Source organism: Neovison vison, chromosome 4 (genome assembly GCF_020171115.1).
Source record: "Neovison vison isolate M4711 chromosome 4, ASM_NN_V1, whole genome shotgun sequence".
NCBI lineage: Eukaryota > Metazoa > Chordata > Mammalia > Carnivora > Mustelidae > Neogale > Neogale vison.
In genome coordinates, this window is record NC_058094.1 from 170736902 (window position 1) to 171870000 (window position 1133099).

A 1133099-nucleotide genomic window follows, 5' to 3' on the forward strand; every position below is an offset into this window, starting at 1 on the left:
CAGAGGCTAAGCCCAGGGTGGATCCCTTGCAGGGACAGTGCGGTTTCAGGACTCACGAGGTCACAGAAAGACTGGGGGTGCCTGAGTGTGTCAGAGCCCCCAGGTATCAGAGTGGGGGAAGCTGGCTGCAAATATGGAGCCAAGTAGGGGGCTTTCAGCTCAGGGTTACTTTAAACCATGATCCAAGGCATAGTCAGGTCATGGCTTTTTGAGCAAGGAGCCCATAAGTGGCAGATCCGGAGACAATCCTTCCTTCTTCCTTGGGGAGGGGCAGGGCAAGAGCAGGCTGCAGGAATCTGCGGGGCTTGGAAATTCCAAACAGGGCTATTCACCAGATAAAGAAATGACCAGTCATGGGCTGGGTGAGCTCAGAGTGCAGCCCGAGACCAGGGAGACTCCGAGGGTGCACTAGGAGGTGCACTCCTGACTCCTTCAGGCTGGAGATTGGGAGGCTACCATCTTCATTCTCCTCCTCCAAAGCTGTACAGAAAGCGTTCAGGGGAAAAAAGTTCCCAAGAGTGAACTCAGGGGAAAAAAGTTCCCAAGAGTGAACCCAAGCAGATTACTTAGCCTGGCCCTGGGCAAGGGCAGTGTAATTCCACCTCAGGCAAAAACATTTAAGAATCACTGAAACAAGCTCCTCCCTCAGAAGATCAACAAGAAGATCCAGCCAAGACCAAGTTTACCAATCAATGAGAACTGCAGAACTACAGAGATAGGGGAAAGCAACACCTAGAATTCATGGGGTTTTTCCTATGATCCTTTAGTTGTTCAAAGGTAAATTTTTAAAAATTTTTTTCTTATTCTATTTTTTTCTTCTTTCCTATTTCCAGCCTGATCAAAAAATTTTTTTTTAAATTCTTTTTTCAACCAACTTATCAATTCCTTTTTAAGAATCTTTTTAAATTTTATCATTACAGTCATATTCCATTCCTTCATCATGTTTTCCATATATATATATTTTTTTTTCCTTTCTTTAAAATTTTGGGAGGTAGTTTCTTCTAACAGACCAAAATACACCCAAAATCAAGTGGGTGGCTCTGTTCTATTCACCAGTCTAATATATATATATTTTTTTTTCTTTTTTTACCCCTTTCTTCTATACACCCCACACCCCCCCCCCCGTTTTGGGTCTCTTCTGATTTGGTTAGTGTATATTTTTCTGGACTTGTTGCTACCCTATTAGTATTTTGTTCTCTCATTCATCTATTATTATCTGGATAAAATGACATTGCAGAAAAACTCACCTCAAAAGAAAGAACAAAATGCAGTACCAATGGTTAGGGACCTAATCAATACAGACATCAGTAAAATGTCAGATCTAGAGTTCAGAAAGATGATTATCAAGGTGCTAGCTAGGCTCAAAAAAGGCATGGATGATACTAGAGAATCCCTTTCTGGAGAAATAAATCCCTTTCTGGAGAAATTAAAGAAATAAAATCTAACCAAGTTGAAATAAAAAAAGCTATTAACAAGGTACAATTAAAAATGGAGGCTCTTGGATACCTGGGTGGCTCAGTTGGTTAAGCAACTGCCTTCAACCCAGGTCATGATCCTGGAGTCCCAGGATCGAGTCCCACATCAGGCTCCCTGCTCAGCAGGGAGTCTGCTTCTCTAGCTGACCTCTCTCCTCTCGTGCTCTTTCTCTCATTCTCTCTCTCTCAAATAAATAAATAAAATATATTTTTTTAAATGTAGGCTTTTACTGCTAAGATAAATGAGGCAGAAGAGAGAACTAGTGATATAGAAGACCAAATGATGAAGAATAAAGAAGGTGAGAAAAAGACAGATGAACAACTGCTGGACCACGAGGGGAGAATCAGAGAGATAAGTGATACCATAACACAAAACAATATTAGAATAATCGGGATCCCAGAAGAAGAAGGTGGGGGGCAGAAGCTATATTGGAGCTAATTAAGCAAAGAATTTCCCTAATTTGGTGAAGGGTACAAGCATCAAAATCCAGGAGGCACAGACAACCTCCCTCAAAATCAGTAAAAATAGGTCCACATCCCATCATCTAATAGTAAAACTTACAAGTCTCAATGAGAAAATCCTGGAAGCAGCTCAGGACAAGAAGTCTGTAGCATACAATGGTAGGAATATTAGATTGTCAACAGACCTATCCACAGAGACCTGGCAGGCCAAAAAGGACTGGCATAATATATTCAGAGCACTAAACAAGAAAAATATGCAGCCAAGAATACTATATCCAGCTAGGCTGTCATTGAAAAAAGAAGGAGAGATGAAAAGATTCCAGGACAAGCAAAAACTAAAAGAAGCTGCAAACACCAAACCAGCCCTATAGCAAATATTGAAAGGGGTCCTCTAAGCAAAGAGAGAGCCTAAAAGTAGCAGACCAGAAAGGAACACAGACAATATATAGTAATAGTAACCTTACAATGACACTAAATTCATATCTTTTAATAGTTTCCCTGAATGTAAGTGGGCTAAATGCCCATATCTAAAGACACAGGGTATCAGAATGGATAAAAAACAAGACCCATCAATATGCTCCTACAAGAAACTCATTTTAGACCCAAAGACACCACCAGATTTAAAGTGTGAAGGTAGAAAACAATTTACCATGCTAATGTTTTTCAAAAGAAAGCTGGGGTGGCAATCCTTACATCAAATAAATTAGATTAAGCCAAAGACTATAATAAGAGATGAGGAAGGACACTATATCATACTTAAATGGTCTGTCCAACAATAAAAGCTAACAAGTTTAAATATCTATGCTCCTAACATGAAAGCAGCCAATTATATAAACCAATTAATAACAAAATCAAAGAAACACATCAACAATAATACAATAATAGTAAGAACTTTAACACCCCTCTCACTGAAATGAACAGATCATCTAAGCAAAAGATCAACAAGGAAATAAAGGCCTTAGATGACACACTGGACCAGATGGACATTACAGATATACTCAGAACATTCCATCCCAAAGCAACAGAATATACATTCTTCTCTAGTGAACATGGAACATTCTCCAGAATAGATCACATCCTGGGTCACAGATCAGGTCTCAACCGGTACCAAAAGATTGGGATCATTCCCTGAATATTTTCAGACCACAATGCTTTGAAACTGGAAATCAACCACAGAGGAAAGTTGGAAAGAACTCAAATACATGGAAGCTAAAGAGCATCCTACTAAAGAATGAATGGGTACGTCAGGAAATTAAAAAAGAATTTTTAAAAATGTATGGAAACAAATGAAAATGACAGCACAACTGTTCAAAATCTTTGGGATGCAGTAATGGCAGTCCTGAAAGGAAAGTATATAGCATTACAAGCCTTTCTCAAGAAATAAGAAAGATCTTAAGTACACAATCTAACCCTACACCTAAAGGATCTGGAGAAATAACAGCAAATAAAGCCTAAACCCAGCAGGAGAAGGGAAATAAAAAAGATTAGAGCAAAAATCAATGAAAAAGAAACCAAAAAACCCAGTAGAACAAATAAATGAACCTAGGAGTTTGTTCTTTGAAAGAATTAATAAGATTGATAAACTCCTGACCAGACTTATCAAAAAGAAAAGAGAAAAATCCAAATTAACAAAATCATGAATGAAAGAGGAGAGATCACAACCAACACCAAAGAAATACAAACTATTTTTTTTCCTTTTTAAGATTTTATTTATTTATTTGACAGACAGCAATCACAAGTAGGCAGAGAGGCAGACAGAGAGAGAGGAGGAAGCAGGCTCCCTACTGAGTAGAGAGCCTGATGTGGGGCTCAATCCCAGGACCCTGGGATCATGACCTGAGCTGAAGGCAGAGGCTTTAACCTATTGAGCCACCCAGGCTCCCAAAATATAAACAATTCTAACATATTATGGGCAACTATAAACCAGCAAATTTGACAATCTGGAAGAAATGGATGCATTCCTAGAGACCTATAAATTACCAAACCTGAACCAGGAAGAAATATAAAACCTGAACAGACCCATAACCAGTAAGGACATTGAAGCAGTCATCAAAAACCTCCCAACAAACAAGAGCTCAGGATCCGACAGCTTCCCAGGGGAATTCTACCAAACATTTAAAGAAGAATTAATACCTATTCTCCTGAAACTGTTCCAAAAAATAGAAATGGAAGGAAAAGGAGAACTTCAAAACTCATTTTATGAGGCAAGTATGACTTTGATCCCCAAACCAGAAAAGGACCCCATCAAAAAGGAGAATTACAGACCAATATCCTTGATGAACATACATGCAGAAATTCTTTTTTTTTTAAGATTTTTATTTATTTATTTGACAGAGAAATCACAAGTAGAGCAGCAGGCAGAGGGAGAGAGGGAAGCAGGCTCCCTGATGAGCAAAGAGCCAGATGTGAGGCTCAATCCCAGGACCCTGAGATCATGACCTGAGCAGAAGGCAGAAGTTTAACTCACGGAGCCACTCTTGCGCCCTAGATGCAGAAATTCTCACCAAATTACTAGCCAATAGGATCCAACAGTACATTAAAAGGATTATTTACCACAACCAAGTGGGATTTATTCCTGGGCTGCAAGGTTTGGGCTGCAAGGTTGGTTCAACATCTGCATATCAATCAATGTGATACTATACATTAATCAAAGAAAGAACAAGAGCCATAAGATACTCTCAATAGATGCTGAAAAAGCATTTGACTAAGTACAGCATATTTTCTTGAACAAAACTCTTCACAGTGTAGGGATAGAGGGTATAGAGCTCAATATCATCAAAGCCATCTATGAAAAATTTACAGTGAATATCACTATCAATGGGAAAATACTGAGTGCTTTTTCCCTAAGGTCAGGAACATGGCAGGGCTGTCCACTATCACCACTGCTATTCAACATAGTACTGGAAGTCCTAGCCTCAGCAATCAGACAACAAAAGGAAATAAAATGCATCTAAATTGGCAAAGAAGAAGTCAATCTCTCACTCTTTGCAGATGATATGATATTTTATGTGGAAAACCCAAAAGACTCCACTCCCAAACTGCTAGAACTCATACAGGAATTTAGTAAAGTGTCAGGATATTAAACAACGCACAGAAATCAGTTGTATTTCTATACACCAACAGCAAGACAGAAGAAAGGGAAATTAAGGAGTTGATCCCATTTATAATTGCACCCAAAACCACAAGATACCTTGGAATAAACCTAACCAATGAGGCAAACAAGCTGTCAGAAAACTATAAAGTACTCATGAAAGAAATTGAGGAAGATACAAGGAAATGGAAAACATTCCATGCTTATGAACTGGAAGAACAAATATTGTGAAAATGTCTATGCCACCTATAGCAATCTACACATTTAATGCAATCCCCGCCAAAATACCATCTTTTTTTTTTTTTTCAAAGAAATGAAGCAAATAATCCCAAAATTTATATGGAACCAGAAAAGACTCTGAATAGTCAGAGGAATGTTGGAAAAGAAAACCAAAGTTGGTGGCATCACAATACCAGACTTCAAACTCTATTATAAAGCTGTCATCATCAAGACAGTATGATGCTGGCACAAAAACAGACACATAGATCAATGGAACAGAATAGAGAGCCCAAAAATAGACCCTCAACTCTATGGTCAACTAATCTTTGACAAAGAAGGAAAGAATGTCCAACGGAAAAAAAGACAGTATCTTCAACAAATGGTGTTGGGAAAATTGGACAGCCACATGCAGAGAAATGAAACTGGACCATTTCCTTATACCACACACAAAAATAGATTCAAAATGGAAGAAAGACCTCAATGGGAGACAGGAATCCATCAAAATCCTTGAGGAGAACACAGACAGCAACCTCTTCGACCTCAGCCACAGCAACTTCATGTCAGAATGGCTAAAATCAACAAGTCAGGAAATGACAGATGTTGGAGAGGATGTGGAGAAAGGGGAACCCTCCTACACTGTTGGTGGGAATGCAAGCTGGTGCAGCCACTCTGGAAAACAGCATGGAGGTTCCTCAAAAAGTTGAAAATAAAGCTACCCTACAACCCAGCAATGGCACTACTGGGTATTTACCCTAAAGATACAGATGTAGTGATCCGAAGGGGAATGTGCACCCAAATGTTTAGCAGCAATGTCTACAATAGCCAAACTATAGAAGAACCTAGATGTCCATGAAGAGACAAATGGATAAAGAAGATATTATATGTATATACAATGGAATACCATGCAGCTACCAAAAAAACAAACAATGAAAAAGAAAACCTTGCCATTTGCAAAAATGGGAATGGAACTAGAAGGCATTAGGCTAAGCGAAATAAGTCAATCAGAGAAAAACAATTATCATATCATCTCTCTGATATGAGGAATTTGAGAGGCAGGGCAGGGGGGTCCAAGGGGACAAGGAAGGAAAAAAATTAAACAAAACGGGACCAGAGAGGGAGACAAACCGTAAGAGACTCTTAATTTGAGGAAACAGAGGGCTGCTGATCAGGGGGGAGGGATAAGGTGGCTGGGTGATTTACATTGGAGAGGGTATGTGCTACGGTGAGTGCTGTGAATTATGTAAGACTGGTGATTCACAGCCCTGTACCCCTGGGGCAAGTAATACATTATATGTTAATAAAAAAACAAAACCTAAATTAAATGAATAATTTTGGAATGCCTGCACAATCAGTTGGTTAAGCATCTGACTGTTGATTTCTCTTCAGAATGTGGTCTTGGGGTCCTGGGATAGAGATTGTGTTGGACTCCACGCTCAGAGGGAGTCTGCTTGAGGATTCTCTCCCTCTATCCCACTGCCCTTCCCCAAGCTTGTGTTTTCTCTCTCTCTTAAATAAATAAATATTTTTTCAAAGACTTTGAGAGATTGAGAGAGAGAGAGAGACAGAGATAGCAAGAGAGACCACAAGCAGGGAGGAGTGGGAAAAGCAGGATCCCCGCTGAGCAGTGAGTCCAATGCAGGACTCAATCCCGAGACCCCGAGATCATGATCTGAGCCAAAGGTAGACACTTAACCACCTGAGCCACCCAGGTGCCCCCTTAACAAATCTTTTTTTTTTTTTTAAATAAATAAAAATACTTGTTTTGATTTAAAACAAAACAAAACAAAGCAAAACCAAAAACGGTGACACAAGGCATTCTAGACTAAATTGTTCAAACTATCTGTGAAGCTCTGGAATGGTGAGGAACTCTGCTGTGCTGGGCGGTCACAAATGTATCCAGGACCGTCTCAGCACGGTAACAGAAACAGCAGTAGTCTCTTCAGGACACCAACAGAGAAGGAACAGCACAATAGGTTATTTAGATCTGAAAAGTAGGAACAGTGCTACTGATAATGCTTCACACATTTCATTTTTCCTGGCAACGATGCTAGTGGAGATTTAGTATTAGGCCCATTTGATACATGAGAAAAACTTGAGGTTGAACACTGGCCATGTGTAGTCCAAGACCTCCAAATCAGTACACAGAAAAGGAACTATTTTAATCCAAGCAATAGGATTTCCAGAGCTGAGTTTTCTAAGATGCATTTTTAAAACCTTTTTTTTTTTCTGTAATAGTTGAGGTAGTAAATATTTTCTGTTTTGAGAGTTTTATGGTCCCTGTTGCAACATTTTAACTCTGTCATCGTAATGTAAAAGCAGCCATGGACAGTATGTATACAAACGGACATGGCTGTGTTCCAATAAAAGCTTTTTCCAAAAACTGGAATCAGCCAGATTTGACCCACAGGCTATAGTTGGCCAATCCCTGCCTTCTTTTAACTGCTGCAGCAAATGATTGCTCAGCCATGAAAACGTATCATATAAAAACAGCATTTAAGCCCAAACTACGTCTTTCTCTTCTTTGATTCTTAACCATTATGAAACTGATAGATGTTCGTAATCAGCACTGATTTGTTTCACTTAGTGAGACTAGTCCCTTTGGTGACAGAGCTCAAAACAGACACTGGATGTGAGTTTTCCATCATAAATCATTAATTTTTGCACCTCTTTGCCTGCACCTGTTCATTGCCTGTACGCGGCTAGCTTACATTTGCCCTGATCTTTTCTGACACCTGCTCTGGCCCAGCTCCTCTTTCCATTTTACTTCTAAGCCACCTTTTTATTTTTTTTTTTCTTTAAATCTGTGACTTTTTTTTTTTTTTTTCCCATTTGCGGCCCCTATTTCCCATACACAGCTGTGATGGCAACACATTTATTTATACCTATAGCATCTGTGTTTCTGCGGACGCCACATAAATTCTACGAACACTTCAAATGATGAGAGGATTAGCACTGGGTGGGCAGACTCTTAAGAGTTCAATGTGATTCAAAAGCTGATTTGTGTTAATGCAGTATAAAGGCAGGGAGAAAGACATACAGATGAAACAAACAATCTAAAGTGAAAGTAAACTCACCACACTCCTCAAAGAGACTTGGGTGAGAGCCAAAAGGAATGTAACCACCACTTTCTCTCAAAGAAAGGAGAGAAAGAAAGGAAAATAAGAGAGAGAGAGAGAGAGAAGGAGGAGGAGGAGGAGAAGGAGGAGGAGGAGGGGGGAGAAAAAGTGACTGGTTATAGAATTTTTTGCAGAGCTGACCCTTACATTGAAGTCTGCTGATTCACCCTCTAGGATTTTTTTTCTACCTACCAGAGAGGCCTGAACAGATGGAAAGAAAGAGCATTTCTGAAATGTTTCTTCCTTGATCTGACACATTGTAACATTATTACTAGTTCTAATCACTCAGGCTAAATGACTGGAGCCTCTTCCCACATCTGCAAATATAAGGGTTAGAGTTGGTCCCATCTTTAAAGAAAGCCCAATTTTCGGGACACCTGGGTGGCTCAGTTGGTTAAGCAGCTGCCTTCGGCTCAGGTCATGATCCCGGCGTCCTGGGATTGAGTCCCACATCGGGCTCCTTGCTCGGCAGGGAGCCTGCTTCTCCCTCTGCCTCTGCCTGTCTCTCTGTCTGCCTGTGCTCGCTCTCTCTCCCTCTCTCTCTGACAAATAAATAAATAAAATCTTTAAAAAAAAAAAAGAAAGAAAGAAAGCCCAATTTTCAATACTCTTCTCAAATCAGGCACCTTCTTTCTCACCTGCAAAAACTTTCAGGGCGAGCTAAACCTGCCCTTTGTCTTTCTACCTATATGACAAGTTTTCCTGAAGCCACCCTATTCACTCAAAAAACATCTAGAGGACCCTCACTGCTTCCTCACACAAATATTTCCTAACCCTCAAATTTTGCATTCCTTTTTCCTTCACTTACAACCAAAACAAACACACAAAGCATCTCTTTATCTTTTCGTATTATTTTGTCAGAGCCCTCGTATTAGTTTCCCAGAGCTGCCCCAATGAAGTACCACAGTCTGGGGGGGGGGGTGGTTTTCCTGGAAGCTACAAGTCCAAAACCGAGTTTAGCGCATTTCCAGAAGGGTACATGAAAGGGCTGTTATTTTCCTGCGGGTGGTCAGGGAGAATCTGTTGGAGCCTCTCTCCTAGCGGGCGATCTTTCACAATCCTCAGCTGTGGCAGCACAAATCCAATCTCTACACGGCCCTCTCCCTGTGCTGTGTCCAAGTTTCCCTCTTTCTATAAAGACACCAAAAAAAAAAAAAAAAAAAAAGACACCAATCATATTGGATGAGGGCACACCCCAAAGACCTCATCTGAACTTGGCTACATCTGCAAGAACCCTATTTTCAAAGAAGGCCACACTCTGAGGCACTGGGAATTAGTTACTTAAACATATACATTTGGGGGGAGGGGTGGGAGACACGCAATTAAACCCACTAACAACCCCATTTTTGTTTCCAGGCCTTATGCAGAAGCAGTATCTTCCAGGAAACATTTCTCCACCTTGGCTGAGAGAGTGTTTTCCCCTGCTAAGCCCCTTTGCGCTAACTTCCTCCTCCCACTTTATGACAAATTTCTTGAAATAGAGATTGTGTTTTTCTCCATTTCTACTCAATCCCCAAAGTCAATCATGCTGTTTGACACACAGCAGACCTTCCAAAAATGTCTGCCGAGTTGACGAAGAGGCTTCTGTCCCCTAGAGGCGAAAAGGATTTTTATGTGGCCAGGGTCCCGCAAGGGCTCTGCATCTTCTGGAACCCACGTGACACGGTAATGCTGAGAGACAGAGATGGCAGAATACCATGGTTAAGAGGATTGACTATGTTCAAATACTGATTTTTGTCACTTATGTACGTGTATCCCTGGGCGATGTTACTTAACCTCTCGTAAGTCTTTCTCAGATTTCCTCATCTATGAGGCATGACCTGTAACCGGTGCTGCCTTGAAGAATTTGACTGAAAGATTAGTACATACTATCACCTCGGCGGCAACAGCTAATACTATGGCTGTAAAGGGCAGCTACAAGCCTAAAGTGCCGACATATTTTTAAAAACTTGCTAGGAGATGGGAAGAGCTTAGCATGACTAGAGATCACAGAAAGGCCTCCATACACTCATAAAGAAAGCTTGTCAGCCAGATTCACAAAGAAGAAAAAAAATAAATAAGGGACACTTTGTATAACATTAAGGAAACAGTGGTCACCACTGGTCAAGGAGAACAGACGGCAATTGTGCCAGATTTAAGCTACTGATCCTACCTTTGACTTTTTAGTCATGCCACACAATTAGCCAGAAGAGCCGTCTTCAAATATCAAGGGCAATACAAATATAGTTATTATCATCACTCACTCTTCAAAGCAGTGACCTTTACTTTGGGCTAGTTCCTTTGGCAAGGAAGTTTGGCACGAAACTATAAAAGTAACATGAAACAGCAAAAATCTGTTCTTGTAACCACGCTGTCTTAATGGCAATTTAACAAAACACCTAACTTCAGGCTCAGAGGTAAAATTGCTTAAGATAACCCACCTGAGACTCCCAGGAAGCATATTTATCAAAACGAGTTAAAGTCACCTTCTGAGTAATTGCTGTGGAGGTGTTTTAGCGTAGCAGACAGGCACATTTTCCGTGGGTTGAGCGATTGATCACTAAGTTCTAGTAACAGGTGCATCTTGTTTCTGGGGCCTGGAAACATGACAGCCTGTAGAAAGACTACTAAAATCGCTTTGCTAACAAAGAAAAATCAATTGTTCTCCACAAGGAGGTGCCCTCCGGCACAATCAATATACAATAGTACAGTGCTCGGCTGTAAAGCCTGTGAACAGATTTAAGCTTTTGATTAGGCAAAATGTGGCTGTTTCTCATCTCTGATGAACTGAGTGAGATAAAAGTGTATTTTGCAGCAAGTTGCATTGGGTTTTCCTCCATCAGATAAACTTGTTAAGAGGACAGGTTATTTTTTTTTCTTTCGAGTATAATGCTTTATAGAGTATCATTTTACCTGTTTTCCGTTAAAGTATGTGGGAGGGAGTCAGAGATGGTAAGGGACATATTTATGAGACCAGTCTCAGACTCAGAATGGAGAGAAGCATGGGCGTGGTAACACTATCAATTCCATTGTTAAGAGTTCCAGTTGAAAAGTATGTACTATTTGAGATTTCTTTGCTAAATGTAAGACATGTATGAGTTGAGATATCAGTTAGTTCTTGTTACTTTTTGTGCATTTTTCCAATGAGTCAATAATCATCTGTAATTTACAGACATCTATTTCCACAGTAGAAAAATAACATCTTCGTGGCATTTACAACCTCCATGTTTTTTCATGAAGCTTTATCTGTGTGCCAACAATCTTTGAAGCAGGTACAAAACTCAAAATAAAATTCAATTCAGGCTGTTCAGATGCAGAAAAAGCACATTCTCAGTAACAAAGAACTTATGCTGAGAACATGAAGTGCTTTTTTACTCAAAGGATTGTTGTGGTTGAATAGTGCAGCTAAAACACATTGAACTATTGTCAGTAGTTTTTTATCGTTATCTACAATGTGTATACATTAATAGATTTGAAGTTCAATATCAAAAACACTTTAAAGAGCCTTGATTTTATAATTCAGCAACATAGTTTAGTATTTTTGTGGAAAACTAATAGTATATGTTGTTCAGCATAAAACAGAAATAAAAATGTTTTTTACTTTACATGGTTTTGAGATGTACATATTATTAAGGGGGTAAATTTTTTTCAACATAGATCAACTAATAAAAATCATTTCCTAAAACTTCCAGACTCATGAGTTTGAGTTTAACCAGATTAATCTGCGGTTAATCTTGTCCCTATGAGGCCATTTTGGTCACGGAGATCAAGTAGATTGCCAGAAAGAAAGCAATGTGTGTCTCATTCTATGAACCCAAAATAAGGATCTAGAAATTTAATAGGCAGTGAGTGTTAGGAACTGAGATCAAAATTCTAAGACAGGAGAATACCATAGAGTCGAAAGTGAGGCGAGGTCTAAGAGCACACTTACCCTGACAGTCACATGGACGCTGCAGATTCTCAACTGGAAGGAATTAGAGAAAGACATAAGCATTTGTCTGATTTATATTAGACATATAAGTTATCCCTCATCTGCATCCATGAAAGAGTGCTATATTCCTCTCTGATCAGATACCCTCATCACCCATATGTTTTACTCAATGTCTTCTAAAGGGAGTTCTTCAGGTGGATGAAATTGATAAAAGAGGGAAACACAGAGATGTAGGAAAATTATTTGGAAAAGCAAATATATGTGGAATAGCAATAGGCAAACCTCAATGGATACTGATGATATAAAAAAAAAATAAAGTATTTTTAGTTTAAAAAACCTAGTGATTAAAGGACACTGGAGTGTCTCAAAAATGGTAAAACATTAATTTATATTTGACTTTAATCAGCCAAAAAGGAGTGTGATAAAGGAGTGTGTCTAGTGTAGATGTTAACATGTCAAGGAATATTGTAATAGTAAAAAATAGTCTAAGAATGTGTAACTAACAAGCTAATGAGTGTCAAGTTTAGTAAACACACACACAAAAAAATCAAACTTAAGTAAACACAAAGAGAAGAAAAATAGACAAAGACTTGGGAAAACAAGGTGCATTGAACATGTAGAAGAAATAGGAAACAATGAAAGTAGGTAGACTTAAACACCAATATATAAATAAATACATCAAGCAAATGAATTAAAAGTATAATTTAAAATGAAGATTAAAATACTTTAAAGAAACTAAACTCAAATAAATGTTACTTATAATTGACATACTTTTAATATTAAAATTCATAAAGTTAAAAAGAATAATAAAAGAATTACTGGACAATACTAAAAGAAAGATTTTAAAACTATGCTAATATCAGACAAAGCAGACTCTAATGCAAGACACATTATTAAAGATCAAAGAGAGGAGAGGAGTCAAGATGGCGGAGAAGTAGCAGGCTGAGACTACTTCAGCTAGCAGGAGATCAGGTAGATAGCTTATCTAAAGATTGCAAACACCTACAAATCCAACGGGAGATCAAAGAGAAGAATAGCAATTCTAGAAACAGAAAATCAACCACTTTCTGAAAAGTGGGACTGGCAGAGAAGTGAATCCAAAGCTACAGGAAGATAGCCCAGGGGGGGAGGGGCCGGCTCCCGGCAAGCAGCGGAGCAACGGAGCACAAAATCAGGACTTTTAAAAGTCTGTTCCACTGAGGGACATCGCTCAGAGGCTAAACAGGGTGAAGCCCATGCGGGGTCAGCGTGGCCTCAGGTCCTGCAGAACCACAGAAGGATCAGGGGTGTCTGAGTGTCACAGAGCTTGCAGGTATTAGAACGGGGAAGCCGGCTACAGAGACAGAGCCAAGGAGTGAGCTCTCAGCTCAGGGTTACCTTGAACCGGTCGCGGGCTTGGTGAGCTCAGAGCGCGCCCTGAGGCCAGGGAGACGGAAGTAATTGGGTGCTATTCTCTGAGGGTGCACTGACGAGTGGGGCCCCGGGCTCTCGGCTACTCCAGGCTGGAGATCGGGAGGCCGCCATTTTCATTCCTGTCCTCCGGAACTCTACAGAAAGCATTCAGGGAACTAAAGCTCCCAAAAGCGAACCAGAGCAGATTACTCAGCCCAGCCCCTGGCAAGGGTGGTGCAATTCCGCTGGGGGCAAAGACACTTGAGATTCACTACAACAGGCCCCTCCCCCAGAAGATCAACAAGAAATCCAGCCAAGACCAAGTTCACCTACAAAGGAGTGCGTTTTCAATACCAAGGAGAGCAGCGGAATTCCAGAGAAGAAGAAAGCAAAGCACGGAACTCACGGCTTTCTCCCCATGATTCTTTAGTCTTCCAGTTAATTTAATTTTTTTTCTTTGTCAATTTTTTTTCCCTCTCTTCTTCTGCTAAATTTTTTTTAACTCTTACCCTTTTCTTTTTTTAACGTTTTTTAACTAGTTTATCTAATATATATATATTTTCTTTTTTATATTTTTTCTTTATTCGTTATCTTTTTTAATTGTTTCTTTTCTTTTTCTTTTTTTTCTTTCTGAACCTCTTTTTGCCCCCTTTCTCCCCCCTCACAATTTGGGATCTCTTCTGATTTGGTTAAAGCATATTTTCCTGGAGTTATTGCCACCCTTTTAGTATTTTATGTGCTCTTTCATATACTCTTATCTGGACAAAATGACAAGGCGGAAAAATTCACCACAAAAAAAAAAAAAGAACAAGAGGCAGTACTGAAGGCTAGGGACCTAATCAATACAGACATTGGTAATATGTCAGATCTAGAGTTCAGAATGACAATTCTCAAGGTTCTAGCCGGGCTCAAAAAAGGCATGGAAGATATTAGGGAAACCTTCTCAGGAGATATAAAAGCCCTTTCTGGAGAAATAAAAGAACTCAAATCTAACCAAGTTGAAATCAAAAAAGCTATTAATGAGGTGCAATCAAAAATGGAGGCTCTCACTGCTAGGATAAATGAGGCAGAAGAAAGAATTAGTGATATAGAAGACCAAATGACAGAGAATAAAGAAGTTGAGCAAAAGAGGGACAAACAGCAACTGGGCCACGAGGGGAGAATTCGAGAGATAAGTGACACCATAAGACAAAACAACATTAGAATAATTGGGATTCCAGAAGAAGAAGAAAGAGAGAGGGGAGCAGAAGGTATATTGGAGAGAATTATTGGAAAGAATTTCCCCAATATGGCAAAGGGAACAAACATCAAAATCCAGGAGGTGCAGAGAACCCCCCTTAAAATCAATAAGAATAGGTCCACACCCTGTCACCTAATAGTAAAATTTACAAGTCTTAGTGACAAAGAGAAAATCCTGAAAGCAGCCCGGGAAAAGAAGTCTGTAACATATAATGGTAAAATATTAGATTGGCAGCAGACTTATCCACAGAGACCTGGCAGGCCAGAAAGAGCTGGCATGATATATTCAGAGCACTAAATTAGAAAAACATGCAGCCAAGAATACTATATCCAGCTAGGCTATCATTGAAAATAGAAGGAGAGATAAAAAGCTTCCAGGACAAACAAAAACTGAAGGAATTCGTAAACACCAAACCAGATCTATAGGAAATATTGAAAGGGGCCCTCTAAGAAAAGAGAGAGACTAAAAGTAGTAGATCAGAAAGGAACAGAGACAATATACAGTAACAGTCAACTTACAGGCAATACAATGGCATTAAATTCATATCTCTCAATAGTTACCCTGAATGTTAATGGGCTAAATGCCCCAATCAAAAGACACAGGGTATCAGAATGGATAAAAAAAACAAAATCCATCTATATGTTGCCTCCAAGAAACTCATTTTAAACCCGAAGACACCTCCAGATTTAAAGTGAGGGGGTGGAAAAGAATTTACCATGCTAATGGACATCAGAAGAAAGCAGGAGTGGCAATCCTTGTATCAGATCAATTAGATTTGAAGCCAAAGACTATAATAAGAGATGAGGAAGGACACTATATCATACTCAAAGGATCTGTCCAACAAGAAGATCTAACAATTTTAAATATCTATGCCCCCAACGTGGGAGCAGCCAACTATATAAACCAATTAATAACAAAATCAAAGAAACACACCAACAATAATACAATAATAGTAGGGGATTTTAACACTCCCCTCACTGAAATGGACAGATCATCCAAGCAAAAGATCAACAAGGAAATAAAGGCCTTAAATGACACACTGGACCAGATGGACATCACAGATATATTCAGAACATTGCATCCCAAAGCAACAGAATACACATTCTTCTCTAGTGCACATGGAACATTCTCCAGAATAGATCATATCCTCGGTCCTAAATCAGGACTCAACCGGTATCAAAAGATTGGGATCATTCCCTGCATATTTTCAGACCACAATGCTCTGAAGCTAGAACTCAATCACAAGAGAAAATTTGGAAAGAACCCAAATACATGGAGACTAAACAGCATCCTTCTAAAGAATGGATGGGTCAACCAGGAAATTAAAGAAGAATTGAAAAAATTCATGGAAACAAACGATAAAGAAAACACAACGGTTCAAAATCTGTGGGACACAACAAAGGCAGTCCTGAGAGGAAAATACATAGCGGTTCAAGCCTTTCTCATGAAACAAGAAAGGTCTCAGGTACTCAACCTAACCCTACACCTAAAGGAGCTGGAGAAAGAACAAGAAAGAAACCCTAAGCCCAGCAGGAGAAGAGAAATCATAAAGATCAGAGCAGAAATCAATGAAATAGAAACCAAAAAAAAATAGAGCAAATCAACAAAACTAGGAGCTGGTTCTTTGAAAGAATTAGTAAGATTGATAAACTCCTGGCCAGACTTATCAAAAAGAAAAAAGAAAGGACCCAAACTAATAAAATCATGAATGAAAGAGGAGATATCAAAACTAACACCAAAGAAATACAGACAATTATAAGAACATACTATGAGCAACTCTACGCCAACAAATTTGACAATCTGGAAGAAATGGATGCATTCCTAGAGACATATAAACTACCACAACTGAACCAGGAAGAAATAGAAAGCCTGAACAGACCCATAACCAGTAAGGAGATTGAAACAGTCATCAAAAATCTCCAAACAAACAAAAGCCCAGGGCCAGATGGCTTCCCGGGGGAATTCTACCAAACATTTAAAGAAGAAATAATTCCTATTCTCCTGAAACTGTTCCCAAAAATAGAAATGGAAGGAAAACGTCCAAACTCATTTTATGAGCCCAGCATCACCTTGATCCCCAAACCAGACAAGGATCCCATCAAAAAAGAGAACTACAGACAACACAGATGAACACAGAAGCGAAAATTCTCACCAAAATACTAGCCAATAGGATTCAACAGCACATTAAAAGGATTATTCACCACGACCAAGTTGGATTTATCCCAGGGCTGCAAGGTTTGTTCAACATCCGCAAATCAATCAATGTGATACAACACATTAATAAAAGAAAGAACAAGAACCATATGATACTCTCAACAGATGCTGAAAAAGCATTTGACAAAGTACAGCATCCCTTCCAGATCAAAACTCTTTAAAGTACAGGGGTAGTGGGCACATACCTCAATATCATCAAAGCCATCTATGAATATCAAATATCATTCTCAATGGAGAAAAACTGAAAGTTTTTCCGCTAAGGTCAGGAACACGGCAGGGATGTCCATTATCACCACTGCTATTCAACATAGTACTAGAAGTCCTAGCCTCAGCAATCAGACAACAAAAGGAAATTAAAGGCATCCAAATCAGCAAAGAAGAAGTCAAACTATCACTCTTTGCAGATGATATGATATTATATGTGGAAAACCCAAAAGACTCCACTGCAAAACTGCTAGAACTTGTACAGGAATTCAGTAAAGTGTCAGGATATAAAATCAATGTACAGAAATCAGCTGCATTTCTCTACACCAACAACAAGACAGAAGAAAGAGAAATTAAGGAGTCAATTCCATTTATAATTGCACCCAAAACTATAAGATACCTAGGAATAAACCTAACCGAAGAGGCTAAGAATCTATACTCAGAAAACTATAAAGTACTCATGAAAGAAATTGAGGAAGACATAAAGAAATGGAAAAATGTTCCATGCTCCTGGATTGGAAGAATAAATATTGTGAAACTGTCTATGCTACCTAAAGCACCTACACATTTAATGCAATTCCTATCAAAGTACCATCCATCTTTTTCAAAGAAATGGAACAAATAATCCTAAAATTTATATGGAACTAGAAAAGACCTCGAATAGCCAAAGGAATATTGAAAAAGAAAGCCAAAGTTGGTGGCATCACAGTTCCGGACTTCAAGCTCTATTACAAAGCTGTCATCATCAAGATAGCATGGTACTGGCACAAAAACAGACACATAGATCAATGGAACAGAATAGAGAGCCCAAAAATAGACCCTCAACTCTATGGTCAACTAATCTTTGACAAAGCAGGAAAGAATGTCCAATGGAAAAAGGACAGCCTCTTCAATAAATGGTGTTGGGAAAATTGGACGGCCACATGCAGAAAAATGAAATTGGACCATTTCCTTACACCACACACGAAAATAGACTCATAATGGATGAAGGACCTCAATGTGAGAAAGGAATCCATCAAAATCCTTGAGGAGAACACAAGCAGCAACCTCTTCGACCTCAGCCACAGCAACATCTTCCTAGGAACATCGCCAAAGGCAAGGGAAGCAAGGGCAAAAATGAACTATTGGGATTTTATCAAGATCAAAAGCTTCTGAACAGCAAAGGAAACAGTTAACAAAACCAAAAGACAACTGACAGAATGGGAGAAGATATTTACAAACGACATATCAGATAAAGGGCCTGTGTCCAAAATCTATAAAGAACTTAGCAAACTCAACACTCAAAAAACAAATAATCTAATCAAGAAATGGGCAGAAGACATGAACAGACATTTCTGCAAAGAAGACATCCAGATGGCCAATAGACACATGAAAAAGTGCTCCACATCACTCGGCATCAGGGAAATACAAATCAAAACCACGATGAGGTATCACCTCACACCAGTCAGAATGGCTAAAATTAACAAGTCAGGAAATGACAGATGCTGGCGAGGATGCGGAGAAAGGGGAACCCTCCTACACTATTGGTGGGAATGCAAGCTGGTGCAACCACTCTGGAAAACAGCATGGAGGTTCCTCAAAATGTTGAAAATAGAACTACCCAATGACCCAGCAATTGCACTACTGGATATTTACCCTAAGGGTACAAAGGTAGTGATCCGAAGGGGCACGTGCACCTGAATGTTTATAGCAGCAATGTCTACAATAGCCAAACTATGGAAAGAACCTAGATGTCCATCAACAGATGAATGGATAAAGAAGAAGTGGTATATATACACAATGGAATACTATGCAGCCATCAAAAGAAATTAAATCTTGCCATTTGCGACGACGTGGATGGAACTAGAGGGTATCATCCTTAGCGAAATAAGTCAATTGGAGAAAGACAACTATCATATGATCTACCTGATATGAAGAAGTGGAGATGCAACATGGGGGGTTATGGGGGTAGGGGAAGAATAAATGAAACAAGATGGGATTGGGAGGGAGACAAATCATAAGTGACTCTTAATCTCACAAAACAAACTGAAGGTTGCTGGGGGGAGGGGGGTGGGAGAAGTGGGGGTTATGGACATTGGGGAGGGTATGTGCTGTGGTGAGTGCTGTGAAGTGTGTAAACATGGCAATTCGCAGACCTGTACCCCGGGGATAAAAATATATTATATGTTTATAAAAAATTAAAAATTAAAAAATAAAATAAAATAAAATAAATGAAAAGGTAATAACTGACCTGATCTGGGATTTGATGCTACTCTTAACAGTACGATGCCACATACTATACAGCAGTAGATGCATCATTTAAAGGGGTTTAAATTGCTTTTTTTTTTTTTTTTGTCAAAAGCGCATAGAGTAAAAATGTTTTTTTAAAAACAAAAAACAAAACAAAACAAAAGATCAAAGAGACATTTCATATTGATAGAAGGGTAAATCTACTAGGAAACTATAATAGTTTTTTTTTTTAAGATTTTATTTATTTATTTGACAGACAGAGATTGCAAGTAGTCAGAGAGGCAGGCAGAGAGAGGAAGGGAAGCAGGCTCCCTGCTGAGCAGAGAGCCAGAATTGGGGCTTGATCCCAGGACCCTAGGATCATGACCTGAGCCAAAGGCAGAGGCTTTAACCCACTGAGCCACCCAGGCACCCTGGAAACTATAATAGTTTTGAGTTTGCAGACACCTTATAACATAGCCTCAAAATAAATAATGAAAATTTTAACAGAACCATAGGAAAAATAGTTTCATAATTATATTGAAAGATTTATTTGAGAGAGCGCACACACTTGCATGTGAGTGGGGGAGGGCCAGAGAAGTAGGGGGAGAATTTCAAGCAGACTCCCTGTTCAGTGCAGAGCCAGGCACTAGTTTCGATCTCATAACCCTGAGATCATGGTCTGAGCTGAAACCAAGAGTCATCGCTCAATGGACTGAGCCAGCAAGGCACCCTTACATTGAAAGACTTTGAAACAACTCTCTTGGCAATTGATAGGACAAGCAGATAAATCAGTTAGAGTGTGGAAGAGTTGAACAACATAATTAACCAACTTGACATAAATGGTTAATATGGAATATCCAACCCAACGACTCCAGAATATAAACTAATTTAAGCTAAAGTAGAGGGAATTTATTGGCTTAATGTAATTTATTATAACAGGTAAGTATGTGCTTGAATCTTTAGGTTTCAGACATTGGGTCCAGGAAGTTAAGAATACCTTCAAGATTTGGGATGCCTGGGTGGCTCAGTGGGTTAAAGCCTCTGCCTTCGGCTCAGGTCATGATCCCAGGGTCCTGGCATCGAGCCCCGCATCAGGCTCTCTGTTCTGCAGGGAGCCTGCTTCCTCCTCTCTCTCTCTGCCCCTCTCTGCCTACTTGTGATCTCTGTCTGTCAAATAAATAAATAAAATCTTTAAAAAAAATTTAAAAAAAAGAATACCTTCAAGATTTTTAATTTTTCCCCTCATTTCTGCTTTATTTTATATGTTGATCTCCTTATCTCCTGCTGTAAATAACCCGACTTTCTGAGACCTAGGATTATGGACCCAAGCAATTCTAAATTTACATTATTGCAGCACTGAAATTCCAAAGGCAAGAGGTGCTCATCCATAGTATCACTTGCTAAGAAGATTGGGAGAATACTCTGACCTGGCTTAGGTCTCATGCTAACCCTTGGGTTAAACACTGAGGACAGGAAGATGAGTCAAGGATCTAATCCTGCAGCAGCCTTACTAAAATCCCATGGAGCCGGACAGGAGTTTGGCAAATAAAAATGTTTTATGACTTCAAAAGAAGCTCCAAACTTCTGTCTTCCAGAACTGTGACCCTCAAAGAGAGTCTTTGATACTGCATCATAATAGGAAAGTTGTGAGAAGAATTATAACTGGTCCATTTGGGGTCATAAATTCAACCTTGAATAATTTTCATCAAGGGAATGTAATATTCTTTTTCTTTTTCTTTCAACTTTTTATTTGGAAATAACTTCAAATCTCATAAAGGTTGAAGCAATATTATAAAGAACCCCCTATTTCCTTACCCAGATTCACTAACTGTTAACACTGGGTCACATTTTTTAAATTAGCATTGTGTTTGTGTGTGTGTGTGTGTACTTATGTTTCTAAACCATCTCAAAGTATGTTGCAAAAATCGTGCCTTTCCCCTTCTCAGCATTCATTTCCTTAAGTACAAAGGCATTTTTCTGCGTATTGCGGCACAATTATAAAAATCAGAAAATTTTATATCCACAGTGTACTACTGTATAATGTATAGTCCATATTCAACATGGATGGTCTCATTGTATTTAACAAATTTTCCAATGTTGGATAGTTAGGTTCCTCTTTTTATTACACACTAATTTTGATCCTATACCTTCTATATCTCTATATTCTGTAGTAGACTATTTATTTTCTGTATCTCCCTTGTCTTATCGCCTTCTTCTATTTCTTTTTCTCATTTCTTCTCTGTGTTGCCTCCTTGAGGTTCAAACATACAGTTGGTGTCCCCTCCATCTCCTGTTGTATATAGCTATACCACTGTGTTTATCTCCTTCTGATGCCAACAGCTAAACCTGTGTGGTCTGCATGGACTTTGGGATTCTATGATTCTATGGACATAAGGTATTATTCACTCTAAGAAAAAAGAAATTCAGGGGCATCTGGGTGGCTCAATCTGTTTAGCATCTGCCTTCAGCTCAGGTCATGGTCCTGGGATCAAGTCCTGCATCACGCTCCTTACTCAGCAGGGAACCTGCTTCTCCTTCTTCCCCAGACTTGTACTCTCTGTCACTATCTCTGTCTCTCTCTCGATTAAAAAAATAAAATCTTTTTAAAAAATTCCTTCAGAAGTACAAAAGAAACAATGTTCCAAGGTCTTCACCCAAGTTCCTCCTAAGCCAGAGTATACTTACATCTTCCTGCAGGTAGAAATAAGTCAATTACCTGAATATTCAATAAACCACCCTGAACTTTCAGTCACTTACCTTAACTGAAAAAATTTCATTGATTTGTTTTTGCATGGTTACCTTTTATTCAGGAATATGGCTTTGTTATTTTCTCTAAAATGACCTTGACATGATTTTTGTTGTTAACTTCAACGAAAGTTAAAATAATGGCACAATCGCATTTCCTGTGACCTAGCCCTTTCACTCCTAGGAACTTAACACACTCTCAAAAAATGACAAAATAAAAATACAAAGAGAATCTGTCTGAAATGTATAGTAATGCAAGAAAATAAAATAGAAGCAAATAAATGTCAAAATTGGAAAAATAGTTAAATAAACCATATAACATCTGTACAATTAAGTATTATGTAACTTTTAAAAATCAAATGTACAATAGTACTTAGGAATACAGACAATTGTCCAGGTAAACAAATCAAGTTATAAACTGGTTATTCTCTATGTTACTCTAATTACTCTGTATTAGGTAACAAAAATTGGGATTAGATAGATTTCTTACTCTTAAAGAAAAAATTAGAAATGTTCTTCAGGGAAACTATAAACAAAATATATGGAGCCCAAAAGACTGTTTTCTGGTCCAAAATCAGTCTTGATGCAATGTCTTCTACATTAATAATCTTTAATAATATTATGCATTGATAAGAATATCTCCCTCATGACTGCTTCCCTGTCAAATACAGAACTATCTTATGTCTAGCCTCTGTGCCTTTCACGCCAAGGATTCAACCCAGTACCTTACTAAACATGGTGAGAGAGCCAGATTCTCTCAGAAGTGTGTATAATTTATATGTTTTTTCTATAACCCATCACTACTGGTCAACTCAAAGACCCTTTGTCCTAAGCATAGTGGTGAAACAAGGAATATAACAAAACTCTCCCTTAGCCTTCCTCCAGCCCATAGGCAAAGCTGGGGTATCTCTTACACCAGAAACAAAATGACTAAGTTCTCTCAAAGCAGGAAACATTGGGCACAGCATGGGCTCTGCAGCTGATTATACTGGGCAAGGTAAAGAAGAGCAACTCAGGTCTAAAACATTCAGTCAGCACAGTCCAGGACGATTCTGTACGTGGCTTTTATCCTCTGCTTCAAGATGATAGGTGCAGAGGATAGTAACAGATTGGTTTAAGGCCTTCCTTGGGCCACATGCAGAGGTAGTGAATGGCTCTAGACTGCTTAGCTCATTTATATCCCTGGTCTTCTTTAGATTCTTTCTTATGTTTATACACATAAGATATTTGGAATTCCATTGCCCCATTGTCCTCTTGCCGTGTTTATCAAACTGGAAATAGAACATGATTATTCAATGTTTGCTTGATGTTTTATATTTTATAGAAGGTCAAATTTAAACAAATTATTTCAATTAGTTGTGACATTCTAATACAGAGTATAGATAAAATGATCAGGGAAATACATCTGAAGGTAAGTTTTAGATTTTTCGGAGTAAATGTGTGTACAAAGGGAACAAAGGTTGTGTTGGATCATAATTGTTGAGCTAGATTGTAATTATTGAGTTTTGTTTGGAACACATTAAATTTGAAAGACTTGGGGTGCCTGGGTGGCTCAGTGGGTTAAAGCCTCTGCCTTCAGCTCAGGTCCTGATCCCAGGGTCCTGGAATCGAGCCCCACATCGGGCTCTCTGCTCAGCAGGGAGCCTGATTGCCCTGCCCCTCCTGCCCCCTCTGCCTGCCTCTCTGCCTACTTGTAATCTCTGCCTGTCAGATAAATAAATAAAATCTTTAAAAAAAGAAAGAAAAAAAGACTTGTAGAATATCCAGTTTGAGATATCCAGCAATAAGTCTGCAATGAGGATTTGGAGCTGGGGTTAAGAATTAGAGGTTTAGAATGAATCAGAGTGAGTAGTGATTGGAACCATAGGCTGCAAAGAGATACTCCAGAGAGAATACCTAATGTGAGACTAGAAAAAGGTCAAGGATGGGCACCAGATCAGAATCAGAGAACTGAGAGGTGTAATCAAAAAAACAGGACAGAGGGGAACTGACAGATGTAACCAAAAAGGCAGGACAGAGTGATAACTCTTAAAGACAGAGAATGTAGCCAACGGTTACAACAAAGTTTGTCTCTAAGTCCCACTCATGCCATCCTAGATCTAAATATCTATAAATACTAGCAAAATATTTATCATAACATTCTGGCTCCATGCAGAGGAAAAATTGCCCATTCTGTTCTGAAGTATCTGGGGTGTGACAAGAAGGTTCCTTCCAGTTTTCCCGTGTGCAGCCTACATGTGTACATGCATTGACTCCGGCTGTATCAAACTTTAGGTCCCGTTATGATCCTTCCTGTTCCACTGGCAACTCCCCCACTCTGATGATGGGCCCTGGACAGTTACTCACTTTGTTTTGGCTGTTCTGTTCCTCGTCCAGCCCCCATCCACTCCTATTCATGCTGCAGTACCATCAGACCCCCTATCTGGTTCCCACTGGCATCAAAAGTTTTTAGTTATCCTCTTTTTTCTCAATGCTAGTTATTCTAATACCCTAATTATTATGCTATGCTATTATCGGGGCACGTATTGCATGAAGCACTGGGTGTGGTGCATAAACAATGAATCTTGGAACACTGAAAAAATAAAATTAAATTTTAAAAAATTTTGCTCTTTTAATATCCTGTTTCCAATCTTTTTATGACCTATACTTGGGTCATGGGTGACAGGGGCCAGATTGATTCACTAACTAGCTAGCACTAGATATCTTCAAACTTTACTCAAATAAGGTATGAAGGGTCAGCTCCAAATATACTCAAAGAGAGTCTATTCAATAACGCATAAAAAGCCATTTTTCTCAAGCTGGAAGCCCTACACCTCAACTCTGGAATCTTCTATTAGAACAGTTTGATAGATCATGACGGATACAGAATGAAGGCAAACCTCCACCCCACCCATTCTTCAAGCCCGTGCAGTATTCTATGATAAGTTGCAACACTGAGTAACTTCAAAATAGACCTGACCATCTAGTTTCTTCTGTAATTTATAAATGAGCCAGGATGCTACTATTGAGCTGATCTGGGGGCAGAATTTCAAAGACCATCTGTTAGCTTGTTTCGGGATATACAGAACTCTGGATCTACAGATATCCCTGTTTAAAAGCAGTCTCTCCACACTAGGGTACAGCTGTTTTAATTCTAGACCAAACTTGTACACAGAACCTTCCCATCCACCTTTTCTCGGCTTATTTCTTTTTGTCTTTAGGAATGTCATATTTTAATATCCTTGAGAGCAGAAATGAAGATGAGAACTTTGTATTCTCCGCAATTTCCCTGTACATTTAACATAGAAAAACAGACAATAACATTGAATGGGGGCAAGGAGGAACACAAACCTAGGGCCCTTCTCTTAGCTTTTCCCAGAGGAACTCACAGTTCCTAGAAAATGAGGCTCCAGGGTCTAATTACAGTCCTTTTCCATCTCTTGTGTCAACTAATTGCATCCTAATTGATCAGCCTGCCTCCACTCCTAATACGCCCCAATATAGCCTACACGTATCTACAAAAGAACATTTTTAAAACAAAAATATCACTCTTCACCCTTCTGCTTAATAGTCTTTGATGACTCAAAGCTGACTTTCTAAAATGTGCTTTATATTAAGAATCACTGGATTCTTATTTTATTTTATGATTTCAATTAGCATACAGCAAAGTTGACTTTTTTCTTTTGGCTTATAGTCTATGAATTTTAACACATGTCATTGTAGGCAGAAGAGTGGCCCCAATTTATAGGCAACCCGCACCCTTCATCCTGCCAGAGAAGAATTTCACACTCTGGTTTTAGCCTCTCTCAATAACCTCAACCCCAGGCATACTTCCTCCTATTTTCCATCCTATGTAAGGTCAACAGATCACCTATAGCAGAATCATATGACATTAGGATTTCAGGACCCAATCCAGATCTACTAAATCTGAAACTCAGACATCTTTATTTAAAAAACAAACAAACAAAACACACAGCAACACAAGTGATCCTACCCTACTGTTAAAGAACCTATTTTCAGTAGGTGAAAACATGGAATGGTTGTGGTGTTCATCCACGGTGAGGGTACAATCACCTTGGAAGCTTTATGTGAAAGAGCATGCCTCAGCTCTTTTGGTGTGTCGCTGGGAGCTGGGAGACTGAAGTGCATGTCTTAAGAATGTTTCCCAGAAGATTCAGACAGTCCCACATTTTCTTTCTTTCTGTCTCTTTTTCTATCACCAGCCATTCCCTATTATATCTACCTGAAATTGTCCACCAAATTTATGTGCTTGGGTCATACATCATTTCATCTATAAAGATGTCTCCATATTCACATTCAGGAAAGATTAACTGCTCTCATAACTGTACTCAAATACTTATTAGATATTTATAATACAAAATTTCACATACTGAATTATAGTCAGTGATCTGCTTCTTTCTTACCTCCTAGACTGTGAGTTCCTCAAGAGAAAGAGCTGTGTCTACTTCATTTTTTTTGTCATCTCCAGAGCTGGTTCAATAAGTGTGTTGAATTACAAATTGCATGTTTTATAAACACAGCAAAACAAATACCTCAGTGACAATAACAGGAAAGCCAGTGAGATAGTTTCTAGTATAGTGATTTTAATCTACTGTCTCTGGAAAACAAAGCAGCTCTGTTCCATGATTTCCCATATTTCTTACTATGAATATCAGTGTAGTAACTTTCATCTCCTTTAAAGGTGTCACTTCCACTGTGGGAAACTTTATGATAAATTTCATTATTTTCCTTGAAATTCAAGAAGAATAGTAAGGAGCGATGAGAGTTTGTTTACTCGTATTAAACATCCCTCCATGCAGACAGGTTATATATTCCCACTTTCTGGAACTCAAGAATGGCTAAGTGACATTTTTTGGCCAGTGACTATTAACAGAAGTTCTAGTGTAAGTTCAGAGCAAAAGCTCCAAGAACCAGCTGATGGTTACCACGTTCTTTGTCTCTATGCTGTTAACAACTGTCAAAGTTCTAGCTTGCGAGTCCACCATTCGTAGCAATTCTGAAATAGGACTGCAGCTGACCCACAGTGGGCATGTAGAGAGAAAGAAACTGCGTAAGCCACTTAACACAATCTGGAATAAACTGGCTGGCACAAGGCTCTTCAGATATTGGATCCTTGAACAATGACAAGCACCTGTGAGCTCCCAAGCAAGTATAGCAATAAACCCGAATGTGGAAACCTTAACCATTGAGCTAGTTATGGTGAGTGTGCTTAAATTTTTTTGAGCTTTTGGGGGGTGGGGGTTACATTAGAGGCGCTTGGAAATGTGTGTTGTGTGTGTGTGTGTGTGTATGTGTGTGTGTGTAGGGGGTGTGTGTGTGTGTTGGTGTTTGGCTTTCATGGTTACTGGAGGTCTCACTGTCATGTGGTGCCTTGGGGGTTCCAGATGCTACACATCCTACAGTTCATGAGAGTCTTGCTCAGGAACTGTATGGCCCAAATCTCCAACACTGCTCTGGTGAAGAGCACTGGACCACACAAAATACCTAAAAACATGCAGGTTAATTATATTGAAAAGGAAAGAAAGAAAGAACGGAAGGAAGGAAGGAAGAAAGAAGAAAGAGTGAGTGGGAGGGAGGGAGGAAGAAAATGAAAGAAAGGGAGAGAGAGAAGGAGGGAGGGAGAAAGAGAGGTGGAAGGAGGGAGGGAGAAGGGGAGGGAGGGAGGGAGGAAGGAATGAACAAACAAAAAGAGAGAAAGAAGAAGAGAAAGGAAAGAATGACAGACAAGGGAGGGAGGGTGAGAGAGAGAAACATGCAGATTCAATAGTTAAGTTTTTAATGGATAAATGAAAAGTGGGTGGGTATATTAGAATATGAATTTTTATTCAAATAGATTATTTAATCTGTTTGTCACAAGTATTCTGATATTCCTGACAAAACCTTGTTGAAAAAGCCATTGCATTTCTAATTTTACAGCATATTCTTAAATCAGTTCTTTTATCAAAGGGTGAAATTTGAAGACTATTTCTCAGACATAGAGTGTTTCCCCCTCTCAGGATCTTCATTTTTACTATTGGGGCCATAAATTTATTTATTATCTTTTTTTTTCCAGTTAGGTGTTTTCCTGCCCTTTATAAAAGTATTTATTCGCTTCTGCTACTTCCCTTAACAGATGTTACATGTCTGCGGACAAATGTGATCATCCCTTCCCCTTTGAACAATATTGTATACATCCTGATCCTTCACCATGAGCCTATCCTGGCCACTTGATAGCCATTTTTTTGGTGGCTAGACTATGATTTCCCTCTGTACCTTCTTATTATCCTAGAAAACCATGTTTCCAAAGGGGATACATTCAGTCTTCCAGAAGGGACTTTAGCACTGTATTCAGAAACTGATGAATTTTTTCAAACCTACATATTAGATCTAACAACACGTTACAGCTCTTGGGGGAGGGCTGACGTGATAAACTCACGTGTGTGTTGCTGTTCCCTGTCGCTTTGCTGCAACTTCCAGTCTTACTGCTGACTTTTCCCCTTGCCTACTCACCTGTGTGCTTTGCATTTGCCATAAGCATTTCTCAGCTGGGGCAGGGCCCCACGGTCATCTTACTGGCCTCCCTTCTTTTAGCAATACTTCCTAACTCAGTGTCAGCTGTGAATTTCACTGCAATGCTTCTAGTCCTTTCTATTGATTTAATTAGGTGTCGTAGTTAACTTGCACCTTGAGGGCAGTTTCTATCTTGAGGTCCACACACCATGGGAGAATTCAAGACTCCTGAACGCTGAAGAGTCAGATGACCAAGAGAGTCTGTGCTAGTTTCTTGGTGGTTCTTTTGTTTAAAGCCAGGCAGATTAGGTGACGAAGCACGGGCTCGGCCTGAGACACAGAAAAAAGATCAAATGACAGGATCATGACAGAATCTTAGAACACTAAGTGAATTAAATGATCCAGGGACATAAATAACTGATTTCAAAAGCAACAAAAGTATTTGAGGTCAAATCTATTTTCTCCTTCCTCTAAATCTGCATCGATTGTATACATTGTCTGAAATCATAGGGTGCGTGCTGTATCATTTATTCCGTTTCTTTTTATCGAGCCTGAGAAAGCTGTGTGAATGTTAATATGTACTGAATAAATCCTGTGATCACTGTAGCACCTTATAATGATGTGTTCCCAAGCTGCCATATCACGGTTGATTATTACTTCTTTTTCTTTGCAATCCTTCATTTAATTTCCACTCCTTACATCGGTGTTAATATTCCTGACTATTTGAATTCATTTTTGAGTTCATGAGATGCTGTATCAAATGTTTTGCTAAAATCCAAATGTATTACATTTGCCACATTGCATTCATCCACTAATCTTGTAATTCAATAAAAAAAAGCAATCAGATTTGTTTGGCATGATTTGTTCTGTGTAAACCCATGCTGCTTATTGCTCAATGGTGCTTAAATGATAAGTAGTGCTCAATGCAAATTTCCTCATCTAACTTCTCATTTCAGCTCAGAAAAGTCTATAGTGTTTTTTGTTTATAGATTTTTCTCCTGGCACATAGTTAGTTTCTAAGTCCTAAACAGCAGAGAACAGCAAGAACATACCAGTTCTTTTACAGCACCATTTTTCTTTTTTTGCTTTTCCATTGCTTGTTTTTCCCATTTATTATCCCTACATTTTCAGATTAGATTTTCATTCAATTTATTATGTGAGCAATCCCTTTAGTCCCATTTTCCTATAGCATCTTTCGAGGAAGGTGGTAACTGGGGGAGGTACAAGAACACTATGATGAGAATATAATTTATTTCAAACATCTTTGAGAATAAAGGGCAATGCCTTGGTTATATTTATGCAATTGTCTTTACCCATATCATTCATGTAAAATAAGAAAGAGTTGTCATTTAACTCTTAAGTCTGAATCTCATACTCAACGGATGAGAATTATTTCATTCTAATGGATTATTTCCATTTCACTTGACCATAACTTGAATATTTGCTATGTACTAAATTGAATCCTCCTCCACAAAAAAAAGAGGTGAGTGGTGTGCTAACGGCAGTTCTTTGGAATGCGATCTTATTTGGAGATATGGTTTTCACAGATGTGAATTAAGTTGAGGTCATGAAGGTGAGCCCTAATTGAATATGACTGACACCTTTCTGAAAAGAAGAAATTGGACCAAGGGGCAGAAGCAGAGGGAAGACAATGTGAAGAGATACAGGGGGAAAAGGCAAACCATAAGCCAAGGAGAGAGTCCTGGAATAGGTCTGCCCTTTGGAAAGTACCAACCCTGCTATCACCTTGATTTTAAACTCCCAGTCTCCAGAACTTGACACAAAACTTCTGCTGCTTCAAGTACCCTGTCTGTGCTATTCTGTTATGGTAGCCTAGCCAAACCATAGACTACCTGCCCTGTATCTATATTATTTTGTTCTCATCATTATTCCTCTTAAATTATACTTTTCAAGAACTTGGTAAACATCCCCATTTCTTTCTCATCACTGCTTTTATGCCTATGTATACCACATGAGCAGCCTTTAAGGTCCTGTAGGAATCAAAGAGCTCTTGAAGGAAAGGGAAGAACAAAAAGGACATTCTATATTCAGCAGTTTTCCCACGCAGAAGGTGAACGATAGTATTATTTTTAGGGACTGTGAAACCCTGGACACCCAGCAGGCAATTCTGTTTCTTTTTATGGTAGATAATACCATAGATAGATGATAAGTAGTTGATACTTCTTATCAATTGCACAAGGGTTTGATGGGGCCAGAAGAAAGACTCCACATCCTTTTACAGGCAAGGAGTAAAGACAGAAACCAAGGGCCAACTCTTGAGTTTTCTCTCCTGGGCTCTGAATCTTAAATAAAGTGGTGTTCACATGGGAAGATAGTTTTTGTAATAATTGATCTCAGTAATGGTGACCTGAAAAGATTTATCGTTATTTCTTGCTACTAGGGTTTGTTGTTTTTTTTTTTTTAAAAAAACCTAAGTGCTTTATCATATCTATTGGTTTTGAAATTTAACTATCCTTCTACTAAGCTCCTTTCCACTTAAAACAGATAGAGCCGCAGCACATTCATTTTTATGAGGACATATCTAAAGTTCATAAACCTTAAAATCTGTCCAGCTCAGCCCCACAGATACTTATATAGATGCCTATGTCCTGAATGCTTGTAAACTTCTACATTCCTGGACTGATAAAATAGAAGATACTGGAATATAAAAAAATTAATGTTTTGATAAATATTATGAGTCACCACAGATATAGAGGGGAAGGGGGTTAATTTTATGGGGTCCAGGAAAGATTACCTCAAGTATATGTGTCTGGGAGGGACGGTGTGATGATTCAATCACAAAAAGTCATCATGCGAGGCAACCCAAAAGGAGCGTTCTAATCAGGCCTTCTTATCTATAGGAAAAGAGCAAAGTTATTTTCCAGAGTTTGAGAGTGAAAAGTGGGCACTGTTAAATAATATGCAGATTCAGTAAGTAAATTGTTTCAGGCAAATGGGGACTAACCCAGTATCTCAGGGATTCTTAGTCAGGTATCCACCTATGAGTTCTCTGCTATAAAGCAGTTACTCCCACAGCAACTTGAGGGAATGCATCAAAGACCGGAAATAACTTTGTGTTAGAAGACTCTTTATTCATCTCTATTGGCCTTTTAAAGCATCAGTGGTAGGTTGGGGATAGGAGACACTTGTCAGGGTGGGTAACAAGGAAACCTACAGCATGCGCAAAATGGGGCCTCTTGGGTTTGTAAAGCACCTCATCAGTTGGTTATCATTGCTTGGAACCATCAAACCATCAACCATAACTAATACTATGACCCTTTTAGACACAGTGACAGATCCCAGTGTGTACACATACACAGCGAGTGGGCATTTAATAAACATTTTTAATCAAGATGTTCAGGATAAAAGAAGTTGAGAAGTTACAGTAGGCAGTTTGCCCTGCCTTGATTTGTAAATTTTGACCATCTTCCTGCTTTATGGGCCACATTACGCTTAGTGACTAATTAAATGCATCATTTTATGGTAATAGGCAGGATTGAATTTACACACTAATTATATTTAAAAAGAAAAGCATCCCTCCTTCCACTGTCACTAACATTCTTAAGGTTACTTCTTTACCATATTTCTTTCACATAGAGTCTGTCCATTAAACAATAGCTTATTTCAGCTTAACTGATACACTACATCATATCATACTGTGTGCGTGTGTGTTAGATTTACATGGGTTAGTCTTCTTTAGTTTGAGTGCAGAGATCACTTTTTATAAATCTGTTGTATGTTCCATATGGTCTACCTATGGAATAGGGCATTTAATTTGTAGAAAGTACACAATCAACTGATTTTATAGCAGTGTTTAATACCAATTTGTGGAAGATTCATATCAGGGGATTTTGAGAGATTAAATCAATGGATTTCCCAACATAGAGCAAATTGGAACGAATAATCTCAAGTCTGTTATAATATGAATGAATTAATATTCACTCAATGAATAAATCAGTGTGCAGTGTACTTTTCCTTTGGGATCTAAATTATCCAAACATTTATTTTCATTTTTCTCCTTGCTTTGGTTTTAGAAATACTGCCTCAGGGTTTCTACATAATCACAACTTTTTTGTGGAAATAACAGCAAATTGTGCGGAAGAAGTCATTTTTCAGTTGATTCCATTTCATAATTTCCTTGAAACTGAATTTCAGGAGTAAGCATGCAAAATAATTAGAATGGCAATTTTGTGTGTTATTTGTAACATTTACTATTTACAAGCTATTCATGAAACAAGTAAAAATCAACAAACAAAATTGGAATGTATCACACTTATGTCTGGTATATATCTAAGAAAAAATTAAATATAATAATAGATTATCTCCTCACATGCTACCCTTTCAATAATGAAGCAAAAATTTACTCCTTAAGTGAATGATTCTAAACAAGCCACCTTAATATATGTTTTTGAGCACCATAATGCAAGGAATAGATTTTGAGAGGAATCTATATGAGATCTGCCAAGTCAGAGAAAAATATTCAATTTCTTTTCATTTAGAAAGTTCTTAGTATTTATACTTAAGAATATGGTGAGAGAGTGGTAGAGAGATGCCCGTTTTATCTTGACAGCCTCGTTTAATTAATTAAATATTATTTAATCCAGTATGTTTATGAATTTAAATATATATACATATATGTGTATATATGTATATATATATATGAAATTACCACTCCTCAAATGTTTAAGCAAACCTTTAGTATGCTTGCGTTTTTATGATGTTAATCAAATCTGTCACTTCAAATTTAAAAAAGACGAATGCAAAACAGCGGTTCACTGCTTGACATGGATTGTGTAAAGGGACGTTTTTTATTTGTTAACATACACCTACATAACGGAGTTATTTTCAAAACAGCCAATAAGCTGGTTATCTAAATGAACTTCTCTCCCTGCAACAATAATCGGGACTTTGTAGACATAGTGTTTATGCATAATGTTTCTTTCTTTCTTTAATAAAGCCATTAAACTATAGGGTAAAACCAAGAACAACCTATTAATGAAGAAACTACAAGTAATGTGAATTATTAGAGAGCAAAAAAAGCTGCATTTTTTACCTTTTTAATTCTTATATATAACAAAGTATGGCCTGTGATATTATTAATAATATTTTAATAAAAGGATCTAGATGTTTTAGAAATAGTGGTGATGGTCGCAAAACATTCTGCATGTAATTAACGTTACTGAATCACATGCTTAAAAATGATTAAAATGTCAAGTTTTATGTTATATATATTATACCACATTTTTTAAAACAAAAAATTAATATTTATGATTAAGTATAAAGCAAAATACTTCTGCAGTTGTAAAATTAGGCTAACATTTTAAATTGTAATTTAAAAAGCAGTGCCACCCGCATTTTTTTCCCCCACATTTTTCTTTCTCCAGTTAAACTCATGTTACACTATAGGCCAAGTATTTTCACTAGCTATTTAGAAAATTAAAATGTATATAAGATGTCACAGTCCCCTTTGCAGTAATAACATTTAAAAAAAAAATCAAGATTTCCTCATCAAATAGTTTTTATGCTTTTAGTCCCACTTTCTAATTTAAAAATCTGTTGCTTCTTCTGAATCATGTAAATCCAAATTTACTGTGCCTTAAAAGTTTTCTGGAAAATGTATTACTTTCAGAAGTCCTGTCTAATAGCATAAATCATGGGGGCAGTGTTTATAACTTTCTGACGAATTTTATCAGTACATCTGTCTCTTTTGGTAGCATTAAGCTATATCCTTCTCCAGTAGGGGAAAAACAAAAACAAAAACATCACCACCAACAAAGTGGTACTTCAATCATTTTGATTTCTAAATGCTTAAAGACTTGGAAAAAAAAAATCATAGTTTGATGTTGGCTGTGTTTAAATAGCACTTGATTTCTTTGTCAGATTTTTCTATAAAGACTATTCAAAAATGGTTAAAGAAATGTTTTAAGTAAGACTGTGTTTCAGCAAAATGTGAATCATTGTTACATACATTTTTAAGTCAGTAGAAATTTAGATCAAGAAAGTAGTTAGGTCCATGTTACAGAAAAAAAAAAAGTAGAGTTTATGAATTTGCCTGTGACCACATGACATCTTGACACAAGGACATTTTTGTTTTGCCACGAGCCTCAGCTTCTCCACAAAGCCAATGAGTGACAGAAGCATGCGTGCTATCTGGTACGTGGCAGTCACCGAAATAATATAGATAGCTGCCTTCTCTAGATTTCTTCCCGATTGCTGAAAGGATTAAGTGATACAGTGTATTAAAAGAGATTAGAACATAAAACTAGACAAACATTTATCAGGTGTCCTGGGACCTACCTTAAGGCAGAGAATGGTACATTGGAAGTGGGGGAAGGGCAGCAGGTTACTCAAGTCAAAAAGTTAGGCAACCTTTATCAGTTTGAGATATTGCCACCATCCAGAGTGATCAATGATAATACTTTCAGTTTCTGGACTTTCATTTTAGATTTAAATTTTGAGCATATTTAATTTGCTATAATCACAAATTTCATAGCCTGTTTTCTCAAACTATAATTTCAATACACCCATGTGAATTAAAAATGTATTCCCCATAGAAATATAAATATCACTTTCGAATGGAAGTAAATAAGAATACTGGAGTCTATATGCGGAATAAAAACAAAAACAAAAACAAAAACAAAAATCCTACCCTACATATGGATTCCTAAACCATAGCTATTTTATATACCATTTAACATTCTAAAATCATTACTTCTATAAAGGTGTCCACTCTATTCTTAAACTGTATTTTTCTATACTTTTTTAAAAGATTTTATTTATTTGACAGAGAGATCACAAGTAGGCAGAGAGGCAGGCAGAGAGAAAGAGGAAGGGAAGCAGGCTCTAACACTAACCTGAGTGGGGCTCGATCCCCTGAGCTGAAGGCAGAGGTTTTAACCCACTGAGCCACCCAGGCACCTCTATAATTTTTTTTTTAATAAATAAATCTTTCTAAATGAGCCATATGTTAAAAAGAAAAAAAAAAAAACCACTAAAGTCAAAACGTGAAAATACTAGTTCAGTTCTGAATATTAGGCCAAATTCCTCAGTATCATGTCCAACACTGATTATCTTCTGGAATCTTGGCTATTATGAAATTTTTATCACAACTGCTTAATATGTTCAATAGGCTTTTTAAAATTTCCTTTTATTATTTTGACCCAATTTCCTTCTTTCTGTATTTTTTTTAACAAGTCTATTTCCCCTTCTTCATGTCAAACTACAACTGGAAAGTAGCTCACATGCTTATTTTAAATTTTACTTTTTCTCTTTTAAGATACCCAGTACAAAACATTCAAATGACCTTCTCTCTGTTTTGTCATTATAAGCTCTGGAAAGTGTTGGCTGATAGACCAAGAAACTCATTTTAGAAACTCCCATGACCTAGTTAAATGCTATAATAGTGGGTAAAAGATTTCTGTCCTTGTCATATAAAGATAAGTTGACTCATATTTTAGAATTGTTTTGAGTAACAGACATACTCTATAATTGTTACCTAAAAAATAATGATCCTTGGCAGATGTCAAGATCGTACAGTAACAAGACATACTAGCACAAAAAGAAATTTATTTAAAAAATATAACTCTGGCTTGGACAACAGAATTAACTGTGCTAGTACTCTGTAATTATCACACCTTACTTTTTTTCTCTCATTACATAATATTTACATGAGGGGTTATTAAATCATGTAAAAGCTTGATGCGATTACCGGATGCTTTAGTGGAACAGGTGAACTTTAAAAGAATGCTTTCAGTACCATTTCTGGGAAGTAAAACCATTACAATGGCAAACAAAAGTGTTCTTCAGTAACTTCTAATCCTATCTCCATCAATAGAACTTTCTTTGCCCAAGCGGAAACCAATCAGTGTTTTCACTCCTGTCTTTAACTACATGACAGACTGAATAACAGCACCCTCCTCACGTGCCCCCCCCCCCCCGCCGCCAACCGCCCCCCCCCCAGCCATGTCCTGATCCTGGCAATCTGTGAATGAGACTGATTTTGAACATATGATCAAGTTAAAGATCTTGAGAGGGAGAGATTATACCGGGGGGACCTTAAAGGCAATCACAATGTCCTTAGAAGAGGTAGGAAGAGGAAGATTAGACTTTAGCAGACAAAAGGATGTGACCACAGAAACAGAGGTTGGAGTAATGAAGCCGGGAGTGGGGAGTGGGGAGCCAGAAATGTCAGCAGCCTCTATAAGTGGAAGAAGTTAGAATGGGATTCTCCCTTGGAGCCTTGGAAAGGAATAAGCCCTACACACACTGATTTTAGCACCTTCAGACTCATTTTGGATTTCTGATCTTCAGGACTATAAAAGGATACATTTGTGTAGCTTCAGACTATTAACTTTGTTATAGCAGCTACAAGAAGTTAAAACAATCTGTACAAAGGAGGTTCAAATAAATGACTTCAAAGATCCTTCTAGGATTTGAGAGAACTGTTCTACACTGTTAGCTTTGTGGATTTTTATTTAGCATTCTTCATAGGCATAACTTATGAAGTCATTTTTCATTAATTATTCGGGATATAATCTTTGATTCTTTGTTGGTATCAGTCTCTTGAGTAAAGCATGTCATCATCAAGAGGCAGCAAACATTAGGGGAGAGGTTTCTTTTAGTTTATTTTACCAAACTGAAGGAATATGTTATATTTTTAATTAGCTTTCTATGTTTGAGTAGCCAATTCAATTAGAAATTCAAAACACGAGAATCTTGCAGAAATCAGCTGCCAGATTTATTAATCTATCTGAAAATAAAACCACAAGCGAACAAAAAGTAGAATAAAAACAGAACTTTAAAAAAAAAAGAAAAAGAAAAGAAAAACCTTAGAATACATTTCCAAAGAGTTTATAATGCAATGTTTTGAACCCTTCTGTACTGGAAATATCCTTAATGTTGGCCAATTACTCATTTTGTTTTGTGAGTCACTACCTTAAGCAGAAAAAGTTTGTCCTTAAATATATAATTAATACCAGTTCTTCCTCTGATCCCTTAAGACAACTCATGGCAGAATTCTTCCCCAATGGGAAATTAGGACAAGAATTTTAAAAAGAAAAAAGAAAAAGGAAAAAAAGAAAAAGAGGGGGGAAAAAGAATCCTCAATACAACTTTATTTAGATGGTATTTTAAAGACCCACTTTTAATTTCTCCTTCAATTCCTCCCAATATGTTAATACTCTTTCCAATAAATCTTTAGTTGAATATTTTAAAATTTGTTTTTACTCTAAGTGCTGTAAATGGCCACATGAGCATAGTGGTGGGGAAAAGTTCTCATTTTTAAGGCATACTTCTTAGCCCATAATGGGCCAAATGATATATAATGTAGATGCAGAAACAATCATTGAAATCACAGGTTACATACATATGCTGAAATTAAAAATAGGCCTTTTTGTAGGATTAAATGTGAATAGTGTTGATTATGCATGTGGGTTTCCCAATAACTGTTCAATTTAGATACACGAGCTGTGATCTGTGCCATGCCGGAAAACGGGTAGCCAGGAAATCATCTTTTGACAATCTTTCCTGTGCTCGTCAAGAAATGCTTTAGTAGGTTCATTCTGGCTTTGTGTTTAGGATTTTTTTTCTTCTTTAACATTTCACTCTAGGTGCTTAAAACATGTTGTTCCTCTGGGATATTGATGGATTGAGCAAAATTCAGGCTTCTTTTTTGAATGGTTTAGCAAGCTATTCAAAGATATCCTAACACCATTCACTTTTTTTTTTTTTTTTTTTGGTTTTAGGTGAATGAAACAACTTATCTTGCTTTCAGTATTTTCTCCAAATGCCAAACACAAACAAAACAAAAATCTTTGAAACTTTACATCTTTAAGTCTTCTTTCAAACAATCCAAACACATTTACACAAATGTCCAAAACAAGATGAATATCAGTGCCAGCACTATGTCATACAGCAACTTCCTTGGAGTCTTTGACAATTTGTAAATAATTTTCTATTTCACCAAAAGTTACAAAAGTTTCCACAGTTTCCCTTAGCAAGCTGAAGCTTACTCTTCATTTGTCAATGTGCATTAAAGCTGCTTAGAGCATAGCATGGCATAAGCTATTTTTTAAGTAATAAATGGTTTGAGTCATCTATTTTGTCCTGAAATGCTATCTGTAGTTAACTGCATTGCTTATAAATGGTCATAGTAAATTCAGCATGAAAGAGAATTATTACAGAAAAGACAGCAGCAGAAGCACTAGCATTATCTAATATTTATATATGTTATCAACATAACACAGCAGTAAAAGGTTTAAATGCATATCAACGGGTACCATGTCTAAAAATTACTATAGTACCTATTTAGTGTATTGGATATTTTTCTTAAGGAGTGCTTGCTGTATCTAGAACAGCGTAATATGTGATTTAGTACAGTTAATTCTTATCGGTTAAATAATGTTTCTTTATGTACTGAAGGAAGTGAGATTTTTTTTTTTTTTTTTGCTTCATTGTGATCCCAGATTTAACATTTAAATGAAGATCTCAAAGGACCATGACATATCATTATTTAACTGAAATGGGCTTCAAAATACTTAAACGACAGTATGATTTGTATCTGAACAGCAAGGTGGCACCAGGTACACGGAATGCTACTGGCCTGTGACTCAGTTTGGAGCCAGAGTCCAAAATTTGTGCCCCTCATTTACAGTCATGGTGATCACTCAACTGCAGAGAGAAAGACCCATTTTATGGTTATCCTCTGTGAGTCAGATAGAAAGCAAAACAAAACAAAAAACAGCAAATGCGATCTCTAAATACCTTTTTACAACAGGTGCAAAACCAGTCATTTCTAACAATTAAATTGCCATTTACAGTAGGTTTTTTTGTTGTTTTTTTTGTTTTTTCTTGTTTTTTAGTTTTTTTGTTTTTGTTTGTTTTTTGTACACCTTGCAGAGACTCAGAAGTGATAAGGGGAAATGCCCAAGGCAAATAGTCTCCAAGTGGATATTTACACAATGTGAATTAACTGTACCATAGATACCCAGAGAAAATGAACATTTTCTTAACGTTGTTATGAAATCAAATAAACAGGATATAGCTTCATCATACGTAAAACCTGTAAGACCCCATCCCAAGCCTAAGTAAAAAGTAATCCCCATGTTCCCCGACCCATTCACCATCATCTTCCTGTTACACAGAATAAATGTTTAGATTACTCCCTCCCACCCTCAAATAAAGTGCGCAGTCCATGACAGACCATAGAATAATGCAACAGGAAAGCCCCTTTTTGTGTATTATTATTTAAAAATAAAATACAAACAACAAAAATCAAACAAAGATTGAAGAGAACTCAAGAGATTCTCCGCAACCTGCAGAAAGAGGAGAAGCGAGAAGAGGCCCTGCGTGACTGTCCCTTGCGTTAATACACATAGCCTTCGTTGTAGGGGTGGGGGTTGCAGCAGCCCCCTTCGGGCATGTAGGCCATGCTTTCATCAAAGTGAGACAGAGGCACGGTGTCCTCTTCATTGATGTGACGTTCCATGTCCGTCTTCAGCAGTGGGCGCTGATTATCTGGGAAGGCCATGGAGAACAGAGCTTCCGGATCGCACACAAATTTGTAGACATATCTCTCTCCGGCCACCTGATGAAAACAGGGAAGAGAAAAACCCATCCTTATGTATGGTGAGGAATGTTAACTAAGCGCACCCGGGTGATCATGTCATGATATATACAAACAGTGAATTGCTATGTGCTACACTGACACAGACATAAGTTTTTATGCCAATTAACTTCAGAAGACCCACAATTTTCATCATCCCCATATGGGAAAGAGCGGGGAAAGAAAAGAACAAAAACATGGTTTAATAGGTCAGAAAGCAGCCAAGTGTCAGCAGATATCCATAAAAGGAAAAAAAAATGCCCTTACTTTGTGGAATAAACTTCAGTTCAATAGAAGGAAATGTGACCTTGAGTAATGATTGACCTTGAGTAATAATTATATTAATTCCAGGCACAGCTAGAAAGCTTAGTAGTTTTCTCGTTTTACTATAAAGGTAAATTTACACTGGTATTTATGTGTGTGTGTGGGGGGGATCGATGATTTCATGCAGGCATCTCACATTGAATTTTTTTCCTTTTTGCTTTAAATTGTAATATATTTATAAAAAAAAAACTGGACCTTTAAGGTGAGTGTCTCCCTCTTAATTTTACATTTCTGAAACTGTAGAAAACCTAAACTTCCAAATCTTAAAAGAAAAATGTTCTGGGTTCCTAATAAGGCTAGACTATGACTCACTGGTTCATAGGGTGAACTGGTTCGTTTCTTTTTTCCCTTTTTTTTTTTTTTTTTTGGCATTGTGTATTCTCATCTAAGAAAAACAAAAGATGCATAGCCTTATTTAAATGAAAGATGGATCAAGAGGACAGCATTATCCTGGATACATCACTTTTAAAAATGAAGGCAAGATGCATTAGACAGAAGTTAAGGATGTGTGTAAAGTGTCAAATTGAAGTAAGAGGTGTAAAAAAGTGAAGGGAATTTAAAATATACAATACATAGGGAGGAAATGAGAAAAAGAAATGTGACAGCTGCCTGAAATAAAGGAGAAGTAGCATAATTTGTAGGGAATGACATGTCCCAACCTTAAATTTTGAAGACTAATGTTTCTCTAGGAAATTATAAACAATTGAGTGAAACAAATATGCAAACCCCCCTCCATTAATAGATAAAACTGAGGCTCTCAAAAAAGCAGGGGTGGGTTGGGGGTGGAAAGTGGCAGAGGGTGTGTGTATGAACACAATTCTTTGTACTGACATTGAGGTAAATCTTCACGTATATGCAGAGATTAGTAATTTTAGAAAGGTGAAAATTATTCAATGCTCTCAGTTCCTATGTATCAAAAAAAAAAAAAAAAGGACTGCTAGTTGCTTTGTGTAAAAGAAGAATGTTAAGTTCTTGGTTTATAAACTATCTGTACATGTTTGGAAAATAAGAATCAACCACCAAAGAGTGCTACTCTTCTGGACTCAAGATTTAGAGCACTGTTTTGTCCTGGATGTTTCACCTTGTAAGAGGAACCAATTTAGAGATCCCAAATAATCTGAATATTCCTAGGTTTGAAAACAGTGAACACTTAGACATGTTTCTTAAATCAGTCCTCAGTTCCCCTTTTTTAGGAAACAGAAGTGGGAACGGCTCCTTTGGAAAGCCTCCTGTAAAACTGAGATGGAAGTCTCCAGTACATTGCAAAGGCAAACAGAGAAGCTGGTGTAAATTTATTTACTTTAGGCCCTTATAAAAAGGAAATTAAGTTCATGAAGGAGAATCTGCCACAAAAGTAAAAACATGCAATATCAGAAACAAAGTTAAGACATAAAATCCTAGTTTCCCTTTTTTTCTTTTTTCAAAGCATTTTGAGAAAAAAAAAATAAATGGCTTGCATACTTTAGAACATTTAATAATCTGCTTTGTTTTGTTTGGAGCTGCAGAAAAAGAGGTATTTGCTTTAGGCTACTGGTAGCTTTCTTATCCAACCTGTTGCTATTGGTTATAATTAGAAATGATTTCATAAATCACGGTTAATTAAATTAAAATGTACAGCATCCAGTCAAGATTATAAAATCTCTTAAGGAGTCTGTCTTAACTCACAGCTTCCTACTATTTTTCTTACAAAAAAAATTTTTGGAACTACTACTCTATTTATTGAACTATGTTAAATGTCATGGAGTTTAGAACAAGGGCTGATAATTACCAAGGGAGATAATGTCTTTCATTATTAGTAATACAATTACAATCTAGAAAATGCTGTATATTAAATACACCCAAAGCACAATGCTGAGATAGATAAAACGTGAATTTTACAGGAGAGATGAATTAGAATTTAACAAGCATCTTTTGAACTGTGCTTTGAAAGATTAGATATTTAAATTATGTTAACTTTTTAAATCTCAGAAGTAACATAAAAAACTGGCAGAAAGTTAAAAATTATACATTAAATCAAAATAAATAATGATTTATCATTATATCATCCACAAATAACTACTGTTAAAATATGTGCATAGATTTCTCTAGGCATTTCTAAGTTTTGAAAGCGAAGGTCACACATCCACAGTCTAAAAGCCAAACTCCATCATTTATCTCTTTCAGAACTACTGAAATAAGCAGGGTTTTTCTACATGTTTAGATCCATTTGATCATTTTTATTTCAATTTCTAATTGTCCATTAAGTTTAAATTAAATTTCCATTTAATTTTCCCGAATATATACCACATACATACATAATTTAAGTTTATAAACAAGTGTGGATATATAAACATTTCCCCTACACACTGAAATATAAAATTGTACATCATAGGTTGCTTTTATTTTTTAACTTTTTTATTTTTTTTAAGGACAGCATACTTTCCCTCTGAGGGACTCTTAGAATTTGCTTTACCATTAGAATGGTACCAATGTCAGGTAAAATCACAAGGCAAGACACCATACAGAGGGAACGCTATCCATCAGTGAGGCTATGAGGGAGTCACAGGTGTGTCAAAGAGCAGCAAGTAAAATGGCTCGACACGTATGAAGACAGGGAGTAAATATGTCTATAAAGATTGTAAAAAGCCTGCCTTTTTTTTTGTGCTAGTTAGAAGTAGATTTCAATTTCGTTTGTTTCACCATGAAACAACCTATGCTTTCTTTATGATGCAGTGACACCCCAAAAGTTCTATCACATACATTTTTCTAGTCTATATTAGCTGATACAGAAATAGTTGCAAATAGTTTGTTTTACCTTATTTTATTTTATTTTATAACAACAGCAGCTTTATGAAGTAAGAACACCACCATTTAGCAAGAGAGGAAGCTGTTCCAAACGGTGATCCACCACTGAGAAGGTGGCATGCAAACTTCAATCCTGCCTGCATTTTCTTTGACAGCTACCCCCCAAACCCCTCCCCCACCCCACTGCTGTGGGGAACTGAGCACCTACGGCACCAGCCCACTCCAAGGGTCCCAAATCAGCTAGATGGTGACGGAAATGGAAGGAATGGAACACGTTGGAAAGGATTTGGCTGCAAATGGGAAAGGTGGGTGAGGAGGAAGGGAGACATTAAAAAATGACCCTGGGGATGAGGTGGAGAAGACAATGGGGCAGGTAGGTAAGGGTTATGTCTTGAAGGTGAGATTCCGGGAAATAGGAAATGAGTAATGAACTCAGCCTTCTCAAGAATCTTGGGCATTCTAACTCCTGAGCCGGAAAGCTCCAGAGCACGGATTCTGTTTGGTCTAAAAACTCAAAGATGCTGTTTCCTCCATTCTAGTACGTTTCACATAGCTACTGGTCTAGTTTTTCTTGGCATAACTCTAGTGGTATAAAAATAGGCCACCATCTGCAATATATACCTATGTTTGTGTCCGCCCGATGAACAAAGGAAGCAAACTAAAACAGTAATGTTCATAAGTGATAAATCATAAACTTAGTTCACAGTCTAGACAGCTGGAATGAACACACAGGCAACACTGAAGGAGTAACAATAATAAATATCCGGTGTTTTTTCTTTATTCATTACCTTCTTCAAGAATTTTATATTTTGTTCTACGTGTATTCCATTTGTTTTATCTTAACTTTTTTAAAAGCCACCTTCAAATATTAAGAGAAGCCCTTGTGAAATAAAATACATGTAACGTAACTTCGTTCATCAATAAAATAGTATCAAATTGTGATTTTTCGCAAATGGTTTTTAGGTAGCTAAGCTGTCAACCAGCAAAACCAGGCAAGACTTCAGACAAGAAGAAAAGATTTTGCAGGAGAACAAGGAATGTTCTGAATGTTTTAAGAATCAGAACAAGGAGGGTGAAAGTAAGAATTCAGTTAGTATTGGAATCCATAAACAAAAGCATTTTAAAATTATGTAATTGTGGAGAATGCAGCAGACTATTGAGAACTTTGGGAAAATGTGGAACTATTAGTACTGAAACACTTTTTTACCAAATACGGTAAAGTTGAGACTTCCAGAAAGTCTACTGGTTTCTGTAAGGTATTATTACATGGGTCTATAATACCCACGAATTTATAACTAGAAAGGCTTCTCATACCAAAACCAAGAGCTAAGCATATGTTAAAATGAGTGAAAACCTTGCTTCAGCAATGCAATGATACGTGGCTTTTAAAGTATGACATGCAGATTAATGTGCAACATTTCAATGAATTTTAATGCTGTTGTAGCTGCTCACCTTTTGCATGATTCCTTTCTCATAATAATAGCGAAGCGAACGGCTAAGTTTATCATAGTTCATAGCTGGCCTGTTTTTCTGAATGCCCCAACGCCGGGCCACCTGCCACCAATACAGAACGACATTGTAGTGTTAAGTATTACCTTATCAAGATATTTCATAAAACATTAGTGAATTAATCCATTACTTCCAAATCTTCCAAACACATCCAAATTAAAGACAGAAGCAAAAGCTATCATGGTCTGAATTTTCCTGCGTCCTGGTTTGCTTTTAAACTGGGCGTGCAGTGATCATTCTGAAACTTCACAATAGATTTCTTTGTCACTATTGTTTTGGATACAAAATTAAATGGAAATAAGGGGATGTGTTTACAATGGGAATGAACAGGCTGCAATTCACCAAAATGAGGCAAGTTTCCCATTCTGAGATATACTGCCTCTTTTCTCCTTCTTAGTTTTTCTGATAAAACCTATAGACCAAGAACAGCTTAGCAATCTCCTTGTAAAGATGTTTTCTGAGATTATGATAAACTAGAGAAAAAAATACCCTGTTTGAGACCAAAGAATGAACAAGTGGCACTGTATTTGTCCCAGAGGAAACAGTATACAAAGTCATAATCTGAACTGCAAATAATTTTTATTGCCCGAAGCAGCATCAGAATAAAACTGTAACCAATACTGAAGTGGGGAATTAAGCATTCATTTAGAGAACAGTAATTGGATACTAAAAATAAGAAGGAAGTGGAAAAGGTCACCAAGAACACGAGTCCACAAACAAAAATCTCTAAAGCAGAATGTCCACTTTGTGGTTCGGTGAAAAATCTCAGAGCTTCTGGGGAGGTGGGTTTGGAGGAGCAACTTAGCTGGCACAGTGGCATTTTTCAAGGAAACCTCCCTCCTCGATTATACGTACCCCCTTCCCCCAAGCCGGGGCTGGCTGAAGCCTCACACTGAACCGCCTAGCCTGCTTTAGCCACTCCAGCTAAATTCAGGTTCTCAGGAATTTCCATATTTTATTCATCTGAGCAGAAACTGCAGCTGTCATGCATACCTAGGCAACCCCAAGAAAAACATTATCTAATAGGGTTAGTGTTCTCCTTCATCTCTCTGAAATTCCAGGTTGTTGCTGTCTCACATAGCCTAAAATAGATTGCTTTTCAGAGAGAGCGTTCTGTCGCTCTCCACTTTATTAACAATTACCTTTCCCTGGGGTTTGTTTTTTTTTTCTGTCAAAAATACTGATCCTTGCTCTTTTCGTCCTCCCTAATTTGTATTTCCTGAATGAGGATACAGTGTAATTTAGCCCCCATGCATCAGTACAGCAGAGATGTGACGTAACAGGAACATGACTACGCATCCTGTCACCGCGGCAGGCAGCTCTGAATTTTCCAGAAATAAAATTCATTTTAATGTAAGTGTTTGAAGCAGTAGTGCAATGGGAGGGTGGCAATAAGAAATGAAAGCCATACTATCGAAACAAAATGTCTTTTGAAGAACCTAACAATGGGCATCAGCAAATCTTTAGCAGATTAGGCAACTGAACAGCATGCTAACCTGGAAGGGCCATGAAAATAAACTCCTAATATTACCTTAAATTAAACACCAGTTTCTGATACCTTTTTTTTTTTTTTAAAGATTTTATTTATTTATTTGACAGAGATCACAAGGAGGCAGAGAGGCAGGCAGAGAGAGAGAGAGGGGGAAGCAGGCTCCCCGCTGAGTGGAGAGCCCGACAAGGGGCTTGATCCCAGGACCCCGAGATCATGACCAGAGCCAAAGGCAGAGGCTTTAACCCACTGAGCCACCCAGGCGCTCCTGAATACCTTTTCATTTATAAATGATTCTCCTCTAGAAATTTACTAGGGTGCACCTAGAAAGTAAAATACTTGCAACCAACTTTAAGACAACCCTGTGGAGGGTGCCTGGGTTGCTCAGTTGTTAAGCATCTGCCTTCCACTGAGGTCATGACCCCAGGGTGTTGGGATCAAGCCCTGCATGGGGCTCCCTGCTCAGCGGAGAGTCTGCTTCTCCCTCTGCCTCTCCCCCCGCTTGTGCATGCTCTCTCTCTCGTAAAAATAAATAAACAAATAATTAAAAAAAAAAAAAAAGACAACCCAGTGGTGAAGTCTCTAAGGAGAAAACAATGATTTTTTTGAGAACATAAGCAGTCTGACTTTTAGGATGCCAGTTAATTCTAAGCACAAGTGGGTATTATTAGATATTTTTAAAGAACAGAATATATTCTTAGAGCTGTTTGGGTTCATTCGATGTCACCTGCATCATAAAGGGAAGTGGGACACACCAAAATGCCTGTGAGATGCAGACAAGTTATGCAAGGTAAGTTCTAGAGATGTACTCTACCATAGCATGCCCACAGTTAGCAATACTGTCTTGGACACCTAAAAATTTGAGAAGAGGCCAGATCCCATGTTAAATGTTATTACCACAATAATAAAAAAGATTGAAACTTAAAGTCAACAGATGATACAACTAATTTCCAGTTGGTAGACGACACCTACCAACTGAGAAAGCCCATTCAGCCCTCATGTGTGAGCCACCCATCACTGCTCCCTCCTGCACTGCTAAAAGCCAAGGCAACATGCTCAGCATGGAATGGGTGTGGTGGTGGAACACTTCCAGTGACTTCCTAGATACCCCTTCAAGTAAAAACTTAAAACTATTAGTGAGGAAACTGAAAAGGTGCCTGCACTATAAAAATCTCTCTTGGGGCACTTGGGTGGCACAGTTGATTAAGCAGTTAAGAGTCAAACTTTTGGTTGCAACTCAGGTCATGATCTCAAGGTCATGGGATCGAATCCCATGTTGTGCTCTGGCTCAGCATGGCATCTGCTTGTCCTTCTCCCTCTGCTCCTCGCCCCCCCCCCAAATACATGAATAAATTAAATCTTTTTAAAAAAATCACTCTCACTGTCAAATGAATTAGGTTGGAAAATGTAACAGTTCAAGCATTAACTGATTTTTAAAAATCATGTTTGAATACCCAACATAAACCGGGAGACCACAATCAGGTCCTGGTTATCAGACTTCCTGGTAATTCTTCTAGCTCATCAAGTCTGAATATCTTTGAAAGACTTTTTCTCTGAGCCGTAGAGATGCTTTGCTATGTTAATTGTTCCCTGAGACAATTCCCTAGGATCCATGATTAATTTGAAAATAACATTTCATTATCTCAAATATCTCAAAAAGAGAGATGTTAAAGAGCACGTGCTGGCTAATGTTACCCAAACACACTGAGCAGATAATCAGCACGGGACGACAGTCTCACACAATATCATTTTAAACTGCAAAATGAAATAAAAAGAAATGAGGTTGGCTTATGAGCCCCTTCCAGGAGCCGTGCTGCCAGAGACCCTCAAAGAGCTCCTATGTGGTACAACAAGGAGGGTGACGGTGGGCCATAGAGGGTGAAGAAACTTCACAAAGATTTTCCAAAGAATAAATTTAAATGGCACAGCCATTGCCTAATGGAAGCCATTCCAACGGTGAGCAGAGCGGCATTAGAAATGTGATGTTTCATTTTGAACAAAAGCCTTAGAAGGCTTAGTACTCACTGAACAATCACTGAATTGGTCACTCTTTGGAAATGGTCTACTAACTCTGAATCACCTGGCCCTTTTTTACTTTATAGGTCTTCCACAGAAAAGGAATCTAAATGTTTGTCATTCTGAATGACATACGGCATGTCATTTCAAGATATAACAGCATGTCTTTCCAGCATTTAAAAATCATAGAAATTCAGAATCTGATGAAGTTAATGGAGATCCGTTCAAGTCTTATCTTCTACTTATTCAACCTGATCATCATGAAAGTCAACAATTGCTAAATAAAGAAGTTAATTATGTTCATAAGGATTTTATTCTTCCGAGATCAATAATGACCAACATAATTCCATACTATTTCCATCTTAACAAATATACGGCAAAAACGAAAAGTCCTATTTCTGCTCACTTCATTTTAGCCATAGGTAAAGGGGAATGACTGACATAAATTCCCACTGAAGGTCCTCAGTTCTAGGCTGAACAACTCTTGCAGTGATTATGAACATGGCGGAGAGCACACACTGCCATCATCTTAAAAGGCTTTCAAGTTACTTTACAGTAAGTGTTTCCAGTCTCCCTTTGTTAGTGCTTCACATTTTTATGGGTCTTTCACTTACATCATTTAAGTACATCTACATAAAAATGAATTTCCTTTGACAAATTAAGCCTTAGACAATTCTAGATACAGATATTTTCAAATTCTGATATTGAGCCCTCTGTGCCTGGGTGTTTGGTTAGGGCAATGGATATGCAAAGCTAACCCTCTAGACTACTAGTGTACTGATAGAATCTGAAGTAGGCAAAACTATGCTAACTAGCTCTTATTATGTCCAACTTCTTTTAATACAAATCTGAATCAGATCATCCCTTTAATAAGAAAGAGGACTTATTTTCTGGATATCAAATAAGGACATGTTATCTGATTATGAATGAATGTTCAGAGGGCAGGAACTTTAAGATGTATGGGCCCATTAGCCTAGACTGTAGATGTCCAGTCTATACTAATCTAAACTAATCACTTTGGGTTCAAAAATAGCTGGATATCTTCCTAGATTTTACATGTTTTTGAGGCATTTAGACCCTACAGCCAATATAAGCGGGCATAGGCATGTTAATTGAAAGTCATCCAGGAGTGCCTGGATGACTTGGCTTGGCTCAGTGGGTCAAGCATCTGCCTTTGGCTCAGGTCATGGTCCCAGGGTCCTAGGATTGAGTCCCGCATCAGGCTCCTTGCTCGGGGCGGGGCGGGGGGGGGTTGCTTCTTCCACTGCCTGCCACTCCCCCACTTATGTGCACTCTTTCTCTGACAAATTAATAAATAAAATCTTAAAAAAAGAAAAAGTCATCCATTGCTTTCTTGACTAATGTAAACTAAAGTCAATTTTAATAGTAGCCGAGAAAGCAACTTTAGTAAGATTCAAACATTTTATATAAAAGTCACCTTTCTATAGAGATCCAAAATGCTATTGGTGGGTTATGCTGTGATAATAACAGTAGTTTTCATCCTCAAGCTAGACCTGGAGAGAATGAAAATTGAACTGAGAAGTTCTTCAGGAAAATACTCCATTTGCATGTACATAGGGGTCATGTTCTTTTCTTCTTTTAAATGAAGACTCTTTTTTTTTTCTTTGCAACCTTCTAATTCAGAAGGTTTCTCTAATGTTTTAAAATTTAAAAAAAAATACATTTTCAGCATATTCATCAATATCTGTTTCGTTATCTTGTAATACATCCAATTTTCCCAATAAAAATCTACTCAACCCACCTCTTCAGGCTCAATCAGTTTAAATTCCATGCCTCGCCCAGTCCAGGCAATGAAATGAGAATTTGAAGGATCATCCAGAAGAGCCACCAAAAACTGCCAGAGCTGAAGGGATCCCCGCCGCTGGTATGTGGGTCCTTCCCGATACATTCCTGGCTCCTGTTTGATGTCTCCTACATGAAAAAATGTCGAAGTTTCTATTATTAGCAATATTATGACATCTCCCTAAAATTTACATTAAACCAATCATGAAAATAGTTAAACCACAACCACCTTATGGGTTTCTGTGAAATATCACATCACCACTTTAAATAGGGCTTTAAAACATTTAAAGGATTTTATGTAAACCAAGAACCTGTACAAACTTACAAACAACTATATGTAACATGTAAGGGTCAAAATAAATGTAAACAGGTGTAGAGTAAATCCACGAATGTCATTTTCTTATTAAAATTTTGTACAACTATCTCTTTGTTTTCACAATCATTTATCTAAAAACCGTATCATCCAATCCCACTTCCTCTTGTTTTTATTGTTAATGACTTTATTCCCTACTCTAAGAAAGACAGAAGAGGAAGTAATCAATTCGAAGCTCTGGGCATTTTATTTGTACAAATTCTGCACTATAATTTGCAATGTCACATGAAATAAATTGCAAATTTTATTGCAAATATTTCAAAGCAAATTTACTCTTTTATTTATTCATTTACTTATTTTCACCAATTTATTTATTTATATGAGAGAGAGAAAGAGCAGGGGGAGAGGCAGAGGGAAAGGGAGAGAATCCCACCCAGACTCATGCTGAGCCCGATGTGGGACTTGATCCCATGACCCTGAGATCGCAACCTGAGCCAGAATCAAGAGTTGGACTCAGCTGACAGAGCCACCCAGGTGTATCTCATAATAATTCAGGGCGTAGTGGATTATTATACCATCTTTTCCCCACACCTTCAAACTGGCACTACCACTTCCTTAACTGGCAGGAATAAAAATTCATTTTTCTTTATCTCTTATTTGCATTTCAGTCACATGAATTTAGCTTGCAAGTCTTTTTCTCAAGTGCAATCTAAAAACACATATATAGGAGTTTTCTGTAAATCTATATTTTTAATCAAGAAAGGCTGGTTTGTGTTACATTTATTTGTTATTTATACATAGTATAAAAACCTATTAAGCAGATTATAGCAATAAGGGTGTTACTGTTGTAATTCTTCTGGTATAAATCTGGTTATCTTCTTTCTACCAAACAAACAAAACCTCAGTCATAACTCCTGATTATTTAAATCTACTTCCAGCCAACCATCACCCAAAATATGTGGAATTGGTCATACTGGGGATAAAATGTCTAGGGCCCTACACACATATCATTGTTATGGCACGAATTTTTCTTCTCCACTCTAGGAACAATTCAGAGAGAATATAATCAAGCCAATCTATTCACAGTAAGTGTGAATTATAAAACAAACCAAATCAGAGGCTTTCTTAAACCTTTCCTTTGGTTAACATACATATACCTCTTAAAATAATTATAGAAAGAATACTTTAAAAACCACAACCAAAATAAAATTATTCAGTCACTAGCTGCTAGAAATCATCACGTCATTTTGATCTAAGCTAGATAACACAGAAGTGTCTCTTCATATTGATGTCGATGACAGTTTTATTTATCTTAGTTTTTCCTTCTGAGACTTAACAAATTTCTACATGGGGGTAACTGAGCAATTATGCAGAGTGAGTGAAACTCTGTCAAATTTTATAATCTCTAGATTGCTTCTGCCTGTAAATATAATGGACTATACCAGCCTTGTCAATGAAAAAATTACCCTTTGCTTCTCTATTCCCTTGGTCTCTATTCCTCATAAAATAAAAAACTAATATTATCTTCCAAAAAACAAGTCTCTTAGTACGAAACTGAAGAATATTTCAAAGTCAAAGGGAATAAGTAATCAAGACAGATTGCTTCCCTAAACATCAGTGTGACTTAGGTCTGTTAGATTATATCATAACCCTATTGGTAGTTACGAGCTGATTTTACTTCTTTATATGTTCACCCTGGTAATCAAGATGGCTTAAAATGTTAAGCTCACTGAAAATGAAAAACAAAACAAAACAAAAAACTGATGGAGGTCACTCCACAGAGGGAAGGCTTTATGCTTTGTCTTAAGAGAAAAGGCTGTATTTTAAGACTTGTGACGCTTGGGTGATCACGTCACAAACCACACTGGCGCTCTAAGCTTAAAACTAACATCTATTTGGAATAAGGCCAAAAAAGTGACTCCTCCTGGAGCTCAACCCTGTGACCTTGAATGAATTTAGCCATTTAAAGGAAGACTCAGGTAACAGATATTCCCCAAATTATCATTCTTTCAGAGAAGGACCAGAGTAGCAAAAGCCTCAGGAACAGAAGAGTCTTCAAGAAACTAACGAAAGGTGGAGAAGCAATGTGAGCATGTACTTTGCTGTTTAAATAATGACAATTAGGGGCACCTGGGTGGCTCAGTGGGTTAAAGCCTCTGCCTTTGGCTCAAGTCAAGATCTCAGGGTCCTGGGATGGAGGCCCGCATCAGGCTCTCGGCTCAGCAGGGAGCTGCTTCCCGCCCCCCCTCTGCCTACTTGTGATCTCTGTCTGTCAAATAAATAAATAAATAAATATCTTTTTTTAAAAAAAATAATGACAATTAAAAACTTCTGACGGCTACGAAGTCATTACAGCCATGATCCCCAAAGTTCGTGCAATCAGCTAATCAGAGGGTCCCTGCTCATTTCCTGTTAGACAATCAAAGCAGGAAATAGGGAGACCACTCTGAAGAACCACTAAATCAATTAACTGTTCACTTTCCCCGAAGCTTCCTCATAGATGCTGACTTCTGCCACTTTAGTCCAGAGGGGGAAAAAAAGTCTATCTAACTTGACACTCATTTTTAAAACCTGGGATCTCTTCACTGCAAAAGTAAGGAATATTAAAAAGCTAATGCTTTCCTAACTCCATCTTAAGCAATTACAAAGTAACTGCACATTAGTAATGAACATCTTCCCAGGGGGAAAAAAAAAGGAAAAACTCCAAAAGAAGGACTAACGATCACTAACTAAATGGGCAGCTATGTTGTTCCTGTGTTCCATAATGCATCTTTTCTCAAATAATAAAAGAGAGGCTGCATTAGTCATCCGTGTATCCACACTTGCATGTTTCTGTTCTGCTTTGTTAATTATGGGATCAGCTTTCAATAAATCTCGAATAAGCTGCGTGTGCTCAGCAGGGCAATGGAAAGACACCTCATACTCTACACAAAGCTCAGCAAAAACGATACTCTCTGGTTCTGTCTTTAAAAATGAGATCTTGGGGCCCCTGGGTGGCTCAGTCGTTAAGCATCTGCCTTTGGCTCAGGTCATGCATGATCCCAGAGTCCTGGGATCGAGCCCCACATCAGGCTCCCTGCTCAGTGGGAAGCCTGCTTCTCCCTCTCCCACTCCTTCTGCTTGTGTTCCCTCTCTCACTGTGTCTCTCTGTCAAATGAATAAATAAAATCTTAAAAAAAAAAAAAATGAGATCTCAAGGGGGCCTGGGTGGCTCAGCCGTTAAGCGTCTGCCTTCGGCTCAGGTCATAATGCCAGGGTCCTGGGATCGAGCCCCACAGGGGGCTCCCTGCTCAGTGGGGAGCCTGCTTTTCCCTCTCCCCCTGCTTGTGTTCCTTCTCTCACTCTCTCTCTGCCAATAAATAAATAAAATCTTAAAAAAACAAAATAAATAAAAATGAGATCTCTCACAGGACACACACAAAAAGCTTCTGAATAGGGGAAGGAAGGGAGAATTTATAACAGGTAAAGTTCAGCAAGAGTTGAATGCATTATAAGTGATGTGCATAGAAATCTTCAAGTTGGGGGGTGCCTGGGTGGCTGAGTTATTAAGCATCTGGTTTCGGCTCAGGTCATGATCCAGGGGTCCTGGGATCGAGCTCCGGATCAGGCTCCCTGCTCAGTGGGAAGCCTGCTTCTCCCTCTTCCACTCCCTCTGCTTGTGTTCCCTCTCTTGCTGTGTCTCTCTCTATCCAATAAATAAAAATCTTAAAAAAGAGAAAGAAAGGAAGAAAGAAAGAAAGAAAGAAACCTTCAAGCGGGAATGTTAACTGTTTTCAGAAGAGTCGAGGGTGATCTCTCCACTCCCTCCTAAAAAAAAATATCGAACCTGCAGCACAATGAGAAACCTACCATCAAATTTCTCTGGGACAACACAGGTGTCATCATAAAACTGCCTGGGGCCCTTCTCAAACATACAGCCTGTGGGAGAAAATAGGATTCATTTATTCGTGATACAAATGAAGCTCACAAGCAATTTAAAATATAGCCATTAACACGAAAATTGGGGTAGAAAAGGACTCTGCCATTTTTCAGCTGTGTGACCTTAGGCACAATATGTAGCCTCTGTGTCTCTGTTTCCTCACCTGTAAAATGGGAATGATAATAAATCACCTATCTTAAAGGGGTTGTTGAGAGGATTAACTGATTTAATATACCCAAGTTTAGAACAGCATCTGGCACATAGTGATAGATGACATTAGATATGGGTATTATTACTACCCCAAGCACAGAGCAGGTAAATGCTGGCAAATATAGAAATTACAATATATCATCTCCTTTTTCATTTTCTTCCAAGTTTTGTTATTCATGAGACAGGAGGAAAATCAAGATGAGTTACTTATATTTACCTTGCACAGTACCCTGATAAACTGAAACATTCAGTTTACCTCTTACTTCCCTGGAGAAATATTTAGCTAGGCTAGCCTCATGTTTTCATCTTCAACAGCCAAAACAGATTTACATTTTCTTTTTAACTTTCCTTTTTATCCTGTAACAAAACTAAGTCCACAGGAAAAGTGCAAAATAAATCAACAATTTTTACACTCTTTTTCTCCCACCTATATCCTGGACTATGACCTTCACTGAACTGCTTTAATCACCAGTAAGAAAGTTCATATTCTTTAGTCACAGTTTTCTTTCCTAGATGTACTGGTCTCTACGGTGAGCACATAATATTCCCAATAGCAGTGACAATAATTACAGTGGATTTCTGCTAGATTTTTGGTCCCAAATATTCTGGATTTACCAGCTTTTATACTCTTCTTTAAATATCAGCATTTACTTTTCTATCAGTATCACTCATAGGAAACAGCCAGTATTAGACCTAACCTAAAAAGATGCACCTATGTCATCCTACTGAAGACACAGAACACTTACGTAAGGAACCATGCACATATTTCCAGAAACACCTTAATAGGTAATGTATCTAGAGAAGATTCTTTTTATCCATTACTTTGCAGGTATCAAAGTCCATTAGACCAAAGCTTTCCCACCATGGTTACCGTGAACACATCCACAATAAAAACTCCTATAGGCCTCTTATGTGAAATCCCATTCTTAACAATTATTTGTCTAAAAATGAAAAATCCAGGATATATAAAGGCAAATATATTTAAATCTACTCTATTTTAAAACACAGACTTAGTTCTTAAAGCAAAACTAAAATTCCTCGAAGATTCATTTCAATAGAGAGTAGTAAGGTAGGCTAATCTATAAAGCACGTGTTCTATTTTAAAAGGATGTGGTTGTTGGCAGAAAAAAAGCAACAACAACAAAAAAAAAAACAACAACACAGAAATCCACTTTTCAGTTGTTTATACACACATGACTCATGTTAACAACTAAATTCAAGATAATATGACCGGAAACATCTTCCTTTTACTTTAAAAAGATAAAGTTTTAAAACAGTAGTTTAGGGAACAACAGTGATTTTTCCCATAAAACATAATGATTAATCAAATTACTGGATCTTTGGTATGTATGATAATGTTGACCATATTTACAAGGAATATCAATAACAGAAAACTTAACTTCTGTTCTGCTGGGATGAGCCAGGAAGCCTTCTTGCCTCATATAAATGGAGTGGCAGCTAGGCACTTCTGAAAGAAGAAACAACATCAGTCAGAGAAGTTTGGAGCTGAAAAATGTGCTGTTACCAATAGACAAGAGTGCAGAAAGGAAAATAAGAAAAACTGACATGAGTCTCCATGAGGGGAGCTTCCAACTACAGTTAACATTTCAGGCAGGACCCACACAGGAAATGGAAAAACAAGGGGCACCTGGCTGGCTCAGTCAGTTAAGTGTCCAACTTTGATTTCAGCTGAGGTCATGATCTCAGGGTTGTAAGATCGAGCCCTGCGTTGGGTTCCAAGCTCAGCACGGAGTCTGCTTGACATTCTCCCCCTCTGTCCCTCTCCCAGCTATAGCACACTCTCTCATTTTCTAAAATAAATAAACAAATAAATCTTTAAAAAAAAAAAAGAAAGAAAAGAAAGGGAAAAATGAGAAGCGTATCAGGGCAGACACAGATTCTCTCCAACGGGCTTTTAAATTCAAAGTTTTACCCATACTTACTGAAAGATGGCTCTCCTATGACCCCATATGAATGTGAGAGTGACCTTGAAACAAATGGTGTCATGAGTAAAGCTACATTTGGGGGCAATTATGGGAGAAGTTTGTATATCCTTGGTGTTCAAAGCAAAGATCAACAAAGATTCAGTCATGGTTTATTTCATGAACACTGGTAGGAATTATTAGGAAAAGACAAAACTGCCACATCTCTTAAAATTACTCCAGACTTTTAAGGTTATTGCTATTTTTCACCCCCAGAAAAAAGTATGATCGCCTTTTTATTTTGTGAAACACACAGGTCATAATCAAAACAAATGGGACTATAAAACAGAAATCCAACAATTTCATAGCAAACACCATGATGACATTAGGAGTAAGTCCTTGCCTACCTGACCAAGTTAACTCATCACTGAGAAAATAAACCTGGTTAATGGTTAAACATGAGTCACAGTGATGGCTGTGTATTTAACGTGTATAGTACCTTAGATAAAGGGAAAAGGGCAGACACACAGATGAGGAGACAAAAGATTAAAATTTGAGTCCTTAACCTATTACTAATAAACCTAAATGACTTTAGGTGAGCCATTCTGTATCTAAGCTTATATAAAATTAAGTGTCGGATCAGATGTCATCTAAAGTCTATTATAGGCTCAAGTTCTTTGATTCTGAATAGAATGCCATTCACATGACCAGAGCCTGATTTCTGCTAAAGCCACTGAAACCGCAGGAAGGACCTTCCACTTGAGGTAATCCCTCCTGATGCCCTGCGCATTTCGTAGGAGCTGTTTCTTTTTCTTTTTCTTTCAGAATGTTCCCCAAATATTATCTTTTAGGTCCCATGACCTTGGGCCCAACCCTGTACAGAATATACACAGACTCTATAGGAAGGTAAAATTATATGTGACTGAATTAATTCTATCTTCTGCCTGTATACTCAAGTTTTTGAAACTTTAAACATATACAAAAATAAACTTATAAAAGAAAGGCAGGGCAGGGGTTCGTGGCAAGAAGGGAGGGCAAAATGAAACAAGGTGGGGTGGGGAGGGAGACACACCATAAGAGACTCTTAATCTCAGGAAACAACCTGAGGGCTGCTGGAGGGGAGCAGGGGGAAGGGTTAGGGTGGCTGGGGGATGGGCACTGGGGAGGGTGTGTGCTATGGTGAGTGCTGTGAACTGGGTAAGACTGATGATTCACAGACCTGTACCCCTAAAATAAATAATATATTATAGGTTAACTTAAAAAATACAGATGGCAAATGTCCTATTTAATATAAGAGTATGTCCTCCATTCTACCACTTGTAGCAAATACATGATTTCTGAACAAGAACACTTAAATGAATTGGGAGCTAAAGACCCTCATGTCTTCTTAACTAACCATGCACAGACTTTCACGTTGTAACTGATAATTAGCACTATTTATTTGGCCTAAAGGCCATTCTTCCTTGGTCTGGAATGTTCCATGTTTAAAGTGTATCTGATTTTTAAAAAATTTGCCCGATATTAATGTCAACCAAAATATGAGATAATTTTTCGAAGAAAAAAAGTTTACGTGGTTTTAAGTCAAAAATAGCTTAATGGCGCTTCATAATAGCTCTAACACTTAAAAGTATGTAAAAATCAATAGCTTATGAGTTGAAAACAATATAAAACTCATTATGAAACATTTTAGATCACCATGCCTTCTTTATATTACATATGATCTGGTATATAATTCTGACCCTACAAAAGACAGAGTTTATCTTGTTTCCTGGTATCAGGAAACTTACAATGGGGTTGCAGGGCAGTTGAACTTCTGGGTTACCAAAGACCTAGCAATCCATTTTATCCATACTTTTTAACCAGTGGTACTTCAAATTCATTTTTAATGTTATGTTGATTTATTGCCAGGCATAGGACCCTGCAAGCAGCTGGGCCTAGTAGGGACAGTGTTAATGACTCTGCCATCAGCTTAGCAGCTGTTTAGAGGTAAGAATTTCGTTGTACCAATGTTGACACCCTGCCACAAAATACGTTTACTGACTGCTGCCCAGCTGGAGTATGGCTCTAAAAACAGCTGGCTGGCTCTGGAGGCAGCTAGAGGAAAACGTAGAGATTAAACTCTATTATATATAAGTGTGACTAAATGTAGTCTTTCCTCCCCAGAGGAGGAGAAAAAGAGGAGAAGAGGAAATTCAAGCACTTATAAGAAACCCACCAGGCAAAGTCGAAGGAACATCCTACAGCAGTACTCCGACATAATAGAAAATAAGCATGATCCTGGACATTTGACATCAAAGATCGAATGTGATGACCATTTCACTCATTCCCATGTATCTACTGACCCTGATGATTTGTTATTGCTTGTGCTAATTCTGTAATATTTTTCATAAATTCTATTTTTCAGTATGGCATTTAAAGTATAGGGATTTAAAATTCATAATAAAATAATGATTTATAATGGGCTAAAGCCAGAACCTCCATTCCAGTTGCAAAAACCAAACCTGTGATCTAACTTCTAAGCAAAGCCATGAATGGCAATTTAGGGAAAAAAATACATATAATCGTGTTTTTACCATTCTTAATACTATTTATGATACTCTGGAGTAAATAAAATTAACATCTAGCTCTTGAAATTGAGACACTTAGCTAGCATTGTTTAAATCCAGTCTAACCTTAAAATCGGTATCCTTTATACAGTCCAGAGGAGCCTGAAAAAATATAGCTAAGGGGAGTTTATTCCCCTAAAGTAACTAAAGTCATGTTATCCTAAAGTGGTATCAGTTAATTTATGACTATCAGAGTGGGTCAGACTCTAATCAAATTGTAGAAACATTTCCAAAGTGATTATTCAATCAAATGACTAACATGGTTAATTAGGAGCCATAAACATTGCTCTGAAGTTCATCAAAGTAATGACTTGCCCAGAAAAATTACTGCTAATTAAATTGCCTGCTGCTTTCATTTCTACCTTATCTAATAAAAAATCCAACCAATGAAGTTTGGCAGTACATTTTAACTTTTGCTAAATGCTCAACTAAGAACCAAACTAGCTAAGCGGTGACTTCAAAGGCATATGTTCTGGGCAGGGAAGGGAGACTTTGCACACACATGCATTCACGTTATTTCATGGAATAAAGCTCACAAAATTCACCAACAATAACAAACTGCACTTTAACCTTTGCACAAATGTTACTCTGACAGCATGTTTATATTGTTCTATTATGTGTCCGTAGCTCACAATGTGAGGGTCATGAGCACAGCATTACAATTACAAATGGGCTCCTCGCCTTCTAACAGACCTGGTTTTGAACCTCGGTTCTGGTATTTCATGGGAGTATGAAATTTTTGCTAGTTATATAACATCTTCAACTCTCAACTTCCACATCTGCAAAATGGGAATAATATGTGATATCCTTCAAAGGGTTAGGGAGACGGACCGTAAGGACAACATTTCACTTAATGCCAACAGTGAGGATTCAATATATGGTACTTATCATTAATAACAGAAACTTTTTTTTTAAAGATTTTTATTTATTTATTCGACAGACAGAGCTCAAGTAGGCAGAGAGAGGCAGGCAGAGAGAGAGGAGGAAGCAGGCTCCCCACTGAGCAGAGAGCCCGGTGCTGGGCTCGATTCCAGGACCCTGAGATCATGACCTGAGCCGAAGGCAGAGGCTTTAACCCACTGAACCACCCAGGTGCCCCAATAACAGAAACCATTTTTAAGTGTCCCTCATGAGTGTTTAAAATAAGTAAACCACAGGTACTTAAAACTAAACATAATTATGTCTTTATTTTTATATCTTTTAAGATTTTATTTATTTATTTGACAGAAGGAGAAATCACAAGTAGGCAGAGGAGCAGGCAGAGAGAGAGAGAGTGAAGCAGGTTCCCTGCTAAGCAGAGAGCCCGATACCAGGCTCGATCCCAGAATCCTGAGATCCTGACCTGAGCCGGAGGCAGAGGCTTAACCCACTGAGCCACCCAGGCGCCCCTATTTTTATATCTTAATCTGATGTTCTTAAACCACTTACAGAAAAGGCTGAACCTGTGGTATTTAAAACATATCGATTTAAAATTCATTATAAATTTACAATTTATCAGGTTTAAGCGAGACTCTCCATTACATTTTCAAAATATTTGGAGGTACTTCTCATGAGCTTCTATTTACAATGTTATGCCCCGATATTTGCTGCTAAATGGCTTTGGTTTAAAAAGTTTTAAATTCAGGGACGCCTCGGTGGCTCACTAGGTTAAGTGTCTGACTTTGGCTCAGGTCATGATCCCGAGTCCTGGAATGGAACTCGGTGTGTAACCCCATGTGGAGACCCACCTCAAGCCCCCACTGAGTCCTGTGCTCAGCGGGGAGCCTGCCTGTTCCCGTCTCTCTGCCACTCATGTTCCTTCTGGCTCTCTCAAATAAAAAAAATAAAACCTTTTAAATCCAATCCATAATTTGAATTATGTAAATTTAAGACAAAGGATTTTGTATTATTTTGAAACTTATGGATCAAAAAGCACTACAGTGTGACCCTTAGCATGGGCCCAGTCAGCTTGCAGAAACTAAACTGCCCATAATTTGTCACACATGAACTAGGGGGATAATTAGCTGATCTAACAGGCTACAAAAATTCAAAGCAGCAAAGCACTGTTGTCATTTTAATGCGCTAGTTAACGTAGGGGCAGTTAAGAAGAACAGTAAACTAACACCCCGAATTATCTGATTTGATTAGTCTTCACTTTAGTAACACTGTGAAAACTGCCTTTAACTTAAGATATTCAGGTATGAAACTAAAAAGTTAATTCTTCTGTCTCTTGCATCCTAAAGCCATATGGGGAAATACAGCACTGATTTGGGGAGCTTTACGAAAGCTTTGACCACAAAGGGGGGTTTTGATCTTGCACACTTGATCGAGCTACACCCTGTTCTGATGGGCAGGTTTGCATACTGCTGCCCAGTGGCACAGAAAGAACGGTCCCCTTCAGGGCACGGTTTGCCAAAAGCTCCTACGAGCTGGACTAGGTCAGATCAGAGACAAAATATTTGCCACGACCCTATGTCACATCCATACACTTTGCTGAAATTGTTCATTATCAAATAGTGTGCGAGCCTGGAAATACTTGATTTTGCAAACTTTGAGCAAGGAGATAGATATCACATAGCTAATCGAGAAAATTATATTTTATAAAGTTTCCTGAAAAGGATGCTAAGGGGAAGGGATTTTTTTTACGCCCATGTTATCTCTCTATGATAGAACAAATCTAAAAGTAATTAACTCTAAAAATAAGGCCCAGGATGAGTATGTCTAATTCACTTGAGAAAGAAGGCAAGTGGGATGGCACAAAAATGAAGTTTTTTAAGACCTGTTTGTCATCAGTTACAAAAGCTCTACATGGATGTAATAACATCTTAGTCACTGAGCCTCCTATAAAAAAAGAAAAAAGTTGCAGTTGGCTGAAATCTTGAGATGGATGAATTTAGTATGACCTCATTCACTCTTCGATGGGATCTTTTTCATTAGGATTTTTGGTAAACTGAGAATATAAATAATGTAAAATCTACAGAGATATTCTCTTCCACTATAGCTCAGAGATACAGCATCTATTGTTGATAGACTCTGAGGACAGAAAGAGAACCATGTCTGTCTTTATAGTGTAGTGTTTGCAAAATATCAAAAAAAAAAAAAAGTAGCACTTTTATCTACATTCAGGTTACTTTTAAAAACATAAAGGCTATGTAACATGAAGTAACAGCATAGAATAGTATTGCTCTAAGACCACAAACTTCTCTTGTAAGCATGCGGGTTTCGGGGGAAAGAGTATCCTACACAAATAATGACCAGATTCAGGTTTAACTTATATGATCTAGCAGGCTGACAATTTTATAAGTTTTACAAGCCTGTGAGGTTATACTAAGTTAGAGTCAAAAATAAAATTGAGGTGAGACAAACTATAAGGACAATTGTAACCTTGACCGTTTACTAGATATTACTGTAACAGTTTACCAAAGCTTAAAAGAAAATATAGGAAAAGATGCCATTAGCTGCTAACATGGGGTCACAAGGGAATTCTGAAGAGGGGGATGTTTTGATGCTGAGTTTCAATACTGAATCGTTCCCCTTCTGGAATCTACATGATGTGAACCAAACACATCATGAATTGCTGTGTCCTCTCCCTTTCATCTCCTCTTATATCACAGCAATATTCAGATATTTATTTTACTTGCTTTGAACATAATACTAGTATGGAGTTCTGTGTGATGGCTTCACTCCATCTTCAGCCTAACAGTACAATATCTTGTTGGCCTTACGCAATAGGGCACTCGTCACTGAAGAATCTCTCTCACTTTGTCTTATCCTCTAGCCTCCCATACACGGTCCTTGTAAACATTAGAAATCATAATGGCACCTTATTCAAGGACTAGCAGTCTTTCAGGAAATCTCCAGTAGGAGTCAAGATAAAAAGCAAACAGACAGCAATCCCTTAGTCTTGCCTGGACCCCTACGACTACAGACATGAGTAATTTTACAAACATAATCATATCTAAGCCTTACAAAAACAGAAAGGTAAAGGAATTACATGCCCTTTTTTATAAATGAGGAGATGAAGGATAAAAGGTACAACAAAACATGCTTGACCGGACAAAGAGAGTCAAGAGTCACCGGGCCCAGAATTCAGTGTGATGTTCCCAGTGTCATACAAAGTGGGTGGTTTTGTTTTTTACTGCTAAGAATAACAAAAACAGACGCGTGAAGCAGTGCACAGTGAAGGCCCACACACTGAAACAAAGCATCCCCAGGATGGAATATTCCAAGATTCTTCTTGAAATTTAAGAAAATGGTCAATAAATGACAATGACACATGCTTGTCATTCTCTCGGTTTTGTTTTGGTTGCTTTTCACATTTATCTCCAAATATCACTCCTTGTAAATGTTTCCAGACAGTATTCAAAGCAATTAACTAAAAAAATTCTCTTACATACACATGGAAAAAACTATAATCTTCTATTTAATGTGATAAAAATTCCTTGAAAGGGTTTCAATTAAGTTATTCATGTGATAGGTAAAAATATTTTATGGAAATAAAAAATCTTCCTTTTCCTCTAAACTATTAGTTAACTCACTGAAATATACAAATCCTGTAAGTAAAAAGAAATTCTGTAACCACATTCTATACTTAAAAATCTACATTCAAATACTTTCTAAAAAATAAATAATATTTACCTTACCTCTCTCTTTCACATTCATGAAACACATAGACGTGCACACGTGCGCGCGCGCGCACACACACACACACACACACAGATCCAAATATGCATCCTTAAAACATTTAATTTCCAATCATAGTTGCCCATATAAGACAGTTGTATGTTCATTTTGTCCACTTGTAATAAGCTGTTCTGGGCCAAAGCATCCTGATGATTTTCTGTAAAAAGAAACTAAAAATCCCACACTATAAATGTCCTCTCCCCTCCCCTTTTTAATTCCCTTTTTTGATGCTGGTACAAGTCACCAGAAGATTATCCCTCCCTTCCCCCTTTCCTGCCTGTAAAATCCAAGTTAGACAAACACTGTGTGGCTGAAATGACATATTTGAATGGAATTCAGACCCACCAGTTCCTGTTTATGTTTCTGATTTGAGAATGTTGTCTTCTCATTCACTATACATTAGGAACACTGCAAAGCCATAAATAGTGTTGGGTTACATGCAGGCAGAACCAATGAGCATTAATCATTACTTCCAGCCAACTGGCAAAAGCAGCAGCTGATGGAACACGACACCCTTCAGCTCTGTATAAATGGACATTCCAGAGAGGGAGAGTGTGTGTATGTGTGTGTGCGCCTGTGTGTTTCCTTTCAGTCTCCATTTTATGAATGAAACTCCAGGCTCTATAGAGTCCATTCATGGAAGACAAATGCTTCCAGGGCTCTGCCCCCAGGGATCAATCAGTCATGGGTAAAACTGATATGATTGGTTTAAGACAGCCTTCAGCCTTCCATTACGGACTTAAAATGCAGTCCCTGTCCATTTGACCTGTGTTAATGCATAAAGAGTAAATCCAGACCATAGTCTCAATTCTCAAATCAAATCACTAGCCAGTGCCACTTACTGTAACTGCAGATTGAGAGCATATTTAAGTATTTCTTAGAAAAAGTGGTAGAGTACACCAGAGTACTGTTTTGGAAGATTTGCTATTTTAACTCAGAAAAATGAGGAGAACCCCCTAGGAGGCACGTGGGGCAATAAAAAGCAAAGTCAAGTTGAGAAGCCAATCCTGGATCTCTACTGGAATAACAAAATCAATTAGAAGACATCACCGTCACTTTTCACAAGTGAAGCACCTAAAAATCAGAAATTAAGTGATCCACTAGTCCACAAAGCACTGGCTGAGGAAAAGAAAATCATCTTTGGATGTTAGAGAAACAGCCAGAATGTTGACATTTTCCGAAGGATCAATAGCTCATTCCTTTAAATTCCCAAGTGATTCTCCAGTTGAATTTCTTGAAGCAATAGTTTTAAAGTTAGGATGGAAAAAAAAAAAAAAAAATATATATATATATATATATATATATATGAGCCGCCATGTTTCAGGAGAAAATGTAGCCATAAGCAAATGATGCTTACTAATGGAATAAGGCCAAGGCTTGGCCTTTGGGAGTGTTAAATATCAAGTACAAAAAGCCAAAGTTCATGAAACCATAATCATCGCTGCACTGGAAATTACTAAAGATGGTGATGCTTAAAAATACCTAGAGTTTTTCAAAAGAAAAAAGCTATTTATGAACAATTATGGGGATAATTTGTGAAGAGTCTGTCGTATACCAAACAGTGTTAAACACATAATAGGTTTTATCAGCCATCTGCAACTCGGTCCTTGACTCCAGAGGGAAGAAACCACTTCTCTCTTCCAGGGACATAAAGCCACACAGGGAAAAGAGTTACAGTCACAATCTCTGTATACATCTCCAAACAGTTTCTCACAAAATCTTTACCATGCCTGTTGAAGAAGGGACGAGGAGAAATGTAAAAGATGCCAAGTCTTTGGCTTTAAACCTGTGAAGGACTGTCTACTGTGGCATCATGACAATTTAATATGTATCTTCTAATTTCTAATAACTGATTAATAAATGAGCAGAGAATACATAAAGTTACCGACATATTTTAGAATTCAAAATTGAAATGCCCGACATAGCCAATAATAAAGAATTCTATAATCTTCCAGCCAGACAAAATATGGAACAGAGGCAAGACTAACATGCATTGAATTATTAATTCCTAAATAACGGTCTTTATTCAAGGATTTAACATTTTCTTCTTCTCTTTGAGGTGGTTCAATAGATATGTAAATAAAAGATGAAATTAAGCTGAATATTTTCAAATGTAATATTTCATATTTGAAATTTTAAAATTATAATTATTGGCCATAAGACTTTCCACTTTAGAGACGAAGAAGCCTGCTAGTTTATGGAAAGCCTGGGTGTTTTGTTTTGTTTTTAAAGATTTTATTTATTTATTTGACAGAGAGATCACAAGTAGGCAAAGAGGCAGGCAGAGAGAGGCGGGGAAACAGGCTCCCTGCCAAGCAGAGAGCCCGATGTGGGGCCTGATCCCAGGACCCCGAGATCATGACCCGAGGTGAAAGCAGAGGCTTAACCCACTGAGCCACCCAGGTGCCCCAAACCTGGGTGTTTAAAATAAGTATCAGGAGGAGTGCCTGGGTGGCTCAGTCATTAGGCATGTGCCTTCGGCTCAGGTCATGATCCCAGGGTCCTGAGATCAAGTCCCCCATTAGGCTCTCTGCCACTCCCCTGCTTGTGTTCCCTCTCTCACTGCCTCTCTGTTAAATAAATAAATAAAATCTTTTAAAAAATAAATAAGTATCAGGAGCTCTTATTTCCTCTGTTCCATCTGACTTCCATTAGCATTTTTCAACAGTTTCCTTTTGTAATCACTGCATTCCTTGTTTCTTGAACAATATGTTTGGTTGTTTACTTATGTGTAACTCAATTGTTCAGAAAAGATGTGAGAAAATTTACTAGAAAATATACATGAGGTCAATTTCTCTAAAATACGTATCTCTTCTTATAAATGAATAATAAAAATCATTTTAAAAATAGTAAACGCTGATGACAAAATTTCTGACATACTACTCTGGTGGTAGTAGTAACACTCACTGTTGTAATAGTTTCTAGATAAACTACTAGGTAATTGTGGTCTTCTGAATTTTGTTCCCTTGTGTTCACTTTTTTGAAATTCTGTGTAAGTGCAATCAATCGATCGAGGTCCTGAAGAATCTTTTCCAAACTCACAAAGCACTATTTATTTATATTTCTATGTAGCTGCAGAAAATAATTATGTTCATCTTGCTCTGTTCTCCACTGATTCCAACCTGTAACTTCCGCTTTAAAACCTTACTATAAATTTTGCAAGGCGAATCCTGAGCAAGGTTTACTAGAAACAGCATTAAAAATTACTCAACTACTTTTCCTATGAGTTGACTAAGATGAGTAGCCACCAACACAGCAAAAACACAGAACAACAATGACAATGGAAAAATTTTCCTTCCTTGCCATTTTAGAAACCCAAGAGTATTTATATTTAACTCTCTTGTTTAAAGGGCCAGCTTGGGCCTCTATGAGTACCAAATAAATTTATCAGCTCTGACAGCTGAAACTAGAACACAGTCTTAGTTTTCACGTACTTAACATGAAGTAAGTAAGTATTCAGTGTTTATTTCATTACTTCTCTGCCTATGTATGATTTTTCTACATGCTAAAAAACAGAAAATCTTTCTTTCAAGGTATAAAGGTTTGTCTCTTGGCTTTTATCGAAGTCCTAAGGTGACAAGAAGGACATGAGGAAACTTGGGAAGGTTGCTTGGGTGAAGAATGGATTTAAAAATGGAGGATGGAAAAGTCCTACCATCTTTTCCCAAATGTAAGCTTCCTTATATCTGTTTTATATAATGCAGTTCCTCATAAGCTTTCTGGTGAAAAATGGATTCAGCTGATAAAAGATTGAAAATGACTGCTCTACTCATTTTCTAATTTTTTTTTAGAAAATTCTTCTAATTTTTTTTTTCATTTCAGAAAAATTTTTAATCCTTTTATTATTCTTTTTAACAAACGGCCCCAGGGATAGGGGACCAGGGGAGGGGGGTGGAGGGGAAGTGAGGGCCGTAGCCCACAACCCCTCCCCACCCACCCCTTTCCCCCTTATATATTTATAATCTATATACAAGCCCCGGGGGGTAGGGGGCAAGGGGAACTCCCTCAGCGGGGTGGGGGCAACCCAGGCTCCTTGTCTCCTCGGGACCCAGGCTCCTCTGCCCATCGGGAAGGCCCCTCTCGAGAAGGCGGCCCCACCTGCTCCCGTAGAGCATTTGGTGGGGAGGCCTGCTGGTAGAGGTGGATGCGCTGGGTGCGGAAGACTCCGCTGTAGGTAGAAGGTGGGGCCTTGATACCGGAATTCAGGCCAGAGAAATACCTTCCAGCTGGGGGAGTACGAGAGGACTCCCTTACTAGACTTAATCTAGTAAGTCTTAGTCTTACAAACTAAGACTATGTTCTAGTTTCAGCTGCTCTAGTTAAATTCTAAGCCTTTGAGAGCTATCAAAAATTTTTTTTTAAGATTTTATTTTTAAGTATTCTCTATACCAGACATGGGGCTGGACCCTGTAACCCCGAGATCAAGAAGAGCTACATGCTCTACTGACTGAGCCAGGCAGGGATCCTGAGCTACCAAACATTTTAACACAGAATAGGTGAGACCCAATAAGAAGGCTCAGATAAACTCAAATTTCATATACAATCCAAGCATTTTAGAGCTTGATGAGAGCTGTTAATTAGCTACCTTTCCCTTCTAATTATTACTAAGCCTTTTCCAGAAGACCAATTAGGGTAAGTCACTTTCTTGACCAATCTCAACTATTGACCATGTTTATGTTTTTGTTTTTTTTAAAGGAAACAATGCATTTCAATCCTCAATGTCACTGGAGGTCCCATATTTTCCTGTCTTAACAGTGACCACCTCATAACTGGAATAAAATTTGGGAATCATCTAACGTAAAGGAAAAGCACACCTCAGGTCTCAGGGCAGAACTTTTATTGCTCTCAGGGAGAATCTGGACAAAGCACAGGAAAACTTAGTCCAAAATAGAGTATAGGATCAATAATATAGTAAGAAATGGTGGATTAAAGTACTTTGGACAACTATGTAGAAAGACAGTGGTGAGCAGTATACTAAACCAAGAAAATCTGGGTTCCAGTTTTGACTATTTCACTAAATATCTGTATACCTGGAGATAAGTAGGAATGAGCCTCAGGCATTTTTTTAAATTTTTATTTATTTTTTAAATTTCTTTTCAGTGTTCCAGAATTCATTGTTTATTAAGAGGAAACAGGTTCCCCACTGAGCAGAGTGCCTGATGCAGGGCTCGATCCCAGGACCTGATCTGAATCATGACCTGAGCTGAAGGCAGAGGCTTTAACCCACTGAGCCACCCAGGCGCCCCAAGCCTCAGGCATTTTATCTGTACAATGGCGGTGTGGGGAAGGAATGTGAACTAGATTCATTCAGTTTAAAAATTTCTAATCCTGTGAAACAACGCTTTGTGTCAATTTCCCAATTTAAAATCAGCGTTCACAACCTTGGCCACCACATACATGTCACACACCACCAAACTGAAGGAAGGCCTTATCAGTACCAGCAGAGTAGCCCTACAAAACACCAAGAATAAACACAGAAGCCTTTCTTCAGGAGATCCATGATGTCAGCTTTCTCCACTACCCTCTCCCTCTTCTTCCTCCTCTCCTGAAGCTCAAGGCTTGTCTGCCATTTTCTGATTTAAGCAACTTTCTTCCTGTCCTTGAAAAGCTCTGCTTTCCCTCCTTCTCTCTCCCCAGTTCTTAAACTGCTCCATCCCCTGGCTGGGAGGCATCTTTTAAACTAAGTCAAGTGACAGAATAGACCCCGAGGACTAAAAATATCTTATTCAAGTACTACTCACCCCCAGCCACTCTTAGGTTGAGATTTTCAGTGTATCCCCAAATGCAGAGGAACAAAGCACTAACTGTGGATTGCAAACACCATGCAGGGAGGAACAGGAGATCCAGGAAGTACCCTATTAATTCTGCTCCCCCCTCTAAAGCATTCTTGGGTACAAACTAATAGCAAGTCAGTTAGGTTTGCAACATGTGGGACCATAATATCATCATTTTCTTAGCACTCTTTTCACTTAAAGGACTGATGTGCTTAATCTGGACACTTCTAAGACACCAAATAGGTTGATATTTTGAAATATAATACTTATTCTGTCTTATTAGAAAAGTAGTACCTAAGCATTATTAAAATGCAAAGCCCTTTACAGACAAAATAGAAACAGCCTAGGATTTCATCACCCTATAGAGCCACAGGATTGCTGCATTGGGTCTTATTTTACACGAGTCATATATTACAGTATGTATGTACGTACATTACAGTACAGTATGTATTTACAGTCATACATACAGTTAAAAACTTTTTTACTCAGGTTTCATTTCATTAAATTTTTTAAAAGGTTTATTTTTAAGTAATCTCTATATCCAACATGGGGCTCAAACTCACAACCCTGAGATCAACAGTCACAAGTTCTACTGACTAAGACAGTCAGGTGCCCCTCATTAATTTTTTTTTTAAACCTGACCTCAAATGCCGACATAATATTTCTCTAATGGATAGCTATAACTTATTCTTCCTTTCAGTTATTATATATTGGTAACATTTCTCTCTCCCTCAAATATTCAGTGTGCCTTCCATCCCTTAACAGAATTTCCAGGGTGAAATGACCTGGTCACAGGGTCATTTGTCACAGGGACAACATATGCTGATATTTTTTTTTTTATTTTTTTGTGCTGATATTTTCTTAAGCCAAACTTGAGTTTCATGTTTTTCATGTTCCCACCACAACCCTAAAAATACTACCATGTAAACCATCCCCCTCAAAAAAAAAAAAAGAGGAAGAAGAAGAAAGAAAGACACAAAAGACCAACCAATCAACGAACACAAAGATATGTTGTTCTGAATATATAAAATATTCACCTCCTTGGGCACTGCAAATCTGCAAAACCTCATGTACATACATGAAAATGGGAAAGTAATTATAATTCTATGCAAGCAGGGCTCTGCATAAGGAAATTCCATACAAGCCATCAATGCATGTTCAATTAATATAGTCACTTGGCCATTTGATCAAGAAAGAGAAAATCCCATTGGATTCAGGAGCTGGCACCCAACTAAAAGAAACCTGTGTGCTGCTTTGTGCAGTACTCTTAGACTAGAGAAGATGAGAAAGAAAACAATAAAAAGATGTGATTATCTAGAACCTAATATCCTAATATAATCATCACCACACTGTACTGGGTCACCAACTTGGCCCTAAATACCATTTTTTTAATCTTCTCAGTGTCCTCTGATCCAGGTTTTCTTCTCTTTTCCTGAATAAAAATTTCTACTCTATTAACATAATATTTTGCATTTTTTTAGCTTAAATACTCGGCAGTTGAAATTGCATTCCTGTAATTATAATTATAACTAATAGACCTTCCATTTCCCATGTCATAATTAATGTCAGGCTTTATTAGAGCATAATCATGCTGCCTTTTCACTTACAAAGCTTCTTTTATTTTCACAACATTTATGTTATATTGAATTAAGCAATAAAGAGTTCTAGAGGCCTTCTGGAAGGAAAACCTTTGGATCACAGATGCTAGGTAAACTATGAAAAGTTTTCGCATTGTTTTTAAATCACAAAAACTAGTTTCTAATGTCCCATTTGCTCAACATCAGTAAGTGAACCAAGAAATCAATGATCCAGCGATAAATACATTAGGTTCCCTAAAAAGATTATTTAATGTGCTCTTGGCAAGGATGAAAGAACTAATGACCACAAAACAAAATATCTGGAGCTCATACTTGTTGACAGCGATCTATGAATGTATGACATATGCAGACTCATCAACTCAAGGGCAGCAACTCTGTGGCCAGGGAAATACATTTTGATACATGCATATTAATTTTTCACAGGCCCTGGTAACACACTGTTACTGAAGGTTTTTTAGACCACAACCAAAAGACACACATTTACGATTTAACTATTCAAACAAGCCAGAACTATATCCTATTGGCAATACTGAAATTAGAATTCAAAGGTGCCATACAACTTCCTTAACAATCTGCAATAGGATTTAGAGGGAAGAACGGAATATAAATTAACAGTTTCTCAAATGTTAAACAACTATTCTACATGCCGTTTGCAAGGTATTATGGTACACTTAACAGAAGACATGCCCTAGTTCCCTTTAAAATAGGATACTGGACAGAACAATTATGTCCCCAACAATTCACTGTAGATGTCCTAATGCCCAGTGTGATCCTATCTGGAGATGGGGCCTCTGAGAAGTAGTAAGGGTTGGATTAGATCATGAGGGGGGCCCTCATGAGATAATCAGTGCCCTTCTAAGAAGAGGAAGAAGGATCAGAACTCGCTTACTCTCTCTCTGTCACATAAGGACACAGTGAGAAGGTGGCCATCCGCAAACCAGGAAGAAGGTCCTTCCCAGGAATTAAATCTGCCAGCACCCTGACCTTGGGACTTGTCAGCATGCAGAACTGTGAGAAATAAATGTGTGTTGCTGAAGCTTCCCAGTCATTGGTTGAAGCTTCCCAGTCATTAGAGCAGCCTGAGCTAAGCCATGGACTATGTTTTTTGGCTACATCTGTGCTTTGGAGGGTTGGACACTGACAGACTCTGAAGTTCATATCACGTACGGTCCACCAATAATGCATCTTCTCAAGAAGAGTCACACACGTTCCACACCATGTTATACATAATTTTACACGTAACATAAATATGAGGAAAAGAGATTTATATGGAGCTAACCACAGAATCAAGAAAATGATTTCAATGTCCATCTTGCTAGATGATATACATAAAAACATTTCTAGAACACGTAGATACTCTCTAAATGCTGTACTTTATAAGTCCTTTTGAACAAATTATTTGGGCTATTTTATATGTATTTTCTATGTAAAGTTTCTTGAAGTCATGGGGACTTCAAAAAACTGTGCAGCAAATAAAAATATGGTTTGGGGGGAAAAGATTTGAAATTTACAGAGAAAAATGAATCCCATCTATAGTAAAATCCATTATATAACAGGGTTCTTAATGATGCATGGAAACTATGAAAAGATATACAAAATTCTAAACTGAAACCACTATGGTACATTTCAGGTACATTTAGTCTCCAAATTACAGAGCATGAGAGGCAAGCATTCAAATAAAGGCCCTCATATGCCATATGTTTAAATTTTTAAAATTGTAAACCAACCAACAAACAGATAAATAAATATGTTTCCTCCTCCCGTGCCTTGGAAATATACCATTTGCAACAACTGAAAGGCCACATAGACTTTAGAATTTGAGGAAATCTATCAGATTAGCCCTGAAATAGGACGGCAGGGGATCAGCTTCTATTCTAGTCTTTGAGACCCCGGCTCACATTGCTTCCTGTCTCTTTTCCTATCCCATAACCCCACATTGCACCACCTAGTATGGGGAGCTCAGGCAGGCCCATGGGTGCATCCAAACTCCATCCTCATCAGCTACAAACAGCTACTCAGTGGCTGTTTCCTTGGACCTCAGAGCGGACACAGGGGCAGTATGTTCTGCCTTCACAATACTGAGCCTGGGATGTGACTGCTTGGGCTCTGGAAGTGGACTTAGGGCCCCTCAGGCAGGGAATTCATGGGTCCTTGGTAGCTGGTGCTCTTTCCAAAGGTGGAGGCATGACCTCTGAGTAGGCAATTTCTTGGACAATCCTTTGAACTTCTTGCCCAAAGAAGAAGGATGGCCAAAGGGAGACTCTGAGCTCTAGGGTTCCCCTTTTGCTGAACTTCAAGAGAAATTTTTAACAAAGCAGGTGACTTTATGCAAGTTAAGAACACAAATGAGAGACAATTTTCTTTCCTCGGGTAGAACAGATAGAAAAACTCAGCAGTTATTCCTAGAGAAGCAACAGTTCCTCACAAAGAACAACTATAACGTTGCATCTCAACAAGAGGAAATTACATTGTTTTCAAGTATTTCCAAGTCCACATCCATCTTTTCACCAGTTATAATAATGTTAATAATGTTCTGTAAGAACATGGTGTCCTTCATATAAATATTAACTTTTATTTCATACTTTCTTTCAAAATTCCTGAAAGGTCTGAAAAGCAGACATCCTGATTTTGCGATTATAATGGGTGAAAATGAGATGAATTAAATAATTCTTCTCAAGTCTGTCCAAAGTTGGTGATAATATCTGTAACCAATTTACATTTCCTTCCTTTCAGAAGACCCCCTTTCTCCATCTTGATATGATGTGGGGTCTTTCTGGTACAGTGAGACCAAAGCTAAGCTCTATGAATAAACCATTTTGAAACCCAGATATTGTATTTTTGCTCTTCTTCTTCTAATATGTAAGAATCCTTGCTTTTGGACCACCTTTACCGCCATCAGTAAAGGAAAATAACAAACAGTTATAAGCAATGAATGAGCCAATACAAAAGAATATTACTTTCTGGAAGTACTGCTATTATTATTGCTCCAGTAGCGAATTGGAAAAAAAGCCAGAATCAAGAAAAGAGTTACAATGTTACTCTCTTGGACTAAGAGTGTGCCTAATTTTACAAATTACACTTTTCTCTGGACTGGTTCCATTTCTAGGCACTACATCAACCATCAGCTCAAGCCAAAATGGTTTGATAGTCCAACTTCACATAGAAAGACTCAAAGAAGGGATAAAATCAGAGAGATTCCACACCAAATGGTCATGAGCTACCCAATCTGACGCCAACACTAATCAGAGTGACAGACTAGCAAAAAGATGTCTTAAATGTAACGTAAAGTATGGGCCTACCTGAATCGTATGCAAAGTCTCTGGGTTCCTGTTTAATCATCAGAGGAGGAGGGAAGCTTTGGCTGGCCGCACCACCAACCATGGTGTTGTGTTCGTACACCGGGTCGTGGTACTCCTGCTTAAAGCCTTGAGGTGGGAAGGGGATGTTTGGCTCAGACATCTGCCGTTGGTACATAGGACGTCCTTCCCTTGGCATTGTCGGCAAAGGAGGAAAAGAATTACAGGGTTCAGATAACTGGCGGCGAAATCTGGGAAATAAGAGAGCATGTTTTAAATAAAAGGGTAACGAGGAACACTCCTTAAAATATTGCTACAGTTTCAACTGCTTTGTTAATGGGCATGATACCAACTGACCCGAAGTGCAAATATTTTTTAAAAAGATTATTTATTTATTTATTTTTCTTGTGGGTAGGGAAGAACAAAAGAGGGAGAGAGAGAGAGAATGAGCAGGGGAAGAGGCAGAGGGGGAAGCAAACTCCTGCTGAGCAGGGAGCCTGATTCGGGTTCCATCCCAGGACTCCAGGATCATGACCCAAGCCAAAGGCAGATGCTTAACCAACTGAGCCACCCAGGTGCCCCCGAAGGGCAAATTTTTAAAAAGAACTGGATTTCTCCTTCCTAGGTTAGTAACACCGTGTTTTTTTGTTTTAAGATTTTATTTATTTATTTGACAGACAGAGATCACAAGCAGGCAGAGAAGCAGGCAGAGAGAGAGGAGGAAGCAGGCTCCCTGCTGAGCAGAGAACCCAATGCAGGGCTCTATCCCAGGACCCTGAGATCATGACCTGAGCTGAAGGCAGAGGCTTTAACCCACTGAGTCACCCAGGTACACCAACACCGTATTTTTTAATCACAATATGACTTGTGTTCCTTGATAAACTGTCCCTTGCAGCACCATTTTGGAACATCACAGTGAATTAAAAGTGTGCTTTGGGTAGGAATAGGAGAGTATTATTTTGAGGCAACAAACCCACTGACAGCTAAAATGCCCAATTATAAACAAACTGAATCATCTACCAAATTTCTATATTAAGAGGGTCTCAAGTATTTATATACCAAAAAATACATACCAGGAAAACCAGAATCTGATTCCACAGTACATCCTCTATCTCTTAACTGCTAAACTAATCAACAAACATACCAAAAAATCAACCTACTTAACTGGTTTTCCTTCCCTTACCAATCAATTACTGAGGAAGCAAGATAGGAATGACCCTCCTCTCAAATGGGCAGGACTCTTAAATCTTCAACCGTGTTCTCAAGAACACTGAGAAATAAAGCAGGAAAATATCACAGAGGCTAAAATCTGAGCTGGTTTTTAAAGACTACCTCTTTGCTGTCAAACATCAGCACGAATACATAAGCTTCCGATAGCTTCAAACAAAATACCAGAATGGTGAAAATAAGTGTATTTTTTTTAAAGATTTTATTTATTTATTTGAGAGAGAGACAGTGAGAGAGAGCATGAGCGAGGAGAAGGTCAGAGAGAGAAGCAGACTTCCCATGGAGCTGGGAGCCCGATGTGGGTCTCGATCCCGGGACTCCAGGATCATGACCTGAGCCGAAGGCAGTCGTCCAACCAACTGAGCCACCCAGGCGCCCCGAAAATAAGTGTATTGCATGGAGCACTGGGTGTTACACGCAAACAATGAATCATGGAACACTATATTCAAAACTAATGATGTCGGGACACAACATAATAAAATTTTAAAAATTTAAAAATTTAAAAATCAAAAAAAAATAGTGTCAAATATACAGATGGAGAGAAGTATGTGCTGAATAGATTTGGGACAGACTGTGCTGCGGGGTCCTGAGGAAGTTCTGAGCCCTCCATAGAAGGCTGACAGTGAGTCCCTATCTTCCTTCCGTCTTGGTTATGCTGTGAAATGACTGGCTAATCACATAATCGTTCGGTTCTGTGTTTCTCATCTATAATATCATTGACCCACCACAAAGATGTGGATTAATTAAAGATTTAAAAGTACTCTAAAACGCCCCAAGAGTGCTTAAAAATAACCTACCTAACATTTCTATGACCAAATATAAACCTATTAACCAACCCGCCAACACTAAAAGCATTCCTGAGACTTTAATTTGGAAAGTTAACATTTAATTGTAATAATACAAAATGAAAACAAGGTAAAAGCTAAATCGCTTTAGCATTTCCACAAACACTCCTTCCTCTCCATCCCATGATTTAACTCTAAGTTTACTGGCTGCCATAGAAAAGCACTGAAATTCCACCTACACCTGCAGAAAATAAACTTAGAAACTCGGATATTGCAAAACAGGCTGACTGGCACTGCATTCATTTCCCTTCTCTTGCTTATTTCATTAGCCAAAAAAAGAAACAGAAATTATCATTAAGAACTGTCAAGGAGTGAATCAGAAAATTGTAACTTGAAGTTAAAATAAGAAACCAGCTCACTTGTGAAAGTCTTAAAAGGAAGGTAATAATACTTCTACTAAAAGCTTTGTAAGGAATCAAGCCATTTGTTTCTACGAGTCGACCCCATTCTAGTTGGTACCTGCTGAGGACCACATATATATTCAACACGTGGGCTTCCCAGGAAGCTACAAGTGTCTCTTGCTGTTCTTAGGAGGCCCTGGGCGACGATAAAGGTAAAGTGACTCAAGGAGACTTAATGCATAAGGAGAGCACGCTGATGATTCTTGCATACAGAAAAACAGTGCATAAATGGCGGGAAACGCTGAGAGAGAGAGACAGGGCTTCTGCACAGTAGGTTCAGGAACAAGTGCCAAAGGGCTGGCCCAAGGAACAGAATGAGCCTGAGGAAAGGAAGCAGGGTGCAGCCCAGTTGGCCGTAAAGCATTCCCAGAGTGAGGCGGGGTGCCCGGGCTGGAGGGGGCTATTTGGAGAAAGGATCTGTTCCCAGAGCAAATTTGCCATTTATAACCGAGGGACTGTCATTTGTTGGCTGGAACCCTCCAAGAAATCCTCCTCAGAAACATACGGCTCCAGAGATTTTCCCGGGATTGGCCAGCTGGTACTGTCCTCAAAACTCAGTGGGGGGCAGCGGGAAAAGACCCCGAGCTTCCCTCTTATAGTTCCGGGCCGGCTGTTCTCAGTCTCCAATATTGGACTTCAAGTAGAGAAACTAAAATGGATTTGGCGAGAGCCTTTCACGTTAGGTCACCTAAACCCAGGCATTGTGCTTGTTGAGCAGTCACCTTCCCGAAGAAGTCACTGCTCCACACGGTGGGGCCGACGACCACGCCGTGAGGCTGGCACTCGCTGCAAGGGGGCGAGCCTCACGTGCGGGGCACCCGCGGAAGTCCCCGCAAGCCGGCAACATAAAACTCGCCTTTCTTACTTGTACTCTTCCTCCCTTTTAGTCCGGCACAATGTGCGTCTGTTTAAGGGCCCACCCTGCAGTAAGATCTCTTTCATCTGTGTTTACAAAACTGTTTACACAGATGCACACACCATCACACTCTGAAGAGGTCTCCAGCCCTCGGGGTGAGAAGGGAAAGATCACAGGAGGCATTTCATAACCAAAGCACAAAAGGACTCGGTGATGGGAACAAAGGTAGTGAAGATGCGGCTTAGTTTCACATTGTAAAGAACGCTGTAATCTTATCCATCATACCCAAAGAGATTTCACTGAATTTGAGATTGAGTCACGTTAAATAACCCATAAAAAGCAGATCTGAGTCTTCCCGTATTTTCAGAAAGTTGCCAGTGACACATCTTCTGGTTTCCTCTGCTGATCCAGAGGATTCCTTTGGCTGAGTTATTTTTATAATGGAGTGTTCAGAGCCAGTTTGCACTGGCTTATTTGTTAAATTTTCAGAAATACGGTGAAACTTCTAATGTTAAACATGGGATGATTAAGAATGAAATGACATCAATTTATAACTTTCTAAATATTACATTAAAAACAAAGGCCATACGTGCTTAAAACTCATCCCTTGGCGGGGGGACAAAAAAACTCATCCCTTGCAAATTATTTTACTACTTGTTACTACTAATTATGTTCTAGAGCTTACATCCGTTTTATCTATTTGATAGAAATATTAAATAAAGGTGTACTACTACACATCTCTTTCTGACTCCACCTTCAGAGCCCTCCCAACCACCGGCCAGAGTCAGTATTTACATAATGGACGTATCAGATGCCACAGATGACGTCTTCTGGCTTTTCTCCCATTGAGCCCATTATTAAACATTTCCCCGCACACCACTGGCTCCATATACTTGCGAGGCACGAGGGAAAGGAAGGGTGCCATATACCCTCCACCTGTGTTTTAAGCTGTATTATTAAACGTGCCAAAGGAACTCCAATATTTTACTTAAATATTGTAAGCATACTCCCTAGCTCCGCATTCTGGCTCTTGTCTTCCTTCTATGTAATAATAATTCAGCCTCTGTCTCTTAACTTTATATTCTCAGTGTCCAGGGTCATGCATCTACTGACATTAAATATTCATCACTTGGAAAGGATGGAAAAATAGTTTTAATCAAATAACTTCTATTCTGCAAAACTATGTACAGCTAAACCATTCAATCTAAGGTAAAGAACCTAATTCCATAAGCCACCTACTAAAATTAGTCTCCTAACTTTATAGAACAAGTACACACATATGCTCATAAAAATGGGATGATCTGATTTAAAGTTTAAGTGAGGCAATTTAATTCAGGCAAAGCGAAAGGGAAATGTTCAAATGTCGGTATATAGATTAAGTTTCCACTTTAGCAACCAATTTAAATGTTTATAAATGACCTTCTCCACAAATTACTTGTAAATACAGATAGGGCAAGCTCTTTCTAAAAATATTTTACAAAGATGTACAAAATTAAAATGCTCACCTTAAATCTACCTTGGTCTTAGGAATTAGTAATAGACATTTCTTCCAAGATGCTAAAAACATTAAAAAAAACAAAAAAACAAAAAACACAGTATTTGCAGTTTACCTGTGGTCCATGGGGTAGCTGCTATCTTGTATGGGCTGCGAAGGAGGGAGGTGAGCTGGGAAGGCGCGGTCAGGCTTCGGAGTGTGAGTGGAGTTTGGAGATGCATGGTGTAGTGGGGACACTGGGGTGCTGGACGGTGTTGGGGGGTTGGAGGGCCTCATTCCCACTTGTGGCTTCTGATCATAGGCACTACCCGAGGAACAAAAGAGAAGAGAACATCTGTTTCTTTGGAACGATAAAACAATTTTTCTTCCAACCCAAGAAAAGCAAAAAATATTCTAGGCTCAAGTCATAAGGAAGTGAGAATTTTCAATGTATTGGATTTTTATAATCCTAAAACATGTGATCTTCAGAATCACCCACCACTTACAAAGAAAATAGGATAATTAACATATAACTCCATATCAGCATTAATTAAAAATCAGGTGTTTTAATACCTATACAAACAACTTAGCACACAGAAAATCACTGTCTATGAGAGCAGTGGAATTATGGAAATAATTATTGATGTATCCATTTTTGATATGTCTCCTTGAGCAAGTTGGATACATCTTTTCTAAATCATTAAATATTTCTGATATGATCATCGCTCCATATCACATAAGATTTTAGAACAAAACATTAACCTGAAATTCATAAGATAGAGACCATTCCTGGCTTGCCTTTATTTGTGATATAATTTTTAAGGAGGCCATACTTTTGCCTTATTTTCATTTTTTTATATAAAATAAATGATGCCTGGCATTAACTTCCTCACATGAGATAATAAAGAGTAATGGGGCCAATTAAAATGCTTCTGATAGAGTTAAATTTTCTTGGAGTATAAGAATAGGTACAAAATGAGGTTCTTAAAAAGAAAATCCTATTGTCATTGTCTAATTTCTAAACACAATTACCAAGAAATAAAATGAGTAAGTTTGTTTTTATATACCCTATGGATTTAAGTTGATTTCCTTTGCTGCATTTTCTCCTGGGGATAATGATTTAACTAATTTTTACAATCTAAAAAATGTTCTCCTGGGAATAAATTTTACTTAAATTTCCAAATAAGAAAGGTATTTCTAGGTTAAAATAACACATTTTCTTTTAAAATAAAAAGCAATTATCAATACATAGTTTTTCCTTTTTAAAAAAGAAACATTCTTTTTGGATTAACTTATAAAATAATTAATTCAGCTGCTACATCTATACCACAGAATCACATCCAAGCACAAAAATACTTCACAGAACTGTGGGAGTGCGTGCTGGGTTAAGTCAACCATTGGCTTCAAAGTAAAGTCAACAGTACTCATATGATGTTTGGTTCTACCTATTTTCTCTACCATATTTCTGAATGAGAAAACACTTCTTCTACAAAATAATCTGCCTGTCTTATTCCCATGTGAAAAGAAAAAAATGACATTGTCTTCTGTCCTAGGACACTACTTTTTTTTTTTTTCCCTCCATGAAATACTGTATTGAGTTACATTGTTCATATAGAAATGGAAGTATCAGGATTTAATCCATATACCACTGTAAAAATTACTGGTCCCCAAAAAGGACCTTAAACTATTCAGGTGATTCATCTACTATTACTTTATGAATGCCAGATAAGTCATACAAAGCAGGAGCAATTTCACAGTCACACTTCTGATCAATGCTGAGATGCAATGACAAGCCCTTATCTATCTGTTCATTAACTTGAAATTTTTCAGTATGTTAAATAATTAGTCCGTGAACACACAGTACTCTTAGAGAGAAAAATGCAAAAATTAAAAACACTACAAATAAAACTTAGATTGATCAATATAATTTTAACTGAACTCAGTATGCTTTAATGGCTTCTACAAGAGATCTTTTTAAATAAAAGCTTTGTAGTTTCAAGTGAGCTGGCTCATTCTATCAGGCTGTGGTGATCCTCCTAGAAAAGCAGACATAGAAGACAAGTCTGCAACAACAAATAGCAATAGAATATATCCCAACGCTGGTCAGCTGCCATGGGATTGCACAAATCTAAGTCTCTTGAATCTTATACATCTTGGATATAACAGTACATGCTGTAAATATATGAGAAAATAGAACACTCCTTTGGATCATAATGTATTACGAACTTCAATCTATGGAACTTCTAAAACTGCAAATATTTGTAATCATTCTCCTAAGTTTCCAAACGAGCTCCTTTTAAGAACTAAGTTTTTACTGTAATTGAGAATAATGATACCCAATATACAGAGCCAACTTCTCCTCGGGCAATTAGAGGGCCAGTATAAAAAGTAACAGAACGCAATTTACTGTGAAGGGTTTTTAATGAACATATATGTTATCAAATCTTCTAACAAATGAACAAAGTAATTTTATTGCTCCACCCTTTATTATCATCAAAAGGAACAACTGGCTTTTTAATAGATAATAGCCTGTACTAAGCCTTATAAAATTCTAACTTGATTGCAATTCTCCATGAACACAACTTATAGATCATCTGCAAAGCCTGTCAGATAACTAATGTACTGCTCAGACCTGCCAAATGTTTCATTTTTTTCCTCCAGACTCTGTCTAAAGTGCGTAATGCATTCATTCTAACAAGAACTTTCAATAGCTGTTCATGCCAAGTAAGACCCTCTTTTCAAACCCAGGGTGCATCACTATAGTAGAAGAGCAACTAACAATTTGGAAGAAAATTGTTAAAATTTTTGCTTTCAAATGATCCTAAAAGTGTCTGATTGGATGGTGTGCGGTTCTTCAGAGTTTGGGAAACACATTAGCTAATTAGCTTGTTAGGTCCTGAAGATGTAACTCATATGAAATAGAACATGAGAACTGATATTATTCTGGATTTTCTGTATTAGTAAGAAGCACCGCCCTCTCTGTACACCTGATGGTTTTACCTGACATTATACAGGCACTTCTCTCCATAGCTGAATTTAAAGGGCTGCTCCTGACTGCAGGCAGAGCCGAGTTCTGAACATGGACTGTGGGGTTCCTTCTTGATTTTCAGTGGTAGGCCATGAAAAGCCACTAGAAAACAAAATAAAAATATCCACACAAATGAAACGTTGTTAGGAATTAAGTAGCCTGTTCGAATTCTCTTGGTTAAAATGTCACCACCGTTTCATATTGAAAAAGAAAAATCACATTTAATGAATTTCATGGAAGAAAAGATTCTAGAGAATCCCTTTATATATATTCTCTTTCTGCTTTCGCTGCTTAACAAAAACGTGTGCTTGAATGCTCATTACTTAAAGGGAGTCACTTATAATTTGTTTAACTGATATTAACAATACTAGAACCTCAGTTTTCAGAAAGTTTAAAAAACATTTCGAAAAAATTTCCAGTGACAAAGAAGAAAAGGTTCAATTGATTACCCAAGAATTGTGGACTGGAACATAATTTTCAGCATTACTGAAAGGAAAATATCTCAAGCCCATGAATAATAATGGTTTTGTGGAATAACAACTGAACTGTAAGAAAGAAAATCCAAATGCAGGTCCAGTGGTAACTGATGATAATTTGGACAAAAACTCAACATCTTTGAGGCCAATGTTCGTTTATAAAATAAAGGTAAATGTACTTGCCTATCTACTTACCAGAATTATAATATACAATGTGAGAAGTATGTGAAAATTACTTGTCAAATGTAATCCACCATAAAACAATTTTTCTATATCAAATGATGTTTTATCCTTTTTCATGTGACTTAATGGTTATACTTATATTTATTAATGCTTACTGTAATATAAACACCATGTAAAATACGAAGGCTAGAGGAAATATGCATGTTTGGGAAGAAACAGCTTTAGCCAATAAAAAATAACACTATGTATGTTTTTATTCTTTTTCCTATTAGAGATTCTATTAGAAGTTTTAGTATAAATGGAAAATTAGTAAAAAGATAAAGTACACATGAAAATGGATTTTATTTTCATGTACAATATGCACAATAATGATTAATCAAGGAATAAACACTAGGAGAACACACATTCTGGAAATTTATTCTAACTCCTATAAGAACGAATTAAAACACAAAAATTCTTTCTGTTTTCTATAAAGGAAGATATGACAAGAGAAACTTCATGATTTATGATGCCACTCAATCTTGATTGTGACATGACAGCATTATAAACCTTACTAGTTTGAACATGATATATAATTTAACATAATAATTTGATATCAAGAGTTACCAAGCTATGGGCAAATATATGCTATTTGTTTGGATATGTACATAATTTAGACAGAAATGTTCTATGGTACTCAAGAGCCATCTGAAACATTGTAGAATACACATTTACCAAAGAAATAAATGAATTTCACCTAAATTAGTTGTCTAAGAAAAACTTCACAAATAGTAATAAAATAATTCCACTGGGTGGTCTATTTCAAAGAATTTTTTTGTATACTTGAGTTTGACATGCCTATTTAAAGTAGAGAGTAGAGGACAAGAAACAAAGGAGAAATTACATGCGTTTTCATACGTCAAGGGTACTCACTTCATTAACTTTACCAGGTCAGAAAGTTATAATTTATTAACCACTCAGACAGAAGAGATTTAAAAACATGAGGACTTGTTAGGATTCTAGTTTGAAAAAACAACAACTATAAAAAGACAACTTGGTGACAAGACAACTAAATATGGACTAGATACTAGATATTGAAGAAATTACTGTTCATTTTGTTGGATATGATAATGGAATGGCAATTATACACAAAAAAGATTTAAAGTTAAAGATTCATAAAGTATTTACAGGAAATACTAAGATATCTGGGATTTTCTTTAGAATTTTTCTTTAGAAATAGTAATGTATGAGAGAGAAATCAAATTAGAAAAAATTGATAAGTGTTAAATGCTGACTGATGGGTAGGTCAGAGTTCATTCTCTTTCCTTTTGACTAAGTCCCAAATCTGCACAATAAAACTTTTTAAAATGTGAAAAAAATCCACAAATGATTAAAAGTACCATAAGAAAATTCTCTGTGTATGAATGTGTGTGCTACTTCTTAGAATGACAGGCATGTGTGATGAAATCAGTGACCACATATGCGTTGCTTTCTTAACCAATAGTTTTCAACTTCTTACTACTTCTTTGAACATAAACAGTAAAATGTGGATGCCCAAGTTTAGCACTTTGGATTACATAGTGGGTAATACACTTTTCCTGAGAAAAAGCAGTAGCAACACACCGGGAATTCCATTTGTCATTCAGGGTAGCACCAAATCATTATACCTGAGAAATCGGATCTAACACACATGAATAAAAATAAATGAGACCTCAGGAGTGAATAAATATGTAGTATGATAAAAAGTTTATCACCTTTATCAAAATACCAGATTTATCAGAGACTACTATATCCAATAGCAGTATATTTTAAAAGTCTCTGGGACCATGAGGGAGAATAGGGTTAATGAACAGGACTTTAAAAGCACTAACCATAAGAGAGAATAACCTACAAAGTATGCTTCATTAAAATTCAGAACTCCTCTTCATCAAAAACACTATTGAAGGACTACAACATAAGCCTCAGACTCCAAGATGTTTTGTATAGAAAAATCTGACAAAAAGCTCACATTCAGCATAATGAGAATCATTACAAATTAATAAGACAAAAAAAATCCAATTAAAATGGGCAAAAGCCTTGAACAGACAGTTCTTAACAGAAGACGTACAAATGGGAAAACAAACAAATGAACAACAAAAAGCCTATGTAAAAAGGTACTTTACTTCTCAGGAAAATGCAAATAAAATCACATAATTGTCACACACACACACACACACACACACACACACACACACTAGAATGGCTTAGCTGCAAAAGGCTGACATTACCAAGCTTTGAAGAAGACCTAGAGTCAACAGGAACTTTTACATATGCTGCTGAGAATATAAATTGATTATCAACACCTTGGCAAACTTTTTGGCAGGATCCACTAAGGCAGCAACATAAATGGATTCCATGATCCAGTAATTTCACTCTTAGGGATATGTCCAAGAGAAGGGACTGCATATGTTCACCAAAAGACATGTCTAAGAATGTTCATAGCAGCTTTCTTCAAACAGTAAAAACTGGAAAAAGTCAAATGTTCATTAGCAGGAAAATGGGTAAATAACTCATGGCATTTTCACACAATGAAATACTATGCAGGAATAACAAAGAACAAATTGACACACAAGGAAACATACAGAAACATACAGATGTGAAGTTGAGTAAAAGAAGTCAAGCACAAAAGAGTATGTAGCATTTGAATTTCAAGAATAGACCAAACTGAGTGACAGTGAAAGAATTCCCTTCCCCTGGTGGATGAGAGTTTTAATTACTGAGAAAGGGCACCAGCAATCTGCCACAGTACTGGGAATAGTAAAATTCATCAAATTGTGCAGTTACAATTTTACATTATAAAGAATGCATATCTCAACTAAAAGGTTAAAAATATGAAGGGCACCAAGCAATGCTACACAACTTAAAATATTTTAATATAGCTGGCTTCCTGTTCCAGCAGAGACATCTGAGAATGGGTCCTTGGAAGTGTGTTTTAGTTTTGATTTCACAAGATAAATGATTCCAGATGAGTCAGGGGAGGAATGACAAGTCTAGAGTGCCATCAGGAATGGTTGCTAGCCACATGGTAGCCTCCTATCACAATGTCTACTGACACCAACTTAGAAGAAAGGGCACGACCTATCATAGTGGGGACACTGTCTGGAGTGCTCCTGCTCTCAGAGTGGTTCCATGAGTTCCCTAACTTGACTTCAGATGAACGGATATAAGGATTCCCACAATGCTATCGGAGGCCAAGTTGAACTCTAAACTTTAGCAAGCTCAAATCTGACCCATCCTCAAATTTAACCAAGTACTCTGGGGGAAAAAAAAAAAAAAAAAAAAAAACAGGGATTCCCAGACCCCAGACATTAGAGTTTGACTTATGTCCCCTCCAAAATTCATGGTGAAGTCCTAACCCTGGCACATCTTAGTATGCAACCTTCTTGAGAAGATTAGTTAAGATGAGGTCAGTTCGGGTGGAATCTAATCCAGTATGACTCATGTCCTTATAAAAAGAGCATTAGGACAGAGCGACCCTCACACAGACCACCACCACATGAAAGTGAAGGCGGAGATGACGCGATGCTTCTAGGAGCCAAGGAATGCCGAAGACTGCCAGCAAACCACCAGAAGCCCAGAGAGATGCGTGGAGGGGCTTCTCTCTCAGAGCACTCAGAACTACCAATACCCGCATCTACACCTCTGTGTAGATGTGAGATAGCAAATGTCTGTTTTTTAAGCCACTAAGCTTGTTATGGCAGCCCTAAGCAAACTTACACACCACCCCCAAAAATGACAAGTCATTAAGGTTGGGATACAGATCAGGATTCTGACTCTTACAAAAATTTCTAGGTGATTCTCATAACTGGGCTCATTTCAAAATCCACTGAGATGCTTACCCATACCTCGATTCCTTGTGTGCTGAACCTAAATAGACCCAGTAGTTGCAAAGACTTAAAAAATATATATATATTAGAAAGATCTAACAATGCCTTTCTATTCAGTACATGCCCACACTTGAAGATTTTCCTAGGTTCTCCAAATCCAGAAGTTTCGGGCTCCCCGAAACTCCACAACATTAATGTGTCTCTAACATATACAACGTGTGTGGGCCTCTTAATCATCACGGGTGCTTGGAACTGTGATTTTTTTTTTTTCCTAATTGTAAGACAAATAAGTAATCCAGTGAATTTGAGTTGGCTTGAAATTTTTAATTGCTGTGGGGGAAAAAGGAAGCCAACCTGAAGATCTCCAACATTTTGCACAAGAACCACATGCAACTTTATTTCCCCCCTTTTCACTCTCCTGCTTCCTAGAGATTCTCTATCCCAAAACGGACTTCTCTTATTTATTCTGAAATAAGGGTAGTACAGAGACTCCCACCAGAGCGGGCTGAGCCGGGAACGGGCTGGGTATTTCTTCACTGCGCTGGGAGGCTGAGCGTCTGCTAACAGGCAGTTTTCCAGCTCACTGGCACAGGCACAAGTGAAAGCAGCACATTCATTTTGTGCAATTTGCTTTACCTTCCCACATGGAGTTGGTGCATGTAAAAGGCTGTTAAGTACTAAATTATTCCTTATCAAATCACCATCATCTGGAGTCATGATCAACACTAATTAAATTACTTTCACTGAACACGGCTCCAGCCTGCTGCCGAGGCTGCTAGGTACATTTCATTTCGCTTACTGTACGGTTCTTGCTGCGTCTGAAACAGAGAACGACGTGCGTCTACGTTGTTGGTAGTTTTAATTAAAGTGAACCTTTCCTTCTACCAGTTTGTCCAATCCAGTGCGTTAACTCTTTCATTGCATTTACAGAGAAGTGACAGTGCGAATAATATTCCTTTATACCTTTATCACTGACTTCAGACAGTTCAGAAAATGTATCTACGAAATCTATAATCTTCCGCAGGCATTCCTCAGATGTGTTTCCATGCACATTTCTATGACCCCCAGCTCTTCTGGACAACCCGATCTTTAAGAGGAGAAGCAGAAAGAATACGCAAGAGCCAAAAAAAAATACGCAAGAGCCGCATCTTGCATTTTTTCTTTGATGGAGGCTTGACCTTTAAAACCACATCTTAAGGCTGACTAATGATGACTGAGTTCTCCTAATGGTTAAATTTAAGAGCTCCAAAATGCCAGGACTTTTAAAAGTGCACTTCCAAAATAAACTTAACCACTTCTTAATTTAAAAGTTTACTTGGGGTTATGGTATTCATCATAAAGTATCAGTTAAATTAATAATTGTTTTCATTTCAGAATGATGAACTTCGAGGCATCATCTTGCTTTCCTTTTTTTTTTTTTTTTTCCTTTCTCCCTGTCTACATTCTAGAACAGAGGCAAAATCTTGTCCTCATTTTACTAGAGCACAGAAATGCCCTCCACCTTTCCAGAGTGCAACAATACTGATATATAACCATGTCTTTGGTTCAAAGTACATTTGAACACCTTAAAATATGGATGAAGGTAATTAATCTAAAAATTTACTCATATGAGAATAATTTCCTAAACAATCATGACATTGGAACATTTTTATATCATAAACTAAAAACAGATCATGTTTGTTTTAATGGACTGGTTCATGTTAATCCAGAAAATAAACAATTTAATCTATACATTGCATTTCTATTTCTATTTCTAGAGTGACGATGATGTTGCCTTTTGATACACTTAAGAAAGATAAGACGCTTAACTATAGGTGGTGACTTGCTGAACTGTGGTTGAATTTAGAATCACAGTAGAAAATACTAGCCATAACGTTTTTTAAAAAACCCTCAAATTTATAGTTTTCAAGGACTCTTCACCTACTGTATTTGATTCTCATCAGTCAAGACAAAAAGGACCTTTATTATACCTCCCACTTCTGAGAAATTTTTTTTCAAGAGGCATATAAAAGCTAAGCTTAATATCTATCCCAAGACCTAGGACTAACTCAAAACAGGTTAAGAATAAAGAGCCCTAGACTTCTGGTGACAGCTCTTGAACTCTTGAGCACATCATTCAAACTTATTTTGAATAAACACAATTACTGTTTCCTTCACACAGAAGCACCATTATAACCTCCTATCAGATGTTTATCCATTCATTCTTTCACTAATTAATTCATTTACTACAGCCCAGATACTATCTCAGGTGGTGAGAGAGGGACAGAATGTAAAGCTATAGAGTAAGGATGAACAGTAAAGACACAGTTTAACCTTCAAGAACTCAAAGAAGCCGAATCAGAGCTTTATTTCATTTTTAAAGTGTTTTCTCTCATAAAGATATTAGACAGTATTAGCCAGTCTCCTTTAAGTTTGATTCATTCATGTGTCTGGAAGATGCATGTTTCTATATATATGACCTTAATAATATATCCGTGCCACCTGTATCCAAAACAGTTCTCAGAGCATTCATGCCTACTCCTAGGCATTCTGCTTTCTTTCAATTTATTACTGTGACCGAAAGCATTTAAAAGTTCACACCACTCATATTCCACTAAGGAAAAATGCTGCCATCCAGAATCTAAAGCCTCCCCATCGAGTCTGATACCAAAATGTCACAAATGACGGGTCCCCTTCCATACGTGGACAGTGAATATAATTACAGTAATAAGTTGCCTTGACTCTGACCTTTCACTCTGCTTTCCTCGCAATCCTTATCATGAGAGTGAAATTAGAGGACCAATTTCTGCGAGTACAAAACAATTACTCTGGGAGAGAAACCCATCATTTTTAAATACTTCTTTACTAAAAAGAACTGCCTCTTTGAATCAGATCTGTAGCTTTTTAAAAAACATTTTCAAATTTGTAGTTCTTTAACAAAAACAACCTAGGAATAGGACACCTTTATGAGAGTCTCCAGATTTTGGTGTTGAGATTTCTGATCTGCTCAAAAAGTCTGCTTTAGAATAGTCAACTTAATTTTTTTATTTTTTTTTAATTTTGCTTTATTTTTTATTTTTTTCCAATTTATTTATTTTCAGAAAAACAGTATTCATTATTTTTTCACCACACCCAGTGCTCCATGCAAGCTGTGCCCTCTATAATACCCACCACCTGGTACCCCAACCTCCCACCGCCCCGCCACTTCAAACCCCTCAGATTGTTTTTCAGAGTCCATAGTCTCTCATGGTTCATCTCCCCTTCCAATTTACCCAAAAGCACATACCCTCCCCAATGTCCATAACCCTACCCCCCTTCTCCCAACCCCCCTCCCCCCAGCAACCCACAGTTTGTTTCGTGAGATTAAGAGTCACTTAGGGTTTGTCTCCCTCCCTATCCCATCTTGTTTCATGAATTCTTCTCCTACCCACTTAAGCCCCCATGTTGCATCACCACTTCCTCATATCAGGGAGATCATATGATAGTTGTCTTTCCCCGCTTGACTTATTTCGCTAAGCATGATACGCTCTAGTTCCATCCATGTTGTCGCAAATGGCAAGATTTAATTTCTTTTGATGGCTGCATAGTATTCCATTGTGTATATATACTACATCTTCTTTATCCATTCATCTGTTGATGGACATCTAGGTTCTTTCCATAGTTTGGCTATTGTGGACATTGCTGCTATAAACATTCGGGTGCACGTGCAGCTTTACGATGTTCCAGAATAGGGGCTGGCAAATAACAGCATGTGGGTTCAATCTGGCTTCCCACAGGTCATGGTAAATGAGGTTTTATTGGAATACTGTCCCACCCTTTGACTAAGGTGGAGTCTAGGGCTACTTGGACTTATAATGGAGACAGAGACTCCACGACCTATGAAGCCTAAAAGATTTATTGTCTCAGGGCACATGCGTAGCTCAGTCGGTTAGGCATCTGACTCTTGATTTCGGCTCAGGTCAGGATCCCAAGGTCCTGGGATAGAGCTCTGTTTTAGGCTCCTCGCTCAGTGGGGAGTCTGCCTGAGGATTCTCCTTCTTCCTCTGCCCCTCTACCGCTTGCATGGGCGCACACGAACACACATACACACACACTCTCTCTCTCTTTCTCTCTCTAAGAAATAAATGCACCTTCTAAAAACAACTTATTGTATGGCCCTTCACAGAAAAAAAAAAAAAAAAAAGTTTGCTGACACCTGTTCTAGATCATGCGAGATTATGGTCTATAATGAAAAAGGAGAAGGAAAACATAAAAGTGAGTGGGTAGAACAGTGATACTTGCTACTGATAAGGTTTAGGTAAATTAGTTAACAAAAGCCAATGGAGTTTGCTTTACTAACTCTTTGTTTATACTGACTTTCAAAACCAAGTGTGCAGCCTAAGGTAGCCAATTTACAGGGGTCTACATGAACAAGATGATGAAAATGATGTGATTCTGAGCCTCCAACATAACACAAATTGATGTTCTTTGAAGGATTTTAAGGCATTTACATAGACCTGGTTATGTATAACATATAATTTTTTACACTTCTCTACAAAATATAACTAAAGTCCAAATAAATCATTTTGTAGACACGAAAGTGCTTAAAAAAAAAAAAAAAAAACCACTTTTACTTGGCCATAGCAGCAAATAAAAACAAACACAACAACAACACTGTAAAAGTGGAAAAAAATAAACAGTATACATAAATTAGATTATTTAAGGCCAGATACCAGCATGGCATGAAAAATGCATGCAGGAGTTTACACAAATATATGTAGTTGGGAATACACTCACTAGATGAAAAGCAGTCACTTTAAGTTAATATCATTTCAATTTCAGGTGATAAATGGATGGCAATGACCTCAATTAGTACTCAGTTAAATTCCAGAAGCAAAGGGGAAGGCCTGTATACAAATAAAGACAATAGTGTCACATGTTCTGTAAATCCATCTTCCAAGACACACAGAAAAACAGAAGGCACTTCTGCTGCCTCAGAGCCTCTCAAAGAATCTTTTCCAGTACATTTACCTCTTCCAGTGGCTCCCTGCCCCCACTGTGCACACAGACCACTCTCACATACACGCACCAACATCCATTACTAAAGGGCCTAATCTCAGATATCAGCAGAGTGCCTTTATGGGGCCATTAAACCATTTCTCTTGTTTACAGTGCCTGAAGAAAGATGTGAATTATGTCCGTGACAAAACAAGCGATAACATTTCTAAACTGCTATCAAAATGCAAACTGAAACACATTTAAGGATAGAGACCCTGATTCGAGTTTTCATGATTTTCCATTATTTGCAGCTTCTGGAAATACATTAACTATAATATTTCCAAGACAGGAATTTAGACCATCACGCAGCAAGGTGATATTTATTTTTTCTTAAATAATATTCCTTAAGTGGGGTAGTTATTTAAAAAAAAAAAAGGGAGAAAGAAATAAAAAGAAAAAAGAGGGGCACCTGGGTGGCTCAGTGAGTTAAAGCCTCTGCCTTCGGCTCAGGTCATGATCCCAGGGTCCTGGGATCGAGCCCCACATCTGGGTCTCTGCTTGGCGGGGAGCCTGTTTCCTCCTCTCTCTCTCTGCCTGCCTCTCTGCCTACTTGTGATCTCTTTCTGTCAAATAAATAAATAAAATCTTTTAAAAATTTTTCTCAAAAAAAAAAAAAAAAGATGATCTAATGGTTTCATGGTTTCAAAGGAATATTACCAGTTGGCCAAGATCCCAAATCTAGTTTGCCCTTTGACGTTATTCTGGCAATATATAAGATGTGGCTTAGTAGTAATCACAAAATAAGGCAAAATAAGGGAAACTCTTACCCTTGTTACGAATCTAAGAGTTTCTGAATTAGAGACGACATTAGGTATGATCCAGTTTTAGGGACTGAACTAGGGTTTGTACTCAGAAACCATGGTACAAAAGAAATCACAAGTAGAAGTCAGTTGGGCAAAATGATTACAGAGGAGCTACATTTATTAGAAGGCAGACAGTCATGACTATGTCCTACCTTGCTCCTGCAAGTAAATACGTAGCACCTGCAAGGAAACTTCTGAGCAGGTTGAAAACTAGGACTGAGCTTGGAGAAACCATGCATTTCTCAGAAGGTACCAAACTATGTTTCCTTCTATTTTTTAATTTAAAGATTTTATTTACTTATTTGAGATGGGGAGACAGAGAGAGAGCAAGAGCCAGGAAACAGAGGGGAAAGGGAGAAGTAGGCTCCCTACTGAGCAGGGAGCCCCATGTCGGGCTTGATCCCAGGACCCTGGGATCATGACCTGAGTTTCATGACCTGATGCTTAACCAACTGAGCCACCCAGCCTCCCCCAGACTATTTTTTTTTTTCCCAGTACCAAACTCCTATCAGCCTCAGAACTACACACTCTACTGCAGACACTCCTGAACAGATCCGCCGGGGGTACTTCTGAATAGAAGAGATGGACTTCGACAAAGTCCAAGAGATGAAGCTGCACCCCACAGCCCCATCCAGAATCAGGAGTCCACAGCCTTGGAAACTGGTGCTGAAGTCAGATACCAGGAATCCTCATAATCTACAGGGCAAAGTCTTATGATGATCTTACAGCCTCACAAGACAGTCATTTCTTAAAAGTGCACTTAATAATTCAACTTTCTTTATATTACCGAGTGCCATTATGCCATCTGAGTAGGTAGAACAGAATGAACAATTGTTCCCAGTTTGGGCCTGTGCTGCTTCTCTTCAAAAAACAGCACTGATACAGAGATGTAGGGCCAACTCCTACTCATCTGAAAGTCATTTATCTACCAGTCCTGATGATCCAAACCAGTGGTTGCCCAAGTTTCCATTTGGCTCATGGAATGGTTTCAAATAATTTCTTGTTGTGATCTTTTAAAATCACCTTCAAAATCTCTTTCTGATTTAAAAATCCAAACTTCTAGCTTCTCTAGGAAAAAAACCACAATATCCAGCAACACTAAGTCCACTTTCCAGCCTGAAAAGGAGGGCAGGACTTAGCTGAGCCCACGATCAGCTGCCCCTTTAGCCAGGATCTGCCTTTTCCTATTTGCTGTAGGACCCACCATACCCACCACTCTGCACACCATTATCTCTTGCACAAAATTCACTTCACTCTCCCTTATATCCTTGGCATGCCAGGCCCCTACTTTTTAGAGAACACAAAGGTAAGAAACCATTAATTCACGCGCTTACACACACACACACACACACACACATACACATCACCTCTAAACAATAAAAATATTATAAAACTCACATTACTCTGTGTCTTAGATACTCAAATACTCATTCTCCAGCAATAAGGCATAGTGGCAGAGCTAAGAGACACTTAGACCTGCCAGGTTTCAAATTTTCCACAGCTGCTTACCAGCTAGAAGAGGCAAGCCAGTTAACTTCATTTATTTAAAAAAAAAAAAAAAAAAAGATACTAACAATACCGGCCTCATGGAGTTGCTGATATGATTAAATGAGACACTGTAAAGTAAAACAGGAAGTACTCAATACTGTAAGCTATCAGTGCTGTCATCACTCAAACCCGTAACATCGAGAAGAGAGCACACATATCATTCAGAAACAAAAGAACAGAGAGGCTAAGGGTGTGAAGCCTGACTCTTGGCTTTGTTCCGGACATGCTGAACAACTTCTGGTAAACTGAGTAACTGCTTATGTGGTTCAGTCTCCCTATATGCAATATGAGACCTCCCTCTTGGGGTCTGTGTCAGAATTACGCGGAGTAACACATATGAGAACTTAGAACGCGATGTGGAACATGGCAAATAGTAAACATTAGCTACTACCACTACTGGTTCAACCACTTCTTTTCACAGAGAATAAAGCAAGACTCAAGGAAATAGAGTGATGTTGCACGAACACGACTTCTAGCCGTCGTATTATTATTTCCCCACTTCTTCTTTATCATCCTGTTTTTTGTGCCCATCAACTACACACCAAGAGCAAAGTAATTATATACAGAGAGGATCTGTGAGGAAGAGGTTGTCCAAGAGAAGGAAAAAGCAAACAGGGCAGGCGTGGTGGGACGAGCACTGGATTAGGAATCAAACAGTTGACCCTTGAACAACATGGGTTTGAACTGTGCAGCTTCACTTATATGTGGATTTTTTGACCAATACAGAAGTATAAATGTGTTTTCACTTATAATTTTCTTAATAATATTTCCTTCTCTCTAACTTTCAGAAGATTGTATATAGTACCTAAAACACAGAAAGTATATGCTGGAACGCCTGGGTGGCTCAGTCAGTTAAATGTCTGCCTTCGGCTCAGGTCATGATCCTGGGGTCCTGGAATCGATTACTCCATCTACAGCATCCGACTCCTTGCTCAGCAGGGAGCTTGCTTTTCCCTCTGTCCCTCCCTGCCCCCTCTGACAAATAAATAAACCTTTATTAAAAAAAAAAAGAAGAAGAAAATATGTGTTAATCGACAAATAGCATAAGGTTTCCAATCAACAGGAGACTATTAGTTGTTAAGTTGGCGGGGAGGGAATCAAAGTTATACAGGAATTTTCCACTATGAGCAGGCTCAGCACCCCTAACTCCTATGTTGTTCAAGAGTCAACTGTAATATCCACTAGTTCCTACCTCATCTGTAATTAGCTGTGTGCTCACAGATAAACTTCCGAGGCTTCCATTCCTACCTATAATATGAAGGCATTAGATGAAGCAATCTTTCCTTGCAGCTTTAAAATTTAATGTCTGGGTGTAAGTACCTGCTTACTAATGTCAGAGAGAAGAGGAAAATGTAAAGATTTGATAGGAGAATTCAAAGGGCATAACATTCTGAGTCCACACAGAACTCTATACACTTCATTAAAGAACTGAGGGCATTACTGCATTTTAGCAAATCGTGGTCACTGAAATTTATACTCATGAGCCTTAATCACCCTGAAAAGGCAAAATCAGGTGTGATCCACTATATTCAAGAAGGGAGGATACATAATGCACATTAGAAAGTTGTACATACGATATGCCAGCATTCTAAAAATGCTCGATGCTTTAAAAGTTGTTTCGTGGACCACCGACTTTCTAGCAGCCGCAAGTGGTGTTATTATATTAATAAAACAAAAAGCAGAATCAAAAGACAAAGTTCTATTCCTAATTTCAAAAGCATCGCAGGCACCACTAATTGAAAAATAAAGAGAGGACAGAGTATACTGATTCACTTGTCTAAATTTTAAAGCCCTATCCTATTCTAACAATACTGCAGCAGTAGCTGCCTAAATGAGCCTCCTCTTCACAGTCTAATTGCCAGAAGAAAGTGCCCCGGGAGGAAACTGGTCCTTCCATCTGGAAAAGGGTAAGAACAGGGAAAGGGAGGCCTAATGTATGAACAATCCAAATCTAATCAGTCTGCATTTTGCACTGGCTTCAAATCAGATCTTCCTACCCCTACTGGTCCAGTAGATGGAAAGCAGCATGACACTATTTTTTTGGAAACCGATTCTGTACAGTGAGCCCAAACATACAGCACTTCATATCCAACTGGCAGGACTGAACCCTGAACAAGCTGCAGCTATCTGAGAAACAGATCGAATAAAATGAAATCAAGTTCTGAAGCAAGATGCCCCCCCCCAAATCCATGCCTCTCGAAAACTGCTCCACTTAATAAACAACCTAATTATAACCTTGATGAACATGCAACACCTCTTGTGCAGAAAACAGTTTACTTCGTTTTACTATGGATGCTCTTGAAGCCCTACAAAGTTACAAAAATACATATTACTTCCCCGCCTGGTCATTCTGTAATTCCTTTCTAATAATAGAGAATATTATTTGGAAAAGACTGGACAGCACTTACTCTTCCTAGCTGAGGAGAGGCTGGAATAGCCCATCACTACTGGTGTTTCTCGGTCTAGCATGAAGAGGTTCTGAGGTGGTTCTGACAGACGGACCCTGCACAAAACCCAGCCACCAAGAGTGCTTTGTCCTCACTACCATGTGACCGTGAAAATGGGTCCTTCCCACAGGTCGAACATGTAAAATGTGGGCATCCTCTATTCTCCATCCTCTGCCCCTCCCGGACAAACCCCCGAGTGCCACCCTCTGTAGACTATCAATCTACATCTCTAACAAGTAGTTCAAGAAAAAAACAAAAGGGGGGGTAAATATATTATTACTATTTGAAATCTGATACCAAAAAAAAAAAAAAAAAAGGAAGACCGATGATACAAGACAGAGAAGAGAATCCACGTGGATGGAAACATCCGAGATATCTTACTAAGAAGTAAGAAGTGATAAATGGGATCTTTAATTTTCCCTTTTTATTCAATCACAAACACAGAAGCTCCGACCTAAAATTTTACACTCATTACTCCACAGACCAGAGTAACATGAAAAGATAAAATGAAGATAATATTTCATTGCCAAAGAAGACTGCCAACTACTAATACGCCTGTCATCACTTTGGAATAATAATTACTAAAAAGACCAGCAGTTTCTAGGGTTTGTAAGTTTCACTCGCTAAGAACAAGTATTCAAACAAGTCAGGTTTTTATGAAATAAAGTATAACTATTGTACCCAGTATCATTTTAAAAGCAATGAAGTAATTAGTGATGCAAATACTTGCTTGAATGAATTTATTCCTGTGTTCTTCAGAATTAAAGCAAGAGAATTCTAAATTTAGACTTCATCTCACATGCATCGGCATGATCTGAAAGTCTTTAAATAAGCCCAGAGGTAAGAAAAATGGTACACAGCCTCGAGAGCGAATACCACCACCGAGCCCACTGACACTCTAAACCTGCACACATCCCTCACAAATCTGATACAATTCTATTACCATGCCACCTCTCCAAATGTTTGTGCTCTTCTCGTTTGAATATGTACTCCCAAAAAGGATCTTGCCATTTTTTATTTGGTGAACCTACACTGCTCGGAAAACTATTTTCTTTTCAAGTTAGTGAGTACTCACTTTTCATTCATAATTCCAACACACTTCTCTACCAGACCATATGTGAAAAGAGCCTATAATGTGCATGGTCTGAAATGGATCACCTGAGTGCTTCAGAACCAAAATAACACAGTGGATAAGGAGGAAGCCACATTCCGATGCTGAAATCCACCTGCAGCCTTCTGATGTCACGCTACTGAAGACATGATTGAGATCAATTCAGTTATTATTAGCCACTTGGCTCCCTGTTCAAAAAGATCCCACTGGTAGACAATCAAAGTTGAAAATATGTTCTGAACACCAGAGATAGAAAAGTTTGCCCAAAAAAAGAAAGCCAGCTGGCTAGCACAAAAAAAAAAAAAAAGTACCTTTTCAGTAAATGCCAATAAAACTTTACAGGCTGCCAAAACAACAATGATAGAATAATTACAAAGGAAACTTCGCAATTTTCCTGACAATAAACACGTTCTTAAAAAGAAATTATCTGTCACCTGGCCTCAATTGTTAAAGCTGTTAATACTAGTTACAGTAAATCTTACAAAGAGTTTATTTGAGCCAACTATGAATTTGGCACAATTTTTTTTTTTTAATTTTCTTCCCCAAAATAAATTCCTGGATTTTGGATATTTGGATTTGTAATATTAAATTCAATGTATATTAGAGCAATTTCCATGAGTAGTCACCATTCCTACAAAAAAAGCTACCCAGTTTTGCCCATCTTTAAAAATGTTCACTTAAATGTATCAGATTAAGAAGCTCCCATGCCAAAGGAAATGGGAAATATAATATATTTATATATAAGTTATATATAATATATTAATACATTAATATATTTATAATATATGAATAATACATAGATAATAAATAATAACTAATGCTATTGATAATATATAAATAATATAGAAATATATTATTATTTATCATATTTGTATTTTATATATAATATATAATATAATATAATATGTTAATTATATCTCCCATTTCCTTTGGGGTGGGAGCTTCTTAATCTGATATATATATAATATATTATATATAATTTTATATATATATAATAATAATAAAAAGACTATGACTTAAGAGCCACATTACTAACCTCAAAATAGTCTTAAAATAGGTCAACATGCAAGGAAAAAAAAATCCATCAGAATTATTTAGAAAAGTGCACTTCATTCTTCATAGGTAATATTGATGTTGGCCAACTTTCTTATAGAAAGTCCATGAGACTTTCCTACAAAGATTCACTGCTAAGTACCAGTATTGTCTTCCTCAACTGTGACAACACCATGATCACCTCCAGATACCCGTCAAGCCCTTTGTGCCATTTCTTAACAATATTAACTTAAAAACATCTACAGCTCAACAGTGATATCAGGATAATGAACTATAGAAAGTCTCTACTGCCACAAGCCCAGCCTTCACCAATAAATCAAGAAACAAACAACTGAATGGTAATAAAGAAAGCCAACCCAGAGAGTTATGGATGGGCTTACCCACAGCCATGAAATAAACAGTCAAGAGATGACATATAAGCTCCACCATACAATGTGTTTTGCACGAAGCAAATGTGAATGATCACTGTGCACACAGATCACATGTCCATGGCTAAAGGATATAATCCCAAGAAAACAGTCACTGGAACAGAGTTTTAGAAGGATATCAGCATTAGGGAAGTAATGTTTGAGATCACTTAACATTCTCATTTCTTAATAGATTGCTTCCTTTGAATATAAGCTTCTTTTTACAAAGGTGTTATACTTTAGATTAAATGTTATCTTTTTTTCCTAGTGGAACACATCTCTAATTTTTAACTGGCGTAACCATTGGGAGTAACAAGTCACAAATGAATCAAATCAGATAAGAGCATTTCATTAAGAAGCTGAAGAGACTGTTCTTGTCCCCCTTCACAAACTTTAGGACGAACAGTTACGGAGGAGCACTTTAATCATGGATATACAACTTGTTAAGTCTGATTTCTCTATCCTGAAGCCCAATTTATATTAAAACAGATTTATATAAACTTACAATTATATTTGACTTAGTTGGTGTGGATTTAGGAATATATAATTATTAGAGTAGCTCAAAATAAAAATCAAGTTTGATGCTACTCTTTAATTATATAGACTTGTAACTAAGGACACCTTCTTTACTTTCACTCAATTTACACTAATCCAGAAAGGTTTCCTAAATGTGTAGAAAATGATCCTTCAATTTTTATTATACTTTATAGAGCTATTGATGTAACTTCCTAGCTAGTAGTTCAAAAGATGCCTGTTTCTGGTTTTTTGACTCTAGAGCCTCTCTACAGCACTAGCCCACAAGTGCTTTCTTGAGGCTACATAACAGGGGAAAACTCCTCATAATAAGATCATTGTGATCCTTCAGGAACCAAGCTCTGTCTGATGGGAATCAAGATAACTCACCAGTTACCAAATTTGGCTCCGTAACAATAGTGTCATGGCAACATTCCAATGTATATTTTTTTAACTTGGAGTTGCTAACTGCAAATAAGGGGAAATTAGATTACCACAGTAAACATAAAATAAAGAGCATAACGAGGTAACAGTGTCATACAGGTGTTATCGGAAATAGAAAAATTGCAGCACGTAGGCAATGATATTTGAAGATTAAAAACGTTTTTACTCCTGTATCTGGGAGAGCATTTTGTGGTAACATCAAAATACATTTCAAATCCTACACAGTCTTGCACGATGCATGTCTTTACGTTATTCATAATATACAGACACTCTAACTAGGATGGAAAATCTACATTTAATTTGATTTTTACATAAATTTCACTTCCGTAAATATTATAGTCACTAATCCTGGCGGGTTTTTAAACTTTAGATGTAAGGTATATATAAATGGATCTCTATTCTTCAGTAACGTGGCATATCCAAACTCTCAACTTTGTCTCCTGTTGAACTGCTTTCTTCTAAACGGTCAAAACTGTATTTACTGCTCTGTCAACGTAAAGCACTATTTAAATGTAACCTTTTGAGACTCTCAGATGTTACCAGCATGCCAATGCGAATGAACAGATATTACAAGGCCTGCTACAGGTCACCGGTTACACAAGAATCATTTTTCTAGAATTTAGTGATCAAAGAGGATGATAAACAATGACAGCATTCTTCCAAGCCATCATGGCTTACCAACACGACACAATGTAGGAAACTCACGCACAGAATGGGGGTTTTTTTACATTTCCTTTTACTTTCATATTCCAAAATACACTCTAACTCTTTAGAACACAGAGCTCTGCCCATGAGTCTGCAGCTAACTCCGTGTATAAGGTAACCAGTAGGTGTGTCAAATACCGTAGCCAGATGATCTATGCAACAGCTTATATTAGCACTTAAACACACAAAGATGATTTATGCAGTCCTCCTTTGTAATTGATAGTTCCAAGAAACGAGAAAAATATGAAGATGAAAGAGTCTTTCTGCTCTCCTTCCATGTGTGCAAATAGAAATGAACTTTGGAGAAACACATGGATGCCACCTGCAAAACGACTGTGTGATCACAAACATAATAGGCCTGGTTTGCATTCTCTTCCTTGCCCTTTGAAGTTAATAGAAGCTTTGTAAATTGAGGGTGTGCACAGGGGTAAAAATTAAATCAGATAAAGCATGATTTAAAAGGAGTCTTCGCTTACAATGCATGCATAAATTCTTGGCCAGTGAACATTTGTCTGAATTACCACATTAGATTACACTAACATAATTACAAAATTTCTGATATATGTGCATTATATGTTATTTGTTTTAAATACAATTAACTACAGTGCGCCTAAATGCTGAAACATATCTGCCCCCTAAAAACCTATTATCCCCCTTTGTTGTTTTTTTTTTTTTTCCCCTCTACTTTCTTCTCTTTGATAATGGGACATCAAGTTTCATGCTCAGGAATTTCCAGGCATGCTCATTTGTTCGTGGGATAAACCCCAAATACATCTCATTAGTTTTGCTGACCCATAAAATTTGACTTTCTCTGACCTATCAAACTTCATCTCCACTACTAGCCAACGTACATCTCTATCTCCCAATACTGCCACCATTCTCACAAGGGACAGAGAATGCACTTGCCTATTTTGCAGCAATTAACACCTGGTCTTTATCCGGCCTAAGAGGCCCTCCCTTCATTACTATATAAATCCCACAAATATGGAAGAGTCGATTGAGATATGGCAAGCATGGATATATTGAAAATTAGGTACCAGGGCGGATGAAATTCCACTTCTGTGACTAACTACTCAGGTACTAACTTCTTGTCACCTTGGGCAAACTGTTTAGCCCTGAACACCATATTTGTGGCACTCAGCTTTATCCGCAACAGTGAAGGGTTATGATGAGGAGTGTAAATTCCATTCAGAGCTGCAACTTGGTTGCTGTGTGACAAGACACAATCCATTTAACTACTCTGGGCCTCAATTTTTTTCACCCCCCCAAAAGCATATGCCAGCTTCTACTAAAGAGGGCTGTTGTGAAGGGCTTAGAAAAGTATCCACCAGAAAGTAAGCACTCTACAAACAGGAGCTATTCTAATCCACCAAATACAAAGATACTTGGTGGAAAATATCTAGGTCCATTTCATCTCTAACAGTTCAGGAGTCTGGGTTTCCAGTTCACGAAGCCCTTCTCAACTATTCCAATCTATGTTGACCTCTTCAAAACAAACAAACAAATAAAAAAAAACCTATAGAATTTACTGTCTATAACATTCATTTAATTTGTAGTCAAATGTTTTTTATTGTTAATATTGTAATAACAATGGTGTTAATAACTTTGAATGTCCTGATTTATTTTGTCCTTGTTTCACATGGATGGCACCTTACTACTGTGAGCCTCTCAGTAAGATGAGGAAATGGAAGTATTCAGAGATACAGTGACTCACCTAGGTCATCCACCTAGAAAACAGGAGACAGGGGACAGTGACTTGAGAAGCTACACTGGTAGGTGCTATGTTAACTGCTCACTATCATACATCTTATCTATGCCCAGTATGTTGAACTTCTCAGTATGTTTTCTGAAGTCAGGAATCATTTGTTTGGGGGAGGGGTTTTTTCTTTAAGGCATATAAACTATATTCTAAATTAATAAATATTTAATTATTTGTCTATCTTTACCCTGGCATTTTCACCACGCAAGTAATTTAGACAATTTCTAAAATGGAATGACTCAAAAACATGGCTTAAAATTAGTTTGATCTGTCAAACCACTTTTTTTTTTTTCCTAATTGTGAGTTATGATTAGTCACGTGGGTTTCCCAAAGAAAACCAGGCATAGATAACCTACCGTACAAATTAGGAAAGAATGGGGTCTTTCACAAATTTGCAATGTATATGCTGCCACAACTGTGATGTTTCCTCCTTTTGGGTTGGTAATGGAGCAAAATAGAAAGAAGACTAATGTTTACCTTTTGGAGAACAATTTATTCATTACAGCTATCTGTGTTAGATATCCTATTAGCATTTGGTAGATAGAGGAAATAACATCCCAAATCAAACTTTGTCATGGCTAGATCAATCAAATATAATCATTTTGACTTCTTTTTAACTGTATTGTTGGTGTTACTCTTTTGAAACCTGTAGCTTATGAAATCCTCTGGCCTAAAAACAATGTATATATTAAGTATATGCTGACAATGTCTTATTTCTATAGAACTATTGAGTGATCAAATACTCATCTGTTTGCCAAAATTCTGACATATAATAACTCCTTTAATCATACATCAACCCATTCACTTTCCCTAACTTTTACTTAAGAGGCTCAACAAAGTTAGGTAATTAGTCCAAGATCACAAAAATAGTGACGTGGAACTAGGAAGTGAACCTACACAAGCTGGGCTCCAAATTCAATAGGTCACCTTATGAGGTTACAGCTACTTCCAGATCTTTTCTTCAGTGCTGAACAACCTCAAATGTCAGGAATTCTAAGTACAGCTAGAATCTACTTTTCTTACATTTACTATGCAGAGGTCAACTGTTGAAACTCCCAAATTTGATTTTTTTCCCCCCTGTGGCTTTGGATTGTCCTTGGAAACTGAAAATATAAAAATTTGTTATCCAATTAGAATGAGTACGCTAATCCCTGTGAAATGCTGTGGGTCAAACATATCCAGTCTGTTAGAAGCCCAACCACTGCCTAATACTTGATTCAGTGGATTCGAAGCTATTTTATAAGGATGATCTTAGGTCATTCACAATTTAATCAGCCCATTACTTTTAGATGGGCTTCCAGAAGGCCATCTCTAAAGCCAAATATCATTTCATCACAAGTGGTATTACAGCAAGGGTCCCGTGGATTAATTTTTATTATTTAAATAAGAGATGATCATAAAATTAGCACCCTTCCAATACAGTTCTCATCTTGATTATTGCTATTTAACTAGTGAAATTTTTTTCTTCAGGCTGAGTGAACACTATAATTATTATTGCTTTCCATTGTAAAGGTTGCATCTTAATTGAAAAATCAACACTTTTTTCCCTTTCCATGAATACGTCAACTTCAAAATCAACAAAAACATTGAAGATGCAGGCAATTTTGCTAGACCCACAAATTAGAGTGTCCTCGATCAACCAGAATTCATAACCCATAATCTTAAACATAAGATGTTAACTGATCCTATAACCAGGCCAGGATTCCAAGTACCAAATGTCTTCAACTCAGCTTCCTGCTTTTAAATCCCTATGGTCAAAGCAACGGTAGGTTTGAATAAACACTCTGAGTGTCTTCTGACTGTCACCATGGATAGGTACAGAACTGCACAGTGTGATCAACAGTAAAAGGTCAAGTTGTTCTTGCAATTATTTTACAGTATGTATATAGAAACAGCCTAGAAGTTGGCAGGTACAGATAACATTTCTGAGTATGGCAAAAACAAAGAAAACAAAACACAGAAAAGTAAATCGATCAAAATGAATGCATTTCATCATAAAAATTATAATATGAATCATTTGTGTATTTTGTATATATTTGTGCATATATAGATAGAATAAAAGCTTATACCACTGCCTTTTATGTCTAAACAAATACCTAATATATTTCATATAAACACACAATGCATGTGCGTTTGTGTCTGTGTAATACTCATCTGATATTCAAGTTATCCTAGAGGAAAGTAAAATTATTATCCTTGTCTCAGGCAGGAAGGAACTGAGGCATAATGAGGTAAAATTGCTTCTACTATTAAATAGCAGAGATTTGACCTCCACTGTCCAAGGTCCAAGACTTTGCTCATATGTAGTACCTTGTACTCCATCCTCTGAGAGAATCCCATCACTTCATATTACGTGACATTAGTGTTCATAGTATTAATACCATGTAAGAGCTTGAAGATACGTTTAAGAAGTACTGTCAGACCAAATGCTACATGTGATATTCAATTAAGTTCAGCATAATAGTAGCATAGGTTTCTGACCTAATTATATGATGCCTATAGATAAATAATGTCCCAACCAAAATTTAAAAATTCTCTTTTGAGAGCACTATTATTTTGTTAAGCAAACATTCAGGATTCCTGAAACTGAAGGCTTATGTATACAGAGAACTTAACCACACTTCTACAATTCAAAGCATGAGGATGAAGATTTTCATAGAGTAATAGGGAACTAAGAGCTCTCTACTCCACCCTTGCTTTCCATATACGTGTTATTTTGTACATTATGGTATAAATCAGAAGAAACTTATAAATAAACATTTTGGAGGGGTTTTTTTCCCTTAATTTATATCATACAAACATATACATAGATACATGTGCACATGCCCTTGGCAAAAATATTTATATGAATTTTTTCATGTATAGAGTCATAGCATTTCAATATATGAGTGGTTCCCACATTTTGCTATGTGCTACTCTATGTACAAGAGCAAATTTTACAAGATGAGTCTTGTTTCTGCCATCCACTACTTACAAGACTTTGGTTATCGCATTAAACCTGTATGACCTTTGTCTGCTCTACCTACATCCCAGGGCCATTGTGAAAAGCAAGTAAGATGAGGGATGTGAAAATGATCTATGAATTCTAAACTGTTAAACAAAAAAAGAAAGAGGGAAGGAAGGAGAGGGAGAAAGGAAGAAGGGAAGGAGGGAGAGAGGGGGTAGGAAGGAAGGAAGGGAAGAAGGAGGAAAGAAAGAAAAAGAAAGAAAAGAAGGAGAGAGATGGAGATCATCGCTACCCTTGTCTTTATCTTTCATTCCATAGGATCTAGCACAATACCTGGCATTACGAATGTTTGTTGTCTCAACTTATTTTCATTATGAGGAAAAAAACCTTTCTGGTTCTTAACCAAAAGAACATGCTGCATTTTACCCAAATAAATATGCCAGATCTTTAGATTCTAAAACTGGTATCTGCTTAACTATACGATTAATATAAAAATAAGGGTGTATTTTTTGATTTCATAATCACAGCAACTGTATGCATTTTACTATGCATACGATTATTGCAATTTTGCATGAATGGTTTAGGAAGCACTTTATATCAGTCCTAACCAAAAAAGAAAAAAAAAAAAAAACAGGTTTTGTACATTTAGAAAGAAAGGGTGGGAGTGGGTGGTTGATGATGAATAAAACGACAAAAAATTCAAGAAAAGTAAGAATGCAATGTTTTAAATAAAATACATAAGTTTGTATGTGTGGGTCTCCCTATGTGTGTATCACACACGCCTAAATTCATATGATGACCTCTAAATACACATAAACAGATAGGTCTACACATTCCATAAGCACATTGCCCAAACCTTCAGAAATTGCCATTTAAAAGCCAAGGGCCTAAATTTTCACTTTGATCAATGAGACAGCTTTATCACAAGATGAGATGACTGAAGTTTATTGATTAACTGATAACCTTCTAATGCACCAGCCTTTAATCTGCAATAAAACAGTGAATGTAAGGAAAGCTTTCAGAAAGGAGTACAAGGTTTGATTATCCTAGAGGAAAAAAACAACGTGGAGAGTCTCAGGATGGCAAAACATCCAGAAACACAGAGCAATGACATCCAGTTTCTTGGCTTTCCCAGCAGACCCGTGAGCTGAGACAACTGTGTCACCTGACATTCTAGCCCCAGTGCCAAGAACCAGAGTGAAATCAAATCAACATAATAAGGCTGTTGTGTCCATGAGGATGGAGAAAAACAGCCTCAAACCGGCAGTCAAAGTTCACTTCACAGCATGAATGCCATTTCAAAGGAAAAGCTAACATGTTGAAGTTAACACTTCAAGACTATCCATACATCTTGATAGGAACGAACCATATTTAACCAAGTCCAAGGGCCCGAATAGTATTTGACAGAACTTTGGCTGCTACTTGGTGGCTCACAGAAAATCTCAGATGAAGATCATATGTTTGGGCCTTAAATATCAGGACTAAAAGGTTCAGGGGGGAAAAGTGGGCAAAGGGAAAGGATATATTTCTTTCTGATTAAAATTTTGTCCAGAATTTGGATTGGCGTACAGACCTTGATCACAATGAGAAAGACCTAAACGATCATAAACTGTGAATTAGACACAAATACATTAAAATTGATAAAGTAGACAAACAAAAAACTGGCATCAAGATATACTACATTGAATTCATTTCCTCTTAAAATATATTTGTGTTAACTGAGGTAGCTAAGCTTAAAGTGCCTTCTTTAACAAGAAAATGATTGAGAAAAATATTTCTCACTCCAGTGTTATAGAGTATTTGATGAAAAAAAAAAAAAGGTCATCAATAAATTAAAGAATCTAGGTTTGTATAATTCTTATTTGCTATTTTCCCAACATACAAGTAAGGGCATACAATCGTTCTTGCTCTAACGTCAGAACCAAATAACCTTTCTTGGATTTCAGTTCATTTTTAAAACAAGAGCACGGAGATCATTAATCTATGATGTCTCTTCAAGCTGCAGCTCTGGGATTCTCGTGAATATTTACTACCACTTTGGGAATTCCATGAACCCTACTACTCTGACTAGTACTAATACTTCTGCTGCTGCTACTCCTTCATCATCTGCCTCAAGGTTCTTCTCCCACCGTTAGAAAAACATACAGATATTTTCAAACAAAAACTGCACATATACAATAAGAAAATAGAGGCTATATCATAAATCTCTCTCAAATTCTGGATAAGAGGAAATCTTCCAGGCAGGGCAAAGCAAGCACTAGAGCCTAGATGAGAAATGGAACAGTTCCAAGTACCAGGTCCTCCCAACTTCCTTCAACCACAGCTATTAGCTCAAATGAGTTCACAGAACACCTTTCTCAGAACAAACCCCTGTGGGAAGGTTCTCTGGGTCCCTCTCAATCTATCGTGCCTTACTAAGAATAATTTTCAAATAATAATCATGTCCTATATGAAAAACATTCTGTTAGTGATGAAGTTTTTTTTTTTTTTTTTTTGGCGGGGGAGGGGGTTGTTTTTTTAAGAGCAGTAACAGTTGGTGCTAAAGGAGAGGTCAAATGTTTTCATCTCTCAGGGCGCCAGTGTGGCTGAGAAAGTTAAGCATCTGACTCTTGACCTCAGTTCATATCTTGTTCTCAGGCTCATGAGTTTGAGCCTGGAGTTGGGCTCTATGTTGGCCATGGAGCCTACTTAAGGGGGAAGGGGGGAGAGTATTAACAGTTTTGAAACCTTTGCAAGTGGATTGAGTTCTGGCCCTCGGGGAAGGGAGATGATGTCCCCAGACCATGCAAGTAGGAGCTGGGGATCCAACTTTTATCATTTCAATCATCTGAGGCCTTAGTTAGTTGATTATTTTATTCCCTCTATTCCTCAATAAAAAATGGGGAAAAATACTATTTCAGAGTATTTGTGTTTAATAGAGATTACTGAGAAATGTATTCTGAGATAGGAATATCAAATAATATTAGAGAGCCCTAATCTGGTAACAGAGCCTGATCACTGATAATGTTACATAAATGCAAATGGCTTTCCATTATCCCTCAAAACAAAACACAACATGGGAAAATACAAGCAGAATTGTTGGATTTTATTTCAGACAACTAAGCTACCTGTGTACGAATATGTCTAAAACACTTTTATAAGACTCGAAATATCTGAGAAGCTATTCATTCAATTCACTGAATATCCACAAAGAATTATACACAGTTGTATAGGACATGAGCGATCCTCTACAAGAAAACTTGAATAATATTAACACTGAGATGTACAGAAAGCTTTTATGAGCAGAGAATTCATTAATTCTAAGACAAGCAAAGAAAAAATGACATTCATAAATGAAATGATTCATGAAAGAACAGAATCTTAAAGAATGAATATGATCTCAAAAAGTAGAGTAGGTCAACATTTTGCACATGTAATTGCTGCCAGAGAACATGATTTATCAAGACATAAGATAACCTCCTGAGTCCCTAATCACAGGAATTTAAGCATGGCCTAAAGAGGTGCAAACATAGAAAATGACAGTAATCCACTGGAAAATCCAGTGGCCATTCCTTTGAACAGGGTGCTTCTTGTAGAAATAAACATAAAAAAAAAAAAAAAAACAAAAAAAACCCAAGCACATTTTCTTCAGAATGTAATAGATCAGCATCTGAGTATCCCATGACTACACACACACACACACTGAGCCCTATATGATTCCACATCCCTTGACACAGGATGAATAAGACTTTAGCAGTTGCATGCAGTTCAGAATCTAAGTTCCCTGAGAGCAGATGTATTTTTCTCGTTTGTCCATCACTGTAATTATCAGTGCCCAGACAGAAGATGGCATAGGACAGACCAAAACACATTAGTTAAACACATTAGTTAACTTTTAGAGTCTTGTCAACCTACTTAGCACCCTCAGTAAAAATATACATCTATGGACATTTGTAAAATCTCTAAGTAAAATGAAACCTTTTACACTCTTAAGATTTATGATTCATATTTTAAGTCATAAAAATCAAAATAACAAATGTGGCCCACATCTCTAAGAATACAATCATTCCAATTTTGCAAACAGAAATATAAGACTTCTTTATAGTAAGACACAAATAAAGGAGCAATTACAATTCAAGTCTCTTTTAGGCATCTAAAAATCTCCTCCAACAGGGCTGTAAAGTCAAAAACTAGGAGCAACTATGAAACAAGCCTCTGGATGGTTTAACAATGTGCCATCTACAGCAAACTGAACTTCTTTGCTAAACCTTAGATTTAAATAAGAGTCCAAGAATGCATATACAATCATTACACAATGGCACTTTTTCTATCTTGAAATTTAATCAGACATTGTAGAAACAGGATTTCTAATCTAGCCATTTCTGATATATCATCAGTAATTGGGTTTTTGAGTTAACATTACCCTCAGCTACTGTCAAGTGCCAAGTAATGCTTGTTGGGGTGTAATTCATTAGATTTTTAAAAAGCAACCACAGCTGGTTCGTTCCTGGGTTTTGGCACCAAAAAGAAAAAAAAGAAAGAAAGAAAAATAAGGCAACCACATGAAACCAACCATTTTTACTTACTGCAACATAGAACAAACTCTCGTTAAGAGAAAATTCAGTAACAGAAGCAAATGTGCACTGTGCATCTTAAGTAGATGTTTAACGTTATAAATGGGGAAAAGTGGCAAAATGATAAAAATAAAAACCATAAAAACACTACACACACAGTTAGGACATACAGGTTTACATGTACTTCTTAAGCTCGGATTACTTCTTTATATCTGATTCCATAAAATTTACATGTCCTATGAAATGGTGGTTCAGAAATAGAGTCATTTTCATGATTGCTTTGGCCTTATTTGCAAATACTATCAAATGTTGTGTTTGCTTTTGTAATCACCACTAGACATAAGAATAGGTATATATATTAAAAACACTGGAACAAAGAATATAATATTTGGTTCTGCAAATAACTTCCCAGTATAACCCCTTATCTAAACTTTCCAACAAATGCTGTTGGGCTTTCAACCTAATAATTCCAGTAACTGCATAGCGATACACTTATTTAAGTTTAAGCAAAAGTTAACCAAAGATGGCACAGATCACTTGCCTCAAAATAATTTGTTACTAATTATAGGCAGGGTAAGTGGAAAGGATTTGTTGGCATACTTCCTTTTATCATGTTTCTGAAGTCAATTTCTAGGACAATGTGTTAAACTAAAGGAAAAATTTAAGAGGATAAATAAAACAGGAAAGAAAAAGCTAAAAACTTGTGAAATATACAATTTCAGCTTTTAGCAATAATATAACCACAAACTCCAGTTTTGTGGGGGGGGGGCGGTTAAAGGCATTGCTTTATTTTTTGGTTTTCACTTTGGCATTAAATCTGAACTATCTACCTTAGGAAGAATGAGCTGATAAAACTAGAAATTTTGGAAAGGATCTACCTGAACAGACTTTATTAAAACTGATGCAATTTTCTAGCTATATATTTAGTCACTTACAGTAATTTCTAATTACACATATTTCCCCATTAATTGCAGTTTTTCTAAAATATACCTTTTCATATTCCACAAACATTCACCATATTCAGGTATCATCTTTCTTTTTGTTTTATCCTTGCATAAGGAAGAAGTGCCATAGAATCATAATGTGTTCTGGGTCTGAAAGATTACTCATTTCCTTGTCATTTTACAGATAAGTAAATAAAGGTTAACTGACATGCCCAAGGTGAATGATTTAGTATTTTTTTTTTAAAGATTTTATGTATTTATTTGACAGAGAGAAATCACAAGTAGATGGAGAGGCAGGCAGAGAGAGAGAGGGAAGCAGGCTCCCTGTTGAGCAGAGAGCCTGATGCGGGACTCGATCCCAGGACCCTGAGATCATGACCTGAGCCGAAGGCAGCGGCTTAACCCACTGAGCTACCCAGGCGCCCCGATTTAGTATTTTTTTTTTTTTTCCTTCTGTGGAACTTGATAGCTTTCCCGGATGTTATCCAAAACAAAAATTCTTGTAAAAGGTAGCTTTTTTTCCACTGGGTTTCTGTTTTCATTAGAAAAATATGTTCTTTGTGAAACAATCAAGCACCAACCAGAATGTCTACTTTGCTGAAGAGATGGCCACTGGACTCTAGACTGGGCCCAGCATACATGAGAGAACGCACTAACAGTGAAAGAACAGACCATTGGATGATGAGAATCTCCCAGTGGATGCATCTAGAACACGGTGGGGCCACCAATGCTTGGTTCTCCTTCACTAGCAAGGACAGGGTTCCTTCTAAGCCAGAACTGATTCTAGTATGACAGGGATCTAACGGTGAGCACTTTCTCAAGGTCATGGAAGAGCAAATAAGTAAAAAATAGTTTTTGGAACTAGATAGTACAAATAACTCTAGCAAAGATGACCAAAATTAAACTATTTTAACAATATCACTAGTAAATAGACTTCATTTTTTAATTCTCTAGTATACTTAAATAACAAAATGGCAGTGTATTACTTCCATAAAAATTATCAAAAAACACTATCACTTAATGATATGTGTATCAACAGGAGAGTCCATCCTACAACTACTTGCAAAAGACTGATACCACTGTCAGTGTTCCACAAATCATTAAATGACAAGATAAGCAACATATCTAACTTTGTGTTGCATAGAAAGCCTGCATCAGAATCATCTAACAGCTCATTAGAAATTTGAGGGCCCAATTTTAGACCTGAAAGTCCAACTCTCCTAGGATAGGAACATGAAGGTGCATTTGAACAAGCTTCCCAAACGATGCTTGTTCACATTCAAAAGTGAATTAAGATTATTGGACTCATGTAGAATTACATAGCTGATTACTTTTAGTAAAATAATTAAAACACATCTCAAGTGCTTATTTTCCTAAATGGAGTGCCAGACAAAAATCTAAAACTGATAAATCAAGAAGTTGTAGTGTAAGGGTATTATTTAGCATGTGGGACAAATGAAAGGCATTAAAAAAAAAAAAAAAAGGTTGCTGTAGAGAATAGGGCTGGGTTGAACAATCTTATTTGTGTTTTTCCCCACTCTGAGGAAAATAACGCTTTGATAAAATACTTTTTTAAAAAAAAGCTTAAGACAAACAAATAAACCCAAAACAACTGAAACAACAAAAACCAAACACAAAAGAAACAGAACCTTCAAGAGCTGGTTATAGCTTAGATCTCAAGTGATACCATTTAAGATGAGGAAGGCACGAGGCTATTCATCCTTAAGTGGATAGTTGTGGTCTGTACAGTGGCGTGTTTAAACATGTGTCCTTTTATGTTTTTTTTGTTTTTTATATATATTTTTTAAGATTTTATTCATTTATTTGACAGACAGAGATTGCAAGTAGGCAGAGCGGCAGGCTGAGAGAGAGGAAGGGAAGCAGGCTCCCTGCTGAGCAGAGAACCCGCCCGCTGGAGGGGCTGGATCCCAAGACCCTGGGACCATGACCTGAGCGAAGGCAGAGGCTTTAACCCACTGAGCCACCCAGGTGCTCCCTTTTATTATTATTATTTTTTTTTAAAGAAAACAAAACACAGTAACAAACTTATGTCTCAAATCCCAGAAATGGACTTCTTCTTTGAATGTATGCTCACCTTCTGGTAAAAGCTCTAGGAAGGAAAGACAAAGACTTCCTGGCCAGCCATATTCAAAAATTTAATCAGGAGCAAGAAAGAGTTCAAAATTTATAATAAAAAGCCAACTTTTATCAAGTACTCATTAAGTGTGTAGAAAAGAACACAATGCAAGAAGGTGGCTTAGTAGAAAAGCAGGGGAAGTAAGAAACACAAAGCATCAATGGAACTTCCCAATCCACGACAAGGACAGGTAAATATAAAAGAAATCATTTAGTCAGGGTCTGCTGAGAGACTTCCCTGACTTCAGTGTCTTAAAAAGCAAATCTGTCATCATAATCTGTTAAAGTGCTCCCCATCTCTTCCCAATGTAAGTGTAAAAGGAACCCGAGTATTACTATGTATTTTTTTTTTAATTCCTAAGAAAATAAAACATAGCTATGACTTTTATTTACTTGAACAAAGACTCACCTGTGTAACAGGAGCTTTAACAGTTGAGATCCCACACACCGGTTTGCCCTGATTCTTTTCAGTTGGGTCACTAGTACTGTATTATGAATTTCAATTGAAGTATACAAACTTGCAAACTTTTAATGTTTACTTTCTGCTATATAAACATATCAGAGTCAAGGTTATTGTTACTCTCTTAATGACACTATTCTAACTGACCTGCATTCCACTGTTCTTTCTTGAGAACAAGAGAAAGGAACAGAGTTACAAAGACCTATCCTGCTGGGAATTTTTGCATAACCCTGTTTATACCCCTGGCAATGTTCTGGAAAGAGGTAAAAGGTAAAGTGAACATCATCTATCCTGTGAATCACTGTAGAGAAAACAATGAGAACTAATGTTACCAAACAGAAACAAACGAGTTGGAAAAATGATAACATATTACCGTAATGAAAAAAATGAGAGGTAATAGATTTCAAAAGATGAGGGCTATAACTACATTTAAAGCATATGATTTAAAATACAAGATTATTAATAAACATATAATTTACAAAAATTCAGTTAATATATAAATTTGTGTCTACTTTGTAAAGATAAGGCTAATTTATGTTTTAAATACTCTTTAAATTCTCTTTTCTTTAAAGATCAATTTCTACTTCCTCTGGACAAAAGCTATCTTAAAGTAATTCTGCTTTTTTCGGCAGAGGGTCCTGAGTTCTGAAAAGATTTGTTTCTAAGAAATACACAATTTATTAGAGCCAAGTAAGCTTTTTCTCTTAGCCTCCACTCACTTCCTAGGATGGGCTTGTAGGGAGTTTTTTTTTTTTTGTTTTCATCTGCCTCCAATGCCTATAGGTGCTTCCAAAGTCAGCACCCCTCAAAGGTCAGCAGTAAGCTACAGGTCATTAGATTCCAGATTTCCAGTTGACATATTTTGTAAATAAAAATAAAGAATGTTTGGGAAGATTTTTAGAGAATCCCCAAGTGCTATGGTTTAATCTCATTTCTCACAATTTTAAAGGCTCCGTTCTCTCCTCTTCTGCATAGATTTACCTTAAGACAGTCAAAGGTATGATCCATAATCCAGGATGGAACAGACTTTGACAGTTCATTCTCCTAACTCACATTTACCGAAGGACTAAAGCAATAAAATGAGAGGCATTTTATTTGATTGAGGGATGTCAGGAAATCTGCTTGTTTGTGTTTGAAAAACCAGCCCCATAGAATCTGTAGCGGGACCACACAGGGGGCTGGGCTTCTCTCTATTCCTGGAGATGAGATCCCTCTGCTCCACGAAGCATTCCCAGAGAAGAATCAAACATTTGTAAAAGGCATTTAGTAGACAATCTACACTTTCAGCTCCAATATTTGATAACCTCCTCCATCCAGAAATCCTCAGAATTTAATCCATATACTCTATTTCTCTTTTTGCATCATCTCCCTTTGTGCTGTTCTCAATGAACACTGAAACTAGCTGTTCACCATCTTCGAACAATAGTCCTTTATGTCAGTGGTAACGTGAAATAAACCACACCTCCATTTTCTTTTTACTAGACTATTTCAGATTTGGTTTTACCTTTGTTTGGAGGTTTCCTTTAAGATTAGGTGTTTTATTCACCAATCCCGGAGTCATATTTGTTAAACTGCAAATATTCACTACTGAAGAAAAACCTCAACATCCTGAAAACATTTGGTTAAACGTTCATGGTTTTTCCAGAATGAGACTACATCTAGTGTGTTAAGGCATGATCATATATTTTCCACCTTAAGAAGGGAATTAGGGCTTTGAAAACACTTAGGAGTAAAAGAGCCCTAAGAAGCTGATCACATTTCTGGGATCCCAATTTTACTTACTATGCTTCTATAACATGCTCGGCAGGACGTGCTCCTAATCCCCCAGAGGTTTACAGTCTTACTGAAGAAATGCATGTATGTAAAGTGTTACAGTAAGCACAAGGCCGGAGATACTCTACAGCCTAACTCTGCAGGTTAAGGGTGGCAAGAAAAGGTCAAGAAAGACTTCAATGGGACGCCTGGATGGCTCAGTGGGTTAAAGCCTCTGCCTTTAGCTCAGGTCATGATCTCAGGATCCTTGGATCGAGCCCCGCATCGGGCTCTCTGCTCAGCGGGGAGTCTGCTTCCCCTTCTCTCTCTGCCTGTCTCTCTGCCTACTTATGATCTCTCTCTGTCAAATAAATAAATAAAATCTTTTTTTTTTTTTTTTTTTTAGATTTTATTTATTTGTCATAGAGAGAGAAGCGAGAGCAAGCATAGGCAGACAGAGTGGCAGGCAGAGGCAGAGGGAGAAGCAGGCTCCCCGCCAAGCAAGGAGCCCGATGTGGGACTTGATCCCAGGACGCTGGGATCATGACCTGAGCCGAAGGCAGCCGCTTAACCAACTGAGCCACCCAGGCGTCCCTAAATAAAATCTTTTTTAAAATAAATAAATAAAATTTTAAAAGAAAAAAAGAAAGACTTTAATGTGGTGAAGTCTAAGCTAGGTCTGCAGTAGGAGCTCTACCAAGGCCACAAAGCACAAGGAGAAGTTTACAAAGCAAAATGAACGATGGGTACAAAGGTGGAGAGACCTGAAACAGCTGCATCCGTTTGGAGAACGGAAACATGGGGAAGGCTCCAGCTCAGAGGACAGGGCTCCACTCTTGCTAGGAATGCAAGAGTGAAAACTGAAACACCAAGTCAAGGCCCAGATGGTAGTGTGATGTTCTGTAGGACTTTGTTCTGAAGGAAGTTTAAGGAGAAAATTAGCAAGGGCAGACAGTGCATTAATACCAAGTGCATTAATACCATCCCGGGGAATGACAGGGAGGACGTAAGACTGAAAAGAGGAGCCCCAAGCAAGAGGCTTACTCACAAGATCAGTCAAGGCAGACGTGGCTGTGAACTCAGTCAAACACAGATAAGTAGAGACCACAAAATTAAGTTATTTTTAAAAGGTAGAATTAACAACTTGGTAAGCAAGTGGAGGTCTTTGGTAAAGAACCAGGAAGAAGTACAGATAAAGGATTTTTAGCCTACGTGATGCATCAACTTGGAAAGGCAAGAGAAGTGCAAAAGAGACACTGATCAGGAAAAAAAAAAATAGTAATAAATTCCACATTGGCCTAGCTGCGTGGGAACTGTCCACAGAGCATCACGTGTAAGACTGTTTTATGCTGATGGTTACCTGAGGGCTGAGGGTTGAGTCCTGAGGTATTGGGCTTTTCTGACTTGGCACAAGGACCACGTAGTAGATCAGGGGAAGATGCCCAACAGATAGGGGCAGGCGGACACCCAGGCAGAGATAACAATGTAAGAGACATCACTATACAGAAGTGTGCTGACCACGACAGTAACCAATAGCCCCTCTTTAAATTTAAGATCATAGAAATTGAATAAAACAAAAATTCATCTCTTTGGTCCCATCAACTACAGTTCCTGTGCTCAGTGAGCAATGTGGTTAGTGGCTACTACACCGAATGGTCAGAAACCGATTATTTCCACCATGACAGATAGTTCTGTGGGATTACGCAGGGATGGCTCATGTGAGATAAGAGCAAAGCTTGGGGACACAACCCTAAGAAAAGTGGAGGGAAGGAAGATGAGTGGAGGGAGAAGAAAGAATCAAAGTAGTTAAAAAAGAGAAAGGGAAAAATCATCACTGTGGACCAAGAGGAGAGTTCAAGGAGACAAGAGTCAAGAATATGAAAAACTGAAAAGAGGTCAAAAAAGAAAAGGAACAAAAATTTCTTTCTGGTAGTGATTTTTACCCTGGCATTTGGTATACCATTGGAATCATCACCAATTTCTTCAGATGTAAAATGACTCGATGAGAATAATTCTCCCACTCAGATGACAGGTTTAGCTTTTAGAAAATCCCACAGGAAGAGAAATTCTGGAAATGTGACCATTCCCTCTCCGCATTGAAAAAAAAAAAGGAAGGCCTTGCCTAACCATCATCCTTGGCTGTCATCTTTCTGGAAATTTCTAAGGGTCTCTACGTAAGGTCTATATCATTGCTGAACAGGTGTCTTGAAATCGCATAATAACTATATGCAGACATCAAAGAGCACACAAAATTCTCTTCTTAGATCAAAAATCAAACTGACAGAACAGCAGATACCAGTGGGACAGTGAGGAGTTTTTTTTAGTAAGTACAGAGGTCAAAATGAGATGATGAGAAAGTTCTGGAGGTGGGCAGTGTCGATGTTTACACAACAGTGTGAGCGCCACTGAACCGCACACTTAACAAATGGTTACAATGGTAAATTTTCTGTCATGTATATTTTACCACAATGGAACAAAAAAATTTTAATGAAGCTGAACCAAAACATAGGAGGGAATCTGGATGTAACTTCTTATAACCCTTGATGCCTGGGAAATAAAAAATACCAAACGTAAAAGTGGAAAACACTGCTCAGAGACATCTGCTCCTCGAAGTCACATAGGTATTGGTATTAGATGTGTGAGATTAAGTGTGAGAATATGGGTTTGATAAGCTGTAAGGCAGTAAGCATCTCTAGTTGCTGCTGATACTGCCTCCTGTGAAACTGTCAATGGTCTGGAAAAGGGAATCAAATCAGAGCTCTAAAAGGTACTAAGAGAATGAAAACGTTATTAGGTCACTTTCTTCAAGATGGCATTTATAACCTTTTTTTTCATATTTACACGTCAGGTCAACAGCTGCAGTTAGCTGGTAGACCAGCAGAGCATAAACATGAGGAGGAAAGCCCGAGGCCGCCATGTTTGTACAGGCATAATCCTCACTCAGGGATTACCGGGAGGCCACTGTCCCATGAATCACCACTCACGCATTCTCTGAGAGGCCCTGGAGCAAGGCTCAGGGAAAGAAACACTTAAGGGATCCTAAGAGAAGCCATGGGCTCCTTCCGTTTGTGTTACTGTAACCGGGAGGCAGAAAATGAAGCTAAAAAATCACATCAAAGTAGGTGAAAGTTCATGAATGTAAAATAATACAAGCCAACAAATTTTTATAAGCATTCAATACAGAGCCTCACATGGATCTTAACTACTGACTTCCTCGCATCAGCATTCAGACTTTTTCTCACAAACAGCGAAAAGCTGGAGGTAAACACTTGCACATTCATTAGATCATACCCTATTTCTCCTCCAAAAGTATTAACCAAATACGGAGAATCGGACCACCTTTTAATCAAAGACAGTTTTCCTTGGCTACTATTTGGAGCTCCACTCAGATCATACAGGGATTCTGCTGGTGTCCCAACCTGACAGAATCACCTCATGACTATATGCTAACAAGGTACCAACATAATGCGAGAACAGACACTGGAGGTAGAAACCAACCAAAGAGAAAGAATGAAAAAAGGAAACAAGAACGACAGAAAAAAATCAAGAGATGAGTCATACTATACTTACAACTTTCAGCCTGATAGTCTGGCACAAACTGCTCATCATTGTCAGGTACCTGAGCTGAAGGGAAAAAAAAAAAAAATTAAAAAAAAATTAAGAGAGAAAGTGCTAAGGCATAAGGAATGTCAAGCAAGATCTTTTTCGGCTCAGATCAAACCTATGATTATTTGCCAATGAGCTCCTATTTAAAATGGGATTGAGGGCAATACTTGGGAGGGGAAAGAGAAGCAACCACTGATGTCAGCTAGAAAACACAAGTGTCAGAAATGTAATTGTGGCAGTCGTGGTCCTTCTGAACATCACCTGCCAGATGGAAATAAAAGAAACATACCAAATATTAGAAGCTACTGGGTTTCTGTTAGCTGCGGGGCTTCTTTGCAAGAATGGAGTAAGAAGTATTTCCATTCACCCAGGGCTCGTGCTGCAGCAGCCACTATACTAACTACAGCATTCTTTCAAAGGATGTGCAGTTACACACGTCCCTCTGCTTTGACAGAAATGCCTGCCTCTAGTATGTTCAGTCAATTGAAAATGAGACGACCATAACTAAAAATGTTTGACCTAAATTTGGCTGAGATATGCTACAAAGTTTTTTAGTGAAAGCATATCCACTGATTTTGGTCATACAGAAGAATAAAATATATTTTAGTGATTATGTCATAACAATAAAATTATAAATAATAAATTCCATCGTTTCACGCAAAATATTTTCCTGGCAACTACACAACACTCATGAAAAGAATATCACTATTTCGTCAATCTTTGTGTCAAATAACCTCCCTATTTTTAGTAAAGAAAAAACTACTGGAGAGCAAGGACTTAATGCATTCGGCAGTAATCAAAACACAAGTACACTTTTCCACTTCTAAAATATTTTTGTCACAGTTGATTCAGACATCAAAATAACCTATTCCAAATTGACAAGATATTACGAAAACAAGCTTTCACATGCACACACAAGTATACACACTCACACACACACAAATGACCTAAAATAGGAATTAGTTCCTTTTAATTTGGTAAAAATAGAAGAGTTATCCTATTTAACTTTGGCTATGATCTGATTACTAGTATTACTAGTATTACTAGATACTAGTATTACTTTACTCGTAATATCTAATACTGAAATGTTTCATCCAGTCAAGTCATACTAAAATAGATGTCAATTTTTTAAAAAGAGCCTGCTGTGAATGGGGAATGTTTATGAACATAATCGTTCTCTGTGGAAAAAGTTACAGGTTGGTAGGTGAATGAGTTAAAAAAATTCTCTTTAAAAAGAAATTCTACATTTAAAAATGTATATAAAAAAGAAATACAACATAGATAAGATTATTCTTTAGTATCAGCTTATTTAATCACATTTTGAAAAGCAGAAATTCAAAAAAATAATAATAAAATAAAAGTAGAAATACTTGGCTGAATAAAACTAATGTCATGTTATGAAGAGCAGAACCAATGATAATCTCGCCGATTATTAAAATACATACAGTCTGACATTAAATTATTTCCTAACATTCTCTGTACACCAACACATCAGCTTATTAAAGACAAATTCCATCCTCTGTCACCAAAAAAATTAGGAACTTTCTTCCAAGTTATAAATGATCAGCACATAATGGAAGAAGAGATTTTTTTTTTCCCTCTTCATATTCTACTTCTGTCTGCTAACGTGGATAACGAAAGCCATGGAAACTTCAAGTCATGGTTTTATGACTTCCTATCGGTGTAAAGTGTGTAACTATTTTAACCTAGTTGAACTGTATTTTATCCATCAGTTTAATAGTGGTAATATGGGTTTCCTGTGACAATTAAATTAAATCCTAAATGTTACTTGTTTTTTCCGAACTTCACCTCCCACCCATTTCTTTCAATTCATACACACAAAACTACTTCAGTCATTACAATGCAAGGTTAAAATCTTCATTTCTCCTGAATTATATCAGAAAGGGATAAAAATAACAGGTAAATGTGTACATTAGTATTCTCTTAACTATAAACATTTTTTGACATTACAGCAAGCTCATTTTTCCCACAGATTCATCTAAGTGGAGAAACATCCTTTAAAATAAATCTTCACAGCAAAAAAATAAAAAATGTTTTCAATATCTATTTAATAAATAACAGCAGGTAGACAGAACTAAATCCTACACATTTTTTCCATCATACCCACATGTTTTGGTTTCCCTTCTAAATTAACAGCTAAACAGACATAACTACTGAGATGCAAAATTATCAACCACAGCAATTACTACACTTTTAAAAAGCCAACATTTACAAGAATCTAATAAAAATGTAATATCCCTTTACAGGAATAGTTAAAAATAGCTGCTGAGTAACAAAAATATATTTGTAACTAAATGTGCTGGTATGAGCGTCCTAAAGGCCAGACATTATTTTTTCCTTACTATCATAAGACAAAATTGCAACTCTGTGATATGTTTCACTGCAAGAAAGACATAAAAATCACTGATGGATATGTGGTATGTGTTGGGATAAGCATAGGGGGAGCCAAATTTTAGAAGAAGCTGGAAGTTATACCTCACAAACATAAAGAAAAGAGGTCCATAACAATTTGTAAAAAGAATAAGAATTGCTATTTCTGTTCTAACTCCTTAACATACTGAATAAATACTTCACACTTATGCCTGAACATATTACAGCATTTTAACAAAAAACATATGACTCACATTTTCACAGAAGCTAATCTGAAAAAACGGAATAGACCCAATGAAGCAGCATGCTACTTAAATAGACAAAGGCTTAAGTACACTTCTAATTTCAAGTTCGAGTAAAAGGAAAGCAGTTAACAAAAAACACACGTTGGATCTGGGCAGGGAAAATATGACAAAGTATTGCCACACTCATATCATACGTTTCCTTTTCTCCTCAGTTCACAGGAATTCTGTGAAGTAGCAAACTACAGCCGCCTGAAAATTTGTGGCAAGCCATACCAACTCCAAAGTGGAAAATTAACCATAGAGGCCAACCTTCAAAAAGCACTATTTTAACTGCTATCTATTCTAAACTAGGCTTGGAATAATCACCTTTGGGGAATGAAAATGGTTCCCCAGACTATGTAATTAAAGAGGAAGGGGAAGAGGAAGAAAGGACAAGGGGGGAAAGTACAGACCAAGAGACCAATAAAAGGCTTTCAGGAAGATGAAGCATGTGGATTTTATTGGTAAGAGCTGGACCGGCCCTATCAGTTCACTGCACAGAAATAGACAAGTTGCCATCAAGTCTCGGGACTCGGGCTTTGAAAGGGTAGTATCTGCCCTCTCAGCTCTTTGCTTTACCTAGATTATGATCCAGAGTTGTTGTGTTTTGTTTCGTTTTTTTTTTTTTTTTTTCCTCTCTCTTTTAGTGCATAGCAATACATATGACAAGAAACAAGCTCATGAAAATACGAATCATGATCTGGATGCCACAGAATCACTAACCCTCATTTTCGGTTTCAGCATACTTTCTTAACGAACATTTCCGGGGGTGGGGGCGATTTTTAAATAGAGTTCCTTTATTTTATGCTAAAACTTTCCTATGAAACACTAATTACTTAAGAGAGAGTGAGAGTTTTAAGTGTGTCCAAGGTTGGCTGCAGGCAAGTAAAAAGTTCCCGTTCCTTACAAACTAGGGGACTGTGGAGTTCTCTTTTAAAGCCAGGAAAAAAGTGGAAAAATTACAAATGGAACGAATGTCAAGTATAAAAGGGGTTAATATTTAATTAAAACCAGTTCTATCCACTGTAACAATGACCTGAAGCCAAACAAGGCGGAAGATGTATGAGTCATTCTTTCTGCCTGTGAATGAGACAGCTGATCTCCTCAGCAATTCCTCCAGACAAGCAGGCAGAACTGGAGTTCTGCCTCCATTCACAAAAACACAGTCCAGCATGAGCCATGTGGTCCAACCGCAATCTTTTCATGTCACACCCTTCCAGAGAACTAAAGCAAGTCAACTTGAACTTGCAATAAACACACCAATTTTATTGCTCAGTCTGAAATACAGCTCAGATCCCTTAACATATACATTTAAATAAATGACAAGTTTACAAAATTAAATCTACATATAGTTAGACAGCCCTATCTACCTATCTCTCTATATACAGATATATAACCATAGATATTATAGGGAAACTTTTCACAAAAACATACATTATAAAACCAAAAAGGAAGGAAAAAAGGAAAGGAGGAGGAAAGGGACTAAGAGTGGAGGGAGGTGGGGAGGAAAAAAATCATTAAAGAAATGTCTTATTTTTTTCTTGCCTATTACTCAGATTTTCTTTATCCTGAGATTATAACAGATTATTGCTGAACTTTGTAGCATTTCACTTTGAATCAAAGAATTAGCAACAAGTTTCTATGAATAAACTTGAATTTTATTTTAAATAAAAGTAAAACAACAGGAAAATCAACCTTTGCTTGGTGGTATTCTATTTAATCCTGAAATGAAGCTTCAGGCCATGGAACAAAATAATCATGAAGCCACTAAGCCTGGTTTTATACCACATCCGATTTTAAAATTAAAAATAATTGTACCAGTGTATAAGCATTAATTAATACAGTAGTATAAACGTATTTAAAGATATGAAAAGGGGGGGGCTATTTCCCCATGACAGAAACATCTTTAATCCTTGATGCTCTAAAAGAAAGAACACAGTAAGTTTCAGTTGTCTTCAGTCTCGGATCAGCTTCCATTCCTAACTCTACACTGACCTATAGCGACTTGGAACCAAGTATAGCCTAAGAGCTGTTGTTTCTATTTCCTAATACTATGGAGGTCTGACTTTATTATTATTATTATTTTAATTTCAAGCTTTTGTACACATGTGAAAGGAAATAAAGATATATTATGAGCTTCAGGAAATGACCATTTCTTGTAACTGAACCAGAAAAGCAGTATTCATTAATACTTATTAGGGCCCTCTGGAAAAAGTATATCTAAGCTATATCTCATCCAAGTTCTATTTTTAACAAACTTTTTTTTTAATTTTGCAAGTAGATCCTCGATGAAAAGACATTTATATAATTCCAATAAATGTTTAAAAATATACATTTACTCTACCTGCTATCTTTTAATCAAGTTCAAATAAGAAGTCTTCTTTTCATATTTTAGAGTATTTCCTGGCACAACAGAAAGAGGAGTAGTAGCGCCCCTCCCCCCTACATGCTAAACGATTCTTGCTCAATACTAAGAAAAAGAATGGACTTCTGTAATTTAATGCTTAATTCCCATTTCCTTTTTCATGTAAACCACATAAAATAATGTAGTTTTTAAAGTCTTTAGCTCTTACCGTTATCACATCAAAAAAAAAAATTAATGAGCACATATCCAATTTATGTTCCATTTTAACGAGTAACAGTATAATTGTTTGAAAAATAAAAATGAGCACATTATGACTACTGTGTATTGTGGAGGCCATGGACAGCGAGAACGAACAGCACACATCATTGAAGGGAACTTCACAAGAATAAATTTAGTATCAGCTACTGAAGTAAATAGAGAGGATACAATGACATCTCTACTGGTAAGCCAACCTATTATTTGAAGGTCACACAAAACAATAGAAAAAAGAGCCTTATCTGCATGAAGTAATAACCTTTGGTGTAGAAAGATTGTTCTTGGAGATAAAACTCTGATTCAAGTATGGGGGCAGCAGGAAACTTGACTTACTATATAACATCACTGAAAAACATCCTACCCTGTGACAGTGAATCACTGTTGTCTCTTTCCCTTAATATCACTGATGAAAGGGAACCTCAAGAACACCTAGATCCACACCAAAAACAATGTTCAAAACTTGCTGTGCATTTATATTACATACATATGAAATTTATTATTCCTCTTCAAGCTGTGTTAGCAGGTAAGCTCTCATAAGCAATTTGAGAAGAATGCAATACTTTTAAACTCAGTTTTCTATCCTTCTGTTTCTCTCCCTCACACACAAAAGGGTCCATTTTGGCTATGAATTTCTAGGACACCGTCTACTAAAGCAGCACTTAAAACAGGTTGTTAAGAATAAGACGTTACAGTGATGCTGATAGGATTGATGTATGAACTCATTATTTCATGGGATCAAATAATTGAAATTGCCTTTCCATCAGTAGCAATCTAACTCAAAAGACAAAGAATCAATAAAGAATTGTACATAGTAAAATTATAATATAAAGGAGCTATGGCAAAACTTAAAATAGACACTTGTTTAAGTGCTACTGTGGTCACTGAAAACATTATCTTTTCAATTTTCTTCAGGATGAGGTGTGAATGTATTTAATTGTGATAGATATGTTAAAAACATTTAAATTGCAGTGTTAGTACTTAAAAAGTGATACTAATACAAAGTTATATCCTTTACAAACATACTTTTTATCTCCATTTAGAAATTTAAAATATACTTCCATGCATGCCCCCAAATTACAGGACTTTAGCAAATTGAAAATACTGGTTCCAACCCTCACCCTCAAATAGTCCTGCCTTATCTACCCCAATTTGTCCTTAGATGTAAAACCCATTTCATAATCCATAATAATTTACGTAGGACTAATCCATATGTTGTGCTTTGAATCTAATTTATAAAAATTCTTCCAGGAAAAAACAAACATCTTGGGATATATCATTTCCCAAGTATTCATAGATTTGAACACTTTTTAAAAACATGATTTTCATATGACACAACCTGACTCTCACATCTAATAAGATTTTTAGACCTCTTTAACTTCCCAGTGGGATTCTAACTCATGAGAGAAACTTGGTTAATTGCCAGTGATCTTTTTTAAAAGGGTCAAGACGCCTTAAAATTCCATGGTCACTTTTTTGGCTACCAAGCATTACGAAAAGAAATATATAAACAGTCCCTCATCTGCCAATTTGGCAATGTTTTAATTTCTGCATGTCCAGAAGGACAACTCTAGTTGTCCTTATAACCCACTATAATTTCAAGATCTCTTCTTAGTTCAAGATATGAGATAAGTTAAAATGCTAAAACAAATAATATAATGATACAGAATTGCTAAAAATAAAAAATGCAAACTATTAACAAATAGTACAAAAAAAAAAAACTGTCCATTCTTAGATTTTAAAAGTCCTATTAATAATATTTTGCTTATATCATGATAGGATAAATTAATGTAAACTAATCGGAAAACTGTTTATATTATTGTAAAATGCAGTTTTATCCACAGTTTGTAAACAGTCGCCCACCTGGGTATTCAATAAAACACCCCGAGGATTAATTCCTTAACTTATTTAAGCTTATGAATTATTTTCTAAGTAAAGGTCCATGTTCCTCCAAATACATCAGTCATTTTTTAGGTTTATTTTATATAAAGTTAAATCTTCAAATCTGATTTATAGGTATACTAATAATCATGGGTAAGAATATATTCAGTGCAGTTTTAAAAGATTAACTTGGATAAGTTATTCAAATCACTTACCGAGGGACAAATAAATAAAACAAGTCAAAGACTGTACTAAAACTGATTACAGAATGGCAAGAGTCTGTCACAGAATCCGCATTTTAAAATCCCAGAAACAGAGTTGCTATGCACAGGCAAAATCTGCCAGCAAGTGTACTGACTTGGAATCAATGAGACTTAAACATCTAAGAACCAACAAACCTTTGAGAACAATTAAAATTAGATACTTCAAATTATTTTAGATAAGCCAACACGTTTCCTCATAAATGTAATGTCCTCACAACCTCCAACTTGGCAAAACCACCTGATCAAAGTTAACACAACGACCTCTGTGCAGATTTTTCTTGAAAAAGTTAGGTTTGACTGTATGGTTTATGTTGCAAGAGTAAGTAATCTATTGCAGTAAGTTTCATTTACAGAGACAAGCAAAATGACCTTTAAATATAACTAAAACTGTCATTAATACTTACCTTTTATGAACATGCAAATGAAACCACCCTTTCACAGGGCTACTAGAAGAGCTATTTAACTTAAAAGATCTATACAGACTGCAAAAGCTTTTTGGAGAACTAGAATATCAGCAAAACAAAGAAACTTATTTTACATGCTAACAGCAACTTGATGAACTGCAAGCAAGACCACCGATAAAACGTTGCAGTCTGGCAGCCACACTTGGGTTCCATTTAAAGAGACTCTCTTCTTTTAACAACCTTAAAAATCTGTTCCAAAAATTGCATGTTTGCCAGATAACATACAGACAGAAATACAAATTACACTCAAAGCTTAAATAGATGGAATTTTCTCATTGTGTTTCCCATAAAACACATCATAGGACAAAATTAATATTTCACATTTATGACAAATCCAAAAAGAAAAATTCTCAAAGTATGGACACCAACAAAAGTCCCTCAACATTAGGCATTTCTCAAGTTGTATTAAGCTGTATTGAAGCAGTATCCAATTGTTCCTATAAAATAAAGTTTTACCCAATAAAAGATAACAATAGATTACAACACAAAATTTTACTAAAAAGTAATTAAAAATAAGAGTAATGCCTTTACATGTCACCTTGCTATAGTAAATAAATCCTAATAAAAGTGACACAAAAGCAAAAATCAGTTTCAGCAAATATCACATAACAGTAACAAATAGAAAACATTTCTTTAAATCCTCAAATCCCCCAAAGATTTTTTTAAAGCCATAGATTTCCTAAGTACTGGATACACACCTAACGTTCTGTGTTGTGAACAAGGTGGGAAGAAGACACTTGCACTTAAATCTTGAAGCATCCCGTCCTGATGAACCCAGAGAAACTAATTTCTGCCATCAGAAAAGTCCTCCACCAGAACACCAAATAATGATATGCGCTGCTCTAAAAGAAACAGCAAGCCGGGTTCTGGCTCTAGGAGGTCTCTCGAGGTACAATAATATAAACCTGATCAATTGCAATTAAAATCTGAACAGAGGCTTAGAACTTGAAGTCTTGGTGCATTAGTTCTTGCCAAAAGCAGATGTGATTGTGAGCTGGAAGCAATTTCTCCTGGTAATTTGTGATGACACTGGGTAGTGCAGCCCCAGATTCCCCAAAGACAAACTCATCAGAGACTCTAATGTATGCATGACACATGAGGTGGCTCTTTTTAGAGCTCAATTAATTGGGCTGAACATTAAGACAGCAAGTTCAGGACTTTTTTTTCCCCCTTCTAGAGTTGCTTTTCCCCTCCTTTTAAAGCAATTTTTTTGCCTTACCTTCTGCAAGCCATGTTTCCTGTAATTGACTTAGATCTTGAAAGAGTTCTAAAAAACAAGTCAGAGACATAAACAAAAGATTTGAAAAACCTTTAGGCTCCATTAAATGGAAACGTGTGTCATGAAATTGGTATTAAGTATCAATTTAATTTGGGGAAAGGAGTCAAAATAAAAAGAAAATAGGATTCATGACTTAAATACCTCAATAATCCTGCCATTTTAATGGCTATTAAGCAATACTTCTCTATGAAATTCTTTTAGTGAATTAAATAATGAAGGCAATATCCCTACCCCCTTTAACAAATAACTTAATAAATAAGATTAGGGACATCAGATATACATATACTAGGATTCAAAAAGGCTCAGGTGAAGATGTGCCTATCGTGTAAACCCTTCTTAAATAGAGTCAACTCTTGCAGAGAAAAGAGTAGAAAGACTGACAATCACTTTCTTTTTATCTTCTGAACCTTATATAAAAGATGGGAACAGTACATGGTATAATTCTTAAAGCACTGTATGCTTTGAGTTTCAAAGCCTCCAAACTAAAAGGGACAACTTTTAAATACAAGATCTTAGAGGAAAATTTCTGCATTAATAGATTTACAAAAGTCAAAGTGAGATAATTCCCTGGCACCTGTTTATTATCAAGCCCAAAACTGTGTATTCTGTCATAATGGGAGGGAGAGGGTATCCAATATGTATGAAAATTTGAGTTAGGTTTCAGAATTCAACATGCCTAATCAAAATGCCAAACTGAAATTTGATAATTAAATCTAAGTAATTAAGTTCATTATGAATGCTCCCGTATAGTTGGAATACTTCATAATAAATTGACCTCCTAACCAACAGTGCATAGAAAAAAAAAATCTGTAACCTAATCTCCCAAACAGGTATACTAATTATAAATTAGGCCTTAATTATGATTCAGTGAACACTTGAAGGCCCATAAACAAAATATTATGACCTTACCATGTAGTCATCAAATCATCCCTGAAAAGTTTGCTAACAGTAAACGGTTTTAGTGTAAGGGGAATGGGATATCAAACAATGATATACAGCTTTTAACTTCTAATAAAGTGGAAAGGAGAAATTAAGTAGTATACCTAGCTGCTTACTTTGTCCCACGGTGTTGGATATTTTTAGATTGTTACCTCGGTGTATGGGATTAGTTATGTACCATATGGACAAGAGTACTTAAACACAAAAGAATGATTAAAAGAAGGATGTCACTGTTAAGTTTTTATTTCCTTCATTAGTTTGTGACAGGGCCATAAAATATCCTCCAGTGCAAACTGTCACATTATGTTAATTGCTCCAAGTAAAAGTCTCAGTTAAATGCAGTGATTTGAAAGATTATTATTTTTAAGCTAAGACTGAAGTGCTCCTCTCCTTTATGAGGATGGAGAGGATAGGTAAAGATCAAACCTCACCTTCTGAATCATGAGCCAGATCTCTGTTAATGAATTTTCTTTTCCTGACATTTGTTGGTTTCTCGTTACAATTTCTCCCACGCTGATTCTACAAAGGGAAAGATAAAATCCTTTAAAAAAATGTAAACCTCAGATGTCACACACACAAAAGACACATGCATATATAAGTCTGCGGGATCCTTTCCCTAAATAAAAGAATAAAAGTCCATAGTATCAATTCTAATACTCATTTTCAGCGTTCACTTGACGGTGAAAGCTTAGGCTGAGAATTCAACAACCAGGGAGAGTTGCTTCCCAGCGCCAAGCTAACACACTACTACTTATCAGTCATATATTCATGGCATCTCAGCATCAAAACAACATTAAGCAATCACACTTAAAGTCGTTTTTAGCTGGATCAAAGCTAGACTAAAATACCGTGAATTTTATTCTCTCTCATACCACCCCCCAAAACAAAAAATAAAAATAGAGTGGTGAAATTAAAAAAAAAAAAAAAAGCCTGAGGAAAAAAATGAGACGATAAAAAAAGAAACAAAAACACCCCATGTAAACAAAAAGTGTCAGCATTTGTCTCAACTTCATTCTTTTCAATGTGGCAGACAAACCCAGCCAAAAACTTTGAGTGCAGCAGCTGCTGCTGCCCTCCGTCTCCTCTTCGACTCATCTTGGGCACTTTAATCAGAAAAAAAAAGGGGGGGGAGGTCTTAAAAACAGAACTATGCCTTATCCAAATCACTGAAAGGTAAGCTCATTTTGAAGATTGGGCTTCTAGAAGCAGAGTCGCCCTACAGTGGCAACAAAGCAGATAAAGTATCTGCAATCCCAGCCCCCTTACCCCCTCCCTTCTCATTCTCTCCCTCCTCCCCCCTCCCCCCCTTTGGAGTCAAGTTTATAAACAGCAACTTTCGAACTGATCACTCACATTGGTGACCATGTAAGGCACTTGCTGGTCATAAAATCCATCCATTCTGCTTCTCTTCGCAAATCTCAGCTGAGTGTTTTATATTTTGAGCATTTAGCTGGAGATTTCCTCGGGATCTGGACTTCTATCAACCTAGAGGGGAACAAGATGGCTTTTAGGCTTAAAAAAAAAAGTCATGAATGAAGCTCATGAATTTGCATAGCTAATTACCCTCCGACAGTCCCATTCACAAAAATAACCCTCCCTACACCGCCTCCTTCACCTGGATCCAAAGAGAGCCAAGAGAGTTCACAATTTACATATTTTCGGCAGTAGCAAAAATCCGAACAAGAGGCGATGTATTTATTTACACTCTCGATGTTTCCCTGCGCGGTCGGTGTACCCCGGGCAGCTCTGATTCGCAAACGTGTGCAAAACTAGCAATGGCGATCAACGAGACTTGCTTTGCACCTAACGGGACTAAAGAGACGGAGACACCTCTTTCGTAAGGATAGTTTTTGCAACCCACAACCATGCAATTATCTGGAGAGACATAAAAAGTTGTTGGAAAGACCCACCTGAAGGCCACGCTAGGCGAACGGCTGCAAAAAATTCCCTCCAAATTTAATAAAAACATTAATTATTGCCCAGCACTTCCCCTTTGGAAGCCGAAAGCGCCTCTGACAGAGCTCAATTCGGTGGTTTTTCCTCTACTTCTCCTCCAGGGGCCTCCAATCCAAACTGATGGATCGCTGCCTCCCATTGGCTCCGCGTCTCTTTCACAAGATCAGATTTCGAGCTGTCAATCAGGCGGCTTGCTGCCCCTTCTCGTGGATCTCTCGCGCCCCTCTTCCCAGCGGATGCTCCGTGGGCTGGCGCAGTATCCACAGCCTGCAAACGCCACGGAGGAAATCAACTGCCTTCCTAACGCGCTGCTTATTGTTAAGGCACTGAAGGGACACTGAAGCCATGTGTATCGAGTCGCTAGTATTCCTTACCGGTGCGTTTCGTCCACTATTGGGCTGATTGCCTCAATCACTTTTGTTCGGTTTGGGTATATACTCTGAAGTGCGACCCACCAAGCCCATGCCTCCTTACTCCCCCGAATCCTCTCCCTCAACATCTCCAGCACCGCCCCCCCCCCACTTTTAACCTGATAAGGCGCCCACCTCGGTCCTTAGACTTGTTTCCACTAAGCTTTTGGCCCAAATTCTTTGCCCGTTTTTCAACACCCAGCGCCACTTTTTAATGGCCACCCTCAAGTAAAACAAGACCCTATCATTCATGGGACAGTAAAATAAAGAATCTATGAGTGAAAGCACTGAGGAATTGCTTGTTAGGAGCGGTTGCGTTGGGAGGGAGTTTTAGCAGGACCACAGACCAATCTAGGTGAGGAAAAGTATAAAAAGCAAATGTATCCTACACGTGCACGGGGACAAGATGCATCCAGCCCACTGTGGAGGTGGGGGGGGGCGGGGGGAATGGAGTGGCTCAGATATCCTAGGGACCCGCACGTTTCCTGAGCTTTTGTTATGTACACACGGAGGTAGAGGGTGTCACTTACTGTACTTGACGCTTTCACTTCCTCTCCAGCTTTTTAAACCGCCAGAGCCCGGAGCTGGGGGCGAGCGGTGATGGGGCTCGGGTTTCAAGGACAATGATCGGGATGTTAAAAAGTGTGGGATGCAACTCTGAAACCACTTGCCCTGACGCGCCTATGAGGCTTGGAGCTGTAAAAAAAAAAGTCGCTTTGGAAGCAGCCTCGGCCCGACAGTAGATGGGAGGCCGTGAGGATGGGACCAGGCACTTAGTGGTGTTGAAATTCTCTTGTGATCCTGATGGCGATCAGAGCTGGAGACCAAAGGACGTTTCCGGCAGCTGTTTCGCCCGTAGGGAAACGTGCTGCAGTTCTCAATTTCTATTTGAAAGTTTCCTTCCTTAAATGCAACGTGATGGAGACGCATTTACATGAGAGTGTGAGCCCACAAGACTCCATTCCAGACCCAAGGAGGGAACTAGGAGGGTAAAGATCTATGTAAAAAATATATATATATATTTTAAATAAACAACAACAGAAAAAGTATTAACTGGGAAACACCCAGTAATTGTGGACAGCAAGGACACCCACGGTGCATTCCGAAACTAGTGAGTACGAGCAGCCCGTGCAAACGCGAGCACCTACAGGCATTTTGGGCGGGAACTGCACTTTAACCTTGGCCACGGAAGGGTTCCGGGCACAACCTGGGTCTCCAAGGTTCTGGGGTACATCGAGGGTGCAGTCAGGCGGGGAGCCATTAGCAAGGGTGTCCTGCCGCCCAGCATTCCCAGGATAAACCAGCCTGGGTAACGTGAGAGCAACAGTTTCCAAAGACCTTCTCAGCGGCCAGAGCCTGACGGGTATCCAGGGCAACCGGGAGGGGGCGGAGCTTCAGGGTAGGCCCCCGCGAGGTGCTCGCCTCAGCCAATAATGTATCGTATGTTCCCAGCCCATTGTTGTTTATTGCTGACCCCGCAGCGCTCCGCTAGGAGATTGGCCGCTTCAAGGGAAGGGGCGGAGCTTCTCCCGCCCCTGCAACCACCTTTCGGCTCCATTCACAAAATTCCGGCCTTTCCTGGTCACGTGGTTGGGGGCGTGGAGGGGCAGGGGAAATGACACAACAAAGGCCCAAGTTTCCCAAACCAAAAAACTTTTTTCTACCCCTCTATCTCCGCTATAATTCGTCTCTGAACAAATACTATTTGAGGAAAAGGAGGCTTAGGTCTGAGAACAAGAGGAAAGGAACTCAGAAATTAAAGGCTCACGGGGCGACAATCTCAGGGTGCACTTAACTACGAGAAAAGCTGCGAAAAGGAGCGGGGAGAAAGCCTAAGGACAGACTACTAACTTGGGCGTCAAGCCATTGCTTTTAGAAGTGCAAAGTTCGATTGCAGATTTCAGTTTTCTCAACCAGCTTCCTGTAGTTTTCAATTTTACCTTTCATTCATCCCACAGTTTCCTTGTTAACTTTTTGAACTTTCATTTAGGAATACTGCAGGATTTTTCTGGCTGACAGTTTTAGTTTCCACTTCCCAAGTCCTCACTCTTTCACAGGCTCCGCAAAGCACTCCCCCTTCTCCCCACCAACGCTACTGCGCCCTAATCCTCCGATTTTACTCTGTAGTGAGGGCGGCGGAGGGGCGGGAGTGGGGGGGGGTGTGCTCCATAGTTCCGCCTTTGGATTCTTTAAACGCACTCAGCTCTTAACTATTTGATCTTAACAGTAATTGAAAATGATGTTATGTGAATAAGCAGACAGTCAGTCTCGCTACAGCTCAGTTTTGTTGAGACAGCACAATTTTTCTGAGCTAAATGTGCCCCTCTAGCAAGTGAACTATTGGACCATGCTCCTTTCTCCCACTTTTCTTCTGCCCTTTCTCTTTCCTTTTTGTGCTATGATACCTAATGAAACACTAGCTTTTAGTTTGGCTGCTGTTTATCTTCTGGGTTTGGCACTGGGAAAAAACAAAAACCAATAGACCTAGATGCCTAACATATTTCAATGACTGAAAAATTCGTTTTTCAGAAAAAGTTGCCTGTGGAAAATGTCTATAGAGAGGAAGCTGTTCTATCCACAGAGAGGAACGTCAAAAGTTGCTCAGAATTTCCACTACTTTTGAAAGTGAGTCTTTAAGAAAAATCAGCTTAGTAAATGCCAGTCCTTGAATGGAAAATTTCATTTTGGCAGGATTTCAGGCAAAGAATGGCAGAGAAGAGGCCAAGAGGCTTTGACATTTATTTACTTGTATTTTGAAATCCCATTTGGGTTTTGAAATAGAAGCTCTTGAGAGAAAGCCCCCACCTTAGAAAAAAAAAATTCATATCTAAGTTTGGAAAGATTTTAACTTTCATATAAGCTACTTAAATCTTTACAGTTCCTTTGCTGTTATTTAATAAAATAAAATAACATTCTTTAGTGGCTTTTCTGCAGTTAACTTATTATAGCATTATACTGAAAATGCATGATGTTAAATGATGAGTTTCTAAAAGCAGCAAAAAAAGAAAAATTATATTGCTTGTTTTAAATTATTAATATGATTAAAATTAAATAAAATTTGTTCAAATTGGGTTGATTATTAAGTAAAATAGTAACTTTTATAATTTGTTGCTTTATAGAGGGCACAGCTTGCATGGAGCACTGGGTGTGGTGAAAAAATAATGAATACTGTTTTTCTGAAAATAAATAAATTGGAAAAAAAATTTTAAAAAAAATAAATATAATTTGTTGCTTAAAAATATATAAAGCAAATTGTTTATGGCCTAGTTTGCACAGAGCTACATCAAATAGGTAAGAAAAAAAAAATCAACTACTAAGTAGCCAAATGTGCAAAGGAAATAAACAGATGACTATAATTCCAAAAGAAAACTTAGAGACCTGCCAAAATGGTGAAAGATAATTAATAGCTTAGTGGGTTCCCTGTGAGAAGAAAAAGCAGGGATTTGATGGGAGGGTGGAGCCTAGGAAGAAGGGAAGGTATCAAAGAAACTGAAGGTCTTGGGTCTCACTATCAAACCTGCCATTATCAGCCTGGGGCTATCTGCAAACTTCCCAAGAAGAGGAAAGGCAAACACATGATTTAAAAAATCTTAATTATACAAGAAGTCAGAATATTATGCATTTAAAAAATAAAGAATATTAGCCCCACATCAGGCTCCTTGCTTGGAGAAGAGTCTGCTTCTCCCTCTGCCTGCCATTCCCCCACTTGTCCTCTCTCTCCCTCTCTGTCAAATAAATAAATAAAATCTTTAAAAAAATAAATAAGAAATAATGTTAAAAAAATTTTTTATTACCCAGGGATGTCAGTATTGGGATAAGGGCACTCACATATATTGCTGGTCAGAATGTGACTTTATGCAACATTTTTTAAAGATTTTATATGCAACATTTTTAAAGTAATTTTACAATATCTACTGGATCCTAAAATTGGACCCCATAATCTGATTTGGAATCTACTCTATAAAACTAAAAGCAATGTGCATAAGAATGTTTGCTGAAGGATTATTTTAGATTTTATTTATTTATTTGACAGACAGAGATCACAAGCAGGCAGAGACACAGGTAGAGAGGAGGAAGCAGGCCCCCCTCCGAGCAGAGAGCCTGATGCGGGGCTCGATCCCAGGACCCCGAGACCACGACCGGAGCCGAAGGCAGAGGATCAACCCACTGAGCCACCCAGGTGCCCCACTGAAGTATTATTTAGAGAGGGAAAAATTTAGAAGCCATTTCAATTCCCATCAATAAGGGAATGGTTTCTGTTTTGAAGTTTTTATTTTCACTCCTGAGAGTTTAGTTTCAGGTGTGCAGGACAGTAACTCAACACTTCTATGCCCGCTGCTCTTGACAAGTGCACTCTAATTCCATCCCCTGTTCAACCCAGTCTCCCTCAGCGCTCCCTTCTGGTAACAATCGGCTTATTCTCTATAATTAAGAGTGTTTCTTGACTTGTCTCTCTCTCATTTATTTTTCTATACTTGTTTGTTTCTTAAATTCCACATGAGTGAAATCATATGGTATTTGCCTTTCTCTGACTTATATTACTTAGTGTTATACTCTTTAGCTCTATCTGAGTCATTACAAATAGCAAAATGTCATCCTTTTTTATGGCTAACTAATAGTCCATTGTTTAAAAAGCTTCTCCGCAATCAATGAAACAATGAACAAAACTAAAACACAACCTGTGGAATGGGAGAAGAAATTTGCTAATGACATATACAGTGAAGGGTTACTATCCAAAATATATAAAGAACTTAAAAACTCGACACCCAGTAAACAAATAATCCAATTAAAAATGGTCAGAAACTTGAACAGACATTTCTCCAAAGAAGACTTTCGGATGGCCAATTGACCATGCAAAGATGCTCATCACTGATCATCAGGGAGATGCGAATCAAAACCACAACGAGCTATCACCTCACACCTGTCAGAATAGCTAAAATCGACAACACAAGAAACAGCAAGTACTGGGGAAGATTTGGAGAAAAAGCAGCCCTGGTGTTTGACTGGTGGGAATGCAAACTGGTGTGGCCACTGTGGAAAACAGCATGGGGGTTGCTCAAAAAGTTTAAAAAAATATAAACTACCTTATGATTCAGCAATGGCACTATGGGTATTTACCCAAAGAATACAAGAAAACTAATTCAAAGGGATACATGCACCCTTATATTTACAGCAGCATTATGTAAAATAGTCCAACTATGAAAGCAGCTGAGTGTCCATCATTGATTGATGCGTGTCTAAAGAAGATGTAGTATAGATAAGGGGATGATTTTTAAAAAGTATTATAGTTTCATGTTTTGAAGTTCAATTTTGGTTGTGTCGCTGTTAAAAAGTATGCAATGGGGCCCCTGGGTGGCTCAGTGGGTTAAGCCTTTGCCTTCGGCTCAGATCATGATCCCAGGGTCCTGGGGTCGAGCCCCACAGAGCAGAGAGCCCGCTTCCTCCTCTCTCTCTACCTGCCTCTCTGCCTACTTGTGATCTCTGTCAGATAAATAAAGAAAAAAAAAATCTTTAAAAAAAAAAAAAAAGTATGCAATGTCCTTGGTTCACAAACTTAAGATTGCATAAGAAACTACATGTTAAAAATTTGGATTCCTGGGTAGATCCACGGAGTTTCTAATTCAGTACGCCTGAGCTGGGGCCCAGCAAACAAATCACATACAAATCTGGTGGCAGGGCATTTTGTTATAATTGGTTTCTAAATCTTTCTTAAGAAACCTGGATTGGACTTCTACTAAAATCCAAAGGGAGGCCTGCATGTTTATTAGCAAGGACATGTTTGGCTTGACCCACAAAATGTTGACCCTCATGGGGAAATCACTGTCAACTTCTAAAATTCAGATTTCCAGTACTGCATGACAAATGAGAGCATGTAATAACACTGAGTCCAAATTCCTTCATGGCTACAGTAGCTGGAGCTGAGCACTGTTACTCCTTAAGGGGTAAAGGAGCATGGGCTCTCAATTTTACTATGGTTCACATTCTTCCCCAATCCATTTTTTTCTTGTTAATGTTACCCAGCTGAGCCCTGTGAGCATTTGCATGCGTCAACCCTGATTCCCATGTGGCTTATCATGTCAAGTGAAAAAAGCATGAGACAGAATAAAGAGAGTAATATATCCTCTTTTTGTTCAAAACTGAAAATAATGCACATAAAGGTATACATATATACACATACAAAATACACACACACACACACACACATAGACACCATAGTTTCTCAACATTGTTTCATTACTGCCCCTTAAGGAAACTTTTCAGGCATTTTTTATCCCTAACTGCCCTCTCATTAAATTTTAATATCAGAAATATACTGTGTATCTGCTCATGTCCTGTAATTCTTTGGAGAGTCACAAACTATTATAATTCTTAACGGCTATTCCTCCAAGAATGCATTTTCAACACTTGGGGGCAATATCACCCCCAATGAGTATGTACAATATATATCTATGCTTCTTTTTTCTTTCTATAGATACTATATTTATCTAAAAATGTTGATTTTTTTTAATCATCAAAAAGGATACGACCATTTTTATTTTTAGTCACATGTACCTCAGTAGATCTGATTAATGTGAAGTAAAAGGTAACTGAATGTACATGTACCTCAGTAGATCTGATTAATGTGAAGTTAAGGTAACTGAATTTTTCTCCTAGTACTTATAGGGGTTGGTTACAATATGCATGTATTACAGTCAAGTTTTTTACACCACTGAAAGAATGAATGAATTAGTAGTTTAGATTAGAATTAGTTTTGTAAGAACCGAAGACGTTTCCATTTGTACAAGGTCAATATATGTAAGTGGTCAGGGATCTTTTAAATGATACATAATTTGGAATAATTATGCTTATAAGCAAAGAACAAAATACAAATCCTAAACTTTCCTTTAGAAAGACGACACCTTACATTTTTAAAAACCAAAAGCATGGCATTGGTAACTTTCAAACCAACAGCAAAAATAAATAAAATAAAATAAGTAAATTAAATTAAAAAGAGTAAAACAGCAACAAAGTTCACCAATCTCTACTCTTACAGTTGTTTTCTGGACCACAACAAGAAATGGAGATATGGTTGCTATACTTTCCTCAAATGTAAAAGATGGATTAGTTAACAAAGGCAAAAAGGGTTCTAAAGGTCCATTTCAGAAACTGAATTTTATTCCTCTGGGACACAACTTGAGAACACTCAAAATAACTAACAAGCTAACCTTTTATGTGTATTAGACATTGGAAGGAATAGTATTTCCAGGCTGGCTTCCCAAGGTAACCTCCTCTAGAAAGTCTTCCTGGAAAGAGTTTGTTTTACCCAATTATGATCCCCAAAGGAGAATTAGGAGAATTCCTCCTTCTTGGCTCTCAAAGGTGACATTTTTCCATAGCTCTAAATTATGTGTAAATATTTCTTACTGTCCTTCGTTTGATAAACTCCTTAGGATCTTGATTACAATTGTGTCCTTAGTCATTGACACAGAGAAGGTGTCAAATGCTTGCTGGAGGATGAATGGATATCCAGTAAATGGATAGCATGCTCCTGAACTGCCTTGCTCTACAAATATAAACAAATTTCAAATATTTAAGCAATGTTATGAGCAATGACTTTCTGAAAACAAAAATCTGTTGGGCAATTGGCAAGGGCTGACTACCTGAGTAGAAATGGCTTTTAGATTAAAATTTGCTCTAAAAATGAAACAAGATGAAACCAGAGAGGGTGACAAACCATAAGAAACTCTTAATCTCAGAAAACAAACTGAAGGTTGCTGGAGGGGAGAGGGTGGGACAGATGGGGTGACTGGGTGATGGACATTGGGGAGGGTATGTGCTATGGTGAGTGCTGTGAATTGTGTAAGACTGATTAATCACAGACTGGTACCCCTGAAACAAATAATACATTATATGTCATTAAAAAAAAAAAAAAGAAAAGAAAAGAAAATTAAAAGCTACACTCAACTGAATATATTTCTCACATTTGTAGGTTTATCTCATTTAGAAATAACAATAACAACATTCTTTGTGATTTGTAAAGCAGTGATATTTATGGGGCCAAAAGCAAAGTATCTGAAATATAAAATTCAGAATCATAGCTTGTACAAATATGACCTTTTAAAAAATTTATTAAATGAAGGGTTTGTACTCGATGCCCTAGAACACTTTTGAAAGCAACCCCCTGACTTTCTTACTTTTAATCAATCACAGAACAGGAGAAAAAAAACAGTATAATAGAAAGAGGATTGGTCTCAGAGGGTCATGGATTTGAATTATTGGCTCCAACACAAGGCAAATCACCTTATCTTTCTAGGTCTCAGTTTCCACATCTATATAATGGATATAAAATCTATTTTCCAAAATTGCTGTGGGGGAGAAACGGGCTGATGTATTTAAACTGCAGAGTTGGTACTCCATAAAAGTCACGTTTCTTGTCTGTTGGAACTTTACTCTAATGTCAGACAACAGATCTCAACTCTCAGTTAGTCCTCATTGATGCCATTATTTATATTCCTGTGACCTTCCGGATGACGTTTAGAAATGTCCCTGAGTGTCCCTAGGAACACTCAGCCTGACTTCCTACCCACGTTTAAAACAATTTTCTACCTTCCCATCTATGTGGGGACCAATTCTTGGTCTCTAATAATTATCCTCCTCAGGCCAGGGACTGACACAGCAGAACCCTCCCCTGGTCTCTGGTGGCTGGCTGGCTTGACACCTGACACAAGAGGCCAGTCATCTTGCCTCTAAGATCTCATTATAGGGTTCAAAAAGTCTAGGATGGTAGTTGAAGGAGAGAGAGAATTGACAAGAAAGCACAACAGAGAAAGTAATCTCAAGAAAGTAAAATAGAATAGATGCCCAAAACAGAACAGTTTCTAAAAAGGAGGCAAAAGAATGGCCTCATGTCTGTAACTTCCTTAAAACCTAGAAAGTCTTCCTTGAATGAGGGTCACCAATGATACTTAAGTCAGATTCTTGGTATTTGAAGAACAATGTGTCTTTGAACTTCGTAATAGTGATTTCACTTCTTTGTGATGTTCCTGAATTCCCTTTTATATTTAAAATGTTCCTTTTGTCCTGAATTCCTTCTCAAGTTTAAAAATAGCCGTTTGACTACAGGCATTTCATGTAAGCACATCAAAGAAAGCTACAAATCTTCTTTGTATCTGTATGACACACTCTAAATAAAACTCAGGTTTTTATTCTTGGTTCACTTCTATATTCCAAATTGAAGTTACACCCTGTTTCCATTCTGTCAAATATTATCAATGCTTATTAGTTTATCGAATATATTTCAGGGCAACACAGTCCACCCAGAAAAAAAGTTAATTATGAACGAAAGCCTTACCTTTGTTCGGAAAGATGGGTGTCATTTGAGTCAATGAAGGAAGCCATTATCAGAAAGGCATTCAGGAAACAAAACCCCATTGCCTCAGGTGCGTGTATGGAGGAGACCTAAAAACAATTTAGCATTTAGAGTTGGAACAGATATTTTTTCCTATACATACACACATTTTTCACACACACCCCCGAAATCCACTCAGAATTCTTAAAATAATAAATGTTATCAGTTAAAATAGAGGAAAAAGCCATGACATTCATTATAGTTATTTATATATTGTTGTTATTTGAATCATTTGTGACACAATTGCAGATACCAGTGCTTGATTCTGGATGATGTAATCTTACAGCAGGAAGAAGCATTGGTAGGTAGCTCACCTAGTTTGATATCAGCACCATAACAAGTCTTATTCTCCAACACATCCAGCCATACTTAATAAGAATTTGTTAACTTAAGGCTTCAGTATCTAATAAAATCATCAAGAACACTCCACACCATTGTTTCTCAAACTAACTGCCCTGAAAGACTCATTACTTATCTATACTGTGTAACAAACACCCTCCAAATTTAATAGCGAAAATCGACCGACAATTATTATCTCACAGTATCTCTCAATCAAGAATCTAGAAACAACTCAGTTGGGTGTTTTTGGCTCAGGGTCTCTTTTGAGACTGTAGTCAAGCTGTGGGCTAGAGCTGCAGTCATCTGGAGGGAAATCTGCTTCTAAGCTTGCTCATGTGGTGGTTGGCAGTCCCAGATCCTTGTGACTACAGGCTATACAGCTTAGTTTTTCACCACAAGGGTTTCTCCGTAGGGCTGCTGATGACATGGCTTCCCAAGTGCAAATAACCCAAAAGACAGAAAGCTCGAGATGGAGGCCCCAGTCTTTTATGACCTAGCCTTGCAAGTCACAAACGATCACTTCTGCTCTATGCTATTGGTCACAAAGACCAATCCAATATGAGAGAGGGATGGCACAAAGCAGTGAATATCAGGAGGCTGTCATCATTTGGGGACCATTTAAAGGTCTCTATAAGACTTTTTTTTTTTTTTTAAGATTTTATTTATTTATTTGAGAGAGAGAGAATGGGCAGAGAGGAGGGTGGGGGGAAGGGGCAAGGGAGAAGCAGGCTCCCGCTCAATCCCAGAGCCCTAAAATGATGACCGGAGCCTAATGCAGATGCTTAACCTACTGAGTCACCCAGGTGCCCCATAAGGACATTTTTCTCTTAAAAATATCCAATCTATCAGAGTCAACAGATTTATTTGCCATTCGAATGTATTCAAAATGGCTTCCAAAATTAGACTTAAGGCTCTACGGCAACAAGGACTTTCTCTGATTCATGGCTGTATTCCTACACATAGTTGAGTGATGTCTTGAAAGATTTAGTAAAAACATCCTATTTTTAAAGCTGTTAAACCAATGTTCCAGGCTAAATATTTGCATCCCCCTCAAAACGCATATGTTGAAGCCCTACCTGGAATGTGATAGCATAGGGAGATGAGGCCTCTGGGAAGTAATTTGGGTTAAATTAGATCATGAGAGTGGGGCCTCAAGACAGATTAGGGGCTTTAAAAGAAGAGAAAGGGATTTCTCTCACACACACCCCTCATTTCTCCCCCTTCCCTCCCTCAGTCCCTCTCTTCTTCCCTCCTTCCTTCCTTCCCTCCCCAAAGGTCCCTCCTTTCCACCCTCTCCCCTCCCCATGCTCCCCTTCCCCCTTCACAAGCAAGCCATGTTGGCACATAGGAAAAAGCCAGGCTATGAAGAGAGAGCCCCAGAACACGACCATGCTGGCACCATGATATTGTATTTCCAATATTAAGAACTGTGAGAAAATAAGTGTCAGGCACCTATTCTATAGTATTTTTTTTTTATTCTATAGTATTTTATAACAGCAGCCTGAGCAGACTAAGACACAAAGGAAATCGAGAACTTAGAGGAACAATACCATTTAGGGATTTAATACTCCAGGGTTGGGATATGTCTAATAATAACTAAATCCCTTATGCTGAAGTTTGAATGTATTTCCTACTATTAAATTCTCTATTCAATATTCATTACCACAGTGTACCAGACAGTGTCTTACATGAGAAGTGCACAGATCATACAGCATCCCCAACCAAATGGGAAGCATAAACTAAAAGAGATACAATAGCAACAAAACACCCCTTTGGAAGGACCTTTCATGACATGCCCCCATGGTTCTCCTACTCACTCTCTCTAGCATATTAATTTGTCTTATTTTCATCATAGGATTCAGTTTGTGTAAGATTTTCTAACTCGTGTACATATGTGTCCTAGTTTTTGTTTCCTTCCTGACCCCTCCTCTCTCCTCCTCTGCCTACCACAAGTTGTAAGCTCTAGAAAGTAGGGTAGATCCCAGTGGTCTTAAGGATTGTTTACAAGCCTGCCTAAAACTGGACTTGGCTCAAACTAAGCATGCACCACGTACCCCTTGAATGAATACAGTTAATTAGAAGCATGTTCAAGGCAAAATGGAATCTTTCACTCTCTTCTATAAATCCTGTCTCCGAATGTCCATGCCAGGGACCTCAAATTCCACTTTTTCTTGTTTATGCTTTCACTTAGGGTCTTGCCTCACAGGCTTTGTTCTGCCACCGAGTCCCCTTCTGCTAGATTCTGCAATTGTGTGGAGCCACAGAAGGAGCCCAATATTCTTGCTTCTGTGCAGTGATTCTGCTTTTATCATTTACATTACTTAATTTAGTTTGGAACTAAGTGATGTCAATGGGAGTTTTGCATGAATAAGGACGGCAAATGAATCTGTTCCAATTAAATGGAAATTAAAGAGACATTTTCGAGGACGTTTATTCTAAAAATCTATCTGCTTTGCAATTAGTCTCATGTAAAATTATTTTTTCAGTAGTCATGGAAATCACAGGTAGCCCACTAACCCAAGATGAGTAAAGTAGACAATTTCCTCAGAATTATAAAAACTTGAATGGGAAAATGTTTTGTTTTTAATTAGAATTTGTTGTTGTTGTTGTTCATTTTTAACTGTTCTCATTTGTGAAACATAGGAGGGTGAGGGATGAGTGGGAAGAAACACTGAGCTCTGCTCTGGGCACTGAGCACTTTATATATTGCTTGATTTTCTCATGGGGTCTTGAGAACAGCACTAGCACTAGCAGTATTAGTGGCCCTTTTTAAAGTCAAGGAAACCCTGAACTTGATTATTTCAAGATCGCTTGAGAGCCTTTATGATTTCCTGGAACTGTCCCATCATGGAACCTTTGACAATCTGCTGTTCTTACAAAGAATGCTTTTCCAAATACACACTTGATTTTTAGGTTCAATCACTGAACAAGCTACCCACCTACTTTTATACCTTCCATTTTACTCTGCTGAAAAAAATCTGTTTACTGGGTTAGGAAAATCCACAGAAAGGGATACACTATGAGAGCAAGCCTCCTGCTCATCTACACCTCCTGGGGGTTAGCCTTGGTGAGAAAAAGCTGAAGACAGTGCGGTCCCTAAGTACTTCTAATTTCACACATATGCTAATAATGCAGGTTAACCAAGCCCCCCTGAATAAAATGAATCTGCCTAACAAGTCAAGTCTCAAAACTGCTTAGGTATATGTGGCAAAGTAGACATTAAATCTGAAGCATTATTTCCAATAACAATTATAAAGCTTGATTCACATAAAGATTCACATTCAGAAATGTGGGGCAACTTTATAAAGTCTGATAAAGTTTCTTCAATAAAATGGGCATCTCTGTGAAACAATTTAAATAAATAAATAAATAAAAATAAAGTCAAGGAAACCGATAATCAAAAAAGGGAAAGGATTCACCCACAAGTCAGAACCAGTAAGCAGAGAAACAGAGACATAAACCTCAGGTCATTCATCCCATTCACCTCAAGACAAATGAATGAATGGATGCTGAAGAATTGTGCAAGTCTGGTTTCAAGTACTTTCTAAGTGTAGTCTTGATGACTGTGATTACACAATAAAGTGAACACAGTTCTCAAAGTTTGTCCTGAGGGAAGGATGTTATCTTGGAACACTAATAGGTGTTGGGGGGCAGAGGGGGTGCTGTGCTGTCGTAAGTTTAAGAAATGCTGAGTTGAATGCAATTAAGTTAATTTAAACTAAAATAAAACAAATAACCCGTTGGCACTTACCAGAGCCTTTAATATGAGAAGGTTCCCAGTGAACCAAATTTCGGTGGAGGTGGTTTAGGGCCACCTAGAGTTGGGGATGGTGAGGGGTTGGGGTTGAGACCGAGTAAACTTATCAAAAGTGTTTGAACACCTACTATTTTTCCCTGGGAGAACATTGTATAGGACTAAAGCTCTATGGATTCGAGTGGGTGAAATACTCGTGTTAATTTTCTGAGCAAAAACAAAGCAGCAAAGCAGCAGTAGGAGTCGACCCCAAGGGCTACTAATTCTATTGATTTAATATCACCATGTGGACATAAAAGACATTCTTTCCTAAGAAATGGTTACAATAGGAATAGGAGAAAATTGCTATTGATTAGTATTGATGAAATGATATTTGTATTTCCATTTTTATTCCATTTTTGGGTTTTTTGAGTTTTTTTTTTTTTTTTTTTCTCTAGTGCCCTAAAACTATCAGTCTCTCTGGCACCTAGAGCTTTAATGAGCTCATTCAGGAAAAAAGAGAAATTGTTTGTCATGTGGAATACCAGAGCATCTTTTATAAAGACTTGGGGGTTCTTGAGTAGTTCATCAGTTTGGTCCGATTGGGGATTGGTAAAATTAAAACAAAAACAAAAACAAAACAAAAAAAAACTATGTAAGTGTTAACATAAAGTTAACAGTCTTTATTTTGCCAGATAAGAACCCAAAGAATATCAGAAAAGGCATGTTGCAGGCCGGTAGATATCAGTGGAGAAAGGGGAAATACCTTTAACTCTAAAATTCTTTTATAAAGGAAGAATACATTGTAATAAAACATTTTTAAAATACAAAGAGCATATAGTTGAAAAAGTTCTAAGAATTATTTATTACGATCTCATACTGCCTATGTATTATATATGTATGTATATGTGTGTGTGGGTGCCTTAGTCTCTTCAAGCTGCTAAAACAAACATACCCTGGCTGATTTGTAAACATTAAGACTACAAGTCCAGGATTAGGGCACCAACATGGTCATGTCCCTCTTCTGGATCACAAATTGCCTACTTCTCTTGTATTCTCACATAGCAGAGGGTGGACACAGGCAGCATTCTTGCAACTTTTACAAGGATGTTAATCCTATTCATGAGGGCTTTACCCTCATGACTTCATCTAATTCTATTTATTTCCCAAAGGCCTGACTTCCTAATACCATCATATTGGTGGATAGGGTTTCAACATATGAATTTGGGAAGGACATAAATATGCAGACCATAATAACTTGTGAAAAGATTTTACTGTGTAGGCATTTGACTGTGAGCCAGAAGTGGAAAACCACTATCCTAACGTCAATCCCTGAACCAAAGTATGGGCCCCTCAATCTCTTATTTTAAACCCTCATTATTTTTCAGAGCACAGAAAAGAAATACATACCTCAATGCACTGCATATTATATAACACTTAAAGGCTATGGAATTCTGGAATGTTACATAGCACTACTTCTCCAATAAAACATGAATATTCACAAAAAAATAAAGTAAATGTAGACTGTAACAAGGCTTGATATCAGTACAGGTAAGGATACAATGTTTAAACTACCTTTTAATCTTCAGAGTATTTTCAGATCTATGTCATCAATCCCCAACCCCCACCCCCAAATATGGCTCTCCATTGAATTAATGAGGCTCAGTGAAACAACTATTTGATTTCAGTCTTATGTTTTGTGAAATTGACCTCAGCTACATTTTATTGTCTACAAGCACTTTCTCTTATGATTCTAGGTATGTGGTTTAGCAGTAAACTTAATCCCTTTTGGTTGGGAAGAAATGATGGAATGCCATTCACTGGGAAAAAGGAAGAGTGTTAAATAATAAGTAGGTAACTACAGAAGAAAATTATTTTCACAACTAAACTGAAGAATGTGTATCTGTGAACTTTATTTATTTATTAATAAATAAATTAAATTAAACTTTATTTATTAATGAGAAGCAGCATAGCACAGCAGTTAAGAACATGGCTGTAGTTTGACATTTGAGGGCCCTAAATGCTTTTGCTTTCATGGGCTACTTCATACATTGGAAAAAAAATTTTTATTTATATATATATGTATATACACATATATATATAATTTTATTGTTATTTTTTAAGTCTTTTGGCATAAGGAATCATCATTTATTCAATATTATTACATTCATATTTATTATATAATCAATGTTACTATGTTAACTTTTTACTTCTGATTTTCGAAGAAATTCAAATTGAAACATTTTGTGACCCCCTAAAATATGGTGAGCCCTTGGCACTGTCTGTATGCTTAATGGAGAAGTCAGCCCCTGTAAGGAACAAAGATTCTGGAGCCAGACTGCATGGGTACAAATCATGCCTTCTCTGCTTAACAGATGGGTGACGTGTGGTAAGTTACTTTACTTTCCTGGGCCTTCATTTATTTTGTGAAATGGGGAAAATAAAATATCTACATCACAGTGTTGATAAAAGGATAAAAGAAATTATCTTTTGTCAAACAGATCAATGCTTGTCACATTCACTTTCTCTCCGATTATATACATTTGATTATTTTTAAAAATTTGATATCACAGCTGAAATTTTTCTGAATGGAAACAAGCTGCTTCTTGCCTAGTAAGACAAATAATAATAAAAAAGATAACGCTGGATTCAGCTGAGAGAAAATGCTAGGGGAAGAAGACATTAAGAAAGGATACATTCCTGGGGCTAGGCTGCCTGATTCCAGAGCTTGCTTCTGTCACTTAATAGCTGTGAGTGATCCTAGGCAGGTTGTTTAATCTAAGCACTGTTTTGACACTTTTGAAATGTAGATTAAAAATAGCATTCATGGGGCGCCTGGGTGACTCAGTGGGTTAAGCCTCTGCCTTCGGCCCATGTCATGATCTCAGGGTCCTGGGATCGAGCCCCGCATCGGGCTCTCTGCTCAGAAGGCAGCCTGCTTCGCCCTCTCTCTCTGCCTACTTGTAATCTCTCTCTATCAAATAAATAAATAAAATCTTAAAAAAAAAATAGGGGCACCTGGGTGGCTCAGTGGGTTAAGCCGCTGCCTTCGGCTCAGGTCATGATCTCAGGGTCCTGGAATCAAGTCCCGCATCGGGCTCTCTGCTCAGCAGGGAGCCTGCTTCCCTCTCTCTCTCTCTCTCTCTCTCTGCCTGCCTCTCTGTCTACTGTGATCTCTCTCTGTCAAATAAATAAATAAAATCCTTAAAAAAAAATAGCACGCAGCTTACGAGGTTATTGTTGGCTTAAATGACCGCTTAATGATATACTTAATAATAGTGGGTACATAATAAATAATAAAACCAACACTTATTTTTATTTCTTTATAACTTTTCCACTTCTCCCTTTCTACTGCAACCTTTTTTGGGAATCCGGCTCACAATTCCAATTATACGGAGCGACAGCAGTCAATAGGGAGACTAGAGTGTATGAAGAAATACGAAACTTGAACACTAAGGAAGTCCTACAATATAAATAAAAACTCTATCATTAAAAAATTATCTTTCTTGGGGCGCCTGGGTGGCTCAGTGGGTTAAGCATCTGCCCTCAGCCCAGGTCATGATCCCAGAGTCCTGGGATGAAGCTTCGCCTTGGGCTCCTTGCTCAGTGGGGTGTCTGCTTCTCCCTTTCCCTCTGACTCTCCCTCCAGCTCATGCTCTTGCTCGCTCACTCTTTCAAATGAATAAATTAAAAAAATTTAAAAAATAAATCTTTCTCACCATTCTTTCGCTAATCTCCGCAAACACAAATCCTTTCTTAATTTGTATTATCAATTTAGCTATTACTAAAAAAAGGGGGGGAAAGGCAGGGAAGTAGGGAGAAAAAAATTAGGATTTGGGAAAGAAATGCTAAGTGTAAGTTCCAACTAATTTGCTGTACACTTATTGGTTCTAAAGAAGAATCTCAGATAAATGACCATTATCAAGAAGAACTGAAACATTTATATGTAAGCCAGTCCTTAATATTTACAAGATAAAATAATATTTGGGGAGAAAAATACAAATGAAGGCCCATGTAAGTGTGGGGCTCTGAAAAGTGATGCATCCCCTCTTGTGTTAGGACAGAACTACTTAGATGTTTCATTATTCTCTCCTAGTCTCCCACACTTTTTTTTCCCCAGGCAAAGAACTTTATTAACCTTGTTTCAAAACTTTATTCCCAGGCTTCCTCAGCTTAATTAGCTGAAAAGAATGAATTGTGTGTAAGCAAAAACTGAAAAGAGCTGCAGTGTCCAAGGGGCCTGGGTTTAAAAATATTAGAGATCTAGATTTTATCAGATCCATGAACAAAATTTATAAGGCAGTCATAATATAAGATAGCAGCTTCCCAGTAACTTCTTCAAGTTTTCCCTTCTTCAGAAGTTGACTCAATTCAGTTTGCCTCATTCTTGGAAGCTTCATCAAAATTCTCCACAAAATGTGGAATTTCATCATCATCATTATCCTCTCTGGTACCAAATGGGGCTTTTCCTCCCACAGACTGTGTGGGCAGAGCTTCAGCCAGTCTTCTTCAGCTAGTCAGACTTTTTTCACCAACTTGGTTTAAGATACTGGGAAGTATGTCTGTCAGCGGCTTTTTCTCAGCGTGGTCTATGATGGAGAAAGTGTTCTCTGCCAGCGATGTCTGAACTGTGGGGTTGTCAGAATGGATCACTGTTCCTTGGTTTGTGAACATATTCACTTCTTCAATACCAGAGATATTGTTTATCCCTAACTTCTTTAGGGAGAACTGAATTTTTTTTTTTAATCATCTGCTATAGCTGTTCTATGAGCCATCAACTTTCTTCAAGCAGTCCCTTTCCCACCAGGGCACACTTGTGCTTGCAGTTTGGTAAATTTCACTTGGTTCATGATAGTTTCTTTCATCTTGTTGGAGCAGAAATGGGACTGTGTGGGGGAATAGGGTTGGCGCTTAGGGAGTCTCAGGTGGACCAGCTGAGATTAGGTGCACACAGGCGGAGGAGCAAGATGGCAGCTAGAGCTCTCATGAACTTTTACGAATGAAAGTGGTAGGATGAATATGTGTGTTTCTTATTCATAATCCCATTTTAATGGTTGGCTTGTGTTCAACAAAAGTCTCTAATTCAATGAAGTGGCATATCTTTAATGGGAGAATAACAAAGAATGGGAATTTGCATTTCCTGTTTGATAAAATGAATACAATATATGGAATTAGGAAATGCCTATTAATATTGTCAGGAGGTGATTTATGTACTATTACAAAAGATTTCCTTTCCAATTGAAGTCCTATAGACTGGCATTTTCTAAAAAGAAGAGTTGAAAATTTTAAATTGAAGTTTATTCAATTTCTGTGTGTATGTAAATATAAAATTATTTTTTAAAATATGGGGCAAAGGAAAGTATTTAGAACATATTGTCTATTCGTATGAGATTTTCCTACAATTTGACTGCTTAGCTTATTTTCTGTGGGTTAAGGAAACCAAGGATGACTTCTCTGGTGATATAAAAATTTCATAGACACTTCATAAGACAGGCTGCATCCCGCCATGGTATTATTTATTTGGGGTTATTCATACTTGTAGTTAGCTATTTGTATTATCATTTCTTTGGGGGAATGGGTAAAAACTTATAAGATAGAAATTCTTGTACTTCCACAAGCACAAAGTGTAGCCAGGAAGTTTTACTGAGAGAATTATTTTTGTAAGAGATTTTATCCATTTATTTGAGAGAGAGAGAGAGAGAGAGAGACATCACAAGCAAGTGGGGAGAGTAGAGGGCAAAGCAGACTCCCCTCTGAGCCAGGAGCCTGATGTGGGACTCGATCCCAGAACCCTGGAATCATGACCTGAGCCAAAGGCAGACACTTAAATGACAGCGCCACCCAGGTGCCCAGGATTAATCATTCTGACTTAATTTTCATAGACTGAAAGATAATGGCTTACGATTCTTTATGTTCTAGACTTGACATTGCCTACTCTCTAACTCTGTGAAACTCATTTAATGATCTCTGCTTTAGCTTTTCTAACTATAAGACAGAATTACTAACTTTTTTGCTTTCTTGCCTACCCTCAAATCCTATGGACAAATCTGAGTATTCAGAGTTTAAGTCAATGCCTTTATTTTAGTCTCATTAAAGTGTTGCAAGCAATTCCCACTCATAAAGGCTAATGTGAACAAAATATATATGCCTATTATAATTTACAGTTACTGAACTGATTTCCAGAAAATATCCCAAATCTTAAAATTTGAAAAAAAAGCTGGCACTTTGACACTGTGGGTCTTTGGTGAGCAATAGGGACATGTTTAACAGATGCCTCTACTAAAGGGTATTTCTCCCCCCCCCATTTTGTTTTATTTTATTTCTTTTCAGTGGATGTGGTGCATAAACAATGAATTTTGGAACACTGAAAAGAAATTAAAGGGTATTTCTTAAGGAAAATCATAAATAGGGTTCTAGTCCAAGATGGTGATGTAGAAAGATCCTGTGCTTACCACCTCCACAGAACACACAATATTATACCTATTTAGAGAGCAATTCCTCCTAAGAAGAACTGAAGGCTGACTGAACAACTTCCAAACAACAAAAGACAGAGACAATGACAAAAGAGAACAGCAAGAGAAACAATCCATTCCTTCAAGTTTACACGAAGTAGCTGTTTTTCCTAATTTATATGAACAAACAGAATGTCAAGCAAAATAGGGAGGCAGAGGAATTTGCTCCCCAAGAAAGGAAAAAGAAATTTACAAATAAATATATGTAAAATATGGCAACATACACATAAAATATGGAGTAAAAAACATTTTTAAAGAATGTATTCAAACTTAAATGACCATGTGATACACTACATCAACAAAACAAAAAATAAAAATTATGTGATCATTTCAATAGATGCAGGGAAAGCATTTAGCAAAATTCAACATCTGCTCATGATAAAAACTCTCAACGATAAGGGAATAGGGAGAACATACCTCAACATAATAAAAACCATATAGAAAAATCTGCAGCAAACATTATACCCCAAGGAAAAACTAAGAGCTTTTCCTCTAAGATCAAGAAAAAGACAACAATGGCCATGCTCTCCACTTTTAGTTAACACAATACTGGAAGTCCTAGCCACTGAAATTGGACAAGAAAAAGAAGTAAGAGGCATCCATACCGGTAAGGATGAAGTTAAACTGTCACTATTTGTACTACTATGCATAGAAAGCATAAAGACTTCATCAATAATCTATTAGAAGTAATAAATGAATTTGGATACGAAATTAATACCCAGAAACCAGTAGTGTTTCTATACACTAAGAGCAAAGTAGCAGTAAGAGAAATTAAGGAAACTCTTGCATCTACCACTGTACTAAAAATAATAAAGTACCTAGGAATAAACATAATCAAGGAGGTGAAAGACCTGTACTCTGAAAATTAAAAAACACTGCTGGAAGAAAGTGAAGATGGCACAAAGAAGTGGAAAGACATTCCATGCTAAAAGGGCTAGAAGAATTAATATTGTTAAAATGTTTACTCTACCCAAAGCCATCTACAGACTCAATGCAATTCCTATCACAACAATAAGAGCAGCCACAGAACTAGAACAAAAAATACTAAAATTTGTATGGATGCACAAAAGACTGTGGGTAGGCAAAGCAAGTTTGAGAAAAGAACAAAGCTAGATGTATCGCAATTCCAGATTTCAAGATAAACTACAAAGCTGTAGCAATTAAAGCAGCATGGTACTGGCACCAAAATGGACAAAAAGATCTATAGATCAGCCCAAAAATAAAACCATGCTTCTATGATCATTTAATCTATGACAGAAGAGGCAAGAATATACAATAGGTAAAAGACAGTCTTTCCAATAAACTAGTCAGCAGCATGCAAAAGAATGACTAGACCACTTTCATACACCATACACAAAAATGAACTCAAAATGTTTTAAAGACCTAAATGTGAGATATGACACCATAAAAATCCTAGAAGAGAGCACAGGCAGTAATTTTTCTGACATCATCCACAGCAACATTTTTCCAGATATGTATCCTAAGGAAAGGGGAAAAAAAGCAAAAATAAACTGTTGGGACTACATCAAAATAAAAAGATTTACATAGCAAAGGAAAGCATCAACAAAACAAAAAAGGTAACTTACTAAATGAAAGAAGATATTTGTAAATATATATGTTATTTATTATTACATATAATATATATTATTACATATTATCTATTTATGTATTAATATATATCACTGTACAAATGATATATCATGAGGCTAATATCCAAAATATATACAGAATCTACACTACTCAACACCAAAAAATTTAAACAATCCGATTAAAAAATGGGCAGAAGACCCAAAAAGATATTTTCTTTTTTTTTTTTCTTTTCAAGATTTTATTTATTTGACACAGAGAGAGAGAGAGAACTATCACAAGCAGAGAAGAGGGGTAGAGGGAGAAGCAGACTCCCTGAGCTGGGAGCCCTATGCGGAGCTCAGTTGTGGTACTCTTGGAACTTGACCTAAGCGAAAGGCAGATACTTAACCAACTGAGCCACCCAGGCTCTCCCTGAAAAGATATTTTCCAATAGAACACACAGATGACCAATAGACACATGAAAAGATAATCATCAGGGAAATGCAGGTCAAAACCACAATGAGATATCACCTTATACCTGTCAGAATGGCTAGAAGAAAAAAAGAAAAAAGAAATAACTTGTGTTGGCAAGAATGCAGAGAAAAAAAAAAAGAACCCTCTTGTACTGTTGGTGGCAATGTAAATTGGTACAGTCACTGAGAAAACAGTACAGAGGTTCCTCAATAAATTAAAAATAGAAATACCACATGATTCAGTAATTCCACTACTGGCTATCTACCCCCAAGAAAATGAAAAATACTAGTGTGAAAATATACATGCACCCTTATGTTTCTTGAGGCATTATTTATAATAGCCAAGATAGCGAAGCAGCCTAAGTGTTCATTGATAGATGAATAGATAAGGAAGATGTCATACACACACACGCGCGCGCGCGCGTTGGAATAGGACACAGACAAAAAAAGGATGAGATCATGCCATTTGTGACAACATGTATGAGCGTAGAGGGTGTGATGCTAAGTGAATAAGTCAGACTGAGAAAGACAAATAACCATATGATTTCACTCATATGTAGAATCTAGAAAACAAAACAACAAATAAACAAACAAACAAAAGAATAGAATCGAACCTATAAACACAGAGATCAAAATGATGGTTGCCAGAGGGAAGGGAGGTGGAAGGATGGGCAAAATGGGAAGGGGAATGGGAGATAGAGGTTTCCAGTCATGGGAATAAAAAGTACAGCACAAGGAATGCAGTCATTTATATATATATATATTTTTTTTTTTTTTTAAAGATTTTATTTATTTGTTTGACAGAGAGAAAGATCACAAGTAGGCAGAGAGGCAGGCAGAGAAAGAGGGGGAAGCAGGCTCCCTGCTGAGCAGAGAGCCAGACGTGAGGCTCGATCCCAGGACCCCAAGATCATGACCCCAGCCAAAGGCAGCGGCTTAACCCACTGAGCCACCCAGGTGCCCCAGCAGTCATTTATATTTTAATACCATGTATGATTACAGATGGGAGCTACCCTTGTGGTGAGCATAGCAGAACGTGCAGAGACGCTAAATCACTATGGTACACACCTGAAACTAACGTAACGCATACGTCAACTATATTCAAATAAAAATTTAAAAATACATACATGAATTTGCAGCTTCTCTGGTGTGTTTTATTTGTTTAAGTCATCTCTTCTGAGATCTAGATCGTCTCTAGAAATCCAATTGAAATTGACATTCCCACAAATACTGGGTGGGGTTTTTTTTGTTTTTTTTCCTTACCATATCTTTCTGTATACTTCGGTGTGTTGTTTATTTTTCACACTTGGAGTCTTGAAAGCTATACACATTGTTTTCAGTTTTTCTAATAGTGTTGTTACAAATTTGATTAATATAACCACATTTATTTTTATCATTTACTACTTCTAGAGATTAAGTAAAAATTAAAAATAAAGAAAAATGAAAAAAGAAATAAAAGGAAAGTATTCAATGGGTTGAGTAAACAAGATATGCTTGAATTACTACTTTTCACCTTCTAATAAATTAGTTCAGAAATTCTAGCTCAGTCTCCCTACATGTCTGAACTATAATTTTCTGTTCAGTTAAATGTATACATGCACAGGGGCACCTGGTGGCTCAATCGGTTAAGCACCTGCCTTCGGCTCAGGTCATCCTCCTGGGGTTCTGGGACTGAGTCTGCAACAGGCTCCCTGCTCAGCGGGGAGTCTGTTTCTCCCTCTGACCCTCTCCCCTCTCATGCTCTCTCATTCACTCTCTCTCAAGTAAATACATACATAAAGTCTTTTTAAAAAAATGTACATATGCAGAAAAATGAAGTCTCTTTTGGCAAACATTGATATAATTATGGTATCATTCTTTCTGATTTTGAAGAAGAACAAATAATGTAAATACATATTCTTTTTGGCCTTAGCCGAGTACTTTCTACAATTCATAAAACCTTACTGAAGTTTCAGAAAGAAAAAAGAAAAAATCCTAATTAAGACAAACATACATTCCTTATATTTAGTGAAATAAATACAACATATAAACAGAGGATGATGCTTATTTCAAGACACTGCCATTGCCTAACGTGCTTTTAGATTTCATCCTCTTTAGATGTCATCAATGCTGGCAACATGTTTTTGTTGAAGAATTTTAATATAAGAGAGCCTTCAAGTGTGGGTTTTCTTTCAAACAACTATAATCATTTGGAGGGCATTTTGTGAATTATGATAAAATGTGGGTAATGTTGCTTTTCTTTGAATATTGCTGTGAGTTTAAAGTCATAGTATTGATACTCATTTTGTTGGGGAACTCAAATGGACTCTGAAAACAATCAGAAAAGGGAATTCTGAAATTGTTAGCTGATACAAGAATCAGGAGCTTTTTTCACTGTTGATATTGACTGATGAATGGCAGTGAAGATGGAAGTTCTCAAGATATGTGGCTAAAGCCAGGAAAATAAAGCATTTGAAAAATCATAATAAAAAATTCAAGTTAGCTAATGCTTTGGCATCTCTCATTACAATTGTTGTTATTTGCAGATGATACCACTGAGAATCAGAGAAATTAAATGATTTAATCAAGTCCACAGGGTTAAGGTCAGAAACTGGGAGTCGAGTCAGGACCCTTGACACACAGTGGAGTGTGTTTCCCACCACTACATCACGGTGACAGGTTCACTGGACTCTTTCTTGAAGTAACTAAGCTTTGTAAAGGCAAATCTCCTGAATGTGTAGTGATGTACATTCATAAGGGCTAAAAATAAAAAATAAATAAATTGATTTAAAAATTTTTACCTTCTGGGTAAGTAAAAATCTGGAAAGCTTTACATTTTTCTGCACATTAAAAAATCCTAGAACATTTATACGTGCAGTGATTTATCCTAACAAACTACAACACTGTTTTCTCCCTCCCTCTCTCTATAGTTTGAACTTTGCTTTTTGATGCTTAGAGGGAAGGAAAATAATTCTAATTTAATTATTCAGATTATGTTTATAGTTCATTTTCAAAGAATTTTTTTACTGCAGTATTATGCTGCCATTATAATTTTTAGTTCCTAAATTCGCTAACAATAAATGTCACATTATCTTTCTTGTTATTAAATCAGATAGACTCTGACTCTAAGCTTCTTCTTGCTTGGTTGGTAAGAGATCCAACTTTAGTCATTTTGGCAATATCTACCTGCCTTTTTGGGACTATAGAGGAATTTGGAAGTTTCACAGGATGACTGGAAAATGGGGGAAGGCCTCGCTCTTTAGTCAAACAGAAACCTGAGGACATACTCAATATACAAGCCTACATCTTCTTAAAGGTAGGTAGTTGCAGTCAAAAGTAGCTTTGTCAAGTACTTCAAGACCTACCTCCTTAGAAGACCCATGTTCTCAACCAAACTCCCCCAGGTTCTTCCATGCTCTTGGGGTTTCAGCAAGGACTGACGTATGGACCCATGTTAATCATGGGTCCAAGAACTGTTCATCACCTTCCTATTCGAGACAATCTTTTTCTACTTTGGTTGCTTCTGCTCCTTTGTGTCTTCCTCCATTCCTCTCTCTAGCCTCCAGCATAATTCTTCAATAAACTGAGACTTCAGAAAGAAACCCTGGGAGGGAAGTTTATCTTTAGGTAACAAAGGGAGCACAAACTCTAGCTACTTTCTGGAATGAGGATGGGAGTGAAATAGAGATACCAAAATGAAAATAGCTCTTGTTTTTTCTAATCCTTCCATAGCAATGAAAATGAAACACAAATTAATGTCTACCAATAAATTATCCTGTCCCATGCTCTACACTCAAGACCCTCAGAAATATGATCTGCCAAATGGTCACAAATAATGGCTACACACAATTCTTCTCACTATAATATCCTCTTATCAGAGGTACCCTTGGAGCCAATACAATTCTAATTCTACATTTTATAAAAAATGAAATTAAGAACCAGAGTGAGACATCCTTTTTCTTATCTTCACACACATACTTCAGTAAAAGTAGTATTAATTAGCAGTCCAGTATTCTTTGTGCTGAAAAACTCAAACATTTTTCCTTATGAATATGAATAAATGATGGTAATGAAAGCCAGAGAACTTCTGAAAGCACCAACATTGTCAAAGTTGACTACAGTTTCAGGTAACTTGAGCATGGCTCTTGCCTGATCTATATCTGAACCCTAGTTAAAAACTGAACAATACAACAGTGAGTAATCATATAGAAGTAAATGACTTATTTTTTTGAAGATTTTATTTATTTATTTGACAGAGAGACAGAGATCACAATTAGGCAGAGAGACAGGCAGAGAGAGAGGGAAGCAGGCTCCCCACTGAGCAGAGAGCCCGATGCGGGACTCCATAGGATGATAGTGTGGGGGCTCATTTTCCTGGGGTATTTTTCTTACCTGTTCTCTATTTGAGGCAAGTGGGAACAAAAAACACATCTGATGGGACACACTCTTCAGAACTCCTGGAAAAAAACACAAAGAACCAGCAGTTATTAAACTGTATTTGGCAAAAGAAAAACAAAGGCCAAACAGGAGGCTCATTTCCACATGAAATTCATACTAAAGCTGGGCTAAGGATTCTTGGTAGGCCACCCAAACAGATACAAAATAACTGAGAGAGAAAGAGAATTCAGTATTGGCTCCTTAAATTTATGGCAATAATACTTCTTAAACAGATCTTCATGTTGAATTTTCAGACCCAGCCTCTCAAGTATGACTATTATATAAGTTACTAGTTGCATATTAATTTCTAAGAAGAAAAAAATGGAACAATTCATTAAGCCCCTAAATTTTCATTATTTTGAGCTTTCTAAAACTGTTCTATCTTGTATACAAGGAACTAGAAAGGAATTTAAATGTGTGACTATCCTAGAATTGTTAAGAAAATGTATAGTTAAGTGCATATTTATAGATCTTATTAAGTATCAGAGCAAGGTAGTAAACTTTTTGAAATAAGGTTGCATAATATAGCCTAACAGGTGCACCTAGGTAGCTCAGTTGGTCAAGCTTTTGGCTCAGGTCATGATCTCAGGATCCTGGGATCGAGTCCTTCCCGTACCTCCCTGATCAGCAGGGAGTCTGCTTCTCTCCCTGCCTGCTGGTCCCCTTGCTTGTGCTCTCACTCTCTCTGTCTGTCAGATACAGAAGTACATACATAGATGAAGCCTAACAAACTGTTCTTATATAATATTTTGCTTAGACTATAGATAACCATTGACAAGTACTCAGGGAGGCAAAGATTTGGTAAAATTAATAAATATTGAATATTTTTTTTCAATGACATCATTTCCACATGGAAGTCAATTTAAATGTATAAATTATTCTGCAGTGTATTTATGTAAACATGCTCCATGAAGTTTCCTTTCAGGGTTTATTGAAACTGATTTTAGGCCACATGCATCAAGTAATTGTAAAAAATTTCTATCTTGAGCAATTTTCACATGAATTTTATCACTGCAAATTAAAAATTATACCTTTTCATTCTTCTGTTTCGTCGTGCACATCCCTTATAGACAAAATCCCTTAATATTTTTAAGTATAGTTTTACTCATTTAAATTGCTAACATGAGTAAAATCACTATAATTTCTCATATCAGCAGAATTATGAGTAATATCAAATGATTAATATAGGCCAGTCTTATGAAAATTTTGTCAAATATGAAGACAAAATTAAATACACATATTTTTCCAGTTTCATAATGGAGATAGAAAAACTACATTTCAATAGTGGTAAATTTTCACTTATTTTCTTTTCAAGTTCCACTTGTTATAAGGAGTGCGTCTAACCATGTCTATAGAAATGAAATATTTTAACATGCATTCTTATTTCAGATATGAACAACAAATGTAAACATAATAAAAACTAATTGTAAAGACACATGTGGTAGGTAAATAACTGTTCCTCATTCTTCCTATTTTTTCTGTACGTCCATGCATTTTGCCCTGTCACTATGGTGTTCCCCTCACCAGAAGCATTTGTATTGGGTTTTGCCAGATGACTGTCTTTGGCCAGTGGAATGTGGGCATACATGACAGTGTAGCAGTTCAGTCTATTTCTTGAGGTCCAGTGATATACCAAGAAAGAAATGCTTCAGGTAGCTGCTGCCCCATTAGCTCACCTGCCCCCCAAAGAAGAGGCATGAAGCAAGCCCGAGCCCCACTGCCAGTCTGGGGCTAAGCCCAGCTGAAATGCATCCTAAAGCAGAACTCAACGTAAGCTGGAGCACAGTCAACGGACTGCAGAACACATAGGCCAATGCTTCTCTCTGTCTACCAATAAAAATGTGTGATTGCTGATGATTACAGCATTATTGAAGCAACGGAATAAACTTCCACAAGGTTGTGTGGAATATTCATACAAAAGTGAAAAACAAACATGCTAATTCCTGACAAAACAAAGAATTGTCCAACTTACCACTGGACTCAGTGTCATCCTTAACAGCATGATTTGGGCAAGTTATTGTACCTCTCTGATATCTCAGCCACAGGAGTAGTTAGATGGATGATTTCCTTTCTCTTTCTTCTTTCTTTCTCTCTCTTTTTTTCTTTTCTTTTCCTTTCTTTTTTTTTTCTTTAGATTTATTTGAGAGAAAGAGCATACATAAGCCAGGGGAGGGGCAGAGGGAGAGGGAGAAGCAGACTCCCGCTGAGCATAGGGCCCGACACGGAGCTCACAAACCTGTCATGACCTGAGCCAAAACCGAGTCAGACATTCAACCGACCAAGCCACCCAAGTGCCCCTGGATGAATGATTTCTTAGGTCTATGTACATTCAATCAAGTAAGAAGGGCTTTGCATTCCAAGAGTAATTAAAAGTGCCAAAGATGAAAATTTCATAAGCTGAGTGTCTCTAGAAAACCATTATGGCAAATGACATATTAATGTCATTCATTCATTCAGCGGTTACTTTAGGATAGCCATCTTAAGACCACAGCTATGCCAAGAATCATGAGGGATGAAGAGGAGGAGATGATGTGTTTTTGTCTGTAAGAAATAAAGGAAAAAAACCTAATAGGGGACATAACATACAAAAAAGGAAAAATCTAAGGGTTAGGAGAGTGTTATTAACCAAGTGCTTCAAGAAGGTAATCTCTTCCAGCTGGAGAGATTAGGAAAAGCTCTTGGGAGGAAGTGGTGTTCAGGCTGGATCTTGGTGGACATGATTTCAACGGGAAGAAATTTAAAGTCATTTGTTGACTGAAGGAAGGGCACTGAAGCAGGCAAATTTAGTTACTTGAAATGGTGAGTTTTTCTCTTTCAGTGGAATATATACTGTGTCAGGGACAAGATGGAGATATGGCTAGAAAGAGAAGTAGGGGCCATATTTTCAAGGATTTTAATTTCTACATGCAGAGGCTTAGAATTTACCATTTAGAGAATAATTAACAACTCAAACCTTTTGAAAAGAAGTGTGCCTAAGGAGGGTTTTAGAGAGATCCAAGTGATCCAGTGCTGGGAGAAAAGATAAAGGAGACTCGGGGAAAGCTGGAAGCCCTTTTGAATGGGCCCGAGTTTTGGGGGTGGGGGTGGGGAGGTGAGGAGTGGGCATTTTAAATACAAACCTAGCAATGTGTTCTTCCCTGTAATATAGCAGATAGAGGAGATAAAAAGATGGAATCACTAGAGAGTCATTTTAAACTACTGCTATATGGTGAGAAAACAGTATTAAAAAAAAAAAAAGAAAAGAAAATTCCAGGATTAAGTAATGTTTTTCAAACTTTAATGTGCAAAAGAAACACCTGGGGCTCTTCTGAAAAATACAGACTCCTGGGCCTCAAGCCTAGAGATTAGTAAACAGTTGGTGCTAAGAGTCACCTAGGATTTTTATTTTAATAAGTACCTCAAGTGATAATGATGCAGGTGTTCGGTTTGTAAGTCATTCTTTGAATCTGGTTGAAAACATAGTAGTAACAATAAAAGGAAACATTTATTGCCTACTTCCCATATGGGGACACTTGGCTAAATGCATGCATACAGTTTCTCATTTTACCCTTAGGATGAGCCTAAGATGTAGCTGTTAACACTGTTCTCCAACTCATAGAAACCAAGATTTAGATTCTAAAAAAAATCCCTAAATCCCAAGATTTAGGGCTTCTACAGCTCTCTGAAACTTTCAGAGCCAGTACGTGATAGATTCAAGATATGATTCAAAGACTGCCCAACTTCAGAACTCACACAGGAGAAGTTCATGACATTAAAGACTTGAGCTTTTGTCTTTTTTTCTGATTTTTTTTCTTCTTAAAACTTTCAACTGATTGGGACCAGTGCCACATTTAACAAGATTGCCTGATTAAATTTACTTTAGTAAAAAATCTCATTCCTAAGTAGAGAAAGACCAGCTGGAACATAATCAGTCATCATAGTGGGATGCCCTAGATATGAAGATGCCCGTCCTACCAAGAATAATGCCCATGCACATAGCAGTAATTCTAAAATAAATATAGAAGATTTCTACAGCATGTGTTATTATAACCATTTAAGCAGAAACACAGGAACTTTAAAGTGGGACATTATCATTGCCTTGAACATTTATCCTTCATGATCTTAAAACTGACATCTCAAAATAAATCATGATCTTGAAGCCTGAGCATTAATTGTCTGAAGGACTCAGCCACAGTAAAACATGCTGAAAGTCAGATTTGGACTTTATTCTTCTTAAATACCTCTTGGCTCCAACCCCTGTTTCTTCTCTCTCTCTCTCTCTCTCTCTTTTTTTTTTAAGACTGAAGATCCAGTCATTTATCTGTATTTCCTATAATAATGGAAGTAGTAGTAATTTATGTTGCTGCAAGAAAAGGAAATGAATTAAATATGTTACGTGACACAAAGTCCAATGAACCCAGTACTGACATTAATTCTCCCCCACTTTAAGAAAGAGGCCCAAAGAGGGAGCCAGTAATAGAGTTTTCCTCATAAAACTTAAGAAGAAATGAACACAAACACTTCCTAGAGTGGGAGCAGAAACTCTTATCTGCCATCAGTTGTAATTTTCTAGTTTTGTACCTAAGAACTGTTCCATGTTGTTATTTGTTCTGGAAGATGTGGCTGAGGAAAATGTGGTAGTAGTCTGTTGTCACTGTAAACTGATAATGGAGTTTTTATTTGCCTTTCTTATCACTGATAGTCTTTCATTAATGACATTTCTCTCTTGCTCCCAGAAGTAAAGGTGAGAGTGTTAGAAGTGCCTTTTAATTTAAGACTCAGCAATCCAAGTCAATTTATGAAGTTGTATTATTTGTTCTAGGACTTTCAGAGGTGGCTTTTATTTGAAGTTGATGCAGAGCCAACTCTCTCCCAGACACTATGCTAAACTCTATGCAGGGCACAGGTAGGGACTGATTTCTCTTCTTTCCATTCCATTTGTGTCCAGCTTGCTATGCATCTTATATCCTTAAGAAAGTTATTAAAGAATAAGGGAAAAATAAAAAGCCTACTCTGAACCATGAGCAGAAAATTTCTTATAGGTAAAGAACATACATTTGAAAAATAACATCAAATGGGAGTTACAGAATTTCTTTAATTCCCTTAAAAGAGTCATTCATCACCAATGCTGGACATTTGGACGTGACAAAAGATACACTGGATAATTCTTTAAGGTTGTAGTTCACATATATCCTCTGGTCTACACTTCAGTGTAAACTTTTTGATGCTTGAAAACATGAAGAGAGTCTGGCAGCTTTTTATAGAAATGGAAAACTGAGAAATTATAGACTTAGGTTATGATTATTTATTGGGAAACAAAGAACATGAAATGATATTATTTAAAACCAATGTATAAATATAAAAAATGGATACAAAATAAATATATCTACATGAAAAATGCTCTTACATTTAATCAAAAAACACTTTGAGAATAAAAATAATATTCCATTCCAATGTCCACTCTCACCACTGTTACTGAACATAGTACCGGAAGTCCTAGCCACAACAATCACACAACAAAAAGAAATAAAAGGCATCCAAATTGGCAAGGAAGAAGTAAAACTTTCACTGTTTGCAGATGACACGATGCTCTATATGGAAAAACCTGAAGATTCCATCAAAAAACTGCTAGAACTGATAAATGAATTCAGTGAAGTCACAGGATACAAAATCAGTGTGCAGAAATCTGTTGTGTTTCTATACATCAAAAATAAAGGGGAAGAAAAAGAAATTTAGGAATCAATCCCATTTACCTAGAAATAAGATACCTAGAAATAAATCAACAAGATACCTAGAAATAAGCCCAACCAAAAAAGCAAAAGACCTATACTCTGAAAACTACAGAGCAAGAGAAAGTGGAAGCTATATGACTTAAAGCATCTTAGAAAATTCCGTTACATCTATTGCATAAATTTTGTCCTGGGAGTTGAACAATAACTTTGCACAAGACAAACTTGCAGCATTCAAAAAGATTTTAAAAACTGCAATATGTAATACTCTCTCCAGTCTCTTCCCAATTTAACTTTCTTTCATTATAACTCACAGAACAAAGAGGCAAGTGGAAAACTGACTGATGTTGATCACATCACAGGCACTAGTTTCTCTTTGATGTGCCATGGCCAGTTTCTCCCTGCTCTTCCTGGACATCCCAGGCCATGCCTTTCAAATCTGAGATAGCTTGATCCTAAGGTGGTGATCAGGTACAACAACTCTGCAGCCAGTGTAGCTGGATTGAAATTCTGGCTTTGCCTGTTAACCAGTTGTGCAATCTTGACCACCCGGTGCATCAGTTTTCTCATTTGCAGACTAGGATCTTAGGATCTATCTGATTCTGATTTTTAATGCTAACTCAAATTTCTTTTGTAAGCGTGGTGTTGTTGAAACCCAGCACATGCGCTGCTGGTCCACAGACCACCCCTTACATGTCTTGGGACCTTCAGAATAAACTTCAAGCTCTTTGGTTTGGCATAAGAAACCCATCTTTGATCAGGCCCTGTCGCTCCTCCTTTTGTCATAGGCTGCTTTCAGATCTTCATACACAGCACAAACCTCAGTGGCTGTGCATGTAGTACCCCTCAGTGTAAAGTTCCATGCTAACGGTTTCCTTCCTCAACAACTCTTTACATACAGAACCCAGGACTAGCTTCCCCAGATGTACTTAAAACCCTTACCTTAGTCCAAGCTAGAGTCTCTTCCTAGATCCCCCTAACACACCATGGGTATTACTCAACCATAACACCTAGAAAATTATGTCTTAATTATGTATAAATTTGCCTTTCTATACTACACTGTAAACTCTTTGAAGACAGGCATTGTATCTAATATTCTAAGTTTCTAGCATGGTTCTTTGCCCCCCAAAATGTCAATACTTTTCATGATTGATGTCCCTTCAAACCCAGCAACAATGAACAAATTCCCACTTTGGTGTGACTTTCTCCCAAGTCTTAAGCATCGCTCATTATCGGGTATTTGTATTTATTGTGGGCCCCTCTACCTTTTATCCACATGCAATATTAATGCCAAGTTCTTGTCACATCATTCTTTTCTTCCAAGCCAAGTATCCCCTGCTCTACAAATCTTGTTAACCCGAAGACATGCAAAGCATGAAGAATTCTGAATTTGTGATTATAGGCATTTTGTTTTCATGTTTACCTTTTTCTTCTTTTTTGCTCTCTGGTACACTGACGGTTAGAATGCATAGAACCTATATGAAAAGGATAGCAGAAGACCCACTTATTAGGAATATAGGATATTTATAAAATGGGTAACTTGCTCTGAGTCTAGGAGAATTGGCTATTTATCACTCCTAAATTAAGAGCCAATATTTGGGGAGCTCAGGTGGCTCAGTCTATTAAGCAGCTGACTTTGGCTACAGTCATGATCTCAGGGTCTTGGATCGAGCCCCATTTGGGCTCCCTGCTCAGTGGAGAGTCTATGTCTCCCTCACCTTCTGCCCTTCCCCACTGCTCAAGCTCTCTCTCTCACTCTCTCTCTCTCTCTCTTTCTTTCACTCTTTCTCTCAAGTAAATAAATAAAATCTTTAAAAAAAAAAAAGAGCCAAAATTTGTAGTGTTACAAATTGCTATAAGCTTCTGTTGAAAACTATGTCACCTGATCATTTTCGTATAAAATGAAAATCTATAAATAGCTCTTTAACCTCAGTTAAGACTAATTTTTTCTTTTTTTGGTGTTCACAGGAGATATGGAATGAATTCAAGGAACAAATAATTAAAACATAAAATATCCCAATATCTTAATCTAGGAGAGTCACAGAGCCTTCTCCACTTTCACCGTGGTCCATCCACTTCCTCATCTGGCCCCCAGCATTAGAGCAAGCCTGACCCAACATCATATCTCATCATCATCTCAAAAGCCTGCTAGCATTCTCAATGTAAGGTCTAGAAGGCAAGCAAATTTGGAATCTGAGTCTTCTGTAACCTAATCTTGGAAGTAATAGCACATGATTTTGCTATATTGTCTTCACTAGAAGCAAGTCATTAGGTCCAGCCCATACTTGAGGGTGAATACCAGCAGGTGGTTAACACTGGGAACCAATATAAAAGCTGCCCACTATGAACAAACTGCACCTGTTCCATCACACATCTTTCTTTCTTGCACTTTTTTCACTCTGCTTCAGTTATGTGGGCTCTTCTGCTAGTGCACGTGAGTTATGCCCTCTAGGGCCATCTGGTCTAGAGACATGAAAACATTTTTGATTTTTCAAGGTTGCATCCAAATTCTAAGAAGTTGTCTGAGCAACAAGAATTTTAGTGATCTCATGTAAACTTCACAAGAATCCATTGTCCTGAAATCCATAGCATGTTTAAGGTCTAGCTGCTTAGAGTGGGCTATAGGATGTGTTGCCATGGATTTATAGCATTGTGCATGATGGAAAGCATCTGATGGGTCATACGGAGCTGGCTTTGAGAACTACAGAATTCTCTCCGGCCAGTGAAAATTTCATCAGCAGGTAGGAAGGGAGTCTCAATTCTCACCGAGCTTGCTCATTAGTTAAGAGAAGAATGTCATGGTGGCTGCAGTGCTCAGAAAAATCAGAAAAGAAATACTATGTAAAAAGTCAAAGTACAAATTCAGATGGAAAATAAAAAAACACAAGACTAAACAGAAAAAAAAAATGCAGAAGAACAGTAGAAGAGAAAATGACTATGAAAGCTAACCTGGTGAGCTTCACAAACTTGAAGCTCCAGCTACAGACAACCTGCAGAGTCTTTGTAAATGAAATCGTTAGTACGCTGGGATGCGGGTAACATTTACCATTATTCTAGAAGCAAGACCAGAGATATGTGATTGTGAAACAATATACACCATTTATCTGCTTCGATGGAACAGTGATAGGAAGTGAGAAAGCTAAAAGAACAAAGATATCAAGAAGAATTACATTTTGATAAAATATTTGCCTTTGTTGCACCAGATCTTTCATTAGTAGCTCTTTATAAAGGTTGGTTATGTTCGCATACACCCCTTCAGATAAAGATCAGGCTTTGTGGGTTTCCAGTGAACTTTATAGATACTTCATAAATATTAAATAATTTTGATTCAGCAAACAATGACAGGATCTTCAACAACAGCTCTACATTTTCCTGACCATTATATTGTCCAGAGATAAAGAGATCTGTATAAGAATAACTGAATGGTATATTTATTGAGAGTATTTCTTATTAATGTACTATCTCCCACAAAGTATTTATGACTAATTTAATATGAAATTATATTTCCTACTGAAATAGCAAGATAAAATTTGAGTATTATAATTACTACTCTAAGTGTGAAACACTAAGAAAGAATATTTAAACAGAAGTAATTTTACTGTTTGAGTAAAAGGTACAGAACTTTTATAATTTTTATTCTGTAAAAAGTTAGATTACTAAGGCAAACATTTCCAGTTGCTACATAGTGCATAAACATTAACGTTTTTAATATCATATGTAATAGGAAGAGGTCATGGTTTTGATTAAATGTGTCTAATACTAACTAATCATATTCAGAGTTCCTTTACCTAACACAGTTTACCTGACATTTAAAAATTAAATAGGAAGAAATGCATCTAAATCTATGCTACACATTTGAAATTGATAGTTTATATTTGGTATAAAAGGGATAAAATTTATAGTCCTGAGTGACAATTTTATGTAACAAGGCATGAGAATGTAAAATTCCATTCAAATTCCTTTCTTATCACTATTCATGAAAACAGCATTTCTCAGCTGGGAAAGCTAACAGTGATATTACATGGTGACATTATTTCAGAAGAGTTGTCTACGATGCAGAATATCTAATTTTTTCACACATGAGTAAGGACTCTGTAAAATTTAGCATTTAATTTGCATTCTGTATGCAATATTTTAAAGGGCAAGGTTAAGTATTTTTTGAAATATTATAATAACCTAAAATTAATTTAAAAACAAGAATTTAATATTTATGTACCTTTTCCCTCCTAAGTCTTTCCAAATAGCTTTTCCAAAAAGAATAGTATATCTTGATATACTAAAGATACAAACACTATTATTGCTGTTTTAGTAAAAAGGAAACTGGAGCATGGAATTGCATAAATGATTTTTCTAAGGCAATCCAAATAAAGTATAAAAATAGAGGAATCATAATATAGCCACAGCTCTGTATTCCTCATTTTAGTGCCTGATGCTTTTTCTTTTAAATATTAAAACCAGGGGAACAGCCTAATAACAACATGTGCAAAGGACAAAGCTGTTAGCTGACCTCTTTACACAACCTTACAGAAACACAGTCAATGCAAGACCACGCAATTTAATCCTGTCTTTATGGACAAGGAAACTTAAATCGAGTGGGATTGTGACTTGTCATTCAAGGCTATAGAATATGTTAATAGTACACATGAGACTCAAAATCAAGTGTCTTTTATTCCCTCAGTAGTGCTGTGTCCACCATGATTAAAGTGAAAGAATTTAATCAGTTTCCCAGACACTTGGGTCCTTTATGTAATTAGAAGGATGACAGGACGACTTTTGTTACAAGAGATTTTGACTTTGATATGTTTCAAACATGATCAATAGATCAATAGAACATTGTTTTTGCTTGTCTGTTATATTTAAGGGGAAACATAATTTTAATAATCTTCTTAATTTGGAAGTAAAGATAAAATGTTGCTAATCTTTACATCTGATTCTCCACTTACTCATTTTTTAACAAAATGGGCACAACTCTTGTTCCTACAGCTTAGCCAGCTAATGTAGTTGTTAGCAAACGTTTTCTGTAGAGAGCCAGATAGTAAATGTGTTTGTAACAAGTCAATTCTAGTGTAAGCAGCAGTGTTTGTACCACTGAGGCAGCCACAGGTGATATGTGAGTGAATGAACGTGGTTGTGTGACCATCAATAAAACAGGTGACTGGCAGGGGATATAGTTCATCCACTGTGATCCCTGCAGAATGAAAAACCAAGATGAGGACATTCTGCAGTAGTTTAATTCAGGAATATTTTAGTTCTATAACAAAATGGCCACCAAAGTCTGGGAGTTCTAGTTTTTTTTAAGTGGTATCTAAAACCTGCTGAGTTTGTATACCTTCTTAAAAATAAAATTTATCTTAATTTTTTTTAGATTTCTTTTCAGTTATCTTAGTGTTATCATTACCATTTTTTTAAAAAGAGGAAACAGACAACCTCTAGGGTTTAAAATATCTTAATTGAAACTCAAGTCTGCTTCTCCCTCTGCCTGCCGTTCCCTCCGCTTGGGCATGTGCGTTCTCTCTCACAAGTAAATAAAACATTAAAAAAAAAAAAAGAATTCCAAAGACATGTCAACATAAGAAATTAAAAATGTATGGACCTAAAAAGTTGCAGAGAACTGGAGGAAAGAGATTGATGGGTCAAATCTGGAAAATGGGAAGCACATGGAGTGGTGGTAATTCACTTAGCTTAGTTGGGGAGGCTAAGTGTAAAGCGCTTGCAGAGGGGGACCTGGATGAGAAAGGGACCAATCCAAACTTCAAATTGCAAAATGTCGAGGAGACTCAGGGCTTGAAGGCACCAGTTTATAAGGAAGTTGAGTTGGGAGCCATGGAAGTAAAGATACGAATACTGGTTTAAATTTTGCACATATAATGGGCAATTGCCTCCGTCCTACGGTCAGATCCCCAACTTTCTCACAGCCCTGTGTCCCATTAATGGCTCTCTATCAGTGGGAACTGGAAGTTTACTCTAAAGAAACAGCGCCAGAGTTGCTCAGGGCTCAGGGACACCCAGCCCACTTCGGAGCTGGAGAGGGGAATGGAACAAAAAGCAAGGAGACCAAGATCTAGTCAGGACAGTGAATCCTTTATGTTTCTTTTCCTTACTCCCAGAATGCCAGCCAGAAAGCCTAAGGAGACCTCTCTTAAGAAACTAATAGTTGTGTAGAAAAAGTAGAAAGGAAAAAAAAAATCCACAATTTATTGACATAGGAGGGTCCCCATGACCCAACTTAAGTACTCAAACCTCCTTTGTTCTTCCTGTCTTTCCCTTCCAATCTCAACTCCCACCACCACAGCTCCTATTAGCTTTTTAACATCTCATTATTAGATGTGATTTGTGATTTCCTATGTTGGCTAATGGTCACCAACTATTTGAAGGAAATTTCTGACATGAGAGAAAAAGACACCAAACAAAAATAAAATTAAAAACAAAACAAAACTCAAAACAGGAAACTAGGAAAAATAGACCCAACATAGGAAATAGGAAACTGACATTTAATATCAACAGAGAGATAGATTTATTACATCTCTAAATGGGGAACAGAATGCTATTACAAAGGAACAATGACAGAATAGAGAAATCTCCTAAAATTAAATCTATGGCAGTGAATACAGAAACAGTAATTCAATACGATATATACTCCCCTGTATTTACTGCAGCATTGTTTACAATAACCAAGATGTGGAAGCAACCTAAGTGTCCACTGACACATTGATAGATGATGGGATAAAGACGAAGTGAGATATAAGCAAACAAATAAATAAACGTAATGGGATATTACTTGGCCATAAAAAAGAATGAGATTCTGTCATGTGTGACCACATGGATGGACCTAAATAAGTCAGATTGAGAAAGACAAATATCATAAGTTTTCACTTAGGAAGAATTTAAAAACAAAAACAAAAAACAAAAGAAAAAAACAAAAACAGAATCAATAATACAGAGAATTGGTAGTTAACAGAAGGGAGAGGGTTAGGGGAATGGGTAAAATATGTGAAGGGCACTGAGAAATACAAACTTCCAGTTAAAACAATAAATTAGAGAGATGAAAAGTAGATCACAGAGAACATAGTCACTCATACTGTAATAATGTTGTATGGGGCCAGATGGGCATTGAGCTTACCAAGGTGAGCACGGCATAGCATAGAGACACCAATTATCACACCTGAAACCAGCACAACACTGTATGCCAACTCCACTTCAATAAAAAATATGACAGTGAATCTAAATCAAAAAGAGGAAATCTCATACATTAGAACAAAGAAGCAAAGAAATAAAAAATAAAGAAATAAATAACTTAGAGGATTGAGGCTACGTGATCCACATCCAACTGATGGATTTTCCAGAAAGAGATGAGAAAAGAGAAGGGAGTAATTTATCAAAGAAACAATAAAAAAAATTCTTGAGAAATTATGACTATTTTTTAGGAAATGCACTGTCTTAAATATCCTTTAGTATTTTGTAGCCTATAGTATTTTTGTACAAATAGAATGTTGTCATAGAGAGAAGAACATGGAATACTAGAAAATTTAGAGCAATTTTAATACCTTGGCAATAGAAATGAATTATGAATAATGTAGGAAAGGCTAATTTTGATACATTCAAATTTAGTCAAATTGTAAATGGAAATACTGCATTCTGTATTGGGTTATCACACTTTCAAAGGGACAGATACTCCAAGGATGGAGTAATTAAATGGGTAATGGACAATTTACTATATCAGTTATATATTGCTGGGTAACAAACCACACCAAAACTGTGGTTGCAAACAATAATCGTTTCATTTGCTCATGACTCTGGAGGTCAGCAGTTTGAGCTGGGCTCAGCTGGGCAGCTCTTGTCTCTGTCTTATCTGGGTTATTCATGCAACTACAGTCATCCAGTAGCTATACTGGGCCTGAGTACCTACCTCCTTTGTGGGTCTGAGAATGAGCAGTGGTTGACACCTGAGCCATTCTCAACCTTGGGGAAACAAATCCAGGTTTTTTCAAGGCGTGTGTCAGATTTCAAGAGAGCGAGAGTGTAAGCAACAGGGCCTCGTGAGGGTCTCACTCAAAACTCTCATAATTTCCATCACATTCTATGGGTTAAAGCAGGTTGCAAGACAAACTCAGATTCAAAGAAGCAGAGAAACTCTCACCCTCTGGTGATGAGCTGCAAAAGCCTGTGCATACAGGGATGGGAAGAATCTGCCACCATTATTCTGCAAGTCCCGATATTTACCGCAAACCGACTTCCCATGAAGAATGGTTAAACACTTACACAAGATTAGCCTGAAGTATAGGAAAGGAGTTAGTCATTATTTCCAGACATCTGAAGTGTTGTCATGTGGAAGGGATGTTACACTTCTTTTTTTATGGACCCCACAGGTCAAATAAAATATGTACAAAAAAGCTCCAGATAGCCAAATTCTGCCCAATACAAGGAAGAAATCTCCCTCTCTCTCTTTTTTAAAGAGTTTATTTATTTGAGGGAGAGAGACAGAGAGCACGAGTGGGGGGGGTTCAGGAGAGGGGAAGAGGTGCAGAGGGGGGAGGGACAGAGAGAGAGGGAGAAGCAGACTTCCCATTGAGCAAGGATCCTGAGGTGGGACTCGATCCCAGGACACTGGGGTCATGACTTGAGCCGAAGGCAGACGCTTAACCGACTGAGCCACCCAGGTGCCCCACAAGGAACAAGTCCTAAAAGATTGTGAAATGTCCTATTATGGGCAGGCTTTAGGTGTCTGTTTAACCACCAGTTATTGAGGGTGTAGCAGAAAGGTTTGTGTAAAGAAGACACTGTGTTTCAGTGTCCCTTCAATACCATAGCCTGACTCTCTTTATAATTTGTAGGGAATATAATGGAGTGTTTGGGGCTAGATGTGATGTTTTCAAGTGGCCTGGGACAAATGACTCACCTCAGTAGCCTTAGTTTCTGAACAGGAAGAAGAGCTAGAGAGAGGAGGAGTGAACCCTTGGGGACTCCCAAACTCCAAAGGCAGGAAAGAAGCCACAGTGCCAAACAAAGGAGTAGCAGAGGAAAGGAAAAAATCCAAAAACCACCAAACCAGAATCACTGATTTCACGTAGTATATCACCCCAGCATTTATCTCTGCATGTAAAATTCCGTACTCTCCAGAATCTCTAGTTCACCTTACTCCTCTCTGATCCATAAATCTTTCCCCTCTGAAAATCCTATTTGTGAAGTTATTACTTGGTTTCAGAGTTATTCAGATTCCAATGGCTCCCTCCCCTCCGAGTTGTCCATTTATAATAGTACCCTAACTAGTATATCTTTCCTGGAAGGATAAATTACTACAGCTGTGGGTTTAAAATCTATGGTTACCTTCCAACCTCCTGCATTTTTAAATGAGTTTCTATTTGCACTCTTCAGAGAGAAATATGACTCAACAACCAGGAGAAAGTTGCATTACCTAATCCAACTGTACATTAGTGGCAGGATAAAGACACACTCTAGGCCCGATACGCAAGGTAGACAATTTCCTGGAGACTCTTGTGTCTCCTACTGCTTTTACCTGGGACTGACTCCAGTGTGATAATGGTGAATGTCATCGATAGAGAGATGTCCACATTTTTATGAATCCCTCCCTACTCCTAGAGTACAAGACCTTTGTATTATAAATTTAGTAGCTGGAAGACCACAGACAAGAATAAAAACAAAACTGTCAATAAAAGATTAATTATAAGAAAGCACTTTCAAATGGAATTGTGAAGCCTACAAGTAGATGAGGTCCATCTACATCACGGAATTTAGTGTAAGCAAGGAGACATTACAAACAAACAAGGTCTGAGCGGGGTTCCTTCCATGAGCAGACTTTGCACTGAATATCATTTGATGTGGACACACTTCACTGAGGTAGGGTAAGCAAGGAGAAGGGAATCTCGGGGGCTCGGGAAGTATCAGGCTATCCCATGGGTTTCTTCTTGGCCGCAGAGGAGAACGGTGTACATATAGGCCTGCCTGCCTGGGTTTTCCCCCTGAGAATCCGCTGGCTGGCATAGTTGGCACTTATTTCCTTGAAGAATTTCTACTTTGCAGATATATGTCCTAATACACCCATTACTAACATTTTCCTGCATTCTCCAAACTAGACAATCTGTCTATGGAACTTAACATTCTTCTTTCCAAGTTCTCCTAGATTCTAATTATGGCCATCTTTTGTGACAACATGACCGAGGCAATGCTCTTTTTTACAAACTTTTTAAATGAATCTCTAATTTGAAACTTCATATATATAATGAAATAAATTTTATGTATACATTTTAATTGATATCATGCATTATATATAAATATATATAAACTGATACAGAGATATATAAATATGCCCACATGTAATTCTTAATACACACACACTTTTTAATTTCTGATTTATTTTCCTATATCTTCTAAGGTCTTGAAATATCAAAAAAAGATTTTTAGGATTCTTTAAATGGAGTTTGCTTCCTGGTTACAGTTAGCTTTGGCATTTGTCTTCAGTTAGAATAACAAAATAATTAATTTAATTATAAATAAAATAATTAATACAAAAATAATTAATTTAATTAAAAATAAAATGCTTAAATAAATACAAAAATATTGTATTAAATAAATACAAAAATAATTTAATTATAAATAAATTGCTTAGCATTTTATTTATATTCACAAAACAGAAAAAATATTGGAATGAAGATGGTAACATTTCAGTAACTCCAGGCCCTAATGCACCTATCTTCCTCTAACACTTAAGCAAACCATGCTTCAAATACTTACTTCAGAGCCCTCACAATCCACAAGCACACCCTCACTTATTTGAGAAGTCACTAGTTGTTATTTTTGTTAGCCCAAGTTTATATATATTATTACTAGTGAACAACTTTCCATAATGATAACCAATGTGGGGGATAAGATATCAAGAAGTGAAAATTCTCTAACTTTTCCTCTACCCTAAGCCACAAAGGTCATCATTGTACTGTTTCATGTCTACCAGGATTTCCAACTCCCACCATGCCATTCTTTATTCACCCCATTAACTGGCATCATGCCATATATTTTATAACTTTGTATCACAGACATTGTTCCAGATCAACAAAAGTGATGCTACCTCATTATTTTCAGTAGCTTGCAGAATGTGCCTCTATTTTATTTAATGAATTCTTTATTAATAGACATGTAGGATTTTTTTTCTGTTATAATAGTACAGTGAACACTCACTCACTCACACATACACACACACAGCACATACTTATACTCTTTTTGCCATAGAACATAATTCTGTAAGTGGACTTGTTGAATAAGAGTAAAATGTACAGTATCTATATTCATATCTTAATAATAGATCTGTTCTATTTCTTGTGAGTATTCTCCACCTGCCTATTTTTCTATTTTTTCCATTTATTTTTCTTATGAAAGAGCTCTGTGTGCTCTTTCCTAATCACATTCTCATACCTGCTCCCACTCCAAATAGATCATCATTTTATCTTAAATTTTTTTCATTCTTTTTTTTTATAAAATATGATTTTACCACATATGTATGTATTCCTAGGCAATATGGTGCAGAATTTTGCTTGTTTTTGAACTCTATAAACACAGAATTCTACTGTTTGTATTCTGCTGTATCTCACCTTTTTCAATGATAAATTTCTAAAATTTAGTTTGTGTTGATATTTGTGCCTATAGTTCATTTCTTTTCAGTAATTACTCGCAAATTAAAAAAATGCTGAATTCTTCTTTTAGTTATAATAGATGTCCATGTATTGATTTTATTTTCTATCTAGGCTACATTTTAAGTAATATCTTCTTACCTCCCAACTGCTATCTCATTTCTTTCTTTTTCTTCTTTAATCTAGGTAGGTCCTGTCTTCAATAGTGTTTGACAAACCAGCTCCCTCCTACTCAATCGCCCTTGACCACTCGCATCCTTGATTTTTATAGTATTTGACAATCTCCATAATGCCAGTAGGTCTACTGTGGCTAATTTCAAGCTACCCGCAACATCTCGGAGTCAGGAAGAAGTGTGTGTAATGGGTTCTCTTGGCATCTGTCTGAACAGACTCTATCAGGCCATAGGATTATAACTGCTCTAGTCTAGTTGCTCACTTTTTTTTTTTTTAAGATTTTTAAATTTATTTATTTGACACAGAGAGAAAGAGATCACAAGTAGGCAATATGGCAGGCAGATGGGGAGGGGGAAACAGGCTCCCTGCTGAGCAGAGAGCTGGATGCGGGGCTCCATCCCAGGACCCTGGGATCATGATGTGAGCCAAAGGTGGAGGCTTAACCCACTGAGCCACCAGGTGCCCCGTTCCTCACTTTTTATCATTGAATCAGATGATTGCTGTGTTTTTCAGACATACCCTTGGAGAGTTAGAGTTCTCTCCTATTTCAAGTTCACTAAGGATTTTCATCATGGTTTTTGAAGGTTCCAGCAGCTTTTTCTTTTCCTTTTTTTTTTTTTTTTTTTGCACCTAGTGAGATGATATTATTTTAATTCCTCCTTTATCTCTTAATGTGAAAATAAAATTCAGAACTCTTTCAGTGCTGATACTCTTTTATCGCCAGGGTAACCTAACTTGCCATTTATCTATTATCATCTTTAATAGACTGTTAGATTTATTTTGCTAATATTTATTTGGGATATTGTAACATATATGTGTGGTAGTTATTTTTTTGTTCTGTTTTTCTTTTTCATAACCACCATCTGACAATATAGTCTTAGCAGAATTTAAGGAGCTTTTCTTCTCTATCTGGGTAAACCTACAAATGTTCTGAATTATCTGTTTCAGAAATATTTGGTAGAATTTGCCTAAAAACCCGATTGGGACTGGTGTCTCCTTTGTGAGAAAATTTCAATTAATAATTGATTTTTTGGGGATGCCTGGGTGGTTCAGTAAGTTAAGCACCTGCCTTCAGCTCAGGTCATGGTCTTGGGGTCCTGGGATCCAGTCCCGCATTGTGCTCCCTGCTCAGCGGGGACCTGCTTCTCCCTGCCTGTTGGTCTCCCTGCTTGTGATCTCTTTCTCTTTCTCTCTCTCTCTGACAAATAAATAATTACAATCTTTTGGGGCACCTGGGTGACTCAGTGAGTTAAGCCTTTGACTTCAGCCCAGGTCATCATCCTAGAGTCCTGGGATCTAGCCCCACATCGGGCTCTCTGCTCAGTGGGGAGCCTACTTCCCCCCTCTCTCTGCCTACTTGTGATCTCTGTCAAATAAATAAATAAATAAATCTTAAAAATAAATACAATCTTTTAAAAAATGATTGGTTTTTAAAAAAAGTAATGGATATAGGAGTATTCAGTGTTTTGTTTCATGTTTTTTGAGTCAATTCTGGTAAGGTTTCTTTTTCTAGGGATTTTCTACTTTTTGTATACTTTTAATACTAATGAAGTATTTTCTTACGTTTGTTCACTAATTTTATCCTTTACTATGTCCCTGATAATGTTCTGTTTTCAAACTTTTTTTGTCTTCATAAGTCTTATTCTAAGATTGTACTTTTCATCAGTTTTTTTCAAAGAATAAATTTGTTGATCTTGGTTGAGCCTCTACTGTACTTCTGTTTTACTTCTATTTAGTTCTGCTTATAGTTCAATTATTTTTCTACATTCTTTGGTTTTTTACTGCTTTTTAATAGATGTATTCATGGTGTATTTTGTCACATAGTTTAATTTTATCATTAAATCTGTCAGTTTTTTACTTCATAATTTCTGAGTTTTCTGTCATTCAAAGGAAGTTGTTTCACACATCTAAGGTATAAGAGGAATTTTTTTTCTAGTACTTTTATCATTTATTTGTTGGTGCATCTTACGTATTCAATCTACTTGAATTCACTTTCAGGTGTGTTGTTTTCTTACAACTGGTAACTGATTGTCCCAACAAAGTTTATTGATATGCTTATTTGAAAACATATATTAAATTCCCATCTCTACCTAGATTTATTTCTAAATTTTACCTAGCTAGTTGTCTACTTGCCTAATGGGAATGTGAAGGTTTTTAAAATTTATTTTATTTATTTTCTATTTGGAATATGCTGTTTTAATTATAGTAGCTTTATCAATTTTTGAACATTTAATAATACATGTCCCCTCTTATTATTCTCATTTTCTTAGCTATTTTTATTGATGAACTTCATTTCCTTTAAGATTTGGTAATACATATTTGGTATTTGCTACATGTATTACAAAATTTACAAAAGGAAATACAGATTAATGTAAGTAAGTTTCTTTCTTATGAATCTCACCTTAGCTCCTCAAACTTCTTACTGGAGTCAATTCCTCTTGTCAGAAACAGTCCACTCAATAATGAAACATATTTTCCTTTTATGCTCATAAAATAAATAGCACAGTCATGTCTTTTGCCTTTTTTCACTTACTATCTTAGCAATTTTGTCAATATCAGATATAAGGAACTATGCCTAATGAACCTCAAAAACAATATGGCAACTTTTCAACAAAGTCTGTATCATTGAAAACTCAGACATATGACCAAATGTCATTTTCAAATGCCATTTCTAGTAACCTAAGTCAAAGAAGTAATATTTTATCATGTCATATGAGGTCAACTTTTCAATTCAAATAACAAATTAAGTCAGTTTGTGGATAATATTCTTTAAAAGCTGAAACCTATCAGTTTCCATGTCATCACACTGTACTGAGGAAATGTTAACTTAAAATATATATTTCATAAATTTGGACAAAGTATTTTCTCTATGCTTCAGTTTTCTCAACTTGAAAGATATGAATGAACTAACTAAGATCACTTTCAGCTCTAAGAGTTTACTATTTTATTATATTCTCAAAGCAATTACTTCTTGCTAGCTCAGAGATACCAGTGTATTGGCAAGACGACGTAATCGATTTTGACTTCCTGGAAGAAGTGAACAATTGATACTTAAAAAGCTTTATAATCATGATAGCTTCAAGTGGCCTCTACAGTAGTAGATAGCAATGGGCTGCTTAGCAAAGTACTGTCATTGATATGATTTAAACCTCTACACTTCCCTTTTCCATATCTCTGGGTTCAAAATTGCACATTCTTGGGAGTGTCCAGATTGGCTTGAGTCTCCAGCCACCTCTGGTAAGAGGCCAAAGGTGACAAAAATATATAGAGTAGATCTCTTTCCTGGAGCACTTCACTGTGAATTGAAGGTTTTCTGAAAAGACAACGCTATTGTCACGACCCTGGCAGCTAGACCAAGAGATATTTATTCATGCAGTAAAAAGGGTCTTCTGAATATAATTCTGAATACTAGGCGTATTCTAGTTTTTGTACTACATTAGGTGAGAAAATACTGGACACCATTATTAAGTAAATAGTTCAATTTCACAAAAGCAATTCAATTGTAAACACTGTGTTTGCAATGCTTTTTTCCTACATATATAAAATTCGAGTATTTTCTTTTGAGTTTAGTTCAGTCTTGTTTTGGTGTAGGATCACTGCCAAAGTGTTTGTTTGATTTCTTTAAAAGATATTGGAGTCTTATCAAAAATGGAGTAAGCAGTATTGATCTCACTAAGAAGTCAAAGAATATAATTTCTAAGATAATGCATTCATTTTTGTTATCTTATACCTCTTTATTTAATGGATTTGGCAACAGATTTAAAAATGAAGACATGCTACTTATCTATGAATGGGGGCTAAAAAATTCTGACTCATGGGGGAAGGAACTGTGAGGATTAAGTAATTTATTTAGAGGAATTCAGGAGTAAAAAAGTTGAAAATATGACATTGTAAAAGTTTATTTGTGGGCTAGCTTTCCCTTAACAGTTTTACTAGATGGTTGTTAGGTTGTGAGGTCTCTAAGGACAAGAATCGAATTCTTATCACTTATCCCTAAAAATTGTGGCAAATGATTAATGCCTGTGTATTTGATAGGAGGAAACTGGTCCTGGGGGAAAAGAAAAATGGAATTATAATAAAGAATATTCTTAAAATGAGACTAATAAAACCATAATCGCAAAGGTGAACTGGCGTAGAACCTGCGCAGGAATGTTCACACAGAGCAAACAGAACTGGGGAAAATGGAGGTTAGAGCCAGTCTGGGCCAGGAAACAGGCATATGCATCAAGACTTGACCAGCCTGCAAACTCCACTACCCCAGGCCGTTGTTGATCTTTCTCTCGTCCTTGTGCCAGCCTGTCACTCTTCTCTGATTCTTTGAAACCTGGTAGATTCTACTAAAGTCCAAAGAATATTTTCCTTTTATGGATTTGAATCTCTAAATCATATTTGGTTGATAGCTGACATTCTTGTTGACTGCCTAAATAGATTTTTTTAATAGTATAGCTTAGATAATTCTTTCTTCTGTTGTAGGAGAGCCAAAAATGTTTTTTTATGGCTAACTCTAGCTTAATAAGCAGCCAGAGTTTAAAAAAAAAATGCAACTATTTAATTTTTAATATGAATGTGTTCCTTTTGGTAATTAAAAACAAACATTTTGTAGAACTGCCAACGTGTTAATCAAAATAATATAGGGTTATGGACATCAGACATTTAAATATATTTTAAGCCTTTCTGAAATGAAATCACGAAGCAAACTAGAATAAATGGAAACAAGACCTTTCGTTGCTTATGTGTGTTGCAGGCTAAAGGTCATATATAAAGTTCAACTAGGTCATATTAACTTTCAGTAGATTCTAAGGTTTACTTGGGGTGAACCATAAACGTGTCACTCTTCTAACATGTAACACCAAAAAATAAAATAAGTATGTATCACCTTGGTTATGTAGGCCTCAATTTTTTTGTCACTAGCCCAGTTTGAGCAATGATGATCCAAATCTCTTCCATTTTTCTCTTGTTAGTAGCAATGCTAAATGCTGCTTTCAAGTCAGGATAACAATGTAACTAGGACTTTCTTGGCCACTTGGAGGTAAAAACTCTGTTTTAGCCAGAGACCAAATAACAGAGCCCAAAAGGAGAGTTCTCTTCCTTTTCTTCCTGCTTAAAAGGTTATGTCATTAGTAAGCAATCAAACATAAAGATTATAAAATATAATCATTTCAAGGCCCTTGAAATGTTATGCTTTGTGCAGTTCTATGCAGAGTGCTGGCATTTCGTTCCCTTCTATTAATTCTGTACTTCTGGGAGAGTCCAGAATTTCTTCTGTTGTCTTAGTTATTATATCAGTGAAATAAAAATCAAATACTAATTATCTTATATTGGTTCATAATAAAAATCTATGTTGATATTTTAATCTTAATATTAAATATCAAGTGTCTCACTATTTTACTAGTATCTTACTAACTTCCAACATCTTATTTATTTATTTATTTATATCTATCTTTTTATCTATCTATCTCCTATAATGCCATCCTGGCTGGATCCCCTTTCGGCTTAATCAAAATCTTTGACTGTTACGACATTAAGAATAATCGGGCATTATGTAGAACCACTAAAGATCTCGAATACCAAGGCAATAATGAGAAGAACAAAGTTAGAGGCATCACATTTCCTGATTTCAAAGTATATTCAAAGATACAATGATCAAAATAGGATGGTATCTTCACAAAAACAGACACACAGATCAATGGAACAAAAGAGAGAGTCCAGAAGTAAATGCATCTTTATATGGTTAATTAATTTTCAAAAAATAAGACAAACATATACAATAGGAAAAGGACAGACTCTTCAATAAATGCTACTGGGAAAATTGGACAGCAATGAGCAAAAGAGTAAAACTGGACACCCACTTTACTCCATACACAAAAATCAGTTCAGTGTTTGATTAAAGACTAGAACATAAGACTTAAATCTATGAAATTCCTAGAAGAAAACTAGGTTAGCTCCTTGACATTGGTCTTGACAATGATTTTTTTGTATTTGGCAACAAAAGCAAAGGTGATGGAAAATAAACCTGCATCAAATTGAAAAGCTTCCTCACAGCAAAGAAAACCATCAACCAAATGGAAAGGAAACCTACGGGATGGAAGGAAATGTTTGCAAATGTATCTGATATACAATGAACTCCTAAAACTCAAAAGCAAAAAAAAAAAAAAAAAAAGAAGTGAAACACAGAGCAGAATGGTAGATGCCAGGGGTTAGGGATAGGCGTTGGAGGTAACAGGGAGAGGTTGGGAAAAGGATGCAAATTTTCCATTATAAGATGAATAAGATCTCAGTACCTAACATATAACATGGGACTATAGTTACTAACATTGTCCTGTATGATTGAAATTTGCTAAGAAAGTAGAACTTAAAAGTTCTCTCAAGGGATAAAAAGGGTAGATATGTCAGGTGATGGCTATGTTAATTCGACAGGAATTCTTTCCTAATGCATCATAATATATACCCACGTCGAATCACCACATTATACACTTTAAATATACAACTATTTTATTTGTCAATTTTAAGCTGGGGATAAAAAGAGAATCAGACATATTTTGACTACCTCAATCTCATTCTTACAAAAAGGCTGAGCTGACAATGTGGTTAGTTCTTAGCTCTGAACCTGATTTTCCTCAGTACCTGAAGTTTGTTTGATACTATTAAAGGATGCTCCTCAGTTAAATGACAAACTCTGTGAAATTAGCTTAACAAACTGAATTTATAAGAATATTCCTCCTGCTCAAAATAATGCAGCACCATTAATTTTTAGAGAACAACTTTCAAGCACTAATGGTTCAGCCTACACAATGTTTAGAAGTTCTAAGTACTTTGAAATGATGTAAGAGCCTATGTGGAGATGGACTTGGGACTGAAACTTCAACTATTGTATAGATTTGTCTGCTGTTTCGTGATTGTAGTTTTTCCACATATTTTTGCAGTACTATGAAGGTGAAGATCACTAGGCTCCCTTATTTTTTATTTTTTATTTTTTTTATATTGATGGAGCCACTGAAAGCCCCAAACTACCACAAAGTCAGGAAATGCAAAGTGTGGTCACTTTCCACAACCTATTATGAAATAAAATTGCTTTGTATTTTTGCGTTATGTGAGGTTTCAGCTATTGATCTGGAGCATACATCATCAACAAGCAAATAAGTGAATGTGGCCCTCTTTCTCCCCTTTATTCTCCATAAAGGATCCGCTTGGTGTAATAGCCAGCCACAGACTTCTCTCTGGCCCCTGAAAAATTAGTGTCGGTGCACTCCAAAGCAGCAATCCTTTATGTGTTTTTTATTACTGTATATTATTAATGTGTAGTTTATTTTTGTGATGGGATTCTAAAATTACTCTTTCAAAAAGGTTTCCTGTAGTTCTACTTGGGAAATACAAGTATCAACAATAAGAAATGCTTCAACTGTGATACAAGACACCAAATTTCGGCCTTGGTAGTATAAGGCCACTTTACTGGGGCCACTGAACTAAAAGGATCTCTGGCTCTTCATGGGTCAAAAGACCAGGCTTACTTTTTGCCACTTTTGCCACTCTCCAAAGAACAGTGTATAGACAAAGAGAAGCTAACATTTAAAATAAGTTTTCTCTGCAGCATCAGTTGAACATGTTCTTCAAACTTTTCATGTTTTCTTAAGAATTAATTTGATAATTTTCCCCTAATCTGTCACATCTGCAGCTATGAACCAATACTGTTAAGAGACAACGTGAAGATTTTTTAAGGCCCCCAAAGTCTGTAACGCAAAATACTCTAGAATTTAAATTTGTCCTTTGAGAAATGTGTTCTTTAAAAACATTTGTTCTCTTTTCAGCATCACCACCCATTTTTTACAAGAAATAAAACAAATACACAACTCCAAAGTGAGAATTTCAAAACCAATTCTGTAATTATGAAGTAGTTGTTGAGCATGTAGAATTTGGAGCCAGGCAAACTTGGATTTGAATGTCAGCTTTCTTGGATTACTTCAGTCAAAATTTCAGCTTTCCTAAGCTTTAATTTCATTTGGACAATTTCAGACAATGATTGTATCAACCTTTTAGGATTCTAGGGAAGTTTCTATGACATAGCTTGTAGAACGCCTGCCATACAGGAGACGGTAGTTACCAGGGAAATGCTTGTTGGCTCTTATCAGACTTTATCTAGTGTTAAGTGCTGAATTACGTTTCCTCACAAGTCTTCAGTTAAAATTCTAACCCTCAGTACCTCAGAATAGAAATGTATTTGGAGAGAGGGCCTATAAAGAGGGGACTAAAGTAAAATGAGGTCATATGGGTAGCTCCTAATCTAGTCTGACTGATGTCCCCACAAGAAGAGGAGATTTGGGGGGAGCCTGGGTGGCTCAGTGGGTTAAGCCGCTGCCTTCAGCTCAGGTCATGATCTCAGGGTCCTGGGATCGAGTCCCGCATCGGGCTCTCTGCTCAGCAGGGAGCCTGCTTCTCTCTCTCTCTCTCTCTCTTTCTCTCTCTCTCTGCCTGCCTCTCCGTCTACTTGTGATTTCTGTCAAATAAATAAATAAAATCTTTAAAAAAAAAAAAAAAAGAAGAGGAGATTTGGACTGACAGGTGAGGAAACGGAGAAGAGTCCAAGTTAGCATTTCCCAAGGCAAGCAGGGAGACCTCAGAAGAAACCAACTCTGATGGCACCTTGATCTTGAACTTCTAGATTGTAGGTCCACGAGAAAACAAATGTCTATTGTTTAAGCCCATGGATTTTGTTATGGAAGTCCTAGAAATCTAATTAAGTGTATCCTCGGGAAAAAAAGTCTCTTGTTTTAGAAACAGATCTTACCTCATTGGTCAAAAGGGTTGGGCTCATGATCAGGCTCGGCCATGCTTACAACACCTTATAACAGCCACAGTCATTTGCCCAGACCCCAAAAAGGGTCACTCAGAGTCCTTCTGTAGGTTTTTTTTCTTTTGCCAAAGGAAGTGGGATGGTTCTCTAATTCTTCACTTAAATGATGATTCTGGAGCTTCTGGTAACCATAGCTGGTGAGGCAAGGGTTGCCTGAGGGGACATAACAGGTAGCTAGAGAGAAGCAAAGGTGAGGGGCAGAGTGGGAGAGCCTCAGAGCTGCCCTTTGATTCAGGAACTCTTTTTAATTTTGTGAGCTTCCCTGCAAAAATTTTTCTTTTTAAGTTGGGTTGCAGGTACTTTTAGCTAAAAAAAAAAAAATCCTGACCATTCTTTTGATTTTTGTTAGAAAATTGAACCTACAGTTCCATGAGGAAAAAATAATCCTTAGATCAACAGAGTTGATAAGTTATGAGCTAAATTGTGTGAAACCCTCCACTTAAAAAAAGAAAGAAAGAAAGCTATGTCGAAATCCTAATCCCCAGTGCCTCAGCAGATGACCTTATTGCAAATAGGAATTTTTCAATTATAATTAGTTAAGATCAGGTCATACTGTAGTGGGATAGGTCCCTAATCCAGTATGACTGGTGGTTTGATAAGAAAGTAGCAATAGGACAGCAAAGAGGCAGAGACACACAGGGAGAAAACCACGTGAAGAGGGGAAGTTCAGATTGGGGGGATGCATCAACAAGTGAAGGGATGCCAAGGGCAGCTGACAAACTGTCAGAAGCTCAGAAGAGGCAAGGAAGGATTTCGCTTCGTGTTTTAGAAGAAGCATGGCTATGCTTCTCCTGCCTGTGTGCCCATACCTTTGATTTTAGACTTCTAGCATTCAGAACTATGAGACACCAAATTTCCCTTGTTTTAAGCCATACCATCTGTGATCATATGTTATGGAAACCCTAGGAAATGAATACAGCCTTTGAGAAAGAGATTAAGATCCATTACATCCTGAATCTTTCCCTGAGTTCATAGATTTTGAGCAATAAGGCCCTCCACTCATCTTCCCAGGTCCTTATTTTCAGTCCTCATTTTTTTTTAAAGCATAATGCAATTCATATTGCTATTTTAATATATATCCTGTATTAGGTAGTTGATAAACCTTTTGAGGTCAGGACGTATGTCTTTCATTTCTCCATAACCTGGCACAGTGAACGAATACCCACATCCTGCTATTGTTTCTGTCTTCCTCCTCCTTATCACCATCAATCAACAGTGTTAATACAGCTGTCCTCTATCGATCACCTCCTGCACAACCAGGAGCTAAGCAAGGCACATTGTATACAGTACCCCATTGGATTCTCACAAGACTGGTGCAAAGAGATATTAACCTATTTAAAGAAGATGCAACTGCTACTGAAAGACACGGGTGGACTCCCAGAGTTCCCATGGGTGGGGTGGGGGCAGGGGAATCAATCACATTTTTGTGTGTCTCCAAAGTTAGAGCAGCCCTGATGGTAGCAGGATTGTTCTTTTCTGAAGCTTTTCTAACGTTGCCACTGTTACATGTTCTAGGATTTCAGCTCTGCTCTGAATCACTCAAATGCCCTTCTAACTTCTTTGAGGGGGCTGTGATAGCCTATGATATGACTTTAGTAATTAGATTACTAATATTGATCTCTCAAGTTACCTAATCTCCTGCCTCTCATTGTGATTTAAGATTATGTGAAATGAAATTCCTTTTCAATACCGTATAGATTTAAAATCCCAAAAAGCAAACAAATTTTCATGAATTGAATGATATATACATTAACTTTTTTTTTTTTAAGGCTATTCATCAAGTGCAGTGGTGACAAGGGGGGAAAGTGTAAAATAGGAATTTGATCTGTGACTGACTGTGAATAATCAATTGAGATAACTCACTACCTTGAGACCAGCCAATATTAGCTATTCTTATAATTTCCAGCACAAAATAAGGGCTTCCTTAAAAACCACTGGAGCAACTTTGACTTTCTTTTAGTCTCAACTATGAATTACATAAAGTAAAACCAAATCACTGTTTTCTCAGAAATCTTTTTTTGACTTCCCACACTAGTCAATGTCCACATTATGTCATAGTACCATGCCCTATTCTTCTATAGAAATTAATTTTTTAAAAACTTCTGTCATTTTTTTGAGTCTTTATTAGCATTGGTGTTCTTCACAATTTCATAAAGGCCAGGAGGGTGCTATAACTTCAAATTTTTAGTGACTTAGTTCAGTGACTGCTATGTAAGCAATACTTTAAAAATTGAATGAATGACTAAATGACCCTAAGTGCAATGTCCCTCTCATTTCTTTCCACCTTCATTCTATTTGAGTTGTGTGTGCTTCAAGCACTTGAATGATTCTTTTCAAAAGTATCTCTCCCATGACATGGGTCCCTGGCCTCTTCTTTCTCTGTGTCCCCACTCTCAATCTATCTTCTAGACTTTTGTCTTCTTCCCCACTGATTAATTAGTGTGGGCACACAGCCTATTTTCTCCTTCCAACATTTCCTATTGGACAATCACAGTTGTCATCCTGGGCTTCCTCCTCACTCAATTTTTTCTCTAGTTCTTGGTCTGCAGTCTGTAGCTGGTGCATATTTCCATTATGGCACTGGAATACTCCACAGCATTCACTTGCTCAGTGGTCTGTCTACCTCATGCTCCGTTAATTGATGGGAAGGATTTATGCCTTATTTGTTTTGCCAAGTATGATACCTCGCACAAATATTTGTGAAAAAAATGACCAAAACTACTCCCTGCTCAGAAGCCTCTAATTGTCTCCATCACACTTAGAATAAAACCCAATGTCCTCAGCGTTGTCCTTACCTCATTTCCCAAATTTCTGCTCTCTTTCTTGGCTCAAGCAAATGGCCTTCTGGCTAATCATTGACCCATTAAACACAGCGAATTTTCAAGGCCCTTGACCTGCCGCTCCTTCAGTCTTGAATTCATGGATAGATTTTAAGGCATCTGTGAACTTGTTTTTCCCAGATATTCCCATGGTTTTTCTCATTCAAGTCTCCACTCAAGAACCATTTCCCAGAGACCTTCCTGGCAATATTATCTAAAATAACATTGCACCTTACTTTCTATCCCATATCCTGCTTTACTTATTTTCCTCGTCGTAGTTCTTACCAATAGCTAATGTTATGTTTATTGCCTGTTTATTGTTAGTATGTGTTACTAGAATGTAGGCTCGGGGAGAAGTGATGCTATCTATTTTACCCATTGCTCTGTATTCTCAGCATTAAGAAGAATCACGTAGTAGGTCTGCCACAATTATTGCCGTGTACATGAGTCATAAATATTCTCAAGCTTTTCGAAGGCAACATCATTTCACATTTCTTTTTCATATCACCAATCAGCTGATTGGTCTTTAGTCTAGGTTTCCAAAAACTACTTGTTGAGGCTATTTTTTTTTTAAGGGTAATTATTATTTTATTTTATTTTATTTTATTTATTTTTTTTTTTTCCAATTTATTTATTTTCAGAAAAACAGTATTCATTATTTTTCCGCCACACCCAGTGCTCCATGCAAGCTGTGCCCTCTATAATACCCACCACCTGGTACTCCAACCTCCCACCCCCCCGCCACTTCAAACCCCTCAGATTGTTTTTCAGAGTCCATAGTCTCTCATGGTTCATCTCCCCTTCCAATTTACCCAAAAGCACATACCCTCCCCAATGTCCATAACCCTACCCCCCTTCTCCCAAACCCCCTCCCCCCAGCAACCCACAGTTTGTTTCGTGAGATTAAGAGTCAAATCAAAACCACAATGAGATATCACCTCACACCAGTCAGAATGGCTAAAATCAACAGATCAGGAAATGACAGATGCTGGCGAGGATGCGGAGAAAGGGGAACCCTCCTACACTGTTGGTGGGAATGCAAGCTGGTGCAACCACTCTGGAAAACAGTATGGAGGTTCCTCAAAATGTTGAAAATAGAACTGCCCTATGACCCAGCAATTGCACTACTGGGTATTTACCCTAAAGATACAAATGTAGTGATCCAAAGGGGCACGTGCACCCGAATGTTTATAGCAGCAATGTCCACAATAGCCAAACTATGGAAAGAACCTAGATGTCCATCAATAGATGAATGGATCAAGAAGATGTGGTATATATACACAATGGAATACTATGCAGCCATCAAAAGAAACGAAATCTTGCCATTTGCGACAACATGGATGGAACTAGAGCGTATCATGCTTAGCGAAATAAGTCAAGCGGAGAAAGACAACTATCATATGATCTCCCTGATATGAGGAAGTGGTGATGCAACATGGGGGCTTAAGTGGGTAAGAGAAGAATCCATGAAACACGATGGGATAGGGAGGGAGACAAACCATAAGTGACTCTTAATCTCACGAGGCTATTTTTATGGGAAGGTCTCAATTCCATGAATAAGCAGTATGTGCTGTTTCAAACCTTGGAATCACTACACAATCAGATATTAGGGGAGTCTATATCTTGAACTGTTGATCCTGAATTTAGTCTTTACTTTTTCTACTACTCCATTATTTTATTTCACTTTCCTATCTTATTTTTCATATTATGTTTTCAGTTCCAACATATTGTAATATTAATTGTATGAAACACATCCAAGTGAATGAGCACATTTCAAGTCTGTAGAAAAACAGGTTCTTTTATGGGGGAATTCTCCAGTACAGACAAAATTATAAACAATACCATGCTTCCCTTAGAAGCAGCCAGAGTAGATAAGTTATATATAATTAAGGAATAGAATGGAGTCTCTTATGGAATCATTTTGACTAATCATTATAATTTTGTTCTTTCTAGACAAATGGAAATCATGATATATTAGGCTTTTGATACCATATAGATAACAAGTAGTGATCATTTGTTGGAGAAGGAAGAAAATACACAATTTCACTGAAATGTTTATAATTTGAGGAAATATTTTAGAAAATCTTTTACATAATATAAGCATGAGTCCTTAGATTGAATTTCAGAAAATCAGATTGAGTTTTAACTGCATGATAATTGTGATTTAGAATCAAATGATTTAAATTCTTAGCATCTTAGTTTTCTTCCTTATATACTATCTTCAAAACATCTCATCAAACTAAATAAAACGGGAGCCTTATTTTTCCTATTCCTTTAACAAGGTGTTTATTCATACTTGAATGTAAGGATTGCATCCTTTTTTTTTTTTTTTTTTTTTAAGCAAAAATTCATGGCACAGCTAGTCTGGAGAAATTGCAGAACTTTGTAAAATGAAAAGTTAAGCAGACATGTATCTGGTACACAGTAGGGAATCCAAGCTACAGTCTCCTCCCCGAACTATTATGTGCTGTTCAGGCTATGACAGTGAAGAAAATGAGACATTTTGCTTCCTTTCCAACTGGCCTCTCAACTAGCATTCAGAGTTTTCCAGTTGAGTCAAATAGTTTACTAGCTAAAAAATTGGGAAGAGGAAAAAATACAAAAGGGAAGAAATCAAAGCTGCATCTGCTATAAAAGGAAACCAAAAGACTAAATGATTTAGTGTAAGATACTCTATATTGCAGCTATTACATGGAAAGTCACTTTTTAATAAAATTCTTCATCAATGGTTCATAAGCTCCCATCCACCAGTCCCAGCGTCCATAAATAGATTTCAAGGGCTGTGTAAACTTGCATGGGGAAAATTACATCTTCATTTTCATTAACCTCCTACCAAAATTTAGCATTTCTTCCAATTATGAAAGTAGACAACAGTAGTAGTAACACTACCTATAATTTAATCATTAATAGAAATCAGAGATTGTTTGAACTTTTAGAAAATTATTTATTTATTTATGAGCGATTGTATGCATGTGCACACAAGCAGAAGGAGGGGCAGAGGAAGAAGGAAACTCCCTGCTGAGCAGGGAGCCCCATGGAGTTGATCCCAGGACACTGGGATTAAGACCTGAGCCAAAGGCAGGCCCTCAACCATTGAGCCACCCAGGTGCCTAAAATCAGGGATATTTTAAAACCACATTATAGTTGGTGATATCACAAACTATTGTTTATGCTTATCACTGCTTTGGTAGTTACTTTACATATTGTTAGATCTTGTTATTTAATGTGTGTTAAAGTCATGTAACGTTCAGAAAATATTTAAGTAACATTTCAACATAATTGGTTCTGTTTATAGGCCTAAATCTTTGGTTTCATGAATTTCAAAACATCATTCTGAGAACTTAGTCTTTGGCACAAAAAGAAAGGTTAAGGGGCGACTGGGTGGCTCAGTTGGTTAAGCATCTGCCTTCGTCTCAGGTCATGGTCCCAGGGTCCTGGGATGATAGGTTGTTATTTTGTTTCAATTAGTGTAATCTCCTAAAATTTGTCTTTTACGTGAATTTATATAGTAAAATAAAAATAAAATTGAGAAGAAAATGTTCCCCCAAATCATAAAAATGGTATAGTGAGGTCAATACAAAAAAGCATTACTGAAAAGAATATAAACTAAACTTAAAAAAATTTGTATATTATAAAATGGTGGGAAAGTAACTATCCTCCAATAAGGTATACCAATGTAATCCTGAACACTGACCCTGTTATGACCTCTGACATCATAATTTCTATAGTATGGAGATGTGCCTGTCACACAACAGGTAGCAAGACTTTTCGTTAACACTGCCTTTGAGTTACATGGGTGAAAATTCTCTCACGGATGATTGAATTTTTGATATGATTAACATCAATTCCTTGCACATTTTGCTAAGAAATTTTGAAAGAGCATTTTCTTCATGCTGGAAACAACACAAAATGGGTTTTCTTTTAGAACTCTAAAGAAAGTTTTAAATATAACATTGGATTTGGAGCACCACAAATATGATTGTTATCAAGCTCTACTTGTAAGGGCACCCTGACTTTTGAAAGAGGCGAAACATTTTCATTTTCTTTTTTTAATTTCTGAGAAATTATTGAGTTATTGTTTCTTTCCTTGAGTTTTGTTGTTTTTTTTTGCTTGTTTTTTAAGTGGATAGAGGTACAAGGCATTTTACCATTGCATTTATAAGATTTTCTTTATTTATTTGACAGAGAGAGAAAGATCACAAGTAGGCGGGGGGGGGGTGAGCAGGCTCCCTGCTGAGCAGAGAGCCCGTTGTGGGACTTGATCCCAGGACCATGAGATCATGACCTGAGCTGAAGGCAGACGCTTAACCCACTGAGCCACCCAGGTGCCCCTTAACCATTGATTGAAAAAACTTTATAGACAGTGAGAAATCACCAGACTGATTCTGAACCTGACAGGGAACGCACACTGACAGAGAAAAATAAACCCCAACATCAATAACAAAAGTGATTGCTAGGTCAAGGAATTACTAACCTAATTAAAAAAAAAAAAAAAGACTGGGCTTAAAATAGGGTAAATAAATAGAATTTGCTTTGGAAAAAACATATTCTTTTACCAAATCATTTGCATATTAGTCACAATTTGTACATGAATATGACCCTGAGTTCCTCTTCTTTTTCTCTACATTTCTCTCTCTCCAACTTGTGGGGTGGGGTAAAAAGATGAAGAGGGAAAATAATGAGGTATTTTTAAGGTTCTCTTTAGTCCTGCTTGAAAAGTTTATGGTACAGCGCTTACCACGTCTTCTAGTTACAATCTGTGTATCAAAATCAGGTACTCTGAGAACCTTCAATCTCTTCATAGGAATTTTTTTAAGGTACATTTTATGAGAAGTTAAACTACCGATAAATATTCCACTTTAAAAACAGTGTCTTATGGTTTATAAATCCATTTAGAAACTACAAAACTAAAGTATTTGTGTATTAAATGTATTAAATAACCAATAACATATGAACCATAAACTGACAGTAATATACAGGGTATTCACCAAAATGGGTTGCTATCTATGCACAGCCAGAAGATGCCACTTTGAAGTATTGCTAATTCATCCTTTTTCACCCTATTACTTATTACCAAATTTAAAAGAGTCTTAATAGTGCATGTACTTAATATTCTAAAAAATAACAGACTCATGGGGTACCTGGCTGGCTCAGGCAGTAGAGCATGTAACTCTCGATGTTAGGGTGGTGAGTTCAAGCCCCATGTTGGGCATGGAGCCTCCTTAATTAAAATAAAATAAAATAAAATAAACAAATACATAATTAAGTAAAACTGACTCATAACTTAAAGCAATCTTTTAGAAGTATTGTAGCTTGTCCCTCTGGCCACTTATAAGACAGAGACTAAATTGATCAACCTTTTGGTCCTTGAGTGAAAAAAATGTTAAAAATGTTCATTTTTATCATCAGTCTTTTCTCTGTCTCACCTATGTGGAAATTTAACTTGTTAATTAACTTGCTAATCACTCTCTGATTGAGGGGCCATGGTAAATTCTAACACAAATGAAACAGGAACTGTATCTTTTGCTTTTCTTCCTCTGAGCACCTTAAAATAATAATGCTTGACATTTATATCACTTTGAACAAATTTAACTCTCCCTCATATATTATTTTATTTAATCTTTACTAAAATTTTGGAGTAGACACACAGTGATGCCTGCCTGGAGCCACCTGTTTCAGCTCCAGAGAGCGGACTATCAAGTTTTCAGGGAAAAGTTTACTAAAATGAAATATTAAATTATGTAAGCTTAAAATTACATAAATCATATTTGAAACAAAGGCACAAAGTATTCAAGACTCATTTCCTAATTTCTTTTTTTTTTAAAAGATTTTATTTATTTATTTATTTGACAGAGAGAGAGAGAGAGAGAGTGCGCACAAGTAGGCAGAGAGGCAGGCAGAGAGAGAGGAGGAAGCAGGTTCCCCACTGAGCAGAGAGCCCGATGTGGGGCTCGATCCCAGCATCCTGAGATCATGACCTGAGCTAAAGGCAGAGGCTTAACCCACTGAGCCACCCAGGTGCCCCTCATTTCCTAATTTCTTTACCACAAATTCTATTGATGAGAGTTTGTTTCCATCTACTAAGTAACTATTACTAGCTTAACTTTACTAAGGAGAAAAACTCAAGAGTAGTGGGTGTGACTGACTTAACCAGGTAGGGACTAGAGTAGGGTTTCCAACCCTATCTATTCTCTCTTTTTCTGTCAGTTACAAAGTGAACAAGTATTGAGTACCTGATAAGTGAAAGGCATATGATTGGAAATTGATAGTGAAAGCCTAAAACCTCTCTCCTCACTCAGCGGATGACTTTGCTTTCTATTCCAGAACCAGATAGAAACTCTCAGGGAGGACTTCAAGTTCTCTCAACCATGTTTGACCTACCTGTTTGTATTTGCCCCCCATCTTAGGTGATTTATTAGCATTATTTGATAGTGAGGTTTATTTTTCTTTGAAACCCTTTATTCTCTTTTCAGTTTTTCTTTTTGGCCTTTCTTACTGCAGTGTCTCATTTGCTTTCTTCTCAACTCTCTGACCTCTAAATGTTGGACTACAAATAGGGGAACACATTATATGTGATAGTATTATAATTTGTCCATCTGTCTATCTGCTTGTCTGTCTATGTACCTGATTTATGCATCTCTGTTTCAGAATGTTCTCCCAAACTTTAGATCTCTGTCACTGGCCTATTTGATATTTCCACTTAGAAGTCCAATAAGCATCTCAAACTTAACATGTCTTAAGCAGAACACCGAGCTCCAGATATACCTGCCCTCTACCTACCCCTGCATCAGCTTCTCCATACGGTCTTCCCATTCAAGCCCCAAATCCTGATTACTTTCCTTCATGCACACCCCAAATCCATCTAAAAGCAAATTCTTTCAGTGCTGTTTTCAAAACATATGCGTAATTTGATTGCTTGTCAATACCCCTGCTTCCACCACCTTGGTCTAAAGTGATTCAGTTCCTACCTCGATTATACCACCTTTTTTTTTTTTAAGATTATTTATTTATGTAAAGAAAGAGTCCTTTTTTTTTAAGATTTTATTTATCCATCTGATGAGAGAGAGAGAGAGAGAGAACACAATCAGAAAGAATGACAGAGGGGAAGGGAGAAGCAGGCTCCCCACTGAGCAAGGAGCCCAATGTGGGGCTCAATCCCAGGACCCTGGGATCGTGACCTGAGCCCAAGGCAGACACTTAACCACTAAGCCACCCAAGCACCCCAAGATTATTTATTTGAGACAGTGAGAGAGACCAAGCAAGAGTGTTGGGGGAGGGGGAGATGGAGAGGGAGAAAGGGAGTCCAGTATAGGGTTCCATCCGGGAACCCTATCATCCTGACCTGACCCACCCAGGCATCCTCATGCCAGTCACTTTTTAAAAAATATTAGTTAACATATCAACACCACAACTGCCAGATCTCTGACTCAACTTTTAATGAAGTTTTAAGATTTATACTTTCTTTTAGTTTTTCCATTAGTGTTTTCAAGTGTCTGAATTTATTTTTTTAAAGATTCATTTATTGATTTGAGATATATATATATATATAGAGAGAGAGAGAGAGAGAGCGAGCGCACGCGCATGCGTGCACGCAGGTGGAGTCGCATAGAGGGAGAGGGAAAGAGAATCCCAACATACTCCTCACTGAGCATGTAGCTAGACTCAGGACTTGATCTCACAACTCTGAGATCAAAACCTGAGCAGAAAACAAGAGTCACACACTTAACCAATTGCACTACTTAGGCGCCTCTAACGTGGAAAATTTTAATGGAAGACAAAATAACATTCCATTGACTTTCCTAACAAATCTTGACAATTTGTTAAGATTAATGACAATTAATGGCATGCTAATGACAATTAGCCATTTGGATTTAATATTTTCCCCACAATATTTTACTTTTATAAAATAATAACAGAAATAAAACTATATCACCTTATATAATCCATATAATAGTATTTGGTTAATTCATTTAGCTGAAAATATTTGCCAGTACTTATGCAAAGAAATGAGGTATGCTGAGGAATGAGACAACAGTCGAAGGACTCTTTAGCAAAGACGTTCAGCAAGGCATGGTTACTTAGAAAGAGTCACTGGCCAATTACGGCATTAAAACTATTGTATTCAGTACAATGTAATGACATAAGAAACATCAATGTAATTATCACACCATATGCTTGAGTGGTCAGTCATTTAACACATTTTTATTGAGCAATTTTTTCCAGTTTTACTGAAAAAAAGACATATATCACTGTGTAAGGTTAAGGTGTACAGTCTGGTTTGATTTGCATATATTGTGAAATGACTATCACAACAGGTTCAAAGAACATCTGTCTTCTCATATAAATAGAATAAAAAGAAAGGAAGGAAGAGAAACAAAAAAATTTTCTCCTTGTGCTAAGAACTCTTAAGGTTTATTTTCTTAGCAACTTCCCTGTACATCACACAGCAATGTCAGCTGTAGTCATCATGTCCTACATTACAGCCCTGGTACTCACTTATATTGTAAGTGGAAGTTTTCACCACCTTCCTCCATTTCCCTCTCCCCACTCTCCACCTCTGGTAACCAGAAGTTCTATCTCTTCTCCTGAGTTTCTTTTTTCTTTTCTTTTTTTTTCCCTCTTTCTGTTTTAAGGATTCTGCGGTGAGATTATACATTAACTTTCTCTTACTTATTTTATTATTATTTTATTTTTATTTTATTATTTTTTAATGTTTTAGAAGATCTTATTTATTTATTTACTTGTCAGAAAGAGAGAAAGGGAGAGAGTGAGAGTGAGCACACAAGTGGGTAGAGTAGCAGACAGAGGTGGAGAGAGAAGCAGACTCCCTGCCCAGCAAAGAGCCCGACTCAGGACTCGATCTCAGGACCCTGGGATCATGACCTGAGCCAAAGGCAGTGGCTGAGCCACCCAGGCATCCCTGACTTATTTTGGTTAGTATAATCCCATCAAGGTCCATCCATGTTGTTGCAAATTGTAGGAATTCATTTTTTATGGCTGAATAATATTCCTCTGTGTGTGTGTGTGTCCTATAAATAATGCTGCTATGAACATGGGCCTGCAAAATGTCTCTTTCACATAGTATTTCATATCCTTTGGATATATTCTCAGAAGTGGAATTGCTAGATCATGTGGTATTTCTACTTTTTGTTTTTTGATGATCCTCCATATTATTTTCCATAATCGTTGTACCAATTTACAATTCCACCAACTTTGCAATGGTTCCCTTTTCTCCATATCCATACCAGCATTTGTTATTATGAATAAAGGCTGAATTTAGTCAAATGCTTTTTCTTCATCTACCGAGGTGAGAGGATTCTTTTCTTTCATTCTGTTAAGCTTATGTATCACATTGATTGATTTGCATATGTTCAATCTTCCTTGTATCCCAGGGATAAATCCCATATCATCATGGTGAATGATCCTTTCAGTGTGCTGAATTTGGTTTGCTAGTATTTTATTGATAATTTTTGCATTTATACTGAGGATATTGTCTTGTAGTTCTCTTTTCTAATACTTGTTTTCTGACTTTGATATCGGGATAATGCTTATGTTTTAAATGAGTTTAGGAGTGTTCTCTCCTTTTCAATTTTTTAGAAGAGTGTGAGAAGGATTGGTGTTAATTCCTCTTTAAATGTCTGTTAGGGAACGCCTGGGTGGCTCAGTTGGTTAAGCAGTTGCCTTCGGCTCAGGTCATGATCCCAGCGTCCTGGGATCGAGTCCCACATCGGGCTCCTTGCTCGGCAGGGAGCCTGCTTCTCCCTCTGCCTCTGCCTGCCATTCTGTCTGCCTGTGCTCGCTCTCTGCCCCCCTCTCTCTGATAAATAAATAAAATCTTAAAAAAAAAAAATTTACCAGTGAAGCCATCTGGTGCTGAGCGTTCCTTCTTTGGGAGATTTTTTTATTAGTTACTCGATTTTCCTACCTATCATTGGTCTATTCAAATTTTCTATTTCTTCCTGATTCTGTTTTGGTAAGTTTTATATTTCTAAGAATTTTTCCATTTTTTCTAAGTTGTCTACTTCGTTGGTGTACAGTTGTTCATAGTATCAAGTAATTTTTATTCTCACACATTGTTCTAGGCACTATGCCATGGTAGTGAACAAAGTAGATAAGATCTATGCTTGTACGACACTTAATGCTGGAGGATAAAATGAACAATATACAATTAAAAGAAGACAAATTTCAATTGCAGCACATGGCATGTAAAGAATCAAAATGAGTTTCCAATTGCTATTATAGATTGAGAAATAAAGTCTCTCTCAGTTGAGTATTAAGCTGAGATATAAATGACAAAATGATATGCCACATGAATATCGGGGAGATAACATTGCAGGTTAGTGTAATAAACTGAGTAAATTTGAGGAAAATTAATGATAGTGTGACAGGAGCATAATGATTGAGGTAAACATAATAACTGTAGGATAAATGTCCCAGAGAGGAAGTTTCAGTCTAGGTGGGATAGGAAACTTAGAAAAAGATCTTAAGGGCTTTCACATTCTTAAATGTCACTTTGGTTACATGTGTTGTAGGTAGACAAGAGTGGAAGATGGGCTAAAAATAAGTAGACTACTGCAATCATCTGTTCTCCAGGTGAGAGATGATGGAGGCCTTGCCAAGGAAGATATCAGCGGAGATGGCACAAAGGGTGACACAGTATACTTTTAAAGACTGATTCATAGAACTTGCTTATGAATTGGGTGAGCAAATAAAGAAAATCAATGGTAAACTCTAGAATTTGGCTTGAACAACTGAATCCATTGTACTATTATTCACCAAATCAGCAAGACTGATAGGTAAGAAGTTTGGTTCTGTCTTACTGTTGTATATTTTCTCAAAACTGTCTCCCCTCTTTTAAATTGTCTTACGTACTGCAGTGACTGAAAACATGGAATCCGCATTTCTCCAACTCACTTGTGAACAATTACTGGTTTTGGTTTTGCCAGTAAGCATTCCTATGAGAGATATGGAAGATGAGTAAGAAGGAAAGGGCATTTCTTTTGTGGGGGGCTGCAGATAGCTGTGTGGGAATTGGAGATGACACATAAAGGACTTTTCCCTTGTGCCTTCCAGACGTCCTCCTGAGGGTCACCCATTTCAGTACGGCCGGTAACTGAGATTACTAATTGTAGTTTCTGAGTTTCTTGCCTATCCTGATTAGCCCCTAGTTGCGGCTTCCCCAGACTTCTTCAAATTAAGTTATTTCCTGTATGAAATGCTTAGAGTAGTTAATATTTTTTGAACAAACTTTGAATAATATAAAGAGAATAATTAATAGTTCTGCTTTCTGGCTTCAACAGAGAGAGGTCAGAGCTGGAGATATAGATTTTGGAATCATTGGTGTTTAGATAATAAACATGGGACAGGATGAAGTTTCTTTGCAGATAAAATAAATGGGGCAGGAGAGAATCCTGTGGGTTCAAACCTTTTGAAGTCAAATAAAAAAGAAGTCAGAACAAAAGAATGAAACTAGACCACTTCCTTATACCATATACAAAAATAAACTCAAAATGGATTAAGGACCTAAATGTGAGACCTGAAACCATAAAAATCCTAGAAGAGTGCACAGGCAGTAATTTCTCTGACATTGGTCGTAACGTTCTCTGACATTGGTCGTATCCTTCTAGATATGTCTCCTGAGGCAAGAGAAACAAAAACAAAATAAACTATTGGGATGACATTAAAAAAAATTAAACAAAGCAAAGGAAATAACCATTAAGACTAAAAGACAACCTACTGAATGGGAGAAGATAGTAGCAAATGATATATCTGATAAAGGGTTAGTATCCAAAATATATAAAGAACTTATACAATTCAATGCCCCCCCCAAATAATACAGTTAAAAGTGAGGAAAAGACATGAAGGGATATTTCTTCAAAGAAGACATCCAAATGGCCAACAGATATGAGAAGATATTATCATTCATCATCAGGGAAAGACAAATCAAATCCATAATGATATTATCACCTCACACCTGTCAGAATGCCTAAAATCAAAACCAAAAGAAAACATTGGTGAGGATACAGAGAAAAAGGAACACTTGTGCACTGTTGGTGGAAATGCAAACTGGTATAGCCACTATGGAGGACAGTGTCTAGGTACCCTCCAAAATTAAAAACAGATCTACCCTTTGAGCCAGAAATTGTACTATTGGGTATTTACCCAAAGAAGTGATATATGCACCCCTTTGTTTATTGTAGCATTAATTATAATAGCCAAACTATGGAAGCAGTCCAAGTGTCCATCAATAGATGAATGGATAAAGAAGTGGTGTGCACACATGCATACACACAAATGGAATATTATTCAGCCATAAGATGGAATGAAATCTTGCCATTTACAATAGAATGAATGGATCTAGAAAGTAAGCAAAATAAACCAGTCAAAGGAAGACAAATACCATATGATTTCACTCATATGTGGAATTTAAGAAACAAAACAAGTGAAGAAATGGGGGAAAAAGAGACAAACCAAAAAACAGACTTAACTATAGGTGAAAGAGATTAAGAGTACAGTTACCTTTATGAGAACTGAATAATGTATAGAATTGTTGAATCACTATATTGTACACCTGAATCTAATAGAACACTATATGTTATCTATACTGGATTAAAAAAATAATAATAATCTGAAAAAAAAAGTTGGTAAAGAATACCAAGCATCAAAGGCCAATGAATTAGAAGTAAATTTTTGTGCGTATGGCATTATCAATGACAAGGGAAAAAAGTGTTTCAACAAAGAACATGTTCATTATAGTCTAGAATGGCCAGGGTAAGTTTAATTGTTGATGAGGGTCCCTGAAAGATGACTATACTTCAGATTAAGAAGGAATGACTTTTTCACTAGTTACTGAAGACAGCAAGAAGACTTGGAGCATGGCAACAGAAATGCTAATGTATGGTAGTCTTTGTAGATGGAGTGTGGGTAATGAAAGAGGGAATAAAAAAGAGAGCCATTAGAGATTTCAGAGTTTGTGAAGATCATAAAAAGGGCATGCCAATGAAAAAATTGGGTGAAATAACTAAAATGATTTTTAAAAAGATAATCTCTACCCCCTAGCAAAAATACTTTTTATTGGAAGACATTCAGTAGACTATGATGACATTAAATATTGACATAAACTAGGACATTTTAGGCAGTTTTATGTTGAACTGATTGGGTTAACAAAAAGGGAGGTTAGGAAAGGAAACCAATTCTGTCTTTTCTGTAAAGGTAAAATTTTATCTAAAAGATTTTATTTGTCTGTCTATTTATTTTATTTATTTGGGAGAGGACAAGAAAAGCGAGCAAGTGCAGGCAAGGGGGAGGAACAGAGGGAGAGGGATACGCAGATTCCAAGCTGACCCTGAGATCTCAACTGAGTGGAATCCAAAAGTCTGACGCTCAGCAGACTGAGACTCAGGCACCCCAAGGCAGAATTTTTTTTTTTTTTTAACACAGAATAATAGTCACTTGAAAGAATCAAAGAGTTAGAATCAATAAAAATTTTATTAGGAAAGACGTTTCTTTTCTTGCTTGCTGTTTTTCTATTATGAAAATTCCCAACATATTCTAAATTAGAGAGAATAATATGATAAATCTTTGTGTTCCTAATATCCACTTCAACAATGATTTAACACATGTTTTGCTTCACCATAGTACCACCTAGATTAATCTGGTGCAAATCCCAGTCATTCTATCATTTAATCATTTATATCATTTAACATGTCAATATTTTAATATATATCTCTAGGAGAGAACTCTAAAAAAATAACTGTAATACAATACACACCTAAAAAATTAACAATGAGCCCACTCATTGTTTAGTCATGTTTCCCTGATGTTCTTGTAACATTTTGTTGTTGGTTATTTGAATTAATATCCATATTGTGTGGACAATTGTCTTTTGAAAGACATTATAGAATATTAATACTCACAAAAGAGTATACATATGGCAGATATATAAAATGTAAAGCAAATAATAAAACAAGCACTATGAGTCCCAAATCCCAGCTCTAAAACTAGAATTAACCAATACTGATGAATCTACCTCTTTTCTTTCCACTATTCAAACCCTGTGCCATTAGATCAAAAGTTAGTTCTACTCAGAGTTTTCCATTTGTTATTACCCTGCCTTCTTTAAAGTTTTACCACATACATATGTATGTATGTCTTCGTGATATGTTTAGTTGTACTTGTTTTTAGTCTTTAGAAAAATATCATACACTCTAATTTGATTTTTTTTTCTCCCACTGAACAAGTTTCTAGAGTTGGTTCATGTTGTTTTGGGCAGCTCAAGCTCATTCTTTTTCTCTGCTGTATAGCCTCTCATGGAGTGATTATCATTATTTATTTCCTCTTTTCCTGTTCACAGACATTTTTGTCTGTGCCTGGTCTTCTAGTATGAACAACTTCTACGAACAATATAGCTCCTATTACACATGTCAAAAGATCTGCAGTGTGAAGCAACAGGATTGCTAGATCTTTGTAAAATAATGCCAAATTGTTTTCCAGAGTGATCATATTATGACAAATGTTCCCACTAGCTTTTTATTAGAATTTTCACTGTGGTATATCTTTATGAAATTAGTAATTTTCAGACTTCTTTAATTTTGCTAAATAGCTGGGAAAGCTAGTATCAAGTCCTGGTTTTAATATGTGTTTTCCTGAGTACTAGACAGGTTGAACACTTTTTATATGGTAATTTACCATCAAATTCAATGAAGAGGCTGATGTTCTACTTTTGTACTTCCTTGTATGTTGTTTGACTTTTTATAAGTATTAATGTAAAGGTGTTCCTATTGTGGGTAGTAATCCTTTACTATTAATGGGATTTGAAATATTTCCAGTTGTGGCTTCTATTTTCACTTTCTTTATAGTATCTCTAGATGAACAGATATAATAAAAGAAAAACAATTATTTTAGTGTTAGTGATTTTGGAGTCTTGTTAAGAAATCCTTTGTACCTCAAATTTATAACAACTGTCTTACATTTCCTCACAAAAATTATACAAGTTAGCTTTCACATTTATATTTTTGTTTTATCCAAACTACTCTGGGTAATCCCAGAATAAATTAAATTTTTAAAATTTAAAGTATTTTATATAAAATAAAATTTCTAATAATTATAAATTGAGTGGTTACTGTAGGGTCAGAACCCCTGGGAAGCACTCTTGAGATTCTGAGATTTTTGACAAGAAGTTTATTTTGATAAGAAGTTTATTCTCACCCTGTGAGGGGTGAGACTAGCTCCACTAGGCCAAGACCAAGGCTGAGGTGTGACGAGATTACAACAGAAGACTCAGCTGCTCCAAGAAGCAACTCTGGAAGCCAGGAGGCCATTCAGAATAGCTGTGGTTGAGGCAATGCCAATGCCTTTGTCCCACCCCATCAACCAGTCAATAGCACAGCTGCTAGAAGGGCTCTAACTATAAAAAAGGCAGCCTTTTTAAACCAAAGGCAGGTTTTAGAGAGGGACTGAAGTGTAGGCCTTTAGTAACTAAAATTCCTGGAGTTTGAGGGTGGAATGATCACCCTGGGGGGTATCTGTGGCAGCATTCAAGACTACAACATTTATTTAACGACTATAGTAGTTCACTAAGCAAGATGAGAAAATTATGTTCAGTGCATCTCCAGTACTAACACTGAGTACTAGAGACATCGTAGGCAACCAAAAATTATTTGCTGAGAGAATAAATGTAACATGAAGTAGACACAATGGGAAAAGGTTATTTCCCTCAAGTTGCTTTTAGCCAATGTATTAAGTAACTGACTACATCACATTGAATAGATTTTTGTCGAAGGCCAAGTTTGACCATCTTAATTGGCCATTGTTGTCTTCAGTAGGATTTAGGCCTGATGGAAGTTCAACTGAAAGTAGCATAAGTAACAGAAGGGAATTTACTTTCATTTACAATAAAATAAAAGGCCAGCAAACATTTCAGGTATGGTTAGTTCTAATGGCTCAGATGAGGTCAGAATGATTCTCTTCCTTCATCTTTTGGTTCTTCTTTCCTTAGTATTGGCTTCTTCCTTATTTGTCTCTCCATACAGAAAAAGCCATGGTCCTCAGTAGCTCCCACTCAGATCCTACTATTACGGCAACTACATAAAATCTGAACTCTCCCCCTACTAATATTAAAGGAGGTCTAAGGAAAACTTGAAGTGATATGGCTTGATTCACATACCCAGCTATTAATCATTCACCATGAATGGCTGAACAGAATGCTCTGAATCACTCGGTCTAATTCATGTGTCTCTCCAGGGAGCCCAGAAAGCAGATATCCAGCTCATTGCAATTATTAAATCAGGCATTTAATTTGTATACCTGCTCTAAAATAGTATATTAATTAGTTATGTGTGTATTTTCCTGGGATACTTTATCATTTATTTCTTATTTTAAACTATGACTCAGTAGCTATTTATTTGAATATACTTAAAAGCAAGTATAATAAACATGTCTTCAAATATGAATAAGGCCCTGTCTGGCAGCATTGTCATACCAAGAAATCTGGTTGGGGAAAGCTTTATCAATGTGGAAAGATTGGACCCTCTAGACTAGTCTAGAAATAAGGATCCTTTATGCAATAAATGTCACATTTCTAGTTTCTAAGTCAGTTTTTGACAAACTTCCCAGAGGTTACATGGATATTTGCCCACCTTCCTCCAGCCCCAACCTACTTACTCACTCATGTCTACCCCTTACCAAGTGTCCTTCCCTGAATGGACTTGTTGCTTTATCACTATATTAAACAGTATTAGGATTTAGATTTGGGGTTTTGTTTCTTTTATAATAAAATTATATGATAATGATAATCATTAAGACAATTATTATCAAGATAATGATTTAAGTATTTTACCTTCGGTAGTTCCATCAGGCTTAGTAGATGCCTGGGTCAATTAATGCATATAGCACACGAAACTTGTCTGAGATGTTTCTTCTTTATATGTGAAATTGATACAGCTAGGGGAATTTTTGCCATATCATTTTTCATTTTTTCATATATCAGCCAAGCTTATATCAACTTATAAAATTCTATATTGGGAAGAAAGTTCCTCCATAGTTGCTAATGAAGTTCTGTTTCAGGATTTGTGACAAGTTGGACAAATATAGCTAGATCGAACTTTATTTTTATTCCCCAAAGGAAAAAAAGGGGGCTCGTTAAACAAGTGAGCATTATGTTACAGAAGAAAATACTTCAGAGAATAAGCTGCTGTAAATTTATGATAAATTTTCCAGTAATCTGAATTATACCTTCATTATAAACCATATAACTTTTGTCTTAGATGGGTGTTCAGTTTAGGTTGGTATTTTTGCCATACACACTTCAGATTATTTTCTACCCACTAGAGAAAAACATTGAAGTAACTTGGCTAAGATTCTGTTGTGCTAAAAAAAAAAATGATTAACTGGAGGAGTCAAGATGGCGGAGAAGTAGCAGGCTGAGGCTACATCAGGTAGCAGGAGATCAGCTAGATAGCTTATCAAACCATTGCAAATACCTACAAATCCAACAGGAGACCAAAGAGAATAATAGCAACTCTAGAAACAGAAAATCAACCACTTTCTGAAACATAGGACTGGCAGAGAAGTGAATCCAAAGCGACGGGAAGATAGACCGTGGGTTGAGGGGCCGGCTCCCGGCAAGCGGCAGAGCAATGGAGCAGAAAATCAGGACTTTTAAAAGTCTGTTCCGCTGAGGTACATCGCTCCAGAGGCTAAACCGGGGTGAAGCCCACGTGGGGCCAGCGTGGCCCTAGGTCCTGCAGGGTCACAGAAGGATTGGAGGTGTCTGAGTGTTGCAGAGCTTGCAGGTACTAGAACGGGGAAGCTGGCTACAGAGACAGAGACGAAGAGTGAGCTCTCAGCTCGGGGTTACCTTGAACTGGTCTCAGGCTGGGTGAGCTCGGAGCGCGCCCGGAGGCCAGGGACATGGGAGTGATTGAGCGCTTGTCTCTGAGGGTGCACTGAGGAGTGGGGCCCCGAGCTCTTGGCTCCTCTGGGCCACCATTTTCATTCCCGTCCTCCAGAACTCTATGGAAAGCGTTCAAGGGACAAAAGCTCCCTAAAGCGAACCAAGTGGATTACTCAGCCCGGCCCCTGATAAGGGCGGTGCAATTCCGCTGGGGGCAAAGATACTTGAGAATCACTACACCAGGCCCCTCACCCAGAAGATCAACAAGAAGTCCAACCAAGACAAAGTTCACCTACCAAGGAGAGCAGCAGAATTCCAGTGGAGGAGAAAGCAAAGCATGGAACTCATGGCTTTCTCCCCATGATTCCTTAGTCTTGCAGTTAATTTAATTTTTTTTTGTCTGCTAAAATTTTTTTAACTTTCACCCTTTTCTTTTTTAACGTTTTTTAACTAGTTTATCATATATATATATTTTTTCTTTGTTTTCTTTTTTTAAATTTTTTTTTTCTGAACTTCTTTTTATCCCCTTTCTCCCTCCCAGATTTGGGGTCTCTTCTGATTTGGTTAAAGCATATTTTCCCAGGGTCTTTGCCATCCTTTTAGTATTTTATTTGCTCCTTCATATACTCTTATCTGGACAAAATGACAAGGCAGAAAAACTCACCACAAAAAAAAAAAGAACAAGAGGCAGTACCAAAGGCTAGGGACCTAATCAATGCAGACATTGGTAATATGTCAGATCTAGAGTTCAGAATGACAATTCTCAAGGTTCTAGCCCGGCTTGAAAAAGGCATGGAAGATATTAGAGGAACCCTCTCCAAAGAGTTGAAATCAAAAAAGCTATTAATGAGGTGCAATAAAAAATGGAGGCTCTTACTTCTAGGATAAATGAGGCAGAAGAAAGAATTAGTGATATAGAAGACCAAATGACAGACAATAAAGGAGCTGAACAAAAGAGGGACAAGCAGCTTCTGGACCACGAGGGGAGAATTCGAGAGATAAGTGACACCATAATATGAAACAACATTAGAATAATTGGGATTCCAGAAGAAGAAGAAAGAGAGAGGGGAGCAGAAGGTATATTGGAGAGAATTATTGGAGAGAATTTCCCTAATACAGCAAAGGGAACAAGCATCAAAATCCAAGAGATGCAGAGAACCCCCCTCAAAATCAATAAGAATAGGTCCACACCCCATCACCTAATAGTAAAATTTACAAGTTTAAGCGACAAAGAGAAAATCCTGAAAGTAGCCCAGGAAAAGAAGTCTGTAACATAAAATGGTAAAAATATTAGATTGGCAGCAGACTTATCCACAGAGACCTGGCAGGCCAGAAAGAACTGGCATGATATATTCAGAGCACTAAACGAGAAAAACATGCAGCCAAGAATACTATATCCAGCTAGGCTATCATTGAAAATAGAAGGAGAGATAAAAAGCTTCCAGGACAAACAAAAACTGAAAGAATTTGCAAACACCAAACCAGAGCTACAGGAAATATTGAAAGGGGTCCTCTAAGAAAAGAGAGAGCCTAAAAGTAGTAGATCAGAAAGGAACAGAGACAACATACAGTAACAGTCACCTTACAGGCAATACAATGGCACTAAATTCATATCTCTCAATAGTTACCCTGAATGTTAATGGGCTAAACGCCCAAATCAAAAGACACAGGGTATCAGAATGGATAAAAAAACAAAACCCATCTATATGTTGCCTACAAGAAACTCATTTTAGACCTGAAGACATCTCCAGACTTAAAGTGGAGGGGGGTGTGGAAAAGAATTTACCATGCTAATGGATATCAGAAGAAAGCTGAGGTGGCAATCCTTATATTAGATCAATTAGATTTTAAGCCAAAGACTATAATAAGAGATGAGGAAGGACACTATACCATACTCAAAGGGTCTGTCCAACTAGAAGATCTAACAATTTTAAGTATCTATGCCCCTAACGTGGGAGCAGCCAAATATATAAACCAATTAATAACAAAATCAAAGAAACACATCAACAATAATACAATAATAGTAGGGGACTTTAACACTCCCCTCACTGAAATGGACAGATCATCCAAGCAAAAGATCAACAAGGAAATAAAGGCCTTAAATGACACACTGGACCAGATGGACATCATAGATATATTCAGAATATTTCATCCCAAAGCAACAGAATACACATTCTTCTCTAGTGCACATGGAACATTCTCCAGAATAGATCACATCCTCAGTCCTAAATCAGGCCTCAACCGGTATCATGCTTAGCGAAATAAGTCAATTGGAGAAAGACAACTATCATATGATCTCCCTGACATGAGGAAGTAGAGATGCTATGTGGGAGGTTGGGGGGGCAGGAGAAGAATAAATGAAACAAGATGGGATTGGGAGGGAAACAAACCATAAGAGACTCTTAATGTCACAAAACAAACTAAGGGTTGCTGGGGTTGGTGGTGGGGTTATGGACATTGAGGAGTGTATGTGCTATGGTGAGTGCTGTGAAGTGTGTAAACCTGGCGGTTCACAGACCTGTACCCTGGGGATAAAAATACATTATATGTTTATTAAAAAAAATAAAAAAATAAAGATAAAAAAAAGAAAAGAAAAATAGAAAAAAAATGATTAACTACATCTTGTAAAAACAGTCAAGTATTTAGGTTTTATAGTCGTTCAAAAAGGCCTTCTCCAATTACTTTGAATTCACAGAATATTTTCACACTTCTAATTCTTTTGTATGTGGGGAGAGATGGTAAAAAGAGGTGATATACTGAGGAGAGTAGATGTGTAATTCATCCAGATGTGTGACTTCCTTCCACATGACTATAATGGTCATCTATGAGACTGTTGTTTAATACTCCCTTCTTTTGAAAATTCCTTTTACCCTCATACATAGAGTTGCAGGGCAAGGATCGCATCTCTGCCACTGCTTTTACAGTCCATCAGTCCAAAGCTGAGCATCTGACTTAGGTCTGGCTGTTCAGAATCCTGGCTCAGAATTTTTATGATTGGTACTCACAATACAAGGTTTGTTTCTTTTTAATACAACTGTAAGATATAAACTGTGGGTTTTTTTTTTTTTTTTTTTGGCTGATCTGACTTGAAGGCAAAAACTTAAAGCAGACATGGGGAGGAGAGCAAAACTGAGAGTTGCAGAGGATGTCCATGGGCATTTGCATCCCATTTTTTGGTTCCTCTGACCCAAGCACAATTCCATTCTTGAGTTCTAGGAGACATCGTGTCTTACATTAATAATCTTTGTTGTTGATTATGGGTGATGAAATTGAGTCTGTGTCACATGCAATGAAAAAAGTCCAGACCAATAAAATTACTTTTTCTTCAACAAGTTGTAGACAGCCAATGGGTTTCATTTAGAATGCTGACAGTATTCCCTATTGATACTGGTTACCTGAAACACTGGGTTGACGGGAAGTCTAAGGTATGTTTTGTAGAGAGGGAGGCATGGGGGAGGAGGGAGAGAGAGTAGCTGGCATGATTACATAGAGTAAGTCTTCTCGACCTCAGCACACTTGACATTTTGAGCCATAAATCATCTGTTGTAGGCTGTTATTTTCATTGTAGGATGTTTAATAGAATTTTAGTCTACTACTAGATGCTAGTAGCACTCTCCACCCAGTTGTGAGAACTAAACATGTCTCCATACATTGCCAAATGCCCCTTGAGGGGCAAAATTACCTTGGTTGAAAGCCACTGGTGCAAGGTATATGCAATAGATGGCAAAGTGGCAGTAAGTAAACTAGCAGTTTCCAACCCAATTAAGATTGTATAAAGAGTATATCTAATTTATTGAAAGGTTGTATGCAGTGAGTATTTATTTATTTGTAAATTAACTTCCCTTTCAGTTAAAAAGGTGGTATTTATATAAAACCCAAAGAAATCCACAGAAAAGCAAGTGAGCAAAAAAATTTTTATACTTCTGCTTCTATATGGACTACTAGACATTTGTCCTTCTAAGCTTCTGCTGTTGACCACTATTCCTATGGGCAGTGACCATTGTCTGCAACTACTCTGACACCTGTTAAAAATGACATAAGTTTGTAGTGAAGGCCATCATATAGAAACTACAGAGAATAAAGCTGTCACAGAGAAAGGAGTTGAGAAAAATGGGTACCATTATCTAAGTGTGGGAATTTAGCAGTATTTTTCAGATACATGAGATAATGAATTTCCTTTTTTTATTTAAACTGATTTGAGTTGGGCTTTCTTCTGTAATAAACTATAATGATCTTGAGCAATGCAGAAGAGTTTAACAAAAAGAATCAGAATTCTTCCACTAGAAGTTATGTTTTTAAAATCCATCTTGATTTCCATTTGTTTCTAAGTTCAAAAAGAAAGAATTTATGAAAAAATTGAAGGTGGTCTAGAAAAAATTGAAGGTGGTCTTGGTTTAGACAAATGGAGCTTATAGAACAATGTATAAAATATCTAGAAGGCATAAAATAAAAAACTGCTTAGATACAACTGACTGCTTCCTTGAAAAATTTTGTCATATATATATATATGTCTATCGCCCAAATCTAATACAAATATCAGTCATTGTGTGTCAGAGTCTACAGTCCCACCACTTACAGGGTAAGTGTCTGTTCATGGCTCCTGCTGAAGAGTCTTCCCTGGGACCCATGTTTTATACCATATGACCCTAACCCCAGGTACAAAACCCATCAGACTAGGAGTGGCCTCGAGGACAGTTCATCTAGATATTTAATGAGGTCTGCACACAACAATGAACTGTGCTAAATAGATTCCTTCTTTCAAGGACTTGGCACATTAAGTCCTGAAAGAACTATGAGACGTTGAAGCTGAAATGTCTTACACAGAGTACAGTTACATAGACTGGGATGGCCATATACAAATTAAAATGATAAAGAAGTAATCCAAGATGAGGAGAGAAGGACAGACTTAATGAGAGATAGCTTGAAAAAAGACACAGTCAGGAGAAGGAAAGAAAGGAGGAGGACTGGTCCCCAAGCGCAGATTTTATTCTTTATGATTATCTAGTGTTAGTTACAAGTTCATTTCATTCTCATCTGTGCCAACTGTCATTTTCCTGCTGCTCAGCTCTAAATTCACCATTCAGTACTTGCCCTACAGTAATGGATTGGACTTTGGGCATTTTTGTATTACAGTGAACATGTTGTGACAATAGAGGGGTATAGGAGAGACATGAAGGAAGGAGAAAGACTTCTGATTCTGGGGTGCTGAATTTTATTGTGTATTTTCTTTTTCTGTTTCTGCTGCACATTCTGTCAGTACTGGGTGTATAAGGACATCCACTGGCACTTTGCTCCAGTTGTGTCCCCAAAAAACATTGTCCTTCAACCACCTGGAAGCTATGGTCTACTGGCGACTACTCTGCATGGACCTTCCTACTGAACACCAAGCCTCGGGCTCTATGCACCTGCCCTACTCAGCTCATCTGTGCACCTAGAAGGTCAGTATCCCAACTCCACCTCTGAGTGCATACTGCAGGTTCTATTTTTCCAGATAAATCTTCTCCCCACTTCCTCTGTACATGCCTACTTACCAACCTCAGTCAACTATGGCATTAGATCTTGCTTGCCAGACACATAAACAGGCAAATTTTCAAGGTTTTGCAACCACACCATCTCCAACAAAATCTAAGGAGCACTTTAGAATCCTCTCTTCCAACCCTGTCCTTCAATGCATACTTTCCCACAGGCCCATGGTCACCTACAGAGTTCTCTTTCTATCCTTATAGTTACTCCCCACTCATAACTTTATAATTCTTTATCCTAAAATTTTCCTGTTCAAGATGCTTAACTTCTTTCTCCTTATTGTACTCAGATAGATACACCCCTTGATAATAAATTCCATTTTTCTTGGACTAACGTGAATGAATTTCTGTTTCTTGGGATCACAAGAGCTGGATTCAAATAGGACACACCAAATGATTTTTCTCTTTGAGATTCAGATGCTTCTGCCCTTGTCCTTTGACTCCCACAGAATTTCATGAAACTGACCTCAAGGCCTAGATCTGACTGTACATACCAAGGTGCAGAACACTCAGATCAGTTTTGATGAATACAAGGTTTGACATATTTGTCAATAGTACCAAGAATAGTTTTGCATACTATAGTATTTAGCAGACACTGGAGAAGGGCAAACCAATATAATTAAAGTTAAGGGTATATGGAATAACTGACTCAGAGAAGCTTAATGTGTCCCTATTTCTATTTTAACTCTGCTCAGGCTTATGAATCAATGAGCTAGAACAAAGATATGCAAAAAGAATAAATACCCAAACAGGATTTGCTTGAGTTTCCCCAAATGGATTGTTAGTCATGCAGGTTAATTTATTCTTTGAGAAAGCATGTCATTTTTCTGATATACCCATATGCTCTGGGGTGGCAAGTCAATTCCTTCATCTAAGGAAAAAAGTCACGAAATATCTTCAGTAGTCATTTAACGATGGATTTCATTAAAGTGTGTGCCCAATAAATCTTTGCAAAATTATTTTCATAGCTCTTGGTCCACTTTGGCACAAATTTTTTTTTTTTTAATGGAGAGTAGGAATGAGGCTCCTCAAATCTCTCAACCCATTCTCCATTTAAGTGTGCTTAGTCATTAGTTACATCACTTACAGGCTACAAATTTGCTATATAATTTGTTTTTTGATAAGCATTGGTATAAAAATATCAGGTGGAATTAGGAAAAAAGACTTAATGGATATAATGTAACCCTTTTTGGGATTTTTAATAAAATAAGTATTTTTAAATGATGTAGTCTCTAGTAACAAGAGAGAATTAAAAGCAGCCCGACAATCAATAATTATGCAATAATACTGGAAAGAGCAAAGTACAATGATTTTCAGTATAGCTGACTCTTTAATTACAGATAAAACATCTTACAGAATATGAAAAGATAAAGAGCATTTGTGCTTAGAAAAGCTGATTAAACATTCTAGTGTGCAATCAATATGGTATTTGCAGAACATCAAAAATTAGTACCTAAATATTAACCTCCTCAAAGAAAATTATGGCTAGGTCAGGCCACATTAGAGAGTGACATTGAAAGCAGACACTAAAAAATGTCTTACTGAATAATTTACTTTTTTATAGTTGAAAATTATGAGACTAGATTATAAATAAAAATATAAAATTAAAAAGCACTTTTAAAGTGCTTTAAGATATATTCTTGAGATGCATTCATGGAGATCAACTCTTCTATTAAATCAAGGTGAAGGGAATAAAGGTGTGAGTGTTTTTGGTGAGGAGAAATGGAGAACCAATTTGGACTACCATAGAAATTAGTTCTCCTGAATTAAGTACATAAATATTATTTGACAATGTACTTTCTGCATATATGAAGTAATGAATTACTAAAGTAAGTATTTGTAAAGAACATGTTTTTAAACAATTTTGGGGGTTTTCTCAACCTAAACATATTACTTATAAGTAGAATTATGTATTTATAGCATAAATCAAATATGTTCAGAAGTTTTAAGAGTTCAACAAAATTGAAATAAACAGAAAACATTGTAAGAAAATTCCCCAAGAAGTAGGCATTATAGATTGTGAGTGAAAAGTACCTAAAAGCAAAAAGAAAAAAACTGTCAGAGGAAAATACTAAATATTAACTCAGACTCTAGATAAAAAGGAATTTGTGGAAAGAACACAATGAAAATATATACAGAAAACTGAAGTTCTTATGCCTTGGTTTTTTTTTTTTTTATAAGTGAATTTCTGAAGAATATAGTTCAAGAGCTAATAGATGACATTTGGGAAAAGGAGCTCAATTATTCCCTAAAGATGCTGAATCAGAATTTGAAGTATTCTGTATATTAGTTTAAATGTTTTCCATTCCTGCTCTTTTGAAAACTTTAAAACCCTTTTATTTCCAAAGTACCATGGAAGGGTAGCATAGAGTAGTGGCTAAGAGTTAAGTTCTACTCAGCACACATCCTATTACCTAAATGAACTTGGATAATTTCTTAGCTCTCTGCATCTCAGTTACTGCCTATAATATGGGACAATAATACCTATCTCAAAAGGTTATGCAAGCATTACATAAATATAAAGTACCTAGGATAGTGTTAACTCTTAATGACCATTCAAATATTATTACTAGAATATAATCTGGTTTACTTAGTATCATTTCAACAGCTTAGCTTTTATGCACACACAACCCAGTTATGATAAAAGATGGCAATTTGCAACTTAATCAGTCTACTCACTCCTTCCGGAATAGTCTTAAATTTTTTTTCATCATTTTACTTCATTGTTCAAAAACTAATGATGCTTTCCTGCTGCCTAAGCCATCAGAGGTTGAATTCTACCTGCATCCTAAAATTCTGTGAACCTGCTTCCTTTTACGTTACTTCCCATCTGTCTCACGTGAGATTGGTATACTTTCCTACATGTGCCACGCATTTGTCCATGGGTCCTGGTGGCCTAACCAGCTTTTCTCTCTTGCATTCCTACAAGGACAGTTTCAAAGCATTTCATAGAGGAGGATATGTGCTTGGGATTTCCATTCTCTTCGTTCTTCATTCAGAAATGTTTCTGAGCTTCTTATCTTTACGAGGCTCTACCAGGTTTACAGCAGGGAGTTAGCCAGCAAGGTTGCTGACCTTGTTGACCTCACAGATTTGCACAGGAGATGAACAAAATAAGCAACCAGACCATAACTGGTCTGTCTAGATTGCTCCTTCCCAAGTTCTTCATAAGACCCATTCCTTCTCATGATGCAAGCAGGACTCTGTTCCCATATTACCTTCACTTCTTTATCTAAATCAGCACCTGTTCTACCTATAGTCGGTGTCACATTACCTTTGAATACTCTTTATAGTATTTACCATTACCTGAAAATGTGATTTTCATAGGTGGATTTACTTCTGAATAGGAGTGCTGCATAGTTCCCTCTTTTCCCCAAAGATCCATCAACATTAGTAATGTAGTTGATTGGTAATGGAACATACTTAGCTCCAGTGTGGGTCCTGACTGGCACAAATACATCCGAATCATTTCCCCATGCTCTCCAGAGTAAATGTCCAGGAAAGGACAGTAACTTAGGCCTAAGCCAGCAGTGCAAGACATCTCCCTGATCACAACTATACAACTCAATAATTGAAAATAATTGAAAGGTAAAGAAAGACCCCCTCCTGCACTGGACCGTGTGGTATACAAATATGAAGTTTGGGATTGCTGCAGCCATTTTGCAGCAAATAGGGCGGTTTCTTTTATTTATTTATTTATTTATTTTAATTTCCAAACTGTATGCCTTCCATTTCCTTTTAGACCCTATTGTTAGTAACTAAAACTTCCTATAATGTTGAATTTGAGTGTTGAGAGTAGATATTCTAGTATTCTTCCTGACCCACTCTTTCACCATTGTGACGTTGACTGTAGATGATCTTAAGGAAGCTCTTTAATAAACTGAGGCGATTATCCTCTATTCCTCATTTGCTGAAAATTTTTAACCTGAAATGGTGTTGGATTTTGTAATTTCTTCTTCTGGGCCAATTGATACCATCATATGATTTATTTTTTAACCTACTGATATGACGGATTGCACTGACATGTTAAATATTTACCCAGTCTTTTATACTTGAAATAAATACCAGTTGGTCATGGTAGATAGTTCTTTTAATACACTACTGGATTGGGCTCACTAATACTTTTGTTCAGAATTTTTATGCATAAATTCTTGAGAAATATTGGTCTGTAATTTTTTTGTGCTGTCTGACTTTAGTACCACAGTGATTCTGGCATGATAAAAAGAGCTGGGAAGTGTCCCTTCCTCTTCTATTTCTGAAATAGATAGTGTAAAATTTGTAAAAATTGGTGTTAATTTTTCTTTAAATGTTTGGTACAATTCTCCAGTGAAACCAGCTGGAGAGTTCCATTTGGGAGCTTAAGAAATATGGATTCGATTTATTGAATAGTTACAGGACTTACTCAGAAGATCTATTTACCTTAGTTCAGTTTACATAAAAGTTTTTAGTTTTGGAGGGATTGATCTATTTCTTCTAGGTTGCCAAGTTTAGGACTGTAAAATTTTTTGTCATATTCCCTTATTATTTTTTTTAATGACTACAGGAAATGTGGTGATTTAACTTATTTCATTCCTGATATTGGTGATTTGTGTCTCTTGTTATTATTGTCAATCTTGCTTGAGAGGTTTGTCGATTTTATTGATTTCTTTTGAAAAACCAACTTTTATTTAATTGATCTACTCTATTGTTATATTTTTTATTTCACTGATCTCTGCTCTTTATTTTTTCTTCTTCTTTATACTTTCTTTGGGGTTGTTTTGTTGTTTTGTTGTTTTCCCTCCCAAGTTCTTCATGGGGGAACCTAAATTGATTTGAGACCGTTCCTCATTCCTAATGTAGGGTTCTGTCTATAGATATTTTTCTATAGTTGTTGTGGGTATATAGATGTGGCTGCATCTCACATATTTTCCTGTTTATATTTTTATTTTCATTCAATTATATATATTTTGTTTAAATTCTTCTTTCACTCATGCTTTTTTAAAATAGGAGTTTGTTGTTTGATTTCCGCATGCTTACAGATTTCTCCTGCTATATTTCTGGTATTGCTTTGTAGCTAAATATCATTTAGTCAGAGAACACACTCTGTATAATTTCAATTCTTTTAAACTTCTAAAGGTTTGTTTTATGGCTTAGGATATGGCCTACCTTGATGAACTTGTCATTGGTGCTTGAAAAAAAAAGTGTCTATTAGGCTGTTGTTGGCTGGGATGTTAAACCATATTAACCATATATATATATATATATATATTTCTGACTGCTTCTATAATTCCTTTCTTCACTAACCGTACTGATTTCCTATCTAGTAATTCTATCAGTTGCTGAGAGGAGTCCTCAACGATGATCATGGATTTGGCTACTTCTCCTTTCAGCTTTATTAGTTTTTGTTTCATGTATTTAGAGACATGGTTGCTTGGTGCCTATACATTTAGGATCATTGGTCTTCCTATGTTTTAAATTTATTTTTAAAACTGATATATCTTGTCACTATTTGTCTTAAGTAATTTTCTTTGTTCTGACCTCTGTGTCACTGGCTACTTATATATTCATTTCTCATTGTTTTGGATAAATGTTTGCCCAATATGTTTTCTTCCATGCTTTTACTTTTAACCTGCCTGTGCCTTTACATTTGAAATCAGTTTCTTGTAAACAACATGTATTCAGGCCTTTTAAAAAAATAATTCCCATCAAACTCTGTCTTTTGGTTGACATTTCAGGTAATTATTGAAATTTTTTTATTTTTTATTTTTTTTAAGATTTTATTTATTTATTTGACAGATTACAAGTAGGCAGAGAGGCAGGCAGAGAGAGTGAGAGGGAAGCAGGCTCCCCGCCGATCAGAGAGCCTGACGCTGGACTCGATCCCAGGACCCCGAGATCATGTCCCGAGCTGAAGGCAGCGGCTTAAACCACTGAGTCACCCAGGTGCCCCGGTAATTATTGAAATTTAAGACAATTATTCATATGTTAGATCTTAAGTCTATCATTTTATTCTGATTTTCAGAACCATTTTCTGGTTCTCATTTCTCTGCTTCTCTTTTCCTTACTTTGTGTGGGTTACTTGAACATTTTTTAGTATTTCATCTTGATTTATTTTAGTTACTTCTTTTGCTTTTTAGTGTTTTCTTTGTAGAGCTTTTACGGTTATTCCAGATATTACAATATACAAATGTTATTCTAGGCATTACAACTTACAAATGTTGTTTAACATGTCTACTATGATAAGCATTTACCACTTAGAATGAAGTGTGGAATCTTCACCTCCTTTTAGGTTCCTTTACTTTCTGTACTTCAAATATCACTATGGAGAATATCAGATAACTTTACAATTCTTGTTTCAATAATTCAGTGTAATTTATAGGATTCATAAGAAAAGGATAGTCTATTACATGCATTCATATTTTTGTTCTTTCTACTGTACTTTCTTCAGTCCCAGTGCTTCAAGATTTTCTTTTTTATCATTTCATTTGTTTGAAGGACTTTGTTTAGACAATCTTCAAAGATAGGTCGCTAGTGAAAAATTTCTTTTGTTCTCATTCATCTGAGAATGTTTTCATTTACTTGTAATTCCCAAAGGATCATTTTGCTGGATACAGAATTAACAGTTGACAGTTCTTTTCTCTTAGCATTTGAAAAAATTTGTGCCACTTACTTCTGGCCTATATGATTACAGATGAGAAATCATTTGAATTAATGTTTCCCTGTAGGTAATATGTTGCTTCTTTCTGTTGTTTTAAAAAATTAATTACAATGTGCATTGGTGTAGATTTGTTTTTTATTTTTGTTTTTGTTTTTGTTTTCTTTTGAGATTCACTTGACTTCTTAAATCTGTAGGTTCATATCTTTTGCCAAGTTTGGAAAATTTTCATACCTTGTTTCTTTGAATACTCTTTCAGTTTCACTGTTTCCTTTCCTTCTAGGACTCCAGTGATAATAATGTGGACTGTTTGTTATTGCACATTGCACAGGTCATTGGGGCTCTATTATACACACACACACACACACACACACACACGTATATATACATATACATGTGTGTACATATACATGTGTGTCCATGTATGTACATCTAATACATATGTGTACTTTAAAATTTATTTAATATTATTATATATATTTCTTTCCCTATTTTTTGTCTATTATTCAGATCAGGTGTATTCTGTCCTTAAGTTCATTGGTTCTAATTTCTATCATCTCCAGACTACTATTAAACAAATCCAGCAAGTATTTTTTATTTGTTATTAAATTTTTTCATTCTTTATTTTGCATTTGCTTCCACTGTCTATTTTTTATAACTTCTATTTTCTGAATTTTCTATTTTTTAAGAAAGCTTATAATTGATGTTGAAGTGTTTTTATGGCAACTACTTTAAAATAGGATCTTTAGTAATTCTAACATCTGACTTATCTCCATGTTACCATCAGTTGATTATTATTTTTTCATTCAAGTCTTGATTTTCCTAGTTTTTAGTATGATGGGAGATTTTTTATTGTATCTTGGAAGTTTAATTTGTCATGTTAAGAAATTCTGGTTCCAATGTAAATCTTTTATTTCGTTAGTCAGTGACTCTGTTTAGCTTTAGCACACAGGTCCTAGCCTCATTTTGGCCTAGCCTACTCTTCCAATGATAGCTCCATTTTGTGGTTTTATTTTGGTCTGCTTGGGCTAGTAGGCTACTGCTCCTGGGCCCTCACTGCTCCTTGCTGGTACTGCCTGAGTGGGTGGAAAGAGTTGGGACTTAAGCAGGCAGACCGCCTGGTATCACTCACTGGGGCAAGAAAGTCTCAGGCCCAAAGATCCCTTCTAGAGACTCTCCACTCATATACACACAAACTTCTTAATGGAATGCCTATCTTTAATTCAGTTTATGATGATATTGTAATAAAAAGAGTCCCACTAGCAAAGCATTGCAAATGACTTTGCTATTGGGATTAAGGGCGATATAAAACAAAAAGTCACAGATCTTTTATCCCGGCTTTCTCATGTAGGACCTCAAGATAATAAAAGAGGGCAACTTGTCAGGGTCTGATCACATGGGAGTCTTAAGATGGTTAATTATAAATGTATGTAAAATGAGAAAATTGACAGTATGCATATCAAAAACCTGTTCAAACTTTATAGGAAATTCAGAAACTTATAACTACCTCTCCTCAAACTTTCTAGAATATCAAACAACCTCAAAGCAGATATGCTCAGTTTATCTGAGCTTAAACCAATTACAAAAAACAGTTCTGATGAATCTCTAGTATTGGATGCCAAAAAAACAAAACAAAACCTGCCTTTTAACATTACGTTTGCCATAGGATAAAATTGACATGAAATTCAGGGTCTCTTCTCTCAGTCTCCAGCAAGATATCCCAATATTGGATGAAAAGACTAGGGAGTTGAAAACTAACTTTTTTTAGATCTATTGGATAAAGGAGCACAGCATACAGTAATGTCTAGACCTGCTATTAATCCTCTTAGTTGACTAAATATGGAGATAGTACTGCGGCAGGATAAAAATTAATGTCTAGTTAAGTTCTGGAATGTGTGAAAAAAAATTATCCTGGTGGTAACTACCATTACTTCAACACATAATTAGTATGAATCTAATATTTGAATGGACATTCTTCTTCTCAATCAGGTAGAAATTTGTCAAATGCTAATTAGACAAGCCAAATTGAAGCCTTTAGAGTTACTTGAGACATCTCAAATGGTAAATCTGAAACAATATCAGATACCTGGAAGACAACAAGAAATTATGCCTTAAAGAAGGAAATGTTAGACTCAAATCTATTAGTGCTCACAAACTCATTGTTCAATAGCCCAATGAGGAAGGCTGATGGAATTGACTTTCATATTCCTTATCACTCTTAAGCTAGTGGGTTAATAACCTGCATGGTCAATTAAAACACCTGTTTAAAATGATGGAGGGTAACAAATCACTAAAGGGTAAACCTACAAACTTCCAGCCTTCTATTTTGCATTTGACTATCAAGAGAACTAATGAGGTGGCTCCATTAGGTAAATTGTTATATTTTTATGTTAAGATTGGGAAGTACAGTGTGAAAGATGGTACAAAAGTTTACATACAAGTCTTCTCATGCATAAATCACATTTTTTTTTCTTTTAATATCAGACCCAGTAGTCTCTAGACTGTAGCCACCGTCCCAGACACTGGTAATATTCCAAAATAAGAAAGTATGTCTATTAAAAAAATTAAGATTTTATTTATTTATCTAAGAGAGAGAGAGAGAGAAAGAAAGGAAGAAAGAGAGAGAGAAAAATAATACAAGTACAAGCAGGGTCAGGGGTAGAGGGAGAAGTAAACTTTCCAGGGAGCAGGCAGTCCAACGGAGGGCTCGATCCCAGGACACTGGGATCATGACCTGAGCTGAAGGCAGATGTTTAACGGAGTGAGACACCTAGGTGCCCCCAAGAAGGGATGTCTATTAATCAGAACCTAACTGAAGGTATTCCAAATGAATTAATGGGAGCGATTATTTCTTCCCCATTCCTTGCCAAGTTGGAGTTGATGGTAGCAAATGTTTTACTGCCTAGTAAATGTGATACTCCCATTTCTGTAAATTTTCCAGTCTGGTGCCCTATGACTGGGAATGGAATAAAAGAGGAAGTCCTAGTACGTTTCAACATGCTACCAACAATATGGACTTGACCAATGTCTGACCCTATCTCAGAAGGAAAGATTTAGGTAAAAATTAATGATAAATGGAAGAAAGGTGAGATTGTTACTTAGGCAGAAGGGGTCAAGGAATGTTACATGTTACAACAGAAGGGAAAAACTAATATAATTCGGGTGCCTGAGAAAGGCTTGGAGAAGAACAATAATCACTTCCTTAGCTTTGACTCTGATGCACTTGGAGTGAGACATTCTGCTGAAACCTTCTTATTACAAGAGCCAAGAAGTGAGCAGGATAGGCATCCCAATAAACACACATTCAGGAGCTATCTATGTCCTCAAAATGGATAATATGTTAGGAGCTCTGACTGTGACCATATGAAACAATATTAATACAGTTATGTACTTGATTCTCATTTTCCAAGATATGTCTGTCACCACAGACTCATGAAAGGAAGCAACTTATGGGGAATTTTTACTGACTGGAACCTGGAGAACACAAATTAATAATAAACTGAATGAACATTGTGTTCACTAATTATGATGGTAAAGTTTTTAGAAAAGGTGCTGAGATTTTATCATATAAGATTATCAGCTACAGGTCCCACCTGTTATAATATTACAGATAAAATAACTATTTTCCCTGTTTTGTAGGTAAACATTGATGTTGTAAAAGCAAATAAAAATTATGACAAATTGATATTGATACAACTCAACAACGAAAATAAGTAATCTGATTAAGCAATGGAGCAGAACAGACACTTCTCCAAAACAGATGTACGAATGGTCACCAACCATATGAAAAGGTGCTCAACATCTCTAACCACTACAGAAATGCAAATCAAAACCACAATGAGGTGTCATTTCCACAAATTATGGCCATTAAAAAAAAAAGTGTTGATGAGCATATACAGAAATTGGAACTGTGGTGCACTGTTGGTGGGAATGCAAAATGGTACAGCTGCTATGGAAAACATTATGGAGGGTCCTCAAAAAAAAAAAAAAAAAGAACTACCACATTATCCTGCAATCCCACTTCTGGGTATACATGTATCCAAAATTGACAGCAGGATGTACACTCATGTTTATTGCAGTATTCATGATAGTCAAGAAACAGAAGAAGCCCAAATATCTGCTAACAGATAAATACAGAAAATGTAGTATATACACACAATAGAATATTATTCAGTCTTAAAAAATAAAGAAATCCTGTCAATGCTATACTATTGATGAATCTTGTGGCCACTATGCTGAATTAAATGAACCAACCCTTACAACAGAACAAATACTATATGCTTCCACTTCTATTCCTAGAGTAATCAAAATCATGAAAATATAAAGTAGAATGGTGGTTTCCAGGAGCTGGGTGGGGAGGGGAAATTGAGACTCATTGCTCAAAGAATGCAGTTTTAGTTTTACAAGATGAAAAGTTTCTAGAGATCTGTTACACAACAATTGAATATAGTTAACATTACTGAACCATACACTTGAAAATGGTTAGAAGAGTGAATTTTATATTGTGTTTTTTAATCTCAATTGAAAAATTTTAAATATTGAAATTGAAGTCAGATGTATTAGTAAATTAAGATGTCCTCAGATCATGGGACGCCTGGGTGGCTCAGTTGGTTGGACGACTGCCTTCGGCTCAGGGCGTGATCCTGGAGTCCCGGGATCGAGTCCCACATCAGGCTCCCAGCTCCATGGGGAGTCTGCTTCGCTCTCTGACCTTCTCCTCGCTCATGCTCTCTCTCACTGTCTCTCTCTCTCAAATGAATAAATAAAAATCTTTAAAAAAAAAAAAAAGATGTCCTCAGATCATTTCGCATACAGAAGAGAGCTAGTTTGAAGAAGATACAAATTTGATTAACGATATATTTGTTAAACTTATTGTAATTCTTAATCACTCCATCTATGTATACCTTAAAGTACAGATAGCTGAAGATGAGAGATGTGAAAGAATTGTGCAGTTAGTACAAAAACACAAGAAAATTTGAGCAGATGTTATTGGATAATCTAGCTGTCTCTCTAAATCCATACCAACCTCAAGGGGCTATTACAAAATTACAAAATGTAATCTATAGATCATCTTGTCTATTTGATTATGTGATGTTATAAGACAGATGAATGGTTAATAACTGATAAAATCACTATCATTTCCAGATTATTTCATGTAATAAATGAACATTTGAACCCAAATTGCATATTTTATTTCCTAATACTAATAAGTTTTGTGAAATGAAATATACACAGGAATAACCATCATTTGTGGCCCATTTTACTATACCAGATTGATTTCTAATTTATAGTTCTATTCTTCCTTTTAAGAATAGTGGATACCAATTGATTTGCTAAAAATTTGTCAGGTTTTAAGGAATAAAGGAGGAAAGGTCCATTACTTTATCCATACCCAATGATAAAAACTGACATGATAGTGATTTTAAAAATCTGATAATCCTTTCCATCTCTTACATAATTTTTATAACAAAATTCTACCAAAGGTAGAATTCCAGTAATCGATTATTATTGCCTTTTCTATAGTTCCACTGATCAGTTGCCTTTATGGTTTTGAGATCTTTATTCCAAGTTAGAATAACTAGTATCATATTGGATCATTGATACTGACTATATCACTTTTTTTTTTAATTGGCAAAATGCTGTTGAACACATTAGGGATTCTTACAACTATTCTGAGAAAAAAAAAGGGCCATAAATATGTCTACTGGATATCCTACCATTCTCACTACATATGTAATTATTGAGCCAGATCTAAGGAAAACACACACACACACACCCTTCTAAAACTGAAGCTATAGTTGTCTATACTCATCAACCAATCTTTTCTTCAAAAACTGCGTATTATATTGTACCTGAAAATTCCTTATTAATTTAAGTGATATTATAAATTTTGTGCTTTCCTGTATTTCTTTGCACATTTGTGTGCTCTCTTCAGTTCCCTAGTTGGTCCATTTGAAGGAAAATTTAAAGTTAGGAAAAACTCTTCTAAATCTCTCATGAATTAGATGTGAATTAGCTCCCAAAAAAGAACCATCACCTCTAGGTCTCTTTTCTTTAATCTCTAGAGTGAGTCATTGATAATGTCAATGACTAATTCTTTTTTAAGGTCACAAGAAAGTTTATTCAAATCAAATCTTACAAAGAAGATTAACATGTAAAACAGATGAAAATCAAACTTTTCTGATCATGGTGGTAAGGCCAATAGGAGCCCTACTTACTTACATTTTCCACATTCCCACACTCTTGTTTCCATCAAAAACCCACCCAAAGGGACTCTGAAATTACTGAGAATCCACTTAGCTCAGTTTGAAAATGTATGGATTCAATTACAATCTAATTTCATTTATTGACCTAAAACTCCAAGTGCAAAACACAGTTTATACTTAAATGATTCACCTAAAAGTCAGCCTAAAATGAGCTAATTTCTAATCATTTAAAGGAGTTAAGTGCCATTTATATTTTGTCCCCATAAGATTTCAAAACAAAGTAACATAAAAATAGAGAAATATAAGAAATATAAGACATATAAGAGAGTCAGAATTTGAGATAGAGCCTAAAGCCTGATAAATTAAATTTTTTTTTGTATGACAGCCAAGAGAAAGTATGAGATTCCTAAATCACTGTATTTAACTGAAGTCAAAACAAGACTAGATACACAAAAGAAACGTGATGTTTTATTAAAATTCAGACTCATGTAAAGACCCCTAGCTCTATCAAAGAACTTAAATTTCAAAATATTGTTGAAAGGACACTGGTTTTCTCTGCGTATCAATGGCAGTTCAGCAATACAGAGTGAAAATGCACTCAGCCCAAGAAAGGTGAAACAAACACATAGGTGAAATAAGGTACAGGAGTGCTTGGGGCAACCATGCCATGAGTATTCTGACGCTCAGTTTTCATTTCTGTTTCATTAGACCCAGATGGTGCAGTTTCTCAACATACCCAGTAGAAAGGCAAGAAGATGTTCACAAACTAACAGACTTCCAGTGATGAAAATGTGACTGTTAATTGCAAAGTTTTATTTCCAGATGTTCAGATAGCTGAGTGCTTTTCAAACAGCACAAAAAGCTTGACAGAATAGCTCCAAGAAAGTAAAAGAAGACAAGAGATCAAAAAACTACTGAAGTTTGAGAAATATGATGCCACCAGAAAGGAGTGAATATTCAAAAAATCTTGGTAATGGGAGCATCTGGCAGATATGCAGAGGACTCCCTGGAAAATACAATAGCCACTTTAGGTGCATTTCATGGACAATAAAGCCCATGATAACTTATTTGACTTGAATAGTAAAATATAATGTACTTCCTTTACTAGGCCATTAGTTGTGAACTTCAAGAACGCAACAAGAGGAAAATTAATTTAATATATTGGTACTTCCTTAACTAAGTAAAAGGATTCTCAGCCAAAGGAAGATGATCTTATCTCTTGTTTACTGTTCTATAGGTCATCATTTTTTTTTTTTTACAAACATAACTCCAACGCAGATTATTGCTAAACCTTTATTTAAGGATAGTTGCAAATTTAGGTGGATATAGACATCCTATAAAAGTTGGATTTTACATATAAATATTTCTCAGCAAGGACCAGTGAAAAGATTGATTTCACCTGCAGCAGATTTCTTAACATCATAAGAAATCAAACAAGGGTTGCTTTTGGAGCAGTGTAAGATAATTTTCATAAACTGTGATCTTCAAACACTGATGATCATATACCGGTATCTGTGAAACACTTTCAGGTATGTACACTCAGTGTATGTGTATTAATTGTAGTAATAAAGGAGAAATTTATACTGCTATTCCAGCCATTAAACTAGATTGAAAAAATATATTTTAATAGGATTTTAAAAGGATGACTTCGGTGTTGGATGTAAAACATTGTGATAGGCCAGCAGTCCTGCCATAATAACTAAAAATTTAAAAAAGATAGATAGTATGAATAAAATCATCATTTTCAGAACACCAGAGTACTCTGGATTAGTGAAGAGGAGGTGAAACAAAATTTTGGAAATGAAAGGGCCCTTCTGGAGAGCTCCAGACCTCTAGCTATTTTCTCCCTGGGAGCATTTGCCAGATATGGAGATGAGCTTAGTTTCGATAGAGATTCACTGCTGGGGAAAAGGGAAACCAGCAGAGCTTTTAACAATCGTGCAGTTTAAATTATGAATTGATATTTGAGGAATCCCAAATACATGGCCAACTTTCATTCTAAGATATTTGCTGATGTCTGGGGTGATATGGGATGCCGGAGACTGGGATGGAAACATTTTAAAAGTAGAGCAAAATATTAGATAGTTTTGTTGGGCTTAAGAAACAAAGTTCTGCTAGAGGGATTGCTTTAAACTCACAGGAATCTCTGTCCCCAGATCTGTGCCCTCTTTTGAACCTCCAAGGAACAGAAGATTAAATAAGCTTAAAACCTCAAAATGGTAGAAATTAATCCTCCAGTATTTCAGGGCTAAGGAAGCAGAGATCTTCCAGGTTCTCAGTCAAAATCCAGATGAAGGTCTAACTACAACTCAAACTTAACCAGACCTTTTTATTTTATTTATTTTTTCTTCCAACACTTTTAAGAATTCACTCTTGTTCTATTTTTGCTTGCATTTTTTTCTGAGGAGTTTGATGTAATTCTTACCCTGTATCTCTGTAGGGAAAGCAGTATTCCCCCCACTCTGGGTTCTAGCAAGATTTTCTGTTTGTCTTTGGTTTCTCTAGTTTAAATATGACATGCTTAGATGTAAATCTTTTGGTTTTTATCTTGCTTGGTATTTTTTAGGCTTCCTAGATGTGTGGTTTGCTGTTTGTCATTAAGTTTGGAAAATGTTCAGCCATTATTGTTTTGAATGTTTTTTTCTGCCTTTTTGTCCTGATATTTCCACTATGTCTACATTATACCTTTTGTAATTGTCCCACAGTTTTCACACCTTCTGTTCTATTACTTTGTTCTTTTTGTCCCTTGATTTTTCAGTCTGAAAACTCTCTATTGACGTATCTTCAAGCTCACTGACTCATTCCTCTGCTGTGTTCATCCTACTAATCAGGCCATCAAAGACCTTCTACATTTCTCTTATAGCAATTTTGATTTCTATAGTTCCAGTTTGATTCTTTGCTAGTGTCTACCTCTCTGCTTACATTACCCATCTGTTCTTGTATATTGCCCATTTTTTTCCACTAGAGGCTTTAGCATATGAATCATAACTGTTTTAAATTCTTCATCTGGTAATTCCAAAACCTCTGTCGTATCTGTATCTGGTTCTAATGCTTATTCTGTCTCTCCAAACTGTTTTCTCCAGATTATTATTATGTCTTGTAACTTTTTGTTTAAAGACAGTCAAGATGTATCCAGTAATAGAAACTGAGGTACATAGACCTTTACTATGAGGTTTTGTATTTGTTGGGATAGGAGTTAGGCTGTGCTTAATGTTTGCTATAGATGTCAAAAGATTCTTCTAGTGTTTTCATTTTTATCTTTGGGTTTCCATAGAAACTCCTTTTTAAATACAGTTGTGTCTTTACATCTCAGTTTTTATATTGGGTTCTGTTAATTGTACAGTAGACATTGGGAGGCAAAGCATTCATATGATATTTTCTTTAAAGCTCATGTTTTTAGGGGACCTAATTCCTGGGATATGGCTTTCAGAAGAGATTGTCAGCAATTTTTTTTTTTCTTTTCTCCCTTTATGTGAGACACGAAGGCTACTGTGGCCAGAGTTGTGGCCGGAGCTATTCTCCCAGGCTTAAACAGGTTCTGAGAAAGTAGTTTACTTTGAAGGTGGACCATTGATATGAAGATTTGGAAAGTCTGGGCATATTTTGAGATGGACACCTTTACCTTGGTTGATCTTTAAAATGGTTACTTTTCTTCCTCCCTCTTTATGGAAAACAAGGGGGACTTTCCTCCTCATGGGGCTCTTAGAGGTACAACTCAGGAAAATGTGGACAGTGCCCCTAAGACTGTGCTCTTTTGAAAAGACGTATTTTTTTTTTCATAATCACTGATGAATATATAGTGAAATAATTCCTTTAGAGGGGGGGTGGTTTGCTGGCCAATGCCACCCTCTACTCAGCCTCCTGGGGAGCCCGTTTCAGCACTGGTAGATCTGGCTTGCCATGCCCCTAGGCTTTAACCCTAACTCTAGTTTGGGTATTCAGACTTCCATACCCAGAGGCCTGGCCCCCAAGCCCTCCAGACTGGGGACTCCTAAGCCATACCCCAGGACTCCGCCTGCCACCCAGGAGGAATCCAGCTGTTTGGAGCTGCACAAAACCCTCAGAGCAGGAGGAAACTACATGCCCCTCCTGAAGCTACCCCTACCTTCACTGCCCCCCCCAAAACCTGGAGCCTGACATTCAGCCTGACCATCTTCTTCTACTCAGCCCTCTCACCAACCCCCCCCTGGGAGCTCACCTCATCAGGGGAACTCAGGGGAGTTGCATGGGCCTGGCCCATGGTCCCAGAAGGTCATACCTACTGAGAAAGCGCTCCAAACACTGGGTGCATGTGCAGTCCAAATTGCTGTACAATGTCGGCCAATTCTCACGGGCTTTCTGCCCAAATCAATACTGATTTGGGCAGAAAGCCCGTGAGAATTGGCCAGAAACCCCAGGCAAATTTGCTTCTAGTGGTTGGTGGGGGGTCTTCAGGGGAGCCTCCTGGGTCAGGCCCATGGTCCCGAATGGTTGCAGCCGATCCTCAAAATCATTCCTTATAGAAAAAAAAAGAAATCCCTACATATTTGAAATAAAGCATAAAAATCCTCTTTTGGTCCCCATCAATCCCCATCTTCTTCTCAGAATTAACCACATATCAGAGTCTGATGTGCTTTAGATTTCTAAGTAGGTCATACATTCTGCAAATGACATTAATTTTACCTCCTCTTAATATTATACCACTTACATTAGGCATACTGACAGAGTCCTTTAGATCCAGTTTTGCTCACCCATCTCCAGTTTTGATTAATGCTCCCACCATTCCCCCCATCTTTCAGGTTCCAGTGTTTCCTTCTTCATATGAAACACCATCAATTCCCAAGAATGTGAAAACAGAAAGGTTGGGTGTGTTAACTCCCTCTGGGAATGTGACATATGGATCATTGGTTAAATCCTTACTCCATTTCCCTCCCAGACCAGACTTGTTGAAGATAACTTTAGGAGACTGAACAACCAGTTACGCTTGGCCCTGAGTGGTGGCCAGCTCAGTAATGCAGACGTGTATGGGTCATTTTTCTTCCCTGCCTCACTCCTGTCTTCTTGAAATTGTTCTCCAAAAACCATTAGTGGTATAAGAACTTTTGCCTCAAAGCAAATTTGCCTAAGTTCTTAGGGAACACAGGCTAAGACATCACACTTTTCTTTTTCTTACTTCTTATGGACTAGGATCTCCACAAATGTATAAAAAAAAAAATGGTGAGGATATAGATTTCATGGATGTCTGAAAAACCTTTTTTTGTCTATGTAACCTATTCAAAAAATAAATTTCATGTATAGACTTATAAATAGACTTATATAGACTTATAAATTTCTACTCCAAAACACAAAGACTTTTTTTTTGCAACTTCCACCTGACTTCCTGGTTGTGCCAAAAAGTCAACCAATTTTACTTACTTATTTTTTGAAGGGATCATATGCTATTCATTTTAAAGAGGATTTTAGAACTTCCTTCTTATCCTTATGCTTTTCACCGTGTACCTCAAGAGTAAAGTCTCTGTATACATGTTTTTCCTCTATTCCAATTTTTCCTTTGGTATTTTCTTTCCATTTTAAGACCCAAGTCTTTCTTTGACTTGGGGAAATGATCTTCAGGCTTTCTCTATCCCTCTCTCTTTTTCTCCCATAGTTTCTCCATTTTCATTTTTTTTCCCCTCCGCATTCTCTGAGGATGAGATGCTTGAGTTTCTGAAGATATGTTTTATGTTTTTTTAAGTTGACACCTTCAATTTTTTTCTGTTCTATAGTCTAGAAATTTGATTAACCTTATATAGTGTGATTTATTTTTTATATATTTATTTTACAATTTTATTCTAGTAAATTTCTACCTTGGCACTGTTAACTGTTTCCTATTTGTACATTGATTCTTTCCTATAGTCCAATTTTCTCTTTTTAATTCTTATAGTTGCAATAACTTCTTAAAACATTTGAAAACACTGTAATTCTTAAGTTCTCTTTTATTTCTTATATGATATCCCTTTCTATGGGATTAATTGTTGTATTTATTTGTTGTCCTCTTTCTTGCTGTTGATTTTCCATGAGAAAGAAATCTTAATCTGTTTATTTTTGCTTAAGCAATAAATGGAATATGTTAACTTTCACAAAGGAAATGTCTAGGAATGATCAGGCATGTTGAAATAAGATCTCTCTCTTCCATTTCTAATCTGCATTGTCTTATAGTTTCCTCTTATTTACAGGCAATGATTTTCTAGTTGAGAGAGCCACAACATTCTAGGGTAACATAATACCATCTGCAACCTCAAAACACCAGCTCTGCTTTTGAAAACTTCAGCAAATGCCCCAGAAAATGATCTCTTCAGCTTTATTTAGATCACATGCCATAAGTCCATTTTTTGAAGAATTACCAAGAAAGTATATCTTAATTATAACACATTTCAACCTTAAATCAAAAAACTATTCTTTTTATAGACTTTACACTCTTATTTCAAACTATAAGACAGATTTTTTTTTCAAACTTTTTGGTTATATGAAGTCAATTTTTTTTTCCAATGAGATTTGAAAAGCAAATTCTATTTTCTTTTTTCAAATTGCTGTCACTCTTTTGCATGTAACTCAAGGCTTTAAAATTCTGCCTTTTGATATATAAAGAAATCATAAGGAGCTTTGAATTTTTTCAGAAGAAATATCAAGACATTAGACAGCTGTCTTCGTGGAACATAAATGAAAGGGTGCGATCCCATGAAAATACAAAATGTTAATGTTTATTTATATATTTTAAATTTGGGCGTTCATTTCCAAACATATATGAAATATTGGAGCCAATAAAGAATGTAAACTGTAAGAAGCATTTTTTTTTTTACTACAATTGGTTCATAAGTTCATTTTTGTTATGGGGTTTAGCTTGAGTCCTGTAAATTTAAGAAGATTGTATATAACTTATGAGCTCAAAGAAAGGCTATCTATACAATGTACTCCATGTACTACCAAATCTATAAATTCTCCAAAGTTCAAAAGACCAATATAATCATAGATTAAATTGTATTGATATAGGATAGGAGGACTGATCTATTGGAAAGAGGAATATTTTCAGTACAAAGAGATCACTACCAACCAGTGAGAAGTAGAATAAAGAACCGTGAAGATCAGCATGAACCTGAGACAATTGCATTGAAGACTGTAACCCAGAGATAAAAAAGCCTATTTCAGAAAAGGATCAAAGCCCCAACAACAGAGAGAATAACTGTAAAAGGAAAATTTTTGGAGGTGATCACAGAAATAAGCTCTCTCCTCTTGGAATGAACTTGCTGAAAATTTGTTGCATCATTCAAAAAATACTTTGAATACATCATTAAAGGCTTTCTTCAGAGACTTAATCTAACAACTAAAAGTTCTTTAGTTGAAAAAGGCAGAAGAAAGATTTTTGTTATGTAATGTGCTATGCTTGATTTGGAAACTTTTGCAGGTCCTAAAATGTCTATTCTGTATATATACAGATTAAGAAAGGTATAGAGGGACAGGTTATATCATCAGACTTGATGCCAGCTTCATTTTTACCTGGGAAATGGGGAAAACTGCACTTTCTGAGGTGCAGACTACAGGATGAATATGATAAGGTTATAGGATCTTCTCAACATGAGATTTAACAGACTGATTTAGATTATTTTTGAAAGATATTGTATGTCTTATTATATAGCAATATGTAGTTTTGCTAATTGTGAACATGACTGATGAATAGCACAAGGGTAGTGGGTAGGAATGAGCTTTTGCTAGTGAATAAGATGGCCGCCACACACTCAAATTTCACTGTGGCTTTGTATTCTCATTTCACATTTATAGTATAAAAAAATTCTACTTTTGTGTGACAAAACTTGATTTCTTTATGAAAAAAATGACTTTGGAAAGAAATCCTGTTGCAACTGGTCGCTATTTAAAAGTATTAATGTTTTTATCCAGAAATTAACATTTTAGATAAATTATGGATTGTCAAATTATACAGCAGCTTGGAAATTTGAAGTTGTCAAGCCCACCATAAGTTCTATGTGAAGACAAGAAAAAGTGATTTGTGAATCTGATTCAGCAATGTTCTAAATAGTCCAAATTTTGTTCGTACTCTGAAAGAAAAAAACTTCAGTAAAATATGAAAAAGCAATTAACTCATAGTATGAAATGTATAATGTTGGAAGGAAATATGCTTTGGAGACATTTATTTTCATAGCTGTATAAACAAACTATGGTCCCGTGTTATAGATGCTTAGTACCCTGAAGATATCATTAGTATTTCCCAGTTATACTCTATTGTATTTGAAAGAACAAAATATATGTTTAGTGACATATTCTTGAATTTTAGATGGTCTCGGAAAGTACTTTACCAGCATATGAAGGTTCTACTATATGTCACTTATAATTACCAAGAAGATGCAATGAAAATAAAACTTGACTGAAATTCAAAAAAATCTGGATTCTAGCCTTGATTTTCATACCAGATAGATGTATGATTTTGTTCCCACATTTGATCTTTCCAGGGTTTGGATGCTTTCTAGTTGAGGAGTAGAGTAGTAAATCCAGGTGAGTCACTACTAACTGTGAGGTACCATGCTTCCTCTGATGTTCTTGGTCCACGAAACAAACAAAACAGTGTCCCTATGTGTCTGCAGATGACTGTAAGTCACTTCAGCTACTTCTCACTTTACATGTTGGCAGCGCTACAAGTAAAACATAGCATTTCTGCCATGAGATGAGTATGAGATTGGGATCCATCTACTCCGTAAGCAGACTGGGTTCTTCCTGTCTTCCACATGCCCTTAGAATGCCCTTCCACTGCCAAGCCAAACATGACATAACCAAGGATTTGAATATTAGCCTAAACTATAGAAAAAGTTGCAGTTTACTACAACTGTCTATGACTCCACCTACCCTGAAGTATTCATTAATGAGATTCTATCAATTAAACACATTTTGTTATTTGAGTATTCCTGTAGCTTTCCCCATTCATCCTTTTATCCTTGAGAATAGTACTTGTGGCGTTTTATCTGTGAATAAATGTAAGAAGGGGGGATATAATGAGTTTTATGACACAAATCATTTATGTTCTATATTTCTCTGTGACTTATCTTAAAGAGAACTAAAGAGGAGAGAAGCGTCTCCACCTGGTGTGAATGCCATGCCTTCACCTAATCTGCAAGAGAGACTTCTAGATCAAGATCCATTATAAATTTAATTTTAAAAGGCAGGTGTTTATAATGCTCCTTGATACCTAAGATGTTTAATCACTGAAATAGGGTGGGTTTTTGGTCAGGCTTCCGGGTCTATTCAGGTCTGACGTTCTCTATGAAACTGACCTGCCTTCATGGAGAAGATTCAGTGGGTCTACTCTCTACTTGGTAGCCCATGTAGCATACAGGTATCGTAGCTCCAGTTCCTTCCTAATGCTTCCTATCTGTCTGTCATCTATCTGTCCTCTGATTGCAAATATGATAGAGCAATACACTGAGAAAAGACTTGCTCATTTTCTCTACCTTAGAAAGCAGGAGCCACAGGGCATATAGTAGGCCCCTAATAAATGCTTGTTGAATAGACCTATTAGTCATGTTCCCCAGACTCTGGTTATTTATACTCTAAAATTCATTTTCCTGAAGTTCTTCAACAGATGATGGTACAACTTTGCCCAACAAATTATTTGTTCACATTCAAGAGGAAGTAAGGTTGTCTTTCCAATACAAAGAGAAAATATTTATTTTAGCTAATATTTAGTGTCATGAATATTCAGGTAGAGTTGAATACATGCCAGGCTCCATCCTAAATTCGTTTAAGTTTTTATTTAAGTTCCAGTTAGTTAACATACAGTTAACATACATAACAATTTGGCAATTGATAATTTGGATTTGGAGGGAGAAGAGGAAGATGTTTGCAGAGTATGAAGAGCCTATGCTTGTCTTGTCCCAGGAACACAACTAGATAACTATCAAATCATCCTAAATACCCCACAAATCGAGCTGAAGACTGACAAAACAAACCGGACAACTAAGGGGAGAATAGAGACCACACTGAAGAAGGTACAAAGTGCGGAGACATGGCTTAGGGGAGAAAGAGATCATGGGTGCTGCAGAAAGGATGGAGCCATGATAATGGAGAAAGGCAGGAAATAGAGGCACACACAGGGAAATGCACAAGGGGACTGTTCTAAATTCTTTATATATTTTAAGTAATTTAATCCTTACTCAACCATACATGAAAGATGTCATTATGATTTCCATTTTACAGATGAGGCACAGAAAGGCTAAGTAAGTTCATCTAAGTCACACAGACATTGGCAGAGCCAGGATTCAAAGCTATTCAATTTTGTTTCAGTGTTCAAGTTCTTGACCATTACGCTATGATTCTCTGACCATTTTTAGTCATATAAAAATACATTTTTCACTCATATATGGAACATAAGGAATAGCTCAGAGGCCCATAGGGGAAGGGAGGCCAAATGGAATGGGAAGACATCAAAGAGGGAGACAAAGCATGGGAGACTCTTGACTTTGAGAAACAAACTCAGGGTTGAAGAAGGGAGGGGGCTGTGGAGGGAGTCACTGGGTGATAGGCATTAAGGATGGCACATGATCTGATCTGATGAGCACTAGATATTACGCAGCTAATCAGTCATTGAACACTACATCAAAAACTAATGATGTACTATATGTTGGCCAGTTGAATTTAAATTAAAAAACCTTTATTTTTCAAATTAATAAATTTGGTTAATTATAGCAGTCAAGGGAATCCTTAATCAACTATACTAGTTACAAATATTCCCTTTGGTATTGTTTTTATTGTTTACAAAAAAATGATTAGCTCTATAGGATAAATATAAAGGACTGCCCATTTAGAAAGAGATTGATTTTGTAGAAATCTCTGGCCACTGATTTGAGTTTGTAAGTCTGAGAGAGTGTACTCCTTGGCTCTCTCACATTGTTCTATTGTAGCTAAGTTTCTTGAACCAATGAGCAAACTTGAGAAAGCTTTACAAAATTTTTTATGGTTGTCAGCTCGTGACTTTTTATTTTTCACATTGCCTCATTGACCTTCCAATTCTTTATTGACTGCCTAATGATCTTTGTCAAAAAAAGAACAGTGAAAGTGTGATAATGTAGATTTCTGTGGTTGCAAAATTAAAACTGATCTGGAAAAAGAGTCTTAAAAAGCTAGTATCTGGGACTTCTTGTAATCCACACAATCAGATCACTCTATCACATTTCAGCAGGGAGACAAGTATATTATAATATATAAAATATATTATAAACCTAAAGCCGATTTAAGAGATAAAGAAAAAAAGTGGGGGGAAAATGTTGAAAGTAGACACATACCTGGCATCAAACCCTTTATTGTAAAACAAATTTTGAATCTGCTACATCCAAACATCATTACAGTACGGGGCAAATAATGAATATGCATTTGTGTTGTTATTTTTGTTGGAACACAAAAGTCATGTTAATAAAGCTGTCAGGCTTGAGAGAGGCATTTCCTAAATTGTCAAAGGATTTCCTGTTGTTTCAACTTCAGCTTCTCTTTGGTAAACTCTAATTATTGTAAATTATTTGAGGACATAACAGGATCAACAGTAGTTTTGTTAAATCTTTTTAGTGAATGAGTTATATTTTTATTACTGTGGTACTTTTTTTAGCTTTTGAAATAATACAGTCACTTAAGTTACACTTATTACTTTTGTAATTATTTTCTATTAGTAAATGGAAATTTGTATTACTAGCCCCAAATATTATATACTATATTCCCATGTATACTCTATTTCTTTTTTTTTTTTTTTAAGATTTTATTTATTTATTTGACAGACAGAGATCACAAGTAGGCAGAGAGGCAAGCAGAGAGAAGGGAAAGGAAGGAGGCTCCCTGCTGGGCAGAGAGCCCAATATAGGGCTCAATCCCAGGACCCTGGGATCATGACCTGAGCCGAAGACAGAGGCTTTAACCCACTGAGCCACCCAGGTGCCCTGTAATACTCTATTTCTTACAGAAGCTACATTACAAAATGATCATCTGTGATGGATATTTCACTTTATAAATTATTGCTCCACTATTGGTGAGTATTTAGAGAATACTCTAAAAAGTTGAACTAGTATCTATCCTGAAAATGACATTTTTCAGAGGCTGGTATATTAGTTCTTAACTTACTATATTTTTCAAAATATCTGATAATAGTACTTAAACTGCTATACCTGACAGTAATAATATTTTCAAGATAGATTATGCATATAGTGGTGGAACCAGTATATATTTGAGTATAATAGAATGATTTTCAGATCTTAATCTCACAAAACAAACTGAGGGTTGCTGGCGGGTAGGGGGGTTGGGAGAAGGGGGATGGGGTTATGGACATTGGGGAGGGTATGTGCTATGGTGAGTGCTGTGAAGTATGTAAACCTGGTAATTCACAGACCTGTACCCCTGGGGATAAAAATACATTATATGTTTATAAAAAATTTAAAAATTAAAAAAAAAGAATGATTTTCAGAAAATCTAAAAATGTAGTAGGGTCTCATTCCAGAAAATTCTGGACATCTACAGAAATAGGAAATGTGTGTGCTTCATAATGTTTATTTATATTTGTATTATGATATAAATGATATATATTATTTATCTGTTGACATTTTTCTCACCCTACTGATTTATCTGTACCTCTTGTTTTATGGCTCTTATAATAAAGTCCATTTTACTTTTAGGTCTCTGGATGCTGCTTCTAAGTCTTTTTTGCCTCCTCCTCTACACAACCCTTCTGTATGGATACTCTTTTGTATCTACAGCCCAGACATCTCTCCTGAACTTCTTCGTAGTTAGTTAGCACAATATCTCCATCTTCATTTGAATAACTACATTATCCTTTTCCTCTTTCAAAATAAAAAAGAGACTATGACGTCTATACTCCCCAGGCAATATTCCCTGTATTGGGTGGTAACACTACTAGCTATTTTGATGCTTAAACTGGCCATGAAGAAATCACCCTTGTTTACTTCTTTTCTCTTATCTCTTCTAATTAATCACCAATAACCTTTATTCTTTCTGTCAAATGTTCTCATATCTGTCACATTTCTTTTATTTCCTGTGTTCTTTCCCTCCTTTCTAGGGGCAGGTTCCTTAGAGAAGAATTCAGAGTAATCCTGAGAGTACTGCTTTGCTGCAAGCCTCCAAGTGCATCGTACTTTCTATTTCTTCTCACCTTAGTCACCACCGTGTAAGTGCTCCAGATTGTCCTTCTAGTGTCATCTCCACACCACCCCTGACAGCCACTGACCTTAGCACCCTCCTTCACAAACTCACAACAACTCCTAGATCACCCACTTAGGTCAGAAATCACCTCAGTATCTTTAACCTCCTCTTGAAATACCCTCTTCTCCTGGCTTTAGGTGAAACCCAGATATCAACCGGGGTAATTTCTTCCTTTTCCTAACTTGAAGTTGTTTCCTTTCTCACTTACCACAGGATCTATGTGGGCTACTTAGAATTCCTTACTTTCCATCATTACTTAGAACCCATTACTTAACCTCATTTTTTGAGATTCATCCCTGAGGGTAAAATACATTTTCCACTATTCAAGTTGTCATCTATTTTTTTTCTTACCCAACTTACTCATCAAAGGCTAGAACTTAGAGCTGATCGTTTTCCTCCTTCAACACTTTTCTTTATAATTTTTGTAAGTACAAATCCTATGCCCTGGCCTTTCATTTTTTTGTTCTCTTTTCCAATGAACTTTTATCCATTCTATTGCTGCCATTGCTTTTTATGAAAATATGCATAAGTCCTGTTATTATCAGAAAGTTTTAAAATATATATTTAAAGCAATCTACTCTAAGATAAACAATTTCATTTTTATAGTGTTTCTATCAAATATGTATACTCCTATACATCTTTGACTTCTTTGAAATCTCTAGTGTTTAACTCCATTACTTTTTCAATATCCACCTGCTTTCGAGATCAGCCTCGTTTCTATGGTCCAGAGATAACATTTCTCTTTTATAAATATTCTCAATTGGTTATTTTACTGTCCCTCGAACTTACTCATTTGGGAAAATAGGTCTGGATGAGACATACTACCCTCCTATTCTGTATCTGAACTAATTAATAACCATACAGGAAAGTCACCCAACTGAGACCAGAACTTCTTGCTATGTGTTCTTTAATTAAAATTTCATAAATAATTTAAGATTTTCTTTTTATGGCACTCAGTTGACCCAACAATCATATTACATCTCAGACAGCCTGACTGTCCCACCACCTGAAATTACTTCATACCACTGTTGAGGCAGAAATTGGTTAGCTTCCCCCCAAATCATTTTCTCTTTCTCCTAGAATCATAAGCTGACTATATTCTCCAGCAACCTTGTAGGTGGAGGTAATCATGTTCCTGAATTCTGGCCAACAGAACACAGGCAGAAGGTATATCCATCACTTTCAGACCTGGCCATAAAAAAAAATCTCCTACATACAGTGCTTCTCTTACCTGATCTTCTGGCTGAATGGAAAATCTCTATGAGGATCCAGAAGATGCTGAAGTTACAAGCTGGAAAGAAAAATGAGTCCTAAGTGGCAGTGAAGAAGAGACTTGCCTATCAGGAATACTCACACTGATTTTGTACACATCATAAAAATATATTTATCATGTTCAGCTGCTGAGAATGTTGGATTTGTTTTGTATATACTAACTCACATTATTTAACCAATGCCAAGAGTCTTTCTGTCTACTTTATGCTCAGGTAAGAACCTCGTGACAAAGTTCACATTAACGAAATTTAAAAACTAGAATCAAACTCCTTCCATTTTCTGACTCTAAACATGACCTGCTTTCATTGGGGCCCAGATTTTTCGTTCTTCTCTTTTCTTACGATGAATGACTAGACCTCTTTTGTGTCCAAGGACAATCACTCAGCTAGTCGTCTGGGTTCTACCCTTTACAACCTCTTCAAAGAACTATGGTCCTTCACTTAGTTATCTCTATCACCTGCAGCATCAAATTTTCTGGCTATATAGGATCTTTCATATCAGCATAGAAAAATGTTCTAGCTTCTTCTATTTTATTGTAAACCCCATTGTTAATCTACATTTCCTTCCAATTATAGCCTTTTCTAGGTCCCATTGCTTTAAACATTTTCAAATAGTTTTCTGTATTTACTCTCTCCCTTACAACTTTACTTCTGTGTACATTTTATAATATTTTGATAGGAGGGGGGAATTATAATTCATCTGAAAAAACACGAAAAAGAATAATTCTCATATCTACCATCCTTAATTAATGCCAGTTAACATTAAAAAATTATTGCTATGGGGTTTTATTATTTTTTTTTAAATCACTTTGTTTCTGCAAAGTGATAAGTATGAATTATACCAATTTTCAAATTTTGCAGAGATATTATAAAGGGAAAGTTTTTTTAAAAATCTTCAAATACCAGTCCCTGGAATTGTCTTAACACAAAGAAAATGCATATATCCTATACATGTAAACAACTGCATTGATAGAAATATTTTTATAAAATGGAATATTACATGTTGTAATTTAAATAAAATGAAAAATCTTATTTCAATTTGACTATGATATTTTATACTGTATAAACTTTTGCAAACTTATGACATTTCTATAAAAGGAATAATTTCCACTGTTGCTTCCAGCTGGTTTTGTTCCACCTGTTTAATATTTACCACTAATCATCTTGGGCTTCTTTTGTGTTCCTCAGTTTTATCTTCCTCATACTTTGCTGAATTTCTTTGTCAAACATTATTCCTCCCAAGGAAGATGTGTAGATCGTGTTGTTCCTGATACATTTCATGTTTGAGGATACAGTCCTCAAATTGCCTTTAATTTTTTTAAAGATTTTATTTATTTATTTGACAGAGAGAGAGAAAGCGAGGGAACACAAGCAGGGGGTGTGGGAGAGGGAGAAGCAGGCTTCCCACAGAGCAGGGAGCCCAATGTAGGGCTTGATCCCAGGACCCTGGAATCATGACATGAGATGAAGGCAGATGCTTAATGACTGAGCCGCTCAGCTCCCTGGTGCCTTTATACTTGGACTGATTTGGCTGGCCGTAACATTACTGGGTCATACTTTCCTAAGAACATTGTGGAAGCGGTGTATTCTGGCTTTGAAAGTTGCTGAGGAGAACTTTGATGTGAGCCTGGTATTTTCCTGTTGTAGATGATTTGAATTCTAGATGCCCCCCAAAAAGACTCTTTAAAACAACACTTAACTATCCATCTCAGCATATAGTTTGTTCTTGAGGTTTCTAGATCAAAGTTTCCTGGACTATAGGGTTTTCTTTAGATTTGCAGATTTAATTATTTATTTTGGGTAAGTTCTCTCATACTGAATTTTAAAATAATCTTCTGCTCTAGTGTTAGGTTTTTCTACTCCAAGAACAAAAATTATATTTATATTAGCTTATCTTGCTCTATCATCCATGTCCAATTGTTTCATTCTGTTTCTTTAAGCCCTTCTGTGACTACTGTGATTATTTCAAACACTTCCTCTATGTCAGCAATTTTATTTTTAGTTGTATCATTTTTGTTCTTTGTTTCTAATTAATATATTAATTCTATTATGATAATTTAATCCTCACTTCCTCTTACAGTTGCAATTATTTTCAAACTACTTTTTATCTTACATTTGATCTTGGAGTTCTTATTTTACAGAAATAACATTTCTTAATTTGTTCTACAATGTGAAGCAATTGTGAATAATTGCCTTTTGTTCAAGTTATAATCTCCTATTGGATGAGCTCTTTTTCTTTCTTTGTCATGCTTTAATATCTTAAGTTGTTTTGCCATATTGTGTTTGTTTAATTGCTGTGTTGGTTATTTCTTTTTCTTTCCCATTTTGGTTGTCCCCGTCTAGACACTCCATTTGCTTAGATAATTGTGAGACTAACTAAGCTATGTTTCTACAGTATCAAAGCCAGCTTTGCTTTATTTTCTCCCAGAGATTGGTGTGAAGGCTGGATAAATGGTCTGTATACATTTTTTGTGGGGTAGAAAGTAGCACCTTTTGTGGAGGTGGTGGTGTCATTTGTAGCAGAGTCTCTGCTTTTTCCTTTATGAATTTTTTATGCACACTACCAAGGTTTACTCTTCCTAGTTTTAGGCAAAGGTATATTGAGGTTCAGTGAATTTATACAAGCTGTAGGGCCTTTGTTAAAGAATAAAAAAAATTTATGAATACAACATTAGGTGTAGTGACTTAAAAAGCACACATGTAGAGGCTCCTGGGTGGCTCAGTTGGTTAAGTGTCTGCCTTTGACCCAGGATCCTGGGATCGAACCCCATCGTTAGACTCCTTACTCAACAGGGAATCTGCTTCTCCTTCTCCCCATCAGCCTGCCACTCCACTTATTTGTGTTCCGTCAAATAAATAAACTAAATCTTTAAAAAACGGGAGGGAGTAACAGTGTCAGAGAAGATAACCTGAGGCTTAAGTTTTATTAGCCTCCATTAAGTGTACCTTAATGAGATTATTTTGTAGCCATGTGACTCAAGATATTTTTCTTATGCAATGTATAGTCCTGATGTCTTCCTATCAGAGTTTTCTTTCTTTCTTTCCCCACTTTACATCATTCTTTCTAGATATCATTTCCTTTGCTTCATTGTCGTAAGAAGAAAAAAAGGGGGCACCTGGGTGGCTCAGTGGGTTAAGCCGCTGCCTTCGGCTCAGGTCATGATCTCAGGGTCCTGGGATAGAGTCTCGCATCGGGCTCTCTGCTCAGCTGGGAGCCTGCTTCCCCCTCTCTCCCTGCCTGCCTCTCTGTCAAATAAATAATAAACAAAATCTTTAGGAAAAAAAAGAAAAGAAAAGAAAAAAAGGATGTGCCCCCTTGGGTTGTTTAGTCCACATTTTGTGGTATTGCTCAGCACTGTTTATGCAGATACCAGCATGTGTTGGTCAGGGTTCTACAGAGGAAAAGAACCAGTAAGACTATATTTATGCGCGTGTGTGTGTGTGTGTGTGTATTTATAAGGGAGAGTATAGGAATTGGGTCCTGTCATTATGGAGGATGAGAAGTCCCAAGATCTGCCATCTGGAAGCTGGAGAATGAGGAAAAACAGTGTTATAATTTAGTCTGAATACAAAAGCCTGAGAAGTAATGTTTTATCAGGTACCTGGGCATTCCTTAGCCCAGTCGAACTGACAGGGAGGGATAACATCCATGCCTGTTACCCTTGTATGATGTCCTATACTTTTTCCTTCTCCCAGTTTACTGTTTAAGGTTAGTATTGCTTGTCTGGCTACTATTTATCAATTCTGATGTGGGTTTTACTTTACTTGAGGAGATAAGAGTGAAGTTTTGTGAGCAATTTCTTAGAGTAGAATTCTCTATTTACTCCTCAGTTCTTCCAGCTGCTCCCACCACTTCTCTGCTCCCGTCAGTGCTACAGGGACCTCCTCATACAAGAGAAAACAAACACTGCTTTAAACATAACTTTCTTGGATTCTCAGCGTAATTTACTAAGATTTTGGCTTCTACTTGAAAGATTATCCTTTCTGAGCTTCCTTGAAACAACCTTTTCCTATTTCATTGCAAGCTATTCTGCTATCTTTAGTTAGATCCTTCTCCCATATTTCTGAAGGAAAGTTCTCCACAGAGTACAGTCTGGAGCTATCTTCTTTTTCTCAGTACCATTTCATTCCCTGACTTACATATAAATTACATGCTGAAGATATTCAATATTCTATCTACAGGATGAACTACCACCTTGAGCTCCAGAAATGAATGTATATCCACACTTGGATATTTTAGAGCTATCTGCAACTCAAAAGTGAACAGAATAGAATTTTACTTTCCCCTTGTTAAGTCTCTACCTTTCATTCTATATGAATTTTACAGATCAGTAAATTTAAATAAAATATTTGCAGTCATTTATTTGCAGTTGAAAAATAAAGTGTATGTATTAAAAGACAAAATAATTCAAAATAATATTCAATATTCAATATAATATTCAATATTCAACATAATAATTCAAAATAATTCCATAGCTATTAATAAAGATATATGTACATGCTACTGAGCCTAAGAAATATTAGTAGTTTTGAACTCCTTTGTGTGTCCATCTCTGACTCATTTCTTTCCTCCCTCTTGTATGTAATCACAGTCCTAACTTCTCCTGATTTTCCTTACAGCTATTACAAATATGTATGTATTGGAAAATAACTGTATAATATATATATATGTAAGTAATATATAATTATATAATACATGTGATTTATATAGTCATATATATTAGTAAAAATAATAAAGTACAATAATGAGATCTGAAGTTGACTGACATATGTACAGAAATGCGATACATAACAGAGGTAGTATCAGAGGTCATAGGGACAAGACTATTGAATAAATGTCACTGGGACAATTAATTATGCATATGTAATATTTAGACCCCTATATCATTGCATTAATACTAGTTATTTTTTTAAAGATTTTATTTATTTAGTTGACAGAGAGAAATGACAAGTAGGCAGAGAGACAGGCAGAGAGAGAGAGAGGGAAGCAGGCTCCCTGCTGAGCAGAGAGCCCGATGCGAGACTCTATCCCAGGACCCTGAGATCATGACCTGAGCCGAAGGCAGCGGCTTAACCCACTGAGCCACCCAGGCACCCCAGTACTAGTTATTTAAAAGAATAAATACAACAAAGCACAGGGAATATAGGTGACATACATCAGAATAGGAAGATCAAAGATGTCATCCTCTTCCACACAGTGGTTGCTCTCTGTTCAGCTATTATCAAGATAAGTCATAAAAGTAAATAAAGATAAAACTTTAAGAAGAGGAATATGGGTATTAAAAAAAGGGAAACCTTGAATTAAAACTGAAGAAAAATTTTTAAGTGAGAAAGATATGGCCAAAAATTAAAACCAGAGACTAAAATTAGGAAAATTATAAGAGTATGCATTTAGTAAGTTAGAATAAAGCATAATTTAAAAGACAAATAGAAGATTTAAAAAATAATGAAAGACTGAGATAAACTTGCTATGTGAAAAATAAAGTTTAACATTTTGAGAAAATGGAGTTAAGAGTTAACAGAAGGCAATAAAAACAGTAAAGACAGGTATGTGTCTCATGGAAATATTTTTGAGGGCTATCTAGCTCCCCTGGGGTGTAATGTGATCTCATGTGCATTTCACCATCACCACGTTCTCTTTGATGATCTAAGGGACAGAGAATGAATAATTGTAGTTATTCCTTATTCTAGTGCAGATCACAGAAATCTGTTTTATTTCTGGTATGCTTCCATTCTTTTACTGTTTTTTACACTTCTTCCCTCCTTAGAAGAGAAGCTTCAGTATATCTGTTGACTTCGAATCTTCAAAGTGTTAAGATTGTTTTCATCTACAAATGAAACCCATGCCATACTCAGGAAACTCTTACAGCACACTAAACATAATTTGGGGTAAGTATTTTCTCCTCAACACTCAAAAGCAAGAAGTATCACATCATTATTATTATTTAAAAGCAAATTAAGTTGACTCCGATTCCCAGTTATGAGAGGTTTGGATCTCTCTGTCGCTCTACAGAAGAATGCTTGGGGATGACAAGGTGCTTAGAACACCTTCTCATGCCACGTGAAATCCCATTATTGCTTTTCTCCTTCCAGTGCTCAACCAAAGGCTGCCTTCTTTCCCCATTTCTGTCAAGTGATGATGATGCTTCTGAGAGGCTCAAATATGAATCTCACTCATAGCACACTTAGCCACAAAGAAATTCGCGGCTACTCTCAAGGGTCTATGTTTAGGAGTCCCACTTTACAAGTGTCCTCCTTCCACCCCTCTTCTGGCCTCCTGAGAACTGCCAGGGGCTGAAAAAATGGTGCTAAACCTGCAAAACCTCTTCCCTTCCTCATCTCAGCAAAGATTTAAAGCATTGCCATTCGGGTCTACCCCCTATGCTCAACAGCCTCCCACAATTTGGTCCCCTCCCTCTGCCTGCACTCTCCCCACCAAATGACATCCAGATGATGAAGAGTTGCCATCTCATAGGTAAAAGATCTTCTGTCTGGATTCCCAAAACACAAAATATTAACCCCTTAGAAAAGAGGATTAAAAAGAAAAACAACAAAAATACCATACCTTTCCTTCTTTCACTCTCTTATTGCAGTAAAATCAACATCCTGAGGAAGAATTTCTATATGAACATGATTGACTGATCGTCTATCTGCATCTTTCTTTTATTTTGTCCCTAGTATTGTACTTGGTCAATCCACGTATGTTGCTCTCAGTGCCAATGTTCCATGACATTTTATTTCTGCAATTGCTCAGACACTGTCACCTGTGTTTCTATGGTTCTAGCTGCTCTGGACACTATTGGAATCAGCCACCCCATCTGCTCCTTCACTGTGCAGTCTGCTTGAAGTTCTCCTGTCCTTTGCCTTTGACAACTATAAGATTTTTTCTCTTTGTCTGCCTATGTCTTCACTTTGAATGTTTTCTTTGCTCTCTTCTATATTTTCTCCTTCTTAAGAAAAAAAAAATGGGAGGAATAGTATGATTTGACCTGTCTTTTAGATGAAAGAAAGGAGCTTTCAGGTTGACTTTGACCCCAAGCCTTCTTTGATACTTCTTGAATTGCAGTATCAAACAGCATCTCCATTCTCCACTCCATCTGAAATGCCACAAAACCTGACAGCCTGTTTCCTGCCCACTTCTCCATGGGCTACATTGACAGATTCTAGCATGCCTCCATATACAGCCAAATCATGAAAAGATTTCAATTAGAAACCTAGATTCATCAAGGAAAGCTTGATTTCATTAGCTGATTCTGTTCTCTTCATACACACACACACACACACACACACACACACACACTGATGGCAGTGTTTCTTGTTAGCAATGGACCAAGCTCTGACCGAGTCTGACAAAACTCAGGTTGGGCTTCTATTGTCTGTCTTATGTCACCTATTCTTAGGTTTTTCATTCTTCCATTTTAGAAGAAAAATAGAGGAGAAAAAAGAAAAAAAAGGAATTTATCTCCTAGGGTTTAGGAGTTACCTAAAACCTCAAAATTCTTGTTTTTGTACACTGTAATAATTTTCTGGGTGAATAAATTGTCGTTTAATTCAGATAATATTTTTTTCCATAGACTTTTGCACTACAGTTTGTCTTCTGGCAAGTGTTTAAATTGAAACTCAGTGACACACTCCTATCAATCATCTGCAGAGCCCTCTACTCAAGAAAGCTACTATTATTTTATTCTTTAGAAAGATTTAAACAAAACTTTTCAATTTCTCTAAATTTCTTTAACACCTACAGTCCTACAAGGGAGGGTGAGTCTTGGGGTGAGTCTGAAAATCAATGACCAGTTGGTAATTTCTTTTCTCTAAGTCACAAAACTGTTACCTGAAACTAACTTATACTAGAACGTATTACCCTGAAACACAAGTTGGCACAGCTTTCATGCTCACAGGCCGTTGCTATTTTTGTAATTGCATAGAACAAACAGTGGCCATCATGTTGCTTTCTGGCAGCTGACATGGAAGTTTCTTTTCCTAAGAAACCACTAAAAATTCTTCCAGTGCAAGCTGAAATGAGACTGTCCAATGTATAACTAAACTTTGAGAAATTATTTAGCTCTCTGAATGTAAACACAGACATTCTTGGATAGCACCTTTGTGTTCTTATTCTATTAGCACTATTTCTGAAGTTTCTGACCTTCAATGTCAGAGAAAGTTCTCTTGATGTTAGTCTTTGATCTATGAGCACTGAAATTCCGATGGAGAATATAGCATACATCTAGCTTGAGAGTGGCAAAGATATTTATAATTTTGAAAACTTTTGCTATTCTTGACTAACATTTTACTTTCAAAATGTAATTCACTGGAAATTAAATATAAAATATGTTAGTAGTAAATAGTATTGAAGAAGACTATATTTTATACTTCTTTAATATAGCTCAGCTATGATATTCTATGAAACTCTAAAGTGGTATTATTTTTCTTGCTCTCTTTCATTATATACAGAGAATGACTTTCTTAACCCTTGTCTCTGCCCACTATGTAGCTTTATCCCCTTAACTCAAACAAGACATGACATGACTTCATCTCTTTGCATAAGACAACACTGCATCCTTTTGGTGTAGAGAGGTTCAAAAAGTTAGCCACACTAAATATGATTTTTGTTGTTATTATGTAACAAATGCCACAACCTATATTGACAGCAGAGTCACATCTCTGTTCTGCAGATAGAAAATGAGAGAATTGGAACTTGCTGTGCTAAACTGCTGAGATCATCATCATGCATTATTAATTAAAATAAATAAGAAATAAAAGAAAAAATGACTTTTGCTCCTGCTATCTGAAAGGTCTGCAGTGCATTATCTAGTCCTCAATTCATTTTACCACATCATGCACCCAGACTTATATTATATGGTAACAAAATTCTCTCTGTGACCTTGTCACTTCACGTTTTCATAACCCCTGCTCCACCCTGGTATCTGTCTCATATTCACTAGAAACGCACTTCCCTGAATCTTAGATTCATGATCACAAACCTTGGAATAAAAGTAAAGCTCCTGTCATTAATGGGTTTTTTTTTTTTTCAAAATAACTGAAAATAATGGGAGTGAATCTGTCACTTGGAAAACTTAGACTGAGTTCCATATTTTGTTGGGTGACCTTGGAACAAATACTTCAGCTATGTCTACTAGATTCCAAAGTAGAAAACTGAGGTGATCAGTTGAGTAAAATAGCAAATTTTAAAAGAATAAAGAAAAAGAAATAAAGAGAGAGAGAGAGAAAGAGAAGGAAGAAAAGAAAGAAAGAAAGAAAGAGAGAGGAGAGAATGAGAAAAAGGAAAAGGAAAGGGAGGGTGGAAAAGTGGGAGGATGGGAAAAAAACAGCTTACTAAGGAAGTCAGTTATGTTTAGTGAATTTACTAGGCATCAAACTGAAATAATGAGTCTTAATTAAGAAATAAGCAAACCTTAATTTTCCATTGGGTCTTTGGTGATTTCTCTGAAAATTCACTGGCATTTCTTTCTTTAAAAGGAGGAGCCTAATTTTCCTTCCCTTGAATGCAGGCTGGATTGTGACCCATTTTTAATGAATAGAGTGTGATAAAAATCAAGGTTGGGGCCCTAAAAAGAATAGTTTTGTCTGCCCCTAGCTCTTTTGTCACTCATGGGTAAGCCAATTGCCATATTGGGAGGACACTCAAGCCGTCCTGAGAAAGGGTTATGTGGAGGCAGCTCTCAAAAACAGCAGCATCAACTTTCCAGTCACTTGGGTGAGCTTCTGTGGAATTGGGTACTTCTGCTTCAGCTGAGCATTCAGATGATTTCAAGCTTAAGCAACATCACCTCACAACATCACGAGAAACCTTAAGCAAGAACTGCCTACCTAAGCTGCTCTTGAATTCATGATTCATATGAACTGTGAGAGATAAACAAGGTTCATTGCTTTTTAAAGTCATTAAAATTGGGGGCACCTGGGTGGCTCAGTGGGCTAAAGCCTCTGCCTTTGGCGCAGGTCATGATCCCAGGGTCCTGGGATTGAGCCCTGCATCAGGCTCTCTGCTCGGCAGGGAGCCTGCTTCCCTTCCTTCTCTCTCTCTCTCTCTCTCTGCCTGCCTCTTTGCCTACTTGTGATCTCTGTCTGTCAAATAAATAAAATCTTTAAAAATTAATAAATAAAGTCATTAAAATTTGGGGGAGCCAAACAAGGACATTATAAGAAAAGAAAACTAAGCACCAATATCCCTGACAAACATAGCTACAAAATCTTCAATAAAATATTAGCAAACTGAATCCAACAGTACATCAAAAGGAGCACACACTACAATCAAGTCGGATTTATTTCAGGGATGCAAAGCATGGTCAAGATCTGAAAAATCAGTGTGAGACACCATATTAACAAAATGAAGTATAGAACCCACACGATCTCAAAAGATGGGGAAAAAGTTTAATAAAATTTAATACCTTTTTATGATAAGAACTCACAGCAAAGTTGGTATAGAGGATATATAAGTCAAAATAATTAAGGCCATGATGACCAGCTTATAGCTAACATCACATTTAATGGTGAAAAGCTAAGGAGCTTTTCCTCTAACAGCAGGAACAAGACAAGGATATCCATCTACTCACAGCACATTTATCCAACATAGTATTGGAAGTCATAGTAACAGCAGTGGATAATATTTGGTCATGATATTAATATTTTTATTCTTTAGCATCTACTCTGAGTTATAGATGGACATAAATGTCATTTATTTTTTATATGTTCTACTCTAAACTTGGCTCTTCCTGTATTTCTTCACTTACATTGAAAAAAATGTAATGGAAACAAATATGAGTTAATTTTAAAGAAGGCTTTTGAATGTGATGGACTAGAAAATCTCAAAACAGAGCTTATTTCATACCTGCCACATGATGTGGATGAATAATAAAATGATATAACCACATTTTTTTTCCAGAAACAATTTTTGGGTTTTTTTTTTTACTTCATTTAGCATTATACCATTTTTTCTTTCATTTATATCATCCATTATTTCTTCTATCATTCTTTCCTAGGATTTATTCTGATTAAATATTAGGAAATCTGGTATACTGTTAATTATTAAATATCTTGAAAATGGTTGGAAAAAAGAAATACCTGGAAGAAAGCCATTCTTTGCCTGGGATTGGTGAAAGATAATAAATTTTACCATTTTTTGGTATGGTATAGGCTTTCATGTCTTTGTTTCATTTGCTTTTGAAAGCCAAAACAGTGTTTATTTACTCTTACTTATTGGATTTTTCAATTTTCAACTACATAAACAAATGTAGTTTTTAAGTACCTTAATTCAAAGTATAAAGGAAAGTTAGTATATAACAATATTTATTATTTGTCTTGTCACTAGATATACATACTAGAATTTTAGAGCCAGGACATTAAGACTTCTCTGGTCCTGACCCTCTCAGTTTATATAGAAAATAATCAAAGCCCAACAGGTTTGAGTAAAAAGTGGGGGAGTAACACTAGAACTCAAGTAGCAGAGGGTTCTTTCTACTTTATCTTCTCACTGCTTGCTTTGGATATATTTTTGACAACTTACCAAATATACATTTGATACCAGAACTACTGTCTTGTTCTCAAAAATGTCATACCATTGTTTTTACTGCCCATCAGCCTAGGCTAATGGAACACAAGCTTTACTCTACTGTAAAGACATCTTGGAGCTACAAAAGTAAAAGTGGTTCACAAAGCCCAGAAGCTGTTCTAAACCAGTGCCCTTGAATCCATCACCTACATTACTAGTGCATAGTTGCAGGTGAATCATTAATACAACTGAACTGTTGTCTGGTTCAGTAATATCTGTAAGCATACAGGTTCTTTCTCCTCCACAACAATTTTCTTCTTACGTAATACAGTTACTAAAGCATGGAATATGAACGCATTGGATTGTTCCATTTGCAGTCAGTCACAAGCAAAATTCACGTTCATGTTCTTTACGTCCTTGCTCTATGTTCAATTCTGCCTCTTCCCTAAAGATACAGCTTCCCCGGCTGTCACCTCATGGGGCACAGGTCTGCTGCATAACACACCACGTGTTCCTCTCCAGAAGTGTAGTAGGCCTTCCTGCTCCACATTAGGGACAGCAGCCACTCCTGTTTTCTACTCTCTAAAAAGTATCCAGTGTTGACTCTTCAGACTCCATGTCCTGAGACTATCCTTGCCAGTATCCATGCTTCTTGCAGTTGGCTGCTGGCTCTTACGTTTCTTTCTCTCCTTGAGAAGTCTGCCTCCTGGCTCATGGTCACTCTCCAGCACTACTCCTGCCAGAATTCTAAAGAATTTCAACCTGTACCTACATGATTCTTGTAATACTTTTGCCTATAGTTCTTTGATCTTCTTCTAATGCCTCTGTCCCCTACTTATTCTTAAGGTCACACCTACAAATTATCATTACTGATAACTGTAGTTCCTCTGAGTTTCATTCACAAGCATTTTTACTTCCAACAACTACATCCCAAATTTCCAGTTTACTTGGTCTAAAATCCCAACTCCAATACTCTAACAGGTTCTACAATCCATTGACTCTACCACCTCCTATTACCCCCACACCCATCCTCCTATTTCTGTTACCCTCTGTATTCTGCTTGAACTCCATGTTCAGTCATTATAATCACTCCTGATCCCTACCCCTAAATCCCCCACCTTTCACTCATTTTACTCTACAGTCTTGGCAATGCCTACGTGCATCCTATTTATACCTAGCTTGTCTCCTGTTCCACTCCCATGTAGACGGTGCAGCTGAACGTACTGGAGGAAAACACACATCGCTTTAAATATAATCACAAAGATCAAGCAAGATTTTAACGATGTCTGGAATTCACATTGTTTGCCCAGAATAGTTTCTCTCCCCTTTTCCTTGATGACTATTTCAAATCATCTTTTCTCTCCTCAAATCTTCAACACCGAGGCTTTCATGCTAATTCTCGGTCCGTGACCTACCATACTACATTTGTGCGAAAGCTGAAGCAATAAGATTTCAGAAAATACCAACAAATACACCCACCCACCTCTCTGCACCTATGCCCGTGCAGGGACCAACTCTTCCACTTGTGGGCCAGTTTCTAAACCACTCAGGCTCACTGCTTCCACAAATCTCCCTTGGCTCCATCATTTTTTCCCCCTTCTCTACTGAGATTTTCTCAGAAACAAACAAACAAAAATTCTCAAGTTGGGGAGCCTGGTTGGCTTATTTAGTTGAACGTCTGACTCCTGGTTTTGGCCCAGGTTATGACCTCAGGCTTGCAGGACTGAGTCCTGCATCAGGCTCCATGTTCAGTGGGGAGTCTGCTTGAGATTCTCTGCCTCTCCCTCTGTCCTCCCTTCCCCCTTTCTCTCTCTCTCTTCCTAAAATAAATAAAATACATTTAAATAAAAAATTCTCAAGGATCTCCCACCATGCAGCAGTTCCCCTTGGATCTCTCTCCTTTTTGCAGTTACTATACCAGATTTTGTCTTTACTTTAGAGAAAAACTTCTCAATTGTCCTCACTAACACTCTCCCGATTATTTTCCTTCATTCTACCTTGAACATACCACATTGAGGTTTCCATGCTTCCAACTTCACTGAAATTATTGTTTTCGATGTCACCAATGGTCTCTGCCTTGATTTTCTTAGTCCTCATCTACTGACCTAACAAAAGCATTTGACAACCAGTGGGTATCTCATCCTGAGAACACTGTCTTCACTTGGCTTCCAGGCTGCCACTGTAGCAGTCTTTTTCTTCTGAGTGGTAAGTTGCTCATTGTCAAGCTTTTTTGCTGCTATCTCTCTACCTGCCTATTTCTAAAATTGGAATGTTTAGGGCTCAATTTTGGGTCTTTTACCTTTTATTCCACACTTATTAAAAATAAAGTCTCAACTTTAAAAATCATTTAAATCTTGACAAATTACAAGCCCAGACCTTATCCCTAAACTTCCACCTTGAACAACTATCTACTTGACATTTTCACCTGATTATCTTACAGTCTAATGGGCCCCTTAAAGTTAACATATTACAAAATGAACTCTTTATTTTGAATCTTCCCAAGGCAGATTTTTCCAACCATCTTTCTTATCACTTGAAGGCAATGCCGTTCTTTCAGTTGCTCATGCCACAGTCTCTAAGCATCTTCTTTCTCTTCTACCCTAATTCAATCCTTCAGTAAGCCCTTCCAGCTCTACCTTCAAAATATATCTGGAATCTGACCATTTTATACCACCCATTTTTAAAAATGTCTTTAGCACTCTAGTGCTAGTCTACTTACCCGAATTAATGCTCAAGCCTCCCTCACGAGTCACCCACCATCTGGCATGAACCCCTCCACTCTATTTTTATCAAAAATGTTAGCGTGTAGCTCATACATCAGATGAGATCAACTCACAGCTCATGATCCCTCAGTGACTCCCCATGTCACTCCACGCACAAGCCAAGTTGCTGGAAAAGATCCGGACTCCTGTTAAAAATGCTGGCCTCACCTGTTACAATCCGCCTTTCTTCATTTTATTGCAGTCACACTGACCTCCTTTCTCTTTCCAAACAAACCACACATGTTTCTTCAAGGTGGTCTGTATGCTGGCTATTTCCTTTGATGACAGTGCTCTTCCTTTGAGGACCCCAGGTCACCTTTTACTTCCACATCTTTGCTTGAATATCACTCCTCTATGAAGTCTTTTGGCAACTCTTTTTAAAACTGCACCCTCCAGGTACCCCTTACTATCCTTCCCTTTTATTTTTCAATGGACCCTCTATTATACTATGCAATTATACAGTTCATTTATGACCTGTATTCAGTCACTATGAACTAAAAGCCCTGTAAAAGTAGGGAATTTACTTTACTCACACCTCTATTTCCAGCACCTGGTGCAGAGAATAAATATTAGTGGTATCTATATTATTAATTATATTATATAAAGTAATAAAGTAGTTGAGTTGATGTTGCAAAGAGTTATGTTTCTTTTGTATTTATGATGATAGGAGCAATATATACTAAAAGAGAGTGTTCCTTTTATCCTTTAGGGGTGTTTAACGTGGGTGGTTCATAGCACAGAGCACAGATGAGTAAGAACAGGAAGTACAGAATCTTCTCAGACTGGATAAATATGGCAGGCCAGCACCAAAGTGGTTAGGAGGACAAACAAGAGGACAATCAGTACAGGGAAGAAAAGCGTCCTTTCTGTGGCTTCAGAGTTAAAGCTATGGTTGAATAAATTCAGGTACTCCCATGGTGGGATGCATCAAGGAATGGAAGATTATTTTTTGAGCTACACATATGTCCAATAATTCAGACCAACCAAAAAGGACAGTCATATGGATATTTATAAATAAACAAGCAGGAGTTGTTTCCTTTTACATCAGGTATAAGGATTATCCATTACTGATGGGGCTATTTTCACACATACCATTACACACATTCCCTTATTCGACCCTCACAACACTTGGAAAAAGGCAAAGACTCATTTTAGTTTTAAAGAAATGATGTTTAGTGGTTATGTGTCGGGCCCAATGTCACATGACTTCGAATGAGTAGAGCCAGTCCTCTTTGCTGGTCTCCTACTTCGAAACATTTCCCTTTGCATATCCCAGGCATTGAGCCAGGCACTTTGGTTGGGCTGAATCTATGCTGAAGACGGCCTCTGTCTATGTTGCATGATGTTCCTGTAAAGCCTGTGATTTGGGATTTTCTGTTCCAAGGGACCAAAAGGGTGATTAATGTGGACAGATTCTCTTAGTGAGGCTGGGCTCCACAACTGTTCAAGATGGGTATGGTTGCTGTATTAATCATCTGCTATGTATAACAATGTCTCTCCAAACAGTGACTTAAAATGGTAATCTCACCATTTTAGTGATATTAAGTTTCTGTTTTGCAGGGATCTGGGAGCAGCATAATTGGTTCTGACTTGATGTCTTTCATGAGGTTCTAGTTGAAAATATCTGGAATTATCTAAACACCTGATCGGAGCTGACAGATCTCCTTCAAGTCTATTCTTCCAACTCACCTTAGCTGGCAAGTTTTTGCCGGCTCTTGCCAAGAGGCCTCATTTTCTTGCCACACTACTTTTCCATAGGGCTGCTTGGGTATCTTTCTATAATTACAACTGGCTTCCCCCCAGGAGTGAGCAGTCCCAGAGAACAAGATGGAAGTCTCAATGTCTTTTCTTACTAGCCTTAGATACCACATTCCATTCTAACATTTCTGCAGTATTCTGTTGATTACACAAGTCAGCCCTACTCAACGAGCAGGGCACAACACAGGGGTGTGAACACCATCAGACAAGGATGATCAGGGGCCCCTGGGGAGGCTGGCCAACTGCAGCTGTCCACCAGACATCCCAATCTCACATTTCTAACAAAAACATCTTATGTTTGAGAGGATTCTAGTGAATGCTCAGTCCTAGATAAATGGACTTTTCTAATATCATTTTTAAAAAGTCATTCTAACTTAGCTATTTGTGCCAAAAAAAAAAAAAAAAGTTTCCAATTCAGACTTTCTTCTCTGCATTCAAAATACACCTCAGCATTTAATTCTTCAGGAAGCTTGGCCAGATCAATCAGCATAAGAGTAAAATAGAAGATAGAATCTCTTTACTCACATGATAATAAAACATCGATTACTGGCACTCCAAGAGGAGTAATGGTTGTATAATTCTCATTAATTTAACATTAAATATCTAGCAAACATTACCTCATCATATAGGTCCTGTTGCTATAGCAATGTTACTTCCACTGTTTTCTAATCCATTTAAATGTATTTTTGAGTGGAAATAGTGGCAAAAGCCAAGTAATCTACAGATTTATAATGTAATTTTTTAGGTTGGAAGGCAAAGCATACATGACCCACCTGAACTGAATCGATTACACTGAGAATTTTATCACTCTCAGGGTTATTTGTTAACAGACAAGAATATAATTATCTACATTAGTAAAAAAAAAAAATTTCTCAAAATGGAATAAAAATACACAATAATTTACAAGTACCATATAAAGAGCATAATGACCTACTCCAATGATCCCTCTTCCACATGAGCAACAGTGGTTTTCTAGATCTATCATTCAGCAAACTTGTTCCATCAAGAGCACAACAGTAAATATTTTAGATCTTGGGCCAGTCTTCCACAGCTCTTCAAATGTGCTCTTGCAGTATGCAAACAGCCATATACAATATGCAAATTACTGAGCATGTTTGTGTTCAATACAATTTATTTACAAAACAAAAACAAAAAAACACCCAAAAAACCAAAAACCAAAAACAGGCAGCTAGTTGGATTTGACCAATGAGCCATAGTCTCCCAACCCCAGATTTAGATTATGAATCATAAACTGACAACCCAGGCCTAAATATGAACAAGACCGTAGTTTCTTTCATTGCTATTGAGTCCATGTTTTTTGTTTTTGTTTTTTGTGGTTTGGGGGGTTTTAAGAATAAATGTATGAAGCAAACATGTTCTTAGAAATCCAAAGAACTTAAGACCCTGCTGTCTCAAATGCACTCAGCTTTTAAGCAATTATGTTTACTGTACATGTCTAAATGCATTTCAGTCCAGCTTGTATTTGGCTTGAATGCCTTCTCTGCCCAGGATCTCAGTACTTCTCAAGGTAATTCATTAACAAACTGAACATATTGAAATGAATTAGTCACTATACTTTCTGTACTCCCTTAGTATACTTTACTACTTTACCACCTGTTATTGATTTTTAACCTTGTAAATATCGGTTTCTCCTACTTGATTGAAAACAAACTTTGAGAATTGTTGTCTTTCATGTGCTTTTGTGTCCTCGTATCTAACACATTGTGCAGCATCTAACAAATGCCTCAGATGTTTTTGCTGTTGTTGAGTTAAGTCTCAAAGTTCCTTATCTTCTCCCGTTGTAATGTTCCTGTATGGACCTCTCTTGCTGTCGGATGATTGCTTTTAATTTCACTTCCATATATGTGACTATCTTCTTCTTTTCTTTGAAGCTTAATACATTCAAGATTCAGTAATTCTCACATGGCGTGGTCTTTGGACTTTTCAGTACTTTCTTTGTCCATCAATACATGTGCTCCATTTATAGACTTTCCTCGTAAGATGCCAATGCCTACAGTAGCACATATTGTTCAGTAAATCTTTAACTGGCATTTGCGGCATGGTACTGCACTGGCCAAGGCACTAGTAAGCCCCATGCCTAATCGGGGACAAGTACAGGTGGTGCTTTTTGTTATTCTTTTCCCTTTTGCATGTTCACAGATTATTTTAAGTGTTCTGAAATGTAGGTAGGGATGGACATCCCTTCATTTCCCAACACTCTTTTTACACAATTCTCACCTTTTGGCCTTTCCACTGATCTTCATCTTATTTCAAATACAATGATAGAGGCTCTAGAAAATTTATTTAGAGCCCTTGGATATAATGTTTCTGGACCAGAGATACAATTTTCCTTTTTTTTTTTTTTATTTTGTTTTAGCTTCCTGGAAATATAACGGACATATATAACACTATGTAAACTTCAGGTGTATAATGTGTTGATTTGATACACTGACATATTGCCAAGCAGTTCTACACCATGGTGTTAGCTGACAACTTCCTCACATCAAGTAATTATTCTTTCTTTTTTGCAGTGAGAACAATTAGGATTTAGTCTTTTAGCAACTTTGAAATACATAATAGTGTGCTAGTGGTATAATCACCATTCTGTACTGTAGATCCCCAGAATTCATATTATAACTGGAAGTTTATACTCTTTGACCAACAAGAGATAAGACTTCTTAAAATAGTGCCCTCTTTAAGTGTTTTTTAATCTATTTTTGACTTAAATTCAGCCTGGCAAATGAAGAGTTTGTCAGATGCTACTGGAACTCTTTTGGAATACTAATGAAATAAGACTCCTTCATCTGTAACACACATAACTGACAGATTATTCTTCAGAATATGTTGAAATGATTTCTGCAGGTCCATAGGAAAGAACTAAGCATCAGATTGAGTGTATGGCAATAAGGACAAGATTATACAGTTAACAGGGAAATCTGCATGACCAGCACAACTTCTTAGTAATCAGGGAAGCCCTGTAACAACTATGTGGATATGCATAGTTACTTATGATGACATCTCATGTTTAACTTGTTTCTCACTCCCTAGGTATTGGTGTATAAGAATCTGATGCTAAAATTTGTGTTACTGACGTTCTTCTCAGCTGTTTCTGCACTGGTTAGTCTGTTTTTTGTTTCTCTTTTTTCCTGTGTATTTCTTTTTTGATGAATTTTTATTCCAGTCACCTAATTTTATTTAAATATCTTCTCTAATCCTAAACATGCATTTCTAATTTCTCTATTTCCCTTCTAAACTCCCAATTCCCCCTAACAATAAAGTTTGAAAGCATCAGCTATGCCTACATTACTGTCATTTCTTAACACTGAAAGGTGTTAGATGTGTTTTGACTGTCTTCTGCAAATATTTCAGCATTTATCATTGTAGAAACTCAACAGATATTTGACCAATTCAATTTAAATGTATTATATACATTCTATATTTCCATGAGATCACCAGAGGCACGAGATAGAGGGGTTAAAATATACCACAGAGATAGACAATATTTTTCTATTAGGTTAGAATTGAACTCTTGAACAGCATTCATCATTGATCATTGGGTATTTCACAAGGTTCTCTAATTATGTGAGAATTATTTAACCTCTACCATCACCTAGGAGTCATTCTTTTCACTTGGGTTCTCTGGTTTCCCAAAGGCTAGATCACTGTTTTTCAAATTAATATTAATGGATCATGAAACCAATCCATGACCACCAACGTTTTAATCAAGTAATAGGATGTCAGCAGGTCTCTTTCCCCACTCTCCTCCACCAAAAAACGTGTCAATTCAGGTTTGAGTATATGTGCAAGTGGTTTATTTATAATTTGATCCCAAGTAGTAGTAGTCAGGGACTAAGAGTAGTGAGATGGGAGATGAAGAACAAACCACAAGGGTGTTATTCTGATCATCACCACGGGCATCCAAGGCCAGATCCCTCTAGTGTGGTTCTAGAACGTTAGGAGACATGTGCCTCAGAAGAAAAATAAAAGAGGACAGTATTTTCCCAATGGTTCCTGTTCCCTTATCCTCAAAGATTACTCCAAAAATGTGTTACCTTATAAATTTTTTCTTTCTATGTTTCTCAGAGCAGTTGATGGCATTTCCTTCTAGTTCCAAGGAGAGGTGATTGAGAAGCCCCAACCCAGAATCCAAGAAACACCCAATGCGGCTGAGGCACATACTATCATCTGGATAGACAGCAAAGATTACAGTTAGTATTTGGAGCACAAAAGTTGTCCCAACACACATGAAGAATAGGATGACAGGAGATGACATCCATCAGGATGGGTTAGAAAATCCCAGAATAGATGCCACGTACTCCTGATGTCATTTCATGAAAATTCTATTTCAGTTCTTGCTCTTCACAGGCACAGGTGTACGTGTGCTCCCACTTGTGTGACTAGATGAAGTAAAATATATTTCTTGACTCTGCTCTGTGGTCAAAAGCTTGAAAGCCACGTGTGACATGTCCTCCTCTTGCACATGCTACTCTACTCGGCCCTCCTGTCTAGGACTCCTCTTATTTTTCTCCCCACTTCCTCTTGTCGTTTTGTATTGAACCCTAATGGCCTCCAATAAAGATAATCATACAGGACATTTCCTCAGCATTGTTCAGCCTTCTTCTATTATTTATAATGGAGTATTTGTAGTTTGATTATCTTGAATCAGGTACAAGTATTATTTGGACTGGAGTGTGGTTTACCCAGGAAGTTGGGCAAAAGCTATATATTACACTTTGTTTATAGCTGAGGAACAACGACTGCCCTTTGAAATACACTTAGGAAGAAAAAAATCTAATGGTGTGGCAATGAATTAAATTGTTAAAAAATTAAACGTCTGGACTTTGAAATCCATTTCTGTGAAATGAATCCCATTTTATGTACATGTTTGATGCCCAAGGAGAAAACACAAGCAAAATGAAGTATAGAGACCTACATATGTGGCACAATCCTTAAAAAAAAAAGGTGAGTTCTGATTATCACATGATCTTCTCTGATATTCCCCTTCAAGCTACGGTTTTTGGCTACTGCTGGGATAGTTTCCAGAGGTAAAGTGTTTGAGCCTAAAGGAAAACCAACAAGGCTGATCTTTTAAGTATTATGGCATTCATGTTGAAAGAGAGCATTAGGGTGTATGAATTGGTATCTTTGCATTAATTATTCAGAAGTCCCACTATTTTTTTGGTTGATGAGGAATAAAGCCTTTTTCAGCAAGGTGTTCTTCATGGCCTTCTTCAGGGAAATGCCATAGATGTTAGGGAAGTGTACAGCACAAGATGGAAGTTTGTATTTCAAGCTTAACATTTGAACAGACGTTTCTGCAAAGAAGACATCCAGATGGCCAACAGACACATGAAAAAGTGCTCCATATCACTCGGCATTAGGGAAATACAAATCAAAACCACAATGAGATATCACCTCACACCAGTCAGAATGGCTAAAATCAACAAGTCAGGAAAGGACAGATGTTGGCAAGGATGCGGAGAAAGGGGAACCCTCCTACACTGTTGGTGGGAATGCAAGCTGGTGCAACCGCTCTGGAAAACAGCATGGAGGTTCCTCAAAATGTTGAAAATAGAACTGCCCTATGACCCAGCAATTGCACTACTGGGAATTTACCCTAAAGATACAAACGTAGTGATCCAAAGGGGCACGTGCACCCGAATGTTTATAGCAGCAATGTCCACAATAGCCAAACTATGGAAAGAACCTAGATGTCCATCAACAGATGAATGGATCAAGAAGATGTGGTATATATACACAATGGAATACTATGCAGCCATCAAAAGAAACGAAATCTTGCCATTTGCGACAACATGGATGGAACTAGAGCGTATCATGCTTAGCGAAATAAGTCAAGCGGAGAAAGACAACTATCATATGATCTCCCTGATATGAGGGAGTGGTGATGCAACATGGGGGCTTAAGTGGGTAGGAGAAGAATCCATGAAACAAGATGGGATAGGGAGGGAGACAAACCATAAGTGACTCTTAATCTCACGAAACAAACTGTGGGTTGCTGGGGGGAGGGGGGTTGGGAGAAGGGGGGTAGGGTTATGGACATTGGGGAGGGTATGTGCTTTTGGGTAAATTGGAAGGGGAGATGAACCATGAGAGACTATGGACTCTGAAAAACAATCTGAGCGGTTTGAAGTGGCGGGGGGGGTGGGAGGTTGGGGTACCAGGTGGTGGGTATTATAGAGGGCACAGCTTGCATGGAGCACTGGGTGTGGTGAAAAAATAATGAATACTGTTTTTCTGAAAATAAATAAATTGGAAAAAAAAAACATTTGATATTATTGGTAATGCAGTCGCTATCAAGACGACTAAGAAGGTCACTTGTGAATTTTAAATTTTCAGTCTTACAAAATAAAGATAAATATACATATATTTTAAGTATCACTTCATCTTTGGTTTAGGGCACTGAATATGCTTTGAGAATCTTTTCTCTCTCTCTTTTAAGATTTTATTAAGAGCGAGAGAGAGCATGAGTGAGTGGAGGAAGGGAGAGGCAGAGGGAGCATCCTAGATTTGCTTTGAAAATCTGTAACTAGACGGGGCACCTGGGTGGCTCAGCGGGTTGAGCCGCTGCCTTTGGCTCAGGTCATGATCCCGGGGTCCTGGGATCGAGTCCTGCATCGGGCTCTCTGCTCAGCGGGGAGCCTGCTCCCCTTCCTCTCTCTCTGCCTGCCTCTCTGCCTACTTGTGATCCCTGTCTGTCAAATAAATAAATAAAATGTTTTTTAAAAAATGAAATCTGTAACTAGGTATATAAACATTTAACCTATTATCTAAAGCACTCTGAGTCAAATGTTCAATTGATGGAATTTTCTACCTTGGATTTTAACACTTATGTGTCACCAATGGACATCTTACTACTTGAGCATAACTAGTTTTTAAATGAAGTAATATTTTCTTACTTTTCATTTTCTATTAGTTTTAACCAAGAGTAGCAGCCATGTCTTTGGAAGATGTGTTTGCCTTCTCCAATAATTGGCAGCATTACTCAGACACAGCTAACCATGAACATTCTAGCTTTGGGTGTGTGGCTTCTTTGGCCTATTATGAAGTCTAACTCACCAGAAAAAAAAAGGGCACAAAGAAGTTTTGATAATGATAAGATTCTCTCTGTTGGGGAAGAAATAATGTTTGAATATAGATGTATACACAGACAGATGATGGTAGGAAGAAAGGGAGGAGGGTAAGGGAAGAGGTTAGGAATAGGGGCGGGAGGGAGTGGGGAGAAAGGAAAGAAAAATAATGGGAATTGAAGTGTTGTGTGTTACTCAATAACAGGACACCCCAATGTCCCATTTCACTGGCTTCCTATTGTGGTAGACTTACAGAAGTATGAAATTTAAAAATGGTATGAATAGCTCCAAACTGCTATTTGTTCTTCCACCTTCGTGAAATAGGTTGGAACATGTGTGAGTCAAGAAAACCCCTTTGCTTCTTCAAGTTAAGTCTCAGACAAAGTTAGGACAAAAAAATCCACCTTATTCATTTTCCTGATCATGGATTAGGTACTTCACCATTCCAGGATGTTGAGAAAACATGGAATATTTAACTCAAAGAAGAAGAATATGTATCTCCTTCAAAAACTTGGGTGGACAGCCTGCCCCCCTCACCCACTTTGTGGCTCCAAACCCCACCTGGTCCTGCTTAGTCTTTTTAAAAGGAGAGAAGAACATCTATGTGTCTCTTAAGCTATTCTCCATTTGGGAGGGAACCTAGAGAAGACAGGAAATGCTGTACAAATTCGCAAAGTTAATAGCCAACATAGTCTATATCTGATGCAGGTACTGTCCTACGCTACTTACAGTTAGTATTTTGTTCCTTATAATGTAGCAACTATTTTGATCCTCCCTTACAGATTAAAGAACTAAGGGTATTAGGAATTGAGTAGAATTACAGTGTCAAATAGCTAACAGCTGGCGGAGCTGGAGTTCAAAAGGCAAGTGTGAGGGGGTAACCAAAGGATGACATACTTGATTCACCTCTCTCTTCCCACCTATTGCCTTGCACTCCAGCCACATTTCCCATCATGCAGACTTCTTAGAAAGCCCCCCTCATCAGGGAATGGTAGGTACAGTCCCAGAGTTTGGCCTACAGGAGGCAAGTCTTTAAATGTTTTAACTTACCTTAAACATTTGGTCTCTGTATTATATTACAGTCCATATATATGTATATATATATGTATATGTATATATATATATATTACAGTCCTTCTAATTACAGAGTCTATTTCCAAGGAGGAAAACTCAGATTCCTTGAGAATGAAATCTGTTGCATTATGTATACTTACTGAATGGTTCTATAAACATTTAGCTTCTGTTTGATGCCATTGTCAAAACATCCATGTATGCTCCAGAATCACACACAAGTAATCATCGGAAATCTCTCTTCAGAGCCTATGCCGCGGAGAGTTAGTGTCCTATGGGATTGCCTTACTTAGGATGCAATCTTGAAGGTGAGAAATATTTTTACCAAGTTTGTTGTTACATTTATTTCGCTCTCCTGATGAACTTGCTTTTCCCAATATTCTCTAAGGACAGGAGAAATTAATAGTAATGAGCTCATTTGGAAAGAAATGGGCTCGTGATCATTTTGGCTTTGTTCACTGTGCGGTAATGGCTCCTGCTCATTTTACTTTAAGGAATTTTGCTTAGGCAAGATGCTTAGTGCAGCAAGGTGGTTTTCACTAAAATAAACCTATTGAATTTTGGTGAGCCTCTGGGACAAAAAAGGAAAGACAATTGCCTATAAAATGTGGAATTGTTATCTTTTGGCGAAGGAGAATAGTAGGTGTGTGCAGCTTCTTAAGTGATAAACATGCACGTTTCTAACTTCATTTGTATACCTGCCAAATCTCCCCAGCAGCTGTCTTCATTACAACCATCTGAGCACTAATAGAATGAGCCCAAAATTTCCTAAACAACATGCCTCATAACTAAACTTCAAAAAGGCTTTTAGATCATCATTTGGAAAGTTTCTGACAGTACATATAGGAAATTTTAAGGTGTAAAGTTTATGTAAAACAAAAGGAATAAAAATCTCCACGAACAACATGGTTTCAAAAGACAGCACATTAATAAATGGGAACAAAAATGCCAACGGCTTCTTTCACAAAACAAAGTAGCTGTTATGGCTCACAGAGACCTTGACTACTGAGACGGTCTTGACCTAACAGTTTTAATGAAGTAATCAGGGCCTATCACAGATGCCTATGTTCAGTGCACCTGACTCCCGGTTTCCTTGTTGCGAAGGTTTGGAGAACATGGAAGGGAGCAAATACTCCTTGAGCTTCTTGTGGAGACTGATCAAGGTGATGATGCTAGGCTCGCCTCTGACCACGGCAAGCTTTGTAAGGTAGAATGTCCAGGTGTCCCTACTAGTTTAGTTGTAATCCTGGACCTTCCACTAACTCTCTTGCATTACCTTTGAGTCGACTCATTTGAAAATAGAGATAAGGAATAGCATTTGTTGCATCAGTTATTCTAACTATTGGATCACATAATGTATACAAAGCGCTTCGCGTATTACCTGGCAAGGATTGCTAAAGGAAAGCGATTCATCAGCTCCTGTCAAAGTTGAAAAAATTTCTTCATGAAAGGATTTCAACATTTGGCTGTTGGGATTTATCTGAGCAGGGCTTATGTAAAGTCTGAGAAGTCTCCTGAAGGCTGCCATGCATTCTTTAGTCATCCTTAAAACGGCCCCGGGGAGAGGTTCTATGTTGCAGATCTAGGCATGATTCTTGTCATAAGAGAAAAGCTCTAGTCTCTCAAAATGAGAATAAGGCAGGTGGGTGGGTGTGCACATGTGTGCGCGCGTCTGCCACGTTTGCATTTGGCTCCTGATTGGGGTAAAGGAAGTAGCCCATGGAATGCCCAAGACCCACCTCACATTTTGTAATTCAGCAGATCTGGGATCAGCAGTTAGAAATTGATTCTCAGCCTGCTGTTCACTGAAGTTGACACATAGGGATGGAATACTGTGTAGTTTATACAAAATTTGTTTTTGTACCAGAAAGAGTAAGCAAAATAGTTTTTTGTTTGTTTTTTGTTTTTTTTTTTTAACTTAACATTGCCTGTTCTGGTGGATTTTGAGGTTGCCTGACAGACTAGAAAACCGACAGACTTTAAAAGCAGGTATAGCCAAGTTTGAATTCAGCTTTTCTCATATTGCTAGGACTTTTAGTCAAGTCAGTCTCTCTGAACTGAGTGTCCATGCTTAGACAATGAGGGGGGTAGTTAATAACCTTCTAGTTTTCCCGAGAATTCACTACTGTGAAAATATGGAACACCTACAATATTGCTTGGCTTAGCACAAAAGTGGCTGGGAAATATTAGAGTAGGCTATTTCCCTTTATTAATGATGTGATCCTTGTTAAACTAGGAAGATACGGTAGCTGAAGTTTATGAATATGAACAAGAAAAGATGTTTCATGTAGAAGATAATAAGTGCACCAGGCAATATTAGAACATAACGATTCAGTAAATCCAGTCACTTAGCACTAACTAAAAACAAGTTTATTGAAATCTTATATTGTGCCAGGTATCATATTAATTTCTTGCATCCACAATCACAGCCCTATAGCCTTAGTAATTCCCTCACATGAGCCCTACCATGTAGTAATTACCTATGTTTAATAAAACAGCAAGCAAGCAGAGTCATGCTGCTAATTATTTCTCTTGTTACAGATAGAGCAAAGAGGAAAACAAAAAACAAATACAGACCCATGTACATAAAGGAGTAAACAAGTCCCAGCTCATTTTTTTTAAATGCTCTTGTTTATTTCTAATTTGAACAAAGCAAAAATTCAAGAATTTCTCATATTTTTGTTTCAAGTGTATGGGACATTTAAATGACTTCTAGGTTAACTCTTTTGAAGTACAGTGCATTTTTCATCATTTACTGACATCTTCCACTTGTCTGTGCTGTACTTTCTCAGAGTGCTTTTAGAATTTCACACACCCTCTATAAGAGGCAGCAAAGTAGAAAGACCAAATGCATTACCAGAACCCTGAGGTTTTCGTTCCTGACTTGCTGAAACCTACTTTAACTTTGGGAAAGTGAAAAGTGTTTAAACTTCAAATTACCTCAATCACTAAAATGAGGGTATCATCTAGATTTTGTTATATCTTTATATCACTCTCAGTACGTTATTTCAAGGTCATGTAAGTAAAACAAAATCATTTGAAATTTCTTTAAGATTTATTTGAAAGAGAGAACGAGAACGCATGAGTGGAGGGCAAGGGGAGGGGGGAAAGAAAATCCTCAACAGACTGTCCACTGAGTACAGAGCCCCAGGACTCAAGCCCAGGACACCGAGATCCTGACCTGAGCCTAAATCAAGAGTCAGATGTTTGAGTGAGTCACCCAGGCATCACAAAATGCCTGCTTCTTGGTATAAAGCAATCACTACAACAAAATAGTAAAATGTTTCCCATTGAAGAATCCACTGTGTCATTTTTACCATGTGGAATGAACATTTAAAATTATTCCCAAGACACTGTTGTAAGAAATAACCAATTAAAATCATAGTTTTACTCTCTCAAGGGTTTTAGTTTGGTTGTATATATGTTGACTCAAAATGCATATAAATTTAAAAAAATACACATGAATTTTAATTCACATTTTAGATGTTATTGTTGATTAACATATCAATACAACCCCTTCCAAATCAACCCATATTGAGTTTTCAGAATGTGATTTGTTTCAGTCATAGTAAATATAGATTTTCTTATATGAATTGCCTATTGCAAGTTTATATTGTCACTAGTAATAATATATATAAAAAGTGTTCTGTAATGAATTACACTGGTTATTTAATTTATTCCTCTGCCCCTGGCTGGAAGAAAGCTTACAAGAACATTTTAGGAAGATTTTTGTTTATTAGAGAGCAAGTGGAATGGTTTTAGATTTTGATTATGTGAGAGAAACATTAACAAATAAAATAAACGTGATTTGGATCTTTCTAGCACTTAATGGCATAGTTCACTCTGAATTCTAAATTATTTATGGCACAGAAGGAGACACTTGATAAATAACAGGAAAAGCACAGAAATCAAATGCAGATTGAGGTGTTTGCTAACTTTAACACTTGGGTGACCAAAACCCAAGACTGGTGATTTATTTACTCTGAGTTACTTCCTAAAGAATAGTTACATTTCTGAAAAAAGAAATAGATTGGGCCATTAACAAATGGCTTTAAAAACTTTACAAATAATCTTTTTGATTGAATGTTAAAGCAAATTGAATAAGCAGCTAGGAATCTGGAGATATTTTTTTCTTAGACCTGTTGAACACTTAATAAGCAATCTTATCTCAGTATAAATTAATGGCGACATGTACCTATGAAATGCGATGTATTATCACCAAGGCAACAAATAAACAATCACAGGGAAGTTGGAAATCTAGAGGTGTGTTTGTGTATACATGTGCACAAATGTGTGTATAGGTATGTGGTTTCAGATGGATCTATCTATATTTATGTCAAAAATATGAGAAGCTACTCTTTACAAAGAAGACGATGAAAACCAAACACTGTTTTTATAACTGATGATGCATTAGAACACCTACTCCAAACCAAGTTAGAATTATGGAAAAATTGAACTCCCAAAATATCTTTCATTTAAAGCATTACAATCTTCTCTGATATGCAAATAATTATTCTTACTTCTGAAGCATTTTTATTTTTTTTTTTAAAGATTTTTATTTATTTATTTGATAGACAGACAGAGATCACAAGTAGGCAGAGAGGCAGGCAGAGAGAGGGGAAGCAGGCAGAGAGCCCGATGCGGGACTCGATCCCAGGACCCTGAGATCATGACCTGAGCTGAAGGCAGAGGCTTAAACCACTGAGCCACCCAGGCGCCCCTGAAGCATTTTATTTTAGTACTTCAAGAGTTTCCCTTCTCTTTAAATTGCTTCTACTTGTGGATTTCACTTCAGACTTCAATGGCTTGTATCCCAAGTATCTAGTTGGCTTCTTTTCCATAGAGGGAAATGATCATAGAACATGCTTCCTTCTACTGAATTCCGTAGTAAAATCTTTCATTGGCGTCTGCTTTGGATGACATCTGGTTTATTTGTTATGTAACAGATTTACTTTCTTAAAAAGGTTGAAGTTGCAGTACTTTTTTCCTGGAATTTCCTTTAAAGTTTCACTATGCATACCTTTTTTAAAAATTCACTATTTATACTGCTCAAGTTCATGGCATACGCCCATTAAATATAAAACCACATCATTCATTTCAGTTTCCAAGCAGCAGAGTCCAAATAACCATAAGCCCTAGTCCAGCTTTTACTTCTTTCCTCATTCATCACTGCATACTTATTCTGTTCGTTCTCTTCCTTCTCTCATAATTTTCTTTTTCTCAGGGTTTTGGAATTGAGTCAGGGTGATTATAAACTCAGTGAGCTTTCTGCTACCCAAGTCTGTTACCCAAAGCAAGCACCTTGTCAAAACTAAATCCCTAAATGTCAAAGATCCGATTAGGTCTTCCTTCCAAGAATGGATTACATTATCAATATCTTGATAATATCTCTAAGATAGTAAGATCTGTTTCAGGGGGAAATATTAAGCATTTTTGGAAGAAGGCAACCATTGATAGTTCCAAGGGGACCCTGGAAAAAGATAAAAAGCACTGAAGGAAGGTAATCTTACTGAATTTGCAATTTTGATCAAGGCCAGCCCGGTACACACATCTTGGCATAAAAGGTGCTTCATCAGGCAGGATGTTATGTTTGTATCATGTATGTATTTATTTTTTCTCCAGAAGCACAGGTAAGTAGACACAAATTATGTAAAAGGTGGAGGAGGGCAGAAAACCTGCAAAAGGGTTGGACATAACCTCAGGTGACTTCATCCTGATTGATTTCTTGGGGCTCTTGTTCTTTCTCAGTGCTCACAGGAAATAAGAAACAATGGATATAATTGGAGGAGAGGAGACAGAAATCTCAACCCTGAGTTCCCTGAGATTTAAAGGTGAAAAGACCAAAGTAGAACAGAAGGGTTCCACCAAGATCTACTAGCAGGGAAAAGAAACCTGACCTAAAACCAAGTATCCGTGAGGAAAGGTAGATCTAAACTGTGTTTAGACTTAAGACAAAGGTGTCAAGAGTAATGAAGGAAGGTTGGTCTGAGCACCACGTGAACCTGAAGGAAAAAGCCCAGCCCAAGAGACCAAGTAGAGCATGCTGTTGTATTACTGGGGGAAAAGGCCAAACATCTTGAGGAAAGGAAGAGAAATCTAACTCGGAAAAGCTATGCGTGGGGTGGAGTCACTCCAGCCGCAATCTCAGGGATCTACAACAGTGCAGGCTTCACTACTTTGTTGACAACCTTCAATGGTGGCACCTAGTGGCTGCAACTAGAACAGCATGATTTTCTAGGTCAAGACTCCTCTTGGCCTCTCTGCACCACCCCTTAGTCTCCTCCCACCTCTTATACCATAGGCCTTGGTGATTGTTTTACCAGAAGGAGACGGGAATTGGTTTCTGTGCTAACTGGAAAGATGAAAACATGAGCCATCAGTTGTACAAATATCATATAACTGTATTTGGCTTCTGAGTAGATAAGGTCAAAAATTAGACACATGCTCCCTGCATTCTCTGCCAGAATAGGACTCCTAACCCCTTTCAAAGACACTAGTAAGTGGTCCAGACACCATCAGCAGAAGGGAAGTACAGTAGGGAGTGACCATGCAAGCACGAGAATGGAGTCGCAGAAGAACGTACTTCTCTGTCATTTCCATGCAAAACGAAATGTGGAAGACCAGCCTGATAAATGACATTAACTTAAAATCCATCTGTGTTGGTAGAGGATAGCTAAAAGTGAGTCAATCTATTACAAAATGTATCTGAGTTATTTACTCTGAAGCAGTGAACGAAATAACTATTTTATTGCTAAAAAAGATTTCAAATCAGTTTCAAAATTATTTTTGATTAAAATAAAGGAAGCACAGTATGTTCTCTACTTAAAAATATATGGTGTTAGAACTACAGCCTTTTTTCCCAGACCGACCTTTCTGGCTAGATAGCATTACATCATGCTGTGATGTTTCTAAAACAAGGTTTTAAAACAGAAAATTTTGAGGGAATCTGGAAGCCTAATCTTTTAAAATAAGAAATAATATCCCGATCAATGTACGTACATGCATGATTAGATTGTTATTGTTATTTTTAGTTATTTCAATTAGAATTTTTAATTACCAATGTGACTTGGGGTTTTACATTTCATCCAAGATGTATATTAAAATCCTGAAAAAAAAAATTGCCAATTCCGGTCAACACCACTCCTCAATTATCTCTATTATCATCAGGCATTGTTTGTTCAGGAGAAGGACGAGGACTCTAATATTTGCCTAATAAAACATAATTGTGCAAAATGCCACTAAAAGCATTGTCTAATAACAAATATTTTGTAGATAATGCTTTTATCATATACATACTTTTAAAATAAAATAGCTATAGTCAAATCTGAATTATACAACAAAATAAAAGTACTACTTTTTTTTGTTGTTGTTTTTTGGCCAGTTTGAACTATTTACAGAGATCAGTAGCTCTGGAATATGTGGGTGCTCTACTCTTAGTTAACTGTGAGAATGTGGCTGAAGAACTTGACTCTTGCTGGCACAATGAAATAAAATGAGAGGTTCTTACAGCTCTAAATATTTTTTGATTATAAAATGTACAAAGTGTTACTGGAACTATTTAGACAAATTAAACACATAGAAAATACTTCTGTGCAGATAAAAATACACAGACAATGAGGACCATATTCAGATTTATGAAATATCCATTCCCAAGACACAAAAAGGACTAATTTAAAAATTAAAATGGGATATACAAATTTAAATTTCTTTTTCAAATTTGTAAAAGTAAAATTCTAAAATGAAATGGAAATTCCAATAGTTTATAAATAGTTAGAAAACCAGAGGCTATTATGCTTTCCAAAAAATACCGATTAGAAACCACTGGAAGTGGGGAAGGGAGAAGAAATCAGTGGGAGATGGAGTTCTAGAAAGCAGAACTAAGAAGGCATTTTCAAGTGCCTACTCTTCCTTCTCCAAACTTGACAGGGGTACTCAGTTTAGGAGCACTTATAAATGAGGAGAAAAACTAAAACCAGTTTAAGAACAAATACCTCAAAGTTTATTCTTGAATTTCCAAGTTTCCATGTTATCAAATTTTAATACTAAGTGATTGACAGCAAACATGGAAGTTATGGGGCGACTGGGTGGGTCAGTGGGTTAAGCCGCTGCCTTCGGCTCAGGTCATGATCTCAGAGTCCTGGGATCGAGGCCCGCATTGGGCTCTCTGCTCAGCGGGGAGCCTGCTTCCTCCTCTCTCTGCCTGCCTTTCTGCCTGCTTGTGATCTCTGTCTGTCAAGTAAATAAAATCTTAAAAAAAAAAAAAAAAAACACATGGAAGTTATTTGAAAACAAAGGATCAAGTAGAAACCTAATTTATGCATTTATCAAGTAGCTAAACTTTTTTTTTATTTAAGAGTCACCTCTGACCTTTCAACTATGTTGATCAAAAGGAACCTCTATTTTGCCTAAATGTTTTCTTAAAAGAAGGCTACAGTAACCATCGTAGGGCCATTGTTCAATATTTTAAGTTATTTTCAATACAAATTTTAATGTCTTAAATTTAGGATAGGCTGTACAGGACTCACCTATTCTTAAATTTATTTTGCCAAATTATGTGTGAAGCAACATGTACGTATGTGTGAATAAATGAGAGACAGAACTTGTCTCTTTTTCCAGAAAGGGTCTAAAAGGTAGAACATACATACGGAGAAGAAAAAAAAAATCTATGATAAAACAACTTTAAAAGAAATGCCAGATATTTAGAAGTACATATGTTAAGGTAATCTAAAATATTATAAGCCAAAACCTAACTAATTCTTCCCGGATGTGAAAATAGAGCTCACAGCATGTAGTAACTAGGGAGCATAGAAAAGTTACAAGCATGTATAAATATTTTGAAAATATTATTTAGCCCATCTGCAGATCTATATAGATGCTTAGTGCTTCAAACTACTATTTTATCCAGTATTTCTTACACCAACTCCATTATAAGTAACAATTTGTTTAATGACTGGATGCAGTGAAACAAGCTTTGAATGCATCAAGTTCTCTACTAAACAATGAGATATTCAAACCCATGTATTTTTCTAAAATTGCAAGGATCTTAGAGGATAAAGGAAATCTGAGGACAGAGACCTTGGAAATCCTTGGAGAGCTCCAAGTTGGGCTGAAAGTCTTCTAGGTCAGCTATCATTCAACACCTTTCTCTGTCAGTTTGGTGGTTTAGGTCCATGCAGCACTACCACATGCTTAACTCAACTCTGGACCATAGGATTTTGTTTGTGTTTTCAAGTAGGCTCCATGCCTAGCCTGGAACCCAACACACGGCTTGAACTCATGATCCTGAGATCGAGACATGAGCTGAGAGCAAGAGCCTGGACACTTAGCTGACTGAGCCACCCAGGGGCCCCTGAACTGGGGTTTTTGCTAAGATACTGTTGTTAAGTGGACTTCTATTATTCTCGTCCTTTCCTCAGTCAAAATAGCTTACTTTAATGCTAGAGAGGAAGGACACATTCTCATGAAAGAACTTTGAAGCTATTCCTACCCATAGGAAAAATAATTCACTTTATTGAGTATACATTATAATTTCTCTGTTAGTTAGATATTAATAATGCCTGCGTTTTAGAAGATCCTACCATCGCGTGTAGAATCAAGTGAAAGTAGACTAAACTAAAAGCAGATAGGTTACTGAAAAAGCTCAAATGAGAGATAAAAGGCCAAAAATGGGACAATAACAGTGGGGATAAAAATAGAAGGTAAGTGAAAATTAAAGAAAAAGATTGAATAGAAAGGACTTGGTTACCAATGAGCTTAGAAAGAGGGGGTCATGCTTCCATTAAGTGAAAGCAAGTAACAGACACGGAGGCAGGTTGTCATGTGAGAATGCAGATGGGTCGAGTCAAGAACATTCCATGTGTGCTGCCCATGAACATCCAGATCGAGGGGTCAGTGTGCCTTAGGTACAGGTCTGCAGCTTGGAAATGAGGTCCAGGCTGTGGTCAAGATCGGAGTATAAAGCACGGTTTTCTGCAAAGCATTTTTCAGAGTTCTGACTGCATAAGCCAGGAAGCTTGGGGGACTTTTTAAGTGACCCAACGCAAACCTGTGGTTTCACTTTAATATTTTGTTCCATTTTAGCACGTATATGGATTTGTGTTGGTTTTTGCATTAAGTTTATTTTCCCCCACAATCCTTAGTTAAATGTGAGGGTCCCTGAAAATACTCCCTGGCAGATTGGTACCAACCCTCCCTTCAGAAGCACGTAGGCAGTGAATGGTGAGAAGTACTTTGTGAAGAGTCAAGCCTGTATTCAGTTCCTTGTTTTTAGCTGTCTCTGAAAAGATTATCCTCAGCTCCAATAAAAAACAAAACAAAACAAAACAATACCCAGCCACATCATGATATAAAAATAAATCACCTACCACACAGACTTGTCCTTTTCCTTTCAGTGTGAAGTGGTAAAAGTCCTATGTGAAAGTTGATTAGGGAAACCGAGTAGAGAGCAACGGGTAAAATAAAACAAAACAAAACAACCCAAATCTAATACTAATATGAAAGTTACTCCTGCTATAAAAATGCTTGCTTGTAAGCCTCCCAAGTATAATATAATCTCATAAAAATTTTTAATTACAACAGATATTGCCACTTTAAATGGCTTCCAGAAAGAGTTTAATGGTTTTTAGAAGCTAATATACAGTCCACACGAAGACAATGGACTTTGTTTTATTCACAGATGTTTCCTGAACTCCTAAGCAGTCAATAAACATAGTCAATTTGGTAAAGGAATCAGTAAGAGATACCCAGTATTTCTGTCTCAGTGTTTTGGCATATTTAATCTCAGCTGAAATGACTCACATGAGTTATCCAGCCCAGAACGGAGTCACTTACGCCCAGCCCCACATCCCTAAAATCAGACTTAGAGTTTCCGCCTTCCCTGAAATGGAATCTTACACCTGTCCCTCAGCAATCGGCTGATCAGCGCTAGTTAGGTGATTGCCTGATAGACCCCTGCCATCCTCCCAAAGTGAAGGAACAGTGCAATAACCGATCTGCTTTTACATCTCATATAATTTCCTCCTTGTCCCTAGTCTCTTCTGCCCGTAGAAGGCTTTCATTTTGTACGGTTTCTCAAGCTCCTATCTATCCACTCGATTGGCTGCAATTCAACTTTAATCCATTTTTGTTCAAATAAATTCTTAAAATTTGTTATGAGTCTCAGTCTGTCTTTAATATCCTCTTGGCCTCTTTAGGCATTTGGTCTGCAACCTTCTCTTTGACACAGGTCTCCTGGAAAGAATAACAGGCTTCGGTGGGACTTCAGTACTCTATTTGGGTTTGGACATGGCTTCCACAAAACAAGACTTCCTCAAAAGCAGTGCCTGGGACAAGGATCTGGCTGTTGCTATTTTATTTGGAAGGCGCCAGGACACAGAAGTGAGACAGAGGCAGGAGACAAGACAAAAAAGGCCACATAAAGGATGGGCTACGGAAGCATGGTCCCACTAGAAAGCCTCTAAAAAAATTCAGTGGACCATAGCTCTGAATTGTCAAACCTGTACAAATGAGGGAGACCGAGGTATTTCTTAATAGACTCCAATCCCAAACTGGCTGAGGGTTGAGCTGGGGGTATCACTCTGCCACATGTCAGGGTTCAACCTAGGCATACGCCAGCATGTTTGCTTCCTTGCAAGAGTTTTCTCAGAAGAGCGCTCTGTGTGCAGAAAACTTTCCATGGCTGCGGGTGAACTCAAGGTAGGATCTGGGACGATATGGTTCTCTTACAACCAACTAGGCTATGGAATCGCAGTATCGATTTTTTTTTAAAGCTTCACATGGGCCATAGTAACTACTACTACATTCTGGTTTTTTAAAAATTACTTTTTGTTTTTTAACTTTTGTCAATTGTAACAGAAGGTAAATTCCCTTGCAAATATTCTCTTACAGGACTGGAATTTTGAAACAGTCCTTAACTTCTGATAATAGGCTACCATTATGCTGATTTTCCATTATACCAGAAACTAGTGTTAAATTCTTGAATGAGACTGGTTAAGGCATGGTGAGAAAGACTTTATTCAAGTGGGGGAGGGGTGGCTATCAGAGAGGTATAGGGACGCCTGAAACAGAATTTGACAGGAGAGAGAGATTCGTTTCAACTCCAAACACAGCCTGGGCAAGTGGGAATTAATAGCTAAGGTACAGTTTAGGGGCTCAGTGGATGGAAAATTATTAGGAGAAACATCAGGGACCAGGAAAACAGTTATCACCTGCGATGGTGGAGGCGAGAAGCCTGGTTAGATAGTGATTGAAGATGATCAGATATGGAGCATGGGAGACTCCAGCCAAACTGACTTAGGATTCCTGTTCAAACTGGAAACATGCGGAGACCAAGAAGTCCAGAAGCTGAAGCCTACATGAAATAGTTCAAAGAAGCCTGGTAGAGTGAAGTCTAGACAGAATCTTTGGGACTTGACTCGAATGAAAATACCACTGAATTGAGTAATTTTTCCCTCTTGTGTGAATGGCAATAGAATCTCTAAGGATACCTTAAACTTACAGTAGAAGGTTCTGGAATAGGAAAAGGACTTGCGTTAAAGGTCTCAAGCTAAAGACAGGCTAAGTTTTCATGGGGCTGGCAACCTCTCTAGGGCTCAGTAAATTCTCATCTATGAATAAGGTAAGAGGACCAGAAAATCCTTATGCTGTCAAACATTTGCAAAGTACTTTAATTTTCCCCTCCAAACACCTAGTCATTTACACAAAAGCCAGTTTAAACTCATTAGCATTTGCCAAGTGCACACCTCTTGAAAAGTTTCAGACGGGGATAGCGATCCAAACACCAAAGCAGGTCTCTGACCCCGCATGGAGGGGCGGCTTCATTAGCTGACTCTGTTCAGCTGTTGCTCCACTTGAAGCTGGACTTGTGAAATGAATGCAGGAAAATGTGGGGCAGACATACATAAATAATTTAACTTAAGAGGGGTACTCTAAACCTCTCATTTGCAGTCACCTTTTATTATTTTCTTATTCCTACAGACTCAAGTAGAAAGTGTCCTAAGTGGCCCAAGAAGAGTAAAAAGCATGAATACAAGAAACATCCAAATAACTAAAACCAGGATTACATATATAATCTGAAAAAATAAATTATTGAGATTGTTGTCTTAGCAAAATAAACGTCATCACAACAGGAGCTTTTATTTTTTTCCTCTTTTCCCTTCTAGGAAATAAAATCTCTCTTCTTTTCTTCACCTCTCATCAGTTTATCTACGCGGGTCAAAGGTGAGGCATGTGGACTGGAGTCTCGAAATTCAATGCATTTAAAGGAGGATTAAGCAATTCAAATGCATTAAAGATTAAGCAACAACACTCTTATTCTGTTTTAAAATGCATCAATGTTTCAGCAACAGCCCTGAACAGTGGTATTCTACTTCCCTACTTCCCTATATTAGTTTCCAACTGCTGCTGTAACAAATCACCACTAATTTAGTGGCTTAAAAAACACAAATTTATTATCTTAGTACCGCAGTTCAGAAGTTCAAAATAGGTCGCACTAGGTTAAAATTAAAGCTTTTTGTTCCTTCTGGAAGCTCTGGAGGAAAATCCTTTTCCTTACCTTCTGCAGGAGCCCCTGCTTTCTGTGGCTGGTGGTCTCCTTCGGCCATCTTCAAATGAAACAATGTTCCCGTCTCCAAATCACTCTCTGACTCAGTCTTCCACCTCCCTCACCCACTTTAAAGGACCCTTGAGATTACATGGAGCATACCTGCTTAATCCCAGCTACTCTTCAGCCTGAACTCAGCTGATTAGCATCCTTAATTCTGTCTGTAACCTGAATTCCCTGTGGCTATGTGACAAAACATATTCAAAGGTTCCAAAGACCAGCATGTAAACATCTTTTGGGGGCCACTTACCTACATACTGTCTCCCCAGCCTTCCTTGGAGAATAGAAGTCAGCTACTCATGACTCCCAGCCCACCAGGCACGAGGACCCTGTGCTGGCCCAATGAGAACCACCTGTGAGTTAAAGCGCATGCTATTTTCGTTACTGAATCAACTGAAAGTTGGAAATGTACTACTGTATAAGGGAAGGTGACAAGAGACGAGAAGGACACAAGAATGAACTGTGAGTTTATCCAGCCAAAGTTTACAAGGGATAATAAAATAAAATTGTGGAAAAAAAAAAGTTCATGTTTTTATGATTTTTTGAATAGACTGCTTTTATAGAATTTCTTCTGGAAGAAGTAATTTATGTTTTATGGGAACTTGAGAATTTTGGCAGCCTGTATTTATCTATTCAAAGATTATTGGATATCTTATAGGGATGGCTCCAGGGGAACAGCAGGGACTAGAACCCAGGGCTGGCTTTCAAATGACTCACCAGTTTAATGAGACGATCAGACAAGAAACCGTTTAAAATACAGAATGAAAAACTTTAGCATAGGTATCAGAGTGTTGCCAGAGGCACAGCACATACTCTCCAGAACCATTCTCATGCAATCTGGACAAAAGTGGGTGCAGAAATCCTCCCAAACAGAAGTGAACCAACCTTTGAGAAAGGGAATGTGCCAGTGAGTACGAAATTTGCTCAAGTGCAGAGCTGTGAAGAAAACATGGCATACCTGGTGTAATTCGTGGCTGGAACGAATATCGCACCTGGGGTTAGGAGGAAAGTGGACAGAGGAAAGGTTAAGAAGATCCAGCTCATGAAAGCCCTTGTCTGCCTGAGAATTTTGGACTTTAGTCATGTAGAACAGGGTGATGTGATGAGGAATATCATCTATTTCTAGAAAACTATCATTGGTATTGTGGAAGAGGGCCCGAAGTGGGGACCAAGGAGAGCCTCCTGTGCGGCTCTTGCTTGTCCTGCTACTACGTTTCTGTCGCAGCTAGAAAAGATGTTCTGAATGTTTGCTGATAGAAAATGGGGCGCCTGGGTGGCTCAGTGGGTTAAAGCCTCTGCCTTCGGCTCGGGTCATGATCCCGGGGTCCTGGGATCGAGCCCCGCATCGGGCTCTCTGCTTAGCGGGGAGCCTGCTTCCTCCTCTCTCTCTGCCTGCCTCTCTGCCTACTTGTGATCTCTCTCTGTCAAATAAATAAATAAAATCTTTAAAAAAAAAAAAAAAAAGAAAATGAGTTAGGAAATTATCTCCACTTAATTCTCACCACAACCCTGATAAAGGGCCTTTCTGCCTATTGTACAGATGAGAAGACTGAGGCTTAGAGAGAATCAGTGACTCTCCTCTGAACTATATTCTGTCAAATGTGCAGCTAGGATTAAAGTTGGCACCTCTGTCCACAGAATCTTCTTACAGCTCCCAGAGGCAAATTTACCTTGAAATATTAAGCTAAATCTTCTGTTATGTTACTGGCATGGGCCCACTACAAAACTCAATGAGTGGAAGCAGGAAGCAGCAGCCTGGTCAGTGACATGGCAGAGTCACAGAGTACAGTCCCAGGTCTGGGGGCCACCGCCAAACTCCTTGAGTAGCCAATCTTGACCTCAAGTAGAAGGAACCCAAAGAACTGCTGCCCTTTAACTGCAGTAACCCCTTCATAAAATATCTGGTCCCCAGTCAGTGCCCAGGAGAGATGTGCTGAAGTCTGCTACACAAAATGAAATTGGAATTGGGTTTCCTGCAGAAAATTCCATGGAAGTCCTCACAGAACCCCTGACCTAATCTTTCAATCTCCACAAGTCTATCAGTCTGTCTGCTGGTGTTCCTGGGATCTCTGAAATTTCTGGAATAATGTTCACAGCGGCAACCCGGGGCCAAAGCAGCACAAAATGGGATGGTTCTGTTCTTAATGACAGAATTCAGTTCCCAAATGCCCAGACTCCTTCCTCCCTGACGGAAGACAGAGTGGCTAGCTTGGTATCCGCCAGCAGAGATCCAGTGAGGTAGACTGATGGCAACCGCTTCAAAAGTTCATTTGCAGGGGTGCCTGGGTGGCTCAGTGGGTTAAAGCCTCTGCCTTTGGCTCAGGTCATGATCCCAGGGTGCTGGGATTAAGCCCCGCATCGGGCTCTCTGTTCGGCAGGGAGCCTGCCTCCCCCTCTCTCTGTGACTGCCTCTGTACCTACTTGTGATCTCTGTCAAAAATAAATAAAATTAAAAAAAAAAAAGTTCATTTTCAGATAAAATCTGGCCAAAACAGCAGGAAGGAATGACACTTAACTGAGAGATTAACGTTTTTATTTCAAAAAGCATGATATTGTATATAACACTTTCCAAAAAAATTAATAAGATACTATAATTAAATGAATTCTCTGTTTTTAAACACAATAAGGATGTATAGAAACCTTCGGTGTGAGTTTATTAGATTTTTATTTAAACTGAATGCAGTTTAGTCGGGAGACTAAAGGGGTGATTTCTGCCTGTCACAAAATAAAAGTTCTTCTGCGGATTTTGTTTATTTATTTATTTATTTAAACTTTACACCCTTAACATATATTACAAGGGCTTCACTGTTTAGTTTAGAATATACATACTGTATTTGAATAATTGTTTGTGGGTTCTATGTGCCATGAAAGGTACATTTCCCTTTTTATAATCAATAAACAATAAATTGACACAAAAAGGAATGGAACCTTTTAAAAGTTCTGTCTCATTCAAGTAGAATACAGTCTGAAATTCAACACAGATTCTCCCCGGAAAACTGCAATGATTTCCCATCCCCCTAAAAAAGAACAATATGCAGAAACATATTCACAATTCATCAGATTTAAATTTCTACCTGCAGTAGACTACACTAAGCATCTGAGCCTTCTGCTTTGTTATGGCTATAATCACAGAGATAGTTTAAATATGAAAATTGTTTGAAAAAGTTTGTTTTCTTTACCTTCTACAAGATACCTTCTTTCTCCACAAATACATTGACCAGCACTTTTTGAATTGAATACACATGGTATACACATGTATGCGGAAAAATACACTTATGTCCTTTAAAATTCCTGGATCCGGGGCGCCTGGGTGGCTCAGTGGGTTAGGCCGCTGCCTTCGGCTCAGGTCATGATCTCAGGGTCCTGGGATCGAGTCCCACATCGGGCTCTCTGCTCAGCAGGGAGCCTGCTTCCCTCTCTCTGCCTGCCTCTCTGCCTACTTGTGATCTCTGTCTGTCAAATAAACAAATAAAATCTTAAAATTCCTGGATCCACATAGACCTCCCCATTCCCACTGGAAGCCTGGATGTCCAGGGTTCTCCTGGAATGTCTGTTTATCAACTCGGTGTATTGCACTGTTTAGCAAAATGTGTATCTCTCTCCCTCTGCTCCTCTGACCCCCAGCAAGTCCCGTGTTAATTTTTTCTCTTTGGGGTTTCATCTACTTAAACCTTTGTACTACGATGTCTACTCTACTTAAAAGAAGTTGATGCAACAATCCAGCACTCACACACAGAGAAGAAAAAATCCCATCTTGAAAAGCTAACATTCGTTATTCAGTATTTTAATATACCATAGAGCTTTCTGTTTAGACTTTTCCTTAAAATATATATTCCTGACTTGAAGCTGTCATAAAAATGGAAAGAATATCTTCTCTGATTTTATAACTATCAAAGTCGTTTTTTTTTTTTTTTTTTAAACTACTTTCCAAACCCCAGGAGTAGTGTACTTGCAGGGCAAGCATGTCAGTAGCTTTAGAAAATGAGTTGAAGACAGTAACATTTGATTCCTATTAGAACATTTGTTATTTGTACCAATGAATTCTGACTGAAAATGTAACTACTATTATCACTAATTATAGTTAAGGAGCTACCCGGAAGGAAAGCTGCATCCCTTGATTTCAACTATGGAAGTCTGACAGGCAGGTTGTTTGATTCATCCCATCCCACTGTCTCATCAGCAGCTTTCCACTGCACAGATTGTGAAGAATGACTCACAAACTGTTGCTGCCTTCCCACTACATACTATAAAAGGTAGCCAAGACATAATCGTATGTGTACTGCACATAAAATAATTTGTGGCTTCAGAATATGTTTTGATACAAGGCCTGCCTGCCCATTGTAGAAAATTGTGTCAATTTATGTAAAAATATTTATTACCTGTAACCATAGATACACAAAAATCAATGTGTGTGTTGTGTAACATTATGTCAGTAATGCATTTGTTACTGTTTAGAGATTTCTTTTGCTCCAGATTATGGCTCTGCCAAATAACTTTTTTTTTTTTTTTTTATACTAGGGCAAGTGATTGCTGTGCCACATTTGCAATTGTAATGATAATTTTCCTGGGAATGCTAAATTATGTCTTAATTTTATTCAAAAGCTTTTATTTTCAAAGCAATTAAACTTTTTGTTGATTGATATTTACCATCTAATGTTCCTGGAACACTAAAATAATACGTTTTATACATAATCTTCCATTATAGTACATTGCTTGAGAGTAGCTATTTGATACAACAGCATTCAGTTGAGTTTTCAAACCAAAGAACAAAAATTATAGCAATTTCACTTGAAATCCATAAATCCATGCACAGGAGTGTGTTCAACAGAATCACTAAATGCTATTTGTTGTTCAAAGATGAATGAATCAATAGAAAAACAGAACTGATAAATCATTAGTACTTTAATGCAGAGTGGAGAGAAAAACTAATCATGCATTTCAAGCACTTGTTTTCCTTGTGGCATGTTTAAAAAACATAAAACATGCAATGATGAGATGCAGGTCAGTATGAGTGAACAATACCCCAACTGCTCAGAATAGAATTTCATTTTATATCATAGATTTAATGAAACACAAAGAAAAGCACATATTCCATAATTTCTTTAAACAGAGACTCCAACCATACCATGAATATCGTAAACAACGATCTGGGCCATCATTTCCAAATGAACATCTGAAATGCCACAGAGATGGGAGTGGCCTATGCCGATGGGAAAGGACAAATTGCGTGCATGGTTTGCTTCAGTGAGCTTAATATAGTCCTCACAGGTATCCATTTCTACTAGAACAAAACCGATACAATCATTTACTTTCTCAAGTGCACTTAACTGATCCATTAAAAATTATGGATACCTATATTTATAAATGACCAAAAAGGCAAGAAATCATTGAATTGAGCTTTGATTGTGTTGCATGGTCTATTGTCTGCATCAGGTGAGAACTTTAATTATAATTAATGGGTAATTCACTCTCTTTTCAGAGTTTAAGTCATCAAAAAATTAATCATAAGAACCATAAATTTTTTCCACAATGCTAGTTAATTATACATGAACCCATTTCTCTCAGGCATCTTTTTCTGAATCTTTGGTGGGAGATAGTAATATTAGGCACATAGTTTAAAACAGCTATTTGGTTACTGGTGTGGTTATGAATTTTCTTCTAGCTCCGCATGCAGAAAGGAATAAGGCTTGCCATGTTACCACACTTTACTGCCAAGTAACTTATTTCTGTTTTCACTAATTTCTGGAGTTAAAACCAAAAGGAAACAAAATAAAAATGATTTTCTGGTTTTTTTTTTTTTTTGCACAAGAAAACTGTATACCTGAAATTCCACTCAGAAGCATCAAGATGTTGAAGAAAAACTATTTAGATACAGTGACGTATCATAGACAAGTATTTAATAAAATGTTCCAATTAGAAGTTTCTTCTCAAGTCATAGTTCAAAGGTCATTGAGACACTGATTCTAAAAGGCAAAAGTACTGCAATCTGCAGTTGTGATTATCATAGCATTACTGATTAGCGCTTATCAATAATTGGAATCACACAGAGAATCACTTTTTCCATGGTATTTCCTTTAGGGTTTACAGATTTCTCTCACAGGTTAGTAAATGGAAACTGGGGGAGGAATGAGCGAGGGACATAAAAATCTATGGGAATGCATGCAACAAAAATATGCAGTACCACTTCATGTAAACTTCTGCCTTCTTCATGCAAAGATGCCTATAAAAACGGAGACAAATTTTCTAATAGCTGAATTTTACATTAGCTCAGTAACAAAAACTGTTAAACCAATTCAATGATTTTGCATGAGCAAGAGAACTGAAATGGTTCAAAGATTTCCAGCATAAGTTTCCACCGCCCAATTATGCTAATTAGATCTCGAAGAATAAAATGAGACAGGTTTACTCCTTGCTTCGGTTTCTTGTTCTTTTGACGAGGGAGCAGAACAACCCAGTTTTTGGAGGAGGACCCATCAGCATTGGGGCTTGGTTCTTGTGTGTAATTTTTATCTAGGGAAAGAAAGAGAGAGAGGGTAATCTCCAGATATAATACCGACTTCAGAGAATCTCTGTTAAGGTTAATAATATTCCATGAACTACTGGAACACCACGAGCGTAAAATGCAGTTTCAGAGTTTTTATTACTTTAAACCGTTATCCCAATGCTCAGGATATTAACAAAAAATAAAAATTGACTGAAACCACATTTTAAATATCATGTTACCTCTAATTTCACTTGTAGTAATGGCCCCAAACTCTTTGTTTCGGCCACACAATTATCTAGTATGATTCACTGACTACTTAAAGCGGGAAAGATGCACCGTTACAGTATTCAGAATCCCAGTTAGAGTCCAACATCAAGATGTACTGGGGATCAAATGGAGCCTTATTTATCTTGTTAATCAGCTTGTTTCTCTCTTTCCACATGAACTGCAAGGTTTAATTTCAAAACAATCATTAGGAATGAAAGTCAAAAGTTAACGTGCACAAAAGGTCAGAAATGATGAACTAGCTTTCTAATTTGTTAATTAATTGGTAATAGAATAGAATCAAATATTGAAAAGCCTGCTTAAACACTTTGAGAGACTGTTCCGAAGCTACTCATTTTGATTTCTTTGATATAAAACTACGAATCACCTTAAATGAGACAACCTTAAAGTAGATTATGTCTGCAATTTTCTCTAATTCAAGTCTAAATTAGAGAAGACATTTTATGAATATATGCTATGCTCTAAGCTAATTGAAAGCAATTATCAAAGTGGCATTTTGTCTGTGACTTTAAGATACATTGTAAGATAATAAATGATTCTCATTATGTAATAAAAAGGTCACATCTTGCCTTTGGGCTAGTGACGCTAAGAGTTTTTCAAAAGCAATCTGAGACATTTTCTTTAGAGAACTGCTACTAATACAAGAACCATCGCTTATTAAATATCAGTTGTCACCTGCACAGCACCCGCATCAGAGATGAGTATTTCTTTCAAAAAGAAACACCACCTCATTAAAAGCTGCAAAAATATATCTCTTAAAGTGCATCCCTGACATTTTCAAGTTAAAATGAATATCCTTCACTTGTCATTCACTAATAGCAATAAAACAAAAAAAAAAAAATGTATGTCACGTGGACAGGATCATTAAAATCGGCACTGGGGCTTTTGGGAAATGGAGATTCACTTCACAATCTAGAAAGACCGAAGTATGTCAAAAACCTGGGAAAATGAACAACTTTATTTAAGTCTGTTGGAGTCAGGTTATTCTGGGAAGATTCAGTGTTCTTCTTTTTACTGTAAAAATAAATTGCACCTGTAAAAGGCCAGTAGGCTAAGCCAGCCCCAAACTCTCCGAATGTATGATTTTATTTTTGTTATCTTACAAACTGTGGAACTGATAGCCAGATAGTTAAGATCCCAGAATGTACACATCTTTATAGATTGAAAGAGATCTCTACTAGATTTTGTCTCTTAACAGTTTTAGATGATGCCATTGATTTTTAAATCCCCCTGAATTCTAGCTTCATATGCTGTCTAATACAGCATCATCCATTCATTCATTCATTTCATAAAATTTATTGCACCCCTACTATGCTTCAGACACTGTACCAGGAACTTTTAATGAATAATGCACAATCTGTGCTCCCGAGAAATTCTTGTCAAGTAGGAAAAAGAAATTTAACAGACATGTTCGGGGTGTCGGGTGGCTCAGTGGGTTAAAGCCTCTGCCTTCGGCTCAGGTCATGATCCCAGGGTTCTGGGATCAAGCCCTACATCAAGTTCTTTGCTCAGCGGGGAGCCTGCTTCTCCCTCTCTCTCTGCCTGCCTCTCTGCCTACTTGTGATCTCTGTCAAATAAATAAAAATAAAATTAAATTAAAAAAAATCTTTAACAGGCATGTTCAACCTACCATAGAAACTGAAATAGGAGGTTAAGCGGAAAGGCACTATTTTCTTAATGCTGAAAATAAAAGTGAACTTTTTACACAAAAATACAATGTTAAAATGAGTGCCTGGGAAAGCAGTTTCCACATATTACTTATATGGTAACCTTAGAATCAAATAGAACATTAGCAGCTAAAGTAAGGTGATACACATTTCTGAGCCACAGTTGCTGGACTAAATTCTTTGGAGGGTACAATAGTATTAGGACATTTTGGAAACTAGGTTAATTAATAGCAAATTATTCTTAAGACTTTGGGAGAAATATATCATTCTAGTTACATATGTAAGCTTAGTACTAGTTTATGATGAAGTGTAACCATAGTACCACAAGTCATTGGCTATGAGATTTTGTTCATTCTTTGTGTTATTTTGGCATTTGAAATTCTTTTTGATCATGGCTATCTTTATACTGGCGATTCTTTTTTGAAAAAAATAACATGTTGTTATTTCTTTGTTCAGTGCTCTTGATACAGTGGGATGGATCCTTAACCCATGTTACTGATTATTATGGAGTTCTAGTTTTCAGTTTCTAAGCCAGATGATGGACACTCTTATTTTTAAGAATTTTTTTTTTTAATTATTTAAAATCTGTCCTTTTGGTTGTTTGATCATACCTGTGCTCTAAGTATACAACTCTTTCTTTAATCTAACATTATTTCCACAAAAATTAAATCTATATATTTATTATCTATTGTTATGGAAATGAAAACCAACTGGCTGTATTTTCTAGGAGAGATAACATGAAGGAAACTGGCATTCATGAAATGCCTATTATGTATTTGGGCTCTTTGCATAGGTACTTTCATTGGATAATTAAATGTCCTTGTATATTTGAACAGAAGCAAAAAGTACTCTATTAACAAAGAGAATAATTCCAGTTTAAGTGAGTTGATGATGGTGTGGTCACAGAAAGTTCAATATAGGCTCCTGAAAGCTGTAGAGACTTAAGTTAAGTTTAGGTTCAGACTGCCCATGTGTAGGAAACTGCTTAAGAGGGTCTTTCCAAGACTGGAATAATAATTCAGATGCCTATTTTATATATATTCCACACTTTTTACTTTAAAGATTTTATTTATTTGAGAGAGAGAGAGAGACTCAAGCAGACTCCATGCTAAGTGCAGAGCCCATACTGTGCCTTGATCCCATGATCCTGAGATCATGACCTGAGCCAAAATCAAGAGTCAAATGTTCAAGTGACTGAGCCCCAGGCATACCTACATTTCATACTTTATTTATTTATTTATTTATTTACTTACTTACTTACTTTGAGAACATGGTATCTACCAGAAAAACAACAATGAATAAGGAGCAGATTTTATCTCTAAAGACTTTAGAATATACTAAGTTTCAGCAATCTGAAGACATGAGTAGAATTTTCAGCAGTTTTTGACTGCTTCCATCTTTCAACAGTCAGGCAGTTGTTTCTCAGCTGTTTTCAATACACCAAATCTTTATCAAGCACTGGCTATAATCAATTTGCAATTTGATTTTGATTAGTTTGGAAGAGAATCTGATATTTATAATTGCGAGAGAATTGTGAGCACTTATAAGCAATGATGGGGCTTCCAAAAGCTGGGATAGCTGCATGAAGGTAGAAGAACATTGCTTTATTCCTTCCTTCTCATTGTTTTAAAAATGCAAGATAAATACTGTCAGTAACATAATAGTGTCCTTCTATAAAAACTCTTCATTTCTTCATATTGCCTATTCTTTTGCAAAGCCATAGTGGAACAAGAGAGGCATGTCTACAGTTGCATGACTATTTCTACTTCTATATTCCTATTACATATTAAGATTGGACACACCTAAAAATCTAAACATGAAAAAATTTGATTGCATTTTTATTTTATAAGTATTCAGTACAAAATAAAGATGCACATGGAAACCAAATCAAGGATTACAAGACACAGTTTTCTTGTCCCTACTGTATTATCAGTGTTACATAGTGTAACTTCATAATTATAATACTGAGAGTAATAATAAAATCAAAAACAATAAGATTTGGCTCTTACTGTGTGTGGTGCCTTATGCTAAGTATTTTACATAAGTAATTCAGATGCTACCTGTTTCATCTCTTTGAGTTGCCCTTAACAAAAGTCTATTCCCATAAAAGTATTATTGTTGATGTGCAAGATTAAGTATAACTTCATAAACATGATACAATAGGGGGTTTATAACTCATAGCAGTGAATAGTGTTTATTCCCATTAAACATTTGTGTTCTCTATAAAGAACTTTCTTTAGCCAAACTAAAATTGAGGTAAGAGAGGAAAGCCTTTCCTGACTCATTCTCTGGGCAAGTTTCACACGACCCGTTGGATTTTTCTTTCCTAATTCCCCATTCCTTAACACCGAATATTCTCACTACCCTTTATTATAAGGCATAGTGTTTCTTTACCTCAGGTCATCTGAGCACCTTCTTTAATATCCAGTCCCTGGAGGCCCCAGCTATCCACCAAAGGGCATACTAAGCTTTCTGGTTAGAGGGGCATCCAGGATGGCAGTGTAGGAAGATTCTGAATCACCTTCTTCCATAGACATACAAGATTTGTCACTACATATGGATCATTTTCCTCTGAAAATTTATCTGAAAACTAGATGATCTGCTCTCCAAAACAAAGGATAAAAGAACCAGATTGAGGTGGGTAGGAAAAGCCCCACTCTGGCACAGCAACACACAGTGGGGAGGGATTTCACCAGACAAGCACTTCTCCAGGAAGAGTTCCCTCACATAGATTCAGATTCATTTGCTAATCTGGGGGCATCAGATGGAGGGCCAGGGAACAGTTGAGATGCTCTCTGGAGATAGCTCTCTCCACACATCCTATTAGCACAGGTGGATGAGCTTGGATGTGGCACCTTCCTGTTGCCTTCCTGAGATAGACAAGGACAGTGGTTGTGGTACTTACTGAGGCAGGAGGGCTTGGGTCATTGCAATGCTCTCCCTCTCCCTGACTGGGGCAGGAAAACATGAATGGTCACAGAGTCCTCCCACTTATTAGCTAAAGTCCGGGAGTAGGGGGGATTGCAACATTTCCCTGGCCTCTGGCTGGGGCTAAGTGTGAAGGATCCCAACACTCTTCCTTTCTCAGCCTAAAGCTGGTATCCATGAATAGACAACACATTCTCCAACTGCCTTGCTGAAAAAGTGGGCACATGCAATTCACATTTTTGGGATCACCCCTTGATCTCCTGATGGCTAAGAGACCTGGCATTCCAGAGCTCCATAAGACTGTAACAATTGAAAACACAGTTCTTGGCAGTCCACCACCCCTAGGGCACAGACAGCAGCCTGAAACATAACCCCAGTCTTTCTGCGGAAAGGGCTTATTTACTTAGTTTAAAATTTCAACTTGAGGGACAGGCTTTAGGTTTCCCACATATCTAGGGGCTAAGAAGCACTCCCAGGGAATGTAAGTAGAAAGCACCATCCCTGAGCACCCTTTTGACCTTCCTATAGCTCCACAAAACTTTCCAGAAAGAAGCTTGTAGTCTCATCTGAAGCCCTAGTTTTTGCAACAGTTGTCCAGGGGATGCCTCCAGATCTCCTGGTTTACAGAATAGCAATGATTATACATATGACCCCATAGACTGTAAACATTTCCATCCTTTAAAAGCTGTTACCTGAAAATAGATCCTAAATGGATTATTGACAGGTCTTGGCACATACTTAAAAATAGAGACATATCAAGAACAAATTATGTGGTTTAGACAATAAAAAGGTTCAAGAGACAACCAAAAGGTAGGGCAAGGTTAAATGAGAAGGATCATCACCTACACAAGGCCATTTCCTCAAGACTGAGAAAGGTAGCTGTTTCACCTAAAACATAGAAAGTTGAACAAAATGAGAAAACAGAGAAACATGTTTCAAATGAAAGAACAAGACAAATCCTCAGGAAAACACCTTAATGATACAAAGATAAGTAATCTACTTGGTAAAGAATTCAAAGGAATGATCACAAAGATGCTGACAGAACTTGAGAGAAAAAAGGATAAACATATGAAACCTTCAATAAAGAGATAAAAACATATGGGAAAAAACTAACAAATGGAAGAAAAGCAAATTTGAGGGGTTTGACAGCAACTAAGTCAAGTGGCAGAACATATCAGCAAACTGGAAGATAAAGAAATGAAACTCACTCAGAGCAACAAAAAGAAAAGAGAATTTTAAAAAATGAAGATAGCTGAAAGGACCTACAGGACCTTTTCAAGTGGAATAAAATTTGCATTATAGTGGTCCGAAGAGAAGTGGGCAGAAACTTATTTGAAGAAAAAATGGCTGAAATCTTCCCTAACCTAAAGAAGGAAACATACATCAGGTCCTAGAAGAACAGAAAGTTCTATGTAAAATGAACCCCAAAAGAGCCAAGCTAAGACACATTAAGATTAAAATGCCAAAAGTTAAATAGAAAATCTTAAAACCAGAGAGAGAGAAGAAGAGAGAGAGAGAGAGGGAGAGAGAAAATTTGTTATATACAAGGGAAATTCTGTAAGACTATGAGCAGATTTCTCAGCAGAAACTTTGCAAGTCAGAAGAAGGTGGCAGGACATTCAAAGTGATAAAAGGAAAAACTTTCCAACCAAGAATACTCTACTCAACAAGGTTACCATTCAGATTTGCAAGAAAGATAAAGAGTTTTCCAGAAAGCAAAAACTAAAGGAGTTTATCACTATTAAACTGGCCTTACAAGAAATATTAAAGAAACTTCTTTAAGCTGAAAGGAAATGGTACTACTTAATAACAGGAAAACATGCAAAAGTAAAATTGTCACTGGAAAAAGTAAGTACATAGTGGATTAATTAATTAATTAGTTAATTAGCCTCAGAAGGCTAAAAGATGTAAGTAGTGAAATTAACTAAAACTACACTAATTAGTTGTACAAAATAAAAAGATGTAAAAAGTGACATCAAAAATAAAATGTGGGTGGGGTTAAAATGTGGTTTTCAAATGTGTTCAAATTTAAGTTGCTATCAACTTAAAAATAAACCATTATATACAAAAGATGATATATACATGAATCTCATGGTAACCACAAAGCAAAGACATAGTAAATACACAAAAGTAAATGAGAAAGGAACCTAAACATAACACTAAAGTCACCAAATCGCAAGGAAAGAGAGAAAGAGAAGAAACAGGCAGGACCTACAAAAACAGCCAGTTTTGTACTATACTGTACAAAATGGCAGTAAGTACACACCCATCAATAATTACTTTAAATGTAAATTGACTAAATTCTCCAATAAAAAGATACAGAATGGCTGGATGGATTAAAAAACAAACAAAAATCGAGAGACACTTATATACTGCCAACAAGAGACTCACTTCAGAAGTAAAGACACACACACACGGAAAGTGAAGAAATGGAATAACATCTCCCATACAAATGGGAAAGATGGTTGGTTTAACTACACTCATATCAGACAAAACAGACTTTAAAACAAAGATTGTAGCAAACTGCATAATGATATAGAGGTCAAGAAGATATAACATTTATAAATGTATATGCATACAACATAGAAATACCTAAATATATAAAGCAAATATTAACAGACCTAAAAAGAGTAATTGATAGCAATACAATAATTGTAGGGGATTTTAATACTCCATTTACGTCAATGGATCGATCAGTCAGTCAGAAAATCAGGAGACTTTGGTCTTAAATGACGCAATAGACCAGATGCACGTAATACATTTATATTAATATATTTTATATATATATATAAATATATATATATATATATCCTATATATATATATTGGATAGTCCAATATTAGCAGAATACATGTTCTTCTTAAGTTCACACAGAACATCCTCCAGAATAGGTCACATGTTAGGCTATGAAATTAGTCTCAATAAATTCAGAAAGTATGAAATCATATCAAGCATCTTCTCAGATCATAATATCAATCATAAAAAGAAAACTGGAAAAAAGACTCGTTCTGCATGGAGATTAAACATGTTACTGAACAACTATTGAGTCATAGAAGAAATCAAAGTAGAAATAAAAAAAATACCTAGAGGCAAATAAAAACAGAAATACGGCATAACTAAAACTATGGGATGCAGCAAACATGGTTCTAAGAGGGAAGTTCATAACAATGTAGATAGGCCTACCTCAAAACACAAGAAAAATCTCATATAAAAAATTTACCTTTACACTGAAGTAATTAGTAAAGAACAAATAAAGCCTGAAGTTAGATGAAGGAAGAAAATAATAAAGATCAGATTGGAAATAAATTAAAGAGACTAAAAGGGCAACAGAAAAAAAAAATCAATGAAAACAAGAGCCGCTTCTTTGACAAGATAAACAAAATTCACAATACTTTAGCTAGACTCTCCAAGAAAAAAAAAGAGAGCTCAAATTAAAAAAATCAGAAATAAAAGAGAAGTTATAACTGTTACCACAGAAATACAAAGAATCATGAGCAACTACTTTGGACAATTAGACACCAACAAACTGGACAGCCTAGAAGAAATAAATTTTAGACATTTACAATCTCCCAAACAGATTCAAGAAGAAACAGAAAATCTGAATAGATTGATTACTAGTAAGGAGACTGAATCAATAATTAAGAACTTCACAAGAAACAACAGTCCAGGATCAAGTGTCTTCTCTGGTGAATTCTACCAATATTAAAAGACTTAATACCGATGTTTCCTAAACTCTTCCAAAAACTCTATAGAAGGCTATGCTTCCAATTTCATTTTGTAAGGCTACCATCACCCTGATACCAAAACCAGACAAAGACATCAAACACACACAAATTACAAGCATATATCCCTGATGAACACAGAGGCAAAAGATCCTTAATGAAATATTAGCAAACAAAATTCAAAACTACATTGAGAAGGTCATACAGCCAAGATCAAGAAGGATCCAAATGTGCAAGAATGGTTCAACATCTACAAACGAATCAATATGAAACATCACATGAACAAAATGATTAACGTGATTATTTTAATAGATGCAGAAAGGCATTTGACAAAATTCAAGATTAATTTATAATAAAATCTCTCAACCAACTGGGTATAGAGGAAACATACCTCAACATACTAGAGGACATATGACAAGCTCATAGCTAAAATCATACCAAATGGCAAGAAGCTGAAATCTTTCCTCTAAGATCAAGAACAAGACAAGGATGCCTACTATTCTCATTTTTATTCAACAAAGTATTAGAAGTCTTAAGCAGAGCAATTAGGCAAGAAAAAGGAAAAAAAGCATCTAAATTGAGAAAAAAGAGGTAAAATTGTCACTATTTGCAGATAACATGATACTATATGCAGAAAACCCTCAAGATTCCAACAAGAACAACAAAAATCTATTAGTACTAAAGAAATGAATTCAGTAAAGTTGCAGGATACAAAATTAATAATAAAAATTTTGCTGATTTTATAACTATCAAAAGAAGAAATCAAGAAAATAATCCCATTTATAATTGTATCAGAAAGAGTAAACTATCTAGGAATAAATTTAACCAGTTGGGTAAAAGACCAGAACACTAAAACTGTAAGACACTAAGGAATGAAATTGAAGAAAACACAATAATTAAAAAGATATTGCATGCTTATGCATTGGAGGATTTAATATTGTTAAAATGTCCACACTACCTAAAGCAATCTACAGATTCAATGCAGTCCCTATCAATATACCACGGCATTTTTCACAGTATTAGAACAAATCTAAAATGTGCATGGAACCACAAAAGACCACACATTCACAAATGAACTATTGGTGGGATTGTAAACTGGGGCAGTCACTCTGAGAAGCAGGATGGCAGTTCCTCAAGAAATAGAAAAACAAAAAACAAAAAACAAACTTGAGAAATAAGAAAAAAGCCAGAGGAACTTATGTTCCCTGGTTTCAGAGTAAATTACAAAGCTAAAGTACACGAAACACTGTGGTATTGGTAGAAAAACTGACACAAGAATGCACAATGGGGAAAGGACAGTCTGTTCAATACATGCTGTTGGGAAAACCAGACAACCATATGCAAAAGAATAAAACTGAGCCATATACAATTATTATTATCTTATACCACATACAAAAATAAACTTGAAATAGATTAAAGACATGAACGTAAACTCTGAAACCACAAAATGCCTAGAAGAAAACTTAAGTAGTAAGCTCCCTGACAATCATTTTAGCAATGATTTTTGGATATGAATTCAAAGGCAAGGGAAACAAAAGCAAAACAAAAGAGACAGACAGATGACATCAAACTAAAAAGCTTCTGCCCAGCAAAGGAAAGCATCAACAAAACAACAAGGCAACCTACTGAATGGGAGAAGGTACTTGCTAATCAAACATCTGATAAGGGGCCAATGTCAAAATACATTAAAAAACTTACAAAACTCAGTAACAAAAACCAACTTGATTAAAAAATCTGAATAGACATTTTTCCAAAGAAGATATACAGTTGGTCAACAGGCTGATGAAAGGATGCTCAATAACACTAGTTATCAGGGAAATTAAAGCAAAAACCACAAGGAGATATCACCTCACATCTGTCAGAATGGCTATTATCAAAAGGCAAAAAAGAACAAAGGTTGGTGAGGATGTGGAAAAAGGGAACCCTCGTGTACTATTGGTGGGATTGTAAACGGGGGCAGCCACTCTGAGAAGCAGGATGGCAGCTCCTCAAGAAATTAAAAATAGAACTACCATATGATCCAGCAATTCCATTACTGGGTATCTATCTGAAGAAAATGAAAGCACTAATTGAAAACATATATGCAGCCCCATGTTCACAGCATTACCACTTACAATAGGCAAAATATGAGAACAACCTAAGGGTCCACTGATAAATGGATGCATGCGTGCGCACACACACACACACACAGCGGGAGACTCCTGAGGATAAAAGAATGAAATCTTACATTTGCGACAACACAGGTGAGCCTTGAGAGTATTGTGCTAAGTGAAATAAGTTAGAGAAGACAAATACCATATGATTTCCCCTATAAGTGTAAAATTAAAAAACCAAAACAAGCGAAATAAAACAAACCCAGGACTCATATATAGAGAGAATAGATCCGTGGTTACCAGATTGGAGAGGGCTTGGGTGGGTAGCAAAATGCGTGAAGATTAAGTAAAAGACCTCCAAGTATAAAATAAATAACTCAAAGGGATGTAATGTGCAGCGCTGGGAGTATAGCCCATAACACTGTATTAACTTTGTATGGAGACAGATTATTAACTAGATATCGTGGTGACCATTTTGCCATATATATACACGTCCAATCACTATGTTGTACACCCAAAACTAATATAATGTTGTATGTCAATTCACCTCAATAAATTAAAGGAAAACAAAGAGCAGAAAAGCATTCTAATATGATTAAAACAGAGGTGAATATGTTCTCTTTTCAAGGAGTTCTCAGACCTGCGAGTAAAAGCCAATTTTTTTCATCGTTTTTACATTCTTTAATTTTATCGTCCCTCAACCTTTGGAGGTCTGTGTCAATATCCTTAGTTTTCAATATATGACAACAGTATGGGTTCTGTAACTTGTGTTACATAGATCACGTTGGTGAGTGCAAGAATTGGGTTTGAGAACTGACTCTCCAACCCTGCCAGCATTCCTCCTGAACTCCCACCTCTGTACCCTGTGCCAGCTATGGCCCTAGAGAACCTTCTCCTTTTTTCTGCTAATGAAACTTTGATTCCTGTCCTGTACAGTTCAAATCAGGTATTATTATGAAATTTCAAAGCACAGGAATAAAAAGAATATTCTAGATGCCCTCTGAGAGGAAAACCTGGCAACTTACCAAAAAACAAAAGTCTCATGGCATCAGGTTTCTCAAAAAAATTAGTGCTAGAAGGAAATGGAGATACACCTCCCAAGCCCCAGAGGAAAAGTTAATTTTATCATAGAATTCTATATTGAATTAATGTATTGATTAAAGGCAAAGGTACAATGAAGAAGTTTTCAGTCGTTAAATGATTGAGAGAGTTTACCATCTATATGCCCTTTGAAATACTTTTGAGGGTGTTCTCTAGCAAAACAATAGGGGAGCTAAGAAAGAGATTCACAAAACAGGGGATCACACTGCCAACACCAAACGCTGGAAGGAGGTGAAACAGCAGGAACTCTCATATATTACTGGTGGGAAGATAAAATGGTACAGTCACTTTGGAAGACACTTCGGTAGTTTCTTATAAAACTAAACATACTGTTATAATAGGATCCACAGATCACACTCCTTGATATTAATCAAATGATTTGAAAACATGTTTGCACAGAACCTGCACATAGATCTTTATCGCTGCTTTTTGCAGAATTGCCAAAACGTGGAAGCAACCACGTTGCTTCCTTCAGCAGGTGTGGGGATACATCAACTATGGTAGTTCCAAACAATGGAATATTCTTCAATGCTAATAAAGAAATGAGCTATTATGCCATGAAAAGACATGAAGGAACCTTAAATATATATTACAAGGTGAAAGAAGCCAATCTGAAATACTATGTTCCATATGATTCCAACCTACTGCATTCTGGAAAAGGCAAAACTAAGGAGAAGTTAAAAAAAAATAGTGGCTGCCAGGGGTTACAGCTGAAGAAGGATGAAAATTTTTAGGGCAATGGAAATATTCTCTATGATATAATATTAATAGACACATGTTATTATACATGCGTCCAAACCCAGAAACTGCAACACTAAGAGGAATCCCTAATGTAAACTATGTATGGACTTTGGGTGACTATGTGTCAGTGTACATTCAGTGATTATAACAAATGTACCACTTTGGTGAGGGAGGTTATGCACATGTGTAGGCAGGGGGTATATGGGAAATCTGTGTAACTTCTCCTCAGTTCTACTGGGAACTTAAAAGTGCTCTAAAAAAAATCAAGTCTATTAAAAACAACAATGACGACAAACAGGGGGTCCAACTGAGAACCAGGATGATAGATTTGGAAGAAACCTAGAAAGAAACCCCCAAAGAAGGTCTTTTCCATATAAAGAACAAGAGTGGGGGAAGTGCCTGGGTGGCTGAGGCAGTTAAGAGTCCTGACTCCTGATTTCGGTTCAGGTCATGATCTCACGGTTGTGAGATTGAGCCCTGTGTCAGGCTTTGCACGGGCATGGAGCCTGGGTAAGATTCTCTTTCTGCCTCTCTGCCTCTCCACCCCTCCTCCACTCTCTAAAAATAAGTAAATAAATAAATAAACAGCAAAGAACAAGAGTGGGGACAATAGGTAAATTGATAGCTATTTTTAAAAACTAGAATTATCGTAATGATGACTTAAAAAAAGAGGGGGGGGAAAAGATTCCAAAATCTTTACAGAAAAGAAAATGTAATTGTGTGTCAGCATTTGGTTCTGCAGTTGACATTTTCATAATCTCAATGATTGTATATTTTGCTTTGATTTAAATAAAATCATTACTTTTTTTCAGAAGCATAACAGCATAATTGTTAAAAATCAGACTGCCTGGGTCCACCATTCCCTATCTGGAGACTTTGGCCAAATAACTACCATTCACTTCCTTCATTAATAATACAGAGACTTTGAAATAGTGTCTGTTTCACTGGTTTCTTATTAGGACTAAATGAAACAGTGCACACAAAATGCTTAGAATGTTACCTGGCACAAAAAGAAGTCACTCAGTACATATTCACTGTTAGTAAGAGAGCTAAATGGAGTAATGTAAGTGCTAAAAGCCACTTTTCTGTGCATGAAGTAAACAGAATAAACCTAAAAGTAACAGATGAAAAAAAAAAGATCAAAGCATATTTTTTATAGATGTAGAGTAAATGACAGGAAAAAACCAAATAGTTCAAAGAACAGACCTGGTGACTAAGAAATGATGGGACAGAATCTTGGTTATTTTTCTTATAATTCTAAACATTCTGCTTTTTTTTTTTTTTTTAGTGTGCATATATTATTTTGGTACAAACATTTAAATAATTAATGACAATAACAAAAATCCCTCTGCAGATAATTGTCTTGCATTCTAGTGTTCTGGTTCTTCAAACACGATCTACAAACCAGGAGAATTGACCTCATTGTTAGAAATACAGACTCCCCAATCCCAATCCAGACCTTTTGAATCAGCTTCTACTTTGGAGCAAGATCCCCCAGGTGATTTGTATGCACCTTTAAATTTAAGAAGCCCTGTAATTTATACTTGTCACTTTATTTCTCTTCCTAAGGTATAAGGCCAGTAAGAGTCCATTGACAAACTGACAGACTGGCCAGCACCTTCTTATAATCACCCTCAAAACCTAGGGCTAAGAAATAATTTTTTATCCAACTTTAATTAACTCTGTTTTTAATATACCAGGTACCAGCTTACTTCAGTTTAGTGCTCGGGCTTCCAAGTTGAACAGACATTTTTATTAACATAATTAAGGTGTTTATATTCTTTTTTTTTTTTTTTAATATTTTTTATTTATTTATTTGACAGAGAGAGATCACAAATAGGCAGAGAGGCAGGCAGAGAGAGAGAGAGGAGGAAGCAGGCGCTCCCTGATGCGGGACTCGATCCCAGGACCCCGAGATCACGACCCGAGCCGAAGGCAGCGGCCTAACCCACTGAGCCAATGACAGCATACGCAGTGGCAGAATGTGATATGCACTGTATCACAGAGATATTCTCAGGGTGCAGAGGGAGCACAAAACAATGCCATTGAGATCATGGTGGAAAGACAGGATATTTTAAAAACTGAGTCTTAGCAATATCACTCTGGAGGCATAGCTAGGGGCTGGGTGCCATACAAGAGGCAGGGAGATTAAATGGGGGGGGCTAATATAATAATCTAAGAAAGAATTAAAATGGATTTTAATTGTGGCACTGGCAATGGGAATGGAGTAGGGGGTACACTTGAGAAATATCAAGGAGGCACAACCTATAGGACATAATTGAATGTGTGGAGTACTGGAAAATGGAAAAACTCGAGTGTGACTTCTGTGTTTTTAGCCTTGTTTGCTAAGTGTGTAGTGATGTTTTTTAATAGAATGAGATGCATTTTTGGCAGGGGTGGAAACCCAGAAATAAGCGAACTCTGTGCTGAGTGTTATATTCTGAAGGTGGTGTTCACTACCTTTAGGATATGTAGGTCTGGAGTTCAGAAGGGAGAACAGGTCTTGAGACAGATTTGGGTGGGGTGAATCTATAATAATGTCACCCATCGAGAAGAGATTACTGAAGGACAGTGTGGCAAATATAAGTATCAGATATTAGGCTGCGTAACTGAAGAATGCTGACATTTAAGGGTGAAGCAGGAGTATGATATCCTAGGAAGAAATATGAGTACAAGAAGCCTGAGAGATAGCAGAAAAAGTAGAGAGAAGCACCAGAAATACACATTCCCACTCCTCAGTGTGGCCTATTCCTCTTCCATGGAGTAGGAAGACCTTCAAATGGGCATGCATCTAGACTAGTCATGGCCCAGATTATCACAAGAGTTTACATATCAGTGATACAAGCTACAGAACTTTTATACTAATTCTAAATCTAGAAGTAATTATATTTGAGAGTTATATGCTGTAGGATGTTTAGGTGGTGCTCATGTAATTAGGGCTTGGCAAGCACTTCTGGTAAAGCATCTTCTGCTAGATGGTAAATATTTTAGGTTTTGTGGGCCATGGGGTCTCTGTAACTACTCATCTCTGCTATTGTAGCACAGAAGTGTCCATCAGCTACCTGTAAAGAGGTGTGACTACATTCCAGTAAAACTTTATGTTTGAAAACTAAAATTTGAATTTTATATAATTTTAAATTATGAAATACTATCCTTATTTTGCTTTTGCAACCATTTAAAAATGTAATTAAAAAAACCCACTTAATCCTTTTGCTATACAGAAACAGGCAGCTATCCAGATTTTGCCCAAAGGCCATAACTTGCTGACCCCTGATATAATTACAGTCAAATATAATCACATCTAGAATTATGAGGCATAAAGTAGAAGAAAGAATTTTTAATTTAAAGTCATGATTTAATGGGACCATAGCTAGGAGATGGATAAAAGTGGAAATAATTTCATATGGCATTATCTTTGATATGCTGAATGCTACCATTCAGAAATCATTTTGCAAAGTTCTGAATTATATATGTGAACTTTCCCAGTTTTGATAATATACCACCTGATTATGTTTGGCTCAAATGTACAATCTTTTTATTGCTTTGTACCAGGGTAGGCTTAATAAAACTGTGATTCTTGGAAAGTATCTCAGCAGGTAGTATTCTCCTTTTAAAATTTTCTCCCTGTATCTAACCAAGAAAATGTTCTTTTCCTGCTTCTTCCTTTAAAAGTTTATTATCACTGGATTTATTCAGCTAACTTAGAAATGAATGGAGTTTTAAGAGCAAAAATAAATGCCATACAATATCTGTGGGGAGAGCTTAATTTTGGAATTATCTGGAACATTCAAAGTTACCTAGCTTGGTTCTGGAATAAGATGGTCTCCTTCCAATAATGGAAACCATTTTGAATTCATGCACGTAGCTGAGCCATATGATAGTGGGAATAAAGAGCATGCTAAATTTTTCAGGTCCATAACTGCCAAAAAGCAACGCAATGGAAACATAACAATTTTCTAAAACCCCTGTGCCAGCTTCTTTATGATTCTAGTCATTATTTTCTGGAATGATAGTAATATCCAAGTTTAATGTTTAAGTCTTTGATCTAACAACAAATTAAGATAAATTTTTGTGAAGATTTACAATAAAATCTTTAAAAAATGGGTTTAAGAGGTTTACTGATGAAATTCACAGCAATTTTAAATATGTATGGTAATGAGAAAAGAGAAACTTTTTCCTGCAAGTCACAGGCTCTTTGGCTACGCTGGGAAGGAAATACTTATACCTGGATTTGAAATCTCTTTCAAGATATAAATTTGGCTCTCCTCTCCAAAATATTTTATGGTTATATGTTGGTTGCCAGGGAGGGTTAACAACATTTTAAAAAATCTTTTTATAATTTCCATGTATCTACAGAGAAATGATATCCAAGACCTTAACCTAGTAACTGTTTTACTTTTCCCAGGCCCTCTCCAATTCTTTGGTCATATGGAAAAAAAAAACAACAACAAACAAACAAAAAATAAAAATAAAAACAGAACAAACAACACAAAAAAATTCCCCTCCTCGACTACAGCCAAAGAATATTCATAATATTCACAACTTATGACCATACTTTCTTAAAAAATAGTATTTTGTAAGCCCTTTCCTATGTGGTCTTTTCACACAGTTTAGCGTTAAAATCATGGACTTGGGACAGGAGGCAAGAGTTGGCTCAGGAGTGCCAGCTTAGCCACTAGCAAATGGATCTCATTTTTTTTTTTTTTTTTTAAACAGGGAAGGGGGGGCGGGGAGAGAGAACGTGAGAGAGAGAAAGAGGAAAGACAGGAGGGTTAGAGACAGAGGGAGAGAGAGAATCTGAAGCAGGCCCCATGCCCACAGCAGAGCCCGATGCAGGGTTCAAACTCATAACCCTGAGATGATGACCTGAGCTGAAATCAAGAGTGGAATGCTTAGCTGAATGAGTCACCCATGTGCCCTAGGATCTCACAATTTTGAGCCTCAGTATCTATTTATTAAAGGAGGCTAACAATACACTTGCTTTATAGGACCAATGCCAGTACCAAATGAAGCTCTACATTTCATTTATGTGCTTATAAATATAACCTGTTATTTTTAGTGTAATTATGTATAGCTCCATAGAAAATACATTTTTTTCATCCCTCTTCTATCTGAAACAACAATGCTTTTGGGATTCCTTGGGTGACATTATGAGATGGCATATTATGGCCATCTGCCTTCTCTCTGAGGAGGCCAGAAGCACCTGGTAGGATTCCAGTGACATTCCAGGCTCCACTTCCATGCAAAAAAAAATACCAGGAAAAAAAATCCATGTGAGACATTTAATAACCCACAGAAAGTATCTATTTTTTTTTTCTTTTAAGCCAGCAGAGACCATTAAGCTCATACTGACAATATGTGAGAACATAGCTCTTTAATGACCCAATTCCTACACTCAGCTGTGCCCTTGGCTATCTAGAGCATCATGGCATTGATCTAAAAGAGCTTCTCACCAATGTTAAACTACTTCATGGTAATCCAACAAACATTCTTAAAAAATGCCGGAGCACCTGGGTGGCTCAGTGGGTTAAAGCTTCTGTCTTCAGCTCGGGTCATGATCTCAAAGTCCTGGGATCAAGCCCTGCATCAGGCTCTCTGCTCAGTAGGGAGCCTGCTACCCCCCCCCCCCCGCCTGCCTCTCTGTCTACTTGTGATCTCTCTCTATCAAATAAATAAAATATTAAAAAAAAACAAATTGTCATCCCGCAGTGTAATGGTAATTAACATTCTTAACAATGTGCCTAGGACATTGATTGGGAAGCATAACTGAGTTAAATTGGAGTAGGGAAGAAATAACCTGATTATTTTCCAGAATCTCTTATTTGAATGAATTGTTCCATCATTTGCTCAGTTGTTCAAGCCAGAAATCTGGATTATCTGTGGTGTCTTCTCCTTAATACCCATAACCAGACTATTACTAATTCTGATCAGTTTTATTCCTCAAATAATTTCTGTACCTCCTAACTTTTGTCTTTCTGCTTCTACCATGCTAGTGTCTAAACAATTGCAGAAGTCTCCTCAGTGGTTATTGCCTTCCCTACCAACCCATTTTCTACCCATAATGACCTTATCACCGTGCATCGCTGATCACATCGCTCTCTTGCTTAAACTCTATTTATAGTTCCACTGACTCTTAAGCTAAAGTTAACCATCCTTCCGGTGGGCATTAAGGTCCTGCAGCTCTGACTTTCCCCCTTTCCTTCCCTTCCACCCACATCCATCAGGTCTTCTTTCAGATCCTTGTACACATGCTCTCTCCTACCTCGTGCAGCTCCCTCTGCATAGGACACTCTTCCCTCCTTTTATGTTTAGTTCTATGCTCCCCATCCTTTAGTTCACAAGCCTATTCTGAGTTCCTTTGAAAGTCTTCTTAGACCTCCAAAGTTGAGTCCCACTTTTATACTCACTCATGATATCACAGTATTCCAGCTCATAGTACCACAAAACTTTCACTCACAGACTTTGCATCATTACTGAAATTTTGTGTGATTCTCTGAGTAATTTATATCCATAATGAGTTCAGAAACCATTGTTTATTTTGTTTTCTCTCCATTGTACAGTAGGACAAAATATTAGTATCTTCATAGAGATGAAATTCAATAAACATTTGTTGAATGAAAAAACGAGTTACTGATATTCCTGATATGGCTTAGATGAAATAGTTGTATTCTTAGTTTACTGATTTACTGATAATCATCTTTTATTGAAAATCATCTTTCATAAGATCTATTTAATTCATCCTGTGGAATTGTCATGTATATAAGTCAATGTAATATGTTAAAATTTTTTAAACTTCCTAAGTCTTCTCAAATAAAATATGTGTAATTATGTTCTGAATATTCAAGAAAATAAAACAAATAGTATTATACTCAGTGTATTTTTATTATGAATTTTTTAAATTCAAATTTCTGTTTGAAATTGTTAAGCCATCCAGAGAATATCTCTATATTCTCTGTTCTTTATTAGTGGATAAGAACTCTTATTCTTAGAACTTTTAACACTATAGTATGTTGCCTTTTGAGGAAAAACTTAGATTATATTAGCCATATTTTCTAATTCTAATACATAAAGTCAAAAGAAATGAATAGCCAGATAGGATATGATCCCAAGGCAAATGTGGGAGAAAAGTTAGGCCTTGTGATTCCATAGTTTGTATCTACCAGAAGAGAGACCTCTAAGTGCTCTGGAAGGGAAAAAATCAAATCTATATAATTAGTTTGATGACGCCTAGCAATTAGGAGATACTAGTAAAAACCCTGTCTAAAGGAGGATTTTCAATTTTTAACTAGATGTAGATATAAATAAAATAACTACTGGTTCTCTTAAAATCTAATGACAAAAGTCTAAGTGCATACAATTTGATCATTTTTAGCATGTCTAACAATCCTGGATCACATCAGTAGAAATGCATAAGGTCTTGCATATTTAGTATATTTCTTATTTCAATTTTTGATCTTTTATATTTTTGGACATTGTGGCCAATTTGGGTTAGGAGTTATTATCAAAGCATATCAATATGAGAGATACTATCAACTGAAGTGAAATAAACTTTTCTAAATTTAAACCAATAACTAGAGTAATTCAGATTTCAACATGCAAAATGAAAGAACAATTTAGGTTTATTTCACAGCATTTAGGTTGAGTGTACTCAAGAAAAGAAGTACAAAAAAGGTAAGTCCAATTGTAAACATAATGTTTAGGACAAATTTTAAAATATAATATGGTAAGAAAAAATTCTTTAAAACATTTTAGCACAAAATGCCATCAAATCTAATCAGTTTGGCATTAATTAAGCTCTAATAATGTACTACAGCATCTCCCCTAAGTAGTGTGATCTGTTTCCCCTTTATCCAGGTCGATTTGTGCACATTATGGTGTCATCATAATTTTAAAACATACTGAGAAAATGACAGAGCTGCAAAATTAAAATAAATGATTAATGGTATTTTTTTTCATGTTTTGTACTAATAGGTATTACCGAGCCTTTAAATTAATAGAGCTGTCAAGCTCATGGGTTTTACAGATCCAGCAATGAACCAAAATGGAAATTATATATTCCACAGACACCTAAAGATGACACTTTGGAATATTTTAAAATTTAATTAGTAGGTGCAATTGTTTTGTTCCCCATAACCACTGCAAATTAATTGGAAATTAGTCACAACCAATCCTTTTTTTTAACAATCTGAAATGAAGAGATTGGTGCTTTACACCTTAACGTTCTTGTTTGGGGGCCAGAATGCACACATGCAGTAAATTGCATTGTCAATTACAAAAACAACAACTGTTGTGAAATTAGGAAAAATTATGCACAGGTAAACAAAACTAATTAATGCATAAGTAACAGGGGAACACAAAAAATAATGCCCAACTAAACATTAACATGCCAGTCTTTGGAAAAAAAAAAAAAAGGCTTGGAAATGCAAATTTATGCAAAAGCTTTCACCAATGAAGTCTTAAGTAAAAGAAGCTTTTAGTTTATGTTTTATTTAACTGCATTTAGTATCTTACTATCACTCACACCTTAAAAAATATAGCTACTAGAACAGCAGTCTGCTTACTCAAATATATTTTATGATGGCAGAATACTGTTAATTTTCTATTTTTCAGAGTATCTACATTTCGACTCATTAAATAGCAAATGGTGCTATTTCCTTCCTTAACATTTATCCCTCTTCTGTATTTAAATATTACGCAAAATGCAATTTGCAGGCACATCAAGGAAATATTCATTATCTACATATACCTGTTAAACATTTTCCTACTGATAATTTACGGGTTACTCTTTTCCTCCATCACTAAAACTATATATGTTCCCATGTTCCCTTGTCTGCTTTGCCCATCTGCCTCTCTTTTTTTTTTTTTCCTTTTGGCCTCGGTTAAAAATTATTCACTTTATTATTTATTTATTTGAGAGAGAGAGAGAGTCCATGCATGTGCATGAGCAGGGGATAGAGTCAGTGGAAGAAAGAAACTTTTAAAAAAATTTTTTTGAATTTTAATTCCAGTATAGTTAACATACAGTGTTAGCTTAGTTTCCTGTGTACAATATAGTCATTCAGCAATTCTGTACATGAGTCAGTGCTCATCACAATATGTGTACTCTTAATCTCCATCACCTATTTCACCCCTCCCCCTATGCACCCCCTCTGGTATATCGGTTTGTTCTCTATATTTAAAAGTCTCTTGCTTGGTTGATCTATCCTCTCTCTCTCTTTGCCCATCCCCTTCTAAAGTAAGCCATTAAAGCAGTTTAAGATTCCTTAAAGATAGTGTGTTTACAAAGTCAACAAGTACGTACCAAGTTACAATAGCTGTATAATTTCTAATGAGAAAATATTTTATTAAATTTTCAAAACAAGAATAATTTCTAAAAAATCAATCTGGTGCATTTAATATTATTTAATACTATTTAAAGTTAATCAATTTAATGCAAGAGTCTTGAGAGATTCAAGAGTTAGGTAGCAGATTTAGAAGATAACTTTCACAATGCTATTCTATTTGGATGAGTTTTAATATAATTTTCCTTTAAGGTAATAATTAAAGATGTTAAATGTTATGGTGAAATACCCTTTTCCAATATGAGTTTATCTGTAAATGATTATGGGAAAACAATAAAAGTCACTGCTACATTTTCTGTAATGCTATGGCCAAATCTCAAAAAGATTTCAATTTTGTCCCACCAGAAAATTACATCGGTTTAACTTTTTACCCTTTATGACTCAAGATCACAGGGAAGCTAGTCTGAATAATAAAAAAGAAGAAAATTCAAGTGCATTATTAAAAATAACAATACTTACTGTACACTATCAAATAATACTTTAAGTGTTGGAAAATGTGGCGTATAATAATTTTCAACAACCTTTCAATACTACCTTGTGATTTGTAGGTAGCTAGTTTTAAATAAGGAAATAGTTTCAAGAAGATTAAGTAATTCTCTGAAGTCCAGAGGTCACTGATATAACAAATATGAAACTCTGGACTCTGGCCTTTATTCTTGTTTTCTATCCATTGGAATATAGTTATTTCACATGGTTATCTTCCTAAGCAGTTTTTTCCCTCCCTCCTCATGGAAATCCCATAAAACACTGCTTTTAGGAAGTGAAAAGTATTCTTAACCCTAGACTACACTAAATTTCTGCCTCAGTGCTAGAAAAGTTGACTATTTCAGTTGTAGATGTTAGCTTGTTCAAAATAACTTAAAATACTAAACTTACAATAGGTTTCAGATAAAAAGCTAATATACAGAAGTTTTAATAAAATGGTTGTGAGTCTATAATAAAAGAATGGTAAGGTTATTTAACTTCTGACCTGTTTTTAGTTCCCAGGTGTATGATCAGTTAATTTAGGCAGTAGGTATAAAGGGATCCACCTACTATAATGATAAGCACATGTTAGCTATTTTCCTACTTCCTAAATTTGCCCCATTTTCTTCGTAGGTATCCTTATATATGGTTTATTGTTAAGTTTTAGTAGCTCCTTGTCAAGAAACATTCCATGCACAATTTGCCTTTACCCATATTTGTTGTTTCTCTAGCAATCAAGAGATGTTTAGGCACATAAACTATGGAGAAAAGCATTCCATTCAGTACTATTGTATCTTCTAATATAATATAATGTGAAATGCTCATTTAAATGGTATTCCCAAGAAGAAAATATGGTCATGGTGTTCAACTTTACAAGTGGGCTGAGAGGGCCATTAAAACAATCTTTTCTTAAAAGGGTTTGTTTTGCTTCTCAACACAAATGTCCTACGCTGTTTGCTGTGGTTACAGCTGCTAGAGAAAGTCAAAGTGCAGGGAGTCTCACTGGCTCGCTGCCTGTTTGACACTTGGGCTCCTTGACTCAACACTATGCATTACAGAAAGCTTCAGACACATTGTATTTCCTCCCCTCTGAACTTATTTTCCTTAGGCAAACAGGGTTAATCAACTGATGACCAGTTTGGGAGTAGAAAAACAAGTTAGGAACAGAACCGGTCTTAGAACTCTGCTCGGTGACCTTACCACACCTCCATATATAAGCCCCCCATACAGCCATATAGCTCATCTGCAACAGTCTTAATATATGTTCTCCTACAAAGTAATCTAAAAAACGTATCTCATGTACTAGCTTAGAGAAACACTGAAAACTCTACCCTTATAGCTGAGTAGAAAAACTGTGCCTTTTTGATCCATTATTTTCAATCAAACAAGGTAAATGCTGTCTTAACTACTTGAATGCAGGACATGAGAATGGAAAAATAATTTATGATGTTTTCTCAACAAATAAAACTTAAATTCAAAGTTTAGTGTATTTCTTAGACTTATTTAGCTTTTTTCGGGGGTGGGGGTAAGAAATGGGGATTTTGCTGGCAGAAGTCTCCAAGCTGGCAGATAAGTACTTCTGACTAATAATATGCCAACTTGGTGGGGACAATTCAGCCAGATCTCAAAATAGCCATACACAATAACACCTAAGGAGAGTTGGTGACAGTTCAGTTCTGGTCAAGGAGCAAGCAAACTCCATCCTGTATCTCCCACTAATGGCAACTACAAATCCCACATAGACTAGAGCAAGTATCTGAGGATCCTGAAAGCAAATGATAGCAGGTAGGCTGGAGAAGGAAACCCTGGCATAAAGTGCCACTGAACTATTGATGAGTTTTCTTTTTTTTTCTTCCCTCTCACATTTCCTAGCCAGAGATCTTGGAGGAGAGGGAGAACACAAAAAAGCTATTCCTTAAATTTGCATACAATCTCCCGAGCTTACCCTTGAGCTGTGTATGCATAGATCTGTCCTTAAGAAGCATACTGCCAGCTTAAAGAACCAAAATGGGGGATGGACCGCCACTCAGGTTCCACACCAGCCTATGAATTTTGTACATGTAGAATGAATCTGAATAACATTGTAAAGACTTTGAAAGTTGAACTGACATTAGAAACTCACAGGAAGCAGCTCAGGATTTGTGACCTGAACCTAAGTGGATCAATGACCTACTAAAATAGCAACAACAATGACAAACCAACATTCCCCCTAAGAATTAAACAAAACCCGGAGTTTTGTAACATAATATTTAAAATGTTCAGCATTCAACTCAGAATTTTTCAACATATGATGACCTGGGAAAATCTCAAAAACTCACAAGGGAAAAGACAGCCAGTGATGCAAACCCTGGGATGATCCAAGTGTTAAGAGTTGCCACACAGGACCTTACAGCAGCTACTAAACTGTGCTCCAAAAAGTAATGACAGGTACTCCTGAAATGAAAGGAAAGATAGAAACTACCGGCTGAGAAATAGAGGGTATCAAAAAAAGGAACCAGTTAGAAATTTAACAACTGAAAAATACAATGACTTAAGTAAAACAAAAATTAATTGGATGGGCTCAAGAACAGAACAGAGATGAAAGAGGAAAAGTGAACTTGAATATAGATGAATAAACTTGATCTGGTACAAACAGAAAGAACAAAGAAGAAAGAAAAAATATATCAGACTCAGAGATCTACAAGATAATACATAAAGTATCTAAAATGATCATCAGAATTTTAGAAGGAAAGGAGAGAGTGTGGGGCTTAAATTAATATCTGAAGAAAGTAATGGCTGAAAACTTTGGCAAAGTCATAAACCTAAAGATTCGTGAAGCTCAGAGGAACTAAAACAGAATGAGCCCAAAGAAATCCATGCCCACACTCATCAAAATCAAACTACTGAAAACTAAAGACAAAGGAAAAAATTGAATGCAGCCTGAGAAAATGATGCATTACATATTGTGAAGCAATGATTCAAATGACTGAGGGTATCTCATCAGAAACCACATTATGTAAAAGACACTATGCGAGATATGAAGGGGAATTAAGGATGAATCTTAAAATGCTTACAATTAAGTCAGAAGAGCTGGATACGTATATGTATAGCCGAAATACAAGACTGTGCATTGCGATGGCATTAAGAAGTTATCAACAGACAGCCACAGAAGTACAAAGGATAAGGCAAATATTTCAGACAGATGGGGAGTTAAAAAGGCTTCATGAGGAAATTGCTGCTAAACTTGGCTTTGAAAGAAGGAATTTTATTTTATTTTTAGTTTATATGTATTTATATCTCATTGCCTTTCAGAAAGATTTTGTAGTAAATTATAAAAATACATATATCCCAATAGGACAGTATAATTACTTCAGGTAATCTGAATAAAAGGGAAAAATCAATATATCAAAATAATAAACATAGGTTCAAATGAAAGAAATGCCAACCACAGTCCTACCGAATTGCTGGAAGAAACCACAGATTTGTTTGTACGCTCGAAGAATGAGTTTATTACTGAAACACAAAACAGGAAGTGGAGATTTTAGGCACCAAATTAATAGGTATGAGTAGAAAGCTCCTGGAAAGTGGTCCCTATGAAGCATGGCAACCTCGGGAAAATTATTTAATGCCATTGCAAGGATTTTAAACTTTATTCTGTGTGAAAAAGGAGTCATTGAACTTTGACATCCAAGAGTAAAATGATCATTGTTGTTCAGTAGTAATTCTGGCAGCAATGTGATGGATGGCCTTAACCATACCAGGAAGCAAAAAATAAGATGTTAAAGAGAAAAATGTAAATAAGCTGAAAACAATCTGAATTCTGTTATAAATGACAGAGTTGTAATTGATTACTAATATTAGAGCTACATTAAGGACCGAAAGAGTTACTGAGTGAGGCAGCAAAACATCATAATCAAGAAAAAAGGCATTAGAGTCTAGTGGCCTGCTCTACCTCTTACTGTGTGGCCTTGGAAAACTTGCTTAATTTATCTGGATCATCTGTGTTTGTTTTTAATATATAATATGGGGATTGTAATAACCTTACTGACTTCTTAGGACTTTTATGAAGACTAAATAATTAATAAACATAAACATAAACCTAACAGAACAAAACCTGGTTCGTGGTAAGCACTCAAGAAATGTTAGGCATCATTACCATGGTTTCCTCCACACGTAACTGGGACCTTCAAATGTCTTGAAGATTCTATCAGCCTTCATCTAGTGAAAAAGTTTTATTAACTAAAACTTTGGTCTGAGATTAATTTGTATTTAACTAATGATTTCAGATTAAATAATACTTTTAGGGGCACCTGGGTGGCTCAGTGGGGTAAAGCCTCTGCCTTTGGCTCAGGTCATGATCCCAGGGTCCTGGGATTGAGCCCCGCATCGGGCTCTCAGCTCAGTGGAGAGCCTGCTTCCCTTCCTCTCTCTCTCTACCTGCCTCTCTGCCTACTTGTGATCTCTGTCTGTCAAATAAATAAATAAAATCTTTAAAATAAATAAATAAATAAATAAATAAATAAATAAATAATACTTTTAAATTATTATTATTTTTAATAATTAAAACAACAAACACATCAATAAAACTTTAATGGACAACAGAACACTTCCTCTTTCTAAAGATTTTGCATTTTAAAGTTCTGCTGGATATATTCTCTTTGTAAAAACAAGTCAAAATTAAGATAAACTCCAGATAACTGCAGCATTTAGAGCAATAGGAAAAAGATCCAGTCTTCTTAAGCAAGGGTGAAAGCAAAGGCTAGGCAAGTAGCCAGCGTCTGAGTCAAGTAGATATTACTGCCAGGGGAAAAAACTGGCATCCAAGTCAGAAAACAGCATCTCATCGAATGGCCTACACAGTAGAAATGGAACAAGAGGAGACAATTGCTCTTAGGGCACTAGATGACCAAGTGTCTGCCCCAGAAAAAGCACGGATCGAGCCTAGGGCAGCTAGGCAACCATGCTTGGCAGGAATTGGCTGAGTCCCAGGTCAGGGCTGAGTTGTATGTTCAACATATTCCACTTTGGAAACAGATTGGGCAAGTGGGTTCAGGGTGCTGAGAAGTGAATTAAAAAAGCAAAGAGAGACAAAAACACATGTAAACACTTTCTAGAAGTTGCCTTGACTCCGTCTACCTTTTTGAGGAATCTTTATATATTATCTGTGGTCATTTCACCATCTAGCTTATGATCTGTTCATGACTTCCTCCCCATTCTGTACCACACAGAAGAAAGTTTCAAGAATTTCCTTCATCTTAATCATGGATGAAACACCTAGAGCAATATTCCACTACAACCTCTTAGGCATTACTTTCATAAAAGTATCACAAGTAATAACAAATATATGTCTATTAATATTTCAAAGTAGTAACAGAATGCAGTCTATATAATGTGTAAATTTGATAATGCAGAGAGAAATGGCCCAAAGAAATGTTAACTGTACCATACCAAGAATCAGGAAGATTAAAGTTTCGAAGGTTAAGAATGTATTCCTTCTTTGATACATTAAAATTCTTTGCTTTGAGAATGAAATGAATAAAGATAACTCAAAATAACTTTTACATGTATTTATATATGGAAAATATGTGAATGAATTGCTAGCCAACCTACATTATGTTCAGTGAAAGAAGGTTTAGTAGAAAGCATTTTTTAAAATTGTTATACTACCTCAAGAAGTATTTAAGAAATTCACAAACTCAAAATGCATTTGGCATTGGCAGTATAATTATGTGTAAGGCACCGTGCTATGCTCCGGGGACAGAAAGATGATCAAAATCATGGTGCATGACCCCAATAAGCTTATATCTATCAAGAAGCTAGCAGATAATGTTGATAATTTCAGTGTAATATCATAAGTGCTTACATAAGGCTATGAAGCACTAAGGCTGGGCTTTTAGACTAGCTGGGGTCGATGGGGTGGAGGAAGTGGCAATGTTCTGGAAGAGCTTTATAGAGGAGGGGCAACATGAAACGAGTCTCAAGCTAAGTTGTATAAATCAACTAAAGAAGAAGAAAAGCTTATTTGGACATAAGGGAAGTGTGTGAGGAGAGTAAAAGAAGTAGGGGGTGACATTGGTGAAATAGAAAGCTTGAGTCAAATTATATTTTGTCAGAAAGAAATTAAGCTATTTTAAGTAGAACAGTATCATAGTGAGCTTAGTATTTTATCATGATCATTCTGGTAGAAAGGTAAAAAAAGGATTTAAATGGGGAAAAAAAATGGAGATGGGGAAATATTGATGTGATTATTGCCAGGAGTGTGAGAGAAATGAAATGGGCCAAATCAAGGACAGAGGTCATGGGGATTGAAGAAAGGAAAAGATTCCAGAAAAATGTCGTATTGGTAGGGGGACACGGTATTTGAATTTGAGGGTATGGAGAGAAGTTTAGGATGGCTCTCAGATTCCTAGTTTAGGAAACACTGGGTCATAACTGTTTCACTAACTCAGGATGGTAAAGGGAGGAGCAAGTATTTTGGAATATAAGAAGTCAGCATATGTTTGGGGGGATGAGGGTGCAAGGCAGGTGATGGGTCCATTTTAGGTATATAGGTGGCTTAGTAAGGCATCTCCTAATATCACAGAACTTTACTGGGCACCCATCACTTGTAATGAATGGATACAAAATGAAATCCGACCTAGTTTATGACTTCTCATATCTCTTCCCTCCTCCCCAAGCTGCGTTTTTTTTTCTTCCCCATGATAGAGACATATTGATAAAAGAATCAGTATGTTTGACATGCTTAGGAAGAAGCACTGTGGAGCAAGAAGACAAAAAGGGGACAATAATTAGGCTCTGGAGTCCAGCCTGGAAAATCTATTGAACTATTTTAATATAAAGTCTTCTGGAATTGTCTCTTTAGACTGATATGTTTGTTAACATGGCCAATAGTTATATGGCCAAAGTCCATTCTCTGTTAATTCAATGTCGATTATGAAACTGTGAACACAGGAGTATGTGACATATTTCCATTGATTAAGGATATATTCAAAGTTTTAAGCTCTTGGTTTTGCTTTTCCTGATATTTCAACTCTGGATTGCTGAAATTTCTAGGTAAATATTATCTTAGTTCTTTTTTTTATTTACTTTTTATTGTGGTAAAATATACATAACAGAAAATTTAACATTTTCACCATTCTTAAAGCATACAGCTTAATAGCATTAAGCACATTTACTTTGCTGTGCAACCATCACCACTATTGATCTCCAGAACTTATATTACTTTGATTTAAAAAAAATACATTTGATATAAGAATCAAGACCATTTATCAAGTGCCTTTCAATTTCATATATTCTACTTAAAGAAAAACAGAACTTCTGCTATGCTCTAACATCATATCTAAAGCAATTCCTTCATAAATTAGATATCAGCTAATGGATATTTAAATTCAGCTATAGATTGTGATATTCTATATGAAAAAACATCTTGTTAATTCAATTGAAACAAACATACGCTTTGGCTAAACCATTGCAATGCTATGAAGACTAAACACTCTCTTCATTTAAAGTGAAATTTAAAGTTCAGAACTCCATGTGGTTCTAGGAAAAGCAGAGTTTGCCAGAATGTGAAATGACAATAATGAGCCATAGTCTAGTACAGCTCTTGGCCCACCACAGACTGGAATAAATGTTGTAAAAGAATAAGAGAACTGAAGGAAAGAAAATTAAACATAAGTTATATATATTATTATTAATTTAACAATTGCATAGATCATGATATTTAACAGGCAAATTAAGTATCTTGTTACTAACTGAAAGATAAGTTAACAAAAGTATCTTTAGAAGTGCTTGTGTAAAATAAACTGAAAATCATTCTAAAACAGTAGATTTTCATAGACATAGACTTTTTAAAGCTGGAAAAGACAGTAAGTGATTTATCAGAAGTCACACTCCAGCAGAGGCCCCAGGCCTTCACAGGTTGAGATCCACGGTGGGGAGTAAGACTGTGGAGCCAGACTACTTGCATTTTAATTTCTACGCCGCCACTTTTCATCTGTGTGGAATCAGGCAAACTATTTGGCCTTTGTCTGCTTCAGTTGCATTATCCATAAAGTGAAACTAATCATAAGATTTTTGTGAAAACTAAATGTGTCAATACAGGTCAAGTGTCTCAAACTGTATACGGCACAAACTAAAAGCTTACTACATGTTCGATATTATTATTACCACTAAATCCTTCTGGATTTAAAACATGGACAAAGGAAGAAACTTCCTTTCGTCCTGAGAAGAATCCACAAAAATACAGAGTCTTTGTGGAAGGTGTTTTTTATTTTTCCTCTTGTCAACCAAGCTGATGAAAACTCACCTTTCTTTAAAGACAATACTGCCACGCGCCCCCACCATCATCCCGTGTCACGACCACTATCCCCTCCCACCACCAACACCACCATCACCAGCATCACCACCACCAACACCACCATCACCAGCGTCACCACCACCACCAACACCATCACCAGCATCACCACGACCATCGACAGCAACTCCACCAGTTCATCCCAACCACCAGCACCAGCACGCATCACCAGTGCCTTAACACACCACCACCACCACCAACACCACCACCAACAACAACACCATCACCAGCATCACCACAACCATCGACAGCAACTCCACCAGTTCATCCCAACCACCAGCACCAGCACGCATCACCAGTGCCTTAACACACCACCACCACCACCACCACCACCACCACCACCACCATTGCCACCACCACTTGTAGCAACAGTAACAACACTTTCAACACCGGTGTGAGTATAAACATGAACTCAGAAGTGTCCCTGGGAGCATGAAGAATAACAGACAAGTTGTGAGTATCTACACGCTGGAAAAGAGAGAACAGGAATCCTTTTAAAGCTATTTGGAACCAACCACAAAGATAGCAGAAAGCACAGGAAGTAGCCAATCAACAGATCTTTAAAACAAGTCTGTTTTACATGATTATTAGAGAATTAACAGATTTGCAAACTTGGGGTTCAAAGAGCTAAAACAATATACTAGAATATACTGAAAAGAATATGCTAGGAATAAACAAAAGGTGGTATCTGTCTGCTGTACACAAAGAGGAAGCCAATAACTTTAGAGTAAAACCACTGGAAAGGTAAAATTAAAAGTTCCCTTTTTCATGCTACACTGCACTGGTTGGAATCTGGAGCTAAATCTATTTAAATTAGTGGTCAAGAGAAGGGGCCTTAAAGAGTCCTGGGTTTGAGTTCCATTTCTGCTACATATCTGACCTTGAGTAAGTTATGGAACCTTCCAAAGCCTCTGTTTTCTCCATCTGAAAAATGATGAGATCCATTATTTAATGTATATGTGACTATTTAATACACCAATACAACCTTGAATGTCAACTATATCTCAACTTAAAACAAAACAAACTTACGTATAACACCAGCACTTAGCACAATGCTCATACCAGTCTAAGATTAAGACCCCCTGTTCATTCCCTAACTGGTTACCCTCCCAATCTTAACTACGCAGTAAATGCGTCATCATTCACATGTAAGAGCTAACCTGGATTCATTTCCTTCTCTCAGCCCTGAGGGAACTCAATAGCAAATTCTTCTTGTCCCATTCCAGAAAGTAGCTCAAATTTATCCTCTTCTCTGTCACTATCTGTACTCAAGCCCAGACTCCTCTGTGAGACTCTGTCCCAGGGGCTACTCAGTAAAATCCATTCTCCACAAAGCAGCCAAGGTGAACTTTTAATATGTAAATCAAATGATTCACTCTACAAATGGAAATTGGAATTTTGTGGGGGGCGTCTAAATGTCTGACTTAAATAATATCTTATTCTGGAGAAAACAAGGATGGGGGAGTTTTCTACAAAGAGGATGCCCTCAAATCCCCAAATGGAGGTAAAAGAACAGATGGATAATGATTCAGGGAGACTCATGTCTGAAGGCCCATAAAAAATTTTCTCTTAAGGAGATCTGAAACAAGTACAAGAAAGATTTAAAGCATTTTTAAAATTTTGATTAGTTCCAGAGTTTATAATTGATCTATGATATCTAAAAGCTGCACTTAGACTAATACAAACATTCAAAGGTTAAATCATTGCCAAGGGCATATAATGCCCCAAACCTGAAAACAATAGCTCTGTCACATCAATAATAAAAATGAAAAGGTACTTGGTGATAGATCAAAAGCTTAGTTATTGTGGTTATTTAGTTACAGGAGTATGTGATTAGTTAGCGATAGAAGTACACGATATTTGGAAAGCAAAAATGAAGTGACATAGCCTTTCAACTACTCTGTACTCACTGTGCACGGGGTCTGCATCCACGGTTCCCCATCAATCTGCATTGGCAGAGACTTGCTAGTCCTGGGGGAAAATATTTCATTTTAAGTACAACACTGAAAAACTTTACACAACAGACTATATGTAAGATATAAGATGATGAGACCTGAGAATGCAAATATGGTAAAAGCTGGCTCTAAATTGATCTCTTCTGAAAGGGACTTCAATTCTTGACTATGAATGAGTACCCTGAAGGGTACCTTGATCACAGGAATATTAAGAGCTTGCAGGTAAATGCGATGATTAAAAAAACATTACGAATGCCAAAAGAAAAATACAGGGTTTATGTTTTTATAATTTTTAAATTATTTTTATTTATTTTGGGGGGCTTATGTTTAATGATATAATGATATAATTGGAATTTCTATAGCCAAAAGAGCCTCCTCGTTTTCATGAAAGCATTGCAAACCTGAAGGAAAGGTGTTTGATGTCTCAGATTGTCCAGTATCAACATTTTCACACAAGTAACAACAATTATATCTGTGCTATAAACCCAATGGTTTCACTGTTGGGTCAAGGCAGACTTTTTTCCCCTAAAGGTAAAATTCTGGAAAAATGTTTAATTTTTTTTTAAATAATTTTTTATTTTTTTATAAACATATAATGTATTATTAGCCCCAGGGGTACAGGTCTGTGAATCGCCAGGTTTACACACTTCACAGCACTCACCATAGCACATACCCTCCCCAATGTCCATAACCGCACTACCCTCTCCCTACCCACCGCACCCGCACCCCGCCCCCCCCCAGCAACTCTCAGTTTGTTTTGTGAGATTAAGAGTCTTTTAGGGTTTGTCTCCCTCCCGATCCCATCTTGTTTCATTTATTCTTGGAAAAATGTTTCTTAAAAAGGTTTAAATTGAATATACATATACAATCTTTCTTCACAATAAATGGATTATTTAATTTTATAGAAACAACGGTGCACTTTAGTCTATGAAAGAATTTAAGTTAATGGTGCCTCAACAGTGTTTCCATTGGGCAATGTACCTGGTAGATCCTTCTATGCTTCAGCAAACTGAACTGTGTGGGAACCATTTTACAGGGGATGAAGTTTATATGTTAGATTTGTATCCATGGTCGGACTAAGAGAACATCAAATTTCAAACCTGGTAAGTAATAGCTAACCAAAACTTTGTAAAACCTGCCAATTCCCTTTATGTGGAAATATGTCAGTATTAATTACTGGTAATTTGAGACACAAATAAGACAGACGTTATTATCAGAGTCTTGGATACTTTTCATTAGGTTGCACTTATCCCATGTCAACCCCCTTTCTCAGTTATAGAGAAAAAACTACCTGATGACCACAGAGGAGCACTGTGCCAGCCGCCGCCCAGCACTCTTCAGTCCGGTGTAGATTTGTCCCATCTCCATGGCTCCTTCTAAGCCAACCACCTCCAGCAGCTGATCACTCAGATCTGAAAGAAAGCAGAAGCCTTGTAGGTTACAGTAGAGATCCATATGTGTACAATTTAATGCCATTAGATATTACAAAGATGAAAAATGAAAGCTACTTGACAAAGAAAGCTTGCCTTGGATTCTGAAAGTAATGAAAAAGATGGCCTACGTCTAAAGCTCTCGGTTTAACTAAACCTCGAGGTGCTGTGGGAAAAGATCGGCTGTCAGCTTGATCTAAAACAAAATGGGAAGAATGAATTCGGAGCCAAATAATGCCAAAAAATATACCAGTAGTTTTTAACATCAACAAACTTAATGTTATTCCACATGTATATATGGAACGTTTATGCATTTGGCAGCAAATACACATTTCAACGCTATAAATAAAGTATGAGGATATGCTGTCAAACATGATTTTGTTAAATTACTCGAACAAAAGACCCTAGAGCTCATGGAATTAAAGTTTCTCATTTTAGAGATAAGAACACTGAGTCTTAAGAACACTTAAGTCATCAAGTGACTCGTCCATAGTCATAGGTAACTTTGTGTAGAAGTTCAAGAAACAGTATTAGTTTCATGAGATAGTTTTGTGATGATAAGAAATATACTACTAAAATACTATTTGGGAGCCACCTAGAAAATTAGCCCAGCGCAATTATTTTTTCTAACAGAGGACAGTAGAAAGACACTAATAGTAATAGCTTTTGCTTAATGAATGTTTTACTAAGTAGTTCCTATCACTGGACTAATCACTTTATCATCTCATTTGCTTCCCTTTAAAACCAACTGAAGGTAAATATGATTATTCTCTTTTACAGACAGAGAAACTGAACACTGGAGAAGCTAATTTATTCATAACATACCTAGGAAGTCACAGAGCCAAAATCTGAACCCAACAACTTTGACACATAACCACTATGTTATATTTGATAAATCAACCATATAAGAAAAAGAGACTTCAAAATTATATAAACACTTCTTATATAGGGAAAGAGGCTGGATTGTGTGAGCTTCAAGGTCCCTTCCCAACCTGAAGACTTTTGCTCAGCGAGAAGCAGAGGTTGCCCTCGAATCAGAGGAATCCCACAGAGCCCAGCTCTGACACACAGCCCTGACACAGCTTACCAATTTAGCTCAGATAGCCGGACCCTTGAGAGGGAGGCAAAATTCCAGATGCACACATATGACCTAATCATATTTTAGTACTCTCATGTATTCCCATGTATTTTCAAATGCAGATAAACAGCTTAGTATTATTTTAGTAGCAGAAAAAGGGAAATTTTAGCACAGAGTGGGTGATACACAATGATTTTACAAGATATTAATATAATAGCTGGTCATAGCTGAAGACGGACTTGCAGAAAAAAAAGCACATGTGTGTTTTGTGGACTCCATTTGGAAAACCCTCATTCCCCACTAATGAATCCATTTCAGCATGGAGCTCACAAACATAGATGATGCATTTTTAGTGTAGTTCAAGTGTATAGCAAATAAGCACTCTAATCTCAAAGTTCATTGGGCTCATGATCATTGGCAAATATAAGCCCTTAAAACAGAAAGTGTGACCAAGCCACAGTATTTTTTTTAAATGAACTGATAGACAAACAAACAAACAAACAAAAAACAACCCAACTATTATTATATTTTTTAAACTTGAAGCTATAGCTGCAGGGTGAGATTTCTCCAACTCAACACAACATTCTAGCTACAAAATCAAATATTAACAAGTCATAATAACTTAGAGCATTCACCTTGCTGTTCTAAACCCTATTTAGACTTATTTCTCATGAAACTTATTCTGTGTTTCTAGTTTAAATTTATGTTGCCAAGAACAGATGGACAAGGAATGGAAACATATTCTTTCAGCTGTAGCCCGCACTAAAATGTACTTGGCTCTATAGCCTGGGTGTTAATATACGCATTTCTTAGATATATGTCAACCAGAAAACTACACTGTGGCAAGCACTAAAACCCCAGATGTGTGTCTGGTGATATTTATAAAACAACAATAACAACAACAACATTGAAGTTCATATGAAGTATTACATATTTTGTAACTGCTGGATTCCTAACTAGGGGAAATTTTGTGCTAATCTTGTAATGATCTGGTTGATGGGAACAATTCTACAAGAAATAAAACACTTTCTCATGACAGTTAATCTGTGAGCCCTAACTTTTCCATGAATCACAGGGATTGTCTATACCCACACCATATTGCTGCTGTCTACCACCCTCCTTCTGATTTTTTTCTTTCTTTTAATTTGTCTTTGTTTTTCTCCCTGCAAAAAAATGCCCTGAAAATCAGTCTCTACCATTAGTAATCAGTAATGAAGATATTTCTTACAGATTTAGAAGACAGGCTTTCAAATTTTCATGTTCTTAATACAAAGAACTACACAGAAAGAGTGGAATATTTGCTAACTGCAGTAAAGATAAATTAATACCATTTCCTTAAATTAGGTGTTCAGAAAAAAAAAGAGAAAGAGAAAGAAACCCTAAATTTGTGCTGTACAGATTTGCTTCCATAACACTTCCACATTTTTAAATATAATAGTCTGCACTGTCTGTGTAAAACTAATGCTTCTTACTTATTGCCTTTGAGAGATGGATCTTGATTGATTTCAGACAAAGGTAGTTTCCATCTATATAATTTCACATTTTGTTTCTATATGTAGTATCATCTAAAAACATCAAAGACTTCCTCATTTCATATTCTAGCTATAATTATTGTACATGCAGGTCCCATTGAGATGTCATAACCAATCTGATGAACCTGCTTAATTGGTTTGCTACCTGGCTACAGATTTCATACGTAAGCATTGAAGTAGCAAACTACAGCCCACGGAACAAGTCTGGCCAGCTGCTTTGTTTTTGTATGGGTTGCTGGTTAAGAATGGCTTTTACACATTTACAAAATGGAAATAATTTTAAAAGAATAATAGACTGCGACATCTGAAGAATATACGAAATTTAAATTTTAGTGTTCATAATTTAGTTTCGATGGGAGCACAGCCACACTCTTCCTACATATTTCTTCCAACAAAATTTAGATTTTTGTCTGTGTCTGTTTTCATACCACTATGGTGGAGTGGTTGCAATGAAGACCATATAGCCCACAGAGCCCAAGATAAACACTATCTGGACCTTTAGAGAATAGTACCAACCTCTGCTTAAGAGAAGGAATTAATTAGACCGTTGAAATTTTCACGTTAGTAGTGTCAAGATGAAGATGAAATGGTGTCACAGTGACCTGAATGGCATAATGTCCTTCCTTCATCAGGGTATGTATCCCTGAGTAAAACAGTTGTTCTCAACCATAGGATCGCAACACCTTTGTGTACTGTGAAGTTCCTCATCAACAATTTGTTGTTAATCACAAAGTACTGAAGTCCCCAACTACTTTGTTATAAAAGAAATGAGCACCTTAATGTTCAACATTATGTGCAGTCATTATATCCAGTTTGGACTTTTTGAACGTGTGTGTGGTGGGGGGAGTACTATACAGGAATGCAAAAATTAGGATGAGACGCAGAGATCCAGGTGACAATTAGCTCCACCTGTGAGAGTCATCCACTGAGTTTTGACACCCCCTGACATCCTGGTAATCCGAAGGGTATATCGATCCTGAGGAAGGGACTGCTTTTGTTCAGGGGAAGAAGAGTACATATTTGAAAGAGTTAACATGTCTTTCTAAATGGCTCTATGGGGGTAACAGAAGCAAGAGAATCTGCCAAATTTGATGTTTTCGTATTTAAAATAGAAAGTCCAGAAGAAGTCCTTCAGAGGGAAGAAACTTAATGAAATAATCAGAAATGGAATCAGATTAGGGCAACATTCTTCACACAGGGCCAGGGACTCTTTGACAGTATTTCAATATAATTGATGTCCTTCATTATCCTATATATTTTATTTTTATGAATTTTGAAAACATGCTCTGAACAGAGTCAGTAGATTTCACCAGACTATATCACAAATAGGATAAGAAATGCTACTTTAAAGTTTAATTTGCCTTTGACTTTATAAATTGTTTTCTGAACACTGTTAGTGCTGCATCATTTTGTTATGCAGGCAATCAGGGGGTATGAATATAAAATCTAAAACCCAGGGTTAAGGTATAGATTGGAGAACACAGGAGCAGCACAGCTAATAAGTGGGTAATATTTATTCACAGCTCAGGCTCTTCATTTTTGACAGTTATGCCCTGATAATATGTCTCATTATGTAATTGTTTCAGACTGCCATATGTGAGGGAACAGAAGAGGACGCCTTACAAACACAGACTTAATGTGGGTTGTAGCATTTCAGCATTTCGTAGAATATAATGTGTACTGAAGGGAAGAGAAGAAGGGGCAGGGCAGGGCATACTCCTTCGTGCATGGTGTCCAGCCACATGCTGCAACGTGGTTGGAGGCCAGGTCCTGGGTACACTCACTGACTCAGCATGGACATTCTGTAATCACCATAAACTGCTAATCATATCAGCATCGATTAAGTCCTTATTTGGCCAGGGTGAGCCCAAAATATCTATGGAGTTGTACCTTCTGAGTGTGGGTACTTTTTATGCCTTCTAGTGATGCTTCCTTTAGGTAGCATCTATCTGAGACATGCCTGAAGATTCCAGAATAAACTTTTAAAAAGCCAAGATATATATGAAATTCATCCATCCAAGTGAACGCTTGAGGATTTTTCCTCAACATGTCCATCTATTGTCCCACTGATTATTCAGATGGTTCCTCACATGCACAACTGGCTGTTCTCCCTGACCTCCATAAATTAGAAAATGCAAATAAGAAAATGGGGGTAATTAAAGAGAACTAAAGCAACAGTTGTTTCACAGCACCAAGTATCTAAGCATTCAAGAAGATTTTCAGCACCTAAGGTTATATACCATGCAATTATAGGTCTATCAGGGTAATGGGGAGAGTTAACGCATACACCCTATACCTACTATAAGCAGGCTCTCTGCTCAGGAATGTACAGGATTTTTTTTTTTCATTGAAGACTCCCAATAATCCTTAGAAACTGATATTATTCTCTTCATTTTATTGATGAGAAGACTATGTTACTTGTCCAAGCCTTCACAAATCTGGTATTTGATCTAGGTATACTTGACTCCAAATTCCATGTTACTGTACATGCGGACAGTAGCAAGGACCATTAAATGTTACCAGAGATGGAAAAGGAAAACAATAACAACAACATGAATAGTATCAATAATCCTACCAGTATATCATTTCAGATGTTGTCACTGAATTAAAATACAGTATAAAAAACTCACAATGACTATTCCAGGTCATGTGTGAATTATACTCTGAAGAATCTTGTAAGAAGTCTATAAAATGCAAAATGCGTTTTGGAATAGTTTCCATCCAAAGTGGTTAAAATGAAAAAAAAAAAAAACTTAGAAAATTACAGTCTGGTACATAAATGGATTAACTAGAGTTTTTGGAAAATCTAGCAGTATGAAATACCCCATTCCCTTTAAAAACTCTGAAAAATAAGGGGTTAAGGTACACATACAGAAATATATATATATATATATATATATAGTAGAATCACATGCCTGCTTTTAAAAATGACTTTTAAAGAATGGATTTGATCATCTCTTTTAAAGCCATCTGGTTTTTGAAAACAACCAGCCAGAGCTGACTATAACTTTATGTATTTTCATTCTAAAATTCTGAACTTGCCTAAATGGATCCAAAAAAAGTAAAGACCAGAAATCACAGTGTGGCATATTGTCAACAAACTCCCTTATTGGGACCAAAGTGATTCAGGGAGGGCAAATCGCTTTGTTATATGGCATACTTGAAAAGAGATTTTCACCCCGGGGTGGGGGGGGCACACAACCCAAGAAATTGTAAGCAGTTCATTCACAAGGCCCACAGAGAGTCAGCTTAAAGACTTCTCATAGCAATGTACTGCTGCAGCTGACAATGTATATTATGAGTAAATGTAAGCAGAGAGGGTGGGAGCACAGGCTAGCAATGATTCTGAACACTGCTGCGGCTCCTGGGTTCTTGAGTTAGTTTGTTCTTGTGAAGCTTTGTGGAGGGACTGAAGGCTGTGGCTTGTTTTCTGTGTGAATGGGCCATTAGTGTGTGTGTGAGGGGGGTGTTTTCACAGCACCATGCCTCCTCTGCCCTCTTCCATAAACCGAGCTACTTCACGTGTCTCCTCATAACAGCACCATCACTAAACAAAGCAAGTGCTCATGAATGATAGCCGATGTCAGCAAATTCTGAATAGCTTCTGGAGGGTGTCCTGCACCCCAACACTGATGCGTGCTAAAAGGGTGAAGTCACCAGGGAGATGACCAACTGCCGTTCTTCCAAGAATTCAACAGCAGCAACTGAAAAGAAACCACCCCAATTCAAACTCAACTTATTAGAAGGCAGTGCCAACATGATTTTATATAGGACTATGTAGTCTTCACATTCAGTTTCCAGAAACACTATGAAAATGTTATTTTCTTGACATATATTATAAAATCTAATAGCATGTTTCTCTGTCCTTTATTTTAGTTTCAATGAAATATGAGAAACACTTGTGAAAAACAATAAAATTTTAAGAATGTGGTAATGCATTTGCCCTCACTTAAAACCTAAGTGAAAATTAAAATAAGGACGAAATACAGTAATGAAGCACAGTTATTTACCATATAACAGAGCTGGTTTTTACATCTAGTTTATCCCGGTTACATATAAATATCGTACTCTTAAGTGATTGAAAGATTCCAGTATACTGGGGTTACTGTGCTTTTTCCAATCATTTGCATAAAACCCTACTGCTCAGAAAGACATCTTAGACTCCTGGCAGTATGTCTTCAGAAAAGAGGTTACACATGACTAAATAAAATTAAATCCCAGTAACCTTCATTTGGAACTTTTTGGTATTGGTAAAATATAGGATTATCTCCTTCAATCTGATGTGCTGCCAGAGAATCCTTGAAAACCTTCTGGCTTCAGGGCTTTGCACAACAGGAATGCCACAGGTGCTGGTTAAAACAGTGTGTGTGTTCAAGGAATTTTGCTATTATGCAGGACTGAGGACTCCCTCTCAGCTGACAACAGGACATGAGAGCAAAACTGGGACAAGAACTCTCATGGTCTCAAGTTCTAACAACACACTTAATAGGATTATTGCCTCACCATCTAAAGAAGAGCCACTCATGACTCATCAGGGCCTCTAGTAAAGGATGATTCAAGTCACAGAAGATTCTGCTTAATTTGTTCTTTCATTTTTTCAAGCTTATAATAGACTACAGACAAATGGACCATCATATCTAAGAGGCTACCTGTTGACAAGTTAGTACAGCTTAGTGTATACCTAGATTTTTCTATTTTTATTTTCTTCTGCCTTATAAGATAATCTCATTTTATAACTTTATGGCTACAGGAAAAGAATGATATTATGTCTTGGATTGAATTAACGTTGACCTAAGTAGTTTTATTTGGATGGGACTTTAAAATGAATCTCATTTGTAAATACTTGTAAGAAATGCAATATCCTTTGTCATGTCAATTACAAAGTTAGCAAAGAAATCCTTTCAACACATGGAATCACTTAGAAGAGAAAATTTGCAATCAACTACTGTATAGGAGATTTTCAGTATCTATTCACCTCATGATGCTTATTAATCATGTACTGACAAGTTTCCAAAGAGCTTGAATTTTAAAAAATAAATAAAGAATAAGCCCTTGTATATGGACACGTTAAGGGATTCAGATACGTACAAAAGGTCTCTGTGAGAAAGTTTTCCTTTACATTTTAAGAAGCATGTCATTTTATCTTTGTAAAGAACTGTACTGATACTAATCCAACTTTTAGAAAATACAGCAACATTCATGACTAATAGTTACGTGAAAAGCAGAAATGGAACATTCAGAGTACCTTTGTCCCTAACAACACTTGAGTACATAGGAGAAGTTCAAATGCAAACTTGCAGATTTTCAACATTGGAAAACTAAGGACTGTATCTCCCCTTTCAAGGAGTTGTTTTGTGGGTAGGGAAAGCCAAAAACCTCTTTTACAGTCCAAACTTTGTAAATATAATTCATTCTTTTCCTACCTCTTCTTATAAGAGATATATTCTTTTAAAAATAGTTTAAAACACTTTTGCATTGATACTCTTGGTACAAAGAAAAATTATTCTATTTAGTTGTATTCTTTTAAAAGTTATTTGTTTAAAAGGGCTTCACTGTATTGGTCTTGTAGCCCTTCATACAGCAGAACAAAAGCAGTTCTATGAAAGAAGTCTAAACTTGGACAAACCGTAAAAAAAAAAAGCAAAGTTCCTCTCTGTTTTTATCAAATTTGATTGCTGCAGCTGTTCCCAGTTTCTGTATTTTAAAAATAGCCTTATTCAGTGCCTTGTTGGCTAAAGGCCAGAGTGCCATTAGAACATGCTGTACGGAAAACCTCTATTCAGTTACAGATACAGAAATATATTTAAGATCAGTGGGGGTCATCTGCAGCAAACACTTGTAAAGGAAAATAGAATTTTAATGTGTTTAGACTGATCGCCACTTTTGCCACATAGTTTAAAGCTCTTGTGCAGAATCTTCCCATTAATTTTTTTTAAAATTTCAGTCAGGTAAAAATGCAAACTGAGTATCAAGTTCATTGAAAAAAATATTATTAGAAAGGTCTTGTTTCTCAAATAGTAGTTAGATAGCTGAGATACACATTTCAAAGAAGGTTATCGGTGGTTTCTGTTCAACAAGTTCACAGGTATGCCTTGAACCAGTGGAAAGGTATGTATTACTTAGCAAATGCTATGAAAGGAAACACAACTTGTCTCCGATGCAGGCCACCTAATCAATGTCCCCAGGTTTGAAACAAACCAAGGTGCCCAAGGAGAAGGAGTCTATGAACTCATTTCGAACTTACGATAAATTTATCTTTGGGCTCAAAGCGTACAGGGATAGGGTCAAAGAACTGAATTATTAGTAGCGTTTCACAGCCCAACTCTACATCTATTCAGTTCTTTCCTTTTTCCTCAAGAAATAATTGAAACTAGCATTTAGGACTAAGCAGATTCATAAAGAATGCTAATTTGAGTTGTAAGTAAAAAGAATCTGTTCTGCATGGATTATCAATAAAAAAGAAGAGATTTGGAAGCCAGGAAATGAGAATAGTAAGAAAGAATTAGAAAGCAGGGGTCTAGGGAGAACATGAGTGAGAAGAGAAGATTTTATTAGGGAAATGTACATCATTGTCAAGAGGTGAAACACCTGAGATTTCACCTTTCTTGAAAGCTAACATGTTAGTCTTCCACAATTTGGGGCAGGTTGGCACAAGACAGAAATCTCATTACCTACAACATTTATGTTAGCCTTCTGAACCCAAATTTCCACAGGGTGAAGCAAAGAGCATTTACATCATTGAACTGAAGGGGCATAGAGAAATTGGGTCAGCATTCTGCAGGCTTCTTGGGACAGGATTAGGCTCATTGTGGACCTATGGACAGAAATAAAACAGACACTGCTCTGATTTCCATAAGGAACAGGAATGAAGAGAAGATGCTCAGGTGTTCTAGGTGCAAGACATAGTAGAACCAAAATTCAGTGGGATTGAAATGGTAAGAAGAACAAAGCTCAACTAGAACTCGATCACTGGCAGCCTGTGGTAATAAAGTTCTTTATTAGGCTATTAAGTTAATATAATTATTTTGCTATGCCATTCCTTTATGATTTCCAAAATAAAAGTAGTGGTGGTGACAAAGTAATGGTATCTTAAAACCCTCAATAGTGATATTACCAAAAAAGACATTTGCTATTTACCACATTTTTTTTTAATTTTTTTATTTGACAGAGAGAGAGAGATCACAAGGAGGCAGAGAGGCAGGCAGAGAGAGAGGGTGAAGCAGGCTCCCTCCTGAGCACAGAGCCCGATGTGGGGCTTGATCCCAGGACCCTGAGATCATGACCTGAGCCAAAGGCAAAGGCTTAAGCCACTGAGCCACGCAGGCGCCCCTATTTACCACATTCTTATTATAATCTCAAAAATAACACCAACAAAAGTGTCAAAACAAAAAAGAAAAGAAAAATATTAAAATCATATATGTCGAGAAAGCTGGAGTGGCAATCCTTATATCAGATAAACTAGATTTTAAGCCAAACTATTGTAAGAGATGAGGAAGAACACTATATCATACTCAAAGGATCTTTCCAACAAGTAGATCTAACAATTTTACGTGTCATCCTTGCGCAGGGGCCATGCTAATCTTCTCTGTATCATTCCAATTTTAGTATACGTGCTGCCGAAGCGAGCACAAGATCTAACAATTTTAAATATCTATGCCCCCAACGTGGGAGCAGCCAATGATATAATCCAATTAATAACAAAATCAAAGAAACACATCAACAATAATACAATAATAGTAGGGGACTTTAACACTCCCCTCACTGAAATGGACAGATCATCCAAGCAAAAGATCAACAAGGAAATAAAGGCCTTAAATGACACACTGGACCAGATGGACATCACAGATATATTCAGAACCTTTCATCTCAAAGCAACAGAATACACATTCTTCTCTAGTGCACATGGAACATTCTCCAGAATAGATCATATCCTCGGTCCTAAATCAGGACTCAACCGGTATCAAAAGATTGGGATCATTCCCTGCATATTTTCAGACCACAATGCTCTGAAGCTAGAACTTAATCACAAGAGAAAATTTGGAAAGAACCCAAATACATGGAGACTAAACAGCATCCTTCTAAAGAATGAATGGGTCAACCAGAAAATTAAAGAAGAATTTAAAAAATTCATGGAAACAAATGATAATGAAAACACAACGGTTCAAAATCTGTGGGACACAACAAAGGCAGTCCTAAGAGGAAAATATATAGTGGTACAAGCCTTTCTCAAGAAACAAGAAAGGTCTCAGGTACACAACCTAACCCTACACCTAAAGGAGCTGGAGAAAGAACAAGAAAGAAACCCTAAACCCAGCAGGAGAAGAGAAATCATAAAGACCAGAGCAGAAATCAATGAAATAGAAACCAAAAAAACAATAGAACAAATCAATGAAACTAGGAGCTGGTTCTTTGAAAGAATTAATAAGATTGATAAACCCCTGGCCAGACTTATCAAAAAGAAAAGAGAAAGGACCCAAATTAATAAAATCATGAATGAAAGAGGAGAGATCACAACTAACACCAAAGAAATACAGACAATTATAAGAACATACTATGAGCAACTCTATGCCAACAAATTTGACAATCTGGAAGAAATGGATACATTCCTAGAGACATATAAACTACCACAACTGAACCAGGAAGAATTAGAAAGCCTGAACAGACCCATAACCAGTAAGGAGATTGAAACAGTCATCAAAAATCTCCAAACAAACAAAAGCCCAGGGCCAGATGGCTTCCCGGGGGAATTCTACCAAAAGTTTAAAGAAGAAATAATTCCTATTCTCCTGAAACTGTTCCCAAAAATAGAAATGGAAGGAAAACTTCCAAATTCATTTTATGAGGCCAGCATCACCCTGATCCCCAAACCAGACAAGGATCCCATCAAAAAAGAGAACTACAGACCAATATCCTTGATGAACACAGAAGCGAAAATTCTCACCAAAATACTATCCAATAGGATTCAACAGTACATTAAAAGGATTATTCACCACGACCAAGTGGGATTTATTCCAGGGCTGCAAGGTATGTTCAACATCCGCAAATCAATCAATGTGATACAACACATTAATAAAAGAAAGAACAAGAACCATATGATACTCTCAATAGATGCTGAAAAAGCATTTGACAAAGTACAGCATCCCTTCCTGATCAAAACTCTTCAAAGTGCAGGGATAGAGGGCACATACCTCAATATCATCAAAGCCATCTATGAAAAACCCACCGCAAATATCATTCTCAATGGAGGAAAACTGAAACCTTTTCTGCTAAGGTCAGGAACATGGCAGGGATGTCCATTATCACCACTGCTATTCAACATAGTACTAGAAGTCCTAGCCTCAGCAATCAGACAACAAAAGGAAATTAAAGGCATCCAAATAGGCAAAGAAGAAGTCAAACTATCACTCTTCACAGATGATGTGATACTATATGTGGAAAACCCAAGACTCCACTCCAAAACTGCTAGAACTTGTACAGAAATTCAGTAAAGTGTCAGGATATAAAATCAATGCACAGAAATCAGTTGCATTTCTCTACACCAACAACAAGACAGAAGATGAGAAATTAAGGAGTCAATCCCATTTACAATTGCACCCAAAACCATAAGATACCTAGGGATAAACCTAACCAAAGAGGCTAAGAATCTATACTCAGAAAACTATAAAGTACTCATGAAAGAAATTGAGGAAGACACAAAGAAATGGAAAAATGTTCCATGCTCCTGGATTGGAAGAATAAATATTGTGAAAATGTCTATGCTACCTAAAGCAATCTACACATTTAATGCAATTCCTATCAAAGTACCATCCATCTTTTTCAAAGAAATGGAACAAATAATCCTAAAATTTATATGGAACCAGAAAAGATCTCGAATAGCCAAAGGAATATTGAAAAAGAAAGCCAAAGTTGGTGGCATCATAATTCCGGACTTCAAGCTCTATTACAAAGCTGCCAAAATCAATGGTACTGGCACAAAAACAGACACATAGATCAATGGAACAGAATAGAGAGCCCAGAAATAGACCCTCAACTCTATGGTCAACTAATCTTCGACAAAGCAGGAAAGAATGTCCAATGGAAAAAAGACAGCCTCTTCAATAAATGGTGTTGGGAAAATTGGACAGCCACATGCAGAAAAATGAAATTGGACCATTTCCTTACAGCACACACAAAAATAGACTCAAAATGGATGAAGGACCTCAATGTGAGAAAGGAATCCATCAAAATCCTTAAGGAGAACACAGGCAGCAACCTCTTCAACCTCAGCCAAAGCAACATCTTCCTAGGAACATCGCCAAAGGCAAGGGAAGCAAGGGCAAAAATGAACTATTGGAATTTTATCAAGATCAAAAGCTTTTGCACAGCAAAGGAAACAGTTAACAAAATCAAAAGACAACTGACAGAACGGGAGAAGATATTTACAAACGACATATCAGATAAAGGGCTAGTGTCCAAAATCTATAAAGAACTTAGCAAACTCAACACCCAAAGAACAAATAATCCAATCAAGAAATGGGCAGAGGACATGAACAGACATTTCTGCAATGAAGACATCCAGATGGCCAACAGACACATGAAAAAGTGCTCCATATCACTCGGCATTAGGGAAATACAAATCAAAACCACAATGAGATATCACCTCACACCAGTCAGAATGGCTAAAATCAACAAGTCAGGAAATGACAGATGCTGGCGAGGATGCGGAGAAAGGGGAACCCTCCTACACTATTAGTGGGAACGCAAGCTGGTGCAACCACTCTGGAAAACAGCATGGAGGTTCCTCAAAATGTTGAAAATAGAACTACCCTATGACCCAGCAATTGCACTACTGGGTATTTACCCTAAAGATACAAAGGTAGTGATCCAAAGGGGCATGTGCACCTGAATGTTTATAGCAGCAATGTCCACAATAGCCAAATTATGGAAAGAACCTAGAAGTCCATCAATAGATGAATGGATAAAGAAGATGTAGTATATATACACAATGGAATACTATGCAGCCATCAAAAGAAATGAAATCTTGCCATTTGCGACGACGTGGATGGAACTAGAGGGTATCATGCTTAGCGAAATAAGTCAAGCGGAGAAAGACAACTATCATATGATCTCCCTGATATGAGGACGTGGAGATGCAACATGGGGGGTTAAGGGGGTAGGAGAAGAATAAATGAAACAAGATGGGATTGGGAGGGAGACAAACCAAAAGTGACTCATAATCTCACAAAACAAACTGAGGGTTGCTGGGGGTGGTGGGAGAAGGGGGGTGGGGTTATGGACATTGGGGAGGATATGTGCTATGGTGAGTGCTGTGAAGTGTAAACCTGGCGATTCACAGACCTGTACCCCTGGGGATAAAATTATATGTGTATAAAAAATAAAAAATTTTAAAAAATCATATATGTCTGTTGCTAGGCTTGGTGTTGACTATGTATGTATGCATGTGTGAGATATATATATATATATATATATATATATATATATATATAGTAAGTGTGTAAACCTGGAGATTCACAGACCTGTACCCCTGGGGATAAAAATATATTATATGTTTATAAAAAATAAAAAATTTTAAAAAATCATATATGTCTGTTGCTAGGCTTGGTGTTGACTATGTATGTATGCATGTGTGATATATATATATATATATATATGATATATATATATAGTGATGAGCAAGACTCAACAGAGACTCTTAATATAATTGCTAGAAAGGAGAGGTTCTCATTTACCATACATTCAGAAGTGGGCATAAGTCTGGAACTTCCAGAGGGCATCTTGCTACCACATGGGAGGAGTCATTTTGGTTTGTAAATTGAGCACTTGGATTCACCATTTCCATAGTCATGGACTTTTCCATTACATGAGCAAATAAATCCACTCTGTCTCTTTTAAAATCACTTCAAATTTAAACATATAAAATAAAGACCAGTTTAGCCAGTTGAACTGGTTTTCTCTCCCTTGCAGCTAAATGACACCTGAGTGACATGAATTCTGGTTCCAAATACTGCCAGATTCATTGTCCTCAATATACTTTGGTAGTGTCATTCTCTTTCACTGCCACTTTTAATTGATTTGTATTCCTTAATGAGCAAGAAACTTGGCATTTAGCAACTCATAATCTTAACTTTATTTCCAATACTCTTTCATGCAAATTCTCAGATTGTCCAAACTACTCTTTTCTGTTCCCTTCAGTAGACTTGATTACCCCTACTCTGCTGACTGTTGCCCTCAAGCATGGAAGCATTTTTGTCCTCTCCTATTTAAATTCTGTCAGTCCTTTAAGGCTCAGGTATTATCTCTTCCATACTGCTTTCTCTAATGTCATCAACCCATAGCTAAATGTTACAAAAACACAGTATCATTATCACCTTTTTGGCACTCAACTTACATGGGGATCACAGAAACAAAGTTTCACAAAGTGTGGCTCCCAGAGTGTAAGACCTAACAGTTAAAAAAACGACACATGTCACTTTGCACTTAGGTCATTTCATTGTCTAATGGTCTACTATGAGACTCCTTACTGTTGAGCTTGAATATTATCAGTATTTTAGTCCAAGTCAGCTTTTTCCTCCACACCACTCACAAAAGTTGCCCCCATTTTGACACAGCTATTACGAATTTCTAATTATCTCATTCTGTTTCATCATGACTAGGGATTTCTGGCAAGAATTATTACTTTCCTGGCTTAAATTTGATCTCCATATTTATTTTCTTATATCATACATATTGTTTCATAATATTACCTAACTTCCATTTGTTCATTTATTCATTTACTTCACACAACACAGTTACATGGAGCACAAAATAGATGCTCAGTAGATCAATATATGCCAGGTATTGTGAATGAAATTACGGTTCCTATTCTCAAAGAGGATATTATCCTTAAGGGAACTGACCTACAAGGAAAAATGTCCTATAGTATAATTCATGCTACAATAGACATATGCAAAGTGTAAACTGAAAAATGGAGTGTTTGGCTCTATGGATGGTGACGGGGGGTGGGGAAAATTGGGGTAGTAAGAGTTTATGCAAAGTCTTTCTGGAATTGATGACACTGAAGATCAATTTTAGTTATCTGATGTTGGGGTGAGTGAAACTCTCCCCAAATGAGAAACATGTATGAAAATAAAATGATATTTAAATCACATGCTATATCCAGTGGATTATAAAAATCTCTATTTTTCTGGCTTATAAATATAAGAAGGAGAGGTTGTGATTAAGTGAGATAATGAGGACTCAGTCATGAAGGGCCTTATAACCTTTGCTAGTTTGCTTGAATTGTCCTTGTAGCTGACTGAGGGCCAGTTAAGATTTCCAAGTGAAGTAGAGATGTGATGAGACTGCATTTCAAAAAGAGCATCTAGAGAGTCATGTGGAATCTGGCTTATGAGGAAATGAGGTTAAGAAGCAAGGTGATCATTTCGAAAGAAGCACTGAAACAATCCAGATGAGAGATGACAAAGAGGTAGGTAAGGCTGAGGCCATGTGTAGAAGAAGGAAGGTTGTGTATGAGGCAGAACTGGCAGTACCAGAACCTGGGAGGTGGGGAATGTTAGAAGGTATGACCAATGACAATGTCTCCAATCAATATGGAGAAAATGCTTGGCGGGGGGAGGTTAAGTTGGGAGAGGACAAGTTGGGAAGTAAAAACATGATGAGTCTGATTTAGGATGTGCATGATATCATGAAACTCTACAGAGAGGACTACTTGGAGAAACATGTCTGTGTATCTGAACACTATTTTCAAATTCACTTAAAATCTTTAAGGGTAAGAATCGTATACTGTGTCACTTTATAGTTTGTTGTTGGTTTGTTTCTTAGATCCTCAAATGCACAACCTGGCATAGAACAAACAATCAATAAGCAAATGTTGAATTAGTAATAATGTACTGTATTAAGTACACTTGAAGCTTTCCTGATAGCCTTCTTCAAGTGTTGCCAAAGGATAGACTCACCTTTGAACTTGTTTTACAACGAGTACTAGTTGGGGGGAAAAATGGCTCATGACTTCAGAGATAATTTCTTAAAGTGACAAATGTATTCCTTCTGATTAAGGGTAAACGTTGATAGATTACTTTTATAGGGAATGATTTCTTATATTAGTTTGTCTCTATTTAGTTTTCTAAATTTTTTCCCATGACATACTACATTCATAGTACTTAAGAACTGGGCTTAAGACATTGTTAGATGTTTTATTTTTTAAAACTTGAAACCCAAAGCATTTCTTATTGACATCATTTTATAGATGGGGAAAAGAAGTCAGAGAATATAAATTATTTGTTCACAGTTATTCAGTGAGTGTCTACAGTTCTGCTCATATCACAGTTCCTCCTTGCCTCTCAAGGATACCAACGGAAGATTCTTTGGATGACTGCCATTAATTAATAATATCTCATCAAGGTAAATTTTAGAGACAAAACTGTTGTTATCTAGCCATTCTGCTTGTTGAAAACTCCTTTGTCATTATTAATTATTCTCTATTTTCACCCTGATTCTAGAATGTTGATAATTTCATTTGCTGTAAAAATGGACATCAATTTGCCCCATTCTTTGTTATCTGTACAATAGTGTAAAGAAGTTAGGATTACATCTGTAAAAATAAAGTATTATATAACTACCTACTAAATGTTTTATTCTCAAATATTTCAAAAAATAATTATAATTTGATAGCATTTTAATATTTAAAAATTCTTTAAATCAGATATTTCTGATTATTTAACATGTACTGCAGGTTACTTATTTTCATAAGATACTAATCAGACCATCACATTGTTAGTTGTTAGAAATATTTTATGAATTTTGAGTTCTATTAAATTGATGATTTATTTTTTCCAGATAAGTCACCATGCAAGAGGCACTTACTTATTACACGTTTTTCAGCATATGTTGCAAGTTTATTTTAATGCTGAAGAGGCACATTATGATCAAAGCAGAATTCTGCCCAATTTAAACTGTTCCAAGCTATTTTCATACATTCACTCATGTAATACTGTAAAATTTACATTAAAATGAACGCTCCTCTACAATTAAGTGATTCAGTCAACATTTTAAAAAAAAGGTGCAAATGTGTGCAACGTGAAAAAAAAAATCAACAGATGTGCGAATAATCTCTGCTTGGGGATTTGTATCAAAAAGAACATTACCCCCCCAAAAAATTGCAACACTTATTCTTTCTACAGGCTGAAGTTTCTCTGCACCCATGTTAAAGGACATACACAAAAACAATAATGAGATTTTCTCCTGTGATGATAAATGGATGAGTCAATAACAAACTGAAGTGAGGAGCAAATAAAATAATCTACAAAATCAACAAAAGCTCTTAGAGATGGAAAAATGTATTTTGATTTGGCCTCATTCTTATACTTCTCTCTCCTGATAATGGATACATATCGAAAGTAGCAATGACTCAAAGAAAGTAGCAATGATTCAGAGAAAGTTCATATGTAAATGCAGGAATATTTAGCATTGAAATAGGAATTAGCTAGGATATAGTAACAAAATTAAAAGCTTGTCATCCTAGAGGATCTGGCCAATGCATGCAGCTGGCCAGATTGTATATTAAATAACTGCAGGTTGACAATTCACATTCTAGTGAAATAAATGGCATCTCCTTAAAGTTTACAGAGCATGTCCTTAGCATTCACATACACTGAGGCCCTGGCAAATATCAAGAAGCTATAGGAAATGTGAAGACATTTCTTTCCATGGGATAAATGAGATCAAAGTGCTTCACAAAGCTTCATTTAGGTTCCCAGGAGGTATACTGTAGTGACCATTGGAAGAATGTCCGGTCTTCCATCTACTTCAGTAGGTGTGAGACAAAGAATAACTTGATGTGTCAATTGACAATCTGAAGTATTTAGACAATTTGAAGCTTCTTGTCAAATAACACTGATCAAAGTTACTTAAGTGTCATCCTTATTTTCTCCTCACCCTGGTAAATGTTGGATATTTATCCCTCCATCATTTCAGCTGAGCTCCCTAGTGTCATCTATTTGAAAAAATATAAAATTGGAAATCACACTAATTGACAAGGATATTCCTAAATAGGAGGAAAATGTGTTGATGAATTGTACTTAAGCATATCATCCATTAATGTTTTTTCAACTAATTAACATTTATAGAAATCATTGCTATACATCATATCAAATCACATACATTAAAACAAGGACAGTGACCTTGTTCACAAAGTTCAATACTTTCTCTTAGAGTAGGTGGAATTATAACACATGGAAAACATGTATACTGAGGCTTAATATATGCAGCCAGGTTCAACTCTGACGTGACCCAAAGTTTCAACTGTTCTGATTTACTGCAGCTCTTCCACACAGTTCTACATGTAGCATTGGTAAACTGAACCTTCTAAGTTTGTCTGTATGTGTGTCTATCTAGATAAATACGAATGAGGAAAATGATTAGCCAGAGGACTTTGGTTAAGTCACTGATTATACTTCTATCCATTACATAAGACTGACTTTCCATATAGATTTTAAATTGGGAAATATAAAACAGCTGAGAAAATACAAGGCTTATGATTTGGTGACTTAAATTGTTTCATAAAAATCTTCATTGGCTCTTTGCCCGTGCGAACTAAAAGGTTCAAGTTCTTAGTCAACTGGCTAAAAGGAAGTTTAGAGTGTTTCTGGAACATGAAACAGCTAAGACAAACATTACACCATTAGGACAGCAATTATTTTCTTTACAAAAAAAGAATGTTAATAGCAGGGTCATGGGTATGGGAGGGGAACATATGCCCAGGTGAATTAAGTCAAGGACAAAAGAAATATATTACTATGAATTGTTTCCGTTTTTTTATCTCAGGTAGTTATGTGCATATAATTCTTTGAAATTGCAGAATTTTTAATTGGGAAAACTTTAAGCACTTGAATAAGCTTTTATCATAGGTGTATGTGTGTATATCCGCAACAGTAGATGTTCTACAAAAATTTCATAATTTTAATTTCCTGCTAATCAACTTAATTCTGCCTCCACGTTCCCATTTCTCTATCTTATCAGTAAATTCTATCTCACATGTTTTAAAGGCCAATTTCCTCTCTGAAGTTTGTCACATAGTCAGGAGAATGTGAAAACAGCCTCTCATTCTTAGTGTGTTATATTGCCATTATTATTCGTATTATGTAAGCTGGCCTTCTGATGCCATGCACCTGTGGGACTGAGGGAAACTTGCTGAGACTTGTCCTAGGGCTGCTTCGCAGCTCTTCCATTTGAGGATGTCATACCATCTCCTTGGGACTCTTCCAGGGAGCCATTTGTGGTTCCACACACTATTCTTGGGATCCACCACAGTAACCCTTTCCTGTGCCTGGGCCAGCAGAACCTCTCTTCTCTCTTTCTTAACCCCTAAAATCTTTCTCTTTCTTTGGAATCTCATATAATCTCTTCAGAGAGCAAAAGTCATCAGTTGTTGGCCAGATGGCTGAATCTGGTCCACAGAATTGTTTGACTTATACCATATTGCATCATAAAATTTTAAACTGCTGCTAACTTTTTAAAATCTGTCAACTTTTTCTTTTTACTTTTCTTTTTTTAGAACAACTTTACTGAGGTATGATTGATATGCAAAAAGCTGTATATATTTAATGTCCAGAATTTGATGAATTTGGAGATAACCCATGGAACCATCACAACAATATATTCCATAAACATATATATCACCTCCAAAAGCTTCCTCCTACTTTTTTTTTTTCTGATAAGAACAGCAATGTGTCAGCAACAACCTAAAGAATGAGTCTCAGCCAGGTCAACAGGTAGGTGACAGTGGTTTCCAATAGAAAAGTATGTGCAAAGGAACAGTGAAAGGTGAGATAAATCTTGATGCTTAAAATGACCCAGAAATTGTTCAATTTGGCTGAGCACAGAATTTCATGGATATGAAGGAAAGGGCAGGCATTCTCAAAGGGTAAGCAGATACATAAATATGTGATTTAATAAACCACGTTAGAGAGTTTGGATTTAGGTGAAGGGCTTTTGGCCCCCCACTGAAATATTTTCTACAGTCCTGGAGAACATAATCAGAGTTTTGGTGTTCAGAAATCTTATGATCTCTCCAAAATATAGTTTTTTTTATCTGTAAAGTGAAAAGAATGTCATATATTCTGTTTGCTTCACTGGATTATCACAAAGATCAAATAATATGATACTGCTAAAGCTTGGCAAACTCTAAGATATAAGTGGACCTTATATTGAATGAAATTTAGTTAATGTTTCAGCTGTATTTGTAGGAGGGGAGTGAAGAGGATCTCTGATGAGTTTTACTATGTACAACAATAGTAATAAAGTACATTGTATATAAGTTATTAGCAAATAGTAATAAAAATACAATGTATATAGGTTACTAGCAAATATTCAATTAAGAGAAAGACAGATATACAGATAACATGAATATTGGAATAAAAATGAGATAGAGGTTATAGATGTTGCAAATAACTTTTAATTAACTTTTTCCCTTGTTATATTGTTTCTATTATTAGGTGTTGAAGACCTTTGTCCTTTGTTTCATTGGGAGTGGGATTTTTTTTTAGTTTTTTTTCTTTTTAAATTCCAGTTAACATAGAGTATAATATTAGTTTCACGTGTACAATAGTTTCCGTACATCACCTGGTACTCTTCAAAATAAGTGCCCTCCTCAATCCCCATCACCTATTCCCCCACCCCTCACGCCCACCTCCCCCTTGGTAACCAGTTTGTTTTCTATAGTTGAGAATGTTTCTTTTGCTCATCTGTTTTGTTTCTTAAGTTGCACATATGAATGAAATCATATGGTATTTGTCTTTCCCTGACTGACTTATTTTGCTTAGCATAATCTCTCCAGCTCTATCCCCATCCTTGCAAATTCTGCCCAACACTTTTTAAGAAATGTTTCATGAAAATAAATACAAATTCTACTTCAGTGGAAGGCAGAAGCTCACTCCCTCTGCCTCCTTTGGGGTCAGCATGTGAACTATCAGCACGGGATCCATCAGTGTCTGATGCATCAGAATGCGACCCATCAGAATGTGATCCACTGGCATGTGACCTATGCCTTGCCAAACAGGTGCCACAGATGTGAGACTTCAGTTTGGAAATGAGAGGCTTGAAGGAGGAGGTACGACAAGAAATGCTTCTGGCCAGGATGGCAGGAAGATATTCTGTTCTCTGAAGGAGTAGTGTCAGAAGTCCCAGAGATAGTATCCTATCTCTAATACCTCTATGTTAAAGTATTCTACTCCTGCACAGAAGCAGTGACAGTGAAGTTCCCTGTGGATAAGTCTGGTGATTACTTTGTGTGTGGCTTCTGGCTGAGTGGCTTTTAAGCCTGATCCTCTGTCTTCTGAAGATAACCTGGGGCTACTAATATTATATACATTTCTTTTTTTTCTTACATAAGCAAGGCATAATTCTGTTGTTTGCAACTAGAAATTCTGGCTGATATCCATGTCAAAGTAAAACTATGCTATTTATCCTGAAACAGCAAATTTTTAGTTCCAGTTCCTTACTGTACTTAAGAACTAGGACACAAGCACAGTGAGGGTGAGGGCATAAATGTGGAACAAAAGAAAGAAATGGATTCCAATGCTCTATCTTCAAAGCAACATAGATTTTTAAAAATAACAACCTCAAAAGAAACTTAATAGGACTTATCAACAAAATTTCTCATGTGACCCTTGAATATTTCTACAACATTTTGTAAAGCTCTACTCTATACTCTTCTCTGTAAAGTTTTGTAGTGATTAAATATGCAAGCTTTATAATAGGAGTCTGGGTCCAGATTGTTACTCCTTAAGTTGTTAATTGTGCGATCTTGAAAAAATATTTAATCTTTGCAAGCACCTGTCCCTTTGCCTATAAAATGAAATAAAAATACCTAGTGAGAATATTGTCAACATTCTTAGCACTGTGCTTGGTACAGGACAGGCACTCAATAGTTGCTTGCTAACATCATAAATAATAATGACATTATGTTATACTAGAAGAGAATTCCAAGGATGGAACAGGAGTAGTGAGTACTGGTGTTCTCGATTCTTGAACTGTGATGGGAGTTCAGCATTAGAACTTAAAAACTTGAAGAGAACATTGAGTAGTCTAAGATAAAAAAGTATATTCTATCTAACCCTCAAATTTTCAGTAGGAGGCCGGAATAAATGACAGGAGTTCAACTTCTATTTCGAATAACTCTCACCCATTTCTTTTGGATGTCAGGGATTGCCAGACAGTCCCAATTTCTCCCTCTTTATAAATTTTCTCCTTACCTCTTCCTCTTCAGTTATGGACTTTTGTGCCTATCTATACACAAATGCTAGTATTTCTGTACTGAACACAAGAGTTCAAACTCTTGAAGGGGCGCTGGGGTGGCTCAGATGGTTAAGCATCTGCCTCTGGCTCAGGTCATGATCTTAGGGTCCTGGGAATGATCTCAGGTCATGATCTCAGGATCCTAGGAATGAGCCCCGCACTGGGCTCCCTATCCAGCGGAGAGCCTGATTCTTCCTCTCCTTCTCCCTCTACTGCTCCTTCTACTTGTGCTCTCTAACTCTCTCAAATAAATAAATAAAACCTTAAAAAAGTTCTCAAAATGAAGCATTCAAATAATTGCATTAATTTTAGAATATCTTAAGAAAATGGCTTTTATTTGTTTGTTTCTTCATTTCTCTGCATTCCAGCCTTACGCATTTAATTCTGGAATACAGGAGTAGTAGGTAGTCTCAGCAGCTAGCTACATTCTCTACATAATCACGGAATTCACTGCTTGTGTTTGCTCAGTCCTATCCTAGTGCTCCAAGAATTGTTAGAAATAAACAAAAGGACATTCACAGCCATCTGGATATGGCTAGTTTTTATTTTTTTGCATTTGCCTTTTTGCATCTTCATTCTTTCTTTTGTATTCTCTTCTTCTTTCTGCTCCATCCCTCGATTAGCTGGTTTCTTAGTAGCTTAGATATTCTACACAACAGATTACTAAATCACCGAGTGATACTGATATAACAGCATGCTCTCTTTTCCCTGGGGGGCACATGTGTAACTCTCAAACAGTATACAACTGTGGCTATAAGCAGAGTGGAAAACAAACAGGACATGAGTATAAACCTGGAAAACTATTACTACTGATGAAAAAAAAAAAAACTTTAAAAACCATCACCACTCATCAATTTTTAAAATGTTGCCATGTTTAAACATTTATTTGTTTCAAATGAATAATGAAAGGCAGTTCCATCTCCCCCAAACCAAAATTAAGTAGCACTGAAATTCCTTTTCATAGAGTGATATATTTCAAAATTAGGTATTTGGAAAGATACAGACACTGCTTGCAACTATAAAAACAAGATCAAAACATTCTGATGCCCTTTCCCCACTTCAGTAGGACAGCAACTACACAAGGCTATTCTCTAGAGTAATGATCTTCCCTCCCTCCAAAGGGTTTTTTTTTATCCCATATTCAGGAGGTCATATCCAGTCTTCAGCTGCACAAAGCTCCACTCCTATTAATTTAAAATGGGGGTTTCAGAGGTTCACATACAGGAAAACCTGCTTCTTAAGAGGTAAGCTCTATCAAAATCCCATCTGAAGAAAAAAAATGAGACCATCGCTTTGAGAAAAATAATCTATTTATATAATCTATCTTCCTCACTAATAAGAAATAAAGAAAAGCTTAAAATAGAAGTTAATAATGTATCATTTGCATAAACAAAGCTCAGTTTATCTCTGTGTTTTAGTAACACTGTTTTGTTTTGTTTTGCATTTCTTTTTAGATCTGATATTATTTTTATCATCATCATCATCATTCTGTTAAGCTATCTGACAGATACAAAAGGTTATTCACCCTATGACTGTCTCATTTAAAAAAATGTTGCACATTCATCGAAAAGAATGAAAGAAATCTGGTTGAAGATGCAGGTGCACTAATAAATGGGTGGTCTTTGGATTACAGTATTTATGTGTACTATGGCAAAGCTGAACAGAAACCTAAATGTTATACATACAAAGTGGTACAACAAGAACATCTGTGTTGGGGGGATTGAACTGGCATGGCTAACACCTCCAGTGCCAGGTGCAAAGGAAATTTCAATACAGCTTGAGTAATCTTGACTGCTAGCATCTGCCTGCATCAGATTATCTCCTATGTTACTAGTCCACCAGTATCCATTAGAGTATTTATATGATACATCTGGTGGTGCAATGGCCAAGCAAGAAGTAGCAATGCCTCCATTACTGGGGGCAAATGCCCGACTCTTTAACTCAACATAAAGGCAAACAGGAATTCTTTTCAGGTTCAAGGGCAGCCAGCCAATTCTACAAGACTGATTAGCAGACAGCACTCCAAAAAGATCACTGCTCTGTCTTTTCAGTATTAACTAGACACGTATTCATGTGCATAATGTGGAGAAGGATAATTCTTCAGCTTAAAATTATGTCTTTCCATATTATTGCCAGGAAAATAACAGAGTTTTAATACGTTGCAAGAATCATTACAGAGTTTTAGAGTGACTTGGCTCAATTCAAAGTCCCAACATACATTCAATTTTCAGGATCAATCAGTTTGCTAGGGTGAGGATGATGGAGACCCTCCATCCAGTAGTCTCCACAACATGAAGCTTCACATAATCAACAAAGCAGGCTACGCAAGGGTTATGCCTCTTTCTTCAAATCACCTTCAATATATGCCCATGCCACCTACTGCAGAGAAAGCAGAGTCAGCGATGGGCCTGACTTTAACATTCTACCGTCTTAGAGCCTACACAAATCAGCACCACCCTCTCCCCTTTCTTCTGCTTCCTGCTAGAACAGATTCGTGGGTCTTTATCTTCATAAAGCAAGCCCATCTCCTCCTGATTTATATGCTCACCTTTTTCTGATTTTTTATGCACTCTCCCTCTTCACTGGATCCTTCCTGTTTGAATTTTAAGCTGCTCAGGATTTTCTCCTTAGAAGAAACCCTGTGGATGGCCTATTCCCCTACAATGGACACCTTCACTATTGTTCTCCTCTTTCTCAACCAAATATCTTCTCAAGTTTCTTACCTTGTTCCCCTCCTACTCACCACCCAAGCCATTAAATTCTGGCTACTTTTGTCATCATTTTATTAAAATTCACAATTTATTTTGTAAGTCATGTCCCTTCATGTTGCTAAAATCAAAGGACTTCATTATTCTACTAGATATTTCAGCAGCATTCGACCAGTGACCACTGTGACTTCATGCAGTCTCTTTCCTTAGCCCTTGCTTTTGTGACACTCACACCTATGTTTCATTTGGTTTCACTTATTCCTACATGCCTGGACACTAATTCTTGGTCTTCTTTTAACTCTCTCCTCTCCCTATTTAACAATGAAAGGATGGAATGTCGTGGGGTTCTGTCTTGGGTCCTCTTTCCACTATATTCTATCTTTAGAAATTTTCATTCACCTACATGGCTTCCGTGACCACTATTTTGCAGCTGACCTACACATTTTAATCTCATGTCTTTAAAAATTCAGGCCCTAACAACAAACTGTTCATCCAGCATTTGAATTTGGATGACTCCAACACTTCTGAAGTTCACTCCTCATTTCCACTCTCCCCAAAATACCTGTTCCTTTTCTAAGGTTTTCAATCCTTCCAAATTTCAATACCATTCATACAATTGATTAAGCCAGATAACTTAAGTCACCTTCAATACTTCCTTTCTCCTTTCCTGAATCTATCAATAGCCAAGAATTTCCAGTTACCTTTCAGAAATTAAACAAGTTATACAAGAATATGTACTTTATAAAAATTGGCAACTTTCACCACAGCTCCTAATCTATTCGTCTTCTTTCTCTAGCCAGAGGTAAAATTAATTATGGATTTGGTGTATATTCAGCCAAATATCTTGACTATTCTTATATGTACTCACATATATATGAGTTCAATTTTAAACATAAGATTGGTTTGTATGTCAGTGTTTAACGAAAACAAAACAAAACAAAAGAAAAAGTAACAACTCTGTAATCTGGTTTATTCAGACAAAGACATGTTCTGGGGAGCTATTTCTGTATATATAGATTTGTTTCATTTTAATTAATGCATAAAATACCACAGTATGAACATTCCACTATTAGACTTTGTTCTATTTCAAGTCAGCCTTTCTCTTTTTTTGCTATTACAATAGTACAATGAATATTTTTTATTCAGATCTTCTTCTATGAATGTTTCTCAGGGTTGAAGAACATAGTTTTAAAAGACACTGCCAGATTATACTCCCAAGTTGTACTGGAAGGCTATTCTCCATGGATTTGCCACATTTTTGTACATGTGGCAAGTAAGGCTTTGTCCTTTTTCTGCATGATCTTTTCAAAGATGAATAGTGAGAGTCTTGAAAAATAACGTCTCCTTCTGGAGCATTAGGGAGACAGACTTACCCTATTACAAGAGATAATATCTCCTCCAACCTCAGTAAAGTTCTCCTGCAATTACAATACACTACACAGGCGGATGTTCTCTGGCCGTCTTTGTGTTGTCCTGTGGGAACTGGAGTTCGGGGAGCCAGTACAAAAGGTTGATATTCTGGTTACTGCTACTGTTATGAGTAATAAACTAGACTTCATCTCTAACTCAGAAATCAAGTACCTTCTGCCAGCATTCAGGAAACTGTGGCAGTGGCCATACAGTTTATATTCTCACCATAAGGGTATGAAGAATATAGTATTCCTCACATTATAGCCAACAATTGATAGGAATGAACTTTTCCATGTCCAGTAAAATAGAAGAAAACAATGATTTCTCATTGTTTAATTTGCATTTCCCCTGTTATTAATATAGTGATGTCATATGTTTCTCTCCTCCTTCCCTTCTATTCCCTTCCCTTCCTCATACTTACTTGCTTTTGTTCATCTGATACTACCCTCCTTCTAATCCAAAGTGATTGTAATAGCTTCTGAAATGTCTGGCCCATATCTACTCTGTCTCCCCCAAATGCAGATCTGATCACATCACTTCTCTGCTTAAGAACACTTACTCTTTCAGAGTACCCTTAGGATAAAACCCTGAACCTTTGGCAGGGCCTACACAACCCCACATCTTCTCCCTGCCGACCTCCCCAACTCTGTTGCCATTCTTGTCTTCATTTCTGACAGTCAATACAAGTGTTCACTTTCTTGAATATGTCTTGCTCTTGTTTTTGGGTTGTTCGTTGATTTATAACATCACATTTCATGTGCCATTTCAAATTCATGCTTTCAAGGAAGTTTGTTACAACTTCATGTTTTGGAAATAAATTTTGAAGAACCATGTGTTTTAGTTGTACACTGCAATACAAATAAAAAAATATATAGGAAGAAAAATATACAGAAATGTTACATGGCAGTTATTTCTGGGTAATAGTATATATACGTATTTCTCATTTTAGTTGTTTTAGTTTTCCATATTCTTTCCTTCTCTGCAGACTTATTTTACTCTATTAGTTAGAATTTTTTTTCCTAAAAAAAATTGTTTCTTTGCATTTTGCTCTCTTCTATCACATAATTTCAACAAAACAAATAATAAAGGTTCAGATGTGGTACCTGATCTTTCTGTAAGAAGGGAACACAATTTAAAAATATCAAGAGAGGGCGCCTGGGTGGCTCAGTGGGTTAAGCCGCTGCCTTCGGCTCAGGTCATGATCTCAGGGTCCTGGGATCGAGTCCCGCATCGGGCTCTCTGCTCAGCAGGGAGCCTGCTTCCTCCTCTCTCTCTCTGCCTGCCTCTCTGCCTACTTGTGATCTGTCTCTGCAAAATAAATAAATAAAATCTTTAAAAAAAATTAAAAAAAAAATATCAAGAGAGAGGGACACCTGGGTGGCTCAGTGGGTTAAAGCCTCTGCCTTTGGTCGGGTCATGATCTCAGGCTCCTGGGATCCTCTCAGGGTCCTTCCCTTCCTCTCTCTTTCTCTCTCTCCCTGTCTTTCTGCCTACTTGTGTTCTCTGTCAAATAAATAAAATCTTTAAAAAAAATATCAAGAGAGGATTAAGTTCATGAACTTCTTTGTCCTCACTTAAATTAACTTCAAATCATTACATTTAAGGAAATATGGCACTGAACTGGGAGGAAATTCCACTGATGGCTTCTTGGATTTCAGAGTCCTGTAGTACCGTCTTGGCTTCCATATATGTCTCCCACCCTCTCACATTCCTTTGTTCTTCCTCCCACTCAAAATTTAAGAAGCACTGTCTGCTTGCCGGGATGCTGGTAAGCAAGTCAAAGGAGTTCATGGTGAAATGGAGAAGTTGATCTAAAAGACCTACCATTATCATGATGGCCAATGGTAAGAGAAAACATGAAACTGATGACTATAATTAGAGATAGTATTTGAGAAGGATCTTGAGGAAGACATGGACACTTGCTTGATGGCTGAGGGATGTAGTGAGATTTTTCATACAGGGTAAACAAGACTATTTCAAGTTAGGGCAAATAGAAGCAATGTCGCAAGAGAGATACCTGCAGTACTAGTATGCATGCACAAGGTAGTTAATGACAAACCTGGGAGAAAATTAAAGTTTTGAGCCACATTTCCCTCAAGGGTAAAATAGGGGTAATATGTTAAAAGTATCTTACAAAGTGCAGGGGCCCAGAGCAATAATATATATTAGTCATTTTTCCTCTTCCATCTCTTATATAAAAATTCCCTTTCTCTCAAATATTCTATCAGTCTATTTGTGCAGATGAGCCCAGAATAATAAGGATCATAATAATAACAATAATAATTATCACTAATATTTTTAACATTTGATAAATACAGTTAATATACAACTGTTTTATATGTTTTATCTCATTTAATCCCATAAGGTGGGTACTGGTATTATCTCCATTTTACAGAGGAGACACAGAGGTAACTAACTGGTTTAATTAATTAATTAATGAATGATGCTTTTTGGATTTGCAAGGAGGAATTCTGATTTTGAATTCAAGCTCTTACTTAATAAGATTACTAACAATGTTATTTTTGTGTACTGAAACAATATAGATATGAAAAAAAAAGACTTGAAAGGCATTCATGTTATTCACACAAGTCAAGCATTTTCAAACATATTTGTTTACACAATTTCAAGCTTGTTTCCCTCTATATGTGTGCCACTGTGTACATATGGCCTGGACATTATTTCTTTAAGCAACTGATGTGCAGATTTACTTACCAATAATAACCAAGCTCTTACTCTGTGTCAAGCCTGTGCTAGGACTTTAAAAGGTTGAAATGGTAGATATCATTCTTGCCTTCCTGGAGTTTGTTGTCTAGTAAGGATAACAGATTTAAAACAGAAACTAAGATATACCCAAAAAAACCCCACAAAGACATACAATTGCAAATTATAATGAATACTCTGAAGGAAATGAAAAATAAGGCCATGATGAGAAAAAAATGATAAGGGAAGAGAGTTTGATATAATTTCTTTCTTAAACTTGTTAACCTCATCAGAAGCCAAAGGTAAGGGATGTATTTCAGAGGAAGTAAAATAACACTGGTAAAATATGATAAAATACGTAAATCTCAGTCATGCTCAAGTTTTTTGGACTTCTTAAGGCCACACTAGTATATTGCTATACCATGAATAATAAATCTGGTTTAAAATAGCATTATAAACTCAAATTATAGAAGGAAAATGTGGCTATGAAAATACATAAGGTAAGTTAACACTTTTGTCAACGGATATGTGTGGAAGGGGTTGGGGGAGGGAGATGTGCAGGTGCAGAAAATAAAGTGAAAGATCTCTGTCTTGAAGTATGTGCTGGACATGGTTATCCCTGAAATATGGAGGCATGAATGATATTTTGTTCCTTTTCAATACTATATTTTTTAATTTATTTAATCAGTTTTATATATTGTATTTAATAATAAAATCACACAAAAATGTATTTTTTTAAAAAAATTCTTCTGAACCTCTAACCTATTTCATTTGTCCACTGAATGAGAACTTGAATGGATTGATAAAGTCACTTTTTTTTTTACATTCCAACCTATACAACAAATGACAAGAGAAAGGGCTAGAGGGTTCCTAAGGTCCCTTAGAGATCCAAAGTACATTACATATTTTAAAAGTATGCGTAAAGATACTAAAATGCCTTTTTTTAATTTATAAGATTTTGTCACTTTGGAATGACACTGAATATTATATAATCAATACATTTCTCCTAAATATAAAAATGTATAAAAAATTCAAGGTATGGACGCATGTTCTTCATTAGCACAAGTTCTTGTGGGGCTGGATAATAGGCATGATGATGCCTTATTTTCAGACTATGGTGTTTGCATAGGAAACCTTTTTTTAAATTGAAGTATAATTAACATGAAGTTAGTTTCAGGTATACAATATAATTATTGAAAAATTCTGTACATTTTTCGGTGCTCATCAACGTAAGTGTACTCTTAACATCCTTTATGTATTTCATGGATGTCCCCCACCCCCTGCAACCACAGTTTGTTCATATTTAAGAGTCCGTTTCTTTGCTTGTCCCCTTTTTCCTTTGTTCATTTGCTTTGCTTCAGTGTCCTTCTCTGACTGACTTATTTCACTTAGGATTATATCCCCTAGATCTACCCATGTTGTTGCAAATGGCAAGATTACATTCATTTTATGCTAAGTGATATTCTACTGCATGTATATAAACCACATCTTCATTTATTCATCTATGGATGGACACTTGAGTTGCTTCTGTATCTTGTCTAGTGTAAGTAATGCTGCAATAAACATAAGGGGGCATATATCTTTCTGAATTAGTGTTTGTGTTTTCTTTGTGCAAATATCCAGTAGTGAAAGTGCTACATCATATGGTATTTCTATTTTTAATTTCTTAAGGAACCTCTATACTGCTTTCCACAATGTTTATACCAATTTGTATATATTTGCACCAATAGTGCATGAGGTTTCCTTTTTCTCCGCATACTCACCAACACTCATTATTTCTTGTCTTTTTTATTTCAGCCATTTTGACAGATGTAAGGTTATAATGTGGCTTTGATTTGCATTTCCTTGATGATTAGTGATGTTGAGCATCTTTTTAAGTATCTGTTGGCCATCTGCATGTCTTCTTTGGAAAGCTATCTATTCAGGTCCTCTGCCTGTTTTTTTCTTAAAGACTTATTTATTTATTTATTTTAGGGGGAAGAGGCCATAGGAGAGGAAGGGAGAGTCCTTAGTAGACTCCACACAGAGCACAGATCCCCGCACAGGGTTTGATCTCAGGATCCTGAGATCATGACCACAGACGAAACCAAGAGGTGGAAGCTTAACTGACTGCTCCACCCAGGTGACCCAACCTTGGCCCACTTTTAATAGGATTATTATTAGTTTTGTAGTGTTATGTGAGTTCTTTATGTTTTTGGAATATTAACTCCTTATTGGATATATCATTTGCCAATAACTTCTTCTATGAAGTGGGCTGCATTTTTGTTTAGTTGGCAGTTTCCTTGACTGTACAAAAGCTTTTTAGTTAGCTGTAGTCCCAATAGTTTTATATGTTCTCTTCTAGAAATTTTATGGTTTCAGGTGTCACACCTAGATCCCTAATCCATTCTGAGTTTGTTTGTTTACTTAGTATTGTGTAAGGAAGTGGTCCAGTATCATTTTTTTGCATGTAGCTGTTCACTATCAGCACCATTTGTTGAAGACGCCATCTTTACTCCATTGTATACTCTAGCCTCCTTTGTTGTAATTTAATTGACCTTATATGTATGAATTTATTTCTGGGGTGTCTATTCTGTTCCATTGATCTATATTCCATTGACCTATTTTTGTGTCAGTACCATACTGATCTGATTACTGGAGATTCGTGGTGTATCTTGAAAACTGGGATTGTGATGCCTCCAGCTTTGTTCTCTTTTGTTGAGATAGTTTTGGTGATTCAAGATCTTTTGTGGTTCCACAAAATTTTAGGATTATCTGACATAGTTATTTGAAGAACGTTATTGGTGATTTGATAGGAATTGCATTAAATCTGGAGATTGCTTTTGGGTAGTGTAAATGTTTTAACAATACTGATTCATCCAAACTGTAAGCATGGAATATTTATCTATTTGTTTGTGTCATGAATTTCTTTCATCAATGTTTTAGTTTTTGGAGTATAGGTATTTCACCTCCTTGGTTAAATTTAATCTCAAGTATTTCATTATTTTTGTGGCAATTATAAATGGAATTCTTTTCATAATTTCTCTTTCTGCTACTTCATTAACAGTGTATAGAAATGCAAGCAATTTCTGTACATCAATTTCATATCTTGCAACTTTACTGAATTCATTTGTCTGTTCTAGTAGTTTTTTTAGTGGTGTCTTTTGGAATTTCTATAGAGTATCATGTCATCTGCAAATCTTTCTTACCAATTTGGAAGTCTTATTTCTTTTTCCCTTCTGATAGCTGTGGTTAGGACTTTCATTACTATGTTGAATACAGTTGGTTAGAGTGGACATCTTGTTTTGTTCCTGATCTTAGAGGAAAAGCTCTTAGTTCATCTTCATTGGGTATGTTAGCTGTGTGTTTTTCACATATGACCTTTATTATGCTGAGGCATGCTTCCTTGAAACCTACTTTGTTGAGAGTTTTTGTCAAGAATATATGTTGTACTTTTTCAAGTGCTTTTTCTGCATCTATTGACATGATCGTATGGTTTTTATCCTTTCTCATGTTAATGTGATATATCACATTGAATGATTTGTGAATACCGAACCACCCTTGTATCCTGAAAATAAATCCCATTTGATGGTGGTGAATGATTTTTTTTAATGTATTCTTGAATTTGGTTTGCTAGTATTTTGAAGATTTTTCCATCTATGTTCAACAGAAATATTAGATAGTAGTTTTCTTTTTTGTGTGTGTCTGTATTTGGTTTTGGTATAAGGGTAATGGCCTCATAGAATGAATTTGGAAACTTTTTTCCTCTTCCATTTTTCTGGAATAGTTTGAGAAGAATAAGCATTAGCTTTTCTTTGAAATTTGGTAGAATTCACCTGTGAAGTAATCTGGTACTGGACTTTCATTGCTTGGGAGTTTTTTGATTAGTGATTTAATTTCATTGCTAGTTATCAGTCTGTTCAAATTTTCTATTTCTTCCTAATTCATTTTTGAAGGTTATATGTTTTTTTTTAATTTATCCATGTTTAGGCTGTTCAATTCACTGGCACATAATTTTTCATTTCATATTGTCTTACAATCCTCTCTGTTTCCATAGTATTGATTGTTATTTCTCATGTTATTAATTTGAGTCCTCTCTCTTTTTTTCTTGTTGAGTCTGGATAAGTGAAACTAGGAGCTGGTTTTTTTGAAAGATAAAATTGATAAATCTAAAGTGGTATTTGGGGGCGCCTGGGTGGCTCAGTGGATTAAGCCGCTGCCTTCAGCTCGGGTCATGATCCCAGGGTTCTGGGATCGAGCCCCGCATCGGGCTCTCTGCTCTGTGGGAGGCCTGCTTCCTCCTCTCTCTCTGCCTGCCTCTCGCCAACTTCTGATCTCTGTCTGTCAAATAAATAAATAAAATAAATCTTTAAAAAAAGTGGTATTTGGATATTAAATTTTAAAATGTGAAAACAATTCAAAGTTTTATTTATAAATAATATTATCTTTTCCAGTAATAATTTTAATAATTATAACTGTCAACTAATTTTCTGTCTTTAATTGAATTTAATGCTTAGATTTTTTTGTGTGCTTCCTTGACACATGGGTTTTTTTCCTAGATGCCATATCTCTGAAGCTAGTACTCTAGCACAATTCTTGTAATTTCACCTTTTACCATTTTCATTAACCTTTAAGAAAAGCAATCTTCAACAATATTCTTTGTGGTTAATCTGAACTGACATACTAAAGTATTACAAACTTTTCTGACCACTGTCAATGATTGATCATATCAGATTTATATAAAAGTTTATGGTGAACAGTTACATTGGGAATTCCAAATACCTATTTCGAACATAAATGGAAAACAACAGAAGAGATCTCAAAACAAGTTAAAGCATGAGAGATGTGAGCAAAACAATGATGGCATCACCCTTCCACATATATACTTCTATGAAATGTTCCTCTCTGTGAATTCCCCACAATATTGCTAGGCTCTTGACAGAAAGCTATATATCTTTCAAGGCAACTGATTCATTACAATTCTCTTTTTTTTCATTTTCCTTTTTTCTTTTTCTTTCTCCATCCACAGAAGTATGGCTGGTGACAACTCTACTGCATATCACTCCACGTTCCTGCCCACATCCTATCATAACTCCCTTTTTAAGTCAACCTTCCACAAGATACCCTAACTTGAGGGTTTAATCTGTTTTCTATTAAGACCTCTACTAATAAGCAAATAATAGATTTCATTTGGCTTTGAAATAAACTAAGTTTTATTTGGTAGGATAGATTCATATAAACACACAGATAACACCTGCCAGACATAGCTTCATGTTCTTAGGACTCTAGCTTTCCAAAAGAATTTAAGCAAAAAGAATAAGCATTTAATATGAGGTATTCTAATGTTAATGTGTTCCAAATAGATAACAGAAAAACAAATGTATTGCTTTATTTAAAGGAAATGTTGACAGAATTTTAAATCTTTTCCAAACAAATAATAAATTTAAGATCTAGCCTAAATTAGTTGTGACACTTAGAGTTATATTTACAAGGTCACAGATTGACAAAGTTATAAATCTTCATCAAGATTGCTCTGTGAAAAAAAAAAAAGATTGCTCTGTGAGGCTCAGTGCTAAAACCATCTTGCAAAAGCACTTGATAGTTAAATAAAAATATCACTCTAAGAAAAAACAGTAAAAGCACAGTGATATTTGCTTTACTTCATAGGTGAATTTGTTGGTGGTCTAAGATGTCTGCCAACAAAAGATTTTTTTGTGCTGTGAAAGGACCAAAGGCCAATGCTAATGGAAATAAAGACCTGATCTGCTTTGGAAGTAGCTCTTGCTCATAATGAATAAGAGATGGCTTGAAGGAAGAGAAGGGGAAGTTAATCATACTTTTGTCCATTTATGGGCTTTCTAGACAGAAATACTATTTTACATCCTTTTATTAAGAAGTTAAACCACTATTCCTGGGACAGAGACTTTTTTTTTTTTGGCAGCTTTATTGTAATGTAATTCACATATTACATAATTCACACATTTAAAGTGTACAATTCAAAGTTTTTCAGTACATTCAAGATATGTGCACCTAAACCACATACTTTCATTGTCTCAGAAAGATTTGTCCTATCATTTAGATATCGTCCATTTATTATTTCCCAACTCCCAGTCCCATTATTTTCCTAGTAGCTACTAATCTACTTTCCATCTATAGATTTACCTGTTCTTGATATTTCATATAAATAGAATTGTATAACATGTGGTCTTTTGTGACTTGCTTGATTCACTTAGTATAATGTTTTAAGTTTCATCTATGTTGTAGTACAGATAAAAACTTTATTCCTTTTATGGCTGAATGATACTCCATTACATGATTATAGTAGATTATATTCATTTATTCATTCATTGATGGACATCTTGGTTGTTTCATTTTTTTGCTATTATAAATAATGTTGTTATAAACATTAATGTAGAAGTCTTTGTGTGGACATATGCTTTCTTTGCCCTTTGCGTTTTGCATTCTTTGCCTTTGACATTTACCTAAAAGTAGAATTGCTGGGTCATATGCTATCTCTAAGCCTAACCATTTGAGGTATTGCTAGACTGTTATCCAAAGTAGCAGCACCATTTCAAAATCCAACTTGGAAAATATAGATAGGGGCTATTATATTTCTCCACAACCTCATCAACACTTGTGATTATCTGGCTTTTTTTTTTAAAGATTTTATTTATTTATTTGACAGGCAGAGATCACAAGTAGGCAGAGGGGCAGAGAGAGAGGAGGAAGCAGGCTCCCCGCTGAGCAGAAAACCCAATGCAGGACTCAATCCCAGGACCCTGGGATCATGACCTGAGCTTTAGGCAGAGGCTTAACCCACTGAGCCACCCTGGTGCCCCATTATCTGACTTTTTGATTCCAACTATCATAGTGCATCAAATATGTTTCATTGTGGTTTTGATTTGCATTTCCTTGATGAGTAATGATTCTGAGCACCTGTGTATGTGCTTATTGGCCATTTGTGTATCTTCTCTGGAGAAGTATCTATTCAGGACCTTTGTCCATTTTTGAATTGGGTTATTTATCTTTTTGTTATTGAGATGTAAGAATTTGTTGTATGTTGTACATACAAGTCCCTTATGAGATATATGACTGATAATTATTTTCTCTCATCTCTGTGTTGGCTTTTCACTTTCTTGATAGTGCTTTCTGAAGCACAAATTTTTAATTCTGATGAATTCCAGTTTATGTATTTATTTTGTTGCTCATGTTACTGGTACCATAAGAATCCACTGCTGTTATTGGATAAGAATCCACTGCTGAACTAAGGAAACAAAATTTACCACTATGTTTTCTTCTAAAAGTGTTATGGTTTTAGGTCTTACATTCAGCCTTTGATTCAGGTTAATTTTGATATGTAGTATGAGGTAAGGATCTAACATCATTGTTTGTATGTGGCTGTCCGATTGTTTCCTCACTATTTGTTGAAATTACTATCATTTCCCCATTAAATTGTCTTGGCACTCTTGTCAAAATCAACTGAACATAGACACAAGGGTTTATTTCTCCACTCTCATTTCTATTGTATTGATCTATATGTCTATCCTTATCTGAATGCCATAGTATCTTGATTACTAGTGCTCTGTACTAAGGTTTGCAATTGTGAAATGCAAGTTTTCCAGTTTTAATCATCTTTTACTTGACTGCTTTGGCCATCCTAGATCTTGTACAATTCCATACGAATTTTAAAATCAACATATCAATTTCCACCAAGAAGTCAGCTGAGAATCTGACAGTGATTATGCTGAATCTGTAGATAAATTTGAGGAGTGCTACTATCTTAACAGTTTGAAGTTTTCTAATCCATGTAAATGAGATGTGTATTTATTTAGATCTTTAATTTCTTTTAACAATGTTCTGCAGTTTTCAGAGTATGAGTTTTGAATTTTATTTTTCTAGTATTGTATTATTTTCTGATGCTATTATAATGAAAATATTTTAAAATTTCATTTCTGATTATTAACTGCAAGAGTGTAGAAATACAACTGGTTTTAATATATTGATCTTGTATCTATCTTAAAAGCATGCTGAAATCAGTTATCAATTTTAATAGTATTTTATTAGATTCCTTAAGATTTCAATATGCAAGATCATGAAAGTGGATATAGTTTTACTTCTTCCTTTCCAATCTGGGAGTCTTTTATCTATTTTTCTTTCCTAATTGTTCTTGCCAGATCCTCCAGTACAAGGAATGGATATCCTTGTCATCTGATCTTAGGGGAAAAGCACCCAGTCTTTCACCATTAAGTATATTACCTGTGGGTTTTTCACAGATATCCTTTATCAGCTTGAGGATTTTTTTCCTACTTTGTTGAATGTTTTTATCATGAAAAAATGCTGAAGTTTGCTGAATACTTTTTTATGTCTATTGAGAAGATCTAATTCTGGGTTTTTAGTCTTGATAACATGTATTACTTTAACTGATTTTTAGATGTTAAACTAACTCACATTCTTGAGATAAATACCAGTTAGTCATGGTGTATAGTTTATTTTGTATGTTGCTCAAATTGGTTTGCTAGTATTTTGTTAGGATTTTTGCATCTGTATTCATAACAGGTATTAGTTTGCAGTTTTTTTTTCTTGTTATTGTATGATTCTGGTGTCATGGTAATATTGCCCTCATAGAAGGAGTTATAAAATATTCCCTCTTATTTTTTGGAGGAGTTTGTGAATAACTGATAATGATTTTTTATCAGCTGTTGGAAAGAATTCACCAGTGAAGCTATCTGGGCCTTCAATTTTCTTTATAGGCAGATTTTGATTACTGCTTTAATTCCTTTGCATATTAATTCAGATTTGTTTATTTATTTACTTATTATTTCAGTAGTTTATGTATTTTTGGGAACTTATCTATTTTATCTAATTAATCTGATTTGTTGGCATACACTCTTTCATAATAGTCTCCTAAAGCTTTCCCCCGCTCCCCTGTAAGATTAATAGTAATATTCCCTCTTTCATTTCTGATTCTAGTAATGTAAGTATTCTCTCTTTCTTGGTCAATCTGGATAAAGGTTGATTAATTTCTTTGATTTTTAAAAAAACCAGGTTTTGGTTTTGCTCTTGTTTTTCTATCCTCTGTTTAATTATTCTTTTTCTCATTCTCTATTGTTTATACTCTATTTCACTAATTTCTGTTCTATCTACTTTCTTCCTTCTTTTGCTTGCTTTAAGTTTAGGATGCTCTTCTTTTTCCCATCATCTTAAGATGGAAGGTTAGCTTGTTGATGTGACATCTTCTTCTTTTATTTAAAAAAAATGTATTCAATGCTATAAATTTCTTTCTAGACATCATATCCCATAAATTTTGTATTTTTATTCTCATTTATCTAAATTTCATTCATCTAAATTTCCCTTTTGATTTCTTCTAAACCATTGGTTATTTTGAAGTGTGTTGCTTAATTCATATATTAATGAGATTTCAAATGTCTTTTGTTATTGATTTCTAATTTTGTTCCATTGTAGTTATAGAATATATTTTGTATTCTTTCATTTTGCTTTTTTTTTAAACTTTGTATTATTTCTATCTTTTAAAACTTACCAAGGTTTATTTTATGGTTTAGTATGTGGTTTATAATGGAGAATGTTCCATGTGTTTTTGAGAAGAATGTATAGTATACTGTTATTGGATGTAGTTCTATATAGATACTATATAGATGTTCTATAGATGTCTGTTAAGTAGGTATTTGTACTGATGTTATATAATGGTTTATAGTGCTGTTCAGATTTTCTATTTCCTTGTTGATCTTCAATCTAGTTCTACTATTATTGAAATTAAGATACAGAAGACTCTACTAGTGAATTATCTAATTTCGCCCTTCATCTCTGTCAGTTTTTGCTTCATGTATTTTGGTATATATGTTAGCACATACATGTTTGTAATACTTACATGTTATAGATAGGTTAATACCTATTATAAAGGGTCCCTCTTTACTTCTGGTATCATTTTTTTGTTTTAAAGTCAATTTTTGGTGTAACATTAGTACAGCCACTTCAGCTTTCTTGTGATTGTTATTTGTATAAAATACCTTTCTCAGACTCTTACTTTCAATCTATTCTTATCTTTGAATCTAAAGTGTGTCTCCTATAGAGAACATGTAGTTGGATCTTACTTTGTTTTGCTTGTTCCATTCTTACAATCTCTGCCTTTTGATTGGGTTGTTTTATTCACTCACATTTCATGACTTTTTTTATACAGTTGAATGTATGTTTGTCATTTTGTTTTTCCTTTTCTGTATGTCTATTTTCTGTATGTCTACTTTTCTGTGGGGAAGGGGCAGAGGAAGAGGGGAGAAGAAAAAAACAGCCTCCATGCCCAGTTCAGAAACCAATGGGGGGACTCAATCCCACAACCCTGAGGTCATGACCTGAGCCGAAATCAAGAATCTAACACTTTAACTGACTGAGCCACCCAGGTGCTTCAATGTTTTGGTACTTCTTTGATGCTTTTTTGGGTGACTGAATATTTTTCTAATGTAGTATTTTAATTACTTTAATGATTTAATTACTCTAATGATCTTTTCACTATATGTTTGTGAGCTATGTCAGTGTTTGGTCTAAAGCCTATTAAATACATCTTAGTTTATCAGAATTAGCTTTGGATTTATACTAACTTAATTCCAGTAAGATATAGAAATGTTATTACTACAACTATTCTGTTTTCTAACCTTTGTTATATTTTTATAATTATTATATCTATAAATGTTAAAAACACTTTAACACTGCATTTATAATTGTTACTTTATATAATTTTACACATTTAAAGAAGCCAAGAGAAGAAAGGAGAGGAAATCAGAACAGCTACATTATTATCTTTACCATTGGTTCCTTATAATTTCATAAGGATTCTAGTTACTGTCAGGGTCAACTGCTGTTAGCCTAAAATTTTTCCTTTAGTATTTTATGTAAAGTGGGTTTGTAAGCCACAAATTCTCATGGTTTTCCTTATTTGGAAGTATGTTTATTTTGTCTTTACTCATGAAATATAGTTTTGATCAGTATGGTGCTCTTGGTTGACATTTTTTTCTTTGAGCATTTTTAGTATTTATCCCACTTCATTCCAGCCTCCTGTGTTTCTGAAGGGGAGGCACCTATTAACCTTATTTGAATTCTCTTGTAAATTAGAGTGTTTATTCTGTCTTGCTGCTTGCATGATTTTCTCCTTGTCTTTGACTTTCAACAGTTCTTCTGTGATATGTCTGATTGTGAATCTCCTTGTACTTGGAGTTTGTTGAGCTTCCTGGATGTTCAGATTAATGTTTTCAAAGAATATGGGGAGTTTTTAGACATTATCTTTAAAATGGTTTTTCTAATCTTTTCTCTCCTCTCTTTATGGTACTCCTATTATGGTACGCACCATATCTTGGTGCACTTGATAGTGTCTCATATTTCTCCAGCATTTTTCTTTATTTGGCTTTCTCTTAATTCTTCAGATTGTATAATCTTCATCAATTTATTTTCAAATCACTAATTTAGTTCACATCTACTGACTTTTTTACATTGGTCATTGTACTTTTCAACATCAGGACTTAAATTTGGTTCTTTTTTATAATTTTGATTTCCTTTTTGATATTGTGTTGATATTGTCTATATATGATATAACACTGCCATCATGTCTTCCTTTACTTCTATAGTCACTGTTTCTTTACTTCTTTGAACATATTTATAATGGTTACTTTTAAGACTTTGTTGAATCCCACATCTGGCTGTGATCACAGGCAAATTCTATTGTCCACTTTTTACTCCTTGTGTATAGACCATATTCTGTTTTTTTTTTCTAGTTCTAGTATTTTTTTAATTGGAAACTTAACACTTTAGATTATATATATATATATATATATAATATATATATGATTATATATTTTTAAATACTCTGTGTACCTCCCCCACCATAAGGGCTGTTTATTCTTATTTGTTTGTGTGCTTAGTGATTATTTTAATGAAGTCTATTTTACCTTAGTTATCAATCCCTCACTCCCACCCTCTGTAGCAAGAAGCATCTGATGCTCCTCAGACAACACAGTCTTGGATAAGCCCATAACCACTCCGAGATGACAGTGAATTTTGCAGAGCTTTCTCTGTCTCCTACCCTTAACTACAGTCAGGTCCACTACTTATTTTCAACAATGCTCTGGGGCATAAATTTTTGACAGACTGATACAACCAAATTTGGGATCGTTTGAAGGTATAGTTCCTGAAGTCCATGTCTGAGATTTGTTCTCACCCCAGGTGTATACTTCCCAGCTACCCGTATGCCTGGTTCTCTCCAGCAAAGTAGTCAATTTGCAGCTTTGAGTGTGTCTTCAATGAATCTACCTATCTCCTACCAATTGCCTTTAAGCATAACCAACACTGTTTTTTGAGGCCATCATTCATTTTGAACTTCTCCACATTCTTTTTCAAATGTAATCAGTTCATATGGAAAGAAATATGAAGCTCTCTATGTTACAGTCTATTTTTTCCTATTGGAAAATATGTGAGTTACATACAGCTCTGGAGTTAGGGGTGCAAGTAATGGTACACTTTTCTCTGAGTGACATGACAACTCCAATCTAGGAGTTGAATGTTCAATCAATGAGGGAGGGCATGATAGTTTCAGCAAGTTTCCTGGAAAGTTAACTAATTTTTTCATTATGCAGCCAATGTGTGCCTTCCTTAGAACTATTTCAGAGATTTTGAATGTTTCCCTAGAACCATTTCTAGAAACTTTTTTTTTTGGACAATTTTGACCAGTTTCACTAGGGAGTAGGTCTACGGGACTTGTGTTGTCATGCTGAAAGTAAAACTTCAATTTTTCTTTCCTTTTTTTTTGGCTGGGAGTTGGGTGCTGGATTTATGTAACTCAGCCACATGTATTACTTGAAGTGCTTGTCCTCTTTTTTAAAGCATGGAAGCAGTCAAGGCCACAGAACCAAATAATTATTATATAAAGACATTAAAGACAGAGTGACTAGTAGAATACTGTAATAAATTAGTTTGGATCAAGTAAGCAAATGACATAGATGATCACATGATCTATTAAGAGAAAGAGAAATCAAGAGAATAATAACAAGGAATGAATTAATTAAGAGTACAATTTTCTGCTTTCCCACAATACAATGGCCTAACTTTATTCTCTAAAGTCAGTCTGGTTTATGTTTATGAAATGTGCTGTTTTTACATAAAGTGAATTTATTTCTTTTCAGCCAAAGAATTCAGACTATTTAATGTTATAATTAGTTTCTTTAAAGTGAATTAGAAAAATACTACTGTCCTCCATACTTAATAGAATATCTGTTTATTTTTCTCACCCCATGAGTTGTTGACTTTCTATTTTCTAGACTAGTTACTAACTTACAGTCTGAAATATCTGAAGGTCAAATTATTACTTGACTACAGAGATCCAAAGATTGAGAAAATGTCTAATTCCATCATAAATAATCTTTCAGAATCCCAATAAGGTACAATAGAAATGAAATAAGTAAAAATAAATCCACACACAGAGACAGAAGCATATCAAAAATTATTACAAATGGTTGAATTTCAGGGAAAAATGCTATTACAAATACATAATCCCTAGTTACTCATTTTCCCCCAGATTCTTAGATTTAAAGCCAGATTCCTTCATTATTTCTGACCTGATATGAAACACCATCTGGCATGTGCATGTTAAGAGGATTATATGTAAGCAAAATAGATATTTTCTCCCTTTCTGACTATAAGACTTTTTAAAGGCATGCAGATAATTTATCTTTGAAATGTGAATTACAACAAAACTGATAAAGAGAAAAGATGTTTTTTGTTTCTATTTTTTTAATTAAAGCAATTACACATTTAACTATTTTAATTAGCATTCTGTAATTTCACTTAAATTTTTGGCCTCATGATTATTTTTCTTGAACAAAAATCTTAAAGGGACTCCATAGGGCAAATGGTAAGGAAAACATTTTTATACTTATCTTATGATGTCAAGCCCATATCAAACTGAACCACGTAGTTCACCAAATCTATGTTGGCTAAATTTTCCAGATAATTAGGAACTATTTATCAATATCCAACATTTTACTTATAATACACGAAGGGAATCATATGTGAAAAATATAATATGGCATTGTAATCAGTCTATGATTACTTTTTTAGATGAGGCATTTCTACCATTTTTAACATTTACCTGGAATCATGAATTTTTAAAGCTAGTAACTAATAGGTCCTGTGGTTAAAAACTTTAATGCTAAAGATAGGAAAGTTAAGGTCTAGGAAGTTTATGTAACTTGTCTAAGGGCCCACAGTTCTTTAGTGAGAAGTCCAGGGTTATATTATAAATTGCCAAACTCTTGGTCCATTCTACTTTGGACTCTACTGTTCTTCCTTTATAAATCTGATGAACTACAGCTGTCCAGAAAATGCCACTTTGTAAGGCCTTAAGTATATATAGTTACCCCATCCTCATGCATACCACACTGGAAATTGAAACTAAAGTTACAGTTTCAAAAGTTCTCTCTTCTTAAATTTTTATTCAAACAATCATAGTGACTAAGTGTTTGAGTTTCAAAACATTTCCCAAATGTGCAAGCTACTAGAGAAATCTTTGAGCAAATAGCCAAATAAAACTAGCCAATTCAAATAAAAATAGACCACAATAAATGTAACCCAAAAGGATTTTCTAAGGTCAGTTCATCAGGAAATAAATGTCAATTAAATTTCCATTTCAAATATGGAATAACTAAGGCTTGTTGGGCTCTACCTTGATAAAATTACACAAGAAGAGGGGAGAAGGAAGGAAGCAGAATGCGGGTGAGTAGTAAACTTGCTTATCAGTCCAATCCTTTATGTTGGAATATATAAGAAAAAATATGCAAACACTAAAAGCATAAAACAAAGGTATAAAATTACATATATGTTTCACATATAACTATGTAACATATGTCCATAATTTATTAAAACAAAGCAGCAGAAAAAATAATGGGACACTTAAAAACTTGAAGCCCTATTAAAGTTTGATCTACTCTTTCACCTTTTACATACAGAATCACATGGGTCTTCATAATTATGGATGATGATGTGTGCCATCAGAAAATAGTAAATAAAATAGTTTCACAGAGTTCATTTGCTGCTGTTAACATGTATATCCCAAGAATATGACCAACTAAGACAAAATTTATTAAGCCATTTTTTTATGTTGAACTAGCTACAGTACAGAGTAATTTAATCACTCTCATTCTTTAGGCTCAGAGAACTCAAATTAAGCATAATAGAGAATTTCTGGCTTTGAAGACAAGGTTATTATGTCATCAGCTTCTGTGGCACACTAATTCTGTGACAACATGGTTTTTTGTAATTTATTTTTATTTTATTTTACAAATGATGCCTGTCTGCCTTGTAGACCACAGGATAAAAACAACTGCAGCACATGTTGCTGAGTATTTCCTCGATTTGAAGGAACGAAAGATAGAGGCTGATAATGAAGGACAAAGACTAACTTGTTGCTGGACATCCTCTGGCACATAGACCAATTCCTATTGTAACATGCTCTAAATTAGTGCAGAAACTATTTTATATTATTGTTATTTTAATACTATAACCTTCTAAGGTGGCCCATGTGTTGTAATCAGAAGTTTCACCTCTTTTTTGTTTTTGTAAAACCAAAGACCCTAATTTGAAAACACACTATACTGGGGATGCCTGGGTGGCTCAGTCTGTTAAGCATGTGCCTTTGGCTCTGGTCATGATCCCAGATTCCTAGGATCGAGTCCCACATCAGGCTCCCTGCTCATCAGGAAGCCTGCTTCTCCCTCTCCCTCTGCTTGTGTTCCCTTTCTCACTGTGTTTTCCTTTGTCAAATAAATAAAATCTTAAAAAAATTAAAAAAAAAAAGAAAGAAAACACACTATGTTTAGTATGAATAGTCTGAAAATATCTTTAGGGCTATGTTGATAGCCTGTATGTGCACAAATATACACACACATACACACAATAATCCTACACTGGGTGCATCATGATGATGGCCATCCAGAGAGTGCTGCCCATAACAGTGGATGTGAGAAAATGTGAAACTGGCAGGTGATTTTTGCCCTTTGTAGCAATCAGAGAAATCATAACAGACAAATGAACACTCAACTTGTGTCACGGTACAAAATATGTTAAATTTTTTTTAAAACTTCTCTTCTGTTTCAAAAGTCATTACTCTTACGATCAACATGCAAGACTAAAGTTTAAAACTACTTGGCATCAGTTTTTCTTTTTTTTTGTGTGTGTGCTTGTGTGTGTGTTTTAAAATATTTTCCTGTGAATGAGGACAATGAATTAAAAAGAAAAGCATTTAGGATTCCTTATTAAATTCAACAATTAAAATTTCATTAAGAATATGATAAGATGGTACTAAAATTACATATACCTATATATGTGTCATGTATATGTAAATACATATATAATTCAATTTTATATGTATATAAATGCACATAAACATTTTAGTATAATAATTAAGATTTGAGACAAGCCATAGAGATAATCTAGAATATAGGGAAAGAACACATTTTATATTATACCATACATTTAATTATCTTCTATAAAAAACAAACTTGATTATTTATTTACTAAAGATATTCTCCAGTTTTAATCATTCTATATTATTTTGCTTGGCTATAAAATTTTTCATCATTACTGATATATACATATATAAAGATATGTATACATATATGCATGTATGTATATACATCTCATTCATTCCTTTTATTCTACAGAATGTATACCATAATTGAAAGGCAAGAAAATTAAGCCATGTAAGATAATTCTTTGGGTTAACTTTTAGGGAATATTTCTTTATAAGGTACTACAAAATGCTATCTTTTGTTCAATGATTGTCATTCATTCCAGAGAAAATGGTCTCTAAATGAAAAGTTGTTTTAAAAAATAGGAATTAATTGTAGTGTGATAAATTATGATGTATTCTATCCCAAGCCAAGATAACCAAATAATTTTCTTAACTAGAAAAAATAAAGTAATAGAAAAATAGTTTATATGTAATTAATGATAATTCAGAAGTAAATAAATATAGTCTGCATATAAAATGCAATGAACTGAGATTTTCTTTGCCAAAAAAAACAAAACAACTTTATAAAGAGAGATGGTTGGTGGAGTAAGTATAAAAGAGAGTTTATTCTTGAAAAGTTCACTCTTGCTGCATTAGTTTTTTTCATATGTGTGTGTGTGTGTGTGTGTGTGTATCTGTATGTGTGTGTGTGTGTGTGTGTGTATTTATAATCATATGGGCTCATGCTTTTCCTGTACTAAAACTGAAATTAAAATAGTCATAGTGGTTGGAGATGTTTGGTTTCAAATGTGAGGAGCTTGGAAGTCAGCACTCGTCCTAAGAAGTAAAAACCTGAACACACTGAAAAATCAATAATGCTTCTTGGATCCATGAAAGAGGAAACACAGGTCAAACAATGACCTTTAAGACTGGAGAGAAACACAGGCAAACACAGGGAGCCCAGGCTTATCCAGGCAGTTTCAATTTATGAGCAAAAAATGTTGTAACCAATGCTGGGATAGGAAAGACTGAAATAACTGATGAACTGTTGGACACTCAGTGCAGGCAAGTCTCAGAGCTTCAAGAGGAGACAGTCAGAGGGGACCACCACAGTACTGTGAGATTAACCTCTAGGTGCTTGACCAGAATACCACAATAAGAATCAGAGAAAAAAAATCCCCTCAGGCTACCTGCATGGGGATGGGGTGAGGGAATCATTTTAAAATATACCAGGATATTCTGTTCTTTCTAACAAGGCCTGCCTTCAGGGGAAGACAATTAACCACAGCTTAACCTGCTGTGGTATTATCAGAGCCTAACTGAGCTGGGGAAGGGAAATACCCCATTTCAGCTCATTCTGGCCATTCTAATTCACCTAAAGAGAAAGGAAAAAACAAAACAAAACAATAAACTAAGAAATACTACTGAAGTTCACAGTCTAAAGGCATAGGCTCACTATAAGACCTAATTATAGGACTATAGAATGCTCCCTTCCTCCTACCCCCACCACCATAATACTAAAATCTTATTTGTACCAGTTCCTTTACTTGGTATTCCATGTCTTGCTATCAAGAAAAAAAAATTACAAAGCATAGAAAAAAGCAGAAAACAAAATTTGAAGAGACAGAGTAAACATCTAAATATCAGAGATGCTGAAATTATCATATCAGGAACTTAAAACAACTATGACTAATATGTCAGTACTCTAATGAAGACAGTATGCAAGAACCACGAATGTTAGCAGAAAAATGGGCGCCTGAGTGGCTCAGTGGGTTGAAGCCTCTGCCTTCGGCTCGGGTCATGGTCCCAGGGTCCTGCAATCAGGCCCCGCATCGGGCTCTCTGCTCATCAGGGAGCCTGCTTCCCTCTCTCTCTGCCTGCCTCTCTGCCTACTTGTGATCTGTCAAATAAATAAATAAAATATTTTTAAAAAAATCTCAATAAAGAACAGAAAAAAATGCTAGAGATTAAAAAAAAAAAAAAACAAAAACTGTAGCAGTATGAAGAATGCCCTTTATGAGCTTATTAGTAGACCAAATACGGTTGAGAAAAGAATCTCTGAGCAAAGATTGAAAAACACAAAACAATATACAAGGACTACAGAGCAACTACAGGGCAACTACAGACAGTGTAACTTAAGTGGGTAATATCAGAAGAAGAAGAAAGGGAGAAAGGAACATAAGAAATATTTGAAGACTGAGAATTTTCCCAATTAATATCAGACACCATATCAAAGATCCAGGAAGCTCAGAGAACACTAAGCAGGATAAATATCAAAGAAACTATACCAAGGGATATAATTTTTAAGTTATAGAAAATCAAAGACAAAGAAAAAGTCCTGAACGAAGGCAGAGGGAAAAATAAATCTTACCTGTGGAGGATAAATACAAGAATTATATCTGACTTTTCCTCAGAAACCATGCCAGCAAAAAGAGTGAATGAAATACTTAACATACGCAGAAAAAAACAACAAAACAAAGAAAACACCAAGCTAGGATCCTGTACCCTGAAAAATTACTCTCAGAAATAAAGGGGAAATAAAGGTTTTCTCCTCAAACAAAATTTGAGGAAATTCCTTGCCAATACATTTTCCTTGAAAGAAATGTTAAAAGAAGTCTTTTAGAGAAAAGGAAAATAATACAGGTCAGAAACTCAGATCTACATAAGGAAAGGAAGCCCATCAAAAAAGCAGTAAGTAAATATAAAAGAAAAACTTATATTCTTATTCTTAGTTAATCTAATAGAAAAGTTTATTCAAAATAATGCTAACGGGGCACCTGGGTGGCTCAGTGGGTTAAAGCCTCTGCCTTCGGCTCAGGTCATGATCTCAGGGTCCTGGGATCAAGCCCCGCATCAGGTTCTCTGCTCAGCAGGGAGCCTGCTTCCTCCTCTCTCTCTGCCTGCCTCTCTGCCTACTTGTGATCTGTCTGTCAAATAAATAAATAAAATCTTAAAAAAAAATAATGCTAGCAACAATATGTTTGAACACACACACTTATATAAGTGAAATTAATGGACATCGATGATACAAAGGATGGGGGAAAGGAATTAAAATGATCTTGCTATTATAAGGTACTCACACTTCCCATGAAGTGGAAGGGTGTCATTTGAATGTGGACTTTCAGCAACCACTAAAAAAAGTAAAAGAAGAAGAATATCTGATATGTTAAGAAAGGAGAGAAAAAAGAATCATATACAAGGCTCAATTTAAAAAAATGCTCACTTAAACCTACTGAAGATGGAAAAAGAGTGGAAGACTAAAATAGGATTGAAGGAAAAGGACAAAATAAAAAAAAACAAAGAATATGGTAAATATTAATCCAACTAAATCATCAATCACTTTGAATGTCAAAGGTCTACATGCACTAACTAAAGGATAGAAATGGTCAGGCTCAAAATCCACAACCCAGCTATGCATTGTCTATACAAAATCCACTTCAAATATAAAGATACATAAATTAAAATTAAGTAGAGAAGAAAAATATGTCATGCTAACTAAATAAAAGAATCCAAGAGCAGTTATATTAATATCAGACAGAACATACTTCAAAAAGCAAGGGAAGTTTTCAGGGATAAAAATATACTACATAATGATAAAAGGATCAATTTTCTAAGGCAAAATAATCCTTAACTCATAGGTACCTAAGAAAGTATCAAACTACATGAAACAACTGATAAAACAGTAAGGGGAAAGACATGAATCCACTATCATGATTGGAGACTTCAACACTACTCTCTCAGAAATGGACAGATACAGCAGGCAGAAAATCAGAATCAACATAACTGAAATCAATGATACCATCAATCAACTGGATATATTTGACATCAATAGAGTACTTCACTGAACAAAGGCAGAATATATATTTTTCTCAAGCTCACATTCACTAAAACAGATGACAGTCTGGGCAATAAAAACATACCTTAAAAAGTAAAAAAAAAATCTTAATCATGCAATGTCTGCTCTCAGATCATAACAGAATTAAACTAGAAATTAATAACAGGATGATAACTGGAAAATTCCAAAATACATGGAGATTAAACAATATGCATATTTTTAAATAACACATAGGTCAAAGAAGAACTGAAGTAAAATGTAAATATAATTTGTGGAATTCAGCAAAAATGGATTTTAGAAGGGTATTTGTAGCACTGAATGCATATATTACAAAAGAAGAAAAATCTAAAATCAGTAGTAAAATGTTCCACTTTAAGAAACTAGAAAAAGAAGTAAGCGGAAGGAAACAACTAATAAGGGTTGAAGTAAAAAATCAGTGAAATTGAAAACAGCAAATCATCAGAGAAAAAATTAGTGAAATCATAACCCATTTCTTTGAAAATATCAATAAAATAGATAAACTTCTAGCCAGGCTAACTAAGAAAAAAAGGAGAATGCACATTACTAATATCAGAAAACGAAAAAGGGGTAACCTACAGATGCCATAGAAATTAAAAAGTATAATCAAGAAAAACTATAAACAATGCTGTGCTCACAGATTTGATAACATAGGTGAAATGGACCACTTCCTTTACAGACACGATCTGTCAAAACGCACATAAGATATAATCTGATGAGGACTATATCTAATATATATATTGAATCTACAATTAATGATCTTCCAATACAGAAAGGCCAGATTAGTTCAGCAGTGAATTTTACCAAATATTTAAGAGAAAAATTATACCATTTTTCTACAATTTTTTTCAGAAGACAGAAGCAGAGAGTATTTCCTAACTTATTCTGAGGCCAGCATTGCTCTACTATCAAAACTAGACAAAGATAATGCAAGAAAACTATAGACCATGATCTCTCATGAACTTAGATTACAAAAAAAAAATTATGAAAAAATATACATTATGATCAAGTGGGATTTATCCCAGTTATGCAAGGCAGGTTTAACATTTGAAAATCAATTAATGTATTCCATAATATCAACAGACAAAAAAAAAGAAAATCACATGATCATATCAATAGATGCAGAAAAAGCATTTGATAAAATCCAACACCCATTCTTGATAAGAATGCTCAGTACACGAAGAATGGAAGGGAACTTCTTCAACTTGATAAAGACTACCTGCCCAAAACCTACAGCTAACATCATATTAAGGTAGGAAACTCAAAACTTTCTAAGAACAGGTACAAGATAAGGATGTCTACTTTTACCATGGCCTGTCAACATCATATTGAAAGTCTTTACTAATGCAATAAGACAGGAAAAGGAAAATAAATGGTATACAGAAAGGAAAGGAAGACATGTAACTGTCTTTGTTTTCAGATGACATGAAGAAATGGAGAAATTTTCTCTAGGGAGAAAATCTGAAAGACTTGATGAAAACAAACAAACCCTCCAAACCTCCTGGAACCAATAAGCAATTATACCAAAGGTGCAGGACACAATGCTAATACACAAGAGTAAGTTGCTTTCCTATTTACTAACAAGTGGAATATGAAATTAAAACACAATAGAATTTATAATACTTAGGTATAAATCTAACAAAACAGCTACATAATCCATATGAGGAAAACCACAAAATTCTGATGAACAAAACCAAAGAACAACTAAATAAATGAGGAGATATTCTGTGTTCACAGATAGGAAGATTCAGTATTGTCAAGGTATTAATTCTTCCTGAATTGATTTATAGATACAATGAAATTCCAATAAAATTCCCAACAAGTTATCTTATGGATATTGACTCAATAGCTAAGACAACATTGAAGGAGAAGAAAAAAAGTTAGATAGATAACTGATGTTACCTGGGACTTATTATAAATATACATTAACTAAGGCAGTTAGTTAACTGGGACTTATTATAAATATACATTAACTAAGGCAGTGATATTAGTGAAGGAATAAACAAATAAATGTAACAGTGGAAAAGAAAGAGAGCCCAACGACAGACACCCCCCCCCAAATACAGTCAACTGATCCTCGACAGTGGAGGAAAGACAATAAAATGGAGCAGAGGTCTTTTTAATAAATAGTGCTGGAAGAACTGGACATCTACAACAACAAAAAATAGAGGCCATGTACTCTTCACAAAAACTAACTCAAAATGGATCATAAACCTAAATGTGAAATGCACACCTATAAAACAACTAGAAGATACCACAGGAGAAATCCTAGATGACCTCTGAGTGGTGGTGCCTCTTTAGACAAAACCACAAAGACATGATCCATGAAATAAGTATTGAAATCTGGATTTAATTAAAACAAAAAACTTTTGCTCTACAAAAGACAATACCAAGAGAACTAGAAGACAACCACAGACCGGGAGAATATATTAGCAAAAGATAAATCTGTTAAAGGACCATTTTCCAAAATGCATCAAAAACTCTTAAAACTCAATAATAAGGAAAAAAAACTGATTAAGAAATAGGCCAAAGATTTTTCCTTTTAAAGATTTATTTATTCATTTATTGGGGGGAGGAGCAGAGGGAGAGGCAGAATCCTCAAACAAACTCCCAGCTTAGTGGGGAGCTCAACGTGGGGCTCAGTCTCAGATCCCCAAGATCATGACCTGAGCCAAAATCAAGAGTCAGACACTCAACCAACTGAGCCACCCAGGAGCCCCTTGGATAAAGACTGTAATGAACACCTCAACAAAATAATATACAGATGATAAATAAGCCTATGAGAAGATGCTCCACATCTTATGTCATCAGGCAAATGAAAATTAAAACAATGAGATACCACCACACACTTACTAGAATAGCCAAAATCTGAAACAATGACAACATAAATTGCTGATAAGAAAGTGGAACAATAACTCTAATTCATTGCTGATGGGAAGGCAAAATGGTACAGCCACTTTAAAGACAGTTTGACTGATTCCTATAAAATTGAACATACTCTTACAACCATACAATGTATCAATAATGCTCCTTGGCATTTATCCAAAGGAGCTGAAAAGCTATGCCTGCACATGGATGCTTACAGCAGCCTTATTCATAACTGCCAAAACTTGGAAACCACCAAGATGTCCTTCAGTGTGTGTGAATGGATAAACAAACTGTGGTACCTCCAGACAATGGATAATTATTTATGCTGAAAATAAATAAGCCGTGAAATGACATGAGAAACTTAAATGGATATTATAAGGTAAAAGAAGACAATTTGGAATGGCTACATACCATAGGATTCTGACTACTATGATATTATGGAAAAGGAGAAACTGTGGGGACAGTAAAAACGTCCATAAAAATATCTGTACAATATTATAATGGTGAACACATGCCATTCTACACTTGTCTGAACTCACAGAATGTACAATACAAAGATGAACCTTAATGTAAGTTATGGACTTTGAACAATCATGATATGTCAGTGTAGGTTTTATTTTATAAACCAACCTTTTGTCTCTGGATCTGCCTCTCAATTTTACTGTAAACCTGCACTAAAACTTCACTAAATGTTAAAAAATAAATAAATAAATAAAGCCATAGATCCAAGAGCCAGAAAACATTACTAGGACAAAACAAATTACCTAATACAAGACTACCTTGAAATTGGAAGACCAGATTGAAGTGTGGTAAAAAGAGACTTCCTCTCCAATTCTCCACTTGGCAAATTCACACAATTCAAATTTATTTCATATGAGTTATTAAAAAATGTGACTTCCCATAAATTGATAAATGCATGTTCGCCTAAAATGCTAATGTCAGCATAATGCTTCTTCTGGTCTAGTTATTTGGTCAATGTTTTGGGAAAAGGTCATTTTTACCAGGAAAAACAGAACTCTCATCTGAAAAAAGTATATATTTTCAAAAGCTGTTATGGTAAAAAGTCATTAATTGAAGAATTATTATGTGATGTAATCTGTAAAGTCAAAAGTCCCCCATAAATTAAGAAAAAGGAGTAGAAATGAATGACATCAAGTTAAGACAGAGCAGTAACAAAATGATTTCAAGTGAAAAATTGGTATAACCTGAGAATTGCTGTAACATTAACAACTTTGCCACATTTTATTATAGCAACACAGACTCACAAGTATTTTTAAATGTTAACTTAAACTTCAGAATAAATTTGTTACATCAGTAGATCATCCTCACTAGTATCCTCTCTTTTCATTCTCTTTGATGTATACTTTCTTTATTTCAGTTCCTATAAAGAACCAATCTCTTGTATACAGTGTAACTCACACATACTATTCTATCTGTAACATGACCCTTCCCATAATTACTGCTAAGTCCAAACACCTCAGGGCAGTTTCCCTTCCTCTCCTACCAGATGAGATATATCCCCAACATGTAGGTCTATTACAAATGTCTTTACAGCAATTATATAATTATTTATATCTTCAATCCTATGCCTTAATCCTCCTTCAGGACAACTGTCTACAGTGTCTGTTGTTCATTTTTAGTTGACAAATTAAATTAAGTAGGAATTTACTTTTGAATGACTATTCAGGTAATGCTCTATTTCCTAATAATGTCCTATTGAAAAAAAAAACCTATTCAATAAAAAAGTACTTAATTAGCATATTGAAAAAGTGATTATATCAGAAATTCACCAAAAAAATTCTGCTGAATAGTTTGGCATACTGTAAATATCAATTAAATTTTGTTATGCATGTATATATAAGTGTGTGTGTTTGCATACACACACACACACAGAGTATGTTGGTATGAAATGGAAGGTAATTTTCTGCTATCCAGGAAGAATCTGCTTAAAACTAATTACTACATTATATTCTCTGACAATGCCCGAAGGTTCAGTATATTGTGGTTCTGATTAAAGATAACCACGTGTACTGGTTTTGAAAGAGGAAACCGAAAAGCCTAGCTCATGTGCAATTTGGACATTTCTAAGTAAAATAGTATAGAGTGTTGGAAGCATATCAGTATTAGTCAAATATCCCAAATCTATCAAGTCTGTCTTATAATGTTCAATTCAGCCTATGCCCAATCCTATGAATTTGAGAAAAGTTGATGGAGTTTTATTGAATTTTTTATTAATGTTTCTAATCTAAGATGTCCTAGGATTGTTTTCATGCCACGGAAATCTGCCAGATGCTTACTTCCTGTAAATGACCACCCCAACTCTCCTGCTGGTCCACTCCAGCTAGCTCTGGAACACTTACTCAGACTGCAGTACTCTTTTTGCACCCGTCTGCCTTTCCTTGGATTACCTCCCACATACGATAAAATATGTGGAGGGAATTAAAGAAAAGGGAAGAGAAGGGAATTAAAGAAAAGTAAAAGATTAGGGGTACCTGGGTGGCTCAGCGGGTTAAGCCTCTGCCTTCAGCTCAGGTCATGATCTTAGGGTCCTTGGATGGAGCCCAGCATCAAGCCCAGAGCCCAGCATTGGGCCCTCTGCTCAGCAGGAGCATGCTTCCCTCTCTCCCTGCCTGCCTCTCTCTGCCTACTTGTTATCTCTGTCAAACAAATAAACAAAATCTTAAAAAAAAAAAAAAAAAGAAAGAAAAGAAAAGTAAAAGATTAAAGTGGATATTATGTATTTCCTTATCAGTCTTGCCTTTCCAGGGACCTCCCTACCTGTTGGCCTTCTTTTATGCTGAATGCTTCAGTGCATGGGAGTTTTATGAGTCATGTGCCCTCAGCAGACAAATGACTGCTCAAAATTCCTTCCCTTCAAAGTCCAGAACAAGCTTGGGAGAAAAAAAGAGAGTTCTTCCCCTCAGCAGTCCAAGGCTAACTTCTTATTATTTTGTGAACTTGGGATAATTGACAGTATGACTATGCATCTGTTACAGGAGAAAGTCTCCATCTTGCCATATAGGGTAATCTGGACCCTGGACACAAAGGAAAGATAATCTTTAAAGTAGACCAGATGCTTTCTAGTATCTGTGATTCCATCTTACCTTAGCTGGCATGGAGCATGCACTAAGACAGGACCAGCTCACCTTCCTAATTTAAAAATAAAAAAAAATAAAATAAACAACAACAACCAAAAAACCCCAAAAAACAAAAATAGCTTCTTTAAGGGCATAATCCTGCTAAGGAAGCAGCCAAAATACATTAAGAAAACTAGTATTTACTGTAAATTGTGTGATTATTTTACTAGTTCACAGTTTATCTCAAAGCCACAAAGAGGTATTTCTAAGACTAAAAAGCACTTCAATTAAAGTGGGAACTCCCAGAATGATGAGTGTGTCTGCTTCAAGGATAAATTCAGACTCTGTCTTATGAATCAAAGTTCTTTAGAAGCCCTAAGAGATCAGCTTCCAAACTCCAACAATTTTAAGATCTAGACTATAACCAGAGCACCAGGAAGAATCTGCTAGCCACTTTAAAATAGCATTTTGTCCTTGCTACACAAAGACAACTCAAGCTTATTATTCATGCTTGATAATGTGCCTTAATGGTTACAAAAAGGAAGAGTGATTTCTTGAGGTGTCTTGGCTAGAATAGGAAGACAGGGTGGGTGTACATGAAGGACACTGAAGACAGTGCAAGCCTGTGTATGAAAAAAGACTTGCCTTAAGCTATATGCCGGCAAAGAAAGAAGAAAAAAGGACATAAAAAGGAAGTAGTGGGGAAATGATTTTTTTCAGACAATTCTCCACCCTCGACTGGTTAGCCAGTGACAAGTGGAACTATCTGAAGAGACTCTGAGTACAGAGCTGTGTAAGTCTCTCTGTGCCTTTCTTTTTCCTTCGTACTTTATATCTTAGCCAAGGAGGATGTTCACATTTGCTGTTTTGTAAAGCAGGAATTCAGTCTAATGTGGTTTCCTCTTTCATATAAATTGAGTCGCAAAATTTTCTTTCTGATATCCCTTTGAGCCCCGGTCTCATTTTTTAGCACTCTTGAGTTCCAAATTTAGTAGGGTAAATGCTCTCACTTTCTTCTTTTGTTTTCCTAGCAAGTGTGAGAGGGTGGGACTAGCTTCCCCCAACAGAGGTCCACACTGCTCAAAGTTAACTCTTCTTAGAGGAACAGTTCCTGAATCCCCGAGATGAAGGTAATAAAGTAGGAATGCATTTGTATTCACTGAAATGAATGTTCTATGCCACTCTATAAACTGCCTAAAGATGATGATCATTATCTAAGAATACCAAGCGAAAGCTACAGTGAGGTTGGAAGAGGGCAGGAAAATTATCTACATTATCTACATTATTAAGAACTAAAGGCGAAGAGACAGCAACCAGACAGAGTACGGGGAGAGTGAGCAGGGCGCATCCACAAGCTGATGGAAAGAAGGGTGCCTGCCACCCCCCTTCTACCTCTCAGCAAGGGAACGAAAGCTGGAAATAAAGTTTCTCTTTGTCATTCCCCACATCACAATGGAGGGAAGGCCTGGCAAGGGCACTTTTAACTGTGAAGTCCAGGGTGTCAGCTGTGCCTATTTAAAGCTCGAGAAACCCAAAATGCCTAGAAAGTCTGGTACCGTCATGGTACACCTTGCCAGGCAAGTAACAACCCTTGTGAGCTACGAATCTCTGCCTCTGTGTTTGTCACTCTACTTCTCCTTGAGATGGAATAGCCAATGTGGAGAATAACTAGGAAACCTTGTGATGGACTTAGAAATTCAGCACCCCATATAAATAGCAAAGAAAAAAAAATAATAATCTTCTATCTGCCACCCCCCTTAAGCATAGTATATATACTCCTGTCATTGCCAACTAGGGAATGAGGGTAAAGTATTAGCTACAGATATAAAAGGAAAAGAAATATCATACACTGTTCTCCAAAAGTAAGTGTGATTTCTGAAATCTGCAAATACACGTATGTATTTTATGGTTCTTAAGCTGTTTGGGCCTATCTTAGCAATATGTCCCCTATTAAAATAGCCTTTTCTTACAAACATGAACCACACAATGCTAAGTGAAATACTTATTGTAAATATTTTTTTCCACTGGTATAAATGTTCTAAATGCCAAATAAGTTTCTAGGAATAAAGATATTTTTGAAAATAGCTTCATGTGAATGGATTACTATGCAAGCATAGATATAATAATCTGATCCAAACAATAAAAATCAATCCAATATCCTCATTATATTATCTCACCCTATTCAGTTTTTACCAACACTTATAACTGTGGAAAGTTACTTCCTATTAACACTTTTCCACCAGCAACAGTAAAATCCAAAGGGACTCAGAAAAGGTGATGGAGAGAGTGTATGCTCAATCTTATATCATTGCTGTATTCACTTTAAAGCAATGTAATCCATTTCTGTTTCTGCCCCAACATTTCATAATTATGTCATTTTACAAGAATTGTGTAATTTACATAACCACCTAAATTGTCATAATTGCTAGAAAGTGCTGAAAAAGCATACGTTAGGCATTTCAGATTCATTTCTGCTCTGTGTTTTAAACTCATTTGAAATGCTTTTTGCATAAAAATTCTTTTGGTCAACAAAAAAGTAGCTTGGGTGTGATTTGGAAGGAACCATGTCTTCTTGGGCTCAAGCCCTTTCCTCCTCCTCTTCTTCCAGGAGTTCTTGGCCAGGTGGATGCTGACATTCTGGTTGAGTACTTAGGGACCACCAGGGGAAACAAGCCCCTCCTCTTGATTTTGAAGAAGAAACTGAATCCCACAGAAGTCAGCTGACTTGATCTGAGCGACACAGGCCATCTGAGTCAAGGTTAGAGCCCCTGTTTTTTGACTTACATATTTTGATCACTGTCCCACTGCATTTAGAAAGAGGAAAAAAGGAATATAAAAGAATGGTCTCTCCACAGTTTTCTCAGCATGCCATTTCCATTATAATTATCTTAACCATCTGTTTTGCTTGGAACAGGCAAAAGAATCTGATATTAAGAAACGAAACTGTCATGCTGTACAACAGAGAAGAGCTTCAGAAATGAGACCCTATTTCAGGATGCAGGAGAGAATATCAATTTTATCAAAGGTTTCATGAGCACTGGTGAAGAACAAGGCCACTATCAGATTATTCCTTTTGGAAAATTAGTGGCTCATACTTTTCCAAGTAAAATTTTATAACTAAAAATAATGGCAGAATATTGTATATGCTAGTTGCTAAAAGCATAATCAGGAAACATGTGAAGTAAAGCACCATGAAACAGTTAAGCCAACTAATTTATTTTATCTAACTCTGCTTCAACTTCTCCTCTAAAAACCCAATCTATCCTTGCATACTGAAAAGACAATGTATTAATATTTAGGTTCCTTAAGCTAATTTGGCTGTTTTATAAAGCTATATAGTTTTGTGGCAATATAAGTGAGAGGTATAAATAGAAAATCCCATTTCTGGTATGTTTACTTCTTACATGTGCACACGTGTGGATCCACATACTGCACCCAACACACACACACATACACACTCACATGTGCACATGTACACTTTACAATACTACTAATTCAGACTGATATTTGAAAAGGAATACATAAAAAACAACCTCATTTACTTATCTGATATTTTTTGTTACTGCAAAATATGCATCTTGATCCTCCTTTTAACATAGAATTTAAAGAGTGATATTCCTATTTTGCAGTTATAGACTTCAGACTTCACAAATTATAGATTATTTGAAAGAACAGCTAATACTTCCTATTCACCATTTAAAGTGAATTATAACTGTTACTACCTAATGAAGGATCAGCATAAGTAACTACCAACAGAAAAGGCAGCTGATCATTTCCCAAATAAGTAAGGAAAACGGAGCAGTTTTCTTAGAAAAATGAAGAGAGTACTCAATTATGAAAGAACAGGAATAAAAAATTATTATTTCTGCCCCACCAAACTGAGCAAATAGTAACAAAACTAGGGGAAACAGAGACTCTTTGAATAGCAGTGTCTTTCAGAACATATAACTTATCATAATGACATTAAAGGAGAAAAAAGGAAAAACATATGTTTAGATAAAAGGACAACTTTGGGTGTTTGCTTATTATCAAGAAGAAAATTTTATAGAGCTGGTAGATAAAACATAGTCCTATAATTTTAGCCAAGTGATTCAGAAATGATAGAAAATGTTCATCAGACAAAAACAAAATTAAGTTCATAAAATTTACTAAAAATCAAAGTAATTAAACTTTTCCCAACTATTAATTACATAAGAAAGAAACAATTCCAAATTTCTCTTTTCTGACATAGCTACCAAAAGACATATCAACCAACGACTTGAAACACTTAAGCCAATTCAATTCTTTTTTTTTTTTAATATTTTATTTATTTATTTGACAGACAGAGATCACAAGTAGGCAGAGAGGCAGGCAGAAAGAGAGGAGGAAGCAGGCTCCCTGCAGAGCAGCAAGAGACGGATGCGGGGCTCGATCCCAGGACCCTGGGATCATGACCTGAGCCGAAGGCAGAGGCTTTAACTCACTGAGCCACCCAGGCACCCCAAGCCAATTCAATTCTTACACCAGCAATAATAGCTTGACCAAATCTCAAAAATTAAAATTAAATGAAAAAATTTTTAGTAAAAATAAGCATGTAGAATATTAAACATTTTCAGAATTTAACATTAAGTGTTTTTTTTCCCCCTACTGGTTTCTTTTCTCTTTCCTTTCCTAAGTCTTAATGTAATATTTCTCTTCCATTTTCTTAATTTTTTGGCAATATGATAGAAAAACAATAAATCAATCTGGTGTGCTAACCCTAGAAGTACAGAGAAACATCTTTCTGAGATTTCTTACATTTATTTTCTTCTTGTAAATAATGTTCATTTTTAAAGCCACAGGGTACATCCTACAGTCTAGCATTATACTTGCCTAACACTTTCTTACATTAATCACTCATAATAACCTGTTGCTCTGTTTCAAATATGTAAATGTAATATATATATATGTATATAATATACATATAGATATTTATTTATTTATATAACATACATAAACAAAAATAAGTTGAAATTGACTTCACGGTAATAAAGAACATGGGCATGAACAGTGTGCTCAATTTATTCATGCTTTTCTTCTTCCTTCCTTCCTACTTTCCTTCCTTCCTACTATTTTTGATTTTCTGGTTTGAGTATTGTCTTTTTGTTGTTTTCCTTCAAGTGGGTACCTGTGAAAGTGCTAATAAACGAGGCACTTACTCTTTGTTGTTCTTAAGATTTTATTGGTTTATTTATTTTAGATAGATACAGAGAGAGAGAGCTTGTGAGCCAGTGAGCAGGAGGAGAGGCAGAGGGAGAAGAAGAGGGACAAGCAGACTCCCCACTGAGCATGGAGCCTGACGGGGGCTTGATCTCAGGACCCTGAGACCCAGGCATCCCAAAAGGCACTTATTCTTTAAGATAATATGTTTAAACCACTAATGTGCTTGTGTAGCCACCCAATAGCCATGAATATGAGAAAATGTTGTCTTGAGTAAGTATAAAAAATGTATCCTTCAATTTTTCTCCTATTTTATAATTATTCAAGGTAATTTTTAAAATTCCATTTGAGGGGTTCCTGGGTGGTTCAGTTGGTTAAGCATCGAACTATTAATTTTGGCTTCAGTCGTGGTTCAGGGTCATGAGATCGAGCCCCAAGGGTGCTGCACTGAGCATGGGGCCTGCTTTAGCTTCTCTCTCTTCCTCTCCCTTTGACTCTCCCTCTCCACTCGTGTTCTCTTTCTCCAAATAAGTAAATAAATACACAAATAAAATCCTAAAAATCCATTGGAATTTTAATCCATATAGGGCTCATGCAATTTACCTACGATATTTTGAATGAAAGTCAGAAATAGGCCTGATAGCAACAAGATCGTTTATAGGGAGGAATCCTCAATGTGGTTACCTGAGATATGAAATAAGCCATTATTAAATGCCTTTTTAATATGGCAACAAATTTTATAATTGGGAACAAAGATCACCATTTTAAGTTCACCTTGTTAAGATGATATAAAAAATAAGGGTTTTTAAGTTCATATACACATTTTTCTTGATAGAGTTTTCTTTGTAGAGTTTAGTGAATCTTAATCATTCAAAATCAATTAAAACACAAAACATAATGAAGAATTCTGTGGTCTCTAACAGAGTTTATATTAAAGGCTATCTTTATTACTGCATATGTCACTGAAACCTAACAAAATAATTTTGATGTTAACACTTTTGAATGTATCCATTACATTGATTAGTATCCTCTGTGTACAACCATATCATAAATGTCTCTCAGAGGTCTGGTAAAAGAAAAAAAAAAGTTTCTCTTAAACCTATGAACTTCCTTTTATCAGAAATAAGCATAATAAAAACTGTGTTATTTTTGCCTTGTTTTCCAGAAATTCCAGGGATAAATTGTGGCTTACCTATAAAACTTTTCTTGGAGTGCATTTTCTGATTTAATAAGAATGAAACTGGCAATGCTATTGCAAATAAGCCCGGTCAAAATAATACAGAACAGGGTTGAAGTTTTTTTCTCCTGGGGGAGTGGAGAAATAGGGGGTGGACTTCAATTCAGACAGCAAAGTTATAGGCAGCATTCTCTATATTGGGTGTCTGGACAGTGATGGGCTGGTCCTCCTTCCTCCAAAGCCTCCTTGTCCAATCTCCCTGGATTAGACATGGGTGGGAACATTTTTAACATTACTACTACTGACTAGGAAGTCCTTGTGAGCCACAGAACTTGTACCATACATGCTGATATTTGAACCAAAGGATAGAAGTTTCTTCATGTGCCAAACTCTGTTGAGACACAGTAAGATGCAAAGGTGGTAGCCACACCCATGGCCCTCCCAGATGAGTAGCTGAAGAGAAGTCCCCAAAGTAACTTAAGTAACTTTACAATGATACAACACCACAGTTTATGGAATTGGATTCATCACATTATGGTGGGAATTAACAAAGCTTTTCCCCCTTCACAATAATCTATCATTTCATCTTTCATTTTGGTCTCTCTATTCCTACTTTAAAGATTTTCAATTGTATTGCATCTATATCTTTTGCTGTAAATCTTGAAAATCTCATGTAAATGGGCATATCTAAATTCAGGTTTGATAATAAGCTTCATAACTTCTGAACTATTATGCTATTCAGAGAGCTTGCAGAAGATGAGAAGGAGAAAATCCAAGGGAAGCGCACATAGTAGGTATTCAAGAAATGATTAATGTAGCTATTATTAGTCTGAATAAAATCAGAATTATTTACATTTATGAAAAATTAAACATAAAATGGGTGAATTCAGTTAATCAAGACACATAATTACTAGTAAGAACATATATCAAAGCAGCAGTTGAGTTCTATGCAAAGAAAATATTAGTTGACATACTATATATTATATCTACATATACCCAGTTTAATTTTTAGAAGTTTGTTGAAGTATCCTAAGAATACAGCCTAAGAAAGTTAGCATGCTTTGTCTTAAGTCTTAAAATTTTTTTCTTTCTTTTTTTTCCCTAACTTGTCAAAAGGAGATAGAGACGTATAAAGCAATGATTATATTACAGCGAGGAAGGATTTTGTTTTGTCAGCAATAGAGCATCTTCCAAGGGAGACAGATGAATGCCCACTCCCCAAACCGAACTTTCTAACTGCTTTTGCTGTTTGTTTCCTCTCATTCATTTTGCATCCGTGTTAGGCTTGCATCTGTTTATGCACTTGTCTATTATTCATCTACAGGATAACTGCTCAGCAGTCGCTACTTCCTTTCATATCTTTTCTGCATCTTTTGTTTCCATGGGTTGTTTTGGCAATAAAACCAAGGAAAGGGTACAAAGCTTATAAAAAAAAAAAAAAAGTGCAGTTGGAACATCATGTTTTTACAGCTCTAGGAACATTATTGCTGATTTCAAAAAGTTTTTTTTAAAAAATGTGAAAGTGTATTCGGCAAAGTTTAAAGCTCATAGGTATGATAAATTTGAAAATTTGAGAAAATGGAATTTAAAAAGTGTTTTCTAAAATAGCTCACTACTGTTGTATCTTTACATGGCAAACTGCCTTGTGCAATTTTCTATAAGACTGTACATTTTAATACCAAAATCTCAAGCAATGCAGTCACAGTAATTCCTTACATTTCTATGGCATGTCATAATTTTGTTATGTGTTTACTCATTCATTATGTCTTCTGATCTTCCCAGGTAGATAATTAGCATTTTCATTTTAAGAATGAAGAAAGGAGGGTGACTATGTTAAATGATGTGCTAAGGGGTCAAAAGGTCAGTGAATCTCTGCATCTACACGGGAATCCACATTTCCCTGACACCCATTCAGCCTGGTGGGGGCTAGGAGAATCTTCACAATATAGATTTGCCCCAGACTTTTCTGTGGGCTCAAGGGAGTAAAATATAAATTGGGAATCTTAGATTATGCAAGCACAGTTCTGTATGTGATTTATAATTATTATTGTGTTCCCAAATCCCATGAAATTCCGCTACCCCAACACACAAAAATTTTGTCTGCTGTATCAGAGGGTTCATGGACTCTCTGAAGAGAGAGTCCCTTCCAAACACCCTAGCATAAAAACTTCAACACTGTATGATTAATTTGGTCTTCTAGAACTACATTATTTCTTAAGTATCTGATTCAACATGCTAGGCTGGGCCGAGAGAATAGTTCTTAGGTTATTTTCAGAACAAAAAAAATGAACATACATGAAACCAATTCAAAGAATCAAAAGCAAGACCTTGAGAATATGCTTATATTTGTTTCTTGGTGAAATTTTCACGTAAGATGATTTGTAGACTTTGGGAATATTGCTTTTTCCTAATTCAGACAATTGTTAGTTCGTTCAGTATGTTTTCATAACTATGAAAAACATATCCTCTGCCCATTTCTTGATTGGATTATTTGTTCTTTGGGTGTTGAGTTTGTTAAGTTCTTTATAGATTTTGGACACTAGTCCTTTATCTGATATGTCGTTTGCAAATATCTTCTCCCATTCTGTCAGTTGTCTTTTGGTTTTGTTAACTGTTTCCTTTGCTGTGCAAAAGCTTTTGATTTTGATGAAATCCCAAAAGTTCATTTTTGCCTTTGCTTCCCTTGCCTTTGGCGATGTTCCTAGGAAGATGTTGCTGCGGCTGAGGTCGAAGAGGTTGCTGCCTGTGTTCTCCTCAAGGATTTTGATGGATTCCTTTATCACATTGAGGTCTTTTATCCATTTTGAATCTATTTTTGTGTGTGGTGTAAGGAAATGGTCCAATTTCATTTTTCTGCACGTGGCTGTCCAATTTTCCCAACACCATTTATTGAAGAGGCTGTCTTTTTTTCCATTGGACATTCTTTCCTGCTTTGTCGAAGATTAGTTGACCATAGAGTTGAGGGTCTATTTCTGGGCTCTCTATTCTGTTCCATTGGTCTATGTGTCTGTTTTTGTGCCAGTACCATGCTGTCTTGATGATGACAGCTTTGTAATAAAGCTTGAAGTCCGGAATTGTGATGCCACCAACTTTGCTTTGTTTTTCAATATCCCTTTGGCTATTCGAGGTCTTTTCTGGTTCCATATAAATTTTAAAATTGATGTCCATTATCACCACTGCTATTCAACATAGTACTAGAAGTCCTAGCCTCAGCAATCAGACAACAAAAGGAAATTAAAGGCATCCAAATCGGCAAAGAAGAAGTCAAATTATCACTCTTCGCAGATGATATGATACTCTATGTGGAAAACCCAAAAGACTCCACACCAAAACTGCTAGAACTTATACAGGAATTCAGTAAAGTGTCAGGATATAAGATCAATGCACAGAAATCAGTTGCATTTCTCTACACCAACAACAAGACAGAAGAAAGAGAAATTAAGGAGTCAATCCCATTTACAATTGCACCCCAAACCATAAGATACCTAGGAATAAACCTAACCAAAGAGGCTAAGAATCTATACTCAGAAAACTATAAAGTACTCATGAAAGAAATTGAGGAAGACACAAAGAAATGGAAAAATGTTCCATGCTCCTGGATTGGAAGAATAAATATTGTGAAAATGTCTATGCTACCTAAAGCAATCTACACATTTAATGCAATTCCTATCAAAGTACCATCCATCTTTTTCAAAGAAATGGATCATAACTATGAAAAACATAAAGAACCATCAAAAGCAACCACAATCTCATTCCTTCAAACGCAAGGCATGTGAATCATAAAAATAAGAAACCCTTTCAATTGTGATAAGCACCATAAAAGAAACAATGAGAAACATGATAAAGTTCTTATACACTGCTTAGGCTTGGCTGAGTTTAAATGTTGAAAATGACCCACAGAATTGGTTCTATTTAGGATAGGGACTTTTATCTGAACAATGCAAAATATTCCATGGTTTGGGAAGCCTAAAGAAATTTTCCAGATTTAAAGCAACATGATTCTTTCATTAAATGCCAAAGACTTCCACTGAAGCCTATTAATGTAGGCTATGATTTCCAAAATAATGCTAATTTAGGGTCTCTGGTGAGAAGACAATCCCTTCAGGGGGCCTGATTATTATGAGATTGGATTTTAGTTGGCATAGGGGGTTCATATGGGATTAGAGTTTAAAGATAAATCTATAGAGATATGTGTCCTTTACCATATTACTAGGTAGAGACCCTGCAGAACATATTTTTGGTTTAAATGCTGACAAATTATTTAAAAATAATTATTTAAAAATAATTTGATCCTGTTACCTTACTGGTCACTTTACAATAAGTTTTGTTTACAGCAAAAGAAGAGGGAGGACATAGCACTTAAGTGAAGAGGCAACAGGACAGGTACACATAGGTCCTAAACCTGCCTTCAGCAAGTACATATTGCCAATATATTGCCCATTAACCAGAAAACATGTTTCTGCTACAGAGATTTCATAATTAACTCTCCTTATTAATTCATTTGAATATCCTAGATCCCACAGTATAAAAGAACACCAAAGCAGTCCTCCAAAGCCTCGCTTCCATTTAAAAGAAATTTTCTTTGTTATCGATCTAGTACTTGTGGAAAATCACAGAATTTTCACCCAAAATAGTAAGAAGTGTCAATGTTTAGAGAACCATGTAATTATTTTAGAAGTTATTATTTTAGAGTGATTAAGGCATCATTAAATGATACATGACAAAATGATGTTATTTTGGCCCATGCCATCCAGGATTCTCCGAAGAAACATTTGTGCTTCCTTATCATCAGAACTGTCACTATGGCATAACATGACACATAAGGGAAAATAAACTACCTCCCTCTTTCTATCCCCTCAAGCAGAAATGTCAGAAAGTGCCCCCTTACCTTTTGTTCCCTCCCCCAAAAGAAAACTCCTTGGTGAAAGAGCTTAGCTTCTGCCATTTGGGTCTCCTATTTGCTTATAGCAAAGAGAGAAAAAAAACCACATGGCTAGAAGAGGTTTCCTCTCTGCTCTGACATCTTGCTCTCCATTGCTGTCTTTCAGTCACCGAGTAATTAACTCTTAAAATGCTAGCTGACATTTTCGGTAAATGGTCACAGTTGTAGAAAGAGTCACAGAAAGAGGAATTAAAAAACAACAATTTAATAAGCCACAAAGGTCTCTGAAAATTTTTGCTTGTGCCCCTTATGAATTTGCAGAATCTGTGAGTTAATCATTTCATCATCCTTTTTGAGAGAGTCTCCCCAACTCTCATTCAAGTAGCTATTATCATCATTATGGCCCTAAATGTTGATGTGACCTTTATCCTCTTTTTTGATTCCACTAATAAATGCCTACTAGTGGTAGAAACTGAAGTACCATCGAGAAATGGTCTGGAAGTGATTTCACTGTGTTCTGACTTAGTCTTTCAAAGCATTAATTAAATATATGGAGCATCTTCTAACCTAGCTCAGTCATTTAAATAATTATTATTATTGTTATAAATCATAACACTAATAATACCTATGCATACTGTATATCAGATAGGATTTCATGACAGAAAAATAATCAGTAGCTTTATTTCATTTAGTAGTTTAAAAATAAACATTTTCTCCTACCTAAGATTTTCATCTTAGCATTTTCTTCCATGGCAATCCATAATTCTGTAAAGGTTATGAAAATTCTGACTACACTGACCACATGAATAAGGGTTACATAAATCCTAACATACTAAATTAAATATGTGACTGTTAGGTTCCTAAACCCAACTCATATAGCTTATGAAAAATGACATATAAGTCATATCCTATAGCACTTATGTGTGTCTTAAAATTGTCCTTAAAAAATAAGCTCACTTTTAAGCAGCTTATACATACTTAACAAGAAATAGTGCAAATTAAAGGCCTTTAAAAATGTAATTGAATCTGAAAATATTTTGTTTGAAATGGTTGGCTTTTGCCCAAAGGTAGGAAAGAAAAGGAAATAGAACAAGTAAAATTGATTTACCTGAACTCCAAGCAACTTATCATTATACCATAAGAATACTTATGTGGATACAAGAACAGAAAGGAGGTGAGCATTAGATAGATGATATATGCAGAGTCCAGGGGAAATTATTAAAAACAAGAACAATTTTACCAATAGGATAAAATGACTGCCAACTAGTGATTAAATAATAAAGTGTAAAGAAAATTCCTTGTAATAAATTACTTTTAGAAATAACATTTATAAAATAACTAGTTGAAATAACAGGACAAATTGCATCAAGTTACTGACCTGCAGTAATTTATATATTTCAGCACATCTATATAAAAAGGCCAATGTGAAGCGGATTGACGTTCTTTAGTCCATATTTATTAGGCATATGATGCCCAATGAATGAGAAAACCCAAGCAGATTTCATTTGATCCCGTCAGTCCCTGACCTGCCTGCAGGCTGACATAATTTTCCTTCAGAGAAACCAGTCTCCGATGGTTACCAGTCTTGATCTCATCCACTATGGGATGAGTTCTCTTTGAATTACTGGAGCAGGGTGTATGCTAGGACGGATAAATCAGCCAAACAGAAAGGCCCAACAGGGCAAAAAAACAGTAGGGCAACTGTCCTTATATTGTCCTGAAGGTGACCTCAAGAGTGACTTTCTGCAAGGTAAGAGGTAATTCTGTCTCTACTTTGGCTTAGCTTATATCACTCACAGTAAAGGTCACAAATCGTGACAGCTTTCTGTGCTTGAGAATCAGATTACTGTTTGTCTGAGAAGGAGCGGAGAGCCGTGAGGCCTGCTTCTCTCAGGAATCCAGGTCAGAATTCATCCAGTAATGCCACCCAGGCCCTTCAAAGCAGTATCTTACACTGTGGAAACACTTTGAGCAAATCCTGACGGCTGTTCATAAATTATATTACAACCTGAAGGGAGAAAAAGTTATTCTGTCCCTTTTTTGACTCCAGCTTTTCATAAGGTAAGTCATAAAATTTAATTGGTGACCTCAGAGAAAGGTCATAGTCCTTAAATTCAACCATACCCTTCATAACTTCCAAGTCAATATTAAGTGAAGATGATGTTAGTGCTTCTAAATTCTTAGAATTTGAATTCTGACGTGTCAGTAGCAGTAATATACAAGAACTGCATCCAAATATATGAAAGTTTTTTTTTTTAAGTGTTTAAATCTTTCTGACAGCACCTGAAATACTGCATGTTTAGAATTTGGACTTGATGTAAATAGGGAGTTATGCACATGTCTTAACGGCGGTGACAGTATGAAAACTGGAGATAGGAAGAGGGGATGAGAGAATTGTAATAATAGAAGAATTTTTTTAAAGTGGTTTCAGATATTAAGTGTAAAAAAATGAGAAAGTCCATAAGCAAATACATTAAGCCTATTTTTAGGGGAACTTACCTTTTTTTTTTTAGACCAGAGAGACAAGAAAGAAATAAAACACTAAACTGGAAAAGGAGTGACTTATGGGGACATTTGCTTATTGCTTTGATGTTGCCAAAGCTGTACCCAGTGCCTACCAAATGTGGGAAACAGAAATTGGCACTTAATGGAGTATCACGTAAATGCGATTCCAAAGTCTTGAAGCCCACTGCTAAGAACTTTGAGTTCCTTCAAGGGGCAGGCAAATCAAAGGTGAGTAAGTGATAGAAATTGGTGGTGAGAAACAAGCAATAGGGGAACATTTTTAAATTCCTAGGACCATATGGATGCTAATTATTAGCTTTTAATATTGAATTCCTAACTCATTTTAGACCCTGGTATAACATTTCAGTTTCCAAAACATATAAATTCAGTTATGTCTTTTGAAGCATTAGTATATCAAAGCACACTACCATTCAAATACTGCATTCAGAGATAAAATATTTAAGTTGGATTATTTCCTTAACACACTGTAGCTGATAAATAAAAATCTCCCCTCTTAATATTACCACAATTTTCCCAATCAAGCTGAGACTACAACTGCCTTTGACTAAAGCCTCTTGCTCAACTACTCCATGACATTCCTATCAATTCTTCCTTCAAAATGATCCTCACTTTGTCCTTTTTATTTCTATAAGTACTGTGAAAATTTGAAACTAAAGGGATCATAATGACTAATTCTGGCCCCATTTTTGCTATCCTCTCTCTTTATTCTTTAATTGTGAAATGAAGAAGTTGAAGACTGCTAAAACTAATTTTCTGTTACTGGTATTTTTCTTCTAAATGCATAAGGTATTATGAGCGATTCTGTGTACAGGCAGGAGGTACTTTCCATGTGCTTATTGTCATATAAAGAGAATAAAGTGACTTCTGGCAAAATGAGAATGATTGGAGAAGGCATAAAGAGGAGAAGGAACATGGCTAAGGCTTTGAATAATGAGAAGGATGTTAAAAAAAAAAAAAACTAGAGGAAAGAACAAGAAGGAATTTATCTTCCACCATTGTTCTTGTTAAGTTTTCTCAAAATTCATTTTTTCATAAAATCCAGCACCATGTCACTAAAATACCAGCCCCTCTTAGTACTCATGATTCTTATTGCACATTGCCCTTACTCTTTATATCTCATCTGAGGAGAGAAGCATGTAGTAAGTAATTTCTGAGAGAAAAGAGGAAAAGACTGAGATGTCATAGAAGAGTCTTCCCCAAATTTGAAATGAATTAAACCTCAAATTTACTTAAATTAGAGAAATAAACACACACGCAGACATTCACACACATGTACACACATTCACACACACTGTGATAACCTTTGGGGATAATAAAGGAAATGGCTATCTGCTATAATAAGGATCCTAGTGAAGAGTTTGGTAAATCTCTGACCTCTAATTTTGATTATATGATTATTTAGGGGAAATGTCAGGTAAAGAAGATTGAAATTTGACTGGAATTGATGAAGCTGAAACAAAGAAAACATGCATGTTTAATTACATTCCTGTTGGGAAAAAGACCTCATAAACTAAAAGAAGGAAGTTGGGTAAGCTAGGTAAGTTGGGGAAATGGGAATCATAGAAGTAGGTGCTGCCCCAAATATGAGGAGCCCTCCTAGTGGCCTCCAACTTCCAAACATTGTGGTTCCCTTGGCAAGACCAATGGTATAATGAGTAAGAGCCTCCAAAGTTTTTTAACAAAGGGACACGTTTACCAACAAAAATTATAATAATTTTACCTTCCATTTAACATGTATTCAGTGAAGAGACTGTGTTGGCTAGATCAAAGTGAAAACAGATTGATTTGTCAATTACATCTCCTTCTAAATAAGAATAAGCATTATGGTGATATATTGGTTTTCTACATAAAAAGAGACACTTAACAAACATTTCTTAACTGGTTTATTTACAATGCTCATGAAGGCTTCAATTAGCCCAGGGATCTATGTGTAACACTGCATGATTTTTAAAAATGTATCTATCCATTTATAAGAAAGAAATTCAATCTAAGTGTAAAGGTTAATGTTTATTAGATGGTGATCACTTGCCAGAGGCTGCTCTAAGTGTGTCACATATAACCTTGATGGTAGCTTTATGTTATGCATTTAAAAAGTTGTCCCATTTTACAGATGAGGAGACTGAGACAGAAATGTTAAGTACCAACACGGCAGGGCTGTCCACTATCACCACTGCTATTCAACATAGTACTAGAAGTCCTAGCCTCAGCAATCAGACAACAAAAAGAAATTAAAGGCATCCAAATCAGCAAATAAGTCAAATTCTCACTCTTTGCAAATGATATGATACTTTATGTGGAAAACCCAATAAAATCCACTCCAAAACTGCTAGAACTCATACAGGAATTCAGTAAAGTGTCAGGATATAAGATCAATGCACAAAAATCAGTTGCATTTCTATACACCAAAAACAAGACAGAAAAAAGAGAAATTAAGGAGTCGATCCCATTTACAACTGCACCCCAAACCATAAGATACCTAGGAATAAACCTAACCAAAGAGGCAAAGAATCTGTACTCAGAAAACTAAAGTACTCATGAAAAAAACTGAGGAAGACACAAAGGAATGGAAAAATGTTCCATGCTCATGGATTAAAAGAACAAATATTGTGGAAAATGTCTGCTTCCTAAAGCAATCTACAGGATTAATGCAATCCCTATCAAAACACCAACAAGTTCTTTTTCAAATAAATTTAACAAATAATCCTAAAATTTATATGGAACCAGAAAAGACCCTGAATAGCCAGAGGAGTGTTGAAAAAGAAAACCAAAGTTGGTGGCAGCACAATGCCAGACTTCAAGCTCTATTACAAAGCTGTCATCATCAAGACAGTATGGTACTGGCACAAAAACAGACACATAGATCAATGGAACAGAATAGAGAGCCCAGAAATGGACCCTCAACTCTATGGTCAACTAATCTTTGACAAAGCAGCAAAGAAGGTCCAGAGGGAAAAAGAAAGTCTCTTCAACAAATGGTGTTGGGAACATTGGACAGCCATATTCAGAAGAATGAAACTGGAACATTTCCTTATATCACACACAAAAATAGACTCCGAATGGATAAAAGACCTCAATGTGAGACAGGAATCCATCAAAATCCTTAAGAAGAACACAGGAAGTGACTCTTTCAACCTCAGCTGCAGCAACTTCTTCCCAGAAACATTGCCAGAGGCAAGAGAAGCAAGGGCAAAAATGAACTATTGGGGGACGCCTGGGTGGTTCAGTTGGTTAAGCAGCTGCCTTCGGCTCAGGTCATGATCCCAGCGTCCTGGGATCGAGTCCCACATCAGGCTCCTTGCTCTGCAGGGAGCCTGCTTCTCCCTCTGACTCTGCCTGCCACTCTCTCTGCTTGTGCTCGCACTCGCTCTACCTCTCTCTGATAAATAAATAAATAAAGAAACAAAATCTTAAAAAAAAAAAAATGAACTATTGGGACTTCATCAAGATCAAAAGTTATTGCAAAGCAAAGGAAACAGTCAACAAAACCAAAAAACAACCAACAGAATGGGAGAACATATCTGCAAATGACATATCACATAAAGGGCTAGTATCAAATCTATAAAGAATTTATTAAACTCAACAGCCAAAGAACAAAATAGCCCAATCAAGAAATGGGCAGAAGACATAAACAGACATTTCTGCAAAGAAGACATCCAGATGGCCAACAGACACATGAAAAAGTGCTCCATATCACTCGGCATCAGGGAAATACAAATTAAAACCACAGTGAGATACCACCTCACATCAGTCAGAATGGCTAAAATTAACCAGCCAGGAAATGACAGGTGTTGGCGAGGATGCAGAGAAAGGGGAAACCTCCTACATTATTGGTGGGAATGAAAGCTGGTGCAGCCACTCTGGAAGACAGTATGGAGGTTCCTCAAAAAGTTGAAAATAGAACTACCCTATGACCCAGCAATACAGGGTATTTACCCTAAAGATACAAATGTAGTGATCCAAAGGGGCACATGCACCCAAATGTTTATAGCAGCAATGTTCACAATAGCCAAACTATGGAAAGAACCTAGATATCCATCAACAGATGAATGGATAAAGAAGATGTCATACACACACACACACACACACACACACACACACACACACACACAGGAATATTATGCAGCTATCAAAAACTGCAATCTTGCCATTTGCAATGATGTGTACAGAACTAGAGGGTATTATGCTAAATGAAATAAATCAATCAGAGAAAGAGAATTATCATATGACCTGTCTGATAAGAGGAATTTGAGAGGCAGGGTGGGAGGTTGTGGGGGGAAGGGAGGGAAAAATGAAACAAGACTGGACCAGGGAGGGAAACAAACCATAAGGGACTCTTAATCTCAGGAAACAAACTGAGGATGGCTGGGTGGTAGGGAGAGGGATAGGGTGGCTGGGTTATGGACACTGGGGAGGGTATGTGCTATGGTGAGTGCTGTGAATTGTGTAAGACTAATGATTCACAGACCTGTACTCTTGAAACAACTAATACATTATATGTTTAAAAAAAAAAAAAAAAAGAAAGAAAGAAAGAAAGAAAGAAAGAAAGAAAGAAAGAAAGAAAAGAAATGTGAAGTATCTTGCCCAGCATCACAGGGCCCATAAGTGTAAGAGCCAAAATTCAAAAGCAGATAATCTAGTTTCTGTTGTCACTTTTCAAAAAATTTTATTTTTTCAGTGTTCCAAGATTCACTGTTTATGCACCACACCCACTACTCCCTAGTCCAATCCGTGCTCTCCTTAATACCCAGAACCAGGCTCACCTAACCCCCCTAACTCCCTTCCCTTCAAAACCCTGTTTGTTTCTCACCATCCACAGTCTCTCATGGTTCATCTCCCCCTCCGACTTCCCCCAATTCACTTATCCTTTCCTTCTCATAATGTCCTCCATGTTATTCCTTATGCTCCACAAGTAAGTGAAACCAATGAAAATTGACTCTCTCTACTTGACTTATTTCACTCAGCATAATCTCCTCCAGTCCCCTCCATGTTGATGCAAAAGCTGGGTATTCATCCTTTCTGATGGAGGCATAATATTCCATTGTATATATGGACCATATCTTCTTTATCCATTCGTCTGTTGAAGGGCATCTTGGCTCTTTCCATAGTTTGGTGACCGTGGCCATTACTGCTATAAACATTGGGGTACAGATGGCTCCTTTTTTCACTACATCTGTATATTTGGGGTAAATACCCAGTAGTGCAATTGCAGGGTCATAAGGTAGCTCTATTTTTATTTTTTTTTTCATTTTATTTTATTTCTTTTCGATGTTCCAGCATTCATTGTGCTCCATGCAATATGTGCCCTCCTTAATACCCACCACCAGGCTCACCCAATCCCCAGCACCCTCCCCTGCAAAACCCTCAGTTTCTTTCCCAGAGTCCACAGTCTCTCACAGTTTGTCTCCCCCTCTGATTTCCCCCAACTCACTTCTCCTCTCCATCTCCCAATGTCCTCCATGTTATTCCTTATGCTCCACAAGTAAGTGAAACCATATGATAATTGGCTCTCTCTGCTTATTTCATTCAGCATAATCTCTTCCAATCCCCTCCATGTTGATGCAAAAGCTGGTTATTCATCCTTTCTGATGGAAGCATAATACTCCATTGTATATATGGACCGTATCTTCTTTACTCCATTAAAAGACATTTTGGTTCTTTATAGTTGGGAGACTGTGGCCATTGATGCTATGAACATTGGGGTACAGATTGCCCTTCTTGACACTACATTTGTATGTCTAGGGTAAATACCCACTAGTGCAATTGCAGGGTCATAGGGTAGCTCTATTTTTAATTTCTTAAGGAATCTCCACACTATTTTCCAAAGTGGCTGCACCAACTTGCATTCCCACCAACAGTGCAAGAGGGTTCCCCTTTCTCCACATCCTCTCCAACACTTGCTGTTTGCTGTCTTGTTGATTTTGGCCATTCTAACTGGTGTAAAGGTGGTATCTCAATGTGGTTTTGATTTAAATCTCCCTGATGGCTAATGATGATGAACATTTTTTCATGTGTCTGTTAGCCATTTGTATGTCTTCTTTGGAGAAGTGTCTGTTCATGTCTTCTGCCCATTTTTTGACATGATTATCTGTTTTGTGTGTGTTGAGTTTAAGGAGTTCTTTATAGATCTTGGATATCAGCCCTTTGTCTGTAGTGTCATTTGCGAGTATCTTCTCCCATTCCGTGGGTGGCCTTTTTGTTTTGTTGACTGTTTCCTTTGCTGTGCAGAAGCTTTTGGTCTTGATGAAGTCCCAAAAGTTCATTTTCGCTTTTGTTTCCTTTGCCTTTGGAGACATGTCTTGAAAGAAGTTGCTGTGGCTGATGTTGAAGAGGTTACTGCCTATGTTCTTCTCTAGGATTTTGATAGATTCTGCCTCATGTTGAGGCCTTTTATCTATTTTGAGTTTATCTTTGTGTATGGTGTAAGAGAATGGTCAAGTTTTATTCTTCTATACATAGCTATCCAATTTTCCCAGCACCATTTATTGAAGAGACTGTCTTTTTTCCACTGGATATTTTTTCCTGGCTTTGTTGAAGACTATTTGACCGTAGATTTGCAGGTCCATATCTGCACTCTCTACTCTGTTCCACTGGTCTATGTGTCTGTTTTTTGAGACTGTGACCACTTTCTTAAAGACCATGCCAAACTGCCTGTCGGATTGTACTGAAAATGCCTAAATCCATCTTCTGTGCTAAAAAGGACATACAATTCATTATAAAGCTATACAACAAATTATAATTTTAAAGAATTCTAAATATTCTAAAGAATTTTGCTTCTGAAATGCAGCAGTATGTTTTTGTTTGTTTGTTTTTTGTTTCTTTTCTTTTCTTTTTTTTTTTTTTTTGGCTAAGGAACAGGGAGCAACTTTAAGAAGGATGGCACAAAGATCAGTTCCCTCACTTTGGGGTCTATGCCCTTCTCTGGTTCTCTAGCCCCAGTTCCCTGTGCCCTTCTCTGGGTCTGGTCCCAGGCTATTGAGACCAGATTGTCTACCATTTCCTTGAGGGCTCCTATTACCTACTCTTAATAACAGACTATTAGCTACCAAAATAGCTATAGCTCTTTATGTCTCTATCCTTAATGCTCTGAGGTCTGGGTCTTTCTGGAAACCAAGGTTTTTTTCCTTGTCAGGACAAGAGTTTTGCATACTGTGATGAGGACAACATTTTTAAACACCTTCAGTAAAATCTTTTTTTGTTTTGAGTTATAAGTTAAAATAACCCTCCTCTTCCTGTTTTCTCTCAGAGTGTACTCAATGGAGGCAATCTGATGCTATCATACTTAGGACTCAACTTCTCTTGTTCTCCTTTGTCTGCCATTCCTCTTCCTCCTCCCTTTTAGATTCCACAGAAGAAAAGATCCAATTGGGTCTGCCAGCCACCTACTGAAGTGGACACTTCCGTTAGGCAGCATCTTGTGTTAGGTTGCTTCCATGGCCCACTGTTCTCTCAAATACTGTACAGATATGTGACTTTGGTTTAAGAACTAATGCTTGCTCAGTATTAGTTCTGACCAATGTAATAGGGTTATATAAAGAAAAAAAAAGACATTTTATGCTTAGACAACAAAGTGTAGCTAGCGAGGGCTATGGGTATAAAGTTCTTGAGTTACTTATGGCTATCCATAAGACAGAAAGAGGCAGGGGATGGGGGGAGGGACAGAGGGAGAGTGGGAGAAGCAGACTCCCTGCTGAGCACAGAGCCTCACACAGGGCTCAATCCCATGACCCTGAGATCATGATGTGGGTTGAAATCAAGAGTTTGTTGCTTAACCAACTGAGCCACCCAGGCTCTCTGAGAACTTTTTTTTTTTTTAGAAATTTATTTGAGACAGAGAGACCACATATGAGCATGGATGGGGCAGGGGTAGAAGGTGAGGCACAGAAAATCTCAAGCAATCTGAGCAATGAGCACAGAGCCCACTCAAGGCACTGTCTGACCACACTGAGATCATGACCCTGAGATCATGACCTGAGCCAAAACCAAGAGTTAGATGCTTAACCAACTGACACACCCAGGTGACCCCTTATAAAGAAATTTTAAAAAGAACCTGAAAGTTCTTTACTCTCTCTTGTGTTCTCCATGTTTTTTCATCTCTCTCCCTCTCTCTCCCCCTCTCTCTTGGTTTCTGCCCCTCCCCCCGCACATGCGCGCGCACACACACACACACACACACAAACACACACAGAGTACTTAATATATTTATTACTAGGTAAAACTACTTTTAGATATTTTAAAACCTTTTCTAAATATCCAAAACCGTGTTTCTTTCTTTGTTTTCCTTTTCCTCCAAGGCAAACACAATGGTGTGTTAGCAAGTTTATTCTAAAAGATAAGAAATAAAAAATAGAACCTAACAGAATAGGATAATGGAATAAAATAGAGAATACAGAAAAATAGAGTCTCCTTTTTTACCCCATCCCAAACTTTTCCCTAATACCTCATAAAATATTCTATCTACCATAGGTATTTAGAAATACTGATGATTTCCCCAGAATGAAAAATGTTTCTTAGCATCTATAAGGGTAAACAACAGGGCTTTTCTTTTCTACTTGACAGGGGAGCCAAAGGAATCCCATATTTGATTCATTATATAAACTTGACATGAAAAAATTCAAAACTTTTTCAAGTAAAGAATGAGTTACACCAGGAACAAAGGTTACAACAGGAAAGACAGATGTGGAGGACAATGTGATGAAGTCTAGGTGTGGTGCAGACCAATTAAGTTAGCCTTCTCTTAAAACTACTCCACATTGCTAGCTAAGAATTATTTGCAATCAACAAACTTGGAAAAGATAGATGTAAACGTTGCAACAAAAATGAAAACATTCCCATATTAAGCCTTGGAAAAAATAAAATAATTTAATTAGGGGTGTTTTAATGATTAAAATATTTTAATATTCATCACCCTCCTATTGCTACTACACATAATGCAATCAGCACAGTCAATACGTGTATACTCGTGATGATAAAGACCAAGACGCAGAATTCAATTAAAGACATTTCATTCTACTCAAAGCATCTCCCTTGGCCCTTAATTAAGTGAGAAGAAAGAAAAAAATATAAAGCCTTCTTGAAATAATTTCACAGAGCAGTAAAACAGGAAGCATATCCAGAGCTTACTTGGAGACCTCCATGCTGTTACAACGGTAGAGTGAGAAACAGAGAGACATAAAATAATGTCCTTGACAAAGATTTTCCGGCACAAGACCTACGCCTAGCTCCTGAACTACTCTCTCCCTGTGATTCTTTCACTGTAGTTTGTGAAAAGCCCTTCATCTTCATTGTACTATCTTCCTAGTTGGTTTGTTTTGTTTTGTTTTGTTTCCGGCCTCTTCTCTTCACAGCTAAGCTTTTAGCAGTTACTTGCCCTTTATTTGCTACACATTCTCAACTGCCATTCACTCTTCTGTAAACTGCATCCAAGTTTTGACCATGTTGAACTGTGTCGACAGAGATTGCCGAGGGCCACCTAAGTGTGAGACATAATGCATGTATAAGTCAGTTCCTCCTCCCTTGACTTTTCAGAGGCTGTCGAACAACTGTATATTCCAGAAATTCTCTTATTTCAGTATCTTTATCATAATGGTCTCTCATGATTCTTCTCATTCCTCAATCATTCTATTTAAATCTTTGCAACATTTTGTCCATTTTATTAGATTTCCAAAGAAGCAGGTTGTTTTATATGCTCATCTACTAAATCTTTGCTATTAATTATTTTACTCTTTCATTTCTTACTATTTCTCCTTTCATAGTTTTTGCATTTGCTCTACTTCCCTAGCTTTGTTTTCTTCTATAGATTTTATTTATTTATTTGAGAGAGAGAGAGCACGTAGGTGCATGAGCAAAGGAGGGGCAGAGGGAAAAGGACAAGCAGACTCCCTGCTGAGCGAGGACCCTGAGACCATGATCTGAGCCCAAATCAGATGTTTAACGGACTGAGCCATGCAGATGCCTCCTATTTATTTGCCTAGCTTTGTGAGTTGATTTTTTAGCTCATTAATTTTCAATCTTTCTTTTTCCCTAGTACTTTTATATTAGAGCTAGATAATTTTTTCTCTACACACCCCTGAAGCTGGTAGTCTAAAATTCAGTCTATAGTATTTTATATTTAATTCCATTCTAGTACTTTCTAAATTTCATTTTGGTGTTTTGAAATTTAAATGTATAGATATGTGAAGTGCAACATTTTTGTATTTTATAAAAAATATTTTAAGTTGGAGAATGAAATAATCTGCTTTATGTGTTTTAAAAGATTGCTCTGGCTTTTGTTTTGTCAGCGAATGGAATATGGCTGAAATGGGTGTTGGCAGGCTAAACTGGAGGTTATTACAGTAGTTTGAGAGAGAATGATGGTCTTATTAAAATAGTCATAGTGAAGAGAGAAGTGGACTGATACAAAATTGAAGGTAGAATGGAACAAGATAAAGTAGAATAATGAAAAACATTAAGAAAAAAGTGAAGGATGAGCAAGGGCCAGGAGCAAGTTAAGTACCTTCTCTCTGCTTTGTCTCCATGTGTCCCTTCTAATCAAGAGGAATAACTCCCTGGCTCTAGGCTGTAGGTTACCTGAGCAGTAACTGCACTCATGATTTTCACTGTTAACAAAAAAAGAGATATGATATTTATTATGAATTCTGTAAACAGAGTAGACGTTAAAAGATGTCAATACAAAATAATGACATTCCTTATGTGGAAGGGTTTCTGAACAGAATAAACACATGAAGTAAAGGAATATGATGAGCAAAAGTTGAGATAGAACAGTAAGAAAACTTTCCTTTGATTGTGGAAAGGCTTAATATAAATTCTGTTAAACATTTACTTTTTTTTTTTATAAACCAATAGGATTTTGTGATATGATTTACTCGATATATTTGGTTGGACTTAATTTTTAATGGGTGCCTAGAATAAGAAGAATTTGTGTGTGTGTTGGGGTAGGGAGGATTATGCTTGGGGAGGGTAGTTTGGATAAAAAGAGGAATACAGGTTCTTTTTGTTGGAGCATTAAGATTTTTTTTTTCCACAGTCAAGAATCAATCACTCTTCTGAATTAAATAGTATTTTGGATTTGTTGCCTAGAGGAATAATACATTTTCAAAGACCCCAGATAAAATTTATAGGCAGTTGAAATTAGAGTGAAATGCAATAGGGCATTCACTGCCACTTTGTCCTATGGCTTCCTTGTATAATCCAAGAACATTTAATCAGTGCAAATTTGCCTGAATGGAAGAGAACAAAAATTGCTGGAGGGTGAAAGGGATGGGAGGGAACAGCCCAGAGATGGTGACTGCAGCTGTAGCTCTCCAATGGCAACAAGTGTTATGGAAATACACATAAGCACAATCAAGTCTATGTACAGCAGGAACTTGGTCTTTGGTGCAGAGGAACAGACTTTTCACAGTTGATTTAATTTGCTCATGTTACAAAATGGAATAATGACCATATAAAGGAACAAAAAGAGAATCTGTAGCTCTAGGGTGAGTATCTTGCTTCAACTAGGGCCCGCTCTTTTAGAAATATGTGATAGCCCTAGGAAAATCAGTGGCTTTTAAATTATTACTGGGAGGCATTTATTTTCAATCAGAAAAATTTTGATTCTTAAAGCCTTGTTCAAATCTTGTCCTAATTTGTAATGTAAACATCTGAGGTATTTGTCTATGAAATTTGTTCAGGTAGTTTGAAGCAACTGTCCTACAACACAACTCCCTTCTTTTTTTAAAAACTCTACACCATTGCCTGTTGAACATGGTTTAAAAAATCCCTTGGACACCAATTTCTTTCCTACCTGAAGTATAGATTCATTAATGTGCATTGGCTGTCCCCATCCTATCTAATAAAAATGTTTCGTTGAAAGACAAAAAGTTAAATATAAACTCAAAAGAGGAAAGTGCAACTATGTGCAGTAATTTCTGACTCATGAGAACCATTTTATATATTGATCAACAAAAATTATTTAGGGAGGGCACGTATTGCATGACACACAGGGTGTGGTGCAAAAACAATGAATATTGTTATGCTGAAAAGAAAAAAAATGTAAAATAAAAACAAAGCCTAAATTAAAAACAAAAAATGCCAATACTGGCAAAGTAATAAGGCCTGTTAAGTCAACCCCAATGAGATTTTTTGCATTTGTTCAAAAAAACAGTAAAAGATCTTCTAGTGAAGAGAATATATTAAAATGTTCATTTCTGCCATTGCATTTCCCTTATAACTATGGAGCAGGTGCAGTCACCAATGGATTAGCTATGGGTTTCTCTTTTTTGGTAAGTAATGGGAATTTCTGATACTGTCAGTGAAACATTAAAACATTAATATTATAAAAATTTCTCATTGTGCTGTTTGCCACTTCTTTCACCTTTCATCTAATGTTAAGTGGTGTTTCTAAAATTCACAAGCAACTTATTATGGAAAATAAACACATTTCAAATTGTTGAGCACTTTTATCTTCCTGGTTTGCAATTATTCATGCCCTGACTTTGAAACTTCATTGCAGATTAAAAACAGATTAACACACACACACACTCACACTCATATATACACAACCTTGAATCTGCTTAGGAAAGAAATCCATCAAAATAAATAATTCATGTTGGGATGGACTGAAATCTAGTCTTTTAGAAGGTGCCAACAGATGGTTTACATTTATAGAATGCACACTTGCTGACTTCCAAACAGAAATTAAAATTCATAAAGTATATCATTAGTACTCCTTATAAGCAGCATTATGTTTATGATATGAATTTGGATTTTCCCAGGTGAACAGTTTTCCATCATAATTTTACTAAGAAAAAAAAAAAAGTGAAACAAATTGCTTTCCAGTTACTATTTTGTGTTAGCAAGTTTAAAATTAAACCCTGCTGGTGATCATCCAGCAACATAAGCCAATGGGCTCAGAGTTAGATGAGGCTGTTGTTTTCATGATATTCAAGATCTTATAAGAACTCAGACATTTTTCATCATTAAAACAATAGGCATTACTACAACTAATAAAATAGGGCAGCCTCTCTAGATTCCATTTCTATTACATCAGTTAAGTTAGGAATTTTCAACCAATGTAATTAAGTATGAAACTTTGGCTCATTAAAGTTCAGGTAAGTAGATATTTTCAGTTAATTTTAGAACTCTTTTTCTTAAGTGTGGTCACTTAATACAAGAAGTTATAGTAACGTTTCATTTTTAGTAGAACTTGCTACCAACCAAAATGTTAACATTTCATTTGAGTAAGGTTATGATTAAAACTTGCTTTAAGACCATGAAAGAAGATTGTTTGTTGCTCATTAAGATCTTGTCTACATAGAAGAAAGGAGAATACTGTCAATTACATAATTATACATTTAACTAAAAAATCAAGAAAACCATTAAAAATTTTTCTGAAAACCTAAACTTTATTCACTAAGTATAGGTAGTGGCTTCCTTGATCATATTAACTAAACAAATGACAAAGCCTCTTCAGAATGGCTGTATTTACACATGCAGAATATACAAAAATTAACTAAGAGAACGGAACAATTGCTAGATGCTCTTACCCATGTTTCAACTGCTTTAAATTATGCATGCAATTACTTTCATTCTCTTCTTCAACATGTTGGGACGCACAATGCCAAAATAATTAACACAACTATGATACTAGCAAAAATCTGTCATTTCAGGGAAAATTTTTTTAAAAATAAAATAAATAAAAAATAAAATTACATATAAATATTTTCTTGTCATTGGTGCTTAAGCTAGATTTTTTGCTTTTCAGTAGTTTTAATAATGTATAGATAGCCCCTATCATGTTTTTATGCAGAAGTATCCAAGTGCTGGTATGAATCATTCCAAGCAAATATAATACTTTTCCTTTATACACTTTAGATATCATATACCGTATGGTGATTGATGAGGGATAGAAGTTTTGGACACATCCATTCAAAAACACCTAGAGTTGAGCTGATGTTTTTGCCTTTTCAGTGACTGATTTGATTTGTTCCACCAGGGATTTAAAAATAGATATTATATTTAGATTTAATTAATCCAATAATAATTTAATACACAGCATACACATGCAAATATAGTATACAAATGCAAAATAAGATTAAGTAAGATCTTCTTCCTTAAACTGGGTATGGGAAAAAACAAAACATATTTTATATTGTTATATTTTATACTTAGGATGAAATATAGAATATAATTTTGATACTTTAAAAGGGATATAATAATATGTTGGTATATTTAAAATTTTATGTACCAGAATTTAATATTTCTGTTAGTATGATTTTTTTTCAATCAGACATGTAATATTCCAAAAGTTTACATTCTACATTCCTTTTTGAAAGCAACAGGCATTAAATGCCCTTAAGAATACAAAGCAGAAATACATTCTCTACGTAAAGCTTCCTAATTAAACAGCTTAAGAACAAACTCTTTGAATGAGATCAAGCTTAGTGAAATGTACTTTATACAATACAGAAGACCTTGAATAAGTCCTGCATTCTGTGGTGAATAATTAATAAAATGGACTTATCATCTTTGGCCTTAGGTTAAGGAAAGAGTCTACTGAAGGCAGAGGGAGCCCTCTGGAGAGTAAGAACTCCCCAGTTAGTAGAGCAGTTGAATTTTCAGCCTAGCTAAAGAAACTCAATAGTCCGATGGCATTGGGCAGAAAGAGTTTACATTTTTTAGCTGTATCTTTGACCTCTAGCATGTGTGGAACTCAGATGTTCTCACTGTGCCTGGTGGAATGGCTTGGAAGCCTCCAGGGCTCAGAGTCAGGGACCTGCCATGGAGCTATTGGAAAGGACAGTTCAAGCAGATTAAGATAAAACACTCAGTGGATATGGAATGACAGACACAGAATTCTGAACAAACTAGCTCTTGCCAGTCAAGTCACATTAAACTGAATCATGGTACAGCACAGAACAAACTGGGTAAGCAGCAATTAACTAGACAAGGTTATGGTCCCAGGAACCAAGGGTGCCAGAGGATATCTTATTCAACAAGTTAAATTTTCCACTCCCATAATGAGGTGGCTTAGACCATACTCGCCATCACACAGTAAGATGACACAAATCTGAGGAGGGGGCCAGCTGACTAAAAACTCTGAGAAGCTACGCATTTTATCGTAGAATGACTGAGCATTACATAAAAGCTTATTTTAAAACAGATAGGACTATATTGTGTTTTTCTTTCCTGCTATTTAGCAGATGGCGATAAATTAGACTAAATTAATTATTGATAAAATAAATGTTTTCTGGCAACCTTACAAAACAGTATTATTACAGGTTTACAATCTTTATTGTGTGGTGTCATATCCTATATCCAGGTGAAGGAGTGGAGCATGAAAAGACTGACTTTTTAGTATTCATGTATTTTATCAGAAATATCTCTGAAATAGCCGTATCACATGCTCTCAGGTTGGTCCTGGTCTCTATATTAAATACGGGAAGCTAGGGGCACCTGGGTGGCTCTGTGGGTTAAAGCCTCTGCCTTCACCTCATGTCATGGTCTCAAGGTCCTGGGATCGAGCCACACATCGGGCTCTCTGCTCCTTGGGGAACCTGCTTCCTCCTCTCTCTCTCTCTCTCTCTCTCTCTCTGCTTGCCTCTCTGTCTACTTGTGATCTTTGTCTGTCAAATAAACAAATAAAATCTTTATAAATAAATAAATAAATAAATAAAAAATACCGGAAGCTAAATGAAAAACTGATTCTAAGGACCTCAATGGTCTGGTTGTGAGGCATCTAAGGATCCTCCGGTTGCTTCCTTCTCCAGGCAGGGACCCTAAGAAAAATGTTCTTGAAGTCTAATCATAATTAAGGATCTCAATCAGAGTATAGGCTCAACTTTTGTGAGCAACAGGAATCATCAATGAACAGGGTCTAAATCTTTAAAAAGGTGAGTAGTTACTGTTTTTGCACTTTTGGGAACTCTGAGTTTCTTTTTGGAACACTGGCTAGTTTTCTAGAGTGGCCATTAAAGAGGACACACATGGAGAGCAGGAGTCTCTGAAACTACATGCAAAGAGACGCCAAGGTGTCCAAGTAAGCCAGCATGGGTGAACTGTGCGGGTGATCTATCTTGGTAATCACAGCCCTTTGCTCCTTTGTACAAGGAGATGTTGTAGCATTAGCGAATGTATCTAGCAGCAGCAGAATTGTCAAGTGGCTCAGTAAATGCACAGAATCTTAAAGGGGGGCGGAAGACTGTTCTTGTTTTAAGCCACTGAAATTTGGGATGGCTTATCATACAGTAGTAAGTAACTAGAACTGAAAATCAGAAGTAGGGTTTTGCTGAAACATATTTGGCATTGGCTTTGTGATAAGGACTGGGTAGAACCTGGGAGAACTCTGAGGAGACTGCTAGTAAGAGCTAGAAAGTCTCCTTTTTTCAGTTTCCCATCCCCTACTTGAATTTATGCAGCACTCTCTTAATCTTTCTGTCTCCAATCCATTTTTTTTTCCCAAGTCAGAGATCATTCTAAAACCAAGTATGATGTCAAGTTTAAAAACCTTTGAAGAAAAAAAAAAAGTAAAAACCTTCAAAGGAAGTCTACTAAGCATTACATAATGTTTTTCATTTCCACACGGAGGGCTTCGTAATCTGGTTTACGCTTACCCCTCTGGTCCTCCTGGTTAGCGTATACTTTCTGGCTTTAGAAACATTTCTCTGTTTGGAATGCTTCCCTTTCTCTTGCATTCTCTTTTCAAAAAATTTTTTTCTTCTTTTTCTTTTCTTTTTTTTTTTTTTTTTTTTTTTTGCTTAGTAGTGTCAGTTCAGATGTTACTCATCTTACCACTTAAATCTCCATACGCCTCTGCTACCCTCCCCATACCGTGCTAATTGCTCCAACTAACACTTCTTTTTTCTAATCTCCTGACATTTTCATTTTCTTTTCTTTCTACTCTGCCTTCCACATCTTTTCTTGGCCCATCGAATTCCCAAATGTCTTTCTGGTACTTCTTTTGGGAAATATCTCCCCATTTTTCCAAGACTGAATTAGCTGTTTCAACTATGGAAGCCATCCTTACCACAGTGGTTGTGTTTCTCAAACTCCAGTGTAACTACCTGTTTGTATCTATCTTTCCCTTTAGACCATCAGTATATTGAAGGCAAGAGCTGTATGTATATTAATCCCTATGCCCAGGATTGAAAAAAGTATCTCACATACAGGAGGCTCTTAATAAATATATTCTGAATAATGAATGAATACAAAATTAAAAAATGATTGGGCCAAGTACTTTTTCCCAAGTTCATTTTTATTCTGGCAAGGTAAGCATACATAAAACATCTCCCAATCTGAGGTGTTTACGTGAGTTTTAGTTTGCTTCTTGCTTTTACTGCGAGGGGATTATAAAGTGGAAATGGTGGTTAACGAGGGGAGCCTGGCTTGTTATTGAAGTACCCTCTTGCCCTTGGCCCAGACTAAATAGGTAAATGTTATTGAGTGCATGTGCTACATAAAAGGCAACCTTTTTCTATGGTAGTCTATTCTCTGTGCTCATTCAATTGTTATTTTTACAAGGCAAATAGCTATCAGTGTATAAAGAAGCCATCAAGCTCTTATAGATGGTTTTAAAATACTGTTTTTAGTTTGTATGCCTTCAAATTGCGCCTAAATAACACAGTTATTTTTGACTGATTGATTCTAAGAATTTTGCTATTACAGCCAAACTATGACATTTTGCATCATATATTTTTAGCATTTTTGAAGAATGAAATGCTTTTCTATTTTTTTAAAATGATTTTTCATTTTGAGTTTCAGCCAAATATCTGAAAAATCCATAGCTCCTAGAACCCAGAGAATATTAGCAAGGCCAAATAAAATATATGTGGCTTGCTGCTGCAGTTGTATATCTTAAAGAGAGCTAATACATCGACTAATTCTTAGAAGAGCATCCATAAATTGCTGTCTTTGAAAAATGTTTGTAGCTATAAAGGCTACAGATGATGTCATTTTGCTGCTACAGGTAAAGAGGCTTCTGTGTATTTGACCTTTTAAGTATTTCTATTGAGATTCTAAATACCAATGTACCAAAATATATCCACCCCTATTTATCCAACAGGACTCAAAATAAAACGACAACATTCCACTGTATCAATTTATATCCCTATATGTTTTTACTCTCCGATTATTTTAATGGTTCAATTGCTTTTTAATACACAAAGGAATATACATTGGCTTAACTAAATGGACACGACTGTTCATTTTAATACAGCTTCATAATTTAAAATGACTGTTTTGTCTAATCAATTTCCTTGATATTAATGGTCACTATTGGCATTAAAACACATTTATACTTAAGCAAACTGACATGCTTCAGTGTAACTGAAGGTTTTTGTTTTAATTTCTTTGTCATGTGAACATTACCTTGTATTTCATTTGAAATATAGATGATGGATAATTTTAGTTTCTCTCTAGTGATATCTGTGATATATGAGCCATACTTGTATATGAGTGTGTATCTTTGTGTACCTTTTAGGGTGTGGCAGATTAGAGATGTCACGCTTTTTCTGATGATTTTTCTATTAAGTCTTAGAACTTAATTGTTCTATCACAGTTTTAACAAAAAGACAATGGCAGAAGTCATACTTAGGAATTTCTGGGCTAGCCCTTAAAAGAGACAGGCAGCTTTCTTCTCCTGTTTCTTGTAACTACATGGAGAACGAGATGGATTCAGATCAGCCCACGCTTTCAAGCCCTCCACGCTAAGGTACCAAGATGACCACCACCAAGCAACGCCAGTCATACCACATGGGCCCAAGAATTAGCTGTCAGATGACTAACGTACAGAACCATGTGTTGTAAGAAACGGTCACTGTTTTGAGCCACTAAGTTTTGAATGACTTGTCATATAATAATAAATAACCATAACATAGGATAAATGGTGGAGGCTCTGGGCTGATGCTCCACTTTGTGATTCCCTCTCACCGAAGTATTTCAGAACCATTCTCCTACTAAGGCTACAATAAGATAATCAGAAAATGATTCACGAGGGTATATGGTAATATTGAAACCATTAAGTCTGTAATGCTAGGGCTAAAGAAGAAAAGCAGGGATGCCAGCCACATATTACCCAACTTTAGAGAAAAGTCAGGTCTGATAGCTTCTAGCCCACTGATCTAAGCACTGAGCAGAATTATCTGTCTTTTAGATTTTAAACATCTACCTTACACATTCACACACACACACACACACACACACACACTCCAAATATTTCTTTCACATCACCAGATTATAAAGTGCTTTATAAGTCATCTTAAAAAGATTCTGTGAGAGAAGCAGTGAATTTACAGACCACCCACAGGCAGCTGCTTCTGGGGAGGAATTAATCTACAACAGCAATAAATAAATAAATAAAATAAAAATGGAATGAAAAACAACATATGCATTTTAGTATTCATATATATGTACATAAATACAGAGAGATACTTCAAGCATATGCAAAGTTATTGATTTAGAATTCAGCATGAAGAGGTGCCCAAAGAATTCTCAGAATAACAATGTAGAAACGTGTAAGAAATTCTTCTTCCATTTGGTTTCTTTTAAATTTTAAAATTGAAACAAGTGCAATTTAAGAAATGAATAAAAAATATGTTAGAGAATGTAGAATCTTTGGGGATTCCTAACATTACTAATCAGTTTTGGAAAAAGTTAATTTTGCTTTTCCTTTAAGAAAAATATGTAAATCTTCTGTTGATTGAACAATTTAATCCATTTAGCCTCTAGAAAGCATAACATATTTAGAATACACACTGAACATTTTGAGAATAAGTTATTTTATGTCTAACTTATGATAAACAAGGAGTTATTAAAAACCAATTTGAATATTAGAACATTAAGTAACTTTCACTTTGATGGTGTCCGTGAATGATGTCAGGACAGTGTATTATGGGTAGCAAATGACCTTTAAATTTAGTGGCTTAAAACAGCAAATATGTATTGGCTCCCAGTTTCTGTGGGTCAGGACTCTGGGAGTCCCTTCACAGGATGCTAGTGGCTTAGAGTCTTTATGAGATTACCGAGTATCTGAAGGTTTAACCAGGGGATGACCTGCTTCTGCAGTGGCTCACTCACATGGCTATTGGCTGGAGGCTTTGGTCCCTCACTGGCCACTTGGGAGATGTCTTTGTTCCTTGCCATGTGGATCCCTCTACAGGACTATCTGAGTGGAGTGGCAGAGTGAGGGACTGGAGAGAAAGGAGGTAGCTGTAATGCTTTTATGACCCGTTTTCTGCAATCACATATGACCACTAGCACCATATTAGAAGTTAGCCACTGAATCCACCCCTTCTCAAGAGGAGGGGAACTGGGCTCCACCTCATAAGGGCAGCAATATCAAAGAATTTCCAGGCACATTTTAAAACCACCACTGGCTGGCTCAAAGACTCAGTAAGAATCAACTTCTTTGGTCCCAAGTTAGAAGTGACAGTGTAACTGGTGTACATCTCATGGCTGTGGACAATAGTTCATGTATATTTCTGAAGACTATATTCTTTTAGGAGCTTTTTCTGAATTCACCATTTCTCCAACTCCATCTCCGAGTCTCACAAAAATCAAATATATTTTCTCAAAATGCAACTTCAAATTCTGGCAGCATGGGGACAATCCAGGTCGAGGTGTTAGCTAGATCAGAGGAAAACTAGGCATGGCTGAAAACAACCAGCGCTGAAATGCAGTTCATGACTTTAGAAACCTCCTATTGAGATGCATCCATTTGTCTTCTTTATTTGATTTGTTAGGGTGATTTGGTTTACAGTACTGAGAAATACTGTAACACAATTTGAATCTAAAATAAATCTTAAAATCAACTAGCCAGAGAAGATTTTATAATACATCTTTAAATAGGTGGCAAATACTTAATGATCTGTGCTAAAAGTCCTGTAACCCTCCATAAAATAGAGAATTAATAAGTAGGTACTATTGAGTTGTGGAAATACACTCACCTTTCTGAGTCAGAGGGCATGGATTCCTATGCCTGTCCCGATTTTATTATTTATTTTATTTTTATTTGTTTTTTATTTTTGTTGTTATTATTATTGTTAGAAGAGAAGGATATTCTTCAATTTACCTCATGAGAAGGGGGTTTCATTTTCAAGGTGCATGTGGCTAGAAGTGGAAACAGAAAAGTAAAGCTATCAAAAATGATGCAGCGCTAGCTTCTGGCTGTTCTCACTGTTTCTCTCTCTTACAGGCTTCATCCTCTGTCTCTTGTGGCATTTCCACTTTTTCCTGCACATATGCTACATTCTCCTCTCCTTCTCCTTCCTAACCGGGTTCCTCTGCTTGCTCATAGTGTCTTCGCCCTCCCTGCATTAGCTGGTATTCTGCCGACCTATTGTAGTCTCCCCCACCCCTCTATAGGTCATGCTTTTCTGCTTCAAAGTCACTGGTCAGCCTATGTTCTGCCCCGTGTCATTTGTGTTGGCACCCTGCCCACCCTTTCAACCTGTCAGCTCTGGTTTGGGGAAGACAGGGGGATGGGAGTTGCAAAACACTGCCTCTTCAGGAAGGGCTAGGGCAAAGCTGTTCCTCTCAGAAGGGCCTTGTCGGTAATACAGGCATTCTACGGCATTGCTCAAGTAGTCTGGTGTTACATAAACAGGCAATTAAATGAATACAATATTTTAGTCCTAACTCTTCTAATGTCCTATATGACCTTGAGAAAAAAAATTTTTGTATGTGAACTCTTTTATTATGTAAAGAGAAATTCATTTATTTATTAGCTAAATAGACATACTGAAGGCCTATTTCTGTGAAGCCATGAGCTAGAACTTGTGGGGTCTTGAAAGATGCTTGGGAAGTTTCCTTGCTTGGGGTTCTCTGGGTGGTTTAGTTGGTTAAGCATCTGACTCTTGATTTCAGCTTGTTGTATTCTCAGGGTTGTGAGATTGAGCCCCAAGTGGGGCTCCATAGTGGGCATAGGTCCTATTTAAGATTTTCTCTCCTTCTTCCTCTGGTCATCCCCGCCCCCTTCTCTCTCTCTCTTTATAAAAACAAACAAACAAACAAAAAGAAGGTTCCTTACCTTCTAAAGGTTTTAGTACTTAATAGAAGGGATAACACATGTAAGTCAACAAGTAAAATATGAAGTGGAAAGTGATTTTTAAAAATAGAGTTGAAACACATAGCTACTGGTGTTCAGATTAGGTAAATCAGAAATAAAATTTTCCTTCACTGCTTTAGAGAACTGATTGTACACTATCTGATATAATATGGGTACAAACTTAGAGGTAAAAGCTTGTAGGGACAAGTTTGGAAAAGAATAGAGCCCTATAGGGATGTAAGCAATCACTTACAAATTGATAACTGACCAAAAATGTTTTAAATACTGACTCAAATCATTTAAAATATTTTAATAGGACTTGCAGACCTTTTCAAAAAATGTTTGTGGCCAAATTTAAATTCATTTTCTTTACTAGATAGATATCAGAAATTCTATTCAAAGAGAAATAACATGGGAAACAGAACGTTCTGTGGTCCAAACAATGTTACTTGCTGTTTCATGTTCTTCCTAAGTCTTTTAATTGCCAAGGCCTCAGTCTTCCCTGAAAACATGAGTTGAGCAGACCAAAGAATTTGAAGATCCTTGTAGCTCTGTGATCCTACTGAGTCTGGTCCAATGAGTCAAATAGTTACCTGTCATTACAGAGGCTGCGGTGTATACATTTTAGCACAGAACCGCAATTTAATAACAGGGCACAGGAACCGCAAAGCCTCCTATTCTGTTCCATTACTAATTTATCAGAGACTAAAAGCAACCAAACTGAGGAAACCAGGCAGACAATGGTGCCTTTGAGGGGCAAAGGAAGCGTCATTTAAAAAGAAAGCATTACCATTCTAAAATAATGGCAAAGCACACGGCCTGAGTGCTTTGAAAGGGAGTACTACAAAAAAGGTATTCTTGGCTTAAACGCCCCAAACATAAAAGCTTTTGGTTGGGACTTTTAAGGGTGAAAGAAAATAGCTTCTAATAAATTGGTTTCACCAGGATCCTTTTGTGTGTGTGCTGGTGCCAAGGGGGCAGAGGTAAAGGCAAAGTTTGATTTTCCAAAATCTAACAATATTATGTTTCTTATTTGGAATAAAATCTCAACAGTTTGCTAATGAGGGTTGAGAAAGCAGAAGAGATATTCTTGTGCTCTTGTCTATTTTGGTTATTGAGAGGTCATGCCTACAACCTTATTTGTTCAGTGTGTTAGCTATATACTTAGATGTTTTTTGCCCTCTACTTTCCCTGATACTTTGATTTAAAATAAGTAAATAAGCATACAGTACTATATGTGCATGTGATCGAATCTGATCTGATTAAAAGGGCAGCAACAAGACCACAAACCAAATAACTTACTAGTCAAATATGTCATTTATGTACTATTTCTCATAAACAACATAAAATGATAACATGCTTATTTGTAGAATTAGCTGAATTCATAGTCAAGTTAAAGAAATTAAAAAGATATATGTCAAAGTAACCTTTCAGTAACCTGATCAGTTTGGAAACGTTTTGTTCACAGATTCTCAATACTAAAGTTGTTTAATTGTGAAAAATTCTATAACATGCTAGGCATTATCATTTCAGTACACATACATGCAAAACTTTAAGTTGAAAGAAATAATCTCGTATGAAACAAAAAATGTGTTTTCTTTTTTTTAATTAATTAATTATTTTTTTTCCCAATTTATTTATTTTCAGAAAAACAGTATTCATTATTTTTTTTCACCACACCCAGTGCTCCATGCAAAAATGTGTTTTCTAAATCTGTATAAACTACGAAAGAACATTTAAAGATTTAGATCAGAGGGGTGCCTGGGTAGCTCAGTTGGTTAAGTGTCTGACTCAATTTTAGTTCAGGTTATGATCTCAGGGTCATGAGATTAAGTCCCGAGTTGGGCTCTGCACTTAGCTGGGCTCTGCACTTGGCACAGTCTGCTTGAGATTTCCTTTCTCTCCCTCTGCCCCTGCCCCCTGTTCTTTCTCTCTCTTGCTTTTTCTCACAAATGAATAAATAAAAATCTTTGAAGACTTAGATCAGAAAAACACATTTTCTAATCATTTTTCTGTTGAAATATGTCATTTAAGAAGTTATGCACTCAATTGCTTGACAATTACATCATACAGTAGCGTTATCTACCGCCCCGTTAGAACCTCTTTAACTCCACTTTTTGTCACTGTCACCAGGCTTTTGTTGTTTGAGCCAGATGTCATCCATGACTAAAAACATTTGCTGGCTGACCCATTACTGTCTTCATATAACAAAATCAATCCCATAAGAACCAGGAGATGTTCATAATGTACACTGTTGACTTTTAACTATTTAACAACTTGACTTATTTTGCAGAAGCTGCCCTAGCATTGTTACATGAAAGATAAATTCCAGATGCAAATCCCTTCTAAATAATCAAAGATTTAAAAAGGAAAGAAGGATAGAAAGCTTGTAGATTATATAATTGAGGGAAATTATTTGTGGGGGGGGTGGTAATTGGAATAGTTGAATGAAAGGATATTTCTGAGAATAGTCAGGCTATCAGTAGCACAACCAGGAAATGAAGTTATCATAACCCAATATGTTTGTCCCACTATGAGTTCTAAATCCATAAGAAGTGCCACAATTTTCCTCAACAGGACATGTAATGATGTGTTGGCATCACTTCAGATTTAACAATACAGTAAAGGCATGAAGCTGATGTGACAGGTAGTTTATGGATTCAGACAGATTGCTTTAAATACTCATAGCCAATATATTTATATCGAGCACTGTGGGCTCTCCAGGTTATCATATTGCTATAATGACAGTAAGGCTGGGGTGCGAGGTTTGAAGATGATTTAGGATCTTATGTTCTGGTTAGCATAGTTTAATGCCGGGTCTTCATGTGATATGGTTCAGAGAATAGACTTTAATTGAATGACAAATCTATATACAAATGCTGAGGATATATCCACTGGCTAAGCTCATTTCTTTTGGTTTGAAAAGGCATGTTCAAAAACTATATAGATATTATATCCCTCAGTTGTGACTAGTAAGTAGCTCTAACTTCATCTTTTCTTTCCTTCCTGCTCTCACTCTCTTTCTTCTATTCATATTGAAGTGAGTGTGTGTGTGTGTGTTCAAAAATATTAGAAATTTCGCGTGATCCCAGAGTCCTGGGCTGGAGCCCTATGTCAGGCTCTCTGATCAGTGAGGAGTCTGCTTCTCCCCCTCCCTCTGCCTCTTCCACTGCCTATGCTCTCTCTCTCTCACTCAGTCTTTTACTCTCTCAAATAAGGAAATAAAATCTTTAAAAAAAGCTGTTAGTGATTTCTCAATGCACCCACAGAGCATCAATATGATAATACCTAGAATTAATTATTTTATAAAATATTTACTTTCAGAATTATTTTTCAGTATGATTTAAATTATTGGAAGCATATTTATATATCACTGGTTTGTGTAAGACTGTGCTAGACTTCAGCAGTTATGTCCCTTCTGGATAAACTTGAGTAATGAACTTGGGAGGGGCTTTGGCTAATATGAGACTATCATGGCTTGCATGCTTGGTTTCAGTACGAGTCCAGGATTTGAGTTTAGACTGCCTATGTGGTTAGTGACTACCTCCTTGCTCTAGAAGAGCTACAGTCCCATCTTCAAGTTCTTCCTTTGGACTTTGTCACTGTGTCCAGAAGAGTCCCTGTAGGTGATATGCAATGATTGTTGTTTGGCAACAGCCTCCAAATTTTATCTTAACGTTTCCTCTTAACAACAGCTCATTCTACATCTATAGACCTGATCAGAATTTTCCTACTAAAATGCAAAACTCAAGTCACTTACAAAAAATCTTCAGTGATTCCTACTTATCCAAAATTCAGTTTGTTGGCATGGCATAAAAGACTACGAGCTGACTTGTCTCTACCTGCCTTTCATTGTCTTTATCAGTTGATACCTTTGCTCATGGCCTCAGACTAATAGTTTCTACCTTGATACTGTTTCTACCCGTGTGTATGTGTGTTTGTGTATGACAAATGCAGTTTTCTCTACTTCAAATGGCTTTCTCCACTGGCCTAGATAAATTCCTCTCCATTGTTTAAAATTCAAATGAAACATCACCCCTCTGAAGCATCCCTCTATCAACACTGGGCAGAAGTAATCAACATGGGGACGCCTGGGTAGCTCAGCTGGTTGAGCGACTGCCTTTGGCTCAGGTCATGATCCTGGAGTCCAGGGATCAGGTCCCATATCGGGCTTCCTGCTCCGTGGGGAGTCTGCTTCTCTCTCTGACCCTCCCAATTCTCATGCTCATTCTCTCTCTCAAATAAATAAATAAAATCTTAAAAAAAAAAAAAGAAGTAATCAACACATTTTATGTTACCATTACTTTGATTATACTTAACTTCTATGTTTATCTACATTGGATTATAGTTAAAATGTGTTTGTCTTTTTGAATCTTGAGGCAGGTCCCATATCTCACACACCTTTGTGGTCCACTCCTGCCACAGGCCCTGACATAGGACTGCCACTCAATAAAAAGTCTTTGTAAGAAAACTTACTTAAGTAATATTTAATTATGAGCATTTTTTTTTACCCAGGGATGGATAGAACACAAGGTCCTAGGTCTTATTTCAAAATGAACCTATTTCTTCAGCTAAACCAAGGCTTACACTTTAGTCTTTCCACAGTTTCTCCTCAAATTGCTTTTTATTCAGAGAGGAAAGCAACATTTAGCAAGCAATTAATTGTACAGAATGAGTCAAATGGCATCCATGTGTGGGAATTTTAATATTTTCACTTTACACAGGGTCCCGCCTGCTGCAATGGCCAGGCTTTCTCGGCTTTAGACATTTGACAGAAGACAAGAAACAGCTGAAACGAATGTCTCTTAACAAAAATGAACTAGCAATTCTTAATAGCACTTAACAAATCTAAAATGTCAATGATGTCCTGTCGGTAACAGATTAGAAAATTCCAGAAGTTTGGAGACACATCTCCAAAACTAGTTCATAATGATAATGAGGTCAATAAAATTTTAAGACAACGTAAATTTTAAGTAACAAAATAAGTTGTCATTTAGTCATATATTTTATACTATGTGACTGTTTTATACTATGTGACTATATACTATACTATATGGCTATTTATCTTATTTCATAAAAAGTAACTTACTTTTTATGAATATAAATATAAGATGTTTTGAAATTTCGTTCTTTTTAAATATTTTAATATTTAAAAATAGGATGGTATAAAATTCATATTGCTGTAAAATGAATAGTTGAAACTTTATTTTTTAACTTAGCACTGTTACATGTAATCTATCCCTACTAAGAATTATAGCCTATTTGGTGACAGAATTTTTTTTTTTTTGGATCCAGGATACCACAGAGCTCCCCATTCCCCATAACAAAGACAAATAAACCTATTCACCATTCTGTTGAATTGTAGAACTACATGTTTTCTTATATACCTTCTACTCCCATCAAAGGAACATCTTTACTAGGTAATATTTCTTTTTTTAAAGATTTTATTTTTATTTGACAAAGAGAGAGAGAATACAAGCAGGTGGAACAGCAGGCAGAGGGAGAGGGAGAAGCAGGCTCCACATGGAGCAGGGAGCTCCACATGGGGCTCCATCTCAGGACCCTGGGATCATGACTTTGAGCTGAGGGCAGCTGCTTAACTGACAAGCCCCCCAGGTGGCCCCAATAGGTAAGATTTCTTGACATTCTACTTTTTTTGGAAAGTATTTCTTTTCAAAAAAAATTATATATATACACATACATACATACACACACACACACATACATCACAAACATATTTAGAGACCTTACTGGAAAATACACACTAAATTATTAGGTTTATGTCCAGATAATCTTAGTATGAATTGTTCACAATTTTTCTTTGGTGCTTTTCAGTATTATAAAAATAGTAATCATTAACATTTGGAGAATATTACATGCTGACCACTTTGCTCAGCTCTTTCTTGATTATCTCATTTGATACAACTAAAGCAGCTGAAGCAATTACTATTATAATCTCCATTTTACAGATGAAGAAACAGAATATGTATATTTTTTATGTTTATTATTTTGAAAAAATAAAGTGGAAAGTTCTGCCCCTAAACATTACTGAGCCACACTTTCTAACTCTGCACACACATTGGCCATTATTGTTTTACACTGAATCAAAAATAACTTGATTTAATCCTGGTTCCTAATATATGTATTTCATTGAGTCACCCATATATGTATACCTTGCCCTAAATGAGCTCTAAAATGTCCTTCTGTTGACAGGTGCTACAAAATTGAACAAGACATGAAACTCACTTGCTTGTCAAGAGGCCAGTCACTGATTGAGGGGACCACAATGACTGCTATAACAGAGGGGCTAAAAAGTGCTAACAGAGCAAACTAGCGGGAGGGGTGTGGTAAGCAAATATTTCAGTCTTTTCTACTGGGTGTTTAAGTCGCTCATCCCATTCATCTTTCTTGTAGGCATTCAAAGTACAACAGACTGAAAAAGAACAAGAACTAAAATTAAATATACAAGGGGCTAGCAGGGACCAGGGAAATGTTATTTTCAGACTAGAAAGTCTCAAGACCACGTTGTGGATGACATATCAGTTGGCTGTTCTCACTGATGGTTGTACCACACTGCATCTTAAAATTCATATTGTATATTAAGTAGACATCAGTATGTGCCAAAGGACAAATATTAAATAATTTTTATTTTGGAAATCAATTATGATACATATTTTTGGAAGGTACATTTATATATGTGGGAAGATGTTACATAAATAATTTAGAGAAACAAAGAACACATTTATGAGATAAATTCACATTTAGCATGTTTGAGAAATCTTTGACCTTAACAGCCCTAATCTTTATCAGAATTTCTGGAGCAGCTTCAAGTCCCTAAATATCACATCTTCTTTGTGTTTAAAAAAACTTAAAAAGGAGAGTTATGTTTGAAACTTCCTTTTCTGTATTACTAGTAATTGTATGCATCAATGGACTAGTATATGCTTTTGCTGCTTTTTTAAAATTCCCTTTAGAAGGTGACAGCAATTAGATGTTGGAGACCTCCTTGTCTACTGACCCACAAAGTTTGCAATGTCAGAAATCATTATTTATAATTAGTGCCAGTGCACAGCCAAGCATTCTCTACAACCACTGTGCGAAGCTCTTCATGAAATCTATCTTCTATAACACACAACACCTGTGAGCCAGCTTTTCCCAGAGCTCTGCAGTATTACTTCCTATCTATCCAAAAAGTGTACTTTACTAAGTACCAAGCATAATACTTTGAAAAGGCAGAGTACAAGGGCAAATTTAGGAAACAGTATACCTTCACGTGCTGGCACAGTGATGATACGAACTTGGGATCTAGCTCTTGAAAGATGAAAGAATAATGGGAAAGTATTACTTGGGCACTTATGGCTTACATTAAAGTATATGTGAGCAATTGGGATTTGGAACCGGATTTCAGGATGTCCTATGATAACTACTGATCTTCAAAACAGGGAAAGATGTCTGAATTGAGAATAGGGTGAATGTTTATACATGAAAAAGTCATTGCCCTAAATGCTCATGTTTGCAGTCCTTTAAATAAGTTTAATAAGACAATTTTTTTTTTCAGATTTTTCTGGTAAGAACTGTTCATAAGTTCAGTGAACATCAAATGTCTGGATAATTTCTGAGATTCCAGACTGTGTTTCAATAATTGCAGTTATAAATACATAAGCATACTATAACTTAACATATTTTATTTATTATTAGAATCATAAAATTATGTGCCAAAAACCTAGGACAATGTTAGAAAAATGTGTTAATAGACAAAAATATACCAACAACATAAATTTTCCTTCACCTGCAACCAGCACATTAGCCATTTAGGCCCATATATTACTTCTTCTATTCATCACATCTTTTCATATAAAGTGATATATACACATATGAACATTTAAAAAACATGTTTATTTTTGACATGTGAGGGGAGGGAAAAAATTAGGATCAGGTGATTTCTATTATCTCTTTTAGCATTAAAATTCTGTGACTATGGTCTAAAATATGTTATTTTTGTCCATTAAAAATAAATTTGGGGTATAAAAATAGACATATAGATCAATGGAACAGAAGAGATACCGCAAAAATACACCACATTTATATGGTCAGTTAATCTACGACAAAGGAGGAAGGAATACAAAAAGGCAAAAAGACAGTCTCTTCAGTAAATGGTGCTGCGATGAAGGAACAAAATTTCACCACTTTCTAACCCTACACCAAAATAAACAAATAAATAAGTAAGCTCAAAATGGATTAAGGACCTAATATTGAGACCTGAAAGCATAAAAAAAAAATCCCAGAAGAGAGCACAAGCAGTAATTTCTCTGACACTGGCTATAGCAACATTTTAAAAAGATATGCCTCCTAAGGCAAGGGAAACAAAAGCAAAAATAAAGTATTGGGACTACACTAAAATAAAAAAGTTTTTGCACCATCAAAGGAAACCACCAGTAAAACAACAGGACAACCTATTGAATGGGAGAAGGTATTTGCAACTGATATACCTGATAAAGGACTAATACCCAAAATATATAAAGAACCTATAAAACTCAACACCAAAAAAGCCCCAAACAATCAGATTCAAAAATGAGCAAAGCGGTTAGGGGAACCAGGTGGTGGGTATTAGAGAGGGCACGGATTACATGGAGCACTGGGTGTGGTGCAAAAACAATGAATACTGTTACACTGAAAAGAAATAAAAAATTTAAAAAAAAATGAGCAGAGGACCTGAATAGACATTTTCACAAAGAAGACACATTGAATTGATGCTCAACATCACTCATCAGCAGGGAAATGCTAATCAAAACTACAATGAGATATCACCTTATACCAGTTAAAATAGCTAAAATCAAAATGATAAGAAATAAGTGTTGGTGAGAATGTGGAGGAAATGGAACCCTCAGGCACTGCTTGTGGGAATGCAAATTGGTATATCCACTGTAAAAAACAGTATGGAAGTCCCTCAAAAAAAAAAAAAAATAGAAATATCATATGATTTTGTAATTCCATTACTGGGTATTTACCCAAAGAAAATGAAAACACTAATTTGAAAAGATATATGCACCTTACGTTTACTGCAACACTGTTTACAATAGTCAAGATACAAAAGAAACTTACGTCCATCAGTAGACAAATGAATAAAGAATATGTGGTGCACGTGCTCACACACACACAGGAATATTATGCGGTCTCATATGAGTGGATGAAATCATAACATCTGAGACAACATGGATAGACTTAGAGGGCATCATGCTAAGTGAAATAAGTGAAATAAGTCAGACTGGGAAGGACAAGTACCATATGACTTCACTCATGTGTGAATCTAAAAATAAATAAATAAATAAACAATAACAAGAAAAGCTGAATCAGACCTATGTAGAAAACAAACTGGTGGTTGTCGGAAAGGAGGAGGTGGGGGTGGTGGTGAATAAAATAGGTGAAGGGGGACGGGAAATACAGGCTTCCATTTATGGAGTGAGTAAGTCATGAGAAAAATAGGCAAAGAATATGGAGTACAGTCAATGATGTAATAGCAATGATGTAACAGAGATAGAAGCTTCACTTATTATGAACAGTATAATAAATTTGTCAAATCGCTAAGTTGTATACTTGAAACAAATGTAACACTGTGTGTCAACCATAGTCAAATTTAAAAAAAAATTAAAGAAGTAAACATGTGAATGGATAAACTTTGGTATGTCCATGCAGCAGAATTAGCATACACCAATAAAATATACTACTAATGCATGCTACAATATCAATGAATCTCAAAGTAATTATGGTGAATAACAGAACTGAACTATTGGGACTTTATTAGGATTAAAAACTTTTGCACATCAAAGGAAACAACCAACAAAACTAACAGGCAACTTAATGGAATGGAAAAAGATATTTGCAAATGATGTATCAGCTAAAGGGCCTAGTTTCCAAAATCTATAAAAAATTTACTCAACACCCCAAAAACAAAGAAACAAAATAGTCAAAAAATGGGCAGAAGACATGAAAAGACATTTTCCCAAAGAAAACCTTTATATGGTTATCAGACACATGAAAAGATGTTCAACATCACTCATCATCAGGGAAATACAAATCAAAACCACAATAAGATACCAACTCACACTGGTCAGAATGACTAAAATTAATAACTAAAGAAATAACAGATGTTGGTGAGAATGCAAAGGAAAGGGTACCCTCCTACACTGTTGATGAGAATATAAATTGGGGCAGCCACTCCAGAAAACAGTATGGAAGTTCCTCAAAAAGTTAAAAATAGAACTTCTCCTTGACCCAAAAATTCCAGTACTAGGTATTTATTCAGAGGATGCAAAACTAGTGATTTGAAGGGGCAAATGCACCCTAATGTTTACAGCAGCAATATCCACAATAACTAAAAATGGAAAGAGCCCAGATGTCCAACAGATGAATGTATAAAGAAGTGGTGCGTGTATACACACACACACACACACACACACACACACACACAGAGGAATATTCCTCAGCCATCAAAAAGAATGAAATCTTGTCATTTGCAACAACATGGATGGAACTAGAGAGTATTATGCTAGGTGAAAAAAAGTGAGACAAAGAAAGACATACAATTTATATGTGGAATTTAAGAAACAAAACAGATGAGTATAGGGGAAGGGGAGGAAAAATAAAAGATAAAAACAGAGAGATGGAGGCAAACTATAGGAGACTCTTAATTATGGGAAACAAATTGAGGGCTGCTGGAGGAGTGCTAAAGGGATGGGGTAATTGGGTGATGGGCATTAAGGCAAGCACCTGATGTAATGAGTACTGGGTGTTATATGCAATGATGAATCACTAAATTTTTCCCCAGAAGTAATAATACACTAAATGTTAACTAACTTGAATAGAAATAAAAAAAAATATGGTGAATGAAATAAGCTATCTGTAAAAGAGTATATAAAAGCAGATTTTATTAACTTATTACAGTAGAATGTATTACTCAGAATCTACAGACTCCAAAATTCAAATATGGCATAAAATAAAAGGTAAGTTTTGAGTATGTTATATTGAATATATCTAATAAAATAAAAAAGGGAAAGTATAGGTTTTAAGACTATATTGGCACCTGTTCTTTTTAGATGCTTTGTTTCCTGAGTTCCACATTTCAGGATTTCTCATCTGTCAAGGTTAGATCGAACCCAACGAAGTAGGGTTTGTGACGCCGCCTTTACTGACATTTTTAATGGAAATTTTCAAAGGAAAACCTATAGGAACCTCTAAGTTGTTCTAAATGTCTGTCACCATGGTTGGCATTCAGTAGATGCACAGTGAAAAGTTGTTGAACTAATATTTATTTATCTATTGTTGTTTTTTACCTGCTTCTATTGTGTGGCTTATACATTTTAGTGCCACTCCTATGGTACACTTTATACACTGAGTTTGTATACAAATTAAAATTCCTAATTTGAAAAGAGCTCATTCAGATATTGATTAGAAGTATATATTTTAGTAGTTAGGCCTAACTGATAATTGCTATTACTTACTTTGACCAACTATATATTCCCAGGAATAAAGTGTCCTCTGCACTTTTAACCACTATCCTCTCCTGTTTTCTTCTTTGCCACTTTTTCCTGCTTTTCTGTGTTTTCCTTTTCTGCATTCACCTTATTCACACCCTTCTTACTACTTTCTCTACCTTCATCATTTTGTCCTTGTAGAGCAGCCAAAGTCAGCCTTTGGTTGTTAGTCAGACTCCATGGGCAATTCCCTCAATGTTTTCATTGTTTACATGAGAGCATCCAAATGTATAGCAAATACACCAGCTGGAAACCTCCCCACAGACAGACGCATCCAAACAGGAGGTTTCTTGATGTGTTATGGTAGGTCAGTCTGGTTCTGCTACCAGAAAGAACAGCCTACACCCATATGCACTGTTGCTCCTGAATGTAAGGACTGCGTTAGCATCCACATGGGCTGGGCCTCAGCCAAACCTTAGCCTTTAGCACATACAGTGATACCAAAAGATGTAACGACGACAGAGTTTTGGAATACTGTTTGTCGCATGCTGTTCTTTGGCATAGTTCTTCAGAATCTAAGAACAGATTTCTCCTAATTATCCCAAGTCACATTGTTTATTATAGAATCAGACTTTTAAAATGACTATAGATTTGAAGGCAATTGATCAATTTAATACTAAACTCAATATTTATTGTAGGTATTTTGGAAATTTTTTTTAAATGTTGCCACAGAGACTCATGCTTGAAAACATCATTTAATTTTTAGCATTTTTTTTTCTCAGAATGGAACAAAAGGAACACTAATAATGGGACAAATACAACAACCCTTGACTCTTAATAGGGAAATTCAGCCAAGATTTATCAATAAAAGTAAGTTGCTTAAAAACGGAAGCAAATATACTTAAATACATTTCACATACACGGGCAGTTTTTGAACAAAAGTATTTTGTATAAGTATGCATTTATATTACATATGACATTAAAATCCTTCTTAAAAGTTAAACACTTCATGCCATTTTGATGATGATAGATATGGGCAAATAATATGTCAAATCAGTAAATATTTTTGTTATAAGTGATTTGAAAGAGTAATCACCTACAAATTTCTTTTTTTTTTTAAAGATTTTATTTATTTATTTGACAGAGAGAGGGATCACAAGTAGGCAGAGAGGCAGGCAGAGAGAGAGAGGAGGAAGCAGGCTCCCTGCTGAGCAGAGAGGCCGATGCGGGACTCGATCCCAGGACCCTGAGATCATGACCTGAGCCGAAGGCAGAGGCTTTAACCCACTGAGCCACCCAGGCGCCCCACCTACAAATTTCTAAGTCACAGTAATATGCCATAACAAAGAGAACCATTAAGAAATCACTGCCTAAGTTTTAACTTTAAAAAATATCCCTTCCTATGTCTAATATTATACTTTGAAAATAAAATGAAGCAAAAATAAATATGAAAATGGCTAAGAAAAACCCAATGAAAGCAATTCTGTAAGGGTAGTGTGGTTAGAAAAACAGATTTTCAGTTTCTTCTAAGCAAATGCCTTACAGAGAGACAATGAGATTTTGCTTACCTGATATGATTACTGTCAAGGAAAACACAGCTGTATTTTTCTGTCCTTTGTGTTTCTTACTCTAGGATGGTTAACCTGAACTACAAACTCAGTATGTGACACTCAAGAAATACACAAAACCAAATGTTGTATCCATGTCCAAAATGTATGCAGCACTTTTATAAATTTGGCATAAACCGTAACCGATACTGAACTACCAGTGTGGATGATCTGGAACTACCTCCTTGGTCATGCTCACAGACACACACAGGGAGGCCCTGGTCCAATCTCCAAGCCCAAGTCTGGGTAAAAAGTTGTCTGTCTTATTCCAAGCAGCCTCAGATTTTCAGTGCACTGCATTCTAGGAAAGTGTTTTGGAAACTATAAGAGTGAAAATTAAGTATCTTATTCTTTTTTGTAAAAGACACGAAAATGAATCCCACACACTGACTGAAAGTTAATTACTTAATCAGCAATTTAAACATCTAGTATAAAGATGATTCCTCAGACTTTACTTCTGGCCTCAGAATACCTATACAAGGTGAGCTCAGTCAAGGAGGCTGGACTATTTCTGTTTGACAAACAACCCAAAGTCTTGGAGGCTTACAATTAAATAGTTTTATTTTTCCTTCATGCACATATCCAAGATGAGCTGAAAGTTGGCTACATATTTCTTCAATCTATCTGGAACACTGGTAGTTCTTTTCACAAGGGGAAAAAGGGACATGCCAACTACACACAAGATCTTAAAGGCTTTGCCCAAAAGAGATGCCAACTACTCCTGCTTACATGTTATTGGGCAAAGACAGTCTTCATGCCACACTAGAGTAGGTTAAATGAAGAAATGTAACACTTTCTCCCCTCAGGAGAAAAATCTTTATGGACAATAGTCTAGTTGACCACAGATAATATGAGGGAACATAATTCCCAGGGGTAGCATACAGGAATAGCCTTGTACTATGGACTAAAGTAGAGAATTTGGGGTTAATAGGCACTTGAATGGACTGTAACATTCTGACCAAGTAAAATGACTACAAAAAACAAACTGTAAAGTTAGGGAGGAAGCGCCAAAATAACATGTTATCTAAAAGTAGACAAATAACATTCATTGTTAGACATAGGGCAATGGAACATTAAGCAATTTCCTAACTTGTAAATTCAAGAAATTTCCTTGTTACTGGCCCAAGTATAGAAAAGAATTTATTTATTTAGCTCAAATAACCATGAGCTAGAAGTGAAACGTACATCCTTAAGTGTACATTCTTAGATTTTGGCCCTTTCCTTGGTAATCCCGTATTAGTTTGGTTCAGGAATCTTGAATGTTCCTCAGAGTGAATTATCCAATCAGTTTTATAAGGAATCCATAGTTTTGGGGACTCAAAGAACTAAGTCTAATGGAATCTTGAAGCTCTTTCTCTAATATTTTTGTTTCAAAGAGAAAATATTTCAGTGTAATCATTTTATGGGGCCCCGATAAAAGGTCCAATTAAAAATTTTTATTCTCAGAAAATTTTATAAATTTTGAAATAGTAAATAGCAGGAATACATCCAGGTGAATTATTCAATGTAAGCAGAAAATTCTGCCATTACTAGTAAAAATCATAAACCCTCTAAGTAGGCAACAAAGATCTTGTTGCCCTAAACATTTTGCTTCTCTAAGCAGCAGACCATAATGTCATTTTAAACAACAAAGAAAACACTGGCACAGAAAGGCAAGAGCTAATCTCAGGAGTTTCAGATAGAGTAACTTCTGGAAATTGTTAGTAGCATCTACTATTTGCCTCCTTTTCAAATTCTTCACAAAAGAGGCATAATCTCTGAGGGACAAGTGCTCCCTTTTGAAGTCTGAATGTTATGCTTATCAGTGCTACAGAAGGCAGTGGAAATTATGACAACTTCTTTTTTCTGTTTTTGAAAAGTTATTTTGGTCTAGTATTTTTGTTTTAAAGAAATAATTGTGATATCTTTTGGGAAGATATTAATTACAGTGTTTAAATTCAAGAGTGCCTGTCTCTGAGAAGTTCTCATTCACTGCATTTTCATCTATGGTGGATATGACATGATTCATTTACGTTTTCTTTTCTCTCGCCTGCTGGTCTTCCCTCTCAAAATGGCACTGCACCGTCAGCACTGACTCAGAAAGGAATGTGGTCAGGCTGCCTTTCTCACAGCATTCACGTGTATTCAAGCTGTGAAAAGTGTCACAGCAATACTCCCATTCTGTGTCAGCTGAACTCTATTTGTTCATATTCATATCTTGGATTGACGACAATTCAAACCTGGTTATTTGTTGTTGTTGTTTTTTTTTTAATATAAATTCTCACAAAATAAAAAGCATATTTCAGCAGTGTTTTGGGACCCCTAAATAGGAAACCAATTTTTAAACAGATCTATACCATTCCCTCTTTGGGAATATCAATCCTAAAACCAGCAGGTGAGAGTACATTTTATTAAATGGCTCATTCTAATTCAGGTCCTGAGTGGTCTTACTTATGGATGAATAGTGCTGCCATCCCAAGAAAGCCATCTAACCTTTCTGAAATGAGAGGCTTCAGGTTTTGAAATCAGGTTTCACAGAGGTGCTGGTTTTGACACTGGCTACTACTTCATTAAAGAAAAAACAAGATAAATACACACAGTTTTGACCACTTCTCATTTCACATTAGGCCATTTCTACAAGCTACAAAACGCCTGATCAAAAATGAGTCACGCAGTGTTCTGGGCTTTCTGGATGGCCAAAGCAGAGACGGAGAAAACTTAAATACTTGTGTATAAATCATTCTTATGATGAGAGGGAGAAAAAGAAAAAGAACAAAAAGCCCTTCATTGGATACCTATTGACATGTCCCTTAAATATATGTTTAAAAATAATTTTCTTTATATTTTACTAAAGATACTGCTATATGTTGAACATGTACATTAGTTTAATACATACATTATGCTTAACAAAACAGTAACTATTGAACAGTATAGAAATATGGCTTCTTGTATAAATTCACTCACATAAAAGTAAGAAAACTCCTCAGAAATCATGTCAAGAAAAACAGTTTACCTGAATTTGCAGGTGCATGAATAAAAATATCTCAGTTCCCAGCTTCTATTTGTACCTGCCAAGATGAAGGCAAACAGGTAAAACTGTGAAATCTTCCCATGGTTTCTGTGTTTTATTCCATCTTCAGTCATCCAATGTCTTCTTTATTCACAGAATAGGAACTACTATTTTATACCTGTGGCTGATTTATTCTCCATGTGGCAGGGCCACTTATTGTTATTTTTTTTAAAAAAATTACTACGTAAAATATGCTCAAGAAAGAAACTGTAGAATAGAAAAAAAGAATAAAAAAGAGAACACATTAATTATCTGTCATGTCACCACCCAAAATAGCTGATGGTAACATATGGTTTGGCCTTCCAGTAATTTTTCTGTGTCTATTCCTCATCTCTTCCTGGGCTCCCTTCTTTTTTCTATCTGCATACTTCTACTAGGTGATATCCTCCTGGCATGCTTCTAATCCATCCTCCACAGAGCGGGCTGAGTTTACTTTTAAAAAGTCTCCAGTTTAAAACCTCCCATGGCTTCCTACTGCACTTTGAATAAATATCAAAGTCCTTATGCTGTTCTTGTGGAGTCTTTACAACCTTCCTCTATGACTTCGTACAGCCTGATTGGTCTTCTGTCTTCCCCTTTATCAGGTTTCTATTGCTAAAACAATTTGTTTCAGCAATAATTTAGTTGAGACTTGGTGACTTAAAACAACACAATTTTTTTTTTTAATCTTTCAGTTTTGGAGGGCAAAAGTCCAAAATGGGTCTCATTGAACTAAAATCAAAGTGTTGGCAGGCTGAGTTCCTTTCTGGAGGCCCTAAGGGAGAATCCATTCCCTGCCTTTTCCAGTTTCTAGACACCATCTGCATTGCTTGGCTCGGGCCCTCTTCAAAGCCAGCAATGTTGGGCCAAACTTTCTCAGGCTATCATCTCTGATTTTCTTTCTTCTACTTCCTAACTCCAATTATAAGGACATTTGGAATTACATCGGGCACTCAGATAACCCAAGATAATCTCTTTAAAATCAGCTGATTAGCAACCTTAATTCCATCTATAACCCTAATTCTTCCTTGCTATAGAAGGGCATATTCTGAAGATTAGGATATGGAAATCTTGAGTAGGGGAGTGGAGTGTGGTATTCTGCTTACTATACTCCTAAACATTCCAAGGAGAGTTGAATATAGCTAATCAATATCCTCAACATTATCAAGCATGCAGACCCTGGTGGCCCAGTGATAGACACTGTGATGTGAAGAGTCCCCTACTATGCCTAATGAATAAATTGAGAAGTTGGAAATGTTGGAATATTGCAAATGAGAAACTTAAGAGGTAAGAAGAACACTCATCTAAGGATTATAAGTGTTAATAAAAATACTGCTTCATTGCACCAACATCCATTTATTTTAATTTACCAAATTGATACTGCTTATTTTTCTTTTTAAATAATTACTTCGCAAACAGGTTATATGTTTTATTGGCACTTGGGAAATGCTTTGGCATCTGTCTGTTAATTCAATCAGTCCAAGATTATTGAAAATCTATTATGGAATGGCCTTGGGAATATAGCATTGAATAAGACCCAGAACTAGCTTTCATCCATCTATTGAGAGAATCAGGCGATCACAAAGTGAGAACTTTAGCATAGGCTTCAAAGGTTGTTACTGGAATTCAAGAGTTTAATCAGGAAGAGTCACCTATCCTCTGGGTTGGGGAGGTTCTAGATATTTTTCCAAATGGAGATGAGTAGCTTTGAGGGAGGGGATCTCTCCAAGCGTATCCGGTATCTTTCTTTGTTGTCATTTTCCTCTATGAGCTTCATGAGAGAAATAATCTTATTTCTCTTGACCATCACTGTTTCCTCAGTGTGTAGACTAGCTCCTGGTACACAGAGTTCTGTACACATATCTAGTAAATGAATATATGAATGATCATATGCTTATAAAATATGCCATTTTCTTTATTAAGAAGACATCATAGTGAATGAACTATTGGGTAGCATGTTTTGCTTTCAGTTATAAATATGACACTATCATTGTCTGTTCACTTTTTGACTAAAATGCCATCCCAAATAAATGCTCTTTGACCAGGCATTTTTATATTAGGCATGCTTTTATACCTGTCACCTCCTTTATATTTTGTCACACTTTCCCATGGGGCATGCCTTCCATTCCTTCATTCCAGAAGTACTGTCTGTCGAGCTATTATTTATATTATATTTGTGAAGATTACTGAGCCAACAGGAAAACAAAATGAAAACAAAATACCAAAAAAGAAAAAGTTCCTATAGTTAGAACTATAGGGACAACACATTTGAAAATGGCATGGTCTTCTATAATACAGGACACATGGTCACTATATTAGTATAACAACTATTTTCAAACACAGGTAGAAGAGTGTAGAAATGTACTCTTATGATTTCTGAAAGAAATCTACCAAGAACTAAAGAGCAAATCTAATTTCCAAAGTCCAGCAATAATTTGAAATCCTCTGTGATATAAATATTTCCTAGCAAAATTAATTCAACAAATGTTTGTTCCTATTTTAGATGTCACCATTGTTTTAAATGTTGCTATGTAACAGTAAAGTGTACTTCCTTCTTCCCATTTCACTTCTTTCTCCACTAATCAGTTAAAAGGCTAATGACTCATGGGTTAGTATATACAATGTTACTATTATAATCATCCGGGCTATCACTTACTCTACATTTAAAATGTCTGTGTGAAAATGGTCACTTATTTTTATTAGTAATTAATAATTACAAACCCTTCTGATGAAATTAATTATTCTATACATCTCTGACTACTTTCAGTCAAGTCTATAATATTCTCTTAACCTTATATTTCTGTTTCTTTATTAAAAGTTTTTAAATTCCAGTTATTTAACATACTAACAATGTATTAGTTTCAGGTGTTTAATATAGTGATTCAGTGCTTCCATACAACACTTAGTGCTCATCACAAGTGCCCTCTTTAATCCCCATAACCTATTTTACCCATCCACCCACCTACAAAAAGATGTGGGGTGTGTGTGTGTGTGTGTGTGTGTATAAATGTATATATATATATAGAGAGAGATAAGATAGATGTAGATATAATGGAATATTACTCAGTCTTAAAAAAACAATGAAATCTTGCTATTTGCAATGAAGTAGATGGAGGTACAGAGTATTATGCTAAGTGATAATCAGTCCATCAGAAAAGACAATTACCATATGATTTCACTCATGTGGAATTAAAGAAACAAAACAATCAAGCAAAGGAGAAAAAAAGAAAGAGACAGGCAAACTAAGAAATAGACTCTTACCTATTTTCTTCCTATTTTAGAAAACTGTTCTTTTATTTTTTTTTTAAGAGTTGTCATTCTAGATTATAATCTAAAGCATACTGACTTTATTAAACACATCCAGAATCCAGCTTTAACAAACATATCATTCATAAAACATCTCCCCTATGGCTCTACTCTTTTTCAGTTTCCTAGCTTTTAACAGTCTTATTTCTATCATCAACAATGAACTTTAAGGTACCTCATTTCAACTAGAGCAAAAGGTTGTTAAATCCAATGAGTCATTCAGCAGAGAAATTCATTAGACATTGGTTTATCAGTCAAAGATGACATTTGTTTTGAGCCAGATGGGTTTTCTGGAGGAAATCCTTTAACGGGATGCAGATCTGATTGGATTTTAGCTTTCCTACACTATTAGGCATCAGAATCTCATATGGCACACACAGCCTGCAATATATTTGTATACAGTTGACAGGATTTAAATAGCTAAGGTTTTAAAAATAAAAGATTGTACTTTTCCTTGAGTCTATCTATCTGTGGTATTCGACATTTTAGTTGTTTAAACACATGCATCATCTTATAAATGTATTTTGTAAACCTAAAATGAGAATTTTATTTTATTTTTTAAAATTCTTTTTTTTTTTTTGAAAGATTTTATTTATTTATTTGTCAGAGAGAGAGGGAGAGCTAGATCTAGACAGACAGAAAGAGAGCCCAAGCAGGGAGAGTGGCAGGCAAGGGAGAAGCAGGCTCCCTGCTGAGCAAGAAGCCATGCAGGACTTGATCCCAGGATCGGGGATGGTGACCCAGGCCCAAGAGAGATGTTTAACTGCTTAAATGACTGAGTCACCCAGGCATCCCTGAGAATGCATTTTAAAGTCTAATGTTAAACAATAAAAACAAAAAATAAAATCTCATTTGACTAGGATACCTAGTAACAATGAAATAGAAATAGTTGATCCTAGAGATTCCTGCATAATTTTCCTTTGAATATCAGTCTCCTGAACTCCCCTATTTCCCACAACCTACATATCCCAACAATTAGCAAGTCCTGAGATTTCTACCAAAAGATGAAAAAAAAAAAAAATCTCCCTTCACAGTTATACCCAAAGATATCTTTATCTATTGTGAAGACAATAGTAATACTGACCTAATTCACATCCTGTCTTCAAGTCTTACCACTTAAATCTACTCTTCTTCAGGCAGTCAGTAATCTTTTAAAAATATAAGTTAGGGAGACACTCTGTATTGTAATAAGAACTAGGTAATCTGAGCCAACCCTACAAAAAAAACCCCACTATATACATGTATATACATAAACACATTCATATACACATACATACACAGGCACGGATACATGTGTGTGTGTGTGTGTGTGTGTGTGTAAATGGATCTATCCATCTATTTGAAGGTTTATAAAGTTAATAAGAGTAAAAAAAACCTGTGCCACTATCTAAGAATAGAGCTACCTCAGGAATGTGGACTACTTTTGCCCTGTGGGCTTTCATTCATTCTATGAAGGATGGCTGATTAAGTTAAGAGTGCAGTTGTCAGACTCACAGGACTGAGTTTAAGTCCACCAAAGGAGATGACCTGGGAAATATCCCTTGTCTTGGGTTGGGACCTCAAATGGAAGTACTCTAGTAATGACAGTCAACCAAAAGTAAGCAGACTCACAAGGACTACAATTCTGTTTAATTCTCTCAGTCTCTGTGATTGTATATAGCAATAAATACAAGCAAACTAAAGCCAAAAACAACAAAATAAGCAAATTCCACCAATGGTTGAGTAAAGGAATGCAAATACAAAAGGATAAATACTAAATGACTCTATTTTAACACACAAATTACACTGCTTAGAAATGCATCCTTAGGTGCTAAAATCAGATGGAAAAATCAAGAAACATTTACAGTCCAAGCCAGGATAATGTTTACTATGGTAGACAGAGAACTGCAATTGAAGACCGGGTGTAAATTTTCTTGGGTGCTGCCAATGTTCAATTTTTGGTTGATATTTACACAGGTAATCACTTTGCAATAAATCATTAGATGTATTTCTTGTTTTGACATTTGTGTACATCTGTACTATATTTTATTCTTAAACTATTAAAGTGTTTAAATAGATCATATTGAAAACCTTCCAATAACCTGCCATTGTCTCCTACTGTCATCTGGAAACAGCCTGCTTCCCCTCTGTTCATTTTGTTGTAGACACACAAAGTTTCTTGCTCTTGTTCAAAAAGACAAAAAAAAAAAAAAATCTTGCCTACTTTAGAGTCTGTGTTTGAACTTCCTTCTCTTCTTGAAATATACTTTTATTGGGTGGTCACAAAAGTGTTTCCTTATTCTTCAGTCTCAAAATAGTTGTAGCTTTCTCTGAGATGCAGTCCTTGACCACTCATTCTAAACTGAAAGTCAATCATCAGTTATGCTTAATCACCTTGTTTATTTCCTTCACCTTGGGAAGCTCCATATGATGATCTGAATTTGTAAATTTTTGTATATATCTTATACCTAATGTAAAATCTTCATTATAATATAAGATCCATAAGGGTAATTATACATTTGGTCTTTGTTCTCAGCACTGAATGGATCAGTGTCCATGAAAATTATTTGCAGAAGGACTTTGTGGAAATTCTAAAGATTAGCCTATTATACTATGGATGGAAGGAGAAATCTAAGATCTAATTAGATAACCTGGTTATTGTAGCTATGTTGCTAGGCAATAAGGAAATACTTATTTACCCAACTATCTAAAATTAATTGTAGATAAATTTTCTTATGTATCCCAGTTCTTATTTTCAAGATACCCCTCATCCCCACCTTTTTTGGGGGGGTACACCAAGTGAATCACTTCTTTCAGAGACATTATGAAAACAAGAAAGAAAAATGCGTTACTTTAGTTAGTAATGACAATTGTTTTTCTTAGTGACAAAGTTCATTTATAATGTAATACAATGAAAACATTATTGTATTTCATTTTTATTTTAGAAATTCCATATGCCCTTTAAGGAAATTAGCCTTGGTGGTTATGATTATTTCCTCCCTCCATATTTAGCTTTATTTTAGAATGTTTCCCATGAAAGCATATTCACCCTTCCACAATACTAATGATAGTTAGCCTTGAACTGAGAAATTAAGTTTTCCTTATTGATGATTGATCATTTAAAAACTGTGCCTCTTTCTATCTCATTGAATAACCTACCCACTGTATTTATTAACGGAATATAGTCTACTTTCCCACTTAATTTGTTTCTTTGCTGTTTGATATTTCTTTGCTCCGCCCAAATCTGGTCTTGAACCAGCTGCACTCTGCTGGTGTTCCAGTTCAAATACATCCACTGAATCATGGCAGCGCTTTCTGTTAACTTACAAGCATCAGAGAAAGTCATCCAGAACAGGGATAGAAATTCCAAAGGTCAATTGTTACTTAGGCTAGAGCACTGGCTCCAGGTAAACACTCAGTCATTTCTGTAGTTATGAAGAGGGACGTGGCCCAGGAACCTTTACAATAGTGGTGGCTCAGGGCTTGCTACAGACATTTCATGCACTTTGCTCACAACATTACTTTTGCCACCATGAAAGCCATCTGAGGATTGAAAAATCTATCAAGGATTAGAGGAGGAAATCTATCAGGTACACAGATAATTTAATGTTTTAATAAAGCCCTGGCTTGATAAAGAGGTTTCTTACTCTCATTTTGTCTTGTTTTTTTATATGACCTGTCTGCCAGTCTACACAACTTCCTCTTGGAGAGCTAACATCACACACACATACACACACAAGCCTTGGGCAAAGGAGGAGGTTGCAAACTTCTTTTTCAAAAATAACAAACCAATCTTTAATTCTTTGTGTGAAAGTTAAGGTTTATGTATTTGGTTCAAGTTAAAATGGCTACCTTTCAAATACATTATCTTTTTATTTCAGGGTTTTTGTTTTTGTTTTGTTTTTGTTTGTTTTGTTTTTTTGAGACTCACCTAGGCTGTCAAGATTCTACATTTGGCATCATAAAACCCAGTTAATGTAAGACAGCTTATTTTTATAGTGTGGTGTTTTATAGATTTTTTTTTATTGCACCACTAAGAGCATTTTGATTTCTGCAATATTCCCAGATTTTCTTGTCATAATACACAACATTCTACAGTCCCACTTTGTGCTAAGCCTCACAGCATTTACTTACATTTGGTTTTCAGAAGGCCAGGTAATAAGATGAGTTTTGGAAAAAGAAATTGCTAGTTTAGTTTTTTACATTAGAGCCCAAGCAGACTGTTTTGTCTTCAATTGCTAGCCAAAGCTCAGATCACAGTTATTTCCCCTGGTAAGTAATCACTGCCAGTTTAGTGTCCAGTAGCGAGCTTACAGTTTATCAATGTCATTTGATTGACAATTTTTTTTAAGATTTTATTTGAGAGAGAAAGAGAGAGAGAGGACAGTGGGAGAAATAGACTCTCTGGCGATCAGAGAGCCTCATGTGGGACTCAATCCCAGACTCCAGGATCATGACCTGAGCAGAAGGCAGTTGCTTAACCAACTGAGCCACCCAGGAGCCCCTTGATTTACAATTTTTTTTTTTAAGATTTTATTTATTTGTCAGAGAGAGAGAGGGAGAGAGAGCGAGCACAGGCAGACAGAATGGCAGGCAGAGGCAGAGGGAGAAGCAGGCTCCCTGCTGAGCAAGGAGCCCGATGCGGGACTCGATCCCAGGACGCCGGGATCATGACCTGAGCCGAAGGCAGCTGCTTAACCAACTGAGCCACTCAGGCATCCCTGATTTACAATTTTTACACTTGATCTTAGCCAAAAGGCCAAGAAGCGATTACAGTTTTTAAACTGAGTAATAAAATGTCTATTTCAGGGCACCTGGGTGGCTCAGTGGGTTAAAGCCTCTGCCTTCAGCTCAGGTCATGGTCTCAGGGTCCTGGGATCGAGCCCTGCATTGGGCTCTCTGCTCAATGGGGAGCCTGCTTCTTCCCCTCTCTCTCTCTGCCCACCTCTCTGCCTACTTGTGATCTCTGTCAAATAAATAAATAAAATCTTTAAAAAATAAAATAAAATAAAATGTCTATTTCAATATTCTGTGAATTTGAATTGAAATTTTGTGAATTTTTCAACTTCTCAGTAAAGTAAAAAAATTGCCCATTTATGACATGGTAGGCCTATTTTAAGCTTAATGAAACCCATTAAGGGATTTATATTATTAATTCTGACTAGTTTGGGTAATGTAAAACTATTTCAATGATAGGGGTAGCCTCCAGTTTTGAAGTTTATAGTTTATTACTGTCTTATCTATGACTTTCCACTGAAATTACATACAAAACTCATAAAAATACCATTTGAGATTTTTCCTTCCTTCTTTCCTTCCTTCCTTCCTTCCTTCCTTCTTTCCTTTTTTGGTTAGACATTATTATTTATTAGTTAACTTAATGTACTCGAGAAGTTTTGATTTATTTTTTTTGGGGGGGTTGGGTTTTTTGTTGTTATTGTCATCTTTTAATCTCATTTCTTTTTTTGTTTTGTTTTATTTAGAAAAAGGGAGAGTGGGAGAGAGAGGCAGAGATAAAAGGAGAGAGAGAGAGAATCTCAAGCAGGCTCCACGCCCAGCACAAAGCCCCACACCGGGCTTGATCTCATGACACTGACACCATAACCTCAGAAAAAATCAAGAGTCAGGTGTTTAACTGACTGGGCCACCCAGGCACGCATCTTACCTCATTTCTGATGATATTCATAGAGGTCTAATCTATGGCAGTTAGGTTTCAGATTGATTTTCCAAGGATCTTACAGTGGTAATCACTGTGATCTTTTCAGGTTTCTTGTTTTATAAGAAAAACATTAGGAAGCAGAAAGTTCTACAGTATTTGTCCCAGTCTGAACAACTCTTAATAGATGAGATGACTAAGATTGCTAGGGTGCTTGGCTGTTTTTCCAAAGGTCTATAGTTAAACTTTTACCTAAATGATTTATGTCAGTTTGCACAAAACTAGCAAAGATGAACTTCCAAGGGTTAAAAAATAGGTGAGGCATAGTTTAGAACTTAATTTTGAAGATTAAATTTATTCATCTAGTTGTTCTGAAATATAAATTTCTCCCTTCCTTCCTTCTTTCCTTCCTCCCCCTTTCCCTTTATCTCTCTCTCTTGCTTTCAGCTGATTGACAGTTCTAAGTAGGATTTTTAAATTAATTCTAAAGCAGTTAAAATTCTTGATAAACAGTTAACTTATCTGGAATCATTCAGTTTCATCCCAGGGACACTGAGTCTCAATAGATAATAGATAGATAGATAGATAGACAGACAGACAGATGGAAATGGATATTGTAAGTAAAGCAAGATAATGAAGTTAAATAGATTGGAATTGACAAAAGGCTTAATAATAATGTATAAAACTAAAATGAAATAAGCAAGACGGTAATAAAACAAAGTATATTAGGGGAAACACAGAGAAGTTAGTGGAGGGATTAATGATTCAACAGCTGATGTCTAAGAAGGAGTTGCTAATTAATGCTACAAGAGTTGAGCTGGGATTTGAACACTTTTCTTTTTGTTTTTAGCCAATATTAGTAACAATAATATAGGCATTGGTAGAATATTAGCCATTAAATGGTTATTCTGTGTTCACACCTGGGCCTTCATTAGTGATGTCTTATCTCAGAATGTGTGAATAGCTCAGTTGACAGATTAGAGAACAGAATAAAATGTTCCCTGATCCTTTCTCTCCTTCAGAACTAGGCCTGTGTTTTTTCTTTCAAGAGTTGTCATAAATTTCCTGGGAAACAGACTGGGGTGAAGAAAAAGAAAAGAAAAGAAAAAAAAAAAAAAAAAAAGAGTCATCATATATATTGGAAACCACACTGGCTTTGGTTCTTATTTTTACTTCACCATATACCCACTTTGCGAGTTTGAGCACTGTTATAAAAGTTGAGTCAGTTTCCCCACCGAAATAGGTTGGTTTTGTAATGATTAGCATTAGCATCTCCCTGTGATATGCACGGTTTGTCCTCAGGCTTTTTAGTTGACCATTTGTTTTTTTCACAAGCATCAGGGTACCATGGTGTACCAGAAACCAAGTTCAGACCTGGGAACACAAGAGGAAATAAAACAGATACATGCCTTGCTTTCATGGTGTTCACTGTTAGGTAGGAAAGAAAGCAACAAAACCCAAGTATTCAGGTCAGTGATTAGCTAAATCCATTGTGATTTCATAGTAAGATGCCTCTGAATATTCAGTGTGTCCTCTTGTCCTACCAGACCTGGAAAAATATGCATATCTGTCTCTCTCTCTCTCTGTACACCCAATGCATTCTCATTCTTCAAATCTCAACTTGATCTCATGTATTTTCTAACAAGCAAGTTAGAAAAATGTTAAAGTTAAAAATGAAAAGTTAGCAAAATGTCCTCAACAAGACTTGGTGTTCCTAGTATGTATTTCTGTCACTGGTACTTCCCTATCATAGCGGTGACTATACTTACAATATTAGCAGTTTAATTTTCTTTTCTACCTTCTTTCTATTTGAATCTATCACATTGCTTGGCACATTATACTATTACAGTAATATTAGTGGAAAAGTAGACATATAATTGAGTAATATGCTTAATTTTGTGTTTGAAGTATAACAGGAATCTAATATCAACAGATGACAGAATATTATCACTGTCTCAAGCTATACCTCTAATTTCTAAAATAGGAGACTTTTGATAGTATAAAAAAATGCTTGTAGTCATTTAATATTTTCAGACTTCAATTAATTAAAGTCTTCTATAGAAAATGGTGTTATAAGCTTTCATTTAAGACATTTAATTCTAGTTTTAACATATTTCTAATGTATGACTGGGAATATTAATTGAATAGTCAAATAACGGTAAAGGTTAAAGACTGGAGGATGTTTTAAATGAAAGATGAGCAGTTGGCGGCTATATATAAAGACAGGAAAAGAAAGCTAGAACTTTCTTAGGATTAAAGAAATGCGTAATATATGTACAAATAAAATACAAATCTTTCCCATGTATCTTATTGAATTCTAACTTATAAATGAGCTAATCTGTGGATAAAAACCTCAAAATCAGTAGTTAATATGAGTAACAGTAATTTGGTAGATTTAAGCAAACACAACTTATATTGATGCAATGAGTATATTTAGATAAAATAACTTTCATACTAACTTAGATTTCTTTACTAATGTTTACTAAATTATATGACCTATACTTTCTTATAAATTATATCTAATATTAAAATACTATTTAAAGGTACAAAAATATATGCTCACAAGAATAGCCAAATTAAATATAATTTCTCTTTTAATAACAAATACCTTTGCCAAATCTTATAACCACAAGGGAAGTAATATTGAGGCATAAGCATCTGCTTTAACATGTGGTATGACCAGGTGACGGTACAGAATTAGCTGCAGGCAACAAGCATCAGTTAAAAAGGTATCATGTGCATCTAGAAACAAATGTGAAACCATAAGTCTTACATGGAGTGGAAATGTATGGGCTACATTAGGGTCATGAGAGAGGGCCTGGGGACTATTAAATGTGGTGAGAAGCTTAAGGTACGAAAGCCGTTGGAAGACTGTGCTAGAGTAGAATGAAGTCTTGTCTATCAAAAACAGCAGAAACATGGGACATGTTTCCCTCAGTTCCACAAGTAGGTCTCTAACAGTCTTGATGTTATGTTCTGCTCTTTGAGATAAATGTTCTGAGTTTTTGTCAGCTTAAAATTGGCAAAATACTGCTTCCCTTGGAGGATTGTTGTTAGGATTAAAGGAAATAATCAGCTAGAAGCAGAACACCATCTCTTTTGGTCACTGTGTATTTTCAGGGGCTACCGCATAACAGATTTTCAATACAATTTGAGGTTCTTTTTTTTAAATGGCTCTATTGGAAAGCAAATACAACACTGAGTAATCACCAATTCTACGCAAAAAGTGGAAGCCAGAGGGCTTCTTTTGTAAGATTTAAGGAAATCTAATCTTCTGCAGCTAGAGAACAAGAAGAACAAAAGACCAGGTCAGGTACTTAATGATAAAAGCAGCAGACTTCAGAGAAGTCTGGTCTCCTATTCTAAGATCAGAACCCTAAGAGTTACAATGGTGGTAAGTGGATATCTGGATAGATGCAACTCAGAAGTAAAATTTCCTAGATTTTCTCTGGGCCTGCAGAAATGACCCAATCCCTCTACTTATAAGATGGTACCCTCCCTACCTAGTCTTGAAGATCCTAGAGAAACCTAAAAAGAGGTAGATTTCTCACAGACAATCTGCTTTTTGGCAGTATTTACTGCCATTGCTTCCCTAACAATCAGACAAATATTCAAAGTCAAATACCAGTTAACCAGAACAGGGATGCTATGGGCCCATTAAGTAAGAAGAGGTACCACTGATGTAGCTAAAGGATCTGCTGGGAAGGCTCCTGAGGGGGTTCAGTTGGATAAGCCTCTGCCTTGAGCTCAGGTTATGATCGCAGAGTCCTGGGACTGAGTCCCGCATCCAGCTCCCTGCTTGGCAGGGAGTCTGCTTCTCCCTCTGACCTTCCCCCTCTCATGCTCACTCTCTCACTCTCTCTCTCTCTTTCAAATAAATACATAAATAAAATCTTAAAAAGAAAAAAAGGATCTGCCGGGAGGTGATGCCTAGCATAGATGCTAAGGATCCTCAACAACAGATGACAGAATATACATTTTGATACAGTAGTTAATTGATATGGAGCACTCTTCTGTGATATAGGATTTAAAACCTCACCATATACCCTGAGAGATAGTGTTAATAACTGCTAAGAAGCTTGGAAAATTTATTACCCATGCTAAGTGAGGCAGAAATTCCAGAACTGCCATAGAAGATGAAGGAGAAAAGGATCAAAAGACTCAGTGTACTAAGTATGCCTCAGAAAAAATATATATGTAAGGCTAGAAACACGCCCAGCTAGCTATAATTTATAAGACAGACCATGGAACACTCCACTTACCAAAGAGTAAGGGTATTCTATGAGGAGGGACAGCAGTATTAGTGAGAAGCTCAGTAGTAGCCACTTCTGTAGGCAACACAAGAGATGGTATTACAGAACTGGGATCTGTGATAAAAATGGGAATGACAGTATCTCTAAATAACAAATACCAACAGGTGGCACTTAATGTCCAGGAGAAAAATTAGTGTGATTCTTGCAAAGAACAGGAAGACAGAAGCAGTAAACATGGGACCTAAACTTTAAGAAAAAGAGCAAATAAATAGAAATATAGATGGGCATCCACCAAGGGGGTTGCTTAATTTATATAATGAAAATAATTCAGAATGGAATTCAAGGGCAGGTTTCCCTCATCTCTCCCCTCTCTTCCCATCCTAAGACACCTTCTTTTGCCCTGTTTCTAGACGTGAGCTGATTCTCAGACTTTTGATTGAAGACTCTTGATTAAAGACTAAAGCAGATCTCTAAGAAGAGGACCCAGTTATACTATGAGAGTATGAAGCAGCAATTTCCCAGCCCTTTCCAAAGGGACCTTAGGTCATTCACTCAAGTGGATTATGCATGAAATAAAGGAGAACATCCAGAACTTCTTAAGGACTCTTGAATTCAGAGTCAAAACTAAAACCGAGACTCTTGAGACAAAATTGCTCCAACAATCCCCCCAGTGAAATGAAGGTATATGGGAGCCAGATAATAAAGGCTTTGCCTGCAGTTGGCTCATGGTAGTTCACAGATTGACCAGCTGGACTTTTTCAAGATCGCTCAAGATTGTATATCCTTGGTGATTGGCAAATTCTTCATATTGGCTTCTTGTCCTGTATATAAGAGCTATCAATACTTGTCACCCATAATGATTTAAAAAAGGCAGAGGGGACAGTGTATAGTATATCCTATTTATAACACCAGTCTAGCAGCTACTAAAAAATGGATGGATTGTGGCATATGACTGGATAACTGTAAACTCTGCCAAATAGTAACCCCAACTGCATTTGCTATATTAGATGTGGTATTTTTTCTGGAGCCATATAAGATGGTATGAGATGCACAGCCTTTGAAATGAAGATGCATGGGGCGCCTGGGTGGCTCAGTGGGTTAAGCCGCTGCCTTCGGCTCAGGTCATGATCTCAGGGTCCTGGGATCGAGTCCCACATCAGGCTCTCTGCTCAGCAGGGAACCTGCTTCCCTCTCTCTCTCTGCCTCTCCATCTACTTGTGATTTCTCTCTGTCAAATAAATACATAAAATCTTTAAAAAAAAAAAAAAGAAATGAAGATGCATTCATTTCTATTCCTTTAAGAAAGGAGAAGCAAAATAAGTTTCGATGCATGTGGAACATACAGAGTCAGCAACACGTAGAGTCTTAGGCTGGGGGTCTGTTAACTCTCCTAACCTGTCCTAATGCTTTTAGAAGGACCTGACAAGCCATATGTTTAAAAATCCATTGTAAGATGGAAGTACGATGTGAGTTGGGCGAGAAGCACAAAATGTGCATGAGAAGGCAGCCCTGATCCTCACCAATGCTGGATGGGCAACTCTCCTTCAGCTCCCACCTACAACTCTAATGACTGGATATGGGAAAAGCAAAAAAATCTAAGCGCAGTTCATAAATGGTTTGCCCTGTTATGTTTATGTGCATCAAAAATGGGTGCTCTTCTATTACAGGGCTTCTCAGGGATGGCAGCAAAAGAAAATTCTCCTAATGAGCAGAGCTCTGCAAAGCATGTCTGCTCTTCCTTCATATGAAAAGAAGAGTAGCCTAAGGTGAAAAAATACAGGGACTTACGTATATCTGGACAGCATGTTTCAAAGAAAGTCCTAGTGCATGGATTTAAAGGAATGGGAACAGTATCTAAAGATCTCTGTATCATAGGTTAACACCCACCCCACAATATAACCAGATAGAATAATCCAATTACTTAATAAGGGGAAAACTACACAATATTGTTTTGGCCAAGAGATTCCTCTTTCAGCAAAGGAAGTAGAGAAGGTATATGATCACAGAATATACTGGTCCAGTTAGTTACCAAAACACCAAGAAAATGCTGAAATGATAGAGGAGTGAAATCCCTCTTAAGGAGTCAGCAAAGGTACCAATCGGGAGCTGATACACAACAAGGGTGAGGTGCCCACCTTCAGACACCTAAATCAATAATCATTACTTTGTTCCCAGTAAGGAGAATGCACAGATCCGGAAACCAAAGAAAGGAAGTACAAGTTTTCTTATTTACCATCACTCCTACCAACCCCTATGGGAAATTTATACATCCCATCCCTACAGCTTTAAGCTCTACAGGACTAGAGATCCCAGGAGAAAAATATTTCCACCAAGAGATACAGTAACAGTCCCTTTGAACTTTAAGCATTGGCTGCTACTTAGTCATCAGTATCTGGAGGGTCTGTTAATTCTTGTCAACTGAGAGACCAGAAGCTAAGACCATGCTGGCAGAGATGACTGGTATGATCATCAGAGGAGGCTGGACAGTAATGATACATAATGGGAGCAGGAAATAATATGTATGATATTTAGGTGTATTATATCTTGGTGCTTCCATGATCTATTTTAATGAACGATGAATGATTACAGCATCTGGGGTCTAGGAAAGATGAGGATCTGGGCAAATGCATCAGATAAGCCACCTGGTCCAGCAGAAGTGCTAGCTGAATACAGAGAAGCTAGAATGAGTGCTGGTGAGAGAAGAACATTAGTATTAGTTATCAGTATTATAGTGTAAGTATTAGTTGTGGCCTCAGGATCAACTGTAGCAGCAAGTACTTTTGTTCAGCTCATTAACACATCTCTTGTAAGTTCCCCAGGAACTAACATCAAATTTGAATCCTGTTAAGTTGTCTCTACCTGGAGAAAACTGTATGAAGCAATTGGAATAAATGGTCTAATGGTTGGATTAGATATTCCATTGCCCCACCCAAATCTTCATTTCATGGCCAAAGCACCCTGCCCCCAACTTCTAGGAATACTGGCTGCTGGTCACTTTGCAGCTGCCCCCCTTGCTAGGATTTGCCATTGCTGTCTAAGAATTGCTTCAACCAGACCTATTCTCCCTTTCAGGAAGTGCCCATCCAATGACAGGTTGATGAGAATGTTCAAAAGCCCGTGTGCCATCCAGCTAGCCACTACATTTCCCAGGCTCCTTGCTAGGTAGCCAGCTAATCAGATGTGAGTAAAAGAGAGGAATGGAACTTCCACTCCTCAACCCCTTTCAACCTTCCTTGCTGCTAGAATATGGACCCAGACATGATGATGAGTCACATTCAGCGAAGCCAAAGACAGCTACCCTTTGGGGAATGGGAAGTAACGAAAGAGAGAAAAGCTGGATTCCTAATACCATAGAGCCCAGGTCAGCCTTGGACTGTTTGTAATCAGACTGTTATGAGAGAAAGAAATAAATTCTTATCTTGCTTAAACCCTCTTAATTTGGTATCTGTTCAAGCTAATAAATTAACATTCTATTACTATTTTACATCATGTAACTTTTCTTTCAAGAATTCTCATACGTTAGAGTTCATAACCACAACTATTAAAAGTTCACTTTATTTTGTTTAATATACTTTAGTGCTTGCCAATTATCCTTAATGCCTGAACATCACTCTTTTCATAAATATTTCATTCTAATCATGCTCAGTGACTCCACTAATAACTTTTCATACCATAAGACAGGTATGGGTGATATATTCCCAGATTTCTTCATATTTGAATGACAGTATATTTTTAAAATTCTTGAGTCAAGCCCTTTCTCCTTTAAGTCTCTGGGCCTGCTTATTACTTACAATTTTCCATTTATTTTTATTTTACTTTATTTTTATTGTTCCTACTATCTATCTGGCTACCAGGAGGTTTCAGATTAGCATGATTGTGTCTTCTTTTTTTTTTTTAAAGATTTTATTTATTTATTTGACAGAGAGAGAGAGATCACAAGTAGGCAGAGAGGCAGGCAGAGAGAGAGAGAGGAGGAAGCAGGCTCCCTGCTGAGCAGAGAGCCCGATGCGGGACTCGATCCCAGGACCCTGAGATCATGACCTGAGCCGAAGGCAGCGGCTTAACCCACTGAGCCACCCAGGCGCCCGTGTCTTCTTTTAAAGTAACCTGACCTGGGCGCCTGGGTGGCTCAGTGGGTTAAGCCGCTGCCTTCGGCTCAGGTCATGATCTCAGGGTCCTGGGATCGAGTCCCGCATTGGGCTCTCTGCTCTGCAGGGAGCCTGCTTCCTCCTCTCCCTCTCTCTGCCTGCCTGTCTGCCTGCTTGTGATCTCTGTCTGTCAAATAAATAAATAAAATCTTTAAAAAAAATAAATAAATAAAATAAAGTAACCTGACCTTCTACTATAATTGCCTACTAGGGCAATTACAGACTGTAAACTTTAGAATAACAATTGTGCAAAATTAGAACAACAGTGGTCAATATTTAATTATTTTAAAATAACACTGTAGACTCTTTTTCAATGTATGGATTTCTGACTTCCATCATTCTTTTTATTATATCCTTTAATTTTTTAAATTCTATTTTCATCTCCAGAAATACCCACTATCTATTTTAACTTATTCATTCATTCAAAAAATATTAAATAAATATTGGCTACTATGTGCCAGTATTGTTCTATTTGCCAACAATAATGAACAGGACAGACAAAATTTCTCCTCTCTGGAGCATAACTTTTAGTAGGAGGAAGCAGAAAATAATTAAGCAAACAGAAGACCAAACAAGATAATTTCAGCTAGAGGTATGTTCTAGGAAGAAAAACCAGAATGATGGGAGAGTGTGATTTCCATGAAGCAGTAGATCAAGGAGAACTTTAGCATTCGAGCTGAACCCTGAATGACCTGAAGAAGCCATTCATCCAGAGATCCTCAATTCCTCCTTTTTTGTCACAGTTCACAAAAAACACCTCAGAAAATTCTGCTGAGGATTTGTGAAAGCAGATTTCAAAATACATCTTGAATCAGTTATTTCTCACCACCTCCGCTGCTACCACCCTAAACCAAGCTGCCTTTATCTCTCAGGTTTTTCTGCTTCTACTCTTGTGCCTACTCTTCTGAATCTACTTCTCTTTAGCATCCACATTAACTTCTGAAAAATTAGATTGTTTCACTGCCTTGCATATATCCTTACAATGGCTTCCTGTGACAGAGAGTCTTTTAGCTAGGCACAGTTTCTAGCTTCTTATGCAGCCAGTTTTGACCATGTAACCAAATTCTGGCCAATGGGATAAGAGCAGAAGTAATAAGAACATTCTAGGATTATAGTCACGACAAGAAAAGAGGTGTCCTCTCCTCCTTTCTTCTAGTTCTGTTGGCTGACATGTGAACCCAGGTGGTTCTTCTACCTTCTACCATGTAAAAGATGGCAAACACTGGAGGATAATGGAATAACAAGAAGAAATGGGGTTCCTGACACTGTGGAGTGTCAGACTGTTGCATGACTTCAGACTGTTGCATGAAAGAGAAATAAACGTCCATACTATTTAAAATCTTTGCTATTTTAGGGACATGAGCAAAAATGATGGGTAGCTCTTCTGGATTATGCAATTAAAAGAAAAGGTCACCTTGCCTTTCCCTGACTTTGCTGTCTGGCATGCAAACACAGTGGCAGCAGAGGGAGCAGCTATCTTGGACTCAGAAATGGAAGCATCATCTTGAGGATGACAGAGCCACTTACTAATCCTAAACTGCCTATTTATGGATAGTTACGTGAGAGAGAAATAAACTTCTAATCTGTAGGAATCCTATAATTTGGGGGCCTCATTGCTATAGCATCTTATATCCTACATAATTGATATATTTCCTTTTAAGCTTAAATTTAATCTGAAGTCCTTATGATGAAGATGGATATGCCTATCTCATAGGAAAGCTAACACCTAGCACAATGTTTGAAACTAAGTAAATACTAAAAATATACCTGACCTCTCCTCCCCTCCCTTCACTCAGCTCATCATTTTAATGCCTGGAAGTCCTATCAGTGTGACTAAATTTTAATACAAAATTAAACACTTGTAAGTAGAAAAGGTTGTTCTTAAGAGTACATCATCACAGCGGGGGTGGAGTGGGATGGAAGAAAGAGAAAATAAGAAGAAAATATGCAAAACCCAATCATCTTGACTCATCTTGACAACTCTTTAGAGTTGTCCCAAGTCCAGGAGGATCACCTTGAGGCCTTAGCGGCAATGCCTTTGTGGATCTGCTTCTCTACTTTCCCAAACTTGACTTCCTCACTCCTTGACGGTGTTACTTCTGAAACTCTTCCCCAATAAACTTACTGTATGAAACTCTCTCTCACAGTGTCCAAGGAACCAACCTAAACTGAATTCCAGGAAATATGTTGATAAAAGTACACAGAGATTGATAATAAATGTTTTATTATATAAGAATAATTAAATGTGACAAAACTATAATACAAGTCAGGTGATGGTAAAAAAAAATACTCATATAGTTTAGACTTCTATAAATCAAAGATCTCAATGTTGCCAAAGAATGTATAATTAAGAAAAGAGGAAAATGGAATAATTCAAATAGTGTTTTAATCCAAAAGTAGATGAAATAAGAGAGGAAAAGTAACACAAGAGATAAGAAAAAAAATTTTTTTAAGTATTTCTTTCTTTTTTTAAAGTTTTTTATTTTTAGAGATAAGAAAAAATTTTAAAAATATTAAAAGACAGTAGACACATCAATGATTTAATTAAATATGAATGACTTCAGTCAGTCTTGAATACTGTCAGTCTTGATGGAAAAGCAAACCTAACCATACAATGGTTTTAAGAGACAAACCTTAACATGATATAAAAAACAATAATAAAAGATAAAGGATAGAACAAAGGATATAATAATAAAGGATAGAAAAGGATTTATAATGCAAGGATAATCAAATAAAGGCAGTCTTGTTATACTAATATAAGATAAAGTAGTCTTAACAAGAAAGTTTCCTATAGATAAAGAGGGATATATCATAATGATAAAAGGATTATACCAACAAAAAACAACTATTCTAAGTATGCATGTCTGAAACATATATGCACCTAAAACATAGCATTGTCATAATGCTATATAACAAAAAGTGACAGAAGTATAAGGAAAAATATGTTAAGACACAATCATAATGACAAAATACCTTCATCCATAACTGATCAAAATCAGTATAGCTAAAAAAGCTTTGGTGAGCACAGTGACAATAAATACTGATTGATCACATGCTGGACTATTAAGCAAGCCTTATCACATTTTGAGAGACTGAAATTACTTACAGCCATTTCTGACCACAGAAATTTCTAGCTAGAAATCAATGACAAACAGCAAAAAGTTATCCAAATTATTAGAAATAAAGCAATGTGGTACTTGGCAATTCATGGTTCAAAAAAGAAGTCAAATTGCAATAAGAAAATAGAACATTACTAAAACAGTATCAGTACCTGAGGGCTTGCACTAAAGGCAAGGCAAGTTTAGAAGGTAATGCAAACCATCAATGCACATATTTAAAAAGAAAAAATAGCTAAAGTCTAAAAATGAGCTAAGTATCTAACTCAAGAAGTTAGAAAAAGAAGAGCAAACTAAAACCAAAGAAAATAGGAGGAAGAAAAACAGTACAGATAGAAGTAATAAAAAGCTGTAACAATAAATATAATATGGATTTTAAGGAAAGAATAAGAAGATAGCAGGAACAATTTTATGGCAACAGGTTTGAAAATGTGCATAACACACATTCCTAGAAAAACAATGCTTCCCAAAAGTGAAACAAGAGAAAATATGGAAATTTACACCATGTTAAATATACTTTTTAAATAACTGACATTTCACACAGTGTTAAACATATATTTTAAATAACTGGCTTTTTAAACCTTCTCAAAAAGAACACCTTGAGTGTAAATGGCTTCAGAGAAAACATGGGATTGTAGTATTTTGAACCCAACATAATAACCTTAGTTAACCTTGTTAACCAAACGTACTGATGATGCTGGAAGAAAAATAATTGCTGACATTTCGCATGAACATCGATGTAAAAATTCTAACTCTAGTATTAAATTCAATCTATTAGTAAATTCAATCCAGTGCTGTGTAAGGAAGGTAATATATAATGCCAAGTGAGATTTATTTATTTATTTTTTTAAAGATTTTATTCATTTATTTGACAGACAGAGATCACAAGTAGGCAGACAGGTTGGCAGAGAGAGAGGAGGAAGCAGGCTCCCCGCTGAGCAGAGAGCCCGATGTGGGGCTCGATCCCAGGACTCTGGGATCATGACCTGAGCTGAAGGCAGAGGCTTTAACCCACTGAGCCACCCAGGTGCCCCCAAGTTAGATTTATTTAAGGAACACACAGTTGCCTTAAAATGTATAAATAAATAAATAAATACTAAGCAACATAATTCACCACATTCACAGAATGGAAAAGAAAATTTGTATGGTTCTCTCAACAGATACAAAATGAGAATTTGGTAAAATTCAACATTCATTTATAATAGAAACTTGGTAAACTTAAGAAAGTAAATATAAGAAATCTTTAGTCTGCTAAAGTGTATCTATAAAATACATGGAAATACATGGGAAACATCAGATGAATGGTGAAGAATGAAATATTGAAATCTACCCTCCCGCCTACTAATGTCCACTATCACCACTTGTATTCAGCACTGTATTGGAAATATTAACTAGGGAAATAAGAAAAAGGAAAATGATGACACAGTGTAAGAACAGAAAAGAAAAAAAATTCTTTCATCACTTATCTATGACACGATTACATCTTTTTAAAATCCACTGATGACTGGCTTTAGAAAGTTTTGTATCTGTATGACAACAAAGGACAATTAAAAAGTAAATGTTGGAAAATATAATATCTAGAGTATCATGCAAAAATATCAAGTATTAGGGCTAAGACACTTCACAGAAAATTATAAACCAATACCATGAGAAATTAAGAAAGACCTAAATAAATACAAAGATATACTATGCTCTGAACTGAAAAAACACAAACCATAAAGATGTCAATTTTCCTTAAATCACTGATTCATTTCCAATCAAAATCTCTGCAGTTATTTATTTTTTTTTTTTTTAGAGGAGAGAAATGAACAAGCTGATTCTAAAATGTGTCAGAAAAATGTAAAGGATATGTCTCTGAAGAATAAACTATAAATTAGAACAGTGCGGATGAGAATAAGGATTGATAAACAGACCAATGGTGTTGAATTGTTTCAGCAAACTGTAGCCTTGGGCCAAATCTGGCCTGCTGCCTGCTTTTGTAAATAAAGTTTTATTGGAACACAGCCATTTAGGTATTGTCTCTGATTACTTTTGTGCTAATGTGACAGGGTAGAGTGGGTACAATAGACAACTTATGACTCCAAAGCTTAAAATATTTACTACCTGACATTACAGAAAAAGTTTACCTAACTTTTGTGTGGAATAGAGAATCCAGAAATAAATCAACACACAAATGGACATGTGAATTGAGATTATGTTACCAGTTATAAGTGGGGTAGGAACTTTTTTAGTAATCAGTGCTGTGTTAATTGAATGATCTGACAAATAACACTCCTTGCCTGGATCTTAAACCATGCTCAAAAATCAATTTCATTTAAAAGTTGAAATTAGGATGCCTGGGTGGCTCAGACAGTTAAGTGTCTGCCTTTGGCTCAGGTCATGATCTCAGGGCCAGGGTCCTAGGATGGAGTCCCACATCAGGCTCCTTGCTCAGTGGGGAGTTTGCTTCTCCCTCTATCTCCCATTCCCTCTGCTTCTACTCTGTCGCTCTTTCTAACTAATAAAATAATAAAATCTTTTAAAAAAAAAAGTTGAAGTTAAACAAAGCATCTTACAAATAATACAGAGATGTTAAATTTAAAAGAAAACTAAACACAGATTTAAAAGCAATTATCAAAAAGGAATAAATTGATACACTGGACTGGAATAAAATTAAGATGTGATTTTCAAAAGATGCCATTAACAGTAAATAAAGTAAATAGGCAAGCCAAAGTAGGAAAATATAGTTGCAACCCCCACAGCCAGTAAAGAATCTAGTTCTTTCAAATACAGATAGTTAGATGAATAGATAGGGGCAGAGCCAATTAAAAAAAAAAAAGGCAAAGTATTTTGACCTTTCAAAAAAGAGGATAGCTAATAACCTGGTCACATAAAATGGTACCCCACAATGTTAGCCATCAGTAGCATGTGTATTTAAAACACAATAAACTAGCATGGCTAAATTTAAAGGACTCATCATCTATGGAATGTCTGGAGAAGCCTTGTATACCACTGGATGGAGTGTAAATCTGTACAACTTTTAAGCAGTATCTAAGGAAATTGGACATACATATATACCATGACCCAGAAACTTTCCTTTCTCAGTCTATACACAGAAGAAATACAGATACACACCCCAGGACCTGTACAAAAATGTCCACAGTGGTAGAATTTATAATAGCTCCATGAGGGGGAAAACAACAACAACACCACCACCACAACAACTGTATACTCATATAATGGATACTACGAACTAATGAGAATATGAAATTAAAGAAGCCAGACATAAATGAATATATGCTATATTTTTCTGTTTATATAAAATTCAAAAAAAGCAGAACTTATTCATAGCACTAGAACTCAGAAGTAGGGCTTGTGAGAGGGATTAAGGGATGGAAGGGAATTCATGACCTTTTAGAAAAATGGTCAGGGAAAGTCTCTCCCAGGAAAGCATTTTTTTTACAGTTACCTGAAAGAAGCAAGGGAGAAGCCATGAGAAACTATGTGAAGATTTGAGGTAAAAACATTTCAAAGACAGGGAATATCACCAGAAAGACTCTGAGGTTGTATCATGCTTGGTGTATTTGATTAGCAACAAAAAGGCCAATTGGACTAGAGTGGAGTGAGTGAGGAAAGCAATCGCAAGGCAGATTGGCTGCACACATACTAAGCTACTGAATGAATGACTGATGTGTATGTTGACATTTCAGTCTTAACATGATTGGTCTTTGTTATCTGTCCATTAAATATACATAGCACACTGTGAAGTGGTTTAAAATCCCCTATCGACTATCCTTAGGGAAAAAAAACTCTTAAAATGAGGGTAATCAATTTGCTCAGTTTTAAAGCTAGGCATCATTTTGTTCTATCTTTAAAGTTTTGCCCTTCCCACACAATTCTGAATGAAGACAGAAACCATCAGTTAGTTGAGAAAATAGGGCACATTTTCCATGGAGCACTGGGTATGGTGCATAAACAATGAATTCTGGAACACTAAAAAAAATTAAATTAAAATTAAAAAATAGTTGAGTGGAAAAAAGGTGTTAGTTAATAAAGCATGATCTGTTTATTCATGATCATTTATGAATTAGATGCATATTTTATATATACATATAAAGAGTTTACAAAGAGATAATGATAGATTTAAGATATGACACTGGCAACAATAGAAACAGAACAATAGAGAATCACTTCTTGAAGGAACATATTATTCTCAAACACATAATCTACTGTAGCTTATCTAGGAGGGGCAGGCAAGGACATTTGAGAAACTGAAACTTATTCTCTGATGGCAAAGGAATATGAACAATGATTATATTTTCTACATTTTATGAGAAGCTAGTTATCCCACACTTTAACTGTGAGTTTTTTCCTTTTTAATTTATAAGTAGTAGCATCAACATTACCATCAACAATAAAACAACACATGCAAGAACAGTAAAATAAAAATTCAGTCTTGAAACCATGCAAAGGCTTCCCTGAGAATTGTGAATTACTTGCCATTGAGTCTGCATCTTTGCCGCCTCAGAAGAGTTGTTCAAAAGCAGGATGCACTCAACTTGAAACAAAATCATAGAACTCCTTCAACTTTCCCTTCTTATGGAGACTATCTTCAAGGGCCATAGACCTTGTTGACAGTTAACACCATGTCTATTGGCAGACAGTCAGTGCCAGTTTGAAAAGAGTTTTGCAGTCTCGCTAGGGCCCATTACCTGTCCTCTGTCCTCCTCTACAATTTATTTTCACCCCAGCAGGCAGCACCTCACAAGGCCATTAATTTGTTAGGCAGCTTGTGCTTTCCAAGACAGCCTACTTTAGAAAGGGCTCTGATAAACATCATGGTGAATCACAAGTAATGCTTTATACTGCCAAGGGGGAAACAGAAATTTAAGAGTGGCAAGCATAATCTGGACTGGTTGCTAAGGTGACTTGGTCTTTGCTGCAAAATTAGGGGAAGTGGTCACGGGCAATTGGCTTATGAGGCTCCCAAGAAATCAGGACTAGGGCCACCACAATATTACAACCTTTGTAAGAAAGAGAGATGAAAGATGTACAAGCAAAGGGAATGCAGAAAATAAACAATGTATTCCATGATTCACCAGGAGGAAGAAAGTAACAAATGAGTAGACAGGAAGAAACTAACCTGACAAGCATCAGTTAAATATTTCATTCATTCTAACACCTGCGAAGAGTCAATTGTATTTTAATCAACTTCTATTAGTATAAACATTCTAAGAGGAATTGTGCCTTTCTTGGGAAGGTATGATAAATAACATTTAACTCAAAGGTGGCTCAGAATGCAGTCAGTATCTTATCTCTCATTTAAAGATTTCAAGAATTGAGAATGCCACTGATTATTCATAATGTAGTTTTTCAGAAAAGGAAACACTGGTCATGATCTGAAATAAAGACCCTATTTATTTATAATTTTGTGGGGATAGGATTCATTCTTAGAAAGGTTACTGGTTCCACAGGTGGAGGATGACCTCTTAACCTTTGCCTCCTCTCTCACAAATGCTGGCCAAAGGTTACAAGTACTTCACACTAATTCTAGGGATAGTCTTGTGCATAATTTTAAGTTGATGAAGTAATAATAAGGCCATCTTACATTTCTACAGTAAATTATTTGAAATATATTGAAATGTACAAATCACTCTATAAGGTAAAAAAAATAAAAATCAGGTATGATTATCTTCATTTATAAAGGTTAGGAAACAGACTTGACCAGTTAATAACTGGTCTGAGTTTATGAATTTATCCTCCCCCTCTTTTTTTTTTTTTAAACCAAAGAACTTGTGATAGCCATGCACTTATTGAATTGAAAGCTAGAAACTAAAGCCAGCCTCAAGAAGATCACTGGCTTTCAATGTCTATGTCAAAAGTTTTTCCTTTCAGAGGCTGCTGACTTGAAAAGAAAATAGGAAGAAGACAGCCTAGATGAAGATGAGAATTCTGTGTAAGACCAACAACTGCCCTGATACTAATTCATTTCTTTTCTTCTCATGGAATATAACTTTTTTTTTTTATCATAGGAAAACAGAGAAAGAAAAATCACTATAGCATAGTAAATAGTATGTCCTACAAACATCAAAGTTGCTAATATTGGATCTTAATTATTTAATGTGACAGAGGTGTTAGCTAACTCAACAGTGGTAATAATATTGCACTATATAAGTGTGTCAAATCAACAAGTGGTATAACTTTAACTTACACAATACTGTATGTCAAGTGTTATCTCAATTTTAAAAACGCAAAAAAAATGATCATACACACAAAGTCATTGCGGTGTCAGAAAATTGTCTTACACTTCTTCGGAAGCTACTGTTTTCTGATCCATGAGTAGGTATAAATTTGCTATAGGGGCCAATCGAGGGAGTAAGTTGTTTAGCTACTGGGGAGGATCATTTTAGGGTGGGCGTTCTCATACCGAGGAAGAGGAATGATGAAATCTGAAGAGTGCATTATTCTCCAAGGATGACATGTAGTAAAAGAAAAGGAAAGGAAGACCAAAAAAAAAAAAAAAAAGGAAATTCCCCTCTACCTATTTTCAACCTCCTCTTCTCTTGAGATAATGTTTTGTACTACCCTCGGAAAATGTTTAGAGAATATTTTGTACTATCACTGTCTCTTCTGCTATTAAAACAAAAATAAAACCTATTTTCCTCTTAAAGCGATGCTTTATTTGGTTCCCTAGTTTTCTGACATGAACTTCCAAAATAATTTGTGTTCAACTGATGTTTTTCTACCATGCATCATTTTGTAATCTGCATGCCCATTATTCTTTCCCTATAAATGAATTCAGTATATATGCACACATATACACACCACACAGACACATGTGCACTTACACGCACAGACTGTGTCACAACACCTGATAAAGGCATTTTCTGTGAGTACTCGCTAATAAATATCTTGATTTATTAAACCTTCATGAGAGATTTAAAGTGTCAGATTGCTTTTTAGTTTAATTCAACTTTTCTGCCTAAACCAATGTGTTTATTTTATTTTGTTTGTTTGAATAACTGAATAGTTTCTTGATTTGCAAAGGAAGTTAAATTTTAGGTTCTATCATAAATCTACCATACTATATTCATTCCCTTCTTCAAGAATGAAATCAACTACTACAGTTCCTTTCTAATTGATGACTTCTGTATGAATATGAATATCTGGATGAAAAGTTTACAAAGGTAACATGTAAAATATTCAGAAGCCAAATAGCAAAAGTGAAAAGCAAAAAATGCAACAGAGATCTAAACGGATCTAAGATAAAGACCTTATAGACTTCCTTTAGAAGAAATAAGTTTCATTAATAAAACACCAGAAAACACATTAATGAAGAATTTAGAAATAACAGCTAACTACAAAAATGTGCAAAACCTCAGCCTTAACCTCTGACTCAAAACAGCACTGCTAATGTATCAGCATACTTTAGTTACACCCTTCTAAAATGATACAGTTAATGCATTTTGTATCTCGAGAGCTCTTCAAATCCTACACACGTTTAAAATCGGTATTTAAATGTGATACAATTACTGTCTTTTAAAAATCAAATAACACTTTTTATACTTTTATCCTGGGTGAAAGATGGGTTGACTCCTTTCCTGGCTTCCCACTCTGCGCACTAGATCTCCCAGTACTTCTATTTTCGTGGGCTGGCAGAGCAGTGTTAAGAAGACTAACATGTAAGGACTCTCAGGGAAGAAAGTGCTTATAAGCAAGTATGCAAAGCTTGGCAAAACCATCAATGATGAATACATTATTTCATTACTGCTTAATTATTTACTATAGAGTGTTAAGATTAAGAGTTAAGGTATTTACTTGCATATGACCATGAACAGCTTTTTGCACAACACTGAAATGTTTAAATACGAAGTGACCTGTGTCAGACCTAATTTTTTTGAAGTCACATTTTTGTGTACATGACTCTCTTTTTCATTTTGAAAAGCCATTTAATCACAAATCCCATGAGCCTTTCATGCAGTAAATTTTAAAACTAAATGTTCATTATATTGGTTGATTTTCTATCTCTTACTATTCATTTAACAAGATACTCTGAAAATTTGAATGCCACATACTTAGAAAAGTCTTATGTAGTTTTTTGGATGGACAAGTACATATTCTCAAGCATCATCAGTAAGGAAAAAAGTCAGTATGCTAAGGCTAAGAGCTTTAACTAACAGAAAAGACATGCATTTAAATCATTGTGCATAAAAAGATTCTTAAATATATTTTGTTATTCAATATTTTGAAGACACTATGTTTTTCTCAGCCACAGAAACTGAGTTCTACAAATAGCAGCTGATTCTTTCATTAAATCAGAACCAAATTACTAATTTCAGTATTAATGGTTAGCTTTGACATGTTTAAAAAGGGGGGAAGGTACTTAATAGACCTGTCTTCCACCTTGAAATGAACAACTGTTCAGGGAAATGAAATTGTTCAAAGATACATTTTCTTTCAGCCAATCTGTGAAATATAATATAATTATTCTCTTTTAATGAATCTCTCAACGAGGAGCAATCTTTCAGAGCTTGAACAGGTAAAATATAATGACAATGGGGGCAGCTTTGTAAATAAAAGGATGAAATGAGATTGTTATTTTATGCCATATTACAAGATAATTAGAATAACAGTGCAGCATTCATCAGGCATTTGAACTTTCTAAAAAAACTCCCTAGAGCTCATTTAAATTAGACATGTTTATCTATGGAGATTATTAGTCTTATTTCAAATGACTGTCACCTTATAACATTTAGGCCTCAATTTTTACCTTACTCTGATTAATAGTTTTAATTGTACAGCAGCCAATAGACACTGCCTAAAATAGACACCAAAAAAATCCTTAAGTTTATAAATCCACAGTTCACCAAAAGCAGAATAGAACTATTTTTATTAAGCCAGAAGAATAATTACCCAGAATGGAGAAAATCATGATCTATGTAAATTCATGGCAATGGAAATCCAGTGGTGATTTGCTTTGGTTAACTCAAATTCATACAGATCAAAGATAATTAAGTAAGCGGTGGAATTTGGCTCTTTTCAAGAAAAAGGTCTCTTTCCTCCCTAACAGGACCCCATGCCACTCTTTGGTAGTTAAAGGAATGAGTGCAAGGAGAACCAGTTAATGGATTTTTGTGGTTTCCTCATATCCATTAAAGGAAGTAGAAAAAATACTTATAAAGAAAGAAAGGCAACATACAGGTCTAATATCTCTCCTGTATGACTTAAAGTCCTTACATAAAGTGTCATTCCATAGATGGTGCAATTGAAATTTCATTCTCAATGAGATTAGTTTTTCTTGGTTATTATTTTGTATCTTGATTAAAAAGGAAACATGATTTTTAATGCCAACAGGGGAAAAAAAGGAACCATGACCCATGTTTAACAATTTTTGTTGAAGGTTTTATATCTTTTTGATAGTTCTTTCATGTTTACTATTCTTTAAAAATTCAGCCTTAGTGCCATATATCCTGATTATAAGAAAATTATTTTAAGTTCCCTGGGGCACATCTATTACATGGGCTTTAAATTACCATTGTCAACTGGCAAGGTTACTGTAGAACTTGATATTTAGGAAACTTCTAAGAATGGCATCACATATGGGAACTTCATGTCACTAATCTGAAAGCAAACTCTACAAGTATTATTTAATTAGTTGAGGCTTATATAATCAGTCAATATTTATTTAACTTGGAAATATATTTTTTATTTCCACCACTGCACAAGTTAAATTTACTTAGAATTATAATGCAACCTTAGCCTGAGTAGATGACCTGCTATTACTTTCAAAAGACTCAGGATTGGATACTATGTCACAGAAACAAGTAAGATGGTCCTTTTATCACTGATATTAGACATCAACATCGTAGAGAAAATGACCCATTAGAGCATTTATATTTTCCATCTTTCTCTGAAGTTGCAATTAAAATCAATAGCTAGAAATGTAGACGGGTATCAGAATAGCATTAGCATTTGAAAATAAAGAAGGTATTCAGCCTCAGAAGTCAGAGAAGGTAACAGCTGAGCTTTGATTTAAAACCTCAAATAAACAAATCCCCTTTCCTTCTTTTGCATTCACTAGATTGACTGCCAGCTCATATATTTTTCAAAATGCAACTGCTACAAAAATCTAATTTGTTTCAAGTTTTTCCAGATTCATTAGGTAGAAGCAAGTTACTCCTTGTTCTGCCTTTTCCTACCTCCTATTATTTGTATTTTCTCCATTTTCCTATTTCAATCTATTTTCCAGAATAAACCCTTATTGGCAATGATCTCATTTATGTATTAGAAAACACCACTGTACTGTTTAAATGATTACTTGTCTGTTTATATCGAAATGATTTTGTGGACTTACCAATTTTACTATAAGAAGTTCCAGAATTATACTACATGTCAGACTTTGTTTCTAGAATACTGCTTGTCAGATTTTGAAAATCTGACTTTTGAACATGGGAAAAAGAGCAGTGATGCTAGTTCTAAAGACTGCCATCTGATGTTTAAATCATCCATAAATAATAATTTATGCATAGTTATTGGTTTCCGATTTCCAAATTTTTAGGAGGCTAGCAGTTTCTCTGTAGTCTTATAGTGCCATGACAAATATAGTGCCATGAATTTCATGACTGTTTCAGGTAGGCCAAAGACAAGAGTACATTGCCTTATATTTCAAAAATGCATTATCTAATTTTACATATAAGAAATACATTTTGTATCCCTTAATTCTTTATAACTGTCTTACACTTAAAAAGTATGCCTTTTGCAAAAATAGAGAACTATCACATTAAGACATCCAGGTGTATGATTCAATCTTCAACTGCAAACAGAAACTTTGATATTTAGATAGTTTTATTAAGTATGTGATATTATTTACATTAGCCACTGCTAGAAATTTTCAAAGGAGATAGTTTGAAAACATACACTGAGGAACTCATTCGAGACATCTCCTTAAAGGTTACTGGATAGCAAATGTTTGGATCTATCTATTTTCAACCAATAAAATTATCATGGTATTAGTATATGACATATATTTTTGTGAAATGTAACATCTCAAGTGCCATAATCTTTTTTAAACAATTTTAAGATCCAGGTATAATAATGCAGCATGAAATCATTTTCTTGTTTCTAAATATAATTGATTTAATCACTGAATTTAAATGCTTGGAAATTGTTCTGCTTGCCGGTGTTTGAATGCCAAATACATCATCTACAGTTCTAAAATGAATGTTGCAGTTTATATTTAGACAACTTAAAACATTGCCTTCTAAATTACCCCAAATAACCCAAAGAGATGTCTAGAAAAATTGATAATAATGGATAACAAATGTCCTTACAATCAACTTCCAGAGAAGTGCAACTTCTACAAGGCATAGAAAGTCAGGGTCTTACTGTTTAAGTGCTATTTGTATCCTTATCCAGGTAATACGACGTATAGAGCAGGGAGATGAATCTCAACTCTTCCAGAATTTACCATCCCCATTGTAAAGACAGAGACAGAAGAGCCAATAATGTTATTTATCTTCAGAAGCAAAAGAAATTCAAGCCTTGCCAAGTTTTCACAGATATCAACTCATTTATTCTCTTTGATAAATCTGGCTTTGACTGCCTTTTCCTCTTCTTATTACCTCCAAGTTTTCAAAAGACAAAATAATAACAAAGTCATTTGATGTAGAGAGATTCCCTGATAGTCAGTCAGATGCATCATCTCTCTGGCTACTAAGAAGAATCCTTAGAAGTTTTAGTCTTCCCTAGCACAGGACACAAATGTCAATTTGGGAGGGGGAGAAGCACGGGCAGCATAAAGTCTACAGAAAAGCTTGTTCTTGGGGATCTGATATACAATAAATTGTATGCAAGAGAATGAAGAAGAAAAGGCATGTTCACAATAAATGTTCAAGGTTAAGGCTATATGAGAGGAAGTGTTGAGAGCTGTCACATCAGCTTGGTGCTACTTTCTAAACTTTACTCTTTCTTGTCCCCCTTCACAGTCTTTGCCTTATTCAAATACCTCCTGCATTATTATTCAGTTTTGGTTTTTACCCTACTTTTGCTCAAATGGATTTATTTCAAAAATAAAATTGAGGTTAAAGTTATAAATTGAAAAAAAAACCCCACAGTACACATACAAACACAGATTATGTACAGCATAATATAGATGAGGATTTAATGCTCTAAATCCTGATCACGTACCTTTGGTCTATGACATATATTTAAGTTACAAAAAACAAAAAAACAAAAACCCTGTAAACTTATTTCTTAGTTTAAATGCTTCTCCTAAATAAAATAATTTATCTTTATTATAAGAATCTAGTTATGTATGTTTCCCCTACTCTGTCCCCCACCAAATGCTTTCTAAAGTTTATGGAACTAAGCATCCACTTTAATATGGTAAAAATTTAGTTTGAACTTCAAATTTTTTGCAGTGGCATATCAGAAAAGTTGTTTGTTAATATTTTAAGAAAGTACTTCCTGAAAAGGAAATTGTATTATAAAGTCTTTTATTCCTTTATTTACATATTTTCTAAGAGTGAAAAATATTAACATGAGTCTGGGCTAAAGAAACATGTTGAACAAGAACTGTGTTTTTCATAATTCATTCGAAAGTCAATACCTATAATCATTTTATGTAAATTTGAAATATATTTAGATTTAAAATACTGAATGACTCTTACATTTAATACTATCTTTTTTTTTTTAAGATTTTTTTAATTTATTTGACAGAGAGAGATCACAAGTAGACAGAGAGGCAGGCAGAGAAAGAGGTAGAGGGAAGCAGGCTCCCTGCTGAGCAAAGAGCCCGATGCGGGACTCGATCCCAGGACCCTGAGATCATGACCTGAGCCGAAGGCAGTGGCTTAACCCACTGAGCCACCCAGGCGCCCTAATGCTATCGTTTTTATGTCAAGATATTGAAGACAGAATCAAATGACAGAAATATGTACTATTTAGGAAGAGGATCTATGCAGGTATTATAAGTAGTAAATTTCACTTCTTGACTAGTGAGTATAATATTTACGGGTTAAGAGAATAAATTTGCAATCAAATCTTAGAAGCATTTTGAGATACTTCTGGTTATTCTTTGGCCAAATACTTTAATATGAAAAAAAAAACTACATAAAACTAATAAAAAGGGAATACTGGTTAATATATTATATTACATATTAATATATATTATATATATTATGTATATAATATATTATAATCTATTTTTTAATATTCAGCTGGTAAGGTCATTTTTAGTGATGAAATTGTCCTTATCTTGAAGTAAAACTACACTCAAATTACAAGCACCATCTGCTTCAAAAGAGGGAACAAAGAGTTGAATCAAATCAGTTATAAACATACTTCTGTTCATACAATGACCTCCACGAACTCTTATTTCTACTCTTTTTCCCTAACTTTGTATTGAGAAAAAGTGTATTCCTGTCACAAACCCTACAGGTTCCCACTTTCTCCTTTACCAAATTTTTGGAGACTTAGTCCTAATTGTTCCACAACATTAAGTAAGAAGACAGAACAGGAAGAGAGGTCTTTTTATACAGTTATAGGCAGTGACAGTGTATGACACTTCTGGCTGACCTGTCTGTGCTTTATTTAAAATGTGTTATTACTGAAAAAAGCCTACAGAGGGTCATGAGTGAAGCTAGCAAAAGCAAGCCTGCAGGGAGCTCCACAGGGGTTGTATAGACACCCTCCTTGTTCAGCATAATTTTAAGTCCTAGCAACTTCAATACCTCAACAGGTGAACACACCTGGCAGCTGAACATGGAGAGTAAGTCAGATTTACATTTAGAATATCAAAATGCAAAGGACATGCCAAGTATTAGTATGTAGTTACCACATAAAAAACTGGAAAGCTCTTTTTTTTAATTATATGGACTATATTACTATGTTTTACTAATCTTCTTAGAAAGCTATTAATCTTACATTTAAACATAAATATAATATTGTCAATAACTCCTAGGAAATAATAATAATATGTAATTCTCTTCATTTAAAAATCCATATGGCACAAACGTACTCCTTTCTTCTACATATTTCTCCTTCAAAAAACCCATTTTTCTCCATTATAGTTATATTCATTCTGAGTATGAAGCATTTTAATTAAGTTGGTATAAATTTGCTTGTACTAAATTACATGACTCTTTAGAATTTACCTCTTTAAGATCACCTATATATTTAAGGGGCTTCAAAAGCTCCTGTCATTGACACGTTGTAATAAGCACTTCTTCCAAGAGAATAATAACTAATACTTTTTCTGTCAATCTTCGTCACCCTCATGGTCACTATATTCCGTGTAACAGAAGTAACTGTTGGCTTTGAGAACTTGAATCAGATACCTGAAGACCACAGAAGATACTGAAAGATAAAGCGGTTTCCTACCACTATCAAGCCTATCAATCATCTTCACATTTTATTTATTTTTTAAAATATATTTATTTATTTTCTTGGGCCCATAAGGAGGTCAACCTCTCCGTACTTTTTCTTGGCTACACTGAGCTGGCCAAGATGCTTTCTTGGCTATCTGAATGTCATCAATAGTATTAATTAGGTAGATTCTGAAAGTAAAAGAAATATATATAAATTATTGGGGCATGACTGTTAGAATACAGTCATTGATATCTTTATCTATAAAAATCTATCAATAATATTTGATTGTCATGCCCAAGTGTGACCTACATTACAATGCAATTGAAAATTCTGATCCATAGATATTCTCTCCCATTTTGCTAGTATTTTTTTTCCCAGGTCTCCTTATTACTGTTACAAAATTTCTGGAAGAATAGCCGCAGACGACCAAAATATCTTATGGGGCATTTAAACGTCATTCTACACAGTACTTAGAACAACAGCTTAACGTAAGATAGCTTTGATTTCCCAGCCAAGAATAAAAAATCTTGCAACACAACATCAGAAAAGCCTTAACAAGGCCCTTGTTACAACAACTCAAACACCCTGACCAAGATGATCACATTTCAGAACTTAATGTACAATATATTATATAGTGTTATCCACTAAATACCCACACATATTCGGTTTTCTTTGGGAAGGAGGATAAACAGAATGAAATCTGAAAAGGGAGAATTAAGGGGGGAAAAAAACATAAAAAATATAGCCACATTATATTCAATTTTAGAATATGATATAATTTAATCGCACATACATATCTGATACTATGAAAAATATAACTGCATAAATATATAGACCACGGTGCAACGGAAAACTCTTTTAAAGTAGACTTTGAAAGCAAATAAAGAAACAAGTTAACAAAATTAAATGTGAGAAAACTTACCCTGACTTGCAAACTTCAATTCTTTCGCATCTGTGAGTGTGGTCCTTTTGTCAGACCCTTTTTTCTCTATGCGGCGATGGCTTCGTCTTTTCTTAGACTCTCCCCAAAGATTGGATCCACCATGCATGCTTGGTATATTCAAAATAGCAATTCCTTCCAGGGAGATGTTTATTAAATCTATTTGTACTCCATCACACTGATTAGTAAAAAGAAAAACAAACAAACAAACAAACAGAAACAGTAAGATATTTGATGGCTTTTTCCATGATTTCCTTTTTTGCATTTACCTATCTTTCAATGAGTTTTTAAGTCCAAAATCTTGTCATATTTACGTAAACCTTTCGAGGACACTTAAATGATTACTCTAAATGTCAATATAAAAGATGAAGTAAACACGAACATTAATCAGTTATTGTTTAAACATGTCTTTAAACATGATCAAATTAAATCATCAGTCTATCTTTGTTTATAGGAAACCATTAGGAGGACACGCATTAGCGTCTGTATAACCAACTACAAATTTCCTAAGTGTTACAAAAGAGGTTGGGTCTAGGAAGTCTGGTCAATGTTCCAGCAGAAATTTTAAGGACTGGCTCCTACTTAGAATACACTGCAAGCCACTACTGGGGCAAAATGAGGAAAAAGAATTCATAATTCGTGATCTCACTTGTTTGGGTAGAGGAAGAAGTGGCTTAATAGACTTTGGAGAAAAAAAAGTAAAGTAAAAAACACCATTCCAAAGAGACTTGAACTACATCAGAGTGGCCAAGGATGGTTTCTTTTACTAGATTAAGTTCCAAGCACAGCATTACAGACAATGAGAGGCACTGTTGTCTAAACCAATATGGAGGACCAGTGAGGCAGAGTGAGAAATGCCAAGGACAGCTGAGGCAATGTCCAATCCACCATTACTCTACAGCTGCTGTAACATTAGCTTGAGAAATGAAAATAATTAATCAGTCAGACTTCTTGTTTGTTTGTTTGCCTGGTGACAAAACACCCTTTTGATTATGAGGACTATGAAACTTGCTAATACACAATGCTTTTTGATATTCTGAGTGGCCACTTTTTAATTTTTTTGAATTTTCTGCTCATTTCCACTGATGGAGATGTGTGAAGAGTGCAAGGCCATACTGTGTTTTTGGAATTATTACTCATTCATTTGCTTTGAGGTTTCCAAAGTGGTACTTATGTTATAAACGTATCCTAGATATTATAAGTGTATCCTAGATATCATTCTCCCTTTGTCAGTTGTATGTAAGCTAATAGGAGAAGGGATGCGAATGTATAACACTTTGTTTTACAGAGAACTTTGGTAGGAATATGCATTTCCTAGACTGAAGTATATTTGCAGTGGGACTGTTTTATTTGCCACATCTTATTCCAAAAACAAAACAAAACGAAGCACTGATACTGACTTCATCTTTCTCTTTCTCATAGCAATGATGATTTCTGAACCTAGAAGTGATAACGCTCCACCAAAATGAAATAAACAAAAAAACAACAAAAAAACCCCTGCTCTTTTTCCACATTTGCCTCTTCGTACTGAATTGAATACTGCATCTTGTTCACTAAAACATAAAAACTGTGAAATAAAGCAACACATCTTGAGTCTACTTGGCAGGGCTAGAAACAAATTCTAGAGAAGGTGCCAAGTTTTCATTCAATTTGTTTCAAAGGGGGTGAAACCGAGGTCTGGATGATGCCTTTTCTTCCCCCCTAGAAACAAGTGATTTTTTTTCTTCCTTTTCATGTATCAAATTAAGATGATTTCTTTTTACTAAAGAATTCTGCTCATGTGTATACTCACTTACCACTATATATTCTAGATAAACAGATATTAATTTCATAATTAAAAGTAATCTTGTGTAAATACCCTGCAGGCCTCAATGAATCAAACACATACTGTGTGTCAGGCCTCCCACTGTCTTCAAGTGGAATGTACTGGCTGGATAATTAGATAGTACATATTTTTTAACCTTATTTGCATGCATATTATATCTTTTGCACACTGACAAGCAGCAGTAACAACAAAAGTCAGATTACCACAGGGAATTCCCACAAAGAAGTCTTCATTCCTTATAATTTGCAGCCTAAATTAAAATAATTTGATCTTTGACAAGGATGAAATGTCAAGCAGAAGGGGGTCCTCTACAAGCCACGGCCTGTGGCTTCTGAAATCTGCCTAATTTATGTCAGTCACTTCTTAATACATATTTAAGTATTACACGAAAAAGATGATAAATATGCAATCTGACACCTTTGGTATTTCCCTGCTGTTAATTTATAAAGGTCTGGCTTTCCCCAAACTGACTAAAATCATTTAAATAACAGAAGAATTGTGAAATAAGCTAGAGTTAGGGCCTGGCTTCCATTTTCACTCAATATTGAACACAGCAGGTAGTACACTAAGACAATTATTTGACTAGGCCTTAGAACCGCACTGTGACAAGTTACTTGCAGAATTAGTGAAGGAGTATTTCTTTGTTCATCTGCAGCAAAGGAGAGCAGTTGCAAACAGGCTTTTTGTTTTAATTGAACTAGGGGAGTTACATGTGACAACTGAAAGACATCAGTGTACACTATTCATGTTTTCACTTTTCGGAGTCTTATCACGTGTAGTTTCAAGGAAACAGAGTGAGCAGCTTTTGGGAAAATGAAAAAAAAAAAATCCTCAAGTTCCCAAAGAAGGACTGATGAACCCTGAGGTTCCTAGGCGAGCAGGACAATGTACTTACATAAATTGCTATTTATTAATGATTTGTTTCCACTAGTTCTTGACCTGAGGTTACCTTCCTCTGTTTGCTTTAACATTATGTTCATTAGTCTGGAAAATTTCGGAGCTAGCTCTGATGGAGACCAGGAATTTTGGCGCACCAACCCAGTGCATGGAAATAAAAGCTGGGGTGAAGGCTATGAACTATAAACAAGTTATAATACTGTGTCAGATAGTATTTTCATCCACTTTGAAGATTTATGATTTTTAAAAAGGTAGCTACAGAGGAAAAGAATATAAAAGCCTAAAAGCTAACAGCCTTGGTTAGTCAATAAATTCTGAATATTTTTATTACATAGAAAAAAGGTCATTAACATATAGTACTATGGGAGCTATTTGCAGAGGGCGATGCTGTGAGGCCGTTGTCCATTCTTTTCAGTTTTAAAATGGAAGATCTTATTCCAGAGACAAATCTACTTAAAAGGAAAGAAGGTGGTTTAAATTCTTCTGCTAGGGTATTTTAATCCTTGTTTATAAGCCTACTTTGTACCATACTATACAGAGGTGTTAAAGACAAACTTTTTAAAATGAGTGTATTGTTTCAGATTCAGTTAGCATGCCATGTGACAGAAAAATTCAAAATTATGAAGACCTTTGGACAGCTCTAAGTGTGTATAAATTTGATGGACTCTGAAAAACAATCTGAGGGGTTTGAAGTGGCGGGGTGGTGGGAGGTTGGGGTACCAGGTGGTGGGTATTATAGAGGGCACGGCTTGCATGGAGCACTGGGTGTGGTGAAAAAATAATGAATAATGTTTTTCTGAAAATAAATAAATTGAAAAAAAAATCTGACGAGATACAGTTAATGATCTACCATAAATATTTTTTCTATAGCGAGTCTAATTCTATGCCCAGATCAGATAAAAATTATACCTAATTTTGTTTAATCAAACATAAAAACATTGCTTTATTCACTATATAAAATAACATGGAGTAAAATAACTTATATAAGCCCACTTTTCTAGACTTTCTGCAAATCCATATGTAATCCCTAAGACAAAATTATGTGTTTTCAGAAAACAACAGCAGCAAATCTACAAACTAAAATACACATGTACACACAAATGGTCTAACAGTGTCTCTTCTGATATTTGAAGGCCGGGGTACCCTATATTTTCCCGTGAGTAAGTTGGATGCTTTTTGTGCATTTTACAAGTTGTATCTACAAAATATAGTGTGATACAGGGGCACAGGACATGCCTTCTAGGTCAGTTTACTATTAGCTGGTAGTCCAGTGGTGGTGATGGAAGTGTTGCTTCTGGGTAATCACAAGATAGCTCTCAGAGCAGAACAGAAGCTGGTTGGTGAGCAAGAGAAGGATGAAAGCAAACCCAGAATAAAGGAAAATTTCAGGCCTGTACCACTTATGCACACACACAATTGCTGAACATGTTGATAATAATAAAATATTGCTGGCTCAAGCCATCCATTTTTAGTCTTAAGTATTAGCAGAAAACCAGTTTACTTTTACATGCTTTCCTTTTTTAGTAGATTTTGTGAAAGCTAAAAACTATTGCTAGGATATTAGAATTCTGACCAGAAATTATCTTACTAAAAATAACTTCTGGTAAAAACAGAAGAGAACATTCACCTTTTGGACATTCACTCCTTTTTCCTAGTTTCATTTCTTCCTCATTCTCTTAAGAATAATTATGATGTTTTAATCTTAATAAAATAACACTGTACTCCACCCCCACTAAGTTTCTTATCCTTTTATGGAATAAGAAGTTATTTTTTATGTTTTGGATTTAATGGGCTCAACTTTTATTTTTAGTGAGCATCTTTGTTGAGGTCCACACTTTTACCGTCTCTTTTCATTATTGTTTCTGTAATTCCACTGGCCAAAATAAATAAATAAATAAATAAAATAAAGTAAAATAAAAAATCATCTGGGAAGCTTTAGACGAGAGGATAGATCTCTTAAATGGTTTTATCAAACACACACACACACACACACACACACAGGGCATGTGAAGAACTAAGGATGGCAATGATTGTGGTAATGGTTTCATGGGTATGTTCTTATCCTCAAATTATATACATTGAATATGTACAGCCCTTTGTATGTCAATCATGCCTCAATAAAGTGGTTTAAAAAAATATCCATTCACAGTTTCACTTCTTCAGCTCCAGACAGTGGTTTGGTATGGATAGGACCAGGAAGGTACTCTAAATATATGTGTGGGGCAGAGACTAAGCTATGAAAGTCTGCTCCCATGGCCTTTAAAAGGTTTGTGTTTTCCAGATTACTGGGAAATAACAATTCTAACTGTAGAATTCTCCTAATTTATTTTGTTTCCCTGATGCTTTTTGCCCTTTATTAATTCCTAAGATCATTTTGGTTTCATAGAAGTAATTAATCATTAGAACAAATCCTAGTACTTTAGGGGCACCTGGGTGGCCCAAATGGTTAAGCATCTGCCTTAGACTCAGGTCATGATCTGGGGGTCCTGAGATTGAGCCCTGCTTTGGGCTCCCTGCTCAGTGGGGAGCCTGCTTCTCCCTTTCCCTCTACTATTCTCCCTGCTTGTGCTCTCTCACTGTCAAATAAATAAATAAAATCTTTAAAAAAATCATAGTAATTTAGAATGGAAATTCTAAACCTTAAAATATACCACCCCCACCCCCGCAGTCTAAATGACAACCAAAAAACTAAAATACTTTGGAGAATGGGCTATTTTATTCTCTCATGAATTCTGCCTGGTACATGGAACAAATCAGAAGCCCACAAACTTTATAACTTCAGTTCCAGATGTTGACCTGAGATTCTTAGCTGAACATCTATGCTCCAAATAATTTAATACAAACTTTCCTTTTAACATATTATCTTGTAATTTTAAAACTTTTTGTTTTCTTAGTTCTTTATCTTTTATAAAAGTTAGAGGGTAACTAAATTTTTTAATTTTGAAAACTTCAACTTGGTTAATCACTCTTTCACATCATATATAGGTATGCATATTATGTCTATTTTTATATATATCATATATATCTTACCATATAATATATGTATATACATTACTATATATGTATATATAATTTCAATTTATTTGTTTCCTTAGATTTAAGCATTTTAGCAGCAATACAATTCTTGTTACTCCTGAATTATTAAATAACATTCTCATCTGCTTATCTCTATAGTGCAGATATTTTAGAATCTAATTGATAGAATTTTGCAAAAGGATTAAATCAAATAATGTATGCACATTCCTTATACCAAAAACTAGGTACAGTTAATAATAGATAAAACATTAGCTATTATTCTTATCAACTATAATTCCATGAGATTCGATTTATTCCAAATATTCACTCCTTTTGGAAAAAGTTTCCTACGTGGAAGAGGAAAGTGAAATAAAGGGTCACACAGCAGACTGTTTTGAAGAAGCTGCTAATAAAACATATATCTACTTGAGGTACTCTCGTACTTTTATCCTTTGTTATGTATTTTCAAATCATAGTTGATATAATTTTAGGCCAAGTAAGCAGCGAGAGCAAACAGAATCAAATTTCCAAATTGATGTTTTTGTTATATTTAATTATAAAGTAACCTTGAGGGTAAAAAGGCATATTTTACTAATATGATAGACTGGATTCATTGGGAAGTGAGTGGAGAAGCAGGTTGTACATTACCATCTATACACAAACACACATACCCCCTCTCAAGTTTAAGAATTGAGATAAATATGCAGCATTATAACAGTACTTTTGAGATACGCAAGAGTAAAGTGGGGAAGGCACAGTGCTGGTTCTGATGTATAAATGCTATTGCAATGGTCGCCAGAATAAGCCAGCAAATGCAGAGCTGGAAAGCCAGACTTGGAGGGCTTATAGAAGAACAACCCTAGAAGAATAAATTATTCTAGTTATCCAGATTTCTAGGAGTAACATTCTAAGTAGTTTTTCTATAAAATGTAAAAATCTCTGTGAAACAAAACCACTCAATTTATCATTATAACTTTTTTTTTTTTTTTGAGAGAGAGACAGAGAGCATGTATATGTGCATGAAGAGGGGGAGTCGCAGAGGGAGAAAAAGAGAATCTTAAGCAGACTCCATGCCCAGCACGAAGCCTGACCTTGGGCTAGATTTCACAACCCTGAGATCATGACCTGAGCCAAAATCAAGAATCATACACTTAACCTACTGAGCCACCCAGGCACCCCATAACTTTTATTTTCATAAAAAGTGTCCTTTTATTTTCATTTAAATGTCCTTGGTTATATTTCCTTAATCATTTTTTAATATTTTTTGACATGCATAATATTACACTCTAGATCTAGACTTTATTTTTTTTAGGGCAGTTTAAGGTTCCCTGCAGAATTGAAGGGAAGGCACAGAGATTTCACACCTACCACCTGCCCCCCAACATGCACAGTCTCCCCATTTATCAACATCCCCAACTGAGTGGTGCATTTGTTACAACGGATGAACTGACATTGACACATCACAATCACCTCAAGTCCATGGTTTATGTTAGAGTTCACTCTTGCCGTTTATTCCCTGAGTTTGAACAAATGCATAATAAGATTTATCTACCATCATCATGTTTTAGAGTATTGTAACAGCTCAAAATCCTCTTTGCTCTGCTTATTCATCCCACCCTCCCCCTACAACCCCTGGCCACCAGTGATCTTTTTACTGTCTTATAGTTTCACCTTTTCCAGAACATCATATGTTGGTATTATACAGTACATAACTGACATCTTGACAATACGAAGTTTTCTTAACCATGGAACATCTACTTTTCCTAGTTCAACTTTTTTTTTTTTTTTTAAATCTGTATTCAGCCGTAGGATGAGGTAAGGAGAGGTGTGGGAGGCTTCAGAACATCTACCCTACATTCAATCAGAAGCCATACTGTTTTTTTTTCATTTTTTGCCTTCTGCTATGGATTATCTTTGAGCATAGGTTTCTGAAGGTAAGAAAGGATCAAAATCCACTATATATTAAGAAATTTTTAAAGTAATTTTTTAAGATAAAGGAGTATTTTTATTTTTATAAATATATATGCACATATATAACTACCTAAATATATCATTCTCTAAAGATGTATATTATATATATATTATATATATATATAATATATATATAACTCTTGATGAATAGTAATCACAGAAAGTCCATGTTGAGCCCAAATCCTTCATCTTTTGTGATTATATTCCTTTTTGGGGTTATGATCTGATACAGTGATGAAGGGTGTTTTCCATTCCATGATCATCAATTCTACTTCTAATACTTCAATTCATCCACCAAAGGAGTCCAAAAATATTATATTTTGAAATAGTGCCACTTTTGCCATCATTATCATTTAACAATAAATTAGAAAGCTAGAATAATGAAATACTTTACCAGGCCATTATGATCTCATGGGTCCATAACTACTTTTGTTTACCAAACTTATTACCTGAATATACACCACTAATGATTAAGGTCTCAGTAGACAAGTTATGCATTTATTTTTTTAAAAAAAGAGTTGAAGCCAGTATTTCACAAATCATATCAGCTAGTATTTAGGTGTTCTGGTTTCATAATTCTCTTCCTTTGGTTTGTCTTTGCCACTCATCACAATATAATGTTTCCTTTTTCTTTACCCCCTAAAGTCTCTCAATAAAACTAAGTCATTTTCTATTATAACCACCTCCAAAAAATGTAGTTGTACTGTATCTATATTTTTTTGGTAGACCTATTTGCTCCAAATCTTTTCAAAGTGTGTCTTTTCTTGCTATCTTTGCTCTCTTTTTTTGGCTTTTCCACTTCCTATACATGTAATGGGGAAATGGCAACCTCGGGAACGGAGAAAAATCTAGTTAATGAATGGGAATGAAATGGAAAAGTATTTTTTTAACTTTTATTCATGAAAATAAGCACAATGTCTGTGAACTGGGTTTTAAAGGTTATAAGAATATTGATACCTGAAAGTAAGTTTTTTACTTCTCCATTTTCAACATCTCATCTTTTAACACTGTATTAAAATAACTCATACTCAAAACTTAACTTTATATTAATAATTCAGAGTGTGCTAGAACCCCAATAAGTGACAGAAACGAAATTTCAGAATTGTGAGTTAAAGCTATCTAGGCTGTTAAAGCATAGCTCCTTTCATGGGATGTCAAACACATATTGATAACCAAGCTCAAGCCATTTCATTGTACTGTAAAATATAATTCATTTTTCTTACTTCTATTTCTACAGATTCATGCAGCTTCTTGCAGGTGGCTGAGAAAGTTTCAGATGTGCCAAACTCAAAATACCAAAATTTGTTCTTCATTCTGAAAAAGGAAAGGAAGAAGCAGCTTAGGCAATTATCAATAACAGAAGGGATTTTTTTTTTAATTGAGTAGTCCTGTCTTGTATTATAAGTCATAAAGAAGGTTTGAGGACATACAACATTCATAATGTAATAGATGGTCACATAATTTTCAAAGCTTAAATGTTGGTGTCAAATTGTATGATTGCCCCGAGGGAGTTACAGGAATGTGTTGATCTGACAGATTCAAGTATACCTTTGACTTTTCTATATATCGGTTGCTCAGATTTTAAAATATGATTTTCATGCTTATAATTCTTAGCTTGTTCTTAGACAACTTGATTTAGACCAGCCACTCTGTACTCATAAAGAGAAAAAACAATTGGGGCTTTTTATGAGAAAAATGAGACTAAGATAACTATGCTAAATTTTTCTAGGTAGTTATGTATTCATTAGAAATTGGTATGATTGAATAGCATATTAAAAAGAAGAAAAATCATGGTTATCCATACAGCTCAAATTCGGAAAATTTGGGATAACTATTCATTATTTATTTAAGATACTGTCTTCCTTTCTATGAACAATAGTGAGAAATTATGATACAAGATAAAAAAACTAAAGAAGTAGTAATAGTATTTTATCAATATAAAAAGAGTTACAAAGAAAATATGGTTTAAAATATTTCAGTATCGAACCTTATTTTCTCCCATGACCCAAAAACTATCTTTTCTTTGTGCCACATAAATAAATTTATGATCATTTAATGTAATTTTATAAGGATTGACCAGATTTTTATATTAACCAATGCTGGACTTAAAAATTCATTCTCATGGAAAAAATGCAGTTTTTAATTATACATATTTTAACAAGGTTTTATGCCCTCAATTAGAAAAAAATACAGGTAAAAGGAGATACATGTTTTCACGTACACAGGTAAAACAGAAATTTTTGTCATATTCAAATATACCTCTCAAAGTACTCTTCTTGACTTAGAAATACTGATATGTGCTTTTCACATTACAATGTAAAACATCTCAACAATTAAAAATACATTTGGCAAGGGCCTTACTTCTTAATTCAGCCCTATTATTAGTTATGGAAAACAATATGGAACCTAATATAGTATTTGTTATTACACTGTGTTGAATAGAGTTCTGTAATATGAAACTACAGGTCATAAAAGAAATCTCGTCTATCCAGATATACTCAGCAATACAGCCTCATACAAGATCTTATTTCCTTACAAAATTTTCACTAGCCTTTCTTGTATCAATTGCCATACCCATGCCAGTAATCTGAAAACTTCTTATTCCTAGGTTATTAGTACCCTAAACTCTCATTCTTTTCTAGAGAATATTTTCCTTGAGTTATGACCTGAGTTTGTGTATCTGAGTAGTAAAAATAGATGATGGCTAATTAGATAGAACAGGGGCAAACATTTAACATCAAGATCTGTGGGCCTGAGCCTATATGCAAATTTATATTAAATTAATGCAAATATTTGCTTCAGAGAATATATGTAATTTCACAAATTTATTCACTGGCTGAAGTTACAAAAATAAAAAATACTTTCCTATTGACTCATCACTCTGATGAAAATATGTCATTTATATACTGAGAGGGAAATATTAGTAATATACAGTAGTTTATTAGACATTAGAATAACAATAAGTAGAAGTTTTATGATTGTTTGGAATTGTCTTTCTATATTCAGCAAGTTTTCTAATAACATTTTTGTGCTAGCATTTTATCCAGACTTTCCTGGATTCATTTACTCATCCATTCATTCATTCAATAAACATTTAGCAAGGTCATCGACTTCCATATGCCTGCTGTGATAAGTTCTAAAAATATAAATATGGATACAATTATCTTTGTCTCCAAGGAGCTCAGAATATTATATGATGATGGGCATTTAAGTTCATTAAAAAGTTAACGCTCTACAAAAATAGGAGCCAAGTGTTACAGGGAAACATTTTAGTGAGTCAACTACTTTTTTTTTTTTTTAAGATTTTTATTTATTTATTTGATAGACAGAGATCACAAGCAGTCAGAGAGGCAGGCAGGGAGAGAGGAGGAAGCGGTTCCCTGCCCAGCAGAGAGCCTGATGTGGGGCTCGATCCCAGGACCCTGAGACCACGACCTGAGCCAAAAGCAGAGGCTTCAACCCACTGAGCCACCCATGCCCCTGAGTCAACTACTTTTACATGGGAGGGTCCAAAGAGTTTTAGAAGAGACGGCAACATTTGAATTTGTAAGTCAAAGGAGGCAAAGAAAGAAGACAAGTTCTATGCAGTTTCAGGAGTGCAGAATGACTTAAGAGAATGTTGGGTATGAGCTAACAAGGGTCTGTTTTAGAACGTGTATGTCAAGTAAAAGGATTTGGATTTGATATTCTAGATTAATAGGATGTTGGCAGAAGTTTATTACCAGTCAAGTGACATGGCCAGCTCTGTTATATGAGCAGTGAGTTTAGCAGAAATGAGTAAAAGAGCTAAAATGTTGAACACTCCTAGGAGTGTGAACAGGAATGTGGCTATTGGAATAATACAAAGGAAATATCATTGAAGGCCTCAACCAAGTGGTAAGGGAAATGGAGAAGAGAGGCTCAATCCAGGAGAATAAATGAGGTAGCATTGATAGGAATCTAATTGTATTATTAGACTGTACTAATTTCTACCACACCCAAGTTCGTTCTTTTTTTTTTTTTTTAAGATTTTATTTATTTGTTTGAGAGAGAGACAGCCTGAGAGGGGAGAAGGTTAGAGGGAGAAGCAGACTCCCCATAGAGCTGGGAGCCCAGTGGGGAACTTGATCCGGGGACTCCAGGATCATGACCTGAGCTGAAGGCAGTCGCCCAACCAACTGAGCCACCCAGGCGCCCCCAAGTTATTTCTAAGTGTACATGTAGGAATACCAGACCATTACTCCAGCAAAAGAAGGTCTTTGGATTTATATTATGACATGTTCTGTCAGGGAGCTAATGCATACTGTATTGGCAGTTTGAAAATTAAATACACACACACACATTTGCACACGCAAATACATATATACACAAGACTTCTTTGCGCACATAAGTGATTACTCCCTATTTTTTTTAACGCTCTACCCATCAAAATTCTTCATAGCTTAATTAGGATGATGGGGAGCTTGTATCAGCTAACCAAAATATACCAGCTTTAGTAAATACATCACAAAAAAAGAAATTCTGAGAATTTACATTCAGCCTTTATTCACCATATTAGTTAGCATTACTGCTCATGTGCAAAAGCTGCTTTAAATTCTCCATTATTACAACCATTTTATGTCTCACTTAGATAAATATATGGAGGTAATAAAAAACACATAGAATCAGATTCCACATGACAAATTAAGAGCTGTTAAATTTTATTTTTTCAACCAAACTGGTCTTTAGGTTGTAGAAATGCAAAAAAGCACATTTAAACATGTATGCTATTTATTTTTATGGCTCACATTAGAAAATGATCCAAATAATTCAAACCCAAATTTGTCAGAGAGAACCTATCTACAGCTTTGGACTTTTTAAGAGTAAGGTAACTGAACATTTAACACACTACAGAATAGCCATGGCAAAGTCAAATTTATTGTATTCTTAGCTTTTGTGATTGCAGGTATGATGACAAGTGTCCTACAAAAAGTTATTCATACTATTATAATTTTAATTCATTAATACATTAAACCCTATTTCAATGAATTTAATTTTAAGTCTACAGGTTTCAGTTTAATATTTAAAGTGCTTGGCTACCAGATGTTTGGGTAAAAATTCAGAAAAAAATTAGCTCACATTTATCAATATTTTCTTACTAATAGCAACTTAGCCTCTTTTACATATCCTCAGGGAAATGTAAACGATCAGAGATTTATTCAAGCAAAGAATCATTCTCGTTATTACAAAATTTAGGTAACATTTAGTTCTCCAAGTTCTGAACTTTCAAATAGGTAATTAAATTTCTACTTTCCTTTGAATTTTTCTTCCTGGTTTATATGTCTTTTGTTTTTTGTCCACGAAGTACTGTAAATGCAGCCAAAATAAAACAAACAAACGGCATGAATTGATGGTGCATTTCTCAAAAAAAGTAACAAAGAGCCTAATTAGATATTAAGCTCATTTCTAATGACAATGCAACATACAGAGAGAGGTCAAACTGCCTCATTTATCTTGTTGTAGAAAGCTCAAAAGTCAAACACACAGAAAGTTATAATTCAGTGAAATTACTTTTAAATTAAAGGTCAACTTTTTTCTTGCAGATATCTTGCTTTTATTTTTATTATATTATAAATACATATAAAATTACTAATATATTACTACTTATCTTAATATGTATAAAACTGAAAAGCCACCTGTTAGACACCTGAATCCCCTTTCCAAGACCCTTGAATTAAGCTATTCCATCTACATTATATGGATAACTGCTCATCAGATTAGAAAATAAAACCCTTTTGATCACTGCTTTTCAGATGAAAGTAAACAAACAAGGTCTTAAGTAGCTTAGTTAAAAAGGATTTAAGGGGCGCCTGGGTGGCTCAGTGGGTTAAGCCGCTGCCTTCGGCTCAGGTCATGATCCCGGCGTCCTGGGATCAAGTCCCACATGGGGCTCTCTGCACAGCGGGGGCCCTGCTTCCCTCTCTCTCTCTCTCTGTCTGTCTCTCTGTCTACTTGTGATCTCTGTCTGTCAAATAAACAAAATCTTTAAAAAAAAAAAAAAAAGGATTTAAAACCAATACACTCTTCTACTCATTGAGGATGTTTTAAAAATCTCATCTTTTTCATTAGCTTTCTTTCACTTTTGTCCTGCTCTGAAAGTATTTCAACAGTTACTCCAAATCTGGTTCAAAAATTGTTATCTCATGGAGAGCAAGGTATCTAATAACTCACTCACCTGAATGGTTAAATTACATCTCCCTATTCTATGGAACATGCTAGGAATAAATAGCACAGGAATTGTAAACTTGTCTAACAATGTCTATGATAAAAGATGCAGCATTCCTTGCTCACAGCAATAGGGTCAGTGTTGAATGTGGGACATTTATGTCATAGAATCAATTCACTTTTATTTGTGTTTCATTAGCAGAAGGCATTACACACAACATTGGTTATAAGGGTATTTATTCCTAAGGGTACTGAGGTATTATGTTTAAGAAGACAACACAAGCAGAGTGGTAGGGCCCCAGTGGTGATTGTGTGGGTGGATCCCCCGGGCAGGAGGGAGAAACTCTCATGGGGGGGTGGGTAAGGGTGGCATACAGCAGGGTGTCAGGGCAGCAGGGCCTTATCAGGGCCACAATGCTAGGTTAACACAAGGTTAAAGGCTGGGGACACCTGCAGTTTATCACTTCCTGAAATCGGTCAGCTGTCATCTGTACGGACTACAGTAATAGGCATTTGTTAAGAATGAACACCATACCCAACCTAATGAAATGAGCAATTTATTTATTTGTTTGATTGGCAACTATACCTACACTAATAAACAGTCCTGAAGAAGGTGGTTCAAAGTTCGAGATTTTGGAATGAATGACAACTTTTACTACAGTTTATAAAAAACTCACAGGATCAAACATTTCAGTATGTAAAGAGTTACATTTGCTTATAGAAACTTGAAGCTATAATTTTACGGAAATTACTATCCATAGGAACATACTAGTGGCAGAAGTGACCCTAGATCCTACATCCTCGGATACTATACATTTGACTGATACCTTGAAACCCATGTTGTTGTTTAAATAACAATTGATAGGCCTTTCATAGCAAGTGAATAATGTTTATAATATTATTTCATAAGGGAGAAACACAGCTGTAATGACTACAATGGGGATATTTTATATTCATACTAAAGAGAGCAAACATTTTTCATCCCTCCAAACAACAGGTAAAGATATAATTTTTTTAAATGACATATAAAAATGCTTGTATCTAACGCTCTTTCATAAGATATGCTTGGTAAGTCCCCAGGAGATAATGAAGCAAGCTACAGAAACTTCAGGAAGAATCATATCATACTCCATCTTTGTAAAAAAAAAAAAAAAAGATGGATATTCTAAAAATACAATTTTTAACCTGAATTATTCTTATATAAGAAACTTCTCATACAAAAGGATGCACTGAAAGATCAAAAAATTTCAGTATGATTTTTCAATTCCCTTTATAAAAGAAAGAATATGCGGTTATATATAAGTGGTTTTGTACATAAGAACTTTCTATAGTAATGCAAATCAATTATTTCTTTCCCAAATGCTTTCTCTATTTTTTATTAGAAATAATCGGAAGACTTAGGATGGAAAAGTAGAAAAGCACTAGTGATGCCACATTGCAAAGTTCATACTAAGAAAGTATATATGCACAGTAAGTTCCCAAAGAGCAGTGATAATAATTACATGAAATATAAAACTAAAATTATAAAATGTTTAAGCAATGTCCAAGCATGTTTACAATAGAATACCTTTCAGTAATAACTAGATCTTTACTATTAAATCTTTCATAATATTAAAAGTTTCCCTAAGAAAATTGTTAGGAAGAGTAAACGAAATCTGTGATAGCAATAATTGCTACTGTTACTGAGCATGGCACTGTCACAGATGAACCCAGGGAGGCTAAGAACTCATTCTCCCAACATCACATGGGAAGGAGCATAATCTAACTCAAGAGATTCTAGCTTTTTCCCCATACTGTCTCTCATTAAATATAATAATGAATGCAGCATCACCTGAAACTTTTTTTTCTAAGCCAAAAGGGAAGTGTTAGAGGTCAGATAGGTCATCATTAGATGACTCCTTTGTTCATATTTCTATTCTAAAAGAAGTTTTATTCTCCTCTCCTGAAATAAACCAACTAAAGATAACAATGTAATCTAGAGCTGACCGAAGGGACCCCAGGGGAGTACATTGTGGGCTTCCATGAAAGATTTTCCACTCTGGTAAAGAGCCACATACAAAGTGAAAGCTCTGCCCCTCCTTTCCTGTTTTTGCATGTTGTCAAGTAAGGAGATAGTAACTGGAGATGCAGCAGCCATATGCCAGTATGAAGGAAAAAGCAAGGGAACCCCAGAGATGTTAACCCAGATCCTTGAGAGAGTTAACTGCCTTATCAGCCAACTCTGAAACTGTCCGTCTCTGGATTTCTACTCATGTGAGATTTATAAATAAACTTTGATTGACTTTGTGTATTCTGTTACTTGCAGCTGATGCACAGCTCATTTTTGTTTATAAGAGAATTGTCACTCAAATTATTATGAATGAAATATTTGAAAAATTTAAATGCGGAGATCTGTTTGTCACACAATACTGTTTTTCTAGATGTGAAATTCTGTGGTAACAAATAAAGAGTTAAGGTAGAGAATTTCTATTCAGCATAATTACTTGTGCTTATCTTTTGCCTAGACAGGCCACTATAACTGAATTTGCTTTTGTTATCTGACTTGCTGCTCCCTCCCCTGAATTTTCTAGGAATTATTTCCATGTATAGATACTTGAAATAATCCTGGAAAAAAAGTCATGAAACATCCCTTTTTGAAGTGTCTCCATTTGCATCTGATGCTTTCATTACAGTCAGTGAAGCCTGGAACAACTATTAAGCAGTTAGTAAGTTCCCAAGTCTTACCTTCACCCTTCCCACACATCCAATAACTTAGAAATGAAGTCATCTGGTGATATGTGAATTGATGAAATACACCAGGATCTCTGAGATCACTGCAGAAATACTTACGTTATAGTACTTCTCACTAAAATAAACAGGAATATGTAGAGCCTAGCCAAAACTGATAGTGAAACTGTAATTAAGCTTTGTATGCCTCAGTATAAAAGAAAGCTATACTTTAAGTGGATTATTTTATTCATAACCAGAAAGTGTCTACTGCATGAACACTATCTTCAGTATGTTTAAAAACAAAAAGAGGAGGGACACCTGGGTGACTCAGTCAGTTAAGTGTCTCTGCCTTTGCTCAGGTCATGATCCCAGAGTCCTGGGATCGAGTCCCACATCAGGCTCCCTTCTCAGCGGAGAGCCCGCTTCTCCTCTCTCTGTCCCTCCTCCCTGTTTGTGTTCTCTCTCTCTCTCTAGCTCTGTTTAATAAATAAAATCTTTAAATAAATAAATAAAAACAAATAGGAAAAAGCTACAAATTTAATAATTAGCATGTCTCCATGCCTAACTCTGGACACCAAGTGAAGCTAGACTGCTCTTCTCTCTGGTGGGATAGGAACTCATTTATTAAATATTTTGAGCACCTAATCTAGGCATGGTACTATGAACTGCATTGGAATTACATTTATACATAAAATAAACCTCTGCTTGCACAACTCTTAATTTCTAGTCAGGAAAATAAATTATTTCATATTAATTGTTATAAGCATTAAAACAAAGTTTACAGGCTGCCTTAAGCATGTACACAATAAAAGGGAAAAGCACAACTTCCTTAAGGAAGGAAATTGGTCAGGTTTTCCAAAGATCTTAATACAGTTCGTCAATCCATCCCTTTTGCTTTGTTCTAATTCCATGATTACTGAGCAATCTGGGAGTTAATCTGGATTTCACGGATTTTGGTGTCTATGAATATGACGTTTTGAATGACGGAACTATATTCTAACCTCTTGAAAGGAGTTATTACCTCCTTCCCTGTATTTTAAGTTTCATATATATATAGTATTTCTTGGTAAACTAGAGCAAATGAGTAAGAGCCTGATCACTTCAGAGTGCCATGATACGATTATGTTTTTGCATTTACCAAAAAGAGGATGAGACTATAAACACATGCTTAAAATACTGCCCGCTGGCAGGACTGCTAGGAAGTCCAAAGAGCCTTCAGAGGCAGCAGGGACAACTATCTGGATAATATGGATTGAGTATGTTGAGCCAGACAGTGAAAGAATTGCTTGCTCATCCCATCTCTTTCTACCATCTACCAACTGCCTTCCTTCCTTCTCTTTCACTTCTTTCTCTGTCTCTGTCACCCTCCTTCTCTTTTTCTCTGTTCTATTTGCTTTTATTGAATGTTCTAAACCAATCAATTATTTAAGGACTAGTTATAGGAATATAGTGTTAATATAGTTCAACAGATACATAAAAGGTACCTACTTAGCTCCAGGGAAATTAAGTAAATGCAAAAAATTTCAGCAGACTTATGGTAAAGACAGTTCCTGTTTTCTGTCCTGACTCATGGAAAACTCTACAACTGGAATATAAATTGATTGGTAATTTTGTACACTTAAGAACTATAAGGAGTTCGTATTATTAAATAGTTCTGTTTAATGACATTTGCTTGGCATATTAAAATATGAATGACATCTCAAATCACTAGATGAAAGAGTTTCATAATACAACATAAGGAGTTCAACATGAGAAAAAGATTTTATACAAATATTTTGGAAAACACATATACTTTCCATCACTAAAAGGCCAATTAATACTTCTCTATTACTGACCTCAGTATTATAATTTTAAATTAGTAATTATGTTCATCAGAACATATTATATCTTGCTGCATTTTAATGTTTCTCTTCACCAAATTTTAGGTGCTTTATTTTGTAAAACTTGCAAAAATAAAGAAAAAATACACCTCTCTAGCTCCTTCACACATTATTTCCCTTACCTTTATTCTGTTAAGACTACCATGGTTACACAACTTTAAAAAAATACTTCTAATAAAACTTGTTTCTTTTCTTTGAGAATTAGTTAAGTGTTTTACCTTTTGTTTTTCTTCACACATCAGCAGTCCTTTTCCAATTCTGTGACAAGAAGTATAACTGCATTTTGAAAATGCTGTTCACCTTGAAACTTCTCTCACACTACAACTTAAAAAAATGGGACAATTCTTTTTCCAGTGTTACAGAGGAGTGGTGTTACAAACACATTAATTATTGTGTATAAAAATGTAATGGATAGGAATCAGATATTTGAGTTATATTGAAAATATTGGTATTTTTAATCAAATTGAAGAATTATGTAGTCTTAACACCTGAGTGAGTAAATCCATTCTTATTTAGATTGCTTTTTTTGTCACTGATTGATATCTTAAGGGACCCAGATGGCTCCCTGAAATATCATGATCTCCTTTTGTTTATAGTAAATATGCTATAATTTATATAAAATATTCAGGCTGACTTGTACATAAACTAATTGACAGAAGTAGACATTGTAATTTGGACATTAATCATTGTGCTGGTATATTCAAGTACACATTGGATAATTCTAAGACAGATGTGACAGAAACATTTCCTTTTTTCTCTAGTATTATCCATTGTTTTATTTTAAAAATATGCCTAGCCTATATACTCTTTCCTCCTCTTTGAAATCATGTGCATATAAACAGATAACAAACACACGAAGATGAAATCCAGTTGGAAATATTTTATAAAACTATTTTCAATTTATATTACCATTAACAAATCAACAAATCACCACTTTTTTGGTTATATTAATATATTTGGGGAAATGTTGCATTGTTTTCCAGAATTTAAATAAAAATCATCTGCATTTTTCAATTGAGGCAGAACAAAATGATTTCCTTGTCCACAAAAGTAGTACTATAATCTGAACCTATCTATATTAAGTGTTGAAGTCATTACATTCTGAATATTATTGGATATTTATAGTCACTCATTTAGTTTAATGACTCATTTAGAGATGTTTCCTATTCTGAACAGATTACACAGATTAGAGAGAATATCTCATTGTCATTTTGTATCCATCAATATGAAAAGAAAATTTCTTGGAGGCACTTTTTAGTGAATGGTCAAATATTCATAAAATAATCATAAGATTATTCATAATTATATAATATGTTTTAGTGTCACTAAATCTTGCCAGAGTTCATTATTATGGATTCATGATATCACATATGTGAGTAGGAACTCTACTCCCCACTCAGCTATTGCCCTAAAAATTTAGAACCTAATCACTTGAGACAGATAAAAACAAAAAGAAACTTCCTTAAGAACACGAAAGAAAAAACCAAAAAGGGATGTCTATTAGTTATGTTTACTCATTCATTCAACAAATATTTGTTGAAAATCTCTTACGTGCCAAGCACTGTTTTAGTCGCTGGAAGTTCATGAGTGATTAAAATAAAGTTCCTATTCTCATACTGCTTATAGTCATTATTTGTCTAAACGTGAGATGAGATTGCCTATTATCCCTTAGAATTAACAAACCACTCTCTCCATCTCTTCTCATTCTTAGAGCAGAGTATATATAAAATAAAAACTCAAAACAAATATAACAAAATATAAACATTTAATCAGGTGATTCCTGGACTTCAAAATTAAATTACAATTGATTTAATAATTAAAATATTACTGAACACAATGGTAGATTATTTAATGGCCACAAATTCTTCCCAGTCCTGTAGGTATGCCCCTATGCAGTGGGAATGTACCACTTTTCCCTCTAGAAGTAAATCTCTTTCTCCACCCCCTTGAACCTGGGCCTTAGGGAATTACTGTGACCAACAGAATGGAGCAGAAGTGACGGCGTCAAGTTCCAGAGCCTAGACCTAAAGGGGATTGTAAATGCCACTTTCCCCCTTGTGGAGCCCTGTACCAAGGACTCCAGGTTGTGAAGAAGCCCAAGATGGAAAATGATGTGAGGAGAAAGATCCAATATGCAAGTTAAACGCTGCTCATCCACTGGTTTCCTGCCACTGAAGAGCTGCCCAGCCAACCCACAGAAACACAAGAAATTATAAACTGTTATTGTTTTAAGTCACAAGGTTTGGTGTGCTGCCAAGTAGAAACGAAGAAAAGACACAAAAGGATATTACATATCTTATAATATGCTACTAAGCGTGACACATACAAAAGGCAGTAAAACACATAGCTCTGCTTATGGTCCTTGCCCTACAGTGTGGTGGGAAAGACAGGAATTTCTCAATTACACAAATATTGTGAAGCTGCTATGGTAATATGAGACAGAATGAAAAGTAAAGATACTTTATGAGAGGTTATAATTAAGGGGAAGGAAGCACATGTCTGGCACAGGTGATTACAAGCACAAAGGCCCTGTGGTAGAAAGCAGATACGTAAAACTAAATGATAGAAGGACAAAGAGCCAAGAAGAGACAGAAAGTCAGCTCATTGCAAGATTGTCCTAGCATGTCAGGGACAGGTATTTAGCTGATGAATACTGTTAGTTGCAGTGCATACGCAAAATTTACATTTCTTTGGTCTGTGGATGTTCTTTTGAATGTTCAGGAAATGGAAGCAAAACGTTACAAAAATATCACCAAAGGGATAGCTGAATTTCATTCTTCACAATCCTTGTGTTCAAACCTGCAGAGTTGAAGCTAAGTAACCTAAATAAATATAATAATGGAAATGAGTAAGAGAGAAACAAGCTCTAGTGATTGGGGTTTGTATTCATCTTTTAATTGAACAGACTTTTACTTTGCAGAAAAGGAATATGTAGGGAAAATCAATATAGAAATAGTAAATTAACACGTTTCTCTTATATTTGTTGGCTCTTTAATATGTGGTCATCAATTTTACTAATTCAGTATAATATGGAGAATATATAAAATTCTTAAAGTATGATGAAATTTCCAAATTCACTGCTTTCATAAAAGTATCATGTGAAAAAGTAATGATTATTTCCAATAGATAAAACTAGTGAAATATTTCTGTTGGAAAGAAACTTTTGCTTTCCTCTCAGTTCAAAAAATATATATAGATTTTGCCATTAACAACCCTATAGTTCCCTTCTTTGCCTTCTAGACTCACAGTAATATTATTGCCCAAAGTAGAGGCAAGTGACAATGAGGACGCATTTTGAGGGATTATTGATTTAAGCAATAACCCCTTAAAGAAAGGCAAACAAGAAGAAAAAAAAAAGAAAGAAAAGAAAAATTCTGAATTCTTTTCCTTACATTCAATTGTCACAATAGAGTAATTTTCTCTCATCACCCATAAATCTATCATCTTGCTAATACTTCAGTAAAATCATTTCATTGTAGCACATAATATATATTAATAAGCTACTAGACTTTTTCTAATAATCTACTTTCCTTTCCACTTTAGATTTAACAATCATATAATAATCACTGTTCTGCTTGCAAATGAATCATACGCAATAGTAAGGAAATAGCTACGAGAGAGATGCAGCCCAGGAGAGATTTAATCATAGGAAATGGCTGACTTTTTATTTCCAATAACCATCTGCACTCATGGTAAATCAGGTGCTAATGAAGCTCAGGACCAGACTGCACGGGAGCATAAATCTCAAGAACCAAAAGTCGTGGAGCAACAGACTTCAGAAAAACAGAATTTTCTAAGGAAATGCACCAAGATTATCATATAGAAGGTCACCATCTGCAAATGTGTCACATAAATGAATATATTTGGTAGTCCTAACACCACTTTATGACACTGGCTGTAAACATTAAATCTATATCTTTCTTTTGAAACTTACCACTTTAAAATATTGTGAACATGGATGGGTTTCTTCTTGGACAGTCAACATCTTGAGGGTAGGGGCTCTCCCTGCCAATTTCACTGTAATCTCCTTCATGGCGCTTTAGACTCCTAAGCACTCAATATTTGAAGAGTAAATGATAGGAATAAAATGATCCTTTGTGGGCTTTGATTTTTAGGACAGAAAAGTATTGCAGAATTTTTTTTTCTAGTGAATGAGGATGCCAAATCTTAATTTGCTAGAAGTTATGCCAGACATGAGATGGGACTCAAGAGTTCTGAGCATCGGTCAGTATGACTGTTTTCTAAGACTATGGTCTCTGTCATTGCAATCCTCGGCTTCAGGCCTCACTCAGTCATTGTTGGAGTGATACCCAAAATATGAATTAGGATGGAAGCAGAGTGGCAAGAGCCAGCCCAGAACCACCAGTATAATTCAAATTCTGCATCACAGAAAGAGAATTGAAGTCTGAGAACTTGACAAAATATTGACCTTTTTCTCTATGCCAGTGCAAAACATGGACCATAGCTATACCCGTGATCATTAATGATTGCATTTTTAACCATCTGCAAATAATACAAAAGCAAGGACCTGTAATCACAGGTAAAGATGGTGTATGAGATTTCTACTAACACTGGAATCAACTTGAATTTCCCATCATCTCCAACTTAATATGGCTTCCACATTCTCACTTGTTTACCATGTATGCAGAAATCCAAGTGAAGCATTAAAAGTCTCTTCTCCCACTTTTGTAAAAATAAACCTGTAAAACACACACATATATACACACACACAAAATCTAGACACTTGAGACAATTAGTCTCTAATTAGCTTTATGAGTTACATGAGGTAAACAGAGCCACAGTTCTTAATTTTCAGGGGGTCATGATACTTTGAGAATTTGATAAGAATCATGAACCTTCTTTCCTAAAATATACACGATTCACAGGTAAAGGATCATGCCTAAAAATTCAGATGCTTTACAGTCTCCTTGAAAGCTATGGATAGTGCCCACATCTATATAAACCCAGGTTACAACTCCTGACTACGTATTTGCAAACTCAAGGATTAACAAAAATTCTTAAGGTGGAATGCATCACAAATAACAGCTCTTGAAGGAAATTATTTTTTATTTCTTTTTTAAAGTTATTTGGTATCAGCATGTATCACATTAGATAACAAAAGCAATTTTCAACTTGTGTTTTCATATATCTCCATGAAATCCATGGGAAATAAAATAATTTTTCTCATTTAAATTGAGAGACAAGCACAGTTTACCATTTAATAGAGATGATAGATTGAAAATAAAATATCTAGAGCTATAGTCATATATTTATTTTACTATTCTAACAAGAATTCATAAAATTAGAGTTGATTACTTTTTTTAGTGCATTTTAACCTTCAGTACGTACTCCTGCCTCCAGCAAGTTTACATTGCTGTATCCCAAATATATTGGCATATAACTTATTGAAATCTAATTTGCTGTTAGGAAGAGGAGCATTCATATATATAATGCAATGTATTATTTCCATGTCTACTGTTTTTCTCTCTCATTTTTCTTCATACATGGCAAAAAAATGACTAACCTTTATTTCATAATACAAAGAATTTTACCTAAAGCCAAATCCTAGCCTTCTCTCAATTCCACAAATAATATAAACTGAAAAGGGATTTCATGGTATCTCATATTGTTATTAGGCATACTTTAAAATAATGAATTATTAAAGATAGATTTTAAAATCTAAATATTAAATTTAAACTTCAAGTTTTCCTCAAAGATATTGTCTAGAAAGGAATATAATTTCATAATTATATTCTTTCTTGTGTTAAACAGAAATACTTTAAAAACAAATTGTAAAGGAACATACAATTAACTATATAGCCTGTAATGTAGATACATCATAACTCGTGGTAGCAAGCAGAAATGAGTTAAACAAACACATCTCAAAGCAGTGCAGTAATAAATATATGCATCCTTTGAACTGGCCTTTACTTGTTTTGTGATATTTTTACCATTATGAGAGATGTGTATAATAGGAGGATTTACAGATGATGATGATTTCTTAGAGAAATTCCTAGAGCAATTAGCAAATCATATAAATAATCATATAAACAAATCATGTTTATATGTATTAATCTGTCACTTTACATATTCACATTGTTTTAGGTACTCATTTACTTTCTTAGAAAACACACAAATGGTGAATAGTCGTAACTCTGAATATTATTCAGCCATAAAAAAGAACGGAATCTTGCCATTTGCTAAATGAAGTCAGAGGGAAACAAAAACCATATGATTTCACTCATATGTGGCATTTGACCAAAAAATGAGCCAAGGGGAAAAAGGGAGAGAGAGAGAGAGAAACCAAGAAACAGACTCTTAGCTATAGAGAACTGATGATTACCAAAGGGAGGGATGGGTGAAGCAAGTGACGAGGGGTTAGAGACCACACTTGTGATGAGCACAGGGTGTTGTATGGAAGTGTCGAATCACTATATTACACACCAAAAAATAATACGAAACCCTATGTTAACTTCTGACCAACGAGCCTCCTGACCACGGCTACTTCTGACCAACGAGATGTTAGTTAATAAACATGATGTGAGTCGTTTCAGGAATGGAACATTTAATTGCCAAGGTGAACCCCTCTGCAATTCTCTTCTTTCACACTGAATAGCAAGGTTCAAATACATGGCTCTGCTATCAATTTAGAATTTTTTTTTAAAGACTGACTTACTTATTTGAAAGAGAAAGGGGGAGCAGAGGGGAGGGGCAGAGGGAGAGAACCTCAAGCAGACTCCCTTCTGAGCACAGAACCCCACATGGAGGTTGACCTGGATCTGATGACCCTGAAATCATGATGTGAGCTGAAATCACAAGTTGGACACTCAACCGACTGAGTCGCCCAGGTGCTCCTCAAACCGGATTCTTGATTGAACACAGTAAACAATGTTTCCCTGCCCCTGCAAAGAACTCGGAACATGACAGAGATATTTTGTGGTTTTCAGTCACCCTTATTTTGGGGTTGTTTATTATTGTGGCATAACACTACCTATCATGTTGAAACATACCTTTTCAAACACTGTTGCTCCACTCCCAAACTGTTCGCCAAAGAGGAGCCTTGTTTCATTCATTGTTTCCAATTTGTGAAAGTTACTGTCATATTGAGTTAAACTGGTTGAGGTGTTATTATTACATGCTAAATTATTTTTTAAATTTGTCTTTAAATTTATCTTACAGAATTAGTTTTTTGCTTAAAATAAAGTTTCAATTCATTAATTATAGTGTTAGTTTTATCGAAACTCCTAACCTAAGACTGAAATGTCTTTCCTGTCCCAGCTCATGCCTGATGAAAGAAGAAAGCGGATAATTAGGAAAAATCTAGGGCTTCTTCTCTTCCTGCTCCATCTCATTATCCATGTTCTCAGACTCTTCCAATTTAGAACACCAAGTAGGATAAGAGGTAAACAGAGATCTTACTTGATTTGTATCACAGCGGAAAACCAACTAGTACTTTCTAGTTTTGTCCTATTTTTAACACTGACTGCCCTTGAGCCCTTGCTTTCATTTTCTCAGAAATTCTTCCCTGTACAGTCCTCCACCCTTTACCTCTACCACTGAGGAATCTTCTGCCGCAATCGTTGGCATTGTCAATGCTTTGCCACAGCTCATTTTGACCTCCACATCCTCTGGATGGCTGCCCATCTAACTTCCATTTCCTTCTGCTGAGATGACTTTGTTCTTTCTGTAAGATCTCAAACAATCCCAAAGCAGCTCGTGGTCATCCCTCTCCTCCCTGCAGAGCTCACACATCAAACCTTCAGGCTACATATTAGTCTGATGAACTCAGAGACCACACACGGCAGTCTTTGCTCTACTACCAACAGACATGTTACTCAGCTTCCCGCCCTCTACCTCACTCAGACCAGACTCACACACGATGTGCTTGCTGCAAAGCAGTGGACACATATAAAGATCTCTAAGTGAATTTCTTAAACTTCCTCTCCCACTTTTGGGTGAGTTGGGGTGAGCAGTGATTAACTTCACTGGGAGAGCTGAGGTGCACCTGACAGGTTATCTCCCTCCAGAGAATCTTCTTGGAAACTCTTCCAATCTCCACCCATTGGCTCTTTTATACCTCTGCTTTAAGTCTCTTAAAATTGGTTCTGTATTAGTGACTCCCTTTGGCATGTGCCTCCACTGAGACTCACATTATAATAATCTCTCCCAAATGTAAATAAAGTCTTGCCAACCCCACATCCTTATTAAACTCCTTCAGTGACTTTATGTGAATTTAGCATATAATCAAATTTAGCCTATAAAGTACTATAAAGCCTGCATGTTTTAACAATACTGTGATAAGAGAAGATAATCAGAGAAGATTCCTATATAGTTATAGTTCCTATATAGTTATAGGAATCTTCTCTGATTCTTATATGAAAGCACTTTTTGTGGACTTAGAGGAAGATTTCTCAAGTCTCAGGACTACTGCTATTTCACAGTCAGCTAATTCTTTGCTGTGGAGGACTATGCTGTGCCTTGCAGGATGCTCAGCAGCATCTTGGTCCTCTCCCTACTATATGCCAGTTGTACTCCTGCCTGGTAACAATCAAAAATGTTTCCAGACACTGCCAAATGTACCCTGAGGAGAGGGCAAAATCATCTACCTATTGCCTCAGAAACTTCACATGATACTCTCTCTCTCCCTAGAAGTTTCTCTTTCTCACTCTTCACTTAGAAAATTCTTACTTCTCTTTATCCCTGGATAATCAGAGCTCAATCTTATTATAAAGCATCCCGTACCTCACTTCTTCTTTGTGACCAGATTTGAGTCACACCCGATAGCACAGAGACCGGGTTGAAATGTTGGCTCAAACTTGTTCCAAGCATGATAGAATTTTAGTTTTCTACAAATATGGAAACCAGCAGTGAAATGTTACACAGACCATCCAGGATATGGGAGTGTAGAAGTGGTCTCCTCATGCCTCTCTAGTGTATGCTCAGAAAGCAAAGCCCAGAAGCAGGAAGTCGGGGGACACCCAGCCTGCGCTTACAGGAAGCTGCCAGCATGAGGCAAGCCCAAGCTGGCACAGAACTTCCAAGACAGCTGTGGCCGAAATCAGAAGTAGCCTGAGAAGATTCTCCATAAGGCATCAAAGTCCCCTGCTATGATAATCCACCACAGTAACCTTTTACATTTCTCAAAACTCTCTTCAATTTCAGAACTGACCTAATTCATCATGCAATATTTTAAATATATTTTCGATCCTTCTTGTCACAGAGACAGTGAAAACAGATGCTTACTCTTATCACAAAAATAACCTTGTATCAGATGAAGATTTTACTGCCTACCCCTACCAAAAATTAACGAAGTTACTAACTATGCAATTTTTCATTTTAAATTAAATCATAGGAATAATTTTCCTCTGTCCCTAAACCCATTAAAAGCCCAGTACTTTATAGCAGAGATGACAGTGAATGATTCACAAATTAATGAAACCATTGTTACAGTGCTCTAAACTTTAGGGAATAGAATTATAAAAGCCTTATAAAATCATGACTGCCCCCCTCCCCTGGCCCTTCAGCAGCACATGTGTTGCTTATTTAAATACTAAACCTGTGTAAAGCTAGGTTATGAAAAGCCACTTTATGAACACTGTTTTTCTCAGGTGATGAAGGAATACCCGGATATTTCCATGTAAGCAGATTGGCAAGTCTGATCAAACATCCAGATTGTAATCTTGTTCCTTGATGCAGAAGTGGGTTTTCTATAAATGGCCAAACTTGGACACTTTATAGATAGCCTGAGAGTACAGAGCTTCTTCGTCACTCGCAAAGCCATGAAGAAAATTTCCAGTAAACCCACTAGCACAGAGCTGCATGTGGCCTTTGAGACTTAAGGCAGTACTTAGAAAGTCTAAGCATCAGACCACCCCTGTTGTGCAGTCCATGTTGTGATGTTACAGCACCCAGATAACAGGATGGGGGTTCAGAACCATGAGAACCCCTAAATTTGAGACATTTTGTGCCATGATGTTCTGAATTCTGTCTCTAGGGATTTTATCCTTTGACCCATTGTGCAAAATTGTTTCCTGATTAGGCTGTTTCAAGGCTAAAGGGACAAAAATAGGGCTGAGCAGCCAGCCAGCCAAATGTACCTTCTATAAATCTATCTCTAAACTCGTAGAGAACTCTAACAATGGTTTCATTAATTTAGCAATCATTCAATGTCATATCTATTATAATGTACTAAGCTCTTTAGAGAGAAAGAAAAAAAGAAAATTGTTTTATTCTCATGATTTAATTTAAAATGAAAAATTGCATTGATGGTAGTCTTGTTAAACTTTTTTGATTTGCTTTATGATTTAAAGTATAGACTTTCATTTCTTGAGGCCCATGCTTTTGTCTACTATTCTAAAACTCCTCAATGAACATTCTTATCTTTCCAGGACAGGTATGAAAACACTTAAGTGATTTTAATAAAACTGGTAATATGTACTTAAAACTTGGTAACAAAGACAGTTGCAAAAGATATTCATAGTAAAATGGCATATATCAAAACAATATACCTAGCCAGGACCCTTGCAAGTTACCTGTGGTAACAACGAAGCACTGTGTTCTCCATTGATAATCACGCACATTACCTTGGCTGGGCCCTTCTCCCAATCCCTAGTGCCCTCCTGGGGATATCTGCCCAAACCAGAGCCCCACTCCCAGGGTGAGTTGTGCTCCCCTTGCCTGTGTGCTCAATTCACAGCTGGGGCTTGGGATTTTCCCTCTGAAGAGTTCCTCCCTCAGAGTGCTTCTTTGAGGATGGTCTAAAACTTCCGTCTTTCAAATTCACAGAAGGTGTCCCTACAATGGAAATTTCTTGGATCTGCTGGTCTACTAAGTATCCCCTAAGATTCTTCAATGCAGATGAAGTATATCAGAGTCACTCAGTCAGTCACTCTTGGGATAGCTCAGACTTTACCCAGGCTGGTCCAGCAAAAACTGTGTAAATTGTGTGACTGCTGGAGAAAGACTTCTACTGAAAGCAGGAAATAATGAAAGACAAATGAATTTAATTCTGGCTTATGAGGTCTCCAATTTTAAAGTTGTCCTCTTTACGAACACTGATTCTCTTCGGAAGTTCTGTCATTTCTAGGGGAATAGAAGATAACATTCTAATACATCTACTTAGACAAACAGACTAAAAAATATAACAGTGTTAATTTTGTAGTTGTGAACATTCACTTTCTTAGTTTGGTAAATGTATTATAACTATGTAAGGTGGTAACTTAAGGGGAAACTAGATAAAAGGTATACAGAAATTCTCTATACCATCTTTGTAAAATTTCTGAAATTACAGAAATTTTACAAATTTTACAAATATGGTATAGAGAATTTCTGTAAATTTAGAATTATTCCAAAATAAAAATTATACTTAAAAATTAGTGGTAGAGGAGAGCTCCTGTAATTCAAAAAGTCAAACACACCCTAGGGAATAATGTAAATCAATCTTTATAAAAGATGGAAAATTGTCTGATATCTATTTTTTTTAAAGATTTTATTTATTTATTTGACAGAGAGAGATCACAAGGCAGAGAGAGAGGAGGAAGCAGGCTCCCTGTTGAGCAGAGAGCCCGATGCAGGACTCTATCCCAGGACCCTGAGATCGTGACCTGAGCCGAAGGCAGCGGCTTAACCCACTGAGCCACCCAGGCGCCCAGTCTGATATCTATTTTAAAAGCATTAACTATTTTCATTAAAGACTAACATTAAATGCCTCAACCACCTAGTTTCTGTATGAAACACTCACAGAGTTAGGGAAATGCATATGTAAGATATGCACTGAAAACTTAAAAACTCAAAGGGACCATAAAGATCCCTTATTTTAAATAAATGATGCACTGGAAAGCATTTGCCTATGTTTTTTCTTTAGACCTCCTTTTACTAGGTGATTATGTAAATAGAAATAAAAGGGGGAGAAAAATCTATGTTTTTGCTCTTGTCCATTATAAATATTTACACATTTAGGTGAAGCACAAAAGTGAGTTGTTAGGAAAACCAATTTGGAAGAATAGGAGGAAATTTTCATTAAAAATAAAGTAAGGTATAGAGACTGGGGAAAATGTCATCTGAAGAAAAAAAATTTTAACGTGTATATATATATAGTTTTTACCAATATCCTTTTTAAAGAATACTGTAGACAATTATGTCACATACACATTTTAAGACTTTTCCCATTACACTGGATTTCTTCATTTTCTAAATAAGTTATTTGTATATCTAATTCATTCCTCTGGCTTCATTTTCTTATCTCATTATGCTGAACTCAGTGAGCGTTTGTACTGAAACCCTTTATAAAAAAAAAGAGCTTCCATTTCTTCTCATCATCTGAAAGTCCTTACTATGTACAAAGTCATTTTTGTTGAACGAACTATTCAGTTCACACACCACTGTTACCAGAAATTCTAGAATGAAATCCAACACTAGGTGCCTCAAAGAAAGGATAGATTTATTTTCCCCCACTTTCTGTTTCTAGTCTGTACTTGAGAAACTTTCAGGGACAGAAGAAAGAGGGTGGCAGGAGTCCTGATTGATGTCAGGTGTTGGTGAGCTCGGTTGGCAATAAGCAATTGCTTCTAAAATAATAATTCCTTCTCTGCTCCAATAGGCCCCTGCCTACTCCTAGAGCCCGGATGATCCTCTATTCTGATGACAGAATATGCTGGCGTGGACCTTTAGGTCTAAGGTTGGTCAAGGGGCCTCTACATGCAGGACATGAGCACAGACCGTGCTGTAGACGCAAGTGAAGCTCTTTAAAGTGCATGACGGAGCTGGGGGTGGACAGAGAAGAGAAAAGGCCATCATGGAGAGCTGAGGCAGGGGGCTCATTCCAGGTGAGAAATTCCAAAGAGTTAAAACCTGGCTTTCTCTGTTGTGGTACCAAGGCAGTCAGATAGAGTCTATTTTATTTAACATCAATAAGCAAGCTGGTTAGATGCATTTAAAGCTTTTAAATATTTGATATATAGTGTGTGGGCCACCATTTGTACTTTTGCTCCAGGTCCTGAAAACCTCAAGATACAGCCTTGAGGATAATCATTTTAGTGATTACGATTCACGGAATGGCTTTCATATGGCCAATACTACATAAAAAAACTGTGCATGTACTATTTTATTTAATTCATATACTATCCCTTGATGTAGAACAATTCATATGCACATACAACAGATGAGAAAATGGGAATTAGAGAAGTAGAGTGATCTAGTAGACCACTCTATTAGATCTGTGTAACTAATAGATAGATTCTCCTTTTAGCAACACAGAGTTTTCAGGAATGCTCTCTCTGCCATCCCGGGAAGCGGGCACCCACACGATTTCCTCCTGTTTTTAGCCATGTCCTAATCACAAACTTTTCCCTAAATTATACTGGTCTTAGAGGAACGGTGATAATTTTTGCCAGTTTTAGTTTCCATTTGTGCTTAAAGTAGAAAAGCACCCAAACTCAGCGATCCATGGCTTTGATTACTGATTTTGCAAACTCCTGGTAATAATGCAATCTTTTCATTCTGTCAGTGTGATTCTTTTTTGGATCCTGAGGTGTGTGTTTCACGTGGGTTCAAATTCAGCCATCTTTCTTCTCCATCTTCATTTTACAAGACTATTTATTCTTAGGACTCAAGGAGTTTTGATCTCTGATTTCACTGCTCATAGGTTGTAGCAGCGCCTGGATGGTTCTGCCAAGAAGGACCATGGGGCTCCATGTGGATGCAGCATGAATCAGCAACTTAGAAATGTGGGGTGAGAGTATACCTTCTAGAAATTTCTTATCCACAATTAATAAGAGTTCTTATGCACAGATACACAAAAGGTAGCATTTCTAACAGAGTATTATTCAAAGAGGCATATATAAAGTACAGAGGAAAAGGCCTATGTATTTGCTCATAGATATTTTCCTTTTGCATTTTTCTTCATCCACCCCCAATGATCGCTTTAGTACTTGCATACAAGTGCACACATGCACTCATGCACACACATCACAAAGTTTGAGAAAGAAAAGGTTTGATCCTGCTCACAAGAGTGTTTCCATACATCCTACTGATAAGCATGACCTGTTAGGAAAACTTACTAAGGAAATATCAAAGGCCAGAATAGCAACTCCTAGGAAATTAAGCATTTCAGAAGACCCAACAGATATATTTTAAAAGAAGAGAGTTTACAATATGAAATGCCATAAACCGTATGAGTTTTATGGCTATGGGCTTTTCCCTGTAGCTGCAAATCAAAGAGGAATACAGAAGATGCCTGGGGGTTAAAATGAGGACTTAGTTGGGACAACACTGAGTCTTGGAAGGCCAATGGTGGTGAGTCTGAGTGAGGCTGAGTGTGTGGCAGGAAGAGGGCACAGTGGAAAGTGACAGCAGAATGGAGAGTGAGGAAGGCCCACGAGGGGACCCTCTAGGAAACTGAAAATATGTAAAATAAGATAACAACATGCTGGTCAGGCAAAAAAAAAAAAAGTTATTCCTCTTCTGATCATTGATTTGGTCATATTTTGATAGTTCTAAGCAAGAATAACTTCCTTTTCCTTTTGTTTTGCAGTAGAATGAAGACGAAGATCTGTGATAAAAAACACAATCCAATAGGAACATCTTTTTTCAGTAACTGTTCCTATTTATAACGGCTCCTCTCTCTTTCAGAAAAGATCATCTGAGAACAAAGGGTCTCTAAATACCATTCCATGTGTCTTCACCTCCTCTTCTTTGGAATGATGCCTTGGTATTTTCTGTATGAGGTAGAGCACTTCCTGAAGAATACGTAGAAACTCAGGGTTCCATATGATCATCAAATAAGTATTAGAATCATTTTGAATCTTCTAACTAATTTAATCAGTTATGATATTTTACAGTGCATAACATCAAATCCAAAATCACATTAAAGACAAGAGCGGTTACCCATTTTCCATTCAGACGACCTCAGGAGGTACAGAGTCCTCTGTTGGCTTCCTGCTGCCCTCAGGGACTGAGATTCCTATCTTTTGTTCTGCCATCATCAGTGTGTAGTTTCTAGGCTCATGGTCCAAAGCGGTCCCTGTTCCTTCAGTCCTCATATATTAATGTGCCAGGCTAGCAGAATGATGGAGCAAGGAGGCTCTTCTTGAATCAACATTTTTTTTAAAAAGACTTTATTTATTTATTTGACAGACAGAGATCACAAGTAGGCAGAGAAGCAGGCAGAGAGAGAGGGGGAAGCAGGCTCCCTGCTGAGCAGAAAGCCCCATGTAGGGCTTGATCCCAGGACCCCAAGATCATGACCTGAGCCGAAGGCAGAGGCTATAACCCACCGAGCCACCCAGGCGCCCCCTGAATCAACATTTTTTAAAAGCATCCTTCCTGGATATCCCACACAACATATTTGCATATGTCTCACAGGACATACACTCTCTTAGTCACAGAGCCACATGGAATCTCAGAAGAATCTGGGAAGCGTAATCTTTCAGTTTAACATACCATTACCCTTAATTAAAGCCAGGGTTCTAATTCTAAGAAAGAAGTGGAGCATGGCTATTGAGCAGCATTATTTTACATAGCCTATCTATAAAGGACATGTTAATTGGCATTCATACTGATGTTTTAATAAACCATGTAGTTTGTGTATAAGAACCAAGATTGACTATACTTTGTGGCTGTCTTTGGTCATCATCAATCATGAACTGAGAGGCTTTTAAAGATGAGGTATGCACTGCCTAGCATTTCTGTAAAAACCCACTTAGTCATTTCCACGTTAATTTCAGATACAAGATACCAAAATGTTAACAAATTTGTGAGCAAGAGACCAAGCTGATTCATTAATTTATGTAAACAAATTCTTAGATAAAAGGCAATGCCAATTTTGAAAATTAGTATGGATTAATAATTGATTAAATGCATATCAAATACATAAAATCATATTTTCTTAGAAAACATCTTTCCTCATCCCAGACCAAAATTTAATAAATAATATTTAAGGCAAAGGTTGGCAAAGACAGTTGCTGGCCAAATTTGGCTTGCCATGTTATTGCGTAAATAAAGTTTTATTAAAACACAGTTAATCTTAAAGGCTGGCTGATCCTCAGTGGCTGCTTTCACCATATAATTGTAGATTCAAGTAGCTGTGTCAGTCTAGCCATAAAACCTAAAATATTTACTATCTAGATTCATACCAAAAAAGTTTGCTGATGCCTAGAGTAAGTCATAACAAAATAAATATGAGATATATTAAATTTCCCTCACATTTAAAAGGGCCCATAGAATTTTCTTTAAAAACATTATAGCTATATTTTTAAATTATACAGCAAATTAACCAGTTTTTATCTTGGCTCTGACTTGTTCCTAGAGACTGGCAAATTCCTTCCTCTTAAAAGCTCAACATTTATTCTAATGGTTCTCAAATGGGGACATTTGTCCTGCAAGGGGACATTTGGCAATATCTGGAGACACTTCTAGTTGTCACAATGAGGGCAAGGAGGGTAAGCAGCTGCCACTAGCACCTAGCAAGTAGAGGCCAGGAGTGCTGCTAACTATCCTACAAGGCACAGCATATCTTCCCCCCATAAAGAACTAGCCAGTTCAAGATGTCAACAGTGCCAATGATGAGAAACCCCATGACAAGGGAGAACTCCCTAGGAATGAACAAGTGGTTGCCATTAGCCAACCATTTTCTTTGGAAGAAAAGTGTCTCATGGTTTTCTACCTCAGGGGTAACATCTTTGTCTCATTCCCTCACCTTTTTTCTCTAACCAAAAACACCATTTTTTATCTACACTTAACAATCCCAAGTTTTCCATTAATCACTTAAAAATGTACTGACACAGTACTTCACACATGGGTGTCATACAAAAGGCTAGCTACCCAGCTCTGTTCTGAAAGAGAAAAGGGTCTCATGGACAAAAGAACTGGGGAAGGATGCCTATATCATCATCATCTTGAAAATTCACTGTGAACAAGGATATTAAAGGTCTGATGGTGAGGACACCTGTGAACTTTGGGCTTATGGATCCTGTTAAGGTAGCCAGTGATAGACAAAGTTCTAGGACAAATGCATTAGGTCAGCAGAGCAAAGGTCCTGCCAAAATTTTCCAAATAGTATTCCCCAGATGACTCATTCAAACATGGCTATTGGTGGGAAAAAATACAAGGATTCCTAAATAAAGAATTCGGAAGATTATTAGGCTGGACAGAGTTTAATGAGTTCACTCACAGCAAGGGCTTTTAACCATTTTGTGTGTGTGACAGACCCTCTTGATAGTCATAGGTTCCTTCTCAGAATAATGTTATTAAATACATAACACAAAATGTGTAGGGTTTTAAAGAAAATGAATTGTAAGGAAGTACAATGATCAAAATAGAATAATAAATTTTGGGCATATTAATGCAAGTATTTCTTTTTTAAGACATTAAAAAACATCTAGTATGGGGTCAACAACTACAATAATTTGAAGTAGTAATGAGTATAAACAGTGTTTCACAATAGTTATGACAGTAATCTCTTATGAAAATGTGTGATTGTTGATCTTTTATCAAACTGGAAATATTGCCAGGGAGAGGTTAGAAAAACTAAGATGTAAAACATCACAGAGCCTTTAAAAATGTTACATTGACTGTGACTTTCCAAGAGTGAGAGTTGTGGGACTTCTCTGAATGTGCTTGAAGATGGGAATTATCCATTTATTTTGAATATACAGTTCCACATGGCATGTGGGAGATTCTGCTCTAAACTAGAGCTTTAGGCCTGGAAGCTTCTAATCATGATGCAGTGTTGCATTTTTAACCATTGTTTTAAGCTAGCATTTTCAAATCCAGTTCAGCTCCATAACGCTGTTGTTTTCTTTACTGATGTATTTCACTTTCAGAAGTGACTTTTTTCCTTTGAGCTTCATCCTTGTTCCTAGCAAGTACCTCCACTTACACTCCAAGGATGAAAGGAAAAATGAGTTGTTTCACACCTCTATGCTTACGGGGTCTAGGCTGATTGTGAACTTTTCCCTAACATGTGACTCTCTATGAAGTATAATTCCCTTCTCATTAAGTAATCTCATTAGTCAAGAAAGATCTGTGGGGATGTGGTATTTTTTTTTTAAGACTGTATTTATTTATTTGACAGAGCGAGAGATCACAAGCAGGTAGAGAGGCAGGCTGAGGGAAGCGGGAAGCAGGCTCCCTGCCAAGCAGGGAGCCCGATGCGGGGCTCGATCCCAAGACCCTGAGATCATGACCTGAGCTGAAGGCAGAGGCTTTAACCCACTGAGCCACCCAGGCACCCGGGCTGTGGTATTTTTGACACAGGAATCATGATACAGCCATGTGCCAGTTGCTGAAATAGTTGCACGGATTTTAGTGAAAAGTAAGAGATAAGTGAGAAAGTATAAATTCTCAGCCCCAAAATCACTGCTGCCCTCAGTCTACAGTAATTACAGCAAAGCTGTAGCTAACTGTCCCTCTGGTGAACTCCAGCAAACATGGTCTTTCAAGCTTATCAGCATATACTTGTACAGCTCCTCTCCCAGGAGGGCTGGCCTCTTCCAAATGATCAAACATTTTGATGGGGGAAATAAAAGACAAAGAGGAGTAGAAGGAGAGAGACAGAGACAGAGAGAGAGAGAGAGAAAGAGTAATATTAATTAATTTTTACATTTATTTTATTTAAAAGGTCTATCTCATAAGAATCTTCTATTTTATGCTTTCTATAAGTAGTGCTTGCCATTTTAATGACAATTAATAGGCATGACAGAAAATAGGGAGCTAGATTTTGTACTGTGAGAGCAAAATATATGAAAGACTCATGTAAACAGTTTCTGAGTTACAAATTAAAATGATTGATCGCCATTCCTATTACTTCTTTTTTACATTTTTATCCTCTCAAAAATCACAATGACGTGCTCTACTGGTATTCCCATTTTACAGGTCAGTATTGTTGATTGGAGAAGTGTCCTTTTCAAGCTCCCATTGTTAGGAAACAGTGGAACCATGATTTGAAAGAAGACTCTATTACTGATTACATAAAATGTTTCTGAAATAGCGTTAAGTAAAACAATATGCAGTTGATCCATTTTTTTTGTTGTTGTTTAACACTAAGCAAATATACATAAACACCTAAGCAAAAAAAAAAAAAAAAAAAAAGGTGAGAGTGAGAGAGAGAGAGAAAGAAAAAGACTGAAAGGAAAAATACCCAGTGACGGGTATTAAGGAGGGCACGCATTGCATGGAGCTCTGGGTGTTATACACAAACAGTGAGTCATGGAACACTACATCAAAAATTAATGATGTACTGTATGGTGACTAACATAACACAATAAAGTAAAAATTAAAACAAAAACAAAAACAAAACAAAAAGACAACAGTGTTTACTGCAGGCTTATGGGATTATGGATGCTCTTTTCAATGTTTAAGATTTTATGTATTGTCTAAATTTTCTACAATAGTCACCTATAGTTTTATTGCCAGGAAAACATAATATGAAATAGAAATGATTGTGTATCTTTGCAAAACATAAGAATAAGTAGATTGATGAATGCAAAGTTGCAAAGTGATGCTTATTGATGATACGATTTTTAAAATTCTTTCTTCTTCAAGGTGAAGAAAATAAAGAACATGGAAAATGTTCCCAAACAGCACCATTTCCTAAAATTTACAAAATGGTGGCTGCAGGGATGACAACACAGAAGAGCAGAGATGAAATCAGAAGCTTGACGAACACCTTTCTCCCTCACTTGCCGACATGGAATAAACAGCTTTTACAAAGAATTTCAAGTGCTGTCCTTCACCCCTTTGTTAAGTCATTCTAAACATGAAGGCAAACAGTCTTGGAAAGATCATTTAAAACACTAACTGACCTTTCATCAAAGCCTCTTCACATCTTGCCAGCATGAAGAGTAAATAACAAATCATTTTTTCTTGTAATTGTTGAAGCATATCTTTCCATATTATCACTGATTTAAGAGTTGATGTGTTTTTGAAAGTCAGACTAACATGGTAGCATTTGGGATGAGCCTTCTTTTGTGTGTCTGCTTCATTCCTTTGTTGGAGTTCCACATTTTCTGTGTGTGGGATTGAGGAATCATGGAAAATTGCCATTTGTGTGATAAATTACTGTTTTCACCCATCAAACATCGAAAATGCTCCATACGAGCCTTGTACACCATTATGTTGTCCCATCTAGGACCCTTTGAAAGTCAGCAGGGTGCATCTGGCTGAAATTCAGGCAGGCGATTAAATTTATTCAAGCTTGGTGAACTTGAGAGCTTTCAAAAGGAGAGGAGCTGAAGGGATGAGATTATAGTCCTGACAGGGCTCTGGAAAGGTGTCTGACATCTGACTGCTCATAGTGAGGCATGATACCTGTTCCCATTGATTTGCAACAAAGTCTCTCTCAATAAGTATTTCCACTTAACATTTCCTCTCAGGGAACCTGTGCAGTTGAAGATATTTACGAGTTGCTTTCAGCTTAAAAATAAATCACCTCTAATTCCTCTAAGCGAAATCAATCAAAAACCTGTAAAAAATGGACTGGTTGTTTGGTCGATTCTGGCAGAAAAGTAAACAGCATTTCAGCTTTTCTCCGCCATTAAGGCCTAAATGGCCTAGAAAGTAAATCAATATTTCTAGTCAGCCTTCTGGCTATTGTTTAGCCAGTAGATATAGATTTGCTCTGGCTTACTGCACTCCTTTGGGACTAACCTATAATCCTCTGAGAGGAATAATAAGTTCGTTATCTAGTTCAGCTCTCTGTTGTACATTTAAATGGACCGCATCCATCAGCGGTCCTTGTTAAAGTGAAAAGATGAGGGCATCCCATCGAAGCCCTTAAGAGCGAAATACTTCCAATGTAGTGAGGGGGCATTGTAACTCAAAGTTGTACTGATTGACAAATAACCAAAAAACCCTAAGGGGGAGGGTGGGGCGCAGGCAGTAATTTGAGTGGGACAAAGCATATACCACAGCTGTTTCAAGACAGGAAATACTACTCACCCATTTCGGGGTAAACTATGATACATTCATAAAACTATAGGCTAACAGAACTTCTCATTCTGCCTACTAAGCCTACTTGACTATTTATGGTGAAATAGTGGTGTGATTCTAAACAGTAAAAGCTAATCAGAACTTCCTTCTCTTCCGTTGTGGCAGACCAAAATGCCTCCCTGTCTCCATGTCAGAAAATGGAAGTCTCTCACATTCTTATGACTTTCACATTAATAATCTGTTGTAATAACTTAATAAAGTTCTTGGGGATTTTGGAAAAAGAGAATCTTGGGAAAAAGATAATTGCTTAAAGGAATTAATTTTCACTTGCTTTTTCAACTTTTTTCTTTCAATGTTATTCACGTTTCCTGGCTTAATACGAGAATGTTATCATGAAGGAACAATGTGTCTTTGAACCATTTTATACACTTAATCCTGATGTTACTTTATGGATTTCTGGATAAGAACCACAAAGAAGATGAATTGTGAACAACTGAGACTTTCAAATATATATATTTATTGGTCACAAGACATTTCTTCCATAAAACCACCACCACCACAACAACAAAACAGAAGAAATTTGGGGTTACTTTTCATTCATTGAAGAGTGACAGGTATCTCTCACTATGCCTTGATCTGGTTTCATTCACAGATCTTCACAATTTTCATTACATAAAATTATTACAACAGACTGAGAGGGGGGATATATTATTATTTAGGTAAAATATCACAATAGAATTTATAAGATTGAATATGTTACAAAGTATATTCATTTAGGAAAGGAAGTGCACAAATGAATGAATATTTACATTAGGTAAAATGATGTTCCATGGAGAGATTTTTGCCATTTCATTCTTTCGGACTCACTTCTTTAATTTAGAGGAAGTTTGTTTTAGCTTTGAATAAATTAGATCCTAATTTAGAGAAAATATTTAATTCTTTGGAAATTTATGTTTGGGAAAAATTAAATTCAAGAAAAATCAACATGAAACTAGTATATATTCAGCTTGATACATTTATTGCCTATAAGAGGTATTCTTGTGATGAAAATAATAACTTTAGTACAAATAGGACATTAATTCCCTTTTAAGACACGTCATTAGTGGCTCAGTCAGGTAAGCCTCTACTTTCAGCTCAGGTCATGATCTCAGGGTTCTGGGATCAAGCCCCACATCTTGCTCCCTGCTTAATGGGGAGTCTGCTTTTCCCTCTCCTTGTGTCCCTCTCCCTGCTTATGTTCTCTCTCAAATAAATAAAATCTTTTAAAAAAATTAAGTTTGTAGGGGAATTACACAGCTTTATCTGTTTTGTTTTTCACTGTACTTTGAATAACTCTGTGGTGAGAATCTGTATTATATCTTGCTACTTACAAGCCAAATCAACTTTCTCTTTCCTCAACCTCTGTATTCTCCAATCCTACTCCAACCTTTATGAGGTTCTAAGGAGGAGCGAAGGTAACCTGAGAGATAATGTAAAACTGCTATTTTGTGTCTTTCAAACAAAATACATGAAAACTTGACATTCATACTTTTAATTCTTTAGTAATGTACATGTTAAAAATAAAATAACTGCAGAATGCTAACTATATTTTCATTGCATCATTGGATTAGAAATATAAAATATCAAGAGAGTCTACTAATCGTAGAAATGAGAATTAGGCAAATATTTGAATTTATTTGGAAAAATGAGTTGATTTTTAACTTTGATTATATTTTAAAATCCCCCCATTAAAAGAATCTTAAGTAAAATTGCCTGAAAATTAGCATAAGAGAAATAACTCCCAGCAAATTTATAATCTAAATTAATGTGCTTCCCCAAAGAATAGGGTATCAATATTCCGACATCCCTAAAGAGTACCTGACCATTTTCTGTCTATCAAGAAACTTTTATCTATACTTTTGATATTGACTGATTTGGAAATTTTAATGCATATAAATTTGTTTTTATTTGCTTCTTCTTCTTTTTTTTTTTTTTTTTTTTATTTATCAGAGAGAGAGGGGAGGAGAGAGCGAGCACAGGCAGACAGAATGGCAGGCAGAGGCAGAGGGAGAAGCAGGCTCCCCGCCGAGCAAGAAGCCCGATGTGGGACTCGATCCCAGGACGCTGGGATCATGACCTGAGCCGAAGGCAGCTGCTTAACCAACTGAGCCACCCAGGCGTCCCTTTTTATTGATGCTTAAAAAACACTAACAGATATAAAAAAATACTGTTACATCCATAAGGTTGAATTTACTAGTTAAAACTCTTTAAGATTATAAGATTACAGCCTTTATCTGGAAATTGTCACTACTAGAGGACATGGCTAAAAAAAGTAGCATGTCTATGAAAAATATTCATACAATATTTCTGTATCTTCAAAATTACTGGTGAGTAGAACATAGAATGTACTGAACACATAATTGTTGAATAAACATAAAACTAAATCAGTAAGGAAATGAACATATTTGAATATAAGCTAACACTATCATTTTGTTTCCACAGAGTGAGTTTACACCATTTATCAGTAGATCCCTCAGATCTCACCAGGGCATCAAGAGGCACCTGTCAGGGTGAATTCACCAAGGGAAGTGGACTTGGTGATGCTATTGTACTTAGAAATTGAAGAATGGTTGAAAATAAATGAGTTTGGTCAAATCCTATCAGAAATTCCAAATTCCACTGGCAAAAAGTAGTTCTGAATCACAATTACAACTAAAAAATAGGCTTCAAGGATATGTGATTAGTTAAATTTGATTGCTCAGAAAACCTTTATTCTATACTTTGGGGGTACTTGGGATAAGAATTTCCCTGATATTCTCTCAGACAGGAGGATAAAACCTTTTGACCCCAGGTCAAGTGTTTTAAGAAAGGACTTGGCAGACCACGGCCTATAGGTTTGTTTCTGTATATCCTTTACATTTGCAATTGATTTGATGACAAAGAACACCAACTTAGAACCCCAATAAAGCAAAATGTTATTGCCCTTGGATAGAAATCCATTTTTTGCATTAGTAAACATGTATTACCAAAAAAGGATTCAATGAATCTTTTATTTTAATGTTATTGAAAAAATATATGGAAATTTGTTTTCTTTCCTGTTCTATAGTAATCTATTTAATACCCTTAAGTTTGCCTCTCAGCCTGCAAATACTAAGTATTCACTCTTCGGCCATAACAGAAAAAAGGCTGTCAACCCCTGCTGCAGGGTTGTGCACTGCTATCTAAAGATCATAAGACATTTATGTTGCTAATTCAGCTAAGACAACATTTTTGGGCCTTTCTCTTTTCTCCCTTCCCCTCACCATTTATTTACCCATCTTGTTGGTCGACCGTTTGCTGTGGAGCAGCCAAGGATAATGTTTTCATAATTTCTAATTACTTACTTATTTCCAAATCAGGACCAGAAACCCTGTGTCTACTATTTTATTCTAGAGTTACTGTAGGCCAGCTCTCTGACCTGACTTACTTAACATAAACATTGTGACTACAACCTCAGGGCCACATAAGTCAGAATAATGAGTCTGATGATACAGGCAAAAAGAGAAAGGAGACTACAGACATGGTCTAATACTGAATTAAAAAAAAAAATATAAGCACTTATAAGTTCAGTTCATTCCTTTTTATCTTAAACAGCAAAAAATTAACCTTTTTTCATTTAATTCATACTAGTATCTAAAATCGGCGATGGAAAAGAAGATCAATTAGGTCATTTAGTTCCTTTCCTAGGTTCCAATTTTCTCATTCAGCATAATAACTTTGGCCTGTCCAAATTTAAGTGACTGAAGAGATGGGTTTCCACAACTTAACTTGGGAGATATTTCTAAATCAAATTCATCTGTACCAAAGCATCATTAAAGACTTTGCTATTAGAATTATACTAAATTGTTCTCTGCTTAATTGCATCTCATTTGTCCTTTATTCCCCTTGGCTACCCAAAGCAAACTTTTTTTTTCTTACACTAGATTTATTTTAGACCAGCTAGTCCACATATATTATTGATAAAGAATATATCATTAATGGTTTCCATTTACTGGATGTGTTGTTTTTAAATATTTGTGTTCTTTGCTTAAACTAGTATGGAAAGGAGATGTCTTTTATTAAAAATGACATTTCATAGGAAAATTTCTTAAATTTAGCAATGATCCCAGTGGCTTATGTACAACCCCATCTAGCTTTGTTTTTCAACACATCAAACCATGAAAACCCATATAATTTCCTAATATATGTGCACTTTCTTCCTGCTATCCATTTTCCCATCAATGCTTATATTTTGATTTTCTGAAACCTCAATCACATTAAGCTTTTCTTTTTCTGCAATAAAGCATAGCTCCCCTACCCCTCATTGATTAAGACTAACTCAAGAAATTGTAAGGATGTTAGGTTCAACAGCATATTGTTCTCTCTTCCTGCCCAATTGATGGATATCCTGTAACACAATCTTGAATCCAAAAATGAGCTGATTAAAGAAGTATTAAGAAAATCCATATATACGACTAAGTCAATCCATCAGTGTTCTGCTCAGTAGGGTCAACTTTTCTCTGTATGTAGAAAATACCACGGCCAGGAGATAGTAATGAACTACAACCTCTGAGAGTGTTGCAACAGGAACTAACAACAAGGAAACATTTGCTATTAGAGCAAATAGACTCCTAATCAACATATTATCGATTCTTCATTTTTGTCAAGGTCATTTTGTGCTTTAAAAAATGATCCTACAGTATGGCTTTAATAGGAAAAGTGGACTAATTTGATTTAAAGAGTAAATGCTATTAATTATGAAAGACAGTCAATAAAAAGCTTGTTCTTCCAAACATAAAGGCAAATCTTACATTGCCTTTGATTTATGGTAATGAATACAATGATGAAATATTTTCACCAGTATCTCTTACTCACTTCCATCCCACTTTTTGCTCTTTTTCTTGTTTGCACATTAGAAAAATCTCGTCTTTGTAATTCAAAATGAATTTTGGTTCATTTTGTTACTATCCTTTTTATTTTCAAAAGATAAATCTGTTATCCAGTAGTTTGAAATGATTTCTGCAATAAATATAAGAAAAAAAAGTTCCATTTTATAATTAAAGATCTAGGTCAAAGTTTTTAAGTAGCTTATTATCAATTGTTGATGTCCACACTTCCATATAGTGATCAGATTTAAGAATTCTAGCATTCTAAAATCTAAATAAGCAAAAAGAGTTTGGAAAGCAACACATGTAAATATCTTCCCATATGTACAAATACAAATTTTACCATATGTATAAATATGTACACTACCAAAAATGCAATATTTTAGATTCTTCGACCTATTAAAATCATTCTACTTTCAATTAATTTATTCTTCCATTATGTTACCCAGAAGAAACCAATATATGAATTACTTAACTGGTAATAAAACAAACTCAGTGAATATATAAGTAAAATCCTTGAACACCTAGGCTTAACCTATTGAGAATTACTGGTTTCTGCAAGAAGGGTAAATGGTTCTTCCTCTGAAAATGACTTCAACATAAGCAACACAAGCTACTCTATATATCACTTCAATAAAATACAATTTCTTTGTTATAAAATATGCATTTGAAAAACAGCCTTCAATATAAGTTTTCGCATTGTGAGTCATGAATATGTGAATTAAACTTTGCCTTCCTGGACTGTAATTATGTGACTACATCAACAGAGAATGGTAGGGCATGTTAACCTTACCTATACATAATGATACTATTTTCTTCTTTTCACAAAAAAGTTTGCTGATTAGGAAATAATACATTTTAAATATAAGTAAATGTAAGTAAATGCAACTTCCCAGTTTATTTTGCTGGCATAGTCTTACCTGAGAACTCCCAAAGTTTATTCTAAATTTTACTGAAGATTTACTTATTTGAAAAAAGCAATTAGTGGCAAAGAAATCCTATATTGTATCTTGTAGGAAAACAAAAGGCACAGAGGTCTAGCTTTGCATGGTGATTAAATGATCAAAACTTTACATAGAACAAATATTCCAGGCCACTTATCTAAATTATTAGGAGATATATTTTCAAGAAAAAGAAAGTATATTGGTTTACCATGAGTTACAGATTCATAGACATTAACCTTATGCAGTGCATAACCTTATGCAGTGAGATTTAAAGCAAAGACAATACCCAAACTCACCCATGTCAAAGCAGGAAGAACCCCAACTTTATGTGACCATGGACTAAAAAAGCTGTTGTGAGCTTTTGTTTGTTGATGGGGCTTCTTCAAATAGCATAGTATCTAACAATACTGATGATATGTAGGTCCAAGCAGATAACATATTTAAACAGAATCAGAATCAGCTACATGCACTGTGTTTTACAGTGCTTCTGGTTATATTTCACACTAGGGTAACAATATGTTTCAATCCACACCCAGTCCTCCCATAGCAGTGGCTGCCATGCTATGCAAATATCGCCCAAGTTTATAGAGTTATAAAAATCCAAAGCCCAACATCAGAATGAAAACATACAGGTTTTCACTGAATGACAGAAGAAGAATATGTTGCCTGATTCAGAGAAGGGTGAATTCCTAACTGTGAACTGGACTGAGAAACCGCCTTATTAATTCCCATGCTTCTTATTCTAAAAATTGTTGTATATAAATATTAAAGAAGTAAAGTATTCTGGGCAAGGACTTCTCAAGATGTCTGAGAAAGTTTTGTGTTTTGTTTTGCTTTTACTGACACAGACTGGGACATGGAAATCTCAGGGAGAGTTACAGGTTTCCTTTTGAGTTCACATAGTGCCATGGGACATGATTTAAGCTTTCTTGATGACAGAAGATGAACATTAGTACCTAGGCTACACTAAAGGAAAAGCTGAAGTGACAAATGTCAATGTTATTGGTCAAGAACCATCCCTGCACTGAACTGTAGCTGTTCACTGCCTCAGACTACTGAACCACACGGGGGTTATTTAGGGCATGAAGAAGTACCAGGGCTTATTCACCTCTTTCCTCTTTGCATAACCCAGTCACTGGAAAGATTCTCAGTGTATCTTCAGGTTTCATTGTGGTTATTTGGCTGTTTGCTTCTTTTCTCCTTTTAAGGTGGCAATGAGCATGTCTAATGTATGGCTCCTGCAAGTTTTGTAGTCAGAACCACTGTGTCCTTCTATCAACAGAGCTGCTTTTCCTACTGTGCTTCTTCATTTTCATTTTCTTCAGCATTACAGGCTCATTCACTCTTTCCATCACTACTGTTGACCTACATCATTACCACCATGGTCCAATGGACTTCCCTTACTGCGTTCTCTCTTTTTACTGCACATTTTCACTTCTGTTTGGTTACATCTTAAAGTTGCCTCTCTTATGCTCTCTAGCTTTCATGTAAAAACTGACTTATTCTTGTCAGCTATGCAGAGCATTTATTATTTGGGTGCTTTCTTACATCAAGTGTACTCTTTGGATCTTCCATCTCTTCTAGGGAAAGTAATTGTTCCTAGAGGGCCCAATAATTAGACATTGTTTTTAAAAAAAAACTGAGAGGCTTCTTTTGTGTTTATATTTGATCAAGATGAATGGAGGTGCAAGAAGTCTGATTTTAGATAGCCAAATTTTACTGCAATCTATGAACACTTAACATTGATATAAATATTGGATTCACTTCAAAGAATGCTTTACACATTGGAGAAAATGTGACGTAGCCACCATAAATGCTCACCTACAGCAACTACCTAAATATCTACTTTGATCTCATCCTCCTGAATGATTTTGATCAATGGTAATGACCGGCTGAAAAGATTAAAGATGGTAAAAATGAAGAAATGCCAAGTTTTATAGTACTCACTGTGAAACATTATGCTAAACCACATTTACCATAAATAGTCTCTTCTGCTTCCTATGAGCTGAGGCCTTGAAAACGTCCTCACAAACACAACATGAATAATTAGGAAAATAGAAAGGCAACTTTATAATGAACATTATTTTGGAAATGAACAGTGCAGTGAAGCTACAACCACTTTTATAAAAAGGAAAACTAACTGGCATGTATGGAGATAAAATATTAGACTCTGTGTGTATTAGCACTTTGTTGTTCTCAAATGAGCAAATCATCTATACAAGTATGGGACTTAGCAGTAATTTATTTCTGACAAGACAGAATGAGGGTGTAGCCCGAACAGTGGTTAAAAACACACCATGGGAATGGAATAAAAGTGAACAGTGGTTGTTGTTTATTATTTGGAGTCAGCTATAAAGTAATGTGAGTTCTGATTCTAACCCATAGTCTTTGACTGACAAAAATGCAAGAACAAAGATAAAGCAAGGTATTTGTCTATGGGAGGTCATGATTGTGAAAGCCATTTAAGGTTTTAAGTTGGTTGTCAGTGGTGGCCCCAATTTGAGGGTTGGGAAGAAGATCTGCTTGAGCGAACCTTCAGCAAGTCATCTGAGATGAGACATGCTTGCAAATTCTACATATCTGGAAATCCTACTCACAGTAACACCTGATGGACATGGAAGAAGGGTCTGGTAAAATCAGTAAAAAATTTGGAATCAAGAGATGAATCCATGAGTTTGCTCTGTAACATGTAAAACATTAGAATCTGAATTAATATTTGAACTTCTCTAAGCTTCATTGTCTCACTGACAAAATGGGAGTACTAACTATCATTCCTAAAAAAAAACTTTTCTCAAACTTCTGAGAACATACAGAGATTATACTTGAAAGCACTTCAGTATACAAAATGATACAGTATTATCTATTAGAATAAATAAATAAGAATAATTCTACATCTACAATGTTTTTGGATATGGATCTAATTATTTAAAATATTACCATTCCACCTGAGTATTCGGTTCTCGAAGAATTACCAAAGCTCTATTTATTGCTATCAACATAAATACTAATTAGAAGTATTTATCTGACATTAGTTAAAATCAGAATCATGATTTATTATTAACACAAGATTACTCATAGGACCTTCAGTTATGAAAAAAAGGTATTTCTACAATAAAAACAAAGATCAACTTTTAGAAACCATATGGAACCACATTATAATCTTAAACTAATTCTATAGTCAAGCATTAAGGTTTGAGGGGGGAAAAAGTGAGTTGATTACCAGGTACAGTGATTGTCCTATATATTTGCTTCCATGAAAAAGTGATCTTTGATGTTGGCTTAAGAAAAAAGAAAGCTTAAAGTTGATCATGCCCCAATTGAGACAGACTACAGGATGATATCCAAATTATGTGTTTCTAGAATGGCAAAGAAAATCTACTTCAACAGGGTGTTCTTTGAAAAAGCCATTTCTCTTCAAGTTCTCAAAAGAGACAGAATAGGGAACAGACTATTCTGAGGCCTTTGAAAATAATAAAATGAAAAAAATCAACAATCCTCAGACTGCCAGTTTTTCCTCTTTGATAAAAGAGATATATAAAGACAATAGTAACAAAAGTTTTAGATTATTATAAAAGCCACCATGAATTTTGGCAAACACAATAGAATTTCTTTTCAGAGTATTTTAAGGGAAGTCCTACGCAAGTATTTAACAGACTCAAAAAAAAATTTGTACACTGAAGTGTATGTAAAAATATTTTTCTAAAAATCCACTTTGAATTACCATGTAAATCTCTTCTATTAAATAGGGAGTCTAAGATAAAAACATCCTTAAGCTTAGCCTTAGAGTCAGGACCATGATTTTACTTCCTTCTGACTCTCAGTAATGTCAAATATAATGCATATTCAGTAAACAGTCAGAAGAACCCACAGATATCCTTGCACTATGTTTAATAATTTGTGACTCTCAGAAAAGGTAAACAGCAATTCCTTAGAGAAATCGTCCAAGTAATCCAATAAAATTTTTGTGTATTTCAGGCCTCTTCTGCTGTTTCTGCACTGGCCAAATACAAGCATATATTCTGGCATTTGGACAAATACCGGTGCCTATAGAGAAAGCACCATATTCCCCAGAGATCTGGCAAGTAACAGATTTTATCTTGCCAGTGTAGAAATAGCATTAGAGCAAGACTAATTGCTGGAAAGCCTGTTAAGAAAGATTTGTCATTCAGGATGATAAAAATAATCCCACTTTTCAGAGTACATTCAAACTTTTTTTTAAAAAAAATTCCAGTATTTAATAGAGATCAAAACATTTCCATTTCTACAAGTGAATGCATTTTATGTAATACAGCTTTTTCCTTTGATTTGAGTTCAAGCAGGGAAGCTAAAATGGAAAAAAAATTCTGTCTAGACGTACCATGTTTGTTCCTTGTGTAAGATGAAATTTATTAAGCCTGAAATGTGGCTGAAGGAAGTATTTATGTGTTCCATAAATATCTTATTGAAAAGTAGTAATTCCAAGAGGGAGAGTACTCTTAGATATACACTTGAAAATAGAGTAAAGTGTAAGCAGGTTAGTCTAGAAATTTATAGTGAAGAGATATTTTTCAGGGAACGATTTGTCAAGCTATCCTTGACTATTTTCCAATTCCTTGTGCTGCCCTATTCTAACCGTGATGTCCTCCAACTTCAAAAATTAGAACTAAATATGACTGCTTATAGCAGCAGCAGCCAGCACTTCTCACGACCTTAGTAACCTGATTCTGCCAGGAACAACATTTCTAATAAAATCCACTGCCTCTGATTATTTTATCTTTTGGTTCAAACTTCTGATTTTTAGAAGAGTGTTCTTCCCTTGAGTTATAGTCAGAATCAAAGTATCTTCCATTGTGCAGGGCCAAACTGCCACAGTCTTATGTAAACAAAATCCAGATTAAGCCACTTTCTTCACTCTCAACCTTTAAGGGTAATGTGAACACAGTTGTTGAGTTTCTAGGATCCAGTTTCCCCAGCCACCCTCCCATGAGCCCAAGAAAGCATATCCAAAACACGAGAGAGCCAACATCACCACAGTAAATAAAAAAGAAACATGTTATGATGTTAAGCCATGTGCACTGCTTGGCATTCATTCAGTTCACTGTAGCTGAAAAAATAACTGTGAGGCTCCATATCCCATTAACACAGTGTTAATTATTGTCATTGTCTCATCAGTGGTTTGTTTATGACAGCTCTGGCTGACAGGAATAGTGGGATGTTCTGTCAAGGCCATCACCTGATGAGATTTTTATTGGCAAAAGATCTTTCTTTCCTTTACTCAACTATGTTAGGGGAATCATGCTCATTAACTCCAAACATAATCGCTTGCATTAGGCCAGATTTTAAATGTTTCAAATAACTGGTATAATAGCCCCTTTCTAGCATTATTAGTTAACCAACCCACTCTAAAAATGAGAGAGACTCTTCAATCTTTCTCAGCTCAAAAGGATTCCACTCGATGTCAGTGAAAGGGAAATCCTGCCTCACTGGGGGAGACTTTTTAGATACTGAGGGGATTTTTAATTCCCTTATATATGATAACTGTGAGTAATAGTGATTCCACAGGCAGAAGAATTTACATCAAGAAAAAAAGCAAATATGTACATACACAGCACACACATCCTATTGAACTAGTAAGAATCACTGCCCCACTCCTTTTTAGATACGGGTAAAAGACTTTTGAATCATTCTCGATGAGACAGGTACTTCATATTTTTCAGCAGGAACTAATTTTGCCCACCCTGTCTCTCTAGATATAGAGATTATAGGAGAAAAGTACATCTATTTCATTTCTTATATGATTTTAATCATTTTACATAAAACGGTATCAGTCATACCATTAAAATTGCTTTATTGCAATTTACCTATTTCTGTAGGTGAAAATATTTCAAGCTAAATGTAAGTTGCTTACAATTTCAAATTAATATCATATTCTAACTTAATGATAAAGATGATGCTCCCACCCCTACATCAAATAATGCCTAATTTTAATTCCAAGAATATATATTCTTACATAGTTTTTCATTTTTTCTTTTATTGGCTGTTAAGAAAAATTTTCATGACGTTGGATATGGACTTCAACCTACAGTTTAAAAACTATATATTTTTCAAAAAGAAAAAAGAAATTAAAGAGAAAGAAAATTAACTTTTGGAAAAATAAAAAGTTGTATATGGAGAAAAAAGCACTCATAATATAATACGCAGCTAATGTAAATAGGTTCACTTGGTCATGATCATAAAAATTCACTGAATAATTGGTAGGATTGGGGGGCCAGGCAGTGTGCATATGTGCTGTGTAGGTATGGTGAAAGAATTAAGTCCTCAGTTCCCCTAGTGAAAGTCAAGAGATAATGTCTCACATTGAAAAGCCAAGATGTAACAATATGAACATGTTATTCGGAGATCTGGAATTCGGAGATCTGGAGAGACACCAAAGAATTAACTGAAGTGAAGGTCAAAGTGACTGCCTCTGATGAGTACAAAATGAAGGGAAAAGAGGAAACTTAACTTTTTCTAAATAAGCCTATTATTTAATTCTTTAAGATCTTTAAATTTTTATTTACAAGTACATGTCATTTTGATAAGAATAAAACTTTAAAAAATTATGTATTTTTAATGATTCTGTTTTCTAAGTTATGTCACTGGAGTCAAATTTGTTGCCTTGCTTAATCTGCAATTCCATCATGAGAATATGAAATGTATGACCATGGCAGTGCATAAAAACAGTTGTCAAAATATGAGAGATTATTATCAATAGCATAGAGGTGGGTGATAGGTACAGTAACTGTGATGGTTAATTTTTTATGTCAATATGGCTAATCTATGACGCCTAGTTAGACCAAACACTAGTCTACGTGCTGCTGTGAAGGTATTTTTTTAGATGTGACTAACATTTAAATCATACACTCTGAATAAAGCAAATAACCCTCCATACTGTGGGTGGGCTTTATCCAATCAGTTGAAGGCCTTAAGAAAAAATAGAGGTCCACAAAGAAGAAGGAATTCTGCTCAGCAGCCTACAACTGAGAAATTCTGCCTCAGTTTCCAGTCTTTGGATTCATGACTGCAACACCAACTTCAGCCAAAATTTCAAGCCCACCTGCTTGCCCTTTGGGTATCAGATGTGACAGAGCCCACAACATAATTGCATAAGCCAATTCCTTAAAATAAATCCCCCTCCCTCTATGATTGTGGATGTGCATATTCACATATATATAACAATATATATTTTACACCTATATTTGTGTATGTATACACACACATATCTATTCTATTGGTTCTGTTTCTTTGAAGAACTCTAATACATTATTTTCAGAAGAAATTACATATATTTACATACCTCTCTCATAAAGTGAATTCAGAATATCTTCCTTAAATAACAAAATGCCGTGAACTCTAGAGTAAGGTCTCTTGTGTCAGTCATTTTCTGCTCCTAGAGAGCAGTACATTTCTGCCAAAAGATACCACCTCCTCCTTCCTCTAGCCTTATGCAAGCATGAAAGTAATTAATTCTCATGCTTACTTGAGTTTGGTTTGGCTTTGGCACAGCATGCTTTCCCTAGCAAACCATAATTGATTCTAAATAATTGATCAGTGACGAACATTCAATTTTCTTTATCTTCTCTTCCTCTCATTCTCCTATGATATATGTTTTCATTGGGGAGCCATTTTCCACTTGAAAAGAAGCCTCAAATGCAAGGCCTTTTAGTGATCAAATCAATTTATGCTGCTTTCTGCCAATTCACATCAACTCCAATATGACTCCTCTTGGAGAACTCTTAAGGAACACTAATTAGCCTCCCATAGCATGCATTAGTTTTCAAAAAAGAAGTAAACTTCCAGGTAAAGACCCAGGAAACTATTTACATATGACTGCTTTGCCATCTATCTAACCACTACACTGATTTGCTCTTTTCAAATATCCTTTGATAAGGATGGTTATTGAAACCACTAAGCCCTATATGAGTCATGGTATCTGGAAGATAAAACACCTAAAATCAGGACCTCTGATACTCATCTAAGCTTTGTTAATTTGCCCAGCAATTATGCTTTTCAGTTTTCTCTTATGTAAAAGTAAGATTACATTATAATTGTGCCCAACTTACCTAATGATTACAATTCTTCAGCTAGCAGAATGAAACCTCTTTTTCTTCCACAGAAGTAAAAGATTCCTTTGAGGAAGGTAATTCAGAAAGTCCATATATTTTATTATGTCAGAGAAAAGTGGGTGGCTTTTCAACCACAGGAATTTCTTTTTTTTTTTTTTAACCAAAGGCATATTTAGTGAATTATGCAAAGTTGGTTTAGAAAAGTTGAATATCTACGTTCCTCTTATAGGGAAACACATAGTAGACCAAGCATAAGACTGGGAGTAGGTTAGAAACCGCTGGATGCTGACATTTTGAGATATATCATACGTATTCTCAGATATCTCCTTTTAACCTACTGTTTCTTTCAGATGCAATGACCTTTCTTCCTCCTTAAATGTCTGAAACAAGAATGCTGTCCATGCCTTCTCTTTCCTGAATGCTATGTTTGCTGGGCATACACATTTGCCAATCTGATGGAACCAAATGTTAAAAGGGCAAATCCACAAATGGACTTTCTTCATTGTTCATTCACCCTAAGAGCAAATTAGTATGTACACTCAACTGCTCACTCTGCTATAATTCCTCAAATCAAATTTAAATTCAATATTCAATTCAGTCATGTTGTGTGAAATCTATATTTGGTAGGTAGGCACTATGTGCCAGAAACTGATGATCCCAGTGATGAAAACAGAGCTACAGCCTTGTTGTATAATAGAACTTCCCAATGCAGTGGTCTCGGATGACTTTTTCTATTACCTTATCCCAATTCTCACTCAACCTCATCCCTTCAGTAGAACTACTCCAGTACATCTAAAGTGTTGTTCTATGCTCTGCTCTTATCTTGCCTTCATCAAAATCTATTTTCTTGAATCACTCTTTCCTATTCATGTCCATGAATCAACACCTCCATTATTTTCCATTTTACTTTGCTGGCTGTTCCTTCTCAGTTCCCTTTCACTCCCCCTTCTCACTTCAGCCACTAAACGCTGAAGTTTCAGTTAAGTGTTCTGAGCCCACATTCTCTCCCTGGATGGTCTCTGGATGATCTCATACAGCTCTGAGTCTTAAAGCATTAGGGAGAACTTGATCATTCCCAGATTCATATCTGAAGTCCCAAGTTCCAACAGGTTACTTGATATCACCATTCAGATCTCATCTCTAATGTGTCTAGGCCTAAATTATGAATTTTCACATTTTAAATCAACTCCATTTCTGGCTTCTCAAAACTAGTAATTGTACTCATTATGGGATAAGTGGATAGTTAAGACACTAAATATGGGGGAAAAAAAGAAAAATTCTCTTACATGGCCTTGTCAATATCTTTATTTTAGATAATTTTTCTAAAAAAATTAATTCTGGTGAAGAGTATGGATTAGGGAATCATAAAAACCTGTCCTTTAATACAGAATCCACCATTTATTAGCTTTTTAATAAGTTACTTAATCTTATGACTTCTGAAATAACTCATGACAAAGTTACTTAATCTCTATAAATGTCAGGGTCCTCACTTGTTAAACTGGATAATAATAGTAATTATGACATTGGCTTGCAATAAGAATGAAATAAAATGGGCTTCCTAATGTCCATAATCAGATTTTACTCATTCATTTGTTCTTTTGACCCATTCAAGAAATATGTATTATAAGTTTACTATGTGCCACTCTAGGTGTTAAAGACAGATAATCAAGACAGGCAAGGTTTCAGCCATAATGAAGTTATAATCTAGTTGGAAAAGAAAGTCAATATGCAAGTCAAACAATAATCATATAAGTTATACAGACTGTGACAAAGAATGAAAGGATTCCATGTGACAGAGAATACCAGAAGCCAGGTACAACTTAGCAAAGACATGATACTTGGGATAAGAACTAAAGGAAAAGCAGCTCTCCATTCAAAAAGTTAAAAGGAAAAAAAAAAAGCCATTCTACATCATGGGCACTAGAAAGGAAAAAGGAACTATGTCAAGAAAAAACTTGGTGTCTTTTAGGAATAGATGTGCCTCTAAATGGGGGCTGGGGGCAACACAAGATTAGCAAGAGCAGGAAGCCACTACTACTTCTAATCTGCTGGGACAAAAAAGGAAGGTGGTATGACCAGAGCCCAGGAGAAGGGTCACCTGTAGAAGATGAAATTTTAGGTGGTCTTCCAAGGAAAGTTGGAACTTGTGAGGAGACAGTCACTGCTCGAGATGCTGGCCCAGAGGGAGAAAAAGAGATAGCTTTGAAATTCCCCTTGATCATTCCTGTGTTATCCCATTATTAGTGAAAGTCTGTATTATCAATGACATTCAGTGGTTGAACCAAATCAGATGCTAGATGACATACCTTGTCTGGCAAATGCAACCCAAGAATTCAACTTCCTTTACACCAGGAGAAAAAGCAAAGGACAAGGAATTGACCTAAGAGCAAAGTTGGCTCCGGACTAGAAGATCGTTCAGATTATAAAGAGGTATTTTTTTAATACTTTGGGAAAACTCATAAATGTTTTATTTTTAGGGATATAAAGAAAAATACTGCCTGGGTCTGATACAAGGAAATGAGGAACTCAGCCAAAAGACTGGAGTCTACTCAAGACCACATTTCTTGGTCCTATCTGGTTGATGTCGAGAAAGATGGTTATATATGTAAAACCAGAAAGAAAATTTTGACAGTGACCATCATTTCTTTTTTTTTTTTTTTTTAAGATTTTATTTATTTATTTATTTGACAGAGAGAGATCACAAGTAGGCAGAGAGGCAGGCAGAGAGAGAGGAGGAAGCAGGTTCCCTGCTGAGCAGAGAGCCCGATGCGGGACTCGACCCCAGGACCCTGAGATCATGACCTGAGCCGAAGGCAGCAGCTTAACCCACTGACCATCATTTCTTAAGAACAAAACAAAACCAGCAAGCAAGCGAACAAACAAAGCAAAATAAACAGCTCTTAGGTTGAAGAGAACTGACCCACTTTGGGAATGTCTAAACCTGGAGATCTTAGGAAATGCACAGAGTGAAAGAAACCTCTAGAAGATTGTAAACTTTCTGCTATTATTTCTGCTAAGAGGCATCTTGAATGATTAATTTGTTTGAAATAATCGTTTCACATCTCATTTTGTTGAGTTATTTAAGTTACATGCAATTTTTCCAAGTGCTATTACTAGTCTGGATGAAGGAGTGAAAAGCATAAATTATGGGGTGGATCCATGCTTGGAGTTTTCAGGGAGGTTACAGTGAACAAAAGAATAATGGATAGGTTGAGGAACTAAAAGTTCTGTATTGAGCAGAAAATCTTGTTCAAGAAGATGCTGATACTTACAGGAGAAAATGTAGGAAATTTGGAAAATCCTTTCAGCTTCATGGAATGAAAGTTATTTCTGACTTATTTTATAACTCTCTTCTAGTTCACTGATTTTTTTTTCATTTCATTTTTTAAAGTTTTCATATGTTTTTGTGTATTATAGCAATAGTCATTGGATTTCCATTAATAAAACTGTGGTACCACAATTGATAAAACCTCTATTCATACTCAGATCTCTTAGATATTCTTTCATCAATTTTTATGAACTTTTAATCATGCTAAGCCTGTTTATACAATAATATATATACTCTTTTTAAAAAATCATCTTCCAGCAGAAGCTTTTAACATATTTTAAAATTTATAATAGAGCTGTATATTTTTATAAAGTCTGGTTCTGGGTAACTTTCTTATCATTTTGCTCCCAATTTGTCTCATGTGTACATTCATTCTATTTCTAAAACCCTTTGCTATTCCTATCTCTAAGACATTTTTATTCAGAAAGACACGGCTAAAATAGATTTCATCTACATTCAGTTATATAACCAACCATATTTATAATTTATATTTCTAAGCACATTTCTTTCAAGAATTATTTAACCTTTATCCATCATTAAGATGTTTTCAAAAGTCAAATCTTGAATATGGTAAAAGATGATGGCTATGAATTATCTGGCTATACAAAAGAGTTAAAATGACTATCACTGAAAGTACACACACAAATGCACATACATATCCCATAAACAAAATTAAAAGTTAAATAACAAAATGGGAAAATATCTGCAATATATGAAGTACATAACTAATGTCCTTAATATAGAAAGAGCTCTGATGAATCAATTATATTAAAAAAGTATACCAATAAAAAATGATAAAAAGTAAAATCAGACAATGCACAGATAAATACAAATGCATTGAGCCTTACTTGGATTCAAAAAGATAAGGTATTAAAAATGAATTCCTATATTTTTAAATGCCAAAATATTTTTCCTTAGTAACAATAATAATCAAAGCAATAATAATGATGGCATAGATAGCAATGTATAGTAGTATAGGCTAATAAAACTCTTTGGAGGGCATGTGACAATAAAATCAAGAAGTCTAAATAAGTACAGTTCATAAAATTCCACATGAGTGAAATCATATGGTATTTTGTCTTTTCCTTATTTTGCCTGGCCTAGTACTCTATCTACCTCCATCCACATTGTTGTAAATTGCAAGTTTTCATTCCTTTTTTTAAATGGCTGAGTAATATGCTAGTGTGTGTGTTTGCATGTGTGTGTGTATATCACATCTTTATCCATTCATTACTTAATGGATACTAACAAAAAGCAAAGGAAAAATAAAAAGAGAAGGAAGCAGACCAAGAAACAGATTCCTAACTATAGAGGGCAGAGGGGAAGAGGGTGGTGGGGGCCTAGGTTAAATAGGTGATGGGGATTAAGGAGTATACTTGTGATCACCAGGTGTTGTATGGAACTGCTGAATCACTATATTGTACATCTGAAACTAATACTACACTGTATGTAACTGGAATTTAAGTATGAATTTAAAAAAAACTTTTAAATAAAAACTCAAAAAAATAAAATGATCTACACAATCTGATCACAGATTAGGCCAAATATAAAGATTACATTCCAGTACATGAAAAATACTGGAAAGAAATACATATATGAATGTTAACAGATTATATTTAGATGGTGGAATTATAAACATGAAATGTGCATACAAGTACTTTGTAAACAACAACTCACTGCACAAAAGTAAAAAATAATAACAAAATAAATGAGTACAGTTTATTATTATCAAGTCTAGTGTAATCATATAGTCTAGGGCTCAAGCTGTTGGTCTTCCACTTGCTTGTTATATCATCTCCGCAACTGACTTCATTCTCTGAGTCTAAGACTATGCTCCTGTATAATGGGGAGCATAATAATCATCTTACAGAGTGACTGTAAAGTAAACAATATAATACATAAGTAGATCTTAGCACATTTTTTGGCAAATGATAATTATTCTTCTGATGAAAATGCTAGTATCTCATCATTCTCCTCTACCACCTTATTTTCCCTGAAAATAATTACAGTTATAAATAAAGCTTAAGGGGTGCCTGGGTGGCTCAGTGGGTTAAGCCTCTGGCTTCAGCTCAGGTAATGATCCCAGGGTCCTGGGATTGAGCCCTGCATTGGGCTCTCCGCTCAGTGGGGGGCCTGCTTGCTCCTCTCTCTCTGCCTGCCTCTCTGCCTACTTATCTGCCTACTTGTGATCTCTGTCAAATAAATAAATAAAATATTTTAAAATAAATAAATAAATAAATAAAGCTTAATATGCAAAAATATTTTTTATAATTTTTAAAAAGATTTTATTTATTTATTTGACAGACAGAGATCACAAGTAGGCAGAGAGGCAGGCAGAGAGAGACAGGGAAGCAGGCTCCCTGCTGAGCAGAGAGCCCGATGCAGGGCTCCATCCCAGGACCCTGAGCTCATGACCTGAGCCAAAAGCAGAGGCCCAACCTACTAAGCCACCCAGGCACCCCTTAATATACAAAGATATTAACCAATTATCATCTCTAACAGTAAACTAAAAGGGCATTGATTTAATGCATCTTGTCACATTCCTATAGGGCAACAATATGGGGCCATTTAAATACTATTATAGAAAAAACAATGAAATAATTTAGTAAAAATAAATCATTCTGATATAACAAAAAGTAGTATTTTTTATCACGATTTTGTTTACATTCATATATGGGGGTATGTGCAAAGGAAGATATCTATACATGCAGATCACATGTGAGCATGTGATGTATATTCATGTATACATGAATATATATATATTATGATATATATATATGTGAGCATAAAGAAATACCAGAAGTCTATAAACATTCATCTATTCAAAAATATACACTGAATTCCTGCTATAAAGCAGACACTATTACCAAGTTTTAGTGATAAAAATATCAGAAAAGATAAATGCAAAACAAACACAGGCCTGTTTTGTGAACAATGTATTGGGGAGACAGATACTGTGAGAATAATCTCAGGAATAGATTTCAAATTGCAAGTGGAATAATGCTACAAAGTGAAGACTGCAATAGGGGCATTGACTTCTAAAGGGAGTCAGATCAGGCTTCCCTACGAAAGACACAAGTAAGAACTGATTTTTGAAGGAATAGGAGGAGAGAGTAAATACTGAGGAAAGCTAGCTCAAGGAATGCCTGAGGAGAAAGGAGCAAAGGAATTTGGTATGGTTTTAATAGATGAACATGATACCCAGTGAGGCTGGAGAGTCAGGTGGGTGACAGATCTCCCAGGGTTTAGAGGGCACTCTTAAGAGGATTTAAAGAGGTGGTCATACAGGTGAAATAATGAGACACCTGTTTGAAAAACATCACTCTGGCTATAGACTGAAGACAGGTAAAAATCAATGAAGAGTACTGGGAAATTATGGGGATAAAGCAAGTGAAAAGCCAGTAGTTTGGATTTGGAAAAAAAAAAAAGTCGGCAAGAATAAAATGAAGAGATGGATCTAGGAGCTACTTACAAAACAAAACTAAAATGATGTAATAACAAATTGGATATAGAGAGGATAATGCGCAGACAAAATTAATATCTTCCTCACATGCTTAAAAGAATTTTAAAAAAATTATGTCACTTAAGCAGTCAGGATAGGTCCCAGTCACCTTCTGATGGTTATTAAATGAGAAGGTGGGTTTAGAGGCTCCTAACTGGTACAATGAGATGGATAGCATTGCCATTCATGAGATGAAACATGCTAGCAGAGCACTAAATTGAGGAGGAAAATCTTAAGTTCAGTTTTACATGTCCTGACCTTGAATTACCTTCAAAATATACAAGAGAAAATGCCAATGAGGTAATTGGAAAAATTAGCCTGGATCTGAAGAGAGCTCTGAATTGTATACCAAATTTAAGAGGTATATGAAGGAGTCAATAAAGCTAACGGTAAAAGGGTCTAGTAAAAAATCTGAGACTATTCCAAATAAAGGAAAATTATCCTGATAGGAGACAAAGCAGGAGAGGCCAGAAATATGGTATTATAGAAGCCAAGTGGAAAAAAGTGTTTGAAGATGTATCCAACCATCATGAATCCTGCAAACAGCTCATGCAAGATGTCTCACTGAAAAAAGTGAGATGGAAGTCACGGGTGCTCCCAGCAAGAGAGACAACATGTGGACAAGACTGGATCAGACTTGAGTAGTGAAAATAAAGGGTATTAGCTAGAATGGTATGAACAAGGCAAATGAAAGTGGAATTTGTTTTTAATGGGAGAGATGTGAGAACATTTAGAATAAAGATCTGCATTTAGGACTTAAAGGCTAAATACATACTAATATTCAATATTCAAAAATACCTGTTTATTTTCAAGAATAATTACACTGTTTTTAACAGATGATTTATTTTATGATTATAGGGTTATAACATTTCATAGATAATTCTAGATAAAGAATGAGTAAAGAGAGTCTAGTAAAAAGTGAGAAGTGTCAATATTTAACAATAAAAAGATGAAGGAGATGAACTTGGTTCTACTGTGGATCCTTTCCAGATGTCTAGAACTTGGAAAGTGAACCCTCACTGTAAGTGACTGGGCCGCAACAGACCAAAGATAAGCGAATACAAGGAACCTGAAAGGGTGTTAAGAAAAGTTTAACCTCTGAAAGCAGAAAGGAACATGTAATATTGGAAAGATGTAAAAACTTACTTGAACAATTAAAAATAAAGAAACATGAAAAGAATCCCATGTTGTTAAGGAGGCCATTTCACTGTTACTTGGCATACTAATTTTCTGTAGAGGTAAAGTGCAGGAGAAAAAGCCCTTCCCTTGATTCCAGGTACAAGGGTTTGCTCTTGTCTCTGCCAATAATAAGGAGAGGTACTTTGATTAAGCAGTTTAATTAATCCAAACCCTAGTTTCTGTAATTAATGAATTTCCCTCTGTTACCTGTATGTCTCTTACAACATGAAAATTCTTTACTTCTGTTAGTAAAAGAAGAGGAAAAATATGCTAAAAGAAAAAAAAAACACATCTGTGTAGGATGATATTATCAGAACTTTTATTATAAAGCCCTATGTAAATGAAGATAAAAGCATTCCCTGACTTAATTCTAATAGGTTGGCCATGGTATGAAATGACATTCTCCAGCCTCAGGGATGTGTGACGGTAATTCACATTTCTGACAAGCTGAATCATTTGATATTATTCCCTATGCAACTTATTCATTAAAATCCTATCTCTGTGTACATGATTTTTAACTACATAAAATGTAAATACTATGAATAAAACATATTTTTTAGATTTTTTTAATGTGATCTATATTGAAACAAAACAAAAAACTACAGGAAGAGTATCAGAAAAGAATAAATTTAAAAGTAAAAACAGATTTCTAGAAGCATATTAAATAGGTAAAGATATTAAAGAAGCACATAAAATAATGAATTTATGATACATACAGTGATTACATGTAAATGCATGCCTTTCAGAATTTGTATTTTCCAGTGAATATTAAAACAGGCTTAGTTTAATGCATCAAACTAATGACTAACATTGAATCAAATGATAGTCATGTATTTTTTAAATAGGATTTTGCTCCGATATCATTATATCTAAGAGAAAAAAATTCTAGGGTGTCTCTTCTCAGCTATGTTTTATAAAATCTAGTTAATTTCTGAAATTCTGGAAGATAAGAGGAACTTAATTCCATTCTTAATCGTAGAAATATTTGCTGTTTAAAAATATGTATTTTAAATTTCCTTACATTATGAATCAGGACCACAATCTTACTCTTGGTTTCAAATTCTTTCCTGAAGGGTTTAAATTAGTTCATTTCTAAGAGTCCAAGAAATTTTTTAAAAATTTTAATTCCAGTGTATTTATGTTTATGTGTAACATAAACAGTATTATGCTACTTCCAGGTGTACATTATAGTGATTCAACAACTCTATTACTCAGTACTCATCAAGACAAATGTACTCTTTCTTTAAAGGTTTTATTTATTTATTTGACAGAGAGAGAGCACAAGTAGGCACAGCAGCTGGCAGAAGGAGGGGGAGAAGCAGACTCTCTGCCAAGCACGGAGCCAGATGCGGGGCTCAGTCCCAGGACCCTGGAATCACGACCTGAGCCAAAGGCAGCTGCTTAACAGGCTAAGCCTGTTTGATATTTCACTTTCTTTCATCAGTTTTATACTTTTCAGAGTAGTGGTCTTTCACCTCTTTGGTTAGGTTTATTCCTAGGCGCCCCAAGATAAATGTACTCTTAACCCCTCTGCCCACCTACCCTCTGATAAAAATTAGTTTATTCTCTAGAGTTAGAGGAGTCTGTTTTCAGGTTTTATCTCTTCTTTGTTCATTTGTTTTCTTTCTCAAATTCTACATATAAGTGAAAGCATAGGGTATTTGTCTTTCTCTGACTTAGTTCACTGACCATTATACACTCAAGATCTGTTGTTGCAAAGAGCAAGATTCCATTCTTTTTTATAGCTGAATAATACTCCACTGTGTGTGTGTGTGTGTGTGTGTGTGTGTGTATCCCTTTGAATTAGGGTTTTGCATTTTGGAGGTAAATAAGTAGTGTGACTACTGGAACATGGTAGTTCTATTTTTAACTTTCCGTGCATCCTCTACACTGTCTTGCACAGTGGCTACACCAGTTTACCTTCCCACCAACAGTGCATGAAAGTTCCTTTTTCTCCACACTCTTGCTACCACTTGTTTCTTGAGTTTTTTATTTTAGTCATTCTGTCAGGTGTGGAGTGATATCTCATTGTAGTTTTGATTTGATTTCCCTGACAATGAGTGATGCTGAGCATGTTTTCATGTGTCTGTTGGCCATCTGTATGGTGTCTCTGGGAAATGTCTGTTCATGTCTTCTGCTCATTTTTTAATTGGATTGTTTCCTTTATTGGTATTGAGTTCTATAAGCTCTTTATATTTTTTGAATACTTACCCTTTATCAGATATGTCATATGAAACCCCATTCAGTAGGCTTTTAGTTTTGTTGGTTGGCTGCTTTGCTATGCAGAAGCTTTTAAGTCTGATATAGTCTCAACAGTTTATTTTTGCTTTTGTTTCCCCTCCTCAGGAATCATATCTAGAAAACCACTGTTATAGCTGATGTCAGAGAAACCACTGCCTGTGCTCTCTCCTAGGATTTGTATACTTTCAGATCTCACATTTAGGTCCTAATTTGCTTTGAGTTTATTTTTGCATATGTGTAAGAGAGTGATCCAGTTTCATTCTTTTGCATGTAGAGGTCCAGTTTTCCTAACACCATTTCTTGAAGAGACTTTTTCCTCATTGCCCATTTTTGTCTCCTTTGTCCATAACACTGTGTTTATTTCTGGGCTTGCTATTCTGTTTCATTGATCTGTGTGTCTACTTTTTTTGCCAGTACCATACTGTTTTGATGGCTACAAGTTTTTAATATAACTCGAAACCTAGAATTGTGATACCTTCAGGTAGCTTTTTCTCCTTCAAGACTGGGTTGGATATTCAGGGTTCCTTTGCAGTTTCACAAATTTTAGGATTCTTTGTGCTAGTTTTGTGAAAAATGCTGTTGGTATTTTCAGAGGGATTGCATTGTATCTGTAGATTGCTTTGGTAGTAGAGATATTTTGATAATATTTGTTCTTCCAGTCCATGAGCCTGGAATGTCCTTCTATTTCTTTGTGTCATTTTCACTTTCTTTCATCAGTTTTATACTTTTCAGAGTAGTGGTCTTTCACCTCTTTGGTTAGGTTTATTCCTAGGTATTATAATATTTTTGGTGCAACTGTAAATAGGATTTCTTAAAAATTTCTCTTTCTGCTGCTTCATTATTCATGTACAGAAATGCAACCAATTTTAGTATATTGTTTTTCCATTCTGGGCCATTACTGAATTCATTTATCCACTTTAGTACGTTTTTTTGTTTTGGGTGGAGTCTTTAGGGTTTTTTATATTTAATATGTTATCTACAAATAAGGAAAATTTTACTTCTTCCTTACCAATTTAGATGTCTTTTATTTCTTTTGTTGCCTGATTGCTGTGGCTAGGGTTTCTAAATCTATGTTGAAAAAGTTGCTGAGAGTAGACATCCTTGTCTTGTTCCTGACCTCAGGGAAAAAGCTCTCAGTTTTTCTCCACTGAACATGATGGTAGCTGAGGGTTTTTCATATATGGCCTTTATTATGTTGAAGTATATTCCTGCTAACCCTACTTTGTTGAGGGTTTTTATCATGAATGGATGTTGTACTTTGTCAAGTATTTTTTCTGACTTACTGAAATAATCATATGGTAATTACCCTTTCTCTGATTGATGTGATTGATTTCCAAATATGGAACCACCTTACATCTCATGAGTAAATCCCACTTGATAAAGGTGAGTGATTTTTTAATGGATGGTTGGATGTGGTTTGCTAATATTTTTTGAGGATTTTTGCATCTATGTTCATCAGAGATAATTGGCTTGCAGTTCTATTTTTTTGGTGCCTTTTTCTGATTTTGGAATCAGGGTAATGCTGGTCTCAGAGAATGCGTTTGTAAATTTTTCTTCTTTTTCTATTTTTTTTGAATAGTTTGAGAAATAAAGGTATTAACTACTTTTTTAAAAAAGATTTTATTTATTTGACACAGAGAGAGATCACAAGTAGGCAGAGAGGCAGGCAGCAGAGGGTAGGGGGAGTGAGGGGGGGAGCAGTCTCCCTGCTGAGCAGAGAACCTGATGCAGGGCTAGATCCCAGGACCCCGAGATCATGACCTGAGCTGAAGGCAGAGGCTTAACCCACTGAGCCACCCAGGTGCCCCAGCTATTAACTCTTTAAATGTTTGTTAGAATTCACCTGTGAAGCTGTGTGGTCCTGGACTTTTGTCACTGGACTTTATTTATTTGAGTTCTCTTTCTCTCTCCTTTTCTGTTTTGTTTTGTTTTGATGAGTATGGACAGTTTATCAATTTTGTTGCTTTTTTCAAAGAACCAGCTCCTGGTTTCATTGGTCTGTTCTATTGTTTTTTGTTTTCTTGTTTTGTTTTGTTTTAGTTTCTTTTTTTTTTTTTTTAAAGATTTTATTTATTTATTTGAGAGAGAGAGACAGTGAGAGAGAGCATGAGCGAGGAGAAGGTCAGAGAGCGAAGCAGACTCCCCATGGAGCTGGGAGCCCGATGTGGGACTCGATCCCGGGACTCCAGGATCACGCCCTGAGCCGAAGGCAGTCGTCCAACCAACTGCGCCACCCAGGCGTCCTGTTTTGTTTTAGTTTCTACCTATAATTCCAAAAATTTTCAACATTTCCTTCACCTATCAACCCACTCAAAAAGTTCTAATGCATGACTTTAGTTAACAAGACTGGACTCTGTTCACCAGGCATCACTCCCTGGATAATTTCCTTCCTTTGTGTAAATATTCCTATAATATCATATTCTAAGTTACCATAAGTATCACTGTAATGTGAAGAACTTATGATACCATAAGTTCTTCACTGTAATGTGAAGAACTAGGATTATAGGAAGAAATATTATATTTTAGTTTTTCCATTAACTCACTCTTTAACCTTGGGAAAAACAGTTAAATTCTCTGCTCCTCTACTGGTTTTAGTACAGATTAAATATTTTCTAAAATCCCCTTCCCTCTCAAGTTCCAGGGTTCTACACTTTTTAGTATATTGTCATCATGATAATTCCATGATACCAAATATTTCAGTGTTTACACTTATTTTGATACTGTTAAATACAGAAACTATATTAGAATAAAACAAAAACTGGAATAACCAGCAACTTCTATGTTCACATAAAACACTTCGAGCAACATAAAAAAGGTGGGATTATCCTGGTTCAGTGAGTTAAGCTATAAAATTTTTGAGTAGCAAGAGCTGTTTAAATTATGAGGCATCCACTAATTCACAAGATAAAATATACAATATACTTTCTGAATAGTTTCTTTCACTTCTCCTGGGAAAATCATTCTCTAACTTCAACAGAGACTCTTGGTAAATAATATTTAAAATAATTAAATATCATTCATCCAATTTAAGGAATAACGATCTAAAATTCAACTGTGCTTAAATTTGTATATTGACATGTTAAAACTAGAAAGTATTATAAATTATTCCTGGTAATTATTTTACCCTTTTATTTGCAAACTATACATTTATCCTACTAAAAATGCTAGGAAGGAATTAAAAATAAATTTCATTAAAGCCATCTTCCACAGAATTTCAGATGAGTAGGATGTTTGAATAGCTATATCTTCTAGATATTTGAAGGTATGTAACATTCAACAACAAAGGAGAGAAAATAAAAATGTTTCACTTAGTTTGAATGGAAACCTTGAATATATTATGTATTTTTTTGGTATTTTTAGAAAAATCAGGGAATCACAAATATAAGTAAACTTGGCCTTGCTTATGTGAAATTATTTGTTTATCAATGACAATGACAATGGCAAGCTTTCTGCCTCATAGAGGAGTTTGTAGGACTCTATAGAACTCCGTGCCTCTGCATTAAGAAGCCTCAGATTATAATGCTTCTAGATTTTTCCCTGAAATATATCTACATTCTATATTATATCTGTAACACTATATAGATCTATACAGATATATACCCTTCCTTTATAGCACAGTGTATAATATCAATTCCCTCTAATTAAAATAAAAAACCATACAAGGCAAAATGAAAGTGTCCGGCACATAGCAACTACTCCATAAATGTTATCCTTACTACTATTAAGTAACTACAGAAAGCTAGACAGTTTATATCAATCCATTTATTTGTTTTTAATATACTATTTTTCTGTTACAAAAAACAAATAAGGAAATAATCTTGAACTTTGTTGAAAAGTGAATTGGTTTGAAGTAAAAAAAAAAACTTGGGTTTAAAATAGTATTAATTGCTGTGTTAATTTCATTAGGCTTGTTATCCTTCTGAGCTTACTATCTTACATATCAAGTAGGAACAATAATATTTACCCCAAAGATTTGTTATAAGAAGTAAAATAAAATCAATTTGAGAACAATTAAAACAATTAGAGAAAAACATTGATGGTTACGGAGGGGAGGGAGGTGGAGGGATGGGGAAAGGAGGGAATGGAGATGAAAGAGTATGCTTATTATGATGAAGAAAAAATGAAAAAAAAATCAATTTGATAAAAATATGTGAATTGGCCTATCATATAGAAAACATTCAGTAAGAGCTAGCCAAACCTGAAATAAAGAAATAAGGTGGTTTCTTGAAACACAAACATCTGTAAACATTTGGGATGTTCCAGGCCATATGTTCTATATAGCTCATTACAGAAAGAGGACCCATTTCCACTAAGAGGTCCATCATTGAATTTGTTTATTGTAATTGAGAAAGCAGAAGAGTATACTATAATTTTTACTCTAGGGCAGGAGAGTATCCTGAACCATTAAAAAAATTCTTCACACAATTATAATAAATTATTGCATTTGAAAAAATAAATTCATTATAGTTAACAAAGTATACAAAAAAATAAACCTCTACAAAAATTCTCTCTCCTATGGGAAAAGGAAAAGAATATAGAGTGACAAAGTAGTTTTTGAATAAATTCTATGGTTAATATGATATATAACACACTTCTTAGTTCAAAACCTGCTAAAAATATGAATAAAGTTATGCTATGATCAAAACTTTACTAGGGATACATATGGAAAGATATTCCAAAATATTTTTTATCCAATTCTCATAAATTATGAAACTACTGAGTTTCTTGGACACAAATGGTTTTGCAAAAGCTCAAATCACATTCCTTTTTGGCTTTTAGTTACATGAAGGAAATTGTGATCATCTGTTTGTTGCTACTGGCTATGTGGCCAAAGGCAATGTAAAAAAAAGTCATTCTGCCAGGTCTTGGTGATTATTGCTAAACTCAATGTTCTCTTTGAAACTGTGTTGAGATTATGCAAAATAAAGTCACTTAATTAAAAAAATTAAAAGATCATGGGACATTGACGGTATTCCAGTGAAGTGGAATGAAACTATGAACAAAAAAATTGTTCACTAGTAATCGAATTAGATTTACAGACTCCTAATTGCTGTAAAAAAAAAAAAAAGGCCCCCTCCCTCATCAAAACAAAGTATTTAAAAAATTAATGTTAAATACAAAATAATAGTCTCAAAGGTCCTGCATTTCACCCTTTGGTCCAAGGGTTGCCAAAACGAAATATGCACGGCCAGACCAAAGAGCAAAATGGGTATTGTGTCTGGTATTCGGGACTTGGGAGAGGAGGGGTTAGTGAGGAGACCATCCAAGTTCTTAAATAATGTCAACTTGTAGTGTTGACTTTCACTTAGCAGATTTTTTGACACTTTAAATATGTCCAACCTGAAAAGTCAAGGGAAAAACATAAATATTTTTGCTTATTTTATATATTTAAAAAATTCAAACTAAAATGCAGTCATTGAGATGGAAAACTAGTGTTTAAAATATTCCATATTTCAGACTCGCTAAATGAGAATAAAAGCCCCTAAAAATGATCTCATGAGAAAAAGAAGTGTTGGGGGAAATCAATTATTATCCAGTGTATATTATATTAAAGATGAATTTAGGTGACAATATTTTCCTTGTGATAAGACTGAACAATATTTTGAGTCTTGTGAGGAAATCCTTTTCTCAATGATCTTCAGTCTTTTAAAAATAATCTGCAGGAGGATTTTCAGATTTCAGTTTCAATTCATTTGCCAATATAACTTCTAGAAAATCACTTTAGAGAAAATCCGGGTAAAATGTCTCTCTGCTTACTAAAAATTCAGTGAGCAGACTTTTTGGGTCTCTGCCTATTTATATCAATATAGCTTCCAGAATCTTTTTTTTTTTTCCCCCTCTACACTTCTGAAAAGAAAAATGAATCATCATGGTAGATTTGCATGTAAAAGGGCCTGCAAGGTCCTTAATCTTCTACCTGACCCATGATACAAACTCCGAAGACTTGGTTCACTTGCAAATCCTTAAAGGCCTCAACTACTACATTCAGCTTTGATTTACCTGAAACTTAAAATTTAAGTTTCAACTATATATGACTGAGATGCTGATTTATTTCAACTCATATACTAGGTAATTAAATCATTATCCATCGGATGAGAAAGAAACAAATGAACAGGGGGCAGGCAGCAGGTTTTGGAGATTGGAAAACCAAGAAACAGATTTTTAACTACAGAAAACAAACTGAGGGTTGCTGGAGGGAAGATGGGTGGAGGGGATGGGTTAAATGGGTGATGGGATTAAGGACGGTACCTGTAGTGATAAGCCCTGGGCTCTGGGTGTAAATGATGAATCACTAAATTATATACCTGAAATTAACATTATACTGTACGTTAACTAATTGGAATTTAAATAAAAATATGAAGATTAAAAAAAAGAAACAAATTGCTCATACTTTATTCATATATATACTCATTTTAATTTTTAAAATAATTCCATGGAATTCACTTGCTCAATGAAAAGTCCCATAGTATTTTGGAAATGTTAATGCAACTCTGAAGAACAGGAACTCTGATGCTCAAAGGGTTTCAGCCAAGTCTTGTATCTGTAATTTACTAGCTGTTTGACCAGCAACAAATAACCTTCATCAGTCCATCAACTGATAAATAATAGTGATAATAATATCTCACAAGGTTTTGCTCAGGCTTAAATAATTTATTTAAAAAGTACTTAGTAAACTGTAAACTATTACATACTGTATCAGTTATTATTTTTCTCTAGTCAGATAAAGTGGAAGGTAGGTATCTGTTCTAAAGTTATTCAAGTGACAGGTCAATTGCCTCTTGAGTTTTTAATTTAAAAAGAAGGAAACATTTTGCCTTTCAACCTTTATCAGTGGAAAACATTTCACTCTCAATCTCAAAATACGATTTCCACAGATATTTTATCGGGTAGAGTACTTTTTAAAAGCTCTAAAATAAGAATATGGTGGTAATGGAAAACATTGTTTAGTATCAACATTGAATAGGCACAAAGAGCACTTCTGTAATTAGACATACTTAGACATGTAGCTAAAGAAAATATATCTCTGGGAGAAACTCGAACTCCTGTTACTATTTTCAAAAAAATACAGACTCAAAAATACCTATCTCAGTACTGATATTAAACGTCTCACCATGTTTCCATTATAAACTGTTCTTTAGGAGTTTATAACTGGGCTGTTAAAATTCACTTCAGGCACTTCTTAGCATCCAAAAAAGCTATTACAGCCTCCTGAGAAAATAATAAGCATATTTATAGAATATATGTGTATATATATAAATATTGATATATTGTGTTTACCTATTTTTAAAAATGTACTTGTGACAACTAATCTCCTTTATCAATTTGCTGAATCATATTACCTTCTTCAGTTCCATTAACCTAAAAGGAAAAATACAATTAAATTCAGTGTCCTTTCAATTGTTTCTAAATACAATTAATCGCTTGTCAACAAAGTATTACTGTAATTCAGAATTTGCTTGCTGGCCTCTAAAAAAAAAAATCAAGAGAAGAGCCAATCCCCTTCAATGGTAATATACTCATATTTATTTTCCTTAAGTTTACTTTACATTATTATTGTTGAGAACTGCTATTGCAAAAATTGTGTGCAATCAAAAACACTATTATATTAAAGAATTTAGAGAGTTAAGAAGTACATACGTTGTCTTTGGATGATTTCTTTAGAATTGAGAAGGCCTGAAGACCATGAATAGTTTTTTCAGGTAAAAGACCATTCAATTTTTCCACCGTTAATCACAAACAGCCCCAAGGAAACACAAACTTCTTAGGCTTTATTTAATATCAAAGGACCCTCCTGAAAATAAAATGCCTTTATTGTATTTTATTTGATAGTGTAGTCCTAAGATTCTATTTCTCTCCCAGGATCTTTTTAATCTTAACTGCTGAAAAGTACTCCCCATTAAGGCATGTTAATGTGCTTAAAACTGTGATGTTCATGCAGGAGTCTGTGTCACTAAAAATGCTGTAAATATAACAGTATTCAAAGTATAATATAATAATAATAATAAGAAGAAGCAGCAGCAGTAGCAACAGTAATAGTAGTAGTAATATTATAAGTAACACTAAAAGCAAGCTCTTTACTGATTATTTTCTCTACATCCTTGAGGGTATTAGGTTCTTTGTATGCATTATGTCATTAAATCCCCCAAATTGCTCCATGAGATCAGTGCTTAGTTGGATGGGAAAATTACTCTCTAAAGAACAAAATGACTGATACAATATGATATGGCTAATCACTGTTTTTATTTTTTTTTATTTTTAAAAATTTTTATTTATTTGATAGTGAGAAAGAGAGAGAGCACATGCACAAGTAAGGGAAGCAGCAGGCCTCCCACTGAGCAGGGAGCCCAATGCAGGGCTCAGTCCCAGGACCCTGGGGTCATGACCTGAGCCAAAGGCAGACATCCAATGACTGAGCCACCCAGGCGCCCTGCAGCTAATCACTGTTGGCTTGACAGAAAGAAAACTATAGAGTATCTTTTTTTTTTTCAAATTTAGAATACATTTTTGCCACCCTGGTAATTAGTCTTTAAACTTACTACAAACCTTGTTATTCCAGTCTGAAATGTAAGATGAAAAAAAGGCCTATCTTTAAAATAACCGTCAAAAAGAATAATGCTATTTATCTTTTGAAATCAGCAATGGAATATTAATTACATGAAAACTAATAAAATTATCTGACATTTAAGAAGTTGTAAATTGCTTCATAACTCTCACAGTTTTAGTCTTTACCAAATAGGTATTCAAATATCATCTGGTCCATAATTAGTATATAAAAGCCAATGAATCTAGTTACGCATAATTTTTTCTTTTTTAACGTAACTGTGTAATTACTCCTTAGCAGTTCATAAAATTGGCTTGGAAATATTTTAAAAGATTTAGAAATAGCTTTACATCTTAACTACTGAGACTGTGATTCCATATAAAGTTGAACTAAAATTCATAAAAGAGAATTTCTGAAAAAAAATTAACTGAAATCATTGATATTTCACACAATGATGATTACATTAAACCACTGACATACATTTAACATTTATAACTGCTCCATTATTTGAACTTGGTAATGGAAATATATTGAAAATTAAAGTCTTGATGTCCGGGGCACCTGGGTGGCTCAGTGGGTTAAAGCCTCTGCCTTCAGCTCAGGTCATGATCCCGGGGTTCTGGGATCGAGCCCCGCATCGGGCTCTCTGCTCAGCAGGGAGCTTGCTTCCTCCTCTCTGCCTGCCTCTCTGCCTACTTGTGATCTCTATCTGTCAAATAAATAAATAAAATCTTTAAAAAAAAAAAAGAAAAAAGTCTTGATGTCCTACTTATCAATCTGACCTACAACATTCTTCTCTTAATAAGTGTTAACTTTACTCTCCTTGTAGCGCAGGAACCAATGTTTAAACCTATTCTTTATTTCTCTTTTGCACCCCATTTAAATCAACCAGCAAATCATTAATATCACCTTCAAAGTGTTCCAGAAACTGGCCACATCTCACCAAGTTCACTCACCACCACTGTTGCAGTCCAGCCAAAGTCAGTCTCTGCGTGTACTTGGGCAGTAGTCTCCTAACAGGTCTTACCACTTAACTCCTTACCCCCACTCAGTCTTTCATGCAGTAATCAGTTGTCCCTGTAAAACTTGTCAAACCTGACCATTCAGGAAACTTAATCTTCATCACTATCTATGAGTCCACATGTTGCCTGGACCTCTCTTTTACTGTCCTCATTCTCCCTGCCCCCAGGTTTCCATTTGCTCGCTCTGCTCCTACCCCATTGTCTCCTCACTTTGAATACACTAAGCCTGGATCTGTTCCTGGGCCTTCATGCCAATTCCCCTTGATGCTCAAAACACTCTTCCTACAGATTTCTGCTCCTCCCTTTTTCTAAGTCTCTGTTCAAATGTCATTTAGCAAAAAGCTTTCTCTGACCTCCCTTATACAAAAAAGAGTTAGCTACCTCACTTTCCATCTGAAAGCTTTATTATACTAATATTCTAGACTCTCTGCTACATGCATGATATACGCTATCTTATAATCTTCAAAATAATTCTAAGAAGTAGGCTTTATGTTTTTTCTCATTTATACCGTAGGCTAGAGAACTTAAATAACTTACTAAAATTTACACAATACACCTAGATACATGGCTAAGATTCAAAGTGGGTCTCCAGATTCTTCAGCCTTCATTCTTTATCAGCTACCTAATCCCATTTACTCTTTAGGATGTTCCCAATTTTACAAACGGGGGTATGAGGGTTAAGAGTTTAAGATAATCATCCAAGATCACACAGCCAGTAAATAAATGCAGAACAAAAGCAGGTCAGGCAAATCTGGTGATTACTCCCCTGTATCACTGTCTTTTTTTTTTTTTTTTTTAAATTTATTTATTTGACAGACAGAGATCACAAATAGGCAGAGAGGCAGGCAGAGAGAGAGGGGGAAGCAGGCTCTCCGCCAAGCAGAGAGCCCAATGCGGGGCTTGATCCCAGGATCCTGGGATCATGACCTGGGCCGAAGGCAGAGGCTTTAACCCACTGAGCCACCCAGGCGCCCCAGCACATCACTGTCTTCTTAAGGAAGACATGATGTCACTGTTACCAATCAAGTGCCAAAAAAAAGCACCTGTTCACTATGCATGTATTCTGGGCTTTGTTTTACTCATTCACCCAAGCTCTCATGTGAACAAAGGTTTATTTCACACCTATAACTTGACTGGTGTAGAATTATAAGTATACACATGACCTAAATCAATATTACCAATACTGACTTTAATCCAGAAATTATTTACATTGAGATTTATGGTTTCCATCGATTTTCCTTTCTTTTATCTGCTAATAACTTATCCTCTTAACAATATAACTGCTGAACTTCCCATTTTTCAATGTTCCTACTATATTATTAAAATCCCTGTTAAATAATAACTTGGATATCCTTTACACATACTTTTTTTTTTTTTTTTAAGATTTTGTTTACTTATTTGACAGACAGAGATCACAAGGAGGCAGAGGTAGGCAGAGAGAGGAAGGGAAACAGACCCCCTGCTGAGCAGAGAGCCCGATGCAGGGCTCAATCCCAGGACCCTGAGATCATAACCTGAACTGAAGGCAGAGGCTTAACCCAATGAGCCACCCAGGCGCCCCTCCTTTAAATATACTTTTAACCATGATATAGAGCATAGTTCTTAAGAGTCTTTGTAATGAACCACTGCAGTAAGGCCATCATAAAAATTCCCTTTTATTGTTTGTGTATTTAGTGAAAGATAAAGATCAACTGCCAAATATTCATTTGTACATGTAAATGAGCCTTTACATATTTAACTGCATTGAATAAGTGTCATGGAGTGAAAATGCCCTTTACATGTTGGAATCAAATATAATCTAACACAAAGGGCATAAACTTAAATTTATATAAAGGTATACTGAGCTGCTTCTGATATATCTATAACACATAAACCAATCAACCACAAGCAATAATCTGACAGTCAGTATTAGATATAGTCATTGAAAGAGAACTTGGTTACAAGCTTAATGCCTCTTGCTCTGAGTATAAATATTTCAGTTTGTCTCAGCTTTTAACAAATAGCAGGAAAAAAGATCAAGTTATCTTTTGACAACATTCTGCAGTATCACTGACATTATTTCATAATCAGACTTCCATTAAAGAAGATTAGGAGTGTCTTTGGGGTCTAATCAGCCTAGTCCAATGTCAGCGTATACAAAAAGGAATATTTTACATAATTTTAAGTCAGTATTAGCAATAACAGTTCATTTCATCCCCCTCAAAGTCATTTCAAATTAAATAACAACAAATCATTTTCATGAACATTTTTCTGCAACAGTTTGAGAGGAAATACCACATGTATTTAGTATTACTGAGATTTGACTTTTAGCTAATTAAACTCAACCTCCTGTACTTTTTAAAAAATCCAGATTTAAGCTACTATTGTAACCACAGCTCCTATTTACGAGTTCATAGAAAGGGGGGTATATACTTGAAGAGAAATATTCCACAGGCTAGTTTTATGTGTAGTCAACACAGTTTCAAGAATTTCCTAATCCAGATGATCTGTCGGCATGGGAAAAGTGGTTCAGTCTACTACTGGCAATATGAACTCAAAGCAGGAGAAATGTGCTCTCTGTGCATTAAAGGGTAAGACTGGAATTACAAATCTGTAAACTAACTAGGCTAAGTATTTTAAGTCATGCAGTCTGCATCTGAGAGATATGAAATCAAAACCTGACGTTTTGCTGTAATGTAAAATTGCCAAGGAAGTAACATTCATGTGTGCCTAGCACACAATGGGAGGTCAATAAATATTTGTTGAATCCATGTATGAATGGATGGAGTGGTCTCACTGCACATGAAAGCCATGCATCACAAAAGCTAAAGGGCAGTAAGAGAAATAACAAGCTCTTAGGAAGTAAGCTCGATGTGGGACTCGACCTCAGGACCCTGGGATCATGACCTGAGCAAAAGGCGGATGCTTAATCGACTTGAGCCACCCAGGCACCCCTTGGTGATCTCTTGATAATGAAGTATTCTAATCATCTCTACTGAACTTATGAGTAGAGGAAAAACAAACTCTTAAGCAGGTTAGAGAACCTCATGAAGGCTATCACTGATCCTTGAATTTGAAGTTTGTTGACTCTAGTATATTTAGTTCCACTAACTCTATATTAAGCAATACTACTATGGTAACTTTTTTTTTTTTCCTTTTTTTTTTTTAATTAAAAGGACTGTCATATCTCTAATTCCATTTGTTTCATTATTAGTACACTGATCAACAAGTGAAAATGTAAGTAACTTTTTTTTAAGTGATTTGAAACAAGTCTATCTGCAGGAAAAATGTAAGGATTCAAATCTAAATAATAAATACTTCTTACAACAATAAAAAGTATCACGAGTTTTTTCAATGTATTTAAACCATTCCCTTATTCTATTTAATTTTACTTTATTTAAAATTCTTAAAAATATGTTCAAGTTTCAATTAAGTTGCATTTGTTTCTTCCTCAATTCAGGTTTATAATATTTTATTTCTACTTGACTGTTTGGTTTGAATAATTGATATTTCTTTGATATGAAAATCAGAACTGACCATAATGTTCATGTAAGTGCTAAAACAATGGCAATATAAACAGATAACCACTTTGCTGTTTCTAATGAGAAAGTTGCCATCCTAATTTATTTTATTAACCATATTTATGTGAATCTTGATGTCCTGTGTCTAATTCCTCCCTGTGAAAGATGGAGTAAATGCAGCTAGGTAAGACAGACAAGGGGGCTTAGTGCTCTGGTTTATCAAAAGCACTTATTTGAACAGTAAGTTCTTGAAATCTCTCTGTTTTTCTGACTTGCTCATGACTTCAACTAAACTTTTAACTAAGGTAAACTAAAATAGGTAAATAGGAAAGCTGAAAATAAACACATTTATTGTAATAAATTCATTTTATAAGTCATTAAGTATATTTGACCTTGATTTCTTCATTATTTTAAAATAAATCTATTAACTCCTCAGTCTGGACTTGTCCTTATTTATGCCTTATTTTGTTAAATGAGGTATACAGAATTTCATACAAAATTTTTATTCTTAGTCTAAGGTTAAATTATTTGTATGCAACTTGTAATTCTTTCATTGTAGCATCCCCAGTAATGTTCTTTGCATATTCAAAAAAATTTGTTTGATATTGATAGATTTGTGTCCAAATGACATTTGGCTGGTTATACATTTGGGTTCACCCTTTATATATATAGTAATTTTGTAGGTCAATTTTCCTACTACTTTCTAGAACTGTTTGTGAGAAATCTGAGGCCAAACAGAAATATTTTCTTTAGAATCAATTTGAAAATTTTGGCCTAGACCCTTTATTTTCTCTGTATTTCAAATCCATTTAATGTAATACAGTAAGTTTTAGTGTTGGTCCTTTCATTTTAACTTTTGAACACAGTGGCTCTATAAAAGTGTAAATTCAAGTCTGCATTCATTTTGGGGACTTTTCTTGAAGTATATCTTTGTATGTTATTATTTTTTTTCTATTTGTGAAGATGTTTTCTTCCAGAACGTCAATCTTGTATAGGTTTATTCCTTTGTTCAACTGGCCATCAGCAATGATAGGCAAATATTTGATGCTATTAAGTACTAGGCACTGTTCTAGGCTGTGTGCTTTATAACTTTTTGTGATAAGATATATATCATTCTCTATAATGTTATCAGTTCCATTTTTCTTCCAGTTTGCTTTGCCTACTTTATTAACTCTGTTCTCTGCATTCCTTACTACTTCTATCAGTGCCTTTTTGCTTGTTCCCATTTTGGGTTTCCTTCTTGGAACTGTTTCATATCCACATCATTCTTAATCTCTCTTCTGGTTCAGGTGTTAGCTTTGTCTCATTGTACATTCTGAGGTATTGAAATTTTATTTGATCTGTTGTTCCGAGGATTTTGGCAGGCCTGCGGGAGTGAATGGCTCATGACAATAAGATAGTTGTGATTATTTTCTGCTCATATCAATATTTTTCTAGAGGGTTTTCTTACCTATCATTTTTTTCCTTCTTTCTTTTCTTCCTTTTGTTTCCCTGTATCATGGTCTGTACTGATTTATTTTCCTTATTATTACTCTTAAATGAAGTATGTATTTTTCGGACCCTGGGGAGAAGCTGGGAGTGCTAGTGTACGATAGCAGAAAGAATTTCCAGCTTAGAGAAGCTAAATGTTAGGAAGAAACAGATGTTTGTATAAGTGTGTGCATGTGTGTTTGTACATTACATTGTAAAGCCCCTCCTCCTTTAACCTTGACGTTACTGATTTAGTTTAACGATAGACCTAAGAGCAAAGTAAACTAAGCCCTGTAGCCAGAGGCCTTTATAAAATAAAACTGCCTTTACTAACCAAGGCAGTAATATTTTGGGAAGGTAAAATTATATTTTGAGGGGGAAAACAGGAATTTCTGTATTATTGACAATACTCATTTATGAATACTTTTGGATGTTTCTAGTCCTTGAAGTCTCAAGGGTATATCCTAAAGTGTCTGATCTCCACTTCGCCCTGGGCCTTTTCTACTGTCTTCTGGACTTCCTGAATGTGTACAAAAATCTGTCTGGGAGAAATCCCTACAAGCCTGGGAACACATATTGGTCTGACTTCACTTGGTAACATTGTTTCTTAGTAAAATTTTTTTTTCTTTTTCTAGATTTCTTACTTTTATTCTTCCATGGGAACTATGTTAAGTTGGATGAAGCTATCTTTTATTGTTAATGAATATAGGAAAAGTGCCTTTTTGGCTCATTTTGGGTCCTGGCAAGATGATGGTTGGTTTGCACTTCTACAGATCAATGGCAACTTTCTAAGCAAAATAAAGTAAGATTTAGACCAAAATACACGAACTATACATGCATGTATACATGCAAAATACATACAAAATTTATCCAACTATAACAAATCTTCTAAAATATTATTTCAAATTGTAATTCTGTCTTAAATGGCTAATAATTTGTATAAAATTGTCATTAAGTTTGAGATTCATGTGACTATGTTTTTGAATCATTAAAATAAATCACTGTATAATTAGGTATCAAATATAACTTAATATGTCAATTTATCATTCTTTCAATAACATGCAAAATCAAAATCCATGAATGCTTCCCATTTGCTGTGGTTCCATTTACCTTATTCAGAATAAATTATTAGAAGCCATATCCATAGTTTTAAATATAAAATTTCACAGTTCTCGTTGAAAAAAAAGTAATTTCTTTTGGGGGGGGGAGTGAAAGAGGGCATGGAGGGGAGGGGCAGAAGGAGAGATTTAATCTCAAGAAGACTTCTCCTTTGAGGGCTGAACCCAACTCTGGGCTTGATCTCATGACCCTGAAATCATCATCTGAGCTGAAATCAAGAGCTAGATGCTTAACCGACTGAGCCAACCAGGTGTCCCTAAAATTTCATAGTTCTCTAATTTCTAAAGCACTCCAAGACAAATATTTAATACACTGAATCTGCAAACATTTACTGAAGCTACTTCCAATACTAAGTCACTCTTAGGCTTTAAATGGGTGTGATATAAATTGAATTAGGGATTCAATATTTATTGCATAGAGGATTAAAATGTTCAGGTAAGGGACGCCTGGGTGGCTCAGTTGGTTAAGCAGCTGCCTTCGGCTCAGGTCATGATCCCAGCGTCTGGGATCGAGTCCCACATCGGGCTCCTTGCTCGGCAGGAAGCCTGCTTCTCTCTCTGTCTCTGCCTGCCTCTCTGTCTACTTGTGCTCACTCTCACTCCTCTCTCTCTCTGACAAATAAATAAATAAAATCTTAAAAAAAAAATAAAATAAAATGTTCAGGTAACTCTACTAAGACAGACAAATCTTACATACATCAATCTCTCAACATTTCTGAGTGATTTTATTGGCACATTTCCACGCTTCAAAGAAGATCTTTATAATTTTTTTTTTAAAGATTTTATTTATTTATTTGACAGAGAGAGATTACAAGTAGGCAGAGAGGCAGGCAGAGAGAGAAGGAAGAGGAAGCAGGCTCCCTGCTGAGCAGAGAGCCCGATGCGGGACTCGATCCCAGGACCCTGAGATCATGACCTGAGACAAAGGCAGCAGCTTAACCCACTGAGCCACTCAGGCGCCCAGATCTTTATAATTTTTTTTTTATACCTTCTTTTTTTTTTTTTTCTTTTTTTTTTCTTTCTTTTTTTTTTTTAATTTATTTTTTTTCCCAATTTATTTATTTTCAGAAAAACAGTATTCATTATTTTTTCACCACACCCAGTGCTCCATGCAAGCTGTGCCCTCTATAATACCCACCACCTGGTACCCCAACCTCCCACCCCTCCGCCACTTCAAACCCCTCAGATTGTTTTTCAGAGTCCATAGTCTCTCATGGTTCATCTCCCCTTCCAATTTACCCAAAAGTACATACCCTCCCCAATGTCCATAACCCTACCCCCCTTCTCCCAACCCCCCTCCCCCCAGCAACCCACAGTTTGTTTCGTGAGATTAAGAGTCACTTATGGTTTGTCTCCCTCCCTATCCCATCTTGTTTCATGGATTCTTCTCCTACCCACTTAAGCCCCCATGTTGCATCACCACTTCCTCATATCAGGGAGATCATATAGATCTTTATAATTTGATGAAAACAATAATTATCTAATTTTATTCATACCATGCATAGCCATACATAAAAATCTGAATTTATTTTCTGTAATAACCTCCCTGTAGACAATTTTACCTCTATATTTGTTTTCAGTTCTACCTAGAAATATCTACCCACACTTGCTTACCCTCAGAATTTCTTCTGAAGCATCATTTCCTTGGAGATACCTCTTGCCTTTTTTTTTTTTTTTTAAATTTATCAGCTGACATAACTTTCCTAACTGTAGTTGAATTCCTGGATCTCTCATCATCTCACAGTGTAAAAAGCTCCTTCTCCCTTGTACCACCTCCTGGTTTTCTATGTCATCTTTATGTGTCCTCTGATTTTTCCTTTCTTGACTCGTTGAATTTCTTTCCTGGTTCATCTGAGTCAGGTGTCTGTCTTCCTGTATTATTACCTGGCACCTGACCATTATTATCTGTTCTATAATATCACCTTTACCACATTTTGGGATTCCTCGAACCTCATATTTTTATCTGCCTCTAGTGTGATGCCTTTAAACTTTTTTTTTTTCAGATTTCATTTATTCATTTCTTTGAGAGAGAGAGCACACAGAAGAGTGAGAGGGAGGGGCAGAGGGGCGGGAAAGGGAGAGAGAATCTTGAGTAGACTTGGCACTGAGGGCAAAGCCTGACTTGGGACTCGATCTCAGGACCCCAGGGTCATGACCTGAGCTTAAATCAAGAGTTGGATGTTAAATAACGGAGCCATCTGGGCACCCCTGGAAGTTTGATATTATAGATTGTAATACTCACTTGCAACAGTAATGTTACCTGCTTGTTTAAGTGAAAAAGTGGTTGAATAATAGCAATTTAATTGGATCAACCTAATCTTAAAGGTAGGCATAAAATCTGTTGCTGAAAATATTTGGAAATTAAAACTCTCAAGCTCTGACATTATTTAATGAGCCAAAGAACAATTTGGTATCTCTTACATATCAGACTTCTAACTTATCAAATAACATTAAGTGCTTTCTTTCTTTAAGACAATGCTCCAGGGGCTTTAATTGTTAAACTTTATATGCAATTAAATATTAAGCAAGAATTTTCTGACAATATTTAAATAGTTTTGCATTTGGTTCAATACTTAAGTTGTATCTATGTTACTAAAGAATTGATAAATTCTTGAGAAAAAAGATGTACACATTGATTTATGCAAAATTTCTCATAAAAGGTATATTAAAGCATAATAAAATACTTGCATGTAATCAGGGGAAAGCCACACTAACACACAGTGTAGCTATTGCATAAGAGATTGTGTGCTTATTATAATCTTCACTTGCACATTTATATGATTATATCTAAATGTACCTTTTACAATGTCTTGACATTGGTTAGCTGTGAAAGGTTATGCCAGATATGCTTCAGGGAAAAATGAAAGTTACTTGCTGAGAAATATGAAAGTGATGCTGTCTCTTCTTCCAATATTTACCACTTTTTAATTTCTGTTGATAAAAATAGAGCTCACTATGCTACCATCTATACATGCAAAAAATGTGACTTACAAACTCTCTCAATATTATTGGTTTCCATTGGTAAGTATGGAAACTGCTACCATCAAATAAAAAAATATAGCCTTTTCTGACTTAGTCCTGCTCTTGTCCTATCATCCTCTTTGTTACTTTGACTAAGAACTGACCCAATTTGCAAAAAAAAATGAGAAGTGGACATCACAACCTCCTCCAGCCATGCACTCATGTACTACCACTACCATCCTCTCGGTGAAAAAAAAAATGGGCTGCAAATACTAGCAATGTCTATAGCTGTCTTTTCCAGTATCTTTGCTCTTTCAAGACATACTGCTAAACTGACTCTGCCCCAAACTATTTCCCATTCTTCTGTCCCTTATTCATGATTCTACTTTTACTTCCCCAGGTTTGGTCTGTGGCTCTTACTTCTCTATATAGTAACTTTCAATTTCCCTTCGTGGCCCTTGGCTTGAATTTTACTCACTGGATTCCTCAGCTTGCCGCTACTTTTTAATATTTATACAAAGAAACTGACCTCTCACAACCAATCCCAAGATTAACTTGGGATAATCTAACCCAAGATTAACTATAACTAGTTACTAGTTACTAACCAACGGCGTTACCCAAAATATGACCCACGTATTAGGCCCTACAGCTAGACTTTGCCAGCAGACATATTCAGAAACCTAAAGTGAGCTGTCTGGTGAACGGTCCCTGCCTAAGTGAACATGTAAGGCCCAAAAAAGGATACTACTTACTCATATGCATAGATACCAATGTCAGGAATGAAGATCACAAATCTCAGGTCAACATGACCTGCCAAAGAAAACTAATAAACTCTAATAACTGACCCTAAAGAAAACAAGGATCTATGATCTGTCGAAGAATTGAGAATAATACTCAAACTTTGGTGAACACACAAGAACACACAGAAACTGGGGCGCCTGGGTGGCTCAGTGGGTTAAGCTGCTGCCTTCAGCTCAGGTCATGATCCCAGGGTCCTGGGATCGAGTCCCGCATCGGGCTCTCTGCTGAGCAGAGAGCCTGCTTTCCTCCCTCTCTCTCTCTCTGCCTACTTGTGATCTCTGTCTGTCAAATAAATAAATAAATAAAATCTTAAAAAAAAAAAAAAAAAAGAAGACACAGAAACCAAATGACATTAGGGGAACAATGCATTAGCAAAATAAAAAGTTTGACAAAGATAGGGACAGGGTGGTGGGGTTATGGGAAAAAAAAAAAAAGACAAAAAAACCCCACAAAACCATAATCCTAAGAAGGACATTTGAGGAGTGGTTCTTATGTATGTCTCCAGCTTTGCCTGAGTTCTGACTTCTTTAATCTTGTCCCCCAGCCCTGATTTTATTTCCTCCATTCCCTTCACTTCATGGGCCCTTCTCTAACCCTCCTCCTCCCTTCAAGCTACTGTAGAGCCATTGTTTTTTCTTAAATGACATGTTCCACATGTGTCACCTGGGAGGAATAACTCTGAAGCCCAGAAACCACATCTGAGGGAAGAAAATCAAGGGCAGTGAATGGAAGGAATTCTAATAAGCCCACATGGAAAGAGCAGATGTATAGTGGACACTTGGGTGATCTTCCCAGACCTCTCCCTGGAAATTGCTGTATTCATTCCTCTAGCTGCTGGAAATACGGACAGTTGACAACAACTGGGCAGCAGAGCGCTTCTTTGAGATCACAACTTCTCACAAGGAGTAGCTCTTCTCCACCAAATCTACAACTGAGGATAAAAGACTTCACCTTTTGGCTGTTATAGTTCCAGAGCTTCCCAAGGGATCAGGTGAAGCCTTTTTTGAGATTTTTATTAAAATTCGTATCTTCTCAATCTAATTTCCCGTGGTCCCTCTCTGATGCTGATTCCCAAAAACTTCCTACATGCAAATTTCCACCTCAGAATTGTTTTTCCCAGGGAACTTCATGTGAAAAAAATAAGCTTTCGTGTCAGACAGATTTGAGTTTGAAACCGATCACTTTAACTTGCTGTGTAACCCTGAATTCCTTAGTCTCTTCAGCATCTGTCAGCAAAAAATGTGCTGGAAGGCAACAATATTGTGTTTTAGGAGAATGACTTCACTGAAGTTGTGCAACATGATTCTCTAAAAAAGTTATGTCAGTGAAAAATTAAATATTTAATTGTGTATGCAGGGTTTAAAAATAACAGAACTGAGATTAAATGACTAGGTAAGTATTGCATATATAAATACGTAGTCTTCTAGTTTCAACAGTCATTCCTTATTATATAATAATTATCCAGCACCACAAAGGATATTTATGATCTATTAAACTAGCGGTGTAATTTTATATAATCAATAATCCAACTACAAAAATTAGCTAGACATTCAAAAAAAAATCTCACTTGAAAATAATACATATAAAAATACTTCATTTTGCAGAATAGATGCTCAATAAATTTTATTTTTCACTTTTTAACCTTTAGAAGATTGAGAAAAATGAGAAGGTAATTACACACAAATAGTTAACTAAAAAGATCTAATTACCCTGTTTATAGAATATTATATAATCTAGACATAGTCAAAAAGATCCCCACTTAATTTATTGAACCAAAAACAAGCATTAAAACTAAACAAGCATACCATTTGACATTGCTGAGTTATCATTATTTAAACTGCAAGTCTTAAAAGCTTTGTACTAGGCAGAATAGTATCTACCTTTTCCAAAGATATCTTACAATTTTTTTTAATCTACTCTTCCAGAACCCATGAATTTACTCTATAGAGTAAAGGGGGCTTTGCAAGTTTGATTAAATCTTGGACTTTGAAATGGGGATTTTTCGGATATCTGGATGAAGCTAAAGTGATCATAGAAGTCCTTAAAAGTAGAAGGCAGAAGAGAATCAGAGGGACACAGGACTACAAAAGAGATTAGAGTGATGTAATGTGAGAAGAACTCAGCCTGTCATCGCTGGCTTTGCAGACAGAGAAAAAAAGGCTATATATTGCAAAAGACCTAGAAATGGATCCTGCAGTAGAGCCCACATTTCCAGAGCCTCTAGGGAAGAATGCAGCCGTGTCAGTACCTTGTTTTTAACCCAGTGCGTCAAGCTTCTGACCCAAAGAACTGTAAGACAACACCTTTAATATTTTTTGTGTGTTGTGTTAAACTATTAGGTTTGAGGTGATTTGTTAGAGCAGCAAAATAAAATAAATACCCCTTCGTGATTCATGGAAAGGTTACGACAAGTAGACCAGCTATAGCTTAGTGTGCAGGGACAAAAAGGCCTCAACCATGTGGAAAGGAAGGCACCAAGACTGGGACAGCAGCGAGCACATGACATAAATCACTTGACTAAAATGTATTTGGTAACAGACTTTCCATGACTTACTATGGGATGATATCCAGATAAACCCATTTTACTTAAAAATGTTTTAAGTCAAAAATGTATTTAATACACCTAACCTCATAAACATCATAGCTTAGTTTAATCTACCTTAAAGGTGTTCAGAATACTTACATTAAAGTTGAGCATTGGGTCACCTGGGTGGCTCAGTCAGTTAAGCGTCTGCCTTCAGCTTAGGTCATGATTCCAGGGTTCTGGGATTGAGTCCCACATCGGGCTTCCTGCTCAGCTGGGAGTCTGCCTCTCCCTTTCTCTCTGCCCCTATATCCACTCATGCTCTCTTGCTCTCTCTCAAATAAATAAATAAAATCTTAAAAAAAAAAAATAAAATGAAGTTGGACAAACTCAGGGTGCCTGTGTAGCTCAATCAATCGGTTAAGCATCTGCCTTGGGCTTAGGTCATGTTCCCAGGGTCCTCTCATCATCGGGCCTCCTGCTCAGCAGGGCGTTTCTTCTTCTTCTCCCTCTCCCCTCCCCAAACATGTGGACACATTGTGTGTGCTCTCAGTCTCTCTCAAATAAATAAGTAAAACTTTTGTAAAAAGTTGGGCAAAATTATCTAATACAATGCCTATTTTATAATAAAGTATTTAATATGTTGTTTGCTGAATACCATATTGAATGTGAAAAAGAGATTTTTTTTTTGGGTGTAAGTACAGAATGGATGAACATTTATCAGCTGTTTACCCTCATGATCACCTGGCTGACTGGGAACTGTAGCTCGCTGCCACTGCCTAGCATATAAAAATATTGTATAACATATTTCTAGCCTTGAAAATACCAAAACTCAAAATTCAAAGCACAATTTCTACTGAATGTATATCACTTTCACATAAAGTCAAAAATCCCTAAATGAAACCATCATTAAGTGGGAACTGTTTGCCAATGGTTGAGTGAATGTTAACATTTATGCCATAGTTTTTCCATTCCAGGCTTCTTTTGCCTGTTCCATGCTCCCACCCTTCCAATGTGCCCTCTTTTCCCCACCTCCCCTCAAATTCAGAAAATTAAGTCATTTCCAGTCTATAAAACTATCACATCAGAAAAGCTTCCTTCTCTAGCTTTATGTTATTATTGCTTTTTTGCCTAATACTAACACCTAGTTTATTCAAGCTATCTCTTGATTTAGATTTGTGACTCTTTCATCCTCTACCTAACTTAAAGTATCTCTTCTTACTTCTTGAGAAATAAGCACTATTTTCATTTGCTTTTTTGCTCTTTAATTGTACCACAAAGAAAAACTATAATCATGACTAACCATATATTGATTCATCAAAATAAAATAAAGAAAATCTCTGAGTTCTATGTGATTTGAGCATAAACAAAGTTTAAGATAAATGGGCCATATGCAGAGGGCTAAGTGAAGTCACAGAAATCTGAGATCAGACTCTGTTCCCCATGTGGTCAGTATCTGATGTCAAGAACATTCCAATGTCTAAGCACATTCCAATGTCTGAAAAAACTGGGGTTGTACCGATCCAACAGGGTGGTTTTGAGTAAATACACATAAAGTATTGTGGCAAGTAAATAAAAAAATAAACCTTCAGTAAGTGTTACTGATTATTTCTATTACAAGAATCAATGGCATTAATAAATAATGCCCTGACAAAGCTTTCAACATCATATTCAATGTCATATTATCGTCAGTGGTCTATTTGCTCATGTCCATACACTCTTCTAGCTCACATTTTTCCCACATGCAAGAGAAAAGTGAAATTAGTTGATTTTACCAACTTGAAAATTTATCTTGGCAAATAATAGTTAATTTTCCTATTATAAACAATGACAGAAAGCAACTTAGTTTACTTATGAAAGCTATCTCTGGAAACACGTACTGAGCTCCCAGCAATCATGTAGAGTTGCTGAATTTTTATATATATTATACTAATATCTTTCTTTTATAGAAATATAGGGCAAATGGGTACTCTAATAGATTATGGTTTAGAATAATATCAATGTAAAGATCAACAGGAATCATCATTGTTCCCCATACATCAAACATTTCAAGTGGAACTTGATGCCTAATTTTCCAATTATATACTAGATATTTGGCCCTTTGAACAAATATCATTAAATAAATAAAAGCTAATTATTAAATTCAGCAAACTATTTATTACAAGAGTTGGATTCATTTGCTGACAATATGGCTATTCTTCCTCCTGTGGGCCACTGATAAGGATAGAGAATTCTTACTCCACCTCTTTTTTTTTTTTTAAGCTTTATTTACTTGAGAGAGAGCACAAGCAAGGGGAGGAACTAAGGGAGAGGGAAAGAACCTCAAGCAAATTCTCCACAGAGCACAGAGCCCAATGTGGCCTCCATCTCGAGACCATGACCTGACCCAAAGTTAAGAGTTGGCTATTTAACCAACTGAGCCGTCCACACACCCAGCTGCTTCTCTTTAAAAGCATTTCTGGGGGCGCCTGTGTGGCTCAGTGGGTTAAGCCTCTGCCTTCCGCTCAGGTCATGGTCTCAGAGTCCTGGGATTGAGCTCTGCATCTGGCTCTCTGCTCAGCAGGGAGCCTGCTTCCCCACCTCCCCCGCCTACTTGTGATCCCTGTCAAATAAATAAATAAATAAATCTTTTAAAAAATTAAATAAATAAATAAAAAAGTAAATAAATAAAAGCCTTTCTGATTCCCTGGACAGTTGTCTTGGCATGTTTTCTACTTGAGGACAGGTTGCTAGAGCCCAGCCTACTATTCTCTGGCCTGCTGCCAAAGACGCCTCTCTTCTAAAATGCAGTATTTTGCTTTTAACCTAAATTCAGTAATTAGAAACTTAAATGCTATTAGACGTTCTTTTGATTTTTCATTTCACTCTTAGTGATTTCCCAGTGATTCTTTTGCAAGTATTGCACCTATTTCTATAAAAAATTCATTCAAGATAGTCTAGGCTTAGCTCAAATTCTAGAACCATAACCTCTGCCTTAGAGATTGCAGTATCATATTACTAGAAATACTGAAACCAAAAAAGGGAGGTATCATCCTTGAAAATACATTTTTTTAAGATTTTATTTATTTGAAAAAGAGAGAGTGTGAGAGAGAGAACGAGCACAGAGGAGCAGAGGAAGAGGGAGAAAAAGACTCCTGCTGAGCAGGGTGCCAACTCAGTGCTCAATCCCAGGATTTTGAGATCATGACCTGAGATGAAGGCAGATGCTTGACTGACTGAGCCACCCAGGAATTCTCCTTGAAAATATTTTAATGAACCTCAGAGCAAAACTGCCTAAGTGAACTACTAAAAATTATACCATTGTTAGAAATGCTTTCATAGTATTTACTAATTAAGACAACTAATTTTACTTCCTCAATGGACTGAACTCATTTGGCCTTTGGGTTTTTATTTCTCTTTTTTGGATTTTTTGTTGTTTCCGTTGTTTATTTTTGCTGTAAGGAACTGCAACCTCAGCAAACCATAAATTTTATTTTTCATATACAAAATATTTTTCTGGGAATTGATTTAAAAGATGAATTTCACTTATAAATATATAAAGGAGTTGGAACAATGACAAATACAATAGAAAAAAAAAACTTGTATTAGGCCCAGAAAAAGTGATTATATTTAAAAATTAAGCTGGAGTTGATTAATTCAATAACCAATCCATGAAAGTAGATTCAATTTTTATACTATTAATGCAGAATTAACATAAATTGGCTTTGATAATTCTAATCTATTCATGCTTTTGTTTTTATTTGAGTTTCCTACACATTTACTTATTACTTTATTAATTCCTGGATTAGAAAAGTAAGATTTAGCATGAACTGAGGAGCAGTAATAACTCTACCGAAAATATGCTCCACTCTTTATTAAAAGTATGCTAAACGTACTCCTTAAAGTTTCTCATTAGAAATTATTTACTTACCAAATGTGATTGCACATGCCAGCTTTATTTAACTGATTTATTATTTTGATTACATACCTCTTAAATATGTTTTCAACTAAGATAATTGTGTTAATTTGCATCTCGAAAGTGAACCTTTCAAGATAGAGAATTGTCTTTAAGATAATCTCTGGAGAGTTAAAAAAAAATATTTCTAATAATTTATCATCAGATTTTTTTTAAGTTAATTCCTCACTCTATAATTCCAAAATTATCCCCCTGAGTTCTCTTTTAAACCTCAGAAAATAACTGGAAGATCATGCCTTAGAGAATTACAGGGTAAGTATTTTAAAGGCAGAACTTACTGGTCTTGAAGTAAGGTGAAATATAAGACAAAGAAATAGAAGCTGAGAGGGTTTCCCCCCCACCTTCAGCATAGAAAAGATGAAATTACAAAAAAAAAAAAGATTTTTTGTAAGATTACAAAAATGACAAAAACTATTAATATGTCATAGAGTCTACACCACAAAGCCCTTACAATCAAGCCTGAAGTATGGAATGTTTCAAACTTTCCAAACAGAATTTTTTTCCCCTCTCATGTATCTATCTAAATCAAATAAAAACTCATGGATACTAAGACAAATTAATTCAGACTTGACCGACTGCTCATGCAATTTGTCAGTGTAACACAAGAACAGCCAGGATTTAAAAAACGGGGCTCGGGGCGCCTGGGTGGCTCAGTGGGTTAAAGCCTCTGCCTTCGGCTCAGGTCATGATCCCAGGGTCCTGGGATCCAGCCCCACGTCGGGCTCTCTGCTCTGCAGGGAGCCTGCTTCCTCCTCTCTCTCTCTCTCTCTGCCTGCCTCTCTGCCTATTTGTGATCTCTGTCGGTCAAATAAATAAAATCTTAAAAAAAAAGAAAGAAAACGGGGCTCAAGCTCTCCACCTTGTAAGCAGGTTATAAACTCACTTAGTGAGGCTGATGGAGTTGCATTAGTAGGTCAGGAGAGACGAGCTAGTCATTTTTTTTTTTTTAAACAACAGTCCAACCAAATATGTGACATTTACTAAGGAGGACTTAGTAAAAAAAAAAAAAAAAACAACTATCAGAAACATTTTGTTATTTTTATACTCATGTTTCAAAAAAGAAAAGTAAATGTACATTTTCTCTTTAAAGGGATAATGTCAAGTCAGAATCTTTATCTGCTTATTGAGAACAATCTACTGCTCAAAACCTCTACATGGTTAACAAAATAATTTAGATTAAAAAAGAAATAAAAGTGCATGTATTTTGTTTGCTGGAATGACAAAGGTTGGAGCACTGGCGAGATTTCAATGAACTACACTTATGAGTAGCCATGAATTACAGATGTCAGCATAGTTAGACGCATTATTTTATCTCAAATTAGAGCCAACGCTGTGAAGCAAGATGTCCTTCTAGCAATCTTAGTAAGTGTTGGCAGCAAGAATAGGTTTCAGTCAAGCAATACAGTCCTTAAAGAAACAGACAATTAAGTATCTCTTAATTACTTTCTCTTTAACTTTTTAAAGGAAAGGCTGACACTTTTATGTGTTAAAATCTAGTAAGAAAAAAATATATACAGCAACCTGAATATATTCTCTAACCTTTAACTATTTCTAGAATGTTTTTAACATTTCAAGTCCTATAAAAATGGATAAATTATATGATAACGGAGAAAAGCTTATTTTTTTTTCTCTCAAAGATTGTCTTGTATTTTATGGAAAGATAGCTAAATAAAATATGTTTAAGGGAAACAAAAACAAATATGAAAGGGGGATGTGGTTTTCATAAAGGGGGCTTGGATTTTATCACAAGTATTTATATCCAAACTACCTCTTTACACTTTTATTTCATCATACTCATCCCTGAAAACAAGTTGGTATATTGCCAATATTACTTCTATTTCAGTAGACAAGACTTCTTAAGGCTTTCGTAAATGGGTGTTTAAGCAGAATTTCCACATAAAGGCAAAAAAATATTTTTATTTCTAGTGAATTATCACTACAAAGGATTTAGATATACAATGATGAATAAAAATACTCAAAAAAGCTACGTTTCCTTCACATACTGAAAAAATAAAATGTAACAAATATAAGTGAAGCTCTTCTTCACTCGTTCTCCCCACCTCTCTCCACACAGATAACCATTTTCTTCAGTTTTGCATTTACAGCTATATGAATTTGCTTTCTCTATGTATGCATGGATCTCTAAAATGTAAACAATTTTTGCAAGTTTTAAAACTTTATGGAAATGCTACCAAAGATACACATTTTTTTCTTACTTTTCTCTTTTTTTTTTTTTAAGATTTTATTTATTTATTTGACAGAGAGAGATTACAAGTAGGCAGAGAGGCAGGCAGAGAGAGAGAGGAGGAAGCAGGCCCCCCACTGGGCAGAGAGCCCGATGCGGGACTCGATCCCAGGACCCTGAGATCACGACCGGAGCCGAAGGCAGAGGCTTAACCCACTGAGCCACCCAGGCACCCTCTTACTTTTCTTTTTTAAAACCCATCATTGGAGTTTGTGAGATAGATTCAGCTTGACAGATATAAATTAAATTCTTATCACTGCTGAATGATAATTCTATTGTCTAAATTTGCTAACAGTTTATAATCCATCCACCGTTGATGGCACAGCAGGTTGACTCCAATTTGCAAGTATAAACAATGCAAAGAGTGCTTAACTTTCTTAAACAAGTCTCAGGGTACATATGTGAGAATTTCCCCACAATGTATACCTAGAAATGGAAGTTCTGGGTCTTAGTATAGGCACATCTTTAAATTTATATTTACTAAGGTGCTCTTCAAAGTGTTTCTGTCAATACATGCATGAGAGTGTTTATGATCTCCCTTTGTTCCTCAGTGCTCGCCAACACTTGGTACTGTCAGGGTTTAATTCTAATTATTTTGACAGCGGTGAAATGGCAACTTTTCATTTGCTTTTTCTTAATGCAATGTAGTTAAGTAGCTTTTCTTCTGTTTATTGGGCATTCATTTTTTTTTCCCCTTTTAGAATTGCTTTTTTCTGTATCTTTTGTCCATTTTAGTACAAAGCGGCTCATTTTTCTCCTTATAATCAAAGAAGTCCTTTTCATATTCTAAATAATAATCCTTTGTCAGTTATAGACATTACACTGAAACTCTTCCTAGTCACAGTTTATCTTTCATTTACTGTTGCTTGATATACAGAAATTTTTCACTTTTAGGAAGACAAATTTTTTTAACCTTAAAAAAAATACTTAAAATTGTATTTATTAAATTTACATCCTTAGTGCAGTAAGAATTATTGTGTGTGTGTATATATGTGGTATTAAAGAGAGATCCAATTTAATCTTTTTTTTTCTTTCCAAAATGGATAACTCAACTCCCAATACCATTTAAATAATCTCCCCTGATTTGCAATGCCAACTCTCTCATATATCATTCTTTCCTGTGTGTGTGGGCACATTTCCAGCATTCCCTTGTAATGGCATTTTTCTGTACTTGTAGTAACACCACATTCCACAATGGCTTATCATTGCTTCATAATAAATACTGATATTTGGTAAGGCAAACATTATTTTGCTTGTTATTAAACATTTGCCTTCCATACACATTTTAAGATAAGCTTGTCTAGTTTCTTTAAAAAATACTCTTTTAAGATTAGAAATGGAATTCGGATGAGAAGAACTGACATTTTTATGATACACAGTCTTCTGATAGGGTTTTACACTCCACTTATTTAATTCTACTTCAATGCCTTACCACAAATGCATCATTTTATTTTTTTCCTTGAAGGTCTTGGCCAACTTTGTTAAATTTATTCCAATGTAATTTGTACATATTTGTACATATTTGTATATATTTGTACAAATAGGATCAAGTTTCTTTTTCAATTATATTTCATAACTTCTTGTTAAATATCATATTGGGCAGGGGGTAATGGAGACCAGGGAGGCAAGATGACCAAAGTAAAGTTATTTTTAGTTTTAGGCTGACCCTCAACCTAAAAGTCAGCAGGTCCTAAAAAGAATCATAAGATCTGCCTCATGGAAAATCACAAGACCCCATTTCCTCAGGCAGTAAAAGCCACAAAGACTGGACATTCTTAAATTACTCCCTGTGGGTAATTCCACAACCTAAGACAATGGAAAAACTAATTGCCCAATGTGAATAATAAACCCAAGTTAAAGAATAAGCCACTCCCTATACAGTTAGTTTATTAAAAAAAACAAACAAACAAACAAACAAAAAAACCTTAAAAAACCCTTCATTAAAGGCAACAGGGGTTGGTCCTCTTTCTCATTTGAGGAGAGACCGCTGCTACTTGGTAAAGTGGCTCCTTTCTTACTTTTGTGCTTAATAATTCTGTGTTCCTTTCTCTAAATGGCTTGCTCATGAATTCTTTCCTGCACAAAGCCAAGAACTCTCTTGGCAATGGGGCTGAGGCCCTCCCTCATGGGACCTTGACCTGTCTGGCACCGAGATGACTTATACTATTTCCAGTAATTTGAATGTAGACTATTTAGTGTTATCCAAATAATCATGTATGTGACAAATCAAGATAATCTAGTTTCCTTCCAAGTTATTATGAATTTTATTTTGTTTCATTTCATGTTTTTCCTTACTGCTCTGGTGATTAATTCCATTATATTATTTCTACAGAAATAATGGTTCTAAGTATCTTCATCTTTTATTGGCAGTATGTTAAGAATTTTAGTTAGAAGTAGATATTTAATTTCATTTACTGCCTTTTTTTCCAATGGGAAATTAATATACTATTTCCAGACATAGTCTCTTCTGATACATATTTTTTTCTGTAATAAATATTCTAATCTTGAGCCATCCTTGTATTCGTGGGATAATCCAAGCTGATGGTGAAAATAGATCTTTTTAAACGTTTATGTCCCAGAATTTGATATCCTAGTATTGGCTCAAAATTTGCCCTCTATGCTAGCATTTGAAATTAGATTTTAATTTTCCTTTCTCATTCCGGCTTGAATTATTTTTATCAACATATTCAAACTCCATAAAATGAATGGGAAGGGTTCCTCTTTTATAACCTCTAGTTGATAAGGATACTGTTTAAATTAACTCTTCAGTATTTTTTCAAAGTTGTCTTTAAAAAATCAGTGTATAGAGTACATTAACTACTGACTCAATGTCTTCAATATTTTTTGCTCAATAAATTTCTATTTTCTTTTGTTATCAGTTTTTAAAACTGCATTTTTAAAAATATTTTATTTATTGATTTTAGATAGAAAGAGAGGAAGAGCATAAGCAGGGGTGAGGGAGCAGAGAGGGAGGGAAGGAGGAGGAAAGACACTCAAGCCCACTCCTCACTGAGCAGGGAGTACAATGTAGACCTAGATCTCAAGACCCTGTCTGTGATCATGACCTGATCCAAAAGAGTTGCTTACTGGCTGAGCCACCAAGATGCACTTAAATTGGGTTTTCTTGAAAACTGTCTAGGTTTCAAAAGTACTGAAACAAAGTTCTTTATCATATCCTTTAATTTTTATTATTTTGATTTTTGCATTTTAATTTGCAAATTATAATCATAAAATTATTTTATCATTTTTGTTGTCACCTATCTTGATGGAATTTCTTTTTTTGAAGATTTTATTTATTTATTTGACAGAGAGATCACAAGTAGGCAGAGAGGTAGGAAGAGGTGGGGGCAGGGAGCAGGATCCCTGCTGAGCCAAGAGCCCTACGCAGGGCTCAATCCCAGAACCCTGAGATCAGGACTCAAGCCGAAGGTGAGGCTTAACCCACTGAGCCACCCAGGCGCCCCTCTTGATGGAATTTCTGTCATTTCAATATGTAAACATTAAATTTTGTTTAATCTCTCAAATTTAGGTTTTTATTCTATTCCTTTAGTATTCTTTCTTATAAGTATTTTTAAATCTCTTTAAATTTCTTTTAGTTTAATTCTTAAGTCAAGTGTTTGGCTCATTAAGCTTTTGGCTTCTCTTTCCCTAAAATTCATGTTTGCAGCTATAACTGTCCTCTAATTATCTACTAACGCTATCATAAAAGTTTTAATATATTGTGTTCTCATTATACTTTATTTCTACATATTTTCTTTCTAATATACATATGACTTACCTTTGATCTATGATTTTTATGTTGATTCTGAATTTCTAAATAAGGGCTTTACATATTTTCTTTCTGTGACTGATAATGGCAATTGATATTGATATTGGTTGACCTTTTGGTATGAAAATATCACTTACATAATAATAATTCATGAAAACATAGCATCATTTACATATTGATCATTTTTATAACTCCAAACAAATAATCTCTGTTTTATACCTGTCAAGTTTACTCCAAAATGATTTGCTAGATATACTTTTCTTTTGTGCTATTTTTATCGCCTTTTCTATAGACCTTTCCCAAATCCTGCCTCACCTTCCTTTGCACTTGAGGTTTATTTCCTTATTTTTCCCTTAGAGGTTTGAAAAGTAAGGGTCATATTCCTGAAGCATACAAAGAACTTAGAACCTTTAAACTGCATCATTTCTTTCTCAATTCACATGTCTGAATTATATTTTATCACCTACCTCTCAATTAGACATTATTCATTTATTCAGCCAGTTTATTTTAATGTGTCCATTTTTATACAAATTTTTTATATGCTAAATTTTTTATTCTGAGAAGAAAGAAATTTAGGATGCCCTGAAATGAAGGTTTAATGAGGGTAAGCTTTCTTACTTTCCATAGGAACATATTTTCTTCTGCTTTTTAGGCCTCAAATTATAAATTAGCTTATTTTCAAATTATGGGATGACAAATATTTTCTCAGAACCTTGAGGATACAATTCTGTACCACTTGGGTTTCTGTTGTTGATGCTGAATAATCAATTGTCTCTCTTGTTGTGTTCTTTGGAAGGTTAACTGTCCTTTCTCTCTGACACTTTCAAGATACCCCCAACCCTTCTCTCTTGCTCACTCTATCTGGTCCTCTGTCGTTTTACTAAAATCAGTCTCGAGGTTTTGTCTGTTTCTTTGTTTCTGTGTTTTTGTTATCCTGCATATGGTTTAGTATGATTCCTGGATTCAGAATTTATGTTCTTTGTTAATTCTGTAAAAATTTTTATACGCATACTTGCACTATGAACTCTCACCTTTTGTTTATTACCTACGTCTGGAATTCAATCACACACTTCTCTAATTTGCTTTTCTCTTTTCTTTACATATTGCTCCATCTTCCATTTCACTAATACCTAGTTAAGCTGTGTTATATGTTTATGAATTCTCCATTGAGGATTTATTTTTTCAAATTTCATTAATCCTATTTGCATTTATAAACATTTGATGTGGATTGTTTTCCAGCCAGATTAGAACTTTTAATAATTGTGTTCCTTTCTCAAATTTTGATTTTTCTCACACTTAACCATTTAAAAACATTAACTTTATATACTTGCTTCCAGTAAAATTAAATCTTTAGTTTTCCTTTCTCTCTTAGTTTAAGGACACTGGGAAATTCCCTTTTACTTGCAACATAGTTATGCATTTATATTTTAGATTTTACCATTTCATCATAGCCATGCAATTATATTTTACCCAGGATCTTTATATGTTTGGTTTGAGGTTTTTTTAATAATATTTATCTACTGTAATGTCAAGAAATAAAAGACCACATTTAATTATTTTCATTTTTGACTTTGGAAAAGAAATTTACAAGAGTAGATTTTATATGAAAAATAATAAACTTTATACATCTTAAAAATTGTCACTTTCATTGCAAATACACTCTTCTCCACATACATACATGTTGGATGATGTTGCCAACATTATTTAAATTTTATAAACCCCTTTTACACATCGACAACTGCAGTAATTTGATAATAATGGTTGTTAACAATATTAATAATGATTGGTCATCTGTAAAATAAGTCACATGAGAATAATTTTTCTCCCCTTTTTAGGGGAGAAAAAAATTATAAAATTATGAAATTATAAATTTTTGTGTCAAATTTTGATATTGTATATGATATTTACTAATTGTAGTATTACTAGTTGGTAGATATGAGCACAATTTTATCTTACTCAAAATTGCATGTTATTCTTCATAGTACAATTATTATTTAATGTTACACCAATGTTATGTTTGACAAAAAGATAAGCTGTGTGTCTGTTAACATTATAGCATGGTTCCCAAATGCAGGGACTCTGAAGGTGCACAGATAAGAATTCAAATGTGGTGGGGCGCCTGGGTGGCTCAGTGGGTTAAGCTGCTGCCTTCGGCTCAGGTCATGATCTCAGGGTCCTGGGATCGAGTCCCACATCGGGCTCTCTGCTCAGCAGGAGGCCTGCTTCCCTTCCTCTCTCTGCCTACTTGTGATCTCTCTCTGTCAAAAAAATAAATAAAATCTTCAAAAAAAAAAAAAAGAATTCAAATGTGGTATCCAACAATTATAAGTTTTAGAAATGATTTGACATCTCAGCTTCGGTGTCTTAATCTGGAAAATTTGGAGAGTAAATATTGTAGCATGAAGTGCTAAAATAACGATGATGATAACAACAAAACACAAAACATTGGCCAGTCATTAAATACTGCTGTAAGCACTTAGTATTGATCAAACATTTCCATCTTCACAGGAGAGTATAAAAGAGGTTCTATTATTATACCCACTTTACAAATATATGTGATGCATGCAAAGGTCTTAGCATAATACCTATTATGGTGTAAATGCTTAAATAGTAGCTAGTATGATTAAACTTAAAGCACTATAATTTCAAGATGAACTTATGAATACTGTGTTGTTAAGAATGACATGTAGGGGTGCCTGGGTGGCTCAGGGGGTTAAAGCCTCTGCCTTTGGCCCAGGTCATGATCTCAGGGTCCTGGGATCGAGCCCCGCATCAGGCTCTTAAAAAAAAAAAAAAAAAAAAAAGACAGAAGCCTGGCTTTGGGGTGCCTGGGTGGCTCAGTGGGTTAAAGCCTCTGCCTTCAGCTCAGGTCATGATCCCAGGGTCCTGGGATTGAGCCCCGCATCAGGCTCTCTGCTCAGCAGGGAGCCTGCTTTCTCCTCTCTCTCCTCTCTCTCTGCCTGCCTCTCTGCCTACTTGTGATTTCTGTCTGTCAAATAAATAAATAAAAAATCTTTAAAAAAAAAAAAAAGAATGACATGTAAAAGGCATAAAAATAATAAACAATATACTATCACATCTGAAATATCCTCGGGGCGCCTGGGTATCTCAGTGGGTTAAAGCTTCTGCCTTTGGCTCAGGTCATGATCTTGGGGTCCTGGGATCGAGCCCAGCATTGGGCTCTCTGCTCAGCAGGGAGCCTGCTTCCCCCTCTCTCTCTGCCTGCCTCTCTGCCTACTTGTGATCTCTCTCTGTCAAATGAATAAATAAAATCAATAGATATATTTGTTTATTCCCTATAGCCAGTTGAGAAATACTACAATTATTAGGTTATGAAATTTAAAATGCTTTTTTTCCAGTTAGTGAGTGATAGAGGATGGCAGTAATTCTTAATATATTTCAGACTGTCTACCAGTACCACTATGGCTCCTCACCTCTGTCATTTGTATATTTTTAGTTGTTCTTTTAGAAGCTGTCATGATGGTTCCTTTATTTTCTATAGAATCCAAGGCTGAATTTTTTTTCTGGCCATTTTGGTTACCTGATAACAAAATCCTAGCTTTTACTACTGTATTAAAAAATGCATAGTGGTGTATTTTTTTAAGGTCAAAATAATAAAAATCAAGGAGACTTAATTTTATTTTTCTAAATTATAGGTTCTATAAATGATGGTTTATGAAAGATCTTGTCCCATATTTTCTAAGTAATAAATGGAAAAGGACTGCATTTATCTTTTTTCCTCCACTGAATGAATGAGTTTAAAATATTAAAAAGTACATCAAAATGCATACATATATATTAGTTGTAAATTAGAGGCTTAGAAATTATAAAACACAAAAACAAAATAAAACAAAATTTTAATTTGGAAGACTAATATATAGGATCATACATCTGAAGAATTTCACTATCAAAAACATAGTATCATAGAAAACAAAAGTAACTACCAACAGTCATTCATCATGTCAGTCCCTAAATGATTCCTTAAGTTTATACAATCATATAAATGACACTGGATCTTCACAAATAAAGTGATTGTTCAAAGATAAATGAGGATTTAAAGGTTATTATGACCAAGTTAAGAACAAAAATCAATGAAATATTCAAACGACAAATTTGTGAGGGTAAATTTTAGCAACATCTTTTAGCAGATGTCCATTGTGTAGAGGTATTTAGTGGAAAAGAAATTTGGGTAAATGTGCTAATGCCTCAGGTATATGCAAACCTCAGTTTAAGTTGAAATCAACTCCTTAAACATGTTTTAAAACATTTCAGAGAAAAAAGCTGTAAGATTTTGAATTAACCTTTTTCCTATCTTATTTTTGCTGTTTCTTTCCTTTGTGGCCCCTTGTCAAGATATATACCTTAAAACTGTACATTGTCTAAGATGACAAATACTGAAGGAAGTGAAGAAGCAAAGCCTCTGACCTTTTGTTCTATTTCCACTACATATTTTAGATATATCATCTCAAAGACTGCCTGCATTTCATTACACTATTGTGTGCAAGGTCAAACTAGTAATCATTATTAAGCAGAAATCAATCAATGCTAAGAAAAAAAAATAGAAATATTTTCCAAAACTTGCAAGAGACTTTATTATGAATTTGTCAACTATTTTTATTTTTATTTTCCCAAATTATTTAAAAATGTTTACTAGGACACACAAATTCAAGAACGTATTTGAATAAGAACTAGCAGAAAGGAGATGATGGAAAGATGGCCATAACTATGGAGCTCAAAACAAAGCTAAAATGCATAAGATGAACTTTGGCTATAATTAACCATGACTATAAGATTAATTAAACCCTTTCTGATCTTAACAAGCAAAAATCTTGCTTGTGAAGCAAGGATCACAGAGAGAATCCGGCATCTGAAAAAGAAAAGTATTCCTAACATCATGCATATGTTAAACACAGACACAGGTGTCATGTTTCTTATAAACCATGGCATCTATCAAAATGCTTTTTTTTTTTTTTTCAGAATTCATGATTTGCCAAAAACAAGTCCTAAAGTGCTGCCTTCCATGGAACTCAACTAACTTTTGCTCACGTAATTCCCTAAAACTCCAAATCCTACCATTGCTTTGCTAGTAAGATTAACTTCAATCACTAGAATTTGTAACATGAGGAAAAGCCATGATTCATTGACTTCCTTGGCCATTTAGTCTCACTCACATTAAAACCAAAGTTTCTCCAAACACTTCTTGCAATCTCCTGTTTAGTCAACGTATGCCGTTTTCCCTTATTTCAGGAAAGCAATTCCTTTTGAAGTTATTTTGAGCTCTAAAAGGCATGAAGAAAATCCCATCAATAATGGACCCAAGAGGGGTGCCTGGGTGGCTCAGATGGTTGGGTGTCTGCCTTTGGCTAGGGTCATGGTCCCAGGTCCTGGGATTGAGCCCCACGCTGGGCTCCTGGCTCAGCGGAGAACCTGCTTCACCCTCTCCCTCTGCTGATCCCTCTGCTTGTGCTCTGTCAGGTGGATAAATAAAATCTTTAAAAGAAAAAAATAATGGCCCCACGAGCCATACAAATTTTTTTGTGTGTTTTGAAAAGCAGCTATTTAACTAAAGTTCCATTCAAACAGAATGTGTCCTATTTTAGGATAGTTATTTGCAAGTCCTTATAAATCTTCTAAGAACGTTATTAAACTTTCCTGAGAACTTAGATAAATAGGGTTAGTTTTTTATCCCATTGTTCTATTAACAATCTATCACTTAAAAGTGATATAATAAGGTAAAAGAGTATAGTTTGCTTCCATTGAAACTTGCCTCCATAGCTTTTGCACACTCTACACGTTACTTTAACACATAGCATGCAGCCAGAAATTAAGTGTTATCATAAGTACAAGTGAAAAATAATTGAACTATATATTGAAAAATGATCAAACTTTTGAATAATAATAAATCCAACAAAATATAATAAAACACCAACTTATACACCATGTATCCTGAGAGCTCTCAGAATTTTTCTCTTACCCATATCAACATTTGCTCTGTTTGCACCTAGGGACATGTTTATAGTAGGCCTAGGGTTCTGGGTAAGTTTCATCTCCGGACATACAGAGGCTCATATAAAAACAAGCTCATAAATTTGGCTTCATTAAAGCCATGCTTGATTCCAACAGCTTCTAAAATGGAGATCAAGGGTAGGAGATGTCAATAGGATGTAGGAGATATTACAAAGGATGGGCAAATTCACATATGCAGAAAGACAACTGTAGAAGTACTATTTTACATTTATATACACTGATAATTTTCAAAAATACTTATTTTTTAATTATTTTTAATTAGATTTAAAATGTACTTATTTTGAAGCATTGGTATATTCATGCTACTTTGTATCATTTTATATTTTCTCAGTCACTGAGTACTAAAAGTACAACTACCAACGTGTAAATCTCAGACCTGAAACAGTGATAACTCCTCTTCTAGATACCTACATTGATAATCACACAATGGCTACCACAGCTGTCTTTGCTATAGCACACCCACAAGCCATCAGAAAGCTATAACCCATGAGCTATTCCTAAGCTTCTATGTATATTAGGACATTTTGCTAACTTTGGTGATTATAGGAGATAAAAATTCTGTGCTTTCACTGGGACTTTTAGACGATTTATCCAGTTCTTAAAGATAACACCTAAAACCTGACACAGTGACACTGACATTCCAAGAAACTTGGAATTTTCAGTGTCTTTAAAGCACAAGAAATCCACCCCAAAACAGAACAAAATCAAAAACCCAAAACCTACAGTAAGTCCCTTTGATAGATAGTCCAGTTTATGCATGCATTTACTTATGTGCTCATTTTCTCAATCATCATATACTGCCTGAGCACCTTTTATGCGCAAGTTCATATACTGAGTGCTGGGACTACTTTCTCTAAGAATTTAGCACCTTAGCTGGAGAGCTATTATGAATTACAGAAAATAGTAACAATGTTATACACGTGGCTTAAGCTAGTAGTGTTGGAGGAATTTGGAAGATAGCAAAAATGTGAAAAAGGAAAACACTGTATGAGAGGAAAGATTAAAGGAGGACTCTGAAAGTTGTGCATGATCTAGTGTATACTTTGGGGGTTCAGAGATGGGTGTGGTATTGGAATGTCAATCAACATCCTAGTTTGCAGAAAGGGAAGGGTTAAAAAATCCAAGCAAGAAAGCCTGAAGCAAATGGAATACTGACTGAACCAAACGCTTGCCTCTAGACTTAAAGTTGGGTAAGACTAGAAAATGAGAGACAGATGGTTGAAAAGACAATGACTAAGAATTCTGAACTTTCTGTTATGCAACAGGGAGTCCTAAAGTTTCCGGAGTATGGTCATGACCGTTAATTAAACACTTAACAGTTCATTTGTAAGGTGTCCACCACTGCTTAAATTATTTTGCAAATAATTACTAATTTATTCTTTATAACAATATTCTAAGGTAGATAATCTTATTACTCAATCACTTTATACTTGGAGAGCTGAGAAAGTGAGAAGTTAAATAAGCTGCCCAAGGTCACAATGGGGAAGTGGTGAGGCTGGGATTAGAATGTAAGGACTCTGTTTCCGGATTCTGTGTTCTTACTCATGATACTATCAAGTGAATGAGTAAAATTAAATTTTAAGAAAATCAATCTGAAAACAACATATGTATGTGTTTAAAGATCTGAAAAGGCCGGGAAAACAATTAGAAAAATTTTCAGCAGTATGAGCATGAGAAAATGCTTTTTAAACCAGAATGGTGGTTTGGATAGGTTAAATTCAGGAATCCATCTTGAACTTAAAACTGAATATAATGACTATGCAATAAGTTAAACCATGTCACTTTGAAAGAATCTATGCCTATCAAATATACATACAAGACGTTAGAGTTTAAGACTCTTATCTTTTAAATACTTGATGAGATCTATTCTTTTAAAAATCAGAAGTAGTTTTAGTGTAGTTTTTCTTAATTAGGAAATTATTGTGTTTTTTTTTTGTGGATGAGCAAGAGACAATTGCTAAATGTGAAAATATTGGCCGTGGTTGCCTCGGTTCTATTTTATGTGGTGTTAGCTCTCTGTTTGTAAAATTTTGCATTTTACTGATTCCTTACAGACAAAACTGTGTCTTTGTGAATTGTCTGTAAGCTTGTGGAGATAAAAATTCCAGGTTATTTTGAAGTTATGCCTGTTTGTATCATTCGCCCACTCAAGACATCACACATTCTTCCAACCACCCCCTACACTTGGAACAGGCACCAAGTTAATATACGCCAGGCAGGCCACCTTGCTCTTCTCCTTCAAAAACTCCTATAAAACCATCTGCTCTGGGAGTCATTCCAACTACAATAACCACCTACTACTTTCAATTGCCTATAATATCCACATCCACTTTCATGAGCACTGCTGACATATTTTATCATTAAAAAATCCATAAGACAAGATATTTTCTAAATATCTTATAGTGATATTTAACCTCCCACCAAACATCTACATTCCTTTAATATAATAACATATTCTTCTAAGCTTTTCTTTCATGACAGATTAAAAAATATCAGTCTCAAAAGAGTAAAAGAATTAACATTTAATTTGTATGTGACTCTTGGATCAAAATGTTTAGCCAACCCAGTTAGTTATTCTGATTTGGGTTTTGTGCCAAACTCTTCATGGAAAATGTTCAGTGAAACTATCTAATTGGATACTTTATGAACATACATAGTGTAGAAAGTAAACAATGTAGTGAATTGTTTTTAAATTAGTAGTCTCTGATTTTCAAAGTTCATTATAGATTATTTTCTAGGCCACAACTAATTTTGATCACATGATTTTTTAAAAAGATTTTATTTATTTGAAACAGGGATAAAGAGCGAGAATGAGTAGGGGACAGGGAGCAGAAGGAGAGAAAAAAGCAGACTCCCCACAAGAAGCTCAATGTAGGGCTCCATCCCAGGACCCTGAGATCATGACTTGAGCTGAAGGCAGATGCTTAACCAACTGAGCCACCAGGCGCCCTTGATCTTATAATACATTTGTTAAACTAATCCATGGAATAAAAAAATAAAATACAACAAAACACATTTTATCATTATGTAAAACAGATATGACAGAAATAATTTCTTTTTATTTTTGAGACAGTAAATCTATGTATTCCCATGCTACTTAATACCAGAATCCCAATGCCAGTGAGACCCCTAATAATTACATCAACAACATGCATATCTTCATCGGGATGGCATTAACCAGGTAATCCGAAAACACGCATTTTTGACTTTTGCAAATATCTCATCTTGCTGAAAAATAAAGAGCCTTTCTTTATATTTCCATAGCAAGGATCTACAGATCAAGAGACAGGTACCAGAAGACTGAGAATAGAAGAATTAATACACTGATGCTATAGAATAAGGAAGCACAGTGGGAGATTTCTGCCAAACTGAAAGGGCAAAGCCCTGCTGTTGCTGGGTGGAGGTGGTAGGTGGGAAGATAAGGGCCAAAATACTGGAAACGGGAAGACATGGTATTAGATATACTGGGCTTCTCACTCTTCTGATGGAAAAGGAAAATATCCAAATAGGGCAAGGCAATGAAAGACTCCTAGGAATAACCTCTGGCAGACCCTCTCTGTGACTGAGAACAATGCTGTTTTCATAATTACGTGTCCTCTACGGCATGCGAGCAGGGACATAACAGCGGCTGAAGGAGATGACCAGTCAAGAGGATCTGAAGAAAGCCCTTGCAGGGTCCCACAGACCTTATTATGGTGAAAAAGCACCCGGAATTACAAGGCCCTCTCACAACATGGACTCAAAATAGGAATGATACAGGGTCAGGACAAGTAGGTGGTAAGTGTGGAACACTGAAAATCAAGACAATTCCATAGTCCACCATCATCAGAACCCAGTGTCAGCCAGAAGCCCAAAATATCAGGCAGGTGTCCACAGAGGATACCAGTGGAAGATGCCCAGTGACCATGGATCCTTTGTTACAGTTCAGCAAATAGAGAAGGGACAGTGTCTTCCTCCATGTTAAGGGAAAACGTAACGTGCCCTTTGTACAGAAATGTTTTCTGGGAAGGAGAGTAAAGGCAAAGCCAGTGAGTAGAGAAAGATACCTAGAAGCACTGGTAGTTAAATAAAGAGAAACAGTTTTAAATCAGGAAAGACTCAAATATTTTAGACGACAAAACGAACTGTTTATTCGGTCAGTTGACAGGGTTGACTTCAGAACAAGAAAAGATCAAGCAGAGAAATTAAAGCACTCTTCTGCACAGTTTGACTTTTGATTACTTTATATTTTACTGCTTGTATTAATCTATTTCTTGTCAAGGCTAGTAAGTTTTATGTAATAATGTGAAATTAACTTAGCTATTCTTACCATTAACTCTATCCCACAAACACTTAGATACAAAATGAAAGAGATGATTAAAATGTCCATTAAGGGGTACCTGGGTGGCTCAGTTGCTTAAGCGACTGCATTGGGCTCAGGTCATGATCCTGAAGTCCCAGAATCAAGTCCCATATTGGGCTCCCCTCTGCTTGGCGGGGAGTCTGCTTCTCCCTCTTAGCCTCCCTCTTCTCATGCTCTCTCTCTCTTTCTCATTCTCTCTTTCAAATAAATAAATAAAATGTCCCTTAAGAGACAACTAGATGGGGCTCCTCGGTGGCTCAGTCGTTAAGCATCTGCCTTTGGCTCAGGTCATGATCTCAGGGTCCTGGATCAAGCCAGGCATTCGGCATACACCTCCCTTCTCAGCGGGAAGCCTGCTTCTCCCTCTCCCACTTCCCCTGCTTGTGTTTCCATTTCTCACTGTCTCTCTCTCTCTCTCTGGGTCAAATAAATAAACAAAATGTTTAAGAAAAAAAAAAAAAAGACAACTGGAGAAGTTTAAAATGTCTATCATGTAATGCATATTGAATGGCTGCTGTGATTTAGGTACTTGTGAGCAATGAAGCAATAAAGATGAATAAAGCATGATTCTTATTGTTAAAAACTTAATATGATAATTATTTCTAACAATATGCCTAATCTGAAACCTTTCAGGACACTTTGACTTTATTTTTTTTTTAGTTCTTTTTGAAGTCATTCAGCAAGTTTGTTTTGAAATTTATGTGGATTTATTTGGAAAGGTACACCTGTTTTTTGACTGTTTAGAAAATATTAATTATCATCATCAATATGCTTGCAATATTTCCTGCCAAATAGAAAAGAGCATGCATGGCGTACATTTCTGTGCTTACACATCTCAAGATCACATAAAATAATGCACATAAAACCAAAATTTAAACCTGCAAATCAGTATATATACATACTTTCTCATTTGAATAAGGGAAAAAAAAAACCTTAGAATATAAAAACAACCAGGTGATTATCTAGAATCTGTTAATTACTGTTTTCCTCATATGAATCCCAATCAATTCAACTATATATTTGAAAGTAAGGAAAAACCTGTGACCCTAAAACTGTAAATTTTGCCTCCTAGTATTAAAGAATTTAGGCTTCACATTATTTATTAAGGCCCCAAAGAAATATTTATATAGCAACTAATATTTGTTAACTATTATTTACAAGTCATTTTATAATATAATTTCTTGATTTAAAGATAAGATTCCATTTGTCCAAACAGAGAAACCTATTAGAAAGTAAATTTAAATCAGAATCCTGTAAAGACAAAAATGAATCAAATGAGACTGACTGAATTCACACTATACGCTAAAGATCAAACAATATATAAATGAAACGGCTAATAAAAGTTAAGTTATGGATGTTCATGGAAATGGAAGTTAGCAAAGACTTACACATAATTTGATTACCACAGGCCAGGAACTGTTGAGATTTACATGGATTAACTCATATGTCCCTTTACACACTTTGGGGTAGAAATTATGGCTACACCTTTTTACATAGAAGGAAACTGAGGCACAGAGAGGGGTAAGCCACTGGCTCAGGGCCACCAGGTTGTTAAGTAAAGTATTTGGATTTGGATTTAAACTACCAAGTCCCAGAGTGTGTCCTCATCATCACTGCAGCCCTTCTGAAGATCAAATTACATGGTTCTGGTATGTACTGCCTTTCCTAAAAAACAAGTAAGAAAAGCTGACACATATACAAGACTGTCCATTCAAGTTTCTATTTAACGTATTGTCCTGGTTCACTATGTTGTACAGCACACTATGAATCTGAACTAGAATGCATTACATTTTGCAGAGAAACTGTTTATCCACATTGCTCAACAATCTCATACTACTTGAGATTAGATTTCTACTAAAATTCCTCATCCGCAGTATTTCTCAATTATATCTATTGTATATGTCCCTCTATTATAGAACATGAGGTTTCCACTCCTTTCATATGCTCTAGAAATTATCCACACTCTTCTAAATACTTTCTCTCACAGTTACAGATTTCCATCTGTAGCAGGGGTCAACTTTTTATGTAAAAAGCCAGATAGTAAGGATCTTAGGCTATGTGGATCATATGGTCTCTGTCACAACTCAACTCTACCCTTGTGGTTAAAAGACAGGCACAGACAGCAGGAAAGCCAATGAGCTTGGCTGTGTTCCAGCAAAACTCTATTGATTGACTGACTGACAGACTGTACAAAGCATGCATTGGACTGGAATTGGTGTGTGTGCCATAGTTTTCCAACCCCTTATCTCTGAGAAGTATTTATATTTTTGTTCTTTTGGGAGAGAAATATGATTTAAAAAATGCTCTCTCATTTAAAAAACTCACTTAATTCTACAACAGTATCTGTGTGTCTCTATCAAACCTGTATTTTCTTCTAGACTATGATTTCGACTGGAAAGTGGTCTTGAGCCAATTCTCGTATAGCCTGTTTTTACAAACATGATCACACTCAATAGCTACAATAACCCTGTGAGTTACCTAACTAAAGTTATTCCAGTTTACAAAAGAGATAATTTCCATAACCAAAAATTTTAAGATGGCTTCTTAACTCAAATCCTGTGATCTTTTTACTATTAACACAATTTTGCATTACATAGAAAAACCATGTGATTATTATCAGTCACATATTACCTCCTAAATAAATTTTTCAAAAATTTCGAACTCCATTTCCCACTTTCTACAAATCCTTTAATATTTCTGACCTGCCTTCCTAAATTCCAGAGAATTACTGAACCCCCGCATCATGACATCAGTGTTCCTCATGAACATGAGTCACACTATAGTTTTGATAGCAAATTCTGATAAAGATAAAAATGAAAGGAAATGGTATTATATTACCTATATTATGCGCATTATTAAATTTAACTTAATCTTATAACAACCCTGAGAACTAGTAATTACTAATAACTATTCTGTTGTTACAGGCAATGAAATGGAGAATCATAAATTCTAAATAATTTACCCAAGGTTTTAGAGCTGGTAAGAAGCAGAATCGGAACTCAGACATAAATAGAACTGGAAACTGGTATACTTTGTATGACATCATATCGTGTTTCATGGTTATTTATGGAACTCAATATCAGGTCCAAACTTCCAAATCATCAGTGTACTTTTTCTTGTGTAAACTCTGCTTAGAATTCTCTACATTTGTTAATGAGGACCAGAAAAAGTTGCTTGTATCATTTGAACAGTGAAGTTAAAAAATCACAGAAATAGCTTCAATATGAGTTTTATTACTGTTTATGTCCTAGAGAGCTTGGAACATTCTGAATGAAATTAAAATGCATTTCATTGGTGTGGAATCATGAACATTTGTCAAATTGTTTTGTACAAAACTCCCTAGGTTTTCACAGCTGTATAAAAGCTTCTTCAAAGAAATAAGTGCAGGATGAATAAAAACAGATGTGGCTTTTTTGCACATTATCAACAAAAATCCCTTTTTTATCTTGCCAATATCTTACCATAACTTCATTTATGTCATAATTCTGTACACAACATGTGCAAAGCAAGTATATGACATTTTCAGTACATATACGAGATTCAGTATATATACAAGATATACATGTAAGATTTCTTGGTTACTTCTATTTCTCTAGAGACTACCTGTGCACAGGAACTAATTTTGTATGTTTTCTAACTAAAATCAACCATTCATGCTGTGCACTCAAAGCTACACCAAACATTCTCCAGTCTATTAAAAGTAATTGAGTCAGAGCATTTAAAGATATTTTAAATGAATGTGCACTGAACATTCTCCAACTTGGTCAGGAAATAGATTTTGGGAAGTTTTTTAATTCTCTGCAAACTTTAAGAAGAGGAAATTACCTTTGGTTATTTAAAGCTAGAGAAGATTGGGCTTTATAACTTTAAGACAATGTGCTATCATCAACCCCAAGGCAATGAAAGAGTCTTTCTTTTTAAAAAGTCACTTAGTGGTTTGTTTTTATAAACAGTGTTTTCACTGTTGGAAATTCAAACACCATAGAGTACTTTTTAAGGCATTCAGATGTGGGATCCAGTTAATGTTGTGTAATATAAGGCTAAAAATTGAAATGTAATCATGTGCAGTATCTAACAATAATTTAAGCTTTCCAAAACATTAGAAATTGAGGGTGTTAATACACATGCACAAAATGATTCTATGTGACTTTCCAAAGATTAAATTGCACACTTTGTATGGACAAGAGAAGAAATTAAATCAGTATATGAATGAGTGCTATTTTATTAGGTAGATGTTCTAGCACAGCCTACTAATACCACTGTTTTACTGGAAAAGATAATCACTTCTTATTTTTCAAACTGTTAAATTTTCAGAGTCAAGCTAGCTTAAAATTAACTTAGTATATTAGTTGTGTTCACCTAGAAGTTCACACAGAAAAATATTTTACAGCTTTTAATTGTTTCAAGTTTATATAGAAGATAAAATATATTTTAACAAGCATCTACATAAGTGACATGATTATTTTATTATAATCTGAAAACCTAATTATCACCTTTTTATGGAGGACAAGGAACAGCTTTAGAGGCAAATTAATGTATCCTATCAGTGGGACAGTTTGTCACTTTATTAAATAATCATCATCTTGGCAAATAAAATTATTATAAGTTTCATCGAGAAGACAAGAGAAGGGACCCCCCCCAACACACACACTATTAAACATTAAAATTAACTTCCCACAGGTTTTTAAACAGTTTACTACACTTTCACTGTGTTGGATAAGGTAGAAATGACAGCATTAACTTCTCTTTAAAACATAAAAACAAATATGTTTCATATCAGCTTTTAAAAGTAAACATATTTCTGGCATTACACAGATACATCATATATTTAATTGTACGTAAATTTAAAAGCATGCTGTGAGTTATAATAACAAGAAATCATGATGTTCTAGTAAAGAGATATGTAAAAGGGTGTGCATCATTAAAAACAAGTCAATATTAAGTGATTACCTAAAATACACAGTGGCCAATAATTTCTGCACATTGAAAAGCCACTATATATATATGTATATATATACTTTATCTGCTTTCATCTAAATTGGAAATACAAGAAAAATTATAATCATAAATGTATGTAAAATATGAGATTTGTTAAAATGCTTTTAAAGGAAGTATAGTATTACTTGCATTTTTGAGATATTTATACAATATTTTTAAGAATTATTTAATATTTCTAAACCAGCTATCTATGTAAGAAAAAAATACCTTTAAATAACCTAAGCATTACACCATAGCAATGCTATCGTTCCTAAATTATCTAAGAATTTTTTTTAATAAGAATTTTTTCTTAGAATGCCCTCAGTTCCAATTAGAAAACTGTTTCAGACATTCTGGCATTTATTTAATTAGTAATGCTACAATTACAAAGGAGTTCAACACTTTGACTTTTAGTTTCACTGAAGTAAAGTCTCTTCCACATCAGATTAGAACTGCTCTTGTTCGTCAAATGTGATAGAAAGCTCCTTAATTAGTCAGCAAGACTCAGGTAACAGATGACCTTCGACCTCCCACCACAGACTGCTCAGATTTTGGCATTTTATTTCAGACTCTCAAGTGTGCTGGCTGGCATTCAAATACAATTCAAAGTACACTTTGCTAAAAGACACGCAAACTTTCACATGAGAAGGACCACTGGTATAAATATCTAAGTTCTGACATTAACACAACGTTCAACAAAAACAACTGCTTTGCCAGTGTGCTTATTAAAAAGGACTCTCCGGTGTTTTCTGGATCACAAGGATCACTGCAAAGACGAAGTGCCTGTGCGCCGGCGCCCTCTGCTGGCTGGATTATTCAACTTCATTAAATCAGAAAGTCTTTCTAAGCGTTTCTTATAAAAAGGACGCCCTAAAACTTCTTACTTTCGGGAATTCAGAATGTATGGAAACTTTACGTAAGAACGTGACTTTGACCTGAGTTATAAGTATTGTGACAAAATGAATTTTCTGTGAGGATCACAATGAAGTTAGATTCTTAAACTGCTTGCACCAAAAATTAAAGGAACAATTTACTAACTTACTATGCCTAAATAAATACTTTTGATAGTCTAAATAAAAAATGATTTAAATAAATGCTAAATGGGTGTTTCGGATAAAACCAGTAGTTAACAATATCTATATGATTATAATACTTTAATTATATGTAATTATATTTTATAATATATGAAAATATAATTCACCATGGATTTTAAGTCACAGTCTTCAAAATCATAAGTAGTATTTATTATAAAAAAGTATACTTCAAATTCAGTCAAACAATCCACTTATCACTACTCTGGATTTTTTCGATGCTCCAGTTTACAGATGATGGAGCAAAAATGGCTTCTTTATTATACTAGCTCTTCATCTCCATCCCAGACAACTTACCAAATCCTGGGCTAGAACACTGATCTCCTGTCTATGTAACTGACCTGGATATACCACAGATACCGCCCATTCAACAGATACAAAACCAAATTCATAATCTTCCTCCGACCACCATCTCTCCTTCCTATAGTCACCTCTTAATTAGTATTGTTACCATTCTGCCTTCCTTCACATCCACATTCATACCCGTACCAATTACTAAGCTGGGGAACAGTAACCACTTTTCTCTTCTAAAATTAGATTTCCTTCATCTTATGTTCTTGTTTAAAGCCTTGCAATTATTTCATATTACATCAAATATAAAGTACGTTTCCCATAGGACGACCCAAGATATTTTTGATGAATATGATCAACGAATGCCCTTCAATCCTCCATTTCTCACATTTCAGATTGACTTTCTTTCCTCACTTCCTTCCTTCTTTCTTTTCGTCCTTCCCTCCCTCCCTCCTTCCCTACCTAACTACTTTCTTCCTTCCCTCCTTGTCGCCAAATATTGATGTGTTTTATGCCACTTTAATACATGATATTCCTTCTATTGACCCCAGTTATTTGTAGATTACTACTTAACTTTTAGAAAGACATCCAGGTATCATGTCTTCTATAAAGCCTTCCTAGGATCACCACCCCATCACTATATGAGCATTATTTTCTCTTGTGTATCTCTTTAGGTGTGATTCTCTGAGTACTGCATTCATCCCACAATAATTTATGTGCGTGTTTGCATGCATCTTTCCCCATACTAACTCAGAGACTGGAATGGTATCAAATTTACCTTTTACCCTAAGCAATAAAAACCTTTTCTAGTTGGGAGATATGCATTAACTATTTATCTGGACCATTTTTGGTTAGGTAAGGGCAAGTTACTTATAGTTCTGTCTTCTAATAGGTAAAAAAGGGATAATAATAGTAACTGTCTCCTAGGGTTGTATGTTGATTAAATAAAATAACCCAGCAGAACCATTTGGTGCACTATCTAGAACACAGTCCAGCCTTTGAGAAGAATTAATGATGACTTTTGTTATAATACACTGATATAACAAAAGACAACTATTAGATCGATAATTCTATGTACAAGGCTACAAGAATTCACAATAAAAATAAGATGGGTACTAAGTACTGTGGCACGATTTTAAGTTTTCAGAGTAATCCAGGCCCTTTTTTCTTTTTAAAACAAATTTTAATAAAAAATGGCAAAATTAACAGATAGAAATAGAAAGCTTTTATAAGATTGTGCATTCTTTCCTTTATGTCACATCACCATTTGTTAGTTTAAATAAATATGAATTTGCTTAGATCATTGGGTGAATACAAAACAGAATAAAGCATCTAGAATGAAATGTAAAAAAAAATAAATAAATAAAATTAAAGTGATTGAGTGTGAACACAGATTTCATATTCATAAATTCAGAGATGACATGAATCACATTGCACAAATGTTTCTGAATCATCAAAGTTCCAAATGACCCTCTTACTTCAAACATGCCTTAGAAATTAAAACAGAATGAATAAAGAAAAATATTAATGACAGTAAGGTGAAAATATGCAAAAAAAACTGTGTGTAAATAATTGAATACAGCTATGTGTAAAAATAAAACAAATTGTGCCATCACAGTGAATAATAAAGTTATCAGCAAGTTACAAGGATGGCACAAGTGGTATGTGGTCTGCTTAGAGATACATGTACATGCAAAGATTTAAACCGATAAAAGCATATAAACGAGGGGGGGGCTGAATGCTTACACTACAAGCAGGTTTTGTGACATAAGGTTTTCTCATAGTACCTAGAAGTGATTTTACTACATTATTAAACAGGCCCAGTAGAAGATGAGAGCCTTAGAAATTTAGATGTATTTGCTTAAAGCCAAGAAAATGAATTAAGAAACCTGAAGGCTATGAAAAGCCCAAATCATTTTTATAATATAGAAAAGTTTTGGCAGAGACTGCTGAATGGCCCCTATTATTCATTTTCCTTTCTTTCTGCTAATACTAACACCTCCAGGAATTAGGTAGGCACATGACATCCCCAGCCCCCGTCCCAGAAGGAGATGGCATTTTCCTGAATTCCTCCTACCTTATAGGGTGAGTGCCTCACAGTGTGAGACATAATGTAAGCACAAGTGACATGTGTGACTTCTGGTGGAGGAACCTGGTGACAATGCTGTAAGAAGTGGTATGGGTACAAGAATACCTTTTGGATGGATGTCTTCTTTCCTTACTGCAGACAGAAATAGACACTTCCCTCTGGCAGCACAATGCACTCAATTCTGCACTTAACCTCAGTGACAGTCTTTACCACATTTTATTGTGATTACATATTTGGTTTGGCTCTCCTGCTGGACAAGACTTTTCAAGGGCAGGCAGAATATTTAATTATTAACCTTACTTATTTTCCAAGCACTTTCATAGTATAATAAGTATTTCTCAAGTTACACATTAAAAATAATGGAAAATAATAAAAAATGGATTTATGGGTGCCAGTGTTAAAGTTGTGAACTTTGTTGTTTTGTTTTGTTTTTCCCAAAACTTAGCAGTAATCATTTTATTTTTAAAATGAAAAGAAATATGCATATCTTTAATTCTTTACTGAATAAATGATAGGTAAAAGAGTATTCATAGAATACCGGAACATTAGGCCATAAAATGAGAAGTAATTAATTTCTCATGAGTCAATATTTGTCTAAGAAAATTGTATATATTTTATGTCTGTCCATAAAACATTTACATTTTGGTTATGGGGTATATCTCCTATTTGGAGATTACTTAGTTTCTTAAATACTTTTACTCAGTTTTCTCTCAGCACTTATAAAAGTTTTCAGAGAAGAGGAGTGACCTAGTTTTAAAAGGCACATTACATAGCAAGTCAAGGGAATACTAAAATAAAATAAGAGGCCCATATAGGTTTTTTTAAAAAGTCAGTATTGAACAATACTTCTCTTTCTATTGTACTCCAAAGATGGGGAGGAAAAGGGTGAGAGAGAGGGAGAGAGAGAAGGAAGAAATGATAAAGGAAGGAAAGAAGGAAGGAAGAGAATGAAACCCAGAAAACACCCAATTACTTAATTAGTAGAAGACCGAGATGTCCTAAGCCCTATCTAATGTCCATTCTGGGTAAAATTATTCTAATGTAGATTATAACTTTTTTTAAACTCGACTTTCGAAGATTTTAAAATGCCTTTAAAATTAAATTAGGACTTAGACAAATATTTGTATACCACTATTCTTAGCAGTTTTATTCACAATAGCCAAAAGATGGAAACAACTCAAACGTCTATCAGCAGATGAACTGATAAACAAAATGAAGTATGTACATACAATGGAACAGTAGTTAAGCTGAGGAAGGCAAGAGGAAATGGAGACCCGTGCTACAAAATGAACTAAAGGTATGTTAAAGGAAAGAATCCAAAAAGGGACAAATACTGCACAGATCCATTTGTAGGAGGTATCTAGAGGAGTCAAATTCATAGATACATAAAGTAGAAAGGTGGTTGCCAGGCACTGAGAAGACAGCGAGGACAGGAATTACCATTGAACAGCCACAGTGCTTCAGTTTCAGAAGGTAAAAACATTTGGAGATGGACAGTGGTAACGGTTGCACAACAATATGAATGTACTTAATGCCACTGAAATATACACATAAAAATAATTAAAGTGAAATGTGTTATATATGTTTTCCCACAATAAGAAAAAAATAGTTTAAAAATACTAAACATCGAATTGCAAAAAAATTTGCTGAAACAAAACAAACATCTGACTTCATTCCAATAACTTTAATAAAAGCCATGTACATGTGTCTACGTAAACAAAAATAAACGTTATTCTGCATTAATAATGCTACAGATTTGTTAGGCTTACTTAGTATTGTAATGAAGCCTACATTTAAAAAAAATGAAGTCAAGTATTCTGAAAAGTTGAAAGTCTGACAAAAGCATAATTAGATTTTTAAAAATAAAAATGAAAAAGTCTAACAGAAACAATATCAGAAATAGCAATCAGTAAAATCTCCCTTTATTTGTAATATTTGCTTGATATTTGCTTGATAATTTCCCGTGTATCACAAGTTTCAATAGTAATTTCCTAAGTACTTACTAGTTAACTATATATTGCCAAACACATTGGAAGTGCCATAAAAAATACACACATTTTTAAATAAAGCTTTCCTATTGCTTCAGATCGCTTCAAGATCTCTATATCAGAATCATGATTTTAACACACATCTCATACTTTGAGTCCTTCAGACCTCTACTTTTGATATTTATAAGTCAGAATTATGAAATTTCCAAAACTATTTTCAAACTTTGGTCCCTGACATGAATTTCAAGTATCTTGAAATGCAATCACCGTGGAACGGTAATCTCTTTCTTCCTAACCCAATCATGAAGTGGTAAATGCATTAAAAGCATAGTTTGGGAAAAGCATAGTTTGGGCCAGATAGTTAAAGCAAAATACGTGAAGGAATTTAAAACAATATACCAAGTAATATTTCAAAATATTAGTCCTCTACAAATTCTACAAAAAGGAAGTTCAGGGTGGTTTGGGAGACTGATCTAGATGGGGGAACAAGGGAGCACTATCCTTAGGAAGCAGCATGGAAGCAGGTATCTTCAGTCTATTGAAGAGCAATCGCCGACGTAAAAGGCTATAACAAAAGGCGAAGACAAAATTCAGAGAGAAGGCCCAAAGTCAGGCCAGGAACCAGAACGTCGAGGACCGAGTAAGGATTTGAGCAATTAGTTGGTTCAAGAAAAGAAAGCATTTTAAAAAGATCAACCTTTAAGTTTGAAGAGATTTGAGAAGAGAAGATAAACTAAAGAAGAATGTTATCTCGGAATTCTGAGGACCCAGAACAATTATGGATTGATTAGACAGAAGGAAGTCATAAATAAATTCAAACTGATTCGAAGCAGTTAAAACAGCGTATTTTATGGACCAAAGCAGAAGTTTTAGGATGAGAGTAAATGACAAAATCAAATTCAATTTCTGTAAAGGCCAATAAAAACATATATATAAAACTCTCTGTGTGTGTGTGTGTGTTTGTGTGTAAGAACAGTTTTCACTTACACATAAAGAGAATCCGATTGGAATGGTTTTCAAAATGGAATGAATGAACAACAGGGCAGTAGTGATAATTTATTCAGAGTCTGGTTGTGAAGATGATAAAAGACATGAGGTAAGCTGAAGAAAAGCAAGATCAGGAGACTTTTTGGTTTGTTTGTATGTTAACGATGAAGAGAAACTAGGCATAGCTTGTTTGGAAGCTGTTAGAAAAGAACTTGGAGTGGTTGGACAGGAAAGATGTAGGAGAGAGGGTTAAAGTCTGCTCCAAGGTTGAGGGAAACAAAAGGTGGCTGTGGGACAGAGGGGACATAGGTCACAAGGCGCACTGGCCCTAGACTAAGAGATAGCTGGCTTACATGCTGTGTTCAAAGGTTGAGGGAAGGATGAATGTGGATGCAGATGCATTGTTGCTCTGGTATTGGGAGTTAAGTTCATCACTTACTACGGGGTGTTTTTAATTTTTTTCTTATTGAAATAGAAGTTAGGGTCACTTCTAAGAGTAAATCAAGAGGGCCTGAAAAGAATGGGGGGATGCTAGAAATGGGTACTGTAAGGATGGAGAGGAATGGGGTAAGGGAATATATGCAATATTAATATTCAATGCCAAACAGTCCGGTAAGTTTCGTGATCATGAAAGTATGTAGGTAAATGTACAGTAAACATGAAACTCTAAGACTTCCAAAGCTAAGTGAAAAATGGGCATATAGCTTCCTTCTGTTCTCTCGAGACACTCACTTGTGGAGGCCTGAGCTTGCCATTCACAGGTATGGCCATACTAAGCTATCACACTGAGAAAGCCCAGGCCACATAAAGAAGTCAACTGCAGGTGCTCTGATAGTTAATATTACATGATAATTTGACTGACCACAGGGTGTCCAGATTAAACACTGTGTGTGTGTGTGTGTGTGTGTGTGTGTGTGTGTGTGTGTGTAAGTTTCTGGATGAGATTAGCATTACATTGGTGGACTCAGCAAAGTAGATGACTCTTCCCAGTGTGGACAGGCATCATCTAAACTGTTATGGCTTGGATGGAACAAAAGACAGAGGAAGGAAAGGACACTGACCAACACAATGCTCCAGGTAAATCTCAACCAACAACCAGCATCAGCAACCAGATTTGAGAGTAACCATGCCACCAGCCAATTCAATCACTTCCAATCCTGTCTGCCCAACTGAGGACCTGGAGATGATGAAAGAGATACATCATCCCTGTTTTGCCCTATTCAAATTGCTGACCCATGGAAGCTACACACATAAAACAGCTATTTTATATTGCCAAGCTTTCAAGTAGTTTGTTATGTAGCCAGAGAAAACAGAAGAGATTTTTGATCCGTGGAAGTGAAATGTTGCCACAATATTTGCTTCAGAACTGAAGGATGAACACAATCTAGAAGGGATAGGTAGACAATGAGGAAGCCTTAAAAAGCCATTAGTGAGGGTACAGATGACACAGGAACAATCTTAATGGGTAAACAATAGTGAACCCTAGTTATATGTTGGCAAATAGTTTGTTATGAAACAGGGATACCTTGACAATTCTCAGCATATTTTTGGCCCCTTATAAATGCTGCCAAATAAAATCTTAGGCCGCCTGGATGGCTCAGTGGTTAAGTGTCTGCCTTAGGCTCAGGTCATGATCCCAGGGTCCTTGGATCAAGCCCTTCATTGGGCTCACTTCTCAGCAGGAAGACTGCTTCTCTCTCTCCCACTCCCCTTGCTTGTGTTCTCTCTCTTTGCTGTCTTTCTCTCTGTCAGATAATAAATAAATAAAATAAAAATCTTTTAAAAAATTGTTTTAAAAATAAAATTTTAAAAAAATACAATAAAGCTATAAAGAGTTTCTGGTATTTTTCTTGCTAGAAGCAAAGAGGAGAAGAGAGAAAATACAGAGAAATTACAATTAAAAATCATAATAAATCAAGATGCTGTACTTACACTTTCTAATCCTCTCCAGAAATCTTACCCACTGAGGAAATACATTCTTCATATTTTAAGACTTGTGTGTGCATATATACACACACACACATATATACATATTTTATATATATATATATATATGTGGCTTAAGTAAGATTCTCTACTTGGTGAAAATACCAGTCATGTAGAAATATAAAACAGAATATACAAACTTCAAAAGGTTGCCTAAGTGAGAATATTAGTTTTCTCTTCAAAAAAATTTACATCAGGGAACTCTTCTTATTCTTTCTTTTAAAGTACATTAACCATTTGAGATTAATATATTAGGATTAATTACACTCAGTCAGAAAATAATGCTGAACATATCTGTATAAGAATATGTATTCCCAAAAGAAAGGCATCAGTAACTAATGCTCAGGTAGAACAAGAGGCAATAGAGAACACCAAATTAGTTCCAATTAGCCATGATAGAGGATTATTCTAGGTAAAATTACCTTATAATGAGGTGATTAAGCTCTTTGGAAAGAGTTCAAGATAGACTTACTGTATACTTAATATGTCCTATAAAAAGTGATATAAAAAGGGTTCTCAAAATTGTTCCCAGGGATTATTTCTACCAAGAATCAAGAGAGTTTATTCTATAACAACCAAAAAAACACTTTTATTATATTATTGATAACTGAGTTCTAAAGCATATGGATATTATAAATTAGATATTTAAACTTAATATCAAATTAACTAATTTATATGGAACTAGCTGTATCTATACTAAAGAACAGAACAATTGTATGATATTCAATTCCAAATATCTATGAATGTCCAAAGAAAAATTTCTGTCATTGACATCAGTCAATGCTCATTCCCCAAAGTCAGCTGTCCCTTGTCTCATTAGTTCAGTGGATCCCCTCAGTCCCCAGAGCACAACTGGTTCTTGTTATAGTTCCACAGACCAGTCTGAAAAGGGAGTGGGCCTGGATGCAAAGGAAATGGGACCTTTAGCGTTTTTTAATACAAAAGCACTTTGTAAACTAGGGATAAGGTTCCCAGAAACATCAGCTTTAACTGCTGGTTAAGCTTATCTTTTCTTTTTGCCTAAAAATTGATCATTTACTTACTATACACTAATTGAAATTTACATATGTATATAACTATACATATGTAAATCCAAAAATAAAATTTATACACAAATATACGTATGTACGTGTATATAATGTCATCTTATAACGAACAAGAAATAATTTACTTGGGTTTTAATTTCCCAAATATTTCCCAAAAGTTTCCATGTAGGCATCAAATCTGTAATAATGGGTAGAAATATTTTCCCTAAACTCCTTTCTTACCATTTGTTACTCTTTCTTACAGGAAAATTCACTGTATCTTGGATTATTCAGTTGTGATTTTGTAGACATCCCTGAATTAACTACTGTTAGTTCACAAATCTCTTTTCTTAATTTGGTATCCTAGGAAGTGACTATGTGCTTGTGTGTGTGTGTGTATGTGAATGTGTATATATGAAACTTTTGCATAAAACACATGCAAAACACATGTAAAGCAAAAACACAAATCCCAGGAAAATAAAGGCAAAATCAAACAAAAAAATTTTTAGAATATTTGCATGAAAATGATACTAATAAAATGTAAGTATCTGGCAAACAGAAACTAGAAATAAATGTTGTTCCTTCCTCAGCTAAATCAGAGAACATATAGAGGCCCCTACTTCAATACACATCATTTAGTGCTAAATGGTCACCAACTTGGGAGCCCCAGGAAATATCCTCTCCTCTGTATTAATACAATGTAATCTTTTCTTCCTGTCTATATTTTTCTGCACAACCTATCACTATGCTTTCTATGTAACCCCAAGTTCATTTTCCTCATTTGCCTCACAGATAGGAAAATTTAGTGTCTAGCTAGATGTCCATCATATAAAAAGAGCTCCTCTAATACGTGTCTGCAAAAGAAATAATCAGCCAAATCAATAGCAGATGAGCACTATTTTATCCAAACTTCAGGATCTTCACTGATAGTTGTGTTACTCCACTGTAGTGGCAAGAGTAAAGCAAAAAAAAAAAAAAAAAAGACAGAGAACGAGAGCAGAAATAAGATCTTTGGAGAGATCAGAGAGAGGCAAAAAAGGAAGGAAGAAAAGTCATTGGATCGCTTATTTACCTTCAAGTTCTCACTCCATTCCAAAGAACTATCTAACACACATGATTTTGAACAGACTGGAAACAAAACTGAGTATTCTGATTTAATGAAACCAGGAAATACTGCAGGAAGATTCAGGTGGATTGAATGTCCTTTATCAGTATGCACACAACTCTGACTCATATAACCATTCATATTGCCACCTGCTCAGATGAAATATCTAAATGTGTTTCAACATACAAATGAAAATATATGAAGAGGATAGCACAACTACTAGTAAGTTATTTTAAAAGCCTTATATGATAAATATATGTATAATAAGAATACATATAGTTATGAAAATTTTACATAATTTGAAAAAGTGAAACTCAGAAAATATATAGGTACACATATATATATAAATCTATGCATCACGGATAATATATGCATACATCTATGTAAGTCTGTATATTACCAATCCACCTATTTATCTATGCACTAAATGGCTTATATATAGATCATACTTTAGTCATGTAAAAACACTGATTTAGTAATAATGCTGACACAAAAAATGTGAAGGAATGTTATCTAAAAGATATAATTGAGTAGTCATTCTAAGTGAGAATGAAAAATTTTTCTGAAAAGACAAAAATTGGTTAGGTATACAGAAAATGAAAACATAAAAAATGATTCAGGATACAGAATTCTCACAAGAATATAATTTTGTCCAAAAGGTCCCTGTACAACACTAACTTTTCTAATAAATATAGATTTTATTCAGGATACTACTAATAAAAATGTTTAATTTTTAATATCAGTAGTACTATTTCCCTAGTATATAAAAGATGATACCCTTTACATAAAGTGGAATTGTGTACATTGTTAAATAAATAAAATGCTTCACTATACAATAATGAAGCTGTCTTTACTGATGGTTGCAAAAGTGAGGTCAAATGCCTTAAAGACAATGCAGACTCCATTCTGTCTTCACTTACATTGTTCTTAATGGAGAGTAAATATGTCTTTAATTTAAAAATCAATTATTCTACAGATTTTTAAAAATACCAATAAAAGTTTATTATGTAAAATTTTATAATTTCAAAGTGTAAGAAAAGATGTATTCCTACAAATGAGAGTCTATAAATATATGTACTAAAAACATTCAGAGATAAAACAGAAGGAATATCTTGTTTTATTTGCCATATTGTAATTGACTTAAAAAGATAAGTAAGATATGTATGTTAAGACATTATATCATAAAATTTATTGAAAGATAATTTTAAATGGCTTTTATTAAACACACACTTAAAATATTTATAGTATATGGGGAATATCTGATATATGAAGATGTCATGATATAAGACATAATTTGAGCATTCCTCTTAAAGTCTGAAAAATTTATTTTACTGAATTCAGAAAAACAACTTCTCATTGATCTTTAGATAATAAATAGAAATATCTGGTTATGATACAGAATTTTTCTATCACTACTAAAATATTATTTTATTCTTAACCCCACATTTTATTCTTAAATTTTAGCTGGTACTTTTCTGTCTAGATAATAATCAACAATTTTATTTCATTATTCTTGTCTGTCTGCTTTGCCCCTACAACAAGCTAGTAAGTTAAAAAAAAATTGTAAGTTTTATTTCTCTATTAACTTGGAAATTATAATATACCACATATAATATAGTACAGAATATATGGAAAAATCCAATTTCTAAGTTAAGAACATATATACATATTCACAGTTTAAAGTAAATACAGGTATAAAATTGGCATGTCAAGATCAATAAGGATATTTTATGAGTTATTCTGACCAATAAAAATATTTGCTTCCATAAAATATCTTTTCTTATCATTTATGCAAAATTTGTTTTATTATCTTTGGCTTAATATCATATGATACACAACTTACAAAATTACTACAGAGAGAAAAAGAGGAGTGATTTCTTTTTATACTGTCTTCTGTTCACTATCACCAAAAAATATTAATAATTGACTGGTGATTACATATTGTTGACCTATAAAGTTGAAGATAACAAGTCCTAAACAATCTACAAAGTGTGTATTATTCATTAGCAAGACACTCACAATGCTCAGAGATTTAAACAGGAGGATTTTCACTTGTTTATTGATATTTCTGGGGTCTTTGGAAATGAAGTACATGAATACCATAGTGAGAAACTAAAAAGGCATTATTAGTACCTAAAAGAATACTTACTTAGAATGAAGAACTATTCTAGGCATATTTCAACTTTATTTTTTTCTATTACAGCTTTGGCACTATAAAAAGGGTAAACTATAAAAGTACTTAGGTATTTAAAAGACAAATATACCACTCAGTAATAAATAATTAAGTAAACACACTTAGCAAATACCTACAAAGAGCTCATTATGTTCCATGCCATGTGTAGATACTAAAGTCCCAGAAAGAGTCTCACTCTAAGAACTCCCCAAGTCTACTGTTAAGGGGGGTAAAAAAAAAAGAAGACAGAATGACTCCACAGAATGAATGTGATTTTAAAGGCAAAGGCAAATTTTCTAAATTCATGTCTGCCTTTAATTTCTTGGGTAATTTGGAGACCTTAGTTTCTCTTTTATATTAGGTTTTATTAATATAGTGATGAAGTTTAAGTCTGGTATACCAATTTGTCTGTTTTGTTTTTTCCTTCACATAGGTGAAGGGTAAGGCCCTCCGACACATCTGATATTGCTACACAGACGGTGAGTTAAACTGCTTTACTTAAATCCACACACCAATTTCAGTTTTCTAGTTGTAGATTTCCTCATAAAAAGCAGAAAGTAGAACAGCAATGAAGTATATTCCTCTGAAAAAAAGGCTAAGAAAACGATCTTTGTCTCATTCAGGAGGTTTGAGACCAGATACTTATTAAATAAGCACTTACTTGTGGACTTTGTGAAATAGTATCTTTGTGGAATATTGTGGGCCCTCAGTGTTTCCTAGCAAACTGTATCAAGTGTGGTTTATTTTTTATTAGAAACTTGAATTTGTTCTTTGAAAACAAACTATAACTACAATATTAATAACTCTTTGTAACATCACCAATACTGTTTCTATAACTAGTTCCATTTTGCATATTACTTGTAAGTCCTTATCAGTGTTATAAGATTTCACTCACGGAGTTAAGCAGTTTTTTTTTTTTTCAAAATTCTTATAATGATCATTTTAATGGATGCATATTTCAGTGTGCCAATATACAATGATTAATATCATTGTTTTAAAGGAAGAACTTACAATGCTCTACTCTCAGTAGACCAGGAGAACCAGCAATATATGTTAATTATAAGAGCACAAACGTGATAGTTAATAGTAATAGACAAGTTAGTGTTTTAAATACTGGTATCATGTAATAAAGGGTTCTAAATAATAGTAGCATAAATAGTTTAAGGATTGTTTGAATCTAAAATAATGAGAAAGATTTCAGTCTGAAGAATATCTCAAAGTTTAGAAAGTTAAACAGCATACTTCCTTTCAATAGTTAACTTAGATTAACATAAAAATTTGGAAAAGAATACGATATAAACCTCTCAACTAGCACTCTCTCCTAAGCACCGGAAAAATCATTATCTTCCCCAGTTCTTTCAATTTCTGTCAGAAGAAGCATAGAGAGAACTATATATTTTGGTAATTAATTTCCTTAAGATAATGTTAGAAACATCAGGTTCTTTAAAATATAAATGAATTTCAAGGTGAGCATGCTAGAGGATAATATTAATGGCATATGATTTATTGTGACAAGAGATCTGATCTGAAACACCATTATTAGGAGTATTTAAAAAAATCCATTTGCAAATCCCTCAAAATATGAAAGAGTTGATATCTGAAAATCTGCCCTTTTAAGTATGAAATTGCTTGTGCACAATATTCCTCATAAAAATGTATTAGAGAATTTTCATATTCTGAATATGTTGCATTATATTTTAGAGTATTATCTAAATGCTTGTAATTCTGAGTGAAGACAATCTGCAAAAGTACAGGCTGAAATGTATATGCCTAACTGACCTGGTTATATATGCAATTTTAGAACCGTTAGCTAAAAAAAGAAAATACATTGAGCTTCTACTATACACCCGGCCTCCTCTGAACTCACAAGAGAAACATGTGAAGTATGCCAATCTAAAAGGTGTTTTCTGTATTAGCGCTGTTCCAAATGAAATATTCCCTTTAAACTATACAAGGTTTATTCATCCCTCAAATTTACAAATAAGCTTCAAAAGGATGTAGTTTTACACCTTTTAAGTACTTTGGGATGTGTACAAACACTGTGGTTAACATATTGGGCAGCAAGGAATGTCATAAATTAGTACTGCAATCAATAATAAAAAATTACGTAGATATATATGAATAACAGAAGTTTTATTACCTCGGACACTTGAGAGAGGATCATAAATACTGGCATTCTTATATACAGTATGTCAATGTGATTATCACATGAATACATTGCTATAATTTCTCTATACTTTGAATTCTCCTTTCTTTCCTCTGCCACCATCTCTTCTGTTTCTCTCTCTCTCTCTCTGCGCTAAGTTTGGAACAAAAATGCCTTAAACATTATCAAACTTTTTTTTTCCCATTAAAGCTTTTTTTTCCCCCTTAAAGTCTTTAATGGGCTTTTAAAATTGTGAAACTCCTGGATGGGGGACACTGCATGCCTCATTCTCAAACAATTATTTTTTTACTTGAAATGCTTCATATTGCTTCATATCTTAATATGAATATCAACACAGGAATGCTTCATGGGATGGCACCTGAGCAAGCACAGTCTAGATTTTATAATATGGTTTTATGTGCATTAACAGTTATGTTCATTTCCAGGACATTCAAGGTAAATCAATATGTGCTGAAATTTACTATAAGGTGATTATGAGCTCGTTGTTAGATCAATTTATTTTCATATATTTCATGAAATAAAATTAAATCTTGTAAAATGAAAGTGTCTATTCTATATAAAACAAAAACTTACAGGTAAGAAACTTTAATGAGCTCTCCACTAAATTTTATAATACAAATGGCATAAAATTCACACACAAAAAAATATACAGTAAAAATTTAGTCTCCACCCCAACCATTTAGTTCCCTTTTCCAGGAGGAACTCAGAGTAAAAAGATTTTTGTTAATTCTTCTAAAGATATGATGTGTACATGTACATACTCATATGTATACTTCTTCCATTTTCTTCAAACCAGAATTGTACCTGGCTCAACTATAAGAGGAAAGGCAAAACATAATGGCACATATTATGATTTTGAGGGTTGTTAAACTTGCCACATACAGGGCTACAGAGCCTTGGGCTTTGAACATTAATATATAAATCAAGTATCTGCATAGAAAGGCAGATTGTGATTTTGTAATGTTGTGAAATGAACACAGTAGAAGTAGGTATAACTGAAGCAAAGATGATTCACTTCTGTCCCATTTTTCTGGGGGATGGAGGGGAGATAGTAGGATTTCTGTCTAGAAATGGGAAGATACAAAACCAAAGCTTTCCCTATTGTCCCTGAATATCCAAAAAAGTCAACATCTCCATTTGGAAGGGAAAAATGTGTATTACTATAGTAGCAAAACTAATTCTGATGTCAATGCTCTTTTCTTCAAAGAATAAATCTTTAAAATTAGTTTCTGTTAGCATTGATAATTCTCTGGTTTATTTTCCCTTTGATTGAGGCCTATACTGTACAGACAGTACACAGATGCCAGGCCCTACCTGACACCTTTGAAATACACAGGAACTCAGCACTATCAAATCACAGATCCATGTTTTCCTTTGGGATTTAGGATGTTCACCCCTCATATCCTTAACTATGTAGACACTTCCCATATATCTTATCATTTCACCTTGGACACTCAAAATTCTTCTTTTCCACACAGGAGAATGGACTAGAGATGACCACTGCATTCCTCACTGTAGTCTCATTAAAACCAAAGAGGAAAAATTAAATTCATTTACACTTTTGTCCCAAGACTTACACACACACCCAATGTTATCCAGCCTTTTAAGTAAAATACTTTATACCATATAGTGATCCTATTCATAACATAATTCATCAACACAAACCACAATTATAATTTTATCATTTGTTACCTTACCTACTGTTGAATTTTTCTGGGTGTTTTTCTCTCATGATGTGGAATCTGTGTGCAATGGAAGCATCCTAAGGAGAGAAATAGAAAAGAAAAATGAGGCAGTTTATGATCCTACTACATTGTGGAAATAAAGATTAAGAGACAAAAATTAATTAATAATATTTTAAATGAACTCTTTCTTAACAGTATCATTGCCCAGAAGATATTCTGAAATTAGGCAAAAATGAATTATCTACACAAATTCAATGCAACTATGATTTATGTAATTTCATTGCTGGTTACTTGTCATATTGGCTTCTAGGAACTGACTTCTATTTAATTTATATATCTCCTTTACTACCTGGTTTTGACCTCAAGATCAAAGTATGTTTAAGACAGTGTCTATGAACATAAATATTAAAAAGTATTGAAAATATTATTACACATAGCTGGAAGGATGGCCTAAGTGGAGAAGTAATCAGGTGGAGGAGTTTCTAGTCCTGTGAGATTAATTATGAGTAAAAAGATAGTGTGAGGTTGCATATATAATAAAGTTAAGCATAATACAGGACTTCAAAGTTTTCTAAGAGTGTCTTGAATGTGCAATTATTAATTGTTCACTCCACAAGCAACTTTCTGACCTATCTTATCTTGCTTAATGGAAAAAAGAAAGCAACAAAGAGAAAAAAAAAAATTTCTGGAGAATTGGTGATGAATAACTAGCCTCCGAGACTCCCAAAGTACCAGTTCTGAACCCTAATGGATTTCTTTCTTTTAAGAAATCCACTCATGAGTTTTTATGAGACAAAATAACACTGATCATGTGAGATTGGTGGTTGTGAGATTGTAATTCAAGCTTTTAAAACAGAGACCATCCTCGCTGACTTTGAAACAGTTGCCACTGTTATAGTCCAAACTAGAAGATATTTTCTCATTTTTCATCTACACATGATTAATCATGTCAATGAGAAACTAATATATTTACCAGTGGTCTCAATAGAAATAAGGCTATTGTTGAGATTAACTGTTAATTTTGTTTCATAGTGCAGAAGGAAAAAAAAAAAGAAAGAAAACAAACACAAAGGAAATAAAGAAGTTGTGTATTTGAGAGAATCTCGAAAACACTAATCAAGGATTAAAAGTCTAATGAATGAAATGAAAAGGCTAATGTGCTTACTCATGCATAACAAAGCACGAGGCACAACAAGAGAGGGACCAATGCCCACTGCAGATGGCAGACTGAGTTGCCTTTCCCCACAAGAGAAAAGCTGTACTAGCAATGTAATTTTTTCTGTACATTTTGTCCTCTAAAAATATGAGGTAATTGAATTAATCCACAAGAGAAATGAACACAAAGATATAGACTGGTGTACATAGAAATACTTATTAAAAAGCTACCAAAAAATCCCTGTATGGTTTATGTTCTAAGATATCTTTGTTATATATAGATGGCCAACTTCCTGGTTTGCAAAGAAGTAGGAATGTCAAGATGGTTTCACTTTATTGGTTCAATAGCTCTCAAATCCAGTCACGGAGTTTCTTCCTTTTTTTTTTTTAATTCTCATTAATAAGTAATACATATAGCTATCTTAGCATGTTGTTTTATAGTGGTATGAAATTATAAATAAATATGTGAGCTGGGCTATTTGTGATATATTATGTGCCTTGATCATTAATGTTTTAAAACCATTTATTTTGACTTTATCCCTAATCTGGTTCCAAATCAATTTGTAATACCTTATAATTAAATGCATACATCCAGCAGATCAGTTGAACAAAAAGCAAAGGAATATGATTCAAGTCCTAAGAATGGATGATCAATATTGGTTATCCATAGGGAGACTATCATTGGATTTACTTCTGCTTGAATTATATGTTCCTGCTAATGTAGAGAACTGAAGACTTTTAAAAATAGATCGTGTAGTATAATTTGCTTCATAAGCATTATTTTTCAATAACAGTTCTCTTCCTTTTGAAAGCAACATAATAAGGACAGAGAGGGGTAAAGAAGAAAGGAGATAAAAGGGAAAGGAGAAGAAAAGAGGGTATCTGAAGAAGACCATTTAGATGGGACTGTAACTGAGTAAACTCCTAGAAATACAGAACACCAAATAGACCAAATAGCCAAGGAGAAACTGAATGTTAGCTCTATCTCCAAGATAGCTGGGCAATGGATCGTGTGGTAAAGGGGGGATAAACAAAAACTAGTGAGGAACACTGGCATGCCTTTTCCATGTGTTGAATGGGTTTCACTGCAAAGAGAGAGTTGGCATTGCTGACTACAGGACTGACAAGACACAATGACAGCAGGTGTTCATTTGGATGAGAATTCAGACCAAATTCCCATGGGACTCTATCCCTTTGGCATAACCCCAAAAGGCTCAAAAGAGAACTGCCAAATACTGTAAACTTATCCAGCATCCATATTTCAGAGATACTTAGGACTCTAACAGGAGACCAAATAAGAAAAAGATAAAATAGTGTCAGGTTTTTACATAAATTTTGCCCTTTCTGTCTCTATATGCCACATCCTCAAGGAACAAAAACTAATCAACATTACTTCCATACCCTAGAATGGACAAACTTTAAATTCAGACAGACTTTTACTTCTAAGACTTGTAACTTTGAGCCAATTACTTATTTACTTTAAGCCACAGCTTCCATATCTTTTAAAGAGGTAACTGATACTCCATTATAGTATTTTGGTGAGATTTTTTTTAGATTATTTTCTATAGCTGAGGCGTTCATATATTTAATATTCACATCAGAATTTTACTGAAAGCAAAATATAGTAAAACATAACTAAATTGCACAATTCTGAAATGACTCTCAAATTGGTTTTATTATTTCCTGAAATTATAAAATACTTTTATTTTAAATTAATTTTGAAACTTAAAATCAGATTTAAGAAATTAAAATATATTCATTTTTATTAAAGCAAAACAAATTTAAATATATTAATTTTCTAAGCAGAAGAAAATAGTAATTTATACACACACACACACACACACAAATAATTCATATATCAGAGAATCAGCTTCTTAGCTGTCACTGTTATTTTTCTGATGAGTAATTTTCCTTTTCCTATAAGGGCTTATTATTTAATTTTTTAAAAAACAAAGTCACTCTAAATCTCCAAAGTTGCATTAAAAGTTACTAATTTAAAGTTTTTGACTATTTCTATGGATCGTAACATTTTAAATTGAGAAAATACTCAATACCTGAGATACCTGAACCTATAACAAACTCTAGTAAATATTTCCAATGGATTTTTTTGAGCTATTGTTTACATACCCCAAAATTCATCAATTTAAAGTGTACCAATCAATGAGTTTGAACAAAGGTATATAGCAAACACTTACACAAACGTGATATAGAAAACTTCCACCTCCATGAGAAGTGCCCTAATGCTCTCAGCATTTATATGCTTTTATACTTACACATATTCCCACCACCACCCTCAAAAGACACGATCTGCTTTCTGTCACCGTAGATTTCCTTTTCTAAAAATTCCTATAAATGGAATTTAAAAGTACTCTTTTATGTCTGGCTTTCTTCACTTATTGTTATACTTTTAAGATTTGGTCATTTGTTCCAGGATAAGTGGTTTGTCACCTTTTATTATTAAATAGTATCCAACTGAATTGATATGCCAGTTTGTTTATTTATTAATTGTCACCCTTTGACCTTTTATGAATAAAGCTGCTATGAAATTTTGAGCACAATTCTTCTCAGAGACATGTGATTATATCTTTTGAGTGAATACCCTGGATTGAAACTGCCCAGACTTGTAACTTTGAGCCAAGTTGTATGAGCCAAGACGTATGATGAAATTTGTATTTCACTGTATAAAAAACTATCACATTATTTTGGAGAGTAATTATATCATTTTGTGTTTCTACCAGTAATTTTTGAGAGTTCCAGTTACTGCACATTTTTATCAACATTTCACATCTATAACAACCCCTGGCAATTTTTTAAAAAATGTTATCATTCTAATAAAATATGCAGTGGTATCCTTGCTTAGCTTTAACCAAGTAAGCCGGCACCATTTGCTTCCCTAGAAGGGGTCTGTCAATTCCGATGAAAGTATAAGATGTGAAAGCTCTGGTGTAGACTTAATGGATGTTTCCAGCTCTACCACAGCCATTCATGCTTGAAGCTCTTACACGTTCTGAGAAATGAGCACTCTCCAGAATCCCACTTGTGATCTCTACCTCACAATCACTCCATATATAGCCGGTTTAAAAGGAGTCCTCTTTTTCTATTAAGTGTCTCTGAAAAAGATATTCAGAGACTATATACTTAGAGTCTCCCTTGAAGAATTTTCAGCCGTCAAACTAATAATGATTTTTTCTTTGGTTAAACCATACTTTAAATAAATAAGTTGTGTGCCTGGCTAGCTCAGTCGGTAGAGCATGAGACTCTTAAATAAATAAGTTAAAAAATTCAGCATGTCATAATTGTTTAAATAAATTTTCCTTATTACTGACTGAAGTTGATTATCTTTTCATATGCTTTTGTCTTAATTATTTTTGTGTGGAGTACCTGTTCAAGTCCTTTATCTATTTTGTCTATGCAAATTAAAATTATTTAGATTAAGAACCAGAATGACAATAATTAATAATAATTAAATATTTACTACTCTTAAGCACTATTTTAAGAGTTTTACATATAGTATTTCATTTAATCTTCACAAAACTTTTATGAGCTACCTACTGTTATCTACATTTTATGAAGGAGAAAACAGGATTATGGCGATTAGAACCCTCCCAGACCATACAGGAAAAAGCTGTGGCATTCACAGGTGACTAAAGGTAATTGCCATCAGGCCTTTTATATTTTTGCTAGCAATGAGAAACCAATGCAATTGCAAATATTTTCCCAATTTTTTTAACTTTTTGTTTACCTTATAGGGTTTTAAATTTTTGTATTTCAGATATAATCAAACTTTTTATTTTTGAGTTTTGAGTCATTTTTAGATAGATCCTTCTTTTCTCCATAATTAAGCAGGATACTTTCTGTTTTTGCCCTTAAAACTTCGTATTTCACACTGTATTATTTGAATTATTTTAGACTTATACATATTACATATACTAATAGAATTTGTTTAATAACCTACTTTTTCCCTCCTTGTTTAAATACAGTTAATTCTATAATAAATTTTCATCTCTATTTCTCTATATGTTACTTCTGAACTACACCAAACTATTTTAAATATTCTAGCTATGTAATACATTTTCATATTTGGCTGGGCTAGAATCACCCAAAGTGATTCTAATCACTGGAACTTGGTAAAGTTTTTGCAGATGTGATCAAGTTAAAGATTAGTATTGCTTGGGACCAATGCTTCTTTTCTGCCTTGTACTTACTTTCTTTTGTAAAAGGAATGTCTAACTGATCTACTATGTTATTTTGAAAGCAGATAACTTGTTTTCTAGCTTCACAGGCCCACAACAGAGAAGAAGTTTGCCTAGTATGAATCATGCTGAGTCTTGCTAATAACAGATTTCAATGATTTCTATGATAAGATTAGGGACTTGGAGCCGATGATATTGAGAAGGGCCTTCTGACATGAGCTGATGATGTAACGGACTAAGACATGTGGAGATACTGAAATGAGGGGAAAATATTTTGCATGTGGGACAGAATAAATCTATGATGGACAGTGGGCAGATAGGTGAGATGAGTGGTAACCCCTATATATATATCTGTCCTTAATCCCTGGAACCTGGAAATGTCACCTTATAAGGTAAAAACTTTTACAAATGTCATTAAAAATCTTGAAATGAAGAGATTATCCTGAATTATTTAAGTAAGACCTGAATGCCTTTACAAGTGTCCTTACAAGAGAGAGAGACAGGGAAATTTGAAGACCAAGGAGGGGGAAGCAATGTGACCATACAGGGAGAGATTTCAGGGACACAACCAGCATCAGGCAATGCCGACAGCCACCAGAAGCAAGAAGTGGCAAACAACAGATTCTCCTCTATAGCCTCTCAAGGACCATGAACCTGTTGACACCATGATTTCTGCCTAGGGTCATGAAATATGGTCTTGCAGACCCTTGAACTGTGAGAGAATACACTTCTATTGCTTTAAACCACCAAGTTTGTGGTAATTTGTTACAGCAGGCACAGGAAATTTATACATCATTTATTCCTATAGCTTGTTTCAGGAAAGCATTATCTTAATTTTGTCTGAATCCTTACTTTATCCTTTCAATTCCAATTGCATTAATTTTTGTATTTAATGTGATGTTCCAAATCTGTAATTTAACAAAAAGGAATATAAGAAGATGAAAGTAGGTACCACAAATTCTCTATGTCAACTACATAAAGTGGGCATGAAATGAACAGCAAAACCTTAGAAAGGCTGGACTTCTTGCCTTTACAGGAAAGACTTCATTCAACCCCAGATACTCCTGCTGAGTATCTATTTGACATGGCATTGGAAGTCTTTAGAAATACAATAGATAAAAAAGAGATATACGACCACAACTGAACCAGGAAGAAATAGAAAACTTAGACCCATAACCAGTAAGGAGATTAAAGCAGTCATCAAAAATCTCCCAACAAACAAGAACCCAGGGCCAGATAAACTCCCGGGGGAATTCTACCAAACATTTAAAGAAGAATTAATTCCTATTCTCATGAAACTGTTCCAAAAAATAGAAATGGAAGGAAAACTTCTAAACTCATTTTATAAGGCCAGCATTACCTTGATCCCAAAACTAGACAAGAATCCCATCAAAAAAGAGAATTACAGACCAATAACCTTGATGAACACAGATGCAAAAATTCTCACCAAAATACTAGTCAATAGGATCCAACAGTACATTAAAAGGATTATTCACCATGACCAACTGGGATTTATTCCTGGGCTGCAAGGTTGGTTCAACATCTGCAAATCAATCAATGTGATACAATACATTAATAAAAGAAAGAACAAGAACCATATTCACCATGACCAAGTGGGTGGCTCAGTCAGTTAAGCATCTGCCTTCAGCTAAGGTCATGATCTTGGGGTCCTGGGATCAAGGCCCACATCCGGCTCCCTGCTCAGCCAGATGTATGTGTATGTGTCTCTCTCTCTAGTTCTTACTCTTTCTCAAGTAAATGAATAGAACCTTACAAAAAAAAACAAAAACAAAAACAAAACAAAACAAAAAAAACCTGAGAGGATATACTCTAATCTGAGGAAGTGCATTATCCTAAATAGAAAGAAATTTATCTTGTTAAATGACTCTCAGAGAGCCTTTGGGAAGCTGATAAGTCATGCAGAATACTGGGATAAGTAAATGTAAGTCCTTCCAGACCATGTGACAAGATAGTTACCAGACCCAGAAGGACAGAGTGACATGTAGAAGACAGCACTGAGAGGAAATAGACACCCAGTCACAACTGACTTTTCCTTGAGGGTACCAGGACTATAATTACCATAACACGTTTTTCCTTCCCATCTCAACTGGGGCTCTCGACTGGCAAAAACAATTAGAAGCAAAATGACAAGAGGAATCTGATAGGTATACAGGACACTGTCCAGTCAGAGAGTTCGATGGAAAAGGGTGGAGAGGGATTGCAAACAGAAGCAATCCAGAATAGAGAAATTATAGTCCTTAAGATTCAATACTCATAGCAAAATAAAAACCTACATGTAAAAAACGTACAAGTCAAAGAAGCATAAGCACATATATATAGAAATGGACTGAGAGTTAAGGTGGCTATTGTATGTCAACAAAAGTATCAGCTAACTATAATATACAAGTATATATGTGTCTATAAAATACACATTTAAAATTTTTAATCACGGACTCCTGGGTGGCTCAGTTGGTTAAGCGTCTGCTTTTAGCTCAGGTCATGATCCCAGGGTCCTTGAATCGAGTCCTACATTGGGCTCCTTGCTATCAGGGAGCCTGCTTCTCCCTCTGCCTGCTCTGCCTGCCACTCCCCCTGCTTGTGCTCTCTCTCTCTCTGACCAATAAATAAATAAAATCTTAAAAAATTAAATGTTTAATTAAATAAAATAGTTATTACATGGTACCTGGAAATAAATACCAAGCTTTCTCATTTTAAAAAGCAAAACACCTGAAATAATTTTTGTTATTATTTCAAAAAATGAAATCAAAGTTGCCATTATTACCTAAGAGCACCCTGTAAATGTAGATGTATGCATTAAAAATGAAGTGTATATAGGGTTGCCTGGGTGATTCAGGTGGTTAAGTGCCTGACTCCTGATTTTTGACTCAGGTCATGATCACAGGGTCATCAGATGGAGTGCCAACTGAGGGGCTTGGGATTCTCTTTCTCCTTCTCCCACACCCATCACCAAACCCCGGTGTGCACTCACCCCCTCCCTCTTAATTAAGTGTATACACAGAAAATTTTCTGGCTTTATCAAAGAGTGATGTATCCTAGATAAATATATTTCCACTATACGTTATATGCTAAACTTTTAAATTTAACTTATTTGGGCTAAAAAGTATTTTATCTACAGACTTAACTTAGTTAAGCTTAATTAATAGCTAATCTTTTATCTCAATCAAATTGATATACAGCATCACCTTTAAGCTACTCTTAATGGTTAGGGCTATCCTGTTAGGTCATAGACCTTGTACAGCGACATTCCATGGCCGCTATGTGAAAAGGACTGTTCTAGCTACACTGAATTGCTTCAAACTATTACGTTGTGCTTTCTAGTATTCTTGAGATTTTTTTTATTCCTTCCTCTTCCATCATATCAAACACTTAACTTTCACTTCTTGCTATAAAGAACACACCTTTCCTTAGTAGTTTCCTCCTGTTTCACTGATTTCAATTTTCACATTTTGAAAAGAAACGGAGCCTTAGAATCTGAAAACTAGAAGTGACTATAAATATTGTTCATAACCTGGACGAGCAAAGTGGATTAAACAAAGCCAATATAGGTATGGAATATGGCTCCTAAGCACACAGGAGGCTGAAATAGTCCATGGGCTCTCCTACAAGTGAATTTCGGAAATTTTGTGCAGGAACTCTTGAGATAATCATTATAACCTAAGCATTTTACTACACATAATTCCTAGATGGTCATTTTACTCTGAAAGTAGATGCTAGTATGACAATAACTTTTGATAAACATTATTGGGATGTAAGTATTGTATTTTCACCTCACATAAATATTTATTAAAATTGTAAGAGATTACAGAACGAGTGAAAAGAAAGGTACAAATGATTAGTTCGAATTTCAATTTTGAAACAGAAAACCCATACTTAAAATTACATAGTAAAATAAGAAGATTCTACTTACATTTTAATAATCAAAAATTGCTGTTGTGGGGCACCTGGGTGGCTCAGTGGGTTAAAGCCTCTGCCTTCAGCTCAGGTCATAATCCCGGGGTGCTGGGATCAAGCTGGCATCGGGCTCTCTGCTCAGCAGGGAACCTGCTTCCCTTCCTCTTTCTCTGCCTGCCTTTCTGCCTACTTGTGATCTCTGTCTTTCAAATAAATAAATAAAATCTTAAAAAAAAAATTCCTGTTGTTTGAATATATTTTATACAGAAGAGATCATGAAACCAAGCATACTAGTACAAGTCATTAGGAAAAAATATCTGATCTCAGAGAATCTAAAGAGACATGCCAGAAGAGAACCTAAATCATAAATCCCATTCCTGCTCTAGAACAAGTAACACATGGGATTAGCACTACCAGAAAGTTTCTTCTTTTTTTAATTATGTTATGTTAGTCACCATACATGAAAACTAGAACGAAGACACATCAATCCAAAACTAGAAAAAACTAGAAAACTAGAACGAAGACACATCAATCCAAAACCTACGGGATATGGTAGAAGTAGTCCTAAGGGGAAATACATAGCCACCCAAGCCTCACTCAGAAAAAAAAAACAGGAAAGTACCGAATACACAAACTATCTTTACACCTTAAAGACCTGGAGAATCAACAACAAATTAAACCTAACCCACGCATGAGAAGGGAAATAATTAAGATTCGAGCAAAGATCAATGAAGTTTCAGAAACCAGAAATACAGCAGAACACATTAACGAAACTAGAAGCTGGTTCTTGGAAAGAATTAATAAGATTGATAGACCACTGGCCAGACTTATCCAAAAGAAAAGAGAAAGGACCCAAATTAATAAAATTATGAATGAAAAGGGAGAGACGACTAACACCAAGGAAATAAATGCAATTACCAGAAAACTTCTCAAACAGTTTCTTCACCTTAGCCTTAAGCTTTGTGAACAAATTTGTCAAAAGAATAAACTTAGTATACATATACTATTATTGCAACTCTATAGTTTCTATGATCAAAATGCTCCTTTAAAAACAAATTTTGTTTTGCTAAACAAATTGTTACTTGTTTTTACTGAATTAAAAAGACTACTTCCCTCTCAAAGTGCTTCTTTTGATTAAAAAATCCTAGATTTGGAGGCCTAGAAATCTCAAATGAAGCAAACAATATAGACTACATAATTAGTGACTGAAGTGTAATTCAAATAACTTGCTTTATAAATTTAGTTTTATTCCTAATGTGGAACAATCTAAGAAGATCTTAATTACATGAAAATCCAAGAAAGCCAAATTTGCAACAGTTTTAGTAACAGTAAATTATTAGATCAGGGGCTCCCTCTCTATAGAGCCTGAGGCCAAAACTAAAGAAAGAAGTGTGCAGTGATATAGAAAGATTGGTGCCTGAGTAGTAAAACTAATATTTAAATCAACATTGTTATTTTAAAAAACTGTACAATAAAATTTAAGATTTTCAGACTTCACAGTTTTGGTGAGACGGTGATTAAGTTATTCTATAGTAACAAACTATAGAAATGATCCCTGAAAGTATAGTCTTAAGTTATTCTATAGTAAAACTCCCCACATAGTAAAACTCAACTCAAACTATGACATAAACCTGAAATTCTGGAGAGAGACTAGTGTTACAGAGTAGTCCTGGAAAGGGAAACTAGACATTCCTCTTCAAAGGGTACAGAGAGAATCAAACGCATATGAAAATGTCCTTATTTGCTTCTACAAAGAGGACGTAGGTAGTATGGAAAGATACTCTCCCCATGCCTAACAAGTGAGAAGTCTATACCTTTCTCACATTTAAGGTCTAGGATAGACCCAAAGTCAATGAAAACAGCTCAGGACTCCCGGCAATAAGGACCCAGAATGCTACACATGATGTTAAGGCATTAAGGACATAAAACAGTGTTCAATTTACTGAAATAAGAAAGAGTGGCTTGCTCCTAGCCAGCGAACACAGTAATTAAAAGCACATGCTCTACAGTCTCTACAATCTAACAAATAGTTCCTATACTCATGCCATCACTACACTGTTTCTTCATCTGAAAAATGAAAATAGCCCATATCTACCTCATCAGGTTAATACTAATTTTTCAAGGATCAATTTTTTAATTAACATATAATGTACTATTTGTTTCAGGGGTACAGGTCTGTGATTCACGAGTCTTACACAATTCACAGCACTCACCATAGCTCATACCCTCCCTGATGCCCATTACCCAACCAACCCTCTCCCTCCAGCAACCCTCAGCTTGTTTCCTGAGATTAACAGTCTCTTACAGTTTGTCTCCCTCTCTGGTTTCGTCTTGTTTCATTTTTCCCTCCCTTCTTCAATGATCCTCTGTCTTGTTTCTCAAATTCCTCATATCAGTGAGACCATATGATACTTGTCTTTATCCGATTGACTTATTTCACTTAGCATAACACCCTCTAGTTCCATCTACATCATTCCAAATGGCAAGATTTCGGGGGTTTTGATGGCTGCATAATATCCCATCACACACACACACACACACACACACACACACACACACACACATACACACCCCATATCTTCTTTATTATTCATCTGCTGATGGACATTTAGGCTCTTTTCATAGTTTGGCTATTGTGGACATTGCTGCTATAAACACTGGGGTGCAGGTGCCCCTTCGGATCACTACATTGGTATCCTTACTATCCTTAGTAGTGCGATTACTGAGTCATAGGGTAGCTCTATTTCCAACTTCTTGAGGAACCTCCATACTGTTTTCCAGAGTAGCTGCACCAGCTTGCATTCCCACCAACAGTGTAGAAGGGTTCCACTTTCTCCACATCAAGGATCATTTTTGTAAGGATTCTTACCCCCAGCACAAAGCCTGACAGTAAACAAAATAAGAAATGTGTTATTCCATTGCTCAGGTACTGGGCAAATAAAAACTACTAGTCTAAGAGAAAAAAAAACAAGTCGACCGCACCTTAACCAAGAACCAATGTGGTTCCTTACATATCACCTGACTAGAAAATACTTACCAAAAAAAAATCCTTGTATTGATTATCTTTGTAACAATCAAGTGCCTAGAAAATTTCATAAATCCTGCTAGTGTCCACTAAATATTGAATAATGCGTTGGTTGTTAAAATGTTTTTCATCTCTCCACAGTAGAATTCTTATAATTTGCATTTTTCTTTCCCAATTTGGGAAAAAAATAACAAGTATATGAACTTAAATACTAAAGTATTTATTTAAAATAAATGTGCCTGAAATAATGAATTTTAAAAATCAAGTCAAGGGACGCCTGGGTGGCGCAGTTGGTTAAACGACTGCCTCCGGCTCAGGGCGTGATCCTGGAGTCCCGGGATCGAGTCCCACATCAGGCTCCCAGCTCCATGGGGAGTCTGCTTCTCCCTCTAACCTTCTCCTCGCTCATGCTCTCTCTCACTGTCTCTCTCTCTCAAATAAATAAAATAAAATCTTAAAAAAATAAAAAAATAAAAAATAAATAAAAAATAAAAATCAAGTCAATATTGTATATTTCTTTCTCTTCACGGTAAAGTGGATCCTTAGCTCTGTTTTAGTTTCTAAAAACCTTAAGTATTTTGCTGATACTATTATCTTCAATAATCAAGATATCTTTTCCAGTTAAAACTGCATTTATGTCTGAGGTTGGTCATTACAGTACTCATTCAATCTGATGAAAGCTGCAAATGTATTCACTGCTTTGATGTAATTTCAGCAAATGTGCAAGGAAAGTCTTGTCTTTGAATACCCAGGGGGTTGAAATGTGAATAGAGTTTTTCAAAATATCTGAAACTAGGCATATTTTTTGTATTTGCAAAATAAAGTTGACACCTTCTGTATGACTGCCAGTTATTAAACTGGGTTGGTAATAACCAAGGTGGTATAAGGGCCACCAGTAAACTGAGTGAGGTGGGGTGAAGCAGAGTGATGACACAAATAGGTATGGGGGTTGAAGAAGAGCAGAGGGGGAGAGAACTGAGAGTGAAGAAAATGAAAAAAGTTCTATTTACTCTGTATAACTAGAAACGTGGAAAAGTCTCAAAGGTGAGAGTGAAGATAAGCCTGCATATGTGAGACTTGGTGGGGGCGGGGGGGAGCAGAGACTGGAGTACCACATTGGGGCAGGGAGATGGACGGTTTGTTAAATCCCAAATAGGATAAATTTTTATGAAAAAAGTATAAAAAGAAGGCTCTCTACAGAATATTCATAAAGCCAATGAATACCGAAAGGCCAATGACTGGTATTAAGGGCAAGGTGCAATTATATCATCCTAAGCCATTTAAATCTATAAGGTAAGAACTGCTGTAGAGAAAAAAATGGAAGGTTCATTGGTTTATATAACTCTACATAACTCATCAAGTTGGAGAAGCCAACATAATCCAAAATACATGTGTCGTTATGTAAATAGTTTGTAGTCCTGTAGTCCACTGCTCTAAAGGCCGTATCTTCAAAACTACTAGTCTAAGAGAAAAAAATGACTTCAAAAATGACTCTAGCCTTATTGAAGGAATGGTTTCTGAATCAGACTATATAATCTTTGTGTCTGAAAAACAATTGATACTACTACTGGTTTGGCTGATCTCAATGAGTTACCTCAGAGTGACGCTACCACTGATTTGGCTGATCTCAATGAGTTATCTCAGAGTGACACCACATGATCTATTTATTTGCTTCATCTCAGGGGAAGAAAAAATCACTGAGGGGTATCACAACACACTGTATTCTCCACACTGCATTCCCCTGTTCCTTCTTCCACTTCCATCCCTCCACCTTCTCCTCCTATCAGTCTGTCCTTGTTCTCTGTCCTCCTAAATAGCAAAGTCCCTTAGGAAGAGGTCATCATTTTTCTAGAAAATATATCTTTCCTACAAAAGGCATTTCCAGAGTAAAACTGGGCTGTGGCAGGTGCTGCTTGTTATCATCCCATACCTATTGCCCTTCTCTTTCTAACCAAAAAAACTCTTACTTCACCTGGGCTGCAGTGTACCAAGTTAACCAACAAGCAAGCAACCAAGCAACCAAACTCTAAGTCCCCCAAGGTTCTTTTGTGGCTAGAAATGGTGATCTATCTAGATAAAATTCCTTTCCACCTTCAAGCCCCCACCATCACTACCATACTCACAAGCATATGGATGTAATACCTGAAAGGAATAGCAGGTAACGTGGAAGAAATAAGAATAAAAGCTATTGCTGAGAATGGCTGGGGGCAAAAAAAAAAGTGGCCCCATCAAACATCTTGATGGCCAAGATGACTTCCTTCAGATGAAGAAAGCCCAGATAAGAAGCCCCTGACTTGTAATTCGGTTACTTTTCTGTTTGGCCAAACACAATCTTCACTGAAACATAGGTGACTACTTCCCCAGCATCTCATTTCTCTGAAAACATTAAGACACAGAGTCTGTGAATTCTATGATGGTGATTTCCGAGAAATATTTCACCCGATAACTTTTCCTCATGGTTAAAACTACTGAACTTTGTATTTTTGTGCAGAGGTCTGTGGTTTCTAAAGGGTTTTCTTGCAAATTATGTATGTTGATCTCGTTACTTTTGCAAAATTAGATATTTGACCTTTGGTGAAAGAAAGAGGGCAGATATAATATCTTTATTTTAAAAAAAAGAAACCTTTCTGCACTTAAGGAGTTTTCCTAAGGTTATGCAGCTTGCCCAAAGGGCAGCTGAGTTTATCTTTTGTCCCTCAATCCTAATGCAGGGTGTGACTTATTTATCCCTGCAATATAGACAGTTCGCTTGATAGTCATTTTGACAATGAGGTATTCTAACCTCAATTGCTATTAATGCCATTAATATCCCCTATTTCCTAAAACAACTAATATTACTCAGAAAATCAGGAGAAACTGCTTTGTCCATAATTCTATTCACAATCTAATGGTAGGTTTCATTTAATTAATGATGTATTTCCTAGGTAGTAATAGAAAACAGAATAATGTTGATTGGTTCTCATTAAATAATAAATAGCAATTGTACTTATTCTTTGTTCTCCAGAATAAATACAACTTTGAATGCCCGTTCCTGTAATCATTGTCCTTAAAGAAAATGAAATCAGTAAGTCAGTAGCTTGAGACCATAATCAGAGACTTCTAATTTTTTTTTTTAAGATTTTATTTATTTAATAGAGAGAGAGAGGGAGAGAGAGCAAGCACAGGCAGACAGAATGGCAGGCAAAGGGAGAGGGAGAAGCAGGCTCCCTGCCAAGGAAGGAGCCCAATGTGGGACTCGATCCCAGGACGCTGGGATCATGACCTGAGCCGAAGGCAGCTGCTTAACCAACTGAGCCACCCAGGCGTCCCAGAGACTTCTAATTTATTTAACTTAAATAAGAAGAACTTGAATTCAAAATTCTTCAGCAAAGATAAGCTCGTGCTTCAGTGCTACAAAGAACATCATACAAAGCAACCACAGAGAACTCTCAAGTCAGTAAACTAGTACTTTAAAGAGGATAAAGAGCTATGATATCATACTCATGAATGAATAATACTGGTAGGTGAATTTGCAACAGACTCCAGATATAAAATTACATTGCTTCTAATGTAAAATAAAATCAAAATCTACTCAAGATCTAGAAAAAATTAAACATAAGGAAAACTTGTTCCTGTTAGTCTGGTTTTACTATCCCCAAACAAACAAGACTGTAACTAGTCTTATTAAGAAATCTTCCTAAGGGCAGCAGAGAAAGGAACAGTCATCTCAACAGGTTTTATGTACCGGACAGAGAGCCGACCTGTTAGGGAATGACGGGGTGAGCAGAAGTCTGGGGCAGAGGTGATGGCTCTAGCTCAAAGACTTGGGGGAAAATCCACAAACAACAATGAAAGAGCATGTATCAAGCATTGTTTCAGTAACATTTAAATTACCTGGGCATGTTTTCCAACTTAAAAGTAAAGGTCTAGTCCTTATGAAGGAAAAGCACCTTGCATTGTGGCTCAGTTGAAGTACAGTGATCACATGACACAGATGCAGAGAAGGAATGGATATTAGAAACATTCCTCTCTGCCTTATACAAATCATGAACCCCTATGAAATGTCCCCACAAAGTCTGTAATAGGGAGAGTAACAAAATCTTAAGCTCCTAAATATCAGATTACAAATATCAAATTACACATAATTCAGTACTCTGTGTTCTACAAATGATTTATCATAGTGGCAAGCTATTAAGACATAATACCCTGAAATGTTATATACAACTATATATGTGACAGAATACCAATTATTAAAACATAGGACTCATCACTTCTTCCTCCTCTGACTGCCCATTTAATTTCCTTATATTCTCCTGTCTGCTGTGAAAACAAAGTTCAGATTTTGAGCTGATTTTTTCTAAGAGAAGCACTATAAGAAAAGGATTTATACCTCTTATATGAGGTATAAATAAAATAGGTATATGAGGTATAAATAAAAAAGACAAATTCACAAAATCCAAAAGTGGAATAGTGGTTGCCAAGCGCTGGGGAGAGGGAGATATGAGGAGTTACTAATCAAAGGCAACAAATGTTTCAGTCCAACAAGATAAATAAACTCCAGAGATCTGCTATACAACACTGTACCTATAATTGATAATATATTGTACACTCAAAATTTTGTTAAAAGGGTAGATCTCATGTTATTGTTATTTACACAATAAAAAAACCATAACAAAGCACAACAAAACAAAATAAAATTTAAAAAAAGGATTACCATCCGCAGAGGGCTACTTATTGCAAGAAAATGCAATTTTTACTCAGAGAACTCTCTGTGGGGCTGTGTCACGAATAAGGGTGAAGAGAGCAGGGTGTTAATATAACGGAAACTAGGGAGTTCTGTTTAAAGTGAAGACTTGAGAGGTGAGAGGGATTAGCTGTAGACAATGTTTATAGGAGTTGCTGTGTTCAAGGCAAATAGGAGTACAGATGAAAGATTCTGTCTGGGTCATCCTTTAAATTCAAAATAGGACTTCAGAGGTTGTTTCTTTACAAGCAATTCAGGCATTTTATTTTTTTAAATCGTTTTGAAATACTTAAAACTGTTGTTCTGTGAAAACTTTCTTCCGTTAATGCCTGTTTTTCATGATAAATTACCTGGAAGAAAAAGAGTATAAGAAGAGTCTCCTTAGAATAGAACTGAGTATTTATAACCTTACACTTTTGGAATGCTAATCAAACCTGTGCTTGACAAATACGTGGGCCAACTGCCTGAACTCAAAGTAAAATTTTCCACAGTTCTTATAAACCTGATGTCTTTCCAAGTCTGATCTTTGACTGGTGGCATCTTACCGGGTTCTGATTTGGGCCTGGAATCTGCTCAAGACCTCTCCACACTAGCTGGCCAAGAGAGTTTCACATACAGACTTTGACCTTTTGAGCATCATAGGCATTCTCACTCTTCTCACACCTGTGCAGGTGGCCTTATCTCTTACTCACACACACGTGCAATGCAGATGAGTGCACACACACTGAGCTAAACCAAGGGACTTGCCAATATCCTGTCACCAAACCTAACACAGAACTATTTTTAAACTCACCCTATTCTCTCCTCTGTTCTTCATCATTCTAAGACCAGTCTCCCGACATAATGAATCCTATTCTTCTCAATCTCTTACAAACTATTAGGAGTTTATGTCCTCTCCTGTACTTCATCCTCTCCCTCTCTCAATAAAAACTGCTTAGGTGTCAATGATGCAAACCAAAATCTCTTAATCTCCTGTGCTTGCAAAATACTGGCACCCTGTTTTCCATTTTTTACCCAAACTTCTTAAAAATACAGACTAGAATCTCTAACTTCACTTCTACTCTGACTCTCTAATCCATTGCAATCTGGCTTTCTACATCACTACTTGAAAGTACCAGCTAAGTCTCTTTGCTTCCTCTACTAACTTTCCTCCTTACACAACTGTAATTTAGAGGGTAATTTATCAGTCCTTTATAAATTACATCCCTGACCTCTTGGAAATTTTGCCTCGATTTCTTTTCCTTCTTTCCTGTACTCTTTTGCCTTGACTTGAATCAGACCAAGTCCTGGTTTTTCTCCTATCTTCCAGGTCATCTATCTCAGTTTACCTGGCAGGCTACTCCTCTGTCTGAATCCACAATAATGATTTTTCCTAGGATTCTGTCCTCAAACTCCTTTTCCTAACTCTACACAAGTGGGTCTGAAAAGGAAAGGCCTGGAATCCTATTAGGGAGATGAAACTTCATTTGAAAACAAATCACAAAAATGTTTTAAAAATTTGCATCATATTTGTATTTTAAAATGACCACTTGGATACTGTATGGAAGATTTATTTGGTGGGCTCACTATTGGGGAGAAAAAATTGCTGAATTAGAATAGTAGTAGTAGTATGGATAGAAAGAAGTTTCCTGTTCATTAAATATTTAAGAGGTAAATAAAACGCTTAGTGACTGATTATGTATTGAGTGACTGAGTTGTAAGAGGGAGGAAAGAATCAAAAATGACTCTGATTTTTGACTTAGGTAATTGGATTATTATGGTACCTCCAATTGAGATAGAGAAAGAATAGGAAGTTTGGGAGAGATGACAGTCATCTTTAGTCACATTGGAGCTTTTTGCTTATGTAACTTTATACTGATATTTAATAGCCAGTCTTAGAAAGTGTACTCAATGAATAAATGGATATAACTGCGCTAACCACATCCAGAATTTTTTTTTTTAAAAAAAGAGTACATTAGTATGGTCTCCAAAACTCCAGTACCATTATAAGAAGTTGAGTTTTAGTCCTTTCCTAATTAGCCTTGACTCTCACTCAAGTATTGATCATATATAAGAATTACACACACACAGAGAATAATTGCCTTCATACAAATATTATGATAAATATGACAACTGAAGACAGTCACTGCCTAAGTCTTTTTTTATTACTTTTTAAATAAATTTCTTTAAATTTATTTAATTTAAATTTATTTATTTAAATACTTCTTTTATTTAAGATATTATTTGTTTATTTGATAGAGAGAAACAGTAAGAGAGGGAATACAAGCAATGGGAGGGTGAGAGGGAGAAGCAGGCTTCCCACAGAGCAGGGAACAGGAGGTGGGGCTCCATCCCAGGACCATGGGATCATGACCTGAGCTGAAGGCAGGCGCTTAACCACTGAGCCACCCAGGCACCCCTGCCTATGTCTTTAAAAGGCTGAATTGACTAAAAGCTTATCAAAAGTTATTTCTGAAATCCATAAACTTGTGTGTATTTATAGGTGTGTGATAGTGTAATAACTTTCAACTAATTAACCAAGTAGTAGAAGAAATTGATGGTTATGAGAACACTTAAAAAGACTGTGCTAACAAGAAAATATTATAAAGAACATTAGAATCTCAAATAAAACTTATGTGATACATTGGTATAAAATTAACAATCATTTCTTTCCAGAGTTAACTTTCCTTTGAAAATTGCCAATTATTATCAATATTTATGTAAAAACTTAAAATATATAAAAGTTTATGGAATATTTACATGATGAATGATTCAGATTATACTACTTTTTTCCACAATGTTGATTTCTTACTTTATTTGATATAGTTTGAAACAACCATTCAAACTTTCAGTATGAGACAATCACACAAATTAGAGATTTTGAATCAAATAGTCCTATTTTCTTTCACTTGCAAGCAGTGGGATTCTGGGAAAACTGTTTTCTGTCTTTGAAGTTACAGTAAGGAGTAAGTAAGAAAATAGTTTGGTAAAAGAGTTAAACCAGTATCTGTGAAATAGAAAATATTTCAGTGATATTTATTCTTTTTTTTTTTCCACTGTATTTGGATTTGCTAATGTAAGACTCGTCACAGGAAATTTGTTATAAGAAACGTATCAGATTTCTGACTTCATGAGTTGCAACATTTCTAAATACCTACATGTATTATCTTTCATTTTTACAAGATTTTATTTATTTAATTAAAAAGAGAGGGAGAGAGAGAGAAGGGGGAGGAACAGAGGAGGAAGGAGAAGCAGGGCAGAAGAATCTCAAGCAGACTGCGCAGAATGCAAAGCCCAATGTCGGACTCAACATGACCTGAGCCTCGCTAAGAGTTGGTTGCTTAATGGACTGAGCTACCCAGGAGTCCCAATATTATCTTTTAAATGTATCAAACAAAAGAATTGTTTTTGCTTGTGAGTTGCATACAATATAGTGACCTGATTTTAAAAATACGTGCTAGAACATTTTCTTTAGTAAAGCAACTTCATACATGAAAATGTGATACAACTATTGGTTTGTCACTGGCTTTTCCTTATCTTTCCAATAATTCTTAAAATTTCTGCATTTAAAACATATCATAATTTGTTTCAAGACCTTTCTGGGTGATACTGGGACATATTTCGTTGACAGTTTTCATGAGAGGTCAAAGATACTAGAAAGTTCACAGCATGAGAAAATGACCCAAATCTAAACTAAACTCCAAAGGCTTTTTTAGACTCACTCTCTGGAGTCCTTCAACATTCGGCACTGCCCTCCGTTTCTTTCAAACTCATAATCTTAAAATCACCACATTTTTGGTTACACTCCCTTCTATAGATTTCAACTTTTATAAAATCTAGTTAAGTATTTGTATCCCTGGCTGCTCTCTTAACATTCAGCTCCATTTTTCCAAATCCATATTTTATGTTGCCATGAGGTATCATGCTGAGAATTCAAATTAAACCATTATTTCTAACAGTCATGCCATCATTCTACTCCTGGCGACCTGGCTTCAAAATTAGACTTATTTCTGACTCTTCCTTTTCTCCCACAACTTGTCTCTAACCGGTACTGTCCATCTACTTGCATCTCCTCATTTTCCATGCCCTTGCCTTAGTCCAGGCTTGGTCACAACCCAGCTTAACTGCTACAGAGGTGCACCAAATGCTTTTTCTTGCTACCAATCTGACACACTAACACAATTCATTCTAAGTAATAATTACTCTGGGCTATCCAAGTTTCAAATCTGAGACCCTGCTTTCAAAGGCCTTCTACCCTCGGGCTACTCTTCATTCAAAACTTATCTCCTTCTAGAATTCTAACAAATATTTACAAATTTTAAAATATAATCTGTGTACTTCTACCTCAAAATTCATCTGTTTCTAATTAACAAGAATATAAATCTATTCTGCCACTAAAGTAATTTCACAAACACAAAACTCTTTTGAGCATCCCACGTAATTATCAGACGTGTAAAATGAAGATACAAGGGTCACCTCAAAAAGTAAGAGGTGAGAAGAAATTTCAGTCACTTTCACATTTCGCACTCAATAGCCATAAAAAACAAAACGAAAATCACATATTTATGATCCACAGAAAGAAAACAGTTAAACTATTATAGTAAACAGTAATAACCACAGTCATATTTTGCAATATTAAACTACCCACATTTACTTACATAAACATAACCATTTTTCAATATATCTACTTTGAATGCTTAACCTATGCAAATTCTTTTAGAGGACTATTTGTGTAGTATTGCTATTTCTGATAAAATAGTCTTATATTAATGTTTTTAGTAAAACGGTTCTATGATTGGGCACAAAATAAGTTCAAGTATGCTTATTCCAATAAATTATGGGTTACAAACAAAGTTTCACGTCCCCACTGCTATCTGAAGACTAAAAAGAAAGAGACACTAACGCCGGTTAAATCAATGGACAGCCTTCAAAGATTCGACTTACTCACTTCTCACATACAAAACTAATACTTTTAAATCTAAGAACAACAACAACAACAAAAAAAAGTGTCACAGAATTACATATCATGGATATGAATACATCAAAGGTATTAAACAAACACAATCTTAATAAAATGTTATAATCTAACATAAAATCTATAAATACATGAATTCCATTTATTTTGGTGTCAACATATTGGTTTCAATTTTTAAAGGCTCTGAAGATTAAAAATGTATGAAAATGCTCTTCAACTAAGATTATAAAGTCCCCTTGCCTATAGCAGATATATAAATAAAATATATTGTTTTATGGAAGTTTTCCTTGAAAAAGTGCATTTTCTATTACATTAGTTTAGTATCTTAACTCATTTACCATTTGCCTTTTCATTTTATATGTTAACGTAATATTTTAGTTTGTTTTTATAATATGACCAGATTTTAGATGTCTAACTCAAAATGTATGAACAGCTTGAGACAAGTTATATTTAGTTTCTCAAGTGGGATAATTTGTTTCTGTTTTATGCTGATCTTAATTCAGGACCCCACTATCCAAAAGTACAAAACCACTGTTTTTACAAATATAAGAATATAAATTTAATCTCAACTTGGTCCAACTCTTTTCAAGTAAGCAACATTTATAAAAATGACTTTCGCTTGTTAAGACTTAGAGTCACCTCAGTCTCGCAAACAAAATATTATGGTGCACCTTGGATTGAAATGTTTTGCTAGGCAAAACATCACTGACTCTCTCACATCAATTATGCAAAGTGAATACAAGGATGAAGGCTCCTATGACTTTTTAAAAATATTCAAAGTTTTACATTTGTAAAATACTACTTTGTTTCCATGATTTAGTTAAATCATTTTATGTAGGTCAGATTATAAGGCATTCTTTAGCTGTAATGTGAAATGAAAAAAATATACACAGACACTAACCCAGTATCTAGCACTACAAGTGTTTGCAAGCCTAGTGGATTGTGGGATACGGCTTCATGATAAACGGTTATCCTTCTTTGATTAACAATATTGGTTCCAAAAAAAGGTCTTGGGAAAGGCAAAGGAATTAAGAGGTAGTGTAAGTCAAATTTGAAAGTATTATTTGTATTATCAAAAGCACATTATTTTTATTGTTTAAATGAAAAGTCTAAATACATTCCTATTATATTTCAGGTTGACCCATGAGTCAGTAAATGTAGTCACCACTAATTAGTGGCACCATGGAATTCAGAGACAAATCCTTCCGATACACACAATGGAAAAGACTTTAATAAGTGAACACCTAAGAATCTATAATACCATTACACAAAGAGAACTATAATAATGGTCAACAAATGGCTCTTTAAAAATGCACTATTTGTCACTAAATACACTGCCATTATAAAAAGAAACCTTTTGTGCTTTAAAAGGGTATGTTTCTCTCAGTAAAATATTTATGTTTTTAGAAATTACCAGGCTATATAGCTCATCCACAACAATTTCACTGTTATTGCATAAAATTGTAAATTATTTCTTTTAAATTATTAATGCAATAGAAAAAAAAAACTTAGGCTTATAGTCTTTTGAAAGGACAGCAAAATAGATGAAACAAAACCAAGATGACAATTTCAGCATTTCAAATCTACACATGATAATTCAAACAAATGTTATGACATTTAAGATAATGAAACCCTTCATTTATTCTACTATCTGGTATGAGTTTTATTTCACATATAAGGAGTCAGAACAGATGTCCAAATATTGTAATGCCAAAAGAAAGTTAGGGCATATCTTGATTAATACCCTCAAAGCAGCCTGTAGTGTCTCTTTAAAACTGGCATGCATTACCTCAAAACAACTATTCAAAATCCATTCTAGGAAATAAAGCTAGACAAAGCATTCCCAAGACAAAAGGAAAACAATAAAGCTCAGTATAACCCTTTTAGCAATGTGAGTTGCGTATTATTGACAGACCATTCATTGCAATCAGCAAATGATTAATTGCAAATTTGTTGCTAAATTGACCACAAAAGGAAAAAAAAAGACAAGCTTCAGACTACTGTTCAAGAGGAAAAACTTAGGTTAAAAATGATTGGGGACTTTTTGTAGTGAATTAATTCTAATCAATATGGTTGTTGACTACACAGTGGAATGATGACTTCCTTAAATAGCAGGAGTACCCATTATTGTAGACATTCAAATTAATATTTAACCTACTGACTTGCATTTTTTAAAAATTTATTGAAGTAGCATTTTCTTGCCTTACCTTTAATAAATAGTCCAGGTTTTATCAAATATGTGCCTAAGATTTGTTTTTTTCCTTTTCAAGTGTAGATTGCAGAAGCAAGGCCCATATGGTCAAAGTTAGAATAACTGCCTGAAGCAATTTGTTCTTAGATTTTTAAAGATAAACCTCAGCAGCATCTTAAAAATATAAAAGGTGCTAAGATAGTGAGATGGAATGAGTATTTGTTTCTTAGTTACAAATGGTGATTTTTTTTTACAAACATAGCACCTTTCAGGTTCTTTTACTCAGAACAGTGATTCCAACAAAAAAGGAATGGTGCATTGGGATATTATGACACTTTGCTCAAAATGACCATATTCATCAAACTAACTTTCAAAGTTATTCCCTGAATAAATACTTACCAAGCACCTACTATGTGCCAAATATTGTGCTGGGTTCCAAGCTGAACAAGATCAAATAAAACAAAATTTATTATTTATCAATCTTTTCTTTCTAGACTTCCTTCTCCTTGAACCTTACTGGGTATGCTTCAATGATAAAAAGGAACAATATTCTGAAGTGCTTGGAAATAGCAGAGGGGCGCCTGGGTGGCTCAGTGGGTTAAAGCCTCTGCCTTCGGCTCAGATCGTGATCCCAGGGTCCTGGGATCGAGTCCCACATCGGGCTCTCTGCTCAGTGGGGAGCCTGCTTCCTCCTCTCTCTCTCTGCCTGCCTCTCTGCCTTCTTGTGATCTATCAAATAAATAAATAAAAATCTTTAAAACAACAACAACAAAGCAATTAAAAAAATAGTAGAACCAGTATTTTTTTCAAAAAAGCTGAAAACAGAAGGAGAGAATAAAGTTGTTTTAGATATTTCTAGTAATTTAATTACTGCTAAAATTATATTGGTGAGTATGTTGTCTCATTTTCAGGTATGATATCAAAAGTCAAAACATCTAGTAGTAATATATGTTTAAAAATATTCATGAATGCATCAAGGTGCAGATTTTACAAGGAGAGAGAGTGGTTAGAAAAGTGAGTACCTTACGTTTTCAACACTAGCACTAGTCTTCCATGATAACACTGCATTATACTTTTGGGAAAACTACACCAAAGCTCTCAACTCCATTCTCCATATCACAGAGCCTCTCCCTAGGTTCTTCATCAGGACACTGAAGAGAATGTGTCACTATATTCTTCAGTATACAACCAGTCAAGGACAAGTGAGCATAAAGAGACTCTGCTAAATCACCTTGAGACACCAAATGACCCAGAGCTAGTGGGCAAGAATCAGAACTTGCCTGGATCATCTAGAATAATAATAACTTATTGAAGTTGTCAGAGTTTGGAAGACATTAGATATATAATTGAGCAAACTGGGATTCACCAATATTAGATTGGGCAATATTACAAAAGCATATCTGGTTCTAATTGATATTTAATTAAACCCAGTTCCAATGCCTTCCTCTGTCCCAAAAGATGGCTGGGTATCTTATTTACACAGTATCACTTAATGCTCCAAGAACCGCTGTATGTCACCAAATGCCACTGAAAAAAGGACAACTGATATTCCGGCAATAATAAAATGCAAATGTTGTCGCATGTTTAACAAAAGCATACACTAAATATGTCTTTACTATTTTTAGATTTTTATTTTCTATTTGTATTGAGTCAAATTCTTATTATTTTAAAGCATGAGGTAAATAATCATGCTTCGTTCTTTCTGAAGCTCTAAGTCCAGAATAGGAATATTTTCAACTTTAAGAAGTATGTTTTTAAAAACAAGTATGTAATTTGTATCTCTTCCTTTTAATTTGTGATAAATGTCTTTTAAAGCAAACAAACATTGTCTTAGTGAAGCAAATTTGCCACCTTACACATTCTCCTTAGGAGCATTTGTTAAAGATGCTTACCTTGCTTAAATGTCTTCAAATCTCATTAAAATATATTCACAAACTTAAGTGCTCCATGTTTTAAAATTGCACTGCTAAGGATACATTAATACAGCCAACTTAATTAACACACGGTATCATAAAATTATAGCGACACAAATTTAAAAGAAAAATAGCACAAGTAACAAGCCATGGAGTTTTAAAAACTTGGAACATTTTTAGAGATAACAAGCTCAGAGAATAAAGTAACCTGCCTCAATGCAAGTGCTGAACCAGGAGTAAAACAAAAGTCTTGGAAATTAAAATGCAGGTGTCTTTTTCACTTTATGATAAATCATTTAAATTAAGGTCCACTGAAAGTAAGTACAGGGAATCACCAAACTTGTTAGGTTTTTTTTGTTTTGTTTTGTTTTGTTTTGTTTGCCTCAAAATGTATACTATGATGTCAATGAGCCCCAGGATTTATCTATAAGCACTTCTCAGATTTTTGCTAGCAAGGACAAATAGGACCAAACTAATCTGAATTTTTACCATGAGAAAATACTCATTTCAACAGACTGAAAATGTCAAAACTAATCACTTTTATAAAGATAGAGTTTACTTACTTGCCTTAAATTTACTAAGTGTTTGCATGTGGAAAGTAGATTCTAACTGGTAGAAAAGCGGAGCCATCACTTGGAGACAGATCTAGAAGAAAAGCAGGCTTTGAAAAGGATGAAAAGACACTGTGTGGAAATATGAAGGCCTTCAGAATATAAAAGTAAAGACTTTTAATTCGATGTGACTGACAACTGAGTCCTCTTCATAAATTCTGAACCAGAGGAAGGGAAAAGGTATTTCTTAGAGATGGGATTCATTCTAAAAAGGGTAACTGTGATTCTGTTTTGGAGAGCTTACATTATTACCTCATTAGAGAAAGGTTTTTACACAGGTTTTTGAAGTGAGAAAATGTAGCAAGTAATGTCGCAAACATATTTATGCTCAAACTTACTTTCTATCCCTTCTACCGCTTTTTACCCAGAAATATAACTCTGTACTGGGTTGGCATCTTGGAGTTGTTTGGGGCAGAGAATTACCAACTTTGGTGGGAAGCAAGGCTTCATTTGATTAAAAAAAAATATGGTTCCATTTTTCAGTATGGCTTTGCTCATCTGGAACTCTTCAAAAGAAATGTGGGAAAGTTCTTTGCTACCCTAATCTATAAATATATAATCTCTATCATTTTTACTGGCTATCAATATTATTCCCTATAGATTCATCTTGGTCTGACCACTCTCTCTTCTTGAACACCAAAAATGAAAATAAAGACTTCCCTGATCAGAGATAAACTAACATAATCACTAAACCATAATTTAGAATATCCCAAGTCATCTTGTTTGAAAACTTCTTTGACAAGCAAGAAAACTGAAGTAAACATCTTAAGAGAAATGATTTGCAAATAGTTAATGTGCTGGTGGTATGTCTCTTGATTCCCTCTGTTTACCCTTTATACTCTATAAAACTAACTTGAATGCCAAGTAATAAAGAAATGAAATACCTTCTCGAAATACCTACTTCTGTAAAGTGAATGGCAGAAGTTGCTCAAAGCATGGCCTTGTGTAGTTAAGATAAAGGCTAGAATGATAAGTATTTTTCTACATCCTTAAAAAAAGAAAACCAGACTCAGTATGTCAGACTCAGACTCAGTATTTTCTCTCTGGCAGTGGTCATAGTAGGTCAGACTCAGTATTTTCTCTCTGACAGTGGCAACGAGAAGAGGTCACATTTTATCTCCCACAGGTCAAGCTCAAAAGTTAGAAAATAAGTTGAATCAAGACTCTAACTCAACATCTTATTTACCCTTGTGGGGTTATTATTAATAAATTCTGTGGCTTTAAGCATTTTTTAAAATATCTTTCTCTTCCCAATTTGAAGCTCCATAAAAAATATTCTTGACTGAATTTTCATTTACTGTAAACTAACTTAACTTTTGAAAATCATACAATGGCCCTTTTTCTTACATTTTTAATGTGATTAACATCTTTGCCTGTATAAGATTACTGACATAGACTGTAAGTTATCTTAAGCTTCATCTTTTTGAATGAAAATGTCCATACGGTTTTTGTATTATTTTTACTGATCAGCCTTTCAAATAAAGTTATTGAAAACTTCTCTGCATTTAAAATTGCTCAGTTTTTACTACTAACTCATGAATTAGTTCACTGAATCCTTAATATATGTTTGATACTGGAATAGGAGCTTAAGATAAAACAGACATGACTGAAAGGTCGTTGCTTCCCTATTGCTATTTTCACTTTTCTCAAATGAAATAAGCAGAAGTAAAGTAGTACCTCTAGCAGCATTTCCATACACTTTGTAAAGTCATTGTTGACAATAATAAATATAAAGCATAAATGATATAAACTACTCCCAAACATAACCAATCTGTAGTATTGTAAGCATAGTAGCTGGAAGTGGCCTTTGGTGTTGGCTTTGGGACTAGCTGATGAATATAAGCTCAAAGGGCTTCAGGAAGTCTACTGGTAAGGATTTGAACTACAGGGAGGAAAAGGTTACTAGATGCTGGAGAAAAGCGATCCTTGTCCGACAGTGGTGAGATGTTCAGTGACATTCCTCCTCTTGTTACATGAAAGATAGGAACGGAATATAAAAATTAATGAATATGACTACAAAAATTCCTAGGCAAAATGTAGAAGAGCACCTACTCAAATCCTATAGATGTCTATAATAAAATATGAGAGATTAAATGACAAATTTAACAAATTCTAAAGCAAAATTTAAGATAAACATTAATAAGTCAGGACTTAATGTGTTTAAAAATAAAATTTTTCTTTTTTAAAAAGATTTTACTTATTAATTTGACAGAGAGAAAGAGAGAGATCACAAGCAAGCAGAGAGGCAGGAAGAGAGAGAGAGGGGGAAGCAGGGTCTCCCCCAAGCAGAGAGCCCGATGCGGGGCCCTATCCCACGACCCTGAGGTCATGACCCGAGCCGAAAGCAGAGGCCCAATGCACTGAGCCACCTAGGTGCCCCTAAAAATAAAATGTTTCTCATTCTCACTCATTCCCATCATAAAATTCTCAAGAACTGGCTTCAGGGAAAAGATCAATTCTGGGCACTATGAATAACCCATGGAATCAGACTAAGATTCTTTGTTAAAACCTCCACAATGTAGGGGTGCTTGGGCTGGCTCAATCCATAGACCCTGCTACACTTGATCTCAAGGTCATGAGTTTAAGCACCAGGTTCGGTATAAAGCTTACTTAAAACAAAACAACAACCACACAACTCCTAAAAAATTCTTAAGGTAGTGCTCAGTAGAACTTCTAAGGCTCTTAAGAGTAGTGCTTTATACACTCTTACAGTTAATAGGGTTTGTAAGAATTTTAAGGGCATTGTCCCTCAACAACCTCCTAAGCAATCCAAGTTAGAAAAAAGTCTAGCAGGAAAAGACATATGGAAAAACTGCTGCCTAATGGAATGGATTTGTAATTTGACACATAAGAAGCACACAAAGTTTTTAAAGAACTCTTCCAGCTGGGCTGAAAGAGACAGGAACCAAACAAATTGAAAAGAGGTTGCTGAAGCCCCAACCCATGATCGGAAGGTAGCAGGTGGAGTAAATTATTTTAAAGAATATGTCAATTGCTTTTTTCTGGTAAAGAAACAGTGATTAGGATAGCAGAACCAAGAGCTCAGAGAATCATCTCCAAGAAGCTGAACTGGGTTTAATTCAAGAAATGGGTACTATATGCTCTGTTGGATTTCAGAACTGCCATGAATCAAGTGACTGGTCTGTAGTTTGCATCCCCTCCCTTTTTGAATGGAAGCATATACTGCTGTTATCCTAGTCTAGTTCCGCTGAGTGTGCCTACAGAGTGTAGATAACTTGGCTCTGTAGTTAAAAGCTTTTTATTTCAAGATGAATCGTACTCAAGTAGCTAACCTCGAGGAAGTACACTTAGGAACCTCATCTAGAATAGGATCTAATTTAAACAATATGGCGCTGGACTTTGAGCTGATGCCATAAAATAATAAGGAGAAAAAGACTTCCGAGGTCTTGGGAGACAGTGATCATATTTTGCTTACTGGATGGTCACAAATTTGCAGGGCAAAACAGTGGATGCTGTAACCTATCTCGGTAACTGTAATTAATTCTATCCCTATCTAATTATACATGTCATGTCCCAATGAAAAATGCAGCCTAGCTCTCTCTTCTTGAATCTGGGCCTTTCAGAATACAGTGAAAGCAACATTCTAGGTAATAAGGCTTCCACCTGTGTCTGTTGGAAATCTTTCTTTTAAAATGTTTGCTTTGGAGGGAGTCAGGCTCCATGTAAGAAGCCCAACGAACCTGAGATCTCCATGTTGTGATGAGAGAGAGGTTTTCCCATGCTGAAGAGAAAGAGAGAAAAGACCAAGCAGAATCAAGGTATCACATCTGTGGCTAAAACTAATTTGGAATTGTCTCCAGCTTCAGCTGTCACAGCCAGTCCATGAATCAGAGATAAATCACCCACTCGTCAATTTCCAAATTTCAGCCCCACAAAACTGAGAGCAAAAAAAAAAATATTTTTTTGTTTGTATTTAAGATTTTATTTATCTGAGAGAGAGAGAATGAGTTGGGGGCAGGACAGAGGAAGAAGCACATTCCCCGCTGAGCAGGGAGCCCAACCTGGGACCTATTCCAGAACCCTGGGATCATGACCTGAGCCAAAGGCACATGCTTAATCGACTGAGCCAACCAGGCACCCAGAAAATGGTTGTTTTAAACCATTACATGTTGTAGCCATTCGTTACACAGTGCAATAGATAATTCTTAAGCAAGTCAACACACCTATACTGTCATTTCAGCATTCATTTATGATTTGAAATACTTTAGGGAATAGTTATTTTTCTGGTACTAAACCATAATTCACATATGTTGGAGGCTTAAATATATTTGATAGAAATATAAAGATCATAAACTTTGACATTAGGTCGAAAGCGTGATTCGAAGTTCAGTTTGACCATCTTGGGTTTTATAATTCCGGTTAGAATGTCAACACACAGTCTTTGAACACAGGATACAATCTGTGCCACCATTCTCATCACAGTGCAGCCCACCTGCAAACCTCCTGGTAGTACTCATCATTCAAAGAGCGGCACCATTCTTACCGTCTTAGACTTCCCTTCTCTCCTACACCTCAGAGCTTTATACTACCTCCAGCATTAATTCTTTCCAATCTTCCCTTCAAGGATTAGTTCACATAGAGAAAACTGGCATCAAGGGAAGCACTAGGGGACAGCTTAACATTAGAAAGGCCCTGCTCTTTGGTCCTTCTTTGACTTTTCACCTTCACTCCAGTGATTAGGTTATTGTGTGTCATCACATGCCTCTCCAAGATCTAATTAATGTTAAGTAACTGTGTTGTCGTGAGTTCTTGCTTTACAACATCAGCCCACCTGTCCCTCTGCCATTTTTAGCAGCTCAACTTCTCTAAAAGAACAACAAAAAAAGCTTCTTCTGTACTACAACATCTGTGTAAGATCTACTGCTGAACCTACCTGATATTAACTGTTCTTACAAAGAAACGTATTTGATAAAACATTCTTCATAAAACTCTTGGCAAAAAACGAACTCCCTATGCATGTGACTATCTCTTCCAGAATCTTATCTCTCCTTGACTATTGTGTTGTGCTGAAGAGGAGATAGTGGTTTTAACAGACTCCTTTTACTTGCTGTGAGACGGCGTGGATTACTTTTAGAATCTGATTTTTCACATGTTTTGAAGTTATATCATGATCTATATTTTGGCTCATTTTAAGTAAAAGTGTTAATCATTTTATTAAATTGGGAGTACCCTTAAGGCAAGAATTAGATTATTATCTGTGGCATCCTTATTATAGAAGTAATTTTCGGAGATTAGTATAAATGAAATTAACTCCTCTACTAATTCAGTGGGTCTGGGATGGAGCTAAAAATCTGCCTTCCAGTTACTTCTGCATTCCAGCTGACTCTAGTACAGATGGCCCGAGACCAAATTATAAAACACAGGTGTATGCAATGGGGATATATTTTAAGACAATTTTCTAATAGTCATGTAGGGCAGTGAGACAGTAGGGGAACAAGTCCAGTTAGAAAAACTTTACAAAACTGTTAAGGAGAGCTAACAGAGGCCGGATCTAGACAGTGGCACTGGGAATAGAAAGGAGGGGACAGATGGAAACTAAACTAGCTATTAACAAGTTCCTGAAACTGTTTTCTATTAAAGCTGCCTTAGAAAATGAAAATGCACTGTTGTAAGCACTAAAACAAACACAACCAAAAAGATGTTTTCTTAACTGGGAAATTATGATGTGCAGTTATGTTTGGGATCTACATGCAAATTTTGCATGTCGGCTGCATTTATGGAAGAACTGAAAACAACCACAATATACTATATCATAGTAGAAACAAAACAAACTAGCTGTACTTGGCATAGTAATGATAAGCCCTTTAAATTAAATCTTTATGCAGATTCTATTTTATACTCCAAACTTTTCATGGAGACTTGTGTAATTCTGATGTGTAAACCAACAAATAGATATGCTCTGTGTATTGAGTAGCCGGTTTGGGTACCAGCTGGCTTGGCTGTATGCCTTTCTAATGGTAATGAAGTCACACAGCTGCTAGGACAATCAGCGGGAGTTCAGATTATCACTGCTAAATGGATATCCATTGACTAGCTTCTTATCCGGACTCATTAAAGTTCAGTATTGACAAATGAAGAGTGGCTAGAGGTTTACAGCTAAGAGGCATCTAGAAATGAACTTGTTGACTTTTTTTTCCCCCACAGCTCTCTCCTTGTGATTCACACAGTATCATTCATCTATTTGAGATGTGTGATTACTAATGTACTGTAAAATTTTAAGCACTCTTCCATTTACAGTTTTTAAAGTAAACAAATGCTTTGAAGCAAGTAGTCACATGCATCACCAAGAACCTATCAATATATGAAAACAAAAGAATTACCAAAAAGTACTGTTTTTTCTCTAAAACAAACAGAAAAAGACATGATTTCCCCAAAAAGTTTAAAGTTAACTTGAAATTTATTTTATTTCAGAGACTCACTTACAAGCATTTGAGTGGATAATTTCCAAGATCTGACTCCATCTACAGTGGTCAAAAGGCCCCTAAAAACCAAATTTTCTCTCAACTAACAAATCAGGTAAAGTGCAATCAGTGGTAACTTATTTAATCCTATAATCACCCACTGAACATGCTACAACTCTTCCAAATCCTCAAACAAACAAGGACTGGCATTGAATGCCTGATACTCTCTAAAGGTTGGATGCAGAGAACAAGCCTTCACATCATGGTCTTGGTCTTCTCGGACCCCATACTGCAGTCAAAGTATAGAGCTTGAAGATAATGTCCATTCCTTGTACCTATATCCTATTTATTTCATGTATTTAAATATTATTTCTGTTTCATTTTGTTTCAAGATTTCCTAACCTTATTTCCCACACTCGTCCTCATTCTTCTGTATATTGTAGAGAACATCTACCTGTCACAAGTTTACTGTCTTGTGAGGATTTCGAAAACACTTAGCCCACATTATCTAACCTCTGCCTACAAAACTCAATTCAAAACTGTCTCCTAACTGAATATACATCTAATTATTTGCCTTAGCCTTTGATTAAGTATCTTTTGAACACTTCCTCTTCTTGAAACAGCAGACAAATTTTAACAGATCCTCCTCAAAAAAACATGTAAGTAAAAAAGGCTTGGCACAGTACAAATGTGAATGTCACTCAAAGACCCAGGGTATTCACTTCTGTACAGTGTTTTCTTGACAGTTCTCTACTCCCTCCCTTAATCTGCAATAGAATTATTTAATTCTCAAGTCTCTTTACTGTTGATAATAAAGACAGAGCAACATTCTTCCCTTGCCAGTAATAAGATTTAAAATGCTTTCACTTTTAGCTATGCCCAGATATTTCTGTGGATATGCCCATCACTTTCAACAGGAAGGAACATCAGCAATGTGAGGCTGGGAATGATAAGACAAATGTTTCATAGGCAATAAATATGGCAAATCTTCATTAGGCAGCAACACAGTAGTGGTTTGGTCCCTGGGAGTCAATATCACCTCTGCTTAGGCATCTTCCCTGGGATATTCTACCATATATTTTCCCTCTAAATATCAGCAGAATCTCCTTATCTGCCCAACCCCCCACCCCCAATAACACACTTCCATGCAACCACCCGTTTCACTTTGCATGACCCTCAACTACAATTCACTACTCAGATATGCAGCCTGAATTCACCTGTTGTTGTTCGTAGGTCCAGAAGCTATAAAATGCAGGATTTATGGTGTTATTAAATACATATTTTCTAGGGGCGCCTGGGTGGTTCCAGGGGTTAAGCCTCTGCCTTTGGCTCAGGTCATAATCTCAGGGTCCTGGGATAGAGTGCACATCGGGCTCTCTGCTCAGCAGGGAGCCTGCTTCTCCCCTTTCTCTGCCTGCCTCTCCACCTACTTGTGATCTCTCTCTCTCTGTCAAATAAATAAATAAAATCTTTAAAAAAAAAAAAAATATATATATATATATATATATATATATTATTTCCCTCCCAGCTCACAACGTGCATTACACAATGACTAACCATACTTCCTGGTAACTCAGACTAAAGATTTTGGCAGAATCCTCTTATTAGAGAAGAACAAAATTCCAGGCCTCCTACAAACCCATAAATGTAAACTCACCCACATGAAGAATGTTGTCCTGACTCCACAGAGCATGCTCACAGCAAGTCCAGAGTTTCATATAAGCTACATTTGGGGGGAGACAAATGGCAAATTCTTATAGTCAAAAACTACTTCCTAACCAGTTTTTAAAATTTCTTCAAGGGGACAATTAGCTTGTCTGGCTTTAGAACATTTATGTGAAAAAGGTAGATAGTATGTAAATAAAGTTTCCCAAGATTGGCAAAGAGCTGCACCAGGAGTCAGAGGATCTCGATTAACTTCGGGAAATTATGAGAGTCATTTAATCTCTTTTGAGGTCATAGATAAAATGGGAGTTTATATTACAATCATTCATTCACAAAACAAACTTGGTGCCATACACTTCACAAGGCACCACAAAGAGGTAGAAAGCCACACACAGACCTCTGAGATCACCTAGCAGCCCAAGAATTCCTGACGAGGCCAGAATTCTGCAAGTACGTGAATGGGTGGAGATACCATTCCTTCCTTGGATTTTCCAAACACACAAAAGATCTACTACAGACAGTCTGCTACAGTGAAGGCTGTTGATACCCCCTGATAATCTGTGCTCTGCAGTATTTCCCAACAGGCTGGCCATTGACCAGCTCTAGTCAGTAGACTCTAAGTGTCCAGGACTCCTTTTTGCTTCTGTCTCATCCCATCTGCAGGCTGGATGATGCCAAGGTGACACTGTACTTGCAATATGACAGAAGTACTAGCTGCTAGCGCCTGGGCTAAGTGCCTTGGGTAACTGAAGCTGCCTGACCCATAGATGAGGTCCAGCTTCTATTGTGTTAAGCCCCAGAGATCTGGAGGCTTGCTTGTTGTTGCAGCATAACCTAGCACAACATACTTCATTCAAACAACTCTAAGTCCCACTCACTGAAATAAAAAATTAACATCAATACAGTTTTTGCTTTTCAAGATAATTCCAAAACCTAGCATATCCTTCTCTGGCCCTCATAACTTCACAGCAGCATTTAAGCTCTGTTATTTTCTCTAAGGAATAGTGTCAGTTTTAATGAAATACTTAACTCCCCCGAGCATACCACCAGGGATGCTCCTGAAATATTAAATATGCCATGTAAAAATCTTAATGATCTCTTACTAATCATTTTCATGGAGAATCCACATATGATTCAATGTTAAATATGTCAAGCCATAAGGTGTGTGAGGATGTTTTCATTTTGTACTTTGCACAGAGATTTTCACAGTGTTCTTATTTTTGTTGCCATTTGGAAGTATCTATGCATTCCATGTCTTTGTTCACCCTTTCTCCTCAGGTATCCACAGAAGGCCATATGTTGAACCAATGTGGTGCCCCCTGAAGCAGGTTTTCCTTTTTAAAATGCTATATTTTGCAGCAGTCTATGTACCATCCATCGACATTCCATTATGTTGGCACAGGTCTGCCCAACTTGCTAGCAGGCACTGTGCCAAACACGCAGATGGCAGCAGGAGAGAGAGCCAAAAAAAACATGTGAATCAACTGTGGGTACTGATGGCATAATTCCCAGACATGGAGGTCTAAACACTTGTCCATCCTAAGCTTATAGTACATACTTACAGATACACGGATTTGTCAACAATGTTCTAGTACTGAAAGATTAATTTTTTAAAATATTTTTAAAAAGCTACCTTTGGCTACTGAGGATAACTACAGGGCCACAATTCCATAAAGGTTGATGTTCAGGCTTTTGTCTTTACTCAGGTGACTCTTCAAAAGATAAGCAGGCAGCACATTTTAAAAATACATATTTCTAACTAAATTAGTTAGAAATAAAGTGAAAAGGGGTATTTTGGCTTTATTCATACAAGCTGTACAATAAAAACTGAAGACAAATGTCAAAAAAAAAAAAAAACTATATCCTAGGACCAAATATAGTTTTGCACGGCAGGCTTCAAATTGTGGCTCTATTAAATATTCATCTCTGACACTTCTGACTGCATGTTCAAAAAATATATTGTTTTATAAACTAGTAAACTTCATTACCAAGATGGGACCTCTGAGCACATAAAATGGACAGTACATGATTTGAGGATCTTTAAATGGATCATCCACTTAAAGAATCCCCTCCCAGCTGTTCTGGCAGTTTGCCTGAAATTTCTTAAATTACTGAGCCACTTTAGTTAGGTTGAGCTGTTATATCTGCTGAAGGTGCCTATCAGAAGAAAAAATATTCTACTAGGGACAGAAAAACAAGTAGAATTTGCATTATTGGGAAGGATGAGGTGGAATTATTCAGCAAGGGCCCTTGGACCTGTTGTGAAAGACCCCCCAAAATCTCTTCACCTTACTCATAGGCTTTATTATTAAGTTGGTTGTAGGGACAGTACGTATTAGAGAACTTGGCACTGGCCTTCTCAAGGTGTATAATACTTACAAAGTTAATTTGGGATCTAAATAACCAAATTAATATGTCCAAAGTGACTCAGTGAGTCATGTATTTACCTCAGGTTCATGACCCCAAATCCAGCACTACTGTTATTATCCTATCATCCTGCCATTTTAGAGTTGAACAAGTTCATTTATGTAACTTTTATCATTTAAGATGTGAGCAGGAATATTACATTCAATTTTCAAGTGAGCATTCATTATATGACCACTGGCATATAAACTCAGGATTTCAATCTAGAATGAAGAAAATCATTGCCCTTTCTAAGTGGGTGGTTAAATCATGTTACATTCTATAATTTACTTAAATTCTATAGCATTTAGTACACACAGACATCTAGTCTCTTCTATGATCAGACAGCACACCACCACTCTAGTCTTGATTCCTGGTCAATTTATGTCCATTTCCTATGCATGTATCTGTCCTACTCATCAATGGTGAATGCATACTTCCAAAACATATTCATGTTTTCAGAACATCAAACACAACCACAGAAACTGGTATTTGAGAAGTCTACTTTATCCTTATTATAAGATTGAATTATGTGGCTTGCTTTGATTACAAAGGAAGATTTTAATAACTGATACATATATTTAAGGACTACCCAGAGACTGAAGTTTCTCTATAGTAACTGATTTTCTTCAAAGACACTGAAATGTTTATAGGCTTACTTTTCAAGTTTAATGTACATATGAGACATATCTGTTAGCTTACTGGAACCTTCTGTTTAAAATCTCATCCTGAAAACTCTCTTTTATTTTCAATTGGTCTTTAAACATTCATATAGACAGCTCAGGTTTTAGACAGTGACTATAGCCATTCCTAAAATAAAGAAGTGAGTACAGTGTTATCTCAAATTATAATTAATATAAACAACTTGTGAAAAATTACTGTTTTATCAATTCTTCCTTAAAATGAAACTGAGAAATTCCCTATTATTATACTGTAAAACTCAACTGTAACACAAGTCATCATTACATAGGTTTTAAAACACCACAAATCATAAAATCTCCCTGACGGTAAATGTTTAAACACCAAAACCTGAAACAGCCTATTCTAACTAAACAAAGCAGTTTTGCTCTATGACAATTCATTTATTCTTTTTTATTCCTTCCTTCATTCAATCATGTGGTCACTTATTTATTCATGAAGTAATTGTTGAACATTTATTACACATCAAGAACTGGGGCAGATACAAAGAAGATATGGCATGTAGTAAAAAAAAAAAAAATACCCTTTGGTACAAGATTCGGAATTGAAAAGATTCTATAACTTCTGCAATGAATACATGAAAGGAGATGAGGTTTTCATTCAAGATAGAAAATGACATCCATTATAAAAGTGCTATTAATAACAGCCCTTTAATATTTAATAGAGCAGAGTGATTAAGACAGAATCCATACTTTATTATTCTATCTTCTACATGTATTAAGTAGGTTTAACCACATTTGGGGGCATTACATATAATTAAGAATAAAACTAAAAAGTTTTTAGGTTTTTTAAAATCCATATGAGACATAGCAGATGGCTGTGTCCATATAAAACAATCATATTTATATCAACAGATTTTTGTACTTTTATTGAATGTAAATTTGTTGTGTAATTTCTACTTTCTTACCCAAAAAAGATAATAAAAATGAATTAGCTATGTGAGCATGACGATGGGAAGGTCTTCCAAAGTTTATTCACCTGACATGAAGACAGAGTCAATCTTAATCTAATTATGGCAGTAATTAAGATGCATAATTATTACCTATATCTCCATATTACGGTAACACAATTTTTATTAAAACAATTTTTTTCAGTACAAAAACAGGATTTTAAGTACTAAAGTTAAAGGTCTTATTATGTTATAAATATTTTATATTGAAATACAAATGAAAGAACACAGTTTCCTAGATTATAAATGTTTTTACAGGTAGAACTATATGTTGTTCATCTTGGTATACCCCCGGACAAAGCATAATGTTTCGTTTAACGAAAGAGTTAGAATGAAATTAAAATGTTGAACATATGGATGGTTTTCTAAATATAAAAGTATTCTATGTAGTTACTATGCTCTTCTGGTTACTAGTGGCTAAAATGTTCTACCTGCTATTTTGTACCTAAATTTGCTGGCATTGCTTTGGTCTACAGACTTTTCTAGGCAGTTAATTACCGAAAAAGTACTAAGATTCTCTTTTAAAAGTACTAAGATTCTCTTTTTAAAGTTCTTCTCAATGTAAATTAAAGCCTTTAACTCCATGATAAATGTTAAACATGTATAAAATGCCAATGAAAATCCTACTAATTAACTGAGAACTGATTATATTTTGGGTACTACTTCAGTCACAAGGCTTTAATAGTTCTAGTCAAAGAAATACTTTCTACAATATCGTTTTTAAAATTATGATGTAAATAACAAACCAAAATTTGATCCTCTTATCAAAACATGCAGTTACTCCCCCACCCCTTTACAAAAAAGATGAATAAAGGTTGCTTCCCAAAATTCAAAAATTTTCATTCAGCAATGACAAATGAAAACCTGTATAAGAGAATCATATTCCCACCTCAAAGTAACTTTTAGAAATAGGCTATTAACCTGACTTTCTTAAAAGCTACACAGAAACAGAACTCTAGAAATATCAACTGCATTACTTAGAAAATGTGTGCAGACTTCCAACTATTATGTGCACTTTGTAGAATTTGATTATAACTGCAAATAACCCCTTATCTAAATATTTGAATATAAAATCTATTATGGATTAGTAATCTAATTATAAAACAAGCAAGTGATTAAACATTTCTGCTGTTAGCTAAACAGATGCCTATCAGAATCATAAAGGCATTATTTAACATATATTTAGATATTATTTTATACCAAGCGAACATAATTTCAACCTTACCCTGTATCAAAAATAGTAGTAAAATGAATATTCTCAATTTTTACAACATCATAGAAGGTTACTATTAATAATTTCCCATTTAAAAGAGAAGTAGAGTAAGAATTAGTGACCTCAAGATCCCCCATTCAGAGCTGGAACATTCTCTCAATAATAAAAAATTTCTTATGTAACAATTCTCATCGTTAGAACACTAGAAAGTCAGTTTACAAACATTAAAATCAATTAATAAAAATAAAAAATGGGAACACTTATCAGGACATAAATATATTGTTTCATTATTTCTATCCAATTAGCAACTGCAGGAAAACTACTCAACATCTCTGAGGTAATTGATTATAGCAGATTTTGTGACTATTTGCCAAGAAAATAATGAAATCAGTGATGGCAGTGTTCAAGTTCCCATAATAAGAAAAGAAGTTGTTTGCTTTGAGATGGATTGCCTCTTACGTGTTCCTGACAGGCACACCAAACACTTTTTCACCCTATTATTATGAATAAATCAAAAACTGATTCAAACAATCTAAAACATTTAATAATTAAAATTTATTAAACTATCTTTTCATTTATCTATTAACTTGAATATCAACTGGTTTCAAAAAGGATTTAAGCACTTCATCCAAAAATGTATGAATCAGGAAGAGGAAAAGATCAATAAATATCACATTTCAAGTGTCTAATATCAAAGTATTCACACAGCATTGCTACAATCTGGCCAACATACTCAACATTCCGCTTTTTCATCTAGGAATAAGAACTTTATCACTAAATTATTTGAATAATCACCTTAACCATTTTTTTTAAAAATTACTTGGATTGTAAATAAGTGACATGGTTATTACAGAAATGCAAGAAGGCTTCTCACTCTAAATTGCTAACTCAAGTTAGATCTCTCTAAGAAGAAAACAATTGTTTCACAAGAGAAGTAGACAAAACAATCTATAACTCTGGGAATGAGTATACTATTAGAATTTCCAGCAGATGAAGTAGAAAAGTAATCCAGAAGAGTGAACAAAAAGTAAACGAAGAAGTGCACCACTGGAATAAATCATTGAACTTACTAAAAATATGGCTATAAAATAAAACTCTCTATACACTCTCCCTCGGTACCATTATAGCAACACTAGCATAAAATATTTTCTCATAAACGCTTTGAAGAATTCAGTGTTCTTCACAAATTCTGTAATTTGCAATCAAATGGTACCAAATGGCATTAAAGATCAGGGGTAAACAAATCAAATAGAGAAGGTCCGTATACATAGCAGAGGTGAGTGAAGAAAGCTGTGTAAATAGAGGCACACTGAAGAGCCCATGTTGTCCCAAGAGATACTTAAGAGCCTGCTCCAGCTCAATATTGCTATGCAGGGAACATGAAAGAACTATTGCTTCATCATGTGATTTTTTAACATGAAATTTAGAATTTTACATGTAATACTTCTATTTAAAATTATTTATCTAGAGGATAACATAGGCAGCAAACTCTGACATCAGCTGTAGCAATGTCTTACTAGAAACATCTCCAAAGGCAAGGGAAAGAAAAACAAAATGAATTATTGGGACTTCATCAAGATAAAAATCTTCTGCACAGTAAAGGAAACAATCCACAAAACTAAAAAGCAAACTTTAGAATAGGAAAAGTTGTCTGCAAATGACATATCTGATAATAAAGTTTTAGTATCCAAAAATCCATAAAGAACTTACCAAACTCAACACCCAAAAAACTAATAATCCAGTTAAGAAATGGGCTGAAGACATGAACAGACATTTTTCCAAAGAAGAAACACAAATGGCCAACAGACACATAGAAATATGTTCCATGTCTTTCAGGGAAATACAAATCAAAACCACAATGAGATAGCACCTCATCCATGCTGAAATGGCTAATAACAACAACATAGGAAATGACAGATATTGCCAAGGATCCAGAGAAAAGGGGAGCCCTCTTATACTGTTGGTGGGAATGCAAACTGGTGCAGCCACTCTGGAGAACAGTATGGAAGCTTCTCAAAAAGTTAAAAATAGAACTATCCTATGACCCAGCAACTAGACTACTATGTATTTACCCTTAGTATATAAAAATACTAATTTAAAGGGATGCATACACCATTTATAGTAGCATTATCAACAACAGCCAAAATTATGGGAAAGGCCCAAATGTCCATCAACTGATGAACAGATATAGAAATTGTGGTATATCTACACAATGGAATATCACTCAGCCATCAGAAAGAATAAAATCTTGCCATTTGCAATGATGTGGAAGGAGTTAACAAAATAAGTTAGAGAAAGATAAATACCATATGATTTCACTCATATGTAAGAATTTAAGAAATAAAACAGATGAACACACAGGAAAAAAGAGAGATAGAGAGAGGCAAACCATAAAACAGACTCTGAACTACAGAGAACATATGGAGGGTTACTGGAGGGGAGGTGGGTGGGTGGGTGGGGTGTTAAATGAGTGACATGTATTAAGGGGGGCAGTTGCCATGATGAGCACTGATTATTGTATGTAACTGATGAATCATTAAATTCTACTTCTGAGACTAGTATTATACCATATGTAGCTACCTAGAATTTAAGTAAAAACTTGAAACAAAATATAAAATAAAATAAATAAGAACAAAAATATTTGCCTATTCAACACTTCAAAAAAATTTTTAAGCATTTTGTTTGAGGGGGTATAGGGGATACAAGCTTTTTCTCAAGAAGAAAGAGAACCATACTACTATAGGAATTTGAAGATAGATGGCTCTCAAATTTTAGCATCTACCAGGATCACTTAGAAGGCCTGTCGAGAGGGGTGCCTGGGTGGCTCAGTGGGTTAAAGCCTCTGCCTTTTGCTCAGGTCATAATCCCAGGGTCCTGGGATCAAGCCCCACATCGGGCTCTCTGCTCTGCAGGGAGTCTGCTTCCTCCTCTCTCTCTCTGGCTGCCTCTCTCTGTCTGTGAAATAAACAAATAAAATCTTCAAAAAAAAAAAAAAAAAAGGCAGCTTGTCGAGAGGCTATTGGGCCCACTGCCAAGAGTTTGTGATTCAGTAGGTCTGGGTTAGGGTTTAATAACTTACATTTCCAAGTTCTTCAGTGCTACTGCTTCTCTGACATGTTGGGTCTTCTCTTTCAATGAGAAAGAACAAAACTGGGCCCCTGGGTGGCCCAACCAGTTAAGCAACTGATTCTTGATTTTGGCTCAGGACATCTCAGGGTCGTGAGATCGAGCCCCATGTGGGACTCTGCACTTGACATGGAGCTTGCTTAAGATTCTCTCTCTCTTTCTCCCTCTGTGCTCCCCCCCAACATCTATCACTTGTGTCCTCTCTCAAAAAAAAGAAAAAAGAAAAAAAAAAGAAAGAAAGAAAAAGAAAAAAGAAATCATGAGCCTCCAAGTATTTGCATAGGCATGAATTTTCATTTCTCTTATGTATATTTGCAGGTATGGAATTAATTTTTCAAGAAACTGCCAAACTGTTACTCAGAGTGGCTATTTTACTTTTCCTACAAGAAATTAATGAGTGTTCCAAGTTTTACATATCCTTTTCATCACTTCATATTATTTGGCTTTTGGTTATAGTCTTCTTAGTGGGTTGGTAGCAATATCTCATGATAATTTTAATTTGCATTTCCTTAATGATTAATAATGTTCTATTCCTTATGTGCTTGTTAGTTTTTTAAAAATATTTTTGGTGAAATATCAATTCAAGTTGTTTTTCCATTTTTTATATTGGCTTTTCCAAGATTTTTTCGTTTTTTATTATTTGACAGAGAAAGAGAGAGAGAGAGCAAGCGAGAGAGCACAAACAAGCAGGAGGAGTGGGAGAGAGAGAACTGGGGAGCCTGATGCAGGGTTCTATCCCAGGACCCCAGAATCATGACCTGAGCTGAGCTCAACCGACTGAGCTACCCAGGCACCCCTAAAATGGATTTTCTTATAATTCTTGGTTCTGATTTATTTCTATAATCTGGATATAGGTCATTTATCAGATACATGATTTGCAAGTATGTTTCCTAATTTGGCATGTCTTTTCATTTCCATAATGATGTCTTTTAAAGGGCAAACATTTTAAATGTTATTGGACTCCCAATTTGTCATTTGTTAATACATTGGTCGTGTTTTCACTATTGTGTCTAAGCACACTGTGTCTAACCTGAGGTCAAAAAGATTTCACCCGTTTTCTTCTAGTAGTTTATAGTTTTATTTCTCATTACACTGGATTTTGGTAATCTTTACCTTTTATCATGACTTCTGGGTCAGTCTAATGTTGTTGGTTTTGTTCATCTTTTCTCAGAACAAATCTGAAAAAAATTTCTCTATTATATTCCTATTTTTATATTTCACTGATTTTTGTCCTAATATTTATTATTTCGTTCCTTCTGCTTGCTTTGAATTTGCTTTTTCTTTCCTGGATTCCTAAGGTGGAAACTTAGATTATTGATTCTCTCCTTATACAGATATCTAAATCTATAAATTTCTCCCTAAACTTACTTTAAAAGCATCCCATAAATTTTTATATATTGGAGTTTAATTTTCATGTTAAAATATTTTAAATTTCTTTTGTGGTTTTTTTCTTTGATCATGGGTGACTAGAAGTGTCTTGTTTAATTTCCACTAATTGGGATTTTCCCAGGTTCTTCTCTATTGTGGGTTTTTAATATAATTTTTTCTGTGGTCAAAGCAACTCCTTGTATATAGTCAATATTTTTACACGCATTAAGACTTGTTTTGTGGTACATCAAATGGTTTCTGTTGGAAAATATTCCTTGAATGTGTTTGAACAGAATCTGTATTCTATGGTCATTTGGTCAAAGGTTTTATATAGCTCAATAAAATCAAGTTGGTTGAGAGTGTTGTTCAAGATTCCTGTATTTTTTATATTTTCAGTCTGATTTTTTTATACATTCCTAATAGTAAAATACTGAAAACTCCAGGAAACATTGTATTTTTTTTTCATTTCTTTTTTAATCCTTTAGTTCTTGCACCACAAATTTTAAGGACTATATATTCAGAAATGCATACATGCTGTTACATACTCCATAGGCTCTTATACATTTCTAACTAATATATTTTCCTGATGCACTGATATTTTTATTTTAAACATTTCTTTTTGTTATATATCTCATCCTTAAGTATGGTAGTTCTCTTTTGGTTACTGTATGCTAGGTATTTCTTTTACCATTCGCCTGTTTATGTATTTGAATTTAAGGAGTTTCTTATATACAACATAGAATTGGATTTTTTTTAGTTGATTTTTTTAAATTCAGTCTGCCACATCTCTTTTTGTGTTGGGTATTTAGTCCACTCCCATTTAATATAAATACTGATACAGGTGGATTCATGTCTGCATTTTGTTATTGTTTCCTATTGTCTCATGACTTTTTGATCTTCTGTTTCTCCTCCACTGCTTTCTTTTGCAATATTCTTCAGTGTATCCATTTAATCTCTCTCCTGATTTTCAAAATTAGGGCTCTCAGTGATTTTGCTAGTGTTAACACTATATATCCAAACTTATCAAAAACTAATTTAATTCTGATAAACTATAGAAACTTTGCTCCAATATATCACCTTTTCCTGCCTCAATTTTATGCTACTGTTATTATATATCTTTGTTATATTTCAACATACATTTACACTGTTATATTCATTTTGGTAAGGCATATTAGGTATTTTAAATTAAGAGAAAAATAAGACAAAAATTACAGAATATTTTATACTTACCCATGTATTCGCCATTTCCAGTTATTTCTTTCTGTGAGTTTGATTTGCTGGTATTACTTTCCTACCCTGAGAGACTTCTGTAGTATCTCTTGTATGGTAAAGAATCCTGTATGAAATCTATCATCTTTGTTTATCTGAAAAGAACTTTATTCACCTTCATTATTAAAATGTAACATTGCTGAATATACGACTCTTATTCCACAGAATTTTTTTCTCACAGCTCTTTGAATATGTTATTCCACTACCTTTGGGCCTTTATTGTCTGCTGGTATGTTAGCTACTTCCTGAACGGTCATTCCTTGCTATGTGAACAGTTGTTTCTCTCACACTACTTTCAAGATTTTCACTGTTTTTCAGTGGGTTGACTGAAAAACAGTGGGTTGACTGAAAAACAGTGGGTTGACTCTATGTGGATCACTTAGTATTTATCTTATTTGCAGTTTGTTGATTTTTGGAATCTGTAGATTTACAGGTTTTTGTCAAGTTTGGGGGCTTTCCAACCATTATGTCTCATACTTTTCTACCTTTTTACTCTCTCTTTCCTTCTGGGGCTCTCCTCACTTGTAGATTGGGGCTCATGATATCATCCCACAAGTTTTATACTCTTTGATCTTCAAGTCTTTTTTCTGTGTATTCTTCTGATTAAAACATTTCTACTTCTTTGTGTTCATTGTCACTGGTTCTTCTTCCTTTGTATTTCGAAGAACTGCTATTGAGCCACTCCAGTGCATCTCTTTTTTTTTTTTAATTTTTCCGCTATTATACTTACCACTTCCACAATTTCCATTTAATTTTTTTTTAGATCATCTACTCACCAAGTCACTCTTTTTATATGTGCTGTTATTTCTTTAAATAAGATTTATTTTTTAACATATTTACAATAGCTGCTTTGAAAAGTTTTCTACTGCTTTCAAAATCTGGAAAAGAAATATTTTCTACTGACTGCTTTTTTTTTTTTCTTCTGAGTATGAGTCAGACTTCCTTAATTCTTTGCATATCTCATCATTTTTGAATACTTAAGTTTTTAGATATTATAGCAATTCTAGATTATGGCTCTCCCTGTTTAAGACTGCTGATCTGCTTGGTTTCTTGTTACGTTACCTTGCCTGGACCACATCTGTTAAGGCTATCTCTCCAGCAATGCAGGATCTTTTACAACGTGGAGTATCTCTGCTCAGTTCCTTTGTTTGTTTTTATTTTTAAGCCTGAAATCCTAGAGGACAACTGTGGGACCACAGAGCTTAATGTTCCACCAAAGATTGGACAAAGTTTGTGCTCAACCATCTTAGCCATTAAGGGTTTTATTTTCTGCTGAAAGATCTATTTAAACTTAAACATTAAAACTTTAAGCTGTGTTTACAAGTTTGTACAGGCTTTTAGTTTCTATATGGGCCCATGATGTTGCTGCCACACAGACACAGGCTTTATAATCTAGGAAGGTGTGAGTGGCTTGGGTCTGCTCCACTCACTATTGGCATGTATACAAACTCTTATCAACTTGGAATTTACAGAAAGTTTATCAAGCTGTCTGTGTCTGTTCAACCTCCTATATTTCTCTATAAAATTCTTGATTCTAAAATAGTTTTTTAGGAGATACATTAATAGTTTAAATATAAACTTGAAAAAAACTCTGATGATACAGGAAAAGAGCCTTCCCATTGAACTGGTTAGAGTCCTTTTCTCTGAGTTTAGGAAGCTGCTCTCACTCCTCAGGGGAGGTTAAAAAACAAACAAACAAACAACCCTTCATGCAGATACAAGCCAGGCTACTGAACTATCCCTTGTCATTTTGTTATCCCCTAAATCCACCTACACCTTCTGAAATAGTTTATTCATTAAATGCTATTTTAAAGGATCCCAACTTGAATGTGGGATTCTATTGAGATTATGAAAATTAAAGGGAATAGTTAATTTTGTTAAATATGATAAAATCATGTTAAGCTATAGAATAAATAAAATGTCTATTAAGTTAGACACATATACTAAAATATTTATAGGTAATGAAGATTGGCAAGATGCTGGTAATTATTGAAGCTGCATGGTAAATACATCACCCTCATTATATCTGCCTCTCCATTTTGTGGTACAGTTGAAGGTTTTCATAGCAAAAAGTTAATTTTATTTACCACTAATCCTTTGACTCCTCTGATTAAATTATAAATTAGTTACAGTTATTATCTCTGGTTTAATGGCCCTTCCATGAATACAAACTGAACAAGCATTTATAAGACAAATGAGTCTAGGTAACATTCTCACTCAGTTAAAAATTTGTTTGTCCATGATCCCAAACTTCACCTGCGACTGGTTCCAGGACAGCTCGAAGATGTACATGTGTCCCAGATGATAAAGAAGACATTCTAAGTGGTTCAAGTTAGACTGTTCTGAAAATGAGAAAGACTGTTCTGGAAATTATACTCTTTTGCTCCATTTATACCATGTATTGAAAAGAGTGTTATCAAGTTGTCTTCATTAAGCAGCAGAGGAAAAATCATTCTGTCCAACAGGGAGTTCTCGCTCATTTGGCTAATGATTAGGTACACGTCCTTGGTAGGTCACTTAAGTGACTTACACTGATGACCTTTAAATTAGAGTCATAACATTGCTGATTGTGGGCAAGACATGATCCAATCACTCTAATGGATTTAGAGACATTGACAGTTCAAAAGAATTCTGGACTAAAACAGTTTCATGTGTAAACAAGGAAAATATTTTCTTTTTAAAAATTAATTATTAACTATCTCACCTTATTCTAGAACTTATAACTACGGATTATTTATTTTAGTAACATCATAACAATTAACAATTAGGTACAGTGTTGAATTGTGAAGTAAAAGGACACTATTTGAAAAAAGGAAACAGTATTAAGGGAAATTTTTGGAATTTTTAAGTCATCGAAAATAATGATTTAGTATAGCTTTTTACATATGCTGAAAAGTATGTGCCCATTCCTAAACAACTAGATAAACTAGTTTTAGTTATATTTATTTAATTTATTTTTCAAACTCAATTGCAAGGAAATATTTTTTCTTCATTGGTGTATATTTTAATTAATTTTAAGGAAAAACAAACATTTTGCTAAAATTCCCTATGATTAATTATAGAGTATCAAGGTCAACGTACATTCATTCCTTTAAAGCAAGGTTTTCCAACTTCAACTCTATGGAAATTGAGCTGGCTAATTCTTTGCTGTGGAGGGCTATACTGTATACAATAGGATATTTGGCATTACCGTTGGTCTTTACTTAATAGAAGACACTAAGATCCCCTTTACCAAGCTGTGACACTAAATTAGTCTCCAGATACAGCCAGATGTCCCCAGGGATGCAAAATCACCCTTCCACCTCAATTACAAACCGATGCTTTCAAGTGAGTTTTGCTTTACATCTGCCTAAATTCCAATTATTCCCCAAGGATTACAACACAAATCATGGGAAGAATTAAACAAGAAAAAGAAATGATACTGCAAAATGGAGTCTGGTAAGAGACAGCTTTTCAATTACAAACATTTTTTTAAGTAAATAATTTTAAGTAGCATGTGCTGAACATGAAAATCTTAAGGGAAGACCACAAGGAGATGCTGTTTAAAAACTCAAGTTGTGAGCGCCTGGGTGGCTCAGTGGGTTAAGCTGCTGCCTTCGGCTTCGGGGTCCTGGGATCGAGTCCCGCATCGGGCCCTCTGCTCGGCAGGGAGCCTGCTCCCTCCTCTCTCTCTCTCTCTCTGCCTCTCTTCCTACTTGTGATTTCTCTCTGTCAAATAAATAAATAAAATCTTAAAAAAAAAAAAAAAACCTCAAGTTGTTTGTTAAGCCTGGGAAGTGGTAGGATGGCAAACAAAGCAGTTTTTGTCAAGTTGCTTGGATCTTTCTTTGTCTAGAGAAGTTTACCACAGAAAAACAAAAATTTTAGACCGTCTTACCTGCATACCAAAATTAGTCAGATGCAAGCACACACATACACACACATACAGAGTTTGATACAAATAAACAACACATTTTATTGACCAGTTCACCTATTTCTCTCTCCTTTAAAAAAAATAATCAAATGATAATGTTAAATGGGTTGCTTAAAGACCTAATTAACGTACTCTTATGTATTTATAAAACCTATTAGTAATAATATATTCATCTTTTTTTTTTAAAGTTTTCAAGGATCTTTATTTTATTCTAAATATCCTCAGCATTTATGTTCAAAGGTGGGTCTAAAACTACACTGAATTTGCTTGCATATCTTAGCATTGATCTCTGGTTGATTTATTTACTCTCTATAACCATATGTACATAGGAAGCTCATTTTAGCATTGCCCACTGTATTCAGAAAGGCACTGGGGCAAAATAAAACCTGAATCAATATTTGAAGACTTAAAAATTGAGAGATTTTTTTTTTCTGTTCTGTGGTCAACTTAGCTTTAGCATATCCATCCATCGACAAGCCAAAATTAAAAAACAGTAAAATTAAACATCCAAACTGTTGGCAAACCAGAAACTTTGCAAATTTTGGCACTAGAGAAAGAAGGTACTAAGAAAATTAAGGTTACAATGTATTTCAATGTAGTTTTCCTGGGATTCTCATATATGCTTAACTCTGACTGAATCACCTTTGAAAGTTTCAGAGAAAGTGCAGGACAATATTACTCTAAAGTATTTTAAGTCTGGTGGGCTTTAAGATGTATTTTTCCCTGTTAACATAAATAATTCTAATGTCATTGAGTAAAATCTGATTGTAATAAAGATAAACATGTAGAAAAATGAAACATTAAAGAATTAAATAAATTACATAGTTCGGTAGGAAAATACAATCACATAAAACTATTTCTAAAGCAGAAACTTTCGTTAAACTCGGAAAGTGGAAGATTATCAATTCTTGTCATGCAACAACTCAATAAAAAAAAAAAATGGGTGAACTGTGATCTTTTGTTGAGGTGCCAGGTGCTGGCCCTTAAAACTTCTTTCTTAAAAAAAAAAAAAAAACTTCTTGGGAGAGGGTGGGGTTATGGACACTGGGGAGGGTATGTGCTATGGTGAGTGATGTGAAGTGTGTAAACCTGGGGATTCACAGACCTGTACCCCTGGGGCTAATAATACATTATGTTTATTTTAAAAATTTTAAAAATTAAAAAAATAAAAATAAATTTAAAAATCTCCTCTTTAAAAAAAAAAAAAACAAACTTTCTAGATGGAAGCGAGATAAAAATTTCTATTGTGAACCATATACTATATAATTTAAAATGGTCTATTAGCAGCCCCCTCTAAAAGCATCTTTGGGTAAAGTGAAAAGAAATACTTTAGAGAAAATGACTTACTGAAAAGGACAAGTTAATAATTTTTTTTTAAATGTCGACAGTATAAACTCTGGATTTTCTCTTTCTGTACATCTTTTGTGTTTATTAACCATATAAAAAAAAAACTTAAAATGCAGCCACCAATACTCTCCTTTAAAAGGCTGTTCCACTGCCCTGCCACATACACTCACCTTTACAAAAGGCCCGCTTTCTCAGACAATTTCCCCAATACAGCCTGCAGTGACCTTTCTATGACTGAGTCATAAATCCCTAAACATAGGGGATGAAATCACTGACAGTGCCTTACATATGGTGGTGTGAATGCACTACAATAATTGCTTGGTAATTACATGGTAATTATTGACCATTTAAGTACATTTAAGAACAGGGTGAGTACTATGTAATCAAAGACTAATTATCTGATTATTTCTGTCTTTTAAACTGCAGGCTTACAAGATATAAAAATTGCAAGTAACATGGTGATTAGTCATTGAACTATGTGGTAACTTGAAGTGTAATTATGAAGTAATCCATAGAAATTGTATTTGTATTGTGGTTCTTCTGAACAGTAATTGTAGAGTAGTTATATTGTAATACACATTCTATGAAGCAATAACAGAAAAAAATCATCAATACATTACACTAATAAAGCATAAATATAAATACTAAAAATATTACACAATTCATTAAAAAAACATGTGAATGGCAATTTTTATTTTGTAACAGGTAATTGGTATCTGATATATGGACTGTTACAGTATGCCTATAAAATAGAGAAGTGCTCCTGTAGCTTTTAATAGTGTTATGTAATTTCTCTAGATAGTCCATTAAAAATGTGATAAGGGAAATAAATGAGACAAGGATAGAGAAATGGAATTAATACTGTAAGGTCAAAAGAGATGGGAGTTCAGAAATTGGTATGCTGCACTAGGGTTTAATGGCTAAATCCAGACCAACAGTGTAACTTAACTTCATTCCTAACTGATGGGACCCAGGTCAGCGTCATTTATAAACCTTTACTCTCTTCTTCCTGAAATCACTAAGTGACATGAGAACTGTTTGGATAACTATTTACAATGATGCTAAAATACTCTAAAGATATTAAAGTTATTATCAAAGTTTCCACCTTAAGTTTGAAAGTTAATAAATAAAGGATTCTTCCCTGAAATTTTACCTGATACAGGTTGAATGTAGGTACTTCCTCAACAAATACAAAACTACAGCGTGTTGAAGGTGGGCACCATAACAAGGTCGGGGGGGAAGGGAAACACTTTGGCTTACACATATGTTTGTTATAAAAGGTGATGATCAACTATTTTGATATGCAATGTGCTAAAAATTAATAATCTGTAAAGTTTATTCAAGTGAGTAATTATTTCTTTGGTAATATCATTGAAAACACCAATAATATAAGCCCTGAAATGAAGATCTTACTGATTCTACCACAAAGTAATTATGATAATAATTACATACATACTTTGTATGTAATCATGGCACTGAGCTCTGGAATGTGTTATTATCATCACTCTCCATGAAAAACGTCTTTGAACAATAGAAAAAAATTCCTTACCTAAGCAATAAGGGTGATTTGCCAGCATCCAAAGAAATGATAATACTCTCAAGAGATAGGTTGATAACTTTTTAAAACCATTCAGTATTTTTCAACATAACCTTAATGTAGTTATTTTTAGTGTTTGTCTATTTTAACCAACAGTGCTGTGCAACACAATATACCTTCAAGGACTTTTCCATGTTTTATTTTAGATTAAGCCTTGATTTATATCATTTTGCTTGCTATGTTCCTTCTCCATGGAATTCTACACTACAATAAATTGCAATCTAAAGTACTTTCAAATGCTGTCTTGTACAATTAGCTAGATACAAATGCACAGTCAAGTGGAATGCTATTAGTAGTCACTTATGAACTTGTTAATCTTTTGACCTGAGCAGCTACTCATAAAGTGAAATCTAAAATGGACTAAAGTAGATTTATATGATCACCATCGATTAATTCATGTATCATTACTGAAGTATTTCCTTTGATTGAGATCTCATTAAAGGTCTTTGTCCTATATCAAAATGTCAATAATCTTTCTAAGACAGGAATGCCATTTTATTAAGACTATATTTTCTAAAAATTATCTACAATTGCCTTCCCCAAAGTGAATCTTTATATCTAAAATTTTTAAAATAAATTGCTGTACACTGTCTTGTGAAGTATAAAAATTGGGAAGTAATGAATAAAGATCATGTATTGAGTAATGCCTTTGGTCAGCCTGAGGAAAAGAGTAAGTAATTAACATGACTTGCCATTTTGTATAAACAATAACTCATGTCAAACTGGCTCCTCCCCTGATCACTTCTTAATTGATACTGCCTACAATTTAAAATTCCTGCCTCTTTTATAGATGGATGAGAGCTGAAAAGCAGATGGCATATATAAAACGAGAAAAGATCCTTATAGTAAGTTTACCATATAATATTGAGTGTCCCATGAAAACACAGAGATCAACCTACCTATTACATTAAGTTCCTCAGGAGAAATATGACATCATAAAAGATATAGCAAGGTGGTTCAAACTGCTGTCTTAACAATCTCTCCATGAATCATTTATATAATTTACAATTAAATGGAACCTCTCCTTTGTCTTCCTTTTCCCCTACTAATTCATTGCTCTGTATAAGATATTACTTACATAATAAAGAAGCTAACCAAAACTGTCATAAATGAATATAAACTAAGTTTCCCAGTTCATTTTATCTAGGTTGTTTCCTCTATGAAATAACTTAAGAAAATATCTAGTAGAGCTAAATAATCTAAATCCAAAGCAAAACATATAAAAACTTATTACATAATAAGGAGTAAAATGAAAGTAATTTTAGTCTATTTAATAACATTACCAGTGCTATCACATATGTTTTGCAAGGATTTCTACATCTCTACACTGATAAGCATAGAAAGCATATACCCCAGATATGCTGGACTCTGTCCCTTGAAAGACTGCTACACCAAAGGGAGTATCCACTGTAACCACTTAAATTCAGTATTTCACTGGAGATTATAGCTAGAGCAATGAAGAAAAAAGAAAACTGAAACATGCAAATTGGGAAGGAGGAAAGTAAACTATTTTATTTACAGATAGCTTGATCCTACATGCAGAAAATCTCAACCCAACAAGCCCAATAAAAAGATTATTAGAACTAATAATAAATAATGGTCACAGGGACAGCAATGGTCATAGAACACAAAACTCTATCTAGAAAAATGAACTGTTTTTCTCTATACTAGCACTGAAAAACCTTAAAGATCAAGAAAATAATTTCATTTATAGTAGTTCCTAAGATTAAAATATTTAGGAATATATTTTTAAAAAGCAGAAGGCTTGTACAATGAAAACCACTAAACACTGCTAAGAAATGAAAAAGGCCTAAGTAAAGTGAGAGATATTTTATTGGAAAAATGAATATTGTCAAGAGTAGATTTCTGTAGAAATGACCTACAGATCTAATGAAATTCTTAATGCCAATAGGATATTTTAGAGAAACTAATGAAACAAACTTAAGTATATGAGAAAATAAAGGACCCAGAATAGTCAAAACAATGTTGAAAATGAAGAACAAAATTGGAGGACTGACACCATCTGATTTAGAAACTTCTTATAAAGCTATAGCAATCAAGAGAGGGTTTTAGCATAAGGATATGCATGCAGACCAACAGAACATATTTATAGTCAACTGATTTTTGACAAAGACATCAAATTAATTCAATGAGAGTACAGAATTTTTAATCATTGGCAGTGGGGTAAATGGTTATCAACAGGCAAAAAAAAAATCCTTTGAACCATACATAAAAATTATTTCAAATGGATCATACATCTGCACATATATATGCATTTAATGCACAGAACTTCTAGAAGAAAATACAGGAGAAAATCTTTATGAATTTGGGTTGGCAAGAGAGTTTTTAGATATGATACAAAAAGGATAATCCACAGTGGATTTCATTAAAATCAAAGAAACTCCACATCAAAAGACACTGTTAAAAAAATGGAAAAGCTAAGTCACACTGTAGGAAAGCTTTTGTAAATATATATCTGATAATGGGATTTTATCTAGACTATACAACGAATTCTTATAACCCATAATTTTTTAAATGGGCCAAAAATGTAAATACATATTTTATCAAAGAAGATATTTCAATGGCTAATATACATGAGAATAAATGATTACCATCAACAGTCAATAAGGAAATAAATTTAAAATCATTATTAGGGGCGCCTGGATGGCTCAGTGGGTTAAAACCTCTGCCTTTGGCTCAGGTCATGATCCCAGAGTTCTGGGATCGAGCCCCACATTGGGCTCTCTGCTTGGCAGGGAGCCTGCTTCCTCCTCTCTCTCTGCCTGCCTCTCTGCCTACTTGTGAACTCTCTCTCTCTGTCAAATAAACAAAAAATATCTTTAAAAAATAAAATAATTATTAGATCCTCCTACATATCCACTACAATGGCTATGATAAAAAGCAAAGATTATATTACGAGTTGGTGATGATATACAGAGAAATGGGAATGTTACATTAATTCTGGTGGAAATGTAAAATAGTACAGCCCCTTTAGAAAAAAAGATTTGTAGTTTCTTAAGTTGTTAAACAGTTACTTGTCAAACAACTTAGCAATTCCATTCTTAGGAATCTATCCAAGAGAAATGAAGATATTTGTCAACAGAAAGAAATGTGTATAAATGTGGAGAAAGGGGAACCCTCTTACATTGTTGGTAGGAATGCAAGTTGGTGCAGTCACTTTGGAAAACAGCGCGGAGATTCCATAAGAAATTAAAAATAGAACTACCCTATGACCCTGCAATTGCACTACTGGGTATTTATCCCAAAGATACAGATGTAGTGAAAAGAAGGGCCATCTGTCTGTCCCCCAATGTTGATAGCAGCAATGGCCACAGCCAACAAACTATGGAAAGAACCAAGATGCCCTTCGACAGACGAATGGATAAGGAAGATGTGATCCACATATACTATGGAATGTTATGCCTCCATCAGAAAGGATGAATACCCAATTTTTGTATCAACAAGGACTGGACTAGAGGAGATTGTGCTGAGTGAAATAAGTCAAGCAGAGAGAGTCAAATATCATATGGTTTCGCTTATTTGTGAAGCATAAGGAATAACACGGAGGACATGGGGAGATGGAGAGGAGAAGGGAGTTGGGGGAAATCGGAGGGGGGAGATGAACCATGAGAGACTGTGGACCCTGAGGAACTAACTGAGAATTTTGGAGGGGAGGGGAGGGGACTGGGAGGTTGGGTGAGCCGGGGGTGGGTACTGTGAAGGGCACATATTGTATGGAGCCCTGGGTGTTGTGTATAAACAATGAACTCTGGAACACTGAAAAGAATTTAAAAAAATAAAAATTAAAAATTAAAATAAAAAAAGAAATGTATATGCATGCTGCATTGTTTATAACAGCCCAAACTGGGAATAATCCAAATACACATTAATTAATAAAAGGACATACAATGTTTGCTATAAACATACAGTAAAATACCATCAAATAACTTTTTCAAAAAATTACCGATGCATGCTATAATATTAATGAATTTAAACGATGCTAAGTGAAAGAGAGCATAGCACAGAATTCTGTTTATATGAAATGTCTAATAAAGACAAATTTAAAGAAACAAAATAAATCCGTGCTTGTGGCTAAAGATGAGTTGTAATTAACTGCAAATGAACATTAAAAAAATCAACTGAGTTATATACTTAAAATGAATGAATTTTAGCTATGTAAATTATACCTCAATTGCCATCAAAAAAAATCAAAGGAATGTAAACTGTACAGAACAAAAATTTGCTGAATACCCAATAAAAAACAGTAAATGACAAAGGAACAAAATTTCATGATACCTAGAGAAAACTAAGACAACATGGCAGATGTAAAAACAGCCACAACAATAACAATGGAAATATTAAAGTGCTATTCCCTGCATCAAATAGCCTAAATCCAAAACAAGATCTATCTATAACCTGTCTACAAGAAACATGCTTTAAATTCAGGGAGACAGAGGCACCTGGGTGGCCCAGTTGGTTAAGTATCTGCTTTTAGCTGAGGTCAAGATCCCAAGTTCCTGGGATCAAGCTGGAACCCCACCCCTACCCCCAATCACTTCCTGTTCAGAGGAGAGCCTCCTCCCTCTCCTTCCTCTGTCCTTCATCCCCACTCATGCTCTCTCTCAAATAATTAAATATAATATTATAACTAACTAACTAAATAAATAAATTCAGAGACATAAATAGGCTGAAAGCAAATGGATAGAAAACAGCAACACCAGGGCCCAGCAACCATAAGAGAGCTGGAGGAGACAGAGTAATATATGAGAAAATGAACTTTAAAACATGAAATACTGTTGGAGACAGAGAATGAGGTTTCATACTGATAAATGGCCAAGCATAAAGAAGATGTAATAATTACATATATACACACATCAAAATTGATCCAAGATAGAAGTAAAAGTGACAAAAGTGAAAAAAAAATTAAGACAATTTAACAATTCCATTTTGAGATTTAAATACCCCACTCTTAATACTTGATAAAACAATGAGAAAACCAGTAAAGACATCAACAACTAAAAGACACTACCAGCTAGGTAGATTCTTTGTGAAAACCCCAGCAAAGACGCTACATAGTCTTTCAAAGTACAGTGGAGTATTATCCAGGATAAACCTGACATTAGATCATTAAAAACTATCAGTAATTAAAACTTATTCTAATCATCAAAAGGACGTACTTCTAACCACAACAAAATGAAACAATAAATCAACCAGAGGGGGAAAAAAAATTGAGAACTCCCCAAATATTTGTTGAATCCTGCGCATCTAAAGACCCACTGATCATAAAGAAAATCATGATGAAAACTAGAAAATTTCTGAACTGAATGCATATCAAAACATAAAGAAAAATGTATGGGTTGCAGTTAAAGCACTGTGTAGAGGGAGACTGGTATCTTCAAAATGCTATCATTTCAGTAGACACAGAAAAGTAATTTGATACGATCTAATAAAACTTACCATGATGAAACAATATCAACAATCTAGCATTAAAAGTGAATTCCTCAGCTTTACAAAATATACTCCTAAGAAGCTAACCTCACATTTAATGGTGAAAGACTGCCTTTTCCTAAAATTGTTAAAGGGAAGTACACTGGCACTTCTAGCCAGTGCAAAAGGTAAGGAAAGAAGAAACAAAAAAGAGAATGGTGGCTGATGTTGGAGATGAGGCAGGGTCTAAATGCAAAGTAACATGGGGGAACTTTGGGGGATGGTAAACTGGTTCTAAAACTATTTTATGGAGACAAATGCACAACTGTTTAAGTTTATAAAAAAAATCACTGAATCACATCCTTACATTAAATTAATTCATTGGTATGTAAATTATGTTTCTGAACTTTGTTTTAAAAATATTACTACAGGGCACCTAGGTGGCTCAGTTGGTTAAGGAGCTGACTGGCTTGGCTTCAGCTCAGGTCATGACCTCAGGTTTGTGGGGTCGAACCCCATGTAGGACTTGGCACAGAGTCTGCTTGTCTCTCTCCCTCCCTCCCACCCCTCCCCTGCTCATTTGCGTTTTCTCTGTCTCTCTAGAATAAAGTCTGTCTACAGCCATACCACCCTGAACGCGCCCGATCTCATCTAGAATAAAGTCTAAAAAAATATTTCTCAGATAACAAAACTTGAGCAAGTTACTTACTGTCTGCAAGAATTTTTAAAATTTTCATTTTTAAGTGGACAGCTACATGCAAGAAAAATGAAACTGGACTACTTTCTAACACCAAACAAAAAACTGAATTCAAAATTCAAGACCTAGGTTTGAGACCCAGAAGAAAACACAGGCATTAATTTCTTTGACATTGATCATAGCAAAACTTTTCTGGACAGGTCTTCCTAGGCAAGGGCAACAAATCAAAAATAAAACTACTGGGACTACATCAAAATAAAAAGCTTCTATAGAGCAAAGGAAACAATAAAACAAAAAGGCAGCCTACTGAATGGGAGGTGAAGATACCTGCAAATGATATATCCAGTAAGGGGTTAATATCCAAAACATGTAAAGGACTATACAACTTAACACCAAAATAATAATAATAATAATAATAAATGGGCAGAGGACCTGAAAAGACATTTTTACAAATAAGATATACAGAATGGCTAACATGAAAAGATATTCAAAGCACTAGCCATCAGGCAAATCCAAATCAAAACCACAATCAGATATTACACCTGTCAGAATGGCTACAATTAAAAAGACCAGAAATAACAAGTGTTGATCAGAATGTTGAAAAAAAGGAACTGTGTACACCACTGGTGGGAATGTAAATTGGTGTAGCCACTACGGAAAACAGTTTAAGGTTTCCTCAAAAAATTAAAAATAGAAATACCATGTGATCCATTAATTCCACTACTGAGTATTTTGCCTAAAGAACACAGAAACACTAATTTGAAAAGATACATGTACCCCTATGTTTATCGCACCATTATTTATAATAGCCAAGCTATGAAAGCGACCCAAGTTTCCAATGATAGATTAATGGATAAACACACACAATGGAAAGTTATACAGTCATAAAAAGGCAATGAGATCTTGTCATTTGTGACAAGATGGATTGGCCTAGAGGGTATCATGTTAAATGAAATAAAGTCAGACTGAGAAAGACAAATACTATATGACTTCATTCATCTGTGGACTCTTAAACACAAAACAAATGAAAAAATAAACAAAAAGCAGAATCAGACTTATAAATACAGAGAACAAACTCGTAGTTGCCAAGGAAAAGGGTGATGAGGAGTAAAAGACACAAGCTTCCAGTTACGAAAGCACATGGTGCATATAATGTGTACATAAAAGGTACAGCATAAGCAATATGGTCAGTGACACTGAAAACAGCATTGTATGATGACAAATGGCAGTTCTACTTGTGGTGAGCATAGCCTAATGTATAGAGATACTGAGTCACTATACTGTATACCTGAAACTAATGTAATATTGTGTCAACTATACTCAAATTTAATTAAAAAAATAAAATTTGTGTTTGGTGGGCAGGAAAATAATAAATGAAACAAGATGGGATCGGGAGGGAGACAAACCATAAGAGACTCTTTATCTCACAAAACAAACTGAGGGTTGCCAGAAGGAGGGGGTTAGGGAGAGGGTGGTGGGGTTATGGACATTGGGGAAGGTATGTGCTATGATGAGTGCTGCGAAGTGTATGAACCTGGCGATTCACAGACCTGTACCACTGGGGCTAATAATACATTATATGTTAATAAAAAATAAAAATTAAAAAAAAATTAAGTAAAAAAAAAATTAAGTAAAATAAAATGTTTTTAATTTCAAAAACTCATGTAATGCATTCTTCTTGAAAGCCATGGTAATGCAGTAATAAAAAGCACAATCCTAGAGTTGCTATACAAGTCTTCAAACAACAAATTAAAAACGTTCATACTTAGTACGTATCTTCTGCAGAGTTTTCACACTACAGATTTGTTTCAGTATTTAATCAAGAGCCAGAGAAGCATACTGGACCATTATATATAAATGAACTTTCAGGAGTAAACACTTCGGGGTATAATACTCAGGCTTTTCCATTACTGACCAGAATATATCTTGTTAATTCTCTATAATAATTTGCAAAATAATTCTGACTCATCTCCTGTAGCATGAATTTTCATGTGACAAACAGAAAAAAACATAATCCAATCTGTTCGCCTCAGTTACCACCCACTTGTGGACCTACCACACCAGGGGTCTCACATAAGTGATAGCACGCACACACCCTATATTTGTTTTTCCAAGCAATGGAAAATTTTCCAAGCAATGATATTATGTCAGAATCAACTGTACCATCTGAAAAAGGAATTTTCCCATCCATCATTTTTTGGGTTATAATACTGGGTATTAACCCTACAGTTGTTTTGATAATCTAGGTGACCATGTGACATACTTACTACAGAAATATGACTTTAATGATGCTTTTCAAGTGCTGGTCTCTTCCTTGCCTTTGGCAAAAATAACAGTAATCAGTTTTGTAAACTCTGTATTATGATTGTTCTGAAATAACTCAAATGGTTTACCAGAGAGGTTATTGTGCTTTGTTCGAAAATTAAGCAAAAGTTCATGACCCTAATTGGCAGAGATCTCTAACCTGAAAAGCTCTAGGGGAAGATTTAAAAAAATTTTTCTTTCAATCCAATAAAATCTAATTTTAAAAGACTTTTATCTTCATATTTCCCACCATATCACTTTCTGTTGTGGCTACTTCTGTGGTCTTCACATGCTAATTTGCTTCTCTGCAAATATACAGTTTTACCTGCCACACTCGTAATATAGTCTGGTTCACAATTTAAGTTCCAGTTTCATGACTGATTTTGTCACTACATTTATATCCCATGGTTTATTTCAGTGCTTTGGTTCACTTTCAATGAATTGTGGATAAAACTCACAATAATAGTAATGATGGCAAAAGCATATTTAAAACACACAAGCAATAAATACAAATAATATGAAAATATCAGGTGAAAGGAAACTTAGCCTGTTGTCTGAACACAGTCTGAAACAAACCAATCAATACTGTCTTTTTAGCATGGGTATAACCTTTCAAATGCAGTGATGATTAACAGTATCACAGAGTATGTATAAATACAGTAATTAATGTTACTCTTCAAATTTGTACAATATATGTGGTCAAAACACTTCATTATGGTTTCAACTGAAGCCATCAGAGAGCTTATTGACATTTGACAGAATATAAAGATCCACTAAAAATCCCTGGCTTATACTTTAAGAAATCCTGCATTAAAAATGTTGTCTTTCATTCCCCCTCCCCCGCCCAACCCAGCACAATCATGTACAAGTGATGGCCTGTCAAACTATCTGTGTTAGTCCTTCACTCACTGCAGTTGCCAAGTGAGTAACAGCTGCAGGAGTGTCATGATGACTAGGATTCTAGGCTAATAAAAATTAAAATGAAAATCATTCACAGACATAGGTCACTTACAATGCCAGGTCATAAGTGAGCCACACTGAAGTGCTTCAATGCTTGATAAAAATGTCTGGCAATGCCATAGGCCCCCAAATGGAAAAGTAGAATCATGGTAAAAGTAGAATCATATATCCTGCTAGTTATTAAACAGGACAAATGATACAGGAATGAACTAAGCCCACTGAGAATATATAATAAAAGATAAAATGTTACTGAGATTTCCCGATAGATACATGCATAGAAAACATTTTAAAAGTAATTATTTGTGTTTTAGAGGTCTTATTAAGAAACAATAGACTAACAGGTGTTTGTAAAAAGCTACATAGAAGTAACCTGCTATAAATATATTTTTTTGATTTCCCAAAGCGCATAACTGACATTCTCTTAGTCTCAGACTACTTTCTTTTACATTCTATAGGATTTTTCTAGCAATCACTTCTATATCAATCTACTCTTAATTTTTTCCCATCGCACCCTCTTTTTTTTTTTTTAAGATTTTATTTATTCATTTGACAGACAGAGATCACTAGTAGGCAGAGAAGCAGGCAGAGAGAGAGAGGGGGAAGCAGGCTCCCCACTAAGCACAGAGCCTGATGGAGGGCTCAATCCCAGGCCCCTGGGATCAAGACCTGAGCCGAAGGTAGAGGCTTTAATCTACACTGAGCCACCCAGGCACCCCCTTACCACACCCTCTTTTCTGTGTTACAAATCTGAAAGAGTTTCAAACTGGATATTAGTACATCAGAGAATGTTTCTGAAGTCATAAGATTTTTTAAGATTTTATTTATTTATTTGACAGAGCAAGAGAGGACAAGCAGGGAGAACAGTAGAGGGAGAGTGAGGCGCAGGCTCCCTGCCAAGCGGGGAGCCCAGTGCAGGGTTTGATCCCAGGACCCCAGGATCAAGAACTGAGCCAAAAGCAGATGTTTAACCATCTGAGCCACCCAGGCACCCCCAAGTCATAACAGTTTTAATAGACACATTAAACTCAATTCATTGCCAAATTCTATCAAATTGTTCTTTTGTCTTTAGCCCACTTTGACTTAATATACCCAATCTAATAATCCTATTCCAGTTCATTATATTAGCATCTCATACCATGGAAACTGTGCTATCTCATGAACATGTTGGCTGCCCTGACTCTGTTTTTAGATAGATACATTTTCTTGGTTATAGTCATATTATTCTTCCTAAAACTCCCTTCCTTTCAAATGGTCAACTGTTTCTTCAAATCTTCCAATGGTTCCTTACAGACTACATCTTAACCCCCAGCTCCTTATGTTTCTGAAGGTACACCATACTGCTATTTTTGAAGTCCCTTATGACCATTTACTTCTCCCCTCCAAGAACCTCTTTCCAGACACAGTGATTATTCTCCCCTAAACATGGCTTATACTAACTGGATTCTCCACCGCAAAACTTCACTGATACCTTTCCTCTTACTCAGAGATTTTCTGCATACTTTATTTTCCTATTTAATTCCACACTCCCTGAAATGATCCTTGAGAAGATTTTCTCAGTTTCACCTTTCACTACTTTGCCTGGTCACCTAAACCAACCTGTAATTCCTCTCCCTTGCAGAGGCAAAAGATTCAGACACCCAAATATGAGTATTACACTTCTGCTTGCTAGTGAGCCAAGCACAAAATTCAAGGGTTCTCTAAAGGGGAGGATTCTGCTTAGGAATATCTTCCTAAGACTTCAACCATGACTCTCCTCTCCATGCAGACTGGCGGCTCAGCACCACGACAAGAGGACGTTAGGCAATTTTGGTGCACAAAGAAATGCCCTGGGTCTAGAACCATGCTGCTCTCAAATCTATGTTTACCGAGACCCTAGAGAATTGTGTTTTAGCTGACTTCACTCTAACAGCTTTGAAAAAAAAAAAAGGAAATACATCCATCAGGACCATTTAAGGATTTTGAGATAAAGATTTATTTACTTAGTTTCACACTATGGGCTGCAACACACTGCTGGTCTATGTCATATTTTATTCTGTCTTAAAAATGTCAGAAATTAAAATAATTTCTAAATATACAAGGAGAAATTGATTTCTATTTTATAAGTGCTAGTCTATAAAAAGCATATGTTTATAAAGAAATAGATGATTATAATAAGAGTGAGACGAACTATCTGAAACAACCAAAAAAAGGATGAAATTTTTCTATCAGTCTCCCTCCTACTAGCTACACGAACTTGGGAAAATTTCTCTCTCTGAACCTCAGTTTTTTCATCAATGGACTGAGACAAAAATAATAGCAGTTCATAGTGATGTGAAAATTATTAAATAAAATGACAGTTGTAGAGCATCGAGTAGAAAATAACTCTGACATGTAATAGATGCTCAGTAACTAATAGCTCACTGCCATGACCATGAACTTAAAAACCAGGACACGGTGGGGTTATGGACATAGGGGAGGGTATGTGCTATGGTGAGTGTTGTGTGTAAACCTGGCGATTCACAGACCTGTACCCCTGGGGCTAATAATACATTATATGTTTATAAAACAAAAAAAATTTTTAATGGTAAATAAATAAATAAATAAATAAAAAACCAGGACTTACTATCTCAGAAGATACTGATTGGTTGTAAATCCTAAAGAAGCAGGTTCATAAAACCTCTACAGACATCTACACATACCTCAGGACAGTAATGAACTTTATTTTTTTAATAATTTATTTATTTCAGAGAGAGAGCATAAGCAGGAGGGGTAGAAGGTTGAGAGAATTTCAAGCAGACTCCACGATGAGGACAGATCCTGACGCAAGCCTTGATCTTATGACCCAAGATCACGACCTGAGCTGAAATCAAGAGCTGGACATTTAACCAACTACAGTACCCCAGTGTTCCAGGGAGCATTTTAAAGTGTAGGATAGCGTGTGTATTATTTTTTTTTTTTAAGATTTTATTTATTTGACACAGAGAGAGAGAGAGATCACAAGTGGGCAGAGAGGCAGGAGAGAGAGAGAAAGGGAAGCAGGCTTCCTGCTGAGCAGAGAGCCCGATGTGGGGCCAAATCCCAGGACCCTAAGATCATGAACTGAGCCAAAGGCAGAAGCTTAACCCACTGACCTACCCAGGTGCCCCACCTGTATTTTTAAAAAATCATTTCATTTTGATAAAAATGAAAATGTTAACTAAAATTTCATTTTCACGTATTATTAAACATATAGCTTTCAGGATATAATTTTTACTTCTCTATAATCAGTCATTAATTCTGAAATTTCAAATGATCTTAAGATAATTAAACATTTTTTAAGTTACAGTTGTAAGACATTATCAGATATGTGAAAATCACATATATTTAGGACATTTCAACAGTACATCAAATGAAAGCCTTTGAGATGGTGCAGGCAGTAACAATGAAAGAAAAAATTTCTCATATTTAATACCTTGTGACTGAACGAGGTGCGGTCGCTGAAAATAAGAACTGACTAAACTCACTGAATAAAAATTACACAATACTTTTTTTAAGATTATGTATTTGTAAATCATTAGTTGGTGGGAATACAAATCAGTGCAGTCACTAAGGAAAACAATATGGAGGTTCCTGAAGAAGTTACAAGTAGAACTATCATATGATCCAGTAATTCCATTTGGGGTATATATCCAAAGGAAATGAAAACAGGATCTGGAAGAGTTGTCTGCACTCTCATATTCACTGCAGCATCATTCACAATGGCCAGAACATGAAAGCAACATGAATGCCCATCTATGGATGAATAAGTAAAACTGTGAAATGTGGTGTGTATATATACATATACATATGTATATACAAACACACGTATGCACACACACATGCACACACACACAATGGAGTATTATTCAACCGTCAGGAAAACAAACACCCTATTGTTTGTGACAACTTGGATAGACCTTGAGGGCATTGTGCTAAGTGAAAGAAGTCCAAGAAAAACAAATACTGTATGATGTAATTTATATTTGTTATCTAAAAAGCTGAGCTCATAGAAACAGAAGCTAGAATGAGTTACCAGGAGCTGTGGATGAAATGGAAGGGCTATTTGTCATCTAAGATTACACACTCTCAGCAGTAACATGAATAAGTTCTGAGCATATAATATATAACATAGTGATTACAGTTAAAAATATTGTATTGTATACATACAGATCACAAAGTTAGTAGATTTTAAATGTCCTCACCACAAAAAAAAAAAAAAAAGGTAATTATGTGAAGCAGTGCAGGTATTAGCTAACACTATAGTGATAATCATTTTTATAATATATAAACATACCAAATTAACATGCTATACATCTTAAATGTATACAGTATTATAGGTCAATTATACCTCAATAAAGCTGGGGTAAAAACCTATGATTTTGTATGTGCAAATGTTCAGAGGAAGAACAGTGGTTTAAATCAGCCTTGAAGGTATTTATCAAGAGACATACACACATAGAACAAAGTAAATAAACCCAAACTTCAGAAACATTCAAATAATGAAAAATCTTCAGTATAGGAGTTTAAAAGTAATTAACACATATTTGAAGATTTACTAATTTTTGTGCTTAAGAAATGTCAATAACATCTTTTATTCTCATGGTTCTCTTAACACTGCTAATATGCAAGTCAAATTTCTGTCTCTAATGAAAAACAATTCAGATTATTTTTCAAAGAAAGAATATCTAAATTAAATCAGGCACATTTATAATCTGGCTAATCAAAAATCCTGGCACATGAATAATAGTAATGAAGAAAGTTTCACATGATGTTTTTTGACAGGAAAATTATTTTAGGACAAGGTATTAAATTCCTTAGTGGTGGTGTTTTTTCTTCTAGAAATCTATTTTTGCCTTTCAATCCCAGCATGCTGTGTTTTTTCGCCCGTTAAGTCAGTTCTTTCTCTTTCTCTGCTTTCTAGGCTTGTTCCCAAATGTCAATTTTCCCTCTCATTCACTCCCACTTACATTTCTACTATCAGATGCTTCTTCATGTCGATGCCAAAATATGTATTTTTTTTTAAATTCAGCTTTTGAAAATCTCCTGTTTCCTTTATACCTGCTACTATTTTATCCTATCACCATCCCTTCCAATTTCCCTGTATTGCGAAATGTTTTCTCTCTCATCAGATTTTTCTAAAATTGCATTTGCTCTTTCTACTTCTCTCTGTGCATCCATGCTAGGACAGTCATTACAGCTGTTTGTCCAAATTTCATTTCATATTTCAGTTCTCCTCTCTCTGGGCACTTTCAGATTAGGAGTGGCTTTATGACTTGCTTTGGGCGGGGGGAGGGAAGTGAACCGAAGTGATGCATGTCATTGTCAGTCAGATGCCTTGAAGAAGCCAGAGTGTGATTCACTATAACTTTTCTGCTGCCAAGACAACCATCAACTTTCCAAGTTGTGGAGACAACATCCAATTGTGGATCCATGAATGAGGATGATATGGATCAGAGAATCTTGGCAACACATCCTCGACACATAGCATGAATGAAAAATAAACTTTAATTCACTGAGATTTAGAGCGGTTTGGTAACCACATCCCAGCAGAAATTGTTACCTTAGACAGGATATTGCTGTGACTTCAAAAAAAGAAGAAAAAATAAAACACATGACATTGGCTCAACAGTTAGGTCTAGGACTGTGAATGGCACGGAATGTATTATCAGAAGTAGTAGGAACGAAAGTGAGAATTTACTGGAGCTGGAAGAAGAAACTTCTCCTTAGCCCCATAAAGTACAAAATAAAATTGAGACAGCTTTAGAGAAACAAAAGTAGATTAAAACTCAGCTTTTATAAAGAAAAAATATTAAATGATACTAATTATTAAAAACTTTCAATTTATTAAACTGCCTCAGGACAAGGACGTGATTAAATTTGTGGCCTTCATTTCCATTGTTAGAGCCTCTGAAAGATTGAGATGCACTGGAGAAAAGTTAAGCCAATGTGTGTGTCCATAGTAAATTCTTTAAATGGTAGAAGATGATTCGGGGGGTAAAAAAAAAGATGAAGGGTGAGTGTCTCCACTTTAAGTTTATATAACTGAAGTATCCTCAATTAAAAGGAACTGTGGATGTGGATATTTGACCATGTCGCTGAGTAGAATCAAACAGTTAACAAACCAACTACGTACGAGAAATATAATTCCCAAAGCACAGCCTACAACAGACTGAGTCAACAAGACTTGAGATGACCCATGAGGCCCCAACAATCTATGAGCAGAAAGTATGCTGAAAAAAAAAAAAAATCTCTCTCAAAAAAGACACACCACCAAATGCCTGTATCAGCTGTGTCCAAAGAAGATAATAAAGACTAGAGCAAAAGAACTAGAATAAATATTCAATGGGGCTTCTAGAAAGTAGAAAATAAGGCTTAGTTAGCTTCCATCACCTCTCCCTGGAGTTGGAACTCTCACAGTTACATGCTCAGCAACCTTTAAGAACTGCTACAAACCGGGGCGCCTGGGTGGCTCAGTGGGTTAGGCCTCTGCCTTCGGCTCAGGTCATGATCTCAGGGTCCTGAGATCGAGCCCCGAGTTGGGCTCTCTGCTCAGCAGAGAGCCTGCTTCCCGCTCTCTCCGCCTGCCTCTCTGCCTACTTGTGATCTCTCTCTGTCCAATAAGAGAGATCTTATCCTTTTTTAAGATTTCTTAAAAAAAATAAAGAAAGAAAGAACTGCTATAAACCAAGGTGAGCTACAATAAGATTCCCATTCTTTTCCTCTCTGGGAGCAGGTATTTTGGTTATCCTGTTCCTAATCCATCTCGTACATTAGGTAAGAAAGAGAGCAGAACACTATTATTTTTAACTCTAGGTCTGTAGCTCAAAAGAGGACACACAAAGAACTGAGGTAGACTATTTTCCTCACCTTCTGAAGAAAAGACAACTATGAGTAAAGCAGTGTCTGAACTCTGAAGTCTGGATGTGAGTGGCTGGGCTAGAGGGTAGCTTTCTTGATCAGGGCATGAGTGTAGTGGGTATAAGGCAGAGATTAAACCAAAAATTTTCTAACAAGAAGTGCTCATTTTGAAATCATTTGACATGTTCCTCAATATTCTGGTTCTTCTAATGGATACATGGAAAAAGCAAATTTTTCTGCTGCCTTGAAGTTATCTATGGCTGCAGACTTCCTTTAGTAATAAAATGTAAGTAGAAGTGATTCGTGTCAACTCTGGGTTAAAGCCCCTAAATCCAGTACTCAATTCACCATTTCTTCAGCCCCTGCCATAGTGAATGATGTTCCAGATGGAGCCAGTTCTATCAGCCTGAGTCCCTGAATTAGCACACTCATAATACAGTCCCTTCTGGATTGCAATGAATGCACATTACCAAGAAACAGACCTTTGATTTTTTTTTTTTTTTTTTTAAGCCCTAAAACCTTGAGCCTTTTACCTCAGCATAACCTAGCCCATTTTGGCCAATGCTCATATTACTTTTACTTGTTACTCTGCCTTTTATGTAATAACTCTATCTGTAAAAATACTAACTAGTCAAAAATAACTTTTTTCTTAACTTCTTAAATCTTTTCCACTAGGTGACAAGATTCTTTACAGGAAATGCAATTTATTATGGTACTTGGGAAATACAGGAACAAAAACATTTATTTGCATGTATATGGCAACCTTTTAAATTAAATTCTACTTGAATTAATCTTTCAGTTTCTTTCTTAAGTGACTTCGCAAGGGCTTAAATGACTTCTGGTGGCTATCTTTTAGGCTTGCCTCTTAAATACTCCTCTCCCTTCTCATCATAAAATCTCTCTTTATAACAGGGAACTTACTTTTTGTGGCTCAAGTAGAAATAAACTCATCACCATCAGCACTATTCTGCTTTGTGATAGTAACTTAGAACACAATGATTACCATAGGAATGAGTCCCTTGCAGGGTTGGCTTCAGGGGTATAGGACTTGCTTAGTCAAAAAGAGCTCCACTCTTAACTCAAAAGGGCCTTTCAGTAAGCTTAATGTTCTATTGCTACATTCTAGAAACTCTTAACTTCTGAGCAAGAGAGTCTTCACTTTCACTTTGCAAGGAGCCCTGCAAATTATGCAGCCTATCCTGTGTATATGTCCAACACATTTTTTTCTTTTTCTTTTTTCTTTTATTTATTTATTTGACAGAGAGAGAGATCACAAGTAGGCAGAGAGGCAGGCAGAGAGAGGGGGTTAACAGGCTCCCCGCTGAGTAGAGAGCACGATGCAGGGCTCCATCCCAGAACCCTGAGACCATAACCCGAGCCCAAGGCAGAGGATCAACCCACTGAGCCACCCAGGTGCCCCTCCAACACACTGTCGATCAAAGCATCTCATCAGGGTTTGCTGCTGAAAGTGTGGGGTAAGACTGTGTCTTTGCACTATTGATCCAGAATTTCAGGAAGTGATTTTTTTCCACTGATGACAAAGTCTGAAGTAAGCAAACCCAAAAATGGGTTCCAGAGACGTTGAATCCAGAAACTGAATACAAATTAGACCCAGCTAGAAAAGACCAACTGAAAGATCAACAGAACCAAATAGAGTAAGTAATATGGTACTGATAATGTTGTCGAGCCTCTATTCCCAGCCTAAAGCCTGAAATACTACTGGAGCAGGTATGTGAGTCAATAAACTCCCATTTCAGCTTAAACTAGCATGAGCAGTTTTTGCCACGTGACTCTCAAGCAGTTCTCACCATAACATGTTTTATTTTTGTGCTAAGTCTCATTTGTTTTTCTGCTTCCCTAAAATGTTCTTGGGCAGGTCTAGAAAAGCACAATACTTTGCATAAAATAAGCTCCTTTCACTGGAGGAGATTATCCTGAGTGAAATAAGTCAAGCAGATAAAGTCAATTATCATATGGTTTCCCTTACTTGAGGAGCATAAGAAATAACACGGAAGACATTGGGAGATGGAGAGAAGTGAGATGGGGGAAGTCAGAGGGAGAGAAAAACCATGAGAGACTGTGGACTCTGAGAAACAAACAGGGTTTTGGAGGGCGGGGGATTGGGTGAGTCTGGTGATGGGTACTAAGGAGGGCATGTATTGCATGGAGCACTGGGTGTGGTACATAAACAATGAATTTGGGAACAATGAAAAGAAATAAAATAAAATGGGAAAAAAAAAAAAAAGCTCCTTTCCTGGTGAACTAATACCCACAGCAATTCCTGAATGCCCATACCGGTTATAGATTTGGTACTCAATACGGAAGGATCAGTACGGAACGAAAACCTAATACAGGTATCAAAGACCAGAACTTCTTTACGCTATTTCTTTTTTTTTACTAACAGGTCCTCAATGTAGACTGAATGCTATACCTCTATTCTGAAGTAATATTTATCATATATACCTTCACGTTCTCAGAGAATCCAAAATAAACCTGCCAAATCAAGCACCAGTGAGAACTAATCTTATCATCACAAGAAATCAGCTGTTATCTTTAAAGTATTCATTTCTGTACACCCGACATAAAGAATACAAATTTACTTCTGCTTTTCAAATAGAAACAGTAAATGGAATTAAATGAAAATATATGACAATTACATTATGATAATATGACTAAAGTACTAAGATGAATTGTTAATCATTACTTAGCAAATTACAACTTTCATACGGAGAAAATAATACCTTACATATATAATGAATAATATTACACTTGGACTAATACGGTTGTAAGTTAATTATAGACTACACAGCTGATTTAGTTTCATTTACCTAAGGAGCTGTTCTGACCCTGTTGCAGATTAATTACATCTTCAGGAATACACTCTCATTTATCATTGTCACTTGCAGCATTCTAGCTCTTAGCTCGAGTGGAGTGCTTTTTTTTAATGTAAAAAAAAAATTCCTTAGCTGTGATACATTTTGTAAGTTTACTCATTAAAAGCACATGACAGCTAAAACCAGGTAAGATTAAATTAGCTATGGAACATTAGGAAAGTTCATGTCGCAGAAATTAAATGACTATAAGAAAATCAAAATTCTGTTAAAATCATTCAAGTCAGACAAAAGCCTACTCTATATTTTACAGCATTTTTTTTAGAAGATTCTAAACTTTGAAATATATGTATAGAAAATGTACGACACATTAGGAATCCCTGTATGCTTAGGTAGCTTTTTAATACTCCCATTTTCTAAGTTTGTTAGAAATATTCAAAAGAATAACATACTTACTTTTATATACCTAAAGAATGTTATTTATATTATGATGGGAATTTTATACCATTTGCTGTTCTCTAACAATGAAAATGTAGTTAATTAAATATGAGCAAGAGAAAGAACCAAAGACATCTGTCTGTAAGTTGGAATAAAGTAGAACATTTATTCATTCATATAAATGATCACTTAATATCTGCTGGGAACTGCGATATAATAATGTATGTGAAAAGAGTAGGCATACTTGAAAATCCACATTCCTGATCTCAAGGAGCTCAGATTTTAGGGGAAAAAACATAGATTACTATATAAATAAAGTAGAACTGTGATTAATGTTAAATAAAGAGTTGTGAAGAGCAATACAAGGGCCTAAGAAGGAGTGGCAAACCCAATCTAGTAGTTTAGGAAAGACTTTTTTTAGAGAAGAGTAGTCTGAGTTGATTACTCAAATATGGACAGCAGCTAACCTTAGAACTTGTGAATAAGGAAAGGGTGGATATATTTGGGGGAAATTAGAAGAGGGGAAGAAGACAGTGGTCAGTTTCATCCAGCATTGATGACATGAGAAGCAACAGAGTCAAGAAAAAGTATTTTGGAAACTGAAGGAAATTTCCAAAATGGAGATGAAGAAAGGCCAAAACATGCTAAGGCATTTGGAATTCAACTGGATGAAACCGTGGGTCATTGCAGGCAAGGCTATCTAGGAGGAGCTTGGATTTCAGGAATCAAGACTGGAGGTAGAAAAGAGCAAGAAGGAAACACTGCAATGGTGCAAAGGAGAGGTGAGGAGACTGAGCTACTTATGAGCTGGGGGTGCAGAGAGAACAATCATTTGGAGGATATTCAGTTACAGAATCATTGGGATTCCTTCAATGGTTGTGGGAATTAGTGAAACTCCAGGAGATCTAGGATGGGTGACAGAGAGAATGTGGTCATCTATAGAGATGATGGCTGAAACCCCGAGAAGAATGAAACACCCCAGGTAGATGTGAAGAGAAAAGAGCAGAACAGAACAATAACCCTGGTGACCCTCAACAATTAAAGGGCAGACTGGAAGTCAGAAAAACACTGGAAGGTCACACACCCAGCAAGGTGGTCATGGAATTTTAAGACTTGAGAGGATATGGGTTGAGGAAGTCCAAGGAAGAAAAGAAACTGAGGAAATAGAAACTACCGCCAGATTAAGTGCAGCAAAACACTGAGAAAGATAGTGTTACTAGAATGGTAAATTTGAAAGTCAAGAGAGACAATAGCCAAACAAGTTTTAGCCAAGTGGTATGGGAGAGAATAAGTAGAGAGCAGAACCAGCTAGCATTGGTTAAGCAACTAAAATAGTAGTGACAACTAAATAATAAAAAAACTAAATAGTAGTGGCAACTAAAATATAATTGTTTTATACTCAGAAATTAGATAGGAATCAAAATTTCTTTTTTAAAAATTGATAAGTTTTGTTTTCTTCTTTCCTCAAATATTGTGAACATTTAAAATAATCTGTTTCATATTTCATATTTTAATTTTATTTTTTTAATTTAATTTTTTGTGTTCCAAAATTCATTGTTAATATTTCAAATTAAACCTTGCTTTATGCCATCTTCAAAAATCAAAATCTACTGTAAACGTTTTTGAGTGATAAAGAAAATGCAGAAAAAAATAACTCAGAAGTATTGAAGTCTGAACATTTAAAAAAAAATTACCTGATGGGAAAAAAAGGCAAATAAAAAAATATAATATTCAACTGTTTAATAAAAAGAACAATTTTTTGGTAAATTTATTAATAAAATATGAACAACAATTTTGTTTCAACCTCTGATTTGGTATTCTAGTTTGGGGTTTTTAGTTTATAAAGTAAAATCAAATCATAGAATCCACTACTGGTTTTTAAATGATGGAGCTATTGGACAAAAATCCCAGTGTTTTGTGTCTGATGCTTAATGAATAACTTAATTATAATTCAATAAAGAATTATTCTTTTTTCTAAAAATAATTTACTACACAGTTTAATGTGGCCTGGCCAATAAAAGAGAAACACTATGTAAGTTAAAGAAAATGGTTGGAATTAAATTCACATTAAAATTCTGTAAGAAAATAAACTGTTTTGAGATAAAATTATCAAGTATTTGAGATTTTTGATCTTTTTGTGATTGACAATTCATTCAAATAATGTAAAATAATGTAAAACTTTGAGATAAATAACCTATTTCAGAAGCAAATGTCCTAGGAGATAGCATCTTCCAACAAAAATATGAAGTTGACTTTACAGGAAAAACATTTTATACCAGTATAGCATTAATGTCATTCTAAATTTCTTGTCATAAAATGGGGAAAAATACATTTCAAAACAATGTCTTTCTACAATGAGAATTATAGTCTTCATTTGATTAACCTGTAATTTCTCCAATATATAATCCAAGTTCCTCATTTAGGAATCACATAACAATTATTCTTCTCTGTATTACAATGGAATTATCTTTAGACCAACAGAATTAGCTAAAACAAATTTAAAGGTGGTAGCTTCAAAATTTATATAATGTTTATAATAAGGAGGTAGATGAAGTGGACAAATCAAAGAAAATAAGATTTAAAAAAAAGATTTTGATCATGTTCAGACCCAGTTTTATTGATTTCAGGCCCAGACAAAGAACTCTATGTCCCTATACAGTCTGCGATCATAACTAAATTTCTACAGTTATTTCCTTTGTATTTTCAGAAAAGGCATAGGAAAATATATAAGGTAAGAAAGGGCTGATGCTAAAGGAATTCTGATTGGTAACTATTCCACTAACTTGAAATTTATGGTTATGAGAATTAAGCAGTCATATTTTTCCTACACTGGCGGAATAAGAGGCTCTTAGTGACTGAGCAAGGCTGAAGGATATTAAATCATAACCATGCAAATATCTATTTGATAGTACATTTGGGTGGTGATATATATGGTGCACTAAAAGTCCACTTGTCTTTGTCAGATTTCTTCCAGACGCAGAGAGTAATTTCACAGTGAGTATAGACCCATTTCCAATTTCAGAAGTACTAATGTGGATAAGGTTTTCATTTTCATGTTGGCTTTCACTTTTTACACAGTGTGTGATACTAATTTGTTTCTGGATATGTTCTACAAAAATTGGAGGACCCTTCCAGAAGCCTTTGAAATTCTTATTGCCTTGCTTGTTTCTGCTCACAGTGCTGACTTCTGTGTTGAAGAGTGTCCAAATTGGAACTTACTGGGATGATTAACAGCTGCTACAAAATCAATACTCTATGTAGGGAAAACAGAATTGGGCTAAGATGGTCTTACATGAGCACTATTCTGTGGCAGAATATCTATCTATGTCAGCAAGCCAACCATAATTTTTGTTGGTGGAAGCATTTCCATGGATATAATCCATGGGCTTTTCAGGCTCCACCTCAGAGACCCAGGGGGTGAGGAAGATAATTCATATGCTTTAATTATGCATAATTATGCATATTCTCAGTTGCAAAAATGATCACTGTTACACTTAGTAAGAAATTGGTTTACTTAAATCTTTCATCATTTTAACCTTTATTGTGGCTGAAACACTAAGTAATACTATTACTGCTATAGCAATCTGCTACAAAGTGAGTCCTACTTTTTTCTCCACAAATTAAATTGAAAGGTAATACAGATGTTTGTGTTTTGGTTTATGATGCATTGACGTTCCAATTATAGAATAGTAAGCTAATTGCTGACATATGCCCTAAAAATCCTTTATATTTCTGTAGGACTAAATAAATTTTTTACAATAAATTATTATACTACTTACAATAACTTAGTATAATAACTTTATAATAATAAGATAAATATGCTAACAGTTTAAGGGAAAAAAATTAATTCCCTGAACAACTACTTTCTTTTATTTCACCCTCAAGCAAAGATATATATGCCTAATATTTTACCTCCAATATACTGGAATTAACACTTCTTTCTGGCACAATGTTCATCTTTGTATCTATATAATGCTTATCCCAGGAGTCAGAGCAGGCAGCCAGTCAGTATTTATGGCATGAACTAATGGATAAACTCCTTTGGAACTAAAACACTAAGCAGCAATAGGGCACTAAGCCGGGATAACTTAGTATTTTAGATTTTTTACACTGACATCAAGTATAGCATACCATCAGAGGTTAAGATATGTTTATTCAGCAATATGGTTTACAAACCCTAGTAAGAGGCCCGTAAAAGGAGTATTTTGCTGATGTGTGTGACTCATTCTTTCATCAGGAACACCTATGAGTACTAACACTCCTCTCTCTGACACTGCATGCAATACTCTCCTTACTTCAAAATTGCATGTGTTGCTTGGGTGAAGGATACATCTCAGGGAAAGAAAAAATTAATGCATAAAGGGACTTAAAATACTTTGTGTGTGTGCTGTGAGGCATCTGCCATTAATTTGAACTACATCCCTTGCATATTAAATATGTAATCTTCCTTTGCTTTCTGGGCTGTTGAGACAAGTGAGTATTTTTGAACACAGAGCCATCATAAAGTATGGATTCTATTGTTCCCCTATGTGTGGGCCTCCCATCAGCATTTCATCCAGAAATTGATACTCCAGCCTAAAGCCCAAAAGACAAAATCATAAGTCAGGGTCAATGTTGTAATAAACTGGGAAAATCAGCTATTCACAAAAACAGAAAGCTAGAAACTTAAATTAACAAGATATTGGTCTTAAGGCTAATACTGAGGGCCTTGAGACCCTCGGGTTACATAAGGACCAACCCGAAAGGGAGGATAGCCAAAGAGACACTGGAGCTTTAAATAAACAGAAAAGAAAGAAGAGTAATTCAAAAAAAATATATGTACTCTTATGTTAACTGCAGCATTATTTTCAATAGCCAAGATATGGAAACAACCTAAGAGTCCATCAATGGATGAATGGATAAAAACAATTGTATGTATGTAGTGTATACGTACAATGAAATACGATTCAGTGATGAAAAACAACGGAATAGTGCCATTTGAAACAACATAGATGGCCCCTGAGAGCATTATGCTACCTGAAATAAGTCAAACAAAAACAAATACATATGATCTTACTTATATGTGGAACCTAAGAAATGAAAGAAACAAAACCAAAGCAAACAAAAAACCGAGCTCATAAATAAATAGATCAGTGAATAGATCAGTGGTTGCTGAAGAAGCCAAAGGGGTAAAGGGGATCAAAAGGTATAAACTCCCAGCTATAAAATAGTCATGGCAATATAAAATAAAGACACTATGTGACTCTCTAAGTCACTTTTATCATAGTACCTACAAATGGAGACTAAATGAGAACTCATTTTACCAACCTTATTCTCCAATAGTGATTGGAGATGTTTAGAAGAGTGTCCGCAATATAATGGCTACTCACATAAACGTAATTAAACTGTACAAATGAATGAAAAGACATGAAAGTGTGCAAAATACAAAAAGAATCAATAGAACAGCAATTATAGTTTAGGAAATTCTATACACTTAAAATGTGATCTAAGGACAAACCATAAGTGACTCTTAATCTCACGAAACAAACTGTGGGTTGCTGGGGGGAAGGGGGTTGGGAGAAGGGGGGTAGGGTTATGGGCATTGGGGAGGGTATGTGCTTTTGGGTAAATTGGAAGGGGAGGTGAACCATGAGAGACTATGGACTCTGAAAAACAATCTGAGGGGTTTGAAGTGGCAGGAGGGTGGGAGGTTGGGGTACCAGGTGGTGGGTATTATAGAGGGCACAGCTTGCATGGAGCACTGGGTGTGATGAAAAAATAATGAATACTGTTTTTCTGAAAATAAATAAATTGGAAAAAAAAAAGAAAAAAGAAAAAAAAATGTGATCTAAGCAAATAAAATCACACCAAATCTCAAATCATTATTAAATGCCATAAGAGGTGGGGATATAAAGCAGGTTAAAAGTGAATTTGAATGAGCATTTAAGTATCATCGTAGTAGGTTTGAAAATATTTAAATACATGTGAATAATCCTGTGAAATTTTAAATACCTTTACTTTTTACTCTTTTTGTTGTTGTTGTTTAGATTTTATTTATTTGATTGAGAGAGAAAGCACAATGAGGAAGAGGCAGAAGGAGAAACAGACTCACTGCTGAGCTGGGAGCCCACTGCAGGACTGGATCCCAGGACCCTGAGATCATGACCTGAGCTGAAGGCAGATGCGTTACTGACTGACTGTCACCCAAGTTCCTCAATCCTGCGAAATTTTAAAGGTTACCCATTGCCCCATGATATTTTTGAATTAAGAAGAGAAACTTTCATTTCCCTTTCCATATCTCCACACTCCAGAGGTTAATATTCTGAACATATATTTACTTTTTTTTAATATGTATTTCCTTATTTGAAAAAGACAGCAAGGGCTCCTGCAAGGGGAGGGGCAGAGGGAGAGGGAGAGAATCTCAAGCAGACTCCGGGCCGAGCAAGGAGCTCTAGCTCACAGCCCTGAGATCAGGCATGATGTGAGACAAAATCGAGAGTCTGATGCTTAACTGACTGACCCACCCAGGTGCCCCTATTTACTGACTCTCTTTTAAGTTCTTAGGCCCAGAATTGTATAAAACCATTCATATTTTATCACCACCATCATCTCTAATATTTATTAAGTACCAGTGCTATGTACTGTTTGGAGTCTGTAAACTCAATCCCCACAACTTCTTAAGATAGTCTCTGTATCATCCCCATTCACATAGAAGAAACAGTGCTTACTTCCAGACAATTTGCTTTTGTGATTTAACATGATACTTTTGGGACCTCTTTTCCTGTTACATAACATCTAAAAATTGAGAAACTTTCAGGTTGTTCACAACTGTATGTCATTAAATATAATTGGTGCAGCCTGGGCTTTTGTATTATGTATTTCTTTAGAATGGATTCTTAGAAATGGGATTGATGGTTCAAAGTTATTCACATTTTAAATTTTAACAAATGTAATCAAATTATTATCCAGAGATTAAATTTATAGATCACACAATTATGAATGTGCCTATTTTTGTACATACTTATTGACCATAGACAAAATATGATACCCACTGCATAATTTTGCATTTCCTTGTAAACTAGTAACATTTAGAATATTTTCATTTGGCTATTCACTGTAATTCTTATAGTCTTAGTCTATTTTTCTATTAGATGCCTGTCTTTTATTAAGAATGACATTGGGGAGGGTATGTGCTATGGTGAGAAAAATTTAAAAAATAAAAAATAAAAGAATTCCTATTTGTTTACTAAACCCATGTTTATTACTTATACAGAAAATAACTTCACTGACTGTTAATTGCTAATGAATTTTAACATTTTTTTAAATGAAGGGTTATGAAAAATAATTATAATTTCCTTTTCCTTTATGGGTTCTAAGTTTCCTATTGGCCTGAGACAGGTTTCTCCTATCTTAAGCAATATACTTCGATATTTTCTTCTAATATCATTTAAGAATATTACATTAACTTGCATTTTAATCTATTTGATGCATATTTCACATAGATATAAATGAGAATAAAATTTTATTTTCATTCAAATTAGTAACCAATTATGTAACCTAATTTATTATGCATTTCATTCTTACCCAATGATCTGAAAATTCAACACAATGAAATGTAGTGATGTAATTTTTTGCTCTAATTTTTTATATCCCTTCTATTTATCTGTTTTTGTACCACTATATTTTACTTACAGTAACTTGGTAGTATTTTGCACATCGCAAAGAAATTGACCATTTATAGGACATTATTTCCAAAAAATTATAAAGCCAGTATTTCCAATTGTACATTACCATTTATCAAAGCTACCCGTAATCCTATAAGAATTCTCAGTAGCAATAGACTAAATGTATAAACTAATTTGAGCAGACCTGATTCCTTCATATTAAATATTCCCATTTAGGAACATGAGATGACTTCTTATTCAGGTTCTATTTTATAATCTTGAATAAAATTAGATTTTCCCCATGTAAGCTAGATTTTTTTTAAAAAAAGATTTTACTCATTTGTTTGTCAGGAGAAAGAGAATGAGAGGAAGCACACACACACACAAGCAGGGGCAGCAGCAGGCAGAGGGAGAAGGCGGCTCCCCGCTGAGCAAGGAGCAGGATATGAGACTTGACACCAGGACCCTGAGATCATGACCTGAGCTGAAGGCAGCTGCCCAACCCAGGGCTCCCTAGGCTGGGTATTTTTCTTATTAAATATAAACCTTGATATTTTATAGTTTCCTTGCATTTTTAACTCAATTCTATTTATATTAATATATTAATTTTGTAAAGGAAAGCTATGTGGTCTTTTTTCTGTACATTTATTGAGTATTTGGTATCATATACTGATTCATTAATTTTTAGTTTATGTATACTTATAATATTATGTCATCATATAACTCTCAAATAATACTAATCTTGTCTCTTACTTTTCAAGATTTATAACATTTACATTTGTTAGTATGAAATTAGCTCACTTTTCTAAAAGCGTTACCTGAAGTAGTGATAGAAAAATTGCTGTATTCTTCCTGATTTTATTTGGAATGTCTCTAGTATGCTAGTACTAATATGACATTAACTACAAATTTGTAGAAAAGATTTTACACATTGTCAGTAGTTTTTAATTGTGAAAAATGACATACCTCGGTTTTCCTTAAATTCAATAATTACACTAAAATTTACCCATTTGGCTTTCTTAAAATCTTCATCAACAGATTTTAGTCCTTACATATAATACTTAAATGTATTTGCTAATTATGTTGTTTGTAACTGTGACATTAATATTTACAGGAGTCTTTCCTTTATTCGGTAGTTCACAGAGTACTGATACTGAGATCTGCAATTTATCTAAAATGAATGGGGAAACATTCCATTTTAATCTATATATATATATATATATATTTAAGATTTTTATTTATTTGAGAGAGAGAAAGAGAGCACATGAGCGGCAGGAGGGAAAGGAAAAGGAAAAGAATCTCAAGCTGATTCCTTGCTGAGCACAGAGCCCTACCATGCACACTGGTCTTGTTATCATCACCCTGAAATCCTGACCTCAGTTGAACCAAGAGTAAGACGCTTAACGGACTGAGCCACCCAGGCGTCCCCATTTTAGTCTCTACTCAGAAATGACTTTTTTTCTTTTTTAAGATTGTATTTATTTATTTGACAGAAAGAGATCACAAGTAGGCAGAGAGGCAGGCAGAGAGAGAGAGGAGGAAGCAGGCTCCCCGCTGAGCAGAGAGCCCGACGTGGACTCGATCCCAGGACCCTGAGATCATGACCCTCGCCGAAGGCAGCGGCTTAACCCACTGAGCCACCCAGGCGCCCTCAGAAATGCCTTTTAACATGTAAGAATTATTTGTACTGTGCAAGATCATTTTCAATGACAACAGTACTAAAGTTCTAAAAGTACTAAAGCAGTTCTTTTACTACATCGTACTTTTTCACCTTTGTCTATAGGCTTAGAGCAGGGGTTCTCAAAGTACAATCCTAGAAGAACAATACTGGGAGCACCTGGGAACTTGATAGAATCATAAATTCTTGGGCTCCATCTCGGACCTAAAGAAATGGAAAAGGTACGAGGGTCATTAATCAGGAGTTCAACAAGCCCTTCAGCTGATCCTAATATATACTCAAGTTCGAGAACTACCAGCTTCCATTTGCTGCTCGATCCTCTTCAAATTTCAGCTATGTGTCTCTGAATGCAAAATACTCAATCTCTTCCCTATAATAAAGCTTAACGACATGAAGATGCAAACCACGTAAGTATTTAAAACGATATTTTCACAGATATCGTTATATCTTCAAACTTATTACGCAGTATATTTAATTTCTTTCTGTTAAAAAAAAAAATTATTGGAGTGTAACATCACCAAGATGGCAGAGTAGGAGTTTTCGGCGATCAAACCCCCCCCAGAGAAGACCGGAAGTTGACAACCATTCACAGATGAATACCTTTGTGGGCGTCAGAGTCCGGCGAAGTCCGGAACGCCACCCGAGCAAAAATCCGAGAGTAGCGGGAGGGGGGCAAGAAGAACACTTTCACCTCACCTGCCTCGCCCCTTCCCCAAGGGGCACAGCTCAGTGCCAAGAGCGCCTCAGCAGCCCGGCTTCTCTCGCCAGAGAGCGTTGTGCGCGCGCAGCTTCCCAGGCCTTGCCGCACGCCGTCAAACACACCACTTCCTTTTTCGCCTCACCCAGAATACGGACGGCATCCGCACGGCTGGGCGATAACGAGAGGCTGGGAGCAGGCAGGAGAGGCGAGGCCTCACAGCCGAAATGCACTTGGAACTCCACAGAAAGTGATGGATCCTTCGAACCACAGACTGCATCAGGTCTGCCCACAAGCGCCTTGTTAAACCACCAACCGAGGAAATCCCAACTGGCTCAAGAAGCACCTCATTTACCCGCACCACACCACCACTCGCCCCAACCAACGTGCCCGGGAGCGTGCCCGGCCCCGGACCACGCCCTTGCGTGGAAAGGCAAGCCTTGGCCGCCAGCGGCTGAGCATGAGCAGACCGCTTGGTCAACTCTGTGGGACTGCAGGAAGGCAAGTAAATTTCAGCGTTCTAGGGCACCGCCCTAGTGAAAACACACAGGGGCCTCACAATACCAGGCAGGCTTTGCGGATGGAGAGAAGGCATACAATCTTAGGAATTAGCACCCCCCACCCCCTTTCCAAGAGGTGGGGAATGGGCGCATCTATAGAAAAGCTCTGAGAGCCTCAAACTCCCTAACTGGGTTGATGGAAGCCAGTGAGTGAGGAATTGACTGCTTCTTCAAGTGCAGTCTGTGGAATTGGAAGCAGAGCTGTAAGCTAGCTCTAGTTCCTCTTAGTAGTGGTCTGGAAGTCGCCCTGCCTGTGCAGGACCCAACCGTGCACCCACAGGCAAGCTTGCCAACATCCCTCCAAATGCAGACACTGAAACAGCCCTGTATTTCAGGTCTAGCCCCTCTCAGCTCCAGCTTTTTAGTAAACCTGTCAGTTTTATTTCCACATTTTGAGGTTTGCACTTACCAAGAATCATTTCTGTTGTTTCCAACACCGTTTATACCAATTTTCGTTTCTATTATAATTATATAATTTAATCACATGCTATATACAAGGAAAAATATGATTACAGACAAAAAGTATGGTCTTATAACGAAATGAAGATTTGGGATGATGTGATATAAATGCAATTCTGAAACTGCTGTAGAATTATATAATCTTTACTATAGAATTACCTGCAAGAAAAATCATTATAAAGGATTTAACTATTGTAAAAAATTAAACTAATTTTATACTCAGATTGCATCTGAAGTGTCTGATGAATTTTTATTCCACTTAAACTACAAATGGAAATTATTAGATGGATTATTATGGAATGTGGTCTACACAAGACACTATATAGAACCCCAGATCCACATTCAAAGAAATGATATTAGCTGGGCCTATATGAGAAGACCGGCCAACTCAACTACATTTGTAAGTTTTAGGTTAAAATATTTAAAATTCTATGTTTCATTTTTTGACACTTAATTTTTCTGTTTATGTGTAGAAGAGCTTCTGTTGTAAATAAACTGGACCACTTCATTTCCTGATTATAATCATTAAATCACCTAATGGCCCCTCTTGAAAGATAAACACCACACATTGGCTTCCAAGGGTCTTCAAGACAAGGCAGCAGCCAACCTCTGCAACAGTTAGTCACTTCCACCTTCCTCTCTAGTTTCCAGGCACATTGACCTTTCAGGTCCTTGAACACATCAAGTTTTTTTCTCACCTAAGTCTCTTCACATATAGTTATAACTGCTTGCTAACGCTCTATCCATCTCACTTGTGTATTCCTCAGAGGAAGGTGGGAGTGAGCTCTTCTATATATTAAATGAATCTTCTTTTCTAGGCTTTCCCTCTTTTCTAGACTTTCTTGCAGGTAATTCTATAGATCCCATGAGATCTAAAACTGTCCCTTATTCTAGCACTTGATAACTTTAGTTTTCTTTCCTTGAATTTATTATAATTCTCAAAAAAATCTGTATTTGTGCATTTGTTTTTTAATGCTTCTTCTCTCTACCATTAAACTCCAAGTTCTAATAATGTACTCATTTCCCATTCCTAGAACTCTAGGGCCTGACCAAAAAAAAAAAAAAAGGGACTTAGTTTTATTTGTTTATATTAAATAAATGAATGAAGACGCAACTATGACAATAAAAGTAATGGCATATGTGATGTGGTGATACGGTGTGTGGACAGTTCTCTTCCTGGGATTTTTGAGATTATCTATAGTTACTTTAAAGTGCCAAATCAGAATGAAAGATGGAACATACCAGTTGTTCTTTGTTAATTTCTATAATCTGCACTTCTATTTTCCAGGTGTTTAGCCTTTCATGACAATTCTCTCCTTACTATAATGTAAAGTTAGCGATTACTTAAATTTCTTCTATCTGGTTCACTTCCGATCCTCAAAGAGTATCTGGCACATAGTAGGTGTTATATAATTATGCTGTTATTGAAGGTCCACCACTATATAAGAATATCTATTTTCAGAGTTAATTACGATTTCAGACTTACAATTGTCCTGGCTAATACTGAAAAGTATTACACAGAAGGAATTAGCAGAAATGGGCTGGTTATTTACCAACTTCCCTTTCCTTTCTGGGCAAACAATTCTTTCCCCAGCTTCCCTAAAATCAGGTACAGCAAAATGATTAGTAAGTGACCAATGTGTTATTAGTGGACCATTTTCCAGGCCTGGCCCATAAACGACCCCTTCCTATAGCCCACTCTTTTTTTGTCACCTGGTTGTTGACTAGATGGAGGGCTGAGGAGCTAAAGGAGTGTGGAGATGTAAGATGGAAGGAGTCTGGGTCACTGACTGACCAAGTGGACTAGAACCTCTTCTTCTTTTATGTGAGGGAAGAACTATTTTTTTTAAAGATTTTATTTATTTATTTGACAGACAGAGATCACAAGTAGGCAGAGAGATAGGCGCGGGGAGGTGGGGGAGCAGGCTCCCCACGCTGAGAGAGCCCTGGGATCATGACCTGAGCCGAAGGCAGAGGCTTTAACCTGCTGAGCCACCCAGGCGCCCCAGAAGAACTAATTTTTAATTGTTATCAGACCACTGGTATTTTGGGGGTTTTGTGCCAATACTCAACCCATTTTGACTAGTACAAGGATTATATAATAATATACATGAAGAAGATATTTATGTATTTCTGACCATCATAGGTTCTTCTAAAAATTTGAAGCAATTTCTGTATAAAGTATAAGACATTTATGGTCAATAAATGAAGGGCAGTAGTTGAAAAAATGGAAACCACACTAACAGTATAGTCAAACTTTGAGATCACCCTATAACTAGCAGGTAATGGGTTCCAAGAGTTAATTTCAAGTACAAAACAGGTCCCATCTTAATCTTTCCTATGCTGGTGATAACAAAAAGTCGAAATACTCCATCATCCTTTCTATACTCCAATTCCACACTTCCTATATACTCAGGAATAGTTTGAGATAGATAATCCATTTCATTTTATTGTTTTCTGGATTCACTGCTTGAAGCAGAGGAATACAACTCACTGAGTAGAAGGGAGCCTTGCTAAGTAACAGTCAAAGCTTCAACTCTCTGATTGCTCTGATTGTGACCCTGAGTATTGAGCCTTTGGCTTACTGGGGCAGAAGCAAATATTTCAGGGAGGGACATTATACTCACTGAAAGAGGCTCCAAGTCAAAGGAAACAAAACCCTTCTAAAATAAATTCAGTCAAAATCCACCTATTAGGATAGTTCTGGTCTACTTCAAAATCATACGTATCTTTTATTATGTATTCCTTTATTAGGTTCTAAACATTGCATTTCAAATATAGTACTTTAATCTGTCTAGCAATTACCTATGTAATGTGAGGTAGAGCTCTAACAAAATTTTCTCTTCCTAGGAGGCTAGCTTTTAAATTTGCAATCTGAACTAAGCACTCTATGGTATCTCCATCAAATCTTTGTGCCACATCTATACTGACTTTCAGTTATGTGTCTCTTTTCCTCCCTGATTCACTCTTCTCTTCATTTCATTCTAATTTCCAGTCCACTTTAGCCTATCTAATTTGGTAAAATAGTACTCCATCTTTACTTTTTATTAAAACTGACTTACATTGTCATATATATTTTAGAGTAAGTTTTTCAAGTTTGTCATAAAACCTAGCTCTACATTAGTTATAGATTAAATGAATAAATTAATTTTTGTTATATTAAGCTATCTCATCTAAGAATAAGAAATGTCTCTGTTCTGATCCTTTATATCTCTGTAGAGATTTTTAACATTTTCTTGGATATTCTTTATTAATTCTTAGATATTTTCAGGTTTTTATTGGTGTCTTCATAAATTCATTATTATTGACATAATGGAATACTACTGAATATTTAAGTTGATTTTATATTTGCAGTTTTGCTACTCTCCCATGTGTAGTCCTCATATGTTTTATTTTATTTATTTATTTTTTAAAGATTTATTTATTTATTTATTTGAGAGAGAGACAGTGAGAGAGAGCACAAGCGAGGAGAAGGTCAGAGGGAGAAGCAGACTCCCCGCGGAGCGGGGAGCCCGATGCGGGACTCGATCCCGGGACTCCGGGACCATGACCTGAGCCGAAGGCAGTCGTCCAACCAACTGAGCCACCCAGGCGTCCCGTCCTCATATGTTTTAAATCGGGTTATTACATTTTGTGTTTATGGAGTTTTTAAAACTTTTTGTTTTTCTATTGTTTTTCACTCTACATTATTTGTAATTCTCTTTACAATGATTTTAAAAAATTAATTTTACAATAGATCTGATCAATTCTTGTCAATAATCCAATATTTAGTTTTGCCAACATTCTCTATTTTTTTTTTTTTTTTTGCTGTATTCTTTGCTATATTTCCCATCTGATTTTTATGAGTTTCCCTTTTCATTTCTTTTGGTTTTAGCTCTTTCTTTTTCAACACCTTGAGTTTTGTATTTAATTTGTCTTTATCTTGATATCAGAGTTTTATAACCTCAGCACTATTGACATTTTGAGTTGTATAATTCCTTCTTGTACATTTAAAGAGCTGTTTTGTGCACTGGGAGTGTTCAGCAGCAACCCTAGTTTCTACCCACGAGCTGCCAGTAGCAATCCCTTTTCATTCATGACAATCAAATGTGAGCAAACCTTGCCTAGCATTTCCTTTGGTGGAGAGGAATGATCTGCTGTCTAGGACCTAAGGAAACTGACTAAAAGCATATAATGACTAAGAAGTGTTTATTTGCGATAAACTACAAAACGTCCGATGGAAACAGTGGTAATCTGTAATGATTCTGCTTTGGGCTGCCCCCTCGTCCTCCAGCTCCATCGGTGCTCTGGTTCTACCACGGTAGGCAAGCCATGAAAGCAAGCAACTTACTGTCAGGGGAACTGACTGGATCTGGAGTAGAAGGTAGAAAACCTCTATGGAGTTGAAGGTAGAATAACTCAAAAAGTTATCTAAAACAAGAGTAATCCCAGTGGCAAACGAGTAAGGAAAGCTAGTGTCACAGCTTGCCTGAGTTTGCAGAACTGATTAAGGCAAGCAATTAACCAGCCAACTAGCCAAAAATTCAACAGATCTTGCGAATGAGATAGCCATAATGGGCCTTGGTCATTTGTCACACATCCCTAACTGTCTGAAAGGCTCTATGCCTGTGCAAGGCTGCACACGTGTTCAGAAAAGACCAAAAGGGGCCCTAGTAGATTATATATCCTGGCTAAGTGAGAATTTGTATACATGGCAAAAGAGACAAAAGAAGGGTCAGCAGATATTAAAAGTTGAATGTCTCAAGTTTAAGGGTGTCCCCAATGAACACACAGATCAAATGGCAAACCGGAAGACTTACTGGCTCAAATGCACTGAGCACAAACTCTGATCAATCATGCTGACACGGGGGTGATCCCCAGGAAACCAGGATTGAGATAAAAACAAGAAGTATAAAGACAAAACAAAACAAAACTGAGTCATATGCCACAGGGGAGAAAGGCTCCACAAAATTAGTGCAGGCAAGTCACTAAACTAACAGAGGAACAACCATAACCACTGTGAGTGGATGAAAATCCAAATAATACATTATACAATGTAATACATTATACAAAATACGCAGTTCCCAACAAAATATCAGCAGACATGCAGAGGAATAGCAAAATGTGGCACATAATTCGGCAGAAAATTGTCTTGGGTGTGGTTCAGAGGTTACTAAACTCTCTGAAGGGCTTCAGCAGTTGAACTTCTCAGACAAAAACTTCACCATGGCTATTTTAAATATGTCAAAAGAACTAAAGTAAACCATGCTTAAAGAATAAAGGAACGCATAACAACAGTGACTCTTCAAATAGAAAATACCAATTAAAAACATAGAAATTATAAAAAGAGAACCAAATGGCAACTCTGGAGTTAAAAAGTATATTAACCAAAATAACAATAACGAAAAAATAAAATGAAGGAACCCAAGAGAATGGCATTATCCATAATACCCAATGACTCAGAACAATCTAAATGTCCATCAACTGGTGAATGTATAAGCAATACGTGATATGTCCATACAATGGGATGCTAGCAATAAAAGGAAAATAGTATCCATGCAGTTCATAGGGGTGAACTTTCTAAATACTATGTGAAATGAAAGAAGCCAAATGAAAACGACTATATTTTGTGTTATTTCTTTAATAGGAAATATCCATAAAGGGTATTTCTTAGATGCAGAAAAATTAGTTATTGCTTAGAGCTGGGGAAGAAGCCAGAATTGATAACAAATGGGCATGAGGGTTCTTGTTTAGGTAATGAAAATCCTCTAAAATTGGATGTATTTAGTAAAAATCATTGAGAGGGTCACTTAAAACGAGTGAATTAGGTTGTGTTTAAGTTACATGCCAGTAAAGCTGTTAAAAACATTATTGTGCATATTCATATCAAAGATGAATAGGAGGACTTTTATGGATCAAATGCATTACATTTTTCTTGCAAATAGTAATAACTATAGTTGATTACTAATGTTACTTAGTAATAATTGTGTATTTAGCCTTTATTATGTACCATTATTTGAGGCTCTTTAAATATATAAACACATTATTTGTAAAAATGAGAGAAAAAAATAATACCATCATGATAAATAAATGGACACTTAGAAAAAATATTGCTGTCTCAAGATGGGATAGGGAGGGAGACAAACCATAAGTGACTCTTATAGACCTGGTGTAGAGAAGCCAGCTGACTTCACCTGAATAATCATCTACAAAATTATATAATAAATTTATGTTAGTCAAGCTGCCAAAAAAAAAAAAAATAAACAAAGAAAAAATATTGCTAAAGGACCCTTGCTTAGGTAGCTTCACTCCTAAATTCAAGAATTCATTCAGTGCCTTTTATAATCTACTAGTGATTTGTGTGTGTTTGTGTGTGCACATGACAGAGAAAGACATAAGATTAATATCCAGTAACACATGTGAAATGGAATATAATTTTGTATACAATATATTTTAAGAATTCTTAACTACCAGGTAATATATATGTACACATGTATGAAATAACTTTTAAAAATTATTAATTCCTTAGGGATTGAAATCACAATAACTATTTTAATTGCCAAATGATATTTTACTTTCAGTCTAAGATTTTTCAAGAAATTAAGTGAAAAGTTAGCCCTTTGACTTATTAATCACTTGAGAATCATAGTAGCATTTTTTCTTAGACTTCAGACTTAGCCATAAATTTTAAAATAGTATCTATTTGTAAAAACCTAATTGGTTGTAATATATTCATTAACATATACTGTATTACTTGTTTCAGGGGTACAGGTCTGTGAATCATCAGTCTTATACAATTCACAGCACTCATCATAGCACATACCCTCTACAGTGTCCATAACCCAGCCACCCCATCCCTGCCATCTCCCCCCTCCAGCAACCCTCAGTTTGTTTTCTGAGATTAAGATTTTAATACATATCTCAAAATAAGATAAAATCTGATGCATCCATTTCACATTTCAACTTTTTATGTGGAGTTTTAGCCTATATTCTAAACCATAACTATCTTACAAACCATTCTACCTTTTACTTTAGTAACACAAATAATCAAATCAATTGCAAAAAAAAATCTGTCTTTTAACACATGAAAAACTTATCTATTGCTGATTCTCTGACTTTGAATAAATTCACAAGATTTATTATTGCCCATTAGAAGAGGTGTTTTGCTGACACAAAAATAAAATAAATTATATATTATCAGTAAATTCATACCGTAAGAGTTTAAACACACTGATTATGCTAGACTGGTTAAAAGAACAGTTAGTGCAAAGTCTTACCACGCCAATGGAAAAGTAATTATTGATGATACTGTAAGGCACTGGGTCTCCCTTCTCATCTTTGTCATTAGGTATGACTTCAAACTTCCACCTGTCCAGCATGATTTCTGTGCTGTTTTCAATGTCTTTTAGGATTTTCATCAGATTCTCACCTTCATAACCTAATGAAAAAAAATTATCTTGAGAAAAAATGTAATCAAATAACAAAAGCTGCATTTATATGTGTTTGAGTGTATGTATGTGGATGTCTCATTCTAAAGCCAAACAATGCATCCTAAAGCAAATTCCAACACAGATAAAGAATTCACTCTAATTGTAAGTTCATAGAAATATTTTATTTTTAGCTTTAATTTGCAACTCATACTTCTGACCTGTGGTACCAATTCTCAGTATGGTGAAATGTCAAACGAACATCTCCACTTCATACCCCCCCAAAACTTTATATCAATTTATTCTAAAGGAAATTAATGATCTCCTTCCATATCTTCTCCTGTTAATTCTCTTACAGACAGACAACACCCTCAGTTGTGGAAGTAAAAAGTTTAGGTGAGATTTCAGACTTGTCCCTTTCCATCCCTTAGTGACCCTCATACTTGACTCTCTAGTGATACAGAACAATTTTCAGTCTGGTCCTTCTCTTTTCCATTTTATGCCATTTCTTCTCTTGTTCTATATATCCAGAGTCTCCCTTTTCTTTTGGTTGCCTTGCTTCTGCTCCTGCTGCAAGTTTTATATTTGACAGCACTTCTTTCCAGAAGCCACCCTCCCAAAGTAATGGATTCTCTGCAGTTCCACAGTGCACAGTTCTCCAAACTAGCCCTAGTTGCCTCCAAACTAGTGTACAACTGGTACAACTAGTACACTCCATTATAGTTATTTGCATCTTTCTTGCTATAAGTTTCTTTTACCAGGTCTGCCCTAGAGTAAATGCTCAACAAATCTAGTTTTAATGGATCTACTGCAGATAATCAAGATGGCCTGAAATGAAACTTATTCTTTAATATTATATTTTCTCATAAATGTATCTATCTATAAATATTATAGTTCAAACTGTAGCCTAATCCTTGTTGTGTTAAAGTTTGCTTTTTAACCTCCCTAAATAGTGTCCTCCTCAGTAAAAACTTCTGCTTTTATGAGAATTAAATGAGAAAACGCATAGAAATTCTTAGTACATGAGACAAAAGAATAGAAATTTCTCAACTATATAATGATAACAGAATTTGAATTACTATACTGAGTTAAATAATACATTTCTCTCTACCTCTACACACAGACACATACACACATTCTTGAATTGATATTTTGAGTTGGAACAATATTTTCATAGATTTTTTCTGTGTTCAACTTTGGTCTATATTTTAATAATGTACTCATTGAACAAGGAAATGCCAGAGGCTATGAGTCCTCATTAGAGGTGTTAGCACACATAACACTGGAAAAACTAATTGGGTTAAGAGAAGAAGCACTGTAATATGCCAACATCCTCTAAAGATAAATAAATTACATTTATGGTGTTATTTGTTGAATTAATTATTAGAAGTTCAAAGCAGCCAGAACCTAGGAGTGCCTATTTAGGCGCCCACTATTACTTTTTATCTTAAACAGGTAAAATAGTTATGTACTAGTTAAGACATACAACAAAGAGTACAACAAACAATAACTAGACAGATATAAGCATTAAAAGTACCAAACGGTATTTTAATAGATGTTATGTTGCATTTTTATAGCATAATTCAAAAACTATGAATATAAATAATAATTAGTGTATAACCATACTCAGTACAAACACTGAATTATTTAAAGTACAAGATTATAACAATTAAACTTATGCATATGTCATATTTTTTATGGTTCAACCCTCATTCTCAAAGTTTAACTTCTTTTAAATTTTTAATTTCTTTTAAAAATAATAAATATTGGCCTCCAAATAAATTTTATGTATGTTTTCTTCATTAAACTGAATATAAAAGGTAAGTATATTAACTTCTTTTGCAAATTCTACTCATTTGAATATAAGTATGATGCTTTTCAGACATATATGGATTTGCAAAAATTAATGTAATATAGTATAATATAGCATGGAAGTACTCTATAATATATAATAAAATATAACATAATATTTATATATATACATTCAGAAGAAATACAAGCAAATAATAGTTATTTAAATAAAATTTTAAGCTTATTCCCAGTTACATCTCAAGTTAATAACAGCATGGTTCAATATAACACTAGAAAAATATAGGAACAGCAGCTGAGCAGGAGAAAACAAGGTAGGAATGGATTGAGTGAAAATTAATTACCACAGCTAGATTCAACAAGTGCCACTCACCTTAAAATTTTTAGCACTGGTTATGTTCTCTAAGTTTTTATGGATAAGTATCAAAGAGGCTAGTATCAATTGCCTTCTAGCCAAATAAAAATGGAAAGATATAGGCCATAAAGCTATTTTGAGAATCACAGCAACTGCAGGTCAGAGCTAATTTACAAAGATAAATTCCAAATGGTAGTCTCCAATTTAACAAATACCTACACCCTACTTGTATTTATCTATGCTCAAGCTTGTTAAATAATGATTCATAGCTATAAATAGGATTGCAAAACTTGAGAAGATAATTTTTTTTAAAAAAAGACATATTAAACTTACTAAATATAGAAGTAAAAGCTTATTCCCAGAAAAGAATGATGCTATTTTGCTTCCATTATTTTGATTTAAACCTACAGTCCCTCTAGGCTAAGAAACAAAATAAAAATATAATTAGTATTTATTTTCTATTTAAAGGTACAATGTTATTACCGAATCTATCTAAAAAGCCACAGAAATGTTTAAAAAGGAAAGTCACTTAAAGAAAAGCAACAATATAGATTTGTCAGCGTGTGTTCCATCTAAAATTCTTACACTCTTACTCTTCATGAAACATTCTTCCTGCTGTAATCCTAAATTTTAGTTAGACTAATTTTAGTTAGAAAAATTGCAAAGAGAATTTAAATTAAGTATTTGCAAATGCCCTAGGACATCCTAGATTCTACAGTGTTACATTTTCCCAAATACATTCTTGTAAAAAATAAGCTTCAAGTTAAAAAAAAAAAAAAAAAAAGCTTCAATATGTTCCAGTCAAGTCAATACTCAGTGACCTAAAGTGAACCAAATGATTATTGGTTGAATAAAGTCCTTTCCTTCCCACATACTAAGCATGATGATCCTTGTTACAAATACATAAAGTTCTCAGCACAAACACTAAGTAAACAATTTGATGGTTTGGTATAAGAACCTACATGTCAGGCACTATCATTTTTTTCAAGCTCTAATGAGGAATCTGAAGCCCATGGTTGGTAAGCAACTTGCTCAAAGTTAGTTACATACCTGGCAAGAAATAATCACACTTCACAACAAGTTTCTTTATTAGTAAACTCTACCAGATGGTATCTGCATTTTCCTAATCATTCAACTTGGGCATCTTACAGTCCCACTTATTACCTTGGTTTCCCCAAAGCCTGTCTTCAATCCATAGGCAGCTTCTACCAGGCCTTCCCTAACAGGAGAACTGCACTGTGTCTACTTGTCTCATTTCCATTACTACCACTCTGCTCCAGTCCATTCATTCTCTAATTACAAAAACTGTAACACAAATTCTTATTTGGAAAACTCTGATTCTCTACATTTTCACAATTTCTTAAGTTTCTTAAGTTTATTTCATACCTCCCACTTAATCTGGTTTTGAAAACATAAATGTCATTGTGTCATGTGCTTTTGAAACTCTTTCTAAGCTTCACTCTGTGCTTCAAGTGCAATCAAATAAAATTCTGAACAAGACCACCAAGCCCCTGCAATATTTGGTTCTTGATTGTCTCTCCAATCTCATACTAGTCACTCTTTCTCTCACCCCCACTCCATACCTACTGCCTCACAGACCATTTAAGAGTCACATCAGCCTTCCTTTTCATTTCAGGAGCTTTTTTTCCTTCCTTACCTATTAAATCCAGCTTAAATATTACTTCCTCAAGAGGACTTCTTGATCATTTAGCTCAAGAGTTTCCCTCCTCTATTCTCTAAATATGTTTGAGTCTTACATATTTATTTTGTAATTATATATTTTATTATTCATTGATTTATTGTCTGTGTACTCAATGAAGGCATAATCTCCAAAAAGTAGGAAAATTTTATTTTTCACTCTAAACCCAGCACCTAGGACAGTGTCAGCCCATGCAAGGCACACACAGAGAGTTTATTATTAATATATACTTTGGCATGTACTATAATTTGTGCACCTTTGACTACTGATAACAATATATCTTAAATTGTTTTAGAAGATGCCCCGAATGGAAATTCTATGTCAATTTTGAGATTGGAGCCATTTATGAGTTTGGAAACTAAATGAAGTAATTAATTTTCAAATATCAAAAAATATTTTTCAAAAGAATACACAAGAAGTCACATGTGTGTTCTCCTCCCTTTAATCAATATAGGTATGTACGCACTGGCAAATACAAGCATCTTATAAGCAGTGGTGCTATCCATCTGTCTGTCTGTCTTTAGATTCTATGAGATTTAACTCAGTGTTTCATGATATTCTTTTACTAAACTATACCCTTAATGAAAATTATAAAAATGTCATATATGGAGATTTTAACTTAGTCTTCAACTCTGTCTGTTATATACATGTACACTTACATACACATACACATACACATATACAAAACACAGCTTAGAGTTTAGCAATTGGTTAGATAACTTATGGAAAAGTTGCTCTCACATTTTTATTGTAAATCAGAGTTACTTAGGAAGTTTGTTTAAAAAGAAAATCATCTGCCCAGGTCCACCCCAGAGATTTCCATTCAGCATATCTGGGGGGAGGTCAGGCCACTACATTTTTAACAAGCTCCCCAAGGGCTTCTCATTCACACGTCTTAGCAGACACTTTTTAAACTTCTCTAAGTAGACACTTTTTAAACTCTAAGCTAAAGTTACTTAGTTTCAGTTCTGTTTTTCTTTTCTTTGTCATCTTCTGGTAAGCAGAGCCTATTAATGTTATGTCAAATTATTTTAAGACCTTTCGAAATATTCCCCCCTTACCCTGTATCATCCACACTATTCCATTTTGAGTTCCTTGAATATGTTAAGTCCCTTCCTACCTCTGCACCTCTTACTTCAGATTCTTTCTACCTCTAAACTCTACCTTCAGTTCTGTATGACTGTCATTATTCTATCCACTAGGGTTCTTATGTTATCTTGGCATTTCCTCCAAGACACCTTTTGCTTTGTTGGTTATAGGTTTACTTGTTAGTAGGAGGTCTCACAATTTACTTATGACTATGTGCCACTGGAATTCAAGACCTCTTTGAAGGTAGACCTTGTTTTCTGTCCTTAACCTTATACCCCAAGAAAAGAACATACCCCTTATTATAAAGTAGATCTCAAAAAATTGAGTGTTATTTAATGTATTCATTCCTGAACAAGTCATTGTTCAGCCTTTCGTTTTTTTTTTCCCCTTGTTAGTGATTTTTCTACACAACTCAGAGATTAAAAATCTAAATATTACTTTAGAGTTAATCAATGCTTATCTCATTTCTTAAGTTAGAAACCCCAAATCAAGGAGGTTGAGAAACTTGCCTTGCCCATCCAGTCTATAATTAGTATCAGATTAAAGGACAGCACTCACAGTTTAGCTCCTGGTCCACTATTTCCCTCTCTACCCCACACTATTGTTCAAAATTATATACTGTACCTCTCACAACAGTTGTATTGGCTAAATTCACATGGAAGCTGTCATATACTAAAAACGATGGGCTTAGTTTTGGTGGGGGGAATGCTCTGTTCTGTATTTCTGTTTTTTAATTTTCAGTAGCTGTTTTACCTCCTCCCCATCGCAGGCATCTTGCTAGATCATTGCCGGTCCCAAGAGGCAGAATGGCAACTGGAGGATGCTTGACAACATTAGCCTTTTCTGTGGAATCAAAAATTAAAATAAAATGAAATTTTGATCACAGATGGAACAACAGTAAAAAAGACAGCTTGGCATGAATGAAGGCATTCCACTAGGTACCTAAAAGCTGGAAAAGTTATGTTTTATATCTATATATAATTAGAAAGTAGGATTAATTTGTATTTATAAAACACATATAAATACCATAATTCACAAAGTGATAGGAATTTTCAAGATTCGTGTTTGAAGAAAGCCTTTTAATATCTTAACCCAGGGGATGCTTCGGTGGCTCAGTTGGTTAAGTGTCTGCCTTTGGCTCAGGTCATGATCTGGGGTTTTGGGATCGTGTCCTGCATTAGACTCCCAGCTTAGTGGGGAGCCTGATTCTCCCTCTGCCTGCTGCTCCCCCTTTTGTGTCCATACGCTCGCTCTCTCTCTGACAAATAAATACATAATATCTTTAAACAAATAAAATAAAATCTTAACTCAATTAAAAATTTTAGTGGATTTAAGATCATGGAAATTTCAAGGATGCAGATAGATGTACCATAAGAATATACTAGAGGAGAAGGGAGTTGAGGGAAATTAGAGGGGGAGATGAACCTTGAGAGACTATGGACTCTGAAAAACAATCTGAGGGTTTTGAAGGGGCGGGGGTGGGGGGAGTTGGGTGAGCCTGGTGGTGGGTATTATGGAGGGCAAGTATTGCATGGTGCACTGGGTATGGTGCATAAAAAATGAATTCTGTTACACTGAAAAGAAATTAAAATAATAATTATATATATATGTGTGTGTGTGTGTGTGTGTATATATATATATATATAATATGTATACACACACACACGCACACACAAAGGACAACACCAAAGTAGAGGTGGGGGTTCCTATAAAAAACTATTTTACAACACCTTCTCTAGGTACATTTCAATTTAAGGAATAAGACATTTTGAAAAATCAAACTCTTAAAAGCTAATAAAATGCTGAAAATGTTTCACTATGTTGTTCCTACCCATGGTGCTGCTTTGGGTCAGAGCAAGCAATGTAAGAATTGGGTAACTCTGCAATCAGCAAGTTTTCTTTGAGATTAAGCTTTACAGAATGTAATACTTTGGGCTTAGAGCAGTAAAGATCTCTGCCATTGAAATTTCACATATTTTTTAAAACTTTACTTATTTATTTGAGAGAGACAGCACAAGCAGGTGCAGGAGGGGCAGAGGGAGAAGGAAAAGCAAACTCCCCGCTGAGCGTGAGCCGGAAACAGGGCTCCATCCCAGGATCCCAAGATCATGATCTGAGCTAAAGGCAGACGCTCAACTGACTAAGGCCCCCCAAAATTCCACATGGTTTTGTTTATATGACTGATTAAGAGAGAGAGAGTGAGAGAGCACATGCATGTATGTGAACAAGCTGGAGGGTTGGGGGAGGCACAGAGGCAGAGGGGGACAGAAAGTCTCAAGCCGACTCCATGCTGGGCAAGGAGTCCCATGTGGGGCTCAGTCTCACAGCTCTGAGATCATGACCTGGGCCAAAACCAAGAGTCAGTGCTTAACCAACCGAGCCACCCAGGCGCCCTCACATAGCTTTGTTTAAACCATCATATGCCTTGAATGACTCTCACAAACATATATTACTTTTCCTTACTTTTTCTACTTTCTCAGCCCCTCAAAGTGAGTATGTGTCTATGTGGAAGAATGGGGAAGGAACAGACTATTTAGGGATGGATGTGTCATGGTATAATCGCCAAGGCTTAGATTTGAGCTAAAATAAACTCATAATATCCTACGTTTTCACTAAAATTCTCACAAGTATTCAGACTCTGTTCAAGCAACTCTAATTTCTGCAATTTCTGAATTCTGATTTTCTCCTTAGATATTGCATATTATACTATTTATGTCTTTAACTGGAAGGTCAAAGAACAGAATTTTCACTGTTCCTTTAAAAAAAATTAGTAGACTAAAATCATAAGATGCTTACCAAAAAATATGCTGACAACATATATTTACTTTTAATTTGAATACTTCTGTGTGCATGAAAAGATAAAATATGTTCACCTGCATTAACTGAATAAAAGTGTTTCAGTTTACATAGGCGGTAAAACTTCCTTTGAACAAATTATCTCCCTTCTGTGAAAGGGCCCATTAAAAAAAATATATATATATATATATATATTTATATATATATATTTATATATTTGAAGGGCGGGCAGGCACAAGCTAGAAGGGCAGAGGAAGAGGGAGGGAGAAGTTCAAGCAGACTCTGCCTCAAGTGCAGAGGCAACAGGGGCTTGATCTCAGGACCCCGAGATCATGACCTGAGCTAAAACCAAGAATTAAATACTCAACCAACTGTGCCATCCGGATGCCCATGACACGGCCCCCTTCTAAAAAAGAAATGGACAATAAAGAAATGGAAATTTGTTTGGAATTTATCTCCTAATGAAGGCCAATTCAGGATTATTTTACTGATCAGTAATCACTTCTGACAGCTAACTGTCTCTGAAAAACCAGGTAATTTTCTAAATCATCAAGCTTTTGTGTACATGTCTACATGTTATCCTCAGTCACATATCTGCTTTGTTTTCTCATAAGAATAAAGTTGTAAAAACTTAAGTAGTGACACAATCTAGGTTAAGGTTAAAAGATAAGTAAAAAAATAAAAGGTCAATTTATAGTGCTCTGATCCCATTTTAATTATTTAACTTCTCCACACCCTACAGTCTCTCTCTAAAATGGGATTATCTATACTGTGTCACAGAGTTGTGAGAATTAAGATGAATGGGGGCTAAACTCTTAGCACAACATCTATGACAGAGTACATAATAAATTAAAAAATAGCTATGGTAATAATAATATGGATGCATAGGCTAAGAATGTCCACAGATGCTAAGGTTTTGAGGCACCATGCTTGAATAAAATAAGCACATCTATTAGACGTAAGTTTTATCACAAATGCTAAGATTTTCTTTGACTCCCTCCCCAGGGCAAAGAAACAATGGAATTTGTAGAGCCTGATTTGAAAATGGCTCTGAGGGTTTAGTAAATTCCACGAGAAGCAGATTTAAAAAGAAAGATTTCTAGATATTTGTAAATTATTTTGTCAATTAAAACTTTGAATTATTGAAAACTCATTAGATCAGTAAGTAATGGGCAACAATGCCAGATGTCCGATTATATCACTGTAGCATACAAAGATATCAATGCATTAATAAAATAAATAAAATATACAGAATTTTAGGTTACCACTTTCACCCCAGCCATGTTAATTACGTGTCTTCATTACCTATGCAGTCCAAAATCCACCCCACGGTTCCATCTCCACCACAGGCTAACACTCTGAAATCAGGAACATCACGGAAAAAGTTTAACCTGAAAAATAAGCATGTTATGGCACATGATTGATGTTTTAATATTTGAACTTGTAAAGTTTTGTATTCTTAGCATTTTATCTAATAAGAGACTTTTGTACTTGATAAAAAATGTAAGATAACCTCAAGATTTTATTGAAAATTATTAAATTCTTATGTAGAATAAAATTCTAAAATTAAGAATTAATATCTTGATTTGAACATATATTCAATATGTATTTTATTTTTTCTTTTATCAACTCTAAAGTTTAAAAAACAAAACTTATACATTATAATGATTTTTATTAAAATATTCTCTCGCATGTGATCTGCATTTTACATATAACCCAAAGTGACATTTACTACAGCATTTCATTGGCTAATTTTTATTAATCAAAAATTCTCTTTTGAATCATTATATACATACAACTATAATGCTAGCAAATATGTCTTTGAGAGTTTTCGGACTCTTCCATTACTGGAAGAAATTGATCACACTGCTTTCGGGTTCTGTTTCAGTGATTCCTTTGACTTAGAATTTGCAAATGGGAGCCAGGCTTCTCTTGTCTTTTGATATGGCCCTCAGTGTTTGCTACCTCGGAACACTCAAGCCTAACTGCTGGGTGGGCGTAATAAACGCCCATAGCATCTTTTGCTATTGCACATAGCACTATGCTTATTAAAGCAACCTACCTTGGAGAAAAGTTAAAAAGGCAGGTAAGACAGCCAGTTATACAATTGTACATGCCTACTTTCTTGCAATAAAAAAATAAAAAGTTTTTTGCAATAAAAAAAATAAAAAATTAAAAAAAATACTGAAACAACACAGAAATATGTGGAATGTGTCTGTTTACCTCCCTTGCCCAGGGATAACCACGGGTAATATAATATGCAATTATCCAAGAAATTTTTCTATATATTTACATATGTGAATATGCACATATGAATTTTATTAAACACACATTTTTAACATGAATAGGCTCGTGCTATTCATCCTGTGTCTGCTCACACAATGTTGCAACATGATTTACAATAAGTGAATGTATTACATAAGGTATTCATTGTGTGATCAAATAAACCATTTCTCTTCAGGTACTGTTGAACTATTTCCAGTGTTTCATTATTACAAAAAATAAGCATTATAGATAACACTATTTGAAGAACATTTATGTGAACATACACATATGTTTTGAAGGCTAATCTAGATGGGAAAACTACTATACCATCATACTACTCTCTGAACTGTTTCTGCTATAGAAGATGTGTCAATTTCTCTCAACTCCGAAACACTACTTGTAAACAACTTTATGATATTTCTTCAATAATAATGAAAAACCAAATTATGCTTTTATTGTAAAATCACACATTCCTGTTTGCGAGTATGTTGAGCATATTTTTGTAGGTTTACAAGTATGTGATCTCTTCTATGAACTGCATCTTTAAACTCTTGCCCATCTTTTCTACCGAGTTGTCTTTTATTATTATCTTATAAATTCTACCTGAGTGTTTTCTTTTAAATTAGCATTACTAGAAAAACATTTTGTTAAATAAAAACAATGCATAAACATAATAGAAATGTGTAAAAATTAACTGAAATTCTGCCACCTGATATTAAGAGCAATGAATATTTAGAATATCAGACTTCCACATATTTCCTTAGGTATTATATTGTAGATACTTTCTTTTTGTTAGACATGCTGCAATATTCTCTTTGAGTCTTTTATAATGGATATCAATTTTAATATCCATTATAAAAGACTCTCCTTGAGTCTTTTATAATGGGTAAATTAAGTACCTATGTACCAACTGCCCACCCCAGTGGGAGAACATTCCCAAAAACTTACATAGACACTATGCTCTTTCCCTTTAGCATCTTTTTTCCTCATCCACAAAAGTGAGCACTATTTTAAGTTTTCGTTATCATGCACATGCCATAGACAACATTCTGTTCACTTTTTGCTCTTTCCACTTGGTATTGTTACTAAGACTCAATCATGTGATAGCTAAAGTTCTCTCCATGTATATTTGAAGTTATTTCGTTTCTACTGTTAATTATCATATATGTGAGTGTGCCTTTTTAAACCCATGTCAATGGACATTTGGATTGATTAGTTTATGGTTTTTATAAACACTGTATTATTGGACATGCTTTCTAGTGCTCAAGGACAGTGGTTACTTTTAGAGTAGGGCACACTTTAATGCAACTTTTTGTTTCCCAAAAAAGTTGTACCAATGTATGCATTCATTCTCAACATAGATATTTGACTGAATACATTATCTCTAACACTTCTAATGTTACACTTCTTAATTTCATGGGTTTCCTCTTTTGTAAAATGGTTATTCATGACTTGTTTCCTTTCTCTACTCCTTTTTATCTTTGTTGATTTGTAAAAATTCTTGTTCTCAATTTTAATACTTTTTTACAAATATCTTCTACAAATTGAAATTTTTTAAACTTTAATGTGTATTTTAATAAACAAGATTTGGTTTTAATGTATTTCAATTTATCAACCTTCTCATAAGTGGTTAGCACTTTGACCTGTGTTGTGTAGGAAAAGTTTCCCTACTCAGAGGTCAGAAGATAATTCATATATACTCTTTTTAAATTTCAGTTTTACTTTTAACAGATCTGTGTTGTGGTGTGAGGTAGGAATCCTTTTATTCATTTCCCTTCCTCACCCTTTCCTCCAACCTCCATCCTCTTTCTTTCTTTCTTTCTCACTCTTTCTTTTTCCTCTTCCACCCTCCTTTCCTTCCTTGTGGCTGTTGTGCACCAATTTTTCTCTCTTCTTTAGTCCATCCTTTTACTTATTGGATAATGCTATGTCTTACCACATAAGCACCATCATAAATCAGATTTCCATATATGAGTATATTTCTTTTTGAACTGTTTTATTTTATTCATATTTTGTCCATGCCTGCACCAGTATCACATTTTTGTAATTCTTTAAGTAGTTTTATAGTAAGTCTATATCTCACAGAGCATGAAGTATCTACACTATTATTTCTTCTTTGATTTTTCGATATACATATTTTAAATTTAATTTGTCCAATCCACAAAAATAAAGATTAAAACAAATAAAGACCAAATAAGACACTGATCAGAGTTAACATTAAGCCTACAGATCACTTTTGGGACAAATAAAATCTGTAAAATTTAAATCAAGTTTCTTCATCCATGAATATAGTATGCCAATAATATTGGTACTATTGGTGATCCCCAATCTTTATAACTGTTATTTCCTATTGTGTTACCCAGAGCTCCAAAACATTGCTGAATTGGGATATTCAGAGGTAATGCTCCTATCTTGTTCCTAAATTTAAATAGAATATTTCTATATTTTCCCCATGTAATATGTTTTTGTACAGATATTCTTTTTCTTTCCTTTTTTTGAGAGACATCTTTTAAGGGTAATAAAATTTCCTTCTATTCCTATTATAGTAAGGATTTTCATTATGAATCTGTTAAAATTTTTTTCTGTATCTTTTGAGATGTTATTATGGCTTATCTCACTAAACCAATAATGTGGGAATATACATTTAAACATTTTTGTATCATTAAAGCCTCCTTATGATACACTTATATGCCCAAATTGGACACAGTTTATTAATACTTTTATAGAGAACTGGATTCAGTTTGTTAATATTTTGCTCAGACATTTTGAACCTATATTCATGAACACAACAGACTATTTTTCTTCCTGATATCACCTCTAATTTTTTGTCAAAATTATTCTGTCTCAGAAAGTGAGTTGCAGAATATGCCCTCATCTTCCATTTTTGGAAGCATGTGTACAATTTTGGAAGTTCCTTAAAACTTGTAGCACTTGCATATAAGCTATTCTATTTCGGGTGAGTCTTTGGTTTCTCTCTTTCCTTCTTTTTTTAAAATAATTGTTTGAATTCCTTTCACAATTATGGAATAAAATTTATATTTTCTAATTCTCCCTAAATCAGTTTTTGCCAGTTATATAGCCTATTAATTTGTCTATCTCCTAATTTTCAAACATTATCTAACTGAAACCTAGCAAAGTTTTTCAAAATATGCTGGCAGCTGAAAAGTTTACCCATAGAGCTAATTGTTTCTGGTGAAAGCCTAATCATCCATTTGACTCACCATTGTTCTTCTACTCCATGATGATGTTTCATCTCTTATTCATTCTTGTTGCTTTTAAAACTGTCATCATTGGTTCTTCAGCAGCATCCTACCCCCAAACATAAACCCCATGTGACTGTCAGACCAGCTTACTCTCTATAAATTGACTGCTAAATGGATTGAAAAATTGACCTCTCTATCTCAGCCTATTACTCCACTCAATCCATGCTGTTTTTCCTAGAGAGTCATTCATTCCTTATTTCATTCATTCATTGGAATTATAGCCTTGGAAAATTATTTAATCATTCTCAGTCTCGGTTTCTTTATCTTTAAAATGGAGTTAATGCCATTTGCTTCATTGGGCTGTTTTAAGAAATAAACAATATGTCTATGTAAATTAAATTGTACTATCCATAGACTACTACTAATTCAATTCTTTTCCCTTCATTAAAAGTAGTGTATATGTTTTATAGATCAGAGTGCCATCCCTCACCCCTGTGTTCTGGCAAAATAATGACAAATAGAACTTCCTACCAAGCAAAGCTGGATGGGCAATGAGTTTTCCTACCTTCGATCTGAAACGATAGCAAACCAACTACTGGGAGACCTGCTTATGACACTGCATTAGGGACAGAAAATGCGAAGGAAAATAGGTCTGACTGAGAACAAACAAATCCAAGAGACCTGACAAGAACAAAAATATAGGGCTCTGCAAGGTACTAACTTTTCACTCATTAAGCTGTAAAGACCAGCAAATGTGAGGCTCCCACTTCAAAGGACATCCTAACAACAAGAAGGATAAGGGAATGAAGAGTGTCTGGAATGATGTCTGTTAGTGGAAACTTTAGTAGTATGTACTCTACTTTCACCTACCAATTTCAGAGGTTCACCCGCAGAATGAATGCATAATGAAGTAATCATGCATGGCCCCAGAATTTATTTAGACTATTTTTATGGAGATTTATTAAATTAAAACTTAAAATGACTTATGAAGTGGATTAATGATTTTTGAGTTTCCAATGTTGGTCATTCATGCTCTCTTAGAGCATTTCCTATTTATCTACAGTAGCTAAATTTGAAAGAGATCTTATGTTAATGTACAGGTTTAGCAGCTCCACGTCAGAGGCTTGTCTATCACATTTGCTCAACAGCCACCGCTACAGCACACCCTATAAAAAAGTGGGTGGTGAGGTTTTGAACCACTAAAAGCAAATTAAGATACTAAGATTTAGAAGTCTACTTTCCATTTCTAAAAAAGTGTGAAGATAAAACTAATATAGAAAATTCAGGAAGTTTTAATTTGTACTTGACAACAGTATTTTAAAAACACACTGGGAAAACTTTTTTAAAAAAGAAGAAATAAAACCTGTAGTACTGATTCCATAATCTTGGAAAGTGTCTTATAATTAGATTTCTTAAATGACTATATGTAGGAATTTCATTTTATTCCAATCTCCTGTTTTACCATTCAAAGAAAATAAATGATTCTGTCATTTATATATGATCAGGCTATATCAGTTAGAAATCAGATTGAACATATAAAAATAAATATATGTATAGCAATTAAACAATGTACATAGTATAAAACTATATTCTGTGATATTTAGAAGAAACCAGTATGAGATTCATAATTATTATTATCGTGATAGCATGGAATGAAAGCTCATTTAATTGTACCTATTCATGTTTCTTTGTATTAAAGAAACACACGGTCAAAGGATCGAAAATAACTTCATTATATGCCCTCAAGTCTTCTTTACCTCCTCTTTGTTTATCTCAAGAGCTTGCCTTAAGAAAGCTCTGCATTCTGATTTAAGCATTTTGAGCCAGAAACAAACATACTTATCTCTTATTATTCAACTCAATTCATATTCATACCTGCATGTACACAGTTACCTATTATTCTTACAGTTACAAGATTAAATAACTTCACAACTGCCTCGTTAAAATCAGGTTGAAATTTCTGAATTGTGATGCTGTTATTGTTTTCAAAACCATATTTACAATCCAGAAAAACAATTCCTAACACCTTTCACCTCATTTCCTAATTCCCAAAGTGCATCTATACATACTGGTATCACTGGATACTATTACTGCTGCTGCAATCAGGTTAGAAAAATCTATGCATGAAGCAATTATGTCCCCCAAAAGATTCCTCTATACTATATGCTACCAAATTGGGGAAGGGTTATATTTGATTTTTTCCTGTGGATCTTGATAATGTCAGCTTCAAGTGATTACTCATCAACTATAATGTGCCTCCTCCAACATTTCAGCTTAGAGTAAAACTAATTATAAACATGTCCTGTCGTCTCATATCTCAGGTACTCTATTTCACTAATAAAGGTTAGGTAAACTAGAAAGTTCACCTATTTTAAACAAATTTGGCTAATCTTTTGAGGATGTTGTATGAAAGATGAATTTATACTCTTTTGGGCATGTAGATAAGTGGGATATTCATAAAAATGTATTTTGGACTCATGGATATGAACCCAGTATAACTTAACTCTGTTACCATCACAGCCAGAAGTAACTTCCAGAGTATTTGAGAAAATATATATTCCAGTGCACCATTAACTGAAACATTAATTTCATTATCTCTGGAAATATCAAAGACATATTTTATGCAAATGTATATTTTACAAGAGAAGGAGAGAGTCAGAGAGAAAGGCAGTGAGAAATGCCAAAAAGATTATGAGAGACAGAAAATGAGGGAATATTTGTTCTTGAGAACCCCTGTTATCTTATTAAATAACTTTAATGTTCTCACTGGCATAAAATGAATTAGAAAGGAGAAATCAGGAAACAATAGACTCCCGAATGCGGTCCAACTATTTGTTCCTTTTTGACTCGTGCACATAATTCTTAGAAAATTAATGTGTTACAAAATATCAAACTCTCTTAGATGACTTTTGAATGACTAAAGACAAAGTAATACTTAGCTAAATAGTCTTAACCTTTTATTGAAACTATTCATGATTTCATTTGTATAATAAAATGCTTTTATAAACATCTTACTTTGAAATACAAATTTATTCTGATATGTAGAAAATAGCAACCCTTTTAGGATGTTTTAAATATACGTAAACATAAATTAGTATTTAGGGGCAAAGTAACTGAAGAACATAAAACAACAGTTTTTTTTTTTAAACATTTCTTCTCATCTGTACATGCTAAGAATTTTCTGCATAAGAATGAAAAGGAGGTAAATTTTTTTAGGATTTTATTAATTTATGTGAGAGAGAGGGAGGATGAACAGGAGTAGGGGCAGAGGGAAAGGGAAAAGCAGACTGCCTGAGCAGGGAGCCCAAGGTGGGGCTCCAGCCCAGGACCCCAGGGATCATGGCCTGAACCCTGAGCTGAATGCAGACACTTAACTGACTGGGCCACCCAGGCACCCCTAAAGGGAGGTAATTTGACTCAATATTCACATAACTATATTTAGTGCTACAAATATGCAATCAAGTTGGTGACCAAATACATGTGTCTTCATCCCTCAAAGTCCTAAAGTAATTCATATGTGTTTGTATACTAACATATATGTATGTACATGAAAACTCAATTTAAATATTTCTTCTAAGTTTATAAGTTATATGACTATAACATAAGTTAAAAAAAAAAAGACTGAAATTTTGAAGTGAAGAATGAAAAGAAATATATGATAAAGATTTTTAATTCACACATATTTCCTGATCTTTAAAAGAAGTTAACTTGGAAGACTTCATTCTTAATACTTCCAATTGGAAAGCACAAAGACATCATCTGTGGTCCAAAGGACACTATCTAAAATTAACTCCTAAAATGTAACAGCAGAAGAGATTAGGTTGCTTAGGTTTCTTTGGCACATCTAACCAAATCCATTTTGTCATCCTAATGCTTTTATTGTTAGGAATTAGAATGAGGTTTTTTTTTTTCTATATTCATCAGATCTTTCCACCAAGTTAATTTTATAATGTGCAGAAGAAAGTATTGTGAATTAGGAAATAACACATGAAGTTCTCTAGAGGAAAAATAAAATTCTTTGACAGGGATCAAACACAATAGAATAGCTACATATGTCTAAGAAAGAGAGTTGCATTTAATAGAATATTTATATATGAGGAAAGTAATTTTATAAGTGATTACAACACCTGCACCAATTCATTTATTTAATATGCATTTAACTGCAACTCTGTACCAGAAACTGGGTTAGATTCGAGAGACTGAAAAGCAAGATAGAGTCCTTGCCTTCAGATATCTCAATGGCTTAACTGAGCAAGCAGACAAAAAAACCCCACACAGTTCAGGTCGCAGTAGAATGTTCTTTGGGAGCTGCTGATGCAGATTAAACAGAGAAGTGTATCAAGGTTGGTTTAATAAAAGTGGAGACGGGGCGCATGGGTGGCTCAGTGGGTTAAAGCCTGGGTTAAAGCCAGGGTCCTGGGATCGAGCCCTCCATCGGGCTCTCTAGTCAGCGGGGAGCTGGCTTCCTCCTCTCTCTCTCTGCCTGCCTCTCTGCCTGCTTGTGATCTCTGTCTGTCAAATAAATAAATAAAAATCTTTTAAAAATTAAATTAAATTTAAAAAAAAAAAAGTGGAGACAAAGACCTGAGTTGAATTTTGAAGCTGTGGTAAGTTAATTCTTTGATGAACTGGTGGACAGGGAAGAGGAAGAAATGAATGAAAGTTTAATATATAAGAAAAAGGGTGAATATAAGAAACCAATAAAGTGATTAGATGAGAATTTCTGGACAGTGTGAAATAATTCATTGTCAGAAGAAAGGGAAAGGTGAATGGTCTTCCCCTTCATCATTTAGGATACATGTCAGTGAACAAGTTTGGGAAAGGGCAAAAAAAATTAGTTTTATATTAGACATGTAAAATTTGAGATACCTATGGGACATTCTTATGGGAACGTCACCTAATAGTTGTATAAATCTATACAAGGTTGCAGAGAGAAATTTGAAATGGAAGGCAATATTCAGAAGCAATTCAGATATTTCTGATTATAAAAATCAGGAAAGGAAGTAAGAAGAAGGAACAGAACAGAAGTTAAAATGGTCACAACAGAATACAACAAAGATTTGCTCTTTTATGGGATTAAAACCTTGAGCAAATTATTTAAACTGTCTCATCATAAGCTTCCTCATCTGCAAATGGAGAAAATGCCCAATACATGAGGTTGCTACACTTTGCATAAGCATTGACCTATGCCCTACAAATCACTATTATTTTATTATTATAAAATTAAGGAAGCATATTGCATGAAATGGAATTCTGAGTATGAAATTCTAGGAAAATGTGACTTTCAAGGGATGTACCAAGAAGGATGTATCCAATTATATAAGAAGAAACAACTCTAGAGATGGGAGACAATTATTTCCTAACATCCAAGGGAGAAGAGAGGTAACTGGGTAGCTCAGTTGATTTAGTATCCAGCTCTGATTTCGGCTCAGGTCATGATCTCTTGGTCATGAGATCAAGCCCAGAATTAGGCTCCTCACTCAGCAGGGAGTCTACTTCAGATTCTTTTCCTCCGCTCTTCCATCTCTCTCTCTCTGTCTTTCTCCAAGCAAATAAATAAATAAATCTTAAAAAAAAAAAAAAAGAAAATCCAAGGGAGGAGAGACTTTTAAGAAATATAAAAATAAGCAAGAATTTATTCTACACCCAGAAGTTTATTACTGACAACAGCAGACTCAATAGAGAGTAGAGTCAAAATCCCAACTACACAGAAGAGGAAATGAAAGAGTGGAAAAACAGCTCATTTTATTAAGTATTTAGTTGTGAAAAAAACAAAGGAATGGGAAGGTAAGCAGATTTACACTTGCTCAAAAATTTTTTAAAATTAAAAATTTAGGGGCATCTGGGTGGCTCAGTGGGTTAAGCCTCTGCCCTCGGCTCAAGTCATGATCTCAGGGTCCTGGGATCGAGCCCCGCGTCGGGCTCTCTCCTCAAGTGGAGAGCCTGCTTCCCCCCCTCCTCTGCCTGCCTCTCTGCCTACTTGTTTCTTCTCTCTCTGTGTGTCAAATAAATAAAATCTTTTAAAAAATTAAAAATTTAAAAAATTAAAAATTAAAAGCCTCCATTAGTTTTATATGTTGCTCATTTTATGCAACATTGCAGTCCTAGGAATTACTTATCTGCATTCCCTTTGGTCTTGAATCTCTATCAATTCTTATTGTTAATTTATAATGACATTGTAAACATTGCATATGCTTTTATAAACTAAATCAAATCACTTTAGTGCAGAGTGGGCTTATAGAAAGAGGGCTTACATGGGGGTGCCTTGGTGGTGCAGTTGGTTGAGCATCTGACTTTTGGTTTAGTCTCAGATTCTGATCTCAGGGTCATGAGATAGAGCCCTAAGTAAGGCTCCATGCTCATCATGGAGTCTGCTTGAGATTCTCTCCTTCTGTCCCTCCCTCCACTCAAGCTCTCTCTCTCAAATAAATAAAAACCTTAAAAAGGGGCCTACATAGTTAAGATAAAAAGGCAATAGAAGAGGACAGCTCAAGATGTGATAGCAAGGGGGTGAGATAATGAAGAAGAGTCAAAGAAGTGAGAGCAGCAGGGATCCAGAGAGGAAGGTGAATACACTTTATCTAGGAGAGAAGCCACATCTGAAAAGAGAATAGAGGAGGGAGTCAAGATAGACCTGCATAGCGATGTTTTCATAATGGTAGGAATAACAAACATAAGTTGAAGTACTTTCCTTTCCATGATACCTCACTGATAAATTAAGAGCAAAGGTAAATACTGATTTGTGGGGTGTGATATTTATAAAATTTGATGACCTTTTTAAGAAAAAAATGTGTAAAAATCTGGTTTTAGACATTACATATAAATATGTACATATACATATATGTATTTAGAATAAGAAATCACAACAGACTGCAAATTTAAGAGCACACAGACACTACATCATAAGGTCGAGAATAATAGCCTAATAATTTCATTAATGTTCATTTCTTGGCCTTTTGGCTAATCAAGTATAATAATTTCATTAATGAACTGCCTGATTGACTTAAACATTTTTTACATTTGGTCAGCTTTTCATAAGACAATAATTTTGAATAATATTTTTATGAAGAGATGACAAGATAAGATCAAATTGTAGATTTCTACAGGCCTCTATGTTAAATTATTTTAAACTGTCACACTTCTTCAGTGGTAGAATTTTAAATGAAAGAGAAGGTTATAAAATGAAAAAGACTTACTGGAGTAGTATTATCCACAGATATTTTAAGGACTCCATTATTCAAATGATCTGAGATTTGAGCCTTACTTGCTGATTTTTCCAGAAGATTTCTTAGTGACTACAGAATCTGTAGCACAACTGAACAATTTGTGTGTGTTTGTATATATGATCATGCTCACATATGCACACACATAGAATTTGACAATTAAGGTTTCTATTTTAATTAATAATATAGTAAATTTTCTTTGGATGCAGTTACCACAACCAATTCAGACCATATGCTTTTATCTATTGTTTCTGACTTTAGTCAAAACAATATTTTTGCCATGACTATGTGCTCCAACAAAATCTATATTCAAATTATCACCATAGGAAGAAGTAATAAAATCATTACTGTTTTACTTTTTTAATGGATTTTCTGTTTAAAGCCTTCTGATTGCTCTGATATAAAAATGGGATTGCTGAACCATTTTAAAGTTCTTCCTCCAATGAAGCCAAAATATCAACAGTTAATCACTTCACTTATAACACACATAAAAAACTTGGAATTGAACATGAACATTAACTTAGGACAATCACTTGATCTAAATGAAAGGTCATTCTTCAAAGAGTGATAGGCAAAGAGATTTTCTGCAGTTTAAATGGCTGTTTTGAGCAGATAATTAGCTATTAATTTAGAAGTAGATACTGATGCTTCTATAGCGTATTTGTGCTTATAGTTTCAATATGCACAATGATACCACCAGAGTTCCCATAGTTGATGGTACATGTTGATAAGTACTTCATAAAAATCATGTATTCATTATCAATTATCTCTGAGAAAAGAGAAACTCAGAACTGAATTTTCCATTCAGTATGCATTTTCATTTTTGCTGAAAAGTTTTATTGCAAAATAAAAGTGTACAAAACAAATATTTATAAATTTCAATTACATGTTTAGTTTTTTTAAAAAAAAACACTGAATAAGACTATTCAAAGCATTCATTAAAAATAATTGGCAGGACAGCTCATTCTCTCTTCCTCACATTTATTTAATATAAATCTAACCTATGATTTCCCCCAATCTCTACAGATATTACTAATTGGTATATTTGTTCTCCTTTGCATTTCACAAGGAGATGAGATTCCATGGGCTGGTATACAAGTTAGCCAAAAGGATTTTTAGTGCATATTTATTTTTTTCTTTGAACTCACTATATACTGTACTTCAGAAGAAATTGTTATTTGTTTTGCATGTGGGAATGGTTGGGAAAAGATAGTCATTTTTCTGGTTATGTTTCATATTTAATGATTATATGTAAAAATGAGAACACCATTCATTGGACAGATGTGCCTTATGTCCGACTAGAGGAAAACATAGCAGAAACTGGATATACAAACTGGAGAGACCACAAACCCATAATCATCAGAGCTTATGATAATGCACCCACTAATAACAGTACTTAAGATATAAAGTTCCTGGCTAAATACTAAATTGGGATAGATGCTGGCAAGCCAGGAACAGACCAGAAGACTCTTGGATAAACCTAATTATCATACTCACAGTGACCCCAAGACCCTATGTGATTTGGCCCCTCAGTATCATTCTCATAAACTACTCCTATCCATTCAGCTTCAGTCCCTCTGGCCATCTTGCTAATATCCCCCAGTTATGTCAAATGTTGTCCTGTCATGATGCTTTTATTTCTGTGTCTCTCTCTGCCTCAAATGCTTTTCTATGCTATAGCCAAATGGCTTGTTCCTTCATGTCCTTCTAGTCTCTACTCAGTGACTTCTTTCCTGCTCAACCTATAAAGAAGAACAAACAGAACACACACTACCAATGTATATTCTATTTACCTTCTCCACTGACACAATGTGTATTTTACTAGTTTAATCTGTCTGTCTCCATTGAAACATAAGGCCATGTGAGCAGAAAATGTTGTTTGTTTTGTTACAAGTGGAGTGGAAGTTCTAAGACTTGTTCCTGACATCTGTTAGCCATTTAATAAATAAACTCTGGATCAATTGATGTTACTACTAATATTGTTATTATTAAGCTATCATTTTACTTTTTACTTAGCTGCTGCATCATTAGTCTACTTGAGCATGGATTACACTGTCCACTTTTATTCTTTTTAATTAAATTATAGGAGTAAGCTACATGATCCTCATTCCTATAAGATTCTGAGATAACCATCTACTACGAGTTTCCCTGTATTCATTCATTAATAGGGACATGTCCTTTACCAGCCTGGGGCTTATGGGAAGGTCGTGCCAGGGAAACACACTGGAGAGGCTTAGCCAACTGTGAATATTCAAATAAAATAGTTTGTTATTTATTAGAAGCCTCACTTCTGTAGAATAAAATAAGAAACAGGTTAGATCATATAGACAAATTGGTTATTTCTAGAAGCAATTCAGGTGAAGTTGTTCTTTTTAGAGTGTTCAGGGAATTTAGATAAGTGAAAATCTCTAAATAAAAACATAGGTGTCTAGTCTTATTGTTATTCAGCCAGCTACTATTGTTTCTTTATGAGATGAGTAATAACATTTCAGATTTTTGAGCATCTTTAAAGTCATAATGCATTTGCTGATACATGTGGGAAGTGACTACAGAGTTGTAATACCTGAAATGGGGAAGTTCTTCTACAAGGCAGATGATTATATAATTTTGTTAATTGTAATGATATGTTAATGTTTTGTTACTTTTGCTAACCTATAGATTTTTACTATAAAAATATAAATCAATTGTCAAACTAATAAAGTGATAAAGACAGAATTATGCTCACCCATTTAGAGACACCTGGAAGGCTCAGTCAATTAAGCATCTGAATCTTGATTTCAGATCAGGTCATGATCTCTGGGTCATAAGAATGAGCCCTGCATCAGGCTCCACACTTAGTGGGGAGTCTGCTTGAGATTTTCTCTCTCCGTTTCCCTCTGCCACCACCCCCTCCCAAATAAATAAATAAATCTTTAAACACACAAACAAAAAAAGAAGTGGTTCACAAAATCATCATAAAATAGGGTTAATCTTAAGGACTAAAAGGGTGAGCTGAGTGCTTTATTTTTATCTTACCAACATTTTTTTTACAACTAGCAACATTTTTTTCTGGAAACTTCCAGAAATATAGACTGAATTTTGATGAACTTTTTCTCAGCCTTCTGAGGATTTTGTTTAACTCTCTGACATAACAAGATTCCAAAGCAAGAGACATATGTAGTAGGTCATAAGTTCTGATTCAAGATGGATTTTATTTACATAAAATATGGTAGAAATTTTGTTATATAAAATTATATCTTAAAGTAAGAAAGTAATAAAATCTGTGGAATCTTTTATATCTTCTCTAAGTTACACATTTATTTTAATAGAATATATTAAAGATTTCACTATGTGTAAGTATCTGATACTCAGAATATGTGAATTTGTAGACTGTTAAATTTTATTTTTACTATTATGTATGTTTTGCATTTAGTTCAGTTAGATGAAACCAAAGATTTCTATAAAGCACCTTTCATGAAAGATTCATTATACCTCATTTTGGTAACAATCTGGAAAATAATTTGCATGATTTGAAAAGATTTATCTTACATATTATTTCAGTTCAATAAATACTTGATATTTTTTCTGAAATATTTTAGGGATGGTATGCAAATAAAATAAACCATCTGTACTTTCACAAAGCTTTGAGTTGGAAAAGAAAAAGCTATGTCACAAGTACATAAAAACTTGATATTGACGTTTCATAGGCCACATTAGCATATGCAGTTGTTGGAGAAGCTAGAGATATGCGTATTTACTTTAATGTGGTAAAGGAAAAAAAAAATCTCATCATTCTCTAACCAGAAAGCAATACATATTTTGTATTTCATCTTTTCCAACTAGTTTATACCTCCAAATAATTTATTCAATTAGATCACAATATGCATTATCAGGAAGAAACCAGTTTTATGACATAGATAATAGTGTTAGAGATCACTAAATAGAATAGGATCAGAGAGATTTTATATAAGGAGATATAATGGGAATAAACAAACAAATAGCCATTTTTGTCTTGAAAACAATTAAAGACAAAAAGAGAAATGTCCAAAGAGTTTGATATTTACTCAATAATTCACACTAAGGATTAGTTTCAATACACCAAGAAAAGTCTCTACTCTGTAAACAAACTGTCAGAAAAGAAAAAAATAATAAAGACAGAATAAGAGAAGAGATACAAATGATGGTGTGGTAAAAAGGAAAAATGGGGAAAAGGGAAATTAAAATAACAAGTAAGGGGCACCTGGGTGGCTCAACTGGTTAAGCCACTGCCTTTGGCTCAAGTCATGATCCTGGAGTCCCAGGACTGAGCTCTGCTTCAGGCTCCCTGCTCAGGAGGTAGTCTGTTTCTCCCTCTGACTCTCTCCCCTCTCATGCTTTCTCTCTTCCTCTCTTGCTCTCTCTCATTCTCTCTCTCTCTCTCTCAAATAAATAATCTTTTGAAAGATAAATTAGATAATGAATAACTATAGGCTCATGGACACAGATAAAAATATACCTATATATCTATATAAATATAGATATATCTATATTTATGTATAAATCTATATTTATAGATTTATATATAGATTTATAAATCTAGATGTATATTTATATCTATATATCTATATAGATATCTTCTAGCAGTGGGAAAGTAATACACCAGAAACAAAGATGAAACTAAATAACAATGAATATTAGATTTGTAAATACACCTTAGAGAATGGAAAAGTTTCCAAAGCAAAACACTAAAAGGGAATGACTGTAAGAGTAGCTCTGTCAACAAAGCTTGATTAGGGGTAGCACTGCAAGAAACAGGTGTGGGAAGAGTTATGACATGCAAGCAGGTCAGTCACGGGACTAAGTGGAGGCTTACAGCACAATCTGGCCACAGTCCCCATTAAGAGCAGCTACCTGCGGCATTCGCCTCCAGGATAACAAGGAACAACTCTCTTAGAAGCTCAGGTCAGCCAGTGGGGACACAGCGTGGGCAATGGTATCAGAAACGGCATTCTCACAGGGATCCAATTGAAACTAAAAATTCAATGCAATTACGTTCAAACTCTTTTTTTTTTTTTTAAACTTGAGACATGAACAAACAACAGAGAGGGAATGTCATTAAATTTTGAGAGATAATTAGGGAATTAAAGTATATAAAATCTATTATTAGAATCAATAAGCAGATTAACAAAGCAAAGAACAGCAATGCTCTAACATATGTATTATTTCATCATATACAAAATAGTCAAATCAGTGGTGAAACAGTGAACTAATGAATAGCTTTTGTTGAGATAATGACATTTTTTTAAAGAGAGTTGGGGAGGGACAGAGGGAGAGGGAGAGATAAAATCTTAAGTAGGCTCCACGCCCAACATGGAATCCAACTGCTGGGCTCAATCTCACCACCCTGAGGTGATGACCTGAGATGAAATCAACTCAGACACTTAATTGGCTGAGCCATGCAGACATCCTGGACAGCTACATTTCAATGTAAGGGGGAAAATGTGCTCCACTACTACTTAATCCATATCTTTCAATGCATTTCTAAGATAAAATGCAATTTTTAAAGACTGAAGGTCAGAGGGGCACCTGGGTGGCTCAGTTGGTTAAGTGTCTGCCTTCAGCTCAGGTCATGATCTCAGGGTCTTGGGATTGAGCCCCACATCGGGCTCCCTGCTTAGCAGGGAGTATGCTTCTCTCTCTCCCTCTCTCATTCCTCCTGTTTGTACTCTTGCTCTCTCTGTCAAATAAATAAATAAGATCCTTAAAAAAAAAGAGATTAAAGGTCAGAAATTTAAAACAAAATGTAAAAGTAATAAAAGAAAATATACAGGAACATTTCATAATCTTTGCTTGAGGAAAGGGTTTTCTAAAACATATAAAAGAGAGTAATCATTCTTCACAGAATTAGTAGATGAAAATTTTGAATATTTATATGGACAAAAATATGTAAATTGAAAGAATACAGAGCAAAGTAGAAGAAAACATTTGCAATGTTTATAAAATTATGACATTAATACATAATGAGATCTCAAAATGAACATAAAAAAAGACAAATATATCAAAAGGAATATGGGCAAATAAAAGAGCATACGCTTTACTCAAAAAATACAAAAGTTTAGTATACACACGCAAAAAAAAAAAAAAAAAAAACTTATTGGGAGCATGTTTTTTTTGGCCTTATTTGATTAGGGGAAACAGTGCTGAGAATGGTTTTGGTAGATCTATCACACAAATAAACCAACTGTATTGACCCAAAGAATGGGGTAGGCATATGGACAAACTAGGTCAATGAGACCATTTTTCTCTGAAATTTGAATCTGAATTTTGATCTAAGACGTATTTATGGGCTACTGATTCATCCATACGTGACAACCTATAAAAACGGTACTACAAAAGACTGATGACTGTCTAAGAATTTACAATGATTATTAAACATATAATTGGGAAATCACCCCAATTGCACCATATCATATGGCATATAACACCTATTATATAGCAATCAATCTACTTATTTAGTGGTTCTCTATGCTGGCTGCATAGAATCGAATGGGGAGCTTTTAAGACATTGAAATGCTTGGGTCCACCCCTCAGATACTCAAAATCTCCCTATACTCTGCACCACTCCTTCAACCTATACCTTTTTCTTTCTAATTTTTTTTTTCCCCTCATAGGGACTTTTTTATTCTCACTCTTTAAGGATAAAAGAAAAGAAAAAAAAATGATTTACCAATACCTCTCCATGATATGCCAGAAGAAGCAGGAAGTGGACAGCTTGGCGGTACAACCATACTAGGAGTAATACGAGGAGGACAGGAAAGGCAGCCAGTTGACCAGGGAGCCATATTGTACACAATAAAACCTGTCTACCTTTTCTGGGCAGAATGATGTCCAAAGTTTATGAAACACATCAATGCAACAGTAATGGTTAATGACATGCCTTAGACTATGAAGGACTTGGAAAGGACAAGAATAGAGAATCAGTGATGAAAGGAAAGCTTATATAAGTGAACTTCTTATATAAGAATTAACCCATAGTTGGGACTGAAAATGACCCAAAGGAATCCCAGTCAGCATTTTTCTTAGTTACTCCTAGTGAGTGTGCAAAAAAAAGGCTTATGTTCATATTAGTAGGAGGGGAGGCTATTGAAAGAGATAAACAACACTAATTAATCTTCAACAAGAAAGGTAGATACTGACTCTGGAGTGCTCAGTCATCAAAGAAACCAATGAGTGAACTCCAATATGTTGATGTACTCTAAGGGCCTCAGCCAACTGTTTAGAAGTAGCCTAAATTCACCTGACCCCTTTCATAATGGAATGTAGCCTTTGCCTCATTGCACTAGGAATTTGTTCTAGTAATTGAATTTACTTTTCCTTCCCATTACGTCTTTGTCAATGGTAACTGCAATTGATTTATTGAATGACTTATATACTATCATAGTGTCTCACATGTTGCGGTATCCTTTCAAAAAATTCCTTTCAATGAGAAGGAAGAAAGGCAGTGAGCTGATGCCCCCAAGACTTAAAAGTCTTCTCTTGTATTTCATCAGGCAGAAGCAGTTGGTCAGTAGAACGCTGAAATAGCCTACTAAAAGCTCAGTCCCTGAATCAGTGGGAACACTTAAAGAGTGTACTACAAACTTCTGCTGCACAGACTCTAAACTATATGATGCTGCTTACTCATTTGAGAAAATACATGGTCCCGGGGCCAAAAGGTACATGTTGAGTGATGAAACTTACAATTAGACTTAATACATATTGTGATGGTTAATTTTACGTGTCAACTTGGTTGGGTCATGGGATGACCAGATAATTGATCAAACATTTTTCTGGGTTTTTCTGTGAGGGTATTTTTAATAATACTTAAATTGGTAGACTGTGTAAAGGAGATTGTCCTCTATAATGTGGGTAGGCCCCATCCAATCAGCTGAAAGTAAAAAAAAAATAACAGACTGACCCTACTCCAGAAAGAGAGAGCTCTTTAGCTTGATGCCTGCAAACTAGGACAGTGGCTCCTTCTGGTTTTAAAATACCATGCCAGCCTTCAGATTCAAACTGAAACATCAACTCTGTAGACTTTGTACTTGTCAGTCTCCAAGAGCATATAAGCCAATTCCTTATAATAAATCCTTCTCTATATACCTTATTGGATCTCTTTCTCTGACAAACACTGATGAGTACATCCACTTTCAAAATTCTGCTTCCCATCCCCTCAGTTTTTAACTATCATGGTTTAGATGCTTTAACACCAAAGTGGAGAATGCTGCCATATGAGACAATAAAGTTTTCACTGAGTTAGGAGCTATAACTGACATATAGACGTTTTTGAGGGGTTTTATAGGACTAGGCAAATAAGAAAAAAAAAAAAAGATGATTTACCTAATATAGTGGATTCTGATTCCCAAGGACAAAGAGATTTGTTGCTATCCAATGGGCATAGAGAGTACGAATAGGATCTCTCCTTCTAGCGTTGGTTTATCATGAAAGATCAGGCAATATATAATTACAAATAACCCCAAATCATAGGGGCACAGCCTTAGAGACGTTTATTTATCCCTCATTCTATGGGGATCACAGGTAAAGCAGTATGTGTTGCTGGCGGGGGGTGGGGGTCCTTTCTATCTCTCTTCACTCTGTGATCCAAGCTAACAAAAGAGCCAATATCTAGAATATTGCTGGTTACTGTGGCAAATGATAAGAAAGCATGGAAAATCTACTTTATCCCAGAGGTTTATTATGAGAAACATACGGATACTCCACATTGCTATGATTAAAGAAAGTAAATATAATCAAACACCTGGAGAAGACCTGGAGATATTTGATAGATAACTTTAATACTGCCATATACCACCACGCCTTTCAGTAACGGCAAATGAGAGACTAATTCAGCACTATGCAAACAATACTACCAAAGTCTCAAAACTATCAGGTAAAAATGGGTCACCGCACTGGGTACAAATGTATAAGCAGGAGAAACATTCTAAGTTTCACCTACAGCTTTCAACCAGTTGCAAACCCAGTGCCACAGACTTTACATGTGTTTCATTCTTTATATTATTAAAATCATCATTCAATTAAATTCACATTTGTAGTTAAATTTTTTAATTTCTCATTACATTTCTGTATGTTAATCCCAAATGTGTGGAGAGTGAGGAGAAAGTAGTCATCTCCAGTTGTTTCCTGCTAACCAGGACTTGGAGTTGTATATTGTGACTTTTAAAAAGTTTGGGGTGTCTACATTTTAGAAGAATGTGTGCTCTCGGTTGTGCATTTGGTGGTGGCAATACTGACTAGTATAATTTTTTTCAATTGTTGTGTTCAGAAAAGAAGGGATATTGGACAGCCCTATGGCTGCACTGTGCTGAATACCTATGGTTTATCTCCTCCAAGAATTCCTCTTTCATCCTCAGGTTATATATCCTTGTCTAGCTGTAGGGGAATAAACCATGTAGATAAAGCCTTGACACGACTGTCAGTCAAGATCCCCCATCCTAAACAGGCCAAGGCTGTGGCATGGAAAATGAGAGAAACCAATAAATATACTTTTCACTGGGATCTGAATGTTGAGCAGAGAAATAAGAATACTAAAAGCAACTGGAATCAATTCCTCTTGGAAAGAACTACCATGGGACTTTGTCCTTTTAGTCCCGCTACTCCATTTCCTCAAATTGTCCTGATCCCTATCTTTGCTGAAACAGAGTTCTTTATTTTTTCTATTAATTCTAGCAGCGACCTCATAATTGAACTTTATTTTAGGTAATAAGCCAGGGTACATTTCTGTTGTTTATAGAAAAGTGTATCTAATTAATGCCATATTAAACTTTATAATTGATAAAACACATGAAAATGAAAATGACAAGTATATTTTCACCTATCACATTGGACTAAAACAGAAATTACTGAAGATAGCCAATTTAAAGAATCTTGTGGGAAATTAGCTTTATATACATAGCTGCTGGAATTATTCAATACAAATTTTTTGATTTTTGATTTCATTTTGGCAGAACCTTACACAATTAAAATGGAAAATATTCTCAATCAAGCAATTCTACCTATATCAACCATTCTATGCAAACATTTGGACAAACTTTCGAAAGACATAAATACATTGATAAATGCTAACTTTGCAAATTTGGTAATAATTGAAAAGTACAGACAACCTCAATGTTTATCAATAATGGAACAGCTAACAAAACCATGGAATACTGTGCAGCTCTTAAAGATAATGAAACTTATCAATATCTGCTGAACTCAATCAATATCCATCATATGCTTTTGAGTTAAAAAAAAAAAAAAGCAAGTTGCAGAACAATAAATGATCTATACTCCAAGTTAAATAGGGGCTCCTGGGTGGTTCAGTGGGTTAAAGCCTCTGCCTTTGGCTCAGGTCATGATCCCAGGGTCCTGGGATTGAGCCCCACATTGGTCTCTGCTCAGTGGGGAGCCTGCTTCCCTTTCTCTCTATGCCTGCCTCTCTGGCCACTTATGATCTCTGTCTGTCAAATAAATAAACAAAATCTTTTTTTTAATCTACTTATTCAAACAACATACATATGCGTGTGTGTATATGAACACTCTGTATGCATGAATACATTGTATATAAATACATCACATACACACATTAGATTGTACGCTCTTGTAAGAAGTCCTGGGAGGATACACACAAACAATCTGCAGTGCTGTCACATGAGGAGTGTTTGTGCTTGAAGGGGAGCCTTTAACTTACTTTCTAAATGAGACTCATTGTAATGTGGATTTTCACAAGTACATATATTACTTTTTTTTTTCAGTGTATTAAAATCGAGTACTGGATAATAAGATGCCTAAAAATGAAAGAGTGAAAAGAAGCATGTAGTACACTTTTAAAGTGGAGTGGGGAAAAAAATGAAAATGAAAACAAGGCTAAAATCAATATTATTACAGAATGTTTATATAAAGCTACAAACATGCAATTATTAATTATTAACTAATATTACTATAAATAATATTGAGAATAAGGAATATTAGTTGGGGACATTTGTACTAAGCATATTTTTACATGCTTCATAGGTATCATCCCATTTAACTTCACAACTATCCGATGAGACAGGTATTACTTTTCTCATTTTACAGAAATGAGTCAAAGACACATGGGCTTATAATTAGCATGTCAGTAGGCATTGCATTTAATTATGGAATACAGGCAAATTCTCAATTTATGGGTCTGCAGAGAACTCCACAGGTCCTGAATGGCTAAATTTGAACACACCATTGCTTGAGCCTTTAGAATAACAGCTACCTCTCTGAAATTTGGAGAATATTGAAGAACAAGAAAAAGAGCCATTCTGACTAAGCTTCTGTGTCAACATTAAGACTTTTCTTCTGCATGGCTTTCTCTAGATCAGGACTTCTTGCCTGCGCCTCAAGGAGCCAATAATCTGATCATGACCCTTTAGATTCTGCAGTCTGGAACTTGACAAAGACACTGTTCTGAACTAAATGCTTAGGATGATCCTGCCTTCTACAGCAAGGAGGCTCTCCAGATCACCGCTCAGCAGGTGCTGGCCAGAAGGTGGCAGGGAGCAGAGGAAAGAGAAGAAAGTGTTGCAGGAGTCTGTATTAATTCACTGTATTTTACTTACATGTATTTAACATTAGACACTAAGGTATACACTTTATTCTGAGCATTAAGAGAGTCCAATTTCAAGATTTGATTTCTAGTTTCTGAGAATAACCCAGAAAACTTATTTTAATCACATTGATGTTTTATGCTGTTGTTTTCTCATTAATAAAGAAGATCAGATAAGCATTATCTGGAAGATAATGCTTCCTTCCACTACATCTGGTCTAATGCTTACTCAAGTTGATAGTGAGAAAACAGGTCAGTGGAAGACACTGTTAGTTAACGAGGCCAAAGTAATGATGACTGAATTCAGCATATACTTGTGTTGTAAAAGGTACACAGTTTGCTGCTGGAAAAAATAAACTTCTGTTGCCATGTCTTACTTATTAATAAAGTGTCTTGTAAGAAAGTGGTGGTCACTAGATTTCGTAAGCAGTAAATGAAAACATCATGTCATGATTTCTATTCTTTGTTAACTAGCTTTTTCCTCTATAGTAGATCCTCTTTCTGTATTTAAAAAGGAGAAGAAGAGACAGTGATTCTTCAAACAGATGGTTTGGATGTTTAGGTACCCAGCCAGTGTGTTTGTGTGATTAGTAGTAGTAGTAATAGTAGTAGTAGTAATAGTAGTAGTACTAGAGCAGTACTTTACAAAACTAAGAAGGGGCAAAAAAATCTGCTTGAAACAGACTATTTCAGATGCTAAAAATAGCATCTGTACCAGTTACTCTTATATAGTTGATATTCAATGTTTTTATGTGTACTAATCTGGCTGCTATATTCAAATAGCATTATTTCTAGGTACATCAGGCTGCTTCTTTTAGTAATTACTATTAAATGAGTCAATGGCAATGATTTATCCTTGGACTTACCCTGGCATTGGTCCATTTCCAGAAAGGCTGTAAACCTGACGAGGATTTAGGAGATATTGGAATTTTCTATAAATTCTATAAAGATGAAAATATGGGGGAAAAAAAGGACTTTAGTCTCCAATTTTTAAATAAATAGCACCTCTTAATGTTATAATTATATACATGGTTGTAACTAAATATATTTGATAAATTTTACATTAATAATATGAGAAGTATAACAGCTCAATAAGAAAAAGAGATTTAATAGCCAATTAAGGGCAATAAAGCTTATAAATTAGAAATAGTGATATTTGCATTCTAAATACGGATATGTATTTAGAATATTATTTTTCCTGTTTTTGAATATTGTTTAGCTAATTAGATTTCAAATACATTTTTTAAGAGTATCAGAATAAAATTACTTACCTACCTTCCTCTAATTGATCCTTGTGAAGTTTACAGGTTTGGGGTCAATCTAATCAAGCTGAAATCTATCCCACATATAAAATAGGACTGTGCATGTTGTATGTATGCATGTAACCAAAGAATGTGACCCCATCTGCTTAATTATTTCACATAAACCACTATCTGATCAGTCAGCTAACACAACTGCTAAACTGTTTCGATGGACACATATTAAATAATTCATTTTTTTCCCAGAAGAAATCAATCATTGCCCAACAAATGCAACACAATTGTTTCTAAGTAAATACACATTCCATATTGGTATTCTTAGATTAAATATTAAAAATGAAGGAATATATTTAGTTTTTATTATATAAATGTAAAAATATTACCATGGATTTTGCAAACATATTCAGACTATCTTTACTGATAGGAACTGTCCAAATTCACTATGTAGTATCTGTTTCTATCACCCCACTCCCAAATCTAAAATAACCTCACATTCTAGTTCTTGATTGATTATATGAACCAGTGTCTCAAGAAAGATACTAAGAGTCATTCTCAGTACTTCTCAGTACTTCTTTTTCCCCAGCATCTGAACCTGACTGGAGTACAGTCCTGCACCTTCTAACAGTAATGTCTATTAAACTTGGCAATTCTATCTCATTGCCTTTGCTCAGGCATTCCAGGTCTCTCACCAGCTCTGTATAGTCTATACCTATCTTGTCCTCTTACACAGGGCTGTTTAAATACAGCCATGTTGTTTCTGTGATGATAAGTTCCTAGGGCCAAGTTATTTACAATAAAAAATATTTTATTATATTTAACATAGGTTAAGTCTTCTCTCTCTCTTCCTTTGCCTTAAATTTTAACTTTAGTGATTATCTCTTCATTCCCCAAAAAGACAACACGCTTTCACAAATCTCTTTCCTTCACCTGGAAATCTACACATATCATCTACTTATACCAACTCAAAAGCTACTTCCTGTCCAAAGACTTCTCAGTCTTCAGATATCCTTCCTTCCTCTGAACTTCCACAGCACCTTTATTTTAAACATTTCTAGTTCAGCATTCATCTTATGATACTATGGTGTATCTGTTTGGGCCTGCCTCACTGCATGGCTGTATTCTAGGTCTTTTATCCCCAGTTCCTAGAAGTCTGGATTCACTCAGGTGTTGCTGTTTGAATGAATGAATGCTATGTGAACATTTTCACACCTGTTGACTGCTACAGGGAAACTGTGTGACTATATAATTTTGTAAACTTTTGCTACTTATTTAACATATCAAAGTCAAGAAACCCAGTATTTTTAAAGGAAATCCTGAATGAAATATCATTGTTTGTGAAAGATGACTCTTATTCAATTCATCATAAAAGGTTTGCATTCATAATAGGTTTCCTTTACATGCTTACATATTTACATTACCTGTGACTTTGATCGGTCCCTGTTCATGTATGAAGAACAAAACACAAGTGGGGATACATATAAGAGCACTCAAATGTCATCCCTTCACCCCACTTAATTTGCTGATGACTTCAGTGTATCTGTGTATTTTTTCCTTGATGGGATAAGGTTAAGTCAGATATTCAGTTAAGGGTCATCCTGCATGATGGATGTTCTAATTTGAGGGGAACATTTTCCTTTTGAAAATATACCTTTTCTTTCCTTCTTTCTTTTGATACTTCATTTGCTTCTCATTTTTCAACACAAATTTAATCCTAACTCTGTGTAAAGACTTTACTTTTATCCCATATGTCCATAATACATAAAGATGGCAGACTATATATAGTAAAGGAGAAAATCATTTTAGCATTATTATTTAATTACTATTTTGTATCTCCCAAAATGAGGAAACTATTCTCTTTAGTAAAACAATGTAAATATTTTATCATGTCACTAGCTATTTAAAATAATTTCTATTATATTTAGTGAAATAAAAAAAGAATATATGACTCTATGTTAATAAAGGAAAAAATTTCAGCAGAAATAATATTTTGTTGATTGGAAATTGAACAGCACTCTTCATTTCATTGAAATAAGGCTGAAAGTTAGATGATTGGAAAGGAAATTATAAAATTTCACTAATCATAAAAACATTTCAACTTTCAACTTCATTATTTGATGAACCAGAATGGAAATTTCTATTTTGTTATCATAGTGTTTACATGGATGCTTTTATTTGACTGCCCGTTTTGGGGCTGAGATTAGTAAAGACTTCTAGAAATTATTAAAGCAAGTGCAACTGCATATTTATGACACCCCTTTTAAGAAGCATGTAGGATTTATACTTCGATGTGGTAATTTTCAGATTTTTATTAACTATTATGATTTAACCATTAACTTATTACAAAAACAAAAATTTTGTGTTGTCTGCCAATATATCGGGACCTTAATAATGCAGCTCATTATAATTCAGATTAAATATATTGTCCTCCTCCAGGATATATGGCATCATGTACTCCGAAAACACACATGCAGAAAATCATTATAATGTAATTTGTCTAGAAGCTGGGCATAAATTCTGTTCCTCACTAGTGAATGATGATTTACGTGAAGTCATCTTGTTGACCATTTAGAGAACCAATTTGCATTCAACAGTATTTACGGAGCCATATTGTATGCAATGCTCTTTGTTAGGGGCTGGGGCGATAGAGTAGAGAGAATTCAGATACCCGATACATGATAATAAAAATAACTATAAAGGCCATTATTATATTAATATTTAAACTGTAAAAATAAGGAGAAACCATATCAATATAGTACATAAGGATGCTAGAATTATTTATTTGACATTAAAATTGCTAACCATAGGGAATAATGTTTTAAAATGTTTTTACACTAATTTTATCTTTTTACATACACATGACACAGAAAATAAACCCAATTTCTAAAAACATACCGTTCTCCTTGCTTTCCACCACTTTTGGGGTTCACAAAAACTAAAAGTGGGTGAGTACCAGGAACAGGGGTAATCTAAAAGAAAAGTTGGATAAATGGACAATTATTCACATTATCTATGAATTCATGAAATACAAAGTAACAATTTTAATTTTTAATTCATGAAATACAAATTAACAATTTTAAGAATATGTCTCTTAAGTTCTGTAATATGGACGGATAGACAGATCTACTTACTTAGTAACTCAATTACACCCGGTCTTTTGACTAAATATATATTAACAAGCATACTCACTCCACAAAGAGAGGGAGGGTCTAGTTAGGTATAGGGCAGAGAGGAAGGCAGCTATGAAGAGGAAATGGTGTTTGAATAGCCATGAGAAGAAAACAAAAGGCACAATTTGTGGGATGGTGAGTAAAGCAGACAGAATATAGTGGAGAAAGAAAGATTAGAAGAAAGGGACCAAATGATAGAGAGCCCTGATTTGACAGACACCTACTATAGAGTTTTGCGCTATGTGTGGAATCCATCTATCGAATCACTTGTCCATTAGAATCTCCATAAGATGGTTTGAAGTCTCTTTCAGCCTAACTGTCTGCCTCTACACAATGTTTTCTCAGTGCTGTCTTTCCCTGCTTGGGGAGGAGAGGGCCAGTTAATTAGGTCTGTTTGCTAAACAGGAATCCATAAGTTGATGGTGCTCCTACTCTATGCCGTTCACTGCTTTCGTCACTACTGGTTTCTTGGTTGAACAAAAAAAGTGCCTGTTTTAGTGGAGCTTATATTCTAATGGAGAAATAGATAATAAACAAACAAATATACAGTCAACAGGGAAACACACCAGGAAATAAAGTAAATCAAATAAATGATAGCTGTTATTGGTGTGTGGGGAGGTAAAGTTGTTTTCAATATGGTGGTAAAGAAGAGCTCTTGCACTTTACCTGAATTTAATGTTAATAGGTAGACTTTTAAATACAAGTGGTCCTCTTTAATCTACCACTACATAAATCCCATCTAAATACAGTTTGACAAAAAAAATACTTAGTAACAAAACATCCAACTGCTGGAGCCCTCTTAACATTAAGTTGAATAGTTCTAGATCAGTTTACTTTTTGAAAGTAGATTCAAGGTATCCTTTACTGCTATGAATTTCCCTTTTAGAAAGTATTCTTAAATATGTAATGAGACAAAAACACCCACTGAAACATATGATGGGGGTGCCTGAGTGGTTCAAATGGTTAAGGGTCTGCATTCAGTTAAGGTCATGATTTCAGGGTCCTGGGATTGAGCCCCACATCAGGCTCCCTGGTCAGCAGGGTGTCTACTTCTCCCTCTCCCTGCCGTTCCCCCTGCTTATGCTCTGTCTCTCTCTCAAATGAATAAAATCTTTAAAAAAATTAAAAAGTAAATATAATAAACATGTGATGTCCTTTCTTCCTGTTTGTTTGAACAACATAAATTAAAATATTCTTCTAATACATTTTCCTCCAATCTTAGGTGAAATGTAATTTTTCTGATGAGTATATAGGCACTGGGGAAATATTAAAATCTTCACATTAGTTATAATACACTAAAATATCCTTATTTTTTCTATTCTGACTCTACTTTTTCCCCTTTTGAATCTATTTTATCTGTTTCTATTTTACTTTCCTTTGTAAAGAGGACAAAGGTTCCTTGTTCCTGGTTTGACTCTAATTCAGTTAGGAGGTAGACAGATGAGCTGGGTTTGTAGTAACTTCACAGTTCTCTCCTGAACCAAATGTGCTCAATCAATTAATACATAGAAAGTGCCTACTATGTTAAGCTACTGACTTGCAATGTTGCCTTTACCCCCTCATTTAAAAGGTAAAATAAGAAAAACTAAAACACAACTTTATCTAAAGACTTGCATTCAATTTATTTTTCAACCAATTATAAAATCAGATAGAACTCCTCAAGTTTTGCACATGCAAAAAAAGGAATGCTAACACATGGGGATTTTAGCTGCCTTTTTGCACTTAATTTGAATTGTTACTCCTTATTTTTAAATAAAGGTGAGAATCTCAAGGTAAATAAAGGTTTTTGAGCAAAACATTAAATCTGAACCCAAACACTCAACATTCAGCTTACCATTCTATTAAAATAAATTAGATTATATTAAATTCACACTGAGTCTGATATTTATAATTTATTTGAAAATATGTTTTAGAGTACCTTTCAGAAATACAGGTTTATTGGAATATTTTAAGGCATCATAACTACTTATTAATAAAGGACAGAATAAAGCTATAGAACAATTGCATTCTACACATTATTACTAGCGAGTATATATTCCACTAGAATACAGACTATAGAAGATTCCAAAATCCAGAAATGAGAATGTCATTTTTAGAGGTGGGTAAATGGATAAACAGTTCAAATGCATTAGGAAAATGGAAAATAATTTGGATAAAGAGTGAATTTAGAAGAATGATGATGCTCTACCAGTGACAAAAGTCAAATGTTCCAAATGGAAATTCAGGAAAAATCAAAATTATCTGGCAATCTTTTCCCCATCTATCTTCTTATCACAAATTAAGCTTACAAAATAAGACTACATAAAAACAAAATACTAAAAACTTCAGGTATCTATTTGTAGTTTCCAGGCTCTGTGGAATAAAGTCCCTTTGATAATGATGTTAGATAAAACTCCTGACCTAATACATTCTACATTAAAGGGATGATATGTGATTTAACATCAGCACCACTGAGACTCTGGTGTTAAGAGATCATTTAATGTTGTTACACTAGAAATGTCAAGGTTTTAGGCAATTCTGACATGTTTTTCAATGCCCATTCAAAAAGCTTTAAAATTCAGCTAAACGTTGTTGCAATTAAAAAAAAAAAAAAAAGCCAACCCATGGGGCACCTGGAGGCTCAGCTGGTTAAGCTTCTGCCTTCTGCTCAAGTCATGATCTCAGAGTCCTGGAATTGAGCCCCACATCTGCCATCTACGTCCATGCTCAGTAGGGAGCCTACTTATCCTCCTCCCTCTGCCCTTTCCTCTGCTCCTGCTCTCTTGTCTCTCTCTTTAAATAAATAAAATCAAGAAAGGAAAGAGAGAAGGAAGGAAGGAAGGAAAGAAGGAGAGAGAGGGAGGAAGGGAGGGAGGAAGGAAGGAGGAGGGAAGGAAGGAACGAAGGAAGGGAGATAGGAAGGGAGGAAGGAAGGGAGAAAGAAAGGGAAGAAGAAAGGGAGGGAGGAAGGAAAAGAAAAAGAAAACCAACCCAACAGAGGAAATTTGGAGTCCAGAAGACCAAAGAGAATTTTTTACTTTGACTGCACCAAACCTGCAGTATTTCATAGTCATTTTCAAGTCTGACAAGTTAAAAATAAACAACTACTTTGTGCTCTAATACTCCTGAAGTAAGGAGAGAGATCTTACTGCCAAAGACTGCTACTATCACAACTATTATATATTCCTCATCATCCTTAGTAAAAGAATCCAGGGCAAAGGGTAATTCTGAAACATTGGCAGCTCCCATCACTTCTGTATCTTGGAAACTGTTGCTAATGTTTGCAGAATTTAAATATGTATTTCTTTCAAAGAGTTTAAGAAGGTGTGACTTTTGGTGTCTTGCCATATAAGAATGCGAATAAGAAGTCTAAGTAGAAAAAAATGTGTCTCTATTTTATCTATAATTGAAAGTAGCTATAGACTGAATTGTGTTTCCCCAAATTTTATGTTGAAATCCTACTTTCCCTGCCCCACCCTGTGGTGGTATTTGGAGACAGGGCCTTTGGGAAGCAAGGTAGGTTAGATAAAGTCAGGAGAGTCGGAGCTTCATGATGGGATTAGTACGCTTGTAAAAGAAAGATCTACTCCCTTATCTGTGCACACAAAAAGTCATGTGAGCAGGCAAAGAGATGACTGCCACCTATAAGCCAAGAGAAAAGGACTCAGAATAAAATTTAACTGTCACCTTGATCTTGAGCTTTCCAGCTTGAGAACTGTGGTAAGTAAATGTCTGTTGTTTAAACCACCCATCTATGATACTTTATTATAGCAGCCCAATTTGACTAATACATAAGTGTTTTATGGAAACTCAAGACATGCCCTTTACAAAGGAAGAGGGAGAGCTTCCAGTCACCTTCCTCAGGATGCCAGGATGAAATCTGATACTATAAGGACCAGCAGCCATCTTTGAGAATGAGGTGACCTTGAAGATACTACAGATGGAGGATAGGAAAGACAGTACCAGGCCTGATAAAAATGTGGTACCGTGGTATTAGCCCTATTTCTGGAGATCCTACTTCTGGACTTCATTTAAATGACAGAAAAATTTACATGTATCTTATCTAAACCACTGTTATGTTTTATTTGTTTTTGTTTTTATTTCCCTGTTACATGTTGCAGATCTTAATTATAACTGGTGTGAAAGACCAGATCCATGAGGGTACAGAACTGAATACAAGTGGAACCAGGCATAGAAATATTATACTTTCTCAAACTTGTAAATATTTCTAGAGCCTGAGTGCAGAACAGAAACCTGATATAAAAATCTCTGAAGATACTTTATATTTTTCATTTTATCTTACATTATGTTTTTATCCTTACTGAGTAGAGGCATAATCATTGTCAGTTAATTCTTTTATAATTTAAAGAGTTTGAGATAAGGAAGAAAATACATAGGTATTACTAGATGTGATATTTCAATTACTTAATTCAATCTATTTGCTTCCCGATTTTATTTTCCAAAGAGGTTAAAATCAGGTAAAAACTAACTTACAGAATTCAGAATTTAGCCTAGTAGAGCTAATTTGTATTGTAATGTAAATCATTTGTACCGAAAATAAAGAGGTTAAAAAATATACAGTTTTCTTACTTTCTGAAACTTGGTATATTTGATTCTGATGAATAAAGTTATATGGAAATATCTTAAATTTTTTTATATTTTGAAGTGATATTTTTATTTTTATACTTTAAAAAATTTCAAATCTACAGAAAAGTTCAAAGGACTATTCAAATAACGTTTTTTTTCCTGAAGCATTTGAGACTAAGTTGCCAAAATGATACTTTATCACTCTTGTTTACTTTAAGATAGCCTATACACAAGAACATTCTCTACCTAAATACAAGTGTCAAAACCAGGAAATTTACATGATTTTGTACCAGCTGCTTGTGTTATAAAAGCCATTATTGGGACAATTGGTAAAACCTGAACGGAATCCAGGAATTAAAGAGCACTAATACATCAATCTTATATTCAAGTTTACTAATTCTCTTTGAACTATATCTAAAATAGTCTTTAATATGAATTTTCAATTTTTACTGAATACAAAATTCTGAAATAACTTGTAAAATTTAGTCATTTTGAACACCGACTTACTGCTATTCTAAAATATTATACACTTTTTGTTACAGATTTTGGTGGAATGGGAGGGATTACTAAAACATACATATACAAAGAAATTCTGTCAGCCTAAATCTATTTGTTCTTGGAAGTAAATATTTATATAGCACCTGAAATAATCTTAAGCGGAACAATACATAAGACAGAGGAAAGGTATGTTGCTCTATTTGAAGAGTGAAAAAACCCTGAACCTACTCTCAGCCTTTCTCTATGTCAGTCAATGGCAAATCTATCATTTCAGGTGAATGAACCAAACATCTTAAGAGATGTCCCTAATTCCCTGATTTCTAATAAACCGTATATCCAATCTATCAGCATATCCTACTGACCCTCTTCAAAATCCATGGATTATCTATCTCTTCACCTCCCCTGCTGGAGGTGAAGAGATAGATATATACTGGATATGCCCCATCTATACTGGATATGCTTCCAACCTATAAACCCTCAATTACTGGCGGCTTTCTCCAAACTTGACTCTTTGTTCCCTAATGGTCTAATGTCAACAAGGGTAAGCGTTTCAACATTTAAGTTAGGATCATGTTATATCGTGTTATATCTTGCCATCTCTTTCAGATGGAAAGCGAGAGTTCTTTTGCAGACCCTGAAGGCTCTGTAGCATCTAGCTCCTATTCCTTCTCTAAAATACTCTTCACCAGTTTCCATATTGCTCAGCCTGCTCCAACCATGCGGTTGGTCTTGTTGATCCTAGAATTTGCCAGGCATGCATTTGTTTTAGGGCTGTCCATCCCCTAGATACCCATAGACCAAAGGCCTTACCTAAGTCTTGAGTCAAACATCACATTTTAATGAGGCCCAATCTGGCCATGTTACTTAAAATTAGAGACAATGCTAACTCTGTCCTGACACACAGCTCCATTTTTTCCATATTATTTATAATCTAGCATATTATAAGCTGGGAACAGGGACTCAGTTTACAGGTTATTGTATTAAAGTGTAGAATAACAATTCCGGACTCAGGAACTTAAATGACAATGACGAGCTAATTATGGAAAAGCCAACAGGCTTGAGGATCCTAATGTACACATATATACGTGCACAAACACATCTGTCAAATAAAGGGAACTAACTGAATACACACACTATATAGTTGTATATAGTACACATGGATATATACATACACACACATATGTTTGTTTACAATCTGCAGTTGTGGTAGGGGATGGTACTGACTCGGTTAAATATAAAGGTTCCCCATTTTTTTCTGGTGTTAAGAACATTACAAACTAGACTTTTTGGTTCTCCAGCGACCCTTTTATTTGGACCCTCTTCTCAGAGAATAATCAAGGACAAGGCAACTTAAGTTTAATACAGGTTACACAGTGGTTCTGTTTCACTTGTTTGTTCACATGTGAATAGTTATCTGCATTTTTACATCTCGTACATGTTAGAAATTGTAGTTTCAATTACATTTGATCATATGTATTAAGTGTAAACCTATGGTGTGAGTAGTGACAAAGACAGAGTGCCTAACCACCTCTATTTGAAGTCCCCTAGGACCTGGGTTAATTAATGAGACTCATCCTAAGGTTATACATGATCTATTACTTCCTCTAATTAGAAATAATAATCCTGATCATTATGCTGGTTAGCTGGAAAGAAGTAAGATGAATGTGCTTAACTATGATTAATAGTCTTCTTTAAGCAGTTAGATCTCTTCTGTCACAGACTTATATGCAAACCAGGCTGCAACTCCATGCTTTTTCATGATATACATTTTTTAAAGCTCACAGAAAAATTAATTTTCTGCCACATCTTTTTACCTTTCCTGATAAAGAACAGGGATTTTATAATTTAAAGTTGATCACCACAACAAAATTTACTTATTTTTCTACCGTGCATTAGTTATCCAATAACTGATTCTTTTACCTTTTTTATGTTTTCCTCAAAATTACGTGAACACATATGTGTATCATAGTTTAGTCCATTCTGCTGAGGTGAAATAGATTGTTGCACATGATTATAAACATGTTAAAATTCAAAAAATTAACCAACAGTTAAAATTCAAAAAAATTATGATGATAATAATCATAGTATTTATTTAATGCTGTTTTATAAGGGCTGATGTCTACCCATCAGCCCTTATAAAGTTGTTGCTTACCAACAACTTTACCAGATAAATTCATATGCAAAAGAAAGTTATGAAGTTATTATCTGGTCTGAGAGATGCAATACATTCACAGAGAAAGGCAGGTGGTCAGAACAAGGTGGTCAGAAAGTTAGCATTTATATACCTGTTAAACTTTTTAACCAAGGAGACCGGGTATTATAAGAGTAAGACGCATATACTCTGAATAAAGTGGACCTTATTAAACTTTGGCTTTACAAACTGATTAACTGTGAGGCCCTGGGAATATTGCCTTTGAACATTTTGTAAGTGGTGATAATAATGATGACATTTGTCTTATGTTTATTGAATTAAGAATATTTATCGCATGTGTTTACTGAGAGGATAAGTTTACTTAATAGGCATAAAATGCTGTCATGGTGTCTAGCAATACTGTTTAACAAATTGCACATGTTTCCCCTTCATGTTGAGAAATGTCTAGTCATGTGTGAAATGCACTTGAATTTTAAAATTAATTTTCTTTTCTGATATCTTCACCACTGGAACTCAAAATGACTAAAGATTTAATTAATCAATATTTGCAACTGAAGTACTAAATTTATAAAAAAATTTTTTCACTAAAAATTTTACAGGACCACTTACATTTTTTTGCACCCCCCCCCTTTTTTTTTGGCTCTCAAAGTGGATAGACTTCATATCTGTCTCTCAGTGAGATTGGTAAACATACAGAGATGACTACCAAAAGCTGTAAATCCTAAGTCATCCTTTTGATGAATGATTTCTAAACTTTCTAACCAATGTAATAATTTCATCATTTAGAATTTTTTATATTTGAATTTAATAATTATTAAAAAGATTCTATTCACCATGTGTTTTATTAGATCAGAAAAAATCAGTAATCTGGTTATCAATATTTAAGCAATTATTATTAACTTTTTAATGAGATAGTCAAAATAATGAGGAAACATACATTTAGGCAACTAAAGTGTGCTCTGAACTCTGCTTCTAAATTAAGGCATATAAAACACATAAACCATCATATCATAGATAAAATAATAAATAAAAATCAAAAATATAAGGTTATGTGTATTAAAGACAGGTATGTGACAAAATATATTTTTGTTTGGTAAGTGGTTGGTAAATTTTCCTAGAGGACATGAAACTTGAAGCATATTGAGGAAGAAAGGAAATGAAAATTAGAATAGAGAAAAGTATAGGTAAAAAAGCAAAAAACAAAAATGAACTCACAATTTCATTGATGCAGCCAAGTTCATGGATTGTTTTTATGTTGGAGTGAGGAAGAGAGGCAAATAAATACAATATATACAATCTATAGAATGTCTTAAAATGCAGACTGAAAGAAATCTTACTCCTAATATCCGAGATCGTAAGGGTATTAAAGGTTTTTAAAGTACTAAAAACATGATTTTGAGCCACCTGTGTTTAGTTAGACTAGAAATATATACGGGCTTTCAACTATGATTTTAAACTTTAGAAGATATGGATAAATCAATAAATCCTTTATTTCATTATTTACATAGGAACAAAAGTATCCACACACTTGAAATTCATTTTATTTTTCCCTCGACACTTTTGCCACCAAAATGACTCTTCGAAATATACAAACAATATATATGAAGTAAACTTGTAAATAAATAATATGTATGCCTATAAAAATGTGTGTATTTAGTGATATTTGCAAAATCTTCAGATTGACCAAGGATCTCTTACAAACTTGAGTTCAAGTGCAGATAACACAGAAGTGATTGATATAACTGGAATGTCACTCTGTCAATCAAATATAAAACTGACAACCTGATAAATTATAATAAAGATCCTTCCAAAGTCCTCTACTAAGCTAATCCGCACATTAAATAAATGTGTTGCTAGATGGACATATGTGTGTAAGAGCATAGCAATTACCAGTGTGAAAGCTACTCAAATTTGGATTTAAAAAGTCATACCTGTAGGCCTTGCCCGTCCACCGTCACAGAGTTGGCTCTTTGCATTTTGTTCTTATCTGTCACTTTGTTTGATTGCTGGGAACCACCTTTTTCCTTCTTCACGGTTGCTTGTCTTTCCTAGAAGGAGAAAATCTTTTGTAAGAATGTTGTTTTACTAAAAAGGGCAACACAAAGAAAATCTTTGTGGCTACAAACTTGGGCCCACTTTCATTATTCGGATTTCCTAGTCAATACTGAGACTGCTGTTACTTTCAAATGGCTTAGTCCCCGTGATAGATACATAATAAAAATACCAGTTAAAGAGACTAAGAAAGAAAACCAGATGACATTCCCCTATGTTCCCAATGAGGACTGTTCATCAGAAGTTCTCAAGGACCACTAAGCGAATTATTATCATAAGGAATGATAGACATAAATAATACGAAGTTATAAAAGATGTTACTGAGCACTAAAAGTAATGCTTATAAATACAGGTAATATAAAAAACGAATACATGATGAACTTATAAGGGGCTACTTATATCCAGGATGGCATAAAATTCAAAACACACATTCCATCCCAGGTAATTCCTTTGTTCACCATGGTGGAAATATTTCTTGTAGTTGTCTGCCTCCTCTTTCTACGTTCCCCTCCTCTCACTCTCTCTTCGACCCAACCCAAAAGCTTTTTTCACCATTAATCCGCCAAATCTGCTCTTCTTAAAATCATCAATGACCTTCTCATTGTCCCATCTATTGGTCAGCCTTCATCTTTTCCACTTTTTGGCAGCATTTGACAGAATGCCGACTGACCTCTTCCCCCCTCTTGAACACTTGCCTCACAGGGCTTCTGAAAACATCTTTCTCTCACATTTAGCTCTCTTGTTACTTCCCTGCTTCCTCAGAGGCTCTTCCATTTTCTTCCTCCAGATTTATAGTCCATAACATTTAACCTCTTCCTTGAACATTTCATCTTCACTCCCTACACTCACTCCCCAGGGGGCTTCTTTAAATCCCAAGGCTCTGATTTTCAACTTCAACTTTTAACTTCATGAGGAGGACTTCTAACGCTCTAGTCCCTGTTCATATTCTCCCTTGAACTTTAACTCATACATACAAATGCCCTCTCTATCTTTCCACATTGGTTCTAAAATATCCTTTTTTTTTTTTTTTTTTTTTTTTAATTTCCTGCCTACCCTCCTTGAAAACAAATCCCAACCTGGATGATGACTCACCACTTCTATCATTACATACTTTAGGTCTGTTTTCTTCTTTGCCTGGATTATTGTAGCCATCAGCTAATGGGTCAATTGGCTTCCATCTTTGTCTCCCTACAGTAGGTTCTCTACATAACAATCATGCTCATCCTATTTCACTCCACTCCAGCTACCCCCACCTTCTCATTATTCCTTGATCACCAGCATGCTCTTAATTCAGAGTTTTTGCAATCACTCTTCACTCTGCTGGAAAGTTCTTTTCAGTGTATTTGTTGGGCCCAATCCCCACTTCAGATTTCTATTCAAATGTCAGGTACATTTCTCTATTCCCTTTAGCCTCCTTTTATAGAAACATAAAAATATATTTGTATATATAACTACATATTATATACAAAATATGGATAAAATTTATTACAACCTGAATTTTTAAAATTTAGTTAGTTTAATGCTGTTAAATTAATTAAATTCAATTAGTTTAATTCTTTAAAGAGAAAGAGGGTTTTTTTTTTTTTTTTGCTTCACTGTTGTACATCAGATCCTAAATCAGTGCCTGAAAAAATCAGGATAAATGGAGAAATAAATGAAACAACATTGAAAAAATTTTAAGTGCCTGAAATACTGCAATGAGAGGAAATCTTGGGTCATGTTTAGGATTGGTATGAAAAGCTCTGATCCAGGGTGCCTTGGTGGCTCAGTGGGTTAAGCCTCTGCTTTCTGTTCAGGTCATGATCTCAGGGTCCTGGGATTAAGCCCCACATCAGACTCTCCGGTCAGCAGTGAGCCTGCTTCCTCTTCTCTCTCTGCCTACCGCCTGATCTTTGTGATCTTTGTCTGTCAAATAAATAAATAAAAATCTTTAAAAAAAGCAAAGGGTTTTGTTTTGTTTTGTTTTTTAAGCTCCTAGTGTGGAGCCCAACACCAGGCCTGAACTCACACCCTGAGATATCAGGCGTCAGCGGCTTCAGTAACTGAGCCACTCAGGTGCCCCAAAATAAAGCTCTTTTTAACTATATTAGGATCAGATGGATCAGAAAACTTCTCAGACCAAAATAGATGCTAATCAATATAGTCCATTTACCTTGCAATTTCATGGTGTAAAATCACTGAATATATTTTTGTGTGGCTAAAAATGGATGGTGTAATAAGATTCCTGAAATTCACATTCTTTGGAAAACGATATAGTTTCATAGAAGTATAATTTCTGGCAAAAATATTGATTTTTTTTAAAGATAGATCATTCTTCCTAAACTTGCAAATTATAATTTTGTGCATGGAGAGTTAAGAGTATAATGCATAGAAGGAGTGGATTATAGGATGAGGTTTGGAGTCAGAAAGCTTGAGTTGAATCCCGCCTCTGCTACTTAAATATTACATAATATTAGAGAATGTAACTCTTATTCAAAATGGAGTTAGCAATACGTATTTCTCACAGTTGTGTAAGGTTTAAGAGAAAACACATAAATTCCTAACCTTGTTCCTATATTAGAATATGCGCTCAATAAAGGAAAGTTATTATGAATAATAAAGTGTGGCTCTCCCATTAGGGTGCTCATTAGTAGTACAATTATGCAAAGTGTTTATTATATTTCAAGTGTATATATATGGAAAATTACACTTAGTTACACTTAAGTATATGTTTAAATAAGTAGGGCTCCATGTTTACAACTAAAATCTATGGCTTGTATTAAGAGTTCAAAAACCTAATACTGGTGGAAAGTAAGGGAATAATTTCTTTCTGGATTCTTGCATACAGGTATATAAGACATGGTAACTATACTCTGCAAAAATCTACAATGCAGAAGCTATACATTATCTTATGTACCTTATAGTTTATCACACCTTATATACCTTGTAGTCTGCCATATAATCCAACAATTGCTATTTCACATTGAATTCCAAAAATGTTTAGTTTGTAAGAATTAACTATAATTTAAGTTGGTTGGTCACACTGGAACTGGGTATTTATGACCAAACTATTTATAGATGTAGGGCTGGAAGTTTAAGACATGTTATGTGTGTGTCTGTAAAAAGAGCTACTAAATCATCTACGAACATGATTTTATTCCTAGCTATGCTCACAGCGAGGGGAATTTCTTTCCTGGTAAGAATCTCCAGCTAGCAGAAAGCAGTTGATTAAGGAGCTTCAGGTCTCTTCAGGGAGTCACCTTTCTGAGTAAATTGGGAGTCGATGAAACAAATGCTTTATGAGAAGCTTTATAAAATAGAAAAACAAAATTTTAAATCCTAAATCGAATGTCCAACTAAGGTATTATTTTAGAAGTCTAAAATTATAAGAAAGAGGTATATAACAAGCTAACAGAAAAATCCTCAGTCTATCCTGAAGTTGTCAAAATGCTTCATGAGAGCTTACCGCCTGATTTTGAATTATTATTAGGGATAAATGCTACCTATTAGGGATAAACTGTTACCAGAAAGCAGTGCTTACCACCTCACCTTCCACTTTTTTTTTTTTTTTTAATGTGTTTGGGCTCTAAACCTCAAAATAAATACATGAATTTTATTATATAATTTAGATAATATTAAAATAATAAGTGTTTGTTTAAACACACACACCCCACAAGAAAACCAAGTGGTTTCTTTTGGTGGGGTGGGGAGGGGATGTCTACTGGGTGAAATTTGTGGAATTAATCAAGGCTGAAAATTTTAAACAGGAGAAAATCATAAGCATTTAATTTTTCCCAGAGTTTTCTTTTTATTACACTCATTTGTTTTATTTTTATTTCCAAATTGTATAGAAGTCTCCCTGGGCTATACTTTATTTAAGCAGCATAACTCGCAGTAGGATAGTTGGATACTTTTTCCTATTTCCACTGAGAAAATCTTTAATTCTTTCATATTTTATATGAGGGACAGGAAGGGGGAAACAATTGTACCTTTGAAAGATCTGCTGTCCACAAAAATTTCACTAGCCTGTTTTGTGGGTTAATTAACTCTGAATAGCAGAGTTCTATTATGATATTTAAGAGACTTATTCCAGGGTTAAAATTATTGAAAAGTTTCGGGAAGAGTTTACCAACCTGATTTTACATTGTTATTAAGGATAAAATTGCTCCCTGGGGGCGCCTGGGTGGCTCAGTGGGTTAAAAGCCTCTGCCTTCAGCTCAGGTTGTGATCTCAGGGTTCTGGGATCGAGCCCTGCATTGGGCTCTCTGCTCAGCGGGGAGCCTGCTTCCCTTCCTCTCTCTCTCTGCCTACTTGTGATCTCTGCCAAATAAATAAAATCTTAAAAAAAAAAAAATTGCTCTCTGGTAACAGAGGGCAGTATTTGCCACTTCACTTTCTGCTTTTTTTTTTTTTTCTTTTTTAAGTTTTTGGGCTCTAAACCACAAAATAAAATTACATTATAATTAAAGCAAATTTTGTTCTGCTAGAAAAAATTGTCCCAGATATAAAAAGAGTTGGAAAATTATTGCTTTAATCAATAGAAATTATTCAAACACTGAAAAGACCTACTCTGACCACAAAAAAGAATATAGAAAATATAACTATGAAATATAAAATATAGTTATTGATATTTCAGCATTTCAAAAATCAGGCATTTGTGTTTTCTATGCAGACATTTTAAATATAGAATTTAATGTTTTGTGATCCTTAGACTCTATAAGGAGCACAACAGATCTTAACTAGAGAACACATTGTAATAGAATTCCAAAAGAATAATCACCATAATTAACAAAGAAGAAAAGCCAAAAAAGACCATTCATAGAAAACAGGAAGATGAAATAAATGACATAAAAAGACCTCACTTTAAATATGTGCTCTAAAAAAAAATTTTTTTTTTAATATCATGCTGATTCTCAGATATGGAGTATTTGCACATTGCTGAAAACTGCTTTCACAAAAGGGATGTTTACCACAATATTTCAGCCTGCTGTTATCGATCACTCACAAACTACAAGCAGCAAGTGATGATTACCTCAAGCACAGGGTTTTCTTCTTTTTGTCCAATCTCAGCATGAGAGACAGGCAGCAGCCAAGCACCTTGATTGGTACAAAGTCACAAAAGCGTGGGGGGGAGGGAGCTCTCCTGCCATCACATCCTTCCCATGAGGCCTGGAACTCCCTTTACCGCTACAGCCCCACATGCCTGAACGGAGACTTAGCCCTTTCTGCCACTAGAGCGAGGCCGCAAGAATTTCCCAAAAACTCTAGAATCTGAACCCAAGGTAACACTTGGGTATTCTCAATATAAAATGCCTCACCAAAGTGTAAGTGTCACCAAACTCACTGGTGCTTACGAGGGTTATAGGCTCTAAGAAAGCAAGGCTCACGGCTGCAAAGCTGTCCTTTTAATTATTGTGAACTTATTGTGAAATTGGAGTAGTTTTTCTGCCAAGAGAAACTAATACCTTTGGAAAAATAACAAAGACTTTAAGTCTATAGGAATCCTTGGAAGTTGCAGCAAAATTTATTATTGCTGTGTAGCAAAGTAGTCTTTGCTCCCTGATTTAAAAAATAGTAATTCATAGTTTTAAACATAAATATAATAATTGATATAAAGATTTTTCACTTCTTTTTTAATTTAGTTAAGTAAGTGCTTACTAAAAACAAAAACTACTTTGGACAAAGTTTTAAGTATGGGCTTGGACGCTAGATCCCAGCTTTGTCTCTTACTTACTGTGCAAACTTGGGCAAATTATTTACTATCTTTAAGCCTTCACTTAATTCATCTATAACATAAGGAGGTTCGTGTGATGATAAATTGAGAAAATGCAGATAAAGGTATTGGCATAAAATAGGCACTCATTAAATTGCAGTGATTTTTAAAATGTAAAAAAGGTATATTGTTATAAAAGTTACCATTAAGTTATCTTGTATATGCTGCTTAAGACCACAGGAGTTAAAGATGGATGTTTGAAAGAAGTTCATTTACTTTGTAGCACTTTATGTGCTGACTGGATCACCATAACTGGGAATAAGTGGTTTAATAATCCAGGTGGGGTATTGTGCGGCCGATGGGAGGCAAAAAATTAGACAGAATGACAGCTAGTCTCAAGGACCCAGAAGTACTACTCACCAACTACACCTGAAGATACAAATTGCAACTTGATCCCCAAGTCCTGGTTTTCACACATCACACATGCTGTGAATATTTTCTCTTGGGGTAATTTCATACCCGGTATAAACCACTTACAAGAGTTCTGTTCTAGAAATCCTGATTGGAAGAATTGAAATTTAGGAATGAGAAGGCCCTTGTCAAAAATCTTTTACTGTGGGCTACTTACCGGTGCTATGGTAGTGACTTTATAAATATGTGTTTTCATACATACCTCAGAGGATGGTGAAAAGTCTAAGTTAATATAAATCAATATATCTTGCCAGAAAAAAAAAATCAGCGTAGGAGGACTTCTGATTACTTTGCAGAAGAAATATTTTTTTAAGCAAATGAGAAAAGCGTATTATGAAAACTGTAATTTTGGTTTATTTATTCTACCTATATGATATAGATTATACAGCTGAATATGGGAGACCTACGGAGATTAACAAGTCTAAAAAGAAAACTTTAAATCCCAAATACAGTGCCTATTCACTTGATGGGCTATGATCGGGCCAAAAATAAACTCAAACCCCTGAATATACAAAGTTTATTATCTTACACTTAAATAACTAAACTAAGTGATAAACTTTCCAAGTACCTTTGTTGCTTAAGTATGCAATTCAACATTTTTATTTTTATAATGAGTATGATAATAGTGGTATCAATGGACTTAAAGCATACAAAATAGTTTAATATTTCTCTTAGAAGCATTATTTTTCAAGCGTATCTCCAGTATATTTTTAAGTATATCTCTGATTACAAAATAAATTTTAAAAGTTTCATGAGGCAGTCTACACTGGTTCAAAAGCTTTTTAGGGGGCAGGGAAGAGAGGCTAATACTTTTTTTGCAATTATATGTTTTCCTCTAAAAAAATTCATAGTCTTATATAGTATTCATATATTATAAATAATACTTTTCCTAAGCAAGTGAATTCAAATATTAATCTTAAATTACTTAAATTTAAATTATTTAAATTTAAATTTAAATAAAGATTAAATTATTTAATTTTAAAATTCAATTTTAAGAGAAATAATACCATTTGAACATATTCTTTAAAGATAAAAACAATTGAATAGGACAGGGTCACTGGAAAATGTGGAGGCTTCACTTTGTTAATGCAAAGGTAAAGCTAACACATTACTGAAAATAAATGGTGTGGCAATTCCCACATTTATTTTCAAAATAAAAAAGTCATTTATTCTGTCACTGTATTTTCTTCCTATGACTTTCTACATAATGTCATATGCTAAGTGATAAATGCAGACGTACTCTTTTTAAAGTGACAGATGATTCAAAGTGAACAAGAGTTTCTCAACCTACTATCACTGAAAACTGTATTTTAATGGCACAGAGGATTGAACTGTTTGGGTTTTCTGTAAGGTATTTACATTTTAACTTGATAAATAGGAATGATGTTATCCTTATATGCAGGGCAAAACTCTTTGCAAAGTAACTTTCATTTTTCTCTGTACACTGTTTTACATAACTTTTGCTTTCCTAATGTTTGTCACATAATAGACTGGAACAGTTTCAAGTCTATCCCATCACGAAAATATCAAGGTCCCCAATTCCAAATACCATCATATGAGACAAAATAAGCTATACAAACTGGTATTAGTACATCACTGATATAGCCACAAATGTTCTTCCTAACATGAGATGTATAATAACCTACAATTCCAAGTGTGAAATATTTTTTGCATTTTTTTTTTTTTTTTTTTTTTGCTTACGCACCTCAGGGACTGAAACTCCTGAAGTGGGCAGATTCTGTTGAAAAAGAGAAGTTCATATTAAAGCTGAAAAAAACAAAAGTCAAACTGAAAACAAAGGCCAATGAAGGTTCTTATATCATATTCTCCTGTGAAATAAGTGGATAAATATAAAACGCATTTCCTTGTCAAGTTTATTCTGCTTAATTTCATTAAATACATGAAGAAATATCTTTTCACAAAGTGAGGAATGCTCCAAAAGAGAGTGGGTGATATTGTGAATTACTTATCCAAAATGCAATTTCATCACCCAAAGCAGACTGATCAACATCCTTGGCCGGCTTCACAGACCTCTCTGAAACAACATGGTGGTATTACATTTATATTTTACAATAAGATCTCATCTCCAAGTTCCATTATCCTTCATAAACCATTCCTACTAATTTGTTAAGTGGCCCAATTACCCGTCCCACTTTTCCATTTTCCAGTCCAACTCTCATTCCTTCCTAAAAATATTCAGTGTCTTTTTGATGGAGACATAGCTTATGGTGTTGGTTTTATTTTGTGCTTTTTCTGGAAATAAGAAAAAAATTCCATTAGTATCAGTAAAAAGTAAAAATACTATTAAATATGTAAAAAAGTTTTACTTGAGAGTAATTAGAAAAAAAAAACAAAACAAAAGAGATGAGGTTAAATACACTGAAGCTGGTCTTTGTGAGAGTGCATCTTCAATTATCCACCACCCCTCCTTTTCTGAGTCACACTGGGAAGCTTTTTTTCTGGCAAGAAACAGAAAAAAAGGTTACCAAATTCCAAAAGTCTATGGGACTCAGAACAAATCTGGAAAACTGTTGACAAATCACACACATAGTACTAGCCAAAGTTTTCCTATGGTGGGTTGTGTGTGGTGAGGAGAAGTATGAAACCTGAATGTGAAGCTGGGAGTACTTAGACACTCATGTGTCTCTGAAAAGGAAGGAGTGATCAGCATTTTCACTTCCTCCCTAAAACTGAGCTATGTGAAGGCGAATCTACATGGAAGTCCAAGATGGGTCTGAACAATCAGAGAACACAGTTATCTGTGGACTTCCTTATGCCGTATACTGAGATCGATGAAGAAGCAGGCAACTTTGCAGCGACTCAGCATAGAAATGGACCAGAAAGATCAAATACACCCAAAAGTGGATCAGAAAAAGGAGTCTAGGGCAGCCCTAGAGAAAATTAAAGGGTCCAGGAATGCAACTCGATTTTGAAGATATTTTTATAAGTTTAAAAAATGTTGCAGCTGCACATTTTTCATCAAAGGAAGTCATCAAGTCTGGGAGGATGTACTCGGGTTGACTATCCCATAACAGGAGAACCTTATGGAAGTAATTGCTATTTCTCAGATGGATTGAAACTTAATGGAACTTTTCTTGAAAGCTTTCTGATTTCAGTAATACTCTGGACTTCTGAGTCCAAGTCAATCTACATAGCACGTGGGGTAATGGGTGGTGGGAAGAACGTGCTAGCGTCAATCTAGGTGACCTCAAATTTTCTGTCAGCTTTCGTATTTTTCTTTCTCAGCTCTTAGTTCAAACTTAGATCTGAATAAACATTTTAAGACATGAATATTGTTCTTCCAACCTTATTATAATATACAAATGTTTCTTCTCCCTCCAATTCAGTTTAAGCATCTTATTCTATGATGCCTTATCCTGTCCTACGCCACGAGTCCAGGAAAGTCCAGAGAATCTCAAGCAACCAAACTAGGATGTTCGTCAAACTGTCTCCATGGCATGATCACAGATGCCTTTGACTTTGGGAAGAATGAATGCTCACCATATATACATCCGTACGCCAAGTGACGATTATAGTTGTGGAAATGGTTCAGAAAAATAGCCAAGCACAATGCAAAAATCTCAAACAGATACTGTCCACCTCACCTCAACCACCAAAAAAATCTAAAAAAGACATTTTTGACATACTTTTGAGCATTTGAATAAAGACAGGTAATGACTGATACTATGGAATTATTGTTAATATTCCTAGGTATGATAATAGTATGGTAATTATATAGAAAACTGTCCTTAATCTTGGAAAATGCCTGCTGATCTATTTAGAGATGTAGGGTCATACTATCTGCAATCTATCTGCAAAAGATTGAACATAATAAAATATATATTTCTGCATGTATGATGGCAAAATAATAATATAGGCTGGGGATATACTGGATTCATGTGTCCTGATGTCACAAAAAGCAAAACCATGCCAACTCAGATAATAAAAACCCCTTTTAAGGTATCCTCCCTCCAAAAGAGATTATAGGATGAAATTAAATCCTGGCTGGCACTTTTCTACCACCTGTTTGGAGAACTAGTACCATACGGATATTGGTGTCTGCAAGCTTCTTCCTACTTAAGGTAGTAGGGTTACTGGTCATCTACCGAGAATGAATGATGTCGGCAGAGAGATAGCGATATAAGAAAGCAAGGAAATAGTAGAGTTTGCCACTACCTCTCTGAGGATGGGAAAGCAGCTGACAAAGAACGAGTAACAGAATCAAGCAAAATTCAGAGCAAGTGGGGCTAGAAGTCATAAATATGTAAGAAAGCCACCAGCTCAGGAAATTTTCTCCAGCAACACTTTGACGTCTGATAGCAACACTAAAAATTCATTCCAAGAATAGAAGTGATGAAACAATGTATATACAAGCTCACTTACAATCAAGATATGTAGGCAAAGAGTGTATATTAAATGAACATGCCCATCAGTGGCTTACCCTCAAGTTACTATAAGAAAACTATGGTATCTGGTAAAAGATAAACAAGCAGCTCATTAGAGAACAAATTCAGATATTATGTTACTTCAACTATACCCTTCTGTATATAACTTTCAAATATCAAGGATGAACAGAGTAAATGTTTTAGTTTTTTGAAAATTATCATGAGTGTGTAATTCTAAATGTAATATATTTTTAATCAGAATTAATACAGGAACTGTATATTTGTATTTAATCAAATGTGAGGTGTGACTACGGAGGAATGTGATTGATTTTATTTAATCAGTATCACTTTAATATTAAACAGAATACACAGTACAGATAATTAGTTTAAAAGATGCATTTGTCTTCAGGGCACTTATTAAGTTCAACCTAATACCAAAGAATTTTTAAAAATCCTATTACTCTAAAGTATTGAGATCTCTCTTGTCCTCATAGTTTCTAACATGTAATCATTTTAAATTGACAATTTAATCCAAATTGTCATAGGACAAAGAAAAATCTTTGGTGAAGAGATTGTTGGGAGGTTTGAGTTAAAAATATAGAAAGAGCATAATATTCACATTAAGAGGGTCATTAGCTATTTCAAGACTAAAGTAAAATTAACAGAATTATATGCTATACCTATATAGGAATTTTTATTTTTTTTTAATTGCTTTTATGTTTATCATCTCATTTAATCCTACTCTAAGCCAAGATATGCCACTTCTTAGACGAGAAACTGAAAATCAGAAAGATCAGATACCCAGCCCAAGAAAATAAAGGTAATGACAGAATCCAAATACAGTACTTTCCCCTTCCCATGCTCCATTTATTCAAACTACAAGTTCATTAAGAATTTTTTTCTAACTTTCCTATCCATGTCTCTATTTTTTTAAGTGATTTTATAGTATTGCATGGAGCACTGGGTGTGGTACATAAACAATGAATTTTACAACACTGAAAAAATAAAATAAAAATAAATCAAATTATCTTAAGACAGTGAACACGGGAAGGATTTAGAGACTACAATATACATCTGTTCTGCCTGAAAAAGAGGCTTGAATGTCAATATGGAGTAATTTAACATAATAACTTCTAGTACTGTGATAACCTGAAGTGGTCAAATAAAGTTACTCTACATAGCTCTTTCCTTATATGCAATTGGATATCCTTGGCATCAAACAACAACGAGGGAAAGTAAAGCTAGTTTGGGAAAAGATCAATTATTGTCCTATTATGGTACCTGTCAGTCTGAAGGGGAGAAGCTTTTCTCTCACACTTGATGATAAAATGTATCAAGGGCTTCCCTACCATCTCTCCCATAGTGAATAAACACATTTGATTTTGGTGAATTTTACTGTCCCATTCCAGATTCATAATTTGTTTAACCTTTCATGATTTTGCAGGTCCTTAAGTGTGTATACCACACATTCGAACACAATATAAATTTTATTTTTTTAAAAGGTTTTATTTATTCATTTGAGAGAGAGACAGAAAGAGCACAAGCAGGAGAGGCAGAGGGAGAGAAGACGCCCTGCTGAGCTGGGAGCCGGCCATGGGACTTAATCCTAGGACATGGATAGCATGACCTGAAGCAAAGGCAGATGCTTAACCATCTGAACCACCCAGATGCTCCACAAAACAAATTTTAAAAAGGAAGTGAGACTGAAATAATTTTTATACTACAAGTAATTTTTATTTTTTTTAAAGATTTTATTCATTTATTTGACTGATCACAAGTAGGCAGAGAGGCAGGCAGGGATGGGGGAGGGGAGCAGACTCCCCACTGAGCAGAGAGCCGATGCGGGGCTCGATCCCAGGACCCTGAGATCATGACCTAAGCTGAAGGCAGAGGATTAACCCACTGAGCCACCCAGGCGCCCCAGCTACAAATAATTTTTATAACCCATGATTATTTCAATGTATGGCAAGTCTTTCAATTAGGATCATTAATTTTTTTTTTCAGCAGCACTTTGACATACTTAATTAAAATGTAACTACCAAAAATAAAATATCTTCAAAAACACATATAGGACACCTGGGTGGCTCAGTCTGTTAAGGATCTGCCTTTGGCTCAGGTCCCAGAGTCCTGGAATCGAGTACTGCTTCTACTGCACCGGGCTCCTTGCTCAGTGGTAAGCCTGCTCTTCCCTCTGGCCTCTGCTCCCCCGTTTGCGCCCACTCACGCATGAGCTCTCTCTCTCTCTGACAAATAAAGCAAATCTTTAGATAAAGGAAGATACACATAATCTTAATTCAGTGTCCCTTGACTAAACACTTCTCACTTGAGCCAAATTTTTAAGCTTGCACCAAGATAAATTTTAATGGTAAGGATATTTTTAATTGAGATAATTTCATTACCCTTATAATTGTAATTGCTCACAAGAATGTCTGATCTTATTTTTGTAAATGTGATTGTTTACACATATTTGCAGAGTTTAGTTCAGAAGATTTTGCACAGAAGGGACTGTGAGGCTCCCTCCTTAATGGCTCCCCCAGTATACATGCATGTTTGTGTCTAGAAAGGAAGGACCCTGAGCCTTCAGGGAAAGTACACCTAGTGTAATGGATTTTTGGAAATCAAGGGGCACCAAATGGTAAATGTATCTTTATGAAGATATCCAAGTTTCAAAGACAGATTTCTACATGTACAAGCAATCAGCAACAACTAAACCGTTCTAATGTTGTTTTATTGTTATTGTCTTGTGTACTTGACTAGCTAGTGAAATAAAACCATTAGAAATGTTATCCTACTTGGTTAGGACTCATAAAATCATCAGAAGCCCATATGGTTGGTTCTTTAATTTCTTTTTAGCTCTGAACCATAGTAAGGATATGTGCATACATACCGGTAAAATAATTTTGCAAAGACCACTTACCTTGTATGCCCCACTCTCTGATATATTCTATTCTTTTCTCTCTTCACTTCTATTTCTCCTCTAATGACTATTTTTTTTCCATTCCTTCCTGAAATGCTGATCTAGATCCCCTAACTGAATTCATGGTTCACCAATTGTTGGGGAATGCTGCAGGAGCACCAAAAATGAGTTTAGAACATGGAATTGGGGTAGGGTGTATATTGCTCGTGCCACCTGCATGTTGTGTGACTTTAGGTAAATTTCTTCAGTATCTTTCTGCTTCACTTTCCTCACGTGTCCAGTGAGCATGATAACAATTAAAAGGCTATCTAACAAATTTAAGTTTCCAATAAATAGGAACTATTTTATTAACATTAAAACCTCAAAGATTCCCTTAGCTTTTTCTGCCTGTCTAGGGCTCAGTGAAAAAGGACTAATCATATTTTCTTCATCTGATACTATGTTTGTTGCTTATACGTAGATGGAACCAATGGAACCAGAAGATTTATTTATACTTTTGTTTATTTATTTATTTATTTATTTTTAATGAAACATTTATGTTAGGACTGTTACAGAAGAGAGAAAGAAGGAAAGATGTGGGAGGGGTGAGAAGAGATCTAAGAGCAAAAACAACACAGGAAAAGGAGAGGGGGACAGGAAGAGGCTAAAAAAAAAAAAAAGAAAGAAAGAAAAGAAGAACAAAGTCTTCCTTCTTTGCTATACTCCTCAATCCTCAAATGGACCATGGGCATCAAACGACATCTACCATTTTGAAGATGAATGTCCTTTCATTCAAATAAAACAATGACATTGAGTAAAGGAAGGATGGAAGCTGATATTTAGAGCATGGCTTTAATGTTTATTTGTTTAAGATTTATTTATTTATTTGAGAAAGAGCGAGTGTGCAGCACTCTCCTGTGAGTGGGGAGAGGGGCAGAGAGAGAGGAAAAGAATCCTCAAGCAGACTTCCTGCTGAGTGCAAAGCCTGACCCAGGACTTGATCATGACCTGAGCTGAAATCAAGAGTTGGCCACTTAACTGACTGAGTTCCTAGGCACCCCATGGCTTTGCATTTGTTTGAAGTTTTGCAAAACCCTTAAACATCAGATTCAACCACCTTCAAAATACATTTCAGGATGAAAGCACATGTCTTACTGACTGTTAATTTGTGTCAGATAATTCTCTAGAACTCTTACTCTACATAAAGGTAATTAATACATACCTATGTTAAGTACGTATGCATACACATGATTGTTTGTGATGTTTGGGACAGGGATCTGGGTGCAGTTGGTGGTTTTAAATAAAAACGGACTCTTAAAAAAACCACACCTAATATAATAAATTAGTATCTATTGAATTTCATGTGAATAAAATATATCAGTAATACTTCCTGTTATGACTATTCTTTTTCTCAACATGATCTCATTCTCAAAATGTATCACTGTGGCTTTCTAAAATACAGAAAAATCACCGCAGATAGTGAAAGAATATTGATAATAATATTTAGAATTAAAGCATTAGGCTGCTAAGTTTTCCTTTTCATCAATCTTGGAAAAGACCTCGAATTAAAAAACAAACAAGTTATAATGAAATTTGTTCTTATCCTTTGCCCCTCTAAATATCCACTGATCTCACACCAAAGCATTTTCTAACTAGGTTAAAGTCCAATTCTGCACTCACATTAGGCTAAGATTCAATTGAGTTAAAATTTTACACTGACTGCCAGTCAACCTTATCATGAACTTTCATTATGTGCATGTAATTAATTGGGTCCAACGAACAATATCAGTACTGAGTTATAGACTCTTTTCCCCCCGACCATATAATTAGAATATAATTACCCACAGGATATCAGAATGATGCAAAACCTTTCCTCTAAATGCGCCCTCATTAGGAAACAAGTCTCAATGTACATTTATTCAATCAGTGTGAATTAATTAAAATGTTACTGAAATAAAAGAGGGCAGCAATAAAGAGTATCTGACATCTATTAAGAGACTATCACTTGAGAGCTGCATGCACAGTTTATATTTAAACCCGTTTAGCTCAAGTAGGAGCTTGGCCATGTAATGTTACATACATCCAGCATACTAGGAAATCTGAGTAAATGAATCAGCGTGTGTTGCTGTTCTTGAAAAGAACATAATACTCGATGCACACAAAATCTGAAAGGGCCTGAGTAGGATTCTAGAGACCCCTTTATTCCCTGATGAGTCCATAAAGATGTTATGATTACGTAGTGGTGGACAGAAATCATGTGTAACTCCAAGTATCCAGAAAAAGAGCTGTTCATCCCACACTTTTCTACTACAAATCTAGCATAACTGTTTTGATATGGCTTAGGAGATGATGGTCAGAAAACCTAAACTTACCAAAGAACTAATTTTTTTTAATAAAGAAAATAACCTCCATTATTTGAGGTAGCTCAAGGTATTTCAATAGCGTATTTCCTTTAAGCAGAACATTCACATGCACCTAAGACTATATTCTTTTTAAGAGGAGCCATAATATAACATTCAGATTATATAAAACATGGGAAAAACAGTAATTGCACAAAGAAGCCAAAGGACATAACTGCATATCTCACAAGAAGATGATGCATGCAAGAACATTCTTCTTAATTCTTGGTTTCTCTAGTAGCCGGCATACTGTCATATTCAATAGAAGATTAGTGAATAAACTAACAAATCAATAACCCTAATACAAAGGAATACTCACTAGTATTAAAGAATAGTTATCATGAACAGGTAGCAAAAATTTTAAAAAGCTACATGTAATATTTAAAGTAAGATATACAGAGATCTTCAAGCTTTCTACGTTATCACATAATTCCTCTCAGTTTTAGCTTTAGAAGTAGTTTCTGTAAAACTCTGTTCTGATAATCAATATCTGGCATTCATTCTTACATATAAACAAGTGCCACTTTAAAATGGAAATACCCATGAGCACTAAGATAAATAAGGCTATTTACAAATTACTCCTTTTCGTATGCTCTTTAGGAACAAACTCTAATCAGTTCTTATTATTACTTTTTTAAAAAATATATTAACTCCATAAGACCATACATATTTTTAAGTATTCTGATGCATGGTATATTTACAAAACAGTATAATGTTCTATTCAGGTAGTAGACTGGTTTTGGTAGAGACCAACATATGAAAGAAATAATGAACTCACTCTAAGTAAGAAGGAGATTGTCTCACACAGGCCTGTTTTATTTTTAACATAAAAACTTCTGCAGAATTTCAGTGACAAAGACATGCCGCTGCTATGATTTCTTGCTGAAAATGCTGTTATTTGAGTAACATTGAGTAATCACCACATTAAAAAAAAATCTTACTAACAGAATAGGAACAATTTTAAAGTTCCATTTCGTAGTAAACATCAATTTTCATTTTCTGAGCTGAGAAGAATATTTATTATATTTTACATAGACTACTGTATTGCTTCAACTGTATTTTTAAAAATCAGATTTTATTTATTTTTTTTTTAAAGATTTTATTTATCTATTTTGACAGAGAGAGATCACAAGCAGGCAGAGAGGCAGGCAGAGAGAGAGAGAGGAGGAAGCAGGCTCCCTGCTGAGCAGAGAGCCCCATGCGGGACTCGATCCCAGGACCCCGAGATCATGACCCGAGCCGAAGGCAGCGGCTTAACCCACTGAGCCACCCAGGCGCCCCTAAAAATCAGATTTTAAATGTAGTTTGACATCCAGAGAAAAATGTCTTGATTCTCCTCAGAATTCTGAAATGGTCCCTTTAAACTCTCTGCCTGCAATGCCACTTTATTTTAAATATTAGGCATTTCACAGTACCATCTATTGGATGTTTTACATAACTACAATAACATAACAATCACAAATTTTCTGAAATTTATTAATAATTATAAAATACTTCAAGTGCCACTCCAGAAACTAAACATAATATTCATCAGACATCTACTAATATTACCTCATCCTCACATACTTTAAACTCAATTTTATTAGCTTGTAAGAGTAAGATCTAATTGCCATGTGTTAGGAATGATTTCTAAGAATAAGCTTCCCTGCCACATACCCATTTTAGTATGTTATTGGATATTTATGTCACTATCGGATGTATTTTCTTCTCGACTCAAGAGAAATTGAAAACTGATGGGGAAAAAACAGACAACTGATTGTTATTCATTAATTCAGTCAATATTTGTTGCTCATCTACTATTTGTCACAATGAATTAGGTGCTAGAGATAAAGAGATCTTCCCTTTCGTGTGAGCAATGAGAGTGATGGCAGGGGGGTCAGTGTGCACAGGGAACAGCTTCACAGGAAACAACTCAAGTTCAGCTCCTGGTGTGACCTTGAGGCCTCTGTGGGACATCCAAGAGGCAATTCACAAGGTGAAGCTGAGTATTTGGATCTTGAGAGGTCAGAGAGAACAAGCTTACACAGACATTTTCAAAAGTGGTAGCTGAGGGCACTTGAGTGACTCAGTGGGTTAAGCCTCTGCCTTCGGCTCAGGTCATGATCTCAGGGTCCTGGGACTGAGCCCCACATTGGGCTCCCTTCTCGGTGGAGTCTGCTTCCCCCTTTCTCTCTGCTTGCTTCTCTGCCTACTTGTGGTCTCTCTCTCTCTCTGTCAAATAAATAAATAAAATCTTTTTTAGAAAAGGGGGGTAGCTGGAGTCATGGAATTGGATGAGATAATCTACAGCAAGCATAATGGCATAAGTATATAGTTAAAAATGGAAACATAATTAAGAGAATAGAAGGAGGGCTAGGAATTGAGCAATATGGATTGAGTATGACTGGAGAGGCAGAATAAAATCGAGTAGAAATGTGTGAGGTGAGTGTCGTGATACAAGAACAGAGCATCTAAAATACTGTCAATGCTGCAGAGGATTCAAAAGAGGATTCTTGGAAAGGGGGTCTAGTGGATGTTTTTGGTACCCCAATGCAGATTCTTTGTCACCTAGTCAGAGAACCTATCCCCAACTGCTATGAGTGTAGACTGCTGAGAATCCCTAATTGTCACATTTTCTGAGTTATTCTTTACTCCAGGAGCAGGCTGCCTGAAGAGCAAGCACTTCTTATCCTGGAGGAAGCCACAGCTAATGAATAACTGATCTGAGTTAGAAAAAGCCAACCCCTTGTCTTAAGTTAAGAACAGCCTTATGGTATGATTTTATGCCAGACCTCCCAGGGCTCAGGCCAAGGTTTACTCTCTTCTTATAACCACTTTCTTGCACAAAGTCCCCTTCCTCTCCTTCTTCCTCCCTCCCATACAGATGGTTTTATAAAGAAACATTCCTCCCTCTATAAATCACAAAGATCCAAGCCCCTGGTTCATGCTCTGCTCCTTGGGAAACCATCCCAAAAGACCATCACTGGATTTGGGATGAATAGCAAGAATAGTCTTCCACACATTTTATAATCAGGAATGAGAATACTGTGAGTTGAGGTAGAAGGAGGAACATCTGACACGGTGAGTGTATCTTCACAGCTGCATATAGTTATGGCTACGTTAAGAAGCAGACAAGGTCAGATCCATATACAAATAAAGAAAAACAGAAAATAACAGCCATCCTTCTAGTATGGATTCAAGGGCAGACATATCCCTAAGAGTAGAAACAGAAGTTCTGGTGCTGGACTCAGATCATAGTGCTGTCCAGAACTACCTATCACAAGCATGTTAGGTGACACCTTATTTGAGGGTTTCAACTGTAAATGAGTGAGTCAATATATTATTACATATTGTGACAAAGGCCATGAGAGGAGGAAAATGGGGAGAAAGAAAAGCAGAAAGTGCTAGAATGGAGAAAGAAAGAAAGAAAGAAACTGGAGGGATACAGGCATTGGTGACTCAAGGATATTGGAGTAATGGTAACCAAATGGAAGAATTCAAGAATATTTGAGGTTGGGGTGAAACAGAAATAATATTATACGGAATAGAATATGGTGTGGTAAGCTGTATTTCTATAAGATGTGGGTTTCCTTAGGCAAGTAAGGCCAAATAGGTCAAAGCTTCTGTGAGCATTAGCAACAGAATTTGAAATGATATATTCTACCACCTAGGCTGGAAGGCAAGGAGTGAGTATGGCAGCCTCAAAGGAACTAAACAATCCTTCTTCTATAGAAAGGGGAAATGCAGGTTGAACTAAGAAAAAAGGACAAAAGAGTGTCAAAAATACTGCATTGTACATGAAATTGGTGTACAGACCAAAAGTTTTAAATGAATCAATTCTTGTTCAGGTTTCACGTTGAAAGTTGAGAATAGAGAAGTTATATTTAATAGTAAAACAGAGAAAAGCATGCATATAAATACTTTATGATCACTGACACTTCATCTGGAATCATTAAAACCATAGGTTACCTTTGCAAGGTAGAATTTATCCTTAAATGCCTAGTGGTGAAGGGATCTGATTTTAATTGCACTCAAAGTTTAAAAGTTAGAAGACAGAAATGATTTAAAGTATTTATTTCTACTGTAATGCAGTTAGTTCTGGATATTTGCCCTGCCCTAACCCCAATCTTGCTTTGGAGGGCACAAGCAGAAAAATACCAATACAGAGGTTCACATATCTGGGAGCATCTATGCCACGCTCCATGGTAATCATGTCTTACTGAGTAGAAAATGTATGATCTCTAACTTGTTTTAATTTTTCTTAATTATTGGTAACAGTTAAGTTTTAAAATTATTTTGTAGTTATTTCCATTAATTCTACAAAACAAGGTTTTTTTTGTTGTTGTTATAATGCTCATGTTTGCCTTGATTTATGAGCTTTGGTCTTTACCATTTTTATTATTTTTATTTTTTTCTTTCTTTACCATTTAAAAATTTTTTTTGATTGGTCAAGTCTGTCAACATTTTCTTTAATCCTTTCCTTTTAGGAAAAAGATAAAAAGGCAAAAAAATCTTTTTAAAGGGCAAAAATAAATCTTTAATCCATGTTTATTTTGGAATAGGTATAAAGTGGAATTTATCTTAATTTGGTTTCCCATATGGCTATGCAGTAATCTCAACACCACCGATTCCCACTATCCCCCTCCAGATTAAAAATAAGGCCTCCATCATACACTACATTACTACATATTAGTGTACTATGTTTTAGACTTTCTACTAGGTCCTTATAACTTCTAGAGCCACTATGACACTATTTTGATCACTGTGACTTTAATAAGCATAATTTTAAGGTTTGTTAAAAACAAGTCTTTCCTGGGGCACCTGGGTGGCTCAGATGGTTAAACAGCTGCCTTCAGCTCAAGTCATGATGTCACGGTCCTAGGATCGAGCCTCTTATTGGGCTCCCTACTCCATTTGGAGTCTGCTTCTCCCTCTCTCTCCCCTTCTCTCTCACTTGAGCTTGCTCTCTCTCTAATAAATGAATAAAATCTTTAAAAAAAAAAAAGGTCTTCCTTACTATTTCTATGGCTTTATGAATTTATAATGTATTTGTGAATATTTATTCTTCCAGACAAACTGTGGAATCATTTTGCCAAGCAAAAAATAAATATTATATGGGAATTGCATTAAATAGATGAGAGAATTTGAAGAAATGTCAGTTCTTTTTAGCATAATTTTATTTTCTTCAGTATACTTAGACTTAAGAAAATATTTTAATTTTTTGTTTAGGGATAGCATCTTTGCACTAAACGAGATTTTCTTAATCCACTCCATCAAATCACTGAGGCAGTTCTCTTCAGAAGTTGATTCTTCCCTATATAGACACTGGTTTCTTTTTGGTTTCTCCTAAGATATTTTTTTTTCTCTATGTCGTTTCTTAACCTTATAGTTACTCCTTTTAAATCAATATATTATAAAATAGATGTTTTCTTTAGTATTCTTGATCATGTAACAATTGCTGTTAATGTTTTCTTCTGCTCAATATAATAAATCTTCACATATGACATCGATGTAACCTCTAACTACTATGCTTCTTTCTTTTTCCTTATGGCAGAATTACTACTATTTTATTTTGGCAACAGGTAGACTTCTTTATACTAAAATGCACTTTGGCCATAAGCCATCCGTCTGCATTGACAGTTATTATAAAAAAGAGAAACCAAAGGAAATAAACATTACTATGATTATAGTAATATTGTTGAGCCATTGTGCCCTCTGATACAATTTGGTATGGAAGAAATTAATCTCAGGCCTCAGAAACAACAGTAACAACAAAAAGTGTTTCCGCTAAGTGAATGATTTGTTTTTATGTTGTGAAGACTGTCGAGACTGTATTTCCCCTCTTTTCATAAGGCTACTAAGAAACTCAGCGACAAATTTGCAAACTACCTCTGTCAACTTTTTTAGGATATTAGTGACGTGAATTTCTAAGTCTAATTTGATTTCAATATACATTTATTGTGTTAGATTGCTGCATACTTAGCTGCTCATGTTACTGGCAGTAAGCTGTAAAATAACTTAATTCATTAATAGATAATTGCATATCCTCACTTTTGAAACAGGTATATAAAAGATATTCTTTACTTTCCTTCTGCCTATTTCCTAGATTTTAGCTATCAAATATTTCTATCCTTCATTACATAATGCTTATTTTTTTGCCTACATGATTTAGATTTCCATCAGATTTTCAATTAATTGAACTCCCAGTTTATGTCGTATCAGTCTTTCATTTTTACTTTTCTATAAATCATGACAAAATTAACAGACTCCAAGTTTGTTTCCTTAAAAAAATTATTATAATTTGCTCTGGGTACAGCCACATGTTAGGCATAAAATATCAGAGAAATGTGGAAAAACATCTATGCAGCCCTATTTAAAAAAAACAAACAAGCAACTAAAATTAGTATTTTAGAATCCTAACAATAGAACTCTATCATACTTATGTAGGTAGAAACAAATATAATTTGCCACAATATAATGAATTTTTTCTTCTAGATTAGACCTTATTTGTAAGTATACATATACTATATTACATAGCCTAAGCTACTATGAAGATGGGTTCTTTGGAAACCACTAAAATCAATCTAAGACAATGTAACAAATAAATGGTTCATCTCACAAGTATGGATGATGGGCTCATCACTTAGTGTGCAGGGTCTTTTCCCATTTCTTATCCTATGTACCTTTAAAATAAAAATACATGAAGACTCTGTTCATCCAAAACGGATGTACACGTATATTACAAACATCATAGAGCTTTAGTGCTTAAATGTGTTCCTCACTGAAATTTGAGTAAAGAAAACCATTGGCAAAAAAAATAGGAATGTTCAGAATTTACTTCTATATATTTTTAAAATAAATAAATAAAAAGCAGCTATCCTTTTATGAATAATAACTTAAAAATGAGTCCGAGTTAGATTTTCAAAGTATGGAAAAAATTAGATTCTTTTTTGCCTATCATTACTATGATGACAATTATGAATTGATCTATAATGAATATTAATTAAATGAATATTAAGTAATGGCACTGATGAAACATTTATTGAGCACTGACAGTGGGCTTGTCCCTACTCTTTAGACAAAAAAGAAAATTGCACAGGCATAAACCCATGGTACATTACATAAAGAATTTGAAGAAAATAGATGACTTCAGTAACTGTGGTTAAAGGTTAAAGAGGTAAATGCAAACAAAGAAGGGAGAAGCAGCCGAATTGATGTTAAATAAAAACTGAAGCTCACTGCAGCAAGTCACAGCCTTAGCCAACTGTTCACACCTCTCCATTAAACTTCTGGGAGCCCTACTAGTATAGGAAGCAAGGTTCCAGAGCATTCAAAATCCAAATTTCACAATCATGAGGAATTCAAACATCTCCCCCCTGCCCCTTACACTGGCTCATGTTTACTATTGAAATGGTCATTATTAAGTGTTCTGGTTACAGTTAAGTGACAGAGAAGACAGAGAGATCCCATAATAGCTGGACTGTGAGGAAAATGCACACATACCATGCTTTCTCTCCCTAACAGAACTTTTGACATTGTTGAGGAGTAATGACTTGATAAACCCATACTTTAAGGAAAGATTTAACATACCCGATACTAGACTAGACTTAATCACCATATCTACAATGCATAATCTAGTAGAATTCTTATAATTGTAGAAGAGCAAGCAAGATTGGAAGAAAAGAAGGTAATATAGACATATGGTTCTCCAAGAGTGTTATATGTAGAAATGCGTGGACTGGTATTTTAGCAACATCATGTTGCCCAAGTTTTCAGTAACAGTAAAGAAGAGAGGTAGTTGGAAAAATATGAATCAAGTCTAAGGGTATGTCTAGAATTCATATTACCCAAATAGCTTTATTTTCCTTTCTCTGAGCAAATGAACTTCATTATTGATTCTGTTGGCATTCTTCTATGTTTATTTAAGATAATATAGAATATTATAACAAGAATATAAAGTATTTTGGGGAGAAGAGACCACAACTGGTCCAAAAGAGGCACCATATTGAACATACACTTGATTTTTTATATTATTTATCTGCCAATGAATACTATTCTGATTGTATATTCTGATAATATGATGTTTGTGTAAACATAAGATACAATTATCCTCTAAAATAAGTTACTTAAATATTTACATTAATAGTTTATGCTACAACTTTTTTTTTTGTTTTGTTTTAGGAAACACTCCAAACATTATATTCCTGATTAAGATATGTTTATAGTGCAGAAAGAACTAAAGAACTGTGAAATCTGATTCATGTGTAGAACAAAGTAATACAGTATGAGCAGAAAAAAGGATACTTCGGAATATCGATTACAGAGTAACCAGGAAAGGCCATTCTTCATAAAGATGTTCAGTAAGGTATTGTATATCATAACAAAATAAATAATTGGAAACATGATAGACATAAACATTATTTAAACTAAATTATGATATCTTCACTTAATAAGATATTATACAGCCATGAATAGCAATGTTCCATAGTATACAGAAACACACACATTTAATGATATTAGTTTAAGTGTAAAAATAAGGTGTCACATGCTATATAAAGTTTAATTACAGATATGTCTAAATACACATCTAACAATCAGGAAGAAGTTTTTAAAAGTGCTTCCTTTTATATATAAATAATTATTCTTACATATCTTACTCCAATTTTTAAATTTATCTCTTAATTTTTATGTTGTTTTTATCAATTTTATTTAATAATAAATGGTTGAAATTTACTTTTTATATTCCAACATAACACTTAAAATAAACATGATAGTAGGTGAGATCATCTGAACACTTGTTATATACTGGGCATCCTTCTAGGCAGTTTTCATGAATTAATTCATTTAATTCCATTTTACAAATGGAATACAGACATATGAAATATGAGTAACTTGCCCCATATCACAAAATTAGTGAAAAAATCAGGACTCAAATACAGAGAGTATATTACCACACAGTGTTGTAACGTGGCTGAACCAATTTATTCTCCCATCTGCAATGTATGAACAATCCATTTGCTTTCTATCCTTTCCAAAGCCTTGGATTTTTAATTGTCTTAATAATTCTTTCGGGTGTGTAGTGTTACCTATTGAGATTTAAAAATATATTTTCCTGATGGAGTAAAGATGGTGTGCATATATTATATGTTTTTAGGAAATTTGTGTATATTTATATATATATATATATTTTATCCAAAGCCTACTTTAGGTCTTTTGCCCTTTTGGTTTGGATTATTTGCTACTTATTATTTATTTACATAAATTATTTTTATATTCTGGACACAAATCATTTGTTATGATTCTGTAGCCCTTTGAAGGAAACAACTTGCTCACTGATCCAGAGTTCACGTGAAACTTAAATTTCTAGTCTCTTTCCTTTCTGGTCATCACTATCCCAACCTTATTTCTGATTTCTTTCTCCTAAATTGATCTTTTGTATCTCACTTCATTTCTGACACTTTTTACTGGGCTTTCTGAATCTTTGTTTAAGATAAACAAATTACTGCTTTTCTTTCTAAGTCACTGCCACTTCCTTTAGTATGTTTCTGAAAAGAGATTGTTCATTCTCTCAACCAGTACTTGTTCTATAGTTTTATGGAAATCACTCAGCTTTCCATTTAAATCATCATTCCTTCAGACTCAGAGTAGAATATCTCTTATCATCTGAAACTCAAGGAATCTCCTAGCTCTTCCCACTCTTCTTCATTATGGTTATATAGCAACCAATTCATCAAGACCCTGTAATTATCTTGGGATGTTTTAAGGACAACATACAATAAACTATCCCTAGAGTTACTTGACCTCCTGATAGCTAGTGAACTTCCTCTCCACACTGGGAAGACAGCCTCCCAGATCCATGGCTGCAAACCAGATTTTACCGTCCTCTATGACTAATCTACTCTGAAATCAAATCAGACACTCTAATTCCAGTTTTGGCCACAATCTTCTATCCTGATTTGCTCATTTTCTTACTCTGTTGATGTTTCTGATTGTTCACATCACAATCCTCTATTTACACTCTTATATCTCCTGTGATCCCAGCTTTATTTTTTCCCCAGCTTTAAATCTATTTTAGATCACACTCTACTAGAATTTTCTTTCTTTTTTTTTAATTTAAATCTCAGACATAATCTTTATTATTTTTTATTATTTTCAATTAGCCACCATATAATACATCATTAGTTTTTGATTAGTTCGATTCATCAGAACTTTCTTTCTAAAACCTGATCATGTCGTCTCCTATTTATACTGGCTAAGCTTAACTCCTTGACAAGACAGGACAGGATTTTCACTATCTTATACCTTATCTTGTCTTTCTCTCCAAGACTCACCTTTACACATAACCCTCAATAACCATTTCTTAGTTTCAAGATCTCACTCTGTCCTCTCTGGTTGCTTCGACTACTCATATGGCATTCACTGTGTATTTGGCAGTCAAATCCCCACTTATTTTTCAAAAGTCAGGCATCATTTCTTCAAGAAAACCTTTATTTACTCTTTGAATTACCCTCCAGAAGAATTAAGAGTTTGTCCTCGAGGGCCCCTATAAGTTAATATTTATCTTACCATAGTATGTAATCAGCTTGCCTGTCTTAGCCCATAGAGTGTAATTTGTGGGAACGAAGAGAAATGCTCTTATCTGGACTTTTAGCTCCAGAAACTTAAAAAGACAATTGAAAGGTGAAAGGAAGAAATAGAGAGAAGAAGATGATAAAACATAAAAGAATCTTGCAATGAAGATATTGTATATAAAAATAATGCACATAGATTATCAGTAGTGATCTTAAAGACAATCACTATAGTATATAAACAGTAGATGCTTATCTTTAATATAAACTCCAGTTTAGGGACACCTGCATGGCTCAGTCGGTTAAGCATCTGACTCTTGCTTTCAGCTCAGGTCTAGATCTCAGGGTTGTGAGATTCAGCCCTGCTTCAGGCTCTGTGCTTTGTGTACAATCTACTTGGGATACTTTCCCTCTTTCTCTCCCTCCCCCTCTGAACCTCCCCCTGCTTGCATGTGCACCTGCACATGCTCTCTCTTTTCCTCTCTCTCTAGCAAGTAAATGAAACCTTTAAAAAATAAACTTTAGGGGCGCCTGGGTGGTTCAGTGGGTTAAAGCCTCTGCCTTCGGCTCAGGTCATGATCCCAGGGTCCTGGGATTGAGCCCCACATCGGGCTCTCTGCTCAGCAGGGAGCCTGCTTCTCCCTTTCTCTCTGCCTGCCTCTCTGTCTACTTGTGATCTCTCTCTGTCAAATAAATAAATAAAATATAAATAAATAAACTCTAGTTAAATAATCAACATTATATCATCCCTATATTTAACTTCTTAGCTTTACTAGTATATACTGATACAGAAAGTGACAAAATAATCCACCCCTTATTTAGATAAAAGGAATCTTATTTTTAAATAATGATGTACAAGAATTACTCTAGCATGGAGAAAAGTAATTTAATCATGGAGCTAAATATAATAAAAATGATTTTTACAATGATCTGCTTCATTTCACTGTTAAAACATAAAGTTTAAAATGCCACTTCCTCATGAGACATCTCAAGTTTTCTTTTTTTCTTTCTTAAAAGATTTTATTTATTTATTTGACAGACAAAGATCACAAGTAGGCAGAGAGACAGGCAGAGAGAAGAGGAAGCAGGCTCCCTCCTGAGCAGAGAGCCCGATGCGGGACTCGATCTGAGGACCCTGAGATCATGACCTGAGTGGAAGGCAGAGGCTTTAACCCACTGAGCCAGCCAGGTGCCCCCACCATTTCCTTTTGGTATAGTCCTTTATTTCCTTGTCTTCTTCCTACTTACAAACATTTCCTAGCAAAAAGGAGCATAATCCACATAATCTCTCAATGTCATAATTGGCCATAGGGTTGACCATTATAATACTAACCAAAATTATATCTGCGGCATTTTCAAAGCCCTCTGTGAGATGAAACTAACTTGGTAGCTTTGGCTGTTGCAAACAGTTGCGGTGTGATGTATTTGCACATACACAACCATTGAGTTGAGCTTCTTGGCTGGGAGAAACGTAGAGAGAGAAGCAGGCTCCCTGCTGAGCAGAGAGCCTGATGTGGGACTTGATCCCAGGACCCCGAGATCATGACCTGAGCCGAAGGCAGAGGCTTTAACCCACTGAGCCACCCAGGTGCCCCTCAAGTTTTCTTTTGTTGATAGTGAAAGAATCAATGTAATAAAACCCTCCCTCAAACTCAAGAATCATTATAAAAACATGTACACTCCTTGAGATCCAAATGGACTGATCATAAAAAAAAATATAAAACCTGGAATGAACATACAGACTATACTACAGTTCTAGAGATGTTGATCAAATTTATAGCTTCCTCTACAAAATTACTCTGAGAATCAAAGGGACTTTACCTAGCCTATTTCATTGATTTCCGTGACTCAACAAATTTATGAACTATTAAAAATAATTTTAGAAGTTCTAACTGAGGCCAATAAAAGGAAGAGAAATTTATGGATGGGATAGTAATAAAGTTATGAGTTATCACAAAGAAGTAAATAACATAAATACATACATCATTGTCAAATGTCTTATGCATTTACCTCTGTGCATTTTAAGGGTAGAAGGTAAAACACGACAGTAATGGATTCAGGCAGTGTGTTTTATCTTAAATGCTTATCTGAAATATTCTCTTTTTTAAAAAAAAATTTAATTTAAACACAATGCTTGGATCTATTATATTCAACCTTTCTGGGGGTGAGGGGCTAACGTGTGTGTGTGTGTGTGTGTGTGTGTGTGTGTGTGTGTAAATAATAAGTATGTAATACTATATAATAAAAATATGACAGTAATAGGATGATAGGGACTGAAAGAAAACCATGATAAAGGGAACTGAGGAATTTCTGTTAGGTAATGGAGGCATCTCTAAAAACAGCCTTTTTTATTACAATAAGGAGTTCCAAATCACTTTTAAAATATCTTTCAATGTAGGTAAATGACATAATGGTGAATCTGAATTTAATTAAAGCAATTCAGTAAGGGACTAAAACAGATGGAACAAGTCCGTCTTTGGTTGGGGGTAAAATTTAGAACATAAAAGAACATAAAAGGTGGGTTTCATGCTTATCAGGCCACATTCTCCATGAAATTATTATAATTTTTTTCATTGTCACTTTGATATTGGACAGCAGAAATTTCTAAGTTTCACCTATAAGGACAGTCAAGAACATATTTTTTAATGGACTCCATTCAAAGGAGAAATATTCATTTTAACAATCAATTGGGAAGGATTAATGGCCTTTTATGGAAATTAAGTTACTTATCAAGGGTCCCCACTGAATAGATTGGAATCACTTTACATTTGTCTGGAGATAGGATGAGGGAAGGCCTTCAAGAAATCTGCCTTTGGAAACAGTTCTGAATTTTCTCCGATATGGCAGTAAATGGACCATGAATGTCATCATTTTTGCTGGAAGATTTTTCAAAGAAGGCATGGTAAGTATTCAAACACAGAAGTATCTTGACAAAAGTCTCAAACTACATCAATTTTAAGCAATATGGTTTTTTGATAATACTCTCAAAATATGCCAGAAACCAAAAGCAATCCCAGAAAGCAGTGATTATATGTGAAGTATAGACTCACTGGTCACATTTTAATTTTAATTTCAGAGTAGTTGGTTTGGATCCATTTTTATGGCAATAGGCACTATCAAGACCAATTATGTGTGACAGCCGTTTGTGGTATATGCCAATAAGAGCACGCCATCAGTGCAAAGAAGGTGCTTACCTTGCTAATCTCCATAATAGGTGAGCACACATCTACTGACTCTTTTAACTTAAAGGTAGTAACAAGTGTTGGGGAGCAACTGGGAGGCTGAGAAATGTGATGGAAATGTGATGTGGGATTTTTTAAAAGATAAATAACACCTAAAAAGATGTCCTAAAATATCAAAAGAGTGCTGCTGTGGACCTTGACTTTGTAGTATGTTATTTAGGTGTTTCAACCCGGAATTAAACTCCATTATTAAGTTTATGTCGCTCATTCAATAGCCAATGTCTGACTATATAGTCAAGGCAAAGGAAAGAAAAACCTCAATAAAAGAAGTATCTTAAGCTCTTCATTTTATATTTCCCAGATTAAAGAGAGATTTCTTCTACTCATGGCCATCTTACAGTGATTCTGAACCTCACCTGCTCTTCTTCAAGTACATCAGCATGAGAAAATGGGACTCATAATTTTTAAGAAGGGAATTGTTATTGAAAAAAAGGAAAACGAGGGACGCCTGGGTGGCTCAGTTGGCTGGACAACTGCCTTCGGCTCAGGTCATGATCCTGGAGTCCCGGGATCGAGTCCCACATCGGGCTCCCAGCTCCATGGGAAGTCTGCTTCTCTCTCTGACCTTCTCTTTGCTCATGCTCTCTCTCACTGTCTCTCTCTCAAATAAATAAATGAAATCTTTAAAAAAAAGGAAAATGAGATTATATTACTTGTGAAGACTAACGATTTTCTTTAAACAAAATTTAAAAAAAGTTTACAGTGTGTGATATGGTGTGGAATTATTCTTGGGATGTCAAGTGAGAGTTTACAAATTAAAAAGTCTCAGAGCCCATCAGTCAGAACTGATTAAGCAATTCTGTGGGCAGAACAACGGTATAATTTCTTTATTTAAATAGTTATTGGGTCTAATAGTGGTATGAGTATTTATTCCAGGCTAAAAAAGTAACCTTTAATTTCTATTTAGCAAGGCAGGGGAAATTTTAAAGTAAAGTGATTCAGGCTGATTCATTAACATATACAAAACTCCAAAAGCTTTAGAAAGTGGGTGTACTTAAGAGAACTATAGTAGTTCAAATTATCCTTGAATTCAAGTGTGCTAATGGCATGAGGGATTGGGTGAGTCGATCTAGTTAGAGCCTTGCTTACCATGTTAGATAAATTGGAATTCAAATAGAGAACTACTGGATATTTACTTATTTTAAATATGTTAAAATATTTAAGCAGGAAAATATTAGATATTTTTCACAAGTGGATTCATTCTGCTCCTGCAGAATGAAGAATGTGTGGAATGGAGGTAATTCAGTAAGAATGTCATTAGGGCAATCCTGAACAATAATTTGTGATGGTGACACATGGGGCAGTTGCAGTTGGGCTGAAGAAAGAAAAAGGATTGAAAACATCAGAATAGGCTGCCCAATGATTAATCTGATATTTAAGATGAGTCATCAAAGATAATTCTTAGGTTTCTATCTTGGGAAAGTTAGAATATGAATGTTCTAGTCACCAAGGTAAGAAAAACAGGAGAGGGGGAGGGTCTGTTTGGGATTTGGAAAAAGGGTGAGAATGGTAAATTCAGTGAATGAGTTATGGAATAATAATTCTTGGGTTCCAATTCTGGCCTGTTAGCTCATAGCCATGTGACATAGGAAATGTACTTAACCTCTCTGTTTCTCGGTTACTCATAAAAGGAATGTAGATGGTTATATTTATCTTATAGTGTCACTGTGAGGATTAAACAAATTCATACCTATCATTACCAGTGACTACAACCCTTTCATAATCTCAATTTGCTATCCCACTCATTCTCACAACCTGACACTGAAATACTGATAACCTTGACTTCAACAATCTAGGATTCCACAATAATCTACAACATATTCTTCCTACCATCCATTACTGTATCTCCCTCTCCATGTCCTTACTTCCCTCACCTCCCAGCTTAAATTCCATGTGTAATCTCCTTAAAGCTAGGCTAGGCCTATTCTACTCCTGGAACTAGAATAAAAATGGAGAAATATAACTGAATTTGACTAGAGAAATATACTCATCCAAGCTTACTGGTCTTATTCTAAATTTATGATGATTAACAAGGGGCTGTTCCTTACTCCCTGCCAAACAAATGGCATTCCCTTGATCCATTAAGCTCCCACTCTCCTCAGTGCCTGTTGTGTAACTTCTTCCCAATCCTCTAAATTCTCATACAGTTTATACCATCCTTTCTCTCAGCAATATCCCGGGTTCCTAATTCTCTGAGAAAAGAGAAGTATCACATATGTTTTTGTTTATTGCTGCCCCCTTAACATTGTTACATTGTTTTTTTTTAAACTGTAAGTCAGATCATCCCCTTTTCTGATCAAAATCCTCTACTGGCTTCCAAACTCATTCAGAATAAAAGCTAAAGATCTTACAGTGGCCTAAAGTGCCCTACAGGACAGGAACATTTTATGACATCTTTGACCTTCTCCTCTACTATTCCTCCTCCTTCTCACTTAGGCCCAGCCACTAATCTCCTTGATGCCCTGTTTTCTCCTGCCTCTGAATCCTTACTTGTCCATCCTTGGTGACCCCTCTGTGAAGTTGCATCCCCCAACAGTCATGTGGATGACTCCCTCACTTTCTTCAACTCTCCATTCAACTATTCCCATATTGAACTCTAAAGTGTACCCCCTTAGTAACTACAGCCCCACATTTCTCCTCTTCTTTTCCTGCTTCAGCGTTGCCCTTTATATTTAAAGCACAACCAGGTATGAAATAATTTTCTTATTTCATTGTTTATTGTTGGAATGAAAACTACAAAAGCAAAGATTTATTTAGCTTTTACCATTTTATCTCCCTGCCTATAATACTATTTGGCATCAACAAGACACTCAATAAATATTTGCTAAATGAATGAATGAATATGTTAAGCATAGTAGCTGGTATGGTATATGTGCCCTCTCTATATGAGCTACTATTATTACATTCAATAATGATAATATATTGGGCATGTAAGACAGCATGAGGCCTTCAAGTTGCAGGCTTATAGGTTTGGGATGCAAACCTATAGATGGATGATGAACTGAATATAAATTAACATGATAATGAAGTCAACTAAATAAACAAGATCCCACTGGGAAGAATGTTAAGAGTGAAAAGCTATGACATATGAGGGTTGAGCAAAGGGATTCACCAGCATGGAGCAGGATGAAGTCATGAAAACCAGGAAAGATAAAGGGCAGGTATCCAGAGAAACAGAAGAAAGCCCAGGAGAGCATGGCGTAATGGCGGTCAGTGAAAGGTAGGCATTCATGAAGGACGAAGTCGTCAACAGTGCCAAGTATTATAGAGTAGGTAGTACCAAGGAAATGATAAAAGAGCAAATGTTGAGATGCAAATCATGATTAAAACTGTAGGAAGATTTAATGATTGAAAACAAATCTTCAGAATCAAGAGGATCTAAAAAAAAAAAAACCACCAGGGTGACGGTTTTGTTAAGATTGTTAGAATACAAGAATATTCATGTAATACATGTTCTCTACCTTTGATTCTCTCAAAGAAAGAAAAGAAAAGTAATAAAAAGAAAGTAGCTCATGCTTGACTTTATGTGACCAGAGTTTGACATAAGTGGACGAAGGAACTAGTCTCTTAGTTCAATGAACTGAGGAGGGTTTTACATAGGCAGCTAGATGTTAGGATGACAGGATGAATTTCTTTCTAGGGTTAAAATCTGAGATCAAGCCTGCATCAAAAGTAGTAAAATTACTATAACTTTAAAAAGAATATAAATATCTAAAAATGGTACAAGTCCTTTCTCTTTAAGACAATGCTATGAAAAATAAAATAACACCAAAATTCATCTAAAATGCATTTTTATGTGGCATTTATTATTTTTAATTAATCTTATTTACTACAGGATGTCTAATGAATCTCACATGAAGAAAGGAAACTGAGAATTAGTTATTGCTATCCTCAGCAATGTGGGGGTATTTTCTTTTGCTCTACACTTGTAGTTTGAGAAAATGAAGAGTTTAAATAATTTTTAAATAAAGACATTTAAAATACAACCAGTATTTTACAGATAATTACAAAATGAATCATAAGTGGGTGCAAATTGAGTAATTTGATTAATTTCTAGGTTGACCTTTAGAAAAGTATTTGTCTAACATTTCTTAGTTGTTGTATTTTTATTATATCAAGCTAAAGTCCCAGCCACTTAATTTCCATGTCGTTTTTAAAAATGCGAACTGCATTATGGATATAAAATAGTTTGTTTTGTAAAATAAGCGTTTCACTTTAGAAACAATGTGGATTTTGAAATGTAATGTGAATATTATCTTTGACTACCTACTTCTCTTTCTATTGAGGTTTGACTCTTCTCTGGGTTGCCTCAGTTATGCATTTCCCACTTACATATTTTTTTTAAATATTCCCACTTACATATTTATTTAATTAAGTATTTTGCAGGTGGTTAAATTTATTGTTCACCAATAAAAAATAAAATACACCTAATGACAGTGAATAACTTTCTTCAGCATATGTGTCCTCTTTCTAGGTAGCCTCTGACCTAGATAAGAGGACTCAACATTGCAGATATATAATGTGCATCTCCAGCAAAATTGCCCATAAGAATAACTTCGTTATTCTGGGAAGCTAGATCTATAAAACATGTAAGATGTAGAAGTGTTCTGCCTATACAATTTCTGGTAAGTACAGCATGACTAAGTGGTGAAGCCTGAGTCAGCTTCAGTTAGAGCACACCTTACGAAAACGTTTACTGTGCCATGAAGAAAAAAGGAAATATAGTGGGCAAGGGTGTCTAGTTGGCAGTAATGGGGTATTTTTGATCTATAGAGCACTGCCTTGATCAATGGAAAAGAATCAGCCCTGGAAGCATTTAATGGTATAGCATACCAGTTCTTCACAGAAACCCCAAGTTAGAGCAGAATGATGAGAAGGAAAAACTCACCAGGACTACTGGACAGATTGTTGTGGGTGGTAAAATATGGTCCTTCAAAGGTCCGCAGTCACATTCAGGTTTGAGATGAGAAGCACATTTATTATGCAGCTAGGAAGGAGAAAGAAGACACTATCATTTGGCATAACAACAGCAAATATGGAGCAGATATTTCAACTGAGATACAGCAAATGCATTAAAAATACATCAAAAGGATTCCAAGAACAATTAAGAGGATCAAAAAGGGAATGAGGTTATGTTTGCCCTTATATATCTACCTTAAATCCACCATTCAGCAACTTCTATGTCCCAGCCTATATATTTTCGAATTCTGAGAAATGTTTATATTCAAAATGCTTTAGGTTTTATACCAATAAATGCCTGATTTCCTTGACAAATGCAAATTATTGTCTCTTCCTTTGCTTATCTGTTAGCATAATTCTGAAACCACTGTGCGCCGTGGATGCTTTTTTTTTTTTTTGACCCTCCTGTTTTCTCAAAGTCATTCCAAAGTGCACAGCTCAGTATGGGGCATAATTGATCCCATCATTAGTTTTAACTTTGTAATTCAATATGTAAATGTAACCAGAGATTCATCTCAGTAGGAGCAGGATATAAATATAAGAAGATGATTATGATTATAAAAATTTATCTTTATATTGTATTTATCAGCTCTACATTAAGTTCGGGTATAATCACATAATGTTTTTTACTTTTTAACATGTATGAATCTAAACTGTATTTTTATCCATCTTGGTCACAAGTTTAAATTAAGGTGTTATAACATAGTGCATTAAATAGTGATTTTTAAAATTGAGGTGGTAGTTTTTATGGGAATCATACAAATTTGCTAAAGGCATCTAGGGATTTCTTGCTCTCTCACTCCATATTAATTTAATATAAAATTATTAAAATATAAAATTTATTATAAAATATTACTACTTTAGAACAATTATACATGTTAGTAAAGTAACGTGTTTTGTTCAAAACAAAAATGGAGCGGCATCATTTTTCAGTTTTGAACCAAAGTCACTCCGTTTAAGTCATGGCTACATTAATTTTCAAAACAAGCTTACCTTAGTAAGCAGTTAATTAGCAATCAAACATAAACCCCCAAAGAGTGTTGATTTACTGTTGGTGATAGAACTCCCCTGAAGCGGTATTCTGTTGCCCTTCAATCTAAAATATCTGTCGTACTAACAACTCCTTGCCCTGAGTTAAGGCTACTTGGGCAATGATTCCTACACATAAGGCCCCATTGCATGAAATGAAAGAACCTCTCCATATACATCCATGGTTAGCAGCTGCTTCTCAGTGACATGTAAACTCCTTCTAAGACAATGGTTTAGTCGTCTTCTTCTTTTTTTTTTTTTTAAATTTATTTGACAGACAGAAATCATGAGTAGGCAGAGAAAGAGGGGGAAGGCAGGCTCCCTGCTGAGCAGAGAGCCTGATGTGGGTCTTGATGTGGGTCTTGATCCCAGGACCCTGAGATTACAACCTGAGCTGAAGGCAGAGGCTTTAACCCACTGAGCCACCCAGGTGCCCCGACAATGGTTTAGTCTTCTTACCAAGTGCTGCTGATCTACATCAAGAGGCAAGAGGTGTTAAAGACAGAGGTTCACACCACATGTACAAAAGAGTTAAATAAATGGATGTTTTGATTTGGAAAATGAAAATTTGGTGGTGAAATGTATTATTAATTTATTGGACTTAATTTCCTTAGAATAAATCATGGCTCTGGAATTTGAGATTTGGACCTAATGGACAATGGATTCCTCAAAAGGTATGTTGAAGTCCTCACTCTTGGTTCCTGTGAATGTGAACTTATTTGGAAATAAGATCTCTGTAGATGTATTCAGGTTCAGCTGAAGTTTTACAGGATAAAGAAAAGCCAGGTCCAAAGACTATGAGGGTGTCCTCATAAGAAAAGAAAAATCTGGACCTACAGGGACAGAGATGGAGGGAAGAGGCCATGTGGCAACACAGGAAAAGATCTGGTGATGCAGCCACAAGCCAAGGAAGAGCAAGGAGGGCAGGCTCCCAGCAGAGCCCAGGAAGCCGCAAGGAAGCGTTCTCCCAGACACCCTTCAGATGGACTCTGACCCTGCTGACCTTGATTTCAAATTTCTGGCCTCCAGTACTAAAGGAGAATAAGGCTCTGTTGTTTAAAGCTACTCATTTTGTGGCATTTTGTGATGGCAGTCCTGGGAAGCTTACATCTTAATCACTATGAAAAAATGAACCAAAACCAAAGACAAACGATGAGTCTTAAGGCTCTTCTATGCCAGGGTGTCACAGCAAAAAAGGCTTTTGTTTTTTGATCCTGTAGGACCTCTTTAAATATGAGAATGCAGAATCCAAGAAGCCTCTAATTTGTAGAGGCAAGATCTACATTAAAGATCCCTGAGTGTACGGAATGAGAAAGTTCTGAATTTTTTTCCTCTTCCCTGAAGTTCGTACAGCCTCACATGTGACTCTGAAGGACAGAGGGGCAGGGCTCTCTGAGTGCCCACACCAACCACAGATATTCTATCTGAGGGCTTCCCTCTCCCCCATGCCTCCATTCCATGTGTTTCCAACAATTTGCAACTGATATGGCAAAGGATAACGATCCTTTCTGTATATTTATTTGAAGCCTACAAGAAGTAAGAAGAGATGACAAACATAAAATGAACTTAATGACAGTTTTTTGTCTTTTTCCTTTTTTTAAAGACCATTTTCCAGCAAAAAACAAACAAACAAACAAACAAAAAAACCCACAAAAGACTAATGACTTTAACAGAATCACACTTGAGCTGAACAGAGTATGTGTATAGGGGGTAAATCTTCATATTTGGGTATGGGGATTTCAGAATATAAGCACCAAATAAAACTTTTTTGCGCCTTTTTAGTTTGTCTGTCTTGTTGCCTATATCCCTGAGCTTTGTCCAGGCAGCTGTGAGGCAGAATCCTGCAAGAACATGGTCAAGTAGCAGACTCTAGAAGAAAGTCGGTAGTCATATGATCATCAGTAAAACAGGGCCACGCAGTGCAAAAAAAAATCTCCTGCCCCAAAAGTCTGTATTAACTAGTAACGTGCACTGATACCTTACTTTTTTTTTTTTTTTTAAAGACTGGGAACTGAGAGCTGCTCAATGTACTTGGGTGGCCATCAACACCACCATGACATTGCATGAAACCCAAAGTGTCAAAACGGAGGACACCATATGGGAACTACTGATCGTTCTCATCATTTCAAAAGCTAGAAGACAAATTTGTATAGCAGTTCTAGTTTATTCACCATATTGCTGAGAGACACACTTGAAGACAAAGTACAAAATGTGAAAGCCAAAAAAAGTAACTTATAGTTCTCAGTACTATTTATGAAGATTAAGAGTGAACATCATTTGGGGAGCCTAGGTAGTCCAGTCAGTTAAGGGACCCACTTTCGGTTTTTGCTCAGATCATAATCTCAGGGTCATGGAATGAAGCAGAACCCTGGTTGGAAACCCCAGGTTGGAGACCCCCTCCCCCAGCTTGGAGCCTGCTTCAGGCTCCCTGTTCAGAATAGAGACTGCTGGAGATTCTTTCTGTCTCTTCCCCTGACCCACATCCCCTGCTCATACACTCTCTGTCCCTCGCTCTCAGATAAAGAAAGAAAAGAAGAAAGAAAGAAAGAAACCCTTCAAAAAAAAAAGTGAGGATCATTTTTTGCTGTGAACCCTAAACTGCTCTAAAAGTAAAAAGTCTATTTAAAAAAGGCAAATATCAAAAAATACAAGCCATATGATAGATTTTAAATTTTTTAAAAAAGATTATATTTATTTACTTGAGAGAGAGAGAGTGAAAGAGAGCATGAGAGAAGAGAGGGTCAGAGGGAGAAGCAGACTCCCTGCAGAGCAGGGAGCGTGATGCGGGACTCAATCCTGGAACTCCAGGATCATGATCTGAGCTGAATGCAGTCGCTTAACCAACTGAGCCACCCAGGCGCCCCCATATGATAGATTTTAAAAGCTCCTTCCCTCCCCCAACCCAAAATCTTAGCTCCTTCCCTCCCCCAACCCAAAATCTTAGGTTACTGGCAATGCTTTATTTCTTGATCAGATTTTTTTTAAAGGTTTTTTATTTCTTTATTTGACAGAGAGACGACAAATAGGCAGAGAGGCAGGCAGAGAGAGAGGGGAAGCAGGCTCCCCACCTAGCAGAGAGCCCAACCCAGAGCTCGATCTCAGGACCCTGAGATCACGACCTGAGTCAAAGGCAGAGTCTTTAACCTACTGAGACAACCAGGCGCCTCTCTTGATCAGATTCTTATTACATGAGTTGTTCATTTATGCAAAATTCATCCAGTTCTACCCTTAAGATATTTATATTCTTCTGCATGTATGTTATTTTTCAATATAATTTTAAAAAGGAAAAAGGTGAACATAATCAGCAATAAAAACAATTTGCTTAAACTTGTTGCCATGACATTTTACAGACAAGGGTATAAGAAAAAGATACAGCTGAGTCCTTTTCAGTGTCCGTAAGATGCTGAAGATTGAAAATTGTCTTAAAGACAACCCAGATCCCAAATCAGCCGAAGTGAAAATACAAAAATCCTCATCAAGAATATAAATAAACTAGAGCACAGATGAATCTTGCCTCTTCAATAAAATGGCCAGTGGAGCCCCAGAGATAAGAAATTGTTACCTTCAATAACATGGAGGACATAAGGAGAAGGAAAGGAAAAGTGAACTAGGGAAAATTGGAGGGGAAGATGAACCATGAGAGACTGAGGACTCTGATAAACAAACAGAGGGTTTTGGAGGGGAGGGGGGTAGGGGGTTGGGTGAGCCTGGTGGTGGGTATTAAGGAGGGCATCGATTGCATGGAGCACTGGGTGTGATGCATAAACAATGAATCTTGGAACACTTAAAAAATAAAATTAAATTAACAAAACAACAAGAAATTGTTGCCTTCTTTTAAGTGTTTTTATTTTGGTTCCTGGGTGTCTTTGCATTTTTTTAAGAGTAAGGCACAGAAATCCTTAAGTAATTTTATTTTTATATGTACAGAAATTCTTTTTTTTTTTTTTTAAGATTTTATTTATTTATTTGACAGAGAGAGATCACAAGCAGGCACAGAGGCAGGCAGAGAGAGGGGGGAGCAGGCTCCCTGTGGAGCAGAGAACCCGATGCTGGGCTCGATCCCAGAACCCTGGGATCATGAGCTGAGGCGAAGGCAGAGGCTTAACCCACTGAGCCACCCAGGCGCCCCCAGAAATTCTCTTTGTATTAACTGAATCAGTCCTATATCTAAGGAAATTCATAAAATATGAACCAGCTTTTCCTGGAAATGAATTAAACACTTGGAAATAATTTCAGAGTTTATGACAATTTCCAATGGCACCTAATTTACAGCCAGATCTGTGTTTATTGGGAAAAGCTGTCTCAAGTTAGGAAGAAAAAGAAAACATGTGAAAGTACGTATGTGTGTGAATGTGTGTATATGTACGTGTATGTATTTACAGGGTGGAGTTGTAGAAAGAGTTGGGGTACTATATTGAGAATAAAGCACTAGAATCTAACAAGTCAAGGGAGGAAAAAAATAGAAAATAAATTTCCATATGTATTTGTAGGAAAATAAGACACAGACGTCATTCTTCTAAAGAAAAACTAAGTGCCCTGATTTAAAGGAACATTGTTGGTTTATACATTCTTTTGTTTCTAACATTTTGCAAATTCAGGATCCAGCTTTAATGCAGATATTTGCTAAAGCATAAATCATCTTATTGGAAAGGCATTGGAAACACTACTACTCATAGCCTAATATTTTAATAAAGGAGTAGACCCACATGATACCGAAAGTAAATAAATCATAGCCATTGTAGGCTTTCTTTTGTCAAGTTCAAATGAAATGTATCACCCTCCTATCTTGCTGAGTCCCACCTCACTGGGGACATTTTAGTACAACCAGGAGCAAATTACAACTTGTTTTTAAAAGAATGTCAAGGAAATACACTCTCAGCAGAACTGAACTCATATTCACAGTGGGATCTTAGAAGCAGAGAATGTAAGCAAGTGAAGGAAGAGAGAACCAATGAAGATATTTAGCCTGGCTGACTGAATTATAAAACACAAGAAAATGGTTGCATAAATGCTAGAAGACAGTTCACAGTCTTCTTAGGAGTTTTCTGTTTTTATTTTTTAAGTGGTTAGATTTGCAACAGGATATAAAACTCAGTTTCTTAAGACCTTAATTTTATATCTTCAAGATGGCAAATTAGTATCATTTCAAAAAGCCACCAATTGCTGACTAAAAAGTGGGTATTAAAATGAGTTCTTATCTTAAGTATTTGTGTAAATCTACTTGTATACCTGATGCAGACTGAGGAAAAAACAAATTAAAGATGTGTATTTAAAATTCCATATCTAGGGGCGCCTGGGTGGCTCAGTGTGTTAAGCCTCTGCCTTCGGCTCAGGTCATGATTTCAGGGTCCTGGGATCGAGCCCCACATTGGGCTCTCTGCTCAGCAGGGAGCCTGCTTCCCCTGCCCCTGCCTCCCTCTCTGCCTACTTGTAATCTCTTTCTGTCAAATAAATAAAACCTTGAAAAAAAGAAAAAGAAAAACTTCTCTATTAAAAAAAATTCCATATCTAACATTAAGAAGATGAGCACATTCGTGATTAAAGTGAACTTACCAAGGACCTCCCCTAAGCTCCACACTCTTTCAAGCATTTTCGGTGATTTAAAAAAAAAAATGTGTATTTTTGACCAGGAGCTTGAGCACAATGTAATCTAAAAGTGTGCACAACATTAATATGCAGACGTGAAACCTCTGGAAAACATTTAGTCTTTTCTTCTGGTACGGAGTAATTGTATAGAAAGTATTCCAAAAAAGAGAACGATTAGTGTCAAGGACAATTTCAAGGCAGATATAGACCTTACTGTGGTTTTGCAGGTGTAGTTAGAATTGAAGGTGGATACACTCAAGGGAATAGAGTCAGCAAAGTAACAGGCAAGCGGGAAGCATGGCCTTCCCAAGGGACTGCCCACAGTTCTCCACAGCTACAGCAGGGGCTGTGTGTAGAAAGGAATAACATATACGTCATGTGCTTAGGCTCGGGTCTGATATTTGAGGAACTGAAAACCAGGTCGGGTAGGAGGAAGTGAGGGTTGCATTTATTATCACAGAACTATTATAGGGTGCTGAAGGTGGCATATGATAACAAACTAGTATTTTCAGAAGATGATTCTGGAGGTGGTTTGCAGCCTGCATTATAGGAAAAGTACCTTCTGTTAGGGAGCTAAGCCAAGAGAGTCTGACTCTAATCTAGTTAAGAGGTGCTAAGAGTTTGCACTTGGGCTGTGAATGATGGCTACAAAAACTCAAATCTGAGAGCGATATTTTAAGGAGAAAATGTCAAGGCTCAGTGATAGGTTGAATATATGAGAGAAAGGTGGAAGACAAGAATAAAAGAAATTGACTTCTAACTTTATTTCCAATGACTGCAAGCATGATGATACCATATCTGATAGAAAATAGAGAGCTGGAATACTTGCTTTTTACGAATATAAATAAATTAGCTTAGTCTAGGATTTAGTGAGATTCAGGACCACATGGTTCTGGATGATTTTAGAATATGAAGATGCTATTCTTTTCTGACTCAGACTGCGCAACTAGATCCTTCCAGAGGTGAAAGAGAAAGGGCATGAGTAATATTCATGGAGTGCCCTCTGTGAGCCAGGAGTTGGGATTTTGTGCCCTGGGGTATTTTACCCAGTTTTCACTATGATAATAATTGTCAATTACTGAGTACTTCTTATGTGTGAGGTCTTGCTCTAAACACGCTTACACAGATTGTTTTTTAACACATTTAATTCTTAAAACAATCCTGTATGATAGGTATTGTTAATTCCATTTTATAAATTAGGAAACTGCCCCAAGCTTCTTATATACCTGTTCCAAGATTATACAACTACTATCTTAATTGTTGGACAGTGAACTTATTAAGAATCTGGTCAGTTGAACTTAGAAGACTCCACCCATTTCCAAAAATAATACATAAAAGAAAGCAATAGCCTTGGAGAAACTCATGAAATGAAGCCAAGTTTCATTCTCTTTGTTTCTCTTTGCAATCTGTTTCTTACAGACTCCATTCAGATAGGTCTTCCTAAAGCTTAGCATTGTGATGCCAGAGCCCATCTCTTTCACAACTTCTGCTAGGTATTTTCTATATTAATAGTACTTTCTGGGAAGCATATGGACATAAAAAAAGTAGATTCAGTCTGTTTAAAGGCAATCAGTAATAATAGGAAAACACTGGGGTTGAGAACAGATCAACCTTATACTAAAATCATCATATAATGATTCAAGAAGAAAGTATACATTACACCAAATATATAAATATTCTTACATAAGTATATTTTGTTTAACTAGGTATGAAATCATTAAATTAATAAATATGTCCTTAAAAGTGCTTACAGCTAAAAATCCAAAAGTGAGGGGCGCCTGGGTGGCTCAGTGGTTAAGCCTTTGCCTTTGGCTCAGGTCATGATCTCAGGGTCCTAGGATTGAGTCCCACATCGGGCTCTCTGCTCAGCAGGAAGCCTGCTTCCTCCTCTCTCTCTCTCTCTCTCTCTCTGCCTATCTCTCTGCCTACTTGTGATCTCTGTCAAATACATAAATAAAATCTTAAAAAAAAAATCCAAAAGTGCATAGAGAATGAACTTACTTTGGAGAGGGTTACATATTCCTCCGGATACATGAGAACTTTAAAAAAAAATTATGCAAGTCTTGTTTTATGAACCCAGTACCCATAGGACCTCTAGAGATCATGGTTTGCAAAAAATAAGGCTGAGGCCCACCAGAAGGCTCTGGACTTTGCAGAGCTTAGTAAGTTGGCAGCCATTTTTTTTTTTTTCACCCTTCCTTAAACCCCTCAGTGCTCCCTTGTTTCCTAAACAGAACCAAAGGATTTAGAGTCTTTTATGGTTTATATTGTGCTCTGCTATAGTGACAGAATCATCTTCATTTACACATTGATCTTAAGAATAAGATGTCAGAGGCACGTTTTCTGAATTGATTTGGACATGAAATCCTGAGAGTTTTAAAAGTATAGTTTATTCAGAGGCAACAACCTATTTCCTACAAAAAGGAGGACAAGTTTCTTTCCTTTTAAAAATATTTTATTTATTTATTTAAGAAAGACTGGCAGTGGGGGGTGAGAAGAAGAAGAGGGAAAAGCAGACTTCATGCTTAGTGAGGAGCCCAATGTGGGGCTTGATCCCATGAGGCTGACATCAAGACCTAAATCAAAACCAAGAGTTGGATGCTTAACCGATTGAGCCACCCAGGTGCCCCAGGAAGGCCCAATTTCTTACAAGGCTGAGGCCAAGATTAAGATCAAATATAAATGTACAACTGGGGGCACCTGAGTGGCTCAGTGGGTTAAAGCCTCTGCCTTTGGCTCAGGTCATGATCCCAGGACCCTGGGATCCCCAGGGCTCTGCGCTCAGCAGGGAACCTGCTTTCCCTTCTCTCTCTCTCTGCCTGCCTCTCTGCCTACTTGTGATCTCTGTCTGTCAAATAAATAAACAAAATCTGTAAAAAAAAATGTATAACTGGTAAGTAGTCAAGGTAGCAATGTAGGTTTATGGAATCACAGATAAGACGGACATTAAAGGGCGCCTGGGTGGCTCAGTGGGTTAAGCTGCTGCCTTCCGCTCAGGTCATGATCTCAGGGTCCTGGGATCGAGTCCTGCATCAGGCTCTCTGCTCAACAGGGAGCCTGCTTCCTCCTCTCTCTCTGTCTGCCTGCCTCTCTGCCTACTTCTGATCTCTCTCTGTCAAACAAATAAATAAAATCTTTAAAAAAAAAAAAAAGAGGAACATTAAAACATATGAAAGAAAACCAGGAAAACAAAATGGAATATAAAACAAGAAAAGAATTTCAAGATTCCTTGAATGTCAATAACAGACTACTAGCAGTGATAACTTCAAGGAGAGTCATTTCTATAGAATGGAAAGGGCAGAAGACATACCTCATGGATATTAAAAAAAAAGAGAGATCAGTCAAATAAAGAAAATTCTAGAAACTCACAAACCTTTGTATTGGAAGTTCACAAGCCTCATGCATATTTTTAGAGTATTCAAAATGTGTGCATATTTAAAACACATTAATTTTTTAAGAAATAAAAAAAGAAAAGCAAAATAATAAACTTAAGATATTACATTTGAAATTTATGAAGAATGGGAAAAAAACTTGAAGTACAAGGAAGAAATATATTCCGATATTCTCTAAATTCAGCTTATGTTAAAGTAAAGAGAGAACTAAGGAAAGAAGCACTATATGGGGAAATTAGGGAAACAGGCTTCTACAATATTGAATCAAAAACTAAGTATTTTTATAGATACTTAGCAAAAATAAAAACAAAACAAAAAACCCAATTATCATGTGTACAAATTTTCTAAAAAATCAAATAGTTGTGTTCTTCTTAAAACTGAGTACTCAACATGTTTAAGTAATCCATATGTGTAATTTAAATCATTGTTAGACATTTTATTATAAAAACCAAACACTTCAAAAAAATAAAACTCTTCCATAATTGAGGAAATTTCAAATGTAAATGTAATTTAACTGACTAATAGCCGAAAATCACTGAAGAAAATGTGTTCATTTAAAAAAAGTATATAATCGTATTTTTGAAATGCAAGTCACAGTTCCTTCTCTCATTATCCTGTGTGTATGCATATGTGTGTTTAAGAAAAATTGTAAAATGGTTTGTGGGGTGTGGGGTTGAAGGGCACTACAGAAAAATTTAAACTGAAACACTGCTCCCTACTGTTTTAATTTCACAAAAGCAAGAACAATTTTTCCTATAACAAGAGGGCTCATACACTAGCTGGAAAAACAAAACAAAATTAACGTGTGTGTGGGAGAGGGGAAATAATCCCCTACATATTTCTGTACTATATTATAAAAATGAGATTCTAATTAATTTCCAGAAATTAAACACAAAACTCTAGCTATTACCATCTATTTGAACCAGGCATTGATAATAACGCAAACCAGGAAGAGTCTTAAAATTTCCCAGAAAAAGACCAATTTACCTCTTCTTTCTCAATCACCAATATCATTCTAATGACTAGAATTTACATCTGTAAACATTATATGTAAATACCATATGTAAAATTTCATACCTCAAATTATGATACAGGTGAAGGAGTAAGGCAATGACATGTGGTGAAAAAGGGCAAAATAAGTTCTTAAAAGGATCAAGAACTAAAATATGGACCCACTTGCATGTCTGCCTAGCCATGCGGTCAACGACAATTTGCTATGTTTTTCTTGGTTTTAGCATCTCACTATGTAATTAAGTCTTTGGATCACATTATTCATCTGTCTACCCATTGTAAGCCCATAGATTCTGTTATTAAAATATATTTACAGCATGTGAGACAGAAATTTCTTCTAAAACAGCATTAGGGATGGAGGGAGAGCTAAATTCTACTCAGACTGTGTCCCACACACGTCACCCCCTCATGAGCCATGACATCTCATCACCTTCCTGGTACCTCCCAGAGCTCCATGGAGCATTGGTGGAATCTGCATAATGGTATAGTCTTTAAGGTTGTCAGTAGCTCTAAAATTATGGATTCTCTGAGGACAAATCTGACTTTGACCTTTATCCCAGTGAGAGATAGATGACTTTATGCCCACTTAGTCTAAAATTCAGGATGATCGCCCGGGATAAAACTCTTGGAGGGTATGGGATATGCAGTCTCCACTGTGAGTGAATCCTAGAGATTTGTTTTCCAGTGTTACTCACTGTGATCTGACACCAAACACAATGTAGTCCTGTCAGGCCCTGGTAACATTTGACCGTTTTGTGACACTTATCACACTTGGTTGGGCAGTTACCTTCCACCCAGTAATGATGCATGACCTAGAACAGAACAAGAGTACCGTGATAAGCAGATCCATCCATACACACCACCCCAAGCAGGTGAGCAGAGCTGCACACTTACATCAGTGTTCTTCTTGGACTTCACGTAAGTCTTGATGCAAGAAGGAGGTGCTCTAGCCACACAGCGCTCATGGACTGTGTACTTGCAAACTGAAAAGAAACACGTACATGCATTCAGAGCTAATCCTGGTCCTGATTGCAATTTTATAGGGAAAGAATGACATTAACAGAACCTCATTTCATATCCACTGCTCCCTAATCAATCCAATCAGCGACATCAAGAAAAAGTCTAAGTTGACTGTTTTTACCATGGACTACAAAAGGCCAATTAGTACAGGAAATATTATGCATGTGAAAAACCAAGACTCCTCTATCATGGCATAGCAGGAAATGCTTAATTAAATCATGCCTCACTCAAATATTTCACAATAATTCCCAGATGACAGAAATATTAAAGACAAATTGATGACTGCCAAATGGCTTGGTGTCATTTGCTAGAAGGAAGAGATCTATATTTTACAAAGTATAGGCATGAGAGCAGCTGGAGGGCATGGAAATAAAAGCCCACGAGTTTATGCTATTTTCTCTATTGATTTATCTAAACCTTAAATGGCTGATTAGTCCATTTCCAGAGAGTAGATTTCATCATACATGCCAGGCCTTCAGTATAAGTTTATCCCTCATTTGCCATCATGGTACTGTTCCTCCAAAAGGAACAACATTTTCTAAAAATATATAAATATACAACAAGAACCAAGAAAAAAAGACCATACATTCCTCTCAATGAAACAAAAACAAACCCTTATATAGAATTAGAATGAAAAATACTAAATCCACGTAATATTTGCATAGTAAAACTGTTCCAAAATATCCACATTTATGATTTCCTTTGGTGACACTGAAAAAGAAGCCAGACTTTTTCTTCTTTTCCATATTGGTGATAATGTTGAGGATTGTATTCGCCACAATGGTTAGTTACAATTTGTGAACAAAATTCTCACTCTCTATATGACATCACTCACATTATTTGTGTTATCATTCTGTTTCATATGCTCCTGTAATTAGAATCTACCATGAAAAATCCTTTACCTTAAAAATAACAAAACTTTAAAAACATATCACTTCCTTTGTACATAAAGAACGTTCTAGCATAACTAGCCTTTCAAATGTGGCCACCAGAAACTGCCCTCTGAAGTGATATACTGTAATTTCATATAACTTTATTAATATCACTTAAATGTGTTCATTAATATCACTAAAACATGGTTTTAATGTCAAAGAATAGATCTCAGAGGAAGTCAATTCTCAGATATACTACCAAAGAAGCTGCTACCTAAAAATAGCATTAGAAAACCACATATTGTATGAAGACCAAGTAAGAAATTAGATTTAAAATAAATGCACAAAAATGGGCTGTGAAACTTGATAGTTTCAGTAACTCCATACATAGCAGAAAAGGAAATGGATGGACAAATCGCTGGACCAAGAGAATGTCATACTTTAGTGAGGAGGACACATTGTCCCCTGTTTTAACAGGGGCATTAGAGAATGTACTATTTCTCGGGTATAAATATTAATGGAAAATACTTAGGTGGTTTTATAAATTAAGTGTTACATACTCCACCAGAAAATTCTAGTGGGCAGTACTCACTCAACAGAATACAATGAAAAATGCAGAGATAAATGTACTGAAGTGGAAATAATGGCCACAACACAGGAGATGGTAATCTTTGGGTTCCAATTTCCACTAATCATATAAGAAGGTTTTCCTCAAGACAGCCTTAAAAATCAAGTGTTTGAGGTCTAAGATTGGTTTGTATTCTTAATTTGAGTGCAAATTCATAATCAATTAATTCGACTCTTTCTTTAATGACCTAAAAAGAACTGGCTCATTATAGGAAGACAATGTGAATAAAGTGGCTAACTTGAAAATTAAAGGACAAATATGAGTAAGATATAAATATGAGAAACCAGTGGGCATTCTCATAATTATCCCAGGAAAAAATGGGAATCATATGTAAATCAAACTACAATGGAAAGAAAATGGCTGATCAATTGGAAAATGTCCTTCGCTCTTTTCCAAGGGGAGAGTTTCCTAAAACTGAAGGAAGTTAAAGCTAGAGTGACCTAAACATTTAGGAACGTGCTGCAGGGTAACATAAACCCAAGGTACAGGAAGGGTCAGAATGATTTCTTAGGACTCCATCTACAAATAGGATTATTCCATGAAATCAACCTTTCGTCGTTGGAGGTGATGACATCCAGGCAAAGCAAAGGTACTCACAGGAACAGCAGAGGCCCTGCTTCCCCACACCGATCAGCATGTTCAGGCAAAGATTGCAGTAGGCAGGTTTATTAAAGTGCTTGAGTCGCCACACATGCTGTCCATCATCCTTCACGTTCTGCACAGGACGTAAGAGAAACAGATTTCACTTAATGAAATAAACAGTGGAATATGCAAGTGCCAATAAAACTCAGAGCTGGACTGAGGCAGTTGAAGACAATCTGTTATTTCATCCCTGCCTTTCTCCAAGATCGCCAAAGAGTCTAGAAAAACACATGTGCTCTAGTGGAATGAGATCCTGCTAACAACTCTCGGATACTATAGCAACGCACACATTCTTGTCTAATGTCAACAGTCCAACAGCATGTCCCAAACCATCATAATGACCTGCCAAACTGAGCACTCCCGAAGAACAAGGACATATCTGCCTCACCTCTGAATATTTTATCCCTAACACAATTCCAGAAACAAATAAATGGATAAAGAAAGAGAAAACATTCTTCAGTAGAAGAGCCTGACACATAAAAACTCGGGAAGAATGTTAACCCTTGCTTAGTAGTAGGAATGTGCAAATTTCACGATGGTGGGGTCTTAGGAGGCAGAGGGATGGGACAGAATGGGGGGGGGAAGATCAATACTTCAAGGTAAGTTATTGGTAATATTTTAAGACTTCAATTGGGGATTACTTACAGCTTATAATTTATATTAGCATATTTTTGTATGTCACAAATAGCAAATTTTAAAAGGTAAATTTTTTTAAGGACCTAATCTTATTACCATGTTGGTTCTTCCTCTTTTGTAAAATATTAATGATTTTAATCTCATAGAAAGGTGCTAAAATATTAAAACTACATGACTGTATTTATAACAATTACTGTAGTTATTTGCTGCAATAAAACCTTAGGTTTAAATTAATTCACATTTTAGCATAACAACTATAATTATGATTTACCTTTCTAAGTAAAACTATATAACCCATAATAACTACTTCTCTAAAAGGCATTTAATTATATCTGTATTATTCAGATTGAAGTAAAATGAAATAATATGATGATCATGAGTCTCTTGAATTCCTTACAAGAACAGTCAAGATAATAAGTTATTATATATCATTACTTTTGTTAGTATCATTTTCTGCATTCACATGTAGTCCTTGTACACCATTCACCCACTTATATCAAACTCAGATTCATTTTAGACATCACTCATTCTATAGAAACCATTATAGGACATGATTTTTCACATTAGCCCAGTTGTTTGTTTTTCAGAATACATTCACCTAATAAAACTTTTTGATCACCTACTATGTGCTGGGACACTAACACAATTTCTGTAGTAGTGGCACAGCATACACATGTACAGATCATTTAATTTCTCTTGATGCTAACATATTAATAATAATGCATCCTGGCCACTTTTTCCTATTTCTAGTCAAGAGATAAACCACCAAATTTGAAATCCTTGATTAAATCCATAGTAACTAATTCTCACATTAGAACCAGAAATGTCAAATTTGCATCATAATATGAAACAATAATGAAAACGCTTCCCGGGAGATAATTCTTCATGAGTGTCTTGAATTTCTGCACATTTATAAGCAGAAGAACTGTCTTTTTTTCCAGACTATCTTTTCAAAGATATCTGAAAAACAAATAGCCTTGAATAGAGATATATCTCCCTCCAGGGGAGAGGGCAGGTTTACTTACTGTCCAGTATAATAAAAATAATCTCCCCCTCCTAGGAAAAGGTGAAGCAGGTTTGTTTACTGCACATTATAAAAGATTTAGTTTCCCCAGGCCAAGGGTTCCAAGGTCTGATGCTGTGCACAGTGTGATTCCTTCGGCCACATTCCATCACTGTGAGACTCTATAGGCCCAGAGAAATGCCTCAGACATGTAGCTCCTATTGCTTGCTTTGCTGTAAATAAAGAAGTCCTTTGTTTCTGACCCAGGGGTCTCGTGTCCTCTGCAGTATTCATGTAATGTTAGCAAGCTAACTTGCTAACTTACAAGTAGGGTAACTCTCAGACTCTTCACAGTTCTTGACAATGCTCAGATTCTTTTTTTTTTTTTTTAAAAACAAAGGCCTAACAACTCTTAACAAAAGCAGTTAGGTGGAAACACTGGTGTTTCAATTTCCTTCCACAACTTAAGAAATAGGCTTCATAGTAATTTAGTAATTTCTAAATCCATTGCTGGTTTATTTGAATCATAAGATTTCTAATATCTTTATTATATGAATGGAATGTTTATATATTCCTTTAGCATTGCTGTATTTTTCCAGCTGTCAATATTTTAAAAGTTCTATTCCCTCAAAAAAGAATAAAACATCCTGAGTGAAAAGCTTAAGTAATGGGGCTGTTAATTTAATATATAAAGATAGGTAGATAAAAAGATAGATAGACAGATAGGTATAATATAGAGATACAGATAGATAAAGTTAGCTTGAACTAAGATTCTGAAGTGAAAAGAGGAAAGGGAAAAAACCGTAATTTTCATATGTATTACTGTTCTCATAATCCTTGTCATTTTATTTTTAAATGAGTGTCCATTACATGTGAATAAGCCTCATCCTTTTGAAGAGCACATATGGACGAAGTTAGCTGGCATTTTCCTTATCAAAAAATAAACAAGTCTGAACGTGGGTGTTCTGTCAATCAGAACGCTTAGCCATGTAACAGGCTGCAACTGATGTACAAATCCATTACCCAGACATAAAAGACTTTACCAAAAAACAAATTAAATAGCTTTATAGCTCTTAACCGGATACATTGCCAAAATATGCAAAGGATGAAATATGTATGTGACTTCAAGAGAAGAAATTGAAACCAGGAGCCAACTACTTCTCAGCAGTGCAAATTATACTCCAGCGCTCTGTATTTTCATGTCTTGTCTCGTTTGTCTTATTTAGATGGTAAACTTCGTGGGGGAGGGGGAGGATCTGCCCCTTACTCCATTCTATCAGCTGGTAAAGCATATTCCTATTAGTACTTCTATTGCAAATAAATATTTATTGTCCTAGAAAGGAATTCATTTTTTTAAACAAGAAATGATAAAGAAATCCAGAGGGTTCGATTCCTGGACCATTATGAAAATTTGGATCAGACATTTTCCATTTCTTCTTATTTTCCTCTCTAATAAAATGAAAGCACCCACTTTCCTCTCCCAGGCCGTGGGAGAGGTTTCATTATACAATACCTGTGAAGTCAGTTTAGCTCCTCAGAAGACTAGTGTTATATAAACAGCAAATATTATTACCATCACTGGATTGAGTTGTGTAACATCTCAATGTTGCAGCCCAAAGACTTGAGAAGAATGTTTGTAGGTTCACCATACTTTGTTTCATAAAAATTTTGTTCCCACTTTTTCATTACCAGACATCGCTCTTAAGAGAAATTTATTCCTGATATTTGTAGAACACTATGTTTTAAAATTGAAGCAGTTCAGTTCTGTGAACTGATGAGGAGAGAGGAATACTTAATGAAATCTAGGCAAGTTCACAGAGCAGCTCCACATTCTTCTTCCCCTTTTTGTCCCCCTATAGTCAAAAGGAGGTTTCAAAGGCAAGAATGCCCTTTGGAACTTTTGGAAACCTATTTCGTTATTCTAGTGTTTTCTAAAGTTTTAGTTTTTCCCTAAATGCATCCAAGATCACACACCCTCTTCAAGTGAACTAGGGCTATTATAAATAATATCTTTTTTTTTTTTTTTCAAAAGACCTCAAGGAGAAATTTTACTAATGTCATAACCAAAATGCTCCTAACCCCCATACTTGGTCACGTCCCTGTTTCAAATGACTTCACTTAAAACACATTTAAGAGCTAACACTGCAGGGGCACCTGGGTGGCTCAGTGGGTTAGGCCTTTGCCTTCGGCTCGGGTCATGATCTCATGATCTCCGGGTCCTGGGATCGAGCCCCGCGTCGCGTCGGGCTCTCTGCTCAGCAGGGAGCCTGCTTCTTCCTCTCTCTCTGCCTGCTTCTCTGCCTACTTGTGATCTCTGTGTCAAGTAAAGAAATAAAATCTTAAAAAAAAAAAGAGCTAACACTGCAAATGAATTCCAACTCATTAAATAATAAGGACCATTAAAATTACCTTACTTTTCTGCTCAACGTCTCCAAAAAATTGTAACAATATGAAAGAAAATGCTCTTTTAGACAAAAAGATGAGCTATATCAGGTCTGGGCCAAGAGAATGCAAAGAGATAGTTTAAAGTTCTGAGCAGAGTTGCAATCAACTGCTTATCTCCAGACCCCAGTTTCTGAAGTCAGGCGCAGGGCCTGCCATACTTGGGTTCAAATGCAAACTCACCAGGCCATCACATTGCATAGTCATTTTCCTTGAATGACCCAATCTGGAATGTCAAGAATTATTGCATCTATCCAGCTTTGTAATTCCTTTCTAGATTGAGCAATGTATAAACAGCAAAACAACATCTCAACCAAATTAAATTTTAAAAAATAGAGTGTGAAGCATTACTTTTCCAGATATAGCCTAGTCTATTAAAAAGGCATCATCTTCAGCTCTCCATTATATTCAGAAATTTCATTAGGAAATAGATTCCATCAGAAATCAGAAGGCACACCAAACAGTTACTTTCACTTTGCTGAATCGGTTGAAAAAAAAAAATATATATATATGTCCTAAAACATTGTGATCAACAGCAAAGTTTAAATTACATATAGAGTTTAAAGTCCAGGATTCTGAGGACACATACAGAGAAATCAAAACACATATCCACCAAAAACCATACATGCAAGATGTGGGAACTACAATCCAAGACTAAGAAGGTAAAGTATTCTTATATGAAGCCAGGTTCCTACTTAAATGTCTATTTCTGTTTTTATGATAATAGGAAGTCAAGAATTTTCCTTGAAAAAATCTAATAATGTCCCAAGATTACAGATACCAGTAATTGGAGCATTATTAATTATCTTGTTCACCTAAGAAAAGGAATGTCCGAACTCAAAGTATATTGGAAAAGGATATTTTGCCTACCTTCTTTTTAATGTGTCCAGAGAGGATGACTGGCTAGCAAAAATGACCTCATTAGTTAATAACAGAGCCTAGGTAAAGATCAATTTGATGAACTTCACTACTACCATCCTATCTCTTCACTAGTCCATGCATCTTGCTAAGGTTGTCTTAAGTGAGTTAAATAAAGGGTAGTAGATTCCTTTCTCCTAAACAACTAAAAATAAATCAAAACTCTTTCTCTTTGTAATATGACAGATTAGTGACTGGCTAAATCAGGGATCAGAAAACTATGGCCACTGGGTCAAATGTTGCTGGCAACCTATTTCTGTAAATAAAGTTTTATTGGTCTCCTTCCTTTACCTAGTGACTGTGATTGCTTTTGTACCAGTTGTAACAGAGGTATTGAGCATTTACAACAGAGACCTTATGGTCCACAAAGCCTAAATTATTTACTCTCTCTGTTCCTTTACAGACAAAGTTTGCTAATCACTAGAGCAGAGCTTTATTGCTAGATGCAATTATTTTCAAATAAAATATTTTCATTCAAAATTGAATTCAAAAAAATTCTTTAGTGAGATGAACTCCAAAGGAAGAATGAGTAAGTCTCCTGTATAAAGGACTATGCCTCAGGTGTAATTAAAATCACAAGCGCCACCCAACTCTCAGTTTTTTCCAGACCTAAGAGACTGTACCATTTCATGTTGGGTATGCTAAGTTTGATGGACTTCTTATTTTTTTTTAAGATTTTATTTATTTATTTGAGAGAGAGAGAGAGAGAGAGAGAAAGAGAACGTGGGGGTGGAGGGGGTCAGAGGAGAACCAGACTCCCCACTGAGCAGGGAGTCTGTTGAGGGTTTGATCCTGGGACTCCAGGATCATGACCTGAGTCAAAGGCAAACACTTAACCAACTGAGCCACCCAGGTGCCCAAGTTTAATGGACTTCTTAGAAGAGAAAGGAAATGACTCTTACTTTCTTGCATTTGATAGAGAATCAGATTCTGATAAACTACATTTCCATTTTTTATTATGATTCCCAAACAGATAATATTCAACAAAGAGTAAGTTTTTAAATTCTGTTGATAGAGAAAAATAAACTACAGGGAAGTCACAACTGTTCTGCTTTGCACTAGAAGTAAGGATTGCTCTCCCAGGACAATGCTTTTATCTGTGTAATTTGGCTAGTACACCACAGTCACTTTCAAATACACCATGGTATTTAACACGCACTCTTAATCAGAATCTACTCCCTGAGCTCATAATTGACAGAAGACAAGAATATATAGGACAACATAACAAGACAGGCTGCACAATAAACGGCTGGATTCAACCTAAAGCTTCTGGATTTCCAATTTGATTAGCAAAAGTGGGATGGGGAGGGTTGTGGGGGGAGGAAGGGGGAAATGGCATCATGAATCACATTCTCTACAGGTAATAACATAACACATTAACTGCCTACAGAAAAGGAAATAAATCTCAATTACTAAAAAAAGGCCCTCATCACTCAGTTGTCATTGTGTCATTCCTGCTTTGTAAAACACTTTCCATGCCTTGGAATTAAAAAGCTGTTTCTAACAAATAAATGCTCTGTTTCGTGATCATAATTGCATGGCTTATACATTTTATTAAAAGACAATTCAAAAGATTATTGGCTTATTCTTTTTTAAAAAAGCAAAGGAAAAGGGATTTAACTCTTTTGAATTGTTCTGTACAGGGGGGAAAAAAATCCCTGCTCCTGCTTAAGTTGATCTGTAAATGTTAAACGATGTTGCCCTGCCATCTAGCGGCCTTGACCGGGAACACAATTTTGAAATGTAGTACTGGTTACTGCTTTGAAACCTTGTATTGATCTCTCCTATTACGCTCCAAAAACATCTCCTATGACTAAAAACACGAACCATAAATGTAAGAATATGATTGTAAAGTAAATTAGATATGTACTTAACCTGACAGAAATTAATGACAAAGAATTCTAATTCAATTGAAATAAAGTTACTGCTACACCAGAAACTGATGAGGTACTGTTTGTTTGAAAGAGTCTGCATTAAATCCACGTTAAATCTGTGGACTACATTTACCCATGCCATTTTCATAACTTTACAAATACCTATATTTGTTAATTGAATTATAAACAATTTCTAAATAGTAGTTTCCACAGATGAACATCATTTCAAAATCTTTCTGTACAATTTTAAATATAGATGACTAAGACTGTATTTCTGCATTTTGCTGTCCAAAACCCCAACTACCAAATGGTTTAGTTACTCATTCCTGCACATTCTCTCACACTTAAATTTTTATAAATATTTAGAATAAGCACATATAAGCACAATTTTAGCTTTAAAATTACAAAATTCTCTTCAAAACTGTTATTATCAGAACTTCCTTGACTAGCATTTGACTTTTTCTGTGTAGAGTATACAATGAACCTTAAAATGTTAACATTTTATAAAATTAGTCTTTTGTTTTCTCTTGATAGACTTATATACACTTTGTCAGAAAGTGTATTAAACACTCAAACAAATATTTATAATATAGAGATATACAACAGGCTATTACAAAAAGATACCAGGTTATGTCTAGTATGAGAACATCAGATACAAGAAACTGCTGCTGCATTTGTTTTCAAAATGTAGAAATATGTATGTATAGACAATAAGATCTATATTATCTTTGTTTTATTATCTACTTTAAGGATAACATCCTGTATATCCTCTATTAGTAATTTTCTTTGCCTTCCTCTGGCCATGTCTAAAATCCTATGGGTCTCATGAAGGATAAGATTAACTTGAATGGAAAAGAATTTGAAGAATCAGGTGAAAAAGAGACAAACACTACTTCCCTGAAGCCCACTTACATATTCTCAAACCCATATGTAAATATGTAAAAACATATTTGTATATATTCTCACATGTTTTACAAACACAGACTGTAAGATTTCTTGAAGGCTTTTAAAAATCTGCTCTCTTTAGTAAATGTGGTATAGTCTTGAATCTGCAAGATTGTTATCTCTGGTAACAAGAAGTATGCAAAGTTTTGGAGTCAGCAGCCAAGTGGTGGACATTATGTTTTTGCAGCTCAAAATTCTAAATACTGTATTCGTGCTTTCCATCAATAATGCTCTTTGAATCTTAGTATACATTTTACTATATGCATGTTATGGTTAATTCTTGTTTACTAATGCTAAATACAAAAATTCCATAGTGATGCATTGAGTTCAAAATTAATGACTACTGAAAATGACATCAAGGTTGGGTAGCAAGGTTTGGTTTCAAAGTCACTGTCATACCCCTTAGATTGATTTCATTTCCCCCAAAGCCCTCTTTAATTAACACTGGAGGCACTGATACAAGAAAACTTTTGATAAGCCTAGAATGAAAGGCTGGCTGATCTGATGATATGTAAGAAAATTTATGTTTCATATATATATTATATAATATATATGTGTGTGTGTGTGTGTGTGTGTATATATTCTCAACTACCTCAATATATAATTGGCTTCTCCAATATTATATAATATATATATATGTGTGTGTGGGCGTGTGTGTGTGTGTATATGTATATATTCCCAACTACCTCAATATATAATTGGCTTCTCCAAGTATTGGTTATCAATAAAACAGGTTTTCTTCATGGGGAGGGTGATTACCTAATGAGACGGAGCAGCACAAGAACCAGAGAATGCAATAACACTAGGGAGTTTCTTGCAGTAAATAAAATGATGAGAAGGTCAATAATTTTTTAAACTTGATTGTACTTTAAATAGAGAAAAAAGAGAGAAATTATATTAAATAATACGGTAATATCTAAAATGAATCAATGTATTTGTGGCAAGTATTACTAGAGGACTTATTAAATTGCCCTGTGGCATACTTATTAAAAGGACCAGGCACTCACTACATGCTTAATGATAGAAAATGGCCAGATCAATTTATCATGAAAATGTGTAATAGAGAACCCCACTGACTTACCACCAGGCCACCCTCTTTGTGTAAATGCTTACATTTTCCAAGCCCAGAAGAACGAGAAGTGGAATTGTTGTCATTCCTCCTTGGATCCATTCCTCCAGAGAGACTGTCCCATCATGATCATAGTCAATTTCTTCCATCATTTCATGGAGGATCTGGAATAGAGGAGATGAGGGAAAACTCACTATGAATCAATAAAATAAACTTTGTAACAGAGAACAAAGCATTGCATTGAATTGGTTATGACAAACTGACTAGTAGCTAAGTGCAGAGTAGAGATAAATATCAAGGTAACGTGGTACAATGTCAAGCCAATAACTGAGAATACAGTAGCATTGTTAAGATTTTCTAGAACCTGATTTCTTATATTCAACTTTTAGAAATAATTGGTTAACTTTTTAATACTTTGTCCCTGAATGGTACAGCTAAAACAAGAAATTATCTTTAAGGTAAAAGTGGTCTTTAATTGCTTTCTCTAGATTTTTTAAATTCATACGTATGCCAGATAATGTCTGAACAAATTAACTTCATGGCAGAGAGCTGAAATGATTCTTCGCTAAGTGGTAAGGGGTGGGGAAATTAAGCTGCTTTTAATTGCCTATCAGAACCTAATAAAGCCAAGAAGTTAAACCATCAAGTCATTTTTATTAGATTTCTTTTCTAAAGATGACTATACAGAAGGTCCCAAAATGTTCTCCACTGTGTTTGTTGTAATTACACTTATGTCTCAGTTTTATAGTGGTAATATCAGTATTTAATTCAAACGATTGTTGAGAGGGTTAAGTGTGTTAATATGCTAAAAATATCTTCAAGGAGCATCTAGTACGTATAGTAAGTGTCATATAGGTGTTGTTAGTGTTTTATTAACTATATATTACATAGTTACAACAACTATATATTATATGGTTACAATACAATAACTACCCTTGGTTGCTGGGAAGGTACAATACTACCCATCCAACAGCACCAAAATGGGAAACATGTTAGAACTCCAATAAAGAAAGTAACTCACCACCTTTATCTAATACAGAAATTTTCATCAATTCACAAAAAAAAAAAAAAGAAAGAAAGAAAGAAAGAAAGAAAAGAAATACAGAGAGCATTGGAACCGAAATTTGAAAGGAGCAATAAATGGAATGCTTGATATGTTGAAAGAAGTGCTGTTTGCCTAAAAACTCCTGAACTTCATGGATGGACGTCTTTCCCATGAAAGACAACCTGATTTGAAAATCAGGTTATTTTCCTTCATACAAATTTAAATATAGATTGAAAAAGAAGAGCCTTTTTGGAACAAAATGGTACTGAAATGATTACTTTATTATTCTCAAAATGAAAAGCAGGGGAAATTATTTAAAACTTGGCAAAATGCTGTAAGATCTTGTTAAAATGTCCCACCCCTTGAACGCACTTCTATGAACTTGGTGAAATGAATAAAACTAGAACACAGAGCATTGTTTCAGATGTTTGATGCTTTCATTTTGTACTAATAAATGTCATGAGAGAGCCTGGGTTTCTTTTTTCAAAACCTCATCCAAGGATGTCTCAGTCTTCCCTATTAACTGTCATGGACCTCAAACGTTAGATTATCTTTATTCATATATGCAAATGTATCAGGGCTCTGACCATGTGTACAAATGTATGCACTGGTTTAAAATGGGCAGAATTGGGATGCATGGGTGGTTCAGTCAGTTAAGCGTTGGCCTTCGGCTCAAGTCGTGGTCTCAGGGTCCTGGGATCGAGTCCCATGTCAGGCTCCCTGCTGAGCAAGGAGCCTGTTTCTCCCTCTGCCTGCTCTGTCCATTGCTCCCCCTACTTGTGCTCTTTCTCTGAAAAAATTAATAAATAAAATCTTTGGGGCGCCTGGGTGGCTCAGTGGGTTAAGCCGCTGCCTTCGGCTCAGGTCATGATCTCAGGGTCCTGGGATCGAGACCCCGCATCGGGCTCTCTGCTCACAGGGAACCTGCTTCCCTCTCTCTCTCTGCCTGCCTCTCCATCTACTTGTGATTTCTCTCTGTCAAATAAATAAATAAAATCTTAAAAAAAATAAAAAATAAAATAAAATCTTTTAAAGAAGTATAATAAAATGGGCAGAGATGTTGAATCATTAGGCAGGATGAGGCAGTCCCTATGACAGCAAACATACTGCCCAACGTAAGTCTTTTCATCTTCACTTTCTACTATTTATACTACTCATTGAAGTGGCAGATTTATCAATGTCTGCCACAAATGACAAATAATGCTATATAGTTTATTTGTATTTCCCAGTAGGTCTTTGTCATAATTAGACTTCCTAGCCACCAACTGTTCCCTTTTTCAAATCATCCAGATCCCCCTTTTCCTCAAGTGCTTGGTTCCCTCAATACTTTTTCCTGGGGAAGCAGCGGTGCCCCCTTCTGTTTCAAAAACTGATAGAAAAACATCTTCCTTCCTTCTATCACTCTAGCGAGGACAGGAGGCTTGGCTGAAAGACATACAATATTCATGGGTATTGAGGTAAGTACAATGGAGAAAGCTGATTTAGATGAACATAACCAAAAAGGGCAACAGAACTTAAAAAAAGAAGTCCCTTGATTTCAGTGAAAATAGTATTAAGATGACTCAAGCAGTATTCTTAGAATTACATGTAAGTTATCACTATTACTTATTATTCCATATACAAACTGCAACTTTGTGACTATCTGTTATGCCTTATGTACACAGCATGGTGTATTTCCATATCCTCCCAAAAAGAAAAACCAATTGAGTTAAAACTTAGGAGAACCCCAATCCCCATAAGAACGGTGCCCCTCCTTTGGATATGTCACCGCATGTAACTTTGTTTCACTTTACCGGCACTGCTTTCCAAAGCAAAGGAAATGCTGGCACAGATCTCTTATCATGCTACTATCATGCTGTTATAAGGCTTTTAAAAATTCTTATAAAATGTAAGTCATGCAAATAAAATTGATTTGTATATGCTTAATTCATTTACAATTTGATCCACCTAGTTGGTTTCAAGAATAAACTAATCAATAAGGTCCTTATCAGCTCTCCCCAAAATATTACTTGTAGGGCGAAAGTCAAAGTTTCTAATCAAGTATGTTCTAATATACATTGGAAAAATGTTGTACTTTTGGTATAATCTGTTACACCAAATTTGGTTAAATCTGTTAAAAATAAGAACTTGTTATATTCTTAAAAGCCTCTTAGATATCATTTCTTTGAACAAATTATCACAGTTTTCTAGCTCTATCTTTAACTGGCTGAAGAGCTGTGAGAAGTACCTTGAACATGCTGGGGTCCCAATTCCCTTATCTGTAAAATGAGTAAAACCATAGTGTCTATCTAAGAGAGCTACAAGCACTGAGTAACACATACACAGGAAATAACAACAGTGCCCTCCACACAGTCCCCTGTCACCAGCTTCTTAAGTGACTTCATCTTCTTTTAGAATGAAGATGTAGCTATTTCCACAAAAGGAAAATATAGACATCATGAATAACATACATTAACTCTGATGATTTGATGGCATGGTATAACCTTGATCCACTGGCAGCTTCTGCTTACCTAAAGATATATGAGATCACCATTCAAATTAATTTCCATGAAGAAGAAAAGCAAAAGTTCCTGCTAAGAGCTTCAGAACACCACGCCTACCTTTTCTTTTTCAGAATCCACTTTCGCTACTGAATAGAAATATTAACTTAGGGTTATCAAAAGAAAACACCAAATGGCAGTAATATATTAGGGTTCCAAAAAAGAGAAAAGCGACATGGGCCTTCTAGAATGTAGCCAATGGGTAAATCATCCATATACCTACTGGATTGAGTTCAGTGACATCCCATTCAAGGTATTCTGCAACATGCATCATCTGACTGATGATATTTTCTAGCTCCTGGAGAGGAGAGAGAGAAGAGGGAGAAAACGTGAATACAGGGTCTTTGTAAGTTTTTCAAACATTGACTTATAAGAATTGCTTTGTTTAACATGTAATTCAAAACCCAAAAGTTCCATGATTGTGTATTATATATAATTTGTACATATAAATTAATTTATATATAATATGTCCTTTCAACATTCCGATTACACACAAAAGAAGCACTTGAATATAAATTTGTTTTGTACTTTGTCTAGAAGTCTTCACCAGGAGAGGGCACAATTACACAAAAAAAGCTTTTCTTCCAATAGAAGATATTTTTAAGGAAGAAAATCTGTCTTTGGAAAGGAACATCTGATCAAAATGGGAGCAGACATATTTTCACAAGATGTGATGTTTAAGTCACCCAGTATCCTGGCCCTTGGGTTGGAAACGGGTGTGGAAGGATTGGAGAAGTGTTTTAGGGCAACTGAAAGGTTTATTTTTATTCTGATACACTGAGAATGTATACTGACTGTTCTAGCCATTAATGGATATAATTTGCTCTGCTAGAGGTGTGTTCAGAGTCAAGGTTTGGAAGCTAAATACATGCAGAGTTTATTTTTTAAGGAAATAGAATTTTAGTTAGCATTTTCATATTATTTTACTCAAGTGTCAACTCTTTGAAGAATGATTAATTAATACATATACCCTGATTGAATAAAGCATTTGCTCATTCCCTATCTCCAGAAAAGATTATACATACTTTGTAAATACTAGTAATTTTAAATAGAGTCACTGACATAATTAAATGTGGTGCCTTAACAGTATAATAATTTAAAATATAAGAAATATAAAAGGATAATGTTTGAAAACATATTAGTTAGAGATTATTCTACTCAAATTTCCGAACTAACGTATGTAGCTGATATCCACACAGCAAAGAAGGAAATATGGTAAAAGAGGTTGTCATTTGGGGGACAATGGACCCATCTGAGAAACTGATCAAAGCTCCATTCCTCTCTTGAGAAAAAATGTAATCATGAAAATGTTGTCTAGGTAACACAGGTTGCCCCAGGAAAATATACAAATATAAACGTCTTTCCTTATTACAGTTAAGAAAATTTTTAAACTAAAATACCTTGGAATTATAGGTTAGAATTGTGTCTGTCTTTGCTTATTTATGCCTTGATGTTTTGGAGTGAAAGTCTCTGGACATGTTTTTAGGAGTGGAAACTCTTCTTATGTAGGCATTTGACACTAGTCATTTAAGATTTAGGTTTCTCATCTGTAAAATCAGTATTCTACTCTTACCTAGTGCATAGAGTTGCTGCAAAGAGTAAGCATGCTATGATATGAAATACATTTATGCTGCCTGGCATACTGCATGGGATCAATAAATATTTACTAGCATTATTACACATAGTGGTCATTTTCAAAATATCAATTTTCCTCTGGTTGGCCTCTAATATGTGATGTGCTACACCTTTAAATTTCCAAAATTAATGACATCAGAATATGCAATTTCAACCTGATAGTGAAGGAAATATAATGGGTGGTAAGTTGCCTGGAGAAAAACACAGAAATAAAATTCAGGCCTTTAATTATAAAATAGACTAGTTTAATCATAAATCAGTTTATTTATTCCCAACTCATTGTTTAATATTAGATGTATAGTTATAAATATTGCAATATACTATATGTTAACAACAATAATGCAAAATGGCCAGAGACCAAAAAAAGCATTTGACTGAATTTTCAAATCAGCTGCCAACCCATGGCTAAAAGCCTAGTAAAGAAACATCCTTTTAATTTAATTAAAAAGAAACATTAAACAAAATAAAATTTCATTTAAATATAATTTGCATTAGTATAGTCAGAAGTGCTACAATAAGCATATGGAAATATCTAGAAAAGTCTAAACTCCTCGCTGTGAAATGCCACCAGAAAATGAGCAAATGTATCATGTAGCTTAATATTCCTAAATGGATAAGCACTTAAAAATGATAGCATTTGAAAAATTGGAGAGACTTAAACAGAAGGAATCCCACAATCACAGCATCAATTTACATTGGTGGTCATTTCCTAAAGGAGGAATTAAATATTTTTATCTCTCTCTGGAGACGCTAATGTGCCATTATCCTACTCAACGTTACATAAATATGTATCCAACTTCATTGCTCTGCTTGTAGAATTCTATTTGAGTTCTGCCACAGGGAGGAGTATCAGATAAAGAGAGAAACTCACTCATTATTAGAAGTAATGTTCATTTTCATCAATTTAAGAATATCAAAATATTTGTTATTTAAGGTACCTGTATACTTTCAAGATCTCCATAGCCTGACACTTGTTATGTTTTAAGATTCTTCTATTTCCTTTACAGAAGAGTCAATATCTGAAAAATGTGTCACTAACAAATATAAAATACATTATTGGATGGATTTTATATTTGAAGCACTGATTTGTGCAGTAACACTAAGAATCTAACTACTCCTTTGAAAACTATCAATGATTTGTGTATATTACAGATACAGTAAGCATTAAATATTCCTTTTAGTTAAATCATTCAGAGATGGTATTATTCTCCTATTGCTTTTTATGACTAAAATGATAGAGTACAAGTTACACTTTAAATTAAAAAGGAAAATTGGTTAAAGCAATGTATAAATATATGTATTTTAATAGCATACATGACTAAAAGAATTTTAAAACATGGAAAAAAATGATAAAATGATTAAATTAACTTTATAATTCCTTTCAATTCTACTGGAATTCTTGTTATTTTTCTTAGTGTCAAACCTCAGATTTTTTTTTCTTTCTAGATCAATGGTCTCAACTTTCTCATGTATTATTCAAACAACATTGGGGTCTTTTTTATCTTTCCATGTATAAAAAGTCACTTTTTTCTAGTAAAATTATTCAATAGAACAATTGTAATCTTAACAGTTTTACTTATTTATTTTTTTTTCAGATCACTCTCTTTCAAAAAGTAGAATGATCAAAATGCTGTGTGAGTGTATGGAAATTATATTAAGTGTGTCTTCTGTGGTAATAGCTATAAATTTATTCATTGCATTTTCAGAACAAAGCACTTTGAAATTTTCACAGAAAATTTAAAGAAAAAAATTACCGAGCTGTCCAGGAAGCCATTCCCATCTGTGTCATAGAGGCGAAACATAACTAGAAATAAAAGAGGTGTTGAAAAAAAAATTAGAGGCAAGTAAGATCAATGTTAGTAAAAGACATATTCTTTAAAATTTCCTGTCAAAAGCAAATATTTAATCCTCTCCTATTCAAAAATACTGATTTGTAAGATCATTTCTCAAGTTAATTTGAGAATGAATGAGTCAATTAATAAAAATACTAAATATCAGATATATAAGGTCAAACAATTTTTGTTATATATCTAGAAAACACTGAAAGTTATAATTTTTGCTCAGTTTTTAAATTTTAAGATCATTAAATGAAAACCCAAAAATAAAAGAAGAGAAGGAATGTTAGATCTTCGGAGTTGGGATATTAAAGGACAGAGTGAATAAGAAAAAGCAAAACGGATTCAGAGGTCTGGAAACCAAATTTGGAATCTGCGATCCACCAGCACATGAGCAAAGTCCAACACTGTTCTCCTATCTGTCAAATGAGAATAACCACCCTGTCATAGTACACACTCGTGAAAATTAAGTGATACACACAAATGCATATCAAAAGCTGTAGGGCACTACACAAATATAAGCCATGGTTTTGACTGATCTCCAAGCAGCATGCAAAATAAGGGAATTTTTCTGATTCAGGACAAGACACAAAATGCATTATTATCATGGTTATAATGGTGTATTTGTTACAATCTGAGATGTACTTTCAGAGGATAACCACTCTTTGATTTAAACAAGAAAAAGGAAAGTCCTGTCTCTGCAATAGTGAGCACAGGAAAGCAGGAGGACAGCGGGCCTCTCTAGCCTAAGGATTCCCTCATAAATTCACACACCACCAGGAGACTAGAGAAGGGGCTGCAGGTGCCATTTTGAGATAAATAGAGAAGAATGGCACAGCTGTTAAAACAGAGTAGTGGAAGTGAGAGTATTTGTTGGGTTTGCATAATTTCTGGGAGAATCTTGATGGCTGGGGTCTACAATATTAAATAAAGACATTGGTAAAAAGGAGACATAATTGTGCAGTGAATGACCTTGATCATGTATCTGTTAACTAATTACTATTTTTGTACTTAAAAACAATTATTACATTTCACCAACCTAAAATATGATTATTTATTTATAAGATGCTATAACCAGTCTGCATACAATTAATAGGAAAAAATGCTTACAATCTAATCATCGTGTTCTATTTATTGTAAAATGCAAAAAGACTTTCAAGATGTGAAACATGTAAGAGGAAATGTGTATCCATTGAATTAAGAAACATAATGTTATGCTGGCTAAGGACCTAAATATCTTTATTTGCAAACCATAATGATTACTATCTCTCATACACTCAATAAATGACAAATATTCAGAAAGAAAAATCCTACCAGAACATGGATCCTAAGCAAGATTTTTCAAGATTTCAAGCTTTTCTAGTAGAGCAGAAAATAGTAAAAAATCACTTTGTAAGTGACAAGAATTCACACACCACTCAAAGAATAGATTCAGTACCACGACCAAGGCAAGTATTTACAAAAGCCTGGCTGTATTTTAGAATGAGGGCCACCGGTGACTCTGAATCCTCCCTGTAATAAATGATTGCCTGACCATTTTTAGATGGATGTATGGAAACCCTATATCTCTTGGTAAAACTTGTTGGAAACATGGGCTCGAAAATATACACACAAGCGGACTCTGTGTGGGGGGGAACCTGCCATTCATTTTTGGCAGCATCTGAAACTTCTTCCTATGCTCCTAAAGCTACACTTTACAAAATACAGTAACAGATGAAACACCAGATACCCTATCTTTACTAGCCTGACTTGAAGGTAGAGTTTGCACATGACTCAGACTCCATCAATCAGAAGAAAAACCCAACTGATCCATCTTGGTGACCCAAGAAAAAAGGGGCTACCCAATCCATTCTAGTGATGAGAGCTGCAGCAGCAGCAGTGGTTGGAGAGAGAGAAACCAGACTCCTGGATGTGTCAGGGGTATTGACAACAAAGGGTGCTGTGCTTGTGCACAGAGAGGAAGCAATGGGAATTTTCCCAGTTTAATTTAGCACTTAATTTCAGCACTGATCCTAGAGAACTATCCTCCAAAGCTGGGTCTCTATCTCTCCTAATGATTCTGTGTGTTTCTCAATATCACTTAAAAAACAATAACCTGGGGGCACGTAGGTGGCTCAGTCAGTTGAGTTCTGACTCTTGATTTTGGCTCAGGTCATGATCTCAAGGTTATGAGATAGAGCCCCAGATCAAACTCCACGCTGAGAACCCAGACTGCTTCAGATACTCTCCCTCTCCCCCTTCTTCACCTCCCCTTCTAATAAAATAAAATAAAATAAAAACCAATAACCAGCTTTATTTAAAAAAATTAAAATTAAAACTATGGGTGCCTGGGTGGTTCGGTTGCCTGGGCAATGCCTTTGGCTCAGGTCATGATCCTGGAGTCCCGGAATCGAGTCCCACATCAGGCTCTCTACTCACCAGGGAGTCTGCTTCTCCCACTGACCTCTCTCTTCTCATGCTTTCTCTCTCCCATTCATTCTCTCTCAAATAAATAAATAAGATCTTTAAAAAAAAAAGATTTTAAAAAAAGAAATTAAAACTAGCCTCGTTTTTTGTCTTTCCCAGTGATACTGTGCACTCAACATTGGCACTTACTTCACATCAAACATAAAGATGAGGTCAAAATAAATTTTAAGTTTAAAATAAACTTTATTTTTATACAACATGAAACTTTAATTTTAACATTAAAGTAAACTATAAAGCTTCTAGAAGAAAATATAGGAGGATATCTTCATAAACGTAAGGTAAGTCAACATTAACCACCAAAGATTTAAATAAAAAAAAAAAAAGTAAGTTAACGTTCATCAGGGTTAGAACTTCTGCTCATAAAAAAAAAAAAAGTAAAATAAAGAAATAAGTGAAAGGGGATGGGGCGCCTGGATGGCTCAGTGGGTTAAAGCCTCTGCCTTCAGCTCAGGTCGTGATCTCAGGGTCCTGGGATGGAGCCCCGCATCGGGCTCTCTGCTCGCAGGAGCCTGCTTCCCCCCCACCTCTCTCCCTGCCTGCCTCTCTGCCCACTTCTGGTCTCTATCTGTCAAATAAATAAATAAAATCTTTAAAAAAAAAAAAAAAAGAAAGAAAGAAGTGAAAGGGGAAAAAAAAAGAAAGAGAACGAAATGAATAAAAAAAAAATGTAAGCCAACCACAGACTTGAGAACCTTTCAGAATACACATATCTGACAAAGGGCTTATTTATTGAATATTTGAACAAACCCTGTAACTCCATAATAAAATGACAAACAACCCAATAATAAAAAGGCAAAAAAATCGAACATATAATTAAAAAATGGAAGATACTAGGAATGGCCAATCATTATAAAGTGCTCAACATCACACAGAGACCACCATTTATCTTTAGAAAAAGAGTCTGGAATTCAAATTTGTTTTGTTTTTGTTTTTGTTTTCCTCTAAAGAAAAACGGCTCAGTCTCCTCAAACTGCTTAGCCTCTCAGCCTTAGTTGTTAAAGAACTTGCCATTTAAAAATAGTGGCAAAAGCCAGGCTTCCCTCTCCCAGAAAATTGACCCACAAATCCAATATGCCTTGACAACTCCCTGAAGCTTTCAGACAGTTTAAAAAAATACTATATACACATTTTCTAGTTATTCCCAGTAGGGATGTTGTTCTGAAAACACATTGCTCATTCTTGTCTGAAGTAGAAGTCCTGACATCTTTTAAATGATTTCTAAACACATTAATAGGGGTTAATGGTTGTCTATGAATCCTGTCTAATTCATCAAAGAAAAACTGAGAGAAATTTAAGTTCTACTCAGAATAGCAGTAAGAAAAATTGCATACATATATTGAGCACTAACTTTAAGGCACTCTAAATTTGACCAAGTCGAATCGAGAACATAAGTTTCCTTTTGTCCTGAATAAGAGAGAGAAATTCTAGGATTTTGATTTTCAGAGCCGTGTCTATTTTCCTAATTTAAAATCACAGTGGGGTTCATGCAAAATAGGAACTTTTGAATACACCTCCCTACCTTAGCTCTGTAGTGAACAGCCACTAGATTAACAACCTGGTATGAGATAGGCATGAATCCACAAGCACAAAGAAAATCTGTGAGGTGGGCACCTGGGTGGCTCACTAGGATAAGCCTCTGCTTTCGGCTCAGGTTGTGATCTTGGGAGTCCTGGGATTGAGCCCCACATCAGGCCCTCTGCTTGTCAGAGAGCTTGGTTCCCTCTCTCTCTCTCCCTCTGCCTGCCTCTTTGCTTACTTGTGATCGCTGTCTGTCAAATAAATAAATAAAATCTTAAAAAAAGAAAAGAAAAGAAAATCTGGGAGGGAAAAAGAACCAGCAAATTTAAGAAGCTGGGAAACACAGGCTGACTGACTTAGAAACCAAAGAAATATAAATGTAAGCTGGTAGTGAAGAAGCAAAGATTTGCACAAAAAAGGTGATGAAATGGAAAATGAAGTGACAACCTTCACAGAAAGAAGTTAGACCCTCAAATGCCACCTTTCACACTCTACCCGACAGTATGCCAGCTCCCTACCCCCGTGGAAGACTAGACGATGGGGCTCTATAGCACTCAAACCAAGAGGATGGTAGGGGTACTATCCCCCAAACAAGGTATTCATGTGAAAGTCTCAGCAGTGAATGTTGAAAGGATAAGTCCTCTTCCTTAACTCAGTGAGTCACATTTAAATCTCACCCACCTGCCCATCACACAGAGGAGTCCTTCCAAAACAAGTACTTTGGGGGGAAACAACAACAACAACAGCAACAGCAACAAAGCAGGGAGACAGAATAAAACCCTGCAAGAGGAAATTTGCAATCCATACAAAAAGAGGAGCTTATAAGAATCAGGCTGAGAACAAAATGAAGCCTCTGTGAAGTAAAAGCATGATAGAAGTAGTAAAACAAAAACTTATCGCAGGTGTAGAAGGTCCCAGATGTCAAAAACAAAACAAAACAAACAAAGAAACAAAAATAGGAGAAAAGTAAGAAAAGAAAGAAAAAGTAATTTAAATTTCTGTCTTGGGAGTATCCGTATCCAAAAATAATGGTTCTAGGAGGACAGAGCAAGAGTAAAGAAGAAAGTAACTAACAATGAAAAGATTAAAGAACAAATGAAGGGCACAGAGTTCCAAACCAGAATTTACAGTACAGGATTTAGAAACTGATTGGTTATGTAGATACAGAGAAGCTAATGAAATAAAGAAAAAAGGCAGATATTAGCATCATGGGGGAAAAAATGTCTTGGTAAGCCTATGGTAATCTTTCCCTTTTAAAACTACATTGGAATGATACTGATAATATTAATTAATTAATTATCCTAGCTTCAAATATTATTTTAAGATTATTTCTTCTTAGAATTTAAAAGTAAAGTTAAGCTCCAAGGTCAAGTGAAACATCGAACAAATCGTTTTTATTCTTAAAACTAACATAATAAGGATATAGATTTTTAGGTGCAAAAATATTTTAAGCCCAATATTAAAATTACTCTGTCAACATGATAGCTTCCAAATGTGACTACCTTTTTCAAAGTTACAAGTTAGTTTAACCCACCTTTTTTCTATTTTTATGTTCATGTAATTTCCCTTTATATAGAAACAATTATGTTCCCACACATGAATTTGGTTAAAAGATCAGGGCAAAGGCATATTATGCAATATAAGGTTCATTCTTTATATCTAGAATTTTTTCCCTTCCAAAAGATTTGCAAGTTTTTAATCTGTTTTCTTCTTGAACATTCTACTAAATACACTCCAGTGTTTTTATACTTGGCATACCATATTATTCATAATAAAATATTAATATGGAATTTGTTAATTTGTTATTAAGCATTAGAAAAATTATTTTTAAAGGCACATAAGCTGGAATCTTTTAATTCATAATTTTTTACTGTATATTTTAAGACCCACTTAAGCTTTTGGGGCAGAGGTGAAAAAAAATTAGCTGCTTGGGAGTTTGTGACATCTAATGCAACAAAGCAGTATTTTCTCCTTTTTTCCTTCAGAGAAATGACAATAAAGATAAGGAAAATTTATATATATATATTTATATATAAATATATATATAAATATATAAACATATATATATATATAAATAAATAAATATTTATTTATTTGAAACTTTTCAAAATAAAAAGAGCACTTTAACAGTAAGGTAGAAATCATGGGTATTAGTCACAGCCAGATAAACTAGTGCTATAATTAATAATCAGTATCTCTGGGCTTCACTTTTTTTCATTGACACTATAGGGAAGTTGACTACCCTGATACTTAGGATCTCTTCAATGTTAAATCCAATGGTTCTACGATTAATACTATACATACCAGTGACTTTAATGTACAGGTTAGTCTTCATTATCTGTGGGTCAGTTATCTATTTTCTGGTTATTTTCCAACCGATTTCTCTTCAGTCATTTTCATTAAATGCAAGCTAACGAAAGTTATTTTCATTAAGTCATGAACAATTCATAAACACCAATCCAAATTGGTGTACGTATCTGAAAGTCACAGTACAGGGGAGCCTGGATGGCTCAGGTGGTTAAGCGTCTGTCTTCAGCTCAGGTCACGATGCCAGGATCCTGAGAACCAGCCCGGAGTCTGACTTCCTGCTCAGCAGAGAGTCTGCTTCTCCCTCTCCCTCTGCACCTCCCCAACTCATTTTCTCTCTTTCTCTCTCCTTCTCTCAAAAAAATAAATAAATAAAATATAATTTTTAAGAGTTGCAGTAAAAATGAATTTAGTATTATTTCATCCTTTAAATAATTCACATTATTTTTCTCTTCCCAAGCATCCACTGACTTCAATACAATTCCATTTAAGTATCATTTACTTAGCATCTGTCTCTTAATACACACACACGTGGTAGCTGAAAGGGTGGGAAGTTAGACACAGCACAAGGGTACAGGAAGGAGTAAAATGTATTCAATTAGGAGGTGGTAAGAGGAATCACGGCATGAACTGGACCTCAAGCGTGCACTGCATGGGACCTGACATATGCTGAGAAAAACACTCCCAGCAAATGCACATTAGAAGCAAAGGTGCAAAGACAGAAAGGTTCAGGGTTTGTGTCTGATGATCGAAATGTAGATCCATGTGACGGGGACACTGTTCGTGCATGTGTGCAGCTCAAAGGTAAATGCAAGATTGACAAAGTGGGTGAGGATCAAACTGTAGAGTCCAATCAGTTTCTAGTTGCTAAGTAAGGGCTTCAGTTTATGTATTATTCAACAGGGAACTGTCAAAGGGACACATTCACCCTAAGTCATAAGAAGAAGAGGAAAGAAAATGTCTAGGAGTTGACAGGTTCTAGGGAACATGAGAGGAAGTTACAAGAATTCACACCTAATGAGTGAGATGATGATTAAATAGGTAGGTGTTGGAACAATGAAGCATCTGGATTAACTTTTAGCTGAAGAAATTGACAACCAGCAAAACACTGAAGGCATGCTAGACCAGCTCAGGTTTTGAGTGGAGTTATAACCCGTAGAATGATCTTTCTATTTTACTAACTCACTGCCACCTCAATATATAAGGAAAGAAATTGGGTGCCTGAAACTAAGTGTCACAGAATGACTGGCATCATGGATTATGGGGTCAGTCTATAGTTGAAGGGATGGGGGTCCAATGGGTGAAGGCAACAGGCAAATTGAGGAGGAAGGGAAATGGTTAAGAGATGAGAATACTCAACTTATATTTCACAGAACAAACATTTATGTGAACTAGTAGATGTGAAGGAATCTATGTGAGCAGATACTGGGTCATCTAATTTTCATAGCAAATGCATGAGATAAATATTATTATGATCCCAATTTTACAGCTGGAGAAACTGAGACCTGAAGAGTTGGGTTTTGTTTTGTTTGGTTTGGTTTTGTTTGGTTTTGTTTGTAATGTGTCCTAGTCAGTCATAAGTGTCAAAGCTAGGTCACATTCAATTAGTGAAAGCAAGAATCTAGGCTCTTAGATACTGTGCTTTGCTATATTTGAAAGTAGGAAGGGGGAAGTTAAGTGACCATAGTCTGTGGTCAAAGTAAAATACGAGAGCTTAAAATTTTAGAGTAAGAACAGTCTTTGGAATTTATAAGGCATCCGGGGTATTGCTGCAGAAGTGGGTGACCGAAATAAAATGCGGGTGAGGTCACAGAATTGGAGAAAGGCAAGGAAACTAAAAGAGGAAGATACTGAAAGGATCCCCACAAAGTACGGTAGCAGGCTTGGGGTGGAGAGGACAGATCAGCCTTGGTACTCACCCATGTTCTCACCCATGCATCTGGGTGGTAGGTATCTGATACCCAGAAGGAGAGAGGAAAATGGAATCCCCCACGACCTCAACACGTATATACAAAACCCCCATGCACACGCTCGCACGTGCACACATGCTCTGCAAGGGTCCATGGCAGCAGGTGAATAAACACCATCTACCTGATTCGGCCTCGGTATGAGCAAAGTTCTCAGTGAGAAAATACGATCGGAGCAAGTAAAGTAAAATGAAGATGTGACATACAATCGGCAGGAAAGTTCAAGAGCTCCTGTTTGTTTCCTTTCAATGAAAAAACGATCTTTATTCTAAACATTGGGTAAATGCCTGACAGAAAAGACAGGTGGGAAGATGAGAGGTGACAGCAAGTGACAAATAGATTTGTAAAACATCATCTTGGGGGAAAAAGTATTTCTTTTACAAACATTTACAACAATGCCATTATTTTATCTAATAACCCAAAGAACCTACCAAAAACTGTTGCCATTCAACAATTCCAAGAAATAATCCTCCTTTCAGAGAAACTGCATGTGTGTGTTTTTATGGACCAGAGGAACCACATAAACCAGGGCTCCTCAAAATGTGGTTCCCGGAACGGCAACATCAGCATCCCCTGGACACCTCTTTACATGAACATTCTGAGGTCCCCTCCAGGCCTTCTGAATTGCCTACCCTGCATTTGGGGCCCAGAATAAACTGTGTTCATAAGCCCTGCAGGTGATGTTATGTGTGATAAAATGTAAGAAATTCTGGCCTGGGGCGCCTGGGTGGCTCAGTGGGTTCAAGTCTCTGCCTTTAGCTCAGGTCATGATCCCAGTGTCCTGGAATCGAGCCCCGCATCAGGCTCTCTGCTCAGCGGGGCTCTCTGCTCGAGCCCCACATTGGGGCTCTCTGCTTCCCTTCCTCTCTCTGCCTGCCTCTCTGTCTACTTGTGATCTCTGTCTGTTAAATAAATAAATAAATAAAATCTTAAAAAAAAAAAAAAATGATAGAAAGAAATTCTGGCCTAAGCATGTATTCCTTTCTGTTCAGCTACCTAGAAATTAAGATCCAAATTCAGAATTCACCACCCAAAGTTAATTGTATTGGGCATTCACTCCTATTTATTTCTGTGTTAATTTTAATTGCTTTTTCCATTTTTTTCTCTCCTGTAGTTTACATTACATTTAGTAAGTTCCAAACTGATTTTGGAAATAAGTTTATATTAAATTAACCACAAACATTTGATTTCTTTCAAGTATTACTGAAAATAAATTTCAAGTTTAAAAAATTTAAAAATCTGTAACTACAGAAGAATACATGAAGTGTTTGATGGCAGAAGAGGAACAATGTCTAGTCCACGGACAGGAGAGTGAGTGACAGGAATGGATTCTGAATTAACTGATGTAGGGAAGGGCCGGACTCCGGCATTTAAGAAACAGACCAAAACAAGGTCCCGATAATCAAGGACCAGGTTAAGTTCTTCCACACTGGAGGATAATAGAGATGAGAACTAGAGAGGAGCAGGGTCAGAGGCACACCTTCATGCGTTCTGAAGCTGGCATCCATCTACTTTGAAGAGTCTGGTGAAAACCACAGTGACGGTGTCAGACCCCAACAAGTCTACCCATGACAAGAGTTTAAAGCAACAGTTAAGGAAAATGGCAGACATGCCTGGATCTGATGCAGGTTTGGAAAAGAGCTGGAAAGGGTGCCTGGATGGCTCAGAAGTTAAGCATCTGCCTTTGGCTCAGGTCATGATCCCAGAGTCCTGGGATCAAGGCCCACATTGGGTTCCCTTCTCAGCAGGAAGCCTGCTTCCCCCTCTCGCACTCCCCCTGCTTGTGTTCCTGCTCTCGCTGTCTGTCTGTCTGTCTGTCTCTCTCTCTCTCTTTCTGTGTCAAATAAATAAATAAAATGTTTAAAAAAAAAAAAAAGCTGGGAAATTCAAAGATAGCAGAAAGGAAAGGGGGTTGAAAACCATGAAGGAAGGAGGTCAGTGGAATGTCAGGTTTGATCTGATTCATTAAGTATTTTTAAGTGATGTGTGGTTTACCATTCTGCCTACAGTTGTGGATAAAAACTGATGATTCATAAACTCACACTGAAAACTTAAAAGTATGCCTCTGGGGAATTCTACCTTAAAATTAAAATGCTTCCAGTCGACACAAAAATAATTAATGTGGGACACAAAGAGCATGTTGAACAGGAGTGACAGTACCTCCATTCCATTTCAGACCTGCAAAAAGGTCTGTGCCTTTGTATGTTGAAAATCATCCCAAACACGGACCTGATAACACCTGAGCAAACTTTCTCCTTGGCTGTCGCTTCAGTAGAAATTCCCTGAACATTAATATTTATTTTGGAGTGAGAGAGATTTCTGTATATCCTTAGAAATACAAATAAATCTTGAAATGCAAATATTCAACATTTAGGAATAATAAATATGTATTTTTAAAATAACGTTAATATGGTTTATTTGTAACTTACACAGGTGTGACTTAAATAGTCACACTACGGTAAATTCGTTTTTTGTAAGAGAATATTATCAACGTGCTACTATTAGATTAACTGAACATGCTTTCAAATCATAATTCTGAGACATCACAGTGTTCTAGATCTACTTGAAAATATCAAACTTAGGATTTATATCTTCACTATCATTTCAGTAGCAAGAATTTTTAATTCATTTTAATACCATCCAATATAATCAAGTTAATCAGACTCCTGAATAAGCTACCAGCTCTACGTTTAGCAGGGGCTTCGGAGACAGACTAGATTAAATGCTGGCTTAGAACGAAGTATTTGAAAAATATTTTCCTGCATTGCAATGAGTACAATTTGCCACCAGAGGGAGAACAGACACTATAGTTTAATTAAAGACAGCAATTTCCTTTCAACTAGATAGAAATTCTCTATTGGAAATATCTGCTCTATTGTAGAAAAAAGCCACAGAGCCATTGTTTACTTATAATACATTAAACTTGCAAGCTTGACATGTGAGAAATCATTTATCCTTTGGAAAGAAAGTATCAGTGCTGAAGTTTTCAAGGAAAATGGCCAATACTCACCTTGTCTGTGTACTGTGAACCCCACTGTTGACTAAGGGCAAGATCTCCTCACATACTAAAAACAAAGGTTTTTTCCAAAACAACTCAAATGACACTTTCCAATATCATCATGTTACCAAACTAAGGAACAGTCCAGAAAGCCATTTGACAGACCAATACACTCAAGAAATACTCCGTAATAAATGGAACATGATGTAAACCTGAAATTGACAGATTAGTAAAATCCTTTGTTTGATTCCCAATTGAAGGAATTTTTATTTATTAACCAAAGTTACTTCATTTAATGAAAATTTAGTCAACCATAGTAGAACCCGTTTTAAATTCATTACTATCTAGATAGTTCCTTCCCTAACCCCTGCTGTGATAAGTAAACTAAACAAAAAAACATACACTCGAGTTTATCCTCGGGTCTTCCTCGTTCAAGGAGAGACAGGTAACAGACAATGTCCTTCAGATGGATTACTTCTGGGGAACACGTATTTGCAGGAGAAGTACGGGGAGGGGTGATGGCACCTTTATTCATTCTCAGACCTGGAAAAAAAAAATTGCCTTTATATTCTTAAAAATATCAATACAGAGCTTTCAAAGAAAAAGACACCTAAGAAAATAGATAACACATAGACCATGTAGAGAACTATATTTTTTAGGTAAAAAATAGCCAATTCCCCGGAACTCCAGGATAGCAGAGCCAGATATATTCTGTATGATTATTGTAAATAATTCAGTTTTTTTGGTATTCAGGAACATGGAAACTGCTCCATCTGCCTGTAAGAACAAGCATGTTGGGGTCAGAATCCTCTTGGCCAGGGTGAGCTGGTAGACAGATTTAAACACAGGAAAAACCACTTTTCTCTTCCACCTTTCTCTGCTTCAGGGAGTGACAATGATAAATCAGCTGAAAAGATATTAAAATTGGCCTTTAAAGAAACACTGAAAAAGAGACTTGAGTCTGTCATAGTATAATTTAAATGTTGACAATCAGGAATCATTCATTCAGAAAAACAGGTATTTATTTCAAATATTTGTGGGCACCATGAATAAAACATTCCTTTTTCCCATCAAGAAATCTGCCCATGAGTAAGAAAGGGAACATAAACAATAATCCATTTAACATGACAGACATTTAATTAGAGAGGTAAGGACCTATGACCATACTTCAGTTTTAATATGGTTCATAACTTTATTTCTGAAACCCATTCACTGTGCTTATTTTAAGACAAGGGTAGAGGACTCGAATGTCTGTTTTCCAGAGATGATGACCTCAGATTGTCTAGCTGATAATGATTGAACTGAAACTCTTCTATAATAAATGGTTAATTCCATCTAACACAGATGGCTGTGAAACCAGATCATGTGGGCCTCACAAGACCTAGAGGCAAACCCCAATTATTCTTTAAGATTATTTGGCAAACAAGAGATGTTTGGGTGAAATGGCTAACGGGCTGAATGGCTACTAGATTCCTAATCAACCAGGAGTTACTAGAATGGAGGGAATAATCCCAACCCAACACAGTTCTGCAAGCCTATCAGTGCAAAGGATGCCTCTACCTCACCACATCTCCAACTCTTGTGCATTTCCTTGGTTGAATAACTTTGATAGACAGTTGGTATCTCCTCCAGCTGACTCAAGACAGCCAGCATGTCATTTAATGGATTATGAAATTACTTTCCTCATTCACAGTGTTACTAGTAATAAAAGGTACATTTATCGGGTGTCAACTATGTGGCAGGAACCATGCTGGCTTTAACATGGCTTTAAACATGGATCGTCTCACTTAATTCCCACGTTAACTCCGCGAGGTCGATCACAATATTCCCATTTTACAGGCTTCGAGTTGCACAGCTGGCAAAACCACCCTCTATATTCTACACTAAAGGATGATAGACTTTTTGTTCAAGACCAAGAGTAAGAAAAACAATTTACATGTGAATCCAGCATTTTATTCTCCTTCCCTCTCCTGCCCTCCCCTTTCTGCCTCTCAACATTAGTAGGTTCCATAACTGCTTCAAGCTTTCTTTTGTGTTAACATATTCTCCTTTCTTCTATTTCATTCTTAAAATTCTGTCAAAGACCCTCTAAATTGACTTCACCACCCATCAAGCCATCACAGTTCACACTTTGAAGAACACTGCTTCACATCTTTCAGTTTTTTGTTTTTACCCAAGTCGTACTTATTTCAAATACAGCTCTATGCTTCCCGTTAATTCTACTTGTTTATAGCTATTAAAAAGGAGATATAATTACAAATTGATTTTTCTTAACAAAAGTGTTCCTGCATGTCTAATACAAACTAATAATTTTAAAATAAAAGAAGGCAGAGAATTGAAGGCAATCCTAAATTTTCAAAAAATATATACATACCTGACTAATTCTATCTAAAATACAAAAACTGAAGTTTGGCCAGCTGCAGGAATAAGCAGTTCCAACTTATGATAAAAGACATTTTGGCGCTGACCTTTGACATGACCATAACTTCCTAACTTGGAAAACACAGCACTTGAGTTATGATCGGATAAACTATGACCTAACCCATCCTGCCTGATGAGCTCATCCTCTCTTCTCTGCTTCCCTCCCTCTTCTGGTACTGAAATGATTTAATCAGCTGGATTTAACTCTTACACAAAACCTCAGAACAAAACAAGAAAAAGGGAAGAGAACCTGTTATGACATCCATTTGAAAGAATGCCAACCCCATTATATATTTTCACTGATTTAGAACACCTCATGATCATTTGTTTGTATGAAGCTAAAATGCATGGTATTTCTTTATCAGCTTTCACAATAGCGAATATAAACAATTTGGAGCATGTAAAGACCACATAATTTTCTGTTTGCCTTTCCTCTAAGTAATACACATATTGAACAGAAGCATACAAATATAATTTATAGTTAGCCCCTCCTTTCTGAAAAAGCGTATTATTAGACTAAAATGATTTTTGGCAAAATGAGTAAATATTTTTCATTTTCTGTCCATGACAGGTTGTAAACTGAAACGTGTATCATAGTCATGTAACAGTTGTATACTTAAAAAAACTTAGTTGATTTTTTTTTTTTTTTTTAAATTATGGGCTTCTGTGGCAACACACATTGAAAAACAAACTAACTCTTCCTCAAACCCATACAAAGTTTTGTTTCGGCTCCTTTGTGAGTGATAAAATAGACACTTTTGCAATGACTTTTAAGGTGTGTCAAAGACCTTTTTCTCAGTTACTTCATAACAAAAACCTTCATAGAACAGGACTTGACTAAATCTTGAGGTGCCGAACCGAGGAAAAACTTCATAGGTTTGTTCCTGCTCCTACTCTCATCCTCGAGATTAGCTCATTTTTGCTTCTGTGGTAAAAATGTTTCTCCATATTTTCATATGATTTTTTGAAAGCAGACCCTGGGGCCTGAATCTCTCTTCGTAGAGACTTTTTCCACCCTGTTCTACCATTAATATATATTTTCCCCCTGCCTTAAATCAGGCTGGAGGTCTTTTCTACTACTTCTTTCCTTATTGCCCTAAAAAAGTTCCTTTTCTCTCAAGCAGACCATACTAAGCTTTATTCGGAACACAAGAAACAGCACAGTGGCAAACAAAATTTGCAAGCCCCATTTCCTGACTACAGCTTTTCAAGGAGATGGTAAATGGTAACCTGCATTCCTCTTCTGCAGTAGTGGCCTCTGATGAAGGGGCTCAAAATTCTATGTTCCATTAAGGAAGGCCATTTCAATTCATCCCACCTTTGGTGAAACTCTAAGAGTTGGAATTGAACATAAAGCAGGGTAAAACTTTGGCCTCAAGTGGCCAATATTTAGCTTTAAAAAAAAATGTGATTAACTGACACCCAATTTGCAAGCTCACTGACAAGCCCAAGGTTATGCTTCTTTGAATATTCCTCACAAAAGTGAAGCGAGTGTACACACACGCAGACATCACTTATGCCCACACACCAATGTATATCTACACATGTATACTGTAACGAACAGGAAAGCACAAAATACAGTGGAAAAATAAGCATTGTAATTAGACTGCATTAAGTTTCCTTAGAAATAATTATTGTACTTTAAAACCATTCTCAGTTTTATGATGATTTTAGTGTGTGTGTGTGTTTGTACACCTTCTTACATATAAGCATTCTTCGAGGTTCTAACTACCAAAATAGTTAGCACTAGTCATGGTGAGCACTGACTACTACTACCGCATTCTTCAAGCACATGACTTTCATTGTACTTCAATCTACACACTCTATTTCTTGAAACAGTTACCTAAAATGTTTTGTTTTAATACATACTTTAAATTCTAGCTTCAAGGTGCAATTATTAGCAGATACATTTTGGGTTCGTGTTCACTTACTGCTTCTGTTCCAATTTGTTTTATTGCCAAATACATGTAGCTCAGATAATGAAAAGGGTATTGTTATATCCATTGTTTCCCTTTATCTTTCAAAATGGAAAATTCAAAACTAATAACATGAATTACATTTCTAAATTTGTAAGCCCCCCCCCCAAAAAAAAAGCACTGCAATTTGGCTTTTCCATTTTTCAATACTGGTTCAATTTTCAGGAATTTATGAGGCTTAGAAACAATCTGTCATAGTAGCGAAGGATTTCCAATATCCATATTAATAGTCACAACGAGTAGCACAGACAATCAAGATTAAAAACAATTGTTTGGTATTGTCAGATGTTTCTTGATTTTCAGAGTTAACCTTCCAACTATGCTCACCTTAGGATAGTATTATAATGGCTTTTATGCTTGTACAAACTGACAGCAAAATGAGATAGACTGTGTTACAAATCAACAAGGAATGTAAAATATACCTCAAGTGAGGACAGGCAGTGAGACACCTTCCCTGACAGGAGAGTGGGGTCAGCAAATTTTCTGTATGAACGTTCTCTGCATTTCATCTGTCTGGACATTGGCAAAAACCTCGAACAAACAATAATACGGAACAGGATTTGCAGCACAGGTCTTTGGGGGTGATGCTGTAGAAGCAGAGGACGTCTGTGAAGGAGGAACTAATAACATCCCTGGCTGTGTGCCAATAATGCTTAAACACGGTGGTCTGATTTGACCCTACAATTCTATTTTAAGAGACAAGAGGGTGGAAAATCAGAGAGTAAAGTGAACCTCTGATCATCATGTAGCAATCTGGGGAGTCAAGAGTTGAGGACAGGATATCTAATTCCAAACTTTAGGGACTTTTAAAGCAGTCAAATCACGATCTGTCTACATCAATTATGTCTAGTAAAATAATCTGCAATGACAGAAATGTGCCATATATGTACTATTCCATACGGGAGTATTAACCATAGGTGGCTGTTAAGCACATGAAATATGGCTGGTAGGACTGAGGAACTGAATTTTTATCTGATTTACTTGGTAACTAATTTAAATTTAAATGACTACCATACTAGTGCTGGAGATATACTGTCTACAGGAAGAAGAGTGCAAGTTGGTTGAATTACTCTGTTTCTTGAGTATCCTTCAGTATGAGAATAAAACTACCACATGTAGAAAAATTTATAATAACTTTTATTTTTGTCACATTAAAAAGAAATCCCAATACCACCAGTGGGTAGTTACCCAAAGAAAATGAAAACATTAACTTGAAAAGATATATGCATCCTTATGGGTATTGCAACATGATTTACAAGAGCCAAGACATGGAAGGACCCCCAAGTGTCCATCGATAGACGAACATAATTCATCTTTTACATACAATGGAGTATTACGCAGTCACGAGAAAAGGCTGAGATCTTGTCATTTGTGACAACGTGGATGGACCTAAAGGGTATTATGCTCAGTGAAATAAGTCAGTCAGAGAAAGACAAATACCACGTGATTTCAATCATATGTGTAAACTGAGAAATAAAACAAACAAAAAAGCAGAAGCAGACCCACAATAGAAGAAACTTACAGTTACCCAAAGGAAGGGGGCTGGGACGATGGTGGCAAAAGAGATGAAGAGGAGTGAGAGACACAGGCTTTCAGTTACGGAATGAATAAGTCACAGGAACAAAACGTACAATAGAGGGAATATAGTCAATGGTATTGTAATAGCATTGTATAGTCACAGACAGTAGCTACATATGTGGGTAAGCCATAGACCGCATAACCTATAAACTTGTTGAATCACTTTGTTGTACACCCGAAACTAATCTAATGTTGTGTGTCAACTATACTTCAGTTTAAAAAAAAAAAAGAAAAGAAAAGTATGGGTGCCTGGGTGGTTCAGTCAGTAAAGCATTTGCCTTTGGCCCAAGTCATGATCCCAGTGTCCTGGGATTGAATCCCTTGAAAGGCTCCCTGCCCAGCACGGAGTCTGCTTCTCCCTCCTCCTGCCCCTCCCCCTGCTCCTTCTCTCTCGTGTTACTCAGTCTCTCTCTCTCTCTGAAATAAATATTTAAAAAAATAAAAATAAATTTTAAAAAGTACAAGTCATGGGAATGAAGTGGGGGGAGGAAAACTGTAGGAATACAGTCAAAAGGCACAAACTTCTGTTTATAAAATAAGTTCTAGAGATTTAAGCTACAACACAATGACTATAGTTAACACTACTATATGATGTAACTGTAAATGCTAGTTGTTAAGAGAGTAGATCCTAAGAGTTCTCATTATAAGGAAAAACATGGTTTTGTTTTTGCTTTTGTTTTTTTATTGTATCTGTATAAGATTATGGATGGTACCTAAACTTACTGTGGCAATTATTTCACAATATATGTAACTCAAACCAGTATGCTGTTCCCCTTAAACTTACACAGTGAGTATGTCAATTCTATCTTAAAAAAAAAAAAAAAAAAAAAAAAAAACTAAAATCAGAACAAACCAGAAAAATAAAACAAAATTTAAAAAAATAAAAGAAGAAGAAATCCCAGTAATACTCCATAATTTTTACTGTACTCTTTCAGAATGAATGACATTTGGGGGGGGGACTATATTGAATTTGATCTTTCCCTATGTTTGCAAATTAAAATGCTGGAAAATAATTTGTTTAATGAAAAATGGTAATAGGTGAAATGCACTGAGCACTTATAATGTAGCTAATACATTATCTTTTTTTGCGTCCCCCAACACCCAGTGCAGGAACACTTATTATCTCCATTTTACATTTGCCAGAAAAGAGTCAAAGATAAGTAGGGTAATCACAATTCAAAAGACAGTTCGAATTGAGATTTTATGTGAAGTACAATTCTCTGGGGCTATAGAGAAAACTAAATCAAAGGACTTTGTCTCCTGCTTCTCGATAAATGACGTTTTGTCTTTGGAGTCTGGTTTTTAAGACTCTTAAGAGTGTGTACATTGATTATTTCATAAACCTCTGGAATGAAATTAGAAATCCTAGTCATAGCTGAGAGCTGTAAATGTTCATCTTCCATTCAGACCGCTCCTTGGGCCATTTATAATAAAACACATTTGTGAGGTGCGTGCGTGTGTACCCACACACACACACACATATTTGCACGTGTAAATATAAACATGCATATATTCATATTTACCAAATTTTTACCAGCATTTTTTATACGGAAATGGATTGTGGATACTTTTTCTTTTTGCTTATCTGCATTTTCCAATAGGTATATAACTATCATGACTTTATAAAAAAAAAAACCAAATAGATATTAAGAACCTTTATTAGTCATGTAAAACCAAGTTCTAGCATAAAGCACTGAATACAGTAGATTTTTAAAATCCTTATTTTAAGCTTTTATTTATTTTTATTGATTTGACAGAGAGAGAGAGATCACAAGTAGGCAGAGAGGCAGGCAGAGAGAGAGGAGGCAGCAGGCTCCCTGCTGGGCAGAGAGCCCAATGTGGGGCTCGATCCCAGGACCCCAGGACCATGACCTGAGCTGAAGGCAGAGGCTTAACCCACTGAGCTACCCAAGTACCCCTAAAAAAGTCTCATTTTTATAGGGCTTTCATTCTAGTGGATCCAAGCCAAAAGTCAGTACCATTGCATTTTTTTCTAGCTATTACTAGGTATTTTAGAGCATATCCCAAGTTAAATAGATTTATGACTGATTTGGGGGCACCTGGGTGGCTCAGTCAGTTAAGTGTCTGACTCTTTATTTTGCCTCAGGTTATGATCTCAGGGTCATGAGACTGAGTCCTGCATCGGGCTCTGCACTGGGCATGAAGCCTGCTTGAAATTCTCTCTCCCTGTGCCTCTGCCTCTGCCCCTCCCCTATCTAAAAAAAATTAAAAGGAAGAAAAGAAAAAAGAAAAATAATTATGACTGATTTTGGACTCTAAAAAGTACTAAATAACATATTTATCTTTATTAGAATAAAAAACTATCAATAGTATTCATGAACACGACAGCACAAAAATCTTAATACTATTATTTAATATGTAATCATTAGCATATAACTGAAAATTCAAAAATCCTTTTATACTGGATGAATAAATCTAAAGGTAAAGATGGCCAATTTGAAGACAAACATTTTACTCAGAATATTCAGATAGAAGAATAAAGAAACCTATATAATCAAATCCAATATTCAAACCCATTTAATAATTAAAGGGGAGGTCTGGGTACTCTTTTCCTTACTGACAGTAATTTTACTATGACTAGGGCCTTGAGGTATAGATTCTTCTGCGGTTTCAGTGAAGAGTTTTCAGAGTTTCAGGATAAAAGATTTATTGGAGTAAAACAATTTGTAGATTACTACTACTGCTAATAATAATTAGAAGAGTGAATTTGGTACCATAAAAACATAAGAAATGTAATGCTTGATGTAAATAAATGCTAATTGGTCAACAGATAGGAGTTATCTTTATTTTTAGAGCAGTTATATGTAGGTATGTAAGTCCATCAACATTAACAAATGCATAAATGTATTTTAAATGCCTACTATGAGCCAAGAAGCTTCCTATCTCATAGTCACACAAGCCTTGAATCCTGTTCAGTTTGTGTTGTTTGGGACCTTCTCTGCTCTTTTTTTGCACTGTGGAAACTTTATATAGTTTTTAGACACAAAAGACCTATAAAGCTACCTATGGTGAAAATATGCATGCATATACACAGGCACACACACACACACACATACACACACACACACACACACACACAATTTTTAATATCCTCAAGACAGTCCTGATAAGAGTAATAATTTCTTCTCAGCACAATTAATGAAGTGTGTCTTTTGGCAAGAACATCCAGTAAGGTCATTTGGCAAAACATTTTCCCAAAGGTTCAAATACCTCATTTTCACTGTATAATTTTCAGTCCTTAATTTGATTAATTTCCTTATAGACTAAAAGAAATTCTTTCTCCTTTTCTCACTAAAAATATTATCTGTAGTATGATTCTCTGGATGTACTGAAAACATTAAAAAAAATTACATTCATTAACGATATTGTGGCTTAATAGCATAAATCAATTAACCATTGCCATATTGGATGGGCAATGAGAGGGACCAAAAATAAAGTACTTTAACTCTTTCAGAGGTGGCTGTTATTATTCTCAATCTTAAATATCTTGACTCATCCTGTACTTTCAAGCCTCATGCTTCATCACGACAGCTTCCACCCCACTGGTTTAAAACTGTGTAACAGCTCTCCAGTCACCATGGGACCTTGGCTCCCTCCTTGACCTCTTCTCCAGCCACTCTCTTCCAGTCCTTCATCTGCCCCAGCCCCAGGATTCAAGGCATAGACCCAGATCTCTCTGCACTCAGCAAGTCTACCTTCTTCTAACTCCTATGGCCCTAGGACCCTGACCCTGCCAGGACCACTCCTCCAACCTTCCCTCTAGCCACGCTGATACTTCCAAAGTCACGACCACCATCTAATCTGAGGCCATGAAAAATTATCTTCGGGGTTGCTGCTTGGCTCAGTCAGTTAAGCATGTGCCTTCAGCTCAGATCATGATCTCAGGGTTCTGGGATGCCCAGGCACCCGGTGTTGGGCCCCTTGCTCTGCGGGGAGTCTGCTTATCCCATTCCCTCTGCCCTTTCCCCATCACTAATGCTCTATTCTAATAAATAAAAAAACAATAATAATAATAGAATCTTTTAAAAAATGATCTCCTTGTGACTCGTATCCCAGTTTTAGTCATTCACGAGAAATTCAGGGCTCCGTCATCCTCAGTTTTGACTTGTCCTTTCTATCTAACCAATGTATTCTAACAGCACTCCTTACCTTACTGTCTGATATACTGTGTACATTTTTACTTATTTAGTAAAATGTAACTGACTACAGAGGAAAGGAAGTCATTACCTTCTCCTCACTGAAATATGCACAGTGTGTGTGGGTGGGCACATTGTAAGTGATCAATAAATATTTGTGAATGATAAAATATTACTCAGCCACAAGAAAGAATGAAATCTTGCCAAATGCAACAACATAGATGGATCTAGACAGTATTAGGCTAAGCAACATGAGTCAGTCAGAGAAAGACAAATACCACATGATTTCACGCCTATGTAGGATTTAAGAAACAAAATAAATGAGCAAAGGAAAGAGAGAGAGAGAGAGAGAGAGACAAACCAAGAGAAAAACCCTTAACTCTAGAGAATGAACTGGTCACCCGAGGCAAGGAGGATGGAGGGAGGGGTGAAATGGGTGACGGCATTAAGGAGTGTGCTCTCAGCGATGAGCACTGAGTCAGAGATGGAAGAGTTCAATCACTGTAGTACAGACAGTGTACTAATAAAACCCTGTATGGAAACCACGCTGGATTTAAAATTTATTTAAAAATCTAAAAATACTAATAATAAAAAATAAAAATAAAAATCTAAAATAAATAAATATTTATGAATAAAATAATATTGAGTGTCTTACAGTTCACACATTATCCTCTCATGGGGCATTTTTTTTTCTAAAGTTGGGGTAGAAATGTACATGTTTTCTCTTCTTGAAACTCCCTTCCATCCTCTCCTACAAGCACCTGTCCCTACTTCTACTTCAAGTAATTTCAATTTATGATTAAAATCTCAGTCAGAGAATATTGATAAATAGATGACAACTTTTATTTTATTGTAATATAACTGATCCCTTAATTGACTATCTTTCCACACGGCTCTAAAGGAGCCTCAGCTTTCCGGTGCAATTTCTGGCACATGAGGTATTTTTAAAACAAGGATGATGGGGGGCACCTGGGTGGCTCAGTCAGCTGAATGTCTGACTCTTGATTTTGGCTCAGGTCATGATCCCAGGGTTCTGAGATGGAACCCCATGTCTCTCTCTCCCCCTCTCTCTGCTCCTCCCCTATGCCTCTTAAAAAGAAGAAGGAGGAGGAAGAGGAGGAGAAGGAAGAGGGAAAGGGAAAGGAGGAGGGGAAGGGGAAGAACGAGAACAAGAAGAAGAAGAATGGTGGAATGCATGAATTAATGAATTAATAAGATAAAGAATTAAATGTCACAGCTGGCCAAGTCACTATATGATCTGATCTAAAGGGTGCTAGGAAATCCTCTTTTTCTGCCCTATAAAACTATTAATAACAACAACAACAAAAAACACTTGTCCTAACCTATAGCTAGTAATGAACACTTATTGTTATAGAGTCAACTTTTAGACAGTGGGGAGCCCAACAGAAATATACAGTGTAAGTGTCTGAACCAGTTAACAAATCAATTCCATTCTCTTTTAATGACTATATTCTTGGCGAAAGTAAAAGTTACTACTACCTACCATTAAGGGTGATCACTTAGCTGAAGGGGGTTCACTCCCAGGGCTGCTGCGCAGAGTTGGTCTAGGTGGGAGCTGCGGGGAGAAGGAGGCAACAGCTCTTCGGCAAGAGGCAAAAGGTGTGCCTTTCCCATGGTGCCAGCCTTGCCTCCCAGGGACCACTGCAAGTGTCCCCTCCCAGCATGTGCCATGCAATTAGAGTGACACATTTGCTGAGACTTGAAGGAGTTGGGTTTGGCTGTGAGATAAGGGACCACAGCAGACTTAAGTCACAGCAAACATTTCGGTATTTAAAGGGTCTGGGCTGCAATGGGCAAGAGACAGAGAATGGGGACTGTAGGCAGATCCACAAGCTCCATGGCATTGTGCTCACTGCTATGAAACTCATATTTGATCATCTTCTACACTGCAATGGCCAGGCTTTGGAGTGGCATTAAAGCCACGTTGGTGGGTGGCAGGGGGCGGGCGGCAGGGGAAGGGAGTCTCTGAAGTTGTGGGAAGGCCAGTGACTGGGACTTCCTGTACGTATATCTCTCCTGCACCCCTTTCCTTCACCAAAGCAACTCTTTTTTAATCTGCTTTAAATATCATGGATTTAAGTTTCCATGAAAAATAAAAAAATTTTAAAAACTGTGCACAAGGTGACAGTGAAGGCCTAAGACTTGGAAACCCAAGTGTAATCTAATCAGGCTTCGGTGGGAGAAAGCACATGGTGGAGATGGGAAGTTGGGCCCAGCTGGGAGCCATGCTAATGGGTCGTCTATGACACAAGCAATGATGGATCATACTGACACTGGCAGAATGTTTCAGGAGTTATAATGAGCAAAAGGGAGCATTTTGTGATTAACTAAACATGAGGCATGAAGCAGTACAGGGTTGGAAGAGTCCAAGATTTTAGGATCGGAAAAGTGATAGATACTTGGGTTCCATTCACCAAGAGACAAGACAGGAAGAAGCAGGTGTGGGCAGCATATAATTATTTGACTTTCAAACACATTTAGTTCGATTCCTTATGGGACAGCCAATGAAGAGTTCCATCTGGAATATAGTTAATACATATTCTCTGTGAGCTGAAGAAACAGTTCTGGGTTGCATGGGGAATAATTGAGGCATTTTATGTTAGTGCCTATTTTTTGTATGATATGAAAAAAATTAGCCTATTGAGAATGAGGGGAAAGATTTGAATAAACTAAAGGAAGTTGGAAAATTTTAGCCTAACTGATCTAGGAGGCAGTATCAAGAATAGTTTTTATGGTGGATTTTTTTAAAAACTGAAGAGGTATTAAGGCCATGTTAAAATTGGATGTTAAGAATTTGTAGAGGTAACAATCTGCATATTTATGAAATATCTCTTTGGTTACTTTCAGTGTTCAAGTTGCAGGGACTGAAATTTGAACACAAAATATTGATTCATGGTCAAGGGTATACGAGCCACTTGCCAAAAAACAAAGCTTTCAGACGATTGATTCATTCTGCAAAGAGAGTAGTTCAGGTGATAGATTCTGGGGATGAAGTTAAAATCAGAAATTAGTCACTGGGCAGGCAAACATGTGAGGCATTAGGGACCTGACATTCACAATGAAGCAGAAGAGGTTATGAGAAAGCCGGAAAGATAGAGCATTAAGGATCTCTTCAAAAATTAAAAATCCTACTTGGGAATGGCAGAAATAATCATGTCCCATTTTAAGTAGGTGATAAGAGGCACTTACACTGCAACAAGATATTCCCCCAAAAAATCATTCACCACACAAACTACCAGATGTATCAGTAGCTACTGCAAGTTCTGACAAAAACCAACTATACACACACACACACACACACACGCACGCACGCACCTTTGATGCCTCTTTATAACTATTTAAAAATGTTATTCTATTAAAAACTAAATGTTTTACATTTACCATATCTCTAATACTTGAATATTGTTCAACTAACAACAATAATATTTTTCCCAATTTAGTTTTGTTTTTTTATTGAGAAACCATTGTTTAGTTGATATACAGAGTCAAGAATGACTATCATATCCCTGTTGGTACTGTAGTAATGAAATGTAGTAAACTCTCAGCGAGGGAGGGGGGACGACAAAACAGATTATAACTCATTTCTATTCAAAATTTATTTGTGATTTTTCAGCCTAACTACATCTTGTGTAGATAACTTCGATCATGGCAAAGCAGGGTTTTAAACATAAAGAAACCATTTAACTTTTACTATCAAAGGTAAGTTTGAAAGAATATGGGGTTGAAAACAGTCCTACAAAGGACACCATGCACTTAATGCTTTACAATGTAGAGACCATGTTTTGAAAAGGAATTCCAGTTTATTTTTTGCTGCATGAGAGCTACACAGCCCATCTTGCAATTCCTTTCAAGTAGATCTGTGCAGAATATGTGGCTGTCCCAAATGAAGTACAAGCTGTTACCCTTTAATTTTTTTTTTTTTTTCCATTTTGGAACCTGATTTGATTTCTACTCCTTGTATTTTTGGCATCTTATATGTAATACTTACTACATGCTATTTGAAGACAAGAGGGTTTGAGATTTTAATTTTTTACAAACCTACCTAATTAATTAGAATCTCTCCTCTCTTCCCTCCAAGTCTGATGCAATTATTCAGACAACACCCCCAAAATTGCCCCCCTTCTTTCTCCATATGCAAGAAAGTACTGCTTCATAGAAAATGAAAGAAGAGACAATTTTGTTATTTTATTCAGTCTATGGTATGTGCAATCCATTTATAGCATGAAATGGAGAACAAGGGAGTTTTAATTTCTAGATCAAAGTAAGGAACTGTCCCATTTTAAAATGCTCGGCCCAGAACACTGGTAAGCTCCAAGAGCACACCGTAAGAAGAGGCTGAATAAGACTCACTCAGAGAAAAACAAGTGGGGTGAGTCCTTTCAATGCATGATATAGGGGAATTATTTAAGGAACTAAAAATACTCAAGGGTAGTTAAGGAATATGATGAATGTATTCAGTTATATATTTTGAAAGGGTCAAAATATATCCTGTGGAAGGTGTACACTAAATCAGCTTGCACCAACATGTGATTGCTCTAGGAAAGATACATTATTTCAGGAACAGAAACGGAAGCTGCACAACATAAAGCTTGGGAGTATGGAGTCCTCATCAAATTGCCTAAGCCTTGTTTATGGTTCAACTACCTATTTCTTAATTGGATGTTTTCATTTTTTAATTTATTACTGTCAATTATTAAACAATTTCTATTCCGTTATCCACACTTTGATATTCTACTTCGGGAGCTAGGGCTGGAAGTCTCCAGACAAGTGTCTCCCCTGAAATCCCCAGGCCCCTTTCAGAGAATCTGTAAGATCAAAATGATTATTATTGGTAATTCTGAGGTACCGTTTGCTTTTTTCCTCTCATTCTCTCGTGTGTGTGCAGTAGACTCTTCAAGAGGCTGCGTAACATATGATACAGCAACAGAAACACAGAAGCAGATGGGAAGCCACAGGTCAAAGAGATTTTCAATGATACCAAACAATGTCACCCCTCCCATGAGTGTTTTTAGATTTTAAAGTTATTTTTCAGAAAAATGTTATTTCTGTTAACATAATAGGTTAACGATTGTTATTTTTACAGTGTTTGATCTTTAGTATGGATATAATAGTCAACACCCAAGCTCTTTGGGGTCTTAAATAATTTTAGGAACCCCCCAAAATCCTGAGATCACAAAAAGTAAGAGAAACACTGCTGTAGACCACATTTCTCCCATTACGTGCTGGATTCCTATTGCAGTAAGAGGAGGCACTAGGGAGACATGACTCGGAAGGAAGGAGAAGCGGCTGCTTCCTGCTAGCCTGTCTTCATTCACTTCCTGTTAGATCTCTCCAGTACACGTTTCCAGGAGCAACAGGCTCTCGTCTCCAGCTTATTTCCACATTGAGAAAGCCACAGTGAGCCTGGCTACACAATCCTGCACAGACCATTGTGATGCTCCTAAGAGGTGTAACTGCCAGGCAGCAAGCCCCTCTTGAGCTCCTGAGCTACCGAACCCAGAAGTATCCCCTCCACAGAGGTCCCAGAGTGAGACCTGCCAGGTGACACCTTCCCCACAGAACCCAGCATTCCAGTTCGAAGAAGTCCTTCCTCCAAACTTCTGAGTTTTGATTATTTCAACTTAGGAGTGGCACATGCTTCCTGCGATTCTACCTCTGCATTACCGTAGGAATTGTCTTTGGTTTTTCAACCCTCCCCCACTGTTTAACCAGCCACCTATTTTACATTCGCTAGGGTAATACAGTGAGATTTTTGTTCTCCTGACTGGATGGAGGTGGACACAATTAGCAACAAGTATTAATTCATTAGACATCTCTGAAAAGCTACGCATAATGACAGAACCAATCATCTCCACGGTGATATTAAATTTAAAAAAAAATAAGTGTCTAAGAGAAAAATCAAAACTCTTCTATCAGGGTGCCTAGGTGGCTCAGTTGGTTAAGCGACTGCCTTCAGCTTGGGTCATGATCCTGGGGTCCTGGGATCGAGTTCTGCATCGGGCTCCTTGCTCAGCAAGGAGTCTGCTTCTCCCTCTGACCCTCTCCCCTCTCATGCTTTCTCTCTCTCACCCTCTCTCTCAAATAAATAAATAAAATCTTACCAAAAAGAAAAGCCTTTTCTTTGAAAGTATGTTAGACATTTACAGAAGTGATATAAATATTATGTTTCCTACACATAACTGCTTTGTGACTACATTTTCATGTATAAAGTTATCTATATTTAACTAGTCATTTCAAAGAGCACTTTTCCATATTTGATGGAAGTTTCTCTTAAAATTATTACCTAAACATAGACTTCTAAGACTTTGAATGACAAGTGATGGATAATGATAAAGTATATTTTCTCTAATGTTTAGCTACGACTATATTGGAGACACTTTAAATATTTTGCACAATCTTAGTATGAAAGTATAAATCCTGAAAGAAAGATATTTCTTAAGCAAATCATCTCTTCTCTTGTAGAGAACTTGAAACTGAATTTCCTTTCGAGGATTTTACTACATATACATTTTTTTTCTTTTGTAATTACAGAATTACCTTATTCAATGCTGTCTCTTCGCATGTGTGTGGACCCTAATTACTTCCTGGGGTCATTTATTTTTAGTCAGAAGAACTTTCTCTGGTATTTCTCTACATATACATTTTTAAAGTACATAATTAGACTTACCTCCTGAAAGGAGAGCAGGCTTACTTTTTCCCACTGGACTAGAATGAGGACATTTGTTGCTAAATGACATGAAAAGGTGTGCTGTGAAATCATCGGGAAGCTCTGCTTCCAGGAATGTCTTCATAAATAGCTTAAAACCTTCAAAATCTATTGTCTGGGAAAAAAATTAAATATATATTATAAGACTCAGCCAATGATAAGATTACATTCTAAGTTCAGAATCAACAGTAGTAGAAATGACTCAAACATTTCTATATCCAAGTCCACAAAAGGACGGTAACTGAGAAACACAGTCATAGGCTAACGGTGGAGCTCGCATGTACAGACATTTACATACACCTCACCTCTGTCAGGGCAACAAGAAAGGCAGAAGCTTTCCAGTCAGTCTTCACACTGTCTGTATCACCTTAAAAAAATCTACTCTTTGAAACTCAGTTTCCTCTTCTGTAAATTGGGAGTAATATTCCCAATCCCACTGTGTTAGTATTATAACTCAATCGGGCAAGTAATGTGACACGGAGTCATGAACACAGCATGAATACTCTGAAATACAAGAACTTCTCTTTTCTCCTTTCCTTGTCTCTAATGGTGAATCTTGTTCTCGACAACTGGAGAAAGGGGTTAATGTAAAAGTTTTACCGTAACACCAACATCAACTGATATGAAATTCCAAAGTGAAATTCTAAAACTTCCCATGCAAACTTTCAAAAAATCCTATTTCAAGATCGTTGCCCACGCATACTCGCTGCAGGTATACAAAAACAAACAAGCAAAAAACCAGACATTTATTTGGAGAGAGCCATCACTACATTGAGAGGCCCCATGTCCACTCAGGGAAACAGTGATGGGAACCACTTCTATCCTCCAGTTAAGGAGAGGATTTCACAGGAGCCACCTGGAGAGCTTGCCTTCTCTGAGCAGAAGACAGTGGACCAGGATCTGACTCTTGCCAGGAAAACTGAGGACGAGGGTATAGATGCTTTGGGACAAAGGCAAGTAAATGGTACTGTACTGTACTGGGCTTGGCCAACACCCTCATGACCGTAGGGACAGTGACACATAAAGGCTTCCTGGGAAATCAATGTAGACCATATGGAAGAGGCCAGCGGCATTGTGTTGGGTCCCATCCAGTAGGCCATTTGAAAGGACAAGGAGACCTACAGAGAAGAAGCTGGAATAAAGCCACATCTGTCCAGATCAAAAAAGTGCAAGGTCAAAGGGCCTCATAGGAAGCCCTTGAAGGGCATTTTTTTTTTTTTCCCCTACCCGGTTCAGTGTAACTTAGATGAAACTAAAAACAGAGCAAAAATTAAATTTGGCAGAATGACATTCTTAATTTTGATCAAACTTCTGGCAGATGAGAATAAAATTAATTCCTTAAACTGCTATTTTGGATAAAAAAAAGTATTTATTTGTTCCATGCAATTATATTGGGGTAAGATGGTACAGAATGACCAATTTTATTATAACACTGTTTTGAATAAACCTAAAATGGAATGTGACATACAGGGATATCACTAGAGAAAGTACATTTTTGTAGATTAGATCATGGGCCAATTAAGAATATAGACTATGGGGCGTTTGGGTGGCTCAGTCGTTTAGCATCTGCCTTTGGCTCAGGCCATGATCCCAGGGTCCTGGGGTCAAGTCCTCCCTCTGCCATTCCCCCTGCTTGTGCTCTCTCTCTCTCTCTCTCTCTGTGTCAAATAAATAAATAGAAATCTTAAAAAAAAAAAAAAAGAATATGTACTCTGTATGCTTCTGAACCTAATAGAATCTTAAGCCAATAAAAAAAAACAAACCAAAACCAAAATAAAACCAACAACCAAAAACAAACAAAACAAAAAACTTCACTTTGTTTATTAATGGTTGCAAAACTCTTGTCTACCCCTTATTCTGACATTTTTAGCTCATTTAATCTTGCTTTGTTTATTCACGAAAGGCACTTTGGACATTTACACCAGTGTCAGTTAAAAAGGCTTCATTTTCTTCCATATATAAGAAATAACCACCACCACAAAACATTATAAATTCTACTAGTGGAGTGAGCCACATAACTAAAAACCATGAATAATATAAAAACATAAGAATAGCCTCAGGTAGCAGAAGTACTTCTGAAAACCAATTTGCTACCAGGAATGAAACTGATATTTCAAAAGACTCAGGTAAGGCCAACAGTGAGACCACTGTATCCAAAGGCATTTTCTTGAGCGGAGACACCTACTCTTACTAAGAAGATTCCTTAGGCAATGCCTGTCTCGAGAGAAGTAATCCACGCTAAGCTGAATTAGTGACCAACTTTGGTAGACAGTCCGCAAATGCGTGAAGCCTCATGGGACACCAGGAGTTAATTTTACTACAAAAATATGGTAACTTTCTGTAACAAACATATTCCTAGACACTGTGGTTAGAAGCATGGTTATTTATATTCCCTCTTGCTTCTTCGCCTGAAACCTTCCGTGGTCAGCATTGTGTTTGCCAACACAACAGATGACAGGAACATGGTTTTGAAGTCGGACTACCTGGATCTGCTCTCAGATCCAACACTTTCAAACTGTGTCAGGGTGGGCAATTTATTAATCTCTCTGTGCCTTAATTTCTCCATCTACAGGTAAGAATAACAACATCTGCTTCTTGATCTGTTGGAAATTTCAAACAATTTTTGAAGAGAAAGTCTCAAAACCACATTACCTCAAATGATTTTATATGCATTTAACAAGTCATTACATGGTTCATCCCTTTTGGTTACTACTATAATTTGTTTTAGAAAGCTGGTAACAAGATATGAACAAAGGACTAGAATTGTTCACAGTTTTTCTCTGGATCTTCTGTTAGCGTATGATTATATTTTACAACAGAACTATTTTAAGACAAGAGTTTAACATGATAAGAAAAGAAAATAGTAACAACAAACCAACAAACAGAAGAAAATTAAGGACTTGAGAAGAAAGTATTTTTGTAACATATTCCAATATCTCCATATCCACCTGAGTGATTTGGGGCAAGGAATTTATCTGCTCTTTTAAAGAAAAAAATCTGCCACATCCCAAGTGTGTGCTCTTTATCCCAAGTGTGAGCCTTACATAACCTAAATGGAACCTCTTTGAAACTAGAGCCTATAATTTAATGATGAAAGCCAGAAAAATACACAATCAAAAAGAAAAAAAAAAATGTACAGCATCCCTGTTAATAAGGAATGCGTTATACCTTGGTCCTTCTTTTTCAGTTGCAGGAAAACTTTCTAAAATTAAATGCTGCACCCCTGCCTTGCTCAGTAAGCCAAAAGCAGTTTAGTTTTATTCTCTCACAGCTCTAAGCCTCAGTTTTTTCCATATAAAGTGATATATAAGATCAACCATTCAAGATTGTCATCTAAATGTAATAATAAATCAATATGAAGCACTTAACATGCCCCTGGGGGCACAGCATGTAAAATAAATGAAATAATAAAATAATAAAAGGAAGTCCTGGTTTGAGGTTTAATGGATTTTTTATTATCTTAATTTGTTTTCCTCTTTATTAGTCCAGAAAACCAGAAAATTCACTACATCTTCCTCAATCAAGTCTGCAGTTTTGGTGTTTTAGACATTTTGCAATTATTGTTTTATATCAGGCAGCATTGACTAAACCCCGCTTTTAAAACGCGAACATTTATAAACAGCCATTTTACTTAAAAAAATAAAAGTCTATTATCAAAATAAGAATGAAGTTTTCTATGCGATGATGTCATCTATTAAGTTTTACTGATGATGTAAACCTCTTTCAAGCTTCTTCACAGTGTTGGTGAGAGCAAAATTCCCCTCCCTTACATTTCGATCATTACACACAGCTAACAAAGTTATAAAACTCAAACTTCTTTAAAGCCAAAAATTAGCTATTTCAGTGTTTCCAATTAAGAGAGGAATTATTCTTCCATTTCTTTTCTGGTTATCCCATCTCCTTTTCTTGTTAGTAAAAGATTTTCAAATCTTTTAAAATTCCATGTTGTCCAACATATCAGACCTTTCTGTGGACACTGTCCTCTAACTACATATTTTCCTTCTTTCATGATTCAGTAGAATGTCACTCAATTTAAGTATCTTGTTTTCTACTGCTCTCATGTAACATCATTAAAATTGGTTTTGAACACATTGAAACCCTTGAAAAGAATGAGATCACTTATATGCACATCAGTGGAAACACTAACGAAAAAAGTTGGGTTGGACTTTAGTGAATGAGTGTTCAAATATCAAATTGGCTATAAGCTCAGAGACATACATACCACAGAATGTTTAAAATTTTGAGAACTGCTTCTTCATTTTTTTTTTCCCCCCTTAAGGAGCAGCCACAGACTATTTAGGGAGATAACATAGAGAATCTGCAAAGAATTCAGACTGACGGAGCTGCTCAGATGTTGCTGCCAAATTGGCAGAAATTCAAAACACATTTCTATATGCCTTTCATTATTATATCTGACCATCTGGATCCTTTGTTTTTAAATCCCCGCTAATACTAAAAAAATAACACTAGTATTCATCCAAGTAGATTCAAAGTGAATGAAAATAAATGTCATCACTCTATCATTAATTTATTCTGGTGTTTTCAGGATGGGGATTTTCTCATATTCAGCAAATGTTCATTGTACACCCACTTTGTACTGGACTCTGTTCTAGCTGTTGGGGTAAAGATGCTACTGGACCATGCAAAAATTTTCCCACCAGAGGCTTATCTTCTAACAAAGGGAACAAGTAAATAGAAAAATAAGTAGGCTAAATGTACGATGTTTGAAAGTATGAAGAGTTGTGGGGGAAAAAAAGAAGAAAATGTTTATATATTTTGGGAGGGGGGTGCTTGTAGTTTTAAATCTGATAATCAGGAAATGATAGTCCATTCTTTGAATATAGATTTAAAGGGGATGAGGGAGATAGCTTTGCACATATTTGGAGAAAGACCATCTCAGACAGACAAAACAGGTAGTACGAAAGCCCTGAGGTATAAAAATGATCCTGTTTCAGAGGTATTTCTAAAAAGCCAGTGAGGAGGGGCAGGAGAGCAGAATAGGAGTAAGGGCAGACTAGAGTAGGAGGAAATGAATTTCCGTGTGTTTATTATAGAAGGTAAGGGGAGAAATGTATCAACTGTGACAGGTATCACGTAGCCCCTTGAAACAGTCTAATCATTAATCAGTTTTTAATTTAGGATACAATATTGAAGATGGCCCATAATCAAATTCTTCATGTTGTCATAGATACAAGATAGTATATTTTTTGGTGTATCAAGACTAGATCCTTAGTGGGGTTACAAGATACCTGTAAGAAGCTATTCAAAGTGATGTGTTACAATTATGATAAAATGCAGCTAATTAAGCTCGTAAGTATCTATGTAAATACTTTCTCAAACTTTTTACATGGTTCCATTCTAACTGATGTCACATACTGAAAAGAAAGTTACTATATTTCAACAATCATTAATACAGTCAATAAGAGGTCATTAACACAGAATTATAGAGGGTGTTTTATTATTTAGTATGGTGGTCTGTTTTCAAAACTGTGCTCTGGTTGTAGGTTTGATAAGAAGAGGAAAAGGACTGAATTTGCATTGGAGTCATAGAGAAGAGAAGCAGAAATACTGTGTAACATGTTACTTCCATTCCTTGCTAACTAACCATCCTGGCACTTAGGAAGTTGTGGGAGGAGGAACAGATACAACAGACACAATATCTCTAGTATCCGAACAGCATTCTGGATTGTGGCCAGGCTTGGCAGGGGAAACAAATCACATCTCATGTCCTCCACTCATACCTCATGGTAGAAGGAAATCAATTTAGAGTTGGAAAGACATCAGAGTTCTATTTTCTCACTTTATAGTTGAGAAAAGTGAGGCTCAGAAAATAAAGGTGACAGGATTGGTTGGTGGTATATCTCAGATATTTCCACTTTCACTTTTCGTGTACATTCTAGAACTTTTGCATGAAATCATGTTGGTCTCTCAAGTGCGATCAACAGCCACCACCTTTAAACATGAATAGAATGCCTATACATCTGGCACAGAGCTAATTATTTTATATACACTTCAGAATTTAACCCTCTTAACAACTCAGTAAGGCCAATATTCTTTTCACTGCATAGCTGAACAAACTGAGGCTAGTAACTTGTGCATGACCTGCTAATATGTGGCAGATGTGGGATTTGAACTCAGTTCAGTTGGACTCCTAAGACCTCGTTTTCTCTGTTATACTTTCCAGATGCTTTCTTTAATAGGAAGGGTTGGATTTGGTTCTGGAAGGACAATTATAGCTTACAATAAAAGGGTGTTTATATGATTGCTAATAATTATATCAGTGTCAATATCACTGCTAAAAAACACTTAAAATATTACATTAGGCAGCAGCACTACCAAATGTAGGTTATGAATTCCCAGGTTTCTTATTAAGGGAATGAAGCAACTCAGCTGTCTAAATTTAAAGGTTATACACATGAGCAGAACCTACAGAGCAGAGTACCAAGTACCAAGATAAGGGAAGCCCAGGGAACTGTGAAATGTAACTCAGCCTTGGGCCAAGGATCATCTACTGACAGGAAATGTAAAGAGAAAATCCTACACTCAGGGAACACTCACAGACCAAGAACACCATAGAGCAATAAATATGCATGCCCTTCTCCCAACCCCACCTCCCATGGCTAACCTCAGCTTTCCCTGTTCCTTCTATTCTGCAACTGAAATTTCTTGCCTATTAAATATCTCTATATGGAACAAAGACATAACCAGGAAAAGGAAGAAACTCATTCTGTTGACCCCTAGAAAAAGCAGGGCTAATTTTGACACCAGTTTCCAGAAAGCCTCTAGTAGGGATGGAGGTTATGCAGAAAGGCATGTTTGTTGACCAAGGTGTTCAATAAATGTTCTTTAATAGCGAAATCCTCTGCTTTATAGAAGCAGCCATTGACTCTGAAGCATCGCCTCCTAAAACCATAAAGCTCACATAGTCTGTCTTTGGGGGAACTGGTAGGTTTCCCAGAGGTCAGGGATAAGATCAGGGAAGTGTCATCCTCTGAAAGAGACTAGTAAAAGTCATCACAGTCCATGAGTTGCCATTTCAGTCTGGCCTCATCCTAGGAGACTATAATATGTAGGACCTGTATCTAAGGCAATCAGGATCCTTCTGGTGTGACCAACTGTACTGTAACATGTTGGGGATGAGATCACAGAGTTTGCTGTCATTAAAACCATAGGGAAACTTATGAATAAAAAGCTAGTATATATCCACTACTGTCCTGGGGAGATAATATTATGGTTTTAAGTATCTCATGCATTTTGATAAGTCATATTCCTAATATAATAAAAAAAATCCATTCAGAGATTTCCAAAATGCGTTGTAATTCTATGCACCCAGCTGAAGTATGGACCCAAAACTTGCTTCGCAGAATAGGCTTTATGGGGAGAGAGTGTCTGATGCAAGAGATGGGTTACTCTTTTTCCTGGAAGGCAAAGCTCAGTGGCTTTTCAGTTCTATTTCCCTTACAGATTCTAATAGCACTATAGATGTGTAATCCCCACCCCCCAAAGAAATCCCTATCAATTGTACTTACATGCAATTATAAACCTCTTATTGTAAATTAATAAAGACTCTCAGTAAATGAATTATTTTATTGGAGTCTTATCATGTTTTGATGATATTAGAAAATTAAATTCAAGAGTCTACTAAACTAAATCCCACCCTCTAGACCCTCTTTGAGTCCATTAAGGTATTAGCTTCTCCACTCAAGACTCTGATTTGAACAAATACCAGTCAGTTATAACTTTATAAGGATTATAGATAGCCTTGCATATTACACGAATCTTAATGGTACAGAGGAACATGTCAGTGATATGGATGAGAAATTCATAGCTCACATCAGAATAAAAAGAGAAAAGACAGATTTTAATAGAAAAGAAAATGTCTTACTTGGTTAAGAATGTCTTGTTTCTGTGCATGCAAGGAAAGAAAGAATACAGGTGTTAATGAAAAATAACTTATACTCATTAACTCATTCTGCTGATAACTAAAAGGTCGATTTTACAGATTGATTTTTAATACATACCCTAGAACCATGAATCTCAGAATGTGGTCCTGAAACAGTATCATTATCATCAATTGGGAAGCTGATGGAAATACACATTTTTGAGCCTCACTCTAGAAACACAGAAACTAAAGAGAGGGCAGGAGAGAAGGCAGCAATCTCTGTTTTAAAAAGGTGATTCTAATTCAAGCTAAAATTTGAGAATCATTTATCAGATCAATCTGGGAGTGTAATAAGCAAATAGTTCCATTGGAAGATAAATAGAATGAATATTACATATAAGATGATTAAACCCTTCCAGAGAAGATTATGAAAACACAACAGTATATATAAATCTATATTAGATTATTAATGTTTATTTCTCACTCCTAAAGCTTCCATCTTTGAGAGTAATATGACTGGCCCATTACTATGCCTTTAAAGATAAATATCTTCCCATACATATACCACTACTTAATTTCTTCCCTTGGCTTTAGACATCAATGGAATAATTTAGAATTGAATTTGAAACCCAGGGAGGAATGTATATATATGTTATTATATTGTATTAATATGTTTCTATATTAATATTATTAATATTAAATATTATTGCATTAATATATTTACTTATAATATACTATATATATTTTATATATATAAAATGCAATGCCAACTTGGTTCTTCTCATATTATCAAATTTTATTGCTTTCATGAATCATTTATATCTGAGATATCTTGCTCTCTTTTACTGTGAACCACCTCACTGAGACTGGATGGTTACTAAAAACTAAATATAATCATACTCTTAATATTGTATGATTCATATAATGTTAGCTGGAGACAAGTAAGAATCTCTTACCTTGTTGGGCATGACTTAGTAATAATTACATGCACTGGAATATGCCATAATTGTTATGTAAGAAATACCATTCAATGTATGTGAAATTTTTTTCTCTTCTTCTTGCTCTCACCTCCCACCACCTTGCACGTTTCATTCTATGGCGCAGTCAATGAAGTGAAGAGGAAAGGGCATTACTCTTAAACTGAGATTCTAGACAATTAATCTCTTGTCATGAAACTAGCTGGTTAATCTTAGGGAAGTTATTTTACTTTTCCTACAATGACTTTTTTCATTTAAAAACTTTATAATCTTATCTGTTTGGGAATCTCAACCTTCTTAAAGATTTTATTCTTAGGGAATCATTAAAGCCATTGTTTAGATTTATATTTTTTTGATTCTGGGTTGTTTTTTTTTTTCCAAAGATTTTTAAATGATCTTTAGAAGACATAAATTCAAAATAAATATTTCATCCATGTAATTTGCACTTAATACTTCTTCTCCTTTAAAATTGACTTAAGCAGGTCACATATTCATTGTATTAAGTTTTAATACAGAGACCTTTTAGAACTCAGTAACCCAAGTAAATAGTAAGAAATACAATGCATCTACCACTTAAGCAACTTTACTTTGTAAGAGGAGAAGCAGATAAAAGATATTTAGCTTGTTCTTTCTTTTAAGTACATTTTATATGGATGATATATGCAATATTTGTTTCAGAAAACAAAGGATTATTTAGTCTAAAAGTAATGTAGGTTAAACACTTTTCTCAGTTTTCTTGCATAAAAGGCCATCAGTTAAATAGTCATCTCTGCCAACAACTTGAAGATTAACCTGATCAGCCAACAGAGAGTGATAATTTCCATGTGAATGGACAGTATGAATTCTGTCATACTGTTAGAGTAACCTTTTATAAACTGGGTAGTCATGTACTGAAGAGAACCTCAAGGCATTAAAGATTTCTTCCTCAACACTGAATATTCCTAATTACTTCTACTGGCTTTTATAAAACATATACTAGTATTTGAGAGTATAAGATTTTATTATTTTGGGGGTTCCCCCCCCTAAATATAAAAGACCAGGGGCGCCTGGGTGACTCAGTGGGTTAAGCCTCTGCCTTCGGCTCAGGTCATGATCAGGTCTTGGAATAGAGCCCCACATCGGGCTCTCTGCTTAGCAGGGGGCCTGCTTCCCCCTCTCTCTGCCTGCCTCTGCCTATTTGTGATCTCTATCTCTGTGTCTAATAAATAAATAAAATCTTTAAAAAAAAAAAAAAATATATATATATATATATATATAAAAGACCTCTCAGTGTTCAATTAGAGAGTAGTTTCACTCTTAAATAAGAATTACTCTGGGGTCATAATAAGATCTAACTTTACTTCTGTTTTTCAATGGTTCAATATTTTAATAATGCATTTCAAGAGCAGATCTGTGTATTTATGGAGAATTATTACATTATCGAAAAGGCTGACATCATATGTATGTCTAAGAGTGAATCTAGTAATTACCTCAATAAATCCAGTATACAGTGACTGATAATCCTCATGAAAGATATAATATCAGTAAGACCAAGTCTTGAGAGTCTTTTAAATAAGAAATCATTGAAGCAAAAAGGCTACTTTACAAACAAGATCACATTCCAACTGAATTTATAGCCAGCAGCTATCTTTAGAGAGGAAAACAAAACAAAACTGGTTTTATCTCTGTAGATAGATTAGAAAACATGCAAGTTTCTAAGTATGTTTGGGAATGTAAATATTAATGACATTTTGGGGTCTTTTATCAATTCCATAGAGTTGTCATCTTTAGCTTTCCCACTCTAATTTCCCAGTCTTTGAGATTTTCGATTCTACAAATTTATCTGGTATAATTTTTTTTCTCTCACACTGTGGTATCTAGGAAAATAAAATCTGAGGGAAATGTAGACTGGATATCTTTTATTCCTGATATAGGAAAATGGGAATGCCTTTAAATTGCCCTTTTTTCCCCATCATTTGTAGGGATTAAACATTAACATTACTTGAAAAAGAAAATAAATCTTAGGTTAAAGACTTACAAGGTATGGTAATATAAGAGAATATAGACAGAATAAGAAAATATTGCATGAAAAGTAGCTATCAGAAATATTTGAAGGAAATTATAAAGCAATATGATGCTTTAAGGTTAGAACTGGAGATTTGGTTTTGACTAAAATGTAAAGAAACACAATACTGAAGGATAACCAATAACTCTGTTCTTACAAAGCAAAACCATAATGACAATAATAACAAAAAACAAATCACATTTTAATCAGCAAACAAATCTATCTGGCTGGCTAGATAATACATCCAAGGGAATGTTTCTTTTGCTAAGGGTAATTTGTTTTAACTCCCAGACAACAGGACTATCACTTGGGGAAACTGCAGAACTCAAACATTTAAAACATAACATCTCCCAGCTAACATTAAATGGAAGGTTATTTAACAAATAATTAGGAAAAGGATGGACATTCATTCAGGCCACGTGTTCAAAAGCCATTAACAGGATAGGAAGCTTTAATAAGGAAGGAATTTTCAGGGACTTTCTGGTTTACCAGTAGTAGATTAAAACAAGCTACAGGAGGGGCGCCTGGGTGGCTCAGTGGGTTAAGCCGCTGCCTTCAGCTCAGGTCATGATCCCAGGGTCCTGGGATTGAGCCCCGAGTCCCGCATCGGGCTCTCTGCTCAGCGGGGAGCCTGCTTCCTCCTCTCTCTCTGCCTGCCTCTCTGCCTGCTTGTGATCTTTCTCTGTCAAATAAATAAATAAAATCTTTAAAAAAAAAAAAAAAAAGCTACAGGAACGAAGTTCCTCACTTTTTATCCAAGCTGGCTGTTTAAAATTACAGACCAGTTATACCCATTACAGAATTTTTCTGTAGTCAAGGGAATAATTCTCTGAAAGGAGTAACCCTCCTGCCCCCAACCAGTGTTCACTTGGGGTTAAAATTTATTGGACACAGAACAGGCAGCAGGTACATTTGGACTTTCCTTTAATCAGTTCTGTTCCCTGACCATACCTGACCAAACAATCTCAGAATTAGAATATATTTAACATCTAGGAAAATAACAGAGGTCTATATTATAGATAACCTATACTCTTTAAAGCGCACAATAGAGAAATATTATTTCCATTAGCAAACGGTTTTTGAATGAAAAAGATACTATACTATTTTATGTGTTTTCCAGAATAGCATTTCATTATGAATTTCATTTTATTTATGGTATGCTATATGGTACATTTATATCCAAGGACTCTTCATTAAGAAATCCCTCTTCCAAGCGTATATATGACACTGATATAAAGAAAAAAAAAAGTTTACCCCTTCAGGATTATACTTTGCAAGCACACCGTTACCATGGAATTCTTCCAGAACATCCTTTAATTTCTTTGTAGAATCTATAAAGAAAAGAGAACACAAAAATTGTTTATATATGCCTACTGTGGTTACATAACCCAGTTCAGAAACAAAGACCCATTAAAATATAATCACCAACAGATATTAAATTTTAAAATGCACATGTAAAATGTCCTTTACCATTTTTGAAAGGCTATTTCATTGAAAAAAATTAATCATACACACAAAAAGAAAGGAACAGATAAGTGTATGTTTTGTCCAAGTGTATTGCTTATGCATTAGGCAATAGCATTTGGCAAGACCGTTAACCTATGTATTATATGATTTAAGAGCAAATATAGAAATAGGGAGTTATCTTCTCCCTTTGTTTTGATAACATAAAATCTAAATGAGTGAAATAAGCTTTATTTAAAAAGAAAATACAGGCATTCCTTGTTGAACTTTATAACAAATGCAGTGCATTTTTTATATTTTACTCCATTAACTAATAATAACCCTGTTGGACAAATTAGAACAATAAAATATATAACTAAGCCTCAATGGTGAACCCAGTCAGAGGCAAGGTATAGATTTTAGTATTTTTCAAACATTTTTAGAGAGAATTTTCTAAATATAAACAAAGAAAAAACTAGAGCTTGTTTTAATTTAATTAAGAAACAAAATTTAGGGGAAAAAAAACAGAAACAAAGTTTAGGAAACATCTCTGCTTGCTAGACGGGATGCTTCCCAATTCATGAAGTGCTTAATAAAGCCCCTTACATCTCCAAATTAAAAACAAAAAAAAGTTTATATATGTTACCCAAAGATTTTTAAATTGCTTTTTCAATTTTGACGTATTTTGAAATATTCTTAAGACATTTATCATCTCAATTGTGACAAAAGATTCCTTACTTAATATGGGAAGTAATGTCAAGAAAGAACATAAATATTTTTAGAAAAATATGCATAAACAGAATAAAAACACATGCATTCAATCTACTAAAATAAATGCTCTCATAGTTATCAAAATATAATTTGATTAAGCAATTTTAGACTTACAACATATTTAAGTTAGGGAAAAATAACTAATTAATACTGATAAGTCATCTAAATCTTCAATCAAGTTTGAATAACAGTAATAAAACAAGACTGAAACTGGGAAATAAGCAGAAGATTCTTAGTTTTCCATTAGGCAATGGGGCATGGATATTATTTCCCAGCATATGAATGTAATTCTCTCTGCCTTTCCCCAAGATTCAGTGATATTTGTGCCACCATAAAATATTTCCCAGCTCCAAAAATATTAATTTACAAAGCAGTTTTTGAGTTATCCTGTTAGAAAATTAACTCTTAAATGCCTGTGCAGCGCATCTTGCCTCTAATTTATAAATTATACTTCCATTTGGAGTATACAATTTTATGTTGCATTAAAATTCACATAACACAGATATATTACTTTAACTATTTTAAAGTCTATAATTCAGTGAGGTTTTTTTTTTTAAGTATATGCACATTGTTGTCCAAACATCACCACTACATAATTCCAGAATATTTCCATCACCCCAGAAAGAATGCCCATATTCTGGGGATTCCATACAACTGAAACCTATCATATAATTGGTTGTCTTTGTTTGGCTTCTGTCACTTCAAGGCCCATAGATGTTATAGCATGTATTAGTATTTCATTCCCTTTTTAGGCAAAAACTATTCCCTTTTATGGATATATTACATTTTGTTTATCCACTCGTCAGCTCATGTACATTTGTTTCTATATTTTGGTTATTATGAAGAATGCTGCTACGAACATTCAAGTATACATAATTTTGCGCAGATATGTTTTGACTCTCATGGGTATACATTTACATGGAGAATTCTTAGGTCATCTGAAAACCTACAATTTAACACTTTGAGGAACTGCCAAGCAGATTTTCATAGGGCTATATACTATTTCACATTCCTACCAGCAATGTATGTGAATTCCAATTTCTCTACATCTTTGGCACACTTGTTATTTTCTAGTTTTTCTTTAATTATAGCCACTTAGTGGTTTCTATTTGTTTTTCATTCGGTATTTGTTAAGGACTAACAATACTGAACATCTTTTCAAATGCTTATTGGCCTTTTTGTGTGTCTTCTTTGAAGAAATGTCTATTTAAGTCTTTTGGCTACTTTTTAATGTGTTGTTTACTTTTTGCTGTTGAGACTGTTTGGGGTAAGTGTGTGCATGCTATAGCATGTTTGAAGCCTGTACAGTTTCCTATAGGCTTCTTTTTTAGCATATATTTTCTTAGCACTTTCTGAACCATGATCAGAGTTAATTTGTTATGGCTTGTCTCTTGCTAGATTGTAGGCTGCTCAGGGGAAGAAAACACATTTTCATTTTTGCATAGCACTCAAATTTATTACAAAGATGAAACAATAAAATAATAATAAATATTGTGATTCAATTGATCAGAGCTATTCTTAAATTACAACAAATTACAGTAAATTGCTTTGACATTCACCTCGGCAGAAATGTAAACTAATTTAGAGACCAGGTTCTATATTAAAGAGAGATATAAAGCTGATTCTTTATTCCAAAACCCTTCTTTGTCCATGAGAAGGCATTATTCTAACTTAGCAGAACACCTTTTACTTCTTTGCATTCGTAAATGTAGACGTAGACCCTTCTGTACATACCTATATAGACATACACATATCTAGATGCGCAAACGCTAGAATCACATACCCCAAAGACTATGTTTATTTTAACTGTATCTAAGCCCCATGATAAAATGGAAGGGGAGAAGAAAATCTGCTTTGTTATACTAGGCCTTCCACAGAACACTAGAGACACTGCTTAAAGGTGGGCTTGTCATTTCAGGATTCCGTAAGAACGAAAAAAAAAAAAAAACCCACTTTCAGTAATCCCTTACAAATGTTCCAGAGAAGGCAACAGTCCTTAAAATTATGTATGTCATTTTTCAGTGCTTTCTTGGCCACAGTTTATATTAGCATATTCTTAGTGGGGAGACCACAAGTAATAAATTAATAAATTAAGACCAAATTTCTCTGTGTCTCGATGATCGTGGTTTGGGACAATTCCAGAAGTGCTAATTCATATTTAGATGGCTCGCCCCGACCCAATTTATTCCTTTTTCAATTCCCAAGTCCCATTTTTAATATCCTGACATCTAAAGTTTATTCATGATCTAATCCCCAATTTATAATCTAGTTCAGAAACTGGAACATTATCTTATTCTTCTATTCCTGTCCCAATAATCTCTCCTGGGCCAGTCTCTGGAAGATTAAGGACTTGACTTACCCAACCAATCTTCTATAGGCTGACGTTGGTATGAGACACCAACGAATTCCAATATCCTGCCTGCGTCCCCTAACCTGTCATTAGAATTCCCTTATGTGAAGAGTTTCCATATCCATACGGATTCCCAAACTGCACTAGATGGCATAGTGTCTGCTTTTGTGTTCTCCGTTCTCCCTACCTTCGAAGGAGAATCGGCATTTATTTATTTTATAATTCAGTTGTTTTTCTGGATTTGTTTCTATTACCTGTCATCAAAACATTCCTATCTCTTTGATTTTGTCAACTCTGGATCCTGTGTGTCCAAGAAGTACTGGGATAGTGGAGAGGAGAAAGGATGAATGACTGAGTCTGACCGACCCTCTAGTCAAAGAGAGATACCAAGGAAGTGACGCCTGCATGAGTGAAAGACAGAAGCTCAATCATATTTCTGTGAATATCTGAGCTTCGAATATGAGAGCACAGTGACAGATTCTGGGCTGAGCGATGCTGGGAAGGGCAGGTAGGCAGCCAGCCGGCAGACAGCTGTAAACTGGGCAATCAATTCACAGGTGATACATATCTGAATCCAACAAAGGCCTGGCATCAAAGAAGACTGGCAACGTAAGTGTTGGGCCGCCAAGTTCAAACAGCTAGTTTAATCCTCAGATAAGGGCTCAGGACAGAGGCTCAGTACGAAATATTGGGTCTCCTAGAAAGCAAAGGAGGGTCATGATATGAAATAACTAATTCCAGAGGCACTGATGCTTCAAGGCTTGGGTAATAGGTCAGCAGACTTGGAGAAGAACACCAGATACCAGTCACTGCCAGGTTGTCAGCTCTACCAATAACAGATTCACCTAAGAACTAAGATGGTACTGAACCAAACAAAGAGGAACCATTTTATTCAGCAAACACCTTCATTATATCCAAGGACAGAAAAAATATATATGGAGACTGGTAGAGTAGATTTCTTCTCATGGCTTATCTTTCTAACACCTGCTCAAGTGTATGGGCCATTCTAGAGGCCCCCTAAAGTGCTCACTTTCTATGAATCTTCTCATGTTTGGCAGAGTCACGTACTATTTTTTAATGCCATAAGAGTTAAAGTAGCTACGTTTTAGGAATGTATGGCTAGGAATGTTTTGAATTTTTATATGATTATCAGGAAAATTTAATTTCTTTTACTAATTCTGAAATATAAATAAATCCATAAGAACATTCAACAGCATTTAGAAAACAGAAGAATCAAACTCATGGGTCTTAAAAATATGTTGCCAAAAACAAAACAAAACAAAACAAAACAGGAAACACCTTAACACTTTTGGCTTACCTCACATCTCCCTAGGTATCTGCTACATCTTGAATGAACTTCCTTTGTGATTTCACAGACTTTTTGTCTCTCTATTCCAAAAAACTCAACACACTTATCATATTAATTAAAAGGTCTCATGGAATAATGGAAAGGACTTAAAGTCAGAGAGGATTTTTAATTTTTTTTTTAAGATTTTATTTATTTGACAAAGAGAGAGCGAGGCAGGCAGAGAGAAGGGGAAGCAGCTCCTCCCACCCCGAGCAGAAAGTCCGATGAGGACCCTGAGATCATGACCTGAGCTGAAGGCAGAGGCTCAACCCACTGAGCCACCCAGGCACCCCAAAGCCAGAGTTTTAGATTTGAGTCCTGGCTCCAGAATTTTTGGCTGAATATCCCTGGGTATTTTTTTTTTAATGTCTCTGTAGCTCAGTTTTCTAATATGCAAAATAGGAATAATGAAACGGATCTCGCAGTACTGTATCCAGCAACATATCTGGTGCCCAATAAATTCCTGTTCTTTTGCTCCACCCCAAACAAGACTTCAAACATATCATCCCCCTTCAACAGTTTTCTGTTGTCTTTAAAATGAAGCACAAACTCCTCCTTTTGGCATGTGTGTCAAAATATGATCCAAAACCTACCTACCAATAATTATTTTCAATGACCCCCTTATTTACAGTTCTATATCCATTATCACGTAACCCATATTTTAGAACCTCTCCTTCGCTTGTGGTGTTCTCTTTGTCCAGAATTATCCTCCATGTCAAAGGAAGTCAAACATAATGCATGCCATAATTTCCCTGCCACCTTGTTCACAGAACCTCTCAGGACTTTCTTCTAACTCTCCATGCAACTCCCTACAATAATGCACTTGGAATCCACACTTGTTTTATGCCTCGAGTACTATTAACACTGTTAACTTAAGTTTACACAGGTAGATTCTTCAAGTGGTTGCAAAGTGTAGTAGTATCTTATTTTTTTTAAGTGTTGTATCTTATTATTTCATTTAAAACTCACAACTACCAGGAGGATTTTTTCAAACTCCTCCATTAAACTTCTGAAGAAATTAATTTGTTAAAACAATCATTATTTATTCAAAACCACACAAATAGTGATCCAAACTTTTGTATATGACCCAAATCTGTTTTCATTACTTTGCAAAAAACAAAAACAAATGGAAGTTTCCATTAGAGCCAAGGCATCTATTTTGGAGTCCATGATTTCTGTCAGTTTAGTTCAGGGAATTATACTACCTATTTTTCTAGTACGTGGAAACAGTTTATTTCTTTTTTTACCAACTTAAATTAACAGTTGAAAAATATCTTGTATATATAAGAAATATATGAGAAAGTAAAACAAGGGCGCCTGGGTGGCTCAGTGGATCTGATGATGATTGATCACAGATGATGACTGATCACACTGATGATGACTGAATGCACTAGACTGGGCCCCTCAGAAGGCCTCAGCCGAAGCCTCTGCCTTCGACTGGGGTCATGATCTTGGGGTCCTGGGATTGAGCTCCGCATTGGGCTCTCTGCTCAGCGGGGAGCCAGCATCACCCACCGCCCCCCCTTCTGCTTCTTTGCCTACTTGTGATCTCTGTCTGTCAAATAAATAAATAAAATCTTAAAAAAAAAAAAAAAGTAAAAGTAAAACAAAAATATCATATGGATAATTTTAAAGTGTTTTTATAGCATTTTATTTTATTTATTTTTTTAAAGATCTGTTATTTATTTGAGAGAGAGCTAATGAGAGAGAAATAGACAGTAAGTGAGGGGGGGGAGGGTCAGAGGGAGAAGCAGACTACATGCTGAGCAGGAAGCCCAATGTGGAACTTGATCCTGGAACTCCAGGATCATGACCTGAGCCTAAGGCAGATGCTTAACCAATTGAGCCACGCAGGCACCACTATAGCATTTTATTTTTGTTTAGGATTGTGTTTCTTTTGATAATGGAATTGGAAAATTTATACAATTTTTTGAAAGCTTTAAAATATACATAACCCTTACAATGATACGTGTATTTCGTATAGTTATTTAGAAGTCATCTTAAAGAATAAGTATTAAAATGGCTTCTGTCACATTATAAAGGGAAAATACATTGAAAAGATGAAGAACTATTAAAATAAAATCCTAAAAATGTTCTGCAAATAACACATTCTCATTATGCCTCATAAGAAAATCTCTTTTCATTTGTTCCAAAGTAAATATTCCTAAGGTCAAAGCCAATGGCTTTAACATCCAAACAGTAGCTCGAGCTCCTTTGAAAAGATGATTATATTCCACTGTTAACACCAAGACTCTCCAATTTATAAAATGCATTTGTCATTTTTATAAATAACAAATAACCTCATGTAGATTAATCATCTAGACCCTTGTTTGCCAAAATAGACAGCACCATGGGTCCCTGTTTCAGTGAGGGCAGTGGGTTTCCAAGAAAAAATGCAGCTCTGACAATGTGAGAGAGGTTACCAATGCCTGTAATCTGAATGTGGAACCACGGAAAAGTCACCTTTTGGTCCTCCCAACTCAGTGCTTCAAAAGTTTTCTTCGAAATCGAAGCTTCCCGACATCGTTTCTCCCCCTTATTATAGAGGATATTTGTGGCCTAGAAATGTCTTTCTGCAGTCAACCAAAAGCATCTTTGCAGTGGCTGTTTTAACCCTGTAGTAAATAAGGTTTTGTTGCTTCAAATATTTCAAGAGAAAATGTTCTTGTCTAAATACAGCTAGCATTCATATGCACGTAACATAGTAAGATTCAGTACAAAGTTAAATGTGACAAAGTTTCCCTTAGCTATAGAGTATTTCAAATTAGCAAAAGAGCTTTATCTTTGTCCAAGTGAAACAGTTTGTGTCTAACCCAGTGGTTCTCAAAGTGGGATCCAATTTAGGATCATCAGAGTAGCTTTTAAGATATACTGATGCATAGGGGCGCCTGGGTGGCTCAGTGGGTTAAAGCCTCTACCTTTGGCTCAGGTCATGATCTCAGGGTCCTGGGATCGAGCCCCACATCAGGCTCTCTGTTCAGCAGGGAGCCTGCTTCCTCCTCTCTCTCTCTGCCTGCCTCTCTGCCTACTTGTCATCTCTGTCTGTCAAATAAATAAATAAAATCTTAAAAAAAAAAAAAAGATATACTGATGCATAGGCTGAAAATGCACTGATGATGACTGAATTCACTAGACTGGACCCCATGAGACATGGGGATTTTTTTTTTTTTTTTAAGATTTTAGTTATTAACAGAGAGAAAGAGAGAGATCACAAATGGAAGGACAGGCAGACGGAGAGGGAGTGACAGAATCTCAAGCAGAACCCCCTGCCCTGAGCACAGAGCCCCATCCAGGTCTCCATCCCATGACCCCCGGAGATCATGACCTGAGCTGAAATCAAGGGTCGGACACTTAATCAACTGAGCCACCCAGGCACCCCAGGCATGGGGATTTTCATAAAGCTCCTCCCAGGATTCTTATATGCAGCTAAAGTTGAATTAACCACTACTCTTTTCCTTAAAAAGATGCTTTAAGAAACTGAGAATTAATTAGCAAAATTTTGGCTGTTATATTTTCCAACATGGGTCCTTGTTGCAGTGAGAACACTGAGTTTCCAGGAAAAAGTAAAAGCTCTTACAACACAGAGAGGCTGCTTAGGTCTTTAATCTGAATGAATATATATTTCAACTTCTTGTAAAGATTACATACAATCTTTGATAAATATATATTTAGGATAGCTTTTGCTCAGGGGGGGGGTTTCTATTGGGGAAAAGAACCTTATTAAAGCATTTATTTAAAAAATGATTTAGCCTCACTTGAGGTTAAAATAACCAAAAATAGTATTTTAGAATGCGAGATCCAGAAATTCATACTGCTATTAATGTAATCCCCAAGGTGATATAAAAAAAAAAAGTCCTATTTAAATTATAATCAGCAGCAGCAAATAAACATCCACAGTGCTATGAAATAAAATATTTGGAGAATCAGTCAGCCAAACACAGACATTCCTATCTACTTGTGAGAAACATTCATATGTACTTATACTTATGTACAAAAAGATTGAAAAAAATATGGAACTATCGTTAAAAATAAGTGACACTGTAGAAGTTTATATTCTAACTGAAATCTATACACCTGGATTCTAAAAACATCCCAAGAATATTCTACAGATATAGCTACATTAAGAAGAGTTGTTTTAAAAAAGCTATTAAGCTGTTCTGAGTCCAAGTTCCCTCTCTACATGTTTCTGCTAAGCTCTTGGGGTGATAATGTTAACTTCAAAAGATGGTGGCCATACTATCTTAGAGAAAACTGTTACACACACTGCGGGAACTGTTTCCACTTATCTGAAAAGACAACTATTTAATTTCAGAATTACTGTTGATATGAGACCATGGAGAAAATTTCTATTCTCCTTCTGATATTAGTTGCTGATAAGACTCTTAAATAATCCTTAAAAAAAATTTCTGCATTTGCTATTATTTTCTCCCCCCTGATTCAATCTACCTATGCTCAACTTTTTGATAAGTACACCAGTCCAATGCCTTGAATAAAGTACTTGTAAGAGTGATTTCATGGATAGACAGCATATCTAGTAATTTGTCTTCCAGCTGGACACTGTCCTAGACATCCATGAAATAATTAACATTTTATACAGATTTTCTTGTGTGGAAAATTAAGAAAATATACATTGGCACTACAGCTACTCATCTATAAAATAACTCAAGATTGGTACTGAAAACATAATTTTAATTAAGAATTTTGATCAGTGCCTGAATTGACTGGTATGATTCAGTGGTATTTAACAACCGTTGAAGACTCAGAGTGCTGACTTGTGGTGTTTGCGCATTTACCTATTGCATACATTCTCCCACCTAGGCCATATCAAGCATCCAACGTGACCTCATGAATGCAGAGTTAGGAAGAAATGTTAAATTTTGACTCACATGAGCAGTAATTAATGAATTAATCAACAAAGAATTTTATCTAATTTAGGAAGAATAAACAAGTCTTTTGAAACAAATAGAGATCAAGAGCAGAAACAAAAGGCCAATTGTAGGAGCACCTGCCTGGCTCAGTCAGGAAAGCACGCAACTCCTGATCTCTGGGTGGGGAGTTTGAGCCTCACCTTGGCTGTAAAGATAACTTAAAACAAAAGGCCCAGCTGTGATTGCTCAATCATTCTAGCAAATAGTTGAGAGGCATGTATTGAGGTTTTGTTTTTTTTTTTTAAGATTTTATTTATTTATTTGACAGGCAGAGATCACAAGTGGGCAGAGAGGCAGCCAGAGAGCGAGAGAAGAGGAAGCAGGCTCCCTGCTGAGCAGAGAGAGCCCGATGTGGGGTTCAATCCCAGCACCCTGGGATCATGAGCAGAGCTGAAGGCAGAGGCTTTAACCCACTGAGCCACCCAGGCGCCCTGCATGTATTGAGTCTGACTGTTCCATGTGTTGTTCCAAGTACTTGGAATATATCAATGCATAAGACAGAAAATATTCTTGGTTCATGTAGTTTGTAGTCTAGCGAAAGACAGATAATACACAGAGTAAATATATGTAGAATAGTATAAGATTTCAAATGCTTTGGAAAAAATAGATAAGGAAAATTATCAACTTGCAGGACACAGTTTGCAATTTTAAATAGCGAAAATAGACTTTATGGAAAGGTAACATTTGGTCAAAACTTTGATTCTGATTAAAGATATAAAGAAGCACTCTATTAATGTAAAACTAATGTAAAAAAAGATGAAATCTGAATAAACTCTGGATTATAGCAGCATCAATTTTCTGATACTGATGGTATTTTATAAACTGTAGTTATGCAATTTGTAACCATCATAACCAGTTTTGTGTGGCCTCCTCCTATATATGTTTTGTAAGCTCCTATGAATCTATCATTATTTCAAAACTTTTTTTAAAGGAGTGCTCTGGCTATTGTTTTGAAAACCAACTACAGAAGACAAAGCTTCAAACAAAGAAATAATTATGAAATTATTATATTAATTCAGACTAGAGATTTGATGACTTTGGATGAATGTATTAGTGGTAGAGTAGGAAACATGGATTATTTTGAAAGTGGAGTCAAAGGGATATCCTGATGGACTGGATGTTTTTGTTGGTTATTGTTTTTTTTTTTTTTAATTAAAATTTTATTTATTTCTTTGACTGGGAGAGATACAGCATGAGAGGAACATAAGCATGGTGAGTGGGAGAGGGAGAAGTAGGCTTCCCACCGAGTAGGGAGCCCAATACGGAGCCTGGTCCCAGGACCCTGGGATCATGACCTGAGCCGAAGGCAAACACTTAACTGACTGAGCCACCCTAGGCACTTAGATGTAAATTTTGAAACTGGGAGAAAAAAGGAAGGAAGAGGGAGAAAGAGAGAGAGGGAGGAAGGAATTGAAAAATCAAGAGTGTTCCCAAGGTTTTATGTTTGAGGACCTGGTGGGATTAAGTTGCCACAAAGAGGAATGGGGACCACTGAAGATGGCACAGGTTTCGGATGGTGAGCTTCCAATTTTAGTTTTAGGCAACTCATAAATGAAAATTCTATCAGATATCCAAGTATAGCCATTAAGAAAGCAGTTATAATGAGAAGGAAATGTACAGCTCAGGGAATAGGTTCAATAATATTGCCATGCACTTATTGTGATAAGCATGTCACAATGTATATAATGGTTGAATCACTACACTGTGCACCTGAAACTAATTTAATGTTATGTGTCAATGATATTTCCACCAGATTTTTTAATTAAAAAACAAAGCAGTTATATATGAATGTAGAATTCAGAAGAAGATCTAGGCTAAAGAACCAAATTTCAGTGTTATTCATATAAATGGTATTTAAAGCCATAGACTGAGTCTCACATGGAGAGAGGCATAGAGAAGATACCAAGGACTGAGACCTGGCACACTCCAAAGTTCAGATGTTATGAAGAATGAAAATCTGCAAGGAGACTAAAAATGAGTATCTAGTGAAACAGCAAGACAACCAAGAGAAGCAATGAGTCATGGAAGCAAAGTTTCACACAATGTCAAGTTAAATGAGGAGCAGAAGCTGATCACTGAGTTTAGTAAGAAGATAGTCATGCACGTCCCTGTCAAGAACAGTTTCAGTTTAGTCTATGGCCATGGCACCCTGAACGCGCCCAGTCTCGTCTGATCTCGGAAGCTAAGCAGGGTTGGGCCTGGTTAGTACTTGGATGGGAAGAAAGGTTTCAGTTTAGTAGTTGTGACAACAGCCAGAGCGAGTTAAGAGAAAATAAAGTGGAAGGAACAAACAGCAGTAAATAATAGACAATTCATTCAAACAGATCTGCTGCAATGGAAGCAAAGAATTTGAGTAGTAGCCAAGCTGCAAAAAGTGAACTCAAGATGACTTTTCTAAAGGAGAGAAAACAGCACTTTGATAAAAATGATCCAGTGGAGAAAAGCAAAAATTAAAAATTAAGGAAAAAGAAGAGAAAAACCACTAGAATGATGTCTTTTAAGTGGGTGAGAAAGAAAGCAATCTTGTACACAGCAGATGGTCTGGCTTAGGACAGAGGGCATGGAAGGTCCACCCAAGCGAGAAGACAGAGTGTACAGGTTCACATGCTGATGGGCAGGTCGATGTCCAGTTGGTGTATGTAAAGTTCTCTTGTGATAACTTCACTTTGGTGAGTGAAGGAGGAAGAGAGACCATTAGCTGAGAAAAGATGAGAAGGGAAGTAATGGAGATTTGAAGAGAATACTGAGATGTTGAAAAGGACATCCAGGACAAGGGACATGTGGTTTTCTGGGCCACATTGAAGTCACTCAGCTATAAAGTAAGTGGAGAGTTAACACTGATTACTGTTATGGTTTGTTCATCCAAGGGCTTTACAGTGAGAAGGGAAAAGGAAGTTGAGCAAGGAAGCAAGGGGGTGACTTTAGTAACTTTTCACAGGGAATTATACTTGCGTTTCGATTATGACTTCAATTCAGGAAGAAGAGCCCACTATGTGGCTAATACATTCTGTGTGTATCATTCTCTCTCATTTGAGAGAGAAACATTCTGGCAGTTATTGTAGTTTCCAGAACTTCAGGCCCCCCTTCTCAGATGCCACCCTCCTCGGTACCATCCTTAAGGGGATATGGAAAACAAAAATCTGTAAATCACACTGCTTTACATGCGTGTTTCTCAAGAGTTAACAGTAAGTACCTCAGTGATGATTCTTCTCTTTTTTTTTCCCCCTTCCCTCTCCTTCCTTCCTTTTTCCTCTCATTCTGTAAAGCACCTAATTATAGTTGGACACATATAGTTCTGGATAATGATTGTCTTTCCAGCCTTCTCCCTTGTCCAGAGAATATAGTACAATGCCCGAGTAGTTCAGCTCTATGTGGAGTCATCGTTACTAGTGGTGAAATAGGTTATTTCTCTAGAGAGACATACTGAGCCTCAAGTCCCCACTTCACTTCTCCTGCTCCTCCCTATCACCGTCCTCAGCACATACCCACTTAAATCATTTTGGAGAAGTGGAAAAATAATGGTGAGAGAATTCTGGAGACTTTCTGCCCCTTGGAAACACTTTCTTAACCTATATGGTTGAAGTTACATATTTTTTTTCCAGCTCCTTTGGCTGAACGATTGCTCATTTATTCTTTATTTTTTTCTTTTTTATAAAAGTGATTTTGAGTCATTTGTTAGGTTTGGTGGAGAGAGGCTTTATAAATTACACTCATTGTATTTTCCCAGAAAGATTGACTAGATTTAAAAAGCAAACATTAAGGCAAGGAAAGTCATCATCTCATGCAGTATTATTCAAGCAGATCCTTCACAAATACCATGCAGACTCTCCAAACTAATGAACTCATTTTCAACGAAATATCCAGATTTTAGATTGACAAATGCTGCTTTGCCACCAACGATTTGTGGTGCTGTTATTGCTATTGGTAAATGAGGATAATAAAATATCTTCCTTGGTCTTTTGGTGGGATAAATATGTGATGCAAAAGAAATATTCATCAACTGTGCCGTTTATCATCTGTGCTGTCAGATTTACACCATGTTCTTCGGATTTTTTTCTTTCATATCCGTTTTGGGGCTTTTTCAAAAAGATCTATTTGTTTTAGAGAGAGAGAGCGTAAGTGGGAGGGGCAGGGGGGAAAGCAGACAGACTCTCGGGCAGATTCCATACTGAGCATGAAGACCATCACAGGACTGGATCCCAGGACCCTGAGATCATCACCTGAGCTGAAACCAAGAGTCCAATGCTTAACCAACTGCATTACCCAGGCGCCCCTTTTCCAAAACCTTAATTTCAGATTATTCTCCACTTTCTTCATTTTCTTTTGCATTTTCACTGGCTGCTTTAAATTTCCTAATTAAACCAATAACCAGAATACTATACAAAACATTTTAAATTAAAGTTAATCATCAATTTTAATTTTTTTATGAGTAATTCACTTTCATAGGCAATAAAATTAAGTACAGCTATTACATGTGCTTCAATCAAATGATTAATGAAATGCAACTATGGGTTAAGAATTTTGAAGCTGTACAGTATTTTAAAATGTTAAACCCACACTAGCTCAGAAGATGAAAGTTTTATTTATTTATTTTTTTAAGTTCTTGTGTGGGTTGCAAAACACTTAACTGAGAAACCAGACATGCTGGCAACAGCAATGTATTCTCTAGTGACACTACTAATAACATCCTGTTTTAAGACAATACAAAACTACCGAAGTTTTCAATTCTTTGCTGACCATAAAAATTTGCAACTGTCTGTATATTTACCAACAGGCATAGTATTAGGCAATCTGGAAAAACCTAAGTCTATTTATTTTGCTGGCATACATATTTCAAAGACTACAATTTGCTCACATACATACTTTAAAGAGCATAAAACTGTAAAATATTGTCTCCAAGTTTTAAATTCAAAACGGAAGTGGTGGAAATGTGTGGCTTTATGTATCTCATTTCTACCATGCCTCCGGGGGATTATGAAAGCTTTACTGTGAAAAGAAGGCTCTAGCTCTACATGAAATTAAAAGTAGTTGAAAAATTTGCTTCCAGACCTTGGCTCTTAGATGATCTATGAGACAGTGCTCTCATATAACGGACTTCATTTTCTTCCTCGAACACTGAGGGAATCGGAAGAAACAGTACTGAAGAACACTTCCAGCCACAACATTCTGTGATCCTAATGACAGAAATGTCTCCAGATACCCCAGAAGGATGGTCAGACCCATACCCCCTAAATACTGCCCCCCCACACCCCATCTCTAATTTCCACTTCCTTTAATTCTTTCCTTTCTTTCTTTCTCTCTCTCTCTCTTTCTTTCTTTCAAGATTTTATTTATTTATCTGACACAGAGAGAGAAAGCACGGGCTGGAGGGAGCAGCATAGGGAGAGGAAGAAGCAGGCTTTTCCCTGAGCAGACAGCCCCATGAACAGCTCAGTCCTAGGACCCTGGGATCATGACCTGAGCTGAAGGCAGATACTTCACCAACTCTGCCACCTAACATCCCAATTCTTAACGAACTTTCTAACAGAAACCTCAGACTGAGGAAATTGGAAGCTTATTTGTTTGAGAGAGAGAGAGGGTACAAGTGCACACAAATGAATGAGGGGTAATGGGAGAAAATCTTAAAGCGGACTCCCTGCATAGAGCCCCACACAGGACTTGATCCCATGACCCATGAGATCACGACCTGAGCTGAAATCATGTATGATGCTCAACCCACTGAGCCAACCAGGTGCCCCGGAATTGGAAATTTTTAATCCTACTACCAGATAAACTGAAAAGGGGAGGAGAAGAGCAATAATTCCAGTTTACAAAGGCAGAGGTTTTTTCTGGCATGTCAAATTCCCCAGTGATATTGGAACCTCTAGTAACATTACTAGTAGTATTATACAAATACTAGGATTTGTATAATACTAGTATTATATAAATATAAATTACATTTAAATTTATAATTATTACTCTGAAAAGTGATTAACTCTGATCAAGGTCCGTTAAAGATCAACTTGATAATTTTAAATGGACAACTTTACCTACAATGGGATAAGCCGTCTTTCTATTTTCAAAAATTACCGGGTGGAGAATAGACTGGAGATGAAACCCAATGTGCACGGATATGATCACTTAGTTCTTCCAAATATCCTTGTTGTGCAGTATTGAGAAGGAAAATTCATGGTGGTGTTTTTTATTAAATGGTATCTCTCACAATCTACATTCTTACATCAGAGTATCTGCTGTAACAATGGCCAAGAGACTTTGCTACAATGTGCTATCAAATAAAACCACCTTCTAAAATTGCTGGCTATTCTGACAGAGAGGATTTCCAATGCAACTTTGGTGTATTTCAGCCATTCACCTAACAGGATAAAGGCCAGTCCCACCTGCTTAAATATTTTTGAAGATCTAAAAAAGAAGGGACCATTAAGGGTAATGATTTTATAAAGGAATTTAGTTATAAAGCAAGTCTGAGATGATTTAGGGGATTTAAGGCTCATGCAACATCACACAATATAAAAATCAGGAATGAGGAGCTTCTAGTGAGTGAGGCTGTAGCAGCCTTCCCAGTGAATTGCAGAAATCCGTTGATCAATGTGCTTCTCCTACAGAGGAAATTCTCAGTCATGACGGAAAACAAAAAACAAACAAACAAAAAACCTACCAAGAGCATCAAAGCTCCAAAAGTAAGCTAATACTCTTCATTAGTTTCTTATGGCTGCTGCAAAAAAATTATCACAAATTTGATGGCTTAAAACAACAGAAATTTGGGGCACCTGGGTTACACAGTCATTAACTGACTCTTGGTTTTGGCTAAGGCTGTGATCTCATGGGTCATGGGATCGAGCCCCAAGCGAGGTTCTGTGCTCATCTCGCTCTGTCCCTCCCACTTGTGCTCTTGTGCTCTCTCTCTCCCTCTCTCTCTGTCTCTAAAACTAAATAAGTCACAAAAACAAAAACAAAGCAAAACAAAACAACAAGAACAAAAAAATCAGAAATGTATTTTTCCATAGCTCTGGAGGCCAGAGGTCTGAAACCAAGGTATTTATGGGGTTAGTTCCTTCTGGAGGCTCTGAGGAAGAATCATTTTCACGCCTCTCCTTTAGCTTCTGGAGGCTACTGGAAATCACTGGCAATCCCTGGCTTGTCGACCCATCACACTAATCCCTGCCACTGTCATCACATGGTCTGCTCCCCCGTTTCTCTGTGAATTCTCCCCTGCTGACTTGTATGACACTAGCCATTGGATTTAGAGCCCACCCTAAATCCAGGATGAGCTCACCCTGAGATCTTTAACTATATTTGCAAAATCTTTTTCACAAATAAGGTCACCTTCACGGGTTCTAGAAATTAAGACTCAGATATAGTTTTTTAGGGGCTGTGGGAATATTTACCTACGATACACTAGTTTTAGGTGAAAATTTTTAAAGGTGATGTGCAGCCAAGACTTTTATTGATTTATTACTCCAAAATATGCAGGAATCCTAATGGAATTTTGTGAAGCTTATTGTTCATTAAATGGTATATTAGTTCAGGTCCTGTGAGAAGCACATGCAAGAAACTAGAGAGACATCTGTGAAGGTCAAAGGGAAGCAGGAGTAGGCACAGAGAACAGATCTCAGTGAAGTCAGTGAAGCAGATCTAACACTTGAAAAAAGGAGCAAGAAGGAAGAGAACTGGGTAGCGAGGCCTTAGATATGGTGCAGCTCTAATAAAGTCTCCACCAGGCCAATGAGGAGCTCCTGGGCCAATACTGCCCATTGGAAGGGTACTATGTTAGAACTTGGATTTACCACTTCCACTGTCCTTGGTCATTGCCTGTGAGCAGTCCAGGAAGAGCATGGCCCAACACTGATAATGTACTAAGTCCAAAGTGTAATGCCTATATGATGAGGAGCTTGTGAAGAGTTAGATGAAAAGCTTTCTGTCACCATTCCTCAAAGTTCCAAGAAGAATTCCAGAAGCAAAACTTTGCAAACACAGCTCTTTGGCTAGCTCTAGGGTGTGTGCTACTCTAATATATTCTTCTAGTATTGTTGAGTATGAGATAAGGGATCTTTGTGTCTCCTAATACCACTCTTGTTAGTACAGCCAAGGGTATGGACAACCTTGAGAACATATCACATTACAATGATTCAGTATCTGCTTTGGGATGTTGATGCTCACGACTTTCCTCTAATGAAGGGCTAACTAAATGGTCATGAAAGCAAGAAAGTACTCAAATGGGTGAGCTGGGCTGCAAAAGAGAGCTCATGCTTAATAACGAAGTATGACAAAAATACACTGTTCTATACTTTTTTACTTCACTTGCAAAATTTTCATGAAGAGAACTCACCCAACAGACATCTTAGATCTAATACAGAGGCCAGATTTGCTACTGTGGACAGTGAATAATTCTGCAGAGGATTTGTTCATTGAACGATTGTTGTGAATTGGAAGAAGAGAAAGCATAAACGCTTGATGCAAATCTTCAAATGCATTTTGGATCATACAGGTAAAAACCATTTGGCAAGTGTATGCGATCATGCCATGAACATGAACATCCCCTATTAAGATTTTATCACCACTTATTCTGGCACAAGCAAAGTGCATAGAAATAGAGGAGGAATTAGAGTCTTAGGGAGCCCTATTATTGTAGTCTATGACATCAGTGGATAGTTCACAGCCATCTGTTTCCAGAGTCAAAAGAGCCAACGGCAGAAATTGTCCACTGCTTCCCTGTACTTGGACATGACCTTGTACTTGGACAGAGCCAAACCTCAGGCATTTATTCTTGCCTCTCTCCCTTCTCCCAGTTCCCTCCTGCTCATCATTCCCCTCCAGCAAGCTGCAGCACTGACTACACCTTCCACCTCTCTGTGTACCACTACACCTCATTCAGGAAGTCTGCAAGTATTTAATTTTAAAAACTGCCCTGTTTCTTTGTTTTTGTTTTGTTAAAGGTTATTTTTATTCATTGCATCTTCAACACATTATTCATTCTTCAAGTTTCTGCTTAGAAGTAAAAGGATATTTGTATCTAAATTTTGATATAGCAGTATCATTTATACTGCACACACAGGTGTCAGTAAGCTCAGAAAGTGCTAAATCATTGTTCAATGATTAATTGGTGCTTTAGTTGTTTTATATTACACAAAAGTCATTGCTGAGTTTTAGATATGTATTTCAGTAATTGTTATTACTTGGGGTGTTTTCATAGGCAACAAATGCATTCTTATTTTCCCTATTAAAAAATAATGGCATAGAGGCCTCGACAAAAAAAAAATCAACAGTCAACACATTTTCAGTAACGGATTAGATTCATATTATAAGGAATGCATGCATTAAACCTACTAAGTAGGAAAAGAATATATTGAGTTAGTGAATTCAGGCCACGTAACTGAAGACTAACAAAGGTAATGAAGAAGAAACAAGAGTGAGAAAAGCCAAAAATAGCACTGGAAATAACCGAGCAGATCAGAGGATCCAGATAAATCTGAAGGGTACAGTCCACAACATCAGGTGCTGTAAATAAGGGGTCATACCCTCAGGTTTATTCTGGGGGGGGAAAAAAGTGAAATAGCCAGTAAAGAGGAGCCAAGAAACACATCATCATAATGCCCGTACCAGACTACCAGGCCTGGAAAAGAGTATGGGAGAGCTTTTGTAGTGCACAAAAGATGAGATCATCAGGAGACGTAAGTGACCATAAATAAAAATGATTCTACTGGCCAACATCTACCAGGAATTCTTTTGTATTGTGATCTGTCAACCTCATGATAAAAGTGTGTTAATATTAGTTACATTTTCATGAACCTGCACTGCCTCCTAAGTATTTAGTAGAATCCAGTGCAAAGCTGGGCAGAAAACAAAGCCTATAGAAAGAGACCAAGAAAGACTAGGAAGGTATCTCCTCCAAAGTTCAAGTTGGCCGGGGGTCGGTGGGGGGAGAACATTTAGATAAAGAGAATTCCTAGAAATCAAAATAAACTCTAATTGTAACCTGCAAGAGCTTTGACTAAGGGACATTGTCCAAGCACATACAAAATTATAAAGGAGATTCAAAGTGATTGGATATTTGTTCCACTTAAAATCTGAAATTAAAGAAAGCCAAGAAGAGGTCGCGTGAAACACATGGTGTCAAAAATCTTAGATTTCCTCTTATTCATGCCTGAGTATACTGGTTTTGCTCTAATGTTTCTCCGTATTAGGGTATCTCATTAATGACTTTAAAACAACTGGTGTTTGCAAATGTCATTTGAATCTTTAGTCAGATTATACTTGGATATCAATCATCTCTTTTTCAACTTAAGTATGTACATAGTCATACACAACAGCCTTCCTCAAATTATTACATTTTCTAAGTCTGAATTAATAAAGACCGATGGCCAACGAAGTAAAACGTGCAAAAATTTCTTTAAATTTTTGAGATTAAGAAAGTAATTTGTTGTTGCCTTAGAATTCTCCACAATTTCTCTCCTTTCCTAAGTCTCCTTCGCATCACAGATTGCTTTATGTCTGGCTTACACTGTCCAGACTGACATCATATTAAGTGGCATATGTTCCTTTGCCATTAAGATGAAAGTGACAGGATCATTGTATTTTTTAATGCCCATGAGAATTAGAATCCTAAGAACAAAAGTTGCCTATATATAAAAGATGTAACTATCCTTAATTTCTCTATCTGGAAATGACTACTATTATCACTGTAGTGGTGTCTTCCCAGAATTTTTGTAATATATGTGTATAAATGCAAATTTATAAAACTGGAATCAGAAGTCATGACACATGGGAGAGGTGACGTGGTATTTTTAAGCTGCTTTTGCACTTAATATATTTTTTAAAGTTTTTATGTTAGTAAACATAAATCCATACTATCATTAGTATTGGTTGAATAGTATGTCCTTATATAGTTGTACTATAATTCCATTTAGTAGTCTTTTGGTTATTTAAATTATCGTTAATTTTTATTACTATTAAAAGGTAGAATAAAGATAATACACATACATCTTTCGAACATATTTGATTCTGTTCTTAGGATAAACTGCTAAAGGCAGCATGGATGGGTCAAATGTTTCATACATTTTAAGGCAATTTTTACATTATGCCAATTTACATTTCAGCAAGTTTAAACCAATTTATTTTGTCATAACAGTGTATGTTATGTGTATAAGGGTATAAGAGTAAAGTATTTGTTGTGTATAGAATCTGGACATAATTCAAATATGATGCAAATATATTTATAGTCTAGCTTTAATTATCATAAGCTCAAGTAAAAACTGCCACATTAATTCAGATTTCATATATCTATGAATAAATTAAGTAGACAGGAATTACTAGTGAATTCTCTGTTTCTCCTGCATTGTAAGATATTAAATATTATCAAGATAAAGAGACTGAAGAAAAAACGTGCTCTGAAGTAGAAAGAGGACAAGATTCAGTTAGGAGACCTATATTACCAGAGTAAACACACTTTTTGTCTGATTTTTTTTTTTTTTTAATCTGTAAATACAGATGACAGATTGGGCAATTTCTAAGCCTTTTCCAGGTGTGAAGCACCATATATGCTATACGCAAGCCCCATTTAGCTAACGACCATCACTTATTTTCTTAGTTTTTTTCCATAGCACCTAGCACATAAAGTACCTTGCATAAGATAGTCATTTTTATGTGTTACACGAATCATATTAAAATCTACTTTTAAGTGAGTATGCTAGTCTGCTTAATAATCAACTCTCATTTCATAGGATCATATAAAAATAAAGTAAAAATTGATTTTCTAGCATTAATTACTCTATAACCCTTTGCAAAGGAAACCATTCTTCCATTTCCTTGATTATTTTTAGAAAGAAAAAAAGTTAATTGAGGTCTCATACAAAGTTTACTAATGTGAAATATTCAGTCAACTAAGAAAGCCTTGGTTTTATATTTCTTGACTTCAGCTAAACTAGAGTCGAAGAAGGAGCTGACTTCCAACTTCTGCTTTTACATTGGTAGTTCTGAATTTTAAATGAACATATTACTTAATTTTTAGAACTTTTAAATATAATATGAATTATTTAGTGGAAAGAATGAAAACATTTGTTCTTATTTTTATGCCAATTGCTTAAATTAACAAGAAAATAGAGAAAGATTTGCCATCTTTAATCAAAAAGACATAGCTCCCTGTTCTAACATTATCCCATTTTTAGTTATAAAAGTACCATGATCATAACCATCACTTAAAATATGGATGAAGTAACTGAATTAAAATATTCCATCAGTACCAAAAAATATAAAATGAAAAGTAAAGGATCCCACAAACTCCAGAACTATTTTAGCCATTTCTGTTCTACTTAGCAATTTCTGTTGATTGTCACAGTATTTATTACCTGATAGAAAAGAAGGTAATAATGTTGTATATGTTTACTTCCCCCCTAAATATACAGAGTAGTCAATATTTTACTGGTTATATCAGTAATTATAGTTCTTCTGACTGGTATTTTACACTGTAAGTATTAAAAAACAAAACAGACAAACAAACAAACAAACAAAAAACCTTGTGTCTTGATTCTTCAATTTGAGAGTATCTATTGTCTGTTCTCATCTGTATGGAGCCAGAAAAATTGTTTGACCTACCTCTCTTTAATTCACTACCTTTTCTTCCAACTTTTCTTAACTACACCTTTAATTCTACATCTTTATTCTGTGATGCAGATGCTTCTCTTTCTATAATTAATGTTGTAGCTGGGCATTCGGCCACCTTAGATGTAAAAACAGGGCATGGAATACAAAGAAGTGATTGGTGCTAATTTAAGTTGGGACATTTAAATGGTGATATGACTTCTTCATGCTTTCTCTTGTTTTTGCCAGCTGGAAAATTATAAGGACCTACACACAACCTGGAGTATGCAGGAAATGGCAGGGCACCGACGTAAAAGCAAATGACCCTCTTGATATAGAACCTTCCACAAATCTGGAACATTTCGCAGCCGACTATTTTGTGCAGGAAGGATATAAACTTTGACCTTTCCATTTTGGAAATTCTGGTCTCTCTGTTTTAGCATCTTAGCCCACCTTAACAAACATACTTTAATATCTTGTCTATCTGTTGACTTCTAAATTTTCAAAACAATTTTTGTTTTATAACAATAGGCATTTAATAGTATGCTTTACTTCTTAACCAAATAGTGTGAAAAGTCCCTGTGTGACAGAGCTTGAAGGCTAGATTAAACCTGTGTCATTTGAAAAGGATATTAGATTCTATTTTCTTACAGTCAACCCATTTGTTCCAGCCATGCCATACTTCGGTTTGCATAGTATTTTGAGCATGATATTCTTATAGAGATTTTTTTCACAGTAACTAAATGCCTTTTTAAAAATTCTATCTGAGACATTTACTAAGTGAATACTAGACCAAATATCTCTGTTATTCTTCCTTATGTTCAAAATGGATCCCTTGTTTACAGTCTGACCACTAAGGTCTTCTTCAGCTATATATATTGTATTAACTTTTCTTTAATCCTGGCATCATAATTTTAACTTCAAAGAAGTCTTGCTAATCTTTGTTTTTATTTCATTACAGACCTATGACACAGCATTCTCTAAACTCTCACTAACAATAATACTTGAAAATGTCTCTTATTATAACTAAATCCATAGCTTAATTTAAGGAGAAATGATATTTTTTCAATAATGGGTTTGCTTCGCCATGAATATAAAATAGTTTCTTTTATTTACTACAGTTTAAATATGTTGTCATCAAGTTTTATAACTTTCTCCATTAGGTTGTTGTACATATTTTGTTAGATTTATTGTCAGATACAGTATATTTTTGTTGTTATTTTGAATAATATCTCATTTTCTAGTTGTTACTTTTCCTCTATTGGTCTAACACCAGTAAATGGTTACTTCAATTATTAATTATCAAAATATGTCCATAATATCTTTGAATTTTAAAAATAGATAACATCATCGAAATTAATTTGTTCCTTCTCTTCCAATCCTTATACCTCTTTTTCTTCTTTTCTTATTGCCCTGAAAGGAACCTCCATTATAATGTTCAATAGAAATAGTGACAATGAGGGAACTGTGTGGCTCAGTTAGTTAAGCATCTGCCTTCCGCTCAGGTCATGATCCCGGAGTCCTGGGATCCAGGTCTGCATAGAAAGAGTCTGCTGCTCCCTCTGTCCCTTACCCCACTCATGCTTCCTCTCTCTCTCAAGTAAATAAATAAAATCTTAAAAAAAATTAAAAAAAAGTAGTGACAATGAGCATCTTTTGTGATTTCTTAATTTTAGAGGGAAAACCTATAATGTTTTGCCACTGAAATGGTTTTTATTATACTTCCCTGTTAAATACTTGTAATCTAGTTGAGAATATTTTCTTGTTCTCCTTGTTTACAAAGAATTTTCTTTTAAGATTTTATTTATTTATTTGACAGATAGAGATCACAAGCAGGCAGAGAGGCAGGCAGAGAGAGAGGAGGAAGCAGGCTCCCCGCCGAGCAGAGAGCCCGATGCAGGGCTCGATCCCAGGACCCTGGGATCATGACCTAAGCTGAAGACAGAGGCTTTAAGCCACTGAGCCACCCAGGTGCCCCTACAAAGAATTTTTAATCATGAATATACACTGATATTTACTGAATGACTCTTTTTCAACATGAACTTTTTATTGTAAATCGCATTAATTGTGGAGTCCTGGGTGGCTCAGTTGGTTAAGCGTCTGCCTTCAGCTTCAGACATGATCCCAGGGTCCTGGGATCAAGCCCTGGGTCAGGCTCCCCACTCAGTGGTGAGTCTTTCTCCCTGGCCCTCTGCCTCTTCCCTTGCTTGTACTCTCTTTCTCTCTCTAATAAATAAATAAAATCTTTCAAAAAATTGCTTTTAGTTGCATTTTAAGTTTTAAAAACTCTTTTGTTCCTGGAGTAAATGCAATGAGATTAAAATACATTGTATTTTTTCAATTATTAATAGTTATTGACTCGTCCCTCTCAGCCCACATTCTTTATTATAACATATGCTTCATATGTTATATTCTGTAATCTATTCTTTGGATGGTTACACTAGAGATAAGACTACACTAACTAATATTAGTAAAATCTAACTTAAATAAAACCTGAACCATCAAGAGGCATTGACCATTTTAACAATATTCACCTCCTTCCCAAATTATATGCTATTTTGATTAGGATTTTATAGCTATCTATTTTTTTGTCATCACAAGAAATCACTATTATTATTTATGTAGTTAAGATTGGTTTAATTTCCTGGTATTAGCTCTTTCCTCAGGACAACCTAGCTTCTTTGTTTCTTTACCCCTCCTGTCTCAGCTTTTTTTTCTTCTGCCCTTTGGGAATTTTCCATACTTTCTATGAATTCAATAGCAATATATTTTAGTGTATGTTTACTGTTGAAAGATTTTTCAATATGGCTAGTCTGCCACACTGATGACAAAGTCTCTCTCTCTCTCAAAACAAAACAACAACAAATAACTATTAAAAAAGGAAGGGAGGGGGCGCCTGGGTGGCCAGTGGGTTAAGGCCTCTGCCTTCGGCTCGGGGCATGATCCCAGGGCCCAGGGATGAAGCCCTGCGTCGGGCTCTCTGCTCCACAGGGAGCCTGCTTCCCCCTCTCTGCCTACTTGTGATCTCTGTCAAATAAATAAATAAAATCTTTTTTTTTTTTAAAAAAAAGGGGGGGGCTGGCTGGCTCGGTTAGTGGAATATAACTCTTGATCTTAGGGTTGTGAGTTTGAATCCCACATTTATGTAGCATTTACATAAAAAATATAATAAAAAAAGAAGAAGGAAGAAAGTCTCTCATTCTTCTACCAGAGCATGGCTATCATAAACTAATTTTCTGATTGCATACACTAACATCCTACATCCCTATGGTCTGTACAATGAAGCTAACAATGTACATTCCACGAAAAGGAGCAAGAGTCCGCTAATGACTCATGAGTCACTTTTATCTACATTTTCCATTTTCCCTTGGCAGTTTACACTTATTTTATCATAAGACTTTCAAAGTCTCAGAAAAAAAAGATAGAGTAAAAAGTAATATGATAGAAAAATATGATACTTCAAAGGCTTAGAAATAGCTAAATGGCTCTTTAAAATCATTTTGAGGTATTTTATTATCAATGTTTCAAGAAAAGTAGAGAAAATGGCTGGAAAACTCAATCTAATAAATGCCTTCACTCCCTTTTTCTAACATCAACTTTTCATTCAACGTATTTTTAAGTAAAACATTTTGGCTTTAAATATTGACTCTTTCCATCTAGTTCTTTGAAAGCATACACACACACACACACACACACACATACTTGACGTATTTTTTTTTTTTGGCCATAACCATATATATGTGTGTGTGTGTGTGGCAAAACCTTATTGCAATTCACAGTTAAATTACATTAAATCTATTCACTGCTGTACTTTTTGTCAGCAGATCAGAAAAAGCACAGAGGTCTCCTCAGAACTGAACTAGAAATCTAAGGCCACCTGCATCAAAAACATGTGGGGAAAAAAAAGACTGTAACACAAAAAAACTTAAGTCTGCTCTTCCAAGCTGAAATTCTGAAATAGAAAATCAAATATTGAATCAGAACCTCAAAATATATAGCTATTGTACACTCCACAGTCATGAATAAGACTATTTCTGAAGCACCAGATTAAACCAAACATTTATTTCACAATCCAAAATTTAGGATTACTCAAATGTATCTGAATACTATTGAAAAGCTCAATATTCAGATCTGAAAGGAAGAAGGATTTTTCTTTTTCCCAACAGTGAAAGATCTAAGGGTGAAAGAAAGCTAATTACAGTTCTTTGTCTCACAATTCCAAAGAATTATTTAAAAAATCTTTTGTAAATAATTTTTTGAACTCTGTGGCAGGAAATCATTGGTGAGAGTCATCTTTCTCTTTTTTCTTCTTCATGATATTTGTATGCAATTGTACAGAGATCTCCTGTGTTATAAACTTCATAGGAAGTAAAGGTTAGAAAATTCCGAGGAAAATGCACATGCACACACATACACACAAAAACACACACTTAAAATATTATAAATATGGCTCAAGTTGATGGCAAAGACTACCGTTGGAGCAGAAAGAAGAAATGCCCTGGGCCTTTAGGAGCACTCCAATCAGTAACAAGCCCCTCAGAACACTGCGGGAAAGAGGCAGACTGGTATCTCGGATCCCAGGCAAAAACTTGTCGCTCTTGGGAGAAAAGCAGATCAAGCTCTAACAACCAGAGCATTGTCCTGATACAAAGCAGAGGTCTGCTAACTCTGGAGGAAGGTCAGGAGCACCGAGAACAACCCCAACCCTGAGAACCCGCTCTGTAGACACTTCCTCAGTCTGAGAATGCAGCAGATGATATGAAATCTTCCACTGCCTTCTCCGTCCCACCTAAAGCCATGTAAGTGAACCATGCCTTTTATTTTCTGTAGTCTAATGCTTTGGTATCCTGGGGCCTTGCTGAACCAGAAAGGACTGTCCCTTCTTTAAACGGTTAGCTAATTCCTAGAGATAGCAAAAATCTTGCCTGTGAGCATACCTTTTATATACAAACGAATCAACCCAAACCTTACACCCCAGTCACCTCCTTTATCAGGATCTTACACCCTGGGCCACTATCTATCTGTTCTAATTACTCCAGGGCCGAGACCAAACAACTATGGACAGCCCCCATAACAAGCCTTCTGAAATGACTCAAATTTAAGCAACCCAACACCTGCTCATCCTTTCTCCCCCATTCCTTCACAGAGAAACCATAACAATCATCGTTGGCCCTGTTTTCTTGTCGCTTCCTTTGCCTCGTGACTGATCATGGTCCTTCCCCTATGGCAAGTGAGCCTCTTTTCCTGGGATCTGTGAGCACAACTAAGTACCTTCTCAAGGGCAATCATTCCCTGATCCGTTGGTCTTGCCAGGCTTCAATAACAGTAGCATCCATTTTTAAAAACCCTTGATAACAAGTAACATACAACAGCAGCCTACTTCTGAAGGATGTGAAACACCACAGAGAATCTGCTCTCTGGGGTTGGCGAAAAGACGGCAGTGTAGCAAGTACGCTGAGCAAAATCCTTCAGTATTCCAGACCTGACCTTTAGTACAAAAAGTTGCAGCTTATCACTGGAAAAATTTTTTCAGCGAAACACTTAAATTTGAGATAATTATGGAATTCCTATGTAACTCTGAGACAGGCATCTCATTGTCTTCTTCTTAGGTTTCCTCAATGATAGTATCTTGCAACGATATAGTACAATATCTAACCAGAAGAGTGACATTGACAGTCAAGGTACAGGAGAGTTCTGTCACAAGAAGTCCTCATGCCCTTTTATAGCCATATCCAATTTCCTTCAGCTTCTATCTCTTCCTTAGCCCCTGACAAGCAGTCATCTGGTCTTCATTCCCATAATTATGCCATTTCAAAAATACTGTATACATGGAATCTCACAGCATGTAAGATTTTGGATTGACTTTTTTCTATTAACAATATTTCCTGGAGATTCATCCAGGTCGTTGCATGATTCAATAGTTTATTTATTTTTATTACTGAATACTATTCTTATGGTATGGAGCTACCACAATTTGTTTAACCATTCAACAGCAGAAAGACAACTGGGCTGTTTCCAGGTTGGCTATAACACTACTATAAAGATTTAGGTACAGATTTTTATATGAACATAGCTTCATTTCTCAGATCAATACCCAGGATTACATCTGCTGTGTCATATGGTAGTTATATGTTTAGTTTATTAATAAACCACCAGACTATTTGCTAGAGTAGCTGTACCATTTTGAATTCCCACCAACAACAGATGAACACTTTCTCTACATCTTCTCCAGTCTGTGGTGATGTCACGATTTTTTTGTTTAGCTATTCTAATAGGCAAGCAGTGATACCTTGTTTTTGGTTTGATTTCCATTTCCCTAATGGACAATGATGTTAAAAGGTCTTCATGTGCCTCTCTACCATCTGTATATCCTCTTCAGGGAAATGCTTATTTATGTCTTTTGCCCATGTTCTAATTGGAATATTTGGTTTGTTTTTCACCATTAAGTTTTAAGAGTTCATTATATAGTTTAGATACCAGTCCTTTGTTGAGTGTGTTTTGCAAGGATTTTCTCCCAATGTGTAGCTTATCCTTTTTTCCTCTTAACAGGGTCTTTTACACTCCATAAGTTATTTCGATAGTCTGTTTTATCTATTTTTCCTTTTATGAATTGTGCTTTTGACATCAAGTCTAATAAATAGCTGCTTACCACCGTATCCCAAAGATTATTTTATATTTTCTATTGCCTGATATTTCCATAAGGATTCACATTATATTTATGAGAGATATTGCTCTGTAGTTCCTGGGGCTTTTTGATTATTGGAAGAGAATGTATCCAATTGGGGTTACTTCTTTAAATGTTTGATAGAATTCTGCAATACAACTGTCTGGGCCTACAGATTTCTTTGGGGGAGCTATTAAACTATAAATTGAAATAATTTCATAGTTACAGAGCTATTCAAATTATCTCTTTCATATTGATTACATTATGACATTTGTTTTTTGATGTCTAAGTTATTAAACTTATGTGTGTAGAGTTCAACTCTCTAATATGACATAAGCTGCAAATTAAAATTTTTAAAGCAGCTAAAATAATACACTGCTACATGTGTAAGTATTTTGTTTTCATACATTATATGTATGTATTTCATACATATACATTAGTAAGAATGTTTTCATACATTATCTCATTTAATTATCATATATACTGCTTCATGTAGCTATAGCTGTGCTAGTAAAGCGACTAAGGCTTCCTGAGAACCCAGTTTTCCCAAGGCCATGTAGAAAAGAGGCAGGAAAGCAGCAACCCGACTAATCTACAGGTTTTCCATGTATTTTTTTTACTGTATTCCTTATACAAATATGCTATGCTATGCTAATATAGGATTTTCCAAAACTTTACACTTCAAGGAGAGTCGGTAATGCATGTAAATAAAAAATGCAACCATGTGTTTTAAAGGATGACTTTTATGGGGGTGGATGGTGACGGGAGCAAAAGCATGAGAGAGTAACACTAAGAAGCCCAAGAAGGCGCAAACCAAGTCCTCGGAAACAAGGGAAACACAATATAGGTGGAATGATTAGATTTGTTTTGCTGATATCAACAAATAAATTTTAAATAAATTGGGAAACAATTTGGGCATCTTCAACACTAAGTCTTTCATCTACTTCCCGGAAAGGTTCACAAAAGTTGTCTTCAGCTTTACAGGATAGTTTCCAGGAGAAATTAAATATAAGCACACCTGTTTCCTTATTGGCTATTCCTTTGTCAAATGTTCCAAAATGATTAAAAAAAAAAAAAAAAAGGCAATAAGATGAGTCATAGATCAGAGGGCACCTTACCAGTTGAAACTGTCTAAAGAATATTCTGACAGTTTTCAGGGCTGTATTACTTGAAATAGCCTACCAGATGGGTGGGGTTATTATTACTGTTCTAGGAATAGATTTAATTACAAATGGGAGGAAGCCTTGACAGAATTCTGATTGATAGTCGTTCAGTCATTTACCTTTTTCAGACCTATCATTTGCTTTGCCTTCCCAGAGCAAAATGTTCTAACAGTCACCAGATATGAGAATGAAGAGGTACAGCAGCTTATTCATGCCACTCTAACCCCCAGATCCAATTAGCAGTCAGCCTTGTCATGTCGCTACCCTTCTAAGACTTTTTCTGTCACATGCAGTTCTGTGGCTCTGATTAAAAACAGTGGGTGGCCCTGATCACTTAAGATGCTTCTTATAAAATCATTGGGAGCCTAGCAGAGAAAGAGAATGAGACCCAACTGAAGGATAGAGGCTGCATAATAGTCCAAAAGAAAACTACATTGATATATGCCAAGAAAGGCATTTTCGTCCTGAACCATTCATTAACAAGATTAGAGGAGAAAAATGAAAAACCCGATTAATTCTCTAATTTTTATGCTATTAACTTGAACAATACAATACAGAGAAGAAAGAAAACATAATTATTGTGGCTACTATATAATGATCTTCTTAGGTACGTATCATTTTCCTCAATTTACAAAGGAGGGAAATGAAGATCAGAGACGCTATACAAGACGCTATACAGTCCTGGGTCCATCAGCAACAGAAAAGACTTCAAATCCAAGTCTCCTTGATCCTAATGGCCAGGCTACATTTTTTTCTCCCAAACCTATATTATATAAATCTATTTTTTAAGCTTATCAATTATCTTCTTAGCTTTTTATTAACAACACCTTCTTTAAATCAGGCTGCTATATCTCTGAGTTACCGATTCAAATTATTTTGTTCCTATAATTATGGATAAATGAGGTAAATTTGATTAACTACCAGTAATGAAAGAAGAACAATGCCCAATTAATAAAACAAATATAGATAGCCTTTGGGGATTGTCAACAAAGGACTGGTAGAAATTTCACTTGGTAATACAAAATACAATGTAGCTATAAAGAAACAATCAGAAAGTTCTCTCTATAATACTAAAAAATAGTTATAGGATTTAAGTAAAAAGGCAGAGTGCAAGAGAATGTATATACCTCAGAGAAATCTTAAGTAAGAAGGAAGAAGGATAATAATATACTTTAGGTTTTGCTTTGCAAAAAGAGACCCTGAAAAGGTAAGTAATAAACTAACAAAACCAGTTAGCAATGGAGAACCAGTGGTGACAAAAGATTTGAAGGGGGGACAGCTTCACATTCTTACAGAAATCCAACTTTTCAGATTATTCCCTTCTTGATAGTTTTAACTTTCAAACCATATACATAATTCCCTTATTCAAAAATAATTTAAGAAAAAAAATGGTAAGAACCCATTTTACATTGTCAGAAGAGTTCTGCCGGTAGTAAATGGGGGTATCTAGCACCAAGGTCTCAGCACCTTACTGTTCTGCTTAAGTAAAGGGTAAGGAGACCTAGCTGAAATTTTAAGATGAAACACTGGGTCAAACAATTCTAAGCTTAAATTCTAGCCTCCTTGTTTGCTAACTATGTAACATTTGCAGGCTACTTAACATCTCGGAGTTTCAACTATATCATTTGCAATAATAATGGTATCGATTTCAAAAGGATATAATGAAAATTAAATAAAATAATGAACATAAGGTACTTGAATATACAAAGTGTTTGATGAGAATTAAGAATTTCCATCATTCTTTTTTTTTTTTTTAAGATTTTATTTATTTATTTGACAGAGAGAGATCCCAAGTAGGCAGAGAGGCAGGCAGAGAGAGAGAGGAGGAAGCAGGCTCCCTGCTGAGCAGAGAGCCCGATGCGGGACTCGATCCTAGGACCCTGAGATCATGACCTGAGCCAAAGGCAGTGGCTTAACCCACTGAGCCACCCAGGCGCCCAAGAATTTCCATCATGCTTATCACGACTCTCATCAGAGAAGCAGAAAGGAAATGAGGGGACAACTCTTGGAATCTACCCAAAGAAGGACAGTGAGACTAGGGAAGTCTCAGATCTGGTAGTTGGACAATGATAATGATAGGCTGAACCAAAGAAAGGGTTTCATATTCTGAACAAAATCCACCTTTTCCTAATGTTTCCATAATGACAACACTGGTGGCTTATCTTCATAGTTACAGTAAAAATAGGCTGGCAGGGAAAAAAAAAAAAAAAGGCTGGCAGACTTAAGTCAAAAATGGGACACGAAGTTAAACAAAAACCTAACTTTGAAAGTTATTATAAATGTAATATTAGAATACTTCTGGTTTGTTTAATATAGTCACACCTCTTTTTTTTCTTTTTCTTTTCTTTCCTTTTTTTTCTTTTTTTACAAAACAACTTTAAGGTAAAAGCACCATATCTGTAGTATTATCATTAACACTTTAATCTTTTTTCAATTGAAATTTTTAAATTCAATCCACTAGAGAAACTTCCCCCATGGGAACATAATACTGATCTTATAGAAAGAAATGTTATAGGCAATTTATTCCACTTTAAATTTCTTGAATTCTTCAATTAAGAATATACAAATTAAAGCTGAAGAAAAATGTTCTTCTGCAGAAGCACTAACATTCTATTTAAGGAAAAAGGAAAACACATGTATGTGAAAATATACCCAAGATACAAAAGCCATGTGAGAAGATCACCAACTGAGATCCTTAAAGACTGTACATTCTAACCATACTTGAATATGATACATATTTTAGAGTAAAGAGGAAAGTAAAAAACATAAGAGACAATAGCTAGAGAAGCTTTTCAGAATTCCTAGAGGAAAAATGGGCATTGGTTATTCTACATAAACATTATAGTGAATCTTAGGAAAAATAACAAACGTCCTTCTGGTAAATGGCTATTGAAAATACATTCTATAGGAAATGTTATATGAAAGTACTTAGAGTCAGAAAAGACAGAATTATGATAATGGGATGTCTCTCCTCATATGACCTTATCAGGACAAATGTGGCATTCCACCACTAGGGTCCCAAGAAAATATTCCTGCCTTTTTCTCCACACTTCTCACTTGTGACACTCAAATACTCTATTTCCCTTCTGCTATCCAGAAGGTCCCTGCTTTGCCTTCTGTCTGGGATTCTGAACCTCGATAGAATATTCACCTTTAAGAAATCAGGGAAAAGGCGCCTGGGTGGTTCAGTGGGTTAAAGCCTCCGCCTTCTGCTCAGGTCATGATCCCAGGGTCGAGCCCCGCATCGGGCTCTCTGCTCAGCGGGGAGCCTGCTTCCTCCTCTCTCTCTGCCTGCTTCTCTGCCTACTTGTGATCTCTGTCAAATTAATAAATGAAATCTTAAAAAAAAAAAAAGAAATCAAGGAAGATTATACACTTCTTAAAATATCACTCAAATATTTTATCTAATTAGTATGTGAATTTTTATGAAGATGTTAATATTGTTTGCCAAAGCAGAGAGATGTACAGACATCTGTTTTTACAGAGAGTGTATGTATAAGTTGACTTTAGATGAAAAAAATATTAAATTATCTTAATGAGAAGTTTTTATAATACATCCAGTGTTAAAATAGTCAAAGTTTAGGATTTAATCCCTAATTTATAGTTCTCTTAAATCAATAATTTGTTATTTTATTACAAATTAAAGACTATTAAGATGATTTTGTTTCTATACTTAATTCCCAGTTTATAAGACCACTATTGCTACTATAATTGCAATCTAATTTTATTATTTATTTACTTATTTATTTTTATTTTTTTAGAGAGAGTTTGTTTGTGTAGGTGTGGGGGGAGGGGCAAGGAAGAGGGAAAGAGAGAATCTTAAGCAGGCTCCACACCCAGTGCAGAGCCCAACATGGGGCTCGATCTCACCACCCTGAGATCATTACCCTGAAATCATGACCCTGAAATCAAGAGTTAGAGGCTACCTGACTGAGCCACCTGGGGGACCATAACCGTAATTAACCGTAATCTAATTTTAAAGGAGCAATCATTTCAACAGGTTTTTTTTTTGTTTTTTTGCCTGTCTCATTTTCTTTTTTGTTATTAATTTTATAAACGCAGTTCTTTTCCCGCAACAGTCCATTACAATCAGCAGGAACGTGGAGCTGTAGTATTTGTGTTGGGAGATCCATTAAAATCTAGCCAGCTAAATATTCAAAGGGTCAAAAATATTATTTGGCTTCTCAGCCTATTTTTTGATGACTCAAAAATATTATTTTTTTATTTCTATGAATTTCTATGACTATTTCTTTAAAACCTTTACTTGTTACCATTCTTAATGTAATTACTTTATAAAACGATGTTGAATTTTTACCCAATTATGGTGGATGAAATTATCATTCTATTAGAAATATTTCATATGCACAGAAGTTTAGAGAATAAAATCATGAGCATCTGGGCAACCACCATGTAGATTTAACAACTGTTAAAATGTCATGTTTTTCTTCAGTTCCTTTATAAAAATCAACATAGAAATTACAGATTTACTAAAACCTGCATCCACATTGCTCTCAGTTCTATCTGGAAATAACCACAGTCCTGAAACTGAAGTGACTATTCATCATCCTGATTTTTCATACAATTCGATGTACATTTAGAAAGAACATTTATTTTTTCTAATATTTGCATAAAAGTTTTCGTTTTCATAAGTGTTTTCTTCAGTTTGTCTCATTCATGAAATAAAAATAAACTAGAAGCATAATGAAAAAATGTAGAAGTGACTGCTAAAAAAGAAAACATATATGGAAGGTTTGGAGTACATGAGTCAGACATAAGTTGCAATTCAAATACAAGAATGAATACAGGCCTCTTGGACAAGGAGTCATCAGCAAACATTTTAAGAGGACAGAGGCTGATTTATTTTCCACATGTATTATTACATGGATTTAGATTTTTCAGTACAAGAATTGTGCCCTCTTTATCTTTACTAATGCTTTTATCTATTATTGCTGTACTCGCTAATCTGTGTGTGCATGTGTGTGCAAGGTATAAAAAGTGATTATAATTTAAGTATTTCTGCCATTCTTTTATTTTTACCTTGTCTTGCTTTTTTTCTTTTATGTGGTTTTGGTTGATTTAAAAGCATTAAATGGCATTCTTTTTTTCCTTCAAATTTGTTAGACACTCTCCCTTCATGACTAAATTAATCAGTTTGAATTTATTATGAGTTTTTTTAAAGATTTGTATTTATTCAACAGACAGAGATCACAAGTATGCAGAGAGGCAGGCAGAGAGAGAGGAGAAAGCAGGCTTCCTGCGGAGCAGAGAGCCCAATGCGGGGCTCGATCCCAGGACACTGAGACCATGACCTGAACCGAAGGCAGAGGCTTTAACTCACTGAGCCACCCAGGAGTCCCTATGATTGTTTTTTTAATTGAATTTATTTCTATTACCTGGCATGTGTGTGTGTTCGTGTGTGTGTTTCTTTACTCATTTAGTCTTCCTTTCCAACTTCTAAGAATACAGTTTTTTTTTTTTATCATTTACTATGATCTTTGAAACTATGTATCATTTACTAAATATTTGAAATGATTTTTATCATTTACTATGATCTTTTAAAAGCGATTACTTGTTTACATTTAATATAATCAATATAATTTTCTAACAATGTCTAAAATAGTTCATCAGTTCTATTACTGTTCCAAAAATTGTTCCTAGCATAGTCACAAGTGAACATCCCCCTCATTTTCCTTGTAACTAGTGTCTAGAATTTTAGTACTTTCTTTTGAAACATAAAAATATCCCTAATTATTATTTATTCCACTTAAATGATGCATTACATTGACAAGCATTACATGCGTTTATAGCTTCCCAGTAACTAATTCTTTTCCCCAGAGACTGCTTTCATTCTTTACAGGTCCACATGCTTTTGTTTCACTTTAATTTATTATGTCTTGTTGCTGCTGCTATTTATTAATTCCATTTTTTTAAGATTTTATTTATGTATTTGACAGACAGAGATCACAAGTAGGCAGAGAGGCAGGCAGATGAAGAGGGGGAAGCAGGCTCCCTGCTGAGCAGAGAGCCCAATGTGGCACTTGATCCCACGACCCCGAGATCACTACCTGAGCCGAAGGCAGAGGCTTTAACCCACTGAGCCACCCTGGCACTCCTACTAATTCCATTTCTTTGTCTCTTTGAGAACTTTCAGTCATTATAAAATTATTATAATTCTTCTCTTAAAGCTGATTTTCAGTGGTGGTTTCCTGTTGACAGGTTTTTCCTACTGGTTACCATTCTTTGATTTTCTAAGGGGGATTTTGAGTAGAAGATTTTCTTTCTCGTTTTATGCTCACCTCCTCCTTTATAGAAGTTTATAGTTATCTCCACTCAGTCCTGAAGCCCACCGCCCCAAAACAAGATTCTGGCCAGTGAACTGCCAACAGAGAGCTACCACTATGCAACTCCAATGGACTCTTTTATTTGAATACCCCTGGATAACTGTGTCATAAACCAGCTACCACTGGAGGCTGCGGCCTTGGGAAACACCATCCAACAGTGGGAGTGAGAGTATCACGGAACAAGTCACCAACCCTAAGGGTGGAATCACTGTAAGATCCCAGTGTTCTGTTCTTCCAGGTACACGCTGGTCCAGGCAGCAAGGACATCAATTTCAGCTTCTTTTCACTAACCAGTTAGACTAACCATAGCACTTCGTTTCTAACTTTAGACACATTTCTGATAGCTTACCTTTTGTGGAGTTCGCTTTGTACCCATTGGTACACTAGAACAAAAATCTTGGCTCTTAACATTTTGAGTCTAAAAGCCAAGCCCAGCATGCCTGCAGACTTAGTTACATAAACTATTTTGTGTTTCCTTCTAGCTTTTAGCCCATAAAGATGTATATCTTATGTTTTAGATAAAGTATAATTAGGTTTTCAGTTTTGAATATCTAATTTATCTAATTTACCAACACTAGTAATAAAAGGGTGTGAAGTTAGAATTCCGTCTTGAGAAGAATTCCAAGGAAATGTTCTACATGATTCTTTCTGATTCCCAAACATTATAAACCTATAACTCTTACTCCCACAGTTATTTTACCAAGAAGTCACAAAACTTGAATCTAAAGTGTATTGACATATTTTCAATTAAATTAGATCCTGTATTTGTAATTATGCTTTAGAAAATATCTTTATACCAACTGAAATCATTTCAGTCTATTGCAGCTTTGTCTTTTTTTATTTTCATGTAATAAATTCATTATTTTTTATATATGCTAGGATATTAAGATTAATGGTTTCTCATATTTTATTCTAAAATAGCTGATTTTTTTTTTTACAAATTTATATTACAAAATGACATGGTATTTCCTACTACCTCATCACAGGCGTGCAGAGCACTTTTAGTTTCCACTCTACTTATAACCGTAGCTTCATCTGTAGTCTTCCTGAGAGCTAACTTAACACAACACACTGTATTGTGAGGTCCAGAAAGATCAAAAAGTATTTTGGGGGTACTTGGGTGGCTCAGTCAGTTAAGTCTCAGACTCTTGATTTCAGCTCAAGTCCTGATCTCTGGGGTGTGAGACTGAGCCCCACTTCGGGCTCTGTACTCACAGGGTAAACTGCTCCTCACCCTCTTCCTCTCCCTCTGCCCATCCCCCACTCTCCTTTGCACATGCTCTTTCTCTCCCTCACTCAAAAATTTAAAAAAAAAAAAACAAAAACTATTCTTTATGTAGTTTATATTTGGATAATTTTAATTAATACTCTTTCTTGCCTAGCACTGTACTGTATGCACTGATTTTACAGCTATAGATCCTACACTAAAGTTTTTGAGAATAATCTGGGCATTTGTAGTTAAGATCATGACATAGTATCTAGTTCTTCATTACTAGTTATGTAAATATGTGATTCCAAACAAAGGGAACCATAAACATAGATGGGCAGTTGGTCATTGTTTTCTGCCTTATAAAAATATATGGATGGCACTTATCTTGCTATAGTTGGTAAAGTGAAAACTGTGAAATACAGTATTGTACTCACATTCTTCTTTTTTAGAGAGAGAGAGTGCATGCAAACGGGGGTAGGAGGAGAGAGGGATAGGAGGGAGGAAGTGCAGAGAGAGAGAGAATCTTAAGCAGGCTTGGCACTCTCGCACAGAGCCAGATGCAGGAGCTCAGTCTCATGACCCTGTGATCATGATCTGCGCCCAGAGTAAGAAAGAGTTAAAAGTGCCCCTGTACTCACATTCTTAACTCACCCGGCATCTTCGTTGTTAGTGTATAGTGTCCCCCATGCTTTCCCATAGTGCCTTGTAATTGTCACATCTTATTTCCCATAGTGACTACCTGGTATATTTGCCTCCTTAGTATTCATAAGCTGCCTTATCCTTTCTAATAAAATACCAATTTCCTACAAAATTCCACTCTGCTCTTACTCTCTGATTGTGTTATCCCAGAGGTCCTTCCTATCCCACGACTATTAGAATGACAATATAACCCAGGCCCAGACAATTTTTGCAGCAAGTGAGCTGAGACACCTTTTACCATCAGCAGCTCTAGAATTTTCCCTGAGCAATTAGAAACAATGGTATAGCTCTTTCTTCAGGTTTGTACATAGTAAGCTTCTTATCCATCACTGCTAGAGTCACCCTGCTTCCAGAAGGAAAAACAATGAAGCTCTTGCAAAGAAAAATCAGAACTGAGAGATGGAAATAAACTCCTCAGGACAAGAAACCATGCCTAAAGCCAGAGCAGTCTGGAATTTTTTAAATAAGTCCATACATTTTTTTTTTTCTCTCTCTCTCTCTCTTTCTCTCTCATAGTAGCCAGTTACAATATAGTTTCTCTCTGACTGCAGGAGTTTTATCTCATAGACCACATATTGTTAACTGTCCATTCTCTCCTCTGTCACCCACTATGTTGTGTTTCTTGCCAGTCATTTTAGATTTAGTTCCTGCCACGCTGCCCAACTCAAATATTTAATAAACATAAACTGCATAAAAATGAGTAAGTACTAGTTCTCTTAGCTATATGACTATAGTCATCATTAATTTAAAAAAACTGAAGGGCAATTTTGTCTATAATTCTGAGGTCAGTATCTTGAAATGGCACAAAATAAATATTTCCCTTCTACTCTGACCCATGGGAGATCATTATGAAGAAACAGAGCATCAGATTAGAAAAAAAGCTATCAAATATGGTGTCAAATTACTTTACTAAGATCAGTATTGATATGTATCAGAAATGATATAAATAAATGAAAAGGGATGTAACTGAAAGTCCAGGAAATACCTTATGACGTGTATTCTCTTCTCTCTACCACAGAAGATTCTGCTTTCTATAGCTACATCACCAACCAAGTATGTTACGTTAGGAAAGGAGTGAGCATTACTACTTAGGGTATATTCCTAGAATAACAGTTCTTTTTTTTTTGGTTGGTTTTAGTTATAAAAGTTATGAAAAATTTCACATTGTGAAAAACATAACCTCAAACCAGTTTTAACAGGGGTAGTATTTTGGCATATTTGTTTATCGTTCATATATCTGGGCAGATATGTATTCTGGGATCACTTTAAATAAATTATAGACATCATGACCCCAAACCTATAGATTCTTCATTACGAAACTCCTAGGACTAAGAATAATCTCTTACAAAGCCACCATGCCATTATGTCACCTAAAATAATTGACAAAAATTCCTAATCTATATCTAAGCCATATTCAAATGTCCTCAGTTGTCACAAGAATACCCTTCAGAGCTTCCTTTTTTAAGCAAGGTTTATGTATTGCAAATGACTGTTTAGTCTCTTTTTTCCAGACTAATGAGATTTCTGTGAAAGATGGTTACATGAACAAATACATCAGGTTATCATTTCCTGAATATTCATCAAATACCAGGGCCAAAAAATGTTGATATTAACTACAAAGAAAATAGCATATGAAGCACATCATTTCTTAAGGAAGGAAAGTCCTGTACAAAAGCAGTAAATAGTTAGCAATACGAAGAGGGCACACTGGTTAGCAGGTTGGGTAAAAAGATTCCGTGCTATCCAGAAGCATGCCTTAATACTTACTAAACATTCATCACCCTCCACCAAAACTACAAAGAGTCCAAAGGAAATGTATTAAGATTAAGAATAGAAAAATAGAGAGACTGCACTCTAAAGGATTTCAAGGATAATAAAAGAAAAGGAGCTTGAATTAGTGATGGAGTTTTTACACAGGATAAACAAAGGCTTGATGAAAATGATAACTGTGGAGAAAAAATGAATGGAACACAAGAGATTGGGAAAAGGAAGTAGAACACGGTCACAGGTTGTTACAGTAACCCAGGTGAAAACCGATGAGGGCACAATGTTTACTTTTAATTTGTAGGTTTCATTTTGCTGAAAAGGCCAAGAGACTCTTTAGAAACAGTGGAAATTACTACACTGGGGTACAGGTACTTCAGGTCCTTACCCCAGGCCTGTCACTAATTAGCAATGAGACCTCAGATAACTTGGGAAACATACCCAACCCTCAACTGTAAACTGAGGGGGCAAAAGAGAGTATAATTAAGGCCCAGCTCCATGTTCATTTCAGTCAGGAATTACCCTCCCCTACCAGCCATCCCCCATTTGCACTTAGAAGTTTCTTGCAGTTTTCAAATTATGCAGATATAAACATGTTAATTTTTAACTGAGGTTAAAGAAAACTTTAGAACAAAACTTAAAGAAGTGGTGACTGTAATGTAGGCCAAATTGTCTCCTAGCGTTCTGTTTTTGACTATTGTGGACAAGTGTAATAAAACTACTTTAAGAGGCAAAGATATATGTGAGTATTTATAAGAAAGTACATCTAGAAATTAAAAGATTCTGGCTAAATTATTTATATTAGACATTTAAAGATATTTTTTCACATGTGCAATTTTAATTGTGATTTAATTTACAATAGTATTAACTATTCACCTATACATACTAGGTTTCCTGCAATAGGCTGCTGGGTCTCACTTTTGATATTTCAGTTCAAATACTACCAAAGACCATGTTTTCAAGGTCAAATCGAAAGAAGTGAGTGAAACATTAAGTTTAAGACTTCAAGTTCAGGGGTGCCTGGGTGGCTCAGAGGGTTAAAGCCCTGAATCAGGCTCTCTGCTCAGCAGGAAGCCTGCTTCCTCCTCTCTCTTCTCTCTCTCTCTCTCTGCCTGCCTCTCTGCCTAATCGTGATCTCTGTCTATCAAACAAATAAATAAAATCTTTAAAACAAAATTTAAAGGTTCAACTTCAAGTTCAACTGAAGCTAAAGCCAAGGAGTCTGTAAATTACATCAGAGGTGTTTCATCCCCATAAACATGGTTATCTTCAACCCATGTAAGAAATGTAGAGTTTTTCAAAGAAATATTCTAACCTATTTTGAATCTTCTTTTTTTTTTTTTTAAGATTTTTTTATTTACTTATTTGACAGACAGAGATCACAAGTAGGCAGAGAGGCAGGCAGAGAGAGAGGAGGAAGCAGGCTCGCTGTGGAGCAGAGAGTCGGATATGGGGCTCGATCCCAGAAATCTGGGATCATGACCTGAGCCAAAGGCAGAGGCTTTAACCCACTGAGCCATCCAGGCGCCCTATTTTGAATCTTCTAATAAGTGTTCTTAAATAAAGAGTGCACAACACTGGCTTGCTTTTTTTTTTTTTTTTTTTTTTGCCAAAAAGTATTTTGTTACTAGGTTTTTAAGTTAACATTTTTTTCCAAAGTATTGACTTGAATACATACCTGACAAACAAAACGACCAAAAACATATGATACGGCAGTATTTTAGGTAATAAAAGAGTAGGGAGTGAGACCACTGAAAGTTGTCAACTGTAGTTCTTCCCTCAAGAAAAGTTGTCTTGTTGCTTTAACCACGTATTGGAAAAGGAACAAGAGATCCTCTATTCGGCATCCCCTGGCACACTGAGGAATGTGAAGATGCTAACATGAAAACATGAAAGGTATATCTCTGCAGATTTCCAATCTCGAACTTCTTGGACTCTGTTTACTTCCTTGTTTTGCACTAGATCTGGCGCACAAGCAAATCACTATTAAACGTGTTAGATTCCTATGTTACCTCCTTCAGATCAATGAATTCCACTTCCTTTAGTCCTATATTTAAGCTTTCCCTAGAGCCTTGACAGAATGTATCCATATTGCAAATACAAATTCTTTTTTATATTTAGAAACGGATCTGAAACGAGGAAGGATGGTTCTCTAAGGGTTGACTCAGAGATCAATGGCAGAAGCATTCACATGGCCACTCTCAAAATATACAATGATTTCAGAACAAAACAAATGTGCTGTGGTCTGATTTCTGGTACTCTAGTAAAACCGAGTCTCTCCTGGCTATTAATCTGTATTCTGAACGAATCTGTCTCATCTTCGACTTGCATTCTTACTGTCAGTCTCAGTTGTATTTAAATGACAACATTCTGGGCGCCAGGGTGGCTCAGTGGGTTAAGCCTCTGCCTTCGGCTCAGGTCATGATCCCAGAGTCCTATGATTGAGCCCCACATCGGACTCTCTGCTCTGCAAGGGGCCTGCTTCCCTCTCTCTCTCTGCCTGCCTCTCTGCCTGTTTGTGATCTCTGTCAAATAAATAAATAAAATCTTTTTAAAAATAAATAAATAAAATAAATTACAACATTCTAGCATGGCCCTCGCAGTGGTTTCAATTAATGCAAGCCACAAATGTGTGCCACAAAAGTTAGTTAAAATTTTGTAGTAGTCACATTTTTTAAAGTAAAAAGAAAGAGCTCCAATCAAGTTAATGATTTAAGTATTTCCAAAATATTAACAGTTCTACATGTAACATATTTTTAAATATTAATGAATATTTATCTTCCTAAGTCTTGGATCTAGTGTTCATTTCGTATTTATGGCACATCTCAATTTGGAGTAGCCACATTTCGCGTGGCTACTTGGCTACACTTGGCTACACTGGCTACCATATTCGACAATGCAGTTGTAGAAATGTAATGATTTCAAATGCATTAAGCATCCCTGGTGGTCTAGTGGTTAGGATTCGGCGCTCTCAAATGCATTATGCAGTGCCAAGCAAAGTACCATGAGCTTAAAGATTATTAAAATGCTCTTTGATTATAATGGTTTAACTGAAAGGTGGAGCTCTGGAGGCCCAGAACAGACCTAGTGGAAATGAGCCAGATTTCTCAGTCTCTAATACTATAAGATTGTGTTGCTTCAAAGCCAAGTAGCAAGGGCAATACTAATAACATGTAAATTGTTCTCAGTGTTTAATTATAAGGAATTATAACTAAAAGTTACAGAATAAGGAATAGTATATACTTTTAAACATTGGCTCTTGCAGAGCAAAATCCATACTTGTCATAAAATTCTTATTATTCAAAGTTTTAATATTTTATTTATTCCAAATTGATAATAGTAAAAATGGAGAATGAATAAATATTTTGGAGAGAAATATATAAATTATTTATGTAATTGGTTGAAACACTCTAAGATCACCCTAAGATTTCCCTGAATCAATCCTTTTCCTCCTGTTATCATTATTTCTTTAAAATTGGACCTTCTCTTTTTTGTTATTGTTGCTGTGTCTGATAAAATTTATATAACATAAAGTTACCATTTTAACCATTTTTACTGTACACTACTTAATGTGGCATTAAGCACAGTCACACTGTTGTGAAACAATCCCTAGAACTTTTAAGTATCCATCCGTAGAACTTTCTCATTCTTCGCCAACTGACACACTGCACCCCTTAAACATTAACTTCCCCTTCTCCCCTCCCCCAGTCCCTAGCAGCCACCATTTTACTCTCTGTTCCTAGGACTTTGACTACTCCAGGTACCTCATATAAGTGCAACAGACAGTATTTGCACCTTGGAGACTGCCTTATTTCAGTAAGCATAATCAATTCAAAGCTCATCCAAGTAGCAGCAGGTGTCAGAACTTTCTTTCTTTCTTTTTTTGAACTTTCTTCTTTTTAAGGCTGATTTTGCTTCCTACATATAAACTCCATTTAGCTTATACACGCATCCTCTGATGGACATTTATTTACGTTGCTTCTACCTTTTGGCTACTGTGAACAATGCAGCTATGAACATAGTGTACAAAGAGTTGTTTGAGTCATGGGTTTTCACTTTTATTACATGCCCTGAGTCCGAGGAATACTTATCTTTCCTTTCTTTTTTCTTTTCCCATTAAACTGGCAGCAGATTTCTCTTTCACACTGGAATGAAAAAATTAAATCTTTCCTCTTTGTGCCGGTGGTATACACCATCTTCCTTCTAGCAGAACAATGTACTGCCTTGACCACTTTAATTTTTTCTGCCCTTTATTCCCCAATTCTTATTCCACTACATTCTTCCAAGGTCATCATCCTGTAATAGAAAAGTATTTTACATGTAGACATATCCGCATAGTGCATTCCGAAAATTACAATCTCTGTAGAATATTCTCAGCTTCAGCTCCCGGGGTCTCTGGTAAATCATGTTGCTTTCACATTTTTGTGGAAATTTATCTTGTCATGTACTCCAGGCTTCAATCTTTCAACCTTCTTCACTCTATTAGTTCTTCTCTTGGCTCCCACATGTGAACTATTCTTGGTGTTAAAAACTCATTTTTAAAGCAACACAATTTCAACAACTAAAATACCAGGTAGGTTAAATTTAGCCTTGTGAAACTGCACCTTAGCAATTTTGCAGCATCGGTAAGTATACCGGTCTCTAGTCCTCTTCATCCTCAACCCACAACTCACCTCGCCGTCAATTCTAATTTCTTCCTCTCTAAAAAATATGACTTTGTGGACACAACATCCAAAGTAAAAAGAAAAATGAACACAGTGATGTACCAACTACGATCTAAAAATAAGAAAACAAAGCTCATGGAATCCTGAGAATTGATGCTCATAGCAAAGTAGACCGTTCTGGAACTTTTTCAATGCCATATATAGAGTGTTCCAAAGACTTGGGAGAAGCATATGATATTTTGTTAATAACCAGAACTACTCCAAAGACCTTCACGGTCTGAATTGCTAACACATTCAGTGCTCCTTATTTCCAGCAATTTCCTTTACCAAGTCTTAGTAGGAAAGGAAAAGGAATACAGGTGAGCAGCTGTAAATAATGCAATATTTAATTTTTCCTTCAATTGCAGTAGAACTACTCTCATGTATTTAATATACCCATAGGCATATTTCTCCCATTTGTTCCAAGTAGGAGGACTGCTCTTGGCAATATCAAGCTACCACATAAATGAAAAACAGTGAGAAAAAGATGATATGGGGTGGGGGGGGTGACATATATAGAGTGTAGCCACTCTGAGTCAGGATTTCTACTCTGTGGCTGAGAATACATGCCACCGTAAGATTTTTTTTTCGAGTAATACATCTTTTTTTATTAATAAAGGACTAATTAATCTTCAAGATCACAAACTCTGATATAAATGCTGGGGTATTGTTCTCTGTTCTAGTCATTGATGAATGGAGATGTGGCTGGGTTTGTAATTTTAGAGTCATTTTCCACCCATCATTTCACTAACAGAACTTCATTTGCTTCTAAAACTAGTTTGGAAGAGGTAAATTATAAAACTAGACCAAACTTTCTTACTTTAGAGATTACCTGCTTAAGTACTTACAAATGTTTTCTTTATTATTCAAGTTTTTAAATATCCTGATAATACATTAGGTGTTTTTTTTTTAATTAGCTCTATCTAATTAACTGTTTTACTCAGAAGACTCAAATTCTTCAGCTCAGAAAGTCTGTTCTAATACATAGTTAACTGAAGTTTCTTCTCTTCCCTTATTCTAGCATTTCAATTATAGTATTTTATAGTTTCTCTAATCTAAGTATTTACTATCTTTTCTCTCTCATAATTAAAAATTTTGTTCCTGTTCTGTACTACTATAAATGAAACACTGCACAAATGAAATATGAACTACAGATTAATACAAATGGGTATAAACAGAAGGGGTTAGAAAAGCAGATAAAATTTTTGTCATCTTCTCTTAATCTCACAAAACAAACTGAGGGTTGCTGAAGGGAGGGGGAAGGAGAGGGTGGGTGGCGGGGTTATGGACATTGGGGAGGGTATGTGCCATGGTGAGTACTGTGAAGTGTGTAAACCTGGCGATTCACAGACCTGTACCCCTGGGGCTAATAATACATTATATGTTTATTAAAATTTTTTTAAAAATTAAAAAAAAATTGTCTTCTTTTGTCTGTTGCTTCTTTGTTGTTTCCTTGTTTCCACCTGGATTGTGGCTGCCTGTCTGGTTCGAACCGCTGGTTGTCACTATTCACCACAGGGCAGGCACCGTCTGACCTGCACGTATAAAATCTTCATTCAGGGCCTCCCACTGCCCATGCCTCTTACACCAGAAATGTGGCTCCAGCTCTCCTCTCTTCTAGGACCCTAAGCTAGTGGGCCTCTTGCTCCAAGGTCCCTTACCACCCTTACCACACTCTAGGGTGTGACATTTGTATAAGAGTTCAAGCCTGGCAAGCTTTCACTTAACCTAGGACAAACTCATTCATCCTTGCTATGACAAAAAAATAACATACATATCTGCCCATCTTTTTCCAGCCACTTAAACTTCACCTAATTGTTCATTCTCTTGCTCAGGTAGTATATGGCACTTACCAAGTCCACTGTCTAAACCAAGATTCCCAAAGAGAAATAGGTTTTGTTCTCTTCCAGCGGCCAACTTGATCTCTAGGAGGCCTTGGAGACCCAGGCCCCTGGCATTCGTGTTGGGGAGTGGAGGACTTCAAGCCATAGAACTACTCACCAGGCAGACTCAACACTCCCTCTCTCCACCCTTTGTTACTTCCTTATGTCAGTAATAGCACAAAAAGGGGTCATGAGATTGCAGACTGTACATAATCATGAAAAGAAAGGAAGGTATTAGGAACATACTGTAAAAGACAATTCCCTGAACCAGACATTGAGCACCAGGGATGGATAACCTCAGGTTAAACTGAAGTAAGGCAGAGCTAGGTGGTTCAATCAATTAAGTGTCTGACTTTGGCTCAGGTCATGATTCTCAGGGTCCCTGGATCAAGTCCCACGTCAGGCTCCCTGCTCAGTAGGGAGTCTGCTTGTCCCTCTGCTCCTCCCCACTGCCCTCCACCCTGTCCTGCTCAGGCTCTCTCTCTTCAAATAAACGCATAAAATCTTTAAAAATAAAATAAAATGAACGGAAGGAGAAAGATCAGATTTTAAATATAAAAGGCTTACATTGCAGGCTATTAAAATTTACTTATATTCTATATCTGTAGAGAATAGCTACAAAGTCCCTCTGCATGTTTATTAGGAATTACCTTTATATTCCTTTTCATTCTCTACTAGGTTGCCATTTTGCCTCAAGTTTTTCCCATCCCTTATCTGTGTTGTTGGCTGGCAGTTACTGAAACCATCATTGTTCATTGCTACCAGTCCCTAAATGTAGTTTAAGCAGGAGAAACTGTGGTCACTGGTCAGAACAGCAAGTGAATAAAGAACAGGGACCTTGGAATCAGACACACAAAAGTTCCATTTCTGAATGCATGTTATAGCTGTGCCAGATCTCTAAATCTTAATTTTATTGGCCTAAAGAATAGCATAAATAATACTATTTCATAACTTTGATATAAAGAGTAAATGAGGTAATGCAAGGAAAGGATACAGCACAATATTACATGTGTGGATAAACACTGACTATTATTATAGAATAACACGTTCTTCATCAATGCTTTTATTGGAATAGCAAAAATTTTTAAAAATCTGAACCAGCATACACTGATAATAACAATCATTTTCTCTATGTATCCAACATACTATGCAAATGCTATTCAAGAAAGAACTCCTGGTGAGGAGTTTGCTTTTATGTTCTATGCTGCTGATAGGACACACTTAACAACTAAAAACCCAAACACTATTGACATGGTTTTCTGTCTGTAAGATGCTCTTTTTCTTAACATGCTTCAATACTTGTATTTTTAATTTCCTCACTTCAAATTCATGCAAAAGTTCTGAGCCTGTTCTAGTTTGAAATTTTAGGAAATAACTAATAGCTGAGCATATCATGAAGTGCATCTCCAAGTTATGGTAATTTGATTATAATCTCTCAAAAATCTTAACCTTCACTTCTGATGATACCAGTTTACAGCTACTTCTACCATGCACAAATATGTGACTAAATGCCATTAGGATAGTTTAAGTTATTTGTCCCAAAACAGTTCAACTCACAGTCTGGTAAATGTTGCAAATTTTAATTTGCTAATCATAATACTAATACATGTCCAGTTACACTATAACAAGAATTAAATTACAAAAAGCCCAGGTATAAAATCTGTCTTTCATTTAAAATGAAAATGATGAAATCAAGTCACACATGATTGTATTTTTAAAAGTCAAACAAAGAACCAAATAGAAATAAAAGCAGAAAAGCTTCTAAGAGATTAACTATGGTAAAAATGATCAGGAACAACCTAAATAGTAATTTTTTTAAAAACTGAATAAACATGGTATTTTAATCTGAAAAGTTTAAAAATGTTTTCTTTTTTGAGGTGTCTAATATCTATGCTTTTGCAGTAATTTACCCATTTTTAGAATCTGAATCAGAGTTAGATATTTTAATTAACATACATTTTTTCCCTTCTTACCAGGGAAATGCATGTTTTCATCTAAAATAAGCACAAATGACACAATGTTTAGATTATATTGTCAAAACCAATTGTCTGCTTAGTGTCTGTTCCCATATCCCTGCCACAGTTATTGACAATAATAATACATTACAAAGTAAAGTCTATTTTCATCACTTCCTGGTGAAATATAATAATATGAATGTACATGTACATGCAGAAGCACACAAATTATGGCATGATGCAGATAGCAAGAATCAATTCTGGTAACAACGACAACAAAAAATCAGTAGGCGTCTCATGTTTCTGCCAAGTCTAATTCTGAATTTCTCTACTATGTGCTAATATGAGAGAGCAACCCAGACACCAACTGGGAGAAACTCCAGATTTTCTCTTGGGTATACAAATCGTGACTTCTGCTAGGAAACTGTGATAATACCAATGTTCCAGAAGATCAGAACATGGATTCTTAAGAAACTTAAACTACCACAGGCTCATTGGAGGGGGCCCTTAACAACTAAGAACATTTGTCTCAAAAATATCAAGGGGAAAGTGGGCCATTGTCACAATCCTCCTACAAGGCACTATTGAAAGTCATTTAAAGGTGTTTTCCAGAAATGTAAATAAAAAGGCGAAATCAGGGGTGGTCTGATTTCTATTCTTTATTAATTCAAACACTTAACTCTGCCCCCTCTAATGCATGCAGCTCTACAATCTTGAACCAGCAGGCTATGATGAGAATTCCAACCTGCATACCTAAAAGAAAAGCAATAAAGAGCTGGGCAGGGTGGCCTGCTATGTTCCCCAGCAGCACGGAGAAACTTAGCCCATTAGACTCCTGCAGTTACCCCTTTTCCTTCTGCCTCCTGCCATCTTGCCACAGTGTCAGAAAACTTCTGAATAAGGTTCTAAGGAGAGGTCACAGAGGAACTATAAAATAGCTGTAACATGAGAGAAACAGAAGCAGAGGCAAAGGATTTTGGAAAAGAAAAGAAAAATAAAGAATACAAATGCCTGGGGCGCCTGGGTGGCTCAGGGGGCTAAGCCTCTGTCTTCGGCTTGGGTCATGATCTCAGGGTCCTGGGATCGAGCCCCGCATCAGGCTCTCTGCTCGGCGGGGAACCTGCTTCCTCCTCTCTCTCTGCCTGCCTCTTTGCCTACTTGTGATCTCTGTCTCTGTCAAATAAATAAATAAAATCTTTAAAAAAAAAAAAAAGAAAAGAATATAAATGCCTCCAAATCATATGATAAGTCAGGATTCTAGATTCAACTGCTATTTGTCAAGTGAGAGTTTCTACTTTGCAGGTGAGGAGAGAAGAATGATGATGAAGATAGTACTATGCTAACTGCTACTGAAACTATATTTGGACTACTGTACGCTCAAAATCTATATATTAGGGAGGGTAATCGAGAGAGAAAACAACTAGACATCATGGTATTTGTAAGGGAGTGCAGAGATGCGAAGTCAGACATAACTGCCTACTACAAAAATAGGCACAGTTCATAGGCAATTCAAACATGAATACAAAGTAGCCAACGTTTCATTATTCATTAAAAGAAGTGATTGCATCTCTTTATACTACTTGCTCTTTCCTTTATGCCACTCCTCTGTCCATTTTTCTCTTCCTCTTGGTTTCCCTTTGGTTTATGCACCAATCATTTCCAGATGCCAATGATTTATTCGATTTCCATATTCAGTTTTTTCCCCAATATTTTCTACTTTTTAAACACACACAGAGAATCTAGTATGTATAATTCAGAGGATAAATGGACACAGAGGCTTTGCCTTTAAGTTATACATGCTCCTTTCCCGTAAATCAATTATTCTATTGACTAATAACAATAATCGGTAATGTTCCCAAGGTTGCTTCCCATCCCACCGAGCAGAAGCCAGCCCTCTTTTTTTCTTTTCAGTTACAGGCAAAACAAGAACTAGTCATAACTTCTTGGATCCAAGATGGCATCAGGAGACTGAGGGGAACTCAATCATAGTTGGTTAGACTAGGCCAATAGATCTGACTGCAAAAGAACCCCACATCCGATTATAGGTTGATTATATAATACAAGAGCATGGTAGATGACATACCTACCAATGTTATAAAGGTTCTAATCAAAGCCAGACAAGTAAGGAGAGAAAAGTGGTGGCACACCTAGTCTGAGAAGAAAAACTGACTCAGTCAAAGAAAACGTATGTCTATCCCTCTCTTTATTAACCCAGATCCATAAGACCCTTCTTGAGATGCACCCCAGTGAAGCTGATTCTTGAATTTAAGAATTAAGCAGAGTTCCTGCTTCTGCATTCTTAGGCCACGGAATAAAACTTGTGCTGTCTACAGGGTAGTGTGGCTTCAGTTTACTGTTTACCTTTGCACCTTTGCAACAGTAAACAGAGGAATGACTCTCCAGGAGAGGCAGAGGGCTTCCCCAGAGGTCCCAACCCCTTTTTGGGGAAAGGGAAAAATCAAATACCAAAAGTAATCATAATAATTAGTAGCACCATGTCCCTAAAGGATATATATTATAGTTATTCTACAGAGTCTACATTCTACAGAAGAGGATACCAAGGCACAGAGATGAAATAACTTGCCCATAGTTGCATAGTTTGTAGAGTCCAAATTCAAACCTAGGCAGTTTAATCCCAAACCCGTGTTCTTAACCAATATACCATAAGCCTTAAGAGTTAAAAAACAAACAACAACAACAAAAAAAAAAAAAACCATAAAATAAACATACTAGGATAAGTCATAAAACTAAATGAGAAGCCACATGAGTAACATAACCAATAAATATAATAAATTCTAAAAAGATCGAGACTGGTAGAGGTTGAAATACTCAAGAAAAATCTTTATAAGCCCCTCTCCCCTCACCATTCTGGCATCTTGTGGGGAAGGAAGACTCATGAAGAAAAAGAAGGTGGAAAAAAAGGAGGTAGAAGTTACCATTTTTTTTTTTAAATTCTTTCAATACATTGTCTGATATCAGCTCATTGTAGAAATTACCTAGCAGCATTCAGTCATCAATCATCTGATGATTCTCTATGCTTTAAGGCATGCTTGGACATCTTCCATATAAAGAACAGAGATTCTGGATCAACAAAAAATTGCCTAAACCCAGTTTAAATTTACCATTTTTTAAACACCATCTAGAAAATCCTACTCCTTCACTATAATAATATGTAGGCAATCTTGTTTTATATAACATCAAGATATAGTAGTGTAGTGTGTAAGCCTGACGATTCACAGACCTATACCCTTGGGCTAATAATACATTGTATGTAAATTTTAAAAATTGTAAAAAAAAAAAAAAAATAGAGTGGTGTTTCATTGTTTTCCAAATTGTTTATACCGTACTTTATTTCAACATAGACTTGGCTATTTCTATAACCTACTTCAGTAAGTGCTTAAAAAAAATCCTTAAGAAACAAACAAACACACAAACAAAAAACTCCAAAAACTTAGCAGTGGTGTTTTGCAGTGCCTAATATTATAATACTTGCAAAAATTGCCTTGGGTTGAGCATTTTAAAGCATTTCAAATTTTTTGTAACTGAACATATAATTAGAAAATAGTGTTTATCATTCCTGGTTTCCAATTACCTAAAGTATTATAGTAAATAAGCTTGTTGAAAAACTTATTATTTCAATTTAACAAAGATAAGCACAAGAAAGAAGTCAATGTTCTCAATGCATTTATCATTGATCACTGGATAGATTATTGCAGAGGGGAAAATGTGAGGGGATTGTGTATGAAATGCTATGGAGGATATAGTGTTCTCTCCTTATACTACTTTTCTATTGAATTTAAGGCAAAAAATTCTAACAGTTAACCTAAAATTATCATAGAGATTTATCTCACAGCTAGAACTTTGCAAAGTCTGGAACAAAGTGTGTCTCTGTACTTAAATCAAGTTACTCCTGGAGAACTGCAGGGGGTTCACTGAATACTTTCTGACCCAAATTCCACAGATGTAATCTCAGACCAGGCTTTTTGGAAACATCTCAGGCATTTACAGTAAGTATGCTGAGTCGTCTATATTCTCTGTGAACAGGTTCAACCAGATTCTAGAAAAGTCTCTGTCTCTGCTTTGGAGTCAATAAATTATATAAAGATTTTTTAAAAGTCTATTCACTTCTAAGTCAGTAATACACACATGACTAGGAAGAGTGAATCTTGAAGTAAGAACAGTTCATTTTTGTATTAGAGCCTCTTTGAACAGCTTACCATGTCACTTTCTATATACACAAGGTAGGACCATTTTCCTGACTTGCTTTAAGTTCCATTGATTCATTAGATCCATATTTACTGAGTATCCATTGTGTGTTAAATGCTATGTTTACAACCTGGATATATATTTGTGAAAAAGTAACCAGAGGTGATAAAAACAAATAGTTAAAAAAACAAACAAGGGGTACCTGGTTGGCTCATCAGGGTAAGTGTGTGACTCTTGATCTCAGAGTTATGAGTTCAAGTCCCATGTTGGGCATGGAGCCTACTCTAAAAAAAAAAATTAAAGATTTTAAAAAATGCATAAGTGTAAATCATAATAGCTGTGATACAGAAGATGAACAGGGTATAAAGGTAGGTAATATCAAGGAAGAAGAACTTCAAGTGACCAGAGGAGGCCTCTTAGAGGGGTTGACATTTAGACTGAGAGCTGACGGATAAAAAGGAAGCAGCCTGGGACAAAATAAAAAAGTTGAGCATAGTGGGCAAAAGAGAGTGGGTTCAGATGGTTTAGTACACTGGCTGCCCATCCAAGTCTTCGATTGAATGGTACGGAATCCGATCTTACTCTATGTACAATAGGACATCACCTCAAAGCTTCATGCAGAAGAATGGTATAATTGGATTGATATTTTCCAAAGATTACTCTGGCTTCTCCAACGGAGGATCTTTTGGAGAGAGACTTGGAGGGATGCAGGAAGGCCAAGAAGGAAGGTACTGTGGTAGACTGAGAGAGAAACACCAGTAACGGGATTTACAGTGGAAGCAACATAATTTTAAAAAATTGTGGAGTCATTATATTAGAGGTGGACTGGCTGACAGTTTATACGTTGAGAGAGAGGGAAAGATGAATATTGAGTCTGAGTATTAACTTTTCTTCCAAAGTTAAGGAATGATAATAGTACAAATTCAACATGCATAACCTAAGGGAGGAAGAGAGTTGTGTTTTAATTTTGGTTTTGTTTGGATGGAGCAGAAGGGAATCAAGAATTCAGCTTTGGATCTGTCAAATGTGAAATGTCAATGAGCAGCCAATGGAAGATGTCAACTAGACAGTTGCATATTTAGAGCTGAAGATGAAAGGAGAGAAGTGGATTAGAAATATACATTTGGAAGTCATTGTCATATACATAGTATTTAAAGACTTGGAACAGATGATCACAAAAGAAATGAAAGTTGCGCTTTAGAAGGGAACATAATCTAGGAACCGCCAAACATTTGGGGGGGGGGTTAAAAGGAGACTGAGAAGATGGTCAAAGAAAGAGGAAATCATAGATCTCAAAGCAAGAGATATGAGGGTTTTAGAAAGGGATGAACTGTGAATTAATTTGAAGAGTTCAGATAAAAAGAACCATTGAACACTGACCATGAAAACCTTAGCCTTCCAAACGGATGAGGGCAAAAGTCAAGGCAGATAAATGGAACAGTACATAGAAGTGTTTAGTAAAGCTCTTATAGAATGGATGATTAGAGAGCACATTTATAAGTTGATAGAGTTGTAGAGGAGGAAAAAACAATTTTACCTGTATCTCTAGATTCTGGAAAAAAGACAGATTAACAGAGAAAAAAAAATCAACTTTACTAATATCTGCACTGCCCCTATATACATGAGAGACAACCAAGAAAACTGAGTAACTCTCCAAAATGGAAGCCACCACCTTCCATACATACATACATTCCCAGGTGGGGATAAATGAAAGATGTGGTGGGGGAGGCCAATGATGGGCAGTTAACAGGAAAAATGCATTAAAGAAATGTATGGTTGTGATGCAGATTTATGACCAGTGTCTCCTCCATAGATAAGAGTTTCTAGAGATCTGGTCATACACACACTTACAAATGGAAATTTCTCTTATGAATGAAAATGTCCTTTACAAAAGGGCAACTTTTACTGTTTTCAGAGCTTCTCTTATGTCTTCATTTTTTTTTTAAGATTTTATTTATTTATTTGTCAGAGAGAGAGAGCATAAGCAAGGTGAGCAGCAGGCAGAGCAGGCAGAGGGAGAAGCAGGCTTCCCGTTGAGCAAGGAGCCCAAAGTGGGACTCGATTCCAGGACCCTGGGATCAAGACCTGAGCCAAAGGCAGCCGCTTAACCGACCGAGCCACCCAGGCATCCCTGGTGTCTTCATTTTTAAAAAATAACTAGTTCATGGGGTGCCTGTGTGGCTCAGTCGTTAAGCCTCTGCCTTCAGCTTAGGTCATGATCCCGGGGTCCTGGGATCGAGCCCCACACCAGGCTCCCTACTCAGTGGGAAGCCTGCTTCTCCCTCTCCCACTCCTCTGCTGTGTTCCCTCTCTTGCTGTATCTCTCTCTGTCAAATAAATAAAATCTTAAAAAAAAAAAAATAACTAGTTCACAATACTCCTCATGCCAAAGAGGTATATTTTGGGGTGGTGAATTCTCCTCCCTTTGGAGTAAAGAAGTAGTGAGGGACTACAGAATGGGAGAAGTCCTTGAGATCAATGAACTAGCAAGCTAGTGGGCTTATGAAAACACAAGCTGCCAAACAACAGATAAAAGTGATCCTTGCATAACTGTTCTAACAAACACAGGACCACATTATTAAAGACTTGAAGTTCAGATTATAAATATCTATTTCTAGGAAAATGTTCTTTCTTCTCAGAAATTAGAGATGTCTTAAACTGCAATATTTCTTAACTCAGTATCTCAGGCACAGTAGGATGGTGTCCTTTGTTTTCAAATGAATACAACAAAGATTTCAGCCAATTTATTATATATCATCTTTACTGTAATCAAAATATTTTATAATTTAAGAATGAATTTTATATTTACTTAAGTCATTTCATACAGTTATAGATAGCCCCAAATGTATGCACATTAAAAGAAAACTAAATTAAAACAATTGTTAAAAAACTATAATTGAGGAAGCAGTGAGATCTCAGTACAAACTAAAATGTAATTAGGAGACAAAAATGACTAAATTTTAATGGGTAAAATATTAAAATATGTAGATAAGCTATAACATATAATCTTTAATTAATTCTCATTTCTTGTGTCTTCAACTACTCTTTTTTATTACTAAAGTGAGCAGTTACTTAAAATATTTTCTCAATTTTAAAAATTTATCTCTGTGGCATGCTAGATATAGAAAATTTTTGTTATATCAGAAATCAGCCTGCAATGCTTGGGTGGCTCAGTAAGTTAAGTATCTGCCTTCGGCTAGGGTCATGGACCCCACCACAGTCCTGGCATAGAGCCCCCTTATCAGGCTCCTTGCTCCCATGCCTCTACCTGCTGCTCCCCCTGCTTGTGTGCTCTGTCTCATTCTCTGTCAAATCAGTAAAATTTTTAAAATATGAAAAAAAAAAAAAAAAGAAATCACCCTTTGGGTGGAGGGACATGGTTACTATAGCATCTTATTAAAAGTAAAAATCACATAGACATAGTGATGCGGAAATGTTGGGGTTTGGAGCAAATGGTTAATTAAGAATTTTTTAGACAATTTTGGTGCAAAAGAAGTGGTTTCATCAAAGCACTGGGACAGAACCCGTGGGCAGAAAGAGCTGCACTACGGTTGTGAGGGGTGACCGATTATATACTTTCAAGTTGGGAGGGCATTAGGGATAGCGTAATTCCCTTGGGAGTTTGGAAAACAAGGTTTCTGGGAACTTGAGGGGGCTAGTCTTTGGTTAGGAAAAGGTCATTTATTACTGTCTCATAATACCTTAGTCATGACACCCTTCAGATGTATATCAGTTGGCCATACGCTTAGAGGATGAGGGGAGGAGGGCAGAGATAAAAGAAGGTTCCAAAGGAATTCTTATAGTTAAAGTACACTTACAGAATACTGGAGGTTAGAATACTGCTAAGCTAAGATTGCCTTTTACCCTTAGCCAAGTATTAACATGAAGCAGCTGAGTTCCTAGAGGAAGGTCACTCTGCTTATTTCAAGGACTTCTCAATAGAATATAAGTAGCAAGGAAATGTTTTTTTCTTTTGCTTCTGTTTCCTACATAAATAGATTTTACATTTTAGTTAATTTCAACGGAGAGAACTTAAAGTTAACTATGCTTTATGATGTCAGATTTTAAAATTTATCTCTGCCCTAAAAATATGATATTTTAATTGGGGAAAACAAACAAAAACATGTTTAAAAAGCAACTACCTCCTTGGGGCACCTGGGGGGCTCAGTTGGTTTTGTGTCTGACTTTTGATTTTGGCTTAAGTCATAATCTCAATGTTGTGAGATTGAGCCCCATATTGGGCTCCACACTGGGCATGGATCCTGCTTAGGATGCTCTCTCTCCCTCTCTGACTTTGACCCCCTCCCCCACTCTCCCTCTTAAAAAAAAAAAAAAAAAGTCCCCCAAACAACTCTCATCAAAATAACTTGAATAGCAAAGACAACAGTTAAAAGGAGACAACAGGCACAAAATGGAGTCATTTGTGCTAAATACCATATTAGTAACCCAAGACTTAACACCTAACCTAATGACAGTTTCAACCCCCAAGGAGTATAAACTTCAACCAGTCAGCCTGGAATGACCTGGTCAGCACCAGTAAAATAATCTGCCATATAGACTCTTCCACTCCTCTTAGGAGGAAGAACTTACCTAAAATGATGCATTCTTTGTTAATAATTTTCTTTTTCTGAACTTTTTCTCACTTTAAAACTTCTTATCTAGACTCCATGGAGGTCCTTTCTATTTGCTAGATGGGATACTTCCCAATTAATCATGATTGTTGAATAAAGCTAATTTGATCTTTGAACTTATGCCGTTGAATTTTTGTTTTTTAACACAATAAAACTATGATTAACAATCAAGAAGAAAGTGAAACTAAAAGTATTAATTTTTTTCCAGCTTCTCCACATTTTGCAGATTACCTACAAACACTATATATGGCTTCTAAAAATAAAACTTAATTACTTTAATTGCCCTTCATCCTCAAACCTATATTAATATAACCCATATCACCACTGACTTTTCTTTTAGATGCAAGATCTTTTTCTCTTTGTTTTTTTTTCTCCCTAAATAAATAGCAATATATAAATAATTTATAGGTTAAAGAATATAATGGTATTTATATAAATAATTTATAGGTTAAAGAATATAATGGTTTTTGTTCTTGCCAATTAAGATATGGACTATAACAAAGAAAGGAAATAGATGGTTTCAGAGAGGAAAATAGAGAAATAGAATGATGGGAGATACAGACGGAGAGAGCATGAGAGAGACATCAAATTCAACCGTTTTAGAGAAGGAACTTCTCAGCAAAGTATCTTTATTACTGATAAGAACTCAGGAAACTACATTATATTAGACAGCTAAAAAATTATTAAGATTCTCAAATGTTCCTTCATTAGTCTAGACTTGGAGAAATTTTTGAATATGGTTTGCTGTGTCACAACCAAAGTGAGTTGCATCAGAGATTAGAAGCCATACTGCTTATTTACACTCACCCTTCTAAAAATTACTAAATTGGCCTCATCTTTTCAGTTAAGCTCATATTACAAAGTTATAGAAAACATCATTTAAAGGTCTTTTTTATTAATTATAAAATTACAGGATTTTAGGCTTTTTAATTCTCATCCTAAATGGTCTATTCCATATAGCGTAGTACCATTAGAAACAGCATGTTTAATGGAACTATGTATGAGCAACAAATGATAGACCAGGGAAGCAGAGATACTGAAGAGCATTTCTTTAGCTGTTCTGTTTGTGCACCTGAGCTGTGTGAAAAGCATGGCCCCCAAGAGCCTCCAACCGAGAGCTCCTCTCGAAGGCAGGATTTTGTTTCAGAAGGACTAAGCTGTTTAGCTGGCTACTGGCTAACAAAGCAATGCCACCATTTTCCAAAAACATACTTTTAAAGGTTCACAACATCAATCTATGACCCAGGCAATTTCCCCTTTCCTTAAAATTAACTCTCTATTCGAAACAGAAGTAGAACTGAATTCTTACGTATGGAAAACAAAAACATAAGGATATATTGTGCCGAAGAAAACTAAAGAAACACAAATAGAGATCTTGGGCTTTCTGACTAACGCATTTCAGTTTTATCAATTGCACTAACTCTCCAATTGCAACCTTCCCTTTGCCCACTTACTGCTGCGGCATACCTTCAGCATTTCTTGTCACTGCTGCTGCCCTGAGGCAGCCTATTTGATTTTGTCCATGCTGTTCAGGGACTGCACACAGCAGCAGTGTCAAACTTGCAGTAAAAATGAGACAAGCCTTTAAATGCTTACTCCAACAACTTGGCTGACCTCATCATGCTTCTTCCTACTAAAGCCTGGAAATGGATTCTGCCTGGAAGAAATGTATCTCTTCATCAAAGCTTCTGCCCATAATCTCTGATTTTTTTCATGAGTCTCTCATGGCTTTCAAAGTGATTGTAAACTCACTGCCCATCAGACCTATCTCAAAGCCGCCTTAAAGGATATACTAGAAACACTTGCAAAATCATCCATTTCTCAGCCCAGCAGCTTCCAAGAAATTTCATGCTTTGTATCTTTTCTTCTTAGTCATAGCAAACATTTGTATCCTTTATGAATAATCTGAACTTTGGAAGAACAGAGTTTCCTGGTTCCTTTATTCATTTTCTTCCTTACTATTCTCATTCTTGTTAGGGAGCAATTTTTCTTGGTTATGCTTTGTTTTTAAACTAATGATCACCCAAGGGATAACAAACCGAATCAGTATAGCAGTGATTAAGTGCATGGACTCCAGACACAGTCCACCTGATTTGAACTATGGCTCTATAATTTAAAATCTCTACAATCTCATGCAAGTTAATTTAAATTCTCTGAGCTTCTATTCCCTCATCTGTGAAATGACAATAATAATAATAATGATTGTTGGCCTCAGAGGGTTGCTATAATTAAATATGTAAATATAGTTAAAGCACAGAGGCTTAGAAAATGTGAGCTATAATAAATTCATGATAATCTCCTTTTAAGTGTTAGATATTATACTGTATTTGCCACCCAAGATATGTTCTCAGTGATCATAAATATTAGCATGCACACATTTGGTTTGCCTTAGAAGTACACCACTCTGAACACTCTAAATTAGAAAAACAGACCCAAATTCTTCAATGAGCCATCTTTTGCCCTCATGAGATGAAGCCATGAATAACAACTGACCTAGACTACATAGGATACCAAAATAATGGTCTTGTGAGCTTTGACCTTGCAGGACTCAGGCAGGATGGAGCCAAGACACTGCAAAGAGCTACAAAAAGAATGAGAAAGGGAGACGGGAGAAGAAAGGGCAGTGAACAAATGAACAAACGTTTTGAGCCATCCTTTGCACTCTAGATATGTTTTTTATCAGCTACTTGTAGTATTACGCTCTTTGTGAAAGATGATGGAATTGGAGCACGCTTTAAAACACTGTATGGAGTAAAAACATAGGAACAGCTGGAGAAGGCTGGACCCATAGAATTCTGGACCCATGGAATGGCCACATCGAAATACAAGCAAACCACAGCAAGTTCCAGATGATTACTACTGTAGCCCTTAAACTGACAGTAGAGAGGGGTAAAGCATTTGAAAGAGAGACACCGATAAAATGGAGACTTAAGATCCTGCAGTGAATCTGCTGAAGAAAGATAAGCTTTGACAATTATGTTTCTACTCCAAAGCAAGACCAAGCTACATTATGTGTCTTTATCAAAATCTCCCTCAAAGAAATTTCCTGCAGAAAATATTCAGTAAAAGGGCCTGCTATAGAATGACTTATGTCCTATTTATTATACAATGTTCAGAAAGAAACTTGGGCACTCTTTATAGAGAAAAAACTCCATAAGGAATATGGTCTAGCTTAGGGAGTCCACATCACACCTTAGCCATTCACACAGAGACCCTGTGTGGACAATAACAGATGAGTTACACAGCCTCTGCAAGATATCAATAGACGCTAAATCTCAAAATACTTGAGACACTGCTAGAAAAGTTCCAGGGAATGACACTTTGAACTGTCGATTGAAGAAGTCATCATTATAAAACAGAAAAATGAACTGTGAAATATAAAATATGAGAAAGTTAGAATGCCATTTTCTAAGTAGCTTGTGGAGGAGAATCTGGAAAAATGTGGATAAAGTTACATTACCTCCGTGCTAAGTATTGTGCTAATAGTATTTGAGAAAGTATATCTTCATTAGATTAGGAAATGCCAAGATATATAAGCTATACTCTTTATCATCTGGAGAAAAGAAGATAAAATATGGGCAATTTTGTGGTGTACTAGAAAGTTTTCACAAAAGATGCTAGAATGGAGGGCTTAGGCAAATATGGCCCATTCAGACTCAAAGACCTGATAAGAGCAATATATGGCCCAGTGGCAACTAAGGTCTGCCATCCATCAACGTCCCCACGATGTCTGAGAATCCTTTCTGGTTTTAATTCAAGGACGGTCAAGAGAACTCAGAGATTACAGAGAACCAGAAAAAAAAAATTTGAAATAGTTTAAGACACAAGGATCATATGCCAGCTCAGAAAAACATATCTGATAGAAATCTAAGATGTTGGTAGACACTGTGGAACATATGAATGAGAACTTTCAATCCTCAGTTTTATGAGTAGAGGTGATGACATGGATGAGCTATGGGATTCCCCTCAAAAGGACACTCTATTGCTACTAATGCAGTCTGGGGGAGTGTGCAGCACCTATTATTAATTAGTCCATCTCTGGATATAACTGTCCACAATTCCCTAGAAAGACTATTGACATACCTCCCCATGGTCTGAATGCACAAGTTACCAGGGCTGGCTGCAGTGTGGAGCTCTTGAAGTTGCCAGGAGAGAATGAGGAAGTTAAAAAAAAAAAAAAATGGTGCATATGGACCCAGCACTTGTAACCAGACTAATGTTGCAATTCCAATGTCTTATAGGTATATACTTATTCTTTATGCCATATGGGAGAGACGGAGTAGCATTTTATCATACTCTCCTTAAATGTGTTTCTTCCAGCCTGCTTAGTTAGATAGGAGTCAAAAGTATCATCAGAGTATTTCTAAATGTCTCAGCCTACAGGCCATCATGAAAACAGCAGGACACAAAGTATCAACTTTTTTGACACTGTACATTTTCAGATACCCAAGGTCCTGACAGGGAAACTACAAGGCAGAAGGAAAGATTTTCTCATTTTACATAGAATGTGGATCAGGAACACTGGGACAATTACAGGACACGTGGAATTTTATCAGTGATTATTTTAGGAATATCTGTTTCTCCAAGATGAATTCTTTAAAGGATTACATTAAGAAACTCTTAGGTCAATGGTATTATATTTTACTTCTCAGGTCTATGCTTTTGATCATTCTGGGAGATAAGGCAACAAAAGGAAAATTACCACGGAACTCAGTATAATGATCATGGCAGCCATTTGTGGAAAAAGGAAGAATTCTACAAGGTGCCTTCAGAAAGTGACTTTGGAAAGGGCAGAAATTATCATTACATGAAGGATTTCCATATAGTATTTCCACATAAATGCTCTGTGGAAGCAGTTATTGCTGTTTTAGAAATGCCTCCCAGAGCTGTTGAGAGCAATTCCTGAAGTCTTTGACACCTAGAAAAAAAGAAGAGACTGGATATCATTAGGGTACAGTTTTTATAATCCTAAAGAGTCCAATATATTCAAAATGTTATTTTTTTTTTTATTCTGGCACTTGGGGTGCCTGGGTGGCTCAGTGGGTTAAAGCCTCTGCCTTCGGCTCAGGTCATGATCCCAGGGTCCTGGGATCGAGCCCGCATCAGGCTCTCTGCTCAGTGCAGAGCCTGCTTCTCTCTCTCTCTCTCTCTCTCTCTCTCTGCCTGCTTCTCTGCCTACTTGTGTTCTCTGTCTGTCAAATAAATAAATAAAATCTTAAAAAAAAAATTCTGGCACTTGTGAAGTGAGTATGTGGGAAAATGTGCCCTTTCAAAAATATTTCAAAATATTTAGAATGATTCTAACTCCTAAGTTTACAAAATGCATTGATTTTTTTTCCCCATCAAAACCAGTTACGCTGATATTGGTAATAAATTGGTAATATTGTTACCCAGTTATCCTGATATTGGTAATAAATTCAATAAGTCACATCAAATCACATTTTACCAATAATCAGAATGTATCCTCTATTCTGTGCATCTGTGGGATTCATTATAGACTACCTTCTCTGAATACCTTCTAATCAAGGCAGAGCTTGTAAGAGTGAATTTCTAGAGAAAGATTTTCATTTGGCAGGGGAAAAAATGATTAATCTCTAATATCCATGGGGAAACGACAAACCAGCAATAGTTGGCAGAATTTTGTAAACATCTGAGAGACTCTCCTGTCCAAGTCAGAGCTGCAGCTACCAGCATTTTACTCTTCTCTTGATTTTCTTTGTTCTCCAGTGACTTCAGTTGAAGGGTAAGTTTCAAGGGACAGATTGCCACAATCTAGTAAGAAACTAAGCTTCAAAATGGTCTGGAAGGGGGTGCCTGGGTGGCTCTGCCTTCGGCTCAGGTCATGATCCCAGGGTCCTGGGATTGAGCCCTGCATTTGGCTCTCTGCTCAGCAGGGAGCCTGCTTCCCCCTCTCTCTCTGCCTGCCTCTCCACCTACTTGTGATCTCTCTCTTTGTCAAATAAATAAATAAAATCTTAAAAAAAAAATGGTCTGCAAGTCACTTATCCTTTGGCAGCTAAAGCAGCTCAAATAGTAACACATTCTGCTTCAAAGGCACTTATGACATCAGGCAGAAAGTCAATTGCATCTTCAATATTTATTCAATTCCAGGGAGTTCTCAAACCATTCAGCAAACCATTCAGCAAAAGGAGAGACTATTTAGTCTATGTGTCCCTTTTCCCCCAAATCCTTCCTTTCTGTGTTCATGCAACAGTAAAGCATTAAAAAATAAGTTAATGGTGACTGATAAGTGTGTGAGGGCACAGGGCAGTCTGCCCCAAAATATGACAATTTGGCATATTGATTATGCTACATTAAAGTTACTTAAGGAAGAGCCAGTGCAAGAAAAACACTCTGACCCCTCTTTCTTTCTAGAAAGCAGGAAATAAATCTCCCATGTGAAAGACACCCTTCCTGCACCAGGAGGTAAAGAGACATTCTTAGTACCAGAGTGAGGGAATTGAGAGCTGAGAAGACTATAAACAAACTTTGTTACTCTTACTAAATACTCCAGCCCAAATCCTGTTTAAAATTCTTTACTAATTGCAGCTCCCAAATATAAGTTTTCTTATATTTGTGTTTCTTTGTCTAAAAAGCATAAAACTACCTGCTTTGGTCATTTAAATATTAATTCAAATTCTAGTTAGTTAGCACACAGTGTAATATTAGTTTCAGTTGTACAACACAGTGATTCAACAATTCCATACAATACTCAGTGCCCATCACTGGGTGCATTTCTTAATCCTCATACCTATTTAATGCATATACCCACACACCTTCCCTCTGATAGCTTTAGTCATTTCTTTATGTTTCAATTTTATTATTGGGCTTTTATGTGCATGTAATTAAACTCTGGGGTTTCTTCTCCTGTTAATTGGTCTCTTAATTCTTAAGCTCACTAAAAGGACATTAAAAGGTATAAGAAAAATTTTCCTCCCTGACACTTGCAAGAAAAAGATGTGTGTGTGTGTGAGAGAGAGAGAGAGAGAGAAAATACATCTGTGTTTTAAGAGGTTTACTTCTTTGATAAAATGGAAGAATTGAGCCTATTTTTAATGGATAGGCTCCAAAATACTAGCAACCCATTGGATTCCCTTTCATCCCTCCTGGATGAATATAGACAAGTGGTGAGTCTACCTCTAACTTGAAAATGTTCATAGACGGGATGAACCTGAAAACCTAGAAGTAGAGTAAAGGGAAGGAAAGAGGGTCAGAGATGAAGACAAAGAAACTTCTGGGCACAAATCTAGGTCACCTTTACATAAACTGAAAGGTAACCTGATAAGAAAACCTGTATTTTCACCAACCTCTGGAACTGATCATGGTGGTAATGACTATCATAAGCTTATGTTTACTGAGGAATAATTCTTAATGTTTCTTTCATGTTCCTGCAAGTCTTAATAAACAGAGGCACAGATGACTTTTATTCCAGACCATCACTTCACAGATAGTTTTGTTGTGAAAACCCTTGGGAAGCATAGATTGTGGCCCTCTCATGAGCAAAAGGCAACTTTGTTACCTATCCATTATAAAAGATTCGGGTTCCCTAAACTTGGGATTCCTCTCCTATAACTCAAGTCACTGCTTGTGCAGAGGTCACCTGGCCTTTTCATGTTTCCTCGGGAGAACTAAAGGAGATGACAATGAAAACATGAGGTGAATACTGTCTGTTGTGACATTGTTAATAATGCCCTTTTCCTATGATCCAGGAGCATCATGTCTTCTAGCATCATAAATTTGCAGCACACTAAATTGCTACATTGTGAGTGGAGTAAAATCTTGGCAGTGTTCTCCCCCACAATAGGAAAAAGTTAAAAAACTGGGGCACAATGAGCAGGTGGGTATTTCTCATATAATCCATTAAAGCAAACTGTAAAATTTAATAAACAGTAAAATTATAAATGTGTATTTGGGATAAGCAGAGATATTGTACTGCAGAAGAAGGAAAGAAATAGTAAAAGATAACTCAGAACATTCTAATGGTAACTACAATGAAAGCAGTAATTAACTTACATATGGTGGTTTGCAGTTTACAAAGCATTTCCACACATATTATTTTGAGTGTTACAGCAATCTTGTAAGATAGGCTTTATTATTTTCTTAATTACACAGTTGAGAAAATTAAAGTTTAGAAAGATTATGTAACTTGCTAAAAACTAAAACTAGTATGTTAAAAAAAAATAAACAGTAGAGGTGAACTTCAGAAAATTGAATAAAACCAAAACAAAAATTAAGATTTGGCCATAGGCTCAGAATATTCCCCACAAGTTATTCCCTTTATATGATGTCCCTTTTGCCCCATGAACTGTCTTCTCTCTATGTGAAAGAACAAAATCCTTCTTTGTACTGTATTCATTTTAAGCCATAATTTTTTCTCTTTCTTTTCATGGCTAAGATTCTATTTTTAAAAATACTGTATATGTATTCTCTCTGTCTCTCTTCTTTTCCACTCATCCCACTGCATTTATTATTCTAAGGAAAAAAAAAAATCTTTGTTAAAATCACCAGTAACACTGAATGATGAAATCTCTGGGCACATTTTGCTTATTAAGTTACATCTCACCTTCTGAAAACACTTTTCTTTAGATTTTAGAATACTGGTCATTCACTTACTTCCCCCTTCCTTTCTCGGTACTATATTCCAAATGCTTTCATGGATACCTCATCTTCTAACTGCCTTACAAACACAGTGACCTCTAGCACTCCTTCTCCATCCTTCTCTCCCTGCTCAGTTTGCTTCCACTGGGTCACCTCATCTAGTCTCATCATATGATTACCACCCACCGTGCAAAAGCACACCCATTCTTTAACTCCAGTTCTGATTTCCTGCCTGAGCTCTAGATCTGTGTGCCAAATAATCTCATTTATATGTTCAATCATGAGATGGAGAGAAAATTATGGTTCAAAATGTCCAAAATAAAGCCATTTCTCTCTAAACCTCTTATGAATTCATTAGTTAATTAATTAGCTTGTTTTTTTTTTCTTTGCAGTCCCATCCTGGGTTAAAAAAAACCACGTTGTTCCCAAGTTCAAGTACCCCATCCTCTTTCTTTAGTCCTCATACCCCAATGGTGATTGTACCTGATTTATTCTACCTCTAGAGACTCTCTGTAATATGTAATTACTTCTCTGTTAACAATGCCTTAAACTTTATTTAACCCTGCATACTCAACAACTTGCACTAGAAAAATACTCTCCTAATTGTTTTTAGTCTCCCTCCAAGCAAAGTTATTTTATACATACTTCTTTCTAAAATTAAAATCTTATTTATTTATTTATTTATTTATTTGACAGACGGAGACCACAAGTAGGCAGAGAAGCAGGCAGAGAGAGAGAGGTGGAAGCAGGCTTTCTGCTGAGCAGAGAGCCTGAAGTGGGGCTCGATCCCATGACCCCGGGATCACTACCTGAGCCGAAGGCAGAGGCTTTAACCCACTGAGCCACCCAGGAGCCCCTCAAAAAAAATAAAAATAACTTTTCTGAAAAAGGAAATAAGGAAATCGATCCCATTTAGAATAGCATTGAAAAAATAAAATATTTAGGATTAAATTTAACTAAATTTAACTAAACAATCTCTACTCTGGAAACTGTAAAACACTGATAAAAGAATCAAAGGTGATACACATAAGTGAAAGGTATCCAGTGTTTATGGATGGGAAGATTACTGTCAAAATGTGAATACCACCAAAGGCTATTTATAGATTCAATGTAATGCCTTTCAAGATTCCAATGGTATTTTTTTTATAAAAGTAGAAAAACACTCCTAAAACTTATAAGGAACCACAAAGACCCTGAAGAGCTAAAGAAATCCTGACACAAAACAGGAGGTATCACACTTCCAGATTTTGAGCTATACTATAAAGTTATAGTATCAAAACAGTATGGTAATGATATAAAAACAGACACATAGACCAATAGAATAGTATCAAGGGTCCAAAAATAAACCAAACTTATACAGCCAACTAATATTTGACAAGAAGGGCAAGACCACTCAATGGAGAAAAGGCAATTTTTTTAAATAAATAATGCTGGGATAATTGGATATTCACATGTAAAAAATGAAACTGGACCCATAACAACACTACTCACAAAAATTAATATGAAATGGATTAAAGACTTAAATGTAGGACCTGAAGGCATGAAACTCCTAGAGGAAAACAGGGGGGAATAAAGGCCCTTGACATAGGTCTTGTAATAATTTTTTTAGTTATGATTCCTAAAGCACAAGCAACAAAATAAAAAAACAAAACAAGTAGAACTATATCAAAGTACGAGAGCTCTACATAAATCAAAGTAAGAGAACTCTACATAGAAAAATAAACCATCAAAAAAAAAAAAAAAGGAAGGAAGTAAAGGAAAAACGGAAGGGAAACAAACCATAAAGACTCTTAAAGGTAGGGAACAAACTGAGGGTTGATGGAGAGAGGTGGGGGAGATGGGCTGGACGGGTGATGGGTATTAACAGGGCACTTGTTGTGATGAACACTGAGTATTATATGTAAGTGATGAATCATTGAATTCTACTCCTGAAATAAATATTGCACTGTATGTTAGCTAACTACAATTTAATTTAAAAATGTGAAAAGGAAAAAAAAAAAGAGAAAAATAAATGACCAACAATGTGGGGAAAAAATCCACTGAATGGGGAAAAATATTTGCAAACCATTTATCTGATAAAGTGTTAATAATCAAAATATATAAAGAACTCATACAATTCAATAGCAAAACCACAAATAACCCATTTAAAAATAGGCAAAGGACATGAGCCAACATTTCTCCAAAGATCTACTGATGGCCAACAGGTACATGAGAAGAAGTTCATCACTAGTTATTGAGAAAATGGAAATTAAAATCACAGTGAGATATTACCTCATGCCTGTTAGAATAGCCACAATCAAATGGGTAAGAGGTAACGAGTGCGAGCGAGAACACAAAGAAAAAGGAACCTTCATGCACTGTTGGTGGGGATGTAAACTGGAGCCACTATGGAAAACAGTATGGAGGTTCCTCAAAAAATGAAAAATAGAAATACTTTATAATCTAGCAATTCCACTTGTGGGAATATATCCACAGGAAATGAAAACCCTAATTCAAAAACATATTTGCCCACCCATGTTTATAGGCGCATTATTTACAATAGCCAAGATATGGAAATAACCTAAGTGTCCTTTGATAAATGCATGGATAAATAAGGTGTGTGTGTGCGCACATATGTAGTGTGTGTAGTGATATTTTTCAACAATTAAAAAACAAGGAAATCCATTCTGACAACACAGATGGAATTTGAAGACATTATGCTAAGTGAAATAAGTCAGATAAAGACAAACACCATATGATCTCACTTACATATGGAACCTAAAAAACAAAACAAAAAACAAACCTCATAAGCTTGTGGTTACCAAAGGAGGAGGCTCGTGGGATGGGGGGCTTGGAGGAAGGTAATCAAAAGGCACAAACTTCCCATTTTAAGATAAATAAATGCTAGGAATGTATGCATAACATGATGACCGTAGCTAACATTATTGTATGATACATAAAGATGTTGTTAAAAGAGTAAATCCTAAGAGTTCTCATCACAAGAAGAACAATTTTTCTCTTTTTTTCTATCTTTTGCTTTATTTTATCTATAAGAAAAGATGGATATTAGTTGAACCTAGTGTGGTAATCATTTCATAATATGTGTGAGTCAAACCATCACACTGTATGACTCTAACTTATACAGTGACGTATGTCAATTACTTCTCAGTAAAACTGGAACAACAAAAAAAGGCTGTGGCCTGAGGGGCAATCTTCTAATTTAACACATATCTAGAGGACCTGATAGAATATTCCCCACAAGTTCGGAAAGCTAGCGCTCCCCCTCTGCCTCATTCCAAGTTGTTTATACTGACTAGAAAGGATCTGGTACACCGGTCCATAGCAAATAGAATTCATTCTTAACTACCTATCCCCCACCCCAGGGCACAAAGCAGAGATGGCAGACAGAAATTCCCAAGTTGTGTGAGAAAGAGGCATATTTGCAGATCATATAGCAATAAGAACGTAAGAAGGTACTCAATATCACTAAACATCAGAGAAATGCAAATCAAAATACAACGAGATACCACTGCACACTTATTAAAACGGCTATGATCAAAAAGACAAAACATAAGTGCTGGAGAAGATGTTAAAAAAGGGAAACTTTGTACACTGTTGGTAAAAATGTAAATTGGTACAACTACTATGACATGAAGGTTCCTCAAAATATTAAACATAGAACCACCATATGATCTGGCAATCCCACTTCTGGGACTATATCTAAAGGAAATCAAAACCCTAACTCAAAAAGATATGTGCACCCCCATGTTTGTTGAAGTATTATTTATAATAACCAAGACATGGAAACAACCTAAGTATCCACAGAGAAATGAAGATAAAGAAAATGCAATACATACACACACACGCGTGCGCGCACACACACACACACTGGAATATTATTCAGCCATGAGAAAGGACATCCTGCCGTTTGGGACAACATGTGTGGATGTTGAGGCATTATGCTAAGTGAAATATGTCAGACATGAAAGACAAAAGCAGTACAATCTCACTTATATGTGGAATCTTAAAAAGCCTGAACTTGCAGATACAGAAGACAGACTGGCGATTGCCTGAGGTTGAAAGTAGGGTGTGTGGGTTGTTGAAATGAGTGAAGGAGATCAAAAGGTAAAAGCTTCCAGTTAGAAGTCAGTCCTGGGAACATAATGTACAGCATGGTGACTACAATTATAATACTGTATTGTGTTACTTCAAAGTTGTTAAGAGAGTAGATCTTGCGATGCCTGGGTGGCTCTGTCGTTAAGCATCTGCCTTTGGCTCAGGTCATGATTCCAGGGTCCTGGGATCAAGGCCCACATCGGACTCCCTGCTTGGTGGGAAGCCTGCTTCTCCCTCTCCTACTCCTCCTGCTTGTGTTCCCTCTCTTGCTGTGTCTCTCTCCATCAAATAAATAAAATCTCTAAAAAGAGAGAGAGGGACAGAGAGAAGATCTTAAATAATTTTTAAAAAGTAACTATGTGTGGAAACAGATGCTAACTTAACGTATTATGGTGATCATTTCACAATGCATCTTAAATCATTATGTTATACACCTAAAATTAAAACAAACTTATATTTAACTAGAGCTCAATAAAATGTCTTATCTATATAATATTCAGAGAGTGTATTTAATTGCTTTATCATCATCTGCCACATTATTTGTCTCTGAATACACTAGGCTCTTGACTGAAAGCACCAAAATATTCATTTCTGTATTAACCAAAGCCAAACATAATAAAGAATAAAAGGTTCTAAGTACTGTTGGCTAAGTAATGACTGAGTATTGACTGAATAGTGACTGAGTAAAATTACGTCCCTTCTAGTTTGTGTACTCGCGTCTGTATGTGTGCATAGCACTTCTGCTATAATGGGGAAGGTGACAAGGAAGGAAACTTTCGGCAAAGAACAACTTTTATAAGTGAGTTAAGGAGGAAGTACATAATTAAATGTGCATGATTCTCAGTGATAACTTTTGATATAAATTTATCATATTGATGTTAGTGATAGAATAATAGTTGTTATTTTTTGATGAGAATTATTGTCCTCATTTTATAGGAAAATAAATGGAAGTTTAAAGAGATTATGAGGAGTAAGGTTTCCAAAGTCAGTGGTAGGATCCATTTCATTTGTGAGATACTGGCCACATTAGTAGTTTTCACCAAGTATGTTAGTGTTCCCCTGACACTGGGCAGACAAAAATAAGGCATTTCTCTACTCACTTGGAATTGGATGTATTCGTGTGTTTTGCTTAGGCAAAATAAATCTAAGCATATCATTGTCAGGGAGAAGCCGTAAGAACCAACTCCCAGTTCTCAAGCTCTCTGTCTCTATCATAGCATCTGCCAGTTTCTGAAGTTGATGACTGTTCCATCAAACTGGGTCTTGATCGAGGACAAAGCGAAATTAACCGTTTGCGGACTCATATTTGAAAATAAAATATGAGCAAGAAATCAGCACCTATTTCATTAAGCCACTGAGATTTTGTGAATTTTTCTGTCGTAACATAATTTGGCCCACCTAAGCCAAGACTTCACAGAAGTCCTGACTTCAGTATTAAAGTTCATTTGAGTGTAAACCTTAAAACTGTATCTGGATTACTGTTTTTTTTCTTTTTTTTGTTATGTTGTTTTGTTTTGTTTTCCTGGCAAGTTTGCAAAATTGGAAAAATAGATGTTTTTGTCTTTAGGACACGAAAAGAATGGAACTTGGACATTCATAGGTATTGATTTCTTTAACCACTGCAAATTTCATGTATTAAAAGATTTAAGACATATATGTACCCAGAGAAGCTACCAAGGAAAAAATTGGTCTGAAACGGTACAACAAATAGGAAACAGAGCCAGAAATGAGGCAAAAGAGATTATGCAGCCAACATACATTCCAGAAATAAAATCTGGGCCAAAGCCAAGAACTGCTGAGTTAATCAATGTGAATCAGAGAAACAGGGTCGGAAATGAGAGACATGTATTATCTAAAATAGAGTTGCAGATTCCAATTTCAGACCACGTATCAGGGCAAAGTCAAGACATTTTACATTAGTTGTAAAAGCGAACAGGCCTAATTTTTTTTCATTAGGAAAAGCTCTCTTCTGGGGCGCCTGGGTGATTCAGTGGGTTAAAGCCTCTGCCTTCGGCTCAGGTAGTGATCCCAGGGTCCTGGGATCGAGCCCCACATCGGGCTCTCTGCTCAGCAGGGAGCCTGCTTCCCCTCTTTGCTCTGCTCTGCCTCTCTGCCTACTTGTGGTCTCTGTCTGTCAAATAAATAAATAAACAAAATCTTTTAAAAAAAAAAAAGGAAAAGCTCTCTTCTGACATTCATCTACCTCATTTATCACCATCGTGATCATCATCATAGCAATAACATATTGAGTCCTGAGCATTTACCTGCATTTTCACATTTAACCATCACCACAATCCTAGGACGTGGGTGAGGAAACTGAGGGGTATATCACAGCACTAGAACTCACCTCATTTTATGACATCAAATTAAGTGCTCTCAGTCAATCTGTTAAATGGCCCTGTGCCATTTATTCTTTGGTCTTACGCAGAAAGTAATTATCATTAAGTGGTTTGGCCGCCCAAAATAGAGCCTATCTAACATAGAGGGCATAGGCCAAAATCAAAAGCAAACTGCATCGTGACAAATTAGAAAGAGGGCTAATATGTGATCTAAATTTGCTTAAGTATAAATTGAATACCCACAGGGGCAAGAGGTGAAGTCTCTTCCCCACCGTTCTCTTTGTCTCTCTTGTATGGATGACTCACAAACATATCTCAAAAGCACATGAGATCATCACGCTAGAGAGTAGAGTTTCTCAAGAGAGTAAGGCTACTTAGAATGGAAAAGGACTTCACCATATTTCTATTACAATTGCTTCACGATTTTCTGCTCATCTCTCCTTCTCCTCCCATGCTTTTCATAAGGGAAGAGTGAGGGAGGTTCCAGGCTCTGGCAGACTGAATGCAGGAGGAATACTGAAATCTGCCTCTATTTTAGGTGGAGCTTCACTGAGGTTCCCACATGATCCCTTCCAATCTACCACGATAAGAGACCAGGAAGACAATTTGAGGCCAAAGCCATAGTTAGCAGCTTTGCCTCTCTGCTTTGCCTTGTATCTAAAAACCTTTGAGAGATGACTGTGGCTGGTGGAGCTAGGAGGACCCTAAATCCCAGATTCCAGCTTTTCGTATTTTGGAAACATGATTAATAACCAATTTATTAACATACTGATCTTCATAAAAAACATAAATGAATTATTACTGTTTTGATTTTCATCATTTATTGTGCCATTGCTATGGGCTCGGTAATCTGCCTGGAAGAGATCACTTGTCCCCCTCTGACGTGTATTGTATTCAATGAGTTAATACTTAAACATTGTTTAAGATGAGGCCATTAAAAAACAATTATTTATTATGATGACATTTACTGTCTCATTAAATCCTGCAACAATACTTTGACGTGGATTCTACTTTTCCAGGTGACAAAACTGAGGTACAAGCAGTTTATGTAACATTCTAAAGGCCGACACCACTAAAAGTACCAAACAGGGCTGGGGCTCAACACAATCAAGTATTAGTCTGCCTGCAAAGTCTGTGCTCTTTCCACTAAGTGCACGTGCTTCTCTCCATAGAAGAAATAGTACATGATGTCCAAATGTTAGGCATATTGGTCCTTATTGAAAAGAACAAGTTCATCATAATTTTGCAACTCTCCACAATGCCAGCTGCTATAAACAGTAAAAAATTTATGAAAATTTGGAAGTGTTCCCACCATAATAACACAGTAGCTTTCAAAAATAATTTGCATGCTATATAACACACTTTATATATAGCAAATAAAGAGCTAATCCTAAGTGACAATATGTGGGCAGATAATGAATCACTTGAAAATATCGTGTAGATTTTACACAGAAAATATTGTCATCCATGAAAAGACTTGGAGTATCTTAACCCTTTGCGACACCATGAGACCACAGCAGGAAGCCCTGGCAAAGTAATAATGTGATAAGCTCAATTCTCTCCACGGCAGGAGTGAGAGCTCTCTATCTTGTAACAACAGTTTGGATGACTTTATATAAAGAGTGGGAAAGAAAATTATACTCCTCTCCCACACATCAATGGAAATGTTTCCCATGGAGTGACTCAGCCTAAAATCCTAAACAGGAGCATGGTCTCAGCATGCTGTAGGCAGCCACAGCAGGCTTTGCATTAACTGCCTTCAGCATTTGTGGGGACAACACAGAAATGAGGCTGCCAACAGCATCAGAATTGTCTACCTTGTGGGAAGAATCCAGTCTTACAGCACAGTGGTGGGGGGGGGGGGAGGACACTGACTGTGCTCCAAAATGTGGCACTTTTCTATTGATCATCAACAATCCATTCAAACAGCCCATAGAATAGGAAGGGTGTCATTCACACCCTTCCGATTAAAACAATAAATGTAAACAGCTGCATCACTTACAACTTGCCCGACGGTGCTATCATGATTTGACATATATCATTAACTCGTTAGATTTAATACTCACAACCCTTGACACATTAATGGTTTTCCACATTTTGTAAGTGTGAAAAATGGGACACAGAGATGTTAAGTGACTTTTCCCACATGAGAGATCTAAAATATGGAGGTCCAGGATTTGAATACAAGCTGTCTGACGTCCTAGCTGCCTAACTAGGGATGTTGTGCCCATCTTGCTCTGCTTTCCTCCAAGTGATCACAAGGAAAGCTTTGAAGTTGAGAGTATTTCCAGTTCCAGGGTGTAAGGGACTTGACCGTGTCCCCACCGAAGGCATATGTTGCTATACCAGCCTCCAACAGGAGAGGTCTTTGGGAGGTAATCAGAATGAGCTGAAGCCGTGAGAGTGAGGCCCCAGCTGGATTAGTGTCCTTTTGTTTTTTGTTTTTTTTTTTTAAAGATTTTATTTATTTATTTGACAGAGAGAGATCACAGGTAGGCAGAGAGGCAGGCAGAGAGAGAGGAAAGAAAGCAGACTCCCTGCTGAGCAGAGAGCCCGATAGGGGGCTCGATCCCAGGACCCTGAGATCATGACCTGAGCCGAAAGGCAGAGGCTTAACCCACTGAGCCACCCAGGTGCCCCTGGATTAGTGTACTTAACAATAGTCCCTGGGAATGCACTGCCCCACTGACTGTCTCCACCCTATAAGGATACAAGGAGAAGTGGCAGTTTGCAAGTTTGCAACTGAGAAAAGATCCCTTATAGAACCTGAACATGCTGAAACCCTGATCCTTGACTTCAGCCTACAGAACTGTGAGAAATATCTGTTATTCTTAGAAGTCATCCCCTCTGTGGTACTTTGTTAGAGCAGCCCAAATAGAATAAGACATACGGTATATTGGGGCAGTACTGGAGAGAACCCCCAATCAGATAATTCAAGGAATTGATCTTTACGGTGTTATCTAGGTCCCACATTGAGTGATTTGGTTTTGCTGGGGTAGGGGTTCCATGAATTCCTTCATCTCAACCAACAGTTTTACAGCCCCGCTCCATCTCCCAAAAGTATATGAAACACTTATTTGGTATATAGCACATACAATCTTAGTGTGCTGCAAATTTAACTTTAAAACAGTAACTTGTTTTTTAATTTAATGCATGTAAACAGTTTCTTATTGAAAGCTACAAAACAAAGTCTAGAAAGTGAATCCAATATACCATCTTCTACTAGACAATGAATGAATGTCACTTTGTCAATACTGCTCTGCAACATGAAAAATCTGATGCTTAAATGTTGATGACAGATTGATCACATGCACTAAATTGCAATGGAAAATAGACTATTTTCCTAATCTTCAGAATAAGGTTTGTTTCCAGCTACATTTTGACAATGGCAATTTATTATACAAGGATACATTCTAATCATGATATTCTTTGCTTCCTAATTACACAGGAAACGTCTTGGGGGATTAAGTCTAGCACTTCTCATAATGTCTTGCTTATTTGAAAAAGAATGGCAAGTCTAAAGATCATGGAATCTGCACTGATTTTTTTAACTCACAGTTATTCAGTTAATTTGTGTCCTCATAAAGTCAATTTAAAACTGTTCTTATACTTAATGTGTCACTTCTTACTACCAATTTATTGAATACTCATTAATCTTTGTCTCAATCTGTTACAACTTTCACATTTATGATAATTTTTATTACCACTTGTTTTAGGTATTTCCACAAATTGATTACTAAGTCAAGCATTTTTATGATATAATTAAATGAATGCCATATTCCATTGGCAATAAAATGAAGTAGCAGTATATAACATATTTAATACTTCAGTATAAATTCTGTTTATCAATTCAAATAGAATCTTAATATCTGAGCAAAGTTCATTAGAAATGATAATTTAGCTATTACAGCAATAATTTACCATTTTTATTTTAATGCTTCCAGAAACAGTAACATACATTTTAATTATCCAGCTAAATTTAACATAAGCTAAACCAAACTCCATGTTTTCTTTACTTGGGAGGTTATGTCACCAAACTGTCCCATTCGTCAAGTCAAATCTTTGGAACTAAATCTTTTATTTCTTTCTCTCTCTATTTTATTATTTCCCAAGCTCTCTTTTAGTTTTAATGCTATAATATCTGAATCTACACTTTTCTGGTCATCTTTCATCATCCACATTATTTAGTCTATTCCAGTAGCCCACTGGCATGGTGCTAGTCTCTTTCCATTACCTTATTCCATCCTTGTATTTGCCAAGTTAAACTCCTTGCTCATGTTGTTCTGTACTTAAAACCCTACAATTACTCCTCACTGCTTTACTCAAGTTTAGCATTGTATATATTTTTTTAAAGATTTTATTTATTTATTTGACAGAGAGAGAGATCTCAAGTAGGCAGAGAGGCAGGCAGAGAGGAGGAAGCAGGCTCCCTGCTGAGCAGAGATTCCCGATGCGGGGCTTGATCCCAGGACCCTGAGATCATGACCCAAGCTGAAGGCAGAGACTTTAACCCACTGAGCCACCCAGGAGCCCCAGCATTGTATATTTTAATTCCATCTCATTTTTACAACCTAACTGTACTTATACCTTTAATTTGCGGTATAGCTAAATATGACTCCTCTCCGTCAAATATATGTTGAATTTTCCTTTTTATCTATATTAGTTTCTTCTCCATTTTCCTTAAACCTATTTAAATTTTAAGATTCTGGCTCAGTTGGTTAAGCAGCTGCCTTCAGCTCAGGTCATGATCCCAGCGTCCTGGGATCGAGTCCCACATCGGGCTCCTTGCTTGGCAGGGAGCCTGCTTCTCCTTCTGCCTCTGCCTGTCTCTCTGTCTGCCTGTGCTCACTCTCGCTCCTCTCTCTCTTACAAATAAATAAATAAAATCTTAAAAAAAAAAAAAAAATTTAAGATTCATTTCAAATCCTACTTCTTCCATGAAGATTTCTCTTTCCCAACTCCAACTGCATATTAATGCCCTGCAGAACCCCAAACCTTGCGGCACTTAAAATATTCTGCCTAAGGGCGCCTGGATGGTTCAGTGGGTTAAGCCTTTGCCTTTGGCTCAGGTCATGATCTCAGGGTCCTGGGACTGAGCCCCGCATCTGGCTTTCTGCTCTGCGGGAGCCTGCTTGCCCCCTCTCTGCCTGCCTCTCTGCCTACTTGTGATCTCTCTGTGTCAAATAAATAAATAAATATCTTTTTAAAAAATTTAAAAAAATATTCTGCCTAGATACAGAGTCATTTATCCATTAGTTTCTTCTAGCCTTCATTAACACATGTTTGTAACTGTGGTTCCTTCAGTGCCAAGGAGAATATTCTCCCTAAAGAAAATGCTCAGAAATATTTACTTAATTATTGGATATAAAACAATAGCAGAGAGCAAAAAGGGACTGGAAAACATAGGTAAATCATTTTTTTAGTCAATTTCAAAATTATCACGTATAAAAATGCAGACAAGAATTCAGCCATTGTGGACTAAACGGGACAAGAGGATGAAGTGTGCTCTCAGCCTCTCAAAACAGTTTTTGAATATGAGAAGCATACTTTGATAACAGAAATTTCTGCTCCCCACCAGTGATAGCTGTTATAATTTTTATTATTGACTAAGAACATGCACATGTTCTTACGGCTTTGCATCTTTATTGTGAATACCCAGCAACACCCTCACAACCTCACCCAGCACACGTCAGCCCACAAATGAGGAAGCCTCTAGAAAACCGGTGAAATTGGCCTTTTCGGATAATGCATAAGTGTTTATTAATGTTCCTGACTTATCTGTGCCCCATAAATGTGTTATTATTCACTATTATCAACAAATCTTTTGCTTATTATTTCAAGTTCTTCTTCTCTCTGCCTCTCCTTCATAGCCTTACTCCATCCACTCCCTTTCCCCAGGTACCACACCTCCCCAACCCAGCTGCTTCAGTGTTTCCTCTTACATTCTTGCATGCTACAGTTGTTCTCCTCTTTCTAAGGCTTCCTGAATTCCCTTCTTCCAGGCACCATGTGATTCCCCTAGTCTCTTCCATCGTATTACATTCCTTACGTGTTACTTTTTTCTCTGCTCGTCATCCTCCCAACTTTGTGGTACCACTGATTTTTTAGGAACTTCCTCTTTTCTCTTGAACACCTTGACCCAGGTGTTATTCATATTTATAGTTGAAACTGATTTCATGAAACAGATACATTCCTGAAAATCCATGTTAAAAATAAAATTCTTTGGGGTGCCTGGGTGGCTCAGTGGGTTAAGCCGCTGCCTTCGGCTCAGGTCATGATCTCAGGGTCCTGGGATCGAGTCCCGCATCGGGCTCTCTGCTCTGCAGGGAGCCTGCTTCCTCCTCTCCCTCTCTCTGCCTGCCTGTCTGCCTGCTTGTGATCTCTGTCTGTCAAATAAATAAATAAAATCTTAAAAAAAAAAAAAAAATAAAATTCTTTGTAGATGAAATTTTACTGTTTATGTGTAAAGAAACTTAGTATTTAAAAATAGCCTACCATAAACTGAATTGCCATGGTCTATCTTTTGTATAAATATACACATCTGAAAAAGTTGGCATAAGGTCCTGATACTTTCTCTCTGACAAGCTCTAATTCCAACTCCACAATGTATCCATGACCCCCAACTCCCAGCCCTTTTTCTGTTATGCTAGCAAACAGAAAACATACAAAACAAGAATAACAATAACAAACCCTCACTTCTCCCCTTACTTCTGTTTGTCCTTCTCAATTGCAGTATCACCAATTTCCTTTCACCAAACTGTCTTATCTTTTGCTTTACTTCTGTTAAACAAGGAATGTTTCCAGTTTTAGTTTTGCACCTAATATCCTAATTCCTTTTTTTTTTAGATTTTATATTTGATTTACGTTCTTTTCCTTAAAAAAAAAAAATTCAACTTTTCCTTTTTCTCATGCCAAAAGGTAGTCTCAAGTAGACCGAACTACAAAAACAAAACATGCATCTACATCTCTCCCAATGCTGAACAGGTTTTGTAATCTGTTCTTATAAATCTTGCTTAACACAAATGCCAAATCAAGTCATATGATCAATATAAATACTTACACTCAGCATATTTTTGAAGTTGGGAAAATTCTGAGGGGCTAAGGTGTGCCCACTTCTCCTGGTTTGTCATGGTGATAGTGAGAAGTCTCTTACATTACAGGTGAGGAATTCTTTACTCAGGTGTTTGGCAAGATTCTAGGCTTCAAAGTTTCCACATGGCATGTTTCATTATAAAATATCTCAAGCTTTCAAAATATGCAATCTGTCAACATGTAGCCACTGTGGGTGTGAGTTGGCAGTCTCAATAATATATTAAAGATCTGCAGAAAAAGAAACACAAAAATAAAAGGTCAGCATTATTGCACAAAGAAAAAGTTGACAAGTTATACAATGTTAAGAACTTTTAATTTCCAACAATATTTGTTCTTCCAATCCATGAGCATGGAACGTTTTTCCATTTCTTTTTGTCTTCCTCAATTTCTTTCATGAATGTTCTATAATTTTCTGAGTACAGATCCTTTGCCTCTTTGGTTAGGTTTATTCTTAGGTATCTTATGGGTTTTGCTGCAATTGTAAATGGGATTGATGCCTTAATTTTTCTTTCTTCTCTCACATTATTAGTGTATGGAAATGCAACTGATTTCTATGCATTGATTTTATACCCTGCCACTTTGCTGAATTACTATATGAGTTCTAGCAAGTTTGGTGTGGAGTATTTTGGGTTTTCCACATAAAGGATCATGTCATTTGCGAAGAGTGAGAGTTTAATTTCTTCTCTGCCACTTCAGATTCCTTTAATTTGTTTTTGTTGTCTGATTGCTGAGGTTAGGACTTTAGTACTATGTTGAACAACGGTGGTTGATAGTGGACATCCCTGTTGTGTTCCTGACCTTAGGGGAAAAGCTCTCATATTTTCCCTATTGAGAATGATGGAGGCTTTTCATATATGACTTTTATGATATTGAGGTATGTTCCCTCTATCCCTATAATGTGAAGAGTTTTCACCAAGAAAGGATGCTGTACTTTGTGAAATGCTTTTTCCACATCTATTGAGTAGATCATATGGGTCTTGTCTTTTGTTTTATTAATGTATTATCATATTGATTGATTTGCAGATGTTGAACCACACTTGCAGCCCAGGAATAAATCCCAGTTGGTTGTGGTGAATAACCCTTTTAATGTCCTGTTGGATCCTATTGGTTAGTCTCTTGGTGAGAATTTTTGCATCCATGTTCATATTGGTCTGTAATTCTCCTTTTTAGTGGAGTCTCTGTCTGATTTGGGGATCAAGGCAATGCTGGATTCCTGGAAAGAGCTTGGAAGTTCTCCTTCCATTTCAGAACAAATATTGTTAAAATGTCTGTGTTACGTAGAAGAATCTATACATTCAATCCAATCCCTATCATAATACTATCAACGGTTTCTCCGCAACTGGAACAAATAATCCTAAAATTTGTGTGGAACAGATGAGACCCTTAAAACGTACGGTACTGGCACAAAAACTCACATAGATCGGTGGAACAGAATACAGAGTCCAGAAATGGACCCTCAACTCTATGGCCAACTAATCTTCAACAAAGCAGGAAAGGATATCCAATGAAAAAAGTCTCTTCAACAAATGGTATTGGGAAAATTGGACAGCCACAGGCAGAAGAATGAAACTGGACCATTTCCTTAAACCACACACAAAAACAGACCCCAAATGGATGAAACACCTAAATGCAAGACAAGAATTCATCAAAATCCTAGAAGAGAGCCCAGGCAGCAACCTCTTTGACCTCAACTGCAGCAATTTCTTGCTAGACACGTCTGCAAAGGCAAGGGAAGCAAGGGCAAAAATGAACTATTGGGACATCCATCAAGATAAAAAGCTTCTAAATAAATACATAAATAAATAAAAAAGATAAAAAGCTTTTGCACCCAAAGGAAACATTTGACAAAACCAAGACAAAACCAATACAACTGACAAAATGGGAGAAAATATTTGCAAATGTCTTGTCAGATAAAGGGTTAATATTCAAAATCTGTAAAGACCTTATCAAACTCAACAACCAAAAAACAAATAATCCAATCAAAAAATGAGCAAGGGTGCCTGGGTGGCTCAGTTCTTAAGCATCTGCCTTTGGCTCAGGTCATGATCCTAGGATCCTGGGATCGAGCCTCACATTGGGCTCCCTGCTTGGCAGGAGGCCTGTTTCTCCCTCTTTCACTACCCCTCTTTGTGTTCCCTCTCTTTCTGTGTCCATCTCTGTCAAATAAATAAAATCTTTTTAAAAAAAAAATGAGCAGAAGACATGAAAGACATTTCTCCAAAGAAGACATACTAACAGCCAACAGACATATAAAAAAATGCTCAACATCTCTTAGCATCAGGTAAATACAGATCAAAACCACAGTGTGATACCACCTCACACCAGTCAGAATGGCTAAAATGAATAAGTTAGGAAAGGACAGATGTTGGCAGGGGTGTGGAGAAAGGGGAACCCTCTTACATTGTTGGTGGGAACGCAAGTTGGTGTAGCCACTCTGGATAATGGTATGGAGGTTCCTCAAAACATTGAAAATAGAGCTACCATATGACCCAGCAATTGCACTAGTCCGTATTGACCCCAAAGATACAAATGTAGTGATCTGAAGGGGCACCTGCACCCCGATATTTATAGCAGCAATGTCTACAACTGCCAAACTATGGAAAGTGCCCAAATGTCCATCAACAGATGAATGGATAAAGAAGATGTGGTATAGATACATGGAATATACTCAGCCATCAAAGAAGTGAAATCTTGCCATTTGCAATGATGTGGATGGAACTAGAGGAGGATATTAAGTGAAAGCTAAGTGAAATAAGTCAACCAGAGAAAGACAAATATCATATGATCTCACACATATGTGAAATTTTAGAAACAAAACATAGGATCATAGGGGAAGGGAGTGCAAAATAAAAGAAGACAAAATCAGAGAGGACAACAAACTGTAAGAGACTCCTAATCATAGGAAACAAACCGAGGGATGCTGGAGGGGAGAAGAGCTGGGGTTGGAGAGGTGGGCTAACTGGGTGATGGACATTAAGGAGGGCACGTGATGTAATGAGCACTGGGTATTTTACAAGACTGATGAATCACTGACCTCTACTCCGGAAACTAATAATACACTATATATTAATTAATTGAATTTAAGTAAATAAGTAAAAAGAATTTTTAGTTTCTAAATAATATATTCCAAAGTTATTTTATTTTGTGTAATACTCAATTTCTAATTGTTCATGTACTCTTTAATGGCATTTTTATATGTATTTCCTAATGCCAGATTACAGGAATAAATGATTTCAATACAAAAAGAAAATGTTATGAAGTCTATTTCATAAAAGTAGATTTTTCTATGCCGTTCAATTTTATAAATTTCACATCCCAAGAGCAAACAAGGGTATCATTTTCATCGATCTGAACTTGCCAGTCCTGTAATATTTAAACAATTACTATGTAAAAATCTAGACCAAGTCATTAAAGAAAGCTAAGTAAGCTCTATAGCTCCCTGTACATACAGTCAGCTAGTGTACCAGATTTCTTTTTTTTTTTTAAGATTTTATTTGTTCATTTGACAGACAGACATCACAAGTAGGCAGAGAGGCAGGCAGAAAGAGAGAGAGAGGAGGGAGCAGGCCCTCCGCCGAGCAGAGAACCTGACACGGGACTCGATCCCAGGACCCTGAGACCATGACTCAAGTCGAAGGCAGAGGCTTTAACCCACTGAGCCACCCAGGCGCCCTAGTGTACCAAATTTCTAATAACAGTTTGGAATGGCTTTCAGTAGAAGCACATATATCTGAAATCAGGAAAATCAATTCTGGGAGTCATATAAATTGAGGATTTTTTTTTTCTAGCAACAAAATGAATAGAGTAATTTTAATTTTATAATTTGTAAAAATCCCAATAAAATTAATTTAATTAATAAATTAAAGCAACTCCAAAAGTCTGACAGGCTTGCATAATGATAGTAGAAAAACTACTATGAATCATGCTTAAAAATAAATCCCTGGGTTGTCATGGACCTACGTTCACTGCTACATCTATAAAGGCAAACAAAATGAAAAACCATCTGGTCTCAACTTTTTATTAGAGACAGTAATCAATTGCTCAAAACCAGACTGGCATTGTGATCATTATAGAAAATGAAATATTTAGCAACAATGACTTAAGTTTATGAAATTTTATGAGTGGAATGCTTATTTATGCAGATGTCATTATCTCAAGCCAACTACCTATATTTGGCATTAGTGCATAACCTCTCTTCAGCATCTGTTTTTTGGTCTTCAGTATGAACCCCAGGACCTCACTGTCACATCCTGTCATCTCTGTCTATAAAAAAGATTCTTGCCGATCTCATCTGTTCAGAGTCCCTGCACTCAGTTTTATAAGATGACAGCTTGCTATTTAATTGGAAAAAATGAAGATACTGATGTGTTAACAGAGGCCAAATTGCTAGGTCTCTTTTTTCTCCCAGGGAATGCTCTTAAATCACAACCATGACTTTGTGAAATAACACAAACCAAAAGGAATGGAAACATGTGATGGACGTTTCTGTTTTCCACCCAGTGTCTTCCAGCTGATTTCATCCTTCTTATTGATTTCATCCTAATTCTTTGCTTCCCCCCATTACATGCAGTTTTGATGAGACTATAAAAGAAGGTGTCCTATTCTTTCCTATCCAAAGAGAGACAGATGATTCAGTAACGTTCGGCACATGAGAGTGTCTCATGGGGCTTTAAATGTTGGATGGAGTTATTCAAGGACAGGATGAAAATAGTTGTACCTAAATGATTACAGCAGTAATTGGATGCCTGCTGATGTCTGAGCCCAACTATCTGGCTATCTTGTCACTTCCAGAAGCAAATAACATTCTTCCGATTAAGAGTTAAGTGGGCCAGAATCAATTTCTATTGCCTACAACCCCCAAATCTTAACTGATCATAATGGAAGTTCATTTATTCATTCACAATATGTTTATTTATCCCCACTGTGTGCCAGAAAGCATTCCAGGCACTAGAAATATGACAAAGATCAAAGAAAAAAAAAATGAAAATGATACGAATTATAACAACATATCAGCTTTACTGATAGCTTAGAGTATGCATTGTACTCTCCTCATAGTATTGTGTGTTTGATTATTCAATCTTCACAAAATTACTTCGCGAGGAACCATAGTCTCTGATTTCAAAAATATAAAGAAACTAACACTAGATGATTAGAATATGGTCAAACATGACAGATACTGCTAGAAACCCAAACTCCATCCACTCTCCCTTGCTTCCTTGGTAACAGACCTCTAATCTTATTGAATGAAAATATATCCATCTAAAGAACTACATTCCTGAACACCTGGGTAGCTCAGTCGGTTAAGCATCTGCCTTCGGCTCAGGTCATGATCCCAGGGTCTTGGAATAAATCCCCACATCGGCTCCCTGCTCAGTGGGGAGACTGCTTCTCTATCTCCTGCCCCCACTGCTTGTGCATCCATACACGCTCTCTCTCTCTCTCACTCTGTCAAATAAAAAAAACTTTAAAAAAAAAAAGGAACTACTTTACTCAGGTTATTTGAATAATGGAGTGATCAGTGAGATGTAAATAGTTTGGGGTAAGGTATAAAGAAAGGTTCTATTTGGCAAGTGCTATTTTAACCTTTTTTTTCCCCCCTCTTCCTATAACTTCCTACCTGGAATGTTAACATTTTGGCTACAAATGCAACAGTTTTTAATACTTCTGAGATAACTTTTAGAATGGAAGGCATGTGCTAAGAATAGCAGAATCCCATAAAGTAGACCAGGTAGGCAAATATCCAACTATAGAAAAATTTGACCCACCACCTATGTTTGTGAATAAAGTTTTATTGGATCCAGTAAGAGGCCATTTTTTTAAGGGATTTCAATGCTAAATAAAGTTTGGGGAATTATTCTGAAGGCAGTCATAAACAATGTATGAACAACAACAAAGACCAGAAACCTGATCATTTGGGGAAAATGCCAATATGGAAAAATGTCTTCATTTTATTTCCTTCCCTGACCTATACTATTGCAGTACCTTCTTAACTGGCCCCCTGAGCTCACTCCTTTCCTTAATGTGCCCTATTTCTTGAGTCCATGGACAGTCATGAACTAAGGTGATGCCAGAGTCCTGTCTTATAAATTAGCAATAAAAAGTTAATTAATATATGAGAATAATAAACTAGTTTAATTAATTACAGCTTTGTACCTTGCTACTTGCTCTGAAATTTATTAAAATTCCTGATTTAAGTAACTCAAATTCAAAATTCAAATTTAAAAATGACTGGTTAACTGACATCTTTCAGATCTCTACATGAATCCTATCCTCACAGTAAAGTGGCACCTGGTCATTCAATTTCTTTCCTTCTTTCTTTTTAAAGACTTTATTTATTTATTTGACAGACAGAGATCACAAGTAGGCAGAGAGGCAGGCAAGGAGAGAGAAAGGAGGAAGCAGGCTCCCTGCCAAGCAGAGAGCCTGATGCGGGACTCAATCCCAGGACCCTGAGATCATACCTGAGCCGGAGGCAGAGGCTTAACCCACTGAGCCACCCAAGGTGCCCCTGTCATTAAATTTAAAATTGCACAGTCATATACACCATCCCTCCATCAGGCTTTTATTTGTTTTGAATATAATATCTTCTCAAATATTTAACTTACTTATATTATTTAATACTTGTTTCCTCATGCTACAAATTAGGGATAGCATGAATGGCTTTGAGCCCTGATAGGATTCCACAAAAAGGACAAAGCAAGTAAAAATACTTGCTGCATTTTCCCTTGATTTTCACCTAGATGTATGTGTAGAGGCCTAGGGCAGGCCATCTCAATGGACCACTTCAGCATAAAGATTATTCTGAGATGAAGTCAATAGAGACTCTAAGGGATCAAGAGAAATTTTTGCCCCTCAGATAACTCCAAAGAAGAATCTGGACTGAGGTTCTCTCCCAGAATAAGGGTTGCTAGCAAGATAAATTGTGTCTGAGTGACCCATCTTTATGGCCAGGCAAACATCCAATTACCAAACTTCTGCTCTTCTTCTCATCACCCTCTGAATTGCATCCCTTTCCACTTAAATCCCAAAGCCCTATGCCCTTCTCCTTAGTTCTTTATGATATATACACCTCATTTTGCCAGTCTCTGAAATTTCCCTATCTGTGTAGTTTTCCTGCACATACCCTATTAAATTTTATTTTCTCCTGTTAATCTGTCTCACGTCAATTGGATTCTTAGTCTAGCTAAAAGGACCTTGGAAGGGATAGGACACTCTTTCTCCCCAACATGTGTATTAGATTCTATGTCACCATATCTCCTCCTGTGCTCTCAGACTAAGTCCCATGAGGGTAAGGATTATTGTCTGTTTGTTCACTGCTATTTTCCTAGAGTAGCTGGTAAATGAATAATTATAGTATGAATTCACTTATATGTTTGTTTGTTTTGGTAAAGAAAAACCCGAGTAGGGGCACCTGGGTGCCTCAGTCGCTTAAGCACCTGCCTTCAGCTCAGGTCATAATCCTGGGGTCCTGGGATCGAGCCCCTCATCAGGATCCTGGTTCATTAGGGGGTCTGCTGCTCCATCTCTGTTCCTCTACCCCACTTTCTCTTTCTGTCTCTCTCAGATAAATGAAATCTTAAGAAAAAAGGACAGGAAAGGACCGGACTGGAAAGAAAAGGAAAAAGGAAAAGAAAAGAAAGGAAAACCTGGGTAGTAGAAGTAGAAGAGGCCCTCAACTTGAAAAAGAGAAAATGGTGCAGAAAGCGGTTAGGAACAACAGTTATTACAAGTTTCATTCTTCCTAGGGGCCACCGATTTTTGTTCAACTCAACAGACATAAATGAAAGAAGTTATAGTTAGAGGTACAAAACTTTCACTGTTAAAACAACAACAAAAACATTTAAGGGGCATCCGCCTCTTGGTTTCAGCTCAGGTCATGCTATCAGGGTTGTGAGATTAAGCCTTTTGTCGATCTCTGCACTCAGCATGGAGTCTGCCCGAGATTCTCTCTCTCTGCCTCTGTCTCTGTCCCTGCCCCTGCTCCTTTTCTCTTTTTCTCTCTCTCAAATGAATCTTTTTTTTTTTTTAAGATTTTATTTATTTATTTGACAGAGAGAAATCACAAGTAGATGGAGAGGCAGGCAGAGAGAGAGAAGGAAGCAGGCTCCCTGCTGAGCAGAGAGCCCGACGCGGGACTTGATCCCAGGACCCTGAGATCATGACCTGAGCCGAAGGCAGCGGCTTAACCCACTGAGCCACCCAGGCGCCCCTCAAATGAATCTTTTAAAAAAATCTTTATTTTACATAATTTCTTAGTATTTTCTTTCTGTTATATATATATCTAACTCCATATATTTTTTAAATGATTTTATTTATTTATTTGCCAGAGAGAGAGAGCGCACACAAGCAGGGAGAATAGCAGGCAGAGGAAGAAGCAGTTTCCTTGCTGAACAAGAAGCCTGACATGGGGCTTGATCCCAGGACCCTGGGATCATGACTTGAGCCAAAGGCAGAGGCTTAACAGAATGAACCACCCAGGCATCCATATAAATGAGCAACATTTCCAAGTGAAACTTTCATTGATATGTTAACCAATAAGCATCAGGACTATCTTAAAATTATTTTTCTGTATCTGACAAAAACATTACATAGCATTCTTTTATTTAATATGATCTTGTCAACACAAGCCATAGCTTTTCATCTCAAGAACAGCTTCTCTAAATTAATCTAATACAATTTGCATTTTTATTAGAGGCATTTAAAGGGTAATGGCAGCCCTAAAGGACTCAAAGTAAATTCTCTTTGGTTCTTGGATTTGGTTTATTCCAATACTAATACACTTCGAATAAGCCTTCCTTATAATCCTTCTAGTGGAAACCCTTGGTTTTACAATCCTGGTAGTGCCAACTCTCATGAGGTGATGTGACATGTAGTGAAGTAATAACAAATAAATGGAGTTTTCCTAACCAAGTATTTTAAACTAGCTGAACATACCATAACTCTGCATAAAGAGAAAAGTTGCACGTATAATATTAAATCAACAGGCACGCTAGTCTTCATGCCTCAGAAACAGATGGAAATGATAGCAACGCTTCCTTATAGTCCCTTGTTCTTTACAAACGTGTGGAAATAAAATGACAATAGAGATTCCCTATGGTACATTCAAAGATTTCCTGTTTCCAAGCAAGGGGTTTCTTCAGATGCATAAAATGAAAGCCAGGAAGGATCCACTTTGCTGACTGCTGGAAAGCAATCTAATGCTGACATTCTCATCTAGTCAATGGGTGTGTCATTTTTCTTAGTTGTTGGCAGGAAATACCTATGTTGGAGGAATTGGAGAAAGCTCTTTGGCTTACTATGCCCGGACTAAAACACATTCTTCACAATTAGGGAAAGAAATAAATCTCCTATGAAGAAGTTACAGGCAGTATCTAGATGAATGAATCTGATGGACTGGATTCACTATTTGTTAATCACGTTAAGCAGAGATTTCTAATTAGGTATTAAAAGTCAACACGTCATGACTCTAATAATTGAATAAAGTTAATACACATTAAGGCATAAAAACTGTATGTATACAAATTTAAGGCATTATGATGAGTGAAAATATTTACTGGGTCTGCAGTGTCATAAACCCTGGGGGTTTATGGGTTATTAAGTAACCCCTGAAGAAATCATAGGAAAAAGGATGGGAGCCAAAATATCAATCAGAATTTCAGAAAGAAAAGCAGGATGACACTAAATGGAATATTAATGCTATCATGTAATTTGTAATTATTTGTTCATTTATTCATGAAAAAAACAACATGTGAGGCACTAAGCAGGTGCTAAGGATATACTAAAAAGAAAAACAGATGTGCTATCTCAGTTCTTGGATCTTGTTTGGGGGAACGATCTACATTAAACTAAGTACACGCATAAATCATTCTGAACTATAATAAATTACTTTAAAAAAAAGGCAATGGAATTCTGCGAGAGAGTACAACAGTGTCCTAATTTAGAGATTCAAAGAGCAACTCATAGACAAAGTTTTATTTAAACTGAATGATAAAAGTTGAGTAACAGAACTTGAGTGAGAAGAAAAATATGAGCAGAAACCTATAAGTGAGATTTTTTTTTAAAAAATTGGGTCTAAGACAGTAGATGTGATTGGAGCCTGGTGACAAGAGGGAAACGGGCACAATGTTGGATTGGAAAAATGGATAAGAACTACATCATGCAGATTCTTAGACGTCATAATGAAGATTGATCATAACTGGATTATGAAGCCACTGCACATTCTGAGCAGGAGATAAACATGATCCACTTATATTTTAAGAAGTCCATTCTAATCAATGGATGGGAAGGTGACAAGAACTGAAGTGAAAAGGCCGATTAGGAGGCTGTTTCAGTACTAGACAGAGTTGGCGGTGGCTTCCATTATGGAAATGGCAGTAAAGATTAAGGAAAAGGCCAAACTCAAGACATATTTTAGAAGCAGGATTTTATAACGAATGGGATATAATGTGTGTAGGATGAAGGGATCAAAGAAGGACTCCTATAGTTTTGGCTTGAGTCCAGCAAACAGAAAAGGGGTAGTTTGAAGAATTAACTATTTACTGGAAGAGTATTAGGTGTGAGGAAAAGAGGCAAATCACTATTTTGTTTGGGGACGTGTTCAGTTTAAGAAGGGCTGTCTAAATTGACAGGACTAGTAGATAGTGAGGTAAGCCTAGGGCTAATAAAAGAGAGAGAGAGAGGTCAGATGTTGAGAGTTGTTTTGGAATAGATAGTATTTTTGAAGATATGGGCATGCACATGTTTGCCTGATGTAGCAGCCATAAAGGCATACTGAAAACTATATGCAGACAAATTTAAGGCATTATGATGAGTGAAAATATTTACTGGGTCTGAAGGGTCATAAACCCTAAATTATTAAGTAATCCCTGGAGAAATCATAGGGAAAAGGATGGGAGCCAAAATATCCATCAGAATTTCAGAAAGGAAAGCAGAATTAAACTCTAAGCTCTGATTTTAGAAAGAACGAGCATTCTGCTGCAAAGACTGTATGTAATACCTGACAGCCTCTACTCTAATAGCTTTCAGAATACAGTCAGCTTTTGAACCACGGTCACACTCTTCACAGGCAGAGGTCAAAGACTAAAGATGATGGATGTACTAGGATCCTGCCAGTTTTGACCGATGGAGGACTCCCGTAATGACCCATATTGCTTCAGAACAACCCACTGGACTGGCTGCACTGTGACGTGAAGCTATTCACAATGAACTCAGCATCCCCCACACCTCCTTTCTTTTCTCAGTATCAAATCTGCATCAGATTGATGGTTGTCTCTGCCCAACCCTGCTTTTTCTCCCTTTATCTTTCACAGGAATAATTTCCTGGTAATCCTGGTAACCTTTGTATCTCTAATTCCATTTTAGTGTTTGTTTCCTTGTGAAGGATCCCATGTGTCAGGATTCCAAGTAGGGAACAGATGTACATTTAAAATGGGTAAGTAGGAGTTTAATAAAAGGATTATTGAGAAAGAATGGACAGGAATTAGGGAGTTATTAAAGGCTGGTCCAGGATACTGGACTAGCAAAAGTTGGAATCTTATTGATCCTAAGCCTGAAGGCACTAGGGCTATTGCAGCTAAAAAAAAAAACCTCAGAGTAGCTATATATACATAGGGTCATCTGAAAGGAGCCATGGTCTTAGGTAACAGGATTCACCCATTCTCAAAGGACTTAGCTGGGGAAGAAGTGGTGGTGGTGGTGGGGGGGGGGGGGAATGACTTCTTAACCTTGTACTCTTCCAACTCTCCAATCTCTTCCAGCGCTTCAAGGTAACCAAACCCAATCATAAGCCAGAGGGCAAAAACAACCACTGATGTCATCTATAGGAAACAGAACTGAACAAAATGGAAGAGGATGAAGGGGGAATCTGAAGGGGAAAATGGGAAATACTAAGTACATGTGGGGAAAGAGTATGGTGTGAGAAAGAGGGCCAAGCTTCAAAGTGTTCCCATATTTAAAGATTAGAAGTAGAAAAAGACCTCCCAAAATAGCACATGATGTCAGAAAGACAACAAAAGAAGAAGAAAAGGAAAGGGTGTGAGGGTTAGGGTTCAAGGAAAGGGTTAGAGGGCACTTACCAAAAGTTTCTGGGCAGTTAAATGAGATGAGGATTGAAACATCCCATGGCAACACGATGGTCACTGGGGACTTGAGCAAAACAACTTCCCTGAGGCTAGGCAAGTCAGATTGGAACGGGTTACAGAGTAGAACTGAATTTGGGAGGGCTGTGAATACCATCAACTCTCAGAGAAGTGTGATTGTGAGGAGGAGTGGAAAGCTAAAAGTAGCTACCCAAGAAGAATATGGAATCAAGGAATTTTGCTTGCTTTTTTTTGTTTATTTGTTTATAGGAATCACTGGAACAAATTTTAAAATTGAAGAGAAAGGTTTATAGTGAAATGGTTCAAGTTTAGGAGAGAGGAAGTGATCAGTATTTCGAAGTCCTTAAAAGGTCTTTAAAACCCCTTGTTAGCAAGAGAGATAAGTTCCAGAAAATATGTGAGGGCCAAAATTAATCTTAACAATGAGAACAGATGCAAGTAATTTTGTAGATTTGGTGCTTAGAAAATGGAAGATTTCTGGCTCATAACTTCTGTTTTCTCAATGATATATAAATCTTAGTTATTAGCAGATGGTTTAGTTAGGCAATGATGGGGGAAGGGAGAAATAAGAGTAGGAAGATAAGAAAAAAATAAATACAAATGTAGGGCACCTGGCTGGCTCAGGTAGTAGAGCTTGTGACTCTTGAACTCAGGGTTGTAAGTCTGAGCCCCACATTAGGTATAAAGATTACTTGAAAATCAAATCTTACCAAAAAATAAGAATAAATAAATACAAACGTGGTAAGCTGAGCTTAGTAAAGGCATGTAGAAAGAATAGGAGACAGAGTAAAAAGCCAATGGGGATACGCTCGCTATTCATAAATCTGAACTGAAACAACCTGTTTTTTAAATTATTAATTTATAGACTAAAGCATCTAAAGGACAATTAGTCATATTCTTAACCTACCTTTTGAATCAGATAGATCTGCATTCTCATTCAAATTCTGAGCTGTTAGTCTTGCCCGGGTAAAGTGAATCATTTAACCTGAGTTTCAGTTCCTTTCTCATGAAAAGTCGATAATATCACCCACTCGCTAGAGGTATTAGCAGTAAATGAAGTAACATGTGCATAATACATAAGAAGTAAAAGCTTCTCAATAAAAGTTGCTTTCTCCTTGCTTTTGTGAGTAAGGATTTAAGATATATTTTTAGTATAGAATGTGAACATACATGCAGTATGCATACAGGGGAAATATAGGGGAAGTCTACAAACCCTTCAGAAGACTATGTGGGTGGTTTAATGTAAGATTCATAATTGTCTTATTTTTGGACTCTGCTGACACATAAAAATCTAAAAAAAATTCAAGGGAAATCTTTGGTGATGCAAAACAGGGAAATATATCAAGCTTTGTATTGCCTATATTTTGCAGTCATGATTTCAAAGATGGATTGTCATTTTATTTTTTTTCTTTGTAAGTTAATTACTTCAAGTGACTTTTCAATGCTCTGTCTTTTTAGACCTGGTTTTAAGGAAAATATCCTTTAGAATAGAGACTGAGGTTAGGTAAAAATGGTGATAATGTGCAGAGGTAGAACCTTTCTCAATATAAAATACTAAGTGTAAAGGGCTCAGCTAAGATTCTACTTTCCAACCAGGACCACAACAATATCGTTGCATCTCACATGCCATTGTAGAACCCTGCTGTATCCCTTCTGGAAAACAAAGGCAGAAGAAAAATTATTAAATTTCCTTACAACTTGCAGCCCATTGACAAGTCCTTAAGGTGGGCAGAGTGACCTCCCTCTAGGGAGAGCTGCCTGGATGTTGACACTTTGCTAGGGCAAAAGCCAATTCTAATCCAACCCCAGGATCCTGTAAGTCTACTTTAACATATAAAAATTCTTTTGGAAACTTCCTTTATCTCTTACCACCCCCACACCCAGGATACATGTTGCAATCATCCCCAAGTATACAACCCATCAATAGACATCTGAAGGGTCTCATTGAATAACAGACTGGTGGGACTAGTAGGGAGAAATTAGGTAGGGGGCTACAGGATAAGACTCAGAGAAATCCTAGAAATGCTGAGGTGTAAGGAAACCAGAAATAATGGAACAAACCAGGACACCCTATGCTGGGTGTCAAGAGATTTTTTTATGGCAGTCATATTGTGACTGTCACAAAAAATGACCAGACCCCATAGAAGAAGTAAGACATTAAAGATGTTATCAGCAGTCCTTACTCAAACCAAGACATCACAAGAATGATAAGGCCACACGCTCCCTGGTCAGTCCTAAATAAAAGACTGTTGGTGAAGACCCACTTTGGCAACCCTGTAGGGATCCCTCTCATTCCTGAAAGCTTTTTCTGTATCCTTGCTTAATAGAACTCTATCACTTTACTCACTCTCCTTTGTCCATGAGATTTCATTCTTCGACTCTGTGAGACAAGAATCTCGCTCTTCTGCTTCACTTGAACAAGTGCTGTCTATTTTCCTCTTCCTATACTTGCGAGTACCTTTGTGACTACCTTTTCACCCAGAGGTTACAGCAGAAGTGACGCTGTATGACTTCTATAGCTTGATCATAAAACATCACACACTTCAGTTTTACTTTCTTTCTTAAGACTCTAGCTCTTGGGGGACACCTGGGTGGCTCAGTGGGTTAAGCCTCTGCCTTCGGCTCAGGTCATGATCTCAGGGTCCTGGGATCAAGTCCCACATGGGGCTCTCTGCTCAGCAGGGAGCCTGCTTCCTCCTCTCTCTCTGCCTGCCTACCTGCCTACTTGTGATCTCTCTCTCTCTGTCAAATAAATTAAAAAAAAAAAAAAATTAAGACTCTTGCTCTTGAAAGCTAACCAACATATTTCTTAGTTTGGACTAAGTAAGTCCAAACTGGCCCATGTGAAGAGACCACTTGGGGACTCTATGCATATGTGCACCAGCCAACAGCCCAGCTGAAGTGTCAGTCAATAACAAGCATCAACCCCCAATTACATCAGTGAAGATGCCTTCAGATTCCAGTGCAAGCTGTCAAGCAGCCCCTTCTCTAAGCTAGAAGTCTTTCCAAATGAGGCATCAAATAGAGACAAAGATAACGCAACCCATTATGCCCATTCTAAAGGCTGACCCCTGGATCCATGAGCCCAATAACATGGTTGTATTACAGCACTGAGTATTTTCTGGTTTGTTATGCAAGAGTATAAAGAACAAGTAACTTGGGACAATATTTGACACAAATAAAAAGTACCTCAAAATATTATTTTACTGTTATTACTATTACATTTTTGCATCTGTTGCATGAATTATGTGTGTGTAACTCTTAATTTACTCTTCTTACATCACATGGTCTGGTTCATGTTGGTATGAATTTTCCATCTCCCTCTGAATTAAGGAATAAAGTCTTTGGGAGGTGTGTATAAATATTTAACACAGATTTTCTTCTAACTTTGCACTTTTCAGTGATGGAATACTGAAAGACTGAGAGTCATGGAATAAAAAACAAGAACTCAGTGGAATATTTAGAAAAAGGTAAAGATCTCAGTGCTAAAAAGAGAAAAAATCCATTTTGTGGACCATTGTTTTGTTATGTTTTATCAGGGAACAAGGTCTGTTTGTGTTTTTCACAAAGATTTTCCAAATACAAATATAATCTCACATGAAGAAGAGAAAAATGTGAAAGGATAAAACATAACCCCCAGAAGAAAATGCCATCGTTGAGTGTTTCTGTTTGTTTGTTTGTTTTTCCAGTTTATTTGACCTGGGATCTTTTTCAATAGAAACACATTTCCTAGAATGCTAACATTTACAAGTTGATAAATTTATCATTAGTGTTTCTCATGCCCAACTTGAAGAAGCAGAAATTCACTAAAATAATTCTCCAGCTCTTTGTCAAAGAGCCTCTGATAAAATACATTCAAACTTTGTACTAAGAATGCATGTGTTTAGAATTTTTTCTATTAATTAAAAAAATAATAAATTTAATCTCAGGCAATTACTGGAATTTGCTGATTGCTGGTAAGGAACTAATACCTTTCAAACCTTTAATCTCTAGAAAATAATCAACTCTAATGCTGTTATTCAACTTCAAGTTAGAGTACGCAACTGCCTAAGGAAAATCATTATTGCAGTACGCTGGAGACCTTTTTACAAAACGAAATTTGATGTCTACTCTGAGAAACAAGTAATGCTTGCAGTAAACCCACAGTATAAAGCCAGAGAGCTGTATTCAATTTACTGACACAGAAATAGATGACAACAATACAAAAATATGTATTTTGGCCATATAGTTTTCTTTCCCTCTTAAAAAACCCACTATCTTAAACTTTCCATGTACATCATGGTTTGCAAGACACCACAGGAAAGCACAATGTCATTTTCCCATTTGATTTCTTTTTTTGTTGCAAGCATTGAAATATAAAATGATGCTGTTCTCTGCATGAGGAAATATTAAACTTTTCTGTTTAAAATGATCAAGAGTCCTGGAATACCTGGGTGGCTCAGTCAGTTAAGTGTCCGACTCTTGATTTAAACTCGGGTCATGATCTGAGGGTTGTGAGACTGAGCTCTGTGTTGGGTTCTGCGCTAGGCAATGAGCCTGCTTAAGATTCTCTCTCTGCCCCTCCCCTCCTCTTCAAAAAAAAAAAAAAAATTACCAGGGATTCAGGATTACTGATGTTTTAACCACAAGTTATAGAAACTTTTAGAAGGGAGCTTAAGAAACTTTTGGAATATAACCATTTATGTAGATTTATGTAAATTCATGTAAATTGTGATCATTTGAAATTTCATATGACGCTCTATACACAAATACACACTGCGTCCATCCCTCTGGTCATTGTATAATTGAATACCTTTATGGTATCTCCCCTCACTCATTAACGAAGGTTTTAATGTAGGTTTCTAAAAAAAGGTACTGAAATTAAATTACTCTTTTTAAGAAGAATTCAAGGTGTGAAATGAGGTTGTAATATTTTAAATCAGGTCTACATCAAAAAAGATTGGTGAGAGCAGCAGCTGTTTGGAGATCAGTGGAGAAACAGCACGCCTCAGCCTCTCATGGTTACAATGGCCTAAATTTAGCAGCACTTGGAAATCTAGGGAGAGCCTAAATCACCCCGTGAGATCTACTTTGAACTAACAAATTCTTCAAGGTTCTTTCAGAGACAGGAGATATATCCCTTCCACTGAGGTGTACAGTTTGAATCTTGAGATATTTGTTACAAATGTGTGTCTATGACACATTAGAAAGGGACTAGGAATCGAAAATTTGATTATGTAAAACTGCATTTCCATTGACCAGCAGACATAGCCAACTGCCAACACAAATAAACACACGCACGCACACATGCAACACACACACACGAACATCCACACCAAAACATATATGGACTCATTTTATCAGAGACCGACTGAGCGTTCTGTCTGCCGAGGTCATAAATGATTAAGCTTTTTAAAAATCTCAGCTGTTGGGGCGCCTGGGTGGCTCAGTGGGTTAAAGCCTCTGCCTTCGGCTCAGGTCATGATCCCAGGGTCCTGGGATCGAGCCCTGCATCGAGCCCCGCATCGGGCTCTCTGCTCAGTGGGAAGCCTGCTTCCCCTACTCCCTCTCTGCCTACTTGTGATCTCTGTCTGTCAAAATAAATAAATAAAATATATATTTTTTTAAATCACAGGTATTTACCAAAAGAATTTTTTGAATGCAATGTTTTTGGAAAGCTCAGATTCTTTCCATACTTAATCTGTTGTCTTTATTTTTGTTTTTAAATATTAATACCCTATTTGATGTTGATTAGATATGAGTCTTTTATATAACTGCCCTTCTACTCTTTTGAAGAGCCGCTCCTATGTACTCTAAAATAAATTTTCAACCCTGAGAATAAGGCATAAACAATAAAAATATAAAGTTCCATGTACAATATATAAAAGATAAACATAAAAATATTGTTCTAGAGTTAGAAATGGTATTTAGTGTCAATATCGTGGATAGAAGCTAGATGTGAGCAGTGCAAGGAACGTCCTTGAGGCAGAGTCCCAGGGTCCTCGAGAGCTGAATGATGGAGACACTGGATGAAGAAAAGAATAGTGATAAATCGGTTACACATTAGAAGTCCAAGGGGCACGGCAATGTGGCCCGTGTATTCCAAGGCACGGGGCTAACAGACCAAGAGCCACAGGTGCAGAGCATGTATTCTCCTCTTCCACCTCTGCCCCAGGGTCATCCCTAGACTCACTACATCGTGACTCACATCCCTAGACTCACTCAATACATTTGCATTGGGGTTAAAACACTACCTCCCTCCCCAAGAAGAAAGGCTGCCAAACTGGTTCCGGTACAAAACTTGCGGGTTCAAAAACGCCCAGTCCCTACCTGTGGGAGCAGTCCCCCAAATGATTGGAAGCAGCCTCCATTAGAATCCACCCCACTGTACATCACAGCTGCTCCCAGCCCAGAAAGACCCAACAAATATCCAATCCCAAAACAACCCAGGGGCTCGCTCTCCCACCTTGAGAGCATACATTCCATTTTAATAAACTGCTCTGTCCTCGCTACCTTCCTTCTGGCTGTCCTTATTTCAGCAGGGATCCTCACGTAAATCTTTTCATGGGGAACTTAAGAACCAAGACCTCCTGACAGACTCTCTGGTCAGTAACAAATATAAAATTTAGGAAATACATATATTAGTACTTAACATCCTCCTAAACCTGTAGTGTGCACTTGAATCTCTGAAGCATATATTTCTATCCATTTCGATGATAAAAATGATGGCTCAATAAAATATAAAATCTGGTAGCATTCAAGAAAGTTTTTATATAGGAATTCATAAGTAAACAACTTTCAATTTATAAACTTATCCTTGTTACATTCCTGAGATTTATTTCCATGAGTTGAAAAATCCTAGATTAAAATTTGCAAACTGATTCAGTTGAACATAACACAAAGATCCCAACATATCCTTTGAAAAACATATATATTCCTATGGAAATGCGAATATAATGGTATACAGTTACAATTGATCCTTTTTCTGATTGGTAAGCATATATATATTTCTCTGATTCATACATACACAATCACACTTTTTAGAGTCTAGATGTTAACACTGCTAATTATTTCTATTCTTCCTTTATTCTTTTACTGCACATGCAATATATATCTATATATTATGAACACTGTATATAGCACTATTTTATGTTTTGAAACTTTATATAATCTGTATCATAGTGCCTATCTTTTTTTTCCTGCAACTTCCACTTTTCACTCACTTTTTTTTCAGATATACATATTAGTATATGTGACTCTGATTCATTCATTGTCACTGCTATGGAGTATAAGTTTTCATTGTATGAATACATCAAATCTATTGACTTAGCCTTTCATTCATGGAACTTTGGCTTTATATGTAATTTTATATTATTAAAAATATTGCAATTGACATGTTTGCATTTGTTTGGTAGACACATAACTATATGCAGAATTGCTGGATTTTAGAGAATCTTCGCTCTTGGTACCAAATTCTTCTTCATAATGTAGTTATTTTAGTCAGTTTCTTAAGCTTTTGCCCATAAGATGAATGTGGAAGACATACTCTTAAGGTGAAGCCCAGGGAGTCACAGTCTTAGGTAATCCTTCACCCTGAACGTGTGGGAGGCCAGTGACTTGCATTTAACCAAAAGAATATAGCACTGGTCGCTCCTTTGATTAGATTACATTATATGGCAAACATGCAGAGATTTTTTTAGATAATGAAAGTTCCTAATGAGCTGACCTTAAGTCCATCAAAATAAGTTCACCCTAGTAGACCTGATCAAGTGAAATGAGCAAGTCCCTTAAAAGTGGGTCTGTGGGGGACGCCTGGGTGGCTCAGTTGGTTGGACGACCTTCGGCTCAGGTCATGATCCCGGGGTCCCAGGATCGAGTCCTGCATCGGGCTCCCAGCTCCACGGGGAGTCTGCTTCTCTCTCTGACCTTCTCCTCACTCATGCTCTCTCTCACTGTCTCTCTCTCAAATAAATAAATGAAATCTTTAAAAAAAAAAAAAAAGTGGGTCTATGGTGGGGGGTGCCTGGGTGGCTCAGTGGGTTAAGGCCTCTGCCTTCGGCTCAGGTCATGTTCCCAGGGTCCTGGGATTGAGCCCCACATGGGGCTCTCTGCTCAGCGGGGAGCCTGCTTCCTCCTCTCTCTCTGCCTGCCTCTCTGCCTACTTGTGATTTCTGTCTGTCAAATAAATAAAGAAAATATTTTTTAACGCCTGGGTGGCTTAGTCGGTTGGACGACTGCCCTCGGCTCGGGTCATGATCCCGGAGTCCCGGGATCAAGTCCCGCATCGGGCTCCCGGCTCCACGGGGAGTCTGCTTCTCTCTCTGACCTTCTCCTCACTCATGTTCTCTCTCACTGTCTCTCTCTCAAATAGATAAATAAAATCTTTAAAAAAAAAAATAAAAATAAAATAAAAGTGGGTCTGTGGGTGGCGGGATGGGTGAAATAGGTGGTGGGGATTGAGGAGTGCTCTTGTCACATGAGCACCTGGTGATGTATGGAAGTGCTGAATCACTAGATTGTACACCTGAAACTAAGACAACGCTGTATGTGAACTATATGGTAATTAAAACTTTATAAAAAGTGAGTCTCGATGTCAGAGACCTGAAGCAGCAATTCTGCCTTTCCCCCTTCCCAGATCTGAAGAAGCAAACGTCCACGAATTCTACCGTCTCAGAGAGTAAATTCTGCCAAAGAACATCCTTCCCTAATCAAGCCTTCAGACAGGAAGACACCTAGCTCTGCAGATACTTGACTTCAGCTTTTTGACACCTTGAGCAGACAATGCAGCTAAGTCATATCCAGATTCCTTATCTACAAAAAATAAGATACAATAAATGAATGTTGTTGGTTTTTTGGTGTTTTTTTTTTTAAGATTTTATTTATTGGGGCACCTGGGTGGCTCAGTGGGTTAAGCCGATGCCTTTGGCTCAAGTCATGATCTCAGGGTCCTGGGATCGAGCCCCGCATCGGGCTCTCTGCTCAGCAGGGAGCCTGCTTCCTCCTCTCTCTCTGCCTGCCTCTCTGCCTACTTGTGATCTCTGTCTGTCAAATAAATAAATAAAATCTTTAAAAAAAAAAAAAGATTTTATTTATTTATCTGACAGAGAGAAAGAGAGCACAAGCAAGGGGAGCGGTAAGGAGAGAGAAAGGGAGAAGGAGGCTCTCCGCAAAGCAGAAAGCCTGATGCGGGGCTTTATCCCAGGACCTGGGGACCATGACCTTAGCAGAAGACAGATGCTTAACTGTCTGAGCCACTCATGCGGCCCAGTGAATGTTGTTTAAAGCTACCAAATCTGTGGTGATTTGTTAAGGAGGTGTAGAAAACTAACACGATGGTTTTAAGATGCTACCTTATTTTTGTTTTAATTTATGTATTTTAGATTCTAGGACACAGAGCACATTTTCACATATACCTTGGCCATTCAAGATATCCTTTTCAGTACATTGCCCATTGATACCCTTTTCCCATGTATTTATGAGGTTACTTCCCTTTCCTCTTTTCATATATATATAGGAGTTCTTCACATACAAATTGCTTTAAGCATATTTCAGTTGTTGATGGTATCTTTGTTGTCAGAATTTTAAATTTTGCCTTGTTTAAATGTACTGTTAAAATGTATTGGACATTTTAAAATATTAATTGAAATTCCAAGTATCTCAAGAGACATAAAGTCTAGAAAATATAAACATCCAAACTAAATGAATCTTCTACTACGTGGATAATCTTTTACTTGACCTGTGACTGATTAGAATTTTAGTATATGTGCTGCCGAAGTGAGTACTGTGACTGATTAGAATTAATATTCAAGGGATATTCGTTCTCACCTATTAGTAAGATTCATACTCAGTCACCTATAACCGCATTTTTCTTTCTTTTTTTAAAGATTTATTTATGTACGAGAGACCAGGGGTGGGGGGAGTGGGGAGGCAGGGGGAGGAGCCTGATGCGGGACCCAAACATAGGACCCTGGAATCATGACCTGAGCCAAGGCACACGCTTAACCGACAGAGGCACCCAGCTGCCCAACATTTTTCAGTGTAATGCAAACAAATATTCAAGACTCAGGTGAGGAATGAGTATGTGAGTATTGGCCAATACTGGCCTACAACACCTTAACACCTTAGAAACATATCCAGAAACCATGCATTAGCATTTATCTTTTGTTTTCAACTGTCTCAATAAGATGCTGCCTCACTGGAAATATCCAGTATTTCAGTTTGGTTATGTTCTTGGTTCTAATTGCCACTGCCAGATTGTCCACAGCAGATTTCTATGTTCAAAAATGACTACAATTAAAAGGACTTTGAAGACCAGCAGTAATAAAATGCCAAAGAATAAGCATGATTATATTCTTCTCATATTCATTTTAAGATATGAATGTATTTTCTCCTGAGAAAAAGAAACACAGAAAATATGCAGAGACATAGGAATTGATACAAAAACAATGGTAGATGTACATAAGAGAGGGCAACAAACTCTACATTAAATTCGGATCCTGCTCTGTGAAACACAAATAAAATTTAAGGGAGATGCCAGCATTGCAGGAAATATAATTACTTGGCCTGCAAGACGTGTATTATCGCTCTATGGCAGAACATCATGAGGGATATTAAGTTCTCATGGTGTCAGATGGCAACAGATCAAGGAGTCAGGGGAAGAGAAAGAAACACTAGACTAACAGAAAGCCCAGTGATAGGAGTAGGAAGCTCAGCTAATTGACCAACAGGCAGAGACAAAACAGATGAGCAAGGCACTTGATAAAAACTAGCCAGAGTAGAATAAGACACAGATATTCAAATCAAACAATCGTCAAGTGACATGTTCAAGTCACCGTCATAGTTTTTGGGGAAAATAAACACGATTAGCCTGGGGATTCAGAGCTCAGTGATCTCAGATTATTTGGAAGGATGGACTTAAATACATCCATCTTTTTATGAGGCGATCTGGTGAATAACAGAGGGTTTCAGAGCAACAGCGGTGCAAGTGTGATTCTGACTGGGAAAACGACACACAGGAGGTGTACTATCCAAGTTAGAACCTGAGTTATGTGCTCAATGGGAAAGAGAAAACATGAGAGAGGGCATTCCAGGCAGCAGAAACACTGTGATCAGCAATCAGGAAATGAGCCAGGCAGAGAGTCAAGGTTGTGGGTGGATGTCAAGAACAGAAACCATAATCTGTGCACAAGGGGTTGTGCTTGGACGAGGGCTCTGAATACCAAGGAAAGAAGGTAAGAGGAAGCCCAGGCAGAGTGAATTCGAGTCTCCTCATTAGTCTTGGTACTGAGTTGTGATTCCTCAGTCTTATATGAAAATATAACATATTGTTATTACTTCCTTAAATATATATTTATTCAGAATCAGAAACAGACTATTTAAGGAAACAGAAAGAAGATAGGAAAGCCAAGAGAGCTGAAGCACACAGCACCGCTTCTTTTAATCTTCGTAATCTGTAAGAATAGATAACAAAGTAACTAGTAGAGAAGAATGGTAGGAAAGACACATTTTCAGAGTTTTGTTTTTTCTCATTATTGGTTTAAGAGTTTACAAATTTCCTACCCATTCTCCTCCTACCAAAACCAAAGATTACTTCCATATTTTCTCGAAGCAACATATACTTTGGATCTTTAATTATGCAGCCGCTATCATGTTGTTTAATAAATATTTTCCTTTCTCCCCTCACCTCCTTTTCTAACTAAATGCCAACACTGGGAATGAATAAATGCACCTCTTACAACAGTTATGTTAAATCCAAGGATCCCAAATACTTTATAAAGTCACTTACTACCCTAAGGGCAACTGATTAGACACAGCATGTAGCCAAAGTTGTAACAAAGGCCTAGTAGCAAAAACTCAGGTGATTTCTTTCTTTTTCTTATGATTTTATTTATTTATTTGAGAGAGAGACAGACAGAGCAGGCAGGGGAGAAGGGCAGAGGGAGATAGAGAAACAGACCCCCCACAGAGCAGGGAGCCCGATGTCGGGCTCAATCCCAGGACCCAGGGATCATGACCTGAGCTGAAGGCAGACACTTAACCGACTAAGCCACCCAGGTGCCCCTTCGGTGATTTAAAAAAAACATAGGGGCACCTGGGTGGCTCAGTGGGTTAAAGCCTCTGCCTTCAGCTTAGGTCATGATCCCAGAGTCCTGGGATCAGGCCCCGCATCTGGCTCTCTGCTCGGCAGGGAGCCTGCTTCCTCCTCTTCCTCTCTGCCTGCCTCTCTGCCTACATATGATCTTTGTCTGTCAAATAAATAAATAAAATTTTTAAAAACAGCCATATAACCAGAAAACTGCACCAAGAAATAAGAAATAACTTGATAACATCTACTTACTTATTTTCTCTATCACAAGCAAAATAACAAGAAACAATATCATTGGCTATAGAAATAATAAGAAAATCAGCTCTACATTTTCATACTTAAAATGATTTATTTTAACAATAATGTACCAGGTGTTTTCTTTGTTAAACACCTTCTTTGACTAAAAAGGATGGCATAATATATACTTAAAATATAATCTATCATTTCTGTCTCCTTAAATATTGTGAATTTTTAATAACAGATAACATTTATTTAAAAATTTTTACATTTCCATTCTATAAAGGAGTAAGCATTTTCTTTCAAAGCACGAATGTCTTTCATCCTTGATAATCCATTGCCTCTGGTAACAAAAATGCTCCTTGGACAAAATTTGAAATCTGATGACAACCATATGTATCTATATCTGTCCCTCACTGTTTACTTTTTCATATTTGTACATGATGCCTAATAAACTGGTTCTCATGAAACTATTTTGTGAAAGGCAAACAAAAACTGAGGTAAGTTGGGAAGAAAAAGGAAGAGATTTTAAAATGGCATTTTGGTGTCATTTTCCAGACAGATATTCCATTCTTAACATACTGTAAAATTGGATCGCATGCAAGTGTTAAGCGATGAATAGTTCAGTGACAGAATATTAATGCACAGAACATTTTAATTAGATGCTTTTATATTTAGTTATTTATCAGTTTTAATGTTTCAAATGGCACAGCTATATATTATGGACATTTAGATGATTGTGTAAAAGTCTCCTTCCTTACTTTCCCCGCCCCCACCCCAGGATATTAAACTGTTTATGTACAGTGTCAGGGGCTCTCTGAGCATTCTGTTATTACATGGAAAATTGCAGGAACATGTGTGCATACTTGGGAGAGAAAAATCATGAATTTTGTGACCATTTTTAAAGGTTATATGATTCCAAATATTGAGGTCATGGATTTTCCTGGGAATTTAAAATGATGCTATGTACTTCTTCAGAAACAGTGAATGACAGATTATATCCCTATATTTACCTGTATCCTGGCAAGAAAATGATTAGTAGCAGTAATATAAGACATCACTATAGGGGAAACTCAAACTTTGGAATTCAAATTCAAGATGATTCCACACAAGGTCATTTTATTTTAAGTAGCTGGCATATGTGTGTAATAAATCTAGACCACTGAAATTCTTTGACCAGCATACTGAGTACATGAATTATAAAACTGATTGGGTTTTCCACTATTTATATTTTTTATATATTTCTCAGACATTGAAGCATCTAATAAAAATGTACAAAATTACTTTTGCTCAGTTATACTTTCAAAAAGGTAATGTGTGATTAAGTAGATTCTATAATATAAAAATATATATTAAAATATTTGACTTTCAAAATATATATTAAAATATGTGGTGCAGCCAGTTGAGCCTCTGACTCCTTATTTCAGCTCAGATCATGATCTCAGGGCCCTGAGTTGGAGCCCCCAAGTCAAGCTCTGCACTCAGAGAGGAGTTGGTTTGGGAATCTCTCTTCCTCTCCCTCTGCCCCTCCCACTCATGCTCTTTCTCTTCTCTCAAATAAGTAAATAAATCTTTAAAACGTCTGACTTTTAGCATAACACATATTCAAGAAATGTGTGATAAGGTTTAAAAAGTAAAAGCAGGGTCACCTGGGTAATTCACTCAAACACTTGATTCTTGGATTTCCACGCATGTCATGATCTCAGTGCCCTGAGATGGAAGCCCATGTGGGGCTCTGTGCTTATCCTGGAGTCTGCTCCGAATTCTCTCGCCCTCCCTCGGCCCCTCCCTCAGCTCATTCTCACTGTCTCTCTCTCTCTCTCCAATAAAATAAATAAAATCTTTTTTAAAAAGTAAAAGCAACTTTTTGTTAATAAATGGGAAAACAGGTACCAACTATTAAGTGCTCACTATAACCCAGATACATTTTTAACTCTATTTATTCAGTGGTGATGAGAACTGTTTTTGAGGAGAAAACTGAGATGCATAGTTTAAGTTGTTTGCCTCAAAATCACACAGTGAACAAGTGATGGAACCAGAAATCAAACTCATGGAGTCTCTACCCTTAGCCAATTGTATCTACTACATTTTGTTGCTTTCCTAAAAAAATTTTCCCACAAAAGTTTGAACATTTTGTGTTTCTATGTTTTAAAGTCTAAGATTCAGTGGGAAAAGACTAAAAGGCTTTACCACTTCTCTTTACAAAGTGTTCTCTTCCCCCTGCTTTTTTTTAGTAAACATATAATGCAGCTATATCTCCTCATTTGCCTTTATAATTTTTTTATGTATTTGTGTTTTATTTCAATCACTTTGGGTCGATTGCATTAAATGTATTTTATACAGGTCACAAAAGTCATTAAATGTGCTTTTGATTTTTTTCCTATACTTTCCCTCAGAAATGATTATGTAAAATAATTTTCAATAGAACTCATTTTACATTAAGCACTGATAAGAACATAAATATAGAGTCAGAAAATGTATTCTGGTCATGGCAGTGAGCCCTAAAGAAATGCTTGAATTATTTTTAACAATATTATTTTTAATTTACTTTTATTTGATGGTGGAGAAATGGCAAACCATTTTAAATTGCACTTCTTTTGGTTCTGGTGAAGTTGTGAAACTTTCATATTTATTAGGCAATTATAATTTTTTGTGTGGATGTGAACTGCCTCTTCAAATCATTTTATCCATTTTTCTACTTTTTTAAAAACATATTTTGCTAATATAATACTTTATAGCATGTATTAACCAAATAGGTCTCATGTATTAGAAATATTCTCTCTCATTTAAACTCTAAGATACCAGGAATAGTTTGTAATCATGGTAAAGAAAATAAAATAAAATTTCTATTAAAGCTATATATTAGGGGCGCCTGGGTGGCTCAGTGGGTTAAGCTGCTGCCTTCGGCTCAGGTCATGATCTCAGGGTCCTGGGATCGAGTCCCGCATCGGGCTCTCTGCTCAGCAGGGAGCCTTCTTCCTCCTCTCTCTCTCTCTCTGCCTGCCTCTCTGCCTACTTGTGATCTCTCTCTGTCAAATAAATAAATAAAATCTTTAAAAAAAATAAAGTTATATATTTTATAATTAAATATAAAACTGCAATTTCGCAACATACTACTTTATCTAAGAAATTAGAAAATCAAGGTTCCTGGGTGGCTCAATCGATTAATCTGATTTTGGCTCAGGTCATGATCTTGGGATCATGGGACTGAGCCAGCTTTAGCCTCATGCTCAGTGGGGAATCTGGATGTCCCTGTCCCTCTGTCCCCAACCCCCACCTCCCACTGTGTTCATGCTCTCCCTCTCTCTCTCAAATATATAAAATCTTAAAAAAAGAAAAAAAAGAAAGAAAGAAAGAAATGGGAAAAGTCACCTCAAACCCAAGAGGAATGGACATCTACTACATATAGTTGTACAAATAAGCAAGAATGCTATAATATGAATTAAAATACAGTGTTAACTTTGGGGGAAGTATATGTTCAAATTAAATACTAAGGTAAAAGTGGGGCACAGACTTTGTAAAATTAAAAATTATTTAAGAATTTTGTCTCAATTTAATTTGTCTCCAGAAGTTATTTTGTAATTATAATTATTTCTATTTTGCACAGTAGTTTTGTGTAAATAGATTTCCGTAGGTATCCCTATTTGTTCTTAAATCACTTAAATGACTATCTATATGTCAAATATTTACCAAAAAAAAAAAAAAAAAAAAAAAAAACCGCATGCTCAGGCACACCAATGCACACACACAATCAGAACAGAATTGTTTTAATGGACCATAAGAACACTAGAAATGTACCATTCTCTAATCAAGGAGCATTTGCGTAGCATTTGTAACAGGCCTAGCATGTTTCCATATTCCAGTGTTACAAGGGTAAATATTACACAGTATTTGCCCTTGAGAAGTACAAAGTCTGGTTGAGTATGGGAGATATATATATTCTTAAAAGGCATGGAGGTAAACACAAATGGAGTTAAGTTCAGGCACAGTGATGGAAAAACAAATGAGTCTGGATAAAAGGTTTCAGAGAAAAGGATTCACAGAAAATGAGATATTTGAACAGAATTCTATAGAAGCACTAAGAATTAGCCAGACAGAGAAATGTGTAACAGTCAAGGGTGTTATGAGCTATTTAATAAGATTGAGCAGAGTCGGTGGACAAAAAGTTGACTAAGTGGTGATGGGGAAAAAAATGGGAGTCAGAAGCCACATCATGCCAGTCTGAGGCCTTAAGATTTTATACACACATGCATACACATATTAATGTAGGTATGCATATATATATGCATGTATATATACATATATATACATGTATATACATATATACATATATATATATATATATATATATATATATATATATATATGTGAGAATCTCATCATTTCATTCATATTCCAGATGGAATTCCGCTAGCATTTATGAAAAGACTGGAGGCAGAGATGCTAGTGGGAGGCCTGGCAAGGGTGCAAGTAGAGATTCATTAAGGATAGGCTCAAAGTCACAGTGTAGGGATGAAGAGGACATGGCAAAATTCTAGAAATACTCCAGAGTTAAAACTGTGAAGAAGTGACGACCCACTGATGAGCTAAAAGAGGATTTAAAAAAAAAAAAAAAAATGAGCCCGGTAAATGTTAATTCCATTAATGGGACTCTCTGAAACAGAGGAAAGGATTTGTGCTAGGATTAAAGAATATCACTTTAAGGAAATATTTTTGCATTTCTGATACCTGTCAATTCCAGTCCTTGTCTATTTATACTCAGATCTCTCCCCCGTTTCGCTTACTGCACTTCTCTACCTCCCTTGCTAACTGGCTTTAGCAAGCTAGGACAAAAGGAAGGAGAAGAGGGGAGTAGCCAAGATATGTCTCTCTTGGTCTGCCTGGATGTGAAGGATCCATTTTTCTGGTAGTGACGGCCACGTCCTCTGTGCTCCAGCTTCTTACCTCTCCCCCTATCCCACCATGGCCTGAGCTCTCTAGGACTTTGGGGATTCCTGTTAAACCTTCCCTTTCCTGAGTTTCTTCAGCCCTAAGATATTAGTGACTTCTTGCTGTTGCTAGTTTTGGTTTGGCTTCTCTTTCTTCCATCGCCTTTGTTACCAAATACCTGAAATGGTTCCTGTTTCTTGGCTGAACTCTGGTAGATGCTCTGTGGAATATTCAAACTACCATGCACGGTTAGGAGGAATACGCAGGGAGGGATCCCGGTCAGAGCTCTAGGTTGAATTTAAAGATGTGGGAGTTATCGTGTGTCCATTGAGAAGGCAACTGTTCAAAGAGCATAGGGGTTGAAAAGATAGTCAAGGATTGAGCTAAATGGGAATGAGAGAAAGAAAAATTGGGAGAAGGCATTTTATGGTTCACAATAATTTCAAATGAACTCATGAAAAAGTGAAATTTAAAGAAGAACTGAAAATAACTATAATTTTCATGAGTTAAGGTAGAAAATAAGGCTTTCTTGGTGACAAATATATCATAAGCAAAAGCACAGAGATGAATAGAAAATACAGATAAAAATGGACGGGTTTGAGAAGTGATGATGGAGAAACGTTATTTCCTGAACCGAAAAGTCTGGACTTAGACAGGCGAAGACTAAAAAAAAAAAAAAAGTTTTATTTGGATTAATATTGCTCAATATTCAGGCGTTGTCTTTTGGTAATCTGTTATCAAGATCCTAATTCCCATACAGAAACTATTGCACACAAGAAAGTCAAAAAAACGAACCTGGCTTTCTATTTTTGAAATAGTTTCAACAACGTTTGGAATATAGATGGCACCTAATTTTTCAGGTATATTTGAATTTACAGGGCTCTACTTTGGATATAATCACTCCATTTCTAAACACTAAAATAAGCATAGCTATCTGCGAATTTGACAGTCACTAACAAAATAAACCCATTCACAGGCTGGGTGTTCTACAAATACAGTCAACAAAGACCATGCAGAACGCCATACTGTACATACCCAGATTTCAATTAATCTAAAGGATGAGTTTTGTCTCTTTCCATTACTTTTTAAAGTGTAGTCCCTAGGGAAGCCTGGGTGGCTCAGTTGGATAAGCCATTGTCTTCAGCTCAGGTCATGATCTCAGGGTCCTGGGATCGAGCCCCATATCGGGCTTCCTCCTCAACGGAGAGTCTGCGTCTCCCTCTCCCTCTCTCAAAAAAAGAAAAAAAAAAAAAAAAGTGTAGTCCCTATGTGGATTTTGCCAAACGGATGGTTATTAGTTCCAAAAATGTGTGTCTTCAGCCAGGTTAGATGTCTCAACTTCTCATTATTTTAAGTCTCCCGAAGTTTCCTAAAATAAAACTTTTATTCACTCGTTCATTACCAGTAAATAACCTTTTTGACTAACAGGGATAATGCACTCCTAATAATTTTTTAGCTACACTATTATACAAAGCTTCTAGAAAGGAAGCTTAAATAGACTGCCTAAATTATTTGTAATAATTATGAAGAGCAGAGGTAAATATTATGCCTTCAAATAAGGTCTAAAGGTAGCTCAGATGGAGTTAAGTGTTGATTTTTATAGAGCAGTGGTTCTCAACCTGAGAACCTACTATTTTGGCACTTTTCAGATATCGTTATGTATAAGCTCAGGTGGAGTAGATCTTTATGATGCTGGTGACTATTTGATAGGTCAGCTAATTATCTGAAAACAGCAGTCCTTTTTCTTAATACTTCACATATATTAAGCAGCGTTTCAGAAAATACCCATTTTCTAATCAAACTGTTTTTCTGAAATGTCATATATTTTGGGTTTTGAGTGCTTTAAAGGACTAATTTCTTAATGCAGCACATAAAATATATTAAGGCCAACATTTTTATTTGTTTACATGGTTTTATAGTAATAAATTCTTGACATGTCTTATTTCCTTTTACTGAGACAGCACTTGCTACATTACTCTTTATTTTTTTTTCTAAAGATTTTATTTATTTATTTGACAGAGATCACAAGTAGGCAGAGAGAGAGAGGAGGAAGCAGGCTCCCCGCCGAGCAGAGAGCCAGATGAGGGGCTCGGTCCCAGGACCCTGGGATCATGACAGGAGCCGAAGGCGGAGGTTTTAACCCACTGAGCCACCCAGGCGCCCCTACGTTACTCTTTAAATGTAAAAACTGTGTTTTCTGAAGCTGGAGCACGACATTTTCAAACTCCTTTGCTTAACAGTATTTGTGGAAAATAATAATAAAGCTCTAAATATTTATAAATTATTAAAAGCAAATGTAATTAACCCCTCTAAGTAACTCAAATGAATCATATTTTCTCCTTTACATTTAATAGCATGTGACACTAATTTAGACTTCTATCTACTCCTTTATAAATATTACTAGCAGAGCGGAGGAAATACCGTTTCTTACAATATGTATGCAAGAACAACTAGCACTGATTTCTTGACTGATGTCTAATTCTAACAGATACCTGCCAAAACAATCAAATCAGCTGTCTAGTCAGACATTGTTAATAGAATACTACCTACAAGTATCATCACAAAGTAGTGTCCCTACGGTATTTTCTTTGGATTTAGAGCTCATTTCAAATTGTATGGGAAGTGAAGTGGTAACAGAAGTATGAAATTTGGAGTCAGACTTAGGATTCCATTTTGAATCCAAATTAACACCTCTGTGTCTGTGTGTCATCATCAGCATGTAATCCCCACATAAGTGTTCTTCTTCTGGCTCTGATCTAAGAACCTCTCACCCCACCCCCACCTCCCCACCCCCACCCCCAGGCTGGAGTGAGTCTTTCATTGAAAATAATGTGTCTTACATGGAAGGTTTTGTGGTAAAACACAGAGGAGAAGGAGCTATTGGGCACATTTTCCAGAGCCACACATCCCTTAAACACCTGCGTGATCCCTGCTCCCTTTGGTAGCTCCCCAAGTGTCTCTGTCTCTGTCACCTCCTGCACTGACTTCTACAGAGACCTCCTACTCACAGTAGCCCCTGGCTCTAATAATGCGGGAAACAAAGGTGGAAGAAAAATTACTAAATTTCCTACTACCAAGAGCCCACTGACAAGTCCTTGAAACAAGCAGAGTGACACTCCTCTAGGGACTCAATGACCTCAATGTTAATACTTTGCTAAGGGCAAAAGGCAATCCAAGCCTGACCAACCCCTCCCCCCATCCCAAACAGGACCCTGCAAGTCTACTTTCATGTACCAAAATTCCTTTGGAAACTTCCTTTATCTCTAAACCCCCCAATATACGTGTTGGCAATCATCCCCCAAACGTATGGCCCACCAATAGACATCTGAAGGGTCTCATGACTAAGGTTTTATTAAACAGTACTAAATGACTTTTCCCAACCATAGCTAGCCCTCTCAAGGTCCTGGAAACCTTGCTTCCAAAATTCCTTAGACACTTACGTTATGCCTAACTCCCTCCCAACGATAAAGTATATAATGGGCCACTCCTCATGACGCCAGTGCAGCTAGCTCTTTCTGCCCACGGGTCCTGCCCACATGCTTTAATAAAATCATCTTTTTGCACCAAAGACATCTCAAGAATTCTTTCTTGGCTGTCAGCTTCGAACCCTAACGTCTTTCCTACATCAGCTTTGCTCCCCTACCTCTTGGCTTCCCACCTTCTTTCCTTTAACTCTTCACACAATTTTGCCTTTGATGAACAATTTCTCTTCCCTCCAGCCTCTCTGATTTTTTTTTTTCCACTTTCTGGTTGCCTTCTGTGAAAGTGGAAAAGGCTGAATTTTCCCTCTTAAATATAATATGAGGCCAGAGTACCTATCTCTAGGGGCTATTGTGAAATTGAAGTAAAGACTTAAGAATCCTCACACTCTCTGTTCCATATTTAAACATTCGATCAATGTTAGTAAATTGCTAGTTCATTGCTTCCTTGTATAAATGCAAATTTTAAATTTCTCAGGGAAGATGAACAAATAAAACAGTTTCATGAAGAAATCAGAAGAAAGAAATCCTCATTGTTTGGCTTAGAGGTAAAGATAGAACATTTCTGTCAAACTGCAAGGGCAGTCCTTCTAGATATTATAATCTAAACATTGTCAGAATTCTTCATAACTAAACGTTATAAATTCTTTTTTTTTAAAAGATATTTATTTATTTATTTGTCAGAGAGAGAGAGAAAGAAAGCACATAAGCAGGCAGAGAGGCAGGCAGAGGCGGAGAGAGAGGCAGGCTCCCTGCTGAGCAAGGAGCCTCCATCCCAGGAGCCTGGGATCATGACCTGAGCCGAAGGCAGTGGCTTAACCCACTGAGCCACCCAGGCATCTCAAAACATTATAAATTCTATGTAGAGGGGCGCCTGGGTGGCTCAGTGGGTTAAGGCGCTGCCTTCAGCTCAGGTCATGATCTTGGGGTCCTGGGATCGAGTCCCGCATCAGGCTCCCTTCTTGGCGGGGAGCCTGCTTCCTCCTCTCTCTCTCTCTCTGCCTGCCTCTCTGCCTACTTGTGATCTCTGTCTGTCAAATAAATGAATAAAATCTTAAAAAAAAAAATTCTATGTAGAGATGGCAATTACTAAAATAACCAAGCTCACAGAAATTGAGCAATGGCACTTTGCCAAAGATAATATTATATACCCCCCCCAAAAAAGTTCCTCATCAAAATTTGTAATGAAGAACTAAAATCAACCTATGTAAATTCTTAGAAAATGAAATTCAATTAAAAATTTAGTGTTGAGTTTTTACTTCATATTGGGACCAATCTTGGAGACTCTGAGACTCTATCATGTTTTGACAGGATTAAACACTCCAGGTTTAACTGGGTCTAATTTCCTATACATTTTAAAGTTTAAAATATTGTTGTTTTCTTTTTAAGTAATGCATTTCATTACAACTTTGTAATTAAGCATACATTCATCTAAAATGGGAATATTCTTTCCATTTTTAGAAAAATGTTTAAGCTAACATGCTGCATCATAGTACCGTTTTTAATGCCCATTCTTAAAAAAATTCATATGAAACAGTAAGCACTTTACTTCTTAAAAAAACACAACCAATCTTATCTAAATACAAGCTTTTGTAATTTCCTTTATCAAATTTTCTTTCTGTACCCAACATCCTGACCCAGAGTTGTATCTTGCCTGTCTTGGCTCTACATATCTTTCCCTGAATGATCTCATTTCCTATCTTTGGATTCCACAATTAACCAGGTGAAAATACCTCCTCCACTAATCTCAGCCCATCATTTCACCTGACATCCAAGCCCACAGAGTCATCTATTAACTAGGGATTTTTGTGTAGGTATCCTGCAGGTATCTTAAATGATATGCTCTCTTTTCTCCCCTGATTAACCTACTCGGAGCTTCCTATAACCTGCACTCTAGGTGCACAAGCAATTTCTTTCTGACATTGAGTAAATGAGTGAAACTGAATGAACCTATGAATTAATGAGTTAATTCGTTAGAAAATACCTTGGCCTTCTGTGAGAAATATTTTCCCATTTTTGAAAAAAAAAATTTTGTCCTTTTTCTCTCATTATAAAAATTCTGACAAAAACTAATTTAAATCTGACCTTGACAATCTTCATTTCTAGCTACCATGAGTCACTCTAGTCTGATCTACTCTCCTAAGGTCAGTGCCATACAGTTTATCACTTATTTATAACAAGCTTGTCGTTTTCTGTTTTGGGTAATGTTAATATGCCCAGATGTTTGGTATGCTAACATTACCTAGAATTTGGACTAACTGAGAAAGGCTAGGCTTCTTGTTTTTTACAAAACATGCACAGCACAATGCTAACAAAAAACTCTTGGCACACACAGAACACTTATCTACCAAATCAGAAACAGGCATTTAGTGAGCCTTTACTAAGCCCCAACACTCTTCAGATTCTATAAAAATATTAACATATTTATTATGTTAATTGCTATCTATGGAGATATATAAAGATGGACAGCATGATGAAGACATTAGTTGATCATTTTCAAAATGAATTTTAATATTTACCCATTTAGTTCTCGCACTTTCATCTTTAACAACCTTTAAAAGTTTGAAATATAAGCACTCTCTAATGGTTTTGGTTAAAACTTCTATCATCAGTATGGCACTTTGCCCAAAATAAAACTACATTGAGACAGGCTTGAAAGTCTCAAGAACATTAACCTCCCTAAGCTCTCTGTGAAGCAAAGGGCAAAGTGGTGATTCATTAGATCTAAAAATAAATATGAGTTTGTAAAGGATGAAAAATTGAACATCGTAAGTCGTTTCTACAGTTTAATGTAAGAATCTATCATATACTAATCTGTTCATATTGTTCATTATGTAATTCTGCTACCATTAAAGTGCACCTATTTTTCCAATGAAATACTGATTCTAAATGAGAAAATGGCAGAACAGGGATAAATAAATAAATATTTAGTTATAAATATTTATATTTATATACACAGTGTGTGTGTGTGTGTATATACACCACACATATACTATGATGTAACACACATATATATACACGTGTGTGTGTGTGTGTGTGTACAACAAATATAGACTTGCTACCACTAAGCATTGCCCTCCCAACACTCAGACAGCTACAGTCATAAATAAATTATTAAAATAGTTTACTACTGGGGCACCTGGATGGCTCAGCTGGTTAAGCAACTGCCTTCGGCTCAGGTCATGGTTCCAGAGTCCTGGGATCGAGTTCCGTATCGGGCTCCCAACTCCATGGGGAGTCTGCTTCTCCTTCTGACCTTCTCTGCTCTCATGCTCTCTCTCACTCTCTCTCTCTCTCTCAAATAAATAAATAAAATCTTTAAAATATAATAAAATAGTTTATTACTGAGCCCAGAGGCAGTCTCGGAATCCCTCTCCATACAGCACTAGGGACAAATACTACCAGCTGATTAGTATGGATATATGTAGTGAAACCTTTTTCTCACCTGCTCTAGAATTAGAATTTACAGAAAGTTGCCCAGCAAAGTATCTGTTTTATTTTATGCTATGCTTCAAATGCCTAGCATAGCTCCTGATTTAGGATAGATACTAAATAAATTGTATAATCTTTATATATATATATATATATATATATATATACACACATATGCACATGCTTTAAATGACAAGGCAGAACAGCTTAAAACTAATTCTGAGCTCTATTATCGCTAGGCAATTACCATTAGAGTCCAAAGTTATTGATTCATTGCTGAAGTTCTCTGAATTGAATGAAATTGTTTAATTATCATTTGGTTACTTTAAAGAAATATAATCAGCGAATTCAGTAATGACATTATTTCACTCTTTATGTATTCTATTAGTAACATATATAAGAATTCCATATGCAGTTTGTATAAAAATACAGAAAGGGATAATATATTTGCAAATTACATATCCAAGAAGGGGTTAATATCCAAAATAAAGAACTTAAACAGCTCAATGCCAAAATAATAATAATAATAATAATAATCTGATTGAAAATGTGCAGAGGACTTGAAGAGATGTTTTTCCAAAGAAGATATACGAATGCCCAACAGGCACGTGAAAAGATGCCCAACATCCCTCATCATCAGGGAAACGCAAATCAAAATCACCATGAGATATCACCTCACACCTGTCCGAATGGCTAAAATCAAAAAATTAAGAAATGACAAATGTTGGAAAGTGGGGAAATGGGGACCCTTGTGCACTACTGGTAGAAAGGGAAATTGGTGCAACTATTTTGAACAACAACAACAAAAAAAGTGTGAACCTTCCTCAAAAAAAATTAAAAATCAAAATACCATGTGATCCACTATAGCACTACTGGGAATTTACCCAAGGAAAATAGAAACACTAATTTGAAAAGGTATATGCACCCCTATGTTTACTGCAGCACTACTTACAATAGCCAAGATATGGAAGCAACATAAATGTCCATCCATAAGTGAATGAATAAATAAGATATGGTGTGTGTGTGTGTACACAAAATGTACATATATATATAATATATATATACACACAATGCAACATTGTTCAGACATAAAAAAGAATAATTTCTTGCCATCTACAGCAACACAGATGTATCTAGAGTCTTACACTAAGCAAAAAGAATTAGAGAAAGGTAAATACCATGAGATCTCACTTACATGTGGAATCTAAAAAACAAAACAAATGAACAAACAAACTAATAAGCAGAATCAGACCCATAAATATAGAGAACAAACTGGTGGTTGCCAGAGGGGAGGGAGATGGGGGAATGGGAAAAATAGATGAAGAAGGAGACACAGGCTTTCAGTTATAGATTAAGTCATGGGGATACAAGGTACAGCACAGAATATAATCAACGGTATTATGACAGCATTGTACGGTGACAGCTGATAGCTACACCACAGTGAGCACAAGATAACAGATAGAGGATGACAAATCACTATGCTGTACACCTGAAACCAACACAATGCTGTGTGTCAACTATACTTCAAGTAAAAAAAGAAAAAAAAAAGTTACTCAGTTTCTTTAAAGAAAATGTAATTGGTAGCATTCAATAACGGCACCATTTATATATTCCATTAGTAACTTATTTGTAAGATAACACACAGGTAGTTATAAATACATAGCAAATATTTTAAATTTGTGTGTATATACCCACATGTGCACATCATCTTCTCTCAAAATGGACAGTATTGGGAAAAAGAAAGTATCATTCCTAACACAGTACTAAGAATCATTTGAGTAAATAGTAAGACTCATAACTATCAGGTCTACATCTTTGCCTTGACCACTAAGAAGAGTAAAGCTAGAACTCAATAAACTTTCCTAACCCATTTTTCTTGCATTTCTTAGGTTTCCATATTTACTTAGTACTAGTGCTACCATATCAGTTCTATATTGCTGTTGTTAGTATAAGTTGCAACAAATGCAACTCAACATAACTTAGCTGCCTTTCTGGGCTTACTTTTTTTTTTTTTTTTTTTCTGCAGAACTGATAATTCAACTCTAATCACATGACGCTCTGCATTGTCATTCCTCGACATAGCACACCTCCTCAACCAGCCAGTTTGCTGTTTGCTAGTTTGTACTTTTTTAAAGTTCACTGGGCCTAGCACACTTGTGGTACATTCAGTAATCAGGAGAATCACATCATAAAAAAAAAGTTGACCTATATGTCAAACTATGTTTCTTAGATACTCTATATTATTTAACTCAGGTTAGTAACAACCACCAAATTCTGTTTTCGGGGGTAGAGGGGAATTAATCAATGTCTGCAATTTCATTACTGCCGTGATTTTTTCCTACTAAGAACTGTGCTTAGTTCTGGGAAGATAATTACAAAGACATAAATACTTTTACACCTGCATGTTAAAAAAAAAAAATCAAAGGACTTAAATGATCACAATTCATCAAGAGCCTTTTTTCTCTCCTGTAACAATCCTGGGATGCTAGGGAAAGTTTTATAACTATGTTACCACTTACTGTCACTGAAGTCTCTGAGGATTCACATGTGTAATTTACCCTCCATATTATTACTGCTGAAACTCAGCCAAATTCTTGGTCTCATTCCTACTGGAAGATTCTTCTGAAACAATCTGTTTTGGGCAATAACTCTATTTTTGCATTTCTATCACCCTGGTGCGTAGCTTTGCTACTTTGTATGTCAGTAGTTTACAACTTACATACTTTTGTTTTGTTTTGGAATTTTCTCTACAAAACCAAGTTTGTGACAGATGCTTAATAAATGTTTACTTACTAAGGTAACTTCACATTTTCAACTTTTCCCGTGAAATAATTAAATAACTCTCCACAGTGCCAAGTTCCACAAACAATGGGTCCCTGAAGCTTTTGAAAATATGTTGATTTGTTTTGGGGGAAAATCATATATAGGAGAATTAAATCTAACCCCTAGCTTTGAGCACTGACTATCATTTTATGAGTTTTCTCATCTCGAGTGACTTGATTATAGGAGCCTGTACTCAAAAACAAATTCATATTTGTGCCTTACAGTAGGACAAAAATAAATTTTCATTCCATCTAACTTACCATAGCTCTGGGAATGCCCACTAAAGGTGGGGAAAGCCAATATTTTATCCATGAAAGAAGCACACACGTAGTCTGTCAACAAAAATTCTTTATGTCTAACCCTTAAACGTATTAATCTATAAATCAAACTAACCAGAAAAAAAAACCATGCCATGGCAATTCAGAAATTAACACTTCCACCTCTTTTTTATTTCATCTGCATTCATAAATGGTAATGTAGAGTAGAACTTTTACCAGTTGCTTCATCATTCTCTTTTGCAATTACACTAATGTTCCTTCACTGAAGCTTTAAAAGACTATCACAAGTAGAACAGTTATATGACTACACATTTTACTGCATAATTTGCAAGCTGATGAAAAGTCCTTATGAAATACATTTTACCAGGTACAAAAAATCTAAAGACATACTTATTTTTTATCACATGTGGTCTATTAAAATATCTCAGAAACTAACTTTGCTTTCTTCCTATTGAATTCTTTCTGAATCTTGAATAGGTTTCAGTTTGTGGACTATAATACCCCCCAGATTTATGGACTATAATACCCCCCAGGTAAAGTTGAATGCAACTTTGTGTCAAAAGCCAACATCTATTTAAACATCACCACCAAAATTAATGCCACACTATAAATTGTTGTATTTCTAGTGGTCAAAAATCCAAGCTTTTATTTGATAATAATAAATGATACATTCATGGCCTCATGTTACCAGACAGAACAAAATGTCATACAGATTCCTGATACATTGTTTTATTAAAGAACTAATGTGTATCAAGACATATCACAGCTCAAGGTAATGATACTCTTACCAACTAATGATAAACAACAATGATCTATATTAATGTATTTCTAAATATTCATGACCTAAAGTAAAGGATATCCTGTTTAGATGCCTGATTTGTTTCTGTTTGCTAGCCAAGTCTAATTTTGAAACAATTTAATAAGGTAAACTTTCACTCTGAGTTCCGTTAAGGAATGTGCTTAGATACATCACTTGAAAGAGACAGACTGTTTCTGTCACTTCAGATGGGAGTTTTCTCCCTAAATATAAAACACTTAAATCTTCTTCCAAGCTATTTGGAGATTTCATACTTTACCTTGTCAGAACCTCCTTGCAGTCTATCTAAATATTTATGTCTTTAGAAGGTTCTAATCCAAGGGGCCAAAACTTCTCCCCCCATCTGAAATGACCTAGGGCTTATAAAATCCAAAGAATATGCCTACCATTCTAAACAGGTATGTTACTAAACAAACTTGTGAAACTCCTTCCCTTTTATCAAACAAAAACTTTCATAGTAACAACTCCTAGAGCTGGGAAAAAAAAATCAGGGAAGAGTGTTCATTTTCTCCCATGGTAAATTAACCCTATGTTGAAATAATCTTTCCACATAAGACTTTGTGTGCAAGCTGAAATTCTTTTAAAGCAAAATAATCCAGAAGCTTTCATGTAAGTAATAAATGACAAATGTATGCATGACCCTGTTGTCTCTAACAATAGGATTCTAGTTTTTAAAAATTACATTTACTGAATATTTATCTAGCTCATATGGCATAGCATACTCAAAATCTTTATTTAGTAATTCTAAGAATCAGAGGCATCAACTTGGTTTCTATTAAAGAAAAAAAAAAACTACATTCCTCAGAATCTTTATGATTTAATAACTGGCGAAACATAATTTTTATTGAAGGATCAAAGTGGCAATTTTAGGGAAGTGACACTTAAACTGCCTCAGCCAGAGTATGGAAATGTGGTTCTAGCCAGAGGGTATGCTGGTGAGTGGGGAGGCTTTATGGTAATAAAGAATTGCAAGTCTGCAAAATAAACTAAGAGCTGGCTATTGTTTCTAGATGCAGCTAAAGAGTGCTAGAGTTGCTCATCATCAAGTTGGAGCAGGAAGGAGAACCAAACCATAGGAGACTTAGGTAGGGGTAAGAGGTTGAGATGGCATTCTAACTCCATAATAAGCCCCATGAGAGATTTTTACCATATGGACAGTTATATATATTACAGAGGTATAATATAAAATTACATGTATAATAGTAAAATTAATGTTCTTTTTAACACAATGACAAAGTACCAAAATTAACAATGTCTTTAGGAGCCTCGTCTCAATCTCATAACCTAATCTACACACCAGTAAAGCTTTGTGTATAACCTCTCTGCTCATACAACCTCTTCATATATAGGGAATGCTGCCTTGCTTTTAGTTTTTATTTTTTAAAGATATCATCATAGACTACACATGCTATAACTTAACAATCTTAAAATGTAATGGACATACAGACAATTACAACTCATTCTTTATGCTAGCCAGAGCACTGCATCGTATGGAAAATATAACTGACTCAACAATATCCCTACTGATGTTATTTGCTCTTCTTTCTCCAGTTTCATGCTATAATAAGTAATGTTGCAATATAAAAAAAAAAATCAGGGGCGCCTGGGTGGCTCAGTGGGTTAAAGCCTCTGCCTTCGGCTCAGGTCATGATCCCAGGGTCCTAGGATTGAGCCCCGCATGGGGCTCTCTGCTCAGCAGGGAGCCTGCTTCCTCCTCTCCTGCTGCCTGCTTCTCTGCCTACTTATGATCTCTGTCTGTCAAATAAATAAATAAAATCTTTAAAAAAAAAAAATCACTACCATCTATCTTTATATTCTAGTACCTTTACTGAATAAGTAAAAAATAATGATGTTGTCAGTTCAAAAATGATGCGGAATTTATATTTTCATAAGTTACAGCAACATGATTTCCAAATATCCCACAGCATTTACAGAATTGCTGATAGCTGAAAGAGAGCAATTTCCTTACACCCTTGTCAATACTGGATACTATTAAATGCTTTTTTTTTTTTTTTTTGCCAATCTGTTGTGCAAACTTTGAATTCTATGGCTGTGGGTGGTGGTGGTGTGAGGTCATCATTTCATTTCAGTGACCACAACCGAGACTGGCCATCTTTTCACAGGACAGGCCATTAAAATCATTTCTATAAATTGACAGTTCTTACTCTGAATTATTTCCATGGCTCTGAAATATTTAAAATTATTTTTTGTAGATCTTTGAATATTGAAGGAACTAATCTTTACCTATGATATGCATAAAAAATACTTTCTCCCAACAAACTGCTTATGTTTGATTTTGATTAAGATACTTTTTTATAAAGTTGTTTTAAATTTCTATATAAAAAGTTGTCAAAAGAATATTCTTGGCTTTCTATAATTATTAGAATATTAAATATTCTAAATATTTTATAAAAATTCTAAACATATTCTATAATATATTAAGAGTTAAGAATGTGTGCAGAACAATTAAGTCATAAACATGGGCCTGCATTAGAGAATAGAAAAAAGGATTAGTAGGTATCATTTCAATTTAGTGGCTAGGTATTGTACACCAGACATAACCTAACTAGAGATTTTCTAATTTTCTAGGGTTACATACCTCTGTTCAACTTCATATTTACTATCGATCAGAATAGGCTGTAACTATCTAAGAATAAACATTAACTTTAGAACTGAGTGAAATGCCAATGATCATTCTCTGAGAAAATTTTATACTACTTTTCTTATACAAAAGAAATGACCGCAGTGACTTGTATACCACAATTGAGATGCTATTATTTATTGCGTAGTATGACCTCAACTACTTTTGTATCTTTTTTAAAATTTTATTTTTTATGTAATTTCTACTAGACAGGCGCTTTAACCAGCTAAGCCACGGAGCCACTTTTTTATGTAATTTCTACCCTCATGTGGGCCTTGAGTCATGATCCTGAGAAAAGAGTCATGTGCTCTACCAACTAAGCCACCAGGTCTCCCAACCACATTAATATCTTTTAGTAAATTAATTTTTTTATTCCTTAACTAAATAGCTCTATAAATCTCACATCCTCTACTTCTCTTTAGAATCTTTTCTGACATTGTACTAATTCCTTCACTAATTAATGAGTTGAATAAAGTCTTTGAAATGTGTCCATTTTGTATTTCTAAAGTCATTTGAGTATTGCTGACTCAGTGTTACATTCGTTTCAGGTGTACAATATATTGATTCCACAGGTTTATACATTCTGCTTTGCTCAGCAGAGCAGAGGGGAGCTCCGATTCATCACTGTATACCACCACTGTGATACCATTGACTACATTCCTTACACTGTGCCTTTTATTCCCATAACTTATTCATTCCATAACTTAGTTGTAACTTTAGCAGATAGATGGTTCTTAGGCAAGTTTTCGGTGGTCTCAAATGGGAGTGATGGAAATAGAGAGCAGTGGGTTTTAGAGCTAAAAAGACAGAAACTAAATAGGAGTATATTAGAGAGTTCGAGAGAAAAAGAGGAATCATGGATGGACAGCAAGAGCAAGACTGAAATGGATAACTGACAAGCTAGTCTGAGAAGAGGGGGTTTCTGATGGACACTAAGGTCCTAGATTCCACCAAGGACCAAAATTTTTCTCACAAAAAGAAAGGGGAGGAGAGTTGTTTAATAGGCTGATAAGCAGCACGGAATTTCCTGTTTCAAGGTTTTTATAACATATAATTTCTTTTCTTTTTATTTTATTTTTTAAAAGATTTTATTTATTTATTTGACAGACAGAGATCACAAGTAGGCAGAGAGGCAGGCAGAGAGAGAGGAGGAAGCAGGCTCCCCATCGAGCAGAGAGCCCGATGCGCGGCTCGATCCCAGGACCCTGGGATCATGACCTGAGCCGCAGGCAGAGGCTTTATCCCACTGAGCCACCCAGGCGCCCCAATAACATATAATTTCTGTTAAATGTTTCTATAGGAAATACGCACAACGGCAATCTGAGAATTCAACAGAAGGTGGTGGCTGAAGTTTTAAGAATGGGAAACTTAACTGGCACTTTTGAGCTTTTAAAAACAGGAAAATCAATTGATAAGATCGTTGGAGTGAAGTACTTTGAGTACTTGTGAATGTATACAGATAGTTCCTGGGATATGTTTTCGCCTCTCCTTTTGTCTTTGCCTACCTTCTCACTTTTCATCTTAGCTAAACTGTTACTCTATTAGGGGAAGCTTTGAGGATCCTTCTATCCACATCATGGCCCCCTGTAATAAAACTCTGTTTTGCGCACCTGGGTAGCTCAGTTGGTTAAGCTGACTCTTGATTTTGGTTCAGGCCATGATCTCAAGGTCTTGGGACTGGGCCCCATCCATTGGCTCCATGCTCAATGGATAATCTGCTTGAGAGTCTCTCTTGCCCTCTGCCCTTCCCCCTTCGGTCACATGTGCTCACACACACAATCTCTCTCTAAAATAATAAATCTTAAAAAACAAAAAACTCTTCTTTTACCTTCTGTACATGGAACATGTTAAATTTGTGTTTTTTTAAATGTGTATGTATTAGATAAAGAAATAAGTACAACAAATAGGAATATATTATATATATAACTACATATAAAAATTGTATCTAATATAATAGTACTGTGTTACACAAAAGGCTCAGGGTGGTCAAAAGCACAAAGACATTGAAATTGGGATCAAGAGATGGAAAAAGCTTACAAGTGTTACAAGCTCTTGTGTGGGCAGACCAGGCCAGTGACAAAACTGAGGTGAGCCCAGGGGGCCCGAAGGACAACACCTTCCCTTAGGGACAACCAGCTGCTCCTGCTTCAGGAGGCTACTGCCTGGACAGAGCACACATGCTCAGGGTCGCCAGAAATGACTTCTCAAAGGAAGGCAGAAATTCAGATATCCTGATCTATAAATATTAGAAACTCCATCTTTTGGAAACCTCAGATTTGAATCTCTGAGGTCACGCCATGGTCTTCCTTGGAAAGTGGGGCCAATGAAGAAAGGACACCATCAGGATTGGAGGGTACATTCTGCATCTTGTTCTGGGCTGGTTACATGTGTGGGGGCAATCTGTGACCATTTCACGGAGCCATACACTTATTATCTGTGCGTTTTTTCTCAGATAAAAAGGTTAAAAAAAGAAATACGTATGTCATTTGTTTGTGCTGTATTAAACATCCATCTTCCCCAAATATGAAAGCGTGATGAAGGTAGGAAGACTTTATGTTTCCCTTTAGTACTTAGCATCATGCTAGTATTTGATTAGACGAATATTAATGTGTGCTAGTGAAAACAAATGCATAGCTACAACACAAAATATGTAGATACATGAAATATATAAGAAATTTTGATTTTCCAGTTTCTTTAAGAAATATTTAAGATGGATGAATACACACACACACACACACACATTCACACAAAGATGGAGGTAGAAGTGACAAGAAATAGGTAAAGATAGGATCTGCACAGTTTTTCCCAAGAACCTACACTGAAAGACATATGGTTTACATTAACCATTGTCACTGTTCATACTGCTGAAAAAACTGGAGAGTTACTTTTTAGAAACCACTTAGAAGAAGAGGGGACCTGAACCTTGAGGTTTAATTGACATTTTGCCCACATAAGCAGACTCTGTATCTCTGTGAACAATACCTAACTCTGTGATATCTAATTAAGACTCTACTAAATGCTCTAGTTGGATGAGGCAGATATTAACTTAATTGTCTTTTCATTTTTAGCCCTATTCTAAATCCAATTATACGCAACAAACAAATAAATCTGTAGAGTAAGACCACCAGTTAATAAACAGATGCTCCCATTACAATCCTTTCATCTCTCACAACTAAAGCAAACTTCTCATTAATGTCATTATAGAAAAAAAGAATAGAATCTTCCTTTTGTGACAAAATTTCTTTCTAGGCCAGGGGACAACAAACTTTTTCTTCAAGAAACAGACAGTAAACGGGGCGCCTGGGTAGCTCAGTCAGTCAAGCGTCCAACTCTTGATTTCGGGTCAGGTCAGGATCTCAGGGTGGTGAGATGCAGCAGCCTGGAACAGACTCCCCGCTGGGCATCCAATCTGCTTAAGAAGCTCTCCCTCCCTTTGTCCCTCCCCCACACCCGCTCATGCACATCCTCTCTCTCTCTGCAAAAAAAATAATAAAATACTACTAATAATAATAACAAAAAGAGCCAGAGAGGAATTATGTTAGGCTTTGTGAGCCAAAGGTCTCTTGCAACTACACAACTCTGCTAGTTGTAGTACAAAAGCAGCCGTAAGTAATATGTAAACAAATTACTTCAGCCATGTTCCAATGACATGTTATTTACAAAAATAGGCAGGCTTCTACTTTAGGCAAACCTAGGAAAATATTTTTTAAATACAATTCTTTATTTCTCTTACATCATGATACTTATTCTTGAAACAGAATGAAACAAGAGTCATTTAACCACCAAGTTTTCCTCAGTACTACATTACTATAGGAAAAAAACAATGTTCATCTTTGAATGATCATGGATTTTAGAGTATTCTTTACATTCACATAGCCCATAAATTACAAATAAATGGAATATAAAGCCATGTCAGACTGATCTTCTTTCTCCCTTCCCTTAGAAATTTTTCACATAGGTTTTTAAAAGGTCTGTACTTATTTTGCTCTGCTACCCAAATGTAGAGATAAATATGTTCCCTGACAGCCTGACTTTCTGAGGCAGCACTCAATTTATTATTGCTCCTGGAGCACATTTTCCAAAACCTGACAAAAACATCCCTGAAGTCTTCAGAGGGGAAAAATAAACCCTCATTTCAGGCTGTGTAAGTTACCACCAAGTATAGCAATGAATAAAATAAGAATCAATCCTGATTCAGGATTTTGGAACATCCTAAAAAGAGGCAGCTCATAATCCAAAGGCCAGGGCTCAGCAGAACTTGAAGCACAGGAAATTAGTCAGGAAACAGAAGAAATATTAAATATTATTTTTATGTCACTTTTTTTTTCTTAAATTTTAGAGAAGGCAATTATTGGAGAGCTCCAAGTGGAACAGTATTAAGCTGGTGTTCAGTTACCTCTCCTAAAGCTGCTTCCTTCAAATTATGTATAACTGAGAAAAACAAAACAAAACTAACAACTTGGAACATAAAAGCAGAGCCATTGTTGCCAGAAGGCCCTAGTTAAATGCACTTAAAGTTCCTGAGAGCAGAGAGAACAAGCACATTAGCTCTGATGGGTTTAGCAGATTGCTGACTTGAAAGCTCCTGTCCTTAAGGAAAAGATCTGGGACAGGTAACTTGATGTTTCTTGATGAAGAGTCTGTGTGGGAAGAAAAAAAGAATATCCACAGGCAACTGAGGGAATTGCCCACTCACACTGCAATCTTTTGCTCACTAATATTGTAAAAATTATAGACCCTGTGCAAATAAACTCCCTATTCTCAAGGACCACCCTGCAGGAGACCCAAGAAAGCTATGTACAAGGAGCTGATAAGAGAGATGTCAAAATACATAAAAAATATTGCGTAGCCACACATAGGATTGGGGAGGGGTCAGGCTGGGGAAGACAGGAATATTTCCTGGGGAGAGAAAAGAGCTGGTCCTTGAAGAGATGAACAGATTTAGACAGGAAGAAATTATGTTGTGGGGAGAGACTGCCAAGAGAGGAAGGAGAAAGCCTTCTAGGCAAAAGAATGAAAGGAGTATAAAATGGCACAAAAGAGAAATAAATGGCCTGCTCACGAAGTGGTTAAATGTGCCTGCGTACATAGAGGGGACATGGTGGGAGGCTCACAGAATAATAATAGAAGCTGCATTAATTGAGTGCTAGCTTGGTGCCAGGGACTGTGCTAAGAGAATTTAATGGATTTAGACTTTAAAACAACCATGTAAATGAGTTGCTATTTTTAATACAGTTTGAAAAATAGAAAATTGTGATTAAATAACTCAGCCAAAATCACACAACTAGTAAGTACTAAAGTCAGGATTTAACCCAGGCAGTTCCTAATCACTGCATTCCACAGAGTGGCAGGTTAAGAAAAATCTACAGGCTTTTTTTTTGTTTGGGGGTTCTTTTCTTTTCTTTTTTTAAGAGTGAAAACCAGACTAAAGTGAATCTACAGCTTATTTAGAAGGAATAGAAGAGACACTGAATTATTTTGAGAAAGGATGTGGGGAAATCAGAATCTTAAATATGAAAACCGATACTTATGATAAAAAATATCAAGCAAGGAATGATTAAGAAATAAAAAGACCACGTAGCAGGTTAAGAGCACAGCCGAGTGAAATTAAGGAGTCTGAAATTCCTAGACAGGTAAAATGGAAAAGAAGGGCAAATGTGAGGGAGAACAATCAGGACAGAGCAAGAGATGGAATGTGTCTGCTGGTACAGAAGCTGAGAAGGGACTAGGAAGAGAAAACATTTCAGGATGACTGAGTCTGGGATCCTGGGAAAAAGACATTTTAGAGGGATGAAGATAGACTCAGTTAATATTTTTGAGGAGTCAGTGCGATATATAGATAGAAAAGTCTAGTCGGCTGATGAAAACGGTTCACACATCCCTAATTCAACTGCATAAATTAAATCCATCAAGGCCCACAAAAGTAACAGCAAACCAGTGGCATTCCACTCTAATTCTCTCCCAATTAATACCAAGACACTGCTTCTCTACCACAAATGCCAGAAGCTTAACGGTCATGCTTGACTTCTCTATTCATTTCCTCCTGTACTCATACCCAGACTGTCGTAAGCACTATCAATTTCACTTCATAAATATCACTCAGATTTATCTTTCTCTCCATTTACACCTTTCCTGCTGTAATGCTGGCTAAAATTATCACTCGCCTTTATTACTAAGAGAGCCTACTAATGGCTTACCCAACTTCCACCTGGCCGACCTACCGCTCACCCCATACACAGTAGGGCTAGAGCAATCTCATCAAAAGGTGATGTGGTCCACATATCCCAACCTCCCTTTAATCATTATGACCAATGCTCTAAGGTTAAAGATTAAAGAGTCTTATGCCACCTGATTCCTTTTTAAATTCGGATATCCCGGGGCACCTGGGTAGCTCAGTCGGTTAAGCGGATGCCTTCAGCTCAGGTCATGATCCCAGGATCCTGGGATCGAGTCCCGCATCGGGCTCCCTGGTCGGCAGGGAGCCTGCTTCTCCCTCTCCCTCTGCCTGCCACTCTGCCTACCTGTGCTCTCTCTCTGTCAAATAAATAAATAAAATCTTTAAAAAAAAAAAATTCAGATATCCCTACTCCAACCTGTATGAACTTCTTTCAGCTCTCAAGTTTGTCTTGCAGTAACAGTCTTTCTACAAGTTTTTCTACTTTTGCTTTATTATCTGTTTAATAACAACTCAACCTTCTGACTTCAGTTTACAATCATTTCTCATGAAGCTTTTTCAAACCCTCTTGATGAGGACAAATAATACTGTTATATTCAGACCATTCATTTCAGGTGCAATTTCCAATTGATTTATATTGTTAACTGGCTTGTTTTCCCTCCACTTCAACACCAACAATTCTCACTTCAGTCAGCTTCAGTTGAACTTGGGCTCCACCATTCAACTGAAATTGCCCTTTTCCAGATGAAGAAAGACCTAACATTCCCAGTCCTGTCGTCAACCCTTGGTCATCTTGCTCGTCCTCTTAGTAACAAGTGACATATTTCAACAGCTCTTTCTTACTGACTACTTATTTGCCATCCAGGGAAGTGTACATTCTCCTGGTTTTCTCCTGCTATTAGTTCTTATTTAACCTTTGCAGACTCCTCCACCCCTTCTCTAACCCACAAAATTTCGGTTTCCCCCAAGACTCAGTGTTGGACCTTCTTTTCTATCTACTCTCCATCCCTACGTGATCTCTCCTGGTCCCAGGTCTATGCACAACTCTCTTATTTCTGTCTCCAACAAATTCTTTTCATTTCAGCCTCATGTATCCAACTGCCTATTTAACAACACCTCTCAGATATGTTAAAGGCATTTCAAATGTAATATGTCTATGGAAGAATGGGACATATTTAATAAATCTAAAATAGTACATTATTTAAAATAGCACCCACTCTCTATCGCTTCCTTTCCTCTTGCCCTGACTTACTTTTCTTCATGGCACTTATATATAAAATTTTATTAAATATGTGTTACTTTCTATCTCCTCCACGAAAATATAAGTTTTTCCATGTACTCTTTTTATACTGCATTTCTGATGCCTAGAACAGAACCTGGCACCAGGTAGGTACTCAAAATATATTTATTAAGTCAAATAATAAATTATTAATATAAACCACTCGCACTAAGCTATAAAATCCCTGGGGACAGAAACTATTTATGTGTTTAATTACCACTGTTTTCCAAGTGCCTGGCAAATGGTAGTCATTGAGTAATTTTTCACTGCTTGAATAAACAGAAATAACATTATAGGACTGCAATCTTACAAATAACAAAGTAGAGTTGCAAAAATGAGTGCAGCTATCAAAAATGGCAAATTTTAAAAAGCTAAAGTTAGCAAAAACTAATAAAAAGTAAATGTCATTTGATAATCAGGAAATTATTCATGAATTTTAAAACCAATTTAAGCATAGGTATATATTAATGGCAACGTATAACTGTCTAAGGAACTAGTGGGAAGCACTAAGATCCCAAGGGTAAGCAGGACGGAGTAGGTACTATTCCTAACACCTGGGTTTCCTTTGTTTCATATGCCAGTGTTGAAATTTTCTACACTGTTATATCAACTTGGACTTCAATACCTATTTGCCACGCCCTCAAAGAGTCTACTTCCACAGGGTATCTTAAATCCAAAAGAACTAACCATCATTATTTTTATATCTGTGTGAATAAGGAGCCATACATCTGAAAGTTACGAGGAGACGCCATTACTTCAAATGTGGAACATTGCTATGCAGTTAAGTTTCAAGGTTGGTTACATGTAGGTAGTGTCTGAACCCTCTTATTTAAATACTGATATTAGGAAGAAAAGTAAGTAAGAGCTGGTAACTGTAATATTTACTGGCCTGTTAGAATTTTTCTAATCTTAATGACTTTTAAAACATTTAATAAGACTAGAAAGCTTGTACTGTGGTAGGTAAGATATGGGCAAAACCCTCCAACTACAGAAACCAGGAATTACTGACGCGATGCAGGCAGTGGCCATGAATCTCTGAGCCAGCCCAGTAAAATCATTTTTAACATCATTGACTCTAAGCTGGTTAGAACAAAAAAGCTGGTTCAGGGTCTAGAAACGGCAAGGATTAGGGTCATGACTCAACTATGTTTGGTTTTCACTTTGATTTACAATTATCCTGGCAAATAATCCTTGCAAAGAGTAGACACAAGATTAAGAATGCAAGCGAGCAGATCTTCCCCGAGGCTTTGTTTTATTCCACACAAGGGCATAACCAAAGTTCAGTACTACCAGAAGTCCATGCAGAGGAAGGAATACTCCCAGTCAGCATAGTACAACATGCGGCATTGTGGTCTTTTATAACCATTTGGGTGTGGGGCCACACCAGCACAACAGCCCTCTTCCTTCTGGTGACAGCCTTGCTGCACCACAGACGCACTCAAACATCTGTGTTCTATTTCTTGTGCTTCGTCAAGGCAACCAAACTTCCAGCACAATTGGCTTGGCTTTGGACTACCACAAACCCCACTTAGAAAATCTTTCCCACCCGCTAAGTAGCTGAGAGAGGAAGCACATTTCGCAAATCAGTACTCAGTTTAAGAAACAGAAGTACAGTGGCGTCTGGGTGGCTCAGTCGGTTAAGTGCCTACCTTTGGCTAAGGTCATGATCCTGGGGTCCTGGGATTGAGCCCTGTGTCAGGCTCTCTTCTCAGCGGGGAGTCTGCTTTCCCTCCCTCCCTGCTCCTTTCTCCCAAGCTCCCTCTCTCTATCAAATAAATAAATAAATAAAATATTCTTTGAAGAAAGAAAGAAACAGCAATGCATATCAACTAAGAGAGAATGAGCATTCTTTGGGTAGTAATAGGTCACCAATGTTTTGTTCATCATAAAAAACTGACAAAGAAAAAAACCAAGTCTTTACAGGAATCAATGAATTATTTGTACTTAGTCCCTTGGCAATGAAAAGCAGAAAGTAGAAGAAAAAGAGTCCTAAAATAAGAACATAAAATCCCACCCTGAACCTACAAAAACAAAAAGTGTGGGATGAATAGAATCTGGACAACATAAGGCAAAAGGAAACTTGGCCTCCAGTGTCTTCAATTCAGACCTATCAAAGAAGTCTTTTCTACAAACTGAAAATCAGTTTTTCAATTTTTTTGTCCTGTTTGGCCTGGAATAAGTAACATAGAGAAATACATTAGCCTCCTTTAGTAATGGCTAAAACCAATAAAAAAGAGGAAAAATCAAACATATATGCATTAAAAATATATCAGCTTATCAGAATTTATCCAGTCAGAAGCTCTGAGAGTGTCTCATTCTGAAAGTCATCTCTTTCCACAGTTTTCGTTTCCTTATGAAGTTATTCTTTTTAATATCCCATAAATAAAATTAATTAGGGCACATACCATATTGTGTTCTTAGTAAAATGACTGAGTATACTTTTTTTTAGGTCACAGCTAATCTTACTTTTATTGCTTAGGTAAAACTATATAGAAAAAAAAAATCTGAAATTCAAAAGTTATTCCAAGGACAACATAATTTTATAATTTCTTAAACTGTGCATAAGTGAAGAACACATACTGGCAAAGTAGACTAATGTACTGCTGTGGATGAATATAGTTTGAAACTGAGGTTTGATATAAATCGTGTTTTTCCCCCTAAAAATGCTTTCATTTGTTTTATTAGTTCATATCTGATTCTGTGGAAAGAATGGAAGGAGGATAGGGATATGGGAAAGCAAGAATCTGCGCAGGTGACCACCCACTTGTGAATTACACAGAGAAATCTTGATAAAAACCTTTTATTCATTCATACTCCTTATAATAAGTATTGGTAATAAGTGTAGTAAGTATTTGGCTGAGAAAAATATTTTCTTCCTATTGTCATTGGTACATCACCACTTAAATGGGACTCTGAGTAAGTGACATAGCAGTAGGAAAATAGACTAGATTATTTCTTATTCTCTCCACATTTGTGACCTCTTAGCCTACTGTTTACTTACGATAAGCCCTCAAAGTCTCCATGTTGGTTCTTGTCAGATTCTGAAAATAACTCTGATCCTTCCACTTCTTTACATGCAGGTTGACAACTGAATGCCGATAATCAATTCATGAATGGTGTCACAAATAAAACAAATGCCTAAATCTAACTTAAACTGCTAATATTGTAGAAATAAAGCACCAGTTACTGCATTTGGTAAAATTAAGAATAACCTCATTCTCTCCAAACAGACTAACATGATTGAATATTATTTCCAGAATAAGCGAATATATTTTTTACTACTATGGATGAAGAGGAAAACATGCTAAAGAACAGGCACTTGTTCAGAATCAATGCAAATTATACTGAAAAATGGACAGAGAGGAGGTACGAAACAGTGTATATCAGAGAACAGAGATAGTCACTTAGCGTTCTAACAGAGTAAACGGAAAGAGAAAAACAATGTTGACCCAGGGAAATGCTTTATGAGATGATCCATCACCTTCAATCAAGAAAGAGGTATTTTCAAAGTTCACTTTCACTCAGAGTTTTTTTGTTTTGTTTTGTTTTCTTTCCTACCTGTTTTGTGCCAGGTACTGCTGCAATCACAGAAAAGAAACAGAGAATCAGAGCACATTGAGAATTCAAGTAAAGTAAGAAAGGAACACAGACAGAAAGGATATTTTAAGTAGCTTAATGTCAAAGAAACATTGGATAGGAAGAGAATACAGTGGCAACAGGCATTCTTGAAAAGATAAAGAGGGGCCATGTTATGAACCTTTGTCTAAAGGCTGGGATATGAGAAGGGGAGGCAGTGGGAAGAAAAGTGCATGTAACTGTAATATTAATAATTTTAATTAAAATCTAAATCTAATTAAAATGTTTAAATGCCAATACCAAAAATAAAAGTAAATGGCACAAAGAGGAAGAAGGAAACAAGAGTTAAGACTTTCTTTTCTTAAGGCAACATTAAGGACATGTGTGGCAGAGCTTAATGAGAAGACTGGTAGGGACAAGGGAAAGGTAAATAAAACATGGCACCATATAGTATTACCAAGGTCAGACTGAGATGGGAGATCACAAATTTATTATGACACCAGTTTTCACAGTTTTGTGATTTTCAAGAGCAATGAAGTGAAAAAGCAAAACCAAACTTCTCAGTTGAGAAAGGGTAAGGATTTTGCCAGATGTTTAGTGGAAGAAAAAGAGTTCAAAGCAATGAAGATTTGGGCAAAAGAATTATTTAAGTTGCCTAGATAACAAGGAGATGGTGAATGAGTAGAGTCACAAAGAGAACAAGGTGTGTCAAGGCACCGGAGAATGGTGGGAGGTGGAAAGAACAGGTGATTAATGTTCTGTACTTCATGATTTTTAAAGATGAGATATTTCAGATATCAAGATTCAGAAGAGAGTCACTGACCAATGGTTAGCATGGAATGGAGTGGAATGCCAATGAAGGTAAGGTAGTTAAGAATTTCTGTAAGCTATTACTTCACTTGTCAACCTATGTATTTTAATCAATCATGATGATATCAGGAGATAAGATAAAGGAAAATTATCATCCAAATTTCTCTATATGAAGAAGTAATAAAGAAGATGATGGGATACTGAGAGAGTAGGTGATGACAATATAAAAAGCAAAATGAAATAAAACAATACATCTTGGATGAGCTCTATATTTTTCAATGCCATATCAATAGCTGCTGAAAGGAATCACATATTCATGTAAACTATTTTTGTTGTAAAGGTATAACCATCTACTCAAATGCACCTTACCCCAATATCACTCAGATCTTAGCAAATATCTCTGGTCAATAACTTCTCCAACCCTGTCCAAAAACTTCTAACTTTCTCCACTTTGTTCAAATTCTGCCGAGAGAATTTAAATTCCAAAATTATCCTCAATTTAGGGAAAAAGAGCATCTTAAGCAGGCTCCATACCCAGTGCAGTGCCCCAAGCCTCAGCCCGGCTGGATCGTGACCTTGAGATCATGACTTGAACCAAAAAAAGAGCTTACACTTAAGCGACTGAGCCACCCAGACAACCCAAGTAGAGCACACTTTTTAATCATTTGGACTTCTCATAGATATTTAGATATGCTTAAAAACAGCCATCTTAGAAAAGCTCCTTCAAACTTCCATTATTCTCCAGAAACAACTCTTTTTTTTTTCAAATATTCATACACAAACTTTTTCAATGAGTCACTCCCCATGTCCCATTTCCTGAGCTCCTACTCACTCCTTAACACATTTTCACCTGGGTTTCACCCCAGTCACCATGGCAACCCATCTTTAGCTAAAAATCACCAATGATCTCCCTGTGTTCAAATCCAATGGATATTTTTCATTCCTCATCTCAACCTCTCAGCAACATCTGGCAGTGATGATTACTTTGTCATTCTTAGAGGATGTTCTTCCCTAGTCCTTGGAATACCACAGATTTTTGCTATTGTTTTCCTCCCCTGTGACAATTTGTTTTCACTCTTAATATCCCAACTATTATACTATATATATACACTCAACTATATATACTCTATAAATATTAAAATTCATTGGGATTTGTTCCTAAAATTATCTTTTTCTCACTCCACATTCTTTTCCCAGGGATTCACATCTACTTCAAAGAAAGCAATTACAGTCTGTATCCCCAAATTTATATTTTCTTCCCAGTTTGCTCTCTCATCTCTTTATTCACATTAGCCAACTAGTAACTCAAGAGTTAAGCTTGGATGAATGAAAAGAGTATGGGTTTTCACAGGAGAGTAATAGAATCATGATTTCTAAATACTTCCTGGTGTTTTTATTGTCCTTTTTTTGTTGTTTTTTTTTTTTTTACGACCTTCCCTCAAGACCCAACTCATTCTAAATTATCTGTAATGAATTTCTTATCCTCTTACTTTCAACTTTCAACAGGAAGATGTGCTTCCTGGACATCTATCTTCTAGCACTGCCCATAGCCCATGGTGTTCTAATTTATACGTCTATGTGTTTTCTCCTAACCCTCAATTTTGGAGCTACTTAATGTCAGGTCTAGGTTCTAGTCATAATTTTCTTTCCAGAACTTAGTACTCTTATGTATGAGAGAGGCTCAAAAATTTTTAAATGAATTATTGAATGCCAATAGACTAGTAAATTGTGATGAGTTTTCCAAAGAGATATTAATGGATGTTCCCAAAAGAAGAGATTCTGTGATTAAATGAGGTTAGGGAAATTTGTACTAAATCCCACTCTTAGAGATTCCAACACACAGTTTCATCTGAAGAACTGTAAGAAGTCTTTAAAATAGAAAACTATTTAACTTTAATGTTTAGATAAGGAACGCTTTCTTGCCCTTTTCTTCTTTTAACACACATAATAGCACTCCTCAAACAATTATTCCTTATATCTTAACATAGTTTGGATTTTAATTCATTCGGATCAGCAAAACAAATGTTAAAGAAATAAGGTATGTGCATTCTCTTTAACCTGAATGCTCCCCAAAGGTAAGACATAGGTGCTAATTCCCTCAATGTAGCTTTGACATTTCCTAGTAGAGAAAAAAATTTGATTAAGACAGTACTCCCATACTACTGACATATACACCAAATCTTTTTTTTTTTTTCCTTAAAGATTTTAATTTATTTGAGAGCGTGCACATATACAAGAGAGTTTCTAATTTTAGGAATTAGAAAACACAATCTAACCATAAAGATTATTATAGTCACATTGAAACCATTGTTTTGTTTTGTTTTGCTTCGAAAGTGTTATAACAAAGATAATACAGTTACATGAACACTAAATGTACCACCAAGCAGTTATGCAAGTAGCTTGAAGGATAAAAGCATTAATAGTTCTAAAATAAAATTACCAAATGAAGGTCAAAAACCTCTACCACTTCACCTTCACTACATAGTCTGATACAGTCTGGAGTACCTTCAAAATACCAGGAATCCAGGGGCACCCGAGTGGCTCAGTTGGTCAAGCAACTGCCTTCGGCTCAGGTCATGATCCTGGAGTCTGGAGATCAAGTCCCACATCAGGCTCCCTGCTCAGTGGGGAGCCTGCTGCTTACTCTGACCTCTCCCCTCTCATACTCTTGCTCTCTCTCTCTCTCAAATAAATAAATAAAATCTTAAAAAAAAAGAAAAAAAAAAAAAACCAGGCACCCAAACACAGCAATACTCCTGCCCTGAAGAGCTGTAATGCTACGCTTTCTTCAGTGGGTGACAGGGAAGGAACCTCTATTTGCCAAACAGAAAATTCTGACATATGGGGTGGCAAATAACATTATGTAACGAGAACGCACCCATCCTGCTAACCAGAACTCTTATTAAGAACAACAGGATAGCAAAGTGACTCATCAGCTTGTGTGCTCTTTCTCAATTCTAGTAATTTGGGACAAGTGTGGGGAAGTTACAAGTTGTTTATGTGCAACCCAAAATGACAGGCAACACAAGTTACTAAGCAACATTAAGTCCTTGCATTTTTTCTAATCTTTAAAAGCTGCCACAAGCTGAATAATCCTGTAATATAAAGGTAAAGGGAAAAGCAATGTGGGAGTCATGTTTCTGACTGAATGAAATGTTTTTGCTCAATAATTCAAAAATTCTGATTCACCATGAGTTCATCTGTCTTGGTTTTTGGATTACTTCAGGTGTATAATCCTGCTCTGCTCACTGTCAACACCAGAACCTTGTTCTGTGATGAAGAAAAGGATAATGGAGGGGAGGTATGTGAAGTGTTTCTTAGGAGTCTTGAAACTGGTTTGTTCCCCAGTAAACAGGACCTCTGTTCTTCTCTGTTTCACCTCTTTGTCTCTTTCACAGCACTTATTGTAACAACAATACATCATGTATTTGCTTCCTTGTTTCGGTGTGTCTGCTTCTGTCTGTCTGTGTCTTTTGCAGAAGTACCTTGATCACTATACGAATTTGTCCCTTATTTTACTCTTTCCTTTCCTGAGCCAGGCACATTGCCTAAAACAAGGTAGCCCAACCCTAACTAAAGAATGAAATAAAATAAAGCACAGGATCATGGCCAGTTTCTTAAGGTAATAGTTTTACTAAGTGTGTTTATTCATAGGAACCTTAAAATTTCCCAGAAGTAGCTGACTGTTACTTAGCATCTCTAAAATACAATGCTAAGAAAGGCAGGCAAGCCAGAATTCCCCAGTCTTTCTTTTCATTAAGTAACCAGTGAAGGGATTCCTTGGTCAAAAGCCCAGGGAAAAAACATTTCCCTGCATTCTCTGTCTCAGCAGAACAAGTTGCTGAACAAACTCATCTTTTGTGCTTGAAGTTCTGTTTTCAGGTCAAGGATCCTGAAATGCTCTTCCGCAACACTTCCATTTCTCCCTCCTTTCCAGTTCATATGATTCAAAGGGAGTCAATCTAGGTAATAACAGATTTCCTCACATAAGAGATCATCTTTTCCCAGTCTGCATAGTTACGAATGGAGAAGAGTCGAAATAGATGAAAACAGATCAGTTTGTGTATTAAGTGGATGACAGCTGTGCCTACCTCTTAAGGTGGTCAGAGGAAGAAAAATGAAAGGTCTTCCATTACGGTGATAACTAACGGGAAGAGAATTGATAGGCCTAAGGGTTGATTTGTGCCAACCACGCTCCCAGAAGTATTTGCATGTGTTGTCTAATTTACCTTTGTTACCAGTTACCTTTTTTTTTTTTTTTTAAATAATTCAATAAAAACCTTTTGGGCAAAATGATAAATAAAGATGACCCTATAAAGAAGATGTTTACTATAACATTTAATAGATTTTATGAGTCTCATATTTTATTAATATAAAACTAGAATGAAAACAGCTTTTACATTTTATTTAGAACATTTTCTTTGCTATTGGCACTTTACTTTTTACCTGAGAAAGCATCCTAAGTAAATAGAAAATACTAAATAGCTATTGTTTTTTGAGTATTTATTGTGTTCCTTCCATTCTAAGCCTGTTACACACATGATTAAATCAAGTAATTCCATGAAGTGGATATCATGTCCACTATCCCTGTTTTACAAAGAGAAATGCAAACCATAGAATTTAAGTTACTTGCTCAAAGTCATCGAAGTTGAAAGATTTGAGGCCAGGCAATTTTAAGGCAAAGAATAAATGTTAACCCCTATATCACAGGGTCTAAGAAGGAAATGATGAAATTCAAATGAGCATCTGTGCATACCAAGAAATTTTATATCGATTCCATTTCTCCACACCTTTAACCACAATTCCAACATCATGAATAATCAAAATATGATACAAGCCAAAATCCTATAAATAAAAAGAAGTACTATAAAGGAAGGCCCAGCTATTTCACTCAGGTACTCTTATCTAACTTTGTTGATCGAACTCCAAAGGGATCTTAAATAGCTATCACACATCTCCACATCTCATCACCACTGGTCTTCCCCTGGATATAACTGCATATGTGACAAATGATTTGTGTGGATTAGAAAGAGAATAAAGTAGAAAAAAAAAAAGAATAAAATAGAGTTATCTGACCAATACTTTTAATGAAAATACTATATTTAGAAAGCGCTATAGCTATGCCCATCCAGTTCACATTGTTATAATGTTTAAATACTTAATGAAAGAAATTTACGTATCATTAATAACTAAAATCCAAATTATCCCATAAACTGAAAATGGTTCTCTGGGGGAGGGAGAGTAGAGATTGATTTTTCCCATCATTACCCACTTTTTCATTTTCCTCCAGTGGTAGTCAACTTTCCAATGTCTGTTCCTGAGAGGACTCAATATTTATTAGCTATGACTAAAGCAAAATCTTCTCAGGACTTTCCCGCAAAGAAAATGAGAATTCAAGAAATAGTTTTTCGAAAGCACGATTTCACAACTTCATTCTACTGGCGGACAAAGCAAAATATCTTCAATGAACCACTTATTCCAACACTTGCTTTTTACCCCCCTCAAGATACATTAGTACTGGGGCACCTGGGTGGCTCATCGGGTTAAAGCCTCTGCCTTTGGCTCAGGTCATGATCCCAGGGTCCTGGGATCAAGCCCCGCATAGGGCTCTCTGCTCAGCAGGGAACCTGCTTCCTCCTCTCTCTCTGCCTGCCTCTCTGCCTACTTGTGATCTCTGCCTGTCAAATAAATAAAATCTTTAAAAAAAAATTTAAAAAAAGATACATTAGTACCAGAAATTAGGTATCATTATAGATTTCAATACTGTAGTCTAGAATCAGCCGTCTGTCATATTCCAAAATATTGACTCCTATCTTCTAAATATGCAGTATCACAGGGTGCGGCAAATATCTTTTGAATAATTTTATACAAATTACGAGCTCAACTAATGCAAATATACTATCTAACTAAAACCTTGTAACCTGCATTTAAAGACCATTCTGTAGTCTTTTGGCAGGTAAAGACTATGGAATCGGAACTACAGATCCCTCGGGGAACTGAAATAGAACTTTGAGTTCAGTGTTCTTTATTGTATTAGATATAACACTCAGCACTAACATTCCAAAGATAAATAAGGCTCAATTTCCTTCCTCAATGCAGAAAATAGATGATTTCAACCCTCTGTGGCATATTTAATAATAAAGGAAGTGCAAGTGTCAGTGGAAAAACAGAAGAGGACAGTTGGGCCGGTGGTAGACTCCAAACAGAATCCTGGAAGGTTGTGATGCCAGAGCAAAAGCTTAAAGATCCATCATGAGGTGAAACACTAAAGAGTAAGGACAGAGGAATGTGGGTGTCAAGAAAGACATTACAGAGAGAGGTGTAAGAAGAGACAAAAGAGGTAAACAAATAGCATGAATTGTAGAGGCTTCTAAAAAGCCAGTAAGAGTTAATAAGTAAACTTGGAGCCTTTGGTTTAAAAGCATGGGCTCTAGAGTCAGATTCTAGTTCATGTCCCAGCTCCAAAAGTACTAATTTGGAACTGCGGGTGAGACTTTTATCCCTCTTGTGCCTCAGTTTGTTCCTTTATAAAACAGAATGCAGGGGACCCCTGGGTGGCTCAGTCCTTAAGCGTCTGCCTTCCACTCAGGTGATGATCTCAGGATCCTGGGATGAACCCCATTGGGCTCCCTGCTGGGTAGGAAGCCTGCTTCTCCCTCTCCCACTCCCCCTGCCTGTGCTCCCTCTCATGCTGTGTCTCCCTCTGTCAGATAAATATATAAAATATTCTTTAAAAATGGAGTGCAGATGATAACAGGATTATGCTATAAGGGTACTGTCAAAATTAAATGTGCAAGATGCTCATACAAGCAACTGGTATGAAGCAAGCACTCAACAAAAGTTCCTGTCATTAGTTTTAAACTGTAAGGGGAAGAGAGCCAAACACCACATTCAAAAATCAACCTTGAAGTTGACTGTCCTAACTCTATTCCTAACCTCGACCTGCAGTGTCACAAGTGACAAGAGACAGGACAAAGAATCAGGGCTGACAATGTAAATGTATTTGCAAAGCTCCACCAAAGCTCATCAACTTTCCTTATGGAGCAGATATATTTATACTCTGATTTTGAAGGTAATAACTTTTGTGCTCCTTGCTCTGTAGTGATTGGCATATTGCCAATAAAAAAAAAAAAACTGAGTCAAGGACATTGTGTTTCAAACTTACATGGCAATACAGATTCCTTGTTCAAGACAAATCCTTCATTTCAAATTGTTGACTCAGATAATACTTAAAAAAGAATTTCAGCTGTGTAAATTTAGCATGCTGAGAAAGACCAATCTTAAAATATTGTTTGGCGGTATGCCCGTAACATTTTCATTTTATTCCTTGTTAGTGTTTGTCTTCTGTGATAAGAAGACAAGTGACAGTAATCATGTTATTCTCCTTAACACTTCAGATTTTACCTAAATGAACCGTTTTTGCTTTTATCCTCACCAGTTGAAGATGGCCCTTCATTGCCTGGCAAATTTTCAGAAAGTGATTATACGAGAACCGGTGATATTTCCACACATTGTTTTACCTCTTTGGTCATCATCAGGCCTTTCAGCTCCCACTTTCTTTTGAATCATCATTTCTACTCTTAAAAAAAAAAAAAAGTGTAAAAAACAAAGCATAAAGGAGAATATCTGAAGGCGAGCCTCATCTAATTTTTATAATCAGACCTTACAACTCCTTAAAGAGATGGTTTAAACCTGCGCTTTATCTGTCTCACATGCAGTCCAAAGTGTCTGTTTTTTAGCGTCCCTCAGGACACAGTATCTGGACAATTTCTCATACCAGTCTCCTACCATGATAAGCCTCCTCTTATTTCCCTTTTATCCCTCTTGGTTTTTGAGCCTCCCAACTTCTCTCCTCCCATATTAACTCCATCATTTTCCTTCCTGACAAAGATGTCCCCAGCCTCATTCTCATGGTTCATGAAGCCAGAGAACACTGAAATTAGAAGACCTGAGTATGCCAAGTTTGGATTTGGGGTCAATTCAGGTTTTCATTTGGATAGATCCAGTCTTGGGTATCAGTAGAGCAGGGATTTTTCTCCTGATGGCTATGATTTCTCAAGCAGTCTCAATACACTCCACTGACAAGCTTGCTCCACTAGAACATGGTAGAGTACCATTTTAATAAAATAATGGAGCAAAGTGATTTAGACTTAATCCTAGCCCACCATTTACTAAAATATGTTGTTTTAGGTGACTTGTTTATCTGCTGTGTGATTTAGTTTCTTATCAAGGCGAGAAAATGCCATCTCTCCTATAGCTATTATCCCATAAATGAGAGGACATTTTCAAAGTACTTAACCTAATACCTGTTATTTGTATACTCACAATAACTGTGAACTATTCATGTACTGTACGGCGAATGAATCACACATGCAAATAAACCAAGGAGCTATCAAGGGTTGAACCTACTTCATAATTAATACCTAAAGATGAACAAATACATGGGATTATTGCCTTGTTTTGTATTGGTGTTTTAAAAGAGAGAGAAATGTGGGGCACCTGGGTGGCTCAGTGGGTTAAAGCCTCTGCCTTCGGCTCAGGTCATGATCCCAGGGTCCTGGGATCAAGCCCCACATCAGGCTCTCTGCTCCGCAGAGAGCCTGCTTCCTCCTCTCTCTGCCTGCCTCCCTGCCTACTTGTGATCTCTCTCTCTCTGTCTGTCAAATAAATAAATAAAATCTTTTAAAGAGAGAGAAATGTCACGAATGGGAGAGGAGCAACAGGAAGAGGTTTCAAATCCTCGCCTAGATCTTCCTCCTGGCAGATGTTCCTAGGGAGAAGTATTACCGTTAAGAGAATATTACAACAGCATCATGCATGTATAAGTACAGTTCTGTTCCTGAGGCCAGCCAGGGGGAGAAGCATCCAGGAAAGGATATTCTTAATATGTCATTTCAAGCCTATATATCAACATCATAGTCATTATTAGCAGGCAGAATTAGGTTGAGGGACCAGCCGCTATCTCTGGCTTGTCTCTACAACTCTTCCTTCTTTCTGTGGTGTGCAAGGGAAGCATGAGTCATAGGATACTTGCCTAGTTCAGACACTTTTCCCAGCAAAACTTAACAAAGGTTTAAATTTTAAAATAATTGCTTTATTTCAAAAATAGTTCTGAAAATATTCTCACACATGACATGAGGTAGAACATGAGGCTTACAGTGAAGCCAACCAAATGATGAAAAGAAGGTATTCCCAAAACCTGACTTCTTCTACCTATGTTTCTATGTTAAAAGATATTTTGATGAATCCCTATGCAATTCAAATTCCTAGCAATTCCATTCAGGCTTTTAGCTCGATTTTTCTTCTCTTTAGCTAATACTTGAGGTTCAGATAGTGATCTATAACAGAGTTGCTTACAAACTGGCTCCAACGGTATTATTTTAGTCTTTTGTGTATGTGCTTCCTTTTCCTTTTTATTGCTGTCGAAAGTTTTTAATCACTATCACACATTCACTATCACAATATATCTTCTGGATTACATTCTACTCAGTGATTTACAAAGTTATACACACAGTTCTGCACCAAGTAATATGTGTGTATGGAATAGGTTACCTCTAATAATTGGGTATTTCCATAATGACAAAGATATTTTATCTGGAGAGCCCTGACAGGAGCAGGCAAAGTAATTCAAATTACATTCAGGATATGTTTTATTTCTTAATAAAATAATGAAGATTAGGTGGATTCGAGAAAGAGTAACAATTAAAAATTGAATAACTGGATAAGAGTGATTCTTAGTTTCTTCTTTTCAAAAAATGGAGAATTTCTGAATTACTTTGCATTTCACAGTAGCTGTTTCATAAGTTTTGATACCTCTTTATCCTACAGAACTTATGACAGCATATGGAATCCAGCGTAAAATCCTGAATTCTGTTTTGCGTACTCCTGTTTTTTCATTAATGCTTCTTGGAGAAAACTATAGTAACACCACAATTTTTCCAGTGATTCTACAACTAGGTCTAATATTTTGCGCAACATGTTCTTTCTGCTTGAGAATTCCTTCTTCTTTGCTTCATTAAAAAAAAAAAAAAAAAAAAAAGAATTCTGGTCAGTGTAAAAGAGGACCTGGTTAGAAATACGCCAGCATTTTTAGATTAATTATTTCTGGTTTCCCTCTAAAAGAGACCTTTAGTATTCTGTCTGCATTCACATTTATTTAGTCATTTGCTTTACAATGGGCTGGATGTCGCTGACCTGTTTTTACCTCCTTTTAAGAGTTTGTTATCTGCAATTTGAGCAACCAGTTGAAGTAGTTTTTCCAAAAGTTTTTTTTAGCCTTCCTTTTCTGCCAGGGACCACAATGCTGATCGGTTTGAGGTATAAAGCCATCTATGTAAACCCCCCAACTTTGAAATCACAAGGAGGGGACTCCTTAGCAAGTGGAGATGATTGCACTAGTAAGAAACTGGGAGGAATCCAGCCCTCCACCCACTAAAGAGTATTTGAATGTTTATCCTAAGTCTGATAGTGATCGAGAGACCTACTCCACATTTCATTTTAATATAATAAAATAAATCAAAGACCTTTGCTTCATTTCGTTTGTTAGATTGCTTCTTTCTTTGAAGATTAGGAATAAGTCTGGAATGAAACTTGTAACAATTAGGTGGGCATCTGAAAGTCTAAGCTGGCCTCTTCACGAATTTTCTTTTGAAAAGGCGAAGTGTCGTCCATTAGTAACTTTCAGGAGCTCCCTATTGTAATTCAATGTAGGACGCCTTTACCGGTTTTGTTGCCTAAAATCACAATGGACTAGGCGCTTTAGGGCATACCTACCCGACAAGCCACGTCCGCCAACAAATAACCAAGAGGAAACCAACTACAGCGTAACTAGAACGGGAGTCAGAGAGAAAAACCGATTTAACATCTCAAGGAGAATTCAAAGCTATGCTTTTCGAACTTTCCTCGCCATTTCTTCTCAGCCTGCCTTCCCCCGCAGCACAAACCCAGAAGCCACTCAAATTGCCAGCCGTGTCGAGTTTAACTTACTGCAGTGTGATGCAGGCGAAGGCTGGGCGCATCGCATCCCCGAAGCGAGAGCAACCGCTTTTCCGGAGAGGACCTGGGACCAGCCAGCTCTCAGGATCCCTTCCAATTCACACGCTCTCGGCTCGGTAAAGAAGGCTGCCTCGCAGCTCGGCTTCCCCAGAGGAGTGGAGCTTCAAGAACTCCGCTCGCAGCATCTCCTCCCCTCGACTTCCACCCCCTTCCAGCACGCACGGCCCATTCTAACTAGTGTCTGAAAGATGGAAATCGTCTTCCAGTCAACAACACAGGCTGCCTGCAGCCCACCCTTGCCTGACAATTTGCAACTCAAAAACAGCAGCGGAGGCTCAGAGGTGTAGGTTTCCGGAGCCTGAAAGTCATCTTTGGCATCCCCCGTTCCCCACCTCGCACGCACTCCCGCTTCCCCTCCTCTGCGCGGCCACCTCCAGGCTCCCACTCAGGCTAGGCATCATAAACGGTTATTTTATTATCCATACCAATAAGCATCAGAAGGAAACGGGATTTGTCAGAGATGAAATACCTGTTGTCCATGACTCATGCTCTTCGCTCATCTCTTTGAGTCCTTCATTTCTACCAAGACGCGGTGATATTGGGAATCTGTGCAGTGCGTGTGTGGATGTGTGTGCGTGTGGCGAGGAGGAGGCGATCTGCGCGGCTGCAAGCACTGAGCCTGCCTATCTCTAGCTGGCGCTTCCACAGCTGCTGTTGCTACTACTGCCGCTGGAGCTCAGGGAGAAGGAGACAGAGAGACAGGGCTTCACAGCTCTTCAACTGCTGGACCAGTTATAAGAGGAGGGTGGAGACTGTGCAGGTATGAGTGGTTGTGGTTGAGACATTAAGCTTGATTCACTGCAATTACTACCATTCAGAATACGTTTCCCCTTCCCCAGGAAACTTGATACCTTGTCTCCCCACCCTCTGGCTAACTATAGTCCTTGCCGGGTCATTGTGCATCAGCCACTTGCCTAACCCACTTCTAGCAATTCTAAAAGCTGCACACTCTATTCCTGCATTCTAACTTGGTCACCTGGGAGCAGGGGACTGGAGGATGGAGGAGGATAAAATAAGAAGGGATGGGGAAAAGCAGGTGGATATTAAAAGGGAAATCGTTTCTATGCATAGCCCATCAGCATACCGATAAAAATGATAATTTTGAGCCATGTGTGTAAAATAATGCACTGGAGTAATAAAAATGTAAGCCACGAAATAATCATGTCCATTTTATAAAATGTATGCAAAACCAGACAGCTATTAAGGAGGGTGTTTATAAGCTGAATGCAGGTTATCTTGATATACACACATCCCTTGTTGGCTCTCGTCTTCCATGCAAAGTATCCACTGTGATTTCAATGCATCAGTATTTCTGTCAGCTAGAAATTCCGGTGAAACCTACTGGTTACTGCTGCCTGTGGAGTCTCCCTTTCTCTTCTTATTGGTTGCTCATTCTCTGCCCTGATTTATCTCCAGCTTATTCTCACATAAGGTGAAGCTGAGCTGAATTTAGAACTTAACCAAGTTTTCAAAACCCCTAAAGACAAGAATACTTCCCAATAACTTACTTAATCTGTTCTAGCAATAGTTTGTCTTTTTATTCTTGTTCTGTAATAGACTGGATAACCATGAACAACCCCTCCCAACTAGACACACAGGTATGTACACACACATCCGTACACACGCACTGCACTTAATTGTTGGTACTATTAATCCACTTCGAGCGCTCAGTTGTCTAAGTTAAAAATAAACTTAATTCTTTTTTTATTGTAATTGTAATGCACACCATTAATTATTTCTGCTCTGCTCCAAGCAATTTTTGTATTTGCCATATATTTTCCCATTTGTTAGGGTTTGTTTAATCAGGGTTAACTTGGACAGATGTTAATACAAAAGAAGGAAGTGTAACAAATACAACAGAGGACCCAGAAGGAGGAAAGGAACCCAAAAGATTTAAGTAATACATTTTTCTCTTGATCTGTTTATATTAAAAAATCACTGCTCTTAGATAAACAAAGGCTAGTTAATGTACAAAGCATTTGTTAATTATCCAATAAATATCAATTTACCAAAACCAACCTTACTGCAATTATAACAAAAATATATAAATTAATGTTTGTTTTAAAGTCGTACATGAGGGGCGCCTGGGTGCCTCAGTGGGTTAAAGCCTCTGTCTTTAGCTGAGGTCATGATCCCAGGGTCCTGGAATCGAGCCCCACATTGGCTCTCTGCTCAGCAGGGAGCCTGCTTCCTCCTCTCTGCCTGCCTCTCTGCCTACTTCAGTAACATCAGGACCATTCATCTTTAAGAAATGTACAGCCCCCCCCTCCAAATTTGACTTCTAAATCCTTAGTCTAAACTAGACTAAATACTTAGTCTAGTGGGTACTAGATGTTTAAGAAAATAGGTTGTTCACAGGAAACAGCTGGTGTTGACAGGAGGAAGACAAGGGGGAACCCTCTTACACTGTTGGTAGGAATGCAAACCGCTATAGCCACTCTGGAAAACAGTATGGAGGTTCCTCAAAAAGTTAAAAATAGAGCTTCCCTACAACCCAGCAATCGCAATATAGGTATTTACCCAAAGAATACACAAGAGCTAATTCAAAGGAATACATGTACCCTGATAATCATAGCACCATTATCAATAATAGCCAAATTACAGAAAAAGTCCAAATGTCCATCAATTGATAAATGGCTAAAGAAGATGTAATATATATATATATATATATATATATATATATATACACAAACACACACACAAACAATGGAATGTTACTCAACCATAAGAAAGAATTAAATCTTGCCATTTGCAGGTATGTGGATAGAGCTAAAGAGTATTATGATAAGTGAAATAAGTCAGAGAAAGGAAATACTGTATGATTTCACTCATATGTGGAATTTAAGAAACAAAACAAATCAACATAGGGGGAGGAAAAGAGAGGTACACCGAGAAACAGACTCTTAACTACAGAGAACAGACTGATGGTTTCTAGAGGGGAGGTAAGCAGGGTGCAGGGTGGGGAATGAGTAAAACAGGTGATGGGAATTAAGGAATGCACTTGTTGTGATGAGTACCGGATGTTGTACAGAAGTGCTGAATCATTAAATTCTAAACCTGAAACTAATATTACACTGTATGTTAACTAACAAAAACTTGGGGGAAAAAAGAAAACATTCCCCAGAAGTTATAGGCTTATCCAAAAAGAAAAAAGAAAAAGAAAATAGGAATTGGGTCATTACACATGTATGTGTGTGTGTTCCTAAAATGTTAGTCCTATAACAAGGATTATAAGCAAGATAACCTTTATTAACCTTTTATGAATTTAAGCAAGGTAATTTTTATTTTTTTTTATAAAGATTTTATTTTTTTATTTAGCAGACAGAGATCACAAGTAGGCAGGAGGCAGGCAGAGAGAGAGAGAGGAGGAAGCAGGCTCCCTGCTGAGCAGAGAGCCCGATGTGGGACTCGATCCCGGGACCCCAAGATCATGACCTGAGCCGAAGGCAGTGGCTTAACCCACTGAGCCACCCAGGCGCCCAAGCAAGGTAATTTTTAAAACAAATTCAAGAAAAGCAAAGCTTAATTAGTGACATAGCATACATTACTTAAAGTCAATATAAATCTGTATTTAATAACAGCCTTTTATGTGAACTGGTGCTTAGAAACACCTTGTCATGTTATTTTATTCAACAAACATTTATTGAATATTATGTACAAAGCATTGGAAAGAGAAACATAGTCCAAACACTCTTAGCATGTGCATCTAAAGGACATATGGTCCCATAAGTAAATGTATTCTTACTTTATAGTGTAAACATTTTTTAACTTTGTTATGTTTGAGAAAAATCAAATAGCTTAATTTATATCAAGTGTGATTATAATCTTCACAACTTTGACTTTAATGATGAGACAATGACTACCTCCTAAATGGGGTAGATTGTAACATGGTAACTTTTCCAGTGGTTTTCAAACCATAAATAAGTTCATGTAGACTAGAAATTAATGAAAGATCCAGAAAAGGCCCTATATTTATAAAGAATAAAAATTATAAAATACTGGATTTGAATAGGCTCTTAGACCAAATCTAATCCAGTTTTCACATTCTACAGGACTGGAAATAACATAGCAGGTCATCATGGCTTATTGCCGGGAAGGTCATTTACCAATCTCCACTATACTCTCAGGCTAGGAATAGCAATGTTAGACACGCAAGCTCTGGCACAAAAAAAAAGGCAAGTTTTAATTCCTAGGTGTGTCAATGACCATATATATGACCTTGGAACAACTGTCTTTTTACATCTCAAGTTTCACATTTATAAAACCAGGATTTTTTTTCAATTTCATTAGAATACAATTTTCAAAACTGGAATATATTTAAAATAGGGGCGCCTGGGTGGCTCTGTGGGTTAAAGCCTCTGCCTTCGGCTCAGGTCATGATCTCAGGGTCCTGGGATCGAGCCCTGCATTGGGTTCTCTGCTCAGCAAGGAGCCTGCTTCCCTTTCTCTCTCTGACTGCCTTTCTACCTACTTGTGACCTCTGTCTGTCAAATAAATAAATAAAATCTTTATAAAAAAAAAAGAAAATATACAGCATGATGATCTGACATGCATATACTATATAAAAAGATTCCCATACCAAGTTGATTAATATATCCATTACCTCACATATTTGATTTTTTTTTTTTTGCTGAAACACTTAAGTTCTACCCTCTCAGCAAATTTGAATTATACAATATAGTATTATCAAAACAGTCCCTATGTTATTCATTAGATCCTTCCTTATTCATCTTACAGCTGTAAGTTTGTATCATTTTTCCCTACCCCTAGCCCATGACAACCACCATTCTGATTCTGTATTGGAAATTCAACTTTTTTCTTTTTTTCTTATTCCACATGTAAGTGTAACCATGCAGTATTTGTTTTTCTCTGCCTGTCTAGTTCATTTAACTTGCAAAACACTCCAGTTTCATTCATATTGTTATAGATGGCAAATGGCAGAATTTCCTTCTCTTTTAAGGATAAATAATATTCTGTTATGTGTGTATGTGTGTGTGTGTGTGTGTGTGAATAACATCACACTTGTTATGATATTTATTATCAAAAATATGAGAGATAAATGTTGGTGAGGTTGTAGAGAAAAGAAAACCCTTACATACTATTGGTCTGAATGCAAAGTGGTACAGCCACTATAGAAAAACAGTATGAGGTTCCTCAAGAAACTAAAAATAGACCTACCATATGGTCCAATATTCCCACTTCTGCATATATATCCAGAGAAAATGGAATCAGAATCCTGAAGAGGTATCTATACTTTCATGTTCTTTGCAGCATTACTCCCAAAAGCTAAGACAGGGAAACAACCTAAGTGTCTGTCAGTGGATGGATAAATGGATAAAGAAGATATGATACATATTCAGTGAAACAAACCAGAAAGAGAAGTTCATAGTATCACTTATATGTGAAACCTGATATACAAACAAAAAACAAAATCTCATAGAAACTGAGTATAAAAGTGATCATACAAGGTTGAAGTGGGGAAAATAGGGAAAGGTTGGGAAAAGAGTACAAACTTTCAACTTTAATGTGAATAAGGTCTGAAGATCTTATGTAAAACACAGTGACTACAACTGATAATACTACACTGTATAATTGAAATTTGCTGAGAATAAACTTAAATGTTGTCAATAAACAAATAAATGAGTGATGGATATGTTAATTAAGTAGATGGGAGCATCCTTTCACAATGGATACATATATCAAATCACCATAAGGTGCATTTGAAATATCCTAACATTTTACAAGTCACTTATACGTCAATAAACCTATAAATAGTAATATTTTTAATTAATGTTTTGTTTATTTATTTTAGAGAGAGAGAGAGTAGGGGAGGGGCAGAAAGGGAGGGAGAGAATTCCAAGCAGACTCCCCACTAAGCATGGAGCCCTACATAGAGCTCGATCCCAAGACTCTGAGATTAGGACCCAAGCCAAAATCAAGAGCCAGTTGCTTAATCAACTGAGCCTCCAGGTGCCCCTGTAACTAATAAAATTTTTAAAAAATAAAACTCCTTCTTCATTTGCTATAGTCCTATTGGAATCATGAAAGCAAGACTCGTTGACTCTCAGAGCCAGGTGCTCAGGGGTCCCATTCCTAAGGTAGCAGTCATTCAAGCTGGGGCACCAGTCATGGGTACAAACTCCTCCCAGAGAGATGCTGGCAATTTTGTTTTATCCTTAAAGGATGCCAGAGAAAGAAGGCAATGCACTTGTCCATATCTCAAAATGAGGATAACAGCATCCACAACACAGAACACCTTGGAGAATCAAAAAATTGGGTACAGGTAAAGTACACAAAACACTGCCTGGCAGAACTCTGCATGTGCGGGGCCTGAGCATGCTTATACCTACATGTGCACCCACACCCATACACCTATGCTCCCGACTGCATGCACATGCATACACACACACAGGGATTTTTACCTCTTCCCTTCATTAGAGTCATGATTTCTGAGGTTAATGTTTACCTACTTGACTTCCCAGTTATTGAATTTTTTTAAACTGAATGACATTGGCTGAATCTGCATGATTCCCCTGGGGCCTCCTGGGGTCAGCAAGTGTACTGTGGACCCTAAGACACAGTTTTTTAAATCAAAGAGCATTCTCCCTCTACTTCAAGAAGGTAACCCATGCTGTAAAGAGGTCTGAATGAACAGGGACAAATCACAAGAATTACTGAAGAAGCCTTCAATCAAACATCCTTAAGCACCCACAACACGTGAAGTCCACAGCTACATACTTACTTAAGGAACCATAGAAAGTGCAGCAAAACATGATTTAAAGCACAAAATACAAAGCTTGTGACAGAGAAATTGTAGCTTTGAAATGGAACTTTTATGTGGGAAATTAGCAAACTCTAATATAGCCTAGCCATTTATTTGGCTGTCTCCATGATGGATGTGGATTACATTATAATTGATTTAGCAATGGTCACTTGCACAGTGAATTTCAGGACAAATTCCTAAAAATGGCCAGATTTTATATTGCATGACCTCACTCTTATTTAGACCAATGTTTTTTGTTTTAAAAACACAGCATACACATTCTGCCGTGACTGTTTTCTTTTGCTTTCTTTTTTTTCCCCCCCGAAGAAGCCAGATAAGCGGATTTAATTAATTTTTCTTCTGGGCCTTCTCTAATCCTAGAATGACATCCCATCAGTCTCTCTAGCACTTGGGAGGCCATGTGTTTGTTTGTCTCTTCACTGGACTTACAGGTCAATTTATATTTATATTTGCACAAAGTCCTACAAACAGAAGGTATTCAAAGATTTTTCAATTGTATTGATATGGAATTGTAACAAAAATTATTTTATTTATTTTTTTTAAGATTTTATTTATTTCTTTGACAGAGACAGATCACAAGTAGGCAGAGAGCAGGCAGAGAGAGGAGGAAGCAGGCTCCCTGCTAAGCAGAGAGCCAGATGTGGGACTCGATCCCAGGACCCTGAGATCATGACCTGAGCCGAAGGCAGAGGCTTTAACCCACTGAGCCACCCAGCTGCCCCACAAAAATTATTTTAAATGTCATTTTTTAAAAGAGAAGAGATAGCTTTCATTTATTTAAATATTAAAATATTTAAAACAACAGGCTATAAATTTCAAGCAAATAGGTACTTTAACTTTAAACTATTTAACTGGTAAAATAAAGTTTATCTTGGGGGTACCTGGGTGGCTTCCTTGGTTAAGCGACTGACTTTGGCTCAGGTCATGACCTCAGGGCCCAGCAATAAAGTCCGCTGTCAGTCTCTGCTCAGCAGAGAGTCTGCCTCTCCCTCTCTCTGCTCATGTTCTCTCTCTGTCTCTCTCTCTCTCAGATAAACAAATAAAATCTTAAAAAAAAAAAGGTTTATCTTGTCTACATTTTAGACAAGAACTACCTTAAGATGAGGGCAGGGGTTTTCTTTGTTTTGTTTTCCTTTGGTGGGGGGCTTAAATGTTTTCTATTGTACCTTATATGATTTAACCTTAAATTTTTATTAAATCGACTTAGATTTCTATAACTTCTAGAATGCCAAGGAATCTGAAAGGAATAATCTGTATTAAAATTTGTACCAGGAGGGGCACCTGGGTGGCTCAGTCTATTAGGCATCTGCCTTCAGCACAAGTCCTGATCCTGAGGTCCTGGGATAGAGCCCTGTATTGGGCCCTCTGCTCAGTGGGGATTCTGCTTCTCCCTCTGCCTCTTGCCTCCACCCCCCACCGCCGCTGTTCATGTGTGCTCTCTCTTTCTCTCTCTCTCTCTCTCTCAAATAAATCAAATCTTTAAAAAAATTGTAACAGGAATTATAGCTACTTACACTATGCATTAAAAATATATATATAAGGGATTTATTTGGGGCAGATTTAACAGAGCATTTTATTAAAAAGGCAAATGCTGTAGGGCTGTGGAAATTTAATAACAAGATTCATTATATTCACTGTAGTGAAATTAACAATCTGTGTAGTATATGTCCTTGAAGTTACTTTGAGAAACTAAGGATGCATTTCTTCAGTTAACCTTTTCAGTCTATACTGGCTGTGGGTAAATATAAATATTCATATAATAAAGTATGTTCATTAAATAGAGAAGCATATTCTAAGCGTCAATAAATGTTTCTTAAAATTGAACTCATATTTTTTGTGGTGACTTCTTACTGATTTCCCAGAATGAAGAGTATGAAGGAAGAAAAGTTTGATCTTATATGTGACCTTGTACAGTCCCCAAACAGGCATATCTATGGAAGCCAATTCATTTTATCCTACAGTCAATAATTTGTCTTCCTATTGGTTACAATAGGTTACAATATCAGATTCTCAAATAACTCAGCAATAACAAGAAGGTCTCCTGAAAGAGGGGGTGTTTTGTACAATGTTGTCTTTTTCTAAACCTTTTTATATGTTTTTCATAGCTTCATCATTCTTACCTATACCAGTATCATGTATACATTATGTTACTAAGACTGAGCTTTGAAGCTCCTCTTAAGAGTATTATGAAGAGGAACTTCAATAATTTGTAGAAGTAGAAAGAAAAATAAATTTCATTGGAGATTTTCTAAATAGTTATAACCATATCCAGCCCAATGTTTAAAACTTAGTTTGTAAAATAAATTTTTATACTACCTGACTTCATTATATGTCAGCTTGCAAATTAAAAATAAACTGCATAATTAAAACAGACAATGACTAAATATATTTTTTAAAAAGTAGTCACTTTTTTTTCTCAGTTGGCATGACCTGAATTCAGAGACCATATTTGCCCTGGATGATTTATCTAAAAATGGCTTTTGAGGTTGAATAGTTCCATGAAACACTGAAATAAGCACTTTTACATCAATAGGAATTGACGTCAAAACTGTTAGGCAAAAATTGCCACCCATGGTGATAATCCTGGGAAACTGTGATGTCATGATACTTTGTACAATCAAAATATGTATTATTTAAAAAGCAAAAAAACTAATATATATAGTAAACAATTTTTTCTTAGAAAGACTTAATCTGAAATACAAAAAAAAAAAAAAAATAGGGGCGCCTAGGTGGCTCAGTGGGTTAAGCCTCTGCCTTCAGCTCAGGTCATGATCCCAGGGTTCTGGGATCGAGCCCCGCATAGGGCTCTCTGCTCAGCAGGGAGCCTGCTTCCTCCTCTCTCTCTGCCTGCCTCTCTGCCTACTTGTGATATCTCTCTGTGTCAAATAAATAAATTCTTTAAATAAATAAATAAATAAATAAATAAATAAAATAAAATAAAATAAAAACACCAACAGAAAACTTAGAAGAACATATTTTATGTTAACTTTGTTTCCTTTTTCTGTCCACCAAAATATGTTCACTTTCAGTAAGAGCAAATACTTAAATCTAAGAGCATATACTAAACAATGGCACCGCATTTAATTTTCACAACTATCTTATGATGCAGATACTCTTGTCATTTCCAATTTTTAGCTGAAGAAACAGAAGTACAAAGAAATTTATCCAAGGACCAAAAACTCTGGCTATCAGCAAGGGCACTGGATCTTCATAAACTGATTCTAGACCTCATATTCCTAACAGCTCCACTATAATGCCTCTCTACTCTTAATAAGTAAATATCATTTAAGATCTGAAATTAGAATGCTTAAGGCAACAGAACAGATAATTGCTTAATTTATGTTTAATCAGTACTGATGTACCTAACCTAACACTTGAAATGTCAATAATTTATATTAACTTTAAATTATGTGGAGATAGAATTCTTGACAATATAATATCCTCATTAACTGTGAATTCAAGATTCCTTACCTTTTTTCATGTTATAATCTATTTCAAGCATTTACATATTTATTATAACTAATAGTTTGTATCAGATATACGTCATGCCAAGGTAAAGAATAATAGAGCCATTAATTTATGCATTTTATTTTTTAAAAAGACATATTTATTTGACAGAGAGCGCTAGCAAGCCAGTCTGCACAAGCAGGGGGAGGGGCAGGCTGAAGCAGAGGAAGAGGGAGAAGCAGGCTTCCTGCTGGTTGGGGAGCCCGACGTGGGGCTCGATTCCAGGACCCTGGGATCATGACCTAAGCCAAAGGCAGCTGTTCAATTGACTGAGCCACCCAAGTACCCAATTTATGCATTTAATAACTATGTTAACTTCACAATGTATACATGCAGTGAAATATTATATATTATCATAGTTTTTCTGTGGCTCTCCCTCCTTATACCATAAACTCAATGAAGGAAGAACTATATCATATTTGCTTTTGTAGCTTTAGTTCTTTGAAAAATGTCTGGAATAACAAACATTGCCAAAATTATCACAGCATCAATAACTGTGTTTGTGTAGGGATCTGTCCAAATGCTGAAAATACTTTATAAAGAGTTGATTTTATGTTATGTAAACTTTCCAGACTGGTGTTGAAGAATAAGTGTTTATGGTTTGCTTTCATACAGCTTAGGATAATTATTAATTATACAGTACATTTGTTGTTTATTTGCTTAATATTTTGTCAATATCACTAATTTTTAAGTTCTATGAGGGGCAAGATTCTGCAATTTTTATTTTGCTACTACAGCTCCAACACTTAGCCCAATGTTTGGCAGACGGGCACTCAAGTTTAATGATCTATTAATTATGCACATCTACATAAAATTAATAAATTCGGGAAGTGTTGGCAAATCTCCTTCTTTTCTTTGTTTCCCTTCAAAACACATATTGGCTTTTCCAAGTCTAAACCATCTAGGAAAAATGTGCATATTCACCTGAGGCTCTCATGAGTGCCTTAAGTTATAGAGTAAGCATCTGGATACCATGACCCACAGAAGTCCAACTATAGAAATGCTATGTTTCATTTAACCTAAAATAGGAGACCAAAGATGTAAAAATAAAAAAGGAAGGCAATTAATTAAATCAGTGGACCATTTTTTTTGGTTCATTTTCTGACTCTGTTTCTACATAAACTGGAAATTTCTTAAGACACTAAAACAGTATATAGAAACCAGCAAAAAAAAAAAGTTGCCTATGAGGCTAAGATATTTGGACTATGTTCAAAGCCCATCTGAGTTTTGATTGTTTGGGACTTGTTTAAGTTTCTATTTACTCCTACTCAGTGTCCAGTTCCCTATCTTCTTGTAACAAACTGATTTTTCTTTGGATACAATTTTGTTGAAATATAAATAAAAACACCCTATTCCCAAGGCCAAGGGGATCTAAGTTAAGCCAACTAGACGTTCTTCCTAGACATCTGAGGTTCCCAAACCAAATCAACTATTGGAGTTGACAAATTCCAATAAAAACACTCCCAAATGTTTCTATCCAGATATTCAAACAAATCTGTTTTTAACCCTTCTAAGTTTAGTTGTATTGTGGCTTGTTTTAGCCTATGAACCACTTCATATTTGTTGAATGGCATTATCTTGCATCAAGTAGCTAGAGTCACTTTAACTTGCCTGCAGCAAGAAGAGCAACAGCTAGACTCTGAGTTTTCATCAGAGGGATGAATTCATTGGGGGCATGGTTAGGCTGATTCATCTGGTGGTAATGATTATACTGTATCAGAAGTAAAAGAGATAAGCACCAGGAGGATCAAACAAGAGGCTGTTGAAAAGATTACAGAAGAAGCCAGAATTGTTTCATGGAGTTAAAATGAAACGTATTTAGTGTTATATAAATTCAGCCACAGAATTCATCATTGCTTCTTACCCTAGTTGCCACTGAGCAAGGTAAGTGAATGCCAATGGTAAAGCTAAATATTGAGTGGAAACCTGTCAAGGTGTCTGTTTCATCACCATTGTCTTTCTCATGATTTCAATTGGTCACTTAAAGCTCTATTTCTCTTGTTGGCATGCACCACATACATGATTGCCTCACACATATTTACTTCTTCACTACTTATAGACCATCTCTCATATTGCCTTTTAGAAGAAACTCTTCTCTATTTCTGCCATGTTGCCTCTCCTTGTTTTAAATAACTGTCCCCTATTTAATTTGTCAAAGGTCATTATTCTAATTTTGAAAAAAAAACGAGTATATTTGACACATAATGTTACATTAGTTTCAGTTGTACACCATAGCTATTCCACATCTTTGTAAGTTATGCTATGTTCACCACAGGGATAGCTATCATCTGTCAGCATACAACATTGTTAAGTATCATTGACTACATTCCTTATGCTGTATCTTTTATTCCTGTGACTTATGCAGTCCATAACTGGAAGCCTACATCTCTCAACCCATTTCACCATTTTGCTCATCCCCCCACTCCCTTCCCTCTGGCAACCATCAGTTTGCTCTCTGTATTTATAGATCTGATTCTGCTTCTTGTTTGTTTATCCATTTGTTTTGTTTTGTGGATTCTATATGAGTTAAATCATATGGTATTTGTCTTTCTCTGTCTGACTTCACTCAGCATAAGTGAAACCCTTTAGGTTCATCCATGTTGTCACAAATGGCAAGATATCATCCTTTAGATGGCTGCATACTATTCCAATGTATAACTAAATCTTTATTCATTCATCTATGGATGGACCCTTAGGTTGCTTCCATATCTTGGCTATTGTAAATAATGCTGTAATAAACATAGGGATGCATATATCTTTTTGAATTAGCATTTTTGGTTTTGGGGGGTGGATGCCTAGTAGTAGACTTACTGGATCTTATGGCAATCCTATTTTTAAGTTTTTCAGAAATCTCCATATTGCTTTCCATATTGGCTTTACCAGTTTACATTCCCATCAACAGTGTATGAGGGTTCCTTTTTCTCTGCATCCTCACCATCACTTGTTATTTCCTATCTTTTTTATTCTAGCCATTCTGACAATTGAAAGGTATTATCTCATTGTGGTTCTGATTTGCACTTCCCTCATGATTAGTGATGCTGATTATCTTTTCATGTATCTGTATGTCTTCTTTGGAAAAATGTCTATGCAGGTCCTCTGCCCATTTTTAAATCAGATTTTTTATATATATATAAGAGTCTCATGCTCTACCGACTGAGCTAGCTGGGCAGATTTTATATATATATATAGAGAGAGAGCTATTCTAAGTTTTTTATTTTGGATATTAACCCCATACAGGATATATCATTTGCAGATACCTTCTCCCATTCAGTAGGCTGCCTTTTTGTTTTGTTGATTGTTTCCTTCATTATATGAAAAACTGTTATTATTACTCCGTATTTTAAAATATATTCTTTCAGACTTAATGGTTCTCCCAATTTGCTCAACCTTCTCATTCACAGCAGGTGATGTGGTCTTCCACTCCATTAAGAAATATGATGTTATTAAGCATTTTGCTCAGTATCACCCAGCCCATGGTCAGTGAATATTTACCCCACTACATTGTCCTCACAGTCATACTCTTAATCAAGATTTCTTCTCTGATTCCCTAGGACCATCCCTTGCTTTGCTTACCTCACAGCAACCCTTTCTTTCACAGAAGGGCTCTTCTATTCTGGAAAATGTGCCATTTGTCCTCTTATTGACCCTCATAGCACCCACGTACTCAGCAACTGTGCTTTTCACATTGCATATAAAATTCCTATTAGTGTTCCTGTTACTCCTACTAAAACATGTGACTTCTTAAGGTTAGGCATTATATTCATCGTAATATCCATTATCCTTTCACAAGAAAATCCTGTTCTGTGTGCTAGATAAGGTGGTAGGCACTGTAAATATAAATATGAAAGACATATTTCCCCAAGATCAAGGACTTTAAACCAGGTGAATCCCACAAAGCAATTTGAAGATTACAGATGAAATTGAAGCTTAACAAAAGTAGGGCTAAGAGAATAAAGAAGAACATGAGGTAAATCATGTAAAAACGGGAAGTAAATGACATGGAAGTTTTATTCCCTAGGATGGTCTACACTTGAAAATTTTCAAGAATGACTTGCTGGTCGAAAATAAAAGGTAGTTTTTTGACTTACAGTCTCAACTCTGACCTATAAAGATCTTGGAAATCATCACTGCCATCCTCACATTTAAAAATAATGGTTGAACAAACTGAAAATCAATGGCTTTTTTCAGATCAATCAGAAATATGAAGTCACAGGGCAACCGCCACCTAAAAGCTGGGGAGGGATGCATACCCAGTGGAGAATCACAGCTGAGTCCTGCTGAATGGTAGCAGAAGCCACTGGACAAAAAGGTAACTGGTGGTAACAGTTAAACGGAGCCATAGACATTTAGGAACCAGTTTTTGTATGATCATGCATTTCACTGCTTTACGATTAATTTCTGGGTCAAACAGTAATTGCCATTTGTACCTCTTCTTTGGTGAAATATCTGTAACATTTTTTGCATATTTTTCTAATCAGTTTTTATAATCATTATTGTGGAGTTTTGAGAATTGTTTATATATTCTAGCTATAAGGACTTTCTTGGATTTTAGTAGAATATCACTAAACTCATGTATTACTTTGCAGAGAATTTATAACTTTACTATGTTGAACTGTCAAATTTATGAACATGTATATGTCTGTATTTAGGCCTTTTTAAAATTTATTTCATCAACATTTTTATGTTTCAGCATACATAGCCTTTGCATGTTTTATTAGGTTTATATATAAGTATTTTATTTTTCTTTGGAACAGTTAAAGTACTGTGTTTTTATTTTTAGTTTCCATATATTCATTGTTAATATATAAAAATGCAATATTTTTGGTGTTTTGATCTTGCATCCTGCAATCTTGGTAAGCTCACTTATCGTTCTAGGGGATTATTTGGTTAATTGTTTTAATTAAAAAAAATTAGATTCTTTGGAATTTTCTATGTAGAAATCTTGTTAACTGCAAAAAGGAATAGTTTTAGTATTCCTTTCCAATATTTATTCTTTCACTTCTTTTTCTTGTCTTATTATAGAGGCTTGAAGTTCTGGTATTTTGCTGAGTGAGAATGGAAACAGCAGACATTATTGACTATTCCTCAAAATTCAATCTTTCACCATGAAGTATAATGTCAGCTGTAGGTTTTGTAGATATTTTTATCAAGTTGAGGAAATTCCCCTCTATTCCTTGAAGTAAATTTCTGTAGATGTATTGTTGGATTATGCTTATTTTTAATCCTCTCGGCCAACCTCTGTCTTCTAATGGGTATATTTTAACTATATTTTTGTAAGTACTTATTTATTAAATATGACATTTTATTTTCTGTATTTCATTTGTTTCCTCATTTTTTCCTCTTACTTTCCTGTAAATGACCTGAATTTTTTTTTTGTAGGATTGCATCTTGACTTATTTAGGTTTTTTTTTTCTTTTTTGTTGTTGTTGTTTGTTTTAATATATGGCTTTGTATGTGTTTCTAAGTGGTTGTTCTAGGTATTACAATATACACATTTAACTTAGCACAGTCTACTGATACTGACGTTTTAACTGCTTCAATTGAATTTTAAAAATCTTCCCTTTAAAATGCTTTACCTTCTTTACCTTTAAAGAGAAATGTTCTCAGTTTTAGGTTTACTGGCAACAGATTTTCTTAGTTTGCCTTTGAGAATGCCTTTATTTCCCCTCCATTCCTGATATTTATTTACACTGGATATTTACTTTGTGGTTACATTTTCCTTTCACTACTTGGAAATTGTTATGCACTTCCTGCTGGTCCCTATTAATTTCAGATGAGAAATTTGTTGTGATTCAAACTGGTGTTTTTGATTATTTTCTCTGGTCACTTTAGAGAGTTTTTTTTTTCCTTTGTTTCTAGTTTTCATAAGCTTAATTATTATGTGTCCTTGCATGGATTTCTTTGACTCTATTGCTTTTGAGTTCATTCACGTTCTTTAGTCTTTAGATTTATGTCTTTAACTAAATTTGGGAAGTTTTCAGCTATTATTCCTTAAATAGTTTTCTAGTCCCAGTACTCTCTGCTTCTGGGATTTAGATGATGTATTTTAAATTTTAAAATACATATTTTCTGGCTGCCTCAACATCCCCACAAACAGGCTGTAAGCACTTCACCCAGGTGGCTAGCACTAGTGTGATAAAGTTTGTCACTGCCACGAGTTCCCCTTCTTACTCTCCCCTATGACCCAGTGACATTCCTTCACATATTCTGCTTGTAAACTTTCACTGGTTCCCAATGAAAGCACTTGTCCACAAGTCCTCCCTCTGTTTCAGCTTGTAACTGTTTGGTTGAACTAGCTCCCTTGGTTCTACCCCCAGGCCTCCTCATGACATGCAGTGACTGTTTCTCTAAGACCTCTAAGTATAATAAACTTTGTTTTATTATAGGAATGCCTCTCTTGGTGTTTTCTTTTGTGGCCATACTTGAGGGGCCATTTCATGAGAGACTACAAAACATAACTCTTTAGTTATTGGTCCACAGGTTACTTAGGCTATGCTAATTCTGTTGTTGTTTTTGTTTTATAAACTACATTCTCTCTGGTTTTTAGAATGGGTAAATCTTACTGATCTGTCATTAAGTTCAAGGATTCTATCTTCCTGTCACATCTGGTCTACTACTGAAACCATTCCAAATTTTGTTCTGTTTTTGATGATTATATTTTATTTTTCAGTTCTATAATTGACATTGGATTATTTGTATAGTTTCTATTTCTTTGATGGAATTAACATTTTATTCTGTTGTTTCAAGAGAACTTATAATTGCTTTCTGGATTTCATTTTTATTATGGCTACTTTAAAATTCTTGTCAGATAACTACACCATCTGATTCATTTTACTGTTGGCATCTACTTTCTTTTCTCATTCAATTTGTGATTTCCCTTGTTCTTATTATAAGTGATCTTTCATTGTGTGTTTGAATGTTTTATTTTTCAAGTCCTATGGCTCCTAAACAGTCTGACTTCTTTTTTCCACCTATCAGAATCTTTTTTTCGTTGTTGTTTTTGGTCCATTAGATTTAGGTTTTGTATTGTTTTGTTTTTAGTTGCAACTAGGAGGATTTGAGGAGAATAAACCTACTCTATCTTTATGGAATCAAGAATCCCATATTTCTAGATTACTTTTTGTTTTGTTTTGACAATCTGATTAGCTACTTTTTTATGTCTTATGCTTCATTTTCATACCTTTAATCCATAATTTTTTTCTTTAGATGCATATATATTTTCAGGATGTATTTATTTATTAGAAAGAGAGAGCAGTAGATGGAAAGAGAATCTTAAGCAGACCCTGCACTGAGCACAAAGCACAATCCCAGGACTCAGTGTCACCACCCTGAGGTCATGACCTGAGTGGAAACCAAGAGTCAGATGCTCAACCTATGGTGCCACCCAGGCACCCCTTATAAAGTAGATTTAACATAAGTATTTTACATTTTATGTCTGATATAGCCAATTTTAATGTCTCTGTATCTGAACGTGATATAATTTCTTCTGATTCTTGCTGGCCATGCCTCCTTCTGTTTATGTTTTGTAAGTTTTAGAAATCAGCTCATTTTCCCTTAAAATTTACCACAGGAATTCTTTAATACCTTGCTGAATGTGATTCTTTATAAACTATTTGCATTTGCTTCCATCTGCTTGGGAGGGTACTAGAGACCTTTCTAACCCAGGACCATTTGAATATAAATTCTGAGCTTTAGGTTTTTTGTTGTTTTCTGAAGATGAGGATGACATGACATCTGCTTCACTATGCGCTATTCTTTTTTTAAAATAATTTATTTTTTTATTAACATATAATGTATTATTAGCCCCAGGGGCCATACACTATTCTTATCATTTAAAGAATATGTATGCTGATCTAGAAGGATGAACATTAGGTTTTGTTTTGCTATAAATCATCTCTATAAACAAGAAGTTTTAAGGGCTTTAAAAAAAAAAAAAAAACCCTTGGGAATTCCTATACAAATCCGGTAGTATTATACACAGAAGTTATTGTTAAGAAATATTAAGATAAATGTTAACACAACAATAGGATTGTATTTACTTGGAAAAAGTTTATTGTTTCTTGCTTTCTATGAAGAAAAGCAACATCTATTTTTCCTCAAGCCATATTCTGTGTTCAGAAAAAAGAGAACTCAGAAAAATTAAAGAGAAAAATTTCCCCCAAATTTTAATGAGTTCTACTAAGCAGCAGTAGATTTGCATTTTGTAGCTCCCTCTTCCCTAAATATTTATATGCAAAATCAATCTCTAAAATCCCTGATTTTAAGACATCAGTTCAGATTTAATTTACACAAAGTACATTGCTGACTATTTGTTTGGAGGGCAATATATAATCAATTCTGAGCCAAGCTATAAAAAGGCAATATTGTTACTATAAATATATCCCTCATAATATTGTGTCTAGATAGTATCACAAAAGTAACTAATTGAGTAGCCTGGGAATTTGAGAAATATAAATAAATAAAATTTTCTTGCAGAAGACCTTTAAATTTTACATATGAATTCAATAAAAATAGATATACTAAAATATATATTAATTCTTTCAGCAAATATTTAGTGAGCAGCTATTACTTACTTGGCACTGGTAATTCAAAGTAAACATAAGACCTTGAATTCATGGAATCTGCATTCTAGTGGGTGAGTTTACAGAAATTTATTTAGTAGCAGTCATACCAAACTAGAGATTTATCAAATGCATAAAACATTAGCCATATAAATATCAAGTTTTCTTAGTAATACTCTAAATATATCAGAATTTTCTCAAAAAATTTCTCAGAATTTTACTTAACCCATTAACATCTCAAAATAATAAACAAATGAGTATGTTATTTTTTCTAACAGAATAAAAAAAATCTCTAGATCACACATTTTTTTCAGATTTTCCTAGCCCTGGAGTTAAATATTTTTATTCTTTGCATAGTATTTGGAATATAGTCTATAGGAATTTTATGTGTTCAGTGAATGAAGTACATTTTCTATCTATATTTGTATCTCTCTCAAAGACTATACTCTAGCGGCGCCTGGATGGCTCAGTGGGTTAAAGCCTCTGCCTTCAGCTTGGGTCATGATCCGGGATCGAGGCCCGCATCGGGCTCTCTGCTCAGCAGGGAGCCTGCTTCCCCCTCTCTCTGTCTCTGCCTGCCTCTCTGCCCATTTGTGATCTGTCGGTCAAATAAATAAATAAAATCTTAAAAAAAAAAACTATACTCTAGAATTTTAAAACAAAACAAATATTGTTGTGAAAACTGTATCACTTCACAAGTTCCTTCAGGTCCACAAGTTACTCACATCTGCAGTCCCCAGATGTTAAGTGCTCATCAACTGATGGAATTTTCAAAACCGATACATATAAAAATAGAAAAGTAATCAAGGTCTTATGAATATATGAACTTTAATTTTAGGAGGGCAAAAAGTTTAGCTTTTTCAGAACACAAATTTCTTTTTTTTTTTGCTTGATGCTTTGCTACTTTTTCAATTATGATTAATATTTAATAGACAAAGCTACCTGAAGTAGTTTTGCCCCAGAAGTTTTTCTATTAGGTTGTTTGAAAATTCCAAGGCCTTAATTTACTATTTTTTTACTTTATCAATTACAGCACGTAAGTCAAGAACTGTGAAAGGTTGACTGCCTAACAATGTGACATCCTAACATGTTCCCGTGTGGAATCCATTTCCTGACTCTGTATAAAAAGGATGCACTGTCAGTAGTAAGTTCTCTTCATGACACAGCAAAAAATGATACCCCTTCTGAATACCCTTTCATTGTTTTATGTCTGCAGATAATCCATATCCTCAGGATAAAGTGAGTATTTGAATAACCTGTTAGCTCTTCAATAAACAAGGTTTCAGTGAGTGCTTCAACATTAAGAGTAATTTCAAATTCCATCTGATCAACAGAAAAATAATTTATTTTTCTCTTTTGACATTACTAACTTCAAAATTACTACTTTAACAGATTGCTCAAAGGATAGAAAAATCACTTTTTAAAATTTCAATGACAAATCTTATTTATTTGTATGTCAATATTCTAAATAAGCATGTGTAATAAGAATAAAAATTATGCTATATGTAAAAGCAAACGATTATCCAAGAATCTGCTGGATTGTCAATCCTTTGATTGTAAGAATGCTTGACACACTATAAGTCAACAATCTATGATCTTATTGAGTTAAAAATTCATTTTCAGGGACACCTGGGTGGCTCAGTTGGTTAAGCAGCTGCCTTCGGCTCAGGTCATGATCCCAGCGTCCTGGGATCGAGTCCCACATAGGGCTCCTTGCTCAGCAGGGAACCTGCTTCTCCCTCTGCCTCTGCCTGCCATTCTGTCTGCCTGTGCTCGCTCTCTCCCTCTCTCTCTCTGATAAATAAATTTTAAAAAAATCTTTAAAAAAAATTCATTTTCATTTATTAATTTTTAGTCATTGCCCTGAGATTAAGGTTATTGCTTTCTAAAGAATCTGACTGAGAACTCCTAAGTAAAGAAGAAGTAAGCAGTAAAAAATAATTAAATACTAAGTTTAAGAATAATCAAGAGTGGGGGCACCTGGGTGGCTCAGTGGGTTAAAGCCTCTGCTTTCAGTTCAGGTCATGATATCAGGGTCCTGGGATGGAGCCCCACATGGGGCTCTCAGCTCAGCGGTGAGCATGCTTCCCCCTCTCTCTCTGCCTGCCTCTCTGCCTACTTGTGATCTCTCTGTCAAATAAATAAATAAAATCTTAAAAAAAAAATAAAAGAATGTGTCTGTTCTGAAGAACAAGCAGCTCCCACCAAGGAGATGTATGGCCGCTAAGCAGGGTGGGGCTGGTTAGTACTTGGATGGGAGATGTATGGCCTGGTGTTCCACCAGATATGCCCTTGTGTGAACCAGTTTCAGCAAGATTGGAGATAAGAATCTGTGCAGAAGCTCCCTGAATTGCCCTAAAGTTACCTTTAGCTCTTTATAATACAAAGATCTCCTCATAAGGATGGGTTTTTCTGACTTTTTTGAAAACATACAATGTACGCACTAGAAAGTTGACATGCTAGGCATGCCCCGCTGAACCTAAGTGCCTAAGTAACAAAATATGTATAAGTTCCCCAATGTATCAAGCCTCCCGCCTTTGCCCCACTAGCACACTGAATAAAAGCTTCCTTCACTAAACCCAAAAGGAAACAGTGCTTTGATCACTAAACCCAAAAGGAAACAGTGCTTTGAGAACTATTTCCTTGTCCCCTTACTTTTTGCAACTAATCAAAACAAAACAAAATAAAACACACACACAAAAACTGTTTACTTAAAACAAAAGACTTGGGTTATAGTCTATTGGCTGACACACCCCAAGCAATGGATCCTTTGCGCTTGGTGACAGAATGCCTGCTTCAGTCAGTCCCTTTAATTTGATTTAAAACTCTAGGTGGAATATTGAGCTGTACTAGACATCTGCCCAACTTTTTTAATTCAATGATTTTTATCAGTGGCTGAAACAAACAAAAGTAAACCTACATAACTGAATTTCCTTGCAGTCATAATTTTACCTACAGCCTAATGTTACATCTGGAGTCTTGCGGTTCTAAAAGCATGTTATGAATGCTGAGACAAGCTTTAGAGACAATTTGAGTATTATTGGACAAGAAAGCATTCAAGTGCCTGCTTTTTTCTGAGCATATCAACTAACAAATCAGCAATGACCAGGACCTGTCTCATTGTGGGCTTTAATGAGCCTGCAAATGAGATGCCAATTTAAAGTGGCTTTGGCAGCCTCAGAGATCTGTAAAATCTCAAATTTTTACAGGAAATTTCCAAAGGAAGGTAGTGTTTATTATGAAAATGTGCAAGAAATGTGAATGTGTTACAATGAAGTTTTGTTTGTTTATCAAAGAGAAAAATTAAATTTCTCTTACAGCAAAAGCAGTGTGAACTCTTAAGTTTTGAATGGAAAGCAAAATTCTCACCAAGACTCAATAACACACTTCAGTTTTAAGAATGCCTACTAAGGATTTATTTTTTTCTCAAAACATCCCACCAGACATTTCCTGGCAAAAAATAAAAAATAAAAAATATATATATATAAACAATATAGTGAAACTATTACACACATTTTGACTAAAAGCATTCAAATGAATCTTTTGATTGGCTGTTTGCAATAGGGTTATGGTAATCATAAGTAACACCAGTAATTTCACATAAACTTTTTTTTTAAGATTTTATTTATTTGAGAGACAGAGATCATAAGTAGGCAGAGAGACAGGCAGAGAGAGGAGGAAGCAGGCTCCCTGCTGAGCAGAGAGCCCCATGTGGGGCTTGATCCCAGGATCCTGAGATCATGACCTGAGCTGAAGGCAGAGGCTTTAACCCACTAAGCCACCCAGGTGCCCCACATTTTTTTTTTTAAATGAGAAAATCAGAGAGTGTAGAACAGATGCTATGTATATAATGTTCTTTACCTTTCATATATACTACATACAGAATACTCCTTTTTTCCCACTGTAAAGCTTTAAACAGGCTAATCTTACTGTGATAGTCCAAGAGGAGAAATATGTCTCCATTCTCTTTGCCCTCTTTGCTCTTCTCCTCTTCCTTCCCCTCCCTTTCTCCCTCCTTCTCCATTTCTGTCTGTACATCTCTCTCTGTTTCTGCCCCTCCAAGAAAAATCTCATGGAACTCATATTTTTAAAACAAATCACTTCAAAATAAAGGATCTTGTTAAAATGTAAATTCTGATTCAGTAGGGTCTAGGATTCTTCATTTCTAAAACATTCCCTGGTGATGCCTATATTCCTGGCCTGTCAACCACATTCTCAGTAAGAAGACTAAGAACTCATTTTGAGAAATGCTAATCAAGGCAAAAGATAACGGTCAGTTAATCAGGGAATATTGGGCATAAGCCTGAGAATGGTTTTTCAGAGCCATGAGTTTGAGGGATGAGGAGCATCTGCAGGTATGTAACAAGGTTGGCAAGAGAAAGATGGTATTACTAGCAGAAAGAGAGGTGTCAGTATTATCAGTGGACTCAACCAGTAAAATGAATCCTATTTTGGTATGACTGAGGTACCAGCATGACAATAGGTGAAGATACCAATGGTTAGAAATAAAGTTCGTAGTGGGTAAGAGAAATGAAATGGAGGAACAGAGCTCAGAAAACATAATATACTTTGTAGATGGGTAATAAGCGTCTCATAGAAGAGATCAGAGAGGACCTATTTGAAATAGAAGGATAACCAGATACTAAGTGCCAGAAAAGTGAGAGAAAAATCCTTTAAGAAGCAACTTATAAAGAGTTCGGGATCAGACACCAAAGTGTAGGTAAAAATTAAGAAGAGTAAATAAACAGAGTGGGTAGAGTAATTTTTTAAAAATAAAAATCAACAAGAAAGGGGCTAAGAGGCTAAGAAGGCTAAAGAAAAAAATATCTTTTGTTTTGCTCTATCTGCAACAAGCAAGTCTGAAAATATTGGTAAATGCCAGTGAGGTCTCCAGATAGAAGACAGACTATACAGACAAAAATACGGAAAATTGCACAACAGTTTTCAATGTACCATAGTCCTTGTGAACATTGGTTAAACTGGATCAAAATCACAAGCGTAACTATTGCACTTGAAAAAAGAGGAACCCTATTTCAAGAGAAGAATGGAAAGGAGGATGAGGGTAAAGACAGTCCGTGGAAGCTTCTCAACAGTACAACCAAACTGCTCTTGGTTTTTGTGGGTTTTTTTTCCCTCTCATCATGTGAATGTTCAACTTTGATTCTAATTTTCTTCTTCTATTCTAATTTTCATCCACAATTTTTTCTCATGTGAGTTGGACAAAGTTCATTTCACAACTAAAGGAGTTTTACTAATACATTAAGTACTGGAGGTGACAATTTGACATATGATTTGGGAATTTCTTACAAGCAACAACCAGAGAGACGTCATAGACAACAGAGAGAAATTTATCTTACTTGTTCTTTCAGGAAAGACATTTTCAAGTCCCCAGACACAGCTAAATGTCTTTCTTGTATGTCCTTCTAGCATTGTGGATGCATATACCACATAACATTAAGTTAATTTTATATGTCTACCTCCCCACCCAATTTTAAGCTCTTCAAAGCTGGACTAGGTCTTAATTTTATTTCCATCTCATGCACTTAATTCTGTGCCAATCACCAAGTAGTTGCTCAATAAAGATATATTTTTATATATGTAAGAGATAGTAATAGATCAGACCTTTTCTCCTGTATGTTGTAAAGAATGAGCCTCAAAATTAAAATCATTATTTGCACTTATTTTTGACAAGATATAAATATTTAGTGGTTTGTGAAATGTCCAAAGATCCCATACACTTTTTATTTTTAACCTTGGTCATAAGATACTTTTTCTCTCTTCAAATTCTTTTGCATACAATGCTCAGATTCTGGCAAAAGGTAATAGAACAGAGACACAATGCTCAGATTCTGGCAAAAGGTAATAGAACAGAGACACAATGCTCAGATTCTGGCAAAAAGTAATAGAACAGAGACCCTTGAGTGACAAAGTTGACATAGTCAGAATTTTCAAGAAAATTTTAGCACAATCAACATTCCTGATATCTCAAAAATCTTTGGCTGGTAATGTGACTATTAATAAAAAGGTTATGTATATGGCTAATTATTTTCTAAAATTTGGGACAGTGTTCATTAATGAACAAGAAGAAAAAGAAGAATGATGGGCCTCCTGTGTTAGTTTGCAAAAATACAGGATCTGACATTCAATTTTGTCTTTCAGGTAGTTTTAGAAGACTACTTGGTAGGGGCGCCTGGGTGACTCAGTGGGTTAAGCCTCTGCCTTTGGCTCAGGTCATGATCTCAGGGTCCTGGGATTGAGCCCCGTATCGAGACCCGCATCGAGACCCGCATCGAGACCCGAATCGAGCCCTGCATCGAGCCCCGCATCGAGCCCCGCATGGGGCTCTCTGCTCAGCAGGGAGCCTGCTTCCTCCTCTCTCTCTACCAGCCTCTCTGCCTACTTGTGATCTTTGTCTGTCAAATAAATAAATAAAATCTTTAAAAAAAATACTTGGTAAAACAGAATTTTATTTATATGTAAATTCATCCTGGAGACAGTTAAATATCTTCTTCTTATGAGTTTTTGCTTAAGTGTTATAAAAACAACTTTTTATCTGATTCATTGTTTTTCTTTTTTTAAGATTTAATTTTTTCATTTGTTAGAGAGAGTGAGCACAAACGGGGAGCAGCAGGCAGAGGGAGAGGGAGACGCAGGCTCCCCACTGCGGAGGAACACTTTTGGGACTTGATCCCAGGTCCCTGGGATCATGGAATCATGGAATCACGATCTGAGACAAAGGCAGTTGCTTAACTGACTGAGCCACCAAGTTCCCTGATTCATTTTTTTTCATCCCAAATCACCTTAACTTGACTTTTCCCCTTAGATTACTGAGTGTCATGGAAATAACATGATTACAGTCCTATGATTAGATTTATAATTATTTTTCATTTTTCACATTTTTATTATTCCAGATAATACGTCTTTCCATACCTTTCACAGTATACCTACTATCACCACTGGATGCCTGAACTTTGTTAATAACACAACTGAGTTATATCAATATCTTAGAAAGGAACACTTAACAGAGAAAACACAAAATGGAAAAGTCAGCAGACAGTAAAGAATGACCTGAGCAACTAAATTTAGTATATCACATAAATATTTTGGGCAGAATTTGACATAAATATTTTTTAAAATTTTATAAAATTTATAAAATTTTTATTTTATAAAAATAAAATTTTTAAAATTTTATTAAATTTATTTGAGAGAGAGAGAGAAAGCTCCAGCATGAGTGGGGGGAGGGGCAGCAGAGGGACAAGCGACTCCTCTCCAAGCCAGGACCTGACTGGGGCTCAATGTGGGGCTCCATCCCAGGTCTGAGGAATTCTGACCTGAGCTGAAGTTAGACACTTAACCGACTAAGTCACCCAGCACCCCTGATATAAATAATTTTACAGTATAGGTATATTGCCTGGTCTGATTTTTTACATTTTAAAATTATTTAAACTAACTTCATCTCTTTTGTCTTAATTGTAAAGTGTTGTGTATGTCAAAACTATACCTTTGAGATTTGTCCTTCCAAATCACACAAATTTATTTTATGCTACAGACTGTTTCCCTTGGAAATGTGTTTAAAACATTCTTAGGCTTAGGGCAACTGGGTGGCTCAGTTGGTTAAGCATTTGACTCTGATTTTGGTTCAGGTCATGATCTTGGTGTTGTGACATCAGGGTCCACATTGGGCTCTGTCCTGGGTGTGGAGCCTGCTTAAGGTTCTCTTTCTCTCTCTCCTTCTGTTTCTCCCACTGCTCTCTATACCCCTCTCTAAAACAAAACAAAACAAAACAAAAAAAACAAAAACAGAACACATTTTTAGGCTCCTCATTGTCAAAATAAATACAATATCTGAAATGGAAAATAAATCTATTGCTGTATTTGTAATATAAACAAAATTTCTGCTATGCTTATAAATGTAGCTTAATTTTTTAAGTATATCCAAATCCTGATTGAATATAAAGTTCATATGGAGGGAGGCTCTCCTATGGAAATATGCTCCTTTGAAAGGAAGGAGACAACAATGCACATTTATCTTTATAAGATTCCAGCTAGATTGCATAACTCACATATTATGAACAAATCAACTCTAGCCACTGCATAACCATGATCATATATACATACACATGTATACAAATTTTGAACTCCAACTTCATTATTCTTCCTTTTCTTTTATAAAATTACTATGTGTGTGTGTTTACATGTATATATGTATATATATTACATATAAAACCTAATTTGTTACCTCATTTATAAAATGACAATACTGTTGTAAAGCAACATTGTTGCTTTATAACACTGTGTTGCAAAGACAGAATGAAATATTGTATATAAAATGCTTGGACATTTTATTGTATATAAAATATTGTATATAAAATGCTTGGGACATACTAAGTGATAAATAAGATATATATTCATTACCTTTCCTTTTCTCTATTATTTTTGTGGCCTTCTCTCTACCCAGCTCTAAAATATATGAACATGCACATATAAACACACAATACCCAAACATCTCATAGGTTTGTATACACACATATACAAAGAATGACTTAGAATACTATAGACATACAGCATGTTGTTTTGAACTCCACAGAAGACAAAAAATTTCAAAATGCTTAAAAGGTTCACATACATTGCCCATTTCCAGAAGGTTCTAAAAGGGCTTCTAAATATAATTTAAAGATATTTAAGGGATATAACAGAATACAGAGCAAGTAAGAAAAACACCTGAAGTACACATTATTAGATATTTCAGATGGGCTGATTATATTAGGTGAGCACATAATTAGACTGGAGTTCTTTTTCATAACAAAAAGGAATAAGTAAAATTTTCATTCCATTGGGTTTGTGTGTGTGTGTGTGTTATAAAATAAAACCTAAAAATAAGTAAAGACAAAGGTAAATATTTTTCTCTGGAACTACATAAATATTTTTCTGCAAAGCATATTTGTCCAGGACCACATTTTGTCAAGAACATAAAATCACTATTCAAAATCTAACATTTCCTATGTTATTTTTCTGTAACAACTAAGGACATTAATAAATCCTATTTTAGTTTAGGTATGTATCTTTGGAGAATAAGATGACATTCCAGGTATTTTGTCTTCTGGTAGCCTGATATTAATTGATTTTTAATAATTCCTTAAGACTCTTTTTAAGTAATATATATCTAAATTATAACTTCAATAGGAGAGAATATAAATTTATTATTGAATACTCAAAACTCTACAGATCATACCTCTTGTTACAGTAGGGACCATGATTTAAATACTAGATGTGAGGAAGACATATTTTTTAATGAAAATTTATGAGATGAATTACTTATTCTTGCTCAAAGCAAAGGTAAAGTAACTTCACTAGGCATGACAGTGGGAAAGAGTACAAATGAAACTGATATATAAAAAACTGCATCTTTTCAAGCTTTTGCAAAAAAAAAACAATAAATTATTTAAACAGTTGTGCTCTGTATAATGAAAAAGAATCTTAGTCTGAGATTGTATGGGAAAGGTCTTAGGAAGAGACCGCCTTTTTCATAAAAGAAATCACCATGTGATTTGGGACATAACTATATCATAAGGAGATCCAGCTACTTAAAATTAGCTGAAGGAAATGAATGAGAAATAGATGACTTTCAAAAATATTAACTTAAATATTAACCCGGGGTCAACAGATTTATGGATTACTTCAACGATTTTTATTGGAGAATGTTTGAAATTTTATACATAATTTGTAAATATATAATATTATTCATGAAGATGATTTATAGTTTACACAAAATTCTTGGAGTGCTCCTCAAACAATTAATAATAATGATTCAATACTGGTGAATAATATCAAATGCAAGCTTACAGTTTTTTACTACTTATTCTGAAAAATTCTCTGTAAGACAAATACAAAGGATTAATTTCTAATCATTTACCATAAAAATCACAGAGAAATTTAAAAGTTACACTAGATTCCAGATTTGGCTATACGGGAAAGATACTAATAGACTATACTGAACAGTTATGATACACTTTAAGAAAAGGGATGCTTGGAAGCAGTAGAGATATAAAAAGATATAATTTCAGTTTATTAAATTAATATTTCTAACTCAACTTTACAATTTTAGAATCCAATTAGTAATAGTTTATTTGGAGCCATGCTCATTTATGCTAATTTAGTTCACAGATTTGTCTTTGCAATTGAATGAAAACTTAACAGTTCAAATATATTGAGCAATATAAAGTGATAAAGTGATATTATTATTTGTCCATGCAATAGTTATTTTGTTCAACCTCTTCTTCTTTATTAACAAAATCACAGATTTATTTTAAACAATTTTAGAAAAGGCAAAGCCATTTGTTTAAGCATTGTGGGCCCTTTGCCCTTTTCCCCAACTCAGCCTTAAAGGCTGTCCAGAATGTGGTAATTCTGTCCTTCTTTGTTAGTGACTAATTTCTACTGGGACTTGCATAAAAGTCTTTTATCTTGATTCAAATAAGAAGAGATGAGGAAATGAGGTACACTGTACCTCTTAAAGGTTGGTCAGAGACCTGATATATAAAGGAGCAAAGGCGATCCTTGGGCCATCAGAAAGACTGAGAAGTTACGTGGTAATTCATGCTGCTCTGAAATACTGAGATTTTGAATCCAACCTAGAGCTGCCTAACTCCAGGCTTCTGGTTTGAGGAAAAAAAAAAGTAAATAAATATCTCTATTTTTAAGATACTTTGAGAAGTTTCTATCCTTGCAACTAAAAGCATCCCAAGTGGGCGCCTGGGTGGCTCAGTGGGTTAAGCCGCTGCCTTCAGCTCAGGCCATGATCTCAGGGTCCTGGGATCGAGTCCCGCATCCGGCTCTCTGCTCAGCAGGGGGCCTGCTTCCCTCTCTCTCTCTCTCTCTGCCTGCCTCTCCATCTACTTGTGATCTCTCCCTGTCAAATAAATAAATAAAATCTTTAAAAAAAAAAATAAAAGCATCCCAAGTAAGTGCAGAGACATCCCCTTTTCAGGTTGTTACATGGAAACATTCATAAAACCAAACTCTAAGTTTTAGCCAAAATAAGTTTCACAGATGAGCAATATTTCAATAATAATCTATCAACCATAGAGGTAAAAGCATTTACTATAAGCATGTGAGTTCTAAAACTTCAGGTATACTATTAAAAAAGAATTGCATTGCTGCTGATGAATTAAAAAGTATGTTAGGGCGCCTGGGTGGCTCAGTGGGTTAAGCCGCTGCCTTCGGCTCAGGTCATGATCTCAGGGTCCTGGGATCGAGGCCCGCATCGGGCTCTCTGCTCAGCAGGGAGCCTGCTTCCTCCTCTCTCTCTGCCTGCCTCTCTGCCTGTTTGTGATCTCGCTCTGTCAAATAAATAAATAAAATCTTTAAAAAAAAAAAAAAGTATGCTAGAGGGCTAGAACATCAAGAGACTCTAAAATTGTCTTTGTAATAACTGGAAATAAACACTTGAATGTGGTAATGTTATAAAAACCATTGAGAACACAAAATATTTTTATTATACTTTTTAAATTATACTTTTTTTTTATCTCCTATGCCTATAATAGATCCCAACGCAAAAATAATACAAATAAATAATTGGTAAATAAATAATAAAATTGTCCCCAAGAAATCTTAGTGTCATAAAAATGCACAGAATGTTGAGCTACAACTTAACCAGAATAGCATTATTTCCTTTCCTTTGCATTTGTACTTTTATATAATATTTATATTATTAATAATAACTTAAATCTTATTTTAAACTTCTTCAATGTTTTATGAAGTGGGGATAGTCTCCTGATCCTTAGTTTAATACTGGGATATATCCTACCTAATAGGGCTTGGACAATTATAGCTTCAGTCTATGATTCTGCCCCCTGGCTATCTCTTCGATATTTGCATCTTCTCTAGCTTAGTTTGTTCCAGCTGTAACTCACTTCCTTTTGTTAGTTGAACTCTCCAAACATGCTTCTGCCCCAGGGCCATTTTCTCTACCTGGAGCTCTCTTCCCCCAGATACTTGCATTTTATTCCCTTATTTACTTCCTTATTTTATTTAGGTCTCAGCTAAAATGTCACCTTTTTAAGCTCTTCCTTCAGCACTTTATCTAAAATACATTCTCCACCTCACTTGTAATCCTCTTACCAAAGATTATTTTATTCTCAAACCATTTACTTGTTTCAAAACCTGACCTAGCATTATATATTATTTTTTTTCCTTTGGTTCATATTCTGCCTTTTCAAAACAAACAAACAAACAAAACAGATGCAAATAAAATGAAATAAGTGAAAAGTCATGGAATGGAAGCCCTAGAAGTGTTAAGGATGTTGTCTATTTGACTCATACCTAGAATAATTAAAGGCACACACCATAATGGATAACTAACTACTGACTGAATGGCCAACTGGCTTACTGACAAATGCGTAAGCTTTATTTTGTTTTTATATTTAATATAGAAAAGTATTTTTAAAATACCACGATTGCGTTCTTCAATGGAGATAAGATGTTCTTAAAAGGAAAAAAACTTTAAATATTATTAAAGTTAAGGAAGCCTCAGTTTTTGTTTTTTCATGTTTTGTTTTGCTTTTATCTTTTTTTTTTTAATTTGAGCATAGTTGACACACAATGTTGCATTAATTTCAGGTGTACAACATAGTGATTTCACAGGTTTATGTATTATACTATGCTCATCACAAGTGTAGCTATCATATGTCACCATACAAGGCTATTATAGTATCACTGACTTTATTCCCTCTGCTGTACCTTTTATTCTCATAACTTACTCATTCCATACCTGGAAGCCTGTATCTCCCATTCCTCTTCACCCATTTTGCCCATCCTCCACCCCCTTTCCCTCGGGCAACCTTCAGTTTGTTTCCTGTATTTGGAAGTCTGATGCTGTTTTTTGTTTATTTATTTATTTTGTTTTTCAGATTCCATATATGAGTGAAATCATATAGTATTTATTTTTCCTGTTTGACTTTTTGCATTTGGCAAAAATACCCTCTAGGTCCATCCATGTTGTTGCAAATGTTAAGAGCTCATGCTTTTTATGGTTGTATAATACTCGTGTGTGTGTGTGTTTGTGTGTGTCCTCTTCTTTATCAATTAATCTACCTAGACACTTGGGCTGCTTCCATATCTTGCCTATTATAAGTAATGCTGCAAAAAGTACAGGAATGCAGCTATCTTTTTTGAATTAAGTGTTTTTATTTTCTTTGGGTATTGGAATTACTGCATTATACAGTAATTCTATTTTTAAGGTGTTTTTTTTTTTTTTTAAGTTTTTAAGGAACCACCATACTGTTTTCCACAGTGGCTGTACCAATTTACATTCCCACCAACAGTACACAAGTGTTCTCTTTTCTCCACATCCTCACCAACAATTATTAATTCTATTGTTTTTGAAATTAGCCATTCTGAAAGTTGAAAAGTGATATTTCATTGTGGTTTTGATTTGCATTTCCCTGATGATTAGTGATGTTGAGCATCTTTTCATGTATCTCTTAACCACCTGTATATCTCCTTTGGAAAAATGGCTATTCAGGACCTCTATCCATTTTTCAATCAGATTGTTTGTTTTTTTGGTGTTGAGTAGTCTTTGGTGATTTGTTGATAATGTATGTACTCTCTAGTATTAATATTTTTCTTGCCAAGTTTTCATATTTTTACCCCGTTGATTTTTGTAGTTTAGTTCCATATAGGTTATATAGCATTTTTTGCTTTTGGTTTTTCATGATCTACTCAACATTTAGAGGAGAATTTAAATTTGACACTGACACAGTTTTAAGAACAAACAACAACAACAAAAAAGTGGAATAAATTCTTACAGAGGAAATCAAAGAACCTACCATTTCCTTAACTACCACCTTTATTCAGGCCAAACTCCCACTTGCTTTTACATTGGTTTCTTAATTAATTTCTCTCCCTCCAGACCCTGACAATCCTTCCTTCAAACTGATCTCTCTCCCTTTGCAATCCACACGTGTACTGCATACAAAATAAAATCTAAATTTCATTGGTTGGTTTTTAATCCTATATTTTTTGTGTGTGATATAGCTGATGTGGGCAACAGGAGGCAGAAGGAAAGTTATTAAATTTCCTTACCTATGGACAAGCCCTCGAAACAGGCAGACTGACATTCCTCTAGGGACTCAACTACCTCCACCTTAAGGCTTTGCTAAGGGCAATACTAGCCTGACCAACCTCTACCCCCAACCAGGATCCTATAACAATTTATAGGATCTTTAACTTTAACAATTCCTTTGGAAACTTTATCTCTAAATCCTCCAAGATATCTGTTGACAATGATTCCCAAGCATGCTGCCCACTGATATACATCTAGGTCATGAAACCTTTTCTCCAACATAGCTAGCCCCTCAAGATCCTAGAAACCTTGTTCCAAAATTCCTTAGAGACTTACACCATCCCTGACCCCCTCCCAACTTGCAAGTATATAATGGACCACTCCTCACAGCCCCTGGGGCAGCAACTCTCTCTGCCCACGGCTCCTGTCCCTGTGCTTTAATAAACCACCATTTTGCACCAAAGATGTCTCAAGAATTCTTTCTTGGTCATCGGCTCTGGACCTCACCCCACCAAACCTCACTTATATTCTAAGACTTCATCATAGCTCAATAGCAACATCCACACGACTTTTAAAACTACACACATACAAACACAAAATATCAGGTCCTCAAATTCCTGAATGTTTTGCATTCAAGAGAAATGTATGACATAATACAAGGGAAGAAACTGAGAAGTCTCAAAAGGAGACATGACTTGCCCACAATCACACAGCCCATGACTAATCAAAAAAGGAATATAATTCAGTCTTCTGAAAGTCCAGCTCCAAGCTCCCTTCTCAATATTGCTTACCATTGCATCCACAATACTTGGCAAGATTCTTTTAACATTTGAATCAAACTCCTTCAATTTAATCAACTTTTATTATACTTGGTTGATCACATGCTCATAAAAACCATCCATCTTATATTTATTGTCAGATAGAAATAATTGGGAAATGTTTCAAACTAAAATACAACAGTTGTTATTTACAACAACCAGGAAATAAAACTATAATCTAAAAATATATTTAAGGGATATTATATTTTTAAAATAGATAAATTCACATAGCCAGGATGTTGTTAAGATAAGGATTAACATGTGACACCTGGGTGGTTCAATGGGTTAAGCCTCTGCCTTTAGCTCAGGAAATGATGTCAGGGTCCTGGGATCAAGCCCTGCATCAGGTTCCCTGCTCAGCGGGGAGCCTGCTTCCTCCTCTCTCTCTGCCTGCCTCTCTGCTTACTTGTGATCTCTCTCTCTTTGTGTCAAATAAATAAAAAAGTCTTAAAAAAAAGATAAGGATTAACAAAAAAAGGAAAAATGGGAGAAAAAATTTTAAAACGTATTATTGTACACAATGTCAAGGTCTTCTAGTGGCAAAGAAGAATTCTAGTTTTTGTAATGAGTCACCTTCTTATTTTACTAAGCATCTTTATAATGCTACAGTTTGTTATGTTTAAACCTAAAAAGTGTAAGGTCTGTTAGGTATCTAAGAGCCTAGCAACAAGAAGATTGTTTTAAGCCATTTGTTACTTTGCTTGTAAAACAAACGCCTTTATATAGAAATGGAAAAACAAAACTGTTCTGTAATGAATCTTTTCAGTTATGTTTCGGCATTCCACTTGTTTCTGGATGAATTATTGTTTAAATGTAAATTTTTACTGAATGAGATTTTTTTCTTGTATCTTTAACGTTTTGAAACATATATGGAAATTATATATATGTATATATATGTATATTTATCTGGAATTTTTAAGTTAAAGTAATGAGATAATACTCAGCACAATGGAGTCAAATTAATGTTAATTGTATGATCATATAACAATGTATATTGAATAATACCCATAGAAGGAAAAACCTTCCTTTGGGTTTATAAACATGAAGAGCTTTAAAAACAAACCTAAAACCAGGTGTGCACCTTAATTTATATCATGTATATTTTATACTGTCTGTACAAGAAGTTGGAGAAAATCAAATGTTGAGTTATACTAGGTAGAGCTCTATATACTTAGTCTTCCACAACCATTTTTTATCCAAATATGTGCTGTCTCAGTATCAATAGGCTCAATAATCTTAGTCCATTTTGAGTTTTTCCAGCCTATTATTGTGAATCCACTGCTTTCTTTGCAGACCTTCTTTTTGTATTCATTCTTACTGTTTTCCACTTATTTGCATTCATTTATTATAAGGACTGAAAAAAAAAAAAATAACAACAACCCCACCCCCAACTCAGGTCAAAAGAATGAAGGATGAAAAGTCATTTGTTCAGCCAACATGCCTAAAGCAATACTCTTTAAGTAGTATCTCACAAATCTAAGTATAATACATTGGCAATTGTGTTTTCCTTAACTGAAAAGGAACTTGCCAAGAAGGAAAATAATTTTTATGGGACCTAGAAATGCCATGTATCAGAATGTATCAGAGCAAGAATGTATCAGAGTTTCTGAAACAGAATAACAAAACTGAGATGAATAGCAAACATTCTAATCTTACTGCTTTGTGTCTTCAGTATTTTCTTTTTCTAATCTGGACTAAAAGATTATTTACTTTAAATTTACTATGAAAATTCTTATCAACTTTTCCCCCTTATGTTTCTATGGAAGTTTGTCTTGTAAAATTTCAAACTTAGCAGTATGGTATTTCAAATAGTGGTTTGGGAGATTCATCCTCTAGAGCTCCCTTCCCCCAATGAAATATATTAAGCCTGTGTATTGACTACAACATACAAGAAATTTAATGCCCTACTGGATTCAAGAGAATTTAAGGACATTTCCAAATTGTAAAACAACCACAGAAATACAGAGTGTAAATTTTAGCAGTGATGAGATAAGGAAAACATAAAACATAAAATGTTTTTACCTTAAGATATCAGCAATCAGAGGTTAGTATATGAATTACACCTCCCTCAAGAAACCAAAGAGGCTGAAGCTAAACCTCCCGTATTAATCTGAGAACCATTAGAAAGGTCCCATAATTTTTTTTTTTTAAAGATTTTAGATATTTGAGAGAGAGAGAGAGAGAGCACATGAGCATGGGGTAATTTTACTACTAAGTACCCAGGGGAGGTGGGGAACAGAGAGAGAAGGAGAGGCAGAAGCAGACTCCCCACTGAGCAGGGAGCCTAAGTGGGGTTTGATCCCTGGACCCTGAGATCATGACTTGAGTTGAAGTCAAATCCTTAACTGATTGAGCCACCACACCCCCCTAGATGTTCTAGCAATTTTGATTTAATTGGCTAAAGGTGTGGTATGTGGTACAAGCAACAGGGTTGTTTGTTGTTTGTTTGTTTATTTTTTTAAACAAAAACTCCCCTAGGTGATTTGACTGTGCAGCTAAGGCCGAGAACTACTTCTTAGAGCCATGTTCTTAACGGGTGGTCCCCTAATCCTGCAGCATCAGCATCACCTGGGGACTTACTACAAAGGTAAAATTCACCCCTTCCCACCAACAAAAGGGGGCGGTGAGGCCCAGCAATTTGTGATTTACTAAGTCCTCACATGACTTTGATGCTGGTCTAATTTGAGAATCACTTTACTAGGGGATCAAAGAAGGATTTTCTGAAGAAGTTTTATCTATTTTAAGACCTCAAATTTAAGTAGATGTGGAGAGGGAGGAAGAAAAAGCCTGAAACCTGGGATTCATCTCTGACTCCCCCTACTCCAAGCTGAATTGTTCACTTTGTGCTGAGATTCTGCATTTCTAAGAGGCTGCCAACTGATGTCCATGGTGCTGATGCTGAGAACAGTCTGTTTGTGGTGGATGGGGAACATTTCAGGTGGATGAGCACTGAAAATGAAAGAGTTTGGAGAGTTACACTAAATGTCATGTAGAATGTTATGAGATGAGCCTAAAAAATACACAGTAAATTCATGCAAAGCTTTATAAGGAACACCAAGCTCATGAATTTTATTGTTAGTTAGAGGAAGTTATTAATGACTGTAGCAATGTAGTGATATTAATCAGATGTGTATTTTTAAAAAATCACTCCAGTCACTGAATTGAGAATCAACTGCAAGAAAAGCAAAAGTGCCAGTTAGACTATTATGAGGAGGCTATTAGAGTCATTCAAGTAGGTTTTAAATTTTATTTATTTATTTTTTACATTTATTGCCATATGGTAGCCAAACAAATATTTGAGATATATTCTGGAGGAAGAATGAGAAAATTTTTATATATTAGATATGAGATAAAAGAGGAAATGTGAATAACAAGATATATGCATAATGAAATACACACAATTTTAGATGCCTACTAGATAACCAAGTGGAGATGACAAGTACATAGCTGGCTATGTAAGTATGGAGCTCTGAGGAGAAGTTTAGGTTCAAGTTCAAATTTGAGTGTTGCTGGTATGTAGATATTTTTCCAAATCCATGACAAGCTGTGGAGAGTGTATATAAAAAGAAACTGTCCAACATCTGAGCTTGAGGAAATGTTAACATTAAGAGATTTGGTAGAAGAGTGGCCATCAGAGGAGGCTGAACTAAAGCAGCTAAAGAGTTAGGAAGAACTCCCAGAACTCCCAGGTTGTGAGATGTGAAGGAAGGAAGGAAGGAAGGAAGGAAGGAAGTTAGTTCCTGAAATAAGGTGATACACTGAAAAGTACCTGGGATGTCAAATAAAAATAGGACTTGGCAGAGAACATTTGACTTAAGAAGATCATTTGCAAGACCAAGTTCAATGGAAAAGTTAAGGCAGAAACCAGATTTTTTTTTTTCAGTTGCAGAATGATGAAGAAGAGAACTTGAGAAAATGTGGGTGAACTACTCTCATCAAAAATTAGTGATGCTTAATCTCTTTTGTAAGCACCTCATTCTCTTTTAATTTCACAAATGCTGGGATTCCTCTCTTTGACTCTCATTTCACATACTTTTTTCTTCTCATTCTACATACTTTTCATAAATTATCTAAACCATAGCCTTTCCTTTAGACAAAACTTGGCCTTCAGGGACAGTTTCTTATATTCATGTAACTTTTTTCTGAAAATGGAATTGTATTTTGAAATTCTCTCTGGTACATCAGTCTCATCCCAAACAAACACACATATTCCTAATTATCCTGCTTACCATTCTATTTTGTTATAGAATGAACATCAACAAAGTTGCTCAAGTCAGAAATTTGGAAGTTATCTTTAATTTTTTAGTCTTCTCCATAGCTAAATCCAATTATTAATATGTGCTGTTGATTTTTGCCTCATTTAATGCCTCACCCATAATGCTGTCAAGTATTATATGTACATGTTACTCTTCTGTTTGTTTTTTTAATCTATATGATTAGAAGGTTTTTAAATTTTAAAATTTTTTAAAATTATTAACATATATTATTTGTTTCAGGGGTACAGGTCTGTGATTCATCAGTCTTACACAATACACAGTGCTCACCACAACACATACCCTCCCCAATGCCCATCATCCAGCCACCCCATCTCCCCCTACACCACTTACCTGAATTTTATTTTTCCAATCTCACAGCTTTCTTCCCCTCACAATCTCTTCTCCATAGCACAAGACCAATGCTCTAACACTTGAGCTATGGAACCTTCTTATTCTCCACATTAAATGCATTTCTTGAATCAAATTTGTTCATCTTACTCTCTTTCTTAAAATAATTCAAGGCAGGGGCACCTGGGTAGCTCAGTGGGTTAAAGCCTCTGCCTTCAGCTCAGGTCATGATCCCAGGGTCCTGGGATGGAGCCCCACATCAGGCTCTCGGCTCAGCGGGGAGCCTGCTTCCTCCTCTCTCTCTGCCTGCCTCTCTGCTACTTGTGATCTCCGTCTGTCAAATAAATAAATAAAATCTTTAAAAAAAATAATTCATGGCACCTTACTGAAACCAAGAGGAAATTCACAATTTCATAGAAAATGTGCAACTTTTTAAATGTCGCTGCCCCTGACAATGTTCAAATGATATCCTTCCATTTCCACTGCCACGCCCAGTTCTTAAAACAGAACATAAATTTTCCCAAAGCACAGTGTTATTTCTCTGATTTTACATGAATTGTTAGCTTTATCTTAGAAACATGATCTTTTGGCCATCCCATCAGGAAATCCTATTCAACTTCCCCACACCCTAGTTTATTATAATTCCTCATATAAACTGAATTTTTGGCTCATCTCCCCTTGCCTCGCTCTGCTGGTTAGGTGTCCTCCCTAAGCTTGCATGGCTTCTTTCAGCAAGATGTAATTGTGTGTTAGCTTCTTTATCACCTTGACCAGACTGTGAGTTCCTTTCTTTTTAACTCTAGTACTTCTCATATAGGAGTAATGTCATTAGTGCTTATTAAGTCAATGGGTGAATAACACATGTGGGGGGAAAAATGACTGCTTTGCAATTGTATTAAGAGTCAAAAGGAATGATGATGGGATTGGAGAATTGTACAGTTACATGAACATTAAACATTGTTTCATAAATACATTGTTTTAACAGTGGAGTAAAATCATTGAGCAATAAAAAATGGTTTACCAAAGGGGGGGAATATAGATGGAGAGAGATGATTTTTTTTTTTTAAGATTTTTTTATTGAGACAGATGATTTTGATTAGAAATCTAACTGCAATTTAATAGTTCATGTCCTTGAATAACCTGTCTAAAGTTATCAGTTAGAATATACTTAATAGGGCGCCTGGGTGGCTCAGTGGGTTAAGCCGCTGCCTTCAGCTCAGGTCATGATCTCAGGGTCCTGGGATCGAGTCCCGCATCGGGCTCTCTGCTCGGCAGGGAGCCTGCTTCCCTTCCTCTCTCTCTGCCTACTTGTGATCTCTCTCTGTCAAATAAATAAATAAAATCTTAAAAAAAAAAAAAAGAATATACTTAATAACCTCATAGGATGCTCTTATGAACTAAATGTTTGTGTCCTCCTCAAATTCACATGTTGAAGACCGACCTCCCAGTGTGATGGTACTTGGAGATGGGGCTTTTAATTAATTAGTTTTAGATGAGATCATGAGGGTGGGGTCCCCATGATACCACTGCATTCTTCTTCTTATTATTTTTTTTAGCACTGCATTCTTATAAGAAGGGCAAGAGACCAGAACTTTTTCTCTATAACCAGAATTAGAAGATATAAGGAGAAGATGGCTCTCTATAAGCCAGGAAAAGGGCCCTCACCAATAACTAAATCTGTTAACACCTAGATCGTGTGACTTCCCAGCGTCTGAAACTGTAAGAAATAAATGTCTATTATTTAAGACACCCAGTTTAACAGATTTTGATAGAGTACCTTAGCTGATTAAGACACTGGTCAACCTCATAGGAGTGTTAAGCTTTTCAATAACATATTGTACAAGAAGATGATTTGTGATCTGCATTGCTGTCATCAAATACTGGCTGTAATTTTGAAGATCCAGGTCATGAAATTATTGAAGAGGCAGAACCTACACTGTAAATCTAATTTTATTTACTCTCAGTTCTATAGGTTTGGCTAGGGAACAGCACTGTTTTGACCTCCTGGGTTTCCTGTGGAGATAGGTGGGCCTAGAGCATCTTTTCTCTGGCTATAATTTTCCTTTTTCATTCCCTTAGTATACTATAAAAATTATAATTCTTTCTATTTGTGCAGTGACCAGATCAAAGTTAAAGATCACTAATTTATTAAACCATTCCCTCTCCTCCAGCCCCACTGATGGTCTGTCTTGGTTTTCAGGTACAGTTTTATTTTGATGTAGAACACTCACAGAGTTATGGGAAGGCAGCTATAACCCATAAGCAACTGGCCAGAGGCAGAGCTGTAGTGCCCTTGAGAGGCAACGAGGGCCTGCTGATGACCACAAAAATGTTATCTTTCCAGCTAACTGTGTGGCAAGTATGTGGTACTCTGATGGTGTTGTCTGAATTATGGCTACAAGGCTCAATTCTTTTTGAGTTTCCCTTGGAAATTTTGGTATGTGTACAGCTTTGATGTTTGTACAGTAAAAAGCTGACACACTATGAGGGAAAACAAGCTAGCAAAAAGATTTGCTGCTTGAGTAGAAAAATATCATAAAGCTGATGAGAAGAACAGACCCATTGAAGAAGACTCTGGAGCCAGGAGTCACCTGTAGTGGAGAATATTCCTCAGGTATTAAAAACTCTGTATTCAGCAGAACTTAAAGATGTAAACAGGTCCACTTTTCCCTGAGGGATAGAGTTGACTTTCTCAACCAAGAACAGAAAAGCCAGTCCCATAACATCTCACTTCATAGAGTGATGATACCTTATCCTAAAGGATAGTCAAGGTCACTCAAAGAGGCATCAAAATCTCACCAGTCCCAAGTGACTGAGTCCAAAAATATTTTAACAACATTTCAGAAGAATGTGGAATATCAGAGGAAAATGGTTAATGATAGTCCTGTAAATGTTCAGCTTCAGTAAACCCCGTAGCTGCTTGTTCAAGAAGAGACTCACTGGGAGGAAAGATGGCAGGGGCTGAAGGAAGGGAAAAAAATGTTTAAAAATTTTAAAGCACAATGGGAAAAGGAAGGCGATGATAAAGGGAGTCTGTCAGAATGTTTCTCTGAAAATGCTGAAAATGTACTAAGGTGAGAAACTTACCTATTCCCTTTAGAGTTATACAACAGATAATAAATATGATCATAAATATATAGCCACATAATTGGGGTCTGTTGCTATAAGAATATAAGCATAACAAATACCTGAACGGTAGACATATCCTCATTTATTTTTAGAACATTAGAGTTTCACTATTTAGAAAGAACTTCTTGAAGTTACACTAAAGAGGCAAGTACGACATGTGTGAATTCTGGAGGAGTGTAACACCTATAATGGAGATGAAGTGATCATTCAAGAAGAAACATTAAAACTGAGGTTGGCAAAACTCAAGAGATGATAAGATGTATCAAAATATGGGGAAAAAATTCAAAGGATGCTAACATCTACCCAGTTTCTTAAATGGAACTTCAAGAAGGAGGACTCCTTTGACAGAACTACACAACTGAATAGAAACTGAGAGATTAACTATTACTCTGCCATCAGAAAGGATGAATACCCAACTTTTGTATCAACATGGACAGGACTGGAGGAGATCATGCTGAGTGAAATAAGTCAAGCAGAGAGAGTCAATTATCATATGGTTTCACTTATTTGTGGAACATAAGGAATAGTATGGAGGACATTAGGAGAAGGAAGGGAAAAGTGAAGTGAGGGAAATGAGAGGGAGAGACAAACCATGAGACTGTGGACTCTGAGAAACAAACTGAGGGTTTTGGAGGGGAGGGGGGTGGAAGATGGGTGAGCCTGGTGGTGGGGATTAAGGAGGGCACGTATTACATGGCGCACTGGGTGTGGTGCATAAACAATGAATCTTGGAACACTGAAAAAATAAAATTAAATTAAAAAAAAAACTGCCTTTGTCTTTCATGTGTAGGATACTTGACACTTCAAAGAATTTCAAGCACAGTTCTTCATGCAGCAAGATCTTCCTCAAGCCAGAATGAGTCCTACCCCCCACAGTAACTCTAATGTCCACATAGAGACTGAGTAAGGGTATTCAGTAAAGTTGATTACCGGCATACCCAAGAGCAATGATTTAAATAGGTAAAAGTTTTCCCAATATTTAGTACAGATTTTCAAAAGTCTTTGTTAAAATTTGAAATCTGCTGTAGGGTTGTAACATATTAAAGGGGCTCATGTTTTTAGAGGATGTGAAAGTGAGCTGCTAATTAATTCCATTTATCTAAAAATTGATACATATTCTATCTGTACCAAAGAGGCTATGTGAGTAAGATAGCTTCTCAGTCTGTAAGAAGCTTTTAGCTTCTAGCAACATTCCAGTGTCTGTAGAAGAGATATTATCATAATGTCTCAGACCAATGAAGTTGCCTAAAATTATACAGGGTCTTAGAGAAGAAAAAGAGAAACATGCACATCTATGCCTCAAAATACGTGTAGAAACTCATGAAACTTCAGCATTAAGAATTTTTGGTTGTATCCAAAGCATTTTTTGGTTAGATAAAAAAGAGAGGGGAGGAATTTAATGAAAAAAATTAAAACAACCTAGTATAAAAAGTGCTGATGAGCAGTTAATATGAAGTTAAACATTCTTGTAGCCTATCTTCCTGTCCTCCTGGTTTCCTCGGTCTAATACTACCCACAATTCCTTTGTAAAGAAATGAAACCTCTCACCTGAAACCTATCAATCACATGCTAATATTTTTCAGTGTCTATCAAAGGAGCAAACTGAACTTGTGAGCCTTTTTAGCTCTCTGTATCTATGGCTGATATATCCTATTTCAAATTTCACTATTTACTAAGTATTTTGCTTTATTATTTTTTTTTAAATAAAAAAAGGACACAAAAACAAATTCTTATCCTGGTTCAATGCCTCCAAAAATTAATCCTCAGACAGAATTTGAAAATTCCCGATACTCTTTATTTTTTCTTACTATATCATTTCTGGAGCTTTCCAGAAATGTTTTAAGCAGAAAGGTTTAGAATGCTGCTTTGGTCCACTTCAAAAGTTATTTCGTCTGTGCTACCAGTGGGTGGGATAAAATAATGCTGTCTAGTCTTGGACACAGTTTCATAAACAACCAACTATAATACAAGTAGAGTATGTTGAAAGTGACCACTGGGGAGCAAAAGAGCATAAGAAAAAAGAAATGGAGAAATTAATTACAACTAAGGAACATTGAGACAGACACCATAGAAAAGTCCCTAAAAGTTGGGAAGGAATTATGAATGTATTTCTTAAGACTAGCTTTTATCCACCTAACAATGGTCTTGAAATTCTCTCCTTTTATGATGTACTGACATATACTGTGCTTGTAAATATGATCGTTCTTGTATTTTTTTAAATAAGACCATCACAATTTATTACCATGCCTATTTCTTTATATTACAAATTTTTAATACCTGCCCCAAAATATCATATTTAAAATGCCCAAAATACACAATTGGACAATAAAGGAAATAATCTTGCTTACAGAATTATAAATGAATGGTATAAATGAATACTAACATATAGTGAAATTCCAAAATTTAGTTCACATCCATGACAATGTAAAATCAAAAATTCTAAGTATTGCTTTAAACTATTCTTTTTTTAAAAAAAAGATTTTATTTATTTATTTGACAGAGAGAAATCACAAGTAGACTGAGAGGCAGGCAGAGAGAGAGAAAGGGAAACAGGCTCCCTGCTGAGCAGAGAGCCTGATGCGGGACTCGATCCCAGGACGCTGAGATCATGACCTGAGCCAAAGGCAGCGGCCTAACCCACTGAGCCACCCAGGTGCCCCATATTCTTTTTTTTTTTTTTTTTAATTTAAGATTTTAATTTACTTATTTGTCAGAGAGAGAGGAGAGAGAAAGAGAGGCAGGCAGAAACAGAAGCAGGCTCCCCATTGAGCAAGGAGCCCGGTGTGGTACTTGATTCCTGGATCCTGGGATCATGACCTGAGCCAAAGGCAATTGCTTAACTGACTGAGTCACCCAGGAATCCTCACACATCTTTAAAAATAAATGAATGCATTAGTTTGAAACCTTAGACAATTTCTAAGTTTTCTTATCGTATTCCAACAATTTCGGCATTATCCATTCACAAGAGTTAAATCAACATCCAGTGAACCCTGGGTCCGTATGACTGAACACAGCAACATCCATGCATGTGATAGGAATTCGTTTCCCTTCCATATGCAAAGTTCTCCATGATGTAATTAAGAAAGCCTCCAGGAGGTTCTTGTGCTCTCATTAGGCTGAGGACCAGTTGAGGGAAGGGTACATGTAACAGATAGACAGAGAGTAGACAGCAGATGGTGGACATGTAAAACTGAATTAGGCGGTTTCCTAATGGTTAAGCATCCCTAGTCAAATGATAAACTGGACGTACCTGGCTGGCTCAGTCCCAGAGCATGTGACTCTTGATCTCAGGGTTGTGAGTTCAAGCCTCATGTTCATGCTCAAAGCTTACCTGAAAACAACAACAACAACAACAACAACAATTCCTAATTCAATAGAGTAGCCATTTTTTTCTTTTTTTAAAAGATAAACTGAGGCCCATTAAAATTTTCAAGAGTTTGTTTGAGCGACATTGATTCAAATCACACAGAGCCAAACCAAAGGTGGTTAGGAATGCTCTGCTAAAAGGAGCAAGGGTAAAGGTTTTCACAGAGAAAGTATATAAGCAAAACAAGGAAATATGTGATTGGCTATAGCTTAAATGACTGCCTTATTTGGGGAAAACAGTTGGCTGTTTATGGTTGGTTGCTCTCAGGTTTCATTTTCTCAGATGCACTTGCACTGACCTGCACTTGGGCTTTCATTTGCTTAGGTAGACTACCAAGGCATTAAATCCACCTCAATCTAATGGCCTCCTTGTTTAATTACATTACCACCCCTCACCACACACACACACAGAACCTCTACCAGGAGATCTAAATAAAATAGCAAAAGAGAAGAAAAGAAAGGAAAACAAAAGTGTAAGCTCTAGGAAAATTTTAAGTATTTTAAGCCCCAAACACCTGATTTTCTCCCTTCTTGACTAAATGGTCCTTTTTTTTCCTTTTTCTTTTTCTTTCTTTCTTTCTTTTTTTTTTTTGAGAGTGCGAGCAAGAGCAATAGTGAGAGAGGGAGAGAGAGAGAAAGCACAGACATGAGCAGGGTGGTAGGGGTGAGGGAAGAAGGGGTAGAGGAAGAGGGAGAGAATCTTTTTTTTTTTTTTTTGAGGTTTCAATATTTTATTCAAGTTTTACTTTAAGTGATGTTAATTACAGCATTTGAAGGGGAGGATCTAATTCCACACAAAATGGAAGACTCTAAAATGTACCCATTAAACGGCTAAAAAATAAACTGAGTGGCGAGAATATAACAAGTCCAATTTCGATTCCGAGTGTTGTCACAATGCGATTACAGTCACAGAGACTCTTCCCAGCTCAGAGCTGGGACTCTTAGAAGCTATTTCATACTCTGGTGCAAGGGCAGAAAACCACAACATGAGAGGGAATTAAGTCCTGAATTATTGGCTTCATCACATCCAACTTTTCCACCCTCAAAATGGCACAAAAGAAACAGCTACCACACCCTGCAGACTACTTTTGGTGTAAAAGAGGTGATGGACTGGAGTGGAAACAGGTCAGGAAATTCTGTCTAAAAAAGTCTCTTTCAGATGAGTGTGTACATTACCACCCATGAGTCTCTCCTTCCTTCAGACAGGAAACCCAGTTCAATTCTCAAGAAGTCATAATTTCATTCATGTACTCAATACCAATGAACAAAGTGCCTACAAATTATCAGCTTCCATTTGCAGCCATTTCTAGATAAAAAAGAAACCTGAACTCTCTAGAGGGGGCCCCAAGCTCCTCCAAGTCTACAGCTCAAAGGACTTTTCTTGGAACTGGGTTTCTTCTGTACCTCTGAAAGGGTAACACCTTAAAGCTGAATCATCTTTCACCTGGAGGTCTAACATGATATTTAGCAATACTTGCATCCCAGACATACAACATTAAAAGGTACACTAAATTCTGAAGGTAGCTATGCTCAAAATAGTTTAAAATTAAACGATTGTACAGTATTCATTTATGCCTGAAATTCCAGTCCTAGACCAAGCTTGTGGCCGCCAGCATTGACATTCTTGCCATCCAGCAGAGCTGATAGCGTCAGTTTGATACCTGGCTTTAGGGTCTGAGTGTATCCTAAACCTATCAGGCTGGAGTTGTTCACTTTAGCCGAGAAGCAGGCGTCAGGGTCGATCTGATATTTGGCTGCTATTCCAAAGCGAGTGTTACTATTTCCTGCAGTCCAGGCCAGATTGACAGCGGTCTCTAACTTCTTGTTCACCTTCTGATAAATGGAGCCACCAAACTCTGTCCCATCATTTACGTTAGTGTGGAGCTGGAACTCGTCAGTCTTGTAGCCAACCGCGAAGTTGCTCTGGGTCACTAGAGACTTCGCAGTCTCAAAATTCATCTGGTAGCCAGCCAGCCAGCCTTCATAGCCCAGCACCACAGCACCCCGGACTGAAGGACCGGCAATGTCGAAATCCACATCGCAGCCCAGGTTGATGTGCTCCCGCTTATACCCTGTCTTGATTTTTGCATTTTTTTTCCCTGTGTTTGGTGAGAAGGATGAATCAAAGGTCAGCTTCAGTCCACATGCAAGCTGATCTTCCACAGTGATCTCTGTGCCTAGCGTGTTGTCAGTGTTCCATTTCTCTGTAAACGTCAGACCATATTCGGTCCACCTGTACTTGGTTTCCAGACTGCCCGTCACTTTGGTAGTCTCAGTGTTGGCTGAACCTGAGCTTGTAAATTCCAGTCCATTCTCAGATTTTGTTTTCAAGTCAAGTTTTATTAAGCCAAATCCATAACCCTTGGTGAAGACATCCCTGGCAGATTTGCCAAGATCAGCATACGTGGGAGGCACGGCCATCTTCTGCTTAGCGGCAGCGGCGGCGGGCTCAGCGGCTGCTACCGCGGGGGCTGCAGTGAGAAGAACGAAGCGAGCGGGCCGAGGGCGGGACGGCGCGGACCGAGGGAGAGAATCTTAAGCAGGTTCCACACCCAGCTTGGAGTGCAAAGCCAGATGCAGGGCTCCATCTCGGGACCCTCAGATCATGACCTGAGCTGAAATCAGGAGTCAGACACTCAACTGACTGAGCCACCTAGGCACCCCCCTTATTTCCTTTTTCTTTAAAGTAACCTATTTTTCATTATGTCAAGGTTCCCAACTCCAGCCTCTTTGTATAATATCTTCATAAGAGTACTATGCATATCCTTGGCCATATTTTATTTTTATTTTTTATGTGAGAGGTCTTATTTTCACAAATGAATGCTATATAAAAATTTTGATCTGAAAAGTTAAAAAAAAGCAGGTAAAAATAAATATGTTTACAGATTATTGTAGAATACAAAAAAAGGGTTTAAAATTTGTAAGGGGAAGATAACAAAATATGTCCAATTGTATAAATACTCTTCCCTTGCAAGAAATGGGAATAAAGCTGAAGACTCAATCTGATTTCACTGCTGAAAAATGTACAAAATAATGGCAAAACTAGTCAAGGTCAAACATGTGAGCCCACTACTTGTCCTTACCTACTCTTGATGTGAGGAAGGTTGATAATCGCAGGGCAAGGAAGAGCTTTCATGAAGTTTCCCAAAATCTGGTGGACACAATTGAGTGCTGTGGTCACATGTTGTGCTGTGGTCCCTCCCTCCTCTACAGGAACTTCTCTTGGGAAGGATCTTTTTGGCTGGTTGAAAGTCTAGGCATAAAGAAATGGCCCAGTTCATATCTGAATAATCTAGATTCTTATGTCAGAAGCCAAGAAAGAAATTAGCCACATAAGTTTCATTCTGGATATACTTTCTGAGATTCATTTCTGTCATTTGGTAAAAAAAAACAAAAACAAACAAACAAACAAACTAATGCAGTATTTTATTAATGCAGTATTTTATTTGTTATTTTGTTTGGAATTGCACTGAGTTATAGATCAATGGAATGGAGAGCTGGATAAAACCTGAAATCTGTACAAATATGTCTTCACATTTAAAAATAGCATGTTTCCAATTGCTCAATTCTTTTATATTCTTTAGTAAAATGTTAGAAACTTCCTCACAGAATCAGTGAATGTTTGTTGATAGGTTTATTTCTTGGTATTTACTGATTTTTTTTTTTCAGTTACATTTTCTAACTGGTTGTAATAGAAAAGCTATTGTAATATGAAAGCTACTTATTTTGACAAACTGATTTTATACCTAGTTTATGACTGCCTCACTTTCCAGCATAGTAAATAATTTTTTAAACATATTTTTCATTATTTTAGGGTATTTTAGATAGATGAGGAGTTATATATCTTTATTCATTCAATTTGTCATCATGATCCAGTTTCTGGAATTTAATATTTTTAAATTTGGGAGAAGGAAACTAATTTGGGTATTCACAGCTCTACAGTTCACTAAGGACAGCATAACTCATTTGTAACCTAGTAACCACGTTTGTCACTAAATTACATATCTGCCAGGCTAGCTGACTAAGTAACTGCTCCAGCGTGTCAACCTGAAAGAGGTCACTGGAAATCTCAGTAATTTAAACATTTTAGGTCTGGAGAGGAAAATGTAATTCCTCCACATTCATTTCTATGAGGAAAAATGGAAAGCTCTATCATATAAGGCTAGATTTTATCAATGAACGTAAAAAAGAAAAACACAGTTGATTAAGCGACTGCCTTCAGCTCAGGTCATGATCCCAGGGTTTTGGGATCACGCCTTGCACTGGGCTCCCTATCAGTGGGGCACTTGCTCTCCCTCTCCCTCTGCTACTCTGCCTGCTTGTGTCTCTCGCTCTCTCTGTCAAATAAATAAATAAAATCTTTTAAAAAAACAATATTATATATCTAAGAAATATTCATATCTTTCTGTAAGCAAAATGATTTTGATATTTAACCCTGAGTGAAAGCACAATACTGTTCTTCATGGCTTATCAACATAGTGGTCATGTTTGCCTATATTTTTTAAATGAAGGCAAATTTCATCATCAGTTATTTTGCGACCAAAGGCATGAGTGACAATTTGGAAATATACATCAGCTTTTTTTTTTTTTTTTTAAAGATTTTATGTATTTGTCAGAGAGAGAGAGCATGTGAGCAAGAGAGAAAGCACAAGCAGGGGGACTGGCAGGCATAGGGAGAAACAGAATCCCCACTGAGCAAGGAGCCCAATGTGGGACTTGATTGTAGGACCCTGGAATCATGACCTGAGCTAAAGGCAAACACTTAACTGACTGAGCCACCCAGGCATCCCAAAGCCTGTCTTTTGGAGACTAAGTTATCTTCAAAATTATAAATATGTGGTAGTTAAGATCAGCCGCTTAACTTTGATGTGTTACTCTTATAGACTTTAAAGATCAATCTGAGAAGGAATTAGATTCAAGTACTGAGCTGTGGTAAGTGGATTTGGTTCATTGAATGGAAAATTACGCTACCACTCAAAATAGTACTCAAAAGAATATACAACAGTTTGAAATACTGTGATGTAATAAAAGCAAAAAGAAACCCAGATTTTTATATACTACTTGATGATAAAAAGAATGTTTGCCACGGAGCCCCTGGGTGGCTCAGTCGGTTAAGTGTCTGACTCTGGATTTTGACTCAGGTCATAATCTCAGGGTCCTGAGATGGAGCCTAGCCTTGGGCTCCATGCTCAGTGGGAAGTCTCCTTGAGATTCTTTCTCTCCTTCTTCTCCCCTTGCCCCTCCCCCCCACTCCTCTCTCTCTTTAAAATAAATAAATAAATCTTTTTAAAAAAGTATTTGTCTGAAATTTAAAAATGAAAAAGAATATTAGCAGTACTTACACTTAAATACTAAAATTATAAGTAATCCCTTGACTTCATTTTCTTCTTGTTTTATAAAATTTCCCTAAAAACTATATTATTTTAATTAAAACATTATTTCAAAAGTATTATCAATAAAACCATATTATGGTCAAGGTGAGTAAAAGTAGAAAGAATGCAAACTTGTTTATATATAGTTTGAGAAAATGTATTCCACACATACTATTTTATATAATAAAGTCAAAGCAAATCCAGCCAAGCAATGAAAATGGCATCGACAATGGTAATTTCCTCCTAAAACTTCATTTGTTACTGACTAGTGTAATGCCACTGTCGATGTCAAATCACATAATTTTTTGCTCTGTTTTAAAGTTGATGTGGATACTCTGTACTTAGTACTGTGAGTCCATTTATTTTCTCTTCCCAGATTTTACAGGTTACTCCAACAAATACTTCTCTTGCTATCATATCAAATTAAATGTAAGACATTAATAAATTTTTCATTAACCAGGATCTCAGGCAGAAAAGCACAGGGCAAAAAGCAGAGAACATGACATTCCAATTTAAGGATATACTGTATTTTATAATACCACAAATTCCCTTGCGTATTCTGGCAATCTCATTCTTGGAGGTGGTGGTCAGGGTGGGGGCTGGGCTGGGGAGCCATTCTCCAACAGCAATGCAGAATGGAGGTCTCTAAAGATTATATAGCTTATTTTAATGTGCATTCCACTTTGGAAATTATTTTTTTTTTCTAGCTTCTTCCTTTATTCCATTCTTTTTGGTATATGTCCAGTTGAATTCCTTTTCTATTTCCCTTTATTTTTGAATTTGTTTCCATATTTTAAAAATGGACTTGTGTTTTGTTTGCTTTGTTTTAGAGATTTGTGTACATCCAAAGCAGCTTGTTTGTTGTTGTTGTTTTTTACATAATGAAGTTTTATTGAACAAAACAGGATTTACTCAACAATAAACTTTTATAGGCCTTCTGAACTTCAAGCTCATCATATGCTTCTCACAAGATCCAAATTTCATATATTACAAAAATTATAATACACAAAAAATTATTGCAGGGTGAATAGTTATCGTATCTATCCACACTTATCCTATGCTAAATTCTCCTATTTTTCCAATTTGAGGAGTAAAAAAGGAATTTTCAATTTGAGAATAGCTATCTTCACTGACATTTTTTACTTTGGTTGCAGAATTTTAGAGGACATTACCCTTTTTCCATGAAACAACAAGAGTACCAGTACAGCAAAAGCATCACAGTGCCTTTTTCAAAGATCAGAATCACATTATCATTTTATGTTTTGAATGAAGTGGCTTATTCTGGGGTAGAGAATATATGTTTACATTAGAAAACATAAACCTTTTATCATGATCCTGGCAAATTAAGATTTGTTTTTCACTCATTCAAAATATCATGAAACACCTCCTGTGCTTCTTCAGAAACTCTTTGTAAGTAGATATAGGAGTGTGTGTTTGTGTGTGTGTGTGAGTGTGTGTGTGTGTGTGTGTGTGTGCATGCAAAACAAGAGAGTACTAGCAAGATTAATAAATGTTCCTGTAATCATTTTAAGTGATATTTAATTTTTGGTGGTTTTTTAAAAAAAGATTTTATTTATTTATTTTATTATTTATTTGACACAGAATAGAGATCACAAGTAGGCAGAGAGGCAGGCAGAGGGGGGAGGAGGAAGCAGGCTCCCTGCGGAGCAGAGAGCCCGATGCAGGACTCGACCCCATGGCCCTGAGATCATGACCTGAGCTGAAGACAGAGGCTTAACCCACTGAGCCATCCAGGCACCCCAATATTTAATCTTTTAAAAAAGATTTTATTTTTTTTAAAAGAGCATGCAAGTGGGGGAAGGAGTGGAAGGGAGGAAGCGGTGGGGGGTGAAGAGGGAAGAATCAGACTGCACTGAGCATGGAGTATCATGAAGGCCTTGATTCCAAGACCTGAGATCATGACCTGAGCTGAAACCTAGAGTCTGATGTTCAATTGACTGAGACATCCAGGCATCTTGAGTGATATTTAATTTTTAATTTTCCATTTTATTATTTTCATCAAACATAAGAATTCTTCTGACTGCTAATATATAAGCTGATACATTATTTAGGATTCTACCAATTGCAAGTGGAAAAAAATGCAAGTAAAATGAGCCTGGGCAAGATGTGCCATAGAGAATATACTGGCACATTAATCAAGCTACAGGTCTCTCGGCAATCAGAATCAAGACCTTGTGGTCCACCTGGACTCACTCTCTGTCTCTTATATTTGCAACCCTTGGTCTGTTTACTTGTTTCTTGAATCACATCTCAGTTGGGGCAGTGGTGGTATATCTGTCTCTTAAAAGTCAATTACTGGGGTGCCTGGGTGGCTCAGTGGGTTAATGCCTCTGCCTTTAGCTCAGGTCATGATCCTGGGGTCCTGGGATTGAGCCCTGCATCAGGCTCTCTGCTCAGCAGGGAGCCTGCTTCCCTTCCTCTCTCTCTGCCTACCTCTCTGCCTACTTGTGATCTCTGATGGTCAAATAAATAAATAAAATATTTTTTTAAAAAAAGCCAATTACCAGGGAATGATGGAATAAAACTTGGTTGACAGGCTTGTTCTAGAGCTCCTGGTTTTTAAAATGTTCTCTATTCCCATTCTACAACTAACATTTATCAAGATACTTCTTGGTTTTGTTTCTTGTAGCTGGGAGATAAATTTTAATTCAACCAGTATTAATAAAAACTTACCATGTTGTAGGCACTATGTTAAGTAATAGCGATAAGTGGATAAACACAGTACACATCTTATTTTGTACTAGTACATGATTCAATAAGGAAAACAGATAGGTAAAAATAAATTTATACAAATGTGCATCTATGTATGATATTTGCTATAATAAAACATTTTGTTTTATATATAAAACTTTTTGTTAGTAAAAATTGATTACTTTGCAGAAAAATGTGGAAATGAAGGCAGTGAAGGCAGATATATTTTTACCTTGGAGGTGATGCTTAACTAACATTTAGAAGAATTAATGTGTTTAACAGTTAAATTATGAATAAGAATATAAAGTGTTCAGGCATAGAGTCACAGAATAGCACGGTACTTTGAAGAGTTGTAAATTTCCAGATAGAAATTAAAGCATATGAGTAATTTTTACATACAAAGAGTTAGATGGATAGCCAAAATTAAAAAAAGGGAAAGATTTTGTATGTTATGCTAAGGATACTAGAATATATTCTAACTTGATTCAAAGTTTTTAAACAGGAGTGGAGTGAGCTAGGGGGGGCAATGACAAGATCAAATTTCCATTTTAAAGAGATTTTGGTGACAACTCTGGGGAGAGAAGTTTGCTAAAGAATTGACGGTTGGCCACTAAACAAATAGGAGGCAACAGGCATGATTTCTTGAACCAAATCAGTGATGCTCAAGACTGGTGGCTGATGATAGAAACCTGAGCATACTTTATAGCATGATTTGTAAGAAGACTGTGGTACAAATTTTAAAAGACTTAAATAAGGGCACCTAGGTGGCTCAGATGGTTAAGCGCCTGCTTTTGGCTCAGGTCATGATCCCGGCGTCTGAGATCACGTTCTGCACTTGGCTCCCTGCTCAGTAGGGAGCCTGGTTCTCCCTCTCCCTCTCTCTCTGTCTCTGATGAATAAATAATAATAAAAAAAAATTCTTTAAAAACAAATAAATGACGTTAAATAAAAGAAAACAAAAACACTTGTTTCTTCATTGTTGGATTAGTTGTGGTTTGCATTCATCATATCTACATATGATACCCTTTGGTTATCACCTCAAGATGACTAAACTTACATTCATAAGTAAATTTATAATTTACTTATAGAAGAATGCAATAGGACGGAGTGACAATAACATTAACACAATCATTCATGTCCTGTTAAATTTCACAGGCTCAACATCAGTAGAATATACGACATTACAAAAAAAATTCTTATCAGTTCTAAAATCATATATTTGATTTCCCAAAGCTTTCCATTACTTGGCGGCACTCCTACCCATTGAGAACCATTTCCAACTCACACATATGGAGCACACAACAAAATGGCCATTCTCTTCTCTCTCTGTAATACTCCTGACTCTGTACTTCCCATTATATATGCTCCCATCGTGATAATGTCTTTCATTCTTCTGTCAACAAAACCCTATCTTCCCAAATTCTTAAGCCCTGGCTGGACTCTTTCTTGCATGGTGATTTTACTATAACAGTCCATGCTAATCATTTTCTTCTCTTATTTCCTACGAGTGAATGAATAAGTACAATTTGACTTTTAAACTTGTCTCCGTAATTAGATACATAGTGCCCTGATGGAAGAGCTACGGTTTTTATATTTCACATAGCCCAGCACGAAAAGTTATTAGCAAAGTTTACTAAATAACTTTTTAGTGATTCATATTGGTAATATCAGAATGGATTGGCATCATTTTCCTTCTTCAAAGAAAAATCCTAATTAGATAGGAGTACTAGACTTTTTTAAAGGGATACTCAATCATCGTTGTTTACTGCCTGAGCTTATGTTGCTTCTATTACAACAGACTGACGGGTTGAGAGATTTAGCTGGAGTTTTTGCTTGGCTCCATTCCATGGCTACCTTAGGCAGTCTCATTAATTGTTAATTTTATTTTTTTTGTCAACTCAAGTGTAGAGATGTTGTAAAGACAACTCAGAATTGGAGAAGGGAATACTTCTATCTGATTACTTAAAAAAAGATATATTGTTAGAATATGTTATGTAAAAACCACACTGCTGAAAGTTAAATATAAAATGACAGATGATTCCTAACATCTAAAACTCTTTAAAATTTCATCTTAAGGAGGTAATATGCACAAACTGTACATTTTACAATGGAGTCTGACATGCTTTATTCATTTTACATGGCATGCAAATCTTTACAATGAGCCAATTATTTGAAGTGAACCTTATTTAGTGATATGCCTGATGGCAGTTATTGGTTCAGTTAAACAACTATTTATATTTATTTTATTTTAGATTGAAACTTCAGCTGGTTAGCTGAAGATTTTTTTTTTTTACATGAAAGACAGAAACATTTTAAGTGAAAAAAATTAATCCAGATATGCTAGGGAAAGATCTAAGAGGATTTAAAAACTTCTACATAATGTAAACAAACTCTGTATTTCATCCACAGCAAACCCTAAACAAAAATGCCTTCTAAGTTTATAAGTACATGGTTGACTCTTTCAAGGAGAATGTATTTCATAATTAAAAACAAAATAAAAAAAAATTCTTTGGGGCGCCTGGGGGACTCAGTTGGTTAAGCAACTACTGTTGGCTCAGGTCATGATCCTGGACTCCCAGGATCAAGTCCCACAAAGGGGTCCCTGCTTAGCATGGAGTATACTTCTCCCTCTGACCCTCTTCCCTCTCATGCTCTCTCACTCACTCTATCAAGTAAATAAATAAAATCTTAAAAAAAAAAATCTTTGACATAATTTCAGACTTGATTTTTAGGATAAAGGTAGTTGTAGAGCTTAAATTATCTGAATTATTCTTGCTAGTGAGCAATCTTGTTTAAAACACTAGTGAACACAATTATTTATTATTTTTTATTATTATTTATTTATTTAATAATTATTTATTATTATTATATTTATTATTATTTTTAAACAATTGTTTAAAAGTCAGTAAAGTATATAAGACTAATGAATTCCACTGGAGAATTTTAGCCACAAAAATAATTAGAGCAAAAGGTATTAAAGAAATGGAAAGAGAAAAACAGAAACAAGAGAAATCGAAGTCTAGTCTAAAGCAATAACCTACTCTAGTAATTGTTAGGGGTGACCAAGTAGTCCTCTTTCTGACAAAGCTATGGAAAGGACTATGGTAGCCTACTCAGCCACATTCCTTGTATTAGAAAAATTCAGAACTGAAATACCTTTTACCACTTTCTGCTTAATGTTACTGGTAACAGAGAAGTCATAAATATTTATATTATTCTCCTTATATCTTTGTGTCTTAGACAAGTTTGATCCTTTCTTCTTTCTCCCTCACTAAATACTAAAGTATTAGGATGATTAAAAACAATCTTTCATTGATTTTCCTATCATATTAGCCAAGAAACATTAAATACAACAAGCTTGCTCATCATTGATAAGCAACAATTAGAGCGTGAACAATTTAAAAAAGAGTTCCTTAGGCTTTAGAACATTTAGAACAATAGGTTTTTTGATTTATTGTGTTTGTGTGTATGGCTAAATGAATCAAGCTAAATGTAGTACTGCTATTATCACAGTGAAAAAAAATCTGTGATAATAAATTACCCATTTTTAGATCTTTTCAAGCTAGCAGGTAAAATTAAAATCATAGGTTCTCAAGAAACTCTTGAGAACTCTTTTTTTCTTCCTTTGATGACTCGGAATTAAAGATCTTAACTGTCTTTCCCCTTCCACGTTTCTGTTTGTTTGTTTGTTTTTCATCCTTGTAAAATTTACTCCATATTCAAATCTCTGGTATGGAAGGAACATATAATCCTCCCCTTTGTACCATCCATTGCACAGGTTCCTGCTACAACTGAATGAGAGACAGCTATTCATTCTTGACCCCAAACATTCCCTGTGGCAAGGTTCAGGCCTCACTGCTCTGGCAAAGCAAGGAATAAATTAAATCGACCCTGTTCTAAGGGAAGTAAATTTTTAGTGTCAGTCTTAAGACACAGAGCACGGTATCCTTTATTTGAGCATATATGTTTATCAAAGCACGTGAGATTTCATGTTTTTAGCACATTTACCATACATTTGCATCACTTAAAGAAGTCCAGGTGTTTTGTTTTCATACAAACACCATTCTGGGAGTTTTCTTATTATATATTAACTAATTTTAAAACCTAAATGCAAGATTTCCCATTAATATTTGTAAAATTCGGGGCGCCTGGGTGGCTCAGTGGGTTAAGCCGCTGCCTTCGGCTCAGGTCAGGATCTCAGAGTCCTAGGATCGAGTCCTGCGTGAGGCTCTCTGCTCAGCAGGGAGCCTGCTTCCTCCTCTCTCTCTCTCTGCCTGTCTCTCTGCCTACTTGTGATCTCTCTCTGTCAAGTAAATGAATAAAATCTTAAAAAAATAAAATTTGTAAAATTCTAGCTCTTTATTTTGACTTGTTTTCCACCTGTCCAAGTTCATTTAACTATTTACTGTTCACCTAAACTTTTCACTGCCCTGTGCCATGTTATGTCATTTGTATAAGAGTTAACAGCAGGTAAAAAAAAAAAAAAAAAGAGTTAACAGCGGAAATGAGGCCAGAAGCAGATGATACTAGAGACAAACTGAAGGTAGAATCTCGGTGTTATCATCAGTTCTCCTTTTTCTTTTTTTTTTTTTTTTTTAAGATTTTATTTATTTTATTTGGCAGATAGAGATCACAAGTGAGCAGAGAGGCCTGCAGAGAGAGAGGGAGGAGGAAGAAGGCTCCCTGCCAAGCAGAGAGCCTAAGCGGGACTCTATCCCAGGACCCTGGGATCACGACCTGTGCCAAAAGCAGAGGTTTTAACGCACTGAGCCACCCAGGCACCCCCATCAGTTCTCCTTAAGGATTCTTTTCTTTTGGGTCACCTGGGTGGCTCAGTAGGTTAAAGCCTCTGCCTTCTCCTCAGGTCATGGTCTCAGGGTCCTGGGATCAAGGCCCACATGGCGCTCTCTGCTTGGCAGGGGGCCTGCTTCCTCCTCTCTCTCTGCCTACTTGTGATCTCTGTCAGATGAATAAAATCTTAAAAAAAAAAGGATTCTTTTCTCTTTTAAAGAAGATTTATCTATTTATTTGAAAGGGGTGAGAGAGAGAGTGGTGAAGGCTCAGAGGAAGAGAATCTCAAGCAGATTCCTCACTAAGCACAGAGCCCACTGTGCGGCATGACCCACATCCCTGAGATCATGACCTGAACCGAAACCAACAGTTGGACGCCCAAGCAACTGACCCACCCAGGTGCCCCTCCCCTTAAGGATTCTTGTATCATAACCAAATGCAGGAACAATTAGGGGCCCAGGACTCAAGCAAATATCCGTTTACTTCTTTAAGATCTTAAGTCATTATCCATTTAATACTTTATCAATATATCACAAAAAATGCCATTCTAATTCCTATCAAACCCAAATGTGCCTGGAGGATAATAAAGAGTGACTCTATTATCACCCTTTGAATTTAGGAAACTGGGTTGTTTGAAAGTGAAGCGTTATAAAGGCAGTAGACCATTAAGTATTATAACATAATTCGGGCCTCACTAATCTTGATGAATCCTATGATATAACTTCATTCATGCATTCTTTCATTCATTGAACAAACATTTTAAAATTTCAGCAAAAGTTAGCTGCTCTTGATGATGATGATAATGATGATGATGGTAACTGGCATTTATTATCAACACTAGATACCAGGCAAGCCCGTAGATCTGGGAAATTCAGCATTGAACAACACACAGAATTTCTTTTTCTCAGGAAGCTTATCGAATGATGAGAGGGACGATGCAGCAAAAACAAACAACAAACAAACAAACAAAAAACTCCAAACAAATAAAATGGTTTCAAGCAGTAACAAATACATTGAAGAAATCAGAGGATAATAGGAAAATGTAAAGTCTGGAGGTAGGAAAAAATCTGGCCAATAAAGAAAATATAAAGGGTCTCATAATACTATAATACTCACTAAACGTTAGGGGAATGAATAAAAGAAAGAAAATGACACAAAGGAAAAGGGAACGAATGAATGATTTGAAGGAGAAAGAGGCAAATCGATAGAAATCATCTTTAAAATGTACGGCATTTTGGGGTGCCTGGGTGGCTCAGTGGGTTAAAGCCTCTGCCTTCAGCTCGGGTCATGACCCCAGGGTCCTGACCCCAGGGTCCTGGGATCGAGCCCCACATCGGGCTCTCTGCTCAGCAGGGAGCCTGCTTCCTCCTCTCTCTCTCTGCCTGCCTTTCTGCCTACTTGTGGTCTCTGTCAAATAAATAAATAAAATCTTTAAAAAAAAATTAAATGTATGGCATTTTATCAATGACACACACACACACAAAGCAGGTAAAATTGTCCCTCAGATTTTCCAGCCTATTCCCCAAAGTTGCATGATTGTCTTTTTGTAATTTGTCCTCCCTTGAAAGGCTATATATATTTTTTATCTGGTTTTAAGAGGGATACAATCTTGTTGATAACATACAGTGTAGTATTCCTAGACTCTCCCTTTCAAAAGGTAGCCCTAAACTCCCCCTGCCTTAAAGACCACTTACAGAACTGTCTGGAGTGCAGACCAACCATGTATGTTAGAATGAAGCAGAATACCAGGGAGGGGGTAGAGATGTCATCGGGCTCTCGAACCATTTTTGTATAAAGCCCTGAAGTTTTTGGGTTTGTTTAATTTTTAATTTTTATTTATTTATTTTTAAAGATTTTATTTATTTATTTGACAGACAGAGATCACAAGTAGGCAGAGAGGCAGGCAGGGGGAGCGGGGAAGCAGCTCCCTGCGGAGTAGAGAGCCCGATGTGGGGCTCGATCCCAGGACCCTGGGATCATGACCTGAGCCAAAGGCAGAGGCTTTAACCCACTGAGCAACCCAGGCACCCAATTTTTTTTTTTTTAAGTGAAGTTTTAAATGCAAATCTGAATGAAAAATAATTAGCATTTTCTTTTTTTATCCCAAGGAGTCAAATAAGGTAAACTATTGTATCACCATGAAAAAGAAATATAAACCCATGCTCCTTAAATGATCATTTCAATTGTTGGGATTAATTTCTCAGTTGACGAACATCTGCAGGTGGGATTATTCTTTTGCTGCTTCTGTTCAACTCAAATTATTTTCTGACAGATGGTTATAGCAAATAAATAAGGCTTGTGTATTTCAGAGGCTGGAGAATGCCTGGGCTCATGAAAAAAAATGTAATCATAAATAAATGTATTCCAAGGTGTCCCTATGTTTACTGAGCTCTGAAATAATAGAGGGAGGTAAAAGTCTCATTTATATTGAAGAATATAAAGTTTCCCACCTTCTTTCTCACTTCTGCATAATACTAACAAAAAGCTTGTGGTATATTTTTGGATGAAAGTTCTGGCCATAGACATCTCTTCATATCAAATATAGTACTTTTTAAATAGTTACTTGGTTTAAGATTGTAGCTGTGTACAAATATCTGGTTTATTTCCATATCTTAACTATAAGGATCAACTGAATTTAAAACAAAGATGTGCTGAAACAAGATCAGGAGGGAGACAAACCATAAGAGACTCTTAATCTCACAAAACAAACTGAGGGTTGCTGGGGGGAGGGGTTTGGTAGAGGGGGGTGGGGTTATGGACATTGGGGAGGGTATGTGCTATGGTGAGTGCTGTGAAGTGTGTAAACCTGGCGATTCACAGACCTGTACCCCTGGGGCTAATAATACATTATATGTTAATAAAACAAACATTTGTGAGACCAATTAGATTTATTCAGGAAAAAAAAGGAAAGATAATAAGTTCATCAACATTAAGCTTATCGAATGAAATACTGTCTGAGTAAAAATTCTTGGATTGATGAAACCCTTTAATTTTTTTAAAGTCACACAACCTTACCTAAATTGGCTTATAAAAGAATACTAAGTATAATTTTAAGGCAAATCAGGATGATATTGCTTTAGTAAAATAGTGACAAGCTACTTTGCCTTGGGATCTGAATATGATAAACATCAGTGCACAGAATCCCTGCCATTCTACTCATAAATGCCGTTTTTATCATGAATTGCAAATAAACTAAGGCTTGGTATATGTTCTTACTTTAATATACATACTAGGAGAAGTTTTCCATTTTGCATTAATTATCTTAAATGTCAGAATTCCTTATGCATTATAAAAGCTATCTCATGTAACTTACACTGACAAATTAGAATAACTCAGACTCCCTGTATAACACAGAGATTTTGTTGTCCTTTTGGACTACATTTACACGCAGCAACTTTTATTTATTTATTTCCAAATCAATTAGTAAAAACATCTGTTTTTTTTAATCCAAAAGAAAAAAAAAAGATTACCTTGCTGCCTTCTATTTTGGATTGCTATAAAATCACTGAACTCAAGTGAATTCAAAACACTAGAGGAGGGAGAAATCATCACATTAAAGTGATTAACTTAACATCTGACTAATATTCTATCAGATCTGAACTATTTCTTAAGATTTGAACTCCTTTTTAAGAATATGATTTTGATGGCCTAGTTCTCTGAAAGATGAAAAAAAATCGACTGTTGCATAATCTTCAAATAAAAAGTTGTTTCTAGGGAATTGAGTTTTAAATTTGTTTACTTCTGGAAAAATTTTAAAGGAGAAATGTAAAAAATAAAAATATGGTGAAACATTTCATTAGAATTCAGAGAAAAATAAACACAAAAGCATATGAGTGTACATTTGTGTACAGTAGTGGTGATGGCAGAGGTTACAGAAAGTAGGTTAACTTTATATAGGATATAGGAAATCTAATGCTTATTATATGGTAAAAATAGGTAAGATGGGTGGTGTCGAGCAGATTTTTTTAGTGATGTACAATATGCTCTGCTAAAGGCTTATTTTAAAATAGAAACTACAATTTGCAAGGGAATTATGCCTCATGAAAACAAATCTCTTAAAGCAATCAATTTTGAAGTTTTTTCATCAAGATACAACCTGGAATCCTCTCCCCTTGAAGTTTCTAAATAACCAACAGATTTTTGGTAGTATTTCTTCTCTTTATATCTATGCTTATCTATGCTTACTTTTTCCTTAAAATGCTATTGAGGCACATTCAAAATGTCTTCCATTGAAATGAATTTTTTTCTTTGTTTAGATGGTGTATAACACATCTGTAGTCAAAATAATTTGAAAAGCAAAAATCATTTAGCAAAAATAGTATAATCAGAACAGTTCTAATAGAGATTGAGGCAGCAAAATATGAACTGAATATTAAGTTAATTGTATCACCTCTCAGAAAAACCTCAAGCTGCTTATAATAAACATTATCCATCTTCAATGTTTTAGAATTGTTGGTTTTTCTCAGCTGTTCTAAATAGATACTTGAGTAACACAAAAGACATACTTGAGTTTTTGCATCAGATAATCTACTCGGAATAGCACACCCTGCACCAAGAATGTTTCTGCTTTTCTTTTAGTGTCTCTGGCACCAAATGATGCATTACAAAAAAAGAAATAGCCTCTCCAATCATGTTCATTAAGAATTTTGCGATGAAGAAGTTATAAGAGAATACCTCGCCCATCTGTATGACTACAGCCCATATTTATGTATGTCTAGTAGTCATATTTCTTAATTGGTTATACCTTTGTTTTTCTTTTTATAAATCTACGAAATCTTATAAGGAAGGAATTCCTCTAAAGAATTTCAGATTTGGCTCAGATCAAATAAAAAGGCAAACATTACTGGGAAAATTGCCATTTGTCAACTGTTCTATGTCACATCATGTGGTGATACAGTTCTCTACACAGCAAATGTCAGAATGCCGACGCTCTACTGTACAAACTAAAACAAGTACAAAATTGAGCATAAATGATCCAAAAATATTGGCAGCAGTGCATTTCTAGATGAATGGTGTTTGTGATGACTAATATTTTCTTTCTAAGGTTCTAGTACGCCTTCATTTATTTTCCATAGGACATCTCTGGGGGAGGGGAATGGAGAACACACAAGAGTCAACTTATTTTTAAAGTTAACAATGAAAAAATGACTTTGAACCCTTGCTTAATTAAAAATGGAACAGTACAGAAGGGTGATCCACTTCTCTCATAAGAAGCTTAAAGTTAAAAAATTATGCAACATCCTAAAAGTAGAAATGTTGATTCTCTATTGCTTCAGACAAAAAACCTTCACATCCCTCCCAAAGTTCACCTATTTAGACTATTTGTTGATATCACTGTATCGTGCTTTTTTAAGTGCAAAAATATAATAAAGCACCTACCAAGGTCACTTATTCATTTATTGCATCAAACAGTAGCTTCTACTGATCAAACAATTGCTTTCTTTTCAACTGACTGAAAGGTTAAATTACACATTCTTCAAATATTCAAGTCTTACCTTTAGAGAGATATTAACATGAATTGTTTCTTCATCCATTAGTGATTCAACATTCCCTAACCATCAAGGTACAAATTAAGGTAAGAAAGCAGAGGTCCTAATATGTGTTACATTTTATTCAGAAATACAGATGACAGTTCCCTTGACTAGGTAGCCTTAGAGTGACTAGTTCTTGTCATAATGTTGTCATAGTGATAGTGACATCAATGTACTTCATGGTAATCACTGCAGCGATTTATCTGAGAAAAATATCAGTGCTGATTCCTGGTACCTTTGATATTTCAAAATGCTATAAAATGTACCATTAACATATTAGAGGTAAATGAGTTTTAAGTAAAGCATGAAAAAATAAGGACTAACTTATGGATATATGTATCTTGAAATGTAGATAAAAACCTAAGTGTCTGAATGGACGATGGTGAACACAGCCAGGAGATCATGATGAGGAAGGAAGTTGCTAAGGAAGATTCTGCTCTCAAGTGCCTTTGCCAAATACAAAAGCTCCTCAAGTCATGAGCTCAGTTTAATTATTCTGTTAAATCCTTTTTAATTTTTTTGGACTCCAAGAGTGATATGGTGGTGATACTCCTGAATTCTGGATTTCATCCCTCACAGTCCTGGCAAAACACTTTCAGTCATCACCTCTCATGCCAAAGGGATATTACTGAAACTTAAAATGTGACACTTAGTGGTTCAATTACCTCTTACTCCATTGCTCTGCAGACTAACACCACAATAAGCAATGAGAACAACACTATCAGGGAATCTTAGAGAGGGACAGAGAATCCCCATTTTTAGGTCACTAGCTCATTAAATTGAAAAAGGTATACATGAAAAGGCTACTTTTTGTATATTTAAAATGTCTGCTTTTAATAGATGAATTATTTTCATACCAAACAATAATAATTGAGATTTTCCCACAAGATAACAGGATTTATTTTTTAAATAATTCATTAAAAAAACATAGATGTTGACCACTAAGGGATCCCCTGCTGAAATCTGGAAGAAAATTACTTCCTCCTCCAATCCAGGAAACATGTCTCTGTAACCGATTATGCAGCCTCATTTTGAGAAGACCTTAACGTCCCTCATGAATCCATCAGTCTGAACAGTCATCAATTCCTTATCTAAAAGTAATTAATTCTAAGTAAAGTAAAGCCCCTCTGGGCAAAGTAGAACATCCTGATTTGTGTAAAATCTATCAGTTTGTGGAGGATAAACTATGAAAAACACAACCAGATAACTTTCAGTCAGGGATTTGCTTCATTGATCATTCCCAACAGTTAGACTCTGAAAAGTAGCATTGCTATTTTGTCACTCCTGTAATTTGACTTCAAAACCGGTGACTTAGATCGCATCCAACATAATGACCTATCTGCATTGAAAGGACTATCTTTTAGTTGATTAAAAAAATGATGTGCTTACTCAGGGCTCTATTAATTAAGACGGTTGAGAACAAGTCTCCCAAAACTGATTTTGTCATGTGTACTTATCAAGCCCCTCCCCTTGAAAGTCCCAGGCCCCTTCCTCATTCCTTAGCTCAAGATGGCATACAATCTTCAATTGCCTAGCTTGTCCTTTGGTCTCACATCCTTAGGAGACACCTGAACACAGATTATTAAACTTGTTCTTCTCTCACTAATTACATTCATTTGATTATTAGATCAGCCAAAGAACCTATAAATGTAGAAGAAGTATGTTTTCCTACCCAACAACAGCTTTTGTGGAGCTGATTTTGATACAGTATTATTGATAAAAAATTTTATTTCCATTTACGAAATTTTCACAAGTCACTGAGCTTACATTTGAAGTTCTGAATATTTACTCTATGCCATATCATCTCAGACTGCTTTTGTGGGAATGGAGACCAAAAGCTGTATTGAATGCATGCTGTCAGTAGAATGTTCGTATGTTGTATTTACATCTATAGAAACATATATATTAACACATTTATATTGTTCAATAAAATGTACATTTTTGTTGCATCATTTTAGTCACTATTAGTGCCTCTGCAATCTCAGTTGATGAATTACCATAGGCCAGTGCTTCCTAAATGCAGGTTATTTTGTCCTCAGCAGATTTTTGCCAATATCTGGAGACACAGTTGTTTGTCACAACTGCATATGAGGAAATGTTACTGGTACCTGGTGGATGGAGGTCATGGATTGCTGCTAAACATTCCTCACTGCCTAGACTGTCCCTCATAACAAAGACTTTTACAGTCTCAAATACCTCAAATGTCAAGTGTCAAGGTTTGCCAAAGACACAAACACAGATACACACACACTGAAGATATATAAAACCTACTGATAATGAGGACCATAGTCTGTTGCTTTGGAGAGCAGAGCAAATAATTTGCCTCTCATAAAGATGTTAATTTATCAAGTCTTAATCTCAAGCATGATATGTGGTGTACCATCCCAATTTTCAGACACATGCTCAGGCTACTTCAATATCACTATCGGTGTTGAACACTGATTCTCAGAGGTAGTAAATAAGCATGTAGTTTGCTGAATTTAAATGAATATGTCCTGATATAATCCATATACCCTTGAGAAAGTAACCATATTTCCATTCAGCAAGACTTGGTAGAGAGTACAGTCCTGAAGAATGCATAATCGTTTACATTGTGCATGTTCTCTGTCTAGAAGACTAACCATGTTATCAGAGGAGTCTTCCCAACGTTGTGGAAGAGCATCTGCTTCATTTTTGTTTTCTTACTGAACACATATTAAAAAAAAAATTTACCACCCAGAAGAGTAGAGATCAAATTCAAGATAACAAAGTATTTTTGAGGGGCGCCTGGGTGGCTCAGTGGGTTGAAGCCTCTGCCTTCGGCTCGGGTCATGATCCCGGGGTCCTGGGATCGAGCCCCGCATCGGGCTCTCTGCTCAGCAGGGAGCCTTCTTCCTCCTCTCTCTCTCTGCCTACTTGTGATCTCTGTCTGTCAAATGAATAGATAAAATCTTTAAAAAAAAACAAAAACAAAAAAAACAAAGTATTTTTGATTAAAAGAAACAGAAAGTGACAGAGACTAGTAGAAATATCAAGACTGCACAGAATCTTTTATCATAATTGGTATAGATCTGTTTTCCTGAGCTTAAAAAATGAGTCTTCTTTTTTTAAGATTTTTTTTTTTTAAAGTTGAGGAGTTTATTAGGGAAATATGAGAGGCAATGATACCCCAAGTGACAGAAAGAAATTCTGAACATGTCCCTTCAAGCCAAGTGGGGGCCTGACCTTTACCTCCCCAAAAGGACAAGAAACTGGTGGGTTAGCAACAACATTCTCTGGCGGCCACCTTGCCAAGGCATAAGTGTCTCGGCCAGGACTGCCTCCCAAACCCCACCAAAGGTGAAAAGGAGACAAAGACTGTTTCCAGAATCAATGCAGAGGCAATGAGAGCTGTAAGGAAAGTCTGAGAGAAAGAGAGGTGGGGAGGACCTTAACAAGAGTCCCAGGCGTCTGGCTCTGAGCGCCTCATACATTGACGGATAGTTCTACAAAATGTTACTTCAAAGATAAAATGCCTTATGTTGGTTCCAAGAGCTTCCCTGGATGTCTTCCCATATGCCACATCACACACCGACGTACATGGCAGAACCCAAAGGCCACACTTTTGAAAAACAAAAAAAAAACAAAAAAAACCCCAAAACAAGAATAAGCCCTGTTGCTCTTTAAGGAGAGAGGAAGGAGCTGAGGCTGCTGGGGCCTTTCCCACGTCGGCCTGCGTTCCATGAAGCAACTTCCCAGCAGAAGCATGGCGTAGCTCTAGGTGAGGGTCTCACCTTTTGTCACCCGTGCTTCAATGTACTCTATTCTCCGTTCGAGGGCTGTCAATTTCTCGTTTAGTGTTGCAAGTCTTGAACGACAAGACACATCGAATGAGTTGAGAAAGTCCGCGATTTTCTTGATGCTGCTGGTGATGACCTCAATGTATTCTCGGTTCGCCCAGTCCTGGTGAATCTCCCGCTGCACCGGATCCTCTTGACCCGCCATGGTTGCCCTTAAGATTTTATTTTTAAGTCATCTCCACACCCAGTGTGGGGCTTGAACTCACAATCCTGAGATCAAGAGTCACATGCTCTACTGACAGCCAGACAGGTGCCCCCAAATGGGTTTTCTTTACTGCATGTTTTGCTTCTTATTTTCTGTCACTTTTTCTCCCAGACTGCCCTATTTTATTCTTCAGATAACAGTCACTCAAAATTTCTGATATATCTTATAAAAATATTCCTACAAATAATGCTGAAAGTAGATGAGATAATAAATAGGCACTTGTATTCTAGAAGAGAGCTGCCTGAAAGGGCTTTCTGTTTTGAAGAAAATGCACTCCCACATGGACCAAAATAGTCAGACCTAGTTACCTGTGCCTAATGAGACTGTGAAATGTGGCTACTATGACTTAGAAGATGGATTCAATTTTACTTAAGTTAAAAACTATTTTTAATTAAGTTTTTTAAAAATGTCTAAATTTTACATAATTTTGGCTAGTCAGTCCTATATTGAAGAGTTCAATTCTAGAATACCAACAACTCAAAGAAACCGAGACTAAAAGAAACAGATAAAATTGATTTGAACAGAAGGACAAAAGTAATATTAAGACAAAAAGAAAAAAGTTTATGATGAATCAATGCCTATAAAAGTTTAATCTTTGGGGTGCCTGGGTGGCTCAGTGGGTTAAAGCCTCTGCCTTCAGCTCAGGTCATGATCTCAGGGTCCTGGGGTAGAGCCCCACATCGGGCTCTCTGCTCATCAAGGAGCCTGCCTCCCTCCAGCCCCCCGCCTGCCTCTCTGCCTACTCGTGATTTCTGTCTGTCAAATAAATAAATAAAATCTTTAAAAATAAATAAATAAAAAAATAAAAGTTTAATATTCTTTCAACATTTAGGTTATGATATTTAGGTGACAAGGCTTAGTAAAGCCTTGTAAAAAGTTGGAAATGTATTATCTAATTTTTTTAAAAAATATGATTTGACTTTTTTTTACTTTGGGACAATTCTAAGGATTTAGAAAACTTCAGAATAAAATGGAACATTCCTGTAATTGCTTTAGAATGAAAGAAAGAAAACTACATGTTTTCTAAGATTTAAAAACTTTTTGATGGTGGTGATGAGGGAACAGAAGGCTGGCTGAGGACAAAGCAAAAGCCGACACTGTGCAACCTCCCCCCCATCCCTACTCCCTACCCCCTGGGTGGGACATATTCTGAGATTCTTTAGGAATCTCTCAACTTTTTTTTTTTAATATTTTTTAAAAAAATTTTATTTGACAGAGATCACAAGTAGGCAGAGAGGCAGGCAGAGAGAGGGGGGAAGCAGGGTCCCTGCTGAGCAGAGAGACAAATGCAGGTCTTGATCCCAGGATCCTGAGACCACCCCCGAGCCGAAGGCAGAGGCCCAACCCACTGAGCCACCCAGGTGCCCCTTTTAAAAAATATCTTATTAGGGACGCCTGGGTGGCGCAGTTGGTTAAACGACTGCCTCCGGCTCAGGGCGTGATCCTGGAGTCCCGGGATCGAGTCCCACATCAGGCTCCCAGCTCCATGGGGAGTCTGCTTCTCCCTCTGACCTTCTCCTCGCTCATGCTCTCTCTCACTGTCTCTCTCTCTCAAATAAATAAAATAAAATCTTAAAAAAAAAATATCTTATTAATTTATTTGACAGAGAGAGAGAGAGATCACAAGTAGGCAGAGAGGCAGGCAGAGAAGGAGGGGGAAGCAGGTTCCCCGCTGAGCAGAGAGCCTTATGCGGGGCTCAATCCCAAGACCCTGAGATCATGACCTGAGCTGAAGGCAGAGGCTTAACCCACTGAGCCACCCGGGTGCCCCATCCCAACTATCTTAATGTTAGTACCTTGCTAGAATGAAACACCTTGACAATAACAAGGCCTCAAGGCATCCAGTATCTTATAGGTCCTTTTTAGCATATGAAAGTTCTGTTGAAACCTCCCCTTTTCCTTACCTCCCCCAACCCTATGATATATAACCTGCCACCCCTCAAACCCAGGGCAGAAACTCTCCGCCCATGGGTCCTGTCCTTTAATAAACCTTTAATAAATAAATTAATAAACCTGTCCTTTTTTTTTTCCAACTTTAAATCAGTTTATTGACACAGTAACACAACACACTTGCCTCCCTGACACCCCCACCCCCCTCTCACCCAATCTAGATCTCTTCCCCTTCCTCCCCCCTTAGAACAAGCTGTTCAGTGAAAACAGAAAAGGGCAGGCCACTTCTACACCCTCATTCCCACCCCTAAACCTTATGGGGCAGGTTTATAAAAGGACATTTATAATTTTTTAAAGGATTTTTATAAAAGAAATTTAAAAATAAAAAAAAAAACCTTTTTAAAGGTTTATTTAAATAAAAATTATTATTAATAATTTTAGTAAATTTTATAATAAAAATTTAATAAACTTAATAAACCATGCTTTAATAAACCACTAAAAGTAGAGTCACAGATGGCTTAAGAATTCTTTCTTGGTCATTGGCCCTGGACTCCGCCCACTGAACGTCACCTATATTCTAAAACTTCATCTGTGGGATACGCCACACCGACACTTGAACAGATGAAAGACACAACTCTTATTTAGAGCTCTAAAGGAAAGATGGCTGCCAGGCAGGGCTACACAAAAATTTCCCTCCCCACCTCCCTCAAGATAATAGTAAACAGTTGCTATAGTGGGAGAGGGGTGGTATTAGCTTGATTTAGAGGACTCCTTGTGGATTCTCTAATTTGAAAGATTTTTCAGTCTCAGGCCATAGGGGCTGTTCCTAGTTTGGTTCCTCAGCAGGAAACAATTAGGGTGACTGATGGTGGTTCTGAATGTGAGGGCCTGATAAGGGAAGTGGTTAGGGTTTGGACTTGCTCAGCTATTCAAGAAGGAGAACTGACTAGCCTTAAGCCAGGTCCTCAAAACAGGGTCACGGTACAAGAACAAAACAAAACAAAATTGCATTACAATTGACTTCATGTTGTCTTAACATCAGTTCTGACCTCAATTATTTGGAGAATCCCAGGAGCTTAAGCAGTAAGCAATAGTTTTAGAGAAGAGGGTATATATTCCCCTAAACTATGTAGAAAAATATTTTTTTTTTTTAATGAGAGTCAAAGAGAGGGAAACAGAAATATATGTAGGTCAACCTGTAACCAAATTTTCTCTTTATATAGAAAGAACAGATTTGAAATTTTGGGGTCTCTAACAATATCACAGTGGAATTGTAAAGTATGTTAAAATATGAATTATATATCTTTATAATAATAATATCTTGATGTATTCCTTGAGTGAAGATGGTAGGTACAGCAGTTTTGTTTTTGGAGGTTATAAACTGAGAGTTTATAGTAAAATATGTGTAAAGGTTAATGGTATTTGTTTGTAACCAAGATAAAGGTGTGGTTGTGGTGTATGGGAGGTTGTGGTGGCAGACTGGGGGTATGTAGGAGAAGGCTTTGGGGAGTAGGAGGTCCACTCAAAGGTTGAGGCAATTACCTACTGGGGGGATTAATAATCTGCATTAATCTGTTAAACATTTAATAGCACAGATAGTATAACCTCTATAAGATCTACCTGTAGGTATAAAAAAAAAGTAAGGAACATACTATGCACTAAGCAAACAGTAACTCTGGAAATATAACGCAATCTCTAATGATAATTTATAAAGCAATAAATGTTCCATGTCCAGTTTATCATCATTTTAATACCCATGGGTATTGCTAGTATGGCAGTCTCTGTGTCTGGGGAGATGTTGTTTCTGACACAGGGTGCAAAGCCTTTTCCAATGGTGAGGTCTTTGTGCCACGCAATGTCATCTGAAGTAATGTTTTCTCCAAGAGCAAACTTCTAAGCTAGGACAATGTGGTTTAGATATGGGACTGGGGTATACTTTTTAAGTGGGTAACGATTTGCATTGATAGGGGCATTGTTTTTGTGGCCTTACGATATTATAGCGCAGCTGAGTCTCTTGTAGTTGTATCTAAAATGTGAAGGCAATGTTGGGCTTGGGAGCTAAATATCTTTTAGGTCAAAGCTTTGTGGGTACACAGCCAGCAAAGATGATGCTTCATCATCAAGGACATTGCCATCGTTGGACTAAAGTATCAGAAACTAAATGGCATAAATAAATCTCTAATTAAGTGTTTAAGGTTTGATTGAGATGGGTGATGAAGGAAATCCTACTACAGACAGGTTTTAAATCATATGACCAGGTTTAGGTACATGCTATTAATAGGATATCATGTTTGTCAGTTAAATATCTGTGGTTGCATTTGGAGCTCCAACATTATCCTATAGGCAGGTCTCCAATTTAGCCAATTAGCATGAACCCTTCACCTCAGTTGGTTGGTTGGTCTTGGACAAGCCAGTGAAGACTTTGGATTTTAGTCTTTAGCATCTACCAAGGTTGGTTGAAACAATGACTTACTTGTAGGGTTTGAGCCTCTGAATTGCAAACCAATGAAAGTAGTCCAACCAATAGCAATGAGACCACTGGCAACAGAATGGTGTGTAGCTGCACTTGACAGGTCTTTGTCATCTGTTGTTGACTTTTTCTGGCTTGATGATTACCAGTGAGGGATTCTCTGGTTGCATCACTATGGGATATAGTGTTGATTTTATAACCTCTGAGTGTCATTTTTATTTTATTTACTAAGTGTAGTTTTCTATCTCCTTTTTATTAGTCTACACAACTTATTAGAATGGCCCTGAAAAAGTAATTTCAATTTTCTGGAGGGAATCAGAAGTATTGCAGGAATTAAGTATCCACCCCTTATAACTGAATATTGACCAAAATTTTTAGAGTAGTGGAAATTGAGGCTCAAACAAATCCTGTATCAGATGGTCAAGGTCCTGGCTTATGGGAAAACCTATGATTAATGGGTCCCAGAAGAGTACGTACCCTTGATCTGGCCTTCAACTCTATGGGGTGGGGGTTGAATTGAAAATCCATAAAGACAGGAGGAGACACCATTAAAGAGCTTCATATATAAGGTGTATTTATATACAAGGAGGTCAGACATATTCCACCTTTAAAAACTTTTATAGGAAGTTTTTTTTTTTTTTTTTTTTAAGATTTTATTTATTTATCAGAGAGAGAAAGGGAGAGAGCGAGCACAGGCAGACAGAATGGCAGGCAGAGGCAGAGGGAGAAGCAGGCTCCCTGCCGAGCAAGGAGCCCGATGTGGGACTCGATCCCAGGACGCTGGGATCATGACCTGAGCCGAAGGCAGCTGCTTAACCAACTGAGCCACCCAGGTGTCCCTATTTTTTTTTTTTAAAGGTTTTGTTTTGTTTGTTTGTTTTTTAAAGCTGGTGTGTGGTGTGAGTCGGCTAAAGGGCCTTGAGTTAAAAGAGATTAATGCCTGGGGCAAGATAGACACTATTTAGTGGTTTATTTTGTAACTGAGACTTTTGAGGGGACCATTAGACCAACTGTCTGGGACCTACCAGGGAAATGAGTTTTATTGAATTCTTTCTCCAAGCATCCTATATGAGCATACCTTGGACATAATTGCAAATTTGATTCCAGATCACAGCAGTATACCGAGTATCACAATAAAGCAAAGTCAAATGAATATTTTGGTTTCCCGGTGCATTTAAAAGTTATGTTTACACTCTACCATAGTCTGTTAACTGTATAACAGCATTGTGTCTAAAAACACTGTATATATTTTCATTAAAAAATATTTTATTGCTTAAGAAAGCTAATTCTCATCTGAGCTTTCAGCAAGTTGTAATCTTTGTGCTGGTGGAGGGTTTTGACTGGATGTTGATGTCTGCTGACTGATCAAGGTGGTGGTTGGTGAAGGATGAAATGGCTGTGGCAATTGCTTAAAATAATGCAGCAATAAAGTCTGCCACATGGGGGCGCCTGGGTGGCTCAGTGGGTTAAGCCTCTGCCTTCGGCTCAGGTCATGATCTCAGGGTCCTGGGATCGAGTCCCGCATCGGGCTCTCTGCTCTGCAGGGAGCCTGCTTCCTCCTCTCCCTCTCTCTGCCTGCCTGTCTGCCTGCTTGTGATCTCTGTCTGTCAAATAAATAAATAAAAAAAATCTTAAAAAAAAAAAAAGTCTGCCACATGGATTGACGCTTCCTTTCACTTCAACACTTAGAGACCATTGTAGGGTTAATATTTGGCTTAATTTCCATATTGTTGTATCTCAGGGAATAGGGGGAGACCAGAGAGAGGGAGAAAGAGGGGGGAATGTAGAGTCATTAGAATTGTCAGAACATACACATCTGCTGATTAAATTTGCCACCTTATATGGTTGTGGTTTATGACACCCCAAAACAATTTCAATAGTAACATTAAAGATACTAATGTCAATGGTGAAAAAGTTTGACATGTGACAATTACTAAAATATGACCAAGACATGAAGTGAGCAAATGCTGTAGGAAAAATAGCTATGATAGACTTGCTTGATACAAGGTTGCCACAAATCTAAATGAATAAAGAAATGCAATACATGTAAAGTACAATAAACCAAAGCACAGTGAAATGAGGTAAGCCTGCATTGTGTATTCTGAAAAAGTTCTGAAAATCCAAGGGGATAAGGAGTATTTTGATGAGAATTTCCATATATTGTAGCCTCAGAATATGCAGAAATACATGTGACTTTATATTTTGGATATCTGTGAATTAAGGGGTTCATAGAGTTGTTTACTTTGAACAGAGGGGACAACTCTTGGCAATGATTCAAGAATGTATAAAATAAAAATGTATAGATAAGGTATTTTGCTGACCAGGACATCCAGTACTAAGATGGTTGTTGGAAGTTTGGCAAATTTGCCGACTTTTGGGCAGCATACTTTATCTGGGACACACCAGCTAGGGGACAGAAAGAAGCACCATGCAATGTGAGCTCCATTCCTTTGATGGTGGCAATGCCGTCATATAGTTCATGAACTCCGACTGCTTCATTCATTTGATCCCAAGGGACTCCCAGGTGGCTAAGGTGTCTGGGGGAATGGCAACCTATCCAGCATGCTGGTTCTGGCAAGGGACTGAGGACAGGAGGGACTACACCCTCTTCTAGACAAAATATTCCAGAAGGCCAGGTTTAGCTCTGTCCTATACCAAGAAAGTCTCCGTAGAGGTGTTGAGCTTGAGGTAGGCTGCACTTATAAGCCAGGCATAATAGGCAACTACGTGTAGAGAGTCACAGGTTCAGGGATCTGTAAGAGTCCCTATTTTTAGGAAGAGTCAGTAAGTGGCCAATAATTTTTGCTCGAATGATGTATAGCCCAGATAGTGCAGAGCCAAGGTAAGATTCTACCATCCAAAGCCCAGGGGCAACCTATGGCTGTCATAGGTGTTCAGGTACTAGGGAGGACTGAGAAGAGGCTGATAAGCCTGTATGGTGAAGTAGACTCTGAGGGCACTTGGGAGAATACCAGCCATTTTGATTTTTCTAAATTAAGATTGCAATGAAGAGAAATGTGCTTCTGAGAGAAAATAACTGAGTTTGTCAGTTTATTGTGCTCCAAACAGTATACGATATTTAGTTGAGAATAAGTATTTCAACTACTTATATCAATACCATTCATTTGATTATTTTTCCCCTGTTTGGGGCTTATAAGTACCTAAGTTTGTGGTTTTAGTTTCTGCCTCTGTCTGATAACTTATAGTGTGAAACTTCTGGTTGGTTAGAGAAAACGAGGGGAAGAGGGCCGACTGCCCTGCCTTATAGGCAGCTGGCTCTTGCTTCAGCCTTCCCAGTCCACCTTTAAAGGACTGAGTTTGGGACACCTGGGTGGCTCAGTTGGTTAGGGGGCTGCCTTTGGCTCGGGTCATGATCCCAGGGTCCTGGGATCGAGTCCCACATCGGGATCCTTGCTCGGCAGGGAGCCTGCTTCTCCCTTGCCTCTGCCTGCCTCTTTGTCTGCCTGTGCTCACTCGCTCTCTCTCCCTCTCTCTCTGGCAAATAAATAAATAAAATCTTAAAAAAAAAATAAATAAATAAAGGACTGAGTTTTCCCTTGAGAGGTGGAGCAGCCTCTCCTTGGGAGAGTGCAGTAAGCAACACTGTCAGAAGGTACCGGCCCCATCATATGTTATGCTGAGGCACTTACGAAGCCCAAGCATACAGACTACAGGTCTTGCATTGCTTAAGTAAGAGGATGACTGGCAGCTATTCTAAAGGGGGTTGTTGGCATGAGATATTAGTTTTCTTGCCCCAGAGACTTCTTTTGGATTACACATTGGGTGGCTGGTCTTCAAGCATGCAGGCTATGACGCTCCTGAGGGTCTAGAAAGTAGAAGTTCCCTAGTGACAGCAACAAGCTATACACAGTAGCAAAGAAGCAGGTAGCTGCTACCCTTACCCAAGCAAAAGCAAAGGGAGACCCAGGTGCCACTTCTCTACCATGCGGGAGCCCAACCAACATCTTTCTGCATAGGAGCTGATGAAACACAAGGGCAAATAAGAATTCTGCTCCAAAGAATAATGAAAAAACATCAATGTTACAGAAATAACAGGCCAATGGAATAGGCCTCTGCCAAATAGACTGTGACTGGAAGTACAGAATACAGACCCAGGAAAGCACAGCTCAAGCAGCCTATCACTCCTAGCTGTAGGGTGTGTCCCCACTTGGACTAGTAGCCAGGCCCGAGAGGTAAGCCAATTAGCACAGCTCATCTAGAACATTCTGAGACATGGGAACCACCAACAGACACAGCAGCAGGCCACAAGACTAAAGCACAAGCTTACATTCCATCCTAAATGACCCTCTCTGTGGTCTGGAACCAATTAGGAAGGCAAGAACAGCCTCCTAAGAAGTTATCCAAAAGTCAGTGGTTATGACTACGGTTCCAATTGGTTTTTTTTATGACTTTTTGAATGTTTTTGATGGTAGGTTACAACAAACTTGACACTCACATAGATAAAGGCTGATTTAAAAAAAAAAAAAGTTGATTTTTGTTATTGTTGTTACGTACATTTACTAAGTAAAGAGAGCTGCTAGGCAAGACGAAACAGGGAACTGAAAAAAGGAGGAATAAAAGCTAAGAAGAGCTGCAGGGGCAGCTATGTAGGGATGCAATGGCTAGAAGGCTGGGATTAGTTAGGTTTTGCAGATTCCGTGAGGACTGGCTAATTGGAATCATTAGCATGGGGATTATCCTTAGTTGTCTGATACTTGAAGCAATTAGGGTGGTTCAAATAGCCCAGAGGGTAAGATCCGATAAGGGAAGTTAACTTTTCAGAGCAACATGGTAGGCTTTAGTAATGTCCATACTATACTCAGATGCCTCAAACAGCCAGATTATATACAAGGATAGAAGCATTCCATTGAATAAACATTTGGGTCACTTCAGTGTATGGGCACCTTGATATTTCATTTAAAAAATATATTCAGGGGCACCTAGGTGGCTCAGTGTGTTAATCCTCTGCCTTCAGCTCAGGTCATGATCTCAGGGTCCTGGGGTCGAGCCACCGCATCAGGCTCTCTGCTCAGCGGGGAGCCTGCTTCCCCCTCTCTCTCTGCCTGCTGCTCTGCCTACTTGTGATCTCTCTCTGTCAAATAAATAAGATCTTTTATATATATGTATATATATATATATATATATATATATATATATATTCAATGATCAAGAAATGCCTATTCCCCTCTTCCTATCCCCCCCTATTCTCCCCTTCCCCCATTTCTGGACACATATGCTGAATATGAAATGAGGCACTCAATTTCCTTAATTACTGTTTTATAAACATGAAACACTGATTCATTTGGTAAGATTCTTTTTAGAATTCACTAAAATTCCAATAAATTGGAATTCTCAAGCATATTACCCAATTTTTCTTTCCTGAATATTTTTTTCTCAACTAGATCTTTTCCATCAATATGTAATCATTCCTGAACTCCACCTGTACCATCCTTCCTTTATAACCCTCTTTCTCCACCACTCCATCATCAATCTTTTTTTAAACAATTACTTATCTTTTGCTGTCTTCATTTTCTCACCTTCTATACATTTACTAACATACTCTATGCCAACATAGCTTATGTACCATTATTTTATGGAACAGTTCTTCCTAAGGTCATAAATGGCTTCCACTTTGCCCAATCTAGGGGACATTTTTAGGAACATCATTTCATTGATTGCTCAGTAGCATGTGACACTAAACTGGTCAATCTCTCTTGAATTACCCCCTTACTTTAGTTTCCATGATGCACTCACTACTCATATGATATAAGAATTATAGTTCCTGACTAAAAGCAACTGGAATATAAGAAAAAGGTAAGATAAAACTCACCACCAGTAAACCTGATTGTCCAAAGATCATTATGTAACTGCTGCAGAGACTATCAGATGTTTACCAAAGTCCCTTTTCCTTTCTTGTGTAGTAACCGGACATGTTATGAACCAGCTATATTACACTTCTCAGCCTTCCTTGCAATGGCCTATGACCATGTGCTGAAATTCTCTTGAAAAGTATATAAGGACTATAATGATACAATGAAACTTTCCACATACCCTGCTCTGTGTACTCACCCACTTCACGTGGGCATGCTGAGAAGGACAGAGATCTAGTCAGCACGGGTCTTTGAATGGCGAAGTGGAGCAGAAGTGCTCCCTCTTACCAGCACACACAGGTATCTCTCTGGGTTGGAAAACTGCCCCACAGACTTCAAACTTCAGTAAGCATCAGAAACACTTGAAAGATTTCTTTAAACATGGGTTGCTGGCCCTCAGTACCAGAGTGTCTGCTTCAGGAGATCTAGAGTCAGGCTCCAGAATCTTCTTTTCTAATAGCTTTCACAATTTGGGAAGTACTGTCTTAGACTATGGTGTAGAAAGAAACAAATGTCTTTTTTTTTTTTTTTTTTTTGTCATCCATCCCATTTTCAGTCTACTGTTAAAGTACTTTAACCTCTTTTATCTAATTCAGAAACAATATTCAGAAACTTGATCAGAACTATTCTATTTTCATATTGGTATGAGTATGCAACTTGATAAAAAATACAACAAAACCCTGTAAGCACACTGATGATTAGGAAACGGGTCAAACTGTCCAAATTCTCTGGTTTCTCATTGTTGTATCGATTGCCCCATTTCTCCTAAAACTGACCCTAGCTCTTACCCACAGTTTCCTGACCAAAGATGCTCAAATGCATGAAAAATCAAGGAATCAGGCTTAGAGGAGAAGAAAGAAGTAGACAAAGAAAAAATGAAGGGGAAAAACATGTTTCACTAAGCAATATAATACTTTAAAAATAAGAAATAGAAAAATAATGTCTGTTCCAAAGACATTTGGAATGTCTGTTTTTCTTTTATCATTGGGTGGAGAAGCTGAGGTTAGGGAGGGGAATGAATGTGTGTACAATTTAGAACCAAGAAAAAAAATTACAAATGCTATTCAGAGAGAATGGGTACATCAGACAGGAGTCAAAAGAAATGGGAACTAATTCAAACTCTGTCCTTGGAAAACTGAATTCAACCATGATGGGAGTCACCTAGATGGGCCCTAAGAGCCCAGCCACGTTTGACAGTCAGTGACTAATACTGAACTGCTTATTTTACAACAGTGCAGAGAATAGATCTTTATTCTCCTGTAATGACACACATTGAAAGCTCAAAAAATTCTGATGGATCATATATTTTTTAATGATATTTAATTAGAATAGAAGAGAGACATACAGCCCTAAACTTGACATAGTTCAGCTTAAATGCTTTGAATTACTATTTTTTTAATAAGATCTAAAGTATGAAATGGAAAACAGAGTAATGCTGGTTCTTAGCAATTTTCAAGTGGCACAGGGCAAAGAACAGAGATTTCTCTCTTCAAAGACAATTTTGTGTAATAATTTTACTAATATTTAGTGTTTCGGTTTGTCCTGGGTTTAGGAGATATGTCTTTAGGCCATTTAATGACTGAACATAGGTGTTTTTCCTTTCCCATTACTACTCTTCATCTATTTCTATAAAGGACTTCATTATTTCAATCGACAGCCTTCACTGGTTGACATTCAAGACCCTGAATTTTTCAAGAAACCATTTCGACAAAGTAATGATCTCCAGCTTTCCTCCTTCTCTCCTTTGTTTCAAATCATAAACCCTTAAAGACCAGAAAAATATAATCACCAGGTTATCAAAGATACCCTAAATTGGTTCCTGGAAGTATTATCTTTTAACTTATTATCTTCTCAAGTCTCTCTCCCACTTAACTATTACATGGAAAAAAAAAAAAAAAAAGGAACAGTCAAGAATAAAGTGTGGCAAATTAGGCAAACAAAAAATTCAGAGGATAAACTGAAAAATATTCACCTAGGAAGCCTAAGGTTAATCTGATTTTGTAAGACAGACAAATTTTATAGAGATTTGTCAATTCTCTAAATGACAAATGAGAATTGATAAATGAGTACTAAAATCAGTGTACTGTATAATACATTATAAAGGGATACTCACTGCAAATAAAAAACACAAGAGACTAAATTCTAATGTTAGGGTAATTTCTAAGGATATTAGACCATGATATGGCATCATATGAAGAAAACTTGACAGTAATATTGAAGGTCTAAACTCGTGCCCCAGCTGCTCTGTCTTGCATCTGTGTGGCTGAGTGCTTCACTGCATGAACTAAATTTGATGGAAGTATATTCTTGATGCTCCTTTATTTTTTCACCAGCTATTTCTCTTAAACATTCTTTTGGATCAACTTTCCCTGCCCCCTGATCATACATTATGTAAATCTCATAAACTCCAAGTCACTTCTATTTCCTTTTCTATTATTATCTCTCGTTTATTCAAAGGTCCAATCCAGTTTAAGTCAGGGCTCCAATCTCTAATTCCATTCCAAGTTTCTTTCCTCTCCACAACCCAAGACTGACCCGTAGCTCAAAGGCTTCTTGTGAGAAAGCACATTTTGACTTCTGTTTTGCTTTCCCTAATTCTTCTCCTTTTTTTCCTGTTTCCTCTTTGAGTGAGGAGACAAAGGGGGAATTGTGGAGGAGATGCAAAACCTTCCCTTCTATTTTTGTAGGATGGCCTTCATTGGCTTTGCACAACAACATTCATATATGGGTACTTCCCTTAGGGCATATGTGTGAATTCTTTCAGTGGGCTGATGAAGATCTCCACAATGCATCGTACTGTAATGTGGGTGTTAAGCTGTGGAGACTCTTCTTGGCAGGCTTTCCTCTTTTGTGGAGCACATTAAAGAAGACTTAAGCAGGGCAAGTCTGTCCTCCATTTATTGGCCCACGAATCCTTGCCATATCCAATGGTGGGAGTGTGAGCTACTTCACCCTCTTAGGTCTCTTTGCAGTTGTGGCTCTTTCTAGCCATACTTCCACCCACAGAAGGCTGCTGGCAAGAAACAGCTCTAAGCCTTCATGAATGCCTCCACCCTGCACGAACTCAGTTAAGCTCTGTCTTGTGCTCTACTCCAGTGGAACCTACAAGATGAGACTGTGAGGTTCTACTGCCCTTAAGCATTCAACCAAGGTATGAGATGTGGTCTACCTCTTGTAAAAGTACCGCCAGTCTCTGCATGCTTTTCTTAGAACACCTTGCCTTGGGAGGGAAAGAGCCTCCGTGCCCTAGTTCTCTCTTCTGAGCTCATAGCTCAACAACCTGATGAATTCTCTATTTTCATAAAGTCCTCTAGAGCTTATCTAGGCTGAATAAAATGTGAGTGTGAGTGACAAAAGACCTGTGCTAAGTGAAATACGAAGAAGCATATGGTACAGCTCCTTCTATTTTATTACAGCAACCGAATCTGGGTTTCAGCACCAAAAGGAAAAAAAAAAAAAGGCAACAAGAAAGACTCACAAGGAGAAGCAAGTTCATCTTAGACAAAGAGTTAGATTTCAGGATGACACATCAATTATAAACCACCTGGGCTATGGTTATGGCCTCACTTACCTCTGGACATGAGGACTGGGTGCTGTGTGTCTGCTTGATGAGCTCCTCACAGTGGGGAGAGTTCTTCTTCTTGGGGTAAGTCTCCCAAACAGAGAATGTTGGATGACAAACGGTTGGATGGCTCAACGCCACAGAGAACGTAGGAGGAGCCTAAGTCAGCTCTGGACAGTCAGCTTCTCCTGCTCTAGCTAGGCTCAGCTCTGCTGCTCCTCACATCCAGTCAGATCATGGAATTCCTAAACAGATTAAGTTTATGTCCTAAGTGAGACCTATGAAGCTGATAGCACTGGTGGGCCATCTTGTGTGAGAGGGTGCATCTTCACTGAGGTAACAGCTAAACTGCCCCTTAACAATTACTGTTATGGTATTTTCAGCCATTTCTCCAATACTCAAGTCATTCCAAGCCTAAAGCATGAGACTTTGCAATGATCTTGTACCTGTTAGTGTTGTGACTGCTGTATAATCATTGCACGATTATCTTGTTAGAAGTGTTAGGTCCATCTGGCAGGGAGAGAAGCGTAGCATTTCTGGGTTGAAGAATGCTACCAGATGTCTCATTAATAAAGGGCTTCTGGACCACTGGTGCAGTTGGTCTCTGATATGGAAGAATCATATTTGATGCCAAGTTTGTGAACATCTGTAATGAATAAATACAAAAATAAAACAAAAACAGAAATAAAAACTTGCCCTGCCATCTTTTATTAAGAATTATTAATAAAGTTGCTTATAGCTACTTGACATTCTATTTAAAACGTGGGAACAATTTCTGCCTTTGATGATAAGTTTTGGAATATTGGCTGTGAGTATAGGGAAAGAACATTTAACCTTCTCTTCCAGAAGTATTATGATATTGAACAAGCTACCTAACCCTTACTTGAGTTCTCCAGCTTGGCTGCTGTATGAATTTCCTATGAGACCGATAAAAAATTACCACAAATTTGGTGGCCTAAAACAACATAAATTTATTGTCTTATAATTCTGGAGGCCGGAAGTTTCAAATCAGCTTCACTGAGCTAAGGTCAAGGTGTTGACAAGACTGGTTTACAGAGATTACAGAGATTGCAGGGGATTTTCCATTTCCTTGCTTTTTCTAGCTTTTGGGGCTATGTGCATTCATTGGCTCACACCACACCTCATCTTCACACCACTTCCATGTCATATCTGCTTCCTCTCTGATCTCCTACTGTCGTCTTCTGAGAACCCCTGTGATTACACAGGCCCACCTGGACTCATCTCAAGATCTTTAGCTAAATTACATCTACAAAGTCTCTTTTACTTATCAGTTATCATTTGTAAGTTCTGAGGATTAGGATATGGATATTGTGGGGGCCAGTAGTTAGCCTAAAACAGTTGATTTAAATATTAAATTAGTTAATATATATAAAGTGCCAATCACGATGTCTGTTTCCCTGACTTAAATTCTTAAGGCACTGATGACTACCTCATAATTTATTTATTTATTTACCGTCGTATTTTCTATTCCTTTCTATTCCTTCTAATACAATGAAAATTTTAAGACACTTAGGGTTAAGTTGGCCTCGTTCATCATTATTCACCTAAAAGAGTCTGACAAGCGTAGGAGCTCAATTAATGTTTATCAATGAATGAAGGGGTTATATAAATCTCACTAAATACTAATACTAAAATTCTATATATTTAAGAGTAGTATACAGTTGTTTCATATTTAACTGGTAAAAGACATACAAATAAATAAATTTTGGAGTATGTATAGCACCGACCCAAAGATTAGAGTAAAACTCAATGGTGAACTTGTATGACTATCAGAAATTTTATACCTTTTTTAGAGCATTTATGTGAGAAAATAAACTGAGAGAAACTCTAATCCATAAATAAAATGTGAGAAGATAATCTATACACATATTTTTAAAACCTCATACAAATAACTTGTCTAAACTTGAAAAAAGTTGAAAATGTTACTCTCATAATCTTTTTCTAGAGATCGAATAACTATAGAACACATGCCAGAGATAATTTTACCATGGATAGGGTAGGAAGCATACAGTATTAGAAACATGTATGTAGATCTAAAGTAATTATAAAAATCGTAAAGAATTTCAATCCTAGTTGCCTCAATAGATTAATCTGTGGCACTTTTATGTCTAGTCAATATAGATAATTCATTAAAATATAGGTTTATTAAAATGAAGGAAATAATAGCCTTTAAATAAAAATTATTCTAGGGGAATTCAATTCTAGTTACACAGGTTATAACTGATAATTTAACTTGGTGACAGGTTTACAAACTAGCAACTCTTAATTTATGGTTTTCAAGATGTTGGTCATTGAAACTGATGTCTTTATTAATAAACTGTTGATTGAAAATAAGAACATATGGTGTTTACCTGTTAGTTAAATTAGTCACTTTCCATATATCATCTTGTTTACATGGCACATGGGTCAATAAGGGGATTCTGGATTTGGAAATATGTTTAAGTAAATAATATTCAACAGAGAAACACTGCTTGTTTTAGATTCTCATTCAACAATCCAATTTATTTTCAAAATTGAGGTTGGTATAAGTTATCTAAGTAAAATTCAAACAGTTTTCCTAAAATATATGTCAGTTACCTAAAATATATTAAAAAATATATTTTATTAAAATATATTTTAATAAAAATTAAAGCATAGTTTAGTCTCACTATCCCAGATTTTTCTACTAGTTCCAACAGTCTATGTAATAACGCAACTTGGCTGTTTTGAGAATTGGTGAGTATGAGCCATCCAAATTGTTTACAGGATATATTTTTCCAGGATAAAGTAAAAGTATATATAGATTCAAAGATTTTATTTATTTATAGGACACGAGCAGAGGAGGGGCAGAAGGAGAGAGAGAGAATCTCAAGCAGACTCCACACTGCGCATGAAGCCTGATATGGGGCTTGATCTCATGACCCTGAGATCATAACCTGAACTGAAATAAAGTCAGACACCTAACTGATTGAGCCATTCAGGCACCCCCAAAAATATTTTTAGCAAAAAATACTAGAGGGTTTCAGGGTGGGTGACAGCATTTCAAGTATCACCAGTTCCTCTAGGATTGATGAGCTCAGATGATGATAAACAGATTCTCCTTGTGTGGGGTAAGGTCTTCTCAGGTTATAAGCAGTAGGTAGAGATAACACCTAACTTTTCACTCTCCTATGGCAAATTAAATGGCCACAAATGCTTCAGCACCCTTCCAATCAAGAGTTGTGTATTCCTGGCCCTTCCTTTTAATTTGGCTGGCCTATGACAACTTTGACCAATAGAGTTTACAATCAGTGAAACTATTCCAGTTTGGGACTTAGCTTTTAAGAGTATGAGTGGCTTCCACTTTGGTATTTAGGAGCTCTGAACTTCCACCTAGGAGTCCAATTACCTTGCTATTGCAATCACAGAGTGAGGCCCTAAGACCAGATGAAGAAAGAAAAGAAGAGAAACCTAGCTGAGTTTAGCCTTCCAGCAATGCCCATCAAAACACAAAACTTGTGAATGAAGCAGTCTCAGACCTTTCAGTTCAGCTCAGTCCTCAATTGAACACCACCTAGTGATCCTCATCATATCCTTACAGAACAGAAGCATTGCCCAGCTGAGCAATGCCTGAATTTCTGACCCTAAAACCACAAGATATATTAACGTAGGTATTATTTTAAGTCACTAACTTTAGGGGAGTTCATTAGGCAGCAGTAAGGTGACCAGAACTAAAGTTATCTAGAAACTTCAGCATAGTTATTTTATATGTTTAAAAATAGTCTTTTGTCAAGCCACATCAACAAAGTCAACTCCAGAAATGCATGGAGTGTCTATCACCTGTGCCATCCTTCTGCAGTGACTATAATGATGAGTTGTGGAGATGAATATCTCACATTTGCCCAGTAAATCAAAACTGTGTAACGTTATAATGAGCATGCAAAGTCATTCGTGTCGCTTCACAAGGTCTGGGAGAAACTGAGAAGGGCAGATCTGTCAGTATATACATATTTCAAAATCAATTGGTCTAAAGCTGATCAACTTGATTTTCCTCTTTAGGAAAGAAATAAGTGGTCAGTCAGCTACATTCAAGATGCTAGAACTGTCTTCAACTCTTGATCAAACAAAATTAGTATCAAAGCATTTTCTGTTGTCTATGCCTGAATTCACTTTTTTTTTTCCCCCTTCAAAATGGTGGTCAGTAGATCTAATTATAGTCAATATCCAATCCTGAGAAGGAAAAAACAAAAACAAAAAAGGATGTGTAAAAAGGTACATTCTTATTTGGTTAAAGAGAAAATTGATGGTGAGGCTTATACTAACAGACATAAATTATGCTAAATGAAGTTTCAAATTTAAGAGAAAACATTCTAGGAGTGACTAGGTGGCTCAGCTGGTTGAGCATCCAACTTGATTTTGGCTCAGGTCAGGTTGTGATCTCAGGTCATGAGATCAAACCCTGAGTGCTCAGTGTGGAGACTGTTTGAGATTGTGTCTTTCCCTCTCCCTCTGCCCCTTCCTCAGCTCATGCTCTCTCTCTGTTAAGTAAATAAATAAAATCTTAAAAAAAAAAAAAAAGGAAAACATTCTGATCCATCCATATTCTAGAATTTTTGCCTTGGCTAAATGTAGCATGACAGAGTTGAATAGGTAAAAGGGACGCAGGTCCAAATACTTAGAGGCTTTCAGAAACAGGGTTAAAATCCATTGAGAAAATGCCTGATGGGCCCTCTTAAAACTATCAATTCATAAATAACAATAATAGACATATGTACCAATGAAAATGACAAGAAATATTTCTCTTTGGTTAAAATATTTCTACTAAGAGCCCATAACCAATCAGTATATATCTTCTGCTTCTATCAACCTACCAGTCTTAACTGATACTCTCTTTTTGCACCTTAAAAGCATTCAAACCAAGCCCTAATACCCTACAAAAGCCATTCATAACTTTGTGGTTTAAGAAACTCCTATGTTGGGGTGGCTGGGTGGCTCAGTGGGTTAAGCCTCTGCCTTCAGCTCAGATCATGATCCCAGCATCCTGGGATCGAGTCCCGCATCGGGCTCTCTGTTCAGCAAGGAGCCTGCTTCCCGCTCTCTCTCTCTGCCTGCCTCTCTGCCTACTTGTGATCTCTCTCTCTCTGTCAAATAAATAAATAAAATCTTAAAAAAAAAGAAAAAGAAAAAGAAAAAGAAACTCCTAAGTCTTGTCTCTGGAGTGTTTTCCTTTACTACACCAAGCCAAATAAACTTGACATTCTATGACTTCAGGTGTGTCCCTAGCAGCCTTTGCCAATGGTCTTAAAAACTACCACAAATTAAGTATGTGATCTTGGCCTAGTTACTTAATAATCATGAATATCATGAATCTCATAATCATGAATCTCAACCAATTTCTTTTTCCTTGTGTAACAGTCATATTATCTGTCTTGTTGTATACTATGAGGTTTAGAGACAATGTATAAAATGTACCTAATATGATACATAGGAGGTAGCAAACATCAGAAGATAGTGGGCAATTATTTTATTAGTGTATTTAAATTTTTTAAAAATGCACTGCATCTAACAGAAATTTGGCAGTGTTCCTGATATAACTCCTGGTTGATTTCTTTTAAACTTCATTTTTAGAGTAGCGAAAGTCTGGGAATATAAATCTGAAGGAACTGTCAGACAAGGATGTCTCAAATAGAGATGACTAATGCTAATTTGGAGGACTGAATAGAATGTTCATAGTCTATTGGCTTTTGAAACTATAACTAAAACTGGATTCAATGACCTTTCAAATTTTTCTGTCCTTATTAAACCATGCATCTAGAAAAGAAAAATTCAATGTCCTGTATTCTTGATGTACTCAGAATTTAATGAAGAATATAGGAGAGCAAAAAGCAGAGAGCATTATAAGAATTTTTGAAACAAATAAGCAGCATATTTTAATAAAATGGCAGTAGAGTAATAATAAAATGCAGAGTATTTCCAATTTCCTGTCATAATGTATGCAGTTTCAAAATATAATTAATTAGGAAGAGGCCAATGGCAAGGGTAGTTTCCCTCAGAGAGAGACTTTAAGACTGACATTTGCATGAACGTGGTTTATTTGGTAGAGCTCTTCACAACACCTGAGAGTTAAGGAAGCAGGCATGACTGAGCAGAGGGAGAAGGCGAACTACAATAGAATTTACACAGAAGATTCAGCTGATCCCTTGGGAGCTCTGAAGTTGGTGTTCCCCTTCAGAGATTTCCCAAATTAAGGCAGATGAGTTCACCTCTGTACCTGTTCCCACCTTGAGCAGTCAGTGAGAGATAGCTCCCTTTGTCAGAAAGTAATTCTTGGAGAGGGTCTTAGCTGTGAGCCAGACAACACTCTGAGGCACAGGAAAAACTGGTACGTTGGTCCTGTAACAGGGGATCAGGGCAGCTCAGCATCCATTAGGTGAATTTACAATTTTACCTACTTCTGTTAGGACATATTATGTCCTTATCTTCTCTTTCACCTTTGAGAAAACAAAGTAAACTAATTTATGATGTATTTAGGTAAGGAATTTTAATGAATTTCTTAAATCTAATATTAAGACTTTCTTAAAATGATCACCTCCCTACCTTTGTGCATGTAGATGATAATGCTTCATTTTGACAAATTTTCACCCTTACTTCTCTTGTGTGTATTTTACTCTTTGAAATATTGACCTAGACTTTTTGTGTGCTGGAGATGAATGTGTTCAGTACTGGGTTCCTGGTGCTTTTGTTATTTCACCATATTGGCGGGGCGGGGCGGGGTGGGGGGGAGTCTTACTTATTATTTTGTTAATGGCATAACAATTCAGTTCTAATTTTGCTCTTTTTCTTATTCAAAATTAATAGCAAGCAGCATGAAATAAATGGTATACCAAGTGCAGCACAGATATTAAATTATTTCCATGGAATATTTGATTTCTATGGAAGGCAAGAAGGAAAAGCTTTAGAGGTGTTTATATGAGACATACAACACATACCAATTTATGAGCTGAACTTTCCCCAAGTGCATTTATTTTATATATGAGACTGTTACTACATGATTAATTTATTTAAATGGTGACAGAACATAATGTAAGTTAACCATTTATAGTATTTTTATCTGTTTTTGTTTTTCCTCTGTTCAATTTTTGAATGTCACCCAAACATTGATGTATGTTAGTCTATTTCCTGCTGCAATTCCCAGATCCATAAAGGCTATGTACTTCATCAAGCAAACATGGGAATTTGGTGAATTATTTTCTGATGTGGATCATGTGACTAGGCACCAAATTCCTTAAGAAGAAATGTTAGTTAATATGTACTCCATCATATTTATATATCTTTTCTTCTTTCAGACGTTAGTTTCTGTGATATCATTTTGCAGTCTTACAGAGATTTATGATAAATGCTAAATAAGTAAAGATAAAATGCTTCCCTACAAGTATTTAAAGTATATATTTTAAAAGAAAACATTTTCCTTAGAAGGCTACTAGAATAGGATGTTATTGGAGACAGAGGGAGTAAAATATGAGGCTAACACTTGGCTAGAAATGATGGCTTGTTCTGCTTGAGATGAATGATATGCACTTAAGAGCTAACCTATGCTTCATTCTACACTGGGCATAGCCATTGTTTATGTTCTGCCCATTGGAGTCTTTAAATTGATTGCGGGAGGTTAAAAGATCACTTTAACTTATCTGTAGGAATGGACTTTTGGTTAGTATTGGTCATTTTCCATTTTCTATTGAGACTTTAAAATCTCTTAGGGGGTACCTTATTGTAGTATCTCATTGATCAGGTGTTCAATAGTACTGTGGAACACCTTAGTCACCTTTAGTAAATTTCTGAAAGGTGTAATAATCCTAGATATGAGAAAAAAATTGGCTCATCAGTTATTTGTGTTGTTTGGGATACATAAAACTCTCATTTTAAAATGAATTATCCTTGCTTATCCTTTTTGAGATAAACAGAGCTAAACACATTTTCTTTTCTGTCACACTCTGTTTTGAGTGTGCTATTCTGATTTGCCAGCACCGAGTCAAGGAAAACAGAAATGACAGAAATGAATTGATACATTTTTTAGGATTTCTCTCACCTGGTATATTTGATGAATGAAGTAATGTGATGGTTAAAATTTTCAAGTTAATTAGGGGCGCCTGAGCGCCTGAGTGGCTCAGTGGGTTAAAGCCTCTGCATTCGGCTCAGGTCATGATCCCAGGGTTCTGGGATGGAGCCCCGCATCGGGCTCTCTGCTCAGCAGGGAGCCTGCTTCCTCCTCTCTCTCTGCCTGCCTCTCTGCCTACTTGTAATCTCTATCAAAATAAATAAATAAAAAATCTTAAAAAAATTTTTTTTTCAAGTTAATTAGGAGCTATGTATCTTTTTACTTCTTTAATGTATATGTATAATGTCATAGGTCTACAACAGATATGGTTGCTATTTTTAAAACTAAGAATTAGTGTTTTAGACCTTAGCATGATAGAAGAGCCTTCAAGAGTTTAGAATAATCCAATTCTCTTTTTCACCAGAGCCCTAAGAAGGCCTCAAAAGGCACCCACTCGGGCGCCTGGGTGGCTCAGTGGGTTAAACCTCTGCCTTCGGCTCAGGTCATGATCTCAGGGTCCTGGGATGGAGTCCCGCGTCGGGCTCTCTGCTCAGCGGGGAGCCTGCTTCCTCCTCTCTCTCTCTCTGCCTGCCTCTCTGCCTACTTGTGATCTCTCTCTGTCAAATAAATAAATAAAATCTTAAAAAAAAAAAAATTAAGGCACCCACTCATAGACTCCATTTTACACATGAGCCCTCAGCTCAGACAAGTTAAACATCTTGCCTGAGTCCACAGTATATGACAGAGCTGGAGCTGGAGCTTTGCTTCCCAATCCCATTTCTTTATTCCAGCCATGGCATCTCTGTTTATTGAAGTGCACAAATAAGGTCCACTGGCTTAGCTGAAAAACCATTTGCCTATGAAAAGTTAATTAAAAATTCCAGTTGACTTAGCAGGGCTAGACAAGACTACTAACAGTTAAAGAATGACAAGTGAGCAATAGTACTTAATAATCATATTTAAACATATGAGGCAATGTTTGCCTAAGAATTACATTCCTAAACAGCCTTAGACAGGATTAATCTAATTTTTTCTAAGTTAGTCCATTTGACACATAACTGGTAAACATGAAGTAAACCATAAGCAAAGTTCTGTAGCCCTGGGGACTTTGTTTATAGTCTTGTCCTCAACATGTCAAACAACACCTGACAGGTAGTAGTCCCATTATAATACAGTGATTGGCTGAAAGAATTAACATCATTTTTAAAAAGATTTTATTTATTTATTTGACAGACAGAAATCACAAGTAGGCAGAGAGGCAGGTGGGGGGAGGGGGCGGAAGCAGGCTCCCTGCATGGAGCCTGATGTGCCGCTAGTTCCCAGGACCCCAGGATCATGACCTGAGCCAAAGGCAGAGGCTTTAACCCACTAAGCCACCCAGGCACCCCAAGAATTAACAGCATTTAAATAGCTTACCTACAAGAATAATTTATAAAAGTAGCTTCTAGGCAAATATGTAACTCGATTCTTTGAGTAGGAGGATATAAAAAAGACTAAGAATTTAAAAAGATGCATTGAGGGCTGACTTTGGCGACAGAATGATAGACCCTTTGTATTCAGAAAATTTAAGTCTTTCAATTAATTAAAAAATAATATAGAGTGAAGTTAATGAATGATGCAAGTGGGAATCTGCCAGTGATTAACTTGCTTAACTTGATGTTTTCTTTAACTCTTGCTCAGACATATTGGAACAAAACAAAATAAAAAACAATGCCTTTCATTTTACCTGGTAGCTTACAATTAGGTCAAAAAAGACCAACAGGAAAATCTTTCCTTGGGGGAAACAAACACTGCAATTTATTAAAACATACAAAACACATTACTGATGTTATCTAATTTGGAAATATTGGTATTATCTTATTTTTATGGCTCAAAACTCAGACCTTTAGAAATGTCTAAAATTTATGGACTAGTAATTCTTTAAAATAGTCATGCTTTTGTTTCTGAAATAAAATGGTTCTCAAGCTCATTTGACAGAAAGCCATTTGATAATCTCTGTGACATGTTTAATATTATTCTGAATTACATATGGAAAGCAAACTGTTTGCCTCATAAGATAACACACACAAAGAATTATAAATATATATGTATTTAAAAGATTTTATTTATTTATTTGTTTGTTTGTTTGTTTGTTTGTTTGACAGGCAGAGATCACAAGCAGGCAGAAAGGCAAGCAGAGAGAGAGGGAAGCAGGCTCCCTGCTGAGCAGAGAACCTGACGCGGAACTCGATCCCAGGACCCTGAGATCATGACATGAGCTGAAGGCAGTGGCTTAACCCACTGAGCCACCCAGGTGCCCCACAAAGAATTATAAAGTGCTGGATCTGAAATGCACCTCAGATAACTTGGTAAAGCCACTTTACTTTTACACATGAAACAGAATGAGATCTAGAAAGATAATGTGACTTGCTCAAGGTAACAAAATTAGATGCTAACAGGGCAGGGATTGAAATGCAGAACCCGACTCCATTTTGCAGTAGAAAACTCAACCACTATAGAACCACCACCCTTAAAAAATTACGGAATAGTGTTTCTCTATATGGAATCCATTTTTGACATTTTGCAGGTAGCTAAGTACTGACTAGTGATAATCAAGAAAGAAGGAAATGATGTTTTCTCTTTTAACAAAAGAATACTCCATACTTTGCAGTCATCTCTGCCTCCTCTTTTTTTTTTTTTAAATTTTATTTATTTATTTGTTAGAGAGAGAGAGCACGCAAGCACAGGCAGACAAAGTGGCAGGCAGAGGCAGAGGGAGAAGCAGGCTCCCCACCGAGCAAGGAGCCCGATGTGGGACTCGATCCCAGGACGCTGGGATCATGACCTGAGCCGAAGGCAGCTGTTTAACCAACCGAGCCACCCAGGTGTCCCTGACTCCTCTTTCTTTCAAGTGCCGCATTCACCTGGTCACGGGCTCCCTTGGAGCTACATGTATGAGTCTATGTGGAATCTATCCTCGCTGACCCTCTTTCTACCAGCTCGATCCAAACTATGATCATTGTTCCTCTATTCATTGCCAAAGCCCGACTCTAGCTGGTCTCTCTGCTTCTCATCCTACCTCCCCATGTCCATTCTCCAAAAGAAGATCCGTCGATACAGATCTCTACCATGCGACTGACAACCTTTCCCTGATTCCGTATCTCTCTGAATCTAAACTCAAATCCCAACCATGATCTCTGGGTTCCCATTCCCCAGCTTTCTGTCTTACTTGATCTCTTACCCTCGCTCACCCCACTCTGGCCATACCAGTGTCCTTCCTGAACACCAGTCTCCTCACACTGCAGGGTCGGTGCACTTGTTCCTTTTCTCTGGAAAGCTCTTCCCACAAACATCTTGGCGTGACTTGTTCCCTCACCTCTTTCAAGTCTTTTCTCAAAGGTTATTTCGCAGTGAGGTTACTCCTGACCACCCTGTTTAAGGCTGTTTTTATCTTTCTGGCCCTTCCTATCCCTTCCCTGCTTTATTTTTTCACAGAGCTATGACATTTTATGTGCTTATTTATTTATTTTGATTTTCAGCGTTTCTTTCCACATCAACTCAACAAAATATAAGCTCTGTGGATGTGAAGTATTGTTTAGTTTGTGCAATGCTGTATCCTTAACACCTAGAAAAATGACTGATTACTTGCTAGAGGCTGAGGTAAAATCTGTTGAGTGAACAAAAGAGTCCTCCTAGAACATTGCAGCAGAAAATCTGCACTCAGGTGGGGGCAGATGTATCTCACAGTCCCAACTCCTGGTCCCAGATTCTTCCTTCTCATGCGGATCTTACTAAGTATGGCTGCCAAAACATTCCTGGCTCCAGGAAATTCTGGTGTCCTCCTTACCACTCTGGCTCAGGTGTGGCTACAGAGCTTGCCTATAAGGCCCACAAGAAGATGAAATGCGGTTGTCAGGACATCATTCAAGGTCTAGGGTTAACGGACAGGAGATACAGAAAAAAGGATCATTTATAATTGGCTTCTTAGGTTGTCTCTTAAATTGGCTCAGTGGTTCCTGCCTAGACACCGGCTGCCATTCCCCTACTTCTTCCTTGCTAACGGAATCCCTCTGATGGCAGTTTTCTCAGATTAAGCCAGGGGTGTATCTATTTCAATCAAGGTACTGCGATTCTCCTTGACAGTGACTAATTCAGGCACAGGAATATGAATCTGTTTGATGGAAAACTAGGGGCAAATGGGTTAAGGAAACTTCTGGGAAGATTCCTGGGCTCTTCAAAAGGTGTACAAGGAGGTTACGTGCTCTTCTCCACATACCACTCCCTACTTTCAGACACTGGGTGTTGTACTTTGAAGACCTGATTCTTGGGAATACAGGAGCAGACTGCATTCACAAAGGGACAAAACCCCAAGGATGTAAGCCAATGCCGGGAGACCGGCAGAAGGGAGTGACAGCCGTGACAGTGAGAAACTATCCTTGATGACACTGTTGAACTTCTGACTCAGCCCACCCTGGAACGGGCTGATCTCCAGGCTCCTCATACGATGAAATAACAAATCATTAACTGTTTGAGACACTTTTAAGTTGGATTTTTCTTCTGGGTGAAGCCAAAGTCATTCGCATTGATAGGAAGCCTCTAGCCACAGCCCCTCCCATTTTGCTGATGTTTCCTAATAGCAGAGCAGAGATATCTTTTCTTTAGGCATATTAATATTCTCTGAATAGTCAAGCCAGAGAGATGTGTGTGTGTGTGTGTGTCTGTGTGCACGCACGCGTGTGTATGCGTTGGGAGGGAGAGTCTCTTGTAAATACAAATGTTCTACTCCCCAAATTTGTTCTCAGGGAGCTGTCAAACCCTATGGCCTCAACAGAACAGCTGGGACACATAAACAAATTCACTTTCTAAACAAGAAGCACCACTCAGGGGTTTTTTTCGTGTGTTTTTTTTCCTCTAGTGTTTAACAAGTTGTAGCCTGAATATTGCTCAGGAAAGTTTCAGATTCTTTGTGGGAGGGAAGCAAGCATCCTAGCCAGTGAATCGATATGGGTCTATTCTAACAATAGCTGTTTATAATATTTCAAGTCCTGAGTCTGCCATAAGGGCAGCAGGTTTTTCTGTGAGATAAACTATTTAAATAATGTATCCATGAATGTTATCTAAAATTAAATGGGCAAAAGGCAACTTATGGAATGGGAAAAGATATTTACAAATCAAGTATCTGATAAGGGGCTAATATCCAGAATGTATTAAGAACTCATAAACTCAATAGCAACACAAACACACACACACACACACACAATTTGATTAAAACTAGGCAGAGGAACTAACAAGAATTTTTTTCCAAAGACAAACAAATATCCAATAGGTACATGAAAAGATACTCAACATCACTAACAGGGAAATACAAATAAAAATCACAAAGAGGTATTACCTCATACCTGTCAGGATGACTATCATCAAAAAGACTAGAGGGTCGTCGCCTGGGTGGCTCAATGCATTAAGCCTCTACTTTTGGCTCAGCTCAAGATCTCAGGGTCTCCTGCTCTCTGCTCAGTAGGGAGCCTGCTTCCCCCCCCCCACCTGCCTTCTCTCTGCCTACTTGTGATCTCTCTGTCAAATAAATAAATAAATAAACTCTAAAAAAAAAAAAAAAAAAAACTATAAATAAGGGGCATCTTGTGGGCTCAGTCAGAAAGAGTATGTGACTTTTTTTTTTTTTTTTTAAGATTTTTAAGATCGGAAGGCAAGATGCTCAATGACTGAGACACCTAGGCACCCGAGTATGCAACTCTTGATCTTGGGGTCATGAGTTCAAGCCCCACATGGGATGCAGAGATTACTTAACTAAATAACTAAATAAAACTTTAAAAAGGTGGGGGCACCTGGGTGGCTCAGTGGGTTAAAACCTCTGCCTGTGGGTCAGGTCATGATCCCAGGGCCCTGGGATGGAACCGGACCCCGCATTAGGCTTTCTGCTCAGCAGGAGGCCTGCTTCCTCCTCTCTCTGCCTGCTTCTCTGCCTGCCCAAACTAGAATTAGTAAGTGTTGGGGAAGGTATGGAGAAAAAGGAACCACTGTGCACTGGCATGGGAATGTAAATTAGTGTAGTAGCTACTGAAAACACTACAGAGTTTCCTCAAAAAATTAAAAAATAAAAATTCCATATGATCCAGTGATCTCACATCTGGGTATAGATCCAAAGCAAATGAAAACGGGATCTCAGAGAGATTTATGCACCCCCATGTTACTTGTAGCATTATTCACAATAGCCAGGATATGGAAAGAACCCAAGCGTCTGTCAACACATGAATGAAAGATAGACAAATGGATATAGCAGATGGGATATACATACAAAACAGAATATCACACAGTCATGAGAAAGAAAGATATGCTGTCATTTGTAACAATATGGATGGACCTTGAGGGCATTATGCTAACTGAAGTAAGTCAGACAGAAAAGGACAAACACAGCATGATATCATTTACATGTGGAAACTAAAAAAGCCAAACTCATAGAAATAGAGGGGCTGGGGGCTGGGGGAAAAGGGGAGATGTTGGCCAAAGAGTACAAACTTCCAGGTATGATGAAATGAGTAAGTTCTGGGGATCTAGAGTATAATATAGTGATTATAGTTAGTAATACTGCATTATATACTGGAACTATAAAATAAGTAGGAGAGAGTAGGCCTTACACTTCTCTTTATGTAAAATAAATGGTAATTAGGTGAAAGAGGTGTCACCTAATGCCATGGTTGTAATCATTTTATGATATATCAGTGTATCAAATCAACATGCTGTGTGCCTAAAATGTAACACATGTTACTCTGTCAGTTCTATCTCAGTAAAACGGAAAAAAAAATATATTAAATGAGCAGTCTTTTTTTTTTCTTCTGATTAAACAGCCTCTAGGGGAAAAAAACCAGCTGAAAAATTTGGGAGGTCTAATTTGGGGTTATATTGGCCATATTAGCCAAGAGTTGGCACACTTCTGGGGAGGCATTAGAGGTATGAGAAGTATTTTACAACATCTCTCCGCATTTCTACATATCTGTATGTACTATATCTCTGACCAATGTGGAGAAAAGTACACTTAAGGCTTAGGTGGAAAATGCAAATGATAAAGTACAAATCAGGGTATTGTAGCAAAAATCTCTTCTCCACCATATTATATAAGGGAACTGTGCCTTTGGCTTAAGTATGTTCATTTCTAGTTGGTTCTTTTTAAATTTTTATTAAAATTTCTATTTATTTTACTAAAAATTCTTTATATAAATTCAATTTTGTTAACATATAGTATATTATTAGTTTCAGGGGTGGGATTTAGTGATTCATCAGCTCTATACAACACCCAGTGCGCATCATAACACGTGCCCTCCTCAATGCCCATCACTTAGATACCCCATCCCCCCCACTCACCTCCCCTCCAGCAACCCTCCGCTTGTTTCCTAGACTTCAGTGTCTCTTAAGGTTTGCTTCCCTCTCTGTTTTCCTTTTTTAGGTTGTCAATACCCCTAGGAAAGGCAGTGTGCAACTAACTTAACTGTTAACCTTCATGAGTTTACCAAGTTCTTTCTTCTTTATCAGGAAGGAAGTGAATATTCAAATTTTTAGGAAGGTTTAGTGGGGGTTACGGGGGAGGGTGGGATGACAAACTAAAGAAAAGTGGGCAGGCTGGAAGAGAGGTAGCTCTCAGTAGATCCATTTTATAGCTGATACCGATAGTGAGATACTAGCCTGCTAGATACTGAATGGTGAAGCCTAGATATGCAAGTCCTTCTAGCTGACTCCAAAATCCTTAAGATTCTTTACAAAGTTGATATGACAGCTAATTATGTTCAGTGTCATCAAAATGCCTTCCTTTCCTTTGTTCTTTCTCTCTTTTGTCATAAACAAATCATACCATCAGATAATTTTAAAAATGAAAGGCAGTAGAGCATGGTCATTTATAGTGCTAAGTAATCTTGGCCAAGTTGTCTGTATTCCTCAGTTCCCTCATCTGAAAAAAAAAAAAAAAAGAGATAAAAATACATCCTTGGGTTGTTGTGAGAATCAAATGAGTGTTTAGAATACTGTCTGGCATACAGAGAGTGTTCAGTAAAAGTTTTGCTTTAACTGGAGATAATTGTTTCACTTAAATTCTCTGGGGTTTTTCTCCCCCCAACAGATCAGAACGTCTTCATCTTCAAATAACTTTAAAAAATTGAGAGGTTAGTTTTGCATTTTTAAAAATATTACATGTTCGCCTAATGTAATAAGAAGCAAAACTGTTTAAGTCACAAGATTAAAGTGCCCACCTTCTTCCTTTAATACCACTTATCAGATGTTACTAATATGTTTTCCTGAATTGTCACCTTGCCTTTCACAATTTCTGCCTACCAGTGACCATGAAATGAAATTGAAACATTGCTTATCTTACAACAAACTGGCTCTAATAACAGATACAAATGTGCAAAAGGTACACTTAGAGCACACGGTGTAGCACTTGGGTGCACATCTCCCTGTCCGCCAACTCCCATGTTGAGGTGAAAAGAAAGGAACGTTTCATGCAGTTGATGCCGATCATGTTGATCACAAACAGGAATCAAATATCCCCCAAATGGCTCACTCAGTCTATATCCTGAAAAGAGTGTGAACCAACAACAGGAATTCTCAACTGCAAAGCCTAGGTCCTCACTTTCCCCTCCCGTTTTTTCATTTCTCCACCCCCAGACACATGTTAATCCAGGTGCACTCTGTTTAACATCAACTCCAAGGGCAGAAGCAGTTAGTGAAAAGGGGAGGGAGACTGGGGTTGCTGGAAAGGAGGAGGTGGGAAAGGAGGAGGCTGCCTGGGGTTGCCTTGGCAATACAAAGGAGAATGTCAAGGGGGAGGGATTTATATGCTGATGCTAATCACATTTGCTAATTGCATCTATTGTGCTGACCTGCCTGCTTCCCGAGTTCATCATTCTGAGTCATTAAACCATTCCCTGAGCCTCTCTAAGCATTGGGTCCTCTCCCCATCTAATTTTATCCCCTCCTCCTCCTGTCCCTAGGCTCAATTACCAGAGTGCTACCTTTGGCAAGGCACTGGGGAAGGCTCTGTTGTAACTGATTATGCAAGGTTTTAGAAATCCTGTAGGAAAATATTTTCCTGCTGGAGTTTGCTGGAATATTGCTTTACTGCTCAATCACAGCATGGATTTACAACTAAAAAAAGCAGCTGAAAAACCAGAGAAAATAAATCTGAAAGAAACTTCCCACAGTGAAATGCAGGCTGCAAATGATTCACCAGGAGAAAAAATATATATATATATTGAGCAGTTCCCCGTGGAATCCAGTGTACCTTCAGTTGGAAAGGTGCCTGGATTTAGGGCTTTGAGATTTATTCCCTTACTCCCCCTGGTGGGAGTTTGGTTTAATTACAAGAATCAGAAGGAGTGCAACTTAATACATAGACACCTACTGTGAATAATACTTCCATATAACTCCCTTATCAGTGGCATGAAGAATTAGCTCCCATCACCTCCCATTACCACACCTGATGTGTGTGGTAAATCAACAAATACAGGACAAAGTGTACAGCTTCAATCGTGATACGGACACTCATAAATCATGCAATATATTTAAAATCTTGAAAGTAATATATATGAAATCCGTAAGCTGCTTGCAAGTAATGTTGTTTTTGTCATATTCATCTTTCCCAATGATTTCTCTTTAGAAGCATGGCCAAAGTAATGGCAAAGTTCTTCCTTAGTCTACTTTTGCTTCTCTCTTTTTTAAAAAAAATATTTTATTTATTTACTTGTCAAACAGAGATCACAAGTAGGCAGAGAGGCAGGTGGCGGCGGGGGGTGGGGGGGGGAGTAGGCTCCCCACTGAGCAGAGAGCCCGATGTGGGGCTCAATCCCATGACCCTAGACTGACCTGAGCAGAAGGCAGAGGCTTTAGCTGAGCCACCCAGGCGCCCCTATTTTTGCTTCTCTTAATTATTTTTATTCCTCTTGATTTAAACCTTTGCTCTCTCAGGTTGTTCTGTCTCTACTAATTTTCTAAGAGTAAAATTTCTATTTTGTTCCAACTCTTGCTTTTTAACAACAGAACTCTTCTGAATTCTCACCTGGTATTTCTGTATTTCTCAAACATTTCACTGCTTAGAGCTCAGATTGGCTCCTGGAAGGCAGTAAAAGGCAGGTCAGGCCGTCTCTAGGCTGCTTAGTGTCTATCATCCTGTTTTGCATTTGGTCATAAAGTATGGCAGATTTATCTGGGAGGAAATTTTTTTCCATGGAAAAGTTTAGTCATTACACGTTGAAAAAACATTCCCTGCAAAAGAGTAGGCTCCATACCATTCCTGGTCTTTGGTCTCATATCAGCATTTTCCCCTTTTATAAGCATATGGCATTCTTTGCAATCATCAGTGATGATATGGGAAAAGAGAAAAGGAAGGAGGCTTTGGCTGGGATCCCTGAATATTATGATGGATTTGCTATAAATATATCTAAAATCTAGGCCCTTTCAGGGTTCTGTGATGCTGAAACCATATTATTTTTCCTTTGTAGAGTGGCACAATACATAATGATATGGGGGGGGTTATCATACTACACTGTAAAGGGGAGCAGAATTTGTTACCTGAAAATATGCCCATTTGGCATAAGGATTATTTTAGGCTGATTACTTTTTTAAAAGATTTATTTGCTTATTTTGAGAGAGAGAGGGAAAGAGCATGCTGGAGAGAGCTCCTGGAGAGAGTGAGAGAAAGAGAGAGAGAGGGTGTGTGCTTGACCAGGGGGAAGGTCAGAGGAAGAGAATTCTTAAGCAGACTCCCTGCTCACTGAGGAGTCACAGGGATCTTGATCCCACCACCCGTGAGACCATAACCTGAGCTGAAACCAAGAGTATGAGGCTCAACTGAAAAAGCCACCCAGCTCCCCCTTTGGTTGATTATTTTTAAGAAACAATAGACAAAGGAAAACCCCTGAAAACTGAGATGTTACACTTTTTTTTTTTTTTTAAGATTTTATTTATTTGACAGAGAGAGAGAGAGATCACAAGCAGGCAGAGAGGCAGGCAGAGAGAGAAGGGGAAGCAGGCTTCCTGCTGAGCAGAGAGCCTGATGTGGGGCTCGATCTCAGGAGCCTGACATCATGACCTGGGCCGAAGGCAGAGGCGCTTAACCCACTGAGCCACCCAGGCACCCCGAGATGGTACACTTTTTTAAGAGACAATTACATGCACAAGGAAAAAAATCTCTAAAGATGTCTGCCTCCCTGGGCTGGGAAGAGAAGGCTGACTCTAAATCTCTAGAAACTCTTCCCAATGGTGAAGGCGTGGACTTAAACCTGCATAAAAACCTTACCGTCTTTACCATGCTTTTCCTAGTAAGCTCCCACAATTGGCCTCCTGCCCACTCCCAACATGTTTGTCTTTAGCTGGAGGCATTATTTAAGGTGGTAGCTTGGGCCATTTCTAGGAGTTACTCAGCTTCCCTGGGTACCTCCCAGGTATACAAGAGGCATGCATATTATTAGACTTCTGCTTATTTTTCTCCTATTAATCTGCCTTTTATTACAAGGGGAATCTCAATCAAGAACCCAGACAGGTGGGGAAAAAATTATTTTTGCTTACTTGCAATTACGAAGCATTTTCCATTAAACCTCAAAAAAGGTCCTAGATCTACCTGGCTTCTATGTTTTCTTACTGAAGCAAAATTTGAAGAGGAGTGTGGGAATCTTCAATGGTACTCCAAGTCTGTGAAATGCACGAGACATGTTCTCCTGGTATTTATGTGTGTAAGTGATGTAAGAAGAACCTCCTGGGTAAGCGATGTGTTTGAACCATGTCAAAGCCTCAATTATCAGAAGGGTAGAGTGATTCTGAGAAAATCTGGAAACGACCACTGCATTTGTATCTCATCAGGGCTTCACAGATCTGTGCCTGAATGCTGAAAGAGGTGGCCATCTCTTTTCTTTAAGCATAAAGAATTAAATAATAGAACATAGTCCTCCCTAAAAAAAAAAAAAAACCTGCAGAGCTCTGGAATACAAGATGTTATTATTGTTAAGAGGTATAATTCAAGGGAGAATGAGGACCCTTTTTTTCTTTTCTGGATATAACCCAATGGAGTGGGTGCACACAGAATGTTTTAAACACTTAACACTTCCAGAGCCACAAGAACACAGAAGGTGACAGAGACTGGCAGTGGTGTCAAAAGGTAACAAACAGAAGTCTACCTTGCTGAGAGCTTGGGGCAGTGTCAAGATACCTTCCCACAACTCCTCTGACAGCAAACATGACTAGAGCTGTGGGTCAGGGTAGAAGAGAGAAAATAGCAGACTTCTTGGAGGCTGACAGGAGTGGCTCATGAACAGACATGAAAATCCCTTAAGATTTCCCCAAAATAATGGAGGATGACTTTTTTTTTTTTTAAAGATTTTATTTATTTATTTATTTGACAGAGTGAGATCACAAGCAGGCAGAGAGGCAGGCAGAGAGAGAGGAGGAAGCAGGCTCCCTGCCGAGCAGAGAGCCCGATGCGGGCCTCGATCCCAGGACCCTGAGATCATGACCTGAGCTGAAGGCAGTGGCTTAACCCACTGAGCCACCCAGGCGCCCTGGGAGGATGACTTTTTAAGGGAATGAAGGCCCTGTATTAGTCATTTAGGGTAACAAAATTAATTAATTTCTGTTAATGTTAATTAATTTGTACTCTAAGGGAACCAGGATGGCAGAAAAGCCAATTCTATATTTTCATTTGCCACTCATTGACAGATGTTTGTTAAGGAATATTTATTTACTTGCAACTCTGCTCTAAGAGGTTTTGAAGAAGCTACTGATGTAGCAAAAGGGACAGACTTAGTTCTTCTATATAGGTGGTAAACAAATAATAAGAAAATAGGATGATTACAATTGGGATAAGGGATACAAATGAGAAGTACATGAATGCATATTTTTTTGGGGGGGGGACCATGTAGATCTCAGATGTTGGAATGGGAGGCAGGCAGGGAAATCTTCACTGTCAAGCAACATTTCAGTGGAGATATGGGGATGAACTATGGCTACTGAAGCAAACAAGACAGATAAGATCTCTACCTTCCTAGAGTTTACACTGCAGTGGGAAACATAAGAAATTCATAAAACTACAAGATAACAGTAGTGTATTAATGAAGAAAATAAATTAGGTGATGTGACACGGAGAAACTGAGTAGAGGAGTCTACTGTAGATAAGGTGGTCAGGAAATGCCTCTGAGGAGATATTTGAACTGAGACACGAAACTGAGAAGGAGCCAACCATTCAGAGCTCCAAGAGAAAGGCAAACACTGATCCTGAGATGGTTAATAGCAAGTCCTCTTCAATGACATTAGGAAGACCAGTATGGCCCAAAAATAGTGAGTGACATTGGGGTGTTTTAAAGGAGGAAGATACGGAAAATATTATGGCTCTTATTCCAATGCAATGGCAGCCACTGGAAGATTCTAGTGGGGGAATAATGTTGTTTATATTGTTGTTGTCATTTGGTATTTCTCCAGTGCAGACAGAGTATAGATCAAAAATGAGGGGGAAGGATAGAAGCACAGAGACCAGTTTAAAGGCTATTGTGCTGTCCAGGAATGTGATGCTGAGCAAAGATTAAGAAAGTGGTAGTGAAGATGGGGAGAAGTCGATGTATTCTAATTTTATTTTGGAGATAAGAAATAACATGTTGATGGACTGGATTTTAAGGAAGCAATAGAAAGATGATGATTAAGGTAAGTTGCTAACCTGATAATGGTGCTTTCCTAAGACAGGAAAATTTGAAGGACAAATAATAAGAGCTCTGATTTGGATATAGATTTTAGATATTTGATAAATAATGTCATAGAGGAGTAGCTGGGTATGAATCCAGAGTCCAAGAGAAAGACAAGAGCCAAGAGCCTAGAACAGATTTATAAACTAGCGGCCCACAGCTAGCCCAAAGATATGTTTTCCTGACCTATACAGAATGGTATTTTGTTTTTAAATAGTCATCACCATTTAAAAATCAAGAGAATTTGCATGCAATGAGATCTGGTAACGATAGTTCTGTATTCTCATATGTACCCAGGGACCTGAAGCTGAGTGAAGCCTCTCCCTCTTCTGTGGAGCTTTTGTCCTTCCAATTGCCACACTCTACTGTCCCCGACTGTCTCTGCCACAGTGAGTCTGAGTATCAGTTGTCATTGATGAAACTCTTTCTTAGAGCAGAAAATATTTCTATTTATTCATGTCTGAACCAAATAGGAGGTGGAAAAAAGATACTGAAATTTCCCCATAATGGATGGAAAAGGATGAGGTAAAACACACGCACATACACAGAGACAGAGAAACATATACACACAGAAAAAACGGTCCCTCAAAGTCTACTTAAAAATACTGAAGGATGGGAACGCCTGGGTGGATCAGTAGGTTAAGCATCTGCCTTCAGCCCAGGCCATGATTCCAGGGTTCTGTATTTGGCTTCGCAGCAGGGAGCCTGCTTCTCCCTCTGCCCCCCTCCTTCCCCTGCCCCCCTCCCCCGTCTCTGACAAAGAAATAAAATATTAAAAAAATATTGAAGGATGATCACAGTGAGATCATGTCATGGATACTAAACTCACTGTGGAGCTCATGGTATTACAGCTGTAAGCATTAATAGGAAAACTCATGGGTAAAAAAAATCCTCTTTTCTGATGTAATGAAGGAATGTGGTATTCTAATTAGTCAACTCTTCCAAGGAATAAAGTGGTCATATCACCCACATTGATATATCATATATACCATAAATGTATTTCCACACTTCAAACTTATGAAAAGGATGACTAGTCTCATGCAGAGGAGGGAGCTGCTTCCATAGTACCCATGTCTTAAAATATTTTCATCACCAGCCTGCATAAGACATCAAACTTGATTATTCCTCAGACTCAGAGTAGCCTAGCCAAAATAAATATTCCGTCTTACCATTCTATACACTTTCAACACCTGAGAGTGATGATACAGCTATCAATTGTCAATGTAATGGAAGCAAGAACAAATGTCAAGTGAATGGGTATTTCTAGATGTTAAGGTAATAGCTGCCTTTGCAAATAATGTTTTGTTTGTATAATACGTATTCATGCGTCATGTAAGAAACTGTGTTCACTTATTAAATGCATATTTTAGGGGCACCTGGGTGGCTCAGTGGGTTAAACCTCTGCCCTCGGCGCAGGTCATGATCCCAAGGTCCTGGGATCGAGCCCCACATCAGGCTCTCTGCTTGGCAGGGAGCCTGCTTCCTCCTCTCTCTCTCTCTGCCTGCCTCTCTGCCTACTTGTGATCTCTCTCTGTCAAATAAATAAATAAAATCTTTAAAAAAATAAATGCATATTTAAAAAACATAAACAGTGGAAGACAAGGGGTCAGGTTTGATTCAAAATGCAGTTGGCCTGGTCATTACCCTATCAAGGTATAGAGTCTGTTTTTCCTCTCCTTTGAACCTGTCCACCCTTTGGATGGTTTTGACCAGTAAAATACAGTAGAGATGAGGCTGTGCTAGTTCTGGGCATAGCCCTTAACTGAGTTTGACAGCTCCTCTCTCTTGGAAGCCAGACAGCACCTAAGAGTGACAAATGTGAGATAACCATGCTGTGAGAAGTCAAAGCCACATGGAGAGGCTCTAAAGGATGTGATGCCAGGTGGAAAGAGAGAGAGAAGCTAAAGGTCACTGAGACACCAGACCTGAGAGTGAAGAAGCCATATTGGAAGTGGATCCTCTGGTCCTACCTGCTCCAGCTGATACCACAGTGGATCAGAGACACACCTCTAGCCAAAACTTTTCAAAATCTTCATGCACAAAATTGTGTGCAAAGACTTTAGCTACTCTAGCGGGATGGTTTGCTTTGTTGCAACTGATAACAAGAACACTATTCAATTGAGTTGTTTGGAAAAGCAAACAAAGTAAGATATATGAAGCACCACATATTTTATAACTTGTACACACTTTATAAATTGCAGTAAAAATAGTAGCAAACAATCATTTGCTAGTTCATTATAATTACAAAGATTTAAAAAATGCAATCCTTAAAATCCTTCTATGAGGCAAAATTATCACCTTCATTTTATAAATAAGAGTTTAAAGAGTCAGAGAAGATAAATGATGGGACCAAGATACCACAGGAGTGTGCCAGAAACAACACCTGGTCTTCCAATTCTAAGCCAGGTGCCCATCCACAGCTGTCCAACAGAAAAAAATAATTTTCTCTTCTCAGCACTGATTAGACTATGAGATTGTCCACACAAGGAGAAAAACAGCTAATGATAACTCTTTTCTTGTATACAGTATCTGATTTTACATTGTAAGGAAGGGATTTCTAAGAACATCCTATGATTAATTCATGAAGCTCCTAACTACCATTTATTTCCATAATAAATAGAGGGCAAATCAAAGACTATTTCTTCTAGGAGTAATAAACTTTGTAGCACAACAAATGTGATTTAAACCAAGTCTAGTTTCTAATTAGGACCAATGATGTCTAAATTATAATAAAAGTAAACAGATTTATAAACATGTATATCTATATCCATCTAAGTTTTTCAAGAACAAATTATATTTTTCTCCTTTTGCATTTATGAAACTGTAACATTCAGTCTTGTTCTAAAAATTCCAGAAAATTTTGCCTAATAATCATTTGAGAGTCAAATAACATGGACACGGGCAAAAGCAGTCCTTCACTGGGCCTTTCACCCAAGGATACTTAAATACATATTTGTTGGTGGCACATGCTAGGATTTACTATAGTCATGACTTGTATGATACTATAACTACCATATCATAGAAATCACTTCACAAAAATAAATAAATTGGAAAAAAAAAAAAGAAATCACTTCACAGGTTTCCACTAGTTACGCATCATTCTCCCCAGATGCCAGGTTACTGCACTACGATGATCTAGGCTATCCCTACCATCCTGCTCTTGATCCTGGTAGGAATGTGGGGTGGAAGGAGCACGGGAGACTCATTCATAAATACACACACACAAAAAATATATATTTATATACTATAACTTTATAACTAGTATATATATGTGTAATTATATATATTAATTTAAAATGTTATTTTATGTTTACTAATGACATATAAATGTTATTAATTAATTAACATATTGTTATATATTTATAACTATATGTTGTGTTATAATTATAAAAAGGTAATATATAAACACATACATACATAAATATATAATTATATAAATAATATAATACATTTATAGTAAATGTACAAATATATATATGTATATAAATGTAGCTTTCTAGTTCATGCATTAAAAACTATACATGTATTAGCCAAAATTCTCTAAAATTAAGTTTCCATAAGGGACAGGTATGGCAAATCATCACAAGTTGTTGTTGCTTGAAGATATCTTTATGTGACCAAAAGCAGTAGGTATTTTTCCTCTCAAGGACTAAGAGCAAATGTGACCTTTCTTTGGCATAAAGTATTATGCGACTGGGGAAAGCAGATGGAGGGGTGGAGGGAGGAGAGATTTAGCATTAGTATGGCCTTTGAAAACAGTAATTTGAAAAGACTGTAATGCTTTGTTTTAAGGATACATGAGTTACAGTTACTTGATCATTGTGTTTAAACAGAATTGTATATTTTACAACCTCACTATATTAAATTGGGCTAATACAACCCATATGCTACCCTCTAAATTATTGTATTTCACCCAATACTTTAAAAAAATATATTACTTTTTTAACAAAATATTTTCCTTCTCTGGGAAAGTTTTCTTTATCCACTCCTCCCCTCTTTCCAACCCACACACATGCATAGCCAGAACAGGAATGGAGATATTTTACCACACCCTGGTTTTCTCATTGCTTCCCTATCTGTCTTGGGTATCTTTTCCATTCTTCCAGTTTCTAATACTCTTTAAATCTGAAAAACTCTGATGTGTTTACTCAGTTTGTGATCTCCAATATAAGAAAAGGGGCTTAAAAAACTCTTAAAAGAACTCCAGTATAAGTAAAGGGGCTTAAAAAAAATCTTACATGGGGGGTACCTGGGTGGCTCAGTGGGTTAAAGCCTCTGCCTTCAGCTCAGGTCATGATCCCAGGGTCCTGGGATCAAGCCCCGCATCAGGCTCTCTGCTCAGCAGGGAGCCTGCTTCCTCCTCTCTCTCTGTTTGTCTCTCTGCCTGCTTGTGATCTCTGTCTGTCAAATAAATAAATAAAATCTTTAAAAAAAAAAATTACATGGAAGGCATTTTTTTTGTTCTCATGCACTCTCTCTATATAATTTTATATATAATAAAATGATATATTATTAGTAACATATTAATATATGTTATAGAAATGCCCAATATATAATTTTTAATATATTAATATATAACTTAATATGTTACACATAAAAATTTATATACACATGCACACACACACACACACACACACATATATATATATAGAACAAAACTAAATTTCTTATAGCCATAGAGGCTAGGTTCACATTAGTTGAGTTACCCTTAAAACAAATGAGGACAGGAAGAATTGAAATTATTGCATTTATGTATTATTATTATATTATATTATATATTATTATATTTGTATTCCTATTCATGTCTTTGATATAGCAGTGTGCTGGAGACCAGTGGCCACTAAACCCAATCTATTACTCATCTATAGAAAAACAAGCCAAATCCTGGTTATGTAAATGGAGTGAATACATATTCTATTGGGAAGTTAAACACAACAAAAGAGAAGTAATTCTGAGTCAAATAACTAGTGCCAATTGTTTTTCTAACATTTGTAGGTATGACTATACTCTGTGTACATTGCTATGGTCTTACTCAAAAGAGCGAGCAAATTGATCCTAGCTTAGAGCATCACTTGGCCATCTGTCTCCTACTGAGCTGATGTACATCTGTGATCACTGCGACTATATTAGTTTTGGCTGGAATTAATCTTAGCTGGAAATGAGAATTGCCTAAGGATCATTTAACACTTACCAATGCCTAACGCTCATCCTAGACTGGTGAAGTCAGAAACGCTGATGGTGAGATCTCTGCAGTGAAAAAACTTCCCCAAAGATTTAGGGCTCGATCTGCTGAAGCATTCTCACCCCATTATGCAAAGACCAGTTGTTGCCAAGGCCATGCTTTGACATTTCAGCCCTCTGGATTCAGATATAAAACTCAGTATTTATTTGTCCTTCAGCTGCAACAGCGAATGGTCTATAGTTTCATAAGGATTATAAACCTGAAACAAAACCATGGTGCAAAGATAATCCTTTGAGTTTAGTAAACTAGGAAACCTAAGTCTGTATTTCATCTGGCAGTCTGCTTCAAACAAGGTATGGCAGTACCAATGGTTAAGAAGCCATGAGGAACAACTCTAGTCTTATATATAGATTCAATACAGCATTCACAACAAACAGAACTGAAGAGGAAAATAAACTCTGTTAATCAATGGATCCTATTTTCAGATAAATCATCATCATACTTGAGGATGATAACTTAGCCTCAATGGATTTTGAAGGGTAGCCAAACCACAAATGCAGAGATGCTGGCATCTAAGAATAACTAGGCAAAGCCGCCAAGAAAATGGAGATGGGAGTTCCATTAAAATCATTTCCCTACATTAACAATTTTTCTAGGTCTATGTTTATATGCTGGAGTGATGAATCTTTAATTATTGGGATTCCAGATTAAGGATCTATGATTTGTCAGGTAATGGATACTTAACCTGTTCAGCTTTTTGACCTAATTGTAGGTGTCTGAAGTTAGTGTCTTAGCTCAGGAACAGAACTATAACCTTAAATAAAAATGTAGTCAATCAAAATAAAGATAATTTGTCTACCCAAAATTCTTTTTCTAGCAGGCATAATAATATTTGGTTTCATTAAGATTCAACTATGAAAAAAAATTTGCACCTACTTACAAATGTTCTAAATGGCATGGAACAACTTATTCTTCTATTTTTGGTTCAATTAATGAGATTTCCCAAAGGAAATGACTACAATGAATTAAAATAAATCAAATAAAATGTTTTTCCCAAATCAAATTAACTGTAATCTGTTGGAGTTTAAATAAATTTGTGATAGCATCAACAGTTCTTATATACTAAAATGGAACAAGCAGTTTTCTCCCTGTACTTTCTTTTTCTTTTTTTCCTCCCTGTACTTTCTTATTATGAATTTCTTACCACTTGCATCTTCTCCGGTAAATAGTAATCAAAGTATACGTCTTGATGTAATGGAGAATGCCCTGCTTTAGAAACCAGGACACCTGGGTCCTAGCTCTGATTGGGTTATCATCTACTCTACAACTTCTGGTAAATCATTAAACTGCCATCCTTTAAACTTCTCCATCTTTTAAAAGGGAGCAATATACCTTATCTCCTTCTGAAGATTTTTGTGAGACTAGTAAACTCCAATGAAATAACACAAAAGCACATTAAACATTTATAGAACATCTTTTTCTTCTTCTTCTTCTTCTTCTTTTTTTAAAAGAGATCACAACTAGGCAGAGAAGCAGGCGGGGGCATGGGGTGCAGGGGAGGGGAAGCAGGGTCCCCACTGAGCAGAGAGCCTGATGTGGGGCTCAATCCCAGGACCCTGGGATCATGACCTGAGCTGGAGACAGAGGCTTAACCCACTGAGCCACCCAGGTGCCCCTTTACAGAACTTCTTATGCTCAACAACTGTCTCTTTTTGCTATTGGGTGGATGTACAGTTTGTGAAAATAATGTATATGGATATACAAGATGCATTAATTTCTTCCTGTATGAATTTTCAGTCTCTGGATAGAAATACAATCTTAACCAAAAGGCGATTATTATGGCTACGAACAGGAAGTCAAGCTTTGCGGGGGTGGGGGGAGCAGTGAACAGACCCTTGTCAAGGGGTTATCATCTGGTTTCACAAAGAGAAAAGAGATGGAAAAGGATGATGATACCCCCATTGTCAAAGAGTAAACACAGTAGGAGATAGAATGAGAAAGACCCACTGGCAAGGCCAGGCTCAAAGCAAAAGTGACTCTGGAGAGGGTCTAAATGTAGTTATTGAAATGGAAAAGTTCTTACATTTGTTTCAAAGGACAAAATTTTCCTTCCTTCCAATATCTGAGGAACAACCCTATTCTAATGTTTTCTTCTTTAATTGGTGTTAGTGGATGGCTCATAAATAATGTCGAATGCTGTCAAATAATTACAACAGATTTTCTTCACTCAACTGAGAAATTAAAAACCTTTTTAAACTGAGAACTAGGTTTCCAATTTTTGTCTGAAAAAGATAAGAAATTAAACTTCACCGAGAGGAAAAATCCATTTCACATTTAAAATTGGTTTATACTTTGTCATAAAATGGCATGTATAAAACAATTTTTACTTAAAAATTCTATTTATATAGCTCTAGTTTCCCATCCATGTAGTCTTCTATTAACACATACAATAGAAATGCCTGGAATGGGCTTAATCTGATTTTTAACAGTATTTACTTATATATAAGTTATTAGTAAACTTTTACTTTTTTCCTTTGGATTTCATGTATTCTTTTTTAAGGATTTATTTATTTATTTTAGAGAGGGTGAGGGAGGGGCAGAGGGGGAGAACAACTGAAGTGGACACCACACTGAGCGCAGAGCCTGCCGCAGAGCTTGATCAGGACCCGGAGATCATTACCTGAGCTGAAACCAAGAGTTGGATGCTTGACCAACTGAGCCACCCAGATGCCCCTGGATTTCATGTATCTTTAAAAAATAATTAGCATTCATTGTTTTTAGAAAATAAGAAGTTCATTTTGAAAACACTATTTAAATATTTAAATACAGAGTTAACAGTTATAGCAGAAATTCTCAAGGACCTGCTAATGTATGGTAGTTTTGTTTGTTTCAGTCACAGTGAGAAAACTGTGGGAACTCAGACTTTATCACTGACAATAATATATGGTCTCTGTTATGGTAGTCTACACATTTGTAAGCACATTTATTACCAATGACAGTGCTGGAAACTTTGGATGGAATACATTCACAAATAAGAACATGGTTGGATATCAAATTCAAGATATCAGAATAAATTCTCTAACTGGTGCTTCAAAGCTATGCTTACTATTTCAGTTGGAGTTAACAATAATTGGTATTATTAGTCATTATACTATCCAATTGTTAAAGCAATGTTTTTCCAATTTTTGCAAATCACTTTGTGGAAGATATTTAAATTGCAAAAAAAAACCTCAGCTGTAAGGTGCTTGAGAGTAGGTATCATGTCTCATTGAACTTTATGTTTTTTCCCAATACAGAACTGAGGCCCTCTAAAGTATAATAGAGAATCAATAGATGTTTGAAGAAGGAAAGAATGAAAGAAGAAAGGAAGGAAGGAAGAAGGAAGGAAGGAAGGAAGGAAGGAAGGAAGGAAGGAAGGAAGGAAGGAAGGAAGGAAATAATGGGAAAAGCATGGCTCTCACTTCCTTGAGTGTCTAGTAAATTGAGAAAAGCAATAAAGGATTCTACTGACCCGTGATGTGATAGAGTGTGGTCTTTTGAATCAGACAAACCTGCACTTGACTTTTCATTTGCTCATCTAATAATATCTAATTTCTTTATTCAAGTGTTTTCCAGCCTACCAAGGAATTAGTAACTTTCTTTGTGTGTAGGATTGCTGTGAAAAGAAAATCAAATTGAGATTCAAATCCCAAATAGCTTCTGGCACAAAAATTGGCAGATGGATTTTTTTTTTTCCTTTTGGTTAAGCTAGAGGAATAAAGAATGACTACATGATTTGGTTTGGGGGACTACATAAATATAGACAATATGAATAAATTCATGGGATACAGATAGACTCAGGTTTGAAGGTAGGAATAGGGAAGGGGAAGAGTGAGTCCTGACTGGGACAAATTGACTCTAACTGAATGTTCTAGTTCAGTAGAGAAGTCTTTTTTGAAGACACGATTTGAGGTTAATTTGTATCTTGATGATTACTGAAGTCTTAGAACTGATGTGCTTGCCCAAAGGAAGACTTACCTTTCTTAACCTTTTCTATGTTATTCTCCCCTTTGATAGACTGGTAAAGTCTATGAAAGCCTTCTTTGGTAAGTCATTTGAATGTGTAGAAATAAATATATAGGGCCATAAGGAAAACCATTTATTAAATTAGTTATCATAATATAAAGCACATTTCTGTTATGGTCACACTTGCTTGTTTATTAACAAATCAATTAACAAGCGCTAGTGGAAAACCCAATAGCTACTGTAATTTCAAACTAGTGGTGGGTATAAATGGTATATTGTGCATCTACCTGTCATGTGATATAAAATACTCAATTTCTGTTAGTCACAGGGATACAGGTACTACTACTGACATTGTGGTTTGGGCTCACATTCCAAATTTAAGTTAAAGATAAATAAAAATATAATTATAATTCTTTTTTCTTATTCAAGTGCCAAGATTCCCTCTGAATTCCAAGAACAACTGTGAGGTCTGTAAATCCCAAATTAAGAATGCCAGACTTGGAGTGACAGAACCCTGGGGAGAACTAATCCTTAAAGAGGGCACATAGGATAAAAGGCTGCCAGTTAAGGAATTTAGCAGAAAAAAGGAGTCAGGAGAGAAAAAAATCCGAGACAGGGTAGTCATCTCAAAGTCAAGGAGGAATGCAGTCTCTACCAGTAGGTGGTGGCCAATGCAACACAATGCTTGAAGGAGATCAAATTGAACAAAGTTGCAAAGCAATCATTTAATTAGCAACTGGGAAGTCATTGGTATTCCAATGCTCCAGTCTCTATTAAATATACAAGAAGAACACAATGCTTATTTTGAATACAAAATAGAACCTGAGATAATGAAAAAAGCAATTATTCGGGTGGACATTATTATTAACCACAATTATTAATTGACCACATATGTTCGACATTAGATATTTCAGAATAAATTAGAATTAAAACAATTAAAAAATTAACAGATGGGCATTTATAGATTAATGTGGTCCATAGTAGATCTTACTACCTCTCTGGAAGGGTCAAATTTTGCATGTTTACTTAAATTAATTAAATACATTATACACACAGATTAAAAAAAAAAAAATTCCAGCACTGCAAAAGACATCAAACATAATGATCTCTCCTGCTGAGGTAAGAAATACTCCTCACAAAGGCTGTGTCTGTTAACCATTTGTGTACTCTTCAAGAAATCTTCTATGTATATAAAACTATATATACAGAGGTATGTATCAATACATATGCAAAATCATTTTTATAATAAAAGAATACACTATAAACATATTTCTCTCACTTTTTATTTATGAATATATCTTAGTGGGACACCTGGGTGGCTCAGTCAGTTAAGTGTCTGCCTTTGGCTCAGATCATTAACCCCAGGGTCCTGGGACTGAGCCCTGCATAGTGCTCCCTGCTCAGTGGGGAGTGCTTTTCCCTCTCCTTCTACCCCCCAGCTCCGCTTGTGCATGCTCTCTCTCGCCCTCAAATAAATAAAATCTTTTTTTAAAAAAAGCATATACCTTAGACATAAATGAGGTACTTTTGTCTTTTGATGTACTTTTTAAAAAGTTACTGCATAGTAATATTTAAATGGATGTACACAGACTACATGAATAATTTATTTAACGAATGACCAATGGGCAATTATGTCACATTCAGTGTTTTGTTATGGCAAAATAAAACCTATTATGTATCTGTAAAACATATCTGAGACTCTATCTATGGGCTAAATTGTGAGCAGTATAATTTCTGGTTAAAAGCTAGATATTAATTTCTAAATTTTATAAATACTTCCATATCACATCCCTCATAGTACTACCAAATTATTCTCCCACATTCATACAGTATATATGAAAATTCCTGCTTTCCCATGCCCTTACCACTCTACTATAAAAATTTGTGCTTTTGCTGAAGTAGAGAAAAATATCTCCGTGTTATTTTAGTTGAATGTATTTAACTATATGTGAGAATGAGCATCCTTTCAATATTTTAGGACTCTATTTATCCCAAATCTAGATGGCCAAAATAAATCTGACTGAATGCAGTTGATCTAATTCTTTAGGATATTTTCACAACAGGTTCAGATGCAATCCTACTGAATCCTATTAAAGCTGTTCAGTAGAATCTTCTAGAAAAAAATGCCTAAAAGTCCTCCATGAGCAGGCTATGAGGTTTTACCTGCTACTATGTCTGCTGTTCTTCTACTTAAGATAAGGTCCAGCTATACTGACCTCCTTCCTATACAGTAAATACGGCCATTAGTTCAGAAATGTAACATTTCTTGAAGCTTCTTTTCAGAGACAGCAACAACAAAAATAAAATAAACTGTACATGGAAAAGACAAAAAGAGGAGCAGATTTTTGTTGGTGGTGATTTTATTCAGATGTTTGGTTTTGCAATCAGGAGTCTGAAATGAAATGAAATGAATTCATAGTAGCACCTTATCTGTATACTGATAGAAGTGGAAAGCTCATCTTAATTTTATAAAATATAGTCAAAGAATAAATAAATGAGAGCTTATGCTATTTATAAAGGTAGTATAACTTTTCATTAAAGACTTTTAGCTATGTCATCAGATGCTCAGCTCTAGTTTGGGAAATTCTGGTAAGAGAGGCATATGCAGACCTAAGAAGGAAGTGTTAACAAAGGACTTTCATAGTTATTAGACAGGGATACTTGTTAGATGCTATCTACGCCAAAGATTGTCTTGAGAATCTATAAACAATTAAAATTGTTTTCTCTGATATCCATTGAGCTGCCAAGGGCAGAATACCCTGACCAGCTCCTTTGTTTGCTGCTTGCTAATTTGAAAGAAAAAAAAAATTACTCATTCCAATATTATCTGTATTTCTTTCTTCTCTCCCTCATCTTTTATACATCATGCCCTTTTCCCTTCGCCAAATGAAAAGGATCTATTATTATATCTTATATACAAGTGAAAGAATTTCCAAAAAATTAACTATATGTTTTTGATTTATTCTTTGGAAGTGTTTAAAATAACAAAATCTAATCTCCAGATGCAAAACTTGGGTTTACTTTTTAAAAGAAGATATCTTTGTTCTTGTTCAAATACGAGGTACAAAAGGCATCGATGTATATGTTCTTCTTTTTTCAACATCAAAAATTATTTTGAAAGGCTAATATGAGCACAGAGCTCTGATCGTCATGGTGATACATCACATCTCCTAGTTTGTTTTCTTATTAGGAGTTTTAAGCCCAGGGGGAAACAGGCACTGAACTAAATCTATACCTAATTTAACTGTAATTAAATTTTTGCTAGCATTGAGGAGAAACCCTCTCTGTCCCTATTCCTCTCCCTGCCAACTTAGTATATGTTATTGGGTAGAAAGAGCAGATGAAAATGAAGATGAAGATATGATACACACCTCTGAGGCTCTGCTTCTAGAAGAAAGAAGACCAGAAATTAATAGAACAATTCTTCATGAGATAGTGAGGTTCTCACTGATGGCTCAATGGATTGAAGGCACACGGGACTCATGACTTAGCTACAACAGAAGGTATTTAGCTACAACAGAAGGTATTAACCAAGTCTGTGGTGTGATGGCAAAAGTTAATAACTAGTCCTGAAAATTTTCCCAATATGGAGCTATTATATGCCTAGGGTCATGAGTTGTTTTGTTTTTTACCACAAACTTCCAATGTGCTTGTGATTCCATGTTGAACTTTCAGGCAACTTTCACAGATCTAGAGGACTTGAATTAAAAAAAAAAAAAAAGCGCACTATAGTATATTAACCAGCAGAATGTAATTGCCAACCTAAAAATCTGAATCATTTTTAAGTGAGCAGAGAGTCTAAGTGACGGTAGAGGCTGGGAGTGTGTGCAGAATAATAAGAAGTAAGGGAGAAAGAAAAGAGGGACTTGGGAGGAAGAACATGGAGGAGACAGATAAATTGGGAATTATGAACAAAAGTGGATGACTGTATGACATGAAATAGAAAAACATGGAAGAGAAAAACTATACTCCAAACATCATTATTAAATTTGCCTTTAGTACCAGAATATTTGGAAGAACTGAGTAATGCTACAATAACTAAGTGAGGCAATATTGTCTGTGCATTAAAGTACAGAAAAGTTTGTAAAAGGATAATTGTAATAATTCTAAAAGCGATGTGTTCAGTTGTCTTTGGACAACTCTTTTTTTTTTTTTAAACTTTTAAATGAAGTAGCCATATGACTAACTACTTAAAATAAGAAAGTAGTCATAAGTGATATTTGAATAACTGCAAATTCTTGAAAGATTAACTGTTAAATTACAAAATGTTTCCTTATTTCTTATTCTCATTACTCACTAGGAGTTACTTTTCCTTTACTTCTCTCTCATGAGTAATGGCTTCAGAATTTTTAAAACAGTTTAAAAATATGGGCGCCTGGTGGCTCAGTGGGTTAAGCCGCTGCCTTCGGCTCAGGTCATGATCTCAGGGTCCTGGGATCGAGTCCCACATCAGCCTGCTTCCTCCTCTCTCTCTCTCTGCCTGCCTCTCTGCCTACTTGTGATCTCTCTCTGTCAAACAAATAAATAAAATCTTTAATTAAAAAAAAAAACAGTTTAAAAATATTTCATTTAATAAACATGACATAAAACACCGTGTAATTTTAAGGTATATGGCATGTTATTTTGATACATTTATACATTTTAATACAATTGCTGATGTGGTAGTATTTATCACTGTTTTGAAGTCTAGGTTAAATCTCCCATTGTCAAACGACTCTCAGGAAACAAAGAAAAAACAGATGGAATTTCAAGATACTTTCAAAGGTTTCTCTAATCCTGCTTTTTAAAAAAAATGCATTATACTTTTTTTTAGTTGGAATTTCAAAATACTTTTGAAGGTCTGTCTAATTCTTTTTTTTTTTTAAATGTATTATACTTTTTAAAGTTTCTATTATAAGTCTTTTTAATGGTTGACCAATCCACAGCAATGAATTCTGAAATTAATCATTCAGCAGTATTTTTCGAAATGTCCTGTTAACTGTCCATTCTCATTCGAATGACTGCACATTCCTAAATAATATTGGAATATAAGTCTCATTGAGAGACTTACATTATATGTGCATGCCATCCAGAATAACATCTTCATAAAAAAAAAAATCTACTAAGTACCAGAGAGTTATTGTCTACACAACAGGGAAGGAGTTTACCCCTTTAGTATATTTACCTATGACTGACATAGTCAAGAAAACCTAACAACATAGGTAATTATAATGCAAAAAAAATAAAATTGTACAGGGTATTTTATATCCTGTAATACATGCTGAGGAGAAACAGAATATCCAGAGTTGAAAATTAAAAAAGATTTAGGGGGGCCTGGGTGGCTCAGTGGGTTAAGCCGCTGCCTTCGGCTCAGGTCATGATCTCAGGGTCCTGGGATCGAGTCCCACATCGGGCTCTCTGCTCAGCAGGGAGCCTGCTTCCTCCTCTCTCTCTGCCTGCCTCTCTGCCTACTTGTGATCTGTCTCTGTCAAATAAATAAATAAAATCTTTAAAAAAAAAATAAAAATAAAAAAATAAAAAAAAAAGAAAATTAAAAAAGATTTACATGTGTACATATTTCAGTAATTCTTTGCTAATTTAGTGGACGGACTTGCATGTGTTGTCGTGGGAACTAAAGGAAGTCTTATAGGGAAACCCATAGTGATCAGAATAAATGAGATGAGAATGCCAAATATGAGGCCTAAACACAAAATATGAGAGGGGTATTATGAAAAATTGAGAAGAAAAGAAAATTGAAAAGGAGATTGAGTTTGATGATTCAAGGATAGTTTGAAAATATACAATGAGATTACACTGGAGTATTTTAGAACTGATAGGTAAAATTAATAGATAGATAAATATATGCAGAAAGCACAATAGACCTCATTTTCCCTTCTCAAATTTTGCTTTAAGAGGATGATCAAGACCAAATACCATAAATTTTTTTATCTTCTCCTTCCTTTCCTTATATTATCCCTTGTCAATCTGCCTATCAAAGGTTTTTCTTCTTTTTTTAAGTTTTCCATATCTTAAATTTTCTCATCCATCTCTGACAGTAATAGCTAAGGACTGAGTTTTCTCTTTCTTTAAAACAATGTAACCAATGAATGATAAAACTCATTTTGTCTATCAAAAGACATGGTAAAACCTATCATTTACCAAGATGAAAAGGGAATTATTTTTAAGTTTATCATAACTTATCTTGGAATATTTTTACATGTATTCCTGTTCTTGCAGCCAATATTCTGGAGATTTTAAAGATACTTGCAAGAGTAACTGTAAAAAATAGTATCAACAAATCATCAAATATCAAGATACCAATCTTTGGCTCTACAAAAGAACTTGGTATAAGAAAAGACCTTTGCATATGTGTAGGTTTTTAAGTTCCTGAAAATATCACAAATTTTAAAGAACTCTTTAGATTTGAGGAAATTGTATTGTCAATAGTCCCTGGTGACTGGGTTTATTTATTTATTTGTTTATTTTTGGCATGCATACAGATACAAAAATTGGGAATGATGTCAGCCTGTTAAAAGATAGATTTGGCTGGATAAAATTAAGTGTTACTGATATTTTAGGACTTAGGCAAGCCCCACTTTCATGAAAAGCTGTTTTCTACTATTTTGGCTGTCTTTAAAACTCTGTTGTTTTAATAAACTGAATAATATATTACATATAAGTTTTAAAATAAATTTTAGAAAATGAGATATAATTTATACAGAGTGGAAAGTATGGTAGATTATAGTGTTAGGTGACATTTAACAAATGCACACACCAGCTTTAGGTAGCCCATACCCCTCTCAAGATACAGAAAAATTTTATCACCCAGAACAATTCCTCATTTCTCTTCCCAGAAATCTCTACCCATCTTCCCCCTACTCCCTACATCCTTATTGTCCCAAAACAACTGTATTTCTGTCAGTTCTCAAACTTTATATAGATGGAATAATACTATTTGCATATATTAGATCTAGTACCTATTCTTATCCAGTATGGCTTCATCTTAACTAACTACATCTGCAAAAAACCTATTTCCCAATAAAGTGACATGGTGAAGTTGCAGAGGAATATGAATCTTGGAAGAACACTATTGAAACCAGTACACCTTCCATGTTTGATCATTCAGGAGGGTCTCTAGGCAGGAACCACAGTGATTATGAAGCATACAATATTTATTTCTCCTCTATATGAAATATTCCTGCTCTGTTGCCTAATATTCAAAATCCCTTTTTTTTTTCATATATTTTTACCTACATTAAAAAAAAAATTTATTTATTTATTTGAGAGAGAAAGAGAGGGAGTACAGTGAGGAGGGGCAGAGTGAGAGGGAAAAAAGCAGACTCCTGCTAAGGTCAGAGCCCAGTATGGGGCTCGATGTGGGGCTCGATCTCATGACCGTGAGATCACAACCCCAGCCAAAACAAAGAGCTCATTGCTTAATCAACTGGGCCACACAGGCACACCTTATCTACATTTTTAATTGTTCAGTGCAGAAAGGTGAGTCTGACATTATTTACTACATCCTAGCCAGAATGGGATTCCTCTAAATACGTAAAGTTTTAAAAGTTTCTAATAGAAGGGCACCTGGGTGGCTCAGTTTAAATGTTCAACTCTTGATTTTGGCTCAGGTCATGATCTCAGGGTCATGAGATCCAGCCCCATGTCAAGCCCCACCTTGGGCTCTGCCTTCCGCTGGGAGTCCGCTTCAGATTCTCTCTCTCTCTCTCCCTTTCCCCTCATGCCCTCTTTCTCTCAAAATCTTTAAAAAAAAAAAAAAAGTTTCAAGTAGAAATTCCAAGTGTAATTAATTTTGATATTTAAGTAGACTTTTTTTTAGGTTCTAGATGTGAAACCAACCTAAATTCAGAAAAACACCAAATTTTGATTTTCCTTCTCAGCCATTTGGGGTACTTTAAAAGAAAACAAACAAACAAACAAGCAAACTATTGGCACTGGGCTCTCTGTGAAGCATATCCAGAGACAGTTAGGAGTGCAAACTGGAGAGTAGGACCAATGAAAGCTAACAGGTGGAAGCAGGAATGGAAAAGGGAAGCCTTCAGACCATAACACGCAATCAGCAAATTCCAAAAGCCCTCTATGGAGGACAGATTCACCCTTAGAGAAGTCAAGCTTTGGATGGAAGTGACTGGGCCTTGGTATCACAGTGCTTCTCAGTCGGTGACTGGGCCACCAGAAGAGTGTGATCTCAGCCCCAACATGGAGGCTGACCTAAAGGAGTTAGCAGCTGAGGCTGCCAGCTTACCACAGTCCTTACAGCCGGCCAAGTTCTTCCTCGAAGAAAGTCAAGCAGCATGCCCACATCTGTCACCGTCCACTCCTTGTACTATGTGAGCCCACCTGTCCAAACACATCTGGGGATCCCTTCCCCAGAATTTAAGTGGGTGTGCCTTAGTGTCAGGCCACTTAAAGGAATGATGTTAATGTGGACAAAATATAGTCGCTCTCACAGTTTTCCACACAACTGGTATTTGTCTCCTCTTTTTTTTTCACTTTCGAGTCTAAATTCCATTTAAGTCCCAGCTGTCATCTCGGTCGCCTTGGTTGCTTACATGGAAGTAGAAGAAACCTTTGTTCCTAGAGTCCTGAGCCACTGGTAACACACTCTCCTCAGTGGCTGCATTTGATTATTCCATGTGACTATAAACTCATTTTCCTTCCTGATTGGGATAGAAGATAACTCATTCACCAAATTAGAGGCGACATAACCATGTACCTGAGGCCTCTAGCAATGAGACCGCATCAGCATGGCGGGTGCAACTTGATTACTTGGAGGAACTTTGGTAGTCTATTCATACTTCAGGATCCACTCAGTTTCTACGGGAGCCATGTTTACTACTACAGTGGACACACGATAGGGACCACCATCACTGCAGAGCTTTTATCTCTGCTATTATCTTCCTAGAAATAATGGCTGTAGGGATAATTCCCAGGCTTCTACTTGTCTTTCCCTACTAGACACCCCATAGGCTAAAGACATAATTTAGTGGTAGCTGCTTCAACTGTCACATATGCATACAGAAATTATACATTCCAAAGTTGTGGAAATGGCCACTAATTAGGTTTATGGATCCAGTGCACCATTCGTATGCCCAACTTTGGCAGGATCCATTTATTACCTAGCCTCTCTATGCCCCCACTACTGTAACAGCTCGCAGCTAGACAGTCCTTGCTTAAAAGGGGAACTTACTGGTGCATTTCAATGTCTTCCATAAGTAGCTAAATAACCAACTAACTGAACAAATGAATTAAAAATAAAATAAAATAAATATTCTAGCAGCAACAGTAATTTCACTAGTAAATCGTCATGTCCTGGGTGAGTTCATGATGTGTTAGTAATCAAAAGTCAATTCAGGTTTACCTTCTGGGTCATGCTATGAAGACTTTGGGCAATGAAGAGCAGTGTACCTTCTAATGTTAATTTAAGAATCCTGGGTTGTATTGTGAATCAGAAGCCATTTTCAGAGTGATCCATTGAGGACAAACACATCATTGATTTCGTTGAATATGAATTATCCATATGTAATTCAATATTACAAATGCTTTTTCCAATGCTGCAGTTTATTGAAAGTACCACCTTTTGTACAAATGCTATTGTCTTTTATGGGAAACATTTGTTGTGTTATGTATATAAACCAGACTCCAACTTTTCACCAAGCCATACGACAAAGCAATTGGGGAGATTAGTAGAGAAGATAATAAACTCATTTATAGAGAATGAACCAGGAACATGTAAAAACAGTTTTAAAGTAGAGTTGACAGTGAGTAGGCTGTTGAGAGTTTTCTGAATTAATAAACTTGTGGTAGGTGGAATAAAAGTGAGGTCTATTATTAAGACTGTCTAAAATTCACTTTCTGAGAAATACAGACAGTGTCACAGACCATTTAGAAACAAAACAAAATAAAACAAAACATCAGTGATATATTAGAAGATATGACCTGGATATTTAGAGAAGCAAGAGTGAGTTCCAGACTGAAATCTTGAATCTCCTATGTTATATTTGCTAAGGCAGATCAACTAGAAATAAAAGGTCATGGAATTAAGTAAATCAGAGACAAGCGCATATTTTCTCTTTTTCACTTTCTCATCCCATCTGAGGGAAGGGCAATGGGAAGACTAAGACGCAATGTTCCTAATTAGACAAAAGCTCTTTTTAGAGTCAGACATGGAGGAACAAGCAAGTTTCTCTTTAACTGTATGTATACTTTAAAGTATACATACAGTATACTTTCATATAATACATACATAACAATACATACATAATAAATATATACAGTATACTTTAAAGTATACTGTATTTATATTATTACATAAATATTATTATATATATTTATTATATACATTATATATAATATTATATATATTAAAGTATATCAGAGGCGGCAAGATAATTTGCACAAAAATTTGGAGCTGGGGACTTCACAGAAGGCTGATGTTAGGTGATTTTTTTCAATCTGATAGTGCAAACATTTGAAATCTCCTTTTAACCCCCATGTTGTAATTTTATGCTCTGAAAGCAATCTTCTGATTATATATTGGCTTTCCTAGATTTGGTCCACAGAGGAAGAATGTACACAGGAGCTTAGTCCCTGCATGGCTGGCTTTGTAGATTTTAATGTAGGCTGGCGAATCCGTGCTTTTGTAATAGACACTGGCATCTGCAACGTTAACTGAATTCTACCTGTGATAGATGGAGCCCCACTTGGTATACACTCTACCAGTTTTCTTCAGCCACGTGGTTAGGGCTAGCCTGCAAAAGGAGCTGATTTCTCGAAGATGAGGGCCAGTTTGTGGAGGCCTGTCTGATGGGTCCACCGTCCCAGGTCCCTTGTTCATTGTGAGATATCTGAAATTTTCCCATAACTATGAATATAAATGGTTGTTAAAAATCTTGTAGAACATAAACTCAATGTCTAAAGGCAACTTTGCTCCATTCAGCAATGTATCTTAAGTGCCTTATGCTAAGCGTTGTTGCCATGTACAGTTTAAGTTTTAGATAAACATTGCTATAGACAATTTGGGATTATAAATTTATATTTTTTGTACCCTTGAATAATTCCTAGGGATCCTGAACCAAAGAGCAAAACATCACTCTCTCTATTCCACAATTTATTATAAGCTACCTAGACTGGCAGCCTTTTTTAAAAAAGATTTATTTATTTAGTTAGTTATTGTTTATTCCTTCTTTCTTTATTTAGAGAGCGCATTTGAGCAGGGGGAGGGGCAGAAGAAAAAGGAGAGCCAGTCTTAGGCAGACTCTGTCCTGAGCACAGAGCCCGAGGTGAGGGCTGGATCTCAGGACCCTGAGATCACAACCCTCAGACCACGCCCAGAGCCAAAACTGAGTCAGTCCCTTAACCAACTGTACCACCCATGCATACAAGGGCAGCTTTTATAATAAGACGGTTAATATTCCAATGCATCTAAAATCATCTAGTTTACTATAAGCTGTTTATTTTCTTCATTTTTATTTTCATAGCTTTTAGATTTTTTTGAGGATGGTATTTTCATATTTTGAATTCCTTTTTTCTCTAGGGAGGAATTTGCCAGATGTTGAGAGATGTCACAGATGAAATTATGATTTTCAATCAGTTCTCATCTTACGAGTGAGTGCAAAAAAAAGATTTGGGCTCTTATGAAAACTAGAAAAGCTGGCTTACAATTTTCTGTTTTGCAGGTATAAAATGCTCTTGAATTCTAACATGCAATATGATTTCATATTGTAACATACTTAAAACATACTTGAAATCAAGTCAAAATGTTTACAACAGTCACACTGTAAATGTATTTTTTGAGTTTTGTTAAGTGTGACATTTTTCTAAAATATTTTAAAAAGACTGAACCACCTTTCAAAGTGAAGCACTCTCAAGGAAGGGAGAAAAGGATAGAGTCAAAAAGTGGCAGAGGGTGTTAAAACATGAAAATAGTGCTGGACTGTCATGGTGATTGCTTCTGATTGCACAAAAGGGTTTTCTCCCATGTGCCTTGTTCTGGCAATGGATCCTGACCCTGTGTACAGAGTGAGCACGGTACCCAAGCATATCCATAATAATGCCCAGGAACGTAACCCAGTGGGGCCAATCAGTATCCTCTGAACATCTGAATGAGTACAGGGGGAGGAAATTTTGCTCCAGATGTTAACCTGCATGAAGTAAACATAAGCACCCTTTGCCCCAAGCCACGAGGTAGATGTTTGTTCATGGAAGGAGGCAACACATAAAGGAAACTGAACTGAGAAACAGAGGAAAAGATCAAGGGAAAAGTAGGTTGTAGTAAAACTAGTTTACAGAGGCAGGTTCTTGTGGTCTGGGGTGTCCCCAGAAACCCCGACTGATTGGGCTGCCGTAACAAAGTATCACAAACTGGGTGGCTTAGCCAACAGAAATGTATTTCTCACAGTCCCAGAAGCTGGGAAGCCCAAGACCAAGGTGCTGGCAGATTCGTTTCCGCTGAGAGCTCCCTTCCTGGCTTTTAGACAGCTACCTTCTTGTTCATATCCTCTCCCCGTGTTCCTCTTCCTCTTGTTATATGGCCACCAACTCTATCAGATTAGGAACCCACCTGTTACCTCATTTAACCTTAACTGTCTCTTAAAAGCTCCATCTCCAAATATAGTCACACTGGGGATTAGGGCTTCCACATATACATTTTGGGAAGACACAGGTCACTTCATAGCAACTGGAAAGTAAAATTCACCTCTTTGCTATTGCTTGATCTCTCCTACTTTAGTGCCTTTATGCTGTTCCACTTTGCCCAGTTAATTGTTACTCATTCACAGCTCAGCTAACTATCATTTCTTGGTGAAAACCTTCTCTGACCTCTATCATTAGGTGAAATCTCCTTATTATCCTCTTATATGCTCTCGTATTGCAACATGTTTTTCTTTCAAAGCACTATCACTCCTGTCAGATTATTTGTGTTAAGTTACTTTCTTCGTGTCTATTTTCCTATTTGGACTCTGATATCCTGGCGACAAAGATCTGTGTCTAATGTTGCTCACCAGTTTATCTGCAGTATCACAGTACACCGCAGGTAGAAGTTTCTTGAATGAATAAACGGGTAAAATATAAATACAAGGCTAATCTGATTATCAAATAAAGGACCAAGTATTTTCCAAGCAGGGGTAACAGCATATGTAAAAAGTCTGAATATGTCAGACTCATCTTCATGAAGGAGCTATATACAAGAAAAGGATGGGAAGGGGGCACAGTCAGTTAAGCATCCAATTCTTGATTTCAGCTCCTGTCAATATCTCAAGGTTGTGAGACAGAGCCCCATGTTGGGCTTCAAAATTGGTGTGGAATCTGCTTGGATTCTCTCTCCGTCTCCCTCCACCACCCCGTCCTGCCCCAACCACATGTGCACTCTCTTTCTCTCTCTTTTTCTCTTTCTCTCTCTCAAATAAATAAATCTTTAAAAAGGAGGACAGTGAGTGGAACAGGGAGAGTGAGGAGGGTGGAAAGCTTGAAAGAGATTTGATTCTGCAGGTTGTTGTCTTTGACGTCATGGAATTTTATCTTTTTTGCTACAAGAAATGTGCAGATATTGAATAATTTTAAGTGGGAAAATGACATGATTTATTTTGCACATTATCAGAATTTCTCTGGCTCCTACATGGAAAATGGACAAGAGCAAAGTGCATATCGGTAGAATAGATGGGAGGCCTTGCTAAGAATTGAGCGATTGGGATAATGAGCTGAATGAAGGTGGTAACAGTTGAGACAAGGAACAAAGAATATTAAAAGTTGTTTGAATTAGGATATACAATAAACTACATTTAATCTGTAGTAAGCAAGTCCAATATTTTTATTATAACTGGCTAATGCTCTCTTTTTGCAAACAATATGTCAATTTTCCATTTATGTCAAACTACACAATACATGCCATTATGGTTAAGATTATTTAGAGCCAAGAAAATAGGAATGAGGAATAGTATTAAATGAATGGAAAGTCAATGATTTGGTATTAAAATTCTTCAGGCACTGAATTTTATGGAGGCTCTGCAACCAGCAAAGAAAGAAACCAATTCATAAAAATACATAAATACACTTCATAATTTTCAGGCTATGCTCCTTCTAGTTGGCTGTATTAATAATAAATTCAAGACATTAAATCTATAGGTACACAATCATAATCTTTTTGTGGAGTATGAGATATTTAATTCCATTAAATATGAAAAAAAATTTCAATGCAAGGTTTATAAAAACTTAGTAATCACAAAACATTAGTAAAGTTTTTGAAGGACATAAGCTGTTTTGCTCTTTTTTTTGTTCTTCCATTGACTTTCAGTCAATAGTTGAGTGTCATAATTTCCTTATTGTCTCAAAATTAGTTTGAGCAGTAAAGAACTAATGGGAAACACATGCATAGTAACGAAATACGGGTGATTGAACATTCAGATTTTTCTCTACTCCTTTCGAAAAACCTATTAAAATGCCCAAAATAAATACTAATAAAAGAATACCTGTGCTTGTGACCTCAAAAGATTGCAGAGACTTAGCAAACAAGAGGACTAAAGAGTTAATGAATGGAACTGACTACTGAACTAAACAGGTCCAAAATAACTGTACAACTTAAGGTAACTGAGGACGTGGTCTTCTAAGACATTCAAAAGCAAGAACTACCTTCAAAGGCGACTTTTCATAACAGAATCTGGAAATCATCATCAGAAGGAGCCTGAAGACAATTATCTTAAGGGTCTGCCAAAGAGAGACAAAACAACTCCTCTTATTTTCTTTCTCTAAGAGCTGCTGGCTCTAGGGTTTACCATGGCTTCAGGAGGGGAATATAGCTCTCCAATGAAATGTGGAGAATTTCTGATGTGGAAAATTCCAAAATAGAGCACTGAGGTTATGGAAGTTAGGTACTGCCGTAAGAGAAAGAGACCCCAAAACAACAAAAATAAAGAGACCATCAACTGAAAATTCACCTGGTCTTGGTCCTAACAGTCTCACTTTACATTTCCATTTTAGAAACATTTGTTAATTTCCCTAAAGTAAACCTGCTAGGATTTTGATACAGATTGTATTAATATGAGGAATTAGGAGAGAAATCACACCTTTATAAGTCTTTCAACTAGAAGTATAATATCCCTTGCCACCTATTTTGGCTTTCTCTTATTTATCTCTGTAATATTTTGTAGATTTCCACTGTAAAGTTCTCACACATATTTTTCATGTTTATTTCAAAATATTGTCTATTTTGATATTAGTTTAAATATTATTACTTAAAAAAATTTTGTTACTTGCTATTTGGAAGTGTAATAGGATTTTATGTATTCATAAATTATGCCTAGCAATCTTGGTAAATTAACTAATTATGTAAGTAGAGTGTTTTGGATTTTCCACACATATTTTCCACATTATAATGACAGTTTCCCCCCTCTTTTATCTCCTATTTGTACATATATTATTTTATTTTCTGGATTTGTTTAATGAATTAGGACCTCTAGAAATGATTGATGGAAAGGGGGAGCAAAAACATTATTGAACTCTTTTAGATCTAGAGGGAAATGTTTTCAAAATTTCACTACTATGTATAATATAGACTGTAGAAATTTGTGAGTATGCTGTATCAGACTAAGAAAGTTATTTTTTTCCTTATTTGCCTAAAAAGATTTTTTAAAAATTATGTTTCACTGGTGAATTTCATCAAGTACTTTTATTTATATATTATTTATACCTACATTTATTAATAGAACTACATGAAAATTTCTCTATTTCACCCTACTAATATGTAAAGTACTTTAATTAATTTTCAACTGTTACACGTGGCTTTATTCCTAAAATAAATTCAACTTGGTTTTGATGTATCATGCCTTTTATATATTGTTGGATTCATTTATTTATTTGGATTTTGGCATTTATATTCATGAGAAGTATTAGCTTACAAATTTCTTTTCTCTTGAAGTTTTTGCTAGGTTCCAGTATCAATATTACGCTGGCCATATAAAATAAGTTGGGAGGTACTCCGTTCTTTTCTATCTTGAGTTGACTTGATAGAAATTATTTCTTGAATTCACCAGTGAAGTCTTTCAGTCTGCTGTTTTCCTTGTATCATGTATTAAAAAAAAATAGCTTGGGGTCCCTGCCTGGCACAGTCAGTTAATTGCTGACTCTTGGTTTTGGCTTAGGTCATGATCTCAGGGTACTGGGACTGAGCCCTGCATTGGGTTCCATGATCGCAGAGTCCACTTGAGATTCTCTCCCTCTTTTTCTGTCCCTACCACTCATGCTCTTTCTCTCTCTCTAAAATAAATAAGCAAATCTTTTAAAAAATTAGCTTTATGGAAACAAAACACACACTCCGCAATTCACCCATTTTGAAGTGTACAATTCAACAATTTTAGTACATTCACAGAGTGGTACAGTCATCACTTCAATCAATTTTAGGACATATTTATCACCCTGAACAGAAACCACATACCCATTAGTAGTCACCCCCCATTCATTCCCAACCATCCAGACCTAAACAACCACTAATCTAATTTCCAACTGTATAGATTTGTCTATTCTAGATTTTACATATACATGAAATCATAAAATATATGGTCTTTTATGACTGACTTCTTATGCTTGGTGCAATGTTTGTAAGGTTCATGATTGCTGTAGCATGCATCAGTACTTCACTTCTTTTTTTTGACAAATAATATTTATTGTATGGATATATCACTTTTTATTTAACCATTCGTCAGTTGATAGATATTTGAGTTGTCTCCGATTTTTGATTAACATGAATGATGCTGCTATTAACATTCATGTATAAGTTTTTGTTTGGACATATGTTTCCAATTCTCTTGAGTATGTACCTACAAGGGCTTGCTGAGTCATACGATAACTCTATGCTTAACCTTTTGAGTAACTGCCAAAATGTTTTCCAAAGCAGCTGCACCATTTTATATCCTCACCAACAATGTATGAGGCTTCCACCTTCCCCACATCCTCTAGATTTGTTATTATATGTTGTTTTGATTATAGTCACTTTAGAGTGTGATATGATATCTAATTGTGGGTTTGATTTACAATTCCCTAATGAATAATGGTGATGAGCACATTTTCATGTGTTACTGACCCCTTTTTAAAGTAATGTCTATTCAAATCCTTCATTTCTTTTTAAATTTGGTTATTTGTCTTTCTTGTTGAGTTGTTAAGGGTTTTTAATATATTCTGGATACAAGTCCCCTATCAAATATATGATTTGCTCATGTTATGATAAAACAATCCATACTCTAGGAAGAGTCAACATAATGTTACTGTATTACTATATATGTTACTATATGTTACTATACCTCAAAACAGAGTTTCAAAATACATTCAGCAAAAACAGACAGGCTCCATAAATGTTTTAAGGCCTAAAAATAAAGGTCAATATTATGTGAGCCTTGATAACTGGTGAATTCAAAAGGGCCTTGAATGGCCTAACTGCAAATTCTCCTCCTGCCTTTGTCCGCATGTAGAAGGTACCCTATCCAAGGGGACCAACTATAGTTCCTGCTTATCTTTGAATGGCTTCTTTTACTTCTCAGTCAAACCTGCACATCACCCTGGATCCTTCAGCCTTCCCACGGCACCCTGCCTGCTCTTCCAGGGATCTGATGAGAAAGGGGATGCCCTGACTCTCCAGGACCACTGCCTTGGGACATGGGGAACAGGAGGCAGAAAGGGGCCACTTGGAAAAAGTAGGATTTCAAACTCTAATTCAGCCAATTTTTGCTTGTTGTTGGGGTTAATGTAGAGTCTGAAATCATCCATAATACCTGGTTTGCTAAAATGTAACACGGAGACTGCTGAGGCGAGGGAAGGTTTCGAGAAGAACCTAGGCCTTTGGAATGGCGAGGCCTGCATGACCACTCTGCCCTAAGAATGCCCTGGGAAGTTGCCGTCCCGGAAGCTTTCTTAGCCCCAAGAGCCACCCTGTGATCTAAGAGATGTATATGCATTGTCCCCTAGGCTATGCTCAGCAGAACTTCTATAACACACAGATTAGCACATGTAACTTTCCTGTAAACAGATCCTCCCAGTTCCAGTAAGACCCCCTTGCCCAGTATCATGTGCTTGAGCAACAGTGGTAAAGATTTGTGATTATCCTGAAGGACCAATAAAAGCAGGCATAAAGAAGGGCAGTCCTCTCTAAGCACTGACCCCCTTTTCTCTCTTTCACAGCACATTTGGAGTAATCTTTCATCCACTGGTACAGGGATTGCTGGCCACTCCCAGCAGCCTGTTGTGACCCTCTTCTTTCTTTTTTTTAAAAAGATTTTATTTATTTATTTGACAGAGATCACAAGTAGGCAGAGAGGCAGGCAGAGAGAGAGAGAGGAGGAAGCAGTCTTCCCTCAGAGCAGAGAGCCCTATGTGGGGCTCAATCCCAGGACCCTGGGATCATGACCTGAGCTGAAGGCAGAGGCTTTAACCCACTGAGCCACCCAGGTGCCCGACCCTCTTCTTTCTTTAGATCATTGAGCTTTTTCTTGGTTGAAATCACAACCTGCAAACTTTCTCAAAAGAGTTATTTATTTTTTTTATAGAAATTGATCCATCTTGGATTGAAGGAAATGGAAAATGCAAATGTTTCCCTAGGATTTAGGCTATCTTTCTCTAGAAGTCAAGGTTTTGATGGCTAAAGCTAAGGTCTTCATCTACCTTGTGAAGCATTTCCTCTGTTTCTCAGCAGTACATTCCCTCCCCCAGTGATTTTCTGCAAAATCGCATTTCACAATCTTGTTTTAGCTCAGGCAGTCTGGAGATTCAGAGGAAGCTTTTGAATCTCACTTCCAAACTGTGCATTTTCTCACTGCATAGAAAGATGTCTGCTCTGTTTGGGAACTTTTAAAATACTCTTTGTTTCTCCTTTTTAAGCTTTTTAAAAGAAACATGTAAATTAACAGCATTAATGAGCTTTGAATTGACCTCTGAATCTTTTGGTTTCCTTTTTTTTTTTTTTTGGCGTACCTTTTGTGTAATGACGACTTGTCACCATCAGGGCAATCATCCCTAAAGATAACACCTAAGTTTATCATCCTCAGCACAGATTCAGTCAGAAATTTTAAGTGGTTCTCTTTATAACCGACCTCCTATTTCCTTTGTGTACTGACATTTCCAAATCCTCCAGTTTTTTTTTCCCGTTCCTACAATTCTTGCACCCTTTTCCTTTCAGCACCTTCTTAGGCAAGCAGCCGTAAACTTTCCTGAAACTAAACATTTTCATCAAAGCTATGAACTGTTTTCCTCTGACTTTGCCCTATATCTTTCTGAAATTACTTCAAGATATTTCTAGCCTCAGTCACTTGGGCGACAGGGATTTTGGTGCCGATTCTGAGTGACCTTGTCTGTCTTGCAAGACCAGCCATCATCATCTCATGAAATGAGATTTTAGGGGACTAACTTTTCTATTCTGTTCCCCACTGCAAAAGTGGCCCTATTTGCATATTTACCAACTGTTGCCAAACCCAGAGTTTGTAACTTCAGAAGACTGGCCTCTGCTGTGTCTAGGTATTGCTTCAAAGGTGTCTATAAAGAGTGCAATCTTCTGTCTTTCCTGACTCTTCAGTTTAGGCAGCAAGTCTCTTGGCTAGATCTTGTCCACTTAAAGTGTACTATCTTTTTTTTTTTTTTTAATAATAAAAGCAATCAAAACACCACATATCAAAAATTCCAAGGAAAAAAATCAAGCAGATCTCAGTCTTAAATCTGAAATTCAGACCACCATCAGAGCACTGCACATCTGCCACAGAATTAGCTGGAAAGACCTTTTTTGTGGACATTAGCCGGTCAGACCCTCTGTGGTTCCTGTGGTCACTGCAGCTCTGCCTCTGACTAGCACACTAGGATACAACTTCCTGCCTAGAACCCCATGAGATTTCCCCCTTAAAACAAAAGAAGTCTCTAACTACCAGGAAAGGACATCAGTGGGGCTATGGGGCAATGGGTATGGGCAAGTTTATAACGTAGTACTCTTTAACTTTGTTCTGGTCATTGTACAAGTAGAAAGAGTTAATTACTTATAGTACACTGGGGGAAATAGAAAAGACTTGATTATAGCCAGAGAAAACCAACCAGCCTACAGGCTGTGCCCGAAACCATGGGGATCCAAGAAGAAGTACGCCACAACCAAACCTACAGGACTACAAATGAATTAAGATGCATGTCCAGTTCTATTTCTGATTGTTCATTAAATTCATGACCCAGGACCTCAAAATCCCAACTAATATGATGAAAACAATGTAGATGATGAACCATCATCCTATAGAGTGTCCTTGTTAAGCCTGACTAACCTATGAAGTTGGCAATCCCACTAAGTAAAAATCCCAAGTTGTTAAATTTCTTTTAATTGATAAGCTTAAGCTTAGACAGGTTAAATGGCTTGTTCAAAGACACTATTAAGTTGCAGAATTAGATTTTTAATCAAAATCACCTGACTTTAAGTTTAGTGTTTTGTAAGAAATATTTTAATATTCCTTCAAATGGACAACCTGTTCACCCATCCTCCACTGTTGAAATAAAGGAATTGGCAAACAATATCTACAGACCATGAAGCTCAAAAGTTCTATCATTACACTTTCTGTTTTTTTAATACAAAGTAAAATGTCCATTTTTGTCTCATGTGTTATTCACCCATTTATTTAACAATTAGTGATCAAACAACAAGGACTGGTGTTATAAAAACAATCTGGTCAGGAGACAAACAAGTGAAAAGACAATTGCAACCTAGTGTGAAAGTGCCTTGGAGAGTCTAGTTCAAGACTAGGGAAGATATACAACCAGTAAGAGCTGAGGAGTGGAGATGGACCAAAAGCCCAGTACCATGGAGAATTACAATAAAGGAATTTTGAAAGAAAACTAGGAGTTAATCCCAATGCTGTGGCCAGAGAATAGATATTTTAAGGTAAAGGAAGTAACACATGTAAAGACAGACAAGAAAATAGAACTGGTTTTCAAAATGACAAGTAGCTTGATAGCTGAAACACTAGTGGTAGGCATGACAAATGAAATGACAAGATATCATCTGAATACACTGTCACAGAGCAATTTATTAAAAACTTGGCAAGGACTTCTGGTTTGGGGTCTAACATGTAAGGAGCTTAGAAATTGTCAGGCTCATCTTCCCATCAGAAAAAATGTTGAAAAACCTGAAAAAGTATGTTTTGAAATATGCCCAGAGTTCTCTGGGTTCTTTAACAAAACCTGCTCTCAAGGGAATGTACTTTATCAGAGCCCAGCTGCCTGTGGTTTTAACCTGCCTCAAGGAAGGGAAATACAACAACCTAGTCTTTTCTAGTTTTTGACATGGGGACACCTTCTGGCACACCTATAGGGTTCACATCTATAGGGTTCACATCTATAGGGTTCCTATATAATAAGTAATGGCAACAATAAAACTAAAAGTTTCAACTCTATTTGACTTTCTGGGGGCACCCAAAGACAATAGGAGAGAAAAGAACAGGATTATTAGAGGGAATTTTAGCCTCTGATACCATAGCTACAGCAAAGAATAAGCACAGCCTAACTCAAGGCCACCCACTAATAGTCTATCTACTGCAGTTCCTCTCACCTGATACAGCATGTGTGGCTTTTGACAAAAAATTTATGAGACATACTAAAAATGAGAAGACAATCTGAAAAAACAGAATGAGCATCAGATTGAGACTTAGTTATGACAGAGATGTCAGAATTATCAGGCTGGAAATTTAAGATACCTATGGTTAATATGCTGCAGTATTTAATGAAAATACAAGAACACATAAGAACAGATAGGTAGTGTAAGCAGAGATGAAAAAATTAAGAAAGAACTAAATGTAAATACTAGATATCAAAAATATTGCAAGAGAAATTAATGAAGTATACCTTTGATGGGTTCATCAGCAAACTGGACACATACAAGGAAAGATTTGGTAAGCTTAAAAATAGGTCAATAGACAGCCACATGCAGAAAACTGAAACTGGACCATTTCCTTACACCACACATGAAAATAGACTCAAAATGGACCAAAGACCTAAATGTGACACAGGAATCCATCAAAATCCTTGAGAACACAGGCAGTACCCTCTTCGACCTCAGCCGCAGCAACTTCTTCCAAGACACATCACCAAAGGTAAGGGAAGCAAGGGCGAAAATGAACTATTGGGACTTCATCAAGATCAAAAGCTTTTGCACAGCGAAGGAAACAGTTAACAAAATCAAAAGACAACTGACAGAATTGGAGGAGATATTTGCAAACGACATATCAGATAAAGGGCTAGTGTTCAAGATCTATAAAGAATTATCAAACTCAACCCCCAAAGAACAAATAATCCAATCAAGAAATAGGCAGAGGACATGAACAGACAGTTCTGCAAAGAAGACATCCAGATGGCCAACAGACACATGAAAAAGTACTTGACATCACTCAGCATCAGGGAAATACAAATCAAAACCACAATGAGATATCACCTCACACCAGTCAGGTGCTAAAATTAACAAGTCAGGATACAAGATACAACATGCTGGCGAGGATGTGGAGAAAGGGGAACCCCCCTACACTGTTGGTGGGAATGCAAGTTTGGGCAGCCACTCTGGAAAACAGCATGGAGGTTCCTCAAAATGTTGAAAATAGAGCTACCCTATGAGCCAGCAATCACACTACTGGGTATTTGCCCTAAAGATACAAAGGTAGTGATCCAAAGGGGTACGTGCACCCCAGTGTTTATAGCAGCAATGTCCACAATAGCCAAACTATGGAAAGAGCCTAGATGTCTGTCAGCAGATGAATGGATAAAGAAGAGGTGGTTTATACATACAATGGAATACTCTGCAGCCATCAAAAGAAATGAAATCTTGCCATTGGCGATGACGTGGATGAAACCAGAAGGTATTATGCTGAGCAAAATAAGTCAATCAGAGAAAGACAATTATCATATGATCTCCCAGATATGAGAAATTTGAGAGGCACTGTGCGGGATTTGAGGGGTAGGAAAGGAATAAACGAAACAAGATGGGATAGGGAGGAGACAAACCCATAAGAGACTCTTAATCTCACAAAACAAACTAAGGATTGCTGGGGGGAGGGGAGTAGGGAGAGGGTGGCTGGCTTATGGACACTGGGGAGGGTATGTGCTATGGTGAGTGCTGTGAAGTGTGTAAACCTGGTGATTCACAGACCTGAACCCCTGGGGCTAATAATACATTATATGTTAGTAAAAATTTTTTTTTAATTTAAAAAAAGGTCAATGGAAATTGCCAAAATTGAAATGCAAAGAGAAAAACAAAATGAAAAAGACAGAAGAGAATATCTAAGAAGTACAGAACAATTACAAAGGGTTTAATGTGTACATTGTGATGTTAATTTTATATATTAACTTGACTGGGGTACCAGATATTTGGTCAAACATTATTTTGAGTGTTTCTTAGAAGGCATTTTTGGATGAGTTTAATATTTAAATCGATGGACTAAGTAAACAGATTTATCTTCCTACTATGGGTGGTCCTTGTCCAATCAGTTGAAGGCCTGAATAGAATAAAAGGGCTGATCCTTCTCTGAATAAAAGGGAATTATTCTTTGCCTCACTGGCTTTGTGCTGAGATATCATTTTTTTATTGCCATGGACTCAAACTGAACCATCACCTTTTCCTGTATTTTGAGTATGCCAACCTTTGGAATTCTCAAAGGGATTTAAAAATCATTTCAAATTAAATAAAATACAATTTATAAAAATTTATATCATGTAGCAACGGCAGGGCTAAATGGAAACTGATAGTATGGATGACATATATTAGAAAAGAAAGATTAAAAAAATCAATAATCTAAGTTTCATCTTAAGAAAGTAGAAAAAGAAAAGCAAAATAAATCCAAAGTAAGCAGAAGAAAAATAACAATTAGAGTATAAATCAAGAAACTGAAAATAGGAAAATAATAGAAAAAAAATCAGTAAACCAAAAGCTAGTTTTTTTTTTTAAAGATCACTACAATTGATAAAGCAATAGAGAGGCTAACCATTAAAAACAAAAAAGATAGGCAAATTTGATAACTTAGAGGAAATTACTTATTTCTCGAAGGATGCATTCAACCAAAACACACACAAGGAGAATAGACAATCTCAATATGGCTTTTATGGATTAAAGAAATCAAATAAAAATTAACTTATAAAAATAAAAATAAACTTAAAAATAACTTAAAAAAATAAACTTAAGTTCATTTAAGTTTATACAAATAAACAAAAATAACTTAAAAAAAACAAACCATAAAGTACCATGCCCAGATAGATTCACTGGTGAATTCTACCAAATATTTAAAGAAGAAATCATACCAATTCTGAACAATCTATTCCAGAAAAAAGAAGCAGAGAGAACATTTCCTAACTCATTCTGTGAGCATTACCCTAATCCCGAAACCAGACAAAGACATCAGAAGGAAGTAAAACTACAGACCAGTATCTCTCATGAACATGGATACAAAAACTCTGAACAAAACATTAGCAAATGAAATCCGACAATGTATGAAAAGAATTATACATCATGACCATGTCAGATATTCCAAGTATTCAAATTTGACTCAATATTTGCAAATTATTTATACATTGAGACTACTTTTCGACATGCAAACACATTTAAAATTGTTATGAATTCCATTTTCTCATTATGAACTATTCCTGTTATGATCCACAGATCCCTTCAGCAGAAAATATTGCCCGGCTCTAAGTAATAGGAATATTTTTTTTCCATATATATGTTAGAAACACAGGTGAGTCATTTAATATACATTACTTAATTTTGCCTATTATTATACTAGAACTCTTGATTGGACACATTTATTGACATATATGAAATCTTCAAGTCATCTTATAATTAATGTTTTAACTTTAAATAAAAAAAAAGACATATTATCCTGTAAGACAGACTAGCTAGTATCAGGGCAATTTTCTTGTCAAGAACAACTAGCAAAGCCAAACAAAGAGAAATGTAACCTTATGTTTGAAGGCATGAGAGAATTACCAAGACTACAAGACTTGAGGAGCTAACATTTTATAGAGGAAGTAGTTAAGTAGTGAGAAGAAAATTTCCACTTGCACTTTCAAAACTTTTAAAACAACATTAACAAGACTTATTTGCTTTATTCTATAAGTTTATGACTTCAAAATTACTTCAAAATTATTTTCTTTATAGTTCTAGAAATAGTCCTCAAATTTCTACACTTGTGTCCTTAAGTATAGATAAGAGTCTCAAGGAATCTAAAATTTGGCCATAGCAAATCCATTACCAATATACACCTGAACAATAGGAATTTAATTTTTATTTTTTATTTTTTAAGATTTATGTATTTATTTAAAGAATGACAGAAAACGAATGCGGGGAAGCGAGGAGGGGGAGAGAGAGAAACTTTAGCAGACTCCTTGCTAAGTGTGGAGCCCCAGGCATGGCTCAATCTCATGACCCTTAGATCATGACCTGAGCTGAAACCAAGAGTATGACACTTGACCAACTGTACTACCTAGGGGCCCCAACAATAGGAATTTTAGATTTACAGAGTGGGCATATAATCTTTTCTACATATAGGCTTCACTTAAAAAAAAAAAAAAAAGGAAACTTAATCAGACAAAGTTTCTTACTGAGATAAGTGAGAAATGTGGGCAAATAAATTGTAATCATATCTAAATCTTGTGTGAATGCAAGCTTATACATTTCCTCATTGGCTTCACATGGAGCTGCTCTGCACTGAAGAAGCAGGAGGATTAACTCACTGTCAAATGGGAATGAAAACTAATCCTTGTTGACAACACATATATGTTGTGAATGAAGCAGAGGACGCTTTCTTCTAAACACTCAATTTTCCAAATGGTCTTTAGCCAAATGTTGTGTTTTCTAAGAAAAATATTTCATACAGACAATTTCTCAGTAAGCTGTGTTTTAAAAAAAAATCTGATGAAGCATATGTTAATATGATGTCTTAATTTGTATATGATTTGCTGATATAATTATGGCATATTATTTTTATTGGTTTAATGAAAAAATACAGGTGGGGACATTTAAGATATTCATATCTATGTTTTTGTCAGAGACACTTTTTTTTTCCTCATCTTTGGAAGAACACTACTCTAAAATGGTGCACCTTTCTAAGAATGTTTTAAGTAACTCAATTTTACCTGTCATGTAACAGTATGTCAGGCTGAGAGTATTTTGAAAAGAAACATTCTTGTCCAAAACACTAACCATTCAAAAAATTGATTAAAATATTTTGAATAAACTTTAAATTCAATAAAAAATATTGAATAAACTTTGAAAGATTTGAGGGTTTTTTTTTAAAGATTTTATTTATTTTTTTGACAGACAGAGATCCCAAGTAGGCAGAGAGGCAGGCAGAGAGAGAGGAAGGAAAGCAGGCTCCCCGCTGAGTAGAGAGCCCGAGGCAGGGCTCGATCCCAAGACCCTGGGATCATGACCCGAGCCGAAGGCAGAGGCTTTAACCCACTGAGCCACCTAGGTGCCTGATTTGAGGGATTTTTAATCTCAAATATGTAACAAGAATAATAAAAGTCTATAATTTTGGCACATTAGCTTTTATAAATTAATGATTTATCTTGCTTCTTGCTTGAGAGATAGCATTTTTAGAAAACGTCAACACTGGTTTTTAGGCTAATTACACATTTCAAAATATTCTCCAGCATATTTAAGTGCTATGATTTTACAAATGGTTTTTCCCTTTTCAGGTCTCCTATCTAAGATTTATCATTCTATTAAGTACACCTTAGACATTTATCTGCAGAGCAAAACATACAGAAATAAAGAGTAGGCCATAATGGACCATGACTAGGAATCTCCTTGTTGACAAGTAAAATCCATTATTTTGCTGCCAAGTTCAATTTCATAGTAGAGTAAGAACCAACATGTAGAACAGAATAATCTGGCTACGGTGGAACTGAACAAACATTTAATTGAACAGTTTTTCATTTTACAGAGTACTGGGACCGAAGACATTGACACTTCTCTAATTCTCAAAATTAGTGTGGAAAAATATCAAATCTGAAATTTGGACTCCTACATTATCTATATACTATATGCTATACTTAGCCCATCAAACAGACAATGTCCTTTGAATGGGAACAAAGATGACACAAAAAAGACTTGAATTTGGAGTTGAAAGTCAAAAGCAGGTCCAAATGCACTTGTTACTCTGCTTTAGGTCCCAAGCAAATCACTTTACAGTCCTAGCAATGATATATCACCTAACTCATGGTCAGAATGGCTAGAATCAAAAAGACAATAAATAACAAGTATTGGTCAGGATGTAAAGAAAAAGGAACCCTCATGCACTGTTGGTGGGAATGCAAATTTGTGCAGCTCCTGTGGAAAATAGAGGTTCCTCAAAAAATTAAAAATAGAATTACCATATGATTCAGTAATTCCACCACTGGGTATTAACCCAAAGAAAGTGAAAACACTACTTTGAAAAGATATATATACCCCTGGGGCCCCTGGGCTGCTCTGACAGTCGAGTGTCAGTCTCTTGATTTAGGTTCAGGTCATGATCTCATGGTCATGGGACTGAGCCCTGTATTAGGCTCCCCCCTCAGTGGGGAGTCTGCTTGGAATTCTCTGTCCTCCCCCTCTGCCCTTCCCTCTGACCCCTGCTCTCCCTCTTAAATAAATAAATCTTAAAAAAAAAAAAAAAGATATATGCACCCCTATCCTATGTTTATTGAAGCATTTTTTATAGTAGCTAAGATATGGAAGCAACCTGTTGTCTATCCATGGATGATATGGTAAAGATGTGATATGGATGTGTGTGTGTGTGTGTGTGTGCGTGTGCGTGCGCGCACGCCTGCCTACATTACTCTGCCACAAAAAGAATGAGATCTCATCATTTGCAACAACACAGATGGCCCTAGAGGGTATAATACTAAGTGAAATAAATCACACAGAGAAAGACAAATACCATATCATTTCACTCATTTTTGGAGTTTAAAAAACAAAACAAAGAAAAAAGAGACAAACAAACAAAAAAAAAAACTCTTAAATTAAGAGAGCAAGCGGGTGGTTGCCAAAGGGGAGGGGAGGGAAAAGGGTGAAACAGACAAAGGGGATTAAGAGATACTAGAAACATTGCCAAAGGCAAGGGAAGCTAGCGGAAAATGAACTATTGGGACTTCAACAAGATCAAAAGCTTTTGCACAGCAAAGGAAAGTCAACAAAACCAAGACAACTGACAGAATAGGAGAAGATATTCGGAAGATATTCGGAAAAGGACTTATCAGATAAAAGGGCTAGTATCCAAGATCTATAAAGAACTTACCAAACTCAACACCCAAAGAACAAATGAACAGACAGTTCTACAAAGAAGACATTCAGATGGCCAACAGACACATGAAAAAGTGCTCAACAACACTCAGCATCAGGGAACTACAAATCAAAACCACAATAAGATACCACCTCACACCAATCAGAATGGCTAAAATTAACCAGTCAGGAAATGACAGGTGCTGGCGAGGATGCGGAGAAAGGAGAACCCTTCCTCCTACACTGTTGGTGGGAATGCAAGCTGCCTAGAGAGGGAAAAAATGAAACAAGAAGAGATCCGGAGGGAGACAAACCATTGAAGACTCTTAATCTTAATAAAACAAACTGAGGCAGAGAGAGAGGACAAGCAGGTTCCCTGCTGAGCAGAGAGCCTGATGCGGGGCTCGATCCCAGGACCCTGGGATCATGACCTGAGCCGAAGGCAGAGGGTTTAACCCACTGAGCCACCCAGGCACCCCTGTTTTTTTATTACTTTCCTATTCACTATTTAATTGTAGCCCCCACACTGGGGTGTTATATATTAACATGTACATTTCTGTCTGGTGGATAAGACTAGCCCAGAGTCTATACATTTATTGCCATGGACGACATTAAACAGGATTATACCTAAGAAACAACCTTAACCTTACGTCATCCTTCTACTCTTCCTGCTTCTCCTCCTTCTCTTCCTTTTTACCTGTAAATGCCCAGTTTCTCAAATGCTCTTGTAACCAGCTTTACCGTTTCAGCAATTTCCTCAATAATGGCTGATATACCTTTGACATCTTATTGAGGTGTGGGGTAGCTCCTTGGAGTTTTTTTTTTTCCAAATACCAACAGGATTTTAATCTCTTCCAACCCTCCCCTCTCTCTTTTTCTCAATTCTACTTTGGTTTCATTTCATGAAGTTTGGTTCTGGTTCTGGTTTGTATATGGCCAATAATTTATTTCTACCTGGCTGGCAGCAATGACTCAGATTCTGGTTTTATGATCTGAGTATTTGGTGATCTCTACTGAGATTCTATTTTTGGTCAAGTAAGAGCTATTTAGATCTTTATTTTGTGTGCTTTTTCTATTTGTGAAGAAAACAGAACTCACTGAAGAAAACATTTCTTGCCCACTGGATAAGAACAATCCTTTGAGACATGAAACAGTGATTCCCTTGTTGTTGTTATGCATATATTTTTAACTTGTGGTGGTGACCATAGAGCTGAACCTGCTAGCTCTCTATAAATCTGTGTGTTTTTAGTTGGGAAACACTTGTAGTTCTTGTTAGTTCTAAAACTTTCCTTCATAGAATATCAATACACTGAATTATAAAATCTTTTAACCTGAGACTTAGGGAACCCAAGAATTAGGGAACCTAGGAAAACAAAACAACTGAATTTCTAAAACTTTAAATATGCTAGTATTTTAAGAATTTAGAAGTATTAACTATTAATTAACCATTCATAAGTATTCTGTACCATTTGGGCAAGTGAACTTAAAAATTCCAATATCCTTCCTTAAGTTAAAGACTTGGACTAACATTAAATCAAGTAATTAGTAAATGATATTTAGATACCTGGTAAAATATTAAGTGACTAAGTAACTAAATAACACTGAATCCTAAACTTTTAATACATACTTGTGTGTGTGTATGTGTGGGTATATATATACACTTTATGAGTTTTTACTCATTTAGTATTTAGTATTTACTAAGTATTTTAGTATTTAGTATTTACTATTAGTATTTATTTAGTATTACTAAGTATTTATTTAGTATTACTAAGTATTTAGTATTACTAATTTAGTATTTTAGTATTTAGTATTTACTAAGTATTACTTTAGTGTTACTAATTTTAGTGTTTAGTATTTAGTATTACTAAGTGGCCATACTTTGGGTCCAGTTAATAAACATTTCTCTTTAGTCACTTTAAGAATCAATAAAAACAAAGTAGGCATTAGTACGTGGTCACTATTTTGCTCATGAGCCTTCTCTGTCTGTCAGCTGTTGGCACTGACAGTCAGCGATCAATCACCACATCGCAGTTTTCTCCTTGCAACAGAACTTTTGAGATTAAAAGTCATAATTAATATTGGTGTTTGTGATGATAGTAGAAATGCTAATGGCTTGGAAAAAAAGTCAGTATATTAAGTTTTTGAATTTCAGAGAAAATAAGATAGTAGTTTTGTCCTAAAGTAAATCTGTTAGGTCGTTTCAGAATATACAAATCAAGTAAAGGGAAAACACTTGAGTATATACAGCAAGTTTTAGAAGACTTGAGAGAGGTTAATTTTATTTACCTTGGAAATAATTACCTGCAAGTAATACATGTTAAAAAAAGCAAATAAATAAGTTAAGGTTTTGGTATAATTTTAGTACTGATGGCCTTATCAAATATATTGATTTAAATTCATTTTAAAATGAATAATTTTTTATTGACACATAATAATGGAAAACTGAATTCACTTATTCATAGGGTGATAATCAACAGTCATGTTTTGACAAGGGTTATTAAAACAAAGGGCATGCTGAATAGCTGAGTGTTCATACTTCATCAGAAAAACTGAGTAATTTTCTGTGCTTTGTTTGTACTTTATCATGTACTTTAGTTTTAAACAATGAAAAGATATTTATGTATCTGAAGGAACTAAGGTTTCTTCTCTAACGATTATTTAAAATATTACATTACGGGGCGCCTGGGTGGCTCGGTGGGTTAAGCCGCTGCCTTCGGCTCGGGTCATGATCCCAGGGTCCTGGGATCGAGCCCCGCATCGGGCTCTCTGCTCAGCCGGGAGCCTGCTTCCTCCTCTCTCTCTCTGCCTGCCTCTCTGCCTGCTTGTGATCTCTCTCTACCAAATAAATAAAATCTTTAAAAAAATAAAATTAAATTAAAAAAAAAATAAAATATTACATTGCCACATTGATTAATTGTTCTTAAGAACCCAGGATCCTGTTTTAACCAAATGACCAACTCTTTGCTAATCTTTTTTTTTTTTTTGCCTCCCTCTAAATAAGGTTCTAAATTCAGTGGGGAAAAAAATTGCATGTATTTTACATCTAAAGCCAAAGTTTAGAGCTCTTGGAGGGATTTTCAAAATCACAAAGTTTTGTTCTTTCACCTTATCAAAAGAAAAACATGAGAAAAAAATTAGACTCATTTGATATGCTTTATAGTTCTTGAACAGCTTAACACTATTATAAAAGATACATGGAAAGATTTCAAACTAAAGCACAAGTTTATGCAGGTTGACTGTGAATAATATAAATATTTCAGAGATCTTACAATTTGCAAAATAATTTGAAGGTCCTGAAGATTTGTCAGTGCCCTTGCTGTCCTTAATATGTTCTCAGAGGAAAGACCGATAAAATTCTATGAAAGAGTTATTCATTGTATCCTAGTAAAGAACTTCACTCCTCTCCACATGGATGCCATTGGTTCTGTGATAAACTAAGCACAGCCATTCAGTCTCATCAACAGATGTTTTCTGCTATTATCTCATGCTTGCCTGAAGTCTCTCTAATAGGCTAGAGAGTAAATTTTGTCTTTAACAAAGAAAGTCATGCTCAGGCAAAGCAGTATCCCAGCTACTTAGAGCTACTAGTAACTTCAAAAGGTAGACCCCCAGTTAAAGGGTTTGAAGCCTAGAGTTGACGTCATTTAGACAATTGCCAGAGTGCAGCAGGAGACTCAGTGACAAACTCCAGGAGTTTTATTTTTGTTTTCTGATCCAGAAGTAGGAAATTTTAGGTGAAAACAGATAATTGACCTAAGACTCAGTAAAAGAATTAGCCCCTTGGACAGAACTAATGAAGAAATTAAATTGTGGTTATTTGTTTGCAATACTGTTGATTTGACTTCATTGTTTTATTTTCGGATGGGTATATTAAACTCATTCTCTTCCTCTTAATCTATGTCAAAAGTAAATTTACTGGTCTCTTTTACCCCTTGTGCTTCAGAAACAAATATTTCTACTGAGTTTCTACATTTCTCATGAAAATATAGTTATTGGCAGAGTTTATAAAAAAATCTGGGTTTTTTTTTTTGTTTTTTTACTAAGACATAATTGGAGATATCAGTGGTGAATCCAAGAGCATACTTAAGTGTCAACTTGTGAATGCTATTCAATTAATCAGAGTATGCCAAGTCCACTGTTGAGGATTGAGTTTCCATGTGGGGCCTATGCTAACAGATGTTCCTCCGGCAAACTGGCCTCCATTGTGTTACACATTTATAGCTTCTTCAGCAAGGAAGGTCCTTCCTGACAGACCAGAGACCTTAAAAGGTTTTACATACCTCATAAACAGAAATTCCCCCAAATATATAAGGGAGACTTTCTTGCTCTTGGTTTCCTGAACTTGGTATAAAAGAACAAATAACATGACCTTTTAAAAATCCAAACTGTCTTGATGAAAACTTCCAGAGAGAGTTTAATCTCTGGCAGAGGCTCAGTAGTTGTTCAAAACTGGGCACAGACTGTTAATCAATACTTCCTACTGTAACTATACACATAAGCAATCCAACCATACTGTAGTCAATCTTTGCAATCAAGCATACACTCTGGAGATTATTTATCAAAATGGGGGACTGTTAACAAAAACCTCAAAATCTGGAAAAAAAGGCAAAAGAAAGTACATGATGCTCTTTTGGTACTATACCTGAGCACCATTTTCACAGGGTCAGGCAAGGGTTATTCAGTTCTCTAGAAGAATATACCTGCATTTGACATTGTGCTTTACTATTTGATTAAAGGTCAAAAACTACAGTGGCATAGTAACTTGCAGATTTCTGTCCAGGAGAAAAGATAAGCCCAATTTGATTTTATTGTCCTGTAAGACATTAACAAGTCTTATGACTAAAATAGTATTCTTATTCTAACATTTTTTAAAAAAGATTATAAATACCCAATTGCAGTGGCAACCATGTTCAATATTCTATTTATTCTTTTGTTGAGGAATTAAAAAATTATTACATATTCATTCCATATATACATGTCAAGTTTTTATATTTTGGAAAAAATATTTTTTTGAGAAAGTGAATTTGACATTCTAGTATCTGTATTTTTTTTAAAAAAGTTTACATTGATTTTAAATTACTTTATTATCAGGAAAAAAACTACCAAGAATGGAAATTGATTCTTCTGTGTCTGATATAGCAAAGCTATTTTGGGTAGGTATATTTAATTATCACTTGTCATATTTTAAGACAAGGAAGTTCACTTTTTTTAAGACAAGGAAGTTCTCTTGTATCGAAAAAAAAAGCCACAGTTGTTTGGTTTTGAGCATCAAGTCCACCCAAAATGTATCTGACAAATATACGATACAAATATTCAGGTACATGCTTGAGGGCACTACTGTTCTCTTGCATTGATCTAAAGTATTTTTACCCACCCTGACACTGTTGGTCATGCCGTCTTTCTGAGTTATGTGAACTGGGTCTGTCAGATAGTGGCAGTCTGCAAAGGAGTGATGGAGAAGAGCAGACAGACGAATGGTACGTGGCAAAACTTCTGAAAACAGAAACTCAGCCCCTCTCTTCTATCTCTTCCTACCTACAACTTGAAATTCTCTTGAAGGAAAGGACTGCCTACCCTTGTCCCATGAAATACCATAATGTTACAACTGAAGTTCAGTGGCATAAAATCAATCAAAATTTGCCTAGAAAGAAATTTTTGTAATTTATTTTGGGTAAGGCAGAATAGAAAGTAAAACTACGAGTAAAACCAGATTTATCAAAATTTTATTTCATGAATGGATTTACTAAATGGAAAAGAAATCTCATCCTTGGCTGCATTCCTGTCGGGTATGTGAGTATACGACTGAAGAGAACTTTTTCATATGAATTCTCTGGAGCAATAAAGTTATTTTTCAGTTAAAATAAAGAGAATTCCATTTTTAGAATAAGAAACCATATCACAGGCTACTATTTGTTTTGCAGGAATTTCTAATTCTTTCCAATGATTCCTTTTTTCCTTGCTGATATTTGTAGTTTGCACAAATTGCATCAAATATTAGAGAAATTTTAAGGATTTACCAAAAAAAAAAAATGTAGTTTTAGGCCCAACAGTCGTTTATGGAAGGGTCTTTATGTAGCACTTAAAAGTTTGAAGAAAAGCACAAACTAATTGTGTATCCTAATTTCAAAGGAAAGAAAAATAGTCTGTGTTGAACAATGAGATCATAGTACACTGATGCTGTTTTTGGAACTGTAAATTTGTTCTGATATCTCAAAGATGTTGGTGTCATCTAGAGGCTGAGCCTATCTCTAAAAGGATACAAGTTTCTGAAATACCTTCAGATGCTGAAACTTTGTTTGGGACTTTCAAGAAGGAAAGTATTAAACTAAGAAGGTTAATTTAAATATGTTACTCCATTAACCAAAATGAATAAAATCAACTGTAATTACCAGGTTGAAATGTCCAAAAATTATTTAGGTATAAAATTATTAAGGTTGACATAATCATTTGGAAACGTATATTTTTGCTGTTCTTGGCAGGACACTATTACAGACATTTTTACATCACAAAAATCAGGAAACATCCACTCCCAACACCACCAATGTGTTGACTGGAATCCCAGATGCAATCTGTGGTTAAGAGGGACAACAAGTACCTAAACTCACCTCCAGAGGGTGTGACCCAATAAGCATTACTCATTTTTTTGCCATTACTTTACTCTGTTGAGTAAGTTGTAAATAATTCTTTCCCTTCACTTCCCTCCCTTCCTCTTGATGACTGTTGGCTCCATTTAGTCATTTGAATGAATGACTTGAATGAATCTGACAATAAATAAGTTGTGTATTCTCTGCAATCCATTTAGTTCCAGCTGGATTTTCTTTATTTTTGGAAACAAAGCTCTAAGAAAAAAATGTGTCCCGTGTGACTTTTTTTTAGCTGACTTTTGTTTATAAGTATGTATGTATATAAAAAGAATTTCATTTAAAAGGACTACTTCTTCAGTTTATAGAAGTAGCTGAATGTTAGACAATGCTAAAAAATGTATTATGTATCTATTCTTTGATGACTTTGTCATATCCACCTAAGCAAATTCAAGAGCATAGGGGAAAAAATATGGTTCTAATGCATCAGAGAACATATCTGGCCTTAGATTACAAATTTCTAATTCAAACAACAGAGCAAGAAAAAAAAAAGATGTCTTCTAAGGGATAAATTGAAACTGAAAATTAATTCAAAGAAATTATTTTTGTTCTTAAATCACAGTCATTAAAAAAAAGTCAAAACAGAAGAAAATAATAGTCTACAACTACTTCAAAGCAATCTGTGGAAAATCTCAGGCTATTTTGAAATCCTGTATAAATTTTATTTTATTTTATTTTATTATTTTTTTAAAGATTGTATTTATTTATTTGAGAGAGAGACAGTGAGAGAGAGCATGAGCGAGGAGAAGGTCAGAGGGAGAAGCAGACTCCCCGTGGAGCTGGGAGCCCAATGCGGACTCGATCCTGGGACTGCGGGATCATGACCTGAGCCGAAGGCAGTCGCTTAACCAACTGAGCCACCCAGGCGTCCCTCCTGTATGAATTTTAAAGTAGCAAAATCATAATAATAGCATTACTGTTTCCCTATTCTTTTTTTTTTTAAATTTATTTATTTGATAGACAAAGATCACAAGCAGGCAGAGAGAGAGAGGGAAGCAGGCTTCCTGCTGAGCAGAGATCCTGATGTGGGGCTCTATCCCAGGACTCTGGGATCATGACCCAAAGGCAGAGCCTTTATCCCACTGAGCCACCCAGGCGTCCCTCTGTTTCCCTATTCTGTTTTACTCTCATTCCTACTATGAACAAATGATTTCTTTTAAAAATGATTGCTCCTAAGGCAACTTTTAAAAAATGGTGCTTTAAAGTACTTAATAACAAATAACTCTAGTTGGCCTTCTCATACTTTTCCAGCCTATTTTGCCAAATGGAAAATAATTATATGTGTATGTGTAGAAGATGTTAAAAGTCTGAAAATCAATGCCTTTGCTTAGAGGAAATTCAACACCTTTATATGTTAATCCTACAGGTTTGTGCAAATCACAGTAATAAACACTGTCAAAGTCACACCTGTAACTAAATATTCTTCAGCCCAGAAATACTACTTGTGTCTTTTTGTCTAGTAAGTCACTATTTGAGATTATGTGTGTATATGTGTTATTATACGATACACACATATGTACACATATTTATCCTAAAAAGAGGACTCATAACTCATCTATTTTTTTAGAAAATGAGAAAAAAACAATAAGATAACTTGATTATACCTTGGAAAAACCAAATTTAATGTGTGAAATAATATCCATGAAGAGTTCATACTTAGAATTAGTAGGGATCATTACTGCAATATCAACAGTATGCTTGCTTAGGAAAAATGAATACATCTGAACTTTAAACCATTTGGTACAAAACTACTTAGTATCCTAATGGTCTTCCTTAAAACAAAAACAAAAACAAAATAAAGAACAAATGGTCTTCCTTGAGCAAAGCAGTCTGGTCTGATAATTCATAGAATGGACACTCCACAGTGGAAAACTGTTTAAAAGATATTGGTAAAAAGTATACATTCATCATATCAAGGAATAAAATCAGATCTTTACGAAAATAGATAGGGTAGGATGGAATACACGGAAATACTTTTTTTTAGGGAGCATCTCTTAAGCAAACTTTTATTACCATCTAGATATTTGGCAAAATATGCCAATAACAGAGTATGAAAGCAATGTATAGAATGGAGAAAACATTGGCAATATATACATCCAATGAAGAAATGATATCCAAAATAAAATTATTATTAAAAAAGAAAATCCAACAGAACATGCAAAGAGACTTGTTCAGACATTTCACAAAAGATGCCAGTTATTTAAAAAGCTAATAAGTACTTGAAAAGCTATTAAAGTTCCTATTGTCACTTATAAGTCAATGGAATGACTAAAATGGGATATCCTCACAATGGAATACCAAATAATAGGAATAAATGATCTGCAATTATATGCAACAGAATGATAAACTTAAGAAGTTTGAGACAAAAAGGCGAATATAAAAATGTATATAATATCTGCTTCTATTTATATTGATAGCAAAAGAAGGCAGAAGTAATCTATACTCTGGAATAGAAATCAGATAGCAATTACCCTTATGGGGGGAGATACTAAGTAAGTATAATGACGTAGCTAAGGGCCATGTATAATGACGTAGCTAAGGGCCATTTCTGGTATTTTGGTACTTCTCTATCTCTTGATCTGGGTGCTAGTCAGATCATTTTGTTCAATTTTGTGAATACTCACTGAGTTTGAAACTTGTATATGTCCTTTGCTGATCTCTGTTATACTTAACAAAGATTTAAAAAATGAAATCTTATCTTCTGAACACCTTCACGAGAATAAAGATGAAATATTTTGAAAAGAATTATATTTATGAAAAATTAATGTATAAAATAATTTGTTTATAATTTTTATTATTTCAGAGAGATCTGGATGACAAACTTCTTGAGACTCAGGTGTATTTTTCCAAATAACTATCATTCATAATTCAAACAAAAACCAGTTCATTATGCCTGTATTTGGTTTTACTTACAAAATATAGCAATATATAACATAGCAACTAGTAGTCATCCACATAAAAAAAGATTGAAGAATTCACAGTGGTGGCACTATTACATCCCCTCCCACTCACTCATATGGCCTGTCGCTAAAACCTTGTGGCTCATGGTAGATAATGATGGTCTACTGTAAACTTATTGCAATGGTAACCTCACTTGAAATTGCCACACCTCAGGAATAGCTTATTTTTTTTAAAGATTTTATTTATTTATCCACGAGAGACAGAGAAACAGAGAGAGAGAGGCAGAGGGAGAAGCAGGCTCCCCACTGAGCAGGAAGCCTGACGTGGAACTCCATCCCAGGACCCTGGGATCATGACCTGAGCCAAAGGCAGATACCCAACCATCTGAGCCACTTAGGTGCCCCTGGAATAGCTTATTTAAGCACAGTCACTAGCACTTAGTAATGCCACAAGTCATTTGGGGGGAAAAAATTGAGCCCTAGGATTGGGAGGCCCAAAGCCCTTTGACTTAATACATTAAGGCCAATAGTACAACTTCAATGCAGAATTTAAGTTAATTTTCTTCTGTCATATGCTACCCAAACAGACTGATATTCCTTGATACTCCATAAAACCTCACACATGATGTACTACACATGGGCAACAGATTATCACACACAATCTACTATCAATAACACCATGTTGATTTGCATGAGCATAATCTGCAAGTACTCTAGATACCCTAGTAATTCACTGTCAGAATATAAAATATATTTGTTGGAGCTGGTATAAAACAGCTTGTCAGATCCAAATGAACAGATCTCTTCCCAAGTACAGATTTAGGGATGCTCCTCTGATACACTTTGAAATCAGTGGTAGTGGAAGTATTTACATGAAAGAAAATGAAATGACAAAGCTAAACAATTAGTATTTATTTGTAGATAGTTGATTAAGGAACATTTGCCAGCACACCCCTTGAGAAAGTCTTACAGATTTTGAGGGGTTTATGGAATTGGCAAAATTTGGAAGTCTGGGACCAAATTTTATCCCAGAACTGGGATATCACATCTAAGTGATATCACTTAGATATCTGGGATATCACTTCTAAGATAAAGAGCAAGTTTTTGTACCTTGTACGTTTTACTACTAAAAAATAAGCACAACAGTTTTAGGCTTTTTAGTTTAGGAACAGCATATAGTCACTTGAGAATCATGTTCTGCCTCATTTATCACAAATTATGGAAGGATGTTAGCTGTGAGTAAATCTCAGTGGAAAAGAGGGCTCTGAATGAAGACTAAATTGTGGGATGTTTCCCTGCCAATCAAACTGTATTATCCAGTACTTGTGGATAAAACTCCAGGGCTAGAATTTTCCTTAAGGAATTGGGATGCTGAATGGAGTCTCTGTTAAGCCCCAATAGGTGAGTTGCAATGCAGGTCCCTAGGAATCCAGACCAAAACTGTGTCTATCATGAAAAAGAAAAGATTCTACTTGGGAAAAAAACATCTCTCAGCACACTAATGAGCTTTTCTAGAAGGAAATACTCTGACCATGGGATGATGAGTAATTCTGTGTCTAAAGTGCCATCTATGAACTGCATGTCATTATGGTGCCAAGTCAGAGGTTTTCAGGTTTTCAGGAATTCATCATGTAACAGAAATCATACATAGGATGCAAGAAGGTTCAATAAGCACAAGCAAATCACTCCAATAGCCACTGTTTCATAAAGGCACATGTCCACTAACTCAGTCAAAGTAAACAGTTCTAAGCAAGCTGTGCAAATACTGTCTTTCAGAAAACTACATTGGGAGGCATGAAAAGGGTATTTTATCTTCTTTGCATTTCTGCCTCCCAACTCCTGCTAGTCACACTTCACAACACAGGAAGTTAGTATCCTTGACTTGCAAGTTGTATTATGCGGTCCTTTGACAACATTGGGGAAGTCAGTTTCTTGCCATGTGGTATGGTATTTCATCTGAAAGTGGTGGAAGGATCATAGAACTCTGCACACTAGCCTCACATGGACAGAACATGACCCCATGGACTTGGCTGCCATGGTAGTAGCTTGTAGCACAAGGAGCTAAAAGACCAGGAAGTCAAGTAAGGTTGAAGGAGTCTAGCACCCACCATGTATAAGATATGTCCAGCTTACAGCCATAATAAAATTCAAGAATCTCACGCAGGACTTTAAAAATCTAATTATATTTTATTTACTGGAAACAAAATAATGACATAAAACACTTAGTATGTGTTAGTTGCTTTTTAGGTGATCTCTCATTATCTCTATGTACTGAATAATTTAATTCCCATCAAACTTTATAAAATAGTACTAAATAATTTAATTCCCATCAAACTTTATAAAATAGGTACTCTGATCTAGAAAGTTTAAAGATAAAAGGGGAGAAAAAGCACAAGAAAATCATGAAAAATAAAGATGATGAGTTATAAATATGAAGCAAAGCAGAATTCAGAGCAAAAAGGGGTAAATGAGGAAACAAGTCACTATAATGTAAACACATATTATAAAGACTTAAGAGCTTAAAAAAAATGTGCAGCAGCAGAACAATAACATGATCTACCCAAGGAAAATGAGCCCAGATTTAGTCCATGTACCTCTATCTAGTAATAATGCACTAGCAGTACAAGGAGAATGGAAAATTACATTCTACGCAAACTATACCCTCATTATAACTTGATCACAGAGGAATGCTGAGACTTTGAAATAATTTTGAGTAAAGAAGAAAAATAATCCACCAATTAGCCCTATATGATCTTGCACAACATCATGTCACTACCACCCATCAACCGGATCATGACAGTAAAGGCAGAGGATGAAAAACTGTGGGAAGATAGAAGAAAGGGGTCTAAGGTGTTGGTATATACTTCCTTCCTTAAAGGAACTGAGTTCTCCTCATTTGCATTGCTTTATTTTATTTTATTTTTTTTTAAGATTTTATTTATTTATTTGACAGACAGAGATCACAAGTAGGCAGAGAGGCAGGCCAGGAGAGAGGGAGAAGCAGGCTCCCGGCTGAGCAGAGAGCCTGACGCAGGGCTGGATCCCAGGACCCTGGGATCATGACCTGAGCCGAAGTCAGAGGCTTTAACCCACTGAGCCTCCCAGGCGCCCCTGCATTGCTTTAAAATGATTTGTGGAAGGAGACTATCTGTTTCTTGAAAGTTTGGTAGAATTCCTCTGTGAAACCATATGAGATTGGTGCTTCTAGGGCAGTTCCTTAATAATGTTCTTTATTAGGAAATTGTTAAAGCTATCTAACTTTATTGAGGTTAATTTTAGTATTCTGCACTTCCCTAGGAAATTACCCATTTCGTCTAGGTTTTCAAGCCTGTTTGCATAGAGGCCTACAACACAGTCTCTTAAAATTTCTTGTGTTTCAATGGCTATTCGTCTTTGTTATTTCTTATTTTGACTATTTATGGCTTCTTCTGTTTTCTCTTGATCAACTTACCTTGTGGTTGGTTTGTTTTGTACTATGAGTAGTAGAAAGAGGCATAAAATTAATCCTTTGCTGATACTAAAGGTCACTGATGAAAACATTTTTTATGGTTGCCTTATGATGACTTTTGTGTCTCTTTACCCTAGAAATTTAAGTACACTTATTGGGAAAGTGAATATGATTCACATGAATCATGTGAATACATGAATATGATTCACTCTTTACATACTTCAAAGGAGGAAAAAAATCATGAATTAGACAAATGTAGAATTTCTGTAACAGAAATCACCATCCATTCCTGATTACAAAACAAACTCTTAGTAAAATATCCATATAAAAATATTACTTAACATAATTTATAATTGGATGGTAAAATCCTGCTCAATAGTGAAAAACAGAGACATTTCTATTAACTCCCGACCATGTGCATCGGCATGGATGGAACTGGAGGGGATTATGCTAAGTGAAATAAGTCAAGCTGAGAAAGACAAGTATATAGTTTCACTCCTATGTGGAACATAAGGATTAGCACAGAGGACCACAGGGGAAGGGAGAGAAAACTAAAGGGGAAGAAATCAGAGAGGGAGACAAACCATGAGGGACTCTGGACTCCTGGAAACAAACTGAGGGTTACAGAAGGGAGACGCATGGGGGGATGGTGTAGCAGAGTGATGGGTATTAAAGACGGCACATGTTGTGATGAGCTCTGGGTGTGATATGTAATTAATGAATCGTTGAACACTTTATCAAAAACTAATGATGAACTATATGTTGGCTAACTGAACATAATAAAAACTTTTTAAAAAGAGAAAAAATAAATTCATACTTACTACTAATTGCACTTTGACTTACTCAAAACTGTTAGCTAATAGTGATTAGAGAGCAAAATAAGAGCTAAAATATTTAAGCAATATGGATATCATCAAAGTCTCTCAAATATGGATAATTTCAAAGCAATACAGATATTAACCAAGTCTCAAATCAGTGATTCTAAAACTTTTTAAGAGATGGTCTCTTTTGGGAATCTAATAATTAAGATTCTCCCATGGTGGGGGGGCCATACAATCCTCGAAGCCACAAAATCATTCATGGAATATTTTAATCCTTTGAAATTCAGTTTTTAGTTATGTTTATTATGGAAACAGCAATATAAAAGTTAATTTCTCCTATAATTTATTTAAATCAAAGCTGATTATCAACTCAGAAAAAAAGGAAATTAATACAAGTTATACAGTAAAGCATATTTTAATCTTACTCAAAAGTGGTTTTCAAAAAGATCATGCTAAAATGAAGTATATGTAAGTATTCATAAATGTGGAGGATTCTGAGAAATGACAATGCAATGAAATGTATTGTTTCTATTTAATCAGTTTGCCTTTTGTTTTTATGGCCATGTGTGCTGAAAATTCAGACTCAGAAATATACGTGGAAACAAAACAAAACAAAGCTCACTTTGCCAAACTGTTGAGGAACATCAGAATTCTCTAACAGTCTTCAAGGTGAATTTATGCTATAATTGCCTTTGTATTTATGCCAATTAAATAATACCTGTCTGGGTTTGTGTCAAAGTACTATTTATATCTGCAAAGAAACAACTGAGAAGCCACCCTCACATTTGAGGTAATCTGAACAGGTAACCTTCAAAAGGTTTCCAGGTGACTGAATATTTTAACTTCCAGAGACATTAAAAATTATTATCATTCTCAATTTCCAACGCTTACCAAACTTTAACTTAGAAGAATAGATGGTTGAACATTTCCAACAGATGTAAAGGAAATTCAGAACATCTTAAGGAAATACTATGTTTACGTACAGGCTATTTGAAATCTCAAGAGTTAATGATTTTTCTAAACATATATATATATATATATACACACACAGATAACACTGATTTGAGAAAGAGGAAATACGAATAAATCAAAAGCTATAAAAATGTTGAAAAATTACAAAATTACACCGAAACAAAGCTCTGGGATAACTTAACAGGATTTTCTTTAAAAAAAAAAAAAAAAGAAAGAAAGAAAACTACCTTTTATCATCTATGCAAGCATTTTAAAGTTTCTTTGGGTTGCCAAGACATCTAAAACCTAATTCAGATGATAAAAATGTATTATCTGAATATATGAAGAAGTTAAAAAATGAAAGAGCTGAACAATCAAAACTCACAGAAGAATAAGAACTGGTGGTAATCACCCTAAAATTCAGCTCTATTGGCCAGTTTACCTTAACCTATCCATGGCAGGTATTTATCATTACCTAATCTGGCATGTCTTATTTACACCAATCACTTTTATTTTTTAAATCTACTTCTGTGTTACTGACTTTGGCTCTCTTTATAAACTTTGAATTCAAATCCCTCTTGGGAAGAGATGACAAAAACAAAAGAAACATATAATTACTTTGGTAAGTCAATATCCATTACTGATAGCCTAGCCTGAACAGAATTAGTATTTTTTTTTCCATATAAACTCCACATGCACAGGGCCTAGATTAAACAATCAATATTGAAAGTTTATGTATACATACATGTATATCTCAAAAGTTATATGTATATATAAAAGTTTATAAAGAAAAAGATTATATAGAAATAGTAAGACAAATATAGATCTTAAAATCCTAAATAAATTCTAAGCAACTGAAATCAAACATCATGATGAACTGGATTTAGACTGTCAATTAAATAATAATTTATTCTTATAAAATCACTACATCACATCCCAGGCAACTAGGAAAACTGTTCACAATTACCTTAATAGATGTCATTAGGGAATTCAATCATGCTGTTCCTAATTAAGTCGTTTGGAAATAATAAAAAAGAAATCCCCTTAAACTAAGAGCTAATATGATAGATTTTAATTTCACATTAAAATTAGAAGGTGGTCACCAATAGTATTATTTAGTCCTTTATTTGGAACACCTGGCCAATAATAAATAAATAAATACTGTTACTAATGGAAAAGAACCACCTAAATTTTTGTTTTTGTTTTGTTTGTGCAAGTAATTTATCTGAATTATTCTGCCTAGAAATCCAAAGCACTGATTTGGAATATAATACAAATTAATGACTGATTTCAGTAAAGTGGATGCGGATTATGATTAGGGTTGACAAATACTACCAGCAGACCAAATCAGTCCACTGACTATATTTGTAAGTTTTAGTGGGACACAGTCATGCCCATTCATTTAGGTATAATCTATGACTGCTTTTCTGGACAGAGTTGAGTAGTTGTGCTCAAGCACTCTATGGTCTGCCAAACCCTAAAATATTTAATATCTGGCCCTTTGTGGAAAATGTTTGCTGACCCCTGATGAAGATAAGTATTGCATAATCAAGATTTTAACCAGCAATTAAGAATTCCAGAAAGAGAAAATAAAGATACTACAAGAAAATATTCTCAGACCTGAAGGAGTTTCTATGGGCTTATTGATAATTCTGCATCATGCAAGAAGAAAAACACCACAAGCCAGACATGATCACAGTAACACGTGGAACGTACAATCAGATCTTCTGAATGTAGAAACTTCTGGAGAAGAAAAAACATTGCATAAAGAATTTGCATCTTATTTCTCAAGATCAACCTAGGAAACAAAGAGCTGCTAAAATAACTCCAATCTATATATTCAGTATAAAGTTGAGTCATGCTTAGACATTAAAGGTATTGAAATCTTGTACTTTTGAGAACTTTCAGAATATACTCCACCAATATTAGAGAATAAACACTAAGAAAAGAAGACATGAGGTAAAGAGGATCCAACAGAGAAGAGAGGGGAAAAACTATTCCCAGGATGGTGCAAACACGGTAATTTTCCAAAGCTATAAGCACAGCAGGCTTTCTGAATAAACAGGCCAGGTGGGAGCAGGGGCATAAAGAAGAGGTCTAGGAAGGACATATTAAGGGAGAAATAATGAAACTCAGAGATGTATATGAAGTATCTGGCAATACTGAAAAACATTTTACAGTTCTGTCAGAATATTGGGGTGCCTGAATTAGTGACAAATATACAGAAAAAAAAAGCAATTGAAGAGAATGACGTAACTCCAGGATAAAGAAATGCAAACAATGAAGTGTTAGTGTCTTTAGTACAGAAATCGCGTGAGAGCTCTGACAAGGGCCCAACTGAGAGCAATATCTGCAAAACCATAAAAACGTAAACACTGACATTTGGCTTAACCAGGAAACTGGATATAAGTATTTTTTAAAAAGTGGAGTCACAAAGGGAAGAACTGTACGGCTGAAATCCTCCTCTTCAATAAGTCAGTAAGTAACACCTTACAGTGAAAAATGAAGAAACAGCTCTAGAAATTATATTAGAAATGTGGAGATAATTTGTGTAAAGAAAGTAGGATAAGGGTATAAAGGAAGTAGTTAGTGATGACAAACAAGGGCATATTTATTACTGGCTTTGTAGTACTGTTGGATATCTAAAAACAAGAAAGAATTGGTCAATTACACCAAAGCAAGTTCTTTCTTTCTCCCTTTCTCCCCCGTTTTTTCTTTTTTCTTTTCTTTTCTTTCTTTCTTTCTTTCTTTCTTTCTTTCTTTCTTTCTTTCTGTCTTTCTTGAAGGGCTATATCTCCCACTTCCCATCACCCATTTTGCCCATCTACCCATCCTCCTGTCCTCTGGCAACCATCAATTTGTTTTCTGTATTTATGGGTCTGATTCTGCTTCTCAATTGTTTATTCATTTTTTTTTTTTTTAGATTCCACATATGAGTGAAATCATATGGTATTTGTCTTTCTCACTCTTACTTATTCCACTAAGCATAATACTCTCTAGGTCCATCCACATTGTCACAAATGGCATGATCTCGTCTTTTATATGGTTACATAATATTCCATTGTATATATACACAACACATTCTCTTTATCCATTCCTCTCTTGATGGACACTTAGGTTGCCTCCTTATCTTGGCTACTGGAAATAATGCTGTAACAAATATAGGGATGTATATTTCTTTTTGAATTAGTGTTTTTGTTCTCTTTGGGTAAATCCTCAGTACTGGAATTATTGGGTCCATATGGTATTTCTCTTTTTATTTATTTTTTTTTTTTTTGAGGACTCTCCATACTGTTTTCCACACTGGATGTACCAATTTACATTCCCACCAACAGTGTATGAGGGTTCCTTCTTCTCCACATCCTTGCCCACATTTGTTTTTTCTTGTCTTTTTGATACTAGTCATTCTGAATGGTGTGAGGCAGTATCTCATTGTGGGTTTGATTTGAATTTCCTTGATGATTAGTGATGTTCAGCATCTTTTTAGAATTTTTCGAACATCTTTTCATGTGTCAGTTGGCCATCTTTATGCCTTCTTTGGAAAAAAAAATATTTACTCAGTTCCTCTACCCTTTTTTTAATTGGATTTCTCTTTGTGTGTGTGTGTGTGTGTGTGTGTGTGTGTGTGTTGAGCTGTATGATTGCTTTATGTATTTTGGAAATTAACCCTTTATCAGATATATCATTTGCAAATATCTTCTCCCATTCAGTAGGTTGCCCTTTTGTTTTGTTGATGGAGCAACTGCAATTATTAAAAGTAATATAAAAGGTTAGAAAAGGGTCTTCTCACAATACATTTATGAAGAAATAATATGTATTAGTAGTGTATAAGACCTACACAAAGCATTGAGCAAACTGACAGAGACAAAAGTTTTGAAAAATCCTGAATATGAAATCAGTGTATTTAAAATTATTATTAATTATAATAATAGAACTTATATTTTCCATGTTGCTGAAGCAATTTTATTTGGAGATAAATTCACAAAAGGTACTTACGAAGATGAGTAAAATAATTTTCATAATATTTTATAGAGTTTTAGAAGACCACTGGCTTTTAGATACTTTCCCTTAGGGAGAAAATGTTAAGCTCATCTTAAACATGAGAGGTGCTGAGAACATGAGAATTTTGAGTAATTTTTAGCAATGTTTCCAAAGACATATTTTTTCTAATTCAACCTTTTAAACAGACTTTATATTTTCTTTCATCACTGTCTTTTTCATCATTGTCTATTTGAAGCTATCAGATATAA

The 1133099-nt window shown here is 36.0% G+C and overlaps 4 protein-coding genes, 1 non-coding gene and 2 pseudogenes across 12 annotated transcripts; all 7 read right to left on the minus strand.

Annotated features, from left to right (window-relative positions):
- Positions 1–37483: 37483 nt before the first annotated feature.
- Positions 37484–131447, minus strand: ETV1 (ETS variant transcription factor 1). Of its 5 annotated transcripts, XM_044246125.1 has the most exons (14): positions 131163–131446; positions 130868–131064; positions 130606–130737; positions 129684–129771; positions 128254–128301; positions 119099–119152; positions 82399–82528; positions 79535–79723; positions 74599–74846; positions 56137–56205; positions 54458–54526; positions 50255–50424; positions 44931–45032; positions 37484–40352 (listed from the first exon to the last, which is right to left on the minus strand). In XM_044246125.1, exons 3-14 carry the CDS (start codon positions 130648–130650, stop codon positions 40131–40133), a joined length of 1434 nt encoding a protein of 477 aa, XP_044102060.1. In that variant the 5' UTR covers positions 130651–130737; positions 130868–131064; positions 131163–131446; the 3' UTR covers positions 37484–40130. The 5 variants fall into 5 exon arrangements, with proteins under 5 accessions (XP_044102060.1, XP_044102061.1, XP_044102062.1 ...); XM_044246126.1 differs by lacking the exon at positions 130868–131064 and having other exon boundaries at positions 131163–131447; XM_044246127.1 differs by lacking the exons at positions 130606–130737; positions 130868–131064; positions 131163–131446 and adding an exon at positions 130406–130500.
- An 18002-nt stretch (positions 131448–149449) lies between these two features.
- Positions 149450–149943, minus strand: LOC122904049 (annotated as a pseudogene).
- A 130706-nt stretch (positions 149944–280649) lies between these two features.
- Positions 280650–974527, minus strand: DGKB (diacylglycerol kinase beta). 4 transcript variants are annotated; one of them, XM_044246130.1, is made up of 26 exons: positions 974296–974526; positions 908102–908361; positions 828632–828708; positions 824360–824380; positions 816436–816589; positions 800018–800158; positions 788279–788328; positions 785113–785187; positions 781349–781468; positions 772373–772490; positions 770150–770238; positions 769951–770067; positions 758167–758265; positions 731515–731547; positions 723526–723642; positions 714104–714177; positions 710819–710893; positions 687001–687086; positions 683653–683742; positions 677798–677958; positions 587357–587421; positions 468870–468960; positions 459921–460116; positions 316171–316291; positions 314835–314895; positions 280650–282275 (listed from the first exon to the last, which is right to left on the minus strand). In XM_044246130.1, the coding sequence occupies exons 2-26, from the start codon at positions 908169–908171 to the stop codon at positions 282168–282170; spliced, it is 2409 nt and encodes an 802-aa protein (XP_044102065.1). In that variant the 5' UTR covers positions 908172–908361; positions 974296–974526; the 3' UTR covers positions 280650–282167. The 4 variants fall into 4 exon arrangements, with proteins under 4 accessions (XP_044102065.1, XP_044102066.1, XP_044102067.1 ...); XM_044246131.1 differs by having other exon boundaries at positions 974252–974526; XM_044246132.1 differs by lacking the exon at positions 974296–974526 and adding an exon at positions 973758–974041.
- On the minus strand, positions 326446–326548 carry LOC122905707. The gene has a single exon (XR_006384400.1). It is a non-coding gene; the product is annotated as a U6 spliceosomal RNA (small nuclear RNA).
- On the minus strand, positions 598068–598175 carry LOC122905613 (annotated as a pseudogene).
- Positions 974528–1019358: 44831 nt separating the features above from the next.
- On the minus strand, positions 1019359–1021170 carry LOC122904870 (voltage-dependent anion-selective channel protein 1-like). The gene has a single exon (XM_044246134.1). The coding sequence runs from the start codon at positions 1021076–1021078 to the stop codon at positions 1020227–1020229; it is 852 nt and encodes a 283-aa protein (XP_044102069.1). The 5' UTR covers positions 1021079–1021170; the 3' UTR covers positions 1019359–1020226.
- A 19061-nt stretch (positions 1021171–1040231) lies between these two features.
- LOC122904050 (probable protein BRICK1) lies at positions 1040232–1041027 on the minus strand. Its single transcript, XM_044244542.1, has one exon. It carries the CDS (start codon positions 1041024–1041026, stop codon positions 1040799–1040801), a length of 228 nt encoding a protein of 75 aa, XP_044100477.1. The 5' UTR covers position 1041027; the 3' UTR covers positions 1040232–1040798.
- Positions 1041028–1133099: the final 92072 nt, after the last annotated feature.

Coding starts and splice junctions, on each gene's coding strand:
- ETV1 (XM_044246124.1), bottom strand. CDS start 130,347: ATGAGTCGAAGAGGAGACGGAGGGCAGCAGCAGCTGCTGCACTCAAAG. Junction 129,772..130,260: donor GCCACATTGAAAAGAATGAA/GTTGAGACAAAT, acceptor TTCCCTTTGTAG/AATCAGCGTGGGAGAAATTG. Junction 40,353..44,930: donor AGAAAGGAATCATGCAAAAG/GTGAGCAGCTAC, acceptor TGTTTTCATCAG/GTGGCCGGAGAGAGATATGT.
- DGKB (XM_044246130.1), bottom strand. CDS start 908,171: ATGACAAACCAGGAGAAGTGGGCACACCTTAGCCCCTCAGAATTTTCC. Junction 468,961..587,356: donor CCAGAAAAATTCAACAGTAG/GTAAGGTAACAA, acceptor TTCCTTTTTCAG/AATGAAGAACAAATTTTGGT. Junction 314,896..316,170: donor TGCTCCTCTGTGGTCATCAG/GTAGTTTTTTCT, acceptor ATTTTCCCCCAG/GACTAGCAAGTCTCTGCCAA.
- LOC122904870 (XM_044246134.1), bottom strand. CDS start 1,021,078: ATGGCCGTGCCTCCCACGTATGCTGATCTTGGCAAATCTGCCAGGGAT.
- LOC122904050 (XM_044244542.1), bottom strand. CDS start 1,041,026: ATGGCGGGTCAAGAGGATCCGGTGCAGCGGGAGATTCACCAGGACTGG.